We start from the raw sequence: 1,153,433 nt of genomic DNA on the forward strand, positions 1-1,153,433 counted from the left end.
AAGTAAAAAATTTAATTTAGCCTGAACAAGCTTTAAATGAAAGGTGCTTACACATGGGAAGTTTTTGCGGATTCTGAAACTGCAATGTTCACTGGTGAGAAAATTCTGAAAAGAAACTAAAAATCGCTGGAGCACGTTTTTAAATAAATCTCTGTCAAAGTACACATTTTTAGAGTTATTTTTTAGGTTTTCATGATTTTTCTTGGAAACCGTAGAAAATGAGACTGAAGAAATTGTTGTGGCAGCGAGAATTCTCTACAAGATGGACATCCATGATATTTTCCTAGGTTTTACCATTTTTGAGATATAGAAGCTGAAATTGACACAATGCACTGACTGTATCGCCGCCTAATAAAACAATGTAATGACTGCAATATCCCATCCAGAAATGGAAAAAAATACAAAAAAATTACAAAAACCACTCTTGTAGAGAATATTCCCATTTCGATAAGACTTGCCGTTTTCAAGCAAAATCGCGATAACCAAAACATAGCAAGTTTTTGCAGCCCGTTTTAAGTCAAAATACTAATGGGTACCTTTTTTTAATAATTTTGTATTTTTCCCTGAAGTGTTATCTAAAAATAAATCGACAAAAAATTTTGATTGGTTGACTCTATACATTGTTATGTCTCAAAGAGCGAGCGCTCCTAGTTCGATTTAAAATTTGCATGAAAATACCATCTTATAATTTTATTATTTTATTAACAAAAATATTTTTTTTACCTTTTTGTAATTAATTTAGTAGATAATCATTGCCTTAATTGCCGGATTTTTTATATTTCATGCTATCCCATTCGGCATAGATTTTTCCAAACGGAAATATTTCACTTTGTTTGACTCCCAGATTTCCTATAGTAAAACCCCTAGATCTTCTATAAGAAGACCTCCAGTTCTTCTATACGAAGACCTCCAGGTCTTCTTTAAGAAGATCTTCAGATCTACCATAACAAGACCTTCAGATCTACCATAAGAAAACCTCCAGATCATGTTTAACAATTCCTGCAAATTTTTTTTTGCCCCCAGGTCTTCTACAAGATGACCTCCAGCCCTTCTATAGAAAGGCATTCAGGTGTTCTATAAAAAGTCCTTCAGATCTGTTATAAGAAGACATTCAGACCTTCTATAAGAAGTCCTCCAGTTTTTCTAAAAGAAGGCCTCAAATCTTCCATAAGAAGACCTCAAATCTTCCATAAGAAGACCCTGGGTCTTCTATAAGAAGCTTTGAATGTTCCATAAGAAGACCTCCAGATATTCTATAAGAAGACCTTCTATATGAAGACCCCCAAATCTTCTAAAAGTAGACCTCAAGGTCTTCTTTAAAAAAACCTTCATGTCTTCTATATGTACACCTCCTGGTCGTCAATTAGAAGACCTTATGCCTTTTTTTTGGGTGTCACCGTGGTGCAATGGTATGCACGCCCGCCTTGCACGCAGAAGGTCGGTGGTTCGATTTCCCGGCCAGGCAACACCAAACATTTTTCAACGGTGGCAAAATACCCCTCAGTAATGTTGGCGACATTTCCTGAATATTTCAGCTTTGAAAAAACTTCTCTACAAGTGGTGTCTTAGGACACGCCGTTCGGACTCTGCGATAAACAGTAGGTCCCATATCATTGAGCTAAATATGAATCGGGGTGCACTCATTAATATGAGAGAAGTCTCCCTTGACCCGTTTGGGATGTTGTGGAACAATGTTTTTTTGAGTTTTTGTTTTTATACTTTTTTATGAGAAGGGCTCCTTCTCTTCTAGGAGATGAGCTCCTGCTTTTCTACAAAAAGATCACCCAGTTCTTCTATGAGAAGGCCACCTGCCCTTCTTTGGGAGGACCCTCTGCTCTTCTTGAGAAGACGTCCTGATCTTCTATTAGAAGACGTCCTGCTCTTCTATGAGAAGACCTCCTGCTTTTCTAAAAGAACACATCCTCCCCTCCTATGAAAAGATGTAATGCTCTTCTATGAGAATACGTTCTGCTCTTCTATGAGAGGACCTCCTGCCCTTCTATATGCAAACGTCCTGCTCTTCTATGTGACGACCTCCTGCTCTTTTATGAGAAGACATCCTGCCCTTCTATGAGAAGACGTCCTGCCTTTCTATGAGAGGACCTTCTGCTCTTCAAGGAGAGGACCTCCTGCTCTTCTACCAGAAGACCTCCAGCCCTTCTATATGCAAACGTCCTGCTCTTCTATGAGAAGACGTCCTGCTCTTCTATGAGCAGACTCCTCCTCTTGTATAAGAAGACCCCTTCTCTTCTATAAGAAGACCTCATGCCCATATACATGAAAACGTCCTACTCTTCTATGAGAATACGTCCTGCTCTTCTGTGTGACGACCTCCTCCCGCTCATCTATGAGAAGACCTCCTGCTCTTGTATAAGAAGACCTCATGCTTTTCTATGAGAAGACGTCCTGCCCTTCTATGAGAGGACCTTCTGCTCTTCAAGGCGGGGACCTCCTGCTTTTCTACAAGAAGACCTCCAGCCCTTCTATATGCAAACGTCCTGCTCTTCTATGAGAAGACGTCCTGACCTTCTATGAGACGAACTGTTGCTCTTCAAGGAGAAAACATCCTGCCCTTCTATGACAGAACCGTCTGCTCTTCTATGAATAGACGTCCTGCTCTCCTATAAGAAGACCTCTTCCTCTTCTATAAGGACTCCTGGTGTTCTACAAGATAAAATTGAATTAAAAACTTGAATATTTTAGTATTGTTTTTTTTTTCTTCTTTAAAAACATTCTATGTCATATGGCATAGTGTCCAAAAACCACTTTTCCAAACAAAATGTTAAAAAATTAGTTTTGATTATTCATATAGTGGGCTTAAGTATATATAAAATTGGAAAAATATATTTTTCAAATAAAAAACAAAAAGAAGCACCGAAAGGGTTAAAGAACACTTAAGAAGTATGGACTTTTCCCTGAAAAAAATGTGTACTTCTATAATGGGAACAGCGAATACAAGTTGTTACAAAAACTAACAAAACGGGTCGAGTTCCAGTTTAAAACTGCTCTTTTCCCAAATTTTGTGTGGCAGGTACTCAAAGAGTGGTCCTATCTATGCCGCGTAAAAATGTTACGATATGAAAAGTAATGACCAAATCGGTTACTGTCTTCGAGAGTTATCGTGTGAACCACCTTAGCGAAAAGTTTTGAACTTTTGTGGGGAGGTACATGAAGGAGTGGACCGATATGGCCTATTTTCAAACTTAACCTAAGTTTGGACAAAATATTATGAACGCCAAATCTTAACCCACGCCACAAAAAATGGTTGCAAAAATTGACGTAAAACTATGGTCTTTTCGGATATTTTTGTGGGGTTTTTTGCATTTTGTTATAGTATTGTCTGTTATTTGTAAGTTCACGCTGATAAGGCTTCATTTGACCTACGCATTTCCACGCAATTGGCCAAAAACCCAAGCTATTCAAAAAAATCGACTTTTTTGTAATTTTCGACTTTTGATGAAAAATTTAAATATGCGATAAAAATTTAATCAAAAATGTTAGAATCATATAAAGTCAGGGATTTGTTAGGAATATAGTAAGAGTATTTTCTCAATCAAAAGCCAAGGGATTGGCATGTAAGGACACACCTATATTACGCTCCAAAGTTTTTGGAACTTTTAAAAGAAGGCCAGATTGCAGGAAAATTATAAGTTTTAGAGAAAAAAGTTATTTTTTAAAAAATGCTTAAAAAGTCTCAAAAATATAAATTTCATTAAAAATTTTAAGTTTTCTCGCAAAAAAAATTCTCGGCGCTAAGTGGGTTAATCCGGGTAAAATTCTAAGTCGATATATCCGTCTGACCGTCCGTTCGCTTAAATCAAGATACAGCAGGCAATTTCTAAGATAGAGCTTTGTAATGAGATTCTATTACTCCTTTCTATGAGATTCTACTACTCCTAGACTGTTTGGTACTGCAAATCGGAGATATCGGTCTACGTTTTGATATAGCCCCAATAGAACAGTATCACCGATTTTAAGTATTTTTAAGGTTTTATCTTCATTGTCACTACGAAATGGCTGATATGTGGTTTTTAGTCTTCGTTGGGGGTACACATTTTTCCACAGAATTTTTCGGTATAGGTCCACGCCTTCATATAGCCCCAATAGAACGGTACCTCTCGACTTGCGGAATTTTGGAGGGTGTGGCCACAAAAATGCATCGAAATAGCTGAAATTTGGTATTTAGTCTTAATTTGGGGTAAGTAACTTTCAATATGAATTTACTCGGTATAGATACACGCCTTCATATAGCTCCCATAGAACGGTACCTCCCGATTTGCGGTATTTTGAAATTTGTGGACTCAATATTCCACCGAAATTGTTGAAATTTGGTATTTAGCCTTTGTGATATGAAACTTTCTATGTGAAATTTGTCGGTATAAGTCCACGCCTTCATATACCCCCTTAGAACGGTACCTCCCGATTTTCGGTATTTTGAAGGTTGCGGCCTCAATATTTCTCCGAAATGGCTGAAATTTGGCACTTAGTTTTCATTGGTGGTATAAAACTTTTCCCCAGAAATTTGTCCGTACTGGTCCACGCGTTTATTTAGCCCCCATAGAACGATACCTCCCGATTTTGGTAATTCTAAAAGTTTTGACTTCAATATCCCTCCGAAATGTGGGCACAACCTTCAATATACTGAAAGTCAGACACCGAAATGGCTGAAATTTAGTCTACGTTAAACGTAAAAAACCTTTGCGACTGAAATTCGTCGGTATATGTCCACGTTTCCACCCCTATGGGTTCAAAATATCAATATTTTTGATAGCTTAGAGCCTTTTGCAATAATTTTGATATTTTACCATAAATGCCACATTTTGTATTGACTTAGTTTCATTATCATGCTCTCGCCTTAGAATATGTCCAACAGAAGCAGAAATATCTGACATGGAAATAAAATTCCCTAAATTGGTATTTGGGATATCCCAGGAATTTGCAAAAATGCGATATTTTTCAAAATTAGAGAATAATTGTCTTCTTTAGGAGCACACCACCTCCACACTTTCCAATAGTTTGACTTAATTATACCCTACACCACTATGTGGAAAGGGTATTATAAGTTTGTTTTGGGGAAAATTCATGTAACACCGCGAAACATTCGTCGGAGACCCCCCAATGTGGTATACCAATCTTCATATCTCGACGAGATAAGACGATTTTGAGATTTGTGTCCGTCCGTCCGTAAGTCTGTCCATTATAAATTGTAATCAAACTCCAGGCCGCAATTATGGACCGATCGTCACGAAATTTTGCATGGAGGTCGGGTTCAGACCAGAGTAGACACCTATTGTTATTGGTGATGATCGTGAAATATTTAGCAGGTGAAATGGACCAAAAACATAATTATACCCTCAGCCTTTAGGCTAAAGAGGGTATTTACACTTTGATACGACCAAAAATGTGCCTCATCGAAATAATGGTTTTAGACCCCAAGTATGTTTGTGCGATATCCGTTTCAGACAATTGTGAGTAGATCTAGCTATGTCCGACCGTCTGTCTGTCTGTCTGTCTGGCTGACTAGTGCGCACGATAACTCTCGAACGGATCAATCGATGCGGTTCAAATTTTGGGTATCGAAATATTTTGTCCAGATTCGATTTAAGTTCGAAGATGGGTCATATAGGTCCACTCCTCAGGTACCTCCCCCACAAATGTTCAAAAATTGTCGCAAAACTTGTGCGCACGATAACTTTTGTAGGGAATAACCGATTTGGTCCATACTTTGCACATCGTGTAATTGCTACCAAACTTAGATGATGTTCCAATATGGACTCAATCGGTCCACTCCTTCGGGTACCTCCCACACAAAATTTCGGAAAAGTTTAGTTTAGGACCTGGTCTCGAATCGCTTTGATTTTTGTTTACGCAAGTTGTATTCGCTGTCCTCTATACGACGCTGTAAGTTTTATTAAGGGCAAGTCCATACTTCCTGAGAAAATAGCCTGAAAGTTACAAAAAACCCTATGACAGTGTGTGGTGGTTGGAGCGCAAGATAACTCTCGAACGGATCTGCCGATTCGGTCTAAAAATTGGCTTTCGTAATATTTTGTCCAAACTTAGTTCAAGTTCAAAGATGGATTATATCGGTCCACTCCTTCCGGTACCTCCCCCACAAAAGTTCGAAAATGTTCGGAAAATTTGTGCGTACGATAACTCTTGAAGGGGGTAACCGATTTGGTCCATACTTTGCACATTATGAAATTTCTACCAGACATAGATCAGGTTCCAATATGGACTCAATCGGTAAACTCCTTCGAGTATCTTCCACACAAAATTTCGGAAAACTTCAGTTTAGGACCTGCTCTCGAATCGCCTTGGTTTTTGTTGTAACATATTGTAATTACTGTCCCCTATACGAAGGTACAAGTTTCCTCAAGGGCAAGTCCATACTTCCTGAAAAAATAGTCTGAAAGTTGAAAAACAAACCCTATGACACCATGTTTATGGGTTGAAGCGCAACATAATTCTCGAACGGAAATGCCGATTCCGGCCAAAATTTGGCCTTCGTAATATTGTTTCCTAACTTACATTAAGTTCGAAGATAAGCCATATCGGTCCACTCCTTCAGGTACCTACCCCACAAAAGTTCAAAAATATTCGGAAAAATTGTGCGCACGATACCTCTTGATGGACGTGACCGATTTGGTCCATACTTTACACATTGTCATAACATCTACCAGATATAGATCAGGTTCGAATATGGAATATATTTGTCCACTACATCCCGTACATCCCACACAAAATTTTGGATAAGTTCACTTTAAGACCTGCTATTGAATCACTTTGATTTTTGTTGAAGCAACTTACATTCGCTGCCTCAATTACGATGGTAAAAGTTGTTTCAGGGGCAAGTCCATACTTCTTGAGAAAACAGCCCGAAAGGTGTAAAAACCCCCTATGGCACCCCCATGGTCTATGTCGGTCCATTCCTTTAAGTACGTTTTCCGCAAAATTTTTGAACTTTAATCCTAGTCAACATTTTTGTCGGTTCATACGACTAAAATTTTGAAACCCCCTAAATGCACAATTTTTTTTGTGAAAAAGTGTTTCAATTTGCACAGGCTGAGGGTATATCTCTGTCGGCAAAGCCGACTGATACTTTTTTACTTGTTTTAATCCGATTTTGTAGCTGTTCTGTAGGTCGCAATAATAGTGCGATCGCCTCGAAATTTTAACTAAGGTAAAAGTATGTGACAAAGAAGCAGCTTGCAATTTGCGATGTACCACAACTTTAGTGTGAAAATTTTAATATACAGCTTATATACGTACTCCTGGAAGATGATCTCATATTATCTAGTGGGTTAAATGGACCATTACTTTTGTATGAAAAGTATAAAAATTAAAAATTTGGTCCATATTTTACTTCCTGGAGGGCATATACCAAAATAGCCTACATATGAAAAAGGAACTACTGACCTTCCCCCTGATGTGAATTTCAATAATGTGACTCCTGGGTAACTGACGGGCCTACTGCCTAATATATAATAGGTTTTGTGTAGAATACAACATTTTCCTCTCATGTTACGGTTTGTCTCTATCTTGATGAAGAAATTCCCAGCATTATTGCAAATTACGTGGAGCCCTAGCATATTAATTGTCCAATTGAATTTTTTATACATATGTATATTGCAGCATGGGGTCGCTTCGCCACCTATTTTCAAAATGCACTAGGTGTCGCTACAGTTAAAGTTTTTCTGAAATATTAATTTTTTGTGAAGGCACCCATTTCCTCTTGGCGTATAAACAGTGAACACAAATTTTGGGGAATAGATAATTCCGTTTGGAGATGAAAGCCCTTGGTGAGTATATTAAGTACCCCGTAGGACAGATCGGCCGTGAGTCGAACATGCACGTTATGGCGTAATGAAGTTTTTGCTAGAGACCCTGTTAGCCATCAGAAATTAGCGTTATATCTTTGTTCACTGTTGATTTAGCTTATTTTTGAAATGACATGTCTTCAGTCAAATCGAATGAGGATTATTTTCGTAGGGCACTTCGACCTTCTAACTCGCTTCCTCAATGTCCTTTTCGTCCTTTATTTTAAGAGCCGCTATGAAAATACCGCAAGATGACGTTTTTCGGCCTTAAGGAACTGGATAAACCACATGCTAAGGAATAGATGGATAAGCTGCGGGCTATACGACGTGAAAATAAGAGACAAAGTTGGACAAGAAACTCCACAGGGAGGGATACTTTCGCCGCTGTTGTGGGTTACCACCATAAACAGTCTCTTAAGGACCCTAACCGAAGAAGGATTTGACCCAGTCTGCTACGCAGACGACGTTATAATACTTCTGAGGGAAAGAACCCGAATCAATTCTGTCGAAGAGCAGAAACGGCTCTAAAAATTGCTTTTAACTGGGCCAGGCCGAGAGGTCTGAACGTCAACCCGGAAAAAACAGAATTATGTCTATTCACTAGGAAAACGAAAATGGGACACTACGAGGAACCAGTTTTTCTAGATAAGACAATAAATATCTCTTGTACAGTTAAATATCTGGGAGTAATTCTGGATAGGAAACTTAAATGGAAAGACCATATACAAGAAAGGGCCAACAAGGCCCAAATATGTTGGTCAACCTGCAGAAGGGCGATAGGCTCAAAATGGGGGTTCAATCCTAGGATGATACACTGGCTATACAGAAGCGTAATTAGGCCAATTCTAACGTACGCGTCTGTGGTATGGTGGACAGCCATGGACAAAAAATGTAATGTGGAAATATTGCAAAAGGTCCAAAGAACATGCTGCCTAAGCATTAGCGGAGCAATGAGGACCACATCGCAGCTGTAAGGCTAAAGTCGATGAGCGAGTGGATCGAAAAGAGCCACCAAACATACCACCAAAACATATTAAAGGTCACAACGGGTGAATCTATAAATCAGGTGGTATCAGACCGTATACCTGAAACTAGTGAAGTAGCCTTGTGTGAAGTGTCAATACCTGACAGAGACATGTGGATCGGGGGAGCTCTAGCACATATTCCCGCTGGAAGCTGTGGGTTTACGGATGGGGCTGTGCTAGGGGGGAGAACCGGACTGGGTCTTTATATAATGGAACCGGAAACGGAAATCTCCCTCCGTCTGCCGGATCATAACACGATCCTGCAGGCGGAACTCCGGGCGATAACAGAGTGTCTGCTTTGGTTTGATACTCACACAAGGCCTACCACTGTAAATATCCTTACGGATAGCAAAGCAGCCATTAGAGCTATATCAACCAAGACAGTGAAATCTAGAACTGTCTTGGAATGTATTAAATCTATAAATAATTACTCCCAACACGGTAAGGTAAACATTATATGGGTACCAGGGCATACCGGGATTAGGGGTAATGAAATAGCAAACTCCTTGGCAAAACAAGCCAAGGAGCAACCCACGGTAAGTCTAGAAAACGCTAAGCCGTTTAATGCTACGCGACTAGAACTAAAGACATGGACAAAAAATGCACATATATCCCTCTGGAGTAGTGAAGAGAAGGGAAAAACACCAAAAATCCTATGGGGAAACCCAGACGAGGACAAAACAAAAGAATTACTTTTACTAAGTAAAAAAGGTATTAGTAGACTGACAGGAATCCTTACAAAATAGGTTGTGCAGAAAACAGTGAATGCAGAGCATGCGGAGAGGACGACGAAACGTTGGAACATTACCTCTGCCATTGTCAAGCCTTCACAAATCTGAGAACCCAGTTACTAGGGAATGACATTATACCAGGACTCGACCAAATTAGGACAATCGAGTTCAAAAAGATCAGAGACTATGTAAATAGGACAGAGATCCTAGACTAAGTCAAAAAAAAGATAATCCTCCATAACCCAAAATTAGAGCGCACAACAGGCCTACTTATGGCTTAAGTGTATGTCCACATGGGCATGTGCTGATCTAGTATCACCCCTCTTATCAACCTAACCTAACCTATATTTATTTATATTAGGTGTATTCAAAAAAAGGAACCTTATATTGAAAGAAATTTATAGATGTATCAGAAGGGGCTACTAATGTCAATTTTCCAATTTTGGAACTTTTATTAGAAATGCATAATGATATACATATATAATAGTTCAACAAATATCCCAGTAGGGACAAGGGAGTCTTCTCTCATATGAATGAGTGCACCCCGATTCATAATAGCTCAACGACAACGGACCTACTGTTTATTGCCGAGTCCAAACGACGTGTCCTAAGACACCGCATGTTGGGAAGTTTTTCATGGCTGAAATACTCAGAAAATGTCTCCATCATTATTGAGGGGTATTTTGCCACCGTTGAAAACTTCATGTGAACCGAAGCCGGACATTGAGCGTAAAAGGCGGGTGTGCATACTTTTCCACTACGTGGAGCTATATTTCAACTTCATATCCGTCTTGTACACAGAATGTCGTGGGTTCGATTACCCGGCGAGGTAACAGCAAACTTTCAACTGTGGCAAAATACACCTCAGTAATGTTGGTGACATTTTCTGAGTATTTCAGCCACATAAAACTTCTCTAAAACTGGTGTCTTAGGACACGCCGTTCGTACTCGGCGATAAACTGTAGGCCCCAAGCTTAATGTGATGAGTTGGCAGAATCGACAAAGTTATTTCTTACAATAAGCTTATTTGTTCCATAAAGGAAGTTTGATTTACTGAAAGCTAATTCCCAGGGGCAGTGGTGTAGGGTATTACATGGGCCGCCCCGTCCATTTATAAACTTTGCTTAACCGTTTTTGTTTGTTATACCTTCAGCCTTTAGGCTAAAGAGGGTATTTACACTTTGTTACGACCAAAAATGTGCCTCATCGAAGTAATGGTTTTAGACCCCGAGTATGTTTGTACGATATCCGTTTCAGACAATTTTGAGTAGATGTAGCTATGTCCGTCCGTCTGTCTGTCTGTCGGTCTGTCTGGCTGGCTGGTGCGCACGATAACTCTCGAACGGATCAATCGATTCGGTTCAAATTATGGGTATTCGATTTAAGTTCGAAGATGGGCCATATATGTCCACTCCTTCAGGTTCCTCCCCCACAAATGTTCAAAAATTGTCGCAAAACTTGTGCGCACTATACCTGTTGTAGGGAATAACTGATTTGGTCCATACTTTGCATATCGTGTAATTTCTACCAAACTTAGATGAGGTTCCAATATGGACTCAATCAGTCCACTCCTTCGGGTACCTCCCACACAAAATTTCGGAAACGTTCAGTTTAGGACCTGGTCTCGAATCGCTTTGATTTTTGTTTACGCAAGTTGTATTCGCTGTCCTCTATTCGACGCTGAAAGTTTCATTAGGGGCAAGTCCATACTTCCTGAGAAAATAGCCTGAAAGTTACAAAAAACCCTATGACACCGTGTGTAGTGGTTGGAGCGCAAGATAACTCTAGAACGGTCGGTCCAAAATTTGGCTTTCGTAATATTTTGCCCAAACTTAGTTCAAGTTCAAAGATGGATTATATCGGTCCACTCCTTCCGGTACCTCCCCCACAAAAGTTCGAAAATGGTCGGAAATTTTTTGCGTACGATAACTCTTGAAGGGAGTAACCGATTTGGTCTATACGTTGCACATTATGAAATTTCTACCAGACTTAGATGAGGTTCCAATATGGACTCAATCGGTAAACTCCTTCGAGTACCTCCCACACAAAATTTCGGAAAAGTTCAGTTTGGGACCTGCTCTCGAATCGCCTTGGTTTTAGTTGTAACATCTTGTATTCACTGTCCCCTATACGAAGGTACAAGTTTCCTCAGGGGGAAGTCCATACTTCCTGAAAAATAGTCTGAAAGTTGAAAAACAAACCCTATGACACCATGTTTATGGGTGGAAGCGCAAGATAAATCTCGATATGCCGATTCCGGCCATAATTTGGCCTTCGTAATATTGTTTCCAAACTTAGTTTAAGTTCGTAGATAAGCCATATCGGTCCACTCCTTCAGGTACCTACCCCACAAAAATTCAAAAATATTCGGAAAAATTGTGCGCACGATAAGTCTTGATGAGAGTGACCGATTTGGTCCATTCTTTACACATTCTCATAATATCTACCAGATATAGATCAGGTTCGAATATGGACTATATTTGTCCACTCCATCCCGTACCTCCCACACAAAATTTTGGATAAGTTCAATTTAAGAACTCCTATTGAATCACTTTGATATTTGTTGAATTAACTTACATTCGCTGCCTCAATTACGATGGTAAAATTTGTTTCAGGGGCAAGTCCATACTTTTCTGGAAAACAGCCCGAAGGGTGTAAAAACCCCCTATGACACCGCCATGGTCTATGTCGGTCCATTCCTTTAAGTACCTTTTCCACAAAATTTTTGAACTTTAATCCTAATCAACATTTCTGTCGGTTCATATGACCAAAATTTTGAAACCCCCTAAATACATAAATTTTTTCTGAAAAAAAGTGTTTCAATTTGCACAGGCTAAGCCGACTGATACTTTTTCACTTGTTTTCCTTAGTTTCAATATACTTACTTACTTAGCTGGCCCATTACAGAACATTGGTTCTATAGGCCGAACTAAGAAGACATCTCCATTCCTCTCTATTAGTTGCTTTGCACTCTGAAATACGGCGCCTTTTCATCTCATCATCCACTTGTTTGCGCCATCTATTCTTTGGCCTGCCAATTCTGTGTGCACCGCCATGTGGCATGTATTCATACGCCTTTTTAGCGGGTTCATCATCGCTCATTCTTATGATATGGCCTAGCCAACGCAATCGCTGCATCTCGATACGTTTAACTATACTGATGTCGTTGTATAGCAGATACAGCTCGTGGTTCATGCGACGTCGATATTCACCGTCAACGCAGATTGGTCCGTAGATCTTTCGAAGAATTTTTCTCTCAAACACACCAAGCACTGCCATGTCTGCTTGCGCAAGTACCCAGGCTTCGGAGCCATACATCAGCACGGGTAGTATCAGTGTTTTGTAGAGCGTTATTTTTGTTTGACGAGATGTGGCTTTGTTTTTAAACTGCTTAATTAAACCAAAGTAGCATCTGTTGGCCAATACAATTCTTCTTTTTATTTCACAACTGATGTCGTTTGTTGTGTTGACGGAGGTGCCGAGGTAGACGAAGTCTTTTACTACCTCAAAATTATAGGAACCAACTTCAACAGTTGGTCCGATTTCAATGGACGCATTGCGCGTCGACACCATCAACTTGGTCTTCTCACCGTTTACCGCCAGACCCACCTTAGCAGATTCTCCTTCGACCTTTATAAAGGTATCAGTTACTTCTTTTACTGATCGGCCCATGATGTCTATATCATCAGCATAAGTAAGTAACATGTGACTATTGGTGTAGATTGTGCCACTTCTTTTGACGTTTGCCTCTCGTATAACCTTTTCTAGCAGTATGTTGAAGAGGTCACACGAAAGGCTGTCTCCTTGTCTGAAACCTCTTTTGGTACCAAACTCTTCGAAGAGGTTCTTTCCTATTTTAACTGAGGACCTCGTGTCAGTTAAAGTCATTTTACAAAGCCGGATGAGCTTTGCGGGAATACCAAATTCAGACATGGCTTGGAATACCTTTGAATGCAGCGGGCTGTCGGAGGCTGATTTATAATCGACAAAAAGGTGATAGGTGTGGATCTGCATCTCTTGGGTCTTCTCCATGATTTGCCGCAGGGTAAATATCTGGTCAATGGTGGACTTGCCAGGTCTAAAGCCGCATTGGTATGGTCCAATTATCTCGTTGACCATAGGCTTTAGTCGTTCGCACAATATCCCTGACACGATCGTGTAGGCAATAGGGAGTAGACTTATGCCCCTATAGTTAGAGCATACTGTCTTATCTCCCTTCTTGTGGACGGGGCACAGGATACTCAGGTTCCAATCGTCGGGTACTCGTTCTTCCTGCCAGATGGTGCTAACTAGCTGATGAATACACCTTATCAGCGTGTCGCCTCCGGTTTTGAACAGCTCGGCTGGTGAGCCATCGGCCCCTGCTGCCTTATTATTCTTCAGCCGATTTATTGCTGTCTTTACCTCATCTGGGCTGGGCGGTATACATTCAATACCATCTTCTGGGATTGGGATTGTTGTATCTTCGTCGTCTTCGCTGCTATTGGATACCAACAGATTTGAAAAATGTTCTTTCCATATCCTGAGTATACTATCTATATCAGTTACCAAATTACCTTGCTGGTCTCTACAGGAGGATGTGCCTGTACCAAAGCCATCAGTTTGATGCTTGACTCTTTGGTAGAATTTTCGGACTTCATTCTGGCTCCTGTACATCTCGATTTTTTCACACTCCCGCTTTTCCATCTCTCTCTTTTTCCTGCGGAAAAGACGTCTCTCCTCTCTCCTTTTCTCCCTGTATCTCTCTCGTGCGCTACGCGTTGCTACGGATTGTAAAGTAGCCCTATATGCCGCATTTTTCTCTTCGGTGGCAGCACGACACTCCTCATCATACCATGGATTCCTTGGTGGAGGTCTCTGGTATCCAAGTATGGATTTTGCGGCTGTTTGCATGGAGTGGGCAATGCTTTGCCATTGCGCTGATATGTTATCGGGATGAGGAGTGCTTTGATTAAGCAATTGGGCCAGTTGAGTGGAATATGCTTTGGCTATCTGTTGTGATTGCAGCTTACCGATGTCTAACTTTCGTGTTGTGTCTGTTCGTACTTTGTTTGCTACGTTTAAGCGGGTGCGTACCTTTGCTGTAACAGTGGTAGTGGTCCGAATCAATGTTTGCGCCTCGGAACGATCGTACATCCAACACGCTCGATGAATGTCTTCCATCTATCACAACATGATCAATTTGGTTTCTTGTTTTCTGATCTGGAGACAGCCAGGTGCCCTTATGAATATCGAGATGATTAAATCTGGTACTGCTAACTACCATGTTTTTTGCAACTGCAAAGTCTATCAGCCTCATACCATTGTCAGATGTTTCACTGTGGAGACTGAATTTCCCGACTGTTAGGCCAAAGATATTCTCCTTTCCAATTTTGGCATTAAAATCGCCTAGAATAATTTTAATGTCATGGGCAGGACAACGGTCATATGTTTCTTCTAAGAGCTCGTAAAATATATCTTTGGCCTGTTCGTCCTTTTCTTCAGTGGGAGCATGAGCGCAAATAAAGCTGATGTTGAAGAATTTAGCTTTTATTCGAATTGCAGCAAGTCTTTCATTCACTGGGGTGAAGCTGGATACCAGATGTTTTAGTCTCCGACTAACTACGAATCCACAACCAAACTCATGCTTTACGTCATGGCAGCTATAATACAGTGCGTCACCTTTAGGTGTTGTTGTGACGCCTTTCCCAATCCATCGTATTTCCTGTATGGCAGTAATATCGGTCTTGTACTTTTCAAGTACGTCTGCCAATGCGAAACTGCACCTGCGAACATTCCAAGTGCAGATTCGCAGATCATGGTCCTTAAAACGTTTGCGGGGTTCGTCAACTTTAGAGGGGTTTGTTTTTCTTTTCTTTCGTTTTTTCATAGTAGGCTGTTTTTTCTAGGGGAGGGTTACTAACCCGACGCTCAAACCCAAGTTTTTAACGTTCTTATGGGTGAACGCGCGGCACATGTTAGCTCACTATCTTTAACGGGTGTTAAAGGCAGTTCCCCAGGTGACACCACGGGGAGGTCAGTGTCCACTTGAGATAAAAGAGGGACCAAGATAAATCCTGTGCTTTGCCATGTTAAAACCGGTCAGGACCGTTGCTTGGTATCTTCCATCCCCTACGTCAATATGTTTACTATTAAATCCCACATAGAAATGAGCAATAGCTGACAACAAAAAATTGGGGTTTTGGACAGGAAAATCGGTTGCTGTACCACTGTGCTCGGTTCTTCTTGTTATCTTTGGTTTAGGATTCTCTCGATAAAGCGTTATGGTTCGTCATATGAGTCGTGTTTGATGATTTACTGAAATGTCGCTATTGACGTTGATGTAAAATGAAATTCGATTTGTTTTGAAGTCTATTAACAAATTGTTGCAATTTATTTGAACTTTGACCTCTGTTTTGATATTAAAGCTTTGCTTAAAATGCTGCTTTGGGTTCCAGACAACCAAAAACGTTCGAATGTATTTGTTCTAATGCATATTCATTTTTGTTGGAAAGGTTGCGATACGAGTTTTTAATTTCATTTTGCAAACAGCCAAAATGATTTCGGGGGTTTTGTGATGTGTGTTGTTGTTGTTGTCGTCGACGACTATATTTCACCAATCATTGGTGGTAATGACTTAAAACGATAAAAATAACAACACTAACAACAAATAAAGTATTGTTATTATTACTGTCTCCGACTGACTGGCTCTTTTTCTTGATTGTTGTTTTTGTTATTTTTTTTTAGTTAATGTTTTTGTTGTTGTTGTTTATTTATTTGACTGAAACGTTTAGTATAACTGTTTTCAACAGCATCTTTGTGGTTTAATTAATGAGAGAAGGCTAGTGAGAGTCTAAACAAAAGAGAGTATTGTTATTAACAAATAAAGCGAGATGTGACCTAAAACTAAGTTAACTCAGTCGTACTCTTTGGCTCTCCAAGTGGCTCTTCTACTAAATGAGACATTCAAAAGACTTAAGATGCAAACTTGTTACGATTTTAAGCCACACTTTTGTCTCCACCTGAGAGAGGTAGACGAAGGTTAATGCCGGTTTGTTATGTTTTCATTTCACAACGGAGAGGTAGAGAGCACATAAGAGAACTTTTTAAGTTTCTTGTTGTTTTAACAAGAAGCCGAACTTGTTTTTTGTTAGTTTCTTTAAGCATTGCCGTTGACTTTGTGTCTTTGCTGCTGGCCAAAACCACTCACCACCAAGAATGCGAGCAAAAACCAACCCAATGAACCAACCAACCAACCATTTATGGCCAAGAGTATGGGAGATTTAAGTTGAGTGTTTGGTTTTTAGAGCTCCCAAGCCAAAGCATTCGTTAGTTAACAGCGGTGACGGTCGAACGTGTATATTGTGTATAACGGTAATATGCTCAAGTGTTTGGTTTAGTTTTTTTTTTCTTCATTACTGATCTGTTGACGCTTCTTGCTCTTCTTGCCACAACCACCACCACCAACAACAACACGTTGTGGGCATAATAATTATGTGTCCAAGTCAAAGTTATGATTTTGGGTGATCGTTGTGTGTCCCTCTTTTTGTTGTGTGTTTAACTAGCCGAAAGAAGCAGAAAACCCATAAATTGAAACCTTTTTTTAGAATCGTGCGTGAGAAAATTAAAAGAAAATCTTTCCGTTCAAGCGTGTGCGTTTGTGAGTGTTAACGCGAGATGTTTTAAGTGTTCGTTTAAGTGGATGATGGTTTAAATGAAAGTTCTGGGCGATTTGTATTTTAAAGAATGATTTTTTACATTTACCAAAAAGATATATGTGTGTGTACATATGGTAAAGAAGAAGAAGATAGTTTGGCCCATAAAAAAAATAATACTTATAAAGAAATATTAAAACAAAATTATTGTCTTTAAGAAAATACTAAATTAAAATAAATAATTAATTAATGCTTCGGAACAATGAATTGAATCATTTTTACCAAAACTAAAAAAATTAAAAATCTAAAATTAAAATAATTATATAAACCTGTGTTTCCATTTTAAATTTAATAAAAAATAGAAAGGTACAAAAAAGTAGATGTTGTAAAATATTTCTACAACTGTTTTAATAAAAATATATTTAAATAAAAAATTTAAAATGCCAGAACTACACTGAATAACTGAGATGGAAAATTTATAAAAATCCCAATTATTTTGTAATTGTTATTTACTAAAAAATTCAACTATAATAAAAATAATAAAAAAACGAAATAAAGTGAAATTTTTTATTAGTGAACCCAAATTTTAACGACCCAGTCAAATTATTACCTCTGTGAATGATCTCTCACATGTGGACATCATCTCTATTATGTGGATATTTACTGTTGGCGATCTTTGGTGTCAACATGTGAGAGATTTAATTGTGCTATATGGAAAATAATAAAAACAAAATGAAATATAAAAAAAATTGTTGTGTAATCAATCTATGGGCTAAAAAATTCGGAATTAACGAAGAAACCACGTTGATATATATTTAAGTGATATATAAAATTTCTAAAACTCGAAACAATAATTTATTTTAAGACTTTTTTGGAAATGTACTCGTCAGAATTTTTATTTAAAGGCTTGAAATGTTGTTTTCGGAAGCATTGCAGAAGGGACGGCGGAGACCTCTCCCACATCAAAGATAGATGTCAGATTCCATTTTTTTTAATCAATCATGTGGGATATTTTTTTCTTTGGCTGAGTTCTAAAGAACTGGATGTGGGGACCTTAATTGATAATTTTTAAATGAGGGTTTAAGTCATTAGGGGAAACAAATTGCCAATTTACTTCCAAGGCGATTGGAAAATGTTGCTGAAATCAATTCAACTCCGCAAATCGGGCGGTACTGTTATATGAGAGCTACATCAAAACTTAGATCTATATTGCTCGTAACAATCCAAATATCCAAATTGAAGCGATTTCGATATAGTTTGACACATTTATTTCTAGACCCAATTCAGTCATACTTGCCAAATTTCATCGAAATCGGACATATTTAGCGTGTTTGGTGCAGCAATTACGTTAAATCGGCGGAAAATTTATACGGAACCTATATCCAAATTGAACCGAATTCGATGTAATTTAGAACATTTATTTCTAGACCCAATTCAGTCATGCATTCTAAATTTCATTGAAATCGGACATATGTAGCGTGTTTGGTGCAGTAAATACCTGAAATCGGCGGAAAATTTATATGGAGCTATATCCGAATCTGAAGCGATTTCGATATAATTTGGCGCATATATTTCCAGACCGAATCCAGTCACACATTCCAAAATTTATTGAAATCAGACATATATAGCGTGTTTGGTGCAGCAAATACGTGAAATCGGCCCAAAATATATATGGGACCTTTATTCAAATCTGAGCCGATATCGATAAAATTTTGAACATTTATTTCTAGACCCAATTCAGTCACACATTCCAAATTTCACTGAAATCGGACATATATACCGTGTTTGGTGCAGCAAATAAGTGAAATCGGCCGAAAATATATATGGGGCCAATATTCAAATCTGAACCGATTTCGATAAAATTTGGAACATTTATTTCTAGACCCAATTCAGTCATACATTCCAAATTTAATCGAAATCGGACATATTTAGCGTGTTTGGGGCAGCAAATACGTGAAATCGGCGGAAAATATATATGGGAGCTATATCCAAATCTGAACCGATTTCAATATAATTTGGCACATATATTTCTAAACCGAATTCAGTCACACATTCCAAATTTTATCGAAATCGGACATATATACCGTGTTTGGTGCAGCAAATACGTGAAATCGGCCGAAAATATATTTTGGACCTATATCCAAATCTAAACCGATTTCGATATAATTTGACACATTTATTTCTAGACCGAATTCAGTCACACATTCCAAATTTCACTAAAATCGGACATATATAGCGTGTTTGGTGCAGCAAATACGTGAAATCGGCGGAAAATTTATATGGGACCTATATCCAAATCTGAACCGATTTCGATAAAGTTTGGACCATTTATTTCCAGACCGAATTCAGTCACAAATTCCAAATTTCATTGAAATCGGGCATATGTAGCGCGTTTGGTACAGCAAATAGGTGAAATCGGCCGAAAATATATATGGGACCTATATTCAAATCTGAACCGATTTCGATAAAATTTAGAACATGTATTTCTAGACCCAATTCAGTCACAATTTCCTATGGCTAGAAAAATGATATTCTCCAATTTTCAGCTGAATCGGACAATAAATGCGACCTGTACGTTGAGAACGGGGGGAAGGACGGGCATGAATAAATCGAGTCAGAAAGTGATTCTATGTATATGCCTAGAAGGAACTATGGGTCTATCTCATTTCTTTTTGTATGTTACATACAAATGGTTACTTACTTACTTAGCTGGCCCATTACAGAACATTTGTTCCATAGACCGAACTAAAAAACAATCTCCAATTCTCTCTGTTTAGTGCTTGGCTTTTTGGAATACCGCGCCTTGTCATCCCTTCATCCACTGGTTTGCGCCATCTATTCTTTGGGCTGCCAATTCTGCGTGCACCGCCATTGTGGCTCGAATTTATACGCCTTTTTAGCGGGTTCATCATCGCTCATTCTTATTATATGGCCTAGACAACGCAATCGTTGCACCTCAATACGTTTATCTATACTGGTGTCGTTGTATAGCAGATACAGCTCGTGGTTCATACGACGTAGATATTCACCGTCAACGCAGATCGGTCCATAGATCTTTCGAAGAATTTTTCTCTCAAACACACCAAGCACTGCCATGTCTGCTTGCGCAAGTACCCAGGCTTCGGAACCATACATCAGCACAGGTAGTATCAGTGTTTTGTAAAGCGTTATTTTGGTTTGACGAGTTGTGGCTTTGTTTTTAAAGTTCTTACTTAAGCCAAAGTAGCATCTGTTTGCCAATACAATTCTTCTTTTTATTTCACAACTGATGTCGTTTGTTGTGTTTACGGCGGTACCGAGGTATACGAAGTCTTTTACTACCTCAAAGTTATAGGAACCAACTTCAACAGTTGGTTCGATCTCAATGGACGCATTGCGCGTCGACACCATCAACTTAGTCTTCCCGCCGTTTACCCACTTTAGCAGATTCTCCTTCGACCTTCATAAAGGTATCGGTTACTTCTTTTACTGATCGTCCCATGATGTCTATATCATCAGCATAAGCAAGTAACATGTGGCAATTGGTGTAGATTGTGCAACTTCTTTTGATGTTTGCCTCTCGTATAACCTTTTCTAGCAGTATGTTGAAAAGATCACACGAAAGGCTGTATCCTTGCTTGAAACCTCTTTTGGTAAAAAACTCTTCGGAGAGGTTCTTTCCTATTTTAACCATTCAGACATTGCTTGGAATACCTTTGAACGTAGCGGGCTGTCGAAGTCTGCTTTATAATCATCAAAAAGGTGGTAGGTGTCCATCTGCATCTCTTGGGTCTCTCCAAGATTTGCCGCAGGGTAAATATCTGGTCAGTGGTGGACTTGCCGGGTCTAAAGCCGCATTGGTATGGTCCAATTATTTCGTTGGCCATGGGCTTTAGTCGTTCGCACAATATCCCAGACACTATCTTGTAGGCGATAGGGAGAAGACTTATGCCCCTATAGTTGGAGCACAAAGTCTTATCTCCTTTCTTGTGGACGGGGCACAGGATGCTCAGGTTCCAATCGTCGGTTACGCGTTCTTCCTGCCATATGGAGCTAACTAGCTGATGCATACACCTTATCAGCGTGTTGCCTCCGGTTTTAAACAGCTCGGTTGGCAGGCCATCAGCTCCTGCTGCCTTATTATTCATCAGCCGGTTTATTGCTGTCTTTACCTCATCTTGCCCGGGTGGTATACATGCAATACCATCTTCTGGGATTGGATCTGTGGTATCTTCGTCGACTTCGTTACTATTGGATACCCACAGTTTGGAAAAATGCTATTTCCATATCCTTAGCACACTATCTGTATCAGTTACCAGATTACCTTGCTGGTCTCTACAGGAGGATGTGCCAGTTCCAAAGCCATCAGTTTAATGTTTCACTCTTTGGTAGAATTTTCGCACTTCATTCTGTCTATGTACATCTCGATTTGTTCACACTCCCGCTTTTCCACCTCTCTCTTTTTCCTGCGGAAAAGACGTTTCTCCTCTTTCCTTTTCTCCCGATACCTCTCTCGTGCGCTACACGTTGCTACTGATCGTAAAGTAGCCCTACATGCTGCTTTTTCTCTTCGATAGCAGCACTCCTGGTCATACCATGAATTCCTTGATGGAGGTCTCTGGTATCCAAGTTCTGATTTTGCGGCTATTTGCATGGAGTAGGCAATGTTTTGCCGTTGTTATGTTATCGGGACGAGGAGTGCTTTGATTAAGCAGTTGGGCCAGTTAAGTGGAATATGCTGTGGCTATCTGTTGTGATTGCAGCTTACCGATGTCCAACTTCCGTGTTGTGTCAGTTCGCACTTTGTTTGCTACGTTTAATCTGGTACGTACCTTATCTGCAACAAGGTAGTGGTCCGAGTCTATGTTTGCACCCCGATCGCACATCCAACACACTTGATTCATGTCTTCCATCTATCACAACGTTATCAATTTGATTTCTTGTTCTTTGATCTGGCGACAGCCAGGTGCCCTTATGAATAGATGCTTAAATCTGGTACTGCCAACTACCATGTTTCTTGCAGCTGCAAAGTCTATCAGCCTCATACCATTGTCAGATGTTTCACTGTGGAGACTGAATTTCCCGACTGTTGGGCCAAAGATATTCTCTTTTCCAATTTTGGCATTAAAATCGTCTAGAATAATTTTAATGTCATGGGCAGGGCAACGGTTATAAGTTTCTTCTAAGCGCTCGTAAAATATATCTTTGGTCTGTTCGCCCGTGTCTTCAGTGGGAGCATGAGCGCAAATAAAGCTGATGTTGAAGAATTTTGCTTTTAATGCACAAGGACATAATACCCCTTAACATAGTGTAGTGTAGGGTATAAAAAGTAACAGCAAAATTTTAGTCAGCAGAGTGTCTGTAATTGGTACAATGGAAAACATTTCGCAATTTTGTAGTTTGATTTTTTAATTTCGTGTCGCCGACCAGTGTGTATCGTTCCAAATAAGTAGTTATTCTTCTATGGCCACTAAAAGTCGACAAATAATCGTAAAAATATATTTTCTATTTTTAGAACTGTTAAGGGGATTAGAAGTGAAAATATTGCGACTTTCCCAGCATTGGATTTGTCATTTGCTTATAACGATTGGTTAATAATTTTATCACAGTGCTCTTGAAACAATTTTAAATGGAAGGTGCTTACACCTCAGAAGTTTTTGCGGATTCGGAAACTACAATGTTTATAGATGAGAAAAATCAAAAAACAAAAAAAAATCGCCGGAGCGCTTTTTAAATAAATCGCGATTTAAGTTGACATTTTTACGGGTGGTTTAAGTTTTCACGATTTTGCTTAAAAACCGCAAGCCCTATCAGAATGGGATTAAAGAAAATGTTGTAGCTATGAAAATTCTCTACAAGATTGACATTTATAGTATTCTCGTCGGTTTTGCCGTTTTTGAGATATAGAAGTTCAAATTGCGACAATTCAAATTCAATTCAATTCTGTATAGCCCCCTTATAAAATAATGTCATGACTGCAAATTCCCAACTTAAACTTATACATCTAAAAAAGTTACAACTTAGGATAAGTTACTTTAGATAGTCTTGTAGAGAATTTCCACAGCTTTAAGATTTTCTCAGGTCCCATATCGATAAGACTTAGCGTATTCAAGCAAAATCGCGAAACCCTAACAAAAAAACCTAAAAATGTAAACTGAGCTTCTTTATCTCAAAAACGGTACAGTCTGGGAACAAATGATAAACACCAATTCTCTAGAGAATTTTCAAAGCTACAACATTTTCTTCAGCTCCATTTAGATTGAACTTGCGGTTTCCATGTAAAATCGTGAAAACCTAAAAAACACCTAAAAATGTGAATTTTGACCGCGATTTATTCAAAAATCCCTACAGTGATTTTTTCTTGTTTTTGGATTTTTCTCATCTATGAACACTGGTGTTTCAGAATTCATAAAAACTTTCCCTGTGTAAGCGGTTTTCACCAAAAGTTAGTTAAGGCGCACCCTTCATGACATTGTTTTATAAGGGGGAGATACAGTCAGTGCATTGTCCCAATTTGAACTTCTATATCTCAAAAATGGTAAAAACTACGAAAATACCATAAAGGTCGATCTTGTAGAGAATTTTCATAGCTACAACATTGTGTAACTCCCATTTTGATAGGACTTGCGGTTTCAAAGCAAAATCTTGAAAACCTAAACCACCCCTAAAAATGTCAACTTAAATCGCGATTTATTTAAAAAGCGCTCCGGCGATTATTTTTTGATTTTTCTCATCTATAAACATTGTAGTTTCAGAATCCGCAAAAACTTCCGAGGTGTAAGCACCTTCCATTTAAAATTGTTTCAAGAGCACCGTGAACTGATTTGGTTTGATCGTATTACTGCAATCATCAATGAGTAATACTTTGAAAAAAAAAAAAACGGTGTTATGTTCGAGATCCGATACTTTTTAGCCCGATGGAATAGCAAAATACAACAAATCAAAAAAAAATATTTTTATTAAAAAAATTATAATCATTTAAAATTATTTTATAGAAAACATAAAAAGATTGTGAAAAAAATTTAAAAAAAATAATTAAAAACAAAACAAAAATATATACAAAATAATAATAGGCGAAAAAAGTAGTTTAAAATTGTGAAATACATACATACATATAATATAAATATAATATATATTATGTATCTACCAACCATTCAAAGTGTTAAAACAAAGTAAGCAAATTGAAAAATTAAAAAGAAACAACGACAACAAATAAAGAAAAATATTCAATAATTCAAAACAGTGAACGACAACAGCAACAACATTTGTATTAAACTAAGCCAAACTAGTAACAATCGCCGAGAAACCTCACGAAACCCACAAAAAGAAAACCTACAACATCAACTGGCTGGCTGGCTGGGAAGAAATCAAACAGCAAACAAAGCCAAGTTGTGGCTGGCGCAGTGAAAAAGGGTCACATCTTCTGGCTCTCTGAGACATCATAGACCATCGACATATTGCATTGCTGGGATTGAAAAAAGAAAAAAAAAAACAGCACATTGTTTGTTGTCTTTTGTAAGCCACAAACTCTGGCCGCAAATCACGTTTCGTGGGAAAAACGAAACAACGAAGATCAATTTTACATAGAACTTTAGTGAGGCTTTAAAGTGAACTGCAAAATAAATTGGCATTTTGAGTGCTAGGCAACAGCATCCTTAAACAAAACGGCAACAAAGACAAAAACAAAAACAAAGTTGACTTCTAAGGCAAAGCTATTTACATTTAGCTCCCTCTTCTCTCCACGCCGTGGCTGTGTTACTGGTTTTCTTTGGATTTTTTGTTGAACAAAACAACTTCAACGGTTAAAAACTCACCTCCAACACTTCTAATCCCTCTTTAGACCAAGGTAAGTACAACAACAGAAACTAACTAGGCTCTGAGTCTAACTTTAAGACAAGCACAACTTCTTTTTTTAACCAATAGCTTACTGTAAGCGTTATAAATTTTCGCCCCGTTCTTCTTTTTTCCATTTATCAATTCAGGTTTTTTTGGTTTGTGTTTTTTGGGGTCGGTTTTTCCCTGAGATCTGTCATGATCTGTCTTTGTATTGTGCTCGTGTGTGTTTGCCTGTTACTTGGCCAAGAACAGGAATTTCCACTCCTACATTTTGCTGGCTGGCTATGCAAGCCAAATCAACCAACTAAACAGCCAGCCAGTCAGTCATTGCCTGCATGCTTGCAGTTTATTCTTGCACAGCAACGTTTAGCATTTCCATTTGGCCTTTTTTAAGCTCCCTCTTCCGCCTCATGATCTCTGTGAAGACTAGTCTCTTGACTACTAACTCGCCTAGACTAGTCATTGGTGGTTGGTGTTGTTTTATCTTAAAGCCGGAGCAGCAGCAGCAGCATTTTAATATCATGATTGTATTTCATTTTTTCGTCTATATTGGCATAAAAGGCCATCTATAATGGCTTAAATATATTTTATTTGACATTTTTGCATTCTCAGTTTTTTTGCCTTCTTCTTCTTATGTTTGTATTTATTATGAAATTGTGGGTTTTCAATTTTGAAAGTGTGTTTTGAATGATTTTTATACCCACAGGCTTTAGGCTAGAAAGGGTATATACACATTGATACGACCAAAAATGTGCCTTATCGAAATAAGGGTTTAAGGCCTCAAGTATGTTTGGACGAAATCAGTTTCAGACAATTTGGAGTCGATTTAGTCATGTCCGTTCGGCATGTTAACTCTCGAACGGATCAACCGATTCGAACCAAATTTTGGGCATCGTAATATTTCATCCAATCTTAGTTTAAATTCGAAGATGGGCCATACCGGTCCACTACTCCGGATGTCTCCCCCACAAATATTCAAAATTTGTCTATAAATTGGTGTTAACGATAACTCTCGAAGGGAACGATCGATTTGGTTCGAACTTTGTTCATCGTATTATTCTTTCCAGATATGGATCGCTTTTGAATATGGACTATATCGGTCTACTCCTTCGGGTACCTGCCACACAAAATTCAGATAAAGTGAAGTATAAGAGCTCCTCTCGGATCGTTTTGAAATTTGTTTTCAGTAGGTTCCCTTTAGGGCTTCCTTTACGACGGTACATTTTTTTCTTGCGCACATCCATACTTCCTGAGATACTGGCCTAAAAGCTGCAAGAAATCCTGACGACACCAACCAAAATGGCAAATTGGTGCAAACTTTGCACATCGTATTATTTCATCCAGTCATGTATCAGGTTGTAATATGGGCTACATCGGTCCACGACTTCGGGTACCTCCCACACAAAATGCAGAAAAGGTGAAGTTTAAGAGCTCCTCTCGCATCGTTTTGATTTTTTCCGGTTGTTGTTTTTGTAACAGTGTTTTATTATGTTTGTATGTTCGTTCTCCTGTTCAATCTGGATCTGGGTCTATCTCCAGTTCCAGGAAGGTGGCTACTTCGATGGGATGTAACCACAGATCCACTGCAGTCAGATGAGTAGGTTTTTCGGGGCAGTTTAATCTGTGCTTAGTATCGTGCGGGTCCATGTCGCATACTGGGCCAATAGGAATTTAGGCGACTGCAATATCCCGAGCGTAATTAAGCCAAAACTACTCTGGTTTGTCGTGGCACCTGACGCTCTTCAGCTGCGATAGATGGGGGATACACTCCGACGACTGCATTTACACAATAATTACACACAAACCTGCCTGATATGCCTGTTGATCTAGAGGTTCTCTCCTATATTGATGGACCTCCGTCTCTAGAGCATGAATATCCTTCCTTCTGGGTGTATCGGTTGTTGTTGTAACAGTGTTTTTATTATGTTTATATGTTCGTTCCTCTGTTCAATCTGGCTCTGGGTCTATCTCCAGTTCCAGAAAAATGGCTGCTTCGATGGGATGTAGCCACAGATCCACTGGAGTTAGATGGGTTGGATTGGCGGTGTAGTTAAAAAGTGTTGTGTGTCGTGCGGGCCCATGCCGCATACTGGGCATATGTCTTGCACGGCGAGATCGATTTCCGCCCAATACGAATTTAGGCGACTGCAATATCCCGAGCGTAGTTGAGCCAAAACTACTCTGGTTTGTCGTGGCAGCTGACGCTTCTCAGCTGCGATAGATGGAGGATTTACTCCGAGTACTTTATTCACACTATAGTTGCTTAAGGCCTTGGCAACTGCGTCCGTGTGAATGATATTCAATCCTACTTGATATGCTTGTTGATCTAGGGGTTCTCTCCTGTATCGTTGGACCTCTCCCTCTAGAGCATGGATATCCTTCCTGATCTCCCTGAATGGGCCGGGCCTACCCACAAGATGGTGATTGGGATGGCTCACACGATAACATCCAAGCAGGTACTGCAACGAAAGCATCTCATTGTGTTGCTTTACAGGATGAATTTTTGCCTCCTCATGTAGAAGGTCCACTGAAGATTTGAGGAGGCACCCTCTCGCTGTTCTCAGGGCGGCATTCTGGCAAGTTTGAATCTTTTTCCAGTTCGTATCACACAATCTCGGGGACCAGACTGGAGCCGCATAGCTTACCACAGACCGACCTATCTCGTTATACGTGGCCAACAAGGTTTCTTTATCTGCACCCCAAGTGCTGCCGGCAAGGGACTTGAGGACCTTGTTCCTACTTTTCAACTTGTCGCAGATAGCTGTGGCGTGTGCGCACGACGTGAATGTAGTGTCGAATGTGACCCCTAAAATTTTAGGGCAGTTTGTGGTCGGAATTCTGCTACCGTCGACCACGACATTCAACTCACGTCCAAACTGCGCTGTCCATGTGGTGAACAGAGTGGCTGTAGATTTTGTGGCGGAAATCTGCATATTCCTCGAATGGAAAAAGGTGGTAAGATCGGTTAAATAGTTGTTCAGTCGTATCGTCGTTCAGTTGTTCAGGGTGTATCGGTGGCCAGCAGATGGTGATTTGGATGGCTCTCACGGTAACAACCCGGAAGAATCTTTCTCTCCTCATGTAGATGATCCACTGTAGATTTGAGGAGGCACCCTGTTGCTGTTTTCAGGGCGGCGTTCTGACAAATTTGGATCTTATCACACTGCGTGTCACATAAATTCGGGGACCAAACTGGCGCTGCATAGCTTACCACAGACCGACCTCTCGCTTTATACGTGGTCAACAAGGTTTCTTTATCTGCACCCCAAGTGCTGCCGGCTAGGCACTTGAGGACCTTGTTCCTACATTTCAGTTTATCGCAGATAGCTGTGGCATGCAAGGACGACGTGAAAGTGGTGTCGAATGTGACCCCTAGGGGCAGTTTGTGGTAGGAATTCTGCTACCATCCACCCTGATATTCAACTCTCTTCTATATTGCGCCGTCCATGTGTTGAACAGAGTGGCCGTCGATTTAGTGGCGGATATCTGCATATTCCTCGCGTGGAAAAAAGTGGCAAGATCGGTTAAATAGGAGTTCAGTCTCTCACAGATGTAATCAGGGTAGGTACCTGACGCCAGGATCGTACAATCATCCGCATACGTTACGATTTCAATGCCGTCTGGAGGGGGCGGAATACACGAAAGGTAGAGGTTAAACAGTTCCGGAGATATCACCCCTCCTTGGGGAACTCCCTGTTTCACTGTACGGGGCTTCGATTTCTTGTTCCTGAATTCCACATACGACTGGCGACCACACATATAGTTGATTATCCAACGTTTCAGACTTGGCCGGAGGGTTGTCTGCTCGATGTCCCCGAATAGCGTGGAGTGCTTGACAGTATCAAAGGCTTTTGATAAGTCAAGCGCCACAATCACTGTTCTACCATACGGCTGCTCCTGGTTGACTCCTCGACAAATATGTGTGGAGATGGCGTGCAGCGCTGTTGTCGTGCTGTGCTGCTTACGGAATCCATGCTGATGATTGGCAACTTGATAGCTATTTCTAATGTTGGGGAGGACTAAGGCCTCAAGGGTCTTTGCTACAGGTGACAAAAGCGTAATCGGCAGGTACGATTCACCCTTCCTGGCATCCTTGCCTGGTTTCAGTAGCGGGACCACCATGCCCATTTTCCAAATTTCGGGAACAATAAGGATGGCTAGCGACAGGTAGAGAATTTTAGTGAGATACTGCACTCCCGGCTTATCCAGCTGTTTCAACATTACCATGGAAATGCCGTCAGGTCCCAACGCTTTAGATGATTTAGCGTTCCTGATGGCATTCGCAACATCATTCATTGTAAACTGCGGTGGTTCATCCTCGGCAGGAAGAGATCTAATGCGACGTAACACTCTTCTCTTCGCCCTGTCACTCTTGGGGTGCTCGACAAACTGTCGATTGAAGTAACTTGCACAGCTCTTCGGGTTAGTCAACGTAACGTGACTGAGGTCCTGTCATCCCTCCTTCCGGGGTTCGAGAGTGACTTAACCGTTGCGCACAATTTACTTATACCGGTTCCAATGTTGCAACTCTTCAGATGATTTAACCATTTGTTCCGCTTATGTTCGCCGACCAGCCTGTTAACTTCCAGTGTCAGCTGTACATATACATGTGATTTTTTTCCGGTAGGTTGTTCTAGTGGCCTCATTAACAACGGTGCATTTTTTTCCGGAGTAAGTCAACACTTTGCTGACAGCACAGCTGACAGATACTTTCTTACTTGTTATAAAAGAGGAGGGCTAAAGAATTATTTTGCAGCATACTGAGAAAATAATGCTACCGAAACCTTGCGCATTAAAGCTATTTTGGTTAAGTATTGAAAATGGGGTATATAGGATCACGTTTCGGTTGTGGCCTCAATATACCACCAAAATGGCTGTAATTGGGTATTCAGTTTTCCATGGGGGTATAAAATATTCTAGAAAAGAATTATTACGTCTTAATATAGCCTCCATAGAACGGTACCTCCCGATTTTCGGTATTTCGAAGATTGTGACCTCAATATCCCACCGAAATGGCTGCAATTTGGTATTTAGTCTTCGTTGGGGGTATAAAACTCTCCACCTGAAATGTAATGGTATATCTCCATGTCTGAATATAGCCCCCATAGAACGGTACCTCCCGACTTTCGATAATTAGAAATTTAGTCTCCAATATCACAACAAAATGGATGAAATTTTGTACTTAGTCATCTTTGGGACCAAAAAAACTTTCCCCCAGAAATTGTTCAGTATAGTTTCACGTTTTGATATAGAACGGTACCCTCCGATTTTCGGTATTTATACTTATTTCCCCGTGAAATTTATCAGTATAGGTCCACGTTTTCCCGATTTTCGGTATTTTGAAGGTTTTATCCGCATTACCCTACAGGAATATGTAAAATTCTGTGTGCTGTCTTATCCCAATATACTTTTTCCAACTGCCGCATGAAATTACAAAAGGGAGGTTTTCTTACATTCACTGAGTTATAATTGGATTTTTTATATTTTACAAATGCATAGCAACAACAACATTTCACATATTTTATCATCACAAATTTATTTCAAAAATGCAAAAAAAAATATATATTACAATTTTATTTAAAATATTATTATTTATTTGTTTTCATACAAAATCTAAAAACTAATTTATACAAATTTTGAGTTAACAAAATTTGAAAATTTATTTCCGTTTCTATTACTCAAAATCATTGACACATAATTGCAAACTTTCTTCCATCAAATGGTTGATTCGCCCCTATGCGTTGATGGTAGTGTTGCATACTTACATGAACTGCTCTTCTTCTCCGGCTTCCTTCTAATCTTTGGTATTAAATTCCATCACTTGCTGCTATCTCACGCACACACCCACGCCCACTCCTCTTCCACTATAAATCCGTACTTTCCAAATTGGGTGAAACATTTTTCAAACCCAATTTCTCCAAATTACGTAAACGTTGCAATTGATTTGTTAGCGTTGTTTTAAATTGAATTTCTCTGGTGATTGCTTGCAAATCTTCTTTGCTACATTGTTTTAAATTGCGTGCACATTTATTTATTAGATTATCTGTGAGTGTAAGTTTGGTTTTATTTAAACGGGTATAGCGTGCCTGGGGACGTCGTAACTCTTCACGATATAAATACAGGGTATATCCAACGGAGGGCTTTTCGTTTAAATCCATTTCGTTATTGTTTTTTGTGATAACGGAGTATGATGTTAACTAAACGTGTAGCAATTTAAGAATGATGCTTACTAATGCAAATTCCTTGGATTTATAAGTGTTACAAGTGGCGCTATAGACTAGCGGATACCTGCATGTAAACTTCAAGACATTTTATAGTTGCCTGTTTAAAAATTCTCTAGAAAATTGCAAGAAATTTCCCCTACATTATTGATAATCCCAGTCATTAGCATAGTTGCAACTATTATATGTGGAAACACGTGGTATGTTTACCTGTGGTTCCTAGAACTGATGTGGGACCTAATTTGTGTATTGTCTTCAGGTAGTACAGTCACATTTTATTATAGTTATGTAGGTTAACGGGTGGGATTAACTTTTGATGTGGCCAAAGATATTGATAGTAATATTGTGTAACCTAAAGATTTTTGTGCAGGCCAAATCGAAATCTCATATTCCGCGTCAGAACACACCAGAACTGTTTTATTATACTGTTCTTAAAATTTGCGTTGTATTCTTAAATCGACAATTACTATTTCGGAATACATGATATGACTTGCAACAATGTCCCAGCAAATAGTCCCATTACCAAATAACGGGTTTATGTAGTACCTTTTGGTGGCTGCGTAACTACTTACAATTCAACCTACTGACCCATTATTTCAATTAGGGCATGGCAAATTCTATGGCCTCTAAATTTGACAAACAAGCTGAAAAAATAAACGCATTGATAAGATTATAGCATTCATTGACTGGTACCGGAAGGAGTGGACCTATTAGAACCACTTTCGATATTTTACTTCAATACAACTCGGGGACTTTTCATACCCTCCACCGTGAGCATATGAAAGCGACACAATAAGTGATCGATTGTCTCTGTATCTTTCTCATCTACCCTACCCTAGTCAACAGTATCATATCTTTCCCATGTGCAGGACATTAATCTGATTCTGCAGTGACCATTTATTATTCCCACCGTTCTGAGTGGACCTATAAGCACCACCTTCGAATTTCATCTAATATTCGAAGAAATATTACGATATCCACAATGTGGACGAACGCAGTATTCGGTTAGAACTCTCCAGCTACTACATATGGTGCCATAGGGGGTTTTACACGTTTCGGGCTGTATTCTTAAAAAGTATGGACTTTCCCTGAAAAAACTGTCGTAATTGAGGCAGCGAATGATAGTTGCTTCAACAAAAATCAAATTGATTCGAGAGCAGGTCTTAAAGTGAATTTGTCCGAAATTTTGTGTGGGAAATACCCGAATTGTTCGCACACCCGCCTTACACGCAGAAGGTCGTGGGTTTGATTCCCCGGCCAGCCAACATTAAAACATTTTTAACGGTGGCCTCCCTTGTCCATTCTGGGATGTTTATGGAACAATTATTATACCCGAAGGAGTTGACAAATATAAACCATATTCGAACCTGATCTATATATTCTAGATATATTAGGATGTGCAAAGTAAGGGCCAAATCAATTACTATCTTCAAGAGTTATCGTGCGCACAATTTTTCCGAACATTTTTGAACTTTTGTGCTGGAGGTACCTGAAGGAGTGGACCGATATGGCTTTTCTTTGAACTTGAACTAAGTTTGGACAAACTGTTACGAAGGTCAAATTTTGGACCGAATCGGTAGATTCGTTCTAGAGTTATATTGCGCTCCAACCAGTACACATGGTATTTTGTAACTTTAAGGCTATTTTCACAGGAAGTATGGACTTGCCCCTGATGAAACTTGAACCATTGTATGGGAGGTAGTGAATACAAGTTGTTACAAAAAAAATCAAGGCGACTCGAAACCTGGTCCTAAACTGAACTTTTCCGAAATTTTATGTGGGAGGTACCCGAGGGAGTGGACCGATTGAGTCCATATTGGAACCTCATCTAATTTCAGGATGTGCAAAATATGGAATAAATCGGTTGCTACCTTCAAGAGTTATCATGTTCACAAATTTTCCGAACATTTTCGTACTTTTGTGAGGGAGGTACCCGAAGGAGTGGACCGATATGTCCAATTTTCGAACTTAAACTAAGTTTAGGTAAAGTATTACGACATCCTAAATAAGGTTCGAATCGGTTGATCCGTTCGAGACAGTCAGACAGACAGACATTGCTAAATCGAATCGAATCCAAATTGTCTAAAACAGATTTCGTCCAAACTTACTTGGGGTCTTAAACCATTATTCCTATGAGGCACATTTTGCCCGTATGAAAGAGTGCATAAATGCTGAGGGTATAAAAATGGCATGACTACAATTTCCCAACTTAAACCTATACATCTCAAAAATGGTACAATCTAGGAAAGCATTACGAAAGTCAATCTTGTAGAGCATTTTTACCGCTATTTGACTTTTTCTAGTCCCATTTCTATAGGACCAACCGTTCTCAAGCAAAATCGTGAAATCCTAACAGAAAGCCCTAAAATGTGACCTAGACTTCTATATCTCAAAAATGGTAAAACCTATGGACAAATCATAAAGACCAACCGTCTAGAGAATTTTCTTCAGCCCCATTTCGATAGGACTTGCCGTTTTCAAACCCAACAAAACCCTAAAAATGTTATGTTTGATCGCAATTTATTTAAAAATTCCTCCAGCGATTTTTTCTTGTTTTTGGATTTTTTCATCTATGAACATTGCTGCAAAAACTTCCCAGGTGTAAGCGGTTTTCATTTAAAGTTAGTTAAGGTGCACCCTTCATGACAGTGTTTTAAAGGCGTACAGAAATAAGGCCCCATTAAATAACACCACAAACGGAAATGAAAATGAACCCCAATTTTTTGTGTGTTTTTTCTTCAATTTGAAAAATGGCCCCAATACAAAAAGGCCCCAAACAAGGAAATTTGGCCCCAATAATATTAAATTTATGCCCCAAAACGTCATTGGGGCCAACATTCATTTTTGAAATTGGGGTTCATTTGGCAAATACAATATCACTCAAACACCGAAAATACAATTTGAGCTAGCAATTGACACTTGGGTATAAAAAGTTTCTTGTTGAAAAGCAAGAAATAAGGGAACTGATGAAGATCTGTGGCGAGATCTGAAACTATAGTATTCCCTGCCGTGCCCCTTGATAAACATCGCCAATTTTTCCCACTAATAAATTAAAGTTGTTTTAATAAAATATTAAAACAACGACTATGGGATTAAGTCTGACTATTTTGAAAAACAAAATAGAAAATATTTTTGTAAAAAATCGCGCGATATTTTATAGATTTCGTCTTTTTCAAGGCGCGATATCTCGCGAACCTTTAGTCAAAAAAATCTGAAAATATATTAAGATGTTTTGCTGTTGAGCAGTATCACCACAGAAAAAATAAAGGAGATCAAAAACCTAATTTTGAAAAGTGTCCATTTTTACTCAGAAATCCCCATGTTTGTTTATAGGATCTCATATGATTATTTCAATACAACTAACTTTATATACCATCCATACTATGGTGGAGTGTATAAAAACAAGTAAGTACGTATCAGTCAGCTGTGCTGACGAAGAAATACCCTCAGCCACTGACCAAGAAAAAAAACAACAAAACCAAACCAAACACTATAATTATGCCGTATATAAAATTTATTGATTTTATATCACGAGTTTGCTTTAAAATCGGTGGGTACCGTAATGTGGGGCTATTCCAAATCATTGACATATACCAAACATTTTTGGCAACCAAACTTCCTCATAAAGTACTCAAAATATTAAATTATGTTAAAATAAGTTTGAAAGAAATGTTTGAAAAAGTTTTAGAGTTATCTTGCACAATATCCGACAGGGTTTTGAAGCTTTATCTTAGGAAGTATTGACTTACTCCGGGACAAAATGTACCACTGTAAATGAGGTCCCTCCAACAATCTACTGAAAAATAGTCAAAACGATGCGAGAGGAGCTTCTAAGCTTCACTTTATCCGAATTTTGTGTGGGAGGTACCCGAAGGAGTGGACCGATATAATCTATATTTCCATCCCATACTGGACTGGATGAAATAATACGATGTGCAAAGACTGCATCAATCAAAAACTCCCTGCGAGCGTTACTGGCGGATTTGCCATTTTGGTTGGTGCCGTCAGGGTTTCTTGGAGCTTTTAGGCCAATATCTCAGGAATTATTGAATTACTCCGGCAAAAACTTGTACCGTCGTAAAGCGAGCCACAAAAAAAACCTTAAACTTCATTATATCCGAATTCTGTGTGGTAGGTACTCGAATGAGTGGACCGATACAATCCATATTCCAACATGATACATGACTGGATGAAATAATACGATGTGTAATGCCTGCATAAACAAACAACAACAAACATTGTTCCACAACATCCCATACGGGACAAGGGAGACTTCTCTCATATCAATGAGTGCACCCCGATTCATATTGAATAAATGTAGCTCTTAGCAAATGGAATTATGCGTAAGTATGTAAGTAGGCTTCTTGGATTCCGCTGAAGGTAAGTAAAAGGAGAACGGTAAGTAAACACAACTTCAACGAAATGACCAACAGATGAGAAGTGGACTGTATTTGGCGATTTAGCTTGATGAAATTATTCCTCATAGCCAATGAGGAATAATTTAGAAAAAAGAGAGGGGAAAATAAAACCAATTAGTAATTTTCTTAAACGTTATAAAACGTACGATATAAAGGTTTTATTGGTAGATTAGAATTGAGGAGAGATGCTTACCAGTGCGAGTCAGTTACGAGAGTGAAATTCAATACAATAAAGTTTCACTGAGTAAGCTAAGTTCGATTATACTACTTTCGTTAAACATAGAGAGAGGGATAAATATACATTCAATAGGATCTTAACGAAACAATTCATTTTACTTATGCTAATACAATTTTAGATAATTCACAGTAGCAAAAAATAGTAGTAATTCAAAGTATAAATGCAATTCAAATTAAATGTACATAATAATATTATTACATAATTAATATTATTATATTAGAAATAACTAAATATATTCCATTTTTGAAATGGCAAATTCAGCGAATTTGTCCATGGCCCCGGCCTTGCACCTGTGCAACAGATGCGGAAACGCATAAGACCGATGCCAGAGATTTGATGGCCTGCGACAAAACCTTTTGATTGGGCATTAACACGCTGCGGATAGGTGCACGCTGTGACTTGTTGGTGTGGTGATTTTTGCGGGTGTGAAATCGCTTCGGCGGTTGCCTTTGCTGGAATTGCTGCGGGTTTCTTCTCTGTTGTTGTGGTGCACTATGTTGTTGAAAAGATGGTCGTCGCGGGGTTCTGTGGGTGCGCTGCGATGTATATTGATTGGATGTGGGGGTATAGCGCGTCAACTCCCGGGATCCATTGTGGTCAGTACTGGGCAGTGCAAGGCGACCATGTACGTTTGGCCGAAAGTTTCCTTGTGATTCAGGGTGGAGCATGGTATGGTGCTGGTAGCCGCATTTTCGGCAGACATCCTTAGAATGGCAATCCTTCACCATGTGACTCTTGGCTAAGCAGTTAAGGCAGTATTTGTATTTGCGAATGACGTTTCTTCTTGCCGGTACCCTCATCATGATGAATTTTGGGCAGAACCTCAAGGAATGACGCTGCTTGCAAATGACACATTGGTAAACTTCACGGCTGCTATTTGACCTGAAATGGGACAGATATTAGAACGGCCCATTTCAAAGTTGAAAATGAAAAAATAAATGAGATGAGATATGGAAGAATGAGATGTTCTATGATTACCAACTGATTATAATATAGTTAGAGCTGAAATGGAAATGATTTTGTGAATTGATGTATGAAAATGTTGATGTGTTATTCGGATGTGTCATCGTCCAACAATGGCAGGTAGCAGAGTTTGACAATTGGCCGAGTTATGGTACCAGAAGCAGTCTTTACCTCGACTACTCTGACTTGGTCATCTGATCCGCTATGAGTGTTGGTGATTCTACCTAATCTCCATTCGCTAGGAGGTAACAAATCATCCATAACGACGACTAAGTCACCGACTTTTAAATTAGGAGATGTGCGTTTCCATTTGTAACGTTTTTGTAACGACTTCAGATAATCTTCTTTCCATCTGCTGGAAAATTGGTGATGAATAGCCTTTAGTTTCAACCACCTATTAATGAGAGACAAGTTCTGATTCGAAGGTTCTGGCAATGCCATTATAGGAGATCCACGAAGAAAGTGTCCAGGGGTTAATGCAGTGAAATCGGAAGGGTCTTCTGAAACAGCAGAGATAGGACGTGAATTAAGAACGCCTTCAATTCTAGCTAGCACAGTAGCCAACTGTTCAAAAGTGAATCTGTGAGCCCCAGCAATGCGCTTAAAGTGATGTTTGAAGCTTTTTACTGCCGACTCCCATAACCCGCCCATGTGTGGGGCATGGGGTGGAATAAATTTCCATTCGAAGCCATGAACAGCGTATTTATCAGAGATGTCTTTAGCAGAAGATTTCAAGAAATTGCAGAACTCTTTTGCGAGATGTCGGCTAGCACCTAGAAAGTTTTTGCCATTATCCGATACTATCCGAGAGGGTAGTCCTCGCCTCCCAACGAAACGAGCAAGTGCGGCCTCAAATGCTACTGTTGACAATTCTGAACAGGCCTCTAAATGAATCGCTTTTGTGGTAAAACAGACGAATAAGCATACGTAACCTTTGATTATGGGCGACTGACGTAAAATTGAACTTTTTAGTTCGAAGGGTCCTGCGAAATCTATGCCAGTGATGTGAAATGGAGGAGTTAAACTGCACCGTTCTGGTGGTAAAGGAGCCATAATTTGTGAACAACATTTTTGTTTGAAAATGAGGCAGACTTTGCATTTGTGTATGATACTTTTCACTTTTGTTTTGAGACGAGAAATGTAGAATTCAGTCTGAACCATTCTACACATAAGATTGCAATCTGCGTGAGCCAAACATATGTGTAAATGCTCTAAGTATAGACGGCAAAATCGAGATTTGTTGGGGACTATTATTGGGAACCTTTCATTGTATGGTAAAGATGAATTAGCTAATCTTCCATTAACTCGCATTATCCCTTTTGGATCCAAAAACGGGTTAAGTGATTTTAAAGAGCTTTTTGGCGAAATTTCAGTGTTGCTTTCTAAACATTTGTATTCATCTTCATAAAACTTTTTTTGATAATAAATTATTAGACCGTATTTAGCAAATGAGTATTCTGAGTGTGTTAAGTTTTCTTCGGATACTTTGGAAGAATTGCGAAGTCTGCTAATGCTATTTTGGTAGAAACGGCCAACATAAGCAAAGACCTTTAAAGCACGTTTGTAGGTAGAAATTGATTTCAACAAGTCTGAATCTTGTGGGTCTGCTGTCTTTTCAACTGCGACCATACACTGTATGTTCGCTCGTTTGCCGACATTAGGAGAAGCAATAAAATCCTTTTTTGGCCATTCCGTCGACGGACGTGTGAGCCAATGTGGACCATGAAACCACATTGAATTTGGTGAAAGATCTTGAGGTTTACAACCCCTGGTACCCAGATCAGCAGGATTGTCGTGGGTAGGAACATGGCGCCAAACGGCGTTTGGAGTTAACTCTAGTATTTGGGCGGTTCGATTCGCTACGAATGTTTCCCATGACCATGGGGGTTTAGAGAGCCAACCTAACACAATTGAAGAGTCTGTCCATAAATTTATAGTTGTGAATTTGAAATCAAACGTAGATACCACATAGTTTACTAATTTTGCGAGCAGAACAACACCATTAAGCTCCAATCTTGGCAAACAAACTGGCTGCAATGGGGCTACTTTACTTTTCGCTAAGAGTAGATTAGAAAATACAGCACCTTTCTCTGTTTGACAACGAACATATACGCAAGCACAAATGGCAGCTTGAGAAGCGTCAGCAAATCCGTGAATTTCTAGTGTGTCTTGAGGAAAATATTGAATCCATCGTGGAATTGAGACTACACCAATATTCTGCAAATCTGATAATAAGTTATTCCATTTTGATTCTGATTCGGCACTAATTTTCTCATCCCAATTGATACCTTCTAACCAGAGCTGCTGCATTAATACTTTAGCACGAATTATCACCGGGGCTATCCAACCTGCCGGATCGAAGAGTTGAGCAACTGTAGAAAGTACTTGACGTTTAGTCATAGTTTGATCAGTTTTCACTAAATCAATGTGATACGAAAAAGTGTCAGTTAAGGCGTTCCATTTAACTCCAAGCGTTTTAGTAGAACTATTTTCTTGCAAGCTAAGGAATTCTGAGTCATAAAGGTCTTCAGTTGCTATTGTTGAGAGAAGATTTTTATCGTTTGCGGTCAATTTTTTGAGAGGAAATCCTGCACTATTTAGAACCGATATAAGATCCTGCTGATTTTTTATAGCTTCTTCCACAGTGAAGCCTCCAGACAATATATCATCGACGTATGTTTCTTGTCGAATTATTTTAGAGACATGAGGAAATTCAGTTTTAGAGTCTTCTGCTAGTTGTAGTAGTGTGCGTATTGCGAGAAATGGTGCGCAATTTACACCAAATGTGACTGTTTTTAAGTTATAGTCTTTAATAGGCCCTTCTGGACTAGATCGAAAGAGAATTCTTTGATAAGCTCTATCATGAGGATGCATGAGAATTTGCCTATACATTTTTTGAATGTCTCCGCTGAAGACATATGGGTATTTTCGCCAATTAAGAATTACAGAAATTAAGTCAGTTTGAAGAGTGGGACCTGTATGAAGGACATCGTTAAGAGAAAATCCTGACTTAGTTTTTCGAGATGCGTTGAAAACTACTCGTACTTTTGTGCTTTTATGTTCTGGACGTACAACTGCATGGTGTGGAAGATAGAATGACAAGTATTTGTTTTCAATACATAACTCATGAGACGAGGTTTCTTCCATATGGTCTAACGACAAGTATTCATTTAAAACTTTGTTGTACTCAGTCGCTAATTCATTATTGTTCGCAATAGTTTTTTCCAAACGAGTATATTGGGCTAAGGCAACATACCTTGAAGAGCCGAGAGATAGTGTGTCAGAAAATTCGTTTTTAAAGGGCAATCGAACAATATAACGGCCATCTGAAGAGCGCGTTGTTGTTTTCTTATAAAATTCTTCACAGAATTCATCTGAGACTGAGACGGGTGAAGTGCGAGGAACTTCTTCCTGTTCCCAAAACTTCCTTAATACATCGCTTATTAAATGGTTTTCAGTTTCCACAATTCGAGAGGAGAACGAATGAACTTGTTCAATTTGCATGGGACCACTGAGCACCCAGCCGAAAATTGTGTTGTAAGCAGATGCATTACCACATATATTCTTTTTAATACCTTCTAGGTTTATAAATCTTTCAGAATCATTGCCCAAAATAAGATCTATTTGAGACGACTTGTTGAAGGAAGGATCAGCCAGATCGATATCTTCCAGATCTTGAGGGTTAGCGACTTCAAAAGTGATAGAGGGAAGAGATTTAGCAACTTTGGGTAACACAATAGCCGTAATTGAGAAGCGTATATTATGTTTTAGGGCGACAATAATTAACTCACATTCTTTTTCGGACGTTTGTTTCTGGCCTCCAACGCCAGTAATTTCGAAATAACCTTTTGAGGTGGGAATTTGCAATAAGTTTCTAATTCTTTCGGAAATGAAAGTTCTTTGTGATCCTGGATCAATTAGAGTTCTTAGTGTGAATAATTCACCCATGTGTTCGATTTGAACTAGAGCTGTTCGCAGAAGAATTGTGTTGCTGTCTGCACAAAAATTGGCTTGAACTTGAGACGAGCGTTTGAATTTTGAAGTTGACGGAGCTTCAGGAGTAGCAGAGTAATTTGGCTTATAAGACTTGTTGTTTGAGTCATCATGCATTGTATTCTTAGAGAAGTTTTCTGAAGAAGATTTGTTTATGTGAAGAAGTGTGTGATGATCTTTGTGGCACAACAAACAAGTATTATTACTTTTGCAATTCTGCTTCATGTGACCTGCCGATAAGCAGTTAAGACATATGCTATTTTTGACAACAAAATCTACACGTTGCTGCACTGGCAATTTTCGAAATTCTTGACACGACCTGATCTGATGATTCGCCTTGCAATAGGAACATTTGAAATCATTTTTTTCTTGAGAAGAACTTTGTTGATTTTTAGGAAAGTTGTGAGAAGATTGATTTTCTTTTGTATGCCGAATGCTTGATATTCGTTCAACTACTTCGAACCTATTAACGAGAAATTGGTCTAGTTGATACCATGATGGCAAATCTCGATGGGATTTGAGTGATTGCTCCCAAAGAGAAAGAGTTTCATCAGGCAATTTAGTGGAGACTAAGTATATAAGGATTGGATCCCAACTTTCTATGTCAACTTTGAGAGTTTTTAGTGTACAAAGACAGTCACTGACTGTAGAATGAATTTTTTGAATAGACTCGCTATTTTCCACCTTAGCCGCAGGAATATTGAACAAAATTTTGAGCTGATTATCTACAAGGACCCTTCTATTTTCATATCGAGATTTGAGAGCATCCCACGCCAACTCAAAGTTGTCATCACAGAGAGAAAATCGTTTCACTATGGCCCCCGCAGGTCCTCTTGTCTTTTTTCGCAAATAAAAAAGTTTTTGAGCCTGGGACAATTGTTTGTGATTGGCATAGACTGCTGTGAACATGTCACGAAAAGATGGCCATTCTTCATAACTCCCTGAAAATATCTCTGTGTCACATGGAGGAAGCTTTATACAAATATTTGAACTATCAGGAGACGACTGAGATGCACTAGTTGGAGGAACACTTTGTCTAGCATTGTGCTGATTGTGAGAACCTGATATCCTTAAGAAATCTTCGATTTGCGACTTGGCTGTGTAATATGCTTCCGAGGTAGCATTAAAATTGATTTTAGCGTTTTCTTTGAAATCTTTGACATTAGCGGATTTAGGAGACAACATAATATTCCTATATGCTTTCTGTAAATTTACCCATCTTTGCTCCAAATCATTTAACTTGACTTGTAAAACTGAGTCAGTCTGATCCGTAATGTCACTTTGATCAAATTGCTGACAAAAGTTGACTAAATGATCGCATTCAAACAGAAATATATCATGTTCTGGAGATGTTTGCATTACACTATCACCGGAAACAGTTCTCGATGATGTCGAAGCTTTCATAGAATCAGTGGCAACGTTTTCAGAGACGGACATGTTAATTATTTAGTAAAATTCCAAAACTTTCCGAAATTTCCTTTTATGTGGTGAGCGAAAATTTGCTTCTATCAATTATTCACGATAATTATTCCTCTATGAACCAACGTTCGAAATATTCTTCAGCTATCAATTGTATAAAAAATTGAGACGAGAGATCTCGAGCGTGAAATTAGACAAACAATTTCTTCGAATTCTCCTTTAAACGTGCTTAAATGAGACGAGTAAAAATATGCGAATGTTCAGTAGAAAATAATATTGTATATAGAGCAATTTCTAAACTTGAAACTTTCGAAAATTAAACTTTCCAAATTTCCCCAAAATCATAAAAATTTCTCACGAATTTCCAAAAAAATTCACAATGTTTTCATATTGCTGTAGTTTTAATGGGTGACTATCGAACCATTTGAAAGAGAAGCTTGTAGTTTTATTGGGTGACTACCAAACCGTATTTAAAACGAAAACAAATCAGTTGAAAATCCGAAAAAATCAAAACCACTGGGAAATTAGGCACTGACCCTCAATATTGTTTTCCGAGATTGAAAATTTCCGCTTAAAATTGAGAAGAAACTAGCGTTCACACAATTATATGAGAGAGTTGAATGGACAAAGTGTTTTAAAGTTTCATTAAATCCGTTGATATGAGCAAATGTATGTTGAAAGCGACAAATTTCTGAAGACACTTGGTTAAATTTTCAAAAAAAATCCAAATTAGAAGATCGAACAAGGCAATTTCGCACAAAATCCCCAAAAAATATTCTTTAATTGAAGAAAATAACACTCGCACACTGATATGAGTGATTTTCAACGAAAAATATTGTTTTAAAAAATCGAAATGTTCACTGAGATGAGCACTGTAGCTTTGAGAATGGCACACTTGAGACGAAAAAATTATTAAATTGCTTTAAATAATATGAGTCTTTCACTTGTTTAATACTTTTAATTAAAATATTTGAAAATTTTCCAAAAATAATTGCAAATTTCAAAATTTTCCAAAAAATTTCACCAAAAAAATTTTTATTTTCAAATTATTTAGTTAACTTTTTCAAGCAAAGCACTTATTTTCCACAAAAATTATTATTATTAGCTTTATTTATTCACTTGCACATTCTTAAAGCACAATCTCTTTTTTTTTTGCTGAAAAAAATATATTATGTTTAATATATTATGGTATATATGAGATGGGTAAGTATAATTGCATGCAGTGTTAGTATATTAATTTGTTTAAAATGGAGCAATTGTTCAATCGTATTAAAATCCCAAAAAAAATTTTCGCATTTCAAATATTTTGTTGAAATTAACTAACTTTTTTCTTTGACTATACACCCTTTAAATAATGAACTAATATTTTTGCTTGGGTGTATAATAAGCGGTATCATATGCTGTGTTGTTGTTGTTATTATTTCGTTTCTTCTTTGTGTCGTATTCTCCCCACTGGCTAAGCGTGGTTCGAATTATATACGCTGTGTGTGTATATATGTACGTTTGTTTACTTGAGTGATGAGAGTGGTGGCTTGTTAAACGATGATATTGTTGGTGGAGAATATTTTTGTTAGGTATGCAATATTTCGGTGATCAATATGTACACTCAAAAAATGATGCTGTTGCCAATATATGAGATGACTTTTTATGTGTTATGAGACGAGTAAATATGCATGTAATAATGTATATTATTACCTTATATGCTGGTATATGATTGTAGTTGACGTGTATTTGCTGTTTTTTTTTTAACTTCCAAATTTGTGCTGTTTTTTATTTACTGTATATATGTAATATGTTAATATATATGTATGTAACTGTTGCTTGAGACCGAGGTTATTAACTTTTTATGTAAAGGAATTTTTACTTTGCAAACGGAATCTATTTATTTTCTTGATTTTATATGCTCGTTATATACATATTTTTTTTTTTACACCGAACACCAAAAATACATAGCAATTTTTTCGAGTGTTTCCTTGATCTCTTTATATTTAACCTTTTTTATAAACACACACAGCACAGAGATGGAATTTTGTTGTTGTTTTTCATGCAAATACCAGTCACTAGTTGATTTTTATGCAATTTTTCGCACTTTTGGGCTTTGCTCTTTTTTTCTTTTTGAGGAGAACTTTACTAATAATTGTTAGTGGAGTTAATTTTTTCTATCACTACACAAATTCGTTGATTTTTTCCAATTGCACTTGTTGTTTTTGTAATTATGGATAGCTTTTTGGCGATTCTTGTGGGATTTTTCCCTTTTTGTTTGCACACACACTCTTTCTCGTTGATATTCACTTTTTATGTATGTCAATAAGACTATTTAGGAAAAAATTGAAAAGCACTCACCGACTCGCTGGCAAATAAATAGAGTATTGATAGAGATGTTTGATGTTACCTCATATTATTTGTTGTTTTGCTGATGTTTTTTGACGGCAGAGAATGGACCATGAATAAATGTAGCTCTTAGCAAATGGAATTATGCGTAAGTATGTAAGTAGGCTTCTTGGATTCCGCTGAAGGTAAGTAAAAGGAGAACGGTAAGTAAACACAACTTCAACGAAATGACCAACAGATGAGAAGTGGACTGTATTTGGCGATTTAGCTTGATGAAATTATTCCTCATAGCCAATGAGGAATAATTTAGAAAAAAGAGAGGGGAAAATAAAACCAATTAGTAATTTTCTTAAACGTTATAAAACGTACGATATAAAGGTTTTATTGGTAGATTAGAATTGAGGAGAGATGCTTACCAGTGCGAGTCAGTTACGAGAGTGAAATTCAATACAATAAAGTTTCACTGAGTAAGCTAAGTTCGATTATACTACTTTCGTTAAACATAGAGAGAGGGATAAATATACATTCAATAGGATCTTAACGAAACAATTCATTTTACTTATGCTAATACAATTTTAGATAATTCACAGTAGCAAAAAATAGTAGTAATTCAAAGTATAAATGCAATTCAAATTAAATGTACATAATAATATTATTACATAATTAATATTATTATATTAGAAATAACTAAATATATTCCATTTTTGAAATGGCAAATTCAGCGAATTTGTCCACATATTTAGCTCAATGATATGGGACCTACAGTTTATCGCCGAGTCCGAACGGCGTGTATTAAGACACCACTTGTGGAGAAGTTCTACAAGGCTGAAATACTCAGGAAATGTCGCCAACATTACTGAGGGGTATGTTGCCATCGTTGAATAATGTTTGATGTTGCCTGGCCGGGGAATAGAACCCCCGACCTTCTGCGTGCAAGGCGGGCGTGCATACCATTGCACCACGGTGGCACCATTGCCTGCACCAATCAGAAATTCCCTGCGAGGATTATTTTGCGGATTTGCCATTTTGGTTGGTGCCGTCAGGTTTTCTAGGAGCTTTTAGGCCAATATCTCAGAAAGTATGCACTTCCGCATGAAAAAAATTGTAACGTCATAAAGGGAGCCGCAAGGAAAACTTACTGAAAAAAATTGCAAAACCATCCGAATGAGCCCTTAAACTTCACTTTATCCGAATTTTGTGTGGGAGGTACCCGAATGAGTGGACAGATATGTATATATCTGGAAGGAATAATACGATGTGCAAAGTTTTGACCAAATCGATTGCTCCCTTCGAGAGTTATCGTTCAGACCATTTTACAGAAAAATTTTGAACTTTTGTGGGGAAGTAACAGAAGAAGTGGACCGATATGGGCCATCTTCGAACTTAAACTAAGTTTGGACAAAATATTACGATAGCTAAATTCGATTCGAATCGGTTGAACTGTTCTAACTCTCGTGCGCACAAGCCAGTTTATGATGAAACACGTATTTTTTGTTTAAGGAACAAAATTCGTAATATATGAGAATCGAATATTCATACATATCGATTCATTGTCAACAATTTGGCAGAAATATTTATAATATGTGTGAATTAGGGGATGGAAGATACCAAGGAACGGTCCTGACCGGTTTTAACATGGCAAAGCCCAGGATTTATCTTGGTCCCTCTTTCATCTAAAGTGGACACTGACCTCCCCGTGGTGTCACCTGGGGAACTGCCTTTAACACCCGTTAAAGGTAGTGAGCTAACATGTACCCACCCATAAAAACGTTAAAAACTTGGGTTTGGGCGTCGGGTTAGTAACCCTCCCCTAGAAAAAAACAGCCTACTATGAAAAAACGAAAGAAAAGAAAAACAAACCCCTCTAAAGTTGACGAACCCCGCAAACGTTTTAAGGACCATGATCTGCGAATCTGCACCTGGAATGTTCGCACTCTTTATAGAGAAGGTGCAGTCTTCGCATTGGCAGACGTACTTGGAAAGTACAAAGCCGATATTACTGCCATACAGGAAATACGATGGACTGGGAAAGATGTCACAACAACACCTAAAGGTGACGCACTGTATTATATCTGCCATGACACAAAGCATGAGTTTGGTTGCGGTTTTGTAGTTGGTCGGAGGTTAAAACATCTGGTCTCCAGCTTCACCCCAGTGAATGAAAGACTTGCTACAATTCGATTTAAAGCAAAATTCTTCAACATCAGCTTTATCTGCGCTCATGCCCCAACCGAAGACAAGGACGAACAGACCAAAGATATATTCTACGAGAGCTTAGAAGAAACATATGACCGTTGTCCTGCCCATGACATTAAAATTGTTCTAGGCGATTTTAATGCCAAAATTGGAAAGGAGAATATCTTTGGACAAACAGTTGGGAAATTCAGTCTACATAGTGAAACATCAGACAATGGAATGAGGCTGATAGACTTCGCAGCGGCAAAAAACATGGTAGTTAGCAGTACCAGATTTAAGCATCTCGATATTCATAAGGGCACTTGGCTGTCTCCAGACCAAAGAACAATAAATCAAATTGATCACGTTGTGATAGATGGAAGACATTCATCGAGCGTGTTGGATGTACGATCGTTCCGAGGAGCAAACATAGATTCGGACCATTACCTCGTTGCAGCAAAGGTACGTACCCGTCTAAACGTTGCAAATAAAGCACGGACAGACACAACACGAAAGTTGGACATCGCCAAGCTGCAAACACAACAGATAGCCACAGCATATTCCACTCAACTGACCCAATTGCTTAATGATAGCGCTTCTCGTCCCGATAACATATCAGCACAATGGCAAAATATTGCCCACTCCATGCAAACAGCCGCAAAATCAGTACTTGGATACCAGAGACCTCCACCAAAGAATCCGTGGTATGACCAGGAGAGCCGTGCTGCTATCGAAGAAAAAAATGCGGCATATAGGGCTACTTTACAATCAGTAGCAACGCGTGGCGCACGAGAGAGGTATCGGGAGAAAAGGAGAGAGGAGAAACGTCTTTTCCGCAGGAAAAAGAGAGAAATGGAAAAGAGGGAGTGTGAACAAATGGAGATGTACAGGAGACAGAACGAAGTCCGAAAATTCTACCAAAGAGTGAAGCATCAAACTGATGGCTTTGGTACAGGAATATCCTCCTGTAGAGATCAACAAGGTAATTTGGTAACTGATACAGATAGTGTGCTCAGGATATGGAAAGAACATTTTTCCAAACTGTTGGTATCCGATAGCAGTGAAGACGGCGAAGATACCACAGATCCAATCCCAGATGATGGTATTGAATATATACCGCCCAGCCAAGATGAGGTAAGGACAGCAATAAACCGGCTGAAGAATAATAAGGCGGCAGGAGCAGATGGCCTACCAGCCGAGCTGTTCAAAACCGGAGGCGACACGCTGATAAGGTGTATGCATCAGCTAGTTAGCACCATCTGGCAGGAAGAACGCGTACCCGACGATTGGAACGTGAGCATCCTATGTCCAGTCCACAAGAAGGGTGATAAGACTGTGTGCTCCAATTATAGGGGCATAAGTCTGCTCCCTATTGCATATAAGATAGTATCTGGCATATTGTGTGAGAGACTAAAGCCTATGGTCAATGAAATTATTGGACCCTATCAGTGCGGCTTTAGACCTGGCAAATCCACCATTGACCAGATATTTACCTTGAGACAAATCCTGGAAAAGACCCAAGAAATGCAGATCGACACCTTCCACCTTTTCGTCGATTATAAAGCAGCATTCGACAGCCCTATACGTTCAAAGGTGTTCCAAGCCATGTCTGATTTTGGTATTCCTTCAAAGCTCATTCGACTTTGTAGAATGACATTAACTGAGACGAGATCCTCAGTTAAAATTGGAAAGAACCTCTCCGAAGAGTTTACTACCAAAAGAGGTTTCAGACAAGGAGACGGCCTGTCGTGTGATCTATTCAACATCCTGCTGGAAAAGGTCATACGAGACGCGAAGGTCAAAAGAAATGGAACGATATACACGAACAGCCACATGTTACTGGCTTATGCCGACGACATTGACATCATGGGTCGATCGGTAAAGGAGGTAACTGACACCTTTGCAAAAGTCGAAAGAGAATCTGCTAAAGTTGGTCTGGCAGTAAACGGCGTAAAAACCAAGTTGATGGTATCGACGCGTAATATGTCCATAAACACCGCACCATCTGTGAATGTTGGTACCTATAATTTTGAGGTAGTAAAGGACTTCGTCTACCTCGGCACCGCCATAAACACAACAAATAACATCAGTTGTGAAATACGAAGAAGAATAGTGTTGGCTAACAGATGCTACTTTGGGCTGAGTAAGCAGTTTAGGAATAAAGCCACCTCTCGTCAAACAAAAATAACACTGTACAAAACACTGATACTACTCGTGCTAATGTATGGTTCCGAAGCATGGGTACTTGCTCAAGCAGATAAGGCAGTGCTTTGTGTGTTTGAGAGAAAAATTCTTCGAAAGATCTACGGGCCAATCTATGTTGACGGCGAATATCGGCGTCGTATGAACATCGAGCTGTATCAACTATACAATGACATCAATATAGTTGAACGAATCGAGATACAACGATTGCGATGGCTAGGCCATGTTATAAGAATGAGTGATGATGAACCCGCTAAAAAGGCGTATAAATACGGGCCGCATGGAGGTTCTCGCAGATCTGGAAGGCCAAAGCTTCGTTGGAGCGAACAAGTAAAACGAGATATCACAAAGCTACATATCCCAGATTGGGAAAATACAGCAGCAAACAGAGAGGATTGGAGATTTTTTCTTAGTTCGGCTTATGGAACAAATGTTCTGTAAAAGGCCAGCTAAGTAAGTAAGTGAATTATTTTCTCTGTAAAAAAGGCGTCAATGGAAGATTTCTTGTTCAGTCTATTACATTACTATTGATCACAAGATTCTATTCTAATATTTTCCCAACTTTCACATCGACATTCACCCATATAAACATAAATTCTATTTATTCACACTTCTTTCTTGAACTCTTTTTTTCTTTCTTTTTAATTCGAATCTTTATTTGAAATTTTCATTAACATGCCACAGCTACTTTTGGTTGAAACTGTTTTTTTGTTGACTTTTATTGTTTTCATATTAGAACATTTCAGCGATTGCTTTGGTCATGGTCATATGTAAGAAAGAAAAAAATAACTGAAAATATTCTAATGATCAAAATGCGCTTCCCCTCCTTATCAAACATTGCTACCTATAACATTCACCACTAACCTTAGGCAATAGTAGTAAGAATAGGAAAAAATTATACTAAGATTGGGTCATAATGATGTAAGGTAGTGGTTGTGTTGGTCTTATTCACGGTCTCTGTAGTTGGTCGGTCTATGCCGCTGACGACGACTAAGCTATAATTTACATATTTTGTGAGCGAGTGTTCCAGCACACACTAGCTTGGCTTATGGCCATAACAGCAGTAACATTTCTTCTTCTCTATGTAGTCTTTTGTTTTGCTTTTTTTCGATCCTCCACCCAAAAATGGGAAACAACTAAAGAAGATTCATTTCATTTGTGTTTACACGCTTGGCCACAGAAAATAATAAGAATGTTCAATGTTTGTTGTTGTTGTCGCTTTTTGTTTGTTACTAATCATTCGTATTGTTTTGGCTGTTGCTTTGTTTCTTGGGAGGGCTGATAGATAGAAATGTTACCGATTATCTTCTTACCACTGCGAAGGTTGTTGGTCTTCAGATGACATCATTTGATAGTGTCAGTTTGAACGAGCAGCAGCAAAACTTGGTGTTGTTGCTGTTGTTGTTGGTTTAATGAGTTTTAACTGGATACTAAACGTGAATGGATGCCGTTTATTAAGTTTTAATTATATTGATCTTCTTTTCAACTTTTTGTTTTTGGGATGAGTAGCAAGCAAGACAAAAAAATAATTTGAAAGGTTAGCACCAAGCAGCAGTTGATGTTTTTTGTTTGCAAATTTAATTGTTTTTAATTCGTCAACATTAGAGGTGAAGAAACTGGATATTGCCAGCAATTTAAAAAGATTACATTTATTTCTTTTTGTGGTGATTTCCGTTTTATACATGATTCGGAATGTTGCCATAATTTATATAACCACCACTACATGGAAAGGGTATTATCAGTTTGCCTTAATCCAATATTTTATTATGTGTTGAAATATATGGACGTACATTTATACTGCTAAGCATTTTGTAGATAATTAAATGCTTGTCTCTGAGCCTTTTGCCAACTTTTTAAATCTCTATAAAATGTCATTCATTACAAAAATTACCTAAAATATTTGTTCATTAATGTGTAGGTATGTACGTGTGCCTAAAACCCTACAATATTCTTATTGCCACGGCTAATTATGCAGCTGTTTGGTCGAATTGTGAAATTCACTGGAATTTTTGCCTATAAGAAATGTTTCCATTCCTTCAAATTGGTTGAACATCTGTTCATTTTGCATTCATTACCTGTTCTGGTGTATGGGATTGCATCCAATTGGAACAATGGCTTGCAGCAACTGGAAAGTCAATTGTAAACCGCTTTGCTATACATATTCTTATTGCCATAAACCTGCAGCAACAACAACTACGTTTTTATTATTTGAACATTTGAAATTTTCCTAAACCTTTAGTGAAATTTAAGTGTTAATTTTCACAGTTTATGTCTGAACTGTGTCAAGTTTGAAAACAATGAATAGAAAAAAAAAGAAAAGAGAGGAAATCAATAATCACTGTAATAGTAAAGAAAAAAAAAGTATACAAAAACATCTGTCTCAACAACTGATTTTTTTTGGAGTTTTTAGGATAGAGAAAGGAGGTGCAGGAGCTACCTTTTCCCTTCATTCCATCAAACTTAAACATTTCACAAGCACATTTTCAAAGTGTGGAACAATGAGAAAAAGGATTTGTTGTACATGTTACATATTGAAATTTAATTAAGACTGGCATTTGACCTAAAATCTAAATATAAATGTCCATGTTGCCATATATATGTATCTAGTATAGGTATTTAGTATGGAAATTTCCCAGAAACTTGACTTGATTTCTTGCTAATTGGAATTTAAGAAGAAGATGAAGAAAAACACAAAAAAATCACAGCATGACATTGACTGATGCATGGTTTGACATTGTTCAAAGAAATTGTTAAAATTAGTACAAATTTAAGCAAGTTTTGGGGAAATTTTTCTATTGGGTAATTTTCTAAAGATAATGACAATAAAAATTGCCCAGAAATGCATGTCATAGATTGTGTGGAAAACGCAGTTAATAGCAGCAAACAGATGTTAAACAGATATAATGGAAATTTAAGAAACATTATTTTCTAATTCGATGTTTTTAATGAAATTAACTTATTTGAAATGTAAATGCAAAAACAGAATGAATTGATGCTTAAATCCATCGCCATTATTGTCAAAAGTATCCAACAATGCGTGGATATTTTTAATATTTTCAAACGTGGATTTTTTTAAAAATATTTTTAATGTATCCATCAAAACGTGGATTTTTGAAAATAAAAATATAATAAGTGTTTTTTTTTAATATTTTCCAGACGTAGATTTAAAAACATTATACGTGGATGTTTTAAAAAATATTTTTTTAAATAGCGACCAAAACGTGGATTTTTGTAAAAAATAATTTTTTTATAACTGGATTTAAAAAACAAAAATCAAACGTGGATTTATTTTTCCAATACGTGGATATTTTAAAAAAAAATCCCATACGCGGATATTTTTAAAAAAATGTTTCCCATACGTGGACTTTTAAAAAAAAATTTTCCCATACATGGATTTTTAAAAAAATATTTTTGCCATACGTGGATTTTTACAAAATATTTTTTAATATTTGGATTTTCATTTTTTTTTTTTAATTTGGATTTTTTATAAAATATTTTTGGATTTTTTAAAAAAACTATTTTTCCAATACGTGGATTTTTTATAAAATGTTTTTTTTTTAATATTTGGATTTTTTAAAAAGAATTTTTCCAATACGTGTTTTGTTTAAAAAATATTTTTCCAATATGTGAAATTTTAGAAAATATTTTCCATATGTGGAGTTTTAATACGTGTTTTGTTTAAAAAATATTTTTCCAATATGTGAAATTTTAGAAAATATTTCCCATATGTGGAGTTTTTAAAATAATATTTCTCAAATGCGTGGATGTTTTAACAAATATTTTTCCAATACGTGGATTTTTAAAAAAAATTCCAATACTGGGATTTTTTTTAATTATTTTTTGCAATGCGTTGATTTTTTACAAATAATTTTTTTATATTTGGATTTTAAAAAAAAATATTTTTTTATACCTACATTTTTTAAGAAAATTTTTTTTTAATATTTGGATGTTTAAAAAAATATTTTTTTTAATGTTGGATATTTGAAAATATTTGGCTTTTTTAAAAAGTGGATTTTTTTAAAAAATATTTTTCCGATACGTGGATTTTTTATAACTTTTTTTTTTAAATTTGGATTTTTTAAAAATTATTTTTCCAATACATACTTGAATTTTTTATAAAAAAATTTTTTTTTTTTTTGATTAATTGAATTTTGTTTTATATTTGGATTTCTTAAAAAATATTTGTGAATAGGTGGATTTAAAAAAAAAATGTTCTTCCATTACCTGGATTTTTAAAAAAAAAAAAATTCCAATACGTGTTTTTTTTTAAATACGCGGATTTTTTAAAGGGCTTTTTTCCAATACGTGGATTTTTTTAAAAATATTTTTTCAATATGTGAATTTTTTAAAAAATATTTTTTAAAACGTGGATTTTTTAAAAAATATTTTTCCAATACGTGGATTTTTTAAAAATATTTTTCCAAAACGTGGATTTTTTAAAAAATATTTTTCCAATACGTGGATTTTTTTAAAAATATTTTTCCAACACGTGGATTTTTAAAAAAAAAAAATTCAATATGTGTATTTTTAGATAATATTTCCCAATACGTGGATTTTTTAGAAAATATTTTCCAATATTTGCCAAAAAGATTTTTTTCTTTACGTGGATTTTCTAAAAAATATTTTTCTAATATGTGAATATTTTAGAAAATATTTTTCTAATACGTGGATTTTTTAGAAAATGTTTTTCCAATATGTGTATTTTTTAGATAATATTTCCCAATACGTGGATTTTTTAAAACATTTTTTTCCAATACGTGAATTTTTTAAAAAATATTTTTTCAATATGTGAATTTTTTAGAAAATATTTTTCCAATACGAGCATTTTTTAGAAAATATTTTTCCAATACGAACATTTTTTAGAAAAAATGTTTCCAATATGTGGATTATTCCACTATGTGGATTTTTTAAAAACATTTTTCCAATATGTGGATTCTTTAATAACAATTTTCCAATATGTGCATTTTTTAAAAAATATTTTTCCACTATGTGAATTTTTTAAAAAATATTTTTCCAATACGCGGTATTTTACAAGATTTTTTCCAATACTTGTATTTTTTTTAAAATATATTTTTCCAATATGTCAATTTTTTAGAAAATATTTTTCCAATATGAGAGTTTTTTAGAAAATATTTTTCTAATACGTGGATTTTTTAGAAAATAATTTTACAATACGTGGATTTTTTAATAAATATTTTTCCAATACGCGGATTTTTTAATAAATATTTTTTAAATACGCGCATTTTTTAATAAATATTTTTCCAATATTCGGATTTTTTAAAAGATTTTTTCCACTACGTGAATTTTTTAAAAAGTATTTTTTCAAAATGTGATTTTTTTAGAAAATATTATTCCAATACGTGCATTTTTTGGAAAATATTTTTCCAATATTTGAATTTTTTAAAAAGTATTTTCCAATATGTATTTTCCACATATTCCACATGTTTTTTAAAAATAATTTTTCCAATTTGTGTATTTTTTAAAAAACATTTTTCCAATACGTGGATTTTTTAATATGTGATTTTTTTAGGAAATATTTTTCCAATATGTGGATTTTTTAAAAATATTTTTCCAATATGTTGATTTTTCAAAAAATATTTTTCCAATATGTGAATTTTTTAGAAAATATTTTTCCAATACGTTAATTTTTTTCATAATATTTTCCTAATACTTGGATTTTTTAAGAAATATTTTTCCAATACGTGGATTTTTTAAAAAATATTTTTCTAATATGTGGATTTTTTAAAAAAATATTTTTCCAATACGTGGACTTTTTAAAAATTATTTTTCCAATACGTGGATTTTTTTAAAAAATATTTTTCCAATACATGGATTTTTTAAAAAATATTTATCCAATATGTGCATTTTTTAAAAAATATTTTTCCAATACGCGGTATTTTACAAGATTTATTTTTTAAAAAATATTTTTCCAATATTTGAATTTTTTAAAAAATATTTTTCCAATATTTGAATTTTTTAGAAAATAATTTTCTAATACGTGGATTTTTTAGAAAATATTTTCCAATATGTGGATTTTTTAGAAAATATTTTTCCAATACGTGGATTTTTTAATAAATATTTTTCCAATACGCGGATTTTTTAAAAGATTTTTTTCCACTACGTGAATTTTTTAAAAAGTATTTTTTCAAAATGTGAATTTTTTAGAAAACATTTTTCCAATACGTGGATTTTTTATAAAATATTTTTCCAATATGTGGATTTTTTTAGAAAATATTTTCCAATATGTGGATTTAAAAAAAAAGTTTCCAATACGCGGATTTTTAAAAAAAAAATCCAATACGTGGATTTTTTAAAAATAGTTCTACAATACATGGATTTTTAAAAAAAAATATTTTCCAATACATGGATTTTATAAAAAATATGTTTCCAATACGTGGATTTTATATAAAAATATTTTTCCAATATCTGGATTTTTTAAAAATATTTTTCCAATACGAGGATTTTTAAAAATATTTTTCGAGTACGTGAATTTAAAAAAATCCAATACGTGAATACAATACGTGTTTTTTAAATATTTTTCCAATAAGTGAATTTAAAAAAAATATATTTCCATCACCCTGATTTATTTAAAAAATATTTTTCCAATACGTGGATTTTAAAAAATATATTTCCATAAGTCGTTTTTTACAAAAAATATCCAATCCAGTACCAAAAAAATACCAATACTTGAATTTTTTAAAATAACATTTTTCCAATACGTAAATTTTTGCTTTAAAAATATTTTTCCAATACGTGGATTTTTTAAAAGATATGCTTTCAATACGCAGATTTCTTAAACAATATTTTTCCAATAAGTGAATTTTTTAAAAAATATTTTTCCAGTACGTGGATTTTTGTAAACAATATTTTTCCAATGCGTGGAATTCAAATATTTGGATTTTTAAAAAATATTTTTTCCATACGCGGATTTTTTAAGAAATAATTTTCCAATACGTGAATTTAAAAAAAAAATCAAATGTTTGGATTTTTAAAAAATATTTTTTCCATACGGGAGTTTTTAAAAAATATGTTTCTAATACGTGGTTTTAAAAAAAATTCTAAAACATATATTTTTACAATATGTGGATTTTTTATTTAAATAATATTTTTCCTATTCGTAGTTTTTTTAAAAAATATTTTCCAAACATGGATTTTTAAAATAAATATTTTTCCAATACGTGGATTAAATAAAACATTTTTCCAATACGTGGATTTTTTTTTTTAAATATTTTTAAAATATGTGTATTTTTTAAAAAATATTTTTCCAACACGTGGATTTTTTAAAAAATATTTTTCTAATACCTGAATTTTTTAGAAAATATTTTTCTAATACATGGATTTTTTAAGAAATGTTTTTCCAATACGTGAATTTTTTAAAAAATATTTTCCCAATACTTGGATTTTATAAAAAATATGTTTCCAATAGCTGGATTTTGTTAAATATAATTTTTGGATTTGGATTTGGATTTTTCAAAAAATATTTTTCCAATATTTTTAAAAAATATTTTTCTAATATTTTTTAAAACATTTTGATTTTTTAAAAAGTTTTTTTTTTTCAATATATGGATTTTTAAAAAGTATTTTCCACTACTTGGATTTTTTTGAAAAAACGTATACGTGGCGTAAAAAAATATTTTTATATTTTTTTTTTCAATAGCCAACAATACTTGGTGTTAACAATTGATTTTTCAAGTAGCCAATAATACATGAATATTTAAAAAAATATTTTTTCATTGGCCAAAAATACGTGGATTTTTTAAAATATATTTTTCAAGTAGCCAGCATCACGTGGATTTTTTAAGCAAATGTTTTTTCAAGTAGCCAAAAAATTTTTAAACAATATTTTTTCGCTGCGTTAATTTTTTTAATCATATTTTTACGTAGCCAATAATACTTGATTTTTTTTTTAAATATTTTCCCAAGTAGCCAACAGTACTTGGCTTTTTTGAAAAATATTTTTTCACTTTACCAACTATACGTGAATTTAAAAAAATATATTTTTTCAAATAGTCAACAATATGTGGATTTTTTTTAAATAATTCTTCATGTAACCAACAATATGTGTATTTTTTAAAAATATTTTTTCAAGTAGCCACCAATCTGTGAATTTTTTTAAAAATATTTTTCAAGTAGCCCCCAATACGTGGATTTTTTAAAAGTATTTTTCGAAAAGCCAAGAATATATATTATTCTGCCTTCTTATAATGCAGTTCATCGATTATAGTTTGTCTTATGTAACTCCCAAAGTTTTGGTGGCTATGGAAAATTAAAAAAAAAAACGTTCGTGTAATGCTTTTCATATATTATATATTATAATGCAGTTAATCGGTTATTGTAATGCCTTATTCGCCTCATGTGACTTCCAAATTTTTACTGGCTATGGAAAATTAAAAAAACATCGTGTAAAATTTTTCATATTTTTTATTAATAATTTTTTTCTTTTTTTCTTAAATATAAATTTTTAAATAATTCTCTTAAACTGCTTAATAAATTATCAACATATTTCGAAATAATAACATACAAATAATTTGTAAAAATTAAAGTTTTGTAGTCTGCGACTTGGGATCGGCATTTTGTATGCCCAGTTTTTGTAGTTTGTGTATGCGACGTATGTTGCGTTGCAGTTTCTTCTTGAACATCAGTTCGCGGGATATAGCTCGTAAATCCGACTTGGAGCAATCCTTTAAGTTGCGTACACCATTCGATATCAATTCGTCGGTAAGTAGAAATTTTGTTTTATTTAAATTCAGATGCCTCACTTCACGACGTTGTAATTCTTCACGATACAGGAAAAGAGTATAGGTGACCGAGGCTTTTGATGAAGACATTTTGTCGGAGTGGTTTTTTTTTGTAGCAGGTAGGGTTAGTTATATGTTGTGTTTTTGATGTCCAACAAAGGAATGATGCTTGCCTATCAATGTATTCAGATTTTTTATACATTTCAATTTCATAGCTTCCTCTGAAGCAGGTAAACAAACTACCTGCTTCAGAGGAAGCTATGGTGTATAGGGATAGGTCGTCCTTTTTTGGATTTTTTGTTCCTTTTTTGCGTAATATGTAAAATTTGTGCACGTGCATACATTTTTATTAGTGGTGCGATGAGTTCAAATTGCCTATGGGAAATATTCTTATTGTACATTTCCACATTTTACCTCCAGGTAATCCGTTTTGTGCATTTTTATTTATTGAGAAAAATTCCTAATGGTGTTGTAACTTTTTTAATCTCTCAGACAGCTGTTAAAGAGACTCTTATTGCCATTAGGCAATAAGAATTTATTTCTGGTGCGTTTTGCCTTTCTGGAATACTGAGACAATATTTTATTTGTTTACGTTTTTAAATGTGTTTAAATGATTTTAAAAATACGCCACATCAATATGCGAGTATATCGACGAAAAAATCTATATAATGACTTTTACTGTAAAATAAATATTTCCAAAGGACATTCTAGTTGGTAAAAAGGGGAGATATGTATATTCATTTTAACCTGCTGCCCCATTTTCTTGTAAGATGAACGATATGGGACCTCCTTCTTACAGCCTATTCTCCATAACGATTAGAATATAGTGCGACGCAACTTATAGAGAAGTTCTACATGGCTAAAATATTCAGGAAATTATCTCAAGGGGTTTAACCATCAATATTTTCCGGGATTTTCAAGCCCACAGTATGCAATACAGCATATCTGCCTTTGCATTATACTGGCGCTATGCCTTCAGATAATTAAAGTTCTGGTTAAAAGTAATAAATCACATCTTTATTATATTTGTCAACTATTTATAAGCAAAAAGTTACAGAGCTTTTGTTTTATAAACCTCTTTTTTAAAATATTTTAATCCCACATTGCTAAAAGATTTCCCCACTGTACACATACACATATTTCAATTATGTATGTATGCGTTTCATTCTCACCTGTTAAAATAAACACATACAATTTATCTCAATATTTGCTTTTGATGTATGCCATTTTTTTCCTTCGGTTTAGCTATGTGCGTGATTTTTGCACCAACACACAAAGCTGCCCAGTCCGCAAGCTACATACTTAGATATTTAATTTGTAATTTTTAAATTAACACAAATCTATGGTAACGGAATTTGTTTTTTATTTTCAGTTTGGTATTCCTTGAATGAAAACCACCAACTAGAAAACTAAAATCCAACACTAACAACTATAACAAAAGCAACACCCCAACATTATCAGAGTAAATACCTCGAGCACTAGCCATATATACAGCAGAGCGGTTTAGTACAGAAAGTAAATTAGCATCTGAACCAATTATACTGGCATTACTTCATTTGCATTTAATTAAAACAAAAAAAATGCTAAAGCCAAGCATGAAATGTAGCTGCTTTTGGTAGTTTTCGTGCCGCAATGGCTATTTGAGAGCAAAAAAAAAAACATACAAAAATGATAAATAAAAAGTTGTGAGCAGATATTTCCGGGGAGTAGCCGCAGCAACAGCACCTTGTAGTCATTATAATCCACACAACTTTATTCATGGATGGTGGGTTTACCAGCTAGTCATTCACTCACTCACTCACTCACTCACTCACTTTTCTAGTCAGAAGTGAATATTGTAATCTAAAGTTGTTTCGTATTTTGTTTTTGCAACCAGAGATCTATTTTGTTTTTTAATCATATCTCCTGTTACAAGCAGCAGCATGACTATAAATAGAAAAAGCTTGATTGACAAAGTTATTTATGAAAAATGCAAAACGATCAATATCAAGTGTGCTGAAGTTATTAAGAATCGATTCAAAAGGAAACATTTTGTTCAAAGAAACGATACAATCACTGTTTATCAGAAGCCGCTACACACTTTAAGCAGAAACGGACGTCTTTATAGATGAACAAAAGCACGTATATATAGACAGCAAAAAGCTCTTCTTTATAGAAAAAACCAAATTTAACTTATTTTCTGTAGACGAGCTGCAGCTTTTCTCAATACGAGTATATGTATATGTACTAAAGCACGAACAAAGGCTTGTCTTTATAGACGAGCTGAAGCACGTCTCCATAGACGAGCTAAGGCTCGTCTCCATTGACGAGCTGAAGCACGTCTCAATAGACGAGCTAAGGCACGTCTCCATTGACGAGCTGAAGCTCGTCTCCATTGACGAGCTGAAGCACGTCTCCATAGACGAGCTAAGGCACTTCTCCATTGACGAGCTGAAGCAAGTCTCCATAGACGCGCTTAGTAGATGAGGTGAAGAACGTCTTTATAGACGAGCTGAAGCACATCACTATAGCACATCTCTGTGGACGAGCTGAAGCACGTCTCTATAGACGAGCTGAAGCACGTCTCTATAGACGAGCTGAAGCACGTCTCTATAGACGAGCTGAAGCACGTCTCTATAGACGAGCTGAGGCGCGTCTCTATAGACGAGCTGAGGCGCGTCTCTATAGACGAGCTGAGGCGCGTCTCTATAGACGAGCTGAGGCGCGTCTCTATAGACGAGCTGAAGCACGTCTCCATAGACGAGCTGAAGTACATCTTTACATACGAGATGAAGCACGCTTTTATAGACGACATAAAATGCGTCCTTGTAGACGAGCTGAAGCCCGTCTTTATGGATGAAGAAAATCAAGTGTATACCAACTTAAACTCGTGTGCTGAAGCAGATCTTTATAAACGAGCTAAAGCACGTTTTTATAGACGAGCTAAATCACGTCTTTATGGAAGTGCTAAAGTACGTCTTTCTAGACGAGTTAAAGCACGTTTTGATAGACGAGCTAAAGCACGTCTTTATAGACGAGATAAAGCACGTTTGGATAGACGAGCTAAAGCACGTCTCTATAGCACATCTCTGTGGACGAGCTGAAGCACGTCTCTATAGACGAGCTGAAGCACGTCTCTATAGACGAGCTGAAGCACGTCTCTATAGACGAGCTGAAGCACGTCTCTATAGACGAGCTGAAGCGCGTCTCTTTAGACGAACTGAAGCGCGTCTCTATAGACGAGCTGAAGCGCGTCTCTATAGACGAGCTGAAGCGCGTCTCTGTAGACGAGCTGAAGCACGTGTCTATAGACGAGCTGAAGCACGTTTCTTTAGACAAGCTGAAGCGCGTCTCTATAGACGAACTGAAGCGCGTCTCTATAAACGAGCTGAAGGGCGTCTCTGCAGACGAGCTGAAGCACGTCTCTATAGACGAGCTGAAGCAAGTCTCTATAGACGAGCTGAAGCACGTCTCTATAGACGAGCTGAAGCACGTCTCTATAGACGAACTGAAGCGCGTCTCTATAGACGAGCTGAAGCGCGTCTCTGTAGACGAGCTGAAGCAAGTGTCTATAGACGAGCTGAAGCACGTTTCTTTAGACAAGCTGAAGCTTAGACGAGCTGAAGCACGTCTCTATATACGAGCTTAAGCACGTCTTAATAGACGAGCTAAATCACGATTTTATAGACGAGCTTAAGCACGTCTTTATAGACGAGCTAAAGCACGTCTTTATAGGCGAGCTAAAGCACGTCCTTATAGACGAGCTAAAGCACGTCTTTATAGACGAGCTAAAGCACGTCTTTATAGACGAGCTAAAGCACGTCTTTATAGACGAGCTAAAGCATGTCTTTATAAACGAGCTAAAGCACGTCTTTATATACGAACTAAAGTACGTCTTTATGGACGTGCTAAACACGTATTGATAGACGAGCTAAAGCACGTCTTTAGAGACGAGCTAAAACACGCCTTTATAGACGAGCTAAAGCACGTCTTTATAGATGAGCTAAAGAACATCTTTATAGAAAAGCTAAATCACGTCTTTATAGACGAGCTAAAGCACGTGTTTATAGACGAGCTATAGCACGTTTTTATAGACGAGCTAAAGCACGTCTCTATAAACGAGCTGAAGCACGTCTCTATAGACGAGTTGAAGCACTTCTCTATAGACGAGCTTAAGTACGTCTCTATAAACGAGCTTAAGAACGTCTCTATTAACGAGCTTAAGTACGTCTCTATAGAAGAGCTGAAGCACGTCTCTATAGACGAGCTGAAGCACGTCTCTATAGATGAGCTGAAGCACGTCTCGATAGATGAGCTGAAGCACGTCTTTATAGACGAGCTCATGCACGTCTCTATAGACGAGCTGAAGCACGCCTCTATAGACGAGCTAAAGCACGTCTCTGTTGACAAGCTGAAGCACGTCTTTGTTGACAAGCTGAAGCACGTCTCTGTTGACAAGCTAAAGCACGTCTCTGTAGACGGGCTGAAATACATCTCTATAGGCGTGCTGAAACACCTCTATATAGACGAGCTGAAGCACGGCTCTGTAGACGAGCTGAAGCACGGCACGTGTTTATAGACGAGCAGAAGCACGTCTTTGCCGAAGCTTGTCTTTATAGACGAGCTAAAACACGTCTTTATAGACGAGCTAAAGCACGTCTTTATAAACTAGCCCAAGCTTGTCTTTATAGACGAGCTAAAGAACGTCCTAATAGACGAGCTGAAGCACGTCCTAATGGACGAGCTAAAGTATGTTTTTATTGACGAGATAAAGCACGTCTTTATGGACGAGCTAGATCACGTCTTTATGGACGAGCTAAAGCACGTCTTTATAGACGAGCTTAAGCACGTCTTTGTAGAGGAGCCTTAGCACGTCTTTATAGAAGAGCTAAATCACGTCACGAGCTAAAGCACGTCTTTATAGACGAGCTAAAGCTTGTCTCTGTAGACCAGCTAAAGCACGTCTTCATAGACGAGATAAAGCACGTCTTCATAGACGAGATAAAGCGTGCATTTATAGACGACCTAAAAACCTTCTTTACGAGATGAAGCCCGCTTTATAAACGAGCTGAAGTATTCTTTATATACGAGCTGAAGCCTTTATAAGTCTTTATAAACGAGCAAAAGCTTCTGTTCATAAACTCGCCTTTTAAGGCGAAAAACGTGAGGTGTTTTATAACAGAGCCTCAAGTTGCTCTTTGAGGACCTGAGGCTCATCTATAGAGAAGAATTTTATACTATTTACAAAAGGCTGAGGATCATGTTTAAAGCTCAGCTTAAGCCTCATTTTTAGAGGCGGATTGTTACAGTTTGTCTGTGAAGGCGACTGTTTTATCCCGCCGCCGTTTTGACATGGCAAGCTAAAACCCGTCTTTATATACGAGATGAAGCCCGCATTATAAACGAGCTGAAGCATTCTTTAAATACGAGCTGAAGGCCGTGTTTATAAACGAGCAGAAGCCGCTGTTCATAAACTCGCCTTTTAAAGCGAAAAACGTGAGGTGTTTTATAACAGAGCCGCAAGTTTCTCTTTGAGGACCTGAGGCCCATCTATAGAGACTGATTTGATACTATTTTACAAAAGGCTTGAGGATCATCTTTAAAGTTCATCTTCAGCCTCATTTTTAGAGGCGGATTGTTACAGTTTGTCTGTGAAGGCGACTCTTTCATACCGCAGCCATTTTGATATGACCGGAACAAACCTATAAATCTGAGAAAAAAAAATACAAATCACTTTTTTTTTCTCAAGTACAACCTAATGTTCATTACGTGATTAAAGTTCAGCAGAAAATTTGTAATTTATTTGACATCTTATACTGCCATTTCAAAACACTTAAAAAACGCATTGAAATCACAGCAGCAACAACAACAACATCAACAAAAACGCTGAACTTCCGCCTCAGCAACAAAGTAACACATTGGAAACTCGACCTTAATCTGACAATTCATCAAACACATGATTTGAGCTGCAACAATTTTATCGTTAAACGTGTTCAAATGCTGGTCAAATCGATTCGAATGATAGTCTAGGTCTAGCAAACGTCTTAAGCATCTCGACCAAAAAAAAAAAAAAAACAAAACAAGCAATAAATTTAGAAGGAGAAAAAAAGAAACAACAAAACGGCCATTAAGTCATTATTTCAATATCATTGAAAAGTATTTAAAAATTTAATTTTGAAAATGCCACAGCGTGTTTTTGTGTGAGTGTTATCGATGCAAAGGTTAGCGTTTGTTTTATTGCAAAATTTGTTAAAATTTTTAAGTGTTTTTGTTTCTTGATTTTCGAGAGCCATCACATGCAATCGTATCGAAAGAAACACAAACCTGAAACCTTTTGGAGGGGAGGTTTTTGATTTTATTGTGTTAATGATGTTTCTTGTTTTTTTTTTGGTTATTGGTGCTTTTTTGTGGTAGTGTTGGGGAGAAATGAAATTGGAAGTCAGCCGCCTGAAAACCAAACCAAACTCAACCGGTTGTAATTTATGCAATGAACCAGTTTCGGTGTGTTAACATTCAGTTTTAAGATTATTTTTCTTTTTCGATTTCAAATCATTTTCAATATTTTAAATCAATGAAGAAATGTTTGCTTTTTTATTCGTTTCTTAATTATTTAACTGCTGCCACTGCCCTGGCCAATGACTTAAAAGTTCATAAGAAATATGTGTGTGTTTGTTTCCACTGTTTAGAATTTACATTATATAGAAAATGTTTGACTTCTTACAACAGTATTTTGTTTTCTGGCTGACCTTTTGCATTTTAAGGTTTTCTGTCCCAGTGCCGCATTTTGACTTCTGTATTAATTCGATGATTAATTAATTTTTCTTGTTTGTGAGTTTTTTGGTTTTTTTTGTTCGAAACAACTTTAATTTTGAATATTGTCTATTTTGTTGGTTCTTTGTTCAAATGGTTATCATCGTGTGTGTGCCTGTGTTTTAGAAGGTTCTCTGCTAAGAGTTTGCATAACAAGCCACAGCCACCGTTAGTATTTTCTTAGTTTTAGAATATTTATCATTCAATTATTAAAACTTGTTTGGCTAGGTAACATTTTAAAAAATAATAAAGAACAAAAAGCACTATTCATATAATTTGAAATAAAAAATATATCTTTAGTGGCATCTAGTTGACATTTGTTACTTACTGGCAGTTGACATTATTCATGGAAAGTTGAATGCATTTTATGTGTTGTTCTTAACACCATGTTTCAGAGGGTATTCAACGATGGCCATTCTGGTTGTAACTTATATTAGTTTTTCAATATTATCTTGTGCAAAAATCATATTTGAGTATCAAGATGAACCTTTCCGCAAGTACTGTGGCTCCCTTCTTAAGAACGCGTACTGTCGCTACCTTGTAGAAAGTTATTTGGTAAACTGCTTAGGTAGACCAAAGTAGCATCTATTAGCCAAAACATTCGTATCTTGATTTTATTTATAGCCGTGTTGAGTTTGATAAAGTGTTTAAGTACCTCATGATTAATCTTTATTTCCTAATCGATGCGTAGGAGACTTATCACACTGCAGTCAGAACAAACAGAACATTTGCAAAATAAGTTTTGGATTTAAAAAAAAAAATATTTGAAAATGTTGCCTATCAGGGCGAAGATCTCTTTAATATAAATTTTAATTAATTTATCGTTGGAGTCGAGTTTAATAACCGATAATTTTTTGAACGTGAAAAGGGAAAGCCGAAGATTCGAACCCTAAAAATCACCATATCGTCACCATAAATGCCCGAAGACGTAACCCACAAAAACCAAACTTTACAGGAGAAGCAAAAAACGTTATAAAATGAAAAACTGTTTTATAGAATATCAGTCTTATGAGGGCGAGTATTTTGGGTATTATCAATCATGTAAGAATGGGAGTAAGTAATGAAACTGAAACCGCGTACAAGCGTGATTTTTGGATCCGTCATTTCCAAAAAATCTGCAATGTTATCCTATTTTCCGAAATGCCATTTATAGAATAGGATCGTTATTTTTGAACGTAGAAGCTTGAAATCTTGCCAGAGCATGTATTTTAGCTTTATGTAACAGATTCCATCAAAGAACGAATCTCGATTTTCATGTGGATTACGTCTTCGGGCATTTATGGTGACGATATGTGACCGGTTTCGCCGTTGGTAGCGGCTTATCAGACATATCGGGTGTGGAGTGGCTTCCCTGTCTTCGAACTTTTTCTCCTTCAAATGCAATTTGTTTTTACAGTGGTGGATATTTGTTCACTCAATCTGTATGGCTTCCATGATAAACGCTTAGCGCACCTTTTAGAAGTTATGAGTTTTGGCTCTGAAAGCTAACACAAAATTAATTTCAAAATTATAAAATTATTTATTATAATAAAAAATTACAATAAAATTATATAAAAATAGCACTAGCATCTGAGGCTATAGGCTAAAGATCAAAATAGTTTATATTAAAAATGTTAAAATATATATTTTTGTTTCATCCATATATTTTGTGTTAGGAAACACAATGTCACAAAATATATTGCTGCAAAAACAATATATATTTTCAGATTTTTAAAATACACTATTTTGCTCTTAGAATATGATTGCTCCTACAATATCTCTTCTCTGCATGTATAGTTTCGAAATCCAAAACATATTTTGAAAAATTCACGATAATCATAAAATATTTTATAAAAATCCATGAACATAATCAAATATTTTTTGAAAATCTACGATCATAATCAAGTATTTTTGAAAACCCACGAGCATAATCAAATATTTTTTGAAAATACACGATCATAATTAAATATTTTTTGCAAATCCACGATCATAATCAAATATTTTTTTGGAAATCTACGATCATAATCAAATATTTTTTGCAAATTGACGATTATAATCAAATATCTAAAATTTTTTGAAAACCCACGATCATAATCAAATATTTTTTTGAAAATCTACTATCATGATATTTTTAAAGAATCCAAATCAACATAAAATTGTTTTGAAAAATCGACGATCATTAAAAATATTTTTCAAAAAAATCTATATCATCATAAAATATTTTTCCAAAAATCCAAAGATCATCATAAAATATCTTTAAAAATCCACGATCATCAAAAACATTTGATCATCACACATTTGTCAGCTTTCAAATATTTTGTTCTGGTGTTTTTTGGGAAAGCCGAAAAGTGAGCATCATTCTTATTAACATGAGAATACTCGATGCTTAAAGTGTTCAGGTTTTCACTAGAAAAATCATCATTTCAAAAACTGAAAAGCCAATTGTTAATTCCCTTCGCCGGGATGAAATCATGATATTGGTAGCGATCAGTAAATTTTGCAGGCTGCCAGTGCGGAATACTCCAGACTTGAAGATTCAATCATATGATTGCTAAAACACAAGAAACATTTAAAAAAAGTTAAAAATCATTACTAAATCATTATAATCAAATATTTAAAAAATCTACGATTAAAATCAAATATTTTAAAAATCCACGATCATTATAAAATATTTAAAAAAATCCATATCATCATAAAATATTTATTGAAAATTCTACGATCATCATAAAATATTTTTTGAAGAATCTATGGTCATCGTAAACAAATTTTGCAAAATATACGATCATCGTGAAAAATCCACGATCATCATTAACCCTTTTTTGAAAAATCTACGATCATCATAAAATATTTTTAAAAAATAAGACCATCGTAAACAATTTTTGAAATATTAGTTTTTAACACATCCACGGTCATTAAAAGTATTTTTCAAAAAATTCAAAGATCATCATAAAATATTTTTAAAAAATCCACGATCATCAAAAATATTTTTAAAAAATCCAAGATCATCATAAAATATTAACAAAATCCGCGATCATAATCAAATATTAAAAAAATCCGCGATCATAATCAAATATTTAAAAAATCCACGATCATCATAAAATATTTAAAAAAAAATCCAAATCATCATAAAATATTTTTTTGGAAATCCACGGTTCATCAAATATTTTTTGTCTGTCTTCAAAAATTTTTTTAAGAAAATCCAAAATCATCATAAGATGTTTTTCTATTTTTCAAAAACTCCAAGATCACCATAAAATACTTTTAAAAATCGACGATATTAATCAAATATTTAAAAATCCCGATCATCATAAAATATTCTTCCAAAAATCCACGATCATCATAAAATATGTTTCAAAAAATCAAAGATCATCATAAAATACTTTTCAAAAAATACGAAGATCATCATACAATATTTAAAAAGAATCCACTATCTTCAAAAAGATTTTTAAACAATTTAAGATCATCATGAAATACTTTTCAAAAAATCCAAGATTATTATACAATTTTTTTCAAAAATACAATATTTAAATATTAAAAAAAACCACGATCTTCAAAAACAGTTTTAAAAAATCTAAGATCATCATGAAATATTTTTCAAAAAATTCAAGTCATCATAAAATATTTTTCAAAAAATTCGAGATCATAAAATATTTTTCAAAAACTCCAAAATCGTCATATAAAATTAAAAAAAAAAAAACATAAAATAATTTAAAAAATCTTAATTTAAAATTTACGATGATGGATTTTTCAAAATTTTTTTTTTTGAAAACTCAACGGTCTTTACAAAATGTTTTTTGGAAAATACACGGTCATCAGAAAATACATTTTTTTAAATCCACGATCATCGTAAAATATTTTTCAAAAATCCATGATCATCATAAAATATTTAAAAAAATCCACCATCATCAGAAAATACATTTTTTTAAATCCACGATCATCGTAAAATATTTTTCAAACAATCCAAGATCATCATAAAATATTTAAAAAAATCCACGATCATCAAAAATATTTTTAAAAAAATCCAAGATCATCATAAAATATTTTTCCAATAATCCAAGATCACCATAAAATATTTAAAAAATCCACGATCATAATCAAATGTTTAAAAAATCCACGATCATCTTAAAATATTTAAAAAAATCCAAATCAGCATAAAATATTTTTCAAAAAATCCGAGATCATCATAAAATATTTTTCAAAAACTAAAAGATCATCATGTAATATTTTAAAAAAAATCCACGATCGTAATCAAATATTTAAAAAATCCACGTCCATCATAAAATAATTAAAAATCTAAATTTAAAATTTACGATGATCGTGGATTTTTCAAAAAATAGTTTTTTTAAATCCACTATCTTTATAAAATGTTTTTTTGAAAATACACGGTCATCAGAAAATACATTTTTTTAAATCCACGGTCATCAGAAAATACATTTTTTTTTAAATCCACGATCATCGTAAAATATTTTTCAAAAATCCATGATCATCATAACATATTTTTCAAACAATCCAAGATCATCATAAAATATTTAAAAAAATGCACGATCATCAAAAATATTTTTAAAAAAATCCAAGATCATCATAAAATATTTTTCCAATAATATTTAAAAAATCCACGATCATAATCAAATTTTTAAAAAATCCACGATCATAATCAAATATTTAAAAAATCCACGATCATCTTAAAATATTTAAAAAAATTCAAATCAGCATAACATATTTTTCAAAAAATCCGAGATCATCATAAAATATTTTTCGAAAACTCCAAGATCATATAAAACTTTTAAAAAAATCCACGATTGTAATCAAATATTTGAAAAATCGACGTTCATCATAAAATAATTAAAAAATCTAAATTTAAAATTTACGATGATTGTGGATTTTTCAAAAAATATTTTTTTTAAATCCGCTATCTTTTTTTTGGAAAATACACGGTCATCATAAAATATATTTTTTTTTAAATCCACGATCACGTAAACTATTTTTTGGAATTAACGGCCATTGTAAACAAATTTTGAAAAATCTACTATCATCGTAAAAATTTTGAAAAATCTACTATCATCGTAAAAAATTTTGAAAAATTACGATCATCGTAATTCTTTTTTTTTTTTTTTTGAAAAGTTTTGATCTTCTTACATACTCGTATTGTTGAAAAATCTACGATCATCGTAAACGATTTTTGAAAAATCCACGATCATCATAACATACGATCGTCATAAACTGTTTTGTGAAAAATCCGCCATCATCCCAATGTATTGGATTTTTAATCATCATAACATATTTTTTTTAAAAAAATACTCGATCATTATAAATATTTAAAAAACCCACGGTCATCATCCAATATTTAAAAAAAATCAACGAACATTGTAAAATATTTTTGAGAAAATCCACCATCATAATAAAATATTAAAAAATGCGATCATTATAAAATATAATAAAAAAAATCCTAGACCATCACAAAATATTAAACAAATCACAATCATCATAGAATATTTTGAAAAAATCCACGATTATCATAAAATGTTTTTAAAGAATCCACGATCATCATAAAAATCCACCATAATCACGAATAAAAACTAATATTGTTTTTTTAAGCAATGATCGTAAGCAAATAGTTTTCAAAAATTCACGAAAATGTAGAAAAATCCCACATTAAAAAATTTTTAATGTAAGTTAAAAATCTTCCCTATGTTATTTCAAAGACCTACAATCATTAATTATTTTTTATTCGCGATTTCAAAAAGATTTTTTACCCCCAGCCTCAAGGCTAACAAAGTTTTATACTCTTTGAAATAACCCAAATTGTTCTCATCGAAATAATAGTTTTGGACAGCTATCCAGACAATTTGGATTTGAATTTACCCTGTCTGTCCGTCTGTCTGTTCTGTCCGTCTGTCTGTTCTGTCCGTCTGTCTGTTCTGTCCACTTCATCGAGTACCTCACCCACAAAAGTTGCTAATTTTTCGCTAAAATGGTGTGCACGATAACTCTCAAAGGGATTATATTTGGTGCAAATTTTTTACATTGTAATATTTCTTCCACGCTTTCAAATTCCACCAAGAAAGTCTATATCGAACACCATTTTCGGGTAAATTTTAATAAAGGTACTCATAGTGGTCATTTTTTCACCAATAAATGATTTTCATTAACAATTCCATGTTTCTTGATATAATTGTCAAAAAGCTCTACAAATCTATAAATATAGAAATGTCTGACAGGCATTGGTCCAACTTTTGCACATCTTAATATTAGTCTCAAACTTAAATCATGTTCCGGACAACACCTTCTTCTTGCTTCTTCCACAACCGTTTAGAATGTTCGGTGAACTGCAGTTTAAGGGTTTATGGAAATGAAATTTTCATCAAATGTAGTCAATCATTGAGATTCTGTCTATCGCTATAATGTTCTACAAACCTCTATCAAGTGGTATTCTTGTAAATAAGAAGTATAATGTTTTTGTCGTGTAGGTTGTGTTGATTAACTGCCTGTTTCTGTATGTCGAAAGAATACTTCCAAACTCGTGTGTGTTTTTCAAATTTGTTTTTTGTTTTGAAGCAAAAACAAAGGTAAACATATTTCGAAAACTAAAGTTTGGACGTGTTTCATTCGCACACTTTTTCGTTTCGACATAAAGAAACAGGCTGTTAATCCGTCCGTGAAATAATAAGGCCAACTATTTGTGCTATATACACACAAAAAAATGGCCTCTCTAACTTATGTCCCAAACATATTTTGCAGCAAACATATATTTGTTTGCAATCAGTCCCAAATATATGTTATTTGGGTCCTGCAAACAAATATATGTTTGGGTGCAAACAAATTATATGTTTGGATGCAAACAAATACAAAGCCAAAATCCACAAAAAAAAAAAAAAAAACAAACACATGCACCAATGGGCGCTTTCTGAGAGCAAGGGAGCGTAAATGTCAATGTGAAAAACATTGAAATGAATGCTCACTTGCTCTCAGCAAGCGCTCACTGGCTATTTCTAACATATATACACATTTATAAATGGTGGGCAAAGAAAAAAAGGCAAAACAACAAAGACACATAGGTACATACAAAATTCCAAAGAAATACATAACACACTTTAATAAAAGAAAAACTGCATGAAATAACTTATAAAAAGTCGCACTTTTAAAAAGAAAAAAATTATATAGAAACATCGTTGAACGCTTCTCCTAAGTTGTGAAATAAAACACATTTTCTTCAAAGTTGAAATCATCAGCATCTGGAATCAAATGAGTATACATATGTATGTAATCTACAAATGTATTGAAGTAATTTCCAATATTAAATGCGATTTCTTCCTTGTCCAATAAAATATTTCCATTCAATTTTTTGATTCAATTATAAAATGTATTGAACAGTTAATTTACTAAAAAGCACAATTTCTTTAGGAAAAGACAAAACACTGATTTATTCACTCACTTTACCGTCTTTACTCAACGATGCTCTCTAGAACACTGATGAAACCAAGATCAACATAATTAATAGGTCTGTACGATAACTTCGCAAGTAAAAAGTACTTGCAAGTACTCAGCAAGTTCTCAGTAACTTCTCTCCACTTATTTTACTCTCTCGAAGCTAAAAATTTGCAGAATGCTATCGAACAACAATTTGCAAAAACTTGCAAAGAGTCAGCTGATTTGACAAACAAGAAGTTTGGCGGATAAGATTTAATTTAACCATCGAAGGTTGTTTACGAAAATTGTTTGATTATCCATTGATACAAAAATAATTCTCTCTCTATATCATAAATTAAAGGCTGGCCGTCCACATTGTTTTCCTCCAACTCCATGGATGCGCCGCTTTTTGCTGGGATTTGATACCTTAGAAATAAAAGAAATCATCACAAACTACATAATAAGTTGTTTTACAAAATAAGTCGTTTTCCAAAATTTAATTAGACATCTCTTCTCTTTTTTATCTTGTAATTATTTTAATAACCAAATGTTTATGTTTTTGCCAAAAATTGCAAAGTTCGCCACAGAATATTCGAATTTAAATCAGCTGATCAAACTTGCAAATTCTAACAAGGAAAATTTTGCTTGCAAAAACTTGTAAGTTCTCAGTAACAAAAGTCTCCAAAATTCTCTCCAAATTCGCTCTCGTTTACTTTACAAGTGTGTTATCGAACAGCATTTTGTAAAAGTTTTTACAAATTACAAGCTTTTGGGTTATCGCCCAGACCTAATACCATGTTTTTTTAAGCTTCGCTTGCTACGTTGGTTAACAACAACAAAGCACGAAACACACGTGTTTTACGCATACACATCACAAAATGTCTGCGTCTCCTATTACACCATGCACACAGCTCTTTATTGTAAACCAGCATTTCTATTTATTTTATACGTTGGGGATATTTTCAAAGTACATTTAGGTCATGTTGTTGTTTTTGCATATCCTTCACCATAGTACGCAGCATATATTAAGTTTTTTGTCTAATTTTCGGCATAAATTAAATATATTAAAATGTTATATATATATTAAATTATTATATTATATATTATACATATATAATTTTTTTATATTCCTTTCCAAATTTCTTAATATACTCTTTAACGTATTCCTTTCATCTATTTCAGGTAAATGTTTATAAATAATTCTTGTAAATTCTTGCTGCTGGTAAGTTTATTAAAATATCTACGTCAGTGTATAGACAGGTTGTCTTAACCAATAAACTGCCAGAGTAAAGTTAAATGGCACTTGCGTAGATAAGTTGCACTAATATATGTATGGGTGAGAATACACGTATGTACTTGTAAATGTTTACTGAAAAGCACATAACCATCATCCAGTGGAATTCTGCCTTCAATCACAAGTCACCCAGAATGGATTTTCGTTAATAATGTGACCGGTGATTGAAGGCAAAAGTCTTCCAGCTGATGGTTAGGTGCCTTAACGTCCAACGTTGGAATGGGAGGTCTATTTTGGAAAATTTTGATACATAAACCGTTTAATTTGTTACTTTTCGAATTTGGATGATGCTTGAATTGTGCATATTTGTTTATATTTAATTCTTAAACTACTAGCAGATATTGGTTAATAAATATTTGCATATTCAAGTATATGTATGTATATATGTATGCATTATTCACAAATATATTATTGCACATATTCCCAAACTACATACCAAGTTATGTACATGTATGCATGTATACTTGCCATTTGAAATTCGCAATCAAAAGTTCAAATGCATCCAAAATTTGCAATATTATTATTTTTCATTTTTTTGTATTACGAAAATTTCAAGCTTATTTTCTCACCATAACATGTCATGCATTCGTTTCAATTTTTCGCATTTATTGTGAGAAAATGTATCATTATCAAATGTAAACAACATTGAAAACGTTTGTTGTTTTAGTTTTGGGTTTTTGCTCAATTCAACCACGAACAAAACAAAATGAAAAAATATTAAAATTTATGGACATGGTAAAAATGGCAACGATACAAAGTTAAAAATCAAATGACATGACTGACGGTGGTGGCACAGCAATGATACACCACAAAACAGACGTACATATATACTGCACACAGGCCAGCCAGCAGTACAAGAAGTACAAACATGTCACGTTTGAGGCAAACCAAACTTAAATATTGGTGGTAATGTTACAGCTTGCTGTTAGACGACATTGTCGTTTTTGTTTGAATCGAAAGCGTTGCATTTGATGGTTATTTGAAAAATCCAAAACTCGAAAAAAAAACAAAGAGCTCACATACAGAATAACATTTGTAACATAACCTTTAACAATAATGGTCGTCATGTAAAATAGATGAAATAAAAATTTATTGAGAAAATGAAAATACATACTCAAGTTCAGTGTAAGCATTTTGTTTTTTGCTTAACAAAGTAGAGGAAATGTATGTTTACATGTCTGTATGTCTTCTGCTTTATCAGTGGGGTAAAAAATTATGGTTTATTTCTAAAAACTTTTTCAAAACAAAACCACCAATTTTACTCATTACTTAGTAATCGGTGGCAGAGCCGATAAAACCGAAAGTTGTGAGTTCAGCGCCAACGTTTGTTTCCTTAGCAAAAAATCGAAGCCGTTGTAGACATTCAGAGTTTAGAGTGCAGTTATTTCATTTGTTAGCAGAAGTCAGAAATCTGGATCTAGAAAAACATATGATCGCAGGGGTTGGGTCTCTATCTTAACACCGTGTTACAGATGTTATTCAGCGATGGTCATTCTATTTGTATCTTATATTAGTTGTTCAATATTATCTTGTGCAAAAACCATATTTGAGTATCAAGATGAATCTTTTGGGGTTCGAATCTTTGGCTTTCCCTTTTCACTTGCAAAAAATTATCGGTTATTAAACTCGACTCCAACGAGAAATTAATAAAAATTAATATTAAAGCGATCTTCGCCCTAATAGGAAAAAGTTTCAAATAGTTTTGTTTTTTAAATCCGCGATCATCATTAAATAATTTTTGAAAATTCACGATTATAATAAAATATTATTTGAAAGTACACGATCATAATCTAAAATTTTTTGAAAACCCACGATCATAATAGAATATTTTTTTGAAAATCTACGATCTTAATTAAATATTTTTTGAAAATTAACGATTATAATCAAAATTTTTTTGAAAATACACGATCATAATCAAAATTTTTTTGAAAATCTACGATCATAATCAAATATTTTTTCCAAATCCACAATCATAATTAAATATTTTTTGAAAATTCACGATTATAATCAAAAATCTTTTGAAAATACACGTTCATAATCAAAAATTTTTTGAAAATCTAAGATCATAATCAAAAATTTTTGGCAAATCCACGATCATAATTAAATATTTTTTTTTTTTAATTAACGATTACAATCAATTTTTTTTTTTGAAAATACACGATCATAATCTAAAAGTTTTTGAAAACCCACGATCATAATCAAATATTTTTTTTGAAAATCTACGATCATAATCAAATATTTTTGGAAACCCACGATCATAAACAAATATTTTTTGAAAATCCACGATCATAATCAAATATTTAAAAAATCCACGATCATAAATCAAAAAATATTTTTTAAAGAATCCAAATCGAAATAAAATTGTTTTAAAGAATCCACGATCATTAAAAATATTTTTCAAAAAAATCAAAATCATCACCGGACAAAACTTAACGGACAAAATTTGACGATTTTTGATGTGCTATAGGGCAAGATAACTCTAAAACTTTTTCAAAAACATCTTCCAAAGTTAGTTTAACGTAATTTAATATTTCGAGTTCTCTATTAACCAGAAGTTTGCTTAATAACAAGTAAAAAAGTATCAGTCGGCTTTGCCGACAGAGATATACCCTCAGCCTGTGTATATTTAAACAATTTTTTTCCCAAAAACGTATGTACATATTTAGGAGATTTTAAAAATATTGGGCGTTTGAACCGACAAAAATGTTGATTACGATTATAGATCAAAAGTTTTGGGGAGGCGATACTAAAAGGAATGGATCGAGATTAACCATTATAGAAGTGAATCTCCAGCCACTACATATGGTGCCATAGGGGGTTTTTACACCCTTCGGCCTGTTTGCTCAAGAAGTATGGACTTGCCCCTGAAAAAAACTGTTACCATCGTAATTGGGGCAGCGAATGCAAGTTGCTTCAATAAAAATCAAAATTATTCGATATCAGGTCTTAAAGTGAACTTATCCGACATTTTGTGTGGGAGGTACCGGATGGAGTGGACAAATATAGTGCATATTTGAACCTGATCTATATCTGTTAGATATATTAGGATGTGTAAAGTTTGGACCTATTCGGCCACTCCCTTCAAGAGTTACCGTACGAAAAATTTTTCCGAACATTTTTGAACTTTTGTGGGGGAGATTCCTGAAGGAGTGGACCGATATGGCTTATCTTCGAACTTAAACTATATTTGGACAAAATATTACTAAGGCCAAATTTTGGACCGAATCCGCATATACGTTCTAGAGTTATCTTGCGCTCCAACCACCTCACACGGTGTCATAGGGGTTATTTTGCAACTTTCATGCTGTTTTCTCAGGAAGTATGGACTTGCCGCTAATGAAACTTTTACCGTCGTATGGGAAGCAGTGAATACAAGGTGCTAAAACAAAAATCAAAGAGATTCGAGAGATGGCCCTAAACTGAACTTTTCCGAAATTTTATGTGGGAGTTACACGAAAAAGTGGACCGATTGAGTTCATATTGGAACCTCATCTAAGTCTGGTAAAAATTCCACGACGTGCAAAGTATGGACCAAATCGGCTACATCTTCGAACTTAAACTAAGTTTGGATAAAATATTACGAAAGCCAACTTTTGGACCGAATCGGTTGATAGTTATAGTTATCGGTTGATAGTCCAGCCAGCCAGACAGTCCGACAGACAGACGGACGGACATGGCTAAATCAACTCCAAATTGTCTGAAACACATTTCGTCCAAACATACGTGGGGTCTAAAACCATTATTTCGATGAGCCACATTTTGCCCTATGAAAGTGTATATACGCTCGTTAGCATAAATGCTGAGGGTATAAAAAGGACACTTATATAAAGGACAAATTCTATTATCATTCGACCTTGTGATCAAATACATTTTTTCAAGTCATATAACTTTAGTATTGATTTAAATCGACGAGAAGTACTCTGTTTCACTCCTTTTAGTTTTGAATAGTTTACCACACATTTTGTGCAAAATTTCTATGACAAATTCCATTTGTATACCCTCAGCATTTATGCTAACGAGGGTATATACACTTTCATACGGGCAAAATGTGCCTCATCGAAATAATGGTTTTAGACCCCAAGTATGTTTGGACGAAATGTGTTTCAGACAATTTGGAGTTGATTTAGCAATGTCCGTCCGTCTGGCTGGCTGGTGCGCACGATATCTCTCGAACGGATGAACCGATTTGGTCCAAAAATTGGCTATCGCAATATTTTGTCCAAACTTAGTTTAAGTTCGAAGATGGGTTATATCGGTCCACTCCTTCCGGTACCTCCTCCACAAAAGTTCGAAAATGTTCGGAAAATTTGTGCGCACGATAACTCTTGAAGGGAAAAACCGACTTGGTCCATACTTTGTTCATTGTGATATTTCCATCAAGCTTAGATAAGGTTCCAATATGGACTCAATCGATCCACTCCTTCTGGTACCTCCCACACAAAATTTTGGAAAAGTTCAGTTTAGGGTCATCTCTCGAATCGCTTTGATTTTTGTTGTAGCAACTTGTATTTAGTGCCCCCCATACAACGGTACAAGTTTCAGCCTAAAAGTTGGAAAGAGCCCCTATGACACCGTGTGTAGTGGTTGGAGCGCAAGATAACTCTTGATCGATTCTGCCGATTCGGTCCAAAATTTGGCCTTCGTAATATTTTGACCAAACATAGTTTAAATTCAAAGATAAGCCACATCGGTTCACTCCTTCAGGTACCTCCCCTGAAAAGTTCAAAAATGTTCGGAAAAATTGTGCGCACGATAACTTTTGAAGGGAGTGACCGATGTAATCCATACTTTGCACATCCTAATATATCTACCAGATATAGATCAGGTTCGAATATAAACTATATTTGTCTACTCCTTCTGGTACCTCTCACACAAAATTTCGAATAAGTTCACTTTAAGACCTGCTCTCGAATCACCCTGATTTTTGTTGAAGCGATTTGCATTCGCTACCTCGCTACCGACGGTAAAAGTCATTTCAAGGGCAAGTCCATATTTCTTGGGAAAGCAACCCGAAAGGTGTTAAAAAACCTTATGTCACTATATGTGGCGGTCGGAGTGCAGTATAAATTACGAACTGTTCAACCGATTTGGTCTTCGTCATATTATGTCCAAACTTATTTTCATGGGGCAATACCGGTCCACTATTTCCGTCACTTCTCCCCAATATTTAAAAAATGTCACTTAAATAATAGGACGATATCAATTGAATGGGGCAACCAATTTGGTCCAAACTTTGGATCTCCAAATATTTTGTCAAAATTTAGTTTAACTTTTAAAATAGCCCATATCGGTCTTCCCTAAGGGTACCTCCCCCACAAAGGTTCAACATTTGTGTCTTAGTGCAGTTAATACCTAATCCACATTTTTGTCGGCAAGTTCAAATGTCCAAAAAAGGCCAAAAAATTCTGAGAAGAACTTAAATAAATTCGATCTGTCCGTAGGTAAAAGTTTCACTTCACATTGGCTGAGGGTATTTATCTGTCGGCAAAGCCGACTGACACTTTTTTACTTGTTTCCTCAAAATTTGCCTATTTTGGTATACCGCTACCCTAGATATGTATCGGAGGGGTGTGTATAGTTTTATCGGTGTCAGGAATTATTTTAACTTCTTTTGATGGCCTCTGAGAGATCCGAATAATAATTCGTATAATTATTTGATCATCCCCTGCAGGAGATGTTGTTGTCCTTATGGTGATTTTATTACTTTTACGCGGTATCCAGCTCTGTTTTAGGTATTGTGCTGTTCCTATGGTTATTTTTGGACTTCGTCGGATCCACAATTTAAAAAAAAAATTGATAAAAATGTCTGGTCATAATTTAAGTTTTTCCTAAAAAATTTAGACATGTCTTGTTTTCGGCATACGTGTCTGTCAAAAGTAAACATAGATGGGATAAAATAAACAACCCATGAACGGAAGGGGGGCAATTCTTCTGATTAAAACAATCTGATGCCAATCAATACAAACAACTCGTCAAAAATTAACTAATACCCAGCAAAATTTGACGGAAGGGGTTCTTTGCGATGACGTGATTTCATGTCATCTTTTGCATTGGTTCAAAGGAAGTCGTGAAAGATCCGATCTTTTCATCAGCATTTGTACCCATTCCATCGATCCAATAGAGATGATGTTTGTGTTTTTATTTACACACCTGTTTATTTTCATTTTGGTATGTTCCAGTACTGCAAAAATCTACTAATTTTTACTATTTTTTCCGATAACATAAAGGAAAAATTGTTATCGTAGTAAAAATAAGTAGATTCTTGCAGTTTCTGGAACAGACCAAAGTTGTTAGAACTGTCGTCGTGATGTTGTCTTACATTTCCTGCATATCAAACAACTAAAACTTCTAAACAGTTGGTATTATATGAAGTCCCAACCATCGAGTTAAAAATAGAATCGGACTGCACACATTGCTATTTTAAAAGTTCCCTTGTCTGTTCTAAATCTGACATAGAATTAAATCAATCAAACCTCGCTTCATGGAATTTGAAAAAAAAAGTCCGAAACGAAAAGGGACAAGAATCTGAAAATAAAGAAGAAACTACTTTTGGAAAGAAACAATTAAAAATAAATTAATTAAGCATAAATGGTATTTTCCATAAAAAGTCTCTCCTCCCCGTTCGTTACATTTTGTTCTTAGAGATCCCTAAAGCAAGCCGGGTTGTAGATCCCTACATATTTCCGTCACTAAACAAAAGAGTATAAATTACCAAAATGTTATAAAATAACAAAATTATAAAATAAAAGTAATTTACGAAATAAAAATACTTAAAGGAGTGCATTTGGAGTCCATGTCGAAATCTGAACTGGTGATGGGAAGATAATTGAAAAAACCTTTTGTAAGATGAAAGAATATCAGTTGCGGAGAACGGAGGAAGTAATCTTTTGCGTTGCAGCGGTGGTGATTACATTGCAATTTTGGATGTAAACTTTTGAAAAACTAAACTGATAAATGAATTGTAGCTATTTCATGAATTCGTTTGAATTAATAAAGAGTTTTGTTTTTCATGAAAACCATATTTCAATACAGCATTTCCATTTTCCAAACAAGACATGAAAATTTCATGCCAAGGGGTTGTTGAAAATGACATGCAAAAGCATTGGTTAAAATGACATGTCAAAGCATGTGGAAATGACATGTCAACGCATTGGTTAAAATGACATGCTTAGGATCCAGAAAAGAACGTCATCTTTTGGGGTCCACGCTCATATAAAATTCATCGATGAAGATGCTAAAAAGATGACATGCCAGATCACTTGCACCCATGATTGAATGTCATCTTTGGCATCGAACATTTTGCTGGGTATATATTCGTACCACGGAGTTGCAAACGTTTTGAGTAGGATAAACATGTGTTTCTCCTCTATTTCACACATTTTTGTCACATAAGTATAATTTTTTAAAATTTCAAAAAATGGACAATAAAGAATCAAATAACAAAAACAAATACATATATTTTAAAACTTCTTATTTGTAAAGTAATCACACATTTGTTGTTTTTAAATTTTAAAAACAACAAGTTTTTAAAGTGGGTGTAGTTAAAATTGATTTACTTTAGGGAAAGGCAGAGAAGACTAGTTTCGTTCAACTCCACTTGGACTCATCAATTTTATGACGACTCGAGCTCAAGAATAAATGTGACCGACTCGAGCTCAAGAATAAATGTGCGAATTCAACAGAAACATTCAAAAACTCTCGTAGCCACATATGCAGACCAAAATATCTATTCCCACTGTTATATTTTAAAACTCAAATAGGTTGAATGTGATATAGGCATCTGTGTTGCAAATGTTTTGAGCAGCACTGTACGTATTCATTGCAAAGCAAAGCCCGAGAGTCTATTAAAACAAAAGTTACAAATTTACAACTTATTCAAGAGCTATGATTGTGCTCACGCTTAAAACAAAGCCAATGGGTTTTGGAAATTTTTGTTAGTATTAAAGTTTGGAGAATTGTTTTTTTTTGTGATTTGTTTTAGTTTTTTTGATTGTGTTATTTGGCCAACATTGTTTTATTTTTTTTCTCTCCCCATTTTTGGTTGATAAAGGATTTTCATTCGACGTATTTCAAATGTTAACTTGAGGCAAATTAACAAACAGTAACACAATGAAACAAAAACACAAAATAAACTATAAAAACGCATTGAACGAAAATGTCGAAAAAAAAAACAAAACAAAAAACCCTAAAGAAAATGACTACACAACTAAAAATGAACTAAAATTGGAAATAAAACAAACCAACTGTTAAAAGCTTCGGGGGCTTCGTAGAGTTTGCGGTGGGTGGGCTGTAGTGATAGTTGCTTGTATTCATTCACATTGCAGATAGTGTTGGCTAGCTGGCTGGCTGGTTGGTTGGCTACGTAGTTGAAAGTTATTTAATGCAGCAGATTCAAATGGCTGCTTGGTTAGTCTGATGCTACACTATGTTGCGGTTTGGTTTACTCACCACAGGAACATGCAACAACAAAACCGGAATTTTTCCACCACATGGTCAAACGCACATACCCATACGACCGACATACAAACTTCTACACACGTGCTCTGGTAGTGCCACAAAAAATAAAAAAAAACCAACACACATTTTTCCTGGCATAGTTGATGGAGTCAAAGAGGCACGTTTTAGTTTTGAATAGTTTAAAGTTATAGGTCATAAAAAGAGAGTGAATTGAGGGGCTGAGAGGAGATAGCAAACCATGGCCTGTTTTAATTTTATATAATTTAAAATCCTGTTTAAGTTTTTAATATTGCTAGTTTTATTTAATTTTTGTGGTATTTTTAATACCAAATTTTTTTGGTTCATTAGAGAATATTTTGTTTTGGAAAGAAATTTTGTTTGAGGGAATAAAGGAACAGTAAGTGTTTATAGAAGCACCCTTTCTTTTAGAAAGAGTTTATAGAAGCACCTTATCTTTTAGAAAGGGTATATATTAGCACCCTTTCTTTTAGAAAGAGTAACAGTAGAAGGGTCAGTGTAGCACCCTTTCCTTCATAAAGTAGCATCCTTTCTTTCAGAAAGTAGCATCCTTTCTTTTAGAAAGTAGCATCCTTTCTTTAAGAAAGTAGCATCCTTTCTTTAAGAAAGGGTAGTATTAGTACCCTTTCTTTAAGAAAGGGAAGTAGTAGTACCCTTTCTTTCAGAAAGGGTATATAGTAGTACCCTGTCTTTTAGAACGGGTATATAGTAGCATCCTTTCTTTCCGAAAGGATCAACAGCAGCACCCTTTCTTTTAGAAAGGGTCAATAGCAGCACCCTTTCTTTTAGAAAGGGTCAGTAGCAGCACCCTTTCTTTTAGAAAGGGTCAATAGCAGCACCCTTTCTTTCAAAAAGGGTCTATAGTAGCACCCCTTCCTTCAGAAAGGATCTATAGCAGCACCCTTTCTTTCAGAAAATGTCTACAGTAGCACCCTTTTTTTTCGAAAAGGTCTATCGTAGCACCCCTTCTTTCCGAAAGTCTATAGTAGCACCCTTTCTTTCACAAAAAGTCCAAAGTAGCACCCTTTCTTTCAGAAAGGTCTATAGGAGCACCCTTTCAATCCGAAATGGTCTATAGTAGCACCCTTTCTTTCATAAAGGGCCAATAGCAGTACCCTTTCTTTCAGAAAGGTCTATAGTAGCACCCTTTCTTTCCGAAATGGTCTATAATAGCACCCTTTCTTTCAGAAAAGGTCTATAGTAGCATCCTTTCTTTCAGAAAGGTCTATAGTAGCACCCTTTCTTTCCGAAATGGTCTATAGTAGCACCCTTTCTTTCATAAAGGGCCAATAGCAGCACCCTTTCTTTCAGAGAGTGTCTACAGCAGCACCCTATCTTTCAGGGAGGATCTACAGCAGCACCCTTTCTTTCAGAAAGTGTCAACAGTAGCACCCTTTCTGTCATAAAGGGCCAATAGCAGCACTCTTTCTTTCCGAAAAGGTCTATAGTTGAACCCTTTCTTTCCGAAAGGGTCTACAGTAGCGCCCTTTCTCTCAGTGACGATATACAGTAGCGCCCTTTCTTTCAGAGAGGGTCTACAGCAGCACCCTTTCTTTCATAAAGGGCCAATAGCAGCACCCTTTCTTTCATAAAGGGCCAATAGCAGCACCCTTTCTTTCATAAAGAGCCAATAGTAGCACCCTTTCTTTTAGAAAGGGTCAATAGCAGCACCCTTTCTTTTAGAAAGGGTCAATAGCAGCACCCTTTCTTTTAGAAAGGGTCAATAGCAGCACCCTTTCTTTTAGAAAGGGTCAATAGCAGCACCCTTTCTTTTAGAAAGGGTCAATAGCAGCACCCTTTCTTTTAGAAAGTGTCTAAAGTAGCACCCTTTCTTTCCGAAAAGGTCTATAGTTGAACCCTTTCTTTCCGAAAGGGTATATAGTAGCGCCCTTTCTTTCAGAGAGGGTCTACAGTAGCACCCTTTCTTTCAGAAGGGGCCAATAGCAGCATCGTGTTTTTCAGAAAGGGCCAAAAGCAGCACCCTTTCTTTCAGAAAGGGTCTATAGTAGCACCTTTTCCTTCAAAAGGGTCTTAATAGCACCTTTTCCTTCAAAAGGGTCTTAATAGCACCTTTTCCTTCAAAAGGGTCTTAGTAGCACTTTTTCTTTCAGAAAGGGTCAATGGTAGCACCCTTTCCTTCAGAAAGGGTCTATAGTAGCACCCTTTCTATCCGAAAGTGTATAAAGTAGCACCCTTCCTATCTTTCCTTCAGAAAGGGTCTATAGTAGTACCCTTTCTATCCGAAAGGGTCTATAGTAGCACCCTTTCTATCCGAAAGGGTCTACAGTAGCACCCTTTCTATCCGAAAGGGTCTATAGTAGCACCCTTTCTATCCGAAAGGGTCTATAGTAGCACCCTTTCTATCCGAAAGTGTCTATAGTAGCACCCTTTCTATCCGAAATGGTCTATAGTAGCACCCTTTCTATCCGAAATGGTCTATAGTAGCACCCTTTCTATCCGAAATGGTCTATAGTAGCACCCTTTCTATCCGAAAGGGTCTATAGTAGCACCCTTTCTATCCGAAAGGGTCTATAGTAGCACCCTTTCTATCCGAAAGGGTCTATAGTAGCACCCTTTCTATCCGAAAGGGTCTATAGTAGCACCCTTTCTATCCGAAAGGGTCTATAGTAGCACCCTTTCTATCCGAAAGGGTCTATAGTAGCACCCTTTCTATCCGAAAGGGTCTATAGTAGCACCCTTTCTATCCGAAAGGGTCTATAGTAACACCCTTTCTATCCGAAATGGTCTATAGTAGCACCCTTTCTATCCGAAATGGTCTATAGTAGCACCCTTTCTATCCGAAATGGTCTGTAGTAGCACCCTTTCTATCCGAAAGGGTCTATAGTAGCACCCTTTCTATCCGAAATGGTCTATAGTAGCACCCTTTCTATCTGAAAGGGTCTATAGTAGCACCCTTTCTATCTGAAAGGGTCTATAGTAGCACCCTTTCTATCTGAAAGGGTCTATAGTAGCACCCTTTCTATCCGAAAGGGTCTATAGCAGCACCCTTTCTTTCCGAAAGGGTCTATAGTAGCACCCTTTCTATCCGAAAGGGTCTGTAGTAGCACCCTTTCTATCCGAAAGGGTCTATAGTAGCACCCTTTCTATCCGAAAGGGTCTATAGTAGCACCCTTTCTATCCGAAAGGGTCTATAGTAGCACCCTTTCTATCCGAAAGGGTCTATAGTAGCACCCTTTCTATCCGAAAGGGTCTATAGTAGCACCCTTTCTATCCGAAAGGGTCTATAGTAGCACCCTTTCTATCCGAAAGGGTCTATAGTAGCACAGTTTCTATCCGAAAGGGTCTATAGTAGCACCCTTTCTATCCGAAAGGGTATAAAGCAGCACCCTTTCCATCCGAAAGGGTATATAGTAGCACCCTTTCTATCCGAAAGGATATATAGTAGCACCCTTTCTATCCGAAAGGGTATATAGTAGCACCCTTTCTATCCGAAAGGGTATATAGTAGCACCCTTTCTATCCGAAAGGGTATATAGTAGCACCCTTTCTATCCGAAAGGGTATATAGTAGCACCCTTTCTATCCGAAAGGGTATATAGTAGCACCCTTTCTTTACGAATGGGTACATAGTAGCACCCTTTCTTTCTGAAAGGGTCTATAGTACGCCCTTTCTTTCCGAAAGGGTCTATAGTAGCACCCTTTCTTTACGAATGGGTACATAGTAGCACCCTTTCTTTCTGAAAGGGTCTATAGAACGCCCTTTCTTTCCGAAAGGGTCTATAGTAGCACCCTTTCTTTCCGAAAGGGTCTATATTAGCACACTTTCTTTCTGAATGGGCATATAGCAGCACCCTTTCTTTACGAAAGGGTCTTTAGTAGCATCTTTCTTTCTGAATGGGCATATAGCAGCACCCCTTCTTTACGAAAGGGTCTATAGTAGCACCCTTTCATTCCGAAAAGGTATACAGTAGCAACCTTTCTTTCCGAAAGGGTCTATAGTAGCACCCTTTCTTTCTGAAAAGGTGTATTGTAGCACACTTTGTTTCCGAAAGGGACTATAGTAGCACCCTTTCTTTCCGAAAGGGTCTATAGTAGCACCCTTTCTTTCCGAAAGGGTCTATAGTAGCACCCTTTCTTTCCGAAAGGGTCTATAGTAGCACCTTCTCTTTCCGAAAGGGTCTATAGTAGCACCCTTTCTTTCCGCAGGGGTCTATAGTAGCACCCTTTCTTTCCGAAAGGGTCTATAGTAGCACCCTTTCTTTCCGAAAGGGTCTATAGTAGCACCCTTTCTTTCCGAAAGGGTCTATAGTAGCACCCTTTCTTTCAAAAAGGGTCTATAGTAGCACCCTCTCTTTCCGAAAGGATCTAAAGTATCATCCTTTCTTTCGGAAAGGGTCTATAATAGCACCTTTTCTTTCAGAAAGGGTCCTTATTAGCTCCCATTCTTTCCGAAAGTGTCTATAGTAGCACCCTTTCTATCCGAAAGGGTCTATAGTAGCACCCTTTCTATCCGAAAGGGTCTATAGTAGCACCCTTTCTATCCGAAAGGGTCTATAGTAGCACCCTTTCTATCCGAAAGGGTCTATAGTAGCACCCTTTCTATCCGAAAGGGTCTGTAGTAGCACCCTTTCTATCCGAAAGGGTCTATAGTAGCACCCTTTCTATCCGAAAGTGTCTATAGTAGCACCCTTTCTATCCGAAATGGTCTATAGTAGCACCCTTTCTATCCGAAATGGTCTATAGTAGCACCCTTTCTATCCGAAATGGTCTATAGTAGCACCCTTTCTATCCGAAAGGGTCTATAGTAGCACCCTTTCTATCCGAAAGGGTCTATAGTAGCACCCTTTCTATCCGAAAGGGTCTATAGTAGCACCCTTTCTATCCGAAAGGGTCTATAGTAGCACACTTTCTATCCGAAAGGGTCTATAGTAGCACCCTTTCTATCCGAAAGGGTCTATAGTAGCACCCTTTCTATCCGAAAGGGTCTATAGTAGCACCCTTTCTATCCGAAAGGGTCTATAGTAGCACCCTTTCTATCCGAAATGGTCTATAGTAGCACCCTTTCTATCCGAAATGGTCTATAGTAGCACCCTTTCTATCCGAAAGGGTCTATAGTAGCACCCTTTCTATCCGAAATGGTCTATAGTAGCACCCTTTCTATCTGAAAGGGTCTATAGTAGCACCCTTTCTATCTGAAAGGGTCTATAGTAGCACCCTTTCTATCCGAAAGGGTCTATAGCAGCACCCTTTCTATCCGAAAGGGTCTATAGTAGCACCCTTTCTATCCGAAAGGGTCTATAGTAGCACCCTTTCTATCCGAAAGGGTCTATAGTAGCACCCTTTCTATCCGAAAGGGTCTATAGTAGCACCCTTTCTATCCGAAAGGTTCTATAGTAGCACCCTTTCTATCCGAAAGGGTCTATAGTAGCACCCTTTCTATCCGAAAGGGTCTATAGTAGCACCCTTTCTATCCGAAATGGTCTATAGTAGCACCCTTTCTATTTGAAAGGGTCTATAGTAGCACCCTTTCTATCCGAAAGGGTCTATAGTAGCACCCTTTCTATCCGAAAGGGTCTATAGTAGCACAGTTTCTATCCGAAAGGGTCTATAGTAGCACAGTTTCTATCCGAAAGGGTCTATAGTAGCACCCTTTCTATCCGAAAGGGTATAAAGCAGCACCCTTTCCATCCGAAAGGGTATATAGTAGCACCCTTTCTATCCGAAAGGATATATAGTAGCACCCTTTCTATCCGAAAGGGTATATAGTAGCACCCTTTCTATCCGAAAGGGTATATAGTAGCACCCTTTCTATCCGAAAGGGTATATAGTAGCACCCTTTCTATCCGAAAGGGTATATAGTAGCACCCTTTCTATCCGAAAGGGTATATTGTAGCACCCTTTCTTTACGAATGGGTACATAGTAGCACCCTTTCTTTCTGAAAGGGTCTATAGTACGCCCTTTCTTTCCGAAAGGGTCTATAGTAGCACCCTTTCTTTACGAATGGGTACATAGTAGCACCCTTTCTTTCTGAAAGGGTCTGTAGTACGCCCTTTCTTTCCGAAAGGGTCTATAGTAGCACCCTTTCTTTCCGAAAGGGTCTATATTAGCACACTTTCTTTCTGAATGGGCATATAGCAGCACCCTTTCTTTACGAAAGGGTCTATAGTAGCATCTTTCTTTCTGAATGGGCATATAGCAGCACCCCTTCTTTACGAAAGGGTCTATAGTAGCACCCTTTCATTCCGAAAAGGTATATAGTAGCAACCTTTCTTTCCGAAAGGGTCTATAGTAGCACCCTTTCTTTCCGAAAAGGTGTATTGTAGCACACTTTGTTTCCGAAAGGGACTATAGTAGCACCCTTTCTTTCCGAAAGGGTCTATAGTAGCACCCTTTCTTTCCGAAGGGGTCTATAGTAGCACCCTTTCATTCCGAAAGGGTCTATAGTAGCACCTTCTCTTTCCGAAAGGGTCTATAGTAGCACCCTTTCTTTCCGCAGGGGTCTATAGTAGCACCCTTTCTTTCCGAAAGGGTCTATAGTAGCACCCTTTCTTTCCGAAAGGGTCTATAGTAGCACCCTTTCTTTCCGAAAGGGTCTATAGTAGCACCCTTTCTTTCAAAAAGGGTCTATAGTAGCACCCTCTCTTTCCGAAAGGATCTAAAGTATCATCCTTTCTTTCGGAAAGGGTCTATAATAGCACCTTTTCTTTCAGAAAGGGTCCTTATTAGCTCCCATTCTTTCCGAAAGTGTCTATAGTAGCACCCTTTCTTTCAAAAAGGGTCTATAGAAGCTTAAAGACCTTCTTTAAATGTCTTCGGTAGATTGCTTACAACAGACGTACACGGCTAGAATTTTATCCTGATGATTATTTCGATGAGTTACAAAAAGAAAATCAAACCATACTTTGGTGGAGGTGTAAGGACTCTCTTTAGGTTGACCAACCCGAGCATGTCTTCAACACGAATCCAATCTCGCAACTTCAAACACTGTGAAAATTACAAAACTTAAAGCTTCCAATCCTCTGAAAATATTTATTTATTTGGTGGGACATTCCATCCATACTTTCACACATCCATATGTACATATGTAAGTATTTGCAACTATATTTATGAAATACAACATTCATTGGAAACAATTTAATTAACAATTTTCCTGGGTTTTAACTTCAAGTTGTTGCAAATACTCGCCGGGATATTGATATTAAAAACGGTTGGGACTCATACATATGTATGTATATATGCATGTATTGTTGAGTTCCAATGTGCACCATTATTTGATTGCATATTGGTTTATTGAATACGAGTATCCCGATATGCGTTTCCTATTTTCCATAAACATATGTTTCTAGGCGACAACGGTGACGACGACGAGGACGATGTTATTAACAAAATACTCCAAGGAAGAAAAGGGGGAATAGTAGCGCTACATATTGTGCATATTAGCAGTTGCAGGCAAACATACAATATGTATGTACAGCCATAGTTCTCAGCTTATAGTTTTTGCCACAGCGACGACTCCAATTCCTTCTCATATGGTCAAAATGTAAATGAAAACAAACAGAAGGTAACAGTGGCAACCACCAGCCAACCAACCATCCAGCCGGCCAGCCAGCCAGCCAGCCAGCCAGCCGTAACCATGGAAACTGAAACGAAATGCATTCAACGTTGGGTGTCAATAGACAACCACCAAAACGACGAACAAACAAACAGCCACAGAGTATAGTTTTTCCCGTCCGTTTGTCTGTCCGCCATTATTTGGCCGGAGGGGAACTATCAACAACAATACCGGCATTATAACAACCAACAACAACAACACCAGGAATGCCAACAAAACAGCGACAACGCTTTGGTTCATAGCATTAAGCCAGAGAATTTCATGCAATTGTGACTCTGGGCCAAAGCTGCCAGCAATGGTTCAACAAAAATGAAACAACAACTTTGATGGGTGATGAGGAGTACGGTGATGACGATGACGACGACGACGCAATACCAACAGCTTGAAACATAAGACCAACTGGGTTTTATTTTCATTTCTATATGCGCTTGTAGCAACATGTTCTGCTTGGAAGCAGCAACAGCATTGCAATGCATATTAACACTGAGCGTTTGTATTGCGTCAGTTTGTTACAATTCCACCACCAATGTTGACAGTGGCCGAGTACAATGTGTAGCTGTTGTAACTCTTGACGTCTTCTCTAGCTGGCCAGACAATATCATGTCCGACATGGTCTATGGTCGTCGTATTCGTATTGGTCGTCGTCATCATCATCACAGAGCAGTGTAAAGTGATCACAGCTTGTAGTTCAGCGCAACAAATCTATAAGTGTAGCAAATAATAGGTAGGTTTTTTGTTAACGAAAGTTGAAAACCATAACGATGGCTTCTGGTTAGTGAACAATATTACGACGAATTATACGAGGGCTGCTCGATAACTTTCTGGCCTAGGTAATACTGCCTATTGCCAGGTGCCATTTGACATTTTTTCTTCTTTGATTTTTGACAGTTTTTAGCCTCATAGGACCATGTTTTGTTTTGTTTACAGAGACTTGAAACAATCACTTTACAAAAAACAAGTGAGCAAAGGCTATAGTGGGGATGGGACCTATTATGTGATACCCTGCACCACTACCCCTGTGGATAAGCTTTTCACTCGTAACCATTTCCTTCACCTATCAGACTTTCATACCAAATGACTTAAGACACATTTTGCATCAATTTAAAGCTTAAATGGTTCAGTTTCATTATTAAGCTCTCTCCTTGGAATGTGTCCCACAGAGGCAGAAATATTTCACATGGAAATAAAATTCCATAAATTGGAAATTGGGATATCCCAGAGCCTTTTTCAATATCACAAGCATTTAACATTTTAAAGCGAAGAATTCCTTCATTGTTGAAACGCATCCAACCAAAGCTAAGATACTCGTCAGTGCAACTTTAATAAAACAAGTAAGAAAGTAGCAGTCAGCTGGGTTGACGGAGATATACCCTCAGCCATTGACAAAAACAAAAAAAAAAACAACAAAACCTAACCGTATAAAAAATATATATTGCTTTTGTATCATGAGTTTGCTTTGAAATCTGTAGGTACCGTAATGTGGGGCTATACCAAGTCATTGACATATACCAAACATTTTCAGTAACCAAACTTCTTCATAAAGGACTCGAAATATGGAGTTACGTTAAACTAAGTTTGAAAGAAATTGTTGAAAAAGTTTTAGAGTTATCTTGCACAATAGCCATTTTAGTATGTGTCGGGAGGGTTTTGGTGCTTGGGCTATTATCTCAGGAAGTATTGACATACTCCGGAAAAAGATTGTACCTTTGAAAATGAGGCCGCTGGAACAACTTACTGAAGAATGAATCACAACGATGCGAGAGGATCTCTTAAACTTCACTTTTTTAATTTTGTGTAGGAGGTACCCAAAGGAGTGGACCTATATAGACCATATTCCAACCTGATACATGACTGGATAAAATAATATAACGTTCAAAGTCTGCACCAATCAGAAACCCTGGTGCCGTCAGGGTTTCTTGCAACATTATGACCAATATCTCAGGAATTTTGGACTTGCGCAAGACAAACAATTTACCGTCGTTAAGGGAGCCGCAAGGACAACTTACTGAAACAAATTTCAAAATGATCCGAGAGGAACTCTTAAACTTCACTTGAACCGAATTTTGTGTGGTAGGTACCCGAAGTAGTTGACCGATATAGTCCATATTCCAACCTGATACATTACTGGATGAAATAATAAGATGTGCTATCAGAAACTCCCTGCGAGAATAACTTGCGGATTTGCCATTTAGGTTGGTGCCGTCAGGGTTTCTTAAAACTTTTAAGCCAGGAAGTATGGACTTGCTCAAAAAAAATTGTACCGTCGTAAAGGGAGCCGCTAGGACAACTTACTGAAACAAATTTCAAAGCGATCCAAGAGGAGCTCTTAAACTTCAGTTTAACCGAATTTTGTGTACCCGAAGTAGTGTATTAATATACTCTATAATCGAACCCGATCTATATCTAGAAGGAATAATACGATGTGCAAAGTTTGGACGAAATCGATTGCTCCCTTCGAGAGTTATCGTTCACACCATTTTACCGACAAATTTTGAACTTTTGTGTGGAAGGAGTGGACCAATATGGCCCATCATCGAAGTTAAACTAAGTTTGGACAAAACATTACGATACCCAAAATTTGGTTCGAATCAGTTGATCCGTTCGAGAGTTATTGTGCACACCAGCCAGCCTGACGGACGGACGGACATGGCTAAATCGACTCCAAATTGTCTGGAACGAATTTCGTCCAAACATACTTGGGGTCTAAAACCGTTATTTCGATTACCGACTTTTGTGATATCTCCGTTGTTTGACCACCTACGCCAACCTATTTTGCAACAGTGTAAACGAAGTCTTAGCTTCTTCCATTGACGGGCTTTTCTTTTGGAACACCCCTACTAGAAGCGGAGATATTCGTATATAATTAAAACGTTGAATGTTCTCCACATAAGATTTTTGCCCATTCCGACCCCTGAGTATTATCAGATCATCAGGCTTCTTCCACTTTTAGCTTCTTCCATTGTAAGGCTTTTCTTTTGGAACACCCCTACTAGAAGCGGAGATATTCGTATATTAATAAAACGTTGAATGTTCTCCACATAAGATTTTTACCCATTCCGACCCCTGAGTATTATCCGATCATCAGGCTTCTTCCTCTATGGGAGCACCATCAAACCTCAAAATTTCGTGACGATCATATCAAAATTGCGACCTGCAGCTTGATTACAAAAAATTAAAAAATGGGATATATTACCGACTTTTGCGATATCTCCGTTATTTGGCCACCTACGCCAACCTAATTTGCATGATTGTAAAGACTTTTATAGTCAGGCTTAGCTTTTGGAAGATTATTTCGATGCGTTACAAACTTTTTGGTCAAAACCACCTTATAATACCCTCCCCACATAGTGGTGTAGGGAATAAATATTGAAATTATTTTTGAGCATTTTCATCCAATCATTTTTCACAATTTTCGATGCGGATAATCACGAGAAGAGTACATCGATCAAAATAAATCTTTGTATGTCGATAAAGGACCATGCTATAGCACTATGAAAAACTGGTTCAATAATTTCAATCGTGGCATATACCAGCCAAAAAAAAAACGAATTGTGAGGGACTTCTAAAAACGGGAGCAGTGCCAGAAAAAAATTAAGCCGTGCTATTGCATGAACACCTGGCCGCAAAAGTTGAGTTTTTCGTTAGATCCAGCACAATTTGACAATCGCTCAAAAAGGCTCTTGTCGATTTGTGCAAAGAAATTGTGAATAAATAGAAACGATGTGCTTAAGCGAGGTCTATTAAGTCCGAAACAAAACAGCACTCGACCGTAGGGGTCTTTGAAGGGGAGCCAAATCCAACGAAAGTTGTTCATGGAAGAAGTACTTCAAAGCAAAAAGTCGCCCGTTCCTTCTGCTAAACTGACCATTTAGCTACTATACGGTTTGAGGAACGTTGGAAATTAATTCCGAGCGGTACACTACAGTTTGTTTGCCTGAACTACGAACAAGAAAAGTCGAATTATTGTGCACCATAAGAATGCAAGCTATCAAACATCGATCCAAACCAGCGCCTTTTTTTGACCTGACAAAACGTGAAATTGACGAATCATACGCCGTACTGCCCTGACTTGGCACCCAATGACTTCATTTGATTCCCACACATCAAGAAAAAAGGCGTGGTCAACGGGTTTCGTCGCCAGAATATACTGTTAAAGTTTTGAAAAAGAATGTTTTGGAGGCGTCTTAGTCGGAGTGGAAAAAGTGCTTCAAAATTGGTTTGAGCGCATGCAAAGTTGTATAAATCCTGCTGAAGAACACAATAAAACTACATACATACATATGTTCCCACAACATCCCCGAAGGGACAAGGGAGACTTCTCTCATATCAATGAGTGCACGCCGATTCATATTGACTCAATGATATGGGACCTACGACACCACCTTGTAGAGAAGTTTTTCATGGCTGAAATACTCTGGAAATGTCGCCAGCATTACTAAGGGGGAATATTGCCATCGTTGTAAATTTGATGTTGCTTGGACAGTAAAAATATTTTTATTAATTTTCTCGTTTAGAGTTAAGCTTGATGATCGGAAAATTTTTGCAAGTGAAAAAGAAAAGCCAAGGACTCGAACCCACACAATCAACAAATTACGTTACCTTGTTTCGCTGTTGGTTAAGCAGCTTTTCAGACGTATCGACTGTCGAATGGCTTCTCTGTCCTAGAACTTTTCGTTTTTCAAATGCAAATGTGTTTTTATACATTAACGGATATTCGGCCGTTGAAATGTATTTCTTCATGACCAACTCTATATTGCGCTGTCTTTTAAGTTATGAGTTTGGCTTTGAACGCTAACACGCCGTGACAACATTTTTTGATATTTTTTCAAGGACGTGGGTTCAAATTCCAGTTGGCTCAGCCTGTTTTTTTATTTTTTTTTTTTTGAAATTTTGCCTGTTAGGTAATTTTTAATGATTTTTATTAATTTTCTCGTTTAGAGTTAAGCTTCACGATCGGAAATTTTTGCAAGTGAAAAAGAAAAGCCAAGGACTCGAACCCACACAGTCACCAAATTACGTTACCTGGTTTCGCTGTTGGTTAAGCATTATTTTTAATTGTAAATATTCGCGTTTTCTGTTAGGCCAGAAAGTTATCGATCAACTCTCGTTTTGCGGAAAGAAACTGGCCATCATTTGCTTCGAAGTGATTCTTGAAAATCTTTCGTGGGGGTTGGCTCATCTTCGAAGACTCCCCTCGGTCGATTGCTGTTTGGTTTCGGGCTCATACGCATAGATCCATAATTCGTCTTTCTTCAACATTTCTTTGCAACAATCGACAAAAGGTATTTTGAGTGATTTTCGACTCGGGTCTATAGAGTCCGGCCTATTTAAAAATCCGAGCCATTCGAACTTGTTGCTGAGAAGTAGCTAAAATTAAATTATGGACATTATAAAAGCTTCAACTCCGTCCTGCGACAAGAACAAAAAACCCAACTAATGTTCCATACACAGTTTTTCTCTCTCTCTCTCTCTCTTTCAAAACAAACGACTACTTATTTATGCGGCAACAGTAACAGCTGTGTATGCAACATGGATTGTATTTCTCAAGTAGCTCAGTGTTATTTTTCATGCCTTAAGTACACGTAAATGTAGCGCGCAAACACTCTGACTCACCACCGGTGTAGATAACAAATTAAAGAAAAGTCTCCACACATTTCGAATGATGATGATTTGAGAATTTATGGATTTAAGATTACTATAGAATGAATTAAATTACACTGTGCTGTACAAAAAAATGCAGGGATTCTCATGCACCAATTCGGTTTTGTTGGAGTCCATTTAAGACAAAAATGGTTTCCAGATGATTGTAAAGTAAAATATCGATGCCTCTTATCTTTCTCAACCTCGTATCTTAAAACAATAAAATTGTTCAGGAGCTATAAAAAACGTTTCATTTGTTAATACTTCGGTGGTTTTGGTAAAAATTTAAATGCAACTATTAGAAGAAAATTGAGTACATCTAATACCAAAAAAAAAAAAAAATTAGGAGCGTTGGCTTTTTTTATTTGTTATGACGACTTATATTTTGCTTTTCAAAATTGTCAGGCTTAATCCCATAGTCGTTGTTTTAATATTTAATTAAAACAACTTTAATTTATTAGTGGGAAAAAATCGGCAATGTTTACCAAGTGGTAAGGCAGGGAAGACTATAGTTTGGGATCTCAGCACAGATCCTCATCAGTTCCCTTGTTTCTTGTTTTTCAACAAGAAACTTTTTATACCCACAATCAGTTTTCCCCAATAAAAAACTTATGTATTTAGGGGGGTTTTCAAAATGTTGGGCTTATGAACCGACAAAAATATGCATTGGATTAAAGCACAAAAATTTAGTGGGGATATCGATAGATAGGGCTTTTGTACCATACTTGCCTACAAAAAACATATCGCAAAAATGTTGAACAATTGTGTGGTTAGTAGCCCATGAAATGGACCGATAGGATCCACATTAGAACATAAACTAAGTTTGGATAAAATATTTAGCGAATATTTTCGAAATTTTCTGGGGGTGGCACCGGAACCGATCACCACCTTCAAATTTCAAAGTGTGGACGAACGCAGTCTCCTGTTCGAGCTCTTCATCCACTTCATACGGTGCCATAGGGGATTTTTACAACTTTCGGGCTGTTTTCTCAAGAAGTATGGACTTGCCCCTGAAAAAACTTTTACCGTCGTAATTGAGGCAGCGACTGCAAGTTGCTTCAACAAAAATCAAAGTGATTCCAGAGCAGGGATTAAAGTGAATTTATCCGAAATTTTGTGTGGGAGGTACCCGAAGGAGAGAACAAATGTAGTCCATATTCGAACCTGATCTATTTCTGCTAGATATATTAGGATGTGTAAAGTATGGACCAAATTGGTCGCATGCTACAAGAGTTATCGTGCGAACAATTTTTCCGCACATTTTGGAACTTTTGTGGGAGAGGTACCTGAAAGAGTGGACCGATATGGCATATCTTGGAATTTAAACTAAGTTTGTACAAAATATTACGAAGGCCACATTTTAAACCGAATTGGCAGATCCGATCGAGATCTATCTTGCGCTCCAACCACTACACACGGTGTCAAAGGGTTTCTTTGACGCTTTCAGGATATTTTCTCAGGAAGTACCGACTCGCCCCTGATGAAACTTTTACCGTCGTATGGGGGGCAGTGAATACAAGTGGTTACAACAAAACTCAAAGCGATGTGAGAGCAGGTCCTAAACTGAACTTTTCCGAAATTTTGTGTGGGAGGTACCCGAAGGAGTGGACCGATTGAGTCCATATTTGAACCTCACTTAAGTATGGTAAAAATTTCACGATGTGCAAAGTATGTACCGATTGAGTCCATATTTGAACCTCATTTAAGTATGGTAGAAATTTCACGATGTGCAAAGAATGGACCAAATCGGTTACGGCCTTCAAAAGTTATCGTTCGCACAAATTTTCCGAACATTTTCGAACTTTTGTGTGGGAGGTACCGGAAGAAGTGAACCGATATAACCCATCTTCGAACTTAAACTAAGTTTGGGCGAAATATTACGAAAGCCAAATTTCGTACCAAATCGGCTGATCCGTTCGAGAGTTATCGTGCGCTCCAGCCAGCCAAACAGACAGACGGACGGACATGGCTAAATCAAGTCCAAATTGTCTGAAACACATTTCGTCCAAACATACTTGGGGTCTAAAACCATTATTTCGATGAGGCACATTTTGTCCATATGAAAGTGTATATACCCTCGTTAGCATAAATGCTGAGGGTATAAAATCACTCTGATCGAGAATTTCTTTGGCACTACCTACCTAAACTCGAGCAATATTTAAATTTAAAGTTTTACCCAAACCCCGATGTATCGTTTTTATCTCTTCGGAAATATTAAATTTTTTAAGATACGAGGTTGATAAAGTAAGGCATCGACAATATATCCCATCATATAACATTAATATGGCTGACTTCCGAAACGTCATTTGCTTTGTATTCGTGCATGAAACTAGGGGTTCTTAGATCGAGTGCCGCACTACTGCAATGTCATAAATTTACTTTAGCATGGAAATCGATCTATGAACCCTTAGATTCATGCACGAATACAAAGCAACTGACGTTTCGGAAGTCAGCCTATGTATATTATCCCATCATGCTAAAACAAACAAACTTCTTTTACAAAATAATACATATCTTGTCGGCAATAGTCCAATCCACAATGTTGAGATTTGAAGTTTTTGTTGTGTTTTGTTTTTATGTTTGTTTTTATTATATTTTATTTTATCTGGAGCTTTTGTATTTTAGAGTCTCATTTTTAATAATACAAGTATGTTTTTGTTTTGTTGTTACTATTCTTTTAGTTGTTGTTGTTGTTTTTTTACTTAAGGTTACTAAACTGAAATTGAAACGCTGGAACAATGCTAACTAAAAGCCAAACAAATACAAAAGTGCATCAAATATCAGAAGAAGAAAAAACAAAACTGATGGTCTCGCAGCCCTCTATGCTTTTTGTATGGCAGGGAGGGAGGGAAATTTAATATAAAATTCAGATCATGTTGCAGCAACATTATCCAATTTTTCCATTATGTGGCCCGGTACAACTCTTTGCTATACCAATGTAGCCTTTCATAGATGTTGTCCATATCGTTGTGTTTTTATACCCTACACCACTATGTGGGGAGGGTATTATAAGTTGGTTTTGGCCAAAAAGTTTGTAACGCATCGAAATAATGGTCGCAGACCCATACTTATATATACCAAAATGAATGTCTCGACGAGCTGAGTCGATCTGGCTATGTGTGTCCGTCCGTCAGTCCGTCCGTCCGTCCGTCTGTCCGTCTGTCCATCTAAACCTTGTAATCACGCTACAGGTCGCAATTTTGATCGGATCGTCACGAAATTTTGCATGTTGATAGGGGTCCCGGAGGGGAAGAAGCCTATTGATTTTGGTGATGGTCGGAAAATATGTAGGGGTCGGAAAGGGCAAAAAACTTAGGTGGATAAAATGACAACGTTTTTTTCCAAAGTGAATATCTCAGCTTCTATATGGGGTATACCAAAAGCAAAACCTGACAGTGCAAGTAGAAAATATAACCTTTCTAATGATGTAAAGCAGGTGCTCGTAGGTGATCAAACAACGAAGATATCACAATAGAAGCAAATAAAACCCCAATTTTCATTTTTGCGATTTTAATTATATTGACGAATATCACAGCTTTGGTTGAAAACTTTCCAAATGCAAAGTCTGACTCTGAAAGTAGAAGATCCCCTCTTTACAATGATGCAAACTAGGTCGGCGTTGGTAGCCAAATAACGGAGATATCGCAATAGTCGGTAATACATCCCATTTTTCTATTTTTTTGGAAATCACGCTACAGGTCGCAATTTTGATCGGATCGTCACGAAGATTTGAGGGTTAATGGGGGTCTCATAGATGAAGAAGGCTATTGATTTTGGTGATGGTCGGATAATAATTAGGGGTCGGACTGAGCAAACACTTATTTGGAGAAAAGTCAACATTTTATTTTAAAGCCAATATCTCTGTTTCTTTAAGAGGTATATCAAAAGCAAAACATGGCAAGGAAAGTAGAAAATATCGCCTTTACAACGATGTAAAGTAGGTTGTCGTAGGTGGTCAAATAGCAGAGATATGGCAATAGTCGATAATGCATCCCATTTTCCGATTTTTTTGTAATCACGCTACAGGTCGCAATTTTGATCGGATCGTCACGAAATTTTGGGGGTTAATGGGGGTCCCAAAGAGAAAGAAGCCTATTGATTTTGATGATGGTCGGATAATATTCAGGGGTCGGAATGGGCAAATACTTATTTGGAGAAAGGTCAACGTTTTATTTCAAAGCCAATATCTCTGTTTCTTTAAGAGGTATATCTAAAGCAAAACCTGGCAAGGAAAGTAGAAAATATCACCTTTACAAGGATGTAAAGCAGGTTGCCGTAGGTGGTCAAACAACAGAGATATCGCAATAGTAGATAATGCATCCCATTTTCCGATTTTTTTGTAATCACGCTACAGGTCGCAATTTTAATTGAATCGTCACGATTTTTTTGGGAGTTGATGCGGGTCCCACAGAGGAAGAAGCCTATTTAGTTTGGTGATGGTCGGATAATATTCAGGAGTCGGACTAAGCGAAAAGCTTATGTGGAGAAAAGTCAACGTTTTTATGCGAATATCTCCGCTTCTGGTTGGAGTATTCCAACAGGAATACCCGTCAATGGAAGAAGAAAAGATCTTGTTTATATTGATGCAAAGTATGTTGGCGTAAGTGAGCAAACCGAGATATTGCAAAATTCAGTAATATACCCGATATTTTCATTTTTTGTAATCACGCTACAAGTTGGAATTTTGATCGGATAGTGACGAAATTTTTGGGGGTAGATGGGGGCCCCACAGAGGAAGAAGCCTATTGATTTTGGTGATAGTCGGATAATATTTAGGGGTCGAAATGGGGAAAAACTCAGTTGGAGACAAATTCAAAGTTTTATTCTTTGTGAATATATCGGCTTCTAGTAGGGGTATTCCAACGGCAAAGCCTGTCAATGGAAGAAGAAAATATTACCTTTACATTGGTGTAAAGCAGGTTGGCGAAGGTGGTCAAACAAGGGAGATACCACAATAGTCGGTAATGCATCCAATTCTTCCATTTTTTGCAATCAAGCTACAGGTCGTAATTTTGATCGGATGGTCACGAAATTTTGGTTGCTTATGGGGGTCCCAGAGAGAAAGAGGCATATTATTTTTGGTGGTAGTCGGATTATATTCCCTAAAAGAAATGTTTACCAGTGAAAAGTTTATGCACAGGGGTAGTGGTGTAGGGTATCACATGGTCGGCCCCGTCCCGACTATAGCCTTTGCTCACTTGTTTTGTTTGTTTTTCTGATATTTGGCGGTAGCTTGTGAAAATGTGAAGTTTTTTGATATGGATTGTGGGATTTTCATTGTTTTTTCTTTGTCGTTCAAAACGAAATGAATGCAAATGCAAACGAATATGTTCAAGTTGTTGTTGTTGGTGTTGTGGATGTTGGCGATGGAGTTGTTGTCGCTTCATATAAAATGCATTGCTCTGTTTGCAAACGAAATGCAATGCAATGCATACCCATTTCCAAGGACATAAAATGCATTTATGTATCTGTATCTCTTACCTCTGCGATTTTTGCAAATGGCCATCTATTGTTACAAAACAAAAAAATCTTGGCTGGTGATGTTGCAAATTCTAAACTTCTTCTCCATCTCGCTTGTTTCTTTTTCACATCATTGCATGCTGCTGTATAATTGTGGGGTGTTTCTTGAAGCAAACATCTAATATTCTATTGTTCTCTTAGTCAGGATGGTGGTGTTCACGTTTCGGTGTATCCACTGCAATGTAATCTGATTGTTGACGTTATCGATGTTAATGCCAATATCCAGCAACCGTATAACCTTGCTTTGAATTCACTTTGTTTCAACTTGCTGCTCTAGAATTTGTTGGCTGGCTTTAGTAGCAGCAAGCATTTTCGTGTTTTATGTTACCAAATAGTAATATTTCATATTGTAGATTGGCTACAGATATGCGATATGGTTTCTTTGCTAAACCGAACCGAACAAGTTACAAAAAATATACCAGTTATTTCAAGTGTTACATTTCATAATGTGGATCATATTATCAGTAGCTTATGAAGACCATGGTGATAGATCTAAAATATGTATGGCTGTAGATATTTACTTAAATCTAAAGCTGCATTCAAAAAGCGTACCAAATATAGTGTTGTTGGGCTTAAGGATTTAATGCAGTCTAAAAGTGAAGAAGACCTTATAAGTGCCCTCTATAGACAGAAGATATTCTAAAAACAGAAGCCTTTAAAATCTACTCAGAAGATCTCGTAAAGATATACTACAAAAGAAGAAGGCCTTCCGAATACCGAAGGCCGTCTAAAGGATAACTATTTATAAAGGACTTCAATGGACATATAGACTTCTAAAAGCTTTCTATTCTCAAAAGACATTCTAGGGGCTTTCTGAATGTCATCTATAGACAGAATACTGTCTGAAGGACTTCTAGAGACAGAAGAACATCTGAAGGTCTTCTATAAACACACGAAGGCTTTTCGTAGACCCAAAGACTTTTTATACCTTCAGCATTTATGCTAACCAGGGTAAATACACTTTCATACGGGCAAAATGTGCCTCACCGAAATAATGGTTTTAGACCCCAAGTATGTTTGGGCGAAATATGTTTCAAACAATTTGGAGTCGATTTAGCAATATCCATCTGTCTGTCTGTCTGTCTGGCTGGCTGGTGCGCACGATAACTCTCGAACGGATGAACCGATTTGGTCCAACATTTGGCTTTCGCAATATTCCTTCCGGTACCGCCCCACAAAAGTTTGAAAATCTTCGGAAAATTTGTGCGCACGATAACTCTTGAACGGAGTAACCGATTTGGTCCATACTTTGCACATCGTAAAATTTCTACCAAACTAAGATGGGGTTCCTATATGGACTCAATCGATCCGCGCCTTCGGGTACCTCCCACACAAAATTTCGGAAAAGTTCAGTTTAGGACCTGCCCTCGAATCCCTTTGATTTTTGTTGTAGCAACTTGTATTTACTGCCGCTCATACGACGCTGTAAGTTTCATCAGGGTCCCAGTCCATACTTTCTGAGAAAATAGCCTGAAAGGCACCCTATGACACGGTGTGTAGTGGTTGGAGCGCAAGATAACTCTCGAACGGATCTGCCAATTCGGTCCAAAATGTGGCCTTCGTAATATTTTGTGCAGACTTAGTTTAATATCAAAGATAAGCCATACGGTCCACTCCTTCAGGTACCTCCCCCAAAAAAGTTCAAAAATGTTCGGAAAAATTGTGCGCACTATAACTCTTGAAGAGAGTGACTGATGTAACCCATACATTGTACATCCTAATATATTTACCAGATATTGATCAGGTTCGAATATGGACTATATTTGCCCACTCCTTCGGGTACCTCCCACACAAAATTTTGGATAAATTCACTTTATGACCTGCTCTCGAATCACTTTGATTTTTTTGAAGCAACTTGCATTTGCTGCCTCAATTACGACAATAAAAGTTTTTTCAGGGGCACGTCCATACTTCTTGAGAAAACAGCTCGAATTTTGTAAAAAAAACCCTATGGCACCATATGTAGTGGCTGGAGAGCTCGAACCGAATACTGCGATCGTCCACACTTTGCATAGTGTAAAATTTCTTCGAATATTAGATGATATTCGAAGGTGGTGCTTATAGGTCCACTCCTTCCTGTACCTCCCCCACAATAGTTCGAAAATATTCGCTTAAACGGTACGCGCGATTTCTCATGACGTAGCAACCGATTTTGTCCAAACTTTGGATCTCTAAATATTATCGAAGCTTAGTTTATGTTCAAATTTGGGCACTATGTCCTTGTGGTACCACCCACACAAATGTTCAACATTTTTGTGTGGTTAAGGGTCTGTTCGAGGATCCTTTGCACATTTTTACCGAAGGTGTTCCTAGTGGCCATATTTACAGCGATATTATGTTTTTTGTAGGCTAGTGTGATAAAAAAAACCCCTATCAAATTTTTGAGCTTTAATCCTATCCATACTTTTGTCGGTTCATACGCCCAAAATTTTGAAAACCCCCCTAAATACATAAATTTTTTTTTTTTTGGGAAAAAAGTATTTAAATCCGCACTGGCTGAGGGTACATCTCTGTCGGCAAAGCTAACTGATACTTTTTTATTTGTTGTTTTTTGGCTAGATGTAACATCAAATATCAAACTTAAGCTACTTCGGTCAGAACATGTAGCTAAAAACCGTTATGTGGGAGCTATACCCAAACGTGAAAATAACTTGGCAATTTTTAGTGGAACAGTTTCTTGGTCATAGGGAACCTCAAATGTCAAATTTCAGCTAATTCGGTAAGAAAATGTAGCTTAAATACTTTAAAACGGGGATTACCATTATATGGGGCCTATACCAAAACTCGGACCTATCTCCACCATTTTTGGTGCAGAAGTTTTTTGACCTCTTGAAAACCTAAGCGCCAAATTTTAGCCAATTAGGGCGTTAAATGTAACCCAAATCCTCAAAATAACCTAAATCGGGAAAACAAGTAGGAACGGCGTTAAGTTCGGCCCGGCCAAACTTGTTATACCCTCCAACAAGTTGTATTGAAGTTAAACTGAACAATTAGTTTCCTTTCTATTATGAAGAAGAATAAATACCAAATTCTAGCAATTTCGGTAAAACAATGTGGCTAACTTTCAAAATACAGAAATTTGGGAGTTACCGTTGTATGGGCGCTATATGAAGGCGTGGACCTGTAGGGACAAATTGAAGGTGTAAACCTATACCTACAAATGTCAGGGTGAAAGTTCTGCACCCCAACGAAGACTAAATACCAAAATTCAGCCATTTCGGTGGAATGTTGAGGACCCTAATCTTCAAACTATGGAAAATTGGGATGTGCCGTTCTATGGCAGCTATATCAAGACCTGGACCTATACCGTCATATTTAGAGGGGAAAGTGTAATAGCCCCAACGAAGACTAAATACCAAATTTCAGCCATTTCGGGGAATATTGAAGCCACAACCTTCAAAACACCGAAAATCGGGAGTTACCCTTCTATGGGGGCTATATGAAGGCGTGGACCTGTATCGACACATTTCTGGCGTAAAATTTTAATCACAAACGAAGACTAAATAAAAAATTTCAGCCATTTCAAAATACCGAAAATTGTGTGGTACCGTTCTATGGGGGCTATAAGAAGGAATGTTGAAGCCACAACCTTCAAAACACAGAAAATCAGGAGTTACGGTTCCATGAGGCTATATGAAGGCGTGGACCTGTATGGACACATTTCTGGTGTAAAATATTATATCACCAACGAAGACTAAATAAATAATTGCAGCCTATTCGGAGGAATATTGGGGCCACAACCTTCAAAATACTGAAAATCAGGGGGTACCGTTCTTTGGGGGCTAAAAAAAAGCGTGGACCTATACCCACAAATTTCATATGGAAAGTTGTATACCCTAAATGAAGACTAAATACCAAATTTCAGCCATTTCGGAGGAATATTGAAGCCACAACCTTCAAAATACTGAAAATCTGGAGGTACCGTTCTGTGGGGGCTATAAGAAGGCGTAGACCTATACTGACAAATTTCATATGAAAAGTTCTATACCAAAATCGGAGAAATATTGAGGCCAGAACCATCAAAACACCGAAAATCGGGAGGTACTGTGCTATGGGGGCTATATGAAGGCGTGGACCTATACCGACAAATTTCCTATGGAAAGTTTTATACCCCAAATGAAGATTAAAGCAAATTTCATCCATTTCGGAGGAATTTTGGGGACACAAACTTCAAAATACCGCAAATCGGGAGGTAGCATTCTATGGGGGTTTTGTGAAGGCGTGTACCCAAAACGAAGACTAAATACCAAATTTTAGCCATTCTTCGAAATAACGAAAATCGGGTGGTATCGTTCTATGTGTGCTATATATCAAAACGTGGACCGATATGGCCCATTTGCAATACCAAATATCATAGGAGTAATAGAAACTTCTATATCAAACAAGTAAAAAAAGATCAGTCGGCTTTGCCGACATAGATATACCCTCAGCCTGTGTGAATTGAAACACCTTTTCCCCAAAAAACGTATATATTTAAAGGGTTTTAAAAATTTTGGGCGTATGAACCGACCAAAATATGGATTTGGATAGAAGCTATCGAAATAGAAGTATCGAAAGGAATGGACCGACATATTCCATTTTGACAGTGGGTCTTATTTTGGGTGTCATTCCCCTCGATAGATATCGCGACCACCTATCGTTTCAGTTGGTAACCATATAATTTACAGGTATTGGACCATTATATCAGGAAGCATGTACTTGCCTACGAAATACATGATATCGCTGTAAACAGGACCACTAGGTAAAAATTTTCAAGGGATCCTCGCACAGACCCTTAATCGGGTTGCTCTGTTTATAAGATATCGCGGGTACTATTTTAGCTAATATTTTCGAATTTTTGTGGGGGAGGAACCGGAAGGAGTGGATCTACAAGCACCACCTTCGAATTTCATATAATATTCGAAGAAATATTACGATATGTAAAGTGTGGATCAACTCAGTATTTGGTTCGAGAGTTCTAGTGCTCTCCAGCCACTACATACATGGTGTCATAGAGGGTTTTTACATTTTTCGGGCTGTTTTCTCAAGAAGTATGGACTTGCCCATGAAAAAACTTTTACCGTCGTAATTGAGGCATCGAATGAAAGTTGCTTCAACAAAAATCAAAGTGATTCCAGAGCAGTTCTTAAAGTGAACTTATCCAAAATTTTGTGTGGGAGGTACCCGAAGGAGTGGACAAATATAGTCCATATTCGAACCTGATATATATTTGGTAGATATATTGGGATGTGTAAAGTATGGACCAAATCGGTCACTACCATCAAGAGTTATCATGCGCACAAGTTTTCCGAACATTTTTGAAATCTTGGGGGAGGTACCTGAAGGAGTGGACAGATATGGCTTGTCTTCGAACTTAAAATAAGTTTAGACAAAATATTACGAAGGCTAAATTTTGAACCGAATCGGCAGATTCGTTCAAGAGTTATCTTGCGCTCCAACCACTACACCCTGTGTCATAGGGATTTTTTGCACCATTCAGGCTATTTCCTCAGGAAGTATGAGCTTGCCCTTGATGAAACTTATTCTGTCGTATAGAGGATAGTGAATAGAAGTTGCTACAACAAAAATCAAAGCGATTCGAGAGCAGGTCCTAAAGTGAACTTTTCCAAAATTTTGTGTGGGAGGTACCCAAAGGAATGGACGGATTGGGTCCATATTGGAACCTCATCTAAGTCTCATAGAAAATTTCACGATGTGCAAAGTAGGGACCAAATCGGTTACTCCCTTCAAGAGTTATCTTGCGTGCTCTATACCAAGGCACATTTATAAGAGGTAGAAGTGACAATCAGCTGTATTTTTACTTTTTTTTGTAAATTTGGTTTTCAAAATGTAATAGCGTCTACTCATGAAATTTTAAACTTCCAAATTAGCTACCATAAAATACTTCTATTCATCGTAAACGTGTAATAACAATGACCTACGACAGTTCTGAATGCTTTATGTTGACATTTTGATTCAATTTTTTTCTATTTTAGAGGATTTTCAAAATGTATTTATGTTTGCCCTGAGAAAATTTTTAGAACGGCCTTATTATTCAATATTTTCTTTGACATTAAATTTTCTATAACAAAAATGTTGTTTATGTAAATTTGCATTTCATGTATCTACCTTATATAAATATGACTTGCTATACTATGTTGGAAGGTATAAAAATCACCAATTCTGTATCAGATACTCATTTGGATTTTTGCATATTTTTGAAATTTCAACAAATTGCAACTACGTTATTATATAGAAATCTATTGTTCCAATGATAGAAACTCGATGTCATATTGAAAATAATCACGGTACAATTAGTTACAATTAATTATTATTCTACCATGGAAAATAATCAATAATACGTACCTTTGTACCAGCTTCTATTGTTTAATAAAGGATTTATTTCCATTATAATTTTCAAAATTATGCAAAAATTGACGAGGAATTTTTATTTGTTTTAACTCCGAAATGACACTGTCTGACCTAAATTATTTTCCTTCTTAAATACTTTATTTTTGGATCTCTTAAGAAATTACATGATAGAATATTGTCAACTAATTTTATGTTTTTCTTTCGTTTTTATTACAGGTAAATTAACTGGACTATAACATTAAATTAAAGCGGTAAGGTAATCAATAATTAAATATACATACATATGTATGTATAATGTTTTATAAATTAGAACTCTACCATTTTAAAATCTATTTTCACTTAGAAAGTCTTGGCCATTAATTAACCATGTCATGACATCAATTCATACATGAAAATGAACTTTCTTCACAATATTCCAAATCACATCGACTATTTAAAATGTATGTGGATCATCAATCAGATTTCGCCAATGTCACCCGAAGACATAAAATATATTTCGAAAACATTCAGATGGCAATAGATAACATTTTCATAGGGCTTAATGAAGAAAATGTTATGGAACGAATTACCATAGTTAAATGGAGCTTTTAAGTTAAGAAGAAAATGAAGGAAGTGAGAATTTTCACATTCACTTTTTCTGTTGAAGGCAAGACAACTAATTCTTGTTTGCAAATTTTGTCTTCAACAAAAAAACATTGTTCCACAACATCCCATACGGGACAAGGGAGACTTCTCTCATATCAATGAGTGCACCCCGATTCATATTAGCTCAATGATATGGGACCTACTGTTTATCGCCGAGTCCGAACGGCGTGTCTAAAGACACCACTTGTAGAGAAGTTTTACAAGGCTGAAATACTCAGGAAATGTCGCCAACATTACTGAGGGGTATTTTTCCACCGTTGAAAAATGTTTGATGTTGCCTGGCCGGGGAATCGAACCACCGACCTTCTGCGTGCAAGGCGGGCGTGCATACCATTGCACCACGGTGGCACCCAAATTTTGTCTTAATTCCCATAATATGTCCCAATATGGAAAACAAGTGCAATAATAAAAATAAAAAAACACAAATCACTTCCCCCCAAAATGCTCAAATAAAAGCCAATAACCTAAAGGTTGATAACACCTTATTTTCCGACTGAGTTCAGTGCCAGAAAAAAAAAACAGCAAAACACTAACGAAACAGTGCAGGCAGGGTAATGAACAAAACGTTTCTATGCAAATCAAGTGAAATTCAAATGACTTTAATTGACGCTGCTGCTGGTATGCTTGCATTTGTTGTCATTTTTATTGTTGTTGTCTTATTCATTTCTTAAAAAAGGAAAGGCAGAAAAAACGGACAACAAATACTTGGTTGGGAAATAGCGAGCGGATGAAACAATCATACATTAAACACAGCAGTGTTTCAGAGTACCTCTGATTATCTGTTGAACTTACAATTAAATATTTGTTAAGAGGAGGTTTACCCGCAATGGAAGCTCTAAAAAAGCCAACCAGCAAACAAGCCATGATCATCGTTGGTGATAAAACGAAAATATGTAGCGGGATAAAAAAAAAACAAAACTGTTTATAATTTCATATTAAAAGCGAACAATAAGGAAAATTTGGAGTGAAATAAAAAAACAACTGCTTAGAAAAACAAATGCTTCCAAAAAAGACATACCCTAAAATACAAATGCGCAGTTTGTACTCGTATAACAAACTCTCGTTAGGTTTGTATTGTCTTTTTTTGGCTTCTTGTCTTTGATTTATCTCCTTAATTCTCATGGTGATGTTGAAGTTGATGATGATGATAATTGTAACGATGATGATGCTTACATTGACGTTGATGAAATATGAACTCTCTCAAGAAGAACAATTAAAATCACATGAAAAGTGTGTAATACACATAAATTACAATAAATGCGGGCTTGTGTTTGTCTGATGGTTTTTCATCGTTACTTATTTATTTGTGTTTTCTTTTTGCTTGTGAGTGCTTTTCTGACAACTGCAGTCAGTGACTTTTTTCGATGCCCACATTTTTGATATTCTTTCATATGAATTTGGTATTACAATTGTGGTTGTGTTGAGTCTGCATACTACGTTAGGTAATTCACAATATGCAATTTATACAATTTGATAAGGAATAATAACAATGTGCAACAAAATTCAATTTTTTTCAAAATGATGGAAAAAACCGAGTACATTATGAAAGTAAACCAAAAAATATGAGACACGTGTATCGGCGTTTTTAAAGTTTACGTCGGAAAGTAACCAAAATAGGCGGGGCAAGTTCCGCCCATTTTGAAATTTTTCGAAATATTCGAGTTTAGATATCTTGGAATCCTTGCATTTCAGGTATATAGTGTCTTTGGCAACTTTACTAAGGAGGGTGTGGGAAATATTTTTGTTAAAAATGTTAACCCTCATGCGGTTCAACAAAGGGGTCTTTTTTGTCGTTTTTTCGAAAATCTTTCAAAAACTCATTAAAAATGTGATCGTATCAAATCCGAATATTCTACAAAACTGTTCGCCATAACATTTTCAAAAAAATTGGGAAATATTTTCATGTTTTTTCAGCAAAATTGATACTGATATTTTCATGCTATAGAATGTAAATAGACATTTTATTTCTTTGGTGACCTATGGTGAAATTTGACGATGAATATTTTTGTCTCTGACCTCATCTCTTTTACATTATGTTTTCTGGAGCAATTTTAAATAAACTCAAATGAAGCCCGACTTTAACCCTAAAACGTGTTTTTCATTTTTAGAGATTCCTGGCGATTAGACAAGAGTTACAGATTTGATGTATTCTGAGACCTATAGTAACATTTTATGGCGAACAATTTTGTAAAATATTTGGATTTGAGACGATCACATTTTTAATGAGTTTTTGAAAGATTTTCGAAAAAAGAACAAAAAAGACCCCTTTGATGAACCGCATGAGGGTTAAAATTTGTAACAAAAATATTTCCCACACCCTCCTAAGTAAAGTTGACAAAGACACTATATACCTGAAATGCAAGGATTCCAAGATATCTAAAGTCGAATATTTCGAAAAATTTAAAAATGGGCGGAACTTGCCCCTCCTCCTTTGGTTACTTTCCGACGTAAACTTTAAAAACGCCGATACACGTGTCTCAATTTTTTTACTCTACTTTCATAATCTACTCGATTTTCCTTGTTATTTTTGTTGTTGTCGCACAGAGTAATTGTACCCGCAATTATTTATTGTAATCATTTACCCACAACAATACAGCTTTATACCATTGTCGTTTAGTGGAATTGTTAAAGTTACGAAGTTTTTTCCAAATTTACACAAATACAGTTGGACAACTAAATGTTTGCTAATCAACTCAAGTAACAAATCGTTAAGTTCAGCCAGGCCGAACTTTTTATACGCTCCACCATAAAATGAAATAAGAAGTTTTCTTTCCTGTCCCCACATTTAGGTTAAGAAGTTTTTTGACCACGAATACCCCAAATGTCTAAATAAGGCCAGAAAACGTATGTAACAAGTAAGAACGGCGTTAAGTTCGTCCGGGCCGAACTTGTTATGCCCTTCCACACGAGTAGTAATGAAGTAAAATGGAACAATTAGTTTCCTTTCGTTTATGAAGAAGACTAACAGCCTGTTTCTGTATGTGGTTTTTGTTTTGCAGCAAAAGCAATGGTAATAATATTTCGAAAACTAAAGTTTGAGTGTTTTTCATTCGCACACATTTTCGTTTCGACACACAGAAACAGGCGGTAAATACTAAATTTCAGCAATTTCGGTAAAACAATGTGGCTAACCTTCAAAATTCAGAAATTCAGGAGGGTTATATCAAAACGTCGATCTTTACCGACAAATTTCTGGCAGAAAGCTTTAAGACTTAAAGAAGATATTTCTGTAAGATAATGTAGCTAAAACCTCTAAAATACCGAAAATGAAGAAGTAATCTTCTAGGGGGGATGGTTATAGGAAGGCGTGGGCCTATAGAGATAATTCTCTTCTGTTAATATTTTATAAATCCATGGAAAACTAAATAAATAAGTAAAAAAGTGTCAGTCGGCTTTGCCGACAGTGATATACCCTCAACCAATGTGAATTGAAACTTTCATCTATGGACAGATCGAATGTATTTACGGTCTCTCCAGAATTTGTGGCCCTTTTTGGCATTTGAACTTGCCGACAATAATGTGGATTAAAAAGTAAATGCACTAAGACAAAAATGTTGAACTTTTGTGTGGGAGGTGCCCTTAGGGAGGACCGACATGGGCGATTTTAGAAGTTAAACTAAATTTTGACAAGATCCAAAGTTTGGACCAAATTGATTGCCCCGTTCAAGAGATATCGTCCTATAATTTTGATGACAATTTTTAAATATTGGGGAGAAGTACCGGAAGTTGTGGTCCGGTATTGCCTCATGAAACTAAGTTTGGACAAAATATGAAGAAGGCCAAATTTTTTTCCGGCCGCCACATATGGTGGCATAGGGGTTTTTTACACCTTTCGGGCTGTTTTCGCAAGAAATATGGACTTGCCCCTGAAAAAAACTTTAAAGGGGAGAACACACTATCATTCAAAACTGACAGTCAACGTACTTTTAGGACGATTTTCCGGCAAATAACAACTTTTATTTAGCTAAAAACGTTTGAAATACAATATATACGGTATTATTTAGAGATTACAAAAGACATTTTTCAGTTAGGCTTTGATATTCACGAAATAGACCTCGATGGCTGTCAGTTTTGCTTGTCAAGGTGTACTATACTTAAGGGCCTGTTTATGTATGTCGATAAGAAAATGAATGCGTAAGAAACACTACCAAATTTGAGTGTGTTTTTCAATTTCTGTATTTTGTTTTGAAGCAAAAGCAAAGGAAATAATATTTCCAAAACTAAAGTTTGGGTGTGTTTCATGCGCACACACTTTCGTTTCGAAATACATGAACAGGCTGCTACCGTCGTAATGGAGGTCGCTTCGCTTCAACCAAAATCAAAGTGATTCGAGAGGATGTCTTAAAGCAAACTTTTCTGAAATTTTGTGTGGGAGGTACCCGAAGGAGTCGACAAATATAGTCCATATTCGAATCTGATCTATACCCGGTAGATATATTCGGATTTGCAAGGTATGGACCACATTGGTCAATCCCTTCAAGAGTTATCGTCCGCACAAATTTTCTGAGCATTTTTGAACTTTTGTGGAAGAGGTACCTGAAGAAGTAAACCGATATTGCTTATCTTCGAACTTAAACTATGTTTGCACAAAATATTACGAAGGCCACATTTTGGACTGAAACGGCAAATCCGTTCGAGAGTTATCTTGCGTTCCAACTACTACATAAAGGGGTTTTTGCAACTTTCAGGATATTTTCTCAGGAAGTATGGACTTGCCCTTGATGAAACTTGTACCGTCATATGGAAGGCGGTGAATACAATATGTTACAACAAAACTCAAAGCGATTCGAGAGCAGGTTCTAAACTGAACTTTTCCGAAATTTTGTGTGGGAGGTACCCGAAGGAGGTGACCGATTGAGTTCATATTGGAACATCATCTAAGTCTGGTAGAAAATTCAAGATGTGCAAAGTATGGACAAAATAGGTTACTCCCTTCAAGAGTTATCGTGCGCACAAATTTTTCGAACATTTTCGAACTTTTGTGGGGGAGGTACCGGAAGGAGTGGTCCAATATAACCTACTTTAAACTTAGTTTGGACAAAATATTACGAAAGCCAAATTTTGGACCAAATCGGTTGATCCATTCGAGAGTTATCGTGCGCTCCAGACAGACAGACGTCACAAACTTCAGAATGACGAAAATCGGATGGTACCGCCCTATGGGAGCTATATCGAAACGCTATATTAATGCGTGGACCTATACCGACAAATTTCTGGTGAAAAGTTTTATACCCACAACGGATACTTAATAACAAATTTCAGCCACTTCGGTGGAATATTGGGGTCACAACCTTCAAAATACTGAAAAACGCGATGTACCGTTCTATGGGGTCTATATGAATGTGTGGACCTATACCGACAAATTTCTGGTGAAAAGTTTTATACCCACAACGGATACTTAATAACAAATTTCAGCCACTTCGGTGGAATATTGGGGTCACAACCTTCAAAATACTGAAAAACGGGATGTACCGTTCTATGGGGTCTATATGAATGTGTGGACCTATACCGACAAATTTGTGGTGAAAAGTTTTATACCCCCAACGCAGAATAAATAATAAATTTCAGTCGTTTCGGTGGAATATTGAGGCCACAACCTTCAAAATACCGAAAATCGGGATGTACCGCTCTATGGGGGCTATCTGAATGCGTGGACCTATACCGACAAATTTGAGATGGAAAACTGTATACCATTAACGAAAACAAGGTACCAAATTTCAGACATTTCGGTGGGATGTTGAGACCACAACCTTCAAAATACTGAAAATCCGAAGATACAGTTCTATACGGGCTATATGAAGACGTGGACCTATACTGACAAATTTTAGTTGAAAAGTTGTATACCCACAACGAAGACTAAATAACAAATTTCAGCCATTTCGGTGGACCATTGGGGCCTACATTCTTCAAAATACCGAAAATTTGGAAAACCCGTTCTATGGGGGCTATATAAATGCATGGACCTATACCGACAAATTTCAGGTTGAAAGACTAACTACCAAATTTCAGCCATTTCGGTGTGGTAATGAAGCTAAACTTTCAAAATACCGAAAATCGGGATGTACCGTGCTATGTGGGCTATATCAAATCGCGGGCCTATATACTATATTCTTCTATCAAACTGCTTGCTTTGGTTGAGTCCTCGACTAATATGAGAGCGAGATATTTCTGACGCTGCGGAGGACTAAAGCCTGAAGGGTCTTTGCTACTGGCGACAAAAGCGAAATCGGTCTGTTCCATTACCATTGCTGGCATCCTTGCCTGGCTTCATTTTCCAGACTTCTGCAACGATGTGGGTGGCTAGCGACAGATTGAGAACTTTAGTGAGACTATCGACTCCCGGTTTATCCAGCTATTTCAGCATTACCATCGGGATTCCATCAAGGCCCAATGCTCTGGTTGATTTAGCGTTCCTGATGGAATTCGCAACATCATCCATTGTAAATTGTATTGGTTCTTCCTCGGCTGAAGAAGATGTAATGCGACGTAGAATTCATTTCTTCGCCCTGTCCTTGCGATTAAAATAATTTGCGCACCTTTTTTGGGGTTTGGCTCGACGCAGCTCTCACGCTCAATTGCTAGTACACGGTGCGCCTTAACTAAATTTAAATGGAGATTTAAATGAGAAGAATAAAAAAACAAAAAAATCGCCGGAGGGTTTTTCAAATAAATCGCGGTCAAAGTTCACATTTTTATGGCTTTTTGAGGTTTTCACGATTTTGCTTGGAAACCGCAAGGATCATCGAAATGGGATGAAAGAAAATGTTGTAGCAGTGAACATTCTCTACAAGATTGACCTCAATTGTATATTCGTAGGTTTTACCATTTTTGAGATGTAGAATGTAGAAATTGGGACAATGTACTGACTGTATGTCCCATTATAAAACAATGTCATGCAGGTGGCACCTTAACTAACTTTGAATGAAAACCGCTTACATCTGGGAAGTTTTCGCGGATTCTGAAACAGCAATGTTCGTAGATGGGAAAAATCCAAAAACAAGAAAAAATCGCTGGATGTATTGTTAAATAAATCGTGGTCAAAGTTCACATTTTTAGGTTTATTTTAGGATTTTGAGATTTTGCTTGGAAACGGCAAGTCCTATCGAAATGGAGCTAAAGAAAATTTTGTAGCTGTGAAAATTCTCCAGAGGATTGACCGAGGATTGATTTGTTCCTAGGTTTTACCATTTTTGAGATATAGAAGTTCAGGTCACATTTTTTAGGTTTTTGTGTTAGGTTTTCACGATTTGCTTCAAAAGGGTAAGTCTTATCAAAATGTGACTAGAGACAATCTTATGACTGTGAAAATTCTCTATAAGATTAGCAAATTAGCAAATTTTTCCTAGATTGTATCATTTTTGAGATATATAAGTTTAAGAGGGGAAATTGCAGTCATGACCTTGTTTTATAAGGGAGACGATACAGTCAGTAAATTGTCACTACAACACTTTCTTTAATCCCATTTCGATAGGGCTTGCGGTTTCCAAGCACAATTGTGAAAACCTAAAAAAGCCCTAAAAATGTGAATTTTGACCGCGATTTATTTGAAAATCCCTCCGGCGATTTTTTCCCAGGTGTAAGCACCTTTCATTTAAATTTAGTTAAGGCTCACCGTGTAGTGCCGTCGCCTCTGCTGGGAAATTTCTGGTATTCGACCAGCAGTTACACAGCCAGCGATTCTAGCATTGATGGTGTCTAGGAATGACTGCTCTGCTCTTCGGACATGTCATTTGTCAGACCAGGTGACACTATGGTTATATCTGGCGAGCTGTGACAATCTTAGCTCTTTCTGGAAGGGGCGCCCACATTGACCGAGCAAAACGTAGAACTATAAATCTGCTGGTCATTTCCGAGGACCGAATGTCATAACTCGGTCAAACCAGTCTGGTCATGAAATTCCAAATTCGGGCTATAACCTGAAGTACAACTATTTATCGGCGGTAGCAACTCTACTTCGGCAGTTTCACACCTGACTGCTACCCCCATATATACATTCTATGTACGGGTTATTAGAGCCAGGCATAAACGAGATATGCCCGTATTGAACAGACTGTTGCAACCTTTCTGTGCGACCTTTCCTCACTGCGTTGTAACCATCAAAACGCTGGAAGCTGCAGTAGTTGTTGAGCTTGGCCGCAACCATGATATTCTTCCGACTCATAAAGTCCACTATTTCCTCGATATTACCTCGGAGTCCATTGCAATTAAGTTGCAAAAAAATAATAATAATAAATAAATTTCAGGGATTGGAAAAACAACGACTGGTGTTAAGTCCAGGGTGTGTGGCAACTGTTGTGGAACTGCGGAAGACTCTGGTATTCTGATCACGACAAATAAAAAACGCAAGATTTCATAGAACAGGACAGTTGGTCGAAAAATATAACGAAACCTCTCCGAAATTCGTCGAATTAGGAAGGTTCGTTCTATGGAGTCTATATCAAACCATGGACTCGCCACATCCATTTTGTTAAATAACTATTAAATCTCCTTATAATACTGTGACCAACATTTTATGTTCTCATACGGGATGTATGAGTTAGAACTTCGTATTTTATTCATTTGTTCAAAACTTGAAGAACATTTAAATACGCAATATTGGTTTTTTGTTATTTAACCATATGTTGACTGCTGACTGCTCTTAGCTAAAGTTTACATCCCCTGTAATTTTATAAACTTTAATAGACTATTACAGGGTACACAACCTGTCGGTATATATGTAAATGTGGTATATTTTTTTGGATTTGTTCTTTACTCATAATTTTCTCTTTCAATGACTTTCATTACTTTTTGTCGTTGTTTTTGCTGTGGCGACCTCCATCAGCAGCATTTTGCCCACAGCTACCTACCACCGAAGAAAATACAAAAAAACAACAAGTGATCAAAAGAAAATGAAATGAAAACGAAATATTTCTTTGAATAAGGTCGTCCGTCGGAGAAGTAAAGCAATGAAAATACAAAAGCTTCCCAAAAAAAAACAACGACAACAAAAACAATGACAAAATCAACAACACAGAATACTTTCAAATTTATTTCATTGCTTTATGAAGTCAAGTACTTGACATGTGACTAAATAGCTTAACTGGGGCCTGCAGGCGACACGACACACAAAAGTCAATGGCTTAACAATAAAAACGAAAACTGTAACAACAGTCACCACTCATCAAGTCCCTCTGTCACACTTGATTCTAACTCAGTGTGTTTGTTTGGTTTAAGCCATTCAGTTAAACTTCTTTTGAATGGCATAACAGCAACAACAGCATTCTATGGAGTTGCTAGTTTTTGTTATTACGGTTGGTTTTTTTCTTTCGTGTGATTAATGGCAAAAAGTTGCAGCTTAAAATAACATGTATTTGCTCCACAATTGCTTGCCAGTATTAATGAAATCACAAATATTTTCATAACATTTTTGTGTGCGTTTTTTTTTCTTTATTTATTTTGCAATAATTGTTTAATTAAATTGAAGCTTTATCAGTTTCGTACACACATTTCAAGTAAAGAAAGGAGCAAACAACAAGTAAAAAAGCATTAAGTTCGGCCGGGCCGAACTTTTCATACCCTCCACCATAAAATATTCATTCCTGTCCCCAACTTTAAGTGAGTACGCTAAAATGTCAGATAATGTACATAAAATGCTTCATTCGGGAGGTCCTTTTTTATGGTGCCTATATCTAACTGTTGACAATTTTTGGTGGGCTAGAAATTGGGAGTTACTGTTATATAGGGGTTATAATAAAACATGGGCCTATGTTGACAGTTTTTGATGGGAGCCTTTAATGTCAAATAGCTCCTAATTCGGTTAAAAAATGTAGCTAGAATCCTCAAAATATCAAAAATTGGTACATAACGTGGGAACTTTAAATGAACAAATTACAGAAAAAAAATAAAGCTAAGGTACGGAAAATCGGGAGGTTTGTTTTGTGGCTATACAAAAACATGGACGTACGTTCGGTTAAACATTTTAAGTAAAATCCTCAAAGTACCGAAAATCGGGAAATATCGTTATATTGGGGCTATGTTGAAAATTGTTGATGCAGATGTGTGGTGACCACTACAACCTTCAAATGTTACAGTTAGTTAGTTCTGTTAAAAATTGTAGCTGAAATTGCCAAATTACTGAAAATTGGAAGGTACCGTTACATGGAAGCTATATCCGAACATGGACCTATGTTGGCAATTTTTGATGGAGAGGTGTTGTGACCACTAAGAACCTCAAATGTCAAATTACTGCTAGTTCGGTTTTATATTGTAGGTAAAATCATCAAATTACTGAAAATCGGGAGGTACCGTTATATGGGGGCTTTCTTGACAATTTTTGGTGGAGAGGTTTGGTGACCACTAAGAATTTCAAATGTTCAAAATACAGATAATTCGGTTAAAACTTGTAGGTAAAATTCCCAAAATACCTGAAATCGGGCGGTAACGTTATATGGGGGCTATTCCAAAACATGGACCTATGTCCACTAGTTATAAAGGTTTATTGACATTTAAGAACCCTAAATGTCAATTGATAGCTAAATCGGTCTGAAAATGTAGATAAAAACGTCAAAATGCCGTAAATCGGGGGTACCGTTATATGGGGGCTATACCAAAACGTGGACCTAGGTCCACAACTTTTGTTATATAAGTTTAGTTACACTTAAGAACCCTAAATGTCAAATTATAGCTATATCGGTCTGAGAATGTAGCTAAAAACGTCAAAATACCGTAAATCGGGGGGTACCGTTATATGGGGGCTATACCAAAACGTGGACCTATGTCCACAACTTTTGTTATATAAGTTTATTGACATTTAAGAACCCTAAATGTTAAATTATAGCTACATCGGTCTGAAAATGCAGCTAAAAACGTCAAAATACCGTAAATCGGGGGCTACCGTTATATGGGGGCTATACCAAAACGTGGACCTATGTCCACAAATTTTGTTATATAAGTTTACTGACACTTAAGAACCCTAAATGTCAAATTATAGCTAAATCGGTCTGAAAATGTAGCTACAAACGTCAAAATACCGCAAATCGGTGGGTACCGTTATATGGGGGCTATACCAAAACGTGGACCTATGTCCACATGTTTTGTTAAATAAGTTTAATGACACTTAAGAACCCTAAATGTCAAAATATAGCTAAGTCGGTCTGAAAATGTAGCTAAAACCGTCAAAATACCGTAAATCGGGGGGTACCGTTATATGGGGGCTATACCAAAACGTGGACCTATGTCCACAACTTTTGTTATATAAGTTTATTGGCATTTAAGAACCCTAAATGTCAAATTATAGCTGCATCGGTCTGAAAATGTAGCTAAAAACGTCAAAATACCGCAAATCGGGGGGTACCGTTATATGGGGGCTATACCAAAACGTGGACCTATGTCCACAACTTTTGTTATATAAATTTATTGATACTTAAGAACCCTCAATGTCAAATTATAGCTAAATCGGTCTAAAAATGTAGCTAAAAACGTCAAAATACCGAAAATCGGGGGGTACCGTTATATGGGGGCTATACCAAAACGTGGACCTATGTCCACAAGTTTTGATATATATATTTATTGACACTTAAGAACCCTAAATGTCAAATTATAGCCAAATCGGTCTGAAAATGTAGCTAAAAACGTCAAAATACCGTAAATCGGGGGGGTACCGTTATATGGGGGCTATACCAAAACGTGGACCTATGTCCACAACTTTTGTTATATAAGTTTATTGATACTTAAGAACCCTAAATGTAAAATTATAGCTAAATCGGTCTGAAAATTTAGCTAAAACCGACAAAATACCGTAAATCGGTGGGGATCGTTATATGGGGGCTACACCAAAACGTGGACCTATGTCCACAACTTTTGTTATATAAGTTTACTGACACTTAAGAACCCTAAATGTCAAATTATAGCTAAATCGGTCTGAAAATGTAGCTACAAACGTCAAAATACCGCAAATCGGTGGGTACCGTTATATGGGGGCTATACCAAAACGTGGACCTATGTCCACAACTTCTAATATATATGTTTATTAACACTTAAGAACCCTAAATGTCAAATTATAGCTAAGTCGGTCTGAAAATGTAGCTAAAAACGTCAAAATACCGTATATCGAGGGGTACCGTTATATGGGGGCTATACCAAAACGTGGACCTATGTCCACAACTTTTGTTATATAAGTTTATTGATACTTAAGAACCCTAAATGTCAAATTATAGCTAAATCGGTCTAAAAATGTAGCTAAAAACGTCAAAATACCGCAAATCGGGGGGTAACGTTATATGGGGGCTATACCAAAAAGTGGACCTATGTCCACAAGTTTTGTTATATATATTTACTGACACTTAAGAACCCTAAATGTCAAATTATAGCCAAATCGGTCTGAAAATGTAGCTAAAAACGTCAAAATACCGTAAATCGGGGGGTACCGTTATATGGGGGCTATACCAAAACGTGGACCGATATAGCCCATCATCGAACTTGATCTGCAAACAAAAGACGCATTTTCCCAAAATTTCAGCGTCCTATCTCCATTTTTGTGGATGCTAGAGTGATTACCACAGACGGACGGACGGACGGACGGACGTGCTCAGATCGACTTAGAATTTTACCCTGATCAAGAATATATATACTTTATAGGGTCGCAAATGAGTATTTCAATGCGTTACAAACGGAAAAACAAACTTAATATACCCTCCATACTATGGTGGAGGGTATAAAAAGCAAGCACATTTCCTAAATACAATTGCATACATATATTTGTGTATGTATGTATGTATATTTATTCGCAATTTTTGGTACAACTTAGCAAAAGTAGAACAATTAATGGATTACAATATTTCGGCCAATGATCGAACCCGATTTATGGCTGAAAGAAATATTACGATGTCCAAAGTTTAAACCTTCCAGGGTACCACATAGGCGAAAAATGTTGAGCTCTTGGGAAGATGTATCCGAAGGGATATACCAATATGGTCCATTTTTAAACTTGAGCTAAGGTTACGAGTAAATTGAATTTCTCAAGACAGGACATCTGCAAAAAAGGTTCTTTCATAGAGTAACTCTTAATAGGACAGTCTAGAGATAGACGACTCCGAAATGGATCTCCTGTGAACAGAAAACTTCCAGATATTTGTTTATGTATAGAAGAACTCGATAGATAGATAGATAGATAGATAGATAGATAGATAGATAGATAGATAGATAGATAGATAGATAGATAGATAGATAGATAGATAGATAGATAGATAGATAGATAGATAGATAGATAGATAGATAGATAGATAGATAGATAGATAGATAGATAGATAGATAGATAGATAGATAGATAGATAGATAGATAGATAGATAGATAGATAGATAGATAGATAGATAGATAGATATGTACCTTTGGATAGCTTCTATACATATAAGACTACCAAAAGGGGTATTCTATATATAGAAGACCGCCCAGAAAAAGTCTTTTATTGATAGGATACTCCATAGAATAACACCTAAAGCAGTCCTCTATAGGTCCCGTACCCCTAACGGGGTCTTCTACCAGACCTCTTAAATAGACCAGACCTTTTTATAGATAAGAGGCCTCACAGAGTGCCTTTTTTAGGTACAAGAGGGTTTACAGCGGTCTTCTGTAGATATAATATGTCCTAAAGGGGTGTTAAATAGTTGGATACCCTATCAACGGAGTCTTCTATGAACACAATGACGACGTCTTCTAAAGACAGAAGACCTCTAACATGGCCTTTTTAACATAGAAGACCTTCTACCAACATCTTCAATAGGTATAAGACTTCCTTACGATTTTTTCAAACACAGAATAGAATACCTCCTAAAGCAGTCCCCTATAGATCCCTACCCCTAACGAATTTCTCTGCAGATTTCCTGATGAGGCGTTCTTTAGGCAGAAGTCCTCTTAACGAGGTCTTATATAGACAGAAAGCCTTCTAACGAAGTCTTCTATAAGCAGAAGTTCTCCAAACGTGATCTTCTATAGACGGAAGACCCCTAACGAAGTATTTTAAAGAGAGAATACCTCCTCCCACCATCTTCTATTAATATATAACCTCGTAACACAATCTTCTTTTTGTTGTTGTTATTTATTGTTGACCTGTTGTATGGTAATTTATATTTGATGTATATTACGGCTAGAGGTCAGAGAAAAGCCTCGGCTTTCTTACGCCGTTTGAGCTAAACTTCTTCTTTTACTAGAAGACCTCCTCACGGTTTACTCTAGACATACAAGACCTCATAACGTGTTCCTTTATAGATATAAGATCTCATAACGAGGTCTTCTATAGATAGAAGACTGCTTAACGAGAACTTTTACCAATAGAAGGCATCCTACCAAGGGCTTCTGTATATGGAGGACCTTGTATCTGGTCTTATATAGATCGAAGTCCTCTTAACAGTGTCTTTCTTAGATAGACGACCTCCTAACGAGATCTTCTATAAATATAAGACAGTTGAACGAGGCCTTCTATAAATATAAAGCTCATAACAATATGTTCTATACATCTATAAGACCTCCTAACAGGATCTTCCATCGATAGCTATAGACCTCGGACTTATATAGATAGAATACCTCCTAACAAGGTTCCCTATATATGGAGGACGTCCTTACAGTGTCTTCTATACATATAAGACTTAATAATGAAAGTTTCACACATAAATTACCTCCTAAATAAGTCCTCTGGAAGACTTCCTAATGACAAGGTTTTCTATAGACAGAGGACGCCTAACGAGATCTTTAAAAGTTAGATGCATCTCTTACATATAGAAAACCTCCCATCAGAATCTTCTATTGATATTCCTAACCAGACTTCCTGATGAGTAAACAGCGGACTTTTATGCAATCCCTATTTTTGGTCCGATTCATGCCAAATTTGGGACTGGGCATATTTTTGGCTTCTGATTAAATTAAAACCGAAACATATGACATATGCAAAATGCATAGATTTTACATATGCAAAAATAATACGTGCATATGCAATATTTATGCATTTTACATATTTTCTTATGCAACAAATATTTCAATAATAGGTACACAAATGCTTGTGAATTTCTGTTTAAAATTCTTTTCAGACAAGCCAATTAAATAGTGAAATGTATAACCATAGCCTCAACCTTCAAAATAACGAAAATCGGGAGGTATCGTTCTATATGAAGGCCTGAACCTAAACCGACAAATTTTAGGTGGAAAGTTTTTTACCCCCAAGGAAGACTTAATACCAAATTTCAACCATTACGGCGGGATATTGAGGCCACAACCTTCAAAATACCGGAAATCCGGAGGTACCGTTCTATTGGGCCTATATGAAGACGTGGACCTATACCGACAAATTTCAGGTGGAAAGTTTTATACTTCCAAGGAAGACTTACTAACAAATTTCAGTCATTTCGGATGAATATTCAGGCCACAACCGGAGATACCGTTCTATGGGGGCTATACGAAGACGTGGATCTATACCGAAAAATTTCAGGTGGAAAGTTTTATACCCCCAAGGAAGACTCACTACCAAATTTCAGCCATTTCGGAGGGATATTGAGACCACAACCTTCAAAATACCAGAAATCCAGAGGTCCCGTTCTATGGTGGCTATATGAAGACGTGGACCTATACCGACAAATTTCAGGTGGAAAGTTGTATACCCCAAGTAAGATTTAATACCAAATTTCAGCCATTTTTGTGGGATATTTAGACCACAAATCCTTGTATATATTTTGGCATATGGGGTTGGATATTGTCATTTTATGCAAATATGTCAAAATATGCACGATTTGCAAAAATGTCTGGGGCTATTTCGTTTTATTTTGTGATAAAACGAGTTTCTGTCTAATCGGATCATCTCTACGACCATCCTAATCATATATGCATTTGCATAGGATTCCGCGAGGTCTTCTATAGAAAGAAAATCGCTTAACGAAGACTTCTATCGATAGAAGACTCCTAACAGAGTTTTCCTTAGATAGACGACCTCCCAACGATGTCATTTATAGATAGAAGACTAACAAGATGTTCTATATATGTATGAAATATAAAAGACCTCCAATCGAGAAACCCCTATTGGTGGCTTCTACAGATAGAGGACTTCCTAAAAGTATTTTCTATAGATGGGAAACCTCCCAACAGGCTATTCTATACATAGATAGAAGACCTTCTAACAATATCTACCTTAGATACCGGACATTTTAAATAGACCAGAACCCATATATAGATAAAAGGCTTGCGAAAAGCGCCTTCTTTGGATACAAGACCTCCTATAGATACACGACCTTCTAATAGGGGTTTCTATAATTCTTCTATAAAATAATATATTCTAAAGCAGTCCTCTGGAGGACTTCCTAATGAGGCCTCCTAACGGCACCTTTTATAGACAGGAAACTTGCCTAACATTATCCTCTATTGCTATTTCTAATGAGGCCCTCTATAGGAAGAAGTCCTCCCAACGAGGTATTCTATAGACGGAAGTCTCTCAAGTGAGGTCTTCTTTAGGCAGAAGTCCTCCATCCTGACGATGTCTTTTATACACAGAATATTGATAGAAAAGTTCCTAAAAGGGTCTTATATAGATAGAAGAACTATTAGAAGGTGTTCTGTCTATAGAAGACCTCGTTAAGAGGTATTTTGTATGTAGAGACCTTCATACGGGGTCTTATTCTATACACAGAAGACCTCCTAACATGGCCTTCTATAAATAGAAGATCTCCTAATAGGGTCTTCCGTAGATAGGAAAACTTGTATGGGAGTTTCTATAGATAGAAAATTTCATTTTTTGGTCGGGGAAAAAAAAATCATCGAAAAGCCTTGTTACTTACTTTTGCCAGGATTGCGAAACATTATTACGCTCTGACCCACCATCCTTGCGGTACCGGCTACTATCTATGTATTTGTTATTCTCCTTCGAATATCGTCCTGCCTGTGCAATTCTAATTTTATTGTCTTCACGTACTCACATACATACTCCCACATTTTGAGGGACGACACACAATGTCGCGAGTTCATATTAACTGTGGCCAAAAAAAGAAGGTGCATCAATTTTGATGCACGTACCTATTATTGACTTACAATCTTCAGGACAAAAAATTGGGTTGGTCGGTACACGTTTTGATATAGCCCCCATAGAACCGTACCTCCCGATTTTCGGTATTTTGAATGTTTTAGACACAATGACCAACCGAAAGTATTCAAATTTTGTGGTTAGTCTTCGGCAGAGGTATCAAACATTCCAACAGAGAATTGTGGGCTTAGGTCCACGTTTTGATATAGCCCCTCCCGATTATCGGTATTTTGAAGATTTTACTTACTTACTTAGTTGGCCCATTACAGAACATTTGTTCCATAGACCGAACTAAGAAAAGATCCCAATTCCTCTCTGTTTTTCGCTTGACTTTTTGTAATACCGCTCCTTTTCATTTCTTCATCCACTTGTATGCTCCATCGAAGCTTAGGCCTGCCGATTCTACGTGCACCGCCATGTGGCATGTATTCATACGCCTTTTTAGCGGGTTCATCATCGCTCATTCTCATGATATGGCCTAGCCAACGCAATCGTTGCATCTCGATACGTTTAACTATATGCATGTCTTTGTATAGCTTATATAGCTCGTGGTTCATACGACGTCGATATTCACCGTCAACGCAAATCGGCCCGTAGATCTTTCGATGAATTTTCCTCTCAAACACACCAAGCACTGCCTTATCTGCTTGCGCAAGTACCCATGCTTCGGAGCCATACATTAGCACGGGTAGTATCAGCGTTTTGTATAGTATTGGAGAAATGTTCCTTCCATATCCTGAGCACGCTATCTGCATCTGTTACCAGATTACCTTGCTGGTCTCTACAGGAGGATGTGCCTGTACCAAAGCCATATGTTTGATGTTTCACTCTTTGGTCGAATTTTCGGACTTCATTCTGGCTCCTGTACATCTCGATTTTTTCACACTCCCGCTTTTCCATTTTTCTCTTTTTCTTGCGGAAAAGACGTTTCTCTTCTCTCCTTTTCTCCCGATATCTCTCTCGTGCGCTACGCGTTGCTACTGATTGTAAAGTAGCTCTATATGCCGCATTTTTCTCTTCGGTAGCAGCACGACACTCCTGGTCATACCATAAATTCTTTTGTGGAGGTCTCTGGAATCCAAGTATGGATTTTGCGGCTGTTTGCATGGAGTGGGCAATATGTTGCCATTGTGTTGTTATGTTATCGGGACAAGGAGTGCTCGCGTTAAGCAATTGGGCTAGTTGAGTGGAATATGCTGTAGCTATCTGTTGTGTTAGCAGCCTATCGATGTCCAACTTCCGCGTTGTGTCTGTTCGTGCTTTATTTGCAACTTTTAGACGGGTACGTACCTTTGCTGCAACAAGGTAGTGGTCCGAATCAATGTTTGCGCCTCGGAACGATCGTACATCCAACACGCTGGATGAATATCTTCCATCTATTACAACATGATCAATTTGATTACTTGTTCTTTGATCTGGAGACAGCCAGGTGCTCTTATGAATATCGAGATGATTAAATCTGGTACTGCTAACTACCATGTTTTTTGCAGCTGCAAAGTCTATCAGCCTCATACCATTGTCAGATGTTTCACTGTGGAGACTGAATTTCCCGACTGTTGGGCCAAAGATATTCTCCTTTCCAATTTTGGCATTAAAATCGCCTAGAATGATTTTAATGTCATGGGCAGGGCAACGGTCATATGTTTCTTCTAAGCGCTCGTAAAATATATCTTTGGTCTGTTCGTCCTTTTCTTCAGTGGGAGCATGAGCGCAAATAAAGCTGATGTTGAAGAATTTAGCTTTTATTCGAATTGAAGATTTTAGCCTCATTATTACACCGAAATTGTTGAAACTTGGTATTTAGTCTTCGTAGGGGGCATTATACCTTCACCTTGAAATTTGTCTGCATAGGTCCACGCCTTCATATAGCCCCCATAGGACGGTACCTCCCGATTTTCGGTATTTTGGAGGTTTTAGCCTGATTATCACACCGAAATGACTGAAAATTGGTATTAAGTCTCCGTTGGGGGACTTATAACCTTCCACCAGAAATATGTCGGTATAGGTCCTCGTCTTTCTATAGCCCCCATAGAACCATGCCTCCTCATTTTCGGTATTTTGAGTGTTGTGGCCTCAATATCCACCCGATATGAGTGAAATTTGGTGTTTAGTCTTCAAACTGTTTGTGAGCATATTGAATATATCAAACTCTTGTCTTTATATATAAGAAATTTCCTTTAAATTTTTTTGACCGATTAGTGGTCTATAACGGTCAATTTTTTTGTAAAAAATCGAATTTTGATTTTCGCTGTTCACAATTTTTTTACAAATTGATATTTTTAAAATTCTCTCGTTTTAAAGCAAGATTATTAGGTACTTAATAAGCCCACAAAAATATATGATGATCGGTTCATTCGTTTTCGCGCTATAGCCAACACCGCAAAACGATTTGTTAAAAAAGGGGGTATCCTCTCAGTGAGGTGGTCGCTGAAAAAGAGAAATGACATATTGCAATTTTGTTTTTTCAAAATAGTCTGGCTTAATCCCATTGTTGTTGTTTTAATATTTTAAAACAACTATTTTATTAGTGGAAAAGATTTGGCATTGTTCGCCAAGGGGTAAGGCAGGGAATACTATAGTTTCGATCCACGCCACTGGATCTCATCAGTTCCCTTGTTTCTTGTTTGTGGATATTCTCCACCGAAGTTATTTTTCAATAACTTCTTCAACAAGAAACTATTTATACCCAAACATCAATCGTCAGCTCGAAGTATAAAGGTAAGCAAAGAAAAAAGTTCATATAATTAACACAACACAACATATTAAAACAACAACAATGGGATTAAGCCAGACTATTTTGAAAAAACAAAATTGCAAACGCTATCCCAATAAAAAAACGCCACAATGCTTCGAAATGACATATTCGTCTGCAAACCTCTGCAGCTGGGACCTTTATATATTTGAAGTACTGAAGTTTATTACATCCCAAGAGAACTTAGGAAACATTTTTACAGCGACCGTTACTTTTAAATTTTAAATATTAACGCATAATATAATTTATTAATTTTAGAAAAAAAAACACAAAAATACGTATTAACTAAAATAGTCGGATTTAAATCCTCATATAGCAAAAACTACTTCACGTATCAGTACCAAAATTCAGATTCTTCTTAATTAATATGTTTTCTGTCACTCCCCATCAATAAATTTGTTCAACGAAGTATTTAGTTTTTAGCATTTTTGGCCACGGTCGTGACACTATGCGTCATCATTATTTCAATTATGTTGTCTACACATTCTTCTCTGTTAACTTGCTCCTCTAAGTTTGTCCTCACCAAACTTATTCGCGGACACATAAAGGAAACATGATATGGGTCTTCTACATATTCCACACAGCCTGGACAATTAGGGGAGCAATCAAGACCAAACCGATGCAAGTATGACCTGAAGCAGTCATGCCCAGAGAGAAATTGGGTAAGATAAAAATTTAAATACCGATGTCGCCTATTCGACTAACTGTCCACATTACGTGTCAGCGAATAAATCCATCTACCATTTGTATATGTTGACCGCCTATTTTGCCATTCGATAATGCTACGTCTTCTTGTGACATAGGATTCAATGTCTGTTTTCTGCGAGTTTCTTGAATTGTATATAAATTCAAACTCTCTTGCTAGGATATCGATCGCCTGTATGCATAGCATACTCGTACATGTAGCGCTGAAAGTCTATAGACTGAACCAATCGTACTTCATGGATTGAGCCCATATATGTAGGTGCTACGTAGAGAATATTGTTTTTGATAACTCCTGCCAGAATTTTTATCCTTAGATAAACTGGTCTCTCCTAACACCTCCTAATAAGGTCTTGTATAGATAGGAGACCTCTTAAAAGGGCTTCTATAGAGAGAATACCTCATAAAAGATTCTTTTACAGAGGGAAGACCTTCTTACAGAGTCACTATTAGACAGAATATTTCCCGACGGTGTTTTCTTTCCATATTTTGCGATGTCAAGCCTGTATCGAGTAATCGATCTTTTGGAAAATGATTAAGAACTATACATAGATTTATATTAAATTTATTTCATAAATGTTAACATTGAATGCTAACATAGACAGCCTTTGGCTATACATATGTACATTCGCACATACATATGTATGTACTTACAAGACCACATTTCTAAGAGCCTTTGACCCCATTATTAATATTTGTTTGAATGGCAAACATAAATTCTAAGAATGTTTGCTTTGTGTAATGGTTAAAATCTCAAAGTACAACAACAAAATAAAAGTTGTTGTTGGTTTCCCGTTAATCGCAATCGATTTATTTAACAAATAAAACCAAACATTTGATCTAATGTAAAGAATATATGGTTTTGTGAATGCACGCATCTGTAAACATTGTAAGCTTTTGAAATAAATATTTCTTTAGAAATTTCCATCATTATGTCAAGTTAGTGGCAGACAGACAAACAGATGATGGAGAGAATATTTTAAAAATGTGGATGTGCTCGAAAAGATTTTAAAAATCTCGTTTGTTCCACATGGCTGGACAAGTACTGCAAAACTAACAAAAACGAAATTCATTCATGGAACGAACAAATGACGGGCAGACAGGCGTATACTCTAGCCATATGCTTAGATTTCTATATTACAATAACAAAAACAAGAAGAAAAAAATGTAACCAGAACAACAACAACTACAAATAAGATGAAATATAACCAACAATCATAATGAGATATGAGACGTACTCTACAAACAGTCGTCAACCATCCAGCCAAAGATTTCCATTTTACTTTTGTTTGGCTTTATGGCCAGCCTGTAGTCATCCGGCCAGCCCGCCAGTCGACTACAGTCAATCAGTTAGTTAGTCGTCACTTAGACCGCGGCTACTACTGTTGCCGCCATTAAGACCAACCGATCTCACAATTCACAATAATGTTACACTACTACTGTTTGCCATTGTTGTGTTTTTTTTTTCGTTCCGAACTGGGCATTTTCATTGTGTGTTTTTTTTTTTTTTGTTGCAACTTGAAGCCGGCTAAGATGTATGCATGTAGCAACCACAGCCAAGTGAAAAGCCAATGTAACACAATCATCATCACCATTGTTATCAGTTACACTTCTCAGTTGGTACAGATGTTGTTTTTGTGGATTTAGCCATAAATAGTCACTCAAATGTTGTTAGAGACACTTTGAGCGCAGAGACCGACCGACCGACCGTTGTTAAAGAAAACCAATTCAGAACAAATTGTACGTGGCTCATTTACTGGCCGTAATATTGTGTTTGTTACTTGTCGGTTTTCAGTCATCATTTTCAATTGTTTGTAAAGAACCATGACAAAAATAAAATCTACTGGGTACTCAGCGGAGATGTAGTGGAACTTGCGAAACTGCTAACAAGGCAATCGAATTTTATGAACTCAGCTTAAACTACATATTTAAAATTTGTATCAGAGTTTGTCTTTTAGTTAATATATCTGTCACAGGTGGTCCACATTTTTAGAAGTTCGTCAAAAATTATAAGAAAAGCTATATGAAAAGAAGGGGGAATGTGTTCTCATATTGATGATTGCATCTCTGTTGCATTATCATTGGTATATTACCTGATTTACAATGCCCCATAGCCCCTTGAAGAGAAGTTTGCCATGACTGGAATATGCATTTAGGAAATGCATCCCAAATTTGCGATGAGGCGTGTAGTCACAACAATTGAACAATTTTTATGACAATTCCAATACACAGTTCTGAATGTACTCCGATTGACCAGAATGATGTCAAGACAACAGAAATCGGCTGACAAATTATAAGCAGCACAAATGCTGATAGGGCAAAGAGGAACGTATACCGAATGATCACAGAAGCACTTTTCTCTCCCCCATCGCATATACAATATTAATGTCGAACCGAACCGTTAAGTTCGGCCGGACCGAACTTTTTATACCCTCCACCAAAATTAAATTGAAAGAGAATGGAATAATTAGTTTCCTTTCATCTACGAAAGTACTTAGTTCCACCTAATTACCAAATTTCAACCATTTTGGTGGGGTAATGAAGCTAAACCCTTCAAAATACCGAATATCGGGAGGTACCGTTCTATGGGGGCTATATTAAGGCGTGGACCTATACCAACAAATTTCAGGTGGAACGTTGTATATCCTCAACGAAGACTAATTAACAAATTTCAACCATTTTGGTGGGATAATGAAGTTAAATCTTCAAAATACCGAATATCGGGAGGTACAGTTCTATGGGGGCTATATGAAGGCGTGGACCTATACCAACAAATTTCAGATTGAACGATTTTTTATATCCTCAACGAAGACGAATTACCAAATTTTAAGCATTTTGTTGGGATACAGAAGCTAAAACCTTCAAAATACCGAATATCGGGAGGTACCTTTCTATGGGGGCTATATGAAGGCGTGAACCTATACCAACAAATTTCAGGTGGAAAGTTCTATACACTCAACGATATCTAAATACCAAATTTCAGCCATTTTGGTGGGATAATGAAGCTAAAACCTCCAAAATACCGAATATCGGGAGGTACCGTTCTATGGGGGCTATATGAATGCGTGGACTTATACCAACAAATTCCAGGTGGAAAGTTTTATACCCACAACGAAGCCTAATTACCAAATTTCAGCCATTTTGGTAGGATAATGAAGCTAAAACCTTAAAAATACCGAAAATCGGGAGGTACCGTTCTATGGGGGCTATATCAAAACGTGGATCGATATATCCCATTTTCAATACCAACCATCCTGCAAGTAAAAAAAAACTTCTGTACCAAATATTGACTCTCTATCTTTAAAATTGCGAGCTGTATCTTGATTTCAACAGACAGACGGACGGACAGACGGACATATGCTGATAAATAATATATATATTTTGTAGGGTCTCCGACGTATATTATGCTGATAAATAATATATATCGAGCCCTTCCCGCGAAAAAGATGTAAGCGACATTTTTTCGATTTTCGTTTTTTTACGGAAATCTATGAAGAATATTCCAACACACCATCTCCCAAATTTTTAGAACTCAGCCATGTACCGTTACGAAATAAGAGCAAAAACAATTTTGATGTAAGCGCCATTTTTGATTTTTGTGTACATTTGTTTGTGACAGCGAATTGTCGCTTACATCAAATTGCACATTTACATACCATGTCGTTATTCAACTATATTACAAGAAATACGTTTTAATCTTATAATTCTTCGAATAAATACTTGCTATAAAATTAGTGTGCTTTGTTTTTAAATTGTAGATAAGAATTACTCTAAAAATGATTTGTTTCAAATAATTTTTTTTGATGTAACCGCCACTTCTCAAAGTAATAGCCTGATTGCGTGACAGCGAAAAAGATGTAAGCGACACAAACTACCGTTATATTAAGGATATTCCAATTTTTTTTTTATTTTTTCAGTAAATAGGATTTAATAACAGAACTATACCAAATTTGAATAAACAATTATGGTTATATCAAAAGTTATTCAATAAAAACCGTCTCCTGTAAAATTAGCTTTTTGTCGCTTACACCTTTTTCGCGGGAAGGGCTCGATATACTTTGTAGGGTCTCCGACGTATATTTCGATGTGTTACAAACGGAATGACAAATTTAGTTATACCCTCCATATCGTGGAGGGTATAATAATCGGTCGGCTTTGCCCACAGTTAAATACCCTCATACAATGACTGTTAAAGACAAAAATATTGGATCGCCTGCTTGGATGTTTCAATTTAGGCGGGCAGTGAAACCACCGGGAGACTCACACTGCCGATGATTAGATAATCGGTTGTAGGCGATTCATAGATCAACCCAAGAATTACAGATTTATAAATGATCGGAAACTTAATGATTCAGTGTTCGGAAATAGGCGATTTTTAGATGATCGGGATCTTAATGATTCGTTGTTCGGGTTTGTACATGTACATGATCGGAAACTAGATGATTTGAATTTCGGATGTAAGCAATTTTTAGATAATCAGTAACTAAATCGATATTCGTTATCGTTGTTTTGTAGTTGTTCTGACACACAGTGTTGGTATAGTAGTTTTACAGGAACTCAGTATTCGTGTTGCTGTTTTTTCGGGTACTCGGTGATTCAATGTTCTTCTTGTAGTTGTTGGGCACCAGTGTTCGTGCTATAGTGCTTCGGCGTTCGTTATTGCTAATGCTACGAGCTAGGATCTAAAATATGCTACTGGTACTAGTGGAACTACACTCGAAGGTGGAGTAAAACCCCAACCGTGGGTGTGTGTGACAACACTCGAAGATGGAGCGTAATTTGATTTGCCAAAACAAATGGGTAGCTTCCAAAAACTAATTCCCACGATTCGTTACACTTTCGTGTCAGTTGGTTGAACCAAAATACTTACATACTTATGTGACCCTCTGAAAAATATTTGTCCTATTGGAATAGATGTCCACTCCTCTCTATTTTGTGATTTTCTTTCCCAATTTTATTAACGTTTTTATACCCTCAGCATTTATGCTAACGAGGGTATATACACTTTCATACGGGCAAAATGTGCCTCATCGAAATAATGGTTTTAGACCCCAAGTATGTTTGGACGAAATGTGTTTCAGACAATTTGGAGTCGATTAAGCAATGTCCGTCGAACTCTCGAACGGATCAACCGATTCGGTCACAAATTTGGCTTTCGTAATATTTTGTCCAAACTTAGTTTAAGTTCGAAGATGGGTTATATAGGTCCACCCCTTCCAGTACCTCCCCTACAAAAGTTCGAAAATGTTCGGAAAATTTGTACGCACGATAACTCTTGAAGGGAGTAACCGATTTGGTCCATACTTTGCAAATCGTGAAATGTATACCAGACTTAGATAAGGTTCCAATATGGACTCCGTCGGTCCACTCCTTCGGGTACCTCCCACACAAAATTTCGGATAAGGTAAGTTTAGGACTTGCTCTCCAATCGCTTTGATTTTTGTTTTAGCAACTTGTATTAACTGCCCCCCATACGACGGTACCAGTTTCATCAGGCGCAAGTACACACTTCCTGAGAAAATAGCCTGAAAGTTACAAAAAAAGCTCTATAACCGTGTGAGGTGGTTGGAGCTCTCTCGAGCGGATCTGTCGATTTGGTCCAAAATTTGGCCTTATTGATATTTTGTGCAAACATAGTTTAAGTTCGAAGATAAGCCATATCGGTTCACACGACGTCGATATTCACCGCCAACGCAGATTGGTCAGGTTCAGTGGACGCATTCGGCCTCAACCAGGTCTTATCGGCGTTTACTGTCAGACCCACTTGTAATATTCTGTGGCTATCTGTTGTGCTTGAAGCTTACCGGCGCCCATCTTTCGTATTGTGTCTGGTCGTACATTACCAGGTAGTGATCCGTGTCAATGTTTGCTCCTCAGAACGATCGTACATCCAACATGCTCGATAAATGTTTTCCATCTGTCACAGCATATAATGCCGAGATGTTAACTTCTTTTGATAGCAAACCTCAAAAAGGGGTTTTCGGTCGATAGAAGGCCTTCCAAAGGGCGCTTCTGTCTATCTCCTAGAGATGGCTCCTATTGATAGGAGACCACACAAAAGGCCTCCTTAAGGGGATTCTGTTGATGCAAAGACTCCTAAAGGGGGTTCTATTGATAGAAGACCTCCTAAAGAGATTTAATATTTATAGAAGGCCTCCTAAAGAGGCCTTATACTTATAGGAGACCTCCTAAAGGATCTAATATTTGTGGTCTAATATTTATAGAAGACTTCCTAATTGAAGATCACGCAAAGGGGTCTTCTAAAGGTGGCATCTATTGATAGCAAATCTCCTAAAGGGTTTTCTGTTCATAGAAGACCCCCTAAAGGGGTCTTCTGTTGATAGAAGATCTTCTAAAGGGGTTTTCTGTTTAGAGGAAACCTCGTAAAAAGGTCTTCTGTTTATAGAATACCTCCTAGAGGGGTCTTTTGTTAATAAAAGGTATTCTAAAGGGGGTTTATATTAAAAAAAAAACTGCGAAAGGGGTCACTTTTTGATAGAAGGCCTTCTGACGGGGGATTGTGTTAATTCCAATCCCCCTTAAGGTTCTTCCGTTCATAGAAGACATGCTAAGGGGGTCTTCGGTTGATAGAATACCTTCTTAATGGGTCTTCTGTTGATAGAAAGCCTTCCGAGGGGGACTTCAGTTCATTGGATCCCTATTTTAAGGGATCTTTGTTAATGGAATGCCTTCTAAAGGGAGTTTCCAAGTCTTCGTTTGATAGAAGACCTGCCAAATGGATATTTTCTTGATAAAATGACTTCTAACGGGGGGACCCTAAAGGGTCTTCTGTTGATAGAAGACATGCTAAGTGGACTTCTGTTAATAGAAGGCTTTTCAAAGGGGACTTCAGTTCATTGGAAATCTCTTTTAAGGGGCCATCTGTTAATGGAAGGCCTTCTTAAGGGAGTTTCCGTTGAAAGAAAAACAATATAAAAATCTTCGGTTGATAGAAGGTTTCCTATATGGGCCTTCTGTTGATAGGAGGTCTTTTTAAGGGGACTTTTTTGATAGAAGGTCTTCTAAAGGGGGCTTCTGTTGATAGCAAAACTCCTAAAGGGGTTTTCTGATAATAGAAGACCTTCAAAAGGCGGATCCTATTGACAACAAACTTCCTAAAGGGGTTTGATGTTGGTGGAACACCTGGGAAAAGACCTACGAAAGGCGTATTCTGTTTAAAAAGGCCTTCTATAGGGGACTTCTGTTAGTAGAAGACCTGCTAAAGGGGTCTTCTGTTGATAGAAGGCATTCTAAAAAGGGGCTTCAATTGATAGAATACCTCGCAAACGGGTCAAAAAGGGGCTTCTGTTGATAGAAGACCTCTTAAGTAGGTCTAAAGGGAATTTTTGTTAATAGAAGACTTCTGTTGGTAGAACACCTCCTAAGGAGGTCTTACGTTGATGGAAGAACATCGAAAGGGGTCTTCTGTTAATAGCAATAGGGGTATTTTCTTTATAGAAGATCTCCCAAAGGTATATTTTGTTAATATAAGGCCTCCAAAAGGAGCTGATAAAAGACCCCTTAAACAGGTCTTTTGTTGATAGAAGGTATCCTAAATGGAGCTTCTGTTGATATAATACCTTTTAAAAAGGTCTTAAAGGGGGCTAAATGATTTTAGAGGACCTCCGAAAGGGGTCTTATATGGATTGAAGACCTTCTAATAAGCCTTAAGTTTATACAAGTCCTCTTAAAACGTCTTCTGTTGATAGAAGACCTTCTGTCAGCGGTATAAATTTCACCTTATCTATAAAGAGTCTGAACATTCCAGTGCAGATTCAAATTTTGCATTTTCCTTTCCCGGTTGACGGATAATCGATTCCCGGCTAATGGAGCTCCGAGAGTAATCTGCTATTTTAAAATGACATTCCCCTAGAATCCGACACAATTCCCACAAATACTCCATTTATTTTACACACATTATAAATACACGTTTTTATAATTTCCAACCATTATATAATATTTTCCTGTAGCACGAGAAAAACACACTCACAAAATTATTACAGAAAAATCTGTAAAACAAAAAACCTTTTCAATGAAAGTGTTTGCTTTCGTTTCAATGAAACTGAAAAGAAAACAAAGCAAATGAAGCAAACCCCATATCCGCTCTTAATATTTGTTACTTTACATTTTTTTCTGGTGGTGGTGGTACTCCAGTTAAATAGAAGGGGAGAAAAACAATAACACTTTTTTTGCACTGCCAACAACAGGAAAAATATTACAAAATATTTATGATGGAAACTGGCAGCTATACATAAGAGAGGGAGAGGGAAAAAGATCAAAAACAACAAACTTACTAAAAAACTATGAATAAAACTAAAAAAAAATAAATGTGAATAAATACTGTTGAACAAGCCGCACGCTGGCTCGCACAATTGCTGGCCGGTTGGAGTGTACATTAATAAATTTAAATAAAATTTCATATAAAAAGTTTAAGCATTTTTTGTAACAGTAACAACAGCAACAACAATCTATAAAGTTTGTTACGTTCAAATGCATTGGAGCAGCAGGAAAATTAACAATTGCTGAATTTTTACTTGCTGCGTTTTGAGCAACAAAGAATATTTCGTTCGTTTTTTTCTTTTTGTCATCATTGTTCTGGCATCAGCAAAATATTGAACCAACAAACCAAACAAAAAATAAACATTGATTGTGATTTTATTTTTGCCTCGACTTAATTTATTTAAATATTTGCAATTCGATGATATGGTTTGGCGCTACAAGCGGCTTAACACACCAATGAAAATATTTCGATAACTTTTTTTGGGGGGTTTGTTTTTGCTAACCAAAGGCAAAGTTAAATTTACCTTAAAGCCACAAAATGTGGCAATCACAAACTATATGTTTGTGTGTCTATATGTACATATGTGTGTATGTTATGCGGTTTGAATAGAATATTTAAAATCCAATTATGAAAATTATGCAATTTGCGAAATTCAGGATTAACAATGTTTTTATAGACCACACACATACAAACCCCGGCCATATTGGAGGACATTTTTTTTAACAGGTTTTATAAATTTAACAGATTTATGCCCTTAGCTTTGAATTGTATGTACAATCGTATATCTTAATATTGGTCCACTTTGAGTACATGTTCCAAGCCATAAACACTTACAAAATTTGACATAAACCAGTACGAAAAGACCAAAGTCGGGCGGGGCCGACTATGTAATACCCTACACCATCTAGCGGTACTTTAATATGGAAGCTATACCAAAATTCGGGGCTATATCAAAAAGTGGACATATGTATGTCCATAATTCTTGGTGGAGAAGTTTTTTAATAACCCAAAGCAAACATTAAAGTAAATTCTTTGAACTCATTAAACTCCAAATGGCAAATTGGAGCCATATTTGGGGAAAATCGCTAAAATACCTAAAATCGGGAGGTACCGTTATATGGGGGCTACAAAAAAACATGGACCTATCTTAACAATTTTAAGTGGCGAAATTTCGTGGCCTCTTGGAACCACATATGTAAAATTTCAGCTAGTTCAAGCAAAAAATGTGGCTAAGATCCCTAAAATACCTTAAATCGGGAGGTATCGTTATATGGGGACTATACCGAACCGTGGACCTATCTTGACAATTTTTAATTTAGCAATTTCGCGGCCATTGAGAACCTCAAATGTAAAATTTCAGGTAGTTTGGGCAAAAAATATGGCTAAGATCCATAAAATACCTTAAATAGGGAGGTATCGTTATATGGGGACTATACCGAACCGTGGACCTATCTTGACAATTTTTAGTGGAGCAATTTCGCGGCCATTGGGAACCTCAAATGTAAAATTTCAGCTGGTTTGGGCAACAAATGCGGCTAAGATCCTTAAAATACATTAAATCGGGAGGTACCGTTATATGGGGCCTATACCAAAACTTGGACCGATATAGCCCATTTTGGAACTTGATCTAAAAAAAATGGTATTCCCCAATTTTCAGCGAAATCGGTCAACAAATGCGACCTGTATGTTGCGAACGGACGGACGGACGGACATGCATAAATCGACTCAGAAAGTGATTCTATGTATGTATATCCCTAGAAGGAACTATGGGTCTATCTTGCTTCCTTTTGTATGTTACATACAAATGCACTAACACATAATACCCCTTACCACATAGTGGTGTAGGGTATAAAAAGGGAGAGGAACACCTGCCGAACAATTCCGTACCAAACAATTTTGAACAGAAGTCTTGTAAGATGAGGAAATGAGTAAAAATTTGACAATTTGACACTAAAGACAGGTGAAAATTTGACATTTCAGGTGGAAAGTTTCATACCCCCACGCAGACTAAAAACAAAATTTTAGCCATTTTGGTGGAATATTGAGGCTAAAATCTATGGGTGCTATATAAAGACGTGGACCTATTCCGACAAATTCAGGGTGAAAAGTTTAAGGCACCCCACGAAGACTAAATACCAAATTTCAGCCATATCAGTGCGATGTTGAAGACACAACCTTCAAAATACCGAAAATCGGAAGGTAGCGTTCTATAGGGACTAAGTGAAGAACACCCAACGAAGACTAAATGCCAAATTTCAACCATATCAGTGCAATGTTGAGGACACAACCTTGAAAATACCGAAAATCGTGAGAAACCGTTCTATGGGGGCTATAAGAAGACGTATACCTATACCGAAGAATTTCAGGTGGAAAGTTTTATACTCTTAGCGAAGACTAAATAGCAAATTTCAGCCAGTTCGGTGGGATATTGAGGCAAAATCCTTCAAAATACCGAAAATCTGGAGGTACCGTTCTATGGGGTCTATATGAAGTCGTGGGCCTATACCGACAAATTTCATATGGAAAGCTTAATACTCCCAGCGTAGACCAAATATCAAATTTCAGCCATTGTTTTGGGATATTGATGCCACAATCTTCAAAATACCGAAAATCGGGAGGTACCGTTGTATGGGGGCTATATGAAGGCGTGGGCCTATATTGATAAATTTCGGGTAGAAGGTTTAATACCTTCAAAGAAGAATAACTACAAAATTTCAGCAATTTCGGTGGAAAAGTGATGGCACAACCTTCATTTGAAATTTTGGAAAGTTTGACAGTTTTTTGCCTAAACGTACTCAGAACAGTTTGACATATGACCATGTGTTGTGTTGTTTACAAAGGCATGATTGAGACACCTCCAAACGCTTTTACAGCATCTTCTGGCGATTGCGGCTATTTTTCGGGTTCATACGCATAGTTCCATGATTCGTCACCTGGATCCATCCTATAAACGTCTTTTGAAGCACCGCGATCGTATTTTTTCGAAATTTCCTGCAACGATCAACACGGGATCCAACGGAAAACCCCAATTTTTGCTGCCAAGTGTTCATGCAATATAAAATGTTAGTTAGTGGAATAAATGCCAAAGGATGCCTCTATTTCGCGGTATATAACATGGCGATCTTGCATTATCCGTTCACACACATCTTAATTTTTTCTGGCACAACGGCCGTTTTTGGGCGACCCTCACGAAGTTCGTTTTTTGGCCAGTGCCGTCCACGAATGAATACATTAAACCAGTTTTTCATTGTGCTATAGGATAGTCCTTTATCGACATACAAAGATTCAGTTTGATCGATGCACTCTTGCCGCGATTATCCACATCGAAAATTGTGAAAAATTATCGGAAGAAAATGTTCACAAATACATTCCATTTTTTTTTTTTTTTGTAGGTCTTACTTACTTATCCGGCCCATTACAGAACATTTGTTCCATAGACCGAACTAAGAAAAGATCTCCAATTCTCTCTGTTTTTCGCTTCGCTTCTTGGAATACCGCGCCTTTTCAATTCTTCATCCACTTGTATGCTCCATCGAAGCTTAGGCCTGCCGATTCTGCGTGCACCGCCATGTGGCATGTATTCATACGCCTTTTTAGCGGGTTCATCATCGCTCATTCTTATGATATGGCCTAGCCAACGCAATCGTTGCATCTCGATACGTTTAACTATATTCATGTCTTTGTATAGCTGATATAGCTCGTGGTTCATACGACGTCGATATTCACCGTCAACTCAAATCAGCCCGTAGATATTTCGAAGAATTTTCCTCTCAAACACACCAAGCACTGCCATATCTGCTTGCGACATTACCCATGTTTCGGAGCCATACATTAGCACGGGTAGTATCAGCGTTTTGTATAGTGTTATTTTTGTTTGACGAGATGTGGCTTTGTTTTTAAATTGCTTACTTAAACTATAGTAGCATCTGTTGGCCAATACAATTCTTCTTCTTCTTATTTCACAACTGATGTTGTTTGTTGTGTTTATGGCAGCGCCGAGGTAGACGAAGTCTTTAACTACCTCAAAATTATAGGTACCAACTTCCACAGTTGGTCCGAGCTCTATGGACGCTTTGCGCGTCGCCACCATAAATTTGGTCTTTTCGTCGTTTACCGCCAGACCCACTTTAGCAGATTCTGCTTCGACCTTCCTAAAGGTATCAGTTACTTCCTTTACTGATCGTCCCATGATGCCTATGTCATCAGCATAAGCAAGTAACATTGTGCCATTTCTTTTGACATTTGCATCTCGTATTACCTTTTTCAGCAAAATTTTGAATAGGTCACACGAAAGGCTGTCTCCTTGTCCGAAACCTCTTTTGGTACTGAACTGTTCGGAGAGGTTCTTTCCAATTTTAACTGAGGACCTAGTATCAGTTAAAGTCATCTTACAAAGCCGGATGAGCTTTGCGGGCATACCAAATTCAGACATTGCATGGAATACCTTTGATCGGAGGGTACTGTCGAATGCTGCTTAATAATCGACAAAAAGGTGATATGTGTCGATCTGCATCTCTTGGGTCTTCTCCAGGATTTACCGCAGGGTAAATTTCTGGTCAATGGTGGACTTGCCAGGTCTAAAGCCACATTGGTATGGTCCAATTATTTCGTTGGAGCATACGGTCTTATCTCCTTTCTTGTGGACGGGACACAGGATGCTCAGGTTCCAAATGTCGGGTACGCGTTCTTCCTGCCAGATGGTGCTAACTAGTTGATGCATACACCTTATCAGCGCGTCGCCTCCGGCTTAAACAGCTCGGCTGGGAAGCCATCGGCAGGAGCCGGTTGATTGCTGTTTTTACCTCATCTTGGTCGGGCGGTATTCTACACCATCTTCTGGGATTGGATCTGTGGTATCATCGTCTTTGCTACTATTGGATACCAGCAGATTGGAGAAATGTTCCTTCCATATCCTGAGCACGCTATCTGTATCTGTTACCAGATTACCTTGCTGGTCTCTACAGGAGGATTTGCCTGTACCAAAGCCATCTGTTTGATTTTTCACTCTTTGGTAGAATTTTCGGACTTCATTCTGGCTCCTTCCTGTACATCTCGATTTTTTCACACTCCCGTTTTTCCATTTCTCTCTCTTTTTCCTGCGGAAAAGACGTTTCTCCTCTCTCCTTTTCTCCCTGTATCTCTCTCATGAGCTACGCGTTGCTACGGATTGTAAAGTAGCCCTATATGCCGCATTTTTCTGGTAGCAGCGCGACACTCCTGGTCATACCATGCATTCCTTTGTGGAGGTCTCTGGTATCCAAGTATGGATATTGCGGCTGTTTGCATGGAGTGGGCAATGCTGTGCCATTGCGCTGATATGTTATCGGGACAAGGAGTGCTCTCATTAAGCAATTGGGCTAGTTGAGTGGAATATGCTGTGGCTATATGTTGTGATTGCAGCCTACCGATGTCTAACTTTCGTGTTGTGTCTGTTCGTACTTTGTTTGCTACGTTTAAGCGGGTGCGTACCTTTGCTGCAACAAGGTAGTGGTCCGAATCAATGTTTGCGCCTCGGAACGATCGTACATCCAACACGCTCAATGAATGTCTTCCATCTATCACAACATGATCAATTTGATTTCTTGTTTTCTGATCTGGAGACAGCCAGGTGCCCTTATTAATATCGAGATGATTAAATTTGGTACTGCTAACTACCATGTTTTTTGCAGCTGCAAAGTCTATCAGCCTCATACCATTGTCAGATGTTTCACTGTGGAGACTGAAATTCCCGACTGTTGGGCCAAAGATATTCTCTTTTCGCTTAAGCGCTCGTAAAATATATCTTTGGTCTGTTCATCCTTTTCTTCAGTGGGAGCATGAGCGCAAATAAAGGTGATGATGAAGAATTTTGATTTTATTCAAATTGCAGCGAGTCTTTCATTCACTGGGGTGAAGCTGGAGACCAGATGTCTTAACCTCCGACCAACTACAAATCCGCAACCAAACTCATGCTTTGTGTCATGGCAGATATATTACAGTGCGTCATCTTTAGGCATTGTTGTGACGCCTTTCCCGTTCCATCGTATTTCCTGTATGGCAGTAATGTCGGCTTTGTACTTTTCAAGTACATCTGCCAATGCGTAAACTGCACCTTCTCTATAAAGAGTGCGAACATTCCAGGTGCAGATTCGCAGATCATGGTTCTTAAAACGTTTGCGGGGTTCGTCAACTTTAGAGGGGTTTGTTTTTCTTTTCTTTCGGGAGGGTTACTAACCCGACGCCCAAACCCAAGTTTTTAACGTTTTTATGGGTGGGTACATGTTAGCTCACTACCTTTAACGGGTGTTAAAGGCAGTTCCCCAGGTGACACCACGGGGAGGTCAGTGTCCACTTGAGATGAAAGAGGGACCAAGATAAATCCTGGACTTTGCCATCTTAAAGCCCGTCAGGACCGTTCCTTGGTATCTTTCATCCCCTACGTCACCCATAAACGACAAGATATTGACGCATTAAGTCCAATATGTATTTATTTTTGAAAATTCTTGCTACATATATTCTAATTTCCATCTCATTTAATACATTACCATAATCCAACCATGATTGTCAATTTTGATTTTCGAACTCGATGCAATGACTAATAAATGCTAAAGTTGAAAAAGAAAATCATGAGAATGACTGATGGACGATGCAGTTGACTATTTAACTCTAGCTCTCTATGTACGTGCATATGTATGTGCCTAATACCATTATTAATAAAGCTGTCAATTGCAGTGTGGTACAGATTAACCTCAATTTCACCTACAACAGTTTGTTGTTACTGGCTGGCCACAACAATCAATAATAACAGATGCACTGAATGGAAACTTCATTGGTTTCTGAAGTTATGACAATGCAAAGTTTTTCAGTTTAAAAAAAGAGGGTTGCCATTACAGAGCACTAGAATTGATATGCATTTCTAAGTTTAGTAGAGAAGCTCTTGAGAAAATTAAACTAACGTAAATAGAACTAGAATAAATTTAAATACAATTTAATTAAATTAAGAATATTTTATGAAGTTTGTTATAAAAGTCTAACAAAATGCTGTTTTATTGAATAACTTCATATTATCCCATTTTCAAATGAATCAAGTAGGCAACCCTACAACTAAAGCAATTTGCTAAAGAATAGAAAACCAAAATTATGGAACATGTTTTCGATTTTTAAATTGCACTCTCAAGCTATGACAATCAACAAAACGCACACACTCACACAACCATACCTACAACCTGCATTCAAACCATATAGACACACTCTTCTCTGGATAGCCAACTAACAACAGCCACCTACAACAACTAAAAACTAGTGGTAATACTACTGCTTATGTCAGCCAATAACAAATATGACCAAATCCTTTTAATACCCAAATAACAAAGATCGGATACACATCGACCAACATACGTTCAATCTCTCTCCGATTCTGTGTGTGTGGCTCTTGTAATACTTGCAATATTGTTTGATATATTCACATGCATTGGACATAACCTCATGTTATTGTGGATGCATTTAACCATAGCACCTACACAGGCTCCAAACACACAGACACACAACCATTTATAGCAAGGCATACCACATAAACATATTGAACGAATTTAACTTTCGAAAGTTATATGAGAGAACATGTGTATGCAGAGGTTTGATTATGTTCTTCTGTTCTGTGTGGTCTAATGCTTGTGAATTTTTAACAATATCTTAAAGAGACCTTTCTCGGTAGTGTGTTGTGAAACATTTTGTATTTGTTTGTGTGAACTTTCCTTAATAAATTGGAAAATTTTGTTGTTAAAAATAAAAATAAGAATAGAGGAAAAGAAAAAGAAGATGTGGAAGATTTTCATATTTTAGAAAATTTTGTGTAAACTCTTAGCATGGCCGTAACATGTTTAAAAAGATTACATTTCCTAATCCATAAAAACAAAATAAAAGACATGAATTTTAAATAATGAATTTTTTGCGTCACTCTTGTTTTTCTCTTAAACTGTATTTAAACCAGTTAGGAAAATAGGAAAAATTAGGTTGTTGAGTACAATTTCAAGAAAATATTCTTTAAATTTAAATGATTTTTACTTTAAAGCTACAAAAAATGCACAGAAAAGATTATTTCATATATATTATAAATAGTATTAAAAAATGTATTGCCAATGTACAAATTCTTGTATATTATGAACTGCGTTTTTAAAGCAAAAATACTATGTAGTGTCTAATTATTGTTGTCTTATTAGGACGAAGGTTATTATTTATGGAAGTTTTTAAAAAAGTGAATTAATCGAGCTAACATGACCTAAGGAGTTTTGTATTGAAAAAGTGAATTCTAGCGAAGTACCACACACACACCCAACGAATACACAGAAAAGAAATATTTCAAGAATTTTTGCATATTTTCGTTGGTGATGTAGTTTGTTACATACTGTACAGGTACCTCACATAAGATACATGTACAGTTTCTTATTTCCATCCCAAAAGACACTATTTTTTCCAAAAAATATGTAAGATTTTCATGAGATGCAAAATCACTTTCCTATTTTTCCCTGTATTCCACTATTTGCTCTCATATTTCCTCTCTTGTTTGGTAAATGCTCTAAACTTTGTTCTCGTTTTCTTTTGAATGGTCTCGTCATCTCACCATCGTATTGACAATATATCAACAAACCACAACACAACCCCCACCATCGACTCACCATCTCATTGAAACTATATTAACAAACCACACACACACAACAACTACCACTGTCGCAACAATTGTTGTTAGTTAACTAACAAACCAAACAACTACAGTGCGTTTGGTGTCGAAAAAACAAAGTGTTTGACTGTATAGTTCGCAACTACAAATTTTTAATTTCTTTAATATAAAGGCTACATCTAATATCTCAACCTAGTGCTGATAAACTCAACATGTATGTACATATGGTTCGTATTGTTCTGCTATGTTCACTAAACGATAACACCTACAGTGAAAATCCAATAGAAGAAACGGTAAATTACAATGATACAAAATAAAAGGATTAATTAATAACAAGTAAAAAAGCATTAAGTTCAGCCGGGCCGAACTTTTCATACCCTCCACCATAAAATATTCATTCCTGTCCCCAACTTTAAGTGAGTACGTTAAAATGTCAGATAATGTACATAAAATGCTTCATTCGGGAGGCCCTTTTTTATGGCGCCTATATCTAACTGTTGACAATTTTTGGTGTGCTAGAAATTGGGAGGTACTGTTATATAGGGGTTATAATAAAACATGGGCCTATGTTGACAGTTTTTGATGGGAGCCTTTAATGTCAAATAACTCCTAATTCGGTTAAAAAATTTAGTTAGAATCCTCAAAATATCGAAAATCGGTACATAACGTGGGAACTTCAATTGTCATTAACAGCTAGTTCGGAGGTATCTGGGCTATACGAAAATATGAACTTAAATAAACAATTTTTGTTGACTTTTAAATTTCAAATTACAGAAAGTTCGTCCAAAAAATAAAGCTAAGGTACGGAAAATCGGTAGGTTTGTTTTGGTTCGGTTAAACATTTTAAGTAAAATCCTCAAAGTACCGAAAATAGGGAAGTATCGTTATATTGGGGCTGTGTTGAAAATTGTTGATGCAGATGTGTGGTGACCACTACAACCTTCAAATGTCAAATTACAGTTAGTTCTGTTAAAAATTGTAGCTAAAATTGCCAAATTACTGAAAATTGGGAGGTACCGTTACATGGAAGCTATATCCGAACATGGACCTATGTTGACAATTTTTGATGGAGAGGTGTTGTGACCACTAAGAACTTCAAATGTCAAATTACTGCTTGTTCGGTTTAATATTGTAGCTAAAATCATCAAATTACAGAAAATCGGGAGGTACCGTTATATGGGGGCTTTCTTGACAATTTTTGGTGGAGAGGTGTGGTGACCACTAAGAATTTCAAATGTCAAATGTTCAAATTACAGATAATTCGGTTAAAACTTGTTTGGTTAAATTCTCAAAATACCTGAAATCGGGCGGTAACTTTATATGGGGGCTATTCCAAAACATGGACCTATGTCCACTAGTTATATAAGTTTATTGACATTTAAGAACCCTAAATGTCAATTGATAGCTAAATCGGTCTGAAAATGTAGATAAAAACGTCAAAATGCCGTAAATCGGGGGGTACCGTTATATGGGGGCTATACCAAAACGTGGACCTATGTCCACAACTTTTGTTATATACGTTTATTGCTACTTAAGAACCCTAAATTTCAAATTATAGCTAAATCGGTCAAACAATTTAGCTAAAAACGTCAAAATACCGCAAATCGGGGGGTACCGTTATATGGGGCCTATACCAAAATGTGGACCTATGTCCACAAGTTTTGTTATATATGTTTGTTGACACTTAAGAACCCTAAATGTCAAATTATAACCAAATCGGTCTGAAAATGTTGCTAAAAACGTCAAAATACCGTAAATCGGGGGGTACCGTTATATGGGGGCTATACCAAAACGTGGACCGATATAGCCCATCATCGAACTTGACCTGCCTGCAAACAAAAGACGCATTTTCCCAAAATTTCATCGTCCTATCTCTATTTTTGTGGATGCTAGAGTGATTACCACAGACGGACGGACGGACGGACGTGCTCAGATCGACTTAGAATTTTACCCTGATCAAGAATATATATACTTTATAGAGTCGCAAATGAGTATTTCAATGCGTTACAAACGGAAAAACAAACTTAATATACCCTCCATACTATGGTGGAGGGTATAAAAACAATACGAACCATATGTTAGTCAATAATACTACAATAATAATAAACTCGCCAAAAATTGTTTTTTTTTCAATCTCTCAGAAAAAACAGTATTTTTTTGCTTCATGAAAGGCGTTCATGAAATGCAGAAATTTGAACTTTGGCAAGACTTTATGAACACTATTCCTGAAATGCAGTAATTATTTTTTTTCTGCATATGCTACGATCGTTTCGAATGGCTTCACGACAAAAGCTGAGTTTGAGTTTCATTCAGAAATCCCCATATTTATTCTTAATCAGCACAAAATTCTAAGTAGATATAACCATATACATGTCCCAGACCCACAGTGGATCCACCCATTGGCCAAAAATAAAAAAAATGAATGTCAAAATTTTGGTACAACATCTGGCACCTCTGACAGCTATGTCATGGACCTTTTTAAATATATATTAGTTTTTGTTTCATTCGAACGCGAACTTCTTAAGGAAGCTTCAAAAGTCAGAACATTTGAGTAATATTTTGTTGTTGTGAATACAACCTAAATTTTAAGTGCAAGTAAATATATTCAAAATATAGCGAAACTAATACGTATAGCGAAATGTTATAGTGGATTTTCAAGGAGGAGGTAATAGCTTAATTTTCATTTAAAAATAGTGTTTTAGAGTGTTGTGGAATTCTAGTTAGCTGCATATTTTCTTAGTGTATTTTGTAATGCCAATTCGATCATATACTTAAATTTGACCTAAGGTTTGAGTCATGATGCCCACCAGTGCCCACCTCGGGAATAATTTTCCAAAGTAGGTCATGGGTTTAAGATTATTCAGTATTAAAATCAGCTGCCATCTAGTGCCAGACTATAAATGGTGGGCTGCTGACTAAAGCTGCCCTAGAATAGGGTTTCTACGGATATATTAGCGTATAACTCCGTTATCTGACCACGTACATTAACATAATTGGTATCAGTGGCAAGATGAAGAAATATTCTTCCAAATTTGTCTTACGTTGGCTGTACGTGCCTTTCAGGAAGAACGCTATTAGATCTATATTAAAAATTTTACGAATTTTCAGACAAAAATTTAGATTTTTTTAATCCGCTAAATTTGTTGGATTTTATGTTGTTTTGGAGATTGTTTTGTTTCCCCAAGCCTTTTTTACATCATAAGATAATCGGGACCGTTGTGAATGTAATTTGGTATTAACAGCATAAACCAATTTTTGCCGTATACCCCCTCCAGAGGGGAAAGGGGGGGGGGGGGGAGAATGCTACGCTCGTGGTTTCTTAAAACACTCTTCGCAGCAGCACAAAGCTGTAACCGGCGCATTGGCTTGAATTTTAGACTCTAAATATTTTTGGCCACTTTCTCCATACAAGTGGATCCACTGTGCAGAGGACGAAATAAAAAAATAAAATAAAAAATATGAAGAACATTTCGACCTTCTAACTTGCTTCCTTCCATGTCCTTTTCGTCCTTTATTTCAAGAACCGCAATAAAAGTACCATAAGATGAGATGTGGCAGCTTCGAAATGTTCTGTCGCTCAGAAAATTTTAGGTACTGCTCTCATTGACAACCAATCGATATTGTCGCGTTTTCATAGTCCTTTTAGACATTTACACTGGGAAACGAATCCAGAAGCAAACAGCATTTTTTCCTACGTAATTTTTTCAATAAAAAATTTGGTAATTTTTTAAAATTAAAATATTTTTTTATTTTTCTACTTTCAGGTATGTAATGTTTTAGGGTACAAAACAAACTTATTAAAGGCCCAACTGGATGACCAAAACGTTAGGAGTTGCACTTGTAGCTCTTTAAATTGAACTCATATCCACAATTCAACATCACTTGCAACATATACACAATCCACTTGTAAGTAAATATAATTTCCAACACACATTTATTCATAAAATTTCCTCTAGAAGCAAAAGTACCGCTAGCATCAAATCGAATAACGGATATTAGGGATTTCCTTTCTTTGGGGCAATTATCTTTACACATCAATTCCTTAAACAATAAAATGGGGGCAAGTTCTTAGGAGAAATCTATTTTTGTTGTTGTTTTTGGATAGTACAAGTTTAATACTTGTCTATGTTCTTGTTTAGATTCCTCTTGCGGTGGTGGTGGTGATGATGGTAGAAAACCAGGAACAAGCTCTGTTAAACATTTATATATGTATACATTCATGTGCAGATATTCCAAGAGGCAAAACAAACCCTAACCATATCTGGACTTTTGTTAGCTGTTTATAACTTTTAAACTATAGGCTTGCATGCAATGCAAACTTTAAGATTGGTTGACTAACTAACAACAACAGCAGATTGCCTCTTAGCCAACAACATCTGCACTGTTGCTGCACTGCAATACTCCAAATCAAATAGAGGCTGTTGCTGCTGTTGACCACACACTTCAAAGGAGAAGAAAAAAAACATTTTTTCTTCATCTTTTCCAACTTAGTTCTATTAGAAGAAAAAGAAATGCGGATGAAAGTTCTTGTCGTGTTTTGTGGTCTGTTGCTGCTGCTAAATTCTTTGGCTGATATTCTTAACTATGGCCAAACGAGATTCTTTGCCTGCAATACTCGTTGTTAAAGAACGTAAGAAACCTACATACATATGAATAATAAATATTGCAAAGAAAGGCACAATGAAAGACCATACGTTTTGCTCTAGGTAGCGGATCTCCAGCATGTTGTCTTCATGGCTTCTATCTATGTTTTATGTCTGTTTGCATTTCCTCAAGTCAATCATCATCAATAATTTCTAGCTTTAAGTTTTCTTAATGTTTATTTTGTTTCGTTTTTTTATATTTCTTTATTTTTATTGTGTTAATTATGATTAGTAAATGTATTTCTTATGTTTTCCACTAATTAGTTTGGCCGTCATACGATAGATACATTGCCATAATGTGACCATGTGGAAAACACAACTATAATATGTAGGACAGGCATGTGATGAGAGAATACATAAGGTTGGAGGGAGGATATGCTTGGAAAACGGGTGGCAAAAAAAGCCTAGAAAGCCTTTATACTGACTATAGCTTTATAGGAGGTCAATAAGATTTCTTTATAAGCAACCCAAGTGCTGTGACTTGAATATCCTGTTAATACCACCATCCTTTAACAAATTGCAGTGGATTGTGCGGACGGCATAAACATGATATTTAGCGCCACACCGAATATCCAGAGGCTAAGAAACATTTCTACCATAAAATGTTTACTAGGTCCACGTTTTGATATAGTCCCCATAGAACGATAACTCCCAATTTTCGGTATTTTGAAGGTTTTAGCCTCATTATCAAACCGACATGGCTGAAATTTAGTCTTCGTTGGGGGTACAAAACTTTCCACCCAGAAATTTGTAGGTATAGCTCCACGCCCTCATATAGTCCCCATAGAACGGTTCTTCCAGATTTTCGGTATTTTGAAGGTTGTGGCCACATTAATCCACCGAAATGGCTGAAATTTGGTATTTGGTCTTCATTTGGGGTAATAAACGTTCCATAAGAAAATTTGTTGGTATAGGTCCACGCCTTTATATAGCCCCCATAGAACTTACCTCCCGATTTTCTGTGTTTTGAAGGATGTGGCCCCAATATTTCCCAGAAATGGCTAATATTTGGTATTTAGTCTTCGTTGGGGGTATAAAACTTTCTCCCAGAAATTTGTCGGTACAGGTCCACGCCTTAGTATAGCCCCCATAGAACGGTACCTCCTGATTTTCGGTATTTTGAAGGTTGTGACCTCAATATCCCTCCGAAATGACTGAAATTTGGTAGTAAGCCTTCGTTAAGGGTCTACAACTTTCAACCTGAAATTTGTCGGTATAGGTCAACGCCCTCATATAGCCCCCATAGGACAACATCTCCCAATTTTCGGAATTTTTGGAATTCACTTCAATGCAGTTCGTGGTGGAGGGTATAAAAAGTTCGGAACGGCCGAACTTAACGCTTTTCTTACTTGTTAAATTTGAAAACAACAAATATGAGATTAAGCTTGACTTACCTACAAATAGTGAATTATTTATTAATTATTATTTATTATTTATATGACGTAGGGGATGCAAGATACCAAGGAACGGCCCTAACCGGCTTTAACATGACAAAGCCCAGGATTTATCTTGGTCACTCTTTCATCTCAAGTGGACTCTGACCTCCCCGTGGTGTCACCTGGGGAACTGCCTTTAACACCCGTTAAAGGTAGTGAGCTAACATGTGCCGCGCATTCACCCATAAGAACGTTAAAAACTTGGGTTTGGGCGTCGGGTTAGTAACCCTCCCCTAGAAAAAACAGCCTACTATGAAAAATCGAAATAAACGAAAAACAAACCCCTCTAAAGTTGACGAACCCCGCAAACGTTTTAAGGACCATGATCTGCGAATATGCATCTGGAATGTTCGCACTCTTTATAGGGAAGGTGCAGTTTACGCATTGGCAGATGTACTTGAAAAGTACAAGGCCGAAATTACTGCGAAATTACTTACGATGGAACGGGAAAGGCGTCACAACAACACCTAAAGGTGACGCACTGTATTATAGCTGCCATGACACAAAGCATGAGTTTGGTTGTTGATTTGTAGCTGGTCGGAGGTTAAAACATATGGTCTCCAGTTTCACCCCAGTGAATGAAAGACTCGCTGCAATTCGCTTAAAAGCAAAATTCTTCAACGTCAGCTTTATTTGGGCTTATGCTTCCACAGAAGATAAGAACGAACAGACCAAAGATATATTTTACGAGCGCTTAGAAGAAACTTATGACTGTTGCCCTGCCCATGACATTAAAATTATACTAGGGGATTTTAATGCACAAATTGGAAAGGAGAATATCTTTGGCCCAACCGTCGTTAAATTCAGACTCCACGGTGAAACATCTGACTATGGCATGAGGCTTATAGACTTTGCAGTTGCAAAAAACATGGTAGTTAGCAGTACCAGATTTAATCATTTCGATATTCATAAGGGCACCTGGCTGTCGCCAGATCATAGACCAAGACATCAAACTGATCACGTTGCGATAGATGGAAGACATGCATCAAGCGTGTTGGTTGTACGATCGTTCCCAGGTGCAAACATAGATTCGGACCACTACCTTGTTGCAGTAAAGGTTCGCACCCGGTTAAACGTAGCAAACAAAGTGCGAACAAACACAACACGGAAGTTGGACATCGGTAAGTTGCAATCACAACAGATAGCCACAGCATATTCCTCTCAACTGGCCCAACTGCTTAATCATAGCACTCCTCCTCCCGATAACATATCAGGACAAGAGCAAAACATTGCCCGCTCCATGCAAACAGCCTCAAAATCAGTACTTGGATACCAGAGACCTCCACCAAGGAATCCATGGTATGACCAGGAGTGTCGTGCTGCTACCGAAGATAAAATGCGGCATATAGGGTTACTCTACAAACAGTAGCAACGCGTAGCGCACGAGAGAGGTATCGAGAGAAAGGTAGAGAGGAGAAACGTCTTTTCCGCAGGAAAAAGAGAGAGGTGGAAAAGCGGGAGTGTGAACAAATCGAGATGTACAGGAGACAGAATGAAGTCCGAGAATTCTACCAAGAGTGAAACATCAAACTGATGGCTTTGGAACTGGCACATCCTCCTGTAGAGAACAACAAGGTAATCTGGTAACTGATACAGATAGTGTGCTTAGGATATGAAAGAGCATTTTTTCCAATTTGTTGGTATCCAATAGTAGCGAAGTCGACGAAGATACCACAGATCCAATCCCAGAAGATGGTATTGAATGTATACCACCCGGCCAAGATGAGGTGAAAACAGCAATAAACCAGCGGATAAATAATAAAGCAGCAGAAGTTGATGACCTACCAGCCGAGCTGTTTAAAACCGGACGAGACACGCTGATAAGGTGCATCAGCTAGTTAGCCCCATATGGCAGGAAGAACGCGTACCCGACGATTGGAACCTGAGCATCCTGTGTCCCGTCCATAAGAATGGAGATAAGACTTTATGCTCCAACTATAGGTGCATAAGTCTTCTCCCTATCGCCTACAAGATAGTGTCAGGGATATTGTCCGAATGACTAAAGCCCATGGTCAACGAAATAATTGGAGCATACCAATGCGGCTTTAGACGTGGCAAGGCCACTATTGACCAGATATTACCCTGCGGCAAATCCTGGAGAAGACCCAAGAGATGCAGATCGTCACCTACCACCTTTTTGTCGATTATAAAGCAGCATTCGACAGGCCGTTACGTTCAAAGATATTCCAAGCAATGTCTGAATTTGGTATCCCCGCAAAGCCCATTCGGCTTTGTAAAATGACGCTAACTGACACAAGATCTTCAGTTAAAATAGGAAAGAACATCTCCGAAGAGTTTTGTATACAAAAGAGGTTTCAGGCAAGGAGACAGCCTTTCGTGTGATCTTTTCAACATCGTGCTAGAAAAGGTTATACGAGAGGCAAACGTCAAAAGAAGTGGCACAATCTACACCAATAGCCACATGTTACTTACTTATGTTGATGATATAGACATCATAGGACGATCAGTAAAGGAAGTTGTAACGTGGTTTTCTCGACGGCTGGGGTAGCTCCAGTCGCGTCCAGGGGCTCCATAAGGACCCACTAAACCTTATGAATTAAAAGACTAGTGTTTTCCCTTTTGGAGCTAAATCAGTAATTTATTGATTTAAAAGAAACTAGCAAGTTCTACTTCAATGAAATGCGATATTATTACTTTGGCCCTTCATCGGAGGGGAGGATGCTGATGATTTGTAGGTGATCGGGAACTTTATCAACTCTATGTGTTGGTGTTCGGCAACAAAAGCTGTTTGGGGCGACGATGGTTGATGAAGCTCGGTGATTTTCGGGAACGAAAATGGCTGACGAATATCGGTGACGACGACTCGGCAACTCGACTTAAGTTGTTCGGCAACGACGACGGTGGACGAAGCTCGGTGACGACGATTCGGTGATGTTCGGTAACTCGTCCGAAGCTGTTCGGGAACGACGACGGGTGACGACGTTCGGTGATGACGGGGGTGTGCGGGAACGCCGACGGTTGGCGGGGATCGGTGATGACGATGCTGGCTGATAACAATAGTTGTCGATGATCGGAAGCGACGATCCTCGTTGCTGATTCGTTTCAGTAGTGATCGGGAACGTGTTGATTGATGTCGGGCGGGTTGACGACGATCTGCTGTTCTGTTCGGAACGACTACTATACAACACTAATTACAGCTACGAACTCATACAGACTACTGTGTATATCTAGGACAGTGTTCACCAGCGAGCCCGTACTGAGAGCAACTGAGCATACATTACCGTGTGTTTTGGATTGAAAGTTACGATAATTTGCTCTCAGTAGCAGCTCGCTGGTGAACACTGATCTAGGAACAAAGAACCAAAGTCCCTGTGTGGGACGGGAAACCGAAGTCTCCGTGTGGTACGGAAAACCTTAGTCTCCGTGTGGGACGTGAAACCGAAGTCTCCGTGTGGTACGGGAAACCGAAGTCTCCGTGTGGGACAGAAAACCGAAGTCTCTGTGTGGAACAGGAAACCGAAGTCTCTGTAGGGGACAGTAAACAGAATTCACTGTGTGCAATTTATTAATGGGACAGCCACAATGGGTAGTCCCTTCCAAAATTTGCCAACGCAACAAACCACCCAGGAATGCCTTGGTGTATAGCAAGCCCCAGCAGTAGCAAGCTAACTCCAACAGCGAAAACCAAAATACTAAAGGCTTACGTTGTATAGAGTGATTGCGAATTATTCCGCCTTACTTAAAGTAAGCAAACAACCGTACTACACGACTGAAGTAGATGGAGGCGTTGTTGAATGCGTATTGTATCACTGTTGTTATGATAGTACTTGCGGACAGTGGGTGTTGCTGTTTGCCTTATTGCCGCTACGCTGTTAAAAGCAGAACGTGGGCGTTGTTGTAATGTACGTGGCATTCGTCACGTTACAAAGTAACTGATACCTTTATGAACGTCGAGGGAGAATCTGCTAATGTGTGTCTGGCGGTAAGACCAAGTTGATGGTGTCGACGCGCAATGCGTCCATTGAGCTTGGACCGACTGTGGAAGTTGGTTCCTATAACTTTGAGGTAGTAAAAGACTTCGTATACCTCGGCACCGCCGTAAACACAACAAACAACATCAGTTGTGAAATAAAAAGAAGAATTGTATTGGCCAACAGATGCTATATTGGCTTAAGTAAGCATTTTAAAAACAAAGCCAAAACACGTCAAACAAAAATAACGCTTTACAAAACACTGATATTACCAGTGCTGATGTATGGTTCCGAAGCCTGGGTACTTGCGCAGATATGGCAGTGCTTGGCGTGTTTGAGAGAATAATTCTTCGAAAGATCTACGGACCGATCTACGTTGACGATGAATATCGACATCGGATGAACCACGAGCTGTATTTGATATACAACGACATCAACATAGTTAAACGTATCGAGATGCAGCGATTGCGTTAGGCCATATAATAAGAATGAGCGATGATGAACCCGCTAAAAAGGCGTATACATTCGAGCTACATGGCGGTGCACGCAGAATTGGCAGACCAAGGAATAGATAACGCAAACAAGTGGATGATGAGATGAAAAGGCGCGGTATTCCAAAAAGCGAAGCACTAAACAGAGAGAATTGGAGATCTTTTCCTAGTGCGGTCTATGGAACAAATGTTATGTAATGGGCTAGCTTTGCTTTTAAATTGCTTTGCTTTTAAATTGCTTACTTAAACCAAAGTAGCATCTGTTGACCAATACAATTCTTCTTTTTATTTCACAACTGATGTCGTTTGTTGTGTTTACGGAGGTGCCGAGGTAGACGAAGTCTTTTACTACCTCAAAATTATAGGAACCAACATCCACAGTTGGTCCGAGCTCAATGGATGCATTGCGCGTCGACACCATTAAATTTGTCTTCTCACCGTTTACCGCCAGACCCACTTTAGCACATTCTCCTTCGACCTTCATAAAGGTATCAGTTACTTCTTTTACTGATCGTCCCATGATGTCTATATCATCAGCATAAGCAAGCCACATGTTAGGCTATTGGTGTAGATTGTGCCACTTTTTTGACGTTTGTCTCTCGCATAATCTTTTCTAGCAGGATGTTGAAGAGATCACATGAAAGGCTGTCTCCTTGTCTGAAACCTCTTTTGGTACAAAACTCTTCGGAGAGGTTCTTTCCTATTTTAACTGAGGTCCTCGTGCCAGTTAAAGTCACTTTACAAAGCCGGATGATCTTTGCGGGGATACCAAATTCAGACATGGCTTGGAATACCTTTGATCCCAGCGGGCTGTCGAAGGCTGCTTTATAATCGACAAAAAGGTCAATGGTGGACTTGCCAGGTCTAAAGCCGCATTGGTATGGTCCAATTATCTCGTTGACCATGGGCTTTAGTCGTTCGCACAATATCTCTGACACGATCTTGTAGGCAATAGGGAGTAGACTTATGCCCCTATAGTTTGAGCATACAGTCTTATCTCCTTTCTTGTGGACGGGACATAGGATGCTCAGGTTGCAATCGTCGGGTACGCGTTCTTCCTGCCAGATGGTGCTAACTAGCTGATGCATACACCTTATCAGCGCGTCGCCTCCGGTTTTAAACAGCTCGGCTGGTAAGCCCTCGGCTCCTGCTGCTTTATTATTCTTCAGCCGGTTGATTGCTGTTTTTACCTCATCTTGGCCGGGCGGTATACATTCTATACCATCTTCTGGGATTGGATCTGTGGTATCATCGTCTTCGCTACTATTGGATACCAGCAGATTGGAGAAATGTTCCTTCCATATCCTGAGCACGCTGTCTGTATCTGTTACCAGATTACCTTGCTGGTCTCTACAGGAGGATGTGCCTGTACCAAAGCCATCTGTTTGATGTTTCACTCTTTGGTAGAATTTTCGGACTTCATTCTGGCTCCTTCCTGTACATCTCGATTTTTTCACACTCCCGCTTTTCCATTTCTCTCTTTTTCTTGCGGAAAAGACGTTTCTCTTCTCTCCTTTTCTCCCGATATCTCTCTCGCGAGCTACGCGTTCCTACTGATTGCAAAGTAGCTCTATATGCCGCATTTTTCTCTTCGGTAGCAGCACGACACTCCTGGTCATACCATGAATTCCTTTGTGGAGGTCTCTGGAATCCAAGTCTGGATTTTGCGGCTGTTTGCATGGAGTGGGCAATATGTTGCCATTGTGTTGTTATGTTATCGGGACAAGGAGTGCTTTGATTAAGCAGTTGGGCCAGTTGAGTGGAATATGCTGTGGCTATCTGTTGTGTTTGCAGCCTATCGATGTCCAACTTCCGCGTTGTGTCCGTTCGTGCTTTATTTGCAACGTTTAGACGGGTACGTACCTTTGCTGCAACAAGGTAGTGGCCCGAATCAATGTTTGCGCCTCTGAACGATCGTATATCCAAAACGCTGGATAAATGTCTTCCATCTATTACAACATGATCAATTTGATTACTTGCTCTTTGATCTGGAGACAGCCAGGTGCACTTATGAATATCGAGATGATTAAATCTGGTACTGCTAACTTCCATGTTTTTTGCAGCTGCAAAGTCTATCAGTCTCATACCATTGTCAGATGTTTCACTGTGGAGACTGAATTTCCCGACTGTTGGGCCAAAGATATTTTCCTTTCCAATTTTGGCATTAAAATCGCCTAGAATGATTTTAATGTCATGGGCAGGGCAACGGTCATATGTTTCTTCTAAGCGATCGTAAAATATATCTTTGGTATGTTCGTCCTTTTCTTCAGTGGGAGCATGAGCGCAAATAAAGCTGATGTTGAAAAATTTAGCTTTTATTCGAATTGCAGCAAGTCTTTCATTCACTGGGGTGAAGCTGGATACCAGATGTTTTAGTCTCCGACTAACTACAAATCCGCAACCAAACTCATGCTTTACGTCATGGCAGCTATAATACAGTGCGTTACCTTTAGGTGTTGTTGTGACGCCTTTCCCAATCCATCGTATTTCCTGTATGGCAGTAATATCGGCCTTGTACTTTTCAAGTACGTCTGCCAATGCGAAGACTGCACCTTCTCTATAAAGAGTGCGAACATTCCAGGTGCAGATTCGCAGATCATGGTCCTTAAAACGTTTGCGGGGTTCGTCAACTTTAGAGGGGTTTGTTTTTCTTTTCTTTTGTTTTTTCATAGTAGGCTGTTTTTTCTAGGGGAGGGTTACTAACCCGACGCCCAAATCCAAGTTTTTAACGTTCTTATGGGTGAACGCGTGGCACATGTTAGTTCACTACCTTTAACGGGTGTTAAAGGCAGTTCCCCAGGTGACACCACGGGGAGGTCAGTGTCCACTTAAGATGAAAGAGGGACCAAGATAAATCCTGGGCTTTGCCATGTTAAAGTCGGTCAAGACCGTTGCTTGGTATCATTCATCCCCTACGTCACCCCTTATTATTATTTATTATTTTAAATTTATCATTTATTACTTATTAGTTATTACTTATTTGTTATTATTTATATTTAATTATTTATTATTTCTTACTTATTATATATGTATTATTGCTTTTTTATTTATTATTTATAAGTTGCTTTTTTTATTATTTTTTACTTTTTTATATATAATTCGGAGCCTTAAGTGTTGCTCAAAATATATTTTACTACTTCCTATGTTATTAATTTCTTCTCTTAATTCCACTTAGTTTGAACATTTTGAATTTGTAAATATGATTTGCAAAAACGATTAAAGAATCTATAAATAACTTTTTATTATTAATAAATCAAAAAAAAAAACATAATATTTTGGAAATATTAAAATTTCAAAACAAACCATAAAACAATAATTAAATGATTTATTTTGACTAATACCAGTATTTATCAGATGACCATCGTAGTTTAAACATAACCATTATGGCCATTATTGGAATACAAAACACCATTCGCATGTGATTAATAGCATCCGTTATGGGGCTTTGGAAACAGCAGCAGTTGCAACAATTCCAAACAAATTAATTCAATTTTTAATATAGTGTGGTATTTTTTTACGTTTTTATTCTCTTTTCTTCTTTCCATATATTTTATGGCATCATATGGTTTCCTTATAACACTTTTTTATTATGTTTTTATACAAATCTTTTCGTTTTCTATGTGCATCCCTGCAAACATCCTCAATGAACAGAAGTAGTATGCAGCAAGCATTATGGTTTAACATAGAATGAACTTAAACAAAAAAATAAATCACAAAATTATGAAGCTCCCTCCATCCACTAGCGTAACCCTGGAAAAATTATAACTTAATATTTTGTTTTATTTTCCTATGAGAAAACTAAAACTAGCAACCTGAAAGCAGCTTGAAACAAATTATCATGATGATGTTAATATGCCAAATCATGATGATGCAGACGGATGATAGATTCCCCAAGAGTTTTGTTGTGGGGGGATTTACTTGAAGCATCTGAAAAACAACACAATTATATAATATTTCATGACTAGTAATGGGGAAAATGTTTTTGGTGGTGGAATGGAACATGCTTAACCATTGACCAGCAAACACAATAAACTATTTTTTTTATTATTTTCTTTTTTGCATTTCATTCATAATTTAGCTAAACTTTTTTGTACTTTGTGCATAATTTGGCCGATTTTAGTTTTTGGTGTTGTGCCTTTATGGTGGCGTAGTCCAATTATGTAATCCATATTAATGGGAATTTTTTATAAAACAACAAATTATAATTACCACAAAATCACTGAGCCATTGAAAAAAACATCAAGCTCTTAATTTCAATATGCTAGAAAACAAAAAAACAAATGTTTTTTCTGTCTTTATTAGCAAGGGTATGTTAATAAAATATAACATAAAATATAACATGTGTATAGGTATGTTCGTATATACTCAGTACAAATTCGTACAAATTCAGTTTTAACGATTTACGTTCTCATTAACATCTTTAAATTAAGGTTAACGTTTTTTGAGAAATTTTAAACAATTTCCATTGGCCATTATACACGTTAGTTTTATTTCAAAACTGATGTTTGTTCTATTGACAAAATCACACTATATTAATGTTCAAGTCTATTAAACACTTTGCGCCTTGATACTACCGGTACTTGGTCTATTCGCTGTTATTTTTAAGCCCATGTTTATGTCAAAAAGACCGTTTGGTAAATTTTTTCGACTTTGTTAAGCTGGCAACTTACTACCTAGCAAAAACATTATATGCTAGCTACGATAGTTCTGGTTATTACTTTCTATGTACATAATCAGCTTGTGATATACCGATACATCTAAACAAACCATCAGTAAATTTCCTTACTCTAATCTCAAATTCCATCACTTTCCCGAAAATCACGAAACAAATTCACACTAGTAGTGCTCTCCTTATGTAGACACATAATCATCGACCACCACATTAACGCTTACCTACCTGGCTTTGGTATTTTATGGTAATAGCCAAAAAAAATGGGTGCATTTATGGCCAACAAGCATGTCCAATCATGTTTAGAGCATGTAACATTGTCAAAAAGATAATAACCACATTGGATTAGAGGCTTAAACCGCCATTCAATGACTACAACAACAACAACGGCAACAAACAGCCCAATGACACAGGCCATTCTTGTTCTTCCATCCATTCCACAGACAAAAAAGGTGGTAAAACAAAGTGGTGACCGACCGCTTAAAATGCCATGTAATTAGCGACATGCATAAGCATGCATTCTTTTTGACCTACATACAGGTATGAAAGCATGCATGCATGAGATGCTTACCATAATGGTATTGGTATTTCATTAGGTAGAATGGCGAACAAGATTTGTTATAGCCCTTTAAGGCAGAGTTTGTCATTCCGTTTGTAACGCATAGCAAAATGCATTTGAGAACCAACAAAATGCATATTAGGGTTATGACTTTTTTACAACCTCATATGCCTGTATCATAGCGTGATGAGTTTTGCCATAAGATTACATAAAATCATAATTATAAGGTGATTCGGTGAAAAAACCTCACGCACAAAATGATTTTAAAATTTGAATTTATCAAAATTATGGACAGTTTTTTGAAGTCACTGAAAACAGATATATAATTTAAAATAAACTTTAGAGCCACATGAGATAATTAAAATGACATAAAATTTATTTCTCACTATTTTTCTTCAATTCTGAGAATCGTAAAAATGTCGTAAACGCTTTTATTCAAAAATATAATTTTTTAACAAAAAACAAAAAATTTAAAATTTTTTCAAAGTGACTTTTTTCGCGACTTTTTTAATATTTGAATGAAATAAACGTTATTATAGTTATTAGTAGGCTTATATTTATTCATTAGTGCAACAAAAAATAATTTTTTGAAAAAAAAATTTTTCATTTCATATATTTTTTCAAAAAATTATTTTTTTAAAATCGATTTGTGCGTGAACTTTTTTTATATTTCAATGGAATAAACGATAGCATAGTGATTAATAGGCAAAAGTTCATTCATCCCTGCTACAGGAAATCATTTTTGAGGAAAAATGTCAAAAAGTCATAACCCTAATGCATATACCTACATATGTATATGTAAATATGTATGTATGTACTCATATGTATATACATAAATATGTACATACGTATGAATAATTAATACCCACAGCAGCCTATTTATCTGTGAGATTCTAATCAAACGTTGTCAATCATCAGTTGGAAAAGCAACTTATTAATTAATCTTTCCTCATTCATTAACTTTAATGAATTCAACATTTGCGGTTTTCTTCTAAGAAATAAACAATAAAAGGATTTGTAACTGTTGACGTTCTGAGAATATCCGTTTCTTTCAGCCAATACCAATTGTTAATAACAGAATCTGCGAAGATTAGTTCTATGGATTGCCTAGGCTATATGTAAATTTTATTAGGTTGTATTAAGAAAATTGCTATAGGGGATAAATTATACATGTATGGACAAAGAAATAAGGCCAGTTTTTTATATAAAAAAATTAAAAATAGTTTGGATTAATCTAAAATAATTTATTATTATTATTATTAGACAGCGGAATTTTATGCAACCCCTATTTTTGGTCCGATTCATGTACAATTTTGGAACTGGGCATAATTTTGGCTTCTGATTAAATTACAATCGAAACATATGACATAGGCAAATTTATGCTAAATGCATATATTTTTGCATATGCAAAATGTATGCTTTTTACATATTTTCGTATGCAACACATATTCAAATAATGGGCACAAATATTTTTTATGTAAAATTTTTCGGTTCAAAATTCTTTTTAGACAAGTCAATAAAATAGAGAAATGTATAACCACAGCCTCAACCTTCAAAATACCGAAAATCGGGAGGTATCGTTCTATGGGGGCTCTATGAAGCCCTGAACCTAAACCGACAAATTTAAGGTGGAAAGTTGTTTACCCCCCAAGGAAGTCTTAATACCAAATTTCACCCATTTCGGAGGGATATTGAGGCCACAACCTCCTAAATACCAGAAATCCGGAGTTACCGTTCTATGGGGGCTATATGAAGACGTTGACCTATATCGATAAACTTCCAGTGGAAAGTTGCATACTCCCAAGGAAGACTTAATACCAAATTTCAGGAAATTTGGTGGGATATTGAGGCCACAACCTTCAAAATACCGGAAATCGGGAGGTACCGAACTATGGGGGCTATATGAAGACGTGGACCTATACCGACCAATTTCAAGTGGAAAGTTTTATACTCCCAAGGAAGGCCTAATACAAAATTTCACCCATTTCGGAGGGATATTGAAGCCACAACCTTCAAAATACCAGAAATCCGGAGTTACCGTTCTATGGGGGCTATATGAAGACGTGGACCTATATCGAGAAATTTCGGGTGGAAAATTGCATACCCACAAGGAAGACGTGTCACCAAATTTCAGCCATTTCGGAGGGTTATTTAGGCCACCACCTTCAATATATCTGAAATCGGGAGGTACCGTTCTATGGGGGCTATTTGAAGACGTGGACCCATGAGGACAAATTTCGGGTGGAGAGTTTCATACCCCTAACCCCCTAACGAAGACTTAATACCACATTTCAGTCATTTCGGTGTAATTTTTAGACCACAAATCCTTGTATATATTTTTATACCCTCAGCATTTATACTAACGAGGGTATATACAATTTCATACGGGCAAAATGTGCCTCATCGAAATAATGTTTTAGACCCCAAGTAGTTTGGACGAAATGTGTTTCAGACAATTTGGAGTCGATTGAGCAATGACCTTCCGTCTGTCTGTCTGGCTGGCTGGTGCGCACGATAACTCTCGAACGGATGAACCGATTTAGTCCAAAATTTGGCTTTCGTAATATTTTGCCCAAACTTAGTTTAAGTTGGAAGATGGGTTATATCAGTCCACTCCTTCCAGTACCTCCCCCACAAAAATTCGGCAATGTTCGGAAAATTTGTGCGCACTATAACTCTTGAAGGGTGTAACATCGTGAAATCCCTATCAGACTTAGATGAGGTTCTAGTATGGACTCAATCGATCCACTCCTTCGGGTACCTCCCACAAAAAATTTCGGAAATGTTTAGAACCTGTTCTCGAATCTTTTTGATTTTTGTTGTAGCAACTTGTATTCACTGCCCCGCTTACAACGGCACATGTCTTATTAGGGGAAAATTCATACTTCTTGATAAAATAGCCTGAAAGTTGCAAAAAAGGAGAGCAAGACAACTCCCGAACGGATCAACCGATTTGGTCCAAAATTTGGCCTTCGTAATATTTTGTCCAAATATAGTTAAGGTTCGAAGATAACCTATATCGGTCCACTCCTTTAGGTACCTCCCCAACAAAAGTTCAAAAATGTTCGGAAAAATTGTTCGCACGATAACTCTTGAAGGGAGTGACGGATTTGGTCCATACTTTACACATCTTAATATATCTACCACATATAGATCAGATTCGAATATGGACTATGTTTGTCCACTCCTTCGGGTACCTATCACACAATATTACGGATAAGTTCAATTTAAGACCTGCTCTCGAATCACTTTGATTTTTTTGAAGCAACTTGCATTTGCTGCCTCATTTACGACGTTAAAAGTTTTTTCAGGGGCAAGTCCATACTTCTTGAGAAAACAGCCCGAAAGGCGTAAAAAACACCTATGGCACCATATGTAGTGGCTGGAGAGCACGATAACTCTCGAACTAACCAATTTGGTCGAAAATTTGCCATCCTGATATTTTGTTATACTTTCAGTTCGGAGATAGGCAATACCAGTCCACAACTTCCCGTACTTCCACCGAATATTTAAAAAATGTCACTTGAATGGTATGCACGATATCCCTTGAACAAATTTGGTCCAATCTTTAGATCTCCTAATATGTTGTCCAAATTTAGTTTAACTTCTAAAATGGAGGTACCTTGGGTACCTCCTCTACAAAAGTTCAACATTTGTGTCTAAGTGCCGTTTAAGGTCTGTTCGAAGATCCTTTGGAAATGTATGACGATGCTGTTCGTTGCTGTCCCGATTACAACGGTATTATTCATGCTTCCTGGCATACTGGTCCATAAGTTATACGATGACCGACTGAAGTGACTAGTGGGCGCGATATCTATCGAAAAGATGGGACTCCCAAAATAAGATCCATTTCCAAAATGGAATATGTCGGTCCATTCCTTTAAGTACCTCCTCTGCAGCACTTTTGAACTTTAATCCTAATCCATATTTTCGTTGCAAGTTCAAATGTCCAAAAAAGGTCACAAAATAATAAAAAGACCTTAAATTCATTCGATCTGACCGTAGATGAAAGTTTCAATTCATATAGGCTGAGGGTATATCTCTGTCGGTAAAGCTTTTTTACTTGTTGCATATGCTCATTTTATGCAAATATGTAAAAAATATGCACGATATGCCAAATATGCAAAAATGACTGGGTCTAATTCGTTTTATTTTGTGATAAAATGAGTTTCTGTCTAATCAGATTTTCTCTACGACCATCCTAACCATATATGCATTTGCATAGGATTCCGCTGTCTTCTTATTATAAAGAAAACAAATACAATTCAAATACTGTACATAACCACGCTTTAAAATTCGAGCCGTTGTTGTAGGAAAGCAAATATATACGTTCCTATATCGCCTTCATTAATCGTATACTTGTTCGTCCGTGTTCAGGTTCAAAAATTCTTCAACCTGGATTGACTGCGTCCATAAAAATCAGGACATAGGTGGTTAGCTGAACATTTAAACATATGTGGTGTATCATGCGGTCCCAATCCAAATGTAAGGCATATGTTGAATATCGTGCCGTCAATTCGAGCCGAATACGAATTAAGACGATCATCGGCATTTTAATTGGTCCAAAACCAATCGTGTTTGTCTTGGCAAATGATTTTCATGATACGATGGGTGGGGTTGGGTTCCGAGTACGGCATCCGCACTAGACCTTTGAACTATCTGTGCAATTACATAAGTGTGAATGCTATCTGTGATCTAGAGGTTCCCATTTGTACATTTGGACCTCTCTCTAGATCTAATGTGTCGTGACTGAGTGGGAAACCCTATCCATTATGGCAGGCATGTAAGGCAAGATTTTGCCGTGCTGATGCGCCCGTAAAGAGGCACCATGTTGCAATCCTCCAGACGGCATGCCTGCAGAAAAGGGCCTTCAATTTGTATACCACAGTTGGGCACCATAGCTTACCACAGACCGGCCTATTGCCTTACAAGAGATCAACAAGGTTTCTTTGTCAGCACACCAAAAGCTGCCAGCTAGCGAATTGAGGACAAAGATCTTATATCTGATCCTGTCGCAAATAGCAATGGTAGCGGGGACTTAAAGGTGCTATCGAACATTACACCCAATATCTTGGGGAAGTTAGTGGTCGAACTCAGTACTCCATTGACCAATATGTTATGAGGATGCCTCATTTATGCCGTCTAGCTGGTGAACAGTGAGCCATCTGCAGAATGTGGAATTTCAGAAAGGAAGAGGTTAAATAGTTGCGGAAATAACGTCTCGACTTGAGGAACTCCATGTTTCCTTATACGGGTATTCGACTTCTTATTTCTGAATTCCAAAAACGACAAGCGACATCGAAGGCCTTCGTTGGCTCAAAAGCCACGATTAATGATCGGTCGCACGACCTGTTCCAGTTATGTTTTCGACTGATATGCGTAATGCTCCTGTGGTACTGTGCTTATGTCGGAATCCATGTATGATGTTGGTCAACTGGGAAACTGCTTCTTATCATGTGGAGGAAAAGTGTCTCTAGAATTTTCGCTACTGGTGACAGAAAAATATCGGTCTGTACAATTTGGCTCCGCTGGCATGCTTGCCTAGCGTAAGTAGCGGGACCAACCTGCCGACTTTCCCAGCTTCTGATACAATATATGTGGGTAACGGCAAATTGAAGAAACTTGTCAAATTCGCTACTAGGGGTTCGTCCGATTGCTTTAGAACTACCATTGAAATTCCGTGTGGGCCCAATGAAACCTTCAATCGCGCTTCTCCTAAATTGTGTGGTGGTACCTACAAGGATGAGAGGCCTTTTATATGTCATAGCACATTCGTTCGCCTTATTACTCTCCGGGTGCTCTATAAATAGTTGTCGCTCCGTTGAAAGTAGGAGCCGTTCTATAATCTTTTGTTCCCGGATTCGAAAATGATTTAACCGTTGTTCACAATATTCCTAATCTTCTAGCAAGGTTGCATTCCTTTAGGTGGTCTAGGCACTTTTTCCGCTTATGATCCTCTATTAGCCTGTTGACTTCAAGAGCAAGTTCTTTAACCCTTGGGTCTTCAGGGTTCATATGACAAAGTTCATCACGCTTATTTGTTAGTTCCGTCGTCTCTGCTAAGAAATTAGACATATTTTCGGGTATTAGACCAGCAGGTATATGGGGAGCGGTTGCAGTTGTGAGGATGTTCCGCAAAATTCTCTCAGGTTCCAGAGGATCTGAGGAATGGGAAGGTCTTTGATTTGGTAATTGGCAAATTCTTTGTATTCTTGCCAAACACCTTTCCATGGTTCAGAAAAGTACGACATGCAGATGTTACGAAGACGGGCGGTCTATTTACGGAGACTATGATAGGAAGGTTTTCTGAGCCAAGGGAAATCACGGCTTGCCAGTATACGTCATTTATCAGACCTGTTAGGGGGTAAAATTAAAATGCTTATAATTTCGATAATTAACAAAATTTTTCGGTAAGTTAACGATGAATAAAAAGTACTCGCTAGCCTCTACCGACACAAACAGTGATGCCAACTTTTCTTTATGTTTGTAGTCATAATTTTGAGATTTAATTTTACCGATTTTTGTCGGTAACAGCAAAAATGAGTTACAGAATCCCACTACTGGTGCCACAATTGTATTGTCTGGCGAGCTGTGGCAATCTTCTTTTATCCTTGTAGGAACGTCTTTATTCACCGTGCAATATGTGCAGCCAACAATTTGCTCGGCCAGCGCTGTTTCCCTCTAGTTATGGCCTAGAACGGAATGTCTAAGCTTATAATGAATTTTGACGTCTTCTAGCACCAGACTGTTATTGCCCATCAAAAGCGAACTATTATAAGACATATAAGCACGTCCGTCTCGCACTCCGAAGATCTGCGGTTCAAGCTCAAGCGCGACAGCTCTGTACTGGACAGACATGTGTATAAGGAAGACAAGTCTTCCTCATTGGTTTCTTGTACAATTCTACCGCAAAATGTAGTAACCGTTGTAACGTTACAAACTACGTTAAGGTTTGTTTCCTGTATCGCGGCAACCCCGAAGTTTCTCCAACTTATAAAGTCTAGAATTTTGTTGCTTTTTAATAATGCATGGCAACTATTAATCGTGGTGCAATGGTAAACACTTCCGTCTCGCACTCCGAAGATCTGCGGTTCAATCACTAACCTAATAGTAATATTGGCATACATTTCCTGAGTATTTCAGTCATGAAAAGTTTCTCTACAAATGGTCTTGTAAGAGACGTCGTTCGGAGGAGGCGATAAAAAGTAGTTCCCATATCATTGAACCAATATGAATCGGCGTGCGCTTATTGATATGAGTCGACTTTGTCCTTTCGGGGATGTTGTTGGAAAATATATATGTATGTACAACTATTTATAGGTATGTATACATTGGGAAATTCTACCTCGGCAGTCCCACACTTTACTGCTTGCTATCCCACACATTTCATGTATGAGTCACTAGCGTCAAGCTCAACCGCGACAGCTCTCTACTGGACAAACTTGTGTATTAGGAAGAGAAGTCTTCCTCCTACGCTTCTTGTACAATCCAATAGCAAAATATAGTAACCATTGCAACTGTACAAACTATAGGTGACGTTAAGGTTTGTTTCATGCTTCGCGGCGACCACGAAGTTTCTCTAGAATTTCTAGAATTTTGCTGATTTTTTTGCGGAAAGCGCAGCAATTGAATTGCAAGAACGATGCATTTCGGGGCGCTGAACAACAACATGGGGTGATGGGATTGTTCCTGTTTGGGAGACTGCAGAGGTGTCTCGTATTCCCACAACGACGAAGAATCCGACGACGAACTTGGATACATGTTCAGGCATAGTAAGCTGGAACATAACTCTATCTCCAGAATATTGGAGCGGCTAAGGCCATAGCAGTCTCAGAAGTGCATCCATTCCATACATCCATTACACCTTACTGATGTTTAGATGTGGTGGATGCGGAATTGGCAAACACAACAGATCCATGGCCCAGGGTTTTTCTCTATCTCGGCACTAAACCGCACCAAATGAGCTTGGAGCAAACATTCCGGTATATATATTGCCGCACCCATGGTGAAAAATATACACGAACACAAATACATAAGTGTTGAGGTGACGGCCCCTGTTCGAAGATTACTCCGTGTCAATCCGGTGCAAAGAACCGGCCGCCTTAGGTTTTTATTCTAAAGTCATGCCGCTTAATTTGTATTCAATAGTTTCAATACCTTCTAATAAACATTTAATAAAATCGTAAATCTTTATGCCATTTGATTCCATATTTACATATGCATGAATAATCTCTCCAACCCATACATATGCATTGATGTGTACTCACAATCATTTCAATAGCTCCCTCTTTTACTATCTTCTAACTGTCCGAGTGATAATTACTCTTTGCTGTTGGCTTAAACCAATCCATAAATACTTACAGTAAAACCAACAACACGCACCCCTCTGAAGCTGCATAGTATACTTTGCCTAGATTCTACGGAATATCTATGTTAATATGTAAATACATATGTAATCTGTTCAAATATTATTATGGATGCCTTCAGAGTTTCATCACACGCCAATAAACAATTAGTTTAGTCTTGGCCGTTTGCTATAAGGGAATCTCAACACCCAAGCCAACTATCGCTCGTCAAGTTGGGCTAGATAGCCTTAATTGACATTGATAGCATTAGCCGGCGAATGAACGAATCAACTTCATGATGTTAATGAATCTAATGAATTTCAAAGATTATGTAAACACTGAGAATGTGTGTGTGTGTGTGCGAGAGATCTTTCTACCACATTTGGCCTATGAAGGAGGATGTTGGTTGATGTGATGAAATACATAACTATTAACTTGGCCTGATTTCATTAGGAAGGCAAGGCAAGAGAGAAAATAAAAAAACGATAGATAGCTACTGATGATGACGATGATAACTGGCCCTGGTGTGGTCCATTAATTGTCATTAGCTTTGAATTTTAATCGCTTTCTTTGACTGGCTAACGATGGGAAGATTAAATTTTCTAAAAAAGCGAATAAAATTTAAGGGAGATATTTTGGCCATGCCAATGACTTCCTGTTGCGCAAATTTTAAGAGTTTGATTGGTAATTATGCACGGATTATGTTGGAGGTGATTGATATCTCAAGTAATGGGTTTTATTGCTTTGAACATGACAAAGTAGAGGAATTATTCTTGTGGTTATCTATATCATGTGGTCACTGAAAACCAGAGCATCGATTCCCTCGCGAGTGAAAGTTTGGGGGAGATGTTTTTTTTTGTACAATTTTCCTGGTGGGGTGGTACAAGTTTATTTGGGGATAGAGTAATTTCTTGTTTGATTGTGGCGAGGGGCCAATTTGCCCCACCCAAATTGTCCGAATTCGAGAAGAGTTTCACTCGCGAGTGGAATTCGAGCGAATTTAAGCGAATATTCGGAGCTCTGCTGAAAGCTCATCGTGACAATATCTGGGAAATCACATTTAGCACTCGATAAAAATCCGGATAAGACCGATAACGAAGTGATTGAAGTAGTTGTTCAGTTCCCACATAATAGTATGGCCGATTTTTGGTATTTTTAATGTCCTTTTGTAGCAAATTTTCTGTAATGTATATTTTGTGGTTCCTATTGGGTAGAAAACTTTAAACCAACAACTAAAAAGTATCAGTCGTCTTTGTCGACAGTGATATACCCTCAGCCAGTGTCAATTGAAGGTTTTTATGTTGTTCATGAATTGGTCAATTTCTGTTTTTTATTGCCGTGTTTTCGTTAAGCTTTAAGACCTTTAAGATTTAAGACATTTGCTCAAAATACCAAAGGTTAAGACCTTAACAAAAATACAGCAATAAAAAAAGAAAGTTTTTTTTTTCAAAAAACGTGGAATTTGCGGGGTTTTCATAATTTTGGACATATTACTTGCCGACAAAAATATGGATTTGGATTAAAGCTCAAAACATTTGCGGGGGAGGTACCTAAAGGAATGGAACGACAAGAATATTTTTTTAAAGTGTATCTTATTTTAGGAGTCATTCCTCCATAGATATCGAGCCCTCCAGTTATTTCAGTTAGCAGGCTCACTAGGAGTATCTTCGATAAAAATTTCCAAAGGATACTTGAACAGAACCTTAACCGCACTTAAACAATAATGTTAAATATTTGTGAGGGTGATACCACAAGGAGTGGGCAGATATGACCCACTTTTGAACATAAACTAATTTTCGACAAAATATTTCGAGCAATGAACGCAAACAAACGAAACGATTCTTATCGAAAGTTATAACTTTCCATTTTTTTCTGAATCGTTTGGTTCTCAAAACAAAACCACAAACTTTTCAACTTAAGAAGAACAAAACAGTACGATTACTGAAATGTACTTCGGCTATGCTGTTCCGAGTAGTTTCATTCACATATTAGGAATATACTGCGGGGATGTTTCAATTAACCACCAAACGTTTGCAGTTTGTATTGTTAGTTTGCAGTTTGTTTTCTATGAGTTGTTGCGAAGTTGAGAACTTTTCGTTATGTTCGCACTCACAAATGTAAAAAAAAAATGAAATTGAACAGCGAGTTCGGTCAACTTGGGTTATATTTCGTTTTGTTCTTTAGGAAAATACGAAACGAAACGTTTGCAAACGTTTCATAAAGTTTTTTCCCGAACGCTGACTTCGAGACCCAAAGTTTGAACCAAATCGATTGATCCGATTATGAGATATCGCGCGTACCCTTTTTAGGGAATATTTTAGAACGTTTCTGGGTGAGGCACCGGAAGGGGGGACCTATGAGCGACATCTTTTTTGAACCTTTGCAGAGAGGTATCCAAAGGAGTGGACCGATATGGCCCATTTTAGAACTTGATTTAAGATTGCGCAAATTTTTACGACTGACAAATTTTAGATCGAATCGGTTTATCCGTTCGTGAGTTATCATGCGCTGCTTTCGCTACACATGATGCCATAGAGGGTTTTTTTTACAGCTTTCACGCCATTTTCTCAGGAAGTATGGACTTGCCCCGGAAAAATTTTGCAACGTCGTGATGGGGGCAGCGAATACAAGTTGTTACAACAAAAACCGAAACGATGCGAGAGAAGGTCTTAAAGTGCTCTTTTCCGACATTTTGAATGGGAGGTACACGAAGCAGTGAACCAATATAGTCCATATTCGAACTTTATCTATGTCTGTCTGACAAATTTTAGACCGAATCGGTTTATCCGTTCCAGAGTTATCAAGCGCTGCATACGCTACACATGGTGCCATATCGGATTTTTTTACAGCTTTCAGGTCATTTTCTCAGGAAGTATGGACTTGCCCCTGAAAAAACTTGCACCGTCGTGCAAAAACAAAAAGCAAAACGATTCGAGAGGAGGTCTTAAACTGCACTCTTCCGAAATTTTGTATGGTAGGTACACGAAGGTGTGAACCAATATAGTCCATATTCGAACTTTATATATGTCTGGTAGAAATAACTTTTGGGGGAGGTACCCAATGGTATGGACCGATACGGCCCATTTTCGGACTTAAACTAAATTTGTACAAAATATTACGAAAGCCAAATTTTGGACCAAATCTGTTAGTCCGTTCGAGTATTATTGAGCACTCCAACCAGCCAGAAAGACAGACAGACGGTCAATGCTAAATCGACTCCCAATTGTCCGAAACGGATTTGGTCCAAACATACTTGGGGTCTAAAACTATTATTTCAATGAGACAGATTTTGCCCGTATGAAAGTGTATATACCCTGGTATCATAAATGCTGATGGTATAAAAAAGTTAGACACTGTGCTTTTCAACCAATTTTAAATGAAAGAAGCTTACACCTGGCAAGTTTTTGCAGATTCTGAAACTGCCATATTCATAAATGAGAAAAAATAAAAAAATCACAGGAGGGCTTTAAATAAATCGCTATCAAAGTTCAAATTTTTAGGGTTTTTTAGGTTTTCACGATTTTCCTTGAATGGTTTTAGACACAAATTATGTTTGGGCGAAATCTGTTTCAGACAATTTGGAGTCGATTAAGCAAGCTCCGTCCAATGATGTTCTTGAAATAAGACATTTCGTTGTCCTGTCTTCCGTATTCCTTTTCCATGTCAGACAATGGTCCCGGATTGGACGGAGATATTTAGCTTCAAGAGAAAATTATAATGCAACTCCATCCAAAACTGATTGCTGTGAATAGGGAAGTTTGTCCTTTCTTTCAGACAGGAAGAGTCAAATCTAAAAGAAGTGATCAGAAATGGCGCAGACGTTTGCCACTTGGTAGTTTGGAGAGTAGTGCCTATTCCCGAATGCATGGCACCAAAAACTTTCACCATATGTTGAGATAGGCAGAACCACGGTTACCTACAACCAGCACGGTGAGCCTGGCGGTCCTGTTCTCCCCGCTGAAGTTGTGCACATCCCTTAGTTGTGCTTAGTTGGTCCGATGGGCGTTCATATAAATTACTGTCCCCTTGACTCAAAAAAATAACTTTAAATGAAAAGTGCTCACACCTGGGATGTTTTTTGCAGATTCTGAAACAGCAATGTTCATAGATGAGAAAAATCCAAAAACAAGAAAAAATAGCTGGAGGGATTTATAAAAAAATCGCTGGCAAAGTTCACATTCTTAAGTTTATATTAGGTTTAGAGAAAATGTTGTAGCTGTGAAATTTTTCTACAAGATTGACCTTTATGACTTTTTCCAAGATTCTACCACTTTTGAGATATAGAAGTTCAAATTGGGACAAAGCACTGGTTGTATCGCCTCCTTATAAAACAATGTCATGTGCGGTGCCTTTACTAACTTTAAATAAAACCCGCATACACCTGGGAAATTTTTATGGATTCTAAAACAGCAATGTCCATAGATTAGCTGAAGGGATTTTTAAAAAAATTGCTGTCAAAGTTCACATTCTTAGTTTTATTTTAGGGTTTCGCAATTTTGCTTGGAATCCGCAAGTCCGTTCGAAATGGGGTTAAACAAATGCTATAGCTGTGAAAATTCTCTAGAGGATTGACCTTTATGATATGTTCCCAGGTTTTACCATTTTTTTAAATATAGAATTTCACGTCACATTTTTAGGTTTTTTTTTTGTTTTATTAGATTTTCACGATTTGCTTGAAAACGGTAAGTACTACCGAAATGGGACTAGAGAAAACCTTATAGCTGTGAAAATTATCTACAAGACTGTCTTTTAAAATTTTCTCCTAGGTTGTATCATTTTTAAGATTTTATAAAAGTTTATGTTGGGAAATTGCAGTCATGACATTGTTTTATAAGGAGGGGATACAGTCAGTGAATTGTCCCAATATCAACTTCAATATTTCAAAAATGGTAAAACCTGCGAAAATATCATAAAGGACAATCTGGTAGAGAATTTCCAATGCTACAATATTATCTCTAATCCCATTTATTTAGTTCCATTCTGGTAGGGTATTCGGATTCCCAGCAAAATCGTGAAATCCTAAAAAAACCCTAAATATGCAAACTTCGACCTCAACTTTCTTTGTTTTTTTTTTTTTTTGATTTTTCTCATCTATGAACATTGTAGTTCCGGAATCCGCAAAAACGTCCCAGGAGTAAGCGGGTTTTATTTAAAGTTAGTGAAGACGCATTTAAAGTCGGTTCAAAAGCACCGTGTGGACTCACCTATGTATATCCAACTCTTTGAATAACCTCCGAAAAACTATATCTCCCGATTTTGGGGATTTGAAAGGCTTTTGCGCTTCCTCTTGTATATAAAACCCCCATACATTAAATTGTCAATAGTTTTTTAACGTTTCGTTCGTTTTATTTCTTTTTACATAAAACATTCCAATAATATTTTCAATGAAAACACACTCCATCAGAATTGCTCTGCCGACCAAATTAAAGTGGCATTTAAATATTAACAGAAATAAAAAAACGACAACGAAAATTTATTCATCTGAAATCCACATTGAATTTACAGATAGTATGTACGAGTATTTGTTTTTAAACAATGGAATTTGTATACAGGAAATTCCATAAAATGTCCTCGCCACCACAACAAAAAAACGCATAAAAAATGTGCAACCAACCAAAAATCATGTAAAGCCAAAATGAAAGATGATAATGGGACATTCATAAAAAATAACACTTTGATGATCACATCAATGGTCAGTTAATGAGTTTTGGCCATTTAATGGTAACAATCGTTGTTATGCAGACAAATGCAAAAGAGGAAAAACGAAAAAATAACAAAAAACAGACACTCAAATGGTAAAACGTTTGGGGAGAAAGAGAGAAATGTGAAGAGCAAAAAGTGTCAGAGAAAAAAACCATAAACAATAAAATAAAAGTAGGTGAATGTTAAGTAACGATAAAACGTCAAAACATACAAAAAACCAAACAAACTAAAAATTCAGCAAAAATGTAAAAAAAAAATATTACAAAAAATTTGTGATGAAAAAAACCACACTTAAACGTTTTGTAAAGTAAGCACAAACATTTGTGAGTTTTTTGCAAAACAAAATTCAACTTGACTTTATTTTATAATTTTTTGTTTTTTTTTTTTGTATTATGGAGGTTGGTTACGTTGGTTTATTATTTCCGTGGCAGTGGGTCAAATGTTGTTGTTAATTTAAAGATCACACTAATCATTAAGGTGCAAGAGACCTGCTAGCTAGCTGGGTCTTGAAAACCATACTAATGTTTACTTATATACATAGTTTCTTTATTGATTCAGAAGCGACTGCTACTGCTGGTAAAGTTTGACCCATGATGTTTTGCCTTGCTGACATTAGGGGTGTGGAGTCGATGTGGAGCAAATTGTGAAAAAAAAACTCTACACAGACTCAGAGCAAAACTGTTTTTTCTTCCTAATAATTTTTCAAAGCTACTCCCAAAGTCATGATATTTATACCCAACACCACCTTGTGGTAAGCGGTATTATGGCTTTGTGCATTAGTTTGTAACATGAAAAAGGGAACGAGATAGACCCATAGTTCCTTTTAGGGATATATGTACATAGAATCACATTTTGAGTCGATTTACGCATGTCCGTCTGTCTGTCCGTCTGTCCATGTATTTTTGTAAACAAAGTACAGGTCGCATTTATTGTCCGATTCGCATGAAAATTGGGGAGGATAGTTTTTTTTTTTTGGCCAAAGGACGAACGCTATTTATTTTGGTAAAAATCGGTTCATATGTATCTTCGCCCGATTAAGGGCTTTCGGTGCGCGAAACACACTATATATGTCCGATTTCAATAAAATTTGAAATGTTTGCCGGGATTTGGCCTAGAAATAAGTGTGCCAAATTATATCGAAATCGGTTCAGATTTGGATATAGCTCCCATATATATTTTCGACCGACTTGAGATGTTTGATTCACGAAGTCCAATTTTGATGAAATTTGGACTATGTGACGGAATTTGGTCTACAAATAAATGTGAAAAATTATATCGAAATCTGTTCTGATTTGGATTTAGCTCCCATATATATTTTACATATTCACAGTGGTGTAGGGTATTATATAGTCGAACCGGCCCGACTTTGATCCTTTCCTTACTGGTTTTTAATGTGATGTACATATGTGTTGAGTTTTAATGGTATCGTAGCAAATTTTATTAATAAAGCATTGAAAAACAAGTGAGCAAATGCTATAGACGGGATGGGGCCGACTATGTGATACCCTACACCACTACCACTCTGCATAATCTTTTTATACCCTCAGCATTTATGCTAACGAGGGTATATACACTTTCATACGGGCAAAATGTGCCTCATCGAAATAATGGTTTTAGACCCCAAGTATGTTTGGACGAAATGTGTTTCAGACAATTTTGAGTCGATTGAGCAATGTCCGTCCGTCTGTCTGTCTGGCTGGCTCTGGCTGGAGCGCACGATAACTCTCGAACGGATGATTCGGTTCAAATTTTGGCTTTCGTAATATTTTGCACAAACTTAGTTTAAGTTCAAAGATGGGCTATATCGGTCCACTCCTTCCAGTACCTCCCACACAAAAGTTCGAAAATGTTCGGAAAATTTGTGCACAAGATAACTCGTGAAGGGAGCAACCGATTTGGTCCATACTTTGCACATCCTGAAATGAGTACCAGATTTAGATAACGTTTCAATATGGACTCAATCGGTCCACTCCTTCGGGTACCTCCCACACAAAATTTCGGAAAAGTTCAGTTTAGGGCCATCTCTCGAATCGCTTTGATTTTTGTTTTAGCAACCTGTATTCACTGCCGGTAATACAAAATGTTCGGAAAATTTGTTCATACTGTAGCTCTTGAAGGGAGTGGCCGAATTGGTCCATACCACTGTACAACACAAAAAATATTTACAAGATAATTCGGCCAGATTATGAAAGAGGACCGAAAAAAAGAAGACACGTGTACCAGCGTTTTGAAAGTTTACGTCGAGAAGTAACCTAAATAGGTGTGGTAAGTTCCGCCCATTTCTACAGGTTTTGAAATATTCGACATCAGATTCCTTGGAATCTTTGCAATTTAGGTATAAAGTGTCTTTGGCAACATTACTGACAACAATACGGGGTATCTTTTTGTGTAAAAAATTAACCCTCATGCGAGTCACTAAATGGGTCTTTTTGGTCCAATTTTTTAAAAAAGTTTAAAAACTCCTTTAAAATGAGATCGTATCAAATCAAAATATTCTACAAAATTATTTGTCATAAAATTTTACTATATATTTTACTATATTACACCAAAACTCTAAATCGTAAATAAACGCCAGAAATCTGCCAAAAATAAAATCACATTTTAGGGTTAATGGTGTACTTTATCGGAATTTATTAAGTTTGTCCCACAAAACTTCATTCTAGATAGAAGACGTCAAAGACAGAAATTTTCTCCATGAAATTTTAATATAAGTTGTAGAATAAATGAAATATGTACTTATAATATATATCAAGAAAATATATACCACAAGTTTGCCAACAAAACACCCAAAATTTTTTTGAATAGATTTGTTTTGTTCTTTTTTCGAGTTGATGCATGAAAGTAACATGAAATTTAGTTTTAGACGAAAGGTGTTAAAAGAAGGAATCTTCTACACAAAATTATACTGTAAGTACCATAACAAACTATATATCTAAGTAAAATACTTTGTTAAAAAATGACGTTACAAAATTAGATATTATATGTAGAAATTATTTTTTCAACTTTTAGACAATTAAAATTTATTCCATACTGAGTCAAAATCTCCTAAAACACTTCACTTTTTGGAGATTGTGCTAAAAGAAGAAATGTTCCAAATCAAATTTTATTACGTGTCTCTAAATGAAAGAAATTTGTAGCTATAATATTTAACATCTCCAGAAGCTTTCGCTTTTATATATGATTTTGGACCCTATTCTACCGTTTTTATTCACATTTTCGTTATCTGCGGTCACAAAATATATTTTATTGATGTTTTTCATAATAAATTCTTTCAGAAGATTATGTGTGCTCGAAACTCAAACTCTTTTTTTGAATATCTATGGTGAATATATATATAGGGAAAATATTGATAACCCAGATCGGACTTTGTAAAATTACGTATTTTAGTACAATAAACTAAAACAACGTCATCAGGATAAGTCCTAGGTTCTGATATTGTATGTTTAAATGCGGGGATAGTCTACGGCTATTGTCCAGTGAATATATCTAACATACGAGTCCTAACATCCATGATTTTGTCATGGTCCTAAAAACTATAATGATGGCAGCTACTCCTGCTCCGACAAAATTGTGCGGGGTTTCTTGTAATTTAAAAAAAAGTTCAATTTTGTTGTACAGTGTAATTAATTTTTATTATTAATTTTCTCGTTTAGAGTTAAGCTTGATGATCGGAAATTATTTGCAAGTAAAAAGGATACGTCTGAAGATCTGCTTTACCACCAGTGAAACCAGGTAACGTAATTTGGTGACTATGTGGGTTTGAGTCCTTGGCTTTCCTTTTTCACTTGCATATAATTTCCGATCATCAAGCTTAACTCTAAACGAGAAAATTTATAAAAAATCATTAAAAAGATGTTCTTCGCCATCGCAGGCAAAATTTCACAAAAAAACAATTAATATTTAATTTATATTTGACATCTATTTGGTACTGATTGAAATCTTTGCTGATCTTCTTGATTAGTATTTTACGTGTCCAAATGGAAGCAGAGGTATTTGTCATTAAAATAAAAACTTCAAAATATTAAAACTGTGATATCTTAGCGCCTTTTGCAATAACTCTGATATTTTACCGTAAATGCCACATTAATTTCGAACGGTACCTCCAGATTTTCGGCATTTTCAATGTTATGGCAAAATAATGCAACGAAATGGCTGAAGTTTGGTATTTAGTCTTAGTTTGGGGGTATTCATCGTTCCTCTTTAAATGTTTCGGTATAGGTCCACACCTTTATACATCCCCCATAGAACGGCAAAGGTTATATTCTAACTGAATTTGTTAGGATCATTCATGAAACAATTATTTATGTCTTTTTTTTAAGGGTTAATTCCATAAATGTCACCAGATCAGGAGTTACTTCCATCATTGCATTATTTTGTACCACGCCAAATCGTGCATGTGAGAGACCATATGACACCTTTATTTTCACCGGACCATAGCCGCAAAACTCTCACGTATTTTCACATACTATATGAACAACCAATGGCTTATACTAAATACGTAATTTAAGTAAAAAGTACTAAAAATACACAATTTTGACAGGTCCGATCTCGGTTTTCCATGTTTTTTTAATATATATATACACACCGCAAATGTTTAAATTGAACGCACAACATGTTTTCTATGAATTTATAATGAAAAACCATCAATAAGATATTTACATTGTTCAATCACAACGACAATTTGGATAAAAATTGTAAAATATGGCCCTAAACCCTATATCAAAAACAAGTGCTGCTAAGAATGTTATACGTTATGGTTACAGAATTCTTTAATTCCGAGACTCATAATAAAATTTTATTAGGAACATTTCTTTCATTAACAATATTCCCAAAAAGTAAAGGATTTTGCTAGATTATGATCCAATATCGAATTATGTAAAATTAACAGTCCAAAATTAAAACATATAATTTCATCCAAACATTTATAAATTTATAATCTATTTTTTTAAGGAAATAGTATAGCTAGATATATGTTTTATTCTGAAACTGATAGTGAAATTTTGTGTAGAATTTTTCATCTTTTGGCACTTTTCACCTATAATCAAGTTTCATATTACTTTCATGTATACACTCGAAAAAAAGAAGGAAAAATTTTTCATCAAAAAAATTGGGAAATATTTTCATGTTTTTTCAGCAAAATTGATACTGATATTTTTATGATATATAATGTAAATAGGCATTTCATTTCGTTGGTGACCCATAGTAAAATTTGACGAAGAATATTTTTGTCTTTGACGTCATCCCTCTAAAATTATGTTTTGTTAGACAATTGCGAATAAACTCAGATGAAGTCCGACTTTAACCCTAAAACGTGTTTTTTATTTTTGCAGATTTCTGGCGATTAGATAAGATTTACAGATTTAGTGTATTCTGAGACCTATAGTAAAATTTTATGACAAACAATTTTGTAGAATATTTGAATTTGATATGATCACATTTAAAAGGAGTTTTTGAAAGATTTTCGAAAAAAGGACCGCAAAGACCCTTTTGATGAACCGCATGAGGGTTAAACTTTTAAATAAAAATATATTTAAAATACTTTTAAACTAAAAATATTGCCCACATCCTCTTCTGTAAAGTTGCCAAAGACCCTACATACCTAAAATGCAAGGATTCCAAGATATCGTAACTCGAATATTTCGAAAAAGCTAGAAATGGGTGGAATTTGCCCCGCCTACTTTGGTTACATTCCGATGTAAACGTGAAAAACGCCGATACACGTGTCTCATATTTTTAGCTCTACTTTCATAATCTACCGAGTTTTCCTTGACATTTTTTTCGCACAGTGTAATCGACTAATCGGCGATCTTCGAATTTTGTTTTTTTTTCCTTATTATGATTTCAGAAAACTGCAGAAACACCAAAGTCAACTAAAATCTATGGGCAAAATCACAAAGTCGATCACAAAATAATCGATTATAACTTGACTTCGATTTTTAGATTTTTGACTACAAAAAGTCGACTAATCGAAAATCGACTTACCTATCCCTAGTCTGTGCATTGTTCCAATTTGAACTTCTGTATCTGAAAAATGGTAAAACCTACGAAAATATCATAAAGGTCATTCTTGTAGAGATTTTTCACAGCCACAATATTTTTTCTAATCTCATTTCGACAGGACTTGCGATATTCAGGCAATATCGTGAAAACCTAACCTAAGAGAGCACTACGAGATAAAGAAATTCCACTACATTCCGTCTGATGTCTGGGGTGCCATTGTATATAAAATATAGTCCAGATTACATCCAGTTGTCTCCTGTTCTAAGTCAACGTTTTTTTTTTTTTGAGATCCGAAGTACATTTGACAATTTTATAACAAACAAAGTCAACGAATGATGCTGTTCTTAGATAAAACATTTGGTTTGTTCATCTTCGGTCGGAGTATTGGCCCATCTGAGAAGTAAATGAAATTCCAAAAACTTGGTTTTTATATGGATTACGGTATTACGTTTGATCTTAAGCTGATTTTCTATTTGTGTACTTCCTGAATAATGAGTCATGCCCTAAAAATATTTATTAAAATACTACATAAAAGAATCTACCCTAAGTGTGAGCCAAATATGGGGAGAACCCAATTCGGTTTCAAAGAAGGCATGGGAACGCGAGAGGCACTACTAAGTATCCAAGTCTTTATTCAAAAATGTAGAGATGTTCAAAAATATATATTCTTATGTTTCGTTGACTGCGAAAAAGCTTTCGATACGGTCAGGCATGAAAAACTGATGGATATCTTGATGGATACCGGAATAACAGAAAAGGAAATAAGATGCATAAAAAACCTTTATTGGAAACAAACTGCAAACATTCAAGTTGATGGAGAACTCACTGACAATATCCCAATATCCAAAGGCGTTAGACAAGGGTGTATCCTATCACCTCTATTATTTAATTTATACTCCAACAAAATATTTCAAGAAGCAGTTGAAAACGAGCAAATTGGCGTAAGGGTGAATTACTCTGAATTAATAAACAATATACGATACGCCGACGACACAACATTAATTGCCACTAGCCTATATGGTCTACAGAAACTGGTTAACTCGCTTACTCAAAAAAGCGAATTGTACGGTCTTAAGATTAACATTAAGAAAACGAAATATATGGTAATAAGTAAACTTACCAAAACAACACATCATTGAAAATAAAAAATGACGAAATAGAACGGGTAAGGAGTTTTAAATATCTTGGGGTCCTTATAAATGGCCAATGGGATGCCTCGAGAGAGATAAAATACCGAATAGAAGTAGCTAGGCAATCCTTTTTTAACCATCGCAAAATATTAACAAGTCATGACGTCAACATCACAACAAAAATGCGCTTCATAAAATGTTATGTATGGTCCACTCTACTATATGCTGCCGAGACATGGACAATAAAGTCAATAGACGAACAAAAATTGAACGCATTTGAAATGTGGATTTATCGCAGAACACTGAAAATTTCTTGGACTTGGATTTAGAAGTCCTGAGAAGAATGAACACTAAACGACAACTTCTTGATATCATAAAAAGTAGGAAGATATCCTATATGGGACACATAATGAGAAACGAAAAGTATTCTGTCATCCAGAGCATAATTAAATGTCAAATTGAGGGAAAAAGGCCAAGAGGAAGAAGAGAAATATCCTGGATAAAAAACATTTTGGAGTGGACAAATCAACCAAATGAAAGAAGCCTTATCAACGCTGCGAGGAATAGAGAGATCACCATTGCTGAATAATTTACCACAACATATTCATAAACATATATCTATATATACAGCAAAAAATACTTAATTTGTTATTGTATGATCGCCAAAATCCGAATGCGGATCGGCAAATAAAGAAGAAGTACTTCATGAAAGGCAATAATTTTTGTGCATCTGTCAATGCGGCGAAAATGAGTAGGTGATTACTTAAGTTCCCCTCAACAACGAGTAGCCAATAAATATTCATTTTGAAAGTGAGTGGAATAATTATAATAATTATAAATTGCTCAATCATAAATTTACACTTTATAAACTTCGTGAAACAAAAGCAAAAAAAAAAAAAAATAAAAATTTGCATATTTCAACAATAGTGAAAACTTTACTTCAAATTAAGGCTAATTAATAATAACTCTTTCAAGATATATCTACATGCCGGAAATGAGAAAGTAGCCCTCCTTTTTGGCATGAAAACAAACCTCTGAAAATAAAACACCCAAAACATGACTTTCACAATTTTTCGGCTAATAATGAACTACTTACAACATGAAAGTGCTAGAATCAATAGCCAACAAAATGAGAAAGGGGAGCAATTGTAGCAGCCAGAAAGCAATACAATGACATTTCAATGACCATTCAATTTACGGCATTGTTATGTTAGAAATATTTATTTCGGTTGATTTTTCTTCTTGTTTTGCCAGTAGCACAATTCACAACACTTTAAGTGTGACTTGACAAATTCTTTATTGGGAAAGTTGATTTGAAGAGTTTTAAAGAGATTTGAGTGGTGGTAGTTGGTAAAAGTAAAATAATTTGCATAATGAAAACGAAACGTATGATTTTTTTTTTTTTTTTTTTTTTTGGAACTGGCCACCACAGATTTATCAATCTAACCATTGCATCGCATCTATTGCAACAAAAATTCTTACTCAACCATAAAGACAATAAAAATTAAAATGCTAATTTTTATACAACAACCAGAAAAAAGCACTGGCACAGTTATAAGATGCAGATAAACTTCAACATGGTTTTTTATTGCCATTATGAGAATGAGAAATTTACATTTTGTTTGGGTTTTTATGTGAAGAACATTGAAAAAATGGCAACTACAGCAAAAACATAATGTTCGTAGCCAGATGCATTGTGGAAAAACGCTAACTGTACTTCAAGGTAAAATCTTTGGTAAAAAAACACAGCACACTACAAGGTCAGCGAAAATTTCATTTTCTGCGAATTCTTAATGATGTCATTTAAGGTCATGTGGCTTGTGGCCGGCCGCAAAGAGGTAGGTATGCCTGTGTGTGTTTTTTGCAAGTGTTTTTTTTTTGGCGTGTGTACTTTGGGTTAGGATTAAAAAGGTGGATTTAAAAAGAGGTAACAGCAATTATTAGCAAAACAAACAAACAAAGAGATTACCTAATAAGTGGCGTTAAAGTATCATCATTGATAAACAACATACCTGACAAGGCAAAACAATGCCTTACATAATCATGCCTGCCACAAGAATGCCATGTGTCACTTACCCCTTATACCTGCTTACCACCTACAAATGTGTATAAAAGCTATACCCTTCCCTTGTCACACCATCAGTATCCTTCGCCTTCTGAACTAAAGAACATCAAGGAAATTTTTAAAATACGCAAAATGCCTGCCAAAATTTTATCCGCATCTGCATCGCCCAAAAAATCATCATCTATTGCATCAACATCGCTGAAATCGAAACCCATACAAAAACCCGGCTCATTTAGTTACGCCCTCTATTTGCATCGTGAAGAACTGAGAAAACGCCGCACCTCATCAACACGTGTTTCACGCACCAAATTCCTACTTACCCATGAACTTATTACCAAAACTATGCGTAACATTAATAAATGTTCTGCCGAAGATTTAGAAAATCTAAATCGCCAAGCCGTTTTCAAAAAGAATTTATATCATCAACTTATACAGCAGAGACAATCACAACACTCGGAGGCACAGAAAATGCAGCAGCAACCACAACAGCTTCAACGTCAACAACAATCACTGCCAAGAGTCCAGGAAACCAAGCGCCAACCACTTCAACCATTAACACTAATTCAATGTCCCAAACCACAGCCACAACAAAAGAAGTCGTTATTACTGCAACGTCAAAACTCAATGCAATTTATGAAATATTAGTTAATTTTTCTCTATTTAAGCAACAATTTTAAGTTTGAAACCATTGTTCCTTATTTTAAGATAAATTATTATTTTTTATTTTTAATTTTAAGTCATAAAAAACAATAAATTGAATTTATGAAAATATAACAATTTGAATTTTTTTCTTACTTTACTGCCATAAAAGGTTGCTGGATTTATTACAAACCGGACAATTAAATACCTTTTATGAAGATTGAAATTCTGCGACCATGATACAACCAAAGCGGAATATTAGCGCTGAAAAAAGCTTATTATAGCTACCCAGGGTGACATTAACATTGTATACGAAAAAAGTATTTATAATATCTTATGAATATTGTTGAAAAAGTATTGCTAATGTTTAGATTCATGTATATTACACTGTGCTACAAAATTCATTTTTTTTTTTTTCAAAATGATGGGAAAAACCGAGTAGATTATGAAAGTAGAACTAAAAATATGAGACACGTGTGTCGGCGTTTTTAAAGTTTACATCGAAAAGTAAACAAAGTAGGTGGGGCAAGTTCCGCCAATTTCTAGTTTTTTTTTCGAAATTTTCCAGTTAAGATATTATGGAATCTTTGCATTTTAGGTATATAGTATCTTTGACAACTTTACACAGGAGTATGTGGGCAATATTATTGTTTAACAATTTAACACTCATGCGGTTCGTCAAAAGTTTATTTTTGGTTATTTTTTCGAAAATCTTTCAAAAACTCTTTGAAAATGTGATCATATATTCTACAAAATGGTTCCTCATAAAATTTTACTATAGGTCTTAGAACACACCAAATATGTAAAAATTATCTAAACGCCAGAAATCTGTAAAAATGAAAAACACGTTTTAAGGTTAAAGTCGGACTTCCTCCGAGTTTATTCAAAATTGTCCATCAAAACATAATTTTAGAGAGATGACGTCAAAGACGAAAATATTTTTCATCAAATTTCACTATGGGTCACCAAAGAAATTAAATATATATTTACATTATATATCATAAAAATAGCAGTATCAATTTTGCTGAAAAAAAACATGAAAATTTTTCTCAATTTTTTTGATGAATTTTCCCCCTCTTTTTTCGACTTTATACATGAAAGTAATATGAAACTTAGTTATAGGTGAAAAGTGTCAAAAGATGAAAAACTCTGCACAAAATTTCACTGTGAGTTTCAGAATAAATCATATATCTAGGTATACTACTTCCTTAAAAAATTAGATTACAAATTTACATATATTTGGATGAAATTATATGTTTTAATTTTAGACTGTTAATTTTACATAATTCCATTCTGGATCAAAATCTAGCAAAATTCTTTACTTTTTGGGAATATTGCTAAAGAATGAAATGTTCCTAATGAAATTTCATTATGAGTAGCTGAATAAAAGAAATCTGTAACCATAACGTATAACATTCTTAGCAGCCCTTGTTTTTGATATAGGGTTTAGGGTCATATTTTACAATTTTTATCCAGATTGTCGTTGTGATTGGACACTATAAATATCTTATTGATGTTTTTTCGTTATAAATTCATACAGAAGATGTTGTGCGCTCCATTTAAACAGCTTTTGAAACATTTGTGGTGAATATATATTTGAAAAATATAGAAAACCCATATTGGACCTGCCAAAATGCGTATTAGTACTTTTAACTTAAATTATGTAGGTTGCTTATATAGTATGTGAAAATACGTGAGAGGTTTACGGCTATGGTCCAGTGAAAATATAGGTGTCGTATGGGCTCTCACATGCATAATTTGACGTGGTCTAAAATAATACAATAATGGGAGTAACTCCTGCTTTGGTGACAATTAATTAAATTTTTACCATATACACTTTCATACGGGCAAAATGTGCCTCATCAAAATAATAGTTTTAAATCCCAAGCATGTTTGGACGAAGTGTGTTTCAGACAATTTGAAGTCGATTTAGCCATGTCCGTCCGTCTGTCTGTCTCGCTGGCTTGTACACACGATAACTCTACTTTATGATATTTTCGTAGATTTGACAATTTTTGAGATATAGAAGTTCAAATTGTTACAATACACTGACTGTATCGCCTCCATATAAAACAATGTCATGTACGGTGCGCCCTAACTTTCTTCAAATAAAAACCGCTTATACCTGGGAAGTTTTTGCAGATTCTGAAACAGCAATGTTCATAGATGAGAAAAATCAAAAAAGAGAAAAAATCACTAGTGGGATTTTGAAATAAATCGTGGTCAAAGTTTACATTTTGAGGTTTAAAGGAGGGCTAAAGGAAATGTTGTAGCTGTGAGAATTCTCTAGAGGGTGCACCGCTATGATTTGTTCATAGGTTTTACCATTTTGGAGATATAGAAGTTGAGGTCAAATTTTTAGGTTTTTTTTTGTTAGGTTCGACTACAAAACCGAGTTCTGAGTTCAACGGTCAAAAATACCGCTAATAATCTGAAGCGTGACACAAGGGCTGTCTGATTACTTTTTTCCTTTTCCAGCAAGAATTATCCAGCAAGTACTCTCTCAAAGAGTAAGGTAGTTCTATTCGCTTTTGCAAGAAAGCTGTCAAATGTAAACAATGTCTGTAAGCAATCAGCTGATTAGTCAAAACAAAATAGCGCAGCAAAAATTTGGCAGTCACTCGAGCCGAATAACCCATTACAAAGTTATGTAAACAGCATTACCAGTCAGCTGAAAAATAATGGATTATTTCTTAAAAATGTACAAGGCCAAACGTCATACTTTACTTATTACTAAGTAATGAGTATGATGGCCCAGATCGTGTGCAAATCTGTGGATTGTGTGTTCAACGCTCGCCGTTGGCACGCAAGTTTTTTTTGACAAACTAACGAACAGTTAGTGGTGTACATCTAAGCGTTTAAACAACCCTTAATGTTCGAACGCGCGGCACAGTGTACAGGTGTTTGCATGATCAAATACAGCACAGAGCAAAATAAAAATATCGAATTGAAAACAAATTCACCTCAATTGTTCTAAAACTGGAATATACGTTTTTAGCCCATTATTCAACTTCTAGTGGTCATAGTATAACAGGTTAAAATACTGGGTTAGTAAGGTGTTTTCCAAGTAGTTACGACTACCAAAGAGATCTATAAAAACCTATTATTTGGTAATGGTATTTTTTGCTGGGGAAGAAGCAATGCATGCCAACATTTTGTATTTTAGTCTTATGAGAGAAAATGAGTTTTTTGGTAAGAGGTGTGAAGAGGGTGAAACTCTGTACACAAGGATCTGTAATCTGAAATTATTCTTTGTTTTCAATTCGTAACTCTCAATCCAATGCAAAGCAATGGAAATATCAAACTTTTTTATGATTTCATATACATATGTATGTGTGTGGACGTCAATGAAAATTTAAAAGAGAATAACAAAGAATTTTCCAATGAAAATTTTCATAGTCTGGCATAAGACTTATTAAAAATAAAAAAGAAAATTAACAAAAAAAAAAAAAAAAGAAATTTAATTTTGCCACATTGTTCTACAGAAGAACAAAACATAAATCAGCGAATAATTAGATGACAGATGATTAATTGTTGCAGAAAGAAAATGAGATACATGTGACTGTCAAAATGTATCACTCTAATCCATGGGTGACCACGAAGAGAACAGACCAAACTGTGAATGTATTAAAAACAATTAGAAACTTATGACAGTGTGATTAGTGATTTACCACCGTTTACCGTTTTTGTGTGAAGCGGTTCGCAGAATTCGGAACAATTTGTCGAGGGAAATTCGAAAAGAGCATTCAAGTTTCCACAAAAATTTGTTTCGAATTCTGAAGAAATTTCGTAAAAAAATCTGAAGTAAATTGTGATTTTCGTAACAATCTCGGACAAAACTCTGAAGAAGTATTCGAAAATGTGCAGAAAATGGAATACATTTCGGAGATGTGTTTCGAGATTCTGGAAAGTTTCGGAACTTATTCTAAAAAATTTGCTATGTTCTATCCGAAAGTCGGAAACTATTCTGATGTTTCATTAGATGTTCCAAATATATTCGCCCAAAATTCTTAATCTTTATTCGGATTTGATTCGAATTTCATGCAATTTAAATAAGAACTTATTTATTTAAGTTATATACCTATGTTCATAATTACAATGTGGATTTATTATATTATTCACCGCTGCTGCCCGCAAAATTTGCAAAATTATAGTCGCAGTCCTTCCTGATAAAGTTTTCGAATGCTTTTATTTTATTTTTCTAAATTTGTCAATTAACAGTTGCTAAATAACTAAAAAAAAACAAACAAACCACAGCATGCAAACAAAACAAAAACTCTACCTTGTCTTTGTAGTTCTTAAAACAATCTCTCTGGGAATTTACTAGCGAGAAAGAGAAACGAATCAAAATTTCCCATCAGAGAATGTGCAGAATATTGGCAGATTTTCAAAAACAAGCACAAGAAAATGTGCAGAGATTCCTTAAAAAAATGGCTGATAATAGGTTCAACTTCAGAAGGAAATTTTGAGAAATCGGAATATTTTCTGTTCATACATTGGAAAAACTCTTAAAAAAATCTAACATCAGAGCGCTCGACAACAATTGTTTAGTGGGTTTGTACGCACGCAAGCTCCCAGTGGGAAAATGGAGAATATATTACATTGATAATAAATAATTTATAGCATTATATGATTTACATTATAGAATTTGTCAAAAATAATCGAGAAAAGAATGCAATTTGAGCAAAAATTAATTATAACACTGTTGTTATAGGATGCATTATATTATTCATCCCAATTGAAGCGAAATGGTAATTTCATTTGACGAAATTTACAGATTGATTACCGTCTATATTCCAGAATCTGTATATGATGGAATGTGTAGTTTCATACTTTGTTTTTTTCTTGATGTTGTGGCCCGTTATTTTCGGACGACTTCATGTCGCGTCATTGTTAACTTTGTAAATTTGATTAGTTTTGTTTCATTCGTGTGACAGTAAAGATGTACGTTTTTTAAATGTATTCAAAGCGACATTGGAGGCGTTTAATACCAAATAAAAAGAAACGTTGTGCAAGTACATACACCAAATGAAACCAAGTAAAATTGTTCAACATTTGCAAATTAAATACTTTTATAACATAAATATTAATATAATTTTTTTTTACAGAAGTGTCAAAGTGCGAAAGATGTGACGAGAAAGAATACATAAAAGAGATTAGAAAAACATTCCATCTGACTAAATTAAGACAGTTTAATAGTTGGTTTACTTTTAAGAAATCCGCTCGATTTCAATTGTCAATTCCATTGCTCAAACGTCAAGTGAAAGCCAATGGATTTCGGATGAGTTTTCATTTGACGTATACCCAAAGGAATTATCAGTTGAAATCCACTCGATTTTGTTTTTGTATTCTAGGAATAGGTGCATATATTTATTAAACTATGTTTATTACTAATAAAAAAATAATAATAAAATAATAAAAAAATTGAATTAAAATATATATTTTTTAAATAAAAAATATATATTTTTAATCTATGATGGGGGAATAAATTAAATAAATAATCAATTATATAATGTATTCTTGAAATAGTGTCCAAACATGTATTATATTGAATGCATTATATTATGAATCACTTAGGCAAACAAAAGGAATGCATTATTTTCCTAGGACATGTACCGTGTTAACAATAATGTATTCTGGAATCAATAAATCATAGTGTTTATGCATTACCTCCTCGTTTACCATTGCTTCCATTTTCCCACTGGGCTTTTAAACAGCGTCAGGTGAGAGAACTTTGCTCTCTCCACACACACACTATTCAACCAATTGAAAAAGTATGCACTCACACAACGACATCCCGTAAAGTATGCAATAGAAAAATATGGTGCCTGACCCTACTTTAAAACAACCCAGTGGGAAAATGGAAGCAATGGTAAACGAGGAGGTAATTCATAAACACTATGATTTATTGATTCCAGAATACATTATTGTTAACACGGTGCATGTCCTAGGAAAATAATGCATTCCTTTTGTTTGCCTAAGTGATTCATAATATAATGCATTCAATATAATACATGTTTGGACACTATTTCAAGAATATATTATATAATTGATTATTTATTTAATTTATTCCCCCATATATATTTTAATTCAATTTGTTATTATTTTATTATTTTTTTATTAGTAATAAACATAGTTTTATAAATATATGCACCTATTCATAGAATACAAAAACAAAATTCCTAGAATACAAAAAAAAACTGATAATTCCTTTGCGTATACGTCAAATGAAAACTCATCCGAAATCCATTGGCTTTCACTTGACGTTTGAGCAATGGAATTGACAATTGAAATCAAGCGGATTTCTTAAAAGTAAACCAACTATGTCTTTCTAATCTCCTTTATGTATTCTTTTTTCGTCATATCCTTCGCACTTTGACACTTCTGTAAAAATAATTTATATTAATATTTATGTTATCAAAGTATTTAATTTGCAAATGTTGAACAATTTTACTTGGTTTCATTTGATGTATGTACTTGCACAACGTTTCTTTTTATTTGGTATTAAACGCCTCCAATGTCGCTTTGAATACATTTAAAAAACGTACATCTTTACCGTCACACGAATGAAACAAAACTAAACAAATTTACAAAGTTAACAATGACGCGACATGAAGTCGTCCGAAAATAACGGGACACAAAATCAAGAAAAAAAAAACAAAGTATGAAACTACACATTCCATCATATACAGATTCTGGAATATAGACGGTAATCAATCTGTAAATTTCGTCAAATGAAATTACCATTTCGCTTCAATTGGGATGAATAATATAATGCATCCTATAACAACAGTGTTATAATTAATTTTTGCTCAAATTGCATTCTTTTCTCGATTATTTTTGACAAATTCTATAATGTAAATCATATAATGCTATAAATTATTTATTATCAATGTAATATATTCTCCATTTTCCCACTGGGAATAACAAATCAAAACGTTTGCTCTCTTTCGTACGCTCTTTCTAGCTCTCTTTTGCAAAACATTTGTGTTAGCAGACGATTTCCAGTGACAATTGGTGAAAACTGTAACAATTTTTGTAGGTCAAGTAGTTCGCATATTCAAATCCCGTGGCGGACAAACATAAAAACGCAGAATGTGGCGAATTTAGAGAAATATTAGGAGCTCTTGTTAATTTTTTATGAATCCACACGGTGCTCTTGAATCAACTTTAAATGGAAGGAGCTTACACCTGGGAAGTTTTTGTGGATTCAGAAACTGCAATGTTCATAGATGAGAAAATTAAAAAAAAAAAACAAAAAACACATAAAAAATCGCCCGAGCGCTTTTTAACCTATGAAAAAATGACGAAAGCGAATCTTGTAGAATTGAATTTTCACAGCTATACGATTTTCTCTTGTAACATTTCGATAAGACTTACCGTTTTCGATCAAATCGCGAAAACCTAAAAAAAAACCTAAAAATGTGCCCTGAACTTCTATATCTCAAAAATGGTAGAACCTAGGAAGAAATCATTACTGCCAATCCTCTAGACAATTTTCACAGCTACAACATTTTCTTTAGCCCCTTTTCGATAGGACTTACGGTTTCCAAGTAAAATTTCGAAAACATAAAATAAACCGAAAAGTGTTACCTTCGATCGCGATTTATTTAAAAAGCGTTCATCTATGAATATTGTAGTTATAGAATACGTAAAAACTTCCCAGGAGTAAGCTCCTATTTTTAAAGTTGGTTCAAGAGCACCGTGTCCATAGTGGCCTTATTTGTATGAGTAGTTATTACACAAATATTTTAAGTAGATCATCAAAAATTACAAATGGTTAAGCAATATTCTGCAAAAAAATTGCATATCTAGATTCTAGATACACCTCCTTGGTATTGTCTCTAAAAAACTTCAAACCTTAATTTTCTACTTTGGCGACTGGTTTTTGTATTATGACCTATTTAAGAGATGGATTAGTTAAACAAGTTCAAACTATCAAGAAGCATTTTAAAATAATGTAATCTTTTTTCTTTCTTCTTACAGGTAAATACCAATAATAATAAATCAAACTCTATTTTTGGTAAGTAAAGAGAAAATAATAGCACTTTATGATTTTTTAAGGATATATGCATAATTTAAAAACACTTTCCCCGAAATAACAAGGACACCTCTTTTTATTTGAATTCTTGAAGCTCGATTCTATGATTAGCTCAATGTTATGGAAACTCTTTCATATAGCCTAAAGCTAGGGTCACATTAGGCAAATATTTGCTCTAGCGACCGGCAGTGTGCGCTTACTGAGAGCAAATGAGCGTAAATAATGCATAGAAATTTATGCTCAATTGCTCTCAGTAAACACGCACTCCCTGTCGCTGGAGCAAATATTTGCCTAGTGTGACCCTAGCTTTACGGCATGTCGAACAATCCAGCAAAAAATTTGGGAGCCATATAAGGCGAATAACCAAATTCGATGTAATATAAACAATGCTTATTTAACTCATTACTAATTAATGTGTTGCACCCATTTAAAATAAATATGTGTGGTAATTTTTGTGCTTTTTTAATTTTTATTATTAATTTATAAAAAATTTTCTTAGACTAAATTACAACTACATACATATGTATATGTATACATTTATTATTACTAAACTCTATCTAATTTTTAATACAAGAGAGAAAACCTTCAAGGTTTTCATATAAATTGACAAACAATTCGTTTTAAGCCGTCGATTATTTGCTAGAAATCGTCGTCATATGTTGCGTAGATTGTGCTGAAGAAGTGTTGTTAGTTCCATGACTCACTGTGGTGGCAGCTTCTCTTTTCATTTCACGCATTCTTAACGCTTGCAAATATTGCTGGTGTCGCTGGCGTGCAATGTGACGATGTAGATTATTTTTAAAAACCGTTTCACGGCTAAGCGATTGTAGATCATCCGGCGAACAGTTGTCAATATTTTGAATGGTTTTTGTGATTAGCTCATGGGTTAAGATTAGCTTGGTGTGCGACATACGCATTGAAGATCGTTGGCGTCTTCTTAGCTCCTCTTGATGCAGATACAAAGCATAACTAAAATTGCAACGTTTTTTGTTCGGTGACATGGGTTTTCTCAACGAGTTGTTGATTTTGTCACTTGATGATGATGATGTTGAGTTGGTCATAACTTTTGGTGCCATTTTAAAAAGTAAATTTTGTTTTTTATTTAATTGAAATTAGTCTGTTTTGTGAAGTAAATTTTTGTTTTGCTTTATTTGAAATTATTTTGTTGTGTGCTATGTTACTGTTCTATGAACACTGATGTCCTTTCTGTGCAATTTGTTTGGTTATATGTCTTAAAAAACAGGTATAATTGTTGGTTAGTTCTCATCCGGTGTGCAAATTTTAACCACTTTAGTTAGTATAAGGCAAATTGGTACAGGTATATTTTTTATCAATGATAGGGTTAATTTTGTGCATGAATGTCCTTGCACAATCATTGTTGTTGTTTGGAAAAAAACACAGACACACAATAATACATTCTTAATCCTAATCCAGCCGTTCATAAAAATAGGCATACAAAAATGTCCAATTTGTTGCGTTACGTCAGAATGTGCTGCAATTCTGACACAGGCTAAAATTGTTAAAGCCCATTTTATGTACTGCCTATGGTGTTGGGTATTTGTTGTTGTTATTCTGTTAACTTATTACGCAACGTATTTCCTATTGCCAACGCATTTTTGGGATTGTAATATGTAGAAATAAATTCGCGGTGCGCTTGAACCAATATTACATGGAAGCTGCTTATACCTGGGAAGTTTTTGCAAACTACAATGTTCGTAGATGAGAAAAATACAAAAAAAAACAAAAATCGCAGGAGGGCTTTTCACGATTTAGCTTGGAAACCTTTGGGCTAAGAGGGTATATAGACTTTGATACGACCAATAATATACCTCATTGAAATATTAGTGAGGGATCCGGTCAAACTGGTTTGAAGTCCCCCAACCCGCTCTGCTGCTTTTTTGATAGCAATCATATCTGATTGAAAAACGCTACAACTATCTTTGAACTTGTATGAGTGTTTGGTAGACAGTAGACACCAGTGCCTTCTTCCATTTTGGATCCATCTGTATATGAATCAATAATATTTAAGACTTTCGCATGTCCAAACTGTTCAACTCGTCACGTTCATAACTTTCGAAGTCTAACAGCCGTCATCGCTGTTTGAAAATGGACAAAAATATCCGGAAGTTGGAAATTCAGGATCTTGTTCAAACCAGCCTGAGAATGCTTTTGATTGTTCTGGGGATCAGAATTAACGTAGTTCTTCGCACACTTGATAGTTTGGACAGTAATGCTATATTACTAAGTGTATGGCACCAGCAACTTTCAACATTGCTTACACCTGAAAAGATTTTGCGGATTTAGAAACTACAATGTTCATAGATGAGAAAAACAAAAAAGTCGCCGGATTTTCAAATAAATCGCGGTCGAAATTCACATTTTTAGTGGTTTTTAGATTTTCACGGTTTTTTTATGAACCGCATTTCCTATCGTAATGGGACCAAAGAAAATGTTATAGCAGTGAAATTTTCTCTACGAAATTGATCTTTATGACCTTTTCCTAGGTTTTACCATTTTTATACCCTCCACCATATGGAGGGTATAATTAAATTTGTCATTCCGTTTGTAACACAAAGTATATATATTATTGATCAGCATAAAATTCTAAGTCGATTTAACCATGTCCGTCTGTCTGTCTGTTGAAATCAGAATACAGCTCGCAATTTTTAAGATAGAGCGTCAAAATTTGGTACAGAAGTTTTCATTACTTCCAGGATTGTTGGTATTGAAAATGGGATATATAGGTCCACGTTTTGATATAGCCCCCATAGAACGGTACCTCCCGATTTTCGGTATTTTGAAGGTTGTGGCCACAATAATCCACCGAAATTGCTGAAATTTGGTACGTAGTCTTGGTTGGAGGTATAGAACTGTGCCCTAGAAATATGCCGGTATAAGTCCACGCCTTCCAATAGCCCCCATAGAACGGTACCTCCCGATTTTCGGTATTTTCAAGGTTGTGGCAACAATAATCCACTAAAATGGCTAAATTAGGTACTTAGTCTTCGTTGCGGGTATAGAACTTTCTCCCAGGAATTTGTCGGTATAGCTCCACGCCTTCATATAGCCCCCATAGAACGGTACCTCCCGATTTTCGGCATTTTTAAGTTTGTATCCACAATAATCCACCGAAATGGCTGAAATTTGGTATTTAGTCTTCGTTGGGGGTATAAAACTTTCCCCCAGAAATTTGTCGGTACAGGTCCATGTTTTAATTTAGCCTCCATAGAGCGGTACCTCCCGAATGTGATTATTGTGAAAATTAGCCACATTTTTACGGAAATTGCTGAAATTTGAAATTTTGTCTTCTTCATACACGAAGGGAAATTGTTCCATTTTTCAATACAAATCGTGGTGGAGGGTATAACAAGTTCGGCCCGGCCGAACTTAACGCCGTTCTTACTTGTTGAGATATAGAAGATTCAGTGGCTTTCATTTAAAGTTTGTTAAGGGCATCGTACATGACATTGTTCTATAAGGAGACGATGCAGTCAGTGCATTGTCCCAGTTTGAACTTCTATTGAACTTCTATAGGAAAAAGCCATAAAGTTCAGTCTTGTAGAGTATTTTACCTGCTATAAGATTTTCTTTAGTCACTTTACGATAGGACTTGCGGTTTCCAAGCAAAACCATGAAAACCTAAAAATCCCTAAAATGTGAACTTTGGATCGCGATGTATTTGAAAATCCCTTAGTCGATTTTTTTTTGATTTTTCTCATCTATGAACATTGTAGTTTCAAAATCTGCAAAAACTTCCAAATGTGTAAGTACCTTTCATTTAAAGTTAGTTAAGGCGCACCGTGCTAGTTGCAGGTAACCGTGGTTCTATCAGCACATGGTGAATGCTGCTAATGCCACGCACTTGGGAAAATTCCGAAAATCGGGAGGTACATTTATATGGGAGCTATACCTAATCTTGGACCTATATTCAACATTTTTTGCAAGGAAGTATTTTATGTATTACAATTGTTCCACAAACATCCCATAAGGGACAAGGGAGACTTCTCTCATATCAATGAGTGCACCCCGATTCATATTAGCTCAATGATATGGCACCTACAGTTTATCGCCGAGTCCGAACGGCGTGTCTAAGACACCACTTTTGTAGAGAAGTTTTTCATGGCTGAAATACTCAGGGAATGTTGCCAACATTACTGAGGGGTATTTTGCCACCGTTGAAAAGTGTTTTGATGTTGCCTGGCCGGGGAATCGAACCCACGACCTTATGTGTGCAAGGAGGGTGAGCATACCATTGCACCAGTGTGGCTCCCTTTTATGTATTGAGATCTCAAAATCCAAAATTGCAGCCAAATCAGTTAGAAAATTTGCCAAAAATAGTACAAAATTGCGAAAATCGGGAGGTACGCTTATATGGGCTACACCAAAATGTAGACTTATATTAAACATTTTTTGCAAGGACGTATTTTGTTCACTCAGAACTCAAAATGGAAAATTACAACTAAATCGTTTGGAAAATATGTCCAAATACGTCAAAATACCAAAAATCGGATGGAACCTTTATATGTGGAGCTATAGGAAAATGTGGACCTACATCCACTAAATTCGTTTCTATCTTTTTGCCTCGTTATAAACCTATGTTTGAAATGTCGAGGCTGTAGCTCGAGTAGAACTATTTTTGGCACTCCTTTCCATACAAGTTGAACCACTGTGCAGTGTATGAATTGTAGTTTGAGACCCACACTTTTGCCAATGTAGTTCTTGTAGCCCACAGAGTTCAATAATAATTCGATATTCCTTTTCCATATCAGGTGATGGTCGCCTGTCAGATAATTGTAACAGAACATAAGGTCAGACATGGTTCATAAAAATTGATCACTAATCAGCACTTCCACATCATCAGTGTAAGCCACCACCTTAGTTTTCAGTTGGTCGAAATACACAAAAATTTCATTTATTGCCAGAAACCAGAATCGACCTGCAGTGTACCTCTGCTTACAGTTTTCTCCATCGAACGCTCTCCTATGCGCGAATTTGTGATCCTGCGTTTCAGTATTTCATCAATGCATTCCTCAGTAACTCCACCACAGTAAATTTTTAAATTAAATGAAAACAAGTAAAAAAGTATCAGTCGGCTTTGCCGTCAGAGATATACCCTCAGCCTATGTGAATTGAAACTTTCATTTCCGTACAGATCGAATGTATTTAGGGTCTTTTCAGAATTTGGTGGCCCTTTTTGGACATTGGATGTGGATTAGGATTAAAGTTCAAAAGTGTTGGGGAGGAGGTACTTAAAGGCATAGTCCATTATGGAAGTGGATCTTATTTTAGCGTGATATCTTTTCGATAGATATCGCGCCCACTAGTCATTTCAGTGGGTCATAGTATAACTCTTGGACCAGGAAGCATGGACTTGTCCACGGAAAACATAATATGGCTGTAAACAGAACCACAACGAACAGCATCGGTATACATTTCCGTAGGTTCTTCGAACAGACCCTAAACTGCACCTAGACACAAATGTTGAACTATTGTGGGGGAGGTGCCATAAGGAGAAGATTGATATCGGCCATTTTAGAAGTTAAACTAAATTTGGACACAGTATAAGGACCAAATAGGTTGCCCCGTTCAAGAGATATCTTGCATACCATTTTAGTGACTGTTTTTATACCCTCAGCCTTTAGGCTATGAAGGGTATATATATACGGGCAAAATGTGCCTCATCGAAATAATGGTTTTAGACCCCAAGTATGTTTGGACGAAATGTGTTTCAGACAATTTGGAGTCGATTGAGCAATGGCCGTCCGTCTGTCTGTCTGTCTGTCTGGCTGGCTGGCTGGAGCGCACGATAACTCTCGAACGGATAAACCGATTCGGTTCAAATTTTGGCTTTCGTAATATTTTACCCAAACTTAGTTTAAGTTCGAAGATGGGCTATATCGGTCCACTCCTTCCGGTACCTCCCCCACAAAAGTTCGAAAATGTTCGGAAAATTTGTTCGCACGATAACTCTTGAAGGGAGTAACATATGTAGTCCATACTTCGTCCATCGTGAAATGTGTACCAGACTTAAATCAGGTTTCAATATGGACTCAATCGGTCCACTCCTTCGGGTACCTCCCACACAAAATTTTGGAAAAGTTCAGTTTAGGGCCATCTCTCGAATCTCTTTGATTTTTGTTTCAGGAACTTGTAATCACTGCCCTCCATACGACGATACAAGTTTCATCAGGGGCAAGTCCATACTTCCTTAGAAAATAGCCTGAAAGTTGCAAAACACCCCTATGACACCGTGTGAGGTGGTTGGAGCGCAAGAACGGCTCTGCCGATTCGGTCCAAAATTTGGCCTTAGTAATATTTTGTCCAAACATAGTTTAAGTTTGAAGATAAGCCATATCGGTCCACTCCTTCAGGTACCTCCCCCACAAAAGTTCACAAATGTTCGGAAAAATTGTTCGTAAGGTAACTCATGAAGGGAGTGCCCGAATTGGTCCATACTTGACACATCCTAATATATCTACCAGATATAGATCAGGTTCAAATATGGACTATATTTGTCCACTCCATCCGGTACCTCCCACACAAAATTTCGGATAAGTTCACTTTACGACCTGCAATCGAATCACATTGATTTTTGTTGAACCAACTTGCATTCGCTGCCTCAATTACGATGGTAAAATTTCTTTAAGGGCAAGTCCATACTTCTTGAGAAAACAGCCCGAAGAGTGTAAAAACCCCCTATGGCTAGAGATCCACTTCCATAGCGGTCAATGTCGATCTATTCCTTTAAGTATCTTCTCCGCAAAACTTTTGATCTGTAATCCTAATCAACATTTTGGACGGTTCATACTCCCAAAATGTTTAAAACCACCTAAATACATACGTTTTTGGGAAAAAAATTTTTTCAATATACACAGGCTGGGGGTATATCTCTGTCAGCAAAGCTGACTGATACTTTTTTACTTGTTAATTTTGAGACATTGCTAAATCGACTCCAAATTGTCTGAAACGGATTTCGTCCAAACATACGTGGGGTCTAAAACCATTATTTCGATGAGGCACATTTTGCCCGTATGAAAGTGTATATACCCTCGTTAGCATAAATGCTGAGGGCAAATGCTGTTTGGGCAATTGTGGGAAAATAAATTTGGATCAAATATTTACTAATGTGACTCTTAAATTTAGAAAAATATTAGATAAATTTGGCATTTTTTTGGTAATTGTTGAAAATGCCTCTCAAAATTGTATTCGGGTGGTCTCCTTTGGAAATTTTTATGGATAATTAAACTAAAGGGTATTTGATTTTATTATAACCAATAGACAATACAAAATGAATTAATGTGTCAAAAACTTAAAAATTCTGTATCATTTTGAATATGCTTACACTTTTTCAAAGTCATTTTTTCGATTTTCCAAAGGTGTCAATTATGTTAGGTTAAGGATAAGCGCTAACGTACAACATTAACGTCAATCGGGGCATTGCAGCCCTCACGGACTTAAAATGAAATAAATAAAATATTTTATGCAACAGATTCTGTAGATATGGCGTGACTTTTAAAAAAGATGGGATTTTTTAGCTGCCTGTGTTTATGAACGGTGGGATTAAGATTAAGAAACCAATACTTCCCACATAATAACCACAACAACAAGACGTCTACTATTACGCAAGGGCACTGAACGAAAAAATTAACCCTTCCATTGATTAAAAATACCTGACGTATCACTAGCATACCTCACTATATCTTGCATTTATGTGTAACACAAGGCGTAAGGATCACCTCAAGTCGCAATTCACCAATAATATACCTGACTTTTTTAACATATAACTAACTGAGTAGCGCAGACAGGACATCAGTGTTCACACAGAACAGTAACATATCACACATCAAGGCAATTCTTTTAAACAAAAAGTATAAATTTTTATTTAAAAAAAATTTTAAACGCACTAAAATGGCAACCACATCCTCATCTTTGGGCAAAATTAACAACACTTTGAAGAAAAAACCACTGTCACCCAAACAACATACCAACTTTAGTTATGTTTTGTACTTGCATCAGGAAGAGTTAAGAAGACGCCGCCGATCAACGATGCGTATGTCTCATACCAAGCTAATGTTGACACGTCAATTAATTACAAAAACCATTGAAAATATTGACAACTGTTCGGCGGATGATCTACAATCGCTAAGTCGCGAAACTGTTTTCAAAAATAATCTACATCGTCACATTGCCAGACAGAGACATCAGAAATATTTGCAAATGTTAAAAATGCAGGAAATGCAGAAGTTGGCCACCACAGAGGCTCATGGAAGTAACAGCAGCACTTCATCATCAATGCAACAGATGACAACGGTTTCCAGCAATAATTCACCGATTACAATGGAGTGTTAGTTATTTTTTTAAAGACCTTGAAGGTTTTCCGCTTTCTGTATTATTTCTTAATGTAGATTTTATTTATATTTAGTTGTAATTTTTAAATCATAGTTTGTTAATAAAAATGAAATACATAAAATTAAAAAAAAAAAACAAGTTCCGTTTCTTAGTCATGAAAGATCTCTAACGGGAGCCTCCAGGTAGACGTCACAATTTCAACTGTCATGCATGCGCGGACAAATAATTCATACATATTATGTATGAACAGTGTAAAACAGCCATGCACGCGTCTTTACGAAAAAGTTAACTACAACTCTCTTTCCCATACAAAAACCCAAAATAGCATTCTCTTCTTGTGTACCATTGGTGTAAAACAAATTTTGACAATGTTTATATTCATGCATATTATGAACGCTGAACGTGAGAGACATTGAAAAATTAATGTTGGTGATTTTAACTCCATATTTTTTATGGACACAACCTAAGCCTGATACTACACACCTTGGGTTTTTAGGGGAAATAACCCAGTAAAAGCACCATCACCAAATAAAGGATTTATATTGTGTTTTAATAAGGGCATGTCGCATCAAACTCAATGGCAAATTAGTTGATATTTAACATATGAGGTCCAATTTTTCCCGCTCCCTCTGTCTCTCTTTCTACAATAAGATCACTCTTCTTTACAAAGACAGTATTCTGTGGATGCTCACCATGTACTTTTAGTACAAAACACCATTCGGTTGTTTTTTCATCTGACATAAGGTCACAGGACATATTGGGCAAATATTTTACAATAAGTGTCAAATATTTTTTTGCTGCTTTTAGGAAAACAAGTATGTATATATGCCGGCCAACAATTGACCAATGTGCATTCGCAACGAGCGTAATGTGAATATTGAAAATCGATTCTGTATGAAATTCTCACTTGTTTGGGCAATTATGGGAAACAAATTTGGATCAAATATTTTCCTAATGCAGGCCTAACCAACAATTACAAGACCTTAAGAAGTTTTGTGACTACCGAGAACCTGAAATGTCAAATTACATCTAGTTCGGTTAAAAATTATAGCTAAAACCCTCAAAATACCGAACATCGGGAGGTATCATTATATGGGGCATATGTCAAAACATGCACCTATGTTGACTATTTTTGGTAAAAAGTATCGTTTCGTTTAAAAATTATAGCTAAAACTCTCAAAATACCGAAAATCGGGAGGTACCATGGGGAGTACCATATGGAGCATATGCCAAAACATGGACCTATGTTGACGATTTTTGGTGGAGAAGTTTCGTAACCACTGAGAACCTCATATGTCAGGAAGTTTAGTTAAAAATTTTAGATCTTCTTCTTTATTTGCAAATCCGTTATCCGGATATAAGCGATCATACAATAACATTATAAATGTGTTATGCTATTTTATTTTATATTATACAGGCATAAACAGCTCTCTATTTTATATCATGCTTCTTTCATCATGGCAGCCTGCCCAATCTTGTATGTTTTTCAGCCAGTTCAATTCTCTCCTGAACCCCTGAAAACACCGAAAATCGGAAGGTGCCGTTATATACCAAAACATTGCCCTATGTTGACGATGTTTAGTGAAGAAGTTTCGTGATCGCATAGAACCTCAAATGTCATGTTACAGCTAGTTCGATTAAAAATTTTAGCTAAAACCCTCAAAATACCGAAAATCGGGAGGTATCGTTATAAGGGGGCTATACCAAAACGTGGAACTTGACCTGCCTATGGCAAAAAGACGCTCTGGTGCAAACATAGAGCGTTCTAGCTCAATTATTGTGGACGCTAGACTGATTACAAAAGACGGACAAGGATATATCGACTCAAAATGTTATCCTGATCAAGAATATATATATACTTTATAGGGCCATGAGTTATTACTTCAATGCGCAACTAACGGAAAAACAAACTTAATATACCCTCCAACTAAGGTGGAGGGTATAAAAAGAAAGAGCAAGAAAGTAGGTGATCGAGAGACAGGAATTAGAATGAACATTTTACAAGACTGAAGTTAATGCGCAGGTACATTCTCCTGCATAGATAATAACGGGTATATGGTAACTAATAGGAGTAGCGTACTGAGGATCTGGAAGGAGCAATTTATCAAGGTTTTGATATCAAACATGGCCTGTACTGAAGATTCCCCAAAAACCAATACCAAATCTGATAAAAAGTATGCATTAGTCATTTAGAAAAACTTGATGGTAGAACGCATACCCAACGTATGGAATGTCAGTATTCTGCGGTCCGTACACAAACATAGCGACATGACGATTTGTGTCATCTATATAGGCATAAGTTTCCTAACCATCCCATACAAAGTGCTGTGGATATTCTTAGATAATGTAGAAGGATCACTTTACCAAGTCATTGGTATTTGGAAAACAACGGATCTTTGGAAAACAACGCTGCCTTGGACAGCCCACTAAGGTAAAAAATAAGGTCAGAGGACTCTTCTATAAATAGAAGACTTCACAGTCGAGCCTTATATAGACACAAAACACCATAGACGGGTCTTTTATAGATAGTAGTTCACCGGAGGGGTCCTCTATAAACAGAAGAACTCCTGGTGGGTACTTCTACAGACAAAGGAAGGCTCATTCGGTTTTTCAGTAGATAGAAGACCCCCTAGATGTGTATTCTATAGATCCAAAGGTGTTTTATTTTTATCGAATACCTTGTATAAATAGAATATAAGAATCTTCTATGGATGAAAGACCTCCTGAATGTGTATTTTATAGACCCAGAGCACAGTGGATCCACCTATTGGCCAAAAATAAAAAAATGAATGTCAAAATTTTGGTACAACATCTAGCAACTCTGACAGCTATGACATGGACCTTTTAAAAAATATATTAGTTTTTGTTTCATTCGATCTCGATCTTCTTAAGAATAGCTTCAAAAGTCGGAACATTTGACTAATATTTTTTGTTGTGAGTACAATCTATATTTTAAGTGCAATTAAATATATTCAAAATATCGCGAAACTAATAGGTATAGCACAATATTATAGTGGGTTTTGAAGGAGGAGGTAATAGCTTAGTTTTAATTACAAAATAGTGTTTTAGAGTGTTGTGGAATTTTAGTTAGCTGCATATTTTCTTAGTGTAGTTTGTAATGCCAATTCGATCATATACTTAAATTTGACCTAAGGTTTTAGTCATGATGCCCACCAGTGCCCACCTCGGGAATAATTTTCCAAAGTAGGTCATGGGTTTAAGATTATTCTGTATTAAAATCAGCTGCCATCTAGTGCCAGACTATAAATGGTGGGTCCCACAATAAGGCTGACCTAGAATATTGTTTCTATGGATATATTAGGGTATAACTCTGTTATCTGATCGCGTACATTAACATAATTGGCATCAATAGAAAGGTCATGAATTCTTCTTCCATATATGACTTACGTGGGCGGTATGTGTCTTCGGGGAAAAACGCTAAAGGACCTACACTAAAAATTTTACCAATTTTCAGAAAAAAAATTTGGTTTTTTTTAAATCGCTAAATTGGTTGGATTTTTTGTTGTTTTGGAGATCGTTTTGTTTCCCCAAGCCTATTTTTGCATCATATGATAATCGGGACCTTTGTTCATGTCATTTTGTATTAACTGCATAAAACAATTCTTACCGTAAACCCCCTTCAGAGGGGAAAGGGGGGAGAATGTTACGCTCGTGGTTTCTTAAAACACTCTTCGCAGCAGCACAAAGCTGTAACCGGCGCATTGGCTTGACTTTTACACTCTAAATATTTTTGACCACTTTCTCCATACAAGTGGATCCACTGTGCAGAGGTTTCTTTAGCAGCTATTTATGAATGAGTATATTAAAGACCTAGAGGTGTCTTTTATAGCTAGAAGTTTCACAGACTTGTATTCTTTATATAAAATAACTTCTGGAAGGCTCATCTATAATATCTTTCAGAGGAGTCTTCTATAGATAGAAGTTCACCACATCGCGTCCTATATAAACAGAACACCTCCCAGTGTTTATAGTCAAAATACTTCCCGTAATCTACAGACCCAGAGGTGTCCTCTGTAGACAGAATCCCTTACAGAAGAGCCATATATAGATATATAGAAGATCTACTAGAAGGGTTATGTATTGATAGAAAACCTATAGGTAGAAAACTTCCCAGAGGAGTTTTTATAGATAGAAGACGTACTAGAAGGCTTAGCTATAGATAGAAGACCTCTCAGAGGGTCTTCTATAGATAGAAGTTAACTCTGAGGAGTATTCTATCTATAGTAAGAAGACCTCCATCTCAGATGGGTTTTCTATAAATAGAAAACCTCTCAGTGGAGACTTCAACAGAAAAAATGCTTCCAAGACAAGATTTCTATTCTAGATCCAGAGGTGTCTTCTCTAGACAGAAGACATTATAAAGGGCCGCCTGTAGATAAAATATATTCAAGAAGAGCCATTCCTAGATAAAACACCTTCTGGAAGGGTAATCAATCGGTAACAGACAGTCAGAGATGGATAAAAGATCCTCTAGATAGTCTATCTGTAGATAGAAGACCTTACAAAGGGGTCTTCTGTAGATATAAGAAATCCAGAGGGGTCTTCTATAGATACCAGGCATCTCAGAGGAGTCTTCCTGAGGGTTACCACCAAAAGGAAGGCCAAAACTTAGTATCCATAAGTGGTGTATTGTTCTATTCTTAGCGCGGGTTATGAGTTATTATACCGTCCACCATAATATGGAGCGTATAATAATATTTGTAATTCCGTTTGTAACACATAGAAAGTATATATAAAGTATAAAGTATGTATATGTATATATTCTAGATCAGCTTTAAATTCTAAATCGATATAACCATTTCCGTCCGTCATCTGCCTGTTGAAATCAAGATACAGCTCGCAATATTTAAGATAGTACTTTATAATTTGGTTCAGAAGTTCCTGTTACTCCTAGGATTGAAAATCGGCTATATTGGTCCACGTCTTCACATAGCCCCCATAGAACGGTACCTATAGATTTGCGGTATTTTGAAGGTTGTGGCCTCAATATCCCACCGAAATGGCTCAAATTTGGTATTTAGTCTTCGTTGGAGGTTGAAAAACGTTCCACTTTAAATTTGTCTTTATATAGCCCCCACAGGACGGTACCTACCGATTTTCGGTATTTTGAAGGTCGTGGCCTTATTATCCCACCGAAATGGCTGAGATTTGATATTTAGTCTTCATTGAGGGTAAAAAAAATTTCCCCCGGAAATTTGTCTGTATAGGAATGTGTGCTCATATAGCCCCAATGGAACGGTACCTCCAGATTTTCGATATTTTGAAGGTTGTAGCCTCAATATACCACCGAAATGGCTCAAATTTGGTATTTAGTCTTCGTTGGAGGTTGAAAAACTTTCCACTTTAAATTTGTCTTTATATAGTCCCCACAGGACGGTACCTACCGATTTTCGGTATTTTGAAGGTCGTGGCCTCATTATTCCACCGAAATGGCTGAAATTTGATAGCTTATCTCCGTTGGGGATATAAAACTTTCCAACATAAATTTTTCGTTAAAGGTCCATGTCTTTATATAGCCCACATAGCACAATTTCTCCCGATTTTTTTATATTGTGAGATTTGATATTTAGTCTTCGTTTGGGGGTATACAACTTTCCACTTTAAATTGTTCGTTAAAGGTCCATGTCTTCATATAGCCCCTATAGCACGGTACCTCCCGATTTTCTGTATTTTGAAGATTGTGGCCTCAATATTTTACCGAAATGGCTGAAATTTTTTATTTAGCCTTCGTTGTGGGTAACAAAAAAATTTCCCTCGCAAATTTGTCGGTATAGAAATTTGTCATCATATAGCCCCCACAGAAGGGTACCTTCCGACTTTCGGTATTTTAAAGGTTGTGGCCCCAAAATCCAACCGAAATGGCTGAAATCTGGCATTAGGGTATACAACTTTCCACCATAAATTTTTCGTTATAGGTCCATGTCTTCTATAGCCCCCATATCACAGTACCTCCCGATTTTCGGTATTTTGAAGGTTGTGGCCTCAATATTTCACAGAAATGGCTGAAATTTTTCCTTTAGCCTTTGTTGTGAGTAAAAAAATCCCCCGCAAATTTGTCGGTATAGGAATTTGTCTTCATAAAGCCCCCACAGATTTTCCCGATTTTCGGTATTATAAAGGTTATGGCCCCAAAATCCAACCGAAATGGCTGAAATTTGGCATTTAGTCTTCATTGCGGCCCTCGGTATCCCAACTAAATGGCTGAAATTTGGTATTTAGTATTCGCAGTTTATATACAACCATAGAACGGTACCACCCGATTGTAAGGTTTAGTCACATTATTCAACCGAAATAATTAAAATTTGGTATTTAGTCTTAGTTGGAGTTACAAAACTTTCCTGTAGAAACTTTTCGGCAGCATGGGTCCAAGTTTTGGTATAGCACCCATATAGGGGTACCACTCGATTTAATGCAGAATTTAACGCCGTTCCTATCGGTATCGGTGTCGTTATAGCTGCTACAGGTGGTGGGTCATGCTACACCGAAATTCAACATTAACCCAGATTGGTCCAGTGCCTTGTAGGGTGGAATATTTGTTTGGCTAGAAGTAGTTTTGTTTATTTACTGCTTACCTAATTACTTCCATAGCATGGAGCTAAAATAGAATCAGGCAATATAGCGATATTTGTTAAGGAAACATTTCCAAAACCTTAATATGACTAAATAAGTTCTGTATAAGACGAGATTTCTTCTATTGAGTGGGGAAACTTTTTTGCCATCTGTTTTATTGAAAAATTCTGAGTTTCCAAAGAAACACAAATCCTTGGTAATTCACAGCTCGAAATCACAAATGACGGCAGAAAAGTGACAACAACTTCAAAAAAACATGCAAAGCTAAAAACATTTGTAACCTCTTAACTTGTAACTTTGAAAAACTAACTACACACGTGATAGGTGGTGGTAAATGTTATTTTTTTCTTTTAAATTTTATAAATGTTGTTGTTGTTATTGTTGGCATGTGACAAACAAAAATTGCTCACGTTTTTACGTTTTTAACCCATTGGCTATGGGCATTCCATGTCTTTTTTGTGTGGGATAGTAGCCACAACTACTGGTCGGTGGTACGTACCCTTACTGTTTGAAGTCATGTTGTCTACTTGTCGTGTTTTCGTGTGTGTCATCTCCAACAAGTTTGGAGAAAGGCGGGAATTACTTCTACTCGCAAGATATGCCTGCCTACACACATTCATTCATACCAAACAACAAAAACCCTGACTCTGTGACATGATAATTATCTCTTGTTTATAGTTTTTTTTTTCTTTTGTAAATTGTTAAATATCAAAAAAAAATTGATCGATGTTTTCACTCTTGCTATGATACTTTGTGTTTTTTTTTTGTTTTTCTTTGTTTATTTGCCTGGTCAAGACGGCCTTTAGAAAATTATCGATTGAAACGATGTTGGAGACGGCGACGAAGACGACGACAACTTCGGACACGAGACAAATACAACAATTGTGTCACCTCTGGAATTGATGTCACGTAATGTGTGTTTCGGTGCTATGTCCATAGCACCGGTCTGTCAAGAGCTCATGCACACTTGGGCATTCCATAGAATATTTATGTTGCACATGCATCGCTCATGAATGCGCGCATTTGCTTAAGAAATGTTCAACCGCCAGCCACTCTAGGTATAGTTTTTACTCATTTATCGATTATTGTCTGTTGCTGTGCGTGGTAAGCTTTGACATGTGGCGATGGTAATTTCACTTCCATCAATTCAAAAAAGAGAAAAAACAAACACACAACATTGCATTTTTGTTTTGATAGCATTTTTAAAATTTTTGTTAATAAAAACTGTTGTTTTTAACGCCTGCGTTGGATTATCGGATAAAATATTTACTGTACTTATTTTTAGGTGGCTCGTGGGCCCATCTATTGCGAAGTTATATTTTAATATTTCTAATTTTTGATCCACTATGTCAAACCGTTTAAAAAATGTTTTTTTTAGGAAGGAGTCCTCTCTGACACACAATGGTTCAAGAAACGATTTTCCTGGCCAAAAATCAAAATTTTGTTTTGTCACAGGTATTTAATTTCTATATGGGATTCCATAATAAACATAATGAAATTAAGGAAACCAAGAAATTATGTAAAAATATTGGAAGTTGTGGGCATGGGGCGAACATTTTTTCCCATTTTTGGGAAATACGAATTTTTGCAAATTTCCAGAGAAAGAAGTTGGTATATATATTATGTTCATTTTTTTGTATGTAGGATTTTCACAGCTACAACATTATCTTCAATCACATTTCGGTAGGGCTTGCGGTTTCCACGCAAAATCGTGAAAACCTAAAAAACCTAAAATTGTGAACTTTGATCGCGATTTATTCAAATAACGCTCCGACGTTTTTTTTATTTTTTCATCTATAAACATTGTAGTTTCAGAGAGTAGTGTAAGCGCTTTCCATTTAAAGTTGGTTCAGGCGCACCGTAATCTCTTATCTTTAGAAAACTCCTCCACCTTTCTATAGAAGTTCTTCCAACAAAACCCCCAATAGTAGATCGTTTTTCAGGTGTGCTATCCTCTTAGAAACTTAATATTGACTAGAGACTGCCACTTTGGGTCGATATGGAAGACGGTTGTTAGAAGTCTTATATTTATACAGCACTACTTAAAACACCCTAAAAATGTAAACTATGATCACATTTTTTTTAAAAGCGCTCCGGTGATTTGTTTGTTTTGAATTTTTCTCATCTATGAACATTGTAGCTTCAGAATCAGCAAAAACTTCCCAGGTGTAAGCACCTTCCATTTAAAGTTGGTTCAGGCTTTGGAGGTCTTTTATAGATATGAAATCTTCCGGGGGAATATTCTATCAGAGAGTTCCTTTATAGACAATATCCCTTCTAGAGGGATTTTTTATAGAATGAAGATAAGAAGAAGGGATCTTCTACAGATAGAAGAACTCCCAGAGTGATCTACTTAGAAAATAAATGGATACAAGACCTTCCGTTTCTCCTACGGATAGGAAACCTACCAGCTGAGAGATATTTTCCATAAATGGAGGTTCTCTATGGGTCCTCCATACATGGAAGTTCTCCTAGAAAGATTTTCTATATATGGTAGGCTCTCCAGAAAGCTTCTCTATTGGCGGAAAACCTCTCAAATAGTCTTCCATTGTTTAGAAACCCCTCCTAGTTGCGTCTTCTTAGATGGTCTTCTATAGATAAAAGTGATCCTAGTGGGATGTTCTATAGCTAGAAGTTCCCTAGAAGAGTGTTCTATAGACAGACTGGAAGGGCGTCTGTCTATAGACAGGTCTTCTATATAGATAGAAAACCTCCCAGAGAGGTATTTGATAGATGGTATCTTCTATAGAGAGAAGACCGCCCAATGGTGTTTTCTATAGGCAAAAGACCTCCCAGAACACCTCCAAGATGAGTCTTCTAAATAAAGAATTTTTTCAAGAAGGGACTTCTTTAAACGTCTGACTACACTCTAAAGGGGCCTTTAATTTGCAGAAGCCCTCCTATAAATAATACTTCTCAGAAGGGTATTGTATAAAAATAAATCCTCCCAAACGGGTCTTCTGTTTCTACAAGACCATCAATTGGAAAGGATCATTTCTTTAAGGGATATGGTTTTCTATAGAAAGCAGAACCCACAGCGGGATCTTCTGTAGACTGAAGAGCTCCTAAATGGATCTTCTACAGATAAAAGACCCCCTAGAGGGATCTTCTATAGCTGAAAAATCTATACAAAATATTGCCTAAGGAGACTTCAATTGCTAGTAGCCTTCTCAGAGTAAGGGTATTTTCCTTGAAATGTCTTCCATAGAAAAAAGGCCTCCTTGAAGGATATTCCATGGACAGAATACATCATAATTTGATATTCTATATACTGAATATCTCCTAAAGTGGTCTTCTATAGAAAGAAGACGTCCTTAATTGACCAAATTATTTTCGGTTGTGTCTACTATGGCTAAAAGGTCTGAGTTCCCTAGAGATAGAGGACTTCCCAGAAAGGTTTTTTTATAGTTGAACAGACGACTTTCCACTGGGATCTTCTATAGATGCGAGTTTTTTAGGCAGACGACCTTCCAGACTGGTCTTCGATACATAAAAATCCTCCCAGAGAGCTATTCAGTAGATGGTATCTTCTATAGATAGAAGACCTCCCAAATGTGTCTTCTATAGATATAACAACTTCAAGAGGGGTCTTCTAGAGATGGAATATTTTGAAGAAGGTAATTTTATAAATGACAGACGACACCCTAGATATGTGTTCAATCTGCAGAAGACCTCCTAGGAGGAATAGTTCTTTGAGGGGTACTCTATAGAAATAAATATTCCCAAACGCGTCTTCTATTGCTCCATGAGCTTCTGGCTCTTCTCCTGAAGGGATATGGTTTTTCTATAGTGAGAAGACCACTAGGCGACCTTCTTCTTCTATAAATAAGCTCTTAAAAGGGGTATTCTATAGATAAAAGGTTGCCTTAAGAGACCTCTGATGCTAGTAGCCCTCTTAGAGGAAGGGTCTTCTATGGGAAGATGGCCTCCTAAAGGAGTCTTCCATGGAGAGAAGACATCAGTAATTGATCTCTATTTATAATAAAAAACCTAAAGTGGTCCTCTATAGAAAGAAGACTCCCTAGAGGTGTTTTCTCTAGTTTTAAGGCTTCATAGAGGGGTCATCTGTAGATGGAAGACCTCCTAGAGGGGCCTTTTATAGACAAACTATTTTTTCGAATGTGCATCCTATGTCTAGAAATACTAGGTCTCCTACAGATGCAGAACTTCCAAGGAAGGTTTTCTACAGATGGACAGACAACTTTCCAGGGGAATCTTCTATAGATATAAGACCTCCAAAAGAGAGGCCTTCTGTAAATAGAGGCCATCTAGAAAAAAATATTTCATAGATAGAAAACCCCCTAAGGGATCTTCTAGGAAACCCCAAGGGGTCTTATATAGATACTAGACATTCGAGAGGGATTTTCTATTGATAGAATAACTCCCAAAGCGTTACTCTATACATGAAACCACCTAAAGTGATCTTCTACAGAAAGAAAGGCTTTCAGAGGAATATTCCAAGAGGAAGGAGCCTTCTCCTTGAGGGATCTTCTACGGTTAGGCTGCCTCCTAAGGGTGTCTTCAATAGAAAGTATACCTCGTAAATGGTGCCTTCAGAGCCTATGACCTCTGCAGTCATTGCTTCACTCCCCCTTTTTATAGCCTCAGCCTTTAGGCTAGAAAGTTGCATACAATTTGGAGTCGATTTAGCCATGCCCGTCCGTCTGTCTGTCTGGCTGGTGCGCACGATAACTCTCGAACGGATCAACTATTCGAACCATATTTTTGGTATCGTAAAATTTTGTCCAAACTTAGTTTATGTTTGAAGATGGGCCATATCGGTCCACTCCTTCGGGTATCTTCCCCACAAAAGCTCAAAATTTGTCTATCAAATTGTGTGAACGATAACTCTCAAAGGGAGCAATCGATTTGGTCCAAACTTTACACTTCGTATTACTCCTTCTAGATATAGATCGGGTTCGAATATGGACTATATTGGTCCACTCTTTCGGGTACTTCCCACACAAAATTCGGTTAAATTGAAGTTTAAGAGCTCCTCTTGGATCGTTTTGAAATTTGTTTCAGTAAGTTGTCTTTGCGGCTCCCTTTACGACGGTACAATTTTTTTCTTGCACAAATCCATACTTCCTGAGATATTGTCTTAAAAGTTTCAAGAAACTCTGACGGCACCAACCGAAATGGCAAATCCACAAGTAATTCTCACATCATATTATTTCATCCAGTGATGTATCAGGTTGGAATATGGACTATATCGGTCCATGTCTTCGGGTACCTCCCACACAATTTCGAATAAAGTGAAGTATAAGAGCTCCTCTCGGATCGTCTTGAATTTTTTTCAGTAGGTTGTCCTTGAGACTCCCTTTATGACGGTACAATTTTTTTCTTGCGCAAGTTCATACTTCCTGAGATATTGGCCTTAATGTTCCAAGAAACCCTGACGGCAGCAACCAAAATGGCAAATCCGCAAGGTAGTTCTCGCAGGAGTTTCTGATTGGTGCAGACTTTGCACATCATATTATTTTATCCAGTCATGTATCAGGTTGGAATATGGACTATATCGGTCCACTTCTTTGGGTACCTCCCACACAAAATTCGAATAAAGTGAAGTTTAAGAGCTCCTCTCGTATCGTTTTGATTCTTTTTTCAGTAGGTTGTTCTAGCGGCCTCATTTTCAACGGTACAATATTTTTCCGGAGTATGTAAATACTTCCTGAGATAATGGTCCAAGCACCAAAACCCTCCCGGCCCATACTAAAATGGCTATTCAGATACAGTTTCGTACATCATGGACATGGTTCTTAGAACATTTGTGCATGTTGCCAACATTAGTGGAGCGAGTTCATTCGCCTTCTATTCTTTTTTTTATACTTTCTTTCATTATCAAATTTCCGCCTCCGGCAAATGACCATATACACAGTGATAACCCATCGTACCAAGTGTTCATTTCAATTCCACTGGCCATGGTTTTAGAGAATAGTTTCTTGCTTTTCTTTTTCCAAACAGACCCATACATTTGCTTGCATTTTAAAGATTGAACATGATCTAAGCACGAGCGTTTTATGTATGGTTGTGCTCATAAAGGTCATATTATAATGTTGCATGTGGCATGACAACATGCAATTTCTATACACTTGGTTGGTTACGAACGAATAGAACTTGCACGTAGCGCGTTACCCATACACGTGTTCTCGAGCAAGTGAAAACGCTTAATGATAGTATCTTTCATACAAACGACAACAGCAACAACAAACACAATCATAGACCTGAGACCTGATAAAGAACGAAACAGCTCATGTAAAACAGCTACTGCTTGAATTCTCTTGCTGTTGATGTTGTTGTTCCTGTTGTTGTTTTCCATTTTATAAAAATGATGATGATTCTTGATACTAATGGCTGACATTTGTTTTTGCTCCTTTCAGTGCACAAAGAAAGAAAAAGTAAGAAAAATTTATTTTAATTTCTTTTAACCGCTGTACAAAACACTGCAGCACACAGTACAACGGAGCAGAACAGAACACTGAACGATGAAGATTCTTCTTCCAAGTCATGCAGAACGTTAAAACATACATACGACAACATCCTTCACTTAAGTATACAACTCATGCTCGAGTGGCAAAAAGAGCTGCTGCATTTGAATCAGCAACGAAAGCAAAGCATAGTGGCATTGCAAATGATAAAATGTTCGTCGTCGAAGCTGTGGGTTGCTTGCAAATGAAAGTGTTTTAATATAGGAAGGAGAAGGAAATATGCGGCATGAAGACAGACTGTTATATATAAAATGTTTGTCATGCATTTAAGGGCTGAACTTTTTATTAATAATGAAAAGACGATCATTACTGAAGTTGTTTATTTTGTGGGGTTAGTTTGGAAGACTTTTAGTGTCAGGCTTGGTGGGCTCCTGGAGACTGCTGAATATTTAAAAAATCCAAGCTTCTTGGGCTCCACAGATGCTGATAAAAATATTTAAAACAAGTGAAAAAGTGTCAGTCGGCTTTGCCGACAGATATATACCCTAAGCCAATGTGAAGCGAAACTTTCACCTCCGGACAGATAGAATGTATTTAAGGTCTCATCAGAATTTTGTGGCCCTTATTGGACATTTGAACTTGCCAACAAAAATGTGGATTAGGAATTAACTGCACTAAGACACAAATGTTGAACTTTTGTAGGGCAAGTACCCTTAGGGAGGACCGATATGGGCCATTTTAGAAACTGAATTTTGATAAAATTTTAGGAGATCCCAAGTTTGGACCGAATTGGTTGCCCCATTCAAGTGATATCGTCCTAGCATTTTAGTGGCTTTTTTAAATATCGGGGAGAAGTACCGAAGGTTGTCGACCGGTATTGCCCATGAAACTAAGTTTGGATATAATATGACGAAGACCAAATGTTTGACCAAATCAGTTCGAGAGTTATCGTGCTCTCCGACCGCCACATATGGTGACATAGGGGTTTTTTACACCTTTCGGGCTGTTTTCCCAAGAAATATTACCTTGCCCTTGAAAAAAATTTTACCGTCGTAATGGAGGTAGCGAATGCAAATCGCTTCAACAAAATCAAAGTGATTCGAGAGCAGGTCATAAAGTGAACTTATCCGAAATTTTGTGTGAGAGGTACCAGAAGGAGTAGACAAATATAGTCCATGTTCGAACCTGATCTATATCTGGTAGATATATTAGGATGTGCAAAGTATAGATTACATCGGTCATCGGTCAGTACCTTCAAGAGTTATCATGCGCAAAATTTTTCCGAACACTTTTGAAGTTTTGTGGGGGAGGTACCTGAAGGAGCGGACCGATATACCACATTCTCGAACTTAAACTATGTTTTGATAAAATATTACGAAGGCCAAATTTTGGACCGAATCGACAGTTCCGTTCGAGAGTTCTCTTGCGCTCCAACCACTACACAAGGTGTCATAGGAGCATTTTGTAACTTTCCAGTCATTTTCTCAGGAAGTATGGACTTGTCCCTAATGAAACTTTTACCGTCATATGGGGGGAAGTGAATACAAGTTGTTGTAGCAAAAATCAAAGCGATTCGAGAGCAGGTCCTAAACTAAACTTATCCGAAATTTTGTGTGAGAGGTACCCGAAGGAGTAGGCCGATTGAGTCCATATTGGAACCGCATCTAAGTCTGGTAGAAATTTCAAGATGTGCATAGAATGGACCAAATCGGTTACTCCCTTCAAGAGTAATCATACCCACAAATTTTCCGAACATTTTGGAATTTTTGTGGGGGAGGTACCGGAAGGAGTAAACCGGTTTGGCTTATCTTCGAACTTAAATTATGTTTTGATAAAATATTACGAAGGCCAAATTTTGTACCGAATCGACAGATCCGTTCGAGAGTTATCTTGCGCTCCAACCACTACACAAGGTGTCATAGGAGCAGTTTGCAACTTTCCGGTCATTTTCTCAGGAAGTATGGACTTGCCCCTAATGAAACTATTACCGTCATATGGGGGGAAGTGAATACAAGTTGTTGTAACAAAAATCAAAGCGATTCGAGAGCAGGTCCTAAACTAAACTTATCCGAAATTTTGTGTGGGAGGTACCCGAAGGAGTGGGCCGATTGAGTCCATATTGGAACCGCATCTAAGTCTGGTAGAAATTTCAAGATGTGCATAGTATGGACCAAATCGGTTACTCCCTTCAAGAGTTATCATGCCCGAACATTTTGGAACTTTTGTGGGGGAGGGACCGGAAGGATTGGACCGATATAGCTCATCTTCGAACTTAAACTAAGATTGGACAAAATATTACGAAAGCCAAAATTTGAACCGAATCGGTTCATCCGTTCGAGAGTTATCGTGCGCACCAGCCAGACAGACGGACAGACAGACGGACGGACGGACATTGCTAAACTAACTCCTGAAATACATTTCGTCCAAACATACTTGGGGTCTAAAACCATTATTTCGATGAGGCACATTTTTCCCGTATGAAAGTGTATATACCCTTTCTAGCCTAAAGGCTGAGGGTATAAAAATGCACGGTCATTGGGCTCCAAGGATGCCCATAATACTATTTAAAAAAATCACGATTGTTTGGGCTCCAAGGATGCTCTTAAAAATATTTAAAAAATCACGTTCTTTGGGCTCCAAGAAATCCACACATTTTGGGCTCCTAGGATACTCTTAAAAATATTTAAAAAAAATCAAGCTTTTTGGGTTAAAAGGATGCTCTTCAAAATATTTAAAAAATTCAAGTTCCTTAGGCTCCAGGATGCTCTTAAAAATAGTTAAAAATATTTAAAAAGTAATCACGATTTTTGGGTTACAAGGATTCTCATGAAAATATTTATAAAATTCAGGTTCTTTGGGCTCCAACGATGCTCTGAAACATATTTAAAAAAATTCGCGTCTGTTGTTCTCCAATGATGCTCTTAAAAACACCACTTTTTTGGGCTCCAAGGATCCTCCAAAAAATATTAAAAAATTCACGTTTGTTTGTTCTCCAAGGGTGCACTTACAAATATTAAAAAATTCACGTTTGTTTGGGCGCGTTTTTGGGTTAAAAGGATGCTCTTCAAAATATTTAAAAAAATCACCTTCTTTGGGCTCCAAGGATTTTCTTAAAATATTTTGAAATCCACACAATTAAAAATATTTAAACAATTCACGTACTTGGGCTCCAAGGATGCTTTTAAAAATATTTAAAAAATAATCACGATTTTTAAATATTTTTAAAAATATTTATAAAATAATCACGATTTTTGCTCTTAAAAATAGTTAAAAAATTCACGTTCTTAGGGTTCTAAGGATGCTCTTAAAATATTTTGAAATCCACACAATTAAAAATATTTAAAAAATAATCACGATTTTTGGGCTCCAAGGATGCTCTTAAAAATATTTAAAAAATAATCACGATTTTTGGGTTACAAGGATTTTCTTAAAAATATTTAAAAAATTCAGGTTCTTTGGGCTCCAAGGATGCTCTGAAACATATTTAAAAAATTCACGTTTGTTGTTCTCCAATGATGCTCCTAAAAATACCACTTTTTTGGGCTCCAAGGATGCTCTTACAATATTAAACAATGCACGTTTGTTTGGTCTCCAAGGATAGTCTTAAAAATATTTTGAAATCCACAAAGTTTGGGCTCAAGAATGCTCTTAAAAATATTTTAAAAATTCACGTTCTTTGGGCTCCAGGTATGCCTTTAAATCTATTTAAAACATTCAAGTTCTTTGGGCTCCAAGAACGCTCTTAAAAATATTTTAAGAATTCCCGTTCTTTGGGCTATAAGGATGCTGTGAAAAATATTTAAAAAAATCAAGTTTTTTGGGGCTCCAAGGATACTCTTAAAATTATTTATAATATTCAAGATCTTTGGGCTCCAAGTGCGCTCTTAAAATATTTAAAAAAAATTCACGTTCTTTGGTCTCCAAGGTTGCTCTTAAAAATATTTTGAGAATCCACGTTTTTGGGGTTTCAATAATGCTCTTGAAAATATTTAAAATTCACTCTATTTGAGCTCCAAGGATGCAATGAAAATTATTTAAAAAATTCAAAATTCTTGTGTTTCAAGGATACTCCTAAAAACATTTTAAAATTCACGCTTTTTTAAAAATTCACGCTTCTTGAGCTCCATGGATGCTCTTAAAAATATTTACAAAATTCTCGTTCTTTGGGCTGTAAAGATGCCCTTAAAAAATGTTTAAAATATCCACGCTTCTTGAATTCCATGGATGCTCGTGAAAATATTTTAAAAATTGACGCTTCTTGTGCTCCATTATTGCTCCTTAAAATATTTTGAAAATCGTCATTTTTCCCACTAATAAATTAAATTGTTTTAATAAAATATTAAAACAACGACTATGGGATTAAGCCTGACTATTTAAAAAAAAAAAAAAAAAACAAAATAGAAGTCGTCATCCCAAAAATAAAAAACGCCAACCCTCCTAAAAAAAATATTTAAAAATTTTTACTTCCTTGTATGCAAAAATCCATGCTTCTTGGGCTCAATGGATGCTCCTAACATATTCTTTTAACCCACGCTTCTTGGCCGCCTGGTTCTTCTTCCCATCGATTAATTTTGGAACGTCTTCTTACCGTAAAAGACATTCGGAAAACTTCCTTACCAACAAAAGGTCTTCTAGCTGTAGAAGTTTAGTATGTCTTCCCCCCATTAAAAATCATGAAGAGGTCTTTTTCTCAGAGAATACCCTTAAATGAGTGTCTTCCATAAAAGTCCTGCATAAGTACTTCTTCCTTTAAAAAAGCTGTTTAAGGTCTTCTTCCTAGTTCTTCTGAAGGTCTTCTTCTCATGCCTTCATAGAAGTCCTTCAGAAGGTCTTCTTCCAATAAAAGATCATTAGAATTTCTTCTTCTCACAGAAACCTTTCCCATAGAGGGATTCTTCCCATAGAAGATAAAGAAAAGGCTTCTTTCCCATGTGAGACTTTTGAAGGTCTTATTTCCCATGGAAGACATATTGAAGGCCTTTTTTCTCTATTGACCTATTGAAGGTCTTCTTTTTATAGAAGACCTTCAGTAGGCCTTCTTCCCATAGCTATAGTACGTCTTCCTTCCATTAAAAATCTTGAAGAGATATTTTTTCTCAGAGAATACCCTCAAATGGATTTCTTCCATAAAAGTCCTGCATAAGTACTTCTTCCTTTAAAAAAGCTGTTGAAGGTCTTCTGCCTAGTTCTTCTGAAGGTCTTCTTCTCATACCTTCATAGAAGTCCTTCAGAAGGTCTTCTTCCAATAAAAGATCATTAGATTTTCTTCTTCCCACAGAAACCATTCAAATGGTCTACATTCCCATAGAGGTATTCTTCCCATAGAAGGTAAAGAAAAGGCTTATTTCCCATGTAAGACTTTTAAAGGTCTTCTTTCCCATGGAAGACATATTGAAGGTCTTCTTTCCCTATTGACGTCCGTTAGATGGTCTTCTTCTTCAGAAGGTCTTCTTTCCATAGAAGACCATCGGAATTTTTTCCCTGTTTAAGACCTATAAACGTCTTTATCCCACATAACACCTTAAGAAGGTGATATCTTATAAGAGAAAACGTTTAACATATCTTCTTTCCCTAGAACATCTTTAGAATAGTTATGTAAGATCTTAAATAGGCTTTACGAGAGCTGCTCGAAAAGTTTCTGACCGGTGGGAAATGGTAGGACAAAAATGTTCAAGATTAAATCCAATTTTTTTACTTGCAATTTGATTTTTTCAAGTCACTGTAAACATCCCAACACATGGTCGTACGTCAAACCGTCCTAAGTACGTTTACGCTAAAAACTGTCAAACTTTCCAAAAAAAAATTTAAATAGCTAGAAACATTTCGAGCAGCCGTCGTATTACATGGAATGCCTTTAGTTATCCCATAGAAGAGTTTCAGAAGCTCTGTAAAATGCCTATAGATGACCTTTAGGAGAGTTTTAGAAGGTATTATCTGGAAGAATATCATTCCCATTGAAGATCTTTTTCGCATAGAAGACATTAAGAAGGTCTTCCCTTCTAAAAATCATTAAAATTTCTCACTTTATTGTCCTTTCATAAGAAAAACCCACGGCTGTTGGATCCGAAAAATCTTTAAAAATTCCCGTCTACTGTCCGTTTATTTGGCCACCAAAAATCTTGTTGCATTTGTCCATACATCTCCCCGTTTCAAAAGCTCTTTAAAATGCCTATAGATGACCTTTCGAAGAGTTTTAGAAGGTATTTTTCTCATCTGGAAGAATATCTTTCCCATTGAAGATCTTTTTCGCCTAGAAAACATTAGGAATGTCTTCTCTTCCAAAAACCTTTAAAATTTCTCACTTTATTGTCCTTTCCTGAGAAAAGCCGACGGCCGTTGGATCCTAAAAATCTTTAAAAAATCCCGTCTACTGTCCTTTTATGTGGCCACCAAAATCTTGTTGCATTTGTCCATACATCTGACCGTCACTCATTTGTTCTGCACTTCACTTCACTTCTGAGTATCAATAATTTCACTTTCCATCATTTCTTTATGTTTGACCTACTTTGACATATCCCATCTGACTTTTGTCATTCATTCGTGGTACGTTGAATTTGTATTTTTTTTTCTAAAACTTCTACTCCACTATCATTTTTCATTTGAAATTTGTTTGAAAATTTCATTTGTCATGCTTTTGCTTGGAAATTGCACTCTGTGGAAATGCATTAAGATTCGTTTCATTCGTTTGCCAATAATTATGTCAAGGTAATTTCTCTTTCTCTCCCAGAATTGCTGCATCAAATTAAGTTCAAAAATGAAGTCCATAATGTCTCTTAAAAATACAACAACAACAACGAGAAAGAAGGAAAAAAGAAAACAAAACATTTCATGGCAATCATTAACCACGGCATACAATGCAATTCTTCGAAACAAATGTAACGCGAAGGCAAACTCTTATACTGCACGGGAAATATAGTGGCACCAGAGAGGTAAAAATTTGTTCAGGTGATGCACCAAAAGAAAAGTGAATTGGAAAATTGCGAAGATGAAAAGCAATGACACAAGATGTGCCATGAACGTTGGTGATGCCATTTTTGTCAATCAATTTTATTTTATGAACAACGACCAAACAGACCGACATAATCATAAAATAAATATGTTTTATTCTCTAGCAAATGCCTCAATGAATCAGCAATCTAAAAATTTCATATTCAAATTGGTTTCTTGGAATTACCGCCAAGTGGCAACACCGCAACAACTGCAAAACGTTGTATATAAATCATAAACATTCAACAAAAGTATCATAATTCTTTAACAAAATGCAATTTTAAATTCACAAATATGTTTGTCAGAGACCAGGCGAACGAACACATTCTCAGACGAACTGTCGACGTCTTCGTCTTTGGGGATCTTTGCTTCTTATATCTTATGGCATGAAACGAAATAAATTGAAGAAGATATAACTGTGCCAAACAAAAGAAAAGAAGGTGAAAAAAATCTTCTAAAGGTGTACATTTAAGCTTTAGTGTATTTTATTATATACTCACACACATACACAACACGCTATGAAGAAATGTCGTGAATATCTTCAATGCAACAACAGCAGTAGTAGCTGATAGTATAGCCTGCAAGCAATGCAATGCAATGCCATTTGCTTCCTTTCATTTTTTACTTTCAGCAATTTCTTATTTTCATATAAATCTAGCCATCATTGTCATCGCATAAACAACAAAAGGAACATTTATATACGGCAAATAGAGGTTACAGCCAACTGTGCCGTAGAGTGGGTCGCAGTGAAGGGTTTAAAAAAGTGTCAAGGGTGAATGTAATGACCATAAGGGCACTCTAAACCTTAGGGAATTGAAATACTAGATGTAATCGACTTTAAATGCGATAAGCTGCCCGTTGCCTCAGTACGAGTTTCTAATTATTAAATGTCCGCCCGATCGCAATCTAAACGGGGTTTAATATATAAAAATCTGGCATCCTTGCATGAATACCTGGCCGTAAAAAAAGTTTGTTCTTGTTGGATCTCGCAAAAACTTGACAATTGCCCGTGTCGATAGGTGAAAAAAAAAATCGTAAAAAAACGATCGCGGTGCTTCAAACATTGTTTTTAAGATCGTAACAAATAACGAATCATGAGCCTTAGAATATGAGCCAAATCCAACAAAAGTTGTTCGTGGAAGAATCGATTGGAAGCAAGTGTTTGCCAGTTTCTTCGACAAAACTGGTGGTGTGGCGACTATTCCGCTTGAGCAACGTAGGATGGTCAATTTTGAGTAGTGGTATACCAAAAAAACACGTTCAGCCTGACGAACTTTTTATACCCTCCACCATGAAATAAATACCTATATGTTAATTTAACATCCTGTCCACAATTTTAAATATAGATATTTTGCGACCACCCACTATAGCAATGATGAACACGAAGAGGGCATTTGTATAGAGAGTCGTACGAAAACGTAAAGGAGAGTGCTCATCTTGTTCATCTGTGCACTAAACGTAATTTTATACATCGAGTTTTGAATATTTTTGAAAACAGATTGCACATCCATAAAATTTGACATGTTATAGTGTCACGGTCGGAAATTGTATAAACAATTTCTTCAATCGGGCGCCACCTTTATATGGGGGCTCTATCAAAGTGTGGACTTATGCTGACATTTTGTTGGTGAAGAAGATTTGTGAGCACTGTGAGCATTGTGCCTACAATAAAAAATTTTAGCTAAAATCCCCAAAAACAACGAAAATCGGTGGGTACCTTTATATAGAGGCTATACCAAAATATGGACTATGTTGACACTACATGGTGGAGATGTTTTATGAGCGCTGCTAACCTCAAATGTTAAATTACAGGTAGTTCGGTGACAAAATGTGGCTAAAACCCTTAAAATACCGGAAATCGGGAAGTACCTTTATATGGGGGCTATACCGAAACATGGAACTATGTTGAACATTTTTGGTAGAGTAGTTTTGTGACAACTGGAAGCATCAAACGTCAAATTGCAGGTGCTTTTGTCAAAAAATAGTTAAAATCTTTAAAATACCGAAAATCGGAAGGTAATTTTATATGGGGTCTATACCTAAACATGAACCTATGTTGACTGTTTTTGTTGAAGTAGTGTTGTCAAACCTAAGAGCCTCAAATGTCAAATTATATCTAGTTAGGTTAAAAATTGTAGCTAAAACCCTCAAATTACCGGAAATTGGGAGGTACCGTTATATTGGGTACAGTTATATTGAGACTATACCTAAACATGGACCTATGTTGACAGTTTTTAGTGGAGTAATGATGTGACCCCTAATAACCTTAAATGACAAATCACCGCCAGATCGGTTACAAATTGTAGGTAAACCCATCAAAATACCGAAAATCGGGAAGTACCGTTATATGGGGACTATACCGAAACATGAGCCTATGTTAACGATTTTTGGTGGAGATGTTTGTGACCACTGGGAACCTCAAACGTCAAATTGCAGGTAGTTCGGCCAAACAAGGTACCTAAAACTCTCAAAATACCGAAAATCGGGAGACGCTCTGCCAAAACATGGGCCAATATAGCCCATCTTTGAACTATAGAAAAAAGACACTTGGGTGCTAGAGTGATTACAACAGATGGATAGACGGTCATGGCAATATAGAAAAAAGACACTTGGGTGCTAGAGTGATTACAACAGATGGATAGACGGTCATGGCAATATCGACTCAGAATTTTATCCTGTTCAAGAATATATATATACCTGATACCGCTCATTTAATCAAAGAGTGGCACATCTCAAATATCCAGTTTCGAGAAAAACGCGTTTAAGTTGGCGATTGAAATTTGAATTCCCATCTTAAAAATATTATTACACAAAAACTAAAAAAACTGCTTGGACCATATTTTGTAAAGAGCTGGCCAGATATCACTGCTAATTGTCTGTGCAAGATCAAGCATGATTTGAAGTGTTTTAGTGCTTCATAAACTCAAAAAACCTGTTGTTTGAATTATGCCAAACTCGTAGTAAATGAGCTGTAACTCGTTGAGTGTTAGAGATATCGACAGGAAAATTTGACACAAGATAAAATGGAAGTCGTAGAAAAAATAGAAATTGCTAACTTAGAAAACGCAGTTTTTGAGTTATGCCACTCTTTGAGAAAATGAACGGTATGGTCGCAAATGATTATTTCAAACAAACCCTCCATACTACGGTGGAGGGTATAAAAACAAATGCGTGGTCTAAGATTTTCGTCGTCGAAAATGCTCTTGAAGCGTTGAAAAACCATGTTCTGGAAGTGTCTCAGTCGGAGTGGAAAAAGGTCTTCGACAATGGATTTGAGCGCATGTAGTGTATAGATCAGGATGGAGAATACTTTGAGAAATAACAAAACTATTTTTGATGACAAATATTCGCGTTTTCATAATTAGACCAGAAATTTATATGGTACCCCTCATACTATTGAAAGTACTCATTGGTATCAGACGTTGGTGTGAAGTAAGCAAGTGAAAACTGGATGGATGGTTTACGGTTGAGGGTGGAATTCATGCAGAGTGAAACAACAAACTGAAATTTCTGTGGGACATCGAACGTAAATCCCTCGGAAGAGCAAACCAAAGTCTCTGTGTGTGTATTAGGCCGGGGCGAATTGAAAACCTTAATGGCCCTTCGCGTTTCTGATTCCTGGGATTGAACTGAGCAAAAAAGTCCACTGGACAATATGTCTACCGCGAAAATCGAGCCTCCCGATTTTGACATGAAGTTTTTTATTGACGTTTTTTGGATATTTTGGCATATAACAGCCAAGCCATTGAGATTTGCGATCCAATACAAAGGCCAAAATTGTAGCCAACACAATAGTTAAGAACTCACTAGTACATCGCGAAAGTATTGGAATGCTCCTTCAGGCAGTTTTGGCCTTGATAAAGTGCACATTTGTCGGCAAATATCGAAAAATGACATTGTGCTACAAAAGTTGACCAGACCAGACCCATTTCCTCCGTTCATCCGTTTATTTGTATGCGTGTCTGTGAATCGGTCAGCAGTGCACTTGACCATTGGAGAACATCCTAGGTTGAGGATGCTAGAGCAGTCTACGCAGAACTTCTGATCGTAAGGCGGGCGTGCTTATCCCTCTCCTTCAGCATTCATTGCTGATATACTTGAGTTACGAGGTGAATGAGAACTATTCCTTAAAAGTCGACAATTCTCATTTGCCCAACATTTTATTCAAATCAGGGATGCGATTCTCCAACTCATTTTTTGTTACCTACAAATATCGGTAAAATTAAAATGTTTACAATTTCGGCAATTAACGATGTTTTTTCGGTAAGTTAGCGACGAATAAAAAGTAGTCGTAAAGTTCTATCTATAGCAAGAGTGCTGTTAACTTTTATTTGAACTTTCCTTCATAATTTTGCGTTTTAATTTTACAGATATTTGTCGGTAACTCAAAAAAATGAGTTAGAGAATCGAATTAAGTTTGTGTTTTCCCTTTGCAACACATTGGAATATTCATTTGTGGTCCGTATTTCACGCTCTACGCGGCTGTGCGGTTTTTTTGATATTTGCAAAAATTGCAAAAAAAATATAACCCTACTCGTATTGCCCCCTTATAAAACAATGTCATGAAGGGTGCGCCTTAACTAACTTTTAATGAAAACCGTTTACACAGGGGAAGTTTTTGTGAATTCTGAAACAGCAATGTTCATAGATGAGAAAAATCCAAAAACAAGAAAAAATCGCTGTAGGGATTTTTTAAATAAATCGCGGTCAAAATTCACATTTTTAGGTGTTTTTTAGGTTTTCACGATATTGCTTGGAACCGCAAGTCCAATCAAAATGGAGTTAACGAAAATGTTGTAGCTGTGAAAATCCTCTACAGGATTGACGTTTATGAGTTGTTCTCAGGCTGTACCATTTTTCAGATAAAGAAGCTCAGTTTAAATTTTTAGGGTTTTTGTTAGTGTTTCGCGATTTTGCTTGAATACGGCAAGTCTTATCGGCATGGGACCTGAGAAAATCTTATAGCTGTGAAAATTCTCTACAAGACTGACTTATGTAATTTTTCCTAGGTTGTACCTTTTTTTTATATATATAAGTTTAAGTTGGGAAATTGCGGTCATGACATTGTTTTATAAGGAAACGATAGAGAATTGAATTGAATTTGAATTGTCCCAATTTCAATCTCAATAGTTGTAAAACCTACGAAAATATCATTAAGGTCAATCTTGTAGAGAATTTTGGTAGCTACAATATTTTCTTTGTTCCCATTTTGATAGGACTTGCGGTTTTCAAGCAAAATCGCAAAAACCCAACCAACCCCTAAAAATGTCAACTTGAAGCGTGATTTATAAAAAAAGCGTTCCGGCGATTTTTTTTTTTTTTTTTTGTTTTTATATTTTTCTCATCTATGAATATTGTAGTTTCAGAATCCGCAAAAACTTCCCAGGTGTAAGCACCTTCCATTTAAATTTGATTCAAGAGCACCGTGTAAACGCTTAATAAAAAATTAAGTTAAAATTCAAATTTTTAATGTAGTAGAAATTCGTATAATTTTACTTAAATCTACCAGTTACATTTGTAACAATATTTGAAATGAATATAAAAGATATATAAAAGAAATAACTGCAAAGGAAAATTTGGATGAAATCAATGCGGGAACTTTTTTAACGATATGGAAAAATTTACAGCGCATATTTTCCATGCTCTACACGCTATGTGTGGTATTTTTAATATTTGCAAAAAATGCAAACAAAGTTATAACCCTAATATGCATGTTGGTAGATACACGCGTATACATACACACAACAATGCTTGGCATATTTTCTATACACTTACTCCACTTTGACTTCCTTTCGCCAGGAATGCCAAAAGTAGAATCTCTCATTTCCCACAGTTTATACGCTTTTTTATAACCTCCACCATAATATGAAGGGCATAATTTAATTTGTCATTCCGTTTGTAACACATCGAACTAATCATTTGCGACCCTATAAAGTATATATATTCTTGATCAGGATAAAATTTTAAGACGATCTAGCCATGTCCGTCTGTCCGTCTGTCCGTCTGTTGTAATCACTCTAGCGTCCGCAATAATTGAGATAGAGTGCTGAAATTTTGCACCCGAGGGTCTTTTTTCCATAGGCAGGTCAAGTTCGAAGATGGGCTATATCGGTCCACTATTTAGTATAGCCCCCATATAACGGTACCTCCGGATTTGAGGTATTTTGACGTTCTTCGCCACATTTGCAGACCGAATTAGCTATAATTTAGCACTTGGGGTTCCTAGTGATCAACAAACTTATATCCCAAAGGATATGGACATAGGTCCATGTTTTGGTATAGTCCCCATATAACGGTACCTCCCGATTTTCGGTATTTTGAGAATTTTAGCCACAATTTGTAACCGAACTATCTGCAAATTGACATTGGAGGTTCTCAGTGGTCATGAAAGATCTCCACGAAACATCGTCAATATAGGTCCATGTTATGGTATAGCCCCCATATATCGGTACCTCCCTATTTTCGGTATTTTGAGAATTTTAGCTACAATTTTTAACCAAAATAGCTGTAATTTGACATTTGAAGTTCTCAGTGATCATAAAACATCTCCAACGAAACATCGTCAACATAGGTTCATGTTTTGGTATATCCCCCCATATAACTGTACCTCCCGATTTTCGGGAATTTTGCAGTGGTCACGAAATTTCTTCACTAAAATTCGTCAATATGGGTCCATTTTTGAGGGTCTACATTGTTTTGATGAAACTACCCTCAATTTGACTCTTGAAGTTCCCTGCAGCTATAAAACTTTTCCGCCAAAAAAATTTAAAGATAGGTTGACTCTTTGATATAGCCCCGTTGGTGGTACCTTTCACCTAGCTGAACACATTTTGTTAGATTAGATTAGATAACACTGTGCAACAAAATGGAGGTGAAAGTCTGGGGCACGGAAAATTCCTCTTGGGGAAGAAAGGCCTTGGTGAGTATATTATGAACCCCGAAGGATAGATCCGCCGTGAGTCGAACTTCCGCGTTATGGCGTGATAAAATTTTTGACAGAGATCCTGTGGGCCATCAAGAATTAGCGTTATAACTTTGTTCACTGTTGCTTAAGTGCTCTACAAAAACAACAAACAAAGATATAATGCTAATTCATGATGGCTTACAGGATCTCTTGCAAAAACTTCATCACGCCATAACGCGGTAGTTTCACTCACGGCGCATCTGTCCTTCGGGGTTATTAATGTACACACACCAAGGGCTTTCATTTCCAAAAGGAATTATCCCTGCCCCAACATTTGTGTTCACAGTGTAATTTAAGCAATAGTGGGAGACACTAGGAATTTATCCATTGTCGAAAAGTTGTTTCACCTAAAATTGTGAAAGGACCCTAATTATTCCATTTTAATTAAGACTATTTTATGGTGGAGGGTATAAAAAGTTCGGCCCAGCCGAACTTAACGACTTTTTACTTTTTAAGATATAGATTTGAAATTTGGTATAGAAGTTTCTATTACTCCTAGGATGTTTGGCATTGCAAATGGAATATATCGGTCCACGTGTTGGTATAGCCCTCATACTCGTAGAACGGTACCACCCGATTTTCGGTATTTTTAAGGTTTTAGCGTCATTATCTCACGGGAATGGCTGACATTTGGTATTTAGTCTTCGTTGGGTGTATACAACTTGTCCACCATACACTTTTCGGTAAAGGTCCAAGCCTTAGTATAGCACCCATAGAACGGTACCTCCCTTTTCCGGTATTTTGAAGATTGTGGCCTCAATATTCCACCGAAATGCCTGAAATTTGGTATTTGGTCTTCATTTGAGGTATTGTGAAGGTTAAAGTGGTTTTAAAAAATCGATGTCTGATTTTTTTTGGCGTCAGCTCCCTAAAGTGTTTAGTTTTGTTATATTTTAAGATTGCCAAGGTTTGATCACAATCGAATTGTGTTAACACGTTCCACTGGGGCCTCAAACTTTTCATGGGTCCTTTATATATCTAAAATTAAAATCCGACCCGATTTTCAATTTTTCATTAGGATTAATTGTTTAGCCACAGAAATAAATTGGTAAAAATTTCTCATCGATTGGACAATAAATGTGGCCTTTAGAACAATTTTGTGGAAATTCGCATTTGGCCCCATACAAATTACTATGGAAACTTTGAGGCCCCAGTGGCACATATTAACATATTCCGATTGTGCTCAAACTTTGGCAATCATAAAATGTAACAAAACTAAACACTCTAGGGGGGTGCCGCTTCAAAAAAATCCGACATAGATTTTTTCCCTTTGAGTTAAAACCAGTCTAGTGAAGGTGTTAGGTATTAAACGTTCTATATGAAATTTGTCGGTATAGGTCCACGCCTTCATATAGCCCCCATAGAACGGTACCTCCCTATTTACGGTATTTTGAAGATTTTGGACACAATAATCCACCGAAATGGCTGAAATTTGGTATTTGGTCTTTGGGGTACTAAACGTTCCATATGAAAAGTTGTAGGTATAGGTCCATGCCTTTGTATAGCCCCCATAGGATGTACCACCCGATTTTCGGCGTTTGGAGGTTGTTTCCTCAATATTCCTCAAAAATGGCTGAAATTTGGTATTTAGTCTTTTTTGGGGGTATAAAACTTTCCGCCAGAAACTTTTCGGTAGAGGTCCTCGCCTTCGTATAGCCCCCATAGAACAGTACCTTCCTAATTCCACTATTTTGAAGGTTGTGGCCTAAATATTCCATGGCAATGGCTGAAATTTGGTATTTGGTCTTCATTTGGGGTATTAAACGCTCCTTATGGGATTTGTCGGTATAGGTCCCAACACTCATATAGCCCCCATAGAACGGTACCACAGTATTTTCGGTATTTTGATGGTTGTGGCCTCAATATTTCACCGAATTGGCTGAAATTTGTTATTTGGTCTTCATTTCGGGTATTAAACATTGCATATTGAACTTGTCGGTATAGGTCCACGCATTCATATAGCCCCCATAGAACGGTTCCACCCGATTTTCAGTATTGTGAAGGTGTTATCCTCATCCATATCCATATCCTTGGGGGTATAAAACTTTCTCCGATAAATTTTTCGGTATAGGTTCACGCCTTCATATAGCCCCCATAGAACGGTTTTTCCCGATTTTCGGTATTTTTAAGGTGGTGGCCACAGCAACCCACCGAAATGGCCGAAATTTTGTATTTAATCATTGTTAGAGGTAAAAGCCTTTCTGACTGAAATTCGTCGGTATAGGTCCACGTTTCGATATAGCCCCCATAGAACGGTACCTGCCGATTTTCGTTATTTTGAAGGTTGTGACGTCAATATCCCACCGAAATACTGAAATTTGTTACTTAGTCGTCCATGGGGTTATAAAATATTCCTGAAGAGAATTATAAGTACAGGTCAGCGGTTCCTATATCCCCCATAGGAGCGTACCTCTTGATTTTCGGTATTTCGAAGGTTTTACCGAAATAACGGACATTTGGTATTTAGTCTTCTGTGAGTCTAAAAACTTTCCGTCAGAAATTTTTAGATCGTAGTTTCAATATAGCCCCTTCCCGATTTTCGGTATTTTGAAATTTGGTATTCAGTCTTCTTCATAAACGTAAGGAAACTAATTGTTCCATTTTACTTCAATGCAACTCGTGGTGGAGGGTATAACAAGTTCAGCCTGGCCGAACTTAACGCCGTTCTTACTTGTTTTTTTTTTTTGTTCTTTTACTTTCTACCTAATATTCTATCATTGAGAGAAAAAAAGACATCTACATATCTACCAACTGCAGACATTTTTGCAATTCAAACTCATACCATTTTTTTCGTTGTCTGGCAACAATTGTTAGTAAGAAACATTATTTTACCTTTTATAAGTTACGATATGGAAACGTATCTTTATAATTCACATTTGAAAATGAAATTCACAAAATTAAAACACGAAATAAAAATACATATTATTAAATAGCTATTTATATTTAAATGCAGGATAGTTTTTGATAAATAACATAATAGAAAGGTACCTGATGAGCACGATAAAATTTCTTTCAAACGTACATCAAGTTCCTGGAAAGTCTACGACAATTCCTTCGGTAACCTCCTGCAGATGTAGATAAGAATACCCAGCAAAAATCCTCATTACAAACCTCCTTTCCCACCCATTATTTTAACAAGGGCATGTCGTGCGAAATGTGTGGTTATTTTGTAGCCACTGAAATAAGTAGTCAGAATCTACTCAGTATCTAATTATTTCAGTGGTTACTTACTTACTACTTTAGTGGTTACAAAATAACTAGATACTCCGCGCGACATGCCCTTGTTAAAATAATGGGTGGGAAAAGAGGTTTGTAATGAGGATTTTTGCTCAAGAGTATATACACTTTATATTTTCGCAAATTATTAGTTCGATGATACTATGGCTGGGTTTAGATGAGAAAAATATATTTTGAATCTTTAACCATAAAAACATATGAGAAAGAAAAATTTAATGATTTGTTACAGTAGATTAAAACATTCGATTCAACATTATAACTCTCCATGATGGACCTTAACTATGCAATTTAGGACAATAAACTCATACAAAATGAATTATTCGGTATGTATGACTTTTAGTTTGTTCAATTTGTAAAACGTTTCAGATTGGCACTCCACGTTTTTTTTAAGTATCCAATACTGTCTGTCCTTTACAATCATCCCACTAATAATCAGAAGAAAAAATATGGTCTAAAGTGGTATAAGACGTGCATTTTACATTTATTTTATTTTTATTTTTTCCTTAACCAGTTAGTGGCAACATTTTAAGTGAACGCCAATAACAAAAAACAGCAACACTCAATGACTAACTGACGTACAGGCCAATACAAATAGGCGGTCAGTAGCAGGCTGGCAGGCATGCAGGCGAACAAGACGTTCAAATGTAGAGTGATTCGACCTACATCAAGTTTTCAAAGTTGTTTTGGTCCAACTGTTTGTTCGTTTTTCTTGTTTCTTTCCATGACTTACCGGTCGCCCTCTCTGTCTCTATATGTTGCTCCTTCTATTTCTTCTTCTTCTTTACTCCTTTATTAATAATTTCTGGTTTTCTTGTTGTTTGTTTGTTTGTTTTTACCAATCACCGGCTATTTTGGCTTCTAGTCTTTGCATCTTTTTCCAACCAAATGCTATGTGTGTATAATTTTGTTTATCTGCTTTATTTTGCAGATATTCTTCTTAAGTTTGTAAGTTTTTTTCTTTCTCCTTTTTGTATATTCTGCATGTTAGTCTTCTACTACATGCACATTTGTTGTTGGGTATTAAGCATCTGCTAATATTTTTTGTCCAGACAAGTCTGTAGAACCCCCAGCTTTCATTTCTCTCTCCCCCCGGATTATTGATCTACCAAAGATGTAATGAAAATTTGACCGCCTTTCCATTCTCCACAGATTTATTTTTTTTGTTTGTTATGTGTACTTTGCATTTGTTGTGCCTACCCACACTGTCGAACCGGATCATAATATTAAGCTTAGCATACGACATAGTGACTCATACATGAAATGGCCATGTGATAATCCATGAAAATACAGGTCATAACTGAGTGACTGCCAGCCTGCAACATAGAATGGATAAACAAATTTGTTTTTCAAATTATGAATTTGTGAAGCCACAGCGTGTTGGTTGGTAATGGGAGATTCTAAGAAAGGCAAATTGTAGTAAATGTTGTGGGGAAAGCAAATTGAAACTTTTTGCATTTCGTTCATTTACTCAAAGACTGTCATATCTCAAAAATAAACGATTCTTCAAGGATATGTTATTGCTAAAATTATAAGGGAAAATATGAGTTCGGGATTCGTGAGGTATCATCCGACAACTTGATCGATTTGGTAGGGGCAAAAAAATATTATGGTGAGCATGTGGATGTCGGTCCTCAGATTGAAAAATTGGTAATCAGATCGATCATGTTGTGATGCACGGAATACACTCTTCCATTGTGTTAGATGTCAGATTGTTTCGAGTAGCGGACATCAATTCGGATTGTTTTCTTGTGGCCGCCATGGTACGAATTCGTCTTAATGTTGAGATAAAAGTGTGATATAACACAGGACGGAAACTTGATGTCAGGAATGTAGTATTGCTATTGATGACATGAACGTGGCATACAGGGAAAACATGTAGTCAGCAGTTCAAATAAAAATCTCGGGGAAGAATAAAAATTTATTTTCAGAAGAAAAAAATTATAAAGTCACCAGTGATATAACCAAACCCGGTATAGAATATTTTTCCAAAACATTACTGTTGTAATGAGCACTGCTAGAACTATCCGAAATAAAATTTATCCGCGAACACGTCTAAACCTATTTGTACTCAGCAAAAATTCGGATCCGTTACTCATTATGTAATCCATTACAAAGTACTGTAAACTGTAAAACTACTTATATTACTCTTTACCGACAGCAAATTCTAGGGTTTAAGGCCTACGTACATAAGCTGCATCGCCTGGTTGCCTTGCTTGCTTCTGATAAAAGAATAAAAAAGAAAAGGGCAACCCAGTTCGAAATTTGCTCGGCCTCCTTTATTCTTTTATTTTCATTATGTCAAAAATGAAGCAGGAAAGCAAGGCAACCAGTCAAAGTAGCTTATGTACGCAGGCCTTTAGTGCTCAACGCTCACCGTCGCACAGTGGTTCACGAATCGATTTTCCTAATTTTCTGTTTTCACCGATTACTAATTTCTATATGGGATTCGCGATTACTTACTTACTTAGCTGGTCCATTACAGAACATTTGTTCTTTAGACCGGACTAAGAAAAGATCTCCAATTCTCACTGTTTAGTGCTTCGCTTTCTGGAATACCGCTAATTGCCATCTCTTCATCCACTTGTTTGCGCCATATATTCTTTGGCCTGCCAATTCTGCGTGCACAGCCCGAATTCATATGCCTTTTTAGCGGGTTCATCATCGCTCATTCTTATTATATGGCCTAGCCAACGCAATCGCTGCATCTCGATACGTTTATCTATACTGATGTCGTTGTATAGCAGATAAAGCTCGAGGTTAATACGACGTCGATATTCGCCGTCAACGCAGAGTGGTCCGTAGATTTTTCTCTCAAACACACCAAGCACTGCCTTATCTGGTTGCGCAAGTAGCCAGGCTTCGGAACCATACAACAGCACGGGTAGTATCAGTGTTTTGTAAAGCGTTATTTTTGTTTGACGAGTTGTGGCTTGGTTTTTGAAGTGCTTACTTAAGCCAAAGTAACATCTGTTGGCCAATACAATTCTTCTTTTTATTTCACAACTGATGTCGTTTGTTGTGTTTACGGCGGTGCCGAGGTATACAAAGTCTTTTACTACCTTAAAATTATAGGAACCAACTTCAACAGTTGGTCCGAGCTCAATGGACGCATTGCGCATCGACACCATCAACTTGGTCTTTTCGCCGTTTACCGCCAGACCCACTTTAGCAGATTCTCCTTCGACCTTCATAAAGGTATCAGTTACTTCTTTTACTGATCGTCCCATGATGTCTATATCATCAGCAAAAGCAAGGAACAAGTGGCTATTGGTGTAGATTGTGCCACTTCTTTTGACATTTGCCTCTCATATAACTTTTCTAGCAGGATGTTGAAAAGATTACACGAAAGGCTGTCTCCTTGCCTGAAACCTCTTTTGGTACAAAACTCTTCGGAGAGGTTCTTTCCTAGTTTAACTGAAGATCTTGTGTCAGTTAGAGTCATTTTACAAAGCCGAATGAGCTTTGCGGAGATACCAAATTCAGACATGGCTTGGAATACCTTTAAACGTAGCGGGCTGTCGAAGGACAAATTATTAAAATGTCCAAAGTTTGGACCAGAAATGTCCAAAAATTTAATATTTCCCAATATTTTGCCATATTCTTAGGTTTCCGAAGTTTCTGTATGATAACTTTCGAATCCCATATAGAAATTAACAACGACAAAAATTGGGGTTTTGGACAGGAAATCGATTTCTGAACCACTGTGAGACATAGGTTAAATTATATCTGGACACCGGGGTAGCACAATGGAAAAAAATCGAACTTTTGCTATTAAAGATGTCAACAAGAAGTCAACAAATACCTATTTTCGGGGCTGGGCATACATAAGGGCCGCAGACACATACATCTGTCTTAAAAATGTTTTTAATTTTTTATATATAACCTGGGCTAATTGATGGACTTCGCTAATTTAATATTTGTCTTTGGATTTATCTGCCGCTATTAACTCTCTTAAATTTCAGGTATATAGAAAAAAGCGAGTTTTCCTTTTTTTTTGAAAATCCACTCTACGATTCAAACAAATTCAGACATGGCTTGGAATACCTTTGAACGTAGCGGGCTGTCGAAGGCTGCTTTATAATCGACAAAAAGGTGGTAGGTGTCGATTTGCATCTCTTGGGTCTTCTCCAGAATTTGCCGCAGGGTAAATATCTGGTCAATGGTGGACTTGCCAGGTCTTAAGCCACATTGGTATGGTCCAATTATTTCGTTGACCATTGGCTTTAGTCGTTCGCACAATATTCCTGACACTATCTTTTAGGCGATAGGGAGAAGACTTATGCCCCTATAGTTGGAGCATAAATTCTTCTCTCCTTTCTTATGGACGGGACACAGGATGCTCAGGTTCCAATCGTAGGGTACGCGTTCTTCCAGCCAGATGGAGCTAACTAGCTGATGCATACACCTTATCAGCGTGTCTCCTCCGGTTTTAAACAGCTCGGCTGGTAGGCCATCAGCTCCTGCTGTCTTATTATTCTTCAGGCGGTTTATTGCTGTCTTTAGCTCATCTTGGCTGGGCGGTATACATTCAATACCATCTTCTGGGATTGGATCTGTGGTATCTTCGTCGACTTCGCTACTATTGGATACCACGAACAAAAAAAAAGTGATCTTTGCATATGTATAGCACACTATCTGTATCAGTTACCAGATTACCTTGTTGGTCTCTACAGGAGGATTTGCCTGTTCCAAAGCCATCAGTTTGATGTTTCACTCTTTGGTAGAATTTTCGGACTTCATTCTGTCTCCTGTACATCTCGATTTGTTCACACTCTCGCTTTTTCATCTCTCACTTTTTTTCCTGCAGAAAAGACGTTTCTCCTCTCTCCTTTTCACCCGATACCTCTCTCGTGCGCTACGCGCACTATATGCCGCATTTTTCTCTTCGGTAGCAGCACGACACTCCTGGTCATACCATGGATTCCTTGGTGGAGGTCTCTGGTATCCCAGTACTGATTTTGCGGCTGTTTGCATGGAGTGGGCAATGTTTTGCCATTGTCCTGATATGTTATCGGGAAGAAGAGTGCTTTGATTAAGCAGTTGGGCCAGTTGAGTGGAATATGCTGCGGCTATCTGTTGTGATTGCAGCTTACCGATGTCTAACTTTCGTGTTGTGTCTGTTCGTACTTTGTTTGCTACGTTTAACCGTGTGCGTACCTGTGCTCCAACAAGGTAGTGGTCCGAGTCTATGTTTGCACCTCGGAACGATCGTACATCCAACACGCTTGATGTATGTCTTCCATCTATCACAACGTGATCAATTTGATTTCTTGTTCTTTGATCTGGCGACCGCCAGGTGCCCTTATGAATATCGAGATGCAGGGCAACTGTCATAAGTTTCTTCTAAGCGCTCGGAAAATATATCTTTGCTCTGTTCGTCCTTGTCTTCAGTGGGAGCATGTGCGCAAATAAAGCTGATGTTGAAGAATTTTGCTTTTAAGCGAATTGCAGCGAGTCTTTCATTCACTGGGGTGAAGCTGGATTCCAGATGTTTTAACCTGCGACCAACTAAAAAACCGCAACCAAACTCTTGCTTTGTGTCATGGCAGCTATAATACAGTGCCCCACCTTTAGGTGTTGTTGTGACGTTTTTCCCAATCCATGGTATTTTCTGTATGGCAATAATGTCGGTCTTGTACTTTTCAAGTACATCTGCCAATGCATAAGCTGCAGCTTCCCTATAAAGAGTGCGAACATTCCAGGTGCAGATTCGCAGATCATGGTCCTTAAAACGTTTGTGGGGTTCGTCAACATTAGAGGTGTTTGTTTTTCTTTTCTTTCGTTTTTTCATTGTAGGCTGTTTTTTCTAGGGGAGTAGTAACGCTCCCCTCACCCGACGCCCAAACCCAAGTTTTTAACGTTCTTATGGGTGAACGCACGGCACATGTTAGCTCGCTACCTTTAACGGGTGTTAAAGGCAGTTCCCCAGGTGACACCACGCGGAGGTCTGTGTCCACTTGAGATGAAAGAGGGACCAAGATAAATCCTGGACTTTGCCATGTTAAAGACGGTCAGGACCCTTCCTTGGTATATTCCATCCCCTACGTCACCCATACAACTTTTAATACTTTACCTTATTTTTAAATGGAAAAATTATGTCATTATTTGTACAAAAAATAGTACAATTTATTATTTTAAATGGAAAATCTACTTATTTTATTTATTTGTAAGAACAAATATAAACGTCATTGTGAAATTCATATTTTTATTGAATTTGATTGCCCTTTTAATAGGAAAACGTTTCTTTCATTGCTAAAATCAATATTTGTGTAGACATATTATTATTTGCAATAACTTTTTTTTTTCTTTTGTAGAATTCCTTTTTTTTCATATAACAATGTGTGTGTGTGTTCTTAGTAAAGCCTTCACAATTGTTTTCTTCATCTTTGCTTGTTGAAAAAAACTTTTTGGCATTTGACTTAAAATTACAAATGGTATTAGATTTTATTTTTTCACAAGAAATACTAAAATGAATATTGTAAATACTTTTTATTATAATTGCTATTTTTTGTTTTATATTTTAATATCTTAGTTTTTGTTCATACTGTAAAAATTAAGTAGTTTCTTTGATTTGACAAAATAGACAATAAATGATTGAATATAACATGACAAATATGTTGCAGTCGACGATTACTAAAAATTGTTACAAACAGATATGTATATAGTACGGCGCTAAAAGTGATAAAAAGTTACAAACAGGCGGGCTTGAACATGTTACATGCTGCACCTAATATCCCAGCAAAAATTTGGGAGCCAAATGAACTGAATAATCCATTAATAAGTAGCGTGAACAAGCTAAATTCTGCATTAACAGTTGGCTCAAATTCTTTTGTCTGGGATATGTTCTCACAAGTTTTCAATCCACATCTATTTTTTACTTATTACCAAGTAGTGAGTAACTTGGGCTAAACTAAACATAGAATAGAAAAAAATAAGAGCTGGTCATGTCCACAAAAAAGTTGGGAGCAACTGAGCCGAATAATAAAGTAGTACTAACAAGCTATCTACGGCATTAACAGTAGCCTGAAAACCAGTAACGAAATGGCCAAAGTCGGGCGGGACTGACTATATGATACCCTTCACCACTCCAAAAACATTATTTGTGAGCAATTCTAAATCTGAACCGATTTCGACATAATTTGGCACATTTGTTTCTTGACCTACTTCCGTCAAACATTCCAAATTACATCGAAATTGGATATATGTAGAGTGTTTGGGGGGATTTAACACATCAAATTGCCGAAAATATGTATGGGAGCTACATATATTCAAATCATAACCGATTTCGGTATAATTTTTCATATTTGTTTGTAGACCTACATTCGTCAAACATTCCAAATTTCATCGAAATTGGGCACACATAGAGTGATTGGTACATAGAATATCTGAAATCGGCAGTATATATATTAGGGTTATGACTTTTTTACAACCTCATATCCCTGTATCATATTTTGATGAACTTTTGCCAAAGATTAGATAAAATCTTAATTATAAGTCGATTCGACAAAAAAGCTCACGCACAAAAAGCTTTCAAAGTTCTCATGTACGAGATTTTTTCAAAAAAAAATTGGAGTCACTTTAACCAAAAAAAAAAAAAGCTTTAAAGCCACACTACATAACCAAAATGACATAAGCTTTTGTTTCTCATCAATTTTATGCGTGACATTTTTTAATATTTAAATGGAATAAAACTTATTTTGGTTATTAATAAGTCAAAGGTCATTCATTCATGCAACAAGAAATATTTTTTTTTAAAAATTTTTTTTTTCATTTCATAGGATTTTCCAAAAAATTATTTTTTTTTCAAAGTGGTTTGTGCTTGACCTTTTTTAATAATTAAATGGAATGAAAGTTATTTTTTGCCTTAGTAGGCAAGAGTTCATTCATTCCCGCTACAGGAAATCATTTTTGAGAAAAAAGGTCAAAAAGTCAAAACCCTAATATATATGGTACTATATATACGTCACACATTGAAAATTTCATTGAAATCGGAGTTATATATCCAAATCTGAACCGATTTTCACCAAAGCAATAGCGTTCTTTCTATGGATAAAAAATATATTCCCCAATTTTCAACCGAGTGGGACAATAAATGTTTCCTGTACGTTGTAAACGGACGGACGGACATGCATAAATCGACTCAGAAAGTAATTCTATGTATATTCCTCAAAGGAACTACGGGTCTATCTCGTTTCCTTATGCATGTTACATACAAATGCACAAAACCATAATACCCCTTACCACAGTGTGATGTAGTGGGTCTGGCGGTAAACGGCGAGAAGACCAAGCTGATGGTGTCGACGCGCAATGCGTCCATTGAGATCGGACCAACTGTTGAAGGTGTTTCCTATAATTTTGAGGTAGTAAAAGACTTCGTATACCTCGGCACCGCCGTAAACACAACAAACGACATCAGTTGTGAAATAAAAAGAAGAATTGTATTGGAAAAACAGATGCCACTTTGGCTTAAGTAAGCACTTTAAAAACAAAGCCACAACTCGTCAAACAAAAACAACGCTTTACAAAACACTGATACTACCCGTGCTGGGTAGCCTGGGTACTTGAGCAAGCAGATAAGCCAATGCTTGGTCAGTCTGCGTTGACGGTGAATATCGACGTCGCATGAACCACGAGCTGTATCTGCTATACAACGACATCAATATAGTTAAACGTATTGAGATGCAACGATTGCGTTGGCTAGGCCATATCATACGAGTAAGAATGAGCGATGATGAACCCGCTAAAAAGGCGTATAAATTCGGGCCACATGGCGGTGAACGCAGAATTTTCAGGCCAAAGAATAGATGGCGCACACATGTGGATGAAGAGATGACAATGCGCGGTATTCCAGAAAGCGAAGCACTAAACAGTGAGAATTGAAGATCTTTTCTTAGTTCGGTGTATGGAACAAATATTCTGTAATGGGACAGCTAAGTAGGTAAGTAAAGCTGACGAAGCCCCGAATATTCGGAGTCTTTATAGAAAAGGCACAGTTTACGCACTGGTCTCCAGCTCCAGCCCGGCGAACGAAAGGCTTGCTACAATTCAAATAAAAGCCAAAATTTTCAACATAATTTTTATTTGTGCACATGGTCCCACTAAAGACAAAGACGAGCAGACCAAAGATTAAACATATGCCCGTTGTTCTGTCCATGACATTAAAATTATTCTGGACGATTTCAATGCCAAAATTGGAAACGAGGATATATTTGGCCCAACAGTCGGGAAATATAGTCTCCACAGTGAAATGTCTGACAATGGAATGATGCTGATAGACTTCGCAGCTGTCAAAAACATTGTAGTTAGCATCTCGACATTCATAAGGGCAGCTAGTTGTCGAAAAACAAGAAACCAAATTGACCACGTTGTGATGGATGGAAGACATTTATTGAGCGTGGTAGATTGCGATCGATCCGAGGAGTAAACCCGATAAAACGTAGCAACTAAACGGCGACAACAGGTAAGTCGGTAAGCTGCAGTCACAAAAGATAGCCACAGAATATACAACTCAACTGATCCAATTGGTTAATCGTTCCGATCCATACTTGGATACAAGAGAACACAACCAATAAATCTTTGTAATATCGAAGAAAAAACGCCGCATTTTAGGTATGGAGAAAAGGAGTGAGGATAATCCCCTTTCCTACAGGAAAAAGGAGAGAAATGGAAAAGCGGGAATATGAAAACAAATCAAGATGCACAGGAACCAGATTGAAGTCCGCAAATTCTACCAAAGAGTGGAACATCAAATTGATGTCTTGGTACATTCTCCATCCTCCTCTTCAGTAGTATTGTAATCGTGTCACGGATTTTTGTGAGAGTTTTGGTACATTCTCCATCCTCCCATTCAGTAGTATTGCGATCGTGCCACGGATTTTTCGTGGAAGTTTTGGTACTCAAGTATAGATAGTTTGAAGAGAGAGTCGATATAACCATGTCGTCTGTCCGTCCATTCGTCTGTTGAAATCAAGATACAGCTCGCAATTTTTAAGATAGAGCTTTGTAATTTGGTATAGAAGTTTATATTACTGCTAGGATGGTACCTTCCGATTTTCGGTGTTTTGAAGGTTATGGCTTCCATATTTTTCCGAAATGGCTGAAATTTGGTACTTAGTCTTCGTTGGCAGTACAAATCTTTCCCACAGAATTTTGTTGATATAGGTCCACGCCTTTATATAGCCCCCATAGAAAGGTACCTCCGGATTTCCGTTATTTTGAAGTTTGTGGCATCAATATTGCACGAAAATTGCTGAAATTTGGTATTTAGTCTTAATTTGGGGTATACAATTTTCCGTCTGACATTTGTCGGTATACGTTCATGCCTTCATATAGCCCCCACAGAGCGGTACCTGCCGATTTTCGGTATTTTGAAGGTTGAAATTTGGTATTTAGTCTTAATTTGGGGTATAAAACTTTTCATGTGAAATTTGTCGGTATAGGTCCATGCCTTCATATAGCCCCCATATAACGGTACCTCCCGATTTTCGGTATTTTCAAGGTTGTGTCCTCAATATTCCTCCGAAATGGCTGGAGTTTGGTATGAAGTTTTAGTTGGGGGGTATAAAATTTTCTCCCAGAAATTTTCTGATACCGGTCCACGCCCTAATATTGCCCCCATACCTCCCGATTTTCGGTATTTGAAGGTTGTGGCCACCGAAATGGCTGAAATTTAGTCTATGTTGGAGGTTAGGGTATAGGTCATAGAACGGTACTTCCCAATTTTCGTAATTCTGAAGATAGTGACGTCAATATCCCACGGAAGTTTGTCATTTAGTCTTCCATGTTTAGTATATCGTGGGTTATTCGGAAAATTGTTAATAGAGCACAATTCTTTGATAGGGACACCCTGTTAAAAGAACTTGGTATCTTCATAAACTACAGGAAACTATTTATTCTATTTTGCTTCAATAATACTCGGGATGGAGGGTATATAGTTGGACCCGGCCGAACTTAATGCCCTTTTAACTTGTTTTAGATTTTTTCTTGTAGGATGGTTTCAATAGTGTTGGGTTACTAACCCAAAGCTTATTACATATAGTTGTTTTCTTCATCTTCACGTCACTGTCCTCTTAAGCTGCAAGGCGAACCAAAAAAGTCCTGGACTTTGGAATGTTGAATGCAAACAACTAAGATATTTCTCTCAATAACAACAATATTAAAAAAAACAGATCTCGAATTTGCGTATTTTTATATACCCTCCACCATATGGAGGGTATAATTAAATTTGTCATTCCGTTTGTAACACATCGAAATATTCGTCGGAGACCCCATAAAGTATATATATTATTGATCAGCATAAAATTCTACGATTTGACCATGTCCGTCTGTCCGTCTGTCTGTCTGTTGAAATCAAGATAAAGCTCGCAATTTTAAAGATAGAGAGTCCATTTTGGTACAGAAGTTTTTATTACTTGCAGGATGGTTGGTATTGAAAATGGGATATATCGGTCCACGTTTTGATATAGCCCCCATAGAACGGTACCTCCCGATTTTCGGTATTTTTAAGGTTTTAGCTTCATTATCCTACCAAAATGGCTGAAATTTGGTACGTAGTCTTCTTTAGGGGTATAAAACTTTTCCCCAGAATTTTGTCGGTATCGGTCCACACCTTCATATAGGCCCCACAGAAAGGTACCTCCCGATTTTCGGTATTTTAAAGGTTTTAGCTTAATTATCCGACCAAAATGGCTGAAATTTTAGGGATATAAAACTTTCCCACAGAATTTTGTTACTATCGGTCTATACCTTCATATAGCCCCCATAGAACGGTACCTCCCGATTTTCGGTATTTTGAAGGTTTTAGCTTCATTATCACATCGAAATAGCTGAAATTTGGTACTTAGTCTACGTTGGTGGTATAAAACTTTCCCCCAGAAATTTGTCGGTATCGGTCCATGCCTTCAAATAGCCCCCATAGAACGGTACCTCCCGATTTTCGGTATTTTGAACGTTACGGCCTCAATATTCCACCGAAATGGCTGAAATTTGGTATTTAGTCTTCAATGTGATATAAAACTGTTCCCCAGAAATATGTCTGTACAGGTGCATGCTTTCATATTGCCCCATTTCTGACTAAAATTCGTCGGTATAGGTCCACGTTTCGATATAGCCCCCATAGAACGGTACCTCCCGATTTTCGTAATACTGAAGATTGTGACGTCAATATCCAACCGAAATGGCTGAAATTCTTTATTTCGTCTTCCAAGAGTTATAAAATATTTCAGAAGCGTATTATAAGTATAGGTGCACGTCTTCCTATATCCCCATAGAAGCGTACTTTTTGATTTTCGGTATGTTTTAAGTTTTAGCCACACTCTCTTACCGAAATATAGGAAATTTGGTTTTTAGTCTTCTTTGAGCATAAAAACTTTCCATCAGAAATTTGTCGGTTTAGATCGACGTTTTGAAATAGCCCCCATTGTTTTACCGAAATTGCTGAAATTTAGTATTAAGTCTTCTTCATACACGAAAGGGAACTAATTATTCCATTTTACGTCAATAAAACTTGTGGTGGAGGGTATAACAAGTTCGGCCCAGCCGAACTTAACGCCGTTCTTACTTGTTTTTCAATAACAACTATATTTCTAAAAAGCCTGATTCCGAATTTTCTCTTTATTGATGTCTGCCACCACTATGATTCCGCCCATTTTTTCATGCTCAGTGGTTGGGAAAGCCATGCGGATTTTTTTTAAGATCTTCTCCCATGGAATATTTTACGTTTGGAATTTTTTTTTTTAATAATTTCAAACAACAATACTTGAAAAAGAAATAGAACATCACTCCCAACACACAGGCAGGTAAACGTGCTAAATGGCAAACTGGGAGGGAACGAAAAAAGTTAAAAAAAAACTTTGTAGATCGTTGGTGGTTTGCGTTTATTTATCCGACACATTTTTCGTGACAATCACGAAAGCCGTAAGCATTAATTGTTGAATTTCGTGGTTATGAATTGTTTGTCATACCCCCTCCCCCCAATTCCAATAAATCTAGTCAGGAGCATAAGCGGATTGAGAAAAAAAAAAGAATGACATGAACATTTGTAAACCAGTTGGAGACCAAACAAAACTGGTAACTTAAAACGTATTGAAAAAAAAACAGCAAGAACCTGATAAATAATTAACAAATAGCAAAAAAAAAAAAATAACAACAAAGTTGTTTGCAGCATGTGACCGAATAGTAAAGCAAATAAAATCTTTTGACACCTTAATTTTTTGATGATGAATTCGATATCAAAACGATATATTTTGGGCTGTGAGTTTGTTATTATGTAGTGCCCTCAAATAAATTCATCAATTTTTTAAACAATTTTTATTTCTTTTTCCATTTCAGTTCTCAACGGCTTTGGTGTGATTTTTTTTGTGAACTTTTGTCCAAAACCGTTCAACAACTTTCATCGATAACCAAAGAAATCTATTTTAGGCCATTATCCACGCCACCAGACATTTGACAGTCAACCAAAAAAAAAAGCAAAACATAACAGCAAAAGAAAATACGAAAAAAAGGTGAGTGCTCTCTTTTGAAGATAAACACAATGTGAAAAAATAACAGAAAAAACTGTATCTCAAAGACTTTCAATTCACGTCAACACCCTGTTAAGCATCAGACCCAACCACTGCACACACAAACATTCGAACCCTTACATCTCACAAGAAATATCTGTTTTGAACTCTGACAGATTTTTTTCTTCAAATTTGTATGCGGGTTTATTGTAAAAAAAACATAACACAGCCTCAGTAAAAGCGTTTGAAGAAAAAAGTGAATGTTGGTGGGTGTAGCGCCGCTGTTCATGGTTAAAATTACATTCGCTTTGTTGTTTATATGGAGCTACAGCAACAACAACAATAATGAAAATTTAAATTCATTAAAATACCACAACAACAGCTTACAAACGATGCCAATGAAATTTATATCACTTAGCCTGCATTGAGGAGGAGATTGCCTTCCCAAAAAATAAAAGGCAAAAAATATGAAACGGTATCACGGTAACCATGGATAATGGACAACGAAATAACTTTAACAACAATGATGTCTGAAGTGGGAAAAAGGTAGTGAATGGTATTTTTCTTTTTCTCTCTAAAATTCCAAAATAAACTAGACAGACAGACAATTTTGTAATCTGAAATTGCAATTTAATGAAAAGCAAAAGTCGTCGTCTAATTGTCATTTAGTTGGTAATGAAAGTAAGATATTTCTTGTAAAGCCTTTTAAGATAAAATAGAAGAAGGTGCAATTAATATGGACTGCAACACCAACGCTGTCTGCAATGTAGTTCAAAGCTCTTTAAAGGTCACTTGGAGGGAATTAAAGTCTCATATAAAATTCATGATAATTCGATAAACGGTCATAATTTTTAGGGTGCTTCTTTGAACCCTTTCCAATGGAAAGGGTGCTTCTTTGAACCCTTTCCAATGGAAAGGGTGATTCTTTGAACCCTTTCCAATGGAAAGGGTGCTTCTTTGAATTCTTTCCAATGGAATGGGTGCTTCTTTGAATTCTTTCCAATGGAAAGGGTGCTTCGTAGAACGATTTCCCATGGAAAGGGTGTTTCTTTGAAACCTTTCCAATGGAAAGGGTGCTTCTTTGATCCCTTTCCAATGGAAAGGGTGCTTCTTTAAACCCTTTCCAATGGAAAGGGTGCTTCTTTGAACCCTTTCCAATGGAAAGGGTGATTCTTTGAACCCTTTCCAAAGGAAAGGGTGCTTCTTTGAACCCTTTCCAATGGAAAGGGGGCTTTTTTGAACCCTTTCCAATGGAAAGGGGGCTTTTTTGAACCCTTTCCAATGGAAAGGGGCTTTTTTGAACCCTTTCCAATGGAAAGGGGGCTTCTTTGAACCCTTTCCAATGGAAAGGGTGATTCTTTGAACCCTTTCCAATGGAAAGGGTGCTTCTTTGAATTCTTTCCAATGGAATGGGTGCTTCTTTGAATTCTTTCCAATGGAAAGGGTGCTTCGTAGAACGATTTCCCATGGAAAGGGTGTTTCTTTGAAACCTTTCCAATGGAAAGGGTGCTTCTTTGATCCCTTTCCAATGGAAAGGGTGCTTCTTTAAACCCTTTCCAATGGAAAGGGTGCTTCTTTGAACCCTTTCCAAAGGAAAGGGTGATTCTTTGAACCCTTTCCAATGGAAAGGGTGCTCCTTTGAACCCTTTCCAATGTAATGGGTGCTTCTTTGAACCCTTTCCATTGGAAAGGGTGCTTCTTTGAACCCTCTCCATTGGAAAGGGTGCTTCTTTGAACCCTTTCCATTGGAAAGGGTGCTTCTTTGAACCCTTTCCATTGGAAAGGGTGCTTCTTTGAACCCTTTCCATTGGAAAGGGTGCTTCTTTGAACCCTTTCCATTGGAAAGGGTGCTTCTTTGAACCCTTTCCGCAACTTCTTAGACCCCTTTCCTATGGAAAGTGAACTTCTTAGAGACCTTTCCAATGGAAAGGGTGCTTCTTAGAACCCTTTCCTATGGAAAGCGAACTTCTTAGACACCTTTCCAATGGAAAGGGTGCTTCTTAGAACCCTTTCCAATAGAAAGCGAAGTTCTTAGAGACCTTTCCAATGGAAAGGGTGCTTCTTAGAACCCTTTTCAATGGAAAGCGAACTTCTTAGAGACCTTTCCAATGGAAAGGTTGCTTCTTAGAACCCTTTTCAATGGAAAGCGAACTTCTTAGAGACCTTTCCAATGGAAAGGGTGCTTCTTAGAACCCTTTCCAATGGAAAGCGTGCTTCTTAGAAAAATACATTTCCTCTTCCACAGGAGAGCATCCTACTGCTTCCAACTTGACAACTTCAATTTATATTTTATTGAAAACTTTGTAAATGTTTTAATATTTACTTTGTGTACACACACCCATACACACGTGCACATATATGTCTGCGTCATACCATATAATCCACCGCAACTGCATTGTTTAATGATCTTTATAATTTAAATGGCTCACATATTTTAATACATACATACATATATTATTAAAAATTAAAATTCCAAATAACAATGTCATGTTTAATTGTTTGTTTTTTGGATGTACCCGGCCGATACGCTATATTATTAATGAAAAATATTCTCTCGCTTTGTGTGGACATTAAAACTGCCGCAGGATATTAAACCAAAAAAAACGTATGAACAAATTATTAATATAAATATCAACTTATTAAAGGTTGCTGCAGAACAAACAAAGAGAGTGTGGTACAGCAATAACAATATTAACAAATACTTTTATGCATTATTAAATCCATTATAGATAATATATGTATATATAATAAAGAGATAATGGGTTTGGGTTTTGGTGAAACGCGAGAAAAGTTATGTGCACGGTGAATGTTCATGAAATGAGAGTGGTACGTTGATGTCAATTATAGCACATACTTATTGGCACACAAGTCCCAGAAGAGACAAGGGAAACTTCTATCATATTAACGAGTACACCCTGTTTCATATTAGACCAATGATATGGTACCTACTTTTTGCTTATGAAATGTCGCCAACATTATACTGAGGGGTATTTTTGCCACCGTTGAAAATGTGGTCTTACCAGTCCTGGAAATCGAACCCGAACATTCAAGGTGCAAGGAGGGTGTGCATACCATTGCACTATGATGGTTCATCTGAAAATGTAAGCTGAGATATAAAAAATATAACAAAAATCAAAAAATTGTTTAAAATCACTCAGTTATGCAACTCTCTACAGCACACTCTCATTCTGTATAACTTTAAACAAGCCAACATGATGGTTATTTCTGATTTGAAAATCACTCCAATTTTAGTGATTATTTAATTTGATTAAATAACACCAATGGAGGATCAGCAGCAACAACAGTAACAGACCGAAATTTTATGTTACCGGAAAAGTGACATAAAATTAAAGTCATAGACACCATTTCATTCAGTTAGTCAACCAGTAACCAGTACACCATGCCAACAACAACAACATCCACTATTTGCCTAGCAGTATTTATTAACAGCACAATAAATTGATTCGACAAACTGGTTCGTCTACCGTTACCAACGTTTAAAATCTTTGCAAATTGACTGGAGACAACTAGTCGAGATGTTGGTTACAGTATCGTCTTGGGTGATTGTGTACAACCGCTTATAATTTTAATTCAGTGATATAGGTCGGCTCAAGGAAGGTCTGCATGATGAAAAGGTCCGGAATATGTATATAAAATATGCTACTCCTTTCTTAGCTCCTGATCTGAACAAAGTGTCGAAATTGAAAATATTGGCTTCAAAATTAACACTTAATTTTCTCCAGAACCATAGGACTGTGTAATACTTCTACTCCTTATTTGGAATTTCTACGGCGCATAGTGGTTCAGAAATCGATTTTCCTGACTAAAACCCCACTTTTTTTGTTGTCACCGATTTTTAATTTCTATATCGTATTCGATAGTAAACATATTGAAACTAAGGAAAGCAAATCATTAGATCAAAATATTGGAAGGTGTGGGCGTGGCGTGCTCCTAAAGACGAAAAATGTTACCCCATTTTAGAAAATACGCAAAAGAAAAATCTATTTAGGAAGGAAGGATTGTTTCCTGTAAGAGCTGTTTTAATAAATTACCGTAGCGTTTACACGAAGTGAGCTATTTTATTTTTCCTCAGATACTAAATTTTAGTGAAATTCCAAGTTTAGTGGACTAGAACTTTAAGAACTAAAGCTTGGAAAAATGTTCTGTTTTCACGGAATGATGCCCGAGAGTGTCCTCTTTCAGCCCATATACATATACTTTTGTACCCGTCCCGTTCCGTTACATGGGTAAAAATGTGTTACACAAATTGACATTTTTTAATATGAGTTTTTATAAGAGTTACAAGAGATTTATGAAACCCCAAAAAGTATTTTTTTATTTTGGAAAAAATTAAATATTTTGAAAAAAAAAAATTAAAAAAAGTTTTTTTTTCAAAAAAAAAGATTAAGAGATTTTTTTATGGTTTGTTTATTGGGGTTTGATCTTTTTTATACCCTCAGCATTTATGCAAAATGTGCCTCATCGAAATAATGGTTTTAGACCCCAAGTTTGTTTGGACGAAATGGGTTTCAGACAATTTGGAGTTGATGTAGCCATGTCCGTCCGTCTGTCTGGCTGGCTGAAGCGCACGATAACTCTCGAGCGGATCAATCAATACCGTCCAAAATTTCGTAATATTTTGTCTAAACTTAGTTTAAGTTCGCAGATGGGTTATATCGGTAGACTCCATCCGGTACCTCCCCCACAAAAGTTCGGAAATGTTCGGAAAATTTGTGACCACGATAATTTTGAATGGTACCTCCCACACAAAATTTCGGAAAAGTTCAGTTTAGGACCTGCTCTCGAATCGCTTTGATTTTTGTTGTACCAACTTGTATTCACTGCCCCCATACGACGGTATAAGTTTCATCAGGGGAAATCCATACTTCCTGAGAAAATAGCCTAAAAGGTACAAAAAAAACCCCAATGACACCGTGTGTAGTGGTTGGAGCGCAATATAACTCTCGAACGGATCTGCCGCTTTGGTCCAAAATGTGGCCTTCGTAATACTTTGTGCAAACTTAGTTTAAGTTCGAAGATAAGCCATGTCGGTCCACACCTTCAGGTACCTCCCCCACAAAAGTTCAAAGATTTTCGGAAAAATTGTGCGCACGATAACTCTTGAAGGGAGTTACCGATTTGGTCCAAACTTTACACATCCTAATATATCTACCAGATATAGATCAGGTTCGAATATGGACTATATTTATCCACACCTTCGGGCACCTCCCACACAAAATTTTTGATAAATTCACATTAAGACCTGCTCTCGAATCACTCTGATTGTTGATGAAGCAACTTGCATTCGCTGCCTCAATTACGACAGTAAAAGTTTTTTCAGGGGCAAGTCCTTCTTGAGAAAACAGCCCGAAAGTTGTAAAAAACCCCTATGGCTCATATACGTAGCAACCGATTTGGTCCAAACTTTGGATATCTAAATATTGTCGAAACTTAGTCTATGTTCAAATTTGGGCCCTATCTTTCCAATCCTTGTGGTACCAAAGTTCTGTTCGAGGATCCCTTTGACATTTTTATCAAAGGTATCTATCTATCGATATCACCGCAAACTTTTGGGCTTTAATCCTATTCATACTTTTGTCGGTTCATACGCCCAAAATTTTAAAAACCCCCCCTAAATACATCAGTTTCTTTTTTTTTTTGGAACATATGAAAAACTCAAAAATACTCATATTTTTTGATGCAAGATATGAAAAAAACTCAAATTTTTATCTTTGAATTGAATTCCTTCTCTTGAATTCCTCTGCAACCGCTTTTAATGTGGCTTTTAACGTGTCGGAAAGCTGAAAGTTTTATCTGTCGAACAAAAAAATTATGAAAATGAACTTCACCGGAGTTTCTCAGTCCCCACTTACCTATATTTACCTTTAGGCAGCAACTTTGACCATAGATGCCAAGGAAACCACTTCTGTGGGAGATTTGCGGGCGATCTGGGATAACTGTGCTGTAACTTTTATACAATTTCCAACATTCTGCAAATTTGTTTTAGGGGAACACCCTCATAGTCAGTTCCTTTTGTTGGTCCGCGGGGAGTAGACATTTGGTCATATCACATGTGATTTGCGTAGTTAAGAACAAAATAGCTGTTGTTGTAGCATAGAAACCTACGAAGAAGCATATGTTTGATGCTGGGTTCACAGCCGCTGGCCGAAACACTATGGTTTCGGGTGAAACCGGTACGAAAGAACCTGCTGTTGTGGGATTGAAGAACAAAATAGTATGATCTTACGGCTTCCCCAATCTGCCGATGGAAACACGCCCTTTATTTGAACTGACAAACAACCTCAGTGCTCAAATAACCTTTCCAAGTTCTCTACTCTGTATCTGCATCTTTCAAAATTAACAAATTTCCCCAATATCTCTACTCAATACTGTACTCGAAGCAAGGTTCTCAAGAAACAAGATATCCAATAGCAAACACTTACCTTTCAATTTCAGACGCAAGCGAATGGACCACATTGATCGTAGACTGAGAGAGAGAGCACTTTAGAAAAAAAAGTGGAATTATTACACAGTTTATATTTCAGCAATATTTCTTTGTCCGAAACTGCAGTTGTAACTGATTCTTGTTAGTTGGTCTTCAAATTCAACAACAACAACAACAACAGAAATAAATGTAACTGTCGTAGGTTTTATTCAAATGTCACTGCGTCGGCTATGTATAGTCAGTCTGTCCTCATAATATTTCGTATTTTGTGGCTAAAGCAATGCAATCGATATATTCAATAGCTTCAATGTGCTCAATGCCTGATTTGTGATGGTGTGAAGTGGCGGTGTTGGTGGTTATTATGACTGGCCGTATTGGCAGCAAGTGAAAGGAAGTTGACCTTTAAAAACAGTTTTTAGAGTGCATTTAAATAAATATCAATATTTTGGTTGAAATAAAAGTGAAACAAAATAAATAAAATGAAAAAAAATGAATACAGCATCACGCAAATTACCAGAATCGGTTGTTGTTGTTTTTGTAGCAAAATTTAAAATAAAAACACTTGGAGTTTAGTAGTCATTCGTTTGAATGTGTTAAAAGTAATGGAGGTTAAAATGTTATTTCCAGGGAAATAGTTTACCAATAAATACTTTATATACATACAATTTGTGGGTAGTTTTCATTATTTATACCCTCAGCCTTTAGGCTAAAGAGGGTATTTACACTTTGATACGACCAAAAATGTGCCTCATCGAAATAATGGTTTTAGACCCCAAGTATGTTTGTACGATATCCGTTTCAGACAATTTTGAGTAGATCTAGCAATGTCCGTCCGTCTGTCTGTCTGTCTGGCAGGCTGGTGCGCACGACAACTCTAGAACGGATCAATCGATTCGGTTCAAATTTTGGGTATCGAAATATTTTGTCCAAATTCGATTTAAGTTCGAAGATGGGCCATATAGGTCCACTCCTTCAGGTACCTCCCCCACAAATGTTCAAAAATTGTCGCAAAACTTGTGCGCACGATAACTCTTGTAGGGAACAACCCACACAAAATTTCGGAAAAGTTCAGTTTAGGACCTGGTCTCGAATCGCTTCGATTTTTGTTTACGCAAGTTGTATTCGCTGTCCTCTATACAACGCTGTAAGTTTCATTAGGCGCAAGTCCATACTTCCTGAGAAAATAGCCTGAAAGTTACAAAAAACCCTATGACACCGTGTGTAGTGGTTGGAGCGCAAGATAACTCTCGAACTGATCTGCCGATTCGGTCCAAAATTTGGCTTTCGTAATATTTTGTCCAAACTTAGTTCAAGTTCAAATATGGATTATATCGGTCCACTCCTTCCGGTACCTCCCCCACAAAAGTTCGAAAATGTTCGGAAAATTTGTGCGTACGATAAATCCTGATAAATCCTTCAAGTACCTACCCCACAAAAGTTCAAAAATATTCGGAAAAACTCTTGATGTGAGTGACCGATTTGGTCAATACTTTACACATTCTCATAATATCTACCAGATATAGATCAGGTTCGAATATGGACTATATTTGTCCACTCCATCCCATACCTCTCACACAAAATTTTGAATAAGTTAACTTTAAGACCTGCTATTGAATCACTTTGATTTTTGTTGAAGCAACTTACATTCACTGCCTCAATTACGATGGTAAAAGTTTTTTTAGGCGCAAGTGCATACTTCTTGAGCAAACAGCCCGAAGGGTGTAAAAACCCCCTATGGCACCCCCATGGTATATGTCGGTCCATTCCTTTAAGTACCTTTTCCACAAAATTTTTGAACTTTAATCCTAATCAACATTTTTGTCGGTTCATACGAGCAAAATTTTGAAACCCCCTAAATACATAGATTTTTTATGAAAAAAGTGTTTCAATTTGCACAGGCTGAGGGTATATCTCTACCGAACATCGGGAAGTACCGTGGGGGCTATATGAAGACGTGGACCTATACCGAGAAATTTCTGGGAGAACGTTTTATACCCCAATGAAGACTAATTTCAGCCATTTCGGTGTGATAATGAGGCTAAAACTTTCACAATACCGAAAATCGGGTGGTACCACGCTATGAGGGCTATGTAAAGGCGTGGACCTATACCGATAAATTTCATATAAAACGTTTAGTACCCCAAATGAAGAACAAATACAAAATTTCAGCTATTTCGGTGGAATATTGAGGCCACAACCTTCAAAATATCTGAAATAGGGAGATCCCGTTCTATGGGGGCTATATTAAGGCGTGAACCTGTACCGACAAATTTCATATGGAACGATTAATACCCCAAATGAAGACCAAATACCCAATTTTAGCCATTTCGGTGGAATATGGAGGTCACAACCTTGAAAATGCCGGAAATAGGGAGTTACCGTTCTATAGGGGCTATACTAAGGCGTGAACCTGTACCGACAAGTTTCTGGGGGAAAGTTCTATACCCCGAACGAAGACTATATACCAAATTTCAGGCATTTCGGTGGATTATTGTGGCCGTAACCTTCAAAATACCGAAAATCGGGAGGTTCAGACGGACGGACATGGTTATATCGGCTTAGAATTTTACCCTGATCAAGATACACATATATTTTTTAGGGTCTACGATAAATATTTCGATGTGTTACAAACGAAATGTCATATTTAATTATACCCTCCATAATATGGTTGTATAAAAATAGAACATATGGTATTATGTTTGCCTTATTAAGACGAAGGACCTTTTATAGTGATCTTTGAATTAATTCTCTTTCGAGTTGAGCTGTTATGACCTAAGAGGTACATTGAAAAATTAAGAATCCACCGAAGCCCCACACATTCTAACATTATGCTACGTTTCACGGGTGGTTAAATGCGATAATCAGGCTTATTAGAATACTATTTTAATGGGTGGACGAAGGCTAAGCTTGGAAATTAGCATTTTTACTTAAACCATTCAAAATTGTATAATCGAATTTATTTATTTATTGCCTGACAACCCTATTTTCCAATGTTTATTGCAAAAACCATAACAGTTTTTTTCCGCCTTTATTTGTATTTGTCCTTCTGTATAAGAAGATTTGATCATCAATGTTTGTCATCGGAAGCTTTGACAAGTTGATGGTGGCATAGAATGTCGAGAGCGGAGCGCCGGAGCGCTTTTTAAACAAATCGCGATTCAAGTTGACATTTTTAGGGGTTTTTTAGGTTTTCACGATTTTGCTTAGAAACCGCAAGTCGTATCGAAATGGCACTAAATAAATTGTTGTAGCTATGAAAATGCTCTGCAAGATCGGCCTTTGTGGTAATTTCGTAGGTTTTACCGTTATTGAGATATAGAAGTTCAAATTGGGCCAATGCTTTGACTGTATCGTTACCTTATAAAACAATGTCATACATGGTGCTCCTTAACTAACTTTAAGTGAAAACCGCTTACACCTGGAAAGTTGTTGCGGATTTTGAAACAGCAATGTTCATAGGTGAGAAAAATCTAAAAACAAGAAAAAATCGCTGGAGGGATTTTATAATAAATCGCGGTAAAAATTAACATTTTTAGGTTTATTTTAGGTTTTCGCGATTTTGCTTGAAACCGCAAGTCCTATCGAAATGGGGCTAAAGAAAATATTGTAGCTGTGAAAATTCTCTAGAGAATAGACCGTCATGATTTGTTCCTAGGTTTTACCATTTTGAGATATATAGATGTTCAGGTCACATTTTTATCTTTTTTGTTAGGTATTCACGATTTGCTTGAAAACGATAAGTCCTATGGAAATGGGACTAGAGATAATATTTTCTCTACAAGAATGGTTTTCGTAATTTTTTCCTACACTGTACCATTTTCGAGATATATAAGTATATTTTGGGAAATTGCAGTCATGACAATGTTTTATAAGGAGGCGATACTGCCAATGCATTGTCCCAATTTGAACTTCTATATCTCAAAAACGGCAAAACCTACGATATTATCATAAAGGTCAATCATAAAGGTCAATGTTGTATCTACAACATTTTCTTTTGTCCCATTTCTCTCCAAGCAAAATCGTGATAGCCTAAAAAACACTAAAAATTACAACTTTAATCGCGATTTATTTATAAAGCGATTCGGCGACTTTTTTGTTTTGTTTTTTTGATTTTTTCTCATCTATGAACATTGTAGTTTCAGAATCCGCAAAAACTTCCTCGGTGTAAGTGCCTTCCATTTAAAGTTGCTTCAAGAGCACCGTGAATTTGTTCAGGGCTGTCAAACAAATGCGTTGAAATTGGTTTATCTTGGTTTATCTTGCCACAATAACCGCGGTACAACCCAATTTAACTATTGAATGTTGTATTTATGAATTGTTACCGCTAAAATTTGGTGTCCGGTTTTAAAGTGACCATCAAATGGTTGCTGTTCAACACTCGTGACATAAAATGTTGTGTGTTTTGCTATTCGATTTGTCATTTGTGATTTGAAGTGGTTTCAAGTGTTAGTGTGTTTTTCGGTTTTATGATTCGTGTGATTTGTATCAATTTTTTATTGGTTTTGTTTTCTCTTTTTTTTTGTAATTAATTCTCAAAGTGTGTTGCTGTTGTTTTTGTTGCTGCTGTGACATAACACTGCGTAACGCATTTAATTGTCAAATTTGAACTTGACTCAGTGTAAATAAATTGTTGAATTCTCATCTCACTTTCATCAATGTGGGTTAAATTCATTGAGAACGAACGATGTGTGTGTGTGTGGTGATGTCCACTTTTGATTCGATTTTGTGATGACAACATTTTACTTGTTTTTTGTTTTTTGAGTTTGTTTGTCAGTTGTCATCGCTGTCATTACCTTGACTTACAAATCCGACAAGCTGTTTGACCAATCACAGATAAATCATCATTAGATGCCGACAAGTTTTTTAATTTGTGACTAGAAAGAAGCCTTTTAATTAGAAGAATAAGACAACAAAGATAATGTTAAACAAATAATTTAAGCTGATTTGGTTTGAGTAAATGACCATTATTGTCGATTTTTAAACTACATACTAGTTTTGAACGAGGTACACAGAATCTGTTGGCCATTATAAAAAAGTATGTTATTTTTCATTATGTGCTATAAAGTTATCTATATTCTTTCCTATTTCTTAAGCTGATCTTGTATTTCTACTTCAGTTTCTAGTTGATGTTAAATCACCTCCTCCCTTTTAAAAATTGTCTTATTTATTTGTTTTTAAATTATCATAAAATATACTTTGTGCCTTGCCACACATAATAATCATTTGCGACAAATCGTTAATCTTCTGCAATAGTCCCACTCTCCCACTTAATTGGCATGACAATATTTTTCCAGTTTTTTTTTCGTCTTACCAAACCCCCACACTATGAAAACCAACCAACAAAATATAACGATGCCAAGGAGCAGGAGGTGGCCACATAACCCACAACCAACTACCGCCGTCAATATATATGATAGCACAGATACACAGTGAGTTTTTCCAACTTTAAAGAAAAATCATGTGGCAGCACCGCACATTAACCCCCGGTGCCAACAGGGCAATTCCATGCTCAACATTATCTCATAAATAAGTTTAATTGTTGCATATTCGCCATGTCTCACTCAGTATCTCTTTTTTATCTACCATAAAATTCCAACTCATCTGTATATCCTACTTCGTCTGTCTGTCTGCCGGTTTTCTTCTTCAACGCTGTTGCTGTTGTCTGTCGTGTTTGGTTTAAAATTTTATTCTACTTCTCTGCTCATTTTGTTGGAATAAGAAATTATACACAGTTGTCATTGTAAAACTTTTACCATGGAGGGCGGCGGCAGCCCCTCATGGTAGTGGCAAGAGATGAAGATCTCAAGCTCTTTGGCTTTAGCTGCAGCTCATTCGTTAATGGTTCACTACTGATGCGATGCGGCCATTGTTAGTGAAGGAATTGGTCGGATGGTTGTTTAGTAATGGGAAAAAAGGCAGTCAGCTACAAAGGTCCGGGAGTTTGCTGCTGCCGCTGCTCCCGTTCTATGTTGAAGTTGTCAAGTGTTGAATTATTTCATGACATATAAATTTCACGCCGTTGTAATAAAAATGGTGCAAAAAAGACCGACCGACCGAACGACGACTGCTGCTATAAAGATGGTACTACAAAACAACTGCCATACAATGGCAAAAATAACAACAGCAACAACGGTGATAATAATGCAACAATGTTGCAGGGTAATTTACTGTGAGATTTTCAGTAAAAAGTAAAGTTGTAACAACGAACAGCGTACGAATGAAATGGGCGTTAGTTTCAAACATCATTAGAGTTGAACAAATTAATTTTTCTTAAATATATTTATTTTGTAAGCTGTTTAAGAAGTTTTGAAATGAAATTGTAATTTGCAATTTGTCTAATTTATTTTACGTGAATGTTTTCATTTCCTTAGGTATTTAAGTTGGGATAAGTAGAACATCTTTACATCGTAGTTGATTTAGACAATGTTGAATTGTTTTAGAGTAAATGTTTTGTTGAAAGGTTAAGTACGAGATCTCTTCTCATACCCAACAAAAATTTGGGTTAAATAACCCATTATAAATTAATCTAATCAAGCTACATTCTGCATAACTGTTGGCCAAAAAATATTGGGTTATTTCTTTAAAAGTATAAAGCTAAAATACCAAAAAATTTTAATGTACATGTACATTAAAGTTATGACTTTTTGAATTTTTTTCTCAAAAATGATTTCCTGTAGCAAAAATGAATGAACTTTTGCCTATTAATGCCTAATATAACGTTCATTCCATTTAATTATAAAAACACAAAACAATGATATTAACGTGGTCAGAAAAACGAGATCCAATTGCGCTCAATATTTTTTCTAGGTCATCAATAGGTTAAATGGAAGATATTGAAATAAATAGATATAGGATTGTCTGAGCAGGATTCGGGTAAAAGTGAAAAAATACCGCTTAAATAAGATTATATCGATTTCATGTCTTTAGGAAACCGTAAATAAAATCTTCCTAGCAACATGTTTGCAAAACATTCCGAAGCTGAAAAACGTCGTCTTCTGATACTTTTAGTGCGGTTCTTGAAATAAAGGACGAAAAGGTCATTGAAGGAAGCTAGGTAAAAGCTCGAAATGTTCTACGAAAAAAATCCTCCTTTGCATAATTTGAATTTCAAATAAAATAATTCGAATTACAAATGGAATCATTTGAATTACACACGGAATAATTCGAATTATGAATTATTCCACTTGTAACTATCCCGTTTGTAATTCGCATTATTTTTTTTGAAATTCGAATTTCAAATAAAACATTTCGAATAACAAATGGAATTATTCGATTTACAAATGGAATAATTCGAATTTCAAATTGAATAATTCGAATAACAAATTGAATAATTCGAATTACAAGTAAAATAATTTGTATTACAAATGGAATTCTCGAATTGCAATTGAAGTCTCTTCAGAATTTTGTGGCCCTTTTTATACCCTCCACCATATGGAGGGTATAATTAAATTTGTCATTCCGTTTGTAACACATCGAAATATTCGTCGGAGACCCTATAAAGTATATATATTATTGATCAGCATAAAATTCTATGTCGATTTGACAATGTCCGTCTGTCCGTCCGTCCGTCCGTCTGTCTGTCTGTTGAAATCAAGATACAGCTCGGAATTTTAAAATTTGGTACAGAAGTTTTTATTACTTACAGGATGGTTGGTATTGAAAATTTGATATATCGGTCCACGTTTTGATATAGCCCCCATAGAACGGTAACTCCCGATTTTCGGTATTTTGAAAGTTTTAGCTTCATTATCCTACCAAAATGGCTGAAATTTGGTACGTAGTCTTCTTTAGGGGTATAAAACTTTCCTTCAGAATTTTGTCGGTATAGGTCCTCACCTTCATATAGCTCCCACAGAACGGTACCTCCCGATTTTCGGTATTTTGAAGGTTTTAGCTTGATTATCCTACCTAAATGGCTGAAATTTGATACGTAGACTTCTTTAGGGTTATAACACTTTCCCCCAGAATTTTGTCGGTATCGGTCCACACCTTCATATAGCTCCCATAGAGCGGTACCTCCCGATTTTCGGTATTTTTAAGGTTTTAACTTCATTATCCTACCAAAATGGCTGAAATTTGGTACGTAGTCTTCTTTAGGGGTATACAACTTTCCCCTAGAATTTTGTCAGTATCAGTTCACACCTTCATATAGCTCCCAGAACGGTACCTCCCGATTTTCGGTATTTTGAAGGTTTTAGCTTTATTATCACACCGAAATGGCTGAAATTCGGTACTTAGTCAACGTTTGTGGTATAAAACTTTCCCACAGAATTTTGTCGGTATCGGTCCACACCTTCATATAGCCCCCTTAGAACGGTACCTCCCGATTTTCGGTATTTTGAAGGTTTTAGCTTCATTATCCTACCAAAATGGCTAAAATTTGGTACTTAGTCTACGTTGGTGGTATAAAACTTTCCCCAAGAACTTTGTCGGTATCAGTCCATGCCTTCATATAGCCCCCATGGAAAGGTACTTCCCGATTTTTCGTATTTTGACGTTGAGTCTTCAATATTCCGCCAAAATGGCTGAAATTTGGTATTCAGTCTTCAATGTGATATAAAACTGTTCGCCAGAAATATGTCTGTACAGGTCCACGCTTTCATATTGCCCCATTTCTGACTAAAATTCGTCAGTATAGGTCCACGTCTCGATATAGCCCCCATAGAACGGTACCTCCCGATTTTAGTAATACTGAAGATTGTGACGTCAATATCCAACCGAACCGTTATTTCGTCTTCCAAGAGTTATAAAATATTCCAGAAGAGTATTATCAGTATAGGTCCACGTCTTCCTATATCCCCATAGAAGCCTACTTCTTGATTTTCGGTATTTTTTTTAGCCACATTCTCTTACCGAAATATAGGAAATTTGGTATTTGATCTTCTTTGATCTATACCGTCAGAAATTTGTCGGTATAGATCGACGTTTTAAAATAGCCCCCATAGAATGGTGCCTCACATTGTTTTACCCAAATAGCTGAAATTTAGCATTAAGTCTTCTTCATACACGAAAGGAAACTAATTATTCCATTTTAATTCAATACAACTTGTGGTGGAGGGTATAACAAGTTCGGCCCAGCCGAACTTAACGCCGTTCTTACTTGTTTAACATTTGAACTTGCCGACAAATATGTGGATTAGGAATTAATTAACTAGACACAAATGTTGGACTTTAGTGACATTTTATTGAGGGAGGAGTACCGGAAGTTGGGTGTTGCGCCATGAAACTAAGTTTGGACAAATTATGACGAAGACCAAATGTTGAACCAAATCGGTTGAACAGTTCGAAAGTTATCGTGGCATAGGGTTTTTTACACCTTTCGGGCTGTTTCCCCAAGAATTATGAACTTGCCCCTGAAATAACTTTTACCGTCGTAATGGAGGCAGCGAATGCAAATCGCTTCAACAAAAATCAAAGTGATTCGAGAGCAGGTCTTAAAGTGAACTTATCCGAAATTATGTGTGGGAGGTACCAGAAGGAGTAGACAAATATAGACCTTGCTTTTTTCATTCAACAAGTTTATTTTTGGAAGCGTGCTGCCTCCTTTAGTCGTATATTTTACGCATAAGCCATTCCCATACATTTTAGAGAATATTTACCACTGTAGAATATGACGGACCCTCTAGGATATCCGCATTTCTTTCCAAAATTTTAAGTTTTAATGACTCGAAGTGTACAAAAGTTTATAAATTCGTGATGAAATTTCCACTCGGGATATCCGAAAATGCTTCTCACTATTGGAAATGTCTGTTTTAGAACTTCTTTGTAAATTTTCGTGCGCATTTAAGGTGAAAAAATGGGCGCCAAAGTCCTTCATAATTAGTAAGGACTATCATCATTAAGTAAGCAATTGCATAACTGTATAATTATTTTTTTTTGCGTCTATTGACTGGAAGACCATCTTCTAAATTGTTTTTGTAGCAATGAATGTGCTTTGATGGTGCTGGAACGCATTACTAATTATTAAGGACATGGGCGTCAATCTACTTCACCCTAAATGCGCACGACAAACTATAAAGGAGTTCTAAAACAGGCATTTCCAATAGTGAGAAGCATTTTCGGATATCCCGAGTGGAAATTTCATCACGATTTTATAAACTTTTGTACACTTCGAGTCATCAAAAATTTAAATTTTAAAAAGAAATGCGGATACCCTTGTGTGGCCGCTATATTCTACAGTGGTAAATGTTCTCTAAAATGTATGGGAACGGCTTATGCGTAAAATATACGACAAAAAGGAGAATATTACTGAATTTTACTGAAATATTACTAATCTTCCATAACAAGACACTAGGTCTTCTCTAAGAAGCTTTGAATGTTCTAAAATTAGACATCCAGATATTCTATAAGAAGAACTTTTATGTGAAGACCCCAAATCTTCTGAAAATAGACCTCCAGATATTCTATAAAAAAACTTAGTGTCTTCTTTATGTACACATCCTGGTCTTCAATTAGAAGACCTTATGGTTTGAGCTCCTGCTTTTCTATAAAAAGATCCCCCAGCTCTTCTATGAGAAGGCCACCTGCCTTCTATGAGAGGACCATCTGCTCTTCTATGAGAAAACGTCCTGCTTTTCTATAAGAACACATCCTGCCCTCATATGAAAAGACGTATTGCTCTTCTCTGAGAAGACCTCCTGCCCTTCTATATGCAAACGTACTGCTCCTCTATGAGACGACATTCTGCTCTTCTATAAGAAGACCTCCTTCCCTTCTACATGCAAACGTCCTGCTCTTCTATGTGACGACCTCCTGCTCTTATATGAGAAAACATCCTGCCCTTCTATGCGAAGACGTCCTGTCCTTCTATGAGAGGACCTTCTGCTCTTCAAGGCGGGGACCTCCTGCTCTTCTAGAAGAAGACCTCCAGCCCTTCTATATGCAAACGTCCTGCTCTTCTATAAGAAGACATCTTACACTTCTATGAGAAGACGTCCTGCCGTTCTATGAGAGGACCTCCTGCTCTTCTATAAGAAGACCTTCTATCCTTCTATATGCAAACGTCCTGCTCTTCTATGAGAAGACGTATTGCTCTTCCATAAGCAGACCTCCTGCTCTTGTATAAGAAGACCCCTTCTCTTCTATAAGAAGACCTCCTGCCCTTCTACATGCAAACATCCTACTCTTCTATGAGAATACGTCCTGCTCTTCTGTGTGACGACCTCCTGCTCTTATATAAGAAGACATCCTACCCTTCTATGAGAAGACGTTCTGCCCTTCTATGAAAGGACCTTCTGCTCTTCAAGGAGAGAACCTCCTGCTCTTCTATAAGAAGACCTCCCGCCCTTCTATATGCAAACGTCATGCTCTTCTATGAGAATACCTCCTGCTCTTGTATAAGAAGACCTCCTGCTCTTCTATGAGAAGACGTCCTGCCCTTCTATGAGTGGACCGTCTACTCTTCAAGGAGAGGACCTCCTGCTCTTCTATAAGAAGACCTCCTGCCCTTCTATATGCAAACGCCCTGCTCCTCTATGAGAAGACGTCCTGACCTTCTATGAGACGACCTTTTGCTCTTCAAAGAGAAAACATCCTGCCCTTCTATGACAGAACCGTCTGCTCTTCTATGAAAAGACGTCCTGCTCTTCTATAAGAAGACCTCTTCCTATATAAGGACTCCTGGTCTTCTACAAGATAAAACTGAATTAAAAACTTGAATATTTTAGTTTTGTTTTTTCTTTAAACACATTCTATGCCATATGGCATAGTGTCCAAAAACCACTTTCCCAAACAAAATGTTAAAAAATTAGTTTTGATTATTCACACAGTGGGATTAAGAATATATAAAATTGGATAAATATATATTTTTCACATCAAAAACAAAAAAGAAGCACCGAAAGGGTTAAAATACCTGAAATCGGGTGGTACCGCTATACGGAGGCTATTCCAAAACCTTGACCTATGTCCAACATTTTTGGTGAGGAAATTTCTGTACCACTGGGAACCCCAAATACGAAATTACAGCCAATGAAGATAGATTCCTCAAAATACTTTAAATCGAGTGGTACCGCTGAGGCTATAAGAAAAATGGACCCATATTGGTTTTGGTTTCATACGCATGTATTGTCAACCAAATCAGAAAAGTGTGCAAAGTTTTAGTTCGATTGGATTGGTCAACTGCAACTGTGTGGAAAATGAGTTACTAGATTTGAACTAGTTTCCAAGAAATAGCTATTTCTTTCTCCAGAAATTTCCAAAAATGTAAAGGCCTGTTCATGTATGTCGATAAGAAAATGAATATGCAAGAAAAACTACCAAATTTGAGTGTGTTTTTCAAATTTGTTTTTTTTTTTTTTTTTTCTTTTGTCTTAAAGTCCCAATTTACATTAGGCGAGTTTACTTGCGGCAATTGTCAGTTTGTAGGTGAGAGAGGGGGCTGAGAGGCAAAGGGTTACCATATGCCTCACCTCTCTCTCCATCAAACTGACAATTGCCGCAAGTAAACTCGCCTAATGTAAATTGGGACAAAGCAAAAGCAAAGGCAATAATGTTTCCAAAACTAAAGTTTGGGTGTGTTTCATACGCACACATTTTCGTTTCGAAATACATAAACAGGGGTAATATTAATTAATATTAATAAAATAAAATAAAATAAAATAAAATAAAAAAAAATAAAAAAATAAAAAAATATTTATATTTCACTAAAAATGTTCTTAAAATTAACAAAAAGGAGAACAACTAATTATTTGCACTGTCAACTAAATAATTGCAAAATTCAAAACTTTTCAGTCTTACACTGTCTTTTTCGAAAATTTGGTCCATCGGAATTTAATAAATAAATTTCGAAATGTCCTATTCCAATGGTGATTTTTTTCATACTTCTTTAATTCATTTTATTCAGTCCCTCCTGTTAGTGGGCAACCTATTCCCGACTGTTTTCTTTAGGTGAAACCATAAAATGTCGATAGGGTTAATACCTAGACTTCGGACTGGGGTATCGATGACTTTGGTACAGTTGTATAACAACCTACATAAATAAGACTTATGCTTATTGGTTGTTGTCTTGGTTGTAGTTATATTTCAATTTATTTGTTTGTTGGTTAAATCATCTTATAAAACATCTAAATAAAACTCCTCTATCTTTGTTTCCTCCAAATTCTGGATGTAACCAACGACACAGCTTGATATACAACCTCATACCAAAACTGAATCTTTTCCGAACTTTAGGACATGCATTAAATGTTTGTTTTCCATGGTTTTCGACATACTTAGTGATGCCCATCGTGACAGTACAACATAATTTTAGTCTCATCAGTAAATATAACGTCATCTAAAATTGGCCCGAAAATTTGTCTGTAGGAAGTCTGGATAGTTTCTATATATTGTGCTGGGAGGACAATGATGTTTACGTAGTCACTCGTAATGAATGCTTGATGTTATGTAGACCCTTGATAGAACTTCTTGTAGTAATTCCTAATTTAAAATCTAAATTTTTAAACAGTAATTTTTTTGCAATAATTTAGTTGACTAACTGTATATACTTCGCTAATTTAATATTTGTCTCTGGATATATCTGCCTCTCTTAACTCTCTTAAATTTCAGGTATAAAAAATAATTATCATTCCTTTCTTAAAAATCCACTCTACGATTCAAATAAATTCAATCAACTGTTTATTAAAATTAGACACACGAAATGTGATTTCCAGACCAAAACACATTTCAACTTTTGACATTTAACCTACCAAAAAATAAAAGCGAAGCTCGAATCCTGACATATTTGATGTATCATGGGATATCGCTTGACGTTGTTGTTGTTGGTGTTGCAATTTATGAATGTGCCATTTACGAAAATTAGTCGTGGCTAAATAAAATCACTTTTCGTTAACATAACCATGGTTAACGCCTAGAAGTGTAGGTATGTCGACGATTTGGCAGGCATACGTGTTCTGCCATATGAAAAGGTCATTAATAATTTACCAGAATAAATGGTTGTGAGTGGTTGTTTTAAATGGCAGTTGAACAGAGGGTTCAGGATTTAAGTGATTTGATGGAATAGATTCGGTTACAAAAATGTTTAATATTTTGCAGTATGACACCACAAGCGTTATAAAATTTCAATGAGAAATTAATATTGTTAATAGTTTTGAATTTTAGTAAGGTATTAATTAAAAGGAATTTCAAGCCTTTCCTTGCTCTTCCTTTAAAACCTAAAAATTGCAATAATTCCCATCTTTAAGAAAATATTTCTTTGCTTCTTTTTGCAATCTTGAATATCCTGACCAATCTGTATTCATATGCATACATTCGTTTATTATCTAAGGTGTGTTAGGCTACAGTTTGTAAACGATTTCCAGAAATTTCTTTTCATTTTTTTTTTCTCAAAAAAGGAGAATTTGTTTGCTAGCTTCATTCACCATCGTCTTTCAGAGCAGGCTAAATATTTGACTATGTAAAATTTTGCCAAGCTCTTCTTACCGATCACCTCTTCTCCGTTTGCCCACTCGTCGTAACTTAAAAACATGACGCCTGGCAACGATAACAAATTGGTCATTTGACATTTGAATTGTTATACGTAACGTATTTACGTAGCTGCTGCCGCTGCAGCTACCCAACCAACCAACCAACATTCATATGAAAATGCCAACAACTTTGTTTTCGGTTGCTGTGTGTGTGTGTGTGTACTCGTTCGTACTATTATGGTGTTGTTGTACAGTTCCTCTTGTACTGCCGTTGGCTTCTTTCTATCAGTTTGGTGCAAAACTTTAACAGTATCTGCCCCCATTTGTTGCTGTTGTATGTCTGTCGGGATGGATGCATTATTATTGAACGTTATAAAAGAACAGCAGAAAAAAAAATTCAGCATTTACAAAAATTAGTGTTCCAGCAACAGCAAGCAGCTATGACAGTAGAAAAGTTGGCCTGTCCAAATATTATTGTGTCGAGCACACCTACATCCAGTCAAGAATGGAAATTTTCGTAAACATAAAATTCGAAATACAGTGAGGAAAATTAAATGCAGAAAAAACATCATAAAGATCTTTAAAATGTTGTACTCAATACAGACAAACTTTAAGGGGTCCTTATAAACGAATCTATAGACGAACATAATGTCGTCTAAATATACGATTTACAGGTCGTCTAAACATACGACTTAAATGTCGTTGGAACAGACGACATAAAGTCCTAAAGTCGTCTATATAAACGACATTAAAGTCGTTTACAAAGACGACCACAAAGTCGTATAAATAAACAAACTTAAAGTCGTCTTAATAGACCACCTTAAAATTTCCCAAATAGAAGACATTAACGTCGTTTAAATAGACGACCTTAAGGTCGTCTAAATAAAGACCGTGGAGTCGTCTAAATAAAGACCGTGGAGTCGTCTAAATAGCGACCTTAAAGTCGTCTATATACACGACTTTAAAATCGTCTAAATAGACGACCTTAAAATCGCCTAAATAGGCGACCTAAAAGTCGTCTAAATAGACGACCCTAAAGTCGTTAAAATAGACGACTTTGAATTCACCTAAATAGACGACCCTAGCCGTATTAATAAACGACCTTAAAGTTGTCTAAATAGACGACCTTAATCGTCTTAATTATCGACCTTAAAGTCATATAAATAGACGGACGACCTTAATCTTAAGAAACGACCTTAAAGTCATCTTAATACTTACTTAGCTGGGCTATTACAGAACATTTATTCTATAAGCCGAACTAAGAAAAGATCTCCAATTCTCTCTGTTAGTTGCTTCGCTCTCTGCAATACCGCGCTTTTTCATCTCTTTTTCCACTTGTTTGCTCCGTCGATTCCTGGTCCTGCCAGTTCTGGGGTACCGCCATATGGCCCGTATTGATACGCCTTGCGGGTTCATCATCGCTCATTTTTATGATACGCAATCGTTGTATCCCGAACGTTTATCTATACCGATGTCGTTGTATAGCAGATACAGTTCGTGGTTCATACGACGTCGATATTCACCGTCAACGCAGATCGGTCCGTAGATCTTTTGAACAATTTTTCTCTCAAACACGGCAAATACTGTTTTATCTGCTTGCGCAAGTACCCAGACTTCGGAACCATACATCGGCATGGGTAGTATCAGTGGATTGTAAAGCGTTATTTTTGTTTGACGAGTTGTGGCTTTGGCGGTGCCGAGGTAGACGAAGTCTTTTACTACCTCAAGATTATAGGAAACAACTTCAACAGTTGCTCCGAGCTCAATGGACGCATTGCGCGTCGACACCATCAATTTGGTCTATTTGCCGTTTACTGCCAGACCCACTTTCGCAGATTCTCCTTCGACCTTCCTAAAGGTATCAGTTACTTCCTTTACTGATCGTCCTATGATGTCTATACCATCAGCATAAGCAAGTAACATGTGGCTATTAGTCTAGATTGTGCCACTTCTTTTGATGTTTGCCTCTCGTATAACCTTTTCTAGCAGGATGTTGAAAAGATCACACGAAAGGCTGTCTCCTTGCCTGAAACCTCTTTTGGTACAAAACTCTTCAGAGAGGTTCTTTCCTATTTTAACTGAAGATATTGTGTCAGTTAGAGTCATTTTACAGAGCCGAATGAGCTTTGCAGGGATACCAAATTCAGACATGGCTTGGAATACCTTTATAATCGATAAAAAGGTGGAAGGTTTCGATCTGCATCTCTTGGGTCTTCTCCAGGATTTTCCGCAAGGTAAACATCTGGTCGATGGTGGACTTACCAGGTCTAAAGCCTCATTGGTATGGTCCAATTATTTCGTTGACCATGGGCTTTAGTCGTTCGCACAATATTCCTGACACTATCTTGTAGGCGATAGGGAGAAGACTTATGCCCCTATAGTTGGAGCATAAAGTCTTATCTCCTTTTATATGGACGGGACACAGGATGCTCAGGTTCCAATCGTCGGGTACGCGTTCTTCCTGCCTGATGGAGCTAACTAGCTGATGCATACACCTTATCAGCGTGTCGTCTCCCGTTTTAAACAGCTCGGCTGGTAGGCCATCGGCTCATGATGCCTTATTATTCTTCAGCCGGTTTATTGCTGCCTTTACCTCATCTTGGCCGGGTGGTATATATTCTATACCATCTTCTGGGATTGGATCTGTGCTATCTTCGTCGACTTCGCTACTATTGGATACCAACAGTTTGGAAAAAGGCTCTTTCCATATCCTAAGCACACTATCTGTAACAAATTACTTTGCTGGTCTCTACAGGAGAATGTGCCTGTACTAAAGCCATCAGTTTGATGTTTCACTCTTTGGTAGAACTTTCGGACTTCAAGCTGTCTCCTGTACATCTCGATTTGTTCACACTCCCGCTTTCTCTCTCTTTTTCCTGCTGAAAAGACGTTTCTCTTCTCTCCTTTTCTCCCGATATCTCTTGCGTGCGCTACGCGTTGCTACTGATTGTAAAGTAGCTATATATGCCGCATTTTTCTCTTCGGTAGCAGCACGACACTCCTGGTCATACCATGCATTCCTTGGTGGACGTCTCTGGTATCCAAGTACTGATTTTGTGGCTGTTTGCATAGAGTGGGCAATGTTTTGCCATTGTCCTGATATGTTATCGGGACGAGGAGTGCTTTAATTAAGCGATTGGGCGAGTTGAGTGGAATATGCTGTGGCTATCTGTTGTGATTGTAGCTTACCGATGTCCAACTTCCGTGTTGTGTCTGTACGCACTTTGTTTGCTATGTTCAATCTGGTACATACCTTTGCTGCAACAAGGTAGTGGTCCGAGTCTATGTTTGCACCTCGATACGATCGTACATCCAGCACGCTCGATGCATGCCTTCCATCTATCACAACGTGATCAATTTGATTTCTTGTTCTTTGATCTGGTGACAGCCAGGTGCCCTTATGACTATCGAGATGCTTAAATCTGGTACTGATAACTGCCATGTTTTTTGCAGCTGCAAAGTCTATCAGCCTCATACCGTTGTCAGATGTTTCACTGTGGAGACTGAATTTCCGGACTGTTGGGCCAAAGATATTCTTCTTTCAAATTTTGGCATTCAAATCTACTAGAATAAATTTAATGTCACGGGCAGAACAACCGTCGTCTTCTAAGCGCTCGTAGAATATATCGTTGGTCTGTTCGTCCTTGTCTTTGGTTGGAGCATGAGCGCAGATAAAGCTATTGTTGAAGAATTTTGTTTTTATCCGTATTGTGGCAGGTCTTTCATTCACTGGGGTGAAGCTGGAGACCAAATGTTTTAACCTCCGACCAACTACAAATCCGCAACCAAACTCATGCTTTGTGTCATGACAGCTATAATACAGTGCGTCATTTTTAGGTGTTGTTGTGACGCCTTTCCCAATCCATCGTATTTCCTGAATGACAGTAACGTCAGCCTTGTACTTTTAAAGTACAACTGTCAATGCGTAAACTGTATCTTTTCTATGAAGGGTACGAACATTCCAGGTGCAGACCATGGTACTTAAAAGCGGCTTTGTGTTTCTTTTTTCGCGGAACATGTCGCATGTGTAAAGGCAGTTCCTTAGGTGACACAACCGGGAGGTCAGTGTCCTCTTGAGATGAAAGAGGGACCAAGATAAATCCTGGGCTTTGTCATGTTAAAGCCGGTCAAAACCGTTCTTTGGTATATTTAATTCCCTACGTCACCAAGTCATTTTAATGGATGCCCTTTAAAGTCATCCAAATAGACGACCCTAGGTCTATAGAAACAACCTTTCTTTCAGGAAGGGTGTGTAGAAGTAACCTTTGTAACAGAAACGGTCTACAGAAGCACCCTCTCTTTCAGAAGCGGTCTATACCCTTTCTTTTAGAAAAGGTCTATAGAAGCACCCTTTCTTTTAGAAACGGTCTATAGAAGCACCCTTTCTTTTAGAAACGGTCTATAGAAGCACCCTTTCTTTTAGAAACGGTCTATAGAAGCACCCTTTCTTTTAGAAACGGTCTATAGAAGCACCCTTTCTTTTAGAAACGGTCTATAGAAGCACCCTTTCTTTCCGAAACGGTCTATAGAAGCACCCTTTCTTTCCGAAACGGTCTATAGAAGCACCCTTACTTTCCAAAACGGTCTATAGAAGCACCCTTTCTTTCAGAAACGGTCTACAGAAGCACCCTTTCTTTCAGAAACGGTCTACAGAAGCACCCTTTCTTTCAGAAACGGTCTACAGAAGCACCCTTTCTTTCAGAAACGGTCTACAGAAGCACCCTTTCTTTCAGAAACGGTCTACAGAAGCACCCTTTCTTTCAGAAACGGTCTACAGAAGCACCCTTTCTTTCAGAAACGGTCTACAGAAGCACCCTTTCTTTCAGAAACGGTCTACAGAAGCACCCTTTCTTTCAGAAACGGTCTACAGAAGCACCCTTTCTTTCAGAAACGGTCTACAGAAGCACCCTTTCTTTCAGAAACGGTCTACAGAAGCAACCTTTCTTTCAGAAACGGTCTACAGAAGCACCCTTTCTTTCAGAAACGGTCTACAGAAGCACCCTTTATTTCAGAAACGGTCTACAGAAGCACCCTTTCTTTCAGAAACGGTCTACAGAAGCAACCTTTCTTTCAGAAACGGTCTACAGAAGCACCCTTTCTTTCAGAAACGGTCTACAGAAGCACCCTTTCTTTCAGAAACGGTCTACAGAAGCACCCTTTCTTTCAGAAACGGTCTACAGAAGCACCCTTTCTTTCAGAAAGGGTCTACAGAAGCACCCTTTATTTCAGAAACGGTCTACAGAAGCACCCTTTCTTTCAGAAACGGTCTACAGAAGCACCCTTTCTTTCAGAAACGGTCTACAGAAGCACCCTTTCTTTCAGAAACGGTCTACAGAAGCACCCATTCTTTCAGAAACGGTCTATAGAAGCAACATTTATTTCAGAAACGGTATATAAAAGCACTCTTTCTTATAGAAACGGTTTATAGAGCACCCTTTTTTCAAAACCGGTCTATAGAAGCACCTTTTCTTTTAGAAACGGTCTATAAAAGTACCCTTTCTTTTAGAAACGGTCTATAGAAGCACCCTTTCTTTCAGAAACGGTCTGTCGAACTACCGTTTCTTTCAGAAATGGTCTATAGAAGCACGCTAAGGGCCTATAAAAGCACCCTTTTCTTTCAGAAAAGGTCTATAAAAGCACCCTTTTCTTTCAGAAAGGGTCTATAGTAGCAATTTTTCTTTCAGAAAGGGTCTGTAAAGGCACCCTTTTCTTTCAGAAAGGGCCTATAAAAGCACCCTTTTCTTTCAGAAAAGGTCTATAAAAGCACCCTTTTCTTTCAAAAAGGGTCTATAAAAGCACCCTTTTCTTTAAAAAGGGTCTATAAAAGCACCCTTTCTTTCAGAAACGGCCTATAGAAGCACCCTTTCCTTCAGAAAAGGTTTGTGGAAGTGTCCTTTCTTTCAGAAAGGGTCTATAGAAGCACCCTTTCTTACAGAAACGGCCTATAAAGGCACCCTTTCTTTCAGAAATGGTCTATAGAAGCATCTTTCATTCAAAAACGGTAGTTCTAATGACCGTTTTTGAATGAAAGAAAGTGTCTATAAAAAGGGAAGCACCGTTTCTTAAGAAAGGTTCTATAGAAGCACCTTTTCTTTCAGAAACGGTCTGTAGGAGCACCCTTTCTTTCAGAAAGGGTCTATAAAAGCATCCTTTATTTCAGAATGTGTCTATAAAAATGGTATGGACGACCTTAAAGTCATCTTCATAGAAGACGTCAAAGTCGCCTTCATGGACGTCGTCTGAAAATACGGGTTTAAATCGTTTGAATAGGCGGCCATAAAGTCATTTTCTATAGACGCTTTGTAGCCTTAAGTATCAGCTGGTATGTAATCAATTTAATGTGTGCTGCATACTTTCAGGCGCTATAGAATTAGTTTTTCTTACAATCCTCATACTTTTTTATGTTCAAAACACTGTGCCTTCTCCATCCCTTTGATACTCAAATTTTATGATAGCCACATTTCATAACTGTGCATAATAAATGCACGTTCTGTTTTAACCTACAGTAATGAATCTTTAGATTTCAGCTGGCCCAACAACATCCAGGTAAGTAAACGGATTGTGTTGGTACTCAATGTTGGAGCAAAACGAGAAAGCAAAGCAAAACATATTAAATGACTGCAAATGGAGGAAGAAAACAGGCGGCGGTGTTAGACAAACATAGAGACAGACAGACAGACAAACCATTTAAACATTAGACATTCTAACATTTCATCTATGGTCGTTTAGTTTACCCGCTCCATCTTTCTCTGTTCCCCTCCCAGGCAATGAGCAAACAATTCAGTGAGACTGGAGGACATGAATTATTAGTGTAATGGAAAGGCTTGAAAGAAAATAGGCAACAACAAAAAATAGCCTCTTACAGTTATGAGGAGGCAAACTAAGCATTTGTCTGCTATACAATGAAGTTGTGCTGTGTTTTTTTTTTGTTCTTCTTCTTCTTAGTTTTGTCTTTTTTTCCTGTCTTTAAATACAATCATCCATAAGGGCGACGGAAATTGCATAATGTAAAATGTTTTAAACGGTTCTTTAACTTTGGTCTTTTGTTTTTGTTGGCATGTGTTCCTTCACTGGCTGTGTGTGTTGTTCTTGCACTCTTTTTGTTACACATGGCATAGAATGCAAATTTGACAGTTGATATTATTCATGTGAATAATGCAAGTCATACTTTGCTCGTGATTAAAACGTCATTTTAGCTATTATTTTTCATCATCATCATCAGAGCAAAGCGGTCGTTGTCATCATTAGCATAGCTGAACTTATGCGCTGAAATTAGATATCTCAAATGCCAAAATTCATATGCAATTCACCGGTGGAATATACATACATATGTGTATGACTGTCACTGAACATATTTACCTAGGTTTATTGTTATACGTTTCGCCCTCTCCCTATCCCACTCTCATCATCTCGCTGGCTTAATGATATATTGTGAAGTGAATTTCATTTCCCCAGAATACAGGGATAATAAAATGGCATGAACATGGCTATAAGAACGGCAAAATTGTATTATATTTCCTATTTTAATGAGACAATTACTACAAAATATTACAACCGGGAAATTCAATATACAAAAATGCATTCCTATTTTTTTCAGCTGATTTTTATAATCTACACCACTATGTGGGGAGGGTAAGATAAGTTGGTTTTGGCAAAAAAAAAAAATTGTAACGCATCGAAATAATGGTCGTAGACCCATACTTACATACCAAAATGAATGTCTCGACGAGCTGAGTCGATCTGGCTAAGTGTGTCCGTCCGTATGGCAATCTAAACTTTGTAATCACGATACAGGTCGCAATTTTGATCGTAACGTCACCAAATTTTGGGTATTGATGAGGGTCAAAGAGGCGACGAAGCCTGTCGATTTTGGTGATGGTCAGATATGGGCAAAAAACGTATGTGAGAAAAATTCAACGTTTTATTCTTATGCGAATATCTCCGCTTCTAGTAAGAGTATTTAAAAAGGAAAGAAGAAAAGTTATCTGTTACATTGATGTGAAGGTTGTCGTAAGTGGTCAAACAACGGAAATATCGCAAAAGTCGGTAATGCATTCGCATTTTTAATTTTTTTGTAATCACGCTACAGTCGGAATTTTGATCGGAGAATCACGAAATGGTGGAAGTCCCACAAAGAAAGAAGCCTACTGATTTTTGTGATGCTCAGGTAATTTTCAGGGGTCGGAATGGGTAGACAACTTATGTGGAGAAAATTCAAAGTTTTATTCATATGCAAATATCTCCGCTTCTAGTCGGATATTCCAAAAGGAAAGCTCGCCAATGAAAGAAGAAAAATTCTCCTTTACATTGATGCAAACTAGGTTGGCGTAGGTGGTCCAAAGATGGAGATATCGCAAAAGTCGGTAATGAATTATATTTTTCCATTTTTTAAATCGCGCTATAGGTCGCAATTTGGTCGCGTCGTCACGAAATTTTGAGAGTTGATGCGACTACCACAGAAGCATATTAAATTTTGTGATAGTCGGGTAATATTCCCTAAAATAAATGTTTAACAGTGAAAAGCTTATGACGATGATCAGAACGACTTTCCATAACTGAAAAAGAGTCCAAAATCATATTTCTCTAACATTGAAGACCACTGCAAAAGTTTAAAGCATGATGATCTGCCAATTGGACCCTTTATACAGAGAGTTCACGTTCTGACGGATATACTTGGATATTTTTGGCCTGCAGCAAGTGGGATGTAACGAGAAAGGCTTTTAAACATAGAAAAAAATAGTCGATTGGGCTGGAGGTACAATCTATTTGGATCATTACCTCGAATCGCAAACGATTAAACTTAGCGACTAAATTACGAACTGGCACAACACAAAAACTGGAATAGAGAAAGCTGAAAACGCAACGATCAGCTGCAAAATACCCCACTAAACTTACCCAATTGCTTAATGAAAGCCTACGACGTCACCCCGATAACATACAAGGGCAAAAACAAACTATTTCCCACTCCCTGCAATAAACCGCAAAATCCTACGTGGCTACAAGAGGCCTCCCCTAAGGAATCCATTCGACGCCCTGCAATGCCTTTCTGCTATGAAAACGCTTAATGCGACATATAGGTTTAGGATAAATTGGGGGAAAGGAAACCGAAACAAGTTCCGCCTTGCCGAATTTTTTATACCCTCCACCATAAAAAAATTCTGAACTAAAATGGAATAATTAGCATCCTGTTAGGAGCAAAAATTGTTCGACCCCCAAATGCCTAAATTGGGTAAAAATTTAAAATGGTACCTTCATATGGGGGATATACCAAAACATGGAGTTAAGTGGACGATTTTTTGTTTTGGATTTTCGGCACCTCTGAGAACTTCAAATGTCAAATTACAGCTGGTTCTGTTAAAAGTTGTAGCTAAAATCCTATAGGGGCTAAACCAAAAAATTAACCTACATGGACGATTTTTGGTGGAGAAGTTTCGCGACCTCTGAAAACCTCAAGTGTCAAACTACAGCTAGTTCGGTTAAAAATTGTAGCTAAAATCTTTAAAATACTTTAAATCGGGAGATACCGTTATATGGAGCCTATACCAAAACGTGTAAATGTCTCCACCATATTTGGTGCAGACCTCTAGAAACTCCATATGCGTAATTGGAGTCAATTTGGGCGAAGAATGTAGAGAACAATCTCAGCCAAAGATCTGTTCCGTTTAGCATATCTGCATCCACCACAATCAAATCGGTGAAATATAATGATGTAGGGAAAGGATGCACTTTCGAGATTGCTCCTTTGGGTCTGCTGCCATAGAAGTTACGTTGCTTCTTGCTGCTCGAGAACATCTCTCAGTATTAGGCCGGGGCGATTTGTATGGAAGGAAAAAAGTGATAGTGGGCGCCTGGAGTTTTTGATTCTTGGGATTGTACTGGGCAAAAAAGTCCACTATACCATATGTCTACTGTGAAAATCGAGCCCCCGGATTTTGACTTGAAAATTTTTTCAAGGATATTTTGGCCAAACCATATCTCAGAAACTTGACCTATCCTGAAAATTTCCTTTTGCGTTCTTAGTACACTCACCAAGGGCTTTCATCTCCAAAAGGAAATTTCCACCCACTGACTTTGAGTCAAATTTTGTAGCACAGTGTAATTTATCGATATTTTCCGAAAAATGTGCACTTTCTCGGGGCCATAACTGCCTGAAGGAGCGTTCCAATGCTTTTGCGATGTACTAGAGAGTTCTTAATTATTGTCTTGGCTACAATTTTTGTCTTTGTGTTGGATCGAAAATCTCAGTGGTTTGGCTGTTACATACATGCCAAAATATCCAAAAAAAACCTTGAAAAGAAACTTCAAGTCAAAATCCGGGGGCTCGATTTTCACAGTAGACATATGGTATAGTGGACTTTTTTGCTCACTACAATCCCAATAATCAGAAAATCCAGGCGCCCATGGTGGTGTTCAAATCACCCTACCCTACTCAGTATGTCTCCAATTTCGTCGTTGGAATATAAAACACCCTCGTCTCCGCAACAAAGTCAGCGACATTGTGGACTATGAGTCGGAGAAAGGGTCTAAGGTTATGATCAGGAAACAAAGCTTACCTTCACCTGTTCACCTGTAGCTCCAAAGTTGCGATAGTAACAACATTTTGCATATACATGTATCCTACCTGAAGGCTTCCTTATACACCAGTCTGTCCAGTACAGAGCTACTCGCTTGAGCTTGACCCTAGTGAATGAATAAATGATGAATACTTGTATCCCGTGTTATATGCCTGATATTAGTTCAATATTGGAAATAAGCGTTTGGTGCCAGAGGATGCTCATCATGGATTTTGATATTCCGGTCTAGGCAATGACAAGAGGGCACATTGTTAGCTCCATATTTTGCACGGTGAACGAAGACGATACTAAGAGGATAAGAGGAGACAGTTCGTCAGACATAATTTTTCTTTTTTCATACCATCTTCCATTCATCGTCTCCGTTAACAGACCACCCGATTTCATAACCTTTAACCGCCGAACTTTTTTGAACCATGGAAAAGCTGATTGGCGATGATCGTTCCCGTCAATAGACATCCCCGATTTCATAATCTGTAACCGCCGAACATGTTTGAACCATGGAAAGTCTGATTGACAGGGATTCAGAAAATTTACCAATCATCGCTATCGAGAGTGGGCCACTCCCTCAGATCCTCGCATAGCTAAGAGAATTTTCGGAGACATCATCACAGCTGCAGCCGCCCATTATATATGTATCTGCTGTTAGAATATTCGCAATTAGATCAAATTTTGTCGTACGAACCTTGCAGCCCCAAAAATTAGGTAACTTAGCAAAAGTGGCTAGATCACCTGAAGTAAATGTCGCCTTGGTACAGCATTAAATAAATTGTGGGTAGCGGTAAAATCACTCTCGAATTCGGGAAAGAAGGATGATGGAACAGCTGTTACTATTACTGGAGGGACAGTAATAGATCCGAAGAGGTGTGTGTTATTTTAACTGGCAATTTACAGAGCACTCCGAGAGTGACCGGTGAAGACCTGTGAGCTACACCATATCAGAGTCCTCTCAGCAGTGGGAGGTACCATCATGATTTATCATGAGCGATATCGTCCCAAATCCGAAATCATTCAAAGATTCGAAAAGCTGCAATGGGATTCGTTCAGCCATTCACGAACTGTTAGATCCTTGGTGTGTAAGGTGACAAAATGTTCACGTACATTATACAACAACAACTACCTTACTATACGGAACCAGCCATCTAAATAACAACATACACTAATAAGTCTTATTTACTTCATACTCCAGGTCACTAAAGTATTACAGAAATGGTTGAGAATGGTGAGCTTACTACTGCAGGGAGTTAGCTACACGGGTTGGAACAAAAGACTGTTCTAAATCCGCCGACTTACATCTGGGTGTTATAGGGTTGGGAATACTTTTTAAGGGCTACACATTATGTTGTGGTGTATAATACATACACAGGGCTTTTGAGTCATCTGTTCCACTGGGCCTTCATGGTCAGCAGTTCCACAGGGCCTTCGGGTCAGCTGTTCCACTGGTTCCACATCTACAGCCGAACATATCGTGTTCCCAAATATCTAAAGCGAACGCCGACTACATCGAGTTCCCGAACGTCTACAGCCGAATGCAGAATCCATCGTATCACCGACCATCCACAGCAGAACTCAACGTAATCCTCAACTCCCACCGCCTAACACCGAATACATCGTGTTTCCGAACACACGAACGCGCACGCATCGTGTTCCCGGTCATCCGCAGCCGAATACCGAATCCATCGTATAACCGATCATCTACATCTGAACTCCGAATATATCGTGTTCCTGAACATATACAGCCGAACACCGACTATATCGTGTTTCTGAACATCTACTGCCGAACACCGATTACATAGTGTCCCCGGTCACCCGCAGCCGAATACCGTATCCATCGTATCACTAAACATCCACAACCGAACTGTAGTGGGCGTGTTACCAATCATCTGCGGCCAAAAACCGAATCCATCGTATCACCGATAATCCATAGCCAAATTTGTCGTTTTTCTGAACATCTACAGCCGAACACCATCTACATCGTTTTCCCGATCATCTGTAGCCGAATACCGAATCCATCGTAACACCGAACACCGAACGACAAATACATTGTGTTCCCCAATATCTGCAAATCAATCTGGAAAGGGAGAATAATAGTCTTCGAATTTCGCAAGGTCTATCAGAACCACTATCAGTTTCAGGACTGATACAAGTTAACAGCCTCCTTTTTAAAGCGTAGACGCGTTCCAAAACGCGACTCTGCCCACAACTTAGCCTCCCCTAGAATCGATTTTGGCTGCGATATTCATCTATAATATTCAAAGGTTTTACTTTCAGTATTGCGTTTAGCTTTGGACATCATCGCTAAAGAAGATAGAAGCTGGGCGTTTTCACTAGCCAGTTTTCCTAGTTTGATTCCTTGGAAGCATATACGACCAACTACTCAATGTATAACATGAGATTCTGACATCAGGAGAAGAGAGCGATTAGCCCTTTCTTCGGGCGATATACCAACACAAGGATCTACCTTCACATTTTTTGTGGAGAAGTTTTGTGACTGCAGAGAACCTCAAATGCAATGAACGAGTAGTTCAAAAAATGTAGGAAAAACCTTTAAAATAGCGAAAATCGAGAGGTAACGTTATATGGGGACTATCCCGAAACATGAATCTATGTTGACAATATTTGGTGAAGAAATTTTGTGACCTCTGGGAAGATCAAATGCCAAATTACAGGTAGTTTGGTAAAAAATTATAGCTAACATTTTCAAAATGCCACAAATCGGGGGTATATGATGGCTATACCAAAACATGGACATGTGTTGACAATTTCTGGTGAAGACATGTTGTGACCACTAAGAATCTCACATGTCATATTATAGCTATTTTGTTAAAAAATTCCATGTAAAATCCTCAAAATGCCGAAAATTGGGAGGTACAGTTATATGGTCGTTATGGGTATGGGTATATGGACCTATGTTGACAATTTTTGAATGAGAATTTTCAAAGTGCAGTGAAAAAAATGAAGCTAAAATACGGAAAATTGAGTGGTACCCTTATTGTGGAAGCTAAATCTGTAGTGCGATTCTCTAACTCATTTTTTGAGTTACCGGCAATAGTCGGTAAAATTAAAATGCTTATAATTTCAATAGAAACCGATGTTTTTCGGCAAGTTAACGACGAATAAAAAACAGTCGTAAAGTTGTACCGATATCAAGTGTGTTGCCAACTTTTATTTGTACTTTTCATTCATAATTTTGAGTTTTAATTTTACCGATTTTTGTCGGTAACTCAAAAAATTAGTTACAGATTCGCACTACAACTCAGAATTTTATCCTGATCATGAATATATGTTATAGGGTCGTACATGATTATTCCAATGTGTTACAAATTGAAAAACTACTGTGGGGGACCGTAAAATAAGCAGAGGCAGATGTGGCACATAGTTGAAATCTTCTAAAAAATGTTAAAGTCCTCAGTGTGAGTCCCGATTATATTCAGAAACGTAAACGATTTCTGAGTAAATTCTATCCCACTAATATCCCATCATTCGTCAACACCCTGTTTATTTATCTCAACGAATTATGGAACTTGTGCTTATAATGAATTGTTGTGCTCTACTTCAATGTGCACTTCATTTTCAACTTCGTTTTGCTTTCTGGCAATTTTGTCTGTCTGTCTTCTCGACTTCGTTATGGAAATTATTCAAATGTAAAATAAAGTATCTTTTTCAGAAAACCGAAACCGAAAAAGAAATATGAACAAGAAAAAAAAACTACAAGTACAACAAAAACGAAAGACTGAAACAGAAATGACAAAGAATGAAGTATTTCCAGTACGTATTAACTTCAACTCGATACTTTTGCAATTGTTCTTCTACAATGGAAGAGTGAATTTCAGTTTTTTTTATTTTGTCTTTGAAATATTATGTTAATAATTGGGTGGTGGTGGTAGGTACAGTTCAGAAGTTGCATGAGTTCCATAAGTTTATAATGATTTTCTTACTATTTTTTATTAATCTCTGAGATGCGATATGTAGATTAATACGAGTTATGTCATGTCATAAGATCAGTGCATTTCTCACAGTTAAATATCGTTTGGTTAATTGTAACCACAACCAATGCTATTGTGTTTTATTATGTGTAAGTATTCTTTTAAGAATGAACATTTCAAAATGTACTTACCAAGAAATTTGTTATGGCAATTTGTTTAAATACATACATTTGTATACATATTGTATTGTATATCAGAGGTTAAATATCTAACCTTCCTGTCTGCAACTTTGATGGATTGCTGTTGTATTTCTTTTGTGTTTAAATATTGTTATTTTTGGAGATTATAAATCAATAGCCAGCTTAAATAGCAATAATCTTTCAAGCAAACAATATACTACTAGCTTGCCAAAGACAAAGTCCTTTAAAGATTTGAAAATGAAAATAGAGCACTACTACAAACAAAAGAGTCTGTTAAATCGATATTTAAGTTAAAATAATGTTCCAAAGCTATGAACATGTCCATACATACATATATTTTACTTTTATATATAAATGAATGGGGTTATATTAGTCAACAATATACTCTATATTTATACAGTCCAAATCGCTTATAACGTCGGTCAAGGGACCAACGGAATTTGTCGCTATAACCGATATGTAGTTATAAGCGATAGGGCTATAAAGGGCCCCAGCGATTTGGGACTTTTGGATATCGACGTTATAACCTATAGGACGTTATAAACGACGACTTTATAAGCGTTTTCGACTGTATAGTAAAAAAAATTTCCTTTGCAAAAAATTTCCTTTACATCTAAGAATTTTTGGTATAGAGGCTAAGGAAAATTTTTATACCCTCAGCCTTTAGGCTAAAGAGGGTATTTACACTTTGATACGGCCAAAAATGTGCCTCATCGAAATAATGGTTTTAGACCCCAAGTATGTTTGTACGATATCCGTTTCAGACAATTTTGAGTAGATATAGCAATGTCCGTCCGTCTGTCTGTCGGTCTGTCTGGCTGGTGCGCACGATAACTCGCGAACGGATCAATTGATTCGGTTCAAATTTTGGGTATCGAAATATTTTGTCCATATTCGATTTAGGTTCGAAGATGGGCCATATAGGTCCACTCCTTCAGGTACCTCTCCCACAAATGTTCAAAAATTGTAGCAAAACTTGTGCGCACGGTAACTCTTGCAGGGAATAACCGATTTGGTCCATTCTTTGCACATCGTGTAAATTCTACCAAACTAAGATGAGGTTCCAGTATGGACTCAATCGGTCCACCCCTTCGAGTACCTCCCACACAAAATTTCGGAAAATTTCAGTTTAGGACCTGGTGTCGAATCGCTTTGATTTTTGTTTACGCAAGTTGTATTCGCTGTCCTCTATACGATGCTATAAGTTTCATTAGGGGCAAGTCCATACTTCCTGAGCAAATAGCCTGAAAGTTACAAAAAACCCTATGACACCGTGTGTAGTGGTTGGAGAGCAAGATAACTCTCGAACGGATCTGCCGATTCGGTCCAAAATTTGGCTTTCGTAATATTTTGTCCAAACTTAGTTTAAATTTGAAGATAAGCCATATCAGTCCACTCCTTCAAGTACCTCCCCCACAAAAGTTCCAAAATGTTCAGAAAAATTGTGCACATGATAACTCTTGATGGTAGTGACTATACTCTACACATCCCAATATTTCTACCAAATATATATAAGGTATGAATATGGACTATATTTGTCCACTCCTTCGGGTACCTCTCACACAAAATTTTCGATAAGTTTACTTTAAGAACAGCTATGGAATCACTTTGATTTTTGTTGAAGCCACTTTTATTCGCTGCCTCAATTACGACGGTAAAAGTTTTTTTCAGGGGCAAGTCCATATTTCTTGAGAAAACAGCCCAAAAGTGTAAAAACCTTCTACGGCACCATGTGGTAGCTGGAGAGCCCGACAACTCTCGAACTAAATACTGAGTTGATCCAAATTCGAAGGTGGTGCTTGTAGATCCACTCCTTCCGGTACCTCCCCCACAAAATCGAAAATATTGGCTAAAATAGTACGCGCAAGGCGACCAATGTGGTCCAAACTTTGGATCTCCTAATATTTTGTCAAAATTAAGTTTAACTTCTAAAATCGCCCATATCGGTTCTCCCTAAGGGTACTTCCTCCAAAAAAGTTCAACATTTGTGACTTAGTGCAGTTAATTCCTAATCCACATTATTGTCGGCAAGTTCAAATGTCCAAAAAGGGCCACAAAATTCTGAAGAGACCGTAAATACATTCGATCTATCCGTAGATGAAAGTTTCAAATCACATTGGCTGAGGGTATATCTCTTGTTAGGATAGAGCTTTGTAGTTTGGTATATGTAGACGTTTTTATTACTCCTAGGATGTTTGGTATTGCAAATGGGCTATATGGTCCACGTTTTGATACAGTCCCAATAGAACGGCACCACCCGATTTTCAGTATTTTAAAGGTAGTGGCCTCAATATTCCACCAAAATGGCTGAAAGTTAGTATTTAGTCTTCATTTGGGGTATTAAACATTCCATATGAAATTTTTCAGTGTAGGTCCACGCCTTAATATATAATGGCCTCAATAACGTTCCGAAATGGCAGAAATTTTGGTATTTAGTGTTCGTGAGGGGTACAAAACTTTCCCCCCGTAAATTTGTCAGCACAAGACCACGCCTTAATAAAGCCCCCACAGAACCGTACCTCCCGATTTTCGATATTTTTCGGTTATGGGCACAATAATCCATCGAAATGACTAAAATTTGGCATTAAGTCTTCGTTGGGGGTATTCAACTTTCCCCCCTAAATTTGTCGGTATAGGTCCATGCCTTCATTTAACCCCCATAGAACGGTACCACCTGATTTTCGTTATTTTTAAGATTGTGTCCACAAAAACCCACAGAAATGACTGAAATTTTGTATTTAGTAAACGTTTCGAATGAAATTCATCGATATAAGTCTACGTTTCGAAATAGCCCTCATAGAACGGTACCTGCCAATTTTCTTAATTCTGAAGGTTGTGATGTCAAGATTCAGTCTTCCATAGGGTTATAAAATATTCCGGAAGAGAAATATGTCCGCGTCTTTCTATATCCCCCATAGAAGCCTACCTCTTGATTTTCGGCGACATTGTTTTACCGAAATTTCTGAAATTCGGTATTTAGTCTTCTTCATTAACAAGGGAAACAAATTGTTCCATTTTACTATAATACAACTCCTGATGGAGGGTATGGCCGAACTTAACACCGTTGTTACTTGTATTACATTGCAGTTCTAACCCACATACATATGTATTTGACAATTCGGTTATTTAACCGCTACTTCAATTTGCATCAATGGAAAGGTCAAAAGTTCTTGTCCATATATTTTTTTAAGCAACTTTACTGAAATATGCTCTGCACAAATTAAAATATGCAACAAAAAATAAACTTGGGTATTTTTAAAACATGGTGATTATTTTCACCAGCCAAGTACTATCCGATCATCTTCCATAATTATTAGCATCTTCTTTTGTGGGAAATGTTGTCGATATTGAACTATAAATGCATCCTCTACCGTGATTATTGTTACACTACAAACAATTAAAACTGTGGATCCCGGTATATATTTGGCTGAAACTCTGTTATCTGACCATGTATATCAACATATTTGGAATTAATGGAAAGTTCAAGAGTCCTCTTATAACTATAACTTATGGGGATGGAGCAGAAATAAAAATACTAAAAAATTTACCAATTTTCACATAAAAGTGTCAGTCCATTTAACCCGCTAATTATTATTTGACCATCATGTTAAATTGCAAGCTTCTTCTATGTCGAAAATCCAAACCTTACTGAAAATTTCGCGCCGATACGATGTTCATGTGATGTTGATGCGCATCCGCTTAAAAAACTAAATTCACGCGGGGTTCAAAGGAAATTGAATGTAATTTTGGCCTTTAGAGTCCAATTACTAGGATGCTGTACGAAGCACACTCTTGAGATATACATTAAACGACGTAAAATCACTAGTTCTATAATCCTATTGTGAGTCATAGACTAGTATCATGTTGCCCATGGAGTATTCTTTTAGTCTTTTTTTTGCCATAGGTCTATAAAATGTAAGGTAAAATCAGAAATCGGAAGGGAGCTTAAAATAACTTGTTGGCTTCAACTCATTTTTACCCATTTTTCTACATTGATGCCAATACAGCTTTCACGTAAATTAATATCAATGGTCAACATTATGGGATCTCTCCTAAAACACTTCATTAATTTTAAAGAATTTCAGTCAAACTATAACGAGGATGTTAACAGTTTGCGAATTCTGAAAGTGTGACAATCGGATTCATCCATTGTAAAACATTTTTGGTTTTTACCATATGCATTTTTTATGCAAAGAAAATCTATGTATAGAAAAAATTCTTCGTATCTAACCAAACAATGAAAATGAAAGTATGCACAGCCATGCATATATAAATTATTCATTTGAATAATATTTTATGTAATTTTTCCTCTCACAGCCACACCTGGTATTTAATTTCAACTCTTAAAGTTGATTGCACTATCATTGTCTGTACGAACAACATTCGTGTTATTCCCCAGAAAATCAACAAATCTTCAATTATAATTTAACTGACAAATTATTTTATTTTCTCGTTTTTTTTTTGTTATAAAACAAATTGTGTGATATGACGACTTTGTGGTTGGTTGTATTTAACAGTGTTCATGATATTGGGGAGTTTACATAGATGTACAATTTATTTTGCTATTTTTTCTCTTGGGGCGGGTGAGGAAACCGCTAGATATATCATATGTAGTAGCATAATTGTTATACCAAAGTACGTATTCATGTGTACTCGTATGACACATTACGTATTGCCACCTTAACACCATGTTTTTCTATGCAATTATGAACGAGATATTCGCATATTTATGATGCACAATTTTTTAACATGAAAAGTGGGGAATAATTTTTCGCTTAGATAAATCACACATACGTATGTATAGTCAAATCCGCAAAGGCTAAAAACTGCTGCCATTGTAAATATCAGACAATGTGTATACTAGGGTTATGACTTTTTCACAACCTCATGTCCCTGCATCATATTTTGATGAGCTTTTAGCTGAGATTAGATAAAATCTTAATTATATATAAGCTTTTTTGAATGATTTTAAAAGTCTGTATAAAAAGATATATAACTGAAAATAAGTTGTGGAACCACATGACATAACCAAAATGGCATAACCTTTTGCTTCTCACTAATTTTATCATCATATTATTTCATATATCATATCAAATAAATGTGGTTCGTGCGGGACCTTTTTCAATATTTAAATGGAGTAATAGTTATTATAGTCAATAATAGGCAAAAGGTCATTCATTCGTGCAACAGGAAACAATTTAAAAAAAAATCATTTGATTTTGATCCCATAGCATTTTTTCAAAAAAAAAAAAAAATAACAAAAAAAATAAAATAGACATTAATAAGCAAAAGTTCATTCATTCTTGCTACAGGAAATCCTTTTTAAGAAAAAAACGTCAACAAGTCATTAATTGTCAATTTTTGTACCCTCCGCCAGCATCTTTAAATGCAAGGTGCTTACACCTGGGAAGTATTTGCGGATTCTGAAACTACAAAGTTCATAGATGAGAAAAATCAAAAAACAAAAACAAATCGCCGGAGCGCTTTTTAAATAAATCGCTACTCAAGTTGACATTTTTAGGTTTTCAGGATTTTGCTTTTTGGAACTAAAGAAAATGTTGTAGCTATGTAGTTCTCTACGAAATTAACTTTTATGATAATTTCGTAGGTTTTACCGTTATTGAGGTATAAAAGTTTTAATTGGGACAATGCATTGACTGTACCGCTACCTTATAACATAATGTTATATATGGTGCGCCTTAACTAACTTTTAGTGAAAACCGCCTACACTGGGAAGTTTTAACGGATTTTGAAAGAGCAAAGTTCATAGGTGAGAAAAGTCCAAAAACAAGAAAAAATTGCTGGAGGGATTTTTAAATAAATCACTGTCAAAGTTCACAATTTTAGATTTTTTGTTTAGGTTTTCACGATTTTGCTTGGAAACCGCAAGTCCTATCGAAATGGGACTAAGGAAAATGTTGTAGCAGTGAAAATTATGTACAAGATTGACCTACATATTTTCATAGGTTTTACCGTTTTTGAGATATAGAAGTTCAGATCAATCATTTAGATTTTTTCTCATGTCTTCAGGATTTTGTTTGAAAGCCGCAAGTCCTCTCGGAAGGGAACCTTAGAAAATTTTGTAGCTGGTAAAATTCTCTACAAGATTTGCTTTTGTATCTTTTTCCTAGGTTGTATCATTTTTGAGATATATAAGTTTAAGTTGGGAAATTGCAGTTATGACACTGCTTTTTAAGGAGACAGTACAGTCAGTCCCAATTTGAACTTCTATATCTCACAAATGGTAAGACCTACGAAAATTCCATAAAGATCAACCCTGTAGAGAATTTTCATAGCTACAACATTTTCTTTAGTCCCATTTCGATAGGACTTGCGGCTTTAAAGCAAACGGCTTTAATCTAAAAGTTCGAGTTTCATAAGGTTTTGTTGGTAGTTTGTCTCTGACAGGGATCGGAACATAAATAGTTATTCGGCGTTGGCCACGCCCTTGGGCTGGCAGCAATGATCCAATCGGGTAAACAGGCTGGTTTGTCTTCTTCGAGGTTTGGTGATAGATCCCTAATTAAGTTCGGGGGAGGCCTGACTAAACACTCCCTATTGTCCGGTTGTTGGTAAGGAGCTGGATTAGTACTCCTATCGAAGTTCGGAGGAGACCTGGTTAGTACGTCTTATTGTCCTGCTGTTCGTGGAGACCTGGATAAGTACTCCTAGCGACGTTCGGTAGCCCTTACTGTCGGTTGTTAGCGGAGACCTGATTAAGTACTCCACTGGGTTGTACGTATGAGGGCAGTGGTCTGACACTTAAGGGACTTAATGGGGACAGCTTCTAGGAGGGGTTAAACGTGAAGGACTTCGAATACCACATAAGGCTAAGAGCGAGACACAATTCTAAACCGCGGATCCCAGGGTTACGGACACCTCAAAGGGTTAAACGTGAGACACGGTTCTTTGCCGAGGACCCAAGGGTTACGGACACCATAGAGGGTTAAGCGCGAGGGCAGAGTTTTATGTGGGGGGACCCAAGGGTTACGGACGGCACAGAGGGTAAGGCGCGAGGGCAGAGTTCTAGGTGGGGAACCCAAGGCTATGGGCGCCACAGACGGTAAGGCGCGAGGGCAGAGTTCTAGGTGGGGAACCCAAGAGCTACGGGCGCCACAGAGGATAAGGCGCGAGGGCAGAGATCTATGTGGGGAACCCAAGGGCTACGGACGCCACAGAGGGTAAGCTCGAGGGCAGAGTTCTAGGTGGGGAACCCAAGGGCACGGACGCCACAGAGGGTTTTTATAGAACCTATCACTTTCTATCACCTATTACTATTACTCCTTCGTGGCCTTGGTTTTGTCGGCCAGTAACCCTAACGTTCGACAGGGGTAGGAAATTAAATAATTTAAGTCATGTTTATTTATAATGATAATAATTATATAATAACAATGTAATGTGTGGGCGAAAACGAATGTAGTAACTTTCGTCATCACAATGCACTCTTGTCGTGATTTTTATACCCTCCACCATATGGAGGGTATAATTAAATTTGTCATTCCGTTTGTAACACTTCGAAATATTCGTCGGAGACCCTATAAAGTATATATATTATTGATCAGCATAAAATTCTATGTCGATTTGACCATGTCCGTCTGTCCGTCCGTCAGTCCGTCCGTCTGTCTGTTGAAATCAAGATACAGCTCGCAATTTTAAAAATAGAGAGTCAAAATTTGGTAGAGAAGTTTTTATTACTTGCAGGATGGTTGGTATTGAAAATGGGATATATCGGTCCACGTTTTGATATAGCCCCCATAGAACGGTACCTCCCGGTTTTCGGTATTTTGAAGGTTTTAGCTTCATTATCCTACCAAAATGGCTGAAATTTGGTACGTAGTCTTCTTTAGGAGTATAAAACTTTCCCCCAAAATTTTGTCGGTATCGGTCCACACCTTCATTTAGCCCCCATTGAATGGTACCTCCCGATTTTCGGTATTTTGAAGGTTTTAGCTTCATTATCACACCGAAATGGCTAAATTTGGTACTTAGTCTACGTTGGTGGTATAAAACTTTCCCCCAGGACTTTGTCGGTATCGGTCCATGCCTTCATATAGCCCCCATAGAACGGTACCTCCCGATTTTCGGTATTTTGAACGTTATGCCCTCAATATTCCACCGAAATGGCTGAAATTTGGTATTTAGACTTCGTTGGGGGTATTCAAACTTCACCATTAAATTTGTCGGTATAGGTCCACGCCTTCATATAGCCCCATGGAAAGGTACCTCCCGATTTTTCGTATTTTGAAGGTTGTGTCTTCAATATTCAACCAAAATGGCTGAAATTTGGTATTTAGTCTTCAATGTGATATAAAACTGTTCGCCAGAAATATGTCTGTACAGGTCCACGCTTTCATATTGCCCCATTTCTGACTAAAATTCGTCGGTATAGGTCCACGTTTCGATATAGCCCCCATGGAACGGTACCTCCGGATTTTCGAAATACTGAAGATTGTGACGTCAATATCCAACCGAAATGGCTGAAATTCGTTATTTCGTCTTCCAAGAGTTATAAAATATTCCAAAAGAGTATTATCAGTATAGGTACACGTCTTTCTATATCCCAATAGAAGCATACTTCTTGATTTTCGGTATTTTTTTAGTTTCAGCCACATTCTCTTACCGAAATATAGGAAATTTGGTATTTAGTCTTCTTTGAGCCTAAAAACTTTTCGCCAGAAATTTGTCGGTATAGATCGACGTTTTGAAATAGCCCCCATAGAATGGTGCCTCACATTGTTTTACCGAAATTGCTGAAATTTAGTATTAAGTCTTCTTCATACACGAAAGGAAACTAATTATTCCATTTTACTTCAATACAACTTGTGGTGGAGGGTATAACAAGTTCGGCCCGACCGAACTTAACGCCGTTCTTACTTGTTGAGGTTTAATCCTATCCATACTTTTGTCGGTTCATACACCCAAAATTTTGAAAACCCCCTAAAAACATAAGTTTTTTTTGGAAAAAAGTATTTCAATCCACACAGGCTGAGGGTACCCAGCAAAATTTGACGGAAGGGGTTCTTTGCGATGACGTGATTTCATGTCATCTTTTGCATTGGTTCAAAGGAAGTCGTGAAAGATCCGATCTTTTCATTAGGATTTGAACCAATGCCAAGGAAGTCGTGAAAGATCCGATCTTTTCATCAGCATTTGTACCCATTCCATCGATCCAATAGAGATGATGTTTGTGTTTTTATTTACACACCTGTTTATTTTCATTTTGGTATGTTCCAGTACTGCAAAAATCTACTAATTTTTACTATTTTTCCGATAACATAAAGGAAAAATTGTTTTCGTAGTAAAAATAAGTAGATTCTTGCAGTTTCTGGAACAGACCAAAGTTGTTAGAACTGTCGTCGTGATGTTGTCTTACATTTCCTGCATATCAAACAACTAAAACTTCTAAACAATTGGTATTATATGAAGTCCCAACCATCGAGCTAAAAATAGAATCGGATTGCACACATTGCTATTTTAAAAGTTCCCTTGTCTGTTCTAAATCTGACATAGAATGAAATCAATCAAATCTCGCTTCTTGGAATTTGAAAAAAAGTCCGAAACGAAAAGGAACAAGAATCTCAAAATAAAGAAGAAACTACTTCTGGAAAGAAACAATTAAAAATAAATTAATTAAGCATAAATGGTATTTTCCATAAAAAGTCTCTCCTCCCTGTTCGTTACATTTTGTTCTTAGAGATCCCTAAAGCAAGCCGGGTTGTAGATCCCTACATATTTCCGTCACTAAACAAAAGAGTATAAAATGTTGTTATAAAATAACAAAATTATAAAATAAAAGTAATTTACGAAATAAAAATACTTAAAGGAGTGCATTTGGAGTCCATGTTGAAATCTGAACTGATGATGGGAAGATAAATGAAAAAACCTTTTGTAAGATGAAAGAATATCAGCGGAGAACGGAGGAAGTAATCTTTTGCGTTGCAGCGGTGGTGATTACATTGCAATTTTGGATGTAAACTTTTGAAAAACTAAACTGATAAATTAATTGTAGTTATTTCATGAATTCGTTTGAATTAATAAAGAGTTTTGTTTTTCATGAAAACCATATTTCAATACAGCATTTCCATTTTCCAAACAATATGAAAATTTCATGCCAAGGGGTTGGTGAAAATGACATGCCAAAGCATTGGTTAAAATGACATGTCAAAGCATGGGTGAAAATGACGTGTCAAAGCATTGGTGAAAATGACATGTCAAATCATTGGTGGAAATGACATGCCAAAGCATTGGTGGAAATGACATGTCAACGCATTGGTTAAAATGACATGCTTAGGATCCAGAAAAGAACGTCATCTTTTGGGGTCCACGCTCATATAAAATTCATCGATGAAGATGCTAAAAAGATGACATGCTAGATCACTTGCACCCATGATTGAATGTCATCTTTGGCATCGAACATTTTGCTGGGTATATCTCTGTCCTGAAAGCCGACTGATACTTTTTTACTTGTTTTCTATTGTGATTGCAGCTATATATGTACATACATATATGATATTTCATAACTTCATACTTTAATAGGGTTTCCAAACACTTAACAGATTATGATTATTTACCGTGATACAGTGATTATAAACTTAAAAGGGTTCTTTGTTGCTAAATATGGTATTGCGTGAGTTTTCATATTCTTGGGGTGTTTTTATGTTTGCCAAAAAAAAAACGGTATAAATTTTAAAGCAAAAAAAAGCGAAAAAATAAATAAAAGAAAAACCACAATTTAATGCTGGACAACAACGGTCAATGACCAACAACTAACATCTCCTACTATTATTGCTACCATTCCATTGGCCAATTATTTTTAAGCCCCATGGCAGCTGGCTACAGCTGTAATCACTCAACAACAATGATGATGATGGCGGTGATGTTACTGGTTTCACTTGACTGCTTAGCTGTTAGTTAGTTGGAGTTCTTAGTTTGAAAATTTCATGGAGTAGAACTATATGGTACACGGAGAGAAATAATGACAATGGGATTGGTAAGACTTCCTTGATTTACCCTTCAAGAGCAAATGTTGACGACTTTAATTACGTTTACACTGGCGCTCGTTGGCCGGATTAAATGTCTTCTCGGGGTTTCTTTTGCATAAAAATGCATGGAAAGGTATGAAAATAATTTCCGATAAATCACTTAATTAGTACAATACGTTATTGTAGAATGTACTGTACGATATTATTTATTTATTGAAAATACTTTTGGAAGATCTTTAAATCCCATTTAAAATGTCGGTGACGGATGACATGTTTGTACCTTCGTCATTTTCTTAGCAACTATCTATTGATATATGTATGTATTTATCTATATAAATAATAAAACAAATGTTCGTTGCACAGTGGTTCAGAATCGTTTTTTTTCTGGTCAAAACTCTGTAACTTTTGAACGGATAGAGATATTTCCATAATTCTTTTTTGTTTGACAGACTACATAATCAGCTTTCCGAAAAGAAACATGCAGTAGTTCCAGTTTGTTTTCTTATTTTGCATCATAATATGAGTTTCTTGAGTTTTTCATATGCTGCCACTATTTAAAAAATATCAAACACCAATAAAGAAATCAAAAATACAAAAAAAAATAAAAACAAGTAAGAAAAGTCTATAGTCGGACGGAGCCGACCATGGGATACCCTATACCACTATCCCTGGACAATCGCTCTACACGGAACTTCTTTTCAATGATTGTGAAGATTTAATTATCAAATATCAGAGATGTAATGTATAACACTTATGACCAAAACCAAAAAGTTATCTAGCATGACAAAGACATTTTTGTAGCAGGAAAGGAAAATTTAGTTCACACAAACTAAAATGTAATGAAACCCACTTAAGTAGTACTACTACTTCCGTTGTTTAACCGCTACGTAATTAAAATTTTTACCAATTTCACACAAAAGTTTCAGTCCATTTAACCCGCTAAGTATTATCTGATCTTCACGTTGGTTTGTACACTTCTTCTTCATCATAAACTCAAACTTTGTTTAACATTTTGCGGGTTATTATTTTGACCTACAGAGCCGCTACAAAATTGGTTAAAATTTTGTTTTTGGTCCATTTCATCCCCTGAACATTTCACGATCATCACCAAAAACTAATCATTTCTATTCTGGCCCGAACCCAACCTCCTTAAAAAAATCGTTACAATCGGTCCATAATTGCGGCCTTAAGCTTGTTTACAATTTTTAATGGACGGACACACATCTCTAAATCGCTTCATCTCGTCGAGATATGAATACCAAATAAGGGGTCTAGGACGAATATTTCGTGGTGTTACATACACTTTTGGAGAGACAATATGTAGCATGCGATAAAAATGTGGTTCTCTACACAGAACCCATTATAACCCATTAGAACCCATTACAGCAAACACTTTATTGCAATTTACATCAGAGGAAAAGTCAGTAGTTTTTTCCCACATGTAGGCTGCTTTGCGAAATATATCCTCAAGGAATTAAAATATCGACCAAAAATAAAATTTTTATATTTTTCATACAAAAGTAATGGTCCATTTCACCCGCTAAAGAATATCGGATCGTCATTCAAAATTGTAGGCATCTTTTTCGACCTATACTCTTACCCGGTGCAAAATTTTGTGACTATTGATGTATAATTGCGACTTCTAGCGAGTTTATTATTACATTACAAACAAATAACGGAATATATTGGTCTGTAACTCTGTTATCTGATCATGCACACCAACATAATTGGCATCAATTGCAAGGTCAAGCGTTCCACTTTCAAGTGTATCTCACTTGTCCGGAATGTCACTTCCAGGAATTAAGATGTAAGCTGTATATTACAAATTTTCACAATTTTCACACAAAAGTCTTGGTCCATTTAACCCTCTAAATATTATCCGATCGCCATCTCAAATTGCAAGCTTCTCCTTTGTGATATACTCTTACCTTATTTAAAATTACGCGTTGATCGGACTATTATTGAGACCTACAGAGCCGCTAGAAAATTGGATAAATATTACGTTTTTGGTCCATTTCACCCGCTAAATATTTCACGATCATCACCAATAAGAATAGGGATCTATTCTGATCTGAACCCAACCTCCATACAAAATTTCGTGACGATCGGTCCATAATTGCGGCCTGGAGCGTGTTTACAATTTATAATGGACAGACGGACGGACGGACAGACACACATCTCAAAATCGCTTTATCTCGTCGAGATATGAAGATTGGTATACCACATTGGGGGTCTCCTACGAATATTTCGCGGCGACCAAAACAAACTTATAATACCCTTTTCCACATTGTGGTATAGGGTATAAAAAACAAATTTTGGAATTTTTTTTTTTACATTTTTATACCCTCAGCCTTTAGGCTAGAAAGGGCATATACACTTTCATACGGGCAAAATTTGCCTCATCGAAATAATGGTTTTAGACCCCAAGTATGTTTGGGCGAAATGTGTTTCAGACAATTTGGAGTTGATTTAGCAATGTCCGTCCGTCTGTCTGTCCGTCTGTCTGTCTGGCTGGCTGGTGCGCACGATAACTCTCGAACGGATGAACCGATTAGGTTCAAATTTTGGCATTCGTAATATTTTGTCCAAACTTAGTTGAAGTTCGAAGATGAGCTATATCGGTCCACTCCTTCCGGTACCTCCCCCACAAAAGTTCCAAAATGTTCGGAAAATTTGTGGGCATGATAACTCTTAAAGGCAGTAACCGATTTGGCACTTACTTTGCAAGTCGTGAAATATCTACCAGACTTAGATGGGGTTCCAATATGGAATCAATCGCTCCACTCCTTCGGGTACCTCCAACACACAAAATTTCGGAAAAGTTCAGTTTAGGGCCATCTCTCGAATCGCTTTGACTTTTATTTAAGCAACTTGTATTCACTGCCCTCCATACGACGGTACAAGTTTCATCAGGGGCAAGTCCATACTTCCTGAGAAAATAGCCTGAAAGTTGCAAAAAAAAACCCTATGACACCGTGTGAGGTGGTTGGAGCGCAAGATAACTCTCGAACGGATCTGCCGATTAGGTCCAAAATTTGGCCTTAGTAATATTATGTCCAAACATAGTTTACGTTTGAAGATAAACCATATCGCTCCACTCCTCCCACAAAAGTTCAAAAATGTTCGGAAAAATTGTGCGTACGGTAACTCGTGATGGGAGTGTCCGAATTGGTCTATACTTTACACATCCTAATATATCTACAAGATATTGATCAGGTTCAAATATGGACTATATTTGTCCACACCATCCAGTACCTCCCACACAAAATTTCGGATAAGTTCACTTTAAGAACTGATATTTAATCGAAGCAACTTGCATTCGCTTCCTCAATTACGACGGTACAAGTTTCATCAGAGGCAAGTCCATACTTCTTGAGCAAACAGCACGAAGAGTGTAAAAACCCCCTATGGCACAATATGTTGTGACTGGAGATCCACTTCCATAACGGTCAATGTCGATCCATTCCTTTTAGTATCTCCTCCGCAAAACTTTTGATCTTTAATGCTAATCAACATTTTTGTCGTTTCGAACGCCCAAAATTTTTAAAACCCCCTAAACATATACGTATGTTGGGGAAAAAAATGTTTCAATATACACAGGCTGAGGGTATATCTCTGTCGGCAAAGCCGACTGATACTTTTTTACTTGTTGATGGTATATATTCGCGTTTTCATTGTTAGACCAGATAGTTGTCGTTCAGCCCTCTTATGTTCGGACGATATTCGTTTCAGACAATTTGGAGCCGATTTAGCCATATCCGCCCATCTGTCTCTCTGGCTGGCTGGTGCGCACGATAACTCTTGAACGGATCAACTGATTCAACCCATATTTTGGATATCGTAATATTTTGTCCAAACTTAGTTCGAAGATGGGCCATATCGGTACACTCCTCCGGATGGTTTTGAAATTTTTTTCAGCAAGTTGTTGCGGCTCCCTTTACAACGGTCCATTTTTTTCGGACGCAAGACCATACTTCCTGAGGTAATGGCCTAAAAGCTCCAAACAACCCTGACGGCACCAACCAAAATGCCTAATTCACAAGATAATTCTCGCAGGGAGTTTCTGTTTGATCCAAACTTTGCAGATCGTATTATTTCATCCAGTCATCCTTCGGGTACCTCCCACACAAAATTCGGATAGAGTGAAGTTTAAAACATCTTCTCGTATCGTTTTGAAATTTTTTTCTTGCGGCTCCCTTTACGACGGTGCATTTTTGTTCTTGCGCAAGTCCATACTTCCTGAACCGAAATGGCAAATCCGAAAGATAATTCTCTCAGGGAGTTTTGATTGGTGCAGTCTTTGCACATCATATGATTTCATCCAGTCATGTAACAGGTTGGAATATGGACTATATCGATCCACTCCTTCGGGTACCCTCCGCTCAAAATTCGAAAATCGAAATTAAATCTCCTCTTGGATCGTTTTGATTCTTTTTTCAGTAGTTTGTCTGTCCCATGACCCCATTTACAACGGTAAAATATTTTCCGGAGTAAGTCCATACTTCCTGAGATACTGGTCCAAAAGCTCCAAAAACCCTGCCAGCATATACTAAAATGTTTACTGTGCAAGATAACTCTAAAACTTTTTCAAAAATTTCTTCCAAACTTAATTTAACGCAATTTAATATTTCGAGTTGTCTATGAATCTGGAAGCTTTAGTCAAACAAGGTGTCCGATTTCACTCAGAAATCACCGTATATACATATGTAATATGATGATACATTTAGTGAAAAACTAAAGGTTATTCCACTATGGTTATATCGTGTGACTCTAAAGCTTATTTTCAGATATATCTCGGCTTATAATGACTTCAAAAGATTGTCAAAAAAAGCTTTAGCTTTTTTTATCGTATCGCCTTATAATTAAGATTTTATCTAATCTCATCAAAATATGATACAGGGATACGAAGTTGTAAGAAAGTCATAACACTAGTGCCCATTAAATGAGCAATATACTTAGCTTTGACAGAAGTTCTTAGTTCGATGAAAAATAAATTATGTCAATTAATTTTAGTTATTATAAACAAACATATCATTTGTTATTATCAGCAATAACGTGATGGCAATACCTACCCTATATTTTCCGTATTGAGCATGCAACCTTATCAATTGAGTAATTACCAATTACAATGCCATGGGGTGGTGAGTACATGCAACATCAATTGTGAGACGATTAGCACAATCAAAGATGATCTCTCATGTCATGAGTTGCTAACTGCAACATCCCATGAAATATTGTTGCAATCATGTGGCATTCTGTTAGATTTCCTAACCTCCAAAGAGTTGCGTGTAAGCAAACCCCGTAATATGTACCTGAGGATTGTTAACAAACTATTCCCAACAATAATAAACAACAACATCAAATACATTGCAACAACTGTAATACCCAACTTAATGAAAGCATGATTTAATTAATGACTGACTGCACAACGTTACACTTATTGCTTGGCACCCTTCGCCGGATATGCTGTTGCCGTTGCTGCTGCTGTTGTCATTTGAAATCATTGCATGTTATTGCCAACAATGGTTGTCATTTTATTGTGGGTTGGTGTCAAAAAAATCAAAGAAGGTGTTGAATTTAAAATAAAAACAACAACTGTCATTGCCTTTGGCAAATGTTTACATGGCTCAATACACAACACAACAATAACAACAAACAAACAAATACCATTGCAAATGAGGCAGTCAATGCAATGGAGTTTTGATTTAATTTTGATTTACATGTACGTATGTATACTTGCGGAGATCAGTATGAAGAAGTACAAATATGCACCTTATTTTGAAAAATACTGATGCTTTTAGGCTCTTATTTATTTTTACTAATTTTTAATTTCAAGCTGTATATTTTAAAACATTTTTTGTAATAATCTCTTCAATTCTCTTTTCAGGTAAACTATTTTTCTATATACCCAAATATGTACCTGACTTATTTATTGATGGTAAGAATTACAAAGGATTTCATTATGAAAATTTAATAAAAATTTCCTTTAGCCTTAATAAAAAAACTGACTTTAATTTAACCCAAAAACACGCAAATAAATATTTTCAACATTATTGTTCATTGTATTGTTGTCATTGATGTCACCACTACAACCATTATCGTATATCATCATCATCAGCGTTCGCATCATCAGTATCTCCTTGTCATTATCATCAGGTGTTGCTGCTATTCCTGCAAATGTTGGTTGCATCACGCGAACATTTATTCGCCGAAACAAATTGAGAATCACAAACCAAAGCAACGCAAGCAATGACAGACAGAACAGCAGCAGCAACAAATATTTACTGTTGTTAAATAAAAAACTCATTAAAATGTAACATGTATCGGGATGGACCACAACACCAACAACGACAATACAAAAGGAACTCTGCTGTTGAAGCTTCTTCATCGTTGCATATCCTTTCAAATAACTTCGAATAAAACCTCATAATACACTCTCATGAACATGTGTTCAAGTGAGTGAGTGTATGTGTGTGCGTTCGCTTGTAAGTATATTTGTGGGTGTGTATGTATCCTTATACCACACAAAAAACAGACATTATAAAGGATACCCGGTATGAATGAATGGTAAATGGAGAAAATCAGCCGCTGACATCAAGTCGAATGCATAAAAATCCCCACATTGCCGTGATTGCCTCGCCTGCATTTGGTTCATAAATCACACGAATCAAGCTTACGAGACAACACTTCCATTCATATGCCATTACTTTACATTAATTCAGGCTCCATTCAGAAAATATAAAGGAGTCTTTTTCGGTGGTTTTAACGTGCATACTCGTACATACATATATTTGTATGTATGTGCGGACGGACAACTGCAAGGCTGTATTGCTATTTTCTTGTTTTTCATAGGCAGCCCGTGCAGCAAAAATGTGGTCCACGCCAGGATTTTATCATTATACAATGGGAGACTTTTGGTTTTTTGTTGTGTCGTTTGTTGCGGTCTTCGTCACGTACAAAATGAAAGTAAAGGGTGTGGCCATAAGAGAATGATATTTTAAAGTCATATACAGATAAAAATTCATTTGTGTTTTATGAGACTAACTACATTGCGGACGACCTTAATGCCGCCTATAGATGCGACTTTACTGTCGTCTATGGAGACGACTTTAATGACGTCTATGGAGACGAATTTAAAGTCGTCAATGGAGACGATTTTAATGTCGTCTATGGAGACGAATTTTTTGTCGTCTATGGAGATGACTTTAATGTCGTCTATGGAGACGACTTTAATGTCGCCTATGGAGATGACCTTAATGTCGTCTATGGAGACGACTTTAATGTCGTCTATGTAGACTACATATAAAAATTTATTTGTGTTTTATGAGACAAACTCCATTGCGGACGACCTTAATGTCGCCTATAGATGCGACTTTAATGTCGTCTATGGAGACGAATTTACTGTCGTATATGCAGAGAAGACTTTACTGTCGTCTATGGAGACGACTTTAATGTCGTCTGTGGAGACGACTTTTATGTCATTTATGGAGACGACTTTAATATCGTCTACGGAGACGACTTTAATCACGACATTAATGTCGTCTATGGAGACGGCGTTAATGTTGTCTATGGGGACGACTTTAATGTCGTCTATGGAGACGACTTTAATGTCGTCTATCGAGACTACCTTAATGTCGTCTATAAAGGCGACTTTAATGTCGTTTATGGAGACGACTCTAATGTCGTCTATGGAGACGACTCTAATGTCGTCTATGAAGACGACTCTAATGTCGTCTATGAAGACGACTCTAATGTCGTCTATGGAGACGACTCTAATGTCGTCTATGGAAACGACTTTAATGTCGTCTATGGAGACGACTTTAATGTCGTCTATGGAAACGACTTTAATGTCGTCTATGGAGACGACTTTAATGTCGTCTATAGAGACGACTTACATGTCGTCTATGGAGACGACTTTAATGTCGTTTATGAAGACGACTTAAATGTCGTCTATGGAGACGGCGTTAATGTTGTCTATGGAGACGACTTAAATGTCGTCTATGTAGACGACTTTAATGTCGTCTATGGAGACGACTCTAATGTCGTCTATGGAAACGACTTTAATGTCGTCTATGGAGACGACTTTAATGTCGTCTATGGAAACGACTTTAATGTCGTCTATGGAGACGACTCTAATGTCGTCTATGGAAACGACTTTAATGTCGTCTATGGAGACGACTTTAATGTCGTCTATAGAGACGACTTACATGTCGTCTATGGAGACGACTTTAATGTCGTTTATGAAGACGACTTAAATGTCGTCTATGGAGACGGCGTTAATGTTGTCTATGGAGACGACTTAAATGTCGTCTATGTAGACGACTTTAATGTCGTCTATGGAGACGACTTAAATGTCGTCTATGTAGACGACTTAAATGTCGTCTATGTAGACGACTTTAATGTCGTCTATGGAGACGACTTAAATGTCGTCTATGTAGACGACTTTAATGTCGTCTATGGAGACGACTTAAATGTCGTCTATGTAGACGACTTTAATGTCGTCTATGGAGACGACTTAAATGTCGTCTATGTAGACGACTTTAATGTCGTCTATGGAGACGACTTAAATGTCGTCTATGTAGACGACTTTAATGTCGTCTATGGAGACGACTTAAATGTCGTCTATGTAGACGACTTTAATGTCGTCTATGGAGACGACTTTAATGTCGTCTATGGAGACGACTTAAATGTCGTCTATGGAGACGACTTTAATGTCGTCTATGGAGACGACTTTAATGTCGTCTATGGAGACGACTTTAATGTCGTCTATGGAGACGACTTTAATGTCGTCTATGGAGACGACTTTAATGTCGTCTATGGAGACGACTTTAATGTCGTCTATGGAGACGACTTTAATGTCGTCTATGGAGACGACTTTAATGTCGTCTATGGAGACGACTTTAATGTCGTCTATGGAGACGACTTTAATGTCGTCTATGGAGACGACTTTAATGTCGTCTATGGAGACGACTTTAATGTCGTCTATGGAGACGACTTTAATGTCGTCTATGGAGACGACTTTAATGTCGTCTATGGAGACGACTTTAATGTCGTCTATGGGGGCGACTTTAATTTAGTCTATGGAGACGACTTCAATGTCGTCTTTGCGGATGATTTTAATGTCGTCTGTGGAGCCTACTTTAACGTCGTCTTTGCGGACGACTTTAATGTCGTCTTTGAGGATGGCTTTAATGTCGTCGTTGCGGACGACTTTAATGTCACCTATAGATGCGACTTTAATGACGTCTGTGGAGACGACTTTAATGTCGTGTGTATAGCCTACTTTAACGTCATCTTTGCGGCCGACTTTAATGTCGTCTTTGCGGATGACTTTAATGTCGTCGTTGCGGATGAATTTAATGTCGTCTGTGGAGCCTACTTTAACGTCGTCTTTGCGGACGACTTTAATGTCGTCTTTGTGGATGACTTTAATGTCGTCGTTGCGGACGACTTTAATGTCACCTATAGATGCGACTTTAATGACGTCTGTGGAGACGACTTTAATGTCGTCTGTATAGCCTTCTTTAACGTCGTCTTTGCGGACGACTTTAATGTCGTCTTTGCGGATGAATTTAATGTCGTCTGTGGAGCCTACTTTAACGTCATCTTTGCGGACGACTTTAATGTCGTCTTTGCGGATGACTTTAATGTCGTCTGTATAGCCTACTTTAACGTCGTCTTTGCGGACGACTTTAATGTCGTCGTTGCGGATGAATTTAATGTCGTCGTTACGGATGAATTTAATGTCGTCTGTGGAGCCTACTTTAACGTCGTCTTTGCGGACGACTTTAATGTCGTCTTTGCAGATGACTTTCATGTCGTCGTTGCGGACGACTTTAATGTCACCTATAGATGCGACTTTAATGACGTCTGTGAAGACGACTTTAATGTCGTCTGTGTAGCCTACTTTAACATCGTCTTTGCGACTTTAATGTCTCCTATAGATGCGACTTTAATGTCGTCTATAGATGCGGCTTTAATGTAGCCTATGGAGACGACTTTAATGTCGTCTATGGATACGACTTTAATGTCGCCTATGGAGACGAATTTAATGTCGTCTATAGAGACGACTTTAATGTCGTCTGTGGACATGGCCCAACTTAAAAATACCTTCCGGTATTCTAAAAGAGTACTTTCTGTTCTTTTAGTCTTTTATAGGAAGACTTTCTGATCTTCCATAAGAAGAACTGCTTCCATGGGAAGACCTTCTGGTCTTCACAAGGAGAACAGCTTATACAAAAATATCTTTTAGTCTTCTATTACCTTCTGGTCTTCCATGAGAAGACGTGCGGGTCTTCTCTGAGAAGATATTCTGGTTTTTTTTAGAAGGTTTTTGGTCTTCTCTAAGAACACCTTCTGGCCTTTTATAAGTAAACCTTTTGGTCTTTTATAAGAAGATCTTCTCGTCTTTCTACCTTTATCTCGTCTTTTACCTTCTGTTCTTCTGTAAAAAGACCTTCCGGTCTTCAGCAGAAAGACTTACTGGTGTTTTATGAGAAGACCTTTTGGTCTTCTAAAAATTCCTTGTGGTCTTGTATAAGAGGGCCTTCTGGTCTTCTATCAGAATATCTTTTAATCTTCTATAAGAAGACTTTCTAGTCTTCAGAGAGAAGTTTATCTGGTCTTCTATCAGCAGACCGTCTGTTATCTATCAGAAGATCTTCTATCTTTTATCATAATACCTACTGCTCTTCTATAAAACTCCTTCTGGTCTTATATAAGTAGACCTTCTGGTCTTCTATGGGTATACCTTCTGATCTTTTATAGGAAGAAATTCTGGTCTTCTGTAAGATCTTCTTGTCCTCTATTTTACCAGCTTCTGATCTTCTATTAGAACGCCTTTTGGTGTTCTATGAGAAGACCTTATGATCTTCTACAGAAGACTATCGAAACTTCTATGAGGATACCTTCTGTTTTTCTATGGGAACCCTTGTCGTTGTCAATGGCAGGACAGTCAGGTCTTCTTCTATGAAATATCCTCTTGTCATCTGTAAGAACATCTTCTGGAGTTTTATGAGAATACATTCTGGTAATTTATAAGAAGACCACCTTGCCTTCAATGAAAAGACTTTCTGATCTTTTATGAGAAGACCTTCTGGTATTTTTCGATAAGATAGCGACCAAAAATAAGTGGTCGTAAAGTTCTACCATAGCTAGAGTGCTGTCAACTTTTATTTGAACTTTTTATTCATAATTTTATGCACTAATTTTAACAATTTTTGTCGGTATCTCAAAATCCTGATGGTCTTCATGGGAATTATCTTCTCGTCCTCTTTAAAAATCTTCCGGCCTTCTATAAGAATACCTTCTAATTGTCTATAAGAAGGCCTTTTGGTTTTATATTTTTTTATTGAGCATACTTTCTGATCTTCTGGTTATTTTCGTTTATATGGAGGTCGCAGAAATTGTGGCACATTTAATTTGCCAACAAAAATCTCAATTCCTGTCATCCCAAATTTCTGCTGCAAATATGCCATTCAAATGACGCAACACAACAGGACATAATGTCGTTTACAGACACAACCACATAAACATTTATTTTAATTTGTTTATTAAAAAACTTTTGTGCGCCTTGTTAATAATTACTAAAGTCTGTTCTTTGTAAATGCCATATAATTGTTTGACAATTAAATTATTTATGAAGTTGTTGTTGTCGGTGTTGGCGTTGTTTTTCGGCATTATTGTTGTTGTTGTCATCATAGCAATGAAAATGTAAACATAATTCATGTGGTGTCATATTTAAAGTTCAATGTGATATACTTTGTTAAAAATTGAAGGCATACGAAAGTATTAATTATGGCAAAGAAATTTAACAAAATTATTATTAATGGATAGAGTCGTGCGGCAGGGCACAATGGTGTAATAATATTTACACTACTATGTGTATATTTGTATATGATTACATTTACGTAGGCAAAGGATTTATTGAAGCGGAAATTTTGCTTAAGATCAATTAAAATATTTTGAGTTTGAGCTGTGATGTTGAACATTGAATATATAAATATATTGATGAGCATTACAGTTTAGAAATAGAGTGTCAAATCGGCCCGACACTTTGCACATTGTCAAATTTCTTAAAATTGAATTCATTTTAATTTTATTATTATTTATTTTAATCAATTATAATTAATTTAAGTCTATAATAAAATTAATACATATGTATTTAATGAAAGTTAATGTAATTATTTTCATCAAATTTAATTTAAGCCAGTTTAAATTAATTAACTAAACAAACGTTATTTAATTAATTTAATTTAATTAATAATATAAATTTAAAATGACTAATTTAATTTAATTGAATTTATTTTATTTAAATAATTAGTCTTTTATATCTTTCATTCCCTACGTCATCCAAATTTAATTTAAATCAACTTAATTAATTAATTTATTTATTTATTTATTTTACTTTAATTTAAATAAATACCATTAATTAAATTACTTAAATTTTATTGATTTAATTAAAACATATGTAATTTTTTAATAAGATTTAATTTAATATAATTCAAATTTAATTTAGTATAATTAAATCAAATTAATTGCATTCATTTAATTAAATTAATTAAATAAATTTAAAGTTAATTAATTTAATTTCTAACTTACTTATTGCTTAGTTGGCCGTCTACAAAACAAACTTAATACAAATTTGTTTTAATATAATTAAATCAAACTAATTACATTCATTTAATTAAATTATTAAATAAATATAAAGTTAATTAATTTAATTTCTAACTTGCTTATTACTTAGTTGGCCCTCTACAAAACCAATTTTTTCCTACAATTGTCCAATTTGGAAAATCGTGTTTTTCGATCTCGTCTTCCACTTGTTTACTCCATCGAAACCTTGACCTTCCAGTTCTGCGACCCGCATTTTTAGCGGGTTCATCATTGCTCCTTCTTATGACATGGCCTAGCCAACGCAATCGTTGTACCCCGATGCGTTTAACTATTCTACTGTTGTTGTATAGCAGATACAGCTCGCGGTTCATACGACGTCGATATTCACTGTCAATGTTGATTAGGTCACACGAAAAGCTGTCTCCTTGTCTAAAAACTCTTTTGGCACTTTACTGTTCGGAGAGGTTCTTTCATATTTTCCTATCATTTAATGTGATATTACAAAGCCGAATGAGCTTTGCGGATATACGAAATGCAGACATGGCTTGGAATACCTTTGAACGTAAGGGGCTGTCGAAGGCAAACTGCATCTCTTGGGTCCTTTCCAAGATTTGTCGCAGGGTAAATATCTGGTCAATTGTGGATTTGCCAGGTCTAAAGCCGCATTTGTATGGCCCAATTACTTTGTTGACCATAGGCTTTATTCCCTAGCACAATATCCCTGACACTATCTTACAAGCAATAGGGAGCCGACTTATGCCAAGATGAGGTGAAGACAGCATTCATATAATACCATCTTCTGGGATTGGATCTGTGGTATCGCCGTCTTCGCTTCTATCGGATACCAACAGATTGAAAAAATGCTCTTTTCATATCCGAATCACACTATCTGTATCAGTTACCAAATTATCTGTTGGGGTCTCTACAGGAGGTCGCGCCTGTACCAAAGCCATCAGGTTAATGTTTCACTCGTTGGTCGACTTTTCGGACTTCATTCTGGCTCCCGTACATCTCGATTCACTCACGCTCCCGCTTTTCCATTTCTCTCTTTTTCCTGTGGAAAAGATGTTTCTCCTCTCTCCTTTTCTTCCGATAGCTCCCTCGTGAGCTACGCGTTGCTATGCTGCATTTTTTCTCTTCGGTAGCAGCACGACACTCCCTGTCATACCATGGCTTCTTTGGTGCTGGCCTATGTTACTAACGTATGGATTTTGTGGCTTTTTGCATTTAGGGGGCAATACTTTCCCACTGTGCTGATATATTAGCGGGACGAGGAGTGCTTTGATTAAACAATAGAGCCAGTTTAGTGAAATATGCTGTAGCTATCTGTTGTGATTGCAGCTTATCGATGTCCAACTTCCGTGTTGTGTATGTTCGTACTTTATTTGCTACGTTAAATCGGGGTGCAACAAGGTTGTGGTCCTAGTCTATGTTTGCTCCTCGCAACGATCGTACATCCATCGATGTATATCTTCCGTCGATCACAATGAGATCAATTGGATTTCTTGTTTTCTGGTCTAGAGATAGCCTAACTGCTACCAACTACCACATTTCTTACAGCTGCGAAGTCTATTAGCCTCATACCGTTTCAATGTGGAGACTGAATTACCCGACTGTTGGGCCAAAGATATTTTCCTTTCCAAACGGTCATATGGTTTTTTCTCGTAAAATATATCTTTGGTTTGCTCGTCCTTGTCTTCGGTGGCGGCATGGGCGCAAATAAGACTGATATTGAAAATTCTTGATTTTATCAGAATTGCTGCAAGTCTGAAAAATGTTGCTTTTATCTGAATTGCGGCAAGTCTTTCATCCATCGGGATGAAGCTGGAGACCAGATGTTTCAAATCCGCAACAAAACTCATGCTTTATACCCTCAACATTTATGCTAACGAGTGTATATACACTTTCATACGGGCAAAATGTGCCTCATAGAAATAATAGTTTTAGGCCCCAAGAAAGTTTGGACGGATTCCGTTTCAGACAATTTGGAGTCGATTTAGCAATGTCCGTCTGTCTGGCTGGCTGGAGCGCACGATAACTCTCGAACGGATTAGTCAATTTGGTCCTAAATTTGGCTTTCTAAATATTTTGTCCAAACTCAGTTTAAGTTCGAAGATGGGCCATATCGGCTTACTACCTTAGGTTCCTCCTCAACAAAAATTCAAATTTTTTCGAAAAAAATATGCGCACGATAATTCTCTAAGGGACTTTGCCTATCGAAATATTTCACCCAGACATAGATAAAGTTCGAATATAGACTATATCGATTCATTCCTTCGGGTATCTCCCACACAACATTTCGGAAAAGTGCGGTTTACGATCTTCTCTTGAATCCTTTTGATTTTTGTTGTAACAATTAGTATTCGTTGCCCCCATTACGACAGTGCAATTTTTTCAGGGGCAAGTCCATACTTCCTGAGAGAATGGCCTGAAAGCTGTAAAAACCAGTTATGGCACCATGTGTTGAGGATGGAGCGAACGGTAACGGAGAAACTAATTCGATTCAAAATGTAACAGTCATAATATTTTGCGCAAACTTAAATCAAGTTCGAAGATGGACCATGTCGGTCCACTCCATTGGGTACCTCCACCACAACATTTCAAAATTTTTCGGCCAACCGACATTTTATTCATACTTTGCATATCGTAATATATCAACGAGACATAGATCCGGTTAGAATATGGACAGATTCAGTGTAGGACCTCCTTTCGAATCGTTTTGATTTTTTCTGCAACAGGTTGCACTCATTTTGTACTTGGTATGGGGGTATAAAACTTTTCCCCTGAAAGTTGTTGGCACAGGTCCACGTCTTCATATAGCCCCCATAGAACGGTAGCACCCCACAGAACGGTAGCTACCCACCGAAATGGTTGAAATTTGGCATTCAGTCTTCGTTGGTGGTATAAAGTTTCCCCCAGAAATTTGTCGGTACAGGTCCCCGCCTTCATATAGCCCCCATAGAACGGCACCTCCCGATTTTCGGGACCGAAATTCGTCATTATAGGTCAACGCGTTCATATAGCCCCCATAGAAAGGTACCTCAAGGTTCGATTTTTTAGCTCAAATTCCACCGAAGAGGCTGAAATTTGTTATTTAGTCTTCGTTGTGGGTATAAAACTTTCCACCTGAAATTTGTAGGTATTGGTCCACGCCTTCATATGGCCCCGAAAGAACTATTTTCGGTATTTTGAAGGTTTTGGCTTCAACATTGCACCGAAATGGCTGAAATTTGGTACTTAGTCTTCGTTGGAAGCATTAAACTTTTCCCCAGAAAAGGTAAAAACCTTTCCGACAGAATTTCGTCGTTATAGGTCGACGCCTTCATATAGCCCCCATAGAACGGTACCTGTAGGTTGAATATTTTACCCTCAATATTCCTCCGAAATGGCTGAAATTTGCTATTTAGTCTTCGTTGGGGGTATAAAACTTTCCACCTGAATATTATAGGTATGGGTCCACGCCTTCATATAGAGCCCATAGAACGGAACCTCTAAATTTTCGGTATTTTCAAGGTTATGTCCTCAATATTCCACCGAAATGGCAGAAATTTGGTATTAATTCTTCAATGGGGGTTATTAAACTTACCACTTTGCTGGTATAGGTCCACGTCTTCATATAGCCCCCATAGAACGGTAACTCTCGATTTTCGGTATTTTGAAGGTTGTGGCTTTAATATTCCACTGAAATGGCTGAAATTAGATATTCAGTCTTCTTTGGTGGTAAAGTTTCCCCCAGAAATTTGTCGGTACAGGTCCCCGCCTTCATATAGCCCCCATAGAATGGTACCTCCCGATTTTAGGTATTTTGAAGGTTGTAGTCCCAACAACCCACCGAAATGACGGAGGCAAAAACCTTTCGACTGAAATTCGTCGTTATGGGCACATGTTTCGATATAGCCCCCATAAAACGGTACTTCCCGATTTTCATAATTCTGAAGGTTGTGACGTCAATATCCCACCGAAATGACTGACATTTGTTATTTAATCTTCCATAGGGTTATAAAATATTCCTGAGGTGAATTATCAGTATAGGTCCACGTCTTTCTATGGCCCCCATAGAAGCGTACCTCCTGATTTTAGGTATTTTAAAGGTTTTAGCCACACTATCGAAATATCGGAAATTTGGTTTTAAGTCTTCTTTCCACCAGAAATTTGTCGATATAAATCGACGTTGTGATGTAACCCCCATAGAACGGTACCTCCCGAATTTCGATATTTCGAAGGTTATCCACATTGTTTTACCGAAAATTCTGAAATTTGGTATTTAGTCTTCTTCATAAACGAAAGGAAACTAATGGTTACATTTTACTTCAATACAACTCGTGGTGGAGGGTATAACAAGTTCGGCCCGGCTGAACTTAACACCGTTCTTACTTGTTATCGTTTTTATGTGTGAACGCGCAGCACATGTTAGCTCTCTACTTTTAACGGGTGTTAACGGCAGCTCCACAGGTCACACCACGGGGAGGTCAGCGTCCACATGAGATGAAAGTGAGACCAAGATAAGTCCTGTATTGGGATTCTCTAATTCATTTTTTGAGTTACCGACAAAAATCGGTAACTTAAAAACGAAAAATTATGAATGAAACTTTCAAATAACAAGTAAAAAAGTATCAGTCGGCTTGGCCGACAGAGATATACCCTCAGCCTGTGTATATTGAAACAATTTTTTCCCAAAAAACGTGTGTATTTAGAGGGTTTTAAAAATGTTGGGCGTATGAAACGACAAAAATGTTGATTAGGATTAAATAGCAAAAGTTTTGCGGAGGAAATACTTAAAGGAATGGATCTACATTGACCATTATGGAAGTGGATCTCCAGCCACTACATATGGTGCCATAGGGGGTTTTTACACCCTTCGGGCTGTTTGCTCAAGAAGTGTGAATTTGCCCCTGAAAAAAACTTTTACCTTCGTAATTGAGGCAGCGAATGCAAGTTGCTTCAACAAAAATCAAAGCGATTCGATAGCAGGTCCTAAACTGAAATTATCCGAAATTTTGTTTGGGAGGTACTGGATGAAATGGACAAATATAGTCCATATTTGAACCTGATCTATATCTGGTAGATATCTTAGGATGAGTAAAGTATGGACCAATTCGGCCACTCCCTTCAAAAGTTAGCGTACGAAAAATTTTTCCGAACATTTTCGAAATGTTGTGGGGGAGGTACCTGAAGGATTGGACCGATATGATTTATGTTCGAACTTAAACTATGTTTGGACAAAATATTACTAAGATCAAAAGGCAGATCCGTTCGAGACTTATCTTCCACTCCAACCACCTCACACGGTGCCATAGGGGTTTTGTGCAACTTTCAGGCTATTTTCTCCAGAAGTATGGACTTACCCCTGATGAAACTTGTACCGTCGTATGGGTGGCGGTGAATACAAGTTGTTGCATCAAAAATCAAAGCGATTCGAGAGCAGGTCCTAAACTGAACTTTTCCGAAATTTTGTGTGGGAGGTACCCGAAGGAGTGGACCGATTGAGTCCATATTGGAACCTAATCTAAGTCTGGTAGACATATCACGAGTTGCAAATTATGGACCAAATCGGTTGCTTTCTTCAAGAGTTATCGTACGTACAAATGTTCCGAACATTTTCGAACTTTTGTGTGGGAGGTACCGGAAGCAGTGGACCGATATAACCCATCTTCGAACTTAAACTAAGTTTGGACAAAATATTACGAAAGCCAAATTTTGGACCGAATCGGTTGATCCGTTCGAGAGTTATCGTGCGCTCCAGCCAGACAGACAGACACACAGACGGACGGACATTGCTCAATCGACTCCAAATTGTCTGAAACACATTTAGACTTGGGGTCTAAAACCATTATTTCGATGAGGCACATTTTGCGCGTATGAAAGTGTATATACCCTCGTTAGCATAAATGCTGAGGGTATAATGAAAGTGTATATACCCTCGTTAGCATAAATGCTGAGGGTATAAAAATTGACAACACTGTTGCTTTCGGTAGAACTTTACGACTACATCCTATTGGTAGTTAACTTACCGAATGATATCGTTAATTACCGAAATTATAAGCATTTTAATTTTACCGATTTTTGTCGGTAACTCCAAAAATGTGTCAGAGAATCGCACTACTCGGCTTTGCCATATTAAAACCAGTCAGGACCTTTGCTTGGTAACTTCTCACGCAAAATTAAATAAATTTACCCCCAGTTTTTGTAAAAATTTTTATTCTTCCCACACGAATTGTCAAATTTTGTAAATCGATTTACTCGCTTTAGCGCAAATTTAGAGCACTGATTTTTAAATGAGGAATCCTTAACGATATATGGAACGGGTATACGAAAAATTAGATGTGTATGTCATCTGGGGGCTGAGCTATGAATGCCTAAATTATTACGAATATAGACGAACGAACAAAAATAAGTTACAAAAACAGGGGGTTAAACTAAATTAATATAATTTAATTTATTTAATTTTGGGGGACGTAGTAGTAAATTTAATTTAATAAATAAATTAATTAAATTTAATTTATTTTATTAGCATATAAACGTATGTATGAATTAAAATATATTTATTTATCGTGCAATATTCTTTGTTTTCTAAATATTTAATTGTCTAAATGTGTGTATGTATGTATTCTTCATAAATGTTTGTCCATCAAAAAGTCAGTATTATGAAATATAAACATTTTGATGTCTATATTTCAAAACAAATATTTACCTTTACTCGTACATGTTCTACATTTAAGACCACCATATGTCACATATAATTTATTTGAAAATAATTGTTCATCTTCTTCTTCTTATTATTGTTTTAAATTATTCCTGTGAGAAAAAAAGCAAAACAATACAACAACAGCCCAGACAACCATTAACTTGAGTGAATTGTTGGCATTGTTAAAACAGTTCTCACCTGTCTTAACTTTATTAACTCTTAAAGAATGAAGATATTTCAGCTCAGCTTGCAATTAAAATTCAAAGAGGCTACTTGTTTAAATGACACAATTACAAGCAGATTGCATTCATTGTCTATCTTCTATATTTGGCTAAGCAACCAACCCTCAGGTCTCCCCTTGCTTTTCCTCTCCCTTTAACACGAGTGAGTGCTGCCAGTCTATGACTTGTAAGAATTTTTTATTTTATTTCTTCATCAAAATCATTTCAAATGAAAATTTCATTTTTAGCAAACGGATCACGTTTCTTGGGCAAAACATTGCAAACATAATTTCAGTAAATTATAACGCAACATACAAACGCCGCTATAAACGACAATCATAAACATTTCTCAAATGTTAGCAAGCAGCCGGCCGGCCGCCTTATGTTTGATGAAGATTGTAGAGATTGTTGTGGAAGGCGGCGGCGGCGGCGTTGTCATTGTTTTGGTTTTCTACAGATATTCAAAACAGGGGGAACAAATAACAACAAACTGAATTAAATATTCAATGAAGTTAAATTGCGTAATGTTCCAACACAGAACTCACTTGAATTGCCAATTGAAATCCAATTAGATGGCCGAAAGTGAAGAATGGAATTAATGGGCCTGGCGCTGACTCACATCATTCATGTGAGTCATATGTTTGTGATGAAAAGTGAAAAGAAATTTAAATGTGTGTTTTGGTGTTGTGAAAATAATGAATGAGAAGAATAAAGAACCATGGAACTACACGTAATGTCTTTGACCAACCTCAATGGACAATTTGAATAATGTCTGCACGTTTTTTGAACTGATTGTGGGTTCTCTAAGAACATGGTTAAAAATACGGACTCAACTTTTGGTGGTTCTCTTCACCTTATGTTTTAAACCTGTTGCCATTCTCCCTACTTATCCAATACTCCTTTTAATATTTGCTGTTGTTGTTTATATAATTCTCATGAATTTTATGAAATACAATCTATACTTTTAATGGTCAACTTTGGATAAATAACTTTTGTTTGCCATTTAAGCCATTTAATTGGTTACACACACACAAAGTTTGCTAAACGAAAGCTAATGTCTGTCTGTCTGTCTGCCTGCCTCTCTGTTGGCAATGACATGGTTCACGAGTTAAGCGTCAATCAGTAAATAAGATAAACTTCACAGTCCTTGTATTTGTTTTTGTTTTATGTGTTTCTACTTTTTTGTTTGTTATAAATCATTTTAGAGTTGTTGTCAGTTGTTTTTTTTTTGTCTCTCTCTTCCCAAAATTTATTAAAGACAAGTGTATAAACTATTATGACTCAGTGATTGAACTGTTTACAAAACCACAGCCAAAGAATGAAACAAATTAACTTTTATTCGAACAATTGGTTTATAAGAGGATTATCATTGAAACTTAATAAAGTAATTAACTTCAAACACATGATTCCATGAACGTTCGTTCGTACATATGTACTTGCATACATACGTAGATATTGGCAGACATCATCACCGTAATACTATAAACTGTGTAAGCTGTAAGCTTTTAGATGTGCCAATAATGATAATGTTTCTGTAAGAAATTAATTGCAATTTAATTGCCAACAAGTTCCGAACTAAAAGATGACAAATTAATAGCATTACGAATTGTGCAGAAGACTAGGGAAAAAGTTTACTAAATGCATATGTAGAAATATGACGATATTTATGGTAGAGTCAAAATAAATGATTCTTCAGTAAGGAGTTATGAGTGCCCTCTTTCATCCCAAGTGGACCCTAACCTTCCCGTGGTATCACCTGGGGAGCTGCCTTTAACACCCATTAAATGTAGCGAGCTAATATGTTCCGCGCTTTCACCATAACAACTATAGCAAGTAAGAACGGCGATAAGTTCGACCCAGTCCAACATGTTATACCCTCCACCACGAGTTGTATTGAAATAAAATGGAGGAATTAGTTTCCTAAATACCAAATTCCAGCAATTTCGGTATAACAATGTAGCTAACTTTCAAAATATCGAAAACTGGGAGGTACCGTTCTATGAGGGCTAGATAAAGGCGTGGACCAATACCGACAAATTTCATATGGAATGTTTTATACCCCAACGAAGACTAGACACCAAGTTCCAGTCATTTCGATGGGTTTTTGTGGCCATAACCTTCAAAATACCGAAAATCGAGAGGTACCGTTCTATGGGGGCTATACTAAGGCGTGGACCTGTACCGAAACATTTCTGGGGGAAAGTTTTATACCACCAACGAAGACTAAATACTAAATTCCAGCCATTTCAGAGGAAATAAATACCGCAAAATCTGGAGATACTGTTATATGGAGGCTATATGAAAGCGTGGACCTATACCAGCATATTTAAAGGTGAATGTTTGTTGTTGTTGCAGCTTCTACAAGTACATGCAAATCTTTATTTTAATGATTCGGCTCTGCATCCAGCTCCAAGTTCAGAAAGGACGCCACCTGAATAGGATTAGTCCAAAGAGAGAGAGAGAGAGGGAGAAGAGTTATGTCAGTCGGGTTGGCTGGGCAGTTAAACAGGTGCTGCGTAGTATCCGGACCGGTGCCACATGCTGGGCAGATATTCCGCGTGCCATCAATCCTGGCCCAGTAAGAATTGAGGCGGCTGCACCAACCAGATCTAAGTTGTGCCAACACGACTCTCACGACACGACTCTCTGCCACGGGTGGTGGATGATCTCGAGGACGATATTCACACTGTAGGCTGCCAGAGCCTCTGCAACCGCATCAGTATGAATATCCCTTAAACCTACCTGGTATGCACGTTGATCTAGAGGTTATCTTTTATATCTTTGGACCTCTCTCTCTCTAGATCTCAATAATCCTCCCTAACTCGCCTGGGGGATTCAGGCATATCCACCAGATGTTGATTTGGGTGGTCTTGCCTATACCATCCAAGCAAGTACTGCATCGTCAACATCCTGTTGCGACGACGCACAGGAAGGATCTTTGTCTCCTCATGTAAATGGTCCACTGCAGGCATGAGGTGACACCCTGTAGCTGTTCTCAGGGCATCATTCTGACAGATTTGATGTTTATCCGATTGCGTACCACTTACGTTAGCAAACCATACCGCTGGTGCCGCATAGCTTACAACAGACCGACCTATCACGTTGTATGTGGTCAACAAGGTTTCTTTATCCGCACCCCAAGTGCTGCCGGCTAGGGACTTGAGGACCTTGTTCCTGTTTCTCAGCTTATCGCAGATAACTGTAGTATGCTGAGACGACTTATACATGCTATCGAATGGGACCCCAAGAACTTTGGGTTTTGTTTGTGGTCGGAATAATTACACCGTCGACGTGCACATTCAGTGGGAGCTTCATTTGTGCCGTCCATGTGGTGAACAGTGTGGCTGTTGACTTAGTGGTGGATATTTTCATATTCCTCGCGTGGACAAACTCTACAAGATCAATGAGATAGGCATTTAGCCTGTCACAAACGTTACCGATATTGGAACCTGACGCCATGAGTGTACAATCATCCGCATACGTAATTAACTCAATGCCGTCGGGAGGGAGTGGAATTGCAGAGAGGTAGAGGTTAAACAGTTTCGGAGATATCACCCCTCCTTGGGGAACTCCCTGCTTCACTATACGGTGTTTGGACTTCCTGTTTCTGAATTCCACGTATGACTGGCGACCACACAAATAGTTGATGACCCAGCGTTTTAGCCAAGGCCGGATGGTAGTATTATCGATATCCTCGAACAGCCTGGCATGGCTGACCGTATCAAACGCTTTGGTCAGATCCAATGCTACTATCACTGTTCTGTGACATGGTTTGTCCTGGTTGAGTCCTCGTCCAATATATGTGGAAATGGCGTGCAGTGCTGTTGTGGTACTGTGCTGCTTCCGGAACCCGTGTTGATGAACTGCAACTGGATAACACGTTCTGATGCTGGGGAGGAGTAATGCCTCGAGTATCTTTGCTACTGGTGATAGAAGTGAAATCGGCCTGAACGACTCACCTTTACTGGCATCTTTGCCAGGTTTCATCAGCGGGACCACCCTGCCCATCTTCCAGGCATCTGGAACTATTAGGGTGGCTAGCGATAAGTTGAGGACCTTACTTAAATACTCGACTCCTGGGTCATCCAGCTGTTTTAGCATCACCATAGAAATTCCGTCAGGTCCAAGCGCTTTGGATGACTTTGCGCCTCGGATAAAATCTGCAACATCATCCATCGTTGTGTGGTGAATGTTGAATACCCCAAAACGAAGACTAAATACCAAGTTTCAGCCATTTCGATGAAATATTGAGGCCACAACCTTCAAAATACTGAAAATTGGGAGGTACCGTTCTATGGTTGCTATATAAAGGCGGTAACCTATACCTACATATTTAGAGGGGAAAGTTGAATACCCCCAAAGAAGACTAAATACCAAGTTTCAGTAATTTCGATGGGTTATTGTGGTCATAACCTTCAAAATACCGCTAAGCGGGAGCTACTGTTCTATGGGTGCTTTATGAAGGCATGAACCTATACCTACATATTAAGAGGGGGAAGTTGAATACCCCCCAACGAAGGCTATATTAAGGCATGGACCCTGTACCGAAACATTTGTGGGGAAAAGTTTTATACCAACAACAAAGACTAAATACTAAAGTTCAGGCCTTTCGGAGGAATATTAAGGCCACAACCTTCAAAATACCGAAAATCGAAAGGTACCGTATTATGGGGCCTATATGAAGACATGAAAACGTTTTATACCCCCAACGAAGGCTAAGTACCAAATTTTTCACTTCGATGTGATAATAAAGCCAAAACCTTCAAAATACCGAAAACCGGGTGGTACCGGTCTATGGGGGCTATAATTAACCATGGACCGATTTAGCCCCTTTGCAATACCAAACATGCTAGGAGTAATAGAAACTTCTATACCAAATTACAAAGCTATATCTTAACAAGTAAAAAAGTATCATGTATTTAGGGGGGTTTTCAAAATTTTGGCCGTATGCACCGATAATTATGGAAAGGATTAAAGCTCAAAAATTTGCGGGGATAACGACAGATAGGACTTTTCTTATCACACTAGCCTGCGAAAAACATAGCTATATTCAGTTCGAGCCCTCCAGCTACTACATATGGTGCCATAGGGGTTTTTTACAACTTTCGTGATGTTTTCTCAAGAAGTATGGACTTGCCCCTGAAAAAAACTTTTACTGCCGTAATTAAGGCAGCAAATGCAAATAGCTTCAACAAAAATCAAAGTGATTCGAGAGCAGGTCTTAAAGTGAGTTTATCCAAAATTTTGTGTGGGAGTTACCCCCGAAGGAGTGGACAAATATAGTCTATATTCGCACCTGACCTATATCTGGTAGATATTGTAGGATGTGTAAATTATGGACCAAATCGGTCACTCCCATTAAGAGTTATCGTGTGCACAATTTTTCTGATCATTTTTGATTTTTTGTGGAGGAGGTACCTGAAGGAGTGGACCGATATGACTTATCTTTGAACTTAAACTAAGTTTGTACAAAATATTACAAAGACCAAATAGTGGACCGAATCGGCAGATCCGTTCGAGAGTTATCTTGCGCTCCAACCACTACACACGGTGTCATGGGGCTTTTTTGTACCTTTCAGGATATTTTCTCAGGAAGTATGGACTTGCCCCTGATGAAGATTATACCGTTATATGGGGGGCAGTGAATGTAAGTTGCTACAACAAAATTCAAAGCGATTCGTGAACAGGTCCTAAACTGAACTTTTCCGAAATTTTGTGCGGAAAGTACCAGAAGGAATGGACCTATTGAGTCCATATTGGAACCTCATCTAAGTCTGGTAGAAATTTCACGATGTGCAAGGTATGCACCAAATCGGTTACTTCCTTCAAGAGTTATCGTGCGCACAAATTTTCCGAACATTTCCGAAGTTTTGACAAAATGTTGCGAAAGCCAAATTTGGACCAAATCGTGAGCACCAGCCAGACAGACAGACGGACGGACATTGCTAAATCAGACGGACATGGTTATATTGACTTAGAATTTTACCCTGATCACCGATAAATATTTCGTTGTTTTACAAACAGAATCACAAATTTAATTATACCCTCCATATTATGGTGGAAGGTATAATAAAATATTGATACACATGTAACTGGTAGATTTAAGTCAATTCATATGAAATTTGTCGATATAAGTCCACGCCTTCATATAGCCCCCATAGAACGGTACCACCCGATTTTCGGTATTTTGAAGGTAGTGGCCACAGCAACCCACCGAAATGGCTGAAATTTGGTATTTAGTCTTTGTTGGAGGTAAAAGCCTTTCTGACAGAAATTCGTCGGTACAGATCCACGTTTTGATATAGCCCCCATAGAACTGTACCTCCCGATTTTCGTAACTCTGAAGATTGTGACGTAATATCCCAACTAAAGACTGAAATTTGTTATTAGTCTTCCATGGAGTTATTAAATATTCCAGAAGAGAATTATCAGTATTGGTCCGCGGGTTCCTATATCCTCCATAGGAGCGTACCTCTTGATTTTCGGTATTTTGAAGGTTTTACCGAAATATCGGAAATTTGAGTCTAAAAACTTTCCGCCAGAAATTTGTAAGTATGGATCATTTCTGAAAGAAAGGGTGCTTCTATAGACACTTTCTGAAAGAACGGATGCTTCTATAGGCCCTTTCTCAAAGAAAGAGTGTTCCTAAAGACCCTTTCTTAAAGAAAGGGTGCTTTTATAGACTCTTTCTAAATGAGAAGGGTGCCTTTGTAGACAATTTCTGAAAGAAAGGATGCTTTTATAGAACTTTTCTGAAAGAAAGGATGCTTTTATAGAACTTTTCTGAAAGAATGGGTGCTTCTTAAGACCCTTCTGAAAGAAAGGATTCTTTTTATAGATCATTTATGAAAGAAAGTGTGCTTCTATAGACCCTTCTGAAAGAAAAAAGAAAGGGTGCTTTTATAGACTCTTTCTAAATGAGAAGGGTGCCTTTGTAGACAATTTCTGAAAGAAAGGATGCTTTTATAGAACTTTTCTGAAAGAATGGGAGCTTCTTAAGACCCTTCTGAAAGAAAGGATTCTTTTTATAGATCATTTATGAAAGAAAGGGTGCTTCTATAGACCCTTTCTAAACGAAAGGGTGCTTCTATAGACCCTTTCTGGAAAAAGTGTGCTTTTTAGACCCGTTTTCAAAGAAATGGTGCTTCTATTGGCACTTTCTGTAAGAGATGGTGCTATTCTAGACCCTTTTTGAAAGAAAGGATGCACCTATAGACTCGTTCTAAAAGAAAGGGTGCTTCTATAGACCCTTTCTGAAAAAAGTGTGCTTTTATAGACTCGTTCTAAAAGAAAGGGTGCTTCTATAGACCCTTTCTGAAAAAAGTGTGCTTTTATAGACCCTTTCTGAAAGAAAGGGAGCTTCTATAGACCCTTTCCGAGAGAAAGAGTGCTTCTATATACCCTTTTCCTAAAGAAAGGGAGTTTCTGTATACCCTTTCTGAAAGAAAATGTGCTTCTATAGACCCTCTCTGAAAGAAAGGGTGCTTCTATAGACCCTCTCTGAAAGAAAAGGTGCTTCTATAGACCCTTTCTGAAAAATATGGTGCTTTTTTAGACCCTTTCTGAAAGAAAGGGAGTTTCTATAGACCATTTCCGAGAGAAGGGAGTTTCTATAGACCATTTCCGAGAGAAAGGATGCTTCTAAAGACCCTTTTCCTAAAGAAAGGGTGCTTCTATAAACCATTTCTGAAAGAAAGCGTGCTTCTATAAATCCTTTCTGAATGAAAGGGTGCTTTCATAGATACTTTCAGAAAGAAAGAGTGCTTCTACAGGTGGTAAAAGCCTTTCTGACTGGAATTCGTCAGTACAGATCCAATAAAATGTACCTCCCGATTTTCGTAATTCTGAAGATTGTGACGTCAATATCCCACTGAAAGACTGAAATTTGTTATTTAGTCTTCCATGGGGTTATCAAATATTCCAGAAGGGAATTATTAGTATAGATCCGCGGGTTACTATATCCCCCACAGAAGCTTATCTATTAATTTTCGGTACAATTTTGAAGGTTTTACAGAAATATCGGAAATTTTGTATTTAGTCTTCTTTGAGTCTAAAAACTTTCCACTAGAAATTTGTACGCATAGATCGACGTTTTGATATATCCCCCGTGGAACGGTACCTCCCGATTTTCGATAATTCGAAGGTTAGCCACATAGTTTTACCGAACTTTTTGAAATTTGGTATTTTGTCGTCTTCATAAACTAAGTGAAACTAATTGTTCCATTTTACTTCAATACAACTCGTGGTGGAGGGTATAACAAGTTCGGCCAGGCCGAACTCAACGCCGTTCTTACATGTTAACAATATAATATTACTTTTGTTCTGTTCTTTTATTACTAAAAAGAACTATGATCCACGTTCAAATGTAAAGTTTTTGTTTTCTTTTTGTTTCAGGTAAGCTGCTTTTCTCAACAATTTCAAAGAAGCAGTTAAGGTAAGAGCCATTCTATTGGTACATTTCCAATATTTTCACATTTTTAATGGTTTATGGAACTTAAGATTCTCTTCAAACCATAACCAGTGCCAACCTATGTGAAAAATGTAGGAGAAAAATCATTTATGTCGCATAGATACATATATAAATTGTACAATATTATGTGAGGATTTTCTTTCAGAATTTCCTATTCCACCTAGCACGGTATGTTCTCTCATTATGTAGAATATAGATCCGAGAGAATTGTGCGATTTGCATTAAAATCACTTATTGCAGAAAATTCTATAAAATATTATCAAATTAATACAAAAGTGTACAACAATCTCCGCTAGCTCATCATAATGCATCATTATTGAAATTTATATTACATTTCCAATTTACAATATGTAAATGTCCAATTAACAATAAATCAATCTTTTAAATCGACAGCTAACATAAATATTACAAATTTGTCGAAGTAATATTTTTTGCAATAGTTTATTGATACAAAACAACATAAATTTCTATAGTGTATTATTATAAATATTACTAACAAGGTTTTAATGTATTTCACTATCACCCTTTCCACTCACTAAACTTTCTCACAACCAACCGAAGAATAATTGTGCAGGGTAATCATAAAAAAAACGTGCATGCAGATGTTCATATCAAAATCAATGATGCCTAATTATGCTACTGTCATCATAACAAGAAAAACAAATGTCTCATATGTCTGAGTAATGTTATTAGTGGGAAGGGGGGAATAATTTTCCCTGGCTAAATATCTTGATATTTGCATAAATGTATGTATGAAACATAGCTTGGTTGCTAGACATTAACCAGCCAACAATTGATTGTTGTTTTGTTTTTGCCATTTTAAGCCTTAAGTTATGGCTTAAAATGTTCACAACACAAATTTCACTTTCATCGAAAAGCCATATGGTTGTTGATGATGATGATGGCGGCGGCGTCGGTGATGGTGTCTGTTCAATGACTGCTGAACTTAAGAAAGTCCAGCAAGTTATTAGTTCCATGATGTCCAGTATCCATTAGTTACTCATTGGTGATGATAATGACGATGGCGCTGGTGTCATTGTCGTTGAAATTTTATAAGCCAAATGGTTGGCTGGCTAGCTGGCAAAACTAATATTAGCAACAATGAAAGTCCATTTTCAGTTGGATTTGTTTATAAGACACTATCGGCAAAGCCAATAAGAAAAATGTTACAACTTGATGCCTCATAACATCACTGGAATATATGATTCATATGCACCCTCAACTGCACTGTGGTGTGGATATTTTTGTTTCTGTTATCAAATATCTGTTGTTTCCATTTTGCGGTTGTAGGAGTATGTTAAGTCTATCAGCAATGTCTTAAATCATTATATCGCTCATTCACTCAAAGACTTCTAAAACTCGGTGAGTTACAGCTCATTTACCATTTACTACCAGTTTGACATAATTCAAAAAAATGTTTTTTGAGTTTATGAAACACAAAAACACTTCAAATCACGCTTGATGGTGCACAGAAATTTAGCAGTAATATTTGACTAGTTGTTTACAAAAGATGTTCCAAGTGGATATTTTAGATTTTGTGTAATAATCCTTTTAAGTTGGGAAGTCAAATTTCAATCACCAACTTAAAACGTTTTTTTTTTTTTTATCGAAACTGGATTTTTTGAAAAGTGTCACACTTATGTAAATAGGCGATCTGTTCCATTTATCCACAAGTAATTTGGAAATTCAATCGAACACCCTATAAAATATCTTTGTTCTTGATCAGTATAAAATTCTAAGTCGATATAAACATGACCGTCTGATCGTCCGTCCCATCGTTCGTCTTTTGAAATCAAGACACAGAAAGTGTCTTTACAGAAGCAACTTTCCTTTTAAACAGGACACCCTTTCTTTCAGAAGTGGTCTATAGAAGAACAATTTCTTTCAGAATTTTTTTAAAGAAGCGCGCTTCCTTTTAGAAATTGTCCATAGAAGCACCCTTTCTTTCGGAAAGGGTATATAGAAAATCCCTTTCTTTTAGAAAGAGTCTATAGAAAATACCTTTCTTTTAGAAAGAGTATATAGGTGCAACCATTCTTTCGGAAAGGGTCTATAGAAACTCCCTTTCTATTAGAATGAGTCTATAGGTGCACCCTTTCTTTCGGAAAGGGTCTATAGAAGCACCCTTTCTTTAGGAAAAGGGTCTCTAGAAGCATCCTTTCTCTCGGAAATGGTCTATGGAAACTCCTTTCTTTCAGAAAGGGTCTAACAAAGCACCATCATTTTCAGAAAGGGTCTATAGAAGCACACTTTCTTTCAGAGAGGGTCTATAGAAGCACATTTTCTTTCAGGAGGGGTCTATAGAAACTCCCTTTCTTTAGGAAAAGGGTCTATAGAAGCACTCTTTCTCTCGGAAAGGGTCTATAGAAGCTCCCTTTCTTTAGGAAAAGGGTCTATAGAAGCACTCTTTCTCTCGGAAAGGGTCTATAGAAGCACCCTTTCTTTCAGAGAGGGTCTATAGAAGCACCCTTTCTTTCAGAAAGGGTCTATAGAAGCACCCTTTCTTTCAGAAAGGGTCTATAGAAACTCCCTTTCTTTTAGAACGAGTCTATAGGTGCATCCTTTCTTTCAAAAAGGGTCTAGAAAAGCACCATCTCTTTCAGAAAGTGCCAATAGAAGCACCATTTCTTTGAAATCGGGTCTATAAAAGCACACTTTCTTTTAGAAAGGGTCTATAAAATCACCCTTTCTTTCAGAATGGGTCTATAAAATCACCCTTTCTTTCAGAATGGGTCTATAGAGGCACCCTTTCTTTTAGAAAGGGTCTATAGAATCTCCCTTTCTTTTAGAAAGGGTCTATAGAATCTCCCTTTCTTTTAGAAAGGGCATATAGAAGCACCCTTTCTTTCGGAAAGGGTCTATAGAAGCACCCTTTTTTAGGAAAGGGTCTGTAGAAGCACCCTTTTTTTAGGAAAGGTCTATAAAAGCACCCTTTCTTTAGGAAAGGGTCTATAAAAGGACCATTTTTTAGGAAAGGGTCTGTAGAAGCACTCTTCTACGGTCTATGCACCCTTTCTTTCGAAGAGGGTCTATAGGTGCATCCTTTCTTTCGAAGAGGGTCTATAGGTGCACCCTTTCTTTCGAAGAGGGTCTATAGGTGCACCCTTTCTTTCGGAAAGGGTCTATAGAAGCACCCTTTCTTTAAGAAAGTGTCTATAGAAGCACACTTTCTTTCGGAAAGGATCTATAGAAGCTCCCTTTCTTTTAGAAAGGGTCTATAGAAGCTTCCTTTCTTTCCAAAAGGGTCTACAAAAGCACCCTTGCTTTCAGAATGGGTCTATAGAAGCACTCTTCCTATCGGAAAGCGTCTATAGAAGCACCCTTTCTTTCGGAAAGGGTCTATAGAAGTACCCTTTCTTTATGAAAGGGTCTATAGAAGCACACTTTCTTTCGGAAAGGGTCTATAGAAGCTCCCCTTCTTTTAAAAAGGGTCTATATACATATGCACCTTTTCTTTCAGAAAGCGTCTATAGAAGCTTCCTTTCTTTCAGAAAGGGTCTGTTAAAGCACACGTGCTTTCAGAATGGGTCTATAGAAGCACTCTGCCTCTCGGAAAGCGTCTATAGAAGCACCCTTCCGTTCGGAAAGGGTCTATAGAAGTACCCTTTCTTTAAGAAAGGGTCTATAGAAGCACATTTTCTTTCGGAAAGTGTCTATGGAAGCTCTATACATGCACCTTTTCTTTCAGAAAGAGTCTACAGAAGCTCCCTTTCTTTCAGAAAGGGTCTATAGAAGCACCCATTCTTTCAGAAATGTTCTATTGAAGCACTCTTCCATAGCAGCTCCCTTCCTTTCCGAAAAGGTCTATAGAAGCAGCGATTCGTTCAGAAAGGGTCTGTAGGAGGACCGTCCTTTTGAAAAGTGTCTATGGAGGCACCCTTCTATTTACAAAGGGTCTACAGGATTACATTTCATTTTAGAAAGTGTCAAAAGAAGCACATATTCTTTCTGAAAGACAGGGCGCTTCTATAAACCTTTCTGAAAGAAAGGGTGCTTCTGTAGGCGCTTTAGGGTGCTTCTACAGACCCCTTAGTGTAATGTAGACGACATTTTTCGAGTATTTTAGCCGAGATAAAATTCTCTGTAAGGGGTGCCACGAGACACACGGTTAGGTTTGATATGAGAGAAGTATCCCCTTTCCCCTTCTGGGGGGATGGTTGTGTGGGATATTCAAATTCCTCGCAATCCAAATTTCCAACAACTCCACTGTATCACCTTACCAAATGCTATTCACTTGAATTTGTCACCCGTTTTCCAAGTGTCTCAAATTGTTGTCATTCTTGTTGTTGTTACTTGTTTCAAATGTCGTTAACCCACATTTTTAGCTGTATAATGGCCTGTGGCCATTAAAAGACGGGATGAAAATATTGGGCAATAGTTTTTCAGTTACACATTACAAAGAAGAAAAAAAAAAACGGCCACGGACAGATCGACCAAACGGCTACTTGTAATCCACCAACAACAAATGAAATGCTTTAGGCTCTTAAAGCTCTTTGCAGCTCAATATAATACAGTTTAGCTGTTGCTAGAGCCAGTTAATGGAGAAAAAAATGAAACGAAACGAAAAAGTTGTTGCAATTGATGCTGTTGCAGAGTTATAGTTGTTGTATTGTTATTGTTGCTGCTGGACACCAACAGCACAACTATTCAATCGTGATAACAAGAAAAGTTACAAACAACTTTTCCTTTCATTTTACAGTTGTGTTACCATGGTTTTTTGTTTGTATTTTTATTTTTTTTATCGTAACACAATTTTCCTTGGCCCCGCTTGGTGGGGGAGGGGATTAGAGTAGCGGCGTCTGATATGGTCACAATGTTGCTGGAAACCAGTTCACGTTTCACAGTCTAGCAATTTTTTTTTGCCTGGCATTTTGTTTTGCCTGGCACTCGAGAAAAGATGTGACGGTGCTAAAATCACCGCTAGCCAACCATCCTCCGCTACATTTTTTTTATTTGGAGTTCATAGAAATTAGTCCACGGTCTGCAAAGACATATCATGGAGTAAAGTTATGCCAAAACAGGTGTTGTTTGTTGTGCCTCCAATTTCAGTTTGAACATGTTTCGGTAATCACCTAAGACTAGTTTGCCTAAATCTTCAAAAATGCCCAATTAAAAAAATGGTCAATGACCGGCCAACTTGGTGCAGCATTTCCAAATAGCTCTTACCATGTGCATTCGCCAGTGTTGCATATCCTTTCATTAAGGGTTTCATCTAAAATTCAAAAATTCATATAAGCTGTGGTAAAATGTATTAAAAGCAGGAATGGACACCATATTTCCTATTTCAAACTTTATGAGACTGTAATTTTATAAGTTTCACTTTGTTTTCAATTATTTGAACTGTGTGGCCTTTTGCTGATTGGTGTATTAAAGGAAACGAGAAAGACTATTCATACCAAGGTAAAATAACAGAACAGAGTTCCAAACGAAAAGTGTGTGTGAACGATAGCTGTCGATCTGCATATCATAGGTCTCCTCTAGAATTTGCCTAGGGGTAAATATCCGTTCAATTGTGGACTTGCAGGTCTAAAGCCGCATTGGTATGGCCCAATTATTTCGGCACCCATTGGCTTTAGTCCTACGTATAATATCCACACTATCTTGTAGGCAGTAGGTAGACGACTTATGCTTCTATAGTTAGAGCATACAGTCTTATATCCTTTCTTGAAGATGGGACACTGAATACTCATGTTCCAATCGCCGGGTACGCGCTCTTCCTGCCAGATAGTGCTAACTAGCTGATGAATACACCTTACCAGAGTGTCGACTCCTGTTTTCAATAGGCCATCGGCTCTTGCTGCCTTATTTTTCAGTCGGTTTATTGCTGTCTTTAATTCATCTTGGCCGGGCGGTATACATTCAATACCATCTTCTGGGATAGGATCTGTGGTATCGTCGTTTTCGCTACTATTAGATACCAACATTTTGAAAAAATACTCTTTCCATAGACCAAACTGGTCTCTACAGGAGGATGTGCCCGTACCAACGCCATCAATTAGATGCTACACCCTTTGTAGAATTTTCGGACTTAATTCTAGCTCCTGTGCATCTCGATTATTTGGTACTCCCGCTTTTCCATTTCTCTCTTTTTCCTGCATAAAAGAAGTTTCTCCTCTCTCCTTTCCTCCCGATACCTCTCTCGTGCGCTACGCGTTGCTACTGATTGTAAAGTAGCCCTATATGCCGCATTTTTCTCTTCGGTAGCAGCACGACACTCCTGGTCATACCATGGGTTCTTGTTGGATGTCTCTGGTACACAAGTATGGATTTTGCGGCTGTTTACATGGATTGGGCAATATTTTGTCAATGTGCTGATATGTTATTAGTAAGTAAGTATTATTTCTTCCAGATATAGATCGGTTTAGAATATGGACTATATCGGTCCACTATTTCGGGGCAAGTCCATACTTACTGAGATAATGGCTTAAAAGCTCCAAGAAACCTGGACTGCACCAAACAAAATGGAAAATCCGCTAAATAACTCTCGCGGGAAGCTTCTGACTGATCCAAACATCGCACAACGTACTATTTCATACAATCATATATCAAGTTAAAATATGAACTTCGGGTACCTCCCACACAAAATTTGGGAAAGTATAGTTTGAGGACTTGTCTCGGATCTATTTGATTTTTTTTGCAGAATGTTGTTTTCAAGGTCTCTATTACAACGGTACGGGTTTTCCACAATAATTCCATCTTCCTGATACAATGACCCAAAAGCTCCAAAAACACCTTGCCAGCACCAAATAAACTGGGTAGTATGTAAAAGATAACCCTCGAAGAGAGAAACCAATTTGGTTTTGGATTTTATTTCTTACAGACTCGGATTATGGCCGAATATTGACTAAATCGAAGCACTCTTTCAGTTATCTACCTCACAAAGTTTGCAAATAGTGCAGTTCAAGAATTCGTCTGGGATCCTTTTTAAATTTTTGGAAACATGATGTGTATGCGGCCATAGAAATTGGCCCAAAACTCAAAAACCCCTAAAGACATTAGAAGTATGGAATTTACTTTTTTTTGTTCCGGGGCTAAAGTATATCTCTGTCGGCACAGCTGTCTCATACTATGTTATTTGTTATATTTTAACTTCCTCAATTATCATAAAACAAGTAAGTACGTATCAGTCAGCTGACGAGTTTTCTTTAAAATCTGTACGTACCGTAACGTGGGCTTATACCAAATCATTGACATATACCAAACATTTTTGGCAACCAAACTTCCTCATAAAGGACTCAAAATATTAAATTATTTTAAAATAAGTTTGAAAGAAATTTTTTAAAAAGTTTTAGAGTTATCATGCACAATTTCCGACAGGGTTTTGAAGCTTTTGGGCCATTATCTTAGGTAGTATTGACTTACTCCGGAACAAAATGTACCATTGTAAATGAGGCCGCTCCAACAATCTACTGAAAAAAAGTCAAAACGATGCGCGAGGAGCTTCTAAACTTTACTTTATCCGAATTTTGTGTGGGATGTACCAGAAGGAGTGGACCGATATAGTCTATATTTCAATCCCATACTGGACTGGATGAAATTATAGGATGCACACAGCATGCATCAATCAAAAACTCCCTGCGAGGATTATCTTGCGGATTTGACATTTTGGTTGGTGCCTTCAGGGTTTCTTGGAGCCTTTAGGCCAATATCTCAGGAAGTATGGACGTCCGCAAGAAAAAAATTGTACCATCATAAAGGGAGCGGCAAGGAAAACTTACTGAAAAAAAATTACAAAACCATCCGAGAAGAGCCCTTAAACTTCACTATATCCGAATTTTCGAGAGTTATCGTTCAGACCATTTTACAGAAAAATTTTTAACTTTTGTGGGGGAGGTACCAGAAGGAGTGGACCGATATGGCACATCTTCGAACTTAAACTAAGTTTGGACAAAATATTACTATACCCAAAATTTGGTTCGAATCGGTTGAACTGTTCGAGAGTTGTCGTGCGCACAAGCCAGACAGACTGACATTTTTCGTGTCAAAGTGTATATACTAGGCCGGGTCGATTTGTATGGAAGGAAAAAACCCTTAATGGGCCCATCGCGTTTCTTATTCCTAGGATAGAACTGAGCAAAAAAGTCTACTAGACCATAGGTCTATCGTGAAAATCAAGCCTCCCGATTTTGACTTTAAGTTTTTTATCCACGTTTTTGGACATTTTGGCATATAACAGCCAAACCATTGAGATTTTCGATCGAACACAAGGACAACAATTGTAGACAAGACAGTAGTTAAGAACTCTCTAATACATCGCAAAAGCATTGGAACGCTCCTTCATGCAGTTTTTGCCTTGAGAAGGTGCAAACTTTTCGAAAAATGTCGATAAATGGCACTGTGCTACAAAAGTTGACTAGAAAAATATTCAAGCGTTCTGATGCAAAATTATATCATGCTGGGATCCATGGACAACGACAAAATCGTGGAAACTTTAAAAAAATGTATTGTCCCAATTTGAACTTCTATATGTCAATAACGGTAAAACCTAAGAAATTATCAATCTTGTAGAGAATTTTTATAGCTACAACAATTTCTTTAGTCCCATTTCGATAGGACTTGCGGTTTCCAAGCAACATCGTGAAAATCTAAAAAAAAACCTAAAAATGTCAACTTGACTCGCGATTTATTTGATTTTTCTCATCTATGAACATTGCAGTTTCAGAATCCGCAAAAACTTCCCAGGTGTAAGCACCTTCCATTTAAAGTTGCTTTAAGAGCACCATGTCGTCCGTCTGCTGTAATCACGAATGAATTTGATAGAGGGCTGAAATTTTGTACACACGTGTCTGAACATACATATATCAAGTTCGAAGATGGGTTATAGCGGTCCACGTTTTGGTATAGACCCCATATATAACGGAAGCGCCCGATTTCAGGTGTTTTGACGTATTTAGCTGTATTTTTATGACCAAATTAGCTATAAATGGGCATTTAGGGTTCGCAGTGGTAAAGAAACTTCTCAACCAAAAATTATGGACGTTTTGTTATAGCCCACATATAATGGTACCATCCGATTTCGGGTACAATGACGTTTTTAGCTACTTTTTCCGAATTAGCTAAATTTTTGTTCCCTGTTGTCAAGTAACTTCTCCACCTAAAATTGTGGACAGAAAGAAAACTAAGCAAAATCCTCAGTAGCTTAGAATATTCCATTGTTTACTTGTTAATATTAAAAGCAGTTATAATCCTGACCTTTTTCCTTTCTTGTTATTCATTACTCCTTACGCCGTATTGAGTGTCCTTACACCCACACATTGATGCCAGAATGTAGCCACCGATTTAAATTAAATTCAATTATTTTTCATTTGGATTTTTTCATCCACAGTGTCTCATTTAGGCTCTGCGACAAGAAGAACTTTCGTACTCAATGACAAGTACTAATGGATTAAAAAGTCCACTGGAGTCAATTTTTGGCGAAACCTTAAATTATGTTTTCCTCTGCTATTCCAGAAAGTAAGCAATTTAATGATAAACCACTTTAAAAACATGTTTTAAGAGGTGACCTCACTTGTAAAGATGAGAAAATCGAAAAAATGTATTGTCTTTTTTATACCTTCAGCCTTTATATTTTGTCCAAACTTAGTTTAAGTTCGAAGATGGGCCATATCGGTCTACTCCTTCAGGTACCTCCCCCACAAAATTTCGAAAATGTTCGAAACATATGTGCGCACTATAACTCTTGAAGGGAGTAACCGATTTGGTCCATACTTTGCACATCGTGAAATGTGTACCAGACTTAGATAAAGTTTCAATATGGACTCAATCGGTCCACTCCTTCGGGTACCTCCAACACAAAATTTCGGAAAAGTTCAGTTTAGGTCCTGCTTATATTCACTGCCTCCTATAAGACGGTACAAATTTCATCGGGGGCAAGACCATACTTCCTGAGAAAATAGCCTGAAAGGTGCAAAAAACCCCTATGACACCGTGTGTAGTAGTTGGAGCATAAGTTAACTCTTGAACGGATTTGCCGTTTCGGTCCAAATCGTGGCCTTCGTAATATTTTGTGCAAACTTAGTTTAAATTCGAAGATAAGCCATATCGGTCCACTCCTTCAGATACCTACCCCACAAAAGTTCAAAAATGTTCGGAAAAATTATGCGTACGATAACTCTTGATGGGAGTGACAGATTTGGTACTTTACACATCCTAATATATCTACCAGGTATAGGTCAGGTTCGAATATGGACTATATTTGTCCACTCAGTCGTGTACCTCCCACACACATTTTTGGATAAATTAACTTTAAGACCTGCTCTCGGATCACTTTGATTTTTGTTGAAGCAACTTGCATTCGCTGCCTCAATTACGACAGTAAAAGTTTTTTCAAGGGCAAGTCCATACTTAATGAGAAAAAAACCCGAAACTTGGAGAGCTCGAACCGAATACAGCGTTCGTACACCCTTTGGATATCGTAATATTTCTTCGAATATTACACGAAATCCGATACCTCCTCCACAGAAGTTTGAAAATATTCGCTAAAATGGTAATCTAAATATTGTCGAACTCAGTTAAAAAAGCCCTATCAAACGATATCCCCGCAAATTTTTGCGCTTTGATCCTATCCATGTTGTTTTGAAACCCCCCCAAAATACGTAAGTTTTTTTTGGAACAAAAGTATTTCAGTCCACCCAGGCTGAGGGTAGTATATCTCTGTGGGCAATGTCAACTGATACTTTTTTACTTGTTTTAATAGAAGTAGCATAGTATAAGTGGCAAAATTTTCAAGTAGGCCGGAAAAATGTTGCCGGAGATATGAGCTTTGTAAGGGAAAAATTTATGGTTTTGCATTCAACATAGAAACTTGTTTTTCTCGAAATGAAATTTTAACCGATTGCCATACAAAACTTTATTTTTTTTTAAGCCAAAAATTTAAATTTCAGTAAAAATAATATTTATTAATATTGCCGTGGTATGCCATTTAAAAAAAAAAACATACTATTTTTTAATAGTACGGATACACTACAGTTTTTTGCCGGGTTAACCCACTTCATGAGGATTTATTTGACGTTGGGCTACGAAATTGACATTTGCAACACAAACCCACTGGGTTAATCCGGTTAAGTGTAACCGGGGTATAAGAAAAAATAAGACACTAGATCAAGAGGTGCTCTTTCAGATGAAAAAAAAAAAACAAAAAAGTTTGGTAGTTTTTTTTTTGGAAAAATAATGAAAAATTGCCTTTCTTAGGCTTTACAAGTTAGGTAGGCGCTACACGCTAGAATGAACAACAATACCATATAAAATGTTTTGGAATTCCCCTTCATTAATTCCTAATTAGCTAATTATGAAATTTGTATCATAACAAAATGTTGACGAAGAGCAACCTTTAAGCCATGATTTAATAAGTCATTTTTAAAACCCTCGAAAGTGTTAAACAGTCTTGCACAAACATGCATAAAACTTAGGCAAAATTAAGAATGGACATTTGCACAATTGTGCCCAAACCTAAAAAGGTATGAATTACATTTAATTACTTTCCAAGAAGCTGTGGCCATAGCACAGGTAAATTTCCAATAAGATTTGTAACAGCCCTCAAAGTAAGACAGTCAGGTAAAGGCTTTTGGTATTCCCCACAATTATGGGCAATTGGGATTAATGATAACAAAAAATTGGGTATTTACAAAGGGATTAACAATGAGTGATTAATTTGTATACCTGTGTGTGACTTACTCTTAGTCCTTCCCATTGTATATAAACACTTGGAAAATTCTATTGCAGCATCAGTCTCATTGGAGATAACACAACGATTACAGCTAACCAAAAAAAAAAACGAACAAACTACTTGCTTACATCAATGGATTCCAGCAAAAGCAAAAAATCATCCATTAGCTACACTCTATTCTTGTATCGTGAAGAGTTGAAGCGACGACAAATCAGTTTTAAACGTCTAAGTCGCACTAAAATATCTCTCACCGATAAGCTAATCACAAAAAGTGTACGTAATTTGGAACAATGCACCACGGAAGATCTGCGCGCCATCAATCAAGAAATCCTTTTCAAGAAGAAACTAAAATATCAAATACAGCGTATTGCCCAATTGGAAAAACTGGGAATACGCAACGCTAATCCCAATTTGCCAAGTACCGATTTGTGAAGGGGTAAAATATTACTGCACAATTACGCATCATGCAGTGGACAACCATTGCCAATGGGATCAATGTGATTTAATTCATTATTGGACAAATGATCCTGAAGTGGTTTTAATGGGAAAATATTGGATCATGATTGGAATTACATACATACATATGTAAATGAGAACATTTAAACGAATATAATGAATTGTTGGAAACCGACAATTTCTATTTCGTAAATATTATTTCGTAAACTGTTTTGTAAATAAAAAAGTATTTCAAATTTTATAAAATGGATTTTTTTAGTTAATTGAATTAATTGAGCTATCATGACCTATGCAGTTTGTATTGGAAAAGTGATATCTGGCGAAGTCCACACACACCCAAGCAATATGCTACGATGGTTTCGCTGGTGGTTTAATATAAGTTATATAATATAACTTATTTGCTCGTTTTTACTCGCGAGTGGGAGTAAAAAGTCCGATTTGCTCGTTTTGTACTCGCGAGTGAAAAATACCTGCGAGTGGGAGTGAGTACTCGAAGAGTACGAGTTTTACAAGAAGTTTACTCTCCACTCTTTTGTTTTATTTGGGAGCACTCGCTAGTACTCTTGGTTTAAAAACACTGTGCAACATTTTTAAGGTGATCTTGTGCAAACAATTTGAACTGAGGATTTTTTGAAAGTACAGACCCAAACGACAAGAAACCCTAGTTGGGTTTTGTTGTGTCGGATCCAGCTCGGATTTTATGGCCCCATCAAAACATGGTTAAATATTGAGTTTTTAAAGAAATTCGAGGTTATATCTCTGAAACCAATTCGAATCTTCTTCTGACCTCTGAAGCAAATTTGTAGATAAGGACAAGAATAAAATATTTGGAGAAATAATGAACTCGAAAAACTATATTTATTGCCTCAAATTTCAAAATATATGCAAAAATTCCACAATTTTTATACATTTGGCACTGTATCTCCAAAACCGTTAATTTTTTCTGAATATTTTCTTTTGGAAAAATATTCCTTGGAATGTAATACACAACTCTTCAGAACATGCCATTGTTGTAAAATTGATCTATCACGTTGTTTTCAGTATATTTCTCAACGACCATTTAATAAAGAAGTCAATAATGTGGTGAAATCCGAAATGCGAGAATAAACTGTTGGTGTGAACTGTGTTTGAAATACGTGTTGTAAAAGATATGATGCAAAATACCTCTGAAACAACATGAAGTAAGCATTTTAGAGTTTCAGAATGTTCTAAAGAATTGTTCAGAACTTTATTTGGAAGATTTTTGCAAAGGGTTACTTGGTTCAACTCCCAATAGTTTAGCCAATACTGACCAGAATTTCAGCAATTATGTAAAATTTGCTATATTTTATAGATTTTGATGCCCTAGATGGAGTTTTTCTTATGTGGTTTTTTCAAAAGATAAGTTCTACTAGTTTAGGGCTACAATATAGCTAAAGACAGCAAGGCCAAATTCCTATTCGTTTCTGAGATAAAGGCCGGATAAATACAAAAAAGTGTAGATTTAGCCCGGTTTAGATGGGGCCATAAAATCCGAACTGTATCTGACAGGACGAAACCCTACTAGGGGTTTTGTAGTCTAAATATGTACTTTCAAAAAATGCATACTAGAAGTTGTTTGCATTTTTAGTGTTGCACAGTGAAATAAGAGTGCGAGTGAAAATGCTCGAAATAGAGTACGAGTTTGCTCGAAGAGTAAAATCGTGTGAAAAAATTATTTTTTTTTGCTGTTTGTGTGGTATTGCGTGTGGACTGAATATGGAAAGAGCAAGTTGGTCGGAGGTCCGGGGGAGGTTGTTACGAAGTTTAAAGGGGGGTGGTCGGAGGTCCAGAGGAGGTTGTTCCGAAGTTCGGAAGAGGGTGATCAGAGGTTCTTCGGAACTCCGAACTCCATCCACTGTACCTCCGACCACCCTCCTCCGAACTTCGGAACAACCTCCTCTGGACCTCCGACCACCCTCTCCAAACTTCGGAACAACCTCCGACCAAGCTCCTCCGAACTTCAGAACAACCCCGGACCAACCTCCTCCGAACATCAGAACAACCTCTTCTGGACCTCCGAACAACTTTAGTCCACAGGAACATCAAAACCTGTTCGCTACTACACACGCAACAACACACAAACAGCAAAAAAATATTTGTATACCCTCAGCATTTATGCTAACGAGGGTATATACACTTTCATACGGGCAAAATGTGCCTCATCGAAATAATGGTTTTAGACCCCAAATATGTTTGGACGAAATGAGTCGAGGAGTCGATTTAGCAATGTCCGTCCGTCTGTCTGTCTGTATGGCTGGCTGGTGCGCACGATAACTCTCAAATGGATAAGCCGATTTGGTCCAAAATTTGGCTATCGTAATATTTTGTCCAAACTTAGTTTAAGTTCGAAGATGGGTCATATCGGTCTACTCCAGGTACCTCCCCCATAAAAGTTCGAAAATGTTCGGAATATTTGTGCGCACGATAACTCTTGAAGGGAGTAACCGATTTGGTCCATACTTTGCACATCGTGAAATATGTACCAGACTTAGATAAGGTTTCAATGTGGACTCAATCGGTCCACTTCTTCGGGTACCTCACACACAAAATTTCGGAAAAGTTCAGTTTAGGGCCTGCTCTCGAATTACTTTGATTTTTGCTGCAGCAACTTGCATTCACTGCCCCCCATACGACGGTACAAGTTTCATCAGGGGCAAGGACATACTTCCTGAGAAAATAAACTGAAAGTTGACACCGTGTGTAGTGGTTGGAGCGTAAGATAGCTCTCGAACGGATCTTCCGTCACGGTCCAAAATGTGGCCTTCGTAATATTTTGTGCAAACTTAGTTTAAGTTCGAAGATAAGATAAACAATATCGAAGATAAACAATATCGGTCCACCCCTTCAGGGGTGGACCACATGGTAGAATAAGAAAAGGTAGCAGCAATACACAGCTGACTGAACTGGGTTGTAACGTTAGTGTCAAATTTCATATGAAATTTTATACATTTATTTCTATTTCGATGTACATTAGGGACATATATTTTTTGAGAAAAAAAATATATAATTCGGAAAAAAACCATTTTCCAGAAAGACTTCTTCTTATCAATGATATGTAACCTCCTCTAAGTTCGAACGATAAGCCGCGCAGTAAATACCCGCGATAATATGCGAGGTATTTTGTTAAAATTTAAAAAAATAAAGCCATAATAAACATGTGCTTCTTTAATCTCTAAAACAAAACATTGAAACAGCTTCTCATTTTTCTATGAATTTCCAGCGACCCCAACCTATTCTGCAAGAATTCAACTTTCTGCGAGAATTTATGCATTTAGTGGAATGATGTGGAAACATAAAAATTGAAAATGTAACGAATTTTCAGTTTTTTAAATTCCAATAATTTATAGACATTTCCTTGTTTTGTTTACAAATACAACTGGCAGTAACGTTACAAACAAAAACAAATTCCTTTGTGGTTGTTGTTCGAGTTGTATTTGTTGTAGTATTTACTTTACCTTATATTTGTTCTACCATGGGTGGACCACAAAAGTTCAAAAATGTTCGGAAAAATTGTGCGTACGATAACTCTTGATGGGAGTGACCGATTTGGTCCATACTTTACACATCCTAATATATCTACCAGGTATAGGTCAGGTTCGAATATGGACTATATTTGTCCACTCCGTCGTGTACATCCCACACACATTTTTGGATAAATTCACTTTAAGACCTGCTCTCGAATCATTTTGATTTTTGTTGAAGCAAATTGCATTCGCTGCCTCAATTACAACAGTAAACGTTTTTTCAAGGGCAAGTCCATACTTCTTGAGCAAAAAGCCCGAAAGTTGTAAAAACCCCCTATGGCACCATATGTAGTGACTGGAGAGCTCGAACCGAATACCGCGTTTGTCCACACTTTGGATATCGTAATATTTCTTCGAATATTAGATGAAACTCGAAGGTGGAAGGAGTGGACCTTCCGATACCTCCCCCACAAAATTTCGAAAATATTCGCTAAAATGGTACTCAAAATATTGTCGAAACTCAGTTTAAAAAAAGCCCTATCAATCGATATCCCCACAAATTTTTGCGCTTAAATCCTATCCATATTGTTTAGTAGCATCTGTTGGCCAATACAATTCTTCTTCTTATTTCACAACTGATGTTGTTTGTTGTGTTTATGGCAGTGCCGAGGTAAACGAAGTCTTTAACTACCTCAAAATTGTAGGTACCAACTTCCACAGTTGGTCCGAGCTCTATGGACGCTTTGCGCGTCGACACCATCAATTTGGTCTTTTCGCCGTTTACCGCCAGACCCACTTTCGCAGATTCTGCTTCGACCTTCCTAAAGGTATCAGTTACTTCCTTTACTGATCGTCCCATGATGTCTATGTCATCAGCATAGGCAAGTAACATGTGGCTATTGGTGTAGATTGTGCCATTTCTTTTGACATTTGCATCTCGTATTACCTTTTCCAGCAAAATGTTGAATAGGTCACACGAAAGGCTGTCTCCTTGTCTGAAACCTCTTTTGGTACAAGATTCTTCGGAGAGGTGCTTTCCAATTTTAACTGAGGACCTAGTATCAGTTAAAGTCATCTTACAAAGCCGGATGAGCTTTGCGGGGATACCAAATTCAGACATGGCTTGGAATACCTTTGAACGCAGCGGGCTGTCGAAGGCTGCTTTATAATCGACAAAAAGGTGGTAGGTGTCGATCTGCATCTCTTGGGTCTTCTCCAGGATTTGCGGCAGGGTAAATATCTGGTCAATGGTGGACTTGCCAGGTCTAAAACCACATTGGTATGGTCCAATTATCTCGTTGACCATTGGCTTTAGTCGTTCGCATAATATCCCTGACACGATCTTGTAGGCAATAGGAAGTAGACTTATGCCCCTATAGTTAGAGCATGCAGTCTTATCTCCCTTCTTGTGGACGGGGCACAGGATACTCAGGTTCCAATCGTCGGGTACTCGTTCTTCCTGCCAAATGGTGCTAACTAGCTGATGAATACACCTTATCAGCGTGTCGCCTCCGGTTTTGAACAGCTCGGCTGGTAAGCCATCGGCTCCTGCTGCCTTTTTATTCTTCAGCCGATTTATTGCTGTCTTTACCTCATCTTGGCTGGGCGGTATACATTCAATACCATCTTCTGGGATTGGGACTGTGGTATCGTCGTCTTCGCTGCTATTGGATACCAACAGTTTTGATAAATGTTCTTTTCATATCCTGAGTACACTATCTGTATCAGTTACCAAATTACCTTGCTGGTCTCCACCGGGGATGTGCCTGTACCAAAGCCATCAGTTTGATGCTTGACTCTTTGGTAGAATTTTCGGACTTCATTCTGGCTCCTGTACATCTCGATTTTTTCACACTCCCGCATTTCCATCTCTCGCTTTTTCCTGCGGAAAAGACGTTTCTCCTCTCTCCTTTTCTCCCTGTATCTCTCTCGTGCGCTACGCGTTGCTACGGATTGTAAAGTAGCCCTATGCCGCATTTTTCTCTTCGGTGGCAGCACGACACTCCTCATCATACAATGGATTCCTTGGTGGAGGCCTCTGGTATCCAAGTATGGATTTTGCGGCTGTTTGCATGGAGTGGGCAATGTTTTGCCATTGCGCTGATATGTTATCGGGATGAGGAGTGCTTTGATTAAGCAATTGGGCTAGTTGAGTGGAATATGCTGTGGCTATCTGTTGTGATTTCAGCTTACCGATGTCTAACTTTCGTGTTGTGTCTGTTCGTACTTTGTTTGCTACGTTTAAGCAAAGTCTATCAGCCTCATACCATTGTCAGATGTTTCACTGTGGAGACTGAATTTCCCGACTGTTGGGCCAAAGATATTCTCCTTTCCAATTTTGGCATTAAAATCGCCTAGAATGATTTTAATGTCATGGGCAGGGCAACGGTCATATGTTTCTTCTAAGCGCTCGTAAAATATATCTTTGGTCTGTTCGTCCTTTTCTTCATGAGCGCAAATAAAGCTGATGTTGAAGAATTTAGCTTTTATTCGAATTGCAGCAAGTCTTTCATTCACTGGAGTGAAGCTGGATACCAGATGTTTTAGTCTCCGACTAACTACAAATCCGCAACCAAACTCATGCTTTACGTCATGGCAGCTATAATACAGTGCGTCACCTTTAGGTGTTGTTGTGACGCCTTTCCCAATCCATCGTATTTCCTGTATGGCAGTAATATCGGCCTTGTACTTTTCAAGTACGTCTGCCAATGCGAAGACTGCACCTTCTCTATAAAGAGTGCGAACATTCCAGGTGCAGATTCGCAGATCATGGTCCTTAAAACGTTTGCGGGGTTCATCAACTTTAGAGGGGGTTGTTTTTCTTTTCTTTCGTTTTTTCATAGTATGCTGTTTTTTCTAGGGGAGGGTTACTAGCCCGACGCCCAAACCCAAGTTTTGACGTTCTTATGGGAGAACGCGCGGCACATGTTAGCTCACTACCTTTATCGGGTGTCAAAGACAGTTCCCCAGGTGACACCATGGGGAGGTCAGTGTCCACTTGAGATGAAAGAGGGACCAAGATAAATCCTGGGCTTTGCCATGTTAAAAGCGGTCAGGACCGTTGCTTGGTATCTTCCATCCCCTACGTCACCCAAGATCTTTTGGTAGGCAGATAAATAATTAATTGCGCTATAAACGAGATAAACCTCACGTTTTAGCAACCAATTTAATTTGAAACGTCTTCAAATAAATAAATAAATTTCTTTTTGTTATTGATTATTACTTAATATGGAACACATGTCGAAGTGTGACAATTATTAGCACACATTTTGACAAATATTTGAAACAGTCCAATAAATAATGCCACTGTTATTCTACCCACATTATTTTAAAAATACTTTTTCATCTTTTTTTTTTGTGTTTTATTTTATTTCGTTAAAATGAATAGACAAAAGGCATTTTAAAATTACCTTTTTTACGTTAACAAGCTCATTGTCGTAAATTATTTTCTTTATTGTTGCAATTTAGTTAATTTATAAATGATAACATGAACTTGAGCTGTTTCGTTTTTTTCTTTTTGAAGTTACTTTGGTGATGTCTACAGGCATGCGATAAAATACAGACATAAATTCTTGCAGCAGTTTATTAACTGTCCTTAGGGTAACAGAAGGTTGTTGAACTGTTTTAATTTTTTTTAAATTTATTGTTATTAAGAGAAGTTGAAGTAAGAGTACAAAGGTTCAATGATTTACAAATACAAAATAAAGAGATACATTTTAACAAAAATATATATGTATGTTAAATAAGGTACCACTCTCAATGATTTACGCTACTTATTCTGCGTTGGAAGTTTCCTACTTTTTTAGAGAATTGCTTTTAAAGTCCACTTATCATCTAAATAAAACTTATTATCCAATCTAAATATCAATTATTTGAAATTAAAGAAAATCTCAAACCCCCCAAAATCGGGGTTTTCAGCTTTTTTCGTTTTAATTTACAAAGTGAATTTAACTACTATTTTTTTGGAAACGCATTTCTCCTTTCACATCTACAACGAAACTATGTTATAAATTCTGAAAATCTGTAATTTATGCGCACTTCCTTCGGATTTAAAACATGACTTTATGCAAGTATAATTATTACCCAATATATGTATAGGCATTTTATTATTCTTTAGTTGAATGCAATAAGTTAATCATACAATTTATATCTTTTTTTCAATATATATTCTCCAACTTTAATGTTTTCACTACTTCCTGTATGTTGTCTTCGTAGTTAAGTGCCACGCAATACCAACCATCCATTATCTTAATACAATTTTTAAAACCACAATGAAATTAAAAACTCTGTATATAAAGTTCACAACATTCGTACTTACTTAAAGAAGGATAGGTTAGGTTAGGTTAGGTTGATAAGAGGGGTGATACTAGATCACCACATGCCCATGTGGACATACACTTAAGCCATAAGTAGGCCTGTTGTGCGCTCTAATTTTGGGTTATGGAAGGATTATCCTTTTTTTTTGACTTAGTCTAGGATCTCTGTCCTATTTACATAGTCTCTGATCTTTTTGAACTCGATTGTCCTAATTTGGTCGAGTCCTGGTATAATGTCATTCCCTAGTAACTGGGTTCTCAGATTTGTGAAGGCTTGACAATGGCAGAGGTAATGTTCCAACGTTTCGTCGTCCTCTCCGCATGCTCTGCATTCACTGTTTTCTGCACAACCTATTTTGTGCAGGTGCGCTTTTAGACCTAGGTGACCTGTAAGGATTCCTGTCAGTCTACTAATATCTTTTTTACTTAGTAAAAGTAATTCTTTTGTTTTGTCCTCGTCTGGGTTTCCCCATAGGATTTTTGTGTTTTTTCCCTTCTCTCCACTACTCCAGAGGGATACATGTGCATTTTTTGCCCATGTCTTTAGTTCTAGTCGCGTAGCTTTAAACGGCTTAGCGTTTTCTAGACTTACCGTTGGTTGCTCCTTGGCTTGTTTTGCCAAGGAGTTTGCTATTTCATTACCCCTAATCCCGGTATGCCCTGGTACCCATATAATGTTTACCTTACCGTGTTGGGAGTAATTATTTATAGATTTAATACATTCCAAGACAGTTCTAGATTTCACTGTCTTGGTTGATATAGCTCTAATGGCTGCTTTGCTATCCGTAAGGATATTTACAGTGGTAGGCCTTGTGTGTGCATCAAACCAAAGCAGACACTCTGTTATCGCCCGGAGTTCCGCCTGCAGGATCGTGTTATGATCCGGCAGACGGAGGGAGATTTCCGTTTCCGGTTCCATTATATAAAGACCCAGTCCGGTTCTCCCCCCTAGCACAGCCCCATCCGTAAACCCACAGCTTCCAGCGGGAATCTGTGCTAGAGCTCCCTCGATCCACATGTCTCTGTCAGGTATTGACACTTCACACAAGGCTACTTCACTAGTTTCAGGTATACGGTCCGATACTACCTGATTTATAGATTCACCCGTTGTGACCTTTAATATGTTTTGGTGGTATGTTTGGTGGCTCTTTTCGATCCACTCGCTCATCGACTTTAGCCTTACAGCTGCGATGGCTGCCTCATACCTTACCTGAATCTCTATTGGGTGTACAAACAAAATTGTTTCTAGAGCCCTAGTCGGTGTGGTCCTCATTGCTCCGCTAATGCTTAGGCAGCATGTTCTTTGGACCTTTTGCAATATTTCCACATTGCATTTTTTGTCCATGGCTGTCCACCATACCACAGACGCGTAGGTTAGAATTGGTCTAATTACGCTTCTGTATAGCCAGTGTATCATCCTAGGATTGAACCCCCATTTTGAGCCTATCGCCCTTCTGCAGGTTGACCAACATATTTGGGCCTTGTTGGCCCTTTCTTGTATATGGTCTTTCCATTTAAGTTTCCTATCCAGAATTACTCCTAGATATTTAACTGTACAAGAGATATTTATTGTCTTATCTAGAAAAACTGGTTCCTCGTAGTGCCCCATTTTCGTTTTCCTAGTGAATAGACATAATTCTGTTTTTTCTGGGTTGACGTTCAGACCTCTCGGCCTGGCCCAGTTAAAAGCAATTTTTAGAGCCGTTTCTGCTCTACGACAGAGTTGATTCGGATTCTTTCCCCTCAGAAGTATTATAACGTCGTCTGCGTAGCAGACTGGGTCAAATCCTTCTTCGGTTAGGGTCCTCAAGAGACTGTTTATGGTGGTAACCCACAACAGAGGTGAAAGTATCCCTCCCTGTGGCGTTCCTTGTCCAACTTTGTCTCTTATTTTCACGTCGTATAGCCCGCAGCTTATCCATCTATTCCTTAGCATGTGGTTTATCCAGTTCCTTAAGGCCCTGTCTACCTGAAACTCGTCTAAGGAGTGGATAAGTGTCTCGGTGCTTACGTTATTGAAAGCGCCTTCGATGTCGATGCATACAGCAAGTGTGTACATTTTCATTTCGAAGGTTCTTTCTATGTGGTGTACTACCTCATGCAATGCGGTTTCCACTGATCTGCCTTTAACGTATGCATGTTGTTTGAATTTAAGCATATCGTTGGGGATCTTACTCTTTATCATGGTGTCGACTGTCCGTTCCATTGTTTTGAGTAAGAATGAAGTTAAACTTATCGGTCGATAAGATTTTGGTGTTGCATAACTTGCCTTGCCAGGTTTGGGTATAAAGACTACCCTTGCCTCCTGCCAGGCTATAGGAGTGTATGCAAGTTTTAAGCATGCATTGAAGATCCCGACCAGTTTGGACGCAATAAAGTCCACTTCCCTCTGTAATAAAGCCGGGAAGATCTGGTCTGGTCCAGCTGCTTTATATGGTGAAAAGCTTAAAATGGCTTGTTGGACCATTAAGCTGTCGATCTTTGGTGCTTCTTCCGATGAGTTAATACATTCCGTCGATGCCTCAGTGTTAACCATGGTATTCTGCGGGAAGTGCGTTTTCATCAGAAGGCCTAGAGTTTCTTCTGTTGTTTCAATCCTTTTTCCATTTCCATCGACCAATTGCTCGGTCTGTGTATGGGTTTTAGATAGAAACTTTTTAATCTTTGAAACGTCATTTACACTATCCACCTGTTCGCAGAAAAGCTTCCAGGAGTTTCGTTTGGCGTTTCTTGTTATTTTGTTGTATTCCTTTAATTTTGCCTGATAGTTGTCCCAGAATACAGCTGCTTTTTTTACGTTTGGCCCTATTATAAAGTCTGCGGACCTCCTTGCCTTTATTCCGAATTTCCCCTGTCATCCAGGGTTTTTCGTAGGCGGATTTCCTCTCTCGAAGGGGACAACTTTCCTCGAAAGACTTTACTAGTGCCTCAGTTAACTTTAGGACATCTCTCTCTATGTCCTCCTTACTTAGGCATTCCTCATCTGGTTGCCCAAGTCTTTCTTTTACTCGTTTTCCGAACTTTGTCCAATTTGTTTTGGATTTGTTTCGGAAGGTTATCGGGTTAGGCGATGGCCTAGCTATTTTAAATCTAATATACTTATGGTCTGAGAAGGAGTGTTCCTCCAGGACCCTCCACTCGTGTACCTCGTTTATTAAATTTTCTGAACATATCGTTATATCTAGTACTTCCTCCCTAATTCTATTAACAAAGGTTGGCGTATTCCCGGTGTTAAGTGTAATTAGGTCGTTAGTATTTAAGTAATCTATAAGGGCTTGTCCCCTTTTGTTAATGTTAGTACTACCCCACGAGATGTGGTGAGAGTTAGCATCGCTACCTACTAGTACTTCGTTACCTGTTTGCTTTATCCTTCTCACCAGTTGCTGCAATTCCGACGAAGGTGGTAATGTCGGGGAGTCGAACGGCAGGTATAATGATGCTAGGTATATGTTACCATTCCCCTGCTTCAATACTGTAACGTCCGACGATGACAACTCTGGAGAAAAAAGAAAGCATAAGTTTTTGTGGCATATAATGCAGGTCCTCGGTCGGGATCCCGTATTTGCGTAAAAAAGTTGATAATTTATATGGTTAAGTCCAGAAACCTTGTTTTTTATGGTCCAAGGTTCTTGGATTAAACCAATATGTATATTACCTTTAGTTATTTTGTCCATCAGGGCTAGTGTTGCCGTTTCGCTCCGATGGAGGTTGATCTGGATGACCTCAATCATTGGTCCTCCAGAAGGTTGGCTTCTTGGGAGTCGCTAATTTCGTCTGCTCCTCCCTCCTGAAAGCCTTTTGGTAGGTTGACCTCTTGGTTATTTGGTTTGGCAATCTCCTCCTCACCAACTCTTGCCTTTCCAACTTTGAAGTAGACCGAGTTCGAGACGAAGAATGCCTTGCCCTTGGTTTTGACGAGCCCGGCTAGCGAGAGATCGTCGATCCCCATCACAAGGAGAGTGCCGTCTTCCTTCTCCTCCCTGTGGAAGACCTCCCATCTTTCCACCTTTAGGGCCTCGTTTTGTACGCCAAAGACCTCGAGCATGCGCTCCGTCTCGAGCTTGCAGCCATACCCCTTGACGTACACCGATGCTTTCGTTAGGTGAGGAATTTCGTCTTTCCTCACCAGTTTTAGTCTGCCACCTTCCCATGGAGTTGCTATACTGCTGACTACCTCCCCGAGAGCTGCAGAGTTTGCGTGTGAGTCCAGGTGGTACAATAGGAGGTCCCCCCTTGGCTCACAGCAGTTTATTTTTATTGAGACTCGTCCTTGCAGGATTTGTTCCAATATTTTATCGTTGATCGATTTCTCGATCTCCGGTAAGTACTCTTTGTGTAGCCTTCCAGATCCTTTACTAGTATCGATTACTGCGTAGCACAGCTCGTCCTTGTAGTATCTCTTGGCTACCTTGGCGTAAGTCGATGGCGGCTCCGTTCCGGTTTCAGCGTCCATCTTCCTCTTCTGGGTGGTAGTAGGCTTCTTTACTGAGTCCTTGGCCACCGCAGAAGATTCCGACGTCGCGCTCACCTTCTTTTTGTCAGAACTCGCCTCTTCAGTATCATTTGAAGGATCCTTTTGGCAGTCTCCTTGGCTTTTGTCCTGACGAGGTTTGTTCTGGGCAATTGAAGGTGGGAAGCCCTTTTTCTTCTTACTGGGTTTTGCCACGTTCTGCTCCTCAGGAGACCTTGTCCTCTTCGCCGCTTCCGAAGAAGTGGAGGGACTTTCTGTGGTAACCTTTGAAGCAGCCAGCTGTTTTTCCTTCTTTAGTTTTGCCTGGTTCCTCTTAAATTTCTTCCTTTGGGCCCCAGACCACTGCACTCTTTTCGTCGTGAGCTTTGCGATGCTCTCGCTCACTTCTTCTACCATCTTGTGGACTTCCTCTTTCATGGGATTTTCCACAACGGTGGTGTTTGTTTTGCCGCAGCTATCGGATTCGGAATCAGGGTCGCTACCATCATCAGATAGTTGGGTCAAGTTAATCCTCCCCCTGTGCTGCCCTTTATCCTCCTCCGTTTTTACACTAGGTTTTACACTAGGTTGTGTGCTTGTAGCATTACCTTCGACCACAGATGCCAAGGCACCCACATCTATGGGAGATTGCTCACGATCGCATGATATCGACGGGGTGTGACTCGTAGGCAGATCACTGGTCCCCGCCGGCACTGGGTTTATTAGGCCCTGCACCGTAACTTTTTCTTCTTTTTTTCCTTCCATATTTGTTTTTTGTTTTAGGGGAACACCCCCATAGTCAGTTTTTTGTCCGCGGGAAACTCAAGGTTTCCAGAGGTGGATAATCCCACCTCTCTGCCCCAGACCCACCATGCAATAGGTATTGGACAGAGTGGTACGACCATCCTCCTCCCCCTATCCGCCGGTGGGGACGCGCCCGGTAGGAGAACTAACAAACTCCCGCGGGTAAAGAAGGATATGTAAACAATTATTAAACACATAAAGATGACACTCTTTAAAAGTACCACATGTATTAATGTGGGTCGTACACTTTAATAATATAGATCTAAAAATATAAAATGTAATATATAAAATATAAATTATGAAGTATTAAATATAAAATATAAAATATGAAAACACAAAATATGTTGGTATAAAAAATTAAACTATTCTATTGACCCCATTATTCATTTTCAAATCACATGATATCCCCCAAAAAATAACATCACCGGTAAAAATAATTTGTATTTAAGAACTAATCCATAATCAATAATTAGCACTTATATTCCAAGAACAAAGCAACCAATTCACAAAAAACAAATAAAAATAAATATGTATATAACTAAGCAATACTAATGATACAGAGGAATGTATTGATAAATCGATGCCTTGACATAATAAACGACAACAACAAATTGTTAAAAAAAATTAATGTTATAAACGTCAAGTTCCTGTTATTAAATTGAGACCATCACTTTTCTAATGGAAATAAAAAAATGACAAAGGAAAAATACGAATGTCTTCTCAATGTCTCACAAGTATGTATATGCTTGATCCTCACATTAAACTTTACCAAAAATCAAATCGTAACTTATGTTTCATAAGTTCGACTTGCTCTTTCTTAAGCCATACAACTTCAAGGTCTTCACCATGTCAGTCAGTCAGGCATGCGTACAAAACCTGAACAAGTTTTCTGTATAAATCTTCAAGTAACTGTTGCATTGCGAACTAAGGCACTCACTCAGTCAGTTAGACAGTTGCCCATAATGCAAGTCAGACAGGGAGAAGAGAAAAAACACAAATAAAATGAAATATTTAATTGCAAACTTGTTATTGCTATCAATCGATTGACAGTTATTACAACAACAATAACAACTGGAAACAAAAATGCAATACTAGTTTTTTTCTTGCATTGCCAAAAAAGTGATTGTACTGTAAATTAGCAAACAAAACCCTTACGGTACTCTAACGGATTAGCAGTTTCATTTTGTAAAATTACTAAATATTCTGCGTATAGAAGAAAAAAACTTTTCTATAGATAAAAGACACCCATAAGTTTCTAAAGACAGACACTCCCTAGGGTCTACTGTCGAAAGGCCATACAAACGGTCTAATATGGATACAAGACTCCCCAAAGTTCGCCTATGGATAGAAGATCTCTCAAAGTTCTTTTTTAGCCAGAAGACTTCCCAACGCTGTTCTATGGATAGAAGACCTCCTGGCGGTATTCTATGTACAGAAGACCTCCTGGCGGTCTTCTATGGATAAAAGAGCTTCCGACGGGCTTCTATGGATAGCAGATCTCCTGACGGTCTTCTATTGATAGAAGATCTCCTGACGGTCTTCTATTGATAGAAGACCTCCTGAGGGTCTTCTATGGCTAGAAGATCTCCTGACGGTCGACTATAGATAAAAGACCTCCTGATGGCCTTCCATAGATAGAAGACCTCCTAACGGTCTTCTATGGATGGAAGACCTCCTGACGGTCTTCTATGGCTAGAAGATCTCCTGACGATCTTCTATGGCTAGAAGATCTCCTGACGGTCGTCTATAGATAGAATACCTCCAGACGGTCGTATATGGTATTCAATAGATAGGAGACCTCCTGACGGTATTCAATAGATAGAAGATCTCCTGACGGTCTTCAATAGGTAAAAGACCTTCTGACGGTCTTCTATAGATAAAAGACCTCCTGACGGTCTTCTATAGATAAAAGACCTCCTGACGGTCTTCTATAGATAGAAGACCTCCTGACGGTCTTCTATAGATAGAAAATCTCCTGACGGTCTTCTATAGATAGAAGATCTCCTGACGGTCTTCTATAGATAGTAGACCTCCTGACGGTCTTCTATAGATAGTAGACCTCCTGACGGTCTTCTATAGATAGAAGAACTCCTGATGGTCTTCTATAGATAGAAGAACTCCTGATGGTCTTCTATGGATAGAAGACCTCCTGACGGTCTTCTATAGATAGAAGACCTCCTGACGGTCTTCTATGGATAGAAGACCTCCTGACGTTCTTCTATGGATAGAAGACCTCCTGACGGTCTTCTATGGATAGAAGACCTCCTGACGGTCTTCTATGGATAGAAGACCTCCTGACGGTCTTCTATGGATAGAAGACCTCCTGACGGTCTTCTATGGATAGAAGACCTCCTGACGGTATTCTATGGATAGAAGACCTCCTGACGATCTTCTATGGATACAAGACCTCCTGACGGTCTTCTATGGATAGAAGACCTCCTGACGGTCTTCTATGGATAGAGGACCTCCTGGCGGTCTTCTATGTACAGAAGACCTCCTGGCGGTCTTCTATGGATAAAAAACCTTCCGACGGACTTCTATGGATAGAAGATCTCCTGACGGCCTTCTATAGATAAAAGACCTCCTGACGGTCTTCTATAGATAAAAGACCTCCTGACGGTCTTCTATAGATAGAAGACCTCCTGACGGTCTTCTATAGATAGAAAATCTCCTGACGGTCTTCTATAGATAGAAGATCTCCTGACGGTCTTCTATAGATAGTAGACCTCCTGACGGTCTTCTATAGATAGTAGACCTCCTGACGGTCTTCTATAGATAGAAGAACTCCTGATGGTCTTCTATAGATAGAAGAACTCCTGATGGTCTTCTATGGATAGAAGACCTCCTGACGGTCTTCTATAGATAGAAGACCTCCTGACGGTCTTCTATGGATAGAAGACCTCCTGACGTTCTTCTATGGATAGAAGACCTCCTGACGGTCTTCTATGGATAGAAGACCTCCTGACGGTCTTCTATGGATAGAAGACCTCCTGACGGTCTTCTATGGATAGAAGACCTCCTGACGGTCTTCTATGGATAGAAGACCTCCTGACGGTCTTCTATGGATAGAAGACCTCCTGACGATCTTCTATGGATACAAGACCTCCTGACGGTCTTCTATGGATAGAAGACCTCCTGACGGTCTTCTATGGATAGAGGACCTCCTGGCGGTCTTCTATGTACAGAAGACCTCCTGGCGGTCTTCTATGGATAAAAAACCTTCCGACGGACTTCTATGGATAGAAGATCTCCTGACGGCCTTCTATGGATAGAAGACCTCCTGACGGCCTTCTATGGATAGAAGACCTTCTGACGGCCTTCTATAGATAGAAGACCTTCTGAAAGTCTTTTCCTTCTATAGTTAGAAGACCTCCTGATGGTCTTCTATGGATAGAAGACCTCCTGACGGTCTTTTATTGATAGAAGACCTCCTGACGGTCTTCTACTGATAGAGGACCTCCTGACGGTCTTCTATTCATAGAAGACCTCCTGACGGTCTTCTATTGATAGCAGATCTCCTGACGGTCTTCTATTGATAGAAGACCTCCTGACGGTCTTCTATGGCTAGAAGATCTCCTGACGGTCGACTATAGATAAAAGACCTCCTGATGGCCTTCCATAGATAGAAGACCTCCTAACGGTCTTCTATGGATGGAAGACCTCCTGACGGTCTTCTATAGATAAAAGACCTCCTGACGGTCTTCTATAGATAAAAGACCTCCTGACGGTCTTCTATCTATACAAGACTTCCTGGCGGTCTTCTATAGATTGATGACCCACTGATAATTTTTTATAGATTAATGACCTCCTGACGGTCTTCTATAGATAAAAGACCCCATGACGGTCTTCTATAGATAGAAGACCTTCTGAAAGTCTTCTCCTTCTATAGTTAGAAGACCTCCTGATGGTCTTCTATGGATAGAAGACCTCCTGACGGTCTTTTATTGATAGAAGACCTCCTGACGGTCTTCTATTGATAGAGGACCTCCTGACGGTCTTCTATTGATAGAAGATCTCCTGACGGTCTTCTATTGATAGAAGACCTCCTGACGGTCTTCTATGGCTAGAAGATCTCCTGACGGTCGACTATAGATAAAAGACCTCCTGATGGCCTTCCATAGATAGAAGACCTCCTAACGGTCTTCTATGGATGGAAGACCTCCTGACGGTCTTCTATGGCTAGAAGATCTCCTGACGATCTTCTATGGCTAGAAGATCTCCTGACGATCGTCTATAGATAGAATACCTCCAGACGGTCGTATATGGATAGAGGACCTCCTGACGGTATTCAATAGATAGAAGACCTCCTGACGGTATTCAATAGAAAGAAGACCTCCTGACGGTCTTTTATAGATAGAAGACCTCCTGACGGTCTTCTATAGATAGAAGACCTCCTGACGCTCTTCTATAGATAAAAGACCTCCTGACGGTCTTCTATAGATAGTAGACCTCCTGACGGTCTTCTATAGATAGAAGACCTCCTGTCGGTCTTCTATAGATAGAAGAACTCCTGATGGTCTTCTATGGATAGAAGACCTCCTGAAGGTCTTCTATGGATAGAAGACCTCCTGACGGTCTTCTATGGATAGAAGACCTCCTGACGGTCTTCTATGGATAGAAGACCTCCTGACGGTCTTCTATAGATAGAAGACCTCCTGACGGTCTTCTACGGATAGAAGACCTCCTGACAGTCTTCTATGGATAGAAGACCTCCTGACGGTCTTCTATGGATAGAAGACCTCCTGACGGTCTTCTATGGATAGAAGACCTCCTGACGGTCTTCTATGGATAGAAGACCTCCTGACGGTCTTTTATGGATAGAAGACCTCCTGACGGTCTTCTACGGATAGAAGACCTCCTGACGGTCTTCTATGGATAGAAGACCTCCTGACGGTCTTCTATGGATAGAAGACCTCCTGACGGTCTTCTATGGATAGAAGACCTCCTGACGGTCTTCTATGGATGGTCTTCTATAGAGAAAAGACCTCACAACGGTCTTCTGTGGATAGAGGACTTCTCAACTTCTTCTCAATAGGACTTCTACGGATGTTGGGCCTCCAAAACTTCTTAGGCAGATAGAAGATATCCAATACGTCTTTTATAGATAGAGAATGGTCTAAAGGTCTTTCAAAGATAGAAGACCTCCTAAAGGTCATTCATATATAGAAGACTTCCAATGGGTATTCCATGGATAGAAGACCTCCTCTAAAAGATCTTCTACAGGCAGAATAATCCCAAAGGGTCTCTTCCATAAATAGAATACCTCTTAAAGGTATTTTTCAATAGCAGACCAATAGAAGACCTTTACAACATTTAGATGAAAAGGACTTTACTTAACCTCAATTTCTGTGAATTTTTGCCCTTTCTAAAGAGGAGCACACATATATTAGAGTGGGTCAATAGCACTTCTCTAGCTATGGTATAACACCTTCAAACATTAAAATAACCAGCCAGTTAAGAAAGTAAATTTGTGTTGTTGTTGTTTTTCTTTTGACCAGTTATTTATTGCCACCCTCCGTAGATGGCAGGTGAATGCATTTTTTATCCTATTTTAGTATTTTTATAAAATTTAAATCCTTAAGTTTTTCACATGAAATCTATTACAAGCCGAACAAAAAAAAAGAGAAACTAATCGTCGAAGAAAACAAAAACAAGTAAAGACAAACATAGCCACTCAGATCTGTAAGTTTGTCATACGACAATGACAGCAGCAACAACATAGCATAACCTATTAGAGAAGGGGTGTAGTGTATTTTTCTAAATTAGTTTTAATTAAAAAAGAAACTCTGCGTCTTTTTATTTTTTTCGCTTATACCCGTTTACCGTGGCTAGACAGTTGGTGGGCATGCGTACAACATCTTGTTGGTCATTCGTAATTTGTTTTCTTTTTTTCTTTTTCATATGTCTATCTATTTATGCCAGCTAAATGAAAAGAGAGGAGATTAAAAGAAAAATTGTTGTCGTTTGACAAACAAACCATAAAAATTGTGATGAAATGGCCATAATTATCAGCTGATGAATGACTTAAAAGCAAATGGTTGGTTGTTGTTTTTTTATAAATCACAACAGATGCGAGATGTATAAATGAAAGATAAGAGGGGGTAGTGTGGCCAGAGAGGAGAGTCGCAAGACATTACTTACCAGTGTTACCCGGCCATTTAGCCACCAGCCGGCACAAATATGGCCAGAAAAAAATTACAAACTACAACAAAACACCAATATTTTTTTATAATAACAACACAAATACACGCACACCAATGCAAAAAAACGAAACTAAATACCGAAAACAGGTGTTTCTTGTCAGTTGCGAATTCGTAGTTGAACTAAAATTAACAGCAAATACGTTTAGTTCAACAACGTTTAAAACTTTGTATTGACCTGTTCACACCATTACCCATTCCAGACGTGGTCGGACATGTTTTTCTTTTTGTTTTTTTTTTGTGACTGCTATCGACCCATAATTAGAGGATGAAATCCATTAATGAGTTTGTAATCGTTTTACGTTGTTTTTTTTGTTGGCGACAGAAAGTTTCAATTTCAGCAAATGGTGTGAAGTGGAGGCGGGAAAAGCGTTTAGATTTGATTTTATATATAAAAAAATAAAAACAAATTAAAGTTTTAATTACCATAGGGATGCTGTTTTTACATTACAAATCTTGTGTTATGTAGTTTCTCTTGGGTTCGGAACCCCGAAAAAGTTGAGTAAATATTTCAGCTATGGAAAATTTTTCTTATTGCAGGATATATGAGTCATCGTAGTGGGTACCATTAATTTGGGGCTATATGAAAAAGTGGGCCTACCGACAAATTTTGTGTGAAAAGTTTTATGTCCCCAAGACGCCCTATGCCCCTTATAGGAGTTTAAAGAAATAAATATACACAAAGAGGAATAAATACTAAATTTAATCAATCAAAATCTTCAAAATATGAAGACTTGGCAAAACCCCCTTGACAAAACCCCCTAGGAAGAATAACTTCCAAATGTCCGTCATTTCGATGGGGTATTAAGGACACACCATTCAAAATACCGCAAATCGGGAGGTACCGTTCTATGGGGGATATATGAAGATGTAGACATATACCGACAAATTTCAGGTGGAGAGTTCTGCATCCCCAACGGTGGGATATTGAAGCCACAACCTTTAAAATATCGAAAATCGGGAGGTAGCGTTCTATGGGGGCTATATGAAGGCGTGGACCTATAACGGCAAAGTTTATATGACAAATTGTACACCCCAACTGAAGACTAAACACCAAATTTTAGCAATTTCGGAGGATTATTGAGGCCACAACCTTCAAAATACTGAAAATCGAGAGGCACCGTTCTATGGTGACTGTAAGAAGGCGTGGACCTATACCGAAAATTTTCGTATGGAAAGAAGAAGACTTAAACCAAATTTCAGCCTTTTCGTTGGAATATTGAGGCCACAACCTTCAAAATACCGCAAATCGGGAGATACCATTCTATGGTGACTAATATGAAGTCGTGGGCCCATACCGACAAAATTAAAAATTTCAGCCATTACGGTGTGATAATGCAGCTAAAATCTTCAAAATACCGTAGATCGGGTGGTACCGTTCTATGGGGGATATATAAAGACGTGGACATATACCGACAAATTTCACATGGAAAGTTTTGCACCTCCAACAAAACCTTCAAAATACCTAAAATCGGCAGGTACCGTTCTATGAGGACTATATGAGGACGAGGACCTATGTCGAAAAATTTCAGGTGGAAAGCTTTGTACTCCCAACGAATTCTAAATAAAAAATGTCAGCCGTTTCGGATGAATATTGAAGCCACAACCTTCAAAATACCGAAAATCTGGAGGTACCGTTCTATGGGGGCTGTAGTACCAAATTTCAGCCATTTCAGAGGAATATTGAGGCGACAAACATCAAAATACCTCAAATCGGAAGGCACCGTTTTATGGAGGCTGTAGGATGGCGTGGACCTATACCGAAAATTTTCGTATAGAAAGTTTTATACCCAAAATGAAGACTAAATACCAAATTTCAGCAATTTCGGAGTAATATTCAGGCCACAAAAATCAAAATACTGCATATCGGCAGCCACCGTTCTATGGGGGCTGTAGGAAGGCGTGGACTTATACCGAAAATTTTCGTATGGAAAGTTGTATACCCCAAATGAAGATTAAATACCAAATTTCCGCCATTTCGTTGGACTATTGAGGCCACAACCTTCAAAATACCGAAAATCGGGAGGTACCTTCTATGGTGGCTATATGAAGGCGTGGGCCCATACCGACAATTCTAGGGAAAAGTTTTATACCCTCAACGAAGACTAAGTTCAACATTTCAGCCATTACGGTGTGATAATGCAGCTAAGATTATTAAAATACCGAAAATCGGATGGTTCCGTCATATGAGGGAAATATGAATATGTGGACCTATACCTCCAAATTTCACGGGGAAAGTTTGGCACCTCTAACGAAGACTAACTACCAAATTTCAGTGGCTTCTGTGTGATATTGAGGACAAAACCTTCAAAATACCGAAAATCGGGAGGTACCGTACTATGAGGTCTATATGAAGACTTGGACCTATACCGACAAATTTCACGTGGAAAGTTTTGCATTCCCAACGAAGTCTAAATAAAAAATGTCTGCCATTTCGGAAGAATATCGAAGCCACAACCTTCAAAATACGGAAAATCTGGAGGTACCGTCCTATGGGGGCTGTGGGAAGGCGTGGACCTATACCAAAAATTTTCATATGAAAAGTTTTATACCCAAAATGAAGACTAAATACCAAATTTCAGCCATTTCAGAGGAATATGGAAGCGGCTTACTTCCTTACTTAGCTGGCCCATTACAGAACATTTGTTCCATAGACCGAACTAAGGAAAGATCTCCAATTCTCTCTGTTTCGTGCTTCGCTTTTTGGAATACCGCGCCTTGTCATCTCATCATCCACGTGTTTGCGCCATCTATTCTTTGGCCTGCCAATTCTGTGTGCACCGCCATGTGGCTCGAATTTATACGCCTTTTTAGCGGCCTAGCCAACGCAATCGCTGCATCTCGATACGTTTATCTACACTGATGTCGTTGTATAGCAGATACAGCTCGTGGTTCATACGACGTCGATATTCACCGTCAATGTAGATCGGTCCGTAGATCTTTCGAAAAAAAATTTTCTCAAACACTCCAAGCACTGCCTTATCTGCTTGCGCAAGTACCCAGTCTTCGGAACCCTACATCAGCACGGGTAGTATCAGTGTTTTGTAAAGCGTCATTTTTGTTTGACGAGTTGTGGCTTTGTTTTTATAGTACTTACTTAAGCCAAAGTAGCATCTGTCGGCCAATACAATTCTTTTTTTTATTTGACAACTGATGTCGTTTGTTGTGTTTACGGCGGTGCCGAGGTATACGAAGTCTTTTACTAACTCAAAATTATAGGAACGAACTTCAACAGTTGATCCGATCTCAATGGACGTTTACCGCCAGAGCCACTTTAGCAGATTCTCCTTCAACCTTCATAAAGGTATCGGTTACTTATTTTACTGATCGTTCCATGATGTCTATATCATCAGCATAAGCAAGTAACATGTGGCTATTGGTGTAGATTGTGCCATTTCTTTTGACGTTTGCCTCTCGTATAACCTTTTCTAGCAGGATGTTGAAAAGGTCACACGAAAGGCTGTCTCCTTGCCTGAAACCTCTTTTGGTATAAAACTCTTCGGAGAGGTTCTTTCCTATTTTAACTGAAGATCTTGTGTCAGTTAGAGTCATTTTACAAAGCCGAAACCTGGCAAGTCCACCATTGACCAGATATTTACCCTGCGCCAAATCCTGGAGAAGACCCAAGAGATGCAGATCAACACCTACCACCTTTCTGTCGATTATAAAGGAGCCTTCGACAGCCCGTTACGTTCAAAGGTCTTCCAAGCCATGTCTGAATTTGTTATCCCCGCAAAGCTCATTCGGCTTTGTAAAATTACTCTAACTTACACAAGATCTTCAGTTAAAATAGGAAAGAACCTCTCCGAAGAGTTTTGTACCAAAAGAGGTTTCAGGCAAGGTATGGTCCAATTGTTTCGTTGACCATGGGCTTTAGTCGTTCGCACAACATCTCTGACACTATCTTGTATGCGACGGGGAGAAGACTTATGTCCCTATAGTTGGAGCATAAAGTCTTATCTCCTTTCTTATGGACGGGACACAGGATGCTCAGGTTCCAATCGTCGGGTACGCGTTCTTCCTGCCAGATGGAGCTAACTAGCTGATGCATACACCTTATCAGCGTGTCGCCTCCGGTTTCGAACAGCTTGGCTGGTAGGCCATCAGCTCCTGCTGCCTTATTATTGTTCAGTCGGTTTATTGCTGTCTTTACCTCATCTTGGCCTGGTGGTATACATTCTATACAATCTTCTGGGATTGGATATGTGGTATCTTCGTCGATTTCGCTACTATTGGATACCAGCAGATAGGAGAAATGTTTCTTCCATATCCTAAGGACGCTATCTGTATCTGTTACCAGATTACCTTGCTGGTCTCTACAGGAGGATGTGCCAGTTCCAAAGCCATCAGTTTGATGTTTCACTCTTTGGTAGAATTTTAGGACTTCATTCTGTCTCCTGTACATCTCGATTTGTTCACACTCCCGCTTTGCCATCTATCTCTTTTTCCTGCGGAAAATACGTTTCTCCTCTCTCCGATACCTCTCTCATGCCCTACGCGTTGCTTCTGATTGTAAAGTAGCCCTATATGCCGCATTTTTCTCTTCGGTAGCAGCACGACACTCCTGATCATACCATGGATTCCTTGGTGGAGGTCTCTGGTATCCAAGAACTGATTTTGCGGCTGTTTGCATGAAGTGGGCAATGTTTTGCCATTGTCCTGATATGTTTTAGGGACGAGGAGTGCTTTGATTAAGCAGTTGGGCCAGTTGAGTGGAATAATCTGTGGCTATCTGTTGTGATTGCAGCTTACCGATGTCCAACTTCCCTGTTGTGTCTGTCCGCACTTTGTTTGCTACGTTTAATCTGGTACGTAGTACCTTTGCCGCAACAAGGTAGTGGTCCGAGTCTATGTTTGCACCTCGGAACGATCGTACATCCAACACGCTTGATGCATGTCTTCCATCTATCACAACGTGATCAATTTGATTTCTTGTTCTTTGATCTGGCGACAACCAGGTGCCCTTATGAATAGCGATATGCTTAAATCTGGTACTGCTAACTACCATGTTTCTTGCAGCTGCAAAGTCTATCAGCCTGATACTATTGTCAGATGTTTCACTGTGGAGACTGAATTTCACGACTGTTGGGCCAAAAATATTCTTCTTTCCAATTTTGGCATTAAAATCGCCTAGTATAATTTTAATGTCATGGGCAGGGCAACGGTCATAAGTTTCTTCTAGGCGCTCGTAAACAATATCTTTGGTCTGTTCGTCCTTGTCTTCAGTGGGAGCATGAGCGCAAATAAAGCTGATGTTGAAGAATTTTGATTTTAACCGAATTGCAGCGAGTCTTTCATTCACTGGGGTGAAGATGGAGACCAGATGTTTTAACCTCCGACCAACTACAAATCCGCAACCAAACTCATGCTTTGTGTCATGGCAGCTATAATACAGTGCGTCACCTTTAGGTGTTGTTGTGACGCCTTTCCCAATCCATCGTTTTTCCTGTATGGCAGTAATGTCGGCCTTGTACTTTTCAAGTACATCTGCCAATGCGTAAACTGCACCTTCTCAATAAAGGGTGCGAACATTCCAGGTGCAGATTTACAGATCATGGTCCTTAAAACGGTTGCGGGGTTCGTCAACTTTAGAGCGGTTCGTTTTTTTCTTTCGTTTTTTTCATAGTAGGCTGTTTTTTTCCAGAGGAGGGTTACTAACCCGACGGCCAAACCCAAGTTTTTAACGTTCTTATGGGTGAACGCGCGGCACATGTTAGTTCACTACCTTTAACGGGTGTTAAAGGCAGTTCCCCAGATGACGCCACGCGGAGGTCAGTGTCCCCATGAGATGAAAGAGGGACCATGATAAATCCTGGGCTTTGCCATGTTAAAGCCGGTCAGGGCCGTTGCTTGGTATCTTCCATCACCTACGTCACCCATATTGAGGCGACAACCATCAAAATATCTCAAATCGGGAGGCACCGTTTTATGGGGCTATATGAAAGCATGGGCCCATACCGACAAAATTCTGGGGAAAAGTTTTATAACCCCAACGAAGACTAAGTTCCAAATTTCAGCCATTACGGTGTGATAATGAAGCTTAAATCTTCAAAATACCGAAAATCGTGTGGTACCGTTTTATGGGGTCTATACCAAAAAGTGGGCCAATACAGCCTATTTGCAATACAAAACATCCTAGGAGTTATATAAAATTCTATACCAAATTACAAAGCTCTATCTTAAAAATTGCGAGCTGTATCTTGATTTCAACAGGCGGGCGGACGGACGTACCATCGACGTAGCCAGGGACAGCCGTTGTCGAGATGCATTTCTGACCAAGTCCCTGGGACGGACAGACATGGTTATATCGACTTAGAATTTTACCCTGATCCCTGAGCTTTATAATATTGTTGTAGCCACCATATATTCCGATATTTAATTTTCAAAGGCACTTTATTGAATCGAATACTTAAAAAATATAAACTTAAATTCTATGAAAAGCAAAAAATCTATATTAAAATCATATTTCAATTTTACAAAAATCCTATTTTTACCAAAATTCTATTATATTTCATCAGCATTTTGTTTCAAAATTTCGAAAGAAAAATATAAGGCACACATTTTTGTGATATTAAAACTTTTGCAGGCACACACATTTTCCAAATATTATGTCCAATCTCCAATAATATGAACTTCAATCTTTTCCAGTTGACTTTGCCATCTTCGATGATTTTTGTTTCTCACGTTCCAACTCAAGTTTAAGTTTCTTTTTGAACATAATTTCCCGATTAATTGCCAGCATATCATCCAAACTGCATTGATCCAAATTATTGGCTGTCTTTTGAATTAGACGATCGGTAAGGGAAATTTTCGTACGATTTATTTGTAACGATTCCACTTTACGTTGACGTAATTGTTCATGGTATAGGAAAAGTACATAGGCCAGAGTTTTCGATTCCATATTTTTTTTTCAAATTGTTTACGATGTTTTCTGTTTGTTATTACGATAGGTAATGATAATTGTGTTCTTCTTGCGCCTTGCATTTATATGCAAAATGTCATATTGGGTTTTACCTGTTTGTAACCTTAGGGTATACCTGTTCATTCTTAATCCTTTGTACTTTGCCCCCTTGTCTACCTCTTAATAAAATATCATGTCATAAAAGTCCATTCTTAATCCTAGTTTTGGAAAGCCCCCAAACAATCTGAAAATACGTCTGAAACACTTGTATTACCTGAGAAATTGTTCGTAGGTAAAATAACTGCAATTGTGTAATAAAACAGAAGTACGCGTTTTTTTACACGTGTGTGTAGTTTATTGCACGTTTAGAGTACGATATTGTCAAAACCTAACTAATTTCCACGAATATGGTCGAAAAAAGCGCAGTTTTCTTTTTCTCATATCAATGAATGCTGACTCGACCCTATATTATTTCAAAGATATTGGCCATATTTTTTTATCGACGACTCCGAACTGCTTGTCGAATATAGAGAAGTTATACAAGGTCGAAATACTCAGACAATTTGGCTAGCCTTTTGCTGAGGGACTAAACACGCGAAACGATGTAAGAATGCAACTCACATAAAATTATGGCTCTATTTAGCTAACATTGAATGCATTACGCATATTTTTGGTTGTACAATGAACGGCTGCCTATAATTTAAGAATTTTTACCGATTTTATCCGAATTCGGGACGAAATTCTGCACAAGTTTCCGATTCTGATGCCGAATTCGTTCCGAATTCGTTCCTCGAATGAAAAAATGGGAAATTTTGGGGGAATTTTCGATATTCTAAACAATTTTGTACAGAACTCTAAAAGAACATTCGAAAGTGGCAGAAAATCGGATTACTTTCGGATAATTTTTCAGAATTTCGAAAAAATTCGGATGTTTGATCCGAAATTCGGAAAATTATCGGATGTGTGATTTGATATTCGGAAAAATTATCGGATGTGTGATATGATATTCGGAAGATATATGAATATTTTCGATATTTTTATCCGAAAATCAAAAAAAAAAATCCGATGATTTATACTAAATTCGGAAAATTTTCGGATGTTTAATGCGAACTTTTTTCTTCTTTATTTGATCAACTTCTCAAGTTGGATTTAATAGTATTCATTACTGTTGCCCGCTGATATTGTATGCTTACAAAATTACAAATCACATCCTTTCTTAAAACAGACTATGAAAGTAGAATATCCCACCTTTACAATAATGCAAAGTAGGTTGGCGTAAGTGGCAAATAACGGAGATATAGCAATAGTCGATAATACATCCCATTTTTCAATTTTTTCGAAATCGCGCTACAGGTCGAAATTTTGATCGGATTGTCACGGGGGTTAATGATGATCCCACAGGAGAAGAAGCATATTGATTTTGATGATGGTCGGATAACATTCAGAGGTCGAAATGGGCAAAAACTTATTTTGAGAACTGTCAACGTTTTATTTCAAATCCAATTTATCTGTTTCTTTAAGAGGTATATCAAAAACAAGACCTGTCAAGATGGTCAAACAACGAAGATATCGCAATAGTCGGTAATGCATCCCATTTTCCGATTTTTTTGTAATCAAGCTACAGGTCGCAATCTTGATCGGATCGTCATTTTTTGGGAGTTGATGCGGGTTCCTCAGAGGAAGAAGTCTATTAAGTTTGGTTATAATCGGATAATATTTAGGATTCGGAATAAGCAAAAAACTTATGTGTAGAAAAGTCAACGTTTTTTCTTATGCGAATATCTCCGCTTCTGGTAGGAGTATTCCAAAACGAAAGCCCTTTAATGGAAGAAAAGATCTCCTTTATATTGATGCAAAGTATGATGGCGTAAGTGGGTAAACAATCGAGATATCGCAAAATTCAGTAATGTATCAAATTTTTCAATTTTTTGTAATCACGCTACAGATTGAAATTTTGATCGGATAGTCACGAAAATTTGGGGGTAGATGGAGCCCCACAGAGGAAGAAGCCAATTGATTTTGGTGATAGTCGGATAATAGTTAGGGGTCGGAATGGGGAAAAACCCATGTGGAGACAAATTCAAAGTATCATTCTTTGTGAATATATCAGCTCGTAGTAGGGGTATTTCAACGGCAAAGCCTGTCAATGGAAGAAGAAAATATTACCTATACATTGGTGTAAACTAGGTTGGCGAAGGTAAGGAGATACCACAATTGTCGGTAATGCATCCAATTCTTCCATTTTTAGCAATTACGCTACAGGTCGTAATTTGGATCGGAAGGTCGCGAAATTTTGGTTGCTTATGGGGTCCCAGAGAGGAAGAGGCATATTATGTTTGGTGGTAGTCGGAGTATATTCCCTAAAATAAATGTTTACCAGTGAAAAGCTTATGCACAGGGGTAGTGGTGTAGGGTATCACATGATCGACGGTACAAGTTTCATCTGGGGCAAGTCCATACATCCTGAGAAAATAGCCTGCAAATTGTGTAGTGGTTGGAACGCAAGATAACTCTCGAACGGATTTGCCGATTCGGCCTTCGTAATATTTTGTCCAAACCTAAATTAAGTTCGAAGATAAGCCATATCGGTCCACTCCTTTAGGTACAAAATCCAAAAAGGGCCACAAATTTCTGAAAAGACCCTAAATCATTCTATTTGCCCGTACATGAAAGTTTCAATTCACATTGGCTGAGGGTATGTCTCTGTCGGCAAAGCCGACTGACTCTTTTTTACTTGTTAGTGGAGAAATTTCGTGACTACAGGGAATCTCAAATTACGGATAGTGTAGACAAAACTGTTGTTAAAACCTACACTTATATGGAGGCTATGCCTAAACATGGACCTATGTTGAGAATATTTGCTGAAGAAGTGTTGTGACCCCAATCCTAACTATAAAGTGATTCGATAAAAAAGCTTCCCCACAAAAATCTTTTAATTTTTTTCTACCCTGCACCATAGTATGGAGGATATTCTAAGATTGTTTTGCTGTTTGTAACACATTGAAATATACATTTCCGACCCTATAAAGTATATATTCTTCATAAGGATAAAATTCTGCGTCGATATGAGTGTCTGTTGTACTCACTCTATCGTCCACAATAATTAAGCAAGAGCGCTGTATTTTTGCAGCCGAGTGTCTTTTCTTCATAGGCAAGCCAAGTTCGAAGACGGGCTATATCAGCCCACGTTTTGGTATAGCCCCATATAACGGTACCTTCCGATTTTCGGTACCTTGGAGTTTTTAGCTATATTTTTTACGGAACTGCCTGTAATATGACGTTTGGGTTCCGAGTGGTCAAAACACTACTTCACGAAAAATTTCAAAGGTAGGTCCAGGTTTTGCAATAGCCCCCATATAACGGTACCTCCCGATTATGGGTATTTTGAGGATTTTAGCTATATTTTTTGACCAAACTAACTGTAATTTGACATTTAAGGTTCTCGGTGGCCACGAAACTAGTCCACAAAAAATCGTCAATATAGTTCCATGTGTTGGTATAACCACCATCTAACGGTACCTCCCGATTTTCGGTATTTTGGGTTTTTTAGCTATATTTTTTGACCGAACTGCCTGTAATTTGACGTTTGGGGTTCCCAGTAGTCAAAAAAGTACCTCACTAAAATATTTAACGATAGGTCCATGATTTGATATAGCCCCTCCTCCCGATTTTTGATATTTTGAGGATATTTGCTTACATGTTTAACCGAAGGTTTCCAGTGGTCACAAATTTTCAACCTAGGTCCACGTTTTGGTATAGCCCCCATATAACGGTACCTCTTGATTTTCGGAATTTTGAGGATTTTAGCTACAATTTTTAATCGAACTACCTGTAGTTTGACAGTTGAGGTTCCCAATGGTCACAAAACATCTTCTTCAAAAATTTTCAACATAGGTTGGGACAAAAGTTCTACGTCAGTGGATTATTGACCAAATACAACTCGATAAACCACATCTAGGTTCGTTTTGCCAAATCTGCACGATTTTCTCACTTCAAAACTTTTTGAGTTTGTCAAGAAGGAACGGAACTGCGATTTGATAAGCTACGCCAGCAAAAGGTCTGTAATCTCAAAAGACGAATAATTGTACACCATGACAATGTGTGCTCTCACACATCGTTTCACACCAGCGTCTTTTTGGACGGACAAAACTTTTAATTGATGGATCATCCGTCTTACAGCCCTGACATGGAACCCAATGACATCATTTGATTCCCTCACATCAGGCAAAAAGACGTGGTCGCCGCCAGAAGATGCTGTTGAAGGGTTCAGAAACAATGTTTTGATGTTTGATGTTTCAATCGGAGTGGAAAAGAGTGCTTCAACAATTGGTTTGAGAGCATGAAAAAGTGTATAAATGATGTTGGAGAATACATTGAAACAAAAAACAATAAAACCATTTTTTATCATAAATATTCGCATTTGCATTATTAGGCCAGCAACTTTTCTAGTTCTTCTCGTATCCCAACATGTTAGACCACTCGTTCATACAGCCTCAGCACAGAAATTATTACCTACCTCATAATCACATTAAAAATTTACCCTGGAAACTACCACCTACAAGAATAAGAAATCATTTTTTCTACGAGAAGAGCTTATCTTATTTTGTGAGGAGATCTTCTAGGCTTCAATAAGAAAATTAGGAAATAGGAGGCCAAATCCTATGAAGATGTCGTTGGAGAGTAAGTAAAACGACCTTTAGTCTTCTATAATAAAGTTCTTCCTGTCATTCTTCTAGATGACCTTTTGGTTTTTAAAAAGACATATTAGTTCTTTTTAGAAAACCTTATTATCTTCTATGAGAAAACCTTTGGTTTACTTTATGCGGAGGTATTTATTTCTACGTCGAAACTTTTCTTCCACTATATATACAATTTATACAATTTATTTAAATCTTTCGTCGATATTTCTTTCTCAATAAATATAATATTTACTCTTAAGTGTATTTGCTATGGATACCACATCTCAAATATTCTTAAGCTGCAAAAAAGCATTTCGTCATACAAATAAACAAAAAACAACAATAAAAGTCTTTCAAACTTTCAAAGGCACATGATGGCTAGGAATTTTTCTCACTTTCATTCAAAAAGTAATAACTGTAGTACACCTCTCTCTTATTCACTTGAATCCTTGTTGGCCAACTCAGTTCTCTCTGCATCCGTTGATTTACGTCCTTTGATTTTTTCCTTTAATTTCCTGCGAAATATAAGTCCTCGATTGATAGCCCTTACATCATCCATGGAACAGGTGTCGATATATGGTGCAGTTTTCTTTATCAATTTATCGGTGAGTCGTAATTTGGTGCGATTCAAGGAGATTTCTTGCCGCTCACGTTGACGCAATTGTTCGAGGTATTGAAAGAGTACATAGTTAAGAGAGGATTTTGTTTTGTATTCCATTTTTAGTGCAAATAAGGAATGTTATCGTTATGCAATCACTGACACGAATGATGTTTGAGTGGCAATTTTCATTGGGTATAAATAGTGTAATGGGGACCTGTTACACAACAATTGCATAACAAATATACCTGGGTAGAACATTTGTGTTTTCCTCCTTATGTAATGACTTTTTTCTTATTGACATTGAAAGGGTGATAAAAAATTAATTCTTTTTTAATCCCATTCTTTAGAAATGCAAATGCAGAACCTCCTTTACCTGTTGTTATTTTGTATAGGCAATAGTGGGATGGTTAGTTTAAGGGTCATAATAGTTATACCTGTCGCTAAAATTTGTGGCACAAAACCCTGTGTCATAAAATAGGCACAAAGTACAAAGAAACTATAATAAAATACATAGAGTTCGAAATGTTGTTATCTAAGGTAGTCTACCTGTATTAACATAGGTATTTTGAAGGTCATGTACCATTGGTTGCGGATTATGAATTGCGAATAAATTTAAAACTAGTTCAGGTATAAATTGATTCATGCTCTCTATATTACATTACACTATTCTGGCCACCACTTAGCTGAAGGGCAATTTTTGAGATACCCTCTAACTGCTTATATGAAATAGGCGTTACACAATAAACTTTGCAGATTTGGTCATCTTGGGACCCAACAAGCGTCTAAACGGATTTTCGGTATTGCTACGAGGGGAACTAGAAAATTTTGACTTTTTTTTGGAAAGTTTGAAGTTTTTAGCCTGAGTGTACTCAGGACAGTTTGAGATAGTTTACAGCGACTTCAAAAAAATATTACTTTATAAAAAAAATGAATTTACTTGTGAACATTTTCCCCCGCTCACTTTAAATCCTTCCCAGCAAAATTTGAAGGAAAGGGTTCCATGCGATGACGTGATGCCATGGCATCTTTTGCATTAATTCAAACGAAGTCGTGAAAGATCCGATCTTTTCATTAGCATTTGAACCAATGCAATGGAAGTTGTGAAAGAGAAAGTCGTGAACGATCCGATCTTTTCATCAGCATTTGAATCCATTCCATCGATCCAATAGAGATGAATTTTGTGTTTTTATTTATACACATTTTTCTAAATATATAAGATTAATTATTTACAATAGGCTTGATGTTGTCGGAGACTCGAAATCACAACCAACGTTGTTAAAACTCTCCTCGTAATGATAATGTCATTGCAAAGGAGTGGTGAAAATGACATGACAAAGCATTGGTGTAAATGACCAGCTTTGGATCCAAAAATGAATAGCATCTTTTGGGGTTCACGCTCATATAAAATTCATCACTTGCACCCATGATTGAATGGCATCTTTGGCATCGATCATTTTGCTGGGTTGTATGTCGGTAAGGGACCATCCTATAGGACTATGAAAAACTAGTTTAATGAATTCAATCGAGGCCGACACTCACTAAAAATCGAAGGTCATCAGGGTCGCCCAAAATCGAACGTTGTGCCAGAAAAAAATAATGCCGTGCGTGAACGGATAATGCAAGATCGCCATGTTATATACCGTGAGATAGAGCTACCCTTGGGCATTTCTTCCACCAACCAACATATGATATTGCGTGAACACCGGGGCGCAAAAATGGATTTTATCGCTAGATCCAACAAAATTGGCCAATCGCTCCAAAAAAGGCCCTTGTGGATTGATGCAAAAAATCAGGACTGGACCAATATAGCCCCACTTCGAACTTAAACTATGTTTGGGTAAAATATTACGAAAGCCAAAATTTGAACCGGATCGATTTATCCGTTCCAGAGTTATCGAGCGCTCCAGCCAGACAGACAGACAGACGGACGGACATTGCTCAATCGACTCCAAATTGTCTGAAACACATTTCGTCCAAACATACTTGGGGTCTAAAACCATTATTTCGATGAGGCACATTTTGCTCGTTAGCATAAATGCTGAGGGTATAAACAATCGCAGTGCTTCAAACGACATTTATAAGATCATCACAGACGACGGATCTATGCTTAGGTGGCCGAAACAAAACAGGAATCGACCGTTTGGGACTTCGAAAGCGAGCCAAATCCAACGAAAGTTGTACATGGAAGAAGACCTTCGAAGCAAATGGTCGCCTGTTTCTTAGGCAGAACTGACCGTGTGGCGAAAAATATAGGACGGCTTGAAAAATGTAGGACAGTTAATTCTGAGTGCTACCAGCGCCTGTTTGACCGGACAAAATGTGGAATTGATGGGTCATACGCCGTACAACTCTAACTGGGGATCTAATGACTTTATTTGATTCCAGCACATTAAGGAAAAAAGGTGTGGTCAACGATTTTCGTCGCCAGAAGATGCTGTAAAAACGTTTAAAAACCATGTTTTGGGGGTGTCTCAATCAAGCCGCTGTTAAAAACCCAACACATGGTCGTATGTTAAATTGTTCTGAGTACGCTTAGACTTTCCAAACAAAATGTCAAATGACGACTGGCGACACTACGTGTTGCCTAGGCCAGAAAGATTTCTAGTGCTCATCGTATTGTAAAGCTGATAAATTAGACATAGTTATGGAATATTGGGAGGAGACTGCCACCTATAAGAAGAGCTTCTGGTCTTATATAAGAAGACCATTCTGAACCTTATCGTGTTCTATAAAAAAACTGTTTTGTCGCCTATAAGAAGACTTCTTGGTCTTCTATGGGAAGATCTTGTGGTCCTCTATGAGAAGAGCTTCTGGTCGTCTTTAAAAAGAGCCTCTATTTTTTTATAAGAAAACCATTCTGAACCTTCTCGTGTTCTATAAGAAAACTGTTTGGTCTCCTATAAGAAGACTTTTTGGTCTTCAATGGGAAGATCTTGTGGTCGTCTATTAGAAGACCATCTGGTAATCTTTGAAATCTTTTGGTCGCCTATGATGTATTCTTACCTTAAATAGAATAGTTAGATTCCTTTCCTGTCCACAAAATCAAGTGGAGACGTTTTCCGACCACTGAGAACCCCATAACCAAATTTCAGCCAATTTAGTCTGAAAATGTAGATAAAAACTTCAAGGAACCAGAAATCTGACGTTTTCGTTATATGGGAGCTGCACCAAACATGGACATATGTCCACACTTTTTGATGGGAAAGTTTCCCGATCAATGAGAACTCCAAATACCAAATTGCAGCCAATTCGAGGCTATAATGTAGATAAAAACTTCAAAATACCTGAAATCGGGAGTTACCATCATATGGGGGCTATACAAAAACCTGGACCTATGTCCAGAATTTTTCGTACAGTATATTTCTGACTGCTGGGAACCCCAAATACCAAATTACAGCCAATTTTGGCCGAAAATGTAGACAAAACTTAAAAAATACCTGAAATCGGGAGGTACTGTTATATGGGGGCAATAGGAAAAACTATACTCATATTGATAATTTTTTGGTTAAAGTATTTTTTACTTATTTTAAGCATTTACTGAAAAAAAATCAGATCGATATTTTTGTCGCACTTTCCCATACAAGTGGGAACACTCTGCATCGTCCACATCAAGCATTTTTGGTCTTCTATGAGAAGTCCTTCTGGTCTTTTATGAGAAAGTTTTCTGGTCTTCGATGAAAATACTTTGTGGTTTTCTATGAAAAAGATCTTCTGGTCTACTTTGCGAAGAATTTGTAGTCTTTTATGAAAACACCTTCTGGACAACGTTGTGAAGATTTCTATCAACTATGCGAACACATTTTGGCTTTCTATAAAAAGAGAAGACCTTCTGGTCATCAACAAGAAGATTTTGTGGCCACCTGTGAGAAGATCTTCTGGTATCCTTTAAAAAGCTTTCTGGCCCTCCAATTATACCCTTAGCATTTATGCTAACGAGGGTATATACATTTTCATAAGGGCAAAATGTGCCTCATCGAAATAATGGTTTTAGACCCCAGTATGTTTGGACGAAATCCGTTTCAGACAATTTGGAATTGATTTAGCCATGTCCGTCCGTCTGTCGAACGGATCAACCAATTCGGTCCCAAATTTGGCTTTCGTAATATTTTGTCCAAATTTAGTTCAAGTTCGAAGATGGGTTATATCGGTTCACTCCTTCCGGTACCTCCCGCCCACAAAAGTTCGATAATTTTGGGAAAATTTGTGCGAAGATAACTGTTGAATGGTCTAACCGATTTGGTTCATACTTTGCACATCGTGCAATTTCTACCAGACTTAGATGAGTTTCCAATATGGACTCAATCGGTCCACTCTTTAGTGTACCTCCCACAGAATATTTTGGACCTGCTCTCGAATCGTCTATAAATGTCTTCTGGAATTATGTGAAAATACGTTCTGCATTTCAAAGAAAAAACCCTTCTGATCTTCTATAAGAAGATATTTTCGTCTGCTACGATAAGAACTTTTGGTCTTCTATGACCAAAAGACTTTCTGATATTCAATGGGTAGCGGTTCTGGCCCTCCCCTCGAGTTGCTCTAAACTTGTCACAACGAAATATTTCTTCCATTAGATTCTGGTAACTCCCAAACCTAAATTCTTCAAAAATATTTGCAAATTTCGTAAAATCCTACCCCCCTGTCACCAACTAAAATTACTGATAAGCACGATAGAGTATCTGATTGGACCGAAACTTTGTACATTGTAAAGTTTCATTCAAATATCAAGTTCCTAAGTCGAATAACACGTAATTAGAAGTTTAAGGGCTACTCTAGAATCGTCTTGCAATTTTTACCAAAGTTACTCCTCGTGGTTCTGGTGACAGCGAAATAATGAATTTCGTGACTCACAAAATTAGGTCCTGTTTCAAGTTGAACTATGTCGGGCCATATATGTATGTACCTCATACACACAAATTCAACACTTCTAGTCAAAGGCCTTTTCTTTGATCGTGTTAAAATTTTAAAAGCGGTTATCCGTTGCGATCATGGCTACAACCTTATAATTTGCTAATTTGCTAGCAAAAGGAAGCCAATGCTTGCTTCCTTTATTATAACCCTACAATTTTATTCTTCATACTTTTCTCGATAATTATCCGAATGTTGCAAAACCCCCCGTCCAAGTGGTGTTCTTGTAATATATATGTTGATTGGGCCTGACAGCAGAATAATTAGGGCCATTGTTTATGATACCTAATATGATTAACTGTATCTTAAGTATTCCTGACGATTTTCTTATTAATACCATTATTTTTATTCTTCTTTCAGGTGAGTAAAATGCGTGATTACTACAAAAGCATTTGTTCCTGCTTTCAGCATCATGTAAGTCATATTTGCTATTAGAAATTGTTTGCGCAGTTAAAAATATTAAATTCTTATTGGTTGGTCGATGGGTAAATCCAAATGTCAACTTCATAAAGTAGGTAAAGGTTCAATGATCCAAATGACTACGATTATTACCTTCAGTTTCATAGTACATCCTAACTAAAACACGTTTCACACATACACATGTGTCTTATTGACATACCTATTTATGTACGGCGACATAACAAACCACATTCAAATATCGTTGAGGACAATTTGTGTATGATTTAGACCAACTATTTCGAAGAAGAAGAACAAAAATAAGCGCTAGGAAAAACCGCATTATTAGTGGCTGCCTTCTTAACCTAATGTAAATATTTGTTAACACACAATCTCTTAATCATAAACAGTGTTCAACACAAAACCAAGATTAACTGCATTCGGATGGTGTAAACATTTTGGCGGATTAAGCCAACACTAAGTCGTGGTGAATTTACCCATTGTTTGGAGTGGCATGCACAAGCAAAATCTCTACACTTAGTGAGGCACATTTGTGACACATTTGTTAAGTGTGTGGACACGCACATAATTGTTACCTGGCAGGTAACTAAAGGTTAAGATCATATCCTACCTAGTCAAATGTTCATTATAAATACTTTGACAAATTGAGCAAACAGCAACATTCTCATTTGAGGCAATCCCAAGATAACATCATCCCAATAACATCACTAAAAAATTGGCTTTAGCAAAATGACAACCACCAACACCGCACAACCATCCATCAGCTACACCTTGTTCTTGTACCGGGAAGAGTTGAAACGTACCAAAGCCAGTTTTAAACGCTTAAATCGCACAAAAATCTCTCTCACCGACAAACTGATCTCGAAAAGTGTACGCAATTTGGAAAAATGTAGCACCGAAGATTTGCGGGTAATCAACCGAGAACTCCTCTTCAAGAAGAAACTGAAATATCAAATGCAACGCATACGTCATTTGGAGAAATTGGGCATGAGCAATGTTAATCCCAACACACCAAGTACCGATCTCTGAGAAGTCGGAACGTGGACATGGACACTCATTTGAAAAGAGAAAGGATTAGGATTATCACATTGATCCAAAAGATGCTTACAAACCTTCAGCTGTTGGAAACAATGACACAATTGACGGGCGCCACATCACCAAGGCTACTAACGGGGAAGGGAGTGAATGAGAAGCAAAGAGGAATTGTTTTTCGTTATGATCTTCAAAGTCTTGCTATTTCGTCGAAGATATTATCGATTGATTAAGGACATTGAGCTTATTTGAATGGTGGATTTTATTATTTATTGGAATTGTTATTAATATTTATTACTTAAAATAAAAATATGTGAAATAACAAAAAATAGTTTTATTTTGTTTGGTTACTGAGGGGTAACGCAACGGATAATTTGTTGCTACTGCGCGCTTGAGGTAAATGGATAATTTACATTGTTTTTGTAAATTAGCATATCAATGAATGTATAAGTTACATATAGTTACTTTGCAGATATTCCCAGAGGTCGAAATTAACACAAGCCATGGCCAAAAATTAACTCTGTCTGAAATATCTTCAGTTTATTGTTGGCGACATTTCCTGGGAATTTAAATCATGAAAAACCTGCTCTACAAGTCGTTCGGACTCGTCTATAAAAATTAGGTCCCATATCATAGAGTCAATATGAATCCGGGTGCACATATTGCTACGAGAGAAATCTTCCTTGTCCCTTGGAAATGTTGAAGGGAGCATATATGTACACGGTGCTCTTGAACCAACTTAAAATCGTGAAAACTTAAAAAAACCTAAAATAAGAACTTTGACCGCGATTATTTAAAAAGCGCTCCGGCGATTTTTTGTTTCTTTGATTTTTCTCATCTACGAACATTTTAGTCTCAGAATCCGCAAAAACTTTCCAGGTGTAAGCAACTTACATTTAAAGTTGGTTTAAAAGCACCGTGTGTATTCACTGTATTAATTGAAACGTTCAAATAAAAGTTGACAGCCCTCTTACTATCGGTAGGACCTAGCAGCAACATTATTTTGTTCGCTAGTTCTTTAAATACCGAAGTTAAAAATAATTTAATTTTACCGATTTTTGTCGGTAACCACAGACAAGTTAGAAAATCCCGCTACTGGTATTCTACGAGAAAACTTTGTGGTCTTCTGTGAGGACAGTCTTGTCTTCTATGAGAATGCCTTTAGGGCTTCTAGAGGAGCCTGTTTTTGTAGACTTTCTGGTCTTCTATGATAAGATCTCCTTGACTTCTATGAAAGGATATTTTAGTCTTTTATGGAAGTCATTCTGGTCTTCATTGAGAAGATACACTGAAAGAAAATTACGTTGTATTAATGAAATTTGTCATTGATTTTGAACCAACGTAAGACTTCATTGTATTAATAAAAAAGTTTCATCGAGTTTCATAAAATAACCTTCATTTTTGTTTCATAGTATTGATGTGAAAGTTTCTTAGCAACAATAGAATTGTAACTTCTAAATACTTTATTGAATTAATAAAGAAGTATCATTGAGGAAATTTCATTGGAATAATAAAGAAACTCATTACTTACTTAGCTGGCCCATTACAGAACATTTGTTCCATAGACCGAACTAAGAAAAGATCTCCAATTCTCTTTGTTTTTCGCTTCGCTTTTTGGAATACCGCGCCATTTCATTTCTTCATCCACTTGTATGCTCCATCGAAGCTTAGGCCTGCCGATTCTGCGTGCACCGCCATGTGGCATGTATTCATACGCCTTTTTAGCGGGTTCATCATCGCTCATTCTTATGATATGGCCTAGCCAACGCAATCGTTGCATCTCGATACGTTTAACTATATTCATGTCTTTGTATAGCTGATATAGCTTGTGGTTCATACGACGTCGATATTCACCGTCAACGCAAATCGGCCCGTAGATCTTTCGAAGAATTTTCCTCTCAAACAAGCACTGCCTTATCTGCTTGCGCAAGTACCCATGCTTCGGAGCCATACATTAGCACGGGCAGTATCAGCGTTTTGTATAGTGTTATTTTTGTTTGACGAGATGTGGCTTTGTTTTTAAATTGCTTATTTAAACCATAGTATCATATGTTGGCCAATACAATTCTTCTTCTTATTTCAAAAGTGATGTTGTTTGTTGTGTTTATGGCAGTGCCGAGGTAGACAAAGTCTTTAACTACCTCAAAATTATAGGTACCAACTTCCACAGTTGGTCCGAGCTCTATGGATGTTTAGCGCGTCGACACCATCAATTTGGTCTTTCCGCCGTTTACCGCCAGACCCACATTCGCAGATTCTCCTTCGGAGGGGACTGTCGAAAGCTGCTTTATAATCGGCAACAAGGTAATATGTGTCGATCTGCATCTCTTGGGTCTTCTCAAGGATTTGCCGCAGGGTAAATATCTGGTCAATGGTGGACTTGCCAGGTCTAAAGCCACATTGGTATGGTCCAGCCGGTTGATTGCTGGCCGGGCGGTATACATTCAATACCATCTTCTGGGATTGGATCTGTGGTAATATCGTCTTCGCTGCTATTGGATACCAGCAGATTGGTGAAATGTTCCTTCCATACCCTGAGCACGCTATCTGTATCTGTTACCAGATTACCTTGCTGGTCTCTACAGGAGGATGAGCCTATACCAAAGCCATCTGTTTGATGTTTCACTTTTTGGTAGAATTTCTCTCTCTCTCTTTTTCTTGCGGAAAAGACGTTTCTCTTCTCTCCGTTTTGTCCCGATATCTCTCTCGTGCGCTACGCGTTGCTACTGATTGTAAAGTAGCTCTAAATGCCGCATTTTTCTCTTCGGTAGCAGCACGACACTCCTGGTCATACCATGAATTCCTTTGTGGAGGTCTCTGGAATCCAAGAATGGATTTTGCGGCTATTTGCATGGAGTGGCCAATATTTTGCCATTGTGTTGTTATGTTATCGGGACAAGGAGTGCCCTCATTAAGCAATTGGGCTAGTTGAGTGGAATGTGCTGTGGCTATCTGTTGTGTTGGCAGCCTATCGATGTCCAACTTCCGCGTTGTGTCTGTTCGTGCTTTATTTGCAACGTTTAGACTTGTACGTATCTTTGCTGCAACAAGGTAGTGGTCCGAATCAATGTTTGCGCCTCGGAACGATCGCACATCCTACACGCTCGATGAATATCTTCCATCTATCACAACAAAAGAAACTCATTATTGTTATTTAATTAAAGTTTTCATTCATTCAATGAAACTTTACATTGGTTCAAAATTAATGAAACATTTTTCTTTCAGTGTAAGACCAACATTCTGTGAGGAGATCTTCTATTCTTTTTTGGGAAGCAATTCTTCTATGAGAAGATCTCTAGTTTTCTGCTACTCTTCTATGAGAATGCCTTCTACTTTTCTTTGGGAAGTTACTCTGGTCTTCTTTGAGAAAATATTCTGGTTTTCTTTGAAAAGACAATCTGTAGTGCGATTCTCTAACACATTTTTTGAGTTACCGACAAAAATCGGTAAAATTAAAAAAAATTATGAATGAAAAGTTCAAATAAAAAACATTTACAACTGCTTTTTATTCGCCGTAACTCAACAAAAAAACATTGGTAATTACCGAAATTATAAGCATTTTAATTTTACCGACAATTGTCGGTAATTAAATAAATGAGTTAGAATAGACATTCCAGACTTCTTTGAAAAGATATTCTGGTATTCCTTGTGAAGACATTCCGGTTTTCAATGAGAAGACATTCTAATCTTCTATGAGAAGACTTACCCTCCTGTAAGAATACCATCTTGTATTAAATGAAAATACCTCGTGTTTTATGTGAGATCTTGTAGTCTTCTATGAATTTACCTTATAGTTTTCTATGATAGTATATTCTGTTCTTCTCTGAGAAGATCTTCAGGTCTTTTTTGAGAAAACTTCAGTTTTTCTATGAGAACACCTCCTAGTATTCTATAAGAAGATCTTCTTGTCTTCTATTACAAGAAGACCTAACCCAGCAAAAAATCATTACCAAATAATTGGTTTTTATAGTACTTTTTAGTAGTCCTAACTTCTTACAAAACACCCTACTAACCCATTATTTTAACAAGGGCATGTCGTTACCAGTTATTTTATGACCACTTAAAGTTGAAAAATAAGATAAAAAACATGTGTTATGTTTATAGAACAGTTGAACTGAATTTGTTTTCACTTTTAATCCACTCCATATTTTTACTTTGCTCCCTGCTGGATTTGATCATAGGTTTACGTTTTGATATAGACCCCCGATTTTCGGTATTTTGATGATTTTAGCTACAATTTTTAACCAAACTAGCTGTAATTTGACATTTAAAGTTCCCAGAAGCCCGAAACTCCTCCATCAAAAATCATCCACATAGGTCAAGTTTTGGTATGCGACAGATATAAAGATACCAACATATTGAAGAAATTTTGAAGATAATTTTTTTGACCCAATTTCGGTTCTGTGGTCGAACTTTGTACCTAACATTTTAGTTCAGAATATTTAATGGGGGAGGGTAAAAAAATAAATTTATTGTATTAATATGGAAATGGTGAACACTGATAAACACTAAACAATTAAGTACTGTTTGTAACCTTTTAATTCGAATTTCCAAAAAAACGACTTCTACACATCAACTGCGACCTCCATTTTAAATTTCAGATTTGTTGTTCTACCAGTTCGCTAAATACACCCACCATTTGAACTCCAATAACAATCGATACCAAATTCTGTACCATTTATTAATCTTACGTACATATTTCCAAAACTACACCCTATCTCAACCCAACAGTGACTCTAAGACCAGTTCTGCCTCTACATTCAATTTCCAAAGTCACATCCATTTCTCAACCCTACACACCAACACCGACCTATTCCTACACCCTATACCAAATTTACTACCACTTACTACATTTTGTACTAAAGTACCATATACATAGTACTATAAGTAAGAATTTTCAAAACTACCTCTATATATCAATCCTACACTCCAACAGTCGCATTAGTTCCAAATTTCAAGATTCCAGTTCTTCATATATTAAGATTTTCCTACAATTTTTGTTTGAATCATAAATTGGTCGGTCCTGCCGACTATAGGTTTTCTGTAACAAAACTTACCATTTTAATTTCGTTTTCATCAAATTATTCCAAAGACAACATTTTAAGAAACTCTAATCATTACTTCTTTATTACGAGTACAAACCAACATCATGATTGAACGTTCAAGCAAAATTTTCCTCAACACAATACAAACAAAAACCACAAGCCAAAACCTAGCTCCTTATATGCCAACTTCATCTAAACTGTATCTCTCTGAGAGCTAAAAATTTCCATTCCTTGTTTTTACATTTAATACAAATCAGAAATTTATTGAATACAACAAATCGAGAAAAATATTGATTTTCAAAGGTTTTTTTCTTTCATCGAATTTTACCATAGCCTGACATCAACCAACCAACTTTGGTGTGTACTTCTCACAAGATGCCGGTCTTCTTAAGGCACACCATTAGGGTATTCCAAATTTTCATGGTTAGCGATGTACGATGCTTTGGCAGTGACTTGATTATTTGTATTTGTTGTAATTTTTTTGTGGTTGTCGTTTTCTTTGTGCGATGCATTTGCTTGATTTGTTGTCGCAATTTGTTGACGAATTGAATTTCCCTGTTGACAGCGAGCATTTCTTCAAGCGTGCACTTGTCTGCGTTGCGTGCAGTTTTCTTAATCAATTCATCGGTTAGCATCAATTTGGCACAATTTAAACGCATGACATGTTTTGATGAACCCTGTCGCAATTGTTGGCGATATTTGAAGAGGGCATAAGTTAATGATGTCATTGATTTGGCTTCCATGATTTTCGTTTTAGTTGTTTTTTTAAGGAAGTTGATTTGTGTGGTTGCTTAAAATGTTGTCTTTGTGGTTTGTTTGTTGTCTCACATGAGAATGATGCTGTTTGTACTGAGGGCGGAGGCTTTTATATAGTTACAAGTAGTTACCTGTTCTACCTGTTAAGGTTTTAAAAAGTGCCCTTATAAATTTATTGCCTATACATACTTAATCCGCTTGTGCCCTTTGTTTGCATCACTTTTTGTGATTTACCTCTTTTTTCGTTGGGGGTCATAAAAATTCATTCTTAATCCCCAACTAACCCTTGTATGGTTGCAAATTGGTATCAGTTAACTTACCTGTGCCAACAAGTTAGTTACTATTTGTTTATTTGTTTTTGGTGATCCTGTCAAAACTAATGGATTAACTTAACAATAGGTAGGGGGTTTTCACAAGGTAATTAAATTGTCATTAGGAGACACAGTCTAATTGTCACACGTGCTCTCTTGAGGTTTATTTTTAACATAACGGCAAATGCCATACATGTAGGTAAGATTAAATATAACTGCTCAGACTCATGAAATCTTGTTCATGCTTGAAAACATATATATACATATTTTTTTGGTCCCAAGTATGGAATTTCATCCAAATATTCTTAGGGTTCCAGCAACTCAGATCAGTCATGTGGGGATGAATGGGGCTATGCTTACAATTTCATTCATCATCACAGATGGATCATTCAAGGTAAAGTTACATTACGCAATTCGGTTGTATGATATAACTACGGTGACCAACCGTACTCTATTATAGAGTACAGTACTATATTTTAGGTGTCCGTACTCTATTTGTACTCTATTTCCATTGCACGTACTCCGTGTCCCAAATTTATATCCTCAGCATTTATGTTAATGAGGGTATATCTACTTTCATACCGGCAAAATGTGCCTCATCGAAATAACGGTTTTAGACCCCAAGTATGTTTGGACGAAATGTGTTTCAGACAATTTGGAGTCGATTTAGCAATGTCCGTCCGTCTGTCTGTCTGTCTGGCTGGCTAGAGCGCACGATAACTTTCGAACGGATAAACCGATTTGGTTCAAATTTTGGCTTTCGTAATATTTTGCCCAAACTTAGTTTAAGTTCGAAGATGGGCTATATCGGTCTACTCCTTCCGGTACCTCCCCCACAAAAGTTCGAAAATGTTCGGAAAATTTGTGTGCATGATAACTCTTGAAGGGAGTAACCGATTTGGTCCATACTTTGCCCATAGTGAAATGTGTACCAGACTTAGATGAGGTTTCAATATGGACTCAATCGGTCCACTCCTTCGAGAACCTCCCACACAAAATTTCGGAAAAGTTCAGTTTAAGGCCATCTTTCGTATCGCTTTGATTTTTGTTGTAACAACTTGTATTCACCCATACGTCGGTACAAGTTTCATCAGGGGCAAGTCCATACTTCCTGAGAAAATAGCCTGAAAGTTGCAAAAAACCCCTATGACACCGTGTGAGGTGGTTGGAGAGCAAGATAACTCTCGAACGGATCTGCCGATTCGGTCCAAAATTTGGCCCTTGTAATATTTTGTCCAAACCTAGTTTAAGTTTGAAGATAACCCATATCGGTCCGCACCTTTAGGTACCTCCCCCACAAAAGTTCAAAAATTTTCGGAAAATTTTTTTGTACGGTAACTCTTGAAGGGAGTGGCCGAATTGTTCTATACTTTACACATCCTAATATATCTACCAGGTATAGATCAGGTTCAAATATGGACTATATTTGTCCACTTCATCCGGTACCTCCCACACAAAATTTCGGATAACTTCACTTTAAGGCCTGATATCGAATCACTTTGATTTTTGTTGAAGCAACTTGCATTCGCTGCCTCAATTACGATGGTAAAAGTTTTTTTAGGGGCAAGTCCATACTTCTTGAGCAAACATCCCGAAGAGTGTAAAAATCCCCAATGGCACCATATGTTGTGGCTGGAGATCCACTTCCATAACGGTCAATGTAGATCCATTCCTTTAAGTATCTCCTCCACAAAACTTTTGGTCTTTAAACCTAATCAACAATTTTGACGGTTTTTATTCTATACTTATTCAGGACTGTTTGTCGTATGACCATGTTATGTGTTACTTACAGTGACTTGAAAAAATCACTTTGCAAAAAAATTAAATTTACTTGTGAACATTTTCGTCCAAGAATTTTTCACAACTTTCGACGTGGATCTTTGTATGTCGATAAAGGACCATCCTAGAGGACAATGAACAACTGGTTTAATGAATTCAACCGTGGTCAGCACTTGCCAAAAAACGAAAGTCGTGAGGGTAACCCAAAATCGGTCGTTGTGCCAGAAAAAAATATGCCGTGCATGAACGGATAATGCAGGATCGCCAGGTTAAATACCGTGAGATATAGGCATCCTTGGGCATTTCTTCCACCAACTAACATTTGATATTGCATAAGCACCAGACCGAAAAAATTGACATTTCTCGTTAGATCCAGCAAACTTGGACCATCGCTCAAAAAAAGGTTCCTGTGAATTGGTTCAAAGAAATTGTGTATAAAATCGATCGCGGTGCTTCAAACGACGTTTATAAGATCCTCGCAGACGACGAATCTAGGATCTATGCTTAGGAGCCTGAAACAAAGCTGGAATCGGCCGTTTGGGTCTTCGAAAACAAGCCATATCAAACAAAAGTTGTTCATGTAAGAAGCACTTCGAGCAAAAGGTTGCCTGTTCCTTCAGAAAAACAGTCCGCGTGGCGACTATACGGCTTGAGAAATATAGGACGGTTAATTCTGAGTGGTACACTACAATTTATTTGCCTGATGTCTCTTGAGAAATTCGAATAACGACCAAGAGAAGACAAATCAACCAGCGCCTGTTTGACCGAACAAAGCGTGGAATTGATGGGTCGTCCTTCGTGCAGCCCTTACTGGGGATCCAATGACTTTATTTGATTCCAGCATATGAAGAAAAAAGGAGTGGTCAACGATTTTCGTAGCCAGAAGATGCCAAAAAAGCGTTCAAAAACCATGTTTTGGAGGTGTCTTAATCAAAGTGAAAAAGGGATTCAACAATTGATTTAAGCGCACGAAAAAGTTTATAAATCATGCTGGAGACTACTTAAGAAAACAATAAAACCATTTTTGATGGTAAATATTCGCGTATTCGAAAATTCCTTGCGAGTGTTATCTTGCGGATTTGCCATTCTAGTTGGTGTCGTCAGGGTTTCTTGGAGCTTTTAGGCCTCTCAGGAAGATGAACTTGTCCCAAACTAAATTATACCATCGAAAAGGGGATCGTAAGGACAACCTGCTGAAATACAAGTAAGAAAGTATCAGTCAGCTGTGTTGACGGAGATATATCCTCAGCCACTGCAAAAAAAACAACAACAACAACAAAACCAAATCAAAAACAATAATAATGTCCTATATGAAGTATGCTCTTGAACCAATTTTAAATGGATGGTGCCGAAACTACAATGTTCATAGATGAAAAAAATCAAAAAAACGAAAAAAAAATCGCCGGAGCGCTTTTTTTCAAAAAATCGCGATTCAAGTTAACATTCTTGGAGGTATTTTCGGATTTCACAATTTTTCTTGGAAACCTCAAATTCTATCGATATGGGACTAAAGAAAATATTGTAGCTATGAAAATTCTCTACAAGATTGTCTGACCACTAGATATTTTCGTAGGTTTTGCCATTTTTGAGATTAGGAGAATGCATTGTCACGTGTAAGCACCTTCCATTTAAAGTTATTTCAAGTGCACAGTGCTTTGCTTTACAATCTGTAGGTACCATAATGTGGGGCTATACCAAATCACTGACATATCGACAAAAATTTCTAAAATCGTCTTTTCCATTTCAAAAAAATCAAAAAAAAATTTTGATACTACATCTATGATTTTTGGTACATAGATTAAGAAAAAAATCGTCATTCCAAATCTGATTTCGTTACCAACTTTGATTGTTGCGCGCAAAAGATATGACCGTTTTAATTATGCTAATTAGAAAAAATTCTAAAAAAATCGCGGCTTAATATAGTAAGCTGTTATATCCAATTGTCGTTAAATGAATTCGCACCCTTTGAGAATATGCAAAAAAAAATTCAAAATGTTACAATGGATTCGCGAAAAATTAAATTTGTTAAATAATTTCACGTATTTACAAACATATTATTGAAAAAATAGCGCTTATACTTACAAAAAAATATATAAAAAAAATTATAGCAGCATCCGGACATTGTGAGGAATAAAATGAAACCTAAGTCGTGAAGTTTGGAGCTATAGTATTCGTTTTATTTGCAAAAATACAATGAAAATGTGACGAAAAAAATAAAAATTATGTTATTCTAATTTTATTTTTTTATGGTTTTATAGGAAATGTTGAAGAAAAACTGATTGAGTTCTTCGTCATTTTCGTCCAAATTTCACGCAATAATGAACATATTCCGTTGCAACAACTTTTTCACTTATAGTTTTCCTATTGGCGAATATTTTTAGAACATTATATTAACTCACAAGGAATTCCAATTGTGGCATAACCTTAAAATAATGTTATATTGAATATTACAACATTTGAAACGCATAGAAACCGCGTAATAGTGGAAATCACAAGATGCGCATCCGATTTTCCAAAACAGCGAATCAACCCTCTTATTTGATATACACTTTGTGAAATTCCATTTGACGACCACGATGTAGCATCAGTTACATGTTAGGGTGCAAAAAACAGTAAAATGCCCATAACAGTAAAATGCCCACGAAGTACATTTGCATTTTATGCGCATCCGATTTCAATGAACACCATTAAAAAATACATCATCCTATGTCATTTCAATGCGATCCATCAAGAACCGTGGATGTAGCATCGCACTCAGTTTTTAGAAAAAATTTATTATATCTCCGGATTCGCGAACGTTTTTCAATATCTGTTTTCGCACATTTTAAATATGCGTTTCGCTCTATTTATCTAAGTAGGAATAACACATCTAAAACGCGTCTAAATACGCGATATTTTCAAAAATATTTTTTGCATATTTTCGAAATTTGAGGGGTATCATATCCGCCGATCTAGTGGATGGATTTAGACGCGCAAAGGCTTGTTACATTCAGAACGTAAAAAAACTAAATTCACGCGGGTTTCCACTGAAATCGAAAGGCATTTGTAAGTTTTGAATCCAAAAAACTGGTTTTTTAAAAAAAATTACGCACAAAAATTTCGACTTTAAGCTGAGATTGTTGTGAACCTTTGAAGGCTACACGCCCGAGTTATATATAAAAAAATACGCAATCGCGAGTACTGCAATCTCATAATCAGTTTTTAAACGAGTACATGCGCGCGTTCCGGTTAGAGCAAAAATTCAAAAAACCAAATTTTTCAGTCTTCAAAATGTCAGCATCCGTTTGAGATTGATGCGGTGGTTATATTAAAAAATCATACATTAGAAACTTCATCTCTGAAGTGTATTCTTTAACTTCTTCTTTGAACATTATACTCTACATTGTATTGTAAAGCCACTAATTGAAAATTGACTTAAAAAAACTCGTTTCCTTTAACGATTTTTTCCTCTTTTTTTACATTAATATGACCACAGCTTCCACTCAAATTATAATTTTAAGAAATCCATCGGTGAATCGTGCTAAAACAGTTTATTTTACCTAAATGCGTTCAAAAGTTATGGTATATTAAAACAATTCGCTAGTTACAATACCCCATACCTCAGTTTCAACATAAGTAAATTTTCTACAAAAAGGCCGATATACCAAAGATTTTTAGTAACCAAACTTCTTCATAAGGAACTCGAAATATTAAAGTATATTAAACTAAGTTTGGAGTAAATTTTTGAAAAAGTTTTAGGGTTATCTTGCAGTAGCCATTTAAGTTTATGCCGGCAGGGTTTTGTAGCTTTTGGGCCATTATCTCAGGATGTATGGACTTGGGCAAGAAAAACAAATTATACCGCCGTAAAGAGAATCGCAAGGACAACCTACTGAAAAAATTCAAAACGATCGGTGAGGAGCTCTTAATCTTCACTTTATTCGAATTTTGTGTGTTTGGTACTGGAAGGAGTAGGCCGATATAATCCATATTCCAACCTAATAAATGACAGGATGACATAATATGATGTGCAAAGTCTGTACCAATCAGAAACTCCCTGCAAGAATTATCTTGCCGATTTGACATTTTGTTTGGTTCTGTCAGGGTTTCTTGGAGCTTTTAGGCCAATATCTCAGAAATTATGCACTTGCGCAAGAAAAAAAAAATTATACCGTTGTAAACAAAACCACAAGGACAACTTACTGAAAAAATTTCAGACCGATCAGAGAGGAGCTCTTAAACTTCACTTTATCCGAATTTTGTGTGGGAGGTACCAGAAAGAGGGGACCGCTATAGTCCATATTCGAACCCGATATATATCTGGAGGGAATAATACGATGTGCAAAGTTTGGTCTAAATCAATTGCTCCCTTTGAGAATTATCGTACTCACCATTTTGCACAAAAATTTCGAACTTTTGTGGGGGTGGTACCCGAAAGAGTGGACCAAGATTGTCCATCTTCGAACTTAAACTAAGTTTGGACAAAATATTACCACACCCGAAATTTGGTTTCAATCGGTTGATACATTCGAGAGTTATTGTGCGCACCAGCCAGACAGACAAAGGGAGGGACATGGCTAAATCGAAACGAATTTCGCCCAAGTATACTTAGGGTCTAAAATCGTTATTTCGAAGTGTATATACCCTTTCTAGCCTAAAAACGGAGGGTATATCAAAACCCATGGGGGCTATATCAAAACTTCGAACTATACCTAAAAATTTCAGGCGGAAAGTTTTTAGACTCACAGAAGACTTAATCCCAAATTTTCGATATTTCGGTAAACCTTCAAACTGCCGAAAATAAAGAGGTACGCTTCTATGGGGGATACAGTAACGGAACCCGCGGACCTAAACTGATAATTCTCTTCTGGAATATCTCATAACCACATGGAAATAGCAAATTTAACTCTTTCGGTACGCAGTACCAAAATCTTATCAAGACAATGGAACGGACAGTCGATACCATGATCAAGAGCAAAATCCCCAACGACATGTTGAAATATAAACAACATGCATACGTGAAAGGTAGATCAGTGGAAACCGCATTACATGAGGTAGTACACCACATAGAGAGGACCTTCGAAATGAAGATGTACACACTCGCAGTTTGCATCGACATAGAAGGTGCTTTCAACAACGTAAGCACGGAAACGCTGATCCACTCCTTAGACGAATTTCGTGTAGACAGAACGCTGAGGAACTGGATAGACGACATGCTAAGGAACAGATGGATAAGCTACGCGCTACATGACGTAACAAGAAGAGGCAAAGTAGGGGAGGGAACGCCACAGGGGGGATTTTATCGCCGCTTCTGTGGGTCACTACCATAAATAGTCTACTAAGGTCCTTAACCAAGGAAGGATTTGAACCAGTCTGTTATGCAGACGACGTTATAATACTTCTAAGGGGAAAGAATCCAAATCTGCTTTGCAGGAGAGCCGAAGAGGCTCTAAATATAGCTTACAACTGGGCTAGACCAAGAGGTCTTAATGTTAACCCGGAAAAAACAGAGTTATGTCTTTTCACTAGGAAAACGAAATTGGGCTCCGTCGAGGAGCCTGAATAAGACATTAACTATATCTTCAACAGTTAAATATCTGGGGGTAATCCTAGATGGGAAACTCAAATGGAAAGACCATATTCAGGAAAGGGCTGCCAAAGCACACAGATGTTGGTCAACTTGTAGAAGGGCTATAGGCTCAAAATGGGGTTTTAATCCTAGAATGATACACTGGCTATACAGAAGCGTAATAAGACCTATTCTTACTTACGCATCTGTTGTATGGTGGACAGCTATGGACAAAAAGTACAATGTGGAAACATTGCAAAAAGTCCAAAGAATGTGTTGCCTAGGCATTAGCGGGGCGATGAGGACTACACCAACTAGGGTTTTAGAGACAATTCTAGTTGTCCACCCGATAGAAATACAGGTAAGGTATGAAGCAGCCATCGCGGCTATAAGACTGAAAGCGATGAGCGAGCGGATCGAAAGAGACCACCAAACATACCACCAACGCATATTACGGTTCACAACGGGTGAATCTATAAATCAAATAGTATCGGACCGGATACCAGAATCAAGTGAAGTAGCTCTGTGTGAAGTTCTAATACCGGACAGAGATATGTGGATCGATGGAACCCTTGCACAGATTCCCGCTGGAAGCTGCGGGTTTACGGACGGGGCTGTGTTAAGGGGGAGAACGGGACTGGGTCTTTATATCGTAGACACGGAAACGAGGATCGTCCTTCGTCTGCCGGATCATAACACGATCATCCAGGCCGAAATCCGAGCGATCACAGAATGTCTGAACTGGTTTAAAACAAATACAAGGCCACTCACAGTTAACATCCTTACGGGTAGTAAAGCAGCAATTAGAGCTATAACAAGTAAGGCAACAATATCGAAAACTGTCTTAGAGTGTAAAAATTCAATTAACGACTATTCCCATTATGGCTCGGTAAACATTATATGGGTACCAGGACACATAGGGATTACGGGAAACGAAGTAGCAAACTCATTAGCAAAACAAGCCAGGGAGCTACCTACAGTAAGTCTAGACAATGCCAAACCTTTAAAGGCGGCGCGTATAGAACTAAAAGCTTGGGCAAAGAATGCTCATGTATCCCTATGGGGAAACCCAGACCAGGACAAAACAAGTGACCTCCTAGTGATGAGTAAAAAGGATATCAGTAGACTGATCGGTGTCCTCACAGGGCATCTAGGACTACAAGCGCATCTGCACAGGATAGGCTGTGCAGAGAATAGTGAATGCAGGACATGTGGCGAGGACAACGAAACGTTGGAACACTATCTCTGCCACTGCCAGGCTTTCACAAACTTGAGAACTCAATAATGGGAAACGACATAATTACAGGACTCGACCATATCAAGGACATCGGGTTCAAAAACTTGAGGGACTACGTCAATGTGACGGAACTCCTAAACTAACAACAACTTCCAGGACACATAAAATTAGAGCGCACAACAGGCCTCTTCTGGCTTAAGTGTATGCCCTTTCTTTTTAAGGACATGTGATGATCTTGAATCACCCCTCTTCTCAACCTAACCTAACCTAACTTTTTCGGTGGGTTATTGACGTCACAGCCTTTAGAATTACGAAAATCGAAAGGTACCGTTCTATAGGGGATATATCGAAACGTGGACCTATACCGACGAATTTCAATCAGAAAAGTTTTTACCTTCAACGTAGACTAAATACCAAATTTCAGCCATTTCGGTGGGTTATTGTGACCACAACCTTCAAAATACCGAAAATCGCGAGGTAACGTTCTATGGGGGCATATATGAAGGTGTGGACCTGTACCCACAAATTACTGGGGGGAAGTTTTTTACCACCATCGAAGACTGAATACCAAATTTCAGGCATTTCGGTGGAATATTGAGGCAACAACCTTCAAAATACCGAAAATCGGGAGGTACCGTTCTATGGCGGCTATATGAAGGCGTGGACCTATACCGACAAAATTTAGGAGGTAAAGTTGAAAACACCCAACGAAGACTTAATACCAAATTTCAGCCATTTCGGTGGATTATTGTGACCACAACCTTCAAAATACCGAAAATCGCGAGGTACCGTTCTATGGTGGCTATACGAAGCCATGGGCCTGCAACCACAAAGTTCTGAGGGAAAGTTTTGTACCACCAACGAAGACTGAATACCAAATTTCAGGCATTTCTGTGGAATATTGAGGCCACAACCTTCAAAATACCGAAAATCGGGAGGTACCGTTCTATGGGGGCTACATGAAGGTGTGGACCTATACCGACAAATTTAGGGGGTAAAGTTGAATACACCCAACGAAGGCTTAATACCAAATTTCGGCCATTTCGGTGGGTTATTGTGACCACAATCTTCAAAATACCGAAAATCGCGAGGTACCGTTATATGGGGGCTATATGAAGGCATGGGCCTGCAACAACAAAGTTCTGAGGGAAAGTTTTGTACCACCAACGAAGACTGAATACCAAATTTCAGGCATTTCTGTGGAATATTGAGGCCACAACCTTCAAAATACCGAAAATCGGGAGGTACCGTTCTATGGCGGCTATATGAAGGCGTGGACCTATACCGACAAAATTTAGGAGGTAAAGTTGAAAACACCCAACGAAGACTTAATACCAAATTTCAGCCATTTCGGTGGATTATTGTGACCACAACCTTCAAAATACCGAAAATCGCGAGGTACCGTTCTATGGTGGCTATACGAAGCCATGGGCCTGCAACCACAAAGTTCTGAGGGAAAGTTTTGTACCACCAACGAAGACTGAATACCAAATTTCAGGCATTTCTGTGGAATATTGAGGCCACAACCTTCAAAATACCGAAAACCGGGAGTTACCGTTCTATGGCGGCTATATGAAGGCATGGACCTGTAACCAAAATTTTCTGGGGGTAAGTTTTGTACCACCAACGAAGGCTGAATACTAAATTTCAGGTATTTTGGTAGACTTGAGGCCACAACCTTAAAAATACCGAAAATGAGGAGGTACAGTTCTATGGGGGCTACATGAAGGCGTGAACCTATACCAAAAATGTTTAATTGGAAAGTTTTATACCACCAACGAGGAATAAACACCAAATTTTACCCATTTCGTTGGTATATTGACACCAGAACCTTCAAAATACCTAAAATCTGGAGGTACCGTTCTATAGGGGGAAAATTTATACCGCCAATAAAGTCTATGTATCAAATTTCAGCCATTTCGGTGGGGCATTGTGACCACAACCTTCAAAATACCAAAAATCAGTAGGTACCGCTCTATGGTGGCTATATTAAGGCGTGGACATGTACCAAAAAATGTCTACTGGAAAGTTTTGTACCACTAACAAAGACTGAATACCAAATTTCAGGCATTTCTGTGAATATTGAGGCCACAAAATTCAAAATACTGAAAACCGGGAGGTACCGTTCTATGGGGGCTATATGAAAGCATGGACGAATACCGACAAATTTAGGGGGTAAAGTTAAACACACCCAACGAAGATTTAGTACCAAATTTCAGACATTTCGGTGGGTTACTGTGGCCACAACCTTCAAAATACCGAAAATCGGGAGGTACCGTTCTATGGGGGTTATATTAAGGCGTGGACCTATACCGACAAATTTAGGGGAGAAAGTTTTATACCCCCAATGAAGACTATGTACAAAATTTCAGCCATTTGGGTGGGTTATTGTGACCACAACCTTCAAAATACCGAAAATCGGGAGGTACCGTTCTATGGGGGCTATATTAAGGCGTGGACCTGTACCCAAAAAAGTCTGGAGGAAAGTTTTGTACCACCGACGGAGACTGAATACCAAATTTCAGGCATTTCGATGGAATATTTAGGCAACAATCTTCAAAATACCGAAAATCGGGAGGTACCGTTCTATGGCGGCTATATGAAGGGGTGGACCTATACCGACAAATTTCGAGGGGAAGGTTTTATACCCCCAAATGAAGCCTATGTTCCAATTTCAGCCATTTCAGAGTGATAATGAGGCTAAAACATTCAAAATACCGGAAATCGGGAGGTACCGTTCTATGGGGGCTATATCAAAACGTGGACCGATATAGCAAATTTGCAATACCAAACTTCCTAGAAGTTTTAGAAACTTCTATACCAAATTACCGAGCTCTATCTTAAAAATTGCGAGCTGTATTTTGATTTCAACAGACGGAGGACGGACAGACGGACATGGTTATATCGACTTAGAATTTTAACCTGATCAAGAATATATATACCTTATAGGATAAATATTTCGGTGTGTTACAAACGGAATGACAAATTTAATTATACCCTCCATATTATGGTGGAGGGTATAAAATGAACAATATTAAATTCTGTCCTAGGTCATGTTATTGTTAATTGGTAAGCAAAAAAAAATAACCTGCGTTTAAACCCGTCCCATATTCTTACTTAATCCCAGCAAAATGTTCGATGCCAAAGATGCTATCCAATCATGGGTGAAAGTGATCTGGCATGTCATCTTTTTAGCATCTTCATCGATGAATTTTATATGAGCGTGGACCCCAAAAGATGCTATTCATTTTTGGATCCAAAGCATATCATTTACACCAATGCTTTGACATGTCATTTTCACCAATGCTTTGGCATGTAATTTCCACCAATGCTTTGGCATGCCATTTTCACCAACCCTTTACAAAGACATTATCATTACGACGAGAGTTTTAACAACGTTGGTTGTGATTTCGAGTCTCAGACCACATCAAGCCTGTTGTAAATAATTAATCTTATATATTTAGAAAAATGTGTATAAATAAAAATACAAAATTCATCTCTATTGGATCGATGGAATGGGTTCAAATGCTGATGAAAAGATGGGATCTTTCACGACTTCCTTTGCATTGGTTCAAATGCTAATGAAAATATCGGATCTTTCACGACTTCGTTCGAACGAATGCAAAAGATACCATGAAATCACGCCATCGCATGGAACCCCTTCCTTCAAATTTTGCTGGAATGTCTATCCTTCTCTACATCGCATCACTACATAATCTGCTTTTTTATTTGGTTATTTTATATTTTGTTTTTTTTTATTATTTTGAAAAACCTACCAACCGCTAACATAACTAAAAAATATTTCCAATTTTCCATTGGAAAATTATGTGACACATATTTTTACCAACCAATGTTAAAAAAGCGAAACATCTGCTAAAAAAACATTTCAGAACCGTTAACCACACCTGGTTAATTGTGTGGCTGGCCACAAACCGTAGGTGGGTAATAAATGTATTAATGAATTCCTATTGGTAATGTACAACACAAAAAATACCTGCAAATGTGTCCCAAGGATATCTAATTGAAAAGAAAAAACATCTACCTAATTTCTGGCTTTGTGATGTTATCCACAGGTATCACATATTTGGGAAACAACACATTACGGATACAAAAATATATATGTATATGTATTTATTTATTGGAAAATCATTTTGTTGGTAAACACAATACTACGTGTCTAGGATGTTGTAACAACAAGGGTTCTTTTTAGTTTAAAGGACATTTTATTTTGCAAACCAACGACATACGCTACCTAATTATTCTTCATCGGCATTCGCTACCCAATTATTCTTCAGACGACATACTGATGTCTGGACTTCATTTATCATACATTCAGGGATAGATTTGAGGTTGAATCGGCTTCATCATCTGCTTCTTTTAATCGGGTGCAAATCCTAGGAATCCTCGAAAAAGTATGTAAATCATTTTGTTAACAAGAAGTCTTGTTAATCTTTCGTCTCTGCTTCTGAACTAAATTCCATTTGAATGCCTTAAGGCATTTCATCATTTTGAAAAATAATCCCTTCACATTCACAATCATAAATTTTCTCAACTACGTAAATCTTTTAAGCATTTTTATCTTCGAAGGCATACCACCATCTAAGAAACATGAAACATTCACTCTTTCACTTTCAGATACATTTTCCGATTTTTTTTTCTTCTCCAAAACAGATATTGCAAATTTGCATAAATATTGCATTAGCAGTACAAAAAGAAAAGGTAACTCCAATCGACTATCTCTGTGAAATCGTTGTATAAAATCAAAGCGGAAATTATGTATTAACGAAACGATGCTCTGTAATCGACCTAAAGATAGATGGTTACTTGCTAGCAATGATGAGGACGAGCGACAACGACGACTACTGTTGCTACTGCTGCTGCTGTTCCTCTACCAGCAGCCACAGTCGATGGATGCCATGCTGTAGATCTCCCAAATGCATTGCAAAGCATTCAAGTGTAAACATTTTGCTGACAAGCGAAATACAGTTTGGCAAAAGTTTTCCCATTTTCCATTTCATCGATGCAATTTTTAAGTGTTTAGTGCAAATATTTATTACAGTTTCGCCAGTTTTCTATTTCTATTCATTCATTCATTGGTTGGTTGATTGTCCAATACCAATTTTTAGTTAGTACTCGAATTTTGTTTATTCACATTCTGCAGTTGTTGTTGGTCTTGTATAGGGTATGTTTAACAAATATAATCGTAGACTATTTGAAAACTAATCTCATAAAGTAAACTTTTTTTCCTCTTTGTAGACACTTGAATGAAATGAAATTTAAAATTTTTGTTGCTTTCCATAAATCCAGGAGAGGAATATGAATGGATTTATTTAGTTCAATATTTATCTGTAAAATATTTTTGTTGTTATTGATGAATGGGATTTAAATATAAATTGGTAACTTGAGCATCTGTAACAAGATATTGAAAATAAATAATTATAGTTTCGATATCATACAAATGTCGGTGTTTTATTGTTTGGATAATTGCAAAAATCACAAGCCAATTAAAATTTTATTTTAAATAAAATTTAATTTTTCAATTCCATTGCTTCCACATTAGTATGGGTATAATATCAAATTTTAGTAACAAAATAGAGAATCTATTTGAAATTATCGTAAAGGCCAGGACAATGTTTTATCTGAGTAGTCAAATTACAGGTAGTTCAGTCAACAAATTTAGCTAATATCTTAAAAAGTAAGAACCGCGAACTTGTTATACCCTCCACCACGAGTTGTGGGTTCCTTTCGTTTATGAATTACGGTTCTCTTGAAGCAACTTTTAATGGAAGGTGCTTACACCTGGGAAGTTTTTGCGGATTCTGAAACTACAATGTTTATAGATGAGAAAAATAAAAAAAAGCAAAAAAATCACCGTAGCGCTTTTTAAATAAATCGCTATTAAAGTTGACATTTTTATGGGTTTTTTAGATTTTCACGATTTTGCTTGGAAACCGCCAGTCCTATCGAAATGCTGTAGCTATGAAAATTCTCTACAAGATTGATCTTTATTATAATTTCGTAGGTTCTACCGTTATTGAGATATAGAAGTTCAAATTTGGACAATGCATTGACTGTATCGCCTCCTTACAAAACAATGTAATGACTGCAATTTCCCAACTTAAACTTATATATCTCAAAAATGGTACAACCTAGAAAAAAATTACGAAAACCAATCTTGTAGAGAATTTTCACAACTAAAAGATTCACTCTAGTCCCATATCGATAAGACTTATAGTTTTCCAGCAAATCGTGAAAAACTAAGAAAAAAGCTAAAAATGTGAACTGAACATCTATGTATATATCTCAAAGTGGTAAAACTTAGGAACAAATCATAACGGTCAATCCTCTAGAAAATTTTCACAGCTACAACATTTTCTTTCCGCCAGAAATTTTTGGTTACAGGTCCACACCTTCATATAGCCCCCATAGAACGGTACCTCGCGATTTTCGGCATTTTGAAGGTTTTAGCCTCATTATCACCCCGAAATGGCTGAAATTTGGAACATAGGCTTCATTTGGGGGTATAAAACCTTCCCCTCGAAATTTGTCGGTACAGGTCCACGCCTTCATATAACCGCCATAGAACGGTACCTCCCGATTTTCGGTATTTTAAAGGTTGTTGCCCCAATATTCCACCGAAATGCCTAAAATTTGATATTCAGTCTCCGTCGGTGGTACAAAAATGTCCCCCGAAATTTGTGGGTACAGGTCCAGGCCTTCATATAGCCCCCATAGAACGGTACCTCGCGATTTTCGGTATTTTGAAGGTTGTGGTCACAATAACCCATGGCTGAAATTTGGTATTAAGTCTTCGTTGGCTGTGTTCAACTTTACCCCTTAAATTTGTCGGTAAAAGTCCACGCCTTCATATAGCCCCCATAGAACGGTACTTCCCAATTTTCGCTATTTTGCAAGTTGTGGCCTCAATATTCCACAGAAATGCCTGAAATTTGGTATTCAGTCTTCGTTGGTGGTACAAAACTTTCCCTCAGAACTTTGTGGTTGCAGGCCCATGCCTTCATATAGCCCCCATATAACGGTACCTCGCGATTTTCGGTATTTTGAAGATTGTGGTCACAATAACCCACCGAAATGGCTGAAATTTGGTATTAAGCCTTCGTTGGGTGTATTCAACTTTACCCCCTAAATTTGTCGGTATAGGTCCCCACCTTCATGTAGCCCCCATAGAGCGGTACCTCCCGATTTTCGGTATTTTGAAGGTTGTTGCTTCAATATTCCACCGAAATGCCTGAAATTTGGTATTCAGTCTCCGTCGGTGGTACAAAAATTTCCCCCGAAATTTGTGGGTACAGGTCCACGCCTTTATATAGCCCCCATAGAACGGTACCTCGCGATTTTCGGTATTTTGAAGGTTGTGGTCACAATAACCCACCAAAATGACTGAATTTTGGTATTTAGTCTACGTTGAAGGTAAAAACTTTTCTGATTGAAATTCGTCGGTATAGGTCCACGTTTCGATATATCCCCTATAGAACGGTACCTTCCGATTTTCGTAATTCTAAAGGCTGTGACGTCAATAACCCACCGAAAGAGTTAAATTTCCTATTTAGTCTTCCATGTGGTTATGAGATATTCCAGAAGAGAATTATCAGTTTAGGTCCGCGGGTTCCGTTCCTGTATCCCCCATAGAAGCGTACCTCTTTATTTCGGCACTTTGAAGGTTTACCGAAATATTTGGTATTTAGTCTTCTTTGAGTCTAAAAACTTTCCGCCAGAAATTTGTAGGTATAGATCGACGTTTTGATATAGCCCCCATGGGGTTTGATATACCCTCCGTCTTTAGGCTAGAAAGGGTATATACACTTCAAAATAAAGGTTTTTGACCCTAAGTATACTTGGGCGAAATTCGTTTCAGACAATTTAGAGTCGATTTAGCCATGTCCCTCCCTTTGTCTGTCTGGCTGGTGCGCACAATAACTCTCGAACGGATCAACCGATTCAAACCAAATTTCGGGTATGGTAATATTTTGTCCAAACTTAGTTTAAGTTCGAACATGGACAATCTCGGTCCACTCTTTCCACCCCCACAAAAGTCTGAAATTTTTGTGTAAAATGTTGAGTACGATAATTCTCGAAGGGAGCAATCGATTTGGACCAAACTTTGCACATCGTATTATTCCTTCCAGATATACATCGGATTCGAATATGGACTATATATCGGTCCCCTCCTTCTGGTACCTCCCACACAAAATTCGGATAAAGTGAAGTTTAAGTGCTCCTCTCGGATCGTTCTGAAATTTTTTCAGTAGGTTGTCCTTGTGTTTTTGTTTACAACGGTATAATTTTTTTCTTGCGCAATTGCATACTTTCTGAGATATTGGCCTAAAAGCTCCAAGAAACGCAAGATAATTCTTGCAGGGAGTTTCTGATTGGTACAGACTTTGCACATCGTATTATTTCATCCAGTCATGTATCAGGTTGGAATATGGACTATATCGGCCCACTCCTTCCAGTACAATTTACAACGGTGGCAAAATACCCCTCAGTATGTTGGCGGCATTTCCTGAGTATTTCAGCCATGTAAAACTTCTCTACAAGTGGTGTCTTAAGACACGCCGTTCGGACTCGACGATAAACTGTAGGTCACATATCATTGAGCTGATATGAATCGGGGTGCACTCATTGATATGAGAGAAGTCTCCCTTGTCCTATATGAGATGTTTGTGGAACAATTAAAAAAAATTAAGAGCTCCTAACGGATATTTTTGAATTTTTCAGTAGGTTGTCCTTGCGATTATCTTTACGAAGGTATACTTTTTTTTCTTGCGCAAGTCCATACTTCCTGAGAAAATGGCCCAAAAGCTACAAAACCCTGCCGGCATATACTGAAATGGCTACTGCAAGATAATCCTAAAACTGTTTCAAATATTTCTTCCAAACTTAGTTTAACATACTTTAATATTTCGAGTCCTTTATAAAGAAGCTTAGAAACTAAATATGTTTGGTATATGTATAGCCCCACATTATGGTACGTACAGATTGTAAAGCAAACCACGGTGCTTTTGAAACAACTTTAAATGGAATGTGCTTACACCTGGAAAGTTTTGTCAATTCATTGTCCTAATTTGAACTTCTATATCTCAAAAATGGTAAAACCTAGGAAAAAAATCATAACGGTCAATCCTCTAGAGAATTTTCACAGCTTCAATACATTCTTTAGCCCTATTTCGATAGGGCTTGCGGGTTCCAGGCTAAAACGCGAAAACCTAAAATAAACCTTAAAATGTGAATTTTGACCGCGATTTATTTAAAAATCTCCCCAGCGATTTTTGTTTTTGTTTTTTTTATTTTTCTCGTCTATAAAACAATGTGGCTAACCTTCAAAATACCGAAATTCGAGAAATACCGTTCCATGGGGGCTATACCAAAATGTCGATCTATACCTACAAATTTCTGGCGGAAAGTTTTTAGACTCATAGAAGACTAAATACCAAATTTCCGATATTTCGGTAAAACCTTTAAAATACCGAAACTCTAGAGGTACGCTTCTATGGGGATATGGGAACCCACGGACCTATACTGATAATTCTCTTCTGGAATATTTCCACATGGAAGACTAAATAACAAATTTCAGTCTTTCGGGGGGATACTGACGTGACAACATTCAGAATTACGAAAATCGGGAGGTACCGTTTTATGGGGGCTATATCGAAACCGGGACCTAAACCGACTAATTTCAGTCAGAAAGGCTTTTTTACCTCCAACAAAGACTAAACACCAAATTTCAGCCATTTCGGTGGATTATTGAGGCCACAACCTTCAAAACTCCGAAAATTGGGAGGTACCGTACTATGGGTGCTATATGAAGAAGTTGACCTATGCAGACGAATTTTTGGTAGAAAGTTGTATACCTCCAACGAAGACTAAGTACCAAATTTCAGCCATTTCGGTGTATAAAGAGGCTAAAACCTAATATAAAAACACCGAAAATCGGGAGGTAAAGTTCTATTGGGGCTATACTAAGACCTGGACCAGTGAGGAATATTGAGGCCACAACCTTCAAAATACAAAAAATCAGGAGGTACCGTTCTATGGGTGCTATATGAAAGAGCACCCGACAAATTTCTGGGAGAAAGTTGTTTTCTCCAAATGAAGACCAAATACCAAATTGCAGTCATTTCGCTGGAATATTGAGGCCACAACTTACAAAATACCGGAAATAGGGAATTACCGTTCTATGGGGGCTATACTAAGGCGTACACTTGTACCGACAAATTTCTGGAAGAAAGTTTTATACTACCATGGTAGATTGTATTTCATCCATTTCTGAGCAATATTCAGGCCACAACCTTCAAAACAACGAAAATTGGGAGGTACCGTTCTATGGGGGCTATATGAAAGCGTAGACCTTTACCGACAAATTTCATGTGGAACGTTTAATACCCCAAATTAAGACCAAATACTAAATCTCAGCCATTTAGGTGGGTTGCTGTGGCCACAACCTTCAAAATACCGAAAATCGGGAGGTACGGTTCTATGGTTGCTATATGAAGAAATCTACCTATGCCGACAAATTTCTGGGAGTAAGTTATATACCCCAACGAAGACTATGTACCAAATTTAAGTCTAAAAGTGAGTTTTGCAGGAGAAGCTCTCAAAGTTTGGAAATTTTTTTGAACATCAGTACTATGCTGAGTCAATATTTGTTTATAACTTATGTTCAGATTGACCGATCATTACCAAAATTAGACAGAATTTAAGTTAAAGGACGTTCGACACCCCCAAATAATAGTTTGCTAATTCTGAAAAGCGAGTTTTGCAGGAAAAGCTCTAAAAGTTTAGAAATTTCTTAGACCTTTAGTGCTATGCTAAGTAAATATTTGTTTATAACTTCTGTTCGGATTGTCCGATCATTACCAAAATTTGACAGAATTGAAGTTAAAGGACGTTAAATATAAAAATGTAAAGAACTTGAAAACATGCTAAGTCGACTTAGCATACTATTGTTTGGAGGCGTCGATATATTAAATTTCAGCCATTTCTGAGGAATATTCCGGCCACAACCTTCAAATTAACGAAAATGTGGGTTGTATAAAAGCGTGGACCTATACCTACAAATTTCATATGTAATACCCCAAATGAAGACCAATTGTGGATAATTGTGGCTAAAACCTTCAAAATACCGGAAATCCGGAGGTACTGTTCTATGGGGCTATATGAAGGCCTAGACCTGTACCGACAAATTTCTGGGGGAAAGTGTTGTACACCCAGCGAAGGCTAAGTACCAAATTTTAACCATTTCGGTGTGATAATGACGCTAAAACCTTCAAAATACCGAAAATCGGGTGGTACCGTTCTATGGAGGCTATATCAAAACGTGGATCGATGTAGCCCTTTTGCAATACCAAACATCCTAGAAGTGATAGAAATTCATATATAACAAATTGCAAAGCTGTGTACAATTGTAGATGCAAACATTTTTCGACCCCGGATACCCCCATGGATGCCTTAATTATCTAATCTAAAAATGTGTTCAACCATGTGAAAGGCACCACCTATGGCGCTATATCAACATTTGGGCCTATCTTGACAATTTTTGGTGGAAATGTTAAATGTCAAATGTCAAAATGCGGGTAGTTCCATCAAACAATATAGCTAAAACCGAAAATCGGAGAGTACTGTTATATTGGGGCCATACCAAAAGTTTCGTGACCACTGAGAACCTCAATGTCAAATTACATCTAGTTCGGTTTAAAAATTTACCACAAACTCTCAAAATATCGAAAATCGGGAGGTACCGTTCTATGGGGGCTATACCACAACATGGACCTACGCCGACGATTTTTGGTGGAAAACTTTCGGGACCACAGAGAACCTCTTATGTAAAATAACAGCTAGTTCGATTACAAACTGTACCTTAAATCCTCCAGAAAATTGGCTTGTACCGTTATACGGAGTCTATACTAAAACATAGACCTGTGCCCATAATTTTTGGACTATACATTTTTTGTTTACTAAAAACCCTAAATGTCAAATTATATGTTATTCGGTCTCAAAATGTGGCTAAAAACGTCAAAATACCTGGAATCGGATGGTACCGTTATATTGGATATATATTCCAAACCATGGTTTTGGTACATAAGTTTCTTGACCCCTAGGAACCCTATATATCAAATTATATTTTATGCTAATAGGTTTGAAAGTGTAGCCAAAAACGTCAAAATACCGGAAATCGAGGGTACCGTTATATGGTAGCTATACCAAAGTCCACGTTTTGGTATAGTCTCCATATAACGGTACCACCCGATTTTGGGTATTTTGAAGATTTCTGCAACATTTTTTACCGAACTATCTTTTTTTTGACATTTAAGGTACCCTGCAGTGTTGAAACTTCTCCACCTAAAATTCTCAAGCTAGGACAATGTTTTGGACCATGTTCGGTACCTTCCGATTTTCGATATTTTGAAGATTTTAGCTAAATTGTTTACCGAACTAGCTGCTATTTGAGAATCCTAATTGTCACAAAACTTATACATTAAAAAATTGTCAACATAGGTCCATGGTATAGCCCCCATATAACCGTACCTTCTGATTGAACGTATTTTAAGGATTTTAGCTAAATATCTTTTTACCGAACTACCTGATATTTGACATTAAGTTTTCCAGTGGTCGCAAAATTTCTATATTAAAAATTATCAACATAGGTCCATGTTTTCGTATAGGCCCATACTTTGATATAGCCACCAAAGAAGAAAAATTCCATTTCCAAATATTTTTTATCAATAATTCCCTAACAATAGTAAACGACCCACTCTATTATTGTCAATTTGCCACTGCATCAAAGTGTTTGCAATGCATTATTAGTAAATATCTTATTTTGTTATTGACATTATTAGCATTGTATTATAAGTATGTGTGCGTTTCTCGTCTTATTGTCGTTATATTTGTCGTCAATGGGAATGGAGAAAGAAATGCTTTTGTAAATATGAGCTAAGAAATGAGTTCATTGCTTTGGCAATACATACATATATAAATATATACTCGCCTAAGTTGAATTGGTGGAGGAGGGGGTAAGTGCTTGAGGAGTTTTAAAATGTTTCCTCATATTATTTTCTGTTTATTTTCCTTCACAGAAACATGAACAAGAGAACGCATACAGTCATACTTCGAGGACTAGAAATCAACACGTTATAGAGAAACTTCGTTATAAAGATATTATTTTGTATGGAAATTCATCGTTTTTGCTCTTTATGTAAGAAAATTCATTATCGAGAAATCTCCGTTGTATTAGAATATTCGTTATAGAGAAGTTCGACTGTACAGTGTACACACATGTGTATGTATGTATTTCGGAATGTGCATTATTTGTTAAATTCTTTGTTGCACCCAGTCACATGCATGTATCTCCTCTCCATTTCGCTGTAGCAACCAGTAAACTCCAACTGCTTAGATGTATAGAGGAAAAAGTCAATGTTTGTTGGCAAATTTGCAATTTTATTGGATATACCCGTTTAGAGCAATAAGTGATTTCATTTCACTTGATTATTGTGAAGTTTGCTTCCTCTGCATCTTTTTCTTCTTTTTCCTTCCCTTTTTTGTATTATTAGCCAATATTGTTATGTTCTGTACAAGGGTTGCAATAAATATTGAATCAATTTTTTGTTAAAGTTTTTTATTTATTTATTTTTATTTTTGTTTTTGTTTTTTTTTTTGGTCTTTATGTTTAATATTAAAATTGCTTAGAAAAAGTAAAAAAGTGCCAGTCAGAAGTGAAACTTTCATCTACGGACAGTTTGAATGTATTTAGTGTCTCTTCAGAATTTTGTGGCCTTTTTGAACATTTGAACTTGCCGAAAGAAATGTGAATTATGAATTAACTTCACAAAGACACAAATGTTGAACTTTTGTGGGGAGGTATCCTTAGGGAGGACTGATATGGGCCATTTTAAACAGACAGTTAAACTAAATTTTGACAAAATATTAGGAGATCCAAAGTTTGAACCAAATTTGTTGCCCCCTTTAAGTGATTTTTTTAAATATTGGGGAGAAGTACCGGAAGTTGTGGACCGGTATTGGATAAAATGTGACGAAAACCAAATGTTGCACCAAATCGGTAGAACAGTTCAAGAGTTATCGTGGTCGTGACATAGGTTTTTTTACATTTTTCGGGCTTTTCACAAGAAATATGGACTCGCCCCTGAAAAAACGTCTACCGTCTAATGGAGGTAGCAAATGCAAATCGCTTCAACACAAATCAAAGTGATTCGAGATCAGGTCTTAAAGTGAACTTATCCGAAATTTTGTGTAAGAGGTGCCAGAAGGAAGAGACAAATATAGTCCACATTCGCATCTGATATATTTCTGGTAGATATATTAGGATGTGCAAAGTATGGATTACATCGGTCACTCCCTTCAAAAGTTATCGTGCGCTCAATTTTTCCGAACATTTTTGAACTTTTGTGGGAGAGGTACCTGAAGGAGTGGACCGACCGAATTTAAACCATATTTGGACAAAATATTACGAAGGCCAAATTTTAGACCTAATCTGCAGATCCGTTCGAGAGTTATCTTCCGGTCCAACAACTAAACACGGTGTCATAGGGGCTCTTTGCAACTTTTAGGCTATTTTCTCAGGAAGTATGGACTTGCCCCTGATGAAACATTTACCGTTATATGGGAGGCAGTGAATAAAAGTTGTTGCAACAAAAATCAAAGCGATTCGAGAGCAGGCAACATCAAAATATTTTTCAACAGTGGCAAAACACCCCTCAGTAATGTTGGCGACATTTCCTGAGTATTTCAGCCTTGTAAAACTTCTCGACAAGTGGTGTCTTAGACACGCCGTTCGGACTCGGCGATAAACTGTAGGTCCCATATCATTGAGCTAATATGAATCGGGGTGCACTCATTGATATGAGCGAAGTCTCCCTTGTCCCGCCTGGGATGTTTGTGGAACAATTATATTATATCTCAATATGCAACCGAAATGTCTGAAATTTGGTATTTAGTCTTCGTTGGGGGTACAAAACTGTCCAACTAAAATGTTCCGGTTTAGGTCCACGCCTTCATATAGCCCCCATAGAAGGGTACCTTCCGATTTTCGGTATTTTGAAGGTTGTGGCCTCCAACTGAAATGTTTCAATTTAGGTCCACGCCTTCACATAGCCCTCATAGAACGGTACCTTCCGATTTTCGGTATTTTGAAGGTGGTGCCACCGAAATGACTGAGATTTTGTATTTAGTAGTATAACACTTGCCACTTGAAATTTGTCGGTATAGGTCCACGCTTTCATATAGGTATTTTGAAGGTTGTGGCCTCAATATGCCATCGAAATGACTGAAATTTTGGTATTTAGTCTTCGTTGAGGGTACAAAACTTTCCAACTGAAATTTGTCGGTATAGGTCCACGCCTTTATATAGCCCCCATAAGAGGTATCTCCCCATTTTCGGTATTTTGAAGTTTGTGGCCGCAATATGCCACCGAAATTACTGAAATTTTGTATTTAGTAGTCTTTTTATACCCTCCACCATATGGAGGGTATAATTAAATTTGTCATTTCGTTTGTAACACATCGAAATATTCGTCGGAGACCCTATAAATATTATCAGCATAAAATTCTATGTCGATTTAACCATGTCCGTCCGTCTGTCTGTCTATTGAAATCAAGATACAGCTCGCAATTTTAAAGATAGAGAGTCAATATTTGGTACAGAAGCTTTTACTACTTGCAGGATGGTCGGTATTGAAAATGGGATATATCGGTTTACGTTTTGATATAGCCCCCATAGAACGGTACCTCCCGATTTTCGGTATTTTTAAGGTTTAAGCTTCACTATCCTACCAAAATGGCTGAAATCTGGAACGTAGTGTTCTTTAGGGGTATAAAACTTTCCCCCAGAATTTTGTCGGTATCAGTCCACGCCTTCATATAGCCCACATAGAACGGTGCCTCCCGATTTTCGGTATTTTGAACGTTGTGGCCTCAATATTCCACCGAAATTACTGAAATTTGGTATTTAGTCTTCAATGTCATATAAAACTGTTCGCCAGAAATTTGTCTGTACAGGCTCAAGCTTTCATATTGCCAAATTTCCGACTAAAATTCGTCGGTATAGGTCCACGTTTCGATATAGCCCCCATAGAACGGTACCTCCCGATTTTCGTAATACTGAAGATTGTAACGTCAATATCCCACCGAAATGGCTGAAATTTGTTATTTAGTCTTCCAAGAGTTATAAAATATTCCAGAAGAGTATTATCAGTATAGGTCCACGTCTTCCTATATCCCCATAGAAGCGTACTTCTTGATTTTCGGTATTTTTTAAGTTTTAGCCACATTCTCTTACCGAAATATAGGAAATTTGGTATTTTGTCTTCTTTGAGCCTAAAAACTTTCCGTCAGAAATTTGTCGGTATAGATCGACGTTTTGAAATAGCCCCCATAGAATGGTGCCTCACATTGTTTTACCGAAATTGCTGAAATTTAGTATTAAGTCTTCTTCATACACGAAAGGAAACTAATTATTTCATTTTACTTCAATACAACTTGTGGTGGAGGGTATAATAAGTTCGTCCCGGCCGAACTTAACGGCGCGCCGTTCTTACTTGTTAAGGGTATACAACTTTCCCCCCTGAATTTTGTCGATATAGGTCGACGCCTTCATATAGCCACCATCCGATTTTCGGTATTTTTAATGTTGTGGACCCACCGAATTGGCTGAAATTTTTATATTTAGTCTTCGTGAGGGGCATAAAACTTTCCACCTGAAATTTTTTTAGCATAGGACCACGCCTTCGTATTGCCCCCGATTTTGGGTATTTTTAAGCTTGGGGCCTCAATATGCCACCAAAATGGTTGCAATTTGGTATTTAGTCTTCGTGGGAGGTACACAACTTTCCACCTGAAATTTGTCAGCATAGATCCACATCTTTATATAGCCGTCCTAGAACGGTACTATCCGATTTTCGGTATTTTGAAGGTTGTGGATTCAATATGCCTCCGAAATGACTGACATTTTGGTATTTAGTCTTCGTGGGAGATATAAAACTTTCCACCTAAAATTTGTCAGCATAGGTCCACGTCTTCATATTGGCCCCATAGAACGGTACCTCCCGATTTTCGGTATTGTGAAGGTTGTGGACACATTATCCCACCGAAATGGCAAAAATTTGATATTTGGGCTTCGTTTGGTGTATACAGATTTCCACCTGAAATTTATCGGTATAACCCATGCCTTCAAATTGCCCCCATATACTCCCGATTTTTAGTATGTTGAAGGTTGTGGCCTAGGCCTTGGCGATTTGTATGGACCTCAATATCCCATTGTAGGTGTTGCTCCACGTCTTCATATAGTCTTCATAGAACGGTACCCCCGATTTTGCGTAATTTTAATGTTCCTTGTTCAGCCGAAAGGACTGAAATTTTGTATTTAATGTTCGTTGGAGTTACAAAACTTTCCTCCAGAATTTCTCGGTACAGGTCAACATTTTATATAACCTCCAAATTTGTAAACGGTACTCCCGATTTTCGTTATTTTCAAAGTTTTAGTCACATTATTCAACAGGAATAACTGAAATGTGGTATTTAGTCTTCGATATGAAACATACCTTGCAAAAAATCAGACAGTATAGGTCCACGATTTTGTATAGCCCCCATGTTAACCTAGCCCTCAATTAAGATGTTTCGATGATTTTAGTCACATTTTTCTACCGACTTGGCTGTTAGTTGGAATTTAGTGTTCCCAGAAAATAGGAATCTTATTCGCAAAAACACTATCCATTACAAACATATATCCAGGTTTATGTATTTCGTGGGTTTTTTGTCAAATTTTCGAATCGAGATTGCTGCAATTTAATATTGTGTGTTGCCTGAGGATACATAAGCTCAATTCGGAAAATTGTAAATACTGATCCATGTTTTGGAAAGAACAAAAATGACGACCCATATGAGCTCTTTTTAAAATTAAGATATTCTGTTCCTGCAAGTAAAAAGAGGAGAAATGTATTGGAGTAAATAGGAAAAATTAGTTTCCTTCCGTTTATTTAAGTACTAAGAAGCTTAAATAAACTGAAGGAAACTAATTTTTCCTATTGCATTTCGTGGTGGAGGGTATAAAAATTTCGGCCTGGCCGAACTTAACTCCATTTTTAATTGTTTATTTGTGGTCCATTAACAAATATGTCTTTTTAATTATTTTATTTTTCAATTTAATCTTAATGCATTTCTTTCCATCTTTTTCAGGTAAACTAAATATATGTATTTAGCAATAAATTGCATTTTCTTCAAAGTTGTCTGGGTAAGTGTGATATGAAAACCAAACCCCACACCACCAAGCCAGACCAATAAAATGTGTTAATGATGGAATTAATGATAACAAAATAAATGCAACAATTTCTTTCTCTGCACTAAAAATTGTTTGATCAGTCGAGTCGACTGTAATTTGTTAATGTTTTATGGTGTGGCATGCGAAAGAGTTGTTGCTGTTGCCCAACTAACCCACTATACCAATTACAGGTAATGAACGGAATGTTTGTTGTGTGTGTTAGCTTAAGATGTTCAGTGTGTAGCAATACAAATTGTATTTGTTTTGTGCTATTAATGTTACAGGAAATAAACAAAAAAATATATATTTATATGGGTATTATTTTCAGACAGGACAGAAACTCTCGGAAACTATACATGTACGTACAAAATAAAAAAAAATTATGTGGGATATCTATATTTAATTTAAAAATTTTTAAAAATCTTAATACATATGTTGTCCAGACTAAGGTTCAAATAAAAAAAAAATGGGTCATATCGGTTCATCCGAAGAATACCTCTCCAACAACAGTCAAGTTTTTGCTAAAAAAGTACTCAAGAATGTTAAGTTGGTACGAATGTTATCTTTCAAATCCCTTCCTACAAGAAATGGTGTTTCTACTGCGCCTATGGACCCTTTTTACAAGAAAGGGTGCTTCTATTGATCCTTTCTACAAGACATGGAGCTTCTAAAGATTCTTTCTACGAGAAATGGAGCTTCAATTAATCCTTTCTACAAGAAAGGGTGGTTCTATAGATCCTTTCTACAAGAAAAGGTGCTTCTATAGATCCTCTCTACATGAAAGGGTGCTTCTATAGATCCTTTCTACAAGAAAGGGTGCTTCTATAGATCCTTTCTACAAGAAAGGGTGCTTCTATAGATCCTTTCTACAAGGAAGGGTGGTTCTATAGACCCTTCATGCAAGAAAGGGTGGTTCTATAGACCCTTTCTGCAAGAAAGAGGGCTTCTATTGATCCTTTCTACAAGAAAGGGTGCTTCTACAGACCCTTTCTACAAGAAAGAGTGCTTCTCTAGACCCTTTCTTCAAGAAAGGGTGCTTCTATAGACCCTTTCTACAAGAAAGGGTGCTTCTATAGATCCTTTCTACAAGAAAGGGTGCTTCTATAGATCCTTTCTACAAGAAAGGGTGCTTCTATAGACTCTTGCCACAAGAAAGGGTGCTTCTATAGACCCTTTCTACAAGAAAGGGTGCTTCTATTGACCCTTTCTACAAGAAAGGGTGCTTCTATAGACCCATTCTACAAGAAAGGGTGCTTCTATAGACCCTTTCTACAAGAAAGGGTGCTTCTATATACCCTTTCTACAAGAAAGTGTGCTTCTATAGACCCATTATACAAGAAAGAGCGTTCCTATAGACCCTTTCTACAAGAAAGGGTGCCCCTATAGACACTTTCTACAAGAAAGGGTGCTTCTATAGACACTTTCTACAAAAAAGGGTGCTCCTACAGAGTGCTTCTGTAGACCCTTTCTACAAGAAAGAGTGCTTCTCTAGACCCTTTCTATAAGAAAGGATGCTTCTATAGACCCTTTCTACAAGAAAGGGTGCATCTATAGATCCTTTCTACAAGAAAGAGTGCTTCGCTAGACCCTTCCTGCAAGAAATGGTGCTTCTCTAGACCCTTTCTACAAGAAACGGTGCTTCTATAGATCTTTTCCACAAGAAAGGGTGCTTCTATAGACCCTTTCCACAAGAAAGGGTGCTTCTATAGACCCTTTCCACAAGAAAGGGTGCTTCTAAAGACCCTTTCTACAAGAAAGGGTGCTTCTATAGACCCTTTCTACAAGAAAGGGGGCTTCTATAGACCCTTTCTACAAGAAAGGTGGCTTCTATAGACCCTTTCTACAAGAAAGGGTGCTTCTATAGACCCTTTCTACAAGAAAGGGTGCTTCTATAGACCCATGGAGCTTCTATTAATCCTTTCTACAAGAAAGGGTGGTTCTATAGATCCTTTCTACAAGAAAGGATGCTTCTATAGATCCTCTCTACATGAAAGGGTGCTTCTATAGATCCTTTCTACAAGAAAGGATGCTTTTATAGATCCTCTCTACATGAAAGGGTGCTTCTATAGATCCTTTCTACAAGAAAAGGTGCTTCTATAGATCCTTTCTACAAGAAAGGGTGCTTCTATAGATCCTTTCTACAAGAAAAGGTGCTTCTATAGATCCTTTCTACAAGAAAGGGTGCTTCTATAGATCCTTTCTACAAGGAAGGGTGGTTCTATAGACCCTTCATGCAAGAAAGGGTGGTTCTATAGACCCTTCCTGCAAGAAAGAGGGCTTCTATTGATCCTTTCTACAAGAAAGGTTGCTTCTACAGACCCTTTCTACAAGAAAGAGTGCTTCTCTAGACCCTTTCTTCAAGAAAGGGTGCTTCTATATACCCTTTCTACAAGAAAAGGTGCTTCTATAGATCCTTTCTACAAAAAAGGGTGCTTCTATAGACTCTTGCCACAAGAAAGGGTGCTTCTATAGACCCTTTCTACAAGAAAGGGTGCTTCTATAGACCCTTTCTACAAGAAATGGTGCTTCTATAGACAAGAAAGGGTGCTTCTATAGACCCTTTCTACAAGAAATGGTGCTTCTATAGACCTTATCTGCAAGAAAGGGTGCTTCTATAGACCTTATCTGCAAGAAAGGGTGCTTCTTTAGACCCTTTCTGCAAGAAATCATGCTTCCAAAGACGCTTTCTACAAGAAAGGGTGCTTCTATAGACCCTTTCTACAAGAAAGGGTGCTTCTATAGACCCTTTTTACAAGAAAGGGTGCTTCTATAGACCCATTCTACAAGAAAGGGTGCTTCTATAGACCCTTTCTACAAGAAAGGGTGCTTCTATATACCCTTTCTACAAGAAAGTGTGCTTCTATAGACCCATTATACAAGAAAGAGCGTTCCTATAGACCCTTTCTACAAGAAAGGGTGCCCCTATAGACACTTTCTACAAGAAAGGGTGCTTCTATAGACACTTTCTACAAAAAAGGGTGCTCCTACAGAGTGCTTCTGTAGACCCTTTCTACAAGAAAGAGTGCTTCTCTAGACCCTTTCTATAAGAAAGGATGCTTCTATAGACCCTTTCTACAAGAAAGGGTGCATCTATAGATCCTTTCTACAAGAAAGAGTGCTTCGCTAGACCCTTCCTGCAAGAAATGGTGCTTCTATAGATCCTTTCTACAAGAAAGAGTGCTTCTCTAGACCCTTTCTACAAGAAACGGTGCTTCTATAGATCTTTTCCACAAGAAAGGGTGCTTCTATAGACCCTTTCCACAAGAAAGGGTGCTTCTATAGACCCTTTCCACAAGAAAGGGTGCTTCTAAAGACCCTTTCTACAAGAAAGGGTGCTTCTATAGACCCTTTCTACAAGAAAGGGGGCTTCTATAGACCCTTTCTACAAGAAAGGTGGCTTCTATAGACCCTTTCTACAAGAAAGGGTGCTTCTATAGACCCTTTCTACAAGAAAGGGTGCTTCTATAGACCCATGGAGCTTCTATTAATCCTTTCTACAAGAAAGGGTGGTTCTATAGATCCTTTCTACAAGAAAGGATGCTTCTATAGATCCTCTCTACATGAAAGGGTGCTTCTATAGATCCTTTCTACAAGAAAAGGTGCTTCTATAGATCCTTTCTACAAGAAAGGGTGCTTCTATAGATCCTTTCTACAAGAAAAGGTGCTTCTATAGATCCTTTCTACAAGAAAGGGTGCTTCTATAGATCCTTTCTACAAGGAAGGGTGGTTCTATAGACCCTTCATGCAAGAAAGGGTGGTTCTATAGACCCTTCCTGCAAGAAAGAGGGCTTCTATTGATCCTTTCTACAAGAAAGGTTGCTTCTACAGACCCTTTCTACAAGAAAGAGTGCTTCTCTAGACCCTTTCTTCAAGAAAGGGTGCTTCTATATACCCTTTCTACAAGAAAAGGTGCTTCTATAGATCCTTTCTACAAGAAAGGGTGCTTCTATAGACTCTTGCCACAAGAAAGGGTGCTTCTATAGACCCTTTCTACAAGAAAGGGTGCTTCTATAGACCCTTTCTACAAGAAATGATGCTTCTATAGACAAGAAAGGGTGCTTCTATAGACCCTTTTTACAAGAAATGGTGCTTCTATAGACCTTATCTGCAAGAAAGGGTGCTTCTATAGACCTTATCTGCAAGAAAGGGTGCTTCTTTAGACCCTTTCTGCAAGAAATCATGCTTCCAAAGACGCTTTCTACAAGAAAGGGTGCTTCTATAGACCCTTTCTACAAGAAAGGGTGCTTCTATAGACCCTTTTTACAAGAAAGGGTGCTTCTATAGACCCTTTCTTCAAGAAAGGATGCTTCTATAGACCGTTTCTACAAGAAAGGGTGCTTCTATAGACCCTTTCTACAAGAAAGGGTGCTTCTATAGACCCTTTCTACAAGAAAGATTGCTTCTATAGACCCTTTCTACAAGAAAGGGTGCTTCTATAGACCCTTTCTACAAGAAATGGTGCTTCTATAGACCTTATCTGCAAGAAAGGGTGCTTCTATAGACCTTATCTGCAAGAAAGGGTGCTTCTTTAGACCCTTTCTGCAAGAAATCATGCTTCCAAAGACCCTTTCTACAAGAAAGGGTGCTTCTATAGACCCTTTCTACAAGAAAGGGTGCTTCTATAGACCCTTTCTACAAGAAAGGGTGCTTCTATAGACCCTTTCTACAAGAAAGGGTGCTTCTATAGACCCTTTCTACAAGAAAGGGTGCTTCTATAGACCCTTTCTACAAGAAAGGGTGCTTCTATAGACCCTTTCTACAAGAAAGGGTGCTTCTATAGACCCTTTCTACAAGAAAGTGTGCTTCTATAGACCCTTTCTACAAGGAAGGGTGCTTCTATGGACCCTTTCTACAAGAAAGGGTGCTTCTATAGACCCTTTCTACAAGAAAGTGTGCTTCTATAGACCCTTTCTACAAGAAAGGGTGCTTCTATAGACCCTTTCTACAAGAAAGGGTGCTTCTATGGACCCTTTCTACAAGAAAGGGTGCTTCTATAGAGCCTTTCTACAAGAAAGGGTGCTTCTATAGACCCTTTCTACAAGAAAGGGTGCTTCTATAGACCCTTTCTACAAGAAAGGGTGCTTCTATAGACCCTTTCTACAAGAAAGTGTGCTTCTATAGACCCTTTCTACAAGAAAGGGTGCTTCTATAAACCCTTTCTACAAGAAAGTGTGCTTCTATAGACCCTTTCTACAAGGAAGGGTGCTTCTATGGACCCTTTCTACAAGAAAGGGTGCTTCTATAGACCCTTTCTACAAGAAAGTGTGCTTCTATAGACCCTTTCTACAAGAAAGGGTGCTTCTATAGACCCTTTCTACAAGAAAGGGTGCTTCTATAGACCCTTTCTACAAGAAAGGGTGCTTCTATAGACCCTTTCTACAAGAAAGGGTGCTTCTATAGACCCTTTCTAAAAGAAAGGGTGCTTCTATAGACCCTTTCTACAAGGAAGGGTGCTTCTATGGACCCTTTCTACAAGAAAGGGTGCTTCTATAGAGCCTTTCTACAAGAAAGGGTGCTTCTATAGACCCTTTCTACAAGAAAGGGTGCTTCTATAGACCCTTTCTACAAGAAAGGGTGCTTCTATAGACCCTTTCTACAAGAAAGTGTGCTTCTATAGACCCTTTCTACAAGAAAGTGTGCTTCTATAGACCCTTTCTACAAGAAAGGGTGCTTCTATAGACCCTTTCTACAAGAAAAAGTGCTTATATAGAACCTTTCTAAAAGAAAAAGTGCTTATATAGAACCTTTCTAAAAGAAAAAGTGCTTCTATAGACCCTTTCTACAAGAAAGGGTGCTTCTATAGACCCTTTCTACAAGAAAAAGTGCTTATATAGAACCTTTCTAAAAGAAAAAGTGCTTCTATAGACCCTTTCTACAAGAAAGGGTGCTTCTATAGACCCTTTCTACAAGAAAGTGTGCTTCTATAGACCCTTTCTACAAGGAAGGGTGCTTCTATGGACCCTTTCTACAAGAAAGGGTGCTTCTATAGACCCTTTCTACAAGAAAGTGTGCTTCTATAGACCCTTTCTACAAGAAAGGGTGCTTCTATAGACCCTTTCTACAAGAAAGGGTGCTTCTATAGACCCTTTCTACAAGAAAGGGTGCTTCTATAGACCCTTTCTAAAAGAAAGGGTGCTTCTATAGACCCTTTCTACAAGGAAGGGTGCTTCTATGGACCCTTTCTACAAGAAAGGGTGCTTCTATAGAGCCTTTCTACAAGAAAGGGTGCTTCTATAGACCCTTTCTACAAGAAAGGGTGCTTCTATAGACCCTTTCTACAAGAAAGGGTGCTTCTATAGACCCTTTCTACAAGAAAGTGTGCTTCTATAGACCCTTTCTACAAGAAAGGGTGCTTCTATAAACCCTTTCTACAAGAAAGGGTGCTTCTCTAGACCCTTTCTACAAGAAAGTGTGCTTCTATAGACCCTTTCTACAAGAAAGGGTGCTTCTATAGACCCTTTCTACAAGAAAGGGTGCTTCTATAGACCCTTTCTACAAGAAAGGGTGCTTTTATAGACACTTTCTACAAGAAAGGGTGTTCTATAGACCTTTTCTACAAGAAAGGGTGCTTCTATAGACCCTTTCTACAAGAAAGGGTGCTTCTATAGACCCTTTCTACAAGAAAGGGTGCTTCTATAGAGCCTTTCTACAAGAAAGGGTGCTTCTATAGACCCTTTCTACAAGAAAGGGTGCTTCTATAGACCCAACTAAATCGTGGTAAAATGCGGGGATTCCTCAATGGCAGGAAGAGATCTAATGCGAAGTAGTTCTATTCTATTCGCCCTGTGATTACAGGATCTGTCATATCTCAGTGACTACGAGAGCGATTTAACCTAAAAAATTCCTTAAAATTTTTAATTTTTTACCGCGATTTATTTAAAAAGCTCTCCAGTTTTTTTTTATTTTTCTTATCTATGAACATTGTAGTTTCAGAATCCGCAAAAACTTCCCAAAATTGTCCCAGTTTGAACATCTATATCTCAAAAACGGTAAAACCGACGAAAATATCATAAAGGTCAGTTTTGTGGAGAATTTTCATTGCTACAACACTTTCTTCATTCCCATTTCCATACGACTTGCGGTTTCCAAGGAAAATCGTAAAAATCTAAAAAAGCCTAAAAATTTGATTTTTGACCGCGATTTACTTAAAAAGCCCTCCGGCGTTTTTTTTTCTCATCTATGAACATTGTTGTTTCAGAATCCGCAAAAACTTCCCAGGTGTAAGCAACTTTCATTTAAATTTAGTTCAGACGCACAGAGGGAAATGAGCCGATTCAAAATCCACACCATATGGTGTCAAAATGAGCACAAGCGTGCTCAATTATTTATTTATTATTTTTTTGACCATGGCTGTTGTCATTTTGTTTTTTTTTTTTTTAATCTAATATACTAATGATGTCAATATGAGCACCTCCGTGTTCAATTTTTAATATTTCGACCACAAACGTGCTCATGTTGACCATGGTTCGTTGTCAATTCTCGAAACCGTTGACACCATTTCGTTGTAAAATTGACAACGGCATGCCCATTTCGACTACTAATGGTTTGATACACTATGGACAACGCATGTGGTCAGTTTAATTAACCACGTATCGTGTGATTTTTTCTCTCGCTGTACTCCTTCATCTTCTTGACGAAAATGCTAAACCAAAAATCAACCTGCAGTCCACAGAAGTCATTTCTTTCATAAATTTAACCACAAAAGCCCTCCCCGTTCAAAGATCATTTAAATTCCAGTAGCGAATATCTGTTTTAACTCCCTCCATCTCTCTCTCCCTCTAAACACAAACACCATCATTGCTGGCTAAAAATTAATTTCCTCTGCAAGATATTGTTACCATGAAATCCTTCTTCTTAAGTTTGTTTACACCAAGCCAACTTACGACATATTTACCCAAAGACTAATTGTGTAGCGTTACGACTTTACGTTCATTCAACGATTTCTTGATTTCTTCATTAAGTGTCCTTTTGTTTAGTCTTTAGTGATGGTCGTGGTAATGTCGTGGTTGTTGTTCCAAGGATTATTCTTTTCCATTTCATTTCCCTTTCCGTTTTTTCAGTTGTTTTTATTGTTTGTCCTATGGCATGTCACCTCTTTTCGAACTTGCAAACGATTTTTGCTGTTTCTCTGCTTCTAAAGGTGTGGAGAAAGTTTCACTTCACAATTTGTTGTCATTGTTCCTTTCGTGGTAATCCAGAGTGCAATTGCTGTTGCTGTTGTTGCTGCTACCACATTCAATATTAGCTCTTTACTATTTGCTGTTGTAGTTGTTGTTGCAGCAATGATGGTGGCATTGCTGTTGTTTGCATTGCCATAGCCATCAATATGTCAAGTGAGTTTTTTTTGTTTTTTGTTCAAAACTACTCAGCAAAACTTTCTTGCAAACTTTTTTATTTGATATTTGCAATTTCAATGATTTATTGACTAGAAGTGTTGGGCTATGGAATGCAAGCAACAAATAGAAGAGAGAAGAAAAAAACAACATCAACGTAGTGAAGAGTTAATGGAGGATTTTTCATCATTTGTCACAGTTCAATATTGGCGTAAACCAATAGATAGACATTGCAAGTTTTTGTTCAGCTTCTTCTTCTATATTTTTTAAATAATGCAATTTCAATTCCAGCTGACGATGTGATTAGCATCGTAATCAAGAACCAAAAGCCATGGAGTGGAGCTTTAAAGGTCTACTCAGGGTCTCATTTTTGGATAAAGGTAAAGTAATACTCCACATTTTCTTAATTTCCAAAAGTGCCCAATAAATAGCAGATCCTCTGGAGCTATTCTTCATTATTCCAATAAAATAAAATTTTCAATTGAAACCATAAAGATTCGCGGCTTTCAGCTTAACAACTAAAATCGTCCATCCTTTGTTTAAAATAAATTTTTAAAAATCATTATTTCAATCATTATTTCTCTTCAAATTTATTTTGGATATTTTTGTTCTGTCTCTCTTATATCTTGCCTTGGGAAAAACTAAAATTATTATTATTGAAAGAATCTCTGAACCGGAAATGTAAATTTACTTGGTTCTCCTTGTTTTGTCCTCTTTTCATTTTTTTCGTTATTTATTCTTCTTTTTACACATCTTGTAGAAAAGCGCCGGAAACAAGTATTTTCATTGTAAATAAGAAACAAAAAGAACACGAAAGGAAATGTTCCAGACAAACCGACAGAAAGGAATCTAGTAAAAAACAGGGCGAACACATTATGCCCTACATAAAAAACATAAAATTTTGCAGGAAGCACTTAGACACATTTAAAACCTCCTGAGCCAGAGGAAGGGGGGGGGGGGTTGATATCAACGTAACGGTTTAACTCCAGAAAGGGAAAAGAAGCACACTTTCATTCAAAAAAGGTCGATAGAGGCTCACTTGCTTTCAGAAAGGGTCTATAGAACCTCACTTTCTTTTAGAAAGGGTCTAAAGGAGCTCGCTTTCTTTCAGAAAGGGTCCGTAGAAACACCTTTCCTTTCGAAAGGGTCCGTAGAAGCACCCTTTCTTTCAGAAAGGGTCCATAGTAGCAAACTTTTATTCAGGAAGGGTCCGTAGAAACACCCTTTCCTTTAGAAAGGGTCCGCAGAAGCACCCTTTCTTTAAGAAAGGGTCCGTAGAAGCACCCTTTCTTTCAGAAAGGGCCCATAAAAGGGCCCTTTCTTTAAAAAAAGGGTCCATAATAGACCCGTTTCCTTCTGTAAGGGTCTATGGTATCCCCCTTTCTTTTAAAAAGGCTCTATAGAAGCAGCCTTTCTTTCAGAAAGGGTCCGTAGAAGAACTTTTTCTTTCAGAAAGGGTCCGTAGAAGAACCTTTTTTCAGAAAGGGTCCGTAGAAGAACTTTTTCTTTCAGAAAGGGTCCGTAGAAGAACTTTTTCTTTCAGAAAGGGTCCGTAGAAGAACCCTTTCTGTAAGAAAGAGTCTATAGAAGCACCCTTTCTGTAAGAAAGAGTCTATAGAAGCACCCTTTCTGTAAGAAAGAGTCTATAGAAGCACCCTTTCTGTAAGAAAGAGTCTATAGAAGCACCCTTTCTGTAAGAAAGATTCTATAGAAGCACCCTTTCTTTAAGAAAGGGTCTATAGAAGCACCCTTTCTTTAAGAAAGGGTCTATAGAAGCACCCTTTCTTTAAGAAAGGGTCTATAGAAGCACCCTTTCTTTAAGAAAGGGTCTATAGAAGCGCCCTTTCTTTAAGACAGGGTCTATAAAAGCACCCTTTCTTTAAGAAAGGGTCTATAGAAGCACCCTTCCTTTAAAAAAGGGTCTATAGAAGCACCCCTTCTTTTAAAAAAGGGTCTATAGAAGCACCCCTTCTTTAAGAAAGGGTCTATAGAAGCACCCTTTCTTTCAAAAAGGATCCATAAAAGCGCACTTTCTTTCAAAAGGGGTCCATACAAGTCCCGTTTCCTTCAGTAGGGGTATATGGAATCCCCCTTCTTTCAATATGGGTCCGTAGAAGCACCCTTTCTTTTAGAAAGGGTCCATAGAAGCTCCCCGTTTCCTTCAGTAAGGGTCTAAAGAAGCACCCTTTCTGTAAGAAAGGATCTACAGAAGCACCCTTTCTTTAAGAAAAGGCCTATAGAAGCACACTTTCGTTCAGAAAGGGTCTATAGAAGCACCCTTTCTCTGAGAAAGGGTCTATAGAAGCCCTCTTTCTTTTAGGGTCAATAAAGCCCCATTTATTTCTTTCAGAAAGGGTCTATAGAAGCACCCTTTCTTTCAGAAAGGGTCTATAGAAGCACCATTTCTTTCAGAAAGGGTCTATAGAAGCACCCTTTCTTTCAGAGAGGGTCTATAGAAGCACCCTTTCTTTCAAAAAGGGTCTATAGAAGCACACTTTCTTTCAGAAAGGATCCATAAAAACGCACTTTCTTTCAAAAGGGGTCCATACAAGTCCCGTTTCCTTCAGTAAGGGTATATGGAATCCCCCTTTCTTTCAAAATGGGTCTATAGAAGCTCCCCGTTTCCTTCAGTTACGGTCTATAGAAGCACCCTTTCTGTAAGAAAGGATCTACAGAAGCACCCTTTCTTTAAGAAAGGGTATATAGAAGCCCCCTTTTATTCTGAAAGGGTCTATAGAAGCACCCGCGGAGCTCGTTTTCTTTTAAAAGGGGTCTGTAAGAGCTCGCTTTCTTTGAGAAAGGGTCCGCAGAAGAACCCTTTCTTTAAGAAAGGGTCCGTAGAAGCACCCTTTCTTTCAGAAAGGGTCCATAAAAGGGCCCTTTCTTTAAAAAAAGGGTCCATAATAGACCCGTTTCCTTCTGTAAGGGTCTATGGTATCCCCCTTTCTTTTAAAAAGGCTCTATAGAAGCAGCCTTTCTTTCAGAAAGGGTCCGTAGAAGAACTTTTTCTTTCAGAAAGGGTCCGTAGAAGAACTTTTTCTTTCAGAAAGGGTCCGTAGAAGAACCTTTTTTCAGAAAGGGTCCGTAGAAGAACCTTTCTGTAAGAAAGAGTCTATAGAAGCACCCTTTCTGTAAGAAAGAGTCTATAGAAGCACCCTTTCTGTAAGAAAGAGTCTATAGAAGCACCCTTTCTGTAAGAAAGAGTCTATAGAAGCACCCTTTCTGTAAGAAAGAGTCTATAGAAGCACCCTTTCTGTAAGAAAGAGTCTATAGAAGCACCCTTTCTGTAAGAAAGAGTCTATAGAAGCACCCTTTCTGTAAGAAAGAGTCTATAGAAGCACCCTTTCTGTAAGAAAGAGTCTATAGAAGCACCCTTTCTTTAAGAAAGGGTCTATAGAAGCACCCTTTCTTTAAGAAAGGGTCTATAGAAGCACCCTTTCTTTAAGAAAGGGTCTATAGAAGCGCTCTTTCTTTAAGACAGGGTCTATAAAAGCACCCTTTCTTTAAGAAAGGGTCTATAGAAGCACCCTTTCTTTAAGAAAGGGTCTATAGAAGCACCCTTTCTTTAAGAAAGGGTCTATAGAAGCACCCTTCCTTTAAAAAAGGGTCTATAGAAGCACCCCTTCTTTAAGAAAGGGTCTATAGAAGCACCCTTTCTTTCAAAAAGGATCCATAAAAGCGCACTTTCTTTCAAAAGGGGTCCATACAAGTCCCGTTTCCTTCAGTAGGGGTATATGGAATCCCCCTTTCTTTCAATATGGGTCCGTAGAAGCACCCTTTCTTTTAGAAAGGGTCCATAGAAGCTCCCCGTTTCCTTCAGTAAGGGTCTAAAGAAGCATCCTTTCTGTAAGAAAGGATCTACAGAAGCACCCTTTCTTTAAGAAAAGGCCTATAGAAGCACACTTTCGTTCAGAAAGGGTCTATAGAAGCACCCTTTCTCTGAGAAAGGGTCTATAGAAGCCCTCTTTCTTTTAGGGTCAATAAAGCCCCATTTATTTCTTTCAGAAAGGGTCTATAGAAGCACCCTTTCTTTCAGAAAGGGTCTATAGAAGCACCCTTTCTTTCAGAAAGGGTCTATAGAAGCACCATTTCTTTCGAAAGGGTCTACAGAAGCACCATTTCTTTCAGAAAGCGTCTATAGAAGCACCCTTTCTTTCAGAAAGGGTCTATAGAAGCACCATTTCTTTCAGAAAGGGTCTATAGAAGCACCCTTTCTTTCAGAGAGGGTCTATAGAAGCACCCTTTCTTTCAGAGAGGGTCTATAGAAGCACCCTTTCTTTCAAAAAGGTTCTATAGAAGCACACTTTCTTTCAGAAAGGATCCATAAAAACGCACTTTCTTTCAAAAGGGGTCCATACAAGTCCCGTTTCCTTCAGTAAGGGTATATGGAATCCCCCTTTCTTTCAAAATGGGTCTATAGAAGCTCCCCGTTTCCTTCAGTAACGGTCTATAGAAGCACCCTTTCTGTAAGAAAGGATCTACAGAAGCACCCTTTCTTAAAGAAAGGGCCTATAGAAGCACACTTTCGTTCAGAAAGGGTCTATAGAAGCACCCTTTCTTTGAGAAAGGGTCTATAGAAGCACCCTTTCTTTGAGAAAGGGTCTATAGAAGCACCCTTTCTTTGAGAAAGGGTCTATAGAAGCCCTCTTTCTTTTAGGGTCAATAAGAGCCCCCTTTCTTTAAGAAAGGGTCTATAGAAGCCCTCTTTCTTTTAGGGTCAATAAGAGCCCCGTTTATTTCTTTTAGAAAGGGTCCATAGAAGCTCCCCGTTTCCTTCAGTAAGGGTCTATAGAAGCACCCTTTCTGTAAGAAAGGATCTACAGAAGCACCCTTTCTTTAAGAAAGGGCCTATAGAAGCACACTTTCGTTCAGAAAGGGTCTATAGAAGCACCCTTTCTTTGAGAAAGGGTCTATAGAAGCACCCTTTCTTTGAGAAAGGGTCTATAGAAGCACCCTTTCTTTGAGAAAGGGTCTATAGAAGCACCCTTTCTTTGAGAAAGGGTCTATAGAAGCACCCTTTCTTTGAGAAAGGGTCTATAGAAGCACCCTTTCTTTGAGAAAGGGTCTATAGAAGCACCCTTTCTTTGAGAAAGGGTCTATAGAAGCACCCTTTCTTTGAGAAAGGGTCTATAGAAGCACCCTTTCTTTGAGAAAGGGTCTATAGAAGCACCCTTTCTTTGAGAAAGGGTCTATAGAAGCACCCTTTCTTTGAGAAAGGGTCTATAGAAGCACCCTTTCTTTGAAAAAGGGTCTATAGAAGCCCTTTTTCTTTTAGGGTCAATAAGAGCCCCATTTATTTCTTTTAGAAAGGGTCCATAGAAGCTCCCCGTTTCCTTCAGTAAGGGTCCATAGAAGCTCCCCGTTTCCTTCAGTAAGGGTCTATAGAAGCACCCTTTCTTTCAGAAAGGGTCTATAGAAGCACCCTTTCATTCTGAGAGGGTTAATAGAAGCACCCTTTCTTTTAGAAAGGGTCTATAGAACCACCCTTTTGTCAGAAAGGGTCTATAGAAGCACCCTTTCATTCAAAAAGGGTCCGTAGAACCACCCTTTCTTTCAGAAAGGGTCTACAGAAGCACCCTTTCTTTCAGAAAGAGTCTACAGAAGCACCCTTTCTTTCTGAAAGAGTCTACAGAAGCACCTCTTCTTTCAGAAAGAGTCTACAGAAGCACCTCTTCTTTCAGAAAGGATCTGTAGAAGCAACCATTCTTTCAGAAAGGGTCTATAGAAGCACCCTTTTTTCAAAAAGGGTCTATAGAAGCACCCTTTTTCAGAAAGTGTCTATGGTACCCCCGTTCTTTCAGAAAGGTTCTGTACAAGCACCCTTGCATTCAGAAAGGGTCTAAAAAATCACGCCTTCTCTTAGAAAGGGTGTATAAAGCCCCCGTTCTTTCTGAAAGGGTCTATAGAAGCATCCTTTTATAGAAGCCCCCGTTCTTTTGCAAAGGGTTTGAAGAAGCACCCTTTTTTCAGACAGAGTCTATAGAACCCTTCGTTCTTTCTGAAAAGTTCCGTAGAAGCACCCTTTCTTTCAGAAGGAGTCTATAGAAGCACCCTTTCATTCAGAGAGGGTCTATAGCAGCACCTTTGCTTCCAGAAAAGGCCTATAGAAGGTACTTGGGGTCTATAAACATTACCTTTGTCTATTCTATCTATTGAAAGTCATGTTGCAATCAATATGTCGAAATGAATATACTCTTTCATATCAGGGTGTAGTGGTCTCAAAATGTCATTGAATTCATTTGCCTTGAATTGAATTGTGCATTGAATTATACAAAATTTTACAAATTGCATCGCCAACATTGAAACTACGGTGCTGATTGAATAGCGGTCATACCCTTGGAAACTAAAAACAATAAGAATTGCGACCAACAAATACCACACAATACCACAAGATGAACAAAGCATTTTGTATGAAAAATGAAAATATTAAAGGAAAATAGAGAATGAAACATCCAGCAAATACACTACTCAAATATACGCTCGCAAGCAAACGGCTCGACCGATTTTTTTTTATAATTTCTAAAATATTTCAAATAAATCGGTGCCATTTCTACCAAATTTTGCGAAAAATGTTTAGGAGGAAGTTAACGACTGTAGAGACAAGTTTTATATTTATATCAAGGATATGGGACTACCCTACCAAGGCCAAACGTTATGACAACAAGGTACTACAACAAATGGAAAAATAATTGTGCGTATACGTACCATGAAATTAAAATTGTGCGTATACGCAACATAGGTATTCCAAAATGTTCATAAATTATACACCCAGGTGGGCACACCCCATGAATTTGTCCGAAAATGGTCCAGACGAGCTTGCTTCAAAATACGTGGAATCTGTAAATATGACAGATACCAAATACCCCAAATGTTTTAATTATCTAATCTAATCCAAAAAATGTTTAGCCAGGTGCAAGGTACACCTACGGGGCTATATCAAAGTGTCGACCTATATTTACAATTTTTGGTGGAAAAATGTTATAACTGCAGGGAACCTTAAGAGTCTAATAACGGGTAGTTCCCTCAAATAACGTAGCTAAAACCCTCAAAAATCGGGAGGTACCGTTATACGGAAAGTACTGTCATATGGGAGGTATACCAAAACATAAACCTATGTTGACGATTTTAAACAAGAAAGTTTCGTGACCACAGATAACATCAAATGTCAAATTTCATCCAGCTCGGTCAAAAGTTGTAGCTAAAGCCCTCAAAATACCGATAATCGAAAGGTACCGTTATATGGGGACTATACCAAAAATTGGACCAATGTTGACGATTTTTGGTGGGAAACTATCGTGACCACTAAGAACCTTAACTGTCAAATAACAGCTAGTTTGGTTAAAAATTTTAGGCAAAATCCTCAAAGTACCGAAAATCTGGAGATACCGTTATATGGGGCCTATACCAAAACATGGACCTATATTTACGACACTTTTGGTGAAGTTTCATGGCCACTGAGAACCTCAAATGTCAAAAAAAGATAGTCCCGTTAAAAATTGTAGCTAAAATCCTCAAAACACCGAAAATCGCGAGGAACCGTTACATGGGGGCTATACCAAAACATGGGGGGCTATACCAAAACATGGACCTATGTTGACGAGTTTTGGTGGAGATGTTTAGTGACCAGTAAGAATCTCAAATATCAAATTACAGCTAGTTCGGTTATAAATTGTAGCTAAAGGCCTTACAATACCGAAAACCGGGAGGTACCGTTGTATGGCCTATACATAAATATACCAATGTTGCCGATTTTTAGTGGAGAACTAATGCGACCTCTGAGAACCTCAATTGTCAAATTACAGCTAGTTCGGTTAAAAATTGTAGCTAAAATCCTCAAAATACCGAAGATCGGGAGGTACCGTTATATAGGGGGGCTATACCAAAACATGGACCTGTATTGACGATATTTGGCGGAGAAGTTTCGCGATCACTGAGAACCTCAAATATCAGATTACAGCTAGTTCGGTTATAAATTGTAACTAAAATCCTCATAATACCGAAAATGGGGACGTACCGTTATATGGGCACTATTCCAAAACATTGAACCATGTTGTCGATTTTTTGTGAAGAACTATCGTGGCCACTGAGAATCTCAAATGTCACATTACAAATCCTCAAAATACCGAAAATCGGGAGGTACCGTTGACGATTTTTGGTGGAGAACTCTCGCGACCACTGAGAACCTCAACTGTCAAATTACAGATAGTTCAGGTAAAAATTGAAGCTAACATCCTCAAAATACCGAAAATCGGTAGGTACCGTTACATGGGGGCTATACTAAAACATGTACCTATGTTGATAATTTTTGGTGGAGAACTATCGCGACCACTGAGAACCTCAAATATCAGATTACAGCTAGTTCGGTTATAAATTGTAACTAAAATCCTCATAATACCGGAAATGGGGACGTACCGTTATATGGGCACTATTCCAAAACATGGACCCATGTTGTCGATTTTTTGTGGAGAACTATCGTGACCACTGAGAACTTGAAATGTCAAATTACAAATCCTCGAAATACCGAAAATCGGGAGGTACCGTTATATGGAGGCTATACCAAAACATGGACCTGCATTGACGATAATTGCCGGAGAAGTTTTGTGATCACTGAGAACCTCAACTGTCAAATTTCAAATCCTCAAAATACCGAAGATCGGGAGGTACCGTTATATAGGGGGGCTATACCAAAACATGGACCTATGTTGACAATTTTTGGTGGAGAAGTTTCTTGATCACTGAGAACCTCAAATATTAGATTACAGCTAGTTCGGTTATAAATTGTAACTAAAATCCTCATAATACCGAAAATGGGGACATACCGTTATATGGGCACTATTCCAAAACATGGACCCATGTTGTCGATTTTTTGTGAAGAACTATCGTGACCACTGAGAACCTCAAATGTCAAATTACAAATCCTCAAAATACCGAAAATCGGGAGGTACCGTTATATGGGGGCTATACCAAAACATGGACCTATGCCCCTGAAATTATACCTAATTCGTTTTTAGAATGTGACTAAAACCGTCAAAATACCTGAAATCGGGCGGTACAGTTACCCCAAGTGCGTATACGCACAATAGGTAACAAAAAAATTTTGTGCATCATACGCCTAGATGGTCAACTGTCATCATTGTGTTAATTTGGAACACTATCTACAAGTAGTGTCTTTGGACACGCCGTTCGGACTCGGCGATAAACTGTAGTTCCCATATCATTGAGCTAATATGAAGCGGGGTGCACTCATTGATATGAGAGTCTCCTTTGTTCCGCCTGGGATGTTTGTGGAACAATTATTATTATTAATATATGATGTCAGCAGGGAGTTGAATAAATTTTTGATTCTTATTTTGTTGGAATCTCATTTACATAAACACATTTTTCTTTCTTTTTTGTTATATAAAAAATACTTCTCTCTGACCCGACATTGAAAGTGACCACCAACTGTCTCCAATTTTATATTCATGCATTTCCAATCGAATGTCTGTCTGCCTCTTCGGTCGATAATATTTGTTATGGCTGTTGTGTTAGTAGTTTTCTAGATTTTTTATACTGTTTTCCAGTTTTTTCCCCTATTAATTTTTTCCCTCATTTCTCACTTTTTCCCCCATTTACCATGAAATGGAGCGTTCGCTTTTCGCATTCGATTGCAGGAATTCTACGAGTAAAAAGCGCTGGACATTTGTACAGACATCTTTCGTATGCCTGGTTATACTTGTCAACTGATTTCTTCTCCGTTTCATTCTGGAGTGTTATTTACATGTCTGTTGTTGTTGCTGCTGCTGTTGTTGTTGTATTGTCGATGAGCGCAATGGTTTTGGTTGGTTATATAACACAACGGCAGCAAAAACGACATGCTGTGTGAATTGCAATTTCTCTGTTGATTGCAATATTTCAACGGTTATGGTTTGTGGTCACCATTTTCACACACAAAGCGACAAACGCCGACACAGAGAGCAGAACACACATACAAGTACTGCACTTAAACGGTATACTTGTACACAAATATCCTGGTTCGTATTGAGAAGGATTTTCCTCATTTTGCAATATGATAAACGAGTAGAGGAGATTGAATAGCAAAAATACGAAAAAAAAACAACAACAACAGCAATAATAGTGGACCATAACAAACACGTTCTCACACTCTCCCTCTTACCACCCCCCTTTGAAAAACTTGATGGAATTTAATTAATCAATGATTATGGCTTTATGGTAAAAATACACACATATTTATTGTTCTGGTCTGGGCAAAAGAAAAATTGGATTGAATTGGTCTCAAACTGTTTCGTTGCGAATATTTGAAAATTAAAATGATATGCTGTCCTTTTTTAATTTTTGCTGTTTTTGTAATACCATATCGGCATCATTACACTATACCATATGTCTACGATGAAAATCGAGCCTCCCGATTTTGACTTGAAAATGTTTATCCACAAAGCCAAAACTACATGAAGGAGCATTCCAATGATTTTACCAGAGAGTTATTAATTATTGTCTTGACAACAATTTTTGTATTAGTGTTTTATCGAAAATCTCAGTGGTTTGGCTGTAATATGCCAAAATATCCAAAAAAGTGAATAAAAAGTCTAAAATCGGGATGCTCGATTTTCATCGTAGCCATATCACGGTGCTCTTGAAACAATTTTATATGGAAGGTACTTACACCTTAGAAGTTTTTGCGGATTCTGAAACTACAATGTTCGTAGATGAGAAAAATCAAAAAACAAAAAAATCGACGGAGCGCTTTTTAAATGAATCGCGATTTAAGTTGACATTTTTAGGGGTTGTTTAGGTTATCACGATTTTGCTTAGAAACCGCAAGTCCTATCAAAATGGGACTAAAGAAAATATTGTAGCTATGAAAATTCTCTACAAGATCGACCTTTACGGTGTTTTCGTATTTTTTACCATTTTTGAGATATAGAAGTTTAAATTGGGACAATGCACTGACTGTATCGCCCCCTTATAAAACAATGTCATGAAGGGTGCGCCTTAACTAACTTTTGATTAAAACATCTTACACAGGGAAAGTTTTTGTGAATTCTGAAAGAGCTGTGTTCATAGATGAGAAAAATCCAAAAACAAGGAAAAATCGCTGTAGGGATTTTTAAATAAATCGCGGTCAAAATTCACATTTTTAGGTGTTTTTAGGTTTTCACGATTTTGCTTGGAAACCGTCCAATCGAAATGGAGCTAAAGAAAATGTTGTAGCTGTGAAAATGTTCTAGAGGATTGATGTTTATCATTTGTTCCCAGCCTGTTTTATTTTTGAGATAAAGAAGCTCAGTTTACATATTTAGGTTTTTTTGTTAGGGTTTCGCGATTTTACTTGAATATGGTAAGTCTTATCGATATGGGACCTGGGAAAATATTAAAGCTGTGAAAATTCTCTACAAGACTGGCTTAAGTAACTTATCCTAAGTTGTAACAGTTTTTTAGATATATAAGTTTAAGTTGGGAATTTGCAGTCATGGCATTGTTTTATAAGGGGGCGATACAGAATTGAATTGAATTTGAATTGTCCCAATTTGAACTTCTATATCTCAATAACGGTAAAACCGACGAGAATACCATAAAGGTCAATCTTGTAGAGAATTTTTATAGCTACAACATTTTTTCTAGTCCCCTTTTGATGGAACGGTTCCTAAGAAAATTCGCGAAAACCTAAACAACCCCTAAAAATGTCAACTTAAATCGCGATTTATTTAAAAAGCGCTCCGGCGATTTTTTTTTTGTTTTTTGATTTTTCTCATCTATAAACATTGTAGTTTCAGAATCCGCAAAAACTTCCGAGGTGTAAGCACCTTCCATTTAAAATTGTTTCAAGAGCACCGTGATATGGTTTAGATGATTTTTTTGCTCAGTACAATCCCAGAAATCAAAAACGTGAAGGGCCCAATAAGGTGTTCAAATCGCCCCGCCCAAATACATATGTGTCTACTTCGATTGGTTGTAACCACAAAGCTGCGGGAGTTAGTTAAGCAGGTTTGGCAGAACATTATACAAACGACGTATACATGCAGTCGAATGTCACCCCTAGAATCCAAGTTAGTGATCGGAATTCTATGTCTGGCGAACTGTGGCACTCTCCGCTATATCTGGTAGGAACTTCTTCAATAAACATAGAGCAATCAATCCGCTCATCCAGCGCTATACCCACCAGTAGAGGTTAAACAGTCCCTGTTTTACTCTACGGGACTTTGACTTCTTGTTCATGAATTCCACGTACGACTGCCGTCCATTGATTATCCAACATTTTAAACTTGACCAAATGATAGTCTGCACAACGTCTTCGAACAGCGCGGACTGCTTGACAGTATCAAGTGGAGTGCTTAATAAGTCGAGCGACACCAACATTGTCCTATCAAACGGCTTGTTCTGCCTGAGTCCTCGCCAAATAAGTGTGGAGATGGCGTATAACGCTATTGTAGTGATGTGCTGCTTACGAAACCCATGCTGATGGTCAGCAACTGGATAGTTATTTCCGACACTGGGGAAGAGTAAAGCCTTAAGAGTCTTTGCTCCTGACGACAAAACCGAAATAGGTCTGAACGATTCACCTTTGCTGGCATTCTTTACTGACTTAATTAGAGGGATCACCCTTCCCATTTTCCAAACCTTGGGCACGATGTGAGTGGTTAGCAAGAGAGTTTAAGAAGTTTGGAGATACTCAACCCCAGCTAATCCAGCTGTTTCCGTATTGCCACGAAGAGTCTGTCAGATCCTAACGCTAGCGCCATTTTGACCTCATCCATTGAAAATTGTGGTGGCTCCTTCTGAGAATGTAGTACTCTTCTCTTCATGTTGTCACTGCCTGGGTGCTCGACAAATAGTCGATTAAAATAACTTGCGCACCTCTTCGCAAGATCAGCTTTGTGGCCAATTAGCTTTCTGTGGCGGTCTGCTAATGGAGGCAATTATAGGAAAATATTGTGACCTAAAATAAACGCGACTAGTTGCCAGGTGCTGGCATTCTTCAGAACCGGTGAAATGGTTATGTCTGGCAAACTTTGGTACACACCGCTAATTCTGGGGTTGGCTGGACTAAGCTCATCAGCCTAATTTGCTAAACCCGGCGCTTTTGTTGCGAAATTTGGTCTAATTTCCGGTATTCAAACAACAGGTATATAGCGAACGACTGCAACCAAACCCGAACCCGAACTTCACAACATTTAGGCAGTTCTCTGCTGATTGCCGAACTCTGGCTAAACTAGGCTAATTTACTTTCTCATGATTGATGAAACGCGGCGTTTCGAGTTGATGAAGACGTTCAGCTGATGGGGACTATAATAGAGAGATGTTCAGATCCAAGAGAAACGAAGACGAGTTACCAGTAGACGTTATCTGTCAGATCAGGTATCACAATGGTTATGTCTGGAGAACTGTGACACTGTCCGCTAATTCTGGTGTGGACTTCCGCATTGGCCATGCAAAACGTAGAACTCTCCATCCGCTTAGCCTGTACGATACTCCTCTGTTCGTTAAAAAAGGTTGGACAGTTTTTTGAAGCGGTGATTGGCAAACTTTCTGAAACACGGCCAATTAGCTTTTTCGCGATTGATGAAAGTGCTGCATTCAGAGATGATGAAGTCGTGCGATTATAAGAAGATGTTCTGACCCAAAAGAAACGCCAGGTTTCCAGGTGCGATAATTTGGCAGACCAGGTGACACGGTTGCTATGTCTAGCGAACTGTGACACTCTTCGCTAATTCTTGTAGGGACTTCCTCAATGATTGCGCAAAACATTGAGCAATCAATTCGCTTATCCAGCGCTATACCCACCGGTTATTTTTAATGCTCATCATAAGTTATAGCATTTGGATGCTCATCATAAGTTATGTCGTTTGAACCTATATAGCGATCTGACCTTTGGAAGGTTATAATGACCGGTTGACTTTAATGCGCTGACCGTTCCGCGGGTTGAGCTACTGTTGGACCTATAACCTGGACTACAGCTATTTGCCTGAGGAAACTATAGTATATATAAAGTCAGGCTCCAGCAAGAAAAAACTTATATGGTTAGGATGGTCGTAGAGAAAATTTGATTAGACAGAAACTCGTTTTATCACAAAATAAAACGAATTAGGCCCAGAAATTGTTGCATATCTTGCCTATTTTGACATATTTGCATAAAACATATGCAAACAATATTCAAGGATTTGTGGCCTAAGCATCCCATCGAAATGGCTGAAATTGGGTATTAAGACTTCGTTGGGGGTATAATACTTTCCACCTGAAATTTGCCGGTATAAGTTCACGTCTTCAAATAGCCCCCATAGAACAGTACCTCCCGATTTTCTGTATTTCGAAGGTTGCGGCCTCAATATCCCACCGAAACAACTGAAATTTGGTATTTAGTCTTCCTTTGAGGTACAAAACTTTCGAACGGAAATTTGTAGGTATAGGTCCACGTCTTCATATAGCTCACATAGAACAGTACCTCCCGATCTCCGGTATTTTGAAGGTTGTGGCCTAAGTATATATAAAGTCAGGCTCCAGCAAGAAAAAACTTATATGGTTAGGATGGTCGTAGAGAAAATTTGATTAGACAGAAACTCGTTTTATCACAAAATAAAACGAATTAGGCCCAGAAATTGTTGCATATCTTGCCTATTTTGACATATTTGCATAAAACATATGCAAACAATATTCAAGGATTTGTGGCCTAAGTATCCCACCGAAATGCCTAAAATTTGGTATTAAGTCTTCGTTGGGGGTATACAGCTTTCCACCAGAAATTTTTAGTTATAGGTCCACGTCTTCATATAGCCCCCATTAAACGGTACCTCCCGATGTCCGGTATTTTGAAGGTTGTGGCCTAAGTATCCCACCGAAATGCCTAAAATTTGGTATTAAGTCTTCGTTGGGGGTATACAGCTTTCCACCAGAAATTTTTAGGTATAGGTCCACGTCTTCATATAGCCCCCATTAAACGGTACCTCCCGATTTTCGGTATTTTGAAGGTTGCGGCCTTAATATCCCACCAAAATGACTGGGGGTATAACATTTTCGTTGGGGGTATAAAACTTTCCACTTGAAATTTGTCCGTATAGGTCCAGGCTTTCATATAGCCCCCATAGAACGATACCTCCCGATTTTCGGTATTTTGAAGGTCGTGGCTGTGGTTATACATTTCCCTATTTTATTGACTTGTCTGAAGAGAAATTTAAACAGAAAAAATGTAAATTTAAACATTTTTGAAGATATTATTGAAATGCTTGTTGCATACAAAAATATGTAAAATTCATAAATTTTGCATATGCAAAAAATAATATTTCTATAGGCATAATTTATGCATTTTGCATATTTTTGCATATGTGATATGTTTCGATTGCAATTTAATCAGAACCCAAGATATGTCCAGCCCCAAAATTTGGAATGTATCGACATTGACAATTATGGAAGTGGATCTCCAGCCACTACATATGGTGCCATAGGGGTTTTTTTACACCCTTCAGGCTGTTTGCCCATGAAGTGTGGACTTGCCCCTGAAAAAACTTTTACCATCGTAATTGAGACAGTGAATCCAAGTTGCTTCAATAAAAATCAAAGTGATTCGATAGCAGATCTTAAACTTATCCAAAATTTTGTGTGGGAGGTACCGGATCGAATGGACAAATATAGTCCGTATTTGAACCTGATCTATATTTGGTAGATATATTAGGATGTGTAAAGTATGGACCAATTCGGCCACTCCCTTCAAGAGTTAACGTATGTACGAACGATATTTCCGAACATTTTTTATACCCTCAGCCTTTAGGCTAAAGAGGGTATTTACACTTTGATACGACCAAAAATGTGCCTCATAGAAATAATGGTTTTAGACCCCAAGTATGTTTGTACGATATCCGTTTCAGACAATTTTGAGTAGATCTAGCAATGTCCGTCCGTCTGTCTGTCTGTCCGTCTGTCTGTCTGGCTGGCTGGTGCGCACGATAACTCTCGAACGGATCAATCGATTCGGTTCAAATTTTGGGTATCGAAATATTTTGTCCAGATTCGATTTAAGTTCGAAGATGGGCCATATAGGTCCACTCCTTCAGGTACCTCCCCCACAAATGTTCAAAAATTGTCGCAAAACTTGTGCGCACGATAACTCTTGTAGGGAATAACCGATTAGGTCCATACTTTACACATCGTGTAATTTCTACCAAACTTAGATGAGGTTCCAATATGGACTCAATCGGTCCACTCCTTCAGGTACCTCCCACACAAAATTTCGGAAAAGTTCAGTTTAGGACCTGGTCTCGAATCGCTTTGATTTTTGTTTACGCAAGTTGTATTCGCTGTCCTCTATACGACGCTGTAAGTTTCATTAGGGGCAAGTCCATACTTCCTGAGAAAATAGCCTGAAAGTTACAAAAAAAACCTATGACACCGTGTGTAGTGGTTGGAGCGCAAGATAACTCTCGAACGGATCTGCCGATTCGGTCCAAAATTTGGCTTTCGTAATATTTTGTCCAAACTTAGTTCAAGTTCAAAGATGGATTATATCCGTCCACTCCTTCCGGTACCTCCCCCACAAAAGTTCGAAAATGTTCGGAAAATTTGTGCGTGCGACAACTCCTGAAGGGAGTAACCGATTTGGTCCATACTTTGGACATTATGAAATTTCTACCAGACTTAGATGAGGTTCCAATATGGACTCAATCGGTAAACTCCTTCGAGTACCTCCCACACAAAATTTCGGGAAAGTTCAGTTTAGGACCTGCTCTCGAATCGCCTTGGTTTTTGTTGTAACTTCTTGTATTCACTGTCCCCTATACGAAGGTACAAGTTTCCTCAGGGGCAAGTCCATAGTTCCTGAAAAAATAACCTGAAAGTTGAAAAACAAACCCTATGACACCATGTTTAAGGGTGGAAGCGCAAGATAATTCTCGAACGGATATGCCGATTCCGGCCAAAATTTGGCCTTCGTAATATTGTTTCCAAACTTAGTTTAAGTTCGTAGATAAGCCATATCGGTCCACTCCTTCAGGTACCTACCCCACAAAAGTTCAAGAATATTCGGAAAAATTGTGCGCACGATAACTCTTGATGGGAGTGACCGATTTGGTCCATACTTTACATATTCTCATAATATCTACCAGATATAGATCAGGTTCGAATATGGACTATATTTGTCCACTCCATCCCGTACCTCCCACACAAAATTTTTGATAAGTTCACTTTAAGACCTGCTATTGAATCACATTGATTTTTGTTGAAGCAACTTACATTCGCTGCTTCAATTACGATGGTAAAAGTTGTTTCAGGGGCAAGTCCATACTTCTTGAGAAAACAGCCCGAAGGGTGTAAAAACCGCCTATGTCACCCACATAGTCTATGTCGGTTCATTCCTTTAGGTACCTTTTCGGCAAAATTTTTGAACTTTAATCTTAATTAACATTTTTGTCGGTTCATACGACCAAAATTTTGAAACCCCCTAAATACATATTTTTTTTTTGTGAAAAACGTGTTTCAATTTGCACAGGCTGAGGGTATATCTCTGTCGGCAAAGCCGACTGATACTTTTTTACTTGTTAGCTTTTGTGGGGGAGGTACCTGAAGGAGTGGACCGATATGGCTTATCTTCGAACTTAAACTATGTTTGGACAAATTATTACTAAGGGCACATTTTGGACCCAATCGGCAGATCCGTTCGAGAGTTATCTTGCGCTCCAATAGGGGTTTTGTGCATCTTTCAGGCCATTTTCTCAGGAAGTATGGACTTGCCCCTGATGAAACTTGTACCGTCGTATGGGGGGCAGTGAATACAAGTTGCTAAAACAAAAACCAAAGCGATTCGAGAGCAGGTCCTAAACTGAACTTGTCCGAAATTTTGTGTGGGAGGTACTCGAAAGAGTGGACCGATTGAGTCCATATTGGAACGTCATCTAAGTCTGGTAGACATTTTACGATTTGCAAAGTGTGGACCAAATCGGTTACTTCCTTCAAGAGTTATCGTTCGTACAAATGTTCCGAACATTTTCGAACTTTTGTGGGGGAGGTGCCGGAAGGAGTGCACCGATATAATCCATCTTTGAATTTAAACTAAGTTTGGACAAAATATTACGAAAGCCAAATTTTGGACCGAATCGGTTGATCCGTTCGAGAGTTATCGTGCGCTCCAGCCAGCCAGCCAGACAGACAGACAGATGGACGGACATTGCTCGATCGACTCCAAATTGACTGAAACACATTTCGTCCAAACATACATGGGGTCTAAAACCATTATTTCGATGAGGCACATTTTGCCCGTATGAAAGTGTATATACCCTCGTTAGCATAAATGCTGAGGGTATAAATATGGATTTGGATTAAAGCTCAAAAATTTTGGGTGGGTGGTACCTAATAGAATGGGCTGACATAGTCCATTTTGAAAGTGGGTCTTATTGTGGGAGTCATTCATCTCGATAGAAATCGCACCCACCAGTTTTTTCAGTTGGTCGCCATATAATTTAGACATTTGGACCATTATATCAGGAAACATGGACTTGCCTACGAAAAACATGTTATCACTGTAAACAGCGGCGGACCACGTTCGGTAAAAATTTCTAAAGGAACTTCGAACAGTTAAACATTGAAAAATGTTACCACCCACACAAGGAGTGGATATATTACGATATGCAACGTGTGGACCAACGCAGTATTCGTTACGAGCGGTGTCGTGGGCACCAACCACTACACTTGCTGGTCGTAGGGGATTCTAAACTGCACTTTTCCAAAATTTTGTGTGGTAGGTCCCCGTAGGAGTTGACATAGTTAGTCCATATTATAACCTTATCTACTTCTCGTAGAAATATCACCATGTGCACAGTATGGATCAAACCGGTTACTACCTTCGAAAATTATCGTGGGCACAATTTTAGCGAAAAGTTTTGAACAGTTGTGGGGGAGGTACCCAAAGGAGTGGACCGACATGGCCCATCTTAGAACTTGATTACAGTTTGCGCAAAATATTACGACTTGCAAATTTTGGATCGAATTGGTTAATCCGTTGGAGAGTTGTCGTGCACTGCATCCGCTACACATGGTGCCTTGGTGGGTTTTTAGAGTTTTCTGGTCATTTTCTCAAGAAATGTGCACTTGCGCCCGAAAAAAATTCACCGTCATAATGGGGACGGCAAATACCAGTTCTTACAGAGGAGGCCTTAAACTGTACTTTTCAGAAATGTTATGTGAGAGGTACCAGAAGTAGTTGACCGATATAGTCCATATTCCAATGTAATCTATGTCTGGTAGAAATAATACGATGTGCAAGGTATGAACCAAATCGGTTAGTCCCTTCAAGAGTTATCGTGCGCATAGGGCTAAATCGACTTCAAATTAGGGATAGGTAAGTCGACTTTCGATTAATTGATTAATCGACTTTTTATAGTCGGAAGTCTAAAAATCGTAGTCGACTTTCGTCTCGATTTTCGATTTTGTCCTTGGCAGTTTTACAATTTTGGCGGTTTTACAGTTTTAAAAGAAAACTCCAAAATCGACGAATAATCAATTTTCTGTGGTTATGAAAATGTCGAAAGTCCAGCTTTGGTCCAGCAGTGAAAATTCTCTACAAGATTGTGCTTTTTGATATTTTCGTCGGTTTTACCATTGTTGAGATAAAGAAGTTCAAATTGTTACACTTCACTGACTGTATCATTTTCTTATAAAACAATGTCATGACTGCAATTTCCCAACTTGAACTTAAATATCTTAAAAGTGGTACAACCTAGGAATCCGCCAAAACTTTCCTGGTGTAAGCGGTTTTTATTTAAAGTCAGTTAAAGCGCACCGTTCATAACATTATTTTATAAGGAGGCGATACAGTCAGTGCATTGACCTGATTTGAACTTCTGTATCTCAAATATGGTAAGCCCTACACAACTATCATAAAGGTCAAAGTTGTAGAGAATTTCCACTGCTACAACATTTTCTTTACTGCCATTTCGACAGGGCTTGTTGTTTCCCAGCAAAATCGTGAAAACCTAAAAATACCTAAAAATTTTAACTTAGACCGCGATTTATTAAAAAACGCTCCGTCGTTTTTTTTTGGATTTTTTTCATCTACAAACATTGTAGTTTCAGAATCCGCAAAAATCCCAGGTGTAAGCACCTGTCTTTTAAAGTTCGTTCAGGAGCACCGAGGGCATAATAAGAGAGACCCTGATCTCATGCACTCCAAACAGCCTATGTCTATTAGGACACAGACAGAGGAGGTGTTCCATTTTTTAATCTCTTCCACATCCTCACATAGCCTGCAGTACTTAATGTTGTTATCCTCCCATTTAAATGTCATACATCTGATTCTGCAATGATCAGTGATGACCCCATGCCAACAATCCTGATCTCTGATTTGCACCCTGAGAGTGCTGGCCAGATTAACTTCGATAACTTACCTATCCTTGAGGTGTTCTCTGCATAGTTAGACGAGTTTTCTAATAAGAAGCTAAGCGGCTACTTGACATAGTCTCCCACAAAAAGCCCGAGAACTGAGAACATCGTCATGCTAGCCCAGCAACTATCTCATTTTTCCTCAACATTACGGTGCCCTTCCCTAAGGGCGACAGAAAAATTCTGAAAATAATTAATATTTAAAGCTTTCTGAAAAAGATTACAAAAAATATTGCAATTGTAATAAAAAAATACTGTTTAAAAAGTAAAAACAACATGTTTAAAGAATTATCGAAATATTGTAGTTGTGTTCATTGTAACTGTGTGTTCTAAAATCCTCTTAATTGTTTGAACTGTTAATTAATATTCTACATTCTGTAAACAATAAACTTGCAATTCTCTCGAAATAATAACCCATTCACAGGGTATTAGCATGATTTTCATGCTACACCTACATCCGTACATACACAAATACTAACACTGACAGACACATGCATATTCACATCCAACCAAACAACCAACCAACCATCCACATGAAAAAACAATCAAATTCCAAAGCATCCCTAATGCAGAACAATTCGACCATTGAAAACAATTCTTCCCCGAAAAACAAAAAATAACAAGAAGAAGAAGAATACAAATATGCATCGAAGAAGATTGCTGGAAACTAGAAAACTAGAATTTACACTGGGTGAATTGTTTTATTGTTTGTCCAGTGGCAACATTGTTGCTAATGACCCAACACCGCAATTACCACCAAGCATGCACACAGCACATACACACACTACAGACACATACACATGTATATATTTTGCAATACAACACAGATACTTCCTTATACAAAAGTTACACAGATACCACCATATTTTGCAATCGAAAACCCTACAAGAATTGAAAACAAAAGAAAAACTTTTTCTCTAAAACGTTTCCCAAGCACAAATGCACAAGGCCATTTATACTTGGAACGTAAGGAAGAAGACCAACGAACGAACCAAACTATTTTGTTCAGCTCCTGAACAAAATGCGTAACAACTTTGCTTAATATTGCCTTAAGTTTTGTACCTTGCAGGCTACTACAACTGCTGCTGCTGTTGCACTTAATGCAACCAATTCACTACACTAAGGACACTACCTAAAAACCCAGTATCATTTCAACAATACTAGCAACAAAGACAACAACAAAAACACAAATGATAGGTCAGCAAAAAGAATGAAACAACATTTAAATGAAAATACCATTTAAGTGTGGGTCAAGTTGCAACACAATTTCTTTACTAAGAACTAAACACAGACCAAAAAAATATGGAAATATTTTTTAGGGATCCTCTGAGTGTTGAGAAGATGATATTATTAAATGGTAACAATCATTTATATTGTGTACATAGCTGTTTTCCACAGAATATGCAGGAAGGACAAGGTGAGAATTTCGTATCGAGAGGTTAGCTAAGTTAGCACGAATGTTTTTATTCTTGTACCCTCAACCCTATAGCTACAGAGAGTCTATAAACTTGTACACTGGTTTTACTTATGTCCAAATCCACTTCCGACAATTTGGATTCGATCTAGACATGATCGTCCGACTTTTTGGCTGTATGGTTGGTTAATACAATAACTCTCGATAACCGATTTGATCCGAAAATTGTACATGGTAATTTTTCTTCGAATCATAGATCAAGTCGAGTACTTCTCCACAACAGTTCAAAAACTTTCTTAGAATATTAGATGAAATCCGAAGACGGTGCTTATAGGTTCCTTCCTCCGGTTCCTCCCCCACAAAAGTTCGAAAATCTTAGATAAAATGGTAAGCGCAATATCTCATAAACGGAGCATCCGATTTTGTCCAAACTTTGGATGAAATTCGAATATGGTGCTTATAGGTCCGCTCCTTCCGGTATCTACCCCCACCCCCCCAAAAAAAATTTAAAAATTTTAGCTAAAATCGTAAGCACAATATCACATAAACGGAGCATCCGATTTGATCAAAACTTTGGATGAAATTCGAAGCTGGTGCTTATAGGTCAACCCATTTCGGTCATCGACGATGGAACCCGATGCGAAAATCGTACAAAAATCCGCATACATTATGATCTCTATGCCGTCTGGAAGTGTGAAGTTGCAGAAAGGTAGAGGTTAAACAGTTCACGTACGGGTCTTCGACTTCTTATTTCGGAATTTAACAAACGTTACAAACATTGCTCCAGGGAAGCCTTCACTATATCCTCAAACAGCTTGGCATGGCCATGGTGGTATCGAAGATCTTCGGTAGATCAAGAGCCACCATAAATGTTCGTTTGCATAACCTATTCTGCAGTCATCGTCGGATATGTGTGGATACCACACCAAAAGGAAGGAAATCAATCTGTACAATTCGCCTCTGCTGGTATCCTTGTCTGGCTTCTGGTACACTATTTGCGGCTAACAATAAACTGAGGTCGCTTTTCAATTCCGAGTTCATACAGTGGCAAAAGCATTACTATTGAGATTCCTTGTGGGCCCAACGCTCATCGTAAATTATGGTGGTACCTCCTCCATTGGGAGGGTTCTCAAACAACGTTCGTGCTATCACCCTTGAGGTGCGCACCTCTTCGGATCTGTCAATGTCACACCGTTGAAAGTAGCAGCCGTTCTTTCACCCTTCTTTCCCAGATTCAAGAGCGATTTAATAGTTGCGCACAATTTACTTAATCATGTATCAGTCTTGGATTCAGGTAGTTTTTGCGCGTATGCTCGGCTACCAGCATGTTGACTTCAATAGTATGTTCCCTAACTCTCGAGGTCATGCTCAGTTGGTAGTCCCGACGTCGTCTTTTACTGGAAAATTTAGTATAATCACGGATATTAGACCTGCAGGTATCTAGCAAGCGGCTGCGATAGTGTCCCAGAAAATTCCCTCAGCTTTCCGAGGAGCTGAGGAAATGGGTAGCTATCTACAGCGGTATTGGTACATTTTATGAACCCATGCCTATCAGCTTTTCCATGGTTCAGAAAATACGGCGGTCAGAGATTATAAAGGCGGGTGGTCTGTTAACAGAGACGATGGTAGAGAGGTTGTGTGAGGATGCTAGAACAGTTCATTTATTTGACTGGGTGTCCCACTATTGATGTCTGGCGAATTGTGGCAAACTTTTCTTATCCTCTTAGGAGCGTTTTCGTTCTCCGTGCAAAATGTGGAGGATCAATTTTCTCGACCAGCGCTGCAGGCCCCTGGTCATTACCAAGGGCTAAATGCCTCATGATGAGGATTGATGTCCCCTAGCACCAGACGGTTATTGCCCTCGAAAAAGGAACTAATATAAGGCATGTAACACAGAGCACAACTACTCCTCGACGGTATGTACACATTAAGCAACTCTACCTCTACAGTTTCACACTTTACTGCGACCTCCACATTCCATTAATAAGCCACCAGAGTTAAGCGAGAGTCAAGGTCTGTGCTTGACAGACTGGGGTATATGGAAGTCCTGGTGTGTATGGAAGTCCTCATTCCTTCGCAAGCTGCAGGTGACGATGAGCTTTGTTTCCTGGATCGCGGTGACCGTTATGTTTCCCCGGGTCATAAAATCTACATTTTCGCTGAATTTGTTGCGGAGACCATTGCAATTGAATTACATGAACGATGCATTCCCGATGCGCTAAACAACATGTGGTAAGCCACATGATTTTGTGTTTGTTGTTGGGAAGATTGCCGGGACGTGTCGTATTCCGTTGACGAAGTAGGATACGTGCTGGCTGATGTTCTGAAACAACAAACAGCAATATAACTCCCATCGCAGTTGTCCTATAGGTGGTTAAGGCCTGAGCAACCCGGGAAGTGCATCCATTGCCTATATGATTAGATCTGGCAAACGGAACAAATCCATGACCCGGGGTTTGTCCCTATCCCGATCCAACTGCTGGCGGTTCTATACAACGGATGGACTCGGAGGAATCAACGACCACTGACCTCAACAGTTATGCGTTTGAGTTCGTGCCCATCAGTTGATGCCGGGAGAGTTTTCGTACCGGCAGGGTTTTTTTTTTCGATATCTTGTTTAGGAATACGGACTTGCTCTTCGAGAAACAAGGTCGACTTCTCTCATATCAATGAGTGCACGCTGATTCATATTGACTCAATGCTATGGGAGTTGATTTTTATCGCTAAGTCATGGCAGTAATACTCAAATACAAATGCACTGAGGGGATTTGCCAACGCTGAAAATTTCGATGTTCTTGTGAATGAAAGCCGGACGTCCTTAGCACTGCACCACAGTGGCTCCCCTGCAAGAAATCTTTCTGGTGCAACATTTGGAACAAATCGGTTGCTCCCTTTGAGAGTTATGGAGTCCACCATCTTTGAACTTTTGTGGTGGAGCTACCAGAAGAAATTGTTGTATGTTTGGACAAACTACTTTGAGGTTCAAAACTTGGACCAAATCAGAAAATCTATTTATCAGACCGATGGACGGACAGGTCTTAATCGATTACAAATTGTCTGAAACGGATTTTGTCTCATAGAAAACCAAAATTTCTTTTCATAGAACTCGACAGTGATTTCACGTAGAAGACTAGAGGGTCTTCTTATAGAAGGTCAAAAGGTCTTCTCATAGAACACAAAAATGTTTTCTTATTGACGACCTGAAGATATTCTCATGGAAGACCAAAAACCCGAAGGTCTTCTCATTGAAGACCAGAGGTTATTCTCATAAAAGTTCACAAGACTTTCCCGTAGCAATCCAGAGCAACTTCCCATAGAACATTAGAATCTCTTCTAATAGATAATATGGTCGTCGCATAGACGTTCATAAGGCCTTCTCATAGAAGATAAAAAGGTTTTCTCATAGAAGACCAGGAGGTCTTCTAATAGAAAAACAAAAGTTCTTCTCATAGAAGAGCAGAAGGTTTCTCATAGAAGACCAGAAGGTCGACTAATAGAGTACCAAAAGGTATTTTCTTTAAGACCAGAAACCGCAAGATATTCTCATAAAAGTTCAGAAGGCTTTCACAGAGAATTGGTCTTTTCGTAGAAGACAAGAATATCTTCTCATAGAAAAGCAAAAGTTTTTATCATAGAAGACTAGAAGGCTTTCTCATAGAAGACCAAAAATGTTCTCATGGAAGACCAGAAGGTCTTCTCGTAAAGGACCAAAGGGTTTTCTCATTGAAGACCAGAGGGTATTCTCGTTGCAGACCAGAAGGTATTGCCGTAGAAACAAGAGGGTCTTCTCATAAAAGTAAAGAAGGCTTTCTCACAGAAAAACAAAGGGTCTTTTCATAGAAGACCAGAGGCACCGGTATTAGCCTGGGTCGATTTGAAAACCTTAATGAGCCCTTCGCGTTTCTGATTCCTGGGATTGAACTGAGCAAAAAAGTCCACTAGACCATAGGTCTACCGCGAAAGTCGAGCCTCCCGATTTTGACTTTAAGTTTTTTATCCACGTTTTTTGGACATTTTAGCATATAACGGCCACACCATTGAGATTTTCGATCCAATACAAAGACAAAAATTATAGCCAAGATAGTGATTAAGAACTCTCTAATACATCGCAAAAGCATTGGAATGCTCCTTCAGGCAGTTTTGGCCTTAAGAAGGTGCAAACTTTTCGGAAAATGTCGATAAATGGCACTGTGCTACAAAAGTTGACCATAAAATATTTAAGCATTCTAATGCAAAATTATATCGTATTGGGATCCATGGACAACGAAAATGCCTTAAGTACGTTTGGGTCACTTCGTTTTATTTTTTTATAACGGTAAAAGTAGTGAAAATCTGAGATTCTTACATTTTCAAATTTAAACGGGCACTTCGTTTTATTTTTTTATAAAGCTAGATCGATATCAATTTATTTAAAAGACATATTTCTTAAGAAATGTTCATTTCAAGACCACTGTTTCGAATCGTCAAAAATTAATTCTTCTGAAATTTGCACAAAAAAATCATGATGTTCAATTCTAAGGTGCCAGCGCGGTTCGATTCACAAGGTACAGAAAATCAACAATTTTCAACGGTACCTATAACCCTTGACTTACATTTTCTGAATACTTTCCGTACGGAACCGGCGAGTGAAATACACTATTAGACTGCAATCATTGATATAAGTGTAGTCTGCTACTGTTCTTTAAGAGATATTCGATGGAAATAGTTTTTTTAAGTAATGTTACATCCCATGTAACGAAATGAGCATACCCTTCCATGTCAGGGATTACAATAAAGTGATGTGCATTTTTTAAGTGGTATGCGTGTCCACAAGCAAGCAGTTTCCCAAATGTGTTACTGCTGATGGGAGTCCATCCAATGTCCATTGCTTATCTCTTCTATCTCAAAGCAATTCCTTAAAGCAGTTGAAATGCCGCAACAACTTACAACAACACATACATGGCAATAGCAGTAATAAACACACATACACACACTCACATCTCCAAGCACCCACAGAGTTATACACAGCTATACAAACACCCGCATTTTGTTCACAGTTTTCCTCTTTTTTGCTCTTTTAAAATGAACATTCATGGTAAACTTGTAACTTGCATGCAATTGGAAAAGAGCCCCATAAATACAGGGTCATGCAAAAGTGAATGTCTTAGGAGCAGTTAGAACTTCGTTTTACAGAAGACTCAAATGAAGTCGAATTAGTCAAAGCAAGCACCTATCACATGATCAATTTCACATTGCTCTTAAAGTTGGGTGAGCGCCTGCCAACGCTCTCATACTGAAGTTAGCGTACCAATTCGCTCACACACATAAGGACGTGATCGCAAGGTGTCAGCCAAAGTGGAATTTTAATTAGTCGCTTTTTATTCTTTTACAATTCAAGTCTGGATAAAAACGCCAATCGTGGAATATTTTTTAATAAACAACAAGTAAAAAGTCGTTAAGTTCGGCCGGGCGAACTTTTTATAACCTCCACCATAAAATAGTCTTAATTAAAATGGAATAATTAGTTTACTTTCACAATTTTAGATGGAAAACATTTTCGACCATACCCCAAAAACCTAAATTATCTAATCTCTTCTCAAAATGTGTTCTGCCAGGTGAAAGGTACCACCTACGGGGCAATATCGAAGTGTCAAAATACCGAAAATTGGGAGGTACCGTTATATGGGAGCTAGATCGATTTTTGGTGGACAAGTTTCGTGACCAAAGAGAACCTCAAATGTCAAATTACAGCTAGTTTCGTTAACAATTGTAGCTAAAATCCACAACATACCGAACATCTGGAGGTACCCTTTTCTGGGGTTATAACAAAACATGGACCAATGTTGACTATTTTTAGTGGATGACTTTCGTGACCACTGAGAACCTTAAATGTCAAATTACAGCTAGTTCGGTTAAAAATTGTAGCTAAAATCCTCAAAATACCCGAAATCGGGAGTTACCGTTATATGGGGGCAGTAACAAAATATAGACCTATATTGACGATTTATGGATCTAAGTTGACGATTTTTGGTGGAGAAGTTTCGTGGTCACTGAGAACCTCAAATGTCCAATTACAACTAGTTCGGTTAAAAACTGTAGCTTACTTACTTAGCTGGCCCATTACAGAACATTTATTCCATAGACCGAACTAAGAAAAGATCTACATTCCTCTCTGTTCTTCGCTTTTTGGAATACCGCGCCTTTTCATTTCTTCATCCACTTGTATGCTCCATCGAAGCTTAGGCCTGCCGATTCTGCGTGCACCGCCATGTGGCATGTCTTTATACGCCTTTTTAGCGGGTTCATCATCGCTCATTCTTATGATAAGGCCTAGCCAACGCAATCGTTGCATTTCGATACGTTTAACTATATTCATGTCTTTGTATAGCTGATATAGCTCGTGGTTCATACGACGTCGATATTCACTGTCAACGCATCTCTTGGGTCTTCTCTAGGATTTGCCGCAGGGTAAATATCTGGTCAGTGGTGGACTTGCCAGGTCTAAAGCCACATTGGTATTGTCCAATTATTTCGTTGGCCATTGGATTTAGTCGTTCGCACAATATCTCTGACACTATCTTATAGGCAATAGGGAGAAGACTTATGCCCCTATAGTTGGAGCATACAGTCTTATCTCCTTTCTTTTGGACGGGACACAGGATGCTCAGGTTCCAATCGTCGGGTACGCGTTCTTCCTGCCAGATGGTGCTAACTAGCTAATGTATACACCTTATCAGCGCGTCGCCTCCGGTTTTAAGCAGCTCGGCTGGCAAGCCATCGGGTCCTGCTGCTTTATTATTCTTCAGCCGGGTGATTGCTGTTTTTACCTCATCTTGGCCGGGCGGTATACATTCTATACCATCTTCTGGGATTGGACCTGTGGTATCATCGTCTTCGCTACTATTGGATACCAGCAGATTGGAGAAATGTTCCTTCCATATCCTGAGCACGCTGTCTGTATCTGTTACCAGATTACCTTGCTGGTCTCTACAGGAGGATGTGCCTGTACCAAAGCCATCTGTTTGATGTTTTACTCTTTGGTAGAATTTTCGGACTTCATTCTGGCTCCTGTACATCTCGATTTTTTTCACACTCCTGCTTTTCCATTTCTCTCTTTTCTTGCGGAAAAGACGCTTCTCTTCTCTCCTTTTCTCCCGATATCTCTACGCGTTGCTACTGATTGTAAAGTAGCTCTATATGCCGCATTTTTCTCTTCGGTAGCAGCACGACACTCCTGGTCATACCATGAATTCCTTTGTGGAGGTATCTGGAATCCAAGTATGGATTTTGCGGTTGTTTGCATGGAGTGGGCAATATTTTGCCATTGTGTTGTTACGTTATCGGGACAAGGAGTGCTCGCATTAAGCAATTGGGCTAGTTGAGTGGAATATGCTCTGGCTATCTGTTGTTTTTGCAGCCTATCGATGTCCAACTTCCGCGTTGTGTCTGTTCGTGCTTTATTTGCAACGTTTAGACGGGTACGTACCTTTGCTGCAACAAGGTAGTGGTCCGAATCAATGTTTGCGCCTCGGAACGATCGTACATCCAACACGCTCGATGAATGTCTTCCATCTATCACAACATGATCAAATTGATTACTTGTTCTTTAATCTGGAGATAGCCAGGTTTCCTTATGAATATCGAGATGATTAAATCTGCTAACTGCCATGTTTTTTGCAGCTGCAAAGTCTATCAGCCTCGTACCATTGTCAGATGTTTCACTGTGCAGACTGAATTTCCCGACTGTTGGGCCAAAGATATTCTCCTTTCCAATTTTGGCATTAAAATCGCCTAGAATGATTTTAATGTCATGGGCAGGGCAACGGTCATATGTTTCTTCTAAGCGCTCGTAAAATATATCTTTGGTCTGTTCGTCCTTTTCTTCAGTGGGAGCATCAGCGCAAATAAAGCTGATGCTTTTATTCGAATTGCAGCAAGTCTTTCATTCACTGGGGTGAAGCTGGATACCAGATGTTTTAGTCTCCGACTAACTACAAATCCGCAACCAAACTCATGCTTTACGTCATGGAAGCTATAATACAGTGCGACACCTTTAGGTGTTGTTGTGACGCCTTTCCCAATCCATCGTATTTCCTGTATGGCAGTAATATCGGCCTTGTACGTCTGCCAATGCGAAGACTGCACCTTCTCTATAAAGAGTGTGAGTCCTTAAAACGTTTGCGGGGTTCGTCAACTTTAAAGGGGATTTGTTTTTCTTTTCTTTCGTTTTTTCATAGTAGGCTGTTTTTTCCAGGGGAGGGTTACTAACCCGACGCCCAAACCCAAGTTTTTAACGTTCTTATGGATCAACGCGCGGCACATGTTAGCTCACTGCCTTTAACGAGTGTTAAAGGCAGTTCCCCAGGTGACACCACGGGGAGGTCAGTGTCCACTTGAGATGAAAGAGGGACCAAGATAAATCCTGGGCTTTGCCATGTTAAAACCTGTCAGAACCGTTCCTTGGTATCTTCCATCCCCTACGTCACCCAACTGTAGCTAAAATCCTCAAAATACCCGAAATCGGGAGTTACTGTTATATGGGGCCAATACCAAAAACATAGACCTATATTGGGGATTTTTGGTGGAGAAGTTTCGTGGTCTCTGATAATCTCAAATGTCCAATTGCAGCTAGTTCGGTTAAAAATTGTAGCTACAATCCTCAAAATTCCGAAAATGGGGAGGTACCGTTATATGGGTGCTATACCAAAACATGGACCTATGTTGACGATTTTAGGTGGAGAAGTTTCGTGGCCACTGCGAACCTCAAATGTCAAATTACAGCTAGTTCAGTTAAAAATTGTAGCTAAAAAGCTCAAAATACCGAAAATCTGGAGGTACCTTTATATGTATGTGGGCTATACCAAAACATGGACCTATGCCTATAATTTTAGGAATACATTTTTTCGATTACTGGGAACCCTAAATGTCAAATGACAGCTAATTCGGTTTGAAAATGTGACTAAATACGCCAAAATACCTGAAATCGGCTGGTACCATTGTATGGGGGGCTATACGAAAACGTGGACCGATATAGCCCATCATCGAACTTGACCTGCCTGCAACCAAAAGACGCATCTTCCCGAAATGTCAGCGTCCTGTCTCCATTTTTATGGATGCTAGAGTGATTACCACAGACGGGCGAATGGACTGACGAATATGTATTGATCAACTCAGAATTTTACCCTGATCAAGAATACAATTATTTCAATGCGTTTCAAACGGAAAACAAACTTAATATACCCTCCGTACTATGGTGGAGGGTATAACAACCCTCACCGTATGTGAATTGAAACTTTCATCTACGGACAGATCGAATGTATTTAGTGTCTTTTCGGAATTTTGTGGCCCTTTTTGGACATTTGAACTTGCCGACAAGCATGTGGATTGGGATTAAAGTTCAAAAGAGTTGCGGAGGAGGTACTTAAAGGAATGGACCGATACAGTCAAATATGGAAATGGATCTTATTATAGGAGTCATATCTTTTCGATAGATATCGCGCCCACTAGTCATTTCAGTGTGTCATCGTATAACTTTTGGACCAGTATGCCTGGAAGCATGGATTTGTCCACAGAAAATATAATATCGATGTTAGCAGGACCACAATGAACAGCATCGGTATATATTTCCAAAGGATCTTCGAACAGATCTTAGACACAAATTTGAACTTTTATGGGGGATGTACCCTAAGGAGAGTACCTATGGACCATTTAAGAAGTTAAACTAAATTTCGACAAAATATTAGGAGATCCAAGGTTTGGACCCAATTGGTTTCCCCCGTTCAAGAGATATCGGGCATACCATTATAGTGTCATTTTTTGCCCATCTTCGAATTTAAACTAATTTTGGACAAAATACGACGAAGGCCAAATTTTGGACCGAATCGACAGATCCGCTCGAAAGTTATTTTGCGCTCCAACAACTACACACGGTACCATAGGGGTTGTTTGAAACTTTCAGGCTATTTTCTCTGGAAGTATGGACTTACCCCTGATGAAAATTGTACCGTCGTAATTGAGACAGCGAATGCACGTTGCTTCAACAAAAATCAAAGTGATCCGATTGCAGGTCTTAAAGTGAACTTATCCGAATTTTTGTGTGGGAGGTATCCGAAGGAATGGACGAAAATAGTTTATATTCGAACCTGATATATATCTGGTACATATATTATGATGTGTAAAATATGGACCAAATCGGTCACTCCCTTCAAGAGTTATAGTGCGCACAATTTTTCCGAACACGTTTGAACTTTTGTGGGGGAGGTACCTGAAGGAGTGGACCGATATGGCTTATTTTCAAATTTAAACTAAGTTTGGACAAAATATTACGAAGGCCAAATTTTGGACAGGAATCGGCAGATTCGTTCGAGAGTTATCTTGCGGTCCAACCACTACACACGGGGTCATAGGGGTTTTTACAACTTTCAGGCTATTTTGCTAGGAAGTATGGTCTTGCCCCTGATGAAACTTGTACCGTCGTGTGAGGGGCAGGTACCCGAAAGAGTGGACCGATTAAGTCCATATTTGAACCTCATCTATGTCTGGTAGAAATTTCACGATGTTTAAAGTATGGACCAAATCGGTTACTACCTTCAAGAGTTGTTGTGCGCACAAATTTTCCGAAAACTTTCGAACTTTTGTGGGGGAGGTAACCGAAGGAATGGACCATCTTCGAACTTAGTTTAGGCAAAATATTACGATACCCAAAATTTGGTTCGATTGATCTGTTCGAGAGTTATCGTGCGAACCAGCCAGCCGGACAGACAGACGGACGGGCATTGCTAAATCGACTCCAAATTCTCTGAAACGGATTTCGCCCAAACATACTTGGGGGTCTAAACCCTTTATTTCGATGAGGCACATTTTGCCCGTATGAAGGTGTATATACCCTAGTTAACATAAATGCTGAGGGGTATAATGAGTTCAGCAAGACCAAAATGTCCGCTCTGTTTCATCAAAGATTGATTCTTCAGAATATAATTCTTTCTTCTAGCTTCACTTTTTTCATGTTGAAAATTTCTGCAGAGTTTTTGCCGAGATTTTCTTTCAATACTAAGAACTTTTATTATCCCCCACCCTGTAGACGAAATACATTTCATTACTGACTCGAAAAATAAAAGGACACCATCAGCATTACCCTGCATTGCTTGTAAAAACTAACGAAAAACTATGATAACCACGCAATCTAAACTAAACAGCAGCAGCACGAACAACAACAACCATCAGACACCAGTCGACAACCAACCACAAACCAACAACAAAAACTCTTCTTGACCATTTCCTAGGATTTGAACATTTTCACCATTTACAGCCCTCTGTATACTTTCCTTAAGGCAGGCAGACTGTGGTTTAGCTGCTGCCACCAGACCAAGAAAAAACACCCTGGCATCATGCATTCATTAATTGTACCAAAGGGAATCTGTGGGTGGCTGGCTATGCGGCAAAACTCATGCAAAATACTGCTGCTACTAGTTCTGTTACTGCCACTGATGATGATGATCAGCATTATCACTAGATGACGAGATGAACCAGCCAGTCCGTCAGTGATGCTCCTCTGTTGTGTTCTGGATACTAGATATGTGTGTGCATGAAATTTAACTACCAAAAAGTTGTTGGTTGCTGTTTGTTTTTTGCTCAAATGTAAGAAAACATTTTTTTATTTAGTAGTTTTTTGCTGTTGTTTTTTTTTTTTTTTTTTGGAATGTTGTTTAGTATTTGCACATTTTTAGTTTATAAACTAATTAAAATGCAAACTTCTAGTTGTTGTAGCTGTTGTTTTTTATGCATTTATTTGATGTTCAACTATTTTTGGTTGTTGGTTCTTGTTGTGTGAAGTGTTCTTGGCTGTGTGTGAGTGTGCGAAAGTGTTGTGTTTTTCACTCATACACAAAATTGTTTTATTGGCCAACAATATTACCACTGGCAAACAGTAGAAGCCATGGCTTAAAAGTTTGTATTAAAAATGTGGCTAATTTAATAAAAATATTATTACTTTTTTATGGAATTTCATAAAAATTAAGCTGAAGAAAGACAATCGTACACACAGCGCACGGTGGTCCCACTTTCATGGAAAGGAGTGCCAAAAATAGTTCTAAAAGAACTACCGCTTCGAAATTTTAAACATAGGTTTATAACGAGGCAAAGAGAGTGTTGGGGAGGGGGCAAGTTTCCTCCCTCAACTTGCTCGAATTCGAGAAAAGTTTCACTCGCGAGTGGAATTCGAGCGAGTATTCGGAGCTCTGGATAGAAACAAGAATTTAGTGGATGTAGGTCCACATTTAATTATAGCCCCCATATAAAGGTATCGCCCGATTTTTGGAATTTTGACTATGTTAGCCAAATTTCCCAACCAATACCTCCTTGCAAAAAATGTTCAATATAGATCTATGTTTAGGTATAGCCCCCATATAAACGTACTTCCCAATTTTCGAAATTTTAAACTATTTTTGCCAAATTTTCCAACCGACTGTAATTTTTGGATTTTGAGTTCTCAGTACATAAAATACCTTCTTGCAAAAAATGGGTCCAATTTTATGTATAGCTCTCATATAAACGTACCTTCCGATTTTCCCAATTTTGACGATTTTACAGGCGTGGTAAAAGGGAAATAACTTACCGGGGACAGATGGGCAGCTGCCCCCATTTTTTACCATAAATAAGAGACTTTTCCATGTATTTTAAAAAACTATGGAGTCTCCCAAAGACTTCCAACATTAGTAAAACTCAACATAAATTTATAGTACTGATATTAAAAATGCCAGAAAAAGTTATTTACAAAGAATTTTTTTAAGGAAGTTGGAAAACGATTTATGAATATTTTTGTCGTAAAAATATTGTCAATACCATCAACTATAATTTTTAATTTATTAATTTTTTATCATTTCACTCATAAACTGCGAATCCTTTGCGGATGTATTTTACGTTTTTAAGGCACCACATACAAATTTCAACTTCTTCGGCTTAATTTGACATATTGCCGCTTTAAATTGGCAAAAAAATACTAGATATTAAAAATTTGATGTGTTTATAGAATATTAATTTCAATCTCAATCAAATTTGTACATACATATATAAACACTGCCGTACAAAGGCCCGCATTTTGTTTACAGTTTTCTTTAAAAACATTTATCTTTGCCGACACTATATCCCCAGTCTGCGACTGTGCGTTGGCAAAGCCTTCGAACGCCCCCCAAACTGCAATTAGGTGAAAATTTTGAACTTTTGAGAGGAGGTACTCAAAGATGTTGTCCGATATAAACCTTTCTGGAAGCTGGTGTACGTTAATTTTACGATGGTAAATTAGCATCCTCGCCAGTAAATTTAATTGTGCCACCAAGGGTTTTTATACTTTTTGGATCATTTAATATAATTTAAAATTAAAAATTAAATTTTAATTTTAAATTCATTTTTAATTAAATTAAAATTAATTTTTTTAATTTTATTTTTTTTTATTTTGTTTTTTTTTTTAATTTCAAATAAATTTTTAATTGAAATAAAATTTAACTTTTGTAATTTATGAGTTTTTCATTTTTTTTTTTTTTTGTTTTTTTATTTTTTTTTTTTTATTTTTAAATTGTAATTTTTACTTTTTTGTTAAAGTTTTGTTTTGATATTTTATAATTTTAGATTAAAAATTGAAAATTTTCTTTAATATATTTTTATATATTTTATAATTTTTAAGTTTTAAAAATCTAAATTTTATATACTTCTAAATTAAAAGTCAAATTTTTAGATATACATTTTAAAATATAAAATTAAAAAAATAAAAATATTCAATTTTTAATCGAAAAATTTTTAAGTTATAATTATTTTTTTTTTAATTTTTAAATTGTAATTTTTACTTTTTTGTTAAATTTTTGTTTTGATATTTTATAATTTTAGATTAAAAATTGAAAATTTTCTTTAATATATTTTTATATATTTTATAATTTTTAAGTTTTAAAAATCTAAATTTTATATACTTCTAAATTAAAAGTCTAATTTTTAGATATACATTTAAAAATATAAAATTAAAAAAATAAAAATATTCAATTTTTAATCGAAAAGGTAAAAATATAAAATATCAAATTACAAATTGAAATTAACAATTAAAAATTCGAATTTTTAATTAAAAAAAATATTTAATTTGTATTTTTAATTTTCAATTTTAAAACTTTTAATTTTAGATTTAATTTAAAATTCTTAATGTTTAATTTAATTAAAAAAATATATATTTACTAATTTTTTTTTATTTTGAATTGTTAAATCTAAAATGCTTAATTTTTAAATTGTAGTTTTTATTTTTTAATTTTTATATTTTATTTTTAAATTTTTATGTTTTCATTTTTCATTTTATGTATTTATTATTAACAATGTAGTAAATATATATATTTGATTTTTGATTTTATATATTAAATTTTTAATTGCAATTTTTAAGTTTATTTTTTTTTTTATTTTATATATTTATATTTAATTTATATATTTATATATATATATATATATATATATATATATATATATATATATATATATATATTACACTTCATTTTTTATTAATATGGAAATATGCACTTAGCCCCGAAAAAATTGTACCGTCATAATAGGGGTCTCATTTATTTTTAAGCTTTGTGTGGGAGGTTGTCCAAATTCGAACATGATATGTATTTGAAAGAAATGTTAATGTTTGATATCTTATATTTTTAAAATTGAAATTTTTTATTTTTTTATTCCATGTTTTTAAATTTTAAGTCTAATTTTTAGATATAATTTAAAAAAAAAATAAAATTGAACATTTTCAATTTTTAATAAAAATATAAAAAATATCAAATCAAAAATTGAAACTTAAAATTTAAATTATAAAACTTTAATTAAAAATTTAAACTTAAAATTTAAATTATAAAACTTTAATTAAAAAAAAATATTTATTAATTCTTTGTTTATAATTTTCAATTTTAATTTCTAAATTTAAATCTAAAATTTTTAATGTTTATTTTTTAATTTATATGTTTTTAATTTTAAGATGTAATGTTTTAATTTTTCCTTTTTATTTATTTATTATGTTTATTTATTTATGATTCATTAATTAATTTATTTATTTAAATTTAATTTATATGTATACTATAATATATATTTATATATTATATTGTTTATATATATTTTATTGCGCTTTTTATTTTTAATTATAAATTTCAAATTTTTGTTTTTAATTTTTTTTTATTTTTAATATGGAAATATGGACTTGACCCCGAAAAGATTGTACCGCCATAACAGCGACTTAATTTTTTTGTTCATTTTGTGTGAGAGGTACCCCAGAAAATATAGTCCAAATTCGAATATTATATATATTTTAAAGCATTGTTATGATGTACAAACCTTGGACCAAATCGGTTACATCTTTTAGCGAACACAAAAAAAAAGAGTAGTACGTTTTGATATGGAATATTATATCAAAAAGACTAAAATATCTATTAAAACGTCTTCTTATAAAAGATTCCAAAAGTTTTCTTATAAGCCTTCTTCATATAAAATTGTAACTCAAACATCCCAGAAGGGACAGGGGAGACTTCTCTTATACCATTGAGTGCACCCCGATTCATATTAGCTCAATGATATGGGACCTACTGTTTATTGCCGAGTCCGAAAAGGTCTCCTTATAAAGACAAAACAGAATTTTTTCTTATAAAACACCAAACGGTGTGCTTATAGCAAATTTAATAAATGTCTTCTTACAACAGAACAAAAATCTTCTTATAGTTACATAGATGTCCAAGGGTCCTCCTATGGATTACTAAAATGTCCTTATTGACGACCAAGAGGACTTCTTATAGTAGTCCAAAAGGCCTTCTTAAGAAAGATCACTTTAAAGAAGATTAAAATGTAAAAGAAAAAAGTTATCTTTAATAAAGGCAAAATATCGTCTCATAGAAGACCAAAAGGCCTTTTTAGACGAAAAAAATTCTTCTTATGGAAACCAAAAAGTCATCTTATGAGGACCAAAAGGTCTTCTTTCAGAAGCCTTCTCATAGAAGACCACATGGTATTTTTTGTTTAAGAACAAAATGTTCTTCTTATAGAAGACCAAAATGTTTTCTTATAGAAGATTTTTTCGCAGATCAAAAAGTCATCTTATAGAAGGCCAAATGCTCGCCTCATAGAAGGCCAACAGATACAATTATAGGCCAAAAGACCCCCTTTTGCTAACAGAAGACCAAAATGTCTTCTTATAGCAAACCAATAGTTCTTTTAAATGAATATCAAAAGTTACTCTTAAAGAAGAGTATTCTCATAGAAGTCGGCTCATAGAAAATCGCAAGTCTTCTTATAGAAGATCAAAAGGTCTTCTTATAAAAGACCAGACGGTTTTTTTATAGAAGTTCCAAAAAATCTTCTTATAATAGTCTTTTCATAAAAAAACCAAGCCATATTTTATAGAAGACCAAAATGTCTTCTCATATAGAACCTAAAGGTCCACATGAAAGGGTAAATGAATGACCTTTATTTAAAAGTCAAATTGTTTTCTTTAAGAAATGTCAATTTATACCTACCCAGCAAAAAACTGGGTAACTGGGCTTGTCGCACTGAATTACTAGTTATTGTATGACCACTAGAATAACTAGTTATTCCACGGCCACTGGAAGTTCGAAAATAAGCTATATGACAAAAAAATATTTTTTATTAGTTTTAGAACAGCACACTTCATATTTTTATTTTATTTCGTCCCTTACTGGATTTGAACACACGAACTTCTTCTTTGTAGTCGAACACACTACCCAGCTAACATTTTTTTCCGAATTCTTTCCCAATTCGGCCAGAATCTCTGCACAAGTTGCCGATTCTGATTCGAAAAGAATTCGGCACAAAAGTTGTATGGACGTATCCACCGAATTCGTAAAGAATTTTCTAAGAAAATTCTAACAAAATATTAGAGTTTCTCAACGAATTCGGTCCGAATTCGGAAAAAAAAATCTGGAAAATTCGGTGGAAACTTTAGATTTTTTGAAGAAAATCGGTCAGAATCGGAAAGAAATTCTGGAAGAAAAGTTTAGATTTTCTGAAAAAAAATCGGAAAAAATTCTTGTGCTCTGACGCCTTTGATATTGAAACAACACAGAACAATCCCCCCACTCAGAGACAATTTTCTTTTAATGCGCTATTTATGGATGAATTTAATTTCAAACGTTCTAATGATTTTCCCTGTTGTTATCATTTTGTGGTTAGTAGAAGAATGTGCACGAGTATATTGAAGCTATCAACACTAGCTTGAATTATTATATGTTGCATTTATATTAAAACAATTCAAAAATTGTATATGCGAATTTTATAACCAATCACTTTGTTTTTCGACAACAATCAAACAAAAAAATCCCTTAGAGAACCGATTAGAAATCGGAACGAAGATCTTAAGGTTCTTCCGAAAATGTGCAGAGATTCTTAAAAAAAAAAACTTTTAAAAAATCGGTACAATTTCCAGAAAAATATTAGAGAAATCGGCAAATATCTAAAAAATATTCAGAAAATCTCGGAAAAAATCGGAAATCAGAGCCCTCGGGAAAAATTGTTAGCTGGGTACATACTAGGTCACGCACACGAACATTAAGTGTTGTTTACATGTGCACCACCAAGTGTTAATTTTTTTTAACAAAAAGTACACGGCCGGCGGTGAGCGTTGAACACACAATACTCTGATTTGTAGTCGGACACACTAGCTCTGTGCCACCGTAGTCATAACTTAGTAAGGAGCAATTAAATTAGTTATTTTTGTTTACATTACTTTGCAATGGGTTGCATAATGACTAACGGATCCGAATTTTTGCTGGGTATATGCTTCTATATGCTTCTAGAAACCAATTTATAAGCAATGCTTTCGCTTTAACCAAATTGTTTAATTACTTAATTACTGTTTCATCATGAAATGTGACAGTTTTTGTATGAATATACGTACATACATACACTTTATAATATTTATCCTACATATAACGGATTATGACAAAAACCAATTGTATTATTTAACAAATGTCATGAATAATAAATATTCTTGTTTAATTACAATGCAATTACTGTGCAAGTTATACAAATATCCCATTGAGATGACCTTAGAGGTGTTGCTAAAATATAACACACACACGCACACACTTTCATAGGAATTCCATTTGCCGTTTTTCATGTTTCTCCCCAAAAGAAACAAAATAAGGTTAACGATTTATAACCTTTGTGACAACAAAAATCTATTCATATTTCCTTTGGTCTAATTTGAGTTTTCCCATGAATGTCTTTAATATTCAGAATTTAACAAATGGCTTAGTGTAACCTTTTTAGAGTAAAATCATGTTGCATGCATCTAAATTTTTGTTGCATAAAGATACACAGGCAGGTACACACTAACACGCTAACACATATTCACTAATAAATTCAAAAGCAATATAACTCAAAGAATTTATTTATCAACTATACATATATTTTTGTAAATATTCATAATTACACATGTACATGTGTATGTATACACATATGTATTTACATATATAGGTTTGTGTGTCGGTAGTTGATAAGTTCGTCCTTTATTGTTTGTCTAACGAGTTTTTCGGTTGTTTATAATAATTTTCCCAAAGTTTTCTCTTTTTCATTTTTCTCCTTTGGTCTCAAACTCTCTTGTCTCTTTATTGCTATCTGTCGGTCTTTCTCCCAAAAAATAATCTAAACTCATTAGTTCGTTAACTAAATGTTCGTTGGTTGTTTGGTTACTTTGGTTGACGAAACTTTATCGTTTACAAGGTTTTCATCCTTGATAATAATAACTAAGGTGGCTTCGGTTTGGTTTATCGGTCTTGTTAACGAAAAATTTAGCTTTGGGTGCAATATTTATATGGTAAATACACACATATTGTTTAGTTTTCTTGTATTATATTATACTACCCGATAACACTTTGGGTTCCACCGTGGTACAATGGTATGCACGCCCGCCTTGCACGCAGAAGGGTTCGATTCCCCGGCCAGGCAACATCAAACATTTTCAACGGTGGCAAAATACCCCTCAGTAATGTTGGCGACATTTCCTGAGTATTTCAGCCATGTAAAACTTCTCTAAAAAAGTTCGGACTCGGCGATAAACAGTAGGTCCCATATCATTGAGCTAAATATGAATCGGGGTGCACTCGTTGATACGAGAGAAGTCTCCCTTGTCCCGTATGGGATGTAGTGGAACAATGTTTTTGATAACACTTTGAGATCAATAGTAATGAAGCTCTTCATTATGGCGAAATCTGAAGGGCGTGGCGTACATGGAACGTCAAGACTGATAAAAGTCTTCTAATATAATACCAGAAGATCATCTTATAGAAGACCAAATAATCTTCTGATAGAGGTCTAAACGGTATGTTTATAAAAGACCAAAAGTTTTCTTATTGACTGGTCTTCCTAAAGATGACCTTTGACCTCAACTAAGAATTCCTTTGGTCTTCTATAAGAAAACCTTTGATATTCTACAAGAATACCTTTAGTGTTCTGTAAGAAGACTTTTGGTCTCCTCTAAGAACACCATTGGTCTTTTATAGGAAGATTTTTGATTTTCTCCAAGAATACCTTGGATCCCCTCTAAGAAGACTTTCGGTGGTATCTAAGAATAACTTTGGTGGTATCTAAGAATATCTTTTGGTGGAGCTTTGGTCTTCCATAAAATGAACTTATGGTCTTCTCTTAGAATACCTGTTGGATTATATAGGAATACTTTCTGGTCCACTCTAATAAGATCTATGGTATTCTATAAGACTGCATTTGGTCTCCTTTAGGATGACCTTTGGTCTCCTTTAGGCCGACTTTTGATCTTCTATAAAACAACATTCTCTATAAAAAGACCTTTGGTCTTGCATATGACGACCTTTTGTTATTCCATAAGAAGAAATACCAGTCTTCTTTGAGTGGATTTTTGGTCGCCTACAAGAAACACATTTGTTCTTTTAAGCGATGACATTTAGTCAGAAAACTTTTGGTCTTCCTAAACATGACCTTTGACCTTATCTAAGAATAAAGTGGGAATTCTATTAAAAAAATTTTGGTTTTCTATAAGAAGTCCTTTGATGTTCTATAAGAAAATTTTCGGTGTTCTCTAAGAAGTCGTCTGGTGTCCGCTAAGAATACCTTTCCCAAAAAGACCTTTGGTCTTCTATAAAAAGACCTGCTGTCTTTTCCGAGAAGATCTTTGGTCCTGTAGATCTTTGTGTGAACTTCTCTCGCCTCTAAAAATACATTTCCTGGTCTTTAAGAAGGGATTTGGTCTTCTCTAAAAGAGCTTTGGTCTTCTATAAGACAAACTTATGGTCTTCTGTCAGAACTCCTGTTGGTATTTAATAGAAGACCTTTTGCTCTTTCCTAGGAAGACCTTTGATCCTCCATAAGCCGACCTTTGAACTTCTTTAAGCCGACCTTGGTTTTCTTTAAGAAGATCTTTGGTTCTCTTTAAGCAGACCTTTGGTGGTGTCTAAGAAAACACTTGAAAGTCTCTAAGAAGACCTTTGGTCTTCTCTAAGACGACCCTTAGTTTTCTGTAAGACGACCTTTGGTCTTCTATAAGAGGATCTTTGGTATTTTTAAGACTAACTTTAACCCTCTCTTGTCGTAAAGAATATCAAATGTCTTCTTATAGAAGACCAAAGGTCTTCCTAGAGAAAACCAGAGTTCTTCTTAGAGAACACAGAGATCATATTATGGAATAACAAAGATCTTCTTTTAGAAGACCAAAAATCTAATTATAGAAAACTAAAGGTATTCTTAGATAAGGTCAAAGTTTGTCTTAAGGAAGACCAAATGTTATCTTATGAAGGAAGAAATAGTTTTGTTATAGGAGACCACAAGGTCGCCTTTTAGAAGACCAACAGTCGTTTTAAAGAAGACCAAAGGTTGTCTTATAAAAGACCAAAAGTCGTCTTATAGAAGACCAAAGTCGTTTCATAGAAGACCAAAGTCGTCTCATAGAAGACCAAAGGTCGTCTCATAGAAGACCAAAGGTCATCTTAAAGAAACTCAAACGTCGTCTATAGAAGACCAAAAATGTTATTATAGAATACCAAAGGTATTCTTAGATAAGGTCAAAGTTCGTCTAAAGGAAACCCAAGTGTTATCTTATGAAAGAACAAATAGTTTTATTATAGAAGACCACAAGGTCGCCTTATAGAAGACCAACGGTCGTCTTACAGAGGACCAAAGGTTGTCTTATAGAAGGCCAAAGGTTGTCCTAAAGAAGACCAAACGAAGAACAAAGGTCGTCCTATAGAAGACCAAATGTCGTCTTATAGAAGCCCAAAAGAGGTCTCATAGAAGACCATTGGTCGTAATTTGAAGTCCAATGTTCATCTTTGGAGGACAAAACGTCGTCCTTTAAGGGCCAAACGTCGTATTTTGAAGACCAAAAGTGGTCTTAAAGAAAACCAAAAGTAGTCTCATAGAAGAACAAAGGTCATCTTTTAGAAGACTAAAAGTCATCTTAAAGAAGACCAAAGGTCGTCTAATAGGAGACCAAAGGTCGTCTTTTGAGGACCAAAGTCGTTTTATGGAAGACCAAAATGCTTCTTATAGAAGACCAAAGTCTTTAGAAGACCAAAGGTCGCCTTTTAAAAACCAAAAGTCGTCTCATAGAAGGCCAAAGGTCGTCTTAAAGAACCCAAAAGGTCGCCGCCTTATAGAAGACCAAAGGTCATCTTAAAGAAAGGCAAGACCAAAGGTCGTCTTTTGAGAACCAAACTTCTTCTCTTGAAGACCAAAGTCGTTTTATGGAAGACCAAAATGCGTCTTATAGAAGACCAAAGTCTCTAGAAGACTAAAGGTCGTCTCTTGAAGACCAAAGTTCGTCTTTTGACCAAACGTCTTCTTTTGAAGACCAAAGTCGTTTTATGGAAGACCAAAATTCGTCTTATAAAAGACGAAAGTCTTTAAAAAACCAAAGGTCGACTTTTAAAAACCAAAAGTCGTCTCATAGAAGGCCAAAGGTCGTCTTATAAAACCCAAAATGTCGCTTTATAGAAGACCAAAGGTCATCTTAAAGAAAGGCAAGACCAAAGGTCGTCTTTTGAGAACCAAACGTCTTCTTTTGAAGACCAAAAGTGGTCTTAAAGAAAACCAAAAGTCGTCTTATAGAAGAACAAAGGTCGTCTTTTGAAGCCCAAGGGCGTCTTTTGAGGACCCAACATCTTCTTTTGAAGACCAAAAGTGGTCTTAAAGAAAACCAAAAGTAGTCTCGTAGAAGAACAAAGGTCGTCTTTAAGAAAACTAAAAATCATCTTAAAGAAGACCAAAGGTCGTCCCTTGAAGACCAAAGGTCGTCTTTTGAGGACCAAACGTCTTCTTTTGAAGACCAAAGTTATTTTATGGAAGACCACAATGCGTCTTATAGAAGACCAAAGGCTTTAGAAAACTAAAGGTCGTCTCTTTAAGACCAAAGGTCGTCTAGGACCAAACGTCTTCTTTTGAAGACCAAAGTCGTTTTATGGAAGACCAAAAAGCCTCTTATAGAAGACCAAAGGTCGCCTTTTAAAAACCAAAAGTGGTCTCATAGAAGGCCAAAGGTCGTCTTAAAAAACCCAAAATGTCGCCTTATAGAAGACCAAAGGTCATCTTTGGAAGACCACTGATCGTCTTTTGTAGACCGAAGGGCGCCTTTTGAAGACCAAAGCTCGTCTTTTCAAGACCACAGGTAGAATAAATGTCCTGTTAAAGGCGACAAATTTTCTTCTTAAAAACGATCAATGGTTTTCTTTAAGACGCCCAATGGTCGTCTTAGAAAAAGCCAAAGGTCTTTCTTATAGAAGACTAAATCTAGTCTTAAAGGAGATCAATTGTCGTCTTAACGAATATCAAAGGTCGTCATATAGAATGTCAAAGCTCTTTTATGGAAGACCAAAGTCCTCTTAAAGACCACCAAAAGTCTTCTTAGAAAAGACTAAAGGTATTTTTAAAGGAAAGACTAAAGGTCATCGTGAGGTCATCTTACAGAAGAACAAATGATTTTCTTATAGAAGATAAAAGGTCTTCCTTTATAAAAACCAACGGTCTTCCTATAGAACACCAAAATGCCTTTCTATAAAAGACCAAAAGTTATTTAATAGAGGACCTAAAGATCTTTTAATAGAAGACTAAAAAGTCTTCCTCTAGAAGACCAAAAGTCTTCTTATAGGAGGCCAAAAGTTCTTCTTATAGAAGAGTTCCTGTTTAGAGAGCTGAAACTTCTTCCTGTAGAAGACCAAGAGTTTTTTATAGAAGACCAAAAGTTCTTCTTATACCAAAGATCAACTTACAGAAGGGCAAAGGCTTTCTTTTAGAGGACCAAAGGTTTTTATAGAAGGCAACAAGTTTTTTATAAAGAAGACCAACAGTTTATTTACATAAGGTCAAATGCCTTCTTATTGAAGAACCCAAAGGCTTTCTTGTAGAAGGTCAATGCTTTTCTTATAGAAGCCCAAATATCTTGCTATAGAAGATCAAAGGTCTTCTTAGAGAGCACCAACGGTTTTCTTTAATACCACCATAGGTCTTCTTAGACAGGACCAAAGATCTTCTTAAAGAAGATCAAAGGCCTTCGTAGGGAAGACCAAAGATCGTCTTAGTAAGGACCAAAGTTCCTCTCATAGAAGATCAAAGGTCTGCTTAGATAACACCAAAGTCGTCTTAGAGAATACTAAAGTTCTTCTTCTAGCAGACCGAAAGTCTTCTTAGAGACGAACAAAGGTGCTCTAATAGATAAATTTTATTTTATTCTTATATAAGACAAAAAAAGTTATTATTTAGACGATGAAGTGTTCTTATAGTAGGTAAAAGTCCACCCTAATACACATATAAGATCAAAGGTCTTCTAAGAGAGCACCAACGGTTTTCTTTGAGACCACCATATGTCTTCTTAGAGAAGACCAATGATCTTCCTAAAGAAGACCAAAGGCTTTCGTAGGGAAGACAAAAGATCGTCTTAGAAGGGACCAAAGGTCCTCTTATGGAAGATCATGGTCCTGCTTAGATAACACCAAAGTCGTCTTAGAGAATACCAAAGGTCTTCTTTTAGAAGACCGAAAATCTTCTTAGGAACGACCACGGGTGCCCTAATAGATAAATTTTATATTTAGACGATGAAGTTTTCGGCTTACAGTAGTTAAAAGTCCTCCCTAATACACATGCATTCATGTATGCACGAATGTATGTATGTATGTTTATTTGACAAACTTTTGCCACAAAATGACAATGTAAATCTGTCTTCAAATTTTGCATAAATACATCGACATTCTAACAAATATTTATACACACATATTTATGTATGTATGCATTTCATATACATACATATATACCCAGATGACTGTATGGTTGGTTGGTTGGTTTGTTAGGTCGGATAGATGTATGGATAGATGGACTGGATGAAATGAATGAATATTTCTCTATATTCAACAGCATGTATGGATTCTTGTGTGTTCGTATGTATGTATATATGTATGTGTGGATTTATTTGTAGTGTGGCATGACCGACATCATCAAGTATTTAATCAAATGCAGCTGCAAGAGAATATACCTTCAAGTCCTTTAACAAAATGAATTTGAAACAATTTTAACGAGGAGGCTATGGTTGATCCAGTGCAACAAGAACAAGAAGAAGAAGAACAACATGAAGACGAAGTCTGAAATTCATTAAAAACTATTTTTATTTTTGGCATAACTTTCAATCAAGGTTTACTTACCTTAAATATATGACTTAACCAAAATATTCTTGGAATTAAATTAAAATTTGAACAAAAGTTTTACTGTTTGTTAGCTGTCAGTAACGTCATACAAGTAGGGCATTGAAAAGGGAATCATTTAACTATGAACGAATATTGAAGTAGAGTTTTAGAGATTTTTTCAATGGAAACAAATTCTAACGAACATGTAGATTGGAAGTGGTTGCTATTTGGGGACAAACGATTTTGATAATAAGAAACAGGTACCTTATAATGAACAATATTATCGCGTTGCACATCTTTGTGGAAGGGACAGAGGAGAATTATGTCCCCTTTTTGGGTAGCCATTAAAGTAATTCATTATTGTGAAAATAACTTTCCACGATCATTGTTTCAAAATGTTCTTCTATCACCTTGGCCACCTCACTCTATGCGACCGAAATGCTATATAATACCTTATTGCGCGACCATGACCATTTCTCTTCCAGGAAATTTATTTGTGTATAGTAAATAATACTTTAGATGAGATAATTAACGTAGTTACTCCAATTAAACAATTAGTTATCACATTTATTTCGAATTACAAAACCATTAACGCTAATTACTCACATACCAAACAAAACCAGTAACAAATTAAAATTCTTTAACAAATGTATTAACAAGTAAAATTGTTATAATTTCATTTCATTACAAACAGACAATAAATGGAGGGGGATAGGTCAATGAATTTGACACATTAGACCTTTATCGAAAAGAGATTAAAATTGCCAGCAGTGCATATGAGAAGGGACGTCGTTAGGAACCATTAATGACAATATTTTGTAGGGAACATATCTACTCGATAAATGCAAAATATGTTACTAGGGTTCCTATGTGGCACAATGATTGACATGCCCCCTGGCACAAAAAGTCATTAAGCCAACAAGACAAGAGCTGATTTAGATATCCTGAGTGTTTGCGATATAAAATAAATAATCCGATATTTTAAAAATGTCCATACTGTTGTACATCTTTCCAAACATATTTTCAATTTTAAACTAATTATATGTATTTATCTGTATTATACTGTATTTAATTATTTAACATAATATTTATTTAATTATTTAACCGACGCCACTAATAAATCTACTAATCTATTCACTTATAATTGTCTACTATTGGCATCTGATTGACTGACACATACACACACCAATCAATTGTTCGATTCATTTTATTTGTTCGTAACAATGTTTTAATGTGACAAAAATACCGTATGTTTGTTTATAATTATAATTAGTTTTTCCAATTCAAAAATAACTGAAATACCACCAGCACAGACAGTTAATTTTCATGTCAAGATGACACTTTGATTAAAATGTTTGTTTTGTTTTGTTTTTTTTTTTTTTTTTTTTTTTGCTGCGTTTAGACAATTACGGAAAGATGAAAGAACAAAGCAGAGTTAATAAATTTACTACAAAAACAAGAAAATGAGATGGAACAAATGTATATGGATGGTAAACAATAAAAAAAACATTGACTTTTGTTATTTATTTGGTAAATTATATATGTTAATTATTGTTTGTTCAGTACACATACATACATATATACGGTTAGACAACTAAGTGTTTGTAAAGAATGAAATTTTACTATAGTTCAGAATATTTGTTGAGGAACCATCAGAGCAATAATCGTGAATTTGTTAAAGAATATTTTTTGAGGGACCAACAGAACAATAATCGTGGATTTTTTAAAAATATTTCCTGAGGGACCATCAGGCCAATATTCGTGGATTTTTAAAGAATATTTTTTGAGGGACCATCAGAACAATAATAGTGGATTTTTTTAAGAATATTTTTTTAAGGACCATCAGAACAATAGTCGTGGATTTTTTAAGAATATTTTTTGAGGGACCATCAGAGCAATAATCTTGGATTTTTTTTAAGATTCCTCTTCAGAGCAACAACCGTGGATTTTTGTAAAGAATATTTTTAATGGCACCATCAAAGCAATAATCGTGGATATCTTAAAGAATAATTTTTGAGGGACCTTTAAAACAATAATCGTGTTTTTTTTAAATATTTTTTGAGTGACCTTCAGACCAATAGTCGTGGATTTTTTAAAGAATATTTTTTGAGAGATTATTAGAACAATAATCGTGGTATTTTTTCAGTGACCTTCAGACCAAGCCATATAAGTCACCTGGACCGGATGGTATAACGCCGACGATGCTTCAATTTGCAGCGCCACGTTTATATCAAATCCTGGAGGAGATCTATAGGGCGTGTTTAACTCTCTCATATGTACCGGGTCTGTGGAAAGAGGTAAAAGTTAATTACATTCCCAAAGCGGGAAAACCTAGTCACTCTGCACCAAAGGACTACAGACCCATCAGTTTATCATCCTTTCTCCTTAAGACTCTCGAAAGACTGATCGATCTGGAGATTAGGAGCCATGTAGACACCGCCTCTATAAGCAACTCACAACACGCCTATATTAAAGGCAAATCTGTGGAGTCTGGCTTGCATGAGGTGATTGGCTTCATTGAGAGGAATATGGAAAACTCAAACTTTACCTTGGCTGCCTTTCTGGACATAGAAGGAGCCTTTAACAACGTAGAACTTGAGTCCATAAAACTCTCACTTAAGAAAGTTAACATACCTGTACCTCTAATTTGCTGGATAAATAATATGCCAGAAAGCAGAATTATAAACTCGAGCATTGGGGAGACAAAAATTAGGAAAACAGTAACTAGAGGCACCACCCAAGGAGGGGTGCTCTCACCGCTACTGTGGCTACTTGTTATAAACAATATGTTGACTGATCTGGACAATCAAGGTATACAAGTTGTTGCCTATGCGGACGATGTTGTACTACTGATTTCCGGTAAGTTTCCGTCAACCATTTCGGAGCTTATGCAAGGAGCATTATCGACGCTGTCGCGCTGGGCTAAGGCCAATGGCCTTGGAGTAAACCCAGCCCAGACAGAACTGGTAATGTTCACGAGAAAGCGTAAGCTCGGCGTATTTGTACCACCAACACTGGATGAAGTGCAGATTCAGCTCTCGCCCGAGGCAAAGTACCTTGGCACAATCCTGGACTTTCAATTGCGATGAAACAGGAATGCTGAGGAAAGGGCGTAGAAAGGATTGATTGCACATTATTCATGTAAGGATTCTATTGGGAAAAGTTGGGGGTCTAAACCCATCGATTATACACTGGTTGTATAACACCGTGGTTAGACCTATCTTATCCTATGGTTCTCTTGTTTAGTGGCACTCACTACGCCAAAAATCGACATCCGGTAGGCTTGACAAGATACAAAGAGCTGCCTCGATTCTCATAACTGGAGCCACCAGGAGCACACCACAGGCTGCTCTGCACGCAATGCTGAACTTAAAACCACTGAGTCTCAGCATTAAGTGTCAGGCAACTCACAGTGCCCTACGGCTGCATGAACAGGATCTCTGGCGCGGTTGTACCTATGGGCATGGATGTATCCTGAACGAATCAGGCATAAATGTGAACCAACGCGGAAAACTGAGCGACTATATATCACCAGTCCTGAGATTTGACGATATAGACGTCGTTATACCTAGTAGAGACGACTGGAACCGCAGTAACCCCCCTCTGGACGGTCTGGCTTTTTTATACAGACGGTTCCAAGATGGAGGAAGGTACCGGGGCTGGCGTCTACTGTGAAAAGCTATCTCTTGAGTACACCTACAGGCTAGACAGCAACTGTAGTGTCTTCCAGGCTGAAATTTTCGCGATTTGGAAGGCATCGGAATTGATAAAATGTTTGGATGCAGAAATCTTTGAACCGGTGACTATCTTTGTGGATAGTCAAGCGGCTCTTAAAGCCATCAAATCCTGCAACATCAAATCCGATGTCGTCCTTAAGTGTAAATCAGCCTTGGGAACGCTAACTAACGGCTTCCGGCTATGCTGGGTACCAGGACACCACGACTATCTGGGTAATGAAAGAGCAGATGAATTAGCTAGACGAGGATCGCAGTCTAAAGATCTAGCTATCGCTTACTCTATCAAACCACCCATTTGTCATTTCTTTCAAAAAATTGAAACGTTCTCTGACGAAAGAGCCAGTGAATTGTGGCATAATGAACCTAGGTGCATTGTGGCAAGATCCATATGGCCGTTTCTGTCAGTCAAAAGAACGAACTCTCAGTTGAACCTGAGTAAAGCTGAAGTTAGAGTAACGACGGGAGTCATTACTGGACACTGCTATATCAGGGCCCATACCATCAAATGGGATGAGGATGTTACTGACTACTGCAGACTCTGTGAGGATGAGGAGGAGTTAGAGACGATCGAGCACATCCTGTGTCTTTGTCCAGCAATGGCTCGTAGACGGCATAGGTTAGTAGGTGTTCACTTTCCACCGTGTCTAACTTTCTACTCAACTGTAAAACCTGCTGTGATCTACAACATCATCAAAAATCTGAAGTGGCTGGGACAGCGCAACCTGAACGAAATTATGTTTCAACTATTCTGCCTTCCATTAAAAATAAATTTTTTTCCTTCTCTAAAACTATTCCTCCCCTCTTAAACTTTCTTGTGATTTATTCGTTCTTTACTTTTCTAACAACTTCCTCTTTTTATTTCTTCGCCCTATCCTCTCTTTTCCATCTCCTCTTTTCTTTGCAGCTGCTTTCCTCTTTTTTCTACAGGATGATCACAATGGACCGGAAGGTCTCCGAGTGACGCAGTCACAAGTTAGTGGCTGAACATCCCCTAACCTAACCTTCAGACCAATAATCGTGGATTTTTTAAAGAATATATTTTTTCAGGGCCCATCAGATGAATAATCGTGGATTTTTAAGGAATATTTTTTCAGTGCCCATCAGATTAATATTCCTGGATTTTTTTTAAGAATGTTATTTGCGGGTCCATCAGACCAATAATAGTGGATTTTTTAAAGAATATTTTTTGAGGGACAAAACTTGTGATATTCATCCCATCGAACGTTATGAGTTCCTCTGAAGAACAATGAAGAACATGTCGCCCTCAAACGTAACAAAATATGTTACTGAAGAATAAGAATAAACCGTTGCCGTTTTAAACTTTAATTAGTACTCAAGGTGATCATGCGAAGAAACAGGACTACATTTTCCAAAACCAAATGATATGAGGGAGTGATAATTTTTTCCAGGGCATCGGAGTCGAGGTAAAAATTGGCCGACTCCGACTCCAGGCCACTTTTTTTCACGACTCCGACTCCGGAGTCGACTCCGAGAATGACAAAAATTGCAGTAAAAGGATTGCTTAATATGGGATCACCTATCGATCTGTTTAAGGTCTATTTATATGTAAATGTTTTTACTATGGTAATTTCTTTGAAATGTTTTGTATATTTTACTCATAAAACATCAAGTTTTGGTGCCGAGATGTATTACTGACTACATCCCTGCCTTAAACCTATAAATAGATTGGAAACAGAAAAGAAATTAGCTTTTTTATTGTTGATGTATTTATTGTTAAAAATGGTATTCTATGTACGTTTTTATTTTAAGGAACATGGTCAGGAAAATAAACATAAAGAAATTCATTTTATATAATAATACCAGCTAAGAATACATAACAAAAGTATTATTTTATTTTAATTTTATATATTATTAATACTTTTAGTTATTAGTATGTAATGACTTTACCTCATTGAAATCGATCAAAGTGTATATGAGGAAATATCAAAAAAAATTTTAAGTTTTCCATAAAAAAAATAAAAAAAAAATGTTAAGCTACTTGAAAGATTTTTGGTGCATGGATTGAGAAAAAACTCCCATTCTCAAATCTGTTCGAGATACTAATTTTGGTTATTGCGCGCAAAAGTTATGGCGGTTTCAATTCTGATTATAAGAAAAAATATTATAACAAGTAAAAAAGTATCAGTCGGCTTTGCCGACAGAGATATACCCTCAGCCTGTGCAAATTGAAACACTTTTTTCACAAAAAACTTATGTATTTAGGGGGTTTCAAAATTTTGGTCGTATGAACCGACAAACATGTTGATTAAGATTAAAGTTCAAAAATTTTGCGGAAAGGGTACTTAAAGGAATGGACCGACATAGACCATGGGGGTGCCATAGGGGGTTTTTACACCCTTCGGGCTGTTTTCTCAAGAAGTATGGACTTGCCCCTGAAACAACTTTTACCATCGTAATTGAGGCAGCGAATGTAAGTTGCTTCAACAAAAATCAAAGTGATTCAGAAGCAGGTCTTAAAGTGAACTTATCCAAAATTTTGTGTGGGAGGTACGGGACGGAGTGGACAAATATAGTCCATATTCGAACCTGATCTATATCTGGTAGATATTATGAGAATGTGTAAAGTATGGACCAAATCGGTCACTCCCATCAAGAGTTATCGTGTGTACAATTTTTCCGAATATTTTTGAACTTTTGTGGGGTAGGTACCTGAAGGAGTGGACCGATATGGCTTATCTACGAACTTAAACTAAGTTTGGAAACAATATTACGAAGGCCAAATTTTGGGCGGAATCGGCATATCTGTTCGAGAATTATCCTGCGCTTCCACCCACATACATGGTGTCATAGGGTTTGTTTTTCAACTTTCAGGCTATTTTTGCAGGAAGTATGGACTTGCCCCTGAGGAAACTTGTACCTTCGTATAGGGGACAGTGAATACAAGATGTTACAACAAAAACCAAGGCGATTCGAGAGCAGGTCCTAAACTGAACTTTTCCGAAATTTTGTGTGGGAAATACTCGAAGGAGTTTACCGATTGAGTCCATATTGGAACCTCATCTAAGTCTGGTAGAAATTTCATAATGTGCAAAGTATGGACCAAATCGGTTATTCCCTTCAAGAGTTATCGTACGCGCAAATTTTCCGAACATTTTCGAACTTTTGTGGGGGAGGTACCGGAGGGAGTGGACTGATATAATCCATCTTTGAACTTGAACTAAGTTTGTACAAAATATTACGAAAGCCAAATTTTGGACCGATTCGGCAGATCCGTTTGAGAGTTATCTTGCGCTCCAACCACTGCACACGGTGTCATAGGGGTTTGTGTAACTTTCAGGCTATTTTCTCAGGAAGTATGGACTTGCCCCTAATGAAACTTACAGCGTCGTATAGAGGACAGCGAACACAACATGCGTAAACAAAAATCAAAGCGATTCGAGACCAGGTCCTAAACTGAACTTTTCCGAAATTTTGTGTGGGAGGTACCCGAAGGAGTGGACCGATTGAGTCCATATTGGAACCTTATCTAAGTTTGGTAGAAATTACCCGATGTGCAAAGTATGGACCAAATCGATTATTCCCTAAAAAAATTATCGTGCGCACAAGTTTTGCGACAATTTTTGAACATTTGTGGGGGAGGTACCTTAAGGAGTGGACCTATATTGCCCATCTTCGAACTTAAATCGAAACCATTATTTCGATGAGGCACATTTTTGGTCGTATCAAAGTGTAAATACCCTCTTTAGCCTAAAGGCTGAGGGTATAAAAATGCTATTCATAATATTGAGAAGCAGTGTAAGTTTATGGCTTCCTGCATACTATATGTTTACTGAGGTCCCATAACTTTAGTGAAAAAGTTGTAAATTTTCGCGGAAATTAAGAAAGATTTAAACAAGTTGCTTGCTTGCAATTTGTATTAATAAAATTTAAGCTGTTTATGCATCGGAAAAATATTTAAAAAATATGTACGTAATCTAAACATCGCGACGATTCAAATGAAACCAAAAATGTAGAAATCCGTTTAGCGGTTTGCATATTATAGCAAAAACAAACAAAATATATATTGAGGGAAGTTATAAAATTTTTGTAAGAGAAAATATTTTTCAAATTTATTTTGTGAGTTAGTTGAAAAAATGTAATAAAATAGGTTCTAATTCAGTTAAATTTCACGCAAAAAATCACATTTTTTATTCTAATCACTTCTCGTGTACACGCTAACATCTAGCGGAAGATATGGGTAACGTTCAAATACATGTTGGGTTCCTTTGAATGGGGTGTAATCTTCAAATAAAACTGTATCGGGTAATGTTCATTTTGAAATGCGTGTAAATCGCGAAATCCTCAAAATCACTTGATGCGGTTTATCAATACGGCGAATTCTTCTCTTTTCATTTGTACACATTTGCCAGGATTTATTTTGACCACTAAGATGTAGCATCGTCTGCAGTTTAGTGTGCAACAACCTGTATAACGCTTATAATTTGCACATCGATTTACTCCTATTTCGATCAAATCCATCAAGAACCGTGGATGTAGCATCACACACTATTTTTGGGATAAATCGGATATAGCTCCCATGCCACTAAATTTTTTAAACCGCTGTTTTCGCAAAACCGTGAGTGATGTGTCAGTTTCTTCATTGACAAGGAATCGATCCACAGAAAACGCGATAAAATCCGCGATATTTTCAAAAACATTTTTCGCATATTTTTCGGTTTTTGCAGTTGCTGTTTTCGCCGTTCTAGTAGATGGATGTTTACGATCTGTGATTTATATGATCCGGATCGCCGAAAAACTAAAATCTCGCGGGGTACCAGCACACTCAAAAGGATATTGTAAATACTGTGCCCAAAAAATATGTTTTTTACAAAAAATATGGCACTAAATGTTGGCCTTTGGCAGTAGATTACTCTGCTGCTGTGTGGGCTACATAGCCAATATACATATCAAATTATGCGTAATTGTGAGTACTTTAAGCCTATTAATTGTCTGAAATACTCGAATGCGCGTTCCAGTTAAATTAAAAATACGAAAAACACCTAAAATCCGGCTTCAAATTGTCAGCATCCATAAAATGTGGAAGCAGTGGAAATTTTGGAAAGTGATACATTAGAAGGGTAATCTTCATTTTGTATTCTTCTACTTTTTCTTTGGACATATGTCCGTCATTTGAAGGGTTTAATCAGCAATCGAATAGTAACGTAAAAAACCTCGTTAGCTTCAACGTATTTTTCCTATTTTTATTCATTTACGCGGTCATAACTTCCACGCAAATTAAATTATTTATTATTAGTGCAAACCTTGGCTTCATGGAAACTAAATTTTTTTGATATTCACTCATATACCCTCTTTAGCCTAAATGCTGAGGGTATAAAAAGGTCAATTTTGCCCAACATTTTCTTCTGTCTCAACATATATCATCGCGATTGTATTAAAAAAATTTAATTAAATTATCTCAAAAATAGGAATTGCTTTCGGAGTCGGAGTCGAGTTTTTTTCACGACTCCCACTCCGACTCCAGCAAAATTTGCTAGACTCCGACTCCAGACTCCGACTCCGAAACCCTGATTTTTTCAAACAATTTTTTGAAGGTACAGCACATGAAATGTTTTAAATGATTTAAGTATATTTTTAATTACTAAAATGCATGTGTATGAAATAAACCGTAAATGAATATATAACCAAAGTTGTTTTTTTTACGTTATACCTTTTGCAAACATTTGTTTGGGTAACTGTCGGTATTTTAGTATATGTGTGCATACTCATGTGATATTGTTGATTGTTTGTAAATAAATTAACTTTGAAAACCAAAAACAAAAACAAATGCATAGGTTTTCGACAGAAATTAGTGACAGTAATTAAGCAATGTCATTAAGCTGTCACCGAGCAATGGGCAAAATAAATACCGACACGTTTCCAAGCTAGAATGGGTAGCAAAAAGTTTAAAAGGATTTTAAGTGGATAACTGTGTAGTTCAAAACATTAGGAATGGTTGAGACAGGAGCATAGCTCACACCCATGGAACACCAGACCAGAAATCAAGAGATAACAATTGAAACATGAATCCGGTAGCAATTTGCTAGAATATTTGATATAGAAAATATACAGTTCTTCTAACACATTACGAAAAGCCAAACACAGTAACAGATATGGTGCCAAATATGAGAATATGAGGGTATTTACATATTAAAATTTTTTTGACTAGAGTCATAGTCGAATTCTGTCCAAAAATGACTTGGCTCCGCGGTCCTGTCTCCAACTAACAAAACATTTAAATTCACAATGAAGTCTAAGAAAGCGAACATCTTCAATTCGATGTATTTTGTCATAGCAAAGAATACAGATAGATACCAAATCTATCGTGTGTAGGGTCGCAAATACAAAGGTTATATAATATACACATAAGTAACAAGTAAGTGTAACAATACGGTTGTAATAAATAACAGCAACGCTACATAAATATTCCAAAGCAAAAATCTCTACAAATAAATCTATTCCAAAACAATAGAAACCACAAACCATAATAAATTGTCATAATTTTTAAGATGCCGCCACCACCACCTCCCCATGTCATGCCATTATAAACAAACAATTAAACAGTAACAATAATTTAGGAAGTGTAACCAACAATGCCACCTATATTTCATAAAACTTTCCTCCACAAAACATGAATAGTTTGACAATTTTCCACCCGCTCTTGGTCAAAATAGAATTGGCCACCTTTTTTGTTTACATTTACTTCGGGAAATTTTGAATGTTATTTCAAAGGCGTGGTGGTACACTTGTCAACTCCCAAAAAATTTCGGACACTCTTGTTTTACAGAAAAGAAAAAAAAACAGCAATGCCAAAAAACCTCCGAGAAGTGTCAACATTTATCAGAAATTGTTTATCAGGTTTTCCTTACTTTTTGTGGAACAGTTTTCCTTTTACTTGTGGTTTTGTATTGTGTTTTTATGTTACAAGCCTCGTTGTTGTGTTAAGGCATGTTGGGTACTTGACAACAAAAGCAGCAACAACAACACAACACACACACACAAAAACATAATGCAACATACAATTGATTGTGTTTATAAAAGAAAAACAGGTCCTTTAGAAAATTCGCTCTAGTATCAACAACAAAACTACCACCACCACCATTGACAAAGACCAAAGAAAAACTTGAAGTTGTAGAAAAGTTTAGAATGCACACAAACACACAGCCACACAGCACAAAGTAAGTGTTGACGAACACCTTAGGAAAAGAACACAAAAGAAATGCCAAACTAAGCATTGCTAACAAAATATGAAAAACGTTAACAAAACAACAGCAACAACACAAGTTTTAAAAGTAGCCACAACAGTGCTGTAAATGTACGGCTAAATATTAGAAAAAAAATAACACGCTTAGTTTAGGAAAATATCTACTAACGAATGGAACAGTGGATAGTTGGTTTGATTATTTGGGTATATGTTTATTTGAAATTTAAATGCCAACCATTGGACAAAATGGCCTATGCTTCTTACACTTCAAAATCCATATAATTAAAAAGATCAAATTTCGTTGGTTGGTAATGACATCAGTTGAGAACGGCTGGACCGATTTGGTATCTTTTTTTTTTTTTTTTGAAATGTTCGTCAACTTAGGGTTTCATGCAATGAAAAGTTGACCACGCCCCCTTTTACGCTCACTTTTCTTCAATTTTCAATTTTAATCTTTTCTAAAAAACTACTGAACTGATTTTTCTGAAATTGTCAGGGAATGTACAGCGATGGCCATCGGTGAAAACAGGCAACATAATTTGTTGAATTTAGGAAAATGGCGGGGTACTTCCCCTATACACTATTTATTTAAAATCGATATATCTATATAAATAACAAGTAAGAAAGGAGTTAAGCTCGGCCGGTCCGAACTTGTTATACCCTCCTCCACGAGTTGTATTGAAGTAAAATGGAACAATTAGTTTCCTTTCATTTATGAAGAAGACCAAATACCAAATTTCAGCAAGTTCGGTAAAACAATGTGGCTAACCTTCAAAATACCGAAATTTGGGAGGTACTGTTCCATGGGGGCTATATCAAAACGTCGATCTATACCTACAAATTTCTGGCGGAAAGTTTTTAGACTCAAGAAAGGCTAAATACCAAATTTCCTGTATTTCGGAAAAACCTTCAAAATACCAAAAATCAAGAAGTACACTTCTATGTGGGATATAGGAACCCGCGGACCTATAATGATAATTCTCTTCTGGAATATCTTATAACCCCATGGAAGATTAAATAACAATCTTCAGTTTTCCGGTGGGATATTGACGTCACAACCTTCAGAACTGCGAAAATCGGGAGGTACCGTTCTGTGGGGGCTATATCGAAACGTGGACCTTTACCGACCAATTTCAGTCAAAAAGGCTTTTACCTCCAACAAAGACTAATTACCAAATTTCAGCCATTTCGGTGTGTTGCTGTGGCCACAACCTTTAAAATACCGAAAATCGAGAGGTACCGTTCTACAGGGGCTACATGAAGGTGTGGGCCTATACCGACAAATTTCTCGGAGAAAGTTTTATACCCGTAACGAAGACTAAATACCAAATTTCAACCATTTCGGTGTGATAATGAGGCTAAAACCTTCAAAATACCGAAAATCGGGAGATATCGTTCTACGGGGGCTATATGAAGGCGTGGACCTATGCCGACAAGTTTCGGGTGGAAAGTTTGATAGCCCCTACGAGGAACAAATTCCACATTTCGGTGGGATATTGAGACCATAAACTTCAAAATACCGAAGGTAGCGTTCTATGGAGGCTATATGAAGGCGTGGACCTATACCGACAAGTTTCAGGTGGAAAGTTCTATAGCCCCAACGAACATTAGATACCAAATTTCAGCCATTTCGATGGTATATTGAGGCGACAACCTTCAAAATACCGAAAATCGAGAGGTACCGAAAATCGAGAGGTACCGATATATTAAAACGTGAACCTACATTGTCCATTATCAATACCAAACACCCTAAAGTTAATAGAAACTTCTAACCAAATTATAAATCTCGATCTTAAAAATTGCGAGCTGTATCTTGATTTAAACAGACAGATGGACGGACGGGATCTAGTGATCTCCTAGGAATGATCATCGATTGGAGTATCAAGTGATCGTCTATAAGGAAATCAAGTGATCTTCTATGAGAAAATCAAGTGATCTTCTATGAGAATATCAAGTAATCTTCTGTAAGAAGATCAAGTGATCTTCTATAAGAAGATCAACTGATATTCTATAAGAAGACCAAGTGATCTTCTATAAGGAGATCAAGCTATCTTCTATAAGACGATCATGTGATCTTCTATAAGAAGATCAAGTAATCTTCTATAAGAAGTTCAAGTGATCTTCTATAAGAAGATCAAGTAATCTTCTATAAGAAGATCAAGTGATATTCTATAAGAAGATCAAGTGATCTTCTATAAGACGATCATGTGAGCTTCTATACGAAACTCAAGTAATCTTCTATAAGAAGATCAAGTAATCTTCTATAAGAAGATCAAGTGATCTTCTATAAGAAGATCAAGTGATCTTCTATAAGAAGATCAAGTGATCTTCTATAAGAAGATCAAGTGATCTTCTTTAAGACGATCATGTGAGGTTCTATACGAAACTCAAGTAATCTTCTATAAGAAAATCAAGTGATATTCTATAAGAAGATCAAGTGATCTTCTATAAGACGATCATGTGAGCTTCTATACAAAACTCAAGTAATCTTCTATACGAAGATCAAGTAATCTTCTATAAGAAGATCAAGTAATCTTCTATAAGAAGATCAAGTAATCTTCTATAAGAAGATCAAGTAATCTTCTATAAGAACATCAAGTAATCTTCTATAAGAAGATCAAGTAATCTTCTATAAGAAGATCAAGTAATCTTCTATAAGAACATCAAGTAATCTTCTATAAGAAGATCAAGTGATATTCTATAAGAAGATCAAGTGATCTTCTATAAGACGATCATGTGAGCTTCTATACAAAACTCAAGTAATCTTCTATAAGAAGATCAAGTAATCTTCTATAAGAAGATCAAGTAATCTTCTATAAGAAGATCAAGTAATCTTCTATAAGAAGATCAAGTGATCTTCTATGAGAATATCAAGTAATCTTCTGTAAGAAGATCAAGTGACCTTCTATACGAAGATCAAGTGCTATTCTATAAGAAGATCAAGTGATCTTCTATAAGACGATCATGTGAGCTTCTATACGAAACTCAAGGGATCTTCTATAAGTAGATCAGGTAATATTCTGTAAGAAGATCAAGTGATCTTCTATAAGAAGATCAAGTGATATCCTGTAAGAATATCAAGTGATCTTCTATAAGAAGATCAAGTGATCTTCTATACGAAGATCAAGTGACCTTCTATACGAAGATCAAGTGCTATTCTATAAGAAGATCAAGTGAGCTTCTATACGAAACTCAAGGGATCTTCTATAAGTAGATCAGGTAATATTCTGTAAGAAGATCAAGTGATCTTCTATAAGTAGATCAAGTGATATTCTGTAAGAAGATCAAGTGATCTTCTATAAGAAGATCAAGTAATCTTCTATAAGAAGATCAAGTGATCTTCTATAAGACGATGATGTGATCTTCTATACGAAACTCAAGGGATCTTCTATAAGAAGATCAAGTAATCTTCTATAAGAAGATCAAGTGATCTTCTATAAGAAGATCAAGTGATCTTCTATAAGAAGATCAAGTAACCTTCTATAAGAGGATCAAGTGATCTTCTATAAGTAGATCAAGTGATATTCTGTAAGAAGATCAAGTGATCTTCTATAAGACGATGATGTGATCTTCTATACGAAACTCAAGGGATCTTCTATAAGAAGATCAAGTAACCTTCTATAAGAAGATCAAGTGATCTTCTATAAGAAGATCAAGTGATCTTCTATAAGAAGATCAAGTAACCTTCTATAAGAGGATCAAGTAATCTTCTATAAGAAGATCAAGTGATCTTCTATAAGAAGATCAAGTGATCTTCTATAAGACGATGATGTGATCTTCTACGAAACTCAAGGGATCTTCTATAAGAAGATCAAGTAATCTTCTATAAGAAGATCAAGTGATCTTCTATAAGAATATCAAGTGATCTTCTACAAGAGGATCAAGTGATATTCTATAAGAAGATCACTTGATCTCCCACAAATTGGCTTTCGAAATATTTTGTTCCAAGTTCTAAGATAGACCTTATCGGTCCACTCCTTTTGGTATCTCCCCACAAAAGTTCACATTTTTTCGTAAAAAATTATGCACACGATAACCCTCGAAGGGATTAACCGATTTGGTCCATACTTTGAACGCCGTAATTTTTCTAACGGACATAGATTAAGTTCCAATATGGATTATATCCGTCAACTCCTTCGGGTACCTCCACCCAAAATATCGGAAAAGTTCTGTTAAAGGCCTCCTCTCGAATCGTTTTAATTATTGCTATAAAAACTTCTCTTCGCTGCACCGATTACGACAGTACACGGCTTTTCAGGGCCAAGTCCATACTCCCTGTGAAAATGGTCCGAATGCTATAAAAACCTGCTATGGGACCATCTGTAGTGGATGGAGCACACGGTAATTCTCAAACGGATAAACCGATTCGGTCAAAAATTTGACAGTCGTAATATTTTGCCCCAAGTTCTATGGTAGACCTTATCGGTCCACTCCTTTGGGTACCTCCCCCTCAAAAGTTCAAAACTTTTCGCTAAAATGGTGCGCACGATAACTCTCGAAGGCAGTAACCGATTTAGTCCATACTTTGCACATCGTAATATTTCTACGAGACATAGATCAGGTTATAATGTGGACTAAATATGTCAACTCCTATGGGTACCTCTCACACAAAATTTCGGAAAAGTGTAGTTTAGGGCCTCCTCTCGAATCGTTTTGATTCCATCTGCTATTATGATGGGACAAGTTTTTTGAGTAGTAAGTCCATAGTTTTTGATATAATGACCCGAAAGCTGTAAAAACCCCCTACGGCCAGCAAGTGCGCACGACAACTCTCGGACCGAATACTGCGTTGGCCCACACTTTACATATCGTAATATTTCTTCGAATGTTAGATGAAATTCGAAGGTGGTGCTCATAGGTACACTCCTTCGGGTACCTCCTCCAGAAAAGTTCGAAAATATTCGTTAAAATGGTACGTGCGATATATCATAAACGGAGCAACCGATTTGGTGCAACATTTGGATCTCGAAATATTGTGTCCAAACTTAGTTTATGTTCAAAAGTGGATCCAATCAGTCAACTCCTCGGGGTAGATAAAATTTGAAGGTGGTGTTTGTAGGTCCACATTGTCCGGTATCTCCCCCACAAAAGTTCAAAAATATTCGTTAAAATGGTACGCGCTATATCTCATAATCTGAACAACCGATTTGGTCCAAACTTTTATCTTGTCTAAAGTATTCAAAGTATTTTGCCCAAAATTAGTTTGTGTTCAAAAGTGGACCATGTCGGTCAACTCCTTGGGGTGCTACCATCACAAAAATTTTCAACATTTTTGTTTAAGTGCGGTTAGGGTCTGTCCGACGTTCCTTTGGAAATTTGTAACCAAGGTACTCCTAGTGGCCCTGTTTACAGCAATATTATGTTTTTCGTGAGCAAGTCCATGTTAACTGATATAATCGACCAAAAGCTCCAAGTTACATGGTGACCAACTGAAATAACTGGTGGGCGCGATATCAATAGAGAGAAATGACTCCTAAAATAAGATCCGCTTTCATTCCACTCCTTCAGGTACCTCCTCCGCAAAGGTTTTGAGCTTTAATCGAATCCATATTTTTGTCGGTACAGTACATACGTCCAAAATTATGAAAACATACTTTTTTTTGGGAAAAAGTGTCTCAATTCACACATACTGAGAGTACATCTCTGTCGGCAAAGCCGACTGATACTTTTTTATTCATTTTTTTATAATTTTGCTCGCAGAAATGCATAATTGGCCTAGAGGACCCCCCGTCGATATGGAATTTGAAGCTTATAGGTACACCTATAACTTCTAGTCGTTACTTTAACAGGTTCGCAAGATGAGATGTATACATTAGGGTTATGAGTTTTTTTAGAACATCGTAACCCTGTATCATTGCGTGAAGAGTTTCTACATAAGATTACATAAAATCTTAATTATAAGCCGATTCTATGAAAACCCTCACGCACAAAATGATTTTAAAATTTGAATTCATCAGAATTGTGGGCAATTTTTTGAAGTCACTATAAGCAGATATATAATTAAAATAAATTTTAGAGCCACATGAGATAACCAAAATGTCATAACATTTGTTTCTCACTAATGTTCTGTAATTCTGAGAATCATCAAAATTTCGTAAACGCTTTCTATACCCTACACCACTATGTGGGGAGGGTATTATAAGTTGGTTTTGGCCAAAAAGTTTGTAACGCATCGAAATAATGGTCGTAGACCCATACTTATATATACCAAAATGAATGTCTCGATGAGCTGAGTCGATCTGGCTATGTGTGTCCGTCCGTCAGTCCGTCCGTCCGTCCGTCTGTCCGTCTGTCCATCTAAACCTTGTAATCACGCTACAGGTCGCAATTTTGATCGGATCGTCACGAAATTTTGGATGGTGATGGGGGTCCCGGAGGGGAAGAAGCCTATTGATTTTGGTGATGGTCGGGTAATATTTAGGGGTCCGAATGGGCAAAAAACTTATGTGGATAAAAAGACAACGTTTTTTTCCAAAGCGACTATCTCAGCTTCTATACGGGGTATACCAAAAGCAAAACCTGGTAATAAAAGTAGAAAATATCACATTTCTAATGAAGTAAAGTAGGTTCTCGTAGGTGATAAAACAACGAAGATATCATAATAGTCGCAATTAAAACGCAAATTTTCATTTTTGCGATTTTAATTATAATGACGATTATCACAGAATTGGTTGGGGACTTTCCAAAAGCAAAGCCTGGTTATGAAAGTAGAAGATCCCATCTTTACAATGATGTAAACTAAGTCGGCGTAGGTGACCAAATAACGGAGATTTCGCAATAGTCGGTAATACATCCCATTTTCCACTTTCTTGGAAATCACGCTACAGGTCGCAATTTTGATCGGATCGTCACGAAATTTTGGGGGTTAATGGGGATCCTACAGAGAAAGAAGCCTATTGATTTTGGTGATGGTCGGATAATATTCAGGGGTCGGAATGGGAAAAAACTTATTTGGTGAAAAAGTCAACGTTTTATTTCAAAGCGAATATCTCCGCTTCTGAAAGGGGTATATCAAAAGCAAAACCTGCTAATGAAAGTAAAAAATATCACCTTTGCAACGTAGGTTGTCGTAGATGGTCAAACAACGAAGATATCGCAATAGCCGCTAATAGAACACAACTTTTCATTTTTGCGATTTTAATAATAATGACGAATATCACAGCTTTGGTTCGGGACCTTCCAAAAGCATAGACTGGCAATGAAAGTAAAAACCCCATCATTACAATGATGTAAAGCATGTTGGCGTAGGTATCCAAATAACGGAGATATCGCAATAGTCGGTAATACATCCCATTTTTCCACTTTTTTGGAAATCACGTTACAGGTCGCAGTTTTAATTGGATCGTCACGAAATTTTGGGTGTTATTGGGGGTCCCACACAGGAAAAAGCCCTTTGATTTTTGATAATGGTCGGATATTATTCAGGGGTCGGAATGTGAAAAAAATATTTGGAAAAAAGACCAACGTTTTATTTCAAAGTTAATATCTCCCTTTTGTAGGAGGTATATCAAAAACCTGGCAAGGAAAGTAGAAAATATCACCTTTACAACGATGTGAAGTAGGTTGTCATAGGTGGTCAAACAACAGAGATATCGCAATAGTCGGTAATGCATCCCTTTTTCCATTTTTGTGCAATCACACTACGAAATTTTGATCGGATCCTCACGAAATTTTGGGGGTTGATGGGGGCTAACAGAGAAAGAAGCCTATTGATGGTTGGCATACATCCCACTTTTCCATTTTTTATTTGGGTTGTAATGTCGATGCACTTAAATGCGTTTCAAAAAAATTGACCTGTGTTAATGAAGACATTCAGAGCAAAGGCGCTAAGCTATCCCAATTTTACTATTTTGAATGTTATTAGTCAAAAGCTTGTGAACAGGGGTAGTGGTGTAGGGTATCACATAGTCGGCCCCGACCCCACTATAGCCTTGGCTCACTTGTTTCAAAGATATAATTTAAAAAAAAAAAAAAAATCAAACAATTTTTTCGATATTTGAATTGAATAAACGTAAGTTTTATTGTTATTTGGCTTAAATTGAATGAACAAATCGATTTTAAAAAAATATTTTTTTATGTATGAAATGAAAAAAAAAAACAAAAACAATTCTCAAAAATTATTTCCTGTTGCACATAGGAATCACACGGTGTTCTTGAATTAAATTTAAATGGAAGGTGCTTACACCTGGGAAGTTTTTGCGGATTCTGAAACTACAATGTTCATAGATGAGAAAAATCAAAAAACAAAAAAAATCGCCGGAGCGCTTTTTAAATAAATCGCGATTCAAGTTGACATTTTTAGGGTTCGTTTAGGTTTTCACGATTTTGCTTAAAAACCGCAAGTCCTATCAAAATTAAACTGAAAAAATGTTGTAGCTATGAAAATTCTCTACAAGATTGACCTTTACGGTATTTTCGTAGGTTTTACCATTTTTGAGATATTCAAGTTCAAATTGGGACTGTATCGCCCCCTTATAAAACAATGTCATGAAGGGTGCGCCTTAACTAACTTTTAATGAAAACAGCTTACACAGGGGAAGTTTTTGTGAATTCTGAAACAGCAATGTTCATAGATGAGAAAAATCCAAAAACAAGAAAAAATCGCTGAAGGGATTTTTAAAAAAAAATCGCGGTCAAAATTCACATTTTTAGGTGTTTTTTAGGTTTTCCCGATTTTGCTTGGAAACTGCTAGTCCAATCAAAATTAAGCTAAAGAAAATGTTGTAGCTATGAAAATTCTATCTTATAGCTGTGAAAATTCTCTACAAGACTGGCTTATGTAATTTTTCCTAGGTTGTACCACTTTTTTAGATATATAAGTTTAAATTTGGAAATTGCAGTCATGACATTGTTTTAAAAGGAGGCGATACAGAATTGAATTGAATTTGAATTGTCCCAATTTCAACTTTTATATCTCAAAAGTTGTAAAACCTACGAAAATATCATTAAGGTCAATCTTGTAGAGAATTTTTATAGCTATAACATTTCCTTTATTCCCATTTTGATAAGACTTGCGGTTTCGAAGCAAAATCTCAAAAACCTAAACAACCCCTAAAAATGTCAACTTGAATCGCGATTTATTTAAAAAGCGCTCCGGCGATTTTTTTGTTTTTTGATTTTTATCATCTATGAACATTGTAGTTTCAGAATCCGCAAAAACTTCCCAGGTGTATGCACCTTCCATTTAAATTTAATTCAAGAACACCGTGTGATTCCTATGTGCAACAGGAAATAATTTTTGAGAATTGTTTTTGTTTTTTTTTTCATTTCATACATAAAAAAATATTTTTTTAAAATCGATTTGTGCTTGTATTTTTTAATATTTCAATGGAATAAACGTTATTTGAGTGATAAATAGTCAAAATTTCATTCATTTCATTTCGAAAAATCATAACCCTAATATACACATTGAGACGACCAAAAATATACCCTGTCTAAAAGGAAAGGGTGCTTCTATAACCCTTTTCAGAAAGAAATGGTTCTTTTATAGACCCTTTCTAAAAGAAAAGGGGCTTCTATAGACCCTATCTAAAAGAAAAGAGGCTTCTATAGACCCATTCTAAAAGAAATAAGGCTTTACTTCATCTAAGTATAATCTCGATACCGCAATGCTAACTCTTAGATAAGAATCAGCATTCTTATAGAGAATTTTTTAATTTAAAACTTTTACTTTAGTCGCTTTTTGATAAGACTAACTGTTCGTAATAAAAATTAAAAAACCCAGAAAAAAATTGCCGAAAAACGCCTACCTACCACCAAAATTCAGCTTTGTGGGGAGTTTTGCTAGGCTAGACTTCAGCAATAAAATCTTATCCTTACAATTTTTAAAACCAAAATTTAGCTTCGTGTTGATTTTTGCTATTTCCACCTTATACCGCATATCTATTTTGACTGGATTTATAAGTCATTCCTTTGATTTCGAAATAAAGTTGTCACCGGGACGTATACGTATTAATTCATTATTAGAGAAAACATACGCCATACCACACTAAAGGCTAAACTTCTGTAATAAAATATTTTCCTTACAAATTTGTGTAAACATTCCACAAAAAAAAAAAAAGAAAATAACAGGAAATACTTCAAAATATCAAATTATGAAAAAGTCATTTTTACTATTTTCTTCCATAGCATAAAGGGAAAATTGTTATCGTAGAAAAAATTAGTAGATTCTTGCAGGTTCTGGAACAGAGCAATAATTTTTACTTCTGCCGAATTCCTGAGTCAATTAAATAATTCAATTGAAAAATCAATTTACAATGATATTCTATAATTAATATTTTATTGCAGCATTCTTGGAAAACAGAAAGCAATTATATGAAACACATGATCCATTTGCAACTTCTTCTTTAGCTTTGTGGGGATTTTTGCTATTTCCAACTTATACCTTTGATTTAGAACCAAAGTTGTCACCAGGACGTATACGTATTATTTCATTATTAGAGAAAACCATACGCCACACTACCCAAAAGGCTAGAATTCAGCAATAAAACCATTTCCCTACAAATTTCTTTAAAAATTCCACAAAACTAAATTGCAGAAAATAACTTAAAATATGAAATTAAGAAAAGATCAAAATTTTTTTACTTTTGCCGAATTTCTCAGCCAATTAAATAATGCAATTTAAAAATCAATTTACAATGATATTCTATAATTAATATTTTATTGCAGAATTCTTGGAAAACAGAAAGCAATTATATGAAACACATGATCCATTTGTAACTTCTTCTTCATCTTGTAGCAAAAGTAAAAGAAGAAAAAAACAACATTTATTGAATGAATTAAATTTCACTTGCACAAGCACACACCTACAAACACACACATCTAACAAATTGCTAAAGCACTACAAATCGTCATAAATTTCTTTGAATTCCATTAAATTTGAAATTATTGCAGAATTTTTTTCCACTTCGATTCAATAGCAACATTTATACCACAGTGGATATTCCTTTGTTGTTGTTGTTTTTGTTCAAATAAGAGGATTTACAATTTGACCAAAAAATAAACGGATATGCAACCTTGGTCCTTGTACACCAACAAATAAACACACAGGCACCCACTAACACACACTCGCTCAGATTAAGCTTTCTTAGATATTGCAACAATGTCACTATGTAGTTGATGATAAATATCCCACGCAGATGCTCACAACGAACGACACTATGCCACAAACACAGAACAAAAAAAATCTGAAATCGAAAGCAAAAGAACGAAAGAAAGAAAAATAAAATACCACATGGAATAAAAATAAGATTTACAGGACAAAGTTGCAACAAATATCAAGCAAAGATGTTGAGCACAAAGTAAAAAAAGAAATTCAAACACTCACTCATACACACGGAACGCATACAATGAGACACACAAATATGTGTTGTATAAGAAGCAGAAGTACACACTTCAATAAAACTTGTAGGACTCCAAAAAATTGTAGGACTCTTAAAAATCGTGCTTTGCAAAAGCAATGACCATAAATGGTAACGAAATGAGACAACCATGAAGTGTGTTTGGATGGAACAAACGACAATGAATGACCACACTACTATACAAACATTTGCTTGGATGTGTTTGCGTGTGTGGATGCGTTGGGAATGAATGCCAATATGAAATTCGGAAATTAATTAACTTAATGTGAATTTAAAACAAAGTATTTTTGTGAGAAGAACAACTGGTCCCCTACAAATGGTCCACTACGAATACTGGCCCTCAACAAGAAAGCCCACTCTTTTTCTTTACGAGGAATAACTGGTTTTCTACGTTGCGAACAACTGGTCCTCTTTGATAAGAATAGCTCAGCAAATTAATAAGTAATCTTCTACAAGGAGTCTCAAAAATTTTTATAGATGATTAGCAAGTCTCTTGTGAGAAGAGCAAAGCGTATTTTTTGAGAGTAACGACTGCAAATGAATCAAATGGTCTTCTATGAGAAGAACAACTGATCTTCTATGAAAAGTAAATGTGATCTGCAACGAGAAAGCCCCATGATCTTCTATATCGAGACCAAGTGTTCTTATTTGAGAAAACCACGTGATCTTCTGTAAGAAGGTCCTGTAATATTCCATAAGAAGACCAAGAGTTCTTCTATGCCAATAACACGGCGAAGTCATGTTCTATGAGAAACTCAACGGGTATTCTGTCAGAACTAGGATTGTGACTTTTTGAAATTTTTTTCTCAAAAATGATTTCATGTAGTGAGAATGAATGAACTTTTGCTTATTAATGCCCAAAATAACATTCAATCCATTTTATTATAAAAATAGGTTCCGCACAATTCACATTGACTTTTTTTAATACTATGAAAAAAAATCTTTCAAAAAATTATTTACTGTTGCATGAATGAATGACATTTTGCCTATTAATGGCTAAAATAACTTTTATGTCATTTAAATATCGTTTGTGCGGGACAAACATCCTTTAATTTTTATGATATATGAAATAAAGTTATAGTCCGGTCAAAATAGACATGCGTATAAGGGGGAAATAGCAAAAATTCCCACAAAGCTGAATTTTGGTGGAGAGCTAGGGTTGGCCATTAGAAGCAACGTCCTAAAAGTCCCCATCGATCCCATGTGTGCAAAACAAGTTATTCGGGGTCAAAGGTCATTTTTGGAGGCATTATTAAGTTTTTTTTAATTTTTCTCAAAAACGGTAATACTTAGCAAAAGCCCGCTAAAGTAAAAGTTGTAGAATCAATAATTGTCTACAAGATTGGTCCTTATGATTCTTAAAAAAGACTTACCATTTTCGAGATATCTCGATCTAAAGGTCAAATAAAAAATTAGCCGCGTAAGTACATTATGAGGCGAACTGGTTAAAGTAACGACACTATGTGTTAGATACTTCCGTAAGCTTTCAAACGATATCCACTTTGCAGTAATCGGTTCAGTAGAACCGGGTCTAACCCGGTTTTTAAATTTGGCCTTTCGGGTCTAATAACCGGCGAACCGGATCCGCAACCGTTGAAAATTATACATTTCCGTAGTCAGCGCAACAAACCCTACCTTCGGACAAAACTTGAAAAAATCGGAGAGTTTTCGTTGGGGTCGTTCCCGTTGGGCTTTCGATAATACATGTGGGTTAAATGGGCTATTTTTGCATAAAATGACTCTAACATTGAATAACTCTACTAAACACACTCCGATTTTGTTGGAATTTTTTTTAGAAGATACCTATAATTTCGCTCTTCAAGAAAATATATATATTTTTGGGGGACAGACCCGATTACTTCGCTTATTTTAGCCGGTTCGTCTGAATATGTGCATATTTCCCTTATAAGTGCATAAAAATCATGTCTTTTTTAGAACAGCTATATCTCAAGAATGGTTCCTTCTAAGAAAAAAATTGTAAGGGTCAAACTTGTAGATAATTTTTAGGTCTACAATATTTACTTTAGTCACTTTTTGATTAGATCAACCGTTTTCAAAAAATAAATCCGAAAACCTAAAAACCCTTAAATTTTGACCTTTGACCCCGAATAATTTTGTTTGCACACATGGGATCGATGGGGACTTTTAGGACGTTGCTTCTAATGGCAAACCCTAGCTCTCCACCAAAATTCAGCTTTGTGGGAATTTTTGCTATTTCAATGTCTATTTTGACCGGACTATTATCTATACTTATAAAATAGTTCAGTAATGATGACTCACTGACTGACTGACTGATTCATAATCAACGCCCAGGCTAAACGGCTGGAGCTAGAATCTTCTAATTTTGGGTGAGGAAAGTACTAAAAGATACTAAATTTAGTACCATTTGGTATTACGTGAACGGATAGAGCTAAAATCTTGAAATTTTGGAATGAAAATCAAGGTTTAGAAGATGAGTTGATATAAGGAGGAGGTTTTGAAAATGTGTACTCATGTGTACGAATAGTACTAAATTTGGTACAATTTAAATTTGGGCGAACCTATAAAGTTGGAATTCTGAAATTTGGAATTACTATTACTGTTGGAGTGTAGGTTTGAGATATGGAGGTAGTTTTCGAAATTCGTACATATGGGTACGGAAAGTGCTAAATAGTACCAAATAAGGTACAATTTGGATTTGGGGGAACGGATGGAGCTGGAATCCTGAAATATAGAATTAGGATTACTATCGGAGTGTAGGATAGAGGTATTTTGGAAATTCGTACTTTTGGGTACGAAAAGTACTAAATGGTACCAAATTTGGTACAATATGAATTTAAGTGATCGGATAGAGATGGAATAGTGAAATTTGGAATTAAGATTACTATTGGAGTGTGGGATTGGGATACTTTTGGAAATTCGTAATTATGGCAACGAAAAGTACTAAATTCGTACTTGTGGGTACAAAAAGTACTGAGTGGTACTAAATTTTGTACAATTTGGATTTGGGTGAACGGATATAACAGGAATTCTGAAATTTGGAATTAAAATTACTGTTAGCGTGTAGGGTTGAGGTAGTTGTGGAAATTCGTACTCATGGATTTGGGTGAACGGATATAGCTGGAATCCCGAGATTTGGAATAAGGAGTACTATTGGAGTGTAGGATTGATAAAGTTTTGGAAATTTTTAGTTATGGGTAGGAAAAGTACTAAATGGTACTAAATTTGGTACAATTTGGATTTCAGTAATAGGATACATTTGGAATCGTAAAACTCGGAATTAAAAGTGCTGTTGAAGTGTTGATAGAGGTAGGTTTAGAAAATCGTACTTTGGATACGAATAGTACTAAATGGTACCAAATTTGGATTTGAGTTATCGGATGTATCTGGAATCCTGAAATTCGGAATTAAGCTTACTGTTTGAACATAGCACTGAGTTAACAACAAAAACATTATTCCACAACATCCCATACGAGACAAGGGAGACTTCTCTCATATCAATGAGCTCAATGATATGGGACCTACTGTTTATCGCCGAGTCCGAACGGCGTGTCCTAAGACACCACTTATAGAGACGTTTTTCAAGGCTGAAATACTCAGGAAATGTCGCCAACATTACTGAGGGGTATTTTGCCACCGTTGAAAAATGTTTGGTGTTGCCTGGCCGGGGAATCGAACCACCGATCTTCTGCGTGCAAGGCGGGCGTGCATACCATTGCACCACGGTGGCACTGAGGTAGTTTTGAGAATTTGTACTTATGGGTACGAAATGGTACCAAATCTGGTACAATTTGTATTTGGGTGAACGGATATAGCTGGAATCCCGAGATTCGGAATAGGGATTACTGCTGGTGTGTAGGATTGATGAAGTGTTAGAATTTTTTAGTTATGGTTACGAAAAGTACTAAATGGTACCAAATTTGGTACAATTTTAATTTGTGTGATCTGATACATTTGGAATCCTGAAATTCGGAATTACGATTACTGTTGGAGTGTTGATAGAGGTAGGTTTGGAAATTCGTACTTTGGATACGAAAAGTACTAAATGGTACCAAATTCGGTATAATTTGGGTTACGGTGATCGGATGCAGCTGTAATCCTGAAATTTGGAATTAAGATTACTGTTGAAGTGTAGGATTGAGGTAGTTTTGGAAATTTTTGGTTATGGATGCGAAAAGTACTAAATGGTACCAAATTTGGTACAATTTGGATTTGAGCGAACGGCTAGAGCTGCAATCTTGAAATTTGGAATTGAGATTACTGTTGCAGTTTGTTTTGGAAATTCGTACTTATGTTTACAAAAAGTACTAAATTTGGTACAATTAGGATTTGGTGGTCTTAGGGGTACGAAGATGGTTCGAATACGAAATAGACCTGGATTCGTGAGATTTAGAATTAAGATTACTGTTGTTATTTGGTAATAACGTCAGATTTAGGAAACATGTACCATAAATATACGAATTGTACTATATGGTACAGGATTTGGTACAATTTGTTATTGTGTAAAGTGAATTTTGAAATATTAGGAGGAGGTTCGTAAATTATTAATAGTATTAAATAGTACTATAAATGGTTTTGGGGGAACAGATAGAGCTGGAAATGAGGATCGCGGTTGGTGGGTTAAGCCGTCTTGGCGCTGAGCACCCCAAATAAAATATCTCAACAATTATGACTGGCTCTTGATGTGTAGGCGTGAGGAAAATAGGACTTATGTGGTACGAATAGTACTTACATGAAAATAAATATCAATTAAAATAGGTATTAGTACAAAAAATTTTCCATGTTCACCGTTCTATATTTTATATTTCTTATTTGTTTTGTATATCCTTTCTGCATAGCGGGTACTTTGCTAGTTTACAAATAAACCAAAAGATAGTCCTCTCATAGATTTACGAGTATGAATAGATCAAGTACTCTTCTATGAGAGGGGCATGTGATCTTTTTTGAAAAGTCCAAGTAAATTTCCACTGAGAATAACGAAGACCAAGTAAGCCTTTGAGAAGACCAAGTAATCCTTTGAGAAGACCAAGTAATCCTTTAATGAGTATAACAAATGATCTCCTAGAAGAAGATGGAGAGATATTCGATAAGAAAATGGAGAAATTGTATATGAGTCAAGTGATCTTCTATGGAAACATCAATGAAAAAGACAAGAGATCTTCTACGAGAAGATCAAGTAATCTTCTATGAGAAGATGATGTGATTTTCCATGAAAAGAACAAGAGATGTTCTAAATATTTTCCATGAGAAAGACGGGTGATCTGTCATGCAAGGGACATGTGATCCTCTATGAGAAAGACAAGAGATCTTGTTTAAGAAGATCCAGTGATCTTCTTTGAGAAATTGCGGAGAAGATCTGAATTCTCTTGAAAAGGCCAAGTGGTATTCTATGAAATAACGGAGTGATCTTCTATGGGAAGACTGAGAGATTTTCTCTGTTAAAATAAAGAGATCTTCTTTGATCAAGTGATTCTCTAGGAAAAGAAGATCAGGTGATCTTCCATGAGAAGATCAGGTGATCTTCCATAAGAAGATCAAGTTATCTTACATGAGTAGGACAAGAGATCTTCTTTGAGAAGATAAAGCGATCTTCCATGAGGAGGTCAATTGAACTTCCGTGAGAAGAACTAGTGAATTTCTAATGGGAATATCAAATGATCTTCTAGGAGAAGATGGATAGATCTTCAAGATCTTCAATGCCAGTGTTGGGGAAATATTTCTCATTCACTTTGTGTTACTGCTCGAATATATATTCTGATTTTCCTCAACGAAGTTGTCGAATACTGCCAACAAAGCACGAGTAACATTCACGTGTTGCTCGTCCGCAGTATCGCTAACTGGTATTAGTCTGCCAAGTCGAACCTCTGCTTAACACGCTGTCCGTTTTTAGCAAACTCCCACTTTTTAGTAAGATCTATGCTCTTAGAACGATCCCACTTGTTAGCAAGCTCCAAGCTCTTAGATAGCCCTATGCGCTTAACACGATATAGCTCATAGCATGCTCCTTGCGCACTTTAGCACTCCCCAAGCTCTTAGTTAGATCCCTGAACTTAGAAAGCTCCAAGCTCATAGACACCTCAACGCCTTTAACTACCTCCGAATAATCAAAACCTATCCCGAGAGCAAGTTAGCAGCTCCCTACGCTTAGCACGTTCGCAGTTATTAACAAGCCCCATGCTCTAAGAAAGCTCTTTGGGCTTAGCACGCCCCAAGCTCTTAGCGAGCTCCCTGTTCTTAGTACAATCCAAGGTCTTGTTATATACTTGTACTTAGCACATTATGGAAGATACCAAGCAACGGTCCTGACCGGTTTTAACATGGCAAAGCCCAGGATTTATCTTGGTCCCTCTTTCATCTCAAGTGGACACTGACCTCCCCGTGGTGTCACCTGGGGAACTGCCTTTAACACCCGTTAAAGGTAGTGAGCTAACATGTGCCGCGCGTTCTCCCATAAAAACGTTAAAAACTTGGGTTTGGGCGTCGGCTTAGTAACCCTCCCCTAGAAAAAACAGCATACTATGAAAAAACGAAAGAAAAGAAAAACAACCCCCTCTAAAGTTGACGAACCCCCCAAACGTTTTAAGGACCATGATCTGCGAATCTGCACCTGGAATGTTCGCACTCTTTATAGAGAAGGTGCAGTCTTCGCATTGGCAGACGTAATTGAAAAGTACAAGGCCGATATTACTGACATACAGGAAAAACGATGGATTGGGAAAGACGTCACAACAACACCTAAAGGTGACGCACTGTATTATAGCTGCCATGACGTAAAGCATGAGTTTGGTTGCGGATTTGTAGTTAGTCGGAGACTAAAACATCTGGTATCCAGCTTCACTCCAGTGAATGAAAGACTTGCTGCAATTCGAATAAAAGCTAAATTCTTCAACATCAGCTTTATTTGCGCTCATGCTCCCACTGAAGAAAAGGACGAACAGACCAAAGATATATTTTACGAGCGCTTAAAGAAACATATGACAGTTGCCCTGCCCATGACATTAAAATCATTCTAGGCGATTTTAATGCCAAAATTGGAAAGGAGAATATCTTTGGTCCAACAGTCGGGAAATTCAGCCTCCACAGTGAAACATCTGACAATGGTATGAGGCTGATAGACTTTGCAGCTGCAAAAAACATGGTAGTTAGCAGTACCAGATTTAATCATCTCGATATTCATAAGGGCACCTGTCTGTATCCAGATTAGAAAACAAGAAATCAAATTGATCACATTGTGATAGATGGAAGACATTCATCGAGCGTGTTTTATGTACGATCGTTCCGAGGCGCAAACATTGATTCGGACCACTACCTTGTTGCAGCAAAGGTACACACCCGCTTAAACGTAGCAAACAAAGTACGAACAGACACAACACGAAAGTTAGACATCGGTAAGCTGCAATCACAACAGATAGCAACAGCATATTCCACTTAACTAGCCCAATTGCTTAATCAAAGCACTCCTCATCCCGATAACATATCAGCGCAATGGCAAAGCATTGCCCACTCCATGCAAACAGCCGCAAAATCCATACTTGGATACCAGAGGCCTCCACCAACGAATCCATGGTATAATCAGGAGTGTCGTGCTGCCACCGAAGAGAAAAATGCGGCATATAGGGCTACTTTACAATCCGTAGCAACGCGTAGCGCACGAGAGAGACACAGGGAGAAAAGGAGAGAGGAGAAACGTCTTTTCCGCAGGAAAACGAGAGAGATGGAAAAACGGAAGGGTGAAAAAAATCGAGATGTACAGGAGCCAGAATGAAGTCCGAAAATTCTACCAAAGAGTCAAGCATCAAACTGATGGCTTTGGTACAGGCACATCCTCCTGTAGAGACCAGCAAGGTAATTTGGTAACTGATACAGATAGTGTACTCAGGATATGGAAAGAACATTTTTCAAATCTGTTGGTATCCAATAGCAGCGAAGACGACGAAGATACCACAGACCCAATCCCAGAAGATGGTATTGAATGTATACCGCCCAGCCAAGATGAGGTAAAGACAGCAATAAATCGGCTGAAGAATAATAAGGCAGCAGGAGCCGATGGCTTACCAGCCGAGCTGTTCAAAACCGGAGGCGACACGCTGATAAGTTGTATTCATCAGCTAGTTGGCACCATCTGGCAGGATGAACGAGTACCCGACTATTGGAACCTGAGTATCCTTTGCCCCGTCCACAAGAAGGGAGATAAGACTGTATGCTCTAACTATAGGGGCATAAGTTTACTCCCTATTGCCTACAAGATCGTGTCAGGGATATTGTGCGAACGACTAAAGCCTATGGTCAAAGAGATCATTGGACCATACCAATGTGGCTTTAGGCCTGGTAAGTCCACTATTGACCAGATATTTACCCTGCGGCAAATCCTGGAGAAGACCCAAGAGATGCAGACCGACACCTACCACCTTTTTGTCGATTATAAAGCAGCCTTCGACAGACCGCTGCGTTCAAAGGTATTCCAAGCCATGTCTGAATTTGGTATCCCCGCAAAACTCATCCGGCTTTGCAAAATGACTTTAACTGACACGAGGTCCTCAGTTAAAATAGGAAAGAACCTCTCCGAAGAGTTTGGTACCAAAAGAGGTTTCAGACAAGGAGACAGCCTTTCGTGTGATCTCTTGAACATCCTGCTGGAAAAGGTTATACGAGAGGCAAACGTCAAAAGAAGTGGCACAATATACACCAATAGTCACATGTTACTTGCTTATACTGATGATATAGACAAGTAAAGAAGTAACTGATACCTTTATGAAGGTCGAAGAAGAATCTGCTAAAGTGGGTCTGGCGGTAAACGGTGAGAAGACCAAGTTGATGGTGTCGACGAGCAATGCGTCCATTGAGCTCGGACCGACTGTGGAAGTTGGTTCCTATAATATTGAGGTAGTAAAAGACTTCGTCTACCTCGGCACCTCCGTAAACACAACAAACGACAACAGTTGTGAAATAAAAAGAAGAATTGTATTGGCCAATAGATGCTACTTTGGTTTAAGTAAGCAGTTTAAAAACAAAGCCACATCTCGTCAAACAAAAATAACGCTCTACAAAACACTGATACTACCCGTGCTGATGTATGGCTCCGAAGCCTGGGTACTTGCGCAAGCAGACATGGCAGTGCTTGGTGTGTTTGAGAGAAAAATTCTTCGAAAGATCTACGGACCAATCTGCGTTGACGGTGAATATCGACATCGCATGAACCACGAGCTGTATCTGCTGTACAACGACATCAATAGTGTTAAACGTATCGAGATGCAGCGATTGCGTTGGCTAGGCCATATCATAAGAATGAGCGATGATGACCCCGCTAAAAAGGTGTAAAAACACGGACCGCTTGGCGGTGCACGCAGAATTGGCAGGCCAAGGAATAGATGGCGCATACAAGTGGATGATGAGATGAAAAGGCGCGGTATTCCAGAAAGCGAAGCAACAAATAGAGAGAATTGGAGATCTTTTCTTAGTTCGGCCTATAGAACAAATGCTCTGTAATGGGCCAGCTAAGTAAGTAAGTACTTAGCACCTTCCAAACTTCTAGTAAGCCCCAAGATCATAGACAGCCCAACGTTTTTAGCTTGCTCGGACTATACGAACTCTATGCCGACAGCACCTTAATATATCTTAGCAAACTCTTAGTAAGCTTGCTACGCTTAACACGCTTCAAGCTCTAGGTTAGATCCCTTTCCGTAAAGTCTAAACCCATTGATAACTCAATCATTATAGCTATATTCTAATAAACGAACTCTATCCTGACAGCATCTTAATACTTCTGAGCCGAGTAAATCTCGTGACTACCTTGTAGCCGAGAATAAGCGAATATTTCACAACCGAGCCACACACCAGATTTCCTTCGTGTCGACTACAACCTAATTGACATCGAGCCAACTATACCACCCGATCACCCTCGAGTCGATTTTAATGCTGTCCAATTTTAGTTTAACTTCAAAGATGGCCCACATCGGTCCTCTCCTTGACATCGAGCCAACTATACCACCCGATCACCCTCGAGTCGATTTTATTGCTGTCCAATTTTAGTTTAGTTTTTAGTTGAGATAAGTCTCCCTTGTCCTATCTGGGATGTTTGTGGAACAATTATTATTTTAGTTTAACTTCAAAAATGGCCCATATCGGCCCTGTCCTTAGGGTACCTCTCCCACAAAAGTTCAAAATTTTTGTCCAAGTACAGTTTAGGGTCCGTTCGAAGATCCTTTTGAAATGTATACCGATGCTGTTCGTTGTGGTCCTGTTTACAGCGATATTATGTTTTCCGTGGACAAGGCCATGCTTCTTGGCATACTGTTCCAAAAGTTACACGATGACTCACTTAAAAGACTTGTGGCCGCGGTATCTATCGAAAAGATATTACTCCCAAAATAAGATCCACTTCCATAATGGACTATGTCAATCTATTCCTTTAAGTATCTTCTCGGCAACATTTTTGAACATAAATCCTAATCTACATTTTTGTCGGCAAGTTCGAGTGTCCACAAACGGTCAACAATTCAGAAACGACCCTAAATACATTCGATCTTTCCATAGGTGAAAGTTTCAATTCACATAGGCTGAGGGTATATCTCTGTCGGCACAGCTGACGAATACTTTCTTACTAATTTTTATTTTCTTTTCTCCCCTGTTTGTTATTTGTTTCCTGAGGCTCTTTTCCATTTCTAATACAATCAGCGGCTGTTCCATGAGGGAATGCTTCCCCATCGTGTTTTATTTGTCTTTTCTTTTGTCTTTCTTTTTTATCTATTTGTTTTTGTTGTTCCCTTCATGGTAGGAAGGAATGAAAAATTCGTTAAGCATAATAAATAAACATTGCCAGGAAGTGAGAAATGAAGGGTGTTGAGCATATTTTATTTGTTATTCTGTGGAGAGATGAAGGTGGTAATGTAATAACAACAAATTTGATGTTGATTTTTTTACATTTTTATTTTAGCTTCCAACAACTTTCCGCAGGACCAAAACCAAGAGATATCTTTGGAGATATCGAAAAACAATGAATATTTGGAGACACTTTGAATATTCCTTTGATAAATTTTAATTTTCACATTAAAAATCCATTGAATTTTTACCAAACAAACAACTTTAAAATTTCCATTAACTAATGTACTCTCATCTTGTTCTTCTTCTTTGCCACAGATTTTATGTTGACATCCCATAGTATCATCAAATGTCGTTATTCTTGGATGAACCACAACCAAATTCAACCTTGATATCTCAATAGGGGGATTATGTATGCAAAAACTCAAATAAGGTAAGACCAAGTCATCATCAGCATCATCATCATCGGAAACATTGATCCATGCTCTTAGATTGACAAATATTTGTTTTTGTTTCAGCATATTCTCATGTATGACAAATCAAAGAAGACCTGGAGTCAAAGGCTCAAAATCCATAAAAACGAAAAATCACAATTCCCAACAACAAACAACGGCACCACATCGGTAACAACACCACCACCATCGATAACTTCAAGTACAACGCCCAACTTGCCATTACCCTTAGCACTACAACAACACCACCAGCAACAACAACAACTATTGCAGCAACATAACTTGGAAGCAACTCACGTTGCACATAATGCCAACATCCATTCTGCTCTATCCTTAGCTCAGCAACAATATCATATAACTCCAGCCACTGTAATGCATTTACCTTTAAGCGATTATCATGGAGGTGGCGGTGGAGGGGGAGGAGGAGCAGCAGGTCCCGTTTATGATTATATGACGGGACGTTCAATGAAATTTGCCGCAGAACCCTGGATTTATGGTACAGTACGCGGTGTACCTGTTAGACCAGCCGGAATTTATCATCCAGCCTATGGTCATTTTGCTGCTGCTGGGCATCCTCATGCCGCCGCCATATTTGCCCCCACCGATAGGCCACAATTGGCCGCCACTGCCACACCAGCGGTGGCTGTGGTCCTTTGCTCTTGTCCCGAGTACCTGAGCGGCACTAAAGGCCGCACTGTGAAGAAACCAAGTATCTGTAAGAAGTGTAAAGGTACTCGTCTGCCATTGGCAAATTTGGGTGGTACCGTTAGGCTGCAGGGAAGTATGCCGCTGGTGCCGAAATTAAGGCCAGTTGGCCCATCGGCCACGGTACGAGTGGTGAGTAGCAGTAAAAAACAAAGGCCCACCATTTTGGATCCCCAAAAGGATCCTTATGATTTGATGCGCCGCACCCGACTGTTGTCACCCGAACCAGGGACACCTACCAAAGCCTCGGCAGCTGGCAGCAGTGGCAGCAAAGACAAGTCACGTAGTCGTGGCAGAAGCGCCAGCCCTGTTAGGGGTAGATCTCGTACCAGAAATCAACCTAAAGCTTTATTAACCACCAACCATGAGAGCTCCAAGGCCTTGGAGTCCTTAGACGATTCCTGGTTAATGGAATCTGAAGACATGGTGGCCACTGCCCAGCAGTCATCTTCAGCTGCCAGCAGCCATAACCGCAAATCCATTTTACGTTGTAATGTCAATCCCTACGACCTGATCTCAATAAATGCCCAAATTCCTGCCAGATCCTCAGGCGAGTTCTATAGCTCTGGCCCATCGAACGGCGGTCCTGCCAACTCTCCATCGTCAGAGAACTCCAAAAAATCCCTGAGGAAACAAAAATTACAATTCTCACAAAATGAGTTTATGCCACCAAATGATGATTTCAACGTTCAAGATGCTGCCCTGCTCGAAGATGAACCTCCGCCTTTTGTTAGGCAAACAAAGCCACCGCAAAAAGCAGAAACCTCAAAGAAAGCCGAGGAGCAACAGACCAATACAACGTCTAGTATGACGTCTCAAACAAATCTCAAAAACAAGAAACCCAATTATGCCAATGTACAGGCCATTGCGGGGCAACGTATTAGCCTGGGTGAAGCCGGACAAACGCCCAAGTCGCTGATGCCTCAGACCAGCAACGAAAATGTGACACAAAAATCCAAAGAAACTGAACTATCCTCATCTTCAGCCACAAGCAAGACCAATAGACCCGACACGCTACAGGTTACACAAACTGGAAATTCCTCCAAAGTTGAACCTAAAAGACCTCCACGCAGCAATAAGGCAGCCGCCAACCAGGGCAGCAATCAGGCAGAAATGCAAGAAATAAAATCTGCTGCCACTATATCCGAAGAGGAAGAAGAAGAACCGACTGTTACCGTGACCGTGACACCAACCTACAATATCAAATCAATTTTAAAGAGACCCACATCAAAGACTTCTGAAAATGGGGAGATTTCATCTCCGACAGACAAACCAACAACTCACACAACTGGCACAACAACCTCAAAGACAAAAGAATGTGACTCAAAAACTGGTACACCCACAAATTCCAGGCGCCATCAGGCTACCAACTCCACATCAGTCAATGCTGCCAATTCCCAGTTCTACGTTTCTTTACCTCAGGCCCGTAAAAAGGTACAATTTATGGTAGACGAAGAGGATGAAGAAGAAGAATATGCTGAAACGGAAACCGAGGCTGAAGAAGTTACCAATGATGAGAGTGAAGATGAAGACAATACACCACAATCGTCTGGCCTTAACTATGAATACTACAGACGCAAACACAGTGACAAGGGTGGACTGGAGGCAAGTCATGAGGAAGACATGGAAGCGACTTTACATCAACATGAAGTTCAAATTCATTATGATGAACAATTCATACAAGCCATGTTGTTGGAAAAGTTACAGTTAGATTCGGAAATGGTAACAAAACAACTACAGGAGCAGGAACAACAACAACAACTTTACAACAATACAACCACACTTCACATAAATGAAAATGCCAGCGATGAGGAAGACAACCACAATGAGGGTGAGCAGGAGGAGGTGGAGGATGAGGAACATGAAGATACTGTGGAAACACTAGATAATGAGTTGATGCCAACAAATATGGAATTCCAACTAGATTATGAAAAGTTATTTGCCACGTTCTCACAACCAACATTACCCGGGCAGAACGAGCAACACAATACACCCAACAGCTCACCAGTAGCATCCACGGCAACAATTGTTGCAAATAAAGTGTCCATAAACCAGCAGGAGCTGGAGCTGCCTGACAATCCCAACACAATCAAGCAATCTGTGACAACCACAAAAGGGTCGTTGGAAACCAAAGCCACCACAGCAGCAGCAGCAGCAGCAGCAGTGGATAGTTCTTGCCAACCAACAGCAACAACAACAGGACAAGTCAACGATATCAAAGGGCAAACTAGCGATGACGACGACAATGATGATAGCAACAACAATGTCGCCGCCACTACTACTGATGATGATGGTGGTAATGGCAACGAGGAAATTCCTTCGAAGCAAGACAATAACACCACGATCTTAATAGATGACAGTGATAATAATGATGATTATGGTTTCACTCCTGCTGCTGTTGCTAAGGCTGAGCTGAAAGGCAACAATTTTCTCCCTGAAACTACTGCTGACAATATGGGCAAAGTCAGTTGCAGTCCATCATCATCATCATCATCGTTGCAGATTGGAAGTGCTGACATTGTAGACATAGCCATTACTGCAACAACCGCCGACAACAATCACAATAATAATGATGGCGATGAGGCTGGTGGCGTTGGAAAAAGTAACGACGCTGATGGTGACAGCAATGATGGCTATGTTAATGTATTGTCACCTTCATCCTTGTCGCCAGCAACAAAGGCTCAAAACTGTGGTAAGTAATAGATTTTTATTGTCCTCTAGCTATCCTGCAGTGTTCCTATGTATGTATTTAGGCTATCACTTACATAGGGAGAAATACACCTATGATGTAGCAACATTTCCTACAGGAAGCTAGACTTTATTAACAACACAAAAAGTAATTAAAAGAAAAATCGGTGGGATTATGAAAGAGGAGTGAAAAAATAGAAGACATGCTGTAAATTTTATTAGATAGAGAATTTTAATAATTTTGAAACCTCAAAGGAAACTAAAATATAAAATGTTAAATATAATATATTAATATATATTAAAATACCATACAATATAAAATAAAAATAAAATATATAAAAAACATATAAAATATAAAACATAAAATAACAAATATAAAATAAAAAAATAACATATTAAATATTAAATATTAAATATTAAATATTAAATATTAAATATTAAATATTAAATATTAAATATTAAATATTAAATATTAAATATTAAATATTAAATATTAAATATTAAATATTAAATATTAAATATTAAATATTAAATATTAAATATTAAATATTAAATATTAAATATTAAATATTAAATATTAAATATTAAATATTAAATATTAAATATTAAATATTAAATATTAAATATTAAATATTAAATATTAAATATTAAATATTAAATATTAAATATTAAATATTAAATATTAAATATTAAATATTAAATATTAAATATTAAATATTAAATATTAAATATTAAATATTAAATATTAAATATTAAATATTAAATATTAAATATTAAATATTAAATATTAAATATTAAATATTAAATATTAAATATTAAATATTAAATATTAAATATTAAATATTAAATATTAAATATTAAATATTAAATATTAAATATTAAATATTAAATATTAAATATAAAATATTAAATATTAAATATTAAATATTAAATATTAAATATTAAATATTAAATATAAAATATTAAATATTAAATATTAAATATTAAATATTAAATATTAAATATTAAATATTAAATATTAAATATTAAATATTAAATATTAAATATTAAATATTAAATATTAAATATTAAATATTAAATATTAAATATTAAATATTAAATATTAAATATTAAATATTAAATATTAAATATTAAATATTAAATATTAAATATTAAATATTAAATATTAAATATTAAATATTAAATATTAAATATTAAATATTAAATATTAAATATTAAATATTAAATATTAAATATTAAATATTAAATATTAAATATTAAATATTAAATATTAAATATTAAATATTAAATATTAAATATTAAATATTAAATATTAAATATTAAATATTAAATATTAAATATTAAATATTAAATATTAAATATTAAATATTAAATATTAAATATTAAATATTAAATATTAAATATTAAATATTAAATATTAAATATTAAATATTAAATATTAAATATTAAATATTAAATATTAAATATTAAATATTAAATATTAAATATTAAATATTAAATATTAAATATTAAATATTAAATATTAAATATTAAATATTAAATATTAAATATTAAATATTAAATATTAAATATTAAATATTAAATATTAAATATTAAATATTAAATATTAAATATTAAATATTAAATATTAAATATTAAATATTAAATATTAAATATTAAATATTAAATATTAAATATTAAATATTAAATATTAAATATTAAATATTAAATATTAAATATTAAATATTAAATATTAAATATTAAATATTAAATATTAAATATTAAATATTAAATATTAAATATTAAATATTAAATATTAAATATTAAATATTAAATATTAAATATTAAATATTGAATATTAAATATTAAATATTAAATATTAAATATGGAATAATTAGGTTCACTTTTTCTGATTCCTCCCCCCAGAAACGCGTGGACCTTATCCTTGTGGAAGCTTTCAAAACTTATTTTGTCATCTACTATTAGGTTTTCTTTTTTTTTGGGGTTGGACTGAGGATATATAGCAGATGATTTATGTCTTTTCGCCTTTTTACTCAGCATATCAAAAGCGTTTGATTTTCTCAAACCTATCTCTAAATTTATTCACCCTCTAATCAAATTCACTGCATCCTTTTAAAAGAAAATATTTTTTTCAACTCGTTAAGAACATTTGTCTCCCGAACAATTTTATGCATTCGTTCCACATTTAAGCTGCAAATATTCCAACAAACTGTTATCAATTCTCAAAATGCAAATTGTTCTCCATTATAAGTGTCAAAAGTTTCCCCAATCCAAAAAAATAACAAAAAATAAACGGGAAGACAAAAGCACACCATAAACTTTTAAACGTCACTCATAAATGAATCCTCAGGCTGGTTATTACCTTGGCCTCACACAACTATGGATGTTTCTGTATGTGTACTTTCCAACAAGCGTTGTGCAACACGTGCTTCATAAATCAAATACTTTACACCATGACAGAGTCTTATGATGACGCTTCTTTTCGTTTGTTATTCGAGAGGTGTCCGAAAATGGGCCGCCCAACAACAAAAGAAAGCTTTATTTTTGTGGTCAATAGTTTTAGAACAAAAACACACACATACACTCACCGAAAAAAAACTTTGCAAGAAACCAAATTATATATATATGTACATATTTCCTAAGTCTTGCAAATTGCCAAAGTTCTTGCAGGGTTGAATCTAAGGCATCATGATGCGCGAAAAATCCTAAGGAAAGCCTAACAAATAACACTGCCTGTAACTAGACAAACAATAACAAACAATCCAACCGAACCAATAACCAACTTTAACGGAAGGCATTCTAACGGATGCAAAATTGGTGACAAAGAAACGAAAGAAAAAAAAAAACAAAGAAGGCAAAATAAGTAGAAGAAAGAACTGGCATTTCAACTATGTAAACTAAGTTGCCGACATATTACAGATTGCCGCTTAAAAACTATGTCTGTGTGTATGTGCAGATCATACACGATTCTTTGTTTTTAGATAGGCGGCAGTCTTTGTGGGTAAGGTTGGAAACAAAGACGACTGACATTCTTCCCTTGCAGTGCCTTTGTTTGGCAATATGTAACCACAATTTCAGCCACCAACAACAAAAACATACAAAAACAATGACAAAGTTTTGCCAACATCTTTTAATGCAATTTGCAATGTCAATTTGCATTGTTAGTTTCTTTGACTCTTCTCCATCGTCGTCGTTTTCTTCTTCCAGGGCATAATTTGAATTGTTATTCGTTGTGTAACAGTAACCAGAAAATATGCAGTGAAAATATTGTCTTCGGTTAATGTTTGTTTTGAAAATAATGCGAAAGAAAAACGAAAAAACACGACAAAATCTTAAATTTGCTGCTAATAGCTGGTGTCATACTCGAAGAGGGGACAAAAAAAATTTATATGAGTCTTAAACGTTTAAAAATAACAAATAATTCATTTGGTTATGGTCAATATTTTTATACTATTTCCAGAAGAGGGTTCAAAGTGTCACTATATTTAGGACCTTTTCTCGATAATAGCCCGAAAGCTTTAAATATAAAAAAATATTTTTATTTTTTATATTTTGTATTTTAATAGTTTATTTTTTTAGATTTTATATTTTTACATTTTAAATTTATATTTTATTTTTTTAATTTATTTTTAAAATATATAATATTTATATCTTAAATTTTATATTTTATGCTTTATATTTTATATGTTATATTTTATTTTTTATATTCTACATTTTATTGTTTATATTTTATAATTTAATCCAATATTTTATAATTTAAATTTTATATTTATGCTTTATATTTTATACTTTATATTTTGTATTTTATTTTTAATATTTTATAACTTATTTTTTATATTTTATATATTATAATTTATATTTAAAATTATATATTTTATATTCGTTATTTTATAATTTAAATGTAATATTTTTTGCTTTATATTTTATGTCTTATATATCATATTTTATATGTTATACTTTTTTATATTTTACTTTTTATATTTCATATTTTATTTTTTATATTTCATTTTTTTATTTTTTATATTTATATTTTATTTTTTATATTTAAATTTTATATTTTACATATATTTTATTTTAATTTTTGTGTTTTATACATAATATTTTATATTTTATACTTTACATATTATATCTTATATTTTTATTTATATAGTTTTTTATATTTTATACATTATATTTTATTTTTTATATTTTTTAATTTGCATTTAATATTATATATTTTATATCTTATGTTTTAAAGTTGATGCTTTATATTTTAGATTTTGTTTTATATTTTGTAATTTTTATTTAATACTTTATATTCTATATGTTGTATTTTATATTTTAAATTTTATATTTTGTATATTATTTTTTTTATATTTTATATTTTGTTTTTTCATATTTTATATTTTAAATATTATATTTTATTGTTTATATTTTATATTGAAAATTTTATATTTTATATTGAAAATTTTATATTTTATATTTAAATTTTTTGTATTTTAATTTTATATTTCACATATTACATTTTATTTTTGATATTTTATACTTTATATTTTACGTTTTACAATTTATATTTTAAATTTGATATTTTATTTTTTAAATTTTATATGTTATATTTTTTGTATTCTATATTTTAAATTTTTTATTTTATGCTCTATATTTTATATATTAAATTTTATTTTTTATACCTTATATTTTATATCTTATATTTTATATGTTAAATTTCATATTTTATACTTTGTATTTTAAATTTATTTATTTTTATTTTATATATTATTTTTTTATATTTTATATTTTATTTTTTTTATAATTTATATTTTATTTTTTAAATTTTATATTTTATATATTATTTTTTATTCTTTATATATTATATTTTATTTTTTATATTTTATATTTAAAATTTTATATTTTAGGAGGGTTTGCGTTTTTCACTTGGGATGACGACTTCTATTTTGTTTTTCAAAATAGTCAGGCTTAATCCCATAGTCGTTTTTTTAATATATACATAATTAAAACAACTTTAATTTATTAGTGGGAAAAAAATGGCGATGTTTACCAAGGGGTAAGGCAGGGAAGACTATAGTTTCAGATCTCGCCACAGATCTTCATCAGTTCCCTTGTTTCTTGTTTTTCAACAAGAAACTTTTTATACCCAAATGTCAATTGCCCGCTGAAATAGATACGTGTGCAAAGAAACACTCTGATCGAGAATTTCTTTGGCACTACCTAAACTCGAGCAACTTCAATTGCAAACAAACCCAAATCTTTCCCACTGCTATGCGTTCGTCGATTCTCGACGAAAAAACACATTACTAATTTGTTGGTATTGCATACTACAGCAGTAAAAAACATTTCGACGGTGCCCGGTCTCACAATTAGGAGGGTTGGCGTTTTTTATTTGGGATGACGACTTCTATTTTGTTTTTCAACTGATGAAGATCTGTGACGAGATATGAAACTATAGTCTTTCCTGCCTTACCCCTTGGTAAACATCACAAATTTTTCCCCACTAATAAATTAAAGTTGTTTTAATAAAATATTAAAACAACGACTATGGGATTAAGCCTGACTATTTTGAAAAACAAAATTTTATGTTTTATTATACCCTCAGCCTTTAGGCTAAAGAGGGTATTTACACTTTGATACGACCAAAAATGTGCCTCATCGAAATAATGGTTTTAGACCCCAAGTATGTTTGTACGATATCCGTTTCAGACAATTTTGAGTAGATCTACCAATGTCCGTCCGTCTGTCTGTCTGTCTGTTGTCCGTCTGTCTGTCTGTCTGGCTGGCTGGTGCGCACGATAACTCTCGAACGGATCAATCGATTCGGTTCAAATTTTGGGTATCGAAATATTTTGTCCAGATTTGATTTAAGTTCGAAGATGGGTCATATAGGTCCACTCCTTCAGGTACCTCCCCCACAAAAGTTTCAATATGGACTTAATCGGCCCACTGCTTCGGGTACCTCCCACACAAAATTTCGGATAAGTTCATTTTAGGACTTGCTCTCAAATCGCTTTGTTTTTTGTTGCAGCAACTTGTATTCACTCCCCCCATACGATGGTACAAGTTTCATCAGGTGCAAGTAGGTGACACCATGTGTAGTGGTTGGAGCGCAAGATAACCCTCCAACGCACAGTGGTTCCACCCATTGGTACAACATCAAAATTTTGGTACAACATCTGGCAACTCCGACAGCTATGACATGGGCCTTTTTAAAAATATATTAGTTTTTGTTTCATTCGAACGCGATCTTCTTAAGAATAGCTTCAAAAGTCGGAACATTTGACTAATATTTTTTGTTGTGAATACAACCCATATTTTATGTGCAAGTAAATATATTCAAAATATCGCGAAACTAATACGTATAGCAAAATATTATAGTGGATTTTGAAGGAGGAGGTAATAGTTTAATTTTCATTAGAAAATAGTTTTTTAGCGTGTTGTGAAATTCTAGTTAGCTGCATATTTTCTTAGTGTATTTTGTAATGCCGATTCGATGACATGCTTAAATTTTACCTAAGGTTTTAGTCATGATGCCCACCAGTGCCCACCTCGGGAATAATTTTCCAAAATAGGTCATTGGTTTAAGATTATTCAGTATTAAAATCAGCTGCTATCTAGTGCCAGACTATAAATGGTGGGTCGCTGACTAAAGCAGCCCTAGAATAGGGTTTCTATGGATATATTCGCGTATAACTCTGTTATCTGACCACGTACATTAACATAATTGGCATCAGTGGCAAGAAGAAGAAATGTTGCGACCTTAGTTCATGTCCTTTTATATTAACAGCATAAAACAATTCTCACCGTATACCCCCTCCAGAGGGGAAAGGGGGGAGAATGTTACGCTCGTGGTTTCTTAAAACACTCTTTGCAGCAGCACAAAGCTGTAACCGGCGCATTGACTTGATTTTTACACTCTAAATATTTTTGGCCACTTTCTCCATACAAGTGGATCCACTGTGCAACGGATCTGTCTATTCGGTCCAAAATTTGGCCTTCGTAATATTTTGTCAAAACATAGTTTAAATTCGAAGATGGGCTATATCGGTCCACTCCTTCAGATACCTCCCCACAAAACTTCAAAAATGTTCGGAAAAATTTTGCGCACGATAACTCTTGAAGGGAATGACCGGTGAAGTCCATACTTTGCACATCCTAATATATCTACCAGTTATAGATCAGGTTCGAATATGGACTATATTTGTCTACTCCTTCTGGTACCTCTCACACAAAATGTCACTTTAAGACCTCACTTTAAGACCTGCTCTCGAATCACTTTGATTTTTGTTGAAGCTATTTGCATTCGCTACCTCCATTACGACGGTAAAAGCTTTTTCAGGGGCAAGTCCATATTTCTTGGGAAAACAGTCCGAAAGGTGTAAAAAACCCCTGTGTCACCATATGTGGCGGTCGGAGAGCACGATAACTCTCGAACTGTTCAACCGATTTGGTCCAACATTTGGTCTTCGTCATATTATATCCAAACTTAGTTTCTTGTGCCATAACGGTCCACAACTTTCGGTACTTCTCCCCAATATTTAAAAAATGGCACTAAAATGCTAGGACGATATCACTTGAATGTGGCAACCAATTTGGTTCAAACTTTGGATCTCCTAATATTTTAGTTTAACTTTTAAAATGGCCCATATCGGGCCTCCCTAAGGGTACATGCCCTACAAAAGTTCAACATTTGTGTCTTAGTGCAGTTAATTCCTAATCCACATTTTTGTCGGCAAGTTCAAATGTCCAAAAAGGGCCACAAAATTCTAAAGAGACCTTAAATACATTCGATCTGTCAGGAGGTGAAAGTTTCGCTTCACATTGGCTGAGGGTATCTATCTGTCGGCAAAGCCGACTGACACTTTTTTACTTGTTTTTTATACCATCCGACCCGGTCCGCGTTGCTGGACCTTGAAGCACTTTTATTTTACCTTAAGTCAGCGATTGTATTTTTTAATGCATCCCTAATTAGTCGAGGTCTGCAAGTGATTAAAAATAAAAAATCTTCAGATTTGTTTGTGTCGATATGCAATTTTAACATACCGCCAAAAAGCTGATGACTTGAGGCATGCATTTACTTCATCTGCTGGAATAGTATACCTGAAAGTGTTTGTCTGAAATCTAAAGGTTAATTGCTTCTTAAATTATTATGTGCCATTGTAAATTCGTTGCAGGTGATAACTTATATTTAATATTGCATATGTGCCCTTCATTCACATGAATGTTCAGTGGCAACTTAAGGGCCAACTGTGTCGTCCTTCCACCTTCTTATAATGTACATCTTATATACCAGATGAAGCTATTTTAACCACGGGTCCTCCCTGTACATTCTCTGAAATTTTCAGGAAAATCGGTTCAGTAGTTTTGGGTATGTAACGTATTTAAAAAGCGGGCGTGATAAAATAGGGTTTTTATAAAAATAAGGCATGGGGGACATACCCCGCCCTCTCCGAAATTAAAAAAATGATATGTGATTATATAGATATAGCATTTTTAAAGAAACAGGGTATAGGGGAAGTGCCCCGCCCCTTCTGAAATTCAACAAAATTTGTAGCCTATTTTAACCGGGTGCCATCCCTGTACATTCCCTGGCAATTTCAGAATAATAGGTTCATTAGTTTTTGTAGAAATGAGAAAAATTGAAAAAAGTGGGCGTAAAAGTGGGTGTGGTCAAAATTTGCATAGAAACCCAAGTCGGGTTATGGCGCACATTTTACAGAAAGAATTATCGAAATCGGCCCAGCCGTTCTTAAGTGATGCCATTACCAACGAACGACATTTGATTTTTATTTGTATAGATATAGCATTTTTAAGGAAATATGGTATAGGGGAAGTACCCCGCCCCTTCCGAAATTCAACAAAATTTGTAGCCTATTTTAACCGGGTGCCATCCCTCTACATTCCCTGGCAATTTCAGAAAAATCGGTTCAGTAGGTTTTGTAGGAATGACAAAAATTGGAAAAGTAGGTGTAAAAGTGGGCGTGGTCAAAATTTCGTTGCATAAAAACCCAAGTCGGATTATGACGCACATTTTACAGAAAGAATTATCGAAATCGGTGCAGCCGTTCTCAACTGATGCCATTACTAACGAACGACATTTAATTTTTATTTATATAGATATAACATGTTTAAAGAAATACGGTATAGGGGAAGTACACCGCCCCTTCCGAAATTCAACAAAATTTGTAGCCTATTTTAACCGGGGGCCATACCTGTACATTCCCTGACAATTTCAGGAAAATCGGTTCTGTAGTTTTGGTAAAAATGACAAAAATTGAAAATTGAAAAAAGTGGGCGTAAAAGTGGGTGTGGTCAAAATTTCTTTGCATAGAAACCCAAGTCGGGTTATGGCGCACATTTTACAGAAAGAATTATCGAAATCGGCCCAGCCGTTCTTAAGTGATGCCATTACCAACGAACGACATTTGATTTTTATTTATATAGATATTATATATTTAATATTTTGTATTTTATATGTTATATATTTTAAAATTTTTATTTTATGTCTTTTATTTTATATAATATATTTTATTTTAATATTCAATTTTGATATATTTGATTTTTATATTTAAATTTAATATTTTTTATTTTATAATTTATATTTTATGTATTGACTATTTCACACTACAAAGTGTAATTACACAAATCCTTTGTTTAACCACCTTTAGCCATTAAGAAATCCTCTTTCAATTTCTTTGCATTGTTCAAATCTAATTGCCTTTGTTAGGGCGTTCGAAATTTAATTTCATGAAATTTCCCATACAAAAGAAAAACAAAAAATATGGAATCTAAGCAAGAAGTGCTAGCTGCGCACGAATAAGCTTGTGCTAAATTTGATTTCATTTGATTTGATTGTGCCAAAATGCATATTCAATGCATTCATTGATTCCATTCTCATTCATTGGCTGTATTAAGTGGGCGACGACCGTAGAAAGAGGAAGAAATCCGTTCAATGAAACGTTTACGCGTATTGAACATTTATTTATTTGCACTATGCTTCACAGTTAATTGAACTGCATTTACGCTAAGCATGCCAAATGATTTGGATTATTTGTTTGGCTTTGTGTATGTGTCTATGTGTGTGAAAGGACATTGGAACAAATAATGCCATTTAGAATCTAAAATTAACAAAACAAAAGAATGCAATTAGTGCAGTGTAAAGATTGTTGTGCTGTTTAATTGATTTAACATAACACACAAATATTCAATGCAAATTATTTCACACACACATACGAGTATACATACATGTGTAAGTGCACTTGTTATCCAACTACTTCAGTTGAAAGCTGAAATTGTTTATTAAAAATTTAATGTTGGTGTTAACATGGCTATTATGAAAGAAGTTCATTTGTGTTGCAATAAGCGGCACAACTCCAATTTGTTTTTAAGTAACACCGTTCTTAGAAGATATTTAGGGGGATCTACACCATTTTCTTTTTCATCACTGATTATTTTGAGAAAATGGTATTATATGCACTCTGGGATTTAAGACGTGACGTATTCATTTCGCATCTACCCATCATATCTACTGGACATTTCACTGTCACCGCCAGTTGTATATGGCGGCATAATTTAATTTGTCTCTTCTTTTTTTTCTTTCTTAAAGTGAATCAATTCAATATTCTCATTTGAAAATGGTGTAAAGGCGGATCCGGCAATATCCTTATATTTGTACTTTCTTCATAAAGGAAAGCAATAACTATTAGATGTGCACAAAGCACACACAAAAGTCACAAGACAAAAATTCAATTTGCCTGGCAGCTGGCTGCATTTGGTAGCCGTAATAAGAAATACCAACATCAGCAGCAACAACAATAATAGCGCCAGCAGGATATATTTGTTAATAAAAAACGTGTAATTTTCCAAATAAAAACAAGAAAAAAAACTAAAGAAAATATATTTTTTAATATTCTCTACGTTTCAAATCCAAGAAGGCAAAACACAAAAAACAACGCCTTTTGCCTTGTGATGCTCCTACGGACCAAATTTCTGCTACTGATGGCCCAAAATGCAAGGCAGGGCAACGGCGAATCATTGCAGTTCCATGGCTGAAATGGGAATTGCAATAATATTTTTTCCTTTTTATTTTCATTATTAGTATTTGTTCTTTCGTTGTTGTTGCTGCTGTTGTTCTTGTTAGTTTTATAGCCTCCAAGGTTTGTGTGTTTGTGTTTTTTTCTTCATTCACTATTATTCAATTTTAGTTTCACGTTATACTTTTGCATAGTCACGTGTCCAATCATAACATTTTTTATTATAGTTTTATTTGCGCTTCTTTGAACTTCTGCCTGGAGAGAGAATTATAAAAGCAGTTTTTTTTTTATTTTATTAACAAGAAAAAAGGAGTTCGAGTTTTGTTTACCTTCCAACATAATGAAAAATTTAATTATGGAAAAAAAAGAAGTAAAAAATAATCAATCAGCTTTGCCTTTCGGACTATTATCGAAAGTGCAACAGGGGTATGAAGGAGTGCTCGTTTATATTGAGACATTTCGTGGACCGTATGTCAGGATATATTGACTTTCCCTAGCAAAAAAAATAGAGCATTGTAGGCAAGCCTGCCTGATAGTCTCGTTGACGTGGAGGTTCTCATGTTTGCCTTTAGACATCTCTCTTTAGATCATGAAGATCTCTACTGACATGCCTGATGGGGGTGGGGGAGTTTATCCACTAGATTTTGGGAGCAGATGCTACATCGACAACATGATGTGCTGATGCACCGGTAAAATCCTCGTCTCCTCATGAAGGTGGTCCACTGGTGTCAAGTCTGAATGCACGTTCACTCTCGTCCACTAAATTTTGGGAAGCAGATGCTGCTTCTCATCTTGTCGCAAATGGCTGTGAGTTGGAGAACGACTTGGACATGCTACCGAACGTTACCCCCAATGTCTTGTGTTAGTTAGTTGGAGGAATCGGGACATTCACGACGTATATGTTCAGGGGGACCTGGAGTAAAAATGCTCGAAAAAGTAAAAGTTTACACAAAGAGTGAAATATTGAAAATTTACTTTTTTTACTGTATGTGTGTGTGTGAGTGTGGGTGTAGCAGGAATCCAAGGAATGTGAAGGAAGAAGTGAAACAGGGCAAAAATCTCGCAACCATTGCCCTTACCCTTTAACTCTTAACTCTCTTCCCACTAAACTCCCTCCTCTTCCCATTTTTTCTTCTAGAAGGAGTACTCAGTTGGGTAGGTTTGTCGGGGCAGTTGAAAAGGTGTTCTGTGTCGTGTGGGCCCATGCCGCATACTGAGCAGAAGTCTTGCACGGCGCGATCGATTTCTGCCCAATAAGAATTTAGGCGACTGCAATATCCCGAGCGTAATTGAGCCAAAATTACTCTGTGGCAGCTGACGCTCTTCAGCTGCGATAGATGGGGGATGTACTCCAAGTACTTTATTCACACTATAATTGCTTAAGGCCTTGGCAACTGCGTCCGTGTGAATGCTATTCAATCCTGCTTGATATGCTTGTTGATCTAGGGGTTCTCTCCTGTATCGTTGGACCTCTCCCTCTAGACCATGGATATCCTTCCTGATCTGCCAGCATGTGTCGGGCCTACCCACAAGATGGTGATTGGGATGGCTCACACGGTAACATCCAAGCAGGTACTGCAACGAAAGCATCTCATTGTGTTGCTTTACTGGAAGAATCTTTGCCTTCTCATGTAGATGGTCCACTGAAGATTTTAGGAGGCACCCTGTTGCTGTTCTCAGGGCGGCATTCTGGCAAGTTTGAATCTTTTTTTCCTATTCGTATCACATAATCTCGGGGACCAGACTTGCGCCGCATAGCTTACCACAGACCGACCTATCACGTTATATTTGGTCAACAAGGTTTCTTTATCTGCACCCCAAGTGCTACCGGCTAGCGACTTGATAGCGTGGAGTGCCTGACAGTATCAAAGGTTTTTGATAAGTCAAGCGCCATCATCATCCATCAGGGCCCAACGCTTTGGATGATTTGCGTTTCTGATGGCATTGGCAACATCATCCATTGTAAATTGTGATGGTTCATCCTCGGCAGGAAGAGATCTGATGCGACGTACTACTCTTCTCTTCGCCCTGTCACTCTCGGGGTGCTCGATTGAAATTACTTTCGCACCTCTTCGGGTCAGAAAACGTAACGTCGCCAAACGTGACTGAAGTCCTATCTTCCTTTCTTTCAGGGTTCGAGAGTGACTTAACCATTGCCCACAATTCACCTATACCGGCTCCAATGTTGCAGCTCTTCAGATGATTTAACCACTTGTTCCGGTTATGCCCGCCGACCAGACTGTTATCTTCCAGTGTCGCCTCCCTGACTCTGGGATCATTGGGGTTGGCTCGACGAAGCTCATAACGCTCATTTGCTAGTCCCGTCGCCTCTGCTGGGAAGTTTAGTCTTACTTTGGTTATTCGACCAGCAGACATATGGCGAGCATCTGCAGCTGTGATGATGTCTCGGAACGTCCTTTCCGCTACCCAAACATCAGATGGATTGGGTAGTTCTCTGAAGCTTCGATTGGTGAACTCTCTGAAACCCGGCTAATCAGCTTTCTTATGATTGACGAATGTGCGGCGCTCAGAGGTGATGAAGTCGGGTGGTCTGCTAATGGAGACAATTATGGGGAGATGGTCTGATCCAAGGGAAATGACGGGTTGCCAGGTAACGTCATTTGTCAGACCAGGTGACACGATGGTTTTGTCTGACGAACTGTGACACTCTCCTCTAATTCTGGTAGGGGCGTCCTCATTTACCTTGCAAAACGTAGAGCTATCAATCTGCTCAGCCAGCGCTGTACCTCTCTGATCGTTTCCGAGGGCCGAACGCCACATCTCATGATGCGCATCAAAGTCCCCCAGGACCAGACGATTATGACCTTCCAAGAGCGGCTAATGTCAGGCCTATAATCTGAGATACAGCTATTTCTCGGCGGGATGTATACGTTCAGCAACTCTATCTCGGCAGTTCCACACCTGACTGCTACCCCCATACATTCCACATACGGGTCATTAGAGACAGACTCAAGCGAGATAGGTCTGTATTGGACAGACTGGTGCAAGAGGAAAGCTAATCCCCCACCTCCACTTCTGGTGCGATCTTTCCTTAGCACATTGTAACCATCACAATGCTCTAAGCTGTGGTTGTTGTTGTAACAGTGTTTTTGTTATGTTTATTTGTTCGTTCCTCTGTTCAATCTGGCTCTGGGTCTATCTCCAGTTCCAGAAAAGTGGCTGCTTCGATGGGATGTAGCCACAGATCCACTGGAGTTAGATAGGTAGCTGTGGTTGTCGTTCAGCTTGGTTTCTTGCACCACCACGACCTTGATGTTCTAGATCTTACCTCGGAGTCCATTGCAATTAAATTGCAAAAATGATGCATTCTCTGGGATTGGGACAACAACGGCTGGTGTTAAAAGCTTGGATGTGGGTGAAGATGCGGATGTGACAAACTGAGCACAGATATATTGGACCTCCGTCCCGGCACGGACCAAAAGAATTCGGAGCAGGCATTCCGGGATATGCTGCTCCCAACACAAAAAAATGAAACAAATACAATCCGGTACGAAAGAACGCTCTGCCAAGGGATTGCTTATACAGCGTAGGAGACTTCTCTTCTCCCTATCACTTTCAGGATGCTCTATAAACCGCCGGACACCAACACCTCTTCGGATTTGTCATCGTCACGCCGTTGGAATTTACAGCCATTCATCACCATCCATACGGGGGTCCGAGAGTGATTTAACCATTGCCCACAATTTACTTAATCCTGTACAGGTGTTGCATTGCTTCAGATGGCCTTTTCCGCTTATTATTGCCTACTACACTGTTGAGTAAGAGTAAGATCCCTGAATCTAGTGTCTTAAGGTTTCGTACGACAAAGCTTATTACGCCAATTTACTAGTCCCAACTCTTCTGCTGGGAAATTTGAGCTTATTTTGCCACAATTATAATGTCTGACGAACTGTGGCAACTTCCTCTTATCCTCGCGGGAGCATCTTCTTATACCGGGAAAAATGTGGATGTCTCAATTTCCTTGGTTAGCACCGTATACCTCTGATCATTACCCGGGACGGAATGCCAAAGCTCTTGATGAGCATTGAAGTCCCCAGTATCAGCACCAGCTTATTCCCTTCGAAAATCGAACATATATCAGACTTAACTTATATCATGTCATTCTAGTTGTATTTCAGCTCCAATTGATTCAATTAATTATTTAATAAAAATGACATTTCCCCAGCTTTGACATGCATCTAACCGCCATCAATGTCGAACTTTTTTGATTTCCGCTCCAGTTACTCTTTACAAAGGAAATGCAAATTGCATTTCTTCTTTTTTGAATTTTGCCTCTGTTAATAGTTAACAATTTTTATTGAAACTTTTTTTCTTCTTCCCCCTCTCTCTCGCTGAAATTCTCTCTGTTAGTTGCTTTGTCAAGAGTTGGTAATTGCAATTCTTAATTAAATGCCATTGATGGGGCACAAACCACCGAGCATACCACGCGATGCAATTACGTTTGTCATTAATGGTTTTTTTTTAACAATTAATTTAAAATTATCTGTTGTGTCGGTGTAACCGACAAACATTTTGTGGAATTTGTTTAATTTTTCTTTATTGGTTTGAATTTTTCTTTATTGCTTTTAATTTTATTTTGTAATCCAACACAAAAATGTGTATTGACCAGCAATTAGAGTCCTTCCTTATGTGGGGACACATACTCATACATATACATATATGTACAAATACAAATGTGTCGAATATTTCAACACAAAACTATCGTTTCATTATTCTTTCATTGTGATATTATTCTTGGAAATGTCATTAGACGAATTTCATTTGAAATAGGGAGCCATTTAATTATATCTTCATGTGAGCGACCGAGTTATTTTATATGAATAGTTTTGTGTTGCGGCCTTATTTTTTTGAGCTTGACTCTAGTGACCCGTACATGGGATTAGAAGTATAGTGTGGAACATACGTCACATATCACCGATTAATAACTGTGTCTTTCGCTATGCCTGACATTAGTTGGCTTTTGGATGTAACAATAATCGTCTGGTGCTAGGGGTCTTCTAGGTCTATCATGAACCTTGTCATTCCGCAATAGCCAAAGACTTGATAGCATATTTAAGTCGTCCGTGCAAACCTCAGCTATTTGGTACGGAAGCACATACCATGCATATGAATTGGGACCACACACTACGCTCAGAGTGTCGAAATGATAGCTCAAATTCGAGTAGAGAATAAAACTCTCTCAAATTCGAGCGTATTTTCGTCCCACTCGAAAACGAGCAAAGCATATGCGCTCTTATTTGAGTGACATAGAAAAATAGACTTTACCTGAATTATTTTTTCTACTCTTGCAGGACTACTCCCAACCGATTTTTTATTGACGCAGTCAATCCATGTTGCAGAATTTTCAGACAGAATTGAAAGACAAAGAAGACCTTCTTAGAGACAAAATAAATCTTAAAATCTTCAATAAGCAACAGAAGAGGTCTTGAAGTCTTTTATAGGCCAAAGAAGAAGAGGACATCTTAAAGTCTGCTAAAGCCAACAGAAGACCCTCTTGATGTTTTTCATAGGCGATAAAAGACCCTCGAGGTTTTCTATAAGCAATACAAGATCTCTTGCTGTCTTCTATAGGCAACAGAAGACCTCTGGAAGTAATCTTTAAGTCTGCTATAGCCAACAGAAGACCTCTTGAGGTCTTCTGCAGGCAACATATTGTTGCAAGTGAAGTCCTCTTGACGTTTTTATAGGCGACAAAAGACCCTTGAGATATTCTATTGGCAACGGAAGACCTCTGGAAGTCTTCTATAGGGAACAGAAGACCTCTGGAAATCTTCTATAGGCAACAGAAGATCTCTGGGAGTTTTCTATAGGCAACAGAAGACCTCTGGAGGTCTTCTATGTGCGACAGAAGACCTCTGGAGGTCTTCTGTAGGCAACGGAAGACCATTTGCGTTTTTAAGGCAGCAGAAGAACTCTGGAGGTCTTCTATAGGCAACAGAAGACCTCGGGAGGTCTTCTATAAGCAACAGAAAACCTCTGGAGGTCTCTTATAGGCAACAGAAGACCTCTGGAGGTCTTCTTTAAGCAACAGAAAACATCTGGAAGTCTTCTATAGGCAACAGGAGACCTTTGGAACTCTTCTATAGGCAACATGAGATCTCTGTAGACAAAAGAAGGCCTCGAAAGGTCTCCTATAGGCAGCAGAATACCTCTGGAGGTCTCCTATAGGCAACAGAAGATCTCTGGAGGTCTCCTATAGGCAACAAAAGATCTCTAGAGGTCTTCTATAGGCAGCAGAAGACCTCTGGAGGTCTTCTATAGGCAACATAAGACTTCTAGAGGCAACTGAAGCTTTCTTGAGGTTTTTAGAGGCAACAAAAGACCGTTGAGGTTTTCTATAAGCAATGCAAAACCTCTGGAGGTTTTCTATAAGCAACAGAAAACATCTGGAGGTCTCCTATCGGCAACAGAATATCTCCTGAGGTATTCTATATGCAACAGTAGACCTCTGGAGATCTCCTATAGGCAACAAAAGATCTCTGGAGGTCTTCTATAAGAAACAGAAGACCTCTGGTGGTCTTCTATAGGCAGCAGAAGACCTCTGGAGGTTTTCTATAGGCAACAACAGACTTCTTGAGGCAACTGAAGCTCTCTTGAGGTTTTTACAAGCAACAAAAGACCGCTGAGGTCTTCCATAAACAATAGAAGATCTCTTTAGATCTTCTGCAAGCAATAGAATATCTCTTGAGGTCTTCTATAGGCAACAGAAGACCTCTGGAGATCTTTTATAGGCAACAGAAGAGCTCTGGAGGTCTTCTATAGGCAACATACGACTTCTAGAGGCAACTGAAGCTCTCTTGAAGTTTTTACAGGCAACAAAAGACCGTTGAGGTCTTCTATAAGCAATGCAAGACCTCTGGATGTCTTCTATAAGCAACAAAAATCATCTGGAGGTCTCCTATAGGCAACAAAAGATCTCTGGAGGTCTTCTATAGGCAGCAGAAGACCTCTGGAGGTCTTCTATAGGCAACATACGACTTCTAGAGGCAACTGAAGCTCTCTTGAAGTTTTTACAGGCAACAAAAGACCGTTGAGGTCTTCTATAAGCAATGCAAGACCTCTGGATGTCTTCTATAAGCAACAAAAATCATCTGGAGGTCTCCTATAGGCAACAAAAGATCTCTGGAGGTCTTCTATAGGCAGCAGAAGACCTCTGGAGGTCTTCTATAGGCAACATAAGACTTCTAGAGGCAACTGAAGCTCTCTTGAGGTTGTTAGAGGCAACAAAAGACCGTTGAGGTCTTCTATAAGCAATGCAAGACCTCTGGAGGTCTTCTATAAGTAACAGAAAACATCTGCAGATCTCCTATAGGCAACAGAATATCTTCTGAGGTATTCTATATGCAACAGAAGACCTCTGGAGATCTTCTATATACAACGGAAGACCTCTGGAGGTCTTCTATAGGGAACAGAAGACCTCTGGAAGTCTTCTATAGGCAACAGAAGACCTCGGGAAGTCTTCTATAGGCAACAGAAGACCTCTGGAAGTCTTCTATAGACAACAGAAGACCTCGGGAGGTCTTCTATAGGCAACATGAGACTTCTTGAGGCAACTGAAGCCCTCCTGAGATTTTTATAGGCAACAAAAGACCATTGAGGTCTTCTGAAAGCTATAGAATATCTCTTGAGGTCTTCTATAGGGAACAAAAGACCTCTGGAAGTCTTCTATAGGCAACAGAAAACCTCTGGAAGTCTTCTATAGGCAACAGAAGACCTCTGTATGCCTTCTATAGGCAACAGAAGACCTAGGGAGGTCTCCTGTAAGCAACAGAAAACCTCTGGAGGTCTTATATACGCAACAGAAGACCTCTGGAGATCGTCTATAGGCAACAGAAGACCTCTGGAAGTCTTCTATAGGCAACAGAAGACCTCTGGAAGCCTTCTATAGGCAACAGAAGACCTCTGGAAGTCTTCTATAGGCAACAGAAGACCTCTGGATGCCTTTTATAGGCAGCAGAAGACCTCTGGAAACCTTCTATAGGCAACAGAAGACCTCTGGAAGTCTTCTATAGGTAACAGAAGACCTCTGGATGTCTTCTATAGGCAACAGAAGACCTCTGGAAGTCTTCTATATGTAACAGAAGGCCTCTGAAAGTCTTCTATAGGCAACAGAAGACTTCTGGATGTCTTCTATAGGCAACATGAGACTTCTTGAGGCAACTGAAGCCCTCTTGAGGTTTTTATAGGCAACAAAAGACCATTGAGGTCTTCTGCAAGCAATAGAATATCTCTTGAGGTCTTCTATAGGGAACAGAAGACCTCTAGAAGTCTTCTATAGGCAACAGAAGACCCCTGGATGTCTTATATAGGTAACATAAGACCTCTGGAAATCTTCTATAGGCAACAGAAGACCTAGGGAGGTCTCCTGTAAGCAACAGAAAACCTCTGGAGGTCTTATATACGCAACAGAAGACCTCTAGAGATCTTCCATAGGCAACAGAAGACCTCTGGATGCCTTTTATAGGCAGCAGAAGACCTCTGGAAACCTTCTATAGGCAACAGAAGACCTCTGGAAGTCTTCTATAGGCAACAGAAGACCTCTGGAAGTCTTCTATAGGCAACAGAAGACCTCTGGAAGTCTTCTATAGGCAACAGAAGACCTCTGGATGCCTTTTATAGGCAGCAGAAGACCTCTGGAAACCTTCTATAGGCAACAGAAGACCTCTGGAAGTCTTCTATAGGTAACAGAAGACCTCTGGATGTCTTCTATAGGCAACAGAAGACCTCTGGAAGTCTTCTATAGGCAACAGAAGACCTCTAGAGGTCTTCTATAGGCAACATGAGACTTTTTAAGGCAACTGATGCCCTCTTGAGGTTTTTTATAGACAACAAAAGACCCTTGAGGTCATCTATAAGAAATAGAAGGTCTCTTGAGGTCTTCTATAGGAAACCGAAGACCTCTGCAAGCCTTCTTTGGGCAAAAGAAGACCTGTGGATGTTTTCTATAGGCAACAGAATACCTCTGGGGTATTTCTATAGACAACAGAGGAGCTCTTGCGGTCTTCTATAGACAACAGAAGACATTGTGTAGTCTTCTACAAGCAACATATGAATTACTGAAGCAATAGTAGCCCTTTTGAGTTATTTTATTGACAACAAAATACCCTTGATATCTTCACTAAGCAACAGTAAGGTCACCTATAGGCACCAAAAGACCTCTTGAGGTTTTCTATAGGCAACAGAATACCTCTTGTGGTCTTCTACAGACAATAGAAACCCACTTGAGGTCTTCTATAGCCAACAGAATACTTTTTTAAGTCTTCTATAGGCCACAGAAGACTTCTTGGGGAAGAGGGAACTTCGTGAAGTCTTCTTGAGGTCTTCTATAGTCAACAGAATACCTCTTGTGGTCTCCTACAGACAATAGAAGCCCACTTGAGGTCTTCTATAGCCAACAGAATACTTTTTTACGTCTTCTATAGGCCACAGAAGACCTCTTGGAGAAGAGAGGAACTTCTTGAAGTTTTCTTGAGGTCTTCTATAGGCAACAGAAGACTTCGTTAGGTCTTATATAGGCCACAGAAAACTTCTCGGGGTCTAATAGGCAACAGGTTTTTATAGACTACAGAAAAACATTTGTGGTCTTTAAAATCCAACAGAAGACCTGTTGAAGTCTTCTATGGGCAATTTAGCCCTGTCCGTCCATACGTGTGATATGTCTGACTCTTGGACACGAAAACTCTCCAACGGATCGACCGATTTGTTCCAAACTTTGCTCTCATAATTTTTTTCCAAACTTAGATCATGTTTTTCACTAAAATGTTGAGCACAATAACACTCGAAGGGTGTAACCGAGTTAGTCCAAAATTTGCTCATTTCAAATTTCAAAACTTTTCGCAAAAATGTAGTTTAGGAGCAGGTCTCGGATAATTTTGAAATTTTTACAGCACCAACCACTCGTGCACCCCATTACGACTGTACAAATTTTTTCACGGGACAAAAAACTGTAACAACTCCTACATGCAACGACCAAAATGGATCGTTTAAGCACCATAAATTTCAAATTAAATGTCCGGTTTGGTCGAAGTTTTGTACATCTAAAAATAAATTACACCCTGTTTCAAGAAGATCTGTATCGGACAACACCTGCGGATACCTTTATCAGAAAGGTTCACTACGGTTTAAGCGCTGTTCAAAGATTATTAATTTTTTGATCGATTCCTTCTGGTCTAGCGATATAATGTTCACCGTGAACAAGTCCGTGATTCGTGACACAATGGTCCAAACAATTGCATCGTGACGAAATGATTGATGGGAACAATAACTATCGAAAATAGTTACTGATACCGGTACAACCTATGAACATCGTAATATTTCTCTTAAACTTAAATCAAAAGTTCAAAATGTTCGAAATTTACATATACTTTTTTTCCTGGTCAAGTCCATGATTGTTAAGATAGTAACCACCATTCCTTATTGTGTTTTTTTTCATAAGCTGATGGTGATTCTGTTTTACCTATTATGAAGATGGGTTAAACTTAGGGGCAAAACTAAAAAAATTCTTTTCAAATCAAATCTTTTCATTCAAAATTTTAAATTGCCAATCTCCAAAGAATATAAAATTAATGATTCTGAAAGCATATGGGAAAAGAGTTTCGTTACTCAATTCCAGGTACTTTTCCCTTATGCTTCGTTTTCCTTGATGAAATGAATATCATCTTCCGTACCACAAGGAATTAGATTTACAATCCATCATCGAACATATTGTACAACTAAACAGGCAACTCAACAATCGTCCAAGCAGGATAACAAAAACAAAAACTGACAATACGAATACTTTAAAGCAAATCAAATCCATCCATTAGCCCACATTCTGGCAGAATGACACTTAAGAGTTGTTGTATAAGGGCCAGCAAACTAGTCAAAAGGCTAAGCCAACACAATAATAATCCTCTTTCTCCATTCGTTGCATTTTAAGGCTTAATCTGTTTTCATTTAACACACACACACACTCACACAAATACAGATTTGAAATTAAGAAAAAAATCTCATGGATTTTCTTTTTTTCCATTTCAGGAGCTAGCAAATCAACAACTCCAGATGCCATGACGACAACATTACCTAACACCACCCGCACCACCACGACTACTCCCACTATTACTTCTAACCACAATGATGCCATGGACAATGCTGAAAATATTCATGGCAATGGTGGTGAGGCCCAGAAGCCCAGAGCTGATGTCAAAACCAAACAAAAATGCAACTCCAAGAAAACGAAAAAGAATATGCAAACACTTGCAGCACCAGAAGTTACTGATAACAGGCGAACTTCTGCCACCCAAGGCAATTGCAGCAGCACTGAAGCTGTTGTGGCTGCTGATAAATGCTCTGGCTCTGGCATAAAACTAACAAAAGAGACACAATCACGAAAAGCCATCAGGCGTTCACAAAGCGAAAGGCAACCAAACTCTATGACATATCTGAACAGCTCGAACAACAACAACAACAGAACTGCCAATATTGATGGCAAGGACAACAAACAAACTGCCATTATTATGCCCGATATTAGCCAAGACCTGAAGGACTTGCAAAATGAAAGGGCTGGTGATGGTGGTGTAAAAAATACAAAACTAAATGACAACTCTGCCCGCAATGGCAGAGGCAACAAACGCTGTGAATTGAATTTCCAAGACACCATGGCTTTGCGCAAACGTTCCAATCGCCTGGATAGCAGAGATTTATTCACTTTAACACCCATGGAAAGACCCAGAGATCCACCTCCACCACCGCCTTTAATGGCTAATAATAACAACAGCAGTTCAACAACAACATCAAGGCGGAAGTTGGATGATACATTACCTAAGGCGGCTCATTTAGAGAAAGAAGAAGCTGCAACGGTAAATGAAGAGACTTTAGTTCCACAGGAAAGTTTCGAACAAAATATTAACGGTTTGGCAAATAAAAGCAACAACAGCAACACAGCCACCACTACCACAACTACCATTATTGGTAACGAGCTATTAAATGAAAATCTGAAAGCAGATTTTAACGAGCAGCAATTGAAAGCCAACATTAATTCAGTAGCTGTAAGCGAAATAACACCCAGGAATTCGGTTACAAAAACCCAACTATCCAAAGGCAAACAGCCACAGCGAACTGTGGTCAGAGTGGCCCCCTTTAGCCAAACAACCAACAATACATTTGAGGTACATCGTCTAAAGATCACCCACACAGATGTCCATAACCCAGAGCTACCACAGTCTCCCAAAACGCCCAATATCCCTAACAGCTCCACCCTAACGTCGTCGTCATCATCACATTACAGCGTTACGGATTTATCGACACTCAATGATTTCTGCGAATATGGACAAAAGAAAACTTCCATTCTAATTACCGGGGATGATTGCTACAGTACCATGAATTTAAGCTGTGATGATGCCTCCACACCACTCTACCAATCTTCGGTGGTGGTGAATGATGAGTCCAGCAAGGAGCGGGAGGGTATACAAATGTTAAACACCTTCAATACGGTAACCATAAATGTTAGCAGTCCACGCAGCAGTGAAGATGAACTGATACAACAACACAATCAGCTTAATAATCTGCTAAAGAAACAGGCCAAGTCCGCATCATCGTCCTCGACCAGTACAAGGGCCATAATACCCATAAGAGGTACGGTGGATATAAATCTGCAACGTTCGGCCTCCTCCACATCATCAGCCTCTACGAGCTCCATGACCAGCAGTTGTAGCTCCACATCCTCCTCCACGGGGTGTACGGCCAAGCGTGGCAAAACTTTAATACGTTTGGATTATGACAAAGAGAAATGCATTTCCACAACATCCTCCTCGGCCTCCTCCTCCTCTTACATTTCTCCTTCCACTCACACAGAATCTTCGCCCTCACCTGTAGAAGAAGTTGCCAACGAAACTGAGGAAATGGCAAAGATGGCCGATGAAGAAGATCCCTCAGACTGGCTGCCTCATGAGGCAGAACTTTTGAAAATTCTACGCAATCCCGTTGAGGCAGTGAAACGTAATCTGGTACCCCACATTTGTAAGTTGCGTGAAGGCAACACGCAAAAGGATTTAAAACGTTCCAAGAAAATGAAGGATGGCCTCAAGGAAATGTCAATGGACATAAAAAAGACCCCCAATCCAAGATCTCCTAGCACCACCAACACCAGCAACACCACCATGACCAGTGGTTTTGATGCCAACTCTTTTATTGCCAAACTTTTAGAAGATCCCATGCTCAACCAGGTGGCTGAGGGTTTGGAAAATGATGTGGTTTGTGAACTGATAGAAAACTCTTTGAAACGCTTGCAAGAGTCTCGCAGTTCTTTGGATATGAGCGGTACCAAAGATAATGATGATATGAATCGTCTAATTGATCTTTCCCTCAAACGTATACGTGAAGAAAGGCAACAATCGAAGAATGCAAATAGCTCTCCCAATGGCGGCAATATGCTCAGTATACCCACCGCCGCCACAGCAACCAAAGATGAAGAACGTCTCTCGAATCGTGGTAGCATAAGTTCAGCCAATAGCTTTGCCTCGGCCCACAATTATGAACTGTTCGATTTTGAGGCCAATGAATCGGATTGCTATCAAAGTTGTTCCAGTGAAATCAACTCCATGCTGGATGATGATATTGGCTCACCGGAAACCAAATCGAAATTCTATCAAATGCTTGTCGATGCCACTTTACAGGAAATTGAATTGTCCACCACCAACAGCGAGGATTTAATTCCCGATGAACATCAATATGAGTCGATACGTCACAACATTGATCCCATATATGAAGAGATTTCCGATGTTCCACCACCACTACCTCTAACGGCTCCACCCCTAAATGATCCGGAATTGGAAAAGAAAACGGCCCGATCAATTTTCGAAGGAGCTTCCAAATATGACATACTCTCCTATTTGGTGGATGCCAAGGAAAGGGGTGTGGTAAAGGAAGAGGTTTTCGATTTTCCTCTCAACTGCTCCAATCCCATTATCATTGAAGAAGAATCCTCCGACACGCTTAGCGATTTGGGCAAACTAAGTAAACTCAAACGTTTGGATACCATCAGCTCTCGCTCCTCGATTTTAAGTGATTCCTCTGAGGATAACCAAAGTAACATGAGTTCACTATCACCGCCCACAAGTGCAACCCACAGTGGCAACAACAACTTCAGCCTTCTACGCCACAAACACAGCTCTAGCAGTGACATTGAACGCAACGACTCCGGTGTGGGTTCAGAGACGAGTAAAACTTCACGCAGCAAATTTCTGAATCCTTCCCACAATTCATCGATTACCTCATCATTTTCTTCAACCACCTCATCTACCCATTCACCACAACAACGCAACAGTCCTCTACACCTGTGTGAGGATTGTGATGGCCCTGTGGAAACCCAATTGGCGGAGGATGGTAGCATATTTGCACCCCTGGTGTGTCGCAAATGTGGCAAGAAACGTGTCGAGCGTAAGGAGATTCTAACGGAAATTGTCGAAACCGAAGAAAAATATGGCCGTGATCTGCAAATAATCTTGGAGGAGTTCTGTCATCCCATGTTGGTGGCCGGTCTACTCACCCAGGAGCAACTCTCTGCAATCTTCTTGAATACCGAAGAACTGCTCGAGAATAATCAAGCTCTTGCCGAACGTATGCGTGATGCCCTCGATATAGCCCTGGAACAGGGTGATGATGATCTGCTTACGGTGAATATTGGTAAAATATTCCTGGAATCTACGCAAATGTTGCACGCCTTCGAAAGTTATTGTGTCCGGCAGGCAGGTGCCAGTCTGCTGCTGGCCAATTTGGAAAAGGACAAAGAATTGCTGAGAATCTTCCTGAAGGTCTCACAAATGGAGAATGCCGTTCTAAGGCGCATGAATTTGAATTCATTTTTGATGGTAAGCCTATTTTCATCCTCTTTTACAAATTACTTATCGCCTGCGTTCTATCCCTTACCAGGTACCCGTTCAACGTGTCACCAAATATCCTTTACTTTTGGCCAGACTCTATAAGGTAACCCCAGCCCATTTGGATGGTCGTGAATTACTCAAACAGGCCCAAGAAAAAATTGAACTTCACTTAAATCACATTAATCAAGAGGCCAAAGATGTCCCCACCAAGCTATGGCGTCGCATTTCATCGTCAAGTCCAAATCGTCGTGCCTCCTGTGAAATCGATATGATTAACATAAAACTGAGGAAAATGGCCATAGATGTCCTCGAATGGAATCATGATGAAGTCCGCTTTGTTATGGAGGGTAAACTGCTGTATACCCAACCAACGGATAGTAATTGGAAAAAGGCCCGTACCATTAAGCTAACATCGGCTAATGCAATGTTGGTTACCAATGGAAAGGTAAGTGAAATATTCATATACAGTCGAAATCGCCTTTAAGGAACATTTTGAAAGCGACATATCGGTAAAATCCTAAAAAATAAAGGACAAAAGACCGAATCAGTGATCTTTTGGGGACATCACTCGAAATTGTATGGGAGTAGCGAAAAGTTGAAGGAATCCATAGGAGATCGTTCATATTTCCGTTCAAAAAAGTTGAACTTTTTTGACATTTTCGGCAATAAAGAAACGAAATCGCTCGATACAAAGACTAATAGAATAATAAATGATAATAGAAGTCATCATTTAGATATGTAATGAATAAATGATCTTCAACTCAGTAAAGACATACCGTCTTTACTCAGTAAAGACATACCGTCTTTACTCAGTAAAGGCATACCGTCTTTACTGAGTAAAGACATACCATCTTTACTCAGTAAAGATATACCATCTTTACTCAGTAAATACATACCGTCTTTACTCAGTAAAGACATACCGTCTTTACTGAGTAAACCCATACCGTCTTTTGCTGAGTAAAGACATACCGTCTTTAATGAGTAAAGTCATACCGTCTTTACTGAGTAAAGACATACAGTCTTTAATGAGTAAAGTCATACCGTCTTTACTGAGTAAAGACATACCGTCTTTAATGAGTAAAGTCATACCGTCTTTACTGAGTAAAGACATACAGTCTTTACTGGGTAAAGACATACCGTCTTGAATGAGTAAAGACATACCGTCTTTACTGAGTAAAGACATACCGTCTTTACTGAGTAAAGTCATACCGTCTTTACTGAGTAAAGACATACCGTCTTTAATGAGTAAAGTCATACCGTCTCTACTTAGTAAAGACATACCGTCTCTACTGAGTAAAGACATACCGTCTTTACTGAGTAAAGACATACCGTCTTTACTGAGTAAAGACCTACAGTCTATACTGAGTAAAAACATACCGTCTATACTGAGTAAAAACATAAAGTCTATACTGAGTAAAAGCATACCGTCTATACAGAGTAAAAACATACCGTCTTTACTGAGTAAAGTCATACCGTCTTTACTGAGTAAAGACATACCGTCTTTAATGAGTAAAAACATACCGTCTTTACTGAGTAAAAACATACCGTCTTTACTGAGTAAAGACATACGGTCTATACAGAGTAAAAACATACCGTCTATACAGAGTGAAGACATACCGTCTTTACTGAGTAAAGTCATACCGTCTTTACTGAGTAAAGACGTACCGTCTTTAATGAGTAAAGACAACCGTCTTTACTGAGTTAAGACATACCGAATTTAGTGAGTAAAGACATACCATCTTTATTGAGTAAAGACATACCGTATTTACTGAGTAAAAACATACCGTCTTTACAGAGTAAACCATTCCATTACTCTTTGCTGAGTTGAGTAAAGACACCGGCCTTTACTGAGTAAGGGCACTTATCTAAATGAATAACGACACATGTAGTTAATGAGTAACGACATACATATGTATGTCTTTACTGAGCAAAGACACATGTCTTTACTGAGCAAAGACACATGTCTTTACCGAGCAAAGAAACATGTCTTCACGGAGCAACGACACATGTCTTTCCTGAGAAAGGCCGCTTGTCTTTACTAAGTAAAGACATTTCAAAAAATTCAATTTTTTTTTTGTCATATCAACATTGTTCTCCTATCCACCTTAAGACGTGTCCTTGCTTTTATAGGAACAAGAAATAATTCATTTAAATTCCTCTTTCATTCATTGGTAAAACTTGACCCCTCACCCATAGAAGAAGACCTTTTGTTTGTTTTGCCAGAAAATAGATGTCATCTCACATCGACAATTTACTTGGAAACCAAACAAAACCATTTAATGGGAATTCAATTGAAATTTTTCTGTGGTCAAATGAAGCTTTTAATTTAATGCATGTTTCATCTAATTCAATAAAGATTCCAATTTTCAAACGTTAACAATGAATGGCGAAAAGATGTCTCATTCATGAGTTAGGTCATACAAACATCCAAAGACATCCGTACACACATACCTACGTATGTAGTTACATATGCTGGTATTCCATATGTATGTGACCATTTAAATTACATTTTATTCACATTGTATGTTTGTAATGACGACAGGGAAGATTCAATATCCTTTACTACTTGTGCTCAAGTATCATTTCCTTTGTCCGAGTGCCGAGTTGAGAAAATTGTAGCCAATAATGCTGGACAACAACTAACAGTAGGGAGAGAACTAAAGAATCAACAACAACAACGAGTTCAGAATGTCGTCATATGGATTTTTGGTCAATATATGTGTGCAAGGGCACATGGCTTGTTGGTTTCGAGCAAAGCAGAGGGAGAATTGGCAAAAAGGAAACGAAGCTAATGCCAAAGAAGAGTTAAATTGTAACTTAATTATTGAAAAATCTTAGAGAGGCATACACTTTTGGTTACCATAACGATGCAATTTTTATTGGGTGTAACATTAAAGAGAGACCTCTATGTGACATGACTCCCACACCATGGGTGAAGGGTATGAAACTAACAAGGATGATATTGACTTTTATATAATAATATAATAAAATACAGTTTGTGTAGGCATTACAATTTGAAAACGAAAGAATATTTCAGTTTTCAAAAGGTTAATTCCCAAAGAGTAATTATTCCATAGGAGGAGGTTATGAAATCGAAAATCTCTGCATAATAGAATTTTTCACCATGTAGACGAAGTGACCGGAAAGAGTAGGTTTCTTGGAATCAACTTATAAATTTATATTCCAGAAGTTGGTATGTAATTTGAAGTTCTAAGATTTTTTCCAATACCTCTTTATTACCTTATAATGATAATTTCAACGTGTTTGTGGAAGTCGGTGTTAACTACTTCAATATACATACATACACCTAATGATCGGTGTATTTTATCAGTAAGGACTGGTGTCTCTACTCAGTAAAGACGGATGTCTTTACTCAGTAAAGACGGATGTCTTTACTCAATAAATGCTGGTGTTTTTACTCTGTAAAGACGCGCGTCTTTACTTAGTAAAGACGTGTGTTTTTACTTATTAAAGACGTGTGTCGTTATTTAGTAAAGACGTGTGTCTTTACTCAGTAAAGACGTGTGTCTTTACTCAGTAAAGACGTGTGTCTTTACTCAGTAAAGACGTGTGTCTTTACTCAGTAAAGACGTGTGTCTTTACTCAGTAAAGACGTGTGTCTTTACTCAGTAAAGACGTGTGTCTTTACTCAGTAAAGACGTGTGTCTTTACTCAGTAAAGACGTGTGTCTTTACTCAGTAAAGACGTGTGTCTTTACTCAGTAAAGACGTGTGTCTTTACTCAGTAAAGACGTGTGTCTTTACTCAGTAAAGACGTGTGTCTTTACTCAGTAAAGACGTGTGTCTTTACTCAGTAAAGACGTGTGTCTTTACTCAGTAAAGACGTGTGTCTTTACTCAGTAAAGGCGTTTTTTTTTTCTCAGTAAAGACGTGTGTCTTTCACTCAGTAAAGACGTGTGTCTTTGACTGAGTAAAGACGTGTGTCTTTGACTCAGTAAAGACGTGTGTCTTTACTCAGTAAAGACGTTTTTTTTCTCAGTAAAGACGTGTGTCTTTGACTCAGTAAAGACGTGTGTCTTTACTCAGTAAAGACGTGTGTTTTTACTCAGTAAAGACGTGTGTCTTTGACTGAGTAAAGACGTGTGTCTTTGACTGAGTAAAGACGTGTGTCTTTGACTCAGTAAAGACGTGTGTCTTTGACTGAGTAAAGACGTGTGTCTTTGACTCAGTAAAGACGTGTGTCTTTGACTCAGTAAAGACGTGTGTCTTTGACTCAGTAAAGACGTGTGTCTTTGACTCAGTAAAGACGTGTGTCTTTGACTCAGTAAAGACGTGTGTCTTTACTCAGTAAAGACGTGTGTCTTTACTCAGTAAAGACGTGTGTCTTTACTCAGTAAAGACGTGTGTCTTTAATCAGTTAAGACATGTGTCTTTACTCAGTAAAGACTTGTATCTTTTCTCAGTAAAGGCTTGCATCTTAACTCAAAAATATACTTGTATCTCTACTCAGTTAAGACTTGTATCTTTACTCAGTAAAGACTTGTATCTTTACCCAGTAAAATACTTGTATCTTTACTCAGTAAAGACGTGTGTCTTTGCTCAGTAAAGACGTGTGTCTTTACTCAGTTAAGACGTGTGTCTTTACTCAGTTAAGACGTGTGTCTTTACTCAGTAAAGACGTGTGTCTTTACTCAGTAAATACGTGTGTCTTTACTTAGTAAAGACGTGTGTCTTTACTTAGTAAAGACGTGTGTCTTTACTTATTAAAGAGGTGTGTCTTTACTTAGTAAAGACCTGTGTCTTTACTCAGTAAAGACGGTATACCTTTACTCAGTAAAGACGTGTGTCTTTGCTCAGTAAAGACGTGTGTCTTTACTCAGTTAAGACGTGTGTTTTTACTCAGTTAAGACGTGTGTCTTTACTCAGTAAAGACGTGTGTCTTTACTCAGTAAATACGTGTGTCTTTACTTAGTAAAGACGTGTGTCTTTACTTAGTAAAGACGTGTGTCTTTACTTAGTAAAGACCTGTGTCTTTACTCAGTAAAGACGGTATACCTTTACTCAGTAAAGACCTGTGTCTTTACTCAGTAAAGACCTGTGTCTTTACTCAGTAAAGACTTGTGTCTTTACTCAGTAAAGACTTGTATCTTTACTCAGTAAAGACTTGTATCTTTACTCAGTAAAGACTTGTGTCTTTACTCAGTAAAGACGTGTGTCTTTGCTCAGTAAAGACGTGTGTCTTTACTCAGTAAATACGTGTGTCTTTACTTAGTAAAGACGTGTGTCTTTACTTATTAAAGAGGTGTGTCTTTACTTAGTAAAGACCTGTGTCTTTACTCAGTAAAGACGGTACACCTTTACTCAGTAAAGACCTGTGTCTTTACTCAGTATAGACCTGTGTCTTTACTCAGTATAGACCTGTGTCTTTACTCAGTAAAGACGTGTGTCTTTACTCAGTAAAGACGTGTGTCTTTACTCAGTAAAGACGTGTGTCTTTACTCAGTAAAGACGTGCGTCTTTACTCAGTAAAGACGTGTGTCTTTACTCAGTAAAGACGTGTGTCTTTACTCAGTAAAGACGTGTGTCTTTACTCAGTAAAGACGTGTGTCTTTACTCAGTAAAGACGTGTGTCTTTACTCAGTAAAGACGTGTGTCTTTACTCAGTAAAGACGTGTGTCTTTACTCAGTAAAGACGTGTGTCTTTACTCAGTAAAGACGTGTGTCTTTACTCAGTAAAGACGTGTGTCTTTACTCAGTAAAGACGTGTGTCTTTACTCAGTAAAGACGTGTGTCTTTACTCAGTAAAGACGTGTGTTTTTACTCAGTAAAGACGTGTGTCTTTACTCAGTAAAGACGTGTGTCTTTACTCAGTAAAGACGTGTGTCTTTACTCAGTAAAGACGTGTGTCTTTACTCAGTAAAGACGTGTGTCTTTACTCAGTAAAGACGTGTGTCATTACTCAGTAAAGACGGTATGTCTTTACACAGTAATGACGTGTGTCATTACTCAGTAAAGACGGTATGTCTTTACACAGTAAAGACGTGTGTCTTTACTCAGTAAAGACTTGTATCTTTACTCAGTAAAGACTTATATCTTTACTCAGTAAAGACTTGTTTCTTTACTCAGTAAAGACTTTATCTTTACTCAGTAAAGGCTTGCATCTTTACTCAAAAAATACGGTATGACTTTACTAAGTAAAGACGTGTGTCTTTATTCAGTAAAGACGTGTGTGTGTACTCAGTAAAGTCCTGTCAAGTCATATGTGCTTTTGTTCTACAGAAGATCGGTCGAGGAATCTTTGTTGATCCAAAAAATCCCGTAAGGTGTCTGCTAAGCTATTGATGATTGCTTATATCGTCTCCTATTCTATAGAAGATTTCTTAGGGCGCTTTCTATGATATTAAAGGTCGCTTGAGGCGCGTTATATGCTACATATATAAACAACTTCATCACGTTAATTTTTATCATATTTTGTTCTAAAAAAAATCCTCGAAATGAAACATTCTATACGTCCTACGCTGTCATTAGTAGTTTTTTTAACAACAGTCTCTATATTCACGTCACTACCCTCTTTAATCCTCCCTGAATATTCTCAAAAAAAATGCAACATAACCATGACAACAGGATGTGGAACCATCGTTTATAGTACAATCATGTAATGTCCTGCACAATTATAACGCACACACTTCCGTTGTATGAAACCTCCTTTTTCTATAATTTAGGTCATATCCGTTAATGGAAAATATTAAATAAACAAAAAAAAAACGCACACGGAAAACAAAAATAGAAATCTGCATTCGAGAAACAAAAAACAATGACCACCACTCGACTATTTCGCAGAAAGTTTCCACGAATACCGTTAGAAAAAAATACGATCACAGGCCACTGATGGGCTTTTGAAATAATTCCGACGAAGTGTTAGCAACGGACACAACAACATGCAGCACATGGACACGTTAAAAGCAAAGACAAAGTGAGTGCCTGTGTAAGGCCGGAAGGATTAGAGCGCAAAAAACCAAAACTGTTATTTTCAACGAAGCATTGAAATGTTTTTGTTTCTGTTTTCCTTTTTTCATACAAACCAATGGTTTCATCGAAACAGTTTTGCTTCAGGTCCGCTATTTTTTTTTTCTCCCTGTAGTATATTTCTTGCAATTGATTTTGTTCTTTGTTTCTTATTCGTTTTTTTCTGTTTTTATTTTCTGTCTATTTTCATGTTATCCCCAATACGAACCATGCATCATCATCGTCATCATCTTTTGCTACCGGTTGGTTGGTCTTTATGTTATCAACACTTGAAACATCCTGGTTGAATGAATGGCTGCTGTGTGCTGTGCCTGCCTAAAACGCTATGCCAACGGCTATGACAATGATAACCATTTCTATTCAATATTCAATACATGGAAACATATCAAACATGGTAACGGCATACCTTCGTACCTACCAAACTACACATGCAACAAATATGAACACTCTGAACGTGTGCGTGCGTGTGTCTGTGTGATTATGCTGATACTGTTGGTGTTACTACAACAATTCATTCCTCTTTACCACACAAACACACACAAACACTCACACAGCCAAGTACCAATTACAAGGCAGAAAAAGTCATGTCAGATAAACTGAATTTTAACAAGCATACCGGAATCCGAGAAGCCGCATTGTTGTTGGTCAAAGAGAAGTGTGGACGTTATGCCCTGATACGTGAGCCATTGTATTTGGATCGATGTGTGGTATGCAGTGAAGCTGATTGGGATGAATATTTTGAGATACAGGAGATCTCCTCGAAGGACACATTCATATTTAAAGTAAGTAGTTTTAGAATAACAAGCCAACATAAGTAGACATGTATGTATGTGTGTATGTAGATGTGTATAGGTGTAATGATGACCACAATGCAAAATACATACACCAAAGTGTAGTTTACAAAGCCTTGAATGTTCTTGTTGTTGCAACCAACTGTGTGGGTTGTAAGATGAAATCTATCTCAAGATTTAAGGCTTATTGGCATAAGAGGAAATGGAAAAAAATGCATTGTTGATTCATATGCATTTTTCTTTAAGAATTTTCTTTACTAAGGATCATCAGCTAAAGTGTTTTTGGTCTTCCATATGAGAAGACCTCCTGGTCTTCTATGTAAATACCTCCTGATCTTTTATGGGAATACCTCCAGGTCTCCTATGAGAAAAACTTGGTAGTTTTGTAAGATAAAACCTGCCGGTATTCAATAGGAAGGCCTATTAGTCTTCATTGCGAAGACATATGAGGCCTCCTAGTCTTCTATGAGAAGAGTTCTTACTTCCAATGAGATGAGCTTTTGGCATTGATGAAGAACAATAATAGAAGACCAGAAGGAAGATCTATTAGCCTTTAATGGCATTCTATGAGAAGATACCCTGGTCTTCTATGAGAAGACACCGTGGTCTTTCATGAGATGGTCTCCTGATCTTCTATGAGAAGACCTTCCGACTTTTTATGAGAAAACCTTCTGGTTTTATATGAGAAGACCTTCTGGACTTCTATGAGAGGACCTTCTGGTCTCCTATCAGAAGACTTCCATGTGTTCTATGAGAAGACTTCCTGGTATCCCACGGGAAGGCCTCATGGTTTTTCTTCCAGAAGATTTCCTGTTCTTCTTCTATGAAAAGTCCTTCTGGCATTCTATGAGAAAAGCTCTTGGTATTCTCTGAGAAGACCGCCTGTTCTTCCATGAAAAGAACCCATTATTTTCTATGAGAAGACCTCCTGGTCTTCAAAATGAAGACCTCCTGGTCTTCAATGGGAAGACCTCCTGGTCTTCTATGGGAAGACCTCCTAGTGTTCTATGGGAATAACTCCCGGTCTTCTGTGGGTAGACCTCCTGGTCCTCTATGAGAAGACCTCCTGGTCTTCTATGGGAAGACCTCTTGGACTTCTATGGGAATAACTTCCGGTCTTCTGTAGGTAGACCTGCTGGTCTTCTAATAGGTAGACCTCCTGGTCTTCTATTAGAAGACCTTCTGGTCTTCTATCACAAGAGCTTCTGGTTTTCAATCAGAAGGCCACCTGGTCTTCTATCAGAAGACCTCCTGGTCTTCTATCAGAAGACCTCCTGGTTTTCTATGAGAATAACTCCCGGTCTTCAGTGGGAAGACCTCCTGGTCTTCTATGGGTAGACCTCCTGGTCTTCTATTAGAAGACCTTCTGATCTTCTATCAGAAGACCTTCTGGTCTTCTATCAGAAGACCTCCTGGTCTTCCATCAGAAGACCTCCTGGTCTTCCATCAGAAGACCTCCTGGTCTTCCATCAGAAGACCTCCTGGTCTTCCATCAGAAGACCTCCTGGTCTTCTATCAGAAGACCTCCTGGTCTTCCATCAGAAGACCTCCTGGTCTTCTATCAGAAGACCTCCTGGTCTTCTATCAGAATACCACCTTGTCTTCTATCAGAATACCACCTTGTCTTCTATCAGAAGACTTCCTGATCTTCTATCAGAAGACCTCCTGGTCTTCTATGGAAAGACCTACTGGTCTTCAATGGGAAGACCTCCTGGTCTTCTATAGAAAGACCTACTGTTCTTCAATGGGAAGACCTCCTGGTCTTCTATGAGAAGACCTCCTTGTCTTCTATGAAAAGACCTCCTGGTCTTCTGTGGGAATAACTCCTGGTCTTCTAACAGAATACCTCTGCTATCAGAATTGTATTCTATCAGAAGACCTCCTGGTCTTCTATGGGAAGACCTCCTGGTCTTCTATGGGAAGACCTCCTGGTCTTCTATGGAAAGACCTCCTGATTTTCAATGGGAAGAACCCCTGGTCTTCTATGAGAAGACCTCCTGGTCTTCTATCAGAAGACATCCTGGTCTTCTATCAGAATACCTCCTTGTCTTCTATCAGAATACCTCCTTGTCTTCTATCAGAAGACCTCCTGGTCTTCTATCAGAAGACCTCCTGGTCTTCTAGGGGAAAACCTCCTGTTCTGCTATGGAAAGACCTCCTGGTCTTCTATGGGAAGACCTCCTGGTCTCTATGGGAAGACCTCCTGGTCTTCTATGAAAAGACCTCCTGGTCTTCTATTAGAAGACCTCCTGGTCATCTATTAGAAGACCTCCTGGTCTTCTATTAGAAGACCTCCTGGTGTCTATGGGAAGACCCCCTGGTCTTCTATGGAAAGACCTCCTGGTCTTCTATGGGGAGACCTCCTGGTCTTCTATGAGAAGACCTCCTGGTCTTCAATGGGAATAACTCCTGGTCTTCTATGAGAAGACCTCCTGGTCTTCTATGAGAAGACCTCCTGGTCTTCTATGAGAAGACCTCCTGGTCTTCTATGAGAAGACCTCCTGGTCTTCTATGGGAAGACCTCCTGGTCTTCTATGGAAAGATCTCCTGGTCTTTAATGGGAAGACCTCCTGGTCTTCTATGAGAAGACCTCCTGGTCTTCTATGGGAATAAATCCTGGTCTTCTATCAGAATACCTCCTTGTCTTCTATCAGAATACCTCCTTGTCTTCTATCAGAAGACCTCCTGGTCTTCTATCAGAAGACCTCCTGGTATTCTATCAGAAGACCTCCTGGTCTTCTAGGGGAAAACCTCCTGTTCTGCTATGGAAAGACCTCCTTCTATGGGAAGACCTCCTGGTCTCTATGGGAAGACCTCCTGGTCTTCTATGAAAAGACCTCCTGGTCTTCTATTAGAAGACCTCCTGGTAATCTATTAGAAGACCTCCTGGTCTTCTATGGGAAGACCTCCTGGTCTCTATGGGAAGACCCCCTGGTCTTCTATGGAAAGACCTCCTGGTCTTCTATGGGGAGACCTCCTGGTCTTCTATGGGAAGACTTCCTGGTCTTCTATGAGAAGACCTCCTGGTCTTCAATGGGAATAACTCCTGGTCTTCTATGAGAAGACCTCCTGGTCTTCTATGAGAAGACCTCCTGGTCTTCTATGAGAAGACCTCCTGGTCTTCTATGGGAAGATCTCCTGGTCTTTAATGGGAAGACCCCCTGGTCTTCTATGAGAAGACCTCCTGGTCTTCTATGGGAATAAATCCTGGTCTTCTATGGGAATAAATCCTGGTCTTCAATCAGAAGACCTCCTTGTCTTCTATCAGAAGACCTCCTGGTCTTCTATCAGAATACCTCCTTGTCTTCTATCAGAATACCTGGTCTTCTATGAGAAGACCTCCTGGTCTTCTATGAGAAGACCTCCTGGTCTTCTATGGGAAGACCTCCTGGTCTTCTATGGGAAGATCTCCTGGTCTTTAATGGGAAGACCTCCTGGTCTTCTATGAGAAGACCTCCTGGTCTTCTATGGGAATAAATCCTGGTCTTCAATCAGAAGACCTCCTGGTCTTCTATCAGAAGACCTCCTGGTCTTCTATCAGAAGACCTCCTGGTCTTTTATGAGAAGACCTCCTGGTCTTTTATGAGAAGACCTCCTGGTATTCTATCAGAATACCTCCTGGTCTTCTATGGGTGGACCTCCTGGTCTTCTATTAGAAGACCTTCTGATATTCTATCAGAAGACCTTCTGGTCTTCTATCAGAAGACCTCCTTTTCGTCTATGGGAAGACCTCCTGGTCTTCTATCAGAAGACCTCCTGGTCTTCTATCAGAATACCTCCTTGTCTTCTATCAGAAGACCTCCTGGTCTTCTATCAGAAGACCTCCTGGTCTTCTATCAGAAGAACTCCTTGTCTTCTATCAGAAGACCTCCTGGTCTTCTATGGGAAGACCTCCTGGTCTTCTATGGGAAGACCTCCTGGTCTTCTATGGGAAGACCTCCTGGTCTTTTATAGGAAGACCTCCTGGTTTTCTATGGTAAGACCTCCTAGTTTTCTATGAGAAGACCTCTTGGTCTTCTATTGGAAGACCTCTTGGTCTTCTATTGGAAGACCTCCTGGTCATCTGTGGGAAGACCTCCTGGTCTTTTATGGGAACACGTTATGGTATTCTATGGGAAGACCTTCTGTTGATCCATGGGAAGACCTCCTGGTCTTCTATGTGAAGACCTTCTGGTCTTCTATCAGAAGCCCTGAGAAGACCTCCTGGTCTTCTATGAGGGAGTAATTGTGGCCTGCTGGCCTTTTATCAGAAAACCTTCTGGCCTCCTATGGGAGGAGCTCCTAAGAAGACCTCCTGGTCTTCTATGAGGTGTAATTCTATGAGAAGAGCTAAGAAGACCTTATGGTCTTCTATGAGAAAATCCCCTGAGATGAGTTGACCTCCTTGAAGACCTTTCTGTCTTCTCATAGTTTTCTACGATAAGATATCCTGATCTTTTAATAAAATACCTCTTGGCCTTTTATAAAAAGATCTCCGGAGAATGTCGTTTGGTCTGCTGTGAGACGACCTTTCGGTCTTCTATGAGAAGAACTATTGATCTTATACAAGAAGACACGTCATGGGAAACTAGGAGGTTTTTTTAGCACCTTTTAGTAAGACGTGGATTTTGTAACCATGTTTACCCTCTCTAATTTCACTTCTCCATCTTCTTACAGGCTGAGGATAATGTACGCACCAAACAATGGTATACCCAACTGCAGTATCACGCCCAGGGTATGGGGGCATGGCGTAAAAGACGCAATGCTTTGGCCAATATTATGATTAATGGCATGTTAACACGTAGCTGAATGGAAACCCAAAGAGGAATTTAAATGGACCTAGCAGATACAACTACCAACTTTGCCTGCAACGCCCCGCATACGGCAGCAATGCAAACGAATGAGAAAAACGAATCGAATTCCAATTAAAACATAAAATTGAATTAAATTCAATACTTAAATATTGTACGAACAAAACGACTTTGGCTAATGCCATCATGACCTAATTATGGTCCTTTTACCTACAAACATATATACATATAAACAAAGTGCAACAAAATAACACTTTTGTAAATGAAAAACTACAACAACAACAAATATCTTTTTAATTATACAACTCCACAATGAGTTGTTGTACAATTTGTAAATCTTTTGTAAAATTTATGAGATGTCTTTCCAAACTCTCCCACAAAAAAAAAATATAATTTAAAATATTTTTTTGTTTTTTTTTTAGTTAGCCTTTGGATTAACATTTGATATTTGTTTCCGTTTAATCTTAAACAATAAAAACTTTATAAATAATAACCTAAATACATATTTATATAAAATACATATATACCTACCTATATATACAATATCCAACAACTATCTAAAATATCAACAATACACACACGAGTACATATAAGCTTTTATTAATATTTACATAAAACAATATCAAAATAATATAATTTCCAAGTGTATTTTCGGTTTGTAATTTTAGTAAAGAAACAACAAAAAGCAACAAATTAAAAATTTATTTACATATATATTGATAACTTTGCATATAATATGGATGAGTGTTTAGTACATACTACATACAAGCGAACGTATGTATGTATTTGTAATTTGTATTTAATTGTTATTAGGATTTATTTTCGACGCATTTATTGCGACTTTTTTTTTGTGTGTAATAATTATTAGCTGATACACCTATCCTACCATGCGGTTTGTTCTCTTCGATTATATTTTGTTTATGTATAAACATACATATTATAATGTATTTTATTACACGTCTACTACTATTACACACAGAGACATACATATATATTATTTGAATATTTTGTAATTATAATTTTCAAACAAATTAAACAATAAATAAAGTTATTAAAAACAGATTTTTGTATGTGGTTTTTAATTATTAAATGAGCAGGACGAAATTTGAATAAAAGGTTACAAGCACCGATATACATACAGGGACAGGTGGGGTAGTGCATTTTATAATTCCAGCAGCCAATTGTCGCACCCATAATAATGTCGGTACAAAGGTACAACATGGACTATTATCAATCCCACGGCAGCTGGTTATCTCGCACCGGATTGACCTGGAACAACACAACATCAGCGTTCCGGCCAGCGCCTGCCACCTCAGTGTACATGTGTTTGTATTTGTTTCGTTTTTCTGTGTTGTGAGCAGCATATCCCGGAATGGCTGCTCCGCATTCTTTTGGTCCGTCTCGGGAAAGAGAAAAACCCTGGACCAATATATTTGTGCTCGGTTTGTCACATCCGCATCTTCACCTTTATACAATCTTCGGTGAGATGCAACAGATGTCAGGAGTGGGTGCATCTAAGGGGTTGCTCTGGACTAGTCCACGCGAGGGACTACAATAGGGACTATGTTGCTGCACGAACACAGTCCCATCAACAGCAACCGCGGGAACATTATTTATTACCAGCTGTTGTTATTCCAATCCCAGAAAATTCCTCCTTTTGCATTTTAATTGCAATGGACTCTGAGGTAAGATCGAAGAAATTGTGGAATTTATAAATCGCAAGAAGATCAACTTAGCGGCGGTGCAGGAAACCATGCTGAACGACAACTACAGCTTAGAGCGTTGTGATGGTTACAACGAATTAAGGAAGGATCGCAACAGAAGTGGGGTGGGGGGATTAGCTTTCCTTTTGCACCAGTCTGTTCAATACAGACCTATCTCGCTTGAGCCTGACTTTAATGACCTGTATGTGGAATGTATGGGGGTAGCAGTCAGGTGAGGTACTGCCGAGATAGAGTTGCTGAACGTATACATTCCGCCGAGAAATTACTGTATCTCAGATGACAGGCCTAACATTAGCCAACTTTTGGTCTGGTCTTGGGGAACTTAAATGAGATGTGGCATTCGGCCTTTTGAAACGACCGACGAGTAGTGTGACACTCTCCTCTAATTCTGGTAAGACGTCCTCATTGACTGAGAAAAATGTAGAGCTATCAAAATCGGGAGGTACCATTCTATGGGGGCTATATGAAGGCGTGAACCTATGCCGACAAATTTCTGTGGGAAAGTTGTATACCCCCAACGGAGACTAAATACGAGGACTACAATATGGACTAGTTGCTGCACGAACGCAGTCCCCTCAACAGCAACCGCGGGCACAGTATACCAGCCGTTGTTGTTCCAATCCCAGAAAATGTATATTTTTGCATTTTAATTGCAATGGACTCTGAGGTAAGATCGATGAAATTGTGTAATTTATGAATCGCTAGAAGATCAAGGTTGCAGCGGTGCAGGAAACCATGCTGAACGACAACTACAGCTTAGAGCGTTGTGATGGTTACAACGAATTAAGGAAGGATCGCACCAGAAGTGGAGTTTGGGGATTAGATTACATTCCGCCGAGAAATAACTGTATCTCAGATGACAGGCTTAACATTAGCAAAGTTTTGGAAGGTCATAATCGTCTTGTCTTGGGGAACTTTAATGAGATGTGGCATTCGGCCCTCGGAAACGACCAGTAGTGGAATTCTGTAACTCATTTTTCGACTTATCGACAAAAGTCGGACAAATAAAAATGCTTATAATTTCGGTAACTAAGGAAACTTTTCGGTAAGTTAACAACCAAAATAAAGCTGTCGCTAAGCCCTACTATAGCAACAGTTTTGTCAACTTTTACTGATACTTTTCATTCATAATTTTGCATTTTAATTTGACCGATTTTTGTCGGTAACTCAAAAAATGAGTAACAGAATCCCACTACAGAGGGGTACAGCGCTGGCTGAGCAGATTAATAGCTCTACGTTTTGCTCGGTGAATGAGGACGCCCCTACCAGAATTGCAGGAGAGTGTCACAGAGACGTAGGGGATGGAAGATACCAAGGAACGGTCCTGACCGGTTTTAACATGGCAAAGCCCAGGATTTATCTTGGTTCCTCTTTCATCTCAAGTGGACACTGACCTCCCCGTGGTGTCACCTGGGGAACTGCCTTTAACACCCGTTAAAGGTAGTGAGCTAGCATGTGCCGCGCGTTCACCCATAAGAACGTTAAAAACTTGAGTTTGGGCGTCGGGTTAGTAACCCTCCCCTAGAAAAAACAGCCTACTATGAAAAAACGAAAGAAAAGAAAAACAAATCCCTCTAAAGTTGACGAACCACGCAAACGTTTTAAGGACCATGATCTGCGAATCTGCACCTTGAATGTTCGCACACTTTATAGAGAAGGTGCAGTTTACGCATTGACAGATGTACTTGAAAAGTACAAGGCCGACATTACTGCCATACAGGAAATACGATGGATTGGGAAAGGCGTCACAACAACACCTAAAGGTGACGCACTGTATTTAGCTGCCATGACGTAAAGCATGAGTTTGATGGCGGATTCGTAGTTAGTCGGAGACTAAAACATCTGGTATCCAGCTTCACCACAGTAAATGAAAGACTTGCTGCAATTCGAATAAAAGCAAAATTCTTCAACATCAGCTTTATTTGCGCTCAAGCTCCCACTGAAGAAAAGGACGAACAGACCAAAGATATATTTCACGAGCGCTTAGAAGAAACATATGGTCGTTGCCCTGCCCATGGCATTAAAATCATTCTAGGCGATTTCAATGCCAAAATTGGAAAGGAGAATATCTTTGGCCCAACAGTCGGGAAATTCAGTCTCCACAGTGAAACATCTGACAATGCAAAAAACATGGTAGTTAGCAGTACCAGATTTAATCATCTCGATATTCATAAGGGCACCTGGCTATCTCCAGATCGAAAAACAAGTAATCAAATTGATCATGTTGTGATAGATGGAAGACATTCATTGAGCGTGTTGGATGTACGATCGTTCCGAGGCGCAAACATTGAATCGGACCACTACCCTGTTTCAGCAAAGTTACGTATCCGTCTAAACGTTGCAAATAAAGCACGAACAGACACAACGCGGAAGTTGGACATCGATAGGCTGCAAACACAACAGATAGCCACAGCATATTCCACTGAACTAGCCCAATTGCTTAATGCGAGCACTCCTTGTCCCGATAACATAACAACACAATGGCAAAATATTGCCCACTCCATGCAAACAGCCGCAAAATCCATACTTGGATTCCAGAGACCTCCATAATGGAATTCGTGGTATGACCAGGAGTGTCGTGCTGCTACCGAAGAGAAAAATGCGGCATATAGAGCACCACACATCACGTTTTTGTCGATTATAAAGCAGCATTCGATAGTCCCCTCCGATCAAAGGTATTCCAAGCAATGTCTGAATTTGGTATCCCCGCAAAGCTCATCCGGCTTTGTAAGATGACTTTAACTGATACTAGGTCCTCAGTTAAAATTGGAAAGAACATCTCCGAACAGTTCGGTACCAAAAGAGGTTTCAGACAAGGAGACAGCCTTTCGTGTGACCTATTCAACATCCTGCTGGAAAAGGTTATACGAGATGCAAATGTCAAAAGAAATGGCACAATTTACACCAATAGCCACATGTTACTTGCTTATACTGATGACATAGACATCATGGGACGATCAGTAAAGAAAGTAACTGATACCATTAGGAAGGACGAAGCAGAATCTGCGAAAGTGGGTTTGGCGGTAAACGGCGAAAATACAAATTGATGGTGTCGACGCGCAAAGCGTCCATAGAGCTCGGACCAACTGTGGAAGTTGGTACCTATAATTTGAGGTAGTTAAAGACTCCGTCTACCTCGGCACTGCCATAAACACAAAAAACAACATCAGTTGTGAAATAAGAAGAAGAATTGTATTGGCCAACAGATGCTACTATGGTTTAAGTAAGCAATTTAAAAACAAAGCCACATCTCGTCAAACAAAAATAACACTATACAAAACGCTGATACTACCCGTACTAATGTATGGCTCCGAAGCATGGGTACTTGCGCAAGCAGATAAGGCAGTGCTTGTTGTGTTGGAGAGGAAAATTCTTCGAAAGATCTACGGGCCGATTTGCGTTGACGGTGAATATCGACGTCGTATGAACCACGAGCTATATAAGCTATACAAATACATGCATATAGTTAAACGTATCGAGATGCAACGATTGCGTTGCCTAGGCCTTATCATAAGAATGAGCGATGATGAACCCGCTAAAAAGGCGTATAAATACATGCCACATGGCGGTGCACGCAGAATCGGCAGGCCTAAGCTTCGATGGAGCATAGAAGTGGATGAAGAAATGAAAAGGTGCGGTATTCGAAAAAGCGATGCGAAAAACAGAGAGGAATGGAGATCTTTTCTTAGTTCGTTCTATGGAACAAATGTTCTGTAATGGACCAGCTAAGTAAGTAAGTCACAGTTCGCCAGACATAACCATCGTGTCACCTGGTCTGACAAATGACGTTACCTGGCAACCCATCATTTCCCTTGGATCAGACCATCTCCCAATAATTGTCTCCATTAGCAGACCATCCAATTTTATCACCTTTGCACGCCGCACATTCGTCAATCATAAGAAAGCTGATTGGTCGGGTTTCAGAGAGTTCACCAATCGCCGCTTCAGAGAACTGCCCAAACCTTCAGATGTTCGGGTAGCGGAAAGGACGTTCCGAATCATCATCACAGCTGCAGCCGCTCGCCATATATCCGAAGTAAGACCAAACTTCCCAGCAGAGGCGATGGGATTATGAGCTTCGTCGAGCCAACCCCAATGACCCCAGAGTCAGGGAGGCGACACTGGAAGATTACAAGCTGGTCGGCGAGCATAAGCGGAAGAAGTGGTTAAATCATCTGAAGAGTTGCAACATTGGAGTCGGAATAAGTGAATTGTGGTCAACGGTTAAGTCACTCTCGAAACCCGTAAGGAGGGAAGATAGGACCTCAGTCACGTTTGGCGACGTTACGTTGACTGACCCGAAGAGGCGAGCATTTCAATCGACATTTTTTCGAGCACACCGGGAGTGAGAGGGATGATGGCGAATGTCATCAGGATCGTTAAATCATCCAAAGCGTTGGACCCTGATTGAATCTCCATGGTAATGCTGAAACAGCTGTATGAGACGGGAGTAGAGTATCTCGCTAAAGTTCTCAACGCTCAAGGAACGCAAAATCATCCAAAGCGTTGGACCCTGATTGAATCTCCATGGTAATGCTGAAACAGCTGTATGAGACGGGAGTAGAGTATCTCGCTAAAGTTCTCAACGCTCAAGGAACGCAAAATCATCCAAAGCGTTGGACCCTGATTGAATCTCCATGGTAATGCTGAAACAGCTGTATGAGACGGGAGTGGAGTATCTCACTAAAGTTCTTAACCTGTCGCTAGCAACTCTAATTGTTCCCGAAGTCTGTTAAAAGGGTAGAGTGGTCTCGCTACTAAAGCCAGGCAAGGATGCCAGCAAACATGAATCGTTCAGGCCGATTTCGCTTTTGCCGCCTGTAGCAAAGACCCTTGAGGCGCTGCACGCCATCTCAACACATATTTGTCGAGGACGCATCCAGAGACCGCCATATGACAGAACAGTAATGGTGACGCTTGACTTATCAAAAGCCTTTGATACTGTCAGACACTCCACGCTGTTTGAGAACATAGAACTGACAACCCTCCGGTCAAACTGGAAACGTTGAATAATCAATTATATGTGTAGACACCAGTCGTACGTGGAATTCAGGAACAAGAAGTCCAAATCCCGTAGAGTAAAACAGGGAGCTCCCCAAGGTGGGGTGATATCTCCGGAACTGTTTAACCTCTACCTCTCCTGTATTCCAACCCCTCCAGATGGCATTGAGGCCGTAACGTATGCGGATGACTGCACGATCTTGGCGTCAGGTACCTACCCTGATGACATCTGCGAGAGACTGAACTACTATTTAACCGATCTTACCACCTTTGTCACACGAGGAATATGCAGATATCCGCCACTAAATCTACGGCCACTCTGTTCTTCACATGGACGGCGCAGTATAGAAGAAAGTTGAATGTCGTGGTCGATGGAAGCAGAATTCCGACCACAAACTGCCACCAAATTCTAGGGGCTCACGTCGTCCGCATACGCCGCATCTATCTGCGACAAACTGAAATGTAGGAACAAGGTCCTCAAGTCCCCAGCCGGCAGCACTTAGGGTGCAGATAAAGAAACCTTGTTGACCACATATAACGCGATAGGTCGGTCTGTGGTAAGCTATGCGGCGCCAGTTTGGTCCCCGAATTTATGTGATACACATTGGCAAAAGATTCAAGCTTGTCAGAATGCCGCCCTGAGAACAGCAACAGGGTGCCTCCTCAAGTCTTCAGTTGACCATCTACATGAGGAGGCAAAGATTCTTCCAGTAAAGCAACACAATGATATGCTTTCGTTCCAGTACTTGCCAGGATGTTACCGTGAGAGCCATCCCAATCACCATCTGGTGGATAGCCCCGACACATTCAGGTAAATCAAGGAGAATATCTACGATCTAGAGGCAGAGGTCCAACGATACAGAAGAGAACCCCTAGATCAACAGGCATAGCAAGCAGGCTTAAATAACATTCACACAGACGTTCACAGTTGCTACGGACATAAGCAAATATAGTGTGAATAAAGTCCTCGGAGTACATCCCCCATACCACGACAAACCAGAGTAGTTTTGGCTCATAGCATTCGCTAAAATTCCTACTGGACCAGTGCGCGGCATGGGCCCCGCACAACACACAGCATCTTTTTAACTGCCCTGTCAAACCAACTCATCTAACTCCAGTAGTTCTGTGGTTACATTCCATCGAAGCAGCCACTTTCCTGGAACTGGATATAGACCCAGAGCCAGATTAAGCAGAAGAACAAACTCAAACATACAACAATAAACACTGTTACAACAACAACATGGATGAATAAATCTGCATATGGCCCAGTTTTCTGAACACCACTCCGCTCAAAGTCCGATTAAGTAGAAATGAATGCCTTAGAATCGCCCGCTTCATACGAACTGTGGCATAACCAATTCTAAGGTATCACAAACCTTCACTTAAGAAAATATCATTCATTGACGTTATCGTGACAATAAACGAAACATTACCCATGATAGCCCCGTAAAGTATGCAATAGAAATATATGGTACCTGTCCCTGGTATAGATCAATTTCGCACCTGGCGGCGGTAGCAAAGACTCTTGAGAATTTACTCCTCCCCAGCGTCAGAAATAACTATCTAGCTGCCGATCATCAACATGGTTTCCGTAACCAGCCCACCACGACCACAGCGCTGCACGACATCTCCACACATATTAGTCGAGTCAACCAGAGCAAGACGTGCGATAGAACAGTGGCGCTCGACTAATCAAAAGCTTTCGATACTGTCAAGCACTCCACTCTGTTTGAGGACATTAAAAGTTTGAAACGTCGGATAATCAATTATATATGTGGACGCCAGTGGTAGTTGGAATTCACGAACAACCCCGTAGAGTGAAACACGGAGTTCCCCAAGGCAGGTTGATATCTCCGGAACTGTTTAACCTGTACCTCTGGCGTATTCCACAACCTCCAGACGGCATTGAGATCGGAACGTATGCGGATATGTAATCTGATGTAATTTATGAAAAACCGAAATCCTTTTTGACTGATTTTACCACATTTTTTCACGCGACGAATATGCAAACATCCTAAGTGGCGGATCTACGGCTACTTTGTTCATCACATGGACTGCAGAGGTGAGTACTGAGTTGTATGTCGTGGTAAATGGCAGCAGAATTCCGGCCACCAACTATCCCATGATTCTAGAAGCCATATTCGACCGCATGTTCACTATGTCACGCCTGCCACAGCTATCTGCGACAAGCTGAGATGCAGGAATAAGGTCCTCAAGTCGCGAGACGGCAGCACTTGGTGTGCAGATAGGTCTGTATGTAGTAAGCTATGTGGCGTCAGTGTGGTCCGCGAATATAAGTGCCGCCCTGAGAACTGCAACCGGGAGCCTCCTCATGTCTTCAGTGAACCATCTACATGGGGAGACAAATATTCTTCTAGCGACACAATAGTCGTTATAACCATGTCCGTCTGCCCGTCCGTCCGTCTGTTGAAATCAAGATTCAGCTCGCAATTTTAAAGATAGAGCTTTAACATTTGGTATGGATGTTTCTACTATTCCCAGGAAGTTTAGTATTGAAATGGGCTATATTGGTCCACGTTTTGATATAGCTCCCATAGAACGGTATCAACCGATTTTCGGTATTTTAAAGGTTTTAGCCTCATTTTCACACCGTAATGGCTGAAATTTGGTACTTAGTCTCCGTTAAGGGTATAACACTTTCCGCCAGAAATTTGTCGGTATAGGTTCACGCCTTCATATAGCCCCCATGGAATGGTACTTCCCGATTTTCGGTATTTTGAGAGGTTTGGTCTCAACATTCCTCCTAAATAGCTAAAATTGTGTATTTAGTCGTCGTTGTGAGTATAAAACTTTCCGCCATAACTTTGTCCGTACAGGTCTACTCCTTAATATAGCCCCCATAGAACGGTACCACCCGATTTTCGGTATTTTGAAGGTTGTGGCCACAATATTCTATGGAAATAGCTGCAATTAGGTATTTAGTTTTCGTTGTGGGTATAAAACTTTACCCCGGACAGATCCACGCTTTAATGTAGCCCCATTTAACGGTACCTCCCGGTCTTCGGTATTTTGAAGTTTGTGGTCCCAATAAACCACCGAAATGGCTGAAATTTGGTATTTAGTCTTTGTTGGGTGCATTCAACTTTCCCCCAGAAATTTCTCGATACAGGTCCACGCCTTAATATAGCCCCCAAAGAACGGTACCTCCCGATTTTCAGAATTTTGAAGACCTTGGCCTCAATAATCCACCGAAATGTCTGAAATTTGGTATTTAGTCTTCATTGTGGATATAAAACTTCCCCCCCCCCCAACATTTATCGGTACAGGTCCACGCCTTCATATAGCCCCCATAGAACGGTAACTCCCGAAGTTTGTGGCCCCAACAACCCACTAAAATAGAAAATAGCAACTACGTTGGAAGTAAAAACCTTTCCGATTAAATTTCATCGGTATAGGCACACGTTTCGATATAGCTCCCATAGAACGGTACCACCCGATTTTCCTAATTCTGAAGGTTGTATAGGTCCACGCCTTCATGTACCCCCTATAGAACCGTACCTTCCGATTTGCGGTATTTTAAAGGTTGTGGTGTCAATATTCCTGCGAAATGGGTGAAATTTGGTATTCAGTCTTCGTTGGTGGTATAAAACTTTCCCCAGAAATGTTTCGGTACCTGCCGATTTTCGGTATTTTTAAGGTTATGGCCACAATAATCCCTCGAAATGGCTGAAATTTGGAATTTAGTCTTTTCCCTCTAGGTCCATGCCTTCATATACCCCCCTTAGAACGGTACATCCCAGTTTTCGGTATTTTCGAAGTTAGCCACATTGTTTTACCAAGAGTTCTGGAATTTGGTATTTAGTCTTCTTCATAAACGAAAGGCAACTAATTGTTCAGTTTTACTTCAATACAACTCGTGGCGGAGGGTATAACAAGTTCGCCCGGGCCGAACTTAATGCCGTTCTTTTTTGTTTTTCTTTTTATTTGTTTTTCATTTTAGGAGGTTTTTTAGAGGTGGGTTCCTAATCCGATGCCTAACCCAAATCTTGTATCATTATTTTGGGTGACCGCGAGACACATATTATATAACTAGTATTGAAGGCATTTTCCCATATGACACTACGGGGAGGTCAGTGTTCATTGATATGAAGGAGGGGCCAAGATAAGTCCTGGGCTATGCCATGTTAAAGCGGGTATGTAAGATCCCAAGTAACAGTCATGATCAGCTTTAACATGGCAAAACGCACGACTTATCATGGACCTCTTATATCTGAAGTAAGTATATAAATATAAAAAGAAATACATTTTTTAATGGAAATCCAACTATTCTTTCGAATTTCCAAAAATCACATCAATTCCCAATATTTAAAAAAAATACACATGTACAATAAAGATTTGTGAAAATATTCTGTGTAATTCTTACTCGATTGTGAGCATATTGATAAGAATACACATATCAAGCAGATGTAAAACGTATTGGCATACACATACATATGTATGTGTGTTGGTAAGTGCATCAAATGGAGCTTTCAACTTATTTTCTGAACATATTGAAGATTTAAAGGGAGAAGAACTCAAATGTTACACAGTGTTTTGAAATCGTAATTAAATATGCGATTAATTTCAAATTGCAGAGGTTTTTGTGGACGACCCAAAAATGGCCCTTTAATAATTGAGACTCTCCCTTTGTTATGTACTCTACTACTACATCCTCAAACTTAGTCAAATATTATTTTAATTCACTGTAGTCCAACCGTTCATAACATTCGTGGTTTCGCATCTTTCTGACATTTGTAGTTACAAATGTCAGTATTGGCAGACATTTCTATTTAAATGCCGTAATGAAGTCTGTTTATACCATATAATGTTCCGTGTTTACATTACGTGCTTGGGATGTTATTATTTTTACCGTTTTCATTTTCACAACGTTTTCTTCATCATCTATGCTCTACTCGTTCTCATGCTGGGCAAAAGTTCAACTTAACTCCACTTGAAAAGATCCTGCACGAGTGGCAACGGTGGTATTGCTACATGATGCCCGTCTGCCTGCCTGCCAGCCTAGCTGCCAATGGTTCGGTCAGTCAGCATTTGCAGTTGGGTGTTGTTACTGCACCACACAGCATACTACCAAGAACATCCTTATATCCAACATAAACATTGCATTCCATTACCATTGGCAGCACGGACAGCAGCACCGAGTTGAATGGAAGTACATTTTAAAGTTCAGTTGTTTTTCTTATCCTGTCATTACATTTAAACTGCAAATGGACTATTCACCCATCCATATAAATGCATAAAACTAGAGATTGGAGCTGGCTAGTTGCTTGGTTTGTTGGTCCAGCATTCAACATCCAAGAATTACAAAGAGATGAGAACGAAACGAAAAAGAAAAACAACATCTCGTCTGTATGTTTTTCTTCTTGACTTTCGTTTGTTTTAGAATTTTTGTTTTTTCTTTGCATTCTCTCACTTTTTTTTTGGCCAGCCATTGGCGTGTTTCGAAGTCGATTTGTCCATGTGGAAGAATTTTGTTTACGTTTGGCACTATACGCTTGTGACTACAACTACTACGAAGCGTGCGGATGTCCGTGTGTGCGCGAATTTTCAAATCGACTTTTGGACAGATTCCTTGAATTCTCGTCCAAATTAAATTTGACTTAGAGGTCCTTTGCTGAACTTAACCGAAAAAAATATACAACAATAACAACAAAAAAACGAAACTGTGAGGTTATGTAAATGATTAATGGATGATTAGTAGAAATGTATTGCAGATTTTAATTTAATTAAAATCTTTGCCAAGGAATGCACTTTAAAAACTAAACAAAACAAATAAGAACAGCATTAAGTTCGGCAGGGCCGAATTTTTTATACACTCTACCACAAAGTGTATTGAATTGTGTATTGTATTGAATCGGAACAATTAGTGTATGAAACGCAAGGAGCAGAATATCTTAACTGATAATAAATACTCCCTTTAAAAGAGTCGTCATGGGGTGTCGTCGTTGTTCTTTCCAAAAACATGGACCAATATCCAACATTTTTCGATATTAAGTTACAGCAATCTCGGTTCGAAAATTCGACATAAAAAGCCTCGAAATACATAAAATTGGGCAATACCGGCTAGACTATTCTATCTTCTTCAAATTTCTGGTGGGAAGTGGTATACCCGCAACGAAGACTAAATAACAAAATTTCAGACATTTCGGTGGGATATTGAAGCCACAACCTTCAAAATACCGGAAGACGTGGAGCAATACCGATAAAATTATGGTGGAAAGCTTTATACCTCTAACGAAGACTAAATACCAATTTTCATCCATTTCGCGGGGTATTGAGGCAACAACCTTCAAAATGCCAAAAATCTTAGGGTACCGTTCTATGGGGGCTAGATGAAGACATTAGCCTATACCCACAAATTTCAGGTGGAAAGTTTTATACTTTCAACGAAAACTAAATGCCAAATGTCAGCCATTTCGGTGAGATATTGAAGCCTCAACCTTCAAAATACGGCAAATCGGAGGGTACCGTTCTATGGGGGATATATGAAGACGTGAGGCTATACCGACAAATTTTAGGTGGAAAGTTTTATACCCCCAACGAAGACTAAATACCAAATTTCAGCTATTTCGGTGAGGTGTTGAGGCCACAACCTTCAAAATACCGCAAATCGGGAGGTATGAGATCTATGGGGGCTATATGAAAACGTGGACCTATACCGACAAATTTTACGTGGAAAGTTGTATACCCCCAACGAAGACTAAATACTAAATTTCAGCCATTTCGGTGAGGTGTTGAGACCACAACCTTCAAAATACGGAAAATCGGGAGGTACCATTCTATGAGGACTATACGAAGATGTGGACCTATACCGACAAATCTCAGGTGGAAGGTTTTATACAACCAACTAACACTAAATACCAAATTTCAGCCCTTTCGGTGGACCACAACCTTTAAAATACCCAAAATCGGCAGGTACTGCTCAATGGGGGCCTATACCGAACAGTTTATGGTGGAGCCTGTACCGACAAACTTCTTGTGGAAAGTTTTTACCCCCTACGAAGACTAAATACGAATTTTATCCATTTAGGTGTGATAATAAGGCTAGAACTGTCAAAATACCGAAAATCGGAAGGTTATGTTCTATGGGGGCCTATACCGACAAATTTCTGGTGGAAAGTTGTATACCCCCAACGAAGACTAAATACCAAATTTCAGCCATTTTGGTGGGATATTGAGGCCACAACCTTCAAAATACCGAAAATCGGAAGGTATGACATCTATGGGGGCTATATTAAGACGTGGACCTATACCGACAAATTTCAGGTTGAAAATTTTATATCCCCAACGAAGACTAAATACCAAATTTCAGCCATTTCAATGGGATACTGAAGCCACAACCTTCAAAATACCGAAAATTAGGAGGTACCTATCCATGTGGGCTATATGAAAGCGTAGACCTATACCGACAAATTTCAGCCATTTCAATGGGATACTGAAGCCACAACCTTCAAAATACCGAAAATTAGGAGGTACCTATCCATGTGGGCTATATGAAAGCGTAGACCTATACCGACAAATTTCAGGTGGAAAGTTGTATACCCCCAACGAAGACTAAATACCAAATTTCAGCCATTTCGGTGGGATATTGAGGTCACAACCTTCAAAATGCCAAAAATCGGAAGGTATGACATCTATGGGGGCTATACGAAGACGCCATTTCGCCATTGAGACTATACCGACAAATTTCTGCTGGAAAGTTGTATACCCCCAACGAAGACTAAATACCAAATTTCAGCTATAGCCATTTCTATGGTGGCTATTTGAAGACGTGAAGCAATAGCGAAAAAATTCTGGTGGAAAGTTTTATACCCGCAACTAACACTAAATACATCGGAGGGTACCGGGGGATATATGAAGACGTGAGCCTATACCGACAAATTTTAGGTGGAAAGTTTTATACCCGCAACGAAGACTAAATACCAAATTTCAACCATTTCGGTGAGGTGTTGAGGTCACAACATTCAAAATACCGAAAATCGGGAGGTATGAGATCTATCGGAGGGTACCGGGGGATATATGAAGACGTGAGCCTATACCGACAAATTTTAGGTGTAAAGTTCATACCCCCAACGAAGACTAAATACCAAATTTCAGCCATTTCGGTGAGGTGTTGAGGTCACAACCTTCAAAATACCGAAAATTGGGAGGTATGAGATCTATGGGGGCTATATGAAGACGTGGACCTATACCGACAAATTTCAGGTGGAAAGTTTCGTACCACCAACTAGCATTAAATAACAAATTTCAGCCATTTCGGTGGACCACAACCTTTAAAATACCGAAAATCGGCAGGTACCGTTCAATGGGGGCCTATACCGACAAATTTATGGTGGAGCCTGTACCGACAAATTTCTGGTGGAAAGTGTTTACCCCCAACGGAGACTAAATACGAAATTTTATCCATTTCGGTGTGATAATAACGCTAGAACCTTCAAAATACCGAAAATCGGAAGGTTATGTTCTATGGGGGCCTATACCGACAAATTTCTGGTGGAAAGTTGTATACCCCCAACGAAGACTAAATACCAAATTTCAGCCATTTTAGTGGGATATTGAGGCCACAACCTTCAAAATACCGAAAATCGGAAGGTATGACATCTATGGGGGCTATATTAAGACGTGGACCTATACCGACAAATTTCAGGTTGAAAATTTTATATCCCCAACGAAGACTAAATACCAAATTTCAGCCATTTCAATGGGATACTGAAGCCACAACCTTCAAAATACCGAAAATTAGGAGGTACCTATCCATGTGGGCTATATGAAAGCGTAGACCTATACCGACAAATTTCAGGTGGAAAGTTGTATACCCCCAACGAAGACTAAATACCAAATTTCTGCCATTTCGGTGGGATATTAAGGCCACAACCTTCAAAATACCGGAAATCGGAGGGTACCGTTCTATGGTGGCTATTTGAAGACGTGAAGCAATAGCGAAAATTTCTGGTGGAAAGTTTTATACCCCCAACTAACACTAAATACTAAATTTCTGCCACAACCGCCACCTTGAAAATACCTTGAAGATCGGAAGGTACCGTTCCATGGGAGGCTATATGAAGGCGTGGACCTATACCGAGAAATCTCTGGTGGAAATTTTGCAACAGTGGAGCCGAAATAAGTGAATTATGGTCAACGGTTAAGTCACTCTCGAACCCTGGAAAGAAGAATGGTAGGACCGCAGTCCCGTTTGGCGACCTGACGCTGACTGATTCGAAGAGGTGCTCAAATTATATCAATCTACACTTTGTCGATCAACTCGTGATTGACAGGGCGAAGAGAAGAGTACTGCGTCTCATTATATCTCTTCCTTCCGAGGTTGAACCACCACAATTTACAATGTACGACGTTGCGAATATCATCAGGAACTCTAAATCATCCAAAGCGTTGGGCCCTGATGGAGTCTCCGTGGTAATGCTGAATCAGCTGGATGTGCCGGGAGTCGAGTATCTCACTAAAGTTATAAACATGTCGCTAGCCAACCACATCGTCCCCGAAGTCTGAGAAAGTGGCAGTGTGTTCCCGCTACTGAAGCCAGGCAAGAATGCCAGCAGAGGTGAATCGTACAGACCAATTTGCTTTTGTCGCTCGTAGCAAAAACCTTTGAGGCTTTGGTTCTCCCCAACATCAGAAATAGCTATCCCGTTGCCGATCATCAACATAAGTTCCATAAGCAGCAGAGCACACCATCAATTCAACCAGAGCAACCCGTGTGATAGAACAGTGATGGTGGCGCTTGACTTGTCAAAAGTATTTGACACCGTCAAACACTCCACGCTGTTTGAGAACATCAAGCAGACAACCCTTCGGCCAAGTTTGAAACGTTGAATAATCGATTATATGTGTTGACGCCAGTCGTATGTGGAATTCAGAAACAAAAATTACAAGCCCGTAGAGTAAAACAGGGAGTTCAGCAAAGTGGGGTGATATCTCCGGAAACTGTTTAACCTCTACCTCTCCTATATTCCACCCCTTGCAGACGGCATTAAGTTCGTATGTGAATGATTGTACGAACTTGACGTCAGGTAACTTCCCCTGATGTCTTTTGTGAGAGGCTGAAATCGGATTTTAATTGATCTTGCCAACATTTTCCACAGAGGCGTGCGCAGAGTTGAATGTCATGGTCGATGGCAGCAGGATTCCCACCACAAACAACCCCAAAATTCTAGGGGTCACTTTCGATAGCTGCTCATGTCGTCCGTGCATGCCACAGCTATCTGCGAAAGCTGAGATGTAGGAACAAGGTTCTCAAATCCTCAGTGTTTTAAAATTTTTGACACATAGTCAACGATCAACCAGGCAAAATCCTTGGTGTAAGTAACTCGGCCGTTTTCGACCCGGTAGAGTTACCTATGAGTTGAAATCATAAATTTTTGTTTAACGGGAGATATCTTTGAACTCATAGATAACTACGCATACCAATTACGGGCATCAGAACTGCAACAGGTTGCATCCTCCTCATGTCTTTAGTGAACCACCTACATGAGGAGACAACGGTTCTTCCGGTACAGCAGCACAATGGCATGCTTTGTTTGCAGTATTTGCTCGGGTGTTACCGTGAGAGTCATCCTAATCACCATATGGTGTCCCTCCTGACATGCGTCGGTGTGGTCCTATCATGCTCTAGAAAGAGAAGTCCAATGTTAAAAGAGATTACCCCTAGATCAACAACCCTTTCAAGCAGGTTTAAATAGCATTCACGCGAATGCAGTCGCAGTTGGCATAAAAAACTATCGGGTGAATGCGATTCTCGGAGAACTATCGCGTTAGCTGCCACGACAAACTAGAGTAGTTTGGCTCAACTAAGATCGGTATGGTGCAGCCGCTTGAATTCCTATACGGCAAAGATCGAAGACAACATGCAAAACATCTGCAAACAGGTATGCAACGCAGGCCCGCACAACACACTACACTTTTTTAACTGCCCTGCCAAGCCTACCCAACTAACTTCATTAGATCTGTGGTTACATTCCTAGAGCTGGAGAAAGACCCAAAGCCAGATTGAGCAGAACAAGTGAAAAATCATGAAGGTCGGCCGGACCGAACTTTTTACCCTCCACCATGAAATATTCTGAAATTTTCACAATTGTATGGGGAGATTTTATGAGCACCTAATTTTAGCCAATTCGGTTAGATAAAACTTGGCGGTACCAATGTTAACAATTTCAGGGAACCATTTATGCCAAAGGATATCCAATCTTGCCGAAAATGCAGATAAGAACTGATAAAAGGTTAACCTATGTTGACAATTTTTGAAAAAGTTTTGTGAAGACTGGGAAACTCAAATATCAAATTACAGATTTACAAACATAAAACAACAAGACTGTTACAACAACAACCAATGTAGGACAGTTTTGAGACCAGTGTTTATTATTATGTTTATATGTTCGTTCTTCTGTTCAATCTGGCTCTGGATATATCGCCAGTTCCAGGAAAGTGGCTGCTTCGATGGGATGTAACCACAGATCCACTATAGTTAGATGAGTAGGTCTGGCGAGGCAGTTGAAAAGGTGTTTTGTGTCGTGTGGACCCACGGCGCATACTGGGCAGATGTCCTACACGGCGCGGTCGATTTCCGCCCAATAAGAATTTAGGCGACCGCAATTAGTTGAGCCAAAACTACTCTGGTTTGTCGTAGCAGCTGATGCTCGCTCCTCAACTGCGATGTACTCCGAGGACTTTATTCACACTATAGCTTTGTTCCTTTACTTTTTTAATGGTAAAAGTGGTAAAAGAGAAAACTGTTAAGATAGCTCAAAATTGCCCTCTCATGAGATCTGGTAGCAATGTCGAAAAGAAACATAAAAATTCACTTTTCTACTTTTATTTCAAAGTTTTTAATTTTGTTTTGTCAGCGTTCGCTTTTTTCTTCTGTTTTTGTTCATTTTTTCTTCATTGTTAAATAATCGCAAAAAAAAATGTCGAAAAATCAGTTGTACCATTTTTTACCCGAAGAAATTTGTCTGGTAGCCTGTGGTGGAAAAGAAATGCTATCTCTCCTCTCCCTCTCTCTTAAAAACTGCTTCTAGTTTTTCCACTTTTTGGGGTTAAGGAACGCTTTGAAGGTAAAAATGGTAAGAAATGGTAAAAATGGTACCCTCAGGTAAGTGAAGGAACACAACTTTTATTTGTTTATGGCCTTAGCAACTGCATCCGTGTGAATACTATTTAAACCTGCTTGATATGTCATTTGATCTAGGGGTTCTCTCCTATATTGTTAGACTTCTCTCTCTAGAGCATGTGTCGAGCCTGGTCAGCATATGGTGATTGGGATGGCTCTCGCGGTAACACCCAAGCAAGTACTGCAACGAAAGCATCACATTGTGTTGCTTTACTGGAAGAATCTTTGCCTCCTCATGTAGATGGTCCACTGAAGACATGAGGAGGCACCCTGTTGCTGTTCTCAGGGCGGCATTCTGACAGGTTTGAATCTTTTTCCAATTCGTATCACATAATCCCGGGTACCAAAGTGGAGCCGCATAGTTTACCACAGACCGACCTATCGCGTTATATATGGTCAACAAGGTTTCTTTATCTGTACCCCAAGTACTGCCGGCTGGCGACTTGAGGACCTTGTGCCCACTTTTCAGTTTGTCGCCGATAGATGCGGCGTGAGCGCACTTTTTGAAAGTAGTGTCGAATGTGACCCCTAAAATTGTGGGGCAGTTTGTGGTCGGAATTCTGCTACCGTCGACCACGACAATCAATTCTCTTTCAAACTGCGCTGTCCATGTTGTGAACAGAGTTGCTGTAGCTTTTGTGGCGGAAATCTCCATATTCCTCGCGTGGAAAAAGGTGGTAAGATCGGTTAAATAGGAGTTCAGTCACTCACAGACATCATCAGAGAAGGTATCTGACAGTTCCGGAGTTATCAACCCACCTTTGGGAACTCCCTGTTTCACTCTACGGGGTTGGTCTTCTTGTTCCTGCATTCCACGTCCACACATATAGTTAACTATCCAACGTTTCAAGCTTGGCCGAAGGGTTGTCTGCTCAATGTCCTCAAACAGCGTGGAGTGCCTGACAGTATTAAAGGCTTTTGATAAGTCAAGCGCCATCATCACTGTTCTCTGACTCGGCGGTCTCTGGTTGCGTTCTTAACAAATATATGTGGAGATGGCGTGCAGGGCTATTGTCGTGCTGTGCTGCTTACGGAATCCTTGCTAATCGGCAACTTGATAGCTATTCCTGATACTGGGGAGGACTAAGGCCTCAAGGGTCTTTGCTACGGGCGACAAAAGCGAAATCGGCCTGTACGATTCAATTTTGCTGGTATCCTTGCCTGGCTTCCGTAGTGGGACCACCCTGTCCATTTTCCAGACTACGGGGGTATCTCTCGCCGGAAGTGAAGTATCTCACTTAAGTTCTCAACTTGTCGGTAGTCACCAGTCGACCTGTAGGTCAGACCTGACCAGCTATTCAATAAAATTTATGAAAGTCATATAATAGTGCAGCTAGCTGAAGGTCTTGGTATAAATAGGATTTACGTGCGACCATCAGATTCTTCTAAAATTTTTGCGGCAGATATGTAGGCCTCATTGCCCTTAATACAACAATATATACCCAGCAAAATTTGACGGAAGGGGTTCTTTGCGATGACGTGATTTCATGTCATCTTTTGCATTGGTTCAAAGGAAGTCGTGAAAGATCCAATCTTTTCATTAGGATTTGAACCAATGCAAAGGAAGTCGTGAAAGGTCCGATCTTTTCATCAGCATTTGTACCCATTCCATCGATCCAATAGAGGAGATGTTTGTGTTTTTATTTACACACCTGTTTATTTTCATTTTGGTATGTTCCAGTACTGCAAAAATCTACTAATTTTTACTATTTTTCCGATAACATTTTGTTCTTAGAGATCCCTAAAGCAAGCCGGGTTGTAGATCCCTACATATTTCCGTCACTAAACAAAAGAGTATAAATTACCATGTTGTTATGAAATAACAAAATTATAAAATAAAAGTAATTTACGAAATAAAAATACTTAAAGGAGTGCATTTGGAGTCCATGTCGAAATCTGAACTGGTGATGGGAAGATAATTGAAAAAACCTTTTGTAAGATGAAAGAATATCAGTTGCGGAGAACGGAGGAAGTAATCTTTTGCGTTGCAGCGGTGGTGATTACATTGCAATTTTGGATGTAAACTTTTGAAAAACTAAACTGATAAATTAATTGTAGCTATTTCATGAATTCGTTTGAATTAATAAAGAGTTTTGTTTTTCATGAAAACCATATTTCAATACAGCATTTCCATTTTCCAAACAATATGAAAATTTCATGCCAAGGGGTTGGTGAAAATGACATGCCAAAGCATTGGTTAAAATGACATGTCAAAGCATGGGTGAAAATGACGTGTCAAAGCATTGGTGAAAATGACATGTCAAATCATTGGTGGAAATGACATGCCAAAGCATTGGTGGAAATGACATGTCAACGCATTGGTTAAAATGACATGCTTAGGATCCAGAAAAGAACGTCATCTTTTGGGGTCCACGCTCATATAAAATTCATCGATGAAGATGCTAAAAAGATGACATGCTAGATCACTTGCACCCATGATTGAATGTCATCTTTGGCATCGAACATTTTGCTGGGTACATATTTTATCTATGGGAAGTCCATACATATCGAGATTTAGGCCGGCTATGGGGCAAACTTAGAATTTAAAAAAAAAAATAGGAGAAAGTTTTAAAACCCCGTCCTACAGCCGGCTATTGGGGAAAAGTTACTACTTATAAGAAAATTTTGAGGTAGACGTGGCCCTTCTATTTTTATACCCTACGCCACACTGTGGTAATGGGTATTATGTCTTTGTGCATTTGTATGTAACATACAAAAGGAAAGGAAATAGACCCACAGTTCCTTTTGGAGATATGCATATAATCACTTTCTGAGTCGATTTATGCATGTCCGTCCGTCTCACTGTGGTCGAAATCACTGATCTAGCGGCGCGAAATTAATAACTTGGAAACGAATGGAGATATCTTTCTGAAATTTTGCACAAACTCAGTCTGTGTACGTGGGTAATAATGGGCTAAATATGAACCAAATCGGCTAATATTTTGGTATATCCCCCATATAACGGTACCTCCTGATATTCGATATTTTGAGGATTTAAGCCATCCTTTCCTTCCAAATTAGTTGTAATTTGGTACATGGGGTTTCTAGTGATCACTAAACCTTTTCACCAAAAATTGTGGACATAGGTGCACGTTTGGGTATAGGCTCCTTTTAAGGTACCACCCGATTGTCACTATTTTGGGCGTTTAAACATACATTTCCGGGCTAAATTAGGTGAAATTTGGTATTTGGGGTTCCCAGTGGACACAAACATCCTCCACTAAAAACTGTGGACACAGGTCTACATTTTAGTATTGTCCCCATATAACTGTACCTCCCAATATTCGGTATTGTTAGGATTTTGTCTACATCTTCAGACCAAATAAGCTGAATTTAGGCATAGGAGGTTCTCGTTGGTTATACATCTTCTCCACCAAAAATTGTAGACATAGGTCTACATTTCTATATAGTCCCCATATAACTGTACCGACAGATTTTGGGTATTTTGAGGATTTAAGCTATTTTTCAAGACCATTTATTAGCAAGATTTGCAGCTATTTGCAGCTAAATTGTGGTTATTCGGAATCTAGGTAGTCTAATTTAATTAGTAAAAAAAATTGGACTGAACCTCAGTGGACCTTGGTAGTTACGCTCCATCCAACAAAAGTATATTTCACTAAAAACATAAAAAATTATAATTTTTGAAAATTTATTGCTACATAACTAAGTAACTTCAGGCCCCAATTTTTTTTTTTTTTTTAAATTGAACTTGCACCCTCCCTTTTAAATAAAAACTAAACTTTGTTTAGTTTTATTACGAATTTATTAAACAATTAAACAAATATGAAATCAGGTTTTTAGCAAAAATTTTGTTAAAATCGGATGCATCAAAATATTTACAACAACAAAAAATTGAAAACAAAATTTTAGTCAGAAGAGTGTCTGTAATCTATACAATGGAAAACATTTCGCAATTTTATACTTTGATTTTTTGACTTTCGCGCCGCTAGATCAATGGTTTCGACCAGTGCACGATGGGGCCAATGGCAGGTTTTTGAGGCAAAAAGTCATTTTTTCAAGTCAGCGATTGAAATCAAATAATAACGGAATTATATTCTTAACACTTTCAAACCTCCAAAACCAAAAAATTACAATCTGGCAACGACCCACGGCGACATGCCAAGCTGTCAAAGATGTCATAATTATGATTCCGTTTATTTCTGACATTCAGTCGTAATTAAACAATTTAAGTATTTTGGCGCCAAAACCTGATCTGTTGATATTATATATTTTTTAAAAATGGAAAATACGGGTAATGGTATGTAAATTAAGATTATTATTAAAAGTGTAAATGTAATATTAGATGTGGTCAATAATTTGTTGTGTCAGTAAGTGATGGTTTTTGATGTAGTCTGTGGTATCGTCCATGTGTTCTTTGGAGTATAACTTTCGACTTCAGGGTGCTTTCTCGTAAAAATATGTATCTGGTGAAAGGTGACAATGTCCGCTAACAGATTGTGAGAAGAATTTTTGCGTATACTTGCGAATAAAAAAATTATCAACTTCCAGATTTCGTAAAACTTAAAAACTTTGATATTTTTAATTTTTGGTTGGAAAATCAGCGAAAACCTAAACTCCTTATAGAATAGATTTCTGCAAAATTTAATCGAGGTGTCAAAGACAACTTCATGACGGAAGTTAAAAAGCAAATTTATAATATTTGTGCACGCCTTAACCAAAAATGGATAAAAAATTGGAGGTCAAAAAGTCGTGTATTACAATTTGAAAGATTATGGTTAGCTAGCGACACAGTATTTACGCTAGAACAAGGTAATGATAAAAAGAAGAGAGGACGCCCTAATGTGTATTATAGTGAAGGAGGAAAACTTGCTTCGGAAGTCTGCTATGAACACGGCAACAATACCAAACCCTTGATTCATGCCGCCTCTCTTTCGGCCAATTTGTCAAGAAAAATATTTAAACTATGTTCTCAAGGAAGTTCGGTATCAACCAACTAAATTGAGAAAACAATTAACTTCGACAGAGAACATTTATGAACGATATATCCAAATCTGAACCGATTTCAATATGATGTCTCAATAATGTTTTCTAGACCAAATTCCGTCATACACTTTAAATTTCATCACAATTGGACATATATAGCGTGATTGCTGCACGAAATACCTAAAATCGGGTGAAAATATATATGGGAGCTATATCCAAATCTGAACCGATTTCGATATAATTTGACATACTTTTTTCTAGACGTAATTTCGTCACACATTTTAAATTTCATCGAAATTGGACAGAATTTGCGTGTTTGTTGCACCAAATACCTAAAATCGGGTGAAAATATATATGGGACCTATATCCAAATCTGAACCGATTTCAATATAATTTAGCAAAAATATTTCTAGACCAAATCCTGTCACACGTTTCAAATTTCTTTGAAATTGGAAAGAAATTGCGTGTTTGTTGCACGAAATACCTCAAATCGGGCGAAAATATATAAGGGAGCTATATCCAAATCTGAACCGATTTCAAAATAACTTGGCAAACTTATTTCCAGTCCGAATTCCGCAACATATTACAAATATCATCATAATTGGACAGAATTTTCGTGTTTGGTCCATCAATTGCGTGTTTGTTTCACCAAATACCTAAAATCGGGTGAAAATATATATGGAAATCTGAAGCGATTTCAATATAATTTAGCAAAAATATTTCTAGACCAAATCCTGTCACACGTTTCAAATTTCTTTGAAATTGGACAGAAATTGCGTGTTTTTTGCACGAAATACCTCAAATCGGGCGAAAATATATAAGGGAGCTATATCTAAATCTGAACCGATTTCAAAATAACTTGGAAAACTTATTTCCAGTCCGAATTCCGCAACATATTACAAATATCATCATAATTGGACAGAATTTTCGTGTTTGGTCCATCAATTGCGTGTTTGTTGCACCAAATACCTAAAATCGGGTGAAAATATATATGGGACCTATATCCAAATCTGAACCGATTTCAATATAATTTAGCAAAAATATTTCTAGACCAAATCCTGTCACACGTTTCAAATTTCTTTGAAATTGGACAGAAATTGCGTGTTTTTTGCACGAAATACCTCAAATCGGGCGAAAATATATAAGGGAGCTATATCCAAATCTGAACCGATTTCAAAATAACTTGGCAAACCTATTTCCAGTCCGAATTCCGCAACATATTACAAATATCATCATAATTGGACAGATTTTTCGTGTTTGGTCCATCAATTACTCGAAATCGGGCGAACATATATATGAGAGCTATATCTATATATGAACCGATATCAACCAAATTTGGCAGATTAGCTTCTAGGCCGATTATAAACATCTGCACGAAATTTTGAAGGTCTAGCTTGCCCCTGTGATTTTTTGCCTCAAAAGCATATCATCGGCCCCATCGTGCAGTGTGCCTCTGTCTGTCCATGTATTTTTGTTCGCAACGTACAGGTCGCATTTTTTGTTCGATTCAGCTGAAAATTGTGGACTAAAATTTTTTTAGTCATAGGAAGAACGTTATTGTTTTTGGAGAAAATCGGTTCAGATTTGGATATAGCTCCCATATATATTTTCGCCCGATTTCACGTATTTGCTGCACCAAACACGCTATATATGTCCGATTTCGATGAAATTTGGAATGTGTGACTGAATTCGGTCTAGAAATAAGTGTCCCAAATTATATCGAAATCGGTTCAGATTTGGATATAGCTCCCATATACATATATTTTCGGCCGATTTCACGTATTTTCTGTACCACACACGCTATATTTGTCCGATTTCAATGAGATTTGGAATGTGTGACTGAATTCGGTCTGGAAATAAATGTGCCAAATTATATCGAAATCGGTTAAGATCTGGATATAGCTCCCATATATATTTTCGCCCGATTTTACGTATTTGCTGCACCACACACGCTATATATGTCCGATTTCGATGAGATTTGGAATGTGTGACTCAATTCGGTCTAGAAATAAATGTGCCAAATTATATCGAAATCGGTTAAGATCTGGATATAGCTCCGATATATATTTTACATATTCACAGTGGTGTAGGGTGTCATATAGTCGGCCCCGCCCGACTTTGATCCTTTCCTTGCTGCTTTTTTTTTTTTTTTTTGAAAATTGTATCACAGGGGAAGTCATACTTCCCGAAAGGAAACAAGTAAGTAAATATCGAAGTCGGCTCCGACCATATGACCGACCACTGTGAATATGTCAAATATATATGAGAGCTATCTCTGAACCGATTTCGATTCCATTAAAATTGGACGGATATAACATGATTGGTGCATCAAATACCTCAATTTGGCCGAAAATATTCATATAGCTTATTTACTCAAAGAGTGGCATAACTCAAAAAACGCGCTTTCTGAGTTAGCAATTTTGGTTTTTTCTGCGACTTCTATTTTATCTTGTGTCAAATTTTCATGTCGATATCCTTAAAACCCAAAGAGTTACAGCTCATTTACTACACGCAGAAAAATATATGTTAGAAATATGTTTGGATCCAAACAAATATTTGTTTGGGACTGATTGAACTGATTAAATGATGTTTGGTGCATCAAATCCCTCAAATCGGCCGAAATCATATATGGGACCTATATCTAAATCTGGACCTATTTCGGTATAATTTGGCACATTTATTTCAGACCCACATTCAAAATTTCATCGAAATCGGACATACATACCGTGTTTGGTGCAGCAAATACGTAAAATCGGCGGAAAATATTTATGGGAGCTATATCCAAATCTGAACCCATTTCTATAAAATTTGGTACATTTATTTCTATACCGAATTCAGTCACACATTCAAAATTCCATCAAAATTGGACATATATAGCGTGTTTGATGCAGCAAACACGTGGAATCGGGCAAAAACTATATATGGGAGCTATATCCAAATCTGAACCCATTTCGGTATAATTTGACACATTTATTCCAAGACTGAATTCAGATCCACATTCAAAATTTCATCGAAATCGGACATGCGTACCGTTTTTGGTGCAGCAAATACGTAAAATCGGCGAAAAATATTTATGGGAGCTATTATATCGAAATCTGAAACGATTTCGATAAAATTTGGCACATTTATTTCAAGAGTGAATTCAGTCCCACATTCAAAATTTTATCGAAATCGGACATATGTAGCGCGTTTGGTGCAGCCAATACGTAAAATCGGCCGAAAATATATATGGAAGTTATATCCAAATCTGAACTGAAAATTTGGCACATATATTTCAAGACTGAATTTAGTCACACATTCAAAATTTCATCGAAATCGGACATATATAGCGTGATTGGTGCAGCAAATACCTGAAATCTGAACCGATTTCAATAAAATTTGGAACATTTATTTGCAGACCGAATTCAGTGACACATCCAAAAATCCATCGAAATCGGACATATATAACGTGTTTGGTCCAGCAAATACGTTAAATCGGCCGAAAATATATATGGAAACTATAACCAAATCTGAACCAATTTCTATAAAAGTTGGTATATTTATTTCAAGACTGAATTCAGTCACACATTCAAAATTTAATCGAAATCTGACATATATAACGTGTTTGGTGCAGCAAATACGTGAAATCGGGCGAAAATATATATGGAAGCTATATCCAAATCTGAACCGATTTCTATAAAAGTTGGTATATTCGTTATATACGAATTTATCTGTAGAAATATTTGTTTTATCTCACTTTTACACATAAATAATTTAAAAAGTAAAAAATCCTTCAATTCTGCCGTTATTAATGTTTGTCTCCTATAGTGCAGCGACTGGATTTTTGTTCTATGAAAATTTGAAATGAAAAATATTTCCTTTATATTTTTTTCATTTGACAGTTTTTCCATTTATAAAAGTTTTCGTTTCACATTTTCATAGAAACAGAATTGGGACTCAGCAGGATTGAATATACGGTTTCTTAATAATTCGCATTCTTTGTAATCTATTCAGGATGTATAATAATTGCATACAACATCCATATGTATGTATGTATGTATAGATACATATGTATGTATGTATGTGAAGAATTTTTTCATTGAGGTTACACTTTCATATTAGCATAATCTCTGATACGAATTTCATTTCTCACATTTCATTTCCATGATTATTAGAATATTTACTAGAAAACCAAAACCGCAACAGAAGCAAAAATTCCCAACCATCGACAAAATTGAAATCATTGAAAATTCCTCACAATTTCCTTAATAACATATAAACCTCAATAGTAAAGATTGGTTTTTAATCACCAAGGAATGAATTCTTAATCTTTAAAAATCAATCTATAATGATTTCCCAGGATAATGAGGCTTCTACTAAAATAAATATAGCTGAAGAGAGCGTCGTCACATCTACATTATGTAAAATTTCTACCCACCTAACCCCTCCAAAAAAAAACTTATTGCAAGGCATTTTCACAGCCTTGGTGTGTTCACACCAATATTTTAATATCGACTAAACTGCTGTTGTTGTTGTTGTATTCTTCTTCGGCAAAGCACATCCTTTCATTATCGTTATTGCACTTTAGATTGATTGTGTTAGGTCATGAATTGTTCGCTCATGCTGTCCGTGGGTGTGAGTGCGTGTGTATTAAAATAAAAAAAGCCTAAAATCAAAGCTCTCACGCTTTTATTTCTTTCCAAAATGCTATCATTCATAGCAAACGGTCAAAGTGTTTCTGAAAGTACACCATCATCGTCGCTCTATACAAGCCCATATGTTCGTTTGCAATGCCACAAAACGTAACTTTAAAAGGAAAACAACAAAAAGTCTCTCACTCTCCATCGTCCTTTACCTTTAAAAATACGACATAGAGAAACATTATGGGGGCAATGGAGATGAAAACAATATAACCGAAAAGGACTAAACGAAGTTACACATACATAGTCCCAATTTACATTAGGCGAGTTTACTTGCGGCAATTGTCAGTTTGTAGGTGAGAGAGGGTGCTGAGAGGCAAAGGGTTACCATATGCCTCACCTCTCTCTCCTACAAAATGACAATTGCCGCAAGTAAACTCGCCCAATGTAAATTGGGACATACAACACACACACACACACATTTTGTTGTTGTTGCTGTTGTCTACAACGAAATGGTAACACGAGACGAGTTCAGTGTGTCAATTATTGTTGTTGGTTTGTTTTGCTATGACTTTCTGTATTTTATTGCAGTGGAGGATACTTTTTGGCTCTTACAAAGTCTCCATCAATTGGCGGGAGTATTTTATAAGCAGGAGATTAGTATCCTGGCTTGCTCTCTCACTCGGCTTATTGCTCTCACTGGGCCAGTTTCTCTCGTTGAAATCTCTCTGACAAATTCGCTCTTGTTCTCTCCCTCTCTTTTGTCAGCAATGTCACCCAATGAGACAAGACAAAACAAGGCAAAAATAATACTCTCCTTGTTTCGAAAAAATTTAAGAGAACGAAACTTGGTGTTTTCTGTTTTGGGATTTCGAAAAGCAGAACGACAGCAACGACGTTTTAATTTCTTGTGATAATCACAGAAACATTACTGAAAGCTCAATATTTGTGGGTGTTAAAGGAAAAGTTGTTAATGTTAATTGATTAAGAGTATAAGCTTTTTTAAGTTTCATTTTAGACGAGTTGGATAGCTTTTGAAAAGCTTTTATATAATATACAAATGTATAAAATGTTCCAAAATGTTATTGTGGATTATATTTACATTCATACATAAACTCCTGTTCATCTGAATAGGTTGGTTTTTTTTTCATTTTAATGTGGAAGATCAATGGCAAAGATTTGCCCACTCCTTTCAAACTGCCGCAAAATATTTATTCGGAACTTCCATAAAAAATCAATGGTACAATGAGGAGTGTTTGAAGGCGACTGAAGGGAAGAACGTGGCGTATAGGCCTGCCCTGCCACGGAAAAATATCGGATGAACATGAAAGAGGAATACGTACTTTCAGAAGAAAACCAGTAAGGAAATGACCAAAGTCGGGCGGGGCCGACTATATTCTACCGTACACCACCGTGAATATGTAAAATATGTATTTATATATCTGAACCGATTATACCGGACACATATATCGTGTTTGGTGCAGCAAATACGTGAAATCGGTCGAAAATATATAAGGGAGCTATATGCAAATCTGAACCGATTTCGATATTATTGCCACACTTATTTCTGGGTAAAATTCAGTCACATATTCCAAATTTCATCGAAATCGGACATATATAGCATTTTGGTGCAACAAATATTTGAAATCGGTCGAAAATATATATGGGAGCTATATCCAAATCTGAACCGTTTTCTATACAATTTGGTACATTTATTTCTATACCGAATTCAGTCACACATTCCAAATTTTATCAAAATCGGACATATATAGCGCGTTTGGTGCAGCAATTACGTTAAATCGGCCGAAAATATATATGGGAGCTATATCCAAATCTGAACCGATTTCTATAAAGTTTGGCACATTTATTTCAAGACTGAATTCAGTCCCACATTCCAAATTTCATCGAAATCGGACATACAGTCTGTCGCAAAAGTTAATATAGACCGTTGAAAACAAAATATATTAGGGATAAATATCACTATAACTTATTGAAAACAACAAACAATTAGTTTTATTTGATAGACAAGAAGGTTGTCTTCCGTAATAACAATTAAAAGTGCGCAATATTTGCATACATTACCAAATGTACGGTTCGAATCCCAAAAAGACCAAAATTTATGTCGCAAAAGTTAGTATACAACGGAGAATTCTCGTGGAACTGTGTAAAACGTTCTTGATATTTTTGAACAAAATGAAACTAAATCTGTACTTTGTTATGTACCGCCTAATGCGGCGCTATGGTGTGGTTCCAACTCGCTCAGTCGGAGCACACACATTCAGGGGGTTCTTAACCCTACCACCATCAGCCCTAGGGGTCGAACAATAATGAGAAGGGGGAATACATACACAAACAAAATAAAACGACACAAACACAACATACTACCATGACCTGAGAACTTGTTGTTTTCGTTCTCACACTTGCCCACCCTACCTTGACTCTTTCATCCTAATAGAAACATTTTTTAAAGAGCCCCGAAAGCCGCACATACTTACCGAACAGTAACTTACATCCTATTCACTCCCTCACAAAGAAACACTTAACAATTCATTATAATGACATACAAACAAACATTAAAATATGTAATTGACATTTCTTTAAACTTAAACCTAACAGCCAAACATTTAAACAAAGTCAATATTTTGAACTCCTAACACTGACGCTACTATTGTGAGCTAATCGCTCAGGCTACCAACTAATTTGCTTAGGAATATTTTTCGCCAATATGGCCACTTTAGAAAAGACTACAACCTCGTTACCATATGTCCATACACAAAATCAATTCCAATTATTCCTATCGTACATCAGTGTAACCCTACGCCCACGTAAACTCTATGGCGTTAGAAATCCTAACAGAATTTTGAATCTTAAACGTAAAATATACTAACTACGGACAACACGACTTAGCCTAAATTTTAAATATACTTAAAACTATTTGATTTCTTTAAGATTTTTCTTCTTTGTTTTTGGACATGATTAGTGACACTTAGGATAAAAAAATGCAAACTTTAAAATTATTAAATCAAAATTTCTTTTGTTCTTTTCAGGTTGTCTTCAAAATCACAGGGACGATTTAGTCCGTAATTTCATGGGAAACAACAATCACTCTACTCCGAATCGGATGGACATTTAAATTTTGGTAAGTATTTTTAGTCTTGAATACTTATTTAATTTATCTTTCTAGGGGTTCCGTCGTCTCTCCAGACCAAAGCATTGGGGCATACTCCGCACAGGAAGCGGCAACACCAGTTATGGAACACCCGTTTATTAAAAATATAACGACCTCCACTAGCCTTCTTGTTGAGAAGGCCGACACTCGATGATCCTTTGTGGTTTGGCAACGATTTAAGGGGTTTATCGCGCACAACATATGATAAAATACAAAAGAACCACCAAGAGTTGGTTATTAAATAAAGATACTAGTCACCACTGTATTTGTGTTTTTTTTTCTTTTTGTTTTATTTGTAAAGGTTATCTTGACCAAAGGTAAACGTGGTCTACAACTCTCGTACCACATACAAAATGACAGAAATTTTTTGGAATTTTCGGCTTTTATACGGCGGTGGAGGACGCTCAATTTCCCTCTTTTCTTTAATTTTCTTAAATTTTCCGACATTTATTTGTTTATCTTTTTATTGGTGTACTACTAAACCTTACCCCTTACACATGGTTGTATTTTGCCATACACCTATCGCCAAGTCTCGCCCGTGAGGTTTCAACTCTGAACTTGGCATCATTTTTGTGCCCCCTCTCTAGCAATTGACCGTTTCCGTTTGTCTTAAAAATCGGTGGCTGTTGAATTGGTAAGAACTAATTTCGTTGTCGGGGGATTCGTGTAATTTTTTTTTTCGCGCTTAAAAAAAATTAATATGGGTAGACCACGCAACAACTTAAGATCATAAAGAGTATATTAATTGGTTTTAATGGCAGTTATAGTACTTATCGTGACAAGTCCAACGTACACTGGATCGTAAAATCCACAAAAATTGGTCATCTACAAATACAACAACTGTAGCGACAAAATTCCGGGTGTTATGTCCTGTTTAAGAATTTTAAAGCCATGAAATGCTCAGAAAAGCTCTAAAGTTTCAATATGGGGTGATCTTGATCGAGTTTCAACTTGTCCTTTTTGAAAAAAACGGGAATTTCTTGAAGGAAACCCATACTTTTGAGGCCGTTGTCCTTTTGAAACATAGTAGAGGTTAATCAGTTGGGGAAATGTCACCCACCTTGGGGAACACTCTGTTTCACAATACGGCGCTTGGACATCTTGTTCCTGAATTCCAGGTACGTTTGACGTCCACTAATAAATTTATTATCCAACATTTCAAACTTGGCCGGTGGGTTGTCTGTGCAATATCCTAAGACAGCGTGGTGTGCTTGACAGTATCAAAGTCGATCGCCACCTCGATGTGTGGAGATGGCGTGCAGCGCTTTTTTCGTGTTGTGCTGCATACGGAACCCATGCTGATGATCGGTGGCTGGAAAGCTATTTCTGATGCTGGGGAGGAGTAATGCCTCCAGAGTCTATTCTACGGGCGGCATAACGAAATCGAATTTCCTTTTCTGGCATCCTGGTCCGGCTTCAGTAGCGGGCCCACTCTGCCAATTTTCCAGAATTCGGGAATGATGTGGGTGGCTAGCGAAAGGTTGTGCATTTAAGGTTCTAAGGGGTCGCAACAATACTCCACCAAAAACTGTCAACATAGGTTCATGTTTAGGTATAGCCACCAGTATTTTGAAGGTTTTTTCTACAATTTTAACCGAACTAGCTGTAATTTGACATTTAACGCTCTTAGGGTCACAACACTACTTCACCAAAAACTGTCAACGTAGTTTCTGTTTAGGTATAGCCATCATACAACGGTACCTCCCGATTTCCGATATTTTGAGGGTTTTACACAATTTTAACCAAACTAGCTGTAATTTGACATTTAAGGCTCTTAGGAACACTACTTCACCAAAAACTGTCAACATACATGTTTAGGTATTGCCATCATATAACGGTACGATATTTTGATGGATTTAGCCACAATTTTTAACCGAACTAGATATAACTTGACATTTAAGGTTCTTAGGAGTCGCAAAACTATATTGTCACAGAACTTATTGAACGACCTGGTTCACTAACTAGTTCAATGGACGCCGTTCATTTTTATGAACCAACTGCGTATACTTAATATATCACGTTAGTTTGTATGTTACTCATACGTTTTTGAACTAGGTCAGTGAACTAGGTCGTTCTATTAAGTAACTCTATCTCGACAATTTCACTCCTGACTGCTACCCCCATACATTACAGTGTAAGGGTCATTAGAGCCAGGCTCAAGTGATAGAGGTCCGTATTGAACAGACTACTGCAATAGGAATGTTAATATCTCACCTCCAATTCTGGTGCGATCCTTCCTCAGTAAGTTGTAACCATCACAACTCTGTAAGCTGCAGATGTTGTTGTAACACCTACATGTGACGTAGATTGAATGAAAACAATTAATTATGGGTAGGGCCTACCACCGAGCACAATGCTGTCCGTGTATCATTATGTGTATTTGTGTACCATATATGTATGGTCTTGCTTCATAGTTTGTTCTATGTCTCCAGGGCACTATAAGTAATTTGGCCTGTTTTTGAGGCAAAAATTAATAGCGGTGGATATGTGGGCTTTTTATAAATTTTTAATGCTGTATATGCCAAAGTAAGATAAAACAAAGAATTACACCGTAAAATTCGGATATAGCGAACATCGGTTATAAGAAACTACGTTTATAGCGAACAAAGTTTTGTGTTTCCAAAGAATTTTTCTTTATATTTGCACACACATTCATCTTCTTAAAACGACCACCATTATAACGAACAAAAATTTTTGTCCCGCGAGTAGAGTTTTTTACAATTTGTTAGGATTTTCAGGCCCGCTTTTAAGCACAAGCGGATAGGGACGAATTTAAGCACTGTTTAAAATATTCTAACATATGATATTTAAAAATAAGCTTTAATAAGAATTTTACAGATGAACACGTTTATAACGAACGCCGGATATAACGAACAACTTTTCTTTTTCCTACCCCCTATTCTCATTTTACCTATTTTATTCGTTCCAACTCAATGAACGCGGTTAAAACAAAACAAAAACGGTCAAATGAACTAAAGTACTATCAGACACAAATTTGTTTAAACATTGATATGCTTAAAAAATATTGATTCGCGAAAAGATCTTTATAAATATTATTTTTTTAAGGACCAAAGAAATCAGGCAATCATGATCCCTAGTTAGAACATATTACGGCTGTAATTAACAAAAATGTTGACCACAACACGTCTGTACATTTTTTAGAACACATGGAGAACATTTCTTTAAAGAAAATGTCTTTTTAGTTCAAATCGGATGCTTTTTATGTGTTTAATATTTCCTTTACCAAACAAAAAATTAAAAAAAATATTTTTTTCTGCAAGGAGGGCACCTTCAAAAAAGCGATATAACTCAAAAAACGCAAAAAATCGCTCCTTGGTAATTATGTAGTTGATTCAGAATCCTTTGCTGAAGATATTCCCGGTGGCAGAATTTCGGTCAAAGTTGGACAATTTTGTAAAAGTCTATAATATAAAACTATAATTTTGTAAAAAAAATAATTCTTAGGTTGTATGACGATTTCTTCTGCTGTAACAAACATTTTGAAAAAAAAATTATTTCTTAAAACAGAAAGTACACACCGCCAGCATTGCACTGAATATCATATCTTTGTATTTGATTATTAGCAACCTCTTACAAATTGCGTTTAAATTCTGCTCTGAGTTTTAATCTTTTTTAACATTTTTTATTTTGTCTTCGAAATTTTGATTTTAACTTCGAATTATATCGCGAGTTTTGAATATTTTTGAAAACAAATTGCACATCCATAGAATTTGACATGTTCTTTCTTCAAATCAAATTAGAAAACTCGCGTTATTAAAAGTACAAAAATCGACTTTTTGCCTAAAAACCTGTCCACTAGGGATATAACTTTTTGCACTTTTTTGCAAATATCAAAAATACCACCACATAGCCGTGTAGAGCATGAAAAACTATTATGAAATAAGGTGTAATTTTTTCTCTATCGTGAAAAAGTTTCCGCACCAAATGCATGGAAGTTCAGTAATGCATTTTTTAATTTTATCTGTTATAACAACATATTTGGTTTTCATAAAAATTTGTATTTTTTTGTAATCTAATTTAAAATCATTATCAAACCGTTCTGGACCAATTTGTTCTCAAATCGCGGCATTTCGGAGCATAATAGGAACTTTTGACACTATTGCAATTTTTGGTTTTTCTTTATAAACTCGTGAATTTTATGTTTATATTTATTGTACCTATCGGACAAGAGAATATGGTGTCATTTGCAACAAATTCGCGAAAGTTACAGACCGTTTTAATGACTTTGCCTGTGAGAATTGTATTTATTTGCCTCTCTTTGTCAAGAAAAATCTTGCTTATTCTATGTTAATATCTATCATTTCTTATGGCATAGAAGTTATATCGGGTACAACGCATGAACATTTTGGTAAAGTAGAAAAGCTGTTCAATATGATTGTAAGATATGTTTATAACATGCGCCGATATGACCATATTTCGGAGCAGGCAATGATTTTCCTAGGAGTCCCGTTTAATACTTTTGTTCAGCAACGAGTTGTTTCATTTCTTTATAAATCGGTAATTTTTGAACTTCCCGGTCTCCTGTGAGATCGGCTTGCTTTCTCTAGATTTACTAGAAACACACAACTTACATTTCCACGTTTTTCAACATCATTATACGAAAGATCTTTTATTGTTCGCTCTCTTCGTTTATGGAATCATCTTCCTGCAGAGCTACGAAAGTTTTCGTTTTCCAGAAGTATATTTCGACAAAGGTTTGAAAGCTTTGCAGTTAATAATACGTTGGGCTGATGTAATATTATTGTCACGAATATAACTTGTCATTTGTTTTGTAGAGTCTACTGTATTGGAATTCTGGTGCATTGATTCAATTTGTTATTACCAACAATAGGCATATATTAACTCTTTTTTATTTTGGCTGGGGAGCCTTATTCATGCCTTGTAGTTTTTTAGCGCTCACACATATGTACATTTAATTATACTTATAGTTATAAGATTTGAATTGTAATATTTTAAGATACATTTCCTGATTCGAAGACCACATTTGTAGTTATTGCATGTTGTGATATTAATAGGCCAAATGGCTTCTTCGCAACAACAAAAATAAATAAATAAAAAAATAAATAAATAAATAAAAATGCATTACAAAACTTCAATGCATTTGGTGCGGAAACTTTTTTCGCGATAGAGAAAAATTGACATCGTGTTTCGTAATAGTTTTCCATGCTCTACACGGCTATGTGGTGGTATTTTTTTGGTTATAGCCCTACTGTCCACATTACCTATAGTGCAGGGGAGTGATCAGGAGAGCCAAATCCAAGGCTACAAGGTTTGTTCTTTTGAGTGGTCTTTTGCTGTAGAGACCTTCAGTTATGTTTGAGGTTACCTCACTGTGTGCTGCGACCGTACACCTTCCGGCTCGGAAATGCCGGTGTTCAAGGTCAACGTTTTGAGACCTTCAGTTATGTTAGAGGTTACCTTACTGTGTGACCATACTCCTTCCGGATCGGAAACCATGCTGGTGGTCAGCAAGGTTAAAGTATTCAGAGGTTGTTAAGGTTAATATTATCGCCTATTAAATCTTAACGGCGGGTGATAGGAGAGTTTTGGGTCGATACGAACACCCAAGTGTCCTGATTCCCAAATTTAGGGACAGGGACTATCTTCCTGATCTTCCACATATCTGGAAAGTCAAATGAACTGAGTCAGATATCGAACGTATGGACCAGATACGTGGTACCATTGTTGTTGTTGTTGTAACAGAGTTTTATAATTATGTTTGTATGTTCGTTCTCCTGTTCAATCTGGCTCTGGGTCTATCTCCAGTTCCAGGAAAGTGGCTACTTCGATGGGACCCAGCAAAATTTGAAGGAAGGGGTTCCATGCGATGACGTGATTTCATGGCATCTTTTGCATTTGTCCAAACGAAGTCGTGAAAGATCCGATCTTTTCATTAGTATTTGAACCAATACAAAGGAAGTCGTGAAGGATCCGATCATTTCATGAGCATTTAAACCCATTCCATCGATCCAATAGAAATGAATTTTGTGTTTTTATTTATACAATTTTTTCTAAATATATAAGATTAATTGAATTTATTGATTTTTTTTTTCAATTTTTTAAAGAGGCAAAATACTTAATTGACTCACTGTACATTTCTTTCTAAATATATAAGATTAATTATTTACAAAAGGCTTGATGTTGTCGGAGACTCGAAATCACAACCAACGTTGTTAAAACTGTCTTCGTAATGATAATGTCATTGCAAAGGGTTGGTGAAAATTACATGTCAAAGAATTGGTGGAAATGACATGCCAAAGCATTGGTGAAAATGACATGTCAAAGCATTGGTGTAAATGACATGCTTTGGATCCAAAAATGAATAGCATCTTTTGGGGTCCACGCTCATATAAAATTCATCGATGAAGATGCTAAAAAGATGACATGCCAGCTCACTTGCACCCATGATTGAATGGCATCTTTGGCATCGAACATTTTGCCGGGGATGTAACCACAGATCCACTGGAGTTAGATGAGTAGGTTTGGCGGGCAGTTAAATAGGTGCTTAGAATCATGCGGGCCCATACCGCATACTGGGCAGACGTCTTGCACGGTGCGGTCGATTTCCGCCCAATAGGAATTTAGGCGACTGCAATATCCCGAGCGTAATTGAGCCAAAATTCCTCTGTGGCAGCTGATGCTCTTCAGCTGCGATAGATGGGGGATGTACTCCGATGACTGCATTCACACAATAATTGCTTATGGCCTTAGCAACTGTGTCCGTGTGAATGCTGTTCAAACCTGCCTGATATGCCTGTTGATCTAGAGGTTCTCTAGAGCATGAATATCCTTCTTAATATGACTGGGTGTATCTGTGGCCAGCAGATGGTGATTGGAATGGCTCTAACGGTAACACCCGAGCAAGTACTGCAACGATAGCATCTCATTATGTTGTCGTACTGGAAGAATCTTTGCTTCCTCATGTAGATGGTCCACTGTAGATTTGAGGAGGCACCCTGTTGCTATTCTCAGAACGGCGTTCTGACAAATTTGAATCTTATCCCACTGCGTGTCACATAAATTCGGGGACCAAACTGGCGCCGCATAGCTTACCACAGACCGACCTATCGCTTTATACGTGGTCAACAAGGTTTCTATATATGCACCACCAAGTACTAACGGCTAGGGACTTGGAGACCTTGTTCCTACATTTCAGTTCATCGCAGATAGCTGTGGCATGCGCGGACGACGTAAAAGTGGTGTCGAATGTGACCTCTAGAAATTTGGGGCAGTTTTTTGTCGGAATTCTGCTACCATCGACACTGATATTGAACTCTCTTCTACACTGTGCCATCCATGTGGTGAACGGAGTGGACGTCGATTTAGTGGCGGATATCTGCATATTCCTCGTGTGGAAAAAGGAGTTCAGTCTCTCACAGATGGCACCAGGGTAGGTACCTGACGCCAGGATCGTTACGATCTCAATGCCGTCTGGAGGGGGGCGGAATACAGGAGAGGTAGAGGTTTAAAAATTTCCGTAGATATCACCACTCCTTGGGGAACTCGCTGTTTCACTCTACGGGGCTTGGATTTCCTGTTCCTGAATTCCACATACGACTGGCGACCACACATATAGTTCATTATCCAACGTTTCAGACTTGGCCGGAGGGTTGTCTGATCGATGTCCTTGAACAGCGTGGAGTGCTTGACAGTATCAAAGGCTTTTGATAAGTCAAGCGCCACCATCACTGTTCTATCACACGGCCGCTCCTGGCTGACTCCTCAACAAATATGTGTGGAGATGGCGTGCAGCGCTGTTGTCGTACTGTGCTGCTTACGGAATCTATGCTGATGATCGGCAACTTGATAGATATTTCTAAAGGCCTGGGTACATAAGCTACCTCGCCTGATTGCCTTAGATTCAGTATACTTCAGCATTTTTGTCGCCAGACCATGTGGACCAATTGTGAATGTAATATTCTCTTGGCGGTTTTGGTACTTTTCAGTACATTATCGGTCTCAGGGCGCCAGAAGCTCTGCAAATTCTCCTTTCTCTCGGGTTCCGGTACTTGGAGATGCTCCTAGGATTAAAAAGGATTTTCCCTGCTTTTTGGATCCGTAATCCGATTCGTCGAGGTGTTGCACCACAGATCTCTCTTATAGGCAGACACGAGTTTTTCTATATCATTATCAAATGGTTGGATCCGCGAGCTTAGAGGGATTCTGTTAGCAAATTATGCCTTATTTTTTTAATCCTATCTACTGGTATGTATTTCCTGCATTAATTTACCTTATTAAAATTCGTAAATGTTCTATTGTTGAGCTTGGTTTCCTGTACCGCCCCGACCATGCTCGATCCTACATCGGAGTCCATTGCAATTAAATTGCAAAAAGGATACATTTCAAGGATTGGAATGGCAACGACTGGTGTTAAGTGCTATGTGTACGGCTGCTATTTGCGGGCCAACGGGTAAGTTATGTATTCTGACGGCGGCGACGATTCACTGGGAGCTGTGTTCATGCAACATGCAGCAACATAATCCCTGCCGTAGTCCCTCACACGGTGAGTACAGAGAGACAGCCACACCCGGTATTTATTGCATCTCATGCGGATGTGACAAACCGAGCACAGGGGGGTTACTCTGTATTGCGATGCGTAAGAAAAATTGTAGCGAATCGAGTAATTGGTACTCTGTAATTCGTTTTCGCATCTCCTTTCGCATCTAGTTTTCGCAAATCTGGCATCACCGCACTCTGTAATACGAAAGCGTATGTCAAACTCGTTCGTTAAACGCAAATATCTTGCGCCAACAAAATAGCAAACGCAAAGGTAGCGAAACATGTAAGTAAGCACAATTAAATAATTATATTTAAATCTAAATTGTTTATTTTTTAGGGAAAAGCAAAAGAAGTTACATACTCAGCAACGTCAATTCGAAACCTTGGTTGATTTTATGGTTCAACACAGCGATTTGGCCAAGGGACAGTTGCAGAGTGCAAATGCGAAACAACGCGCCAATAATTTGTGGACAAAGCTGGCTGATGATCTAAATTTAAATGGACCTCCTGTAAGAGATGTCGCTGGTTGGAAAAAAGTAATGTATTATATCCTTTATATAAAATGTGAAACTAACTATGTGTACATATTCATAGGTTTGGTCTGACCTTAAAACCCATACAAAGGCTAAGATGCGAAGGAACAAAGTCAGTATTTCCAGCACGGGAGGTGGTGTCTCAAATTATTGCCCGATTTCACCCATGGAGGAACAAATAATAAACCTTCTGCATATGGAGGAAGCCGTCAGCGGACTGCCAACATCGACGTGCTTTGGCACAAGTAGTAATGCCAGTCAAGATGTCTCAACAATAAACGATATTGTAGAAGAGATTTTGCGATCGTCCCAAGATGAAAACATGAATTTAAATGAACCAGCGCCCGCGGCCAGACGTAGCTGCTTGGATGAAAGCTTCCAGTCAGCCAAACGTTCACGGCTGTCAAACCAAAATGAACGAGATAAGCTTTTAAAAACGCAAGTGGAAACTCAAGGGATTTTTCACAAAGAATCCACCAAACTTTTGGGCGATATCCATTGTACCATGAAAGAATTAGTAAGGTACAATAGAAAAATATTTGAATTAGAAGAAACAAAACTTGCCTTTTCCAAAGAAAAATTTGAATTAAAAAAAAAATACAAGCTCCAAAAACAAAGAAATTCTATAGAAAAGCTAGAATTAAAAAAGAAAATTTTAGAATTGGAGCTAAGTAAAACAATGTGATATTTGTGATATGTGTATATATGCAATTTTCCTTAATTCCTACAGTAAGTTTTAATTTTCCCAAATGTATTTCTTTATAATATGCCTATAAGGCAACCTAGTTTAAGAACTTATGACTGACTATGAATTCCAAGATCTCAAAATCGCCATTCAGATGCTTTATCTTTTTACATTATAAGTTTTTTATTTGTTATTAGCACTGCAATGAATTCCTTATGTTTTTGTTTGTTTTTATTAATAAAAGTTATTTTATTTAAATCAAATTGTTTCTAATATTATTCCTTATTTCCTTAGCAATATTGGTTTCTTCGCTGATGTTCGTACTGCTATAAACACCCATTTCAAATTCATTAGGACTTTCGGACTCAGCAATTTCGTGTGTTGGCAGTTGTAAATTAAAATCTACGCAAATATTGTGCAGGGCTGAGCAAACGTTCATTATTTGAACCACTCTTTCTGGTGCGTAATGTAACTCTCTGGCTGCTAACAGACACCGAAATCTGCCTTTCACAACACCAAACACTCTCTCAATTATGGACCTTCCTTTGCAAAACTTTTTATTAAAACGACTCTCGGGTGAGTTTTCCGTCGCGTTGCTGTATGGAGTAAGTAGCCAAGGTTCCAGTGGGTAGCCCGAATCGCCTTTTAGATGATTAAAAATAAGTAAGAAAAAAATAATTTAAACTTGTTTTAAGTTTATTACCAAGAAGCCAAAATCCCCTTTCTCCTCTTTCGAAACGTTCTTTTAATTTTTGCTTTGCGTTGGAAAGGGCCCAAACATGTGAGTCATGGCTAGCACCGCCATACCGGCAATCTATAAATGTAATTCTCATTTGGTGATCACATATCTAAAAAAATAAAGGAATGTAATATTTTACAAGCGGCATTCACACATAAAAACATACATACCACCATTGCGTTCATACTGTGCTTTAATTTCCTATTCCTATCGTTCCTGGCCGGTCGAATCATTTGTATATGGGTGCCATCAACGGCCCCAATCACCCCAGGAATGCCACACGTATGGAAAACCCCTCTATTTAATTTTCGTTCAATCACCTCGCAAACTTCTTTTAAGTAACGCGACATAGATTGCTGTGATAATCCTAAAAGATGGTCTTGGCCGATTTGGTGTTGATAACCACCTTGTCCAAGCAATTTCAAAGCAGCGGCCACTTTTATTGGAGTTGGAATGGCTGTGGATCTATTTGGAATGACGAGGTCGTCCTTAATAGCGTTTAATACATACATAAACGCATCTTTATTAAGACGAAAATTTTGTGTAAATCTATAAAAATGAAATATTTGAAAACGTTTGTCACATAATTTGTGCTTCTATTTTCTTACCCGTGGTCACTTAGGGAGAGTATATTTGATCGATCTCTTAAAATTCTTCTTGTAATTCGTTCTTCATGTTCATTTTCCTCAAACCATATTGCTACCGAATCCATAATTATTATTTTTTTGTCAATAAATGTTTAAAAGTTTTAAAAAAAACACACGTACCGCTCAAAAATGTTCTTTAACATGTTTTTATTTACAATTTTTTTGACATTTAGTTTTCTCATTCTTCGTTATTCAGGTATGTGATGGAAATCGATTTCGAGCTCAAAACGAGTCAAAAACGACTGTAGGTGTGATGCATGTACATTTTCCGACATCGAATTGTTTTCGATATCGGTTTCATATTCCATTTTGTTCTATGGAAAAATTGATCAAAAAGACGTGTGATGCAATTCGATAATCGTTTATTTTTCTCGTTTTGAAAACGGTCATATTTTTGTGGTCGATTTATAAACGATGCAATGAATTTTGATATTTTTTAGGAAAAGAAGCTTGAAATTTAAACACGGATATAGAATAGATAAATTTACATTTATTTGCCTTGTATTTAGTATATTTTGTTAAGAAAATATTTGATATTTCGATAAAAAAAAAACACGGATCAAAAAATGTACTTTGAAAATGTTTCTATCCTCTAGATTAGTGAAGACATCCGCTTAATATGTTGTTTGCACTGTTTGTAAAATTCTCCTCATGTAATTGGACAAGAATTTCCACACTAAACTTCCATATAGGCCAATTTAAACAAGAACGCAAATTTATTTTGTTTGTTATTACATTTTTGGGGCTTTTGGCATCGCCAAGACTAAAAAAAGTGTTTTTTATTTCTATTTTTCTTCTTTCAACTGCTTAGGGATTACCAGTCCGTTTTTTGTTTGTGGGAATTTAATGAAATTGAAACAACTTGGAATTGAAATTCGATGCGGATCCCATCACATCTAAAAACAATTCACTCGTTTTGGGCAAATCGTTTTCATTGCAAATCGATTCGAAATTCATCACATACCTGATTGTTTACTTTGTGTTGCCTTATTTTCGATTTATTTTGCGAAAGCGTTTTCGTTAGTGATACAGAGTACCAAATTGTACTCTTAACGCATTTAACTTTCGCATCGCATTTGCTTTCGCATCGCAATACAGAGTAACCCCCCAGATCAAAAGAATGCTGCTCTCAAAGCAGAAAAACGGTCGTTACAGCTGACTGATACTTTCTTACTTAATGTTGTTGTTTTTTAAATATTGGTACGTATGATGGTTATCAATTGGAAAGATTATTATAGTAATCATACGCAATGGTTGTCTGGTTATCTGTTAGGAAACACAAATATTGTTTGCATTTGCATGCATGTACACAAGTATGTAGATAAAGTTTTGTTATCTTTATCTTGAATAAAACGAATTCACCATTTTGTTTCCTTTGCTATAATTTATCGTTATTGTGAATGTAACATTATCTTATGTTTTTTATTCACAATCGATATAACCATATGATGGAATAAACAGGGATCGTTTCCATTATATGGCTCAACAAAATAAAATGAATAATCTTATGATTAATTGAACCAATTAACGTTATTAAAATTACAAACAAATTATAAATTTTTCTTTCAATATAAATAAATAAAATAAAATCGCTACAAATACCTATAATACCCAAAATGTCATATTTTGTGTGCACAGGAAATGGCATGAAATTGTGAATTAGCGTTATTGTGAATAAAAGGGTATTTGAAATGAAAATCATTTCCCATATTCGTATATTCTTCGTTGGAAACAAATATTTCGAAAAGGATTTTTTTGTAAAATATAAGGGGAATATGTAATATTGGTTATAAAAGCGAAACCGAATCACCCATATATTATGTGGCAGGGATAACATAAACAAAATCGGTTTCGAACATCTGCTGGGATAATATTAATCCTAGTATTATACCCCTATATAGAAACATCCCATTATTTACATTCCCTGTTTTATTTAATTTATCGAATACGATTTTTTGCAGGTTGTTGCCTAAAATATAAACATCTAAGACCGTGCTTTATAAAGGCTGCCTGCCGGACAGCTTTTTTGTTTGATTTCAGAAAAACTTTCGAAGGATTTTGTGTCCTGCACATATTTAATTTTTAGGAAGTAAAATTATGTACTTTTGTTTTATTTTTTAAAAATACAAATTATAATCATACATTTAAACTTATCACATTATATAATAAAAAACAATTACCTTTACATTATACAAGTAAAATATATGTATATTTATGTAATTTAGTTATACACATTGTATATATGTGTGTCCTATACAAATTATATTGTATCGTCAGCATTAACGTTACTTGGACCACTCTCATCGTTTTTCACCTTACCCTCTATACTTCTTTCTCTTTGCAAGCGTCTTTCTTGCAGTCGCACACATTTTGGACAAATCATATTCTTACGAGTCATACAAACACGATGATATATCGAATTACACGTTTCACAAATAATACAGCCATCATCAAAGGGAAATATTACTTCAACATTGCTGCAGATTTCACAGATATACGCCTTAGCCATACACATTGAACATCCACGTATGTGTTTGTCAAAACAATTGAACACTTTATGCAGATAATCGGCTAAAACGCCATTTTCCGTTTGTTCCAAATCATTAATGGAATACAATTCATTCGATTGTATTAGATAACGGCGATGGCCTAGAGAAAAAATGGAAAGTGAAAATTGAAACATTATTTGCGTATTAAAAATAAAAAATATATAAAAGGAATTAATTTATATTAACTATATTCAAGCTTTCCGAGTTCTGCCTTCGATAGAAGTCCTTACGGGGGTCTTCCATCCATAGAATACCTATTTGAGGTATTCTGTCTACAGACTACCTTAAGGACGTATTTCATTTATAGCTATCTTAATCTGGTCTTCTGTCTATTAAAACCTTTAGGAAGTCTTCCATCTATACAAGAACTATAGAAGGACGACTCCCATCTAGCAATGACCTCTGGGAGGTTTTTTATCTATGGAAAAATTTTATGAGGTATTTTATTTATAGAAGACCCTCAAAGGCCTTCTATCTTTAGAATGTCATGGGGAAGTCTATCTGTAGAAGAGTATCTGTAGAAGATCACTGGGAGACCTTCTCTCTATAGAAGACCGTTGAGAGTTCTTCTATCTATAGAAGACCCATAGCCGGTCTTCTATCTACCTCCGTAAGGAGGTCTAATATCTACAGAAGACTCTTGGGAGGTCTTCTATATAAGACCCTTGCTAGGTCTTCTATCTATAGAAGACCGTTAGGAGGTTTTCTTTCTACAGAAGACTGTTGGGAGGTCTTCTTTCAATAGACGACAGTTGGGAGGTATTCTCTCTATAGACCGTAGGCAGGTCTTCTATCTACAGAAGACTGTTGGAAGGTTTTCTATCTATAGAAGACTGTTGGAAGGTTTACAATCCATAGAAGGCCATTGCGAGGTTTTCTATCCATAGAAGACAGTTGTGAGGTATTCAATATATAGAAAACCGTTCGAAAGTTTGTATCTACCGAAGACTATTGGAAGGTCTTATACCTATATAAGACCGCTGGAAGGTCTTTTTCCATTGAAGAACATTAGGAAGTTTTCTATCTACAGAATACTGTTGGGAGGTCTTCTCTTAATAGACAGTTAGGAGGTGTTCTCTCTATATACCGTAGGTAGGTCTTCTATCTAAAGGAGACTGTTGGAAGGTTTTCTATCTATAAACGACTGTTGGAAGGTTTACTATCCATAGAAGGCCGTTTCGAGGTTTTCTATCTATAGAAGACCATTGGAAGGTCTCTATCCATAGGAGACCGTTGGGAGGTCTCCAATATATAGAAAACCGTTCGGAGGTTTGTATCTACCGAAGACTATCTTATATCTATTGAAGACCGTTGGGAGGTCTTCTATATTTAGAAGGCCATTGAGAGGTCTTCTATATTTAGAAGGCCATTGAGAGGTCTTCTATCTATAGAAGACCGTTGGAAGGTCTTCTATCTATAGAAGACCGTTGGAAGGTCTTCTATCTATAGAAGACCGTTGGAAGGTCTTCTATCTATAGAAGACCGTTGGAAGGTCTTCTATCTTTAGAAGACCGTTAGGAGACCTGTTATCTACCGAAGACAGAAGAGAGGCTTTATATCTCTGGAAGACCGTCTTTAGTACACCTTCATATTATTTACCTATTTGCGTATCCAAGAGTTTATCTTCAATTGCCTGGCGACATTCGGATAAATATTTTCGCATATAAACCAGATTTTGTCGTAATTTCTTTAGCGAAGCCAATTTTTCAAGGAAGACAAATAATTTGGGATTGGCTTCTTCTAGGCGTATTAAAGGTTTATCCAAAAACAGGTGTATTTCTTGCAGCGCCGAACGGGAAACTTTTCTTGGTAAGAAATCCCAATTGTGAACAACACGAGCTGGTATGACACTTTGATCATTCCAATGGCACGAAGGACAAAAATACAGGCCAGTATAATCACATAATCTTGGTTCAATCCAGGAGTTTTCTGTAAAATAAAAAGCATAAAAACATTAGATAATTTATTAAATACTTTGTTGTTAAATTTTGTAAATTAAAGGCAAAATAACATTTTCTATATACCAGATTTGGATTTTCTTCCAAAACAATGTATGCTTGTGGGTGCTTTTAAATTATGACCAGACATTGGAACATAAAAACGAAACAAAAAGACAAATACAAAAAGAATTACAACAAACCAAAGAAAAGAAATCCTTGACTAAATACTTACTGCAGTTAAGCAAAGTTCGACACTCCATACATTTATATTGCTGGGCAGCCAGACCAATCTCTGGACAAATTTCCAAAATGGGATATTGGCGTTCAGAAGCTACAACATGAGCACACACTCTTGTAACACTATCCACACACTTTTGATGGGCCATATAACGACAATCAGTACAAATATAGGAAGCCTGAACAACACTCCAAATAATGCCAGTACAATAATCACAAAAATTCCTCTGAGTTGGCAGTGGTAAACTCTTGCCAATACCTCTTTGACGTGCAACAAAATGATGGCCCACAACGGTTTTCAATGTTGGTCCCACTTCCAGCTTATCTCTTTGAGCCTCTTGTAATTCTTCCAAGGAATATCGTAAATCAACCAAATGTCTTACCAGCCATCTACGTTCTTCACTGTTCTCCTCGGAAATTAGTACCAAATCTTTACAATGATTAATTGCCTCTTGCAAGTCTTGTACACTTGCCTCTGAGTTAAATATCAATCGCCATTGTTCCTTAACCAATGATGCTGGAATGGGCAAGGATTTTTCACTAATTAGAACTGCTCCAGATCCAGAGTCTATTTCATTGAAACTATGCAATGACTCTGTGGTGGGAGTAGATGACGCACTTAGACGATCTTCGTTGGCAGACAAAGAATCGTTTTGTTGACCTTGACTATTTCTATAGTAATTCGTTGCAACGGAAGCCAAATTCTGTACAGCTCCAGGTATACTGGCCAAGCTATCGCGTAAAGTATTCATGTCCTTAACATTCCAATGTCCGTCGTCCCCGTGTTTTGTCCTTTGAACAGTTAATTTGGTAATTTAATTAGGTGGTTCTGGTGGGATATATGTTGAGGGTTACTTGCTTTTATTGTCTATTAATGGCAGTGTTGTCAAGCAGTCATAATAAAAATCATCTTTTTCTAAACGCTTTACAACCAAAGTGTAAATAATAAAAATACTTTAATGTGCATAATTTTAATAGAAAACAAGTCTGTATAATTTCCAAGATGCAATTAAGAGATCTACTATTAGAAAGGATAATATATTTAAACTGTAGTTTGCAAAGAAAATAATTTCATTAGTTTAAAATCGCTAAATTAAAAAAATGATTGCAAACATTGACTGAGAAAAAGCAAAAAAGAAAAATGAGAGAGCGCGAGAGTATCAAAACAAACAACATATGATTTATTGTCCATAATAACAAAGTTTTCACAATAAAATAGTGGACGGCGTCAGACATAACATTACTGGCAAAGGTGTTTTGTAGGTCGTAAAACAATCTTTAACGTTACACACTGGAAGAAAAGAGTTTCTCGTTGCTGAAGGAGGTTATTTTAAAAATATTTTCAAAAAATCTAGTTATAACCAGTAAATTCGACTGTTCTACTTCAATTTGTTTGAAGGAATCAATCTCTACTTCCACCTAAACTGCATTTTACGCTTGCACTTAAAACAGGTGTTTTTGGAATTTACCTCATTTATTTGACAAATATTATAAGGATTTGACAACATAAATGACGCATGCTTTATAAAACACGTTGGATGTAAAAGCAGCTTATGTTTAATAGCAGGAGGAATGAAACTAGGGAACTTATTGAATTTGCTTTAACCACAAAATCTGAACGTGTATAAAGTAAATTTGATGGTTTTACTAATTATATGTAAACGTAGGATTTACTCACAAATCAAGAGGATTTAGATTTTTGAAGACTTTCAGCTCTTTCATGAGAAAGCATTCTTTAATTTTTATTTGACAAGCACAGTAACCCAGCCCATAGGCCCATGAGCGGTTCCAAAATCAGCTATAAAATAACTACTCTCAGCTACTTCTAGCATTCATCTCTTCTGTGAGAAGACCTTCGACTCTTCCGTGAGAAAATCTTCAACTTTTTCTTGAGAAGACCTTCCCCTTTAGGTCTTCTATGAGAAGACACCTTCAGTTCGTTTGTGAGAAGACAAAAGCGGAAACTTCACCTTGAACTCAGTAGGAACAGCTTAAACTCTTCTACAAAAGAAGTCCCTCAACTTTTTAATGAAAATTCACCGATCGGGCTAAGGCATTGCGGTATTACAAATGTAGCTAATAGCCATAGAATACCCAATTGTTTTTAATCCCAAATCCCATTGCCAACGAAAACAACGCAGTAACGTATTCGTGGTGACCCTTTCTGGTGGGGGCATGAGGAGACATGCCTTCTTTTTATTATTACTTGTATTCTTGATCGAAAATCCATGTGAAAAAGTCATCGTTTACACACTATACTGCTTATTAAAATAATTGGTTGCGTTCTTTATGTGTATCAATAGGTATATATAAATTATAGAAATTAAATGTTAATATTCTTCAATTTGCGATTCAATTCGTTAAATTTCAGGATTTTACGCACAAAGAAGTCACCATAACGATGTGAAACTTTAGTATCGGCAATGTGAATCATGTCATCATCAATGTAGAAGTCCAACTGTAAAATAAAAAACAAAAAAATTATAATTTTGAAAAAGGGTGACGAAGAATTATTGCCTTTCATACCTCTGAACCAGATTTAAATGTGCCTTCCAAACCACTGGAACCCTTAGACCACACCAAATTACGCATTTTATGTTTGAAACACAACAGACGAATCAACAATTTCGTTACATCATCTTCACTAGCCTGGGGATCAATGAATGAAGCCAATTTAGCCAATGGCAGGGTGGTGTACAATTTCAAATATGAACGTGTTGTGGGCAAATCAGCTTGTTGTTTCACTTCATCCATGAATACCATCAATTGATGTTCCATAGGATCCTTGACGTAATCTTCAACAGGAGCATCAGCAGCAGGTGGGCAGGGGCTAACAAAACGTGGACAGGCAAATAGGAAATAGGATTTGAAGACATCCAAATCACCACATTGCATCTTGAACATGGCATCATGATAGTTCTTTTCACGCAACACCTGCTGGATGGATTCATCAATGCATTGTGGATGCAATACCAAACAAATGGCCAACAAGTGATACATTTGTTCAGCCTGCTTATTAATTTGATCATTTTGATATGAACGTGTACTGTACAATTGTTTGGTACGTTGGATGTACAATAGAATTTCGGAGAAAGTACGGATAGCATCGGCATAACGACGCATCATCATGTAGGCAAAACCAACGTAGTACGATGTTGAAATCTGGCATGCAGGGATGTGGGAATATTGGGATTTCTTGTGAATTTCAATAGGTTCCAAGACCTTGATAGCTTGATAGTAGTCACCCAACAAGGAGTGTACACGCAACAAACCAACCAATGAGAAGTAACCCAACATTTTGTAGAATGACAATTCACCGAATTCTCCAGCAACAGCCTGGGGATCATTGCCCTGAGAGATGGCTTCCAATTGTTTCTTAATATTGGAGATGTCAACCAGGGAATGTAGAACATTGAGGATGCACAAAATACTCCATACATTGCTGTGATTAACACACAATTCATGGATTTCTTCTTGGGTCTTGTCGGTAAGACGGGCTCTGGAAAAAAGAAAACAAGAGAACATAAATATTTGCCAAAATTCATTAAGATAGAGGAGATAACTCACCTATATTGAGCGAAGTTTTGGAATTGATAAACAAATTCATCAACCAATTCCCACAACCAAATGTCGGGTAATTCCAACAACACTGGACTTTGAGAGGAAATAATCAAGTTGAAGAAATCACAGTAGTTAAAGAACGAATTGATTCGTTGCTCCAACTTTGGTCCACCAGGAATGCGAGCATGAATGTGACGATAATACAATTCTTTGTACAAAATCAAGAATAAATTGTCATTATCGACCAAGGCGGCAACTTGTTCCTCATCGGGCCATGCAGATTTATCAAAATGATGGTCACTTATTTGTGGAAAGGTGTTCTCGTACATATTCTGTATGTCAAACAAGACACCATCCTTAATGGCTTGGCAAAAATTCAGCAAGAAATATTTCACATTTTCAGGCATGCGGTAATAGTTGTTGCGTTCATAGGCCAAATCCAATTGTGGATCACCAGTATGGGCGTACTCGTCATAGTATTCCTAGTAACACAGAAAAAAGAAAATGCACACAAATTTTTTGATCACAAATGTTAGGTTATGTTTACGGCAAATAACAACATTTTTGCAATCATAAGTAAATTGTAAATCGTGGCCAAAACTGGCGATTCTTTATAAAATTTTTACTCACCACATTGCCATAGTCTTCTCCAGCGTACATTTTATTATTTTTATATATTTTCTAATGTAAAATTTACAGAATTTTCACACAAAATGACAGTAACACGCCAACAATGATTTCTGGCAGAAATCACAAAAGAGGGAGCAAAGCAAATTTCTGATGACATATCAAACAATTGACAATAATGCCATATGTTCAATTACTGCTACAAAGTGGCATCTCTCCATGCAAGATATGTCAAATTAAATAACAGCATTATCGACATTTGGTGTAAACAAAAAAACAGCTGCTTCAGTTTTTTTTTTTGGAATTCTTTTTCAGTCTTTCAGTGGACATAAACGCGTCTTCTTCTGATATAAATAGAACAATAAAATCCATTTATAATGGGGGACAATGAAACGGAAACAGCTGCACCACCTTCCACGGAAAAGGATAACAAAAGTAAATATGAGCGTTTTTTAGTAAAGTAACATTTGTAAAGACATTCTATTAAGTATTTTATTTAGTATAGATCCAATGCTGAATAATCTTACCTAGTCCCATTTCTTGTCATAAATAGGGAGTCGAACAAGGTGTTTACCCTGAATTAGTCACTATTTGTTTACCCCATCACAATAGCTTTAGAAAAGAACGTAAATTTTTCATAATTTTCTGCATACTGTTGGGTAAAGGAAAGATACGAAGCAATTTCTCTGTTTATTATTCGGTTTGCTCACTGTAAGATTTGTATGTTATGAAAATTTACGAACTTCGCTTTTGCAGCAGAACCAATTAAACTGCTAATTAAACTTTGTGTTGGAATATCACTTGTTCTGAAAAACGGCTCCGGATCATGTATACCTATTCTACATATATATCATGAATGGCACCTACGATAAATGAGACCATTATGGCGAAGAAAGGATGGTAGCATTTGTAATGTAAGCCCTCCTAAGCAGTTACCTGCCAGATTGCAGCACTGAAAACTAGAACAAGTTACCTCCCAAAGAATCCAGTTAGATGAACATTCAAAAATATTTCAATACATCAACACACAACAAAAGGCTGTCTATCAGGTATGTGATGGAAAACGATTCGACTCGTTTCGCCATAAATCGAAATCGTATATCTCTAATTTTGGTGAATGTTTTAATGAAATTGAAAATGGATTTTAAAAATATACAAATAAGGAGCTTTTGCGAAGCAAAACTATATATATCATCAAAGGCACTCCGATTATATACCATTTCGATTCTGCAAATCGAGTCGATTCGGTTTTCATCACATACCTGTATGTATGTATATGTAACATTATTTTGGGTCCTATAAACAAAATCATTGAAGGACCTCATATCCCTCTACCGTATTTTGATGAGTTTTTCGCTAAGATAAAATCTTAACTATAAGGTGATACGATAAAAAAGGAATTTGCAAGAAGTGTAAATTTTTTAATTTTTCCTTAAGAAAAATCGTTATGGTGTTTATATTTGATACAGAATGACCTTTGATTTTTAATACCTTTTAAAAGTTTCTTTTTTAACCAATATTTAATATTTATTTTAGTTTGCATTTTATTGAATGCCACTGGCAATGTTCCCATTATAAAGAAGCGTTCATGGACAGTGGATCCCTACAAAACGGTCAGTTGGATACAAAAGTTTATACACAAATACCTTAAACTTGATCCATCGGAACAAATCGTAAGATTCTTTATCCCTATTTAAGAATTCTTATTAATGTTGTTATTTCTCTTTTTACAGTTTCTTTACGTTAACCAAACATTTGCACCTGCACCCGACCAAATAATAAAAAATCTTTACGATTGTCATGGCACAAATGGCAAATTAGTTTTATACTATTGCAAAAATCAGGCTTGGGGATAAGCTACTGGGTTCGTATTTGTTTTGGTGCATTCGTTTGGGCATCAGCTCAGACAGTACATAGTCATATAGTGCAGACAAGTCATATTTTTATATATACTACATATAATTATTTTTATTTATTTAAGTTAATTCTATACCTTACGATAATACACAAACATACATAAATAAATATATAACAAAATAAACAACAAAATACCTAATACATCTGCCTATGGACCAAGATAAGTTTCTTTGGGAGACTGTCGAATTTCTTATGATTTGTCTTATAGACAGAAAATTTCACAAGAAATAGCCTATGTCTATCGACGTTTATTATGTCGTATTAATTGTTCGCCTAAGTTAAAGAGAAATTGCACTATAATACTACCACAAACCCAAGGCCAACGTCTTCGAGAATTCAGCCAAATGTGAACACATCGATCGGTATGTGATGAAAACCGAATCGACTCGACTTGCAGAATCGGAATGGTATATAATCGTAGTGCCGTTAATGATATATATAGTTTTGCTTAACAAAATTTCCCTTATTTGAATAATATTCTTATAATCCATTTTCAATTTCATTAAAATATTCACCAAAATTAGAGATATGCGATTTTGATTTATGGCAAAACGAGTCTAATCGTTTCCCATCACATTAATGTATGTATCGTTTCCGGCTTCCAAGTCTAGGTGGTACTACTTTTTTTAATCCAACTTATTTCATTTAAATAGATGTTTATTCAATAAAACTCTCGCATCACATTTAATAATTTCAACTAATTTTAAATCATAGTTTATTGTAATTTTTTTATTGTTTTGTTAAAACAGTAACACTCTAGAATGGCTAGTTTTAATTTTCACCACGAATCTCAGCCAATGCATCAGCAGATTCTTTGGAAATTCTATGGTATTTAGCAATAGCTGGTCTATAATAATAGGCTTGATAATCGTTACGTTCCGACATTTTAGCACGGATTTGTTCTTCCAAATTTCTGAAAAAAGAAGAAAATAAAAATGTAAAGTTTTTATTTATTGTTATATTACAAAACGATTTCCTTACCTGAGTTTAGCCTTTTCATCTTCCTCATAGAGATAATGCAAGGATTTTTCATATTCTTGTTGTGGATTGGTCAAGAAGTAACGGGAAATGAAACGTGAAATTGGGTGCTGAAAGGAAAGAAATAAAAATTTAATAGAACAAGCGAATAAAAAATATTTAACTTATATATCTTTAACGTCAGTCTTATCTCTGCCCATGACTACACCGAAAACAGCGACGTAAGCAGGGGGTGACACAAATTCTACCAAAGAAAGACGACAAGGATACCGCAGATCCAATCCCCGTGGTCAAATTATGAGGTCATACATTTATTCCAAATTGCCTATTAGATACAGATTATTCTGAACTTAAATTTACCGTAAGTTGTTTTCACTCCTTTAATTGGAGAAACAAAACTCACGGGGAGTTTACATTCTGGATACGGGTCATATTGTCTGGAATAGCGTGTGAAGAAATAAAGTCTATGCGATGCCCAATGAAATATTTGTACCATATCAGTGTGGCTTTAGACCTGCCAAATCCATTGACCAGAAATGTAACCCCCAGTTTTTGTAACTTATTTTTGTTCGTTCGTCTATATTCGTAATAATTTAGGCATTCATAGCTCAGCCCCCAGATGACATACACATCTAATTTTTCGTATACCCGTTCCATATATCATTAAGAATTCCTCATTTAAAAATCAGCGCTCTACATTTGCGCTAAAGCGAGTAAATCGATCTACAAAATTTGACAATTCGTGTGAGAAGAATAAAAATTTTTACAAAAACTGGGGGTTAGACTATTTTTGTAAATTATTAAGCAGCCTTACCCAGCATTTACACATGCCCAGTACCTGTTCGAAAAACTTGTTTAAATTTTTTGAATTTTTCATGCCAGCAAAATTTGCAATTGGGTGCCAGTGATATGTCGAATACTTCCAAAAGTTCAAATTTTGTCAATTGTTACTGTAACTGATGGGTTAAATAGCCCTATACGTTTAAAGGTATTCCAAGCCATGTCCGATGTTGGTATTCTTGCAAAGCCCCAAAACAACCGATGGTGGCCAATCCAACTTACATATGTATTTGGCGCGGACGATAACTATCGCAGACGTAATATTTCCCTCAAAATTAGATAAGGTTCAAAGATGAACTTTGGTTCGATAATCGTTTTGAAATTTTTACCAAAGGCAGTCTTTTTTGTCATTTCCTTTGTGTTGTTTCAACTTCGTCAAAATACTTCTGATGCGCACTCATACATTGTTCCTCGAAAATGCAACTAAATGTATCAGAAATAAAAATGATACAAGTTTTGCTGTTTACCTGCATTCAAAATGCGTGTTTTTATTAAGTACAACAACGTTAAGAAACATAATACTTCGCAGATTTTCAGTCGTTTGTAAAGCAACTGACGATACGGAAGTCAGCCGATGTCTTCATATCATTTATTCGGCTCTGCCTCCAACTCCAAGCTCAATATGGACGCCACATGGATAGGATTAGTCCAAAGTGAGAGTGGAGTTAGGTGAGTTGGGTTGGCCGGTGCCGTATGCTGGACAGATGCCCTGCGTGCCATCAATCTTAGCCCAGTAAGAATTGAGGCGGTTGAACCAACCAGATCTTAGTTGTGCTCTTCGGCTGATCTTCGAAGACGATAATCGCACTATAGGCTTCTAGAGCCTCAGCGACCGCATCAGTGTGAATATCTATAAAATCTGCCTGATAAGTTTTGGCTTCTGGTGTATAGGTGGAATCGCCGTCAATAAGGTACGATCCTAGTAGGTGGATTGTCCTCCCAATTTTCCTAGCTTCGGGGACTTGTTGATTTATTAGATAAAAACAGACTACTTTAATATCCCAACTGTCTACCCAAGCTTCTCGTACAACATAAAATACACTGCCAGTGTTATCCACAAATTATCTTTTAATCTACACAGTCAAATTATATTTTCTTTTTCCCATGGTTCGAGAGTGTCCTAAACATTGCCTACCAAGTAGTTTTTTGGCAGCATAACTTCTAAACAGAATTTTCGACTTGTACACTTCGGCCGAATTGGTCAGACATATTAACAATGTTTCCTCCTTTTAGCTTCTGTTCGGAAAAGCTTGCCATATTCACCTCTAGAAGTATGTAGTTGTGCTAGTGTGAGCCTTGTGGAACTTGCAAATGCGAAAGCATCACTAGTTATCTAGTTCTATTCTTTGTCCAAATTCAAAAATGTTGATCGGCTTCATCCACAAATAATCGGTACAACAATTACAGAAAAGAAGAGTGTCGTATGTTTTCTGATATCGCGATAGCACCCAAAAAGGCACTTCGTTTACAAATCTTCGCCTTCTCACTCTCTCTCTCTCTCTCTCACTCTTCCACTGCGTAGAGTTAATATTTGCACTTGTTGCTTTATAAAAGGTCAACAAGGTATCTTCGCTGCCGGCCGGGAATATAACGTTATATAACGTTAGGCACAGCTATTCATCGGCGGTATGTACACATGAAGGATATCCCCATACATTCTTTGTATACTGGTGCAGTAGAAAAGCGTGTCCTCCATTTAACTACAGTTGTTAAAACTATTGATCTGTCATGTCACGAAGAAAATAGTCTTCAGACTCATGAAATCCACTATTTCTGTAATTTTCTCCGATATGCGGAGAGTCCGGCTGACTTCCGTATCGTCAGTTGCTTTACAAATGACTGAAAATCTGCGAAGTATTATGTTTCTTAACGCCATTGTATTTAGCAACTGCGAGGCTACGTGTTCCAAAACGTCAAAAATACGCATTTTTAACGCAGGTAAAAAGCAAACATGTATTATTTTTATTTCTGATACATTTAGTTGCATTTTCGAGGAACAATGTATGTCTACAACGTTCATTAACTGAAATATTTTGACGAAGTTTAAACAGCACAAAGCAATTAACGATACGGAAGCCAGACTCCTTTGTGCTTAAAAATAATCAACAAAAGTTCTTATCACTACATTTGTAAACATTGTTTAATTATTGTGCCACCCTTCCTTTACAGATCGGCATTATTGGTGGCTCAGGTTTAGATGATCCTGATATTTTGGAGAATCGTCTTTTTTAGACATCTTTGAATATTTTATTTGCAACAACCGGATTGCCGGTTCCTTTCCCTTCGCACATATTCACACATAACACTAACCGCTAAACTATAACTACAGATTTTTTTATTGAGATACATACAATGTATGTTAATTCAAATAAAGTTTTCTACTTACTTTGTGATATTCCCAATGTTTGGGTTCATAGCCCTCTGGAACTTCTTGCAATTGAGCGGGACCAACGAAAATGTTGGTGTACAAGACAATACCTGTGATGGGTAGAACACCCAACATGACATAAAAGTGTAATAAATCCTTGAATTTATTCCATTGGAAACGAGAAGGTTGCACAATCATATGATGATGACCACCACTCATTTGACGCAATTGCATTTGGACAGCTAAAAAATAAACAGACAAATTAGTGTAATGAACATCATAATGGAGAGAATGTTTTGCTTTTAATTCCTAATCAAGTTGCGTAATGGCGGTGTCTGTAGTTCCTCAATTTCTTTTGAAACATGGCACTAATTCACATATCTTACCATTTTGTACAACTGGAGATTGCAAAATTGTACGATATTTGGCGAATTGAGCCGCTGGACGCACAAAACTACTCCAACCGACCATCTTTAGTGGAATTTATCACGACGTACAATAGCTGTCTCAAAACGAACGTGAATAGAAATAGTTTTTATTTTGCTGAACGAACTCAATTGACAGTAGGAGAAATGACATTTAAAATGTCAAAAGAAACAAAAAGCAAGTATGACAGAAATGTCGATAATACTGTGCCAAGGAAATAAACACACAATAATTTGTGTTCAACTAAAATAAGATTAAAAAATTATTATGGTAACAATTAAATTAATTTAAGTTTCGGCAACTTCATTACTTAATTCTTTTATTTTTACAGATCAAGTTCATGCATGAAATACGTAACGTACATACGTAGGAATCAGCTGTTATAGTCGAATGGTAATGCAGTTTCTCTAACAAATAAATGACTCAAAAGCTACACGTTGAAACTTTAATACGAAACTTTCACAGATTTTTGGAGGGAGCGGAGATGAAAGAGCTGCTTCACCTCCGCTCTCAACCAAAAGCTGTGAAAGTTTCCTATGGAAGTTTCAACGTGTAGCTTTAGAGTAACTAATTTAAATTCCAACAACAAATACCCAAAAACATACGACTACATACAAGTGCGAAATTAAAGATTCTTCTCATATTCTGGCTATTTTTAATATTTGGTAAATATTAAGAAAATTTCTTATCATAATTGCTTTCCATTATCATATTCCATATAATTAATTATTATTCTCAATATAATTTATCAACTTTATATAACAAATAATGCAAGGCACTTGTTCATGTATTTGGTTATTTAATTGATTATAGAATTTCTATTCGTTTCTGTTTGTCTTGTCCAGTCTGGTTTCCGCTTCACCAAGAGTACTATAAATTAAGATCATGGCATCCCGTCTACGTCACTTGAATCCAAAGAAAACCCTATTCCTGTTGTGTGACATACAGGAAAAGTTTCGTCCTGGTATGCCGTTATTTTCTAATGCTATCATAAATGCTTCCAAGTTGGTGAGTGACCTTTAGCGTTGACATTTGTATAATTGAAAACTTGCAACTACGAAGACTCAATAATATTGTTTATTTTCTTTTAGACCAAAGCCGGCAAAGAATTAAGCATACCCTTGATCTGCACCGAACATTACCCAGAGAAACTTGGAAAAACTGTATCTGACATTGATATCAGTCATGCTAAAGCTGTCATTCCCAAAACCCGCTTCAGCATGGTTGTTCCAGAATTGGAAGCAAAAGTGAAGGAAATATTTGGTGATAAACCCGATGATGTTGTACTCTATGGATTGGAGGTAATTTCTGTGATAAATTAATTTTGAAAATCGTGCATTTATGGTTTTATTATTCCTTTCTAATCATTTAGTCTCATATATGTATCGAACAAACTGCCATCGATCTAATGGAAAAGAATATTAATGTATTCCTTGTTGCCGACTGTGTAGTATCTCGTCTTAATCAGGATCGTGATCTGGCTCTTGAAAGATTGCGCAATGCCGGCTGTGTGGTGACAACAAGTGAAAGTGTAATTTTCAATTTGATGCGTGATAAAGACCATCCTAAATTTGATGTTGTTCGTAAATTTGTAAATAGCCCCTCCGTGGATATGCAGCTGGCCAAAACTTCTAAACTATAAATGATTAGAAAACAGAACAGAAAACAGTTTTGAATGTGTACATCATGAAAAATATTCTTGATTCTTTATATAATTGTATTCCAAGTTTGTAAAATATGTTCATATGTATGTAAAAAGTAATTTCTCTTACACTGCATTTATATAATAAAACCTATATTAAAATAAATAAATGTAAATTTGTGCAGCAAAAATCATGGCAAAAATATGCACTATTTAATGTTTTTTATACATACATATTTCAGTACTGCACTACGATAACAATTTATCCTTTGATATCGAAAAATAGTAGTAATTAGTATAAAATGTTATCTAAAAAATTAAATGCATACCTTTCGTGCGTACGTTTCTTTTCGGTATTAAATGCATACCTTTAGTTCTAAAATGTACATAAATCATCACGACTAAGAATGGTGGGATTAGATATATGAAGTGCAGATATTGAGGACGTTACTATGTCCAGTCTATCCGAAATGCAAAAGGATGTTGGTTTTGAAGTATTCAATATAATACATCTTCATGAGAGGAGCTATCACATTCATCCTATATAATCGATAAGCAGCAAACTGTTTGTACCTATGTGCATATGTCTAGGGCAACGAAAGAGGAGATGCCTAATGATCCCAGTATAAATAGTATTGCCCTACCACTTTTGTCAATGAAAAAAGCATTGACTTGGCGTAATCCTACAACATAAGGCCAGAAGATTTGGATCTCTATCATTTTCCTCTATACCCAACAAAACCTACTGACCCTACCGATAGTTTTCAAGACTGACAATTTTTGATCCATAAGATGTTATCCATCTACCCGTAGTCTCTGTGGTTTCCCTTTTTAATTCCAAAGCTTTCAGTGGGAGGAATATGAGTTCCCCAAAAATTCTCATACTACATGTGACTCTGGATATATTCTTCTGTTCAGTAAAATTTCAACCATCGTGCGTTGGGACTGGATTCTTGTTCTATGAAAATTTGAAATGAAAAATATTTCCTTTATAATTTTTTTCATTTTACAGTTTTTTCCTTTAAGCCAAAATCTATAGCTCTGCGTGTTGCGTGTGCGTTCAAAAATACAAAAACAAAATACATGTATTTCAATTTGAATTACATGTATTTTGTTTTTGTATTTTTGAACGCACACGCAACACGCAGAGCTATAGGTTTGGCCCTTATAAAAGTTTTCATTTCACATTTTCATAGAAACAGAATTGAGCGCCTGGGGCTGGATTCTTGTTCTATGAAAATTTGAAATGAAAAATATTTCCTTTCATGGTTTAATAAGAAAGGTTAGCCAAAGCTTCATGTCAATTTAATTTTTTTCATTCGAGTATGCCTAAAACTTCAAAACAATATAAACAAAATGTGTGTGTGGTGTTTGAATAATATGCCAAACAATTTTAAAAACAATCGAATTCAATAATTTTTAAAATTGTTTTTAGACAATTTGTATGGAAGAAATTGGTGAGATTTGCATTGAAACAATCAGTTTATCATATTCACAACTCGATTATGTGGAGAAATCTTAACTCTTAATTCATTTTTCGCATTTTTTATAAAATGCTCAAAAAATGCATTGTAAACAAACCCACTTGTTGCTTTTATTTTGAAGTTTTAGGAATTCAAGAAAAACAAGGGTTCTATAGATTTTTTTAATTTAAATCTACCTCTTTACTTATACCATGTTTCCTTTATAACTTTTTTCATTTGACAGATTTTTCCTTTATAAAAGTTTTCATTTCACATTTTCATAGAAATAGAATTGAGCCCCTGGATTGCACGTTGCATCAAAGTTATTTATACCCCGATTACACTTACACTTAACCTGACTAACTCAGTCTAAATTATAGTACACATTGACAAGCAAAACTGACAGTCATCGAGGTCTATTTCGTGAATATCAAAGCCTAATTGAAAAATTTCTTTTATAATCTCTAAATAATACCGTAAATATTGTATTTCAAACGTTTTTAGCAAAATAAAAGTTGTTATTTGCCGGAAAATTGTCCTTAAAGTACGTTGACTGTCAGTTTTGACTGTTAGTGTGTACTCCCCTTAACAATTTTTTTGAGTTACCGCCAGAATTCGGTAAAATTAAAATTCTTATAACTTTTTATGCACCTTATCGTTAATTACCGAATAACGATAAGGCGCATAAAAAGTTTATACTGGCATCAAACTGCCCAAATTGATGTCAACGGAGATACAACAGAAGAAATAATGATATCCAAAGGAGTTCGACAAGGATGTGTCTTATCTCCACTACTATTTAATATATACTCTGAAAAAATATTTCAAGAAGCATTTTTAAATATTCAAGAAGGTATAAAAATCAGAAATAAATATATGAACAACATCCGATACGCCGACGACACCACTATTCTGCCTGATACTATGTCGGGACTACAAAGTCTTATGAACAGACTCACTGAATATAGCGAAAAATATGGGCTAAAATTAATATCCAAATGACTGAGTTCATGGTGATTAGTAGAAAGAATTCGCACACGGACACATCTTTAATAATACATACAGTTAGGCAAGAAATGTATTGCAAAAACCAAAATTGTAGAAAATTTCATATTAATTGTTAGTTTATGGCAACAAATTATGTAAAAACTATACGGTTTTTTTGCAAATCTCTTGCTATAGGTCCTTACAACCATGGTATAAGTAAAGAGGTAGATTTAAATGAAAAAAATCTATAGAACCCTTGTTTTTCTTGAATTCCTAAAACTTCAAAATAAAAGCAACAAGTGGGTTTGTTTACAATGCATTTTTTGAGCATTTTATAAAAAATGCGAAAAATGAATGAAGAGTTAAGATTTCTCCACATAATCGAGTTGTGAATATGATAAACTGATTGTTTCAATGCAAATCTCACCAATTTCTTCCATACAAATTGTCTAAAAACAATTTTAAAAATTATTGAATTCGATTGTTTTTAAAATTGTTTGGCATATTATTCAAACACCACACACACATACACATTTTGTTTATATTGTTTTGAAGTTTTAGGCATACTCGAATGAAAAAAATTAAATTGACATACCTTTCTTATTAAACCATGCTTACAACAATATTCCGTCGAAAAATGCAAAGGTTATTTGCGATTTATAAAAAATACGCTCAAAAATAAGAATTAACTACTACTTGGGGGTGACAATAAAAGTATTGCAAAAATTACCAAATCGATGGTTTCTTCGAGAATTACCAAAGGTGTGTTCCTTAATGAGTTGTCTATCCACTTTGGACAGTCATTGGAGCATTAATGAGCTTAGTTAAACCAAAAATTAAGGCTCGGTATGTTCCACTCTAAGGATACTGGTTCCCCGATTTTTAGTAAATCTTGATCCTACGTTGGAGGATGTTTTTGGATTTTTTTGTTAAATTGGACCCAAACATTTTATGAGGGTTGATATCAGGATGTTGACCCGATGTATTTAAGAGTTTTGTGTTGTTATATTACATCAGCAATTTACACAAATAAGATTAACATGCCATTATCTGGTCTTTGGAATTGTGGTAGTTGACTTTGTTTGAGCTTTTGGGATCGATTTTTCTGACTTTCAGACTAATGACTATTAAATATTTCTTAATGATGTCAGTGGGGATGTCTTCCCAATCATTATTATATCCGTGAACCCAATTTCGCACACTATTTTCCATGGTAAAGAATATAGTACCAAAATATTCGGTATTCCAGCTTCTCCAGTAGCGGTTTTATTTCCATATTTGATGGGTTTTGTATAATTGAAAACTTGCAACTACGAAGACTCAATAATATTGTTTATTTTCTTTTAGACCAAAGCCGGCAAAGAATTAAGCATACCCTTGATCTGCACCGAACATTACCCAGAGAAACTTGGAAAAACTGTATCTGACATTGATATCAGTCATGCTAAAGCTGTCATTCCCAAAACCCGCTTCAGCATGGTTGTTCCAGAATTGGAAGCAAAAGTGAAGGAAATATTTGGTGATAAACCCGATGATGTTGTACTCTATGGATTGGAGGTAATTTCTGTGATAAATTAATTTTGAAAATCGTGCATTTATGGTTTTATTATTCCTTTCTAATCATTTAGTCTCATATATGTATCGAACAAACTGCCATCGATCTAATGGAAAAGAATATTAATGTATTCCTTGTTGCCGACTGTGTAGTATCTCGTCTTAATCAGGATCGTGATCTGGCTCTTGAAAGATTGCGCAATGCCGGCTGTGTGGTGACAACAAGTGAAAGTGTAATTTTCAATTTGATGCGTGATAAAGACCATCCTAAATTTGATGTTGTTCGTAAATTTGTAAATAGCCCCTCCGTGGATATGCAGCTGGCCAAAACTTCTAAACTATAAATGATTAGAAAACAGAACAGAAAACAGTTTTGAATGTGTACATCATGAAAAATATTCTTGATTCTTTATATAATTGTATTCCAAGTTTGTAAAATATGTTCATATGTATGTAAAAAGTAATTTCTCTTACACTGCATTTATATAATAAAACCTATATTAAAATAAATAAATGTAAATTTGTGCAGCAAAAATCATGGCAAAAATATGCCATTATCTGGTCTTTGGAATTGTGGTAGTTGACTTTGTTTGAGCTTTTGGGATCGATTTTTCTGACTTTCAGACTAATGACTATTAAATATTTCTTAATGATGTCAGTGGGGATGTCTTCCCAATCATTATTATATCCGTGAACCCAATTTCGCACACTATTTTCCATGGTAAAGAATATAGTACCAAAATATTCGGTATTCCAGCTTCTCCAGTAGCGGTTTTATTTCCATATTTGATGGGTTTTATTGGATTTGGCGCAATTTTTTGGATTTATTATGATAGCAGAGGATAATATCTATCCACTTAGTAAAAATTAAATCATATCAATACCATTGAGAGACGAAATAGTGCTCTGTCGTAGGTCGTTCCAAAATACTACACTGGTGTCAGTTTTTTCCATATACTTTCCAGAGGTATTTCGAAGTTCTCAAAGCCAAAATCGGACTGTTTTGCATTGTTCCATTTTCCTACAATACATATTGAGTCAAATATTCATTCTTTGCCTACTTGCCTGTGGCCTTGTTAATATGGTCCCATGCGTTTTTTACCTGTCTGAAGACCCTCCATGACGTCATTTTTTATCACTGAACTTTATTACATTCAATACTGTTAGTGTATTATTAGCCGCAAAAGTCATAAAAATACATAATGACCGCAAAAATTTGCAAAAATTTTATAGTTTTATAGTACTGATTTTCCCGTTGCAATACTTTTATTGCCACCCCCAAGTAGTAGTTAATTATTATTTTTGACCGTATTTGTTATAAATCGCAAATAACCTTTGCATATGTTGACGGAATATTGTTGGAAGGACCTATAGCAAGAGATTTGCACAAAAAACCGTATAGTTTTTACATAATTTGTTGCCATAAACGAACAATAAATATGAATTTTTCTACAATTTTGGTTTTTGCAATACATTTCTTGCCTAAGTCCCAATTTACATTAGGCGAGTTTACTTGCGGCAATTGTCAGTTTGTAGTTTAGAGAGGGGGCTGAGAGGCAAAGGGTTACCATATGCCTCACCTCTCTCTCCTACAAAATGACAATTGCCGCAAGTAAGCTCGCCCAATGTAAATTGGGACTAACTGTATGTAACTCAACTATTGAAAGAGTAAAATCCCTGTAGGAAGTGTGGGGTCATGTGTTGACATGTCGCCACTTTGTCTACTAATATGGTGACAAAGTCAACACTTTGTCACCAGGTTGTCAACTATTGATACCTTTACCTTAATAAGAAGAAGCATTGTGTATATTGACAGATGATAGCCCAACGAAGATCCTTTTTTAATTTTCTTAATTGTTTGACGTAAAATAATTTTTGCTGTTGGTGAAAAAGTGTTTTTGTAAAAATCAATAAAATATCGTGAAAACTTAAAGCATATAATTTCAAAAACAAGTATGAGCAAATAAAAATATAAAAGACATGTAAAAAATAAACAATTCTATAGCAAAGTACGAATTCTGAGGCGACTAACAACATTTGTGGTGAAATTTTGACAATTAGACATTATGTGGAACCTTTAGGGAAGATTGTGGAGCCTGATGTATATATTGTCCCGTCTCGTTGGAAATGCTGAATGCAACTAAACATAATAATGAATTACAATGTTGAAGAATTATTTGGCAAAAATCGATTGTGAGATTTTTCCAATGTTATACAGCTGTAATAGGCAAGCAAATTTAAGGACATATTTTTTATTTATGTTTATTTATACATGTTTATTCTTTTCAATTTCTAGATGTTATATCAACATTTAGCGAATCGCCTGATAAAACGTTAAGTGCAACAGAAGAAGAACTATATTAAGCAGACAAGTCATTGGTGCGACTTTGCCAAGAAAATAAATCGAAAACGTTTTTGTATTATTTATATGTTAAAATGTTTAAGAAGCCTTGAAAACATTGTCTTTATTTACTAATTTTTACTTATGTGGAATCTTTGGCTTAGCCATTTAAAAAGATAAAAATACTGTAATACGCAATTTGTACATTTTTTCATTTTCAATATTATTTGTTTTATTCTTTAAGGAAATATAGTATTTAAATAAATGTGTAGCTTCATCTTCTTATTAAACGTACTATATTGCTGTTTTATCTATGAAAAGTTCCAAATAAGCTAAAAAATTTAGTATTGAAAATCTGGTACTATTGACTCACTACCTCCAATGTCTATACTGACTCACTACCTCCATTGTCTATACTGACTTACTACTTCCAATGTCTATACTGACTCACTACCTCCAATGTCAACACATGGTTCCTCAGGAACTATTGACATACTAGTTCCATTGTCAGTACTGACTTTCGAATGACACGTTCATATAAAATGTCTATAGGAAATTACATTAGTTGTCTACAGTTTGTCAGTAGTACTGTTGACAATGTCAGTAGTAAGTCAGTATAGATTCACTATTGACATTTCCTACAGGGATGTTTTAAATACTTAGGCGTTCTAATTAATGAGGAATGGGACAACAGCAAAGAAATTAAATGCAGAATAGAGATGGTAAAGGACGCGTCCAAATATAAAAAAGCGTTAACAAGCCATAACATAAATTGCTATATGCAGTTGAAATTTGGACCATTAAAGCTTAAAACAGATACAACGTTTGATTAAAGTTTTGCGTTGGGCGTCGAGAAAAAAACAACAACAACACGGCGACGACGACACCAAAGTCCAGCGTTTATTTGTTTATCGGCATATATTTCAAATGAATTTGAATTTTTCGGCATCATGCCCATCAGTGTAAAAACGGCCAAAACGACACAAAACTTTACCCAAACGTTGTATGTGGTTTCAGCTTAAAGCTGTAGACATTAAAAGATTCGAGGCATTTGACATATGGGTTTACAGAAGAATACTAAAAATAACCTGGACAGCTCACATATCGAACGAAGAGGTTCTCAGAAGAATGAACCGCACCCGAGAACTTACAACGCATATTAAAAAAGAAAAAGAGAGCAAACCTAGGAATCCCAAATATAAACAAATTCAATTTATTCTCCTAGCAAATATAGAAGATAGAAATTCCAGAGGTAGAAAAGAAACTGTCTGGCTCAAGAACATACTGCAATGGACCGGATATCATAATGCAGACCACCTTATCAACACATCACGAAATAGAGAACTCTTTAGTCAAATCATAAATAACATTTAATGAAAATAGAAACTATGTAAAACTCCGTACACACTACAGCTTTTTGCCGGGTTAACCTTCTTTATGAGGATTTGTTTGACATATAACAATGGAATTGACATTTAAAACCCAGTGGGTTTGTTAAATCCGGTTATATGATCGCTAATATAATTGTATGATCGCTAATATTCGAAAATCGAATAAGCAAATAAAGAAGAAGAACGATATTTTTCGGTAAGTTAGCGACCAAAAGAAAGTAGTCGTAAATCTCTACCGGTAGCAACAGTGTTGCCAACTTTTATTTTAACTTTTCATTCATAATTTTGTTTTTTAATTTTACCGACATTTGTCGGTAACTCAAAAAATGAGTTACAGAATTGCACTACTAGAGCATATAAAATATTCCACAACAGCTGGGCTTACTCACCTGGTAATTGTTCCATGGAATTAACTTCGAAACTAAATTTCATGGAAGTGGTTCCATGCTATGCCATGATTCATTGGATATTTTGCATAATGCCTGTTCCAGAACTACTACCATTGTTTTTCCATGGCAAAGCCAACCAAGGAATATGCATCGGCGATGTAAAATGTCGAAATTTGGTGCTCAAAATTGTTTCTACCTTTTTAATTGTACCATGGCCATGGTACAATTACAAAGGTAGATGCATCGCCGAATTGCTACAACAAAGCAACTTTTTTTGTAATGTAAACTGTCAAAATTTTCGCCAAATGGTCTCTTGTTGTCTCTTTTTATCGCTTGTGTTTGTCTATAAAGTGTAGACATGCTATCTCTTACTTACCGAATTATATGGTTTTTTGCTAGAGTTGTTAACATCTATTTCAATTGAACGACCTAGTTCACAATATAGTTCAGTGGACACCGGTTATTTTCAAGAACGAACTGCGAATGAGTTATATTATCTCTTTGTGTTTATGAAATAAATCATACGCAAGCGAACTATGGTACTGAACTAGTTCAGTAGATTTAACAACTCTATTTTTTGCATGGTACATGGTACAATTACTTAGGTAGAAGCATAGGCGAATTGCTACAACAAAGCATCTTTTTTTGTAATGTAAAATGCATGGTACAATAAGAAAGGTAGATGCAACGGCGAATTGCTACAACAAAGCAACTTTTTTGTAATGTAAACTGTCAACATTTTCGCCAAATGGTCTCTTGTTGTCTCTTTTTATCGCTTGTGTAGTGTAGACATACTATCTCTTTCTTACCGAATCATATGGTTTTTCGTTTTGATTTTTCATGGCGAATTCATAGTTTTTTGACGTTTTAGATTCGATCAGCTGGGCTGAGGCATCTACCTTTCTAATTGTACCATGGTAAAATGTCAAAATTTTCGCCAAATGTTATTTTGTTATCTCTTTTTATCGCATGTGTTTTTCTATAAAGCGAACATATTCTATCTCTTACTTACCAAATCATATGGTTTTTGTTTTGATTTTTCATGGCGAATTCCTAGTTTTTTTTGACGTTTTAGATTCGATCAGCTGGGCTGAGGCATCTACCTTTGTAATTGTAACATGGTTTTTTGTTTTGATTTTTCATGGCGAATAGAGTTGTTCAATCTACTGAACTAGTTCAGTACCATAGTTCGCTTGCGTATGATTTATTTCATAAACACAAAGAGATAATATAACTCATTCGCAGTTCGTTCTTGAAAATGACCGGTGTCCACTGAACTATATTGTGAACTAGGTCGTTCAATTGAACTAGATGTTAACAACTCTAATTAACCCCCCGTTTACACATGCAAGTGGCAGTTCGAAAAACACAAATACACTCACACATATTCATTGCCACACCAACTAACAACCTCACTGCCGACAAAATTTTCTTGTCAGTAATCAATGTAAGTGCTTTGAAAGTAACTTCAATTTTTTTCCGAACGTCTACACATGCAAGTGTCAGTTCGAAAAAATTGAAGTTTCGACTATAATATGTATACACAACTGTCTGCAAGTTACTTGCATGTGTAATCCTTGGGTAATTGGCCATGTTTCGGATTAGTTTTCATTTGACGTACACGCAAAGCAATTGACAGTTGAAAACCACTCGATTTCGATTGAACTAGATTAACGAAAGGAACTAAATGAACGATAGAGCCGAATATAGTTTAAATCGTTCTTTCGTAGGAATATCATTTGAACTACACAACTCTACTGAACACGTGCTACATACATACAAACAATTTATTAAAGTTATTAAAAGGATAATTAATATTATTTTAATTAAATTGCACATTCAAAATGAGTAAAAAACTATTTGATGACAGTGATGACAATACGGAAGATCATTTTCAATTGAATACAAATGAAGGATATGCCAAAACCTACAATCATCTGAGAAAAAAAGAGCTTCTTCAGAAATGTAAGCATAACGAAACGAGATAACAGACACATTTTACAAAATGACCGTTTTATATTTCTAATTTTCCCCAGTTAAAGACAAAGGTTTAAATGACTACGATTCGGAATCGTCGAGCGATTCAGATTCCTCGGAAGAAGATGAGGTCTTGGATCCTACTTTTGATCAAGAATTCCTGAGTACATTGGCGTCATTGAAGAGCAAAGATCCAAAAATTTACGATAAGCAAGTGAAATTTTTCGAAAAGGTCAATAAGCAAATTGGTGAAGATGGTTCTGAGGACGATGGAGGCGGATCAGGTGATGAAAAGAACAAAGTTGGGAAACAAAAGAAAAACAAACCGGTAACACTAAAGGATTATGAGAGGAAAATCATTTTGGAAAAGGGTGGAAAATTTGTTGATGATGATGGTAAGTAAAGCTTGAAAAAATTGGAGCAGAGTTTTAACATGGCTGTAATTTTCAGATTCTGATGAGGATGAAACAAGAAATCAGAATCGTGCAGCCTCGCCAACTGTAGTTGAGGAAGAACGCCGCCTAAGAGAGGAATTCAAGAAAGTCATGAATTCTGATGACTCGGAAGACGAAGAATTTGGTGGCATTTTTAAGAAACGGGAAAAAACAAAGGCTGAAGAAGAAAAGGAAGAGGAAGACTATCTGAAATGGTTAGCCGGTAAAAAGGACTCCATAGAGAAAGATGCTCAAGAAAAACTTAAACCGCTTAAAACCTATTGGAACAGTGATAATTTGCCGTCAAGTGAAAAGTTTCTGCGGGACTATATTTTAAACAAGGGTTACACTGAAGCAGAAAACTATTCCGAAATTCCAACATATGAGGAAATTGTCGGCGATCCTGCTCCTCTCTCGGAGGACGAGCAGGAGCTTGAGAAACAAGCCGAATTCGAGCATAAATTCAATTTTCGCTTTGAAGATCCCGATCAAGAGTTCATTAAAAGATATCCTCGTACTGTGGAATCGTCTGTTAGGCGAACAGACGATAAGCGAAAACAAAAACGTCAGGAAATCAAAGAACGCAAACAGCAGGAAAAGCAAGAAAAGATGAAGGAAATAGAAATGATTAAAGAGATGAAACGCAAAGAAATTCAAGAGAAAATTGAAAAACTTAAAAAGGTTACAGGAAATGATGAGCTGGGCTTCAAAGACGATGATCTTGATGATGAATTCGATCCCGAAGCCCACGATCGTCGTATGCGGGAGCTATTCAATGATGATTACTATCAGGTCGATGAGGGAGAAGAAAAACCAGAATGTCCTTCAGACATAGATGAATTGAAAATCGAGGACTGGGACAATTATGACCCACAACAAGATTGGGAAGGTGCTGATGGTGAGGATGATTATGAGCCACATTGTGAAGATGATGATTTCAATATGGACTGTGATTATGACCCTGCCAAGGCTAAAGAACAGTTACAAAAGGAGTTAATTGAAAACACCAAAACACGTAAAGGGCGTAAAGGTCGACGGGACCGTTTTATGGCCATAATTAAAGCTGAAAAGCCTGTGTTTGATCCTCAAGATGAGAAAACATATGAAGAATATATAGATGAGTATTATAAATTGGATTGTGAGGATATCATTGGTGATTTGCCATGTCGATTTAAATATGTTGAAACCACACCAAATGATTTCGGTCTAACCATAGAGGAGGTAAGGACAATTTATTTGTTGCCTTGTTTATTTCAGCCATCATGAAAACCATGTTTTTGTCATTCTATTCAGATCCTCTTGGCCAAAAACAAGGAACTTAATCAATGGGCTAGTTTGAAAAAGGCTATACAAATACGACCGGAACAAGTAGAGAAAAAGGAGCAAAGGCTTTACAAACTAAAAGCAAAAAATGAAGAGCTGAAAAGAAAGATTTTCAAAAGCTTATATGGAGAAGGGTATGAATGACAAATAACATAAACTTTATATCTTTTAATAATCTTGTTTACATTTTAGATCTGACAATGAAGAAGAAGAACAGGAAGTTAAAAACAAAACAAAAACGGAAAGAAATACAACAAAGGATAGTATAAAACCAAATAATGATACATCCGAATCGAAAAAGAACAAGAAGAAAAGGAAACGTAAAGCTCAAAATGCGGCATTAGCTTCAAATGTTACAACTGCCGCAGGTGATGCGGAAAATTTGGCAAAAACAGCAACAAACAACACTTCAACAGAGGAACCTCTAGAGAAAAAGACAAAAATTGAGGAGACCACATTGGCAGGAGTGCCGTCCACAACAAATACAGGAAATGATAGCGAAGTTACGAAAAAGAAGAGAAATAAAAAGAAGAAGAAAACACAAAATGGAAGTGTTTCTTTGGCTAATGAAAAACCTGATACCAACAATGGGCAAAATTATCAAACATCTACACCAAAAGATAATCAACAAAAGGCAGTGAAGGAAGATTCTGCTCCATCTAAAGACAATCAGCGAAGCAATAAACCAATCATTGCACCAGCGAAAAACAAACCGCAAAAACAAGGAAATAATCCATTCAATAATAAGAGTAATACACAAAACGTTTCCAAAAACAAAAATCTGCCATCAATGGGTGGTAATCCCTTCAATGGAACCCCGAATAAATCAACTAATGAAACTTTGCCTCCCTTGCGTCAAAATAAAAAGAAATCGAAGCCACTCAATGGTTCATTTAAACCCAAGTTCGGTGGTAACAACAAAAAACCATTTAAGGCTAAGCTTAATAAAACTCACAATTCAAATGGTGATTCGACCAATATTAGTGATGAACGATTAAAGGCTTATGGCATTAATCCTAAAAAATTCCATAAAAAGCAAAAATATGGAGGTGGAGCTAATAAACAACAACAACAGAAACAAAACTAAATTTTATTTATTTTATTGTTATATGTTTGTAAATGTAAATATTTAGCTTAGTTGTTTTATTATTTTTATTTTACAGTAAAGTGTAAAATTTTGAGAATAAATTATATATTTTTATAAAAAAAAATATTTTTTAATATAATTATTAATAATAATTAAATTAATTAAAAAATATCACAAATAATGGACTTGCCGCCTAAAAAGGCAAAAACTTAAAAATATATTTTTAATTTTTTGCTGTCTAACTACATTTTTGAGTCTATTCCGTATTGCGACCAGCGTCGAGTCGCGTTACCAGTTGCAAATTTTACATTACGGATGGCTACAGAGTTCATATTCGGGCGACAACAAAGTCCCGGTCCTCCACACTAGCGTGAATTTCATTAAAAAATTTCATGAAATTAGGTGTTCTTAAATCGAATTCCCCACTACAGCAATTTTATGATTTTACTCTACATTGGAGGTCGATCTAGAGACGCATAATTTCATGCAATTTTTTCAATGAAATCACTCTAGTGTGGACCGGGACAAAGTAGCAGTTGCCGTGCATGTTTACAAGTGAATAAAAACAATAAATTGAAACATAAATAACATTTTCATTTGTTTTAAATGAATTTGTTTAATATTACATACATACGTTCTTGGTGTTTGTGTACTTATAGTGGTAACATTTAAAGCAATTTGAAATGCTGGTTGAAAAAATTGAAGCCCGCCCAAATGTAGCTCCTGTGTCCAGACTTGACAAAACTAAGGCCACTTTTTAAAAGGTATGGAAGGATGTTGCAGAGCAATTAAATAGTTGTGGTCCACCAACCCGTACAGCAGATGAATGGCACAGAGTGTGGATTCATTTTAACCCACTTAGCGCCGAGATTTTTTCGAGAAAACATAAAATTTGTATTGAAACTTATATTTCTGAGACTTTTTAAACATTAAAAAAATAACTTTTTTTCTAAAACTTATAGTTTTCCTGCAATCGGGCCTTCTTTTAAAAGTGCCAAAAACTTTGGAGGGTAATATAGGCGTATCCCTATATGCCAACCCCTTGGTTTTTGATTGAGACAATACTCTTACTATATTCAAATCCCTGACTATATGATTCTAACATATATGATTAAAATTATTTACATTTTTCATCAAAAGTCGAAAATTACAAAAAGGTCGACTTTTTTGAATAGCTTGGGTTTTAGGCCAATTACGTGGAAATGCATAGGTCAAATAAAGCTTTATAAGCGTGAAATGACAGATAACAGACAATACTATAACAAAATGCAAAAACCCCACAACAATATTCGAACAAACCAGGGCACAGAGGGGAAATGTATGTTAAAAATTGATCAAAACTCCTAGCAAACTCATTTGTAGTCCGATTGACGTAAATTTTGGCACATATCATATTTACGGCAAAAAGATTAACACTACAGAAAATAGTGAGAATTGGTCCAGATTAAGATACAGCTCCCATATATATTGGCATCCGAGTTTAGATAAATCATACACACAAACGCTATATACATTTGAAAGAAGCGGAAAACATTCAAACTTAGCCGATGTAAAGCATGCTTAATTTGGTCCAAATCTGTTCAGATTTATTTGTAGTCTCAACATATATATTTTTATTTCACATTTTGTTAAAGTTGCACAAAAGTCACAATATACCTCAGATCACGATTATATTTGATAAAATGTATCCTAAATTTTCACTAGGACTATGTAGATAGGATTTAGATCAAATCGGTTCAGATGTACATGTAGCTTCCATATATGGTAAAAACCAAAAATGTTTTGAATCCGAGTTTCACCCTTTAAGAATTCGCGAACTGTTAATATGTTGTACATACATATATAGTATGACTAAAATTCTTTAAAATTATGTTTTTTATTAGGAATCCTATAATGACCATTAAATTTACGTGGAAGATGTGTTGACTAGAGTTGGGCAATCTCGTTCAATTGAACGATTCGGATCACTGTCCTCGTTCAAAAACGAATGAGTAACATCATAAAAACCAACGTCTGAAATTAAGTATACGCAGTTTTGTCAAAGAAATTACCGGTGCCCATTGAACGAGATAGTGATCTGGATCTTTCAATTGAACGAGATTGCCCAACTCTTGTGTTGACATCAATGTAGAAAAATGGGTAAACATGGGTTAACCATTTTTTTTATTTTCTCTTCCGATTTCTGGCTTAACCGTACATTTTATAGACATATGCCCAAAGAATACTCCATGGGCAACATGATACTAGTGTATGATTTTCCGATATATTCACTGCCGGAATTTCGTTTTTTAATTGTTTTAATAATCCGGACGAGCAACCAGATAATATTCAAAACTCATAATAGGATTATAGGACACGTGATTTTACTTCGTTTAATGAATTAATTGGAGTCCAAAATTGAATGCGAGAATTTTCTTAAAAAACCCTATTTGTTGCAAGTAAAATTTACAAGTCTCATTAAATTTCCCTTGAACCCAGCGCGAATTTAGTTTTTTTTACACGACGGATCTAATGAAAGTAGGAAAATCTGCAAAAAATATAATTTGACAATCCCGCGTACTTATGCGCGATTTTCTTTGAAAATTTTTACATATGTATATGGAGTCCTTTGTACATGTCATACAACCACCACTATGTGGCATTTATGCTTCGCCTTTGGTAGAGGCTCTTCAGACATATCGTCTGTGGAGCGGCTTTTCTGTCATCAAACTTTTCTTCTTTCAAATGATTTGTTTGTTTTTTACAACAACAATGGGTATTTGCCCATTTAGTTGTGCTTTCATGACAAACGATTAGCGCTCCCTTTTTAATTTTCATATTTTTTGAATTATTGTAAGTGGAATGAATATTACTCTTAATTTCCTATCATATTATCACAGTAAGTCCCAATTTACATTAGGCGAGTTTACTTGCGGCAATTGTCAGTTTGATGGAGAGAGAGGTGAGGTATATGGTAACCCTTTGCCTCTCAACACCCTCTCTCACCCACAAACTGACAATTGCCGCAAGTAAACTCGCCTAATGTAAATTGGGACTAAGCAACCAACCTTTTTTCCGAATGTTGCAAACATATATACAAATTTAGTTTTTATGGTGAATACGACAGAGAAGAAACAAAATAAGAAGTCCTGGCGAAAGCTGAAACAAAAATCTTTTTACATTTTGAAAAAATATATTGCCTTAAAATTTTCATATTTTGAGCCTAAGTTCAGAAAAATGGATTTTTTTCGGAATGGCGCAAATATGTGCAATTTTTTATGATTAAATCTGATATTTAAGACTTAAGCGCATAAAACTTCAGAAGAAACTATGGTCAGGAAACGACGGGGAAATAGACTATTTCAATATTGAAATTTTAGTTATCTTAAAAATTATCATAAAAAATATGCATGAAAGAGGATATGTATCACCATTGTTAAAGAATAAAGATGCTAAAGCGATCTGAAAAATTTGAAAGCCTATCTTGTTTGGAGACTACAAAACATTAAATTTTGAAAAATATACATTTTCGCGAAAATAATATCCCTTTAATGTTCACCTAATTTCTTAGTATTCGAACATGTACTTTTTATTTTCAGAAATAAAAGTTGCGGATGGTTATTGCAAATGTAGAAAAGAGTCAGGTTTCTGTTTATCGAAAAAATTTTAATAAAAAAAAACATTTTTATATTTTGAGTTTTGAGCAACTTTAGGCCCCTCTGTGCACGGGCCTAATTCTCGCATACGTGATCGAGTCATTTCGACCGATATTTTCAGTAGTTGGATTACGGCATCCGTTGTCGAATACACTTTCGAGTAGAATCTTGCGAGGTTTTGCCCGCCACACATCTGCTGTCGAAATTATTATTTTTGTGCACAAAACGAACTTTAACGAAACATTTTGCAATAAAACTAATCAAAATCAAATACTAATGATTTTTTCCAATAAAATGAGTAAAAACACTAGACAAAAAGGGTCTGTTTCTTAAAAATTAAAAAATATATTCTCCAATGACAGGGTACCTATTCTGTAACTTTTCAACAACTTTACTCATTGTTTATTTTACAACAATTTCATTTGTTTGTTTTGTAGTTGTTACAAAAACAAAAGAAATTTAAACAATATCGATAGTTGTTAAAGGTTACAGAATAGACCTACAGAATGCGATTTTTATATTTTTACATAGTGGAATTTATTTCGGGTCACTATTACTTTTAATTTTTCAAAATTTTCTATTACTTTATACAATTTAATGTTTTCATTTAATTTTACGAGAAACTTGCCACATAACATCTTCTTTGTTTGTAATATTTGGTGTTTGCCATATGTTTCACCGTTCGATAACCGTATGTATCGATAACTTTTTTAAATAATTTCGATGGTATAAGGGAATCCAAAAATTTCGTTCGTTCGTAATTTGTCTTCGAACAAAAACTCGCTCGATAACGGATGCCAGAATTAGGCCCCAGAGTTTTTTGTGGCGTTTAAACGACCAGTGCCTTTATCTGGGTTAAAACCAAACTAAAGAGAAAATTAGCTAATGATAAGAACACCATAACTAAAACCTTAAAATTAAACTATAATTTTGATGAGCGTTGAAAACAAAATATCTACTCACAATGCTGTTGACAGTTCTAAAGGATTCAATTTACCTCTTAAATGTCTTCTTACAGATGCTACGTTAAGACAATCTCTTCTATCACACTGTGCAACATTTTTAAGGCGATCTTGTGCAAACAATTCGAACTGAGGATTTTTTGAAAGTACAGACCCAAACGACAAGAAACCCTAGTGTCGGGTTTTGTTGTGTCAGATCCAGCTCGGATTTTATGGCCCCATCTAAACATGGTTAAATATTGAGTTTTTAAAAAAATTCGGGGCTTTATCTCTGAAACCAATGCGAATCTTCTTCTGACCTCTGAAGCAAATTTGTAGATAAGGACAAGAATAAAATATTTGGAGAAATAATGATCTCGAAAAACTACATTTATTGCATCAAATTTCAAAATATATGCAAAAATTCCACAATTTTTATACATTTCGCACCGTATCTCCAAAACCGTAAATTTTTTCTGAATATTTTCTTTTGAAAAATATTCCCTGGAATGTAATACACAACTCTTCAGAACATGTCATTGTTGTAAAATGCCTCTATGCCGTTGTTTTCAGTAGATTTTTAACAACGATTTTATAAAAATGTCAATGAAATCCGAAATGCGAGAATAAACTGTTGGTGTGAACTGTGTTTGAAATACGTGTTGTAAAAAATATGATGCAAAATACCGCTGAAACGATATGAAGTAAGCATTTGAGAGTTTCAGATTGTTCTAAAGAATTGTTGAGAACTTTATTTGGATGATTTTTGCAAAAGGTTACTTGGTTCAACTCCCAATAGTTTAGCCGAATTTATTTCGGCCAGAATTTCAGCAATTATGTAAAATTGTCTATATTTTATAGATTTTGATGCCCTAGATGGAATTTTTCTTAAGTGCTTTTTACAAAAGATAAGTTCTACTAGTTTAGTGCTACAATATTACTAAAGACAGCAAGGCCAAATTCCTATGCGTTTCTGAGATAAAGGCCTGATAAATGCAAAAAAGTGTAGATTTAGCCCGGTTTAGATGAGGCCATAAAATCCGAACTGGATCTGACAGGAGAAAACCCTACTAGGGTTTTCGTAGTCTAAATATGTACTTTCAAAAAATGCATACTAGAAGTTGTTTGCATTTTCAGTGTTGCATAGTGTCATCAAAAAATAGTTCCACAGAGATTATCATTTTAGAAAAATATACCTTTTGTGTTTTTACAATTTTAGGGGTAATTATCCCAGTCAGTATGGACTTACCACCGATAAAAATTGTACGGTCGTAATGTGAGCCGCAAGTGGTTGTAACAATTTAAAAACGACCCTTCTTTTTTCTAGAACCAACCTCATAAAAAGACACTATATTTTTTATTTTTTAATCTTTTATTTGTAAATAAACGCATAAATCTGCATGGGCAATTGAAAACAAAAAATATAGAATTTTAACATATTTATAAATATATATTCACATACATATGTACGTATTTAATAGTGTGTGTGTGTTTGGCTTATTTATTTTATTGTAAATAAAATAAGATTATTTTTAATAGTGGTATGGAAAGTGCAAATTTTACAATTGTGAAAAATCAGAAAAACTCAAAATATTTATACATACAATTAATATTTAAGTACGTTTTCATTGTAGAAAACATTACGAACAGGCGATTCGTAACAATACACTCATCAAATAGGAGAAAACAGCGGTACCAAACTTTTTCTATTACTTACTATAGTTTTGGTTCATCATCATCATCATATCGTACAAAATCAACTTAAAACCCCTATTTAAAGCAAATTTTCTAGAATCCAATGCGATGTTAGGAAATAATTATTCATATTTGTTTTATTTACAGATATTAATTTAAAAATATTTGACTAATTAATTGCAAAAAAATAAGAAAGAAGTCTTTTGAATATGTTCAATAAGCAGGATATCTTAAATATCTTCCCTCCTCTTTACCTTACGATGTCGAACATGTATCCAATAACCACTCATTCGGTATGAAGCTTGTTTGTTATGGCCATCTTTAGTTTTGAATGTAGTTGGAGGATATGCCACAAAGAACCAGGTGCAGAAGAATAAAATAAAGCAATTCCTATTAGCATTGTATCAAATGAAAGTTAATGTTTCTATTCAAATTATCGTTTTCATGTCATGAGAGCAACTAAAATCGATCGTGACAGTACAGCAAAAACGTTTGTTTAATACTTTTTAAAATTTACGTATTTACTGAAATTTGACTAAATTCCTCTTAGCCTTATCGATTGGATTGTAAGAAAAGAATATTTTAAGCAATTGTCTATTAAAAATAATAATAAAAACACACCTGATTTGCATATGTCGCTCAGCGAACACAATAATCCGGAAATTTCAATAATTCATGATTTCATAAAATGAAATCATTGCCAATGAAGAATATATGTTAACAAACCATTCAAATATTGCTTATTGAACATTGAAAGAGAAATCAATTCATTATTTTTTTCGTATTCGTGTGTAACCCTAATTATCCCTTCTTATTATTTTTTATTAATTTAAAAAAAATCTTCTTACTATTCTAATCATTAATATAGTTTTGTGTTTTCTTTTCTATATAACTGTTTTATAATTTGCTGGGTTTTTTCCTTCTCTTTACTCCATAATATTTAACATTACTCATTTTACTCTATCTAGTAGAAGAATAATAAACGTTCTTGAGCCGAGGTCGACAAAAGACGCCAAGTACGTTTAATACTAACGTATTGTATCAAAGCACGCACACAAATCAAGAAACCAAAGGCCATTATTAACCACCATAGCCACGAATTTTCGTGTGATGCCAAATCCGTTGAATGTTTAACAATTAATGTCCATTTGGCTAATGATAAACCGAACCCTGAGAGTGCACCGTAACGGGCTGCAATCGTATGACAGAAGCAGGTCAACATTAAGAAACCAATCCAATTGAATAAGAATGCCACCATAAATGCAGTGATGAACATTATATCGGTGCCCAATAAATTGTTATCCGTGGAATTTGTTAAATTTTCCGCCTCAGAGGCATCAATGGCAATAAATGTTAAACCACTTCCGGGGCCGCCAGTGGTGACATTTGTATCACGTAAATTTGCCAAAAGTGGATTTGGTGGTGGTGCTAATGGTGGCGGTGGTTGTAATGTGTGTGTTGTCAGAAATCCAGGTGGCAATTCACCATTTAGTGATTTTTCCATTTGAACCTCTTCATAGGTTGGTAGTTTTCCATGATGTATGGGTATTTCTGCTGGTAATGTTGTTTGCTGTTGTTGTAGATTTTGTTGATTCAGTGCCGTCATCTGTTGCTGCTGCTGTAAATTAACATGACTGTTGGTCAACTCATAGGGGGGTGGTGCACTGAAATCAGCTTTTGGTGGACCCAAATCTGAATCGGGTGGACCTTGATTATTATCCGACATTTTTAGTTGCTGTTGTTATTGGTTTGTTTATATGACCAACTGGAAGAAAAAAAGAACATTTAGTAAAAAAAATATTGATATGTATTTAAAGACTAAAAGCTATTCCTTTCATTTACATCTAAACTTTTGGTTCTATCTATTGACATAGGCATGCATTTTGTTTTCAAATTATTTCCGATCGAAAAAATGGTTCCCAAATGAAAATAAAGAGTAGAATTTACATTTTTATACTGCCTGAATAAATGTAATTCAATGGGTTGCACCCAAATGTCGACCACCCCCGAAGAGATGCATTTTTTGGTTACCGACAAAAATCGGTAAAATTAGGTGTGTACGATAACTTTCCCAGCAATAATTAATCAGTCAGTTCCAGCAACCTCTCTCAGTGAATTTTACTTTCTCAAGCAAGAAAAATTGCAGAAAGTTATCGAACAGCATTTTGCAAAAACTTGCAAGAAAGTCAGCTGTTTCCGAAAATGTATGAAATTTGTTTTTGTTTCTTTTGATATTTTAAACCAAACGGAACAAAAACATAAATTTTAAAATCGCAGTTTACTTATTTAATGCTTTAATCCTATCCACAACGCTTTAGAATCTAAAAAAATGTGCAATTGCGAAATTTTCACGGTCGAAAATAGGTGTGTCTTTTTACTTTTTCAGTAATAATTATTCAGTAACTTGTTTTCAGAGAGTAAGAGAGAGTTTACTCTTTGATACGAAAATAGAGAAAAAAGTAAAAAGACAGCATTTAGTAAACTCTAGCAAGATCACAGTTGATGACCTAAACAAAAACATTGGCGCCAATGCATGAAAGAAAAACTAACTCCAAAGCAATGAAAAAGTTCTTCAATTTTAAGCAAAATAAATAAAACATAATTAATATATTGTTACGGAATTAGATTTAACTAATCTCCGTGTAGACGTTGTTTTATTCCCCGATACGATTTGTACCAAATAAAACAGGGTTCGTTTTAGATTACGTTTCTACAATGCTTTATTTACTTTATTACACTTATTCGGAACCGACTTTAATTACTAGCACACAGCTTGTATCTAGTTAGCACGCAGCACTTCTTTTACCGATCTGTTCAGTTCAACGCTTAAAACACAACTCACTCAATGTTGCCATTCGTAACTCTATTTATACCCAAAATCTCCTTGGTCTAGAAATATCTAGAAATATGGCAACAACTCGAATCTGTGCAGCGAACACACAGACGCACATTCGCACTAAGCGAACATCCATACTCACATACATACAAGCACAGTAATGACGTAACTACAACAACAAACAACTACACGAAATACAAGAAGTAGGAACTAAACAATAATTACATGACTATGGCAAACAAAACAAAAGAACATTAACAAAAGGTAATGTAACGACTAGAATGATGAAGAGAGTTCTACATAGTAGTTGTTGTTGCTTAAATAAAGTAACTGCGTAATAAAAACTTTACGTTACAATTCAAATTTTTAAATTAACGGAAATTAAACTAAACTAACTTAAACCTATCAGTTACATTCGTAACAATATTAATAAAATAATCAATAAATATACATAGCTGAATTGTAATATTTATAGTATTTTTCACAAAAACAGGATAAACATTGATCAGCTGACCATTAGCAGATGATTAAAAAAACAGCTGATCGAACTTGCTAAATGTTGCTGGGAAAATTTCTTTCAGTAACTTTTAGCAATTTCTCAGCAGACAACTGTCAAAATTGTTCTCTCACTTCGCTCTCTTTTACTGAACTTCTGTGTAAAAAGACAACATTTAGTAACATTTCGTAATAATTATGACAAATTATCACGTAAAAAGACACACCTATTAATAAAATAAATAAAATAAGGTAAACATTGAGCAGCTGACCATTAGCAGATGATTAAAAAACAGCTGATCGAACTTGCTAAATGTTGCTGGGAAAAATTCTTTCAGCAACTTTTAGCAATTTCTCAGCAAACAACTGTCAAAATTGTTCTCCCACTTCGCTCTCTTTTACTGAACTTTTGTGTAAAAAGACAGCATTTAGTAACATTTCGTAATAATTATTACAAATTATCACGTAAAAAGACACACCTTTTGTCCCGCAAAAATTTGCAAGACTGATCAGCTGACTTTTAATCAACTGTTCAATGTAAACAATTCGAAATGTTAACATTTTTGACCAAGAAAATTTCACAATTGTAATTTTTTTTAGATTCTAAAGCGTTGTGGATAGGAATAAAGCATTAAATAAGTAAACTGCAATTATAAAATTTATGTTTTTGTTCCGTTTGATTTAAAATATCGAAAGAAACAAAAACAAATTTCTTACATTTTCGGAAACAGCTGACTTTCTTGCAAGTTTTTGCAAAATGCTGTTCGATAACTTTCTGCAATTTTTCTTGCTTGAAAGAGTAAAATTCACTGAGAGAGGTTGCTGGAACTGACTGAGTAATTATTGCTGGGAAAGTTATCGTACACACCTAAATTTTCCCAGCAAAAATTTGCAAGTTCTCAGTCACAAAACTCTCCAAACACGCTCTCTTTTGCTGGAAAATTTTGTTATCGAACAGCATTCAGTAAAAATTTGTACGAATTTGTACAAATTTTTGGGTTATCCTACAGACCTATTATTTGCTTTTAATTTCGCTAATTTACGAAGTTTGTCGGTATGTTAGCTACCAAAATAAAGTTGTAGATTCTACCAATGGCAATCGTGTTGTCAACTTTTATTGGCACATTTCATTCATAATTCTGCGTTTTAAATTTAATTTGTAGGTAAACAAAAAAACGTTAGAGAATCCCACTACAGTAGGGCAATTCTCTCTCTCTCTCTCTAATTTTTTGTGTTACCGACAATAATCGCTAACATTAAAACGCTAAATTATGAATGAAAAGATGAAATAAAAGTACACTGCTGCTATCGGTAGGACTTTACGACTACTTTTTATTGGTGGCTAACTTACCGAATAATATCGCTAATTACCGAAATTAAAAGCATATTAATTTTACCGATTTTTGTTGGTTTTTTGAGTGACCAACAAGAGTTAGAGAATCTTACTACAGGGTTTTGTCAGTAAGGAAACCATTATGTTGCTGACAAGACATCTGATGGCTATGAATGGCTTTTATCTGTTGTGTCATTTCAAGCATCACTCACTTATATAAGATCCAACTCGACAACTCAAACCGAAAATCAACAAGTGGTCTACGATGCCATAAACGTCTAAGGGTACATACAAACAAGTATTAAACGAACAATCTCCTGCAATTTCGATTTGGACTCAACTTCACTTACGCATTGTTCTCAATATCTAAACGGAACGTGTTAGGCCTGATATACTTCGCTAGGTTAGGTTAGATTAAAGGACGTGTACCTGACGTAATTAAAGGCTACTTCACACGGTCATTTGTTTTGACTCTTTTGGCATTGAGAATTGGATAATATAAGTGCTCGATTGTATATGGTTGTTCTTCGTCTTTGCATACCATGCAGATATAGATCTGATTCTACAGTGACTCGTAATTTTGGATGAGTATGGATGTGGTTCTTCACTAAAAAAGGATTGGCCAGATAACCTTGGCTCTTTATACCGATATCATTGTTCTAACTGCCGCATGGAGTGACACAGAGAGGGTTTTATCAAGTCATCGATTGCAACTTCGGGCAACTCCATCCTCGCACGCCAGTTCATTTACTATTCTATTTCCTACGTCGTTCGGGCCTAAAATCACTCAGGTTCTATTCTATCACGTCTGCGGAACTTTTGTATTGCAAGAACGCCTTGGAGACTCTTGGTTTGTTTGATGGATGGTATGATGGTGCAATCTTGGACGTTCGACTCAGGGGTTTTTGCTACTGGCAACTAACGTATGCCGACATACTTGTTTGACTTTACCGGCGCGCTGCATTTCAGAAGGTGCTAACGACAACTTGAAGACTTTTATCCCATTCGTGACCAACGTTTTTGATAATTCGGAGTTTCGGATGACATTTGGAAATTATCATACTTCGTAAACTGTGATGGTAACTCCTCGGCTGATGGACGTATTATCTTGAGTACCTCTTCGGATCAATAAAGGTCTAAGCTAATTTTTCCGCCTTTGCTCAGCGTCTTACCTCTGTGTGTAAAACTCTTTAGTCATTAGGGTTTTGGTTCGGGGAAATTTTGGCTCAGCGAACGGTTACTTTTACACAATTGGTTTTTCATGATTTATGACCAGGAAATGCCCAAATATGCTAATGGAGACGAATATATGGATATGGATTTCTCAAGAGAAATTACGAGAGTTGCCATGTGACGCCTGTTGAATTCGATTTTGGTGTCCTTATTCTCTATTAAAAACGTGGAGCTATTATTCTGCTCTGCCAGGGCTATCATCCAACGGTTTCCTGCCAACTCAATGTGTTTTTTAATAGAACACTGTACGACACGAAAAAATTAACCACATTCTGACACCGCAGCGTGATAGAAGACGAAAAAAAGAAGACACGTGTCTCGGCGTTTTTCCCTGTTAGTTCGAATTTCGCGGTTATGGGCCCCCAAAGACCTGAGACCTTGATGTCAAAAAGGACCATTTTTTCAGGCTCATATCTTCTAAACCGCTAAGAATTTTGTTTTACTCGTTGGGGCAAAGTTGTAGCTCTCATCTTAAAGAATAATAATTGTGAAGACATAAAATCCATTCAACCTTATCATCAAGGTCAAAATCGTTAAGGTCAAGTTTCCGTTATAATTTTTTCTCAGATTTTGGTCTACAGATATCAAACCGTTAAAAATTGAATCAAACAACCAACTACAAATGTACCTTAGATCTCAATAAACAACTTTCTAGAACATACGAACACTGTAGAATTGGTTCTTAAAGGTCAAAATAGCAAAACAAATGCAATTTTTATTTTTTTTTCGGTTTTTGCTCCATAGAAATTAAACCATTCAAAATTCAAGAAAACATTCAACCACAATAATGTAGCGAATATATCAGTATACAACTTTGTGGAACATCAGAGCCCACTACGACCTGTTCTTAAAGGTCAAAATAGCAAAAAAAACTTTAGAAAATATTCGATTTTTATATTTTTTTCTCCGATTCTGGTCCATAGATACCGAACCGTTCAAAATTCAAGAATACAAGCAACTACAAAAATGTACCTAAGATCTCAGTTAACAACTTCCTAGAACATATGAACATTTTAGGAACGGTCCTTCATGTTAAAAATTCACTAACAATTATATTATGGTTAATGCTCAGGTCTGGAAATAACAAACTGTTCAACACTCTAGAAAATTTGAAAGGTAGGTTATTTACGGACCTGACCAGGAAAGAATGAGTAAAACTAATGGAATTTTGAGCTTAAAGAGCCGCTCCTAGAATGTTCATATGAAGTTGTTAACTGAGATCTTAGGTACATTTTTGTAGTTGCTTGTATTCTTGAATTTTGAACGGTTCGGTATCTATGGACCAGATTCGGAGAAAAAAGTATAAAATCGAATATTTTCTAAAGTTTTTTGCTATTTTGACTTTTAAGAACAGTTCGTAGTGGGCTCTGATGTTCCACAAAGTTGTATACTGATATATTCGCTACATTATTGTGGTTGAATGTTTTCTTGAATTTTGAATGGTTTAATTTCTATGGAGCAAAAACCGAAAAAAAACAAATATTGCATTTGTTTTGCTATTTTGACCTTTAAGAACCATTTCTACGGGGTTCGTATGTTCTAGAAAGTTGTTTACTGAGATCTAAGGTACATTTTTGTAGTTGGTTGTTTGATTCAATTTTGATCGGTTTGATATCTGTAGGCCAAAATTTGAGAAAAAATTATAACGGAAACTTGACCTTAACGATTTTGACTTTGAAGATAAGGTTAAATGGAGTTTATGTCTTCACAATTATTATTCTTTAAGATGAGAGCTACAACTTTACCTCCACGAGTAAACCAAAATTCTTAGCGGTTTAGAAAATATGAGCCTGACAAAATGGTCCTTTTTGACATCAAGGCCTCAGGTCTTTGGGGGCCCATAACCGCGAAATTCGAAGTAACAGAGAAAAACGCCGAAACACGTGTCTTCTTATTTTTCGTCTTCTATCACGCTGCGGTGTCAGAATGTGGTTAATTTTCCATGACACAAAAAATTACACACAGTGGAATTAGTAATTGATTTTAATGTGTTGGTTAATGTGATGGTTAAATCAAGATTTATTTCAGACAATTTGGAGTCGGTTGGGACTTGTACGTCTTCGAAGATGGACTATATTGACCAACACCTTCTAGTAGCCTCCCTCATCCATAGAAGTTATACATACATTTGTTTTTAAGGCATGTTCTAATATCGCTTTGATTTTTTATGGCAGGTCTACCTAATAAAAACCCCATTTCTGTTGTATAACACTATGCAACACTGAAAATGCAAACAACTTCTGGTATGCATTTTTTGAAAGTACATTTTTATACTATAAAAACCCTAGTTGGATTTTTTCCTGTCAGATCCAGTTCGGATTTTATGGCCTCATCTAAACCGGGCTAAATCTACACTTTTTTGCATTTATCAGGCCATTATCTCAGAAACGAATAGGAATTTGGCCTTGCTGTCTATAACAATATTGTAGCCCTAAACTAGTAGAATTTATCTTTTGAAAAAGCCACATAAGAAAAACTCCATCTAGGACATCAAAATCTGTAAAATATAAAAATGTTTACATAATTGCTGAAATTCTGGTCATTATCGGCTAAACTATTGGGAGTTGAACCAAGTAACCTTTTGCAAAAATCTTCCAAATAAAGTTCTCAACGATTCTTTAGAATATTTTGAAACTCTAAAATGCTTACTTCATGTTGTTTCAGCGGTATTTTACATCATATCTTTTACAACACGTATTTCAAACACAGGTCACACCAACAGTTTATTCTCGCATTTCGGATTTCACTACATTATTGACATTTTTATTAAATCGTCTGAAATCAACGGCATAAAGGCATTTTACAAAAATGACATATTCTGAAGAGTTGTGTATTACATTCCAGGGAATATTTTTCCAAAAGAAAATATTCAGAAATAATTAACGGTTTTGGAAATATGGTGCGAAATGTGTAAAAATTGCGGAATTTTTGCATACATTTTTAAATTTGAGGCAATAAAAATTTCTTTAAAAACTCAATATTTAACCATGTTTAGATGGGGCCATAAAATCCGAGCTGGATCTGACACAACAAAACCCAACTAGGGTTTCTTGTCTTTTGGGTCTGCACTTTCAAAAAATCCTCAGTTCGAATTGTTTGCACAAGATCACCTTAAAAATGTTGCACAGTGTAATTGTATTTTTAAACACGAAGTGCGTACTTTTTGAGAATATGTTTGGAGCGCTTAATAACTATCCCAAAAAGAAACCAATATGGTTCAAACTTTGTTTAGATTAATATATGTATCTTTCAAACTTAGAACAAATTCGAAGTTGCAGTTAAAATCACCGCACAACCGGTGATTTTAACTGCTCCAACATTTATTTTCTAATGATCCAATCCGTCCATTTTAGATGGAATTCGAAATCTATTTCATTGCGAGTACCCCCATGTTTTCAGAAGGTTTATTAAATCTCTTAAATAAACTTATATCTAAATACGACTTTTCTAAAATATTTTAATATTAAAAAAATAAATAGAAGTTAAAAATTAATAAAAAAAAAACATTTAATTGAATTTAATACTTTATTGCGCATTAATTCGTTGAATAGTAGTATTATTTGAGACAGACATAAACAAAATTATGTTTTTGTTAATTATAATATGTTATTTTCTTATTGTTTATATAGAAAATATAGGCTTGTGTATAAATAAATTAAAATAAATATGTATTTCGTTGTTCAGGAAAATAAGAATTCGGCAAGGCTAATTGCAGTAGAAACTAGAAAAAAACGTTCAATACTTTGGGTTTGGCGGCATAAAGTAGTTTTCAAAAACTAAATAACAAGGTGGATAAATAGCTGCTCATGTAGATTAAATGTGTAAATACAATACTTATGTTTTGTGGAATTTGGTGGAGGGAATAAATATTAAAGGCGTCGCTATGGAACAATGTACCATATTACCAACTTATAATTTTACAATTTTGCTTCGATTTTAATTATAATTAAAATCTCTTTTCGCTACATAATAACAGTGACGATAACATAAAATTAAACAAATAGGTCCAGATAAACAAACACAAAATTGAATATAAATTTACATTATACTAAATATAATATTGTCGGTAAAATAAAGTTAGCTGCTTTATCTTTGAGTTAAAATGTTGGTGTAGGAAACATAACATATTTAAATTCAATATTTGAATTTTAAATATTTTCTTTTTCACCTTAAAGTTGGTATATTGAAACTATTCTTATGCATGGGGTCTGCAATTTACTTTTAATAAACTGCTCAGGAAATCATATTTTAAACATTTTCCCACTGATTGATCTTCATAATTTTCAGATGAATTTCATTCATTTTCAAAAGTCATACATACATATAAAAATTTGCAACAAAGAGAAAATGTTTAAAATATATTCTTTAGGTAATTATATTTTTATATATTATGAATATAATTAATAAATAAAATTAACGTTTAAATGCCGAAGACATAGGTAAAATTGCGTAATGATGTGGTCCAAATGGTCTCATTTCTGGAATTTTTGTTATTCCATCTACCTCGTCCATTGCAGCATTGTCATGAGCCATGTTCATGCTTTCATTCATTTTCATTTTCTGCTCCTTTTCACGGCGTATATAAAGTGAAAAACATAAAACTACCATAAATATCAATGCTAAGGTGGCTCCACTAGCTATGCTAGCAGTTTCCAACATGGCACGTTGTCTAGTTGGCAAATAGCTGCCATCAATTTCCTTATATTCGCAACGTGGTCCCATAAAACCATTGGCACATTCACAATTATATAAAACTTCATTGTGGATTTCAACTTTAAAACAGGTAGCTTCATTTAGGCAATACCAAGCTGCATACGGCGGTGGACAATTCAATATGGGGAATGTTACATTGGGCCGCTGCGTTGTCGTTGATATGGTTATGGGAGCGGGAGTTGTTGGTCTTGGTTTTGGTGTGCTGCGACTTGTACAGGCTAAACTCAAGGAAGCCAAAACCGATATGACCATCAGGAAACAAAAGGAACTTTGTATTTGTAATGCCATTTTATCATATATATAATGTATATTTTTCTGTTTTCCCTTAAGGTCCAATATCAAAAATAATCCAACATTTTATTCCAGATGTTTTCGTTTTCGTTGTTGTTGTTTCTTTTTCGTTGAAAAACTTAAGGCTGAAAATTAATATAAAAATTATAAAGTTAATGAAATGAAAAGATAAAAAACAAATTTGATTTCAAAATAAAGAGAGCTTTATTAGAACTTAATTAAAATTAAAGCAACATATCGAAAAACACAACAACAAACTAAAAATATTGTTATATAGCTTTTTTGCATTATAAAGCAGCGGGTATTAATTTTAATTCCCCCACATAATCCCTCCCTGGCAGGCCAGCAATTTCTTTATTAGATGCATTTGCGTTTATATGTGTGTATGCCATTTGCGAGAGCGACCTATTAAAGAAAGTAACGTAACGCATTCATTAATAAATTGTAACAGAAAAAGAACTAACATTATTGGTATTTACCTTGCCATGTGTAATGGATTTTGATGGGGTTTTGCCATCCATTAAATTGGAATCGTTTGAATAAATCACAAATTTAGCTCAATTTTTATATAGTTTTTATATTTTTGGACGAATAGCCAATCAATCTTAGTCAATTCGTCTAAATTTGCATAAACTATTTAAATAACTGAGGTTTACACACATTTCGATGTAATTAAAACAACATTTAACATTCACTTAAAAAAATACAACAGAAACATTTCGTATTTTCATTTGAGAAAACTAATTTGAATGAGTATCCTTTGCTCTCAGAGGTACCTTAAGAAACCAACTAACTATTTTCAGACTCGAAAAGTCCACATTCTGTGAAAATTGAATTGAACAACCGCATTGCGAAGATTGCAAATAAAACATACTCAAAATTGCATGAACACCTAGCCTCAGTTTTGATCCCGATCCGATCAGTGCAAAAAATTTCGAAAAAATATAAGATCGCGTTGCTTCACAAGACGAATCATTGATCTATGCGAATGAGCGTAGTGTATAAATGATGATGGAGAATACTTTAGAAAACAATAAATAAAAGAAAGTATTTTTTTATGTTATATATCCGCTTATTCATTATTAGGCCACAAACTTATATAGTAGCCCTCGGATCCAAGATGGAAGAAGGCACTGGCACCGGCTTCTACTCCGAGAAACCACTAACTCTTGAAACTCGATCATCTCTATCTTCACCTGATAGTGATCTTTATCTCATGTTCATCATCATCAACCTCATCATAATCCTACTACAGGATCATTTTCGCAACCTATAACTTACCCAGAATGAACAGAGTGGACCAACGACCTCCGAGTGAAGCAGTAACCTTTACTATTAGATGGCTGCGCATCCCTAAACTTAACCTAAGCTATTAAAGAAATAGTCTATAAACGTTTTAAAATGTTTCCCACTTTGCCCCAATAAGTTTGAAAAGTTTAATGTTTTTATTTATTTGAAAAATGTGCCTATTAGGGCGAAATCATTTTTAATATTAATTTTAATTAATTTCTCGTTGGAATCGAGCTTATTGGCCGTTTATTTTTGCAAGTGAAAAAGGAAAGTCGAAGATTCGAACTCGCACAACCACCTCTATGTGACATGCATGTTTCGCCGTTGGTAGAGCGGCTCATCAGACATATGGCTTTTCTGTCATCGAACTGGGTGACGTGGGGAATGGAAGATACCAAGGAACGGTCCTGACCGGCTTTAACATGGCAAAGCCCAGGATTTATCTTGGTCCCTCTTTCATCTCAAGTGGACACTGACCTCCCCGTGGTGTCACCTGGGGAACTGCCTTTAACACCCGTTAAAAGTAGTGAGCTAACATGTACCGCGCGTTCACCCATAAGAACGTTAAAAACTTGGGTTTGGGCGTCAGGTTAGTAACCCTCCCCTAGAAAAAACAGCCTACTATGAAAAAACGAAAGAAAAGAAAAACAAACCCCTCTAAAGTTGACGACCCCCGCAAACGTTTTAAGGGCCATGATCTGCGAATCTGCACCTGGAATGTTCGCACTCTTTATAGAGAAGGTGTAGTTTACGCGCTGGCAGATGTACTTGAAAAGTACAAGGCCGACATTACTGCCATACAGGAAATACGATGGGCTGGGAAAGATGTCACAACAATACCTAAAGGTGATGCACTGTATTATAGCTGCCATGACACAAAGCATGAGTTTGGTTGCGGTTTTGTAGTTGGTCAGAGGTTAAAACATCTGGTCTCCAGCTTCACCCCAGTGAATGAAAGACTTGCTACAATTCGATTAAAAGCAAAATTCTTCAACATCAGCTTTATCTGCGCTCATGCTCCAACCGAAGACAAGGACGAACAGACCAAAGATATATTCTACGAGCGCTTAGAAGAAACATATGACCGTTGTCCTGCTCATGACATTAAAATTGTTCTAGGTGGTTTTAATGCCAAAATTGGAAAGGAGAATATCTTTGGACAAACAGTCGGGAAATTCAGTCTACATAGTGAAACATCAGACAATGGAATGAGACTGATAGACTTCGCAGCGGCAAAAAACATGGTAGTTAGCAGTACCAGATTTAATCATCTCGATATTCATAAGGGCACTTGGCTGTCTCCAGACCAAAGAACAATAAATCAAATTGATCACGTTGTGATAGATGGAAGACATTCATCGAGTGTGTTGGATCTACGATCGTTCCGAGGAGCAAACATAGATTCGGACCATTACCTCGTTGCAGCAAAGGTACGTACCCGTCTTAACGTTGCAAATAAAGCACGGACAGACGCAACACGAAAGTTGGACATCGCTAAGCTGCAAACACAACAGATAGCCACAGCATATTCCACTCAACTGACCCAATTGCTTAATGAAAGCGCTTCTCGTCCCAATAACATATCAGCACAATGGCAAAATATTGCACACTCCATGCAAACTGCCGCAAAATCAGTACTTGGATACCAGAGACCTCCACCAAAGAATCCATGGTATGACCAGGAGTGCCGTGCTGCTACCGAAGAAAAAAATGCGGCATATAGGGCTACTTTACAATCTTTTCCACAAGAAAAAGAGGGAGATGGAAAAGAGGGAGTGTGTACAAATAGAGATGTACAGGAGACAGAACGAAGTCCGAAAATTCTACCAAAGAGTGAAGCATCAAACTGATGGCTTTGGTACAGGCATAACCTCCTGTAGAGACCAACAAGGTAATTTGGTAACTGATACAGATAGTGTGCTAAGGATATGGAAAGAGCATTTTTCCAATCTGTTGGTATCCAATAGCAGCGAAGACGACGAAGATACCACAGTCCCAATCCCAGAAGATGGTATTGAATGTATACCGCCCAGCCAAGATGAGGTAAAGACAGCAATAAATCGGCTGAAGAATAATAAGGCAGCAGGGGCCGATGGCTTACCAGCCGAGCTGTTCAAAACCGGAGGCGACACGCTGATAAGGTGTATTCATCAGCTAGTTAGCACCATCTGGCAGGAAGAAGGAGTACCCGACGATTGGAACCTGAGTATCCTGTGCCCCGTCCACAAGAAGGGAGATAAGACTGTATGCTCTAACTATAGGGGCATACGCCTACTCCCTATTGCCTACAAGATCGTGTCAGGGATATTGTGCGAACGACTAAAGCCTATGGTCAACGAGATAATTGGACCATACCAATGCGGCTTTAGACCTGGCAAGTCCACCATTGACCAGATATTTACCCTGCGGCAAATCCTGGAGAAGACCCAAGAGATGCAGATCGACACCTACCACCTTTTTGTCGATTATAAAGCAGCCTTCGACAGCCCGCTGCGTTCAAAGGTATTCCAAGCCATGTCTGAATTTGGTATTCCCGCAAAGCTCATCCGGCTTTGTAAAATGACTTTAACTGACACGAGGTCCTCAGTTAAAACAGGAAAGAACCTCTCCGAAGAGTTTGGTACCAAAAGAGGTTTCAGACAAGGAGACAGCGGTAAACGGTGAGAAGACCAAGTTGATGGTGTCGACGCGCAATGCGTCCATTGAGCTCGGACCGACTGTGGAAGTTGGTTCCTATAATATTGAGGTAGTAAAAGACTTCGTCTACCTCGGCACCTCCGTAAACACAACAAACGACATCAGTTGTGAAATAAAAAGAAGAATTGTATTGGCCAACAGATGCTACTTTGGTTTAAGTAAGCAGTTTAAAAACAAAGCCACATCTCGTCAAACAAAAATAACGCTCTACAAAACACTGATACTACCCGTGCTGATGTATGGCTCCGAAGCCTGGGTACTTGCGCATGCAGACATGGCAGTGCTTGGTGTGTTTGAGAGAAAAATTCTTCGAAAGATCTACGGACCAATCTGCGTTGACGGTGAATATCGACGTTGCATGAACCACGAGCTGTATCTGCTGTACAACGACATCAATATTGATAAACGTATCGAGATGCAGCGATTGCGTTGGCTAGGCCATATCATAAGAATGAGCGATGATGACCCCGCTAAAAAGGTGTATAAACACGGACCGCTTGGCGGTGCACGCAGAAATGGCAGGCCAAGGAATAGATGGCGCAAACAAGTGGATGATGAGATGAAAATGCGCGGTATTTCAGAAAGCGAAGCAACAAATAGAGAAAATTGGAGATCTTTTCTTAGTTCGGCATATAGAACAAATGTTCTGTAATGGGCCAGCTAAGTAAGTAAGTAATATTTTGTCCAAACTTTGTTCAAGTTCAAAGATGGATTATATCGGTTCACTCCTTCCGGTACCTACCCCACAAAAGTTCAAAAATATTCGGAAAAATTGTGCGCACGATAACTCTTGATGGGAGTGACCGATTTTGTCCATACTTTACACATTCTCATAATATCTACCAGATATAGATCGGGTTCGAATATGGACTATATTTGTCCACTCCATCCCGTACATCCCACACAAAATTTTGGATAAGTTCACTTTAAGACCTGCTATTGAATCACTTTGATTTTTGTTGAAGCAACTTACATTCGCTGCCTCAATTACGATGGTAAAAATTGTTTCAGGGGCAAGTCCATACTTCTTGAGAAAACAGCCCGAAGGATTTAAAAAGAATTTTTCCGCAAAATTTTTGAACTTTAATCCTAATCAACATTTTTGTCGGTTCATACGACCAAAATTTTGAAACCCATTGGTGAAATGGTATTAAAATCTGAAGGTCCAAATCTATTTCTTCGAGACATAGATCAGGTTCGGATATGGATTATATCGGTTCACTTCTTCAGGTACCTCCCACTCAAAATGCCAATATCCGATTTCACAGAAACTTTGAACATCCTAAAATTACTTCCGGACGTACATATGTATATCAAGTACCAAGAGGGTCTCTATGCGACAACATCTTCGGATACCTCCCTAACAAAATTTCAACATAAGTACAATTAAAGGGCTGTTCGAGGATCCATTGGACATTTTGACCAATGCTACTGCTTGCGGTCTTGTTTAGAGCGATATTCTATTTTTCGTGGGTAAGTCCATACTTCCTCACATAACGGTTCAAAAGCTCTAAATCTTACCATGACCAACTAAAATGACGGCTTGATACCATAATTATCAAAAGGAATGACTTCCAAAATTAGGTCCACATTCAAAATGGACCATTCTTTCAAAATGGACCATTCGGAAAGTTTATACGTGCAAAAAGGTCATGAAATTTTGATACTCCCTGACTACACAATTTTTGGGACAAAGATGTTGGTTATTAAGCTCGTATTAGATCTGTCTATAGATTAAAATCTCAACTCACACAGGCTGAGGGTATATCTAAGTCAGCAAACCCGACTGATACTTTTTAACTTGTTTTCGAGAAAACAAAATATATGAATTTTCATAAGTTTGCCTCCGCTGTGCCGACAGAAGTCATAGTCTTTGGAAAGTTTTAAATGTCATCGAGTTCATAAACATCTAATCGTACAATTAAGATTAAATAAGGCGGAACAACAACCATTGGGATATCAGTTGATGGAGTTTTTCGACTTAACCTATTTTGTCAGGACTTAGCTAAAATTTTGCCGAGACCTAATGTGGATTTCGCAGTCTCAAACAGTACTGCGAGTAGAATTCGGAGTCTATGAGTCGTAGTTGGTATCGCCCGACTCCTGATAAAAATGTTTTCTTTTTTTCAAAATGCCTGTTCCAGAACCTTTTTAGTAGTAAAAATCTGTAGATTCTTGTAGTACTGGAACAGACCATACATTTAGTTTTCTGAATTTTTTAGTTGTCTTGCATGGACTCTATCAGTTCTGGTAAAATAGTAATGTTTTGGTGTTTTAATGAAAAAAAAAAAGAATATTATTTTCTTACAATAGTTCGGTACAAGTCCAATCTGCACTCGCGGATTCGAGTTATTCGTTTTGTGGAGTTATTTATTTCAATTAATTATTGGTATACAAATTACATTTATAGGGTTTTTAGATAGATCTTCTTATCAGAATCAGTCCTCACGGTAAAAATGTGTTCAATTGTCTGGATATGTACTTTAAAGAAGAAGATATACTGAAAATCTTTGAAATAGAATCGAAAATGCCAAATAAGAGCTACTGTGGTTAAAAATTCTACGATACACTAAAACGTAAACCTACATGGGTAATATTCATTTGAAAGTTTTTAGTTATTGCGTCAACTCTGTTGGGGAATTTGGTTATAGTAAGTTACACTGTGCGACACGAAAAAAATTAACCACATTATGACACCGCAGCGTGATAGAAGACGAAAAATAAGAAGACACGTGTCTCGGCGTTTTTCCCTGTTACTTCGAATTTCGCGGTAATGGGCCCCCAAAGACCTGAAGCCTTGATGTCAAAAAGGACCATTTTGTCGGGCTCATATCTTCTAAACCGCTAAGAATTTTGGTTTACTCGTGGAGGCAAAGTTGTAGCTCCCATCTTAAAGAATAATAATTGTGAAGACATAAAATCCATTCAACCTAATCTTCAAGGTCAAAATCGTTAAGGTCAAGTTTTTCTCCGATTCTGGTCCATAGATACCGAACCGTTCAAAATTCAAGAAAACAAGCTACTACAAAAATATACCTAAGATCTCAGTTAACAACTTTCTAGAACATATGAACATTCTAGGAATGGTCCTTCATGTTCAAAATTCACTAACAATTATATTATGGTTAATGCTCAGGTCTGGAAATAACAAACTGTTCAACACTCTAGAAAATTTCAAAGGTTTGTTATTTACGGACCTGGCCAGGAAAGAAAGGGGTAAAATTAATGGAATTTTGAGCCTAAAGGGCCGCTCCTAGAATGTTCATATGTTCTAGAAAGTTGTTAACTGAGATCTTAGGTACATTTTTGTAGTTGCTTGTATTCTTGAATTTTGAACGGTTCGGTATCTATGGACCAGAATCGGAGAAAAAAGTATAAAAATCGAATATTTTCTAAAGTTTTTTGCTATTTTGACCTTTAAGAACAGTTCGTAGTGGGATGTGATGTTCCACAAAGTTGTATACTGATATATTCGCTACATTATTGTGGTTGAATGTTTTCTTGAATTTTGAATGGTTTAATTTCTATGGAGCAAAAACCGAAAAAAAATAAAAATTGCATTTGTTTTGCTATTTTGACCTTTAAGAACCATTTCTACAGGTTTCGTATGTTCTAGAAAGTTGCTTATTGAGATCTAAGGAACATTTTTATAGTTGGTTGTTTGATTCAATTTTGATCGGTTTGATATCTGTAGGCCAAAATCTGAGAAAAAATTATAACGGAAACTTGGCCTTAACGATTTTGACATTGAAGATAAGGTTGAATGGATTATATGTCTTCACAATTATTATTCTTTAAGATGAGAGCTACAACTTTGCCTCCACGAGTAAACCAAAATTCTTAGCGGTTTAGAAGATATGAGCCTGACAAAATGGTCCTTTTTGACATCAACGCCTCAGGTCTTTGGGGGCCCATAACCGCGAAATTCGAAGTAACAGGGAAAAACGCCGAGATACGTGTCTTCTTATTTTTGTCTTCTATCACGCTGCGGTGTCAGAATATGGTTAATTTTCCATGACACAAAAAATTACACACAGTGTTATATCTAAAATATTGTAAACTCTATTGAAATTATATACTTTGTCTCAATATTTCATATAAAATCAACTAAAAACCCTTTAAAATAGCTTATGTAACGCTACACAACATTTTTTTAATTTCATAATTTTTGGTCAAGGTGGTCCCTGTGCATTTATATCGAAATATTTACGAAAGTGTATATCAGAATTATTTGCGTCGAAAACACACCATTGAGCATTCAACGTTTTCAACTGATAGATCTGTAGATGACTTTTCAACTAATTTATAGTTGGTTGTAGAATAATTGCTTTGTAACTGACTATTTTCAAAGTGGTTGATAACTAGCTGAAAAGTAGTGCAGAGATAGTCAGGTGTCCATTTTTTAGTTATCAATCTCGTTGATCTATACATGACTTATCAACCAATTTGTAGTTAGTTGTAGAATAATGCATTTATAACTAACAATTTTTTTCAACCAGTTGAGAAAAGTCCCCCAGGGTAGTTTACTAGTTTAAAATAACAGTTGTTATACCCCGTTTATATATAACCGGATTTAACAAAACGACTGGGTTTTAAATGTCAATTCCATTACTTATATTTCAAACAAATCCTCATAAAGAAGGTTAACCCTGCAAAAAGCTCTAATATAAACAGCATATTACCCACATGCTTGACTCATCCACAACTACATAGATATGTCACATAAATATAAAAGGTCAAATAATGGGTTCAACTAAAATATGCCCACCAAAATGTGTTTCATTTTTATAGTTTACTTTATAAAAATAACTTAGCATGTACTATATATTACTGACAAATCAGCTTATGTCGTTTTATGAACAGGTTTAGAACTAATAATTGGGCGGTATTGCTGTATGAACGTTTCACTTAAATAGTGTGTTGACAGTAACTCCGTTCCTGTATTTTTTAATAGAGTGAAAAATTGTTTCCAAGTACAAAAACTTGCTGAAATGTCAAAATCAACGGATCAGCCAATCAGAATTCAGTTCTTGCTAGAACTAATTTATTGTTTATTAATCTTTTTTCAAGCGTTCTGAGTAAGTGAACAACATATTTGCAAATTCGGCAAAAATAGTACATATATCATTGCAGGTTCTAGAACTAATAATAGGTGTGTTCGTTTACTCAATAATTTGTACAAATTTGTATAAGTCCAGTCTGTTATTGTAAACGAATAAGGTCTTTTGTACTGCACTGTAGACGAACAACATCCAGTAACTATTTGCACAAATTTTGAGTAAACGAAGACACATAATAACAATCAATTACTAGTCTATACCGTTAAAACCACACACATTTTCACAGTGTATTAGAAAATAATAAGAATTACATTTTTTGCAATGAAAACAATTTTTTAATCTCTCGACTAATTGTTGTTGGTGCACAGATAACCAAAACAATATTGATAAGGTTTATATACAAATGAGTAACAAAAACAAAATTATAAATAATTCTTTGTTGTTGTTTATCTTTATCTCTAATAGGTGGACAATGGACAATACTTATATGGGATTTTCATCAGTGGAGTACCCTTTTCTGATAAAAAGCAATCAACTTTCCTTATAGTGAGTTTAAGTCATATTTAAATACAACCGGTAAGGACTAAATTTTGTGGATAACAAAAAACAAAAACCATAAAAACAGAACCATACATGTATGACATTGAAAATTCCAATTAAACAAAAAAAAAACTTGACATAACTCTTGTATGAGTAATCTATTATTAAATACATGTAAGTGAAAAGTTTAGTTGTTATTATTTGTACCACACACTTTTTGTTTACCTTTATTTTGTATGAATTTCCAACACACCACCACATTACTCATCTACAATAAAAAATACCTCATCTATGTATGTATATAACAAATTGCTTTTTAATACGGTCTACGATCAAATAATAACTTTGCTGTCTGAATTGAAGTGTTTGCTGTTCCATTGTTGCCAATGCCGTAGAGTGCTACACCTGTATCCGGTGTCACCGACGAACGTACTAAATCTCTAAGGCTTTTCGAAAGTTTGGCCGTTTTCTTGAGAGCTTCATTTTGTTTTTGTTTCACCTCGACAAAATGTTGTGATCTACAGCGTTTGCGCGATATTTCCTCTTTTAGCTGTTCGCGTTTAAGCTTTTCATTGAGCTGTATTTCACGCCAATGTTCTTCATGTTGCAATTGTTCAATATAGTTGTCATAACGTAAACGTTTTAAATAGTTTTCAAGTATTTCATTACGAATATGATCGGCACGCTTGAGACGTTCCGTTAGACGTTGACATATTTCACTCTTCTTTAACATTTCATCAAGATTTAATTCTTCCTGATTGATATTTACATGTTCGGCTTTGCGCAGTTCTTCACAGCGTTTCTGATTGACAGATAGTTCCTTTTCAAGGCGTAGATTTTGCAAACGTTTCTTGGCACGAGCGTCTTTCTGTTGTAGACTTTCTCTGAGACGTTGTAATTCGCACAGATCCCTTTGGGCAATTTCATTGAGACGGGCCTTTGTTTGTAGATAATCTTGAAATTGCTTATCTCTCACTGCTTTTTTGTACTCCTCCATTTGTTCGCATTTCAGTAGTTCACGTTCGTAACGTTCATTTTCCCAGTATTTCCGGGCCAACCATGCATTCTCTTTTGAAATGGCTTGTTCATTGCGCTTTGTTGCCATACGATTTAGTATTCGTTTATCATGTGCAGGTACTTTTTGATATGCCTCTCTTATGCTGGGTACTAAACATAAATTCGCCATGGATTCTGAAAGCCTTATTGGTGCATTGGTTGTTGTGAAGATGGTGTTATCAAAGTGATGTGAAAGTGACATTGGAGGTGGTGGTGTTCTGGAAGATCTCATCCTTTTTTGGTTGGCTGGCTGTTTTGTTACACCTTTGATTTCAAGCTTAGACAATTGTGAATCGTCTAGGGATGTTAGTAGATTTTGAAGTATCTCACAGTCGCGAGTATAATAATGTTCCGAACATTGACTTTGACTACGGTTAGAAACACTTTTTGAACGTTTCTTCTGTTTATGTTTTTTGCGTAATTGTTTTTCTCTGCATTGTACTTGTTTTTTAAGGTGAAGCGATTCACAATTTCCATTTGGCAGTGTTGGTGGTGTAGAACAATGTGGCTCAATTGTTTTGGAGTTGGTTATGGAAGCACTTTCACTTTTCTTAACTTTACTTTTAACTTTGTCTGAACTAGAAGAAAAGTTATTGCTTTCTTTTTCCTCTCGAACGATTTGTGGGGACTTTTCCAATTCTCCATCTGCTTCTAACTCACTGCGGTGACTACTGTAACAATCACAATGGCATATATCACAGCAACTATCTACCAGTGGTAATGTATCCAATTCTTCCAGCAATTTTAAATGTTCCTCTATGCGAGATTCGCTTAGCGAATAACGTCTTTTTGTCGTCATATTAAAGGGTTTTGAGGTGACGTCTTCGTCCTCTTTTCCTTACACAACTCAATGGAATTCCTTTGCCAATGTATTTATCAATCATTTATGAATGATATCGTTCAAGTAGTGGTTTTCCTTTCCTTTTATCGGACTCCCCTTTGTTATTTAGGTTAATTGATGAAATTTTAAACCGCTTTTAATATATGCCTTTCCTGCCATTACTCTTTGTCCTTTCAAAAGGTTATAAAAATGAATTGTTCTAAATTCTTTCACTGCGCTATTCTATTCATTTTCCACTTTTAGTTCTTTTCATATAGATTTCATTGTTGTTGTTGCTTGTTGTCATGGTAATGCTTTTGGGTCCCCGCCATGTGTCTTAAAAGAATAACGATTCATATGTCACTTTTAGGCCATTTAACCTTTTTATATTTTCATAACAGTGTTGTGTTTTAGGAACCACAATGCATGCGTATTTAAAAAATTATTGGAATTTAATGATTTCAATATTTAATGAAGAGTTTATGTTAATTTCCACATATTATGTAGTTCAAATAAGATTGGAAATTGTCCAATATCCATCTTTAACAATCTACGAAAAGAACGTGACTAAATGTACATTAGATTATCATCATAGTCATCATCATGGCAGATGACACCACCTAATGTACTTAAATGAAGAGCATTTATTTATGAAAAATATACATACACGTATATGTAGATATGTTAATTTAAGTATGTGCATTACATGTAGGCAGATAAAATAGACTTAATGGTATATTGTGGGCAAAAAGTGCATACGATTTACCCTTACTGCCGGATGTAGAAAATTCATACAAATACATACATAAGAAAAACAAATGTATGGCTGTAGACTTCTAAAACTATGTATTTGCAATGTCGTTATGTAATATTGATTTTAAAATAATGTATTCAACAAACATTTGCACGTTTTTACAAGATTTATGTTATTTAAAAGCGACAAAAGCGATAATTTCTGGTGGATTCAACACAGTGAGACAGTGGTAACAAACATGAATTTTTGGACATTTTTAAAACACCGCCGGAAATGTTCGATGGCAAGGAATAACTGCAATCAATCATTGGGGCAAGATAGGTGAACATTTTCAACAATTCTTTGGGAAGCTATCTTTACTCACCAATTCTTTAGAATGACTGCGATAAGACTAAACTAAAAATACTATTGGGTCGTACACATATCCCTTCTAGGATGTGGGTGCGAATGTCATGGTTATACCCCCCAGCCTTTAGGCTAACGAAATTAGTTTCATCCAGATATAGTTCAGGTTAGAATAAGGACTATATGGATCCACTCCGTCGGGTACCTATCACACAAAATTCGAAAAAATGGATTTTAGGAGCTTCTTTGGAATCGTTTTCAATTTTTTCAGCAGGTTGTCCCTGTGTCCCCCTTTACGACGGTATATATTTTTTTTGGGAACATGTCTGTACTTCCTGAGACAATGGCCTGAAATTTCCAAGAAATCCTTAGGGCACCAACTAATATATAACTCTAGCGGGGAGTTTCTGATTGGTTCAAACTTTGCTGATCTTGTTATTTGGTTTGGTTTGGTTTTAGGACGCGCAGCTACCGTTGTTGGCAGCTACTTCACTCGGAGACCTTGAGGTCCATTGTGATCATCCTTAAAGAAACAGTGTTGTGGTTGGACTATATGTGATGATGAAAGATGATGGACTATTACGGATTTGTTTGTGAAGTTGATTGTGTAGGTGATGATGGATGTTAGTTTATAGGTTGTTGCTGAGGTTGTGATGATGGATGTAAGTTTATAATCAAGTTGTTGTGTGTGGTGACTGGTCTATACTGCAGTGCGGTATTGTTTAATCCAGTCATGTATCAGGTGAGAACTTGTAGTATATCGGTCCCGTTCTTCAGGTACGTCCCACACAAATATTTGGGAAAAGGATTCGTCTCTGATCTATTTTAAATGTTTGCAGAAATTTATTTTCACGGTCCCCATTACAATGGTACAATTTTTTCCGGAGTAAGTCCGTACTTCTTGAAATTCCTGGGCTGATGACACAAGATAACCGGTTTATAGCTTAAAAATACCCTAAATGAGGTTGTTGGTTGCCTGTGACAATATTACTCCATAAAAAATATATTCGGATTGAAAATGAGGTTGAAATCTTCAAAATAGCTGCAATCTGATGGTACATTTATCTTGAAGCTATACCAAAACACGGACTGATATAGCCATCTTCGAACTTAAATTAAGTTTGGATGAAACATTAGATTATTCAAAGTTTGGACCAAATTGGTTACTGCGTTCTATATTTAAATTGCATTCCAGCCTGCTAGACAGACGGACAGAAAGGTGTAAAGCGACAAATTGCTAATAGTATCAAAAAACCTGAGGGTATGAAGCAACATCATTACGGTATGTAGCTGTAGTACTACCAAAGTAAACTAAAGAACTTCTCCTCGAACAGGTTTCAACCTGTACTTACGCCAAAATTTTTGAACTTTGGTGGGGGATGACCGGAATGGAACCTGTGGTCTATCTTCAAATCTGAAGTTTGGAAAAACTATTACGATGTGCAAAGTTTAGACTAAAATTTTGACTCCCTTCGAGAGTTATTTTTGTTCAGGACTTAGTTTAATGCAATTATCTCAGGAAAAATGGACATACCTCTACGAAAAGATTATAGTGACGGAGTATAAGCCGAGAGGACTACGTGGTGCTGGAAAAGATTGCAAACAATTTGAGACAAGTCCTTGAAATTAATATTGCGAAAATTTGTGTGGGAAGTACCAGAATTAGTGGACCGTATAGTCCATCATCGAACTTGTTTAAGTTTAAGAGAAATATTACGCAATGGTCCAATGTCAATCACTCGTGCCGTAGAAAAAAAAAAACATTGTTCTACAACATCCCATACGGGACAAGGGAGACTTCTTTCATATCAATGAGTGCACCCCGATTCATATTTAGCTCGCTTGTGGAGAGGTTTTCAAAACTGAAGTACTCAGGAAATGTCGCCAACATTACTAAGGGGTATTACTGAGGGGCCACCGTTGATGTTGCCTGGCCGGGGAGTCGAACCACCGAACTTCTGCGTGCAAGGCGGGCGTGCATACCATCGCACCACGGTGGCGCCCACTCGTGCTGTAGAATTTTGTATATATTTTGGGCCATTATGTCAGGAAGCATGGACTTACCCATTAAAACCATTATATCGCCATAAAAATTTTTTTGGTAAAAATTTAAAAGCAATTCCTTGAAGAGTAACGAAAATTTTGAACTTCGGTGAAGGATATATGCAAAGGTGTCCAATATAGATTTTGTAACTAGAGGTACGTTTGAAAGAACTTTTATGATGTAAATCGGTTACTCGATTCGTAAGCTATCATGCTTATCAGTTATTTAAATTGGGTTATTATCTCATTTTAAGCCAAATATTTAAATATGTATAAAGGAAATGGGAATGGGATAATATGGATAATATAGTTCGTGCAACAAGTTCAATGATTAATAACGTAAATAAACGCCCAAATAAGTCATGGTCAAGTGCATAGGTGTGTAATCGAATTCTGTGAAATGATACTAGTGATTACATTTTGGCCTACTGCATTTTATTAAACGTTATCTCTGCATGGGGTAGATTAGCCAGATTTGCCACTTTTCTCAGAAACTTGGCAACTCCGCCAAACTATTGTGACACATAAAAATATAAATATTAACTACTAATATTATAAATAGACGGGAGGAAACTATCTATCTACTGGAGAGCAGAAAAAAACTTCTTAATTGTTACATCCTAAAATCTATTTGCCTCAATTCACTTGTCAGTAGGGCAACTAATAAAAACAGAATAATTAGCGCAACGATATCAAAATAAATACATACATACTTGTATGTGCGGATACCCAGCAAACCAAATGTCTGATGTCCGACACGTCTGAACAATTTCGGAAGCAAAGTCGTTCAGATTTCGTTCCGATTTCTAAACGATTTTTCGGAGAGGAAATAGTTCAGATTTTGTACCGATTTCGTTCGGATTTCGGAACGAATGTCGGAAAGAAATTTCCTTTCCGATTTTCAAAAGGATTTTCTACAGATTTCGTTACGAAATCGGACCGAAATCGATCCGATGTCGCTCCGACATTTGGTTTCGAAATTATGTCAACCACTTCATACAACTTTCGTTAAGATATCGTTACGATTTCGGATCAGTAGTGGGATTCTCTAACGCATTTTTTGGTTACCGACAAACATCGGTAAAATTAAAATCCAAAATTATGAATGAAGTGTGAAAAGAAAAATTGGCAACACTGTTACTATCGGTAGTACGTAGCGACTACTTTATCTTGGTTGCTAACTTATCGACTAATGTCGTTAATTAACGAATTTACAATTATTTTAATTTTACCGATTTTTGTCGGTAACCAAAAAATGCGTTAGAGAATCGCACTACAGATATCGGACGTAACGTCAGAATTTTGTTCCGATTTCGTTGCGATGTCGGAACGATTGGTTTGCTGGGTATTTATGATATTTATCCCACACATACACAATTCATTAACATAAACACCACATACCACATTTGCAGCACACATCAATTTACTAATTTTTCGGTTTTATTTATTATTATTCCATAGTGAATTCATAAAATTTGACAAAATTATTCACAAACCAGTCACTATTAAATTATGATTATAATCACAATATATAAAGAAAACAATTATCTGACGTTCAATAGTGATTTTTTTTCTTTGTATTCACCTTTTCACACCACGACGACAGACGATTTTGGTGTTGTTTTACACTGCGTTATATTTTTATTTCACAATGAAAGCAAATAGCTAGCACAACGTTCATTTACTCCGTCGCAATTTCAATCGGAGTCGTATTGTTTTATTATTAATTTTTTATTTGTTTTTCTTATAATACTTTTGTATATTTGTCGATAAATATATATTTTTTTCGTCCGAAAACAGCAAAGCAACACTCTTTTTCGTTCGTTTGACACAGATTAGGGATGGAAAAGTTTCGATTAGTCGAGTTTTCAATCAGGAAAATTGTAGTCGACTTTTGATTATAGACAAAATCGAAAAGTCGATGTTCGATGACAACAAATCGATGGCACTATCTATAATATCGATTCTTTTTTAAAAATTCAATATCGACCGATAGTTTTGTCTATCGATATTATCGGACTAAAAACCACAAATACCCCGTTTGCACCTAACCGGATTAAGCCAGTGGGTTTGGGTTTCAAATGTGCACTGGCAGAGAGACGTGCGGCCGAATGCACTCGTGAAGGAAGAATGTTGCGAAGGCAACACCAAATTTCAATTTTACAAGTTGCATCGTCGTCGGAAGATCTCCTGTATGGACCAGGAATAGATGACTCCTTGTAATTGTACCAAAAATACATTTTTTATTCATGTAAACCGAAATAAAAACTTAAAACGCGCTTTTCTCGAAATGCCATTTTTGAAGTCGATGTCAACGATAGCTCGAAAACGGATAGACCGATCTTTGTATATTTTGGTGAGCTTATTAAATGCATAAAAACCTTGTATTTAAACGAGACAGTTTTTTTAATTTTTTGCCGATTTATGGGCAAAAATCGGTCCATTTTTTCGTTAAAATCGAAATTTTGAATTTTCACTATTTTTGTTAAAATAGATTTTTGAAAATTCTGTCTCGCTTAAAGACAAGATTATTACGTTCTTAAAGCGCGCACCAATATATATTGTTACGGAATTAGATTTAACTCATCTCCGTGTAGACGTTGTTTGTCCCAATTTACATTGGGCGAGTTTACTTGCGGCAATTGTCAGTTTGTAGGTGAGAGAGGGTGCTGAGAGCCAAAGGGTTACCATATGCCTCACCTCTCTCTCCTACAAAATGACAATTGCCGCAAGTAAACTCGCCCAATGTAAATTGGGACTTTTATTCCCCAGTACGATTTGTACCAAATAAAACAGGGTTCGTTTCAGATTACGTTTCTACAATGCTTTATTTACTTTATTACACTTATTCGGAACCGACTTTAATTAGGGGTAGTTTACACTATATGTAAATGTCATATGACATGAAATTTTCCATCATTATATAGTCGCTAATATGTGCAATATTGGGGATTTTCCTTACGCCATTTACTTTGTGCGTCCACACCAGCAAAAATGTAATAAAGTTACGTCTCCACATTGCCTGCGTGGGTAGATATGGAATGTTTTTATTTCGTGACATATGACATCTACATTTAGTGTAAACTTCCCCTTACTAAACGCACAGCTTGTCTCTAGTTAGCACGCAGCTATTCTGTAACCGATCTGTTCAACACAACTAACTCGTCGTTGCTGATTCCACCTGTATTTATCTCAAAAATCCCCTTGTTCAAAAATTCTCCAGAACACATCTGGCAACACCTCGAATCTGTGCAACGAACACACAGACGCACATTCGCATAAAGCGAACAACCACATTCACATACAGCGTTGCCAGTATTTTTCAGCCTCTTTCTCCCAACTTCTCCAAAATTTTCCCCAAAATTCCCTAGATTTTATTGAATTTCCCCAAAAAAAATTGCAGAAAATAGCTGTGTTTCTTTACTTAGCTGAGGTTACCATTTTTAACATTTGTTACCATTTTTAACCTGCAAATCGTTCCTTAACCCCGAAAAGTGGCAAAACTGGAAGGAATTTTAAGAGAGGAGAGATAGCGAAAATGGCTTTCTCTTCTACCACAGGCTACCAGACAAATTTCTGCAGGTAAAAAATGGCAGAATTGATATTTCGACTCTTGTTTAACGATTATTTCACAATGAAGAAGAAAATGGACGTAAAACAGAAGAAAAAGTCGAACGCTGACAAAACTAAATTAAAAACTGTGAAATAAAAGACGAAAATTGATTTTTTTATGTTTCTTTTTGACATTGCTGCCAGATCTACCATTTTTCCGTTCCTTCCCAGCAAAAAAGTTTGGAAGCAGTGCAATGCAGACTTATGATTTCAATACATTTTTCGATGCAGTCCACACGGAGTTATGAAAATGCACTGCGCTCGATACATTTTGGAAGCACTCGCTTAAAGATCCCTAGCCAAGCAAGCCAATTTTTTTGATCCCTACAGTCGCAGTCTTTTTTTCTGAACACAAGAAAGAGTGTTAAAATTCTAAGAATTTGTTTTATAGCCCGTTTCCACGGTACGTCGTTCGTTCTCTATTCGTTGTTCGACCCATAACTACGAATAAATTACTTATTTCCCAACACAAAATTCTATGAACGAACGACGATTTTTCTACGTTGTTCGATTAGAAATACTCTCTGAACGACGAATAAGTATGTCCCATCCCTAACAAATGAGAGTATTTATCGAAAAAAATAATTATGACATGTCTAAATTCAAAATTGAAAAATTTGTTGAAAACACAAAAATTTTTAGAAAAAGGGAAAAAGATGAATGGAAATTAATGAACTAAACGAAATTAATGAAAAATGCACTGCGCTCGATACATTTTGGAAGCACTCGCTTAAAGATCCCTAGCCAAGCAAGCCAATTTTTTTGATCCCTACAGTCGCAGTCTTTTTTTCTGAACGCAAGAAAGAGTGTTAAAATTCTAAGAATTTGTTTTATAGCCCGTTTCCACGGTACGTCGTTCGTTCTCTATTCGTTGTTCGACCCATAACTACGAATAAATTACTTATTTCCCAACACAAAATTCTATGAACGAACGACGATTTTTCTACGTTGTTCGATTAGAAATACTCTCTGAACGACGAATAAGTATGTCCCATCCCTAACAAATGAGAGTATTTATCGAAAAAAATAATTATGACATGTCTAAATTCAAAATTGAAAAATTTGTTGAAAACACAAAAATTTTTAGAAAAAGGGAAAAAGATGAATGGAAATTAATGAACTAAACATTTTATATAGATGCAGAAGGAAGATGGTTGTGTTTCCTTCTTAATACCACACACATTTCTTGTCCATTAGTTCAAAATCGCGTAAAAAATCAGAAACAAAAAGGAAACAAATAACTGAAAGTCTGTATACACAAACATTGTTTTGACATGCCTCTCTCTCTTTAATTTTGAAAATAGAAACATATAAAAATATATTGAAAATACAAAATTATTCAGAATTTATGGAAAAAATGAATGAAATGTGTGTAGTTAAATATAGAAGATACATTTGAAGGAAGGTCTATTGCTTTTCCTGTTCATTTAATGCATATTTTATGTGTTTTCGGTTCAAATTTACGTGAAAACAAGGAAACAAAAATGAAAGAAATTTTGTTTATGTTTCTGTTAATTACGAATGGTGTCGTGGAAACGGGTTAATTCGTGTACGTCGTTCGACAGACGAACAACGTAATTGAAACGCTCGTGTGAACGTGACATTATAAAAAATAAAGAAATACAAACTAAAGTTATGAACATTGCGGTAATTCACGAAGTGGAGTTGGAGTTTTTTTGGAAATCTGAACTGAAGTAGGAGGAAAAATGAAAAACCATTTGGATGATGAAGCAATATCAATTTCGATGTCATAAAAAGCAGAATAGAGGAAGTAAACTTAGTTACGATCAAATTTAATGGAGAGTTTTTATAATTTGTGTTAATGTAATAAAGTTAATATTCTTGTTTTACACGAATAAGCAATGTATTTTATTTAATTTGGGATATTTGCAATGGCTTGCATTTTATAACATCTTTAGATTGCATTTAAATTCAATCCAAAACCTTACATTAAAGGCTGTGATTTGGATCGAAAATGGAGTGCATCCTAGCTGTGTGCACTGGAAGCAAAATGGAGTGCATCCTAGCTGCGCGCTCTCTTGTAAAATTCATAGGTGAATTCATAGGAAAAGATGTACTCCAGCGGCAATTGCTCTAGTGATTTAAATGCATCCGCGGATGCAAACTTTTTGCTGGGTTTACTTTTCTGGTAAAAATGTTCATGAGAGAGCAATTCTGAAACTTTTCTCTTTGACCACTCTTACCATTAAAAAGTAAAGGAACAAAGCTAATATTGGGTGAAATTGCTTGTAAGTTTAAAAAATGCATCCGTTTCAGCATTTGACAAGCGTTTTTACAAGCGTTTAAGATATTCGTTTAAGCGTTTAAGATTAATTAAGATTTTTTCAAAAGTAAAGCCAGGGACTCAATTCTTGTTCTATGAAAATTTTAAATGAAAAGTTTATAAAGGAAATAAATGTCAAATGAAAAATTTTATAAGATAAATATTTTTCATTTCAAATTTTCATAGAACAAGAATCCAGCCCCTGTATTCGATTGCAAAATTCGAGGCCAATTATTATAAGCTCTTCCCGGGCCATTTTATCGCTTTTAAAACTTAGATTAATACGCGTGCGCTATTATTAAAAAAGTTCAGATATTATAGCAAAACAAATGAAAACACAAGCACATTCATAAACGGTAAAGTAAAGGCCTGCGTAAATAAGCTGCTTTGCCTGATTGCCTTGCTTTGCTGCTTCAATAAAAAAATAAAAGAACAAAGAAGGCCGACCCAATTTCCAACTGATGGCAACCCAGTTCGAAATTTCGTCTTTATTCTATTATTTTTATTACGTCAGAAATGAAGCAGGTAAGCAAGGCAATCAGGCAAAGCAGCTTATGTACGCAGGCCTTAAGAACTAGAATGATGAAGAGAATTCTACATAATAGTTGTTGTTGCTTAAATAAAGTAACTGCGTAATAAAACTTTACGTTCATTTCAAATTTTTAAATTGACAGAAATTAAACTAAATTAACTTAAACCTAACTGTTACATTCGTAACAATATGAATACAAATCAATTGTTTTTTCTCTACTATTTTTATGTTAACTACTTCTGCAAAATGTCAACAAAAGCATAGACATTTCCGCCATTTTCATTTCTCGATCTAAGAACGCCTAATTTCATGAAATTATTGCAATGAAATCGCTCTAGTGTATACCGAGACTAGCGACGCATAATTTCATGAATTTTTTTCTATGACATCACTCTAATACTATTTCAACGAACTAGACTGTCCTAGTTCGCACACGCTTCGAAATGAATCGTTCTATTGAACTTTGTTTCCTATTTCCCATTAATAGAGTTTCCCCTAGAAATTTATAACGTTTAATTTTATCAAAAAAAAAAAAAAAAAATGCCTAGTAGAAGATGTATTTTTGATTGCAGTAATTTTAAGCATTTATATCAATTCCCTTTTGATGAAAGTAATTACTGCAAAAGACAGCTTTTATCTTGGTGTAAAATTTTACAAGTGAATCGGGAGAAATTAGGTAAACAGTGGAGAATATGTGACAATCATTTTACACCTGATTCCATTGGGATAAGGAGGCTAAAAATGGGAGTTTTGCCAAGTATACACAACATTTTTTACTTTTCTGAAATAAAGCATTATATTTTATGATATTTTTAGTGGAGCCATCCGATGTTCTATTGCAAAGACTACCTACATGTTTGAGAGAAGAGTCCTCCAACCATGTTAAAACGAAACCTCGTATAACGGCTAATAATTATTTAAAAAGAAAACATTCCGACCAAGTTATATACAAAAACCCTACTTTAACGGTCAGTGATGTCCCCTCTGAAAATTCGAAAACAAAGTCCCCTCAAACAAGTAAAACTAAAGCTTATTTAACGATAATTGAAAAGTTAGAGCAAAACGGTATTAAAATACGTTATAAAACACCGGCAAATCGTACATATGAAAAAAAGAACAAAAGAATAAAATTGGAAACACCACAAAACGAATTGGAAGAACCATCCCAAAATGTAATGGAACCTATAATACGTTTAAAAGTAGAACCCGATATCCTGTCATTTGATGCATCCGTTACTGAAGATTTGAAGGAAACTGAAATGAAAGTAGAGAATGAGACGTCGTTAAGGTTAGGTGAAGAAAATACTTATATTTTACCTCATGACATTAACGACCCGCCAATGGTAACGTTGCCTACGGACCATGCTAAGGAAATAAAAATGGAAAATGGCGATGATATTTGTATTTGTTCCTGCCACAAAAATGATGAAATTAACAAACTCTTAAAGATAATAGAAAGCTTAAAAGAAGAAAATTTGAAAATGTCGCTGAAGATTGAAGAACTATCTAAGAAAGAGTAGTAAATATGTTATCCAGAGACTTTGGATTAAAAACATTCTCCTAGTTTGGCCTTTGATATCGAATGTAAAAGGTGATGTTGTCATTGGAACATCTTGGCAGATTTATCAAAGCAAGACAGAATGAACAGATTTATAAAGGCCACGAAAATCATCTGCTGAAAGAGTAAATGATTCATTGGAAAACTCACTACCTCTAAAGAATTTTAGGAAATTTGAACATATACTTTTTATTGCTGAAAAGTTTTTATATATCTCAGTAGGCCTATTCTGTAACTTTTATCGATTGAAAAGTTGTTAAAATTTCTTTTGTTTTTGTAACAACTACAAAACAAACAAATGAAATTGTTGTAAAATAAACAATGAGTAAAGTTGTTAAAAAGTTACAGAATAGGGGGGCAGATTTTTTCATGTTTTTTTAGTTTTCATCAGTTTGCAACCTAACTTTGTATTTATTCAGTGCTTTTGTCGTTCGAATAAAAACTATTTGAGTACATTTTGAAAAAAAAATGGCGTTGTAATGGAATTTTCTTTGAAGCTAAATCTCTAAGTACGATCCCAGATAACCTCATAAGTTGGAAAGGGAGTAAGGATCCTGCAAGAACTCGGTTGGTAAAATTCAACAGTGAAATTCTTTTGAAATATGTACTTTCAAACGTTGAAAACTATGTACTTGAATCATTTAATTATGAAAATTTTTTGTCGAATCGACAAATTCCGCACCATGGCACAATTACCCAGGTAGTGGCATCGTAATATTTTGAATATGTTATGTCAAAACTTTCTTTATGTTGTTGGGGAAATTACATCAAAAATATTTTTTTTATAAAGGGATTTGACTTTTCATATTCTATTAGTTGGTGTGATCAGCTGGTGTGATACCACTACCTGGTATTTCTGCCATGTTCCGCACGGAATTTTTATTCATGATTTCCCGGTCAAAGAAACATATTGGGGGAATAAAGAAGGGGTGGGTCTCAGGAAGTATACCTCGAGAAGGCTTGTCACAGAAGTTGAAATTTTAAGGCCAGTCCAGTCGCAGATAACAACTTAAAGCTGGATGCAGATTATCCTGATTATATGGTCGGTATCTCGCAGCGTATAACTCTTTTCTTACATCCTCTCGATAAGTTAATATGGCAGTGGTATTAACTACTATAAACTATGTGAAGATTCAGAAGAGGTCAAAAGTCGGCTTTGTAGGTATCCCATGTAAATGTTACAAAGCCGCCGACTATTTGGTATATACGAGGTAGATGATCTTGCCTTCTGACCATATACAACTTTATTGACCCCGTCGTCATCCGTCTTGAATAGATTGGTTGGCACCCCATAAGCTTTTCTTCTTTATCTTCTTCAATCAATCTTCAACCGAGATTGGTTCAGATGCTTCTTCGCAATAGCTAATGATTCTCAGCAGACTCTGTATCTGTTATCCGATCCATTATCCTTTCAGTATGATAAAAAGTTTTTCTTTTTCCTGCTAGTTTCTAAACGATGCGAGTGTAGCTACAGAATTAAACTCAAGTCTTCTTTCCAAGGAATATGAAGAGTTAAACTCCAAAAGTTTAGAGTTTGGAGATAACATATTTAAAATCTATTCCTTTTCAATCCGGAAAATGCACATCGCTCTTATCAGCCAGCACCTTAAGGCTCACCAGCGCTAAACACACGATTTTGACATAAACTTTTGCATTACATAGTGCTAGGATTGCGAGAGTTAAACAAAATTAGATTAATTTTTTCAATTTTCTTAAGCATCGCAATAAAGGATTTGACTCAAGCTCCGAAGTCTTCCTTCTTTCCATGCTATATGAAGAGTTAAACTCCGCCAGTCTTCAGTTTGGATATAACATTCTTAAAATATATTTCTTTACCGACCCGCAGTATCCCCAACCAACAAACAAACGATTTTTTAGGGTTTTAAAATTTTGTATTTTCTGATCCTTTTTTCAAATAAAAAAATTCACATTCATCTTCTGCAATGCCCATAGAGCATGGACATGTATACACCACCAACAAACAAACTCTTAATATGATGATGTTTATATCAAATCTATTGATATTAAAATTACTTAGCAATCTACTTATCCTTGGAATCACCCTTGCCACCACGAATTCTACCAGTACGACGGGCAGCAATAAGACCGACCTTACGACCAGCAGAGGTACCACGCTTGACTGTGGAAGCCTTACCAATATGTTGATGGTTACCACCACCGTGAGGATGTTCAACAGGGTTCATAGCAACACCACGAACCTTAGGCCAGCTGTTACGCTTAACCTTGTATTTGTGGTAGGCACGGCCAGCCTTCAAGATTGGTTTGTCGATACGACCACCACCGGCAACAATACCAACCATAGCACGATTGGCAGAGGGTACAACCTTCTTGGCGCCAGAAGGCAACTTAACACGGGTCTTCTTGGTATCAGGATTGTGGGCAATGACGGTAGCATAATTGCCAGAGGTACGAGCCAAACGACCACGATCACCGGTCTTTTCTTCCAAATTGCAGATGATGGTACCTTCAGGCATGGTAGCGATGGGCATTACATTGCCGATTTGGAGGGTAGCTTTACGACCGCAGTAGACGAATTGTCCAGTGTGCATACCTTCGGGAGCAATGAAGAGCTCCTTGCGGATCTTGTAGCGGTAGGGGTCACGGAAGTGAACGACAGCCAAAGGAGCACCACGGCCGGGGTCGTGGATGATTTCCTAAAAACATAAACACATACAATTTAGTATTTAAACCAACACTCGTAAACAGTCAAGTCGCGATTTAGTTAAATTATCCTCCGACAATGACTGCATTTGTTTAAACTTACCTTGACAACACCGCGAATGTAGCCATGACGTTCAGCGAAATCCAAAGACCTCAATTTGGCGGCACCTTTGCGGTGATGGACATGGGCCTTGAAGACAGACCCAGCACCTTTACGTTGTGCACGAATAACGCGACCCATTGTTGGCTTCTATTTCCTAAAATAACGATAATCATCCATATTAATAACTCATCTCAAACAAGAGTCTCTATTTTGTTTACACATATTTGTTTATCGAATTTTCACAAATGTTTCTACACAAAATGTAAAATATTTTCATGACACATCACAGTAGGAGTCTTTAGTTTATTTCTCATAATTAATTTTGGTAGATGGCTTGTAAAATTCGATATTTTCTTAGATTTAATTCCAACATACAACACCTACCGAAAGCCTGCTAAAAAAGAAAAGAAAGAAAAGGAGGAAGAAATCTTGCTGTCAAAAATGTCAAACATAAATTGTCACAAATAATATGGCAACTTTGATCAATCGCAATTAGTGGAAACGTAAAAGACTTAACGCAATGGGAGCGTATTTTATTAGGCCCATACCCATGGTACAATAATACAGGTAGCATTATCAAGCCAGCTGATGGTAACATAATGTGTCAATTGCATTGAATTGATGTCAAATTTTGACATCTTATGTTACCAACAATTGCCGATGCGGCTACCTGTTTATTTGTACCATGCCCATACCTATATACGGACGTATACCCAGGGCGTATGTGGTGAAAAAAGTAGAACACATGTATTCTTATGAGAACTACCGAAATACGTCGAGCGTATACTATTTGTAAGTCGATGGTCAGACTAGTAAGGTTTCTTGAAACCAATTTCGTTAAAGTTTCTTTTCAAATTTCGTTAATGTCCACACACGTTAACGTGAAATTTAAGATCTTTGAGTGTCCTCTTTATTTTACCATTCGCGTTTGTTGTGTTTCTCATACCAATAAAAACAAAAAAAGACAAATAAACCAAAAACAACACAAAATAATTAACATTAATAATTAAATTAATATTAATATTAATAGTTAAATTTTCACTATTTCATTTATTAAATGTTTTTATTAAATATATTTACGTTTGTATTGTTGTTAACGTTTGCTTGAGAAAATAAATATGAAAGAAAATTGAAGAAAAAATCTTGCAACGAAGAACAAGAAGAGGCAACACAACAAACACAGAAAACCATGTACATGGGTTTCACTACTTCATACCCCTCGCCTATAAACTTGACGTCGCCATGTTGAAATCGTGCTAGTCTGACCATCGACTAAGTTCTAAAAGTTTAACTTTGACAGAACGTTATTGTTTGTATGTGTGTGTTTTTTGTATTTTAAAAACAAAAGCCTAACAAAACATGAAATACAATTCATTGCAAAGGAAAATTATTTGTTTTACGAATGAAAACATTTAAAGGGTTGTTTACACCATCTATCTATGTCGTATGAGATGTCAAATTTTCTACCTGCGAATGTTGTACACATAGTGTGACCACTATGAAAATTTTCATCTATCAAAATGATTTGGCAACTCATATGTAAATTTTTCATTTAGGGAGCGCTCTATTTGATACGGCATTCTCGTATGTAAACATAAATTTATCAGCTGTTTTCTGGCATTCTCAAAAAAATTGAAAAACAAAATCTTTTAAAAAAGAAAATGGAAAGTTATGTATATTTAAGTATTTAGAAAAGTAAAGGGTTGTTTACACCATCTATCAATGTCGTATGAGATGCCAAATTTTCTACCTGCGAATGTTGTACACATAGTGTAACCACTATGAAAATTTTCATCTATCAAAATGATTTGGCAACTCATATGTAAATTTTTCATTTAGGGAGCGCTCTATTTGATACGGCATTCTCGTATGTAAACATAAATTTATCAGCTGTTTTCTGACATTCTCAAACAAAAAATGAAAAACAAAATCTTTTAAAAAAGAAAATGAAAAGGTATGTATATTTAAATATTCAGTAAAGTAAATAAATGGCGTTTGTAATGTTATTTTTAGATCGATTGGTCAAAAGAAGCAGTCTTTGAAATGATTGTTTGGTGGCAAAAACATGAATGCCTCTATAACTCCAAACACCAATTCTACCAATTCAGTTTCCTTCAACCAAAATTAAAATTTGCGCAAAATTGCAACTCAACAATAAATGTAAATAATGACAAAAACAGCTGTTTTTATATTTTTAGGTTATGTCATACGAAAATAACACTTGCAGGTATGAACGCACAAATTGAAAGTTGTATGGATGACGTCAATTTTGACAAACATAGAGAATGTCGAATGGGTGAAAGAAATGGCAGCTCATATGACATTGATAGATGGTGTAAACAGCCCTTAAATAAAGGGTGTTTATTATGTTATTTTCAGATCGATTGGTCGAAAGGAGCAGTGTTGGAAAGTATTGCTTTGTGGCAATACATGAATGCCTCTATAACCCCAAAAACCTATTCTACCACAACAAACATGCTAGATATTAATTTTCCTTCAACCAAAATTAAAAATTTACGCAAATTTGTAACTCAACAATAAATGTAAACAATGACAAAAACAGCTGTTTTTATATTTATAGGTTATGTCATAAGAAAATAACGCTTGTAGGTATGAACGCACAAATTGAAAGTTGTATGGATGACGTCAATTTTGACAAACATAGAGAATGTCGAATGGGTGAAAGAAATGACAACTCATATGACATTGATAGATGGTGTAAACAGCCCTTAAGTAAGTTTCGGTCGCGGATTTTGTGTTTTAAATGTGATTTGGGACTCAACGTATTTGGGTAATACGGACGCTCAGAGAGCGTTGTTTTAGTAGGTTGGTGAAATATTTGTGTACGTCCCGTCGTTATTTAGGTTTAGCAGTTATAGCTGTGTCTGGTTACCCTAAAATTTGTAACAATTTGTACCAATTGTTGCTGGAAGTCGTCTGTTAACACAAAAAACCAGCAAAAGAGAGCGATTCGAGAGAGACATTTGACAGTTCTTTCACTGAGAGCTTGCAAATTCTTGCTGGACAAATTTCTTCTAGCAAGCACATGCAAGCTCTTCTTCTTCCTGAAAACAATCAATCAGCTGTTTTTAGTTTTTTGTTGATTTATGTTTGTGAACATTAAAAACAATTTTATTGTGGAAATAACATAGTCTAATTGTATTGTTTTATGGAGAACAAATTTGTAAAGTGGAAAAATACTTTTTTGTTCCATTTTCTTTTTTATTTTTAATAAAATACAACGTGTTTGCTTCCTTTGTTGGCGGACAAATTGTTGAATTGTCATCGACGTATAACTAGACGTTTACACCAGACAGTTTGTCTTGAAATACAACTCTGATTTACTAACACAAACATGCATTTGTCGGCTGTCTCCCAGCTGTCCGTCATTTTTTCAAAGACAGTCGGATAGACAAATTTTTGACATTTTTGTAAAAATAATAATTGAAATGTGTTGAAAACAAAAGAACATGAACAAAAAGAAATCGACTATTTTCATTTATAATTTTACAACTGTTTTGCGGTTTTTGCAGGATGCCTACGTTACACAGGCAAGTTTTGTGTTTTTGACGAACAGTACATGTACTCAACTGTCTTGTCATGTGTAAACGCAGGGTTAATTTCTGACATAATAAAAATAAAAGAATAAAGAAGGAAAGGGCAACCTAGCAGGAAAACAGGAGAGGCTACTTATGTAGCTGTTTTGGCAAGTCAGCTGATTGCTTGCTGGTTTTTGCTGGGAAGGTGTCTGTTTACTTTTTAAAATTTTCTAGCAAAAGAGAATAAAAACCCCTTACTCTCTGAGAAAGTTCTTGCTGGACAATTCCTGCTGGGAAAGTAACCAGACAGACTTTATGTTGTCATCGACGTATAACTAGACGTTTACACCAGACAGTTTGTCTTGAAATACAACTCTGATTTACTAACACAAACATGCATTTGTCGGCTGTCTCCCAGCTGTCCGTCATTTTTTCAAAGACAGTCGGATAGACAAATTTTTGACATTTTTGTAAAAATAATAATTGAAATGTGTTGAAAACAAAAGAACATGAACAAAAAGAAATCGACTATTTTCATTTATAATTTTACAACTGTTTTGCGGTTTTTGCAGGATGCCTACGTTACACAGGCAAGTTTTGTGTTTTTGACGAACAGTACATGTACTCAACTGTCTTGTCATGTGTAAACGCAGGGTTAATTTCTGACATAATAAAAATAAAAGAATAAAGAAGGAAAGGGCAACCTAGCAGGAAAACAGGAGAGGCTACTTATGTAGCCAGGCGTTTACACGAGACAGACTGTCTTCAAATACAACTCTGATTTACTAACATATACATGCATTTGTCGGCTGTCTCCCAGCTGTCCATCATTTTTTCACAGACAGTCGGAATAACAAATTTTTGACATTTTTCTAAAAAAAGAATTGAGATGATAATTGAAATGTGTTGGACACAAAAGAACATGAACAAAATATGTGAACGGAAAATAAAGAGAAATCGACGAATTTCATTCTAAATTTTACAATTAGTTTTGCAGTTTTTTGCAAAAAATGGAAGACAACCGACAAATGTACGTATGTGTTAGTAAATCCGAGTTGTATTTGAAGACAAATTGTCTGGTGTAAACGCCTAGTTAAATGACATTTCAATTAAATTTTTTCATGTTTATAGCTGAAAACACATCCATCGTTTCAGTGAAGTTGGGCGTCATTTCTGATAAAAACTGAAAGAGCAAGCACAACATAGTGCTGATTTTTCTTTATTCCTTTATCAGGAATGACGTCCGACTGAAACATTAGCTTCGTTCCAGAACTAAAAAGATTTTACACATTTAACACATTTTGCACACTTTTCACCAAAATGCGTTCCCGTACACCAAAAAAAATTGCAAAAGGTTCACTTCTCTTTGAACCAAAATGGCGCTGAATAGCTTTCTCTTTAGAAAATTTTTACACGACAAATTTGAGCGAGCAAAAATATGCAACATGTTTTCCGGCTTCTGATTGGTTGATTCGCCGACTTTGGCATTTGTTCCAGTTTTTTTGACGTTTCTGCCATTTTTCCGTTCCCGTACATTTTGGAAAAATGTGTATGTAGAACTCATTTTCGACAGTTTGCTCTTTTGACACTTTTTTCATTAAAAAAGTACTGGAACGAAGCTATTGTATGTGTTTTTGGCCCTGGCACAATAACAGTACACTATAGCTTCGTTCCAGAACTAAAAAGTTTTTACACATTTAACACATTTTGCACATTTCTCACCGAAATGCGTTCCCGTACACCAAAAAAGTTGCAAAATGTCCACTTCTCTTCGAACAAAAATGGCGCTGAATAGCTTTCTCTTTAGAAACTTTTTACACGACAAATTTGGGCAAACAAAAATGTGCAACATGTTTGCCGGCTTCTGATTGGTTGATTCGCAGACTTTGACATTTGTTCCAGTTTTTTGACGTTTCTGCCATTTTTCCGTTCCCGTACATTTTGGAAAAATGTGTATGTGGAACTCATTTTCGACAGTTTGCTCTTTTGACAATTTTATCATTGAAAAAGAACTGAAACGAAGCTTATGTATACAACATTCATATGTAGCAAATTTGACATCTCATACGACATTGATGGATAGGGTAAACACCACTTACTAGGCGTTTACACCAGACAGTTTGTCTTCAAATACAACTCTGATTTACTAACACGTACATACATTTTTCGTTTGTTTCCCAGCTGTCCATAATTTTTTCATGGCAGGGTTAACAAATTTTTGACATTTCTTGTAAAAATGTGGGAGATAATAATTGAAATGTTTTGAAAACAAAAGAAAATGAACAAAAACAAAATATGTGAACGGAAAACAAAAAGAAATCGATGACTTCATAATTTTACAACTGTTTTTGCTTAATGCTAAGTTTACATTTGCGAAATCCACTCGATTTCATCTGTCAATTTCATAGCTCAAACGTCAAATGAAATCTCATTTGAAATCCATTGGATTTCATTTGACGTTTAACCTATGGGTTTGACAGATGAAATCGAGTGGATTTCGTAAATGTAAACATAGCATAAGTTTGATATTAAAATGTGTGGCGTAGGGATAGTTAAGTCGACTTTCGGTTAATCGATTAATCGACTTTTTGCAGTCAAAAATATAAAACTCGTAGTCGACTTTTGTCTGGAGGGAAAATCGCATAATCGATTATCTTGCGGTCGATTTTGGAGTTTGCCCATAGATTGTTCACTTGGCGGTTTTACACTTTGGTTTTTACACTTGGCGGTTTTACAGTTTCAAAAGAAAACTCGAAAATCGACGAATAGTCGATTATAATCGATTGTTTGCTGTTATGAAAAAGTCGAAAGTCGAGTTACAAGACAAACTCTTATGTTACACGCTGGGAAATAATCGCAAGACCGAAAAATCGCATTTTTAGTTTTAGACCAAAATCGAAAAGTCGAAAAATCGATTATTGCTTTCCATTACCTATCCCTAGTGTGTAGAGCTGGCAAAAAATCGATGGCACTATCGATAATATCGATTGTTATTTAAAATTTCAATATCGATAGATAGTTTTGCCTATCGATATTATCGGAATAAACACGCCTAACCTGAAATCCATTGAAATAAATAGAAATTTCGCTGTTTTTCGGTTTTGTGTGTGTGAGAAAGTAAGTCCGTAGTCACACGTACACATTTTTCGGTAAAATAAAATGATTTTTTTACATTTTTTATAAAATAAAAGCAGTTGTTTATTCCCATTTGCATCAAGAAAATCATTGACATTTCCGCCATTTTCATCTCCAAATGAATGGCGTTGACAACCTAACGATAATATCGATAGCAATCGATATTTTAAAACATTATATCGAAAATATCTAATGTTGGGAATATCGGTGGTTTGCCAGCTCTACTAGTGTGGCGTTTATTCGCTATAGAAATAGATAAATTTTATAAAATTAAAATGACAAGTTGTTAAAATGACCTTACATGTTTTAGTTGTCCAGCAAAAAGGACAGAATCAATGCCTAAAGGGCCTTTTATAGATTTTAAAAATGTTGCTAACAATTACATTTAAGCTGGGTACCCATTGTCAGTTTTGAATGTCGATATTTCGCAATTATCGATAAGGGGTAGTTTACACTATATGTAAATGTCATATGACATGAAATTTTCCATCATTATATAGTCGCTAATATGTGTAATATTGGGGATTTTCCTTACGCCATTTATTCTGTGCGTCCACCTCAACAAAAATATAATAAAATTACGTCTCCACATTGCCTCCGTGGGTAGATATGGAATGTTTTTATTTCGTGTCAAATGACATTTACATATAGTGTAAACTACCCCTAACTGTCAAACCGTCCAGCAACCACAAAATATTTTGTGGTTGCATGATGAATGACAAAAATGAACGGCCACACTAGCAAGCAACAACAAAGCTGTCATTCAAAACTGACAATGTGTACCCAGCTTTACATAGACAATAAAAACAAACTGCAATAAAAGTTATTGTTCAGTGTATAAAATATTGTTCACTGGGCGTTTTCGAACTTGAGTATACGTTGCCAATTTCAAGGTGACCATCACCGACAAGCATGAACCATACCAAACGTCAAAATTTGTTTTAATTATGCATAAATTAGACAGACCTATTAAATTTGTTCGTTTTTAATTTTAGCAGAGACGTTCGCATTAGACAGACAGACCTATTACATTTGTTTGTTTTTAATTTTAGCAGAGCCGTTCGCATTGCAGTGAGGCTCTGTAAATCATACATACAACAACAACAAAGGTAAACAAAGGACTTTCTTGAAATGGGTGGCGGTGATAAAGGCATAGATCGATCTCTTGTAAAAGTGACCTGTAATTGGAAACTTACTTCTGGCTGCCCATTACTGGAAGCATTACATCTGACAAATGCCGACCCAGATGTGTTCCAAAGGTATGTATTTATCATCATTTGTGTTTTATAGCAATTGTTTATCACGACGTTCCCTGTTCCTTTGGCTGTGTATATCCTTTCTAGACCCACAAACGATGAACTAATTGATCAGAACAAAGCCGTCTTACTTAACAAATCTAGCGATAATTCTGAATATTGCGAGTTGGATGTACAACTCTATCCTGAATACAAAATTCAAGCATTTTCTCTGGTATGTAGCATTGACAAGATAGAAATATTTCAAGGTCTTGCCAAAGAATATTTCGAAACAGTATATGGAGAAATATTAATGGATGATGACTATGCTGACGATGAATTAAAAATATATCGCTATGATGTGGAATTACAAAAATCTGGTATAACTCGACTAACTTTTAAGGTATTTGGTTGGCATTGATGAGGATGACTGAAACCCCTAATAAAATAATTTATCATTTTAGTTTCTATCTAAAGTCCTAACGGAAATTTGTATATTCGGAATACAAATTCAGACTGCCCCCAATCCCAGAGGTATAACGACACTTTTGCCAAGCTCTGTTGAAAATTGCTCAGGTAATTTGACACCTGCGGAAAAAAGCAAACGTTTGTTGGAGATGTTAGTCCAGTCAAAAACACTTAAGGAAAATACCCAACAATTTGAGAAAATGAATGTTTCAGACGATGTTAAAACTACAAGCTTAATACAAGATTATATTGACAAAAGGTTGAATGAAATGGAGGAGCGTATAAATCAACGTTTGAGTCTCATGGAGGAGAGACAAATGACCATGCTAAATCGTTTGTTAGAGACTGTAGGAAATTTGGAACGCAATAAAGACTAAAAATAAGAATTTGTTTTTGAACCAAGTTTGAATGTACGTATATACTCTTCGTTATACTCAAAAATTATACCTAAAATGTATTGTTTACTTAAAATAACTTTCATACAATACTTTTATACAAATTTTAATACAATTTTTATTTTTTTCGATTTCAGTCAAATTGTATCATGGAGGGATCAAATGGTTGTCCTTTAAAAGGAGAGTTTTCTGCGTTCCAGGCTTGTTGCAAACGCACCAATTGTTCACTTCTGGATAGAGGTATACTTGGATCGTCTAAATTTTGTTTGCTCATTTTAGTTTGTATTTTTTCTATTTGTTGTTGAGCTTCTTCGGGATATGCATCAATTGGCATCTCCGTCTCCAGTTTCTTTATATCTATAGATGATTCATGAACGAATAATTTGTCCCACCAGCCTTCCATTGTTTTATCTAAAATCATTGATGATTAAAAGACAAAATTAAAAATATTAATCGGAAATTGTACGTCGATCCATACTGAAACATTTAAAATCAGAATCAGCTTACCAAAACTAAGAACCAATTTCCCATCCGTAATGGTCCACACAGCATCATTATGCCTATATTTACCCCAAGTTTCTCCGCTTACTAGCTCCTGTTCTTGTGGTAGCAAAGCATTTACAGCAATATGATTCGACTTGAGATTAATTTTTACATGTTTTCCAGATTTAACTCCAACCGGAAGGAGGATTGATAGCTCGATGTCTTTTAACGTTTGACACCAGCAATATTTGTCATTTTTATCACCATTTTTGTATTCATTTTCACTGAACGTTACTTTATCCTGTGTGTGTTGCAATTGCCCATTGGTCACCTCTTTGTTCAGTTTTATATCGACATCATTTTGTACTTCGTCCGATGCAATTTCCACTTCTTCTATTGCTGGTGGAACATAGTCTTCCTCATTATCTGCCGTCTGTGCTTTGTCGTTGTATTTCTCATATTTTTGCATACAACTTAAAAGAATTTCTTCTTTAATACCTCTTGGAAAGCCAATTTTTTCATCTTTGCTTTTTTGAATGTGATAGAAATCAGTTCTACAAGTAATAGAGGTTTTGAATGTATTACAATCGACTTCATTTAAATTTTACTTACCTTCGATGTAAAAAGCCAAATACTGCATCCAAAAATCCTGTCAATGATTTTCTCTCCTCCAATATTTCGCTTAATATGCTGTCGGCACGAAGTTGATCCATAATTTTTATTTTTGAAAATTTACAGCTCCTTATGACCCACTCTTTCCATTGGGTATGTTCATAGTACAAACATATGTGTTGGGTATGTTGAATAATTGAATATGTAGGTCTGTTCCTTTACATTAGAGCTTTGTTCCCGAACTAACCCCCTGTTTATGTAATAGCTTTTATTCTTCTCACACGAATTGTCAAATTTTGTAGATCGATTTACTCGCCTCAGCGCAAATGTAGAGCTCTGATTTTTAAAAGAGGATTTCTTAACTATATATGGAACGTTTCTACGAAAAATTAGGTCCGTATGTCATCTGGGGGCTGAGCTATGGATGCCTAAATTATTACGAATATAGACGAACGAACCAAAAATAGTTACAAAAACAGGGGGTAAAAAGTTTTTACAATTGGAACAAGTTGAGTTGACGAACTATGCTCAAAAAAATGGTTTTTTAAATTGTATTTTTTTCAATTAGCCGGCCTTCGGCCGGGGATTTAAGACTTTCTCCTAAGGACAGGTGCAAATCTAGGGCACGGGAACAACTTTTTTTTTATTTTAAAATTTTTCTCTTATCAGCTGGCCTTTAACAAAGGAATTTTTGGAACTTCAAAGGCCCATATCTCGGGAAGTATGGACTTCCGCAACAAATGTTATATATATTTGTGATCAGGGTGACGAGATCTACCTGTGATAAAAATTTCATTTCGATCCGAGCATAGTTGGCCAGCTCGTCTTATGCCCTTCTCTTTAAACAAAAATGGCGCTGAATGACGCTCTCTTTAAAAACTTTTTACACGACAAATTTGGGCGAGTAAAAAATAGTAACATGATTGATGGCGTCTGATTGGCTGGTACGCCGACTTTGACATTTGTTTCAGTTTTTTGACGTTCTTTCCATTTTTCTGTTCCCGAACTTTTTGAAAAAAACTTTTGTGTGAGAACAATTTTTCTCTCTTTTACAAGTACAGGAACAAAGCTTATACTATGTTTACATTTACGAAATCCACTCGATTTCATCTGTCAATTCCTTTGTGTATACGTCAAATGGAAACTCATCTAAAATCGATTGGATTTCATTTGACGTTTGAGCAATGGAATTGACAGTTGAAATCGAGTGGATTTCGTAAATGTAAACATAGTATTAGGTGTGTTCGTTTATTCAAGTGAAAGACCGTGTTTAGACATTCAAACTGGAAAGAAAATTTTTCTTCTCAATTTCTTTTAAAATTTCCTTGTTGTTTAGACACGGAAATCATGTTTGTGTCAATTTTCTAATTTTTCTTATTCTTATTCACACTCATTTTCTCATTGCGCCGTTCAAAAACAAAGCCAAGGCAAAATTGTAATGAAAAATAAAAATGGACGTGTGTGATAAACAATTAATTATTAAAGGAACCCTTGAATTGCATTTTAATTTTGATATTTCCACTTATTTCGAATTGTTTTTGCTTAAAAAAATAGTTTTTCTTCCAAATGTTTTTTTTTTTTTAATTGTCTCCGCTGTTGTTTGTTTCTCGACAGAGAAAATAAAATGAAAGAAAATTCAAAAACAAATCTGCAGCCAACTTCAGGTTGTATACAAAGAAAAACGAAACAAAACAGAATTTGCCAGTACAGAGGTGTGTGTACCCCCTCTTATTCCTCTCTACTCCCTCGCCCATAAACTCAATTTTCTTTCCCATCAACTTTCCCTGCATAAACAGGGACAAAAGTACTTGCAAGTTCTCAGTAACGTCTCTCCCCCAATTTTATTCTCTCGAAGCTACAAATTTGAAGATTGTTATCGAACAGCAATTTGCAAAAACTTGCAAGAAGTCAGGTGATTTGAAGAAGAAGTTGGCGGAAAAGATTAAATAAATAATAAAATAAAAAGTAGTTACCACAAACTACAAAATAAGTTATTTCATTTACATTATCGATTTCCATAATTTATATAATAATTTTTTTAATAACCAAACGTTTGTTTATTTTTTTGCCAAGAAGTCCACCACAAAGCATTCGAATTTAAATCAGCTGATCAAACTTGCAAGTTCTTACAAGAAAAATTGTCCTTACAAAAACTTGTAAACAAAACTTTCCAAAATTCTCTCACTATTGTCTCCAAATTCGCACTCTTTTACTTTACAAGTTTGTTATCGAACAGCATTTTGTAAAAGTTTGTGCAAATTTTGTACAAACCTTTGGGTTATCGTACAGACCTAATAATTTGTACAAATCCAGTCAAGGAACATTGAATAACCCTGCGTTTACAAATGCCAGGACAGTTGACTTCATGTATTGATTGTCAAAATCCCAATACTTGCCTGTGTGACGTAGGCGTCCAGACAAATGCAAATCCAGTTGTAAAATTATGGATAAAAATCACCGATTTGTTGTTCTTTTATTATCTCACTTTCAATTATTATCTCACTTAAGGGGTGTTTACACTATCTATCAATGTCATATGATCTGTCACTTCTTTTATCAATTCGACATCCTTTATAGTCGTGTTCCTTTACGTGCCTGAGGTTACCAGTTTTTACCCGCAAAGTGTTCCCTTACATTAAACGCATACAGTTTATATGAGAATATTTCACCACTTTTACCATTTTTTGCCACTGTTACCATTTTTAAAAGTAAAGGAACAGACCATATGTTTGTCAAAGTCCATAACACTTTTAGTTTTTGCGTTCACACTAGCATACAATTTCATATGACCACAAAATATAAATCAAGCAAATAACACAATTCATATTGTTAAAAACTTTAATCGCACTCACACTTTCGTTTTCTTTACCTATTTCCTTCATTTTTTGGTAAAATTGTTTTCTTCTAACAATTAATTTCTCAACTGCATACGAAAATACATGGCAGATTAGAGCGCTCCCTAACTCTTATGTTACACGCTCAAACTTTCATACGAAACTTTGTCATTATTTTGGCGTTCTTAGGTCGAGTTCCCCATTACAGTAATTTCATAAAATTACTTTTGTATGAAACTCGATCTATGAACGCCAAAATAATGGGAAAGTTTCGTATGAAAGTTTTAGCGTGTAACATAAGAGTTAATGAAAAATGTACATATGAGTTGCCACATCATTTTGATAGATGAAAATTTTCATAGTGGTCACACTACGTGTACAACATTCACATGTAGCAAATTTGACATCTCATATGACATTCATAGATAGTGTAAACACCCCTTTAGTTTTACAAAAATTTGTTAACCCGACTGTATGTGAAAATATGATGGACAGATGAAAGACAGCCGACAAATGTATGTATGTGTTAGTAAATCAGAGTTGTATTTAAAGACAAACTGTCTGGTGTAAACGCCTAGTAAAGACCTTGCCTGCTTGCCTGCTTCATTTCTGACATAATAAAAATATAAGAATAAAGAAGACCGAGCAAATTTCGAACTAGATTGCCCTTTTCTTTTTTATTCTTTTATCAGAAGCAAGCAAGGCAAGCAGGCGAGGCAGGTTATGTACCCAGGCCTTACTTGGCGTTTACAAAAGACAGACTGTCTGCAAATACAATTCTGATTTACTAACAGCCTGATTCTGTATGTCGAAATAAGAATGTAGCTGTGTTCCTTTACTTACCATTTTTAACATGCAAAGCGTTCCTTAACCCCGAAAAGTGGCAAAACTGGAAGCAATTTTTAAGAGAGTGAGAGGGGAGAGAGAGCTAAAATGGCTTTCTCTTCTACCACAGGCTACCAGCAAAATTTCTGCAGGTAGAAAATGGCAGAATTGATTTTTCGACTTTTGTTTGACGATTATTTCACAAAATGGACGAAAACCCGAAGAAAAAGTCGAACACTGAAAACACTAAATTAAAAACTGTGAAATAAAAGACGAAAATTGTTTTTTTTATGTTTTTTTCTGATGTTGCTGCCGGATCTACCATTTTCCGTTCCTTTACTTTTCTGGTAAAAATGTTCATGAGAGAGCAATTTTGAACAATTTTGACACTTTTCTACTTTACCACTCTTACCATTAAAAAAGTAAAGGAACAAAGCTTGTGTGTGAAAGAAACACGTCCAAACTCTTGTGTGTTTTTCAATTTTTTTTGTGTTTTGTAGGAAAAGCAAAGGTAAAATTATTTCGAAAACTAAAGTTCGGGCGTGTTTCATTCGCACACATTCTTCTTTCGACATACAGAAACTGGCTGTAATACATACAAACATTTCGCTAGTTGCCTCGGCACTGTCTGGTAATTTTTTAGACAGTAAACATAGGCATTTTTGAATAAATGGAAACAAAACTATTTCAAATAACAAAAAGACAACAGAATTGGGATGAAACAAAACAAAAACAAAATATGTGAACGGAAAACAAAAATAAATCGACAATTATCATTCATAATTTTACAACCGCTTTTGCATGTCTGGACGCCCACGTCACACAGGCAAGTTTTGGGTTTTTGACAATAAATACATGTACTCAACTGTCCTGTCATGTGTAAACGCAGGGTTAAGGTCTTTTGTATTGTACTGAACAAGGCAAATTTAACAGGTAACCTATTCGTCAAATGGCAACAAAAAACATCTTGTTGTACACTTTAAACGTCAAAATTTGTTTTGATTTTGTATGAAGAATTGTTGTATGTTGTTTACAACAATTTTTTTTTTTACATTTTATGTTCAATCAGCTAGTGTGAGTCGGCTACCTTATTCAATATGCCTTGGTACTGAAGATTAAACATGGTGGTATAATAAGGTGTAACGCCAAAAACAGCTGATCTTCATACCAGTTGTCCAAATGCGTTATTGGGAATAAAATCACATACAAAATGTAAACAAGCAATTCACAGTAATGCATTATTGTGAGCAAATTTGACGTTTGACATGATTTGATGTAACACCTTCTTATTCAACCATGATTCCACCATTCTTTGTACCATGACACAATTACCCATGTAGTGGTATCGTAAAATTTTGAATATGTTATGTCAAAATTTTCTTTACGTTGTTGGGGAAATTACAACAAAAATATTTTTTTATAAAGGGATTTGGCATTTCATATTCGAACAGCTGGCGTGATACCACAACATTGGTAATTGTGCCATGCTTTATACCACAGCCGACCAAGAAGGGGACGCACAAAATTCTCAATATTTGCAACTTTTGACAGTGTGTTAGTAACGTTGTATGCACGCATGCTGCAAAACAAAAACAAATCAAAATATTTGTGTGCTCTTTCGTTGCGTTCGGGTCGTGTGTGAATTGCCGAAAAACTTCGTAACTTTAACAATATCAAAGCACGACATTAGGTGTGTACGATAACCCAATAATTTGTACAAATTCGTACAAATTATAGCTGAATGCTGTTCGATAACAAAATTATCCAGCAAAAGAGAGCGAGTTTGGAGAGATTTTTGGAGAGTTTTGTGACTGAGAACTTGCAAATTTTGCTGGGAAAATTTGTCCCGCAAAAATTTGCAAGTCTGATCAGCTGATTTGAAAACATTTGTTTTGTTTTATTTTTTATTCTTGTTTGGCGAAAACAAAATTAAACATTGAAATATCAAAAAATTAAACATCAAAAGCTGAAAAATATAAAAAAATCATGGAAAACAAGAACATCAAATTGATGCAAAAACTTTTCTTCTTCTTCTTTTTCAAAACAGTTGATTCCTTGCAAGTTTTTACAAATTGTTGTTCGATAACTTTCTGCAATTTTTCTTGCTTGAGAGAGTAAAATTCACTGAGAGAGGTTGCTGGAATTGACTGAGTAATTTTTGCTGGGAATGTTATCGTACACACCTATTGCTTTATACCATGATTTTCTCTATAACCAAAAGTCGAAATAGATTTTTCGACTTTTTAAACCAATAAACGATTAATCGAGAGTCGACTTGTGTATCCCTAGTTTCCATCAGTGTCAAAATATTTGTGCAAAGACCTGCAAAATAATCAAATAATTTTTTTATTATTCAAAACAAAAGTGTAATTTTCTAATTGTATGCTTTTATTGAAAATATTTTAATTCTAAATATTGGAAAACTGGAATAAAAATAATTTTAAATAACAAGGTAATTGAAATATTTAAGTTGCTCGACATTTGTTGGCAATGTATGTACAATTTCTTGTAAAATGAGTTACACCAAGCAAAACCCACCAACACCAACCTAACAAGAAGCCAGCCAACCTACGCAAAAACCCTCAATAAAGTTTGTTTTATCAATATTTTGTGGAAGCAAAGTTGTTAAAGGAAATGTTTTTTGTTTTTGTTCTTTGATAAGGAATCATGGAGATTTTGCTTGTTGTTGGTTGTATTTTGTTTGCATAGGTGTGTTATATTCCATTGTGTCAACAAAAATAATTAACATACATTTGATATAAGGATTTCAGGTCGAGTTTTTTCGCTTTTTCTTTGTTCTTGTTTTGTTTGCAACGCCAATTGTTTCATTTGTAATCAGGTGTAAGTGTAAAATGCTCTAATAAGTGACCACCTATATAAAGTTGGCAGTGACGTCACTGATAATTTAGAACTAGATTTGTGCAGCAAGCAGTTAGTCTAGTCGTTCATAAAATTTAATAGCTGCAATAAGTATAATGCCAAATGTCTGTTAAATATATTGATAAGATTTTAATGCGTTGTTGCTTTTGTATCAGCCAAGTAGTCCTACTTTTATGTCATATTAATTTGAGTAATATCTCTATATTTAGCAATATATTTGAAATATCACTTAAAAATTTTACTGTTTTAATGGATCTCTTGGGGATTTCGTTGCAGGAATTATTTTAATAAAAATTTAAGAGCAAATTTAGTCACAAATAAAATTGTAGATGCTTTTTTTGTGGTTCAGGATATAGTAAACAATGGACTTCCACAACACAATAGTCACTTCCTAAATTGCCTATGATTTTTTGTATGCAACAACTAGGAATACATATGTGACAACAATTTCGTGTAATATCACCAAATTTGTTGCTTCCGCATGAGAAACCATTTGGAGACACATAGTGTATAGGTACATATACAGTTAGTCAACTATATTATTGCAAATGATGAATTTTTAAGAAATTAGAACTTTAATTAGGAATTACTACAAGAAATTCTTTCAATAATGTTTTGCTTTTTGTAAATATCTGTTGATTTACCTGTTAATGACAACATCAAGCCAATAAATCCAGAAATCGGTTGGAAATAACAAAAACAACGGGCAAATAGGATGGGTACCTGGTTTTTGTGGTGTCAACTAAATAATTGCAAAATGAATTAATGTGCAATAAAATAGTGGGGTTTCCCCCGCGATTTGTTGCATTTAAGGATTTTTAAGACTTTTATGGTATGTGGACATGTAGATGCATAATTTTTGATCATAAATTAATTTTTGTGTGTGTGTGTAGCATAGACGGTATATTCGGAAAAAGAGATAGTCAGGTAAACGGTTTCGGAAAATATGCTACATTTGGTCTATTCCAATTATAATAATGGTAAATCCGAAAGAGAAATCCACAAAATCACCTCTCGTAAGCTGAGAAGTGTATACAATATCATATACCGCACCGAGAAAGAAGCCAGGCTCAAACTGAGAGCGTTACATGGCAGGTCCAAAATAGTAACCACACGAATTGGCTGTAGAATGATTAAAGAAATTAACGAAATAGCCCAAAGCAGCACCAGAAAATAGATTTTTCTAATTAAAAATGATTTTGGAGTATGTGTGTCACATGGAAAAGTCAGAAAAGTGCTACATAATAACAAGCACTCATCACGAGTGACTAGGTAAAAACCATTGCCTTCCCATCACAATATAAAGAAACTATTCAGACTTGTTATAGACAACTTTTCACACCATCTTTAGTATTGGGATGGCGTTATATTTTCTGATGAGACTAAAATTATGCTGTAATATCACAATGGACCTCAAAAAGTATTGGGAAAACCCTTGAAAGCCATGGAAAACAAAAATTTAATACATACCGTAAAATTCAAAAAAACTGTCAGTTATGGTATGGGGTTGTATACCAAGCAGTGACGTTGGTAAAATCCTGATTTTGGAAGAAACAATGACATAGGAGATTTATTTAGATGTTTTAAGAAAAGATTTAACCAAAAGCGTCAAGATATTTGGGCCTGTTGGCCCTGAAAATTCAAACAAATTGCAATATAAGTACTACCAAGACAACGACCCTAAGCATAAATCTAATTTATGTAGGACTTGGTTGTCATACAACTGTACCAAAGTCATTTACATCCCGTTCCAGTGTCTAGATATTATCCACATCGAAAATTCATAGGTATAACTGAAGGAAAAAGTCGGGAATAGGTCGCCCACTAACCCGGGGGACTAAATAAAATGCAATAAAGAAGAATGGATAAAAATACCCTTGGAATATGACGTTCCGAAATTTATTTATTAAATTCAGATACGTTTACAAGCTATTTTTGATGCCAAATGTGGGCATACGAAATATTAGAACCAACTTTTCGAAAAATACCGTGAAAGACTGAATAGTTGTGAATTTTGCAATTCTTTAGTTGACAGTGCAAATAATGAGTTGTACTCATTTTTGTTAATTTTAAGAAAATGTTTAGTGAAATTTAGCTACTTTTTATTTTATTATATTAATAAACATGTGTAAGAATTGTATTGTTAACAAAAATATTAATAATGATATTTATTTATACCAATAAAATGATGTTTTATTTAAAATTTTGTAATAATTTTGGTTTTGCAATAATTAAGTTGACTAACTGTATATACATACATATATGTACATATATCTAAATTTCGTCATGATGTTAAATATAAATACCCTCCTAAATTTACCACATGTAATAGGTATTTTATGCTTATAGACGAAATAACATCTTATCAATTTGTAGAATGTTTAGATTGTTTACTTTAATCATTTCATTGTTCACACACTGTTATATATACATAAGTATCACACAAAAATAAATTCAAAGCATTTAGTGATATTTATAAACGTTTTTAATTATAGCATTTTTTATTTTACATTTCAGAGCTAAGTAATCAACTTATTCATAAAAATGGATAACCACAGCGTTCCTCGTTTACCAGGTAAAATATATCCTTTTTTAATAGATAATTGTTGTTAGACTTTTTGCGTGTAAATAATGCTTAATAATGTCCAATTAGAATGGGAATTGCAATTTCTAATTGTACAGTAAAGATACTGCAATTGTGGTAAAATTGAAATGTAAAATAAATCTCATTAAAAAGATTCTTTGCATGTTTAGGTTATCTAAAAATATTAGCCAAAAATGTAGGCATACCCAAAGACAACAAAAATGACTATTTTATTTAAATTCAACTGAGTGGGCTATGCTCTGTTCCGTTGCATACCAGAGTCTTCCAGTTTTTACCACTGATTATTCGAAAAGATTTTCCCTTTGCACCACTTTTGCCATTTTAAAAAGTAAAGGAACATATAAATACATTGCCTTCTACTACAAATATTTATGGGTCAAAGGGGGATTTATAGCACTAACCAGCAAAAATACTCTTAACAAAGTCCTGACTACTTATTTTGTTAGCCAGAATGAACCATTTTATTTTTATACCCTCAGCCTTTAGGCTAAAGAGGGTATTTACAATTTGATACGACCCAAAATGTGCCTCATCGAAATAATGGTTTTAGACCCCAAGTATGTTTGTACGATATCCGTTTCAGACAATTTTGAGTAGATCTAGCAATTTCCGTCTGTCTGTCTGTCTGACTGGCTGGTGCGCACGATAACTCTTGAACGGATCAATCGATTCGGTTCAAATTTTGGGTATCGAAATATTTTGTCCAGATTCGATTTAAGTTCGAAGATGGGCCATATAGGTCCACTCCTTCAAGTACCTCCCCCACAAATGTTCAAAAATTGTCGCAAAATTTGTGCGTACGATAACTCTTGTAGGGAATAACCGATTTGGTCCATACTTTGCACATCGTGTAATTTCTACCAAACTTAGATGATGTTCCAATATGGACTCAATCGGTAAACTCCTTCGAGTACCTCCCACACAAAATTTCGGAAAAGTTCAGTTTAGGACCTGCTCTCGAATCGCCTTGGTTTTTGTTGTAACATCTTGTATTCACTGTCCCCTATACGAAGGTACAAGTTTCCTCAGGGGCAAGCCCATACTTACTGAAAAAATAGCCTGAAAGTTGAAAAACAAACCCTATGACACCGTGTGCAGTGGTTGGAGCGCAAGATAATTCTCGAACGGATCTGCCGATTCGGTCCAAAATTTGGCTTTCGTAATATTTTGTCCAAACTTAGTTCAAGTTCAAAGATGGATTATATCGATCCACTCCTTCCGGTACCTCCCCCACAAAAGTTCGAAAATGTTCGGAAAATTTGTGCATACGATTACTCTTGAAGGGAGTAACCGATTTGGTCCATACTTTGCACAGTATGACATTTCTACCAGACTTAGATGATGTTCTAATATGGACTCAATCGGTAAACTCCGTCGTGTACCTCCCACACAAAATTTCGGAAAAGTTCAGTTTAGGACCTGCTCTCGAATCGCCTTGGTTTTTGTTATAGCATCGTGTATTCACTGTCCCGTATACGAAGGTACAAGTTTCCTCAGGGGCAAGTCCAAACTTACTGAAAAAATAGCCTGAAAGTTGAAAAACAAGCCTTAAGGTCGAAAGACTGGGCATAAGAGAATTGAAATAAATAAAAAAAAAAAAAAAACAAACCCTATGACACCATGTTTATGGGTGGAAGCGCATGATAATTCTCGAACGGATATGCCGATTCCGGCCAAAATTTGGCCTTCTTAATATTGTTTCCAAACTTAGTTTAAGTTCATAGATAAGCCATATCGATCCACTCCTTCAGGTACCTACCCCACAAAAGTTCAAAAATATTCGGAAAAATTGTGCGCACGATAACTCTTGATGGGAGTGACCGATGTGGTCCATACTTTACACATTCAATTTCAATTTATTTCCATTTTATAATGCCCAGTCTTTCAACCTTAGGGCTGTATACTACATTTGAGTTTAAAATAACAAATTGAATGACTTAATATAGTAGCTTAAAAGTAATAAGGAAAGGCTGTTAAACTACTCCAATCAAAATATCTACCAGATATAGATAAGGTTCGAATATGGACTATATTTGTCCACTCCACCCCGTACCTCCCACACAAAATTTTGGATAAGTTCACTTTAAGACCTGCTATTGAATCACTTTGATTTTTGTTGAAGCAACTTACATTCGGTGCCTCAATTACGATGGTAAAAGTTGTTTCAGGGGCAAGTCCATACTTCTTGAGAAAACAGCCCGAAGGGTGTAAAATCCCCTATGGCACCCCATGGTCTATGTCGGTCCATTCCTTTAAGTACCTTTTCAGCAAAATTTTTGAACTTTAATCCTAATCAACATTTTTGTCGGTTCATACGACCAAAATTTTGAAACCCCCTAAATACATAAGTTTTTGTGAAAAAAGTGTTTCAATTTGCACAGCCTGAGGGTATATCTCTGTCGGCAAAGCCGACTGAAACTTTTTTACTTGTTTATTTTATTTTGAGTATTTTTGCTGGATACCAAAAAAGGATATAGACGTATTTTCTGTAAATATTTTTGGAATGATCAAACCAAAGAGAACTTTTATGTGGATTTTTAATTTTTTTGCCTCGAAAAGAGGTCGGTATGCTTGTATTGTGGGTTTAAGGATTTTTAGTACAACCAAAAAGACAAATAAATGAAAATAAGGCATAAATAGAATACTCTCCCACCTGGCGGAAAAATCTGGAAAAATTACCACAGGTAGATCTTGTTGTCCTGATCAAGGGGGGAAGTCCATACTTCCCGAGATATGGGCCCCTGAAGTTCCGAAAATTCCCTTGTTAAAGAAAAAAATTAAATTAAAAATAAAAAATGTTGTTTTCGTGCCCTAAATTGGCTCCTGTCCATAGGAGAAAGTCTTAAATCCCCTGCCGAAGGCCGGCTACTTAGAAAAACTTACAATTAAAAAAAAATTTCAGATTTTTTCCGTCAGCTGGTAGAGTACTCAATTTGTTCCGAAAATAATATTAAAATCGGGCCATATCTCGGGAAGTATGGAATTTCCCCAGATAAAAAATATTTTTGTGTTCAGGACAATAACCCTTATCTGTGATAAAAATGTCAAAGAAATTGCAGGGCTCCATCTTAACACTACTTAACCCAAATTTTTTTTCTTATAAGTAGTAATATTTCGCAAATTCAATAATAGCCGGCTTTCGGCCGGAATTTAATTAAGCTTTTCTCCTATGGGCAGGTGCAAAAGTCGGCTACGCGAATTTAATTATCATATAAATTAGAAGTTTGGGAACTCCATTCCTTTACCGACCCAACGCAGAAAATTATGATACTGCTTTTTATCCCGATTCCAACCATGTATTGCTTTTGTTGCGGAAATGTATACTTCCCGAGATATGGGCCTCCAAAGTTCCACAAAGGCCCTAGTATAAAATGTTGGCAAACAACCGCAGAAAATTAAATTACCACAGATAGTGCTTTCTATCCCGATTCCAACCATGTATTGCTTTTGTTGCGGAAATGACTACTTCCCGAGATATAGACCTCCAAAGTTCCACAACGGCCCTAGTCTAAAATTTTGGCAAATTAGATATTTTTCTCTAAATAGCCGGCCTTGGAATGGGAACAACATTTTCTTTTAAATTACGTATTTTTCTCTAAATAGCCCGGCCTTCGGCCGGTATTTAAGGTGCAAATCTCGGGAATGGGAACAAAATTTTCATATAAATTTAATATTTTTGGAGGCCTATATCTCGGAAAGTATACATATCCTTCAACAAAATAATACAACGTTGAAATCAGTATAAATATCACTATTTGTAGTAACTTTTTAATAATTTTCTGCGGTGGTTTGCCAAAATTTTTGACAAGGGTCTTTGTGGGACTTTTGAGGCCCATATCTTGGGGAGTATACATTTCCGCAACAAAAGCAATACATGGTTGCAATCGGGATAAATAGCACTATCTGTGGTAATTTTTTAATAATTTTCTGTGGTGGTTTGCCAAAATTTTATACTAGGGCCTTTGTGGAAATTTGGATTCCCATATCTTGGGATGTATACATTTCCGCAACAAAAGCAATACATGGTTGGAATCGGGATAAAAACACTATCTGTGGTAATTTTTTCATAATTTACTGAGGTGGGTCGGTAATGGAAAGATAAGCCGAAGTTTGTTCCAATAGCCGGCCTTTTTACGGTGCCTTTGGACTTGCTCGGCTACAAGATATTTTGGAACTGTGCATACCTAAATCCATATATAAAATATATGTTGTTGTATTAAGGACAATGAGATCTACCTATGGTAATATTTCAAAAGAATCGGGAGGTCGCATGTAAATCCGCCTATGCAATGGATTTGTTAATTCAACATTAGAAGAATATGAAAAAGTTAAAAGCATGCCAGAATAATAATAATAACTTTGCCATGGTTAAAAGTTTATAATCGATTTTGATTTTCCTTTGAATTATAACCACTTTAGAGTAAACGATAGCACTCGAACGGATCAGCCGTTTTGGTCCTGAGCATAAGTGAGCCAAAACTACTTTGGTTTGTCGTATTCACACGAAAGTTGCTTATTGCATCAGCGATTGCATCTATGTCAATTCTATTTAAACCTGCTTGACAGGCTTGCTGATCTAGTTGTTCTCTTTTGTAACGTTGGACCTCTCTTTGTAGATCATGAAGATACCTTCTGAAATTCCTTTAGGTCCTATCCACCAAATGGTGATTAGGATGGTTCTCACTGTACAACCGAGCAAGTACTGGAAGTAGGGAGAGCATGCCATTGTGCGGCATCTTCGACTTCTCATGCAGATGGTCCATTGACGACATGAGGAGGCACCTTGTTGCCGTTCTCAGGGCGGTAGTCGAAAGGTTTGAATATTTTTCCATGCGTTGCACTAATATCCGCGGACCACATTGGCGCCGTATAGCTTACCACATATGTGGTCAATAAGGTTTATTTCCCGGCTAGGGAACCTTGTTCCTAGATCTCCGCTTTTCGCAGATAGCTGTGGCATGCACGGAAGACCTGAACATACACTCCGCTCTAATTATCTAGTAGTTATTTGTCGAAATTCTGTTGCCATTGACCAGGATATTCAACTCTGTGCTTATCTCCGCAATCCATGTGGTGAACAGAGTGCCCGTAGATTGGCTGATATTTTCATATTTCTCGCATGGAAATAGCTAACAAGATCGATCAAATCACAAATGATGATTTTACCTATGGAAGGTAAAATCTTCCGCATACCTAACCACCTCAATGACGTCTGAAAGCGGTGGAATACAGGAAAGGTAGAGGTCTAGCGCCACTATCGCTGTCCTGACTGAGTCCACGGCTTGCTCTGATTGATTCCTTGACTAATATATGTTGTCCTCGACTAATATGGGTGTTTACGAAAACCATGCTCATGATCTGAAGCTGGATAGTTATTTCTGAGGTTGAGGAGGAGTCTTCGGTACCGGCAACAAAAGCCAAATCGGCCTGTTCGATTCATCTTTGCAAAATCGATTCAGATTTGGATATAGCTCTCATATATATTTTCACCCGATTTGAAGTAGTTGGTGCACCAATCACGCTATGTGCGTCCAATTTGGATGAGATTTGGAACGTGTGACGGTATTTGCAACAGAAACCAGTTTGACAGTTTATATTGAAATGGGTTCAGATTTGGATGCAGCTCCCATATGTATGTTCCTCCGATTTCATGTATTTGACGCACAAAACACAAAATTAGACGGGCATTTGGATGTAATTTAAAAATCTAATCTAATTTAGAAAATTTTTCTCCAAATTATTAATACTATTTATTGGCCTTGGAGGCTTTAGTATTAAAAATGAATTGAATAAATAACATAAATCGTGGTGGTGTAGGGTATCATATAGTCGGCCCTGTCCGACTTTGATGCTTCCTTACGGATTATCTATCGCTAAGTTTATTTATCAGTCTCATAACATAATCGACTGTATCCTCGAATGCAGAGCGCCATAACTATCTAATACATATTTTAATATAAACAAAAATAAAATCATCGCTTCTCATTATACTACTAAATATTCCCTCTTACATCAGTCTAAAAAAATGTCGCATTTGCCTGATCCCATTATATGTGTTATATGTATGTATGTGTAAATAAATGTTTTAGTTTTGTAACTAAAATTTGGGTCCGAAGTAATAAATAATGCATTTTTGTTTTTTGAACTTGTTTTTTCTTTTAATCAAACCAAACCAAAAAATTGTTGTGTAATATTCTTCTTCTTAACAAAAAAAAAAATCACATAAAATTGCGCAACAAAATTCGATACTAAAACAAAACTTCAATAACAATAATTATAAGGAATTAACAAATTAAAAAGATTAGAATGTAAAGAATATTTAGACTTGCATTAACAGTTAAAAGTGGATATAATGAGTTTCGTGTTAATCATCATCATCTAGGACCCGCTATAAATCCCATAGTAGAAAATTCAGATGAGCCACAACCAAGTCTATCGGATTTACATGATTTTGAACCGAAACTAGAATTCGACGATTCTGAATTGTTGGCTGTGCCATTTCAGCATGCAACACGTAAGTCATGCCCAGTTTAGGCTTAATATATAAATAATCATGATGTATTTATTTTTTTCAATTTAGATGATGTAATGGACGAAGATTTTGTTATTGCCGAAGGTAATATTTTTTCGCTGGGATATTTGCATAGAAACATTATTAAATACCACAGTTTGTTTTGTCACATAAACAGATCCAAATGATGAACCAACTGAAATTGTAAATCCCTTAGAAGATGATTTTGAAGATCAACTGAGAGAAGAAAATGAAAATTTCAGCATTTCACCAAAACGAAAAAACTGCGATTTTTTGGGTACCGACAAACAAGGACGTCACATATTTGGTATATATGCCTCTAGATTTCCAGAAAAATCACAGATGGAAAGTTTCATAAGGTAATTTGAAATACAAAAAATTCATCTTCAATAGCATTTATAAATTTGATGTTACATTCTTTGTTAAGGGATATTATTAAAGAAATCGAACCATATGTTGAAAATGACTACATACTGGTGTATTTTCATCAAGGCCTAAAAGAGGACAACAAACCATCAGCCCAATTTCTGTGGAATTCATATAAAGAACTGGATCGTAATTTTCGCAAGAATTTGAAAAATCTCTACGTTGTTCATCCCACCTGGTTTATACGAGTCATCTGGAATTTCTTTAGTCCATTTATTAGTGAGAAATTCCGTAAGAAGCTTGTTTACATATCGAATTTAGACGAGCTGCGCCAGGCATTGGGTTTATCGAAATTAAAATTACCCGATAATATATGCAATTTTGATGACAGTCTTAATCATCATCATTCAGATAAACCACAGCACAAACAAATGGCTAAAACCGCACAGTTTGGTGTAACGTTGAAATTCATTGTTACGAATAGTCCATGTCTGAATTCAATACCGCCCATTGTACGTAAATGTGTTGATTCATTGTCGATAACTGGAATGATTGATACCGAAGGTATTTTTCGTCGTTCGGGAAATCATTCGGAAATTATTGCACTGAAGGAACGTGTCAATCGTGGTGAAGATGTTGATTTGAAGGACGTTAATGTTCATGTTATAGCCGGTCTATTAAAAAGTTTTCTCAGAGATCTAGCCGAACCGTTGTTAACATTTGAATTGTATGAAGAAATAACAAGTTTTCTGGGTAAGTGTTGATTGATTATAATGTGTTTCGTTTTTGTTACTCAAAATTGTTTTTGTTTTTATTTTTTTGTAGAATGGCCTAAAGAGGACAGATCCCGCAATGTAACACAATTAATAAGAGAGAGACTGCCTGAAGAAAACTATGAATTATTTAAATATTTAGTGGAATTTTTAGTAAGGGTAAGTTAAAACAAAATCCGTTGACTTTGTCGACAGCTAAATCTCTGGACTTAACTGTTCATAAGGGCAAACATTTTAACCCATTTGCACGGGAGTTGTATGAAGGAGTGTTACATCTCGAGATGTATGAACTTCCCTACTGTTGTACTCAATATCATATGGGTTACCGTTTAGGGGTAATTAACACACAAAATGTTCAACTTTTGCGGAGGAGGTACAATGAACCGATTATTAAGATGTACAAAGTTTGGACCAATGTCAGCAAATCTTTTCGATAGCTATCGTGTGAAGCAACCACTTTAGCTGGTCATCGCCAGATTTGTTACGTTTTGGGTCAGTATGGAGTTGATCACGAATATATCGATGTAATCAGGACCACAATACCATCATTGAGTAAAAAATTCTAAGGCAGACAGACGGCAGCGTCAATTTACATTTACAAAATTATACTCAATTTATACTGCATTTATCAATTTTGATATTGCTCTGAGCAACATAAATTGGAATGTGCAGTGAAAATGCTAATGCAGTGGAAATAACAACAAACAAGTAAAAAAGTGTCAGTCGGCTTTGCCGACAGATATATACCCTCAGCCAATGTGAAGTGAAACTTTCACCTACCGACAGATCGAATGTATTTAAGGTCTCTTCAGAATTTTGTGGCCCTTTTTGGACATTTGAACTTACCGACAAAAATGTGGATTAGGAATTAACTGCACTAAGACACAAATGTTGAACTTTTGTAGGGCAGGTACCCTTAGGGAGGACCGATATGGGCCATTATAGAAGTTAAACTAAATTTTGATAAAATATTAGGAGATCCAAAGTTTAGACCAAATTGGTTGTTTTCCCAAGAAATATGGACTTGCCCCTAAAAAAACTTACCGTCGTAATGGAGGTAGCGAATGCAAATCGCTTCAACAAAAATCAAAGTGATTCGAGAGCAGGTCCTAATCTGAACTTATCCGAAATTTTGTGTAGGGGGTACCCGAAGGAGTGGACTGATTGCGACCTATTGGAACCTTATCTAAGTCTGGTAGAAATTTCACGATGTTTATGGACCAAATCGGTTACTACCTTCAAGAGTTATCGTGCACACAAATTTTCCTAACATTTTGGAACATTTGTTGGGGAGGTACCGGAAGGAGTGGACCGATATAGCTCATCTTCGAACTTAAACTAAGTTTGGACAAAATATTACGAAAGCCAAATTTTGGATCGAATCGGTTCATCCGTTCGAGAGTTATCGTGCGCACCAGCCAGACAGACGGACGGACATTGCTAAATCAACTCCAAATTGTCTGAAACACATTTCGTCCAAACATACTTGGGGTCTAAAACCATTATTTCGATGAAGCACATTTTGCCCGTATGAAAGTGTATATACCCTTTATAGCCTAAAGGCTGAGGGTATAAAAAGTTGGCTACCAGCAACCTGCTGATTCTTAAATGCAGATTCTGCCGTCTGTCAGTGGTTTCGTGAAACAAATTTTATTAATTTAGGCGTACTTAGAACGAGTTCTTCAATATAGCAATGTCATTATTTTACTCTAGTATGGAAATCGATCTAGGAACGGATAATTTAACGCAATTTGTTTCACGAAACCACTCTAGTTTGATCTTCGATAAAGTAACGCTGCCATCTGTCTGAGTATAACAATCCTTAAAATGCAGTTAAGCGAAACGTTTTAATTTTTCCGGGGGAAGGACCCAATATAGACCTTCTTGGAACATGATGTACGTTTGGAAGAAACAATTTTGGTTTCCAGAGTTTCGGCCAAATTGAATTTTTGGGGATTTTGTTTTTAAAAGGTTTTGCCCACAAAGAAAATTATATCATTGTAATCATGACTACCTTTGTTAAAAAATCGAAAACTGTTCTAGAACAGACCTTAACTAGGCGTTTACACCAGACAGTTTGTCTTCAAATACAACTCTAATTTACTAACACATACATTTGTCGTTTGTCTCTCAGCTGTCCATCATTTTTTCACAGACACTAATGCTAAGTTTACATTTACGAAATCCACTCGATTTCAACTGTCAATTCCATAGCTCAAACGTCAAATGAAATCTCATCTGGATTTCATTTGACGTTTAACCTATGGATTTGACAGTTGAAATCGAGTGGATTTCGTAAATGTAAACCAAGCATAAGGAAGACAAATTTTTGGCCTTTTTGTAAAAATAAGTGAGATAATAATTGAAATGTGTTGAAAACTAAAGAACATGAACAAAAACAAAATATGAGAACGGAAAACAAAAATAAATCGATGATTTTTATTCAAAATTTTACAACTGTTGTTGCAGTTGTCCGGACGCCTACGTCACACAGGCAAGTTGTGGGATTTTGACAATCAATACATGAAGTCAACTGTCCTGTCATTTGTAAACGCAGGGTAATAAAGTGCACGAACATTTTTGAACCGAAGATTGTGGAGTTTCGACCTCCTCCTCTGAAATTTTATTTTCATTAAAGGACAGATAAAATAAACAATATTTATCATATTTTCATTCTGCAGGTTATGGAATGCGAAGATCTAAATAAGATGACCTCTTCGAATTTGGCCATTGTCTTTGGACCCAACTTTTTATGGTCGGATAAGAAAACAACATCACTGGATGAGATAGCACCAATCAATGCATTCGTTGATTTTGTGTTGCAAAATCAAAAGGACATTTATTTAGTTGATATCAATCAAGGCCCAACACCCCCCATTGGCTGAAAAATCTATTGATTCCGTTTGGGATGTTATTATAGCGGCAATATTTATGTTATGTGTATCGTAAAATAAATTGAAAATTTTAAAAATCTAATTCTAAAAAAAAATCATATATAAAAATCATAACTATAAAATTAACATAATTAAGAATGCTAGTTAACGGAAGGAGATTGGTGTTGAAACATCACATACATTTACATATATATATACAAATAACAAATTTTTAATGTTAAGTGTATATTATATAACTACTTAATGCAAGCATGAAATAACATTTTTGGTTTTCCTAACACTCTTCGCTCTCTATCTTTTTATTTTATATGCGGAAATTTGTATATTGTTAGCAAATGAGCAGACTTACAAAGTTTGTTACATTGTTTTGCCTTTCGAACCAAAACAATTTGAACTTTAAAACATTCCTGCATAAATTTTTCATCTTTACATTTCAATTGTGTGCAACAAATAATTATTGTGCAGTCTTTTTCAAATTGATTTGGTTCAAACACAATGTGTAAACAACAAATACAATATTTTACCATTATTATTATTATTGTATATTTCATTATGAATCTATCTACATATATACTCTTATTTACCAAAGAATGTTTTATTGGAAATTTTGAAAAATGTGTATTGTTGATTTTTTACATTGATGCTGTGTTAACAACTTTTACTAATTTTTTCTTAAATATTATTTATAATTAATGTCACAATTCCAATATGGTGTAGTATTGAATACCACCTATAAAAATATCATGATAATAAGTTTACAAAAAACAGAGCAATTTCCATTTTATATTTTTTCCTTATTTATGTCTTTTTTTCGAACAAAAACCTTACTTTTTAATAAAAATTCTATAAAATTAATAAAAAACTAATTTTTATATAAAATTAACAACGCACACCAAAAACAGAAGTGAAAACATGAATCAAAAACAAAATTAAACAAGTTTTAAACTATGTAAAATAAATGTTAATTATTAAGAATGGAATAAACTGAATATTTTTAATGAATGAAAGAAAATTGGCATTTTTCCTTAAAACAGCCGAAGGCCGGGAATTTAAGAAACATTTACATTTTTAAATAAAATTTTGTTCGTTAGTGCGAAAACTCAACTTGTTCCCAAATTTTTACTATGATAATTTTTCCTAGCCAATCAGAAGCCGGCCATTTTAGCTCGCCCAAATTTGCTGTGCAAAAAGTTTATAAAGAGAAAGCTATTCAGTGCACTTTTGTTTTAAAGAGGAGTGAATATTTTGCAACTTTTTTGATCCACGGGAAAAATTTGCAAAAGTTGTAAAAATTTTAAAAACTTAGTTCTTGTATTTTGCTATCTGCCCAAAACTATCGTTTGTAAAATTGAAACAAATGTTATAACATTCTTTCTATTTAACAGCGAACATACCGCTCTTGCTGCGTCCCAAATTTCGGCTCGAAAGAGCCAATGCAATATGGGACTATGCATAAAGTGAAAAAAGAGTGGCTACCATTGTTAATGGATAAATATGACGCCATACGTCGCGAAAGTCAATTTAAAAACATTTGTTCAAGGCATTTCCGTAATGTTGATATTTCGAAAATAACAAAAAAGGTAATCTATGGCGTTGTCCCAACTTTGCCAGAAATAAGTCTGGTTACTTTCCCAGCAAGAATTGTCCAGCAAGAACTTTCTCAGAGAGTAAGGGGTTTTTATTCTCTTTTGCTAGAAAATTTTAAAAAGTAAACAGACACCTTCCCAGCAAAAACCAGCAAGCAATCAGCTGACTTGCCAAAACAGAACAATTTGTCCGCCAACAAAGGAAGCAAACACGTTGTATTTTATTAAAAATAAAAAAGAAAATGAAACAAAAAAGTATTTTTCCACTTTACAAATTTGTTCTCCATAAAACAATACAATTAGACTATGTTATTTCCACAATAAAATTGTTTTTAATGTTCACAAACATAAATCAACAAAAAACTAAAAACAACTGATTGATTGTTTTCAGGAAGAAGAAGAGCTTGCAAGTGCTTGCTAGAAGAAATTTGTCCAGCAAGAATTTGCAAGCTCTCAGTGAAAGAACTGTCAAAATGTCTCTCTCGAATCGCTCTCTTTTGCTGGTTTTTTGTGTTAACAGACGGCTTCCAGCAACAATTGATACAAATTGTTACAAATTTTAGGGTAACCAGACACAGCTAATTACTCAAAACATAAATAATGAAGGACACAATAATATTGAAGTGCCAGTTGTCTATGCTGAGGACGGCATAGCAATAAATAATGAACAATTTCCTTCTATGAGAAGTCACGACTCGATTTTTCAAGAACACTTTCTGGGGTCCTATGAAGATAATGTTTCTGCTGAAACAAGTAATGTTGACATTTCCCTTATTTATAGTGAACATAATTATGCGCGAGCACCCGAGGTTGCAGTACATGTAGCAGTGGTTGCAGCTTCTGCATCCTCGGCTGCAGTACATGTAGCAGTGGTTGCAGCTTCTGCATCCTCGGTTGCAGCTTCTGCATCCTCGGCTGCAGAATCAGCGCAAGATGTACAAATACATAGGGGTGGTAGAATTCGCGCAAATAGTATTTCTTCGAACATTTCTTCCACTTACAGTGAAGAAGAAACAAAATCAATGATGCTTCTTCTATTAAAATCAAGAAAAGAATACATTGAAAGACAGAGAATTCAGCAATTTCATCTCCCACGAGTTGATATTTTATTCTCAAATGTTCTGCTGTCTTTCAACGAAAGAGTAACAGCACTTATACGAAACATTTTAGGACAAAAACCCGAACACGAAAGGCTATGCATGCTTTCTTTTGATGGTTTCCGATGTGTCAATCATAAAGAAGCTTATTTATTTCTATTAAGTGGCCTTAACAGTGATTGGCAAATTTATATTGGTATTGATGCTATGGAAATCTTTAGTGTGGTCAAACTTTCACAAATTTTGGGCACATTATATAATGCTGCAACAAATTTAAATGCACAAGTCGTACTAACGGTATGTGATTGCGCAACCATACATCTAAAATTATTGCGCCCTACCATTTCAAGTGTTGAACCTGTAGAGGTGGTACCAGGCTACCCAATGCGGTACGCATTTGATATAGTCCATCATTTTCACAACTTCATAAAAGCATTGCTTAGTAGAAACTTATATTATTCCACTGTCATGGCCGATTCAGAGAAAATAAAGTCTGTTACATCCGTATCATGTTTAAATAACGATTATAGGTACGAAAGAGTTTCTCTACAAAAATTCAAGCAAGTTTTGAGTGATACTGTTATTCGGAAATTAAGAGCAATTAATGCAAACAATAGTCCATCAATAAATGCTGCAATAGAAGTTATTGAACAATCAATACCTTTGATGAATCTTATATTCAACGAAAATAGGTATTTCGTCGGAAGTAAAATATATGTTTTAAATAGTTTTCTTACATTTTTGACAGACGTAGCCTTTCCAGGAAAAGAAACCTTTATTGCAACTATCAAACAATTGCTGTACATGTTAGAACATTATGAAGATATTCGGTTGGCTAAATGCTCTACTCATTTCACCATCGAGGATTTTGGTCATCAGATAACAGACCGTTTCCCACGAAATGTTACGTTTAGACGATTGGAGTACTCTAAGAGGAGATATAGCGCAGTATTACAATATAATGAATCCTTAAATAAAAATAAAGGATGTTACATTCACTGAAAGTACACGAAATGGGTTGAAGCATGTCAAAATTGCAGTTGGAGACGAAGTTTTTGAGGGAGAAGATGGGCAAAGAAAAGTATCCACAATAAAGGCTACAAAATTAGCATGCAATTCTTTGTTCAAAGCTAACTATGAATTGTTCAAGGAATGGGAAGATAAGGGTGCAAGTGTTCAATGGGAAACCTTTACCTCCACCCAACTGGCAACAAACGGCACCCGGAGCATTGCTGAATTCGGTAAGTGAAGCACTATTTAAAAAACATTTAGCTGAAATAAATAAATAAAATATGCGTTCTTTATTAATTTATGGGGGAAAGGGTTTCCAATTTTCTTATATTTTACATGTTATTTGGATGTATTTACATGTTATTGTAAAAATATCATTAGCTGTAGAAAATCACGCGGGACACGCAAAACTTTACTCAAACGTTGTATGTGCTTTCAGCTTAATTCATTTTCGCCTTGACATCAAATTTCGACAATTTAGGAGCGAATTTTCTTCTTTTTTGTTAATATTCGCTTCGTTTCATGCATGGTACATGCGTCCTTTGTATTTATGTACGTATGTATGTATCTTCATTATAGGATCACAAGGAAATTTTAAATTAGTATTTTTGTTCAGATTGAAATGTTCGACATAGATCCAATAATAAAATCTTACGAAAACATGAAAAGGTAATTCATCAAACTTTGTAAATCTAAACATGCAATTAACACAAGTTATTAACAAATTAATTTTTGTCAGTCAAAGCTAAGATTCCACGGAATTGCCCGAATATAGTGAGATTTTTTGAGACTTTCATTTCTGGAAGTTTTCGGAAAGGGCTATGTAAGTAATGGATAATTGAAAACAACACATGTGATTTCATATACATGTGTTGTTTTCAATTATACATATATACAAATAAATTCTTTATTAACTTAATTCAGTTTTTCATTTACAGGTAATAAAACACGATATATTAAATCTATATAAAAAGATTTTGGTCTTGTACTATTCTGAGCAGTATCCAAGTATAGCGAATGTGCAAGAAATAATGGACAAATGTTTTACTAGATGTGAAATAACAAATATTATTGCAGATAAGGACATCCTCTACAACTTATGGCAACAATTTGTAAATACGGATATAGTAAATCTGGGAATTTTTAATGAGAAGCGGAAAATATGCGAAGAAATGCATCATCCTAATGCAATAAAAAGAAATAGAATTGAATAAAGATTAGAATACAAATTCATGCATCAGTATTTAAAATTACTGGTATTGGTATAAGTTCTGTAGGCATATTCTGTAACTTTTAACAACTATCTATATCTTTTAAATTTCTTTTGTTTTTGTAACAAAAATAAACAAACAAATGAAATTGTTGTAAAGTAAACAATGAGTAAAGTTGTTAAAAAGTTACAGAATAGGCCACCAGTTCAGGTTTGCATTTGGGTAGTTTTCTAAGTACACATTTAAACACAGGGGCCCGAATTCACGCGAAATGTGTCTCAACGAACGAATGATTTAAGATCTAGTGATGACTACATACAGTTAGTCAACTAAATTATTGCAAAACCAAAATTATTACAAATCTTTAAATAAAACATCATGTTATTGGTATAAATAAATATCATTATTAATATTATTGTTAACAATACAATTCTTACAATTGTTTATTAATATAATAAAATAAAAAGTAGCTAAATTTCACTAAACATTTTCTTAAAATTAACAAAAATGAGTACAACTCATTATTTGCACTGTCTACTAAAGAATTGCAAAATTCACAACTTTTTAGTCTTTCACGGTATTTTTTGGTTTTTTTTTTGGTTTTAATAGTTCCTATGTCCACATTTGGTATCAAAAACAGCTTGTAAACGTATCTGAATTTAATAAATAGGTTTCGGAATGTCATATTCCAATGGTATTTTTAGCCATTCTTCTTTATTGCATTTTATTTAGTCCCCCAGGTTAGTGGGCGACCTATTCCCGACTTTTTTCTTCAGGTGTGCCCATGAATTGTCGATGTTGGGTTAATATTTAGGCTTTGAACTGGTGTGTCAATGACTTTGGTGCAGTTGTATAACAACCAAGTCCTACATAAATACGATTTATGCGTAAGGTCGTTGTCTTGGTAGTATTCATATTGCAATTTTTTGCATTTTCGGGGTCAACAGGTCCAAATTTCTTGACGTTTTTGGTTAAATAATTTTTAAAACACGTTAATAAACGTACTCTGTTATTGTTTCCTTCAAAATCTGGATGTCACCAACGTCACTGCTAGGTATACAACCCAATACCATAATTGACAGTTTTCCGAACTTTGCGGTATGTATTAAATTCTTGTTTTCCATGGCTATAAAGGCGTTTCGTAGTACTTTTTGAGGCCCATCGTGATAGTACAACATAATTTTAGTATTATCAGAAAATATAACGTCGTCCCAATACTTAAGATGGCACGTAAAGTTGTCTGTAACAAGTCTGAATAGTTTCTACACGTTGTGCTGGGAGGGCAATAGTTTTTACCTAGTGACTCATGATGAAGGATTGTTATTATGTAGCACCTTTCTGACTTTTCCTTGTGAAACACTTACTCGAAATTCTATTTTGATTAGAAGAAGCAATTATCTGGTACTGCTTTGGGGTCTTTCGTCAATTTCTTTAATAAGTCTCCTGCCAATTCGAGGATTTACTACTTTTGACCTATAATGTGACATCTTTAGTTTGAACATACCTTCTCTCTCGGTGCAGTATATGATGTTGCATATAGTTATCAGCTTATGAGTGGTGATTTTAGCGATTTCCCTGGCGGATTTACCATTATTATAATTGGAATAGACCAAATGTAGCATATTTTCCGAAATCCGTTTACCAGAGTTTCTCTTTTTCTGAATATACCGCCTATGTTACACACAGAACAAATAATTTATGATCAAAAATTATGGGTTTACATGTCCACATACCATAAAATCATAAAAATCCTTAATTGAAAAAAATCGCTGGGAAAATCCCATGATTTTATTGCACATTCATTCATTTTGCAATTATTTAGTTGACACCACAAAAACCAGGTACCTATACCTTTTGCCCGTTGTTTTTGTAATTTACGACCGATTTCTGCATTTTTTGGCTGGATGTTGTCATTAACAGGTAAATCAACAGATATGTACAAAAAACCCAACATTATTGAAAGAATATCTTGTAGTAATTCCTAATTAAAAATCTAAATGTTTAACAATTCATCGTTTGCAATAATATAGTTGACTAACTGTACTTTTTCCTACGGCACGCCAATACTTCTCGGGATATGTTTAAATTTTGTTCAACATGCTTTAAACACATCGCTCATTTACTCAAAGAGTTGCATAAATCTAAAATGCGTTTTTTGAGACCTCTACTTCGCCTTGTGTCAACTTTTCATGTTGATATATCTTAAACCTTGTTTACATTTACGAAATCCACTCGATTTCAACTGTCAATTCCATTGCTCAAACGTCAAATGGAATCCAATCGATTTTAGATGAGTTTTCATGTGACGTATACGCAAAGGAATTGACAGTTGAAATCAGGTGGATTTCGTAAATGCCCAGCAAAAAAAAATGGAAGTGGTGCAAGTTGGAGTGAGGATTTCATTACATGCATGGATGCGCTTCCAGTGGACTAATGAAAAAGGCAATCCTTTTCCTCACATTTGGATTACATCCAACAAGCACTTTTATGTATAAACGATAAAAAATTCAGTTTTCATTCAACAAATGAAATTAAAGTAATACGGCGTTTATATTATAGTTTTTTGCAGGGTTAACCTTCTTTATGAGGATTTGTTTGAAGTATATACAATGGAAATGACATTTGAAACCCAGACCCACTGGGTTAACCTTGATATATATAAACGGCCTATAAGAATAAAATTAAAATGTCTTATTAATGGCCTGTTCCCGTACTTTACAAAGTGGTAAAAGTCGTAAACGATTTTCATACAAATTTTGTGTACGGGAACGCAAAACTCGTAAAAGTGGTAAAAATTGTAAAAATGGAGTGCTTCCTAGCTGCGTGCTGCGGAAGCAAAATGGAGTGCTTCCTAACTGCGTGCCGCGGAAGCAAAATGGAGTGCTTCCTTTCTGCGCGCTCCCTTGTAAAATTCACTGAGGAATTCATAGAAAAAGAAGCACTTCGTGACACTTGCACCAGTGATTTAACTGCTTCCGTGGATGCAAACTTTTTGCTGGGTGTAAACACAATATTAAACTCAACGAGTTACAACTAATAGCTATATTACATTACGTGTATTTCATGTGTATGTCTTGCATTTTTTTACATCTACATGTTGTACACATAGTGTGATCCATATAAAAAATTTCATCTATCAAAATGATGTGTGGACCCATGTGTAACTTTTTCGTTTTAGAGCCCTTTCTATTTTTGTATGTACAATAAATAGAAAACAGCTGATTTGTTTGTTTTGATGAAAGCAGAAATTTGCAAAATTTGCTGAAATTTCTTAAAGAAACTTAAATAAATCGATTTGATAAAGGATTTGTTTACATTTATAGGTTATGTCACAAAAAAAAAAAAAAAAAAAAAAAACATATACTGGTGTAATAGCAAAGATTATAAATCATATGTATGTAAAATGTCCTTTTTCGCACGCACAATGAATTACACGAGGACAAAAAAATTCAAAAGTCCCGGTCCACACTAGCGTGAATTTCATTAAAAAATTTCATGAAATTAGGCGTTTTTAAATCGAACTCCCCACTACAGCAATTTTATGATGTTATTCTACTATGGAAGTCGATCTAGAGACGCATAATTTCATATCAAAATTTCAGTGAAATTACTGTAGTGTGGCCCGGGACAAACATACACATGAAATACACGTAAGTCCCAATTTACATTAGGCCATTTTACTTGCGGCAATTGTCAGTTTGTGGGTGAGAGAGGGTGTTGAGAGGCAAAGGGTTACCAAAAGTCCCGGTCCAAACTAGCGTGAATTTCTTTAAAAAATTTCATGAAATTAGGTGTTTTTGAATCGAACTCCCCACTACAGCAATTTTATGATTTTATTCTACTATGGAAGTCGATCTAGAGACGCATAATTTCATATCAAAATTTCAGTGAAATTACTGTAGTGTGGCCCGAGACAACATACACATGAAATACACGTAAGTCCCAATTTACATTAGGCCATTTTACTTGCGGCAATTGTCAGTTTGTGGGTGAGAGAGGGTGTTGAGAGGCAAAGGGTTACCATATACCTCACCTCTCTCTCCATCAAACTGACAATTGCCGCAACGCCTAATGTAAATTGGGACTTATGTAATTAATATAGCTATAATTTACTAGGGGCTTATAGTACGGTTACACTAGAGTTTTTGCGGGATTCGCCCATCAATCTATAGATTAAGGGGTGTTCACACTAGCCGTAATCAGCGTTGCCAATATTTTTCAGCCTCTTTTCCCCAACTTCTCCAAAATTTTTCCCCAAAATTCCCCAGACTGAATTTCCCCAAAAAAAAAAAAAAAAACATTTTTTAACAAATAAGTACAGTCGAAATCGCTTAGAACGTCGTCGTTTATAACGTCATATATCTAATAACGACGAAATACAAAAGTGCCGAATTTCTGCCCTTTATATTCCACACAAATAAATATCGCTTATGACGTCATCGCTAATAACGAATATAAGGCCATGTTTATATTATAGTCTTTTGCAGGGTTAACCTTCTTTATGAGGATTTATTTGAAATATAAGCAATGGAATTGACATTTGGAACCCAGTGGGTTTGTTAAATCCGGTTATATATAAACGTACTATAACGTCGGTTTTTGTGAAATATTTAAATTTTACTATCAGTTATAACGTCGAACCATACGAAAAAGTAAAATCTCAATATTTTTTGTCGTATGTGTGTTTTTTCATACAAAAACAAAATACCAAACATATGCACAACATGTTCGAAGATGGGGTTGAACAACTGAATTCCGACTCACACGTAGGCGGTCTCGTGTCAATTAAGCTTGAATTTTGCTACCCCAATGTCAGAACTGTGTTACAACCCATGGATACCAAGGTGTAAAAATATCATTAAAACCGCAATCGGCAAATATCCACTATCCTGGCGAGAAGAGAAAAGTATAAAAGTACGAAATTAAATATGTTGGATGCCGTTTTGTTGTTATACCCTAGACAGACGGCAGCGTTAATTTCCATTAACTGCCTTAATTCAAATTAATTCGTGCATTATCCACATTCTTATGCACAAAGTAAAACTGAATTTAAAGTGGATTTAGGTATTTCAATATAGCAATACCGTAAAAGAGAGAGCATAGTATATTCATATGAGGGAGAGGTCATATGAGGGAGAGGGCTCTGAGACACAAGGAAAACAAAAAATTACAGTTCAAACAACAACAAAACAGTAACCAACTGTTTCGTAAATGCAGAAACTGTCGTCTGTCAGGGTAAAATTAAAAACAGTTCTTATCTTCATTATCATTTCCCCAACACATATAAGATACTGATGAATTTGTTGTCATCGATGAATTTTTTTTTACATCTGCTATGTATAATGACGGCGACGTAATATTGGAAGCTTTAGATGAAGGCAATCCTGACGAAGACATTGAGGATACTACGGAACCAGCGTCAGAGGCGTGCCTCGCTGTATAAACTTTTCAAAAATTTATCTACTCAGAAGATGTTATTCAAATTGAAATACATGTTTTTTTTTGTATTTTTGAACGCACACGGAAAACGCAGAGCTATAGGTTTGGCCCAAAAAAGGGCTGAGAAGCTGCCTTGCCTGCTTACCTTGCTTAAGGCCTGGGTACTTAAGCTGCCCGGTTGCCTTGCTTTCCTGCTTCAATTCTGACATAATAAAAGAATAAAGAAGGCCGAGCAAATTTCGAACTGGGTTGACCTTTCCTTTTTTTATTCTTTTATCGGAAGCAAGCAAGGTAAGCAGGCGAGGCAGCTTATGTACCCAGGCCTTTAACTCTGATAAAATAACAAAAAAGAAAAGGGCAACCCAGTTCGAAAATTGCTCTGCGTTCTTTATTCTTTTATTTTTGTTATGACAGAAATGAAGCAGGAAAGCAAGGCAACCAGGCGAGGCAGCTTATGTACCCAGGCCTTAAGGTAGAAACTCAATGAAATACGCCGCTTTTTTCACGCTCAGTTTCTTGTAAAAGATTAAAGGCCAAGTACTACCTAAAGGCCTGCGTACATAAGCTGCCTTGCCTGCTTACCTTGCTTACTTCTGATAAAAGAATAAAAAGGAAAAGGGCAACCCAGTTCGAAATTTCCTCGGCCTTCTTTATTCTTTTATTTTTATTATGTCAAAAATGAAGCAGGAAAGCAAGGCAATCAGGCAGAGCAGCTTATGTACGCAGACCTTAATTCAAATGCTACTTAATTCATTTGAATAAGGTAGTACTTGGCCTTTACTGTTTTACAAGAAACTGAGCGTAATAGCACGGTTACACTACAGCTTTTTGCCGGGTTAACCCACTTCATTAGGATTTATTGCTTAATCTGGTCAAATCTGACCAGATTTGCCATACAAAAATTAAATCCTCTCACGGCTGGGTTTATTTTAAATCCGGCACAAATCCACCAGCAATACAGTGTTGTATTCGGTATTTGTGCAAAAAAATCCAACTCTACTCAAAAAGTACCAAAAGTTGCAACTGTTTTTGCAACAGAGTTTGTCGTGTTTTACACGTTTACGATTGGTCGCATGAGATTTTATGGAGTTAATAAATCTAAAGTTATTTGAAAATCATAAAATTATTTATTTTTTTATTAGACACTTTTTTAACAAAAAGTACGCTTGATACCATGATACAAAAATGTATCCCTGTGTGTAAAATATACCAATATGAGCAAAGAGGGGACGATATCTCATACGAGAAATTGTAAAAGTGTAACACACGACTTTATTAGTTATTTTGTATGTATACGTAAACAAACATCAGCTGACAGTTTATATCCTCGAAAAGCTAAGTGTAACCAGCAAAGATTAACCCACTGGATCTATTAAACCCAGCGGCGTATTTCATTGTGTTTCTACATTTAAATCATTTTCTAAAGGGTTGTTTACACCATCTATCAATGTCGTATGAGATGCCAAATTTTCTACCTGCGAATGTTGTACACATAGTGTAACCACTATGAAAATTTTCATCTATCAAAATGATTTGGCAACTCATATGTAATTTTTTCATTTAGGGAGCGCTCTATTTGATACGGCATTCTCGTATGTAAACATAAATTTATCAGCTGTTTTCTGACATTCTCAAACAAAAAATGAAAAACAAAATCTTTTAAAAAAGAAAATGGAAAGGTATGTATATTTAAATATTCAGTAAAGTAAATAAATGGCGTTTATAATGTTATTTTCAGATCGATTGGTCGAAAGAAGCAGTCTTTGAAATGATTGTTTGGTGGCAAAAACATGAATGCCTCTATAACTCCAAACACCAATTCAGTTTCCTTCAACCAAAATTAAAATTTGCGCAAAATTGCAACTCAACAATAAATGTAAATAATGACAAAAACAGCTGTTTTTTTATTTTTAGGTTATGTCATACGAAAATAACACTTGCAGGTATGAACGCACAAATTGAAAATTGTATGGATGACGTCAATTTTGACAAACATAGAGAATGTCGAATGGGTGAAAGAAATGGCAGCTCATATGACATTGATAGATGGTGTAAACAGCCCTTTATCAATAAATTTGTATTCTTAGTATCGGTCCACACTAGAGTAATTTTAATGAAATTTTGGCATGAAATTTTACATTTTTTGGGAAAAACACATAATTTCAAGAAACTAGGGTATACGCTTTCATGTATTCTGCAATTTTGCTTTGTTGCAATATTCTTATAAAACAATCAGATCGTTTTATTTGCATTTTCTTTTACTTTCGTTTCAAAATTGCAGTGAAAATACTTTTAAGGCCTGGGTACATAAGCTGCTTTGCCTGGTTGCCTTGCTTCCCTGCTTCATTTTTGACATAATAAAAATAAAAGAATAAGTCCCAATTTACATTGGGCGAGTTTACTTGCGGCAATTGTCAGTTTGTAGGTGAGAGAGGGTGCTGAGAGGCAAAGGGTTACCATATGCCTCACCTCTCTCTCCTACAAAATGACAATTGCCGCAAGTAAACTCGCCCAATGTAAATTGGGACTAAAGGAGGCCGAGCAAATTTCGAACTGGGTTGCAATTCAAAAATGGTTTAAACGATTACTCATGTCGATTTGTAGATCCCATCTGTCTGTTATTTTTCGATCTATAGATCCATCTGGCCTGCATTGACTTTCAAACTAGTTCCAGTATTTTGACATTTTCACCAGTAATACAGTTTGACAGTCCTTTACATTTGACGTGACAATTTGGCGTGGCTCGTTTTTCTCTTTCTTTGCCAATTTTTTACATTTTAATATAAATTTAGTGAAAACTATAGAGCAATAATGGCAAAAAAGAAGAGCGAAGATACCACAAATGACCAGGATTATGAGGAGGAGCCAAATTTTGAAGATCCAGAGGGTTTCGTAGATGATATTAGTGATGAAGGTATGGAGGCTCAAACATAACCTACAACTTTGTGTTGACGAACAATTTTTTCACAATTTTTTGCAGAATTGTTGGCCGACAAATTGGCTCAACGTCCCTCGGAAGCTGATGGCGTTGAAAATGTTGTTGTTGTCGATAATATTCCCAAAGTAGAACCCAAGAAATTGGAAAAGTTGCAAAACATCATAAACAAGACTTTTTCTAATTATGGTGAGATTGTAAATTCTGTATACCCCGTTGATGAGAATGGCAATACGAAGGGCTATGCCTTTATGGAATTCAGAAATCAACAACAAGCTGAAGATGCTGTTAGAAACTTGAACAATTATCGTCTCGATAAGGTGCATACGTTCATTGTTAATCTTTTCACCGACTTCCAGAAGTATGACAACATCCCCGAGAAGTGGGAACCCCCAACCCCACAACCCTTTAAAATGCAAAATGATTTGTATAGTTTCTTGCTGGATCCGGATGCATACGATCAATATTGTGTTGCTGCTGAAACATCGCCGAACAGTGTGCAGGTTGGCTTCTGGCAAAATACCCTACCTGAACCTACTGATTTGGAAACCCGCGAAAGCTTTACTGACACCTTTGTTAAATGGTCGCCATTGGGTACGTATTGTGTGACATTCCACAAGCCCGGTGTTGCCATCTGGGGTGGTAGTAAATTCCAGCGTATCCAACGTTTCCCCCACCCTGGTACTCAGTTCGTTGAATTCTCTCCCTGCGAAAACTATTTGGTGACCTATGGTCCAACACCAACCGGACAAAAGGTTGTTATCTGGGACATTCGTTCCGGTGCCGAGAAACGTTCATTCATTGCTGAAGATGTGTCAATGTTCTCCATGTTCCGTTGGTCACATGATGATAAGTATGTAGCACGTTTGGGCGAAAGCTCTATTCATATCTACGAAACTCCTTCCTTCTACCTGCTTGACAAGAAATCCATTAAAGTTGCCGGCATTCGTGGTTTCTCATGGTCACCCACAGATAACATTATCGCCTACTGGGTGGAAGAACAAAATCAAATTCCTGCCCGTGTCACCCTTTTGGAAATCCCCAAGAAACGTGAAATTCGTAATAAGAATCTTTTCCATGTAGCCGATTGTAAATTGCACTGGCAAAAATCTGGTGATTATTTGTGTGTTAAGGTCGACCGTTATTCTAAATTGAAGAAGGACAAGAAAGATTCCGATGTTAAATTCTTGGGTATGTTCTACAACTTTGAAATATTCCACATGCGCGAAAAGGAAGTTCCCGTTGATTCTGTGGAAATTCGTGAACTTATTATGGCCTTCGCCTGGGAACCTGTTGGCAATAAGTTCGCCATTATCCATGGTGAAACCAGTAATTCCAATGTAAGCTTCTACGAGGTTAATAATGGTGTCAAACCCACATTGGTGAAGAAACTTGAAAAGAAAACATGTACCCATCTCTTCTGGTCTCCACGTGGTCAATTTATTGTTATGGCCAATTTGACAGTGGGAACTTTTGAATTTGTGGACACCAATAATAATTTCGTTATTACTGCATCGCCTGATCATTTCCGCGCCTCAGAAGTTGAGTGGGATCCAACTGGTCGTTATGTGGTCACAGGTGTTTCCTCATGGAAGGTTAAAGAAGATACTGGCTACAATATGTACACCTTCCAAGGTCGTATTATTCGTCGTAGTCTTCTCAAGAACTTTGTTCAATTCTTATGGCGTCCACGTCCTGCAACACTATTGAGCGAAGAAGAAATCAAGGATATTCGCAAGAACTTGAAGAAGTACTATTACATATTCGAACAAAAGGATCGTATGCGTATGACACGTGCTTCCAAGGAATTGTTGGAGAAACGTGCTCAATTGTGCGAACAATTTACGGAATATCGCAACAAACGTATTGCCGAATGGAAGGAGCAGAAGCCAAGACGTTTGCAGCTCAGAAATCGTAAGTATTTTTTTTTTATTGAATTTATGTAAATTGTAAGAGAGAATCAGAATTAGAAATTATAGTAATATGATATACAGTTGCCATAGATTGCCAACATAGCTTCAAATATTTATATAGTCCCTATATAAAGGTGTCATAACCAATTTGGAGTGTTTAGAAAAATTTAATTAGGGGTTATTCTGAACGAAAATTCACCGTGAGCTTTGTCTTTCCACCGTTTCAACATAAAGGAGAAAGTGAGAAAACTCACGGGAATATACGTTCAGAATAACCCCCATTATTTTTCCAAGAAACTTTTGGTAGTCTTGTTGTTGTTGTAGCAGCATAAAAATCTACGTAGAAACATATGTTTGATGCTGGGTTGGCAGTCGCTGGCCGGTACAGAGAACCCGCTGCCGTGGGATTGGTAGGTAGTCTTGGTATATTTTCCCTTGGCCCAGATTTTGTAAAAAAATTTCTGGTTTTAGAATTGTACATTCCGGTTTATATTTCAGGCGGTATATAAGTGTCCCGAATTTTACTCATAATATTTTTTCAATATATACATAGATCAGATTCGAATATGCCGTTTCAACTTAAAGGAAAAAGTGAGAAAACTCACGGTGAATTGATATTTTAAGCTTCTAAGTATTGAAGCAAGATGACATAAAGGCTGTAGCATTCAAATTTGAAAGCTAATTCAAAGCCAAAAATAATTGGGTGTATTTTTTGCAACTTTCTGAATTTTTTTTACGTCCGTGAAAAAGTTTCATCATAATAGGGGATGGATTTTTAATTCACAATATTGTCGTTGTTTCTTTTCTTTTTATAATAATTATATTTTTTCTTTTTTCAATTTCAGATTACGATACAGACAGTTTGGATACTGAAGAAGTTGATGAAGAAATTATTGAATTTTTGGTCAAAGAAGAAGTCACTGTACTCGAGTAGTTCGTATAATAATTATAAGTATATAATTTTTATTCAACTTTTTTATAAATCCCCCTCACATACAAATATCTACAATCATTCAGTTGATAACAAATAAAGGAGACATTCTTGCTTGCCGGTGGTAATTATAAATATAAAATACTATATCTGCGTGTTGAAAGGTAATCAACACTTGTATCCAACATAAAAAGCAAGAATCGCTCAAGGGCAGGAGGAAACAACATCACAAAACTCCTGTCCAAACCCTAAACAAAACAGTGTATTTTTATTTCTTAAAATATATTTAGAACTATTGTGTATATGAAAAGAAACTCCTCACCCAGGATAATATTACAAACCATAAAGGTAAAAAACTATTATTAACTACAATTAAAATATATTAATACATTCTAATTTATGTCCTTACAAAAAACAACTAAAATAAACAAAAATACACTGGGAAAACAAATAAAGTTTTTTGATTCTTATAGATGACAAATTAATAAACGAATATCCGAAGTAAGACCAATTTTCCAGCAGAGGCGGCGGTCCCAGCAAATGAGCGTGATGAGCTTCGTCGTGCCAATCCTATATACCCCAGAGTTAGGGACTATACACTGGAAGTTAATGGGATAGACGGTGGGCACAAGCAAACCAAGTGGCTAAATAATTTGCAGAATTGCAACGTTGTAGCCGGAAGACGTTTATTGTTTATTCTGGGGAACTGTTGAGTCAAACTCGAACCCTAGGAAGAAGGAAGAAAGGACCTCAGTCACGTTTGGCGACGTTACGCTGAAACGAAAAGATGCGCAAATTATTTGTCGAGCGCCCTAGAAGTGACAGGGCGAAGAATTAGATCTCTTCCTACCGAGGAGGAATCACCATAATTTACAGTGGATGATGTTGCAAATGCCATTAGGAACGCTAAATCATCCAAAGAGTTAGGATGTGACAGAATTTCCATGGAAATACTGACACAGCTGGATGAGCCGGGATTTGAGTTTCTCACCAAAGTTCTCAACTTGTTGATAGCCACTCATATTGTGCCCAAGGGCTGGAACATGGGCAGTGCGACAGCAAAGGTGTGTCGTACAGGCCGATTTTGCGCTTTTGCCCGTTGCAAAAACTTTTGGGGCTTTAATCCTCCCAGCGTCAGATGTAGATATTCATCATGCATGGGTTTCGTAAGCAGCCAACGGCGCTGACCGCCATCTATACACATATTAGCCGAAGTCTCAACCAGAACAAACCGTGCGATAGGACAGTGCATTCGTCTTATAAAAAGTCTTTGATACTGAGCAGACTATCGTACACTCCTGACAAGTTCATCCAACGTTTCGAACTTGGTCGGAGTGTAGTCTGCTCAATAAATGTGTGTTCTTATTTCTTGTGCTATTTAATGATGGGAACTACAAACAGCGCATAACAACATATTAAGCGGGTGTCTTCACCAATTTGGAGAAAACACAGACGTTAAAAGTAGATTTTTTGTTCCGTGCTTTTTTTTATCAAAATATCAAATATTTTATTAAGAAAATATTTGAAAAATAAGGATAATAAATGTAAATTTATCTTTGGAACAACTCTAGTTTAGTAAAAACTCTCCGATTTTTTTAAATTTTTTCCAGAGGTAGGTATTTTTGCGATGATTACGGGAACATAAAATTTTCTTGGGGGACGGACCCGGTTAGCCGGTTATTTGACCCGAAAGTCCGCGTACCCGGTACCGCCTGGACCCGGTTCTACCGAACCGATTTTTACAAAATGTCATAGCAGAGATATTGACCTTAGAACCATTGCAACTAGTGATAAAACTCTTCTGCCTTAAGATTTTCTCCTCTGTGGTATGTCCAACACCGGCTACGCGATCCAAAGTTTTTCTAAATTCGACACTTTTTCTATGTAGGCGGCCTTCGGCCGGGGCTTGAGATTTTCTCCTGTGGGGTATGTCCAAGACCGGCTACGCGATCCAAAGTTTTTCTAAATTTGACACTTTTCCTAAGTAGCCGGCCTTCGCCCAAGGCTTGAGATTTTCTCCTCTGGGGTATGTCCAACACCGGCTACGCGATCCAAAGTTTTTCTAAATTCGACACCTTTTCTAAGTATCAAAGTAACGTTTTTATAAAATTCATTTCAAAACTTGAGCATTTTCTAAAGAAATGAACCCATTAGAACCGGGATGTGAAGATTATAAGGTCATTATCTCTGGATCCGAAGAAGATATAACAACAAATAGCACAATTTTGGAAAGGTTAAAGTATGAGCTACAACATGGTATGAAGTAGTTGAGCACCCATAATGGGCCTCTTTTCGACTTTTTGAGGGTTTATGGAAACACCCGGGTCCAAAAATCGATATTTTTGCTATAACTTCTGAACTTGCTATAAAAATAACGCAGTCATGTCACCACTTGTTAGATAGGTATTTTCATAAGCTTTCCAACGATTTTCGGGTCAAATAACCGGGTCCGCCCCCCAAGAAAATTTTATATTCCCTTGATCAGCGCAACGATATCTACCACTGCAAAAAATGTCAAGAAAATCGGAGAGTTTTGACTAAACTAGAGTTAAGCCTTATCTTTTATTCCCGTTCATACATTTCAAACATTTTCTCATAAAAAATCTATCCATATTTATTACATTGTTTTTCAATCGACCACAAAAATATGACCGTTTTCAATACGAGAAAAATTCACATGTCAATTTTCCCATAGAACAAAATGGAATATGAAACCGATATCGAAAACAGTTCGATGTCGTTTTTGACTCGTTTTGAGCTCGAAATCGATTTTCATCACATACCTGTATGCTTACGTCGCCCGTACATGACACAACCACCTAGATAAGCTGAGATGTAGGCACAGGGTTCTCAAGTCCCCCCAATCGGTAGCACTAGTTGACCACATATAACGCGATAGGTCGATCTGCGGTATGCTATGCGTCGACAGTGTGGTCCGCGTAAATATTCCTGTAGGAACTCCGCCTTGAGAACTGCCTGCAACAGGGTCATTCCTCACGACTTCAGTGTACCACCTACATGAGCAGACAAGGATTCTTCCAGTTTAGCAACACAATAGCACGCTCTCGATCAACAAGCCTATCAAGCAGGTTTGGATAGCATTGATACAGATGTCATAGATGACGAACAAAGTTCCAGTTTAAGGACACTTCTCGGACAATTTTATGTTATATAGACTGTGACGATTGGTCAGTCAGTAGAATAATTAAACCAACTCCACCCAACTATCTAATGCCTAAAAATTTACGCTGGAAAACTTTCAAATATTTCTTTTGTCACCTACGAAAAAGCTATTTACTTTAGAAATTGGGGATCAACAGTGCTATTATGTAACTCTCTACCGATGAAATTAACGACAAATGTTGGCTATATTTGTCGGTAAGTGCTATTCCATATATATGGGGTCGATTATGGATGGCAACTCAACTGTAGTTGCGTTGCCTGAAGAGAAAATCAGAAAATCATACAATTAAAATAAGTAAAATCGACCCTAAATTTTGCCGATATTTGTCGGTAATTGTCGAAAATCATTGGTCAGTTACCGACGAAGAAAAGGAGTCGTTAATTCTACCGACATAAAGAATTTTCATATTTTAAACAAAAAAATGAATGAAAATCACATTTTTAAGAAATGGCGTTAGAATATATTTAACTTCAAATAAAAAGGTAAGCAGAGATATATTTCGGCACACAAAAAAAAGAAAATTCTACGAAATATGGAGGATCCTTTCGATCTAAGTTATTGGAAGCTTATGATACTTTACAAATTTGAGATTGAAACATTTTATGAAATAATGGATGAAATCGGGGGTCCTTTGGAAACCTCCAGAATTGCGGGAAAAATTCCTGATAAAATAGTAACTATTTTCAGTATGAACAAAACATTTTTAAGGATAAATTTCGTAACAGCTGCTATCCATATTAAGGTATTGCTCTGTTCCAGAACCTGCAAGTTTCTACCTAAAATTTTTTACTACGATAACAATTTTTCATTTATGTTATCGGAACAAATAGTAAAATTTAATAGATTTTTGCAGTTTCTGGAACAGACCATTGATTTAAAGGTATACAAATGATCTCTTAACAATTCTATTAATTTTTGTTGCCAAAATAATTTTTAAAAACTAATGTTTTTTTTTTGTTTTGCCTTATTAAGGCGAAGGTCATTTTTAGAGTGATATTTGAATTAATTCTCTTTCGAGTTGAGCTATTTAGACCTAATAGGTACATTGAAAAATTAGGAATCCACCGAAGTCCCACACATTCAACCACTATGCTACGTTTCACGGGTGGTTAGACCGATCATCAGGCATATTGAATGGTGTTTTTTTTTTTTAGTGGGTGGACGAAGGCTAAGCTTGGAGACTAGCATTTATATCACAAATCATTCGAAATTTGTATATTCGAATTATTTATTTATTTTAATGTTAGTCATTTAATTCCAAACCTTTCCTATAGTCCGACTTGGCTGGTAACCCTATTTTTCAATGCTTTATTACAAATACTAAGGCAGCTTTTTTCCACCTTTATTTTATTTGTTCTTCTGTATCAGAAGATTTTGATCATCAATATTTGTCATCGGGATCTTTGACAAGTTGATGGCTTAGAACGCTAAGACGCCTGCAACCGTGTCACTTGGTTGTTGCGGTCCCAGGTTTGTGTTTTTCATAATACCGATTAGGCGTAAAAAATATGTCAATATAATAAATGTGAATATGTAATAATACCCAAAAATATGGAAAAATCGAGAAAAATATCCGAAATTATCTTTTAGTTTTTTTTTTTTTAAATATGCAAAAATACAATAGCGATCATTAGGAATAAGTAAAACTAGCGATATACTCGTTAAACCCCTAACTCAAATTATTCCGAATGGATATCAACATACAATTTTTAAATTCGTTACAAACCTAAAAAGTTCCTATTATTTTATACACAAAAAGTATGTTTGGCTAATAATTAAAAAATCTTATTTTGAAGAAAATGTACTTATTAGAACAAAACAACACAACGTTTGACTCCATTCACTTAAAAAATCCATAAACTAATGCACTGTTGTTGAATTAGGAGAGTTGTGCGTTTACTAACCTAATTCAAAAGCTGTGAATTCAATGCAAATATGCATTTTGTATTATAAAACAAAATTTCAGCCCCCAAAAGTATGCTATAATAATTTGGTGTAACTAATTTCGAAATTTCTCCCGTTTCTTGCTGTTCCCACGTCGTTGAGAATCTGGAAAGCGTGGGAATGGGAAATTTTGCTCCCATGGGAATGTTCAGAATAGGGCTGAATATGTCTGTTCCAGAACCTGCAAGAAACTACAAATTTTTACTACGATAAAAATTTTTTATTTATGATATCGAAGAAATAGTAGATTCTTGCAGTTCTGGAACAGAGCAAATAATTTTATATCCAATAGTAATTTAAATAATTTCATTAGAAATTTGAATTATGTTAACTTGCAATGCGTTTTATTTTTATTTTATTTATTTATTTATTTCATTACTTTGCAATCGAAGCCATATGGATAATTCAATGGCCAATTCAGATATAATTACAAAGATTCCACCTTACTTCATAGCTACTCTATAAATAAAATATTAAACATTATTTTTCTTACAAACTATACATAAAAATTAAAAAAAAATGATTGCATTGATTATAATTTGCCTCCTTTACATCATAACTACTCATATGTATATTATCAACATATTATAAAATAGGTAAGAATTAATATAGAATTTTCAAAAATATCATCGGTACTACCAATATTTTCTTCTTTATGCCATAGCTACTCGAATTTATTTCGTTTAAAGTGATTTTTTCATTTTTTCCAAAAAGTAACAAGAAACTTTGAATATAGTGCATCTCCTTTACATTCCGTCATTCTACATATATTCGTCGCTAAAATTCTTGTATCGATAACTTTGTATTTTAACCGAATATTTTCGTTAATACATCGGGTCGGTAGAAACAAAGTTACAGAATCCCATAACTGGTCATAGTAAATTTAGGTCCACCACTCCTGATATTGTATTTTTACAGTACACAACCCATGGGTATTTAGCGAAACCCAATGTTTCTTTTTTTAGTTGTTTAATAAAGAATTCTTGTTATGGAATTCTTGAAAATCTATATTTAATTCGTCCCAAAAGAGTTGTTCTTGTATAGATAATGTCCATATGTTACACACAAACACACCGACAGACTTACCACTAGGACTCTTATCTACTGCCATTGATAAGTGTGTGTCTCTTTCTTTTTCTAATCCATCAATTTATTTAATCTAATAAACATTGGCCAAGGAGATAGTAAAACCCCTAGTAAAACATTACCTGGATATAAAAATGTCATGAGTAAGTCAACTGATATTGACGAGACACATTCATATAGTACACCTGGGAACCAACAAATAGTACATGGCGTTATTACATTTCGTGTTTATTATCAACATAAGTCAATAATTGATAAGAGCCACAATGCTACATAAATATGATGACTAGCTTTATGTTTGTATATAGAGTTAGCATTTCCTAACCGTTTTTTATTTTATTTTACATACATACGTACATACTATTCAACTAATAGCCGAGCAGTCCAATCAGCCAAAAACAAAAATTAAATATAGATTATATTCTTTTTGTGATTTTCTTTTTCTGAAGCAACAACGCTTGGAATGTTGGTAGTTAGTATCATTTCAACCAGTGTTTCGTGCGGTCGCAATGTTTGACAAACTTAAGGATTCGTTCTATCGATTTATACGCTATATTAAATGGCTGCATATGCTATATGAGTTGAATACTTATATATCGATGTGTGAGCCTTGGGAAAAAGTCTTTTTAAGTAAGTTATGTGAAGAAATGAACAGATTCAGTAGTACATATTTATTATGAATATGTCGATGAAGAAGGTGACGATTGGCTACGACGATAGTGTGAAAATCACACACTGTTATTTAATTTTTGAGCTAAAAGTAAAACCACGGCTGGCATGAAGAGTCAACTTTGTTACGAAATGCTTAATGGTGTGAAGTGATTGATGCATGCAAGTGGCATATGTACATATGTAAATTTGTATTTCCAAAACATTCATAGAAACAAAAAGGAGTCAATGTGAAAATATGACCTGTATTTGGGCCAAGTTTTGCATACACATGTGCATACATACATTATAACAACTATAAGGAAATGTTTATCCTTGAAATAATTTAAACAGCGTGGAATAATTTGAACAAGTATTGGTGTTGTACATGCTTTGCGCTTCCAAATAATGAAACAAGGACCTATAGGTATAAAAAATAAATCCACAAAATGTTGTTTCCAAAAATCGGTTAAAAGATTTCGATTTAGAAAAATAATTCACGGAATTGCCAAAAAAGTATTTGTTTCTATGTAGTTAAGGCTTTGAACGAAAATTAGTTCAATCGGTTCAGGTCATCATCTTTTGGCGAATTCGTAATCATGACACAGGAACTGTAGAAACAAACAATATAAACCAATATGACTTAACTCTAAAGAGTTACTGAACTATAGTTTAGTATAAACTCTCCGTTTAGTATAATATCTAAAATGAAATCTTTTTCAAAATAATTTGTTGGTAATAATTATTAAAATATATTGGAAAACAACTAAAGTAAATACAAATAATAAAATCGTGTTGTATTAGATGGCAAACTTTCTATAGAAAAAAAGTGCACAAATAGTCGACATTTTAAGCTTTTGCCTAACTTCATTCATCCGCCATTCCGAGTAATTTTTTTTTCAACTGCAATGAACAGAAGCTTATTTGCTTATTTAGTTTACTTTCCCATGATATAAAAAAAAATTAAATTATTTCTTATAAAACATGTGAAATTTTCGAATTTGGTAAAATAGTGTTTTTTTTTTTTGCTATTAGTCGGCACCATTTTCCTTTTCCTTCTTTTTAGATTTATTTTTAACTTATGTGAAAGGTCAATATTTTTGCATTATTAGTACACATCCCAATTAATTGTGCATCAAAAACATAAGAAAATTTAAATACATTTTTCGGAGTAGTAATTTACCGTTTGGCTAGGTAATGTGTTTTTAATAAATTTAAATAAATTAGTTGATGCCTATACACGGTGCTCTTGAATAAAAATTTAAATAGAAGGTGCTTACACCTGGGAAGTTTTTGCGGATTCTGAAACTACAATGTTGGTAGATGAGAAAAATCAAAAAACAACAAGTAAAAAAGTATCAGTCGGCTTTGCCGACAGAGATATACCCTCAGCCTGTGCAAATTGAAACACTTTTTTTTCACAAAAAACTTATGTATTTAGGGGTTTTCAAAATTTTGGTCGTATGAACCGACAAAAATGTTGTTTAGGATTAAAGCTCAAAAATTTTGCGGAAAAGGTACTTAAAGGAATGGACCAACATAGACCATGGGGGTGCCATAGGGGGTTTTTACACCCTTCGGGCTGTTTTCTCAAGAAGTATGCACTTGCACCTGAAACAACTTTTACTATCGTAATTGAGGCTCCGAATGTAAGTTGCTTCAACAAAAATCAAAGTGATTCAACAGCAGTTCTTAAAGTGAACTTATCCAAAATTTCGTGTGGGGGGTACGGGATTGAGTGGACAAATATAGTCCATATTCGAACCTGATCTATATCTGGTAGATATTATGAGAATGTGTAAAGTATGAACCAAATCGGTCACTCCCATCAAGAGTTATCGTGCGCACAATTTTTCGAATATTTTTGAACTTTTGTGGGGTAGGAACCTGAAGGAGTGGACCGATATGGCTTATCTACAAACTTAAACTAATTTTGGAAACAATATTACGAAGGCCAAATGTTGGCCGGAATCGTATTTTCCGTTCGAGAATTATCTTGCGCTTCCACCCATAAACATGGTGTCATAGGGTTTGTTTTTCAACTTTCAGGCTATTTTTTCAGGAAGTATGGACTTGCCCCTGAGGAAACTTGTACCTTCGTATAGGGGACAGTGAATACAAGATGTTACAACAAAAACCAAAGAGATTCGAGAGCAGGTCCTAAACTGAACTTTTCAGAAATTTTGTGTGGGAGGTACTCGAATTAGTTTACCGATTGAGTCCATATTGGAACCTCATCTAAGTCTGGTAGAAATTTCATAATGTGCGAAGTATGGACAAAATTGGTTACTCCCTTCAAGAGTTATCGTACACACAAATTTTCCGAACATTTTTGAACTTTTGTGGGGGAGGTACCGGAAGGAGTGGACCGATATAATCCATCTTTGAACTTGAACTAAGTTTGGACAAAGTATTACGAGAGCCAAATTTTGGACCGAATCGGCAGATCCGTTCGAGAGTTATCATGCGCTCCAACCACTACACACGGTGTCATAGGGTTTTTGGTTACTTTCAGGCTATTTTCTCAGGAAGTATGGACTTGCCACTAATGAAACTTACAGCGCCGTATAGAGGGCAGCGAATACAACTTGCGTAAACAAAAATCAAAGCGATTCGAGACCAGGTCCTAAACTTAACTTTTCCGAAATTTTGTGTGGAAGGTGCCAGAAGGAGTTGACCGATTGAGTCCATATTGGAACCTCATCTTAGTTTGGTAGAAATTACACGATGTGCAAAGTATGAACCAAATCGGTTATTTCCTTCAAGAGTTATCGTGCGCACAAGTTTTGCGACAATTTTTGAACATTTGTGGGGGAGGTACCTGAAGGAGTAGACCTATTTTACCCATCTTCGAACTTAAATCGAATCTGGACAAAATATTTCTATACCTAAAATATGAACCGAATCCATTGATCCATTCGAGAGTTATCGTGCGCACCAGCCAGCCAGACAGACAGACAGACGGACGGACATTGCTAGATCTACTCAAAATTGTCTGAAACGGATATCGAACAAACATACTTGGGGTCTAAAACCATTATTTGGATGAGGTACATTTTTGGTCGTATCAAAGTGTAAATACCCTCTTTAGCCTAAAGGCTGAGGGTATAAAAAAAAATCGCCGGAGCGCTTTCTATATAAATCGCGATTCAAGTTGACATTTTTAGGGGTTATTTAGGTTTTCACGATTTTGCTTAGAAACCGCAGGTCCTACCAAAATTGGACTGAAGAAAATGTTGTAGCTATGAAAATTCTCTACAAGATTATCCTTTATTTTTATACCCTCAGCCTTTAGGCTAAAGAGGGTATTTACACTTTGATACGACCAAAAATGTGCCTCATCGAAATAATGGTTTTAGACCCCAAGTATGTTTGTACGATATCCGTTTCAGACAATTTTGAGTAGATCTAGCAATGTCCGTCCGTCTGTCTGTCTGTCTGGCTGGCTGGTGCGCACGATAACTCTCGAACGGATCAATCGATTCGGTTCAAATTTTGGGTATCGAATTATTTTTTCCAGATTCGATTTAAGTTCGAAGATGGGCCATATAGGTCCACTCCTTCAGGTACCTCCCCCACAAATGTTCAAAAATTGTCGCAAAACTTGTGCGCACGATAACTCTTGTAGGGAATAACCGATTTGGTCCATACTTTGCACATCGTGTAATTTCTACCAAACTTAGATGAGGTTTCAACATGGACTCAATCGGTCCACTCCTTCGGGTACCTCCCACACAAAATTTCGGAAAAGTTCAGTTTAGGACCTGGTCTCGAATCGCTTTGACTGTAAGTTTCATTAGGGGCAAGTCCATACTTCCTGAGGAAATAGCCCGAAAGTTACAAAAAAAACCCCTATGACACCGTGTGTAGTGGTTGGAGCGCAAGATAACTTTCGAACGGATCTGCCGATTCGGCCCAAAATTTGGCTTTCGTAATATTTTGTCCAAACTTAGTTCAAGTTCAAAGATTAATTATATCGGTCCACTCCTTCCGGTACCTCCCCCACAAAAGTTCGAAAATGTTCGTAAAATTTGTGCGTACGACAACTCTTGAAGGAAGTAACCGATTTGGTCAATACTTTGCACATTATGAAATTTCTACCAGACTTAGATGAGGTTCCAATATGGACTCAATCGGTAAACTCCTTCGAGTACCTACCACACAAAATTTCGGAAAAGTTCAGTTTAGGACCTGCTCACGAATCGCCTTGGTTTTCGTTGTAACATCTTGTATTCACTGCCCCCTATACGAAGGTACAAGTTTCCTCAGCGGCAAGTCCATACTTCCTGAAAAATAGCCTGAAAGTTGACAAACCCTATGACACCATGTTAATAGGTGGAAGCGCAGGATAATTCTCGAACAGAAATGCGGATTCCGGCCAAAATTTGGCCTTCGTAATATTGTTTCCAAACTTAGTTTAAGTTCGTAGATAAGCCATATCAGTCCACTCCTTCAGGTACCTACCCCACAAAAGTTCAAAAATATTCGGAAAAATTGTGCGCACGATAACTCTTGATGGGAGTGACCGATTTGGTCCATACTTTACACATTCTCATAATATCTACCAGATATAGATCAGGTTCGAATTGTCTCCATCCCGTACCTCCCACACAAAATTTTGGATAAGTTCACTTTAAGACCTGCTATTGAATCACTTTGATTTTTGTTGAAGCAACTTACATTCGCTGCCTCAATTACGATGGTAAAAGTTATTTCAGGGGCAAGTCCATACTTCTTGAGAAAACAGCCCGAAGGGTGTAAAAACCCCCTATGGCACCCCCATGGTCTATGTCGGTCCATTCCTTTAAGTACCTTTTCCGCTAAAATTTTGAACTTTAATCCTAATCAACATTTTTGTCGGTTCATACGACTAAAATTTTGAAACCCCCTAAATACACAAGTTTTTTGTGAAAAAGTGTTTCAATTTGCCCAGGCTGAGGGTATATCTCTGTCGGCTAAGCCGACTGATACTTTTTTACTTGTTTTTGTAGGTTTTATCATTTTTGAGATATTGAAGTTCAAATTGGGACAATGCACTGACTGTATCGCCCCCTTATAAAACAATGTCATGAAGGGTGCGCCTTAACTAACTTTTAATGAAAACCGCTTACACAAGGGAAGTTTTTGTGAAATCTGAAACAGCAATGTTCATAGATGAGAAAAATCCAAAAACAAGAAAAAATCGCTGTAGAGATTTTTAAATAAATCGCGGTCAAAATTCACATTTTTAGGTGTTTTTTAGGTTTTCACGATTTTGCTTGGAAACCGCAAGTCCAATCGAAATGGAGCTAAAGAAAATGTTGCAGCTGTGAAATTTCTCAACAGGATTGACGTTTATGATTTGTTCTCAGGCTGTACCATTTTTGAGATAAAGAAACTCAGTTTACATTTTTAGGTTTTTTGTTAGGGTTTCGCGATTTTGCTTGAATACGGCAAGTCTTATCGGCATGGGACCTGAGAAAATCTTATATCTGTGAAAATTCTCTACAAGACTGGCTTATGTAATTTTTCCTAGGTTGTACCATTTTTTTAGATATATAAGTTTAAGTTGGGAAATTTCAGCCATGACTGTTTTATAAGGAGACGATACAGAATTGAATTGAATTTTAATTGTCCCAATTTCAACTTCTATATCTCAAAAGTTGTAAACCTACGAAAATTTCATTAAGGTCAACCTTGTACAGAATTTTGATAGCTACAACATTTTCTTTATACTCATTTTGATTGGACTTGCGGTTTCCAAACAAAATCGCAAAAACCTAAATAACCCATAAAAATGTCAACTTGAATCGCGATTTATTTAAAAAGCGCTCCGGCGATTTTTTTGTTTTTCGATTTTTCTCATCTATGAACATTGTAATTTCAGAATCCACAAAAACTTCCCAGGTGTAACCACCTTCCATTTAAATTTAATTCAAGGGCACCGTGTATATACTAACCAACAATTACCTAATTTTCGGCATACCTGTTTTTGAGGCAAAAATAAATAGCGGTGGACTTATGTTTTATATATAAACGTAATGCTTAGTTTACATTTACGAAATCCACTCGATTTCAACTGTCAATTCCATTGCTTAAACGTCAAATGAAATCCAATGGATTTCGATTGAGTTTTCATTTGACGTATACGTAGAATTCGAATATAGCGAACATCGGTTATAATAAACTACGTTTATAATGAACAGAGATCTGTGTTCCTAAAGATTTTTGCTTAAAATTTGTACACAAATTTAACTTCTTAAAAAGATCACGATTATAATGTACAAAAATTATCAACCCGAGAGTAGAATTTTTTTTACAATTTGATAGGATTTGAGCGGATAGCGACGAATTTAAGCACTGTTTCAAATATTTTAATATGTATATGATATTTAAAAGTAAGCTTTAATAAGAATTTTACAGATGAACACGTATAAAACTTGCGTTATTAAGAGAGCAAAAATCGCTTTTTTGGCTAAAAACCTGTCCAAATTACCTATAGTGCTATATACGCACTTTAAACTATGCCTAAAATAATTTAAAACTATTTTTTTATTCAAGCTGTTTTTATTAATTAGAACTTATTATATTCATTTAACATTTTTTAAGATTTTTCCACAAAACACATTTTTTACCCCATGCCGACTACTAGAAAACTTGACATTTTGTTGTCCCTGTAGCAGAATTATAAATATTTTGTTATAATTTTTTTTTCTAATGTGTTATTTTGAATATTCTCTACCATCGCAAAATGCATTTTCTGTACTTGCGGAACTTAGGAGCACTTACCCTAGTCCTCATTTAACAATTCACGCTAAGCAATTTTCTTAATTCTTGTACAACTGATAATTTCAAACAATTTGTTCTGACTTACTTACTTAGCTGGCCCATTACAGAACATTTGTTCCATAGACCGAATTAAGAAAAGATCTCCAATTCTCTCTATTTGTTGCTTCGCACTCTGGAATGACGCGCCTTTTCATCTCATCATCCACTTGTTTGCGCCATCTATTCCTTGGCCTGCCAATTCTGCGTGCACCGCCAAGCGGTCCGTATTTATACGCATTTTTAGCGGGTTCATCATCGCTCATTCTTATTATATGGCCTAGCCAATGCAATCGCTGCATCTCGATACGTTTAACAATATTGATGTCGTTGTACAGCAGATACAGCTCGTGGTTCATGCGACGTCGATATTCATCGTCAACGCAGATTGGTCTGTAGATCTTTCGAAGAAAATTTCTTTCAATCACACCAAGCACTGCCATGTCTGCTTGCGCAAATACCCAGGCTTTCTAGCCAAACATCAGCAGGGTAGTATCAGTGTTTTGTAGAGCGTTATTTTTGTTTGAATAGATGTGGCTTTGTTTTTAAACTGCTTACTTAAACCAAAGTAGCATCTTTTGGCCAATACAATTCGTCTTTTTATTTCACAACTGATGTCGTTTGTTGTGTTCACGGAGGTGCCGATGTAGACGAAGTATTTTACTACCTCAAAATTATAGGAACCAACTTTACAATTGGTCTGATCTCTATGGACCATTAACTTAGTCTTCCCGCCGTTTACCGCCAGACCTACTTTATCAGATTCTCCTTCGACCTTCATAAACGTATGTGTTACTTCTTTCACTGATCGTCCCATGATGTCTATATCATCAGCATAAGCAAGTAACATGTGGCTATTGGTGTAGATTGTGCCACTTCTTTTGACGTTTGCCTCTCGTATAACCTTTTCCAGCAGGATGTTAAAGAGATCACATGAAAGGCTGTCTCCTTGTCTGAAACCTCATTTGGTACCAAACTCTTCGGAGAGGTTCTTTCCTATTTTAACTGAGGATGTCGTGTCAGTTAAAGTCATTTTACAAAGCCGGATGAGCTTTGCAGGGATACCAAATTCCAATACCTTTGAAATTGGAATACCTTTGAATGCAGCGGGCTGTCGAAGGCTGCTTTATAATCGACAAAAAGGTGGTAGGTGTCGATCTGCATCTCTTGGGTCTTCTCCAGGATTTGCCGTAGGGTAAATATCTGGTCAATGGTGGACTTGCCAGGTCTAAAGCCGCATTGGTATAGTCCAATTATCTCGTTGACCATTGGCTTGAGTCGTTCGCACAATATCCCTGACCACGGTGCTCTTGAAATAATTTTAAATGGAAGGTGCTTACACCTCGGAAGTTTTTGCGGATTCTGAAACTACAATGTTTATAGATGAGAAAAATCAAAAAACAAAAAAAATCGCCGGAGCGCTTTTTAAATAAATCGCGATTTAAGTTGACATTTTTAGGGGTTGTTTAGGTTTTCGCGATTTTGCTTAGAAACCGCAAGTTCTATCAAAATGGGACTAAAACAAATGTTGTAGCTATAAAAATTCTCTACAAGGTTGACCTTTATGGTATTCTCGTCGGTTTTACCGTTTTTGAGATATAGAAGTTCAAATTGGGACAATTCAAATTCAATTCAATTCTGTATCGCCCCCTTATAAAACAATGTCATGACTGCAAATTCCCAACTTAAACTTATATATCTATAAAAATGTTACAACTTAGAATAAGTTACTTAAGCCAGTCTTGTAGAGAATTTTCACAGCTTTAAGATTTTTTCAGGTCCCACATCGATAAGACTTACCGTATTCAAGCAAAATCGCGAAACACTAACAAAAAAACCTAAATATGTAAACTGAGCTTCTTTATCTCAAAAATGGTACAGGCTAGGAACAAATGATAAACGTCAATCCTCTAGAGAATTTTCACAGCTATAACATTTTCTTTAGCTCCATTTCGATTGGACTTGCGGTTTCCAAGTAAAATCGTGAAAATCTAAAAAACACCTAAAAATGTGAATTTTGACCGCGATTTATTTAAAAATCCCTACAGCGATTTTTTCTTGTTTTTGGATTTTTCTCATCTATGAACACAGCTGTTTCAAAGTTCACAAAAAACTTTCCCGGTGTAAAGGGTTTTCATCAAAAGTTAGTTAAGGCGCACCCTTCATTGTATTGTTTTATAAGGGGGCGATACAGTCAGTGCATTGTCCCAATTTGAACTTCTATATCTCAAAAATGGTAAAAACTACGAAAATACCGTAAAAGTCGATCTTGTAGTGAATTTTCATAGCTACAACATTTTCTTTAGTTTCATTTTGATAGGACTTGCGTTTTCTAAGCAAAATCGTGAAAACCTAAACAACCCCTAAAAATGTCAACTTAAATCGCGATTTATTTAAAAAGCGCTCCGGCGATTTTTTTTGTTTTTTGATTTTTCTCATCTACGAACATTGTAGTTTCAGAATCCGTAAAAACTTCCAAGGTGTATGCACCTTCCATTTAAAATTGTTTCAAGAGCACCGTGTGACACGATCTTGTAGGCAATAGGGAGTAGAGTTATGCCCCTATAGTTAGAGCATACAGTCTTATCTCCCTTCTTGTGGACGGGGCACAGGATACTCAGGTTCCAATCGTCGGGTACTCGTTCTTCCTGCCAGATGGTGCTAACTAGCTGATGAATAACTATATCAGCGTGTCGCCTCCGGTTTTGAACAGCTCGGCTGGTAAGCCATCGGCTCCTGATGCCTTATTATTCTTCAGCAGATTTATTGCTGTCTTTACCTCATCTTGGCTGGGCGGTATACATTCAATACCATCTTCTGGGATTGGGACTGTGGTATCTTCGTCGTCTTCGCTGCTATTGGATACCAACAGTTTTGAAAAATGTTCTTTCCATATCCTGAGTACACTATCTGTATCAGTTACCAAATTACCTTGCTGGTCTCTACAGGAGGATGTGCCTGTACACAAGCCATCAGTTTGATGCTTGACTCTTTGGTAGAATTTTCGGACTTCATTCTGGCTCCTGTACATCTCGATTTTTTCACACTCCCGCTTTTCCATCTCTCTCTTTTTCCTGCGGAAAAGACGTTTCTCCTCTCTCCTTTTCTCCCTGTATCTCTCTCGTGCGCTACGGATTGTAAAGTAGCCCTATATGCCGCATTTTTTTCTTCGGTGGCAGCACGACACTCCTGATCATACCATGGATTCCTTGGTGGTGGTCTCTGGTATCCAAGTATGGATTTTGCGGCTGTTTGCGTGGAGTGGGCAATGCTTTGCCATTGCGCTGAAATGTTATCGGGATGAGTAGTGCTTTGATTAAGCAATTGGGCTAGTTGAGTGGAATATGCTGTGGCTATCTGTTGTGATTGCAGCTTACCGATGTCTGACTTTCGTGTTGTGTCTGTTCGTACTTTGTTTGCTACGTTTAAGCGGGTGCGTACCTTTGCTGCAACAAGGTAGTGGTCCGAATCAATGTTTGCGCCTCGGAACGATCGTACATCCAACACGCTCGATGAATGTCTTCCATCTATCACAACATGATCAATTTGATTTCTTGTTTTCTGATCTGGAGACAGCCAGGTGCCCTTATGAATATCTAGATGATTAAATCTGGTACTGCTAAATACCATGTTTTTTGCAGCTGCAAAGTCTATCAGCCTCATACCATTGTCAGATGTTTTACTGTGGAGACTGAATTTCCCGACTGTTGGGCCAAAAATATTCTCCTTTCCAATTTTGGCATTAAAATCGTCTAGAATGATTTTAATGTCATGGGCAGAGCAACGGTCATATGTTTCTTCTAAGCGCTCGTAAAATATATCTTTGGTATGTTCGTCCTTTTCTTCAGTGGGAGCATGAGCGCAAATAAAGCTGATGTTGAAGAATTTAGCTTTTATTCGAATTGCAGCAAGTCTTTCATTCACTGGGGTGAAGCTTGATACCAGATGTTTTAGCCTCCGACTAACTATGAATCCGCAACCAAACGCATGCTTTACGTCATGGCAGCTATAGTACAGTGCGTCACCTTTAGGTGTTGTTGTGACTCCTTTCCCAATCCATCGTATTTCCTGTATGGCAGTAATATCGGCCTTGTACTTTTCGAGTACGTCTGTCAATGCGAAAACTGCACCTTCTCTATAAAGAGTACGAACATTCCAGGTGCAGATTCGCAGATCATGGTCCTTAAAACGTTTGCGGGGTTCGTCAACTTTAGAGGGATTTGTTTTTCTTTTCTTTCGTTTTTTCATAGTAGGCTGTTTTTTCTAGGGGAGGGTTACTAACCCGACGCCCAAACCCAAGTTTTTATCGTTCTTATGGGTGAACGCGCGGCACATGTTAGCTCATTACCTTTCCTTTATTTATAAAAAGTTACAGAGTTATAAAAAGTTACCTTTAACGGGTATTAAAGGCAGTTCCCCAGGTGACACCACGGGGAGGTCAGTGTCCACTTAAGATGAAAGAGGGACCAAGATAAATCCTGGGCTTTGCCATGTTAAAACCGGTCAGGACCGTTCCTTGGTATCTTCAAAACAAAAACAATATGGCTAGGATTAAAGCCCAAAAATTTGCGGGGATATCGATAGATAGTGCTTTTTATACCCTCAGCCTTTAGGCTAAAGAGGGTATTTACACTTTGATACGACCAAAAATGTGCCTCATCGAAATAATGGTTTTAGACCCCAAGTATGTTTGTACGATATCCGTTTTAGACAATTTTGAGTAGATCTAGCAATGTCCGTCCGTCTGTCTGGCTGGTGCGCACGATAACTCTCGAACGTATCAATCGATTCGGTTCAAATTTTGCGTATCGAAATATTTCGTCCAGATTCGATTAACTTCGAAGATGGGCCATATAGGTCCACTCCTTCAGGTACCTCCCCCACAAATGTTCAAAAATTGTCGCAAAACTTGTGCGCACGATAACTCTTGTAGGGAATAACTGATTTGGTCCATACTTTGCGCATCGTGTAATTTCTACCAAACTTAGATGAGGCTCCAATATGGACTCAATCGGTCCACTCCTTCAGGTACCTCCCACACGAAATTTCGGAAAAGTTCAGTTTAGGACCTGGTCTCGAATCGCTTTGATTTTTGTTTACGCAAGTTGTATTCGCTGTCCTCTATACGACGCTGTAAGTTTCATTAGGGGCAAGTCCATACTTCCTGAGAAAATAGCCTGAAAGTTGCAAAAAACCCTATGACACCGTGTGCAGTGGTTGGAGCGCAATATAACTCTCGAATGGATCTGCCGATTCGGTCCAAAAATTTGGCTTTCGTAATATTTTGACCTAACTTAATTCAAGTTCAAAGATGGATTATATCGGTCCACTCCTTCCGGTACCTCTCCCACAAAAGTTCGAAAATGTTCGGAAAATTTGTGCGTACGATAACTCTTGAAGGCAGTGACCGATTTGGTCCATACTTTGCACAATATGAAATTTCTACCAGACTTAGATGAGGTTTCAATATGGACTCAATCGGTAAACTCCTTCGAGTACCTCCCACACAAAATTTCGGAAAAGTTTAGTTTAGGTTCTGCTCTCGAATCGCCTTGGTTTTTGTTGTAACATCTTGTATTCACTGTCCCCTATACGAAGGTACAAGTTTCCTTAGGGGCCAGTCCATACTTCTTGAAAAGATAGCCTGAAATTTGAAAAACAAACCCTATGACACCATGTTTATGGGTGGAAGCGCAAGATAATTCTCGAACGGATATGCCGATTCCGGCCAAAATTTGGCCTTCGTAATATTGTTTCCAAACTTAGTTTAATTTCGTAGATAAGCTATATCGGTCCACTCCTTCAGGTACCTACCCCACAAAAGTACACAAATATCCGGAAAAATTGTGCGCACGATAACTTTTGATGGGGGTGGCCGATTTGGTCCATACTTTACACATTCTCATAATATCTACCAGATATAGATCAGGTTCGAATATGGACTGTATTTGTCCACTCCATCCCGTACCTCCCACACAAAATTTTGGATAAGTTCACTTTAAGACCTGCTATTGAATCACTTTGATTTTTGTTGAAGCGATTTGCATTCGCTACCACCATTACGAAGGTAATAGTTTATTCAGGGGCAAGTCCATATTTCTTGGAAATACAGCCCGAAAGGTGTAAAAACACCTATGTACCATATGTGGCGGGGGCAATTTGATCTAAACTTTGGATCTCCTAATATTTTATCAAAATTTAGTTTAACTTCTAAAATGGTAAATATCGGTCCTCCCTAAGGGTACCTGCCCTACAAAAGTTCAACATTTGTGTCTTAGTGCAGTTAATTCCTAATCCACATTTTTGTCGGCAAGTTCATACATATGTCCAAAAAGGGACACAAAATTCTGAAGAGACCTTAAATACATTCGATCTGTCCGGAGGTGGAAGTTTCGCTTCACATTGGCTGAGGGTATATATCTGTCGGCAAAGCAGACAGACACTTTTTTACTTGTTTAAACTGAGTTTCGACAATATTTAGAGTACCATTTTATCGAATATTTTCGAACTTTTGCGCGGGAGGTATCGGAAGGTCCACTCCTTCCACCTTCGAATTTCATCTAATATTCGAAGAAATATTACGATATCCAAAGTGTGGACGAACGCAGTATTCCGTTCAAACTACATATGGTGCCATAGGTGGTTTTTACAACTTTCGGGCTTTTTTCTCAAGAAGTATGGACTTGCCCTTGAAAAAACTTTTACTGTCGTAATTGAGGCAGCGAATGAAAGTTGCTTCAACAAAAATCAAAGTGATCAGAGAGCAGGTCTTAAAGTGAATTGATCCAAAATTTTGTGTGGGAGGTATCCGAATGAGTGGGCAAATATAGTCATTATTCAAACCTGATATACATATGTACATATGGCAGATGTATTAGGATGTGTAAAGTATGGACCAAATCTGTCACTCCCATCAAGAGTTATCGTACGCACAATTTTACCGAACATTTTTGAACTTTTGTGGGGGAGGTACCTAAAGGAGTGGACCGATATGGCTTATCTTCGAACTTAAACTAAGTTTGCACAAAATATTACGAAGTCCACATTTTGACCGAAACGGAATATCCGTTCGAGAGTTAATTTACGCTCCAACCACTACACACGGTGTCATAGGTTTTTTTGCACCTTTCGGGCTATTTTCTCAGTAAGTATGGACTTGCCCCTGATGAAACTTGTACCGTCGTATGGGGGGCAGTGAATATAAGTTGCTACAACAAAAATCAAAGCAATTCGAGAGCAGGCGCTAATCTGAACTTTTCCGAAAGTTGGTTGGGAGGTACCCGAAAGAGTATACCGATTGATTCCATATTGAAACCCTTTCTAAGTCTGGTACACATTTTACGATGGACCAAATCGGTTAATCCCTTCAAGAGTTATCGTGCGCACAAATTTTCCGAGCGTTTTCGAACTTTTGTGGGGGAGGTACCTGTAGGAGTAGACTGATATGGCCCATCTTCGAACTTAAACTAAGTTTGGACAAAATATTACGATAGCCAAATTTTGGACCAAATCGGCACATCCGTTTGAGAGTTGTCGTGCGCACCACCAGCCAGACGGACGGACATTGCTAAATCGACTCCAAATTGTCTGAAACACATTTCGTCCAAACATACTTGGGGATTATTTTGATGAGGCACATTTTGCCCGTATGAAAGTGTATATACCCTTTCTAGCCTAAAGGCTGAGGGTATAATGACAAGGAAAACTGAGTAGATTATGAAAGTAGGGCTAAAAATACGAGACTCGTGTATCGGCGTTTTTAAAGTTTACATCGGAAAGTAACCAAAGTAGGCAGGGCAAGTTCCGCCCATTTCTATTTCTTTCGAAATATTCGAGTTAAGATATCTTGGAATCCTTGCATTTTAGGTATTTGGACAACTTTACTGAGGAGGATATGAGGAATAAATATAAAGGGGACTTTTTGGTCCTTTTTTCAAAAATGTTTCAAAAAACTTTTTTAAAATGTGATCATATCAAATCCAAAATTCTACAAAATTGTTTTTCATAAAATTTTACTATAGGTCTCAGAATACAACAAATCTGTAAATCTTACCTAATCGCCAGGAATCTCTAAAAATGAAAAACACGTTTTAGTCGGACTTCATCTGAGTTTATTCAAATTTTAGGAGATGACGTCAAAGACAAAAATAATCTTCGTCAAATTTCACCAAAGAAATGAAAGGTCTATTTCTATATTTTGCTGAATAAACATTAAAAAAAATTCCCAATTTTTTTGCTGAAAATTTGTCTTTTTTCGAGTTGATGCATGAAAGCAGAACTTTGATTTGGTCGTTTTTATTCGCGAGTGGGAGTACTCGAAGAGTGCGTGCAAAAAGTCCGATTTGCTCGTTTTTACTCGCGAGTGAGTAATTGAGGGCGGGGAAGTTGAGTGCTTGGTGGGAGGGGGTGTTTATTTTGTTTAGGGAGTAAATCATGTCTCCAGTGGCGACTCCCCACTTGTAGGGATCTACAAATCGGATTGCTTTTAGGGATCTTCAGAAAAAATATTTGTATTTGCAACCAACATCCTTGAACAGACGAGGAAACTTTTATAATATCAAAGAGTGGAGTCCGATACTATTTTTAGCTCGATGATTGGGAATTTCCTAGCCTATTGTAAATAATAAACTATCAATTGTTTAACCAGCGTAATATACCTCGGGTCATTATAAAGCGCCGAATGCCACAACTCGGTTCTGTTCATGTAGCATTAAGCAAAATAGACCCTCACCGAGGACGTATCCAGAGCAAAATCTGATATGCACCCACATGTTAATCCGGTGTCAAAGAACCCGCCGCTAGTACTTACTTTCTAGTGTGGTATTGTTTATAATTTCTTTCATTGAAAGCGGGACATCCAATATCCATAACTGCGTGTTTGCAATTCAGATATTAATGACATCCTTAAAAATTAGAACATACACATTTATTATGCTGACAAAATTGGTGGTTTGTTCGTCTGTACTGACCCTTATTTCATTTATTATGCTGACAAAATTGGTGGTTTCTTTGTCTGTAAAGTGAGCCAATAAATTTTTTATTGAAAGTGTTGTATTTGTTGATAACACGCAGAAATTAGTGATTTTACTACGTAATGTCCCCTGTGTTTTTCTAGACTATATTTTTATATATTATTTATGTGACAGTGCATATTTTCCTTATCAAAATAAATCACCCTTCATGGAAACACAATTTGATGATTCATGTATTCTTTTTCTTTCCAGATTGTCTTTTTGCCACTACTCTGGGCATTGTTTTATATTCGACATATGCCTACATACCTGGTTATATGTTTACCATTATAAAATATTTAACACCAACGGCATATTCGTCTTCTTTTTCGTCGTCGTCGTCGATGGTTTTATCGGACCCGATAATTACCAAAGAGGTTGAATTATGATAATCGTGAATTTATGTATAAACACCTGCGCTCATATGTTAGCTTTTAGTTCTACATATTTTTCTATAATAAGCGAATATTAGTAAATAATTTAAATTTATATACAAATGAATAAAATTATAAGCTTTAATACCAATTAAGAAAGTGGTGGTTTTAATGGCTTTCATTAGTTCCAATGGGTATTAATTATAAAAAATGGGTTGTTGGGAGAGAAAGGGGTGAGAATATAAAAAGAGTTTCTTCTTCTCCTTTTTACATATAAACTTAAAAATATTTCAACTGAAATGATTTGCCTACCGAGTAATTTATCTTTCTTTCTTTATCTTTTCATCCAAGTAATTTTGGATAAATAGGATAGAAACAAATATTTAAACAAAATACAATTAAATTAAAAATATTTAAATTAATATTCTTATTTTGTCATAAAATTAGGTATGTAATATGTAATTTAAAAAAAAATTGTTATAATTTGAATATTATTCAACATGAATCATTCCCAAGTTTATCAATAATTTCTTGAAGTCCCCTTACCAATTGTTCACATCTTTCAGTTATATTTGTTTCGGTATTTTCTTTTAAAGTGCATAGTAATTGTTCAGCATTAGCTTGGAACCTATAAAAGAAACAAAACAAGTTAAAGCTATTTTATATCGGCATATTCAACCTTTTTATATAGAAAAAAGTGTCATCAGGGACCTGATGAATTTTTTTCTATAGAAAAAAGTGTCATCAGGGACCTGATGAATTTTTTTCTATAGAAAAAAGTGTCATCAGGGACCTGATGAATTTTTTTCTATAGAAAAAAGTGTCATCAGGGACCTGATGAATTTTTTTCTATAGAAAAAAGTGTCATCAGGGACCTGATGAATTTTTTTCTATAGAAAAAAGTGTCATCAGGGACCTGATGAATTTTTTCTATAGAAAAAAGTGTCATCAGGGACCTGATGAATTTTTTTCTATAGAAAAAAGTGTCATCAGGGACCTGATGAATTTTTTTCTATAGAAAAAAGTGTCATCAGGGACCTGATGAATTTTTTTCTATAGAAAAAAGTGTCATCAGGGACCTGATGAATTTTTTTCTATAGAAAAAAGTGTCATCAGGGACCTGATGAATTTTTTTCTATAGAAAAAAGTGTCATCAGGGACCTGATGAATTTTTTTCTATAGAAAAAAGTGTCATCAGGGACCTGATGAATTTTTTTCTATAGAAAAAAGTGTCATCAGGGACCTGATGAATTTTTTTCTATAGAAAAAAGTGTCATCAGGGACCTGATGAATTTTTTTCTATAGAAAAAAGTGTCATCAGGGACCTGATGAATTTTTTTCTATAGAAAAAAGTGTCATCAGGGACCTGATGAATTTTTTTCTATAGAAAAAAGTGTCATCAGGGACCTGATGAATTTTTTTCTATAGAAAAAAGTGTCATCAGGGACCTGATGAATTTTTTTCTATAGAAAAAAGTGTCATCAGGGACCTGATGAATTTTTTTCTATAGAAAAAAGTGTCATCAGGGACCTGATGAATTTTTTTCTATAGAAAAAAGTGTCATCAGGGACCTGATGAATTTTTTTCTATAGAAAAAAGTGTCATCAGCGACCTGATGAATTTTTTTCTATAGAAAAAAGTGTCATCAGCGACCTGATGAATTTTTTTCTATAGAAAAAAGTGTCATCAGCGACCTGATGAATTTTTTTCTATAGAAAAAAGTGTCATCAGCGAACTGATGAATTTTTTTCTATAGAAAAAAGTGTCATCAGCGACCTGATGAATTTTTTTCTATAGAAAAAAGTGTCATCAGCGACCTGATGAATTTTTTTCTATAGAAAAAAGTGTCATCAGCGACCTGATGAATTTTTTTCTATAGAAAAAAGTGTCATCAGCGACCTGATGAATTTTTTTCTATAGAAAAAAGTGTCATCAGCGACCTGATGAATTTTTTTCTATAGAAAAAAGTGTCATCAGCGACCTGATGAATTTTTTTCTATAGAAAAAAGTGTCATCAGCGACCTGATGAATTTTTTTCTATAGAAAAAAGTGTCATCAGCGAACTGATGAATTTTTTTCTATAGAAAAAAGTGTCATCAGCGAACTGATGAATTTTTTTCTATAGAAAAAAGTGTCATCAGCGACCTGATGAATTTTTTTCTATAGAAAAAAGTGTCATCAGCGAACTGATGAATTTTTTTCTATAGAAAAAAGTGTCATCAGCGAACTGATGAATTTTTTTCTATAGAAAAAAGTGTCATCAGGGACCTGATGAATTTTTTTCTATAGAAAAAAGTGTCATCAGGGACCTGATGAATTTTTTTCTATAGAAAAAAGTGTCATCACGGACCTGATGAATTTTTTTCTATAGAAAAAAGTGTCATCAGGGACCTGATGAATTTTTTTCTATAGAAAAAAGTGTCATCACGGACCTGATGAATTTTTTTCTATAGAAAAAAGTGTCATCAGGGACCTGATGAATTTTTTTCTATAGAAAAAAGTGTCATCAGGGACCTGATGAATTTTTTTCTATAGAAAAAAGTGTCATCAGGGACCTGATGAATTTTTTTCTATAGAAAAAAGTGTCATCAGGGACCTGATGAATTTTTTTCTATAGAAAAAAGTGTCATCAGGGACCTGATGAATTTTTTTCTATAGAAAAAAGTGTCATCAGGGACCTGATGAATTTTTTTCTATAGAAAAAAGTGTCATCAGGGACCTGATGAATTTTTTTCTATAGAAAAAAGTGTCATCAGGGACCTGATGAATTTTTTTCTATAGAAAAAAGTGTCATCAGGGACCTGATGAATTTTTTTCTATAGAAAAAAGTGTCATCAGGGACCTGATGAATTTTTTTCTATAGAAAAAAGTGTCATCAGGGACCTGATGAATTTTTTTCTATAGAAAAAAGTGTCATCAGGGACCTGATGAATTTTTTTCTATAGAAAAAAGTGTCATCAGGGACCTGATGAATTTTTTTCTATAGAAAAAAGTGTCATCAGGGACCTGATGAATTTTTTTCTATAGAAAAAAGTGTCATCAGGTACCTGATGAATTTTTTTCTATAGAAAAAAGTGTCATCAGGGACCTGATGAATTTTTTTCTATAGAAAAAAGTGTCATCAGGGACCTGATGAATTTTTTTCTATAGAAAAAAGTGTCATCAGGGACCTGATGAATTTTTTTCTATAGAAAAAAGTGTCATCAGGGACCTGATGAATTTTTTTCTATAGAAAAAAGTGTCATCAGGGACCTGATGAATTTTTTTCTATAGAAAAAAGTGTCATCAGGGACCTGATGAATTTTTTTCTATAGAAAAAAGTGTCATCAGGGACCTGATGAATTTTTTTCTATAGAAAAAAGTGTCATCAGGGACCTGATGAAATTTTTTCTATAAAAAAAAGTGTCATCAGGGACCTGATAAAATTTTTTCTATAGAAAAAAGTGTCATCAGGGACCTGATGAAATTTTTTCTATAGAAAAAAGTGTCATCAGGGACCTGATGAAATTTTTTCTATAGAAAAAAGTGTCATCAGCGACCTGATGAATTTTTTTCTATAGAAAAAAGTGTCATCAGGGACCTGATGAAATTTTTTCTATAGAAAAAAGTGTCATCAGGGACCTGATGAAATTTTTTCTATAGAAAAAAGTGTCATCAGCGAACTGATGAATTTTTTTCTATAGAAAAAAGTGTCATCAGCGACCTGATGAATTTTTTTCTATAGAAAAAAGTGTCATCAGCGACCTGATGAATTTTTTTCTATAGAAAAAAGTGTCATCAGCGACCTGATGATTTTTTTTCTATAGAAAAAAGTGTCATCAGGGACCTGATGAATTTTTTTCTATAGAAAAAAGTGTCATCAGGGACCTGATGAATTTTTTTCTATAGAAAAAAGTGTCATCAGGGACCTGATGAATTTTTTTCTATAGAAAAAAGTGTCATCAGGGACCTGATGAATTTTTTTCTATAGAAAAAAGTGTCATCAGGGACCTGATGAAATTTTTTCTATAGAAAAAAGTGTCATCAGGGACCTGATGAAATTTTTTCTATAGAAAAAAGTGTCATCAGGGACCTGATGAAATTTTTTCTATAGAAAAAAATTCATCAGGTCCCTGATGACACTTTTTTGTCATCAGGGACCTGATGAAATTTTTTCTATAGAAAAAAGTGTCATCAGGGACCTGATGAATTTTTTTCTATAGAAAAAAGTGTCATCAGGGACCTGATGAATTTTTTTCTATAGAAAAAAGTGTCATCAGGGACCTGATGAATTTTTTTCTATAGAAAAAAGTGTCATCAGGGACCTGATGAATTTTTTTCTATAGAAAAAAGTGTCATCAGGGACCTGATGAATTTTTTTCTATAGAAAAAAGTGTCATCAGGGACCTGATGAATTTTTTTCTATAGAAAAAAGTGTCATCAGGGACCTGATGAATTTTTTTCTATAGAAAAAAGTGTCATCAGGGACCTGATGAATTTTTTTCTATAGAAAAAAGTGTCATCAGGGACCTGATGAATTTTTTTCTATAGAAAAAAGTGTCATCAGGGACCTGATGAATTTTTTTCTATAGAAAAAAGTGTCATCAGGGACCTGATGAATTTTTTTCTATAGAAAAAAGTGTCATCAGGGACCTGATGAATTTTTTTCTATAGAAAAAAGTGTCATCAGGGACCTGATGAATTTTTTTCTATAGAAAAAAGTGTCATCAGGGACCTGATGAATTTTTTTCTATAGAAAAAAGTGTCATCAGGGACCTGATGAATTTTTTTCTATAGAAAAAAGTGTCATCAGGGACCTGATGAATTTTTTTCTATAGAAAAAAGTGTCATCAGGGACCTGATGAAATTTTTTCTATAGAAAAAAGTCCCTGATGAATTTTTTTCTATAGAAAAAAGTGTCATCAGGGACCTGATGAATTTTTTCTATAGAAAAAAGTGTCATCAGGGACCTGATGAATTTTTTCTATAGAAAAAAGTGTCATCAGGGACCTGATGATTTTTTTTCTATAGAAAAAAGTGTCATCAGGGACCTGATGACTTTTTTTCTATAGAAAAAAGTGTCATCAGGGACCTGATGAATTTTTTTCTATAGAAAAAAGTGTCATCAGGGACCTGATGAATTTTTTTCTATAGAAAAAAGTGTCATCAGGGACCTGATAAAATTTTTTCTATAGAAAAAAGTGTCATCAGGGACCTGATGAAATTTTTTCTATAGAAAAAAGTGTCATCAGGGACCTGATGAAATTTTTTCTATAGAAAAAAGTGTCATCAGCGACCTGATGAATTTTTTTCTATAGAAAAAAGTGTCATCAGGGACCTGATGAATTTTTTTCTATAGAAAAAAGTGTCATCAGGGACCTGATGAAATTTTTTCTATAGAAAAAAGTGTCATCAGCGACCTGATGAATTTTTTTCTATAGAAAAAAGTGTCATCAGGGACCTGATGAAATTTTTTCTATAGAAAAAAGTGTCATCAGCGAACTGATGAATTTTTTTTTTTTCAGGGACCTGATGAATTTTTTTCTATAGAAAAAAGTGTCATCAGGGACCTGATGAATTTTTTTCTATAGAAAAAAGTGTCATCAGGGACCTGATGAATTTTTTTCTATAGAAAAAAGTGTCATCAGGGACCTGATGAATTTTTTTCTATAGAAAAAAGTGTCATCAGGGACCTGATGAAATTTTTTCTATAGAAAAAAGTGTCATCAGGGACCTGATGAATTTTTTTCTATAGAAAAAAGTGTCATCAGGGACCTGATGACTTTTTTTCTATAGAAAAAAGTGTCATCAGGGACCTGATGACTTTTTTTCTATAGAAAAAAGTGTCATCAGGGACCTGATGACTTTTTTTCTATAGAAAAAAGTGTCATCAGGGACCTGATGACTTTTTTTCTATAGAAAAAAGTGTCATCAGGGACCTGATGACTTTTTTTCTATAGAAAAAAAGTGTCATCAGGGACCTGATGACTTTTTTTCTATAGAAAAAAGTGTCATCAGGGACCTGATGAATTTTTTTCTATAGAAAAAAGTGTCATCAGGGACCTGATGACTTTTTTTCTATAGAAAAAAGTGTCATCAGGGACCTGATGAATTTTTTTCTATAGAAAAAAGTGTCATCAGGGAACTGATGAAAAGTGTCATCAGGGACCTGATGAATTTTTTTCTATAGAAAAAAGTGTCATCAGGGACCTGATGAATTTTTTTCTATAGAAAAAAGTGTCATCAGGGACCTGATGAATTTTTTTCTATAGAAAAAAGTGTCATCAGGGACCTGATGAATTTTTTTCTATAGAAAAAAGTGTCATCAGGGACCTGATGAATTTTTTTCTATAGAAAAAAGTGTCATCAGGGACCTGATGCATTTTTTCTTATAGAAAAAAGTGTCATCAGGGACCTGATGAATTTTTTTCTATAGAAAAAAGTGTCATCAGGGACCTGATGAATTTTTTTCTATAGAAAAAAGTGTCACCAGGGACCTGATGAATTTTTTTCTATAGAAAAAAGTGTCATCAGGGACCTGATGAATTTTTTTCTATAGAAAAAAGTGTCATCAGGGACCTGATGAATTTTTTTCTATAGAAAAAAGTGTCATCAGGGACCTGATGAATTTTTTTCTATAGAAAAAAGTGTCATCAGGGACCTGATGAATTTTTTTCTATAGAAAAAAGTGTCATCAGGGACCTGATGAATTTTTTTCTATAGAAAAAAGTGTCATCAGGGACCTGATGAATTTTTTTCTATAGAAAAAAGTGTCATCAGGGACCTGATGAATTTTTTTCTTAAGAAAAAAGTGTCATCAGGGACCTGATGAATTTTTTTCTATAGAAAAAAGTGTCATCAGGGACCTGATGAATTTTTTTCTATAGAAAAAAGTGTCATCAGGGACCTGATGATTTTTTTTCTATAGAAAAAAGTGTCATCAGGGACCTGATGAATTTTTTTCTATAGAAAAAAGTGTCATCAGGGACCTGATGAATTTTTTTCTATAGAAAAAAGTGTCATCAGGGACCTGATGAATTTTTTTCTATAGAAAAAAGTGTCATCAGGGACCTGATGAATTTTTTTCTATAGAAAAAAGTGTCATCAGGGACCTGATGAATTTTTTTCTATAGAAAAAAGTGTCATCAGGGACCTGATGAATTTTTTTCTATAGAAAAAAGTGTCATCAGGGACCTGATGAATTTTTTTCTATAGAAAAAAGTGTCATCAGGGACCTGATGAATTTTTTTCTATAGAAAAAAGTGTCATCAGGGACCTGATGAATTTTTTCTATAGAAAAAAGTGTCATCAGGGACCTGATGAATTTTTTTCTATAGAAAAAAGTGTCATCAGGGACCTGATGAATTTTTTTCTATAGAAAAAAGTGTCATCAGGGACCTGATGAATTTTTTTCTATAGAAAAAAGTGTCATCAGGGACCTGATGAATTTTTTTCTATAGAAAAAAGTGTCATCAGGGACCTGATGAATTTTTTTCTATAGAAAAAAGTGTCATCAGGGACCTGATGAATTTTTTTCTATAGAAAAAAGTGTCATCAGGGACCTGATGAATTTTTTTCTATAGAAAAAAGTGTCATCAGGGACCTGATGAATTTTTTTCTATAGAAAAAAGTGTCATCAGGGACCTGATGAATTTTTTTCTATAGAAAAAAGTGTCATCAGGGACCTGATGAATTTTTTTCTATAGAAAAAAGTGTCATCAGGGACCTGATGAATTTTTTTCTATAGAAAAAAGTGTCATCAGGGACCTGATGAATTTTTTTCTATAGAAAAAAGTGTCATCAGGGATCTGATGAATTTTTTTCTATAGAAAAAAGTGTCATCAGGGATCTGATGAATTTTTTTCTATAGAAAAAAGTGTCATCAGGGACCTGATGAATTTTTTTCTATAGAAAAAAGTGTCATCAGGGACCTGATGAATTTTTTTCTATAGAAAAAAGTGTCATCAGGGACCTGATGAATTTTTTTCTATAGAAAAAAGTGTCATCAGGGACCTGATGAATTTTTTTCTATAGAAAAAAGTGTCATCAGGGACCTGATGAATTTTTTTCTATAGAAAAAAGTGTCATCAGGGACCTGATGAATTTTTTTCTATAGAAAAAAGTGTCATCAGGGACCTGATGAATTTTTTTCTATAGAAAAAAGTGTCATCAGGGACCTGATGAATTTTTTTCTATAGAAAAAAGTGTCATCAGGGACCTGATGAATTTTTTTCTTTAGAAAAAAGTGTCATCAGGGACCTGATGAATTTTTTTCTATAGAAAAAAGTGTCATCAGGGACCTGGTGAATTTTTTTTTCTATAGAAAAAAGTGTCATCAGCGACCTGATGATTTTTTTTCTATAGAAAAAAGTGTCATCAGGGACCTGATCAGGCAACTGATGAATTTTTTTCTATAGAAAAAAGTGTAATAAGGGACCTGATGAATTTTTTTCTTTAGAAAAAAGTGTCATCAGGGACCTGATGAATTTTTTTCTATAGAAAAAAGTGTCATCAGGGACCTGATGCATTTTTTTCCTATAGAAAAAAAGTGTCATAAGGGGCCTGATGAATTTTTTTCTATAGAAAAAAGTGTCATAAGGGGCCTGATGAATTTTTTTCTATAGAAAAAAGTGTCATAAGGGGCCTGATGAATTTTTTTCTATAGAAAAAAGTGTCATCAGGCAACTGATGAATTTTTTTCTATAGAAAAAAGTGTCATCAGGCAACTGATGAATTTTTTTCTATAGAAAAAAGTGTCATCAGGCAACTGATGAATTTTTTTCTATAGAAAAAAGTGTCATCAGGGACCTGATGAATTTTTTTCTATAGAAAAAAGTGTCATCAGGGACCTGATGCATTTTTTTCTTATAGAAAAAAAGTGTCATAAGGGGCCTGATGAATTTTTTTCTATAGAAAAAAGTGTCGTAAGGGGCCTGATGAATTTTTTTCTATAGAAAAAAGTGTCATAAGGGACCTGTTGAATTTTTTTCTATAGAAAAAAGTGTCATCAGGGACCTGATGAATTTTTTTCTATAGAAAAAAGTGTCATCAGGGACCTGATGAATTTTTTTCTATAGAAAAAAGTGTCATCAGGGACCTGATGAATTTTTTTCTATAGAAAAAAGTGTCATCAGGGACCTGATGAATTTTTTTCTATAGAAAAAAGTGTCATCAGGGACCTGATGAATTTTTTTTCTATAGAAAAAAGTGTCATCAGGGACCTGATGAATTTTTTTCTATAGAAAAAAGTGTCATCAGGGACCTGATGAATTTTTTTCTATAGAAAAAAGTGTCATCAGGGACCTGATGAATTTTTTTCTATAGAAAAAAGTGTCATCAGGGACCTGATGAATTTTTTTCTATAGAAAAAAGTGTCATCAGGGACCTGATGAATTTTTTTCTATAGAAAAAAGTGTCATCAGGGACCTGATGAATTTTTTTCTATAGAAAAAAGTGTCATCAGGGACCTGATGAATTTTTTTCTATAGAAAAAAGTGTCATCAGGGACCTGGTGAATTTTTTTTTCTATAGAAAAAAGTGTCATCAGGGACCTGGTGAATTTTTTTTTCTATAGAAAAAAGTGTCATCAGGGACCTGGTGAATTTTTTTTTTCTATAGAAAAAAGTGTCATCAGGGACCTGGTGAATTTTTTTTTCTATAGAAAAAAGTGTCATCAGGGACCTGGTGAATTTTTTTTTCTATAGAAAAAAGTGTCATCAGGGACCTGGTGAATTTTTTTTTCTATAGAAAAAAGTGTCATCAGGGACCTGGTGAATTTTTTTTTCTATAGAAAAAAGTGTCATCAGGGACCTGGTGAATTTTTTTTTCTATAGAAAAAAGTGTCATCAGGGACCTGATCAGGCAACTGATGAATTTTTTTCTATAGAAAAAAGTGTAATAAGGGACCTGATGAATTTTTTTCTTTAGAAAAAAGTGTCATCAGGGACCTGATGAATTTTTTTCTATAGAAAAAAGTGTCATCAGGGACCTGATGCATTTTTTTCCTATAGAAAAAAAGTGTCATAAGGGGCCTGATGAATTTTTTTCTATAGAAAAAAGTGTCATAAGGGGCCTGATGAATTTTTTTCTATAGAAAAAAAGTGTCATAAGGGGCCTGATGAATTTTTTTCTATAGAAAAAAGTGTCATAAGGGGCCTGATGAATTTTTTTCTATAGAAAAAAGTGTCATAAGGGGCCTGATGAATTTTTTTCTATAGAAAAAAGTGTCATAAGGGGCCTGATGAATTTTTTTCTATAGAAAAAAGTGTCATCAGGCAACTGATGAATTTTTTTCTATAGAAAAAAGTGTCATCAGGGACCTGATGAATTTTTTTCTATAGAAAAAAGTGTCATCAGGGACCTGATGAATTTTTTTCTATAGAAAAAAGTGTCATCAGGGACCTGATGAATTTTTTTCTATAGAAAAAAGTGTCATCAGGGACCTGATGAATTTTTTTCTATAGAAAAAAGTGTCATCAGGGACCTGATGAATTTTTTTCTATAGAAAAAAGTGTCATCAGGGACCTGATGAATTTTTTTCTATAGAAAAAAGTGTCATCAGGGACCTGATGAATTTTTTTCTATAGAAAAAAGTGTCATCAGGGACCTGATGATTTTTTTTCTATAGAAAAAAGTGTCATCAGGGACCTGATGAATTTTTTTCTATAGAAAAAAGTGTCATCAGGGACCTGATGAATTTTTTTCTATAGAAAAAAGTGTCATCAGGGACCTGATGAATTTTTTTCTATAGAAAAAAGTGTCATCAGGGACCTGATGAATTTTTTTCTATAGAAAAAAGTGTCATCAGGTACCTGATGAATTTTTTTCTATAGAAAAAAGTGTCATCAGGGACCTGATGAATTTTTTTCTATAGAAAAAAGTGTCATCAGGGACCTGATGAATTTTTTTCTATAGAAAAAAGTGTCATCAGGGACCTGATGAATTTTTTTCTATAGAAAAAAAGTGTCATCAGGGACCTGATGAATTTTTTTCTATAGAAAAAAAGTGTCATCAGGGACCTGATGAATTTTTTTCTATAGAAAAAAGTGTCATCAGGGACCTGATGAATTTTTTTCTATAGAAAAAAGTGTCATCAGGGACCTGATGAATTTTTTTCTATAGAAAAAAGTGTCATCAGGGACCTGATGAATTTTTTTCTATAGAAAAAAGTGTCATCAGGGACCTGATGAATTTTTTTCTATAGAAAAAAGTGTCATCAGGGACCTGATGAATTTTTTCTATAGAAAAAAGTGTCATCAGGGACCTGATGAATTTTTTCTATAGAAAAAAGTGTCATCAGGGACCTGATGAATTTTTTCTATAGAAAAAAGTGTCATCAGGGACCTGATGAATTTTTTCTATAGAAAAAAGTGTCATCAGGGACCTGATGAATTTTTTCTATAGAAAAAAGTGTCATCAGGGACCTGATGAATTTTTTCTATAGAAAAAAGTGTCATCAGGGACCTGATGAATTTTTTCTATAGAAAAAAGTGTCATCAGGGACCTGATGAATTTTTTCTATAGAAAAAAGTGTCATCAGGGACCTGATGAATTTTTTCTATAGAAAAAAGTGTCATCAGGGACCTGATGAATTTTTTCTATAGAAAAAAGTGTCATCAGGGACCTGATGAATTTTTTCTATAGAAAAAAGTGTCATCAGGGACCTGATGAATTTTTTCTATAGAAAAAAGTGTCATCAGGGACCTGATGAATTTTTTCTATAGAAAAAAGTGTCATCAGGGACCTGATGAATTTTTTCTATAGAAAAAAGTGTCATCAGGGACCTGATGAATTTTTTCTATAGAAAAAAGTGTCATCAGGGACCTGATGAATTTTTTCTATAGAAAAAAGTGTCATCAGGGACCTGATGAATTTTTTCTATAGAAAAAAGTGTCATCAGGGACCTGATGAATTTTTTCTATAGAAAAAAGTGTCATCAGGGACCTAATGAATTTTTTTCTATAGAAAAAAAGTGTCATCAGGGACCTGATGAATTTTTTTCTATAGAAAAAAGTGTCATCAGGGACCTGATGAATTGTTTTTCTATAGAAAAAAAAAGTGTCATCAGGGACCTGATGAATTGTTTTTCTATAGAAAAAAAGTGTCATCAGGGACCTGATGAATTGTTTTTCTATAGAAAAAAAGTGTCATCAGGGACCTGATGAATTGTTTTTCTATAGAAAAAAAGTGTCATCAGGGACCTGATGAATTGTTTTTCTATAGAAAAAAAGTGTCATCAGGGACCTGATGAATTTTTTTCTATAGAAAAAAAGTGTCATCAGGGACCTGATGAATTTTTTTCTATAGAAAAAAAGTGTCATCAGGGACCTGATGAATTTTTTTCTATAGAAAAAAAGTGTCATCAGGGACCTGATGAATTTTTTTCTATAGAAAAAAAGTGTCATCAGGGACCTGATGAATTTTTTTCTATAGAAAAAAAGTGTCATCAGGGACCTGATGAATTTTTTTCTCTAGAAAAAAAGTGTCATCAGGGACCTGATGAATTTTTTTCTATAGAAAAAAAGTGTCATCAGGGACCTGATGAATTTTTTTCTATAGAAAAAAAGTGTCATCAGGGACCTGATGAATTTTTTTCTATAGAAAAAAAGTGTCATCAGGGACCTGATGAATTTTTTTCTATAGAAAAAAAGTGTCATCAGGGACCTGATGAATTTTTTTCTATAGAAAAAAAGTGTCATCAGGGACCTGATGAATTTTTTTCTATAGAAAAAAAGTGTCATCAGGGACCTGATGAATTTTTTTCTATAGAAAAAAAGTGTCATCAGGGACCTAATGAATTTTTTTCTATAGAAAAAAAGTGTCATCAGGGACCTGATGAATTTTTTTCTATAGAAAAAAGTGTCATCAGGGACCTGATGAATTTTTTTCTATAGAAAAAAGTGTCATCAGGGACCTGATGAATTTTTTTCTATAGAAAAAAGTGTCATCAGGGACCTGATGAATTGTTTTTCTATAGAAAAAAGTGTCATCAGGGACCTGATGAATTGTTTTTCTATAGAAAAAAAGTGTCATCAGGGACCTGATGAATTGTTTTTCTATAGAAAAAAAGTGTCATCAGGGACCTGATGAATTTTTTTCTATAGAAAAAAGTGTCATCAGGGACCTGATGAATTTTTTTCTATAGAAAAAAGTGTCATCAGGGACCTGATGAATTTTTTTCTATAGAAAAAAGTGTCATCAGGGACCTGATGAATTTTTTTCTATAGAAAAAAGTGTCATCAGGGACCTGATGAATTTTTTCTATAGAAAAAAGTGTCATCAGGGACCTGATGAATTTTTTCTATAGAAAAAAGTGTCATCAGGGACCTGATGAATTTTTTCTATAGAAAAAAGTGTCATCAGGGACCTGATGAATTTTTTCTATAGAAAAAAGTGTCATCAGGGACCTGATGAATTTTTTCTATAGAAAAAAGTGTCATCAGGGACCTGATGAATTTTTTCTATAGAAAAAAGTGTCATCAGGGACCTGATGAATTTTTTCTATAGAAAAAAGTGTCATCAGGGACCAGATGAATTTTTTCTATAGAAAAAAGTGTCATCAGGGACCTGATGAATTTTTTCTATAGAAAAAAGTGTCATCAGGGACCTGATGAATTTTTTCTATAGAAAAAAGTGTCATCAGGGACCTGATGAATTTTTTCTATAGAAAAAAGTGTCATCAGGGACCTGATGAATTTTTTCTATAGAAAAAAGTGTCATCAGGGACCTGATGAATTTTTTCTATAGAAAAAAGTGTCATCAGGGACCTGATGAATTTTTTCTATAGAAAAAAGTGTCATCAGGGACCTGATGAATTTTTTCTATAGAAAAAAGTGTCATCAGGGACCTGATGAATTTTTTCTATAGAAAAAAGTGTCATCAGGGACCTGATGATTTTTTTCTATAGAAAAAAGTGCCATCAGGGACCTGATGAATTTTTTCTATAGAAAAAAGTGTCATCAGGGACCTAATGAATTTTTTTCTATAGAAAAAAAGTGTCATCAGGGACCTGATGAATTTTTTTCTATAGAAAAAAGTGTCATCAGGGACCTGATGAATTGTTTTTCTATAGAAAAAAAAGTGTCATCAGGGACCTGATGAATTGTTTTTCTATAGAAAAAAAGTGTCATCAGGGACCTGATGAATTGTTTTTCTATAGAAAAAAAGTGTCATCAGGGACCTGATGAATTGTTTTTCTATAGAAAAAAAGTGTCATCAGGGACCTGATGAATTTTTTTCTATAGAAAAAAAGTGTCATCAGGGACCTGATGAATTTTTTTCTATAGAAAAAAAGTGTCATCAGGGACCTGATGAATTTTTTTCTATAGAAAAAAAGTGTCATCAGGGACCTGATGAATTTTTTTCTATAGAAAAAAAGTGTCATCAGGGACCTGATGAATTTTTTTCTCTAGAAAAAAAGTGTCATCAGGGACCTGATGAATTTTTTTCTCTAGAAAAAAAGTGTCATCAGGGACCTGATGAATTTTTTTCTATAGAAAAAAAGTGTCATCAGGGACCTGATGAATTTTTTTCTATAGAAAAAAAGTGTCATCAGGGACCTGATGAATTTTTTTCTATAGAAAAAAAGTGTCATCAGGGACCTGATGAATTTTTTTCTATAGAAAAAAAGTGTCATCAGGGACCTGATGAATTTTTTTCTATAGAAAAAAAGTGTCATCAGGGACCTGATGAATTTTTTTCTATAGAAAAAAAGTGTCATCAGGGACCTAATGAATTTTTTTCTATAGAAAAAAAGTGTCATCAGGGACCTGATGAATTTTTTTCTATAGAAAAAAGTGTCATCAGGGACCTGATGAATTTTTTTCTATAGAAAAAAGTGTCATCAGGGACCTGATGAATTTTTTTCTATGATGAATTTTTTTCTATAGAAAAAAAGTGTCATCAGGGACCTGATGAATTTTTTTCTATAGAAAAAAAGTGTCATCAGGGACCTGATGAATTTTTTTCTATAGAAAAAAAGTGTCATCAGGGACCTGATGATTTTTTTTCTATAGAAAAAAAGTGTCATCAGAGACCTGATGAATTTTTTTCTATAGAAAAAAAGTGTCATCAGGGACCTGATGAATTTTTTTCTATAGAAAAAAAGTGTCATCAGGGACCTGATGAATTTTTTTCTATAGAAAAAAAGTGTCATCAGGGACCTGATGAATTTTTTTCTATAGAAAAAAAGTGTCATCAGGGACCTGATGAATTTTTTTCTATAGAAAAAAAGTGTCATCAGGGACCTGATGAATTTTTTTCTATAGAAAAAAAGTGTCATCAGGGACCTGATGAATTTTTTTCTATAGAAAAAAAGTGTCATCATGGACCTGATGAATTTTTTTCTATAGAAAAAAAGTGTCATCAGGGACCTGATGAATTTTTTTCTATAGAAAAAAAGTGTCATCAGGGACCTGATGAATTTTTTTCTATAGAAAAAAAGTGTCATCAGGGACCTAATGACTTTTTTTCTATAGAAAAAAAGTGTCATCAGGGACCTGATGAATTTTTTTCTATAGAAAAAAGTGTCATCAGGGACCTGATGAATTTTTTTCTATAGAAAAAAGTGTCATCAGGGACCTGATGAATTGTTTTTCTATAGAAAAAAAGTGTCATCAGGGACCTGATGAATTGTTTTTCTATAGAAAAAAAGTGTCATCAGGGACCTGATGAATTGTTTTTCTATAGAAAAAAAGTGTCATCAGGGACCTGATGAATTTTTTTCTATAGAAAAAAAGTGTCATCAGGGACCTGATGAATTTTTTTCTATAGAAAAAAAGTGTCATCATGGACCTGATGAATTTTTTTCTATAGAAAAAAAGTGTCATCAGGGACCTGATGAATTTTTTTCTATAGAAAAAAAGTGTCATCAGGGACCTGATGAATTTTTTTCTATAGAAAAAAAGTGTCATCAGGGACCTGATGAATTTTTTTCTATAGAAAAAAGTGTCATCAGGGACCTGATGAATTTTTTTCTATAGAAAAAAGTGTCATCAGGGACCTGATGAATTTTTTTCTATAGAAAAAAGTGTCATCAGGGACCTGATGAATTTTTTTCTATAGAAAAAAAGTGTCATCAGGGACCTGATGAATTTTTTTCTATAGAAAAAAAGTGTCATCAGGGACCTGATGAATTTTTTTCTATAGAAAAAAAGTGTCATCAGGGACCTGATGAATTTTTTTCTATAGAAAAAAAGTGTCATCAGGGACCTGATGAATTTTTTTCTATAGAAAAAAAGTGTCATCAGGGACCTGATGAATTTTTTTCTATAGAAAAAAAGTGTCATCAGGGACCTGATGAATTTTTTTCTCTAGAAAAAAAGTGTCATCAGGGACCTGATGAATTTTTTTCTCTAGAAAAAAAGTGTCATCAGGGAACTGATGAATTTTTTTCTATAGAAAAAAAGTGTCATCAGGGACCTGATGAATTTTTTTCTATAGAAAAAAAGTGTCATCAGGGACCTGATGAATTTTTTTCTATAGAAAAAAAGTGTCATCAGGGACCTGATGAATTTTTTTCTATAGAAAAAAAGTGTCATCAGGGACCTGATGAATTTTTTTCTATAGAAAAAAAGTGTCATCAGGGACCTGATGAATTTTTTTCTATAGAAAAAAAGTGTCATCAGGGACCTGATGAATTTTTTTCTATAGAAAAAAAGTGTCATCAGGGACCTGATGAATTTTTTTCTATAGAAAAAAAGTGTCATCAGGGACCTGATGAATTTTTTTCTATAGAAAACAAGTAAGAACAGACTATAGTCGGACGGGGCCGACCATGTGATACCCTATACCACTATCCCTGTGCACTAGCTTTCCGGGCTAGCTGTTATAAGATGTGCATTAGAAATTTTACCAATTTTCACACAAAAGTTTTGATCAATTTAACCCGCTAAATATTATCCGATCATACCGTTGACTTGCACGCTACTTCTTCATCTCAAACCAAAACTACGTTTAAAATTTCGCGCCGATCGGACTATTATTGCGACCTACAGAGCGGCTACAAAATCGAGCAAAAATTTTGTTTTTGGTCCATTTCATCCCTTTAACATTTCACGATCATCGCCAAAAACTAATCAGTTCTATTCTGGTCCAAACCCGACCTCCATACTAAATTTCGTGACAATCGGTCCATAATTGCGGCCTCTAGCTTGATTACAATTTTTAATGGACGGACAGACGGACGGACGGACGGACGGACACACATCGCTAAATCGCTTTATCTCGTCGAGATATGAAGTTTGGTATACCACATGAGGGGTCTACGACGAATATTTCGCGGCGTTACATGAATTTTTGGGAAAACAAACTTATTATACCCTTTTCCACATTGTGGTATAGGGTATAAAAAGTGTCATCAGGGACCTGATGAATTTTTTTCTATAGAAAAAAAGTGTCATCAGGGACCTGATGAATTTTTTTCTATAGAAAAAAAGTGTCATCAGGGACCTGATGAATTTTTTTCTATAGAAAAAAAGTGTCATCAGGGGCCTGATGAATTTTTTCTATAGAAAAAAAGTGTCATCAGGGGCCTGATGAATTTTTTTCTATAGAAAAAAAGTGTCATCAGGGACCTGATGAATTTTTTTCTATAGAAAAAAAGTGTCATCAGGGACCTGATGAATTTTTTTCTATAGAAAAAAAAGTGTCATCAGGGACCTGTCATCAGGGACCTGATGAATTTTTTTCTATAGAAAAAAAGTGTCATCAGGGACCTGATGAATTTTTTTCTATAGAAAAAAAGTGTCATCAGGGACCTGATGAATTTTTTTCTATAGAAAAAAAGTGTCATCAGGGACCTGATGAATTTTTTTCTATAGAAAAAAAGTGTCATCAGGGACCTGATGAATTTTTTTCTATAGAAAAAAGTGTTATCTGGGCCTAATGAATTTTTTTCTATAGAAAAAAGTGTCATCAGGGACCTGATGAATTTTTTTCTATAGAAAAAAAGTGTCATCAGGGACCTGATGAATTTTTTTCTATAGAAAAAAAAGTGTCATCAGGGACCTGATGAATTTTTTTCTATAGAAAAAAAAGTGTCATCAGGGACCTGATGAATTTTTTTCTATAGAAAAAAAAGTGTCATCAGGGACCTGATGAATTTTTTTCTATAGAAAAAAAGTGTCATCAGGGACCTGATGAATTTTTTTCTATAGAAAAAAAGTGTCTTCAGGGACCTGATGAATTTTTTTCTATAGAAAAAAGTGTTATCAGGGCCTAATGAATTTTTTTCTATAGAAAAAAGTGTCATCAGGGACCTGATGAATTTTTTTCTATAGAAAAAAAGTGTCATCAGGGACCTGATGAATTTTTTTCTATAGAAAAAAAGTGTCATCAGGGACCTGATGAATTTTTTTCTATAGAAAAAAAGTGTCATCAGGGACCTGATGAATTTTTTTCTATAGAAAAAAAGTGTCATCAGGGACCTGATGAATTTGTTTCTATAGAAAAAAGTGTCATCAGGGACCTGATGAATTTTTTTCTTATAGAAAAAAGTGTCATCAGGGACCTGATGAATTTTTTTCTTATAGAAAAAAGTGTCATCAGGGACCTGATGAATTTTTTTCTTATAGAAAAAAGTGTCATCAGGGACCTGATGAATTTTTTTCTATAGAAAAAAAGTGTCATCAGGGACCTTATGAATTGTTTTTCTATAGAAAAACGTGTCATCAGCGACCTGATGAATTGTTTTTCTATAGAAAAACGTGTCATCAGGGACCTGATGAATTGTTTTTCTATAGAAAAACGTGTCATCAGGGACCTGATGAATTGTTTTCCTATAGAAAAAAGTGTCATAAGGGACCTGATGAATTGTTTTTCTATAGAAAAAAGTGTCATCAGGGACCTGATGAATTGTTTTTCTATAGAAAAAAGTGTCATCAGGGACCTGATGAATTGTTTTTCTATAGAAAAAAGTGTCATCAGGGACCTGATGAATTGTTTTTCTATAGAAAAAAGTGTCATCAGGGACCTGATGAATTGTTTTTCTATAGAAAAAAGTGTCATCAGGGACCTGATGAATTGTTTTTCTATAGAAAAAAGTGTCATCAGGGACCTGATGAATTGTTTTTCTATAGAAAAAAGTGTCATCAGGGACCTGATGAATTTTTTTCTATAGAAAAAAAGTGTCATCAGGGACCTGATGAATTTTTTTCTATAGAAAAAGTGTCATCAGGGACCTGATGAATTTTTTTCTATAGAAAAAAAGTGTCATCAGGGACCTGATGAATTTTTTTCTATAACAAGTAAAAAAGTATCAGTCGGCTTTGCCGACAGAGATATACCCTCAGCCTGTGCAAATTGAAACACTTTTTAGGGGGTTTCAAAATTTTGGTTGTATGAACCGACAAAAATGTTGTTTAGGAATAAAGTTCAAAAATTTTGCGGAAAAGGTACTTAAAGGAATGGACCGACATAGATCATGGGGGTGCCATAGGGGGTTTTTACACCCTTCGGGCTGTTTTCTCAAGAAGTATGGACTTGCCCCTGAAACAACTTTTTATACCCTCAGCCTTTAGGCTAAAGAGGGTATTTACACTTTGATACGACCAAAAACGTGCCTAATCGAAATAATGGTTTTAGACCCCAAGTATGTTTGTACGATATCCGTTTCAGACAATTTTGAGTAGATCTAGCAATGTCCGTCCGTCTGTCTGTCTGTCCGTCTGTCTGTCTGTCTGTCTGGCTGGCTGGTGCGCACGATAACTCTCGAACGGATCAATCGATTCGGTTCAAATTTTGGGTATCGAAATATTTTGTCCAGATTCGATTTAAGTTCGAAGATGGGATATATAGGTCCACTCCTTCAGGTACCTCCCCCACAAATGTTCAAAAATTGTAGCAAAATTTGTGCGCACGATAACTCTTGTAGGGAATAACCGATTTGGTCCATACTTTGCACATCGTGTAACTTCTACCAAACTTAGATGAGGTTCCAATATAGACTCAATCGGCCCACACCTTCGGGTACCTCCCACACAAAATTTCGGAAAAGTTCAGTTTAGGACCTGGTCTCGAATCGCTTTGATTTTTGTTTACGCAAGTTGTATTCGCTGTCCTCTATATGACGCTGTAAGTTTCATTAGGGGCAAGTCCACACTTCCTGAGAAAATAGCCTGAAAGTTACAAAAAACCCTATGACACCGTGTGCAGTGGTTGGAGCGCAAGATAACTCTAGAACGGATCTGCCGATTCGTTCCAAAATTTGGCTTTCGTAATATTTTGTCCAAACTTAGTTCAAGTTCAAAGATGGATTATATCGGTCCACTCCTTCCGGTACCTCCCCCACAAAAGTTCGAAAATGTTCGGAAAATTTGTGCGTACGATAACTCTTGAAGGGAGTAACCGATTTGGTCCACACTTTGCACATTATGAAATTTCTACCAGACTTAAATGAGGTTCCAATATGGACTCAATCGGTAAACTCCTTTTAGTACCTCCCACACAAAATTTCGGAAAAGTTCAGTTTAGGACCTGCTCTTGAATCGCCTTGATTTTTGTTGTAACATCTTGTATTCACTGTCCCCAGTACGACGGTACAAGTTTCATCAGGGGCAAGTCCATACTTCCTGAGAAAATAGCCTGAAAGTTGAAAAACAAACCCTATGACACAATGTTTATGGGTGGAAGCGCAAGATAATTCTCGAACGGAAATGTCGATTCCGGCCAAAATTTGGCCTTCGTAATATTGTTTCAAAACTTACTTAAAGTTCGTAGATAAGCCATATCGGTCCAATCCTTCAGGTACATACCCCACAAAAGTTCAACAATTTTCGGAAAAATTGTGCGCACGATAACTCTTGATGCGAGTGACCGATGTAATCTATACTTTGCACATCTCAATATATCTACCATATATAGATCAGGTTCGAATATGGACTATATTTGTCCACTCCATCCCGTACCTCTCACACAAAATGTTGGATAAGTTCACTTTAAGACCTGCTATTGAATCACTTTGATTTTTGTTGAAGCAACTTACATTCGCTGCCTCAATTACAATAGTAAAAGTTGTTTCAGGTACATACGACCAAAATTTTGAAACCCCATAAATACATAAGTTTTTTGTGAAAAAAGTGTTTCAATTTGCACAGGCTGAGGGTATATCTCTGTCGGCAAAGCCGACTGATACTTTTTTACTTGTTCCATCGCAATTAAGGCAGCGAATGTAAGTTGCTTCAACAAAAATCAAAGTGATTCAATAGCAGGTCTTAAAGTGAACTTATCCAACATTTTGTGTGAGAGGTACGGGATGGAGTGGACAAATATAGTCCATATTCGAACCTGATCTATATATGGTAGATATTATGAGAATGTGTAAAGTATGGATCAAATCGGTCACTCCCATCAAGAGTTATAGTGCGAAAAATTTTTCCGAACATTTTTTAACTTTTGTGGGGAGGTACCTGAAGGAGTGGACCGGTAGGGCTTATTTTCAAACTTAAACTAAGTTTGCACAAAATATTACGAAGGTCACATTTTGGACTGAATCGGCAGATTCGGTCGAGAGTTATCTTGCGCTCCAACCACTACACACGGTGTCATAGGGCTTTTTTGTGACTTTCAGGCTATTTTCTCAGGAAGTATGGACTTGCCCCTGAGGAAGCTTGTACCTTCGTATAGGGGACAGTGAATACAAGATGTTACAACAAAAACCAAGGCGATTCGAGAGCAGGTCCTAAACTGAACTTTTCCGAAATTTTGTGTGGGAGGTACTCGAAGGAGTTTACCGATTGAGTCCATATTGGAACCTTATATAACTCTGGTAGAAATTTCATAATGTGCAAAGTATGGACCAAATCGGTTGCTCCCTTCAAGAGTTATCGTACGCACAAATTTTCCGAACATTTTCGAACTTTTGTGGGTGAGTTACCGGAAGGAGTGGACCGATATAAACCATCTTTGAACTTGAACTAAGTTTGGACAAAATATTACGAAAGCCAAATTTTGGACCTAATCGGCTGATCCGTTCGAGAGTTATCTTGCGTTCCAACCACTACACACGGTGTCATAGGGTTTTTGTGACTTTCAGGCTATTTTCTCAGGAAGTATGGACTTGCCCCTAATGAAACTTACAGCGTCGTATAGAGGACAGCGAACACAACTTGCGTAAACAAAAATCAGAGCGATTCGAGACCAGGTCCTAAACTGAACTTTTCCGAAATTTTGTGTGGGAGGTACCCGAAGGAGTAGACCGATTGAGTCCATATTGGAACCTCATCTAAGTTTGGTAGAAATTACACGATGTGCAAAGTATGGACCAAATCGGTTATTCCCTTCGAGAGTTATCGTGCGCACAAATTTTCCGAACATTTTCGAACTTTTGTGGGGGAGGTACCTGAAGGAGTGGACCTATATGGCCCATCTTCGAACTTAAATCGAATCTGGACAAAATATTTCGATACCCAAAATTTGAACCGAATCGATTAATCCGTTCGAGAGTTATCGTGCGCACCAGCCTGCCAGACAGACAGACAGACAGACAGACGGACGGACATTGCTAGATCTACTCAAAATTGTCTGAAACGGATATCGTACAAACATACTTGGGGTCTAAAACCATTATTTCGATGAGGCACATTTTTGGTCGTATCAAAGTGTAAATACCCTCTTTAGCCTAAAGGCTGAGGGTATAAAAAAAAGTGTCATCAGGGACCTGATGAATTTTTTTCTATAGAAAAAAGTGTCATCAGGGACCTGATGAATTTTTTTCTATAGAAAAAAGTGTCATCAGGGACCTGATGAATTTTTTTCTATAGAAAAAAGTGTCATCAGGGACCTGATGAATTTTTTTCTATAGAAAAAAGTGTCATCAGGGACCTGATGAATTTTTTTCTATAGAAAAAAGTGTCATCAGGGACCTGATGAATTTTTTTCTATAGAAAAAAGTGTCATCAGGGACCTGATGAATTTTTTTCTATAGAAAAAAGTGTCATCAGGGACCTGATGAATTTTTTTCTATAGAAAAAAGTGTCATCAGGGACCTGATGAATTTTTTTCTATAGAAAAAAGTGTCATCAGGGACCTGATGAATTTTTTTCTATAGAAAAAAGTGTCATCAGGGACCTGATGAATTTTTTTCTATAGAAAAAAGTGTCATCAGGGACCTGATGAATTTTTTTTCTATAGAAAAAAGTGTCATCAGGGACCTGATGAATTTTTTTCTATAGAAAAAAGTGTCATCAGGGACCTGATGAATTTTTTTCTATAGAAAAAAGTGTCATCAGGGACCTGATGAATTTTTTTCTATAGAAAAAAGTGTCATCGGGACCTGATGAATTTTTTTCTATAGAAAAAAGTGTCATCAGGGACCTGATGAATTTTTTTCTATAGAAAAAAGTGTCATCAGGGACCTGATGAATTTTTTTCTATAGAAAAAAGTGTCATCAGGGACCTGATGAATTTTTTTCTATAGAAAAAAGTGTCATCAGGGACCTGATGAATTTTTTTCTATAGAAAAAAGTGTCATCAGGGACCTGATGAATTTTTTTCTATAGAAAAAAGTGTCATCAGGGACCTGATGATTTTTTTTCTATAGAAAAAAAATGAATTTTTTTCTATAGAAAAAAGTGTCATCAGGGACCTGATGAATTTTTTTCTATAGAAAAAAGTGTCATCAGTGACTGATGAAAGTATTCATCAGAAATGAATGTAGAAAATCAAAAATACTTAAAAAAGATCCACAATTCGCAGCCTGAAAATCTGATAAAAATATTTTAAAATATCCATAACTTATGGGTCTGAAACACCTCCAAAACATCCACTTTTTATGGTTGGATAGTTAAATATATAAATTACTTACCGTTGAATATATTTATTCCTTTGTACATATATTTGATATTGCATTTCCACATGTTTTTGCCAATGTTTCACATCTTGTATATATTTTTCAATTTCCCTTTTTTGTTGCCTCGTGGCCATAACAATATTTTTAGTTATTTTGTAAATATTTTCTTTATCAAACTTTGAACTATTGTTGAGGCTATGCCGCAAAAGATTCAGTTTTCTTTCAACTTGACATGTATATTTTGAAATATGTTCAGAAATATCTATAGATACGTTATGAAATAAGAAGTAAAATAGTTATTAAAATGTGTGTTTCGATCGTATCAAATGGAAAACACAATAAGCTCAATAAGCGTAGTGAAATGTGGTTTTTGCGGCGATTTCTAAACATAACATAACTTTAAAAATGTGTGTTAACAATAAAAAAGTATTTTATTAAAAGTTTTATTATATGTTGTTTTTTTTTCAAAATTCAATATTTTTCGTATTTTGTAAATTATCAACATTGTGTTGGTTAGTAAATAAAAACAAAACAATTGTAAAACATAAAACTTAATATATACATAAGTAATTCAAAATTAATTCAACAATTCTTTACGTTTCTTTTTTACTCACTTATTTCATATTCTTCCACATTATGAATATTTGGTTTCCTTACATTTGTACAATCTATGATAGAGTTGGATGAATCATCGCTTAGTATAACTGTAGACTCCTCTTCGACGTTAGTAGAACGCAAGGGGTTTTTTGATTTTATGCTTTCCTTTTTCTTTATTTTATACTTCTGGAACAGCTTCTCGTTTTTCCTTTCTTTTGTCTGATGTAACTGCCTTGACACTTTTCCTGGAAACCAACAAATAATATTTGAAAATAAAAAACTCTTTCAAAATAATTACTTTTAATATTCACACACCTCTGTTATTGGATTTCTTGATTCTCCTATTAGAAGAACTGTAATCTACATTGTTATTTTCCATAATTTCCACATCACTATCAGGATGAGCTCCGTTTTTGGATTTAGTAGTGGAATATTTATTCTCTTTGTCTGAAATACTTTCTTCACTCGTTTCATCAATGATTAGCTCATCACTAATATCCATCAATGTTGAAATGTTTCCAGAAGTCGACGGCTTAGTGGTTCGTATTTCTGGGTTATTGAAGGAATTTCGGATTGAAGATGTAGTAGCTGTTTGTGATAGACGTTGATTGGAATTCTGAGAATCTTGTAATCGAGGTATTTCTGACAAATCCTCATTATCTGAAATATTTTCATCTCTAATATCCATCATTGTGGAATTGTTTCTAGAAATAGACGGCTTAGTGGTTCGTGTTCCAGAGTTATTGAAGGAATTTGGGACTAAAGAATTTTGTAAAAGAGGTATTTCTGAGAAATCCTCTAAAGAATTTCTGTAACTTCTTATAGAATCATAAACTTCATTTTCCTCATCAGCTTGTGCACTTTGATTAGGAATATTTTTTGAGCTGTGGATGGCTCCAAATTCGATGCCGTCTCGAAATGCCTGAAACTAAATAATAATATTAAATAAAACAAGTAAAAAAGTATCAGTCGGCTTTGTCGACAGAGATATACCCTCAGCCTGTGCAAATTGAAACACTTTTTTCACAAAAAACTTATATATTTAGGGGGTTTCAAAATTTTGGTCGTATGAACCGACAAAAATGTTGATTAGGATTAAAGCTCAAACGTTTTGCGGAAAAGGTACTTAAAGGAATGGACCGACATAGACCATGGGGGTGTCATAGGGGGTTTTTACAACCTTCGGGCTGTTTTCTCAAGAAGTATGTACTTGCCCCTGAAACAATTTTTACCATCGTAATTGAGGCAGCGAATGTAAATTGCTTCAACAAAAATCAAAGTGATTCAATAGCAGGCCTTAAAGTGAACTTATCCAACATTTTGTGTGGGAGGTACGGGATGGAGTGGACAAATATAGTCCATATTCGAACCTGATCTATATCTGGTAGATATTATGAGAATGTGTAAAGTATGGACCAAATCGTTCACTCCTATCAAGAGTTATCGTGCGCACAATTTTTCCGAATATTTTTGAACTTTTGTGGGGTAGGTACCTGAAGGAGTGGACCGATATGGCTATCTACGAACTTAAAGTAAGTTTGAAAACAATATTACGAAGGCCAAATTTTGGCCGGAATCGGCATTTCCGTTCGAGAATTATCTTGCGCTTCCACCCATAAACATGGTGTCATAGGGTTTTTTTTTCAACTTTCAGGCTATTTTTTCAGGAAGTATGGACTTGCCCCTGATGAAACTTGTACCATAGTATAGGGGAAAGTGAATACAAGATGTTACAACAAAAACCAAGGCGATTCGAGAGCAGGTCCTAAACTGAACTTTTCCGCGATTTTGTGTGGGAGGTACTCGAAGGAGTTTACCGATTAAGTCCATATTGGAACCTCATCTAAGTCTGGTAGAAATTTCATAATGTGCAAAGTATGGACCAAATCGGTTACTCCCTTCAAGAGTTATCGTACGCACAAATTTTCCGAACATTTTCGAACTTTTGTGTGGGAGGTACCGGAAGGAGTGGACCGATATAATCCATTTTTGAACTTGAACTAAGTTTGGACAAAATATTACGTAAGCCAAATTTTGGGCCGAATCGGCAAATCCGTTCGAGAGTCATCTTGCGCTCCAACCACTACACACGGTTTCATAGGGTTTTTTGTAACTTTCAGGCTATTTTCTCAGGAAGTATGGACTTGCCCCTAATGAAACTTACAGAGTCGTATAGAGGACAGCGAATACACCTTGCGTAAACAAAAATCAAAGCGATTCGAGACCAGTAGTGGGATTCTGTAACTCATTTTTGCTGTTACCGACAAAAATCGGTAAAATAAATCGCAAAATTATGACTAAAAACATAAAGAAAAGTTGGCATCACTGTTTGAGTCGGTAGAGGCTAGCGACTACTTTTTATTCATCGTTAACTTACCGAAAATTTTCGTTAATTATCGAAATTATAAGCATTTTAATTTTACCGACAATTATCGATAACAGCAAAAATGAGTTACAGAATCCCACTACAGGTCCTAAACTGAACTTTTCCGAAATTTTGTGTGGGAGGTACCCGAAGGAGTGGACCGATTGAGTCCGTATAGGAACCTCATCTAAGTTTGGTAGAAATTACACGATGTGCAAGGTATGGACTAAATCGGTTATTCCCTACAAGAGTTATCGTGCGCACAAGTTTTGAGACAATTTTTGAACATTTGTGGGGGAGGTACCTGAAGGAGTGAATCTATATGGCCCATCTTCGAACTTAAATCAAATCTGGACAAAATATTTCGATATCAAAAATTTGAACCGAATTGATTGATCCGTTCGAGAGTTATCGTGCGCACCATCCTGCCAGACAGACAGACAGACAGACAAACGGACGGACATTGCTAGATCTACTCAAATTTGTCTGAAACGGATATCGTACAAACATACTTAGGGTCTAAAACCATTATTTCGATGAGGCACATTTTTGGTCGTATCAAAGTGTAAATACCCTCTTTAGCCTAAAGGCTGAGGGTATAATTACAAGTTGTGGTATGAAGAAACTCCTTTTAAAAATATCCTTTAAAATAAGGTGTCGAATCAATAAGGTATCGCCATGGGATTGACTTTATCTTTAAAACATATTTTGTTTTAAACTACTTTAAAGAAAGCAACTTACATCAGAGCATTCCAGAGGTCCTTCTAACACCTCATCTATATCTTCATTAGCTTCAGAGTGTACACCATTTGTATTTGATAAATTTTGATTTTGAGTTCCGCTTTCTTGAATTTGGCAAGTATTTCCTTGTATTAGATTTTCGGTGATATTAATAATATTCTTATTTTCTATTATTTTCTCATTTTCTATTAATTTCTCATTGGATTGTGGATTATCGATTTTTGTTTTCGCCCTGGGGCTTGGTTTCACATTATTGCTATAAAACAAAATATGTGGAGGAAAAAGGAAATATAATCCATTCAAATTATTATTCTGTAGAGGAATTCTGCTACTCATTTTTTGATTATCGACAAAAATAGTGAAAATTAAAACGTAACGTTATGAAAATCAAACAAGTAAGAACGGCGTTAAGTTCGGCCGGGCCGAACTTGTTATACCCTCCACCACAAGTTGTATTGAAGTAAAATGGAATAATTAGTTTCCTTTCGTGTATGAAGGAGACTTAATAATAAATTTCAGCAATTTCGGTAAAACAATGTGAGGCACCATTCTATGGGGGCTATTTCAAAACGTCGATCTATACCGACAAATTTCTGACGGAAAGATTTTAGGCTCAAAGAAGACTAAATACCAAATTTCCTATATTTCGGTAAGAGAATGTGGCTAAAACTAAAAAAAATACCAAAAACCAAGAAGTAAGTTTCTATGGGGATATAGGAAGACGTGGACCAATACTGATAATACTCTTCTGGAATATTTTATAACTCTTGGAAGACGAAATAACGAATTTCAGCCATTTCGGTTGGATATTGACGTCACAATCTTCAGTATTACGTGGACCTATACCGACAAATTTAAAGGGGAAGTTTGAGTACCCCCAACGAAGTCTAAATACCAAATGAAGGCATGGACCGTTAACGACAAAGTTCTGGGGGGAAGTTTTATACCACCAACGTAGACTATGTACCAAATTTCAGCCATTTTGGTAGGATAATGAAGATAAAACCTTCAAAATACCGACAATCGGGAGTTACCGTTATATGGGGGCTATATGAAGGTGTGGACCGATACCGACAAAATTCTGGGGGAAAGTTTTGTACCCCTAAAGAAGACTACGTACCAAATTTGAGCCATTTTGGTAGGATAATGAAGCTAAAACCTTAAAAATAGCGAAAATCGGGAGGTACCGTTCTATGGGGGCTATATAAAGGTGTGGACTGATACCGACAAAATTCTGGGGTAAAGTTTTATACCCCTAAAGAAGACTACGTACCAAATTTCAGCCATTTTGGTAGGATAATGAAGCTAAAACATTAAAAATACCGAAAATCGGGAGGTACCGTTCTATGGGGGCTATATGAAGGTGTGGACCGATACCGACAAAATTGTGGGGGAAAAGTTTTGTACCCCTAAAGAAGACTACGTACCAAATTTCAGCCATTTTGGTAAAATAATGAAGCTAAAACCTTAAAAATACCGAAAATCGGGAGGTACCGTTCTATGGGGGCAATATCAAAACGTCGACCGATATATCCCATTTTCAATACCAACCATCCTGCAAGTAATAAAAACTTCTGTACCAAAATTTGACTCTCTATCTTTAAAATTGCGAGCTGTATCTTGATTTCAACAGACAGACAGACGGACGGACGGACAGACGGACATGGTCAAATCGATATAGAATTTTATGATGATCAATAATATATATACTTTATAGGGTCTCCGACGAATATTTCGATGTGTTACAAACGGAATGACAAATTTAATTATACCCTCCATATGGTGGAGGGTATAAAAATGAATAAAAGTTGACAACACTGTTGCTATCGATAGGATTTAGCGGGAACTTTATTTTGGTTGGTCCCTGGCCACACTAGAGTAATTTCACTGAAATTTTGACACGAAATTATGCGTTTATAGATCGAGTTCCATAGCAGAGTAAAATCATGAAATTGCTGCAGTGGGAAATTCAATCTAAGAACGCCTAATTTCATGAAATTTAGCTCTAGTGTGGACCGAGACATTTGAATTTTAGCGATTTTTGTCGGTAACAAGAAGAAAAAAGAAAGAATTTCAGAATCCCACTACAGGTGTAATTTTTTTTTGTAATTTAAACCTGTGTAAGCGACAATCTGTATCGGATGAGTAATTTGTAAAAATTTACCAATATTGAAAAATATTTACATACGTATATTTATGTGTATGGAACTCTTTTTTATATCTTTACCGCATGTGTTGTTTTTTCAAGCCTTGTTTCTGGGGGCGCTTTTTTGGTTTTTTATTTGGTACATAGTCTTCATCACTATCTTCAGATTTTCTCTGCCGTTTGCTACGTAATTGGTATATGGCATGTTTTGTTTTAACGGTACATTTTTGACGTCTGCTTGAAACCGGAGTTCCGGTTATAGGAGGTGATGCCCTTTGAGGACTTTGTGCCAAATTTGTTTCTAATTGCTCATTGTGGTTTCTTGTTAATGTATCTGCATGTTCCGGTAAAACTTCTGATAGTCTTTCTAAAATGTTCTCAATAACGTCTGCAAGAAATTTATTTGTTTTATTTTATAAATTGTAAAAATAAAAACATACCTTGTGAAATAAGTTCCTCATCGTCTATGTCATTAAATGGATTTTCATTAACGTTATTGGTTTCTTCAATTCTTGGCGTTATTGTTGTATCGTTTAAAGGTACTTCAAAATTGTCTGCAAGTCGATTGAGAATCATGTCGTTTATTAGCAATTATAAGGAAGTTTCAGAGTTGCATACCTGGCAAATTTTCGTTATCGTTGTTATGGTCTTCTGATTGTATATTATCTGAAATTAGGGAAAAGAGGATCATGCTAGTGTTCACATTTTATTTAATTAACGTTGTTGTAACTACAAATCACGCCTGTTCAAATAAAGGGTATTAATTCGAAATGTTATATTTTTCAATAGAGACAAAAAACTGTAATACTTTGAAGATATTGTAAGCAAACAAACGGTATTATTCGACGAAAAATAATGAAAGATTTTTACAGTGTATCATTTGTTTAATGTGAAATTTTCAAAATTTCGAGCAGGTGCTAAATGCTCTGTTCCAGAACCTGCAAAAATCTAGTATTTTTAAAAGTTCTGCCAAATTTATAAAGGTAACATTCTAAACATTTCAAAATAGTAGGTTCTGAAAAGGAGAAAATTTTTGTAAAATGCAAGAAGAAGCATTTGCCTTTGGTGGCTATGAGTTAGATCAATTTAGATTAGATTGAATTTGGATATGAAATTATAAATTACATCCACATTAGTAGCTGTCAATGATTTCAGCATTTTCGGTCCGCTGTCGTTAAGGTAGGTAACGTGAAAGTGGTCTTAGGAAAATACAAATAAAATATACATATTGCATTATATCACACCTTGTAAGGGATCATCTTCATTGTTGTCTATTTGTGGAATATCAGCTTCATATTTTTCAGCAACATTACCTCGGGTAGCTACTTCATATAAAAAGTAGTGTAGCACTTCATGTTTTCGAATACGATGTTGTTCTTCATTTGACAAAAATATTTGCAACACATTCTCGTTGGTTGTTATCGGGAAACTATCAATATTGGAATCATTGAAGTATACCAGCAAAAAGCCAGATTCACTGAAAAGTTAAGTCGGAACATTTGAGATATTATTAAAAAGAATAAGAAATAAGATCATTTGTAATTAATTACAAGGGTTAGCCTGAGTATGGCTTCAAGAACAAATGACAACAGTACATTTGTTCTTGAAGCCACATACGCAAGCAATTTTATTCATTGCCCAATTATATGTAACTAAACAAGTTACATATAATTGACTAAAACATTCGGTCATAGTAATGATCTCGATGAGGCATATTTTTAATTATCCTAAAGACTAAGGGCATAAAAAGTTTAAACGAAAATTTGCTAAAACAAACTTACATTTTTATATTTTCAATTTGAAATATACCCTCGACTTTTTTATACGACCTGTAGTCGGAGGTGGTACATGGTTTAAAGCGTCCTTCAAATGAAAGTGTTTCAATATTTAAATCAATCCAAAATTTGTCAAAATTCTTTAACGATAAGAAATAAATAATTTAAAAACAACGAAAATCATTGATTTCTTCCAACTTACCAGGCGTTTAAAGATGTCATATTTATTTCCAATGTTTATATAGTCACAATAAAATGATAGATTTTTGGTATTATTCATTACATGGTTGTAGTTATTCAAAAATTCACGAGTTCTCTATAAAAAAATTACGTAAATGAATATAATTTCAAAATAAATAAAAAATTAAAATAAATTTGTTAATAAGCAAATGTATTTACTAATTTTATGTCTTTTGTAAATGAAGCCAAATTATATACATATAAAATTTCAACCTACCTTTAAATACATTGATGGATGTTGAGTTTCCTTTATAATATTTATCAATTCATTTTCATTTATGTTGAAACGTCGTAATTTAATGGCTTTGAATTCCAGATCCCATTTACTGGTATCAATACATTTCATTAACATTGCAAATAGACGCAATATTAACATTTGTGTTTTGTGGTTTATTCCATAAGAATATGGTGTCCACATACAGGCTCTGTAAACAACAAAAAATTTTAATAATTCCAACCACTTCATTAAAAAAAAATATTTTTTTCTCACATTATACCAGGTTGCAAAGTATTCAATTGTTCCAAAATACCACATGGAAGGTTTCTCAAAAGTCTTTCCATAATTTTTAATAACTTAAAATGATAGTCTGCAATATCTTCTGTTGTATATTGCAAATATCCGATTATGTATGTTATGGTCGAAATTGCGACATCTTCAAATAGTCGTCTAAGTGTTCTCACTTGAGGATTTATAAAATCCTGGATACACTGAAATAAAGCAAGTGAAAAAAAGTTACGTTTGACTGTGCTGAACTTTTTATATCTTCTACCATGAAACGTGGACTTAGGGTCAAAGTTTCCGATGAAGAAGTTTTGTACACACTGGGAACCTTAAATGACAAATTATAACTAATTCGACAAAACAGATAGATACCTAAAATGGAGATGTATCGTTACATGGGAGCTATACTGAAACACAGACCAACGACTAAACTTTTTGTTGGAGTAGTTTTAAAGTGTCTGGAAATCTTAAACTTCAGTTGATTTGGCCGGAAAACGTACAAAAATCCTGAAAATATTTCAAATCGAGAGGTAATTATATATGGGGGCTATACCTTACACCTTAAATCGGATGCTACTGTTATGTGGGGCTTTTACAAAACATGCACACTGGGAACCTCAAATGTCAATCTGCACCTAGTTAGGTTAAAAATTGTAAAAACAAAGATTTTTGGCGGTGAAGTTTTGTGGCCACTAAGAACCTTAAATGTCAGCTTACCACTAATTCGAACAAAACCAGTAAGGAAAAGATCAAAGTCGGGCGGGGCCGACTATATGATACCCAACACCACTGTGAATATGTAAACTATATATGGGAACTATATCAAAATCTTAACCGATTTCGATATAATTTCGCACATTTATTTCCAGACCGAATTCAGACACACATTGCAAATATCATTGAAATCGGACTTATATAGCGTGTTTGGTGCAGCAAATACGCGAAATCGGCCGAAAATATATATGGGAGCTATATCCAAATCTGAACTGATTTCGATATAATATGGCACATTTATTTCTAGACCGAATTCAGTCACACATTCCAAATTTCATTGAAATCGGACATATATAGCGTGTTTGGTACAGAAAATACGTGTAATCGGATGAAAATATATATGGGAGCTATATACAAATCTGAACCGATTTCGATATAATTTGGTACACTTATTTCTAGAACGAAATCAGTCAAACATTCCAAATTTCATTAAAATCGGACGTATATAGCGTGTTTTGTGCATCAAATACATGAAATCGGGCGAAAATATATATGGGAGCTATATCCAAATCTGAACCGATTTCGATATAATTTGGTACATTTATTTGTAGACCAAATGTAGTCACATATTCCAAATTTAATCGAAATCGGACATATATAGCGTGTTTGGTACAGAAAATACGTGAAATCGGATGAAAATATATATGGGAGCTATATACAAATCTGAACCGATTTCGATATAATTTGGTACACATATTTCTAGACCAAATGTAGTCACACACTCAAATTTTCATCGAAATCAGACTTATATGGCGTGTTTGGTGCAGCAAATACGTGAAATCGGGCGAAAATATATATGGGAGCTATATCCAAATCTGAACCGATTTTCACCAAAAGCAATAGCGTTCTTCCTATGGCTAAAAAAATTATAGTCCACAATTTTCAACTGAATCGGACAAAAAATGCGACCTGTACGTTGCGAACAAAAATACATGGACAGACGGACGGACATGCATAAATCGATTCAGAAAGTGATTATATGTATATCACCAAAAGGAACTATGGATCTATTTCGTTTCCTTGTGTATGTTACATACAAATGCACAAAGACATAATACCCCTTACCACAGTGTGGTGTAGGGTATAAAAAGTATCCAAAATCCTCATATCGGAGGGTACCATTATGTGGGGGGGTTATACCAAAAATGTTACCCTAAACCTTAAAATACAAAAAAACGCGAGATACCATTATACCAAACCGTGGACCGACGGAAGATATAGTGACATGGGTAAATATACATACAAATTTTTGATACAGATTTATTTCGGAAAGTCACAAAAGGAATGACAAATTTAATATGCCTTTCTTCGAGCCTAAAAAATTATAAAAAAAGAACATGGAAATGACGAGAGTTTTGAACTGCAATTAATCAGCTGAAGAGCAATGAGAGAGCAGGAGCTGATATGCTATCAGCCGAACTGTTCAAAATTCCTGAAGATATGCTGTTAAGGAGTATGTATCTGTTGTATCTGGATGGAGGTCCGCATAACCCCATGTCCCATGCACAAGAAATCCGACATTTGCATACTATATAGGCATAAGTCTCCTGTAGTGCCGCTAAGGGTATTGAGTAAACGGTTAAAATATAAATATCAAACGAGGTGTCAGACAAGATGACTCGTGTGACTTCAACATCCTACAGGAAAATAAAAGGCGGGATGTTATGTTATACCTAACAAATAGTGAAAGAATAACACTTCATACACTAAAGGAAACTCCATATTTACATTAGGCAATTTTCTTTGCGCCAATTGTCAGTTTGCGGGTGAGAGAGGGTGTTGAGATGCAAATGGTTAACATATGCCTCACCTCTCTCTACATCAAACTGACAATTGCCACAAGGAACATTTCCTAATGTAGATATGAAAGACAGGTAAGAGCCACATTAAAAAAAAAATAAAAAGATAAGTCTGCCAAGGTGGATTTGGTAGTTAATAAGCCCAGCAGAAATCTTCGAAAGATGGTCCATGGTCTAGACATGGTTATATCGAACGATTGGGTTGGTTAGGTTATGTCATGAGAATGAACAATAACGCCTCCACAAGAAAAACATGGTCTCAGAATCTTATGATGTCTACGACTCGGAGTAAGAAGCCAATAGATAAAACATTATCTAATTGTCCACATTATTCTTCATTATACAAATCCAAATTAATCAACACAGCTTACCAAATATAAATTACACCACTTTAAGGCAACATCAAAAATACCCGGCAATTGTTCTTGCATGTAGCGTTCAATTTTCATTAGGCCCTTTGCATATATTCGCAAATCGTTTGGCTCCTTAAAATAGCATAACGTTATTAAGATATTTCAATTTATAATGGATAGCTTACCAAATCTTCAATATTTTCTTCAATAGAATCAATCACCGATAGCAAATTATTGCAGCGGTCGTTCATTTTTGCGGTAAATCTTCAATTTTTAACGTCGCTTGAAATAAAAAACGGCTGATTGAAAGCGTCTAACTGACAGTTGGAATGTATTTTTTTTCGGGCATGAATTTGTTGTTTGACGATAAATTGATTAGTTTTCTGTTGTATGGTGTTGCCAACCTAGTTATGATGGCAAGTTGGGCAACTCTGCTTGTCACGTAGTTTTGACATTTCTAATCAATTTTTTATCATTCACTCGCTGGGTCAATCGTGGAAATAAGAAAATATTAAAACATGAATTCCACCGGCTTATTGAAAGCGACTAACTGACAATTGGGATGTATTTTTTCGGGCATGAATTTATTGTTTGACGATAAATTGATTAGTGTAGTTTTCAGTTGTATGGTGTTGCCACCAGTATGTGTATTGGTGGCAAGTTGGGCAACTCTGCTTGTCACGTAGTTTTGACATTTCTAATCAATTTTTTATCATTCATTCTCGCTGACGATTGACCCAATTTTAATTAAGATTTACTTTCTCATTAAAAGTGGAAATAAAAAATATTAAAACATGAATGCCACCGTTGATCCCAGACGCAAGGAAAAGGTCAATCGTTATAAAGCTCCACAGGCACAAGGACAAAATGGAAGTGGCACTGGAAATGAAGATTTGACTCCGGATTATATGAATATCTTAGGTATGTGTTTGTTGAAAGAGATATAATCCGTATTAACATATTATATTATCTTCTTAGGAATGATTTTCTCAATGTGTGGTCTCATGATGAAGTTAAAATGGTGCGCTTGGTTTGCTTTGTATTGTTCATGTATTAGTTTTGCCAGTTCCCGAGTTAGTGACGATGCCAAACAGGTGAATATTTGATAAATTTGCATCCCTAAAGTTGTTGGGGTTTCTAAATTTATGGTGGTTTTCTTTTAGGTTCTATCCTCATTCATGTTGAGTGTAAGCGCTGTTGTCATGTCATATTTACAGAATCCAGCACCAATGACCCCGCCATGGGTTACATCTTCATAGAATTTAGAATTTTTTTACGTTAAAAACAACATATGGGTAATAGATAAAATATTTAATTAATAAAACAGTGAATGTGTTTAATTCAAATTTTTAGGGCCATTATTACATGTGTTCTTTTACTATCCGATGGATTTGTAAACGCAAAATAAATCAATTTTGAGGCATTAGAAATGTAATTTTTATATTGAAAGTTAGTTCCAAGAAGCTCCTCCTTGAAATTCAATCATCACTTTTAACTTTAAGTTAACCGGAACGCTATAAATCTGTTCGGTAAATCCAAACTATAACAAAAGAATACTTATAATAATGGGGGTTAGACTTATAAATGCAGCACTTATTATATAGCACCCCAGGTTTCATGCGCGAATACAAAGCAACTAACGTTTCGGAAGTCAGCCTTAGCTTTAAGAAAGCCACACAAGGGAGAGGTTTGTTTTAAAACCTCCACTAAAAAAAAACAAACAAAAAAAAAAAAAAAACATTGTTCCACAACATCCCATACGGGACAAGGGAGACTTCTCTCATATCAATGAGTGCACCCCGATTCATATTTAGCTCAATGACATGGGACCTACTGTTTATCGTCGAGTCTGAACGGCGTGTCTTAAGACACCACTTGTGCAGAAGTTTTTCAAGGCTGAGATACTCAGGAAATGTCGCCAACATTACTGAGGGGTATTTTGCCACCGTTGAAAAATGTTTGATGTTGCCTGGCCGTGGAATCGAACCACCGACCTTCTGCGTGCGGGCGTGCATACCATTGCACCACGGTGGCACCCAAAAAAAACCTCCACTTACTCCTAGCTAAATCTCCACTTCTTGAGATGAAGTGTATTGTGCGGGCCTGTGCCGCATGTCCTATAGGAATTGATACGAATGCAAGATTCCGCATCCACACGATAGTTGTTTGTGGTATCTGCCAATGGTGCACTGATGACAGGAAGATGCACCCTGTTGCAATTCCCTAGGTGGCGTTCTGGCAGGTTTAAATATTTTTCCTTCACACAATTTGTTAGTTGCCATTTTAACATTACGGATGTTTAATTTACGACTACTTTTTATTGGTCGCTAATTTACCGAATAATTAACGATAATTACGGAAATTATAAGAATTTTTATTTATTTATTATATACTAGCGGACCCGGCGAACTTCGTCTCTCTATTAAGGAATAAAATTTCATACAAAAACTCAAGTTTTGATTTTTCCAATTTTCCGGCTTTTCCAGAGAGATTTTCCAAAATTTTCTTCCGTAAAGACCTTCTCCTCGAAAATACGAATAACTGACAACAAATTTTACAGAAATCGGCCTAGCCGTTCTCATTTTATGAATGACTATACATTTTTTACACCATTTTTATATATATAGATAGATTTTGTAAATAAATACACCTTTTTCACATGTAATTCGAATTATTCCATTTGTAATTCGAATTATTCCAATTGAAATTACAAATGGAACAATTCGAATTAAAAATGGAATAATTCGAATTACAAATGAAATGATTCGAATTACAAATATATTGTTACGAATTACAAATAGAATTCTCGAATTACAACTAAAATGATTCGAATTACATCTGATAAAGGCGTTTTTGTTGTTCTCACAGGTTACTATCTTCCTTGCAAAAGAGGGCAAGTGAGGCGCTTGTTGTTGTTGTAACAGGTTGACTGCATTTTCCGTCTTGTTTCCCCGAAATCAACAAGATGGGCGCTTGTTGATGTCCGATGGTCTGACGTCTTGAATGTCCAGGCCGAAAAATCTGTAGTTCCTCCGGATGTGTCTAGGGGTTGGATCTTGCATTACACTGTGATTATTAGGACGACAGGACAGATCTTTATATGACGTAGATTTTTTTAGGTTAGATGGGCAATTGAACAGATATGAAGTATCGTGATGACTTTAAAGGGCACCTATCTAGGGTACTAGATATAATACATACCTCATACCTCTAATGGAATTAATGGGTGCCACCGTGGTGCACTGGTATGCACACCCGCCTTGCACGCTAAAGGTCGTGGGTTCGATTCCCCGGCCAGTCAACATCAAACACTTTTCAACGGTGGCAAAATACCCCTCAGTAATGTTGGCGACATTTTCTGAGTATTTCAGCCTTGTTCAACTTCTCTACAAGTGGTGTCTTAGACACGCCGTTCGGACTCGGCGATAAACAGTAGGTCCCATATCATTGAGGTAATATGAATCGGGGTGCACTTATTGATATGAGAGAAGTCTCCCCTGTCCCGCCTGGGATGTTTGTGGAACAATTATTATATTATAATGGAATTAATACCTCTATGAGAATTAAGAAATAAAATTGCAGGAGAATACTGATTTAGGATCAAAAGCAGTTTCGGAAAGCATTTTACATGGAGTTCGTTATTGATAATCGGTTGACGATGGATTGACGTCTTACATGTCTTCGGATCTTCCATCACAGTTGAATGACTGGGTTGACACGGCAGATAGGAGTAAACAGAATCTTTCTTGTCAGCAAAACATTATTTTGCCTGACTGACAAGCATTCTGATCTCCACCTCTCACTGGACATTTAAACACAACCCATTGCAAATCGGAGCGCATTGATTTTCGATGTTTGCAATTTGCTCCATTGTTTGTCCATCGAAGTCAATTTGATAAACAATATGGATGCATATTTAGTTGGGTACATTTTGTTAATACTCGCGTGGAAGTAGTCGCCAAGATCGACTAAGCATAAGTTTCATATTTCATAAATGACGTAAACAATCTTGCAATCTTTCGGACACTAAGCATGGTGCTACAGTTAACAGCAGTGTAGCTACATATATCGCACCTGTTCAACAAAAGGGTAGTAACTCAAAATTTTGAAAATTTCACTTTTTAATAAAAAACGATAATGATCAACTCCATCCACGGTAAAAATCTCCCATTGTTTTGTCTACTCTTTCGTCAAAAATACCGTTATTCCACTCTTCGTGTCCTCAGAGTTACTAGTTACGTATGAACAGGTTTTTGTCTCTACTGAAAAGTAAGAAATTTTGAGTTGCTTCCCTTTTGTTGAACAGGTGCGATATGTATATACTTACCTTTGCCATTATACTGATACGTTATGGGGTAGGTTAAAATATTGGATTAATTATGGGGACTATGCCGTTGGTGTATGTTCATCCCATTGAACGCTCAGAATATTTTAAAGTGGATAATAAGATTCGATTTTCATTTTAAAACATTTTTTTTTAATTTCCACAAGTTACAGTTTCTTCCGCCCAAGAATCCCTTCGCCTTCAATATCAAATCATACAATTCATTTTATTAGTGTTTTTCATGTTTTTGTATCTATTTTAAAAATTCATAATAAACCAAATAAGAAAAATAATCAAATAAAAAATAATTTAACAATAATTTTTGTAGCGAAAATATTTTTACTTAGTATAAATAATATCTTTTAAGCTGACAAAGAAGTTGTTTCTACTAAAAAATATTTAAAATAATAATATAAATATAATATTGTTCTTTCTTTATAATCAGAAGCCAAAAGCCGGTGATGTTTTGTTTTTCAGCTAAACATTTGGTGGTGAGGTGTGTGAGTAGTGAAAATAGTTGTCGAGATATATTTAGTTCATATTAGATCGTCCATAAAAATGAGGTTCATAATGGTAGGCGGAGATGGAGGAGGAGAAGAATTAGAGTTAGATAGGTAGGTAGCACTTAAGGCACCCGGTAGAGTCAAAACCCAGTTATATGTTGTATATAAAATTAAGGTGCAAACAAAGCATCAATAACATTTCGAAAAGAACAAGACCATAGTAATGTCTGGAGTATTTTCCATTTTGTGTACTTTTGTTGCAGTTGTTGTTGGCTGTTAAAGAAGTGTTTTATATACGTTATAACAATGAATTGGGGCTCATAAACCATTGTGTTATTAGATAATAGATAAAAACGCAAAAGGCAAACATGTAGAGGGCACCCAGTATAAGAGGATATTATATTTCTCCAAAATTTGTATGGCCGGTACTTTTAGCATGTTGTGTGGCCTGCACTTGACCCACCATTGCAATGCCGCACTGTAAACAGCGCAAGGTAAATTTATCAACATTTGTAAATTGACGTGACGACTTGGCCTCCTTGGCCAGTTGTTCAGCTTGTTGGTATACACCGATTTCTTCAACGGGAAATATGGTTGCAGGAGGACCACCCTAAAAAAAAAATAAAACAAATATTTAATTATTTATAATGAGAAACATTGAATGAAATACGAAAAAAGTAATATTTTAGAGTGGTTGTGACAAAAGGCTTCAACTCCAAACCAGCCAAAGCGCCTGGTCTAGATAATATATCAAAGCAAATTGCTGTAATACCCCGTTTGCACTTAACCGGATTTAAAAAAACCCAATTGGTTTCAAATTTCAATACCATAGCGCAAACGTCAAATAAATCCTCATAAAGAAGGTTAACGCGGAAAGGAGATCTAGTGCAAACACCGTTCAAGATGGTAATGGTGTAAGTTGTAATGACACTACCCAGCAAACCAATCGTACCGACATCTTAACGAAATCGGAACAAAATTCGGACGATACGTCCGATGTCTGATCCGAAATCGTAACGATATCTTAACGAAAGTTGTATGAAGTGGTTGACATAATTTCGGAACGAAATATCGGAACGACATCGTATCGATTTCGATCCGATTTCGTAACGAAATCTGAAGAAAATCCTTGGGAAATTCGGAAAGGAAATTTTTTCCGACATTTGTTCCGAAAACGGAACGAAATCGGTACAAAATCTGAACTATTTCCGCTCTGAAAAATCGTTTAGAAATCTGAACGACGTTGCTTCCGAAATTGTTCAGACGTGTCGGACATCCGACATTTGGTTTGCTGGGTAGATATGTCGTTTTCATTGCAACTCAAGCAACTGACGTCGGCGCAGACCATGACATCATGACGAATTTTTTATTAAACAATTCATTGCTGCCGTGTAATCATACGAACACGTCTGAACAATTTCGGAAGCAAAGTCGTTCAGATTTCGTTCCGATTTCTAAACGATTTTTCGGAGGAAATAGTTCAGATTTTGTAGCGATTTCGGAACGAATGTCGGAAAGAAATTTCCTTTCCGAATTTCCCAAGGATTTTCTTCAGATTTCGTTACGAAATCGATCCGATGTCGCTCCGACATTTCGTTCCGAAATTATGTCAACCACTTTATACAACTTTCGTTAAGATATCGTTACGATTTCGGATCAGATATCGGACGTATCGTCCGAATTTTGTTCCGATTTCGTTACGATGTCGGTACGATTGGCTTGCTGGGGATGTAGCAGTCAGGTGTGAAACTGCCGAGGTAGAGTTGCTGAACCTATCCATCCCGCCGATAAATAGGTGTACTTCAGTTTATAGGCCTAACATTAGCCCGCTATTGATCATCATGAGTTGTGGCATTCGATCCCCGGAAACGGCCAGAGGGTTATAGTGCTGGCTGAGCAGATTAATAGATTTACGTTTTGCACTGTCAATAAGGATGCCCCTACCGGCATTAGCGAAGAGTTTTACAGTTTTCCAGACTAACCATCGTGTCAACTTGTCTTAAAAATTCGTCCTTTCTCTTGGATCTGACCATCGCGACTTCATCGGCTCTGAACGCTGCACATTTACCAATCATGGGAAAAGTAATTGACCGATTTTCAAATAGTTCCTTAAATACCTTTTCAGAGATCTGCCCAACCCTTCTGATGTTCGGGTAGCAGAAGGTAAGTTCCGAAACATCATCACTGTCCCTGCAGCTAGTCATATACCTGCTGGTCGAATAACCGAAGTGAGACCAAACTTTCCAGTAGAGTCCACGGGATTAGTAAATGAGTGTGATGAGCTTCGGCGAGCCAACTGTAGTGACCCCCAAAGTCGGGGAGCTGACACTGGAAGCTAACAGGCTGTCAGTGATCACAAGTGGAACAAGTGGCTAGGTCATCTGCAACATTGGTGAATTGTGGACAAGGGTTAAGTTACTCTTGAACTCTGCAAAGAAGGAAGGTAGGACCTCAGTCACGCTTGGCGACGTTACGTTGACTGATCCGAAAAGGTGCGTTACGATGACTGATCCGAAATCATTTTAATTGAAAATTTGTCGAGCACTCCTGTAGTGCGATTCACTAACTAATTTTGTGAGTTACCGACAATTGTCGGTAAAATTAAAATGCTTATAATTTTGGTAAGTCCCAATTTACATTAGGCGAGTTTACTTGCGGCAATTGTCAGTTTCTAGGTGAGAGAGGGGGCTGAGAGGCAAAGGGTTACCATATGCCTCACCTCTCTCTCCATCAAACTGACAATTGCCGCAAGTAAACTCGCCTAATGTAAATTGGGACTAATTACCGATGTTTTTCGGTAAGTAAGCGATGAATAAAAAGCAGTCGTAAGGTTATACCGATAGCAACAGTGTTGTCAACTTTTATTTGAACTTTTCATTTATAATTTTGCGTTTTAATTTTACCGATTTTTGTCGGTAACTCAAAAAATGTGTTAGAGAATCGCACTACTGGATGTTTCAAATGCCATTAGGGACGCTAAGACGGGCGGTATATCCATGATAATGCTGAAACAGCTGGATGCGCTGGGAATTGAGTATATCACAAGCCACGCACATCGTACACGAAGTCTGAAATATGGGCAGTGTGAGTCCCCGTACCCAGGTAAGAATTCCAACAAATGTGAATCGTACAGACCGATTGTGTTTTTGTCGTCCATGGCAGACGCTCCTTCCCTGCGACAGATATAGTTGCTGATCGCAGCACAACACTACTACAGCGCTGCACGCAAATCTCTACGATGTTTGAGGACGTCGCGTAAACTACTCTCCGGCCATGTTTGGAACTTTGGATAATCAATTAAATCAATTAAACCTAAAATTATAGGGGTCACATTCGACTGACTGCAAGATCACATCGCCTGTCCATACCACTGCTGAGAAATAGGAACAAGGTCCTCAAGTTCCTAACTGTCAATACTTAGAGAGCAGACCAATATAACGCGATAGCAGGTAAACTATGCGGCACCAGTGTGGACCGCGAGCATAAGTGCAATACGATGAAGCAGTATTCAAAACTGACAAAATGCCGTTCAGAGAACTGCAACAGGGTAACTCCTCAAGTCTTCAGTGAATCATCTACATGAGGAGACGAAGATTTTTCTAGTACGGCAACAGAATGGCAGGCTCTCGTTGCAGTAGTTGCTCAGGTGATAAAGTGAGATTCGTCCTAATCACCATATTGTGGTAGCACAAACCTCCCAGGCATGTTAGGAAAGAGAGATGATCTAGAAAGAGAGGTCCAACGTTACAAAAGAGAACCCCTATATCCGAAAGCGTTTCAAGCAGCTTTAAATAGCATTCACAAAGATGACGTCACATATGCTCAAAATAACTATCGTGTAAGTGCGGTGCTCGGGGTATATCCCCCCACCAATGTCATCTGAAAAATGTCAGCTGCCATGACCAAAGTTGTTTTGGCTGAACCACAAATGGTGTAAAAGATACGCTCCACTTTTGGGGCGATCATTCTTTTTCCTGCTGGTTTTGGAGTATTAAAAATAGTGTTGTTCCTGATGTTTTTTTGGAGCAGGCACAAGGCTATCCTTAGTATTATGTACAGTTAAACGGCCGTCTTAAATAAGGCTGCAGAACATAATTTCAGCCTAGATTTGTGTTGTTTTTATTGCATCGGACATGGTAAAGTTCAACTCTTATCTATTTGCATTTATTTATAAATGGCGTGTGTATGTAGAGGTGCGGTAGGTACGTCCATATGTTTTGCTTTGTTTATATTCGACTTCGTAGATATCATATAGGACATATTTCATTCTATCATGTCAATAACATTTTAACTTTCAGCATTTAGAAAATCTACTCACCCCCTCCCTCTACAGTACCAGCAAATGCCATGCAGCTGTACTATAAATTATATAAATCTACTCACCCCCTCCCTCTACAGTACCAGCAAATGCCATGCAGCTGTACTATAAATTATATAACAAAAAAAGAAGAAAATGAAATAAAACAACACAAACTTACCCCCTCGGTTTCCAAATACAACGGATCATAGTGTATACCATCGAATAGTAAAAATACTCTCAGACCATAATTCTTATCCTCACCAAAACGATTGATAATGGCATTTTGTATATCGACCACATCAATCTCTATTCCATAATAGCTGGAAAGTATGGCTACTTCAATGGCACCACCCCATGAATCAGGCTTTTGTATCCAAGTACAATATTCGGCATTTGATTTGCCCAAAACAGCATCATTGTATTCTTGGGGATTTGCAGCAACTTCTTGGGCAATGATGTGACGCATCATTTCACTGCCCTCATTATCTATTTTCCCGTTCAATACAAAACGTATGCTGGTAAACAAGCATGAGTTGTCGGCAGGTACAACTTTTTTCAAGAGTATTCCATTAAAATTACCACTAGAACTACCACCATCAAGGTCAGCCGGTCCCACTAAGCGTTCTGAACCACTGTCGCCAGAGTTTGCTGCCGTAGCCACCAACTGTCTTAGTTCGTTTTCCTCTTCTTCTTGTAGGCGACGTGCCAGAGCTTCATCATCTTCAATGCTTGGTAATGTTGGTGCTTCTTTCTCGTCCACAATCAGTGTTTCACCATTGCAGATTCCAGCTGCCTGTAGGGTTTGTTGGAGATTTTGTGTAACATCCAACGGCCTTGGAGGGAAGCCCATAAGAATGTGCAAATTTTGTTCTTTAATTTGTGTTAATTCGCTAATACGCTGTTTGAGATCTTTTACTGTTGTTTGATTTGTCAATTCCTTGACAATGAATTGACCTTTTTTCGATTTCAATTTAACGCTGAATGATGCACCCGTCATTGTGAATTTCGTAATATGTTTTTTATTGCGTAGAGTATTCACTTAATAATTTATTTTTATGGTTAATTTGTAATTTGCTTAATTATTTTAGCCGAATCTTTTCGTCTATTTTTGGTATTTTATTTTATTCAACAATTAGGGACAATTAAATTGACTTTTGTTAATCGAAATTTGACTGGAAGGATCTAAAAATCGAAGTCGATTATTAATCGAACCATCGACTTCTCATAATCGATTTTCCAAGAAAACGTTTTGAAATAACTCCAAAGCCACACGTCGAAACTTTCATACGAAACTTTCACTGCTTTTGGGAGAGAGCGGAGGTGTAGGAGATCTTTCACCACTATTCGGCTTCTCATATGGTCTGTTGCAGAACCTGCAAGAAGCTACTATTTTTTACTACGATAAAATTTTTTCCTTTATGTTATCGGAAAAAATAGTAGATTCTTGCAGTTCTGGAACAGACTATTAATAGTAGTAAAAAATAGTAGCTTCTTGCAGGTTCTGGAACAGACCAATAATTGATTTTCCAAGGAGACGTTTTGAAATAACTCCAAAGCCACACGTTGAAACTTGCATACGAAACTTTCACAGCTTTTGGGAGAGAGCGGTGGTGAAGGAGCTCCTGTGAGAATGTTTCGTATGAAAGTTTCAACGTTCGGCTTTGTCCCCGTCCACACTAGAGTGATTTCATTGAAAAAAATGCATGAAATTATGCGTATCTAGATCGACTTCCATAGTAGAGTAAAATCGTAAAATTGCTGTAGTGGGGAATTCGATTTAAGAACGCCTAATTTCATAAAATTTTTTAATGAAATTCACGCTATGCGGACCAGGACTTTAGAGTAACTTCCAAAGACGGACAGGAACAAATTAAAGCCAGAACAGAATCAATCGTCGCTTGCTTCCCCAAATGTCAAATTATAAAGGAATGTCAGAGCCTCTTTGCAAATCCACCTGCGTTCTACTTTAGTAGGCTCTGACATTCCTTTATAATTTGACATTTGGGAAGCAAGCAAAGCAAGCGACGATTGATTCTGTTCTGTCCTTCAAAACTTTGTTCCTTTACTTTTTTAATAGTAAAAGTCATGGTAGAACAAATATAAGGTAAAGTAAATACTACAACAAATGCCCGAGCCACACCACAGTAATTTCACTGAAATTTTGACACGAAATTATGCGTCTCTAGATCGAGTTCCATAGTAGAGTAAAATTATAAAAGCTCTGTTCCTTTACGTGCAAGAATCTTCAAGTTTTACCACTTTTTACTCGAAAAGCGTTCCTTTACTTCGGACACCATACAATACATATGGGAGCAGTTTACAACTTTTACTACTTTTGCCGGTTTTACCATTTTCAAAAGTAAAGGAACAGACCAAAAAATTCTGTAGTGGGGAATTCGAGCTAAGAACGCCTAATTTCATGAAATTTTTTTTAATGAAATTCATACTAATGTGGACCGGGACAATTACAACTCAACAACAACCACATAGAACTTTGGTTTTTGTTTGTACCCAGCAAAAAGTTTGCATCCGAGGATGCAGTTGAATCACTACAAGTGTACGGTACATTTGCCGTTGGAGTACATCTTTTCCTATGAATTCACTTATGAATTTTACAAGAGAGCGCGCAGCTAGGATGCACTCCATTTTGCTTCCACAGCACACAGCTAGGATGCACTCCGTTTTCGATCCAAATCACAACTTTTTATGTAGTATTTTGGATTGAATTTAAAGGCACTGTGACAGCCACCTCTGGCTGTGGCCTGCTTATATCCAGACACACAACACATACCTTCATACTGCTTTTCTTTCCAGCCACCTTTGGCTGTGGCATGAATATGTCCGTCCATCCACATCAACCACAAAATATGCCAGCATACCTCCTTTCAATCTTTCCACTTATTGGCTGTGATTTGATGTCATTCCAGGCACGACAATAATGTTGTTAAAATATTTGCTTTCAATATTTGTTAATTTATTCTAGCAATTGTTGCCTTTGCCGGCAAAGGAAAAAAGTAAATAAAAATAAAGTCAGCTGTCCATATATTAGTGTTGTAAGGTTCGTCAATTACATGTGATGTCGTTATACAACACTATATCATCACAGGGCTTTTCAAACTGTATTCATCAAAAAGTTGAACGATTAGATTGAAGAAAATAAAACATGTATGATTTATTGAACATGGACATTTTTTATTAAATAATAATATGTATTAAAAATGTGTGATTATCTTTTCAACGAATTAACCAATAATCCGGTTAACATGAAATTATTTCATTTATCCGAATGAATTTCCATTTGGTTTTCTTTTATCATATTTCGATTAGCGCCATCTAGTCTACTTACTCCGGCACTAGTCCCATTTAATCACAAGTTACAGCATATGTTCTTAAATGTTCCATGAAAAATCATCTCTGAAACTTTATCTCCATGTGCCAACTGACCTTGCTAGATGTCACCTTAAAGATTATTCAACGAGTTTACCTAAACCAGTGACAACAAAGTTTCAAGTGGTGTGATGAAAAAGAAAGTTAACCTCAACATAAAATTTTTATTTAAAAAATAACGTAACACAGTTAAAGTATGTATGGAAAAGTGGAAATAGTTAATTATTAATTTCATTATTCTGTTTTATAGAAGATAATTAACATCTCACACGTACATCAACAAATTTCATAGTTCAAATTTCATATACTCAATCTAAATTTTTGACATTCAAAATTGTTTTTTTTTGCTCGGGTAAGCATTAAATTGCAACTATTTCATTTTCTATCTCTTTTATAATAAATAAAACAAATAATCTTGTCATTTGTACAGGATATTGTGGAAAATAATCCTTTAAAGTTGATCAAAGGATTAACCCTCAGTCAATATCGCTGTATAAATGTGCACAGGGATATACATGCGAGATATAGAGGGAGACACTTTAGCCCGAGCATAAAGTGGTCAAAAACCTAACCTCACCACACTCAGAAAACAACCCTACCAAAATTCCATGATATGGTCGTAAAGAAAGAGTTGGAAATCAATAATGCTGTTAAAATGCACATAAAGTGATAAGAGTGGCACAATAATTCCATATTGGTTGCATAATTCATTTTCTTGCCACCAAATTCTGTTATTCTTCTTTTTATAACCACGTTATCTATTTTTACACGCAGTTATACACATACAATTTGATAGTCATTGCATAACATAAAAAAATCATAAATTATACTAAAGCCTAACTTAAGGCGGTTACATTTATCTAACCATAAAAAGAATAGTAATAAAGGTTGCTGCAAAAGATATTAAAATTAAAAAATGCAAAAATTTAAAAAAAAATGATAAAAACGATATGTAAAAATGCACATATTCATACACGTGTCATCATACACTAGTAAATACATTACCTAACCTAAAAAATTTGCCAAATACCTAAAAAAATGAAATCATGAGATATATAAAAGCAACAAAACAGTATTTTTTATTTTAAATAAATATAGCCATAAAAAAATGTAAAATTAATAGAACGGTCTCCTGTAAAAAAATATGAATATAGAAAATTAATATAATTAAGGAAATTGTGTAAATATGTAAAAATTGTGTATACATAAAAACTAAGATAAATTAAACTAAAATCTATAAAAGCATGCAAATTGAAATATAAGACTAGATTTAAAAATAAGAAATAAATAAACATATATGTTACAATATTGTTTAAAAATAATGTATAATACAAGGATAAATTCAAAAACGATTAAAATTTGAACTTATAATTATAAAGTTTAAAAATGGCTTAAAATTCATTTAATATGGGCTGAATGAATATCTAGGGTAGTGGTTATTCGATTTTGGGATGTTTCTTAACATTTACTTTTGGCAAAAGAAACATCATGGCAGACTGAAATATGTCTGATAGGGGTGGGAAAATGCCAAAGAGGTAACACATCAATACCTCAAGGAAATTGGAGTTCATTTAAGTATTTATTTTGAGGTTAACGGCTACAGGATGTATAAGTACACATCCGTTTCCTTTTCTTTTTTTTATTTTATAATTTCAAATCCGAATGACAGTTATAAAGTAACCCCAAATGAGTGATGGTACAAAAATATCTTTAAGTGTGCAGTCAAGTGGAAGACGAACTCACCCATCCGGCGAGCTAAGCCGCAGCCTAACAACAAGTACCACCTCCACTTAACCGGACTGTCACATTTATGGCGCCCAACTACAGAGCATTTTTAAATTTTTGATTTTTCTCCCATAGCCCAAACTTGTTAGTGGATTGTATTTTCCGTATCAGTATCCCGGAAGGCACGTGTAGAGCCATGCCGTGTAGTACAGGTACAAAGATACAATCAGCTATACAAGTCGCCAATCCAGAGAAATGATTGATGTATCCAGAAGGGAAACATATTCGATAGGCTAAATAGCTAGGTAAATATTTGTTCCTATTTTGAAAACAGAAGTCATTGATCTAGAAAGGACCTATACAAATAAAATTTTTAGTCCCTAATTGTGTACTTTACTTACCATCAAAACCCTAATAAGCCTTTTCCATTAAAACAATTAAAAATTCAAACCAAAATAAATGCTTTATTTTATATGTTTATTTAAAAAATAAACATAATTTAAAATGTTTCAAAACAAGTTAATTTTTTCATTTATTTATATTTCTAATTAAAATTAGAAATTAATAATATTCTGAAAATACCAAATAAATTGACTTTCCAGAATTCCAATTAAAAATTTATACATAAAAATCACTACCTGATCATTTTTATTCAGCCTAAATATTAGAAAATTGAACAAACAACAAAACAAAGAAAAAAAAAGAATTATATACAAAACAAACAAGTCTTTAGATATTGCATTATTTTTTATACAAAAAAATTTAAAAATTTATATACAAAGTAAAAGTATTTAAATTATAAAAAAAAAATCAAAAATTGTAGTTAATTTACAAAACCACATTTAAAAAAAATATATTGCCAAAATATAATTAAATTATTAATTATTAATAAAGTAAATATTGTTTAAACATTAAAGGAAATAAAAAGATATTAAAATTTAATAATATATAAATGTGCTTTTGTAAATATAAACCAAAATACAATAAAGAAAACAATAAATATAAAAAAATACTCAAAAAATCAATCATCAAAAAATAGATATAAGTGATTTTATATAATATTTAATTAACACAAATATCCAAAACAAAACCAAAATTATATAAACAATATTAAAAATATATGCAAAGATTAAAACAATCATATTGTTGTTAATAATAAACATATAAAATAGTTTAATACAGTAAAAAAATTAAAAATATATATTTATATAATTTGATTGAATATATTCAAATATATATAAATTTGGTTTTGTTAAAATAAATTTGACAAATATTTAAATTAAATTAATAATTAAACAAACCAAATACTGCCAAAAAAATATATATATATACAAAAATATTACACATACACATATTTACAATTAAGTTAACAAAAAAATATAGAAAAATATCAAAATCATATATACAAAAAATATAAATGTAATATTCCAAAAAAAAATACTACCTGAAAAGAAACAAAAAAATATATATTAGTAAAAAATTAAGAAATATTTAAAAATAACAATTATTATAATATTATATAAAAATATCTAAGTTTCCAAAACAATTTATATATACAAATATTTAACGATTATTTTTAAAAATACCAAAATATTTCGATTAAGTTTAAACAATAATTTTTCAATTTTCACGTTTTTGATCTCAATATCTGTTTGCATCAACAACAATATCGTTCTTTGATCTTTCTGAACTAGTCTTACAATGCCCAATAAAAACGCTGTTCCTACCAGAACTTCTAACAGACTTGCAAATAAAAACAATTCGACAACCAATGGTATTAACGCTGCCAGCACATCTTACGCTGCAATGTTTAATACTGGTATTGTTCTAAATTCTGGTGCCAGCACATCTCAAGCTGCAAGTTATAATTCTTTACCAACCACTACTACTACTTCCAACCCTATCGGTAATAACAACATGAACATTTCTCAGATTTCAACACAAGAGGCAAATACAACCATTGTAGGAACTGGTATTCAACCACTTATGTCTGTGAATCCTTTTCCTGCAACAGGTCAACAAACATTATCACCTGACGGAAGCTCGTCTATTACAAGACCACCATATAGTAGTCTAACAGGTCACAATGAATCAAACAATTCAGATTCACATCCGGCAATTCCAGCCTGTAATAACAATATTAACATAGATGCACCAATCAATACCAACGATGGTCCAAGTCTCAGAGAGTATATTAGTGCTTCAGTACGAATAGCTCAGTCTGAAACATTGCAAACTATGGAGGATCGTCTAGCTTCAAGGGTATCTCAGACAGTGAGAGATACAATTGATTCTCTAAGAAATATGTCACTCAATATCACACAAGAGCCAATTAGGACAGATACGGTACCGCCCAATACACAACAAAACAATATAAACTCCCAACAACAACGACAACGTGGTACGAATTATCCGCCACAAGTCACTAGAGACTCATATCCACACAATATGAATCAGAACTTTTCTTTGGGTTATAAACCAATAACACCCCTACAGCTCCAAAAGTGGGGATTAAAATTCGATGGTTCGTCGAAATCAATTAGTGTTGAAGAATTTGTATTTAGGGCAGAATCATTAAGATTGGACTATAATTGTCCTTTAGACGTTTTTGTGAAAGGATTTCACCATCTTCTAGCAGGCAGAGCTTCTGAATGGCTTTGGTTATTCAGACAGCAAAATCCTATCTGCGAATGGCAACATCTGAAATACCATTTTATAAAAAAATTTCGTAATTTCGAAAGCGATTTCGAAATCCAACGCAAGATAATAGATCGTCGACAGCTTCCATCGGAAACTGCCGACATCTATATATCAGAAATTGTCCGTCTGAAAAACCAAATGAGGATACCGATCCCAGAATTTGAGATCGTGAAAATCATAAAAGACAATCTCAAGGATGGTTTAGTTCAATTGATCTATGCTAAATACATTGATACAATTGATGACCTCCTTGAAGAATGCAAACGAGCTGAGGTTACAATATCTAAGCGGTTATCATTCAGACAACAACATCAAAACTATAGAAGGGTTCATGAACTTGAACTAGAACAGGACGAATCTTTCCAACCAATATTTGATGTTGAAGCTATGCATAAAAATCAAACAGTACCAACCAAGATATTAACTTGTTGGAACTGTAAACAATCAGGCCACACATTTATGGACTGCGATTTGGACCAACGAAACATATTCTGCTACAGGTGTGGGTTCGATGGGGTCACTTCGCCAAAATGTCCAAGATGTATGGGAAACCAAGGGAAGAGCATGGGGAAGACTGGTACCCCATGTTCTCAACAGAATGCAAGCCAGTAGTAAACATAGAACCAGAATCACATACCAATTCAAAATATACTCAACAGAAACCAAATATACTGTCAACCAAAAATGAAAATTTATCGAAACAAACACCGAAATTAAAAATTATTGTTCCTTACGAACAAAGGTTAGAAATATATAACCAAAAAAGGGCAGAAATTTTTCAAGATTTTGTACCGGCGATAACTAAAAAGATAGTAAAGGCTAGACAATCATATACAAATAGAAAAAAAGAACGAAAAGAAATAGCATCTGCATGTTTAGAGGTAGCTAACGACATCAGACCATACATGGATGTAAAATTGAATGGAGTCGCATTCACGGGCCTTATGGACAGTGGTGCATCAGTCAGTTGCTTAGGCAAGAATTGCATAGAAAATGCCAAATTAATCAATGCACATATCCATAATTTTAAATCCACTATCAATACAGCGGACGGTAAAAAGCAGGACATTATAGGTAAAATAAAAGTTAACATCCAATGTGCAAATAAAACCAAAGAGTTAACTTTGTATTTAGTGCCTAATTTAAAACAATGCCTCATATTGGGATATGATTTTTGGCAAATGCTAAATATCAAAATATCTTTCGATCCTGATATAAATGAATTGTCTGATGACGTCATCAACAATATTGAGGACAAAAATATACATAACCTGACATACGAACAAAACATCAAACTAGAAAACGCGAAGCTCTCATTTCGTTGTTACACCAAACACGGATTGGGAAAAACTCATCTCGAAAAACATACAATTGATGTTGGAAATGCTATCCCAAAGAAGATGAGATATTTTCCAGTCAGTCCAGCAGTTCAGAAATTAATGTACGATGAACTGGATCGTATGTTGGACTTAGACGTGATAGAGGTAGCAACAAACGCAGAGTGGAATAATCGGGTGACACTAGTCATTAAGCCAAACAAAAACCGCTTATGTCTTGACGCAAGGGAGCTAAACAAAGTGACTAGAAAAGACGCTTACCCTTTGCCGAATATAGACGGGTTATTGGCCAGGCTAGGTGACACACATTACATAACCGCAATCGATCTTAAGGACGCATTCTGGCAGATTCCTCTGGAGGAATCGAGCCGTCCTTTGACAGCATTCACGGTCCAGGGTAGACCCCACTACCAATTCAAGGTCATGCCTTTTGGACTGTGCAATGCTGCTCAAAGGATGTGCCGCCTGATGGACAAAGTTATTCCTCCAGAGTTGAAGGACCGAATATTTGTGTACTTAGACGATTTGCTGGTGGTGTCACAAAGTTTTGATGATCATGTAGCAATGTTACAGGTAGTAGGAAATAGACTCACTAGCGCAGGTTTGACCATTAATATGGAAAAATCCAAATTTTGCTACAAGGAGTTAAAATATCTAGGGTATCTTGTGGGAGCAGGTAAACTCAAGCCTGATCCTGGGAAGATAGAAGCAATCGTCAATATAAAACCACCTAAGTGTCAAAAAGATGTGAGAAAATTCTTAGGAACAGTAGGATGGTATCGCAGATTCATCCATGAATTTTCCACTCTGACTGCTCCTTTGACTGACACATTGAAAAAGTGCCCAAAATTTGTCTTGACGCCTGAAGCCTTAGAATCATTTGAAAAATTGAAAGTTTGCTTAACCTCAAGTCCAATATTGTCGAGTCCTGACTTTGCTAGGCCATTCTTCGTACAGTGTGACGCGTCTAACGTCGGAGTTGGGGCTGTTCTTTTTCAGAAAGATGATGATAACGGAGAACATCCAATTGAATATTTTTCCAAGAAACTGAACAGTGCCCAACGCAATTATTCTACGACGGAAAAAGAATGCCTAGCGGTCATACTCGCAATAGAGCGATTTAGACAGTATATTGAGCTCATGGAATTTACGGTCATTACAGACCATTCCAGTTTACAATGGCTCATGCGACAGAAAGATTTAAACGGAAGACTTGCGAGATGGAGTTTAAAACTCCAAGGATATAAGTTTAGCATAGAGCACCGTAAAGGTACTAAAAACGTCGTACCTGATATGCTTTCGCGTATGGACATGGACGAAATAACCCTAGATAATGCTTCAATTATTAATTTCAACTCTGATGAGTTTAAAAACAACAAATATTTAACGCTTATTGACACCATAGAACAAAATAAAGACCGTCTACCTGACCTAAAAGTGTGCGAAGGTGTCGTGTACAAAAGGGTCAAATTTAACCGAACAGATGTTGAAAGTGAAGATGACTGTTGGAAGATATGGCTTCCAGGCACACTAACAGCAGAAATAATAAAGAAATCTCACGATAACAACACATGTCATGGTGGCATATCAAAAACATTACACAATATAAGGCAATATTTTTATTGGCCAACAATGGCATATGAAACAAAAGAATATGTAAACAATTGTCAACTATGTAAGGAAACCAAACATCCTAAGCAGATATTAAGACCACCTATGGGTAACGAAGTCGTAACCCAAAGACCGTTTCAGAAAATCTATGTAGATTTTTTAGGCCCTTACCCAAGAACTAAATCAGGAAAAGCTTACATATTTATTGTATTGGATCATAAAACCAAATTTGTGCTACTAAAAGCAATGACAAAAGCCACTGTAACCCAAGTTACAAAATTCTTGGTAGAAGAAGTTTTCTATAAATTCGGTGTACCAGAATTCATCCATTCTGATAATGGAAGACAATTTACGTCCGAAATGTTTACAGATACCTTGAAATTGTTTGGTATTAAACATATTAGAACAGCAATACACGCACCACAAGCAAACGCTAGTGAGCGTGTGAACCAGACAATTCTCAGTAGTATACGAAGCTACATAAACTCTGATCAATCTAAATGGGATGAGAAGTTACCCAAAATCGAGTGTGCCTTGCGATCGACGTTACACGCCTCAACAGGTACATCTCCATATTTTGCCTTAACAGGCTATAATATGATTACACACGCAGATGCGTATGCAATCCTAAGAAAACTAGATGCACTGGAAGATGGTAGTCTGGAGATTCTACCTGCATCAGATAATATGCAAATTCTACACAAGAACATAAATAAGAAATTACATGAGGCTTATGAACGTAATACTCGTTCATACAATAGAAGAAGCCGAATTGTATCATATAAACCTGGACAGGAAGTCTATAGGAAAAACTTTGTGCAGAGTAACTTTGCCAAAGGAATTAATGCAAAATTCTGCAAACCCTGGCTTAAATGCAGGATAAGAAAAGCTATCGGGAATTGCTACTACGAAGTTGAAAACTTAAAAGGTCAACTAATCGGTACAATTCACGCACAACATCTCAAACAATGATGTTAGTAAGAATGCTTATATCTAAGATTAGTTCAATTCAGTATATTCTCACCACACACCCAAAACAGCTGCTGTTGTTAATGGATTAATCCACAATACAAAAATTTATAAAGTTCCACATAGATGTCATCATTTGTTTATGTGGTAAAAATTCGGCCATTAATTTAACACCATCTGAAAAACAACAAGAAAAAGGGTTATTTAAAATAATAAACAAGTTTTAACCTGAAAAAAAAAAAGAAAAACAAGGATTAGTAAAAACATTATATTGTGGTATGTGTTAAATTCACTTATCTGACAAAACTCGTCCGTTGTACATTCATCGCATTTGTACACACAATGTTGCCCATACACACAGGTAGAGAAATTGGCATTCACATGAATAGTCACGATCCCACAACATTTGTAAAAATTAAAAAACAACCTGCACAACAAAAAGGTGCACACACACTCATTGAATATTCCTACAAGGAAACAAATATCATACATTAAAATAGGAAAAATTACCATAATGGTTTTAAAAACACTCACTCAAATTTTTCCCATTTAAAGTCAAAATGTTGTTTATCCTTGAACAATACACATATAGCTTTGTATACATTGTCCCAAATCGTTAAAACAGTTGTATGTGCGATTTGCTTAACATCCTAGTACCTCGCCAAAAAGGTAGATATTTGTCATTCTTATTGCCTGATAAGACGGTACATCTAAATACCTGCAAAGAAAAACAATAAGGGATCAATATTGAACAACGCACACACAAATAATTTCTTCTTGCTACTGCAGAAATGGTGGCCAAATATGCACTTACCTTTGATATTACCCACACACAAAACTAAAAACAGGTAGCAGAAACACCAAAATGAACAACTGGCAAGAATTAGTTGTCACATCAAAATATTTATAAACTGCCAAGCGTTCCTAAAATATATCTGAAAAGGAAAAAGTATTTCGTTACAAAACGACCATAAAAAAATAGAAAAATGGAAATATACCTTCTGATAAAATGATATAGTTGCCCATTTCTATTGTAATTTATTTGTTACTGGATACTGGATATATACATGTGCCCACATGTCAATTGGACTGCCTCAATAGCAAAACCATGCATGTTTCCGGCACCTTTTTTCAAAAATGTCAGCTTGTTGTATAATAACATCGGTGTTATCCAAATCATCATGTGTACATTAATCATAAACAATCATATTTACTGTTGCCCATAAGCACAACAATGCACACTACACAGCAACATACCTGAAAAAAAAAAACCAAACACGATAAGAATTTGTTTTATAAAAAAGGGTCGAATGGAAGAATACTTTCCACTTATGTCAATCCAAATATGCAACTTGCCTGCATACACAATAGCACAATGCATAGTATCGTTGTTAGATATTTTGATGCTTGCTCATCTTTGACAATATTTCTTATTGTACACCATAATTAGTAATGAATCTCTGGTTGAAAAATATTTTTAAGATTCTTTCATATATACTGTTGCCAGAATGTAATAAGAGAACAATGATACCTGAAATCAAAATGTAAACAAACATTAGACCATTATAAAGATGCACAGCTAACATAATATTACCTGCCAACATAAAAATCATTCCCAATACTTTTTGTTTCACAGGTTTCACAAAAAAGCATTGGCTTTGTGACAGCCACCTCTGGCTGTGGCCTGCTTATATCCAGACACACAACACATACCTTCATACTGCTTTTCTTTCCAGCCACCTTTGGCTGTGGCATGAATATGTCCGTCCATCCACATCAACCACAAAATATGCCAGCATACCTCCTTTCAATCTTTCCACTTATTGGCTGTGATTTGATGTCATTCCAGGCACGACAATAATGTTGTTAAAATATTTGCTTTCAATATTTGTTAATTTATTCTAGCAATTGTTGCCTTTGCCGGCAAAGGAAAAAAGTAAATAAAAATAAAGTCAGCTGTCCATACATTAGTGTTGTAAGGTTCGTCAATTACATGTGATGTCGTTATACAACACTATATCATCACAGGGCTTTTCAAACTGTATTCATCAAAAAGTTGAACGATTAGATTGAAGAAAATAAAACATGTATGATTTATTGAACATGGACATTTTTTATTAAATAATAATATGTATTAAAAATGTGTGATTATCTTTTCAACGAATTAACCAATAATCCGGTTAACATGAAATTATTTCATTTATCCGAATGAATTTCCATTTGGTTTTCTTTTATCATATTTCGATTAGCGCCATCTAGTCTACTTACTCCGGCACTAGTCCCATTTAATCACAAGTTACAGCATATGTTCTTAAATGTTCCATGAAAAATCATCTCTGAAACTTTATCTCCATGTGCCAACTGACCTTGCTAGATGTCACCTTAAAGATTATTCAACGAGTTTACCTAAACCAGTGACAACAAAGTTTCAAGTGGTGTGATGAAAAAGAAAGTTAACCTCAACATAAAATTTTTATTTAAAAAATAACGTAACACAGTTAAAGTATGTATGGAAAAGTGGAAATAGTTAATTATTAATTTCATTATTCTGTTTTATAGAAGATAATTAACATCTCACACGTACATCAACAAATTTCATAGTTCAAATTTCATATACTCAATCTAAATTTTTGACATTCAAAATTGTTTTTTTTTGCTCGGGTAAGCATTAAATTGCAACTATTTCATTTTCTATCTCTTTTATAATAAATAAAACAAATAATCTTGTCATTTGTACAGGATATTGTGGAAAATAATCCTTTAAAGTTGATCAAAGGATTAACCCTCAGTCAATATCGCTGTATAAATGTGCACAGGGATATACATGCGAGATATAGAGGGAGACACTTTAGCCCGAGCATAAAGTGGTCAAAAACCTAACCTCACCACACTCAGAAAACAACCCTACCAAAATTCCATGATATGGTCGTAAAGAAAGAGTTGGAAATCATCATAGTGAGTACACAAACCAAGTAAGATAAGAATATCAAACTTGAGGAGATTAAAATTTAAATAAAAACGCTGTTAAAATGCACATAAAGTGATAAGAGTGGCACAATAATTCCATATTGGTTGCATAATTCATTTTCTTGCCACCAAATTCTGTTATTCTTCTTTTTATAACCACGTTATCTATTTTTACACGCAGTTATACACATACAATTTGATAGTCATTGCATAACCTAAAAAAATCATAAATTATACTAAAGCCTAACTTAAGGCGGTTACATTTATCTAACCATAAAAAGAATAGTAATAAAGGTTGCTGCAAAAGATATTAAAATTAAAAAATGCAAAAATTTAAAAAAAAATGATAAAAACGATATGTAAAAATGCACATATTCATACACGTGTCATCATACACTAGTAAATACATTACCTAACCTAAAAAATTTGCCAAATACCTAAAAAAATGAAATCATGAGATATATAAAAGCAACAAAACAGTATTTTTTATTTTAAATAAATATAGCCATAAAAAAATGTAAAATTAATAGAACGGTCTCCTGTAAAAAAATATGAATATAGAAAATTAATATAATTAAGGAAATTGTGTAAATATGTAAAAATTGTGTATACATAAAAACTAAGATAAATTAAACTAAAATCTATAAAAGCATGCAAATTGAAATATAAGACTAGATTTAAAAATAAGAAATAAATAAACATATATGTTACAATATTGTTTAAAAATAATGTATAATACAAGGATAAATTCAAAAACGATTAAAATTTGAACTTATAATTATAAAGTTTAAAAATGGCTTAAAATTCATTTAATATGGGCTGAATGAATATCTAGGGTAGTGGTTATTCGATTTTGGGATGTTTCTTAACATTTACTTTTGGCAAAAGAAACATCATGGCAGACTGAAATATGTCTGATAGGGGTGGGAAAATGCCAAAGAGGTAACACATCAATACCTCAAGGAAATTGGAGTTCATTTAAGTATTTATTTTGAGGTTAACGGCTACAGGATGTATAAGTACACATCCGTTTCCTTTTCTTTTTTTTATTTTATAATTTCAAATCCGAATGACAGTTATAAAGTAACCCCAAATGAGTGATGGTACAAAAATATCTTTAAGTGTGCAGTCAAGTGGAAGACGAACTCACCCATCCGGCGAGCTAAGCCGCAGCCTAACAACAAGTACCACCTCCACTTAACCGGACTGTCACAGCACTCTTCGGATTGTGTTTTTAATCAATCCAAAGATGCAGTAAAAATGCAAGCTATTGCGAAATATCCCAGAATAAATAAAATGCATTTATTATTTGTGTAAAACAAGAATACAAAGAATTTTATTAAACACAAATTAAAAAAGTTTCCATTAAATTCAACCACATTTTAGTTTGCTTTCTTCGTTCTCCAATTAATCCAAGCGCATCTGATTTTGCTTCATCATACTAAAGGCTTTTTTATGTTGACTTCCCATCACTAGTTCAGCTTTCGACATGGACTCCAACTGCACTTCACTCCATTAACAATTTCCGTCTCGTGAATTACAGCAAAAATGTTCGCAACTTCAGTTTTTATTTCTTTATTTTATAACAAACTCTCCGAAATGTATACACTCTTGTTTGTCTTTTGAAGAAATGTGTAGGGATCAACCAACTGTTTTGTTTCTGTAGGGATATCTACAGCAACTGCTTATAAAATGAATGTTACGGAGTGCATTTTTCATAACTCTGTTGGACTACATCAAAAGATGTTGTGAAATCATAACTTTAATTGCACAACTTCCAAAATTTTTTGCTGGGTAATGTTAGCGTCAAATGTACATGGAAATGTCTATAAATTATTTGAATTAAAAAAACTAATAATTTTTCACATTGGATTGAATATTTTGGAAAACATGAATGAAAATTCGTTACATTTCCAATTTGTATGTTTCCATATCATTCCACTAAATGTATAATTTCTCGCAGAAAGTAGAATTCTTGCAAAAATGTTTGGGATCGTTGGAAATTCAGTGAAAAGGGAGAAGCTGGTTCAATATTTTGTTTTTGAAATCAAAGAAGCACATGTTTATTAGGGCCTTATTTTTTCAAATTTAACAAATACCTCACATGTTAACAAACGTTGTACCGCCTCTATAAGCGGTGTTTTATTGTAAGGCTCGTCGCTCGGCTTTCTTGCTTAATTCATCTCTGGTAAAAGACCAAGTTCGACCTAATTGAAATGTGGTTCTGACATTTCTTTATTCCTTTACCAGAAATTAATTAAGTAAGAAAGCCGAGTGGCTTATGTACCCAGGCCTTTAAGGCCTGCGTACATAAGCTGCTTTGCCTGATTGCCTTGCTTACCTGCTTCATTTCTGACGTAATAAAAATAATAGAATAAAGACGAAATTTCGAACTGGGTTGCCATCAGTTGGAAATTGGGTCGGCCTTCTTTGTTCTTTTATTTTTTTATTGAAGCAGCAAAGCAAGGCAATCAGGCAAAGCAGCTTATGTACGCAGGCCTTAACATATCATTAACATGAAGAAGTCTTTCTGGGAAATAGTTTTTTTTTCGGAATGATATATTTATTCCTCAAAAATATATATCCCTAATGTACATCGAAATAGAAATAAATATATAAAATGTCGCATGGGCTTTGACACTATCGTTACAACTCAGTTCAGTCAGCTATGTATTGCTGTTACCTTTTATTGTTCTACCATGGTGTACAACATTCATAGGTAGCAAATTTGACATCTCATATGACATTAAAGGCTAGTGTAAACACCCCTGTACAGCTTTTATCTCTCCCCTATTCAGATTTTCCAAAAAAACGTTGTTTTTTTTAAGTAAATATTTATTTTATGTTGTTTTTTTTCACTAGTATTATTAAAAATATTTTTTTGTACTTAAAATTAAATGAACTTGAATACTTGGAACATTTCAAAGAGGTATTTGAATTTGTAATATTGTCTCATTAATATAAATATAATGAAATGTCGGCAGCATACATTCTAGGCAGTAAAGTGAAGGTGGGTGGGATGATGATAGTTAGAATGGCATTAGTAGAATTTGTTATCCTATTTAACCGAGGAACAAAAGTTTCTTCAACAACTTCAATTTCAAGAAGAAAGATTGATCATCTGTGGGATTAACGGGTTCTGAGCCAGCAGCAGCACCACCATCAATACCCTGAGGAATGGATTCATCGATGGGCACGGCAGCAACAAAGGCGATGCAGGCAATGCAAACAATGATGGCCTAAAAGAAAAGAATGGGGAGAGAAAGAAATAAGTAAATAAAGAAATTGCAAAGAATTATGGGGTGCAAGTACCGGTGCTAAGTAGAGAGTACGATTTCGTAGAATAATTCCATTGACAGATACTTTTAAAAAGACAGATACTTTTATACTTTATACATACATGTTTTGGTCTGTTCCAGAACTGCAAGAATCTACTAGTTTTTACTATTTTTTCCGATAACATAAAGGAAAAAATGTTGTCGTAGTAAAAAATAGTTGCTTCTTGCAGGTTCTGGAACAGAGCATATATATCGTCACCTGAAATACCCAAAGACGTAACCCTCAACCCTTTGAGTACACATCTCATTGCATTTAGATATACCTTTGGAGGATTTAAATGACAGTCAGCTGATTTTTGTTCATAGCACAATTACCAAGGTAGATGCACCAGCCCAGCTGATCGAATTTGAAACGTCAAAAGTAGTTGTTGTAAATTGAATTCGTCTCAAAAAACATACGACAAATTTATTGTTTAATATTGAAAATGTTAGGCATTATGCTACTAATGCTAACTAATGAGCAAATAAAGAATTATTTTGTCTTTTAGACATCGTACGTATTAAGCAGGGTACACACGATCAATTTTGTCTGTCAGTTTTGCTCAAATAATCGGTTGCTTGCCAGTGTGGCCGTTCATTTTTGTCAGTCATCAGGCAACCACAAAATAAGTCTGTCTGGTTACTTTTCCAGCAAGAATTGTCCAGCAAGAACTTTCTCAGAGAGTAAGGAGTTTTTATTCTCTTTTGCAAGAAAATTGTAAAAAGTAAACAGACACCTTCCCAGCAAAAACCAGCAAGCAATCAGCTGACTTGCCAAAACAGAACAATTTGTCCGCCAATGAAGGAACCAAAGGAAGCAAAAATGTTGTATTTTATTAAAAATAAAAAAGAAAATGGATTTTTTTACTTTGCAACTTTGTTATACAAAACATAATACAATTTCAGCAATAAAATTGTTTTTAATTTTCACAAACATAAATCAACGAAAAATTAAAAACAGATCATTGATTGTTTTCAGGAAGAAGAAGACTTACAAGTTCTTGCTAGAAGAAATTTGTCCAGCAAGAATTTGCAAACTCTCAGTAAAAGAACTGTCAAAATGTCTCTCTCGAATCGCTCTCTTTTGCTGACTTTTTGTGTTAACAGACGACTTCCAGCAACAATTGGTACAAATTGTTACAAATTTTAGGGTAACCAGACAGACCTAATATTTTGTGGTTGCTGGACAGTTTGACATTAATCGATATTTCCGAAAAATCGACAGTCAAAACTGATCGTGTGTACCCCGCTTTAATTTTGTCGCCTTGTTTACAACTTTTGACATTTTAGTTTACACTATATGTAAATGTCATATGACATGAAAATTTCCATCATTATATAGTCGCTAATATGTGCAATATTGGGGATTTTCCTTACGCCATTTACTTTGTGCGTTCACACCAGCAAAATTTTAATAAAATTACGTCTCCACATTGCCTGCGTTGGTAGATATGGAATGTTTTTATTTCGTGTCATATGACATTGATAGATAGTGTAAACTACCTCTTAAATTTTTTTATTAGCTGTGTCTTTTTACGTGATAATTAGTAATAATTATTACTAATGTTGCAGATTTTGACAGTTGCATAAAGGAAAAGTTGCTGAAAAAAAAATTTCAGCAACATTTAGTAAGTAAAAAGACACTCCTATTGTAGCAATTCACCGATGCATCGATCTTTTTTCTATCAACATGTTGCAAAAACAGAGTTGTATACGAGGATTTATGCCGGATTTAAAACAAATCCACTCAATATGAGGATTTATTTTTGTATGGAGAATCTGGTATATTATCGCCGGATTTAGCAAATAAATACTGATAATGCGCTAAATCCGGCTAATGGGGTTATATCTAAATGGCCTAAAATGGTGATATGTTAAAGAGAGGTATGACTTTGATTAAAATCATTTTGTAAAAAGTTTGTGAGTACGTTTGATTTAATTTTAAAGATTTTCTGATATTTATAAGACGTGTAAGTAAGAAACGCGAAATTTGACTGTGATTTTGATATGCCTTATCAAAGAAAAAACAGACAAAAGATGTGTAGCGAAGCATTTAATAAAAATTCAGGTTGTTGAACAAAATATGCCAGACAAAGAGACCTTGGATTCAAAGAAGTTGGAAAATATTTCTAGAAAATTCCATCGAAGAACGTTTGGTGTGGGTTTATGTCCTAGGATAAAGTGGGGACATATTACTAGGAGACTCCCTTGTAGGTGAGCCTTCTGACTCTGAAGCGCGTTTGGCGGTTTGGATTTCTTTTAACACTCTGTTAGTTATCTGGTTGCAAATGACGTACTAATATTGTTGGAAGAAAAGATCGCCTATCAGCTCGGCTTAATTATTAGCTGTGTCTTTTACGTGATAATTTGTAATAATTATTACTAATGTTGCAGATTTTGACAGCTGTATAAAGGAAAAGTTGCTGAAAAAAATGTTTCAGATACATTTAGTAAGTAAAAAGACACCCCTATTCTTTTATCAGAAGCTAGCAAGGCAAGCGGGCGAGGCAACGCAACTTATGTATGTACCCAGGCCTAGAGAGTTAACAGAGAACAAGTGTGTTAACAGGCAACTTTCTTTAACAATTTGTTGCAAACTTTTGAGTAACCAGACATACCTATTGGAAGAAGATTGCCGTGATGATAATAGGTCTGTTTGGTTACCCTAAAATGTGTAACAATTTGTACCAATTGTTGCTGGAAGTCGTCTGTTAACACAAAAGTTCAGCAAAAGAGAGCGATACGAGAGAGACATTTCGACCGTTCTTTTAATGAGAATTTGCAAATTCTTGTTGGACAAATTTCTTCTTGCAAACACTTGCAACTCTTCTTCTTCCTAAAAACAATCAATCATCTGTTTTTAATTATTCGGTGATTTATGTTTGTGGAAATTATAAACACATTTGTTATGGAAATAGCAAGCTTAATTGTAAGAAAGTTCTTCCTGGGAAAGTAACCAGACAGACCTAATATTATGCCAATTACTGAAAATAATTCCAGATTTTAAAGAAACATCCAGACATGATATGAAGGCCTCGGTACATAAACGGAAGGCTTTCTTGCATAATTTCTGAAGATTAAAGAATGGTCGAAGATTATGTATCAATGCCTTTAGGGTGAAGGCTTATACAATAAGTAGATGTAACATATAGACAGGATAACTCTTGTATGTATTTGGATCACTCTTTGCAGTCCATAGGCATCAAATTCCGTAGATACTTACATAAAAGATCGAACGAAAGTCAAATAGAGGCATATTTTATGCCAAGATTGCTGATGCCCGAAGGTATTATAACGAATGCAAAGGGGGAAAATAATATTAGCGAAATAATTTTATTTTAAAAGATTAACATCGCTTTACATTCAAAAGCAAATATTTGGGGGGCAGATACGTCGTTTATTTGACAGATATTCTATTGAATTGACTCATGTTTTTAAATCCTGTTAGATGTAAATGCGGATTATGTAGATTATTTTGACACTCGGTGTAGATGGTCGTGGGTTTCCAACTCCGCAAAGATCATTGCGGTATTTTTTTTAGAAAACACATCTTCTGAGTAATTGAACTGAATATAATGCTCGATTTTTCAGTATTGACTTGTAACATTGGTACCAAGGATTTTGACAAATGTCAACAATTTTGCTAAAGTTAAAAATCGTTCCTTTGAGGAACTTTTTTAAAGGAATTTATAGGATAATTTAACCACTGAAATAAATCGGATTTTGTTTTTTATTCCAAGGTATGGCTTTTTTTTTATTAAGTTTTGTAACACATTTTTGATTTGTCCCAGAGAATTGATATTGTTACTAATTTGTTTATAGATTTTATTAGCGTTCTATTCACGAAACCGAACATTTTTAAATATTCCACAATCCGTTTCTCACATTAGCACCTTAAACAATTGTTCATTATTTTGTTCCACTTCTTTCTATCAACTTGAACTAATTTATCGTAGGTATTTTTAAAAAAACACTTTGTCAATATTCTTTTTGTTTCCTTCCACTTACCAAAACTAAGAATTTCATTTTGATAATAATTTTTTATTGAAATTTGTTTCTTCTAAATGAAAGAATATATTTCTCACTGTTCGTTTAGTTGAGATGTTCAAAATAAACTGACATTGATTTTAAGATATCAGCGGCATTTATAGCACCGTTTAAAGTTTTCAAATCAAATATTCAAACAAATAAGTAGTTGTAGTGTTGTTGTTTTATTTTTGCCATACAGCCATCAAGCTTTTGACGCTGACATGGTGTTGACAAAAAATCACTAGCAAACGACCCCACAGATTACTTTGACTCAGCAGCCAGGCACAACTAGCAGCAGTAAAAGCCGTATTATGCGTAAAAGTTAGTAACTATTTTGTCTATACAATGGGCAGAAACAAATGGACGGACGGACATATAAACCATCTAGGCAATTCATTTAATAACTACAATGCAAGTTCAGATAATATCATACATAATGTGTTGTATGTATGAATGAATGAACGAACATAATTCATTCAAGCCAAGCCGACATAATGATTATGTGCGAATTTTCTTTATGCCGGTATGCATAATACATCACATGTAAAGTGCTGTACTATACAATATCTTGGCATTGCAACTATTTCCCATCGTAGTTTGGGCCACAAACTTGATTGTGATAGGCGGTTCCACATTTAAAAATATCCTTCTTTGTGTGTAAGCAATATAGTTAAACATGACCTTTACAAGACGGGGAGGTGTTCTTATATTTAATGAGTTCCGTACGAAGATGCCTTTAGATCAAAATAAAGGAACTGTTTAATATTCATAAAAAATCAGCTCCGTTTTAATACAGCACTGTGGGAATGGTTGTACTGGAGTTTGAATGAAAGATGACACTGACAACATAAGCTTTAATTATGATATTGCTTTAATATAAACGATCTGTGATTTTAGCTTTCAATATTAGGCCTGTTCGATAACTTCGCAAGTAAAAAGTATTTGCAAGTACTTGCAACTACTTCTCATTTCTCTTTTACTGAACAAGTTTGTTATCGAACAGCATTTTGTAAAAGTTTGTACAAATTTGTGCAAACTTTTGGGTTATCGAACAAACCTATTGTTTGTCTTATGTTTTATAATTATATCATGGTGGAATTTAATAGTACGTTTAGACTATGGTGGATTTAGCAAGTCCAGTCGATTTAAGTTGTCATTTTCAAACAATATATGTCAAATAAATCGAGATAATGCTCTTAAACATGTTATAAGTGTATAGTCTAACAGACGTTTTTGAAGGTGTTACATAAAAGCATACCAAACGTCAAATTTGGTCAAAAAGACAGCATTTAGTAAAGGTAACAGTTGATTACCAAAACAAAAACATTGTCGCCAATATATGAAAGAAAAACTAACTCCAAAGCAATGAAAAAAATCTTCAATTTTAAGCCCATTACAGAACATTTGTTTCATGGACCGAACTAAGAAAAGATCTCCAATTCTCTCTGTTTAGTACTTCGCTTTTTGGAATACCGCGCCTTTTCATCTCTTCATCCACTTGTTTGCGCCATCTATTCTTTGGCCTGCCAATTCCGTGTGCACCGCCATGTGGCTCGAATTTATACGCCTTTTTACCGGGTTCATCATCACTCATACTTATTATATGGCCTAGGCAACACAATCGCTGCATCTCGATACGTTTAACTATATTGATGTCCTTGTATAGCAGATACAGCTCGTGGTTCATACCACGTCGATATGCGCCGTCAACGCATATCGGTCCGTAGATCTTTCGAAGAATTTTTGTCTCAAACACACCAAGCACTGCCATGTCTGCTTGCGCAAGTACCCATGCTTCGGAGTCATACATTAGCACGGGTAGCATCAGCGTTTTGTATAGTGTTATTTTTGTTTGACAACATGTAGCTTTGTTTTTAAATTGCTTACTTAGACCATAGTAGCATCTGTTGGCCAATACAATTCTTCTTCTTATTTCACAACTGATGTTGTTTGTTGTGTTTATGGCAGTGCCGAGGTAGACGAAGTCTTTAACTACCTCAAAATTGTAGGTACCAACTTCCACAGTTGGTCTGAGCTCTATGGGCGCTTTGCGCGTCGACACCATCAATTTGGCCTTTTCGCCGTTTACCGCCAGACCCACTTTCGCAGATTCTGCTTTGACCTTCCTAAAGGTATCAGTTACTTCCTTTACTGATCGTCCCATGATGTCTATGTCATCAGCATAAGCAAGTAACATGTGGCTATTGGTAGATTGTGCCACTTCTTTTGACGTTTGCCTCTCGTATAACCTTTTCTAGCAGGATGTTGAAGAGGTCACACGAAAGGCTGTCTCCTTGTCTGAAACCTCTTTTGGTACCAAACTCTTCGGAGAGGTTCTTTCTTATTTTAACTGAGGACCTCGTGTCAGTTAAAGTCATTTTGCAAAGCCGGATGAGCTTTGCGGGGATACCAAATTCAGACATGGCTTGGAATACCTTTGAATGCAGCGGGCTGTCGAAGGCTGCTTTATAATCGACAAAAAGGTGGTAGGTGTCGATCTGCATCTCTTGGGTCTTCTCCAGGATTTGCCGCAGGGTAAATATCTGGTCAATGGTGGACTTGCCAGGTCTAAAGCCGCATTGGTATGGTCCAATTATCTCGTTGACCATTGGCTTTAGTCGTTCGCACAATATCCCTGACACGATCTTGTAGGCAATAGGGAGTAGACTTATGCCCCTATAGTTAGAGCATACAGTCTTATCTCCCTTCTTGTGGACGGGGCACAGGATACTCAGGTTCCAATCGTCGGGTACTCGTTCTTCCTGCCAGATGGTGCTAACTAGCTGATGAATACACCTTATCAGCGTGTCGCCTTCGGTTTTAAACAGCTCGGCTGGTAGGCCATCAGCTCCTGCTGCCTTATTATTCTTCAGCCGGTTTATTGCTGTCTTTACCTCATCTTGGCCGGGTGGTACACATTCAAAACCATCTTCTTGGATTGGATCTGTGGTATCTTCGTCGACTCCGCTACTATTGGATACCAACAGTTTGGAAAAATGCTCTTTCCATATCCTTAGCACACTGTCTGTATCAGTTACCAGATTACCTTGCTGGTCTCTACAGGAGGATGTGCCAGTTCCAAAGCCATCAGTTTGATGTTTCACTCTTTGGTATAATTTTCGGACTTCATTCTGCCTCCTACACATCTCGATTTGTTCACACTTCCGCTTTTCCATCTCTCTCTTTTTCCTGCGGAAAAGACGTTTCTCCTCTCTCATTTTCTCCCAATACATCTCTCGTGCGCTACGCGTTGCTACGGATTGTAAAGTAGCCCTATATGCCGCATTTTTCTCTTCGGTAGCAGCACGACACTTCTGGTCATACCATGGATTCCTTGGTGGAGGTCTCTGGTATCCAAGTACTGATTTTGCGGATGTTTGCATGGAGTGGGCAATGTTTTGCCATTGTCCTGATATGTTCTCGGGACAAGGAGTGCTTTGATTAAGCAATTGGGCTAGTTGAGTGGAATATGCTGTGGCTATCTGTTGTGATTGCAGCTTACCGATGTCTAACTTTCGAGTTGTGTCTGTTCGTACTTTGTTTGCTACGTTTAAGCGGGTGCGTACCTTTGGTGCAACAAGGTAGTGGTCCGAATCAATGTTTGCGCCTCGGAACGATCGTACATCCAACACGATCGATGAATGTCTTCCATCTATCACAACATGATCAATTTGATTTCTTGTTTTCTGATCTGGAGACAGCCAGGTGCCCTTATGAATATCGAGATGATTAAATCTGGTACTGCTAACTACCATGTTTTTTGCAGCTGCAAATTCTATCAGCCTCATACCATTGTCAGATGTTTCACTGTGGAGGCTGAATTTCCCGACTGTTGGGCCAAAGATATTCTCCTTTCCAATTTTGGCATTAAAATCGCCTAGAATGATTTTAATGTCATGGGCAGGGCAACTGTCATATGTTTCTTCTAAGCGATAGTAAAATATATCTTTGGTCTGTTCGTCCTTTTCTTCAGTGGGAGCATGAGCGCAAATAAAGCTGATGTTGAAGAATTTAGCTTTTATTCGAATTGCAGCAAGTCTTTCATTCACTGGAGTGAAGCTGGATACCAGATATTTTAGTCTCCGACTAACTACAAATCCGCAACCAAACTCATGCTTTGTGTCATGGCAGCTATAATACAGTGCGTCAACTTTAGGTGTTGTTGTGAGGCCTTTCCCGTTCCATCGTATTTCCTGTATGGCAGTAATGTCGGCCTTGTAATTTTCAAGTACATCTGCCAATGCGTAAACTGCACCTTCTCTATAAAGAGTGCGAACATTCCAGGTGCAGATTCGCAGATCATGGTCCTTAAAACGGGGTTCGTCAACTTTAGAGGGGTTTGTTTTTCTTTTCTTTCGTTTTTTCATAGTAGGCTGTTTTTTCTAGGGGAGGGTTACTAACCCGACGCCCAAACCCAAGTTTTTAACGTTCTTATGAGTGAACGCGCGGCACATGTTAGCTCACTACCTTTAACGGACGTTAAAGGCAGTTCCCCAGGTGACACCACGGGGAGGTCAGTGTCCACTTGAGATGAAAGAGGGACCAAGATAAATCCTGGGTTTTGCCATGTTAAAGCCGGTCAGGACCGTTCCTTGGTATCTTCCATCCCCTAAAAATTAATATATTAATAAAATAATCAATAAATATAGCTGAATCCTAATATTTGGAGTATTTTTCCACAAAAATCAGATAAACATTGAGCATATGACCATTAGCAGATGGTTTAAAAACAGCTGATCGAACTTGCTAAATGTTGCTGGAAAAATTCTTACAGCTACTTTTAGCACGTTCTCAGCAAATTGTCAAAATTGTTCTCTCAATTCGCTCTCTTTTACTGAACTTTTGTGTAAAAAGACAGCATTTAGTAACATTTCGTGATAATTATTACAAATTATCACGTAAAAAGGCTAGGGACTTGAGCAGCTTGCTCATACATCTCAACTTGTCGCTGATAGCTGTGGCATGCGTGGACGACATGAAAATGCTGTCGAATGTGACCCCTAGTATTTTGTAGTCGGAATTATGCAACAATCGACCATGACAGTCACCTCTGCCGTTCATGTGGTGAACAGAGTAGATTTAGTGGCGGATGTTTGCATATTCTTCGCGTGGAAAAAGGCAAGATGGGTCAGTCTTTCACAAATGACATCAGGGAAGGTACTTGACGCCAAGATCGTAGAATCATCTGTATACGTTACGTCTGGAGGGGGCGGAATACAGGAGTGGTAGAAGTTAAATAGTTCCGGAGAGTTTTTACTCCACCTTGGAAAACTCCCTGTTTCACACTACAGGGTCATGGATTTCATATACCTGAATTCCACATACGACAGGCGTCCACACATTTAATTGATTATCCAACGTTTCAAACATTCAAGGAGGGTTGTCTGCTTGATGTCCTCAAACAGCGTAGTGTGCTTGACAGTATCAAAGACTTTTGTTAAGTCATGCACCACCATCACTGTTCCAACACACGCCTGTTCTGGTTGAGTCCTCGACTAATATGTGTGGAGATTGTGTGCAGCGCTGTTTTCGTGCTATGCTGCTTAGTCTCGGTCCACACTAGAGTAAATTTCATTAAAAAATTTCATGAAATTAGGTGTTCTTAGGCCGAATTCCCCATTACAGCAATTTTATGATTTTACTCTACTGTGGAACTCGATCTAGAGACTCATAATTTCATGTTAAAATTTCAGTGAAATTATTCTAGTGTGGCCCGGGACTTACAGAACTCATGCTGATGATCGGCAACTAGATAGCAATTTCTAACGCTGGTAGGATTAAATCCTAAAGGGTCTTTGCTACGGGCGACAAAAGCGAAATCAATATTTACGATCCACCTTTGCTGACATCCTTGTCTGGTTTCAGTAGCGGGACCACCCAGCCCATTTTCCAGACTGTGGCCCACAGTCTGTGGGTGGCTGTCGACAGGTTGAGAACTTTAGTGAGATACCCGACTACAGGCACATCCAGCTGTTACAGCATTACCATGGAGATCTACCATCAGGGCTCGCCTTGTCACCTCCCGGGGTGCTCGAAAATCTATCGACTGAAATAACACACGTGACTGAGGTCCTGTCTTCATTCTTTCTAGGGTTCGAGAGTGACTTAATCGTTGACCACAATTTACTTATACCGGCTCAAAATGTTGCAACTCTTCAGATGATTTAACCACTAGCTCCCCTTAAGCTCACAGACCAATCTATTAACTTCCAGTATCAACTCCATGACTCTTTGGTCATTAAGGTTGGCACGGCGAAGTTTGGCCTCACTTCGTGTATACGACCAACAGGTATATGGCGAGCGGCTGTAGTAGTGATGATGTCCCGTAATGTCCATACTGCTACCCGAATATCAAATGAGTGGAATTAATTAATTGGTGTCGTTAGACATGTCCTTCGTACATACCCTTCGGACTCGGCTAACCTTCAAATTGCCGAAATTCGGGAGGCACCGTTCTATGTGAGCTTTATCAAAACGTCGACATATTCCTACAAATTTCTGGCGGAATGTTTTTAGATTCAAAGAAGACTAAATACCAAATTTCCGATATTTCGGTATAATAATGTGGCTGAAACCTTCAAAATACCGAAAATCGGAAAGTACCGTTCTATGGGGGCTATATGGAGGCGCGGGCCTATACCGAAACATTTCTGGGGAACAGTTTTATACCACTAACGAAGACCAAATACCAAATTTCAGCCATTTCAATGGATTATTGAGGTCCCAACTTTAAAAATACCGAAAATCTGAAGGTATTGTTCTATGTGGACTATATCAAGGTGTGAACCTATACCGACGAATTTCATTCCGAAAGGTTTTTACCTTCAACGTAGACTAAATACAAAATTTCAGCCATTTCGGTGGGTTGTTGTGGCCACAATCTTCAAAATACCGAAAATTGGGAGGTACCGTTCTATGGGGGCTATATGAAGGCGTGGACCTATACCGAAAAATTTCTGGGGGAAAGTGTTATATCCCCAAAGAAGACTAAATGCCAAATTTCAGCCATGTCGAAGGAATATTGGGGCCATAACCTTTAAAATACCGAAAATCGTGAGGTGCAGTTCTATGGGGGTTATATGAAGACGTGGACCTATACCGACAAATTTCATATTGAAAATTTTATACCAGATTTCAGTCATTTGAAGGCGTGGACCTGTACCGACAAATTTGTGGGGGAAAGTTTTATACAACAATCTTCAAAATACCGAAAATCGGGAGGTACAGTTCTATGGGGGCTAAATGAAGGCGTGGACCTGTACCGACAAATTTCTGGGGGAAAGTTTTACACCACCAACGAAAATTAAATACCAAATTTCATCCATTTCGGTGGGTTATTGTGGTCATAACCTTTAAAATACCGAAAATCGGGAAGTACCGTTCTATGGGGGCTATATAAAGGCGTGGACCTATACCGACAAATTTCAGTCGGAAAGGTTTTTACCTTCAAAGTGGACAAAATACCAAAATTCAGCCATTTCGGTGGATTGTTGTGGCCACAGCCTTCCAAATACCGAAAATCGAGAGGTACAGTCCTATGGGGACTAAATGAAGGCGTAGACCTGCACCGATAAATTTCTGGGGGAAAGTTTTATACCACCAACGAAAATTAAATACCAAATTTCATCCATTTCGGTGGGTTATTGTGGCCACAACCTTCAAAATACCGAAAATCGGGAGGTACCGTTCTATGGCGGCTATATAAAGGCGTGGACCTATACCGACGAATTTCAGTCGGAAAGGTTTTTACCTTCAAAGTAGACTAAATAACAAATTTCAGCCATTTCGGTGGGTTGTTGTGGCCACAACCTTCCAAATACCGAAAATCGGGAGGTACCGTTCTATGGCGGCTATATAAAGGCGTGGACCTATACCGAAAAATTTCTGGGGGAAAGTGTAATATCCCCAAAGAAGACTAAATGCCAAATTTCAGCCATGTCGAAAGAATATTGGGGCCATAACCTTCAAAATACCGAAAATCGTGAGGTACAGTTCTATGGGGATTATATGAAGACGTGGACCTATACCGACAAATTTTATATTGAAAATTTTATACCAAATTTCAGTCATTTGAAGGCGTGGACCTGTACCGACAAATTTCTGGGGGAAAGTTTTATACCACCAACGAAGATTAAAACCAAATTTCAGCCATTTCGAAGGAATATTGGGGCCACAACCTTCAAAATGCCGAAAATCGGGAGGTACAGTTCGATGGGGGCTAAATGAAGGCGTGGACCTGTACCGACAAATTTCTGGGGGAAAGGTTTTTACCTTCAAAGTAGATTAAATAACAAATTTCAGCCATTTCGGTGGTTTGTTGTGGCCACAACCTTCCAAATACCGAAAATCGGGAGGCACAGTTCTATGGGGGCTAAATGAAGGAGTGGACTTGTACCGATAAATTTCTGGGGGAAAGTTTTATACCACCAACGAAAATTAAATACCAAATTTCAGCTCTTTCAAAATATTGAAAATCGGGAGGTACCGTTCTAAGGGGATTATATGAAGGCGTGGCCCTATGCCGACAAATTTCTGGGGGAACATTTTATACCCCCAACGAAGACTAAATACCAAATTTCAGCATTTCGGAGGAATATTGGGGCTACAACCTTCAAAATACAGAATATCGGAAGGTACCGCTCTATGGGCGCTATATGAAGGCGTTGACCTATACCAACAAATTTCGTATTGAAAGTTTTAAACCTCAAATGAAGGCTAAATACAACATTTCAGCCATTTCGGTGGATTATTGTGGCCACAACATTCAAAATATCGAAAATCGGGTGGTACTGTCTATGGGGGCTATATGAAGGCATGGACCTATACCGACAAATTTCAGATGCAAAGTTTTATACCCCCATCGAAGACTAAATACCAAATTTCAGCCATATTAGTGTGAAAATAAGACTAAAGCCTTCAAAATAACGAAAATCGGGAGGTACCGTTCAGTGGGGGCTATATAAAGGGCGTAGACCGATATAGCCAATTTTCAATATCCTTGGAGTAATAGAAACTTCTATACTAAATTTTAAAGCTCCATCTCCAAAATTGCGAACTATATATTTATTTCAACAGGCGGACGGACAAACAGTCGGACATGTATATATCGACTTAGAATTTTATGCTGATCAAGAATAGGGGATCCGAAGAATATTTCGATGTGATACAAACGGAATGACAAATTTAATTATACCCTCCATATTATGATGGAGGGTATAAAAACTATAGCTAATGGCATCGATAAATTTCGAATATGTTATGTTAAACCTTTCTTGATGTTGTTGGGAAAATTACCACAAAAATGATAATGTTACAAAGGGATTTGACACTTTATATTCGAACAGCTGGTGTGACACCACTAAATGGTACTTATTATTTTTATTAAATTAATTAGAATTGCAAAAATAAAACATTGCATTGTTTTACTATCAAAAAGTTGCAAAGTCATCGAACATAGAAATTAGCAAAAAAAAAAAAAGACAACACTAGGTCATGTTCGACTGGGATGTACAAACATACGTATGTATGTATGTTTTTATTTGAGCATTGAAAACTATCTTATGTAGTTACGTTTTTATTGCAAACGTCAGAAATTTGCTAAACCTCATATTCGTTGTTGTTGTGATGTCAATAATGCTTGTTTTTATTTTATTAATTAAGTAGATGCCATTAACATGACATAAAGCGATGTTTTATGGAATTTAAAAATAATACATACTTCATGAACGATTACATTGAGTCTACGAAGCTAAACCTTTTTTCTTGATAAGTATTTGATAAAATTACAACTAACGTTCAATGTGATTATTTGATGAAAACACTCTACGTTCTGATGATGAAGTGGATTTTACACCCCCATAGATAGATACTCCAACCCCTCATTTGTACAATGTTTCAATTTCTGTAGGTCATAAGTGAGAAACCGTTTATGCAATATTCATGTTGAAGGTGACAAAATGTTGGTCATAAACTTAATTTTCACATTTTACATGTGCGAAATAATGAACTTATTTTTCGTTTTCAAAGTTAAATATAGTCTCCGATTGCTCCGACAATCACATACATACGCACACACACACATATTCGACGGTGGGCCTTTGCAATATCAGTTGTATTTGTTGTTTATTTCAGAAGATTGACAAGTTGTTAGTGGCTTATATAGCTAAGATGCTGGTAAATTTACTATCGATTGCCTAGGACTTGAACTCCAAGCGGGCTCATGATGATTTTTGAAAAAAAAAAATATTCTTAATTTTTATACTCACAGCCTTTAGGCTAACGCGGGTAACCTGCAAAAATTTGGGAGGCAGTGTCGTGCTGCTATCGTGTCAGTTCTTACTTTATTTGCTACTTTTAATTCAGTACGCACTTTTGCTTCAACGAAGTAGTGATTCAAGTCGATGTTTGCTCCTCGGAACGATTGACATGCAACATGCTCTATTAATGTTTTCTATCTATCAGAACCTGTATTTTGTATTTATTTGAGACTTCTTTTCTTTTGATTACATTTGATGTACTTAAAATTTAAAAAAAAGTATTCTTAGAGCTATATACGCTTTGCTCTAATGCACGGTGAAAGTTAATAAGCAACATGCAAGGGTAATGAGATTATGTACACTATGAAACATTGATTGAAATACAAGGCTTGCTCACGGCCTAAGTGGCTATTGCGGACAGAGCAAGTATCTGTCATAAATAACAAAAATAAATAAATAACAATATAAACTGTCAACAACGAATTTTCAACAGTGCTTATAATTAAAATTATAACGATTATTTTAAAATATCACAGTCTGTTGTTATCCAGAATACCCAAAACGGTCGTTCAGGTTCTTAGAGATTAAAACACGCTAAATATTCGTATTAGATTAGAACTGAATTGAATTGATACATTATCTAATTTAAAGTTTTTGTAATATAGTTATAGGTAACTTATTAATAATTTCGACTAATTCATTCTATTTTAATTTTAGCCTCTACGGTTGATTGCGTCGGCTTTATTATAAAATGGGGGTAACAAATAATTGATTGAGTTATTATCCGAGATTTCATTTAGTATCCCAACTGTTGATAAATAGTCCGATTCGGACCAGGACAACGTTTTTTCAGCTTCAAATATCTCTGATATTAGGCTGTTCTCGTGCGTTTCAAATTTTTCCACAAATTTGCGATGGAGGTTTTGTGCATATTTGCAGAATGGTTGCACATTCGCTTTTCCATAGATATAAGCGTTCGAGAATCTCTTTCTTTGGCATACGTAATTTCTGTTCACACATTTTCTTATGACATTTCTTTCAAACACTTCTATCTCTTTGGCTACGGAGGAACTTATTGAAAACCAGGTAGGAAATCCATATATTAATATGGACCTGATGGCAACCTTGTAAAGAAGGAGTTTGGTGCTTACGGGCAAGTGTTTGTTATTAAGTAGAAATGAGAACATTCCAGCTATTTTTTTGCTTTCTGTAGAAGAAATCTTGCATGGTTATTGAACTTCATTAGTATATTGAAGTTGACTCCAAGATACTTAATATCGGATTTGAAAGGAATGACTATATCGTCGAGAGATAAGCTTAGCGTTTTGCTCTGTGGTACCACAAATCTAGGACATTTTCCGGCGGGATTCCGGATGCATATTGCTTGCGACTTTGAAGCATTGATTTTAACTCCCCACTTTTTATAGTACACGCTGATTTGTCCAAGATGAAATGAAGCGCTGTATAATGCCTGCTCAGGTGAAACGTCGTGGGCGTAAATCATACAGTCGTCCGCATATAATATAGCTTTAGAGTTTTGAGACAAATGAGGAAAATCGTGCATAAATAGATTAAAAAGGAGCGGTGCCATAATACTGCCCTGTGGCACTCCACAATTTACAGAGCCAGAGGGAGATGCAGCATTATTAAGTTGAACTCTGAACTTCCTTTCTGAAAAATAGCTATGAAACATCTTGACGAGAAAAGGATCTACATCAAGATCTATCAATTTATATAATATTCCCATGTGACATGCGGAATCAAAAGCCTTTTCCACGTCCAAGGAAATAGCCACCGTACACATTCTGTTTCTTAAGTTGTTAGAAATATCGCTGTGAAATTTTGTTAAGGTATGTTGCGTCGAATGGCCCCTTTTAAAACCAAACTGGAAGTCCGAAATGGGATCTATGATGAATTCGTTTTCCATCTTTTCCTTCAAAACAAGCTCAAATAATTTTCCAATGTTTGAAAGTAGGGAGATTGGTCGAAAATCTGCAGGTGTAATGCTGCGTGGTTTCTTTTTGATTGGTATTATTTTGGCAGATTTCCAAGCCTTTGGGAAGTAGCAGTTGTTAATACAATTGTTGAATAATACAGTAAGAAATTCTATGGTGACCTCAGGTAATTTCTTAATTATGAAGTTAGAGAAATTGTCAAGACCGCTAGATTTCTTATTGTTTAGAGAGCCGATGAGGATTTTTATCTTTTCCTTTTCAACAAAATGGTATGTATCAGTATTATTTATGGAAGTAAAATTTTCATTGAAGGTGTATATATGTCGAGGAACTGCACTTATGCAGGAGGATATGTTAGACTCTATGTCCGGAAGTGGGTAGTCTGCAACTGATGGACTGTACACTTCAGAATAAAAGTTATGGAAAATTTCGACTATCTCAGAGGGGTTGTTAGTAACTCCGTTGTTGCCTTGAATTTGTTGGCAAAATGGGGATTTGCTTTTACCAACAATTTGGAAAATATTTTTGAACGCTGAAGGACCGGGTTTTATGTTTTTAAGCTTTTTATTGAGACCTTTGGCTTGCTCAAGATTTACAGCTTCTTTTATTATGGTTTTTAACAGTTGTATTTGTTTCGACAAAATGTTATACTCACTGCTTAGTCGATTTCCTTTGCGGTGGTAGATCTTCTTTAAATCCCTTTGCCATTGTGATTTGATTTTATACAGCTTCTTGATGTTCTCGGGAAGTGGCAACTGTTTGGGGCCAAGCTCAAATCTTTCAGAATGAGTTTCATGAATGGAATCAAATGCTTCATTGAAATCATTGATGCTGGAATCTACTTCCAAGTTTGTGAGTTTTCTATTCACGGCAGGCATTATGCGAAGAGTGGCTTCTTCCATGTCGCGTTGAAAGTCATTCCAATTTGTATTACGGTATGAGGTGAACAGTTGTGGATTTCTCATCACAAAGTTAAAGCTTCTTAAGTGAAGTTGCAGTTTTAGGGGGTAGTGATCGGAGAACGTTGATAGACTAGTTATGGCGAGATTTGGGGAGTTTATGTCGATCATATTCTCACTTACAAGAAAATGATCGAGAAATGAAGATGATCTTGGAAATGAAGGATTGATATCACAAATCCGTAAGACGTCCATTGAATTATCTTGGAGCCAATTATGTAGTACTTTGCCATTGCAATTATCCAACATATCACCCCAGGATATATTCTTGGCATTTAGGTCTCTACCCAAGATAAATCCATCGAAAACTGATACGGCTTGGAGAAGATTATTGAGGCTCTCAGACAGGAGTTGAGAAGGCATATTGCACGGTATGTACACAGATCCTAAAAGGTATGATTTCCTTAGATTGTTGTAGTTAGACTCGATTTCGACAAGTGTGCAGTTAAATCCAATGTTGTTTATTTGGACTCGTTTGTACTGGAATGAGTTTTTTATCACAATGGCAACGCCAAGGGGCGAATAATCATAAACAAAGTCGTATCCACCAATGTGAACCTTTTTCTTACCAAGGTGACACTCTTGGATAAACCCAATGTCAATTTGGTTGTTTAATAGTAAGTTTTGGAGCTCAATTTGGCGACTGCCGTCAACCAAAGACTGGGCATTAAATGTTATAAGAACCTGATTAATGCGGTTTCTTACTTTTGCATCTAGTGATAGCCAGGTTCCCTTATGAATATCGCGATGCTTAAATCTGGTGCTGTTGACTACCACTTTTTTTGCCTCTGCGACGTCTATCAGCCTCGTTCTCAGAGGTTTCATTGTGTGAACGGCGTGTCTTAGGATACCACTTGTAGAGAAGTTTTTCAGGGCTGAAATACTCAGGAAGTGTCGCCAACATTATTGAGGGGCATTTTGACACCGTTGAAATTTTTATGTTGCCTGGCCTTAGAATCGAACCCACGTCCTTCTTCGTGCAAGGCGGGTGTGCATACCATTGCACCACGGTGGAGCCCGGACCAAAGATATTATTCTTTCCAATTTTGGCATTACAATCGCCCGGTATAGTTCGAATGTCATGGGCAGGACACCGGTCTTATGTTTTTCTTTCCCAGGAACTTGTAAAATATGCCTTTGGTCTGCTCTTCCTTGTCTTCGGCGGTGGATTGGCCGCAAATAAGACTGATGTTGACAATTTTAGCTTTTAACCGAATTGTAGCAAGTCTTTTATCCCCCGGGAAGAATTTGGAGGCTAGATTCGTAACAAAATTCGCATCCAAACATGTTGGTTAAAGGTTAGGTTAGGTTGAGAAGGGAGGGGGGATGCAAATCGTTGGATGCATGTAAACTTAAGCCATAATAGCCCTGATGTGCCCTCTAGGCTGGAGAAGGTTAGATCTAAATTATTTATTGATAAAATCCTTTAGTGGCTAGATCATCTAAAGAGCCGGAAAAAATGTGATTTTTTTAATCGACAGTTTGTCTAGCACCTCGGCAAGAACAGGGCGAAGAGATGAGTACTACGTCGCGTCCTGCCGATGAGGAACCACCACCCTGGAACGCTAAATCTTTCAAAGCGCTGGGCCCTGACGGAATGTCCATGGTAATGCTGTAACAATTGGGTTAGGCAGAGTTGAGAGTTGATAGTAACCCTCATCGTACCCGATTTCTGAAAATGGCAGGGTATTCCTTGGTTTTCCGGACCAATTTCGCATTTATCGCCAGCGGCAAAGAATCTTGAGGTTTCACTCCTCCTCAGCATCAGAAGTAGCTATGCAGTTGAATGGGTTCCGTATGTAGAACAGCACTACAACACACATATTTGTCGAGGACTCGTCCAGAACAAACCGTGCTATAGGACAGTGTTTGTTGCGCTCGACTTATCAAAAGCGTCTCATACTGTCAAGCTCTCCACACTGTTTCAGGACATTTGGGCAGACTTCCCTCCGCCCAAGTTTGAAACTTTGGAGAGTCTAATATACCCTCCATATAATTGTACTTCCGTTTTAAACACATTGAAGTATTCCATTCGGTACCTCCCCCACAAAAGTTCTTAACTTTTCGCTAAAATGATGTGCATGATAACTCTCGAAGGCAGTGACCGGTTTGGTCCATGCTTTGAACATCGTAATATTTCTGCGAGACATAGATTATGTTAAAATATGAAATATATTGGTCCACTACTTCGGGTACCTCCGACACAAAATTTCGGAAAAGTGCAGTTTAAGAGCTGCTCACAAATCGGTTTGTTGTTGTTCAACTTCGAAAATGATGCATATAGGTCTTAGGGTACCTCCCCCAAAAAATTTCAACATTTTTGTTTAAGCGCTGTTTAGGATCTGTTCGAAAATCCTTTGGAAAATTATACCGATGCTACTCCTTGTGGTCCTGTTTTCAGCGATATTGTCTGTTTAGTGGGCAAGTCCATGCTTTCTGATATACTGGTCCAAAACCACTAAGTTATACGGCTACCAACTGAATTGACGCCTAAAGTAAATCCACTTCCAAAATGGATTATGTCGACCCATTCTTTCAGGTTCCCCCTTCCGCATCACTTGAGAACTTTACTTGATATGCCCAAAAGGGCCACAATATTTGAAATCCCCCTAATACATAATTATGTGGGAAAATATTTTGGTTACGTCGACGGTATTCGATTCTATATTGTCCATAGATAAAGGGTATATCTCTGTCGGAAAACCCGATTGATACTTTTTCACTTATTATACCCTCCACCATTGTATGGTGCGACTCTGAAAAGTATATATATTTTTGATCAGTGTAAAATTCTGAGTCGACATATGCATGTCCGTCCGTCCGTCTGTGGTAATCACTTTAGCATCCACAAAAGTCGAGATAGGACGCTGAAATGTTGGGATGATGGGTCCTTTGTTTGCAAGCAGGTCGAATTTGATGATGGGCTATATCGGCCAACGTTTTGGTATAGCCCCCATATAACGGTACCGCCCGATTCAGGTATTTTGATGTTTTTAGTCACATTTTCAAAATCGAATTAGCTATTATTTGGCATTTAGGCCTTCTAGTGATCAACAAATTTATATTCCAAAAATTATTGTCATAGATCCATGTTTTGGTACTGCCCCCGTATAACGGTACTTCCCGGTTTGCGGTATTTTTAGGATTTTAGCTAAAATTTTTAACCGAACTAGCTGTAATTTGACATTTGAGGTTCACTGTGGCCACGAAACTTCTCCGCCAAAAATCGTCAATATAGGGCCATGTTTTGGTATAGCACCCCATAAAACGGTACCTTCCGGTTATTAGGTATTTTGAGAATTTTAGCTTCATTTTCTAACCGAACTACCTGTAATTTGACATTTGAAGTTCACGCCGGTTACGGAACTTCTCCACAAAAAATCGTCGACATAGGTCCCTGTTTTGGTATAGTTCCCATATAACGGTACCTCCCGGTTTTCGGTATTTTGAGGGTGTTAGCTACAATTTTTAACCGAACTGGCTGTAATTTGACATTTGAGGTTCTCTGTGGTTACGAAACTTCTTCGCAAAGAATCATCAACTTAGGTCCATGCTTTGGTGTAGCTCCCATATAACGGTACCTCCCAATTTTCGGTATTTTTAACCGAACTAGCAGTAGTTTGACATTTGAGGTTCTCTGTGGTCATGCAACTTCTACACCAAAAATCGAACTAGCTGTAATTTGACATTTGAAGTTTTCAGTGGTCACAAAACTTCTTCACTAAAAATCGTCAATATAGATCCATGTTTTGGTATAGCCCCCATATAACGATACCTCCCGATTTTCGGTATTTTGGGGGTCTTAGCTACATTGCTTGACGAAACTACCCGTAATTTTACTTTTGAGCTTCCCTGCAGTTATACAATTTTTCCACCAAAAATTTTAAAGATAGGTCCACACTTTGCTATAGGTCCGTAGGTGGTACCTTTCACCTGGCTGAGCATATTTTTTAGATTAGATTAGATTAGATCTTAACGACTTTTTACTATTTTTTCCTTTATTGTATACTCATAGGTTGAGGGTGTTTATCCGTAGGCAAATCCGATTGATTCTTTCTTACCAACCAACACCACCAGTATTGTGCTTATTTCGGCTGTATATATTAATAGAATAACAACAATTTCGGCTCTGTAGATACGATTCCATACGCCTGTATTGGTATTTGTACAGGAGTATTGCGTTTTATCTAAGAGTGAGATGCTAGCCACACATAATGCTTATCGGCCTACCTTTATTGTTCATATTGTTGAAGGTTATTTAAGATATTTAAGGACCATCAAAGACATGCTGCGTCGCTCCAGCGATGACAGGCACTCGAGACTCACCCTCTTAAATCCTCTAAATTGTCCCCAACTGCTTATTTTATTTGAAGTTACCTAATTATATTTATTGGGAATTCCATTTTACACATACATACACGGTGTGCCTTAACCAAATTTACACCTGGGAAGTTTTTGCAGATTCTGAAACCACAATGCTCATAGATGAGAAATATCAAGAAACAAAAAAAAAAAAAAAAAAATCGCCGGAGGGATTTTCAACTAAATCGCGATTTAAGTTCACATTTTTAGGGGTTCTTTAGGTTTTCATGATTTTACTTGGAAACCGCGAGTCCTATGTAAATGGGACTAAAGAAAATGTTGTAGCTGTGAAAATTCTCCACAAGATTGACCCTTCTGACATGTTCGTAGGTTTTTTTTTTGAGATATAGAAGTTCAAATTGAGACAATGCACTGACTGTATCGCCCCTTTATATAACAATATCATGAATGGTGCACCTTAACCAACTTTTAATGAAAAACGCTTACACAGGGGAAGTTTTTGTGAATTCTGAAACAGCCATGTTCATAGATGAGAAAAATTTGAAAACTAGAAACAATTGCTATATGGATTTTTAAATAAATCGCGGTCAAAATTCACATTTTTAGGTGTTTTTAATGTTTTCACGACTTTGCTTGGAAACCCAGTCCTATCGGAATGGGACTAAAGAAAATGTTGTAGCTGTGAAAATTCTGTACAAGACTGACCTTTAGATTTTTTCGTAGGTTTTTCCATTTTTGAGATATAGAGGTTCAGTTAAAATTTTTAGGTTTTTATCTTAAGTCTTCAAGATTTTGCTTGAAAACCGCAAGTCATGTCAAAATGGGACTAAAGAAAATTTTGTAGCTGTGAAAATTCTCTACAAGATTGGCTGTTTTTTTTTCTTAGGCTGTACCATTTTTGAGATATATACGTTTAAGTTGGGAAATTGCAGTCATAACATTATTTTATAAGGAGACTTGTCTCAATTTGAATTGTCCCAATTTGAACTTCTATATCTCAAAGAAAAACAACCCCCTCTAAAGTTGACGAACCCCGCAAACGTTTTAAGGACCATGATCTGCGAATCTGCACCTGAAATGTTCGCACTCTTTATAGAGAAGGTGCAGTCTTCGCATTGGCAGACGTACTTGAAAAGTACAAGGCCGATATTACTGACATACAGGAAATACGATGGATTGGGAAAGGCGTCACAACAACACCTAAAGGTGACGCACTGTATTATAGCTGCCATGAAACAAAGCATGAGTTTGGTTGCGGATTTGTAGTTAGTCGGAGACTAAAACATCTGGTATCCAGCTTAACTCCAGTGAATGAAAGACTTGCTGCAATTAGAATAAAAGCTAAATTCTTCAACATCAGCTTTATTTGCGCTCATGCTCCCACTGAAGAAAAGGACGAACAGACCAAAGATATATTTTACGAGCGCTTAGAAGAAACATATGACAGTTGCCCTGCCCATGACATTAAAATCATTCTAGGCGATTTTAATGCCAAAATTGGAAAGGAGAATATCTTTGGCCCAACAGTCATGAAATTCAGCCTCCACAGTGAAACATCTGACAATGGTATGAGGCTGATAGACTTCGCAGCTGCAAAAAACATGGTAGTTAGCAGTACCAGATTTAATCATCTCGATATTCATAAGGGCACCTGGCTGTCTCCAGATCAGAAAACAAGAAATCAAATTGATCATGTTGTGATAGATGGAAGACATTCATCGAGCGTGTTGGATGTACGATCGTTCCGAGGCGCAAAAAATGATTCGGACCACTACCTTGTTGCAGCAAAGGTACGCACCCGCTTAAACGTAGCAAACAAAGTACGAACAGACACAACACGAAAGTTAGACATCGGTAAGCTGCAATCACAACAGATAGCCACAGCATATTCCACTCAACTAGCCCAATTGCTTAATCAAAGCTCTCCTCATCCCGATAACATATCAGCGCAATGACAAAGCATTGCCCACTCCATGCAAACAGCCGCAAAATCCATACTTGGATACCAGAAGGAATCCATGGTATGATCAGGAGTGTCGTGCTGCTACCGAAGAGAAAAATGCGGCATATAGGGCTACTTTACAATCCGTAGCAACGCGTAGCGCACGAGAGAGATACAGGGAGAAAAGGAGAGAGGAGAAACGTCTTTTCCGCAGGAAAAAGAGAGAGATGGAAAAGCGGGAGTGTGAAATAATCGAGATGTACAGGAGCCAGAATGAAGTCCGAAAATTCTACCAAAGAGTCAATCATCAAACTGATGGCTTTGGTACAGGCACATCCTCCTGTAGAGACCAGCAAGGTAATTTGGTAACTGATACAGACAGTGTACTCAGGATATGGAAAGAACATTTTTCAAAACTGTTGGTATCCAATAGCAACGAAGACGACGAAGATACCACAGTCCCAATCCCAGAAGATGGTATTGAATGTATACCGCCCAGCCAAGATGAGGTAAAGACAGCAATAAATCGGCTGAAGAATAATAAGGCAGCATGAGCTGATGGCTTACCAGCCGAGCTGTTCAAAACCGGAGGCGACACGCTGATAAGGTGTATTCATCAGCTAGTTAGCACCATCTGGCAGGAAGAACGAGTACCCGACGATTGGAACCTGAGTATCCTGTGCCCCGTCCACAAGAAGGGAGATAAGACTGTATGCTGGGCATAAGTCTACTCCCTATTGCCTACAAGATCGTGTCAGGGATATTGTGCGAACGACTACAGCCTATGGTCAACGAGATAATTGGACCATACCAATGCGGCTTTAGACCTGGCAAGTCCACCATTGACCAGATATTTACCTGCGGCAAATCCTAGAGAAGACCCTAGAGATGCAGATCGACACCTACCACCTTTTTGTCGATTATAAAGCAGCCTTCGACAGCCCGCTGCGTTCAAAGGTATTCCAAGCCAAGTCTGAATTTGGTATCCCCGCAAAGCTCAGCCGGCTTTGCAAAATGACTTTAACTGACACGAGGTCCTCAGTTAAAATAGGAAAGAACCTCTCCGAAGAGTTTGGTACCAAAAGAGGTTTCAGACAAGGAGACAGCCTTTCGTGTGGAAAAGGTTATACGAGAGGCAAACGTCAAAAGAAATGGCACAATCTACACCAATAGTCACATGTTACTTGCTTATGCTGATGATATAGACATCGTAGGTCGATCAGTAAAAGAAGTAACTGATACCTTTATGAAGGGGGAAGGAGAATCTGCTAAAGTGGGTCTGGCGGTAAACGGTGAGAAGACCAAGTTGATGGTGTCGACGCGCAATGCGTCCATTGAGCTCGGACCGACTGTGGAAGTTGGTTACTATAATATTGAGGTAGTAAAAGACTTCGTCTACCTCGGCACCTCCGACAAACGACATCAGATGTGAAATAAAAAGAAGAATTGTATTGGCCAACAGAAGCTACTTTGGTTTAAGTAAGCAATTTAAAAACAAAACCACATCTCGTCAAACAAAAATAACGCTCTACAAAACACTGATACTACCCGTGCTGATGTATGGCTCCGAAGCCTGGGTACTTGCGCAAGTAGACATGGCAGTGCTTGGTGTGTTTGAGAGAAAAATTCTTCGAAAGATCTACGGACCAATCTGTGTTGACGAGCTGTATCTGCTGTACAACGACATCAATATTGTTAAAAGTATCGAGATGCAGCGATTGCGTTGGCTAGGCCATATCATATGAATGAGCGATGATGACCCCGCTAAAAGGGTGTATAAACACGGACCGCTTGGCGGTGCACGCAGAATTGGCAGGCCAAGGAATAGATGGCTCAAATAAGTGGATGATGAGATGAACAGGCGCGGTATTCCAGAAAGCGAAGCAACAAATAGAGAGAATTGGAGATCTTTTCTTAGTTCGGCCTATAGAACAAATGTTCTGTAATGGGCCAGCTAAGTAAGTAAGTATATCTCAAAAACGGTAAAACCTACGAAAATGTCATAAAGGGCAATCTTGTGGAGAATTTTTAAAGCTATAATATTCTCTTTGGGCCTATTTACATAGGACTCGCGGTTTCCAAACAAAATCGTGAAAACCTAAAGAACCCCTAAAAATGTGAACTTAAATCGCGATTTATTTGAAAATCCCTCCGGCGATTTTTTTGTTTCTTGATATTTCTTATCTATCAGCATTGTGGTTTCAGAATCTGCAAAAACTTCCCTGGTGTAAGCACCTTCCATTTAAAATTAGTTAAGGCGAACCGTGCATATTGTGGACTTGTGTCTAGTAATATTTGGCTACGCTTCCTGAAGAGTATGTTTCGAGTGGTTGTGCTTTTCTTTTTAACACAACTTCAATTCTCAAAAGCAAAAAAAAAAAAAAAAAAAAAAAATAATGTAAGCAGCTGTACTCATTGATGATAGGTGATGGGCAAATTTTATGACGTTTGCTTGATGTTTGGCGGTCGCAGTTCTTTTTTGCTTTTTCTTTGGAGTTATGGGACACAAATTGAAATTCATCAGTTTTTTGTCAGCAATCATCTATAAAATCTGTCACTGTAGGCCAACATGGATTCATTCAAAACCTGCGTGCATACTTACATACACACGCGGCGTTTCTATTATGTGTCGCCGTTATTGTTATTTATGACAACGTAAAAAAATAAGTATTAGGTGTGGCTGTAGTTTTTATTTTTTTGGTTAAGTTATCTTTTGTCCATTAATATCGTTTAGAGACAGACACACATACAAACACAAATGAAATAACGACACTTAACATTTTAAACATCTGAGCTTCTATAAGAAGAAAAAAGAAGACACTACAAAGAGGGAATAGTTTTTGTTGAATTTCTATTAAAAATTCATAAATTAAAAATGCAAATTTTTGTTTAGCTCCGTTCATTGATCTGTCTGAATGGTCTTTACAAATGTCCGCTTAAACAATGATAGAATGTGGTATAAAAAATATAAATGCAAAATAAAATTGATAAAACAAAACGATTTCAGAATGAAATTAAGTTCAGTTTTATTGTATAAAGGCCTAGGCCTGGTTTTTTAAAATTGCATTTATGTTTATAAGCCCTATCTAAGAGCAACCGAATCTTCTAGCAATAATATTTCATTACCACTTAGCAACGTTTTATTTTCATGTCTCGAAATATAGTTCAACTTAATTCTGGAGCACTAGAACCATTTTTAATGCTCTATATGTGTGAATGACAATGCATTTCAAACTTCCGCTTGTCATCGTTAAATCAATTTAAACTGCTAAACTAATTAAAACCAATAAAAATTACTTCCTGAATAACGGAAATAAATTTGATTTAAATGTGTTAAACTATTTGTATATCACGAAGTTTCCATTTATCACTTAATCAAATTCCTCTTATTAGCTCCAATCAGCACGAGTAAGCCTTTGATGCCCCTGCAATTTGTTACGCTTGTGTCTTAAGTCTTTTGTTTATCTTGTCACCGCCATTATTTTGTTTGCCGGCATTGATACATTCCGCACATGAGTGCCGTTGTAAAATGATCTTTTATGCAGAAATTAATTAGCACAAAATTAAATGGTGTGGCTGGTAATGACATTCAATCACAAGCGTGCACGAGCTATTAGTGAAATGTTTGAATTTGACATAATCGCAACCATATTTCAAAATACAGGTAAAAGGCAGGTTATGTATTACAGTGGTGGAAGCTTTATATTGAAAATATTTTGGATGGTATGAATATTCACATTTTTTACCATAAAAAAGTTTAATTTTAAGAGAAATTTATATCGCTTAAGTAAGTAAATAAAGCTTTAATTTCAACCAGGCCAAAATTTTTAAACTGCCGAAAAGTACCGTTATGTTGAAACCAATAAGGTTTTTATAACATCCACCATAATATGGAGCGTCGTATAATTAATTTTGTCATTCCTTTTGTAACACATCGATCGAATTGAATAGGAGGTTTCTATAGTATAGAAACCTCCTACGGAGCTCTTCTGTTCTATAGAAACCTCCAACGGAGCTCTTCTGTTCTATAGAAACCGCCAACGGAGGTCTTCTATTCTATAGAAACATCCTGCGGAGGTCTTTAATTCTATAGAAACTTCCTGCGGAGGTCTTTAATTCTATAGAAACCTCCTACACGGAGGTCTTCTATTCTATAGAAACCTTCTACACGGAGGTCTTCTATTCTATAGAAACCTCCTACACGGAGGTCTTCTATTCTATAGAAACCTCCTACACGGAGGTCTTCTATTCTATATAGACACCTCCTACACGGAGGTCTTCTATTCTATATAGAAACCTCCTACACGGAGGTCTTTTATTCTATATAGAAACCTCCTACACGGAGGTCTTCTATTCTATAGAAACCTCCTACACGGAGGTCTTCTATTCTATATAGACAGCTCCTACACGGAGGTCTTCTATTCCATATAGAAACCTCCTACACGGAGGTCTTCTATTCTATATAGACACCTCCTACACGGAGGTCTTCTATTCTATATAGACACCTCCTACACGGAGGTCTTCTAATCTATATAGACACCTCCTACACGGAGGTCTTCTATTTTATATAGACACCTCCTACACGGAGGTCTTCTATTCTATATAGAAACCTCCTACACGGAGGTCTTTTATTCTATATAGAAACCTCCTACACGGAGGTCTTCTATTCTATATAGACACCTCCTACACGGAGGTCTTCTATTCTATATAGAAACCTCCTACACGGAGGTCTTCTATTCTATATAGAAACCTCCTACACGGATGTCTATTATTCTATATAGAAACCTTCTACACGGAGGTCTTCTATTCTATATAGAAACCTCCTACACGGAGGTCTTCTATTCTATATAGAAACCTCCTACACGGAGGTCTTCTATTCTATATAGAAACCTCCTACACGGAGGTCTTCTATTCTATATAGAAACCTCCTACACGGAGGTCTTCTATTCTACATAGAAACCTCCTACACGGAGGTCTTCTATTCTATATAGAAACCTCCTACACGGAGGTCTTCTATTCTATATAGAAACCTCCTACACGGAGGTCTTCTATTCTATATAGAAACTTACTACACGGAGGTCTTCTATTCTATATAGAAACCTCCTACACGGAGGTCTTCTATTCTATATAGAAACCTCCTACACGGAGGTCTTCTATTCTATATAGAAACCTCCTACACGGAGGTCTTCTATTCTACATAGAAACCTCCTACACGGAGGTCTTCTATTCTACATAGAAACCTCCTACACGGAGGTCTTCTATTCTATATAGAAACCTCCTACATGGAGGTCTTTTATTCTATATAGAAACCTCCTACACGGAGGTCTTCTATTCTATATAGAAACTTACTACACGGAGGTCTTCTATTCTATATAGAAACCTCCTACACGGAGGTCTTCTATTCTATATAGAAACCTCCTACATGGAGGTCTTCTATTCTATATAGAAACCTCCTACACGGAGGTCTTCCATTCTATATAGAAACCTCCTACACGGAGGTCTTCTATTCTATATAGAAACCTCCTACATGGAGGTCTTCTATTCTATATAGAAACCTCCTACACGGAGGTCTTCTATTCTATATAGAAACCTCCTACACGGAGGTCTTCTATTCTATATAGAAACCTCCTACACGGAGGTCTTCTATTCTATATAGAAACCTCCTACACGGAGGTCTTCTATTCTATAGAAACCTCCTACGGAGGTCTTCTATTCTATAGAAACCTCCTACGGAGGTCTTCTATTCTATAGAAACCTCCTAGGGAGGTCTTCTATTCTATAGAAACCTCCTACGGAGGTCTTCTATTCTATAGAAACCTCCTACGGAGGTCTTCTATTCTATAGAAACCTCCTACGGAGGTCTTCTATTCTATAGAAACCTCCTACGGAGGTCTTCTATTCTATAGAAACCTCCTACGGAGGTCTTCTATTCTATATAGAAACCTCCTACACGGAGGTCTTCTATTCTATATAGAAACTTCCTACACGGAGGTCTCCTATTTTATATAGTAACCTCTTACACGGAGGTCTTCTATTCTATATAGAAACCTCCTACACGGAGGTCTTCTATTCTATATAGAAACCTTCTACACGGAGGTCTTTTATTCTATAGAAACCTTCTACACGGAGGTCTTCTATTCTATAGAAATCTCCTACACGGAGGTCTTCTATTCTCTGTAGAAACCTCCTACACGGAGGTCTTCTATTCTATAGAAACCTCCTACACGGAGGTCTTCTATTCTATAGAAACCTCCTACACGGAGGTCTTCTATTCTATAGAAACCTCCTACACGGAGGTCTTCTATTCTATAGAAACCTCCTACACGGAGGTCTTCTATTCTATAGAAGCCTCCTACGGAGGTCTTCTATTCTATAGAAACCACCTACGGAGGTCTTCTATTCTATAGAAACCACCTACGGAGGTCTTCTATCCTATAGAAACCTCCTACGGAGGTCTTCTATTCTATAGAAACCTCCTACACGGAGGTCTTCTATTCTATAGAAATCTCCTACGGAGGTCCAATGTTCTATATAGAAACCTCCTACGGAGGTCTTCTCTTCTACATAGAAACCTCTTACGGAGGCCTTCTATTCTAACTTTCTCCCAGAAGCTTGTCGGTATAGGATCCACGCTTTGATATAGCCCCCATAGAACGGTATCTCCCGATTTTTGGTATTTTCAAGGGTTTAGCCGCATTATCCTACAGGAATGGGTACAGGTCGTAATATATTCTTCGTTGGCATTCGTGCCAAGAATTTTCGGTATAATTCCAACGTTTGATATAGCCCTCATAGAACGGTACCAGCAGATATTTTGTATTTTCAATGTTTAGCCACATTATCCTACCGAAATGGGTACAATACCGTCATTGTCAGCAGACTGAAAAATAATGCCAAGGAACCGGCTTTGACATGGCAAAGCCCAGAACTTTATCTTTCATCTCAAGTGGACATTTATCTTCCAGTGAGTCACCTGGGGAGCTGCCATTTACACCCGTTAAAGGTAATGAGCTAACATGCACCGCGCGTTTAGCCAAAAGAACGATAAAATCTGATTTGGGTGTCGGGGCGGCAACCAACCCCTAAGACTAACATAAATTTGCGACTGTCCCCAACAGCAGCGGCATACGCAGCACCTAACACCAGCCGTTGTTGTTGCAGTCCCTAAAAAGGCATCCTTTTTGCAATTTAATTGCAATGGATTCCGAGGTAAAACGAGGAAATGTGAGATTTCATGAGTCGGAAGAATATCCCATGATAATCTCGCGGCAGGAAATCAAGCTCAAAAACAACCGCAGCTTACATCGTTATGAAGGTTACATCGTACTGAGGAAGGATCGCACCAGAAGTGGAGATGGTTGTTTGCACCAGTCTGCTCAATACACACCTATCTCGCTTGAACCCGGCTCTAATGACCCGTACATGGAAATGCCGGGGTAGAGTTGCTTAACGTATTCATCCTGCCGATGTATGGCAGTACTTGTGCATGAGTTGTGACATTCGGTCCTCGGAAACGACCAGAGGGGTATAGTGCTGGCTGAGCAGAATGATAGCTTACGTTTTGCGCAGTCAATGCGGAATTACCTGGTCGGATAAATGAGATCACCTGGCAACCAGCCGCTTCTCTTGGATCATACCATCTCCCCATAATTGTCTCAATCAGCAGATCGCCCAAATTCATCACCTCGGAATGTCGCACTTTAATCAATCATGGGAAGTAAATTGTCCTAGTTTCAGAGAGTTCACTAATCACCACTCAAGAGATCTGCCCAACCCTTCTGATGTTCAGGTAGCAGAAAGAACGTTCCGAGTCAACACAGCTGCAGCCGATCGCCATGTACCTGCTGGTCGGTCAGATGACGGGATTAGCAGATGAGCTTCAAGCCCAGAGACCCCATAGTGAGTAAGCTGACACTGGAACTTAAAAGTGGTCAGAAGAGTTGCAACATTGGAGTCCGAATAAGTGAATTGTAGGTAACGGTTAAGTCACTCTTGAACTCTGGAAAGAAAGAAGATAGGACCTCAGTGACATTTGGCTAAGTTAAGCTGACTGATCCGAAGATGTGCGCAGTTTTTTAATTGACAGTTTGTCGAATACCCCGAGAGTGACAGGGCGAAAAGTACTACGTCGCATTTGATCTCTTCCTGGCGAGGATCACCACCACAATTTACAATGGATTGTGTTGCGAATGTTAGCAGGTACGGTAAATCATCCAAGGTTATGCTGAAACTGCTAAATGTGCTGGGAGTTGAGTATTTCACTAAAGGTATCAACCTATCGCTATTCATCCATATCGTTGCCGAAGTCTTGAAAATGCACTTTGCTCATTTCAAGATTTCCCGCTGAAGGCAGGCAAGGATGCTAGCAAAGGTAAATCGTACAGACCGATTTAGCTTTTGTCGCCCGTAACAAAGACCCTTTTGGCTTTAGTACACTACAGCGTCAGTAATAGCTATTTAGTTGCCGATCATCAGCATGGGTTCCGTAAGCAGTACAGCACGATAATATCGTTGGACGTCATCTCCATACATATTAGTCGAGGACTGAAGGGCGTCTGCCAACTGGGACAAGCTGGGATGTACGAACAAGGTCCTCAAGTCCCTAGACGGCGGCCCTTGGGATGCAGGTTTAAATATAATTCGCACCGATGCCATAAACAACGATGGTGTGAATGCAGTCCTCGGAGAACATCCTTCACCTATCGCACACGATGAGCGTCAGCTGCCACAACAAACCAGAGTAGTTTTCGCTCAACTACGCTCGCGACAGTGCAACCGTCTGAATTCCTTTTAGGGCAAGGATCGAAGTTACCGTTCAAAACATCTGCCCAGCATGCGATACAGGCCTGCACGACACACCGGACCTTTTCCACTGCCTTGCTACTCAATTAATTAAAACTGTAGAGCCAGATTAAGCAAAAAAAATAATATACAAACATATAAAATACTTTTACAACAACAACGAGTAGAAATATGAAAGAACCTCTCCGAACATTTCAATAACAACATTCCAATTAAAGGCATTAGACAAGGTCACAGTATCGTTTGACCTATTTAGCATACTACTGAAACATATCATACGAGATTCTAATAGATTTGTATAACAACAAATATGATACTAAGAAGGCGCTATCAATTTTTTTTTTTAAATCGACGCATGCTACATAGTTAGACATCGGATATTTCATATTATTCAAATAGAAAAAATCTAACATTCTTACATAATTTTGTATAAAATAAAATATGCAAAAATTAGCATAATATAATTTTTTGCATATTTTCTTATATTATGTACAAATATGACAACAACTATTTATAAAATCATCCTCACCGGCTTACCTAAATTACTGCGTGCGTGCGCAAAACCAAATACATGTATTTCAATTTGAAATATATGTAGTTTGTTTTTGTTCAGCGTGAGCACTCTTTAATTTGGGTAATGACAACAAATATCAGAATTTTTGAAAAATAAACTTAAACGCTTTGTTCCAGTACTATTTGTATAGTACAACAACAAACAAGTAAAAATGGTTTAGTTCGGCCGGGCCGAACTTTTTATACCCTTAACCATAAAATATTCTGAAGTAAAACGGAATAATTATTTTCTTTCCTGTCCAAAATTTTAGGAGGAGATATACCTAAATAAGTTAAAAAAATCATATAAAATGTATTCAATCGGTCGGGAACCTTATATGGGGCTAAATCAAAGTGTGGACCTATGCTTTGGTGGGGAAGTTTTGTGACCACTGGGAAACTCAAATGTCAATTGCAGATACTTGGATCAAAAATTGTAGCTAAAATCCAAAAAAAAACGAAAATCGGGAGATACCGTTATATGGGGCGAGAATGGGGAGGCACCGTTATATGGGGGCTATACCAAAAATTGGACCTACGTTGACAATTTATATGGGGGGGTCTATACAATGCATGAACCTATGCTGACCGGTTTTGGAGGAGATGTTGATGTTACAAATAGTTCGGTCGAAATCTGTAGCTAAAATCTTCAAAATACCGAAAATCGGGAGGTACCATTATACCAAACATGGACCTATGTTGACAGTTTTTGGTTGAGATGTTTTGTGACTACTGAGAACCTCAAACATCAAATTACAGGTAGTTCGGACGCAAAATGTAGCTACAATCCTCAAAAGACCGAAAATCGGGAGGTAACGTTATATGGGGGCTGTTCCAAAACGTGGACCTCTGCTTACAGATTTTAAGGTGATATTTTGTGAGCACTTGGAACCTCAACTGTGAAATTACAGGTAGTCACAAATATTTTCGTTATATGGGGGCTATACCAAAACATGGACCTATGTTGACAGTTTTAGGTGGAGATGTTTTGTGATTATTAGGAACCTCAGCTGTCAAATTAAAGGTAGTTTGGTCAAAAATTGTAGCTAAAATCCTCAAAATACTGAAAATCGGGAGGTACCGTTATATGGGGGCTATACCAAAAAGTGATCCGATAAAGCCCACCTTCGAACTTGCCTATGGAAAAAAGACACTCGGGTGCAAAATATAGCGCTCTAGCTCAATTATTGCGAATGCTAGAGTGATTACAACATACGGACAGACAGACAGACAGACAGACAGACGCACATGGCTAGATCGTCTTAGAATTTTATACTGATCAAGAATACATATACTTTATATGGTCGCAAATGATTTGTTCGATGTGTTACAAACAGAAAAAACACGCTTAATATACCCTCCATCTGTTGTTAAAAATATAATTGATCAATTACGCCACGACGGGTATAGTTATACCCACAGCCTTTAGGCTAAAGAGGGTATTTACACTTTGATACGACCAAAAATGTGCCTCATCGAAATAATGGTTTTAGACCCCAAGTATGTTTGTACGATATCCGTTTCAGACAATTTCGAGTAAATCTAGCAATGTCCGTCCGTCCGTCTGTCTGTCTGGCTGGTGCGCACGATAACTCTCGAGCGGATCAATAGATTCGGTTTTTTCGAGGGCAAGTCCATAGTTCCCGAGTTAATGGCACACAACCTCAAAAAAACGCTGCACTATGTCGCGAGTTCAAATAAACGGTGGCCAAATATAAAAGGAGTTGGCGTTAGCAGATGATTTTTGGTATAAATACTTATAGTTCACTGACAATGTCGAGAGCAAAAAATTGGGAAGGTCAGTCCACGGTTTGGGATAGTCCCCATGTAACGGTACTTCTTAATGTTTAGGTATTTTGAATATTTTAGCTAAACTTATCAACCAAATTGGTTGAATTTTAAGATGCGGGGTTTTATATATAATAATTGTTCCACAAACATCTCATACGGGACAAGGGAGACTCCTCTCATATCAATGAGTGCAGCCCGATTCATATTAGCTCAATGATATGGGACCTACTGTTTATCGCCGAGTCCGAACGGCGTTTCATAAGACACCACTTTGTAGAGAAGTTTTACATGGCTGAAATACTCTGAAAATATCGCCAACATTACTGATGGGTATTTTGCCACCGGTGAAAATTTTGATGTTGACTGGCCGGGGAATCGAACCCACGACCTTCAGCGTGCAAGGCGGGTGTGCATACCATTGCACCACGGTGGCACCCATGCGGGGTTTTCACTTTACAAAAAACTTTTCCGATAAAAATTATGGACATAGGTCCACGTTTTGATATAGACCCCATATAACGGTACCTCCAGATTTTCGGAATTTTGAAGATTTTACATATGTTTCAAATACGCCGAAATTTTGCATTGAGGGTTGCCAATGGACCAAAAAACTTTTCCGATATAGCTCCAATAGAACGGTATCGCTCGATTTTCGGCATTTTCAAGGTTTTAGCCACATTAAACAACCCGCCCAATTTCCGGGTTTTTAAGGTTTTAGCTACATTATACACCCAAAATTACAGAAATTTGGTGTTCAGTCTTCATATATTTTTGTGAGTTTATTGAATAAATCAAAATTTTGTCTTCAAATAAGAGAATTTTCCTTAAAAATTGTTTGACCGATTAATGATCAATAAACGGCACATTTTTTGTTAAAAATCGAAATTTTGACTTTGTATTCTTTTTCTTTTTCGGGGACAAGTCCATACTTTTTGATATAATGGCCCTGGAGCTCCAAAAAATCTGCCGGCACTAACTAAACATAACACTCGCGGATTACGTCCAAATATGTAACGTACATCGTACCACTCCTTAGGGTATCTCCCACACAAAATTTGGAACATGTAAAATTTAAGGTTTTTTATACCCTGAGCATTTATGCTTTCATACGGGCAAAATGTGCCTCATCGAAATAATGGTTTTAGACCCCAAGTATGTTTGGACGAAATGTGGTTCAGACAATTTAGAGTCGATTTAGCAATGTCCGTCCGTCAGTCTGTCTGGCTGGCTGGTGCGCACGATAACTCTCGAACGGATGAGCCGATTGGGTCCAAAAGTTAGCTTTCATAATATTTTGTCCAAGTTCGAAGATGGGTTATATGGGTCCACTCCTTCCGGTACCTCCCCCACAAAAGTTCGGAAATGTACGGAACATTTGTGCGCACGATAACTCTTGAAGAGAGTAACCGATGTGATCCATACTTTGCACATCGTGAAACTTCTACCAGACTTAGATGAGGTTCCAATATGGACTCAATCGGTCCACTCCTTCGGGTACTTCCCACACAAAATTTCGGAAAAGTTCAGTTTAGGACCAGCTCTCGAATCGCTTCGGTTTTTTTGTAACATCTTGTATTCACCCCCCACGACGGTACAAGTTTTATCTGGGACAAGTCCATACTTCCTGAGTTGCAAAAAACCACTATGACACCGTGTGAGGTGGTTGGAGCGCAAGATAACTCTCGAACGGATCTGCCGATTCGGTCCAAAATTTGGCTTTCGTTATAATGTTCGAAAATATTCCCTAAAATATCTATATATATCTCATAGACGAATCCACACAGGCAGAAAGTAAAATATGGACCAAATTTAAAATTGTTATATTTTTCATACAAAAGTAATGGTCCATTTAACCCACTAGATAATATGAGATCATCACCCAAAATTGTTGGCATGTTCTTCGACCTAAACTCTTACATCGTGCAAGATCTCGTGACTATTGATCTATAATTGCGACCTCTAGAGTGCTTCTGATTACACTACAAACAAATAACTGGATATATTAGGCTGTAACTCTGTTATCTGAGCACGTAAATCAACATAAATGGCATCAATGGAAAGGTCAAGGAATGGTCTTCCAAATGTTATTTACGTGGGCGGAATGTATATTCCAGGAATAGATACACTCCACGTCAGTAGAATAGAACACCTACATTTTTGTTAATGTTAGCTTATTTATCCCAAAACGAATGAATCTGCGTTTTTAATCTTGTGGGGATTTAAAGTGTATGATGTTCCGTATCAAACACAGAAAAAAATATGTTTCTAGCTCTTCGCAAAATGATATTCTGGTCAATTTTCCGATAGTACTATGAAAAATAGGCATTTATTTTTGGTCATCAGGATAGAACATTTACTTTATTTTCGCGAATTTTTGAGATATTAACGCCGAATTTTCTTTCAGTCGATAAAGCAAGGCTTTCTAATCATATTCATCAAAGAAAACCTATAAATAATTCCGCGAACACCGAAATAACAGCGTTAAAGGGTGTAAATTGACAGATATTTTAAACATCTCGGAATATCAATAGGAGTCGCGCAGTTATGTCATATTTCTTCACAATAAGATGGAATATGACACAGACAACCTCGACGGATACAATCGGGTGCTTCGGATGCTGATAAGATGGAACATTTTCAAAATAATTATGAAAAACGTCAAAATTTCTTATACAAACCATGATGTTTTGTTCAACAAAATGGGTTTTCCGCGAAAAAGTCTGCCGTTTAAAGGTTTGGAAATATGCTCCAGATTTAGAGGAAAATAATCTGATATGAAAACGACCGCTATTTTAATACACTGAGGGAAATTTTAGCACATTTTTCAAATTTAACACACCCTTTGGACTTTGAGTTTTATATGTGTTCTTTTTTCTTTGTCCGCGACTGTTCTCGACATTGTTATGCTCCAATATAAATGGACCAGGTTATGCTCTCTATACCAGGTTTTACGAATTAGTAGTTTTTTTAACTGAACTAGCAAATGTAAAAGCGCCGTTTTCGCGGGAAAACACAGTCATGGAAATTGAGGTTTTAGGTTTCGTATGTTGTTTTAAAAAGTACTAAAATTTATTTCAATGTATTAAAATAACGGTTGTTTTCGTATCAGATTATCTTCCTCCAAATCTGGAGCATATTTCCAAACCTTTAAACGGCAGACTTGTTCGCGGAAAAACCATTTTATTGAACAAAACATCAAGGTATTTATAAGAAATTTTGACGTTTTTCATAATTATTTTGAAAATGTTCCATCTTATCAGCATCCGAAGCACCCGATTGTATCCGTCGAGGTTGTCTGTGTCATATTCTATCTTTTTGTGAAGAAATATGACATAAGTGCGCGACTCCTATTAATATTCCGATATGTTTCAAATATCTGTCAATTTACACCCTTTAACGCTGTTATTTCGGTGTTCGCGTAATTATTTATAGGTTTTCTTTGGTGAAAATGATTAGAAAGCCATGCTTTATCGACTGAAAGAAAATTCGGCGTTAATATCTCAAACATTCGCGAAAATAAAGTGAATGTTCTATCCTGATGACCAAAAATAAATGCCTATTTTTCATAGTACTATCGGAAAATTGACCAGAACATCATTTCGCGAAGAGCTAGAAACATATTTTATTCTGTGTTTGATACGGAACATCATACACTTTAAATCCCCACAAGATTAAAAACGCAGATTCATTAGTTTTGGGATAAATAAGATAACATTAACAAAAATGTAGGTGTTCTATTCTACTGACGTGGAGTGTATATAACCTGTATATTAAAAATTTTCACACAAAAGTTGTGGTCCATTTAACCCTCTGAATATTATCTGATCACTTTCTCAAATTGCAAGCTTCTTCTTTGTCATATACTCTTACCTTAGTTAAAATTTCGAGGCGATCTGACTATTATTGCGACCTACAGAGCAGCAACAAAATCGGATAAAAATTTTGTTTTTGGTCCATTTCTCCCGCTAAATATTTCAAGATCATCACCAATAACAATAGGTGTCTATTCCGGTCTGAACCCGACCTCCATGCAAAATTTCGTGACGATCGGTCCATAATTGCGGCCTGGAGTTTGATTACAATTTATAATGGACAGACGGACGGACGGACACACATCTCAAAATCGCTTTATCTCGTCGAGATATGAAGATTGGTATCCTACATTGGGGGTCTAGGACCGATATTTCGCGGTGTTACATGAATTTTTCCCAAAACAAACTTATACAGTAGGGTGGGGCGATTTGTGTGGAAGCAAAAAACCTTAATGAGCCCTTCGCGTTTCTGATTCCTGGGATTGAACTGAGCAAAAACGTCCACTGGACCATATATCTACCGTGAAAATCGAGCCTCCCGATTTTGACTTTAAGTTTTTTATTGACGTTTTTGGATATTTTGGCATATAACAGCCAAACCATTGGGATTTTCGATCCAACACAAAGACAAACATTGTAGCCAAGACAGTAATTGAAAACTCTCTAATACATCGCAAAAGCATTGGAACGCTCCTTCAGGAAGTTCTGGCCTTAAGAATGTGCAAACTTTTCGGAAAATGTCGATAAATGACATTGTGCTACAAAATTTGACCCGAAAAATATTCAAGTGTTCTGATGCAAAATTATATCGTGTTGGGATCCATGGACAACGACAATGCCTTTATTTCGTTTGGGTCACTTCGTTTTATTTTTTTATAACGGTAAAAATAGTGAAAATCTGGGTTTCTTACATTTTCAAATTTAAACGGGCATATCTTATTTTTTCCACAACGGATTTCTTTTGATCCTTCTTCCTTTTAAAGGGGTGAATAATGTCTTTTGAATAAGCTATTATTGTTTTAAATCGGTTAACAGATGGCTAAGTTATAGTGGTTTATGTCTGAAAAACCCCACAAAAAACCTATAAAGGAATTTCTCATAATTTTCAAAATAAATATTGAACAAAACAAAAAACATTATATTTTTGAAAATTATGAGAAATTCCTTTATAGGTTTTTTGTGGGGGTTTTCAGACATAAACCACTATAACCATTTGTTAACCGATTTAAAACAATAATAGCTTATTTAAAAGACATTATTCACCCCTTTAAAAGGAAGGAGGATCAAAAGAAATCCGTTGTGGAAAAAATAAGGTAATTTATTTTTATTTATTTTTATTTATTTATTTATTGAATGCCTACACAACAAGAAAATGATCTTATAGTTACAGTGCAGGTTTATTGATACAATGAAATATCCATCTAATATAGGTATAATAAGATTCGACAAAGTTAAGGTTAATAAGACATATTCGTGGTACATATATAAATATAACATTTAAAGGGGGGGGGGGGTAATAATAATTAAAAGATATAATTAAAGAGAAATAAAAAAAGTAATAAACACATAAAAAAATATTATTTAGGATTTTTTTTTTTTTTTTTTTTTTTTTTTTTGAAAATGTATGCCCGTTTAAATTTGAAAATGTAAGAAACCCAGGTTTTGCACTACTTTTACCGTTATAAAAAAATAAAATGAAGTGACCCAAGCGAAATAAAGGCATTGTCGTTGTCCATGGATCCCAACACGATATAATTTTGCATCAGAACACTTGAATATTTTTCGGGTCAAATTTTGTAGCACAATGTCATTTATCGACATTTTCCGAAAAGTTTGCACATTCTTAGGGCCAAAACTGCCTGAAGGAGCGTTCCAATGCTTTTGCGATGTATTAGAGAGTTTTCAATTACTGTCTTGGCTACAATGTTTGGCTTTGTGTTGGATCGAAAATCCCAATGGTTTGGCTGTTATATGCCAAAACATCCAAAAAACGTCAATAAAAAACTTAAAGTCAAAATCGGGAGGCTCGATTTTCATCGTAGACATATGGTCCAGTAGACTTTTTTGCTCAGTTCAACCCCAGGAATCAGAAACGCGAAGGGCCCATTAAGGTTTTCAAATCGCCCCGGCCTAATATTTATACATATTTTAAATTGTTGCCTTGATTTATGAATTGTTAATTGTTTTCTTGTACTTAACATTTTATTTTTTAATCTTATGCATATTAAATATAACAATTATTTGAACTGAAATATACGTTATTTTATTTGAAATACTAATTTGACGATTTTGACAGCCCACAATTAACGATTCTCGACCAACGGATATCCGGGAGGGTGAGAGACTTTGACACACCTTGTTATCGGGTCTCATATGTAAGTAATTGGGCATTTATTACAACCTTTTCACATATTAATATAAATTGTTAGAACTTTCGTTCCGTTTCGGTATGTTCCATTGTACATGTGACTTCCACATGTTTACATAGTTTGAATATTTTGTATATTTTTTGGCGGGTCTGTCTGTCATTTATGCCATTTATATTCACACCCAACACAAGTTGTTGACTTTCATAAATTCAATGAATAAAACAAATTATGGTTTTATTTGTTTGTCAACTTAGAATAGACATTATTTTTTAAAAGAACATAAAAATCCATAAAATTTAAAAAAAATAATTTTTATTGTTTGCCCTGAAACGTGTTGTTGTGTTGGTTTAGTAGAACCGCCAGAATGTGCTAAAATTTCGCAGCGCATTTTTTATGTGGTGTGTATTATTGAACATGATTAGCACTTTGGTCAGTAATTCTTGGCAATGTACAGAGATGTATGAAAATACAAACATACATTCATACATATAAGTATGTGACGATGCAGATTAGTTTTGGGGCTGTGGCTTTACTTGAGTTTTATGACAACAAAATTTATCGGCAACAACTTGTGTATGCATTGAAGTAAGAAGACTAAGTGATGGATGACTTGTTCCCCAAATGAGATTGACTGACTTAAATATTAATGAATGTTTTTGATCTTGAAATTGTTTACCAAAAGTGTAGCAAAGTGTTCCGTATGGTAACATTGTTAAATAGTTTTGAATAATTCAAATCTCAAGTAACTATAAATGATGGGGTTTTAAAATGTCAATAAAAAGTTATTGATTTAAAATCAATTTGTACAAATGAGTATCTTCATTCGTTGACCCGTCTTTGTGAACAGGTCTCCATGACTATTTTTCAAGAAGAACTACGAGTATTGTGCTCTTTAGGTACTCCAAAAATTCTTTACAAAATCCACGAGTATTGTCCTCTTTCTGTGCTCCAAAAATTCTTTAAAAAATCCACGGGTATTGTCCTCTTTCTGTGCTCCAAAAATTCTTTAAAAAATCCACGAGTATTGTCCTCTTTCTGTGCTCCAAAAATTCTTTAAAAAATCCACGAGTATTGCTCTCTTCAGGTGCTCCAAAAATTCTTTAAAAAATCCACGGGTATTGTCCTCTTTCTGTGCTCCAAAAATTCTTTAAAAAATCCACGGGTATTGTCCTCTTTCTGTGCTCCAAAAATTCTTTAAAAACTCCACGAGTATTGTCCTCTTTCTGTGCTCCAAAAATTCTTTAAAAAATCCACGAGTATTGCTCTCTTCAGGTGCTCCAAAAATTCTTTAAGAAATCCACGGGTATTGTCCTCTTTCTGTGCTCCAAAAATTCTTTAAAAAATCCACGGGTATTGTCCTCTTTCTGTGCTCCAAAAATTCTTTAAAAAATCCACGGGTATTGTCCTCTTTCTGTGCTCCAAAAATTCTTTAAAAAATCCACGGGTATTGTCCTCTTTCTGTGCTCCAAAAATTCTTTAAAAAATCCACGAGTATTGTCCTCTTTCTGTGCTCCAAAAATTCTTTAAAAAATCCACGAGTATTGCTCTCTTCAGGTGCTCCAAAAATTCTTTAAGAAATCCACGAGTATTGCTCTCTTTAGGTGCTCCAAAAATTCTTTAAAAAATCCACGAGTATTGCTCTCTTTAGGTGCTCCAAAAATTCTTTAAAAAATCCACGAGTATTGCTCTCTTTAGGTGCTCCAAAAATTCTTTAAAAAATCCTTGAGTATTGCTCTCTTTAGGAGCTCCAAAAATTCTTTAAAAAATCCACGAGTATTGCTCTCTTTAGGTGCTCCAAAAATTCTTTAAAAAATCCACGAGTATTGCTCTCTTTAGGTGCTCCAAAACTTCTTTAAAAAATCCACGAGTATTGTCCTCTTTAGGTGCTCCAAAAATTCTTTAAAAAATCCACGAGTATTGTCCTCTTTAGGTGCTCCAAAAATGCCTTAAAAACTGCACGAGTATTGGCCTCTTAAGGTGCTCCAAAAATTATTTAAAAATGCACGAGTATTGTCCTCTTTCTGTGCTTCAAAAATTCTTTAAAAAATCCACGGGTATTGTCCTCTTTCTGTGCTCCAAAAATTCTTTAAGAAATCCACGAGTATTGCTCTCTTTAGGTGCTCCAAAAATTCTTTAAAAAATCCACGAGTATTGCTCTCTTTAGGTGCTCCAAAAATTCTTTAAAAAATCCACGAGTATTGCTCTCTTTAGGTGCTCCAAAAATTCTTTAAAAAATCCACGAGTATTGTCCTTTTTGGGTGCTCAAAAAATTCTTCAAAAAATCCAAGAGTATTGTCACTCTTGGGTGCTCCAAAAATTCTTTAAAAATCCAAGAGTATTGTCCCTTTTGGGTGTTCCAAAAATTCTTTAAAAGTCCAAGAGTATTGTCCCTTTTGGGTGTTACAAAAATTCTTTAAAAAATCCACGAGTATTGCTCTCTTTAGGTGCTCCAAAAATTCTTTAAAAAATCCACGAGTATTTCTTTCTTTAGGTGCTCCAACAATTCTTTAAAAAATCCACGAGTATTGCTCTCTTTAGGTGCTCCAAAAATTCTTTAAAAAATCCACGAGTATTTCTCTCTTTAGGTGCTCCAAAAATTCTTTAAAAAATCCACGAGTATTGCTCTCTTTAGGTGCTCCAAAAATTCTTTAAAAAATCCACGAGTATTGCTCTCTTTAGGTGCTCCAAAAATTCTTTAAAAAATCTACGACTATTTCTCCCTTTAAGTGCTCCAAAAATTTTTGAAAAATCCACGAGTATTGTCCCTTTTGGGTGCTCCAAAAATTTTTGAAAAATCCACGAGTATTGTCCCTTTTGGGTGCTCCAAAAATTCTTTAAAAATCCACGAGCATTGTCCCTTTTGGGTGCTCCAAAAATTCTTTAAAAATCCACGAGTATTGTCCTTTTGGGTGCTCCAAAAATTCTTTAAAAATCCACTAGTATTGTCCCTTTTGGGTGCTCCAAAAATTCTTTAAAAATCCACGAGTATTGTCCCTTTTGGGTGCTCCAAAAATTCTTTAAAAATCCACGAGTATTGTCCCTTTTGGGTGCTCAAAAAATTCTTTAAAAAATCCACGAGTATTGCTCTCTTTAGGTGCTCAAAAAATTCTTTAAAAAATCCACGAGTATTGCTCTCTTTAGGTGCTCCAAAAATTCTTTAAACAATCCACGAGTATTGCTCTCTTTAGGTGCTCCAAAAATTCTTAAAAAATCCACGAGTATTGCTCTCTTTAGGTGTTCCAAAAATTCTTTAAAAAATCCACGAGTATTGCTCTCTTTAGGTGCTCAAAAAATTCTTTAAAAAATCCACGAGTATTGCTCTCTTTAGGTGCTCAAAAAATTCTTTAAAAAATCCACGAGTATTGCTCTCTTTAGGTGCTCCAAAATTTTTTTAAAAAATCCACGAGTATTGCTCTCTTTAGGTGCTCAAAAAATTCTTTATAAAATTCACGAGTATTGCTCTCTTTAGGTGCTCCAAAAATTCTTTAAAAAATTCACGAGTATTGCTCTCTTTAGGTGCTCCAAAAATTCTTTAAAAAATCCACGAGTATTGTCCCTTTTGGGTGCTCCAAAAATTCTTTAAAAAATCCACGAGTATTGTCCCTTTGGGTGCTCCAAAAATTCTTTAAAAAATCCACGAGCATTGTCCCTTTTGGATGCTCCAAAAATTCTTTAAAAAATCCACGAGTATTGTCCCTTTTAGGTGCTCCAAAAATTCTTTAAAAAATCCACGAGTATTGTCCCTTTTGGGTGCTCCAAAAATTCTTTAAAAAATCCACGAGTATTGTCCCTTTTGGGTGCTCCAAAAATTCTTAAAAAATCCACGAGTATTGCTCTCTTTAGGTGTTCCAAAAATTCTTTAAAAAATCCACGAGTATTGCTCTCTTTAGGTGCTCAAAAAATTCTTTAAAAAATCCACGAGTATTGCTCTCTTTAGGTGCTCAAAAAATTCTTTAAAAAATCCACGAGTATTGCTCTCTTTAGGTGCTCCAAAAATCCACGAGTATTGTCCTCTTTCTGTGCTCCAAAAATTCTTTAAAAAATCCACGAGTATTGTCCTCTTTCTGTGCTCCAAAAATTCTTTAAAAAATCCACGAGTATTGTCCTCTTTCTGTGCTCCAAAAATTCTTTAAAAAATCCACGAGTATTGTCATCTTTCTGTGCTCCAAAAATTCTTTAAAAAATCCACGAGTATTGTCCTCTTTCTGTGCTCCAAAAATTCTTTAAAAAATCCACGAGTATTGTCCTCTTTCTGTGCTCCAAAAATTCTTTAAAAAATCCACGAGTATTGTCCTCTTTCTGTGCTCCAAAAATTCTTTAAAAAATCCACGAGTATTGTCCACTTTCTGTGCTCCAAAAATTCTTTAAAAAATCCACGAGTATTGTCCTCTTTCTGTGCACCAAAAATTATTTAAAAAATCCACGAGTATTGTCCTATTTCTGTGCTCCAAAAATTCTTTAAAAAATCCACGAGTATTGTCCTCTTTCTGTGCTCCAAAAATTCTTTAAAAAATCCACGAGTATTGTCCTCTTTCTGTGCTCCAAAAATTCTTTAAAAATCCACGAGTATTGTCCCTTTTGGGTGCTCCAAAAATTCTTTAAAAATCCACGAGTACTGTCCCTTTTGAATGCTCCAAAAATTCTTTAAAAATCCACGAGTATTGTCCCTTTTGGGTGCTCCAAAAATTCTTTAAAAATCCACGAGTATTGTCCCTTTTGGGTGCTCCAAAAATTCTTTAAAAATCCACGAGTATTGTCCCTTTTGGGTGCTCCAAAAATTCTTTAAAAATCCACGAGTATTGTCCCTTTTGGGTGCTCCAAAAATTCTTTAAAAATCCACGAGTATTGTCCCTTTTGGGTGCTCCAAAAATTCTTTAAAAATCCACGAGTATTGTCCCTTTTGGGTGCTCCAAAAATTCTTCAAAAATCCACGAGTATTGTCCCTTTTGGGTGCTCCAAAAATTCTTTAAAAATCCACGAGTATTGTCCCTTTTGGGTGCTCCAAAAATTCTTTAAAAATCCACGAGTATTGTCCCTTTTGGGTGCTCCAAAAATTTTTTAAAAATCCACGAGTATTGTCCCTTTTGGGTGCTCCAAAAATTCTTTAAAAATCCACGAGTATTGTCCCTTTTGGGTGCTCCAAAAATTCTTTAAAAAATCCACGAGTATTGTTCCTTTTGGGTGCTCCAAAAAGTCTTTAAAAAATCAACGAGTATTGTCCTCTTTAGGTGCTCCAAAATTTTTTTAAGAAAACGTGAGGATTGTCCTCTTTAGGTGCTCCAAAAATTCTTTAAAAAAATCCACGAGTATTGTTTCCAAAAATTCTTTAACAAATCCTCGAGTATTGTCCGCTTTAGGTCCTTTAACAAATTGTTAAAAATTCCACGAGTATTGTCCTTTTTAGGCCCTCCAACAATTCTTTAAAAAATCTACGATTATTGACCTTTTTAGGTTCTCCAAAAATTCTTTAAAAAATTCACGAGTATTGTCCTCTTTAAGTCCTCCAACAATTCTTTAAAAAATCCCCGAGTATTGTCTCCAAAAATTCTCTAAAAAGTCCTCGAGTATGGTCTTCTTTAATGTTTTAAACAACCACTCTTATAGCCCTAATTGGTCCTCCACTAAAGTTTCACACATCTTTTTTAATTTTATGTAATATTTTTGTTTATTTTAAAATTATTAACAATTAAAAATATAATACTGCATTATTGAGTGCAGTTTTTCTTTACACACTAAGATGGAGGTTATGACTGCGGAAATTCACAATTGGAAATTAACCCAATAAGATTTTCTTGATTTTCTTCCATTTGAAGATGGATTGTGTGCCATGATTGGATTCATATTGTTGATCGTATAGGTCACCGGGTAGGGATTCATCAGCTGGGACAGCAGTAACGATGACGGCCAACAAAAGGCAAACGAAAATGGTCTGTAAGACAGAGAGGATGAATTATTGAAAACTGGTCATATTAACGTATCCCTCTGGTTATACTTACCAAGGCTACAAACTTCATGTTGTTTGGTTTTTTCTTCTTTGGGTTGAAAGTTTTGTTGATTTTTTAACTACTGACAGGGTCCGACTGTTGTCAAATAATGTCCGATTGTGGCCTTTTATACCAGTTCATCATCATTGTTGTCTTCATTGGTGGCGGCGTTGGTGTTGCGTTTTTTTCTTGCCGGTAATTTCCTTTGCTTCTTGGTAATTTACGTATGGGACATGTTAAGAGACATCAATGCAGTGCATGTAAACGATGGTGATGATGGCCTGAACATTGTTATTGCTCTTCGTTCGATATATTTAAGCAGACGTTTAATATGCCAAGGTAGCCATTGAGGTGTCCATTTGTGTTTTGTACGCACAGTAGTTGGATAAATAAACCAAACAGTGAACCAGCCATCAGTCCATGCTGCATAGCCCGTAAACACTTGAAATGGACTTCATTGAAAAACATCACGACAACTTTGGGTGACGATGATGTCGTTGATCAAATGTGTGTGGTTGGTTGGTGATGTTGATGAAACTCTACTGCCCTCATTACAAGAAAAGGGAACATAAAGAATGAAAGGAAAACAAAATGTTAAAATTGTTTCAAGTTGGGTAGAGCCAAATTTGTTATGCCCTACACCTTAGAAAATAATTTCTAATAATAAGTAATGGAAAAGAAAAATACATAAATTAATGAAATCCATCGGAAGTGCTCTGACATTAGGTCTGTACGATAACTTTCCCAGCAATAATTACTCAGCAAGTTCCAGCAAATTCTCTCTGTGAATTTACTCTCTCAAGCAAGAAAAAAATGCAGAAAGATACGAACAACATTTTGTAAGAATTTGCATGAAAGTAAGCTGTTTCCGAAAATGTATGAGAATTGTTTTTGTTTCTTTTGATATTTTAAATCTAATGGAACAAAAACATAAATTTTAAAATTACTTATTTAAAGCAATAACCCAATCCAGAACGCTTTAGAATCTAAAAAATGTGAAATTGTAAAATTTTCATGGACAAAAATATTAACATTTCAAGTTGTTTACAGTGAACAGCTGATTAAAAGTCAGCAAGTTCTCAGTCACAGAACTGTCAAAAAATCTCTCTCTCTTTTGCTGGACAATTTTGTTATCCAATTTGTAAACATTTTTGGGTTATCGTACAGACCTATTCTGCAGACAACCTCGGTATCAACATCAACCCTAGAGGATAACTTAAAAATGAACGACAGTCAATATCGCCACCTAGATGTAAATAGCAGCACTAAACTGCAAAGACGCCACCCATTTCACAAATACAAGTGGGCGTTGTTTCCAGCCAGCGATCGATGGCAGCCCCGTCACCTAGGACAGGCTACAACTGACATAGCTGGAATTAAATAAAATAACACAAGAAAAACTGAACAACAGCAGGATCTTATGACGATGTCTTTTTGGTACACGAAACTGGACGTGCATTGAACAATTTGGAATGCACGAACTCTTGATAAAGAACCGAAGCTTGTACAACTCGAAAAGCAAATGGTATGTATAAGATCGACGCCTTAAGAATAAGTGAAATGGGGCGGAGTAAAAGTGACGAACTTTCCACAGAAAACTACGACTATGTGCTACTATACAGTGGAAAAGCAAATGATGGTGAATGTGGAGGAGAAAATTTCTTTCAAAGTGGTTTACGAATATTTAAAAAAGAAGACTTACATCTTCGTCCAACTGAAATCTATCCGAAGACCACAGACATTCTAAACAACAGCTTAGGAATCAACACTAGATAATAATCCAAATATAAATGGCAGAAAATAGCTCCATCCAGAGGTAAATGACAGTACTGAACCACTAGCAAATAAAAAGAAGGCATTGTTTCTAGGCACCGATAGATGCCATAACCTAGGCCAGGCTATAACATACCAATCATCTACAACGTCTGCTTAACACGAGGAAAGCACGAATTTGAGGTTAAAAACAATATCGGTGAGCGTTTTATAGAACTGCGTCTAACATTCTAAGGCATCTACTTCAAGGAAGATGTTCTCAAAGGCATCTAATACATACTAGACAATTTTAAGGACATATGGCCTTAACGAACGTATACTCCACAGTAGACGACCTTAAAGGGAGGTAGGTAGCCTTAAAGGGAATGGTCTAGAAAGGCTTCTGTCCCACAGTGGATGATCTTAATGGGCATTTACTCCACCATAGATGGTCTGAAAGGACCGCGGAAGCAGCTGTTTTTGCAAACAGTCAGTAATCGTAATGGTTGCTAACGTCTTGGTAATTTTCGGACCAATTTTTTAACTTTATTGAATGGAACAATTCCAGTTTAAACCCACTCTCGGATCTCTTTGTCATGTCTACATTTTGTTGTTGTAGTAAATAATTCTGCAAACTTGGAGCCACTGCCTCCATAAAGAATCGGATGGCTTGGCAACTAAATAGATGTAAGGTATCGTGTGGTCTAACTCCTACTAAATTAATCTTCTAGGGATAGAAGGCATCTTAAAGAAGTCTTATATAGATACAAGGATTCTAAAGGAGTCTTACATAAATAGAAGACTTCCTACTGGGACATTCTATAGATTGAAGGCCTTCTGAAAGATATGGATAGGTCTCTAAAGAAGATTTCTTTAGGCAGTATGCCTCCTAAGAGAGTCTTTTATATATAAAAGACTTCCTAAAAGATTCTTCTATAGATAGAAGGCGTCTTACATGGACCTTCTAAAGAAGTCTTCTAAGGTCTCTAAAAGAGCTTTCTATAGGTAGAAGGCCAGCAAAGGCAGTCGTTTATAGATAGAAAGTCTCCTAAGGGAGGTCTCTATAGATAAAAGGCCTCCTAAATGAGTCTTCCATAAATAGAAGGTCTCCCGAAGGAATATTCTAAAATGTAGAAGGCCTTTTGAATGAGTCTTCTATAGATAGAAGGCCTCCTAAAGTAGTATTCCATAAATAGAAGGCCTCCTATAGGAGTATTCCATAAATGAAAGACCCCCTGAAGGAATCTTCTATAGATAGAAGGCCTCCTACAAGGACCTTCTATAAATAGAAAACCTTCAGAAGGTGTCTTTCAAAATTAAAGGACTTCCTAAAGGAGACTTCCATAAATAGAAGGCCTCCTGAAGGAGTCTTTCATAAATAGAAGGCCTCCTGTAGAAGTCTTCCATAAATAGAAAGCCTCCTAAAGGAAGGAGTCTTCTATAGATAGAAGGCCTCCTAAAGGTGGCTTCGTAAAGGATTCTTTTTTATGTAGAAAGCCTGGTAAAGTAGTCTTCTATAGATAGAACACCTCCTGAATGCGTCTTCTGTATGCAGAAGGCCTCCTAACGAGTCTTCTATAGATAGAAGGCCTCCTAAATGAGTCTTCCATAAATAGAAAGCTTCGTAAAGGAGTTTGCTTTATGTTGAAGGTCTCCTAAAGGAGTATTCTTTCAATAGAAGGCCTCTAAATGATCCTTCTATAGATGGAAAACCTCGTGAAGGACTATTCTATGTAGACAACAGCCCTTCTAAAGGAGTTATCTACAGCTCAAGGGCCTCATAAAGCAGTCTTGGATAGATATAGTGCTTCCTAAAAGAGTCTTCTATCAATTACGATCTCTATGGAATGGTGTGGAATTTAGAATTTACCTGCCAGAAGCCCATTTGGTTTGTTCCGGGATAGACAAGAACCCCAGGCCGTGAGGAGATTAGAATATATCGTGTAAACCTCTCGGCTTGAATGAAATAAAAGAGGCAGTAGAACGAATAAAATGTGAAACAAAGTCACAGGTTTACCTGTTGCTAGCCGAAACCAAAGCTGTAGCTACTTCAACCTCACATTAGCTTGGGAGGAAGAACGACTGAGTCCAAAGTGTTTATAGATTACCTATTATCTGTCGAAGACCTCAAGAGGTCGGCTGTTGTCTTTAGAGGACATCAAGTGGCCTTCTCTTGTCTATAGAAGACATCAAGGTGTCCTATGTTGCTTATGCAAGACCTAAATAGGTCTTTTGTTGTCTTTAGAAGACCTTGGGAGGTTTTCTGTTGTCCATAGAATACCTCAAGAGTTCTCCTGCAGTCTATAGAATACCTCAAAAGGTCTTCTATTGTCTATAGAGAACCTTATCTATCTTGAAGTTGAAGACCACTTCTTTTTGCTTATAGAAGACCTTAAGAGTCCTTTTGTCGTTTTAGAAGGCGTCAAAATATATTCGAATGCCTTTAGAGTAACTCATGATGTCTTATTTCAAGAGGTCTTCCGTTGTCTATACAAGACTTCAAGAGGTCTTCGGTTGTCTTTAGAAGACCTAAAAAGTCTTTGGAAAACTTTTAGAGGTCTTATGTTGTTTTTGGGAGACCTTAAGATGTCTATAGACGATCTCAAGAGATCTTTTGTTTTCTTACAATGATCTACAGAAATCTCCTTTTGTCAGAGGACCTTAAGAGGTTCTCAGTTGTCTTTAGAAGACTTCAGGAGGCCCTCTGTTGTCAATAGATGACCTATGAGGCATTTATGTATATGTATTCTGTCTTTAGGAGGCATTTAGATGTATTCTGCCGTCCATTGAGGATCTCAAGAGATTTTTAGTCGTCTGTAAATTACCCCAAGTGGTCCTCTGTTGTCTATACACGCAGAGAAAAAATATTTTTCGGTTTTGTTGGAACAAAAATATCTATTTTGGTTCCAAAAATGTGTTTGTTTTGTGCAAACATTGTATTCCAAATCCAAAAATACCATCTTTTGTTCAACATAAAAAACAAAAACAACTTTCGAATTTCCTCAATATTGTAAAAATCGTTAACAATACCGATTGTAGGAACAATCATAATCTAAATTTTTTACAAAACATATTGTCAGCCCTGAAAACCAGATACTAAATTTCTTGATTTGAGTGTATATACTTCTCATATACACTTTCCGCACAACTTTGATATAAATATCGCGTATAATATTACGAGCATTTATGAACGCAATACATGGTTTGCTACTTTAGCTGACAACAAAGACAAACAAAAAGCCACAAGCAGCCACCACAACATATGGAATAATTAAACACCATAACAAACATGAAAAGGAAAGGAGAATGAAATAAAGAAAAAGAATGAAACCAAAACAGAAACAAATAAAAACAAGAGTCTCGTTGTTGGTATACATACACCCAAAAACAAAGATAAAGGCAGCATGTCATACAAACACCACAACTCACCAAAATTGTTTTTTCAACACGGCATCGAATAGCGAGAGAAGAGAAAAAATTTTTCAAAGAAAAGAGAGAAATATTGTTCAGTTGACACAAACTATGTTTGGATTTAACAAAAACGATTGTTGGATTCACAATACCACATAAGGAATCCAACAATATGTTAACAATACATATTTTGCTCTTGGAATATTGTTGGATCAAACATATTTTTTTCTCTGCGTGTAGAAGACCTTCAGAGACCTCGAGAGGTCTTTTACTGTCCATGGAAGACCTCAAAAGATCTTCTATTTTCTGTAAAAGAACTTAAGAAGACTTCCGTATTCTATAGGAGGCATTTCGATGTATTCTGCCGTCCATTGAGGATCTCTAGAGGCCATTTGTTGCCTACAGAAAACTTCAAGGGATCTTTAGTCGTCTGTAAATTATCTCAAGAAGTCTTTTGTTGTCTCCAAAGCATCAAGTGGCCCTCTGTGGTCTATAGAAGACCTCCAGAGACCTTGAGAGGTCTTCTACTGGCCATGGAAGACCTCAAAAGATCTTTTGTTTTCTGTAAAAGAACTTAAGAAAACTTCCGTTTTCTATAGAAGACCACAAGACGTCTGCTCCTCTCTATAGAAGACCTCAAGAAGTCTTCGGTTGTATTTAGTAGACATCAAGAGGTTTTTGGGTGTTTTTGGAAGCCCTCAAGAGTTTTTGTAAGACTTTAGGGGACTTTTGTTGTTTTTGGAATACGTTAAGTGGTCTCCGTTGTCTACAAACGATCTCAACAGATCTTTTGTGGTCTATGAAAGATCTCACGGGGTCTTATGTTGTCTTACGAATACCTCAAGAATTATTCTTTTGTCAGATGACCTCAAGAGGTTCTCAGTTGTCTTTTGTCAAAGGACCTCAAGGGGTTCTCAGTTGTCTTTAGAAGACTGCAGGAGATCATCTGCTGTCAATAGACGACCTCAGGAAGTCATCTGGTCTCAATAGACGACCTCAGAAGATCTTCTGTTGTATATAGAAGACCTATCGAAGTCTTCTGCTGTCTATAAATGAACTCAAGAGGTCTCCTGTTGTCGATAGAGAACCTTAAGAAATCCATAGTAGATGTCAAGAAGTCGTATGTTGCCTATAGAAAACCCCAAGAGGTCTTCTTTTGTCTATAGAAAACCTGAACCTGACCACAAGAGGTCTTCTGTTGTCTTTAGAAGGAATCTAGAGGTATTCTGCTGTCTATAGAAGACTGAGGTCTTTAGTCGTCTGTAAATGACCTCAAGAAGTCTTTTGTTCTCTGTAAAATACATTAAGAGGCTCTCTGTGGTCTATAAAAGACCTCAAAAGAAGTCTTCGGCTATGTTTCGAAGACCTGTTATTTTTAGAAGACCTCAAGGGTCTTTTGAAGACTTTAAGATACATTATGTTGTTTTTGGAAGACCTTAATAGGGTTTCCATGTCTATAGAAAATATTACGGGGTTTTATGTTGTCTTACGAAAATCTTAAGAAGTTTTCTCTTGACAGAGAACCTCAAGATGCTTTCAGTTGTTTTTAGAAGACTTCAGGAGGTCATCATTTGTCAATAGATGACCTCAGCAGGGCATCTGTTCTCAATAGACGATCTCAGGAAGTCATCTGTTGTATATAGAAGACCTAACGAAGTCTTTTGCTGTCTATAGATAACCTCAAGAGGTCTCCTGTGTTCGATAGAGGACCTCACGAAATCCATAGAAGACGTCAAAAAGTCTTATGTTGCCTATAGAAAACCTCAAGAGATATTCTGTTGTCTATAGAAAAACTGAACCTGACCTCAAGAGTTTCTGTTGTCGTTAGGAGGCATCTAGAGGTGTTCTGCTGGCTATATAAGACCTCAAGAAGTCATTGCAGCCTACAGAAGACCTGAGAGGTCTTTAGTCGTTTGTAAATGACCTCAAGAAGTCTTTTGTTATATGTTGAAGACATCAAGAGGTCTTCTGTTTTCTATAGAAGACCTAAAGAAACCTCGAGAGGTCTTCGGCTATCTTTCGAAGACCTGTTATTTTTAGAAGACCTCAAGAAGTCATTTTTTGCATACAGAAGAACTGAGAGGTCATTAGTCGTCTGTAAATGACTTCAAGAAATCTTTTGTTCTCTGTAAAAGGCATCAAGTGGGCCTCTGTGGTCCCTCAAGGGACATCGAGAGGTCTTCGGCTATCTTTCGAAGACCTGAGAAGACCTCAAGAGTATTTTGGAGACTTTAAGAGGCATAATGTTGTTTTTGGTAGTCCTTAAGAGATCTTCCTTGTCTATAGAAAACATCACGGGATCTTATATTGTCTTACGAAGATCCCAAGAAGGCTTCTCTTGTCAGAGAACCTCAGGATCTTCTAATTTGTCTTTAGAAGACTTCAGGAGGTCATCTGTTGTTAATAGGCGACCTCAGGAGGTCTTATGTTGTATATAGAAGACCTAACGAAGTCTTTTGATATCTATAAATGAAATCGAGAGGTATACTGTTGTAGATAGAGGACCTCAAGAAATCCATAGAACACGTCAAGAAGTCTTATGTTGCCTATAGAAAACCTCAAGAGATATTCTGTTGTCTATAAAAAACCTGAACCTGACCACAAGAGGTTCTGTTGTCTTTAGGAGGCATCTAGAGGTATTCCGTTGGCTATAGAAGACCTCAAGAAGTCATTTTTTGCCTACGGAAAACCTGAGAAATCTTAAGTCGTATGTAACGATCTCAAGAAGTCCTTTGTCATCTGTAAAAGACATCAAGAGGTTCTGTATGGTCTATAGAAGACCTTGAGAGGAATATTTTAAACAGTCCTATGTTGTTTTTTCAAAACCTTAAGAGGTCTTCCTTGTCTATAGAAATCATCACGGGGTCTTATGTTGTCTAACGAAGATCTCAAGAAGTCTTCTTTCGTCAGAGAACCTGCGGAGATTCTCAGTTGTCTTTAGAAGACTTCAGGAGGTAATGTATTCTCAACAGACGACCTCAGGAGGTCTTCTGTTGTATAAAGAAGACCTATCGAAGTCTTCTGCTGTCTTTAGATGACCTCAAGAAGTCTTCTCTTGTCAATAGAGGATCTCATGAAATCTATGTTGCATACAGAAGATCTCAAGTGGTCTTCTGTTGTCTATAAAAACCTGTAAAATACCTCTTGAAGTTGAAGACCACTCCGTTCGTTTATAGAAGGCCTCAAGAGTTCTTCTGTCGTCTTAAGGAGGCATATAGAGGTATTCTGCTGTATATTTAAGAGCTCAAGAGGTCATTTGTTGCCTACAGAAGACCTCAAAAGGTCTTTAGTCGTCTGTAAATGACCTCAAGAAGTCTTTTGTTATCTGTAAAATACATCAAGAGGTCTTCTGTAGTCTATAGAAGACCTCAAGTGACCTCGAGAGGTCTTTTGATGTGTTTAGGAAATCTTAAGAGGTCTTCGGTTGTTTTTAGAAGACCTTCAAGGTCTTTGGAAAACTTTAAGACATCTTCAGTTTTCCATGGAAGACCTCAAAGGGTATTTTTTATTAAGAAGACTTCTGTTGTCTTTTTAAGACCTCAAGAGGTGTTCGGTTGTCTTTCGAATACCTCAAGAGGTATTCGGTTGTTTTTAGAAGACCTCAAGAGTCTTTGGAGGACTTTAAAAGGTCTTATGGTGTTTTTGGAAGAACTTAAGAGCTCTAGATGACCTCAAGAGGCTTTCGCTTGTCTTCAGAAGAACTCAGGAGGGCTTCTGTTGTGTGTAAAGGACTTCAAGAGGTTTATTGTCGTCCATGACATATTTTCCCAGTTGTTTCTCATTATGTGGCTGAGGTATTCTATGAAAGACATCTTCAGTTTTCCATGGAAGACCTCAAAGGGTATTTTTTATTAAGAAGACTTCTGTTGTCTTTTTAAGACCTCAAGAGGTGTTCGGTTGTCTTTCGAATACCTCAAGAGGTATTCGGTTGTTTTTAGAAGACCTCAAGAGTCTTTGGAGGACTTTAAAAGGTCTTATGGTGTTTTTGGAAGAACTTAAGAGCTCTAGATGACCTCAAGAGGCTTTCGCTTGTCTTCAGAAGAACTCAGGAGGGCTTCTGTTGTGTGTAAAGGACTTCAAGAGGTTTATTGTCGTCAATGACATATTTTCCCAGTTGTTTCTCATTATGTGGCTGAGGTATTCTATGTTTCTTCCTCGGATATTCTATGAACATTCATCCTTCTAAGAATATATTCATTTGAGAAAGAAGTCCTCTCCTATCTGTTGTGTGTAGAGGTCTTCAAGAGGTTTGTTGTCGTCCATAAAAGACCTCAGGATGTTTTTTGTTGTCTATAGAAGAACTCAAGAGGTGTTTTGATGTCTATAAAGATTTGAAGAGGTCTTCTAATGTCTATAGAAGAACTCAAGAGGTCTTCTATTGACTATAGAGGACCTCAAGAGATTTTTTGGTGTTTATAGAAGAACTCAAAGGATTTTCTGTTGTCTATAGATCATCACAAAAGGTTTTCTATTATCTGTACAAGACCTCAAGAGGTATTATGCTGACTTTTGGTGGTGACCTCAAGAGGTCATTTATTGTCTATATAAGACCTCAAGAGGTTTTCTGCTGACTTTAGAAGAACTCAAGAGATCCTCTTTTGTCTACAGAGGACCTCAAGAGGTCTCTTGGTGCATATGGAAGAACTTAAGAGATTTTCTGTTGTCTAAAGATGATTACAAAAACTCTTCTATTGTCTGTACAAGACCTCAAGAGGTATTCTGCGTCTATAGAAACTCTTAGGGTATTTTAAGACAGTTCTATTGAGAATTACTTGCGAAATATTTTACCTGTTGTTTCTCATTATGTGGCTGAGGTATTCTATGTTTCTACCTCGGATATTCTATGAACGTTAATCCTTCTTAGAATACCATATTTTGTGTTCCTCGATATAATCATATTTCAAAGATTTTATTGTTCATGTTTCAATTGGAACCTGCAACACGGACCATACGAGGCATTTAATAAGGCGCAGTTTTGCTGAAAGACCTTGAAACTCTCCTCCCAAATCCAGAAACATTCCACAAATCATAGGAATGTTCCATAGACTGACAAACGTATGGAAAAACATAATACACCCACCCTTACACCATAGAAACCGGTCACAGCAAAAAAAATTGTCTGGACAGGTACATGTACTTGATCGGCATGAACCTGACTTGTAAACCTTAAGCAAAACCTGAAAATGTACAATTTTCCCAACCCCTCTGTATCACAACTACCCCGTTCCCTTCCATTGTAATGAAATTTAATTAAAATTGGCCAGACAAAAATTGCACAAAAAACGCATTTTGAATTTTTTATATCGTGTTTTCTTTATTTATGTATTTTTTCGCCTGCTCTCAACCAAGCTGCTAGCCGGTCGGCAACTACTTGTTGTGAACATGCTGGCGTATGTTATTGAATGCACTTCTTCTGCGTTTGTTTATTTTTACTGTTAACCTGATTGTTTGTATGCCTTCCACAAGCATCATTCGGAAGTTACTTCATCGAAGCTGACCATTAAAACAGTTTTTGTGTCACTACGAGTGAGGGCAACATGTTTGCGTTACGCCTGAATTGCTTTTGCAAAAAGCAAAAAACGTCAGAAAACAAAAACAAAGTCAACCAAATGGTTAAAGTGGTCAACACTTCTTTTGGGAATATTTTATTGGTATTTGTCAAGGGGGCCTGTCTACAACATATTTACTGTTGTTGTTGTTGTCAATATTGCTGATATTAGTAAATATTTGTCAAATGTAAATAACAAAATTGCTAATACATATGTCACCGAGTGTAAACAAATTACATATAAAAACCAAATAAGTTGAACATTGAACAATTTAATCGTGACGGCACAGATAAGTATTTTGTTTCAAAATTTGGTTTGTTTGGACTTATGGCATTATTACAGAAATTTTTAAAGTTCTGGAATGCTAGGTGAATTTAAAGGACGCGTCCATTTAGTACATTCTATAGTGTGCTGTAATAGAAGTCGTAGAAAAAAACAAGTAAAAAGTCATTAAGTACGGTCGGGCCGAACTTTTTATACCCTCCACCATAAAACATTCTTAACCAAATGGGAATAAGTAGTTTCCTTGCATGTCCACAATTTTAGGTGCAAAAATTGCTCGACCCCGGATAATCAAAAATGCCTAAATTATCTAATCTAATTTAAACAAATAAAAAACCAGTAAGAAAAGGATCAAAGTCGGGCGGGGCCGACTATATAATACCCTACACCACTGTGAATGTGTAAAATATATATGGGAGCTAAATCCAAATCAGAACAGATTTCGATATAATTTTTCACATTTATTTGTAGGCCAAATTCCGTCACATAGTCCAAATTTCATCAAAATTGGACATATATAGTGTGTTTTGTGCATCAAATACCTCAAATCGCTCGAAAATATATATGGGAGCTATATCCAAATCTGAACCGATTTCGATATGATTTGCCACAGTTATTTCTAGACTAGCCACCGTCACACATTCCAAATTTCATTGAAATCGGACAAATATAGCGTGTTTCGTGCATCAAATACCTCAAATCGCTCGAAAATATATATGGGAGCTATATCCAAATCTGAACCGATTTCTATATAATTTGGCACACTTATTTCTAGACTAAATTCCGTCGCACATTCCAAATTTCATTGAAATCGGACATATATAGCGTGTTTCGTGTACCAAATCCCTTAAATCGGGCGAAGATATATATGGGGACTATATCCAAATCTGAACCGATTTCTATATAATTTGGCACACTTATTTCTAGACTAAATTCTTTCGCACATTCCAAATTTCATTGAAATTGGACATATATAGCGTGTTTCGTGCACCAAATCCCTTAAATCGGGCAAAGATATATACGGGGGCTATATCCAAATCTGAACCGATTTTTACCAAAATAAATAGCGTTCGTCCTTTGGCCAAAAAACTATCTTCCCCAATTTTCATGCGAATCGGACAATAAATGCGACCTGTACTTTGTTTACCAAAATACATGGACAGACGGACTTGCGTAAATCGACTCAGAAAGTGATTCTATGTATAGCCCTAAAAGGAACTATGGGTCTATCTCGTTTCCTTTTGCATGTTACAAACTAATGCACAAAGACATAATATCCCTTACCACAAGGTGGTGTAGGGTATAATTATCAGTCGACAGAGAAATACGCTCGGGAATTGAAACATTCATCTACGGACAGATCGAATGTATTTAGGATTTTGTGGCCCTTTTTGGACATTTGAACTTGCCGACAAAAATATGGATTAGGATTAAAGTTCAAAAGTATTGCGAAGGAGGTTCTTAAAGGAATGGACTCACTTTATCCATTATGGAAGTGGATCTAATTTTGGGAGTCATATATTTGCGATAGATATCGCGCCCACTAGTCATTGCAGAGGGTCATCGTATTACTTTTCGACCAGTATGCCAGAAAGCAGGGACTTGTCCACGGAAAACATAATTTCGCTGTAAACAGGACCACAACGAACATCATCAGTATACATTTCCGAAGGATTTTCGAACAGATTCTAAACTGCACTTAGACACAAATGTTGAACTTTTGTGGGGTAGGTACCCTAAGTAGAGGCCGATATAGGCCATTTTAGAAGTCAAACTAAATTTCGACAAGATGTTAGGAGATCCAAAGTTTGTTCAAATTAGTTATTCCGTTCAAGAGATATCTGGCATACAATTTTAGTGACTTTTTTATATTGGGGGGAAGTACCGGAAGTTATGGAACGGTATTGCCCACCTTCGAACTGAAACTACGTTTGGAAAAATATGACTAAATTATGGACCTAATCGATTGATCAGTTCGAGAGTTATCGTGCTGTCCAGCCACTACGTATGGTTCCATAGGGGGGTTTTCTACAACTTTCGGGCTGTTTTCTCAAGAAGTATGGACTTGCCCCTGAAAAAAACGTTTACCCTAGTAATGAAGCCAGCGAACGCAAGTTGCTTCAAGAAAAATCAAAGTGATACGAGAGCAGGTCTTACAGTGAACTTATCCGAAATTTTGTGTGGGAGGTACCTGATGTATATCTGGTAGATATATTAGGACGTGTAAAGTGTGTGCGCACAATTTTTCCGAACATTTTTGAGCTTTTGTATGGGAGGTACCTGAAGTAGTGGACCGATATGGCTAATCTTCGAACTTTTACTAGATTTTGACAAAATATTATGAAGGCCAATTTTTGGCAGATCTGTTCGAGAGTTATCGTGCGCTCCAGCCTGACAGACGGAGGGACATTGCTAAATCGAGTCCAAATTGTCTGAAACGGATTTCGTCCAAACATACTTGGGGTCTAAAATCATTATTTCCATATTAGCATAAATGCTGAGTGTATAAAATGTGTTCAATCAGGTGGTAATTTTTTAGCGGGTTCATCATCACTCATTCTTATAACATGGCCTAGCCATCGCAATCGTTGTATCTCTATTCGTTCAACTACATTGATGTGATTGTATAGTTGATACAGCCCGTTGTTCATAAGACGCCGATATTCGCCGTCAACACAGATTGGCCCGTAGATCTTTCGAAGAATTTTTCTCTCGAACACACCAAGCACTGCCATATCTGCTTGAGCAAGTACCCATGCTTCGGAACCATACATTAGCACGGGTAGTATCAGTGTTTTGTAAAGTGTTACTTTTGTTTGACGAGAGGTGGCTTTATTCCTAAACTGCTTACTCAGCCCAAAGTAGCATTTGTTAGCCAACACTATTCTTCTTCGTATTTCACAACTGATGTTATTTGTTGTGTTTATGGCGGTGCCGAGGTAGACGAAGTCCTTTACTACCTCAAAATTGTAGGTACCAACATTCACAGATGGTGTGGGGTTTGTGGACAGATTACGCGTCGATACCATCAGCTTGGTTTTTTCGCCGTTTACTGCCAGACCAACTTTAGCAGATTCTCTTTCGACTTTTGCAAAGGTGTCAGTTACTTCCTTTACCGATCGACCCATGATGTCAATGTCGTCGGCATAAGCCAGTAACATATGGCTGTTCGTGTATATCGTTCCAATTCTTTTGACCTTCGCGTCTCGTATGACCTTTTCCAGCAGGATGTTGAATAGATCACACGACAGGCCGTCTCGTTGTCTGAAACCTCTTTTGGTAATAAACTCTTTGGAGAGGTTCTTTCCTATTCTAACTGAGGATCTCGTCTCAGTTAATGTCATTCTACAAAGCCGAATGATCTTTGCAGGAATACCAAAATCAGACATGGCTTGGAACACCTTTGAACGTATAGGGCTGTCGAATGCTGCTTTGTAATCGACGAAAAGATGGAAGGTGTCGATCTGCATTTCTTGGGTCTTTTTGAGGATTTGTCTCAAGGTAAATATCTGGTCAATGGTGGATTTGCCAGGTCTAAAGCCGCACTGATAGGATCCAATAATTTCATTGACCATAGGCTTTAGTCTCTCACACAATATCCCAGATACTATCTTATATGCAATAGGGAGCAGACTTATGTCCCTGTATGCTCACGTTCCAATCGTCGGGTACGCGTTCTTCCTGCCAGATGGTGCTAACTAGCTGACGCATACACCCTATCGCCTCCGGTTTTGAACAGCGGCTCCTGCCGCCTTATTATTCTTCAGCCGGTTTATTGCTGTTTTTACCTCATCTTGGCCGGGTGGTATACATTCAATACCATCTTCTGGGATTGGATCTGTGGTATCTTCGCCGTCTTCACTGCTATCGGATACCAACAGTTTGGAAAAAGCACACTATCTGTATCAGTTACCAAATTACCTTGTGGATCTCTACAGGAGGATATGTTTGTACCAAAGCCATCAGTTTGATGCTTCACTCTTTGGTAGAATTTTGGGACTTCGTTCTGTCTCCTGTACATCTCTATTTGTTCACACTCCCTCTTTTCCATCTCTCTCTCTTTTTCCTGCGGAAAAGACGTTTCTCCTCTCTCCTTTTCTCCCGATACCTCTCTCGAGCGCTACGCGTTGCTACTGATTGTAAAGTAGCCCTATATGCCGCATTTTTTTCTTCTTTTTTTCACTCCTGGTCGTACCATGGATTCTTTGGTGGAGGTCTCTGGTATCCAAGTACTGATTTTGCGGCTGTTTGCATGGAGTGGGCAATATTTTGCCATTGTTCTGATATGTTATGGGGATGAGGAGTGCTTTGATTAAGCAATTGGGCTAGTTGAGTGGAATATGCTGTGGCTATCTACTGTGTTTGCAGCTTAGCGATGTCCAACTTTCGTGTTGTGTCTGTCCGTGCTTTATTTGCAACGTTTAGACGGGTACGTACCTTTGCTGCAACGAGGTAATGGTCCGAATCTATGTTTGCTCCTCGGATCGATCGTACATCCAACACGCTAGATGAATGTCTTCCATCTATCACAACGTGATCAATTTGATTTATTGTTCTTTGGTCTGGAGACAGACAAGTGCCCTTATGAATATCGAGATGCTTAAATCTGGTACTGCTAACTCAAGTTTTTTGCCTCTGTTTTACTATGTAGACTGAATTTCCCGACTGTTTGTGCAAAGATATTCTCCTTTCCAATTTTGGCATTAAAATCGCCTAGAACAATTTTAATGTCATGGGCAGGACAACGGTCATATGTTTCTTCTAGGCGCTCGTAGAATATATCTTTGGTCTGTTCGTCCTTGTCTTCGGTTGGAGCATGAGCGCAGATAAAGCTGATGTTGAAGAATTTTGCTTTTAATCGAATTGTAGCAAGTCTTTCATTCACTGGGGTGAAGCTGGAGACCAGATGTTTTAACCTCTGACCAACTACAAAACCGCAACCAAACTCATGCTTTGTGCCATGGCAGCTATAATACAGTGCGTCACCTTTAGGTGTTGTTGTAACATCTTTCCCAGTCCATCGTATTTCCTGTATGGCAGTAATGTCGGCCTCGTACTTTTCAAGTACATCTGCCAATGCGTAAACTGCACCTTCTCTATAAAGAGTGCGAACATTCCAGGTGCAGATTCGCAGATCATGGTCCTTAAAACGTTTGCGGGGGTCGTCAACTTTAGAGGGGTTTGTTTTTCTTTTCTTTCGTTTTTTCATAGTAGGCTGCTTTTTTCTAGGGGGGGGGGGGGGCGTTAAAGGCAGCTCCCCAGGTGACACCACGGGGAGGTCAGTGTCCACTTGAGATGAGAGAGGGACCAAGATAAATCCTGGACTTTACCATCTTAAAGCCGGTCAGGACCGTTCCTTGGTATCTTTCATCCCCTACGTCACCCTGTCACGTCACGCTGTGACCTCTAAGAACCTTAAATGCCAAATTTCGTCTAGTTCGGTTAAAAGTTGTAGATAAAACCCTCAAAATACCGAAAATCAGGAGGTAACGTTATATGGGGGCTATACCTAAACATGGATCAATATTGACAGGTTATGGTAGATTATTGTGGTTAGCCCTAAGAAGCTTATATGTAAAATTCTAGCTAGTTCGGTTATAATTTGGTTCTAAACCCCTCAAACACCGAAAATCGGGGGATACCGTTATATGGGGCTATACCTAAACATGGGCCGATATAGCCCATCGTCGAACTTGATGTGCCTATGGAAAAACCGATACTCGGGGGCAAAAATCTAGCGTTCTAGCTCAATGTTTGCGCACGCTAGGTTGATTACAACAGGAGGACATGGCTAGATCGAGTGAGAAGTTTATCCTGATCAAGAATATATATACTTTATAGGTTCGCAAATGAATATTTCAATGCGTTACAAACGGAAAAACAAACTTTATATACCCTCTATACTATGGAGGAGGATATAAAAATAGATATTGTGGATAGATAGAAAATATTAAAGACTAAAAGAATATAAGTATGGTGGTGCGATTATTTCATAACGTTACAGCCATCAGCCTTTGGGTCGTGAGTATTAGTCAGCGACATAATAAGTGTTCGATTGTCTATGTGCCTTTTTCACCTCCACATTAATCATTTGTCATATCTTTGCCATTTACAAAACATAGATCTGATTCTGCAGTGACGCGTGATTATTCCTCTTCTTCAGTAAAACTACTCTTGTGGATCTTCGTTTGGAGAGGATTGGCCAGATAACTTTGTTCTAGTTGCCATATAAAGTGACACAAGGGTGGCTTGATTGTGTGGTCGATTGCAACATCGAATGACTCCGATCCGCGACGCGCCATTTAATTCCTTTCGATATTGACAATTGACTTCAGGGTCCCCAAGGCGTTCTTGCAATCCATAACTGCCACAGATTTGATAGAGTTGGGCCTGAGTGATTTAGTGACCGCTTGACTATGACTATTTACAACTAGAACGCTATATTTTGGCATTTTCTTTCGATACAATTGACTTCAGGGTCCCCAAGGCGTTCTTGCAGGCCATAACAGCCTCAGATTTGATAGAGTTGGGCCTGAGTGATTTAAGGGCCGCTTGACTATTGACCAGGGACGTACGCAGGGGGGGGGGGCACAGGGGCCCGGGCCCCCCCCGAAATGGTTTGGTAGACCAAAAATTTCTTTAGCTACTGTAAAAGATCATTAGCTTTTTCTTTCTGATAAATTAATTTTATGTTTGGATATTTCAAATGAAAACATAAATTTTCTGAAGTTTCTGTACGGAAAATGTACTTCGTTAGCAAATTTTGTAAGAAATAATTTCGATTTTTTTTTCGAAAATTTTTAACTTTTTGCTTGAAATTTTCAAATTTTTCTGTATTACGGCTTTATGCCATATCGTTACAGTATCAAAAAAAAAAAAAAAATAAATGAACTCGGAGTTCCGTAATGATTACACTCCATCTTTGCTAGTTCATTTTTGAGGTTTATGGTATCCTGTATCAAAAAATATGACGAGTTCAATAATGTGGAAAGGGAAGTGCATGAAATGGGGTTTTCGTGGACTATATATCGAAAACCAATTATATATTTATTTCGACAAATTTGTTGTTCACATTCTTTATGGTATTGAGGTAATACTGGGCACCACGGAAATAATATAAACAACTTTATGTCCAGCTTCCGTCAAATATTAAAATTTGCGTATGGTAGATATTTGCAGAAATAACACTGCTCAACAAAATTGAAAAAGTTGAATGTTTCAACCGAAATTTTTATTGTTTCTAAATGAATTCGACGAGTTATTTTCAAATCCGGCTATGGTTTTTTTTCATCAGATCTTGTTCTTGATATATAGCTCAAAATCGGTTTTCACGAGTTTTACCCAGAATTTCGTTATTTCCGGATACAAACAAATATTTTTTGTGGGTTTTTCGACACTAATATATTAAGGAGATGGTTTACATTCGATGCAAACAGTTAATGAAATAATTACAGTGAATATATAACGAAAAATATAGATGACATACGACGGACCTTGTAAAAATTGCATATTTTGCGCACTTTAAGCTGTAATTACGTCATCGGGGGAAGTCATAGGATCTTCATATGACAATGCGGATATGCTTAGGGTGTCTACTATATAGTCCAGTATTCAAATATATAATATAAAGTTCATAGCCCCCATGATTCGGCCATAAACTAAAAATCGTCATGAAGACTGCTAAAGGGAAATAATTTACCAGTGATATCATTACCACATAAGCCATTTACTTTTCAATGGCAGTCTTCATGATGATTTTTAGGTTATAGTCGAATCATGGGCGCTATGAACTTTATATTATATATCTGAATACTGGACTATATAGTAGACAACCTAAGCATATCCGCATTGCCATATAATGATCCTAGGACTTCTCCCGATGACGTAATTATAGCTTAAAGTGCGCAAAATATGCAATTTTTACAAGGTCCGTCGTGTGTTTTCTATATTTCTTCGTTATAAATTCACTGTAATTATTTCAAAAACTCTTTGTATCGAACGTACAGCATCTCCTTAATATATTAGTGTCGAAAACCCCACAAACAATATTTGTTTGTATCCGGAAATAACGAAATTCTGGGTAAAACTCGTAAAAACCGATTTTGAGCTATATCTCAAGAACAAGAGCTGATGGAGAAAAACCGTGACCGGATTTGAAAATAACTCGTCGAATTCATTTAGAAACAACAAAAATTTCGGTTGAAACAAAAGTCGTGTTTACCAGTGTAACTGTTCACAGTTTTTCCTTCACCTTGTAGGGTTTTCATTTGATCGGTTCGTTGAAATCCGATACCTCTATTCCTTTTTTAATTTGATTATATATTTTTATCGTCTTCTAAAAGCTCTCAGATACAGATAAATATTTAATAAAAATCCTTTTTTCGATTGTGGAACTTGTTGCCTCCTAATATTAAAACGTTTTCGGTTTCTCAGCAGACTTTCAAAAACCAGATTAATATATTATTACAACAAACTTCCTTAAAAATACTTATCTTTTCTACTTCTGTCTATTTGGATGAAAGACGGTCAGACAAGCATTTAGCCCAGTTTGCCTCTGGCTGGAGACTTGGTCCAAATTTTAGATGACGTAATATTTTCCAAACTTATTTAAAATCACATTGGTCCACCACTTCGAGTTCCTCCCCCACAAAAGTTTGAATTGTTTCCTAAAATCGTATACACCAAGACCACGCTTTGCGTCGTTTCACTTTGCGTTGTTTTCGAAGTTGCGTCGTTGCTTAGTTAATACCTATTTTCAATATGCGTCGTTCCATTTTCGATGTTGCGTTATTTTAAATTTGAGTGCCTAATTTTTTTATACCCTCTACCACAGTATAGACGGTATATAAAGTTTGTTTTTCCGTTTGAAATACATTGAAATATTCATTTGCGATCATTTAGCCATTTTCGTCTTACCGTCCGTCCTTTTGTTGTAATCACGCCATCTTCCGAAAGATTTGAGATAGATGGCTGAAATTTGTGAAACATGTGTATTTGGTCTGAGCTTAGATCAAGTTCGAAGATGGGCTACATTGGTACCGCCCGATTTCAGGTATGTTGACCATTTTATCTACATCTTGAGCCCGAATGAGCTATAATTTGGTATTTAGTGTTCCCAGTGATGTAGAAACTTCTCCAACAAAAATGAAGGACATATGTAAACGTTTTGTTATATCCCTCATATAACGATACCGCCAGATTTCAATTATTTTATTTTAGCTACATTTTCTGGCCGAATTAGACCAAAATAGCTGTAAATTAGCATTTAGGGTTCCTATTTGTTCAGGTAATTTCTCTACCTAAAATTGTGGACATAAGAAAAAAGTGTTTTCCACCATAGAAAATCTTAATTCGCTTTGCGTCGTTTCACTTTGAGTCGTATTTTTTGGAACGTATCTACGATGCAAAGCGAGGTCTTGGTGTATATCCTAGTTGGCCATTCTTTCTGACATAATGTACGGTGACCAACTAAAATGGCTGGTGGGCGCGATAACTATCTAAAGGAATGACTCTCATAATGAGATACACTTGCTTAATGGACTAATTCGGAACATTCAGAAACACTCTCCTTTTGCGCTATGAGCAATAATCCGAAACGTCCACTATCGCTAACATAGGTACCGTTAAAGTTTTGATATTTTTGCCGGTAAGTTCATACGTCCAAAAAAGGCCACAAAATTTTGTAATCCACACTGGCGACAAAGAAGACTTGCTTGTTTTCTCAAAAATTTATTCGACCATGTTTTGGCAAAGCCCAATCATGTGTTTCGTACTCTCAAAGAGTACTTACTACGAGTAGGATTGCGAGTTCATAGACTGTATTGTCCGACTCCGGCTAAAGCAGCCTTTTTTTAAATATATTTTTTAATTGGATTCTCCAATCACTTCGGTTAAAGAAGTAAAATTTTTGCATTTAAAAATGTTTTTCTTGGGTAAATTTTCGATTGGAATTATGCGTATCGGATGCATTCAATTTATAGAAATAACTTAAAAGGTATTTAAATACCTTGACATATTAAAGTATACCAAACTCCAATTAAAAGGTTTATAAGATGTTAATATGTTATGTATGGTCGTCAAAGATTTGTCCACTAAATACATTTGGAAAAATGGGTCTAAAAAAGGGCGATATCGCGATATGCATTAAAACTTAGATCTATTTTAACCACTTTCAGCATAGAGGTTCTCCAACCAAAAAAATCCAAAAATCCTTATTATAGCCAATATTCTTAGAAATTAAATAATAATCGAATACTGAAAATCTAGCGAATACAATTGCGGATATTACAAATTCTGAGATATACCAAAATGTGAGCATATGTGGTGTACAACTTACAAATACCGATAACCATACCGAACGTGGTCTGATATGGTAATTTTCAATAAAAAATATCCAAGAACTAATACATAATATATGTTACTCTGTACCAAATTCCAAAATTGTATTTTAAATTTTTTAAACTCTCTCTTCATTTATACACCTTGTCTCAATAATCGTTAAAAAATCGACTAAAAGCCTTTAAAATAGCGCTATGTAACCCTACCCAACATTTTAAAATTTCTTGATTTTTGGTCATGGTGGGCCCCCCCCGAAATGAAATCCTGCGTACGTCCCTGCTATTGACTATGACTTTTTACAGCTAGAACGTTATATTTATGCAACCGAGTGATGGTGGGAAATATCTGATCTCGTTTTGTTATTGCCTCCATATAACGGTATCTCCCGATGTTCGGTATTTTGAAGATTCTAGCTACAATATTTAACCAAACCATGGGTGCCACCGTAGTGCAATGGTATGCACACCTGCCTTGTACACATAAGGTCGTGGGTTCGATTCCCGGCCAGGCAACATCAAAAACACTTTTCAACGGTGGCAAAATACCCCTCAGTAATGTGGGCGACATTTCCTGAGTATTTCAGCCATGTAAAACTTCTCTACAAAAGTGGTGTCTTAGACACGCCGTTCGGACTCGGCGATAAACTGTAGGTCCAATATCATTGAGCTAATATGAATAGGGGTGCACTCATTGATATGAGAGAAGTCTCCCTTGTCCCTTATGGGATGTTTGTGGAACTATTATATATTATTTAATCAAACTAGCTGTAATTAGACATTTGAGGTTCCTAGTGCTCACAGCTGCTTCCCCAACAAATATTGTTAATATAGGTCCATGTTTTGGTACAGGTTCCATATAACGGTACCTCAGGATTTTCCGTATTTTGAAGATTTTTGCTTCATATTGAGCCCGAACTACCTGTTATTTCACATTTGAGGCTCCCGAAGTCATGAAACTTATCCACCAAAAAATGTAAATATAGGTCCATGTTTTGGTATAGGCCCCATATAACGGTACCACCATATTTTGGGTATTTTGAGGATTTTTGCAACATTTTTTTGATCGAACTAGCTGTAATTTGACATATGAGGTACTCTGCAGTCTTGAAACTGCTCCACCAAAAATTGTTAAGCTGCGACCATGTTTTGGAAAATGTTCGGTCCCTCGGTCAACAATTTTTAACGGGACTAGCTGTAATTTGACATTTGAGGCTCATAGTGGTTACAACAATTTTCCACCAAAAATTGTCAACACAGGTCCATGTTTTGGTATAGGTCCCATATTACGGTACCACCCGATTTTGGGTATTTTGAGAATTTCTGCAAAATTAGTTTTTGATGGAACTGGCTGTTATTGGACATTTGAGGTACCCTTCAGACATGAAACTTCTTCACCAAAAATTGTCAACACAGGTCCATGTTTTCTTATAGGCCCCATATAATGGTAGCTTCCGATTTCGGGTATTTAGAGGATTTTAGCTAATTTTTTGCCTAAACTACCGGTTATTTGACATTTGAGGTTCACATTGGCCACCAAACTTCTCCACCAAAAATTGTCAATGTAAAAATTGTCCATGTTTTGGTATAGTCCCCATTATAACGATACCTCAGGATTTCGGTATTTTGAAGGAAACTCATTATTTTATTTTAGTTCAGAATATGTAGGGTGGAGGTTACAAAAAGTTCGGCCTGGCCGAACCAACGGTGCTCGTTGGTTATATGGTTCTTTTTACTATGTGTCCAGATTCTGCAACTTGGACTGCTTGCGTCCATAAAGAATCAGACAATAAATGAGTGGAGTTAACTGGACAGTTAAACAAATGCTTCGTGTCGTCTGGTCCCAATCTAAATGCAGGGAATGTGTTGGGTATCGTGCCATGAATTCGGTCCCAATATTGCATATATATCCCAATGTACGCATCGTCCGGATCTTAACTATGCGAAAACCACTCAAATTTGCATTGAGAGCTGCCGTTTTTCTGCTGCGATTGATGGGGTTATCTCCCAGTACGGCATTCACAATGTACTTTTGTTCTGTCTGCGCAACTGCATTCATGTGAATACTATTCAGGCTTTCCTTATAGGATTTTGCTTGTGCTAGAGCTGCAGAGGATACAACAGACCGGTCATTGCATTGTAAGATGATCGGGCAATCATTCACCTACATTATCTCTATGCCATCTGGACGGTGTGGAATTTCAGAAAGGTAGAGGTTAAACAGATCTTGTACCAATATTGCATTGCTGCAGGTGGTCTAGCCACTTTTTCCTACTAGCCTGCTGTGTCTTCAGTGTACGTACGACAAAGCTCATCACGCTTATTTGCTAGCCTAATTGTCTCTGCTGGAACATATGGTCTAATTTGGGGTATTCGACCAGCATGTATGTAGCAAGCGGCCTGCAGCTGTAATGATGTGCTGGAAAATTCACTCAGCTCTTTGAAGCGGCGATTGGTAAATTCTCTGAACCCTTGCCAATCAGTTTTTCCATGGTTCATAAAAGTACACAGAGGTTATGAGGTCGGGCGGTCTGTAAAAGTGGCCTGAGCTAAGCGAAATGTTGGCAGTCTCCTCTTATCCACGTTGTACCGTTTTCGTTCGAAGTGCAAAATGTGGAGCTATCAATTTACTACTGGTCAGCGGTATACACCTCTGGCCATTGCCTAGGACGGAAGGCCGGAATGCTCATGATGAGCATTGAAGTCCCCTAGCACAAAACGGTTATTGCCCTTCAAAAACGAACTAATATTAGGCATATAATGCAGGGCAGAACTATTCATGGGCGGTATATAAATATTAAGCAATACTACATCGGCACTATACTGCTATTGACATAGTTGCCATCGTTTAGTCCCTATTTTTTGCGTAAATATGACTCATGGATTAGAACGATATAGACTTGGTGGCGACTAGAAGATGTTCAGTAGCCGCTGTTTTCCAGTGATGCTGATTCAACTACATGAAGCGAAGTGATTGCTTGTTCCCATAGCTGATAACCTTGACACTCGAGGTTCGTTTGGAACCCATGGTCCTTTGGATATATTTTTAGGTTAAGAAGATATCCGAAAAATATCTTCTGACTTTGGTACCCTTCAGACATGAAACTTCTTCACCAAAAAGTGTCAAAATAGGACTATGTTTTGGGCCATGTTCGGTACCTTCCGATTATCGGTATTTTGAAGATTTTAGCTACATGTGTTACCGAACAAGCTGTTATTTGATTTATTGTGACTTTGGTTAGCTTGTGAGACTACCTTGGCAATGATATATTTTCGCTTCTCAATCTTTTGATAGCAGGCAGTGGATTTAGACGGTTTGGAGTCCTGACTCGAGTTGACTCACTTGGCCTTCGGGTGTCATTCCTTCGTTGACTTAACTCTCTTCACCTTGTTCTTAGGTGGATAATGGTTGGTTTTGATTGAGTCGATCTTCCCTGCTTTATTGATCCTTAAAATGTTCTGTGGCTTATTCTTAGCATCTTTCAACTTTGAGGGTGAGTTGCCTCCCTTTGAAGAAGTGTTGAGGTAAAATGTGATCTTTAGGGGCTATTGGGGTTGGTGTTGAACTCAACTTGGCCTTTGCGGATATGGGAATTAGAGAGTGATAAAGTTTGTTAAGATCAATCATTTTTCTTGCGAAGTGAGGTATCTTCTTTCGATTTAACTCTCACATCGATATAGAGGGGGGTTCCCTGCCGACCATGCCTCTTCTTTTCCGTAGCCAACCAATTAACGACACCAGTTGTTGGCGTTGCGAACATTCTCGCCCAATTTCTGTATCGAGGTTATATCAACACGTGGACCGTTGCTAAAAATTTTCTGGTGGAAAGTTTTGTACCCCAAAGAAGACTAACTACCAAATTTCATCCATTGTTGTTAAAACATTCAAAATACCGAAATCGCGAGCTACCGTTCTTTGGGGGCTGTATAAACACGAGGACGAAAATACCAAATAATTTCTTTATGACAATGTGGGTAGTTCAAAATATCGAAAATCGGGAGCTACCGTTCTATACGAGCTATATAAAAACGTAGACCTATAACGACAATTCTCTGCGGAACTTTGTATATCCCCAATGAAGACTGTAGGATAAGGTGGGAGCAACTTTCAAAACACCGAAAATCGCGGGATTCCGTTCTACCGGAGCTATACCAACAGATGGACCTATACTAAAAAATTTAGGGGAGAATGTTTGTAGCCCCAAAGAAGGCTAAATACCAAATTTTGTTAAGCCACTTGGGTAAGATAATATGACTAAAACCTTCAAAATACCCAAAATCGGGAGGTACCGGTGTATGAGGGCTATATCAAACCGCGGACCTATACTGACAATTTCTTGCGGAAAGTTTTGCAGCATCAATGGTTATAAGTTTAAACGGAAAGACAAATTTAATTGCACCCACCATATTATGGTGGAGGGTATAAAAATACAATGGTTGTGTTAATGGTTATGTGTCATTTATTCATTGTAGTCATGTTAATAACTTTGACGGGTAGTTGTAAAGATGATCTCCGTTACTTTGATTCTGCTGTTCTTCTTCTTTGGAACCACCATTGTAATTTTCAAGATCATCATTATTTTGCGTAGTAGATTCCTCAGCTACAATATCAGTATTATCGGTGTGTCCATGATTTTCTTCCTTGTCACCCTGTTCCTCAGCATTGGCGCATTGGCACTAACATTATCGTCATTATTTTGATCTTTATCACCATTTCCACTGCCTTCAATATTTTCTTCATCATTTCCATCAACACCTTCATTGTTGACATTTTCTTTAACGTTGTGAACTTCATCACTAACGTCTTCTTCTTCTTCTTCTTGTTTTTCTCCATCTGATTGTTCCTCATCTTCATCGTTGTTTTTATGTTCATCACTTTCATTATTTTGATCTTCATCACCTCCAACGTTTTCTTCATCATTACCGCCTCCAATATTTTCTTCATCATTTCCATTATCACCTTCAGTGTTGACATTTTCTTCAACGTTATGATTTTCTTCACTAAGGCCATCTCCTTCTTGTTTTTCTGTATCTGAGTTTTCTTCATCTTCTTCATTGTGTTTATGTCCATCGCCACCATTTGCATTATCTTTATTATTTTGATTACCACTACCTTCAATACTTTCTTCGTCATTTCCATCAACATCTCCATTATTGGAATTTTCTTCTACGTTGCGATCTTCATCACTAATACCGCCATCTCCTTCTTGTTTTTCTCCATCTGATGTTTCCTCATCTTCATCATTGTGTTTATGTTCATCGCCATCACTTTCATTATCTTCCTTATCTTGATCTTCATTACCACCGCCCCCAATATTTTCTTCATCATTTCCATTATCACCTTCAGTGTTGACATTTTCTTCAACGTTATGATTTTCTTCACTAAGGCCATCTCCTTCTTGATTTTCTGTATCTGAGTTTTCTTCATCTTCTTCATTGTGTTTATGTCCATTGCCACCATTTGCAATATCTTTATTATTTTGATCTTCTTCACCACTTTCTTCATCATTTCCATCAACATCTCCATTGTTGGCATTTTCTTCTTCAACGTTGTGATCTTCATCACTAATGCCGCCATCTCCTTCTTGTTTTTCTCCATCTGATGTTTCCTCATCTTCATCATTATGATCATCACTTCCTTTATCTTCACTATTATTGCCATCACTAACATCCTCCCCATCATCTTCCTCCTCTTCTCCTTCTCCTTCTTCTTCTTCTTCCTCCTCATTACTCACTTCCGTTCGGCTACTTTTATCAACATTGATGACCAAACGTAAATTCACAAGCTTCAGCAATTCATTGATAACCTGAATTAATTCAAACTGAATCACATAACGTCCATCATCCATCCAGGTGGGTATGGCACTGCTGGGCACCGTACCATTTCGTATATAATAGAAACCATTCACCAGTGGGCAAGATGTTATAAACGTTTCCTGCAATAGAAATGGCCGCCGCGATTCTTTGCGATATGTGACATTCCGTTGTTTGTCCAAAGTTTTACATAAATCCAAATTTCGTTCCTTAAACACGTCTAGCGATGCTTGACCCTTGACGGGGTTATATTTACGTATGAATAAATTCAACAGCAATTGTCCACTGAACGGCCGGAATGCTGTGAAATTGTAATAAATCCCAATATCATTTTCCAGCTCATAATCGATTTTCAAGGCATCGGGTACAAATGAATGCGAATAGAAATATTCTATATGCAGCGGATACTGAAAGTGAAAAGAATTGAGGTTTTTTTTTTTAATTTAAAAACAAATATATATGATGAGATAATATTTGCTTTGTACAGCGTAAATATTTACTGCCATCACCAGCACCACCAGCACCGAAAGCGTTCCAAATATTTGAATTGATTTTAACATTCTTTGTTACGTTGCTGCGAACGGACCACAGTTAATGTTCAAATTCCAAATGGACAAATAACTCTATCTGCTGTTGCTGTTTATTGTTCAATGATCCATGGCTTAATAGCGTTTATCTGGCGTTATTATTTTAATTATTCATCAGATATGGGTTTAAGGCTTGTTATTGTCAATTTGAAGGTCTCAAGAGCCGCAACAAAGTTGATGGTAATTTCAACAATTTACTGTGGGTAATTTTCCATAATTGAATATATTAGCCTGTATGTATTCTATAAGAAGACCAACTGGTCTTCTATCAGTGTTTGTTCTATGAGAAAGAAAATTGCCTCCTATTGAAAGACTTTTGCTCTTATATGGGAAGAATAATTGGTATACTGCACCTCAATGAAAAAATCAATATAAGAGTACCTAGCGTTCTTCTACAGAATACCAAAGAGTATAAAATAGGCAAATTTAATAAGATATATAGAATCACCCCTTCTTTCAGAAAGGGACTATAGAAGCACCCCTTCTTTCAGAAAGGGTCTATAGAAGCACCCCTTCTTTCAGAGAGGGTCTATAGAAGCACCCCTTCTTTCAGAAAGGGTCTATAGAAGCACCCCTTCTTTCAGAAAGGGTCTATAGAAGCACCCCTTCTTTCAGAAAGGGTCTATAGAAGCACCCCTTCTTTCAGAGAGGGTCTATAGAAGCACCCCTTCTTTCAGAAAGGGTCTATAGAAGCACCCCTTCTTTCAGAGAGGGTCTATAGAAGCACCCCTTCTTTCAGAAAGGGTCTATAGAAGCACCCCTTCTTTCAGAGAGGGTCTATAGAAGCACCCCTTCTTTCAGAAAGGGTCTATAGAAGCACCCCTTCTTTCAGAGAGGGTCTATAGAAGCACCCCTTCTTTCAGAAAGGGTCTATAGAAGCACCCCTTCTTTCAGAGAGGGTCTATAGAAGCACCCCTTCTTTCAGAAAGGGTCTATAGAAGCACCCCTTCTTTCAGAGAGGGTCTATAGAAGCACCCCTTCTTTCAGAAAGGGTCTATAGAAGCACCCCTTCTTTCAGAAAGGGTCTATAGAAGCACCCCTTCTTTCAGAAAGGGTCTATAGAAGCACCCCTTCTTTCAGAAAGGGTCTATAGAAGCACCCCTTCTTTCAGAAAGGGTCTATAGAAGCACCCCTTCTTTCAGAAAGGGTCTATAGAAGCACCCCTTCTTTCAGAAAGGGTCTATAGAAGCACCCCTTCTTTCAGAAAGGGTCTATAGAAGCACCCCTTCTTTCAGAAAGGGTCTATAGAAGCACCCCTTCTTTCAGAAAGGGTCTATAGAAGCACCCCTTCTTTCAGAAAGGGTCTATAGAAGCACCCCTTCTTTCAGAAAGGGTCTATAGAAGCACCCCTTCTTTCAGAAAGGGTCTATAGAAGCACCCCTTCTTTCAGAAAGGGTCTATAGAAGCACCCCTTCTTTCAGAAAGGGTCTATAGAAGCAACCCTTCTTTCAGAAAGGGTCTATAGAAGCAACCCTTCTTTCAGAAAGGGTCTATAGAAGCACCCCTTCTTTCAGAAAGGGTCTATAGAAGCACCCCTTCTTTCAAAAAGGGTCTATAGAAGCAACCCTTCTTTCAGAAAGGGTCTATAGAAGCACCCCTTCTTTCAGAAAGGGTCTATAGAAGCACCCCTTCTTTCAGAAAGGGTCTATAGAAGCACCCCTTCTTTCAGAAAGGGTCTATAGAAGCACCCCTTCTTTCAGAAAGGGTCTATAGAAGCACCCCTTCTTTCAGAGAGGGTCTATAGAAGCACCCCTTCTTTCAGAAAGGGTCTATAGAAGCACCCCTTCTTTCAGAAAGGGTCTATAGAAGCACCCCTTCTTTCAGAAAGGGTCTATAGAAGCACCCCTTCTTTCAGAAAGGGTCTATAGAAGCACCCCTTCTTTCAGAAAGGGTCTATAGAAGCACCCCTTCTTTCAGAAAGGGTCTATAGAAGCACCCCTTCTTTCAGAAAGGGTCTATAGAAGCACCCCTTCTTTCAGAAAGGGTCTATAGAAGCACACCTTCTTTCAGAAAGGGTCTATAGAAGCACCCCTTCTTTCAGAAAGGGTCTATAGAAGCACCCCTTCTTTCAGAAAGGGTCTATAGAAGCACCCCTTCTTTCAGAAAGGGTCTATAGAAGCACCCCTTCTTTCAGAAAGGGTCTATAGAAGCACCCCTTCTTTCAGAAAGGGTCTATAGAAGCACCCCTTCTTTCAGAAAGGGTCTATAGAAGCACCCCTTCTTTCAGAAAGGGTCTATAGAAGCACCCCTTCTTTCAGAAAGGGTCTATAGAAGCACCCCTTCTTTCAGAAAGGGTCTATAGAAGCACCCCTTCTTTCAGAAAGGGTCTATAGAAGCACCCCTTCTTTCAGAAAGGGTCTATAGAAGCACCCCTTCTTTCAGAAAGGGTCTATAGAAGCACCCCTTCTTTCAGAAAGGGTCTATAGAAGCACCCCTTCTTTCAGAAAGGGTCTGTAGAAGCACCCCTTCTTTCAGAAAGGGTCTATAGAAGCACCACTTCTTTCAGAAAGGGTCTATAGAAGCACCCCTTCTTTCAGAAAGGGTCTATAGAAGCACCCCTTCTTTCAGAAAGGGTCTATAGAAGCACCCCTTCTTTCAGAAAGGGTCTATAGAAGCACCCCTTCTTTCAGAAAGGGTCTATAGAAGCACCCCTTCTTTCAGAAAGGGTCTATAGAAGCACCCCTTCTTTCAGAAAGGGTCTATAGAAGCACCCCTTCTTTCAGAAAGGGTCTATAGAAGCACCCCTTCTTTCAGAAAGGGTCTATAGAAGCACCCCTTCTTTCAGAAAGGGTCTATAGAAGCACCCCTTCTTTCAGAAAGGATCTATAGAAGCACCCCTTCTTTCAGAAAGGGTCTATAGAAGCACAACTTCTTTCAGAAAGGGTCTATAGAAGCACCCCTTCTTTCAGAAAGGGTCTATAGAAGCACCCCTTCTTTCAGAAAGGGTCTATAGAAGCACCCCTTCTTCCAGAAAGGGTCTATAGAAGCACCCCTTCTTTCAGAAAGGGTCTATAGAAGCACCCCTTCTTTCAGAAAGGGTCTATAGAAGCACCCCTTCTTTCAGAAAGGGTCTATAGAAGCACCCCTTCTTTCAGAAAGGGTCTATAGAAGCACCCCTTCTTTCAGAAAGGGTCTATAGAAGCACCCCTTCTTTCAGAAAGGGTCTATAGAAGCACCCCTTCTTTCAGAAAGGGTCTATAGAAGCACCCCTTCTTTCAGAAAGGGTCTATAGAAGCACCCCTTGTTTCAGAAAGGGTCTATAGAAGCACCCCTTCTTTCAGAAAGGGTCTATAGAAGCACCCCTTCTTTCAGAAAGGGTCTATAGAAGCACCCCTTCTTTCAGAAAGGGTCTATAGAAGCACCCCTTCTTTCAGAAAGGGTCTATAGAAGCACCCCTTCTTTCAGAAAGGGTCTATAGAAGCACCCCTTCTTTCAGAAAGGGTCTATAGAAGCACCCCTTCTTTCAGAAAGGGTCTATAGAAGCACCCCTTCTTTCAGAAAGGGTCTATAGAAGCACCCCTTCTTTCAGAAAGGGTCTATAGAAGCACCCCTTCTTTCAGAAAGGGTCTATAGAAGCACCCCTTCTTTCAGAAAGGGTCTATAGAAGCACCCCTTCTTTCAGAAAGGGTCTATAGAAGCACCCCTTCTTTCAGAAAGGGTCTATAGAAGCACCCCTTCTTTCAGAAAGGGTCTATAGAAGCACCCCTTCTTTCAGAAAGGGTCTATAGAAGCACCCCTTCTTTCAGAAAGGGTCTATAGAAGCACCCCTTCTTTCAGAAAGGGTCTATAGAAGCACCCCTTCTTTCAGAAAGGGTCTATAGAAGCACCCATTCTTTCAGAAAGGGTCTATAGAAGCACCCCTGCTTTCAGAAAGGGTCTATAGAAGCACCCCTTCTTTCAGAAAGGGTCTATAGAAGCACCCCTTCTTTCAGAAAGGGTCTATAGAAGCACCCATTCTTTCAGAAAGGGTCTATAGAAGCACCCCTTCTTTCAGAAAGGGTCTATAGAAGCACCCCTTCTTTCAGAAAGGGTCTATAGAAGCACCCCTTCTTTCAGAAAGGGTCTATAGAAGCACCCATTCTTTCAGAAAGGGTCTATAGAAGCACCCCTTCTTTCAGAAAGGGTCTATAGAAGCACCCCTTCTTTCAGAAAGGGTCTATAGAAGCACCCCTTCTTTCAGAAAGGGTCTATAGAAGCACCCCTTCTTTCAGAAAGGGTCTATAGAAGCACCCCTTCTTTCAGAAAGGGTCTATAGAAGCACCCCTTCTTTCAGAAAGGGTCTATAGAAGCACCCCTTCTTTCAGAAAGGGTCTATAGAAGCACCCCTTCTTTCAGAAAGGGTCTATAGAAGCACCCCTTCTTTCAGAAAGGGTCTATAGAAGCACCCCTTCTTTCAGAAAGGGTCTATAGAAGCACCCCTTCTTTCAGAAAGGGTCTATAGAAGCACCCCTTCTTTCAGAAAGGGTCTATAGAAGCACCCCTTCTTTCAGAAAGGGTCTATAGAAGCACCCCTTCTTTCAGAAAGGGTCTATAGAAGCACCCCTTCTTTCAGAAAGGGTCTATAGAAGCACCCCTTCTTTCAGAAAGGGTCTATAGAAGCACCCCTTCTTTCAGAAAGGGTCTATAGAAGCACCCCTTCTTTCAGAAAGGGTCTATAGAAGCACCCCTTCTTTCAGAAAGGGTCTATAGAAGCACCCCTTCTTTCTGAAAGGGTCTATAGAAGCACCCCTTCTTTCAGAAAGGGTCTATAGAAGCACCCCTTCTTTCAGAAAGGGTCTATAGAAGCACCCCTTCTTTCAGAAAGGGTCTATAGAAGCACCCCTTCTTTCAGAAAGGGTCTATAGAAGCACCCCTTCTTTCAGAAAGGGTCTATAGAAGCACCCCTTCTTTCAGAAAGGGTCTATAGAAGCACCCCTTCTTTCAGAAAGGGTCTATAGAAGCACCCCTTCTTTCAGAAAGGGTCTATAGAAGCACCCCTTCTTTCAGAAAGGGTCTATAGAAGCACCCCTTCTTTCAGAAAGGGTCTATAGAAGCACCCCTTCTTTCAGAAAGGGTCTATAGAAGCACCCCTTCTTTCAGAAAGGGTCTATAGAAGCACCCCTTCTTTCAGAAAGGGTCTATAGAAGCACCCCTTCTTTCAGAAAGGGTCTATAGAAGCACCCCTTCTTTCAGAAAGGGTCTATAGAAGCACCCCTTCTTTCAGAAAGGGTCTATAGAAGCACCCCTTCTTTCAGAAAGGGTCTATAGAAGCACCCCTTCTTTCAGAAAGGGTCTATAGAAGCACCCCTTCTTTCAGAAAGGGTCTATAGAAGCACCCCTTCTTTCAGAAAGGGTCTATAGAAGCACCCCTTCTTTCAGAAAGGGTCTATAGAAGCACCCCTTCTTTCAGAAAGGGTCTATAGAAGCACCCCTTCTTTCAGAAAGGGTCTATAGAAGCACCCCTACCCGCAAGGGTATCCTCAGGAGAGGATAACGGGAGTAACGACCCCGCGGACCCTAGTTTTGGCAGGTGTGGAGAGCGTACCAAAATGGTGCAAGTGCTCTGAGAAACCCTGTGTCGGGGCGAGTGAATACCGCCCACAATTATGTATTCCACCGTAGGGGACCGCCTCAAGAGAGGTTTGGAAAGGAGGTGACGACTCCGTGGTTATCCCCAGTCAAACCCTATACATGGAAGAAAATGGAATCCAGCCGAAAGGCATCAAGATCAAGCCAGCACGATCTTGATTATGGCATTACTGGACTACGATTTGGAATTGATGAACCCTGGGCTGACGGCTGTGGTATTCTGGAACCTGAGTATGTCGGGGTGGAACCTTACAGAAATGGCTTTCAGGCTAATGCCACAGCTGCCTCCGTCCCGTTAAAACCTGGCAAGTCTCAAAGTACGTTCAATGCTCGTCCCATTAAGTTGGCAGTGTAGGTTCGGATGTACATTCCCGATTAACACGGATCTGGCTCTGAACGGGAGATCTCATGAGGGTCTTCCGTCAACCCTCGCATGGACCTAGAAATAGGGACCCATGGGATCTTAACGTGACTGCACATTTTGCGAGCGGAGATAGCGGCTTTGAGTTGGGACCACGAAACCTAAAATGAACGAAGAAAACCAAGAAACCAAAAGAACAAACATAGAGGTTGAAGAAACCCCACTGGGAAGATGCTCGGGTCTACGAGTTGAAAATATGGGAGGTGTAGATTCCCCATTAGGAAGAACTTCGGTAATTGTGATGGCGACATCTAACAATGCAGATGAAGGCATGCCTAAAAATAAATTTTCTGGAAGCGAAAATCTCAAGAGGCTCGGAAGAAAAATAGCCCAGTTGGATGATTTCGTTAAATCGAAAAATAACATCCACAAGGATATTCAGTCCATGATGAGAGAGATACAGGCGATATATTTAAAAGTAGCTGACGATCTGAACAAAGAAGCTGACATACGTAAAATGGGTCAGGTAGACAATAAGCAGACCCAAACAGAAGCATGGATTAAACCAAAACAACCAAGTACGCCAACAACACCTGCGTTGAAAAGAGGTCCAAAAACTCAGAGCCCTAAAGAGAATAAGACAAAAAAGAAGAAAGAAGTCCCACCGAAAACTAATAAGCAGGAAATAAAAACAGCGGAAGAAGTGACCAATGAGAACGTGGAAAGATCTGACACCATACACAAGGCAGCTGATTGGAATAAAGTCCAACCAAGGTCAAGAAAGAAAAGGAAGTCCAATAAACCAGATGCATTAATAATAAAAACATGTGGAGATTCCTCATATTCAGACATTCTAAAGCAAGTGAAGAGTGAATCAAAGCTGGCTGTCCTAGGTCAAAATGTGAAAGCAATTAGGAAGACAGAGAAGGGTGAGCTATTGTTGGAGCTAAATAAACCAGCACACCAGAACACAAATGAGTTTAGGGAAGCCATTGAAAATGTGTTAGGCCCAGCTGCTGAAGTGCGTGCCTTAACCCAGGAAGTACCGATAGAAATTAAAGATATAGATGGCGTGTCTACTAAAGAGGATATTCTACAAGCTATTAGCGGCATTTCGGGACGAGTTCAAAGAATTTCAACCACATGCAATAAAGTCTTTAAGAAAGGCCTACAGAGGTACACAAACTGCTACAGTTTTCTTAAGCTCCCCGCTTGCTAATATTCTTTTAGAGAAAAGAATAGTACGGATTGGATGGGCGGACTGTCGAATACGTGAAAAGTTGATACCAAGAAGGTGTTATAAATGCCTAGACTTTGGACACACGGCAGCTAGATGTAAAAACCCGAACGACAATTCAGGTCGCTGCATTTGCTGTGGAGAAGCTGGTCACAGGGTTGCTACTTGTAAAAACCCTCCGAAGTGCATGCTATGTAAGGATCCATTAGACCGTAGTCACATCACTGGATCGACTGTGTGCCCGAGATACAAGGAAGCTCTACGCCAACTTAGATGATCTCTATGAAATTATTACAAATTAATTTAAATCATTGTGAAGCTGCTCAAGATTTATTAAAACAGACAGTTCGAGAACAAGAGGTGGATGTAGCAATTATTAGCGAGCCATACAAGAACATCAGCTCACCAAATTGGTTATGTGATACGTCTGGCACAACCTCGATCTGGTCTATACACAGACCAGCACAAAATGTTTTGAATTCTGAACCCGGATTTGTACGCGCTACTGTCGCCGGATTAACAATCTACAGCAGTTACATACCCCCGAGATATGATATTGAAGTGTACAAAAGTATTATTACCAATCTAGCAAATGATGCTGCATCCAGAAGGCCAATTTTGATAGCAGGCGACTTTAATGCTTGGGCTACAGAATGGGGCTGCCCAAGAACAAACGAAAGGGGTCGAATACTATTGGAATCGTTTGCTCAACTAGACGTGGAGCTTTTAAACACTGGTAGTAATCCAACATTCAGCAGAAATGGCGCTAGTTCCATAATCGACATTGCGTTTGTCAGTACAAACAATTATACCCAATTTAACTGGCAAGTCAGTGACATATTCACCTATAGTGATCATAATGCAATACTCATTACCCAAAATGAGACCACAACATCAAGAAGATCGGTTCGAACGCCTGAAATATCTGGTTGGAAAAGAGGGTCGTTTGATAAAGATATATTCACCATATGTATGGAAGGTACAGATCTACAAGGAACTCCCGAAAATATGGCAGAAGAGCTCATCCTTCGGGCAACACAAGCATGCAATGCGTCGATGCAAAAAAGGAAGCGAGGAGTCAACAAAGCCCCAGTACATTGGTGGAACGCTGAAATAGCCGACCTACGCAAAGAGTGCCTTCGTGCTAGAAGACGTTTTGTAAGAACTCGTGATAGAGAAGACAATGAAGTTCATAGACAAGATCTCAAGATGAAGAAGAAAGCCCTTAAAAAAGCCATACAAAGAAGCAAAAGAGCATGTTTTCTCTCTATTTGCGATGATTTAGAAAACCAGCCGTTTGGACTAGCGTACAAAATTGTAACTAAGAAATTGAAATGCTTCGGCTCAAGCACTCCTACGGATGCTAGCACACTAAATAACATTGTGAACCACCTCTTTCCTCACCAAGCGGCAACATCATGGGAAACATGGGACCCTGGTGGCCATTTTGTCTACCCCCGGTTACACCAGCGGAGATAAATCGTGCAGTCTCGAAATTCAATGACTCTAAAGCGCCTGGCCTAGATGGAATTCCCAACTATGTCCTAAAGGAGATTGTGGAATGCTGTGGTGAACAGATGCTCAGAATGCTTAACGCATGTTTGGAATATGGATCTTTTCCATCGATATGGAAGAGGCAAAGGTTAGTGCTACTGCCTAAAAAAAAGGCAAGCCTCTGGAAAACCCCTCATCATACCGCCCACTATGTATGATCGATACATGCGGAAAACTCCTTGAGAGTATTATCCGCGATAGACTCGAAGAGTGCATCGAGCGCGCAGAAGGTTTGTCAGAAAGTCAATTTGGCTTCAGAAAAAAGAGATCTACGATTGATGCTATAAAAATGGTAACCGACATCGCAAAGGTAGCAGTACATGGTCAAAGCTGGAAAAAAGGGACGAAAGAATATTGTGTGGTTATAACACTAGATGTTAAAAATGCTTTCAACACAGCTAATTGGGAGAATATTTTAAACGCTCTTCGACGGTTAAATGTCCCGGCATACCTTCTTGCTATACTCCAGGACTACTTCCGCAACAGAATCCTGATGTATGAGACTGAAGAAGGTATAAAGGAGTACAAAATAACAGGAGGAGTACCACAAGGTTCTGTTCTTGGACCGCTACTATGGAATGTAATGTACGATGGCGTTTTAAGGCTACAACTTCCAGAGAAAGCTAACATCATTGGGTTTGCGGATGATATTGCGCTAGTTGTAGTTGCAAAAACAATCGAAGAGGCAAGAACAGTCTCAGAAGTTAGCATACATCTGGTTAAATCATGGCTGTTTTCAAAAGGCCTGGCATTAGCCGATCAAAAAACGGAAGCTGTCTTAATCACAAGTCGTAGAGTTGTAGAAAGAATAAATATTAAAATTGGAGACTGTATAATCACAACAGCGGAAAGCCTTAAATATCTAGGCGTTATGATAGACAATCGCCTGTCCTTTAAGAATCATTTAGATTACGTAAAGGAAAAAGCTGAAAAAACATGTAGAGCGCTGTGTCGTATTATGCCAAACACAAGGGGACCTGGATACCTAAGAAGAAAAATACTAGCAGGAGTTATAAAAAATATTATTCTCTACGCAGCACCAATATGGGCACAATCCATGAAGTACGCAACGTACTGTGCAAAGATTGGTTCAGTCTATAGACTAGCAGCACTACGGGTATGCTGCGCTTATAGGACTGTGTCTGACGATGCAGCCTATGTTATCGCTGGTATGATACCTATTGATGTCTTAGCAAGAGAAGCTGAATTATTGTTCAATTTACGGAATTCGCAGGAAACCGATATAAATCCCGACGTCGCAAGAAGACGTAGCACTATCGAATGGCAAAGCAAGTGGTCAGCTTCAACAAAAGGAAGATGGACGTATTCGCTGATACGAAATGTGGAGACTTGGTCAAATAGGCGACATGGAGATCTCAACTTCTATCTCACCCAATTTCTCTCCGGACATGGCTGTTTCAGGTCCTATTTATACCGTTTTGGACTTGACTGCTCCCCTGATTGTCCCTGCTGCGTGGAACATGTAGAAGACCCACACCACGTTTTCTTTTTGTGTCCGCGATTCAGAGAAGAGAGGACAAATTTAGAGCGGCAAGTTGGTAGTGAAATATGTGTAGAAAACATAATCGAAATTATGATGGTGTCTTTAAGCAATTGGGAGTATGTATGTGAGTACGTAAAGACAATAATATTGGAAATACGGAGGCAAGACGATATTCGAAGAAGAATAACAAATAGCAGTGTTCTATAGAACATTCCCCCCTGCGACGAAATGCCTGTACGGCGGTACCGCAGGGATGGTGGATCAGAGTAAAGGGGTTATTTTAGCGTGTTAAAGTCTCGCACACCTGGCGAAACCATAAACCAGGTAGCCAGAGTCTTTCGATGATTTTTTCCCCGACCAAAAAAAAAAAAAAAAAAAAAAAAAAAAAAAAAAAAAAAAAAAAAGAAGCACCCCTTCTTTCAGAAAGGGTCTATAGAAGCACCCCTTCTTTCAGAAAGGGTCTATAGAAGCACCCCTTCTTTCAGAAAGGGTCTATAGAAGCACCCCTTCTTTCAGAAAGGGTCTATAGAAGCACCCCTTCTTTCAGAAAGGGTCTATAGAAGCACCCCTTCTTTCAGAAAGGGTCTATAGAAGCACCCCTTCTTTCAGAAAGGGTCTATAGAAGCACCCCTTCTTTCAGAAAGGGTCTATAGAAGCACCCCTTCTTTCAGAAAGGGTCTATAGAAGCACCCCTTCTTTCAGAAAGGGTCTATAGAAGCACCCCTTCTTTCAGAAAGGGTCTATAGAAGCACCCCTTCTTTCAGAAAGGGTCTATAGAAGCACCCCTTCTTTCAGAAAGGGTCTATAGAAGCACCCCTTCTTTCAGAAAGGTCTATAGAAGCACCCCTTCTTTCAGAAAGGGTCTATAGAAGCACCCCTTCTTTCAGAAAGGGTCTATAGAAGCACCCCTTCTTTCAGAAAGGGTCTATAGAAGCACCCTTCTTTCAGAAAGGGTCTATAGAAGCACCCCTTCTTTCAGAAAGGGTCTATAGAAGCACCCCTTCTTTCAGAAAGGGTCTATAGAAGCACCCCTTCTTTCAGAAAGGGTCTATAGAAGCACCCCTTCTTTCAGAAAGGGTCTATAGAAGCACCCCTTCTTTCAGAAAGGGTCTATAGAAGCACCCCTTCTTTCAGAAAGGGTCTATAGAAGCACCCCTTCTTTCAGAAAGGGTCTATAGAAGCACCCCTTCTTTCAGAAAGGGTCTATAGAAGCACCCCTTCTTTCAGAAAGGGTCTATAGAAGCACCCCTTCTTTCAGAAAGGGTCTATAGAAGCACCCCTTCTTTCAGAAAGGGTCTATAGAAGCACCCCTTCTTTCAGAAAGGGTCTATAGAAGCACCCCTTCTTTCAGAAAGGGTCTATAGAAGCACCCCTTCTTTCAGAAAGGGTCTATAGAAGCACCCCTTCTTTCAGAAAGGGTCTATAGAAGCACCCCTTCTTTCAGAAAGGGTCTATAGAAGCACCCCTTCTTTCAGAAAGGGTCTATAGAAGCACCCCTTCTTTCAGAAAGGGTCTATAGAAGCACCCCTTCTTTCAGAAAGGGTCTATAGAAGCACCCCTTCTTTCAGAAAGGGTCTATAGAAGCACCCCTTCTTTCAGAAAGGGTCTATAGAAGCACCCCTTCTTTCAGAAAGGGTCTATAGAAGCACCCCTTCTTTCAGAAAGGGTCTATAGAAGCACCCCTTCTTTCAGAAAGGGTCTATAGAAGCACCCCTTCTTTCAGAAAGGGTCTATAGAAGCACCCCTTCTTTCAGAAAGGGTCTATAGAAGCACCCCTTCTTTCAGAAAGGGTCTATAGAAGCACCCCTTCTTTCAGAAAGGGTCTATAGAAGCACCCCTTCTTTCAGAAAGGGTCTATAGAAGCACCCTTCTTTCAGAAAGGGTCTATAGAAGCACCCCTTCTTTCAGAAAGGGTCTATAGAAGCACCCCTTCTTTCAGAAAGGGTCTATAGAAGCACCCCTTCTTTCAGAAAGGGTCTATAGAAGCACCCCTTCTTTCAGAAAGGGTCTATAGAAGCACCCCTTCTTTCAGAAAGGGTCTATAGAAGCACCCCTTCTTTCAGAAAGGGTCTATAGAAGCACCCCTTCTTTCAGAAAGGGTCTATAGAAGCACCCCTTCTTTCAGAAAGGGTCTATAGAAGCACCCCTTCTTTCAGAAAGGGTCTATAGAAGCACCCCTTCTTTCAGAAAGGGTCTATAGAAGCACCCCTTCTTTCAGAAAGGGTCTATAGAAGCACCCCTTCTTTCAGAAAGGGTCTATAGAAGCACCCCTTCTTTCAGAAAGGGTCTATAGAAGCACCCCTTCTTTCAGAAAGGGTCTATAGAAGCACCCCTTCTTTCAGAAAGGGTCTATAGAAGCACCCCTTCTTTCAGAAAGGGTCTATAGAAGCACCCCTTCTTTCAGAAAGGGTCTATAGAAGCACCCCTTCTTTCAGAAAGGGTCTATAGAAGCACCCCTTCTTTCAGAAAGGGTCTATAGAAGCACCCCTTCTTTCAGAAAGGGTCTATAGAAGCACCCCTTCTTTCAGAAAGGGTCTATAGAAGCACCCCTTCTTTCAGAAAGGGTCTATAGAAGCACCCCTTCTTTCAGAAAGGGTCTATAGAAGCACCCCTTCTTTCAGAAAGGGTCTATAGAAGCACCCCTTCTTTCAGAAAGGGTCTATAGAAGCACCCTTCTTTCAGAAAGGGTCTATAGAAGCACCCCTTCTTTCAGAAAGGGTCTATAGAAGCACCCCTTCTTTCAGAAAGGGTCTATAGAAGCACCCCTTCTTTCAGAAAGGGTCTATAGAAGCACCCCTTCTTTCAGAAAGGGTCTATAGAAGCACCCCTTCTTTCAGAAAGGGTCTATAGAAGCACCCCTTCTTTCAGAAAGGGTCTATAGAAGCACCCCTTCTTTCAGAAAGGGTCTATAGAAGCACCCCCTTCTTTCAGAAAGGGTCTATAGAAGCACCCCTTCTTTCAGAAAGGGTCTATAGAAGCACCCCTTCTTTCAGAAAGGGTCTATAGAAGCACCCCTTCTTTCAGAAAGGGTCTATAGAAGCACCCCTTCTTTCAGAAAGGGTCTATAGAAGCACCCCTTCTTTCAGAAAGGGTCTATAGAAGCACCCCTTCTTTCAGAAAGGGTCTATAGAAGCACCCCTTCTTTCAGAAAGGGTCTATAGAAGCACCCCTTCTTTCAGAAAGGGTCTATAGAAGCACCCCTTCTTTCAGAAAGGGTCTATAGAAGCACCCCTTCTTTCAGAAAGGGTCTATAGAAGCACCCCTTCTTTCAGAAAGGGTCTATAGAAGCACCCCTTCTTTCAGAAAGGGTCTATAGAAGCACCCCTTCTTTCAGAAAGGGTCTATAGAAGCACCCCTTCTTTCAGAAAGGGTCTATAGAAGCACCCCTTCTTTCAGAAAGGGTCTATAGAAGCACCCCTTCTTTCAGAAAGGGTCTATAGAAGCACCCCTTCTTTCAGAAAGGGTCTATAGAAGCACCCCTTCTTTCAGAAAGGGTCTATAGAAGCACCCCTTCTTTCAGAAAGGGTCTATAGAAGCACCCTTCTTTCAGAAAGGGTCTATAGAAGCACCCCTTCTTTCAGAAAGGGTCTATAGAAGCACCCCTTCTTTCAGAAAGGGTCTATAGAAGCACCCCTTCTTTCAGAAAGGGTCTATAGTAGCACCCCTTCTTTCAGAAAGGGTCTATAGAAGCACCCCTTCTTTCAGAAAGGGTCTATAGAAGCACCCCTTCTTTCAGAAAGGGTCTATAGAAGCACCCCTTCTTTCAGAAAGGGTCTATAGAAGCACCCCTTCTTTCAGAAAGGGTCTATAGAAGCACCCCTTCTTTCAGAAAGGGTCTATAGAAGCACCCCTTCTTTCAGAAAGGGTCTATAGAAGCACCCCTTCTTTCAGAAAGGGTCTATAGAAGCACCCCTTCTTTCAGAAAGGGTCTATAGAAGCACCCCTTCTTTCAGAAAGGGTCTATAGAAGCACCCCTTCTTTCAGAAAGGGTCTATAGAAGCACCCCTTCTTTCAGAAAGGGTCTATAGAAGCACCCCTTCTTTCAGAAAGGGTCTATAGAAGCACCCCTTCTTTCAGAAAGGGTCTATAGAAGCACCCCTTCTTTCAGAAAGGGTCTATAGAAGCACCCCTTCTTTCAGAAAGGGTCTATAGAAGCACCCCTTCTTTCAGAAAGGGTCTATAGAAGCACCCCTTCTTTCAGAAAGGGTCTATAGAAGCACCCCTTCTTTCAGAAAGGGTCTATAGAAGCACCCCTTCTTTCAGAAAGGGTCTATAGAAGCACCCCTTCTTTCAGAAAGGGTCTATAGAAGCACCCCTTCTTTCAGAAAGGGTCTATAGAAGCACCCCTTCTTTCAGAAAGGGTCTTTCAGAAAGGGTCTATAGAAGCACCCCTTCTTTCAGAAAGGGTCTATAGAAGCACCCCTTCTTTCAGAAAGGGTCTATAGAAGCACCCCTTCTTTCAGAAAGGGTCTATAGAAGCACCCCTTCTTTCAGAAAGGGTCTATAGAAGCACCCCTTCTTTCAGAAAGGGTCTATAGAAGCACCCCTTCTTTCAGAAAGGGTCTATAGAAGCACCCCTTCTTTCAGAAAGGGTCTATAGAAGCACCCCTTCTTTCAGAAAGGGTCTATAGAAGCACCCCTTCTTTCAGAAAGGGTCTATAGAAGCACCCCTTCTTTCAGAAAGGGTCTATAGAAGCACCCCTTCTTTCAGAAAGGGTCTATAGAAGCACCCCTTCTTTCAGAAAGGGTCTATAGAAGCACCCTTTCTTTCAGAAAGGGTCTATAGAAGCACCCCTTCTTTCAGAAAGGGTCTATAGAAGCACCCCTTCTTTCAGAAAGGGTCTATAGAAGCACCCCTTCTTTCAGAAAGGGTCTATAGAAGCACCCCTTCTTTCAGAAAGGGTCTATAGAAGCACCCCTTCTTTCAGAAAGGGTCTATAGAAGCACCCCTTCTTTCAGAAAGGGTCTATAGAAGCACCCCTTCTTTCAGAAAGGGTCTATAGAAGCACCCCTTCTTTCAGAAAGGGTCTATAGAAGCACCCCTTCTTTCAGAAAGGGTCTATAGAAGCACCCCTTCTTTCAGAAAGGGTCTATAGAAGCACCCCTTCTTTCAGAAAGGGTCTATAGAAGCACCCCTTCTTTCAGAAAGGGTCTATAGAAGCACCCCTTCTTTCAGAAAGGGTCTATAGAAGCACCCCTTCTTTCAGAAAGGGTCTATAGAAGCACCCCTTCTTTCAGAAAGGGTCTATAGAAGCACCCCTTCTTTCAGAAAGGGTCTATAGAAGCACCCCTTCTTTCAGAAAGGGTCTATAGAAGCACCCCTTCTTTCAGAAAGGGTCTATAGAAGCACCCCTTCTTTCAGAAAGGGTCTATAGAAGCACCTTTTCTTTCAGAAAGGGTCTATAGAAGCACCCCTTCTTTCAGAAAGGGTCTATAGAAGCACCCCTTCTTTCAGAAAGGGTCTATAGAAGCACCTTTTCTTTCAGAAAGGGTCTATAGAAGCACCTTTCTTTCAGAAAGGGTCTATAGAAGCACCCCTTCTTTCAGAAAGGGTCTATAGAAGCACCCCTTCTTTCAGAAAGGGTCAATAGAAGCACCCCTTCTTTCAGAAAGGGTCAATAGAAGCACCCCTTCTTTCAGAAAGGGTCTATAGAAGCACCCCTTCTTTCAGAAAGGGTCTATAGAAGCACCCCTTCTTTCAGAAAGGGTCTATAGAAGCACCCCTTCTTTCAGAAAGGGTCTATAGAAGCACCCCTTCTTTCAGAAAGGGTCTATAGAAGCACCCCTTCTTTCAGAAAGGGTCTATAGAAGCACCCCTTCTTTCAGAAAGGGTCTATAGAAGCACCCCTTCTTTCATAAAGGGTCTATAGAAGCACCCCTTCTTTCAGAAAGGGTCTATAGAAGCACCCCTTCTTTCAGAAAGGGTCTATAGAAGCACCCCTTCTTTCAGAAAGGGTCTATAGAAGCACCCCTTCTTTCAGAAAGGGTCTATAGAAGCACCCCTTCTTTCAGAAAGGGTCTATAGAAGCACCCCTTCTTTCAGAAAGGGTCTATAGAAGCACCCCTTCTTTCAGAAAGGGTCTATAGAAGCACCCCTTCTTTCAGAAAGGGTCTATAGAAGCACCCCTTCTTTCAGAAAGGGTCTATAGAAGCACCCCCTTCTTTCAGAAAGGGTCTATAGAAGCACCCCTTCTTTCAGAAAGGGTCTATAGAAGCACCCCTTCTTTCAGAAAGGGTCTATAGAAGCACCCCTTCTTTCAGAAAGGGTCTATAGAAGCACCCCTTCTTTCAGAAAGGGTCTATAGAAGCACCCCTTCTTTCAGAAAGGGTCTATAGAAGCACCCCTTCTTTCAGAAAGGGTCTATAGAAGCACCCCTTCTTTCAGAAAGGGTCTATAGAAGCACCCCTTCTTTCAGAAAGGGTCTATAGAAGCACCCCTTCTTTCAGAAAGGGTCTATAGAAGCACCCCTTCTTTCAGAAAGGGTCTATAGAAGCACCCCTTCTTTCAGAAAGGGTCTATAGAAGCACCCCTTCTTTCAGAAAGGGTCTATAGAAGCACCCCTTCTTTCAGAAAGGGTCTATAGAAGCACCCCTTCTTTCAGAAAGGGTCTATAGAAGCACCCCTTCTTTCAGAAAGGGTCTATAGAAGCACCCCTTCTTTCAGAAAGGGTCTATAGAAGCACCCCTTCTTTCAGAAAGGGTCTATAGAAGCACCCTTCTTTCAGAAAGGGTCTATAGAAGCACCCCTTCTTTCAGAAAGGGTCTATAGAAGCACCCCTTCTTTCAGAAAGGGTCTATAGAAGCACCCCTTCTTTCAGAAAGGGTCTATAGAAGCACCCCTTCTTTCAGAAAGGGTCTATAGAAGCACCCCTTCTTTCAGAAAGGGTCTATAGAAGCACCCCTTCTTTCAGAAAGGGTCTATAGAAGCACCCCTTCTTTCAGAAAGGGTCTATAGAAGCACCCCTTCTTTCAGAAAGGGTCTATAGAAACACCCTTCTTTCAGAAAGGGTCTATAGAAGCACCCCTTCTTTCAGAAAGGGTCAATAGAAGCACCCCTTCTTTCAGAAAGGGTCTATAGAAGCACCCCTTCTTTCAGAAAGGGTCTATAGAAGCACCCCTTCTTTCAGAAAGGGTCTATAGAAGCACCCCTTCTTTCAGAAAGGGTCTATAGAAGCACCCCTTCTTTCAGAAAGGGTCTATAGAAGCACCCCTTCTTTCAGAAAGGGTCTATAGAAGCACCCCTTCTTTCAGAAAGGGTCTATAGAAGCACCCCTTCTTTCAGAAAGGGTCTATAGAAGCACCCCTTCTTTCAGAAAGGGTCTATAGAAGCACCCCTTCTTTCAGAAAGGGTCTATAGAAGCACAGCACCCCTTCTTTCAGAAAGGGTCTATAGAAGCACCCCTTCTTTCAGAAAGGGTCTATAGAAGCACCCCTTCTTTCAGAAAGGGTCTATAGAAGCACCCCTTCTTTCAGAAAGGGTCTATAGAAGCACCCCCTTCTTTCAGAAAGGGTCTATAGAAGCACCCCTTCTTTCAGAAAGGGTCTATAGAAGCACCCCTTCTTTCAGAAAGGGTCTATAGAAGCACCCCTTCTTTCAGAAAGGGTCTATAGAAGCACCCCTTCTTTCAGAAAGGGTCTATAGAAGCACCCCTTCTTTCAGAAAGGGTCTATAGAAGCACCCCTTCTTTCAGAAAGGGTCTATAGAAGCACCCTTCTTTCAGAAAGGGTCTATAGAAGCACCCCTTCTTTCAGAAAGGGTCTATAGAAGCACCCCTTCTTTCAGAAAGGGTCTATAGAAGCACCCCTTCTTTCAGAAAGGGTCTATAGAAGCACCCCTTCTTTCAGAAAGGGTCTATAGAAGCACCCCTTCTTTCAGAAAGGGTCTATAGAAGCACCCCTTCTTTCAGAAAGGGTCTATAGAAGCACCCCTTCTTTCAGAAAGGGTCTATAGAAGCACCCTTCTTTCAGAAAGGGTCTATAGAAGCACCCCTTCTTTCAGAAAGGGTCTATAGAAGCACCCCTTCTTCAGAAAGGGTCTATAGAAGCACCCCTTCTTTCAGAAAGGGTCTATAGAAGCACTCCTTCTTTCAGAAAGGGTCTATAGAAGCACCCCTTCTTTCAGAAAGGGTCTATAGAAGCACCCCTTCTTTCAGAAAGGGTCTATAGAAGCACCCCTTCTTTCAGAAAGGGTCTATAGAAGCACCCTTCTTTCAGAAAGGGTCTATAGAAGCACCCCTTCTTTCAGAAAGGGTCTATAGAAGCACCCCTTCTTTCAGAAAGGGTCTATAGAAGCACCCCTTCTTTCAGAAAGGGTCTATAGAAGCACCCCTTCTTTCAGAAAGGGTCTATAGAAGCACCCCTTCTTTCAGAAAGGGTCTATAGAAGCACCCCTTCTTTCAGAAAGGGTCTATAGAAGCACCCCTTCTTTCAGAAAGGGTCTATAGAAGCACCCCTTCTTTCAGAAAGGGTCTATAGAAGCACCCCTTCTTTCAGAAAGGGTCTATAGAAGCACCCCTTCTTTCAGAAAGGGTCTATAGAAGCACCCCTTCTTTCAGAAAGGGTCTATAGAAGCACCCCTTCTTTCAGAAAGGGTCTATAGAAGCACCCCTTCTTTCAGAAAGGGTCTATAGAAGCACCCCTTCTTTCAGAAAGGGTCTATAGAAGCACCCCTTCTTTCAGAAAGGGTCTATAGAAGCACCCCTTCTTTCAGAAAGGGTCTATAGAAGCACCCCTTCTTTCAGAAAGGGTCTATAGAAGCACCCCTTCTTTCAGAAAGGGTCTATAGAAGCACCCCTTCTTTCAGAAAGGGTCTATAGAAGCACCCCTTCTTTCAGAAAGGGTCTATAGAAGCACCCCTTCTTTCAGAAAGGGTCTATAGAAGCACCCCTTCTTTCAGAAAGGGTCTATAGAAGCACCCCTTCTTTCAGAAAGGGTCTATAGAAGCACCCCTTCTTTCAGAAAGGGTCTATAGAAGCACCCCTTCTTTCAGAAAGGGTCTATAGAAGCACCCCTTCTTTCAGAAAGGGTCTATAGAAGCACCCCTTCTTTCAGAAAGGGTCTATAGAAGCACCCCTTCTTTCAGAAAGGGTTTATAGAAGCACCCCTTCTTTCAGAAAGGGTCTATAGAAGCACCCCTTCTTTCAGAAAGGGTCTATAGAAGCACCCCTTCTTTCAGAAAGGGTCTATAGAAGCACCCCTTCTTTCAGAAAGGGTCTATAGAAGCACCCCTTCTTTCAGAAAGGGTCTATAGAAGCACCCCTTCTTTCAGAAAGGGTCTATAGAAGCACCCCTTCTTTCAGAAAGGGTCTATAGAAGCACCCCTTCTTTCAGAAAGGGTCTATAGAAGCACCCCTTCTTTCAGAAAGGGTCTATAGAAGCACCCCTTCTTTCAGAAAGGGTCTATAGAAGCACCCCTTCTTTCAGAAAGGGTCTATAGAAGCACCCCTTCTTTCAGAAAGGGTCTATAGAAGCACCCCTTCTTTCAGAAAGGGTCTATAGAAGCACCCCTTCTTTCAGAAAGGGTCTATAGAAGCACCCCTTCTTTCAGAAAGGGTCTATAGAAGCACCCCTTCTTTCAGAAAGGGTCTATAGAAGCACCCCTTCTTTCAGAAAGGGTCTATAGAAGCACCCCTTCTTTCAGAAAGGGTCTATAGAAGCACCCCTTCTTTCAGAAAGGGTCTATAGAAGCACCCCTTCTTTCAGAAAGGGTCTATAGAAGCACCCCTTCTTTCAGAAAGGGTCTATAGAAGCACCCCTTCTTTCAGAAAGGGTCTATAGAAGCACCCCTTCTTTCAGAAAGGGTCTATAGAAGCACCCCTTCTTTCAGAAAGGGTCTATAGAAGCACCCCTTCTTTCAGAAAGGGTCTATAGAAGCACCCCTTCTTTCAGAAAGGGTCTATAGAAGCACCCTTCTTTCAGAAAGGGTCTATAGAAGCACCCCTTCTTTCAGAAAGGGTCTATAGAAGCACCCCTTCTTTCAGAAAGGGTCTATAGAAGCACCCCTTCTTTCAGAAAGGGTCTATAGAAGCACCCCTTCTTTCAGAAAGGGTCTATAGAAGCACCCCTTCTTTCAGAAAGGGTCTATAGAAGCACCCCTTCTTTCAGAAAGGGTCTATAGAAGCACCCCTTCTTTCAGAAAGGGTCTATAGAAGCACCCCTTCTTTCAGAAAGGGTCTATAGAAGCACCCCTTCTTTCAGAAAGGGTCTATAGAAGCACCCCTTCTTTCAGAAAGGGTCTATAGAAGCACCCCTTCTTTCAGAAAGGGTCTATAGAAGCACCCCTTCTTTCAGAAAGGGTCTATAGAAGCACCCCTTCTTTCAGAAAGGGTCTATAGAAGCACCCCTTCTTTCAGAAAGGGTCTATAGAAGCACCCCTTCTTTCAGAAAGGGTCTATAGAAGCACCCCTTCTTTCAGAAAGGGTCTATAGAAGCACCCCTTCTTTCAGAAAGGGTCTATAGAAGCACCCCTTCTTTCAGAAAGGGTCTATAGAAGCACCCCTTCTTTCAGAAAGGGTCTATAGAAGCACCCCTTCTTTCAGAAAGGGTCTATAGAAGCACCCCTTCTTTCAGAAAGGGTCTATAGAAGCACCCCTTCTTTCAGAAAGGGTCTATAGAAGCACCCCTTCTTTCAGAAAGGGTCTATAGAAGCACCCCTTCTTTCAGAAAGGGTCTATAGAAGCACCCCTTCTTTCAGAAAGGGTCTATAGAAGCACCCCTTCTTTCAGAAAGGGTCTATAGAAGCACCCCTTCTTTCAGAAAGGGTCTATAGAAGCACCCCTTCTTTCAGAAAGGGTCTATAGAAGCACCCCTTCTTTCAGAAAGGGTCTATAGAAGCACCCCTTCTTTCAGAAAGGGTCTATAGAAGCACCCCTTCTTTCAGAAAGGGTCTATAGAAGCACCCCTTCTTTCAGAAAGGGTCTATAGAAGCACCCTTCTTTCAGAAAGGGTCTATAGAAGCACCCCTTCTTTCAGAAAGGGTCTATAGAAGCACCCCTTCTTTCAGAAAGGGTCTATAGAAGCACCCCTTCTTTCAGAAAGGGTCTATAGAAGCACCCCTTCTTTCAGAAAGGGTCTATAGAAGCACCCCTTCTTTCAGAAAGGGTCTATAGAAGCACCCCTTCTTTCAGAAAGGGTCTATAGAAGCACCCCTTCTTTCAGAAAGGGTCTATAGAAGCACCCCTTCTTTCAGAAAGGGTCTATAGAAGCACCCCTTCTTTCAGAAAGGGTCTATAGAAGCACCCCTTCTTTCAGAAAGGGTCTATAGAAGCACCCCTTCTTTCAGAAAGGGTCTATAGAAGCACCCCTTCTTTCAGAAAGGGTCTATAGAAGCACCCCTTCTTTCAGAAAGGGTCTATAGAAGCACCCCTTCTTTCAGAAAGGGTCTATAGAAGCACCCCTTCTTTCAGAAGGGGTCTATAGAAGCACCCCTTCTTTCAGAAAGGGTCTATAGAAGCACCCCTTCTTTCAGAAAGGGTCTATAGAAGCACCCCTTCTTTCAGAAAGGGTCTATAGAAGCACCCCTTCTTTCAGAAAGGGTCTATAGAAGCACCCCTTCTTTCAGAAAGGGTCTATAGAAGCACCCCTTCTTTCAGAAAGGGTCTATAGAAGCACCCCTTCTTTCAGAAAGGGTCTATAGAAGCACCCCTTCTTTCAGAAAGGGTCTATAGAAGCACCCCTTCTTTCAGAAAGGGTCTATAGAAGCACCCCTTCTTTCAGAAAGGGTCTATAGAAGCACCCCTTCTTTCAGAAAGGGTCTATAGAAGCACCCCTTCTTTCAGAAAGGGTCTATAGAAGCACCCCTTCTTTCAGAAAGGGTCTATAGAAGCACCCCTTCTTTCAGAAAGGGTCTATAGAAGCACCCCTTCTTTCAGAAAGGGTCTATAGAAGCACCCCTTCTTTCAGAAAGGGTCTATAGAAGCACCCCTTCTTTCAGAAAGGGTCTATAGAAGCACCCCTTCTTTCAGAAAGGGTCTATAGAAGCACCCCTTCTTTCAGAAAGGGTCTATAGAAGCACCCCTTCTTTCAGAAAGGGTCTATAGAAGCACCCCTTCTTTCAGAAAGGGTCTATAGAAGCACCCCTTCTTTCAGAAAGGGTCTATAGAAGCACCCCTTCTTTCAGAAAGGGTCTATAGAAGCACCCCTTCTTTCAGAAAGGGTCTATAGAAGCACCCCTTCTTTCAGAAAGGGTCTATAGAAGCACCCCTTCTTTCAGAAAGGGTCTATAGAAGCACCCCTTCTTTCAGAAAGGGTCTATAGAAGCACCCCTTCTTTCAGAAAGGGTCTATAGAAGCACCCCTTCTTTCAGAAAGGGTCTATAGAAGCACCCCTTCTTTCAGAAAGGGTCTATAGAAGCACCCCTTCTTTCAGAAAGGGTCTATAGAAGCACCCCTTCTTTCAGAAAGGGTCTATAGAAGCACCCCTTCTTTCAGAAAGGGTCTATAGAAGCACCCCTTCTTTCAGAAAGGATCAATAGAAGCACCCCTTCTTTCAGAAAGGATCAATAGAAGCACCCCTTCTTTCAGAAAGGGTCTATAGAAGCACCCCTTCTTTCAGAAAGGGTCTATAGAAGCACCCCTTCTTTCAGAAAGGGTCTATAGAAGCACCCCTTCTTTCAGAAAGGGTCAATAGAAGCACCCCTTCTTTCGGAAAGGATCAATAGAAGCACCCCTTCTTTCAGAAAGGGTCTATAGAAGCACCCCTTCTTTCAGAAAGTGTCTATAGAAGCACCCCTTCTTTCAGAAAGGGTCTATAGAAGCACCCCTTCTTTCAGAAAGGGTCTATAGAAGCACCCCTTCTTTCAGAAAGGGTCTATAGAAGCACCCTTGTTTCAGAAAGGGTTTATAGAAGCACCCTTTCTTTCAAAAAGAGTTTATAGAAGCACCCTTTTTCCAGAAAGGGTATATAGAAGCACCCCTTCTTTCAGAAAGGGTCTATAGAAGCACCCCTTCTTTCAGAAAGGGTCTATAGAAGCACCCCTTCTTTCAGAAAGGGTCAATAGAAGCACCCCTTCTTTCAGAAAGGGTCTATAGAAGCACCCCTTCTTTCAGAAAGGGTCTATAGAAGCACCCCTTCTTTCAGAAAGGGTCTATAGAAGCACCCCTTCTTTCAGAAAGGGTCTATAGAAGCACCCCTTCTTTCAGAAAGGGTCTATAGAAGCACCCCTTCTTTCAGAAAGGGTCTATAGAAGCACCCCTTCTTTCAGAAAGGGTCTATAGAAGCACCCCTTCTTTCAGAAAGGGTCTATAGAAGCACCCCTTCTTTCAGAAAGGGTCTATAGAAGCACCCCTTCTTTCAGAAAGGGTCTATAGAAGCACCCCTTCTTTCAGAAAGGGTCTATAGAAGCACCCCTTCTTTCAGAAAGGGTCTATAGAAGCACCCCTTCTTTCAGAAAGGGTCTATAGAAGCACCCCTTCTTTCAGAAAGGGTCTATAGGGTTTATAGAAGCACCCTTTCTTTCAAAAAGAGTTTATAGAAGCACCCTTTCTTTCAAAAAGAGTTTATAGAAGCACCCTTTTTCCAGAAAGGGTAGATGGAAGCACCCTTTTTCCAGAAAGGGTATGTCGAAGCACACTTTTTCCAGAAAGGGTATATAGAAGCACCCTTTTTTCAGAAAGGGTATATAGAAGCACCCTTTTTTCAGAAAGGGTATATAGAAGCACCCTTTTTTCAGAAAGGGTATATAGAAGCACCCTTTTTCCAGAAAGGGTATATAGAAGCACCCTTTTTTCAGAAAGGGTATATAGAAGCACCCTTTTTTCAGAAAGGGTATATAGAAGCACCCTTTTTTCAGAAAGGGTATATAGAAGCACCCTTTTGTCAGAAAGGGTATATAGAAGCACCCTTTTTTCAGAAAGGGTATATAGAAGCACCCTTTTTTCAGAAAGGGTATATAGAAGCACCCTTTTTTCAGAAAGGGTATATAGAAGCACCCTATTTTCAGAAAGGGTCTATAGAAGCACCCTTTTTTCAGAAAGGGTCTATAGAAGCACCCCTTCTTTCAGAAAGGGTCTATAGAAGCACCCCTTCTTTCAGAAAGGGTCTATAGAAGCACCCCTTCTTTCAGAAAGGGTTTATAGAAGAATCCTTTCTTTCAGAAAGGGTTTATAGAAGAATCCGTTCTTTCAGAAAGGGTTTATAGGAGCACCCTTTCTTTCAGGAAGGCTTTATAGAAGCACCCTTGTTACAGAAAGGATTTATAGAAGCACCCTTTCTTTCAGGAAGGCTTTATAGAAGCACCCTTGTTACAGAAAGGATTTATAGAAGCACCCTTTCTTTCAGAAAGGGTTTATAGAAGCACCCTTGTTTCAGAAAGGGTTTATAGAAGCACCCTTGTTTCAGAAAGGGTTTATAGAAGCACCCTTGTTTCAGAAAGGGTTTATAGAAGCACCCCTTCTTTCAGAAAGGGTCTATAGAAGCACCCCTTCTTTCAGAAAGGGTCTATAGAAGCACCCCTTCTTTCAGAAAGGGTCTATAGAAGCACCCCTTCTTTCAGAAAGGGTCTATAGAAGCACCCCTTCTTTCAGAAAGGGTCTATAGAAGCACCCCTTCTTTCAGAAAGGGTCTATAGAAGCACCCCTTCTTTCAGAAAGGGTCTATAGAAGCACCCCTTCTTTCAGAAAGGGTCTATAGAAGCACCCCTTCTTTCAGAAAGGGTCTATAGAAGCACCCCTTCTTTCAGAAAGGGTCTATAGAAGCACCCCTTCTTTCAGAAAGGGTCTATAGAAGCACCCCTTCTTTCAGAAAGGGTCTATAGAAGCACCCCTTCTTTCAGAAAGGGTCTATAGAAGCACCCCTTCTTTCAGAAAGGGTCTATAGAAGCACCCCTTCTTTCAGAAAGGGTCTATAGAAGCACCCCTTCTTTCAGAAAGGGTCTATAGAAGCACCCCTTCTTTCAGAAAGGGTCTATAGAAGCACCCCTTCTTTCAGAAAGGGTCTATAGAAGCACCCCTTCTTTCAGAAAGGGTCTATAGAAGCACCCCTTCTTTCAGAAAGGGTCTATAGAAGCACCCCTTCTTTCAGAAAGGGTCTATAGAAGCACCCCTTCTTTCAGAAAGGGTCTATAGAAGCACCCCTTCTTTCAGAAAGGGTCTATAGAAGCACCCCTTCTTTCAGAAAGGGTCTATAGAAGCACCCCTTCTTTCAGAAAGGGTCTATAGAAGCACCCCTTCTTTCAGAAAGGGTCTATAGAAGCACCCCTTCTTTCAGAAAGGGTCTATAGAAGCACCCCTTCTTTCAGAAAGGGTCTATAGAAGCACCCCTTCTTTCAGAAAGGGTCTATAGAAGCACCCCTTCTTTCAGAAAGGGTCTATAGAAGCACCCCTTCTTTCAGAAAGGGTCTATAGAAGCACCCCTTCTTTCAGAAAGGGTCTATAGAAGCACCCCTTCTTTCAGAAAGGGTCTATAGAAGCACCCCTTCTTTCAGAAAGGGTCTATAGAAGCACCCCTTCTTTCAGAAAGGGTCTATAGAAGCACCCCTTCTTTCAGAAAGGGTCTATAGAAGCACCCCTTCTTTCAGAAAGGGTCTATAGAAGCACCCCTTCTTTCAGAAAGGGTCTATAGAAGCACCCCTTCTTTCAGAAAGGGTCTATAGAAGCACCCCTTCTTTCAGAAAGGGTCTATAGAAGCACCCCTTCTTTCAGAAAGGGTCTATAGAAGCACCCCTTCTTTCAGAAAGGGTCTATAGAAGCACCCCTTCTTTCAGAAAGGGTCTATAGAAGCACCCCTTCTTTCAGAAAGGGTCTATAGAAGCACCCCTTCTTTCAGAAAGGGTCTATAGAAGCACCCCTTCTTTCAGAAAGGGTCTATAGAAGCACCCCTTCTTTCAGAAAGGGTCTATAGAAGCACCCCTTCTTTCAGAAAGGGTCTATAGAAGCACCCCTTCTTTCAGAAAGGGTCTATAGAAGCACCCCTTCTTTCAGAAAGGGTCTATAGAAGCACCCCTTCTTTCAGAAAGGGTCTATAGAAGCACCCCTTCTTTCAGAAAGGGTCTATAGAAGCACCCCTTCTTTCAGAAAGGGTCTATAGAAGCACCCCTTCTTTCAGAAAGGGTCTATAGAAGCACCCCTTCTTTCAGAAAGGGTCTATAGAAGCACCCCTTCTTTCAGAAAGGGTCTATAGAAGCACCCCTTCTTTCAGAAAGGGTCTATAGAAGCACCCCTTCTTTCAGAAAGGGTCTATAGAAGCACCCCTTCTTTCAGAAAGGGTCTATAGAAGCACCCCTTCTTTCAGAAAGGGTCTATAGAAGCACCCCTTCTTTCAGAAAGGGTCTATAGAAGCACCCCTTCTTTCAGAAAGGGTCTATAGAAGCACCCCTTCTTTCAGAAAGGGTCTATAGAAGCACCCCTTCTTTCAGAAAGGGTCTATAGAAGCACCCCTTCTTTCAGAAAGGGTCTATAGAAGCACCCCTTCTTTCAGAAAGGGTCTATAGAAGCACCCCTTCTTTCAGAAAGGGTCTATAGAAGCACCCCTTCTTTCAGAAAGGGTCTATAGAAGCACCCCTTCTTTCAGAAAGGGTCTATAGAAGCACCCCTTCTTTCAGAAAGGGTCTATAGAAGCACCCCTTCTTTCAGAAAGGGTCTATAGAAGCACCCCTTCTTTCAGAAAGGGTCTATAGAAGCACCCCTTCTTTCAGAAAGGGTCTATAGAAGCACCCCTTCTTTCAGAAAGGGTCTATAGAAGCACCCCTTCTTTCAGAAAGGGTCTATAGAAGCACCCCTTCTTTCAGAAAGGGTCTATAGAAGCACCCCTTCTTTCAGAAAGGGTCTATAGAAGCACCCCTTCTTTCAGAAAGGGTCTATAGAAGCACCCCTTCTTTCAGAAAGGGTCTATAGAAGCACCCCTTCTTTCAGAAAGGGTCTATAGAAGCACCCCTTCTTTCAGAAAGGGTCTATAGAAGCACCCCTTCTTTCAGAAAGGGTCTATAGAAACACCCCTTCTTTCAGAAAGGGTCTATAGAAGCACCCCTTCTTTCAGAAAGGGTCTATAGAAGCACCCCTTCTTTCAGAAGGGGTCTATAGAAGCACCCCTTCTTTCAGAAAGGGTCTATAGAAGCACCCCTTCTTTCAGAAAGGGTCTATAGAAGCACCCCTTCTTTCAGAAAGGGTCTATAGAAGCACCCCTTCTTTCAGAAAGGGTCTATAGAAGCACCCCTTCTTTCAGAAAGGGTCTATAGAAGCACCCCTTCTTTCAGAAAGGGTCTATAGAAGCACCCCTTCTTTCAGAAAGGGTCTATAGAAGCACCCCTTCTTTCAGAAAGGGTCTATAGAAGCACCCCTTCTTTCAGAAAGGGTCTATAGAAGCACCCCTTCTTTCAGAAAGGGTCTATAGAAGCACCCCTTCTTTCAGAAAGGGTCTATAGAAGCACCCCTTCTTTCAGAAAGGGTCTATAGAAGCACCCCTTCTTTCAGAAAGGGTCTATAGAAGCACCCCTTCTTTCAGAAAGGGTCTATAGAAGCACCCCTTCTTTCAGAAAGGGTCTATAGAAGCACCCCTTCTTTCAGAAAGGGTCTATAGAAGCACCCCTTCTTTCAGAAAGGGTCTATAGAAGCACCCCTTCTTTCAGAAAGGGTCTATAGAAGCACCCCTTCTTTCAGAAAGGGTCTATAGAAGCACCCCTTCTTTCAGAAAGGGTCTATAGAAGCACCCCTTCTTTCAGAAAGGGTCTATAGAAGCACCCCTTCTTTCAGAAAGGGTCTATAGAAGCACCCCTTCTTTCAGAAAGGGTCTATAGAAGCACCCCTTCTTTCAGAAAGGGTCTATAGAAGCACCCCTTCTTTCAGAAAGGGTCTATAGAAGCACCCCTTCTTTCAGAAAGGGTCTATAGAAGCACCCCTTCTTTCAGAAAGGGTCTATAGAAGCACCCCTTCTTTCAGAAAGGGTCTATAGAAGCACCCCTTCTTTCAGAAAGGGTCTATAGAAGCACCCCTTCTTTCAGAAAGGGTCTATAGAAGCACCCCTTCTTTCAGAAAGGGTCTATAGAAGCACCCCTTCTTTCAGAAAGGGTCTATAGAAGCACCCCTTCTTTCAGAAAGGGTCTATAGAAGCACCCCTTCTTTCAGAAAGGGTCTATAGAAGCACCCCTTCTTTCAGAAAGGGTCTATAGAAGCACCCCTTCTTTCAGAAAGGGTCTATAGAAGCACCCCTTCTTTCAGAAAGGGTCTATAGAAGCACCCCTTCTTTCAGAAAGGGTCTATAGAAGCACCCCTTCTTTCAGAAAGGGTCTATAGAAGCACCCCTTCTTTCAGAAAGGGTCTATAGAAGCACCCCTTCTTTCAGAAAGGGTCTATAGAAGCACCCCTTCTTTCAGAAAGGGTCTATAGAAGCACCCCTTCTTTCAGAAAGGGTCTATAGAAGCACCCCTTCTTTCAGAAAGGGTCTATAGAAACACCCCTTCTTTCAGAAAGGGTCTATAGAAGCACCCCTTCTTTCAGAAAGGGTCTATAGAAGCACCCCTTCTTTCAGAAGGGGTCTATAGAAGCACCCCTTCTTTCAGAAAGGGTCTATAGAAGCACCCCTTCTTTCAGAAAGGGTCTATAGAAGCACCCCTTCTTTCAGAAAGGGTCTATAGAAGCACCCCTTCTTTCAGAAAGGGTCTATAGAAGCACCCCTTCTTTCAGAAAGGGTCTATAGAAGCACCCCTTCTTTCAGAAAGGGTCTATAGAAGCACCCCTTCTTTCAGAAAGGGTCTATAGAAGCACCCCTTCTTTCAGAAAGGGTCTATAGAAGCACCCCTTCTTTCAGAAAGGGTCTATAGAAGCACCCCTTCTTTCAGAAAGGGTCTATAGAAGCACCCCTTCTTTCAGAAAGGGTCTATAGAAGCACCCCTTCTTTCAGAAAGGGTCTATAGAAGCACCCCTTCTTTCAGAAAGGGTCTATAGAAGCACCCCTTCTTTCAGAAAGGGTCTATAGAAGCACCCCTTCTTTCAGAAAGGGTCTATAGAAGCACCCCTTCTTTCAGAAAGGGTCTATAGAAGCACCCCTTCTTTCAGAAAGGGTCTATAGAAGCACCCCTTCTTTCAGAAAGGGTCTATAGAAGCACCCCTTCTTTCAGAAAGGGTCTATAGAAGCACCCCTTCTTTCAGAAAGGGTCTATAGAAGCACCCCTTCTTTCAGAAAGGGTCTATAGAAGCACCCCTTCTTTCAGAAAGGGTCTATAGAAGCACCCCTTCTTTCAGAAAGGGTCTATAGAAGCACCCCTTCTTTCAGAAAGGGTCTATAGAAGCACCCCTTCTTTCAGAAAGGGTCTATAGAAGCACCCCTTCTTTCAGAAAGGGTCTATAGAAGCACCCCTTCTTTCAGAAAGGGTCTATAGAAGCACCCCTTCTTTCAGAAAGGGTCAATAGAAGCACCCCTTCTTTCAGAAAGGATCAATAGAAGCACCCCTTCTTTCAGAAAGGATCAATAGAAGCACCCCTTCTTTCAGAAAGGGTCTATAGAAGCACCCCTTCTTTCAGAAAGGGTCTATAGAAGCACCCCTTCTTTCAGAAAGGGTCTATAGAAGCACCCCTTCTTTCAGAAAGGGTCAATAGAAGCACCCCTTCTTTCGGAAAGGATCAATAGAAGCACCCCTTCTTTCAGAAAGGGTCTATAGAAGCACCCCTTCTTTCAGAAAGTGTCTATAGAAGCACCCCTTCTTTCAGAAAGGGTCTATAGAAGCACCCCTTCTTTCAGAAAGGGTCTATAGAAGCACCCTTGTTTCAGAAAGGGTTTATAGAAGCACCCTTTCTTTCAAAAAGAGTTTATAGAAGCACCCTTTTTCCAGAAAGGGTATATAGAAGCACCCCTTCTTTCAGAAAGGGTCTATAGAAGCACCCCTTCTTTCAGAAAGGGTCTATAGAAGCACCCCTTCTTTCAGAAAGGGTCAATAGAAGCACCCCTTCTTTCAGAAAGGGTCTATAGAAGCACCCCTTCTTTCAGAAAGGGTCTATAGAAGCACCCCTTCTTTCAGAAAGGGTCTATAGAAGCACCCCTTCTTTCAGAAAGGGTCTATAGAAGCACCCCTTCTTTCAGAAAGGGTCTATAGAAGCACCCCTTCTTTCAGAAAGGGTCTATAGAAGCACCCCTTCTTTCAGAAAGGGTCTATAGAAGCACCCCTTCTTTCAGAAAGGGTCTATAGAAGCACCCCTTCTTTCAGAAAGGGTCTATAGAAGCACCCCTTCTTTCAGAAAGGGTCTATAGAAGCACCCCTTCTTTCAGAAAGGGTCTATAGAAGCACCCCTTCTTTCAGAAAGGGTCTATAGAAGCACCCCTTCTTTCAGAAAGGGTCTATAGAAGCACCCCTTCTTTCAGAAAGGGTCTATAGGGTTTATAGAAGCACCCTTTCTTTCAAAAAGAGTTTATAGAAGCACCCTTTCTTTCAAAAAGAGTTTATAGAAGCACCCTTTTTCCAGAAAGGGTAGATGGAAGCACCCTTTTTCCAGAAAGGGTATGTCGAAGCACACTTTTTCCAGAAAGGGTATATAGAAGCACCCTTTTTTCAGAAAGGGTATATAGAAGCACCCTTTTTTCAGAAAGGGTATATAGAAGCACCCTTTTTTCAGAAAGGGTATATAGAAGCACCCTTTTTCCAGAAAGGGTATATAGAAGCACCCTTTTTTCAGAAAGGGTATATAGAAGCACCCTTTTTTCAGAAAGGGTATATAGAAGCACCCTTTTTTCAGAAAGGGTATATAGAAGCACCCTTTTTTCAGAAAGGGTATATAGAAGCACCCTTTTTTCAGAAAGGGTATATAGAAGCACCCTTTTTTCAGAAAGGGTATATAGAAGCACCCTTTTTTCAGAAAGGGTATATAGAAGCACCCTATTTTCAGAAAGGGTCTATAGAAGCACCCTTTTTTCAGAAAGGGTCTATAGAAGCACCCCTTCTTTCAGAAAGGGTCTATAGAAGCACCCCTTCTTTCAGAAAGGGTCTATAGAAGCACCCCTTCTTTCAGAAAGGGTTTATAGAAGAATCCTTTCTTTCAGAAAGGGTCTATAGAAGCACCCCTTCTTTCAGAAAGGGTTTATAGAAGAATCCTTTCTTTCAGAAAGGGTTTATAGAAGAATCCGTTCTTTCAGAAAGGGTTTATAGGAGCACCCTTTCTTTCAGGAAGGCTTTATAGAAGCACCCTTGTTACAGAAAGGATTTATAGAAGCACCCTTTCTTTCAGGAAGGCTTTATAGAAGCACCCTTGTTACAGAAAGGATTTATAGAAGCACCCTTTCTTTCAGAAAGGGTTTATAGAAGCACCCTTGTTTCAGAAAGGGTTTATAGAAGCACCCTTGTTTCAGAAAGGGTTTATAGAAGCACCCTTGTTTCAGAAAGGGTTTATAGAAGCACCCTTTCTTTCAAAAAGGGTTTATAGAAACACCCTTGTTTCAGAAAGGGTTTATAGAAGCACCCTTTCTTTCAAAAAGGGTTTATAGAAGAACCCTTTTTCCAGAAAGGGTATGTCGAAGCACCCTTCTTCCAGAAAGGGTATGTCGAAGCACCCTTTTTCCAGAAAGGGTATGTCGAAGCACCCTTCTTCCAGAAAGGGTATGTCGAAGCACCCTTTTTCCAGAAAGGGTATGTCGAAGCACCCTTTTTCCAGAAAGGGTATGTCGAAGCACCCTTTTTCCAGAAAGGGTATATAGAAGCACCCTTTTTTCAGAAAGGGTATATAGAAGCACCCTTGTTTCAGAAAGGGTTTATAGAAGCACCCTTTTTTCCAGAAAGGGTATATCGAAGCACCCTTTTTCAGAAAGGGTATATAGAAGCACCCTTTTTCAGAAAGGGTATATAGAAGCACCCTTTTTCAGAAAGGGTATATAGAAGCACCCTTTCTTTCAGAAAGGGTTTATAGAAGCACCCTTGTTTCAGAAAGGGTTTATAGAAGCACCCTTGTTTCAGAAAGGGTTTATAGAAGCACCCTTTCTTTCAAAAAGGGTTTATAGAACCACCCTTACTTTCAGAAAGGTTCTCTAGAAGCACCCTTGCTTTTAGAAAGGTTCTCTAGAAGAATCCTTTCTTTCAGAAAGGTTCTCTAGAAGCATCCTTCCTTTCATAAAGGTTCTATAGAAGCACCCTCTCTTTCAAAAAGGTTCTCTAGAAGCACCCTTTCTTTCAGAAAGGTTTTCGTTCTTTCATAACGGTTCTCTAGAAGCACCCTCTCTTTCAAAAAGGTTCTCTAGAAGCACGCTCTCTCTCAAAAAGGTTCTCTAGAAGCACCCTCTCTTTCAAAAAGGTTCTCTAGAAGCACCCTTTCTTTCAGAAAAGTTCTCTTTCTTTCATAAAGGTTCTTTAGAAGCACCCTTGCTTTTAGAAAGGTTCTCTAGAAGCACCCTTTCTTTCAGAAAGGTTCTCTAGAAGCACCCTTTCTTTCAGAAAGTTTCTCTAGAAGCACCCTTTCTTTTAGAAAGGTTCTCTAGAAGCATCCTTTCTTTCAGAAAGGTTCTCTAGAAGCACCTTTTCTTTCAGAAAGGTTCTCTAGAAGCACCTTTTCTTTCAGAAAGGTTCTCTAGAAGCACCCTTTCTTTTAGAAAGGTTCTCTAGAAGCACCTTTTCTATCAGAAAGGTTTTTTGAAGCACCCTTTCTTTCAGAAAGGTTATCTAGAACCACCTATTCTTTCAGAAAGGTTCTCTAGATGCACCCTTTCTTTCAGAAAGGTTCTCTAGATGCACCCTTTCTTTCAGAAAGGTTTTTTGAAGCACCCTTTCTTTCAGAAAGGTTTTTTTGAAGCACTCTTTCTTTCAGAAAGGTTTTTTGAAGCACCCTTTCTTTCAGAAAGGTTTTTTGAAGCACTCTTTCTTTCAGAAAGGTTTTTTGAAGCACCCTTTCTTTCAGAAAGGTTCTCTAGAAGCACCCTTTCTTTAGAAAGGTTCTCTAGAAGCACCCTTTCTTTCAGAATGGTTCTCTAGAAGCACTTTTTCTTTCAGAAAGGTTCTCTAGAAGCACCCTTTCTTTCAGAAAGGTTCTCTAGAAGCACCTTTTCTTTCAGAAAGGTTCTCTAGAAGCGCCCTTTCTTTTAGAAAGGTTCTCTAGAAGCACCTTTTCTTTCAGAAAGGTTCTCTAGAAGCACCCTTTTTTCAGAATGGTTATCTAGAACCACATATTCTTTCAGAAAGGTTCTCTAGATGCACTCTTTCTTTCAGAAAGGTTTTTTGAAGTACCCTTTCTTTCAGAAAGGTTTTTTGAAGCACCCTTTCTTTCAGAAAGGTTTTTTGAAGCACCCTTTCTTTCAGAAAGGTTCTCTAGAAGCACCCTTTCTTTAGAAAGGCTCTCTAGAAGCACCCTTTCTTTCAGAATGGTTTTCTAGGAGCACTCTTTCTTTCAGAAAGGTTCTCTAGAAGCACCCATTCTTTCAGAAAGGTTCTCTAGAAGCACCCTTTCTTTCAGAAAGGTTCTCTAGAAGCACCTTTTCTTTCAGAAAGGTTCTCTAGAAGCGCCCTTTCTTTTAGAAAGGTTCTCTAGAAGCACCTTTTCTTTCAGAAAGGTTCTCTAGAAGCACCCTTTTTTTCAGAATGGTTATCTAGAACCACATATTCTTTCAGAAAGGTTCTCTAGATGCACTCTTTCTTTCAGAAAGGTTTTTTGAAGTACCCTTTCTTTCAGAAAGGTTTTTTGAAGCACCCTTTCTTTCAGAAAGGTTTTTTGAAGCACCCTTTCTTTCAGAAAGTTTCTCTAGAAGCACCCTTTCTTTAGCAAGGTTCTCTAGAAGCACCCTTTCTTTCAGAAAGGATCTCTAGAAGCAGCCTTTCTTTCAGAAAGGTTCTCTTGAAGCACCCTTTCTTTCAGAAAGGTTCTGTAGAAGCACCCTTTTTTCAGAATGGTTCTCTTGAAGCACCATTTCTTTCAGACAGTTTTTCTAGAAGCACCCTTTCTTTCAGAACGGTTCTCTAGAAGCACCCTTTCTCTAGAAGCACCCTCTCTTTCAGAAAGGTTCTCTAGAACCACCTGTTCTTTCAGAACGGTTCTCAAGAAGCACCATTTATTTCAGAATGGTTCTCTAGAAGTACCCGTTCTTTCAGAAAGGTTCTCTAGAAGCACCCTTTCTTTCAGAATGATTATCTAGAACCACCTGTTCTTTCGGAAAGGTTCTCTAGAAGCACCATCTCTTTCAGAATGGTTCTCTAGAAGTACCCGTTCTTTCAGAAAGGTTCTCTAGAAGCACCCTTTCTTTCAGAAAAGTTCTCTAGAAGCACCCTTTATTTCAGAATGTAGCTATAAAAGCATATCAATATATTATATCATATTTAAGTTTATTTCATATATCATACCAAATTAAAAGGGGTTTGTACGTGACCTTATTTAATATTTAAATGGAATAAAAAATGTACAACTCTAACCCATACCTTTTAACGGCTTTTCGTAGGAAATATTTGTTTCTCCATTTCTAACATCAACCCTCACAATTCTTTGGATGAACACAATGAACCAAATGTCTAAAAATGGACCAAATTTCTCTTCACTTTCCTCTTCTAGAAAACGTTTCATCATATACATATTATAAATTTAAAAAGAATTTAGTTCAACCCATATGCAAATAAAGCAACAATCTGATCTAAATTAGAATTTTACAATGGTCCTAAACAATAGTTCCTTATCTAAGAGAATCGTTAACAGCACGTGTTTCATGCGAATTGGCTGTAAAAAAGAAGTTCACTCATAAATTAACTGCTATTTATGCAAAACATTTGGACGAATGATGGTCGTCGAATGATATGCAAATTTAGTAAAAATCCAAACACCCGTCATGATATGGCAAGTTTTTTTCGACAGTTTTGATGAACTGGCGATGGCAATTAATTAACTATTCAGTTGTCAATGGAAAAATTAAAATTGATTTTTAATGTCTGACATCCAATATTTCAAAATGATTGGACATTTCTGATTTTCTTATTGGCTCATTACTTACTTATATAAACAAACCCTATATTTTTTATTACGCTGATGTTTTTTTCCCTTGAAATAACCGCAATTTGCAAAAAAAGCAAAACTATTATATCGGTGAATCAATAAACGTGTATAACTGACCTTATTCTATAAATCAAATTACGCATTTGTATTGGTATATAAAAGTAAAATAAAACAAGTTAAGTTCGACCAGGCTGAACTTGTTATACCCTGCACCACGAGTTGTATTGAAATAAAATGAAACAATTAGTTTCCTTTCGTTTATGAAGAAGACTAAATAATAAATCCAAAACGTGGATCTATTTACAAATTTCTGGCGGAGACTCAAAGAAGACGAAATACCAAATTTCCGATATTTCGTTAAAATCTTTAAAATATCGAAAATCGAGAGCTACGCTTCTATGGGGGATATAGGAACCCGCGAACCTATGCTGATAATTCTCTTCTGGAATATTTTATAACCCCATGGAAAGCTGTGCTGACGGAGAATTATCCCAGCGACCGACAAAAAATCTGTAGGTACCGTAATGTGAGGTTATACCAAATCATTGAAATATACCAAACATGTTTAGCAACAAAAACTCGAAATATTAAATTACGTTAAACTAAATTTGGAAGAAATTTTGGAAAAAGTTTTAGAGTTATCTTGCACAATATCCATTTTAGTCCATTACCTCAGGAAGTGTTGACATTCTCCGGAAAAATTGTATCATTGTAAATGAGGCCGGTAGAACAACCTACTGAAAAAAGAATCAAAACGATGCGAGAGGAGCTCTTAAACTTAATTTTTTCGAATTTTGTGTGGGAGGTAGCCGAAGGAGTGGACCGATATAGTTCATATTCCAACCTGATACATGACTGGATGAAATAATAGGATGTGCAAAGTCTGCGCCGATCAAAAACTCCCTGCGAGAATTGTCTTGTGGATTTGTAATTTTTAGTTGGTGCAGTCAGGGTTTCTTAAAGCTTTTAGGCCAATATTTCAGGAAATATGGACTTGCGCATGTCCATATTCCAACCTTATACACTCCCAGCCAGAATTGTCTGGCGGATTTTCCATTTTGGTTGGTGCCGTCAGGGTTCTATGGAGCTTTTGGCCCATTATCCCAAAAAGTATTGACTTACTCCGGAAAAAGTTTTATCATTTTATCATTACAAAAAGTATACGATCGACGTATTTCGGTAGTTCTCATAAGAATACATGTGTTCTACTTTTTTCACCACACACGCCCTGGGAATACGGTCGTATTTAGGCATAGCAGTTAAAAATAAATTCTTTGTAAATGACTTTTTGTGATATTTTTAATATCATTACTATAAATGTATGTTAAGTTTTACTAATGTTGGCCCAGGTCCATTTTTTTTAAAATACAGGGGAAAGTCGCCAGTTTACGATAAAACAAGTACCAGATGTACCCTCAGCCTGTGTATATTGAAAAATTTTTTCCCAAAAAAAGTAAAGTGAACTTATCCGAAATTTTGTGTGGGAGGTACCGGGTGGAGTTTACAAATATAGTACATATTTGAAACTGATCTATATCTGGTAGATATATTAGGATGTGCAAAGTATGGACCAATTCGGCCACTCCCTTCAAGAGTTACCGTACGAACAATTTGTCCGAAAATTTTGAACTTTTGTGGGGGAGGTACCTGAAGGAGTGGACCGATATGGCTTACCTTCGAACTTAAACTATGTTTGAACAAAATATTACGAAGGCCAAATTTTGGATCGAATAGGCAGATCCGTTCGAAAGTTATCTTGCGCTCCAACCACCCCATACGGTGTCATAGGGGTTTTTTTTTGCAACTTTCATGCTATTTTCTCAGGAAGTATGGACTTGCAGCAAGTACAAGTTGTTACAACAAAAACCAAAACGATTCGAGAGCTGCTCCTAAACTGAATTTCTCCGAAATTTTGTGTGGGAGGTACCCGAAAGTGTGGAGCGATTGAGTCCATATTGAAACCTTATCTAAGTCTGGTACACACTTTACGATGGGCAAAGTATGGACCAAATCGGTTATTCCCGTCAAGAGTTATCGTGCGCACAAGTTTTCCGAACATTTTCTAACTTTTGTGGGGGAGATACCGGAAGGAGTGGACCGATATAGCCCATCTTCGAACTTAAACTAAGTTTGGGCAAAATATTACGAAAGCCACAATTTGAACCGACTCGGGGCATCCGTTCGAGAGTTATCGTGAGCTCCAGCCAGACAGACAGACGGACGGACATTGCTCAATCGACTCCAAATTGCCTGAAACACATTTCGTCCAAAAATACTTGGGGTCTAAAACCATTATTTCGATGTGGCACATTTTGCCGGTATGAAAGTGTATATACCCTCGTTAGCATAAATGCTGAGGGTATAATTATTTTATTGAACAACTTATTTATATGAAGCGAAATTGAAAAGTGACAAAATATGGAAAATATGACTTACAGGAAATGAAAGTAATGAATGGCAGTAAATTCAAATATGTCGATATGAAGAATTGTATAAAGTATTAATATTACAATATTGAGTAATATAATTAATGATATAGATAGATATACGATAAATGGTACAATGAACATTATGAAAGTAATGTAATATATTAATTATGTAAATAAGAATGGAGAGAGGGAATGATCTTTCTTGTAATCAATTTTTAAAAATTTTAGGATAATGATAATTGGGGCTTTGGTAATGATAAGTCTATCATTACTTGCGCACAAATTTTCCGAACATTATCGAACTTTTGTGGAGGAGGTACCGGAAGGAGTGGATCGATATAGCTTATCATCGAATTCAAATTAAGTTTGAAAAAAATATTACGAATGCCAAATTTTGGACATAATCGGTTGATCCGTGCAAGAGTTATCGTACGCTGCAGCCAGCCAGACAGACAGACGGACGGATAGTGCTTAATCGACTCCAAATTGTCTGAAACACATTTCGTTCAAACCATTATTTCGATGAGACACATTTTGCCCGTATGAAAGTGTATATCACCAATATTTTTGAAAATTTAACATAGCTGAAGCCAAGATTTACCCTTTTAGAATACGCGACTTGTAGTTCTATATTATACAAATTAAATATTTTTGGATAAAACGAAATGTTGTTGGACGTGGCGAAAAATATTGGCCTTCAAAGTTGATTTGCGTGGAAGCTGTGGCTATATTTATGTTAAAAAATGGGTAAAAATGGGTTGAAGCCACCATGTCTTTTTTTGTTTTCTCTCGATTTGTGAGTAAGCCACACTTCTCTCGATTTTCGTGTCAAAGTAAAAGTAAAAGCAAACTAAATAAGGATAATCTCACTAATGTATTACTTTTCAAAATTTGTACTGCTTCTACCATTAAATGATGCTGACATTTTGAAGCCAGATTTACAGTGTTTTTTGAAAATTTCTTCTAATTTCATTCCGCAAACAGGTTTTTCAAAAAATCATATACAGGATTGTAGTACGTGCGATTTTGAGTTGTTTGATACGACTAATGTGAATGTAGTCTGCACAGCTTCATACATCCAAATGCGGAAATTTTGTGTGAACATTTTTGTAAAAAACATATTTTTCGGGCCTAATTTTTACAATTGTCATTCGACTTCCTCGTACTTGATTGCACATTTTAGTTTTTTACGTTCCGGATCTAATAAATCTTTCTCCGTGAAAATCCATCCACTAAAACGTGAGTTACAAGAAAATCCAAAGTAGAAAAATCACCTAAAATTGTTTTTGGAAATATCGCGTATTTTATCGCGTTTTCTGCGGTTCGTTTCCACTGCAATGAAACGACTAATACAGCATCTTCGTTTTAGCGGAAACAGAGATTTGAAAACTTCACTGATAAGGGAGCTACATTAATTTTATCCCAAAAAATAGTGTGTGATGCTACATCCACGGTTCTTAATTGATCGCCTTGAAATAGATATATATCGATGTAGATTTTCATGGTGGACATTGAAATCGGATGCGGACAAAAATTGTATGCACTTTGCGCAAATTAGAGATATTTTATAGGTTTTTTAATGCTAATATACAGCTGATGCTACATCTTAGCCTCCAAATTAAATTTCGAAAAATATATACAAATTATCTGATATGGTCTTGCTGTACATGAAAATCACATGCGGACAAAATGATTTTGAAAATAACGCGATTTAGACGTATTTTAAAATGCATATAAATAAAAATGGGTTATTGACCTCTATTTCCATTTCAGAAGCTTTGACATATATCCTCATCAACCCAATTAGATTCCCTAATGGGAAAGCTTTAATATGAATGTCAATAAATCAAAATCCGTTTATTTTGTTGGGAGATTTAAGCAAAATGAAGGAAGTATTCCTATACTATTAGTGGAAAAGATTTGGCATTGTTCGCCAAGGGGTAAGGCAGGGAATACTATAGTTTCGATCCACGCCACTGGATCTCATCAGTTCCCTTGTTTCTTGTTTGTGGATATTCTCCACCGAAGTTATTTTTCAATAACTTCTTCAACAAGAAACTTTTTATACCTAAACATCAATCGTCAGCTCGAAGTATAAAGGTAAGCAAAGAAAAAAGTTCAATGAGAAGTTTTTCCTTGGCAACCTCATACAACTCCGACGAAAGTGTCTGCGAAACAATTCAAACCTCTTCCACTTGTATGTGTCGTCGAATTTTGACGAATGCACACACCAAAATTTGGTTGGTCTGCTTTACAGCAAAAACAACACACGTCGTGCCAGTGTCTTCAATTTGAAGCATTGTGGCGTTTTTTTATTGGGATAGCGTTTGCAATTTTGTTTTTTCAAAATAGTCTGGCTTAATCCCATTGTTGTTGTTTTAATATTTTAAAACAACTATTTTATTAGTGGAAAAGATTTGGCATTGTTCGCCAAGGGGTAAGTATTCCCTGCCTTACCCCTTGGCGAACAATGCCAAATCTTTTCCACTAATAAAATAGTTGTTTTAAAATATTAAAACAACAACAATGGGATTAAGCCAGACTATTTTGAAAAAACAAAATTGCAAACGCTATCCCAATAAAAAACGCCACAATGCTTCAAAAAGTATTCCTATACATTTTTACAACATTTTCTACTACATAATGCATGTAAAAATAATATTTTTTCAAACAAAAAATTATTTTTTGAACAAAATATGTGCTTATTTTGGCTGTAACATCCAAACTATAACACCAATATAATTACAATTTTTTATGTAATTATATGACCACTAAATGGACCTTAATTTTGAAAAAAAAGTAGACTTTGATTCAATAATTTATCAATTTTATGTACATTCCGCGAATTCTGTGTAGCATTTTGCAGGTATTGTGCAATCTACTCTCTGAAGTCACTTCGAGAGAACTTTTTTGTAACAATTGTGCTCATTAAAATAATTACTTAGTTGGCCCATTACAGAACATTTGTTCCATAGACCAAACTAAGAAAAGATCTCCATTCCTCTCTGTTTTTCGCTTGACTTTTTGGAATAACGCGCATTTTCATTTCTTCATCCACTTGTATGCTCCATCGAAGCTTAGGCCTGCCGATTCTGCGTGTACCGCCATGTGGCATGTATTCATACGCCTTTTTAGCGGGTTCATCATCGCTCATTCTCATGATATGGCCTAGCCAACGCAATCGTTGCATCTCGATACGTTTAACTATATTCATGTCTTTGTATAGCTTATATAGCACGTGGTTCATACGACGTCGATATTCACCGTCAACGCAAATCGGTCCGTAGATCTTTCGAAGAATTTTCCTCTCAAACACACCAAGCACTGCCTTATCTGCTTGCGCAAGTACCCATGCTTCGGAGCCATACATTAGCACGGGTAGTATCAGCGTTTTGTATAGTGTTATTTTTGTTTGACGAGATGTGGCTTTGTTTTTAAACTGCTTACTTAAACCAAATTAGTTTCTGTTGGCCAATACAATTCTTCTTCTTATTTCACAACTGATGTTGTTTGTTGTGTTTATGGCAGTGCCGAGGTAGACGAAGTCTTTAACTACCTCAAAATTGTAGGTACCAACTTCCACAGTTGGTCCGAGCTCTATGGACGCTTTGCGCCTCGACACCATCTATTTGGTCTTTTCGCCGTTTACCGCCAGACCCACTTTCGCAGATTCTCCTTCGACCTTCATAAAGGTATCAGTTACTTCCTTTACTGATCGTCCCATGATGTCTATGTCATCAGCATAGGCAAGTAACATGTGGCTATTGGTGTAAATTGTGCCATTTCTTTTGACATTTGCATCTCGTATTACCTTTTCCAGCAAAATGTTGAATAGGTCACACGAAAAGCTGTCTCCTTGTCTGAAACCTCTTTTGGTACAAAATTCTTCGGAGAGGTTCTTTCCAATTTTAACTGAGGACCTAGTATCAGTTGAAGTCATGTTACAAAGCCGGATGAGCATTGCGGGGATACTAAATTCAGACATTGCGTGGAATACCTTTGATCGGAGGAATGCTGCTTTGTAATCGACAAAAAGGTGAAATGTGTCGATCTGCATCTCTTGGGTCTTCTCTAGGATTTGCCGCAGGGTAAATATCTGGTCAATGGTGGACTTGTCAGGTCTAAAGCCACATTGGTATGGTCCAATTATTTCGTTGACCATTGGCTTTAGTCGTTCGCACAATATTCCTGACACTATCTTATAGGCAATAGGGAGAAGACTTATACCCCTATAGTTGGAGCATACAGTCTTATCTCCTTTCTTGTGGACGGGACATAGGATGCTCGAGTTCCAATCATCGGGTACGCGTTCTTCCTGCCAGATGGTGCTAACTAGCTGATGCATACACCTTAACAGCTCGGCTGGTAAGCCATCGGCTCCTGCTGCTTTATTATTCTTTAGCCGGTTGATTGCTGTTTTACCTCATCTTGGCCGGGCGGTATACATTCTATACCATCTTCTGGGATTGGATCTGTGGTTTCATCGTCTTCGCTACTATTGGATGCCAGCAGATTGGAGAAATGTTCCTTCCATATCCTGAGCACGCTATCTGTATCTGTTACCAGATGCTGCTTGATGTTTCACTCTTTGGTAGAATTTTCGGACTTCATTCTGGCTCCTGTACATCTCGATTTTTTCACACTCCCGCTTTTCCATTTCTCTCTTTTTCTTGCGGAAAAGACGTTTCTCTTCTCTCATTTTTTCCCCGATATCTCTCTCGTGCGCTACGCGTTGCTACTGATTGTAAAGTAGCTCTATATGCCGTATTTTTCTCTTCGGTAGCAACACGACACTCCTGGTCATACCATGAATTCCTTTGTGGAGGTCTCTGGAATCCAAGTATGGATTTTTGCGGCTGTTTGCATGGAGTGGGCAATATTTTGCCATTGTGTTGTTATGTTATCGGGAAAAGGAGTGCTCGCGTTAAGCAATTGGGCTAGTTGAGTGGAATATGCTGTGGCTATCTGTTGTGTTTGCAGCCTATCGATGTCCAACTTCCGCGTTGTGTCTGTTCGTGCTTTATTTGCAACGTTTAGACGGGTACGTACCTTTGCTGCAACAAGGTAGTGGTCTGAATCAATATTTGCGCCATGGAACGATCGTACATCCAATACGCTGGATGAATGTCTTCCATCTATTACAACATGATCAATTTGATTACTTGTTCTTTGATCTGGAGACAGCCAGGTGCCCTTATGAATATCGAGATGATTAAATCTGGTACTGCTAACCACCATGTTTTTTGCAGCTGCAAAGTCTATCAGCCTCATACCATTGTCAGATGTTTCACTGTGGAGACTGAATTTCCCGACTGTTGGGCCAAAGATATTCTCCTTTCCAATTTTGGCATTAAAATCGCCTAGAATGATTTTAATGTCAGGGGCAGGGCAACGGTCATATGTTTCTTCTAAGCGCTCGTAAAATATATCTTTGGTCTGTTCGCCCTTTTCTTCAGTGGGAGCATGAGCGCAAACAAAGCTGATGTTGAAGAATTTAGCTTTTATTCGAATTGCAGCAATTCTTTCATTCACTGGGGTGAAGCTGGATACCTGATGTTTTAGTCTCCGACTAACTACGAATCCGCAACCAAACTCATGCTTTACGTCATGGCAGCTATAATACAGTGCGTCACCTTTAGGTGTTGTTGTGACGCCTATCCCAATCCATCGTATTTCCTGTATGGCAGTAATATCGGCCTTGTACTTTTCAAGTACGTCTGCTAATGCTAAGACTGCACCTTTTCTATAAAGTGTGCGAACATTCCAGGTGCAGATTCGCAGATCATGGTCCTTAAAACGTTTGCGGGGTTCGTCAACTTTAGAGGGGTTTGTTTTTCTTTTCTTTCGTTTTTTCATAGTAGGCTATTTTTCTAGGGGAGGGTTACTAACCCGACGCCCAAACCCAAGTTTTTAACGTTCTTATGGGTGAACGCGCGGCACATGTTAGCTCACTACATTTAACGGGTGTTAAAGGCAGTTCCCCAGGTGACACCACCGGGAGGTCAGTGACCACTTGAGATGAAAGTGGGACCAAGATAAATCCTGGGCTTTGCCATGTTAAAGCCGGTCAAGACCGTTGCTTGGTATCATTCATCCCCTACGTTTTAACTAATGTCAGGTATTAACATGCTAACACTCTTGACATATGTATGTACATTACTTTAATATGTCAACGTCATTTTGCATGAAAACACTGTGGACCATAAATTTTATATTTATAATTTGCATGAAAGTGTTGTTTAAATTAATTCGAATGCGATTGATTGGTGTGGTTCGCCAATTCGATTCGATATTTGTTTCTCTACAAATAGAAACAAATGTTTCATTTCGTATGCATGTCTATTTGGATTTGCATGTCTTTGACCGTTAACATAAAACGAAGAATAAATTAATACAAAAACCGTTGATTGGAAATCATCAAACATCACTTTTATGCTTTGCTTTAAATTTGGGCATTGACTTTAGAGAATCAAACATAGGCGTTGTTGATTTGGGTCACTTATTTAATTACACTGAGCAACAAAATTAATTTTTTTTTGGCAAAATGATAAGAAAACCCGAGTAGGTTATGAAAGTGGATCTCAAAATATGAGACTCGTGTGTCGGCGTTTTTACATGTTACATCGGGAAGTTATTAGATTTATACTTTGCTAGTAAATAAGCTAGTCTGTAAGGATTGTAATTCCATAGACTCAATAAATAAATAAGTAACCAAAGTAGGCGAAGCAAGATCCGCCTGTTTCTAGTTTTTTTTTTCGAAATATTCGAGTTAACATATCATTTTAGGTATATAGTGTCTTTGGTAACTTTACTGAGGAAGATGTGGGGAATATTTTTGATAAAAATATTAACCTTCATGCGGTTCATTAAAAGGGTCTTATGGTCCTTTTTTCGAAAATCATTAGAAAATCCTTTAAAATGACATCGTATCAAATTGAAATATTCTAAAATATTGAAGTCGTAAAATTTTACTAAATCTCTAAATCTTATCTAATTGCCAGGAATCTCTAAAAATGAAAAAACCGTTCTAGGGTTAAAATCGGACTTCCTCTGAGTTTATTCAAAACTGCCCCATAAAACATAATTTTAAAGAGATGAAGTTATATACAAAAATATTTTTCGTCAAATTTCACTATGGGTCACTAAAGAAATGAAATGTTTATTTACATTATGTATTATGAAAATATCAGTATCAATTTTGCTGAAAAAAAAAAAAAATGAAATTATTTCTCAGTATACCCTCAGCCTTTAGGCTAAAGAGTGTATTTACACTTTGATACGACCAAAAATGTGCTTCATCGAAATAATGGTTTTAGACCCCAAGAATGCTTGTACGATATCCGTTTCAGACAATTTTGAGTAGATCTAGCAATGTCCGTCCGTCTGTCTGTCTGGCTGGCTGGTGCGCACGATAACTCTCGAACGGAAATATTTTGTCCAGATTCGATTTAAGTTCGAAGATGGGCCATATAGGTCCACTCCTTTAGGTACCTCCCCCACAAATGTTCAAAAATTGTCGCAAAACTTGTACGCACGATAACTCTTATAGGGAATTTGGTCCATACTTTGCACATCGTTTAATTTCTCAATCGGTCCACTCCTTCGGGTACCTCCCACACAAAATTGCGGAAAAGTTCAGTTTAGGACCTGACCATGAATGGCTTTGATTTTTGTTTACGCAAGTTGTATTCGCTGTCGTCTATACGACGCTATAAGTTTCATTAGGGGCAAATCCATACTTCCTGAGAAAATAGCCTTAAAAGTTACAAAAAAACCTATGACACCGTGTGTAGTGGTTGGAGCGCAAGATAACTCTTGAACAGATCTGCCGATTCCGGCCAAAATTTGGCCTTCGTAATATTGTTTCCAAACTTACTTTAAGTTCGTAGAAAAGCCACATCAGTCCACGCCTTCAAGCACCTACCCCACAAAAGTTCAAAACTATTCGGAAAAATGGTGCGCACGATAACTCTTGACCAATTTGGTCCATACTTTACACATTCTCATAATATCTACCAGATATAGATCAGATTCGAATATGGACTATATTTGTCCACTCCATCCCGTACCTCCCACATAAAATTTTGGATAAGTTCACTTTAAGACCTGCTATTGAATCACTTTGATTTTTGTTGAAGCAACTTACATTCGCGGCCTTAATTACGATGGTAAAAGTTGTTTCAGGGGCAAGTCCATTCTTCTTCAGAAAACAGCCCGAAGGGTGTAAAACCCCCCTATGGCAATCTAATGGTAAATGTCGGTCCATTCCTTTAACTACCTTTTCCGCAAAATTTTTGAACTTTAGTCCTAATCAACATTTTTTTCGGTTCATACGACCAAAATTTTGAAACCCCCTAAATACATAAGTTTTTTTGTGAAAAAAGTGTTTCAATTTACACAGGCTGAGGGTATATCTCTGTCGGCAAAGCCGACTGATACTTTTTAAAAGGTTTTATTTAGCTCACCCCGTTTGTTTTATTTATTATTTATTCTTGGGTCAAATTTAGTAATTCAAATTTCACCCTCTTCCTGTCAACCGATTAATCTGAAATTTTGTATACACTTTGGATTTTGGTGACAATACAATTATGTTTATTCATTGTCATTATAAATTTAAGATTGCGGCCGCTACAAAATGGCGAATACAAAATACTATAAAAAATTTAAATCCGAGATGGCGGCCGCTACAAAATGGCGGATAACGTAGGTTCTATCAATCCCATCAATATGGGTATCAAATGAAAGGGCTCAACAAGCAGAATACAAAATACTATAAAAAATTTAAATCCAAGATGGCGGCCGCTACAAAATGGCGGATTACGTAGGTTTTATCAATCTCATTAATATGGGTATCAAATGAAAGTGCTCAACCAGTAGAATACAATGGACTATGTAAAATTAAAATCCAAGATGGCGGCCTCTACAAAATGGCGGATAACTTAGGTTTTATCAATCCCATCAACATGGGTATCAAATGAAAGGTCTCAACAAGTAGAATACAATTTACTTTGCAAAATTTAAATCTAAGATGGCCGCCGCTACCAAATGGCTGACAACAATTTTTTATCAATCCCTCCAATATGGGTATCAAATAAAAGGGCTTGAATACAGTGCACTATACAGTATATTTTATACACCCGAAAGCCATACAGTTTCTAGCTAAGTAAAATTACGGGACGGCTGAAAGAAGAATGGTGCCTTTTATACTATCATGGGCTTCTACAATACATAAAATGCAGGGCAGCACTGTGGATCACGCAGTCGTATACTTAGGTGCGAAACTGTTTGAAGAAGGTCAAGCCTACGTGGCTCTTAGTAGAGTAAGATCTTTGCAGGAACTACATATAGAGGAGTTGGACTGCAATAAACTAACGGGCAAGAAACCTTGCAATGATGAAGCACTAAATGAATTAAACAGAATGCGAAATAAAAACTAACAAGTAAGAAAAGCGTTAAGTTCGGTCGGGCCGAACTTTTTATACCCTCCACCACAAATTTCAGCCATTTCGGTGGATTAATGTGGCCACAACCTTCAAAATACCGAAATTCGGAAGGTACCGTTCTATGGGGGCTATATGATGGCGTGGACCTATACCTACAAATTTCTGGGGGAAAGTTTTATACGCCTAAAGAAGACTAAATACCAAATTTCAGCCATCTCGGCGTGATAATGAGGCTAAAACGTTCAAAATATCGAAAATCGGGAGATATTGTATTATGGGGGCTATATCAACACGTGAACCTATATAAACATTTTATGGTAGAAATGTTTCTGAGCATCTGGAAACACAAAATACAAAGTTACAACCGATTCTTTGGTCAAATGGGTCTAATACATTCAAAATATATTAAAATGACGCGTACTTTATAAGGGGTCTTATGTGGGGACTATACCAAAACGTGGACCTATATAACCCAACTTTGGTAGGAATGTTTTCTGGCCTCTGAAGACACAAAATACCAAATTACAACCAATTCTGTGGTCAAATGGGTCTAATACATTCAAAATATATTAAAATGACGCGTACTTTATATGGGGCCTTATATGGGGGCTATACCAAAACGTGGACCTATATAACCCAACTTTGGTAGGAATATTTTTTGGCCTCTGGATACACAAAGTACCAAATTACAACCAATTCGGTTGTAAAATGGGCCAAATATCTTAAAAATTCCTTAAAACGACGACGCGTCACGCGTCATTTTGTATGGGGGCTATACGAAAGCGTGGACCTACATAGCCCGCTTTCAATACCAAAAGTCCTACGTAAATATAACATATTTTCACAGAATTTCATCAACCTACGTCAATCCGTTCGGACGCTAGAGTGATTTCCACAGACGGACAGACAGACAGACGGACGGACATGGCTATATCGATGTAGAATTGCACGCTGATCAAGAATATATATACTTGTGGGGTCTACAATAGGGTGGGGCGATTTGAACACCACCACGGGCGCCTGGATTTTCTGATTATTTTGATTGTACTGAGCAAAAAAGTCCACTAGACCATATGTCTACGGTGAAAATCGAGCCCCCGGATTTTGACTTGAAGTTTCTTTTCAAGGCTTTTTGGATGTTTTGGCATGTATGTAACAGCCAAACCACTGAGATTTTCGATCCAACACAGAGACAAAAATTGTAGCCAAGGCAATAATTAAGAACTCTCTAGTACATCGCAAAAGCATTGGAACGCTCCTTCAGGCAGTTATGTCCCCGAGAAAGTTCACATTTTTCGGAAAATATCGATTAATTACACTGTGCTACAAAATTGGACTCAAAGTCAGTGGGTGGAAATTTACTTTTGGAGATCAAAGCCCTTGGTGAGTGTACTAAGAACGCAAAAGGAAATTTTCAGGATAGGTCATGTTTCTGAGACATGGTTTGGCCAAAATATCCTTGAAAAAATTTTCAAGTCAAAATCCGGGGGCTCGATTTTCACCGTAGACATATGGTCTAGTGGACTTTTTTGCTCAGTACAATCCCAAGAATCAGAAACTCCAGGCGCCCACTATCACTTTTTTCCTTCCATACAATTCGCCCCGGCCTAGTCTACAATGATTATTTCGAGTAGTTACAAACGTAGTGACAAACTTAATATACCCCCATCCTATGGTGGAGGGTATAAAAACTAGAAAATAAAAATAGGTAAAAAAACTTTTTAAGTTAAACGGTTTTATGTTAAACATACATTGCAATGTTTAAGATAAAAGTACTAAAAACCAAAAAATAATAAAATAGATACAGTCGTGGGAATTATAAACCTATGCATAGACTAGACAAAAATAAAACCGTGGGGCACGTCAATTGTCTACAAATTATCGACTTAATGTGCGATAGAAGAATCGTTTAATTCGTCGTTAGGCAGTTGGCCCGCAGACGCTGAGGAAATTACTTACTATTTTCTTGCTCATGGAAATTCCAATATTTATACACTCCATGTAAATAAAAGAGATGTTTTAACTACTTTATCGTTGGACATTCACACTGATGGCGAGGAATCGTTTCACTGCTCGTAGTTTGTCTTTAATCGACAAAGTACTCCTCGCTCACCACTATGAAACCCTAAAACTCGATTATAATCTAGCTTGCTAGCTTGTTTCCACATTCTAGCCCTACTTATCACACGTTCATCGTTGTCGGTTGAACAACTGCCTAATTATAGTGTAACATTACAAAACAAACATTTTAATCAACGATTGTAGACAATTGACGTGCCCCACGGTTTTATTTTTGTCTAGTCTATGCATATGTTTATAATTCCCACGACTGTATCTATTTTCTTAACTTTTGGTTTTTAGTACATTTATCTTAAACATTGCAATGTATGTTTAACATAAAACCGTTTAACTTAAAAAGTTTGTTTTTACCTATTTTTATTTACTTGCTTTTTTTTTTTTTTTTGATGAAAAATTGTTCCTCTTTTTTTTGAGTTGATGCATGAAATTAATATGAAACTTGGGTCTAAGTGAAAAGTGTCAAAAGAAGAAAGATTCTACACAAAATTTATTATAAGTTTCAGAATAAACCTTATATCTAGGTATAAGATTTTCTTAAGAAAATTAAATTACAAATTTATATAGTTTAGGATGAAAATATTTGTTTAAATTTTGGACTGTTAATTTGACATAAATCCATATTGGGTCAAAATCAAAATCCTTCACTTTTTGGGGATATGGTGAAAAGAAGAAATCTGTAACCATAACATTTAGTATTAGCAGCCCTTGGTTTTAGTATATAGTTTAAGGTCATATTTTACGATTTTTACCCAGATTGTTGCTATAGTGAAATTTGACATAGAATATTTGTATCTTTGACGTCATCCCTTTAAAATTATATTGTGTCACACAATTTTGAATAAACCCAAATGAAGTCTGATTTTAGCTCTAAAACATGTTTTTCATTTTACAGATTCCTGGCAATTAGATAAGATCTACCGATGTCGCGTATTCTGAGTAGAGGTGGGTGCGTGTTCGTGCCTTCTCGAAAAACGCCGTGTTTGTGCGTGTCGTGTCGGAATGCATTTTTGGCCGTGCGTGATCGTGTTTTTTTGTTCGACACTGTTTTGCACGACACGACTAAATACGATCTGCACTATGCGACACGATCCTGCTAAATTTTTGGTCTCCCCTTAGAAGTCGTGCAAGATACCTTACTAAATACGAACATCGAACAAGAAACCGACCAAAATACTCCTAAAATTATTTGCTTCGTTTTTGCATTCTGGTACTTATTGCCGTTTTGTTATGGAGAGGCCAGAGTAATTTACAAGAAGAAGTTGTTGTAAATTGAACTCGTCTGAAAAAAAACTTACGGCAAATTACAAATTGATTGTTTAATATTGAAAATGGTAGCTTATTATGATACTAAGGGCCTGTTTATGTATGTCGATAAGAAAATGAATGCGTCAGAAAAACTACCAAATTTGAGTGTGTTTTTCAAATTTGTTTTTGGTTTTGAAGCAAAAGCAAAGGAAATAATATTTCCAAAACTGAGGTTTGGGTGTGTTTCATGCGCACACATCTTCGTTTCGAAATACATTAACTGGCGGTAATGCTAACTAATGAGCAAGTAAAGAATTATTTTATCGTTTAAACATTGCAAATATTTGTCTTGGTATCAAATCAAATTTATTTTTTTCGTATCGTTTACAAATTTTGACATTTTAAATTATTTTTGTAATGGCAATTCACCGATGAATCTACCTTGTTTCTTGTCCCAGCTTTGTGTGGAAAATGTGGTAGATTTTGACCGGATTTAGCAAATGAAACCTGATAATGCACTAAATCCGGCTAATAAAGTCATATCTAAATGACCTATAAGAAGATGATTTGATGATTATGATGATTATTTTTAAAAACAAATGTAGACCTATATCGATTTCTCCTCCACCATAGTATGGAGGGTATATTAAGTTTGTCATTCCGTTTGTAACACATCGAACTAATCATTTGCGGCCCTATAAAGTATATATATTCTTGATCAGGATAAAATTCTAAGACGATCAAGCCATGCCCGTCTGCTGTAATCACTCTAGCGCCCGCAATAATTGAGATAGTGTGCTGAAATTTTGCACCCGAGGGTCTTTTTTCCATAGGCAGGTCAAATTCGAAGATGGGCTATATCGGTCCACTCTTTGGTATAGGTATTTTGACGTTCTTCGCCACATTTGCAGACCGAATTAGCTATAATTTGGCACTTAGGGTTCCTAGTGATCAACAAACTTATATCCCAAAGGATATGGGCATAGGTCCATATAACGGTACCTCCCGATTTTCGGTATTTTGAGAATTTTAGCCACAATTTCTAACCGAACTATCTGCAATTTGACATTTAAGGTTCTCAGTGATCATGAAATATCTCCACCAAACATCGCCAACATAGGTCCATGTTTTGGTATAGTCCCCATATAACGGTACCTCCCGATCTTCGGTATTTTGAGAATTTTAGCCACAATTTGTAACCGAACTATCTGCAATTTGACATTTGAGGTTCTCAGTGGTCATGAAATATCTCCACCAAACATTGTCAACATAGGTCCATGTTTTGGTATGGCCCCCCTTATAACCGTACCTCCCGATTTTCGGTATTTTGAGCATTTTAGTTAAAATTTTTAACCGAACTAGCTGTAATTTGACATTTGAGGTTCTCAGTGGTCATGAAAACATAGGTCCATGTTTTGGTATGGCCCCCTTATAACCGTACCTCCCAATTTTCGGTATTTTGAGCATTTTAATTAAAATTTTTAACCAAACTAGCTGTAATTTGACATTTGAGGTTCTCAATGGTCATGAAACATCTCCACGAAACATCGTGAACATAGGTCCATGTTTTGGTATAACCCCCATATATCGGTACCTCCCGATTTTCGGTATTTTGAGAATTGTAGATACAATTTTTAACCGAACTAGCTGTAATTTGAGGTTCTCAGTGGTCATGAAACATCTCCACTAAACATCGTCAACATAGGTCCATGTTTTGGTATAGCCCCCATATATCGGTACCTCCCGATTTTCGGTATTTTGAGAATTTTAGCCACAATTTTTAACCGAACTATCTGCAATTTGACATTTAAGGTTCTCAGCGATCATGAAATATCTCCACCAAACATCGTCAACATAGGTCCATGTTTTGGTATAGCCCCCATATATCGGTACCTCCCGATTTTCGGTATTTTGAGAATTGTAGCTACAATTTTTAACCGAACTAGCTGTAATTTGCCATTTGCGGTTCTCAGTGGTCATGAAACATCTCCACCAAACATTGTCAACATAGGTCCATGTTTTGGTATGGCCCCCTTATAGCTGTACCTCCCGATTTTCGGTATTTTGAGCATTTTAGTTAAAATTTTTAATCGAACTAGCTGTAATTTGACATTTTGGGTTTCTCAGTGGTCATGAAACATCTACACTAAACATCGTCAACATAGGTCCATGTTTTGGTATAGCCCCCATATAACGGTATCTCCCGATTTTCGGTATATTAGGAATTTTAGCTGCAATTTTTAACCGAACTAGCTGTAATGATCGGTATTTTGAGAACTTTAGCTACAATTTTGTCTAAGCAAAAGTAATCGTCAATATAGGTCCATGTTTTGGTATATCCCCAATATAACTATACCTCCCGATTTTCGGGAATTTTCAGTGGTCACGAAATTTCTTCACTAAAATTCGTCAACATTGGTACATTTTTGAGGGTCTACATTGTTTTGATGAAACTACCCTCAATTTGACTCTTGAAGTTCCCCGGCAGCTATAAAACTTTTCCGCCAAAAAATTTAAAGATAGGTTGACTCTTTGATATAGCCCCGTAGGTGGTACCTTTCACCTAACTGAACACATTTTTTAGATTAGATTCGATAACACTGTGCAACAAAATAAAGGTGAAAGTCTGGGGCACGGAAAATTCCTCATGGGGAAGAAAGGCGAAGGTAAGTATATTATGAACCCCGAAGGACAGATCTGCCGTGAGTCGAACTTCCGCGTTATGGCGTGATGAAATTTTTGTTAGAGACCCTGTTGGCCATCAGGAATTAGCGTTATATCTTGGTTCACTGTTGCTAAAGTGCTCTACAAAAACAACAAACAAAGATATAATGCTAATTCATGATGACTTACAGTCTCTCTTGCAAAAGCTTCATCGCGCCATAACGCGGAAGTTCGACTCACGGCGTGTTCCAAAATCTTCGGAAAATTTGTGGGCACAATAACTCTTGAAGGAAGTAACCGATTTGGTCCATACTTTGAACATCGTGAAATTTCTACCAGACTTAGATGAGGTCCCAATATGGACTTAATCGGCCCACTGCTTCGGGTACCTCCCACACAAAATTTCGGATAAGTTCAGTTTAGGACTTGCTCTCGAATCGCTTTGATTTTTGTTGCAGCAACTAGTATTCACTTCCCCCCATACGATGGTACAAGTTTCATCAGGTGCAAGTCCATACTTCCTGAGAAAATGGGCGGAAAGGTGCAAAAAGCCCCTATGACACCTTGTGTAGTGGTTGGACCGCAAGATAACCGTCCAACGGATCTGTCGATTCGGTCCAAAATTTGGCCTTCGTAGTATTTTATCAGAACATAGTTTAAATTCGAAGATGGGCTATATCGGTCCACTCCTTCAGGTACCCCCCCCCCACACAACTTCACAAATGTTCTGAAAAATTTTGCGCACGATAACTCTTGAAGGGAGTGACCGATGAAATCCATACTTTGCACATCCTAATATATTTACCAGATATAGATCAAATTCGAATATGGACTATATTTGTCTACTCCTTCTGGTACCTCTCACATAACATTTTGGATAAGTTCACTTTAAAACCTGCTCTCGAATCACTTTGATTTTTGTTGACGCGATTTGAATTCGCTACCTCCATTACGACGGTAAAAGTTTTTCAGGGGCAAGTCCATATTTCTTGGGAAAACAGCCCGAAAGGTGTAAAAAACCCCTATGTCACCATATATGGCGGTCGGAGAACACGATAACTCTCGAACTGTTCAACCGATTTGGTCCAACATTTGGTCTTCGTCATACTATATCCAAACTTAGTTTCATGGGCAATACCGGACCACAACTTCCGGTACTTCTCCCCAATATTTAAAAAATGTCACTGAAATGCTAGGACGATATCACTTGAATGGGGCAACCAATTTGGTCCAAACTTTGGATCTCCTAATATTTTATTAAAATTTAGTTTAACTTCTAAAGTTCAACATTTGTGTCTTAGTGCAGTTAATTCCTATTCCACATTGTTGTCGGCAAGTTCAAATGTCCAAAAAGGGCCAAATTCTGAAGAGACCTGAAATACATTCGATCTGTCCGGAGGTAAAAGTTTCGCTTCACATTGGCTGAGGGTATATATGCGTCGGCAAAGCCGACTGACACTTTTTTACTTGTTTTTTTTATTTTCAATCAAACAAAAAATGTAAACAATAACAGGAGAATTTTAACGATTTTGGTTTCGAAGCGTCTTAAAGTAACAGGTCATTAGTCTATTTCCGGTAAAACTAATTTAGATTATATGTAGCTATGAATGTTTAAATGGTTGATCTAGTATGTATTTATTTCTAAGACATATATACATATTCGTAATTTATTTTCTAATGAAAATCGTAAAGTCTTAAAATCGTCATCATCGTATCTTTTTAATTCTAAGACAAAAGAAAAATCCTTGAAATTTTAACACATTTTACGTGTGTTTTTGGCAAAATTCAAAGACTCCGGCAAATCAGCACAACCTAATATGCATCTAGGCGAAAATCAAAGCAATGAAACTGTCTGTTAACCAAATAAAAATCGAAAGCCAAACACACACTTTTAATTGGTAGCCAAGATCGATGTTGCCAATAAAACACAAATTAATGGCTAATTTGTTCGCAGATCTGATTTAAAACGTCGATGAAAAGATTTTTGTCACTTTTGAAATTCAATTCTCGTTTTGCTTTGTTTTGACTGATAAGATATCATTGTCATGGTTTACATACATATCGAATGTGGGTATGTTTGTCTGTAGGATGGCAAAAAAAAAATGAAGCATGTACGCATGACAACAAGTGGCCCTCAAAGATGGCCCACGAGTCTATATCTCCGTGATGTTGTTGCTTGCATTGTGTGCGATGTACTTCTTTTTTGGATAGCACATGACTTGCATAAAATGCCTTGGTTATGGCAAGATAAGTAGCGGTATCGGGTTTTTGATGTCTTGTCATGTATTTTGCGGTGTTTTATTTTTGGCAATTGAATTGATTTTTATGTATTTTATGTAGTTAACAAAATAATAAAAGAGAAGAAAACAAAACAAACAATTGGTTTCAAGATCTCTTTTACAAGTAATCAATGTAACCTTGAACTTTTTTTTCTGCAAGCCTATAAAACAAGATTTTATAACAGGTTAAAGTTTCATGGAATACCTACTTTGTATGGTTAAGACTTTCTTAGTGCAATGTTCAAACAATGCGTGTTGTTTTCTCAAGATGTTTTGGGCGTTTTCTTGCAGTGATTTACCAAAGAATAATTGAGGAAATACTTGAAGAGGATGAGGTTATGTTATCCTAAAAATAACAAGTAAAAAGTCGTTAAGTTCGGCCGGGCCGAACTTTTTATACCCTCCACCATAAAATAGTCTTAATTAAAATGGAATAATTAGGGTCCTTTCACAATTTTAGGTGTAACAACTTTTCGACAATGGATAGACTCCTACTGCCTCCCACTATTGCTTAAATTACACTGTGAACACAAATGTTGGGGCAGAGATAATTCCTTTTGGAGATGAAAGCCCTTGGTGTGTGCGTATTAAAAACAGATGCACCGTGAGTCGAGCTTCCGCGTTATGGCGCGATGACTCTTTTGAAAGAGACCCTGTAAGCCATCATGAATTAGCATTATATCTTTGTTTGTTGTTTTTGTAGAGCACTTTAGCAACAGTGAACAAAAATATAACGCTAATTCCTGATGGCCAACAGGGTCTCTAACAAAAATTTCATCACGCCATAACGCGGAAGTTCGACTCACGGGGATCTGTCCTTCGGGGTTCATAATATACTTACCAAGACCTTGCTTCCCCAAGAGGATTTTTCCGTGCCCCAGACTTTCACCTTCATTTTGTTGCACAGTATTATCGAATCTAATCTAAACAAGTAAGAAAGTATCAGTCAGCTGAGCCGACAGAGATATACCCTCAGCCACGTACCCGAAGAAAAAAAAAGTTAACACAATACTTCTGTAGGTTTTTTAGTTGTTGGGAAAATTTTCCAGGATGGAAAGGGCCGCAAAAAACTACATGTTGCAACAAAATTCAGAATGATCCGAGACGAGTGCATTTTTTCCAAACTTTGGGTACGGTGTACCCATAGGAGTGATCCGATGTAGTACATATTCGGACCTAATATAAATCTGTAGGAAATATTTTTTTTTCTTTATTAGTCTATGGATATTTTCCTTACAGACTATATAATTAAATATGTTGTACTTAATTTTCTGAATTTAAACATATTACAATTTTACTTTTCAATTTACAAAGTTTGAGCTAAATCGATTTCTCTGTTAAAGGGTTATTTTACACATTAGCCAGTTTAGGTGGTGCCGGTAGGATTTTCTAGACCTTTTTGGATTATTATCTCAGGAAATATGGACTTGCCCACGAAAAACATTACAACGTCGTAACAGGGGCCGCAAGTGCAACCTGCTGCATCACAAATTAATAAGATTAGAGAGGAGTTGTTAAACTATACTTTTTCCAAATGTTGTGTGGGAGGTACCCAAATGAGTGGACCAATATAGTCCATATTAGAACCCGATCTATACCTGAAAGTAATATTACCAATAGCAAAGCAAAAATAGCAAAAATCTTGGCGAAAAATGTTGAACCTCTGTGGGGGAGGTACCGGAAGGAGTGGAGCGATATGGTCTATCTTCGAACTTAAACTAAGTTTGGACAAAATATTGAAAGACCCAAAATTTTAACCAAATATGTTGATCCGTTCTAGAGTTATCGTGCGCTCCAACTACGACACATGGTATATGGGTTGTTTGCAGTTTTCGTGCTGATTTCTGAGGATATATGCACTTGCTCCTGAAAAAAATTATATCGTCGTAATGGGGGTAGTGAATACAAGTGGCTGCAACAAAAATCAAAGCGATTCGAGAGCAGGCCTTAAACTGCACTTAAGCAAAATTTTGTGTGGGAGGTACCCGAAAGAGTGAACCAATATGGTCCATATTGGAACCTCATCTATGTCTGGTAGAAATGTCACGATGTGCAAAGTATGGACTAATTCGGTTACTCCCTTCAAGAGTTATCGTGCGGACAATTTTTCCGAACATTTTTGAACTTTTGTGGGGGAGGTACCTGAAGGAGTGGACCGATATGGCCCATCTTCGAACTTAAATCAAATCTGGACAAAATATTTCGATACCCAAAATTTGAACCGAATCGATTGATCCGTTCGAGAGTTATCGTGCGCACCAGCCAGACAGACAGACAGACGGACATTGCTAGATCGACTCAAAATTGTCTGAAACGGATATCGTACATACATACTTGGGGTCTAAAACCATTATTTCCATGAGGCACATTTTTGGCCGTATCAAAGTGTAAATACCCTCTTTAGCCTAAAGGCTGAGGGTATAAAAATGTGTTCAGTTAGGTGAAAGGTACCACCTACGGGGCTATATCAAAGAGTCAACCTATCTTTAAATTTTTTGGTGGAAAAGTTTTATAGCTGCAGGGAACTTCAAAAGTGAAATTGAGGGTAGTTTCATCAAAACAATGTAGACACTCAAAAATGGACCAATGTTGACGAATTTTAGTGAAGAAATTTCGTGACCACTGAAAATTCCCGAAAATCGGGAGGTACAGTTATATGGGGGATATACCAATACATGGAACTATATTGACGATTATTTTAGCTTAGACAAAATTGTAGCTAAAGTTCTCAAAATACCGATCATTACAGATAGTTCGGTTAAAAATTGCAGCAAAAATTCCTAATATACCGAAAATCGGGTAATACCGTTATATGGGGGCTATACCAAAACATGGGCCTATGTTGACGATGTTTCGTTGGAGATTTTTTGTGACCACTGAGAACTTCAAATGTCAAATTACAGCTATTTCGGTTAAACATTTTAACTAAAATCCTCAAAATACCGAAAATCGGGTGGTACGGTTATAAGGGGGCCATACCAAAACATGGCCCTATGTTGACAATGTGTGGTGGAGATATTTCATGACCACTGAGAACCTCAAATGTCAAATTGCAGATAGTTCGGTTACAAATTGTGGCTAAAATTCTCAAAATACCGAAAATCGGTGGGTACCGTTATATGGGGGCTATACCAAAACATGGACCTATGATGACGATGTTTAATGGAGATGTTTCATGACCACTGAGAACCTCAAATGGCAAATTACAGCTAGTTCGGTTAAAAATTTTAACTAAAATCCTCAAAATACCGAAAATCGGGTGGTACCGTTATATAGGGACTATACCAAAACATGGACCTATGCCCATATCCTTTGGGATATAAGTTTTCTGATCACTAGGAACCCTAACTGCCAAATTATAGCTAATTCGGTCTGCAAATGTGGCGAAGAACGTCAAAATACATCAAATCCGGAGGTACCGTTATATGGGGGCTATACCAAAGAGTGGACCGATATAGCCCATCTTCGAACTTGACCTGCCTATGGATAAAGATAAAGGTGCAAAATATCAGTACACTATCTCAATTATTGCGGACGCTAAAGTGATTACAACAGACGGACAGACGGACATTGCTAGATTGTCTTAGAATTTTATCCTGATCAAGAATATATATACTTTATAGGGTCGCAAATGATTAGTTCGATGTGTTAAAAGCGGAATGACAAACTTAATATACCCTCCATACTATGGTGGAGGGTATAAAAACATACATAACAAGTAAGTCAACATCAGTCGGTTTTGCCGACAAAATTATACCCTGCACTATGAAGAATACTCACTAGGCCGGGGCGATTTGTGTGGAAGGAAAAGACCTTACATTAATTTTAACTTTAACTGTTTTTTGTTTTGTTCAATATTAATTATGAAAATTATGAGAAGTTCAGTTTAAGTACAAAGTAATTTATTAACTGATTTGAACAAATAATCTCTTATTCGAAAGATATTATTCACCCAGTTTAAAGGAAAAAGGATCAATAGAAATACGTTGTAAAAAAAGAAGATATGCCCGTTTAAATTTGAAAATGCAAGAAACCCAAATATTCACTACTTTTTACCGTTAAAAAATAATAAAACGAAGTGACGCAAACGAACCAAAGGTATTTTCGTTGTCTATGGAATCCAACCTACTTACTTACTTAGCTGGCCCATTACAGAACATTTGTTCCGTAGACCGAACTAAGAAAACATCTCCAATTCTCTCTGTTTCGTGCTTCGCTTTTTGTAATACCGCGCCTTGTCATCTCATCATCCACTTGTTTGCGCCATCTATTCTTTGGCCTGCCAATTCTGCATGCACCGCCATGTGGCTCGAATTTATACGCCTTTTTAACGGGTTTATTATCGCTCATTCTTATTATATGGCCTAGCCAACGCAATCGCTGCATCTCGATACGTTTAACTATATTGATGTCCTTCACCGTCAACGCAGATCGGTCCGTAGATCTTTCGAAAAATTTTTCTCTCAAACACGCCAAGCACTGCCTTATCTGCTTGCGCAAGTACCCAGGCTTCGGAACCATACATCAGCACGGGTAGTATCAGTGTTTTGTAAAGCTTTATTTTTGTTTGACTAGTTGCGGTTTTGTTCTTAAAGTGCTTACTTAAGCCAAAGTAGCATCTGTTGGCCAATACAATTCTTCTTTTTATTTCACAATTGATGTCGTTTGTTGCGTTTACGGCGGTGCCGAGGTATACGCAGTCTTTTACTACCTCAAAATTATTGAAACCAACTTCTACAGTTGGTCCGATCTCAATAGACGCATTGCACGTCGACACCATCCGTTTGGTCTTCTCGCCGTTTACCGCCAGACCCACTATAGCAGATTCTCCTTCGACTTTCATAAAGGTATCGGTTACTTCTTTTACTGATCGTCCCATGATGTCTATATCATCAGCATAAGCAAGTAACATGTGGCTATTGGTGTAGATTGTGCCACTTCTGTTGACCTTTGCCTCTCGTATAACCTTTTCTAGCAGGATGGTGAAAAGGTCAAACGAAAGGCTGTCTCCTTGCCTGAACCCTCTTTTGATACAAAACTCCTCGGAGAGGTTCGTTCCTATTTTAACTGAAGATCTTATGTCAGGTAGAGTCATTTTACAAAGCCGAATGAGCTTTGCGGAGATACCAAATTCAGACATTGCTTGGAATACCTTTGAACGTAGCGGGCTGTCGAAGGCTGCTTTATAATCGACAAAAAGGTGATAGGTGTCGATCTGCATCTCTTGGGTCTTCTCCAGGATTTGGCGCAGGGTAAATATCTGGTCAATGGTGGACTTGCCAGGTCTAAAGCAGCATTGGTATGGTCCAATTTTTTCGTTGACCATTGGCCTTAGTCATTCGCACAATATACCTGACACTATCTTGTATGCGATAGGGAGAAGACTTATGCCCCTGTAGTTGGAACACAGGATGCTCAGGTTCCGATCGTCGGATACGCGTTCTTCCTGCTAGATGGAGGTAACAGCAGATGCATACACTTTATCAGCGTGTCGCCTCCGGTTTTGAACAGCTCGGCTGGTAAGCCATCGGCCCCTGCTGCCTTATTATTCTTCAGCCGATTTATTGCTGTCTTTACCTCATCTTGGCTGGGCGGTATACATTCAATTCCATCTTCTGGGATTGGGACTGTGGTATCTTCGTCGTCTTCGCTGTTATTGGATACCAACAGATTTGAAAAATGTTCTTTCCATATCATTAGCACACTATTTGTATCAGTTACCAAATTACCTTGCTGGTCTCTACAGGAGGATGTGCCTGTACCAAAGCCATCAGTTTGATGCTTGACTCTTTGGTAGAATTTTTGGACTTCATTCTGGCTCCTGTACATCTCGATTTTTTCACACTCCCGCTTTTCCATCTCTCTCTTTTTCCTGCGGAAAAGACGTTTCTCCTCTCTCCTTTTCTCCCGATACCTCTCTCGTGCGCTACGCGTTGCTACTAATTGTAAAGTAGCCCTATATGCCGCATTTTTCTCTTCGGTGGCAGCACGACACTCCTCATCATACCATGGATTCCTTGGTGGAGGTCTCTGGTATCCAAGTATGGATTTTGCGGCTGTTTGCATGGAGTGGGCAATGCTTTGCCATTGTCCTGATATGTTATCGGGACGAGGAGTGCTTTCATTAAGCATGTGGGTCAGTTGAGTGGAATATGCTGTGGCTATCTGTTGTGTTTGCAGCTTAGCGATGTCCAAGTTTCGTGTTGTGTCCGTCCGTGCTTTATTTGCAACGTTTAGACGGGTCCGAATCTATGTTTGCTCCTCGGAACGATCGTACATCCAACACGCTCGATGAATGTCTTCCATCTATCACAACATGATCAATTTGATTTCTTGTTCTTTGATCTGGCGACAGCCAGGTGCCCTTATGAATATCGAGATGCTTAAATCTGGTACTGCTAACTACCATGTTTTTTGCAGCTGCAAAGTCTATCAGCCTCATACCATTGTCAGATGTTTCACTGTGGAGACTGAATTTCCCGACTGTTGGGCCAAAGATATTCTCCTTTCCAATTTTGGCATTAAAATCGTCTAGTATAATTTTAATGTCATGGGCAGGGCAACGGTCATAAGTTTCTTTTAAGCGCTCGTAAAAAAATATCTTTTGTCTGTTCGTCCTTGTCTTCAGTTGAGCATGAGCGCAAATAAAGCTGATGTTGAAGAATTTTGCCTTTAATCGAATTGCAGCGAGTCTTTCATTCACTGGGGTGAAGCTGGAGACCAGATGTTTTAACCTCCGACCAACTACAAATCCGCAACCAAACTCATGCTTTGTGTCATGGCAGCTATAATACAGTGTGTCACCTTTAGGTGTTGTTGTGACGCCTTTCCCATTCCATCGTATTTCCTGTATGCCAGTAATGTCGGCCTTGTACTTTTCAAGTACATCTGTCAATGCGTAAACTGCACCTTCTCTATAAAGAGTGCGAACATTCCAGGTGCAGATTCGCAGATCATGGTCCTTAAAACGTTTGCGGGGGTCGTCAACTTTTGAGGGATTTGTTTTTCTTTTCTTTCGTTTTTTCATAGTAGGCTATTTTTCTAGGGGAGGGTCACTAACCCGACGCCCAAACCCAAGTTTTTAACGTTCTTATGGGTGAACGCGCGGCACATGTTAGCTCACTACCTTTAACGGGTGTTAAAGGAAGTTCCCCAGGTGACACCACGGGGAGGTCAGTGTCCACTTGAGATGAAAGAGGAACCAAGATAAATCCTGGGCTTTGCCATGTTAGAGCCGATCAGGACCGTTGCTTGGTATCTTCCATCCCCTACGAATCCAACACGATAGAATTTTATAACAGAACGCTTGAAGCACAGTGTCATTTATCGACATTTTCCGAAAAATGTGCACTTTCTCAAGGCCAAAACTGTCTGAAGGAGCATTCCAATACTTTCGCGATGTACTAGAGAGTTGTTAATTATTGTGTTGGCTACAATTTTGTTCTTTGTGTTGGATCGTAAATCTCTGTGGTTTGGCTGTTATATGACAAAATATCCAAAAAGCATCAATAAAAAACTTCAAGAAAAAATCGGGAGGCTTGATTTTCATCATAGACATATGGTCCAATGGACTTTTTTGCTCAATTCAATGCCAGGAATCAGAAACGCGAAGGGCCCATTATGGCTTTCAAGTCGCCCCGGCCTAATACTCACATATATAGGAATAATAATAATTAATATTTAAAGCCATCGTGGTGGAGTGCACGTGGTCTGTTGTTCAATACTTTCGGCGGTGGCAAATCTCCTCTGTGTAATTTAGGCGACATTACCTAAGTATTTGAGTCATGAAAAAGTTCTCTACAAGGGGTTTCGACGTTTACTCATTCACGGAGAAAAAATGCTTCTCTTACATATGTCCCAAACATATCTTGCTGCAAACAAATATTTGTTTGCAACCAAACGCATACACAAACGCATTTTTCTGCGTGTTGATATGGGAGGAGTCTCATATGTATGTGTGTAATATTTAAAAAGGCAAAATTACTAACAACTTAGAGATAATTTGTTCAGAAACTGGTAAAAGAGTTTCAGTCGGCTTTGCCGACAGAGATATACCCAACCATGTGTGAATTGACAGTTCATCTTTTGACAATATCGTATCGAATACCGGATACGCAACCGATATCCTTTCCCCCAATAATAATGTATTAAGGATTTTCACATTGAGTAGCCATTCTTGGAAGCATGAACTGGCCGACTAAAATTTTTTGGATTAAAGCTCAAAAGTTTTGCGGAGGAGGTACCTGAAGGAATGCATCTGGATAGTTCATTTTGGAAGTGAATCTTATTTTGGAAGACATTTATTTTTATGAGCCATTGGTGTCATTTCAGTTGGTCACCATATGACTTAGAGGTGTTGGACTACTATGTCAGGAAGCATAGACTTGCCACGAAAAAACATAATAGAGCTGTAAACAGGACCACAAGGAGTAACATCGGTATACATTTCCAAAGTATCTTCGAAAAGGCCTTAAACTCTACTTAAACAAAAATGTTCAACTTTTGTGGGGAGGTACCCAAATGATATGGCTCATCTTCGAACATAAGCTAAGTTTAAACAAACTATTACGAAGCCCAAATTTGAACCAAATCGGTTTATCCGTTCGAGAGTAATCGAGCGCTCCAGCCACTACAGGTCTAAACTGAACTTTTCCAAAATTTTATGTGGCAGGTGCCCGAAGGAGTGGACCGATAGGGTCCATATCGTAACTTCATCTATGTCTGGTAGTAACTTCACTATGCGCAAAGTATGGTCCAATTCGGTTACTCCCTTCAGGAGTTTTCGCGTGCACAATGAGTACAAGTGGAAGAATGCATGGGGAAGGGTATAGAAAACAGTTCATAGATTTCTGATGCCTAAACAAAATGCATTCAATATTACCCAACCAACAATTGAGACCTAAAACTATGTTACATTGGAAAACTTGATTTTGAAACGACAAAGCGTGCCTTTGTGTCTCATAATTTAAATCAGATACAACATTTTTTTATAAACCTTGGTTCCCAGTAACTGGCTGACTGACTGACTACCTTGATAAAATTTATTGCATTCATAAAATATTACAATATTACAATAAAGAGTGAATTGGCTGCGGAATTTTGAACAACAACAACAACAACAACCAGCTGCAACATCAGTAGTAAACAACATCAATAAGACTCCACCTAAATCATATTTTTCAGACAAACACTTATATGTGCATATGTATATTTTACATACATACATGTATATTTGCTGCTATGCACATATGTATGTTCAGCACCAGTGCATTAACTTTACGGCATGGGAAATCCCACCTTTCTAGGGTCAATAAAATGATGCCATGCAAAAGATGAATTATGTAGATTTCAAGTCATAAATTCATTTGAAAGACTTTAAACATTGTCACTCGATTACCTCGCCATGTCTCGTCTTGACGCAATGTTTGCAGTTAATAAACATTTTAACTTTTCGGTATTTGTTTATAATTCAAATAAAACATCCAAACAATTCAATCAAAATGTGGTTTTACTTTTTTATACCCTCCATTATAATATGGAGGGTATAATTAGATGTGTCATTCCGTTTGCAACACATCGAAATATGCGTCGCAGACTCTATAAAGAATATAAATACATATATTCTTGATTAGCATAAAATTCTAAGTCGATATAACCATGATGAAATAAAGCATCAATCAAGTTTACATATAGAGTTTTACAAATTGGTATAAAAATGTATATTACTCCTAGGATTTTTATACCCTCCACCATATGGAGGGTATAATTAAATTTGTCATTCCGTTTGTAACACATCGAAATATTCGTCGGAGACCCTATAAAGTATATATATTATTGATCAGCATAAAATTCTATGTCGATTTGACCATGTCCGTCTGTCCGTCCGTCCGTCCGTCCGTCAGTCCGTCCGTCTGTCTGTCTGTTGAAATCAAGATACAGCTCGCAATTTTAAAGATAGAGAGTCAAAATTTGGTACAGAAGTTTTTATTACTTGCAGGATGGTTGGTATTGAAAATGGGATATATCGGTCCACGTTTTGATATAGCCCCCATAGAACGGTACCTCCCGATTTTCGGTATTTTTAAGGTTTTAGCTTCATTATCCTACCAAAATGGCTGAAATTTGGTACGTAGTCTACTTTAGGGGTATAAAACTTTCCCCCAGAATTTTGTTGGTATCGGTCCACACCTTCATATAGCCCCCATAGAACGGTACCTCCCGATTTTCGGTATTTTGAAGGTTTTAGCTTCATTATCCTACCAAAATGGCTGAAATTTGGTACGTAGTCTTCTTTAGGGGTATAAAACTTTCCCTTAGAATTTTGTTGGTATCGGTCCACACCTTCATATAGCCCCCATAGAACGGTACCTCCCGATTTTCAGTATTTTTAAGGTTTTAGCGTCATTATCCTACCAAAATGGCTGAAATTTGGTACGTGGTCTTCTTTAGGGGTATAAAACTTTCCCCCTGAATTTTGTTGGTATCGGTTCACACCTTCATATAGCCCCCATAGAACGGTACCTCCCGATTTTCGGTATTTTTAAGATTTTAGCTTCATTATCCTACCAAAATGGCTGAAATTTGGTACGTAGTCTTCTTTAGGGGTACACAACTTTCCCCCAGAATTTTGTCGGTATAGGTCCACACCTTCATATAGCCCCCATATAACGGTACCTCCCGATTTTCGGTATTTTGAAGGTTTTAGCTTCATTATCCTACCAAAATGGCTGAAATTTGGTACGTAGTCTTCTTTAGGGGTATAAAACTTTCCCTTAGCTTTTTAAAAAATGGCTGAAATTTGGTACGTAGTCTTCTTTAGGGGTATAAAACTTTCCCCCAGAATTTTGTTGGTATCGGTCCACACCTTCATATAGCCCCCATATAACGGTACCTCCCGATTTTTCATATTTTGAAGGTTTTGTCTTCAATATTCCACCAAAATGCTGAAATATGGTATTTAGTCTTCAATGTGATATAAAACTGTTCGCCAGAAATATGCCTGTACAGGTCCACGCATTCATATTGCCCCATTTCTGACTAACATTCGTCGGTATAGGTTCACGTTTCGATATAGCCCCCACTGAAGATTGTGACGTCAATATCCAACCGAAATGGCTGAATTTCGTTATTTCGTCTTCCAAGAGTTATAACATATTCCAGAAGAGTATTAGAAGCGTACTTCTTGATTTTCGGTATTTTTTAAGTTTTAGTCACATTCTCTTACCGAAATATAGGAAATTTGGTATTAAGTCTTCTTTGAGCCTAAAAACTTTCCGTCAGAAATTTTTCGGTATAGATCGACGTTTTGAAATAGCCCATGTAGAATGGTGCCTCACATTGTTTTACCGAAATTGCTGAAATTTAGTATTAAGTCTTCTTCATACACGAAAGGAAACTAATTATTCCATTTTACTTCAATACAACTTGTGGTGGAGGGTATAACAAGTTCGGCCCGGCCGAACTTAACACCGTTTTTACTTGTTGTTATTGAAAATTGACTTTTTTGGTCGACGTTTTGATATAGCCCCCATAGAACTGTACCTCCCGATTTTCGGTATTTTGAAGGTTTTAGCCCAATTATAATAACGAAGTGCCGGAGATTTGATATTTAGTCTTCTTTGAGGGTATGAAACTTTCCACCTGAAATTTGTCTGAATAGGTCCACGCCTTCAAATAGCTTCCTTAGAGCGGTACCTCCCGATTTTCGGTATTTTGATGGTTGTGTCCTTAGGCCGGGGAGATTTGTATGGAAGAAAAAAAGTGAAAGTGGGCGCCAGGAGTTTCTGATTCTTGGGATTGTGCTGAGCAAAAAAGTCCACCAGACCATATGTCTACGGTGAAAACCGAGCCCCGGATTTTGACTTGAATTTTTTTCAAGCTTATTTTTGCCAAACCATATCTCAGAAACTTGACCTATGCTGAAAATGTCCTTTTGCGTTCATAGCACACTCACCAAGGGCTTTCATCTGCAAAAAGAAATTTTCACCCACTTACTTTGAGTCAAATTTTGTAGCACTGTGTAATTTATCGATATTTTCTGAAAAATGTGCACTTTCTCGGGGCCATAACTGCCTGAAGGAGAGTTCAAATGCTTTTGCGATGTACCAGAGAGTTCTTAATTATTGTCTTGGCTACAAATTTTGTCTTTGTGTTGGATCGAAAATCTCAGTGGTTTGGCTGTTACATATATGCCAAAATATCCAAAAAAACCTTTAAAAAAATTCAAGTTAAAATCCGGGGGCTCGAGTTTTACCGTAGACATATGGTCTAGTGGACTTTTTTGCTCAGTACAATCCCAATAATCAGAAAATCCAGGCGCCCTTGGTGGTGTTCAAATCTCCCTACCACTATTGTGTCCTCAATATCCCACCGAAATTACTGCAATTTAGTATTTAGTCTTCGTTGGGGGTACAAAAGTTTCCAGTAGAAATTTATCGTATAGGTCCACGTTTTCGTATAGCCCCCATAGAACGGTACTTCCCGATTTTTGGTATTTTGAAGGTTGTGTCCTCAATATCGGGTGTCTGCCACCGTGGTGCAATGGTATGCACACCTTCCGTGCACGCTAAAGGTCGTGGGTTCGATTCCCCGGCCAGTCAACATCGAAATTTTCAACGGTGGCAAAATACCCCTCAGTAATGTTGGCGACATTTCCTGAGTATTTCAGCCATGTAAAACTTTTCTACAAAGTGGTGTCTTAAGACACGCCGTTCGGACTCGGCGATAAACAGTAGGTCCCATATCATTGAGCTAATATGAATCGGGGTGCACTCATTGATATGAGAGAAGTCTCCCTTGTACTGTATGGGATGTTTGTGGAACAATTATATTATAATTATTATGTCCTCAATATCCCACCGAAATGACTGAAATTTAGTATCTAGTCTTCGTTGTGGGTACAAAAGTTTCCAGCTGAAATTTATCGGAATAGGTCCACGTTTTCATATAGCCCCCATAGAACGGTGCCTACCGATTGTCGGTATTTTGAAGGTTGTGTCCTCAATAACCGATAGCTGGTGGTATAAAACGTTCCACCTGAAATTTGTCGGTATAGGTCCACGCTTTCATAGAACTGTACCTTCCGATCATCGGTATTTTGAAGGTGTTATCCTCATTAATACTCCGAAATAGCTGAATTTCAATAATTAGTCTTAGTTGGGGGTGTAAAATTTTCGACATGAAATTTGTTGGTATAGGTCTACGTCTTCATATAGCCCCCATAAAATGGTACCTCCCGATTTTCGGTATTTTGATGCTTATGGCCTTTATATCCCACCGAAATGGCTAAAATTTGGTATTTAGTCTTCGTTGGGGCTATAAAACTTTCCACCTGAAATGTGTCGGTATAGACACTCACCTTCATGTAGTCCCCATAGAACGATACCTTCCGATTTTCGGTATTTTGAAGGTGTTAGCCTTATTAACACTGCGAGATAGCTTAATTTCGGTATTTAGTCTTCGGTGGGGGTGTACAATTTTTAACCTCAAATTGGCGGTATAGGCCACGTTTTCATATAGCCCCCAAAGAATAGTACCTCCTCATTTTCCGTATTTTGAAGGCTATGGCTTCAATATCCACCGAAATAGCTGAAATGTGGAAGATGGTCTTCGTTGGAGGTATAAAACTTTCCACCTGAAATTTGTCGGTATAGGTCCACAGCTTCCACAGAACAGTACCTTCCGATCTTCGGTATTTTGAAGGTGTTAGCCTCATTAACACTCGGAAATAGTTGAATTCCGATATTTAGTCTTAGTTGGGGAGTGTAAAATTTTCGACATGAAATTTGTTGGTATATGTCCACGTCTTCATGTAGCCCCCATAGGACGGTACCCTCCGGTTTTCGGTGTTTTGAACATTTTAGCCACATTATTCAAATGGAATAACTGGAATTCGGTATTTAGTATTCGCTAAAGGTACAAGACATTTATACAGGTACAACATCCCTTGCAAAAAATCAGACAATATAGGCTCACCTTTTGGTATAGACACCATATAAGCGTAGCCACAAGGGCGGCGCAAACAATTTTTTTCAATTTGATCCAAAAACCTTATAATGAAATTTTATGACGATCGGTTAACGTTAAACCGTGCCCATAGAGAGATCTTTGTTTCCATAGTAGTTTTTATGGGATCAAAGGTCGATTTTAACTAAAGGGTGTTTTTTTAAGCTAGATAGAACTTTAAATTGTAAAAAGTAACACAAAAAATTAAATTTTGATGAAACTTTTTTTTTATTTCTTTCAGTATACTCTGACAAATCATCATGAATACACTCACGATTGAACAACGCTACGAAATTATCCAAATTTACTTTGAAAATCAGTCGTCGATTCGCGCAACTTATAGACGACTTCGTCATTTGTATGGCGTTCAGCGATGAGGCGCATTTTTGGCTTAACGGGTTCTTTAATAAGCAAAATTGCCGCATATGGAGTGAGACCAATCCACAAGAGACCCTACAGACTCCATTACATCCAGAAAAATGCACCGTATGGTGCGGTTTTCACGCTGGTGGCATCATCGGACCTTATTTCTTCAAAAATGAGGCCGGAGCTCGCGTTACGGTCAATGGAGATCGTTACCGCACCATGATCAATGATTTTTTGTTTGAAAATATGGATGACATTGATCCGGAGGAGATGTGGTTTCAACAGGATGGCGCTACGTGCCATACGGCGAACGCAACCATCGACTTATTGAAATCAAAATTTGGCGATAAGTTGATTCCGTGAAGTGGACCTGTCAATTGGTCTCCAAGGTCGTGCGATTTGACACCTCTCGATTATTTCCTGTGGGGCTACGTGAAGTCACTGGTTTATGCTGATAAACTAGCAACAATTGATGCCTTGGAGGCCAGCATTGTTCGTGTTATTCGTGACATACGGCCAGCAGTGCTCGAAAAAGTGGCCAAAAATTGGACGTCCAGAATGCACTTCGTCAAGAACAGCCGCGGTGCCCATATGCCCGAAATCATTTTCAAATGTTAATGTCACGTATTGATCTTTCGAATAAAAAAAAAAATTTTGATTACAATTTAATTTTTTGTGTTATTTTTTACAATTTCAAGTTCTATCGGGCTTAAAAAACACCCTTTATATGTTTGATATCACAATATATAACCACAATGAACTATTTTCGAAATGCCCTGAAAGTCACAAAACTGCGCGCATTATCAAGCATATATCAAATATCAGAGATAATGCAAATTGCATTGTATTTATATTAGGTATTATATTTATATTAGGTGTATTCCAAAAAGGAACCTGATATTTAAAGGCAATTTAAAGATGTAGCAGGAGATGCTAATCAGTGTGAATTTTCCGATTTTGGCATATGTTTTAGAAATGTATAATTTATATAATTGTTCCACAAACTTCCCATTAGGGGAATGGATTCATATTAGGTCATTGATATGTGACCTAGTTTTTATCGCCGAATCCGAAAGGCGTGTTCAAAGTTGCCACTTGTAGAGAAGTTTTTCATGGCTGAAATATTCGCCATTAAGGGGTATTTTACCACCGTTGAAAATTTGATGTGGCAAGGCCTGGGAATCGAAACCGGACATTCAGCGTTGTGGTGTAGGGTATCACATGGTCGGCCCCGTTCGACTATAGACTTTGCTTAGTTTTTTTTTTTTTTTTTTTGAAATGCCTACCCCTTTAATTTTTTCCATTTGATCCAAAAACCTTATATATATATGAAATTTTTTGGCGATCGGTTCACGTGCCCACAGAGGGATCTTTGTTTCCATGGTAATTTATATGGGAGCAAAGGTAATTTTTCACTAAAATGCTCTAAAGGCCGCAATCGTCCAATCGATGAAAAAACATTACCAGTTCATTATTGTGGCTAAAAAAACGAAAAAAAAACGAAAAACTAAAAAAGAAAAATTTATTATGATCGATTAACGATAACCCTTGCCCCCTGACCGATCTTTATTTCCATAATACCTTGTATAGGGGCCAAAGGTGATTTTACAGGAAGACGCTTTACAGGCCAACATTATTTTCCAACCGATGAAAAAACTTTACTAGTTCATTATTGTGGCTATAAAAAAGATGTCTACAAAAATTTGTAAAAATCGGAGCAAAATTGAAATTGTTTTCTGCAAACATATATATTCTTATTTTAAACCCAACATCTTCATCCTTTTCCGCCATCTATTTACGAAATTTTTTAATTCCACATTAATTCATATTAAAATTAAATTAATTCAAAGTTATTTTAGGTACATATATGAATAATTATAATTTGAAAATTAAAAACAAACATTTAAATTCAATCACATCATCGTTTTACAAACAAACGTAACAGGTTTTTTTTTGCAGAAGGTTTCAAATAATTAGGAATAATTATGCTATACATATTTATATGTTTGTATTTCCGCAATAAGACATCAAAGTTTCGCTTTAATGAATTCAGTAGTAACATGACTCAGTGGTTTTTGACAACTTTTTCTAAAAGTTTGTTTTCACAACATAAAAAGCGTTGTAACTGGAAATTTCTTTTTAAACCCACTTAACCAGAATTGAAATAAAAACAAACATTTCTAACACAAGAAATGTTTAGTGGTAGTAGTAATTGACTGATCTGGAATATAAGCACGGTATTCGACACTGGTTAGTGTTCTTAAATAGTACACATATGATATCATGCATTAAAGGGCCGTTTATAACTAATTATTAATTCTGATGACGTAGCATAATAGTTGTAACTCAAAATGTTTAACATTGTCGATATCAGATAGTCATCGTCAAAAGAGATTAGTCCAAAGATCGTTCTAAGAAATTTTGTATCGCTGTTGTAAACAAATGGAACAAATGTTCTGCAATGGGCCAGCAAAGTAAGTAAATATTTTTCTTTAAATTAAGAAGTAAAAAAGTTTCAGTCGGCTTTGCCGACAGAGATATACCCTCAGCCTATGTGAATTGCAACTTTAATTTGCGGACAGATCGAATTTATTTAGGGTCTTTTCAGTATTTTGTGACCCTTTTTGGAGATATGAGGATTAGGATTATAGTTCGAAAGTGTTGCGGAGGAGGTACTTAAAGGAATGAACCGACTTGATCCATTATAGAACAGACCCTAAACTGCAGTTAAACACAAATGTTGAGCTTTTGTGGGGAAATTGGAGGTACCCTAAAGAGAGGGCCAATATGGACCATTTTAGAAATTAAACTAAATTTGACAAAATATTAGGAGATCCAAAGTTTGGAACAAATTGGTTGCCTTGTTCAAGAGATATCGTGTGCACCATTTTAGTGACATTTTTTAAATATTGGGGGTGGGGGAAGTACAGGAAGTTGTTGGACAAAATATGACAAGGTCAAATTTTGGTCTAAATCGGTTGATCAGTTCGACAGTTATGGTGCTCTCCAGCCACAACATATGGTGCCATAGGGATTGTTCACAACTTTCGGGCTGTTTTCTCAAGAAGTTGGGCTTGCACCTGATAAAACTTCCAACTTCCCCAATGTTAAAAAAAATGTCTCTCATTTTGGACCAAACTTTGGATCTCCTAATATTTTGTTCAAATTTAGTTTAACATTTAAAATGGCCCATATCGGTCCTCTCCTTAGGGTACTTCCCCACAAAAGTTCAACATATGTGTCTAAGTGCAGTTTAGGGTCTGTTCGAAGATCCTTTGGAAACGTATACCGATGCTGTTCGTAGTGGTCCTGTTTACAGCGAAATTAAGTTTTCCGTGGACAAGTCCATGCTTCCTGGCATACTGGTGCAAACTGAAATGACTAGAGGGCGCGATATTTATCGAAAAGTAATGACTCCCAAAATAAGATCCACTTCCTCTGCAACACTTTGAACTTTAATTCTATTACACATTTTTGTCGGTTCATTCTGTTTGGAAAAAATGAAAAAAAAACTTTCCACCTGAAATTCATGGGTATAGGTCCACGACTTGATATAGCCCCCATAGAACGGTACCTCCCGATCTTCGGTATTTTGAAGGTTGTGACCTCAATATCACCCAGAAATGGCTGAAATTTGGTATTTAGTCTTCGTAGGGGTGTAAATCTTTCCATCTGAAATTTGTGAGTATAGGTCCACGTCTTCATATAGCCCCCATAGAATGAATAATACCTCCCGATTTTCGGTATTTGAAATGGCTGGAATTTGGTATGTGGCCTTCGTTGGGGGCAAAAACTTTCTACCTAAAATTTGTCGGTATAGGTCAACGTCTTAGTATAGCTCCCACAGAGCAGTATCCCCCGATTTTCGGTATTTTGAAGGTTGTGAACTCAATATCACCCAGATATGGCTTAAATTTGGTATGTAGTCTTCGTAGGGGTGTAAATCTTTCCATCTGAAATTGGTGGGTATAGGTCCACGTCTTCATATAGCCCCCATGGAACGAATAATACCTCCCGATTTTCGGTATTTTCAGGGGTTTAGCCTTAATATACCAATCAAATGGCTGGAATTTGGTATTTGGCCTTCGTTGGGGGCAAAAGCTTTCCACCTGAAATTTGTCGATATAGGTCAACGTCTTAGTATAACTCCCATAGAGCGGTATATCCCGATTTTCGTTATTTTGGTTAAGGTTGTGGCTTCAATATCACACCGAAATGGCTGAAATTTGGTATTTAGTCTTCGTAGGGGTGTACATTTTTGTATCTGAAATTTGTGGGTATAGGTCCACGTCTTCATATAGTCCCATAGGACGGAACTTCCCGATTTTCGGCATTTTGAAGGTTGTGACCTCAATATCACCCAGAAATGGCTGAAATTTGGTATTTAGTCTTCTTTAGGGTTATAAAACTCTCCACCAGAAATTTGTCGGTATACCTCCGAATTTCGGTCATTTGTTCTTTTTAGCCACAAAATTAAACCGAGATCACTGAAATGTGCTATTTAGTTTTCGTTGGAATTGCAAAACGTTTCTTCAGAAATTCAGAATTGGGTGCCACCGTGGTGCAATGGTATGCACGCCCGCCTTGCACACAGAAGGTCGTGGGTTCGATTCCCCGGCCAGGCAACATCAAACATTTTTCAACGGTGGCAAAATACCCCTCAGTAATGTTGGCGACATTTCCTGAGTATTTCAGCCTTGAAAAACTTCTCTACAAGTGGTGTCTTAGGACACGCCGTTCGGACTCGGCGATAAACAGTAGGTCCCATATCATTGAGCTAAATATGAATCGGGGTGCACTCATTGATATGAGAGAAGTCTCCCTTGTCCCGTATGGGATGTTGTGGAACAATGTGTTTTTTTTTTTGTTGTGTCTTCAGAAATTGATAGGTGCAGATCGACTTTCTTAAACACCCACCACAGAATGGTACCTCCGATTTTTGTATTTTTACAGTTTTAGTCCATTCAAACGGAATAACTGAAATTTCGAATTTAGTTTTCGCTAGGGATACAAACTATTATAACAGGTACAAAACATCCCTTACAAAAAATCAGACAGTAAAGGCCTACGTTTTTGTATAGTCCTTATATAAGGGTACTACCCGATTTAAGATTTGTTGAAGAATTTAGTCACATTTTTCAGATTATAGTCTAGCCCCCATGAACCGATATGTACCACTGTATTTTGAGGGTTTTTGTACCCTCAGCATTTATGCTAACGAGGGTATATAAACTTTCATACGGGCAAAATGTATGTTTGGACGAAATGTGTTTCAGACCATTTGGAGTCGATTGAGCAATGTCCGTCCGTCTGTCTGTCTGTCTAGCTGGAGCGCACGATAACTCTCGAACGGATCAATCGATTCGATCCAAAATTTGGCTTTCGTAATATTTTGTCCAAACTTAGTTTAAGTTCGAAGATGGGTTATATCGGTCCACTCCTTCCGGTACCTCCCCCATAAAAGTTCGAAAATGTTCGGAAAATTTGTACGTACAATAACTCTTGAAGGGAGTAACCGATTTGGTCCATACTTTGCAAATCGTGAAATGTCTGGCGGACTTAGATGAGTTTTCAATATGGACTCAATCGGTCCACTCCTTCGGGTACCTCCTACACAAAATATGGGATAAGTTCCGGTTAGGACCTGCTCTCGAATCGCTTTGATTTTTGTTTTAGCAACTTGTATTCACTGCCCCTTATACGACGGTACAAGTTTTATTAGGGGCAAGTCCACACTTCCTGAGAAAATAGCCCCAAAGTTGCAAAATAACCCTATGGCACCGGGAGTGGCCGAATTGGTCCATACGTTACACATCCTAATATATCTACCAGATATAAATCAGGTTCAAATATGGACTGTATTTGTCCACTCCATCCGGTACCTCCCACACAAAATTTCGGATAAGTTCCCTTTAAGACCTGCAATCGAATCACGTTGATATTTGTTGATGCAAATTGCATTCGCTGCCTCAATTACGATGGTCAAATTTTTTTCAGGGGCAAGTCCATACTTCTTGAGCAAACAGCCCGAAGGATGTAAAAACCCCTATGGCACCATATGTAGTGGCTGGAGATCCACTTCCATAATGGTCAATGTCGATTCATTCCTTTAAGTATCTCCTCCGCAAAACTTTTGATCTTTAATCCTAATCAACATTTTTGTCGGTTCATACATCCACAAATTTTTAAAACCCTCTAAATACATACGTTTTTTGGGAAAAAATTGTTTCAATATACACAGGCTGAGGGTATATCTCTGTCAGCAAAGCTGACTGATACTTTTTTACTTGTTTGTCAAATGTTCGAACCGAGATTGCTTCAGTTTGGTACTGTGTGTTGTCAGAGGAAACAGAAGCTAAATTCGGAAAATTGTTAATATTGGTTCATGCTTTGGAGAGAACAACGATGACGCCACATGTGAGCCCTTTTAAAGAGTTACCTTCTGAAATGGATGTAATTTGGTATTTTCGAATCGCAATGGATCTCAAACCTCCACGCAGAAAATTATCAAAATAAAGTGATTAAGATATTCTACTCCTCCAAGAAATAAGTCTTAAAGTGGTGGGAGAACTTACTACTTTCCTAAATGAAAGGAAACTGATTGTTCAATACAGTTCGGCCCGGCCGAACTTATCGCTGTTCTCAATTATTAATTCATTTGATTTAAATTTCATTGTTTTTTAAATCACAATAATGTTTTGACAGCAAACAGGTGGGCTAAATGCTCGACTTTGTGTAAGGCATGGTAGGAACAGTAGAAATTGTCGATATAGGAACAAAATTCCATACGAAATCTGACAATATTATTACAATACACACTCTTCAAATATTGTTAGTTGAACCATAATTTTTACTCTGCCTGTAGAAAGCATACGATTGAATTTTTAGTGCAAAAATATGCTAATATTACGACAACATGTTTGCTTCTATCATGCCTATCAAAAAACTCTTATTATACATTTTACTTTGTTTTTTTTTTTCGGTAACTGAAACTAAAAAAAAAAAAAATGTTTAAATTATACTTGTAATAGTTCATAACAATACCCAACAGACGTTTTAGCACTTCAAAAGGGTATCTGTCGCTGCAATCTTCAGTAGAAAGGGCACAGAATAAAATGCAATACAAAGGAATAAATCATATTGCAGAGAAACAGATGTCTGTAATTTTTAATAGATGTCCTATAGACAACAAATCATAACAAGTACACAGAGCCCCAACGGCAATGTTAAACATACAGCATAGTCAGTTTTTTATAAGAATTAAGACAAATTATTATTGGCTAAAATTATAGTTATGAAAATATATCGAAAAATGTTTAAAAATATTATTACATATTTCACATATAGTATGTCTGTTTTTTAAACATCCTATATATCGACTCAAATGAACCATAATTGGGACCTTAAGTGTGATTATGGTATACTAAGCTTTAAGTGATCATCATAAAAATTGTAAGCTTCATCTAGATACCAAGCCTTAGCGTCTTATGAAACCTAACTTCTTATGGTGATTGGACTATCATTTTGATATGTAGATTGACGACAAAAAGAGGCCAAAATTGTGTGTTTGGTCCATTTCAGCCGCTCATGTTTATAACATTTCAAATGTGTCGGTTTTTGGTTGGCATCAGAACTCCATTCATCCTGGAGTTTGATTACAATTTATATTGGATAGACTGAAGGTTACGCATAGCTTGATAGCTTATTTCGTCGAGATATAAGATTGGAATACCAAAAAGGGGGTCTAGGATTATTCTTTCGAAGTGTTACATAATTTTTGGGCACAACAAACTTATAATTCCCTCTCCATATTGGGGTGTAGGGCATTATTATACTGTTGCACAGTGGTTCCAGCCATTGACAAAAAAAGTAAAAAACTATCAGTCGGCTTTGCCGACAGAGATATACCCTCAGCCTGTGTATATTGAAACAATTTCTCCCAAAATACGTATGTATTTAGGGGGTTTAAAATGTTGGGCGTTTGAACCGAGTTTTTTACACTCTTCTGGCTGTTCGCTCAAGAAGTATGGACTTGCCCCTAAAAAAAACTTTTACCATCGTAACTGAGGCAGCGAATGCAAGTTGCTTCAACAAAAATCAAAGTGATTCGATATCAGGTCTTAAAGTGAACTTATCCGAAATTTTGTGTGGGAGGTACCGGATGGAGTGGACAAATATAGTCCATATTTGAACCTGATCTATATCTTGTAGGTATATTAGGATGTGCAAAATATAGACCAGTTCGTCCACTCCCTTCAAGAGTTACCGTACGAACAATTTTTCCGAACATTTTTGAACTTTTGTGGGAGAGGTACCTGAACGAGTAGACCGATATGTCTTATCTTCAAACATGAACTATGTTTTACAAAATATTACTAAGGCCAAATTTTGGACCGAATTGGCAGATCCGTTTGAGAGTTATCTTGCGCTCAAACCACCTCACACGGTGTCATAGGGTTTTTTTTTGAAACTTTCAGGCTATTTTCTCAGGAAGTATGGACTTGCCCCTGATGAAACGTGTACCGTCGTATGGAGGGCAGTGAATGCAAGTTGCTAAAACAAAAATCAAAGCGATTCGAGCGATGGCCCTAAATTGAACTTTTCCGAAATTTTGTGTGGGAGGTACCCGAAGCAGTGGACCGATTGAGTCCATATTGAAACCTTACCTAAGTCTGGAACACATTTCACGGTGGGCAAAGTGTGGACTAAATCGATTACTCCCTTCAAGAGTTATCGTGCGCACAAATTTTCCGAACATTTTCGAACTTTTGTGGGGGAGGTACCGGAAAGAGTGGGTCGATATAGCCCATCTTCGAACTTAAACTAAGTTTGGGTAAACTATTACGAAAGCCAAAATTTGAACCGAATCGGTTTATCCCTTCGAGAGTTATCGTGCGCTCCAGCCAGACAGACGGACGGACATTGCTCAATCGACTCCAATTTGTCTGAAACACATTTCGTTCAAACATACTTGGGGTCTAAAACCATTATTTCGATGAGGCACATTTTGTCCGTATGAAAGTGTATATACCCTCGTTAGCATAAATGCTGAGGGTATAAAAAACAAACTGAGTGCCAAATTTTTGGTACAACATCTGCCATCTCTGACAGCTATGACATGAAACTTTTTAAAAATTTATTAGTTTTTGTTTCATTCGAACGCGTTCTTCTTAAGAATAGTTCCAAAATTTCGAACATTTGAATAATATTTTTTTAGTGAGTACAACTAACAATTTAGGGGCAAGTAAATATATTTAAAATGTCGCGGAACTAAAACGTATTGCAAAATATTATAATACATTTTTAAGTAGGAGGTAAAAGCTTATTTTTTTAGCTATATAGGGCCCAAAATACCTAAAATCGTCTTATCGGAGCTATATCAAAATTTTATCCGATTTTCACAATTTTTTGTAGGACTCGTTTTTTAGGCACAACAATGAACTCGTAAAAATGTTCATCAATTGCGGCTTTTAGGGAATTTTCGTGAAAATGCACCTTTAGCCCCACACAAGTTACTATGGAAACAAAGATCGTCCGGGTGGCAAGGTTTAACCTTAATACTCGTAGATGGTCATAAAATTTCATATTTAAGGTATTTGGGTCAAATGGAAAAAAATAGGGATCAGTCTAATGTATATATGTATATATCGCAAATAAATATACATTCCGATTTCAATATTTTTAAGGTTTTAGCCTCAATATCCGACCGAAATGGCTGGAATTTGGTATTTAGTCTTCGTTAGGGGTATAAAACTTTCCACTGGAAATTCGTCGGTATAGATCCACGTTTACATATGGGAACAGAAAGCATTTACCTGCAAGTTTGTCAGTAAAGATCCACGTTTTGATATAAGGCCCGTAGGACGGTACGCCCCATTGTCGGTATTTTCAGGAGCAGCATTGCCTTACAAAAATTGGAAAAATCCGTATATGTATAATCGTTTTGGGAATGCACAATATTATTGCAGAGAATAGTCGGTACATGACCACGTTTTGATATGGCCCCCATAGAACCTGATCCCGGTTTTCGGTATTTTGAAATTTTCAACCACATTATCTAACCAAAATGGCTAAAATTTGGTATTTTGTCTTTGATGGGGGTATTCAACTTTCCACTGGAAATTGGTCGGTATAGGTCCACGCCTTCATATAGCCCCCCACAGAACGATACCTCCAGAATTTCGGTATTTTGAAGGTTGTGACCTCAATAACACACAGAAATGGCTGAAAATTGCGAGTATTAAACTTTCCACCTTAAATTTGTCGGTGTAAGTTCACGTCTTCATGTAGTCCCCATAGATCGGTGCCTTCCGATTTTCGGTATTTTGGAGGTTGTGGCCTCAATATACCACTGAAGTGGCTGAAATTTGGTATATGGGCAAAACTGCCAATTATTTCATATTCCATTTCCAGAAAATTGAATTTTTTCTTTTCGCGCTACATTAACGATTTTTGGTACATAGGTTAAGAAAAAATTCCCCAGTACAAATCCGCTCGCGAGCAAATTTTTGGTTGTTGCGGACAAATGATATCGCGGTTTTACTTCTGCTTTTAAGAAAAAATTATTATAAAAACGCTAATTATTTTATTGAGCACAATTGACACTAAAAAGTTATCACGAAGTGACGTCATTAAGTAGATTGCATAATATTTGTAAAATGTTACTCAGCATTCGCGGAATTTACAAAAAATTGACAAAATTTTAAATGTAATCCGAATTGTTTGAAAATATAGGTCCATTTACCCGTCAACAATTAGAAAAAAGTAACAGTTTTAAAGAAAGACTTCACGGGGAATTAAATGAGACCAAACTTATAATCATCGGGATAGTAGTTAGGATATTATAGCCAAAATAAGCACATATTTGTGATACAAAAAACAAATTTTGGTTTGGAATAATAATTTTCACATGCATTCTAGAGTAGAAAATATTGGAAAAATTGGAAAAAGAAAATTCGCGGATTTTGCTTTATCTACATTTACATAGAAGGTTTCCCATTGAGGAAAGTTATCGGGTTGTTGAAATAAATCATTAGACTTCTTCGACGGAAATAGATTTCAAATAAACCACTTTAACTTACATGCATTATTAAAATATGTGTAAATCGCGTAATTATCAAAATCGTTTTGTCCGCATGTGAATTTCATGTACAGCAAGACCATATCTTTTAATTTGTATATATTTTTCGAAATATAATTTGGACGCTAAGATGTAGCATCGGCTGCATCTTAGCATTAAAAAACCTATAAAACATCGCTAATTTGCGCAAAGTTCATAAAATTTCGTTCCGCATCCGGTTTTAGTGTCAACATGAAAATCTGCATCGATGTATACCTATTTCAAGGTAATCAGTCAAGAACCGTGGATGTAGCATCACACACTATTTTTGGGATAAAATGAATGTAGTTCCCTTATCAGTGAAGTTTTTAAATCTCTGTTTCCGCAAAAAGGAAGATGCTGCACTAGTTTTTTCATAGTAGTGCAAGCGGCCGACAGAATACGCGATAAAATGCGCGATATTTTCAAAAACAATATTAGGTGATTTTCCTACCTTGGAATTTCTCATATCTCGCGTTTTACTAGATGGATTTTAACGAATAATGATTTATTAGATCCGCAACGACAAAATCCAAAATTTGCAATCATGCACGAGTAAATCGAATGCCAATTGTACAAATTAGACCCGAAATATATGATTTTTAGAAATTTGTTCGCACAAAATTTTCGTATTTGGATACAGATTTCTCTGAAGCTGTATAGGCTACATTCACGACACATATATCAAATAAATCAGAATCGTGAGTTCTTCATTCCTATATATGATTTTTTGAAAAACCTATTTGCGGAATGAAATTATAAGAAAATTTCAAAAAACACTTAAAATCTGGCTTCAAAATGTCAGCATCATTTAATGGTAGACGCAGATCAAATTTTGAGAAGTTATACACTAGTGAGATGATCCTTATTTAGTTGCCTTCTACTTTTACTTTAACGGGAAAATCGTGAAAAGTGTGGTTTAATCACAAATCGAGAGAAAACAAAAAAAGACACGTTGGCTTCAACCCATTTTTACCCATTTTTTAACATAAATATAGCCACAGCTTCCACGCAAATCAACTTTGAAGGCCAATATTTTTTGCCAAGTCTAAAAACATTTCATTTTATCCAAAAGCATGTAAATTGTACAATATACAACCACTATTCGCGAGTTATAAACGGGTAAACCTTGGCTTCAACGATGTTAAATTTTCAATAATATTGCCCATATACCCTTCGTTGGGGGTATAATACTTTCCGCCTGAAATTTGTCGGTTAGGTCAACGTCTTCATATAGCCACTAGGGTTATGACTTTTTGACATTTTTCCTCAAAAATGATTTCCTATAGCAGGGATGAATGAACTTTTGCCTATTAATCACTATGCTATCATTTATTCCCTTGAAATATAAAAAAAGTTCACGCACAAATCGATTTTAAAAAAAAATAATTTTTTGAAAAAATTTATGAAAAGAAAAATTTTTTTTTTCATAAAATTATTTTTTGTTGCGCGAAGGAATAAATATAAGCCTACTAATAACTATAATAACGTTTATTTCATTCAAATATTAAAAAAGTCGGGAAAAAAGTCACTTTGAAAAAATTTAAATTTTTTTGTTTTTTGTTAAAAAATTATATTTTTGAATAAAAGCGTTACCGACATTTTTACGATTCTCAGAATTGAAGAAAAATAGTGAGAAATAAATTTTATGTCATTTTAATTATCTCATGTGGCTCTAAAGTTTATTTTCAATTATATATCTGTTTTCAGTGACTTCAAAAAATTGTCCATAATTTTGATAAATTCAAATTTTTAAATCATTTTGTGCGTGAGGTTTTTTCACCGAATCACCTTATAATTAAGATTTTATGTAATCTTATGGCAAAACTCATCACGCTATGATACAGGGATATGAGGTTGTAAAAAAGTCATAACCCTAATAGCCACCATAGATTGGCATTCCGATTTTCGGTATTTTGGAGGTTGTGGCCTCAATATACCACTGAAATGAATGGAATTTGGTATTTAGTCTTCGGTGGGGGTATTAAACTTTCCACATCCGGATTTTCGGTATTTTGCAAAGGCTGAAATTTGGTACTTGGACTTCGTTCGTGGTATTAAACTGTCCACCAGAAATTTGTTGGTATAGATCCACGTCTTCATATAGATCTCATAGAACGGTACCTCTGGATTTACGGTATTTTGAAGGTTGTGGCCTCAATATCACACCGAAATGGTTGAATGCTCCCAGATTTTCGGTATTTTGAAGCTTTTAGCCTAAATATCCAACCTAAATGGCTGAAATTTGGTATTTATTCTTCATTGGGGGTATAAAACTTCCACTGGATATTTGTCGGAATAGGTCCACGCCTTCATATAGCCCTCATAGAACGGTACCTCCCGATTTTCGGTATTTTGAAGGTTTTAACCTCAATATCCCACCGAAATGGCTAAAATTAGGTATTCAGTCTTTGTTGGGGGAATACAACTTTCCATCCGAAATTTATTGGTATAGTTCCACGTCTTCATATAGATCCCATAGAACGGTACCTCCCGATCTTCGGTATTTTGAAGTTTGTAGCCTCAATATCCCACCGAAATGGTTGAAATTTGGTATTTAGTCTTCGTTAGGGGTATTCAATTTTCTCCACAAAATTTGTCGGTATAGGTCCATGTCTTCATATAGCCCCCATAGAACAGTACATCCCGATTTTCAGTATTTTGAAGGCTTAGCCTCAATATCCCACCGAAATGGCTGAAATTTAGTACTTAGTCTTCGTAGGGGGTATAAAACCTTAAACTGGAAATTTGTCAGTATAGGTCCACGTCTTCATATAGCCCTCATAGAACGGTACCTCCCGATTTTCGGTGTTTTGAAAGTTGTGACCTCAATATCACCCAGAAATGGCTGAAAATTGGTATTTAGTCTTCGTTGGGGGTATGAAACTTTCCACCGTTATAGGTCCACCACTTTTTATATAGTTCCCGTAGAACGGTACCTCCCGATTTTCGGTATTTTGAAGCTTTTAACCTCAATATCCCACCTAATGGTTGAAATTTGGTATTTATTCTTCGTTCGAGGTATAAAACTTTCCACTGGAAATTTGTCGGAATAAGTCCACGTCTTCATATAGCCCTCATAGAACGGTACCTCCCGATTTTCGGTATTTTGAAGGTTTTAGCCTCAATATCCCACCGAAATGGTTGAAATTTAGTATTAAGTCTTCGTTAGGAGTATTCAAATTTCTTCCCAAAATTTGTCGGTATAGGTCCACGCCTTCACATAGCCCCCATAGAACAGTATATCCCGATTTTCGGCATTTTGAAGGTTTTAGCCTCAATATCCCACCGAAATGGCTGATATTTGGTACTTAGTCTTCGTAGGGGGTATACAATTTTCAACTGGAAATTTGTGATTATAGGTCCACGTCTTCATATAGCCACCCCATAGAACGGTACCACCCGATTTTCGGTATATTGAAAGTTGTGACCTCAATATCACCCAGAAATGGATGAAATTTTGTACATAGGCTTCGATGGCGTTGTAAAACTTTCCACCCAAAATTTGTTGGTATAGATGCACGTCTTCATATATCTCCTATAGAACGCTACCTCCGGATTTTCGGTATTTAGAAGGTTTTAGCCTCAATATCCCACCGAAATGGGTGAAATTTTGTATTCAGTCTTCGTTGGGACTTCACATAGCTTCCACAGAATGGTAATATAATAATAATAATAATAATTGTTCCACTAACATCCCATACGGGACAAGGGAGACTTCTCTCATATCAATGAGGGCACGCCAATTCATATTGGCTCAATGATATGGGACCTACTTTTTATTGCCGAGTCCGAACGGCGTGTCTTACGACACCACTTGTAGAACCACAGAATGGTATCTCCCGATTTTTGAAGGCTTCCTACCGAAATGGCTGACATTTGGTATTAAGTCTTCGTTGGGGGTATTAAACTTTCCACCTGAAATTTGTCGGTATTTGTCTTCACATAGTCCCCATAGAACGATGCCGTCCGGTTTTCGGTATTTTGAAGGTTGTGGCCTCAATGGCTGAAATTTGGTATGAAATGGCTGAAATTTGGTATTTCCTTTCCGCCTGAAATTTGTCGGTTAGGTTAACGTCTGCATATAGCCACCAGAGAACGATGCCTACCGATTTGCGGTATTTTCATGGTGATAGCCTCAGTATACCACATACGGTTCGCCTTAACTAACATAAAATGAAAACCGCCTACACCTAGGAAGTTTTTGCGGATTCTGAAACAGGAATGTTCATGGCTGGAATTTGGGGGTACAGAACTTTCCACCTGAAATTTGTCGGTATAGGCCAACGTCTTGATATAGCCCCGTATTTTGAAGGTTGTGGCCTCAATATCCCCCGAAATGGCTGAAATTTGCACCACGGTGGCATTCGTACTATGTTCAACTCGTCGATCCAGCTCGGCCATAAAAGTGTGTTCTAAGTTTTTTACTAAAAATTTAGTTGGACTGCACTCATTGATATTAGATAAGCCTTCTCTTGGCCCTTTGGAAAGGGTCATAGGGAATATTTAAGTAGACATACATATTTCCCAGGATCTTAAAACTAAATCCATATGCCACTATAATACTCTGGCAGTAGTAGAGTTTGGTGGAGATGTTCACAAATTCCCATTTTTTTTGTTTGTATCTCATAAAAAAGTTTGCTTTGGCAGAATGTAATTTTGCATTTACTTGCTTTGTCACAAAAGTGGCAATTGTTTTAATACTTATGTAAGCTGCTGGTGGTGGTCGTGCTGGTGTTTGGCTTCTGAGTAATATTCCATTTTTTTATTGTTGAAATTTATTGTTGGCCTTTGGGAAATAACTCTACACAACTATGCGCTTTTATCATTTTGATTTATGTTCCTCCACCAACCACTCAGAATTGCGCGAGAAAAGAAAGCAGATCCCTGGTATAGTGGACAAAGTGACACACACGCACGCACACACACACAGTTGCAAGTGGCAAAGGCATAACTTAAGGATGGCCACTACAATTCTCAAAGTTTCAACTAAACAGAATAAATAATATTTCACAAAATGCTAATTTAATTTGAAAATATTGTTTTAGTTTTTCTTTTTTTCAGTTACGAAGGAAAGAAGCCTTTAACTGAATTACACACACACAGATATATTGTTGTAAGTCTTTTATGTGCTTTCTTTTCTGCAATATTTGCAATTGTGAAAAAAGGAAAACTCATTGCATTATCCTGCTTTCTGTGTATTTCTTATTTTTGATTTTATTCCTTTGGCGACAATGGAGCTGTCTGACTGCCAGCATGCTTGTGTAACCTCCTGCTTGCCTCACCTCATCACGGAGCTGGTGTACAAGCTTAAAATGATAACAGGAAATGAATTACAGGCAATTTGCCTCCAAGTACTAAACAGGATATACCTACATAGTATTCATTGCCAGGCAGGCAGCAGGCAATATGTGTCACTGTTATCACCAACACTACCACCATCACCTCCACCTCTTCCACTACTATTCCTACTGCTACACTTAAGGCTAATAGAAGGAAACATGAATACAAATGCCATTAGACATGATGTTGTCCTTACGAAGCAGAGAAGAATCTACACTTGTTGAAACCCCAGCTGCAGGTGCATGCAAATATTCTCCATGTACGGGGATGTGTATTTTAATGTAATCTTATGCGTATATGTTTACATGATTACATAGATTTTATATGGATGTTTGTATGTCAATGACATTGTGTAAAATATAATGCCACTATGGGTTATTACATTACACACAATGCTGCTTTGTAGTTGGCCGTATACGACTACAATTATGAATGAGAATCTACTTTGCATTAACATCATGTTTTGCTGAAGCGAAGGGGAAGGGGTAAGGGACTTGGAATGACTAGATGAAAATAGAGATATGGGTGAGCGTGTGTGTGTGTGTACGTTGCAAATAAGAACATCTGTGCCTCTGATAAACGGATGTAATAATTATGTGGTAATTGTTCTCAATATGTTGGACATAACAAGTAATAGGCCCGTTGAAAGGATGTAAGAATTATGATTTGATTGTTTTTGCTCCATGGTTCGCAAACATGTGTGACAATGCCAAGTGGGGAGATTCTATCTCTCTTGTCTAATTTAATATGAGGAATTTAAAATTGGAACAAGTCAACAACAGGAACAATGTGATGATGATGACTTAATACAAAGAGCTACCTTACTGAAGCAAAGGAGGCTTTGGAGTGGGGGACAATTATTTGAAACAAAAGATCTTTGTAACTTTGGGCAACTACTTCAGTATTTACTTTGTTGCCCCTTTCAACTCAAGTGTACATAAACCTCTCCGTTGTGTCAGCTACGGAGCTATCTTTAGCAACCGCTAATGTTAATGAATAAACATGTGAGCTCAATACGGTGACCCATTAGGACGATAAAATACGATTATTATCACACTTTACAGATATACTCGTACATATGCTCCCACAAACATCCACGAAGTTACAAGGAAGTCATCTTTCATATCAATTAGTGCATTCCGAATCATGTTAGTTCAATGATTTGTGACCTACTTTTTATAGCCGCGTCCGAACGGCGAGTCTTGAGACAACACCTGTAGAGAAGTTTTACACGACAGAAATACACAGGAAATTTCACACACTAATGCATGTGAAATTTCCTGTGTATTTCTGCTGAGGGGTATTTTTACTATCGTTGAAGATATGCTGTTGTCTGGCCCAGGAATCGGTGTCAACCAATCCCAATATGAAACAAGTAAAAAAGTATCAATCGACTTTGCCGACGGAGGTATACCCTCAGCCTGTGTGAATTGAAACATCTTTTTTTTTCCCAAAAAATGTATGTATTTATGGGGTCTTCAGAATTTTGGGCGTATGAACTTGCGGAAAAAGATATGGATTATGATAAAATTTTAAAAATTTTGCGGGGAGGTACCTAAAGGATTGCACCGACATAGTCCATTTTGGAAATGTGTCTTATTTTGGGAGTCAATCCTCTCGATAGGACCATTATATCAGGAAACATGGACTTGCCCACGAGAAACGTTATATCGCTGTAAACAGGGCTACTAAGAGTACCTTCGGTCAAAATTTCCAAAAGATTCCCGCATTTAAACAAAAATGTTGATCATTTGTGTGTGTGGTACCCTAAGGAATGGACCGATAGGGCCCACTTTTGAACATAAACTAAATTTTGACGAAATATTTCGAGATCCAAACCGGTTGCTCCGTTTATGAGATATTGCACTTACTTTTTTGGTGAATATTCTCGAACTTTTGTGGAGGAGGTACCGAAAGGAGTGAACCTATAACCACCATCTTCGAATTTCATCTAATATTCGAAGAAATGTTACGATATGCAAATTGTGGACCAACGCAGTATTCGGTTCGGGAGTTGTCGTGCGCACCAGCCACTACATATGCTGTTTTTTTTTTTACAGTTTTTTGGGTAATTTTCTCAAGAAGTATGGACTTGCCCCTGAAAAAAGTTTTACCAACATAATATGGACCTTGAGTGTAACCTGTTGCAAGAAAAATCAAAACTTTTCGAGAGGCGGTCCTAACCTGCACTTTACCGAAATTGGGTGTGGGAGGTATCCGAATGAGTTGACATATATATAGTTCATATTCTTACCTGATCTAAGTCTCGTAGAAATATTACGATGTCCAAAATATGCACCAAGCATGAGCTTTTAGCGAAAAGTTTTGAACTTCTGTGGGGGAGCCCCATCATAGAACTTGATTTAACTTTGGACAAAATATTACGATTGCCAAATTTTAGATCGAATCAGTTTATCCATTCGAGAGTTACCACGCACCATCCCCAACACATGGTGCCATAGAGGGTTTTTACAGCTTTCAGGCCATTTTCTCGGGAAGGATGGATTTGCCTCAAAAAAAATTACACCGTCTGAATGGGGGCAGCAAATACAAGTTGGTACAAAAAAAAAAAAAGGATTCGAGAGGAGGTCTTAATATTAAGGGGATACCCGAACCGATATAATCCATATCCGAACTTTATTTATGTCTGGTAGAAATATTACGATGTGCAAAGTATGGACCAAATCGGTTAGTCCCTTTGAGAGTTGTCATGCGCATATTTTTTGCGAAAAAAAATTGAACTTTTGTGGGGGTGGTACCCGAGGGAGGGGACCGATATGGCCCATCTTCGAACTTAAACTAAGTTATCGTGCGCACCAGCCAGCCAGACAGATGGACAGATGGACGGACATGGCTAAATCGACTCCAATTTGTTTGAAATGAATTTCGTCCAAACATACTTGGGGTCTAAACTCATTATTTCGATGAGGCACATTTTGCCCGTATGAAAGTGAATGAAAGTAGCAGAGAAGTTTTGTAAACACTGGGAACGTAAAATGCCAAATTACAGCTAGTTTGCATAAAAAATTAGCTAAACTCCTTCAAATACCCAAAATCGGGAGGTGTCGTTATATGGGGGCTTTACCAAAACATGGACATGTGTTGACAAGGTTTCATGACTGCAGCGAACTTTAAATGTCAAATTACGGGTAGGTTAGTAAAAACTAAGTAAAAAAAGTATCACTCGACTTTGCCGACAGAGATATACCCTCAGCCTATGTGAATTGAAATTTTCATAATTTTGTGGCCCTTTTTGAACCTTCGAACTTGCCGACAAAAATGTGGATTAGGATTAAAGTTCAAAAGTGTTGTAAATGAGGTACTTGAAGGAAAGGACCGACTCAGTCCATTATGGAAGTGGATCTTATCTTTGGAGTCATATCTTTTCTATAGATATTGCGCCCACTAGTCATTTCAGTGGGTCATCGTATAGCCAGGAAGCATGGACTATTCCACGGAAACATAATATCACTTTAAACCGGACCACAATGAACAGAATCGGTATACATTTCCAAAGGATCTTCGAACAGATCCTAAACTTCACTTAGACACAAATGTTGAACTTTTGAGGGGAGGTACCCTAAGGGAGGACCGATATGGGCCAATTTAGAATTTAAACTAAATTTGGACAAAATATTAGCAGATCCAAATTTTGGACCAAATTGCTTTCCCTGTTCAAGAGATATCGTGTATACCATTTTACTGACATACAGTGTCGGACAAAACTAAAGCACCCCCTCAATACATTTTTTTTTAAAATGGTAATTATTTTTTTTACTTTTTTCTTTATATTTATTTATATGTCTATATTGGAAAATACAAACATATGGAATACAGAATAAATTAAACAAAAGTTTAAATTAAAAAAACATTTTTTGTCGCAAACATAAGTGGACAAAACTAAAGCACCCCCCCAATTTGAGGTACAACAAAAACTACCGAAATCAATATATCGTTGCGTATCCTTTATTCTGAAAACATAAGTACATATTTAAGGCATAGAGGATATTAAATTTTTAATATTTGCAGTCGATATTGCTTCCAAGGCTATTTGTGCGGCTCCGAATTAATTTTCCTTGGTGTTGCAATCTTTTTCGGGTGATTTTTGAGTTAACGATCTCTCAGAAGTTCCAATCGAGAGCTAAGATCAGGGGATTGGGCGGGCCAATGAAGAACTTCTGTCGAACTGTTTTGGAATAACACCTTAACGACTTTCGATACATGTTTTGGCTCGTTATCTTCCTGGTATGTCAATCTAAGTGACATCTCTCTTCAGCATAAGGCAACATCGCGTCTTTTAATACATTACGATGCTTGAAACGATTCATAATTCCATTAATTTTATGAATTGCCCCAAAAAAAATTGCAGACCATTATGTTCCGCCTCCATTTGATCTAAGCCTTGTACCATCAAAATCTTTAAAATCAACTTAGATTCATCAGAGAACAGCACAGTACTCCATTTTTGGATACCCCAGTTCAGATGGGTCTTGGCGAATTCAAGTCTGGCTTTTTCATTTTTTGACCATATTAAAGGTTTTTGTTTGCTGGTCGTCGACTGAATAAGCCGGTCTCTACCGCTCTTCTGTAAATCGTTATTTTGCTATTTTTTTTTTTTTAATCTAAGCGATTTTGTATTTGACTAGAAGATGATGTAGCATCATTGAATATGAACAATATCGGCTAATGTTTTGGTACCTCCTGATTTTCGGTATTTTGATGATTTATGCCACATTTTTATACTAAAATAGGTGTAATTTGGTACTTAGGGTTCCTAGTGGTCATAAAACATTTCCACCAAAAATTGCCTTATTTTTGCATCAACAAAAATAAAAGTGATTCGAGAGCAGGTGTTAAACAGAACTTATCCGAAATTTAGTGTGGGAGGTGTCCGAAGGAGTGGACAAATATAGTCCATATTCGAACCTGATCCAAAATTTAGTGTGGGAGGTATCCGAAGGACTGGACAAATATAGTCCATATTCGAACCTGATCTAAATATATTAGGATGTGCAAAGTATGAACCACATCGGTCACTCCCTTCAAGAGATATCGTGCGCACAATTTTCGGAAAATGTTTGTTTGTTGAACTTTTGTGGAGGATCGATATAGCTTATCTTTGAACTTGGACAAAGTATTACGAAGGCCCAATTTTGGACCGAATCGGCAGATCCATTCGAGAGTTATCTTGCGCTCCAACCACTACACACGGTGTCATAGGGTTCTTTTGCAGCTTTCAGGCTAGGCGAGACATGTCATAGTGGTGGGTGTGTGGGTTCGAGTCGTCGGCTTTCCTTTTTCAGATGCATTATTGATCATAAAGCTCGATTTCCAACGAGAAATTAATTAAAAATCATATTTTTCTATTTAACCCATATCGTACCGGGACAAATTTTTTATCTATTTTTTTAAAAACAAAGCACTTTTTTAGGGTAATTAGGACCCGCTGATATTAAAAATCAACTCAAAAAAAAATTTTCGATTTTTCGTTTCCCCGGACAGTGGTGTTCGAAATTTCGAACACTGCACAATGGTCCCAAATCCAAATTTTCTGGCCAAAACTATTTCAACGTTCATTTAGTATTGAAATTAATTATTATTTATAATAAATGTGTACAAACAGCAATTCTTACGTTTTATAGACCAAAATGACCAAAAACTGCCAACATTTGTTGAACAGGGTGGTCCCGTTGTGTGGGGTCTAAACCATAACATTGACCTATATTATTAATTTTTGGTACGAAGGATTCATATCTTCTAAGAGGTCAAAATACCAAATTTCAGCCGAATCGGTCATAAAGTGTCGCTAAAATCCAAAAAATATCTAAAATCGGACGGTACTTTTATGTGGGGGCTAGGACAAAAAATGGACCTATTTTCAAAAAAAATATACATACTTGTTTTCTACACTCTGAAACCCTTAAATACGAATTTTAAGGAAAATCGGTTGATAGATGCAGGTATTACCGTTCTATTTCAATTGGATACTACGTACAATCACAACAGGTATTTACAAAAAATTCTCCCATCTTGAAATAGAAAAATCCACTTTATTTTAACTGTGGCAAATTTGAGAAAGAATTTATTTCTCAATTTATTAGTTCAGTCCCCCAGCTATCTTCCGAAATCAATTTGGAGGTGGACAAACATGGACATTTTTTTAAAAGTTTAAGAATATTTAAAAAGTATTTGTAAAAAATAATTTTTAATATATAAATAACATTGATTTTATTACGCTAATTTTACAAATTTCATAGTTCTTTTTGTAAATGTTATGAAAGTACTCATTAACAGCTTCCCGATTCATAATAACTTTGGTCTCACTTCTGTATATTTATGCAGCGACGCAATGCAACAAAAATTGTATATTTTACAGCACAAAGTCTGTTTTATTTTTACATAAAAAAGTGTCAACTTTGGTACTGCGCCAATCAACGAATACTAACGTTATTTACAAAAACTAATTATTTTCAGATGACTTGATGTGTTTTTTATTATTCTGTGCAAAAAATATTAAAATTTCGAAACTTCAAAAATAGGGCCAAAAATTTCCTGATTGAAACCTGTGTGCACTGGCGCTTAAGCTATATGTATAGAAGTAAAATAAAATTTATTTATTTACCGTTTTATTGATTTATTTCACCATTTTTGTATGAAAAAATGGTTGAAAATTGGTATTGAGACTTCTTTGGACCTACAAAACTTTTCCCCGAAATGTGTCAGCACTGGTCCACGTTTTGGATTGCCCCCCATAGAAATTCCAAAAATTTTATATAAGTTTCAAAAATCTACCCTTAACATCGAGGGGGAGGGTAGGTTTTCAAGGGAAAATTTTTTTATTTGCTGACAGAACTTGTTTAAAATTTAACCTTTTTCATCCATAAATATTTTTTTGAAAAGAAGTGATTTTACTGTTCGGAAAATCGAACTCCAAGTACGAAATGGGTTAAAGAAATTACTCCTGCATTCACAATTTATTGTTAAACAAATTCCGGCCGAATATAATTGGGGCTTGTACTATGTACTTGTTTAGTGTGTTATAGCAAGTGGCTACCGACCGAATATAGTGTGGTGTTGTGCCGAATATATTCAACATAGCTCAGCTATTTACGTATAGGTGGTGATGCAAAAGCCAAAATAAAGCGTTTATTAAATGAACATTATTTACTTAAATTAATTAGTTATTGTAGTGTGTTCAAAAGTTTTGTAATGAAAAAAAAAATATCTTATTAATAAAAGAATGTAGTTAAAAATCCAAAAATTAAATTGACAAATTAATTTAGTTAAAATAGACTAAAATATATGCAGAGGTGCCATCTACTGCCGATTTCCGGTGTTATGACAACAATGATTCCTGTCCAAACTAAATTGTAGCGGAATATGAAACTTTTTAGTTACACTATATTCCGTTAAGGTGGTAAATGACGCTTATATAATACGGGGATATTTTTTAGTTGTTATGGGCGTTACGTTCAAACGCAAAATTATTGCATAGACAAATTATCTTATAGACTCAAACAGAAAAACTCAAAATTGTTCGAAGGCGATTTTGGGGGAAAATTGAAAGATTTTCTTCTATATTTCCATCTGAGTATGTAGATTTCGTCAAAAACTAACCCCATACAGTTTTTGTTAGAATAACATGTTTAAAAAATCGTGTTTATTGGCATTTTAATTGAGTTGTTCTGTCAACTAACTCAATGTTAACAACATTGGTGAGAGCATTTTTTTGTCTATACAATTCATTTGTCTATGATTACACTGTGCAACATTTTTAAGGTGATCTTGTGCAAACAATTCGAACTGAGAATTTTTTGAAAGTACAGACCCAAACGACAACAAACCCTAGTTGGGTTTTTTTGTGTCAGATCCAGCTCGGATTTTATGGTCCCATCTTAACATGGTTAAATATTGACTTTTTAAAGAAATTCGGGGCTATATTTCTGAAACCAATGCGAATCTCCTTCTGACCTCTGAAGCAAATTTGTAGATAAGAACAAGAATAAAATATTTGGAGAAATAATGAACTCGAAAAACTACATTTATTGCCTCAAATTTCAAAATATATGCAAAAATTCCACAATTTTTATACATTTCGCACCGTATCTCCAAAAACGTTATTTTTTCTGAATATTTTCTTTTGAAAAAATATTGCCTGAAATGTAATACACAACTCTTCAGAACATGTCATTGTTATAAAATGCCTCTATGACGTTGTTTTCAGTACATTTTTCAACGACGATTTAATAAAAATGTCAATAATGTAGTGAAATCCGAAATGCGAGAATAAACTGTTGGTGTGAACTGTGTTTGAAATACGTGTAGTAAAAGTTATGATGCAAAATACCGCTGAAACAACATGAAGTAAGCATTTAAGAGTTTCAGAATGTTCTAAAGATTTGTTGATAACTTTATTTGGAAAATTTTTGCAAAAGGTTACTTGGTTCAACTCCCAATAGTTTAGCCGATACAGACCAGAGTTTCAGCAATTATGTAAAATTTTCTATATTTTATAGATTTTCATGCCCTAGATGGAGTTTTTCTTATGTGGTTTTTTCAAAAGATAAGTTCTACTAGCTTAGGGCTACAATATTGCTAAAGACAGCAAGGCCAAATTCCTATTCGTTTCTGAGATAAAGGCCTAATAAATGCAAAAAAGTGTAGAACTGGATCTGACAGGACAGAACCCTACTAGGGTTTTTGTAGTTTAAATATGTACTTTCAAAAAATGCATACTGTAAGTTGTTTGCATTTTCGGTGTTGCATAGTGTTATTGGCCTGTTTCTCTACATTAAAAAGTTGTGAATTGGCTCTCATATCATTTGTATGTGTTTTAAAGTAAGGGAACACTTTTCGAGTAAAAAGTGATAAAACTGGAAGATTCTTGCACGTAAAGAAACATACCATGAGTTTGTTCTATAGCTAAGGTGCTAACGTTGTTGAAGATGCCTTCTATATACCAAAAGGCAGCTATGGTGTATTGTTGTTGCCGCTCCAAGGACTTCTCAATAGTTCTAACTACGTCGTGTAGCGCTATGTCTGCCGGACGACTAGAAGATATGTTGTTTGAGTTCTTCATATTTTTACGTATATGCACGCCGATGGGTCTTTCGAGCGTTTTAAGTCGAAAATGATGAAATGCTTGTGGGTCTTTTGCATTTTCGTGATTATTCGATAGTGCTTAATTATGCAGATATTGTGTTTATTATTGTTATACCCTCCACCGTAGTTTAATTTCTTTTTCCATTTGTAACGAATTGAAATATTCATTTACGAATTTCCATCAAAAAATGTCAACATAGGTCCTTGGGTGCCACCGTGGTGCAATGGTATGCACGCCCGCCTTGCACGCAGAAGGTCGGTGGTTCGACTCCCCGGCCAAGCAACACCAAACATTTTTCAACGGTGGCAAAATAGCCCTCAGTAATGTTGGCGACTTTTCCTGAGTATTTCAGCCTTGAAAATCTTCTCTACAAGTGGTGTCTTAGGACACGCCGTTCGGACTCGGCGATAAACAGTAGGTCCCATATCTTTGAGCTAAATATGAATCGGGGTGCACTCATTGATATGAGAGAAGTCTCCCTTGTTCCGTATCGGATGTTGTGGAACAATGTTTTGTTTTAGGTCCTTGTTTTGGTATAGCTACCATATAATGGTACCTCCCGGATTTCCGGTATTTTGAGGGTTTTGGCAACATTTGTTTGGCAAACTACCTGTAATTTGACCTTTTTGGTTCCCAGAGGTTATAAAATATCTTCACTAATTATTTTCAACATAGGTCTATGTCTCGGTATAGCCTTCATATAAAGGTGCCTCGCGATTTTCGGTATTTTAAGAAGCGTAGGTACTTTTTTACATAAGTACTTGCAATTTTAAATTTGAGTCTCTCAGTTGTCACAAAACTACTCTATCAAGAATTTTCAACACAGGTTAACGTTTCGGTATAGCCCCCATATACCTCCCTTTTTTTGGTATTTTGAGGGTTTTAGCAGCATTTGTTGACGTTTTAGTTTCTCGGAGGTCATAAAACATCTCCACCAAAAATTGTTAGCATGTTTTGGTATAGCCCCCATATACCGAACTACCTGTAATTTGACGTTTAAGGTTCCAAAAGGTCATAAAACGTCTCTACTAAAATTGTCGACATAGGTCCATGTTTTGGTATATGTCCATTATAACGGTAAATATGTATTGAGAAAATTATGAATGTATTGGTGAAAATGGTTTGTAAATTTGCTATTGTCTTGCCAATACTGTCTGTGTGTAAACGCCTAGTTAGGAACATTTTTCTAGTTGGTAGTTTGCTTCAATTTTGATCGGTTTGACACCTGCAGACTAAAATGCGGGAAAATTTATAATGGAAATTTGACCTTGACGATTTTGACCTTGAAGATGAAGTTTAATGGATCTTGTGTGTTCACAATTATTATTCTTTAGGACGAGAGTTACAACTTTTCCTTCACGAGAAAATCCGAATTTCTAGCGGTTTAGAAGATATGTGCCTGACAAAATGTTTTGACATCAAAGCCGCAGGTCTTTGGGGGCCAATAACCGCGAAAGTTGATGTGATAGGGAAAAACGCCGGGACACGTGTCTTCTTATTTTTGGTCTTCTATCACGCAGTGGTGTCAGAATATGGTTCATAAACCATGATTAAAATGACACACAGTGAACTATATCTCCCGATTATCGGTATTTGGATGATATTAGTTATATGTTTTTACCAAACTACCTTCAATTTAACATTTGAGGTTCCCAGCGGTCGAAAAAACATCCCCACAACAAATTGTCACCATAGGTTCATGTTTCGGTATAGCTCCCATATAACGGTGCCTATCTATTTTTGGTGTTTTGAGGGTTTTAGCAAAATTGTTTGACCGAACTACCTATAATTCCACCAGAAATTGTCAGTATAAGTGCTTGTTTTGGTTTAGCCCCCCAGGAATGGTACCACTTGATTTTCGTTATTTTGAGGATTTTAGCAATAATTTTCACCGAACTACCTGTAATTGAGGATACCAGAGCCCATACAACATCTCCACCAGAAATTGTCAACATAGTTCATGTTTTTTATAGCTCCCATATAACGGTACCTCCCTATTTTCGTCTTTTTTGGTATTTTAGCTAAACTTGTTAACCGATCTAGCTGTAATTTGGCATTTGAGGTTCAATTTTCAATATAGGTCCATGTTTCGCTATAGTCCCCATATAACGGTACCTCTCGATTTTCGTTATTTTGAGAATTTTAGCTACAATTTAAAAAAAACTTGCCGTAATTAGTCATTTGGGGTTCCTAGCGGTCAAAATACCTCTCCATTGAAATTTGTCAATATAAGTCCATGTTTTTGGCCGAACTTCCTGTTATTTGACTTTTGACGTTCAAAGTGGTTACAAAACTTTGGACCCAACTATCTGTAAGTTGACTTTTGAGGTTCCCAGTGGTCACAACAACATACGTCTACACTTTGATATAGCCCCCATATAAAGGTGGCGCCCGATTGAAGACATTAAATAAATCGCGATTTAACTTGAAATTTTTAGGGGTTTTTTAGGTTTTCACGATTTTGCTTAGAAACCGCAAGTCCTATCAAAATGAGGCTAAAGAAAATGTTGTAGCTATGAAAATTCTCTACAAGATTGCATTTATGGTATTCTCGTCGGTTTTACCGTTTTTGAGATATAGAAGTTCAAATTGGGACAATTAAAATTCAATTCTGTATCGCCCCCTTATAAAACAATGTCACGACTGCAAATTCCTAACTTAAACTTATATATATAAAAAATGTTACAACTTAGGATACGTTACTTAACCCAGTCTCGTAGAGAATTTTCACAGCTTTACGATTTTCTCAGGTCCCATATCGATAAGACTTACCGTATTCAAGCAAAATCGCGAAACCCTAACAAAAAAACCTAAAAATGTAAACTGAGCTTCTTTATCTCAAAAATGTTAAGGCTGGGAACAGATGATAAACGTCAATCCTCTAGAGAATTGTCACAGGCACAACATTTTCTTTAGCACCATTTCGCTTAGACTTGCGGTTTCCAAGCAAAATTGTGAAAACCTAAAAAACACCTAAAATGTGGATTTTGACCGCGATTTATTTAAAAATCCCTACGGCGATTTTTTCTTGTTTTTGGATTTTTCTCATCTATGAGCACTGCTGTTTCAGAATTCACAAAAACTTTCCCTGTGTAAGCGGTTTTCATCAAAAGTTAGTTAAGGCGCACCCTTCATGACATTGATAAAAACTACGAAAATACCATAAAGGACGATCTTGTAGAGAATTTTCATAGCTACAACATTATTTTGTCCCATTTTGATAGGACTTGCGGTTTCTAAGCAAAATCGTGAAAACCTAAACAACCCCTAAAAATGTCAACTTAAATCGCGATTTATTTAAAAAGCGCGCCGGCATTTTTTTTTTTTTTTTTTCTCATCTATAAACATTGTTGTTTCAGAATCCGCAAAAATTTCCGAGGTGTAAGCACCTTCCATTTAAATTTGTTTCAAGAGCACCGTGATTTTTTGATACATTTTCTTCTTGTATAGACATTTGGGTTTCTGTGATCATGCCTACTCAAAGTCACCTAAAACAAGTAAAAAAGTATCAGTCGGCTTTGCCGACTGAGATATACCCTCAGCCTGTGCAAATTGAAACACTTTTTTTACAAAAAACTTATGTATTTAGGGGGTTTCAAAATTTTGGTCGTATGAACCGACAAAAATGTTGATTAGGATTAAAGTTCAAAAATTTTGCGGAAAAGGTACTTAAAGGAATGGACATTGTGTCATAGGGTTTGTTTTTCAACTTTCAGGCTGTTTTCTCAGGAAGTATGGACTTGCCCCTTAGGAAACGTGTACCTTCGTATAGGGGACAGTGAATACAGGATGTTACAACAAAAACCAAGGCGATTCGAGAGCAGGTCCTAAACTGAACTTTTCCGAAATTTTGTGTGGGAGGTACTCGAAGGAGTTTACCGATTGAGTTCATATTGGAACCTCATCTAAGTCTGGTAGAAATTTCATAATGTGCAAAGTATGGACCAAATCGGTTACTCCCTTCAAGAGTTATCGTACGCACAAATTTTCCCAACATTTTCGAACTTTTGTGGGGGAGGTACCGGAAGGAGTGGACCAATATAATCCATTTTTGAACTTGAACTAAGCTTGGACAAAATATTACGAAAGCCAAATTTTGGACCGAATCGGCAGATCCGTTCGAAAGTTATCTTGCGCTCCATCGACTACACACGGTGTCATAGGGTTTTTTGCAACTTTCAGGCTTTTTTCTCAAGAAGTATGGACTTGCCCCTAATGAAACTTACAGCGTCATATAGTGGACAGCGAATACAACTTGCGTAAACAAAAATCAAAGCGATTCGAGACCAGGTCCTAAACGGAACTTTTCCGAAATTTTTGAGGGTATAATCAGTTTCGTGAACGATTTTAGTGCATTTTTAATAAAATGTTTTGCCTCATTTAAAAATTTATTCAATAGTAAGAGATTATTGCAGATGAAATGTGTGTAGCTACTTAAAAACCGATTCTGTGGCAGAGGTGAAGTAATATCCCTTTTTCCATTATCGGGTCTAACATTCCCACATTTTTGTTTTCTTTCACACATTCAAATTGTTTAGAAATAAATTTCTTAAGATGTAGCAGCAAAAGTTGCTTTTAATTTCCTTTGCCCTTTTATGTTGTTTCTTTTTCGCCATCTTCTTTTCCCCAAAGAATTGCAAATCGGCGATTTTTTATTTAACACTTCAAACTCTTTAAGAAGTTAAACAACAAAGTAGTAACCTTTTTCGGGTGTTTAGATCATTTCGTAAAATTTAAATACAGTCTTTTAGACAATACACAATTATCCATGCGTTAAACTTTTGACCTTTTTTCTGTTGTTGTTGCTAAAGACCAAGAAAGAAGATATAGGAGAATGCAAACAAATGAGGGCGATTAAATAGATGAATGAAGTAAAAAGTGAATAGAATAACCAAATTGTTGAAAATAAATTGTGTTTGTTTCTTAAGTCTTTTGTTTTAATTGCAGGTTGTGGAGAATGAGTGTGTGTGTGTGCCTTCGTGTGCATTTTAAATGGATTCACTTTTACGAAATTATGTTTGAATATACATATTACAATTACAAGTACCTTTAGTTACAACAATAGAAGAAAAGGGGGAGTTCTGATAAATGCAGCTTCATATATTTGTTTATTCAATGAATGGACGATCAGCCGCCTTTTTAATTGTTTTGTAATGATCTGATTACTTTACTAACTTTGCTATCTGTAATAATGGACAGTAGCAACATATATTTTAAAATTGTGGGTATTATATTTCAAATTATTTACTAATATTCGTAGAAAAGAAATTGCCGACACTCACAGGTATATTTAAATAAAAAGGTGGTAACAACTTTGATCTTAATTTAGTTTGTACGAATGGTGTAGGGGGTAATATACATATTCCAAGCAATGCCCTTGTTGTCGATTCAGGCACGTCAGAAGATCTCTCTTCATGATCTAGAGAGATAAAAAGAGGTCCAAAGGCATAAACGAGAACATCTAGATCAATGAGCCTATCAGGCAAGCTTGAATAGCATACACAATGTTTGTTGCCCAGTTGTGCAGGCAATCCACAAATAAATTTTACACATAATTATTTCCGATACAAAAGCATTTCTTTCTAATTTATTTATCGATTTTCGATAAGGCAAATTGTGTAGACCACGAAAAAAAAAAAGACTTAAGACAGAAACCACATTCATCGTCAATTAGTTAAGGGGTTATCCCTAGTTGTGCAGACAAAAAAAATCTGATTTTTCATGATTTTTATACCCTCAGCATTTATGCTAACGAGGGTATATACACTTTCATGCGGGCAAAATGTGCCTCGCCGCAATAATCGTTTTAGACCCCAAGTATGTTTGTACGAAATCCGTTTCAGACAATTGGGAAATGATTTAGCCATGTCCGTCCGCCTGGTTGGAGCGCACGATAACACTCGAATGGATCAACCGATTCATTTCAAAGTTTGGCTTTCGTAATATTTTGTCCAAACTTAGTCTAAATTCGAAGATGGTTTATATCGGTCCACTGCTCCCGGTACCTCCCCCACAAAAGTTCGAAAATATTCGGAAAATGTGTACGCATGTTAACTTTTGAATGGAGTAACCGATTTGGTCCATACTTTACACATTGTGAAATTTACACATCGTGATTGTTCCAATATGTACTCAATCGGTCCACTCGTTCGGGTTCCTCCCACACAAATTCTCAAGTTTCATGTTTCATCAGGGCAAGTCCTTACTTTCTGAGAAAAAGCCTGGAAGTTGCAAAAAACCCTTTGACGCCGTGTGTAGAGGAGCTCGAACGGATCTGCCGATTCGGTCAAAAATTTGGCCTTCGTAATATTTTATGCAAACTTAGTTTAAGTTCGAAGATAAGCCATATCGGTCCACTCCTTCAGGTACCTCCACCAAAGAAATTCAAAAATGTTCGGAAAAATTGTGCGCACTATAACTCTTGATGGGAGTGACCGATTTGGTCCATACTTTACACATCCTAATATATCTACCAGATATAGATTAGGTTCAAATATGGACTACATTTGTCCACTCTTTCGGGTACCTCACACACAATATTTTTGACAAATTCACTTTAAGACCTGCTCTCGAATCACTTTGATTTTTGTTGAAGCAACCTGCATTCGCTGCCTCAATTACGACAGTAAAAGTTTTTTCAGGGGGAAGTCCATACGTCTTGAGAAAACAGCCCGAAAAAACCCCCCCTGACACCATATGCAGCTCGAGCTCGAACCGAATACTGCGTTCGTACACACTTTGGATATTGTAATATTTCTTCGAATATTAGATGAAATTCGAAGGTGGTGCTTATAGGTCTACTCTTGCCGGTACCTCCCCCGCAAAAGTTCGAGAATATTCGATAAAACGGCACGCGCGATTTCTCATAGACGTTGGTCCAAACTTTGGATCTCTAAATATTGTCGAAACTTAGTTTATGTTCTAATTTGGGCCCTATTTGTCTAATCCTTGTGGTACCACCCACACAAATGTTCAACATTTTTGTGTGGTTAAGGGTCTGTTCGAGGATCCTTTGGACATTTTTACCGAAGGTTTTCCTAGTGGCCCTGTTTACTGCGATATTATGTTTTTCGTAGGCTAGTGTGATAAAAAAGTCCTATCTATCGTTACCCCCGGGGTACATACGTTTTTTTTTTTTTTTGGGAAAAAAGTATTTCAATCCACACAGGCTGAGGGTATAAAATCCATACCTATTGCAAATCCATACCTATTGAGAAATTGGTCCAAAAATCAAAAAACTTCTATAGATGTCAGAAGTATTGTGTTTTATTCTATTGTTTAGTAGGTGCGAGGCTAAGGGCATATCTCAGTCGGCACAGCTGAGTGATACTTTCTTACTTGTTTTTGTTTTAGCAAATCTGTCACGCTTAAAAACAAGATTCCAAAAAAGAAAAACCCGTCAACGGAAGAAGTAAATATAACCTTTATAATTATAAACAAGTGGGAAAAGCGTTAAGTTCGGTCGGGCCGAACTTTTTATACCCTCCACCACAAATTTCAGCCATTTCGGTGGATTAATGTGGCCACATCCTTCAAAATACCGAAAATCGGAAGTTACCGTTCTATGGGGGCTATATGATGGCGCGGACCTATACCTAAAAATTTCTGGGGTGGGGGGAAGTTTTATATCCCCAACGAAGACTAAATACCAAATTTCAGTGTGATAATGAGGCCAAAACCTTCAAAATACCGAAAATCGGGAAATATCGTCCTATGGGGGCTATATCAAAACGTGAACCTATATAAACATTTTATGGTAGAAATGTTTCTTAGCATCTGGAAACACAAAATACAAAGTTGCAACCGATTCTGTTGTCAAATGGGACTAATACATTCAAAATATATTAAAATGACGCGTACTTTATATGGGGCGTTATATGGGGGCTATACCAAAACGTGGACCTATATAAACCAACTTTGGTAGGAATGTTTTTTGGCCTCTGGAGACACAAAATACCAAATTACAACCAATTCGGAGGTAAAATGGGACAAATATCCTAAAAATTCCTTAAAACGACGACGCGTCACGCGTCATTTTGTATGGGGGCTATACGAAGCGTGGACCTACATAGCCCACTTTCAATACCAAACAGACAGACGGACGGACGGACATGGCTATATCGATGTAGAATTGCACGCTGATCAAGAATATATATAGTTTCTGGGGTCTACAATTATTATTTCGAGTAGTTACAAACGGATAACTCTCGAACGGATGAACCGATTTGATTCAACATTTGGGCTTCGTAATATTTTGTCCAAAATTAGTTTAAGTTCGAAGATCGGTCCACTCCTTCAGGTACCTACCCACCAAAAGTTCGAAGAGAGTAATCGATTTGGTCCATAATTTCAAATCTTAACATTTCCACCAGACATAGATGAGGTTCCAATATGAACTCTATAGGTCCACTCCTTCAGGTACCAAAAAATTTCGGATAATTTCAGTTTAAGACCTGCTCTCGAATCGCTTTGATTTTTGTTGTTGCAACTTATATTTGCTGTCCCCATAACTACGGTACAAGGTTTTTAGGCGCAAGTCCATACTTCCAGAGAAAATAGCCCGAATGTTGTAAAAAACCCTTATGGCACCATGTGTAGTGGTACGAGCGCACTATAACTCTCGAACTGATCAACCGAGATGGTCCAAAATTTGGCGAAACATAGTTTAAGTTCGAACATGAGCCATATCGGTCCACTGCTTCAGGTTCCTCTATCACAAAAGTTCAAAAATGTTCGGAAAGATTGTGCGCACGATAACTTTTGAAGGACGTAACCGATTTGGTCCATCTTGAAATTTCTACCAGACATAGATGATAATTTTATTTGGATAATTTCAGTTTAAGACCTTCTCTCGAATCGTTTTAATTTAATTGTTGTAACAAATTGTATTCGCTGTCCGTATTACGACGATACAAGTTGTGTGAATTCTAAACTTTTAGTGGAAAGTCCATATTTCCTGAGAAAATAGCCCAAAAGTTGTAAAAGTCCCTATAGCACCAAGCCTTCAATCAATACCAAGTGGATTGTTGACAGTTGTCAAATATAAAATTAAAAATTAATTATGATGAAGATCGGTCCATTCAAAACGCTATGGGTTCTTGGTATCGCAGTCAATTTTATTTCGATCAACTTGAAACTTTTTGCGGCATACTCCATACTAACATTTTCTTCAAAATAAGTCGATAATTTTTTTCGATTTCTTTGAAAGTGCTAAGTAGAGGTAACCCCTTAAAGTAATTGAAAAGTAATTATCTTCATGTGTATTTTCAAAATGTTTTCTTCTCACCTAACCTAAGGTATTTGTTGAAGACCATTAAGAATTGGTATCATTTACAAAAATAACAACAATACACATAAACTGTGTGTTTTTGATATATCGCTCATCACACAAAATTCCCATGCCCCAATGTTATTCAAAGCTTCTTCGTCATTGTTGTTTTCGGATTGTTTTTATGATCTTCCATTATTTTCGAAACGTTTCTCTCAACTTAAATATCAACAGTTAGGGATCATAAAAGAGGTGTAATCTAAAGAGAATCCACTTTACAAACAATTTGATAAATTGGCATGTCCGAACAAAATAATGTGAAAACCTTAAATAGGCTATGATATGCGTGAAGCTGCTGCTGGTAAAGTAAACGAACAAAATAAATATGGTAATAACCTTGTTTAAAGTAGTTACAACAGACCAGCGGATTTTCGTGGGGGTAAATGAAAAACGTTGTTTTTTAAAAAACCGACATCCCAAAAAGTGTTATGTCTCATTAACAACAATTTAAGAAGTGCCATGCTGACCTTAACCTTTGTTTTATTTTTTTTGTTTCGTTTAGACCAAAACGTAATACATAATTTGGTTATCATTTCAATTGATGGTAGTTGGAAAATAGCATTATTGTTGGAGGTGTGATGATAGCCATTATTTGATAACAGTTAGTTCATGCTAGCCACAACGTGTTGTCCAAATGGGATATTTTTGATAAATTACATAAATGAATTTCCGAGACGAACATATGACAAGAGATATCTGCCACCCAGAGCTTAGTCTTAGATGTTTCTTTAAGGTAATTCATGTCGCTTAACAATATATTTAGTTTATAAGTTATCATGGAACTAGGGTTTTTACATTTATCCATCTGCTTCTATTGTTCCATTGTTGCTAAAGAGATTAAACATCCCTAAAATTACTAGTTTACTCTGCAATATCAAGCGTGGTTTGGTATACAATATTGTTTTTTGATGATTAAACGAATTCATTGAGTTTAGCAAATTCAAGTAAAAAAGTATCAGTCGGCAATAACCTCAGCCTGTGAGAACTGAATCGAATACCAGCCACGCAACCGAAATCCTATTCCCCAATAATTATGTATTAGAGGGTTTTCACATTTTGTGACCCTTTTTGGACATATGAACTTGCCGGCAAAAATATACAAATTTGGTTTAAAGCTCAAAATTGTTGCGGAGAAAGTACTTGAAGGAATGTATCGACATAGTCCATTATGGTTGTTATGGTTGTTACACCACTATGTGGGTAGGGTATTATAAGTTGGTTTTGGCCAAAAAGTTTGTAACGCATCGAAATAATGGTCGTAGACCCATACTTATATATACCAAAATGAATGTTTCGACGAGCTGAGTCGATCTGGCTATGTGTGTCCGTCCGTCTGTCCGTCTAAACCTTGTAATCACGCTGCAGGTCGCAATTTTGATCAGATCATTTCCAAATTTTGGGTGTTGATGAGGGTCCCGGAGGGGAAGAAGCCTATTGATTTTGGTGATGCTCGGATAATATTCAGGGGTCAGAATGGGAAAAAACTTATTTTGGGAAAAAGTCAACGTTTTATTTCAAAGAGAATATCTCCGCATTTATAAGGGGTATATCAAAGGCAAGACCTGCTAATGAAAGCAAAAAATATGACATTTATAACGACGTATAGTAGGTTGTCAAACAACGAATATATCGCAATAGTCGCTAATACAACCCAACTTTTCATGTTTGCGATTTTAATAATAACGACGAATATCACAGCTTTGGATGGGGAGCTTCCAAAAGCAAAGCCTGACTATGAAAGTAGAATATCCCACCTGGCCAAATAACGGAGATATAACAATAGTCGGTAATATATCCCATTTTCAATTTTTTGTTTTCGAAATCGCGCTACAGGTCGCAATTTTGATCGGATCGTCACGAAATTTTTAGGGGTTAATGGGGATCCCAAAGAGGAGGAAGCACATCCCATATCCAGCACATCCAGATGATGGTCGGATAATATTCAGTGATCGGAATGGGCAAAAACTTATTTGGAGAAAATGTCAACGTTTTATTTCAAAGCCAATATCTCTGTTTCTTTAAGAGGTATATCAAAAGCAAAACCTGGCAAGAAAAGTAGAAAATGTTACCTTTACAACGATGTAAAGTAGGTTGTCGTGGGTGGTCAAACAATAGAGATATCGCAATAGTCGGTAATGCATCCCATTTGCCAATTTATTTGTAATCAAGCTACAGGTCGCAATTTTGATCGGATCGTTACGATTTTTTGGGAGTTGATGCGGGTCCCTCAGAGGAAGAATCCTATTGAGTTTGGTGGTAGTCGGATAATATTCAGGAGTCGGAATAAGCAAAAAGCGTATGTGGAGAAAAGTCAACGTTTTTTATTATGCGAATATCTGCGCTTCTGGTAGGAGTATTCCAAAAGGAAAGTCCGGCAATGGAAGAAGAAAAGATCTCCTTTATATTGATGGAAAGTATGTTGGCGTAAGTGGGCAAACAACCGAGATATCGCAAAAGTCAGTAATGCATCCAATTCTTTCATTTTTTTGCAATCACGCTACTGGTCGCAATTTTGATCGGATCGTCATCAATTTTTTGGGAGTTGATGCTGTTCCCACAGAGGAAAAAGCCTAATAAGTTTGGTGATGGTCGGATAATATTCAAGAGTCGGAATAAGCAAAAAGCTTATGTGGGGAAAAGTCAACGTTTTTTTCTTATGCGAATATCTCCGCTTCTAGTAGGAGTATTCCAAAAAGAAAGCCCGCCAATATAAGAAGAAAAGATGTCCTTTATATTGATGCAACGTATCGAGATATCGCAAAAGATAGTAATATATCCATTTTTTCATTTCTTGTAATCACGCTACTGGTTGGAATTTTGATCGGATAGTCTCGAAATATTGGGGGTTGATGGGGGCCCCACAGAATGCGAAGCGTATTGATTTTGGTGACAGTCGGATAATATTTAGGGGTCGGAATGGGGAAAAACGCATGTGAAGACAAATTCAAAGTTTTTTTCTTTGTGAATATATCGGTTTCTGGTAGGGGTATTTCAAGAAAATATTACCTGTACATTGGTGTAAAGTAGGTTGGCGAAGGTGGTCAAACAAGGGATATACCCCAATAGTTGGTAATGCAACCAATTCTTCCATTCTACAGGTCGAAATTTTGATCGGATTGCCACAAAATTTTGGTTGCTTATGGGGGTCCCAGTGTTCTCTCTGGCATATTTTTTATTAAAAACCAAAATAAAAGTCGGATTATATTCGGATTATATTCCCCAAAAATAAATGTTTACCAGTAAAAAGCTTATGCACAGGGGTAGTGGTGTAGGGTATCATCGGGGTATCGGCCCCATCGCGACTATAGCCGTTGCTCACTTGTTTGGTATAAAAGCCAGATAGGTGAAAATGTTCGTATATCCCTAAAAGAAATGTTTTCAAGTGAAAAGATTATGCACAGAGGGAGTGGTGTAGGGTATCACATAGTCGGCCCCGTACCGACTATAGCCTCTTCTCACTTGTTTTCAATAGATATCGCGCCCATCAGTCACTTCAGTTAGTTACCATATGACATAGAGCTTTTGGGCCTCTATATTAGCAAGTAATATATGTAAACGGGACCACAACAATGACGGTATAAATTTCCATAGAATCTTTGCACAGACTCGAAACTGTACTTACACAAAAATGTTAAACTATTGAGGGGGAGGTATCTTAAGAAGAAGAACGATGCGGAACATTTTCGAAGTTAAAATAATTTTGGACAAAATATTAGGAAATGCAAAGATTCGAACAAAGTACCATTTTAGAGAATTTTTTTTGCACTTTTCATGGGGATGTACCAGAAGGTGGGAACCGATATTGCCCATCTTCTAACATAACGTTTGGACAAAATATTACGAAGGCCAAATTTTGGACCAAATCGCTTTATCAGTCCAAGTGTTATCGTGCGCTTCGTGTTTTTTACGACTTTCGATCTATTTTTCTCAGAAAGTATTGACATGCCCCTACTTGTACCGTCGTAATGGGTGTAGCGAAACAAGGTGCTACAACAAAAATCAAAGCGATTCGATAGCAAATCTTTAACTTAACTTTTCCGAAATTACGTACGTGTGGGAGATTCCGCGAATCGCTTTGATTTTTGCTTTAGGAACTTCTATTCACTGCCCTCCATACGACGGTATAAGTTTCATCAGGGGCAAGTCCATACTTCCTGAGAAAATTGCCTGAAAGTTGCAAAAAAACCCCTATGACACCGTGTGAGGAGGTTGGAGAGCAAAATAACTCTCGAACAGGTCTGCCGATTCGGTCCAAAGTTTGGTCTTAGTAATATTTTGTCCAAACATAGTTTAAGTTCGAAGATAAGCCATATCGGTCCACTCCTTCAGGTACCTCCCCCACAAAAGTTCAAAAATTTTCGTAAAAATTGTGCGTACGATAACTCTTGAAGATAGTGACCGAATTGGACCATACTTTACACATCCTAATATATCTACCAGATATAGATCAGGTTCAAATATGGACTATATTTGTCCACTCCATCTAGTACCTCCCACACAAAATTTCGGATACATGTTCACTTTAAGACCTGCTTTCGAATCACTTTGATTTTTGTTGAAGCAACTTGCATTCGCTGCCTCAATTGCGATGGTAAAAGTTGTTTCAGGGGCAAGTCCATACTTCTTGAGCAAACATCCCTGAAGTTGTAAAAAACCCCTATGGTACCATATGTAGTGGCTGAAGGTCCATTTTTTTTTAGTATCTCCTACGCAAAACTTTTGATCTTTAATCCTAATCAACATTTTTGTCAGTTCAAACGCCCAAAATTTTTAAAACTCCCTAAATACATGCGTTTTTTGGGAAAAAAATTGTTTCAATATACACAGGCTGAGGGTATATCTCTGTCGGCAAAGCCGACTGATACTTTTTTACTTGTTTTTTGAAAAAATACTTTGAAATCGCTTTTTTTTCAAAAAACTTTCCATTTGCACGAATGAATGACCTTTTGCCAAAAGGTCCCGCACAAACCACTTTTAATTTTTATGATATACAGTGCTGGTCAAAACATTTGCAACTCGAAACACTACTTAACTTTTTATATAGTTCTGTGGTATTTTACGGATTTGAAATGCAAATATTTTTGTAGATTGATTATTGGGTGACGTAGGGGATGAAAAATACCAAGGAACGGTCCTGACCGGCATGGCAAAGTACATAATTTATCTTGGTCCCTCTTTCATCTCAAGTAGACACTGACCTCCCCGTGGTGTCATCTGGGGTAGCTGCCTTTAACACCCGCTAAAGGTAGTGAGCTAAAATGTGCCGCGCGTTCACCCATAAGAACGTTAAAGACTTGGATTTGGGCGCAGGGTTAGTAACCCTCCCCTAGATAAATAAGCCTTCTATGAAAAAACAAAAAAAAAAGAAAAACAAACCCCTAAAAGTTGACGACCCCCGCAAACGTTTTAAGGACCATGATCTGCGAATCTACACATGGAATGTTCGCACTCTTTATAGAGAAGGTGAATTTTACACATTGGCAGATGTACTTGAAAAGTACAAGGCCGACATTAGTGCCACACAAGAAATGCGGTGGAATGGGAAAGGCGTCACAACAACACCTAAAGGTGACGCACTGTATTATAGCTGTCATGACATAAAGCATGATTTTGGTTGCGGATTTGTAGTTGGTCCGAGGCTAAAACACCAGCTTCACACCAGTGAATGAAAGACTTGCTATAATTCGAATAAAAGCAAAATTCTTCAACATCAGCTTTATTTGCGCTCATGCTCCGACTGAAGACAACGACGAACTGACCAAAGATATATTTTATGAGCGCTTAGAAGAAACATGATGACCGTTGTCCTGCCTATGACATTACAATTATTCTAGGCGATTTTAATGTCAAAATTGGAAAGGAAAATATCCAACAGTCGGAAAATTCAGTCTCCACAATGAAACATCTGACAATGGTATGAGGCTGATAGACTTCGCAGCGGAAAAAAACATGGTAGTTAGTAGCACCAGATTTCAACATCTCGACATCCGTAAGGGCAAATGGCTGTCTCCAGGTCAGAAAACAAGAAATCAAATTGATCACGTTGTGATAGATGGAAGACATTCATCGAGCGTGTTGGATGTGCGTTCGTTCCGGGGAGCAAACATAGACTCGGACCACCACCTTGTTGCAGCAAAAGTACGCACTAGAGTTGGACAATCTCGTTCAATTGAAAGATCCGGATCACTGTCTCGTTCAATGAACACCGGTAATTTCTTTGAAAAAACTGCGTATACTTAATTTCACACGTTGGTTTCTATGATGTTACTCATTCGTCTTTGAACGAAGGCAGTGATCCGGATCGTTCAATTGAACGAGATTGCCCAACTCTAGTACGCACCCGGTTAAACGTGACAAACAAAGTACGAACAGACACAACACAAAAGTTAGACATCGGTAAGCTGCAATCACAACAGATAGCTATAGCATATTCCACTCAACTAGCCCAATTGCTTAATCAAAGCACACACCATCCCGATAACATATCAGCGCAATGGGAAAGTATTGCCCACTCCATGCAAACAACCGCAAAATCCATACTTGGATACCAGAGACTTTAACCAAAGAATCCATGGCATGATCAGGAGTGTCGTGCTGCTACCGAAGAGAAAAATGCGGCAGATAGGGCTACTTTACAATCCGTAGCAACGCGTAGCGCACGAGAGAGATATCGGGAGAAAAGGAGAGAGGAGAAACGTCTTTTCCGCAGGAAAAAAGAGAGATGGAAAAGCGAAAGTGTGAAAAAATCTAGATGTACAGGAACCAGAATGAAGTCCGAAAATTCTACCACAGAGTCAAGCATCAAGCTGATAGCTTTGGTACAGGCACATTCTCCTGTAGAGACCAGCAAGGTAATTTGGTAACTGATACAGATAGTGTGCTCAGGATATGGAAAGAACATTTTTCAAAACTGTTGGTATCCAATAGCAGCGAAGATGACGATGATACCACAGACCCAATCCCAGAAGATGGTATTGAATGTATACCGGCCAGCCAAGATGAGGTAAATAGAGCAATAAATCGGCTCAAGAATAATAAGGCAGCAAGAGCCGATGACTTACCAGCCGAGCTATTCAAAACCGGAGGCGACACGCTGATAAGGTGTATTCATCAGCTAGTTAGCACCATATGGAAGGAAGAACGAGTACCCGACGATTGGAACCTGAGTATCCTCTGCCCAGTCCACAAGAAGGGAGATAAGACTATATGATCTAACTATAGGGGCATAAGTCTACTCCCTATTGCCTACAAGATCGTGTCAGGGATATTGTGCGAACGACTAAAGCCTATGGTCAACGAGATAATTGGACCATACCAATGCGGCTTTAGACCTGGCAAGTCCACCATTGACCAGATATTTACCCTGCGGAAAATCCTGAAGAAGACCCAAGAGATGCAGATCGACACCTACCACATTTTTGTCGATTATAAAGCAGCCTTCGACAGCCCGCTGCGTTCAAAGGTATTCCAAGCCATGTCTGAATTTGGTATCCCCGTAAGGCTCATCCGGCTTTGTAAAATGATTTTAACCTCAGTTTAAATAGGAAAGAACCTCTCCGAAGAGTTTTGTACCAAAAGAGGTTTCAGACAAGGAGGCAGCCTTTCGTGTGATCTCTTCAACATCCTGCTGGAAAAGGTTATACGAGAGGCAAACGTCAAAAGAAGTGGCACAATCTACACTAATAGCACCATGTTACTTGCCTATGCTGATGATATTGACATCATGGGACGATCAGTAAAAGAAGTAACTGATACCTTTATGAAGGTCGAAGGAGAATCTGCTAAAGTGGGTCTGGCGGTAAACGGTGAGAAGACAAAGTTAATGGTGTCGACGCGCAATGCGTCCATTGAGCTCGGACCAACTGGGGAGGTTGGTTCCTATAATTTTGAGGTAGTAAAAGACTTCGTCTACCTCGGTAACTACGTAAACAGAACAAACGACATCAGTTGTGAAATAAAAAGAAGAATTGTATTGGCTAAAAGATGCTACTTTTGTTTAAGTAAGCAGTTTAAAAACAAATCCACATCTCGTCGAACAAAAATAACGCTCTACAAAACACGGATACTACCCGTGCTGATGCATTGCTCCGAGGCCTGGGTACTTGCGCAAGCAGACATGGCAGTGCTTGGTGTGTTTGAGAGAAAAATTCTTCGAAAGATCTACGGACCAATCTGCGTTGTTGGTGAATATCGACGTCGCATGAACCACGAGCTGTATCTGCTATACGACGACATCAATATAGTTAAACGTATCGAGATGCAGCGATAGCCAACGCAGGCCATATCATAAGAATGGGCGATGATGAACCCGCTAAAAAGGCGTATAAATTCGGGCCGCATGGTGGTGCACGCAGAATTGGCAGGCTAAGGAATAGATGGCGCAAACAAGTGGATGAAGAGATGAAAAGGCTCGGTATTCCAGAGTGCGAAGCAACAAATAGAGAGAATTGGAGATCTTTTCTTAGTTCGACCTATGGAACAAATTTTCAGTAATGGGCCAGCTAAGTAAGTAAGGTGGAAAATAGCATTATGGTTGCAGATGTGATAACAATTGTTTGATAACAGTTATAGTTAAGGCTAGCCAAACAATTTTGTCGAAAGGAATATTTTTGATAAATAACATAACTGAATTCTCGGTACGAGTACATCACACACATAGCATAGTCTTAGATGATTCATAACTAGACAGCGGAATCCTATGCAAATGCATATATGGTTAGGATGGTCGTAAAGAAAATCTGATTAGACTGAAACTCGTTTTATTACAAAATAAAACGAATTATGCCCAGAAATTTTCGCATATTTTGCATATTCTGCATATCGTGCATATTTTGACATATTTGTACATATCTGCATAAAATGAACATATGCAAAACCATATGCACTACATGTGGTGCCATAGGGGGTTTTTACACCCTTCGGGATGTTTGCTCAAGAAGTATGGACTTACCCCTGAAAAAACGTTTACCATCGTAATTGAGGCAGCGAATGCAAGTTGCTTCAACAAAAATCAAAGTGATTCGATAGCAGGTCTTAAAGTGAACTTATCCGAAATTTTGTGTGGGAGGTACCGAATGGAGTGGACAAATATAGGCCATATTTGAACCTGATCTATATCTAGTAGATATATTAGGATGTGTAAAGTATGTACCAATTCGGCTACTCCCTTCAAGAGTTACCGTATGAACAAATTTTCCGAACATTTTTGAACTTTTGTGGGGGAGGTACCTGAAGGAGTGGACCGATTTGGCTTATCTTCAAACTTAAACTATGTTTGTACAAAATATTACTAAGGCCAAATTTTGGACCGAATCGGCTGATCCGTTCTAGAGTTATCTTGCGCTCCAACTTTTTTGCAACTTTCAGGCTATTTTCTCAGGAAATATGGACTTGCCCCTAATGAAACTTGTACCGTCGTATGGAGGGCAGTGAATACAAGTTGCTAAAACAAAAATCAGAGCGATTCGAGAGATGGCCCTAAACTGAACTTTTCCGAAATTTTGTGTGGGAGGTACCCGAAGGAGTGGGCCGATTGAGTCTATATTGAAACGTTATCTAAGTTTGGTACACATTTTACGATGCGCAAAATATGGACCAAATCGGTCACTCGCTGCAAGAGTTATCTTACGCACAAATTTTCCGAACATTTTCAGACTTTTGTGGGGGAGGTACCGGAAGGAGTGGACCGATATAGCCTATCTTCGAACTTAAACTAAGTTTGGGCAAAATATTACGAAAGCCAAAATTTGAACCGAATCGGTTCATCGGTTCGAGAGTTATCGTGCGCTCCAGCCAGCCAGCCAGACAGACAGACAGACGGACGGACATTGCTCAATCGACTCCAAATTGTCTGAAACACATTTCGTCCAAACATACTTGGGGTCTAAAACCATTATTTCGATGAGGCACATTTTGCCCGTATGAAAGTGTATATGGGCAATATTATTGAAAATTTAACATCGTTGAAGCCAAGGTTTACCCGTTTATAACTCGCGAATAGTGGTTGTATATTGTACAATTTACATGCTTTTGGATAAAATGAAATGTTTTTAGACTTGGCAAAAAATATTGACCTTCAAAGTTGATTTGCGTGGAAGCTGTGGCTATATTTATGTTAAAAAATGGGTAAAAAATGGGTTGAAGCCAACGTGTCTTTTTTTGTTTTCTCTCGATTTGTGATTAAATCGCACTTTTCACGATTTTCCCGTTAAAGTAAAAGTAGAAGGCAACTAAATAAGGATCATCTCACTAGTATATAACTTCTCAAAATTTGATCTGCGTCTACCATTAAATGATGCTGACATTTTGAAGCCAGATTTTAAGTGTTTTTTTGAAATTTTCTTATAATTTCGTTCCGCAAACAGGTTTTTCAAAAAATCATATATAGGAATGAAGAACTCACGATTCTGATTTATTTGATATATGTGTCGTGAATGTAGCCTACACAGCTTCAGAGAAATCTGTATCCAAATACGATTTACTCGTGCATGATTGCAAATTTTGGATTTTTACGTTGCGGATCTAATAAATCATTATTCGTTAAAATCCATCTACTAAAACGCGAGATAGGAGAAATTCCAAGGTAGGAAAATCACCTAATATTGTTTTTGAAAATATCGCGCATTTTATCGCGTATTCTGTCGGCCGCTTGCACTACTATGAAAAAACTAGTGCAGCATCTTCCTTTTTTCGGAAACAGAGATTTAAAAACTTCACTGATAAGGGGACTACATTCATTTTATCCCAAAAATAGTGTGTGATGCTACATCCACGGTTCTTGACTGATTGCCTTGAAATAGGTATATATAGATGCAGATTTTCATGGTAACACTAAAACCGGATGCGGAACGAAATTTTATGAACTTTGCGCAAATTAGCTATGTTTTATAGGTTTTTTAATGCTAAGATGCAGCCGATGCTACATCTTAGCGTCCAAATTATATTTCGAAAAATATATACAAATTAAAAGATATGGTCTTGCTGTACATGAAATTCATATGCGGATAAAACGATTTTGATTTTTACGCGATTTACACATAGTTTAATATTGCATATAAGTTAAAGCGGTTTATTTAAATTTTATTTCCGTTTAAGAAGTCTAATGATTTATTTCAACAACCCGATAACTTTCCTCAATGGGACACCTTCTATGTGAATGTAGATAAAGCAAAATCCGCCCATTTCCTTGGGAGTTTCAAGAAAAATAAAAGAAGTACTCCTATAGAATTTTTCCAATATTTTCGACTCTAGAATGCATGTGAAAACCATTATTCCAAACCAAAATTAGTTTTTTGTAACACAAATATGTGCTTATTTTGGCTATAATATCCTAACTACTATCCCGATGATTATAAGTTTGGTCTCATTTGATTCCCCGTGAAGTCTTTATTTAAAACTGTTACTTTTTTTGTAATTTTTGACGGGTAAATGCACCTATATTTTCAAAAAATTCGGATTACATTTAAAATTTTGTCAATTTTTTGTAAATTCCGCGAATGCTGAGAAACATTTTACAAATATTATGCAATCTACTTAATGACATCACTTCGTGATAACTTTTCAGTGACAATAGTGCTCAATAAAATAATTAGCGTTTTTATAATAATTTTTTCTTAAAAGCAGAAGTAAAACCGCGATAACATTTGTCCGCAACAACCTAAAATTTGCTCGCGAGCGGATTTGTACTGGGGAATTTTTTCTTAACCTATGTACCAAAAATCGTGAATGTAGCGCGAAAAGAAAAAAAATCAATTTTTTGGAAATGGAATATGAAATAATTGGCAGTTTTGCCCATATACCCTCGTTAGCAAAAATGCTTGCTATAAACAAGGCGATAGAGGCATTTACAAAAATATAATGTTCTGAAGAGTTGTGTATGACATTCCAGAGAATATTTTCCCAAAAGGTAACATTATGAAGAATTTGACATTTTGGGAGATACGCTGCGAAATATACACTGAAACAGTTCTTGTGTTGTGCTCCACGTTGGTGCGCCAATTAAGCAGTTCTTCGTCTAAGGTTATACCCAATGTCCATTAAAACGAAGAGTATTGCTGTTTAAATGATGTTTTATTTAACTTTGTCTTTGGTTGGTATCTTCCACTTGGTTTCTCAACTAGTACTATGTCCAAAACTTATTAAAAGCTGGTTGACTATTTGGTTTCTCGAAGGTTGATCTCAAAGTGATTTTATTCATTTTTTATTCTACTAAGGTACTTGGTTTGAGAAGCGCAAAAGTCGTCTAGACTTACATAGATGTGTATTTTAGTAGTAAATACAATGTTGCAATGAAATAGTATGATAATAGAAATATGTACAGGGTTGCATAGAAACCGTTAAAATTTTAATACATAGAAAATATAAACAGAGTTGTATGGAATATTTACAAGCTTATACCCCGGTTACACTATTGAAGGTTAACCCACTGGGTTTAACAGATCCAGTGGGTTAATCTTTGCTGGTTACACTTAGCTTTTCGAGGATATAAACTGTCAGCTGATGTTTGTTTACGTATACATACAAAATAACTAATAAAGTCGTGTTTAACACTTTTAAAATTTCTCGCATGAGATATCGTCCCCTCTTTGCTCATATTGGTATATTTTACACACAGGGATACATTTTTGTATCAAGGTATCAAGCGTACTTTTTGTTAAAAAAGTGTCTAATGTAAAAAAATAAATAATTTTATGATTTTCAAATAACTTTAGATTTGTTAACTCCATAAAATCTCATGCGACCAATCGTAAACGTGTAAAACACACAAACTCTGTTGCAAAAACAGTTGCAACTTTTGGTACTTTTTGAGTAGAGTTGGAGTTTTTTGCACAAATACCGAATACAACACTGTATTTTTGGTGGATTTGTGCCGGATTTAAAATAAACCCAGTCGTGAGAGGATTTAATTTTTGTATGGCAAATCTGGTCAGATTTGACCAGATTAAGCAATAAATCCTCATAAAGTGGGTTAACCCGGCAAAAAACTGTAGTGTAACCGCACTATTACATACTAAACGTTGAATTTTAATGATAATTTATGACATATAAATAATGGTTTGCTTCAACACAAATTATAGAATTTTTAGACATATTATAAAATTTGAGGCAATAAATGCAATTTTTCGTGTTCACTATTCCTCCAAATATTTTCTTCTTGCTCTTATCTACAAGTTTGCTGCAGATGTCAAAACAAGATTCGTATTGGTTTCAGAGATACAGCACCGATTTGTTTTAAAAATTCGATTTTTAACCATGTTTAGATGAGGCCATAAAAACCGAACCCGATCTAAGAAACGAAAACCCAAATATGGTTTTTGCCTATTGCTCCTCTACTTTCATAAAATTCTGGAAAGAAGTTGTTTGCACGCGATTGGTTCAAAAATGTTGCATAGTGTTATCATGGGAACTTTTCTACATTTTTCAATTTTTCATATCTTTTCATTGCGGATAAAAATATAAAAGATACCTAATATCAAGCATGTTGCGTACTGCTTCATTATGATTAATTAAATTCATTGAATTTTGCAAAAATAAAATTTTTTGAGAGAGTATCATTTTTGAGTGATGCGCTCATTGAGCATGATTGTATGCATTCTTCACTTTTTGGCAAGCAAACCTCTATTTTATTATAAAAAATGTGTCTTATTAACTGAGCGCCATTTAACATTGAAATTGAATGAATTCGCAAAAAAATGAAAAATAAAAAGAAATTGTTTGCAATTGTAACCACAAATATTGACCATCACCATCTTCTTTAAGCAGCTGATTGAGAGTGATGACACATTTTCTGACAGCTTACCTTGGAAAGTGTTTTGTCATTTTTTTTTGCTTTCAAAGAAGGTATTTTTCATCGTTTGTCGCCCAGTATCTGAATTGGTCAAAGATGCTTAAATTACCCAGTTATAAATTAAGTCATCATTCAATTTGCAGAAGACTTGATTGTGGGTGTGTGTGTGAACATGTACGAACGGAGCTACCCAGCAAACCAAATGTCTGATGTCCGACACGTCTGAACAATTTCGGAAGCATAGTCGTTCAGATTTCGTTCCGATTTCTAAACGATTTTTCGGATAGGAAATAGTTCAGATTTTGTACCGATTTCGGAACGAATGTCGGAAAGAAATTTCCTTTCCGAATTTCCTAAGGATTTTCTTCAGATTTCGTTACGAAATCGGACCGAAATCGATCCGATGTCGCTAAGACATTTCGTTCCGAAATTATGTCAACCACTTCATACAACTTTCGTTAAGATATCGTTACGATTTCGGATCAGTTATCGGACGTATCGTCCGAACTTTGTTCCGATTTCGTTACGATGTCGGTACGATTGGTTTGCTGGGTACTTATGATTGCAAGCTGTTTGCAAATTACAATTACAATGATTTTGCTAAAATATGAAATGTATGAAATTAAATTAATTTGACGGTGTTTGAGGGATTGTTGTTGTTGTTGTAGACTGTTTTGTGTGTTAAGTTGATTTTTCGTAATTGGTCTTTTATTGCAAATAATAAAGATATTTAAAGAAATATTTATCTACTTTGTGAAAGCCCTTTGATACAATTGTGTGTTAACACAGTTCATTGAAATGCTTTATGGAGGAGTATTACCCAATTAGATATAAATGAAAGTACATATAGACGTAACTTAGCAAAGGGTAGGGGGCAAGTGGCTATTCAAGAATATACAGTTAGACATCAAATGTTTTGCAAAGACCAACATTGTAAATAAAATTCATATTAATTGTTCGTTAATAGCAACTAATTATGTAAAAACTATACGGGTTTTTGTGTAAAGCTCTTGTTATTGGTCCTCAAAACAATATTCCGTCAATATATACAAAGAATTTTTGCGTTTTATAACAAATGCAGACTAAAATAAAAATTACCTACTACACGTGGGTGACAATAAATGTATTGCAAAAATTACCAAATCTATGATTTCTTGGAGAATTATCAAATTTGTGTGCCTCAATAAGTTGTTCATCCACTTTGAACATTCATTGGAGCTTCAATGAGCTTAGCTAACTCAAAATTAAGGCTCGGCATGTTCCACTCTATGGGTAATGGTTCCCCAATTTTTAATAAATCTTTATCCTTCGGAGGATCTTTTTCGCGTTTTATTCATAAAATGGACCAAACATTTTATAAGGGTTAATATGAGGATTATGGCCCGAGGTATTTATTAGTTTAGTGTGGCTATATTACATGAGCAAATTACACAAATAAGATTAATATGTCAAGATTCGGCTTTTGCCATAGTGGTAGTTTAACTTGTTTGAGTCTATCTGGATGCATTTTACTGACATTCAGAATAATGACTATTAAATATTTCCTAATGATGTCAGAGGGGGGAGAACCCAATCATTATAATGTCCATGAACCCGATTTCGCATACTTTTTTGTTTGGTAAAGAATATACACTTATACCTCGATTTGCGTTAAAAATTGGTTCCGACGAACTTCAACGCAATGCGAAACAATACAAATCGAAACACGTTTTCCATATGTTTATGTTAAGAATTTTTTAATTAATTCTACAATGTTTTAAATTTCAAAATTTTCTCATTTTGCAGACGTAAAGACCTCGGTAGATAACAAGCCTCGCCGCCTGGCTTTCTTCTGACATAATAGAACTAGAAGAATACAGGAGGCCGAGCCAATTTCAAAGTAGGTTAGACTTTTCTTCTATTTTTATTATGTCAGAATTGAAGCATGGCAAGAAAGCCAGGCGGCAAAGCTTCATATGTACCGAGGCCTTAAAGGCCAAAACTCAATGGATTTTCTTGGATTGTACTTCTGGAAAAGAATAAAGAATGACCGAGTCATATTTGAACTGGGTTGCCCTTGTCTTTTATTTTTTTACCAGAAATAACTTAAACAATACCGAAAAATTAATAGTTGGATTGAAGAGCTCAATGAGCCTCAAGTGATTCCTCTTCTAATGCATGTACCATGTTAATAAAAAAATAAGTCTTCGTTGTTCATTAATTCATCGTGAGAGGTTAAGAACGCATGCATGTCTTATTCTTCCACACCTGCAATTTCTTTCGCGGCTGCAATATCTGCGCTACGTGGTCGTTCTTTTAATACAACATTATGCAGATTTGCTCTCGATTTGAACTTTTCAAACCCCTCTTGACTAGCTTCAAATCTTTAAGCATATTCAATACTTGTAGAGGAGGAACTCTTCCTTTAAAATGTATAAAACTAGGATTTTTCGTTGGTTAGTATTTTCTATCTATCTCGTAGTGCAAAACTCTAACTCATTTTTATACCCTCAGCATTTATGCTAACGAGGGTATATACACTTTCATACGGGCAAAATGTGCCTCATCGAAATAATGGTTTTAGACCCCAAGTATGTTTGGACGAAATGTGTTTCAGACAATTTGGAGTTGATTTAGCCATGTCCGCCGGTCTGTCTGTCTGTCTGGTTAGTGCGCACGATAACTCTCGAACGGAGAAACCGATTCGGTTCAAAATTTGGCTTTCGTAATATTTTGCCTAAACTTAGTTTAAGCTCGAAGATGGGCCATATCGGTCCACTCCTTCGGGTACCTCTCCCACAAAAATTCGGAAATGTTCGGAAAATTTGTGCGCACGATAACTCTTGAAGGGAGTAACCGATTTCGTCCATGCTTTGCACATCCTGAAATTTCTACCAGACTTAGATAAGGTTCCAATATGGACTCAATCAGTCCACTCCTTCAGGTACCTCCCACACAAATTTTCGGAAAAGCTCAGTTTAGGACCAGCTCGCGAATCGCTTTGATTTTTGTTGTAACAACTTGTATTCACTGCCCCCCATACGAGGGTACAAGTTTCATCGGTAAGCCCATACTTTCTGACAAAATAGCCTGGAAGTTTTAAAAAACCTCTATGACACCGTGTGTAGTTGTTGGAGCGCATGATAACTCTCGCACGGATATGCCGATTCCGTCCAACATTTGGCCTTCGTAATATTTTTCCCAAATTTAGTTTAAGTTCGAAGATTCGGTCCACTCCTTCAGGTACCTCCCCAACAAAAGTTCAAAAATGTTCGGAAAAATTGTGCGCACGATAATTCTTGAAGGTAGTGACCGATTTGGTCCATACTTTACACATCCTAATATATTTACCAGGCATAGATCAGGTTCGAATGTGTACTATATTTGTCCACTCCACACAAAATTTCGGATAAGTTCGCTTTAAGGCAACTCGCATTCACTGACCCCCTTTGCAATGGTACAAGTTTTTTCAGGGGCAAGTAAATACTTCTTGAGAAAATAGCCCGAAAGTTGTAAAAGTCCCTATGGCAACATGTGAAGTGGCTGGAGCGCACTATAGCACTCGCACTGAAAATGTTGTACCGCCTCTATCAGCGATGTTATATTGTGCTCCACGTCGTTCGGACTTGGAGGATGTTACATATCATTGATATGAAGAAGTCTTTACGGGAAAACATTTTTTTTAATGATATATTTTTTCCTCAAAAAATATATTTCCCTAATATACTCGTACATCGAAAATAGAAATAAAAATATAAAATGCCATATGGAATTTGACACTAACATTACAGCCCAGTTCACTCAGGTGGGTATTGCTGTTACCTTATTTTGTTCTACCATGAGTTTTACCAAAAAAGTAAAGGAACGGAAAAATGGTAGATCTGGTAACAATGTCAAAAAGAAACAAAAAAATCAATTTTCTTTTTATTTCACTCTTTTTAATTTTGTCAACGTTCGCTTTTTTTTGTTTTTGTTAATTTTTGTTCATCATTGCCAAAGAAGCGTCAAACAAATATCGAAAAATCTGTTCTACCATTTTTTACCCGAAGACATTTGTCTTTCTGGCCTGTGGTAGAAGAGAAAGCCACTTCCGTTCTCTCTCTCTTAAAAATTGCTTTCAGTTTTACCACATTTTGGGGTTAAGGAGCGCTTTGCAGGTTAAAAATGGTAAGAAATGTTAAAAATGGTAACCTCAGTCAAGTAAAGGAACACAACTGTTGTTGCTGCGCTGCATCTTAAGTTCGCCTCTTTGAGAAATTAGGTTCAAGATGTTGTTTGATATCCAATTTTTTCTATGTTTTTCATGGTTGTGGTCTTTGTTACAGGGTATTAATTTATACTTCTCTCGAATGTGGCCCGAGTGTTCCAATTTGCCCAATATAATCTTGCAGCTTGTATTAAATTCGATGGTAATACACTGCCTCAATGTGATCAGCACATGATCACCCTCATCTGAAGCCCTTTTGTACTTAGTATTTAGAATGCTGCAACTATTCATTTATTATATTTGAATATATTGCTATGAAATGAACATTAAACAACAGAAAACAAGGTGCCAACAATGCAAAGAACAACAATGTGATTATCAAATTAACGTTTTTAACCTCCCACTTCCCATGGCCAACAATTGAATGACTGTTCGTGTTCTTAGTGTCCATGTTATGTTGTTAATTGTCTGGTGTGGTAGCTTCTTTATTTCTTGTTAAGAGTCGTATAACGGATATGGTGACTGACTGAATGACATCAGTAGCATTTTTTGAGGATGTTGAATTAAAGTAGGCAAGATAATTAAATAAAAGGTGCTATAACAAGTCTTAAATGTTTGGTAAGAAGTCTGACTGCTACAAATGTTAACAAATAATTACACCGATTTTTTTTTTTTGGTTTAATGTAGAATATAATTAAGCGTTAAGATTCGTAACATAAGTGTGATTTTAGTTTGACTCAACTCATGTGAATTTAACAATTTGTTAAATTGTTTATCTTCTGCCTTGCTAATTAGCTTATCCTTCCGTTGTTGTTGCTATAAAACTCAAATTAATTGCGAAAATATATACTTACTTCTTGAAAAGACCTTGAATATAATATAAGAAATAATAATTTGAAATAGGCAGGCGGGATTAAAAAGAAACATAAGAATGTATTGGTTAAAGGAACTTATAAAATATCGCCTCGCAATTCTTACTTATTTTAATGAAAACAGAAAGGAAACATAGCATACAAATTATTGCTCTCAATATTATAACATGTTTTTAGTCTCTGAAAATTGTAAACAATAAATTCCAAAATTGAATGTTATTTAACTTTGTATTCTAAGGTCATTGTACCAATCACCGGTCCTCAACCAAGTTAGTAAATTAAATTGATCTCTACTTTGATTAAATTGCCATCTAAATATTTCTCTTAACAAAAACTAAAAAACAAAAGTCTTAACAGACAAACAGTTTCTTTTTCATACATATTTACAGTCAAGTCCATAATAACATTCAACAAACAGTAACCATCGCAAATGGATGCATAACTAATGGACGAAACACAACATACGACGCGTCGTCCATCCATCTATTGATGATGCTGCACTTAGTGCCAGTTAACCAATAATGTGCTTGAGTTTTTACACTTGCCACCACCACTTGTGCTGCGAACGTGTTCCGAACAGCACTTGACAACCTGCTGTTATTTGACATTACTGAGCAAAACTACAACAAAACCTCTAAACAAATGCGACTAAAATAATAAATATAAAGAATGTTAAGCGATATCATATAACAAAACAAAATTGGATCAACTTTTTAGTAGATTGGCTTTGTTTTTTTTTTTGCCTTTTGCTTTGAATGATACATTGACATTTTAAGAATTTTCACAATAGTAAAAAAATGGTATGTTTAGAATAGCTGTAAGAAAATACAATGTAAAATTATAGTTTTCATTTCAACCGGATGGAATAAGGGGAGGAAAGAAAAACAAATCAGCTCAGTATGACATTTTGATCTTTAATTCATTTTAATATTAAAACATATGGGTGACGTAGGGTCTGAAATATGCCAAGGAACGGTCCTTGACAAAGTCCAGGATTTATCTTGGTCCCTCTTCCTCCCCGTGGTGTCACCTGGGGTAGTTGCCTTTAACACCCGTTAAAGGTAGTGAGCTAAAATGTGCCGAGCGTTCACCCATCAGAACGTTAAAAACTTGGGTTTGGGCGCAGGGTTAATAACCCTCCCTTAGAAAAAGCAGCCTACTATGAAAAAACAAAAGATAAGGAAAACAAATCCGTCAAAAGTTGACGACCCCCGATCTGCAAATCTGCACCTGGAATGTTCGCACTATGTATAGAGAGGGTGCAGTTTACGCATTGGCAGATGTACTTGAAATGTACAAGGCCGACATTACTGCCATAGAGGAAATACGATGGATTGGGAAAGGCGCACTGTATTATAGCTGCCATGACATAAAGCATGAGTTTGGTTGCGGATTTCTAGTTGGTCGGAGATTAAAACACCTGGTCTCCAGCTTCACACCAGCGCAATGGCAAAGTATTGCCCACTCCATGCAAACAGCCGCAAAATCCATACTTGGATACCAGAGACCTCCACCAAGGAATCCATGGTATGATCAGGAGTGTCGTGCTGCTACCGAAGAGAAAAAGACGGCATATAGGGCTACTTTACAATCCGCAGCAACGTGTAGTGCACGAGAGAGATATCGGGAGAAAAGGAGAGAGGAGAAACGTCTTTTCTGTAGGAAAAAGAGGGAGATGGAAAAGCGGGTGTGTGAAAAAATCGAGATGTACAGGAATGAAGCCCGAAAATTCTACCAAGGAGTCAAGCATGAAACTGATGGCTTTGGTACAGGCACATCCTCCTGTGAGAACACCAAGGTAATTTGAACGTTTTTCAGAACTGTTGATATCCAATAGCAGCAAGGACGACGAAGATACTACAGACCCAATCAAAAAAGATGGTATTGAATGTATAAATAAATCGGCTGAAGAATAATAAGGCAGCAGGAGCCGATGGCTTACCAGCCGAGCTGTTCAAAACCGGAGGCGACACGCTGATTTTTTTTTTTTTTTTTTTATTATAAATTCAATTCTGTGAAATTACATAACAATTATGATGTTGCCTCTGCGCCATTAAGGCATAATTGAGGCGTGCTGGCAATCTGATACGATTCACAATATATATTTTAAAAATTAATTTGATAAAAGTTAACATTATATTAGTTTAGAAGCATCTCTAGCATAGACAATATATATGTTTTTAAATTTCTTTTGAATATTGACAAGGAGTCACAATTCTTTAAATTAGTTGGCAAGTTGTTAAACAAATGGCTACCCATGTAGGTAATTCGCTGTTTAGTTGATTCCAATCTGCATCTCACAATGCGCAAATTATTTCTATTTCTAGTATTAATAACAGTTAGATTTTTCTGAAATTTTATAGTGCGATAACCAATGTCATTTAAAGACTTAAAAACGTATATTAAGGTTTGATATTGGTACAAACCATGAACTGGTATAATTGTTTCGCAGATGTCACTGTATAGGCTTATGGTAGGGAAAGTAATTGGCAGTTTATATACACTTTTTAATGCTTTGTTTTGCATAATCTGCAACGCTTTTAAATTGCTTGAATTTTTTGCTCCATATATCGATGTTAGATAACTTATATGACTCTGAATGAGTGATTGGTATAATAGCATTTTGTATAATATCCCGAGTGCGGGCGCTACTTTATTTTTAATACTATTTATGTGCATATCCCAAGATAGGTTACTCTGCAGAGTAACACCCAAGTATTTGACATTATTTACCTCGTGCACTTCATTTCCATCAACAACAATGCTAATAAAGTGGTCTAAATCGTATTAATTTTGTTTTAGATACATTAAGGCACAACTTATTAATCCTAACAAACTCAATAATAAGTGATAAATCACGTTCCATTGCCATTTTTAACGGAAGGCCATTCTTATAGGGATAAAATATACATACATCAAACATGAACAGACGACCAGTTAATTGCAAATTGGCTATATCATTTAAATATATGGTGAATAACAATGGCCCTAAGCAACTACCTTGCGGCACTCCTGACTCAACAGTACATGTTCCACTTTTTTCTTCAGAAACAACCACATATTGTTTTCTATTTGTTAAATAATTCTTAAAAAGTGAAAACTCCTTATCACATATGCCATAATATAACAGTTTTCTCAGTAAAATTTCATGGTCAACAACATCAAAGGCCTTTGTAAAATCCAAGAAAAATCCTGCGACTCCAGAGTACCCTTCATCCAAGTTACTACATATAAAATTTACTATATTTAAAACAGATTCTTCCGTTCCACATCCTCTTTTAAATCCAAATTGGTACTTATACATGAATTTGTTATAATCAAGGTAAGTAGATAATTTCTGATGAATTATTTTTTCAAAAATTTTATCTACGACAGATAACAATGAAATCGGACGATAATGTTCAACTGATGTGGCATTTTTTATCTTTGGAATTGGGATAACTTTATTTATCTTTAGGCTATCCGGATAGTTTGCCGTTTGTATAATTTTATTATAAACTTGAACTAGTGTTGGTATTATATAATCCTTAACTTCTACTAAGGTCCTTGCACTTATATTGTCATACCCCGTTGAGACATTACATTTTAAACCCATTTACTTCAGTTTCAGTGACCAGGTTAAATTTGAATCTCTTGTGAGTTTGACATAGAGTGAATAAACTATTACATGTATCCCTTTGGTTCTTTGGAATCTTAGCTCTCAATTCTTTGATTGAGTCCACAAAAAAGTTGTTGAAAACATTAGCTTTATCTTGAGATGTTTCTATTTTACTTCCATCTGGATATGCTATATTTATTTCAGATTTAGCTTTGCGTCCCAGAACAGTATTTATAAAATTCCAAGTCTTTTGCGTATTACCATTGGTTTTCTCTAAATTATCATGATAATAATCCTTTCTTAATTGCCTCGATGCTATCCGTATAATTTTACTTAGTTTTTTCAACAACGCATTGTACTTATCGGTTTTCGACTTTCGCCTTTTTAGCAATATTTTTTCCTTATATAATATCAGTCTTTGTAGATTTATATTTATCCAAGGCGCAATCTCAAATCTCAAATGTTTATTATATTTTGTTACAGTAGTTGCATAAGAAATAGCGTTTGATACCCTTTCTAAAAACTCTGCAGCATAATCATTGCAACTATCCAAGTTAATGTTTGAAACAGGATGACTTTCCAAATATTCCTTAACTTTTGAAATATCACAAGTTTTCTTTATTTTTTCAATATATTTAACGTGCGAATTCTGTACTTTAATCTTACAGCAGATTACGTTGTGGTCTGAAATATCACACTGGACTGAATCTACACATAAACCACAGAATAAATTGCTAAACACATGATCAATGGAAGCATTTGACAATGGTCTAGTTATTAATTGATGACAGTTATGAACATCATAATTTGAACACATGTGTTTAAAATCATCAAATTGATGGCTTCTAGTTTGGTCTAAATTCGTATCTCCGAGGAATACAACTGATTTGCTGTTTATTCTACACAAAACGTCTTCAAATGCTGACAAAAAACTGGACACAGAGCATTTCTGTGAACGATAGTACGATATAATCTTCAAAGGCTTAGCATCTATTTTTAAGTTGTCAAAGGTTACTTCAATAAAGTCCAAAAAATCCAAACTTTGGCAACGTTCAACCGAATATTTAAATTTATCGTTAATATACAATGACGTTCCTTCATAACCATCAGATCTACAACAGTGAACATTTGTAAAACCAGGTATTGTATATAAATGCGTTAGACTTTTATGAAACCATGTTTCCTGAACAGCAATTACATCAGGGGTTTTTGAAAAACTTGAAATTAAATTTTTGAAACGATTAAATTTTCCAATTGAAGAGATGCTTCTAACATTTATACTTATAATATGTAAAAACGCATAATTCAAATTCAAAACATGATTATTATAAGTGGAAATATTTTTGATATAATGATTTATATACATATTTAAAAGTAATAGAAAATAAAACATACATATTATTTCAGATTTTATTTATTGGTTGGAGAAGGTGTATTCATCAGCTAGCTAGCACCATCTGGCAGGAAGAACGAGTACCCGACGATTGCAACCTGAGTATACTCTGCTCCGTCCATAAGAAAGGAGATAAGACTGTATGCTCTAACTATAGGGGCATAAGTCTACTCATATTGCCTACACGATCGTGTCAGGGTATTGTGCGAACGACTAAAGCCTATGGTCAACGAGATAATTGGACCATACCAATGCGGCTTTAGACCTGGCAAGTCCACCATTGACACCACCTTTTTGTCGATTATACTCGTAAAGCAGCCTTCGACAGCCCGCTGCGTTTAAAAAATGACTTTAACTGACACGAGATCCATAGTTAAAATAGCTCGGACCAACTGTGGAATTTGGTTCCTATAATTTTGAGGTAGTAAAAGTCTTTGTCTACTTCGGCACCTCCGTAAACATAACAAGCGACATCAGTTGTAAAATAAAAAGAAGAATTGTATTGGCCAACACATGCTACTTTGGCTTAAGTAAGCAGTTTAAAAACAAAGCCACAACTCGTCAAACAAAAATAACGCTTTACAAAACACTGATAATACCCGTGTTGATGTATGGTTCCGAAGCCTGGGTACTTGCGCAAGCAGATGAGGCAGTGCTTGGCGTGTTTGAGAGAAAAATTCTTCGAAAGATCTACGGACCGATCTGCGTTGACGGTGAATATCGACGTCATATGAACCACGAGCTGTGTCTGCTATACAACGACATCAATATAGTTAAAAGTATCGAGATGCAGCGATTGCGTTGGCAAGGCCATATCATAAGTGTGAGCGATGATGATCCCCCTAAAACGGCGTATAAATTCGAGCCACATTGCGGTGCAAACAAGTGTATGAAGAGATGACAAGGCGCCGTATTCCAAAAAGCGAAGCAATAAACAGAGAGAATGGGAGATCTTATCTTAGTTTGGTCTATGGAACAAATATTCTGTAATGAGCCAGCTAAGTAAGTAAGTAAGTCTCTAATGAATTCCTACTTTTCATTTTTGCGATTTTAATTATATTGACGAATATCACAGAAAGCAAAGCCTAAATGTGAAAGTAGGAAATCCCATCTTTACAATGATGCAAAGTAGGTTGGCTTAGGTGGCAAAATAACGGAGATATCGCAATAGTCAGTAATACATCCCATTTTTCTATTTTTTCTTTAATCAGGTCGCTACAGGTCGCAATTTTGATCGAATTGTCACGAAATTTTGAGGGATAATGGCGGTCCCATAAAGGAAGATTATTCAGGGTCGGAAGGGGCAAAAAAACGTATATGGAGAACATTTAACGTTTTATTCATATGCGAATATCTCCGCATCTAGTAGGCGTATACCAAAAGCCCGGCAATGGAAGAAGATAAGATTTCCTTTACATTGCTGCACAGTAGGTTAGGTTTGGTAATGTATCCCTTTTTTATACCCTCAGCATTTATGCTAACGAGGGTGTATACACTTTCATACGGGCAAAATGTGCCTCATCGAAATAATGGTTTTAGACCCCAAGTATATTTTATGTTTGGACACAAAAGTTCGAAAATGTTCGGAAAATTTGTGCGCACGATAACTTTAGAAGCGAGTAACCGATTTGGTCCATACTTTGCACATCGTGAAATTTCTACCAAACATAGATGAGGATCTTCCTATATTGACTCAATTTGTCCACGCCTTCGTGTACCTTCCACACAAAATTTCGGAAAAGTTCAGTTTAGGATCGGATCGTTTTGGCGGTACAAGTTTTATTAAGGGCAAAACGATACTTCCTGATAAAATAGCCTGAAAGGTCAAAAAAACCCTTATGGCACCGTGTGTAGTGGTTGGAGCGCAATATAACTCTCGAACGGATTTGTCGATTCGATCCAAAATTTGGCCTTCATAATATTATGTACGAAGATAAGCTATATCGGTTCACTCCTTCAGTTACCTCCCCCACAAAAGTTCAAAAATGTTCGGAAAAATTGTGCGCAAGATAACTAACTCTTCATGGGAGTGACCGATGTGGTTCATACTTTACACATCCTAATATATCCAACATGTATAGTTTAGGTTCGAATATGGACTATATTTGTCCACTCCGTCCGGTACCACCCACACATTTTTGGATAAATTCACTTTAAGACAGCAACTTGTAAAAACCCCCTATGCATAGTGGATCCACTTGTATGGAGAAAGTGACCAAAAATATTTAGAGTGTAAAAATCAAGCCAATGCCCCGGTTACAGTTTTGTGCTTCTGCGAAGAGTGTTTTAAGAAACCACGAGCGTAACATTCTCCCCCCTTTCCCCTCTGGAGGTGGTATACGGTAAGAATTGTTTTATGCTGTTTATACAAAATGACATGAACAAAGGTCCCGATTATTTATGATGCAAAAATAGGCTTGGGGAAACAAAACGATATCTACAACAACATAAAATCCAACCAATTTAGCGGATTAAAAAAATCAATATTTTTGTCTGAAAATTGGTAAAATGTTTAAAATAGATCTTATAGCGTTCTTCCTGGAAGGCACGTACCGCCAACGTAAGACTAATTTGGAAGAAGATTTCTTCATATTGTTACTGACGCCAATTATGTTAATGTACGTGGTCTGATTACAGAGTTATAGGCTAATATATCCATAGAAACCCTATTCTAGGGCAGCTTTAGTCAGCGACCCACCATTTATAGTCTGGCACTAGATGGTAGCTGATTTTAATACTGAATAATCTTAAACCCATGACCTACTTTGGAAAATTATTCCCGAGGTGGGCACTGGTGGGCATCATGACTAAAACCTTAGGTAAAATTTAAGTATATGATCGAATTGGCATTACAAAATACACTAAGAAAATATGCAGCTAACTAGGTAATAGCTATTTTTTAATACAAATTAAGCTATTACCTACTTACTTACTTACTTAGCTGGCCCATTACAGAACATTTGTTCTATAGGCCGAACTAAGAAAAGATCTCCAATTCTCTCTATTTGTTGCTTCGCTTTCTAGAATACCGCGCCTTTTCATCTCATCATCCACTTGTTTGCGCCATCTATTCCTTTTTCTGCCAATTCTGCGTGCACCGCCAAGCGGTCCGTGTTTATACACCTTTTTAGCGGGGTCATCATCGCTCATTCTTATGATATGGCCTAGCCAACGCAATCGCTGCATCTCGATACGTTTAACAATATTGATGTCGTTGTATAGCAGATACAGCTCGTGGTTCATGCGACGTCGATATTCACCGTCAACGCAGATTGGTCCGTAGATCTTTCGAAGAATTTTTCTCTCAAACACACCAAGCACTGCCATGTCTGCTTGCGCAAGTACCCAGGCTTTGGAGCCATACATCAGCACGGGTAGTATCAGTGTTTTGTAGAGCGTTTTTTTGTTTGACGAGATGTGGCTTTGTTTTTAAACTGCTTACTTAAACCAAAGTAGCCTCTGTTGGCCAATACAATTCTTCTTTTTATTTCACAACTGATGTCGTTTGTTGTGTTTACGGAGATGCCGAGGTAGACGAAGTCTTTTACTACCTCAATATTATAGGAACCAACATCCACAGTCGGCCCGAGCTCAATGGATGCATTGCGCGTCGACACCATCAACTTGATCTTCTCACCGTTTAGCAGATTCTCCTTCGACCTTTATAAAGGTATCAGTTACTTCTTTTACTGATCGGCCCATGATGTCTATATCATCAGCATAAGCAAGTAACATGTGACTATTGGTGTAGATTGTGCCACTTCTTTTGACGTTTGCCTCTCGTATAACCTTTTCTAGCAGGATGTTGAAGAGGTCCCACGAAAGGCTGTCTCCTTGTCTGAAACCTCTTTTGGTGCCAAACTCTTCGGAGAGGTTCTTTCCTATTTTAACTGAGGACCTCGTGTCAGTTAAAGTCATTTTACAAAGCCGAATGAGCTTTACGGGGATACCAAATTCAGACATGGCTTGGATACCTTTGAAACAGCGGGCTGTCGAAGGCTGCTTTATAATCGACAAAAAGGTGGTAGGTGTCGATCTGCATATCTTGGGTATTCTCCAGGATTTGCCGCGGGGTAAATATCTGGTCGATGGTGGACTTACCAGGTCTAAAGCCGCATTGGTATGGTCCAATTATCTCGTTGACCATAGGCTTAGTCGTTCGCACAATATCCCTGACACGATCTTGTAGGCAATAGGGAGTAGACTTATGCCCCTATAATTAGAGCATACAGTCTTATCTCCCTTTCTTGTGGACGGGGCACAGGATACTCAGGTTCCAATCGTCGGGTACTCGTTAACTAACTAGCTGATGAATACACCTTATCAGCGTGTCGCCTCCGGTTTTGAACAGCTCGGCTGGTAAGCCATCGGCTCCTGCTGTCTTATTATTCTTCAGCCGATTTATTGCTGTCTTTACCTCATCTTGGCTGGGCGGTGTGGTATCTTCGTCGTCTTCGCTGCTATTGGATACCAACAGTTTTGAAAAATGTTCTTTCCATATCCTGAGTACACTATCTGTATCAGTTGCCAAATTACCTTGCTGGTATCTACAGGAGGATGTGCCTGTACCAAAGCCATCAGTTTGATGCTTGACTCTTTGGTAGAATTTTCGGACTTCATTCTGGCTCCTGTACATCTCGATTTTTTCACACTCCCGCTTTTCCATCTCTCTCTTTTTCCTGCGGAAAAGACGTTTCTCCTTTTCTCCCTGTATCTCTCTCGTGCGCTACGCGTTGCTACGGATTGTAAAGTAGCCCTATATGCCGCATTTTTCTCTTCGGTGGCAGCACGACACTCCTGATCATACCATTGATTCCTTGGTGGAGGCCTCTGGTATCCAAGTATGGATTTTGCGGCTGTTTGGATGGAGTGGGCAATGCTTTGCCATTGCGCTGATATATTATCGGGATGAGAAGTGCTTTGATTAAGCAATTGGGCTAGTTGAGTGGAATATGCTGTGGCTATCTGTTGTGATTGCAGCTTACCTTCAAAATCCACTATAATATTTTGCTATACGTATTAGTTTCGCGATTCTTTGAATATATTTACTTGCACTTAAAATGTAGGTTGTACTCACAACCAAAAATATTAGTCAAATGTTCCGACTTTTGAAGCTATTCTTAAGAAGATCGCGTTCGAATGAAACAAAAACTAATATATTTTTAAATAGGTCCATGTCATAGCTGTCAGAGTTGCCAGATGTTGTACCAAAATTTTGACATTCATTTTATTATTTTTGGCCAATAATTGGATCCACTGTGCTATAGCACCATATGTAGTGACTGGAAAGCTCGAACCGAATACTGCGTTCGTCCACACTTTGGATATTGTAATATTTTTTCGAATATTAGATGAAATTCGAAGGTGGAAGGAGTGGACCTTCCGATACCTCCCTCACAAAAGTTCGAAAATATTCGCTAAAATGGTACCCTAAATATTGTCGAAACTCAGTTTAAAAAAGCCTTATCTATCGATATCCCCGCAAATTTTTGCGCTTTAATCTTATCCATATTGCGTTGAAAACCCTCTAAATACGTAAGTTTTTTTTCTGAAAAAAAAAAACTATTTCAATCCACACAGGCTGAGGATACATATATCTCTGCCGGGAATGTCGACTGAAACTTTTTTAATTGTTTCAACTTCTGTTGTAAGTAATTTGACATGAAAATATCAGAGTTATTGCAAAAGGCGCTAAGCTATCACAATTTTAATGCTTTGAAATTTTTTTACTTCAATGACAAATACCTCTGCTTCTATTGGGTGTATTAAAGACATGTAAAATGATAAACAAGAAGATCAGCGAAGCTTTCTATCGGTTTCAAGTAGATGTCGACAGTAGTCAAATATAATATTAAATATTAATTATTTGCTTCCAAATAAGTGAAACTTTAGTATTTCCCTAAAAAAAATTTACGAGTCGGCCCGTCCCGGCCTTCCCTAACTTATTTTTTGTTTGTTTTTAATTGATCTCAAAAATCTTAGAAAAATGTATATTAAATACATCTCCCTGTTATCTGTTTTCAACTTCTGTTGCAACTAATTTGACACGCACCCAAGTTTGCAGCTTAAGTCTTTTGTTTCTAGCCCATCTTGACATGAAACAATAGAGTTTGTAGTCTAAGTCTTTCAATCCCTAATACTCAAACACACAATACCTATTTAAAATTTTAAACTTATTCAATATCGATATAGTAATTTGCTTTAATGTTAACCTAAAAGTGGTAATTACCACAGCAAAATAGTTCAATTGATCGATTTGATGCTAAAATAAACGGTTTTTATGCTGCCGCAAAAGACAAGCGAGGAAGAAAAGATGAAGGAGATAAAGTGAATACTGGTCAAATAACCTTGAAAATAATTTGGAGCAATTGGAGTTGGAGTGGAGAGAAATTCATTGGAGATGAGCTGCATGCCACAATGAGTAACAAAGAGAGAGAGCGCCTAACATTCAATGTAAATACTCATCATTATTATCAATCATTATGACGATGAGTTGTAGAATTTTATAAATAAACGAGAAAAAACATAAACAACAATGATGATCTTGTTATAAAAGCTACAACAAAACAATAACAACAATACAATCTGCAATTCTTTTGCCAACTTTGAAAAACATTGAATCGCCACCACAGATATGTGATGGCCGTTACTAACTTTGGCTTATTTCAGATGAAAGACACTCTGGTGATGATGACGATGATGAGGAGTTCAGAGTGTGTTCAGAGTGTGTTGTTGTGGTAGCAGCCATAGTTCACAGCTACTGTTAACTGGTCATAATGATGATCTAGTCTTTTACGCTTTGCCAAATCATGATGGTGGCGATGATGATGATGACAATGGTGTTGTGCACAGCAAGCTTCGATGACGGTGATGGGGATGATGATGTTGAAAACCATGATGACGCTGTTATTTTGTTAAACTACGATGACTGTTGGCTGTTTGGGGTCTTAGAAGCTGAGCCAGCCAAATGATGCGGTGTTTTGTGGGAGCTGGTATAAAACTAAAATGTTGGCTGATTTTTTTAGCTTTTTCATTACAACCAGACGCGAAGTAACACGTGCAGCGAGTAAAGCGCGTTTTACAAACACCCCCCAGAAAATAACCCTTCAACGTTGGACCGCAAGTGTTTGAGTACTTAAAATGTGCGTAGAATTTTGTTTTTTTGAGTTAAAAAAAAAATAACTGAAAAATAATGTTTATTTAAAATTATGTTTTGATAAAAAAATAAACAATACAAGATGCAACCAAACCACTTTATTTTTGTTGATGGTGTCACGTAACGTAAATTGAAAGAATCAGTGGAAAGAATAAAGTTTTTGTTTCGCTTAGTCTGTGGCTGATTTCATGAACAAACGTGGGAATATCCACACGAATTTAAGAAGACAATCGAAAAAGAAAAAAAATATTTATATGAATATTGCCAAATAAATTTGCAATACAAGAAATATTGACGAAATAACAAACTCCTTTCCAATTTGGCATTGGAGTCAAACATTAATTTTCGTGTCGTATTTTGTTTTTTTGCCAAGAACATCATCAGTTTATCCTCACCTCCATCTATCCCTATAATACCTCTTGTTGTTGTTTGTTTTTTTTTTTGTATCGTGTAAACAAACCATCTATCAATCTTTCATTTTTCTTCTTCTCCTTATTTGTGTAGACGGAAAACACAATCACCCAACGTCAATCGACCGACTACCATCACCGGCAACAACAACAACAACCAATTGCAACGGCATCAACAACATCATCTTCTACTTCAATACAATTGAACTGAACATTGCCACAGACAAATTATGGCCCACAAATTTAACTGCAACAATTTTAAGACACTCAACGGCAGCAACAGCAGCCGTAGTCTCAAAGTTTCATCGTCATCTTCATCTTCATCGTCCACCACCATCAGAAGCATGCAACAACCACAGCACAGGCATCATCTTCGTTTCCAGCTATCTCAAATTGCCGTAGCTACTGTCATTTTTGGCTTACTATTCTCCTGCATTGGTGTCAGTGGGGTAAGTACGAATATTAATTCAACTATGACTTCAAAATCCGTTGTTAAGTACAGATGCAGTTCGTGGTGGCGGTGCTGCTCTAACACTTTGACTTTGTCGGCCTGTCCTTTCAACAAATTAGGGCCCAGTTGCACAGTGTTTGAATGAAAGACAAAAAGTAATCAAGTTTGTATGTGTTGTTGAAATGAAACATATTCTGCGAATATGGTCCGCATTCTGGAAATGTGGAGGCTACGACTTGTATTATGTTACTTCGTACTATGTTAAACAGGCTACTAAAAATCAGACTTCATACTTTGCAATAAAGGTGGTCCTCCCTTGCAATTTTTGTGTATTATGTGTATACAGGACATGAACATTGAAACAGGCAAAAATGTGCCTCATCAAAAATCAGTTTTAGAACATTTTTAACCGATTTAGCCCCTTTTTCGTCTGTCTGGATCAACCGATTTGGTCCTAATTTTGCACCTCGTAATATTTTCAAATTCAAGGAGGGTCACTCCTTCAGGTACCTCCCTCATAAAGTTTATTTTTTTCGCTAAAATGATGGGCACGACGGAAGAAGCCAAACTTTGCACATTGCAATATTTCTTTTTTGGGAGTCACCATGGTGCAGGGGTAAGCACGTCCGCACTGCACTTAGAAGATCTGCGGTTCAATCCCTGACAAAAACAACAACATTTGGCGGTGGCAAATACCCACAGTGTAATGATTATTACAGTTATGAACAAGTTCTCTACAACTGGTGTCATAAGACAGGACTTTCGGACTCGCCGATAAAAAGTAGGTCCGTGCACTCATTGATATAAGAGAAGTCTCCCTTGTTCCTTCGGGGATTTTGTCGGAACATATGTATGTGTTCAACCAGAAATATACTATATCGGTGCATTCCTTCGGATACCTCCGACAAAAAATTTCAAAATCTTAGCCAAAATGACATGTCTTCCCAGCAAAATTTGAGGGAAGGGGTTCCATGCGATGACGTGATTACATGGCATCTTTTGCATTGGTGTAAACGAAGTCGTGAAAGAACCGATCTTTTCATCAGCATTTCAACCCATTCCATCGACCCAATAGAGATGAATTTAGTGTTTTTATTTATACACATTTTTTATATATAAGATTAATTATTAACAATAGGCTTGATGTTGTCGGAGACTCGAAATGACAACCAACGTTGTTGAAACTCTCGTCGTAATGACGACATTGCAAAGAGTTAGTGAAAATGACATGACAAAGCATTGGTGGAAATGACATGCGAAAGCATTGGTGAAAATGACATGTCAAAGCATTGGTATAAATGACATGATTTGGATCCAGAAATGAATAGCCTCTTTTGGGGACCACGCTCATATAAAATTCAATGATGAAGATACTAAAAAGATGACACGCCAGATCACTTGCACCCATGATTGAATGGAATCTTTGGCACGACTTCATTTCACATGAAATCACGACATCGCATGGAACCCCCACCTTTAAAATTTTTCTGGGTATCAGTCAACTGTGCTGACGGAAATATACCCTCAGCCACTGACAAAAAAATTAAAAAAGTATTATTTGGCTTTGCCGACAGAGGTCTTCCCCAAACTGTGTGAATTAAAGCACCTTTTTCCAAAAAAAAAACGTATGTATTTGGGTGTCTTCAGAATTTTGGGAGTATGAACTTGCCGACAAAGACATGGATTAGGATGAAATCTCAAAAGTTTTGCGTGGGAGGTACCTTGAGGAATGGAACGACATAGTCCATTTTGGAAGTGTGTCTTATTTTGGGAATGAATCCTCTCGATAGGACCATTATATCAAGAAATATGGACTTGCCCACGAAAATCATCGCTGTAAACAGGGCAACGCAGTATTCGGTTCTGGAGTTATCTTGCGCACTAGCCACTACACATGCTGGACGTAGAGTTTTTTTACAGTTTTCTCAAGAAGTATGGACTTGCCACTGAAAAAGTTGCAAGAAAAATCAAAACGATTCTAGAGGAGGACCTAACCTGCGCTTTTCCAAAATTTGGTGTGGGAGGTATCCGAAGAAGTTGCCATATATGGTCTATATTCTAACCTGACCTATGTCCCGTAGAAATATTACGCCTTAGGGAATTATCGTGAGCACAAAGAAGTGGACCGATAAAGTCCAGCCTAGAACTTGATTTAACTTTGGGCTAAAAATTGCGATTGCCAAATTTTGGATCGAATCGGTTTATCCATTCGAGAGTTACCGCGCTTCATCCACAGGTCATTTTCTCAGGAAGTATGGCATTACCCCGAAAATATCGTACCGTTTAAATGGGACAACCTACTGAAAAAAGAATCAAAACGATTTTAGAGGAGCTTTAACTTCGCTTTTTCCGAATTTTGTGCGGAAGGTACCCAAAGAAGGGGACCGATATAGTCCATATTCCCACCTGATACATGTCCTGATGAAACAATACGATGTGCAATGTCGGCACCAAGCTGAAACTCCCTGCGATAATATTTCCGTCAGGGTTTCTTGGAACTTTTAGGCCAATATCTCAGGAAGTATGGACTTGCGCATTGTACCGTCGTAAATGGAGCAGCAAGGACAACCTACTGAAACTTTAAAACGATCAGAGATGAGCTCTTATACTTCACTCTATCAGAATTTTTTGTGGGACGTAGCTGAAGGAGAGGACCGATATAGTCTATATTCAAACCCGACCTATATTTCAAAAGGAATAATACAGTGTTCAAAGTTTGGACCAAATCGATTGCTCCCTTCCAGATTTATCGTTCACACTATTTTACAGAAAAATTTAGAACATTTGTGGAAGGAATGTACCGATATGCCCCATCTTCGAACTTAAACTAAGTTTGGACAAAATATTACGATACTCAATTTGGTTCCAATCGGTTGATCCACTCGAGACTTATCGTGCGCACCAGCCAGCCAGGCAGACAGACGGACGGACATGGCTAAATCGACTCCAAACTTTCTGAAACGAATTTCGTCCAAACATACTTTGGGGTATAAAACCATTATTTCGATGCGGCACATTTTTGGTCGTATCAAAGTGTATATGCCCTTTCTAGTCTAAAGACTGACGGTCGATCTATGCAACTCCGCCCGTGCGTCCGTCTGTTGTAATTTTAGCATCCACAAAATGGAGATAGGACGCTAACATTTTGGGAAGATGCGTCTTTTGTTTGGCAGGCAGGTTAAATTCATTGATGGGCAATATCGGTACACGTTTCGGTATAGCGCCCATGGCAGGTATTTTGAAGTTTTGAGTCAAAATTTCAGATTGAATTGGTTATAATTTGACCGTTAAGGTTCCTACTCCTATTTAAAAATTATGGACCTAGGTCCATGGTATAGCCCCCATCTAAGCGTAACTCCCGATTTTCGGTATTTTGAGAATTTTAGCTACAACATTTAACCGAAGTAGCTGTAATTTGACATTTGAGTGTCTCAGTGGTCACGAAAGTTTTCCACCAAAAATTGTCAACATAGGTCCATATTTTGGTATAGCCCCCCATATAACGGTACCTCACGTTTTTTGGTATTTTGAGGACATTCGCTACATTTTTTGACCGAACTACCCGTAATTTGACATTTGAGATTCCCAATGGTCACAAAACTCTTCCACCAAAAAATGACAACATAGGTCTAAGGTCATTGGTGTTATGGTATAGACCCATATAACGTTACCCTACCATTTTCGGTATTTTGAGGGTTTTAGTTACATTTTTAACCGAACTAACTGTAATCTGACATTTGATATTCCCAATGATCACAAAACTTCTCCACCAAAAATGTTCAACATATGTCCGTGTTATGGTATAGCTCCCGTATAACGGTACCTCCGGATTTTCGGTATTTTGAGGATTTGAGCTGTAATTTTTAATCGAAATTTGATATTCCCAATGGCCACAAAACATCTCCACCGAAAATCATTAACATAGGCCCGTGTTTTGGTATAGGCCCCATATAACAACACTACCTTCCGATTTTCGGTATATTGAGGACTTTAGCTATAATTTTTAATCGAACTGACTGTAATTTGACATTTGATATTCCCAATAGCCATAAAAAATTTCTCCAAAAAAAAAAAAAAAATAAATAAATAAATATGTTTTGGTATAGCCCTTATATAACGGTACCTCTCGATTATCGGTATTTTGAGAATTTGAGCTAAAATTTTTAACCGAAGTGGCTGTAATTTGACATTTGAGCCTGTAATTTGACATTTGAGTCTGTAATTTTACATTTGAGATTCCCAGTGGCCACGAGAGTTTTCCACCAAAAATCTTCAACATAAATCCATTTTTTGGTATAGCCCCCATATAACTGTGCCTCCCGATTTTCGGTAATTTGAGAATTTTAGCTAAAACTTTTAACCGAAGTAGCTGTAGTGGTCACGAAAGTTTTCCACCAAAAATCGTCAAAATGGGTCGATGTAGGTCGATGGTATAGCTCCCATATAACAGTACCTCCTGATTTTCGGTATTTTGAGAATTTGAGCTAAAATTTTTAACCGAAACAGCTGTAATTTGACATTTGAGGTTCTCATGAAACTACTCCACTAAAAGTCGTCAACATAGATCCATGTTTTGGTCACGAAAGTTTTCCACCAAAAATCGTCAAAATGGGTCGATGTAGGTCGATGGTATAGCTCCCATATATCGATACCTCCCGATTTTCGGTAGTTTGAGAATTTGAGTTAAAATCTTTAACCGAATTAGCTGTAATTTGACATTTGGGGTTGCCAGTGGTTACGAAAGTTTTCCACTAAAAATCGTCAACCCCGATTTTCGTTATTTTGAGGGTTTCAGCTACATATTTTGACCAAACTACCTGTTATTTGACATTTGAAGTTCCCTATGGTCACAAAACGCCTGCCACAAAAATTTTCAACATAGGTCTATGCTTTGGTATATCCCCCATTTTGACGATTTAGCTAAATTTTTGACTTATCTACCCCGTATTTGTCATTTGAGATTCCTTGCAGTTACAAAAGTTCTGAAACAAAAATTGTCAACATAGTTCTATGTTTTGGTATAGCCTCCATATAACGAACGGTACCTTCTGATGCTCGGTAGAATGAGCGTTTTAGCTACACCAATAACTGAACTACCCCTAATTTGCCATTTGAGGTTTCCAGCTGTCACCAAACTCCTCCACCAAAAATAGTCGACATGGATACATGCTTCGCTGAAGCCCCCATATAACGGTCATTCCCGATTTAATTAATCAAAATAGTCAAGGTAGACTATTTTGGTATGGCCCCCATAACGGTACCACCCAATTTTGTTATGGTGGAGGGTATAAAAGTTCGGCCTGGCCGAACTTAAAGATTTTTTACTTGTTTGTTGTTTGTTTTGTTCTCAACGAGTTGTTCCTAATTACTACAACATACTCATTACTAATTCATACTAATTCAGGTGGATGATCCGATAAACGGTGTTCTTGGGAATACCTGCCTTCCAACTTTGAGAAAGGCAGCATTGGAGATATAGTGTACCATGACTTTCATCTTTGTCAGACTGTCTATAGAGACATCTTCAAGGTCAAAACAATCTTTTAAATATTGTGTGAATAGTTTGTTTTGGAACACATTCAAAATTAAAAGCATTTGAAAGTTATTGAATAGCCCTATTGGTATCGATAAAGGCATAGCAGAGGTCTTTTGGTCAAAAAGCCAAATAAACAAACAAAAGCCCTGCTGCTACCACTTCTATTGGATGATGGGTCGATCTGTGATGACTTAGTGGTGGAGACAGTCGTTAGAGTCAACTTCTCAATTGCCTCTTCGTTGGGTTCTAGGTTATTTAGAATCCCCATGCTCTGCAAAAACTTTGGTGGTCTCTTTTGTTATGTTGTAGCTCTTTGCCAAAGAATTCTCTGCAGAATCTCAATTGTCGCTGTTTGTTCGAAACACTAGAAGGCGAGGATCATCTTATCTTTTTTCGAAAGGAGTTTCTTTGGAGCAATCTGCTGTTTTGTTTAGGATTTCGCACTCTTTTCGATATTGATTGGTCTGATACCTATCGGTTATAAGTATGTAATTTGATGGTTTTCACAACAATTTTGCTTAACTTTGCAGCTTGTGCTTTGAGCGGGTGGATTGCGGCCATATAATGACCACACTTGATTTCTTGTAGAATTAGGGATGTTGAATATCACATAGTCCGTCCCGTCCGACTAACCGTAAAGAAAGCTAAAGAAGCAATGAACATCAGCCTGTAAAGGAATATTCAAAAAGTTGCAGTCTTTTAGGGTATTGTATTTACTGTTCTTGGCTGAATTCATACCTTCATTTCGTTTATCAAAATCAAAATCATCATCATCATTTTCCTCCTCAAAACTACCCCATATGAGATAGACTGTCTGTCTTCTCGAACATGTCTTCTTTTATTTCTTTTCTTGGAGGATAGAATGTCTCTCGAACTGATCTTAACAGAAAGATCATGTACTTTGTCGTGTATTCCAAACATTACATCAAATTGGTTTTTATTATTATCTTTTGTCGTTGTTGTTGCTGTTTAACTATCTACGACTATTATTACCGCAGCCTCTGCCACTTATGCTGGTGTTGTTGCTATTATTATTGAAGAAGACTGAAGATTCAGCTTAGAAGCGTAAACGAAAAAGACAAAAACAAAAGTGAAGGCAGGCAGTGAATCGTATCTAAATGTTAATTTTATTAGCTGAGACTGTTTTAAAGTTGTCTTGGATGAGTAGTAAGCAGATGGATGGATGAATAGTTAGATAATGTTTTTAAATGCATGAGAATCTTTTGTTTGATGTTTCATTGCATCTTAATCTTCTTAAAAACATTTTTTTTTTTTTGGGAAATGTGATAAATACGGAGATTTTCGCAATATTTTGAAAGATGTGGTTATTACAGTTTGTGAATTTCGGTAGTGAGTTCACAATTAAGACTTCTTTAAAGTCGAAAATGGTCCCTGCCCGGGTTTAAGTAAGAATGGTTGGATGTTTTAAACATTGGGAGAAAAAGTTTTTGCGAATCCCTAGCCCAACATAGATCATTGATTCGTCCAGTGAAAAAATGTAATTACATGTTTGGGAGCGGTAGAACCCATCACTTATGGTGAGCGGACATAATTCCCAAAAGGGTTTTGAGATTTATGTCCATCAATGAAATTGGTCAAAACTCCCAAAATGTATATTTATTTCAAACAAAATTATTTATATTACACTGTGAACATAAATTTTGGGGAAGAGATAATTCCTTTTGTAGATGAAAGCCCTTGGGGTGTATTAAGAACACCGAAGGACAGATCCGCCATGAGTCGAACTTCCGCGTTATGGCGTGATGAAGTTTTTGCTAGAGACCCTGTAAGGCATCAGGAATTAGCGTTATAACTTTGTTCACTGTTGTTTTAGCTTATTTTTGAAATGACATGTCTTCAGCCAAATCGAATGAGGATTATTTTCGTACAGCACTTCTACCTTCTAACTCGCTTCCATCAATGTCATTTTCGTCCTTTATTTTAAGAGCCGTTATAAAAGTACCTGAGCCAAAACAGGGTGAATGTCAAAAATGACCCTGAAATAGCGACAAAATCGATTAGTTGTCAATGAGAGTCGTACCTAAAATTTTCTGAGCGACATTTTTGCAGAACATTTCGATGCTGAAAAACGTCATCGAAAATGACATTGAAGGAAGCGAGTTAGAAGATCGAAGTGCTCTACGAAAATAATCCTCATTCGATTCGACTGAAGACATGTCATCTCAAAAATAAGCAAAGCAACAGTGAACAATGATATAACGCTAATTCCTGATGGCTTACAGGGTTTCTAGCAAAAACTTCATCACGCCATAACGTGGAAGTTCTACTCACGGCGGATCTGTCCTTCGGGGTTCTTAATATACTCACCAAGGCCTTTCTTCCCCAACAGGAATTTTCCGTGCCCCAGACGTTCACCTCCATTTTGGTGCACAGTGTTATTAATAAGGATATAAGGCAGGCAACAAATCGTTATGTTCGTGTGGGATGAACTTTTTATACACTCCAAAATAAAATATTCTGAAATAAAATTTTAGGTGGAGATATTCTATAAACACTGATACCCCTAAATTAGGTCAATTGGGCGGCACCTTTATATGGGGCCTATATGAAAATGACAAATTTTGTTGGATAAGTTTTGTGACCCGCGGAAATGTTAAATTACACATAGTTCGGTCAACAAATGTAGCTAAAATCACCAAAATACAGAAAACCGGGTGGTACTGTTATATGGGGTCTATACCAAAATATGGACCTGCTGACAATTGACAATTTTTGGTGGGGGAAGTTTTGTGATCATTGGGAACCTTAAATGTCAAATTACAGGTAAAAACCGAAATTCCGTTATATGGGGGCTATACCAAAACATGGACCCATGTTATTGGAGAAGTTTTGTGGCCATTGGGAATATCAAATGTCAAATTACAGCCAGTTCGATTAAAAATTATGCCTAAAGTCCTCAATATACCGAAAATAGGGAGGTACCGTTGCTATATGGGGCCTATACCAAAACACTGGCCTATATTAATAATTTTCAGTGGAGATGTTTTGGGACCATTGGGAATATTAAATTTCAAAATACAGGCAGTTCCGTTAAAAATGACAGCCAAAATCCTCAAAATACCGAAAATCCGGAGGTATGTTATGTTGTTGTTGTTGTAGCAACGTATGTATGTTCGTTCGTGTATTATTTCAGTTATCAAGTTCCTCTGTATCCAGACTCAAGAATTCTGCAACCTGGACTGGTTGCGTCCATAAAGAATGAGGAGACAGGTGAGTGGGGTTAGCTGGACAGTTGAATAAATGCAGAGTATCGTGTGGTCCCAATCCACATGCTGGGCATATGTTGGGTATCGTGGCGTCAATTCTGGCCCAATACGAATTGAGGCGGCTGCATCGTCCGGATCTTAACTGAGCTAAAACCACTCGTGTTTGCCTTGGCAGCTGGCGTTCTTCTGCTGCGATGGATGGGGGATGGACTCAAGTACGGCATTCACACTGTATCTTCGCACTGCTTGCGCAACCATGTTGGTGTGAATGCGATTCAAGCCTGCCTGATAGGCTCGTTGATCTATTTCTATTCGGTTCTATTTTATACCTTTGGACCTCTCTCTTTAGATCATGAAGGTCTCTCCTGACGTGCCTGGGTGGGGGGAGCCTGTCCATTAAATCGTGACAGGGATGCTCACTGCGGTAACACCCAAGCAGGTACTGCATCGACAACATCTTATTGTGCTGACGCACCGGTAAAACCTTCGCCTCCTCATGAAGATGGTATGTTATGTTGAACATTTTTGGTGGAGAAGTTTTGTGATCACTGGGAATGTCTGTGAAATTACATATAGTTCGGTCAACAAATGAAGCTAAACTCCTCAAAACACATAAAATCGGGAGGTACCGTTATACGGGGGCTATACCATAACATGGACATATGTTGAATATTTTTGGTGGAGACGTTTTGTGATTATAGGGAATCTCAAATGTCAAATTGCGGGTAGTTCGGTCAAAAAATGTGACGAAAGTCCTCAAAATACCGAAAATCGGAAGGTACCGTTATATTGTGGCTTACCAAAACATGGACCTAAGTTGAACATTTTTAGAGGAAAAATTTTGTGACCCATATTCCTTATCTCAAATGTCAAGTTACAGTTCGGTTAACAAACGTAGCTAAAATTCGGTCAAAAAATGTGGCGAAAGTCCTCAAAATACCGAAATTCAGAAGGTACCGTTATATTGTGGCTTACCAAAACATGGACCTAAGTTGAACATTTTTGGAGGAAAAAGTTTGTGACCCATATTCCTTATCTCAAATGTCAAGTTACAGTTCGGTTAACAAACGTAGCTAAAATCCCCAAAATACCGATAATTGAGAAGTACCGTTATATGGAAGCTGTTGACAATTTTTGGTGGAGAAGTTTTGTAGGCACTGGGAACCTCAAATGTCAAATTACAAGTAGTTCAGTTTAAAACAGATAAAAAAGTATCAGTCGGCTTTGCCGACAGAGATATACCCTCAGCCCATGTGAATTGAAGCACTTTTTGGACATTTGAGGAGGAGGTACTTAGAGGAATGAACCGATATAGTGCACTATCGAAGTGGATCCTATTTTTGGAGTCATATCTATTCGATAGATGTGGCGCCCACTAGTCATTTCAGTGGGTCATCGTATAACTTTTGGACCAGTATGCCAGTAGCATGGACTTGTCCATGGAAATCATAATATCGCTGCAAACAGGACCATATCGAACAGCATCGGTATGCATTTCCAAAGGATTTTCGAACAGACCCTAAACTGCACTTGGACACAAATGTTGAACCGACATGAGCCATTTAAGAAGTTTAACTAAATTTGGACAAAATGTTAGGAGATCCAATTGGTTGACCCGTTCAAGAGACATAGTGCATACGATTCTAGTGACCGGAAGCTGTGGACCGGAATTGCCCATCTTCGAAATGAAACTGAAATTTGGACAAATTATGACGAAGGCCAAATTTTGAACCAAATCTGTTGATCAATTCGAGAGTTATCGTGCTCTCCAGTAACTACATATAATGCCATCGGTATTTGTTACATCTTTCCGGCCGTTTTCTCAAAAAATATGGACTTGCCCCTAAAAAACTTTTACCGTCGTAAGTGAGGCACCGAATGCAAGTTGCTTCAACAAAAATCAAAGCTATTCGGAAGCAGGTCTTATAGTGGACTTATCCGACATTTTGTGTGATAGGTACCCGATGGAGTCCATAGTCCATATTCGAACTGATCTAGATCTGGGAGATATATTTGGATGTGTAAAGTATGGACCAAATCGGTTATTGTGTACACAATTTTTTCGAACATTTGTTGGGGAGGTACCTGAAGGTGTGGAACAATATGGCTTATCTTCGAACTTAAACTACGTTTGGACAACATATTACGAAGGCCAAATTTTGCACCAGCCAGCAGACGGACAGACATTGCTAAATCGACTCCAAATTGTCTGAAACGGATTTCGTCCAAACATACTTAGGGTCTAAAACCATTATTTCGATCAGGCACATTCTGCCCGTATGAAAGTGTATATATCCTCGTTAGCATAAATAGCGAATGTCGGAAGGTACCGTTATGTGGTGACTAAAACATGGACCTTTGTATATTTACAATTTCTGGTGTTGATGTTTTGTGACGACTGGGAATCTCAAATGTCCAATTTTAGGTAGTTCGGTCAGAAAATGAAGCTTAAGTCATGAAAATTCCGAAAAGGTTAAAATATGGAACTGTTATAATGTAACCCATTACAAAGTAATGTATACAAAAATATCTACTTATATTGCTTGTGTGTCCGGCTACAAATCTGCCATCGGCCGGGTATTTTTTTGTAAAAAACAAAGAACAGTTGCTGGTGCACATTTAAACATATGTACGCATTGAAACAACCCTTAATGTTCATACGCGGGACCGAGTGTGTAGTGTGTTAGGCTACAAAGCAAAAGTTCGTGTGTTCAAATCCACCAGAGGACGAAATAAAAAATATGAAGTGTGTTGAAATTGAAAACAAACCCCACCTCAATTGTTCTAAAAATAGAAAATATAATTTTTTAATTTATAGCTTATTTTTCAAGTTCCAGTTCCAATTAGTTATTCTAGTGGTTATATTGGTCAAAGAATAACTAGTTATTCAGTGCGACATGCCTTTGTTAAAATAATGGGTTAGTAGGGGGTTTTGTAAGTAGTTACGTAAATGTACTATAAAACCCCATTATTTTGGGGGGACTTTTTTGCTGGGGTGTTATATTAAAATATGGAGCTATGTTGACAATTTTTGGTGCAGAAATTTTGTGGACACTTAGCTAAAATCATCAAAATAACGCAAATCGGGTGGTACCGTTATAAGGGTTCTATACCAAAACATGGACCTAGTATGTTGTGAATTTTTTGCGGACATACATAACTCTCCAAAATTAAATTAATCCTATTAACTCCTACTCACTAATTACGGTTAGTTCAACAATTCAGCACGTGAAGCCGATGTAACTTCGGCATGCTATTCGCTACATGATTCCGAATAAATTATGATGACGAATGTCATCGGTGTTGCCGTTATTGTAAGATTTTAATTATCTTTAAAAAGATTACATTATTCCACAGTTTTTTTCACTACAATTTTCCTTTTGATCGCCGACACACTAAACCTTTTCTATCAAATCCTCCTTATGATCATCCTCCCATCGACCGACCCACTAACCCCACTCTTCTTCAAATGATGTTGCAACAAATCCATTAAATGCAAACGAAATTGATTTAATAACAATGTTAAATGCTAATTGGTTGGGGTTGGCGCATAGATTTCAAAGGAAATTTCCAACTATCATCTTCCATGCACAATGTGGACAACATTTTCTTGGCAAAAATCCGCCAGGAGAAAGACACAGGGGGAAAATGCCCCCCATTGGGAAAATTACAATAAACGATCAGTTAACCAATGAAAGGTGCAAGTCGTTTAAATGTTGCTGCTGCTGTTGTTGTTTTTGTTGTAGTATTTTCCCCATTTCCCTTTAACATTTGAATGTTGCAATAGCCTGGAGTAGAGAGAAGCAATTGAAAAATCTACATTGTTGTTGTTGTTGCAGTTTGGCGTTGAAGCATCTTCAACATTATGTGGCATTTGCAGCAAAATTTCCAAATTGAGTGCAACCAACCAACATAACGTAAGATTTGTATTTGTTGTCTGTGGATTTCTACACTTTGATGTTTTTTTGTGCTGTTCTTATTGTTGTTGTGGTGGCGGTGTGTGATGCTGTTGTTGTTGGTGGTGGTTGTGGATAATTGTTATAGTTTCCAACTTGGGGTTTTATTTTGGATATTTTTAACTTTTCGTTGTTGTTGTTGTTTTTTTTTTTGGGCTACCAACACTTTTTCTGCTGCTCTGATTGCAACTTGTTGTTTATTGTTGTTGTTGTTGGTGGTTGTGTGCAGGGCAGTGTGTCGTTGTTGTTGGTGTTACCGTTTTTGGCGTGGGAGTTTTTTTGTTCCACATGGAAGTTGCCGTTGTCATCGGTGGTAATGTTGATCGCATTGTTGTTATTTGTTTTTCTTTTTGGGGTTTCTGGTCTGGGTTTCTTGGTTTTTCTTTCCTAAACAAGCAAAAGCCCTGCTGTTGCTGCCACCACCACTTCTAATAGAAGGTGGATCTGTGTTGACTTTGCGGCGGGGATTGCTGTCGTAGATCACTATCAACGACAAGCCAGAGACAAATGTGTGCAATCACTTTATTGAATTATCACTCTTTTCAATGTTGTTGACAGTTTTTAGGCAGTCGTTAGCGTCAACGTCAGCATTTTCTGTTGGTTGTTGTTGATTTTCTTGTCTTGTTTGGAAGTTATTTGATGCGATTTTTGCGTTTCTAATGTTCTCACACTGTACCGAAATTTTATGTGGGATGAGGGACTCTTTTAAAAGTAGGTATTTGCGAATTGTTACAAATTTAATACCACATTTCATAATAAAATATACGAAAGAGAGATGTGATACATATTTTGTGGGTAATGCCATATTTTTAGTGGCGAAGAACAATTGGTAATAAGAGCAAATTTGAAAATATTAGTAAAACATGATTTGTGTCAGTGTTGTGAAATAAGAGTAAATTGTAGTGCCAAAGGGTCATTTGAGAAGTAGTTATGCGTCGAAATAGTGGGCTTAAAGGAGACATGGTATCTGAGGGAAGGCATTTTTCGAACAAACATATTTAGGGTTTATTCAGTATACGCTATCTTTTTGTGCACGTCAGGGACAGAAGATTTTCAATAAGTCTTGCCTGGTTCCGTCCGTGTTGGCTAAGCAGGAACCTCGTACCTTTGATGCTGTAATGTGGAGATTAAACATGTTTCAGTTGTGCCCCATATGATTTTTGCTTGTGATAGATAGTACTTAAAGATATCCCATCTAACTACTCCCATTGGTATTGCGACTGATGCCTTCGCTAGTTTGTCCACTTTTTCGTTACCAACAATTCGTTTATGAACGGAGTTATACGTAAGAACTACTCTAGTCAGATATTATAACTTAGGAAATACTTCTGTACTAGTTTTGATGTGACAGTGTTTGATTTCAATAGTGGGAGCTCCGCTTGACTATCGACATAAAATTTCTATTGAGTTTGACGTGTGATGCTGTGGAAGTATAATACGAGCTTCCGCTATGGCCAGTACCTCTATCAGAAAAAACACATCACAATCCTCAGGAAGCTTCGTAGTAGTAATAAACGGAGGCAACAAGTAAAAAAATTATCAGTCGGCTTTGTGACAGAGATATACCCTCAGCCTGTGTGAATTGAAACTTTAATCTACGGACAGATCAATTGTAATTTGGGTGTTTTCAGAATTTTGTGGAACTTTTTTGTGCAGAAATTGTGTGGGCACTGGGAACCTCAAATGTCAAATTACAGCTAGTTTGGTTAAAAATTTTAGGTAAAATCCTCAAAACACCGAAAATCGGGAGGTACCGCTATATGGGGGCAATACTAAAACATGGATCTAAGTTGGCAATTGTTGGTGGAAAGTTTAGTGGTCATTGGGAACCTCAAATGTCAGCCTATGTGAATTGAAACTTTAATCTACGGACAGATCGAATGTATTTAGGGTATTTTCAGAATTTTGAGGCACTTTTTGGACATTTGAACTCTCTGATAAAAATGTGGATTAGGATTATAGTTCAACAGTTTTGCGGAGGAGGGAATGGACCGACATAGTGCATTACGGAAGTGGATCTTATTTTGAGACACATAGCTTTTCGATAGATATCGCGCCCACTAGTCATTTCAATGGAAAACATAATATGGCGGTAAATAGGAGCACAAAGAACATCATAAATAAATTTCCAAAGGATCTCGAACAGACCCTAAACTACAGTTTGGCACAAATGTTGAATCTTTCTGGGGGAGGTATCCTAACGAGAGGACCGATATGGGCCATTTTAGAAGATAAACTATGTTAGGACAAAATATGACGAATGCCAAATTTTGGACCAAATCGATTCATTAGTTCGAGAGTTATCGTACTCTCCAGATACTACATATGGTGCCATAGGGGTTTTTACAACTTTCACAAGAAGTATGGACTTGCCACTGAAAAAACTTTTAACGTCGTAATTGAGACAGCGATTGCATGTTGCTTCAACAGAAATCAAAGTTAGTCAGGTCGTATAGTGTTTGTTAATAGTCAGGTCTTATAGTGAACTTAACCGAAATTTTGTGTGGGAGGTACCCGAAGGAATGGGCAAGTATAGTCCATATTCAACCCTGATATATCTGGTAGATATATAAGGATGCGTAGAGTATGGACCAATTTTTCCGAACATTTTTGAACTTTTGTGGGGGAGGTACCTGAAGTAGTGAACCGATATGGCTTATCTTCAAACTTAAACTATGTTTGGGCAAAATATTGTGAAGCCCAAATTTTGGATCGAATCTTCAGATCCGTTCGAGAGTTATCTTGCGCTCCAACCACTACACACGGTGTCATATGGGTTTTTTGAACCTTTCAGGCTATTTTCTCAGGAAGTATGGTTTTGCCCCTGATGAAACTTGTACCGCCGTATGGGGGGCCGTGAGTACAAGTTGTTACAACAAAAATCAAAACGATCGTGGCAGGTCCGAAATTTTGTGTGGGAGGTACCCGAAGGCGTGGACCGATCGAGTCTATATTGGAACCTCGTCTGAGTTTGGTAGAAATTTGACGATGTGCAAAGTATGGACCAAATCGGTTACTACCTTCAAGAGTTATCGTGCGGACAAATTTTCCGAATATGTTCGAACTTTTGTGGGGGAGGTACCGGGAGGAGTGGACCGATATAACCCATCTTCGAACTTAAACTAAGTTTGGACAATATATTGCGAAAGCCAAACTTTGGATCAAATCGGTTCATCCATTCGAGAGTTATCGTGTGCACCACCGAAAGAGTGTCAAGATGCATTTCTGACTACGTCCCTGCCCCAGAAGAAATATTACGGTGAATAAAGCTGGACCACATCGGTTACTCCTTTGAGATTTATAGGTATAGGTAAAGGTATCCGAATGAGTGCACCGATATGATCTGTATTGCCAAAATATTACGAAATGCAAATTTTGTTCAAAATCAGTTGATCCCTTCGAAAGTTATCACGCTCACGAGCTAGTCATCCAGAAAGACGGACGCACAGGGCTAAATCGATTCTATATTATCTGAATCGATATCCGCAGATTCGGTGAGTTTAATTTTTGAACATGTCGTTAGCCCAGATGCTAAGGCTTAGGAAATGTAAGCCAACTGAGGGAGTTTTGCCAATGTTGAAGGTTGTTAATGATGTCTTGCATGGAAATCGAACTCACGCAGCACTATGTTGCGAGTTCATATACAAGAACTTGTTGTTGGCTGACAATTTCGAGGGCAAAACTTTGGGAAGGTCGGTCAACGTTTCAGTATGGCCCCCATATAACGGTACCTCCCGATTTTCAATATTTTGAAGATTTTACCTAAGTTTCTCCACCAAATTGGCTGAATTTTTGCATAGAGGGTTCCCTGAGGACAACAAAATATTCTGATAAAAATTACAAGCATAGGTTCGCGTTTTGATATAGCCCCCATATAACGGTACCTCCCGATTTTCGGTATGGTGAAGATTTTAGCCACATTATCCAACCGAAGTACCTGATATTTCGTATTTAGTCTTCGCCAGGGCTGCGAAATATTGCTATAGAGAATTGAATTGAGTATTGGTCTACATTTTGGTATAGCCCCCATGGAACGGTAACGCCCGATTTTCGGAATTAAAATTGTCTGATTTAACCCACTCAGCGCCGAGAATTTTTTTGGGAGAAAACTTAAAATTTTGTATCAAAATTATATTTTTCAGACTTAAAGCGCTTTTAAAAGTGCCGAAAACGTTGAAGGGTAATTAGTTGTATTCTTACATGACAATCCCTTGGTTTTTTATAGGGAAAATACTCTTACTATATTCCTAACAAATCCCTGAAGTTATATGAACGTAACATTTTTGATTAAATTTGTATGGCACATTTAAATTGTTCATCAAAAATCGAAAACTACAAAAAGTCGAAGTCGAAGACCGAATGCGTAGAAATGTGTAGAACAAATGAAACTACATAGGCATGGAATGACAGACAACACACAATAATATAACACAATGCAAAAAAACTCCATAAAAATATACGAAAATTTTAAATGAAAATTTTAAATTTTTAATATTTGAGACCATCTGTGATGAAGTGATGCCCTAAGGGCGGTGATGATCCAAATTTGTACACATATCGTCCGTTTTCGTCTTATTTTCATTATTTTCATCTATACTTTTCAACTGTATAAAGTTATAAATAGACAGCGGAATTTTATGCAACCCCTATTTTTGGTCCGATTCATGTCAAATTTTTGCATATGCAAAATTTATACATTTTACATATTTTCTTATGCAGCAAATATTTCAATAATAGGTACAAAAATGTTTGTGTGTACAATTTTTCTGTTAAAAATTCTCTTCAGACAAGTCAATAAAATAGAGAAATGTATAACCACAGCCACAACCTTCAAAATACCGAAAATCGGGAGGTATCGTTCTATGGGGGCTGTATGAAGGCCAGAACCTAAACCGACAAATTTTAGGTGGAAAGTTTTTACCCCCAAGGAAGACTTAATACCAAATTTCAGCCATTTCGGAGGGATACCAGCAAAATACCAGAAATCCGGAGGTACCGTTCTATGGGGGCTATACGAAGATGTGGACCTATACCGACAAATTTCAGATGGAAAGTTTTATACCCACAACGAAGACAAAATGCCAAATTTCAGTCATTTCGGTGGGATATTGAGGCCACAACCTTCAAATACCGAAAATCGAGAGGTACCATTCTATGGGGCTATATGAAGACGTAGACCTACGCCGATAAATTTCAGGTGGAAATCTTTATAACCCCAATGAAGACTTAATACCAAATTTCAGCCATTTCGGAGATATATTGAGGGCGCAACCTTCAAAATACCAGAAATCCGGAGGTACCATTCTATGGGGGCTATACGAAGACGTGGATCTATACCGACAAATTTCAGGTGGGAAGTTTTATACCCACAACGAAGACAAAATGCCAAATTTCAGTCATTTCGGTGGGATATTGAGGCCACAACCTTCAAAATACCGAAAATCGGGAGGTACCATTCTATGGGGGCTATATGAAGACGTGGGCCTACACCGATAAATTTCAGGTGGAAAGTTTTATAACCCCAATGAAGACTTAATACCAAATTTCAGCCATTTCGGAGATATATTGAGGGCACAACCTTCAAAATCCCAGAAATCTGGAGGTACCGTTCTATGGGGGCTATACGAAGACGTGGACCTATACGGACAAATTTCAGGTGAAAAGTTTTATACCCACAACGAAGACAAAGTACCAAATTTCAGTCATTTCGGTGGGATATTGAGGCCACAACGTTCAAAATACCGAAAATCGGGAGGTACCATTCTATGGGGGCTATATGAAGACGTGGACCTATGCCGACAAATTTCAGATGGAATATTTTATACCCCCAACGAAGACTAAATACCAATTGTCAGTCATTTCGGTGAGATATTGAGGCTACAACTTTCAAAATACCGAATATCGGTAGGTACCGTTCTATGGGGGCTAAATGAAGTCGTGGACCTATGCGGACAGATTTCAGTTGTAAAGTTGCATGCGCCTAACGAAGACTTAATACCAAATTTTAGCCATTTCGGTGGTATAGTTTTGCATATGGCTTTGAATATGCAAATTTTATGCAGGTATTTAAAAATATGTCAAAATATGCACGATATGCAAGATATGCGAACATTTCAGGGCCTAATTCGTTTTATTTTGTAATAAAACGGGTTTCTGTCTAATCAGATTTTCTCTACGGCCATCCTAACCATATATGCATTTGCATAGGATTCCGCTGTCTAGTTATAAATGAGTAGCTTTAATATGTTAATTTTACTTGGCTTACTTGCACTGCTATTATTTTGCACACGAAAAAATCTTCCTGAGCAAAAAACTTTAATCGTGTTTCTTAATAGTTGCATATTTATGTAAAATATTTTAGCACGTGAGGTCTTGCACCTTATAAGCATTCGCCCGGTGCAGATAATTAAATTGCTTTAAGGATTTATAGCCTCATTATTGCAAATTTCGTACATAGCAATTCCGCACTGCTATTATTTTGCACGCAACTGTACACATCGCATATGTTCAACAAAAGGGTATTTTTGAGTAGAGATTAAAACTGTTGATACATACATACGTACAGCCGAAGTTCGATCGAACTTCCGTGCAACGATACTTATCTATAACGAAGTTGTTTTTAAGGCACAAGTGGAAATTCTCACACAAAATTATCTCTCTATAACGATTTTTCTCCAGAGCGTAGTAATTAGTCGATCCCCAAATGCTACATTAGAAGTTCGACTGGATTTACTCTGAAGACATGAAGTGTGACATAAGGGTATTTTTGACGAAAGAGTAGACAAAATAATGGGAGATTTTTACAGTGAGTGGAGTTGACGATTATATATCGTTTTTATAAGTAAAACATTTCAAAATTTTGAGTTACTACCTATTTGTTGAACAGGTGTATTTTTTTAATATAATGAATGGAGTTAAAATGTTTCAATCATTCCTTAAAAAAAAATTGAAGTTGCATATTTTTTAGCATAAAAAAAGTGGAAAGAATATTTTGTAAAAAACATACCAAATCATATATTATACCTTACTTTAAATTACTTCTTCTTACAACTATAACTTTAATATATTTACATAAATAACAAACATTGAGATGGTTCATTGACTATAAACAACACAATGAAATATAAACGAGACGACGAAGTAAAACATACAAGAAATTGCATCAACAACGACAACAACACTTTGCTACGGCATTGCACTTTGTAATTTGTCGACAGATAGGCAGCAAATTGAACGCATCAGAGAGCAATGATGTTTTTGTTTGTATTGTTGTTGGTTCGTAACAAATTCTAACAATAGTTACAATTAATGAATTGTGTCATCTACTTGTAAATTTGTTATAAATTAATATTAACACAAAACAATTTTCGCATAAAAACTGCACTAAAAAATTATAATGGTGGAATGAATGAGTCGCTGAATTATTTTGGCATGAATTATAAATTACAGAACTTTTTTGGTACGATTTCAAACGCATATTTAATTTAATGTGAGAATAATTAGGGTGAATTTGTTTTAACAAATGTTCTCAGGTTGTAGAATAAATTTTTTTATAGATAACTTCCAACAATAATAAAGTTTTTATTTTCCACAATAAATAATATTGTCAATTTATTAAGTAGACGTAATATAAAAGACTTAAGCAACAATCGTGATAATTTAATGACTCTCACTCTCTCATAGATATTCTTATGAAGATCGAGCATGATGCTTTACATTCAATGCTTTATTATGTTGGAAGTTCTGGAAATCGTAAAGCTAGGTTGCACAAAATAATTAATCCATTAAAGGCGTTAAAAGAGACTTTTCGTTTACAATTTATGTAAATGTATTTGATTTAACGATAGCATCAGAGCGTTAGCATAGCTGTTTTAAAAACTTAAGCTAGGAATGTGTTTAATTATTGACATTTCAAACGTCATATTCTCTCTGCTGAAAGAATGCATGTAGCAAGAATAAAGTACCCCAGTGGACATTAAGAAATTATAATGAAACATAACTATAAAAAAATCTTAGTATCAAGCTCCATACCAAACTAGATCATTCTATTGCTACAATTTTACTGTTATACGGAGTTATTTCAAATAAACAACAATTTCATTAATCTTCTTATGTACATATATACATACATATGTATATAACTATGTTTGCGATTCTTCATTGTTTTATTTTAATGCGATTTTATGTGAAGTTTAGTTTTTTTGTTTTTCTAAATCTCCTGTGTTATGGTAAATTAGAATTTTAAATTAGTAGCGAATGGATGAATTGTTGGCATTTCGCTGTGTATAACATACGTATGTGTATGGGTTTGTGGGGGATATGTAGTAACATTTGACGGAGGTTGTCTACGGTTTGTTAACATGGATTTGCATTCGAATTCATCGTTTGATTGAGAGAATAATATTCCTAGTTGCTTCGTTGAGACATAACAAAAGGTAGATGAAAATGCGTTTTTTTCTGTTTGTTTACTTTTTGTATTTGACGTGCTGTGAAGGTCATTACAGTAGACCAATTGAATTTTATATCAACAAAGGGATTATGCAGTTTATGCAGGGCGGTGGAATAAGTAATGATTAGACAGCGGAATCCTATGCAAATGCATATATGGTTAGGATGGTCGTAGAGAAAATCTAATTAGACAGAAACTCATTTTATTACAAAATAAACCGAATTAGGCCCAGAATTTTTTGCATATTTTGATATATTTTTACATATCTGCATAAAATGAACATATGCAAAACCATATGCAAAAATATATTCAAGGATTTGTGGTATAAATATTCCACCGAAATGGCTGAAATTTGGTATTAACTTTAAAACTGAAATCTGTCCGCATGGGTCTACGTCTTCATAAAGCCCCCATAGAACGGTACCTACCGATATTCGGTATTTTGAAAGTTGTAACCTCAATATCCCACCGAAATGATTGAAAATTATATATATAGGTCCACGTCTTCATATAGTCTCATAGAACGGTACCTCCCGATTTTCGGTTTTTTGAGGGTTGTGGTCTCAATATCCCACCGAATTGACTGAAATTTGGCATTTTGTCTTCGTTGTGGGTATAAATATTTCCACTTGAAATTAGCCGGTATAGGTCCACGTCTTCCTGTAGCCCCCATAGAACGGTACCTCCCGTTTTTCGGTATTTTGAAGGTTGTGGCCTCAATATCCCACCGAAATGATTGAAATTTGGCATTTTGTCTTCGTTGTGGGTATAAATATTTCCACCTGAAATTTATCGGTATAGGCCCACGTCTTCATGTAGCCCCCATAGAATGGTACCTCCCGGATTTTCGGTATTTTGAAGGTTGGGGTTTTACATTTCTCTTGTTTATTGACTTGTCTGAAGAGAATTTTAAACAGAAAAATTGTACATACAAACATTTTTGTACCTATTATTGATATATTTGTTGCATAAGAAAATATGTAAAATGCATAAAATTTTGCATATGCAAAAATGTATGCATTTTGCATAATTTTGCATATGTCATATGTTTCGATTGCTATGTAATCAGAAGCCAAAAATATGCCCAGTCCCAAAATTTGACATCAATCGGACCAAAAATAGGGGTTGCATAAAATTCCGCTGTCTAGTAATGATTGACGGGGGTTCAAAATGTTTGAGGGGGAGGAGGTATTCTTTAATGTTGGTGAAAACTCCAAACCTACCCTCCAATAACCCTTAATGAAAAGTTTCAAAACGTTTATGATATAAATAAATAATAAATAATACTTACTTACTTAGCTGGCCCATTACAGAACATTTGTTCCATAAGCCGAACTAAGAAAAGATCTCCAACTCTCTCTGTTTAGTGCTTCGCTTTCTGGAATAACGCGCCTTGTCATCTCTTCATCTACTTGTTTGCGCCACCTTTGGCCTGCAAATTCTGCGTGCACCACCATGTGGCCCGAATTTATACGCCTTTTTAGCGGGATCATCATCGCTCATTCTTATGATATGGCCTAGCCAACGCAATCGTTGCATCTCGATATGTTTATCTATACTGATGTCGTTGTATAGCAGATACAGCTCCTGGTTTATACGACGTCGATATTCACCATCAACGCAGATTGATCTGTAGATCTTTCGAAGAATTTTTCTTTCAAACACACCAAGCCCTGCCTTGTCTGCTTGCGCAAGTACCCAGGCTTCTGAACCATACATCAACACGGGTAGTATTAGTATTTTGTAAAGCGTTGTTTTTGTTTGACGAGATGTGACTTTATTCCTAAACTGCTTACTCAGCCCGAAGTAACATCTGTTGGTCAACACTATTCTTCATCGTATTTTACAACTGATGTTGTTGGTTGTGTTTACGGCGGTGCCGAGGTAGACGAAGTCCTTTACTACCTCAAAATTATAGGAACCAATGTCAACAGTTGGCCCGATCTCTATGGACGCATTGGACGACGACACCATTAACTTTGTCTTCTCGCCGTTTACCGCCAGACCCACTTTAGCAGATCCCCTTTCGACTTTTTATACCCTCAGCATTTATGTTAACGAGGGTATGTATATACACTTTCATACGGGCAAAATGTGTCTCATCGAAATAATGGTTTTAGACCCGAAGTATGTTTGGACGAAATGTGTTTCAGACAATTTGGGGTCCGTCCGTTTGTCTGTCTGTCTGGCTGGCTGGAGCGCACGATAACTCTCGAACGGATCAACCGATTCGGTCCAAAATGTGGCTTTCGTAATATTTTGCCCAAACTTAGTTTAATTTCGAAGATGGGCTATATCGGTCTACTCCTTCCGTTACCTCCCAAACAAAAGTTCGAAAATGTTCGGAAAATTTGTGCGCACGATAACTCTTGAAGGGAGTAACCGATTTGGTCCATACTTTGCACATCGTGAAAATTGTTCCATACTTAGATATGGTTTCAATATGGACTCAATCGGTCCACTCCTTCGGGTACCTCCCACACAAAATTTCGGAAAAGTTCAGTTTAAGGCCATCTCTCGAATCGCTTTGATTTTTGGTTTAGCAACTTGTATTCACTGGCCCCCATACGACGGTACAAGTTTCATTAGCGGCAAGTCCATACTTACTGAGAAGAAAAAAGCCTGAAAGTTGCAAAAAAACCCTATGACACCGTGTGAGGTGGTTGGAGCGCAAGATAACTCTAGAACGGATCTGCCGATTCGGTTCAAAATTTGGCCTTAGTAATATTTTGTCCAGACATAGTTTAAGTTCGAAGATAAGCCATATCGGTCCACTCCTTCAGGAACCTCCCCCACAAAAGTTCAAAAATGTTCGGATAAATTCTTCGTACGGTAACTCTTGAAGGGAGTGACCGAATTGGTCCATACTTTACACATCCTAATATATCTACCACATATAGATCAGGTTCAAATATGGACTATATTTGTCTACTCTATCCGGTACCTCCCACACAAAATTTCGCATATTTTTGTTGAAGCAACTTGCATTCGCTGCATCAATTACGATGGTAAAAGTTTTTTCAGGGGCAAGTCCATACTTCTTGAGCAAACAGCCCGAAGGGTGTAAAAACGCCCTCTGGCACCATATGTAGTGGCTGGAGATCCACTTCCATAATGGTCAATGTCGATCCATTCCTTTTAGTATCTCCTCCGCAAAACCTTTGATCTTTAATCCTAATCAACATTTTTGTCGGTTCAAACGCTCAACATTTTTAAAACCCCCTAAATACATACGTTTTTTGGGAAAAAATTGTTTCAATATACACAGGCTAAGGGTATGTCTCTGTCGGTAAAGCCGACTGATACTTTCTTACTTGTTCAAAGGTATCAGTTACACTTTTACCGATCGACCTATGATGTCAATGTCATCGGCATAAGCAAGTAACATACGGCTGTTTGTATATATTGTGTCACTTCTTTTCAATCTGCATATCTTGGGTCTTCTCCAGGATTTGCCACAGTGTAAATATCTGGTTAATGGTGGATTTGCCAGGTCTAAAGCCGCATTGGTATGGTCTAATTATTTCATTGACCATAGGCTTTAGTCGTTCGCACACTATCCCTGACACTATCTTGTAGGCAATAGGAAGAAGACTTATGCCCCTATAGTTAAAGCATACAGTCTTATCTCCTTTCTTGTGGACAGGACACAGGATGCTCAGATTCCAATCGTTGGGTACGCGTTCTTCTTGCCAGGTGGAGCTAACTAGCTGATGCATACACCAACTCGGCTGGTAGGCCATCAGCTCCTGCTGCCTTATTGTTCTTCAGCCGGTTTATTGCTGTCTTTACCTCATATTGGCCGGGTGGTATACATTCAATACCATCTTCTGGGATTGGATCTGTGGATACCAACATCGGATACCAACAGTTTGGAAAAATGCTCTTTGCATATCCTTAGCACACTATCTGTATCAGTTACCAGATTACCTTGCTGTTTTCTACAGGAGCATGTGCCTGTACCAAAGCCATGTTTCACTCTTTGGTAGAACTTTCGGACTTTATTCTGACTCCTGTACATCTCTATTTTTTCACACTCCCGTCTTTCCATTTCTCTCTTTTTCCTGCGGAAAAGACGTTTCTCCTCTCTCCGTTTCTCCCGATACCTCTCTCGTGCCCCATGCGTTGCTACTCATTGTAAAGTTGCCCTATATGCCGTATTTTTCTCTTCGGTAGCAGCCCGACACCACCATGGATTCCTTGGTTGAGGTGTCTGGTATCCAAGTATGGATTTTGCGGCTGTTTGCATGGAGTAGGCAATATTTTGCCATTGTGCTGATATGTTATTGGGACGAGGAATGCTTTCATTAAACAATTGGGCTAGTTCAGTGGAATATACTGTGGCTATCTGTTGTGTTTGCAGCCTACCGAAGTCCAACTTCCGCTTTTTATCTGTTCATGCTTTATTTGCAACGTTTAAACGGGTACGTACCTTTGCTGCAACAAGTTAGTGGTCCAAATCTATGTTTGCTCCTCGGAACGATCGTACATCCAACAACGTGATCAATTTGATTACTTGTTCTTTGATCTGGAGACAGCCAGTTGCCCTTATGAATATCGGGATGCTTAAATCTGGTACTGCTAACTACAATGTTTCTTGCAGCTGCAAAGTCTATCAGCCTCATACCATTTTCAGATGTTTCATTGTGGAGACTGAATTTCCCGACTGTTGGGCCAAAGATATTCTCCTTTCTAATTTTGGCATTAAAATCGCCTAGTATAATTTTAATGTCATGGGCAGGGCAACGTTCATAAGTTTCTTCTAAGCGCTCGTAAAATATATCTTTGGTCTGTTCGTCCTTGTCTTCAGTGGGAGCATGAGCGCAAATAAAGCTGATGTTGAAGAATTTTGCTTTTAATCGAATTGCAGCGAGTCTTTCATTCACTGGGGTGAAGCTGGTAACCAGATGTTTTAACCTCCGACCAACTATAAATCCGCAACCAAACTCATGCTTTGTGTCATGGCAGCTATAATGTAGTGTGCTACCTTTAAGTGTTGTTGTGACGCCTTTCCCAATCCATCGTATTTCCTGTATGGCAGTTATGTCGGCCTTGTACTTTTCAAGTACATCTGCCAATGCGTGAACTGCAGCTTCTCTATAAAGAGTGCGAACATTCCAGGTGCAGATTCGCAGATCATGGTCCTTAAAACGTTTGCGGGTTCAACTTTAGAGGGATTTGTTTTTCTTTCGTTTTTTCATAGTAGGCTGTTTTTTCTAGGGGAGGGTTACTAACCCGATGCCCAAACCCAAGTTTTTAACGTTATTATGGGTGAACGCGCGGCACATCTTAGCTCGCTACCTTTAAAGGGGTGTTAAAGGCAGCTCCCCAGGTGACACCACGGGGAGATCAGTGTCCACTTGAGATGAAAGAGGGACCAAGATAAATCCTGGGCTTTGGCATGTTAAAGCCGGTCAGGACCGTTCCTTGGTATCTTTCATCCCCTACATAATAAGAAACAAATGATAAATAATAAATTATAAAGAATGAATAATAAAAAACAAATAATAAATTATAAAAACTAAATAATAAATAATACATAATAAATAATAAACAATAAGTAATAATTAATAAATAATAAATAACAAATAATAATTAATAAATAATAAATAAATAATATATAATAAATAGTAAATAACAAATATTAACTAATGAATAATAAAATAAATTAATAAAAAATTGTGTATTTTTATAGTTGACCTTTGGACTGTTTAAACTTATGCTTTTTTGTTTGGCTTTAGGTCAGAATAATTAAAAAACATTTTTGATTTTGTTTTTTATTTACTTTTTTATTGTTCCAATATTTCGACTTTCCTCGAAAGTCATCATCAGGGATTTTTCACTTTTTGAAAGAAAAAACAAATAACAATTTTCTTGTAAATATATGAACATGAATATAAATATTGAGCGATAATTACATTTAATTTTGATTTGCAAAACAACGAACTATTCGACACATCTTCTTTCTGGCTTGAGTATTTTCCAACTAACTAAAGTTTTTTCTTATATTTCTCTACGGTGTTTCTGTAAATCTGTGCACAGTGTTCTGTGTCCATTTTATAATTGATTCGCTTCTCCACTGGCACATTAATTATATGAAGCATTTCCAGCATATATCTGCGTTTATAATTTCCTTCTTGAGTTAAAATTTCCACGTCCTTGAAATTCGGAGTATGCCCCGTAGTTGCACAATGTGCTGCAAGAGCAGTTTTCTGCTCCAGAGGTTTGTTCTTCGCTTTTTGGTCGGACTTATGACCACTTATCCTAGTTTTTAATTTCGTCTTAGTTGTGCCAACATATACCTTGGGGCATATGTTGGACGAGTCACCATTACATTTAATTTTATATACCACATTCGATTTTTCTTCAATTGGTACTTTTGTCTTTGTCCGACTGAAGAATATGTTGTTCGTATTATTGCTTTTGGGGGCCAATCGGTATTGCTCATTATTGTACATATTTGAATGTGAAAACCTTTCAGAGAATCCTGGGATGTATGTAAAACGTTTGTATATCTTTTCGACGTTTTGGTCTTTGTTGACAATACTCGGAGTGATTGCATGTTTGATCAATTCGTTGATCGTTCTGTTAGGGAAATCATTAAGTTTGAGAATCTGTCTTATTTTCTTTTTGTTTTTTGTATGATATTGTTTGTCACTAATATTTAATACCCTTTTTATGAAATTTGATGCGGTGTTAACTTTGATACTTCGGGGATGTTTTGAATAATAATTTATTAATCTGCCCGAAGCTGTTGGTTTCTGGTACCAATCCAGAAATAGCATGTTCCCTTGTCTATGTATAATAGAGTCAAGGTAGGGTAAACAATTGTCTGTTTCCCGCTCCATGGTGAACTGTATTTGTTTATTGAATATATTCAAGGACTTTAGAGTTATGTCAACTTGGTCTTTTTTTATTATACAAAATATATCGTCGACATATTTTGTTAAGTGTCTTGGTTTTATCGGCAATTTTTCCATGGTTTCATCCAACAGCTTTTCCATGATTATGTCCGAAATTATAGGTGAGATGGGTGAACCCATCGGCATTCCTTTCTGTTGTTCAAAAATCTTTTCTTCGTAGAGGAAATATCGTGAATCCTTAATACATAAGGTCAACATATCTATAAAAAGGTTTTGGGGGATCTGTGTATGTTCTCTTAAGATGTCCCATTTTTCTCTTATCGTGTTTATTGCCAGATTTACTGGCACACTAGGAAATAGAGACACCACATCAAAGGAGATTAAGATTTCGTCATTGTCTATGTATTGCCTATTGATTTTGGTTTTAAAATGTACAGCATCTTTAATGTTATATTTTGAATCTATAGTTAGGACATTTAATATTGTTGCCATATATTTGGATAGTTCATAAGTTGGAGAGTTCACAAATGAACATATTGGTCGAAGAGGAATGCCAGTTTTATGGATCTTGGGGAGTCCATATATTTTTGGTGGAACTGAGGTCCTATTTAATAATTTGTTTTTCTCCTGTTCAGTTATTGCTTTCAATTCAAATAATTTTGTTATCAATGAATTGCATTTTTCCTGCAATCCGTGTAAACTTAATAACTCTCATCAATGACCACATGAGAAACAATAAATTGGGAAAAAGAGATCGGTACATTCTAGACACAGTTGGTCAAACAAACAAATTTCTGAAAGAAAATTCACATATGTTGGTACTCAACGCTGATAAAGGAGGCAAGACGGTGGCCATGGAAAAAACTGATTATGAATCAAAAATGCACAAAATTCTTAGTGACATGTGTACATACAGAAGGTTAAGAAAGGATCCAACATCAGGATTGCAGGAAAAATGCAATTCATTGATAACAAAATTATTTGAATTGAAAGCAATAACTGAACAGGAGAAAAACAAATTATTAAATAGGACCTCAGTTCCACCAAAAATATATGGACTCCCCAAGATCCATAAAACTGGCATTCCTCTTCGACCAATATGTTCATTTGTGAACTCTCCAACTTATGAACTATCCAAATATATGGCAACAATATTAAATGTCCTAACTATAGATTCAAAATATAACATTAAAGATGCTGTACATTTTAAAACCAAAATCAATAGGCAATACATAGACAATGACGAAATCTTAATCTCCTTTGATGTGGTGTCTCTATTTCCTAGTGTGCCAGTAAATCTGGCAATAAACACGATAAGAGAAAAATGGGACATCTTAAGAGAACATACACAGATCCCCCAAAACCTTTTTATAGATATGTTGACCTTATGTATTAAGGATTCACGATATTTCCTCTACGAAGAAAAGATTTTTGAACAACAGAAAGGAATGCCGATGGGTTCACCCATCTCACCTATAATTTCGGACATAATCATGGAAAAGCTGTTGGATGAAACCATGGAAAAATTGCCGATAAAACCAAGACACTTAACAAAATATGTCGACGATATATTTTGTATAATAAAAAAAGACCAAGTTGACATAACTCTAAAGTCCTTGAATATATTCAATAAACAAATACAGTTCACCATGGAGCGGGAAACAGACAATTGTTTACCCTACCTTGACTCTATTATACATAGACAAGGGAACATGCTATTTCTGGATTGGTACCAGAAACCAACAGCTTCGGGCAGATTAATAAATTATTATTCAAAACATCCCCGAAGTATCAAAGTTAACACCGCATCAAATTTCATAAAAAGGGTATTAAATATTAGTGACAAACAATATCATACAAAAAACAAAAAGAAAATAAGACAGATTCTCAAACTTAATGATTTCCCTAACAGAACGATCAACGAATTGATCAAACATGCAATCACTCCGAGTATTGTCAACAAAGACCAAAACGTCGAAAAGATATACAAACGTTTTACATACATCCCAGGATTCTCTGAAAGGTTTTCACATTCAAATATGTACAATAATGAGCAATACCGATTGGCCCCCAAAAGCAATAATACGAACAACATATTCTTCAGTCGGACAAAGACAAAAGTACCAATTGAAGAAAAATCGAATGTGGTATATAAAATTAAATGTAATGGTGACTCGTCCAACATATGCCCCAAGGTATATGTTGGCACAACTAAGACGAAATTAAAAACTAGGATAAGTGGTCATAAGTCCGACCAAAAAGCGAAGAACAAACCTCTGGAGCAGAAAACTGCTCTTGCAGCACATTGTGCAACTACGGGGCATACTCCGAATTTCAAGGACGTGGAAATTTTAACTCAAGAAGGAAATTATAAACGCAGATATATGCTGGAAATGCTTCATATAATTAATGTGCCAGTGGAGAAGCGAATCAATTATAAAATGGACACAGAACACTGTGCACAGATTTACAGAAACACCGTAGAGAAATATAAGAAAAAACTTTAGTTAGTTGGAAAATACTCAAGCCAGAAAGAAGATGTGTCGAATAGTTCGTTGTTTTGCAAATCAAAATTAAATGTAATTATCGCTCAATATTTATATTCATGTTCATATATTTACAAGAAAATTGTTATTTGTTTTTTCTTTCAAAAAGTGAAAAATCCCTGATGATGACTTTCGAGGAAAGTCGAAATATTGGAACAATAAAAAAGTAAATAAAAAACAAAATCAAAAATGTTTTTTAATTATTCTGACCTAAAGCCAAACAAAAAAGCATAAGATTAATAAAAAATAATAATATTTCATAAATAATAATTTTATTATTCATTATTATAATTATTATTATTAATATCCAGGTTCCTAGGTGGAACATAGGACCACAACAAAATTTTTCCAATTATTTCTATTTAAAGCTAAAATTTTAATTTCATTCCATGATTTATTCGCCTTCCTCAGTTCTTCTAAAACTTGCCGTCTCCACGTTAGCAAAGGTCTACCTCTACGGCGGCTACCTTGCGGGTTCCACTCAAGGGCTTCTTTGGCAATATTTCCTTCTTGTTTCCTCAGTGTATGACCGATCCATCTCCATTTTCTTAGTCTGATTTCCTTCACTATTGGATTTTGGTTGCACCTTTCATAAAGAGATTGGTTTGTAATCACATTAGGCCAATGTATTCTCAAAAGTCTTCTTAAACATCTATTGACGAATGCCTGGAGTGAGTTCGCTATTCTTGAGGACATGTTCCATGTTTCGCATCCGTACAATAGGACCGATTTTACATTTGAGTTGAATAAACGTATTTTTGTACTACGTCTGATTTGCGATGATCTCCATATATTGTTGAGTGTTCCGAATGCTTGTTTTGCCTATCGCATGCGGTTATTTATATCTACTTCATTATTATAATAATATTTAAGTATTTATTATAAATAACTAATATTACTATTTAAAAAAATAAGAAAATAATATAAATTATACCCTTGGAAAATCCATTAGGTTAGGGTAGGTTAGGTTGAAAATAGGGGCGAGTAATCGCCACATGCCCTGGTGGACATACACATAAGCCATGAAGTAGGCCTGTTGTGCGCTCTAGACTTGGTTTTTGAAGAAGGGGATGTATTTTATTATAGGAACTCTGTTCCCTTAACAAAATCCCGTAATTGTTTCAGGTCGTCTACAATTACCTGATTACGATCTGGTATTGTGTCGTTCCCTAAAAACTGGGATCTGATGTTTGCATGCCCTGCATACGCTGTTGTCTGCACAATTAATTTTGTGCAGATGAGCTTGTAAACCCAGGTGACCTGTATGGACATCTGTAAGTCTACTCAACTCTGCCTTACCTAGCAGTAATAGGTTTTTAGTTTTTTCCTCATTTGGGCCTCCCCATAAGATTTTTGCGGTTTTCCCTAACTCCTCTCTATTCCATAGGGATAAGTGGGCATTTTTTGCCTAAGTTTTTAACTCTAGCCGAGACGCGTTTAGTGGCTTTTTTATACCCTCAGCCTTTAGGCTAAAGAGGGTATTTACACTTTGATATGACCAAAAATGTGTCTCATCGAAAAAATGGTTTTAGACCCCAAGTATGTTTGTACGATATCCGTTTCAGACAATTTTGAGTCGATCTAGCAATGTCCCTCCGTCTGTCTGTCTGTCCGTGTGTCTGGCTGGCTGGTGCGCACGATAACTCTCGAACGGATTAATCTATTCGGTTCAAATTTTGGGTACCGAAATATTTGTCCAGATTTGATTTAAGTTCGAAGATGGGCCATATCGGTCCACTCCTTCAGGTACCTCCCCCACAAAAGTTCAAAAATGTTCGGAAAAATTGTCCGCAGGATAAATCTTGAAGGGAGTAACCGAATAGAACCAAACTTTGCATATGGTAAAACTACCTCTAGGCATACATCAGGTTCGAATATGGATTATATCGGTCCACTTCTTCAGGTACCTCCCACACAAAATTTGAAATAAGTGCAGTTTAGTGACACCTGTCGAATCGTTATGAAATTTTTTGTAACAGGACGTTCGTGCGGCCCCCGTTACATCGGTGTAATTTTTTTCGAGGGCAAGTCCATAGTTCCCGTGATAATGGCGCATAACCTCAAAAACACGCTGCACTATGTCGCGAGTTCAAATAAACGTTGCCCAAATACAAAAGGAGTTGGCGTTGTCAGATGAATCTTGGTATAAATACTTATAGTTTACTGAAAATGTCGGGACTCAATCGGTCCACTCCTTCGGGTACTTCCCACACAAAATTTCGGTAAAGTTCAGTTTAGGGCCTGTTCAAGAATCGCTTTGATTTTTGTTGTAGCAACTTGCATCCACTACCCCCCATATAACGGTATAATCTTCATCAGGGGCAAGTCCATACTTCCTGAGAAAATAGCCTGAAAGGTACAAAAAAGACCTATAATACCGCGTGTAGTGGTTGGATCGCGAGATAAATCTCGAACGGATTTGCCGATTAGGTCCACAATTTGGTCTTTGTAATATTTTGTGCAAACTTAGTTTAAGTTCGAAGATAAGTAGCTTCGTTCTTCAGGTACCTCCCCCACAAAAGTTCAAAAATGTTCGGAAAAATTGTGCACACGATAACCCACTCCTTCGGGTCCCTCCCACACAAAATTTTGGATAAATTCACTTTAAAACCTGCTCTCGAATCACTTTGATGAAGCAACTTGCATTCGCTGTCTCAATAACAGCAGTAAAAGTTGTTTCAGGGGCAAGTCCATATTTCTTGAGAAAAGAGCTCGAAAGTTGTAAAAAATCCCTATGGCACCATATGTAGTGCCTGGAAGGCTCGAACCGAATATATTACCGAATATAGCTATATTATGTTTTTCGCAGGCTAGTGTGATAAAAAAAGCCCTATCTATCGATATCCCCGCAAATTTTTGAGCTTTAATCCTATCCATACCTTTGTCGGTACATGAGTTTTTTTTTTTTGCAAAACAAATATTTTATTCCATACAGGCTGAGGGTATATCTCTGTCGGCAAAGCCGACTGATACTTTTTTACTTGTTTTTTTTCTATTTCATTACCTCTATACCCCGCATGTCCCGGTACCCATATCATACGCACCGAGCCATGTTGAGAATAGCTCTTGATCGAATTTATACAATCCAAGACTGTTTGTGATTTTACTGTCTTCGATGTTATTACTTTGATTGCAGTTTTACTGTCCGTAAAGACGTTTACAGTAGTTGGTCTCGTGTTGGCATTAAGCCAGTTCAGACACTCTGTAATCGCTCGGATCTCCGCTTGATAGACTGTATTGTGATCCGGCAAACGAAGAGATATTTCGGTCTCTGGTTCTTCAATAAAAAGACCCAATGCCGTTCTCCCATCTAGCATGGAGCCGTCTGTATAACAACAGTTTCCAGTCGGCATTTGTGATAGAGTTCCGCCGATCAACGAGTCTCTGTCTGGAATTAATGCCTCGCATGAGTCAGCTTCAATTGTTTCAGGTATACGGTCCGATACAATGTTATCCATTGACACTCCGGTTGTTACCCGTAGAATGTTTTGATGGTATGTTACGTGGTCCTTACTGATCCACTCGTCCATCGCTTTAAGTCGCCGCTTCATGTCTTATCTGGATTTCTATTGGGTGTATATATAGAATAGTTTCTAATGCCCTCGTTGGTGTTGTCCTCATTGCGCCGCTTACACTTAAACACCACATTCGTTGGACTTTCTGTAGTATTTTAATATTACACTTTTTATCCATAGCTGTCCACAAGACTACTGAAGCGTATGTTAGAATAGGTCTAACTACGCTTTTGTATAGCCAGTGTGTCATCCTAGGATTAAGACCCCACTTGGAGCCTATAGCCCTTCTACAGGTTGACCAACATCTATAAGCTTTGTTAGCTCTCTCTTGAATATGGTCTTTCCATTTTAGTTTTCTATCCAGGATTACTACCAGATATTTACATTTGTTGGAAATATTTATTGTCTTGTTTAGGAAAACTGGTTCTTCAAAGTGTCACAGTTTTGTTTTCCTAGTGAACAGACATATGTATTTCCGTTTTTTCTGGGTTTACGTTAAGACCTCTTGGTCTAGCCCAGTTGTACGCTAGTTTTAGGGCTGATTCAGCTCTTCTGCATAGCATCCCTTATAATCGTCGAATTTAGTGAATTTCAATACAAAAATTACATCCCAACTTTTTAAACTCGCCTCATATTTATCATCTTTCGATGTGCTGCTTACGTCTACTTGTTGTTTTTGTTAACAATAAATTTATTACAACATCTTCTTGTTTATTGTTAATATGTTTCTCTTAGAATATTGCTTCATGTGCTGAGAACTAAAGACCTGACATTCAAGTGCGGAATAAACATAAAAAATTCATTATTTTTTTTGCGTTTTTCTCTTTTCTAGCAAATTGTTGGTTATATAGCTGGCGTTGATTATCCCACATATGATTCGGTGCCCAAAGGTTTATCATTCAAATGCCAAGGTCGTGCACCTGGATACTATGCGGATACAGAAACAAGATGTCAGGTAAGTGTTGTTGACAGTTTGTGTTTTCTAAATTCAGGAAAAACATTTTGAATTAAGACCAAAGCTTAGAAATAAGACGTAGGGGATGAATGATACCAAGCAACGGTCTTGACCGGCTTTAACATGGCAAAGCCCAGGATTTATCTTGGTCCCTCTTTCATCTCAAGTGGACACTGACCTCCCCGTGGTGTCACCTGGGGAACTGCCTTTAACACCCGTTAAAGGTAGTGAGCAAACATGTGCCGCGCGTTCACCCATAAGAACGTTAAAAACTTGCGTTTGGGCGTCGGGTTAGTAACCCTCCCCTAGAAAAAACATCCTACTATGAAAAAACGAAAGAAAAGAAAAACAAACCCTTCTAAAGTTGACGAACCCCGCAAACGTTTTAATGACCATGATCTGCGAATTTGCACCTGGAATGTTCGCACTCTTTATAGAGAAGGTGCAGTCTTCGCATTAGCAGACGTACTTGAAAAGTACAAGGCCGATATTACTGCCATACAGGAAATACGATGGATTGGTAAAGGCGTCACAACAACACCTAAAGGTGACGCACTGTATTATAGCTGCCATGACGTAAAGCATGAGTTTGGTTGCGGATTCATAGTTAGTCGGAGACTAAAACATCTGGTATCCAGCTTCACCCCAGTGAATGAAAGACTTGCTGCAATTCGAATAAAAGCTAAATTCTTCAACATCAGCTTTATTTGCGCTCATGCTCCCACTGAAGAAAAGGACGAACAGACCAAAGATATATTTTACGAGCGCTTAGAAGAAACATGTGACCGTTGCCCCGCCCATGAAATTAAAATTATACTAGGCGATTTTAATGCCAAAATTGGAAAGGATAATATCTTTGGCCCAACAGTCGGGAAATTCAGCCTCCACAGTGAAACATCTGACAATGGTATGAGGCTGATAGACTTTGCAGTTGCAAAAACATGGTAGTTAGCAGTACCAGATTTAATCATCTCGATATTCATAGGGGCACCTGGCTGTCTCCAGATCAAAGAACAAGTAATCAAATTGATCATGTTGTAATAGATGGAAGACATTCATTCAAATAAAGCACGAACAGACACAACGCGGAAGTTGGACATCGATAGGCTGCAAACACAACAGATAACCACAGCATATTCCACTCAACTAGCCCAATTGCTTAACGCGAGCACTCCTTGTTCCGATAACATAACAACACAATGGCAAAATATAGCCCACTCCATGCAAGCAGCTGCAAAATCCATACGTGGATTCCAGAGACCTCCACAAAGGAATTCATGGTATGACCAGGAGTGTCGTGCTGCTACCGAAGAGAAAAATGCGGCATATATAGCTACTTTACAATCAGTAGCAACGCGTAGCGCACGAGAGAGATATCGGGAGAAAAGGAGAGAAGAGAAACGTCTTTTCCGCAAGAAAAAGAGAGAAATGGAAAAGCGGGAGTGTGAAAAAATCGAGATGTACAGGAGCCAGAATGAAGTCCGAAAATTCTACCAAAGAGTGAAACATCAAACAGATGGCTTTGGTACAGACACATCCTCCTGTAGAGACCAGCAAGATAATCTGGTAACTGATACGGATAGCGTGCTCAGGATATGGAAGGAACATTTCTCCAATCTGCTGGTATCCAATAGTAGCGAAGACGATGATACCACAGATCCAATCCCAGAAGATGGTATAGAATGTATACCGCCCGGCCAAGATGAGGTAAAAACAGCAATCAACCGGCTGAAGAATAATAAAGCAGCAGGAGCCGATGGCTTACCAGCTGAGCTGTTTAAAACCGGAGGCGACGCGCTGATAAGGTGTATGCATCAGCTAGTTAGCACCATCTGGCAGGAAGAACGCGTACCCGACGATTGGAACCTGAGCATCCTATGTCCCGTCCACAAGAAAGGAGATAAGACTGTATGCTCAAACTATAGGGGCATAAGTCTTCTCCCTATTGCCTATAAGATAGTGTCAGGGATATTGAGCGAACGACTAAAGCCAATGGTCAACGAAATAATTGGACCATACCAATGTGGCTTTAGACCTGGCAAGTCCACCATTGACCAGATATTTACCTAGAGAAGACCCAAGAGATGCAGATCGACACATTTCACCTTTTTGTCGATTATAAAGCAGCATTCGACAGTCCCCTCCGATCAAAGGTATTCCACGCAATGTCTGAATTTGGTATCCCCGCAAAGCTCATCCGGCTTAGTAAGATGACTTTAACTGATACTAGGTCCTCAGTTAAAATTGGAAAGAACCTCTCCGAAGAATTTTGTACCAAAAGAGGTTTCAGACAAGGAGACAGCCTTTCGTGTGACCTATTCAACATTTCGCTGGAAAAGGTAATACGAGATGCAAATGTCAAAAGAAATGGCACAATTTACACCAACAGCCACATGTTACTTGCCTATGCTGATGACATAGACATCATGGGATGATCAGTAGAGGAAGTAACTGATACCTTTAGGAAGGTCGAAGCAGAATCTGCGAAAGTGGGTCTGGCGGTAAACGGGAGAAAAGACCAAATTGATGGTGTCGACGCGCAAAGCGTCCATAGAGCTCGGACCAACTGTGGAAGTTGGTACCTACAATTTTGAAGTAGTTAAAGACTTCGTCTACCTCTGCACTGCCATAAACACAACAAACAACATCAGTTGTAAAATAAGAAGAAGAATTGTATTGGCCAACAGATGCTACTATGGTCTAAGTAAGCAATTTAAAAACAAAGCCACATCTAGCTATATCAGCTATACAAAGACATGCATATAGTTAAACGTATCGAGATGCAACGATTGCGTTGGGTAGGCCATATCATGAGAATGAGCGATGATGAACCCGCTAAAAAGGCGTATGAATACATGCCACATGGCGGTGCACGCAGAATCGGCAGGCCTAAGCTTCGATGGAGCATACAAGAGGATGAAGAAATGAAAAGGCACGGTATTCCAAAAAGTCAAGCGAAAAACAGAGAGGAATGGAGATCTTTTCTTAGTTCGGTCTATGGAACAAATGTTCTGTAATGGGCCAACTAAGTAAGTAAGTTAGAAATAAGAAACAATTACTCCACCACATCCGAGCATGAATTAATAAACTTTAGCGATAGTAAAGTGTAAGCTTCATTAGTCGAGATGAACTTCTTACTTCTAAGTTGCATATTTAGGCCATAAAACGGCTTTTGCACCAAAGTTTTTTTTTTTTGCCGGGTTAACCTTCTCTATGAGGATTTATTTGACGTTTTCGCTATGGGATTGACAAACCCACTGGGTTAATTCGGTGAAGTGCAAACGTGGTATAATATACATTTTCATGTTATCATCTTCGTAATTGGATCTTTTAACACCTATACGATTCTATTCAATGTTTTTCTTTAATTTATTTTGCAATATTATTCGTCAATTTTAATGTTTTTCCATTTTGTCTTTTCCTTTTTCCCTCCTCAGATCTGGCATTGGTGTCTTCATTCCGGTCACCAATATTCATTTGTGTGCCCTAATGGCACTGTATTTAATCAGGCCGTTCGTGTTTGTGATTGGTGGTCCAATGTCAATTGTCCGGCCTCGGAACAATTGTACGAAAACAACGATGAACTCTATAGGACAACTGAAGCCAATAACAACAACAACAATGGTGGTGTTGACAACAGTATTTGATATAAGGCCCAAGAGCAGCAGCAACAGACGATGAACAGAGACAGTAGTAATAATGAAAATGAAGGAAATTTTAGGAGAAGGCAAGAGTTAAGACAAAGAAATGGAAATATAAATGAAAGAATGTTTAAAAATGACCAAGAAGCAGAACGAGGAAAAGAAGAAGAACCAAAACAACAGAGATTACAATTAGAATTAGTACCACCGCCACCAACTAGACATCATCAGCAGAGACAAAGAATTGCACCATTAAGAGCCAGTACCACAGCACCCAAATCATTTCCATTCAACCCACCGTCACCACCATCATCATCGTCATCCACAGCATTATCATCAATCACCACCACAACTCGTAATAATACCAAAAATAGTTTTAGAGGCCACATGAAATACTCACAAACAATCCAAAGTAGTCCTAATGCAATATTGGCCCATCATGCTAGCAGTAGTAGTAGCGCAAGCGGCAGCAGCAGTAGTAGTAGTATTAGTACAAATAGTAATAGTAGAAATGAGCTTTTCAATCGTAATCATGAAAAGATAAAATTCAATCACGAAAAACAGCAACGACAACAATTTCACACAAATGAACAGAAAAAACGTATCAAAGAATCTGATCATCATTCCCGACCCATCATGCAAAGGCAACGCCAACAATCCAAGTCGCAACATCAGCCACAAAAATTTGGCAGTGCGAATCCCACAAAGAAATCCTCAAATGCCAACGCCATCAACAACAACCAAGAATTGAAAGACTACAAAAGTAAAATCAAAAATAAATACAACATCGATTACGATCATTCATTGGATGAGGAATACGAAATCATTGAAGCCATTGAATGAATGAGCAAAGGGCATAAAGGCTATGATGATGATGTTTGTAATGATGGATGGATGGGTGACCACCACCATAATTAAGACGGCAAAAAAGGCATTGTCACTTAGAAAAAAAAAAAATGATAATGGTGCATAATGATAAAGTTGCCTGCCGGACACCAAACAAGCACCGAAATTTTGGCAGTGCAAAACATTTGACAGCATTCTTTTTAATTTACCAAACAAAGATCTACTCTTAATTGGAATGTGAAGTTGAGCAAATACGATTGAATTTTTTTTAGAAAACAAAATAATACTCGCTACATAATAAGTTAAACTAAGTAAGGAAATACTGGAAATACTACAAAATAATTTTATTCTCTATCGATTGGTTCCTCTTTCAAAAGAAATGAATTTCTGTTTCATTGTCTCTCTACGATTGGCCCCTAAATTTGTCTTTTATTTTTAAATTGTAGAAAAATTGTTTTTGTTGTTAAATTAGTTGTAATTATTATTTTTCGGTTTTTTATAAGCAATTTTTGTATCTTTTTTATATGTGATCAATAAAATTAAAAAAAAAATAATAATATTGAATATTTCGTGTAGCTGGGTATATCTATACTTTTATATAAGAGAGTTCAGTCCAGATCTGTAGTGCGATTCTCTAACTAATTTTTTTAATTACCGACAAAAATCGCTAAAATTAAAACGCAAAATTATGAATGAAAAGTTAAAAATAAAATTGACAACACTATTGCTAGCGGTAGAACTTTAAGACTGCTATTTATTAGTCGCTAACTTATCGAAAAACATCGTTAATTACAGAAATTATAAGCATTTTAATGTTACCGACATCTGTCGATAACTCAAAAAATGAGTTAGAAAATCGCACTACTGAACTTTGAAAATTATATGGCCTGATTCTTTAAGCCGATTCGAATTTAAATTCTTTCGAATTATTACCAAACTCCTGCTGATGTGGAATATGTTTGTTTGATTGAAAACAAAATTGAATTTTTGAAAAAAAAAATAAATAAAAACAAACTTTTGGTAGTAAAAGGTGATCCATTTAGAGGTTCCTACATTTTTTAAAGAAAAAACACAGAAAAATCAAATTGAATGGGGAATGTTTATTATCATTTGAAAGAATATCCGATAACATTTATTTTTTTTTCTCAGGCGGTCCATCCATTGAATCCAATTTTCAATGACTTGCTCATGCTTATCGACTGGTAACTGGCGAATGGCCCGTCTGATGTTTTCCCCCAAGACCGGAATTGAAGCGGCTTTATCCGCATACAATTCTGAGTTTACATATAATAATTGTTCCACAAACATCCCATACGGAACAAGGGGCACTTCTCTCATATCAATAAGTGCACCCCGATTCATATTAGCTCAATGATATGGGACCTACTGTTTATCGCTGAGTCCGAATGGCGTGTCTTAGGACACCACTTTTATAGAGAAGTTGTACATGGCTGAAATACTCAGGAAATGTCGCCAACATTACTGACAGGTATTTTACCACCGTTGAACATTTTGATGTTGACTGGACGGGGAATCGAACCCCCGACCTTCAGCGTGCAAGGCGGGTGTGGATACCTTTGCACCATAGTGGCATTTTACATATTGATTGATGCGATGTTTGGGAAGTGGCGCCGTTTTGTTGAAACAAAATGTCGCCGAGATTACAAGCTTCAATTTCAGACAAACAAAAAAAGTGCAAATTGAAACACCTTTTTTCACAATAAACTTATGTATTTAGGGGGTTTCAAAATTTTGGTCTCGTATGAACCGAATGTTGATTAGGATTAAAGTTCAAAAATTTTGCTGAAAAGGTACTTAAAGGAATGGACCGACATAGACCATGGGGGTGCCATAGGGTGTTTTTACACCCTTCGGGCTGTTTTCTCAAGAAGTATGGACTTGCCCCTGAAACAACTTTTACCATCGTAATTAAGGCAGCGAATGTAAGTTGCTTCAACAAAAATCAAAGTGATTCAAGAGCAGGTCTTAAAGTGAACTTATCCAAAATTTTGTGTGGGAGGTACGGGATGGATTGGACAAATATAGTCCATATTCCATATATCTGGTAGATATTATGAGAATGTGTAAAGTATGGACCAAATCGGTCACTCCCATCAAGAGATATCGTGCCCACAATTTTTCCGAATATTCTTGAACTTTTTTGGCGTAGGTACCTGAAGGAGAGGACCGATATGGCTTATCTACGAACTTAAACTATGTTTGGAAACAATATTACGAAGGCCACATTTTGGCCGGAACCGGCATTTCCGTTCTAGAATTATCTTGCGCTTCCACTCATAGGGTTTGTTTTTCAACTTTCAGGCTATTTTTTCAGGAAGTATGGACTTGCCCCTGAGGAAACTTGTACCTTCGTATAGGGGACAGTGAATACAAGATGGTACAACAAAAACCAAGGCGATTCGAGAGCAGGTCCTAAACTGAACTTTTCCGAAATTTTTGAAAGCCAAATTTTTGATCGAATCGGTTGATGCGTTCGAGAGTTATCGTGCGCTCCAGCCAGCCAGACAGACAGACAGACGGACGGACGGACATAGCTCAATCGACTCAAAATTGTCTAAAACACATTTCGTCCAAACATACTTGGGGTCTAAAACCATTATTTCGATGAGGCACATTTTGCCCGTATGCAAGTGTATATACCCTCGTTAGCATAAATGCTTAGGGTATAAAAAGCATCAGTCAGCTTTGCTGACAGAGATATACCCTCAGCCTGTGTATATTGAAACAATTTTTCCCCAAAAAATTTATGTATTTAGGGGGTTTTAAAAATTTTGGTTGTATAAAACGACAAAAATGTTGATAGGGATTAAAGATCAAAAGTTTTGCGGAGGAGATACTTAAAGGAATGAATCGACATTAACCATTATGGAAGTGGATCTCCAGCCACTACATACTCGTATGGTGCCATAGGGGGTTTTTACACTCTTCGGGCTGTTTGCTCAAGAAGTATGGACTTGCCCCTAAAAAAAACTTTTACCATCGTAAATGAGGCAGCGAATGCAAGTTGCTTCAACAAACATCAACGTGATTTGATTACAGGTCTTGAAGTGAACTTATCCGAAATTTTGTGTGGGAGGTAGTCCATATTTGAACCTGATCTATATCTGGTAGATATATTAGGATGTGTAAAATATGGACCAATTCGGCAACTCCCTTCAAGAGTTACCGTACGAACAATTTTTCCGAACATTTTTGAATTTTTGTGATGGAGGTACCTGAAGGAGTGGACCGATATGGCTTCTCTTCGAACTTGAACTAGTTTGGACAAAATATTACGAAGACCAAATTTTGGACCGAATCGGCAGATCCGTTCGAGAGTTATCTTGCGCTCCAACCACCTCACACGGTGTCACAGGGCTTTTTTGCAACTTTGGGGATATTTTCTCAGGAAGTGTGGACTTGCCCCTTATGAAGCTTGTACCGTCGTATAGGGGGAAGTGAATACAAGTTGCTAAAACAAAAATTAAAGCGATTCGAGAGCAGGTCCTAAACTGAACTTATCCCAAATTTTGTGTGGGAGGTACCCGAAAGGGTTGACCGCTTGAGTCCATATTGGAACCTCATCTAAGTCTGGTAGACATTTCACGATTTGCAAGGTATGGACAAAATCGGTTACTCCCTTCAAGAATTATCGTACGTACAAATTTTCCGAACATTTTCGAACTTTTGTGGGGGAGGTACCGGAAGGAGAGGACCGATATAGACCATCTTCGAACTTAAACTAAGTTTGGACAAAATATTACGAAAGCCAAATTTTGGATCGAATCGATTGATCCGTTCGAGAGTTATCGTGCGCTCCAGCCAGCCAGACAGACAGACGGACGGACATTGCTCAATCGCGTCGGGTTAGTAACCCTCCCCTAGAAAAAAGCAGCCTACTGTGAAAAAACGAAAGAAAAGAAAAACAAACCCCTCTAAAGTTGACGACCATCGCAAACGTTTTAAGGGCCATGATCTGCGAATCTGCACCTGGAATGTTCGCACTCTTTATAGAGAAGGTGCAGTTTACGCGCTGGCAGATGTACTTGAAAAGTACAAGGCCGATATAACTGCCATACCGAAATTACGATGGATTGGGAAAAACGTCATAACAACACCTAAAGGTGTCGCACTGTATTATAGCTGCCATGATACAAAACATGAGTTGGTTGCGGTTTTGCGGAGGTTAAAACATTTGGTTTCCAGCTTCACCCCAGTGAATGAAAGACTTGCTACAATACGGATTAAAGCAAAATTCTTCAACATTAGCTTAGTTGATCCAACCGAAGACAAGGACGAACATTACAAAGATATATTCTACGGGCGCCTAGAAGAAACATATGACCGTTGTCCTGCCCATGACATTAAAATTATTCTAGTCGATTATAATGCTAAAATTGGAAAAGAGAATATCTTTAGTGCAACAGTCGGGAAATTTAGTCTCCACTGTGAAACATCTGACAATGGAAAGCAAAAAACATGGTAGTTAGCAGTACCAGATTTAAGCATCTCGATATTCATTAGGGCACAATTAATCAAATTGATCACGTTGTGATAGGTGGAAGACATTCATCGAGCGTGTTGGATGTACGGTCGTTCCGAGGAGCAAACATAGACTCGGACCACTACCTTGTTGCAGCAAAAGTACGTACCCGTCTAAACGCTGGAAAAAAGCACGATCAGGCACAACACGGAAGTTGGACATCGGTAAGCTGCAAACACAACAGATAGCCACAGCATATTCCACTCAATTAGCCCAATTGCTTAATGAAAGCACTCCTCGTCCCGATAACATACCAGCGCAATTGCAGAATATTGCCCACTCCATGCAAACAGCCGCAAAATACATACTTGGATACCAGAGTCCTCCACCAAGGAACCCATGGTATGACCAGGAGTGTCGTGCTGCTACCAAACTGAAAAATGCGGCATATATGGCTACTCTACAATCAGTAGCAATTCGTAGCGCAAGAGAGACGTATAGGTTGAAAAGGAGAGAGGAGAAACGTCTTTTTCCAGGAAAAAGTGAGAAATGGAAAAGCGGGAGTGTGAAAGGATCGAGATGTACAGGAGTTAGAATGAAGTTCGAATATTCTACCACAGAGTGAAGCATCAAACTGATGGCTTTGGTACAGGCACATCCTCCTGTAGAGACCAGCAAGGTAATTTGGTAACTGATACAGATAGTGTGCTTTTCCAAACTGCTGGTATCCAATACTAACGAAGACAACAAAGATACCACAGATCCAATCCCAGAAGATGGTATTGAATATATACCGCCCGGGCAAGATGAAGTAAAGACAGCAATAAACCGACTGAAGAATAATAAGGCAGCAGGAGCCAATGGCCTACCAGCCGAGCTGTTCAAATCCGGAGGCGACACGCTGGTAAGGTGTATGCATTAGCTAGCAGGAAGAACGCGTACCCGACGTTTGAAACGTGAAAATCCTATGTCCAGTCCACATGAAGGGAGATAAGACTGTGTGCTCCAATTACAGGGGCATAAGTCTGCTCCCTATTGCATATAAGATAGTATCTGGCATACTGCGTGAGCGACTAAAGCCTATGGTCAATGAAATGATTGGACCCTATCAGTGCGGCTTTAGGCCGGGCAAATCCACCCTTGACCAGATATTTAACTTGAGACAAATCCTGTCGATTATAAAGCAGCCTTGGACAGCCCTATACGTTCAAAGGCGTTCCAAGCCATGTCTGATTTTCTTTTGGCATTCCCGCAGGCTCATTCGGCTTTGTAAGATGACAATAACTGATACCCGGTCCTCAGTTAAAATAGGAAAGAACCTTTCCGAAGAGTTCAGTACCAAAAGAGGTTTCAGAGAAGGAGACGGCCTGTCGTGTGATCTCTTCAACATCCTGCTAGAAAAGGTCATACGAGACGCGAAGGTCAAAAGAAGTGGAACAATATACACAAACAGCCATATGGTATGCCGACCACAGTGACATCATGGGTCGATCGACAAAGGAAGTAACTGACACCTTTGCAAAAATCGAAAGGGAATCTGCTAAAGTCGGCGATAAAACCAAGTTGATGGTATCGACGCGTATACATCCACAGATCTCGCACCATCTGTGAATTTTGGTTCCTACAATTTTGAGGTAGTAAAGGACATCGTCTGCCTCGGCACCGCCATAAACACAACAAACAACATCAGTTGTGAAATAAAGTGAAGAATTGGTTTGGCCAACAGATGCTACTTTGGCTTAAGCAAGTAGTTTAAAAACAAGGCCACTTCCCGTCAAACAAAAGTAACACATAACGAAACACTGATACTGCCCATGCTAATGTATGGTTCCGAAGCATGGGTACTTGCGCATGCTGACGAGGCAGTGCTTGTTGTGTTCGAGAGAACAATTCTTTGAAGCATCTACGGGTCAATCTGCGTTGACGGCGAATATTGACGTCGTATGTACAACGAGCCGCATGGATGTTTACGCAGATCTGGAAGGCCAAAGCTTCGTTTGAGCGAACAAGTGAAACGAGACATCAGAAAGCTATATATCCCAGGTTGGGAAAATATAGCAGCAAACAGAGAAGATTGGAGATCTTTTCTTAGTTCGGCTTATGGAACAAATGTTATGTAAAAAAGCCAGCTAAGTAATAACATCTCCAAATGAATATGCCGCTACAACGGTCGACAACAATAACATATACAATTTTTTTTATTATTTCTAGGTCCAGCTAAATGTTTAAAATAAGACACCATTGCATAATTATTTTCATATCACACCCTGCAACCGGGTTTATTCTGCCATTCACGAACAGTTACATTTGTGTCTGTGCTTGTCACAGAAATGCCACATTTGGGGATGTATAGATCTCTCAATGACTCAATGTCCCAGTACACAACAGAAAATTAATTCATTCTGTAGCCTTTTTAGCAGATCACTAACCTAGTTAGATTTGTCCTATAAGTAGAGTTGGGCAATCTCGTTCAAATGAACGATCCGGATCACTGTCCTCGTTCAAAGACGAATGAGTAACATCATAAAAACCAACGTGTGAAATTAAGTATACGCAGTTTTGTCAAAGAAATTACCGGTGTCCATTGAACGACATAGTGATCCGGATCGTTCAATTGAACGAGATTGCCCAACTCTACCTATAAGCCGAACTAACAAAAGATTTCTATTCCTCCACAATTTGGAATACTTCGTTTTCCGATATCGTATTCCTGTTTACTCCATCGAAGTCTTGGTCTTCCATTACCGCCATGCGACTAGTATTTATACGTCTTTTTAGTGGGTTGAGCGATGGCTCATTGTTATGACATGGCCTAGCCAACGCAATCGTAGTATCTCGATATGTTTAACTATACTGATATCGTTATATAGCCGATACAGCTCTTGATTTATACGACGTCGTTATTCGCCGCATAAAGAAGATTTTTTTCAATTTCATTCCCAGCAAAACATCATTACCAAATAATGGGTTTTTATAGTACTTTTTGGTAGTCGTAACGACGTCGATATTCACCGATAACGCAGATTGACACGTAAATTACTTGAAGATTTTTTCTCTGAAACACATATATCGTCTGCTCCGTCGGAAAAGGTCGTAAGTCCACTTTTTTGGAAATCGCGTTTTTGTTACAGGACGATAGTACAAGTCAAAACACGTCGTATGATACAAAGAAAATTGTAGTATGTCGCGTTTTTTTATATGTTTTGCCCTTGTTGGAAAAGGTCGTAAGTCCACAAAACGTACAAATTTGAGTACGAAAAGGTCGTAAGTCCACAGGAAAATGTATACTTTAAAAGAATACTACAGCTAATGTAGTTCAGATATAATGTTTAACGTCATCCATGGTTGGGGTACAATGTAAAGAACTAGCCTACACCTTTGGATGATAATCGGATGATATTTGGCGGAGCCTGTGGACCAAACTTTTGAATAAAAATGTGATCATTTCTATATTGCAACGAAAATTTACATTTGAAATCTATTTTCCCTTATAAGCGAACTGATTATGAGAGATGGACTTCTGGCCTTTTCTTTGTACAAATTGGGATGATGTATGTGTTCGAATACCTCATATATTGAAAAATTTGTTTATAGATCAAAATTTTTACTGTTTTTACTGTCGTATGTCTTACTTAACTTTATTAACTGGTAATTTGTGGTTTCTCTAGGGACATTAATTCCCATAACGAGATTAGTAGGTATTCTGAATTCAATGACGGGTAAGTGCAATGTTTATATTATTAAATGATTCTAAAATAATAATTGAATGATGATTTTTGCTAACAAAGAGCAGTATGAATTTGGAATGGAATTAGACGATGGGGTCCTGGGTCTAGCTCCCTATGGTTTTCACGGTGATTCTGAAAGCTCTGATGATAAACTTCCTAAACGCAGGAAGACGTTACATGCTGAAGATTCTACATGGTTTGCAGACAAAAACAAAAGATGCAGTGAGTTGGGGCAGAAATACTTGGGAAGACAAAAAAGGACACTATTAGGGACTACAATATAGCTAAGAAACCACGTACATTAACGGAATTAATCATGAAATTTAATTGAAGGGGAAGGTCGTAGGGCAAAAATACAAGGTCGTAAGTACAACGTGTCATGTTTTATATTAAATATTAGCCGAACCGGTTCACGTCGCTGGCCCTTGAAACAGTTTATGTTACCTTTTCTTATGTCAATTAAATAAATCGCAAATTAGTTGGGATATTCAAGTGAATATCAATAACATGTAAGAACGTCGTTAAATTCGGCCAGGCCGAACTTGTTATACCCTCCACCATGAGTTGTATTAAATTTTACTTCAATTAGTTTCCTTTCGTTTATGAAGTAGACTAAATACCAAATTTCAGCAATTTCGGTAAAACAATGTGGCTAACCTTCAAAATACCGAAATTTGAGAGGCACCGTTCTATGGGGCTATATGAAGGCGTGGACCTATATAGACAAATTTATGGGAGAAAGTTTTATATCCGAAACGAAGAATAAATACCAAATTTCAGCCATTTCAGCGGAATATTGAGGCCACACCTTCAAAATACCGGAAATCGGGAGGAACCGTTCTATGGGGGCTATATGAAGACGTCAATACCAAACATCCTCGAAGTAATAGAAACTTCTATACCAAATCACGAAGATCTATCTTAGAAATTGCGAGCTGTATCTTAATTTCAAAAGACGGACAGACGGTCATGGTTTTACCGACTTAGAATTTTACTCTGGTCGGGTCTTATTGCTAAAATATGTACCCAGGTTTGGGGAAACGGAATCGTTCGTAAGTTTTATATATATAGCGCATTTAAAAATAGGGCACAGGTATAACCCGCTTCTCCAAAATTCAACAAAATATATAGCCTACTTTCACCAAGGGACATCCCTGTGCATAATCTGAAAAATACATGCAATAAGTTCTTAGGGTCGGAGATTCAAAACCGTTGCCTCGCAAATTAATTTTCTGACCGATACTTCATAACTTTTGCAAAAAAGCGATTTTTAAAAAATAGGGCCTGCCCCCGCCCCCTCCGTGATTCAAAAACTATAAAGCCTATTTTCACCTCGGTTGTTCCTTGTATATTCTCTGAAATTTAAAAAAAAAAAACGGTTCAGACGTTTTTGAGTATATGCGGAACATACACACATTGTCTTTTATATATAAGATTTCACACAAAAGTTTTGGTCCATTAAACCCGCTAATAATTATCTCATCACCATGTTAAATTGCAAGCTTGTCTCAAACTCAAATCATTCTTAAAATTTCGCTCCGATCGGAATATTACTGCGATCTACAAGTCGGGTAAAAATTGTGGGTTTGGTCCATTTCACACCTTTTGATCATAAGCAACATCTAATGGTGTCACTTCTGGTCGGAACCCGACCTCTCCACAAAATTTCGTGACGATCGGTCCAAAATTGAGGCCTGGAATTTTATTACAATTGTTAATGGATAGACGGACACACATAGTTAGATCGCTTTATCTCGTCAAGATATGAAAAAATGACAAGGGGAGGGGGTCTACGACGAATACTTCGCGATGTTACACGAATATTGGATAAAACAAACTTATAATACCCTTTCCACATTGTTTAGTAAAGTATAAATATTTTATTTAAAAACGTCCGTAAATTGTAGGAAAAGGTCGTAAGTCCCTACAAAAATACAAATCTGTACAAGGAAAAGGTCGTAAGTCCAAAGACATCCAATTATCTCCCAAACGCGACGGAATTTTATCAAACAAAGTACAGGTATTGAAGCGGAATAAATAAACGAAAAATACTGCCTTTACCGCCATAATAAAATCATTAATACAGAAAGCGCTGGAATGTTTTTTCTTTCTCCTGAAAAATTTATTGAGAGGGACTTACGACCTTTTCCGACGGAGCAGACGATATACATAAGGCGGTACATGTGTGTTTCACATGTAGCTTGCGCACGGGTAGTATCAGTGTTTTGTTAGGTGTTATTTTGTTTGAAGAGATGTAGCCTTGATTGTGTAGACTCTTGGATCTTTTTGGCGCAAGGTAAATATCTGGTCAATTGTGGATTTTCCATCATCTCCTGCTGGCTTATTTTTCTTCAGCCGGTTTATTTCCGTCGTTACCTCATCTTGGCCGGGCCAGGCTGTATACACGAAATAACATCTTCTGGAATTGGATCTGTGGTACCTTTGTCTTCCTCGTTAATATTGGATACCAACAGTTTGGAAAAATGTTCATTCTATAATGTGAGCACATTATCTGTATCTGTTACCAGATAAACTTTCTCGTGTAGAGGATGTGCCTGCACCAAAGCCATCAGTTTAATGTTGCAATCTTTGGTAGAATTTTCGGACTTCATTCTGGCGTACAGGAAACAACTTTGTTCACACACACGCTCCTCCATTTCTTCCAGCAGAAATGGAGTTTCTTCTCTCGATACCCCTCTTATGTACTACTACTATTACTACTACTATGTAAATTCAGTTATAGTTTTTTTGTGGGGGTTTTCAGACATAAACCACTATAACTTAGCCATTTGTGAACCGATTAAAAAATAATAACTTGTTCGAAAGATATTATTCGCCACTTTAAAAGGAAGAAGGATCAATAGAAATACGTTGTGAAAAAAAGAAGATATGCCCGTTTAAATTTGAAAATGTAAGAAACTTTTCCGAAAAGTTTGCACCTTCTCAAGGCCAAAACTGCCTGAAGTAGCGTTCCAATGCATTCGCCATGTATTAGAGAGTTCTTAATTACTGTCTTGGCTACAATTTTTTTATTTGTGTTGGATCGAAAATCTCAATGGTTTGTCTGTTATATGCCAAAATATCCAAAAAACGTCAATAAAAAACTTAAAGTCAAAATCGGGAGGCTCGATTTTCACGGTAGATGTATGGTCCAGTGGACTTTTTTGCTCAGTTCAATCCCAGGAATAAAAAACGCGAAGGGCTCATTAAGGGTTTCAAATCGCCCCGGCCTAATGTACATCCAGGCCCCAATTTTTTTTTCATTTAATTTACACCCTCTATTAATTAAAAATAAATTCTTTTTAGTTTTATTAAGAATTTATTTAATAATTAAACATATCTGAATTTAGATATTTTGCAACAATTTTCTTATAGTCTGATGCAGCAAAGTGTTTTTGCATTGGATAGTGAATAGCTGAGAGAATATTTACACCAACAACAAAGTAAAAACAAAATATTAGTCACTAGAGTGTCTGTAATGGATACAATGGAAACATTTATCAGTTTTATAGTTTGATTTTTTGACTTTCGAGCCGCTAAATCAGTAGCGTCGACCAGTGTGAGGCGCCTTTAGTTGGTGTGACAAATGGACAAATTCCGTTTCTATTTGCAACTATTATTTAAAGTATACTTTCAGGCATATCCAACATTTCAAACCAAAGCTCACAAATAAAGTAAAATTCTGTGTTTATCTGAAAAAGCTTTAATTAAAACAAGATCAGCTGCTTTAACAGCAAATTTTTACTGTCATCGCCACACGTCAGTATTCAACTCAACTGCTTGGCCAAAAACCAGTTTAGTGTGTACAATTCGGTGTTTATTTTTATTTTGTCATTAAATTTATTAAATTTAGTAATTTTTTTATTGTTGTGCAGGTAAATGCTACAAAAATTAACTATTTTTATTGAAAAGAAGAATTATAATAACTGAATGAAAGGTTTGTTTATAAAAACTCTTGGAATGCGTCGAAAGATTAATGTTTACATTTCTAAACAAATGAAAAAAATAAATTGGGTGCAAACGTCATCCGCAAAGAGTGCGTGTACGTGTCTCTCTTAGAAGCGAATGAAAAGCCCTACGACAGCGTTGCCAATATTCTGTTTTTCTATCTCAAACTGAAAAGAAAAAATCAAGTCAGCAAAGGCTATAGTCGGGACGGGACCGACCATGTGATACCCTACACCACTACCCCTGTGCTTAAGCTTTTCACTGGTAAACATTTATTTTAGGGAATATAATACTACCACCAAACATAATATGCCTCTTTCTGTTTGGCACCCCCATAAGCAACCAAAATTTCGTGACCAACCGATCAAAGAAATATGCAAGGGTCCGCATTAACGTGCTATACGCGAAGTCTGGCCTTAAATAACGGTAATTAACCCACAAATATGTTCCTATTTTGTCAAAAAGATATCATGGACAACCAAAGACGTTCGATAAAGCAATAAATTGTAAAATTTGTATTGCTTATTCCATAAATTTTATGGTAATCTCAATATTTCATTGGGATGTATGTACACTTTTTCCCTATTATTTTTTTAATTTTTATAGAATTTACTGTTATTCGTATTATGGAATACATTTTTGTTGTATTTAATATTGTTCATTAGTGATATGAAATAGAACTATGTACTTGGATTTTTATAAAAATGTTTCCTTCCCCTCAAAACTCGAAATTTATAGGGTGTATGTAGACTTTTTTGGTTGACTGTACTTTACATCAATATAAAGAAGATCTTTTCTTCTTCCATTGACGGGCTTTCCTTTTGGAATACTTCTGCGGATATATACGCATAAGAAAAGACATTGACTTTTCTCCACATAAGCTTTTTGCTTATTCCGACTACTAAATATTATTAGACCATCAGCAAGCTTAATAAGCTTCTTCCTATGCGGGACCCGCATCAACTCCCAAATTCATGACGATCCGATCAAAATTTCGACCTGTAGCGTGATTACAAGGTTTAGATGGACAGACGGTCGGACGGACACACATAGCTAGATCGACTCAGCTCGTCGAGACATTCATTTTGGTATATATAAGTATGGGTCTACGACCATTATTTCGATGCGTTACAAACTTTTTGGTTAAAACCAACTTATAATACCCTCCCCACATAGTGGTGTAGGGTATAATAAAAACTGGATGGATTACCAACTATTGCGACATCTGCATTGTTGGCCACCTAAAGGTGCGATTTTCTAATTGTCTGGCTTTTTTGAGTACCTCCAACAGGAACGGAGATATTCGCATAAGAAAAAATTTTACTATTTCCTCACAAAAGTGTTTTGTTCCTTCCGATCGCTGAATATGATATGACCCTCGCCAAAACCAACAGGCCTTCCCCTCTGGAAAGAACGATCGTGACGATCCGAACAAAATTGCACGCATAGCCGAATTGACTCAGCTAAAGTTGGGCCTACGAGATGTTACAAAATGTTAACCCAGGAATAAATTCGGATCCGTTAGTCATTATGTAACCTGTTACAAAGTAATGTTAACAAAATATAACTACTTATATTACTCCTCACTAAGTTATGAGTACGGTGGCACAGAGCTTGTATGTCCGATTTATGGCTTATTGTTCTATTTCCAATGGCGACTTCCAATAAGTACTACAAAACCCATTACTTAGTAAGAATTTTTTGCTGGGATCTAGAGTTTAGCCTAGATATTAAAGCTTTACTATAGAATTCTATCTATATTAATAACAGAGTAAAGTGATTGACTCACTGACTGACTGCCTTTATGATTCATCAACGCCCAGACGAAACGGCTGAAGGGTCAGTCTTGGTCTGAAGATGTCAGATAAGGCTGGGTTTTTGGAAATTCGTATGAGAACGGTACGAAAAGTACTAAAGGTACTAAATATGGTACCGTTTATGTTTAGCGAACCGGTAGAGATAGAACTTCGAAATTTAGAATGAGGGTCACTGATGGAGGGTAAGATAGATGACCCAACTAAAATGTGCTAAATTTAGTTCCATTTTGTAGTATGTGAACGGATAGAGCTAAAACATTGAAATTTGGAATGATAACACTGTGCAACACTGAAAATGCAAACAACTTATAGTATGCATTTTTGGAAAGTACATATGTAGACTACAAAAACCCTAGTAGGGTTTTGTCCTGTCAGATCCAGTTCGGATTTTATGGCCTCATCTAAACCGGGCTAAATCTACACATTTTTGCATTTATCAGGCCTTTATCTCAGAAACGAATAGGAATTTGGCCTTGCTGTCTTTAGCAATATTGTAGCCCTAAACTAGTAGAAGTTATCTTTTGAAAAAATCTCATAAGAAAACCTCCATCTAGGACATCCAAATCTATAAAATATAGAAAATTTTACATAATTGCTTAAATTCTGGCCAGTATCGGCTAAACTATTCGGAGTTGAACCAAGTAACCTTTGCAAACATCTTCCAAATAAAGTTCTCAACAATTCTTTAGAACATTCTGAAACTCTAAATTGCTTACTTCATTTTATTTCAGCGGTAGTTTGCATCATATCTTTTACAACACGTATTTCAAACACTGTTCACACCAACAGTTTATTGTCGCGTTCGGGTTTCACTACATTATTGACATTTTTATTAAATCGTCGTTGAAAAATGTACTGAAAACAACGGCATAGAGGCATTTTACAACAATGACATGTTCTGAAGAGTTGTGTATTACATTCCAGGGAATTCCAAAAGAAAATATTCAGAAAAAATTAACGGTTTTGGAGATACGGTGCGAAATGTATAAAAAATGTGTCATTTTTACATATATTTTGAAATTGGAGGCAATAAATGCAGTTTTTCGAGTTCATTATTTCTCCAAATATTTTATTCTTTTCCTCATCTACACATTTGTTTCAGAGGTCAGAAGAAGTTTCGCATTGGATTTAGAGATATAGCCCCGAATTTCTTTAAAAACTCAATATTTAACCATGTTTAGATGGGGCCATAAAATCCGAGCTGGATCTAACACAACAAAACCCAACTAGGGTTTCTTGTCGTTTGGGTCTGTACTTTCAAAAAATTCTCAATTCGAATTGTTTGCACAAGATCACCTCAAAAATGTTGCACAGTGTAGTAATGTCATATAAAGTGGAAAGCGTTTCTTATACATTCTTTGGGATATACTATATAATATCATGTACTCGCATTTTCGTTCACATTAATCAAAAATAGGAATGTAAAAAAGATTTTAGTTCACATTGTTCGTATTTAGAACATTTAGAAATCAAAAAGTAAAATTTTCAGAATTCCATTTCAAACAGTATCCAATATGTACCATCATACCAAAATGGGTAGAGTCACAGGATGTTTGAATTTAAGGAACCTTATTTTTATCTTAATCTATTAAACTTGGTCGCCTGACTTTCACTAAATACCACATTTAGTACTTTTTGCACACATTTCATAAGCAACATCCCTACTCAACTCTATTCGAAATTAGGCAATCTTTTCGCCCAATACCAAATTAAGTACCAATAAACACTTGTCGTACGTTTATAGTTCATCTTGGCCGTACACACCAAGAGTGGCTTTAATAACAAATTTTTAAATTACCGTTCTATCCCTTCATACCAAACTGTACCAAATTTAATGCTATTTAGTATTTCTTTGTACGTTCGGAGTAGGAGTCGTGAAAAAATCCGACTCTGGAGTCCGAGTTAAGTATACACACCCAACATTACCTGTACCCAACATTAAACTGTACCACATTTACTACTTCATACTCAGCTCTACTTTTTAGCTCAATCCTAATACCAAATTTCAGAGTTCCAGCTCAATGCCTTCCACCCAATACCAAATTTAGTACCAGTTAACACTTTCATACGTTGATTGCAGATATTTTTAATACAACCCTAAACACCAACAGTAACCCAAATTTAAAAATGCAGATTTGCCTCTCAAACCTTCACGGAACGCAGCATTGTATAAAATGTAGTACCATTTTCAACTATCAGTACAATTTTAGAAAAATTTTGCTAATCCACATTTTTGCTATCAGTCCTAGCAACAGTGATAATCACTTTATACTGAAAAATTTCTGTGAGAAGTATTTCTATCAACTTTGAGTGCGGTTCTGGTGGAATGTTTTATACCACCAACCAAGACTAAACACAAAATTTCAGCCATTTCAGTGGGATATAGAGGCTAAATCCTTAAAAATTGCTAAAATCGGAAGGTACTATATGAAGATCTGAACCTATACCGAAAAATGTCAAGTTGATAGTTTTATACAGCAAACGAAGTCTAAATACCAAATTTCAGTCATTTTGGTGGTATATTGAGGCCACAACCTTCAAGAATTTAAAATCGGCAGATACCGTACTATGGGGTCTATATGACGACTTGGACATATACCGACAAATTTTAGGTGGAAAGTTCTATACCCCCAACGAATACTACATACCAAATTTTAGTAATTTCGGTTGGATATTGAGGCCACAAACTTCAAAATACCGAAAATCGGGTGGTACATATGGGGGCTATATGAAGGCGGAGACCTATACCGACAAATTTAAGATGAAGACAAAATAAAAATGTTAGCCATTTCGGTGTTATAATGAGGCTAAAACCTTCAAAATATCGTAAATCGGGAGGTACCAGTCCATGGGGCTATATCAAAACTTGGACCGATAGCCCATTTTCAATAGCAAACATCCTAGCAGTAATATAAACTGCTATACAAAATTATATGATTACTTGACGTTTTTTCAAAAGAACAATCATACCTACTTAAATTACATGCAAGCAAAGGCTATAGTCGCGACCGGGTCAACTTCTACATGGACTTGTCTACGAAAAACATCATATCGCTGTAAACAGGGCTATTAGGAGTACCATCGATAAAAATTTTCAAAGGATTCTCGCGCAGAACCTTAACCGCACAAACAAAAATGTTGATCATTTGGTGGGTGGTACCCTAAGGTAGGGCCCAAGTGACTCACTTCTGAACATAAACTAAGTTTGGACAAATTATTTCTAGATCAACAATTCGACTATTAAGACCTCCTAACCTGCACTTTTCCGAAATTTGGTGTGGCAGGTATTCAAATTACAACATAGTATGGACCAAATCGTTTAGTCCCTTCGAGAGTTACTGTGCGCATAATTTTTGCGAAAAAAAATTGAACTTTTGTTAGGGAGGTACCCGAGGGAGTGGGCTGATATGGCCCATCTTCGTACTTAAACTAATTTTGGACAAGATATTACGAAAGCCAAATTTTGGGCCAAATCTGTTAACCCGTTCGATAGTTATGGCGCGCTCCACCCAGCCAGACAGATGAACAGACATTGCTAAAACGACTCCAAATTGTCTGAAATGGATTTCGTCCAAACATACATAGGGTCGAAAAACTTTTTTTCGATGAGGTACATTTCGTATCAAAGTGTATATACTCTTTCTAGCCTAATGGCTGATGGTATAAAAAATAAAAATTGGATGTATTACCAAATTATTGCGACATCTGCTTCGTTGACCATCTACGTACCACTGTAAAGATGCGATTTTCTAATTGTCCGGCTTTTTTGAGTACCTCCAATAGCAACGGAGATATTCGCATAAGAAAAAAGTATACTATTTCCTCAAAAAAGTGTTTCGTTCCTTCCGATCGCTGAATATGATATGACCCTCGCCAAAACCAACAGGTTTCTTCCCCTCCGGAAAGAACGATCGTGACGATCCGATCAAAATTGCACGCATAGCCGGATTGACTCAGCTAAAGTTGGGCCTACGACCATTATTTCGAGATGTAAAAAAATGTTGACCCAGGAATAAATAAGTGGTGTGATTATAAATATTTAGTTGTTTTAGGGGTACACTATATCCCAGCAAAAATTCGGATCCGTTAGTCATTATGTAACCCATTACAAAGTAGTGTAAACAAAATATATTCTTATATTACTACTCACTTAGTTATGAGTACTAGGGTGGGGCGATTTGAACACCACTGCGGGCGCCTGGATTTTCTGATTATTGGAATTGTACTGAGCAAAAAAGTCCACTAGACCATATGTCTACGGTGAAAATCGGGCCCCGGATTCTGACTTGAAGTTTTTTTTAAGGGTTTTTGGATATTTTGGCATATATGTAACAGCCAAACCACTGAGATCGAACACAAAGACTTTTGGACTTTTTTGCTCAGTACAATCCCAAGAATCAGAAACTCCAGGCGGCCACTATCACTTTTTTCATCCCATACAAATCGCCCCGGCCTAATGAGTACGGTGTCACAGAGCTTGTGTGTCCGACTACGAATCCGAGGGTCTGTGTTCCACGATCACCGTCGGTCAAGTACTTTTTGTTAAAAAAAAGGAAGAACAGTTGGTGGTGCACATGTAAGCATTTAAATAACTTTTAATGTTCGTTCGCGTGGCCTAGTGTGTAGTGTGCTCGGCTAAAAATCAGAAGTTCGCATGATCAAATCCCATATAAAGCAAAATAAAATAAAAATATGAAGAAATTAAAACAAATTCTCACCTCAACAGTTCTAAAAATAGAAAAAACATACATTTGTTTTAGCTTGTTATACCCTCCACCATAGGACGGGGGTATATTAAGTTTGTCATTCCGTTTGTAACTACTCGAAATAATTATTGTAGACGCCACAACCTATATATATATATATATTCTGGATCAGCGTGCAATTCTACATCAAAAAATATTTCTACCAAATTTTGTTTATATAGGTCAACGGTTTGGTATAGGTCCCATATAACGCCCCAATATATTACGCGTCATTTTAAGATATTTTGAATGTATTAGTCCCATTTGACCACAGAATCGGTTGTAATTTTGTATTTTGTGTTTCCAGAGGCCAAGAAACATTTCTACGAAAAAAAATTTTATATAGGTCCACGTTTTGATATATATCCAATAGGACGATATCTCCCGATTTTCGGTATTTGGAAGGTCTTAGCTCTATTATCCTACCAAAATGGCTGAAATTTGGTATTTGGTCTTCATTGGGGGTATACAACTTTCCCCCAGAAATTTGTAGGTATAGGTACACGCCTTCAAATAGCCCCCATAAAATGGTAGCTCCCGATTTTAGGTATTTTAAAGCTTTTAGCCTCATTATTCCCCTGAAATGGCTGAAATTTGGTATTTAGTCTTCGTTGGAGTTATAAAACTTTCCACCTGAAACTTGTTGGTATGGGCCCACACCTTTATGTAGCCCCCATAGAACATACCTCCCTATTTTCGGTGTTTTGAAGGTTGTGGCCTCAACTTTCTTCGTTGGGGCTATAAATCTTCCCCTAGAATTTTGTTTGTATGGCCCAAGCCTTCATATGGCCAGCATAGAACGGTACCTCCTGATTTTCGGTATTTTGAAGGTTGTGACCTTAATATACCACCGAAATGACTGAAAATAGGTAGTTAGTCATAGTTAAGGGTATACAACTTTCCACTTCAAATTTGTCGGTATAGGTCCATGCCCTCATATAGCCCCCAATAGGACTATATATCCCAATTTTAGGTATTTTTGAAGTTTTTAGCTATATTATTCTGCTTATATTATTCTGAAATTTGATATTTCTTCCTCCTTTGGGATGCAAAACTTTCTCCCACAAATTTATCGGTATCGGTCCACGTATTGATATACCCTCCATACAACGGTATATCCAAATTTTCGGTATATTGAAGGTTTTAGTCTCATTATAACACCGAAATGGCTGTAAGTTGATACTTAGTCTTTGTTGAGGGTATAAAACCTTCCATCTGAAGTTTGTCGGTATAGGTCCATGTCTTCATATAGCCCCCATAGAACGGTACCTCCCGATTTTCGATAATTTTTAGGTCGTGTCTTCAATATCCCACCGAAATTTGTGAAATTTGGTATTCAGTGTTAGTTGGGTGTGCAAAATTTTCCACCTGAAATTGTCGGTATAGGCCCATAACTATATATAGCCCCCATAGAACGGTACCCCCTGATTTTCGGTATGTTTAAGGTTGTTGCTCAATATCCCATCGAAATGATTGACATTTGGTAGTTGGCCTCCGTTCCCCACCGAAATAGCTGATATTTGGTATTTAGTTTTTGATAGGGGTATGAAACATTCCACCTGAAAAATGTCTGTATAGGTCGACGTCCTCAAATAGACCCTATAGAACTGTACTTCCCGATTTACGGTACTTTGAAAATTGTGGCCTCAACATACCACCGATATGACTGAAATTTTGTATTTAAACTGCGATGGGTGTATAAAATATTGCAGAAGAGAATTATCAGTATAGGACATTTTCTTCAAATAACCCCCATAGAAGCGTACTTCCCGATTTTCGGTATTTGGAAGGTTGTGACATCAATATCCCATCGAAACAGATGAAATTTAATATTTGGTCTCCGTTGGTGGTATAAAACTTACCACCTGAAATTTTTCGGTATTGTTCCATGTTTTTATATAGCCCCCATAGAAAGGTCCCTCACAACGGCCCGGCCGAACTTAACGCTTTTCTTACTTGTTTTTCTATTTCCCTTGTTAAAATAACCCCCTACTAAGGTTTTGTAAGTAGTTACGACTTACAATAAGTACTACAAAACCCATTACTTAGTAAGAATTTTTTGGCTGGGACCTACTCCTTCCAAGAGTTTAGCCTAGGTATTGAAACATTATTATAGAATTCTATATACATATAAATTGGAAATGATGAGGATTGTCCAGAATTGTTATTGTAAAAAATTATTATTTATTTTTTATAAATGTATTATACAATATGTTTATATGAAAATAATGAAATATGTATGTATGTGTGATATAAAAATTAAAAAATGATAAGAAATACTTTTTGAAACAAAACATCTTATAAAATAGGTATGAACACCCTTTTCCCTGAATATTTATTTATGGGCAGTACTAGTAACGCGGTCCTACAAAAATATTTATTGTATTTCGTTCAATAAAAGCTGGATATAGAACTATTGGCCTGTTTCTCTAAGACGATTCAAATTCAAATTCGATCAAATAGCTATCAAATTCCTATTACTATATAAATTAGTTATTTGATTGAAAACAACAGTGCATTAAATATTTTCCAAAAATAGGAATTTTCGTAGTTCAAACGAATTTAAATTCGAATGGTCTTAGTGAAACAGTTCATAATTGTTCATCATTCGATTTATATTGATATTGGGTGACTGTTGAAAGAAGCGAGAAATATTTTATAACATTTTTGTAGAATCCACTCACTGGAAAGCATTAAACTCTAACACAATTTCAATTCGATTAAGAAGTTCTTAATGAAATAGATATTCTGGCACCAACTCATGCCGGTGATGATGACCATAGCTATGAGGATCACAAACAGTACCTTGCACCAAAGTTTCGGCATCAGCTTTTAAGATGCGGAAATTAATGTCTTCGTAATTCAATTGGCTATAGAGATAGACTGGTAGACGATTGCTAATGACCCAAACACTCTGTCTTGCTTCATGATCCACTTTTAAATCATTGGGGAATTGGATGAGTGTACTGTTGCCTTCTGCCTCTAGGAAACGATGTAAATTTGTGGGGTCATAAGGTTTTTTGGTATTCCAACAACCAACATCATCGCGATGAACTTGAGTGAAAAACATAACACCATTGCGATCAATGCCCGATGTGGAGGATTGTCCATTAACACCCCGCTCACCAATTGGTATGAAATATTTTGCCAAATCTTGGGCCTTGGCTGGCCAAAGACTTTCATCCTTCAGCAAGGCATTGGAGACCACAAATTCCTGTAATCAAAACAAAATTTCAATTTAGCTTTATAGTTTCAGTTTTGCTCTTTCAAATGTACCTTAAAACTGGCCATGGGATGGAAATACACTATGCGCTCCTCATCTGGAGTTTTGGCCAACGATAAACTCATGCCAAACACACCATCCAACCATTGGAAATTCAAACCGAAAACATTAAAATCAGAGGCCACTGGATCAGGTGAAAAGTTGTAATTGGTCACACGCCAACTGCGATTCTTTTTCAAGCTATAGACAACAATGCCGAAACGCCATACATCCGTAACATAGGCATGGGCATCATCACAACGCTGGCGATGAACATCAACCACAATGTTTGAGTGTAGACTGTCCTGTTTTACTTGATCGGCTGGGAATTGATATTGTACCACCTTCTGATTGGTACGCAAATCAAATGCAACTATTTTGGGTGGACACACTTGGCTGAGGCTGACAGTGGCATTTACAATACCCGAATCTATTAACCACAAACGGCCACAATCATCGATTTGTGTGCGATAGACAGAAATCAATTTCGAACAATCTGGATTGTAGGGGTCACCATGAGCCTCCCAATTAGGATATGGCTTAATTGGAGGACTCTCTTCTTGTGGTGGATAAGGTAACCAACCAAAACTGGCTGGCACACCATCTTTCCAGCGGGGTGTGGTAATGAAAATGCGATCTTTATAAAAATCAACACCCAGGGGTAAATTATTTTCAGCTATAAATTCTCTGAAACAAAAAAAGCAAACACAAAACAATTTAATTTCTAATTCATGGCCTTCATGAGCGCGCAGCTTTCGATTTCACTGCACTTTGTTTTTTCCATACCTATTGGCAATTGCCTTTTGTCTTTGTGTAAAGGTGGGATATTCAAAATCCAAATATTTCCACTGGTTAACAATTTGAAATGCCTGAGATTTGCGTGTTGTTGTTGCTGCTGCTGCTAATGATGGTGAATCAGGTGCTCCATAACCATACGCCGTTGCTCCCCCATAATCAAGCTCTTGTGGTGCTGGTACTGGTGCTGCGTAAATTGTTCGACTACTGCGATAGGTTCCAGCCAAGACACAATTGATGTATGCCAAAACCACAACAACTACAACAACAGCTGAGCGGTTGATCTCAAAACTGGAACAGGGCATTTTTTGTTGCGTTTTCGTAACACAGTCACTGACGTTTGTAAATAAAAAAGAATTATTTTGTTTTAAATGCACATTGGATGTGGATTTTATTTGAAATTTGAATATACAAAGCGTTTAAAATTTACCGTAGTGAACTGTATCATTTGGCAACTGAAACTGAAATGGCAATTAAACCATGCACAGGCTTGTTGTCTCGTTGGCTAGCTGGCTGGCTTGCTGTCGCGTGGACTGGTCTGGTCTACAACGAGAAGGCTATTTACAATTTGAAGTTAATTCCAAAACATCTGAAAGGCTAGACGCCTGCCTGCCCGCCCGTCTGTCCTTCTCTCTCGCCGTAGGTAGTCAGTTTGGCTGATTGCAAGACCATTCATTCAACCACATCACACATGTCTAACGGTGTTGTCAACTCAAGTAAATTAGCATAGAAACGATGTAAAATGTGCTGAAATAATTCAATTAAATGTTTAAGGAATAAATAAAACAAGTTTTAATCTCAATACAGAAGGTCCGCTGTTCAATCCTAAAACTGAGCAGCACATCATCATTAGGGGTATTACTTTTTGATCTTTTTTTCCTCAAAAAAGATTTCCTGTAGCGGAAATGAATGAACTTTTGCCTATTAATCACGAAACTAACGTTTAATCCATTGAAATATAAAATCCATTGAAATATAAAAAAGTTCACGATTTTATCAAAATCGGTTTAAGAAAGCGGTTTTGATAAAAAAATCGGTTTAAGAAAGCGATTTTTTTGTTCTAGCTTCGGAACCAACAAAGGTGTAATCATGTAATCAGCTACTTGCTGTCATTTGATTGACCATTTTATTAGCTTTCCAATGATATACGATTAATCGGTTACTTAAAACCGGTTCCAAAATCGGTTTTGATATCAGAATATCCGGTTCAAAAATTTAGATAACCGGATCTACCCTTCAATAAAATTTTTATTAACGTGTTCGTCATTACAAGAGCTATTTATGGTAAGTATTTCAGATGCACCACAGACCAATAACGAATATACATAAAAACAAAACATAGTTTTCTCAACAAAGTACGGGTAAATGTCAAAAAGGACCATGACAACGGGGAAATATCGATTGGTCATCAATGAGAACCGTACATAAAATCTTCTGAACAACATTTTTGTAGAATATTTGGATGCTGTAAAATCTCATCTTGTGGTACTTTTACTACGGTTCAAAAAATAAAGGACGAAAAGGACATGGAAGGAATTGAGTTAGAAGGATGAAATATTATACAAAAAGATTCACCATTCGATTTGACTGAAGACATGTAATCTCAAAATGAAGCTACAATAACGCTTAACAGAGATATAAAGCTATTTTCTCGCAAATTAAGGGGCCAAATTTAAACCATTAATCACTCGATATCTCGGAAACTTGACCTATGGTGAAAATATCCTTTTGGGTTCTTAGTACACTCACCAAGGGCTTTCATCTCCAAAAGGGATTTTCCACCCACTGAATTTGAGTCCCATTTTGTAGCACAGTGTCATTTATCGATATTTTCCGAAAAATGTGCACCTTCTCGAGGCCATAACTGCCTGAAGGAACGTTCCAATGCTTTTGCGATGTACTAGAGAGTTCTTTATTATTGTCTTGGCTACAATTGTTGTCTTTGTGTTGGATCGAAAATATCAGTGGTTTGGTTGTTATATGCCAAAATTCCGGGGGCTCGATTTTCACCGTAGACATAGGGTCTAGTTGACTTTTTTGCTCAGTACAATCCCAAGAATCAGAAACTCCAGGCGCCCGATAACACTTTTTTCCTTCCATACAAATCGCCCCGGCCTAGTATATACACTTTCATACGGGCAAAATGTGCCTCATCGAAACAATGGTTTTAGACCCCTAGTATGTTTGGACGAAATCCGTTTCAGACAATTTGGAGTCGATTTAGCAATGTCCGTCCGTCTGTCTGTCTGTCTGGCTGGTGCGCACGATAACTCTCGAACGGATGGTTCAAAATTTGGTTTTCGCAATATTTTGTCCAAACTTAGTTTAAGGTCGAAGATGGGTTATATCGGTCCACTCCTTCTGGTACCTTCCCCACAAACGTTCGAAAATGTTCGGAAAATTGGTCCAAAGTTTGCACATCGTGAAATTTCTATCAGACTTAGATGAGGTTCTAATATGGACTCAATCGGTCCACTCCTTCGGGTACCTTCCACACAAAATTTCGGATAAGTTCAGATTAGGACCTGTTCTCGAATCGCTGTGATTTTTGTTGCAGCAACTTGTATTCACTGCCCCCCATACGACGGTACAAGTTTCATTAGGGGCAAGTCCATACTTCCTGAGAAAATAACCTAAAAAATGCAAAAAGCCCCTATAGCACCGTGTGTAGTGGTTGGAGCGCAAGATAACTCTCGAACGGATCTGCCGATTCGGTCCAAAATTTGGCCTTCGTATTTTATGTCAAAACATAGTTTAAGTTCGAAGATAAACCATATCGGTCCACTCCTTCAGGTACCTCCCCAACAAAAGTTCAAAAATGATCGGAAAATTTGTGCGGACGATAAGTCTTGAAGGGACTTAGGGGCCAGATATGGATCAGGTTCGAATATGGACTTTATTTGTCCACTCCATCGGGTACCTCCTACACAAAATTTCGGTTAAGTTCACTTTAAGACCTGCTCTCGAATCACTTTGATTTTTGTTGAAGCGATTTGCATTCGCTACCTCCAATACGATGGTAAAAGTTTTTTCAGGGGCAAGTCCATATTTCTTGGGAAAACAGCCCGAAATGTGTAAAAACCCATATGTCACCTTATGTGGCGGCCCGAGAGCACGATAACTCTCGAACTGTTCAACCGATTTGGTCTTCGTCATATTATATCCAAACTTAGTTTCATGAGGCAATACCGGTCCACAACGTCGTGTACTTCTCCCCAATATTTAAAAATGTCACTAAACACTTGAATGTGGCAACCACTTTGGTGCAAACTTTGGATCTCTTAATATTTTGTCATAATTTAGTTTAACTTCTAAAATGGCCCATATCGGTCCTCTCTAATGGTACCTCCCTCATAAAAGTTCAACAATTGTGTTTTAGTGCAGTTAATTCTTAATCCACATTTTTGTCGGCAAGTTCAAATGTCCAAAAAGGGCCACAAAATTCTGAAAAGACCCTAAATACTTCACATTGGCTGAGGGTATATATCTGTCGGCAAAACCGACTGACACTTTTTTACTTGTTGTGTTCCAATTTTAACTGAGGACATAGTATCAGTTAAAGTAATCTTACAAAGCCGGATGAGCTTTGCGGGGATACCAAATTCAGACATTGCATGGAATACCTTTGATCGGAGGGGACTGTCGAATGCAGCTTTATAATCGACAAAAAGGTGATATGTGTCGATCTGCATCTCTTGGGTCTTCTCTAGGATTTGCCGCAGGGTAAATATCTGGTTAATGGTGGACTTGCCAGGTCTAAAGCCACATTGGTATGGTCCATTTATTTCGTTGACCATTGGCTTTAGTCGTTCGCACAATATCCCTGACACCATCTTATAGGCAATAGGGAGAAGACTTATGCCCCTATAGTTGGAGCATACAGTCTTATCTCCTTTCTTGTGGACGGGACATAGGATGCTCAGGTTCCAATAGTCGGGTACGCGTTCTTCCTGCCAGATAGTGCTAACTAGCTGATGCATACACCTTATCAGCGCGTCGCCTCCAGTTTTAAACAGCTCGGCTGGTAAGCCATCGGCTCCTGCTGCTTTATTATTCTTCAGCCGGTTGATTGCTCTTTTTACCTCATCTTGGTCGGGCGGTATACACGCAAAAAATATGTTTGATCCAACAATATTCCAAGAGCAAAATATGTATTGATAACATATTGTTGGATTCCTTATGTAGTATTGTTAATCCAAAAATAGTTTGTGTCAACTGAACAATATTTCTCTCTTTTCTTCGAATTTTTTTTTTCTCTTCTCTCGCTATTTGATGCCGTGTTGAAAAAACAATTTTGGTGAGTTGTGGTGTTTGAACAATGAGACTTTTGTTTTTATTTGTTTCTGTTTTGTTTCATTCTTCTTTCCTTTTCATGTTTGTTATGGTGTTTAATTATTCCTTATGTTGTGGTGGTGGCTGCTAGTGGCTTTCTGTTTGTCTTTGTTGTCAGCTAAAGTAGCAAATCATGTATTGTGTTCATCAATGATTGCAATATTATACGCGACATTTATATCCAAATTATGTGAAAAGTGTATATGAGAAGTATATACACCCAAATCAAAAAATTTAGTATCTGGTTTTCAGGGCTGACAATATGTTTTGTAAAAAATTTAAATTATGATTGTTCGTACAATCGGTATTGTTAACGATTTTTACAATATTGCGGAAATTCGAAAGTTGTTTTTGCTTTCTATGTTCGGAACAAAAGATGGTATTTTTGGATTTGGATTACAATGTTTATACAGAACAAACACATTTTTGGAACCAAAATAGATATTTTTGTTCCAACAAAACCGAAAAATATTTTTTCTCTGCGTGTACATTCTATACCATCTTATGGGATTGGATCTGTGGTATCATCGTCTTCGCTACCATTGGATACCAGCAGATTGGAGAACTGTTCCTTCCATATCCTGAGCACGCTATCTGTATCTGTTACCAGATTACCTTGCTGGTCTCTACAGGAGGATGTGCCTGTACCAAAGCCATCTGTTTGATGTTTCACTCTTTGGTAGAATTTTCGGACTTCATTCTGGCTCCTGTACATCTCGATTTTTTCACACTCCCGCTTTTCCATTTCTCTCTTTTTCTTGCGGAAAATACATTTCTCTTTTTTTTCCCGATATCTCTCTCGTGTGCTACGCGTTTCTACTGATTGTAAAATAGCTCTACATGCCGCATTTTTCTCTTCGGTAGCAGCACGACACTCCTGGTCATACCATGAATTCCTTTGTGGAGGTCTCTGGAATCCAAGTATGGATTTTGCGGCTGTTTGCATGGAATGGGCAATATTTTGCCATTGCGTTGTTATGTTATCGGGACAAGGAATGCTCGCATTAAGCAAGTGGGCCAGTTGAGTGGAATATGCTCTGGCTATTTGTTGTGTTTGCAGCCTATCGATGTCCAACTTCCGCGTTGTGTCTGTTCATGCTTTATTTGCAACGTTTAGACGGGTACGTACCTTTGGTGCAACAAGGTAGTGGTCCGAATCAATGTTTGCGCCTCGGAACGATCGTACATCCAACACGCTCGATGAATGTCTTCCATCTATCACAACATGATCAATTTGATTACTTGTTCTTTGATCTGGAGACATCCAGGTGCCCTTATGAATATCGAGATGATTAAATCTGGTACTGCTAACTACCATGTTTTTTGCAGCTGCAAAGTCTATCAGCCTCATACCATTGTCAGATGTTTCACTGTGGGGACTGAGTTTCCCGACTGTTGGGCCAAAGATATTCTCTTTTCCAATTTTGGAATTAAAATCGCCTAGAATGATTTTAATGTCATGGGCAACGGTCATGTGTTTCTTCTAAGCGCTCGTAAAATATATCTTTGGTCTGCTCGTCCTTTTCTTCAGTCAGAGCATGAGCGCAAATAAAGCTTATGTTGAAGAATTTAACGTTTATTCGAATTGCAGTAAGTCTTTCATTCACTGGGGTGAAGCTGGATACCAGGTGTTTTAGTCTCCGACTAACTACGAATCCGCAACCAAACTCATGCTTTACGTCATGACAGCTGTAATACAGGGCGTCACCTTTAGGTGTTGTTGTGACGCCTTTCCCAATCCATCGTATTTCCTGCATGGCAGTAATATCGGCCTTGTACTTTTCAAGTACGTCTGCCAATGCAAAGACTGCACCTTCTCTATAAAGAGTGCAAACATTCCAGGTGTAGATTCGCGGATCATGGTCTTTAAAACGTTTGCGGGGTTCGTCAAATTTGTTTGTTTTTCTTTTCTTTCGTTTTTATAGTAGGCTGTTTTTTTTTCAACTTTAGAGGGGTTTGTTTTTCTTTTCTTTCGTTTTTTCATAGTAGGCTGTTTTTTCTAGGGGAGGGTTACTAACCCGACGCCCAAACCCAAGTTTTTAACGTTCTTATGGGTGAACGAGAGGCACATGTTAACTCACTACCTTTAACCGGTGTTAAAGGCAGTTCCCCAGGTGACACCACGGGGAGGTCAGTGTCCACTTGAGATGAAAGAGGGACCAAGATAAATTCTGGGTTTTGCCATGTTAAAACCGGTCAGGACCGTTCCTTGCTATCTACCATCCTCTACGTCACCAACGGCTTATAGGTATCCAGTAAAATATTCGCTATATAGCGAAAGTTCGACTAGCCAAGGGTTTTCATCCCCAAAAAAAATTTCCCACCCCTCAGACCTTGAGCTCCATTTTGTTGTACAGTGTTATACCATATCCATCTGTCTGGATGACTGGCGTACATGATTAACTCTCGATTGGATCAGTCGATTCTGTCCAAAATATGCACCACTTAGTATTTTGTTTAAGCTTACATTGATTTCGAAGTTGGGCCCTATCAGCCAACTACTTCGCTAGCCCACCCCCCCCCCCCCCCACAAAAAATTATCATTTTTTCGGTCAAATGGTGCGCACTATGAATTTGTTGATTTTTTTTCGTGGGCAAATCCATGCTCTCTGACATAATGACCGAAAAGCTTTTTATGTAAAAATAAGAAAAAAGTATCTTTTTTACGTTTTTTACATAGTACATATTGACACCACCAATTTCCCATTAAACAGCCTTCGATTTCTAATTTTTTTCTTATGTTATGTTGGCTTATATTTTCTTTACACATACATGTACTCGTACATTGAAACGATTGACTTATGATTTAATAGTTTAATCCGTTGGCACAGTGTTTACAGACACGATAGCCACAATATGCAGTTGTTGCAAAGATAAGGAAACTCTTTTGTATGCCATACATACATTCGTTGCACCCATGTATGTATGTAGCACATATTTATGTAGGCGCAACGAAGTTGTTAAAAGTCATATGCAACATAATTAACGGTGAAACACGATATAATTTTCGTTTAAGGCGGAAATTTTAATATTTTTTTACAAAGATTTACATAAAAAACATCCGCTGTGGAATATAGGTTAATTGGCAACACATTAACGAATGATATTGCAATAACATACGATTAGGTTAGTTTGGAAAGAGGGGTAATAAATCGCCACATGTCCTAGCAGGTATAGACTTAAGTGGCTACACTGTGCCTGCTGTGCATCATAGACTGTTTGTTGGTTAAATCTGGGGTACTTCTTTTCCCGGGATATTCCGGGATTGACTACTTGTATATTCTACATACATATACCATTTTTAGTATATAACATTTCCCGATAAATAAATATGATAGACAGCAGCATTTCCGAAGTAAAATATTAGCGCAAAATGCGGAAAATCGTGAGACCCAAATTCGCGATGAAAAACTCTAATTATATCTAATATTGATACTATCCACATAGTATGGAGGATACATAACGTTCGGTAGGCCAGTTTTTGTGGCGCTGGACTTATCAAAAGCCTTTGATACGAAAAGCTGATTGAGAACATCAGGTTGAATATATTTAGAAGTCGAAGCCCCGTGTGTGATGGGGTGATACTACACTGACATCGTTAGCGAATTTTTCCAATGCTAAACACCTATTCTATGTTACAATCTTTTTTGACGCGAGGAATAGGCAAATATTCGCCACTAAGTCTATGGCCACTCTGTTCACCACATGGTCTTGCTGAGATGAGCACATAGTTGAATGTCCTTAGTTGTGTTCCTCTACTTGCCTGAGTTTACTCTATTTACTATTTCTTGCCATTTTTAACCTGCTAAGCGTTCCTTAACCCCAAAAAGTAGTAAAACTGGAAGCAATTTTTAATACAGAGGGGAAAAAATTGCGTTCCATTGTACCACAGGTTATCAGACAAATTTCTTCGGGTAAAAATGGTAGAATTGATTTTTCGACATTTGTTTGACGATTATTTGACAATGAAGAAAAAATTAACAAAAACAGAAGAAAAAAGTAAATGCTGACAAAACAAAAGTAAAAACAATGAAATAAAATAAGAAAATTGAAATTGTATGTTTCTTTTTGGCATTGTTGCTAGATCTACCATTTTCCGTTCCTTCACTTTTCTGGTAAAATTGGTCATGAGAGAGCAGTTTTGACAGTTTTCTCTTTTACCACTTTTATGACTAACTACCCCAAAATTCTAGGGGTAACATTTGACATTATGTGAGTGTTGTGTTAGCATGACAAATCTATCTGCGACAAACTGTCCGCGAAAATAAGTGTAACGCAATAAAACAATATTTAAACCTGTCAAAATGACGGCCTGAGAACTGCAACAGGGTTTATGAGGGTGTATGAGGGGCCGAAGATTCTTTAAGTACGGCAACACAATGACATTATCTTTGCAGTACTTGCCCAGATGTCACTGTATGGTGAGTAGGACTCCCCACCTAGGCATGTCAGGAGCGATGTTCAAGACTTGGAGAGATATGGGTCCAACGAGAGAAAGGCCCTCACGCCATACTGCATCTTTTGAACTGCCCTGCCAAACCTACCTAACTAACTACAAGAGCTTTGTGGTTACAACCCATCGAAGCTACCTCATTCCTAGACCTGTAAATAGACCCAAAGCTGAATTAAGCAGGAAAACAAACATAAAATCATATCATATAATGTTACAACAACAAACAAGTAAGAACGGATTTAAGTACGGCCGGGTCGAACTTGTTATACCCTCCACCACGAGTGGTATTGAAGTAAAATGGAATAATTCGTTTCCTTTCGTTTATGAAGAAGACTTAATACCAAATTTCAGCAATTTTGCTAAAACAACGTCACTAACCTTCAAAATACCGAAATTTGGGAGGTAACGTTCTATGAGGGCTATATCAAATCGTCGATCAATACCGACAAATTTCTGGCGTAAAGTTTTTAGGCTGAAAGAAGACCAAATTTCCAATATTTCAGTAAGTGGACCTATAATAATTCTTTTTTGGAACATTTTATAACCCCATGAATGACTAAATAACAAAATTCAGTAATTTCGGTGGAATAGTGACGTCACATTCTTCACAATTACGAAAATCAGGAGGTAGCGTTCTATGGGGGCTATATCGAAACGTGGACCCATACCGACAAAATTCAGTCGGAAAGGGTTTTACTACCAACGTAGACTAAATACCAAATCTCAGCCATTTCGGTGGGTTGTTGTGGCCACAACCTTCAAAATACCGAAAATCGGGAGGTACTGTTCTATGTGGGCTATATGAAGGCGTGGTCCCATACCAACAAATTTCTGGGGTGACATTTTATACCCCCAACGAAGCCTACGTACCAAATTTCAGCCATTTTGTTTTGATAATGAAGATAAGCCTATAAAATACCGAAAATCGAGTGGTACCGTTTTATGGGGGCTGTATTAAGGCGTAGACCTGTACCAAAAAATTTCTGGGGGAAACTTGTATACCCCTAATGAAAACTAAATCCCCAATTTTACCCATTTCAATGGATTATTGGGGCCATAACCTTCAAAATACCGAAAATCGAGAGGTTCCGTTCTATGGGGGCTATACGAAGGCGTGGACCTATACTGACAAATTTAAAGTGGAAAGTTGAATACCCCTAACGAAGGCTAAATACCAAATTTAAGTATTTCAATATATAATTGTGGCCATAACCTTCAAATTACCGAAAATCGGGAGGTACCGTACTGGACCTGTACCGACAACTTTCGGGGGGAAAGTTTCGAACCCTCAACCAATACTAAATACCAAATTTCAGTCATTTCGAAGGAATATTGAGGCCACAACCTTAAAAATACCGAAAATCGAGCGGTACCGTTCTATGGGGGTTTTATGAAGGCGTATACCCTTACCAAAAAAAATTCTGGGGGAAAGTTTTATATCCTCAACGAAGACTAAGTACCAAATTTCAGCCTTGTCGGTGTGATAATGAATCTAAAGCCTTCAAAATGCCGAAAATCGGGTGGTACGGTTCTATGGGGGTTATATCAAAACGTGGACCGATATAGCCCACTTGCAATACCAAACATCCTAGGAGTAATAGAAACTTCTATACCAAATTACAAAGCTCTATCTAAAAAATTGCGAGCTGTATCTTGATTTCAACAGACGGACGGACGGACGGACAGACGGGCATGGTTATATCGACTTAGAATTTTACCCTGATCAAGAATATATATACTTAATAGGGTCTCCGATGAATATTTCGATGTGTTACAAACGGAATGACAAATTTAATTATACCCTCCATATTATGGTGGAGAGTATAAAATAGTTCAAAAGTTTCGTTTAATTTCAGTTTAAAGGGTATTCGAGAATTGTGTTGAAATTTTAACTGAAGGTAGTCCTTGTGGTGACTGTAATAATATATAAGTGGACAGGCCCATGCCTATATACCCAAAAGTTTTTAAAAACCTACCACCTCCTCGAAAATTTGAACACTTCTGTGCTTCGAGCCACTACTGGGATCGCCTTGAATGGTTTTGCTAGGGGATGTCTCTATATGAGTCCCGAAATGTACCAATTCTTAGGCCACTCCTTCATACACCTCTCGCACTACTAAAGTTGTCGTTTTTAGTTACGCTAAAATTTTGTTCTTCATACTTCTCTCGATACAGTTCGAATGTTCCAAAAACCCCACTTAAGTCGTATTCTTGCAATATCAGATCAGGATTTGTTTTTTTTTTTTTTTTTTTTTTTTTTGGTGTAGACATTAGGTCTTTCTGTGAAATTATTAGGCCCACATTTTATGAAAAACTCCTGAAAATATAGACAGGAAACTTCCATATCTACTTTTTTCAGCTTCGTGACTAATTTTTTTAAATTAGGTATTGTTTTTTGCACAATTATAGCTGAGGATAGTTAGCCGACTGATTCTTATTTTTGTTAATTGTTAAGATTCGTAGCCTGTTCAGAATTTTTGAATTTGTACACAGATAGTTATGTGCAAAAGTTTTTATGGCTATACGGATAATTATGTGCAGAAATATGTAATAACTCCAACGGAAACAAAATAATGTTGAGAATAATCGTCGGATCGTCCTCGGAATTTTGTGGTTAATGGGGGCTCTAGAGAAAAGAAACCTATTAAGTTTGGTGATGGTCGGATAATATTCAGGCAAAATTTTCAAATAACAAGTGAAAAAGTATGAGTCGGCTTTGTCGACAGAGTTATACCCTATGCCTATGTCTGCGGTCTTTTCAGAATTTTGTGACCCTTTTTGGACATTTGAACTTGCCGACAAAAATATTGATTAGGATTAAAATGAAAAAGTGTTGCGGAATAGGTACTTGCAGGAATGGACCGAGATAGTCCATTATGGAAGTGGGTCTTATTTAGGGCAGCGTCAGGTGAGAGAGCACCCACGTGCGCTCATTTAACGTTGCTCTTTCCACAGACACAATTCAACCCATTGAAAAAGCATGCACTCACACAATGACACCCCGTAAAGTATGCAATAGAAAAGTATGTTGCCTGACGCTGATTTAGGGAGTCATATCAGGAAGCATGGACTTGTCCACAGATAACATAATATCGTTCTAAATAGGACCACAACGAACACCATCGGTATACATTTACAAACGATCTTCGAATAGGGCCTTAACTGCACATAGGCACAAACGTTGAAATGTTGTGGGAGAGGTACCCTAAGAAGAGAACCTATATGGGCCATTTTAGAAGTTAAACTAAATTTGGACAAAATATTAGGAGATCCAAAGTTTGCACCAAATTGGTTGATCGGTTCGGGAGTTATCGTGCTCTCCATCCATTACATATGGTGCCATAGGGGGTTTTTACCCCTTTCGGGCTGTTTCAAAAGAAGTATGGACTTGACTCTGAAAAAAAAACTTTACCGTCGTAATTGAGGCAGCAAATTCAAGTTGCTTCAACAAAACTCAAAGTGATTCGAGAGCAGGTCTTAAAGTGAAGTTATCCGAAATTTTTTGTGGGAGTACCCGAAGAAGTGGACATATATAGTCTATATTCAAACCTTATCTATATCTGGTAAATATATTAGGATGTGTAAAGTATGGACCGAATCGATCACTCCCTTCAAGAGTTATCGTGGCCACAATTTTTCCGAACATTTTTGAACTTTTGTGGGGGAGGTACCTGAAGGAGTGGACCGATATGGCTTATCTTCGCACTGAAACTAAGTTTGAAAAAATATTACGAAGGCCAAATTTTGGACGAATCGGCAAAACCGTTTGAGAGATATTTTGCGCTCCAACCCCTACACATCGTGTCACAGGGGCTTTTTGCACCTTTCAGGCTATTTTCTCAAAATAGTACCGTCGTATGTCCCTCATACAAATGAATACAAGTTGTTACAGCAAAGATCAAAGCGGTTAGAGAGCAGCTCCTAAACTGAACTTTTCCGAAATTTTGCGTGGGAGGTACCCGAAGGAATGGTCCGATTGAGGCCATATTGGAACTTTATTTAAGTCAGGTAGAAATTTTACGATGTGCAAAGTATGGACTAAATCGGTTACTCCCTTCATGAGTTGCGCACAAATTTTCCGAACATTTTCGAACTTTTGTGGGGGAGGTACAGGAAGGAGTGAACCGTTATAACCCATCTTCGAACTTAAACTAAGTTTGAACAAAATATTGCGAAAGCCTAATTTTGGACCGAATCGTTTGATCCGTTCAAGAGTTATAGTGCGCTCCAGCTAGCCAGGCAAGCAGGCAGATGGACGGACATGACTAAATCAACTCTAAATTGTCTGAAACGGATTTCGTCCAAACATACTTGGGGTCTAAAACCATTATGTTGATGAGGCACATTTTGCCCGCATGAAAGTGTATATACATACCCTCGTTAGCATAAATTCTGAGGGTATATAATGAGCGATATTGACAATTTTTTGGTAGAGAAGAGTTTTGCGCAATAGATGCTTCAAATATCTTATTACAGCGAGTTCGATCAAGAAATATAGCTAAATTTCTCAAAAAAAAAAAAAAAAAAAACAAAAAAAAAAAAAACGAATATCGGGAGTTACGATTAAAGTGGGCCTATACCAAAAAATGGAACTATATTGAACATTTGTAGTGAGAACGTTTTGTGATGGGAGGGCAATTACTAATGATGTAGGAATAAAACTTACCGTAGTATTTGTGAACATTGAAAAATGGGATTACCAAGCAAGACTATAGGAAAAGTTTGGAGTTTCAATTAACTGACATAATTTCGCATATACATTTATCTAATGAAGTGCGATATAAATACTAGTTTCCAAGCTTTGCCTTCGTCTGCCACAACAACAACATCCTAATACACCTGAAGATCGGCTTTACCACCCGTGAAACGTAGTGTAATGGTTGGATGCGTGGGACTTCGGTAGACTCCTAATTTTTCAATGTATCTCTAAAGGCCTTACAGCTCAACTCAAAAGAGAATTAATTACATGTTGACAAATTTTGTTGGAGAAGTTACATGACAACCAAGAATATTAAACATAAAATTACAGCTAGTTGGGTTAATTCTTGAAACAGCTACAGCTAGTTCGGTTAAAAATTGTGGCTAAATTCTCAAAATGCGGAAAAATGTGGGGGCTATGCCATAACGTGGATCGATATAGCCCGTCATCGAACTTGACGTGCCTGCAAACAAAAGACACATCTTCCCAAAATTTCAGCATTCAGCATACAGATTTTCGTGGATGCTAGAATGATTACAACAGACGGACGGATATGCGTAGATCGACGCAGAGTTTTACCATGATCAAGAATATACATGCTATATAGGGTCGCAAATGATTATTCCATTGCGTTACATACGGAAAAAACAAACTTAATATACCCTCCACACCACCAACGTACACAGAAATTCATTTCGGGGGGTCCCACTACACCTTTTTCAGATGTAATTCGAAACATTTTAGTTGTAATTCGTAACATTTCATTTGTAATTCGAGAATTCTATTTGTAATTCGTAACTTTCCATTTGTAATTCGAATTATTCCATTTGTAATTCGAATTATTCTATTTGTAATTCGAATTATTCCATTTGTAATTCGAATTATTTCATTTGTAATTCGAATTATTTCATTTGTAATTCGAATTATTTTATTTGAATAAGTTAGTGGACAGGAAATTCATTACAAATATTTGATGAAAAGCAAATGGTCATTATAAGACCTCGAGGCGAACAATATATATTAAAGGAAAATACCAAAAAATCAAGCCTTTTGAGAATAACATCAAGAGGAAGCGAAAACACTTTTAAGAAATCTACAAATTAATTGAAATTCTACAAAATCTTTGACAAGTTGTTTCCTATTGCAATTTATAGTACGTTTACATATAACCAGATTTAATAAACCCTCTGGGTTTCAAATGTCAATGCCATTGCGTATACGTCAAACAAATCCTCATATAGAAGGTGAACCCTGCAAAAGTCTAAAATACAAACAGGCTATTGAAATCAGTTATTGAATAATTTTAAATACTTCAAACCCACGCGCTTTAAAATACCAAACATTCAAGAATTTCAATAGAATTTCGGCAAAATACCGCAGAATTCATTGATAAAAAAGAAAGGTAATTCAATTGAACTGTTCTTTTATTTTTGTTTTTTTGTACGGTACGTGATCAAATTTCAAATTGTTTCAGAAAAAATATTTGTTTGTTATTGCCAATGAAACACTGTAGTTTTTTTTTGTACATTTCAACTGCTGCTTGGAAAGGGCGAGAAGAAGGAAGGTGTGGCCATGAATTGTGTTGTTTTTATTACCTTCCTTTTACTAATCAAATTTAACTTCTTTGTGGTTTTTTGCATAAGACAATTGTTTTTATTTAATGTTTTGTTTTTTTGGTATCTATCAAATAAATTGTTCGCAACAATGAATTTATTTCATTTGAGATTACGAAATAATTCCGCTACATAAATTCGGATGGATAATATCTTGTAGGTGGCACACCTTTGAAATTTTAAATTAGGCGTTGTTCTTTTGTTGTGCAGATACTTTTGACATTTATGCCTTCAAATGGACAACAGAAAGAACAACAATGGAATTATTTGTAAATTAATTTGTTAAGAAAGTATTAGAATATAATAAAATATTTCAGTCAGAATATTTATAATATTCTATGAATCATTTTTAATAAGAAATTCTTAGTACGATACCTCTTGAACGGATCAATCGTAATATTTTGCCCAAATTAAGTTTTAGTTCGAAGATGTGACATATCGGTCCTCTCTTGAGGGTACCTCTACACGTCAAAAGTTTAAAATTTGTAGTTAAAATGGTGCATACTACATTTTCTTCCAGACATAGAACAGGTTCGAATATGGACTATCTTGGTCCACTCCTAATGATAACCTTACCACAAAATTTCAAAAATGTTTACTATCACGCATTTTAAAGCGACTTATCACATCGTTTTGACACTTTACATCAGATAGTCCCGTTAAAATACTTCTTGAGATAATGACCCAAAAACTGTAAAAGCCTATACGGCCACCAAGTGTAGTGGTTGGTGCGCAAACAACTCTCGAACGGAGTATCCGTATTGCTCCTTACTTTACTTACTACATGGTTGATCTATTACAGAACATTTGTCCTATAATCCGAACTAAGAAAAAATGTCCATTCCTCTCTGTTGCTCATCCTCTCTCTTCCTCCACTTGTTTGCTTCATCGAAGCCTTGGCCTGCCAGTTCTGTGTGTACCACCATGTGGCGCTTATTTATACGCCTTTTTGCGGGTTCATCATCGCTCATTCGTATGATATGGCCTAGCCAACGCAATGATTGTATCTTGATACGTTTAACTATACTGAGGTCGTTGTATAGCAGATACTGCTCGTAGTTAATACGACGATATTCACCGTTAACGCAGATTGGCCCGTAGACCTTTCGAAGAATTTTTCTCTCAAACGCACCAAGCACTGCCTTATCTTCCTGCGGAAGTACCCAGGCTTCGGAACCGTACATTAGCACGGATAGTATCAGTTTTTCCACACATTGGTCCTTGTAATATTTACGCCAATTTTAGATGCAATTGAAAGATGGGCTGTATCGGTCCATTCCTTCGGGCACCTTTACCTCAACATTAACTTTAATACCCTTTGTATAATTTTTCCTCTTTGAAAGTCTGCCGTTAAAGTATCCAATTGTTGTTGTAACAGTGTATGATATGTTTGTGTGTTTGTTTTTCTATCTAATCCGGCTCAGGCTCTATCATCAGGTCTAGGAATATGACTGCTTTGATGGGTTGTAACCAGAAATCTACAGGAGTTAGTGGCGTTGCTTTGGCATGGCAAGGGAAAAAATTCAGTTTTTATGTGGATATGTACAGCAGGCTGGGCAGACGTTTTTCACGATGTAATTAATCCTTGGCCTATAGGAGTTAAGACAGCTAGACGATCTCAAAAGCAGTTGATCCGAATCTACTGCGCATTTATATTGTAGTTATTTATGGCATCTGCGACTACATCAATGTGAATGCTATTCAAACCGGGATGTTGTTTGAAGTTCGCTTTTGTTTTCGAGTCAATCCGGAACAAAGAACCCGCTGCCGTGAGATCGATAGGCTTTCTGATCTAGGTGGTTTCTCTTATATCGTTCATGATCTGGAGATAGAACTATCCCTCTCTCTAGATCATGAAGATCCCTCCAGACATGCCTGGATGGGGAAATAATAACCAACATACGGTGATTAGGATGACTCTCACGGTAACACCCGAGCAAGTACTGCAACAAGGGCAAGTCATTGTGTTGCCGTGCTGGAAGAATCTTCGTCTCCTTATGCAGATAATCCACTGATGACATGAGGAGACACCCTGTTGCAGTTCTCAGCGTCATGTTCTGACAAGATTCAATATTGTTCGCGGTCCACACTGGTGCCTCATAGCTCATGACAGACCGACCTATGGAGTAGGTCCTGACTAGGGATTTGAGGATCTTGTTCCTACATGTCAATTTATCGGAGATAGCCGTGGCATGCACGGACAACGTGATGTTACCCCTAGAACCTTTTAGAAGTTCGTTGTCGGAATTCTATAACCATCGAAAAGGACACTCAACTCTGTGCTCACCTCTGCAGTTCATGTGGTGAACTGCCATAGTTGTGGATGTTTGCAAAGTTGGTAAAATAGATCAAATAGAAGTTCAGCCTTTGAAAAATGACATAAGGGAAGGTACCCAATGCCAGGATCGCATAATCTTTCGCATAAGTAATGATCTCAATGCCATCTGAATGGAAGGAATACAGGAAATGTACGGACCTTCGACTTCTTGTTCCTGAATTCTACATACGTCTGGCTTCCATTAATTTAATTATTTAGCCAACGTTTCAAACATGGCCAGAGGGTAATCTGCTTGATGTTCTCATACAGAGTGGGTGGAGTACTTGACAATGTCAAAGGGGTTTAATAAATCAGTCGCCACCATCACTGCCATAGCGCACGGCTTGTTCTGGTTTAGTCCTCGACTAATATGTGTAGAGATGGCGTGTAGTGTTGGGAGGAGTAATGCCTCAAGAGTCTTTGCTACTCGTGACAAAAATGGAATTGGTCCGTACTATTCACCTTTGCTGGCATCCTTGCTCGGCTTCTGTATCGGGACCATCCTGCCAATTTTCTACACTTTAGGCACAATGATGGTGACTAGCGACTGTTTAAGAACTTTCGTGCGATACTCAACTCTCGGGTCATCCAACATGGCCATGGAGCCACCGTCAGGGCCTAACGGTCACGGCGGGAAGAGATCTCATGCAACGTATCACTCCTTTCCTGTCACTTCCGCAGTGTTCAAAAAAAGTCGATTAAAATAACTTGAGAATTTTACTGGCTCATCCCATAAGCATAGAGATATTGTAAGAGGCTAAAACTTTGGCGTTCCTAATGACATTGTGGTGGAGCGAAGAGTTCCAATGCGACGTAATACTCTTCTTTTTGCGTCCTATCACTCACTGGTTGCTCGGTAAGTTGTCGATAAAAATATCTTGGGCGCCCTTTCGGATCATTGACCGTATCGGTGAAAAACGTGAATGAGATCAAATTTTTCTTTTTTCCAATGTTCGAGAGTGACTTAACCGTTGCCACAATTCACCTATTTTGGCTCCATTCTGGCTCATCGACCAATCTATTAACTCATTTGCTAGTCCAGTCGCCTCTGCTGGGAAATTTGTTCTCACTTCGGGTATTCGATCAGCAGGTATGTAACGATGATGTCCCGGAATATTCTTTTACCAGAACATCAGATGTGTTGGGAGATTGGTCAACTCTCTGAAACTAGGCCAATTAATTTTCCCATGATTGATGAAAGTTCGGCAGTTCGGAGATGATGAAATCGGACGGTCTGTTGATGAACAATACTGTTACTGATACTTACAACAGTTTCGCCGACCCAATGAGCACTTTTTGACAGTACTTCTGGACACACCTTCAAAATTGCTAATTCTTTCGTAGCATATTTTCAGCTTCTAACCTTCTGACCTTGTTATATGCATCCTTATTGGCAATTGCCGTAATGTTCGGATTTAGTTACATGTCGCGCTCTCTATGAGTTAGCCATTTAATTTTAGTTGCACACCGAACTGTTATTGAGCTGTTCTTTCAAAGTATTGACAATATTAACTGCATCTTCCATCTCAGTTTGGAATGCGGTCATAACAACTGTCATTGTCATGACTTCGCCTTTCATTATATTCATAGCCACCACGGCGGCGTTGCGTTGCATCCGCTCGTTGTCCAATTCCTTCTTCAGGCCACGAACTTCCCCCTTTATCTCGAATTTGTAGGTCTCTTATTACCTCACAGAAAGCGCTCACCTTAACTTCAAGGCTTGCTTTAGCCTCTTCAGCTTTCTTCCAGTCAATTTGAGGAGTCTGACTTCTGGCTCCTTTCTCATTCTGTTTCCACCCATCACAGAGGAATAATGGAATCTTTCTTGGTAAACAATTGCATCATTTTCTTGTTTACCATTCATTGTTTGCTACCAGATTCGATGCTGCAGGCCGCTAACATTCTACGTAGTCGTAAATGACATCAATATACTCCTACGTTTCATTGACCTCTTCAATAGCCCAGTTGATAAGAACAAGAAGTCTTCCACCTCATCTTCAAACTTTGCCGTCATCTCCTTCTGCGCAGCTTAGTGAATATTAGAGTTGGGCAATCTCGTTCAATTAAACGATCCGGATCACTGCTCTCGTTCAAAGACGAATGAATAACATCATAAAAACCAACGTGTGAAATTAAGTTTACGCAGTTTTGTCAAAGAAACTACCGGTGTCCATTGAACGACATAGTGTTCGGGATCGTTCAATTGAACGAGATTGCCCAACTCTAGTGAATATACCTTCCTAATGGACACTATCAACACTTGGATATTCAGATTTCACCAATTTCCTCGTGCTGCAGAATATCCTCCCTATTGAGGCAAATTTTCAGCTTTTTCGGCTCTAAGATCCAATGTAAACTGGATTTAATTTTCAAAAGAAAGACTACGTCTTTTCTCGGAGGATGCTTTTGAGGTACTCTCACCGCTTCTCCTAGCTTATCCAATTTCCTCCTTTTTGAGGCAAATTATCAGCTTCCTTTCATCGGGCTCGAATCGGGCTTATGTACTAAATATTACAATCTGACTTAACCTAACTTAGACTAGTTTGTGCTATACACTCTTATGGACCGGCCACAACCATGCTTTGTTATCTCCCATGTGGCAAGCAAACTCGCTACACATGGTAATCAGTCTACAGCATAGACTACATCCAGAAATGTAACTCAGACTTAACCTTGTGGTAAGGGAAATGCTCTTACTTACTTAGCTGGCCCATTACAGAACATTTGTTCCATAGGCCGAACTAAGAAAAGATCTACACTTCTCTCTATTTGTTGCTTCGCACTCTGGAATACCGCGCCTTTTCATCTCATCATCCACTTGTTTGCGCCATCTATTCCTTGGCCTGCCAATCCTGCGTGCACCGCCGAGCGGTCCGTATTTATGCGTCTTTTTAGTGGGTTCATCATCGCTCATTCTTATGACATGGCCTGGCCAACGCAATCGTTGCATCTCGATACGTTTAACTATATTCATGTCTTTGTATAGCTGATATAGCTCGTGGTTCATACGACGTCGATATTCACCGTCAACGCAAATCGGCCCGTAGATCTTTCAAAGAATTTTCCTCTCAAACACACCAAGCACTGCCATATCTGCTTGCGCAAGTACCCATGCTTCGGAGCCATACATCAGCACGGGTAGTATCAGCGTTTTGTATAGTGTTATTTTTGTTTGATGAGATGTGGCTTTGTTTTTAATTTGCTTACTTAAACCATAGTAGCATCTGTTGGCCAATAAAATTCTTCGTCTTATTTCACAACTGCTGTTGTTTGTTGTGTTTATGGCAGTGCCGAGGTAGACGAAGTCTTTAACTACCTCAAAATTATAGGTACTAACTTCCACAGTTGGTCCGAGCTCTATGGACGCTTTGCGCGTCAACACCATCAATTTGGTCTTTTCGCCGTTTACCGCAAGAGCCACTTTCGCAGATTCTGCTTCGACCTTCTTAAAGGTATCAGTTACTTCCTTTACTGATCGTCCCATGATGTCTATATCATCAGCATAAGCAAGTAACATGTGACTTTTGGTGTAAATTGTGCCATTTCCATTTTGAAATTTGCATCTCGTATTACCTTTTCCAGCAAAATGTGGGATAGGTCACACGAAACGCTGTCTCCTTGTCTGAAACCTCTTTTTGTACTGAACTGTTCGGAGAGGTTCTTTCCTGTTTTAACTGAGGACCTCGTGTCAGTTAAAGTCATTTTACAAAGCCGGATGAGCTTTGCGGGGATACCAAATTCAGACATGGTTTGGAATACCTTTGAACGCTGCGGGCTGTCGAAGGCCGCTTTATAATGGACAAAAAGGTGATATGTGTAGATCTGCATCTCTTGGGTCTTCTCCAGGATTTGCTGCAGGGTAAATACCTGGTCAATGGTGGACTTGCCAGGTCTAAAGCCACATTGGTAGGGTCCAATTATTTCGTTGATCATTGGCTTTAGTCGTTCGCACAATATCCCTGACACGATCTTGTAGGCAATAGGGAGTAGACTTATGCATACAGTCTAATCTCCCTTCTTGTGGACGGGACATAGGATGCTCAGGTTCCAATCATCGGGTACGCGTTCTTCCTGCCAGATGGTGCTAACTAGCTGATGCATACACCTTACCAGCGCGTCGCCTCCGGTTTTAAACAGCTCGGCTCCTGCTGCTTTATTATTCTTCAGCCGGTTGATTGCTGTTTTTACCTCATCTTGGTCGGGCGGTATACATTCAATACCATCTTCTGGGATTGGGACTGTGGTATCTTCGTCGTCTTCGCTGCTGTTGGATACCAACAGTTTTGAAAAATGTTCTTTCCATATCCTGAGCACGCTATCTGTATCTGTTACCAGATTACCTTGCTGGTCTCTACAGGAGGATGTGCCTGTACCAAAGCCATCTGTTTGATGTTTCACTCTTTGGTCGAATTTTCGGACTTCATTCTGGCTCCTGTACATTTCGATTTTTTCACACTGCCGCTTTTCCATTTATCTCTGTAAAGTAGCTCTATATGCCGCATTTTTCTCTTCGGTAGCAGCACGACACTCCTGGTCATACCATGAATTCCTTTGTGGAGGTCTCTGAAATCCAAGTATGGATTTTGCGGCTGTTTGCATGGAGTGGGCAATATTTTGCCATTGTGTTGTTAAGTTATCGGGACAAGGAGTGCTCGCAGTAAGCAATTGGGCTAGTTGAGTGGAATATGCTGTGGCTATCTGTTGTGTTTGCAGCCTATCGATGTTCAACTTCCGTGTTGTGTCTGTTCGTGCTTTATTTGCAACATTTAGACAAGATAGTGGTCCGAATCAAACTCATGCTTTACGTCATGGCAGCTATAATACAGTGCGTCACCTTTAGGTGTTGTTGTGATGCCTTTCCCAATCTATCGTATTTCCTGTACACAGAAAAAAAATCCGGCGATAAAAAAAAATTATCATATTGACGAAATTCGATAAAATTATTTGATCAAAAAGTAATAATACAACTGATAAAATATTTCACATATTGACTAAAATATTTATCGATTTTTTATATTGAACTGATAAAATGGAAATATTTGGAATATTTTGATAAATATTTTTGTCAATATGTGAAATATTTTATCAGTTGCATTTTTACTTTGTGACCAAATAATTTGATCGAATTTTGTCAATATGACAATTTTTTTATCGCCGGAAAATCGAAAAATTTTTGATTGAATCTTTGAATTTTTTATCAAATGCCGAAAATTTTTTTCTGTGTATGGCAGTAATATCGGCCTTGTAGTTTTCAAGTACGTCTGCCAATGCGAAGACTGCACCTTCTCTATAAAGAGTGTGAACATGCCAGGTGCAGATTCGCAGATCATGGTCCTAAAAACGTTTGCGGGGTTCGTCAACTTTAGAGGGTTTCGTTTTTCTTTTCTTTCGTTTTTTCATAGTAGACTGCTTTTCCAGGGGAGGGTTACTAACCCGACGCCTAAACCCAAGTTTTTAACGTTCTTATGGGATAACGCGTGGCACATGTTAGCTCACTACCTTTAACGGGTGTTAAAGGCAATTCCCCAGGTGGCACCATGGGGAGGGCAGTGTCCACTTGAGATAGAAGAGGGGCCAAGATAAATCCTGGGCTTTGCCATGTTAAAACCGGTCAGGACCGTTCCTTGGTATCTTCCATCCCCTACGGCTGTAATAAAAAATAGATCCCTACTATTTATCCGCACGTTATATACTTTAAGTAACTCTACCTTGGCAGTTATACACCTGACCGGTAGGTGTTGGTGTGACGTCTTTCCCAATTCATCGTATTTACCGTAGATCAGTAATATCGGCTGTAGTACTTTGCAAGTACATCAGCTAATGGCAGATTCGCATATCATGTCACTTAAAATGTTTGCGACGGTCTTAAACTTTAAAGAGGTTTAGTCTTCATTTTCTTTATTTTTTGTATAATATGGAGGGTATAATTAAATTTGTCATTCCGTGTATAACACATGGAAATATTCATCGGAGACCTTATAAAGTATATATATTCTTGATCAGGGTAAAATTCTAAGTCGATATAATCATGTCCGTCTGTCCGTGCGTCTGTTGCTCGCAATTTTTGTGATAGAGCATTGTACTTTGGCACTGAAGTTTCTGTTACTCCTAGAAAGTTTGGTATTGCAAATGGGCTATATCGGTCCACGTTTTGATATAGCCCCCATAAAACGATACCAGCCGATTTTCGGCATTTTGAAGGTTTTAGCTTCATTACCACACCTAAATTGCTAAAATTTGGTATTTAGTTTCTTTGGTGGTATAAAACATTCCCCCCGAAATGCGTCGGTACAGGTTCACGCCTTAATATAGCCCCCATAGAACGGTACCTCCCGATTTTCGGTATTTTGAAGGTTATGGCCACAATAATCCATCGAAATGGCTTCAATATTCCACCGAAATGGCTGAAATTTGGTATTTAGTCTTCATTGGGGGTATTCAATTTTCCCCTCTAAATTTGTCGGTATAGTCCACGCCTTCATTTTGCCCCCATAGAACTGTACCTTCCGATTTTAGGTATTTTGAAGGCTGTGGCTTCAATATTCCACCGTAATGGCTGAAATTAGGCTTTCCCCCCGAAATTTGTCCGTACAGGTCCACGCCTTCATTTAGCGCACACAGAACGGTACCTCCCGGATTTCCAGCCGAAATGGCTGGAATTTGCATAGAGGGGACATGTTAGCTCACTACCTTTAACGGGTATTAGACGCAGCAAAACAGAAAATACCACGCAGAGGTTAGTGTCACTTGAGATAAAATATGGACCATGATAAGCCATGGACTTTGCCACGTTAATGCCGGTAACCATGGTTTGTTGTTATCTTTTACGTGAATGGGAAAAATATTGAAAACTGAGAACCAACGAAGAAAGTTTTAATATTTTTTTTAACATTTTGGGTAGAAAAGTTTATATTTTATCCAGCTGATCCCGAAAAGACAGCGGTTAAGCGAAATATCATAAATCGAATAAAAACCTTCGCAAATGTTTTATGTAAACGCACAAAATTAAAATGTGGATACATACGTTTAGCTAATGGCATTTCACGCTTAATTTTAATATGTATTACAAAATATCAATCATACCATTTACTGGCCTATCGATCATTTGTAATACCCCCTATAATCTTCTTAATGGAGATTTGCTATTTCGTTTTTAAACTGCAATTACGGCTAATTTATGGTTGATGCCAAAATAAAGTTCAACGCAAAATTTATAACTTAATTATTGGTCGGAGTCAAACTGCGGTTTGTCAAGTGAATGACCAGACCAGCACTTGCCAAGCGACAGACTAACAATGGGTGTCCCTTTTTTCTCTTTGGTGTCTGTCGATATACCAAAACAAAAAGAAAAAAACGGGTAACTTGTTTTGCACCCACATTTCTTTTGTTCCATTTATTTCGATTGTTGTTTGCTAAGTATTTCTGTCTGAGTGTTGGTATGGGAGATTATTGGCGGCAATGGGGGTGGTGGGTGTTGGGTATCTATTGTGTTTTTGTTATGAAGTAAACAAAAAAAAAGAAAAAACAAGTAAATGGACTTAGGTAAACAAAATCACGTTTTGTTAATTTACACCAAAGATAAACGAGGCAAAATAGTCAAACGCAAAAAAACAAAAAAAAAAAACATTAAATTGGACTGCCAAAAATAACAACAAAATCCCATCATCAAAAATAAAGTCAAAGCAAAACGCATTACTGAACCAAGCTGAAACAACCAGCCAAGTCAACACTACCAACACCAAATATAATGCAAGATCAAGCAATCGAATACAAAAAAGCAACAACAGCAGCACAACTCACAAAAAAAATACCGTCAAAATACATAATATTATGTAATATGAAAATATTCGGCAATTTTTACGGTAACGTAATGTTGCTTTTTTTAGGTCGAAATTGAAGCAGACAGACATAGGAGTATGTATGTACAAATGTAGGTACTTATGTATGTATGTAGATATCAACGTCAAAGAAGTTATGTACAGACAAACAACAAAAACGCAGCCATCGCACGCATATCGAGGTTGCTTGTTGTACCTATGACAGAGACAAAAGTCGCAGACGACAGTAGCGACAAACAAAAGTCGGAGCTAAAACAGCAGCAACTACATAGCATTCATTGCAGTTAATTAAACAAAAAAACACTTGAAAGATTTGTGGACCTATGGACCTTTATGATGAGATTTACTGAAAATAATATAAAATGAAATAAAACTGACACCAAAAACCCCGACTGACACCTTATTAATAAAAAGTGCTGGTAAATTCAATAGCTGTGGGTAAAAATATAGCAGATGCTGTAGTAATAACTAGCGGGGTGACACTCATTATACACATTATTTAAAAAATCTTCACCTGAAATGTTAAAACTGGATTTTTAAAGAATATTTCTTCTAGCAACAACAGACCACCAAGCGTGGATTTTTAAAGAATATTTTTTTTAGCAACAACACACCACCAAGCTTGGATTTTTAAAGAATATATTTTCTAGCAATAACAGACCACCAAGCGTGGATTTTTAAAGAATATTTTTTCTAGCAACAACAGACCAACAAGCGTGGATTTTTAAAGAATATTTTTTCTAGCAACAACAGACCACCAAGCGTGGATTTTTAAAGAATATATTTTCTAGCAACAACAGACCACCAAGCGTGGATTTTTAAAGAATATTTTGTCTAGCAACAACAGACCACCAAGCGTGGATTTTTAAAGAATATTTTTTCTAGCAACAACAGACCACCAAGCGTGGATTTTTAAAAAATATTTTTTCTAGCAACAACAGACCACCAAGCGTGGATTTTTAAAGAATATTTTTTCTAGCAACAACAGACCACCAAGCGTGGATTTTTAAAGAATATTTTTTCTAGCAACAACAGACCACCAAGCGTGGATTTTTAAAGAATAGTTTTTCAAGCAACAACAGACCACCAAGCGTGGATTTTTAAAGAATATTTTTTCTAGCAACAACAGACCACCAAGCGTGGATTTTTAAAGAATATTTTTTCTAGCAACAACAGACCACCAAGCGTGGATTTTTAAAGAATAGTTTTTCAAGCAACAACAGACCACCAAGCGTGGATTTTTAAAGAATATTTTTTCTAGCAACAACAGACCACCAAGCGTGGATTTTTAAAGAATATTTTTTCTAGCAACAACAGACCACCAAGCGTGGATTTTTAAAAAATATTTTTTCTAGCAACAACAGACCACCAAGCGTGGATTTTTAAAGAATATTTTTTCTAGCAACAACAGACCACCAAGCGTGGATTTTTAAAGAATATTTTTTCTAGCAACAACAGACCACCAAGCGTGGATTTTTAAAGAATAGTTTTTCAAGCAACAACAGACCACCAAGCGTGGATTTTTAAAGAATATTTTTTCTAGCAACAACAGACCACCAAGCGTGGATTTTTAAAGAATATTTTTTCTAGCAACAACAGACCACCAAGCGTGGATTTTTAAAGAGTATTTTTTCTAGCAACAACAGACCACCAAGCGTGGATTTTTAAAGAATATTTTTTCTAGCAACAACAGACCACCAAGCGTGGATTTTTAAAGAATATTTTTTCTAGCAACAACAGACCACCAAGCGTGGATTTTTAAAGAATATTTTTTCTAGCAAAAACAGACCACCAAGCGTGGATTTTTAAAAAATATTTTTTCTAGCAACAACAGACCACCAAGCGTGGATTTTTAAAAAATATTTTTTCTAGCAACAACAGACCACCAAGCGTGGATTTTTAAAGAATATTTTTTCTAGCAACAACAGACCAACAAGCGTGGATTTTTAAAGAATATTTTTTCTAGCAACAACAGACCACCAAGCGTGGATTTTTAAAGAATATATTTTCTAGCAACAACAGACCACCAAGCGTGGATTTTTAAAGAATATTTTGTCTAGCAACAACAGACCACCAAGCGTGGATTTTTAAAGAATATTTTTTCTAGCAACAACAGACCACCAAGCGTGGATTTTTAAAAAATATTTTTTCTAGCAACAACAGACCACCAAGCGTGGATTTTTAAAGAATATTTTTTCTAGCAACAACAGACCACCAAGCGTGGATTTTTAAAGAATATTTTTTCTAGCAACAACAGACCACCAAGCGTGGATTTTTAAAGAATAGTTTTTCAAGCAACAACAGACCACCAAGCGTGGATTTTTAAAAAATATTTTTTCTAGCAACAACAGACCACCAAGCGTGGATTTTTAAAGAATATTTTTTCTAGCAACAACAGACCACCAAGCGTGGATTTTTAAAGAATAGTTTTTCAAGCAACAACAGACCACCAAGCGTGGATTTTTAAAAAATATTTTTTCTAGCAACAACAGACCACCAAGCGTGGATTTTTAAAGAATATTTTTTCTAGCAACAACAGACCACCAAGCGTGGATTTTTAAAGAATATTTTTTCTAGCAACAACAGACCACCAAGCGTGGATTTTTAAAGAATAGTTTTTCAAGCAACAACAGACCACCAAGCGTGGATTTTTAAAGAATATTTTTTCTAGCAACAACAGACCACCAAGCGTGGATTTTTAAAGAATATTTTTTCTAGCAACAACAGAGCACCAAGCGTGGATTTTTAAAGAGTATTTTTTCTAGCAACAACAGACCACCAAGCGTGGATTTTTAAAGAATATTTTTTCTAGCAACAACAGACCACCAAGCGTGGATTTTTAAAGAATATTTTTTCTAGCAACAACAGACCACCAAGCGTGGATTTTTAAAGAATATTTTTTCTAGCAAAAACAGACCACCAAGCGTGGATTTTTAAAAAATATTTTTTCTAGCAACAACAGACCACCAAGCGTGGATTTTTAAAAAATATTTTTTCTAGCAACAACAGACCACCAAGCGTGGATTTTTAAAGAATATTTTTTCTAGCAACAACAGACCACCAAGCGTGGATTTTTAAAGAATATTTTTTCTAGCAACAACAGACCACCAAGCGTGGATTTTTAAAGAATATTTTTTCTAGCAACAACAGACCACCAAGCGTGGATTTTTAAAGAATATTTTTTCTAGCAACAACAGACCACCAATCGTGGATTTTTAAAGAATATTTTTTCTAGCAACAACAGACCACCAAGCGTGGATTTTTAAAGAATATTTTTTCTAGCAACAACAGACCACCAAGCGTGGATTTTTAAAGAATATTTTTTCTAGCAACAACAGACCACCAAGCGTGGATTTTTAAAGAATATTTTTTCTAGCAACAACAGACCACCAAGCGTGGATTTTTAAAGAATATTTTTTCTAGCAACAACAGACCACCAAGCGTGGATTTTTAAAGAATATTTTTTCTAGCAACAACAGACCACCAAGCGTGGAGTTTTAAAGAATATTTTTTCTAGCAACAACAGACCACCAAGCGTGGAGTTTTAAAGAATATTTTTTCTAGCAACAACAGACCACCAAGCGTGGAGTTTTAAAGAATATTTTTTCTAGCAACAACAGACCACCAAGCGTGGATTTTTAAAGAATATTTTTTCTAGCAACAACAGACCACCAAGCGTGGATTTTTAAAGAATATTTTTTCTAGCAACAACAGACCACCAAGCGTGGATTTTTAAAGAATATTTTTTCTACCAACAACAGACCACCAAGCGTGGATTTTTAAAGAATATTTTTTCTAGCAACAACAGACCACCAAGCGTGGATTTTTAAAGAATATTTTTTCTAGCAACAACAGACCACCAAGCGTGGAATTTTAAAGAATATTTTTTCTAGCAACAACAGACCACCAAGCGTGGATTTTTAAAGAATATATTTTCTAGCAACAACAGACCACCAAGCGTGGATTTTTAAAGAATATTCTTTCTAGCAACAACAGACCACCAAGCGTGGATTTTTAAAGAATATTTTTTCTAGCAACAACAGACCACCAAGCGTGGATTTTTAAAGAATATTTTTTCTAGCAACAACAGACCACCAAGCGTGGATTTTTAAAGAATATTTTTTCTAGCAACAACAGACCACCAAGCGTGGATTTTTAAAGAATATTTTTTCTAGCAACAACAGACCACCAAGCGTGGATTTTTAAAGAATATTTTTTCTAGCAACAACAGACCACCAAGCGTGGATTTTTAAAGAATATTTTTTCTAGCAACAACAGACCACCACGCGTGGATTTTTAAAGAATATTTTTTCTAGCAACAACAGACCACCAAGCGTGGATTTTTAAAGAATATTTTTTCTAGCAACAACAGACCACCAAGCGTGGATTTTTAAAGAATATTTTTTCTAGCAACAACAGACCACCAAGCGTGGATTTTTAAAGAATATTTTTTCTAGCAACAACAGACCACCAAGCGTGGATTTTTAAAGAATATTTTTTCTAGCAACAACAGACCATCAAGCGTGGATTTTTAAAGAATATTTTTTCTAGCAACAACAGACCACCAAGCGTGGATTTTTAAAGAATATTTTTTCTAGCAACAACAGACCACCAAGCGTGGATTTTTAAAGAATATTTTTTCTAGCAACAACAGACCACCAAGCGTGGAGTTTTAAAGAATATTTTTTCTAGCAACAACAGACCACCAAGCGTGGATTTTTAAAGAATATATTTTCTAGCAACAACAGACCACCAAGCGTGGATTTTTAAAGAATATTTTTTCTAGCAACAACAGACCACCAAGCGTGGATTTTTAAAGAATATTTTTTCTACCAACAACAGACCACCAAGCGTGGATTTTTAAAGAATATTTTTTCTAGCAACAACAGACCACCAAGCGTGGATTTTTAAAGAATATTTTTTCTAGCAACAACAGACCACCAAGCGTGGAATTTTAAAGAATATTTTTTCTAGCAACAACAGACCACCAAGCGTGGATTTTTAAAGAATATATTTTCTAGCAACAACAGACCACCAAGCGTGGATTTTTAAAGAATATTCTTTCTAGCAACAACAGACCACCAAGCGTGGATTTTTAAAGAATATTTTTTCTAGCAACAACAGACCACCAAGCGTGGATTTTTAAAGAATATTTTTTCTAGCAACAACAGACCACCAAGCGTGGATTTTTAAAGAATATTTTTTCTAGCAACAACAGACCACCAAGCGTGGATTTTTAAAGAATATTTTTTCTAGCAACAACAGACCACCAAGCGTGGATTTTTAAAGAATATTTTTTCTAGCAACAACAGACCACCAAGCGTGGATTTTTAAAGAATATTTTTTCTAGCAACAACAGACCACCACGCGTGGATTTTTAAAGAATATTTTTTCTAGCAACAACAGGCCACCAAGCTTGGATTTTCAAAGAATATTTTTTCTAGCAACAACAGACCACCAAGCGTGGATTTTTAAAGAATATTTTTTCTAGCAACAACAGACCACCAAGCGTGGATTTTTAAAGAATATTTTTTCTAGCAACAGCAGACCACCAAGCGTGGATTTTTAAAGAATATTTTTTCTAGCAACAACAGACCACCATGCGTGGATTTTTAAAGAATATTTTTTCTAGCAACAACAGGCCACCAAGCTTGGATTTTCAAAGAATATTTTTTCTAGCAACAACAGACCACCAAGCGTGGATTTTTAAAGAATATTTTTTGTAGCAACAACAGACCACCAAGCGTGGATTTTTAAAGAATATTTTTTCTAGCAACAACAGGCCACCAAGCTTGGATTTTCAAAGAATATTTTTTCTAGCAACAACAGACCACCAAGCGTGGATTTTTAAAGAATATTTTTTATAGCAACAACAGACCACCAAGCGTGGATTTTTAAAGAATATTTTTTCTAGCAACAACAGACCACCAAGCGTGGATTTTTAAAGAATATTTTTTCTAGCAACAACAGACCACCAAGCGTGGATTTTTAAAGAATATTTTTTCTAGCAACAACAGACCACCAAGCGTGGATTTTTAAAGAATATTTTTTCTAGCAACAACAGACCACCAAGCGTGGATTTTTAAAGAATATTTTTTCTAGCAACAACAGACCACCAAGCGTGGATTTTTAAAGAATATGTTTTCTAGCAACAACACACCACCAAGCGTGGATTTTTAAAGAATATTTTTTCTAGCAACAACAGACCACCAAGCGTGGATTTTTAAAGAATATTTTTTCTAGCAACAACAGACCACCAAGCGTGGATTTTTAAAGAATATTTTTTCTAGCAACAACAGACCACCAAGCGTGGATTTTTAAAGAATATTTTTTCTAGCAACAACAGACCACCAAGCGTGGATTTTTAAAGAATATTTTTTCTAGCAACAACAGACCACCAAGCGTGGATTTTTAAAGAATATTTTTTCTAGCAACAACAGACCACCAAGCGTGGATTTTTAAAGAATATTTTTTCTAGCAACAACAGACCACCAAGCGTGGATTTTTAAAGAATATTTTTTCTAGCAACAACAGACCACCAAGCGTGGATTTTTAAAGAATATTTTTTCTAGCAACAACAGACCACCAAGCGTGGATTTTTAAAGAATGTTTTTTCTAGCAACAACAGACCACCAAGCGTGGATTTTTAAAGAATATTTTTTCTAGCAACAACAGACCACCAAGCGTGGATTTTTAAAGAATATTTTTTCTAGCAACAACAGACCACCAAGCGTGGATTTTTAAAGAATATTTTTTCTAGCAACAACAGACCACCAAGCGTGGATTTTTAAAGAATATTTTTTCTAGCAACAACAGACCACCAAGCGTGGATTTTTAAAGAATATTTTTTCTAGCAACAACAGACCACCAAGCGTGGATTTTTAAAGAATATTTTTTCTAGCAACAACAGACCACCAAGCGTGGATTTTTAAAGAATATTTTTTCTAGCAACAACAGACCACCAAGCGTGGATTTTTAAAGAATATTTTTTCTAGCAACAACAGACCACCAAGCGTGGATTTTTAAAGAATATTTTTTCTAGCAACAACAGACCACCAAGCGTGGATTTTTAAAGAATATTTTTTCTAGCAACAACAGACCACCAAGCGTGGATTTTTAAAGAATATTTTTTCTAGCAACAACAGACCACCAAGCGTGGATTTTTAAAGAATATTTTTTCTAGCAACAACAGACCACCAAGCGTGGATTTTTAAAGAATATTTTTTCTAGCAACAACAGACCACCAAGCGTGGATTTTTAAAGAATGTTTTTTCTAGCAACAACAGACCACCAAGCGTGGATTTTTAAAGAATATTTTTTCTAGCAACAACAGACTACCAAGCGTGGATTTTTAAAGAATATTTTTTCTAGCAACAACAGACCACCAAGCGTGGATTTTTAAAGAATATTTTTTCTAGCAACAACAGACCACCAAGCGTGGATTTTTAAAGAATATTTTTTCTAGCAACAACAGACCACCAAGCGTGGATTTTTAAAGAATATTTTTTCTAGCAACAACAGACCACCAAGCGTGGATTTTTAAAGAATATTTTTTCTAGCAACAACAGACCACCAAGCGTGGATTTTTAAAGAATATTTTTTCTAGCAACAACAGACCACCAAGCGTGGATTTTTAAAGAATATTTTTTCTAGCAACAACAGACCACCAAGCGTGGATTTTTAAAGAATATTTTTTCTAGCAACAACAGACCACCAAGCGTGGATTTTTAAAGAATATTTTTTCTAGCAACAACAGACCACCAAGCGTGGATTTTTAAAGAATATTTTTTCTAGCAACAACAGACCACCAAGCGTGGATTTTTAAAGAATGTTTTTTCTAGCAACAACAGACCACCAAGCGTGGATTTTTAAAGAATATTTTTTCTAGCAACAACAGACCACCAAGCGTGGATTTTTAAAGAATATTTTTTCTAGCAACAACAGACCACCAAGCGTGGATTTTTAAAGAATATTTTTTCTAGCAACAACAGACCACCAAGCGTGGATTTTTAAAGAATATTTTTTCTAGCAACAACAGACCACCAAGCGTGGATTTTTAAAGAATATTTTTTCTAGCAACAACAGACCACCAAGCGTGGATTTTTAAAGAATATTTTTTCTAGCAACAACAGACCACCAAGCGTGGATTTTTAAAGAATATTTTTTCTAGCAACAACAGACCACCAAGCGTGGATTTTTAAAGAATATTTTTTCTAGCAACAACAGACCACCAAGCGTGGATTTTTAAAGAATATTTTTTCTAGCAACAACAGACCAACAAGCGTGGATTTTTAAAGAATATTTTTTCTAGCAACAACAGACCACCAAGCGTGGATTTTTAAAGAATATTTTTTCTAGCAACAACAGACCACCAAGCGTGGATTTTTAAAGAATATTTTTTATAGCAACAACAGACCACCAAGCGTGGATTTTTAAAGAATATTTTTTATAGCAACAACAGACCACCAAGCGTGGATTTTTAAAGAATATTTTTTATAGCAACAACAGACCACCAAGCGTGGATTTTTAAAGAATATTTTTTCTAGCAACAACAGACCACCAAGCGTGGATTTTTAAAGAATATTTTTTCTAGCAACAACAGACCACCAAGCGTGGATTTTTAAAGAATATTTTTTCTAGCAACAACAGACCACCAACCGTGGATTTTTAAAGAATATTTTTTCTAGCAACAACAGACCACCAACCGTGGATTTTTAAAGAATATTTTTTCTAGCAACAACAGACCACCAATCGTGGATTTTTAAAGAATATTTTTTCTAGCAACAACAGACCAACAAGCGTGGATTTTTAAAGAATATTTTTTCTAGCAACAACAGACCACCAAGCGTGGATTTTTAAAGAATATTTTTTCTAGCAACAACAGACCACCAAGCGTGGATTTTTAAAGAATATTTTTTCTAGCAACAACAGACCACCAAGCGTGGATTTTTAAAAAATATTTTTTCTAGCAACAACAGACCACCAAGCGTGGATTTTTAAAGAATATTTTTTCTAGCAACAACAGACCACCAAGCGTGGATTTTTAAAGAATATTTTTTCTAGCAACAACAGACCACCAAGCGTGGATTTTTAAAGAATATTTTTTCTAGCAACAACAGACCACCAAGCGTGGATTTTTAAAGAATATTTTTTCTAGCAACAACAGACCACCAATCGTGGATTTTTAAAGAATATTTTTTCTAGCAACAACAGACCACCAAGCGTGGATTTTTAAAGAATATTTTTTCTAGCAACAACAGACCACCAATCGTGGATTTTTAAAGAATATTTTTTCTAGCAACAACAGACCACCAAGCGTGGATTTTTAAAGAATATTTTTTCTAGCAACAACAGACCACCAAGCGTGGATTTTTAAAGAATATTTTTTCTAGCAACAACAGACCACCAAGCGTGGATTTTTAAAGAATATTTTTTCTAGCAACAACAGACCACCAAGCGTGGAGTTTTAAAGAATATTTTTTCTAGCAACAACAGACCACCAAGCGTGGAGTTTTAAAGAATATTTTTTCTAGCAACAACAGACCACCAAGCGTGGAGTTTTAAAGAATATTTTTTCTAGCAACAACAGACCACCAAGCGTGGAGTTTTAAAGAATATTTTTTCTAGCAACAACAGACCACCAAGCGTGGATTTTTAAAGAATATTTTTTCTAGCAACAACAGACCACCAAGCGTGGATTTTTAAAGAATATTTTTTCTACCAACAACAGACCACCAAGCGTGGATTTTTAAAGAATATTTTTTCTAGCAACAACAGACCACCAAGCGTGGATTTTTAAAGAATATTTTTTCTAGCAACAACAGACCACCAAGCGTGGAATTTTAAAGAATATTTTTTCTAGCAACAACAGACCACCAAGCGTGGATTTTTAAAGAATATATTTTCTAGCAACAACAGACCACCAAGCGTGGATTTTTAAAGAATATTCTTTCTAGCAACAACAGACCACCAAGCGTGGATTTTTAAAGAATATTTTTTCTAGCAACAACAGACCACCAAGCGTGGATTTTTAAAGAATATTTTTTCTAGCAACAACAGACCACCAAGCGTGGATTTTTAAAGAATATTTTTTCTAGCAACAACAGACCACCAAGCGTGGATTTTTAAAGAATATTTTTTCTAGCAACAACAGACCACCAAGCGTGGATTTTTAAAGAATATTTTTTCTAGCAACAACAGACCACCAAGCGTGGATTTTTAAAGAATATTTTTTCTAGCAACAACAGACCACCACGCGTGGATTTTTAAAGAATATTTTTTCTAGCAACAACAGACCACCAAGCGTGGATTTTTAAAGAATATTTTTTCTAGCAACAACAGACCACCAAGCGTGGATTTTTAAAGAATATTTTTTCTAGCAACAACAGACCACCAAGCGTGGATTTTTAAAGAATATTTTTTCTAGCAACAACAGACCACCAAGCGTGGATTTTTAAAGAATATTTTTTCTAGCAACAACAGACCATCAAGCGTGGATTTTTAAAGAATATTTTTTCTAGCAACAACAGACCACCAAGCGTGGATTTTTAAAGAATATTTTTTCTAGCAACAACAGACCACCAAGCGTGGATTTTTAAAGAATATTTTTTCTAGCAACAACAGACCACCAAGCGTGGAGTTTTAAAGAATATTTTTTCTAGCAACAACAGACCACCAAGCGTGGATTTTTAAAGAATATTTTTTCTAGCAACAACAGACCACCAAGCGTGGATTTTTAAAGAATATTTTTTCTACCAACAACAGACCACCAAGCGTGGATTTTTAAAGAATATTTTTTCTAGCAACAACAGACCACCAAGCGTGGATTTTTAAAGAATATTTTTTCTAGCAACAACAGACCACCAAGCGTGGAATTTTAAAGAATATTTTTTCTAGCAACAACAGACCACCAAGCGTGGATTTTTAAAGAATATATTTTCTAGCAACAACAGACCACCAAGCGTGGATTTTTAAAGAATATTCTTTCTAGCAACAACAGACCACCAAGCGTGGATTTTTAAAGAATATTTTTTCTAGCAACAACAGACCACCAAGCGTGGATTTTTAAAGAATATTTTTTCTAGCAACAACAGACCACCAAGCGTGGATTTTTAAAGAATATTTTTTCTAGCAACAACAGACCACCAAGCGTGGATTTTTAAAGAATATTTTTTCTAGCAACAACAGACCACCAAGCGTGGATTTTTAAAGAATATTTTTTCTAGCAACAACAGACCACCAAGCGTGGATTTTTAAAGAATATTTTTTCTAGCAACAACAGACCACCACGCGTGGATTTTTAAAGAATATTTTTTCTAGCAACAACAGGCCACCAAGCTTGGATTTTCAAAGAATATTTTTTCTAGCAACAACAGACCACCAAGCGTGGATTTTTAAAGAATATTTTTTCTAGCAACAACAGACCACCAAGCGTGGATTTTTAAAGAATATTTTTTCTAGCAACAGCAGACCACCAAGCGTGGATTTTTAAAGAATATTTTTTCTAGCAACAACAGACCACCATGCGTGGATTTTTAAAGAATATTTTTTCTAGCAACAACAGGCCACCAAGCTTGGATTTTCAAAGAATATTTTTTCTAGCAACAACAGACCACCAAGCGTGGATTTTTAAAGAATATTTTTTGTAGCAACAACAGACCACCAAGCGTGGATTTTTAAAGAATATTTTTTCTAGCAACAACAGGCCACCAAGCTTGGATTTTCAAAGAATATTTTTTCTAGCAACAACAGACCACCAAGCGTGGATTTTTAAAGAATATTTTTTATAGCAACAACAGACCACCAAGCGTGGATTTTTAAAGAATATTTTTTCTAGCAACAACAGACCACCAAGCGTGGATTTTTAAAGAATATTTTTTCTAGCAACAACAGACCACCAAGCGTGGATTTTTAAAGAATATTTTTTCTAGCAACAACAGACCACCAAGCGTGGATTTTTAAAGAATATTTTTTCTAGCAACAACAGACCACCAAGCGTGGATTTTTAAAGAATATTTTTTCTAGCAACAACAGACCACCAAGCGTGGATTTTTAAAGAATATGTTTTCTAGCAACAACACACCACCAAGCGTGGATTTTTAAAGAATATTTTTTCTAGCAACAACAGACCACCAAGCGTGGATTTTTAAAGAATATTTTTTCTAGCAACAACAGACCACCAAGCGTGGATTTTTAAAGAATATTTTTTCTAGCAACAACAGACCACCAAGCGTGGATTTTTAAAGAATATTTTTTCTAGCAACAACAGACCACCAAGCGTGGATTTTTAAAGAATATTTTTTCTAGCAACAACAGACCACCAAGCGTGGATTTTTAAATAATATTTTTTCTAGCAACAACAGACCACCAAGCGTGGATTTTTAAAGAATATTTTTTCTAGCAACAACAGACCACCAAGCGTGGATTTTTAAAGAATATTTTTTCTAGCAACAACAGACCACCAAGCGTGGATTTTTAAAGAATATTTTTTCTAGCAACAACAGACCACCAAGCGTGGATTTTTAAAGAATATTTTTTCTAGCAACAACAGACCACCAAGCGTGGATTTTTAAAGAATATTTTTTCTAGCAACAACAGACCACCAAGCGTGGATTTTTAAAGAATATTTTTTCTAGCAACAACAGACCACCAAGCGTGGATTTTTAAAGAATATTTTTTCTAGCAACAACAGACCACCAAGCGTGGATTTTTAAAGAATATTTTTTCTAGCAACAACAGACCACCAAGCGTGGATTTTTAAAGAATATTTTTTCTAGCAACAACAGACCACCAAGCGTGGATTTTTAAAGAATATTTTTTCTAGCAACAACAGACCACCAAGCGTGGATTTTTAAAGAATATTTTTTCTAGCAACAACAGACCACCAAGCGTGGATTTTTAAAGAATATTTTTTCTAGCAACAACAGACCACCAAGCGTGGATTTTTAAAGAATATTTTTTCTAGCAACAACAGACCACCAAGCGTGGATTTTTAAAGAATATTTTTTCTAGCAACAACAGACCACCAAGCGTGGATTTTTAAAGAATATTTTTTCTAGCAACAACAGACCACCAAGCGTGGATTTTTAAAGAATATTTTTTCTAGCAACAACAGACCACCAAGCGTGGATTTTTAAAGAATATTTTTTCTAGCAACAACAGACCACCAAGCGTGGATTTTTAAAGAATATTTTTTCTAGCAACAACAGACCACCAAGCGTGGATTTTTAAAGAATATTTTTTCTAGCAACAACAGACCACCAAGCGTGGATTTTTAAAGAATATTTTTTCTAGCAACAACAGACCACCAAGCGTGGATTTTTAAAGAATATTTTTTCTAGCAACAACAGACCACCAAGCGTGGATTTTTAAAGAATATTTTTTCTAGCAACAACAGACCACCAAGCGTGGATTTTTAAAGAATATTTTTTCTAGCAACAACAGACCACCAAGCGTGGATTTTTAAAGAATATTTTTTCTAGCAACAACAGACCACCAAGCGTGGATTTTTAAAGAATATTTTTTCTAGCAACAACAGACCACCAAGCGTGGATTTTTAAAGAATATTTTTTCTAGCAACAACAGACCACCAAGCGTGGATTTTTAAAGAATATTTTTTCTAGCAACAACAGACCACCAAGCGTGGATTTTTAAAGAATATTTTTTCTAGCAACAACAGACCACCAAGCGTGGATTTTTAAAGAATGTTTTTTCTAGCAACAACAGACCACCAAGCGTGGATTTTTAAAGAATATTTTTTCTAGCAACAACAGACCACCAAGCGTGGATTTTTAAAGAATGTTTTTTCTAGCAACAACAGACCACCAAGCGTGGATTTTTAAAGAATATTTTTTCTAGCAACAACAGACCACCAAGCGTGGATTTTTAAAGAATATTTTTTCTAGCAACAACAGACCACCAAGCGTGGATTTTTAAAGAATATTTTTTCTAGCAACAACAGACCACCAAGCGTGGATTTTTAAAGAATATTTTTTCTAGCAACAACAGACCACCAAGCGTGGATTTTTAAAGAATATTTTTTCTAGCAACAACAGACCACCAAGCGTGGATTTTTAAAGAATATTTTTTCTAGCAACAACAGACCACCAAGCGTGGATTTTTAAAGAATATTTTTTCTAGCAACAACAGACCACCAAGCGTGGATTTTTAAAGAATATTTTTTCTAGCAACAACAGACCACCAAGCGTGGATTTTTAAAGAATATTTTTTCTAGCAACAACAGACCACCAAGCGTGGATTTTTAAAGAATATTTTTTCTAGCAACAACAGACCACCAAGCGTGGATTTTTAAAGAATATTTTTTCTAGCAACAACAGACCACCAAGCGTGGATTTTTAAAGAATATTTTTTCTAGCAACAACAGACCACCAAGCGTGGATTTTTAAAGAATATTTTTTCTAGCAACAACAGACCACCAAGCGTGGATTTTTAAAGAATGTTTTTTCTAGCAACAACAGACCACCAAGCGTGGATTTTTAAAGAATATTTTTTCTAGCAACAACAGACCACCAAGCGTGGATTTTTAAAGAATATTTTTTCTAGCAACAACAGACCACCAAGCGTGGATTTTTAAAGAATATTTTTTCTAGCAACAACAGACCACCAAGCGTGGATTTTTAAAGAATATTTTTTCTAGCAACAACAGACCACCAAGCGTGGATTTTTAAAGAATATTTTTTCTAGCAACAACAGACCAACAAGCGTGGATTTTTAAAGAATATTTTTTCTAGCAACAACAGACCAACAAGCGTGGATTTTTAAAGAATATTTTTTCTAGCAACAACAGACCACCAAGCGTGGATTTTTAAAGAATATTTTTTATAGCAACAACAGACCACCAAGCGTGGATTTTTAAAGAATATTTTTTATAGCAACAACAGACCACCAAGCGTGGATTTTTAAAGAATATTTTTTATAGCAACAACAGACCACCAAGCGTGGATTTTTAAAGAATATTTTTTATAGCAACAACAGACCACCAAGCGTGGATTTTTAAAGAATATTTTTTCTAGCAACAACAGACCACCAAGCGTGGATTTTTAAAGAATATTTTTTCTAGCAACAACAGACCACCAAGCGTGGATTTTTAAAGAATATTTTTTCTAGCAACAACAGACCACCAACCGTGGATTTTTAAAGAATATTTTTTCTAGCAACAACAGACCACCAACCGTGGATTTTTAAAGAATATTTTTTCTAGCAACAACAGACCACCAAGCGTGGATTTTTAAAGAATATTTTTTCTAGCAACAACAGACCAACAAGCGTGGATTTTTAAAGAATATTTTTTCTAGCAACAACAGACCACCAAGCGTGGATTTTTAAAGAATATTTTTTCCAGCAACAACAGACCACCAAGCGTGGATTTTTAAAGAATATTTTTTCTAGCAACAACAGACCACCAAGCGTGGATTTTTAAAGAATATTTTTTCTAGCAACAACAGACCACCAAGCGTGGATTTTTAAAGAATATTTTTTCTAGCAACAACAGACCACCAAGCTTGGATTTTTAAAGAATATTTTTTCTAGCAACAACAGACCACCAAGCTTGGATTTTTAAAGAATATTTTTTCTAGCAACAACAGACCACCAAGCGTGGATTTTTAAAGAATATTTTTTCTAGCAACAACAGACCACCAAGCGTGGATTTTTAAAGAATATTTTTTCTAGCAACAACAGACCACCAAGCGTGGATTTTTAAAGAATATTTTTTCTAGCAACAACAGACCACCAAGCGTGGATTTTTAAAGAATATTTTTTCTAGCAACAACAGACCACCAAGCGTGGATTTTTAAAGAATATTTTTTCTAGCAACAACAGACCACCAAGCGTGGATTTTTAAAGAATATTTTTTCTAGCAACAACAGACCACCAACCGTGGATTTTTAAAGAATATTTTTTCTAGCAACAACAGACCACCAACCGTGGATTTTTAAAGAATATTTTTTCTAGCAACAACAGACCACCAAGCGTGGATTTTTAAAGAATATTTTTTCTAGCAACAACAGACCAACAAGCGTGGATTTTTAAAGAATATTTTTTCTAGCAACAACAGACCACCAAGCGTGGATTTTTAAAGAATATTTTTTCCAGCAACAACAGACCACCAAGCGTGGATTTTTAAAGAATATTTTTTCTAGCAACAACAGACCACCAAGCGTGGATTTTTAAAGAATATTTTTTCTAGCAACAACAGACCACCAAGCGTGGATTTTTAAAGAATATTTTTTCTAGCAACAACAGACCACCAAGCTTGGATTTTTAAAGAATATTTTTTCTAGCAACAACAGACCACCAAGCGTGGATTTTTAAAGAATATTTTTTCTAGCAACAACAGACCACCAAGCGTGGATTTTTAAAGAATATTTTTTCTAGCAACAACAGACCACCAAGCGTGGATTTTTAAAGAATATTTTTTCTAGCAACAACAGACCACCAAGCGTGGATTTTTAAAGAATATTTTTTCTAGCAACAACAGACCACCAAGCGTGGATTTTTAAAGAATATTTTTTCTAGCAACAACAGACCACCAAGCGTGGATTTTTAAAGAATATTTTTTTTTGCAACAACAGACTACCAAGCGTGGATTTTTAAAGAATATTTTTTCTAGCAACAACAGACTACCAAGCGTGGATTTTTAAAGAATATTTTTTCTAGCAACAACAGACCATCAAGCGTGGATTTTTAAAGAATATTTTTTCTAGCAACAACAGACCACCAAGCGTGGATTTTTAAAGAATATTTTTTCTAGCACAACAGACCACCAAGCGTGGATTTTTAAAGAATATTTTTTCTAGCAACAACAGACCACCAAGCGTGGATTTTTAAAGAATATTTTTTTCTAGCAACAACAGACCACCAAGCGTGGATTTTTAAAGAATATTTTTTTTTGCAACAACAGACCACCAAGCGTGGATTTTTAAAGAATATTTTTTCTAGCAACAACAGACCACCAAGCGTGGATTTTTAAAGAATGTTTTTTCTAGCAACAACAGACCACCAAGCGTGGATTTTTAAAGAATATTTTTTCTAGCAACAACAGACCACCAAGCGTGGATTTTTAAAGAATATTTTTTCTAGCAACAACAGACCACCAAGCGTGGATTTTTAAAGAATATTTTTTCTAGCAACAACAGGCCACCAAGCGTGGATTTTTAAAGAATATTTTTTCTAGCAACAACAGACCACCAAGCGTGGATTTTTAAAGAATATTTTTTCTAGCAACAACAGACCACCAAGCGTGGATTTTTAAAGAATATTTTTTCTAGCAACAACAGACCACCAAGCGTGGATTTTTAAAGAATATTTTTTCTAGCAACAACAGGCCACCAAGCGTGGATTTTTAAAGAATATTTTTTCTAGCAACAACAGACCACCAAGCGTGGATTTTTAAAGAATATTTTTTCTAGCAACAACAGACCACCAAGCGTGGATTTTTAAAGAATATTTTTTCTAGCAACAACAGACCACCAAGCGTGGATTTTTAAAGAATATTTTTTCTAGCAACAACAGACCACCAAGCGTGGATTTTTAAAGAATATTTTTTCTAGCAACAACAGACCACCAAGCGTGGATTTTTAAAGAATATTTTTTCTAGCAACAACAGACCACCAAGCGTGGATTTTTAAAGAATATTTTTTCTAGCAACAACAGACCACCAAGCGTGGATTTTTAAAGAATATTTTTTCTAGCAACAACAGACCACCAAGCGTGGATTTTTAAAGAATATTTTTTCTAGCAACAACAGACCACCAAGCGTGGATTTTTAAAGAATATTTTTTTTTTGCAACAACAGACTACCAAGCGTGGATTTTTAAAGAATATTTTTTCTAGCAACAACAGACTACCAAGCGTGGATTTTTAAAGAATATTTTTTCTAGCAACAACAGACCATCAAGCGTGGATTTTTAAAGAATATTTTTTCTAGCAACAACAGACCACCAAGCGTGGATTTTTAAAGAATATTTTTTCTAGCACAACAGACCACCAAGCGTGGATTTTTAAAGAATATTTTTTCTAGCAACAACAGACCACCAAGCGTGGATTTTTAAAGAATATTTTTTTCTAGCAACAACAGACCACCAAGCGTGGATTTTTAAAGAATATTTTTTTTTTGCAACAACAGACCACCAAGCGTGGATTTTTAAAGAATATTTTTTCTAGCAACAACAGACCACCAAGCGTGGATTTTTAAAGAATATTTTTTCTAGCAACAACAGACCACCAAGCGTGGATTTTTAAAGAATATTTTTTCTAGCAACAACAGACCACCAAGCGTGGATTTTTAAAGAATATTTTTTCTAGCAACAACAGACCACCAAGCGTGGATTTTTAAAGAATATTTTTTCTAGCAACAACAGACCACCAAGCGTGGATTTTTAAAGAATATTTTTTCTAGCAACAACAGACCACCAAGCGTGGATTTTTAAAGAATATTTTTTCTAGCAACAACAGACCACCAAGCGTGGATTTTTAAAGAATATTTTTTCTAGCAACAACAGACCACCAAGCGTGGATTTTTAAAGAATATTTTTTCTAGCAACAACAGACCACCAAGCGTGGATTTTTAAAGAATATTTTTTCTAGCAACAACAGACCACCAAGCGTGGATTTTTAAAGAATATTTTTTCTAGCAACAACAGACCACCAAGCGTGGATTTTTAAAGAATATTTTTTCTAGCAACAACAGACCACCAAGCGTGGATTTTTAAAGAATATTTTTTCTAGCAACAACAGACCACCAAGCGTGGATTTTTAAAGAATATTTTTTCTAGCAACAACAGACCACCAAGCGTGGATTTTTAAAGAATATTTTTTCTAGCAACAACAGACCACCAAGCGTGGATTTTTAAAGAATATTTTTTCTAGCAACAACAGACCACCAAGCGTGGATTTTTAAAGAATATTTTTTCTAGCAACAACAGACCACCAAGCGTGGATTTTTAAAGAATATTTTTTCTAGCAACAACAGACCACCAAGCGTGGATTTTTAAAGAATATTTTTTCTAGCAACAACAGACCACCAAGCGTGGATTTTTAAAGAATATTTTTTCTAGCAACAACAGACCACCAAGCGTGGATTTTTAAAGAATATTTTTTCTAGCAACAACAGACCACCAAGCGTGGATTTTTAAAGAATATTTTTTCTAGCAACAACAGACCACCAAGCGTGGATTTTTAAAGAATATTTTTTCTAGCAACAACAGACCACCAAGCGTGGATTTTTAAAGAATATTTTTTCTAGCAACAACAGACCACCAAGCGTGGATTTTTAAAGAATATTTTTTCTAGCAACAACAGACCACCAAGCGTGGATTTTTAAAGAATATTTTTTCTAGCAACAACAGACCACCAAGCGTGGATTTTTAAAGAATATTTTTTCTAGCAACAACAGACCACCAAGCGTGGATTTTTAAAGAATATTTTTTCTAGCAACAACAGACCACCAAGCGTGGATTTTTAAAGAATATTTTTTCTAGCAACAACAGACCACCAAGCGTGGATTTTTAAAGAATATTTTTTCTAGCAACAACAGACCACCAAGCGTGGATTTTTAAAGAATATTTTTTCTAGCAACAACAGACCACCAAGCGTGGATTTTTAAAGAATATTTTTTCTAGCAACAACAGACCACCAAGCGTGGATTTTTAAAGAATATTTTTTCTAGCAACAACAGACCACCAAGCGTGGATTTTTAAAGAATATTTTTTCTAGCAACAACAGACCACCAAGCGTGGATTTTTAAAGAATATTTTTTCTAGCAACAACAGACCACCAAGCGTGGATTTTTAAAGAATATTTTTTCTAGCAACAACAGACCACCAAGCGTGGATTTTTAAAGAATATTTTTTCTAGCAACAACAGACCACCAAGCGTGGATTTTTAAAGAATATTTTTTCTAGCAACAACAGACCACCAAGCGTGGATTTTTAAAGAATATTTTTTCTAGCAACAACAGACCACCAAGCGTGGATTTTTAAAGAATATTTTTTCTAGCAACAACAGACCACCAAGCGTGGATTTTTAAAGAATATTTTTTCTAGCAACAACAGACCACCAAGCGTGGATTTTTAAAGAATATTTTTTCTAGCAACAACAGACCACCAAGCGTGGATTTTTAAAGAATATTTTTTCTAGCAACAACAGACCACCAAGCGTGGATTTTTAAAGAATATTTTTTCTAGCAACAACAGACCACCAAGCGTGGATTTTTAAAGAATATTTTTTCTAGCAACAACAGACCACCAAGCGTGGATTTTTAAAGAATATTTTTTCTAGCAACAACAGACCACCAAGCGTGGATTTTTAAAGAATATTTTTTCTAGCAACAACAGACTACGAAGGGTGGTCTCTTCTTCACTTCAAAATACCTAAAACATCCAGTTGAACAGTCAAGCAAAGGGCGTTCACTAAAAATAGTGAAATGCATGTTTATTGCAAAGACAAACAAAAGACTTAGGACACAAACCTTGCTATAAAATTCAGCAATGATGTTAATAGAAAATAGTTATTTCCGTTTAATGTATTTATAAACATTTAATGTATTTAACATTTCTTCCCATGAAAATAAAACATTTGTTATTACCAATGATAACTTTCTTTAATTATATACACTTACTATCTTCATTATGATATTACCTTAGCTTATATTTTCTTATAACTAGTAAGACCCTATTTTATTTGTGATTGCATGGCATATGTTTCTCATCTTTTTTCACACAGTTTATGGGTGAACAAAATCTTCATATTTTTTCTCATGCTGCCGGTATGCAAACGCATTTAGCCTTGCATCATAAAATAAAACGCCTATAAAATGAAAATTTCAATTCAGATTTTTTGTTACGCATTTTTTATGTTTCAACTTCAACATTTAATATTTAAAGATTTCTTAAGCAAAAAGTTTCAAGAAGCAGAAGAAAAAAAATCATTTCAAGAAATAAACTGTCAACCGGCTTAACAGGCAGCAACAGATTTTGTTGGTATAGCCGGTCGGTTGTTTGGTTTGTTGGTGAGCTGGTTGGTAATAAGTCGAAGGCAAGCGACTTAAGAAATCTACAAAAATTAAATATAAAAAACCAGCAGCAGCGACAAGTTGAAGTAAGAAGAAAAAAAACAACAAAAACCAAAGTGGATAATGTCGTGTAGACAAGAGACAAGTTTCTTCTAAAGATACATTTTAATCGCTGAAAAGTCAGGAAGGCTCTTGCTGACGAAATCATTTCATTTGAATGATTAAAAAAATATAACTTGTATACAGTCAAGATACTCATTAAAAGCGGGTTCCTTAATACTAATAGCTGACACCCACCCGCCCATTCATATTTCACCATACTGGTCTTTATTTCGTGTGCTTCTTTGATATGTTTATTAGAATATTAACAAGCATGTTATGATTTCAAAATAATTTATAAATGTTTTATATGGGTATCCCGGTGGTGCAATGGCGAAATTATCCCTTATCTTAATATAGGCCGCATTTCAGCCATGTAAAGCTTCTCTAGAAGTGATGTCTTAAGACACGCCATTCGGACTCAGCGATAAAAGTAGGTCGCATATCATTGAGTAAATATAAATCGGTTGCACGCATTGATATAATAGAAATTCTCTTTTCTTCGTGAAAGTTGGTGGGCATAAATGTACGGATATTTGCAAAAATGTATGGCACGGAACACATTTGAAATATAGGGTCATCAAGAGCATCCAAGTGTTCTAAAAGAAGTACAAATTATGTATTCTTTTTATCCCGGACTTGACATAAGGTGAACATCCAAGGGATGTTGAACATCTACAGCGGTGGAGACCCATCTCACTTTCTCAATTTGGTAACGGGGCTTAGAATTCTGAGGTTTCATTTATCACATTTGAATTCATCTGGCCAAAAGGTGGATGACAGCTTTATTTCTGCCATGGATAACACCATCTCTCTGTCTTAAAGTACAATTTCCTCCATTCAAAAACCTGAAAATATTTGATAAAAAACGAATTATAGTTTATTCAGGTAGTAACAAGTAAAACAGTATCAGTCGGTTTTGGCGACACCATATAATTTAGAGCTTTTGAACCATTATATCAGAAAACATGAACTTGTTCACGAAAAACATAATATCGCTGTAAAGAGGGCCACTAGCAGAACCTTCGGTAAAATTTCCAAAGAATCCCCAGGCAGACCCTTAACCGCAATTAAACCAAGGAGTGGATAGATAAAGCCCACTTTTGAACAGAAACTAAGTTTGGACAAAAAATTTCGATATCCAAAGTTTGGACCAAGTCGGTTGCTCCGTTTATGAGATATTGCTCGTACCATTTTAGTGAATATTTTCGAACTTTTGTGCGGGAGATAACGGAAGAAGTGGACCTATGAGCACCACCTTCGAATTACATCTAATATTCGAAGAAATATTACGACATGCAAAATGTATTTTACGGCTTTCGGGTCATTTTCTGAATAAGTGTGGACTTGCCACTCAAAAAACTTGTACCATCATAATAGGGCAAGAAAAATCAAAACGATTCGAGAGGAGGTCCTAAACTTCACTTGTCTGAATTTTTGTGTTGGGAGGTACCCGAAGGAGTTGACATATATAGTCCATATTACAACCTGGTCTATGTCTCGTAAAATATCACGATGTGCATAGAATGGACCAAATCGGTTACTGCCTTTGAGAGTTATCGTGCGCACAATTTTATCGAAAAGTTTTGAACTTTTGTGGACGAGGTAGCCAAAAGGATTGGGTCGATATATCCCATCTTAGAACTTGATTTAAGTTTTCGCAAAATATTACGACTGCCAAATTTTGGTCAAAATCACTTTATCCATTCGAGAGTTATCGTGCGAGAGGAGGTCTTAAACTGCACTTTTCCGAAGTTTTGTGTGGGAGGTGCCCGAAGGAGTGGATCGATATAGTCAATTTTCGAACTTCATCTATTCTGATAGAAATATTAAGATGTGCAAAGTATGGATCAAATCGGTTAGTCCCTTCGAGAATCATCGTGTGCATAGTTTTTGAGAAAAAAAATTGAACTATTGTGGGGGAGATACCCGAGGGAGTAGACCGATATGGTCCATTTTCGAACTTAAACTAAGTTTGGACAAAATATGACGAAAGCCAAATTACAGAATCCGTTGGAGAGTTATCGTGCGCACCAGCTAGCCAGAAGGAAAGACGGACGGACAATATTATATCGACTCCAAAGTGTCTGAAAAGGATTTCGTCCAATCATATTTGGGATCTAAAACTATTATTTCGATGTGGCACATAATCACCACTTATTAGTGATTATTTAATGCCTAAGTGTCAGGAAACCAAGGAAGAACGGAGCCTCGTAGATGCCTTGGTACCCCATGGAAGTAAAGAGTTTGTTGTCATGTTCTTGCCATGTTAGGAAAGGGCTGCGGACACATAGATTTCCATATTTTAAATACAATAATTGATAGCCCTCCGAGAAAAAACTGTGGACCTGAGTTTCACTAAGGGTGATAGTTTTGTTGAGTTCGCGAAAAGTTTATCAGAGGACTAACTGGTTCTCACAATCGTTCTGTCGACTGCAGTCGAGGTTAAACCGATAACAAAAGTCTAACGAGTCTGTATGCAATTTGGAAAGGAACTCCCTACTCAATTAGATGAAGGAGCTCCCAAACCTACAAAATGCTTAGTAATTTAGGTGGAGGTCTATCACATATTGATGTACATTCCAAGGAAACCCTACCTACCACTGTGAAAGAATGTCAATTGATACTGATCGACCTCAGGTGGAGCTATCTTTGAACATTCCGAGAAGTCACAAAATTATTGACTAAATAACCTGAAGTAGTTCTCAAACATTTAAATAGCTTAGTACTTTTGGAGGTTGCACTTCCGACGTGCACGATGCACATTCCAAGCTCGTCGGTAGGAAACTCTCCCCATAACGGTTGCAAAAAGTAAATTGATACTGATTAGAACTTAAAGGGGGTATTTTGAAAAGAACTCCTGCCATATTCCCGAAAGGATTGTAATCATAGAGGGGAAGCTGAGTTCGGTTATAAGTTATAACACGAACACTAATTGACCCCACAGACCCTCTAAAAGATTATCTTTTACAATTACAGTGTCTACTATAGTAAGGGGATCGGTAGCTATATTAGAAACAAGTGCAACAGAAACCGAGAACGCACATTGTTGGGAAGACGGACTCGGCACTGACTTCAATCCCAAACTTTCTTCAACAACTACTACTGCGAATAGAGTTAGGTCAACGAACGCTTCACACATGAAGGCGAAGAAACGAAACTAAATTTAAATTTCAGGACCTACTTCAGTAGAGGGAACTGCAGCTATGACTCCTTGCCCCTTCTGTCGGTACAGATGCTGAGTTGCTAAAGAGAAAGAAACAATCACAATAAACAACGAAAAAGCAGAGTGTTGGGAAGACTGACTTAGGCATGTCGAATAGAAGTAGACCAAAGCTTCTCCATCTACTATTACTGCGAAGAGGAGGAATCAAACTTGACTGAGACTGAGGTACCACAGTTGAGCCAGTCACACCTGTTAACGACAGCTACAAGGTATCCTAAGGGCCTCAATGTATTCTGCCGTCATATTCCAAGAGGAGTACGACGACATTCCCTTAATTTGATGACCACAGTCAGTGCGTTGATCACATAGCTTCCTCTAAAGAGATTCTCTTTGACCTCGTCGCCCGCTTCAGTAGAGGATTCTGCGGTTATATCAGAAACTGCTTCTTTTCTCTTCCTCGATCGTCAGAGAGGAAAAACAACACAGAGTTGGGAAGACTGACTCGGCACGGGCTTCAACCCTAAGGTGTGTAGAACTGAAAAAGACCAAATCTTCTCTATCAAATGCTATTGCAAAGAGAAGGAATCCCACATGAAGGCGAAGAAACCCGCACAGAATCAGAACGTCAAACTTTCATTTTTTCTCTTAGCTACTAAAAGACCGATGCAGCTAAAATAGCTTCGAGCCTCTAGGCATACCGCCGTCATATTTCCAAGAAGAATACGGTGACATTCTCCCAATTTGCTGTCCACGGTTAAGAAGGTTTAGTTCGGTTGTTACATCAACTATAATACACCCCACAGCATCGTCTAAGGGGTTTCCTTTCACACTTTCAGCACCTACTTCAGTTGAGGGATCTGCAGCAATATAAGTTGGTCCTTGTTCTAGATCTCAGCCAACTTATACTTTCAAGGGCGTTAGCAACCAAAAGACAGATACAGCCACAATTGCTAATTAATGCTACTAGGTATCCACAATTGCTGATCAATGCTACCAGGCATCCTGTCGTCATACTTCCAAAAAGAATATTGTGACACTCCCTCAAATTGATGTCCATCGAGCCGAAGTTCAGTTCGGTTGTAATTTAAAGAGCACACATCCTTCTCTAAAGGGGTTCTCATGAACAATTTCAGCATCTAATTCAGAAAGGTTTACATGATGGGTCGACAAAGATTAAGAAACATCAGGAACAAACACTAAGAACGCAGGGAGTTGGGAAGAATGACTCGCCACTACCTTCAACACCTAGTAGTGCGGAACCGAAGAAGACCATGGTTTCTCCACCAACTGCCACTGCGAAAAGGGTGAGGCTAACAAAGCAGGAATCACACTTGGATGCAAATAAACTCTCACCGTGTCACCCAAACCAAACTATGAACGATCTCTGTCAGCTACCAAAAGACTGACGCGGCCACAATTGCCGATCAACTCTTCAATACATTGGAGCTCAAGAAATTCTGCCGCCAGACTTCCAAGTTTGATATCTTCCCCACATCCTCATCTAAAGTGACCTTCCTTGGAAATTTCCGTACCAACTTCAGAGGTGATGTAACTCATTCTTCTGGGTCACCTGCTTGGTCATCAAAGAGGAAGAAACAACAGCAACACACACTGAGAACGCAGAGAGTTGGGAAGGTGCGACTCTTACTTCAACTCTAGGCGTGTCGAATCGAAGAAAATCAAAGCTTCTCCACCAACTACTACTGCGAAGAGGAAGGGCCAAATTCTCAACTTTCTCTATCAGATACCAAAAGACTGAAACACCACATCTGGAGTACCACACTAGCTGGCCAAAGTTTATTGAACTTTTGAAGAGGAGGTGATGAAAGAATGGATCGACAAAGAAACTAGGACCTGAACCTAAGTTTTGGGAGTCATTTCTTCCCACAGTTGTTGCCATTTTAGGTGTCACCATAGGATTTTGTTCGAAAAGGTGGGTCCCTTTCTTAAGAAAAAAGTATTTCGTTATAATCAGAGTCACAGTCACTGCTTTCGATAGTTATCGTGCCCATGAGCAATTTTAGTTGGTCACTTTAGGATTTTTTAGAGCTTTTCGGTCATTTTGTTACGAAGGATGGACTTGCCCACGAAAAACATTATAACGCTGTAAATAGGATCACAAGGAATACCTTTTGTTGGAACAGTCCTGCATTTAAGTGACAAATTTTGAACTTTTGTGAGGGAGGTAGCGGAAGGATCTACCCAATAAAGTCCATTTTCGAATTTAATTTCAGTTCCAGATAAGTATTACGATATGCAAAGAAAGCATGAACTTGCCCACGAAAAACATTATATCCCTGTAAACAGAGCCACAGGGAGTACCACGTACATACATATTTCAAAATGATTCGAACCGCACTTATGCGAAAATGTTGAACTTTTTTGAGGGAGGTATCGGAAGGAGTTCTCCAATATTGTCCATCTTCGAACTTGATTTAACTTTGGGAGAAATATTACGATGTCCATAAGTTGGAACATGGTATATACACATTCATATGGGCAAAATGTGCCTCATTGAAAGAATGGTTTTTGACCCCAAGTATGTTTGGACGAAATCCGTTTCAGAAAATTTGGAGTTGATTTAGACATGTCCGTGCGCCCGTCTATCTGTCCATCTGTCTGTCTGGCTAGTGCACACGAACGGATGAATCGATTTGATCCAAAGTTTGGCCTTACTACTATTTTGTTCAAACTTAGTTTAAGTTCGAAGATGGGTCATATCGGTCCACACCTTCCTGTACCTCCCCCACAAAAGTTCCAAAATGTTCGGAAAATTTATGCGCATTATAACTCTTGAAGGGAGTAACTGATTTGGTCCATACTTTGAGCATCGTGAAATTTCTGCCAGACATAGATGAGGTTCTAGTATGGACTCAATCGATCCATTCCTTCGGGTACCTCCCACACAAAATTTCGAAAAAGTTCAGCTTAGGATCTGCTCTTGAATCGCTTTGACTTTTGTTGAAACTACTTTTATTCACTGCCTCCCATACGACGACAAAAGTTTTTTTTCAGGGGCAAGTCCATACTCATTGAAAAAAGCAGCCCAAAAGTTGAAAAAAACCCTATGACCTATTTGTAATGGCTGAAGATCAAACTTAGTTTCAGTTTCAAGCTTGGCAGGCAATACCGGTCCAGAACTTCCGGCACTTCCCCCCAATATTTAAAATTGTGTGCACGATATCTCATGAACGGTACAATCAATGTGGTCAAAACTTGGAATCTCCTAATATTTTCTCCAAATTTAGTTTAATTTTTAAAATGGCCTATATGGGTCCTCTCCTTAGGGTAACATTTGTGTCCAAGTGAATCTAAAGGTCTGTTCGAAGATTCTTTGGAAATGTATACCGATGCTGTTTGTTGTGGTCCTGTTTATGTTTTCCGTTGAAGTTATACGATGACCCACTGAAATGGGCGCGATATCTATCGAAAAGATATGACTCCCAAAATAAAATCCACTTCGGTCCATTCTTTTAAGTACCTCCTCCGCAACACTTTCGAACTTTAATCATAATAAACATTTTTGTCGGCAAGTTCAAATGTCCAAAAGGGGCCACAACATTCTGAAAAGACCCTTAATAAATTCGATATGTCCGTAGATGAACGTTTCAATTCGCATAGGCATAGGCTGTCGCCTGATACTTTTTTACTTGCTTTTAAAGCTTTCCTGTCATTATGTCAGGAAACATGTACTTGCAAAATTATACTCTTGTAACCAGAATCACTGGGACTACCTTCTGTGAAAACCTAAATATGATCCTCGAACAGTCATGCTGGTACCTGAAGGTTTGTCCAATATAGACCTTCGTGGAACTTGATAAATGTTTGGAAGAAATTTCACGATGTGCAATGTTTCGGCCCAATCGGGTACACATTTCATAAATTGTGGGGCTCCTGTTATTTTAGTTGTTATGGATAAGGTTTTTAGAGCTTTTTGGACATTATCTCAGGATGGACTTTTCTACGAAAAAACTGTTCCAAGCTCAACATGCTTCAAAAATGGTCAGGACGTTCCGAGAAGTATATCTAAATTAAATCATGCTGTAAAAATTGCACGACGATCTGAAGCATATCGCTGAAATCCACTTGTGGATTCATATAGTCCATATCGCTGCCCCCCATACGACGGTACAAGTTTTTTCAGGGGCAAAACCATACTTTCTGGTATAAAAATAGTCTGAAAGTTGAAACAATTAAGAAAAGCGTTAAGTTCCGGGGTCGGGCCGAACTTTTAATACCCTCCACCACGAACTGTATTGAAGTGAATTCCAAAAATTCCGAAAATTGAGAGATATCGTCCTATGGGGGCTATATGAAGACGCGGACCTATACCGATAAATTTCAGGTGGAATGTTGTATACCCTTAACGAAGACTTACTACCAAATTTCAGTCACTTCGGTGGGGTATTGAGGTCACAAGCTTCAAAATACCGAAAATCAGTAGGTACCGTTCTATGGGGGCTATACTAAGGCGTGAACCTGTACCGATAAGTTTCTGGGAGAAAGTTTTATACCCCCAACGAAGACTAAATACCAAATATCAGCCATTTCTGGGGAATATTGAGGCCACTACCTTCAAAACAATGAAATGGGGATGTAATTTCTATGGGGGCAATATTTAGGCGTGGACCTATACCAACAAATTTCATATGGAACTTTTAATACCCCAAATGAATACCAAAAACCAAATTTCAGCCATTTCGCTGGATTAATGTGGCCACAACCTTAAAAATACCGAAAATCTGGAGGAACCGTTCTATGGGGGCTATATGAGGGCGTGGACCTATACCTACAAATTTCTGGGGGAAAGTTCTGTACCCCTAACGGAGACTAAATACCAAATTTCAGCCATTTCGGTGTGATAATGAGGCTAAACCCTTAAAAATACCGAAAATCGGGAGGTATCGTCCTATGAGGACTTTATCAAAACGTTGACCTCTGTAAACATTTTATGGTAGAAATGGTTCTTAGCCTCTGGAAACACAAATTACAAAGTTACAACCTATTCTGTGGTCAATGGGACTAATACATTCAAAATATGTTCAAGTGACGCGTACTATATACGGGGTGTTAAATGGGGGATATACCAAAACGTGGACCTACATAAACAAACTTTGGTAGAAATATTTTTTAGCCTCTGAAAAGACATAATACCAAATTACAACCGATTCGGTGGTCAAATGGGACAAATATCTTAAAAACTCCTTAAAACGACGACGCGTCACTTTGTAATGGGGCTAAACGAAAACGTGGACCTACATAGGCCGCTTTCAATACCAAAAGTCCTACGTATATATAATAGATTTTACCAAAATTTCATCCACCTACTTCAATCCGTTCGGACGCTAGAGTGATTTCCACAGAGGGAGAGACAGACGGACGGACATGGCTATATCGATGTAGAATTGCACGCTGATCACGAATATATATAGTTTGTGGGGTCTACAATGATTATTTCGGAGGGTATAAAAAAACCTATGACACCTTGTGTAGTGGTTGGAACGCAAGATGATTCTCGATAAAGCGATTCGGTCCAAAATTTGGCAATATTTTGTCCAAACTTAGTTTAAGTTCGAAAATGGGCAATACCGGTCCACTCCTTCCGGTACATCCCCCATAAAAGTTCGAAAATGTTCGGAAAATTTGTGCGCACGATAACTCTTGTAGTGAGTAACCGATTTGGTCAATACTATGCATTTCGTGAAATTTCTACAAGGCTTAGATGAGGTTTCAATATAGACTCAATCGGTCCACTCCTTCGGGTACATTCAACACAAAATTTCGGAAAAGTTCTGTTTGGGACCAGTAGTGCGATTCTCATCTTTTTATTTTTTTCGTGAAATTTCTACAAGGCTTAGATGAGGTTTCAATATAGACTCAATCGGTCCACTCCTTCGGGTACATTCAACAGAAATTTTCGGAAAAGTTCTGTTTGGGACCAGTAGTGCGATTCTCATCTTTTTAAGTTAACGACAAAAATCGGCAAAATTAAAATGCTTATAATTTCGGTAATTAACGATATTTTTCGGTAAGTTAACGACCAATAAAAAGTAGTCGTAAAGTTCTACCGACAGCAACAATGTTGTCAACTTTTATTCAAACTTTTCATTCATAATTTTGGGTTTTAAAATTGACGATTTTTGTCGGTAACTCAAAAAATAAGTTAGAGAATCGCACTACAGCTCTCGAATCGCTTTGATTTTTGTTGTAGCAACTTGTACTCGCTGCCCCCCATACGACGATACAAGCTTCATCAGGAGTAAGTCCATACTTCCTGAGCAAATATCCTGAAAGTTGCAAAAAAACCTCTATGATACCGTGTGTAGTGGTTGAAGCGCAAGAAAACTCCCGAACGGATAAACCGATTCGGTCCAAAATTTGGCTTTTGTAATATTTTGTCCAAACTTAGTTGAAGTTCGAACATAAGCCATAACGGTCCACTCCTTCAAAGATCTCCCCCACAAAATTTCAAAAAGGTTCGGAAAAATTGTGCGTACGGTAACTCTTGAACTTAGTGACCGATTTGGTCCATACTTTACATATCCTAACTTATCTACCAGATATAGATTAGGTTCGAATATGGACTATATTTGTCCACTTCTTCGAGTACCTCCAACACAAAATCGCGGATAAGTTAACTTTAGGACCTGCTCACGAATCACTTTGATTTTTGTTTAAGCAATGGGCAAGTCCATACTTCTTGAGAAAACGCCCGAAAGGTAAAAAAAACCCTATGGCGCCATTTGTAGTGGCTGGAGAGTACGAAAACTCTCGTGATCAACCGATTTGGTCCGAAATTTGGCCTTCGTCATATTTTGTCCAAACTTAGTTTCAGTGCGAAGATGGGCAATATCTGTCCACAATTTCCGGTACTTGCACAAATATTTAAAATATGTCACTAAAATTTGGTCCAAACTTTGGATCTCCTAATATTTTATCCAAATTTAGTTTAACTTCTAAAACAAGTGAGCAAAGGCTATAGTCGGGACAGGGCCGACTATGTGATACCCTACACCACTACCTATGTGAATAAAATTTTCACTGGCAAACATTTCTTTTATGGAATATTTCTGACTGCCACCAAACTCAATATGTTCTTTCCTCTCTGGGAGCCCCATTAGTCCCAATCAAAATTGCGACCAATTTTTTCATTTTTTTAATCACGCTACAGATTACAAGAAATGGAAAAATTGGATACTATTGTGATATCTCCCATGTTATCTCAAAATTTGACGATCCGATCACAATTACGACCTGTAGCGTGATTACAAATAAATGGAAAAATGGAATGCATTACCGACTATTACGATATCTCCGTTAGTTGGTCATCTACGCGAACCTACTTTGCATCGTTATAAAAGTGTGACTTTCTACTTTCATAGCCAGGCTTTGCATTTGGTAGGTTCCCAAACAAAGATATTCGTTATTATAATTGAAATCGCAAAAATGAAAACTTGTGTTGGATTAGCGACTATTGCGATATCTCCATTGTTTGACCTTCTACGACAACCTACGTTAGATCGTTGCAAAGGTGATATTTTCTACTTGCATAAGCAGGTTTTGCTTTTGATATACCCTATATAGAAGCTGAGATATTCGGTTTGAAATAAAACGTAGACTTTTTCTTCAAATAAGTTTGTTGTCCATTTTGACCCCTGAATATTATCTGGCCATCACCAAAATCAGTAGTCTTATTCCCCTCCCGGACCCCCATTAACCACCAAAATTTCGTGTCGATCCGATCAAAATTACGACCTGTAGCGTGATTTTCTAAAAAGTGGAAAAATGGGATGTATTACCGACTATTGCGATATCTCCGTTACTTGGCCACCTACGCTAACCTACTTTGCATCATTGTAAAAGTGTGACTTTCTACTTTAATAGCCAGGCTTTGCATTTGGAAGGTTCCCAAACAAAGCTGAGATATTCGTTATTATAATTGAAATCGCAAAAATGAAAACTTGTGTTGGATTAGAGACTATTGCGATATCTCCATTGTTTGACCTTCTACGACAACCTACGTTAGATCGTTGCAAAGGTGATATTTTCTACTTGCATAAGCAGGTTTTGCTTTTGATATACCCTATATAGAAGCTGCGATATTCGGTTTGGAAAAAAACATTGTCTTTTTCTTCAAATAAGTTTTTTGCCCATTCCGACCTCTAAATATGATCCGACCATCACCAAAATCAATAGGCTTCTTCCCCTCCGGGACCGCCATCAATACCCAAAATTTGGTGACGATCCGATCAAAATTGCGACCTGTAGCGTGATGGTTTAGATGGACAGAAGGACGGACGGACTGACTGACTGACTGACTGACTGACTGACTGACGGACGGACTGACGGACGGACACACATAGCCAGATCGACTCAGCTCGCCGAGACATTCATTTTGGTATATATAAGTATGGGTCTACAACCATTATTTCGATGCGTTACAAACTTTTTGGCCAAAACCAACTTATAATACCCTCCCCACATAGTGGTGTAGGGTATAATGACCTACATCGGTCATCTCCTTAAGGTAAGTCCCACACAAAAGTTAAACATTTGCGTATAAATGCAGTTTAGGGTCTGTTCGAAGATCCTTTGGAAATGTTTAGTGATGTTGTTCGTTGTGGTCCTGTTTAAAGCGATATTATGTTTTCCGTGGACAAGTCCATGCTTCCTGGCATACTGATCCAAAAGTTATACAATAACGCACTGATGTGACTAGTGGGCGGGATATCTATCACAATGATATGACTCTAAAATAAGATCCACTTTCATAATGGACTATGTCGATCCATTCCTAATCCATATTTTTGTCGGCACATTAAAATGTCCAAAAAGGTCACAATCAATTCACGTAGGCTGAGGGTATATCTCTGTCGAAAAATGGGTTCATTGTTCGTGCAACACGAAATAAATTTTGAGAAAAAAATTCGAAAAATACATAGGGTACATTACACCCGTCAGCCTAAAGGCTGGGGGCCATTAAACGTTTGTTTGTTTTTGAGTTTCACAATCTTTCACACACTTATCAACGAATTTTTACAAAATCACTCTGTTATCATTTCAAATTAATCCATGTCATACTTTTTTTATTTCATTTCAGTTTCCGATAGAGATGTTCTCTGGCGACAATTCCAATTTGCATAATTTATAATTTAAATCCACACAAAAAAGCAAAAAGCAGAAGAAGAAGAAGAAGGAGGAGGAATTGAAAATTATAGCAAAGTAACTCTTCACACCTTAAATTTTGAAATTCAAAACAGCTTCAAAGCCAAGGTCAGTCAACAACAACTGCATATGGAAGAACGACAACAACCACTAAAAATATCAAAGTGAACAACCACGAAACTAGCCATAACCATCAATAAAGTTTGAAATAAAGTGTGCCACTCTGCTGTACGGATGCGTGTTTTCATGCGTTTGACTGGCTGGTCGCTTGAAAAGTGTTTATTATTACCAAATATTTGTCAACGCTAATGTTAAAAGCTAAACGAGAAGTAGCCGCCGTTAAGCCTATGAGCCAATAATTTGGAACAAGGCTTGTGTACGAAGCTTACCCATCAACATCATCAACGACGGCAAAGAGGCTTCATCGCGTGCTTGTGACGGCATAGCAAATCAACTTAATTTGTCTAACCCACAACTATCAATTTATCCTCAGACTCACATGAGAAGACTTTAACATTGTTGCCTCACTCTTCTTTGTTCCGCGGTCTCATGGTAGCCCCCCATCATTGCTTCAATATGGTGTTCAAATATTTGCAAATGATCGTTGAAAATCTCTTTGACATTTTAAAAATTTATTTGAAATTTGCCATATTGGCTTTGGGCTTGTATCTGATGGCTGAATGGTACATTGTGCGTTTCGGCATCGATCTGGATGATGAAAAGTCCTCATTGGTGCCTAAACAACTGGCGGAGAATAGCACCGTGCATAAAATCTATCGATTTGCAGTGGATTTTTTATTTAGATGACAAAAAAAAAAAACGAAAAACAACGCCAACAATAACGTCGACAAATGAATGCGGGGATCATTGTGACAACACGAACAACCAGTTTGATATTTTGATTTAAAGTGTTTTTGATATTTGAAAATTTAAAAGATAAAAATGAAGCAGAAATAATGCAAACACAATTAGGTGCGTGTGTTCCTTTTTCTAATATTGACTTGCAGTATCAAATATCAACTTTTTTAGTCATAGCTTCATAATTAAGTTGATTGAGGAAAGAAGATTTGTAGCTTTGACTATCTACAGTCTACTATGTTAATAAATTATGATTTTAGTTTAACATTTAATTGTTTTTATTAATAAAGATATCTTTTATTGGTTTATGATAATGGCGAATAAGGTAAGATAAATCTATAAATTTCTTTATTATTTCTTAGATATTCGAAACAAAAATGGAAATAGGTTCCAAAATTTAATAAACTCTAATCACACACAGAAAATATATGTTAGAAATATGTGTGGATCCAAACAAATATATGATTGCAACATTTTCCAACATATCTCAATTTTATTTGTTTGGATACCAACATATCCTTATACCTCCACCATAGTATGGAGGGTATATTAAGTTCGTTTTTCCGCTTGTAACGCATTAAAATATGCATTTGCGACCCTATAAAGTATATATTATTCTTGATCAGGATAAAATTCTGAGTCGATATTGCCATGTCTGCATGTACGTCTGTTGTAATCATTCTAGCTTCCCCAATAATTTAGCTAGAGCGCTATATTTTTGCAGCTGAGTGTATGTTTTCCATATGCAGGGCAAGTTTGAACATAGCCCATGTCGGCCCACGTCTTGGTATAGCCCTCATATAGCGGTACCTCCCGATGTTTGGTATTTTGAGGATTTTAGCTACAATTTTTAACCGAATTCCCAGTGGTCACAAAACTACTCCACTAGCAATTCGTCGGTGTCATGCTTAAGTGTTCCATACGCCATTTGCCGGTTTTGAGATAATCGCATTTTAATGTTTTGCGTCACAACTGTGCGGAGCTGGCTAAAGCAAATATTTATATTTTTTTGACATGAAATATTAATAATAGAATATAGAACATATTTGCAAAAATTTAGAGGAATATGTATTGGAATATAAAATTTATAGAGATTTTTTTAAAAAAAGATTTTTTGTCGATTTGTTCCATATCCGCACTTATGTGAAATATTGTAAATCACATGGAACAAAATGTTCCATCTTTGCCTCAATAAATTAAATACTTCTAAATCGAATATTAAAATTCTGATTCTTGAAATGTGTTTTAAAACTTGTAAGTTTTTAAAATATTAATTTCATAACTGAAAAAAGTTTATGCTTTCCCGTCGAGCCGTTGATATCTCAGAAACTAGAGCAGATAGGAGAAAGACGACTAGAAATTCAGAAAGAGCATGCCGGAAAACCCTAGAAACCACCTGTATCTCAAAAAGTCAAAAATGGCGTATGGAACACTTAAGCATGACACCGACGAATTGTCAACATAAGTCCTTGTTTTGGTACAGACCCCATATAACGGTACCTCCAGATGTACAGTATTTTGAAGATTTTAGCTACATTTGTTTGGCCAAACTGTCTGCTATTTAACATTTGAGGTTCCCAGTGGTCACAAAAACCAACGATAACGATATCTTCCGATTCTCGGTATTTTGAGGATTTTGGCTACAAATTTTAACCGAACTACCTGTAATTTAACATTAAAGTGCTCAATAGTTATAAAACATCTCCACCCAAAACTGTCAACAAAGGTACATGCCCCCATAAAACGGTACATGTTGATATTTGTTATTTTAAAGTTGAAGTTCTTAGCGGTCACAAAACATCTACACCAAAAACTGTCAATATAGGTCCACTTGTTGGTACAGCCACCATATAACGGTACGTCCCGGTTTTCGGTATTTTGAGGATTTTAGCTAATATCTGTAATTTGACGTTCAGGTTCCCATTGGTCACAAAACATCTTCACCAAAAACTGTCAACATAAATCCTTAGCTACCATTTTAAATCGAACTACATGTACTTTGACAGTTGACGCTCCTAGTGGTCATAAAACATCTACACCAACAACTGTCAACATAGGTCCACATTTTGGTACAGCCCCCATATTACGGTACGTCCCTGTTTTCGGTATTTTGATGATTTTAGCTAAATTTTTTGACCGAACTACCAGTAATTTGACGTTCAGGTTCCCACTGGTCACAAAACAACTCCAACAAAAACCGTCTACATAGGTCCATGTTTTGGTATAGCCCCCATATAATGGTGCCTCCCGATTTTCGGTATTTTGAGGATTTTAGCTAAATTTTTTTACCAAACTACCTGTAATTTAACATTTGAGGTTTCCAATGATCACAAAACATCTCCACAAAAAACCGCCAATATAGGTCCATGTTTTGGTATATAAAGTTACCTCCTGATTTTCGGGATTTTGATGATTTTAGCAAACAATTTTAACCGAACTACCTGTAATTTGACCTTTGAGTTTTCCAGTGGTCCAAAAACAACTGACTGTCAACAAACTCAACTGTCAACATAGGTCCATGTTGTGGTATAGCCCCGATATAACTGTACCTCCCGATTTTCGAGGATGTTAGCTACAACTTTTAACCGAACTACCTGTACTTTGACAGTTGAGTGCCCACAGTGCCCACAAAACTACTCTAACAAAAATGTCAACATAGGTCCACGTTTTGGTACAGTCCCCATATAACGGTACCTCCCGATTTTCGGTATTTTGAGGACTTTAGCTACATTTGATGCCCGAACTACCTGCAGTTTGCCGTTTGAAGTTCCCAATGGTCACAAAACTTATCCACCAACATTTGTCAACATTTTATATGCATTTTTACCTTATGTGTGTATGGTGCAATAGAAGATGCAGAAGCGAAGACGGGAGGTTGAACAAGTTTGTTTTTGCTTTGGTGGTGTCTAGGGATATGCGGCCGAACGTTTTGATGTAGTTCCATAGAACCTTTGGATGGTTTTAGCCTCATTATCACACCGAAACGGCTAAAATTGGTATTTAGTCTTGTTGGGACTACAGATATTTGTCACACCGAAGTGGCCGAAATTTGGTATTTAGTCTTCTTCGGTATACAAAACTTCCCCAAAGAAATTTGTCGGTATAGGTTAACGTCTTCATATAGACCCCATAAAAAAGTACCTCCCGATTTTCGGTATTTTAAAGGTTTTAGCCTCGATATACCAATGAATGGCTTTTCGGGGCTTCAAAACTTCCCCCCAGAAATTTGTCTGTATCAGTTCACGTTTTGATATACCTCCCATAGAAGCTACATCCCGATTTTCGGTTTTTTCAAGGTTTTAGCCTCAATATACCCTTGAAATTTGAATTTAGTCTTCTTGGGGCTAACAAAAATTCCACCAGAAATTTTTCGGTATAGGTCAACGTTCTAATCTAGCCCCCATAGAATGGTACGTCCCGATTTTCAGTACCTTTAAGGGTTTAGCTTCAATGGTTGAAAACGCACCAAAATGGCTGAAATTTGGAATTTAGTATAGTTCACGTCTTTATATAGCCCATTGAACTGTACTTCCCAATTTTCAGTATTTTGAAGGTTGTGGCCTCAATATACCACTGAAATTGGAGTAAAAAACTTTCCGCCAGAAATTTGTATAAATATATATACATATATAATCCCCTAGAATGGAATACATGGATTTTCGACCTTTTCAAAGTTTTAACAAGTAAAAAAGTATCAGTCGGCTTTGCCGACATAGATATACCCTCAGCCTATATCTGGGGTAATTTCAGAATTTTGTGGCCCTTTTTGGACATATAAACTTGCCGACAAAAACAATGGTTAGGATTAAAGTTTAAAAGTATTGCGAAGGAGGTACTTGCAGGAATGGACCGACATAGTCCATTATGGAAGTGGATCTTACTTAGGGAGTCATAACTTTTCGATAGGTATCGCGCCCACTAGTCATTTCAGTGGGTCATCGTATACATTTTAGACCAATATGCCAGGAAGCATGGACTTGTCTTTGGAGTAGTTGAACATCCCTCCCACTCCTTGCTGGAGTAGTTTCAATTCATGCATTTAAATCAAAAGTTTTCTGTAAGGAGATGCAAATTTATATGTTTTTTTACCCTTTATTATGATGAGTATTCTGTTTTGATTGGAGTAGTTTAACAGCCTTTCCTTATTAATTTTAAGCTACTATATTAAGTTATGCAATTTGTTATTTTAAGCTCAAATGTAGTATACAGCCCTAAGGTTGAAAGACTGGGCATTATAAAATGGAAATAAATTGAAATTGAAATTGAAATTGAAAACATAATACCGCTCTAGACATGACCACAACGAACAACATCGGTATACATTTACAGAGAATTAACTGCACTTAGGTACAAACGTTAAACTTTTATGGAAGAGATACCCTAAAAAGAGGACCTATACGGGTCATTTTAGAAGTTAAAATAAATTTGGATAATATATTAGGAGATTCAAATTTTGGACCAAATTGGTTGATCGCTTGGAGAGTTATCGTGTTCTCCAGCCGCTACATATGATGCCATAGGGTTTTTTTTTACACTCTTCGGCCTGTTTTCTAAAGAAGTGTGAACTTGCCTCTGAAAAAAACTTTTACGGTCATAATTGAGGCAGCAAATTCACGTTGCTTCATCAAAAATCAAAGTGATTCGAGAGCAGGGCTTAAAGTGAACTTATCCGAAATTTTGTGTGAGAGGTACCCGAAAGAGTGGACAAATATAATCCATATTCAAACCTGATCTAAATCTGGTAAATATATTAGGATGCATAAAGTATGAACCAAATCGGTCACTCCCTTCAAGAGTTATCATCGCCACATTGTTTCGGTACCTGAAGGAGTGGACCGATATTGCTTTTCTTCGAATATAAACTAAGTTTGAACAAAATATTACGAAGGCCAAATTTTGGACCGAATCGGCAAATTTGTTCGAGAGTTATCTTGCGCTCCAACCCCTACACACAATGTCACAGGGGCTTCTTGCAACTTTCAGGCTATACTTGATACTTGTACCATCGTATAGGGGGCAGTGAATACAAGTTGTTACAGCAAAAATCAAAGCGATTCGAGAGCAGCTTCTAAACTGAACTTTTCCGAATTGCCCATATTGGAACTTTATTTTAGAAATTTTGTGGGGGTGGTACCGGAAGGACCGATATAACCCATCTTCGAACTTAAACTATGTTTGGACAAAATATTGCGAAAGCCAAATTTTGGACCATATCGGTTGTCGTTCGAGAGTTATCGTGCGCACCAGCCGGACAGACGGACGGACATGGCTAAATCAACTTCAAATTGTCTGAAACGTCCAATTTCGTCCAAACATACTTGGGGTCTAGAACTATTATTTCGATGAGGCACATTTTGCGCGTATGGAAGTGTATATTTCCTCGTTAGCATAAATGCCGAGGGTATAAAAACATTCCTTGCAAAAAGTCAGACAGCATTCGTCCACGTTATGTCGAAGGCCCTATGTAAGGGTACGAACCAATTTAACATTTTTATACCCTCAGCATTTATGCTAACGAGGAAATATACAGTTTCATACGGGCAAAATGTGCCTCATCGAAATAATGGTTTTAGACCCCAAGTATGTTTGGACGAAATGTGTTCCAGACAATTTGGAATCGATTGAGCAATGTCCGTCTGTCTGTCTGGCTGGAGAGCACGATAACTCTCGAACGGATCAACCGATTCGGTCCAAAATTTGACTTTCGTAATATTTTGTCCAAACTTAGTTTAAGTTCGAAGATGGGTTATATCGGTCCACTCCTTCCGGCACCTCCCCCACAAAAGTTCGAAAATGTTCGGAAAATTTGTACGTACGATAACTCTTGAAGGAAGTAACCGATTTGGTCCATACTTTTGATTGGTTCCCATATGGATTCAATTAGTCCACTCCTTCGGGTACCTCCCACACAAAATTTCGGATAAGTTTGGTTTAGGGCCTGCTCTCGAATCGCTTTGATTTTTGTTTTAGCAACTTGTATTCACTGCCCCCCCATACGACAGTACAAGTTTCATCAGGCACAAGTCCATACGTCCTGTGCAAATAGCTTGAAAGCTGCACAAAATCCCTATGACACCGTGTGAGATGGTTGGAGCGCAACATAACTCTCGAACGGAACTGCCGATAGGGTCCAAAATTTGGCCTTAGTAATATTTTGTACAAACATAGTTTAAGTTCGAAGATAAGCCATATCGGCCCACTCCTTCAGGTACCTCCCCCACAAAAGTTCAAAAATGTTCGGAAAAATTGTTCGTACGGTAACTCTTGAAGGGAGTGGCCGAATTGGTCCATACTTTACACATCCTAATATATCTACCAGATATAGATCAGGTTCAAATATGGACTATATTTCTGATAAGTTCACTGCTGTCGAATCACTTTGTTTTTTTTGAAGCAACTTGCATTCGCTGCCTCAATTACGACGGTAAAAGTTTTTTCAGGGGCAAATCCACACTTCATGAGCAAACAGCCCGAAAGATGTAAAAACCCCCTATGGCACCATATGTACTGGCTGGAGATCCACATCCATAATGGTCAATGTCGATCCATTCCTTTAAGTATATTCTCCGCAAAACATTTGCTCTTTAATCCTAATCCACATTTTTGTCGCCGAAAAATTTAAAAACCCCCCTATATTAATACGTTTTTTGGGAAAAAATTGTTTCAATATACACAGGCTGAGAGTATATCTCTGTCGGCGAAGCTGACTGATACTTTTTTTAGTTGTTTTTAAGCTTGGTAGTTACTAGTTCTTTATATTTACTTGAATACAGTGATGGTGGAGGGTATAAATAGTTCGGCCCGGCCGAACTTAACGCCTTTCATACTTGTTTATGTCTCCGATTGGTTAGCGTTATATATTTCTTATTTAATGGACTTTTTTCAACATATCAAAAATTTACAGGGTTTTCCAAACAACTTTATATTTTTTCTTGTCTACATAGTATTTGCTACAGAGGAAGAAGTGCAGATATGATCACTAATGAAATAAATTAAAACAAAGTTGTGTATTCCACAGTTTAAAGAAATCTCATTAAAAATATATATTTCCGTATACATCCATAAATGTGTGTCCGTATATATATGCCCGCACACATCCATAAATGTGTGTTATATGTAAATTAATGTTTATTATCAATAAATTTTCGCGTTGATAAGGTTTTACCCCCAGATGTCAATTCTTAGCAACCGTCAATGTATTTTGGTTTGACGTAAATAAACTATACAATAAAAAAATTATCCGAATTTCTGTTGAACTTAACAAAAGTGAATTTTTAATTCTGCGAATATTTATTTCTGCAAGAAATATAATAGGAACAAACAGTTTGGTTCTGGTATTTTCTCAACATTTCAAAGTCAAACATAATAAATAAAATAACATGACATTTTAACTCAGTTGATAAATACATATTTTCGAATACATCAATTGAATTATTTTTTATGCTAAACATGAGTTTAATCAAATGGTAACATAATCAAGGTCTTAAGAGAGAGGATTATGTTTGAAAAAAAAAAAAAACAAAAATTGATATACCTTCATGAATATGTAAGTAGAATTAAGTATAACATTTCATTCATTGATTGAATTTGTCGGAACACCTGTACGAGTATCTTGCAACACTGTGTAATACCAAACATTGTTGATTTTGTTGTTAAAACCTTTAGTCAATGCACGTTGCATTTGACCTTGCATTATAGTCGAGTGTAATTGTGGACACTTTTCATGCAAGATACTACACGCGAGTACATAGAAATTCCGTATATCTTTTGCATAACATGTCAAGAGTGCAGAAACCATCACCACGAATAATGTCAATTCAATTTTATGTAATCAATTCAATTTGACAGTGTGTCTTGTTAGGGAAGATCAAATGTTGTTGTTAACAGATTATTACCCAGCTAACATTTTTTTCGATTTTACCGAGATTTTCTGAGTATTTTTTAGAAATTTGCCGATTTCTCTAATATTTTCTAGAAATTGTATTGATTTTCTAAAAGATTTTTTTAGGAATCTCTAAACATTTTTTGAAGAACCTTAGTTCTGATTTCTAATTTTTTTTCTAACAGGTTTTTTGTTCAGTTGTTGTCGAAAAACAAAGTGATTCGCATATACTAATTTTAATTAATTTTTAATATAAATCCAACATATAATACGACATTTTTGGAAAGATTAACAGCTTTTAGCCTAACCCTGCGTTTACACATGACAGGGCAGTTGTCTTCATTTATTGATTGTCAAAAACCCAAAACTTGCCGGGGTGAATTAGGCGTCCAGACAAGTGCAAAAACAGTTGTAAAATTATGAAAAAAATCGTCGATTTCCTTTTGTTTTCCATTGACATATTTTGTTTTTCTTCATATTCTTTTGTTTTCAACGCATTTCAAGTATTATCTCACTTATTTTTGCAAAAATTTAAAAAATTTGTTAACCCGACTGTCTGTAAAAAAATGATGGACAGCTGGGAGACAGCCGACAAATGTGTGTACGTGTTAGTAAATCAGAGTTGTATCTGAAGACAAATTGTCTGATGTAAACGCCTAGTAAGCGTACTCAGGACAGTTTGACATACGACCTTGTGTTGTGTTGTTTACAGTGACTTGAAAAATAACTTTGCAAAAAAAATGGAATTTACTTGTGAACATTTCCGTCCTATAATTTTTCACAACTTTTGACGTTTATTTCAGGGTAAGAGTACATGGATCAAATTAAATCTTTGTATGTCGATAAAGGGTCATCATATATCACTATGAAAAACTGGCTTAATGAGTTTAATCGCGGCCCACACTCGCAAAAAAACGAAGGTGCCAGAAAAAATTAAGCCGTGCGTGAACGGATAATGCAAGATCGCCATGTTTTATACTGTGAGATAGAGGCAGCCTTGAGCATTTCTCCCACCAACAAAGATTTGATATTGCATGAATACTTGGCCGCAAAAATAGATTTTTTTGGCTAGTTTCAGCAAAATTGGTCAATCGCTCAAAAAAGGCTCTTGTGGATTTGTGCAAAAAATTTGGGTATAACAAGTAAAAATGTATAGTCGGCTTTGCTGACAGAAATATACCCTCAGCCTATGTGAATTGAAATTTTCATCTACGGACAGATCAAATATATTAAGAGTTTTTTTCAGAAATTTATGGCCCTTTTTGGAATTTGAACTTGCCGACAAAATGTGGATCTTCGAACAGACCCTAAACTGCACTTAGACACAAATGTTGATCTTTTGTGGTGAAGGTACCCTAAAGAGAAGATCGATATCGGCAATTTTAGAAGTTAAACTAAATTTGGACAAAATATTAAGAGATCCAAAGTTTGACCAAATTGGCACAATTTCTCCGAATTTTTTTTAACATTTGTGGGGGAGGTACCTCAAGGAGTAGACCGATATGGCTTATGTTCGAACTTAAACTAAGTTTGGACAAAATATTACGAAGGCTAAATTTTGGACCGAATCGCTCCAACCACTACACACGGTGTCATAGAGATTTTTTATTTTCTCAGGAAATGTGGACTTGCCCCTGATGAAACTTGTACTGTCGTATGGGGGAAGTGAATATATGTTGCTAAAACAAAAATCAAAGCGGTTCGAGAGCAGATCCTAAACTGAACTTTTCCGAAATTTTGTGTGGGAGCTACCCGAAAGGGTTGACCGCATGAGTCCATATTGGAACCTCATCTAAGTCTGGTAGAAATTTGACTATGTGCAAAGTATAGACAAAATCAGTTACTTCCTTCAAGAGTTATCGAGCGCACAAATTTTCCGAACATTTTCGAACTTTTGTGGGGGATGTACCGGAAGGAGTGGACCGATATTACCCATCTTCGAACTTAAAATAATCTTGGAAAAAATATTACGAAAGCCAAATTTTGGACCGAATCGGTTGATCCGTTCGAATGTTATCGTGCGCTCCAGCCAGCCAGACAGAAGGACGGACAGTGCTTAATCAAGGGTATATATCCACGTTAGCATAAATGCTGATGGTATAAGAAGATCGCGGTGCTTCAGACGACATTTATAAGATCGTCACAGACGACAAATCTTGGATCTATGCTTAGGAGCCCGAAACAAAACAGGAAAGGACCATTTGGGTCTTTGAAAGCGAGCCTAATCCAAGGAAAGTTGTTCGCAAATGGTCGCCCGTTTCTTCGACAAATCTGACCGTGTGGTCCCTATACTAGAGGTATAACCAAAAAAAAAATACCAAGCCTGTACCCTGTGTGGGATATTGTCCTGATAACGAAAACTCGTGTTTTAGTTCGATTCGGCGAAAAAAGTTTCCGCACCGACTGCGATTACTAAAGCCCTTTCGATATTTTTGCTATTTAAAAATTTAAATTTGCATGGTTTGAATTCAAATTCATTAAAAACAGTCTATAACTTTCGCGAATTCATTGCAAATGACCACATATTCATTTGTCCGAACAGTACAATAAATCTATATATATAAAAGAGTAGTGAGGTGAGTGACTGACTGACTGCCTGACTGACTGATTGACTGACTGATTCATCAGCGCCCAGACGAAACCGCTGAAGCCAGAAAGTTGAAATTTTGGGTGTAGGTTGCTGTTGGGGTATAGGGGTGAGATAAGGCTGGGTTTTTGGAAATTCGACCTAGAAGTGTACGAAAAGTACTAAAAGGTACTAAATATGGTACCCTTTGTATTAGGCAAACGGTAAGAGCTAGAATTCTGAAATTTGGAATGAGGGTAACTGATGGAGAGCTAGAAAGATGTACCAAAGGGTTTTTGGGAATTCGAACTATAAGTGTACGAAAAGTACAAAAGGGTACTAAATTTAGTACAATTGAGATTTGGGTGAACAGATAGAGCAGGAATCCTGAAATTTGGAATGAAGGTCACTGATGAAGAGTAATGATGAAAGGTTTTTGGAAATTCGAACTATAAGGGTACGAAAACTACTAAATGGTACTAAATTTAGTACAATTTGGATTTCGGTAAACGGATAGAGATGGAATCCTGAAATTTGATATGAGAGTCGCTGATGAAGAATAACGATGAACGGTTTTTGGAAATTCGAACTATAAGGTTACGAAAAGTACTAAATGGTGATGGAGATGGAGAGAAGCGATGAAAGGTTTTTGGAAATTCGAACTATAAGGGAACGAAAAGTACTAAATGGTACTAAATTTAGTACAATTTGGATTTCGGTGAACGGATTGAGCTGGAATCCTGAAATTTTGAATGAGGGCCACTGATGGAGATTAACAAAAGTACTAAATGGTACTAAATTTAGTACAATTTGGATTTAAGTGAACGGATTTAGCTGGAATCCTGAACTTTTGAATGAGGGTCACTGGTGGAGAGCAAAAAAGAAAAGTTTTTGGAAATTCGAACTGTATGTGCACGAAAAGTACTAAATTTAGTACAATTTGGATTTGGGTGAATGGATAGAGGTGGAATCCTGAAATTTGAAATGAGAGTCGCTGATGAAGAATAACGTTGAAAGGTTTTTGGAAATCGAACTGTAAGGGTACGAAAAGTACTAAATAGTACTAAATTTAGTACAATTTGGATTTCGGTAAACGGATAGAGATGGAATCCTGAATGTTGAAATGAGAGTCGATGATGAAGAATAACGTTGAAAGGTTTTTGGAAATTCGAACTATAAGGGTACGAAAAGTACTAAATGGTACTAAATTTAGTACAATTTGGGTTTGGGTGAACGGATAGGACAGGAATCTTGGAATTTTGAATAAGGGTGACTGATGGAGAGTAACAAAGACAGGTTTTTGGAAAATCGAACTAAAAGTGTACCAAAAGTACTAAATATAGTACAATTTGGATTTGAATTAACGAATAGTGCTGAAATTTGGAATAAGGGTCACTGATAAAGAGTAAGAAAGGTGTACCAAAGGTCGAAAAGTCCTAAATGGTAGTGAGTGAAACTTGGAATTAAGATTATTGTTAGAATTAGAATTGAGATATGGAGGTAACTTTAGAAAATCATACTAATGTGCACGAAGCAGTACTAAATGGTACTAAATTCGATACAATTTGTATTTGCGTGAACAGATTACTGTTGGAGTGTAGGATTGCGGTTACTTTGGAAATTCGTACTTATGAAAAAGTGCTAAATGAAAGTACATTGGCTATAATTTGGATTTAGGTGAACGAAAGAAGTGAGTTATGCAAGTTGTTTTTGGAAAGCCGTGTACGATAAGTGGCAAATGGTACAAAATTTGGTACCTTTTGGTATTTGCTATATGGTACAGAATTTTGTACAATTTGTGATTTTGTAAAGGGGTGCAATTTTTAAATTTGAAATTCGGTATTAGATTAGCAATTGTTGTTTAGAGTGGAGGTAGGGATGAAGTTTTGAAAATTCGCACTTATTTATACAAAAAGTACTAAATATAGTAATATAATTGCTTTCAGCGGAACATATAAAGCTGGAAAAGTGAATTGCGGTCGGGATATATGTTGAGTATAAGGAAGTAAGCTTTAAAACCTTTAATTATGTGTACGAAAAGTTTGGTAACATGTTGGTACCAAAACCATTTTGGTATTGTGTAAACGGTTAAAGTGAGAAATACCTACTATAGGTGAACGAAAAGTACTAAATGGTACTAAATTTGGTGTTGGGTGTAGGAACAAAGCTTGGATTATATAATTTGGACAAAAAATACGAAATGGAAAAATATTTGTTATAAAGATCACTCTAAACTTGGAGATAAAATTCGGAGTTCGGTTGGAAAATGTGCATAAAATCTTCAAAATGCTCTAAGTCTTCAAAATACCTCTTCTAATAAAAGTGGATTGAAGTAGACATTTTTTAAATAAAGCTTTTATATCCTCTGAGTATTCAAGGTCCAAATGTAAAGAAAATTGGACAGTATAGATTTGTTCTATTTTTAAAAAACACTAAGTCGTGGGGTACCGTTATATGGGGATATATTTCGAAAATTTTACGGGTTCTTGGCGAAACCGCTGAAGCTAGAACCTTGAATTGTGAATGTGCGTTATTGTTGTTGTGAAGGGGTGAGAGAAAGTTTAGTGTTTGGAAATTCGTATTGGGAGGGAATGCTGTGTAAGTGAAGGAGTAAAACCAGAAGTCAAGTCTGAAATTTGCATTATGAGTCGCGGTTCGTGTATGTCTGTGATATGAGGTCGTAGTTTTGGAAATCCGAAATAAAAAATATGGTAGCTGTGTAGGGGTGCGATACGGCAGATATGTTTTTTTGGAATTAAATCGATTAAATGTTGGTATTTAAAATAGGTTTTAATACAACAGAACAGAGTTCATATATATTTTATGCCCTTTCCGCATACGAAGTAGCGGGTATATGCTAGTCTATATTAATAAAAGAGTAAAGTGATTGACTGACTGACTGACTTAATGATTCATCAACGCCCAGACCAAACGGCTGAAGCTAGAATCTTGAAATTTTGGGTGAGGGTCAGTCTTGGTCCGAAGGTGTCAGATAAGGCTGGGTTTTTGGAAATTCGAACTAGAAGGGTACGAAAAGTACTAAAAGGTACTAAGTATGGTACCGTTTGTATTTGGCGAACCGGTAGAGCTAGAACTTTGAAATTTGGAATGAAGGTCACTGATGGAGTGCAGGAAAGATGTACTAAAGGGTTTTTAGAAATTCGAACTATAAGTGTACGAAAAGTGCTAAAGTGTACTAAATTTGGTACCAATTCGTATTTTGAGAACGGATAAAGGTTAAAGGCTGAAATTTGGTGTGAGAATCAAGGTGAAAAGGTACGCTTGAAATAAGGAGGTGGTTTAGGAAAAGTGTACACATGTGTACGAAAAGTACTAAATGGTACTAAATTTGGTACAATTATGATTTGGGCGAACGGATAGAGCTGGAATCCTGAAATTTTTAATTAAGGCTACTGTTGGAGAGTAGAATGAACGTAGTTTTAAAAATTCGTACTTATGGGTACGACAAGTACTAAATGGTACTAAATTGTGTACAATTTGGACTTAGGTTGAGCGGATAGAGCTGAAATCCGGAAATTTTTGAATTAAGGCTGCATTTGGAAGGTAGAATGGAAGTAGTTTTGAAAATTCGTACTTATGGGTACGAAAATACTAAATGGTATTACATTTATCGGATAGAGCTGAATTTGGGAAATTTAGAATACGTTTTGGAAATTCGTACTTAGGGATACGAATTTGGTATAATTTGGATTTGGGTCAACGGATAGACCTACAATCCTGAAATGTGGAATTGAGATTTCTGTTGGAGTGTAGGATTGTGGTAGTTTTGCAAATTCGTACTTATGGGAACGAAAAGTACTAAATTTGGTACAATTGGGATTTGGAGTCTGGAATCCTGAAATTTGGAATTGAGATTACTGTTGGAGTATAGGATTAAGGTAGATTTGGAAATTCGTACTTATGAGTACGAAAAGTACTAAATGGTACTGAATTTGGTACAGTGGGTATTTGGGAGAACGGAGAGAGGTGGAATCCTGGAATTTGGTAAGACTAAGGTAGGAGTGTAGGATTGAGACATGGAGGTAGTTTTTGAAATTCTTACTTATGAGCACGAAATATACCAAATGGTACATTTTTGAATTTGAGTGCACCGATAGCGCTGGAATCCTGTTTTTTGGAATTAAGATTACTGGTGAAGTGAAGGATTGAGGTAGTTTTGGAAAATCGTACTATTGGGTGCAGGGACAGTGCTGGAATATGTATTTTTTGGATTTAGTGTGAGTATTGGTGTGCAATGTTGGCCACGCTGTTAATTTTCTGTGTTCGCCATTTCCATATTATACGAGTATATTATTTATTTGTTTTTTATATGCTTTCCGCATACGAAGTAGCGGGCACTTTGCTAGTATAAACATAAAATGCGCTAGTTTATAAAGAAAAACAAAAAATTTCAATATTGTCAAAGGTGCACAGGTGATCAACGATCGCCAAAAGATGCTGTAAAAGCGTTCAAAAACCATGTTTTGGAGGAGCTGCAATCAAGCCCCTAGCGGTGGTTAATCTAGTTCCTAGTTCTTTGTACTAGTTCCAAGACGTATGAGTAACATCATGAAATGTAACGTGTGATATTAAGTATACGCAGTTTGTTCAAAGAAAAATGTGGGCCATTGAAACTGCGAAGTGAACGAGAAAGTTCCATATAGTTCCTTTGGCACAACTCTACAAGCCACTGTAAACAACCCAACACATGGTCGTATGTCAAACTTTCCTAAAAACTGTCAAACTTTCCAAAAAATGCCAAATGACGCCTGGCGACACTGCGTGTTGCCTAGGCCAGAAGGTTTTCTAATGCTCCTCGTAACACTCTGACACAAATTGGAACACAAGGTCTATGCGGTGGAAAATTCCTTTTAAAGATGAGAGCCCTTGGTGATTATATTAAGAACACAAAAAGAAATTTTCGCCATAGGTCAAGTTTCTGAGATATCACGTAAGGAATTTCTTTGAATTTCCCCTATGATGCTTGAGAAGTTAGCGTTAAATCTCTGTTCGGCATTATTGTAGCTTCGTTCAAGTCAAATCGAATGCCGAATATTTTTGTAGAACATTTTATCCTTGTAACTCACTTTTTTCGATGTCCTTTTCGTCCTTTCTTTCTTGAACCATACCCAGCAAAATAAATTGGAAGTAGTGCAGTGTGGACTAGTTCTTTTACGGCATGTTTTGATGCAGTTCAAACGGAATCGTGAAAAAGGCACTCCAGTCCTCACATTTTAACCGCATTTGGATGCAATCCAAAGAATCACATCCACTTGTCACATTTTAACAACATCCGGATGCAGTTCAACGGAGTCGTGAAAAAGGCACTCCAATTCCTCACAATTTAACAGCATCCGGATGCAGTCCAAACGGAGTCGTGAAAAAGGCACTCCGTTCGCTACATTTTATTAGCAGTTGTTAGAGATCCCTACAAGTACATAAATCAGTTTGTACATCTCTACAGGCAGCGGCATACATTTTCCAAAAAGAGATAAGGGTGTTAAGATTTCCAAAAATTTGTTAATACAAACTAAAAAATATTTAATTTGTGAACATTTTTCCTGTAACTCACGAGAGGAAAATTTCCAATGGAGTGCTGTTGGAGTACATGTCGAAATCTTAACTGGTGATGGGAAGACAATATCAAACCCATATAGCAGATGAAGCAAAAACAATTCAGCTTGGATTAAATAGAGAGCGGAGGAAACACGCATGTTTGCGATTGAATTCAACTTTGTGTTAATGTAATAAAGATTTTCATATTTTTGTTTTACACAAATAATAAATGCATTTTATTAGTTCTGGGATATTTTGTAATGGCTTGCACAAAAACACGTGCTTTGGACTGCATCCTATTCTACCTCAAAGGGTTAGTTAAAATGCAATGCCAAAGGGTCGGTTAAAATGCAGTGCCAAAGGGTCAGTTAAAAGGCAGTGCCAGAGGGTCAGTTTAAATGCAGTGCAATGGAGTGCCTCTTCCAGATCACTTGCACATATGTTTTAACTGCCTCTTTGGAGGCAATCTTTTTGCTGGGTAGTAAATGTACCACAAGAAAGGATTTTACAGCATCCAAATATTCTACAAAAAAGGGTAAATATCAAAAAGGACCATGAAAACGGGACAATATCGATCAGCTGTCAATGAGAACCGTAGCTAAAATTTTCTAAGCAACATTTTTGTAGAATATTTGGATGCTGTAAAATTCCATCTTGTGGTGCTTTTACTATGGTTCAAGAAAGAAAAAATGTTCTACAAAACAAGTAATAAAGTGGCATTCGGCTTTGCCGACAAATATATACCCTCAGCCAATGTGAAGCGAAACTTTCACCTCCGGACAGATCGAATGTATTTAAGGTCTCTTCAGAATTTTGTGGCCTTTTTTAGACATTTGAACTTGCCGACAAAAACGTGGATTAGGAATTAACTGCACTAATACACAAATGTTGAACTTTTGTAGGGCAGGTGCCCTTAGGGAAGACCGATATTGGTCATTTTAGGAGTTAAAATAAATGTTGATAAAATATTAGGAGATCCAAAGTTTGGACCAAATTGGTTGCCCCGTTCAAGAGATACCGTGCATACCATTTTAGTGACATTTTTTAAATATTGGGGGGAAGTACAAGAAGTTGTTGCCCATCTTCGAACTGAAACTAAGTTTGGACCAAATTGGTTGCCCCATTCAAGTGACATCGTCCTAGCATTTTAGTGACATTTTTTAAACATTGGGGAGAAGTACCGAAAGTTGTGGACCGGTATTGCCCATGAAACTAAGTTTGGATATAATATGACGAAGACCAAATGTTGGACCAAATCGGTTGAACAGTTCGAGACTTATCGTGCTCTCCGACCGCCACAGATGGTGGCATAGAAGTTTTTTACAACTTTCGGACTGTTTTCTCAAGAAGTATGGACTTGCCCTGAAAAAACTTTTACTGCCGTAATTGAGGCAGCGAATGCAAGTTGCTTCAACAAAAATCAAAGTGATTAGAGAGCAGGTCTTAAAGTGAACTTATCCAAAATTTTGTGTTAGAGGTACTAGAAGGAGTAGACAAATATAGTCCATGTTCGCACCTGATCTATATGTGGTAGATATAATAGGATGTGCAAAGTATAGATTACATCGGTCACTCCCTTCAAGAGTTATCGTGCGCAAATTTTTTCCGAAGATTTTTAAAGTTTTGTGGGGGAGGTACCTGAAGGAGTGGACCGATATAGCCCATCTTCGAATTTAAACTATGTTTTGATAAAATATTACGAAGGTCAAATTTTGAACCGAATCGACAGATCCGTTCAAGAGTTATCTTGCGCTCCAACCACTACACCTTTCCGGTCATTTTCTCAGGAAATATGGACTTGTCCCTGATGAAACTTGTACCGTCGTATGGGGGGAAGTGAATGCAAGTTGTTGCAACAAAAATCAAAGCGATTCGAGAGCAGGCCCTAAACTTAACTTATCCGAAATTTCGTGCGGGAGGTACCCGAAGGAGTAAGCCGATTAAGTCCATATTGGAACCTCATCTAAGTCTGGTAGAAATTTCACGATGTGCAAGGTATGGACAAAATCGGTTACTCCCTTCAAGAGTTATCATGCCCACAAAATTTCCGAACATTTTGGAACTTTTGTGGGGGAGGTACCGGAAGGAGTGGACCGAAATAGCTCATCTTCGAACTTAAACTAAGTTTGGACAAAATATTACGAAAGCCAAAATTTGAACCGAATCGGTTCATCCGTTCGAGAGTTATCGTGCACACCAGCAAGACAGACAGACAGATGGACGGACATTGCTAAATCAACTCCAAATTGTGTGAAACACATTTCGTCCAAACATACTTGGGGTCTAAAACCATTATTTCGATGAGGCACATTTTGCCCGTATGAAAGTGTATATACCCTTTCTAGCCTAAAGGCTGAGGGTATAAATATTCGGCATTCGATTTGACTTGAAATAAGCTACAACAACGCCGAACAGAGATATAAAGCTATTTTCTCAAACATCATAGGGGAAAATTCAAAAAATGCATCACGCGATATCTCAGAAACTTGACTTTTGACGAACATTTTTTTTGGGTTCTTAATATACTCATCAAGGGCTTCCATCTCCAAAAGGAATTTTCCACCGCACAAACACCTTGTTGCACAGTATAATTCAAGCTAGTGTTGGTAGCTTCAACATACTCGTGCACATTGCTGTACAAATTATCACAAAATGATAACAACAGGGAAAATCGTTAGAACGTTTGAAATTAGAATATTCCATAAATAGGGGATTAAAAGAAAATTGTGTCTGAGTGGGGTTTGTTCTGTGTTGTGTCAATATCAAAGGCGTTAGAGCCGAAGAATTTGTTCCGATTTTTTTCAGAAAATCTAAACTTTTTTTCGAATTTTTCCAGAATTTCTTTTGGAATTCGAAATGATTTTCTTCACAAAATCTTAATTTTCCATCGTAGTTTCCAGCATTTTTTCGACTTCGGTCCGTTTTCTGTCAGAAAATTAACATTTTTCTACGAAATTTTTAAAAAAATTTTACTTCCGAATTCGCTCCGAATTCGTTGCGAAACTCTAATATTTTTTCCATACAACTTGCGTACCGAATTTAGCATCAGAATCGGAAATTTGTTCAGAGATTCTGTCCGAATTCGGAAAACATTTTAGCTGGTTATACATTTGTTGTTAAAAGATCTATGTATGATAATCGTGGAACGTTTGACACATACAAAATTTGTCCATTCTTAAGGACGAACATTTTCGATTTTGTTACACATGTCTGAGTACAGCAATAGTTAGAATGCTATAACTTAACTTTATCAATAAATTTTGTTGTGCAATTATGAAAACATGAGCTTATTTAATTTTTCATTCCAAATCACATTCTCATTTTCATTCCATTACTCAATTTACACGTGCTGGATGGAACTTGTTTCGAAAATGTTACAGATCATGTTATTGCCATTTTGAACAAGAAATTCTGTGACAGTATTCTACCTATACCTCGTTTATGCAATTTGTTTTAAGTCACTGGAAAAAAAACTTGAAACCACGAGTTTGGCAAAAACGCTGTGATTTGTAATACGACATAGAACAACAAACAAAATTGAAACTGCAATAACCGTTTACTCCAAAAACAAAATCCAAAACAAGTATTACAACTTTTTTATAAATCCCCTCTGTGCCGGGTCAAATTCATAAAATTGAAAAAAAAAAACAACAAAATGTTTGCTCTTAATCACTCCACACTGGCAGCAGCAACGGTAAACAACATTACAAGTGATTGTACAGATTTAGGGTTCTTTATAAACCACAAACCTAAAAGCCTAATGCTTAGCAATAACAACAACAGCTGCACAGCACATTAGGAAAATAAACGTAACCACAACAATCTCCAATAACATTGACGTCAAGTAAACATACAAACATCGTCACCGTCATCATCATCAGCAGCAGCTGGAGCCTGGAACTGTTCAATTAACAACTGCAACATGTGACTATATGACCGACCGTTGCCAATTCCAAAGTGATCGATGACTTATATGTTTGTTATTTAACGTTTAAGCTTTACTGATTTTATTTATGATTACAAAAATATCTCAAATCATCACCTTTTAAATAGGTTACGTACATGGGTAAATGGGTTACAGAAATAAGAGATTGTTATGCATATATGTATGTATGTACATATGTATTTGTGAATTTTGATTATACCCTCAGCATTTATGCTAACGGGCAAAATGTGCCTCATCAAAATAATGGTTTTAGACCCCTAGTATGTTTGGACGAAATCCGGAACCGATTTGATCCAAACTTTGCACATCGTGAAATTTATACCAGACTTAGATGAGGACTCAATCGGTCCACTTCTTTAAGAAAAATTTCGGATAAGTTCAGATTAGGACCTGCTCTCGAATCGCTCTGTTTTTTTGTTGCAACAACTTGTATTCACTGCCCCATATGACGGTACAAGTTTCATCAAGGGCAAGTCCATACTTCCTGAGAAAATAGCCCGAAAGATGTGTAGTGGTTGGAACGCAAGATAAATCTCGAATGGATCTGCCGATTCGATCCACAATTTCGCCTTCGTAATATGTTGTTCAAACTTAGTTTCAGTTCGAAGACAAGCCCTATCTGCCTACTACTTCAGGTACCTCCCCCACAAAAGTTCAAACATGTTCGGAAAAATTGTGCGCACAATAACTCGTGAAGGGAGTGGCCGATTTGGTTCATACTTTACACATCCAAATAAATATACCAGATATAGATCAGGTTCGAATATGGACGTTATTTGTCCACTCCGGATAAGTTTACTTTAAGACCTGCTTCCGAATCGCTTTGATTTTTGTTGAAGCAACTTGCATTCGCTGCCGGAATAACGACGGTAAAAGTTTTTTTAGGGGAAAGTCCATACTTTTTGAGAAAATAGCCCGAAAGGTGTAAAACCCCCTATGGCACCATATGTAGTGGCTGGAGAGCACGATAACTCTCAAACTGATCAACCGATTTGGTTCAAAATTTGGCCTTCTTCATATTTTGTACAAACTTTAGTTTCAGTTCGAAGATGGGCAATACCGGTCCAAAGCTTCCGGTACTTCCCCCAAAATTTAAAAACTTCACTAAAATGTTATGCACTATGTCTCTTGAACGTTTCAACCAATTTGCTCCAAACTTTGGATCTCCTAACATTTTGTCCAAATTTAGTTTAACTTCTAAAATGGCCCATATCGGTCCTCTCCTTAGGATACCTCCCCCACAAAAGTTCAAAATTTGTGTCCATTTGCAGTTTAGGGTCTGTTCGAAAATCCTACCGTAGACATATGGTCTAGTGGACTTTTTTGCTCAGTACGATCCCAATAATCAGAAAATCCAGGCGCCCGTGGTGGTGTTCAAATTGCCCCACGCTACTGAGGGTGTAGCTCTGACGGCAAAGCCGACTGATACTTTTTATACCCTCAGCATTTATGCTAACGAGGGTATATAGACTTTCATACGGGCAAAATGTGCCTCATCGAAATAATGGTTTTAGACCCCAAGTATGTTTGGACGAAATGTGTTTCAGACAATTTGGAGTTGATTTAGCCATGTCCGTCTGTCTGTCTGTCTAGCTGGCTGGAGCGCACGATAACTCTCGAAGGGATCAAGCGATTCGGCCCAAAATTTGTCTTTCGTATTATTTTGTCCAAACTTAGATTAAGTTCGAAGAAGTTTTATATCGGTCCACTCCTTCCGGTACCTCCCCCACAAAACTTCGGAAATGTTCGAAGAATTTGTGCGTCCGGTAACTCTTAAAGGGAGTAACCGATTCGGTCCCTACTTTGCACATCGTGAAATTTCTACTTGACTTAGATGAGGTTCCAGTTTAAGTTCGAAGATAAGCCATATCGGTCCATTCCTTCAGGTATCTCCCCCCCAAGAGTTCAAAAATGTTCGGAAAAATTATTCGTACGGTAACTCTTGAAAGGAGTGGCCGAATTGGTCCATAATTTACACATCCTAATATATCTACCATATATAGATCAGGTTTAAATATGGACTATATTTGTCCACTCCATCCGGTACCTCCCACACAAAATTTCGGATAAGTTCACTTTAAGACCTGCTATCGAATCAAATTGCATTCGCTGCCTCAATTACGATGGTAAAATTTGTTTCAGGGGCAAGTCCATACTTCTTAAGCAAACTTCCCGAAGGGTGCAAAAACCCCCTATGGCACCATATGTAGAGGCTGGAGATCCACTTCCATAATGGTCAATGTCGATCCATTCCTTTAAGTATATCCTCCGCAAAACTTTTGATCTATAGTCCTAATCAACATTTTTGTCGGTTCATGCATCCAAAATTTTTAAAACCCCCTAAATGCATACGTTTTTGGGGGAAAAAATGTTTCAATACACACAGGCTGAGGGTATATCTATGTATGTCGACAAAGCTGACTGATACTTTTTTACTTGTTTTATTTTTTATTTTATATTTTTTATTCTACATTTTATATTTAGTTTTTATATTGTACATTTTGTAGTTTATACTTGATCCACATTCCAAATTGCAGGATTCTAGCATCATGGGTTTCATCTGGGCTTTAGGATATTATGTCATTTCACTTTCCCGTCTCTCCTCTTTGTGGAACTCTCTGCTTCACGCTAAAGGATTTGGAATTCTTGTGTCTGAATTCCGTCCAACGGTTCAAAATTGATTGGAACTTGATTTTTTTCGTTACAAAAGTGTTTGATAAGTCCAAAGCATACATTACTGTTCTGTGACAGGGCCTCTTTTGTTTAACACCTCACTTAAAAAGTAATAGACATATGTGGAAATGTGATACAAATATGATTCCGCTATCCTGTCGATGTTTCGCAAGTAGATAATAGTCTCTAATACAGGGGAGGAATATTTCATCGAGAGATTTTGTTACTGCGATAATATTTGCAGCATCATTTTCGTTGTGTTCTCCAAATTTTCGGCTAAAGCCAGGAAAAAGACTGCTTATACTTAAGAAGCGTGTGATAGTCACAACAATCTTAGAGAAATGACAGATTGCAAAGCCACTGCATTGGTCGAGCCTATGATAGCCTCCTCTGTCTATTTGTTCTGCCAGCTCTGTACACCTATGATCAAAACCTAGGACGGAATGTCACAAGTAATGATCCTCTCCACTGTTGAAATCCTCTTCATTATTCTTTCCACGAATATCATTTCAAAATGTTGCGTTTTCGGGATTAGGTAAATCCATACATGATGTCAACTGCTGTTGACGGGATTGCGGGTGGATTTCAAACTAAGGCGATAAGGACGAAGACTCACTGGTGATCGCATTCGCTCAGTACTCGAAGCAATGTAATTCCTGTGTATGTAATCTCCCGTCCAAGTCGGTCAATCTCAATCCCGGAACGTATCAAAATAATTCGAAGCAGGTATGGTAGATTCATTCTTTTTTAATATGGACATTCAAATTGGGTGGGCATAATTCGTATTATCCTTCTAGGTCCTGGTAAAAGTATATGTATATATTTTTGCGTTCTTCACCTTGTCTTCGATAGTATTGGTAGCATCTATCAATAAAGATGTTTCCATATTTTTGATTTTTACGTATTTCCTTGTTTAACACACACATTAAATAGTCTCTTTTAACATTTCACAAGGCAACATAATTATTACTTAAAAATCTGCTACAATAAAGATCCATTGTAATCGTATTATTTTTGACTATCAAATTTGAACTGATTTACTAACACATTTTCTCTATTAGTATTACTTTTTTCCACAATACCAAATGATACTTTATGCTTTCGTGAGACTCACAAAATCTTAAAGATGTCGATGCTTTTCATTGCCTCAACAATTCACATGCCTTGAGACCAACAACAACAACTTCTCATCTGTATCAATTGTTTGTACAGACATATCGATTGAATTGCCAAAGTGAATTGCTGTTTATTGAAACGAATTCGATTTGATTCAAATCGCGTACTCATACAGCTGTTAACAAACAAACGAGAGTAATCTGTTTCTTCTCATTTCTTGTTTATTTGCTATTATGCTATTTTTGTCTTTGGTTTTGTGTGTTTTCATTTTCTTCTTCTTCTTCTTCTTATGTATTTATTTGATATTACTTTCACATACAATTTATGTCAATATATGATGTAATAGATATTTGTTGTAGTTGTTTACCTATGTTGGTTGCTGTTACTACTGTTATTGTATTTTGTTGTTGTTGCTGTTTGCTATTTTGTTGTAATTGTTGCATTTACCTTTTATACTGTTCATATTTTTGTCTTTAGTTTTGTTTTGCTTTCAAGAGGTTTTGGTTACGATCTCATTTAGGTACAAATAATTTGTTTTGGAGCTAAAACTATTACAAATTACCCATACAAAAACAACAACAATTATGTCAGTATGTGTTTAAGTGGGTTTCTTTAAGAACCATTGAAAAGTTGTATTACAAGTAAAATATTGTAATGTTAAATGTCACTGCACAATGGGGTTTGAGGCAGAAGAAAGTACAAATATTCGATTTGATATTTGTGAGGTGAAGCTTAACTCTGGGTAAAGATAAATCGATGTACGTTTCATTATAGGAAAGACATGAAAACGGATGATGACCGCGGAAGCTGCTAAGTTGGCATTGAACAAAAAGACTCTAGACTTAGTAGATCATACACCGTAGCTAAAAATACACAAAAACAAGTAAGAACGCCGTTAAGTTCGGTCAAGCCGAATTTGTTATACTCTTCCACGAGTTGAAGGTATTGAAATAAAATGGAACAATTATTTTTCTTTCGTTTATGAAGAAGACTAAATATCAAATTTCGGCAAGTTCAGTAAAACAATGTTTCTAACCTTCAAAATACCAAAATTCGGGATGTACCGTTCCATGGGGGCTATATCAAAACGTCGGTTTATACCTACAAATTTCTGGCGGAACGTTTTTACCCTCAATGAAGCCTAAATAACAAATTTCCGATATTTCGGTAAGACCATATAATGCCGAAAAACAAAAAACGCGGACCTATACTGATAATTCTCTTCTGGAGTATTTTATAACCCCATGGAAGACTAAATAACAAATTTCAGTCTTTCGTCGCAGCCTTCAGAATTACGAAACTCGTGAGGTACCGTTCTATGGGAGCTATATCGAAACGAAACGGAACTATACCGACGAATTTCAGTCAGAAAGGCTTTTACCTCTAACAAAGACTAAACACCAAATTTCATTTCATTTTCATTTGAGGTACCGTTGTGGGCTATATGAAGGCGTGGACCTATACCGACACATTTTTGGGGGAAAGTTTTATACCCCCAATGAATACTAAGTACCAAATTTCAGCCATTTCGGTGTGATAATGAGGCTAAAATCTTCCAAATACCGAAAATCGGGTGGTACCGTTCTATGGGGGCTATATGATGACGTGCACCTATACCGACAAATTTGATATGGAACGTTTTTTACCCCAAATGAAGATTAAATGCCCAATTTCAGCCATTTCGGTAGGATATTGAGGCCATAACATTCAAAATATCGGAAATAGGGGGGTACCGTTCTATGGGGGCTACACTAAGGCGTGGACCTGTACCGACAAGTTTCTGGGGAAAAGTTTTGTACACCCAATGAAGACTAAATACCAAATTTCAGCCATTTCGGTGTGATAATAAGGCACGAATCTTCAAAATACCGAAAATCGGGTAATACCGTTCTGTGGGGGCTATATAATGGCGTAGACCTATACCAACAAATTTGATATTGGACGTTTACTACCCAAAATGAAGATCAAGTGCCAAATTTCAGCCCTTTCGGTGGAATATTGAGGCCAAATACCGGAAATAGGGAGGTGTCGTTCTATGGGGGCTACACTAAGGCGTGGACCTGTACCGACAAATTTCTGGGGGAAAGTTTTATACCCCCAATGAAAACTAAATACCAAATTTCAGTCATTTCTGAGAAATATTGAGGCCACAGACTTCATAACAACGAAAATCGGGAGGTACGTTCTATGGTGGCTGTATGAACGCGTCGACCTATACCGACAAATTTCATATGGAACGTTTAATACCCCCAAAGGAAGATCAAGTATTAAATTTCAGCCATTTCGGTGAGTTATTGTGACCACAACCTTCAAAATACCGAAAATCGGAAATAGGGAGGTACCGTTCTATGTGGGCTATATGAAGGCGTGGACCTATTCCTACAAATTTCTGGGAGAAAGTTGTATACTCCCAACTAAGACTAAGTACCAAATTTCAGCCACTTTGGTGTGATAATGAGGCTAAAACCTTCAAAATACCGAAAATCTGGAGGTGCCGTTTTATGGGAGCTATATCAAAACGTAGACCGATATAACCCATTTGCAATGCAAAACATCCTAGGAGTAATAGAAACATACATAATTAATTACAAAGATCTCTCTTAAAAATTGCGAGCTGTATCTTGATTTCGACAGACGGACGGACGGACGGACGGACATGGTTATATCCACTTAGAATTTTACCCTGATCAAGAATATACATACTTTATAGGGACTCCGATTAATATTTCGATGTGTTACAAACGGAATGACCAATTTAATTATACCCCCCATCACAGTATATACATTTGGACACTAAGCCCGACTGATTGTTATGTTTGTTGTCAAAACCATTATTTTGATTTAAAATACAAAGAAACTCAAATCACAATAATATAAAATCTATTATGTTTGTTGTCAAAAGTTGTTAACAGAACTCTGAATGGCCGACCTTCTATAGGCTTTCCCCTTCATATTATGGAGGAGGGTATAATTACTGTAATGGGCTATGGTAGTGGGCGGTTGTAAGAATATGAAGGTGTTGTTTGACTTACATGTCATTGTTTACGAAAATTACGGAGACGATATGATTTGGGACAAATGACAATCACTTCAAATGGGAAAGTAAGGACGTAGATTTATGGTATTCTTAATAGGAACATAAGTCGACTTATTTAATTGTTTTGGACTCCACATATAATATGACAAAATCCGTTGCGGACCTTGATGGAGTAACCGAAATGTTAAAAAATTTACATTTCTTCAATCTTAGATCATGTTTTGAAGTGGACTCTATCGGTCATCCAATAACTCCCCCATAAATTGCCACTTTTTGGATTTCTAAGAAGTTCTTGCGGTCTTCTATGAGAAGACCTTTTATTTTTCTATTATTTATTATTTTCCTTGTGATCTTCTAAAAGAAGACCTTGTAATCTTCTATAGGGAGACCTTTTGGTCTTCTATGAGAAGTGTTTGTGTTCCAGTTTGAGAATACTTTGTGCTTTTCAATGACCAAGAAACTTATATTCCAAAACTTATGGGCATAGGTCCATGTTTTGGTGTAGCTCCCATATAACGGTACCTTCCGATTTTCGGTACTTTGAGAATTTTAGCACAATTTTTAACCGAACTAGCTGTAATTTGACACTTGAGGTTCTCAGTGGTCATGAAACTTCTCCACCAAAAATTGTCAACATAGGTCCATGTTTTGTTATAGCCCCCATATAACGCTAACTTCCGATTTTCTGTGTTTTGACAATTTTAGCTACAATTTTACACCGAACTAGCTGTAATTTCACATTTAAGGTTCTTAGTGTTCACGAAAGATTTCCACCAAAAATCGCGAAAAAAAGCCCATGTTTCGGTATAGCCCCCATATAAGGGTTCCTTCCGATGTTACGTAATTTTCGAATTTTAGCTAATTTTTTGAACCGGACTAGCAGTGATTTGACTTTTAAGGTTTTTAGAGGCCACGAAACTTCTCCACCAAAAATCGTCAATATAGATCAACTTTTTGGTATAGCCCGCATATAACGGTTCCTCCAGATTTTCGGTATTTTGAGAATTTTAGCAACAATTGTTAACCGAACTAGCTATAATTTGACATTTAAGGATGTGGTCACGAAACTTCTCCACCAAAAATCGAACTAGTTGTACTTTTCAGTGGTCACGAAACTTCTTCACTAAAAATCGTCGACATAGGTCAATGTTTTGGTATATCTCCCATAGAACAGTAGCAATCGATTTTCCGTATTTTGAGGGTTTTAGCTATATTGTTTGATGGAACTACTCGTAATGCAGTCATAAAACTCCATAGCCCGGCCGAACTTAACGTTTTTTACTTTTTATACCCTACACCACTATGTGGGGAGGGTATTATAAGTTGGTTTTGGTCAAAAAGTTTGTAACGCATCGAAATAATGGTCGTAGGCCCATACTTATATATACCAAATTGAATGTGTCGGTGAGCTGAGTCGATCTGGCTATGTGTGTCCGCCCGTCCGTCTGTCCACCTAAACCTTGTAATCACGCTACAGGTCGCAATTTTTATCGGATCGTCACCAAATTTTGGGTGTTGATAAGGGTCCCGGAGGGAAAGAAGCCTATTGATTTTGGTGATGGTCGGATAATATTCAGGGTCAGGTCAACGTTTTATTTCAATGCGCATATCTCCGCATCTATAAGGGGTATATCAAAAGCAAAACCTACTGAAAGTAGAAAATATCACCTTTACCTGGTCAAACAACGAAGATAACGCAAGGGTATATACACCTTCATACGGGCAAAATGTACCTCATCGAAATAATGGTTTTAGACCCCAAGCATGTTTGGACGAAATGTGTTTCAGACAATTTGGAGTCGATTGAGCAATGTCCGTCCGTCTGTCTGTCTGGCTGGCTGGAGCGCACGATAACTCTCGAAGGGATGAACCGATTCGGTTCAAATTTTGGCTTTCGTAATATTTTGCCCAAACTTAGTTTAACTTTTAAAATGGCCCATATCGGTCCTCTCCTCAGGATACCTCCCTCACAAAATTCAACATTTGTGTCCAAGTGTAGTTTAGGGTCTGTTCGGAGATCCTAAGGAAATTTATACCGATGATGTACAGCCATATTATGTTTGCCGTGGACAAGTCAATGCTTCCTGACATACCGGTCCAACAGGTGTACGATAACCCACTGAAATGACTGGTGCGCGCGATATCTATCGAAAAGATATGGCTCTTAAAATAAGATCCACTACCGTAATGCACTATGTCGGTTCATTCCCTTTAATCCTAATCCACGTTTTTGTCGGCAAGTGTCCAAAAGGTGCCACAAATTTCTGAAAAGACCCTAATACATTCGATCTGTCCGTAGATGAAAGTTCCAAAGGTGAAAGGTGGTCAAACAACGAAGATATCGCAATAGTCGCTAATACAACCCAACTTTTCCTTTTTGCGATTCTAATTATAATGACGAATATCACAGCTTTGGTTGGGGAGCTTTCATAAGCAAAGCCTGACTATGAAAGTAGAATATCCCACCGTTACAGTGATTCCAAGTAGATTGGCGTAGGTGGCCAAATAACGGAGATATAACAATAGTCGGTAATACATCCCATTTTTCATTTTTTTTTTCGAAATCGCGCTACAGTTCGCAATTTTGATCGGATCGTCAGAATATTTTGGGAGTTAATGGGGGTCACACAGGGGATGGAGCCTATTGATTTTGATGATGGTCGGATAATATTTCGGGGTCGGAATGGGCAAAAACTTATTTGGAGAAATGTCAACGTTTTATTTCAAAGCCAATATCTCTGTTTCTTTAAGAGGTGTATCAAAAGCAAAACCTGGCAAGGAAAGTAGAAAATATCACCTTTACAACGATGTAAAGTAGGCTGTCGTGGTGGTCAAACAACTGAGATATCGCAATAGTCGGTAATGCATCCCATTTTCCGATTTTTTTGTAATCACGCTACAGTTCGCAATTTTGACCGGATCGTCACAAATTTGTTGGGAGTTAATGCGGGTCCCACAGAGGAAGAAGCCTATTAAGTTTGGCGATGGTCGGATAATATTCAGGAGTGGGAATAAGCAAAAATCTTATGTGGAGAAAAGTCAAGTTTTTTTTCTTATGCGAATATCTCCGTTTCTGGTAGGAGTATTCCAAAAAGAAAGCCCGCCAATGGAAGAAGAAAAGATCTCTATTGTATTGATGCAAAGTATGTTTGCGTAAGTACGCAAACAACCCAGATATCGCAAAAGTCAATAATATATCACATTTTTCCAGTTTTGTAATCACGCTACAGGTTGAAATTTTGATCGGATAGTCACAAAATTTTGGGGGCAGATGGGGGCCCCACAGAGGATGAAGCCTATTGATTTTGGAGATAGTCGGATAAAATTAGGGGTCGGAATAGAGAAGAACTCTTGTGGAGACAAATTTAAAGTTTTATATCGGCTTCTAGTAGGGGTATTCCAACGGCAAAGCCTGTCAAGGGAAGAAGAAAATATTACCTTTACATTGGTAGGTTGGCGAAGGTGGTCAAACAAGGGAGATACCACAATAGTCGGTAATGCATCCAATTCTTCCATTTTTTGTAATCACGATACAGGTCGTAATTTTGATCGCATGGTCATGAAATTTTCGTTGCTTATGGGGGTCCCAGAGAAAAAGAGGCATATTATGTTTGGTGGTCGTCGGATTATATTCCCTAAAAGAAATATTTACCAGTGAAAATCTTATGCACAGGGGTAGTGGTGTAGGGTATCACATGGTCGGCCCCGTCCCGACTATAGCCTTTGCTCACTTGTTTTTTCTTTTTTTTGTAATTGTAATTAAAGGGTGTTTTTTTAAGCTAGATAGAACTTTAAATTGTAAAAAGTAACACAAAAAATTACATTTTGATGAAACTTTTTTTTATTTGTTTCAGTATACTCTGACAAATCATCATGAATAGACTCACGCTTGAACAACGCTACGAAATTATCCAAATTTACTTTGAAAATCAGTCGTCGATTCGCGCAACTTATAGACGACTTCGTCATTTGTATGGTGTTCAGCGATGAGGCGCATTTTTGGCTTAACGGGTTTGTTAATAAGCAAAATTGCCGCATATGGAGTGAGACCGATCCACAAGAGACCCTACAGACTCCATTACATCCAGAAAAATGCACCGTATGGTGCGGTTTTCACGCTGGTGGCATCATCGGACCTTATTTCTTCAAAAATGAGGCCGGAGCTTGCGTTACGGTCAATGGAGATCGTTGCCGCACCATGATCAATGATTTTTTGTTTGAAAATATGGATGACATTGATCCGGAGGAGATGTGGTTTAAACAGGATGGCGCTACGTGCCATACGGCGAACGCAACCATCGACTTATTGAAATCAAAATTTGGCGATAAGTTGATTTCGAGAAGTGGACCTGTCAATTGGCCTCCAAGGTCGAGCGATTTGACACCTCTCGATTATTTCCTGTGGGGCTACGTGAAGTCACTGGTTTATGCTGATAAACCAGCAACAATTGATGCCTTGGAGGCCAGCATTGTTCGTGTTATTCGTGACATACGGCCAGCAGTGCTCGAAAAAGTGGCCAAAAATTGGACGTCCAGAATGCACTTCGTCATGAACAGCCGCGGTGCCCATATGCCCGAAATCGTTTTCAAATGTTAATGTCACGTATTGATCTTTCGAATAAAAAAAATTTTTGATTACAATTTAATTTTTTGTGTTATTTTTTACAATTTCAAGTTCTATCGGGCTTAAAAAAACACCCTTTAGAAGAAATGTTAAAATATGTGTATCTATTCAAAAGTTATATAATGTTGGCCAGCAAACAACAAAGCGGCGATATAGGAAATTTTTTCTGTATTCCAGCAGATCAGAACATTATTTCAATGGATGAAGGCGCTCCAGTTGAAACATGTTTGATGACGATGACACTGAAGGTAAACGCTGATGGGTAGGGTCATAACTTCGAATGAAAAAATCTCACGCGAAGGAAGTAACATACTAATTTGACACCAGTTTGAGTAGCGCTGAAACGCGAACTCCTTAGTGTTTATAAGTACAGGTTCTCCTAAGTATGTAGCTATTAACTAATACATTAACTCTCATCTATGTATGTATACGTGTATGTGCATATGTATTTCTTTGGGTACATAAACTAACTACCGAGAGGGCAACTAGTCTATTAGTCACTAATTTGAAAATGACTTTAATGGGTTTTGTTGTTTTTGCTCTTCGTTTTTCCTTGTTCCCTGCGAGCCAGTTGTCGACACAAAATACCGTTGGATATTATTTACAAAAATCCATTGGCATACATATTTTTTAATAACTGTTATTTTAGCACAGTAACATACATAATAATATTTACACTCACCCAGAGAAACATTTGTAAAATGCCTACCTCAAGTCAAGTAACGAGACTTCAATAAATGAAAGAAAAGCAATTCAATCGAATATCTGGTATATTTACGTAAATATTCATGGTATATGTGTAAAGAAGAAGAAGAAAAAAACTATTATCACTAGCCTAAAGACTTAAATATTCCGATGACGATGATGACGACGGTGAGTGGATGAGTGTGCAGGTGCCAGTTGCAAAGGTAATGCAAGTGTAAGGTATGTTTATTTTTTGTATCTCTTTCCTCCGTTTATAACAATCTTTTGCTATTTATCGATTTTTTGCTTTGTTTGTCGGTTTTTATCTATGGGCTATATAACTAACTGATTGATTGAAAGACCGAATGACTTGTTGATACGAGTGTTAAGGGAGATCGTTTTATTGCTCATTGGATACTTGTCTTTCTTTTTGTCTTTCTCCACATTGTTGATGGCGTTGTAATGATTGTTTGCTGTATTTCTTTTGGTAACGTCTTCAAATGAAATGTTATATATGTAAGTGTGTGTGTGTGTGTTTGTGCTTAGCCGTATTATGTCACTAACAATTGTGTCACAAATTTGTGTCATCAAACGTTAATGCATGCATTCATCGCCACCACCACCACTACCACTCATTGTTGCCTCCAATCAAATGGCACAGAGCCACCTAACATTTGAGTCAGCCAATAATGAATGGCAGTCGATGTGGGCAACCACAGTCAATTAAAGTCAATGATCTTCTCCAAGTTAATGGTGCCATAGACAATGCATTGACTTTTGGTTTCAATACATTTCTCATGAAAAAAAAAGCGGCAAAAAAACTTCCGGCCCATAAATTACTTCCCTCTTCTTGACTTTGCATAACAAATAGGGGACACATCAATGCGACAGATCGATGAAATGAATTATCTAATCAAATTGAATTATTTAAATGTAAAACTATCTCCAAGAAATGGTGAATAAAAAGTATAACATTATTACAAAATAGATAACTAAAATAGATTTGATTAATTATTTTGAATTGTTAATTTATTGCACATAGGTATAGCACAGAGCCTTGACCCATTTCTATTGAAATTAATTTTATTTTGCAATTAATAATTATTTTTAATGGTAAAATTAATGTTTTGTATTGAAAATACCTTACTCAAAATTTAAATATTTTAACGAAAAATTTGTTGTATTTTTTTTGGTAGGCACAACATGCACGTGACATCATGTTTGTGTCTTAAGTCTTTTGTTTATATTTAATACAGATTTATATTAATTAGGCTTGCCGTGATGCTCTTTTTTATGAACAACGTAAAATGTTCATGTTGACCTTGTAAAATGGAAATTGTAGTTAATTTTAAAAAAACGGAACATTTGTGACCTCATTTGTGTCAAATGATTTGGAATCAAGTCTAACATGTATTTGTATATAAAGATAATTTATTAGTCTCTAAATTTAAATTTAAAGTGTCAACAAATTTCATGTTTAAACCATTACGAAACATAAATGAAATATTAATTAAAATATTAAAGACCATAATCCAAACTAAGAACAGATTTCAAACCCTGCTGTCGTTCTACTTTTCCTTGCCATTTTTGAATACCATCGTTTTTATACCCTCAGCATTTATGCTAACGAGGGTATATAAACTTTCGTTCGGGCAAAATGTGCCTCATCGAAATAATGGTTTAAGACCCCAAGTATGTTTGGACGAAATCCGTTTCAGACAATTTGGAGTTGATTTAGCAATGTCCGTCCGTCTGTCTGGCTGGAGCGCACGATAACTCTCGAATGGATCAACCGATTCGGTCCAAAATTTGGCTTTCGTAATATTTTTCCCAAACTAATGGCCTGTTTCACTAAGACGATTCGAACACAAATTCGTTCGAACTACTAACAAACTTCTGTTTTTGAAACGTATTTGATTCATTTTTGTTTTCAATCAAACAAACATTTCCTACAACAACAGTAGTTTTGTAGTAATTCGAACGAATTTGAATTCGAATCGCCTTAGAGAAACAGGCCATTAGTTTAAGTTCGAAGAAGGGCTATATCGGTCCACTCCTTCTGGTACCTCCTCTACAAAAGTTCGAAAAATTTGTGCACACGATACCTCTTGAAGGAAGTAACCGATTTGATCCACACTTTGCACATCGTAAAATTTCTACCAAAATTAGATGAGGCTCCAATATGGACTCAATCGGTCCACTCCTTCGGGTATCTGCTACATAAAATTTCGGATAAGTTCCGATTAGGACCTGCTCTCGAATCGCTTTTATTTTTGTTGCTATAACTTGTATTCACTGCCCCCCATACGACGGTACAAGTTTCATCAGGGGCAAGTCCATACTTCCTGAGAAAATGGCCGGAAAGATGCAAAAAGCCCTTATGACACCGTGTGTAGTAGTTGCAGCACAAGATAACTCTCGAACGGATCTGCCGATTCGGTACAAAATTTGGCCTTCGTATTATTTTGTCCAAACATAGTTTAAATTCGAAGATAACCCATATCGGTCCACTCCTTCAGGTAGCTCCCCCACAAATGTTCAAAAATGTTCGGAAAAATTATGCGCGCGATAACCCTTGAAGGGAGTGACCGATGTAATCCATACTTTGCGCACCCTAATATATCTACCAGATATAGATCAGGTTCGAATAGGGACTATATTTGTCTACTCTTTTTGGTACCTCTCACACAAACTTTCGGATAAGTTCACTTTAAGACCTGCTATTGAATCACTTTGATTTTTGTTGAAGCAACTTACATTTGCTGCCTCAATTACGATGGTAAAAGTTGTTTCAGGGGCAAGTCCATACTTCTTGAGAAAACAGCCCGAAGAGTGTAAAAACCTCCTATGGCACACCCATGGTCTATGTCGGTCCATTCCTTTAAGTACGTTTTCCGCAAAATTTTTGAACTTTAATCCTAATCAACATTTTTGTCGGTTCATACGACCAACATTTTTAAACCCCCTAAATACATAAGTTTTTTGTAAAAAAAGTGTTTCAATTTGCACAGGCTGAGGGTATATCTCTGTCGGCAAAGCCGTTTTTTTTTTTTGTGTCGTGTATTAATGAACACATTCTGAGCTTTAAATTGATTTCAATTGCGTTACCACAAGTTGTCAAATACTAGAGATATAGAAAAAGGCGCCCATGTATCACAATTTCAAATTTATGAAATTTTATTTCATATCTCTGCTTCTGTTTACAGCTTTAAATTGATACTTAATGTGTAGGCATTAATGGTAAAATATCTGAGTTATTGCAAAAGGCGCTAAGCTTATTAAAATTTTGAAGTTTTCATTTTAATGACAAATACCTTTGCTTCTATTTGATGGATTCGAAACATGCGACCTGTTAATCTTTAAATCAAGCCTGGAGTCAAATATAAAATTAATTTGTAATTATGATGGTTCAGTTAGCCCTAACTTTTGTATCTCCCTAAAATAAATGTTTAGCAGTGAAAAGCCTACGCAAAGGGGTAATGCTTTAGGGTATCATATATTCGGCCTCGTCCCGACTATAGCCTTTTTTGTGAAGTGTGTACGATTGTTGCCTTAACGAAAGGTTTTAATATATTACCGTAGTGTTTACACAAAGTGAGCTATTTTATTTTTGCTTAGGTTGTTGTTGTAGCAACGCAAATATGTTCGTTCGTGTATTAATTCAGTTATCAGGTTCTGGTTCCTCTGTATCCAAACTCAAGAATTCTGCAAGCTGGACTGGTTGTGTCCATAAGGAATCAGGAGACAGGTAAGTGGGATTAGCTGGGCAGCTACACAAATCCACATGCTGGACATGTGTTGGGTATTGTGGCGTCAATTCGGGCTCAACATGAATTGAGGCGGCTGCATCGTCCGGATCTTAACTGGGCTAAAACCACTCGCGTTGCCTTGGCAGCTGGCGTTCTTCTGCTGCGATGGATGGCGGGTGGTCTCCAAGTATGGCATTCACACTATATATCTGTACTCTGCCTGCGCAACCATATCAGTGTGAACGCTATCCAAGCCTGCCTGATAGGTTCGTTGGTCTAGAGGTTCTCTTTTATATCGTTGGACCTCTTTCTCTAGATCATGAAGATCTCTCCAGACGTGCCTGGGTGGATGAAGCCTGTCCACTAAATCGTGGCAGGGATGCTCTCTGCGACAACACCCAAGCAGGTACTGCATCGACAACATCTTGTTGTGTTGACGCACCGGTAAAATCTTCGTCTCATCATGAAAATGGTCCACTGGTCATGAGGAGGCATCCTGTTGCAGTCCTCAGGCCAGCATTCTGGCAGGTTTGAATCTTCTTCCACTGCGTAGTGCTAACCTTTGCAGACCATGCTGGCGCCTCATAGCTTACCACAGACCGGCCTATTACATTGTAGGTGGTCAACAAGATTTTTTTGCCGACTTGAGTACCTTGTTCCTACCTCTTATCTTATCGCAAATAGCTGTGGCATGCGCGGATGACTTAATCATGCTGGGTTAGTTAGTGGTCGGAATCGGTGCAACATCGACCAATATGTTCAGTGGGATACTCATTTTAGTCGTTCATGTGGTGAACATGTGGCAGGGGATTTTGCGGCGGATATTTTCGTATTCCTCAGATGGAAGAACTGCACTAGATCAGCTATGCAGACATTTAACCTATCACATATGTTACGACGATAAGACCCGACGCAGAGATCGTACAATCATCCACGAACATCGCGATCTCTATGACGCGTGGAGGGTGTGGAATTTTAGAAATGTAGAGGTTAAAGAGTTCCGGAGATATCACCCCTCCTTGGGGAACTCCCTGTTTTACTCTACGGGTTTTGGACTTATTGTTTCTGAATTCCACAAACCCAACGTTTCAAACATGGCTGGGGAGTAGTTTTCTCTCTGTCCTCGAACAGGTTGGCATGGTTGACGCCGTCAACCGTCAACTTGACGGTATCGAAAGCTTACGATAGGTCAAGAGCCACCATTACTGTTTTCTGGTTCAGTCCTCTACCGATATGTATGGATATGGAGTCTAATGCTGTTGTAGTACTATGCATTTTCCGAAATCCATGTTGATGTTGGGCAACTGGAAAACATATTCTCATCGTGGGGAGGAGTAGTGCCTGTACGATTCACCTCTGCTGGAATCCTGGCAGGCTTTAGTAGCGGGACCACCCTGCCAACTTTCCAGGATTCTGGTACAATATGGGTAGCTAACGATAGGTTGAGGACACTTGTTAAATACTCATTTCCAGATGCTTAAGCAACATTACCATATATATTCGGTGTGGGCCCTACACTGTGGATGATTTCGCGTTTTGGATGGCAATTGCAACAACGCTCATTGTAAATTGTGGTGGTACATCCTCGGCTGGAAGGGCTCTACTTATACGGGGTAGCACACTTCTCTTCGCACTATCACTCTCGGGGTGCTCTATGAACTGCCAGTTAAAATAACACGCGCAGCTCTTTGGGTCAGTTACTGTCACGCCGTTAAAAGTAACTGCTGTTCTGTTATCCTTCTTCTCCAGATTCGAGAGTGATTTAACCGTTGTCCACAATTTACTTAATCCTGCACGAACGTTGCATTGCTTCCCGTGGTTTAGCCACTTTTTCCGCTTATGTTCGCCTATTAGCCTGTTGACGTCAAGAGTAAACTCTCTAACCCTTGAGTCCTCAGGGTTCGTACGACGAAGCTCATCACGATCATTTGCTAGTCCCGCCACATATGCTGGGAAATTTGGTCTTATTTCGGGTATTCGACCAGCAGGTATGTATGTAGCGAGCGGCTGCTGCAGTGATGATGTTCCGGAAAGTTTTCTCAGCTACCCGAGGATCTGAGGAAGTGGGCAATTCTCTGAAGCGGTGATTGATTGCTGTACCCCTCTTGTCATTAACTAGGACGGAATGCCAAACCTTGTGATGAACATTAAAGTCACCTAGCACCAGACGGTTATTGCCCTCTAAAAGCGGGCACAGCTATTCATCGGCGGTATGTACACATTAAGCAGCTCTATCTCGGCAGTACCACACTTTACTGCTACCCCCATACATTCCATGTATGGGTCACTAGAGACAAGCTCAATCGAGATAGGTCTGTACTGGACAGACTGGTGTATCAGAAAGGCAAGTCCTCGTCCTCCGCATCTTGTGCGGTCCTTCCGCAAATTTTGTAACCATCACAACGCACGCTATAGGTGGTGGTGAGCTTTGTTTCTTGGATAGCGGCGACAATTTCGCTGACCATATTGCGGAGACCGTTGCAATTGAATTGCAGGAACCGGTGAACAACAACTTGTGGTGTTAGATGCTGCATTTTTTGTTGTTGTGGGGACTGCGTGGACGTCTCGTATTCCGTCAGACGACGAAGTTTAAGACGCAATGGGCGATGTTCTGACGCAGTAAGCAGCAACATACCTATCGCTGTAGATACATTCCATGTATGGGTCACTAGAGAGAAGCTCAAGCGAGATAGGTCTGTACTGGACAGACTGGTGTATCAGAAAGGCAAGTCCTCGTCCTCCGCTTCTTGTGCGGTCCTTCCGCAAATTTTGTAACCATCACAATGCACGCAATAGGTGGTGGTGAGCTTTGTTTCTTGGATAGCGGCGAAAATTTCGCTGACCATATTGCGGAGACCGTTGCAATTGAATTGCAGGAACCGGTGAACAACAACTTGTGGTGTTTTTTGTTGTTGTGGGGACTGCGTGGACGTCTCGTATTCCGTCAGACGAAGTTTAAGACGCACTGGGCGATGTTCTGACGCAGCAAGCAGCAACATACCTATCGCTGTAATCCTGGGTGCGACTAAGGCTCGTGCACCCACGAAAATGTACCCATTCCACAAATCCAATAAATATCACCGATAGTGACAGGTGGTGAATGCGGATGTGGCAAACGGCTCGAGGCTCATCTCTATACCGACACGGACCAAAAGAGCTCGGAGAAGGCATTCCGGGATAAATTGCCACTCCCATGATGAAAAAATATACGAACACAAACACATAATTGTTGAGGTGTCGGTCCCTGGTTGAAGATTCTTCTGAGTCAATCCTGTTCATAGAACCGGCCGCCGTGGGATTGCTTTGGTAATAAATTTTAATGCAATTCCAACTTTAGTAGACTGGAACGTGTTTAGAAATAACTTTGTCTGAGAGTATCCTATTTCAGTCCATATATACTATAGTAACTATCCGGTTCCGGTTGGTTATACCCTACACCATATGTGGTAAGGGGTATTATGTTATTGGAAGAACTTTAATTTTATTGGGCCGTCTACGGCATCCTTGCGATGTTAATTATTGTCATTGTCATGCCGGAAACATGGAGACACTTAGTATTATTTAAATGAATACGAGCAAAGATTAGCAATTTCTCTCAGCTTTGTAAATAAAATTTTTTACTGAACATTAGTATTTGGAATATACAAAATAAATTAAGTTGATCCTCCATCAAGGACAAAATCTTTTAATACCAGTTCAGACCGTAACATAAACTATTTTTCATCGAAGGATTATACTGTCATCAACTTAAAAACTGGTTTCATCACAAAGTCCTTCATGAATAATTTTAATCAGGTTCGTTTCTTAAATCTTTTCCATAGCAAACAATGTTCCAGTTCAAAAAAAAAAAACATTCGAAAAATTTACCAAACCGCACCATCAACTTGTCATCCACGAAGCGTAAAAAATTTAAATCACTTTAGGTAGGTGCACGATCATTAAATAATGGCCTTGAAGATGGCCACAAGACGAAATAGAGAAGTACCACAGCACCCACCTGTAAGGCACTTTGCGGGAAGAAATTGCATATATAAAACAGAAAACAACAACAACAAAATTATATCATGGCAATTTATCAAGAAAATTAACACCTTTTTTCAAAAGTCACAGCAATAAACCGACATGCCAAAATAAAATACCACAATAACACAATAAAATACAAAAAAAAAAACAACAACTATAAAACAAGAAAAAATAAAACAAAAACATAGAAATAAAACTACATTTTCTTGGTAAGTTTCCTAGACCACGATTGATGTTTACTCACTCACATTAAAACCAATGCAAGAAAAAAATTATACAATACGCTTAGAAGAGGGAGGGTAACTAGAAACCAAATAAAACAAAACCTACTGCAGACACCCATAACTCAGGCCGTCATAGCTCGTTCGTTCATTGTCTACAAAAGAAATAGTTGTTTGCAAATTTAAATAAAATTTGTATGAAATCAAAACGCTATAAAACCCCATACACACACATGCATACGTACGCAAATATATAGCGCAGAAAACCTGTTGGACGGGCCCAAGAAGGAGGTACGAAAGCAACAACTGGCAAATAAAACGCGTTCAGAGCGGGGTATTTTCTGTTCACGGATTAAAATCACATTAAACAAATTGTAAAGTAAATATTTATAAAAAATCACATACACAGAACTGGTAATAATGTTAAAGCCAACAACAATAGTAACAATAAAACACAACAAGGAGACCAACCGACCAATTCAAAGTAAAAATGGTAATAATAACAACGAAACAAAATTGAAAATAAAGAAACGACAAAAGAAAAATACCGTAAAACAACATCAACGATTGCAGAATATTGAAGAATGGGGAAAAACATACCCACACAACGATCGAGCCACGAACGATAGACAGAGGCAAGCAAAAGATAAACGTTGAAACGGGGACCTCCACACTCTAAACAACATTTACCACCACCCCACCATTAAAATAATCCAACAACAATCCATAATCCACTCGAAAGGCACACACTACCAAAGAAAACTTACATTTAAGAAAAAAACGTGCAAAGAATAAATTCAAAGAGGCCCCCAAAAGAAAAAAAACTAAATCGGCATAAAATCGAATTTAAGAGCGAGTCAATTTTAATCCACACAATTTTAAGAGAAAAGTAATTGCATACTATTTCTAAAACAAATAAGAGTTACTCATGCGCAGCTACTTGCAATTTATCGAATGACTGACTTAAAGGATGGCACAGTGGAATGCAAATACTAATTTTCTGCCTTGAGGGCTTGAATTAGGTGCTCTGTAGTGGAATTTTGTAACCAATTTTTAGAATTACCAACAAAAGTAGTAAAATTTGTTAAGAATATCTTTCGGTATGTTAGCGACCAAAAAAGTAGTCGTCAAGTTCTACCGATAGCAAGATTGCTGTCAACTTTAATTTAAACTTTTCATTTTAATTATACCCTACACCACTATGTGGAGAGGGTATTATTAGTTTGTTTTGGGATAAATTCATGTAACACCGCGAAATATCGGTGAAGAGTTGTGCCAAAGGAACTATATAGAACTGTCTAGTTCACTTCGCAGTTCCAATGGCCCACATTTTTCCTTGATGATGTTACTCATACGTTTTTAAACTAGTACAAGGAACTAGGAACTAGATTACCCAACTCTAAAATTTAGCATGGAGGTCGGGTTCAGACTAGAATAGACACCTATTGTTATTGGTGTTGATCGTGAAATATTTAGCGGGTGAAATGGACCAAAAACATAATTCGATTTTGTAGCTGATCTGTAGGCCGCAATAATAGTCAATATCAATAGTCAATCAATCACTTTTAAATAAGGTAAAAGTATATGACAAAGAAGAATCTTGCAATTTGAGATAGCGATCAGATAATATTTAGAGGGTTAAATGGACCACAACTTTTGTGTGAACATTTTTAATATGCAGCTTGTATATGTATGTATTCCTGGAAAATACATTCCTTCTACGTAAATAACATTTAGAAGGCCATTTCTTGACCTTTCCATTGATGCCAATTCTGTTGACTTACGTGCTCAGATAACAGAGTTACAGCCTAATATATCCAGAAGAACATGCATAGAGCTTTGTAATTTGGTATAGAACTTTCTATTACTCCTAGGATGTTTGGTATTGCAAATGGGCTATGTCGGTCCACGTTTTGATAAAGCCCCCATAGAACGGTACCACCCGATTTTCGGTATTTTGATGGTTTTAGTCTCATTATCTCACAGAAAAAAATGGTACTAAGTCTTCGTTGGATGTACAAAACGTTCCCCCACAAACTTGTCGGTATAGCTCCACGCATTCATATAGCTCCCATAGAACGGTACCTTCCGATTTTCGGGATTTTGAAGGTTGTGGCCACAATAATCCACCGAAATGGTTGAAATTTGGTATTTAGTCTTCATTTGTGATATTAAATGTTTCATATGAAATTTGTCGGTATAGGTCCACGCCTTCATATAGCCCCCATAGGAAGTACCTCCCGATTTTCGGTGTTTTGAAAGTTGTGGCCCCAATATTTCACCGAAAGGGCTGAAATTTGGTATTTAGTCTTCATTTGGGGTACTATAT

At 37.0% G+C, this 1,153,433-nt stretch overlaps 28 protein-coding genes and 3 long non-coding RNA genes across 46 annotated transcripts; 15 read left to right on the forward strand and 16 right to left on the reverse strand.

Annotated features, from left to right (window-relative positions):
- The first annotated feature begins 16,727 nt into the window (after window positions 1-16,727).
- Window positions 16,728-533,123, forward strand: RhoGEF64C (Rho guanine nucleotide exchange factor at 64C). Of its 5 annotated transcripts, XM_073979768.1 has the most exons (11): window positions 16,728-17,576; window positions 24,185-25,035; window positions 244,355-244,527; window positions 271,889-271,914; window positions 318,963-319,002; window positions 490,068-490,182; window positions 490,268-493,598; window positions 515,653-519,482; window positions 519,544-519,939; window positions 527,035-527,262; window positions 531,928-533,123. In XM_073979768.1, the coding sequence occupies exons 7-11, from the start codon at window positions 490,277-490,279 to the stop codon at window positions 532,057-532,059; spliced, it is 7,908 nt and encodes a 2,635-aa protein (XP_073835869.1). In that variant the 5' UTR covers window positions 16,728-17,576; window positions 24,185-25,035; window positions 244,355-244,527; window positions 271,889-271,914; window positions 318,963-319,002; window positions 490,068-490,182; window positions 490,268-490,276; the 3' UTR covers window positions 532,060-533,123. The 5 variants fall into 5 exon arrangements, with proteins under 5 accessions (XP_073835869.1, XP_073835864.1, XP_073835867.1 ...); XM_073979763.1 differs by lacking the exons at window positions 271,889-271,914; window positions 318,963-319,002; XM_073979766.1 differs by lacking the exons at window positions 271,889-271,914; window positions 318,963-319,002 and having other exon boundaries at window positions 16,728-17,347.
- LOC141402963 (uncharacterized) lies at window positions 57,523-57,813 on the reverse strand. The gene has a single exon (XM_073985089.1). The coding sequence runs from the start codon at window positions 57,811-57,813 to the stop codon at window positions 57,523-57,525; it is 291 nt and encodes a 96-aa protein (XP_073841190.1).
- Window positions 183,123-187,878, forward strand: LOC141402570 (uncharacterized). The gene has a single exon (XM_073984115.1). The coding sequence runs from the start codon at window positions 183,922-183,924 to the stop codon at window positions 184,432-184,434; it is 513 nt and encodes a 170-aa protein (XP_073840216.1). The 5' UTR covers window positions 183,123-183,921; the 3' UTR covers window positions 184,435-187,878.
- Window positions 533,124-572,416: 39,293 nt separating the features above from the next.
- LOC141401642 (uncharacterized) lies at window positions 572,417-573,524 on the forward strand. Its single transcript, XM_073981976.1, has 3 exons — window positions 572,417-572,463; window positions 572,518-572,716; window positions 572,775-573,524. Coding segments are annotated over exons 1-3 (825 nt in total). The 5' UTR covers window positions 572,417-572,461; the 3' UTR covers window positions 573,399-573,524.
- Window positions 573,525-576,863: 3,339 nt separating this feature from the next.
- DEF8 (differentially expressed in FDCP 8 homolog) lies at window positions 576,864-580,408 on the reverse strand. Of its 2 annotated transcripts, XM_073981974.1 has the most exons (4): window positions 579,506-580,408; window positions 579,358-579,399; window positions 578,933-579,262; window positions 576,864-577,433 (listed from the first exon to the last, which is right to left on the reverse strand). In XM_073981974.1, exons 1-4 carry the CDS (start codon window positions 580,260-580,262, stop codon window positions 577,045-577,047), a joined length of 1,518 nt encoding a protein of 505 aa, XP_073838075.1. In that variant the 5' UTR covers window positions 580,263-580,408; the 3' UTR covers window positions 576,864-577,044. The 2 variants fall into 2 exon arrangements, with proteins under 2 accessions (XP_073838075.1, XP_073838076.1); XM_073981975.1 differs by lacking the exon at window positions 579,358-579,399 and having other exon boundaries at window positions 579,506-580,406.
- A 1,250-nt stretch (window positions 580,409-581,658) lies between these two features.
- Window positions 581,659-583,893, reverse strand: eIF3l (eukaryotic translation initiation factor 3 subunit l). Its single transcript, XM_073987702.1, has 4 exons — window positions 583,702-583,893; window positions 583,078-583,553; window positions 582,037-583,009; window positions 581,659-581,968 (listed from the first exon to the last, which is right to left on the reverse strand). The coding sequence occupies exons 1-4, from the start codon at window positions 583,729-583,731 to the stop codon at window positions 581,834-581,836; spliced, it is 1,614 nt and encodes a 537-aa protein (XP_073843803.1). The 5' UTR covers window positions 583,732-583,893; the 3' UTR covers window positions 581,659-581,833.
- A 92-nt stretch (window positions 583,894-583,985) lies between these two features.
- On the forward strand, window positions 583,986-585,756 carry Atg12 (Autophagy-related 12). The gene is made up of 3 exons (XM_073987707.1): window positions 583,986-584,133; window positions 585,235-585,371; window positions 585,432-585,756. The coding sequence occupies exons 1-3, from the start codon at window positions 584,076-584,078 to the stop codon at window positions 585,552-585,554; spliced, it is 318 nt and encodes a 105-aa protein (XP_073843808.1). The 5' UTR covers window positions 583,986-584,075; the 3' UTR covers window positions 585,555-585,756.
- A 542-nt stretch (window positions 585,757-586,298) lies between these two features.
- ND-SGDH (NADH dehydrogenase (ubiquinone) SGDH subunit) lies at window positions 586,299-590,375 on the reverse strand. The gene is made up of 4 exons (XM_073987705.1): window positions 590,188-590,375; window positions 589,820-590,043; window positions 586,597-586,703; window positions 586,299-586,528 (listed from the first exon to the last, which is right to left on the reverse strand). The coding sequence occupies exons 1-4, from the start codon at window positions 590,270-590,272 to the stop codon at window positions 586,387-586,389; spliced, it is 558 nt and encodes a 185-aa protein (XP_073843806.1). The 5' UTR covers window positions 590,273-590,375; the 3' UTR covers window positions 586,299-586,386.
- Window positions 590,376-590,736: 361 nt separating this feature from the next.
- On the forward strand, window positions 590,737-592,072 carry LOC141404273 (isochorismatase domain-containing protein 1-like). Of its 2 annotated transcripts, none has more exons than XM_073987704.1 (4): window positions 590,737-590,892; window positions 591,073-591,235; window positions 591,319-591,528; window positions 591,600-592,072. In XM_073987704.1, the coding sequence occupies exons 2-4, from the start codon at window positions 591,113-591,115 to the stop codon at window positions 591,867-591,869; spliced, it is 603 nt and encodes a 200-aa protein (XP_073843805.1). In that variant the 5' UTR covers window positions 590,737-590,892; window positions 591,073-591,112; the 3' UTR covers window positions 591,870-592,072. The 2 variants fall into 2 exon arrangements, with proteins under 2 accessions (XP_073843805.1, XP_073843804.1); XM_073987703.1 differs by having other exon boundaries at window positions 590,741-590,892; window positions 591,041-591,235.
- Window positions 592,073-595,643: 3,571 nt separating this feature from the next.
- On the forward strand, window positions 595,644-596,428 carry LOC141401739 (isochorismatase domain-containing protein 1-like). The gene is made up of 2 exons (XM_073982139.1): window positions 595,644-595,876; window positions 595,948-596,428. The coding sequence occupies exons 1-2, from the start codon at window positions 595,796-595,798 to the stop codon at window positions 596,215-596,217; spliced, it is 351 nt and encodes a 116-aa protein (XP_073838240.1). The 5' UTR covers window positions 595,644-595,795; the 3' UTR covers window positions 596,218-596,428.
- A 5,279-nt stretch (window positions 596,429-601,707) lies between these two features.
- LOC141401805 (protein KRI1 homolog) lies at window positions 601,708-604,939 on the forward strand. Its single transcript, XM_073982306.1, has 5 exons — window positions 601,708-601,959; window positions 602,031-602,366; window positions 602,422-603,626; window positions 603,699-603,862; window positions 603,921-604,939. Exons 1-5 carry the CDS (start codon window positions 601,839-601,841, stop codon window positions 604,813-604,815), a joined length of 2,721 nt encoding a protein of 906 aa, XP_073838407.1. The 5' UTR covers window positions 601,708-601,838; the 3' UTR covers window positions 604,816-604,939.
- A 5,805-nt stretch (window positions 604,940-610,744) lies between these two features.
- On the reverse strand, window positions 610,745-612,812 carry LOC141402220 (NEDD4 family-interacting protein 1-like). Its single transcript, XM_073983085.1, has one exon. It carries the CDS (start codon window positions 612,810-612,812, stop codon window positions 612,051-612,053), a length of 762 nt encoding a protein of 253 aa, XP_073839186.1. The 3' UTR covers window positions 610,745-612,050.
- Window positions 610,745-636,947, reverse strand: LOC141402219 (uncharacterized). The gene is made up of 2 exons (XM_073983084.1): window positions 631,800-636,947; window positions 610,745-612,851 (listed from the first exon to the last, which is right to left on the reverse strand). Exon 1 carries the CDS (start codon window positions 633,427-633,429, stop codon window positions 631,891-631,893), a length of 1,539 nt encoding a protein of 512 aa, XP_073839185.1. The 5' UTR covers window positions 633,430-636,947; the 3' UTR covers window positions 610,745-612,851; window positions 631,800-631,890.
- On the reverse strand, window positions 620,495-638,318 carry LOC141402221 (protein spitz-like). 2 transcript variants are annotated; one of them, XM_073983087.1, is made up of 2 exons: window positions 638,178-638,318; window positions 620,495-622,112 (listed from the first exon to the last, which is right to left on the reverse strand). In XM_073983087.1, the coding sequence occupies exon 2, from the start codon at window positions 621,982-621,984 to the stop codon at window positions 621,397-621,399; it is 588 nt and encodes a 195-aa protein (XP_073839188.1). In that variant the 5' UTR covers window positions 621,985-622,112; window positions 638,178-638,318; the 3' UTR covers window positions 620,495-621,396. The 2 variants fall into 2 exon arrangements, with proteins under 2 accessions (XP_073839188.1, XP_073839189.1); XM_073983088.1 differs by lacking the exon at window positions 638,178-638,318 and adding an exon at window positions 637,994-638,133 and having other exon boundaries at window positions 621,248-622,112.
- Window positions 638,319-643,489: 5,171 nt separating this feature from the next.
- Window positions 643,490-656,595, forward strand: LOC141402223 (uncharacterized). 2 transcript variants are annotated; one of them, XM_073983090.1, is made up of 5 exons: window positions 643,490-643,777; window positions 643,837-645,145; window positions 655,093-655,296; window positions 655,381-655,675; window positions 655,737-656,271. In XM_073983090.1, the coding sequence occupies exons 3-5, from the start codon at window positions 655,169-655,171 to the stop codon at window positions 656,115-656,117; spliced, it is 804 nt and encodes a 267-aa protein (XP_073839191.1). In that variant the 5' UTR covers window positions 643,490-643,777; window positions 643,837-645,145; window positions 655,093-655,168; the 3' UTR covers window positions 656,118-656,271. The 2 variants fall into 2 exon arrangements, with proteins under 2 accessions (XP_073839191.1, XP_073839192.1); XM_073983091.1 differs by lacking the exons at window positions 643,490-643,777; window positions 643,837-645,145 and adding an exon at window positions 656,273-656,595 and having other exon boundaries at window positions 655,066-655,296; window positions 655,737-656,150.
- RpL8 (ribosomal protein L8) lies at window positions 646,574-647,750 on the reverse strand. Its single transcript, XM_073983092.1, has 2 exons — window positions 647,364-647,750; window positions 646,574-647,253 (listed from the first exon to the last, which is right to left on the reverse strand). The coding sequence occupies exons 1-2, from the start codon at window positions 647,499-647,501 to the stop codon at window positions 646,621-646,623; spliced, it is 771 nt and encodes a 256-aa protein (XP_073839193.1). The 5' UTR covers window positions 647,502-647,750; the 3' UTR covers window positions 646,574-646,620.
- On the reverse strand, window positions 656,169-658,288 carry LOC141402222 (nudC domain-containing protein 3). The gene is made up of 3 exons (XM_073983089.1): window positions 657,231-658,288; window positions 656,643-657,172; window positions 656,169-656,546 (listed from the first exon to the last, which is right to left on the reverse strand). Exons 1-3 carry the CDS (start codon window positions 657,329-657,331, stop codon window positions 656,269-656,271), a joined length of 909 nt encoding a protein of 302 aa, XP_073839190.1. The 5' UTR covers window positions 657,332-658,288; the 3' UTR covers window positions 656,169-656,268.
- Window positions 658,289-663,134: 4,846 nt separating this feature from the next.
- LOC141402225 (rho GTPase-activating protein 68F-like) lies at window positions 663,135-677,951 on the forward strand. Of its 4 annotated transcripts, none has more exons than XM_073983095.1 (8): window positions 663,135-663,341; window positions 666,287-666,344; window positions 672,656-672,888; window positions 672,955-672,990; window positions 673,064-673,265; window positions 673,334-674,025; window positions 674,098-674,204; window positions 676,727-677,951. In XM_073983095.1, exons 4-8 carry the CDS (start codon window positions 672,963-672,965, stop codon window positions 676,928-676,930), a joined length of 1,233 nt encoding a protein of 410 aa, XP_073839196.1. In that variant the 5' UTR covers window positions 663,135-663,341; window positions 666,287-666,344; window positions 672,656-672,888; window positions 672,955-672,962; the 3' UTR covers window positions 676,931-677,951. The 4 variants fall into 4 exon arrangements, with proteins under 4 accessions (XP_073839196.1, XP_073839194.1, XP_073839195.1 ...); XM_073983093.1 differs by having other exon boundaries at window positions 663,150-663,341; window positions 672,757-672,888; XM_073983094.1 differs by lacking the exon at window positions 663,135-663,341 and adding an exon at window positions 663,395-663,598 and having other exon boundaries at window positions 672,757-672,888.
- A 3,138-nt stretch (window positions 677,952-681,089) lies between these two features.
- Window positions 681,090-681,855, forward strand: LOC141403478 (uncharacterized). Its single transcript, XR_012412809.1, has 3 exons — window positions 681,090-681,302; window positions 681,373-681,456; window positions 681,572-681,855. It is a non-coding gene; the product is annotated as an uncharacterized lncRNA (long non-coding RNA).
- Window positions 681,856-689,898: 8,043 nt separating this feature from the next.
- eIF3b (eukaryotic translation initiation factor 3 subunit b) lies at window positions 689,899-693,517 on the forward strand. The gene is made up of 3 exons (XM_073983750.1): window positions 689,899-690,197; window positions 690,264-692,132; window positions 692,977-693,517. The coding sequence occupies exons 1-3, from the start codon at window positions 690,095-690,097 to the stop codon at window positions 693,063-693,065; spliced, it is 2,061 nt and encodes a 686-aa protein (XP_073839851.1). The 5' UTR covers window positions 689,899-690,094; the 3' UTR covers window positions 693,066-693,517.
- Window positions 693,518-699,703: 6,186 nt separating this feature from the next.
- On the forward strand, window positions 699,704-716,272 carry LOC141402450 (serine palmitoyltransferase small subunit A). The gene is made up of 2 exons (XM_073983756.1): window positions 699,704-699,906; window positions 715,953-716,272. The coding sequence occupies exons 1-2, from the start codon at window positions 699,786-699,788 to the stop codon at window positions 716,126-716,128; spliced, it is 297 nt and encodes a 98-aa protein (XP_073839857.1). The 5' UTR covers window positions 699,704-699,785; the 3' UTR covers window positions 716,129-716,272.
- A 24,034-nt stretch (window positions 716,273-740,306) lies between these two features.
- On the reverse strand, window positions 740,307-751,539 carry LOC141402447 (uncharacterized). The gene is made up of 13 exons (XM_073983751.1): window positions 751,355-751,539; window positions 751,188-751,301; window positions 748,232-748,449; window positions 747,959-748,166; window positions 747,704-747,817; window positions 747,508-747,641; window positions 746,971-747,203; window positions 746,345-746,392; window positions 746,167-746,280; window positions 745,808-746,114; window positions 743,581-743,836; window positions 740,790-741,402; window positions 740,307-740,719 (listed from the first exon to the last, which is right to left on the reverse strand). The coding sequence occupies exons 1-13, from the start codon at window positions 751,418-751,420 to the stop codon at window positions 740,484-740,486; spliced, it is 2,661 nt and encodes an 886-aa protein (XP_073839852.1). The 5' UTR covers window positions 751,421-751,539; the 3' UTR covers window positions 740,307-740,483.
- A 321-nt stretch (window positions 751,540-751,860) lies between these two features.
- Window positions 751,861-977,082, forward strand: LOC141402449 (protein Asterix). 2 transcript variants are annotated; one of them, XM_073983754.1, is made up of 4 exons: window positions 751,861-752,090; window positions 752,148-752,263; window positions 752,333-752,454; window positions 977,069-977,082. In XM_073983754.1, exons 1-3 carry the CDS (start codon window positions 751,964-751,966, stop codon window positions 752,426-752,428), a joined length of 339 nt encoding a protein of 112 aa, XP_073839855.1. In that variant the 5' UTR covers window positions 751,861-751,963; the 3' UTR covers window positions 752,429-752,454; window positions 977,069-977,082. The 2 variants fall into 2 exon arrangements, with proteins under 2 accessions (XP_073839855.1, XP_073839854.1); XM_073983753.1 differs by lacking the exon at window positions 977,069-977,082 and having other exon boundaries at window positions 752,333-752,493.
- On the reverse strand, window positions 755,718-762,185 carry Yod1 (Yod1 deubiquitinase). Its single transcript, XM_073983752.1, has 3 exons — window positions 761,809-762,185; window positions 760,475-761,478; window positions 755,718-756,606 (listed from the first exon to the last, which is right to left on the reverse strand). Exons 2-3 carry the CDS (start codon window positions 761,291-761,293, stop codon window positions 756,394-756,396), a joined length of 1,032 nt encoding a protein of 343 aa, XP_073839853.1. The 5' UTR covers window positions 761,294-761,478; window positions 761,809-762,185; the 3' UTR covers window positions 755,718-756,393.
- On the reverse strand, window positions 766,661-773,995 carry LOC141400680 (uncharacterized). Of its 3 annotated transcripts, XR_012412168.1 has the most exons (6): window positions 773,620-773,995; window positions 773,024-773,556; window positions 772,840-772,960; window positions 772,560-772,743; window positions 772,088-772,492; window positions 766,661-766,852 (listed from the first exon to the last, which is right to left on the reverse strand). It is a non-coding gene; the product is annotated as an uncharacterized lncRNA (long non-coding RNA). The 3 variants fall into 3 exon arrangements; XR_012412169.1 differs by lacking the exon at window positions 766,661-766,852 and having other exon boundaries at window positions 767,376-772,492; window positions 773,024-773,485; XR_012412167.1 differs by lacking the exon at window positions 766,661-766,852 and having other exon boundaries at window positions 767,376-772,492.
- On the reverse strand, window positions 777,826-782,424 carry LOC141402122 (uncharacterized). The gene is made up of 2 exons (XM_073982835.1): window positions 782,318-782,424; window positions 777,826-778,231 (listed from the first exon to the last, which is right to left on the reverse strand). The coding sequence occupies exons 1-2, from the start codon at window positions 782,333-782,335 to the stop codon at window positions 778,055-778,057; spliced, it is 195 nt and encodes a 64-aa protein (XP_073838936.1). The 5' UTR covers window positions 782,336-782,424; the 3' UTR covers window positions 777,826-778,054.
- LOC141400981 (uncharacterized) lies at window positions 824,853-825,275 on the reverse strand. Its single transcript, XM_073980723.1, has 2 exons — window positions 825,096-825,275; window positions 824,853-825,028 (listed from the first exon to the last, which is right to left on the reverse strand). The coding sequence occupies exons 1-2, from the start codon at window positions 825,111-825,113 to the stop codon at window positions 824,873-824,875; spliced, it is 174 nt and encodes a 57-aa protein (XP_073836824.1). The 5' UTR covers window positions 825,114-825,275; the 3' UTR covers window positions 824,853-824,872.
- LOC141401925 (uncharacterized) lies at window positions 850,815-852,893 on the reverse strand. 2 transcript variants are annotated; one of them, XM_073982494.1, is made up of 2 exons: window positions 852,726-852,893; window positions 850,815-852,632 (listed from the first exon to the last, which is right to left on the reverse strand). In XM_073982494.1, the coding sequence occupies exons 1-2, from the start codon at window positions 852,783-852,785 to the stop codon at window positions 851,013-851,015; spliced, it is 1,680 nt and encodes a 559-aa protein (XP_073838595.1). In that variant the 5' UTR covers window positions 852,786-852,893; the 3' UTR covers window positions 850,815-851,012. The 2 variants fall into 2 exon arrangements, with proteins under 2 accessions (XP_073838595.1, XP_073838594.1); XM_073982493.1 differs by having other exon boundaries at window positions 850,824-852,632; window positions 852,711-852,893.
- An 11,713-nt stretch (window positions 977,083-988,795) lies between the features above and the next one.
- On the forward strand, window positions 988,796-1,028,809 carry LOC141400963 (uncharacterized). The gene is given in 3 exon segments (XM_073980684.1): window positions 988,796-989,142; window positions 1,024,069-1,024,191; window positions 1,027,629-1,028,809. Coding segments are annotated over 3 exon segments (1,389 nt in total). The 5' UTR covers window positions 988,796-988,923; the 3' UTR covers window positions 1,028,676-1,028,809.
- Window positions 1,028,810-1,040,638: 11,829 nt separating this feature from the next.
- Window positions 1,040,639-1,111,316, forward strand: LOC141401173 (uncharacterized). Its single transcript, XR_012412279.1, has 2 exons — window positions 1,040,639-1,040,764; window positions 1,110,105-1,111,316. It is a non-coding gene; the product is annotated as an uncharacterized lncRNA (long non-coding RNA).
- yellow-h (L-dopachrome tautomerase yellow-h) lies at window positions 1,049,561-1,052,105 on the reverse strand. Its single transcript, XM_073981349.1, has 4 exons — window positions 1,051,887-1,052,105; window positions 1,051,448-1,051,789; window positions 1,050,676-1,051,348; window positions 1,049,561-1,050,613 (listed from the first exon to the last, which is right to left on the reverse strand). Exons 2-4 carry the CDS (start codon window positions 1,051,759-1,051,761, stop codon window positions 1,050,131-1,050,133), a joined length of 1,470 nt encoding a protein of 489 aa, XP_073837450.1. The 5' UTR covers window positions 1,051,762-1,051,789; window positions 1,051,887-1,052,105; the 3' UTR covers window positions 1,049,561-1,050,130.
- Window positions 1,111,317-1,153,433: the final 42,117 nt, after the last annotated feature.

Source organism: Musca autumnalis, unplaced genomic scaffold (genome assembly GCF_047663935.1).
Source record: "Musca autumnalis isolate F117 unplaced genomic scaffold, ASM4766393v1 scaffold_4, whole genome shotgun sequence".
In the NCBI taxonomy this organism is placed as follows: Eukaryota; Metazoa; Arthropoda; class Insecta; order Diptera; family Muscidae; genus Musca; species Musca autumnalis.

Bases quoted from the DNA above. Each gene is read 5' to 3' on its own strand.
- LOC141402225 (XM_073983093.1), top strand. From the start codon at position 666,314: ATGGATAACCACAGCGTTCCTCGTTTACCAG. The intron at 666,345-672,756 runs GTAAAATATATC...ATCATCATCTAG, and splicing joins CAGCGTTCCTCGTTTACCAG to GACCCGCTATAAATCCCATA. The intron at 672,889-672,954 runs GTAAGTCATGCC...TTTTCAATTTAG, and splicing joins GCCATTTCAGCATGCAACAC to ATGATGTAATGGACGAAGAT.
- LOC141401739 (XM_073982139.1), top strand. From the start codon at position 595,796: ATGGTTGTTCCAGAATTGGAAGCAAAAGTGAAGGAAATATTTGGTGAT. The intron at 595,877-595,947 runs GTAATTTCTGTG...CTAATCATTTAG, and splicing joins TTGTACTCTATGGATTGGAG to TCTCATATATGTATCGAACA.
- LOC141402221 (XM_073983087.1), bottom strand. From the start codon at position 621,984: ATGGCATTACAAATACAAAGTTCCTTTTGTTTCCTGATGGTCATATCG.
- LOC141402219 (XM_073983084.1), bottom strand. From the start codon at position 633,429: ATGACGACAAAAAGACGTTATTCGCTAAGCGAATCTCGCATAGAGGAA.
- LOC141401642 (XM_073981976.1), top strand. The intron at 572,717-572,774 runs GTAATGTATTAT...ACATATTCATAG, and splicing joins ATGTCGCTGGTTGGAAAAAA to GTTTGGTCTGACCTTAAAAC.
- LOC141402449 (XM_073983754.1), top strand. From the start codon at position 751,964: ATGAATGCCACCGTTGATCCCAGACGCAAGGAAAAGGTCAATCGTTAT. The intron at 752,091-752,147 runs GTATGTGTTTGT...TTATCTTCTTAG, and splicing joins GGATTATATGAATATCTTAG to GAATGATTTTCTCAATGTGT. The intron at 752,264-752,332 runs GTGAATATTTGA...GTTTTCTTTTAG, and splicing joins TTAGTGACGATGCCAAACAG to GTTCTATCCTCATTCATGTT.
- Atg12 (XM_073987707.1), top strand. From the start codon at position 584,076: ATGGGGGACAATGAAACGGAAACAGCTGCACCACCTTCCACGGAAAAG. The intron at 584,134-585,234 runs GTAAATATGAGC...TATTTATTTTAG, and splicing joins CACGGAAAAGGATAACAAAA to TTTGCATTTTATTGAATGCC. The intron at 585,372-585,431 runs GTAAGATTCTTT...CTCTTTTTACAG, and splicing joins TTGATCCATCGGAACAAATC to TTTCTTTACGTTAACCAAAC.
- eIF3l (XM_073987702.1), bottom strand. From the start codon at position 583,731: ATGTACGCTGGAGAAGACTATGGCAATGTG. The intron at 583,554-583,701 runs GTGAGTAAAAAT...CTGTGTTACTAG, and splicing joins GAGAAGACTATGGCAATGTG to GAATACTATGACGAGTACGC. The intron at 583,010-583,077 runs GTGAGTTATCTC...TCTTTTTTCCAG, and splicing joins CAAAACTTCGCTCAATATAG to AGCCCGTCTTACCGACAAGA.
- yellow-h (XM_073981349.1), bottom strand. From the start codon at position 1,051,761: ATGCCCTGTTCCAGTTTTGAGATCAACCGCTCAGCTGTTGTTGTAGTT. The intron at 1,051,349-1,051,447 runs GTATGGAAAAAA...TTTTTGTTTCAG, and splicing joins CAAAAGGCAATTGCCAATAG to AGAATTTATAGCTGAAAATA. The intron at 1,050,614-1,050,675 runs GTACATTTGAAA...TTTTGATTACAG, and splicing joins ATCCCATGGCCAGTTTTAAG to GAATTTGTGGTCTCCAATGC.
- ND-SGDH (XM_073987705.1), bottom strand. From the start codon at position 590,272: ATGGTCGGTTGGAGTAGTTTTGTGCGTCCAGCGGCTCAATTCGCCAAA. The intron at 590,044-590,187 runs GTAAGATATGTG...TTTATTTTTTAG, and splicing joins ATCTCCAGTTGTACAAAATG to CTGTCCAAATGCAATTGCGT. The intron at 586,704-589,819 runs GTAAGTAGAAAA...CTTTCCTTTCAG, and splicing joins AACATTGGGAATATCACAAA to CACCCAATTTCACGTTTCAT.
- LOC141402963 (XM_073985089.1), bottom strand. From the start codon at position 57,813: ATGTCTTCATCAAAAGCCTCGGTCACCTATACTCTTTTCCTGTATCGT.
- LOC141404273 (XM_073987704.1), top strand. From the start codon at position 591,113: ATGGCATCCCGTCTACGTCACTTGAATCCAAAGAAAACCCTATTCCTG. The intron at 591,236-591,318 runs GTGAGTGACCTT...ATTTTCTTTTAG, and splicing joins TCATAAATGCTTCCAAGTTG to ACCAAAGCCGGCAAAGAATT. The intron at 591,529-591,599 runs GTAATTTCTGTG...CTAATCATTTAG, and splicing joins TTGTACTCTATGGATTGGAG to TCTCATATATGTATCGAACA.
- LOC141402220 (XM_073983085.1), bottom strand. From the start codon at position 612,812: ATGTCGGATAATAATCAAGGTCCACCCGATTCAGATTTGGGTCCACCA.
- DEF8 (XM_073981974.1), bottom strand. From the start codon at position 580,262: ATGAATACTTTACGCGATAGCTTGGCCAGTATACCTGGAGCTGTACAG. The intron at 579,400-579,505 runs GTAAGTATTTAG...ATAATTTAAAAG, and splicing joins TCGAACTTTGCTTAACTGCA to CACCCACAAGCATACATTGT. The intron at 579,263-579,357 runs GTATATAGAAAA...TTTATTTTACAG, and splicing joins TGGAAGAAAATCCAAATCTG to AAAACTCCTGGATTGAACCA.
- LOC141402450 (XM_073983756.1), top strand. From the start codon at position 699,786: ATGTTTGACAAACTTAAGGATTCGTTCTATCGATTTATACGCTATATT. The intron at 699,907-715,952 runs GTAAGTTATGTG...TTTTCTTTCCAG, and splicing joins TTGGGAAAAAGTCTTTTTAA to ATTGTCTTTTTGCCACTACT.
- RpL8 (XM_073983092.1), bottom strand. From the start codon at position 647,501: ATGGGTCGCGTTATTCGTGCACAACGTAAAGGTGCTGGGTCTGTCTTC. The intron at 647,254-647,363 runs GTAAGTTTAAAC...TTATGTTTTTAG, and splicing joins ACATTCGCGGTGTTGTCAAG to GAAATCATCCACGACCCCGG.
- LOC141401925 (XM_073982493.1), bottom strand. From the start codon at position 852,785: ATGTTAAAATCAATTCAAATATTTGGAACGCTTTCGGTGCTGGTGGTG. The intron at 852,633-852,710 runs GTACAAAGCAAA...TTTCACTTTCAG, and splicing joins TGGCAGTAAATATTTACGCT to TATCCGCTGCATATAGAATA.
- Yod1 (XM_073983752.1), bottom strand. From the start codon at position 761,293: ATGACGGGTGCATCATTCAGCGTTAAATTGAAATCGAAAAAAGGTCAA. The intron at 756,607-760,474 runs GTAAGTTTGTGT...TTTTTTTTTTAG, and splicing joins TGTATTTGGAAACCGAGGGG to GGTGGTCCTCCTGCAACCAT.
- LOC141402222 (XM_073983089.1), bottom strand. From the start codon at position 657,331: ATGGATCAACTTCGTGCCGACAGCATATTAAGCGAAATATTGGAGGAG. The intron at 657,173-657,230 runs GTAAGTAAAATT...TATTACTTGTAG, and splicing joins TTTGGCTTTTTACATCGAAG to AACTGATTTCTATCACATTC. The intron at 656,547-656,642 runs GTAAGCTGATTC...CAATGATTTTAG, and splicing joins GAAATTGGTTCTTAGTTTTG to ATAAAACAATGGAAGGCTGG.
- LOC141401805 (XM_073982306.1), top strand. From the start codon at position 601,839: ATGAGTAAAAAACTATTTGATGACAGTGATGACAATACGGAAGATCAT. The intron at 602,367-602,421 runs GTAAGTAAAGCT...TGTAATTTTCAG, and splicing joins AAAATTTGTTGATGATGATG to ATTCTGATGAGGATGAAACA. The intron at 603,627-603,698 runs GTAAGGACAATT...CATTCTATTCAG, and splicing joins TCGGTCTAACCATAGAGGAG to ATCCTCTTGGCCAAAAACAA.
- eIF3b (XM_073983750.1), top strand. From the start codon at position 690,095: ATGGCAAAAAAGAAGAGCGAAGATACCACAAATGACCAGGATTATGAG. The intron at 690,198-690,263 runs GTATGGAGGCTC...AATTTTTTGCAG, and splicing joins AGATGATATTAGTGATGAAG to AATTGTTGGCCGACAAATTG. The intron at 692,133-692,976 runs GTAAGTATTTTT...TTTCAATTTCAG, and splicing joins ACGTTTGCAGCTCAGAAATC to ATTACGATACAGACAGTTTG.
- LOC141402447 (XM_073983751.1), bottom strand. From the start codon at position 751,420: ATGAACGACCGCTGCAATAATTTGCTATCGGTGATTGATTCTATTGAA. The intron at 751,302-751,354 runs GTAAGCTATCCA...TGCTATTTTAAG, and splicing joins AAGAAAATATTGAAGATTTG to GAGCCAAACGATTTGCGAAT. The intron at 740,720-740,789 runs GTGTGTGAATAT...GTTGGTTTCCAG, and splicing joins CAAGAAATCCAATAACAGAG to GAAAAGTGTCAAGGCAGTTA.
- LOC141402223 (XM_073983090.1), top strand. From the start codon at position 655,169: ATGGGTGGCGGTGATAAAGGCATAGATCGATCTCTTGTAAAAGTGACC. The intron at 655,297-655,380 runs GTATGTATTTAT...TATCCTTTCTAG, and splicing joins GACCCAGATGTGTTCCAAAG to ACCCACAAACGATGAACTAA. The intron at 655,676-655,736 runs GTATTTGGTTGG...TTATCATTTTAG, and splicing joins TAACTCGACTAACTTTTAAG to TTTCTATCTAAAGTCCTAAC.
- RhoGEF64C (XM_073979768.1), top strand. From the start codon at position 490,277: ATGTATGACAAATCAAAGAAGACCTGGAGTCAAAGGCTCAAAATCCAT. The intron at 519,940-527,034 runs GTAAGTGAAATA...ACACTCACACAG, and splicing joins TGTTGGTTACCAATGGAAAG to CCAAGTACCAATTACAAGGC. The intron at 527,263-531,927 runs GTAAGTAGTTTT...ATCTTCTTACAG, and splicing joins AGGACACATTCATATTTAAA to GCTGAGGATAATGTACGCAC.
- LOC141402570 (XM_073984115.1), top strand. From the start codon at position 183,922: ATGCCTGCCAAAATTTTATCCGCATCTGCATCGCCCAAAAAATCATCA.